This window comes from Panthera onca, chromosome C1 (genome assembly GCF_046562875.1).
Source record: "Panthera onca isolate mPanOnc1 chromosome C1, mPanOnc1 haplotype 2, whole genome shotgun sequence".
Lineage (NCBI taxonomy): Eukaryota > Metazoa > Chordata > Mammalia > Carnivora > Felidae > Panthera > Panthera onca.
In genome coordinates this window covers 37,374,766-38,335,576 of record NC_138346.1, presented here as the reverse complement: position 1 = coordinate 38,335,576, position 960,811 = coordinate 37,374,766, and the positions used below count along the sequence as shown (strand labels likewise).

General features: G+C 37.8%; 10 protein-coding genes, 1 long non-coding RNA gene, 1 other non-coding gene and 4 pseudogenes across 25 annotated transcripts; 9 read left to right on the top strand and 7 right to left on the bottom strand.

Moving 5' to 3' along the window:
- Positions 1 to 41,196: 41,196 nt before the first annotated feature.
- SF3B1 (splicing factor 3b subunit 1) lies at positions 41,197 to 101,555 on the bottom strand. 5 transcript variants are annotated; one of them, XM_060622768.3, is made up of 26 exons: positions 101,439 to 101,549; positions 81,370 to 81,547; positions 69,434 to 69,600; positions 67,661 to 67,765; positions 67,168 to 67,282; positions 65,249 to 65,328; positions 63,724 to 63,894; positions 59,417 to 59,654; positions 57,723 to 57,935; positions 57,361 to 57,482; positions 55,271 to 55,468; positions 55,070 to 55,171; positions 54,342 to 54,521; positions 53,287 to 53,373; positions 52,899 to 53,169; positions 52,228 to 52,373; positions 51,970 to 52,116; positions 51,706 to 51,831; positions 50,775 to 50,996; positions 50,099 to 50,281; positions 49,895 to 50,006; positions 48,288 to 48,408; positions 47,835 to 47,966; positions 46,449 to 46,721; positions 43,851 to 44,067; positions 41,197 to 43,561 (listed from the first exon to the last, which is right to left on the bottom strand). In XM_060622768.3, exons 2-26 carry the CDS (start codon positions 81,395 to 81,397, stop codon positions 43,403 to 43,405), a joined length of 3,915 nt encoding a protein of 1,304 aa, XP_060478751.1. In that variant the 5' UTR covers positions 81,398 to 81,547; positions 101,439 to 101,549; the 3' UTR covers positions 41,197 to 43,402. The 5 variants fall into 5 exon arrangements, with proteins under 5 accessions (XP_060478751.1, XP_060478753.1, XP_078307163.1 ...); XM_078451037.2 differs by lacking the exons at positions 41,197 to 43,561; positions 43,851 to 44,067; positions 46,449 to 46,721; positions 47,835 to 47,966 and adding an exon at positions 48,804 to 48,873 and having other exon boundaries at positions 48,292 to 48,408; positions 101,439 to 101,553; XM_060622770.3 differs by lacking the exons at positions 67,168 to 67,282; positions 67,661 to 67,765; positions 69,434 to 69,600; positions 81,370 to 81,547; positions 101,439 to 101,549 and adding an exon at positions 65,636 to 67,112.
- A 206-nt stretch (positions 101,556 to 101,761) lies between these two features.
- On the top strand, positions 101,762 to 123,225 carry COQ10B (coenzyme Q10B). Of its 2 annotated transcripts, none has more exons than XM_060622780.3 (5): positions 101,762 to 102,034; positions 107,414 to 107,566; positions 113,784 to 113,976; positions 119,790 to 119,891; positions 122,199 to 123,225. In XM_060622780.3, exons 1-5 carry the CDS (start codon positions 101,763 to 101,765, stop codon positions 122,364 to 122,366), a joined length of 888 nt encoding a protein of 295 aa, XP_060478763.3. In that variant the 5' UTR covers position 101,762; the 3' UTR covers positions 122,367 to 123,225. The 2 variants fall into 2 exon arrangements, with proteins under 2 accessions (XP_060478763.3, XP_078307165.1); XM_078451039.2 differs by lacking the exon at positions 101,762 to 102,034 and adding an exon at positions 103,234 to 103,330.
- Positions 123,226 to 130,362: 7,137 nt separating this feature from the next.
- HSPD1 (heat shock protein family D (Hsp60) member 1) lies at positions 130,363 to 141,267 on the bottom strand. The gene is made up of 12 exons (XM_078451042.2): positions 141,134 to 141,267; positions 140,021 to 140,196; positions 138,616 to 138,868; positions 136,975 to 137,057; positions 136,360 to 136,455; positions 135,726 to 135,819; positions 135,291 to 135,459; positions 133,384 to 133,483; positions 132,124 to 132,369; positions 131,320 to 131,494; positions 130,862 to 131,040; positions 130,363 to 130,778 (listed from the first exon to the last, which is right to left on the bottom strand). The coding sequence occupies exons 2-12, from the start codon at positions 140,192 to 140,194 to the stop codon at positions 130,626 to 130,628; spliced, it is 1,722 nt and encodes a 573-aa protein (XP_078307168.1). The 5' UTR covers positions 140,195 to 140,196; positions 141,134 to 141,267; the 3' UTR covers positions 130,363 to 130,625.
- Positions 141,268 to 141,685: 418 nt separating this feature from the next.
- HSPE1 (heat shock protein family E (Hsp10) member 1) lies at positions 141,686 to 144,032 on the top strand. Its single transcript, XM_060622789.3, has 4 exons — positions 141,686 to 141,792; positions 142,397 to 142,561; positions 143,622 to 143,711; positions 143,789 to 144,032. The coding sequence occupies exons 1-4, from the start codon at positions 141,790 to 141,792 to the stop codon at positions 143,837 to 143,839; spliced, it is 309 nt and encodes a 102-aa protein (XP_060478772.2). The 5' UTR covers positions 141,686 to 141,789; the 3' UTR covers positions 143,840 to 144,032.
- Positions 144,033 to 153,956: 9,924 nt separating this feature from the next.
- On the bottom strand, positions 153,957 to 154,029 carry TRNAK-CUU (transfer RNA lysine (anticodon CUU)). The gene has a single exon. It is a non-coding gene; the product is annotated as a tRNA-Lys (tRNA).
- A 2,404-nt stretch (positions 154,030 to 156,433) lies between these two features.
- Positions 156,434 to 185,075, top strand: MOB4 (MOB family member 4, phocein). 2 transcript variants are annotated; one of them, XM_078451040.2, is made up of 8 exons: positions 156,434 to 156,565; positions 160,238 to 160,300; positions 171,338 to 171,438; positions 175,956 to 175,998; positions 176,187 to 176,273; positions 181,671 to 181,750; positions 182,799 to 182,910; positions 183,035 to 185,075. In XM_078451040.2, the coding sequence occupies exons 1-8, from the start codon at positions 156,506 to 156,508 to the stop codon at positions 183,164 to 183,166; spliced, it is 678 nt and encodes a 225-aa protein (XP_078307166.1). In that variant the 5' UTR covers positions 156,434 to 156,505; the 3' UTR covers positions 183,167 to 185,075. The 2 variants fall into 2 exon arrangements, with proteins under 2 accessions (XP_078307166.1, XP_078307167.1); XM_078451041.2 differs by lacking the exon at positions 156,434 to 156,565 and adding an exon at positions 157,037 to 157,136.
- Positions 171,445 to 173,517, top strand: LOC132677541 (uncharacterized). The gene is made up of 2 exons (XR_009609319.3): positions 171,445 to 172,746; positions 172,982 to 173,517. It is a non-coding gene; the product is annotated as an uncharacterized LOC132677541 (long non-coding RNA).
- On the top strand, positions 177,580 to 177,692 carry LOC132676971 (U6 spliceosomal RNA; annotated as a pseudogene).
- A 19,562-nt stretch (positions 185,076 to 204,637) lies between the features above and the next one.
- RFTN2 (raftlin family member 2) lies at positions 204,638 to 282,611 on the bottom strand. 4 transcript variants are annotated; one of them, XM_060622776.2, is made up of 11 exons: positions 282,527 to 282,611; positions 272,070 to 272,182; positions 270,605 to 270,809; positions 250,337 to 250,520; positions 248,747 to 248,861; positions 244,812 to 245,091; positions 241,771 to 241,974; positions 233,514 to 233,635; positions 232,148 to 232,251; positions 217,950 to 218,028; positions 204,638 to 206,174 (listed from the first exon to the last, which is right to left on the bottom strand). In XM_060622776.2, the coding sequence occupies exons 3-11, from the start codon at positions 270,741 to 270,743 to the stop codon at positions 205,902 to 205,904; spliced, it is 1,500 nt and encodes a 499-aa protein (XP_060478759.1). In that variant the 5' UTR covers positions 270,744 to 270,809; positions 272,070 to 272,182; positions 282,527 to 282,611; the 3' UTR covers positions 204,638 to 205,901. The 4 variants fall into 4 exon arrangements, with proteins under 4 accessions (XP_060478759.1, XP_060478762.1, XP_060478760.1 ...); XM_060622779.2 differs by having other exon boundaries at positions 270,605 to 270,751; XM_060622777.3 differs by lacking the exon at positions 282,527 to 282,611 and adding an exon at positions 278,872 to 279,340.
- MARS2 (methionyl-tRNA synthetase 2, mitochondrial) lies at positions 279,440 to 286,048 on the top strand. The gene is made up of 3 exons (XM_060622772.3): positions 279,440 to 281,577; positions 282,561 to 282,663; positions 285,386 to 286,048. Exon 1 carries the CDS (start codon positions 279,549 to 279,551, stop codon positions 281,328 to 281,330), a length of 1,782 nt encoding a protein of 593 aa, XP_060478755.1. The 5' UTR covers positions 279,440 to 279,548; the 3' UTR covers positions 281,331 to 281,577; positions 282,561 to 282,663; positions 285,386 to 286,048.
- On the bottom strand, positions 285,753 to 343,911 carry BOLL (boule RNA binding protein). 4 transcript variants are annotated; one of them, XR_009607222.2, is made up of 12 exons: positions 343,823 to 343,911; positions 339,844 to 339,987; positions 337,239 to 337,330; positions 335,334 to 335,388; positions 333,299 to 333,374; positions 330,160 to 330,287; positions 323,756 to 323,827; positions 321,297 to 321,344; positions 320,151 to 320,279; positions 318,360 to 318,458; positions 302,082 to 302,217; positions 285,753 to 285,813 (listed from the first exon to the last, which is right to left on the bottom strand). XR_009607222.2 is itself a non-coding variant. In XM_060622786.3 (11 exons), the coding sequence occupies exons 1-11, from the start codon at positions 343,841 to 343,843 to the stop codon at positions 302,194 to 302,196; spliced, it is 888 nt and encodes a 295-aa protein (XP_060478769.1). In that variant the 5' UTR covers positions 343,844 to 343,911; the 3' UTR covers positions 298,935 to 302,193. The 4 variants fall into 4 exon arrangements, 3 of the variants coding, with proteins under 3 accessions (XP_060478769.1, XP_060478767.1, XP_060478768.1); XM_060622786.3 differs by lacking the exon at positions 285,753 to 285,813 and having other exon boundaries at positions 298,935 to 302,217; XM_060622784.2 differs by lacking the exons at positions 285,753 to 285,813; positions 302,082 to 302,217 and adding an exon at positions 302,420 to 302,521.
- LOC144617138 (uncharacterized) lies at positions 343,274 to 345,672 on the top strand. The gene is made up of 2 exons (XM_078451036.2): positions 343,274 to 344,020; positions 345,468 to 345,672. Exons 1-2 carry the CDS (start codon positions 343,677 to 343,679, stop codon positions 345,505 to 345,507), a joined length of 384 nt encoding a protein of 127 aa, XP_078307162.1. The 5' UTR covers positions 343,274 to 343,676; the 3' UTR covers positions 345,508 to 345,672.
- Positions 345,673 to 361,835: 16,163 nt separating this feature from the next.
- On the top strand, positions 361,836 to 694,886 carry PLCL1 (phospholipase C like 1 (inactive)). Of its 2 annotated transcripts, none has more exons than XM_060622790.3 (6): positions 361,836 to 362,190; positions 616,439 to 618,913; positions 621,486 to 621,689; positions 640,372 to 640,447; positions 642,531 to 642,640; positions 693,187 to 694,886. In XM_060622790.3, exons 1-6 carry the CDS (start codon positions 361,948 to 361,950, stop codon positions 693,367 to 693,369), a joined length of 3,291 nt encoding a protein of 1,096 aa, XP_060478773.2. In that variant the 5' UTR covers positions 361,836 to 361,947; the 3' UTR covers positions 693,370 to 694,886. The 2 variants fall into 2 exon arrangements, with proteins under 2 accessions (XP_060478773.2, XP_060478774.2); XM_060622791.3 differs by lacking the exon at positions 361,836 to 362,190 and adding an exon at positions 452,547 to 452,710.
- On the bottom strand, positions 488,491 to 489,021 carry LOC132671695 (small ribosomal subunit protein eS25 pseudogene; annotated as a pseudogene).
- An 87,476-nt stretch (positions 694,887 to 782,362) lies between the features above and the next one.
- Positions 782,363 to 783,036, top strand: LOC132671043 (large ribosomal subunit protein uL16-like; annotated as a pseudogene).
- A 166,140-nt stretch (positions 783,037 to 949,176) lies between these two features.
- Positions 949,177 to 949,335, bottom strand: LOC132674141 (U2 spliceosomal RNA; annotated as a pseudogene).
- Between the last annotated feature and the right edge of the window lie 11,476 nt (positions 949,336 to 960,811).

Here is a 960,811-nt window from a genome sequence, read left to right as displayed (position 1 = left end):
AACATTCTCTTCTCCATCTGTTCTCCTTGACATACACAATCCAGGCAGACACACTGCCATTTCTCAAGAGTCTCTGCTCTTCTACAGGCTGCTTCACATGCCACTGTTAGGACAACCTGTTCCGAGCAAGTACAGCCCAAGGCCATCTTGTTTCTGTTCCGCACCAAGAGCCTTTTGCTTTATGCCTTGTGGCCTCTCTAACCTCACGAGACAGGATGTCCATGAGAACCTGCTGTTAAGTTAATTAAACAAGGAGGCCATTAGACTGAGATGGCTCTAAAGCCATGGCAGCCTGGTAAGCAAACCAAAATCTAAACCTATAAATGCTCAAGGTTAAGAAATGGAAACCTAAGGGCAACCAATCACAGCCAAGTAGGTTTTAAGCTATATTCAAACAAATAATTTCCTTGCTTTGCCTCCACATCTTCTCTATATACATCATTCCCCTAGCTCCAAATGGCAGAATGTTCCTAACCATTTCTGGTTTGGTGCTGCCTAACTGGAATCAATTTTTGCCAAAATAAACTCTTAGGAGTTTTTTTTTTTTTAATTTTTAAATGATTATTTATTTTTGAAAGTGAGAGAGAGAGAGACAAAGAATTCAAACTAGGCTCCAGGCTCTGAGCCATCAGCACAGAGCTTGATGCAGGGCTTGAACTCACAAACCACGAGATCATGCCCTGACCCTGAGGCTTAACCAACTGAGCCACCCAGGCATTCCAAATTCTTACAACTTTTAATATCACTCGGGGTGCTTGGATGGCTTAGTTGGTTAAGTGTCCAGCTCTTGGTTTCGGCTCAGGTCATGATCTCACTGTTTGTGGGTTCAAGCCTACGTTGTGCTCCATGCTGGCAGTATGGAGCCTACTTGAGATTCTTTGTCTCTCCTTCTCTGTCTGTCCCTCCCCCGCTCATGCTCTCTCTCTCTCTCTCTCAAAATAAATAAACTTTAAGAAAAGTTTTAATATGCCTCAGTTTATCTTTTAACACTGGTCAACTGTCAGGAGAGCACAAGCCAAAAACTCAGATCAATGAAAGCCTATGAGGCCACCCTTGACCATTAAAAGATTGGAGCCAATGAATAAATGCTTTTCCTTTTTGTTCCCTAAGAGGACAATTTTGAGAAACATTTCATAAAGCTCTTCAGAAGCTCCCACAGGATTGAACATCAGTTACCCATACCAGTGCCAGCCTCAGTGGTCACATGCATGTACTGGCTAATTCTTCCCTGTTTTATGGAATCACATTCCCAATTAATCTACCTGAACTCAAATCTTTGCCTCAGGATCTGCTTTGGGAGAAATTCAGGCTAACACACAAAGCTACTTCCTGCCCAACAACTTCCTAGAAGGTCATAATCTGACCAAATCAGGATGGAAGCTCCCCTGCCTGAGGAAAGAAGAAAGACTATTCAATGGAGGAGACAACTGCCTTGTTCCAATATTAGACTCAAAGTAAGAACTGGGGTGCCAAGAAGCCCAATCTCAGAGCAGTCTGGCACTCAAACTAAACAGTTCAGCAACCAAACTGATGTAAATAAAAGCATTACTATCATCTCTTGGAAAGCATCAAGGATATGAGAGTATATGTCTGATACAAAACAAGACACTGTTTTTAAAAAAATCTTCTTTCTATGGGGCGCCTGGGTGGCTTAGTCAGTTGAGCGTCCGACTTCGGCTCAGGTCATGATCTCACAGCTCATGAGTTCAAGCCCGCGTTGGGCTCTGTGCTGACAGCTCAGAGCCTGGAGCCTGCTTCGGATTCTGTGTCTCCCTCTCTCTCTGCCCCTAACCCACTAGCATTCTGTCTCTGTCTCTCTCAAAAATAAATAAACATTAAAAAAAAAATCTTCTCTCACTGCTGCACTTTCAGTGGCATCCACATGGAAAAGATCCGCCCCTCCAGTCCATATTCTCTCTCCCGACCTTCAATTCTCAGTTACAAAACTCTTTTAGGAGAAACAACATAGACCTGGACTTTCCTTTCTCCTTCTGCCTCCTTTATCCCCCCCTCTTTCTTCTCTCCAATAAATAAATCTTGGGCTTTTTCCGTGAAAATACCCCACCCCATCTCTTCTTCCATGTTCCATCTATTTTCTACCATTGTCCCAATTCTGCATCCAATGACCCAGAAAACGACCTAGCAAAGACAAAATCTTCCTCAGTGCTCAGGGTAAAAGGGAAGATGGAGGTTGCCAGGCTCAGAATTCTCCTTTGTGGGCAAAAGAGGCTGTGAACATTCAACTTTAATACATGTGTTCCTGGTTACCTGAAACATTCGCTAAACACAGAGAAAAGTGTATCTCAAGGCTTCTCCTTCCTCTACAAGGAAAAGAATAAAAGATGGTGAAGCCAACAGCCTGTAAAGATTGAAGGTAACCCAGGAATTATCAGGGTCCATGTGCCATCTACCTACCTGTACTTTTGGATTTTATATAAAATACTTTTTATATTCATTATATCCCTTAACATATCTTTGTGACTGAAAAATTGTCTGGTAATTCAGATATTCCCAGAATTGCTGGAGGTAGGGACTATCTTATGCCGCAATATTCCGATAGCACTAAATGGGATGTAGGGGGGGACCTGGATCACCTTGTGGCCAACATTGGAAGTCAGATGATAACCCCATGCTGTCTGGAGAACTCAAATCCAGGGCTACGTGAGCATCATGGAGCTATGATCACTGGACACTTTCAACTCATCTCTAGGGCTTGACCTGCCATATAGGTGAGCTGGGTGTCCCAGGTCAAGGTGTTTGCTGTGCAAGAGAAAATTTGCCAGGGTCTACCTCCCCATTCCCCTTTTTCCAAGGCTAGCAAATCTCTTTCTACTTGGCTCTTTCTTTGGATACATGAATATCTTTAGTCAGGCCTTGTCCTGTTGGGGGTGGGGGGACCCAGCATGGGATGTGGCTTAGGCATTGCTTTCACAAAGGGCTTCAAGTGGAGGAGGCTACTCAGACAGCCAAGAAAGACTGGGGCTGAAGAAAGACATGTATTATATGCCTTTATGCTTGAACCGCAGTGTCATTCCACCCTGCCTGAGTGTACCATGAGAGAATAATTTAATAAATCCTATAATTATCTTGTGAGCAGCAAATTATATTGTATTATGTGTTAAAGTGTTAATTGTCTCAATGTAAACATTTAAAGTAGCACATTTTTTCTGTTTTGCGTCTCTTTGTTTCTTTTAATGAGTGGGAGTCACTTAGGCCTCTCAAATTCTAAGCAGTCCTGGGTCAAGTAGCTCTTGTCTGGACATTATATCTTTACAGATGGACTTTGTATATCTCCACACTGTTCAGCTATATGTTAACTAATGAGCAAATGAGAGAAATTAAACAATTTATTACCTGAGCACCTACTCTTTGTAAGATGGTGGGCAAAAATGAAAAAATAACAGTCATAGTTCCTGCCCTCAAAAAGTTTACATTCCAGGGAGAGAGAGAGATAGACACTAATCATGGAATCACACAATTAATGTAAAATTATATTCATGGTAAGTTAAAATAAGGGAATTTGAGCTTTGGTGGGAATCAGAAAATTATTCATGAAAAAAGGACAGATACCTGAGAGGAGAATAGTAGGAAAAAGTGGCAAGGACAGAGAAGAGCATCCCGGGCAAAGGGAAGAATATGTTCAAAGGCCCTGTGGTAAGAAGAAGCAGCACAGATTTGAGACTTTGAAAGATGGTTTGAGCCACTAGAGCAGAGAGAACAGGGTCTAGATGAGGCTAGTTTAGAGGTATTACTTTGAATCTCCAGGTTTTGGGTTGGGGTGAGTCATCTCACTATTTCCACACACATCACCTTCAAGCTCTACCCAGAAAACCACTATTCCCCACCCCATATCCAAATCCTAATTATCTTTCAGAGCTCAACTGAGCCTGAGCTTTCCAGAATAAACCAAACTAATAACTTATTGCCCTTGAAGTAGGACTTTATCCCTGTGCTTCAGATTTTGAACAGCATTAAAATGGAGAAGTAATGTAATTGGGAAAGTATTATCCAAAGGAAGGGAATTCAAGCAACAATATTAAAACGAGTTTATAGAAGCAGACAGAAAATAAGGAAATACACCCACACAGGAAATTTTTTAAAGTTTTTCCAGATACAGGGACTTTTCATTCATTCAGAGCAACAGTTTTGAGTTATGAGGGGAGTTTTCACATACAAATATTGCAATGCATGCCAAGGCATGTGGTATAAAGATGGATTATAAAAAAGCTAATGTAGAGAATCAACAAAGCCAAAATTTGGATCTTTTAGAAGACATTTTTAAAAATAGACAAAACTCAGGGTACCTGGTTGGCTCAGTGGAGCATCTGACTTCAGGTCAGGTCATGATCTCACAGTTCGTGAGTTCAAACCCCACATCAGTTTCTCTGCTGCCAGCCTGTCAGCACAGAACCCACTTTGGATCCTCTGTCCCTCACTCTCTGCCCATCCCCTGCTTGTGCTCTCCCAAAAATAAATAAATATTTTTTTAAAGAATAAAATAAAAAAATAAAAACAGACAAAACTTCGTCAAGTTGGTAAAGAAATAAAGAAAGCATAAAGAAGCAATATTAGGAGTAAAAAGGGAACGTTACCATAATTTTTTTATGTTTATTTTTATTTTTGAGAGGGAGACAAAGCATGAGCAGGGGAGTGACAGAGAGAGAGAGAGAGAGGAGACACAGAAGCCAAAGCAGGCTGCAGGCTCTGAGCCATCAGCACAGAGCCCAATGCAGAGCTCGAACTCATGAACCGCAAGATCATGACCTGAGCCAAAGTCGATGCTTAACCTACTGAGCCACCCAGGTGCCCCAGAACATTACTATAAATACAAGGAGTTTTTAATCCAGTGAAGAAATGGGCAGAAAACATGAGTAGATACTTCTTTAAAGAAGACATCCAAGTGGCCAACAGGCACATGAAAAGATGCTCAACGTCGCTCCTCATCAGGGCAATACAAATCAAAACCACACTGAGATATTACCTCACACTGGTCAGAGTGGCTAAAATTAACAACTCAGGAAACAATAGATGTTGGTGAAGATGTGGAGAAATGGGAATCCTCTTGCACTGTTGGTGGGAGTGCAAACTGGTGCAGCCACTCTGGAAAACAGTGTGGAGGTTCCTCAAAAAATTAAAAATAGATCTACCCTATGACCCAGCAATAGCACTGCTAGGAATTTGCCCAAGGGATACAGAGGTGCTGATGCATAGGGGCACTTGTACCCCAATGTTTATAGCAGCACTCTCAACAATAGCCAAATTATGGAAAGAGCGTAAATATCCATCAACTGATGAATGGATAAAGAAATTGCGGTTTATATACACAATGGAATACTATGTGGCAATGAGAAAGAATGAAATATGGCCTTTGTAGCAACACGTTTGTAACTGAAGAATGTTATGCTAAGTGAAATAAGTCATACAGAGAAAGACAGATACCATATGTTTTCACTCCTATGTGGATCCTGAGAAACTTACCAGAAGACCATGGGGGAGGGGAAGGAAAAAAACAAAAAAGGTTAGAGAAGGAGGGAGCCAAAACATAAGAGACTCTTAAAAACTGAGAACAAACTGAGGGTTGATGGGGGTGGGAGGGAGGGGAAGGTGGGTGATGAGTATTGAGGAGGGCACCTTTTGGGATGAGCACTGGGTGCTGTATGGAAACCAATTTGACAACAAATTTCATATTTAAAAAAAAAAGAAAGAAAAAAAATTTTTTAAGTGAATTAAAACACCCCTGCTTATAAAAAATACATACATACATACATACATACATACATACAAGGATTTTTAAAGAGAACAGAATACTAAGAACATATTTTGGGCAAAAAACCTGAAAATAGATTAAGTGGATAACTGACTACAAAAAATATAATTCACCAAAACTAATTCAGTTAAAAAAATTAAGTCAAGTAGAGAATATATAACTGAAATTAGGTAGAGAAAGTAGACTTGACCTCAAATAATATAGTGCAGGTTAGCGCAAATGACAGAAAAGGCATTCAGGAATTCCCTTAAGTACAAAATGGGTGTTTCCCCCCGCCCCATGCCTATACCCTAATGTATGAAGAAAAGACTTAGTAACTAGGATTATCAATGACTAAGGCAGATTTTTTTCTCACATTAATATCTTGTTGGCCTGCGAAGTTCCCAGAAATTTCCACTAATAACATTACCTTTAAGGCCCTCTATTTTAAGCAGGTGTGTGCATTGTCACTGGCCTAAAGCATTATGGTGGCATCCTGAAACTTTCTGGTCTACAGGACAGTTCTGAATACCAGTGACACACTTGAAAGGAGTCTCAGACAACACTAGACAAATTAGGAAAAATTACACCACAATCACGCTATTAGAGTAACAATTTCACTGTGGTTGTCAAACCAGCCACAGTTATAATTGTCACCCTTCAGCACCATGTTACTATTTGAACAAATCCTTTTACTCCCTAACCATGCTCCTTTCTATATTTTTAAGGCAATGACCTTATGCCTCACATCCAAGCAACAGAAGAGCATTCTCTGGCACTGGCTTGGGCTTTTCTTTACACCTCTTATATCCTACCCACAGCAAGTTCTGTGCCATTATGTATCACACAACCCCCTCAACCCTTTCCAGTTGACAGAGGTCATATAAACATATGTATACTGAATCCCTGGAAGAATTACTGTTACGTATTAGTCAAAGTTTGATAATGCCCCCTACCCTTTTGTGACAATACCTTACACCTTGTACACTCGCTGCGAACTACCAAGATCTAACTAGCAAGCCAACCAGCAACAGAGACTTGTTTCCCAAAGCATGGAATATACCTTACTGAGGGTCAGTGAGATGACTGTGGACAGAATTTTTCCCATTGCAATAGTTACAAATTTATCTTCAATATGTATTAGGAAGAAATGTAACTAGCACCTCAAATTTGGATTTTCACAGATATTAATTCAATAGAAACAGTGCAGCAGAAAATAGAAACAATAGAAGAATGTGAATTTGGTATTAAAGATGGAAACATGCCTTTTAGGGGGAATCGTGACATTAACATATTTTTAGCAAAGCAACAAACCAAGCATAGCCTTTAAAGAACCTAGGAAAGGAAGATACATACTCACAAGCAGACAAATCTCTGTTACATTTTGTTACAGAGAAATGCACAGAAGGGTTGCCTATCATGGCAACCAAAGGCAGAAGAAATTGCCAAATCCTCCAGAAGAGTTGAAAGAAATTTCAAAGCAACAAGAGGCTGATGCAACTGATCAAAAATAACACAGAACTATCAGGTGTCACAGGTTTTTCCTGCTTTCTGGTACATAAAATAATGGTGAACCTCACAGTATTGTTGTCTTAGATTTGACAATGCCACAGTCACGCTTGGCTGTGCCCTGGAGCTGATTAGCACTGAGCAAGGTGGGAGGAAATGTTGCCACCGGGAAAGAGGCAATACAGAAAGGCCGACCTCATGCACCTGGGTCGCAGCAGAGACAGAACATTGGAATTGGTTTATGACTGATGTGAAGGAAACCTCTAATGTATAAAATAGAGTAGCTAGAGATGGAATATAACAAAGCTGTAAACTCTAGAGCTGGCCGCCCTGCCTTAGTCCTATGATCACTAGGTGTTCCTTCTTCTCTGGAGTGATATATGGAGAATTAATAATCCCCACACCGAACGCAAACTGGTGCAGCCACTCTGGAAAACAGTATGGAGGTTCCTCAAAATATTAAAAATAGAACTACCCTACAACCCAGAAATTGGTATTTATCCAAGGGATACAGGTATGCTGTTTCGAAGGGGCACAGGCACCCCAATGTTTATAGCAGCACTATCAACAATAGCCAAAGTATGGAAAGAGACCAAATGTCCATCGATGGATGAATGGATAAAGAATATGTGGTATATATATACAATGGAGTATTACCCAGCAATCAAAAAGAATGAAGTCTTGCCATTTGCAACTATGTGGATGGAACTGGAGGGTATTATGCTAGGTGAAATTAGTAAGCCAGATGAAAGACAAATATCATATGACGTCACTCATATGAGGTCTTTAAGACACAGAACAGATGAACACAAGGGAAGGGAAGCAAAAATAATATAAAAACAGGGAGGGGGACAAAACAGAAGAGACTTATAAATATGGAGAACAAACTGAGGGTTATGGGAGGGGTTGTGGGAAGGGGGATGGGATAAACGGGTAAGGGGCATTAAGGAATCTACTCCTGAAATCATTGTTGCACTATATGCTAACTTGGATGTGAATTTTAAAAAATTAAATTAAATTAAAAAAATAATAATAACCCCTATACTGCCCAAACAGAAGGCCCTGGAAGGGCTTCTGAGGGGCCCTGCTGAGGGGCCCACCAAATGTGGCCTCTCTAGTTGCCACATGGGGGATCCCGGGTCCTGGAGAAGGGCAGTAGAAGAGCACAGGGGAGGAGGGGAGAGACTAGGGGCAACACTATTTACCAGTTAGTGTGGAAATATTTTAATGTTTAGAAAATCACTGTGACCACATTGTGTGTTTACCAGTTTAATATACCCCTGCTAATACCCTTTCTTTTACATCTCTCCTTTCCTGGGTAACATGCAGAGACTGTACTACAACATGGAAAGTAACAGCCAGGCTGTGGACACTACCGTGGGCCAAAATCCCTGCCGGTTGACCTTCAGCAATCCATTAACTTCTCATAGTCTCAACTTTTCCATTTATGTAATGGAGAAAGCACTTGATGCTATAGGTTTCTTAGCATTAAATGAGATAAGGTGATGCCCACCACATAGTAAATTCTCCACAAACAGGAGTTACTGGCACAGTTACCTGTTTCTCATGCTCAAAGAAATGAGCTACCTTGCCCAGGCATTAGTGGATGACTCACATTAGCTGGGCCACACTGAGGATGTGGGTTTTAGGGTTTGACTGCTGATAGCCATTAAATATAATCACAATGAGAACATCTGGTCTCAATTGAAATTCTAGTCCCTGTGTTCTGTGAATCAGTTTAGGGTTTCTTTCCCCCCAACCCTCCAAAACAATTGAAAGCTTTGTACTAAATTTACCATTTCTAAGTGGGTTTAAATATGTTCTTTATTTAAAAACAAACAGGCCCCAGGACAATGTGGGAGAGAGCTATCTATTGGCAAGTTGCCTTTCCATTAAGTGCATATTACACAGTCAACTCACCATGGTAAAGCAGTTGAGACATTTCTCACTGACCTTTCTAGCCCCGATTATCTAATGCACAGCAAAGCTTTTATGGAAAATATCATTACAATTTATAGCTAATGGGTGAGCTGGGCTTGTCTGTGTCTTTAAAATATGCCTCTTTATCCTATATTAATGCTCAGTACTATTTTTTACTATCATACATACTATTATAGTGAACGTGCTTGTAGTTATGTCTTTCTCCCTTTAATTATTTCCTTAGAAATTCTTAGAAATAGGATGCCTGGGATAAATGGTAAACAGATTTTTTTTTAACTGAGCATATACTGCCTTCCATAAAGTTTTTTTACCAATTGACACTTTTAGCAGTAGCGTATTAGAGTCTATTTCCTCATGCTTTCATCGACATTTAAATCTTTACCAACCTTGGAGCACCTAAGTGGCTCAGTCGGTTAAGTGTCCAACTTCAGCTCAGGTCATGATCTCTGGTTCATGGTTTCAAGCCCTGCACTGGGCTCTGTGCTGACAGATCAGAGCCTGGAGCCTGCTTCAGATTCTGTGTCTCCCTCTCTCTCTGTTCCTCCCCCGCTCACTCTCTCTCTCTCTCTCTCTCAAAAATAAAGAAAAGCTTAAAAAAAGTTTTTTAAATAAATAAATCTTTACCAAAGGTGAAAATATCATCTTACTATTTCAATTTTCATTTCTTCAGTTACTCATTAGTAACTGAAGCATCTTTATGCTTGCTTATTAACCACATGGATTACTTGCTCTGTTTGGGTCTTTGCCTTATTTTTCTATAGACACTGGCATTTTTATTGTTATAAACATTTAAAAGATATATATATATATATAATGTAAATAAATATTTATACAGATATAAATACAAATGAAGAACTCATAATTATATAGAAAGAGTATTTAAGGTTTCAACTATTATAATCTTGCCTTGTAGAAAGAAATTAGAGTCATTCTTCCATTTTAGTTTCAAATATATTGTTTATAGTAAAAAATATATATATACTTATAATTTATAGTAAGCTCAAGATAATTTTGTACTAGTCAACAAGACCTAGCCACAATGTATTAGTTAGTACTTTAGGAATCAAGACAAGCCAATGAGCTATTAGTGGTTAATCTTCGTTCCTCTGATTAGGTCAAGGAGTAAATAAAGCCCTGCCTTGATGTAACAACTTCAGGGAAGGGAGAAGGGAACAGACCTGCAAAGGTCAGACCTTGCTGGTATTTCTCTGCTCTTAATTGATCAGGATATAAAATTAGCAACTATTATCCCATGTCATGAGATCCTTCAGTACTTGTTACTGGGGGGAGAGGGAGGCATAGTGGCACTCATCCAGCACGTGGTTTTACCTTGAGTGAGAATGAGCAGGTAAGGCTGGGAGGAGAGATACGACAATTAGGATCCTCTTTGGAGAGACAGGAGGCAGAGAGCAGGAAGAGCAGTGGAGGGAGGATGCTCCTACACAACTGGCAGCTTCCTCCAGCTGTGTGGTATCAGGCAGTGAGACTGTGAGATGGCCATCTTCCACAGAACCTCAAAGCTTTGGGCTGTCTGGTGGGGTAGAAAATGTGTCTCATTCCCCATTGATTAAGTCGCCTGAGAAGTAAATCTGTGTATGTGCTAAGGTCACGGGTCTTTCTCTGGTCTTGTTTCTATGCAGTGATGAAATTATAATTTGGGGTTTCTTTTTATCGCTCACTATGTCATTCATCAATTTATATGTGAATCTCCATTCCTTTCCAGCTGGATTATAAACTCCTTCACGGTGGAATTCCTTTGCAGAATTCTTACTATTTAGCAAAGTTGTTAAGTACACAATAGCTAATCAAATATTTATATCTACCTATCACACAGCCCACTAATATAAAAGAATTTTTAAAATTAAATAATACTATGTAAGTTAAATATTTTATTAACGAACTATCATTTATTTACCAGGTGCATAAAATGCTAAGAAAGAAGAGAGACCACATAGGAAGCCAAATGGAAAACAAGGCATTCTTGCTAGGCCACAGAATTTTACACAGAAGGAGTTGTAAAAATTAATAAAAAGAGACAGTGCCTGCTGGCTCAATCGTGAGCTTGCAACTCTTGATCTCAGGGTTATTCTAGCCCCATACTGGGTGTAAAGATTACTTAAAAATAAAAAATAGGGGCACCTAGGTGGCTCATTTAGTAAAGCATCTGACTGGTCTTCAGCTCAGGTCATGATATCACGTTTGTGGGTTCAAGTCCCACATCCGGCTCCCTGCTGACAGCATGGGGCCTGCTTAGGATTCCCCCCCCCACCCTCTCTCCCTCTGCCCCTCCCCGACTTGCGCTTGCACGTGTGCACACACACACACACACACACACTCTCTCAAAATAAATAAACTTTAAAAATAAATAAATAGGGGTGCCTGGGTGCTCAGTCCGTTAGGCGTCCAACTTCAGCTCAGGTCATGATCTCACACTCCATGAGTTTCAGCCCCACGTTGGACTCTGTACTGACAGCTCAGAGCCTGGAGCCTGCTTCAGATTCTGTGTCTCCCTCTCTCGCTGCCCCTCCCCTGCTCATGCTCTGTCTCTGTCTCAAAAATAAATAAAACATTAAAAAAAATAAAAATAAAAATAAATAAATAAAATTTAAAAATAAAATTAATAAAAGGAAACCTCATTTAGAATGGAGTCAGGAGGTTGGAAGGGAGATCTCTCCCCTCCCCTCCACTCATTGTCAATTGCAAATCTAACAGGAAGAGAGAGATCTTGCACAGGGGTCTTACTTTATACTACCACAGCAGGAGAAAAGAAGGCTTTCCTTCTCCCCTAGCAACAGCCTAGCCAATGAAAAACTGTCACAACTCAGCCAATTAAAAGCCACTATACTCCAAACTCCCAGTTTACTCCAACGGACTTTGTGTTTATAGGCCTTCCCAACTTCCCCCTCTCCTCCATGAAAGAGTGTTTCTCTCTTTTTTTCTGAAGACTTCCCTGTGGTGCTACTGGAGCTTGCCTGTTCTGGATTGTAATTCTCTGCTATTCCCAATAAACTCATCGTTTGCTGATAAAATAACTGGAAGTTTTGCTTTTGAGGTTAACGAGTCTTTGACATTATTAAGCTAATACCTTTATTTATTTGTATGGAATCTGGATTATGTTGGCTTTCTTTAAAAGTGTTGAGTTTTTTCTGGCAAGTGGTTAAATTACTGCCAATTCCTTTTGTTCAGGTCAGATTTAATTTTAGGTGTTGTTAGGGTTGGATTAGTTTTGTCCTGAATCTACTGTGATTGTTATTCCTATGGTGTGGCATTTCCGGGGTCTTAACTGAATCCCTGAGGTTTTCGGAGACATCTCTCCACTCTGCCTTAGCTAGATCTCCAGGAACTCCAAGCCCTGCCCTGCCTGTGTCCAGTCAGTTCCATTTTCTCCACCCTCATCCCCAGAATCCTTTCTCCCCCAGGCACTGTGGAGTCTGGCCCGTGAGTGAACAGCCAGCATTAGCTAAAAATCCGAGCAGAATGCTCTCCGAGCAGATCTCAGGTGCCCTCCCCTGTGTCCAGTTTTCTGCTGCACAAAGTCTCCCTCAGCAGCTCTGGACACTGATCTCTGCCTTCTCAACTCACTAAACAGATGCTCAGTGAGACAACAACTCTGGGCTCCGCCTCTGCACCACAGTCCAGAACATGTTCCCACACAGAAAGCTGGGCTGAATGGGGAGTCATCTTTTGTGTTTCTCTTAAGGGTCACAGTCCTGCACTGTCTGAAGTGTAACCTAATGACTGAAAACAGTTGCCTCATATTATTTTATCCAGTTTTATCAACATTTATGGCAGGGGAGTAAGCCCATTATCATTTTTTTTTTAATATATGTAGGCTTCACACCCAGTGCAAAGCCCAATGTGAGGCTTGAACTCATGACCCTGAGATCAAGACTTGAGCTGAGATCAAGTCTCAGATGCTCAACCAACTAAGCCACCCAAACACCCCTCTAATACTTTATTTTATTGAAGAGGAAAATGAAACTCAGAAAAAAGTGCTAATCCTTCTGTTTTTCTTTTTAAAAAAATAAGATCATAGGGGTGACTGGGTGCCTCAGTCAGTTAAGCGTCTGACTTTGGCTCAGGTCATGATCTCGCGGTCCGTGAGTTCGAGCCCTGTGTGGGGCTCTGTGCTGACAGCTCAGAGCCTGGAGCCTGTTTCCGATTCTGTGTCTCCCTCTCTCTTTGACCCTCCCCCATTCATGCTCTGTCTCTCTCTGTCTCAAAAATAAATAAACATTAAAAAAAATAAGATCATAGATATCAATGTTTATAGCAGCACTTTCAACAATAGCAAAATTATGGAAAGAGCCTAAATGTCCATCAACTGATGAATGGATAGAGAAGATGTGGTTTATATATACAAGGAATACTACTTGGCAATGAAAAAGAATGAAATCCTGCCATTTGCAACAATGTGGATGGAACTGGAGGGTATTATGCTGAGTGAAATAAGTCAGCAGAGAAAGACAGATATCATATGTTTTCACTCATATGTGGAACATGAGAAACTTAACAGAAGACCATGAGGGAAGGGAAGGGGAAAAATAGTTTCAAACAGAGAGGAAGGCAAACAGTAAGAGACTCTAAAATACAGAGGACAAACTGAGAGTTGATAGGGGGTGGGGGAAAGAGGAGAATGGGTGACGGGCATTGAGGAGGGCACTTGTTGGGATGCGCACTGGGTGTTGTATATATGTGATGAGCCATGGGAATATACCCCCCAAAACCAAGAGCACACTGTATATACTGTATTTTAGCTAACTTGACAATAAAGTATATTTAAAAACAAAAACAAAGACCTAGGTCCACCAGTGTTTCCTAGCAGAGGCCATGGGAATTGTTCTTTTACAGCAGATAATCAGATTGTAGGAAATGATTATCTGTGTATAAAAGAAAACCATGGGTTCCCCCCAGTTTTGTTTTGCCTTCTCTCAGTCTCTCCATACCTCATTCAGTCCTGCAGCTTGATTTGCCCTAAAAAAATTACCCTAAAAAATAACAGTGAATACTCATTTGCTACTATTGGTATCATGTAAGTTCTTTCTTCACCTGGCTGGGCCCACCTCTCACCCACACCTGTCCCCTCACCTACCTTCTAGAATCCTGCACTCTAGCTCCTATGACCTTCTTAACACCCCCAGTTATTCACCAGGTCACTTGGTGCATGCTGATCCCTTTGCTAGCAAGCCCATTCCCCAAGCCTTACATGCCTGTATTCAAAACTCAGTTCACATATTCCTTCGGCTGAAGGCCTTCTGTGGCATCACACCAACCCCTGACCTGGAGCGGAGCCAACCACACCCACCCTTTTCTGCACTATGTGCAGCCACTGCTTTCTCTCCACAACTTAGCAAAAGGAATTATGATGTTTCCTTGTCCTTCTCACCCATTTAATTGTAAGTCCTTCTGGGGACTGGGGTCCTCAGCATCTTACGCATGGCTGGTGTGAAGTGTTCAGTCAAGGTTTAGTGGATGAACTAGCAACCACCAGTTCTTTTCAATTTCTCACATCTTTTCATTCTTTAGCTACTTACTGCACTGAGTGCAAATATCCTGGTCTGGTTTTCAGTGTCACAGTGGGTCCATCCAATAATCGTATTCTCCTCCACCCTTGGCATGCACCCTCTCTTACCTGAACAATCTGCTTGTCATCCCTGATCCCCACCCACCTCATTCCCACCTCAGCTGCCCTCCAGCCTAGTTTGTTCTCTGCATAGCCAACATTCAAGGGCAAACTCCAGATCTACCTCCTGTGTAAAGTTGTCCATGGTGATTCTTTTCGATTTGTTTAATGATATGCAGACTTTCTTTTTCTAAAGCAGTCTGGATTCAAATACTTGGGTTAGTAATCTTTGATTTGTATTCTGATATTGTATTTGTAAACCATGCTTTCACTAAATTCATTTGGCCCCCCTTTTACTCTTACTGAGTTTTCCTGACAATTAGCACATTATTTTTTAATTTCATTCTATTTTGTAAATACCTAAGATACAAATAAACATAACTTCTGGTTCACTTATTGCCGCATGGGTTTATCAGATTTTCCCATATAAACTTTGACTACTCCTGGGGGAATATGTTTTCCTTCTACATTCTCTTCTTCCAATTTATGATTGTGAAATGTCTTTCCATTTATTTGCATCTTTTTCAATTTCTTTTATTGATTTCTTATAGTTTTAAGTGTACAGGTATTTAATTTCCTTGGTTAAATTTATTCCTAGGCATTTTATTCTTTTTGATGCATCTACACTCTGTTACTGCTCCATAAAACTTCTAGAATAGTGCTATACACATAATGAACAGTAAATTAACTTATTAATTAATTTTAGGTAGTTAAAACTAAAGTACTGCTAAAATGTTTTAGAAAATTCTATAAAATAATAATATTATATTATAAAATATTATAAATGAATTCATCCTACCCCACTAATAGGATTTATACTCATTCTAAACCAATGAAGGCCAAAATAATGGCGTTTTATATATATACATATATATATTCGTATATATATATAATTTTAAATATATAAAATTTTTACATCTGTAATTTTTAATATACGAATATACATATATTGGTATATTAAAAATTACAGATATAAAAATTATATTTTAAAAAATCTAGAGAGAAAGAGAGAGTGTGCATGCAAATAGGGGAGGGGGCAGAGGAAGAGAGAATCCTAAGCAGGTTCCATGCTCAGTGCAGAGCCCAACATGGGGGTCAATCCCATGACCCTGGGATCATGACCTGATCACGACCCTGGGATCGAGAGTTGGATGCTTAATCGACTGAGCCACCCAGGTGCTCCAATACAGTTATATTTTATTTCACAAAATCAGAGTCTTACAGTAGGAAGGGAACTTCAAAATGACTTAATCCAACACACTCATTCAACAGTTAAATCTCCTCCCACAGCCCCTCCAGGAAGTTTTGCAGCAAAACATCCAGTGACAGGGTGAGCCCCGCTTTCCCAAGACAGCTCAGTTAGAAAGAGCTTCCTTTTTTTTCTTTAAAGTAGGCTCCACACCTAACATGGGGCTCAAACTCACAACCCCAAGATCAACAGTCACATGCTGTGCTAACTAAGCCAGCCACGTGCTCCAGAAAGGGCTTCTTTATGCTGTTACAGATTTCCCTGCAACTTCCTCTCTCTTGTCCTGGTACTACTCTTTTGGGACCAGACAAATCTAATTCTTCCACATGGCAGCATTTCCAGTATTTGGAGCGAGTTAGGGCAGGCTCTCATCCTTCCTCTGCCCCATCTTCTCTAGACTAAATCTCCAAACTCCTCATATGGTGGCTGTTGTTTCTCTTCCTTTGCCCTCTGTGTTGTTTTTTTCCTGAATATGATCCAGTTTGTCTACAAATGGTGGGCCCACAATACTCTTGAGTAGGGGTTGCAAATTCAGACACTTCCAGAAGCCAGATCCCAATGAAAGGTAAATGTGTGGCACAGTGTAAAGATAGGAGTAGTAGAAGCTGGACTTAAAGCCCCAACTTCAGGGTTTCATATTCAAAACTTTAAACCAATGTGCTGGCCAAATAATACTGAGGCCTGTGAGCCATAGCTGCTCTCATTTATCTGTCACCTCCCTGAGGCTAAAGAGGCAGATGACATTACACTATACTAGCTATTATATGTATGTGTGCATATAACATATATGTATACCTTATATATATATAATGGCTATATATTATAAAATTTGTATACTATGCATTATATAATTTATATAAATTTATATAACTATAAATGTTGAATTTTACCAGAGCCCCTATGATCCTGGAGAACAATGAAGGTTAAGTAGCCTCCCTCTTTGTGTTCTGGAGAATGGTTTACTACAAAGAACCACCTTTTCCCATGTGAGTTTGATAAGACTCATGAATGCCCCCTTGTTTACAACGCCAAACACAGACCCTCAAAATTCCCTTTGCCTCATAAATGGTTAGCTGAATTGCTCTTCCCAACTAAACTTCGGTTCTCTCCTTCCTCCAGGCCCCTGAACTTTGGCCCATCTCTGCCTGAGCCAGCATATAGCCCCTCCTGAGGATGGACTGGCCTCAGGGTAAAATTTTCTGCTCCACTACCCACCATATCACCCCTTCTTTCATCCTACTTCCCCACACCTGGTTCTTTATTTACTTCTCTCTATGAAAGAAAACTCTTTTCACTCTACTCTGGAGATGCTTGTGGATCTTATGGTCAAAGCATTCTCCCTATGGCAGCAAAGGTCTCCCTCCCCTTACTGCAACTGTCTCACCCCCTTGCAATAATCCTTTCGAATAGTGTCCCCTTACTAAGTTTGGACTTGTTTTTTATTTGGCCATAGCCATGAAAATATATTAGCTATTAATAATATAGCAATATTATTAGATTAGCCCTTCTAAGTTTACTTTCAACTTAGTGATAAACATGGGATACCAATGAGTCACAGTGACTGTAATCCTAAATGTTTCCAAATATGTTACCAATAAACCTAAGTTCCCCTTTCGGAGCATGTTCTCTTACCAAATGATTTTTTCTTACCAAATGATATTTTAGGATCCTGATTCTGTAATCTCACTGTGTTAAGTGGTTCCCTATCATTTACTAAATTGGTCAAAGAGCTTCCTATAGCTTCATTCATGTCATCAATAAACATGTTCCCAAAACAGAGCCAAAAACCGAGTCCTAAGGAATATTTAGAAATCTCTCTCCTGGTCCCTTTTATTAATAGTTAATGTAGAGTTAACTCTATAGGGAAATATAGCTATAACACATTAAATATGAAAAATCATTGACACTTCCTTAGGGAGAGGCACTTTATAAATATTTGTTAAATAAATAGTTTAAGAAAGGACCACATTTCAATGTAAAATTGTTTGACTTACTTGAGAATTTTTATTAAGCTTTATATGTATAAGTTAAATAAAGTACCAGTATACTCATGAAAAAAAAACTAAACACAACTGCCCAACTCGCTGTGATTTACTTATTAGTCTTCTGAATAGATTATAATTGAATCAGTTTTTTGAAACTCTTGTTCATTCATCCAACAAATATTTATTAATATTTATTGTATTACTACTGATACCAGACACCATTCTGGACACTAAGGATAAAGAAGTGAACAAAAACTTTGAAAGAATCAACAAAATTGATAACCCCTAGCCAGATTGATCAAAAAGAAAAAGGAAAGGTCCCAAATAAATAAAATAAGGAATGAAAGAGATCACAACCAACATCACAGAAATACAAACAATAATAAGAGACTATTATGAGAAATCATATGCCAACAAATTGGGCAATCTGGAAGAAATGGACAAATTCCTAGAAACATATAAACTACCAAAACTGAAACAGGAAGAAGTAGAAAATCTGAACAGACCCATAACCAATAAAGAAATTCAATCAGTAATAAAAAATTTCCCAACAAATTAGCTGACAACTTCCGAGGGGAATTCTACCAAACATTTAAAAAAGAGTTAATACCTATTCTTTTGAACCTGTTCCAAAGAATAGAAATGAAAGTACAACTTCCAAACTCATTCTATGAGGCCAACATTACCTTGATTCCAAAACCAGACAAAGACCCCACTAAAAAGGAGAACGACAAACCAATCTCCCTGATGAATACAGATGCAAAAATTCTCAGCAAGATACTAGCAAACCAAATCCAACAATACATTAAAAGAATTATTCACCACAATCAAGTGGGATTTATTCCTGGGCTGCTGGGGTGGTTCAATATCCTCAAATCAATCAACATGATACATCACATCAATAAAAGAATCATCACATGATACTCTCAATAGATGCAGAAAAATCATTTAACAAAAATACAGCATCCTTTCTTGATAAAAACCCTCAAGAAAGTAAGGATAGAAGGAACATACCTAATGATTATAAAGGCCATATACAAAAGAACCACCACTAATATCATCCTTAATGGGGGAAAACTGAGAGCTTTTCCCCTAAGGTCAGGAACATGACAGGGATGTCCACTGTTACCACTATTGTTCAACACAATGTTGGAAGTCCTACCCTCAGCAATTAGCCAACAAAATGAAATAAAAGGCATCCAAATCAGCAAGGAAGAAGGCAAACTTTCACTCTTTGCAGACAACATGATTCTCTACATGGAAAATCTGAAAGAGTTCACCAAAAAACTGCTAGAACTGATACATGAATTCAGCAAAGTCACAGGACATAAAATCAATGTACAGAAATCAGTTGTGTTTTATACACCAATAAAGAATCAGCAGAAAGAGAAATCAAGCTGGGAATGCAAGCTGGTGCAGCCTCTCTGTAAAACAGTATGGAGGTTCCTCAAAAAACTAAAAATAGAACTAGCCTGCGACCCAGCAATTGCACTACTAGGTATTTATCCAAGGGATACAGGTGTGTGCTGTTTCGGAGGGACACATGCACCCCAACGTTTATAGCAGCACTATCAACAATAGCCAAAGTATGGAAAGAGCCCAAACGTCCATCGATGGATGAATGGATAAAGAAGATGTGGTATATATATACAACGGAGTATTACGTGGCAATCAAAAAGAATGAAATGAACTTGCCATTTGCAACTACGTGGATGGAACTGGAGGGTATTATGCTAAGTGAAATTAGTCAGAGAAAGACAAATGTCATATGACTTCACTCATATGAGGACTTTAAGAGACAAAACAGATGAACATAAGGGAAGGGAAACAAAAATAATATAAAAACAGGGAGGGGGACAAAACAGAAGAGACTCATAAATATGGAGAACAAACAGAGGGTTACTGGAGGGGTTGTGGGGGGGGGGGTGGGCTAAATTTGGGTAAGGGGCACTAAGGAATCTACTCCTGAAATCATTGTTGCACTATATGCTAATTGGATGTAAATTAAAAATAAATAAATAAATAAATACCTTCAACAAGTTGAAAAAAATTGAATGAAAAAATAAATATAAAATGGATCACAGAGGACACTGATACTGGTAAAAAAGAAAAAGAAAAAGAAAAGAAAAAAAGAAAGAGAAATCAAGGAATCGATCCCATTTACAATTGCACCAAAAACCACAAAATACCTAGGAATAAACTAACCAAAGAGGTAAAAGATCTGTACACTGAAAACTATAGAAATCTTACGAAAAAAATTGAAGAAGACACAAAGAAATGGAAAAACATTCCATGCTCATGGATCAGAAGAACAAATATTGTTAAAATGTTGATACCACCCAAAGCAATCTACACTTTCAATGCAATTCCTATCCAAATAACACCAACATTCTTCACAGAGCTAGAACAAACAATTCTAAAATTTGTCTGGAACAAGAAAAGACCCCAAATAACCAAAGCAATACTGAAAAAGAAAACCAAAGCTGGAGGCATCACAATCCCAGACTTTAGCCTGTACTACAAAGCTGTAATCATCAAGACAGTATGGTACTGGCACAAAAACAGACATATAGATCAAGGGAACAGAACAGAGAACCCATAAATAGGCCCAAAAATGTATGGCCAGCTAATCTTCGACAAAGCAGAAAAGAGTATCCAATGGAAAAAAGTCTCTTCAGCAAAAGGTGTTGGGAAAACTGGACAGTGACATGCAGAAGAATGAAGCTGGGCCACTTTCTTACCCCATATACAAAAATAAACTCAAAATGGATGAAAGACTTAAATGTAAGACAGGAAACCACCAAAAGCCTAGAGGAGAAAACAGGCAACAACCTCTTTGACCTCGGCTGCAGCAACTTCTCACTCAACACGTCTCTGGAGGCAAGGGAAACAAAAGCAAAAATGAACTATTAGGACTTCATCAAAATAAAAAGCTTCTGCAGAGCAAGGGAAACAATCAACAAAACTAAAAGGCAAACTATGAAATGGGAGAAGATATTTGCAAATGACATATTGGATAAAAGGTTAGTAACTAAAATCTATAAAGAACTTCTCAAACTCAACACCCAAAAAAACAATCCAGTTAAGAAATAGGCACAAGACATGAATAGATACTTTTCCAAAGAAGACATCCAGATGGCTAACAGACACATGAAAAGATACTCAATATCACTCATTATCAGGGAAATAGCAACCAAATCCACAATGAGATACCACCTGTCAGAATGGCTAAATTTAACAACTTGGGAAACAACAGGTGTTGGTGAAGATGTGGAGAAAGGGGAACACTTCTACACTGCTGGTGGGAATGCAAACTGGTGCAGTCACTCTGGAGAACAGTATGGACGTTCCTCAAAAATTAAAAATAGAACTACCCTACATCCCAGTAATTGCACTACTAGGTATTTGTTCAAAGGATACCAAAATGCTGATTTGAAAGGGTAAATGAACCCCAATGTTTATAACAGCACTATTGACAATAGCCAAATTATGGAAAAAGCCCAAATGTCCATTGACTGGAGAAGGGATATTGATGTGGGGTATATACACAATGGAATACTACTCTATGATCAAAAAGAATGAAATCTTGCCATTTACAACAATGTGGATGGAACTAGAGTGTATTATGCTAAGCGAAATAAGTCAGAGAAATAAATATATGATTTCATTCATACGTGTAATTTAAGAAACAAAATAGATGAACATAGGGGAAAGGAAGGAAAAATAAGATAAAAAACAGAGGGAGGCAAACCGTAAGAGACTCTTAAACACAGAGAACAAACTGAGGGTTGCTGGAGAGGTGTTGGGTGGGGGGATGGACTAAACAGTTGGGCATTAAAGAAGGCACTTGTTGGGATGAGCACTGGGGGTTATATGTAAGTGATGAATCACCAAATTCTACTCCTGAAACCATTATTACACTATATGTTAACTAACTTGGATTTAAATATAATTTTAAAAAATAAGAAAAAATAAAAAAATAAAATAAACACATAAATAATAAATTAATAAATAAAAAAAGAGAAGTGAACAAAACCAATATGCTGAGCTCATATTCTAGGAGGGAACATGTAATAAACAAGTCAACCAATAACTATATAACATAATGTCAGCTTTAAAAAAGGGTCTTGTAGAAAAATGAAGCAGATTAGAGGACAGAGAATGATGGTGGGGGGGGCCAGGTGCAAGGGTGATACTTTCTTTACACAGGGTGGTCAGGGAAAAACTCTTTGAAGACCCAGTAAAAAAAGAGAACTATAGGCCAATATCCCTGATGAATATGGATGAAAAAATTCTCAACAGGATACTAGCAAATCGAATTCAACAGCATATAAAAAGAATTATTCACCATGATCAAGTGGGATTCATTCCTGGGCTGCAGGGCTGGTTCAACATTTGCAAATGTATCAATGTGATACATCACATTAATAAAAGAAAAGATAAGAACCATATGATCCTGTCAATCGATGCAGAAAAAGCATTTGACAGAATCAGGATCCTTTCTTGATAAAAACCCTCGAGAAAGTCGGGATAGAAGAAACATACTTAAACATCATAAAAGCCATTTATGAAAAGCCCACAGCTAATATCATCCTCAATGGGGAAAAACTGAGAGCTTTCCCCTTGAGATCAGGAACACGACAGGGATGTCTACTTTCACCGCTGTTGTTTAACATAGTGTTGGAAGTTCTAGAATCAGCAATCAGACAACAAAAGGAAATCAAAGGCATCAAAATTGGCAAAGATGAAGTCAAGCTTTCACTTTTTGCAGATGACATGACATTATACATGGAAAACCTGATAGACCCCACCAAAAGTCTGCTAGGAAAAAATTCTTTGAGAAGGTGACATGTGAGCAGAGACCTGAATAAAGATAGGAGCAAGCTAGAGCACCTGGGTGGCTCAGTCGGTTAAGCATCTGACTTAGGTTCAGGTCGCGATCTTGCAGTTGGTGAGTTTGAGCCCAACATTGGGCTCTACACTGTCAGTGCTTAGGATTCTCTCTCTCTCTCTCGCTCCTTCTCTGTCTCCGCCTCTCCACTATTTGCACACACTCTCTCTCTCAAAATAAATAAATAAACTTGAAAAAAAAATAGGAGCAAGCCATGTAAATACCTGAGAATAGAGAATCCCAGGCCAAAAGAAAGGTGAGGTAGGGGCGCCTGGGTGGCTCAGTCGGTTAAGCATCCGACTTCAGCTCAGGTCACGATCTCACGGTCCGTGAGTTCGAGCCCCGCATCGGGCTCTGGGCTGATGGCTCAGAGCCTGGAGCCTGCTTCCGATTCTGTGTTTCCCTCTCTCTCTGCCCCTCCCCCGTTCATGCTGTGTCTCTCTCTGTCTCAAAAAATAAATAAATAAACGTTAAAAAAAATTTTTTTTTAAAGAAAAAAAAAAAGAAAGGCGAGGGCAAAGGGCAAAGGCCTGAGATGGAAACATGGTTGGATCATTTGAGGGACAAAAAAGAAAGCCAGGGTGGTCACAGCAGAGTAAGGAGGGGTAGAAAAATGTGAGAGACAGGCAGGGCCCAGGTCATGTAGGGCCCTGAAAGCCATCATAAAGAAGATGACTAGAAGCCACTGGAAGACTGAGCACAGAAGCATGACATAATCTCCTTTTTGTTTTGAAGAATCACTTTAGCTGTTGCATAGAGAATAGACAGAATATATGGAGAAGGACAAGAGAAGAAATGATTTTTGTCTTTGTGCCTTTCTTCTATCTCTTTTACAACTCTAGTAACAACCCTTTTAGAATTTTTAAATATTTAGAAACCAATGAAATGGATGGGATCAGTCAAGTGTCCAATCAAAGATGCATGAGCTTTCAGAATAGCTGCTTGAAAAGTGATTGTAAAGTCCACCCATCCATGAAATGTGAAATGCTTAGGTTGAAAATTACTTCCAGCTGTTCATGAAGATATATGTACCAGGAAACTAATGACATGTGCATGTCAGAACCCTCAAGGCAAACAGCTGGGGTTGATCTTTACCATGCTTTCTCCCTCTTTTTTTTTTAAGTAAGCTCTATGCCCAATGTGGGGCTTGAACTCACAACCCTGAGATCAAGAGTCATATGCTCTACCAACTGAGCCAGCCAGGGCCTCATTAACAATGCTCCTTTTAAGAAAGTAGGTGCCAATGACCATTTCAAAGAAAACTGTACAGAAACTATAAGGCTAAGACAGAGGTAAAGCAGCAGCAAAGGGAATCTCTGCATCTTAAATATGCAGTACTGGGGCGCCTGAGTGGCTCAGTGGGCTAAGAGTCCAACTCTTGGTTTCGGTTCAGATCATGATCTCCCAGTCTGTGAGTCTGAGTCCGAAATCAGGCTCTGTCCTGACAGCATGGAGCCTATTTGGGATTGTCTCTCTCTCTCTCTGCCCCTTCCCACTTGTGCTCTCTCTCTCTCTCTCAAAAATAAATAAACATTGGGAATGCAAGCTGGTGCAGCCACTCTAGAAAATAGTAAGGAGTTTCCTCAAAAAACTAAAAATAGAACTAGCCTACGACCCAGCAATTGCACTAGTAGGCATTTATCCAAGGGATACAGGTGTGCTGTTTTGAAGGGACACATGCACCCCCATGTTTATAGCAGCACTATCAACAATACCCAAAGTATGGAAAGAGCCCAAACATCCATCGATGGATAAATGGATAAAGAAGATGTGGTATATATATACAATGGGGTATTACTCGGCAATCAAAAAGAATGAAATCTTGCCATTTGCAACTACATGGATGGAACTGGAGGGTATTATGCTAAGTGAAATTAGTCAGAGAAAGACAAATGTCATATGACTTCACTCATATGAGGACTTTAAGAGACAAAACAGATGAAAATAAGGGAAGGGAAACAAAAATAATATAAAAACAGGGAGGGGGACAAAACAGAAGAGACTCATAAATATGGAGAACAAACTGAGGGTTGCTGGAGGGGTTGTAGGAGGGGGATGGGCTAAATTTGGGTAAGGGGCACTAAGGAATCTATTCCTGAAATCATTGTTGCTCTATATGCTAACTAATTTGGATGTAAATTTTAAAATTTTTTTAAAAAATTCAAAAATCAAGTTTGTTAAAAAGCTAACTAAAGTCGAAAGTAAGAACAAAAGAGGAACCCCAAGGAAAGTAAAAAATAAATAAATAAAAGGAATAAATAAATAAATAAATAAATAAATAAATAAACACTAAAAAAATAAGTATGCAGTGCTAACAGAAATAATCACACTTGTAAATGTACTAAATTGGAACTCCATTGCATGATATACAGTGCTAGTGATTACTCAAAATCCACCTCTATCCTCTACCTTCTACCTTGTTGACAGAACCCTGATTTGGTTTAGAGAAGAAATGTTCCCAGTCGCAGGTGGATCAACATTGGTCTACAGGAATCATGATAATCTTTCCTTGCTTTCCCACCTTCCTATGTAGGTGGAGGTGGTCATATGACCCACCTCTAGCCAAAGAGGCATAAGCAGAAATCTGCTGGGAAATGTGGTCTGAGAAAGCGTTAGCTTTCTGAATAAAAAGGGTTGGTCACAGCTGGCCTCCCCTTACCCTACCCTTCTTCCTGCCTTCTATTTGGGCATGCTGGTTACTGTTTGATGTAGTGCAAATATTAGGGAAAGGCCAAGAGATTTACCAGGTCACTTGGCCACCATCTTTAGCTACTAAACCACCACCATCAAATACCTACTTCAGACTTCTGGTTACATTAAGAAATTGAAACTCATGTGTTTCTATAAACTGGGTTTTCTGTTACTTGTGGCCAACAGATTTTTAATTTTTTTTAATGTTTATTTTATTTTTGAGAGAGAGAGGGAGAGCAGGAGCAGGAGAGGAGCAGAGAGAGAGAGAGAGAAGATTCACAGCAGGCTCCTTGCTGACAGCAGTGAGTCTGATGTGGGGCTCGAACTCAAGAACCATGAGATCATGACCCGAGCCAAAATTGGATGCTCAACCGACTGAGCCACCCAGGAGCCCTGGCCAAATAGATTTATAATTGACATGCTTTAAATCGCTCTAGGGAAATAAAATATCCATCATTATCACTTGTAATCTAAAATGAGCAAAATATACCTGCCCATATTCAGCAGTAATTGAGAAATCTCATTCATACTAACTAAATCTCTTCAGAATATCATCAAAGAGCATCTATTCTGATCTTCCAGGCCTCTCTTAGATTTATTCTGGCTTATTTTTTTTTTGTTTTAAATGCCCAGTGGGAAAGGTAGCTAACTATAGGAAGAATTTACTGCCAGGCTGAACAGCGCAGGGGTACCTGGTGTAAAGAGACAAACCCAAGAGTGGACTTTCATCTGCTTTGACTAGCTTGGCAAGTTCAAGTCTTAATCCTTTGACAGCAACTAGTCACATTCCAACCCCTCTCTATGCTGAGGATTCTGAGTTTGATTCTAGATTTGTGAAGAAAGAACCTATAGGACAAGAACATGCACTCTTGATTAGCTAAGAACTAGGATACTAGGATGAAAAAGTGCAGGAATCTTCTGAATACAATGTATACATCATGTATACTCCACTGTCACTTGTAAGTGAATACATACTCAAGGATTCTAGTGGACATGTTATTTATTAGCATTTGGTTTCTTTTACCTGGTTGATGTGGAAGGTAGAAAGGTGTACCCTGATTTAAGATTGCCTTTTCCTATTTTGTTTCTTTGTTCCTTTCTTCCTTCCTTCCTTCCTTCCTTCCTTCCTTCCTTCCTTCCTTCCTTCATCTCTCTCTTTCTTTTCTTTCTTTCTTTCTTTCTTTCTTTCTTTCTTTCTTTCTTTCTTCTTGTGGCATCTGTAAAGCATTTCACTTTCTAATTGTGGATCACACAGTGTTTTCATGGGTCATGTTACAGTCTTTCAACTTGCAGCCCCTCTTTCCACCCCCACTCTTAAATGAGAAATAAAATGAAAAAGGAGGCCAGATGGAATTTATTCTCCTCCCTCTGTTGCAGATGTTAAATGAAAACTTTTTAAATGAGGGAATATTAAAAGAGCCTTCTTTTTATCCCAGAGCAAATTGCCCCTGCATCCAGAGTTCCAGTCTCAGGAGGAAACCTCACTGATCTTTTTATCCAGGTCGCAGACAAAGGACCCTGGACCTCAGTTCTGGCTCAGACCCCTTCCCATCGAGGGCCTTGAGCTAGACTTTGACTCTCTCTGGGTCTCAGTTTACTCACTGGAGCGGGGTTGGATGAAAGAATCTTTGAAGTTATTCCAGCTCCTAAGAGCCAATGAATTGCCTCCAAAATTCAAATGTAAAACTGCTGACCATTTTTATGAGAAAAATCACTTTCTCTTCTTTTTTTCCAGTTCCTTCTCCCAATAACCAGAGATCATTTCATTCATTAATTTGGTTTTATGAGGTATTTGCTGTTAATCTCAGTCACTTGGGGTGAAGACTCGCTATTAAAGTGGACATTTGAGAAGCTGCCTCTTTAATTCAGATATGTGGTTTTAATCTGTTGAGAGCTTCACATGACAAAATAGCAATACATTTCTTCTCTGTTTGAATACTTTTGGTGTGAGAGGTTTTATTGTTCATACTTGACCATACATAACTTGACTGTATGTTATTAAATTCTCCCCCCTCTCTCACTCCCCCCCATATACACCAACACATTTGTTATGATACTTCTAGCTAATTCAGTTTTCCAAATTGAGGTCAAGAATCTTTTGATTTCCTTCCTGCCTCGCAGCTGCATCTGATTCACAAGCGTCTGTCCTGTTTTCTTCATTCACAATCTCTGATAAATACCATTACCTTACAACCCTCAGACTACAGATCCTTATGGATGGAACTTCTGGAGTGTGCCTTTCTAGACACCCTAGCGATATCCTTCCTGAGATGGTGGGTTAGAGAGAAAATGAAAGGTTAAAGAACTTTCTTTGCTCTTGCTCTTTAATGATTAGACTTGTAAGTATGAGCACTTTTGCATATGGTCATGGCTACCATAGTAGAAGACAGTAAGAAAAAGCAAGATCCTAGTTCCTGCAATTCGTTTTAATCCAGAAAATGCCTGAGGCCAATTCACTTAAGACTTATTTAAATTTTATAGCTCATTTTTACCACAGCATCCTGAGGCTCTGACTCTGCCCAAATTTGTCACATTTCAACAAATGAAATGTGATTTTGCAGTTAAGCTGCCTGAAGAACAGGACCGTTTGCTCAAGAGAAATACAAGAAGTCAAGAAACACAAGCTTGGCTCATATTTTTCATCATCTTCACCCAAGAACACCTAGCACGCTTTTCTTCTTCGTCCTTGTGGGGAAACTTAAAGCTTCAAGACCCAACTCAGAGCCACATGGTTTTCATTTCCTGGCCTCCTCCCTCAGCCCCTGCGGCACCCACAACACACACAAAGGCCTCATCCTCTATCTGCAGATTCAAGATACCGTCCCTTGTACATTTTTCACAGAAGCAAATGAAGCATAAAAAGTCAATACTCTGCATACATATCAGCCCAAATAATAAATAGCTGCCTGCTGGCTCCATTTGTTCCCTTGATGTGTACTAACCCTTGTGTTTGCTCAGAGCTTCGCAGCCTACAAAGTACTTTTACGTTCATTAATCTCATGGTCTTCACCCTGAGCCCGAGAGAAGGGTACACCCTTCTCTTCACATTATAGACAAGCAGATGGCTGTGTGAAGGTCTGTGCAAAGTCACACAAATTAAGGGCAGACCCAGGACTCAAACCTCAGCCTCTGACTCCAGGTTCAGTGCTCATTTTTCTGCCCCCACCATAACCTGTGCAATGCTCTTTCTTGTTGGATATAAGACATACATGAACTGGGCCTGACTGGGCAATGTTAGGTTCTAGAAAAGTTGTCTTGAGAAATGTAGTATGCAGGGGTGCTAAGAACCTGGGCCGTGAAGCCAAGCAGCCTAGGTGTGAATCTGGACTCTGCTTCATGAGAGCTGTGTGCCACTGCATCATTCTAGGGGGCTTCACTCACAGGGTGCTTCACGTGGATGGTGTCCTAAGAGGTTTTCAATTCAGCTAGCCTAGAAATTACTCGATTGTCCTGTGACTCGGGACAGTAAGAAATGGGCATAAAGATACCTACTTCCAAGGCTGTTGTGGCAACTTAATAATATAAAGCACATAAATCCCGGCCTGGTAAAAGACACCCCAAAGTGTTCTGTGCTCCTGGAAGACCATCTGCCCGAGCTTCACCTTCTTGGTTATGCCTCCACCCAAATTCCTTTCTGTGAGTGTCCTCCATGATCTCTACTAATCCCATGGCTGGGACACCTTATAATCCCCACGACGGCATTGTGCCACATATTGAATACAGCACTGAGCCAGGCACTGTACTAAGCCCAAACGTGCATACTTCCCTTGATCCCGTATTTCAGGATCTCCCCATCCTACTGCTAAACCGGGCCCCGCTGAGGAGTGAGCATCAAGAACTGCTCCACAGGAGTCTGGATAAAGGGATTCTCATCCTAGTCCTACCAAACAGTCTAGGTGACAAACAGGCTCAGAACATCCCCTCTCTGAGTCTCATGTAACTCATCTGCTAGGAGAGACTCCTTAATACGTGTCTTGTCCATTAAGAGAATCCCTGTCTCTACAAACAGGATGAATCACGTAAAGCTGCTATGCAAAAAAAAAAAAAAAAAAAAAAAAGGTGAAGTCAGTGTAAGAGGCTCTGAGCTATTATTAAAAGAAACGGTCAGGGGTGCCTGGGTGGCTCAGTCGGTTGGGCATCCGACTTCGGCTCAGGTCATGATCTCGCAGTCCATGAGTTCGAGCCCTGCGTCGGGCTCTGTGCTGACAGCTCGGAGCCTGGAGCCTGCTTCACATTCTGTGTCTCCCTCTCTTTCTGCCCCTTCCCTGCTCATGCTCTGTCTCTCTCTGTCTCAAAAATAAATAAACATTAAATAAATAAATAAATAAATAAATATAAAAATAAAAGAAACGGCCAGGGATGCCTGGGTGGTTCAATCAGTTAAGCATCTGACTCTTGGTTTCAGCTCAGGTCATGATCTCACAGTTCATGGGATGAGTTGAGTCCTGTGTTGGACTCCAACGTGGAGCCTGCTTAGGATTCTCCCTCTCTTCCTCTCTCTTTCTGCCCCCCCCCCCCCCCGCTCTCTCTCTCTCAAAATAAATAAATAAACTTAAGAAAAAAGAAAGAAAGAAATGGTCAGTGTCTTACTAATTGGCAAGAACCCAGTTTTGAAATCTGCCTCTGAGAATTATGAAGAGAACTAACAGACAGGAAAGGGGGACAAAGGTCTAACCATCAATGCAATAAAAAGATGGAAAATGGAAAGCCCAGTGTTGAAGATACTGCAGCACTGCTAGAAAGAGAGACAAGAGAAAATTAGAGCTGAACCGCTATAGGATTTCTAGACTAGAGAGATTTCTAGAGGGAGAAGGGCATCAGAGGACTTTAGGATGCCCTGCCAACTTCTTCTGTATTCCTGGTTTCAAGCAGTCTATGTGGCTGTGGGACAAATTTCTGTCAACCAGACCCAGCTCACCTGCATGTTTCTTACCTGTGCAAACCCACCAGGCAACCACATGGAATCTTGCCCCTTTTCTTTCCGCTGCTCTTTGCATCATTTTAAATAATGACACATTGGGGCGCCTGGCTGGCTCAGTCTGTAAAGCATGTGACTCTTGATCTCAGGGTTGTAAGTTGAGCCCCATGTTGGACACAGAAATTATTTAAAATGAATTAATTGACTGTTAATAATAAAAAACAAGAAAGAAAGGGGTGCCTGTGTAGTTCAGTAGGTTAAATGTCCAACTCTTGATTTTGGCTCAGGTTATGATCTCACAATTCATGAGATCAACCCGAGTGGGGCTTCTGTACAGACAGTGCGAAGCCTCTCTCCTTCTCTCTCTGCCCCTTTCCCATTTGCATGTATGCTCTCTCTCTCTTTCAAAATAAATAAATAAGCTTTAAAAAAAAAATAAGGAAGGAAGGAAGGAAGGAAGGAAGGAAGGAAGGAAGGAAGACACATTAACAGAGTCCCTAAAATTAGACCCGGGATAGTACATGCCCATGGTGATCATGTTTCGGAGTGAAATTCCTCACCCCTATGTATCTCTGAGACAACTAAATGTGATATACAACTCAGGAACTCCGGTGGAGAAGTTACATATGATCAGCCCAGAGTGTTTGTTTAATACCACACGTTTGCTGAGTGCCTGCCTGCCACATGCCAGGCCATGCAATGGTTACTAGACAGAAAGGTGTAAGAGGCATGGGACTGGCACCCAAGGACTCATGTCATGATGAGTAGGGGAGGGACAATTTTGGTTCTGATCATTTGCTGTATTTATTATCTCAGTTGCTTTCATTATTTTGTGTTTTTTCTTATTTACTTTATGTCTTTTTTTCCCCAAGTTGGGGTAAGGGAAGGGTAGCCCCAGCATCTGGTAATAATTTACAAATCTTGACATTCTCCCTAATACCAACTGGAAAGGTCTCATGCCTTAGAATCGTTTTATAAGTCACTGGCAAAAAATAAGCATCCACCATTTTTAAGATCTTGTAATTGTGAAATAATGGAAAAAATATATATAGGCCTTTGCCCCTTGTTCCTGGCACAGAACTCCTAAAACTCTAGTAGTTTCCTAAGTGATAAAAGCACTAGGAACATCTTTTGCTGTAATATTTGGTCTTTGACTCTAGTTCCTGGCACACAGTTCTTTTATACCTTGGCATTTCCTGGGTGATAGGAGCATCTTTTGTTCTAACGATGCAATGTTTGTTGGGCTCCTAAATAGGGACTGGTCATTAGAAAGACCAAGCCATGATTGGATATGTAATTTCAGCCCCATTCCCTATCCTCCAGGAAGCGGAGAGGGGCCACAAATGGAGTTAATGATTGATCATGGTTCCATGGATGATGAAACCTCCATGAAAATCCCAAAGGCATGGGGCTCGGGGAGCTTCCAGGTTGGTGAACATGTGGAGGTGCCGGGAGAGTGATGCTCTGGGAGCAGGTACAGAAGCTTCATGCCCCTTCCCACATATCTTGCCCCATGCATCTCTTCCATCTGGATGTTCATCTGTATCCTTTATCACACCCTTTTATAATAAATCAGTAGATGGGGGCACCTGAGTGGCTCAGTCGGCTAAGCATCTGACTTCGGCTCAGGTCACGATCCCACGGTCTGTGAGTTCAAGCCCCACATCAGGCTCTCTGCTGACAGCTCAGAGCCTGGAGCCTGCTTCAGATTCTGTGTCTCCCTCTCTCTCTGTCCCTCCCTCACTTACATGCTGTCTCTCTCTCTCTCTCTCTCTCAAAAATAAAAATAAAAACATTAAAAAATATAAATACATAAACCAGTAGATGTAAGTATTTCCCTGAGTTCTGTAAGCCACATTAGCAAATTATTGAACCCAAGGAGGGGTTTGTGGGAACCTTGATTTATAGCCAATAGGTCAGAAATACAGCAACAATGTGGGACTTGAATCTGGCATCTAAAGAGGGGTATGTCTAGGGGCGCCTGGGTGGCTCAGTCGGTTGAGCGTCCAACTTCGGCTCAGGTCACCATCCCACGGTCTGTGAGTTCAAGCCCCGCATCAGGCTCTCTGCTGAAGCTCAGAGCCTGGAGCCTGGTTTGGATTCTGTGTCTCCGTCTCCCTCTGCCCCTCCCCTGCTCATGTTCTCTGTCTCTCAAAAGTAAATAAACATTGAAAAAAAAATTTTTAATAATATAAAATAAAATAAAATAAAATAAAATAAAATAAAATAAAATAATAAAGAGGGGCATGTCTTGTGAGACTGAATCCTTAACCTGTGGGATCTATGCTAATTCATGGTAGGTAGTGTCAGAAATGAACTGAATTATAGGACATCTAGCTGGTGTCACAGAGAATTGCTTGGTGGGGGAAAAACCCATACACATTTGGTGATCAGAGGTGTCTGAAGTAAAGTGTTCTATGTAAGTAGTAAAGGAGAAACACATAGGAAGAAGAGTGAATTTTTCCTACTTAGTAATAAAGTGAGGGATATGGTTATTTGCATTAAAAAATAATCAACAGTTTTCCCTTAAAAAAAAACCCAGTAGGGGCGCCTGGGTGGCGCAGTCGGTTAAGCGTCCGACTTCAGCCAGGTCACGATCTCGCGGTCCGTGAGTTCGAGCCCCGCGTCAGGCTCTGGGCTGATGGCTCGGAGCCTGGAGCCTGTTTCCGATTCTGTGTCTCCCTCTCTCTCTGCCCCTCCCCCGTTCATGCTCTGTCTCTCTCTGTCCCAAAAATAAATAAAAAAGGTTGAAAAAAAAAATTTAAAAAAAAAAAAACAAACAAACAAAAAAAAAAAACCCAGTAAATACTTTGTAGTGCCTTCAAAGCATACTGAATTAATAAAAGCTAGCCTTTACCTTAAAGTCTTAATTCAACAGCGAGGTTTATCAAATATCAAGGGCTGGTTTTTGCTGAATATTGTTAAAGGTCTCGCTCCAAAGTTTTGCAAACCACCAGGTAAAAGCAGCCAACTTTTGTTTTCATGGGCTCTGCTGCCCCCTGTCAGAAGCTAAGAATGTTACAGGAAATAGAATTTTTTTAAACGAAGCTTTTCATAGAATAGCGATGATTTCCTCAATCACATGACACAGGATATTCTCACATCTTGTGAATTAATACCAAAGAATTATTTGTTTAGAAATGTGCCTGCCTTCATACAACTGTCTGAAATAATTCAAGAGGGCTGTCACTCACTGAGTTCCTCGGCACGCGTGCACTGAGCAGCAGACAAGTGTTGGGCCCCATCCATGGGCTCACGCCATTCACAGACCACTGGGGAAGACACATGAGCAAACGGACAACTTTCACACAGAGCGAGAAGGGGCGTGTGGGCACCAGGTGCTGGGGAGCACATCAATGCAGCACCTTAACCAGTGGGTTCCAAATGAAGTAAAAGGGGCCCATTCCCAAAGAGCAGGATCCAGCCGAATGAAGAAGGAAGTAAAGGCCTTTACCAGATAGCAGCAACCGTATGTGCCAGGGCAGGGAGGCCCAGAAGAGAGTGGCAAGTTCAGGCCCCAGCAAGAGGGGAACTGAACTGTGTGCCGAGCTTAATCTCAGCAGCCCAGTTGCCGCCTCCTGTGCTGAACAACAGCTGGCCGGGAGTCGCTTCATCTCACTGCCTGAGAGTGTAGCTGGGCCAGGTCAAGACAAAGGAGAGCAAATGGAATTCCTGAGGTGGCCATTTGAGCAGGAAATCCTAAGATGCCAGCCATTGCCCTGTGTTCTGCATGCATTCCATTCACAAAAGATAAAATGTTTTGCTAGCTAACTTAGGACTCAACTTAGCTATCTTAAGACCCGAATGGGGAAAGGGAGCCATCAATTAGTCCATAAAGATTTGCACATCATCAGAGCTGCTGTTCACAAGACAATAGAAAGAAATACCAAGTGAAAAGAAACCCAGTGATCATCCATGGCATTTGAAAATTCAACCTGTGGGAGATCCTTAAAACTTAGTGCTCATTTCCCCTACTTTCCCTCAGTGCTGGGCATATTGCTTCACTTCACGAAGGCCTTTTTTGTCTTTGTCGGAATACACACGCACCAAGGCATTAATCATTTACAGACCTCCATTATTTAGCTCATTTCCATGTAGTGCTTCATCTTTCAATGAGTCATATGTTTTCCCTTTGGACAGCCTTTTGGCAAAGTTTTCCATTATTTTTTTCTTTCCTTTTAGTTCATCCTCTATCAAACATTAAATATGCATTTAGTTCTATACTCTATAATAAGGTTTTCCATTCTCCTGATCTCCTAGTGACTTCTTTGACTTTATCAGTCCTAAAGGATTTTGGTAAGAAAATGACACCCCTCCAAAAACAAAAAAATTACGACATACTGTATTTCTCGTTAGTGCTGAACAACAAGATCAAAACTTACTTCAATAGTTAAAAATAACACTGAACAGATGCATCAGTAGAAAGAGCATCAGCTTGGAGTCAGACCAGCCATGATTCACATAATGACACTGCCACTTAACCTCACTGAGCCTAAATTTTCTCCTCTGTACAATGGGCACAATAAATCTACCTCATAAGGTTGTTGTGAGGAACAAACGAGCAAATAGATGCTAAAGTGTTTTGGAAATTATAAAGCACTAATCAAATGTAAGGCATTGTTAAGTTGCTCATTGAAGAATATAGGCTTCATAATTTTTCTTTTTGAACACCAAGGTTCTAATCATGGCAACATTCTTTATTTGCCCATACCTCACAGTTTTAGGATCTTGCCAAAGTCAGGAATGATTCCAATTGTCTTCTCTCTGCTAGGCCCCTGTTAATCAAGTGATTCTTGTTAAAACTAGCAAGACAAAAATTTCAGCACACAAGAAAACAGCACTGCATTCAAAGAGGGTTTGTCTTCGTGCCCTTTTATGTATATATGTATGTATTTTTATTTTAGAGAAGGAGAGAGAGTGTGAGCAGGGAAAAGGGGCAGAGGGGGAGGAAGAGAAGGGGAGAGAGAGAGAGGGAGAGGGAGGGAGGGAGGAAAAGAGAGAGAGAGACAGACAGAGAGAGAGAGAGAGAGAGAGAGAATACCTTAAGCAGGCTCTACGCTCAGCACAGAGCCCAGTGTGGGGCTAAATTCCACGACCCTGGGATCATGACCTGAGCTGAAATCAACAGTCAGATGGTCAACTGACTGAGCCACCCAGGTGCCCCTGTGCCCTTTTAGTTTTTATACAAGGTAATATTAAGTAATAATCAGCTAGCATCCATCCCTTTTCAGGCCACTGTTTTTTCCCCTAGAAGTCCCAGTTGCTTGAAACCCTTGAGTGGACAGAGAGAATTCAGGTATGCCATGGTAAATTGCTGAGGACTGAACTCAGTAACTGCATCTAAAGGACTAAAATAACTTGACCTCCATTAATAACACTTCTTGAACAGAGATGAATGATATAATTAGCATCTAATTACAAACTTCTTTTCCTTATTAGAGCAAAAAGAGGATTTTTTTTCCTCTAAGAGAAATATTAAAAGTAGGATCCATGTATAATTTCAGATGGAGACAGAGAAATATCATTGGCATTTGCAGAGCATTAACCGCTTCTGTTTCCTTACCTTGTTATGACATGTACACATGATCTCGTGGGGTGGCTGGCCAGAGAGCTGTAGTGCCACACTCCAAGAACAACACTGACAGCTCATCCATCCCAACACTTTGTGTGGAAAATGTCCAGGAAGACTCTCGGTCTGCAAGTCAAATTAGCCATGATCTTTGGAAGGTTTGCTATTTACCATTTCCCCCGGGACATATTCAGAATATTCTAGATCTCTTTGTGACATAAAATAATCATTTTTCTAACACCCTCCAGAGCCCCCAAAGTATTAGACTTCTAGGGAAAGAAGCTAACAAGCAAGTAATTTGAAGAACACAAAGCCAGCTTGGTATTGATTCCTTCCACAATTGGCCCATATTCTGCAGTGGTGGGCTAGTGTTGAGGCAATGACCAAAAACCACAGTGTCACAGCGAAGGAGGGAAAAGAAGTGTGTTGGGTGGGGGGAATGATTTAATCAGCCTAAGGTTCTTCTTTGAACTAATTCTGCCCTGAGAACACTTGCTGGATAAGCTCCTTATATAAACCTATGCTTTGGATCAAGGAAATGCACCTAGGGATATTAATCTCCCCATACCATGATTCAATTCATATTTCCCTACTTTAAAAACTTCAATAAATATTTATGGAATAAATGAATGCTGAAATATTAGTGATTACTCAATGCCTATAAAGTTTAAAGAATGGCCTTGGAAGCTTTCCATAAACTGAAGCCAATATATATTTCATTCATTCATTTGTTCAATAAAGGTGTATTGGGTTCCAAGTAAGGGTGGAACTTTTCTTAGTGGTGGAGATTCCGATATGAACAGACACACCACGTACTTGGACCTCTTTTCTTGAGGCTACATCCAATCTTCCACCATTTACTATCCCTAGGGCTCCCCACCCACCCACACTTTCTTAGACACAACCCAAGCTTCCGCTACTTTGTCAATGTTCTTCATCCTTCCCTTGCAACACCATTGAACTCTAACTTTTCCTCAAAAATTAAATTCAAATGCGCCTTCCTCAAGCTCCCTCCTAACCACACACTCTCCTCCTTCTCCAACATGAAGGAAACTCTGTCCTCTGAACTCACTGAGAACTTGACCTGCAGCTTTCTTTTGGCATTATCTCCTCTATTAATGTTACTTAGACATTTTCTCCACTATCTTTCAGGGAAAGACCTTTTCAACTGTACTTATAGCAGCTGGTTTAGTAATAGTTGGAACTTAGTAAATAGATAAATGTCAAACAAACAAATCAACCACTAAAGTCCTTGTGACTTAAGTTGCAGATACTGTTTATACACTTGAGAATACATTTCTCAAATCCCCTTAAAGGTATGATTTCATAAACTCAAAAGCCAAATAGGCCATTTGTTCAAGATTATTGAATGTGACAAAAATGTAAAACTGCCCATAAGAAAATAAAAATATGTTGGGCTGCATATCTCATGAAAGTAGTTGAGGCAGAATCATGCACCTATCTCCAGAGAAATAAAATTTGAAGAGTGTTCTTCTAACTGCTGAGTGATACCAGTTCTTTCTCAAATAATTTGAAGATTTGAACAGCAAATCTGTACTTTCAAGACTTCAACTGCAGTCAGGCCAACCCCCTAATCCTCTCACTTCTGCTGCACCTGCAGACCAATCCAACCCAGTACCTTCTCCATCTACCTGGGCTGTTAAGCAATACTAGAGAATACCCTGCAATATTATCAGGCACTCTTATATCCTTGATGAGTTTCTTCTCTTATGTCTTCAAGAGTTTGTTTCCAAAGTATTTCTTCTCAAGCCACCTACCAATCTCTCTGATTTCAGCAATCACAACCGAGCTCTCTTCCCTCATGATAATAAAAACAATATATCAACAGCATTTATTAAGCACTATGCTTAAGCATTTTGCCTTAGAGGCATTATCTCAGTTAATCTTCACAAGGACCACCAATTATTAAAATAGGTGTCATTATCCCTCTTCTACAAATTAGGAAACTGAAGCAGACAGAAGTCAAATAACTTGCCCAAGGTCACAAAGTCACTAAGTGTGAATCCAGGACTTGGATTTATAACTTGGATATGACAAACTCCAGAGCCAACTGGTAAGCCTATACTTTGTTGACTCCTTGTTCTCTTCCTCCCTTGAGACATGGTAAAGGCAGGGAGAGGATTCTTTTTTTTTTTTATTTACTTATTTTGAGAGGGAGAAAGAGTGTGAGCAGGGGGAGGGGCACAGAGAGAGGGAGAGAGAAATCCCAAGCAGGCTCCACGCTGTCAGCGCAGAGCCTGACGTGGGGCTCAAACCCACATCCTGTGAGATCATGACCCAAGCCGAAATCGAGAGTTGGACGCTCAACAAACTGAGCCACCCAGGTGCCCCCAGGGAGAAGATTATTAATAAGCCCTGTGGCTCTGGCCTAGCTCATACAGGCCGCTAGAGAATGACCTCCATCTCTTCGGTCCACAGTTCTCCAACCAGTGTCAACTAGTCAGTAGGAGGAGAAGCAATGTGGATATACATTTGTTAACTGCATTGACCTAACCAGCCTTAGTTCAGGTTGCTATAGCAGAATGTAACAGACACCATAGACTGGGCGGCTTAAACAAACATTCCTCACAGTTTTGGAGCCTGAGAAGTCCAAGATCAAGGAGCCAGCAAGATCCAGTGTCTGGTGAGGGCAGGCCTGCCTGCTTCCTGGTTTACAGGTGGCCATCTTTTCCTGACAAGGCAGAGGGTAGAGAGAAAGCGTCAGCTCTCACATCTCTTATGAGGGCACCAATCCCATTCACAAGGGCTCCAACCCTAGGACCTAATCACTTCCCAAAGGTTCCATCTCCTAATGCCATCCCATTAGGGATTAGTTTCAACATATGAGTCTTGGGGGACACAAGTTTTTAGTCCTCAGCACAGGCTTATTGTTTTAAAAAGCAATTGATTTTACACAAAAACAAAATTTCTCCTTTTGTTCCTTCCCTTTTGATTTCACCTAGGTTTCAGCAATGTACCATCCTGAGAGTATCCTGACCACCTCTTGTGTGTCATTAGGCCCACTTACTTCCATACCTCAATAGGTATTTCCATCTCTCTTATTAACCATATTCTTACTACATTGGGAGTGGAGGGGTCTCCTAGACGATCACTTCTTAAACTTAAATGAATGTATAAATCACCTGAGGATCTTACTAAAATGTAGATGCTCATTCAGTGGGTTTGTGGTGAAGCCTAAACTCCCAAGTGACACCATGCTGCTGATCTCCAAACTGCACTTTTGAGTAGTGATGCCCTAGGTATTTAAGCACATGAACAGTTCTTCCTTGGTGATCCTGTTAGTGCTAGCTGATTTTCCTCCCAAATGTGTAATCACATTTGGTGATCAAAATTATGCTGAGTATGCACTTGCATATTATATATGTAACCTACTATAGGTACCAGTGGCTAAACGTCACCAGGTTTTCAAGTGTTTTGAATTTTTTATTCAAGTTTCATTTTCCTCATTGAGGTCTAATTGTTTGTGAAGTAGCAGTAAAACTGTTTAAATTTTGCTTTGATAGGCCCTGGGCAATTCATGACTACATTCCACCATACTGTCTTCTTTATGGACTCAGGGAAAGATGTTCTCTTCCTGTCCAAGAAAATCCATCTGCGTCCTGACTTCCACCTCTTTCCACAAGAAACTCAGTTATCTGTTTTCTCTTGTTCATCAGCCCCCTTTTTTTTATAGTTCCAAATTTTTCTATAGTAACACTAACAGAAAACTTTCCTAAAAAATACACTATTTAAAAAAATAGAGTGATTTAGCAAAATTTTAATTGCTGGATTTCGGTGGAGGATACACTGACGGGTGTTCATTGTACCACTCTTCCAACTTTTCTCAATATTTGAAATTTTAAAGTTTAGAGCACAGTTAGACACAGAAACAATGAACAATTTTTCCTATTTGTGAGTTTCTGGCCCAGGACAAACGTATTCCAGGGTAAGACTTCAGACTATAGATCTCCTTCAGTTTCTCATTCACTAACTTATTACAAATCTCCTTCCAAAAAAAAATGTATTAGGCCATTAAAAAAAAAAAAAAAGCTTATGTCCAACACGATACATAAGCATATCCTTTCATGGTCTCTTTAGATTATAAAATAAACTATTAAGAATTTTTAACTTAGTTTTTCTAGAATGAACACTAGAAATGTCGCTGACCTACACTCCCTATAGTTTACTTACTCCCTCCTGCCTATAAACCTTGACTGCCTTGCAAACCTAAATTCTCTATCAAATCACCTTAAAATCTATGGCTTCATATCCGTATCTCTTTTAAAAAGGGGAAAGTCTCCATTCCCTGCCTGGCCTCTTCCTCCCAACAGGTGACAAGCTGGGCCTTGAACAACTGCATTCCAAGTAGAACACTGAGCCACTGGGCACTCTTGCCCCTGCACTCCACACTTGGCTCCACCTGGGCCACAAGCTGCTCTGAGGACCTGAGGTCAGTTGGCATTTTACATGCTTTCTTTCATCTTGCTTTCCCCAACACCGGTGTGGCACTTAACCCAAGGTAGGTGTTTAAGTATTTGTGAAATAGTATTTCTAGTCACTTCCTAGGCAAATGCTGCCCAAAATGAAAATGCTTTATACATCATGCTTTAAGTTTATCACATGAATCCTGTTTAAACAAGTCTGAATGGTTCTCAACCTAGGGAAATCTTGCCCTGCAAGGGACACGAGGCATGATCTGGAGGCATTTTTAGTTGTCACAACTGGGGTGGGTGCTACTGGCATCTGTCAGGACAGGATCCCTACAATGAAAAGGTTACCTGACCGAAAATGTCAGTATGCCAAAACTGAAAAATTGTAATAGCTGTAGTTTCTATTTCCTTTAACCTAAGGGATTTAAGAAGCACTAGAAACCAAAGAGTCAAGCAATTAAACCCATAGATAGGGCGGCACTATTGTTTTCAGTTTCTTAATTTAAAGAAAAAGTTCTTGATTTTTCATTATGAAGTTCCCTTTTCTGGAAAACCACCCAAAGAGCAATATTATTTAAATGGCACAACCACAACACTGTAGTGCAACAACGATAGTCAACTAAGATTAAAAACTGGTCTAAGACTTTAGATATAATAAGTTTTATTCATCTGGTGGTACTTGATGCTCACAGGGCACCGTACAACAAATTTTAAAAATACAATATGAAAAAATTGAACAGCCAAAGAGATCAATTCCATTAGAGGGCCCACAGAAAAACCAACAAAAGCCCACAGAAAAACCCACCCACTGTCATCCCTTAAGAACATTTTCTTCCTGCTTAAGTTTGGCTTTAAGAAACACCAAAAGAAAGTGAGAAAGTCTTTGAACGAGTTAAAACTTCACATAGCGTCTTTCACATGAGTATATCACAAAATGCTTTCCTTATTCAAGAAGCGTATAAAATTATCCAAACACCTATGAGCCTCTATTTGGTCCCATCCTTTAAGGTCATAGCTGTATTTCCCTCACCTGCCTTCAAATGATTTGCATCAGTAAAAGTCATATAAAGCGGTCTCTTTTGCTCCATTTTGCCATTACAAAGCAGATATGTTTTCCATAAACAGGAAGGGCCCAAGAAAATTGAAGTTACCCAACTTCTTGAGGTGAAAATATAACTAAATTTTTCCAAGACCAGTTTAAAACCAAATTCTGGCTTCGAAACCATTTTCTGCAATTTTCATGATTAGAAATTACTGAAGGTCATTTGACATAAACTACAAGGAATAGTAAGATGTAAAGTTATAATGGGGGCTACTGTTACAAAAACTTCAAAGAATAAAAAGATGATCTGGAAAATTGTGTTCTAGGACACCCTGACATGTTGTCACAATATTACACAAGGAACAATAAGGAGTTACAACTTCTGCCTGAAGAGTCCTTTACTGCTCAGTATTCATTTTGTAAAAGTCAGCCAATTACAAACTGTCATGTAAGCCTCCAACACAGGAAGCACTAAGTGTTAACAGTTGGAGGCACAAACTCCTTAGTCACAGTGTAACAGTTTTACTTACAGTAGCAGAGCCATCCCATGCTTACTCTGCTGTAGAATCTCATTTCCCATTCGAGTTCACCAAAGTACTAAAATAAGGAGGCAAAACTGCTATGGGTAGTCAAAGTACTAAAATGAAGAAATTTTTGGTCGGATTTCTGGGAAAAGCTGAAAATATATTTAAAGTAGTTGCCAAAATATGGTAAGCACTACCTTAATGCTTAGTTCCTCTAAAATTAAATGGTGTTCCAACTTATGCTTAACATCTATAGATCTAAGCAAACCTAGACATTTTAGCTGCTGCAGTTGTGTAATAACACAGTACGTAATACGCAACTAGATGTGTCTCCCCTTTTCCATTATACTGCATTTCTTAAGGGCAAGGGGCAGGTCAAAAGCACCTTTGCATCCCCTACACTAAGCACAGTGGCTGGTATACAGTAAGTGTTCAACAAGTATTTACTGAATACATTGTTGAGTACTGGCTTATGACATGGGAAAGAGCCCAAAGATTGTCTTATTCTATTAGCAATACTTAAGTAGAAAGCAGTTTCAAAGTAGATACCTTACCCACTTTCTAAACACAGACTCAAGAGTTAGATATGACTTAAATCATTTCTCCTAAACATGTTCATAAAGCATTTTGAGAAATCAAGAGATGAAAGGCGCTATGTAAGTGCAAAATATTATTACTCAATACAGGTTAGCAAAGATGCTATATTCTCTATGGTGACAGAACAGTTGTGCTAGTTTGAGGTGAACACCCCCAAAGCTACTACTCTTCTTGATGTCATTATCAACAGAACAATGGAATTGGACAAAGATGCCATCACTTTATATAGTTTATATTCTGCTAACTACTTTCTATAAACCAGGTAACAGAAAATAAAATTAAGCCACTTACTCTACACAAACCAATACTTTATCAAAGTTCCGCATTTTACAAGTCATGTTCAAAAAACACACACAAGTTAGCATTTTGTACACAAATGTTTATTTCTCAATTAAACATTCCCTTTAAACACAAGGAATGAATTCTAAATTTTCATAAAGATGAATTAAAAATGAAATCCCTCCAGTATAGTGTGTGTAATCGCTGTGTTCTTGGTCACTACTGGCATTTACTGTTTAACATCAAAAACAAAGACGGGTTATTTAAAAATCATGCTACTGGATTTCTAGCTCTTCCTCTATGACCAGTTCTACACTGATCTGCAATGTTTAAAAGTTTACATCACCAAATCGAAGCAAGTTTAAGAGGTGAAACAGCTGTGCATTAAACACAAAATAAACAATAAAGTTATAAGATATAGTCAAGTTCATAACGAATATAGGTGTTCTTATCATCATTGTAGATTCTTGGGTAATGTGCTATGAGAGCATCCTGTGAACCAATGTAGATGGAGTTGTAGATTTTCCAATACACGTCTCTGACTTTCCGGGCCGGGTGAAACAAACCCTAGAGTAATTAGAAGGTTATATTATTTCAATTTTCAATAACATATATAACCTTAGCACAACTAACCAACAAACCATAAAGACGGGATTCCAAACATTTCTCTTTAAGAGAAAAAAACCTGACAAAGGCACAAAATTGCAACAAGCTAAGACAAAATCTAATCTCTTCTCCCCCCACAACTGTTTTCCCATATGGTACAAACTAGCCTACTCATAATTAAGAACAGTGACTTAATTCAACTAGATTATTTTTTTTTCATGGAGTAACCCTTTAAAAATCTTAACCTTACCTGTAAACAATACTGTAACATTCTACATGGTCCAATAGCAACTCTCAGGCCCTCCAGGGCTCCCATAACTGCTTGAATTACATGGGGCGATGTCTCAAACACATTGGGCCATACATAGTTCAACAAGTGATTCAGTGAATCTTCACAACCAAATCCATAAACCCCAAGTGACATGTGTTGCACCACTGCACTAGCCGTCTGTCTGTGTACAAGGTCCCTGTAGCAGGTGGAAAAAGAAAAACCCTCGTTAAAATGGTCTTAGTTTTACAGGAAACACTTACCTGTCCTAATTAGAAACTAAATTACAAATTCGGTGCAGGGAACAAATGCAAACATCTCATACTTTATGTACCTGATATAAAATGCCTTTAGAATATACAACATTCTGTATCAGATTCAGGATTCCCCTTGAGAATTTTTACCTTAATGACGCAAACTTTACTGTGGCTCAAAAATAAGTAATTCCCAATTAACCTTTGAAAGGAATATGAGCAAGAGAGCCCTGTGCAGTGCACTTTTAGTATGTTACTAAAGAGGGGATATATGATTCTTAGATATGAATAACAGTAATCTCATTTTAAACTCTTATCAATTTAATAGACTTGAAAAGTGATTCAACACTGCTATATAAGAGACAACTAAACTAAAATTAAAACCCTTCCCTTGTAAATTTTAAGTTTCATTCAAAAATGCAATTTGGGGAGGACCAAAAATTTTTCAAACCAACAGAGTAAGAATTCTATCATCTCCCATGTTAACTGAATTTATGACAAATCATGGAATTATTTATTCTACAGTGACTCAGCTGGGAAAAACATCAGATAAGTTGGTGATGAGTATAAACAACAAGTTCATACACTTTGCCCTCAAAGGTAACAACACCTTAAAGATAAAAGAAAAAACACTGAACTTGCTAGCATCCTTATTTCTTACTTACTATAACAACACTTAATCAAGTACACTTTATAGTAAAGCAGCATTCCTCATTAATCAATTTCCCAAAGGTATTGTTTCTTTTCATTTGGAAGTTTTTGACAAGTTACACCTCAACTTAATAGTACACAGAGCTGTGCGTGGGTGGCTCAGTCAGTTTAGTGGCCAACTTCGGATCAGGTCAGGATCTCCCAGTTCATGGGTTCGTGCCCCGTGTTGGGCTCCAGAGCCTGGAGCCTGCTTCAGCAGGCAGCCTCTCCTTGCCCCTCCCCCACTCATGCTTTGTCTCTCAAAAGTAAATAAACATTTAAAAAATTTAAGAAAAAAATAGTACATAGAATATAAATTTTAACTGCAGGTCACATACTTTGATGGCTGCACTCTGATGGTCAGGCACACCTCACTGAGGAATATGGAACAATATGCTTCTGATTTACTGGGCCCCAGGTGGCTAGACTTTTACAGAACCTGATTCTTAGTCTGTCTCTATGTCTTGCATGCATTTATACCTCGCTGGTAACTTGTTGATCCTGTTAAGCTTCCCTTTTGGAACGTCATGAATAAGTAACTTTAATGTGTACACAAAACTAATTGAATTGTTTCTAATTTGGATACCTTATCTTTCTTGAAAAATAAAGAGCTAAAATAGTCATTTCCCTTACAACCTGGGACTTTTTTGTTTATTTTGAGAAAGAGAGAGAAAGGGGAGGGGGAAGTAGAGAGAGAATCCTAAGCACGCTCTGAGCTGTCAGTACAGAGCCGGACATGGGGCTTGAACTCATGAACCGGGAGATCATGGACTGAGCCAAAGAACAAGAATCAGATGTTCAAGTGACTGAGCTACCCAATCACTCCTTCCCTTACTACCTGGACCCTGAACCTTTCTTTACATGAATTACTTTTGTGTTTAAAGCTGTATGTCGGTCCAGATAGTTAAAGGTATCAGGAATCTATCAAATAACTCAAGCAGTCCTGTATCAGTGGTCAATGTCTGAATAACTGGGGGCCTAAAATGGGAATAATATAACTATGGTTCAGTAGTTACAAAGCCTAATAATAATCTTTGCTTCGCATGCACTAATAAAAAGCTAAATAGATCAGGTCTCTTTGCCACACCAATAAGCTCATGCTCATCATTTCCTCCAACTATATTTGACTTTAATTAATTTCTTTCCTTGTCCTTTATTTTAGAGAGAGAGCACACACCTGGGGAAGAGGAGCAAGGGGAGAGAGAATCCCAAGCAGGCACCACGCTAAGCGTGGATTTGCAGTTTGATCATCACATGATCCTGGGATCATGACTTGAGCTGAAATCAAGAGTTGGATGCTCAACCAACTGAACTGCCCCCGCACCCCATGACTTCAATTAATTTTTAAAACAAAAGTTTACCAATTACTGCTTTTCAAACTGTATTTAGTCTAAAGATATGAAAGGGGGGCTTAAAAGGGGAGGGAGCACCTAAAAGAGAAAATTTGGGGATCCACTATAGCATACATGTTATTTGGAGAATGGTCATGTTCACTTCCATAAAAATTCAGTCTCATATTCCCCCTTCTTTAACTGCATCACTAACAAATAGGTCACATAATAATTATTTCAATAAGTTCTAAAATAAAGGAAGAATTATAACTATTTCTTTCTTGCATTTAATTCAGGTCACTTACCTATCCATTAAAGCATCTTCAAGTAATGGTGTTACAGCATAAATGTAGTCCTTTCCCATTTCACCAATATATTCAAACAAGAAGGAAAGTGATTTTAAGACTCCATTTTGGACATTCAGCTCAGGAACTCTGTATTCATTCATTAAGGCAGGTAGTACTGTGAAGGGTGAACACGTTTCGGCAACAATAGCTATTGCTACAGTGGTACAAACTCTGTTCTGCCTTTCCTGAACTTTGAGGTTGTTTAAGAGTGTAGCCAATACATCATGAGGACTGAAAAAAATAAATGTGTCAGCAATCTGTCAGATTGTAAGTCAAATTTTGGAAAGAAAAAAATGTAAAGGAATAAAACTTTATGGTAAATAATTATTGGCAACTTTGTAATTTTATGATTAAATACAATAATGTCACTTAGCACTGGTACTTATTTCTACTTAAAAACTTCATCAAATTAAAATATGTGTTGAAGAAAAAAATTCAAATGGTTAGTAATTTTCAAATGTAATTTTTAGTCTTTAGTGAACTTCCTAAAATATAAAGTTTTAGACTGAACAATTCTAGACTGGTCAAAACATGGCCACCAGAGCTAGGCAGTAGTATCCAAACTGTGGTCTCTCATGGCTCAATACACAATCTACCTTCCTTTTCTTGCCTTTCCGCCCACACACCTTTGTAACATCTATTCACTAAGCATTTATTTCACCACAAACAGACACTGAAGCTAAAAAAGCACAAAAGCTATTCACTGCAAAAGTCTTAACTATACCACCGCTGAAATAAATTATTTTACTACCGCTACCAAAAGACAGGGAGGGGGTAAGGAGACTCTAATTAATCTGGGTTTTATTCTGTTTTATTGCTTAAAAATATTTTGTTATTAAACCACATGTATGTGTGGTATCTCATTTTGTACAATGACTACTTCTTCTAGTTTGGTTCTGATGAGACGAGCAAATAACCACAAATTATCTACTAGTTATAATTTCAGTTGTCTGTGGATTCGCTTTAGAAAACTATTTTAAAAACACAAAGTATTAACATGAGACCTGAATTATGCTCATTGTTTTATTAAGAACAGCCCTTAGTATTTTAAACAATACCTGAAAGAGACCAGCTAAAACCTGAAATTATTCTAAAGATGGTACTGTTTTCCTTTCTGAAAATACCTGAGGTGTGATTAAAATAAAAATTCTCCATACATTTTAATTCAATTTAAAATTTAAGAAAACACCTCAAAAACTGGAGGTCAGTGTTAAACGATATGCTTTCTCACCTGCATTATTCACACCACACTTTTAGAGATTACTACAGAAATAAAAGCATTTTTCAACACAGTGGGTTTATTACAAAATTAAAAATACATACATAAAAGTAAGTAATACTCACCCAATGGCCTTTGCAATGTAACCAAATGTGTTGACTGTGGCTCTACGAATAGCTTTTTTGTGAGCTTTTAAGAGCTCCAGAAGCTCAAAACAAATCCTCATCCATTCTCTCGCAGACACATACTCAGCTCCCCTAATTTAAGAAGAAAAAAGTTAATTTTGATAATAAATTTTAGAAGGTAAACTTGCAAATTCAGTTCTCAAAACATGACTATCTACTCAGTTTAAGCAGTAAATAAAAATATAACTCTTCAGAAAGGATGGTTTAATCTTAAAAATTATATTGCCACCTCTAATCACCATCTCAAGTTGAAATTTCACAGAACATTTCACTGGATAGTCTTACCATATATGTTTGTATTAGCAACATTAAGCATATTTGCAAAGTGAATAAACAAGTAGCTAAACGTAAAAACTGATACTGTTCATAAAAATGTTTAGGCAATCTGCTTACCTGTCAGCAATACGTCCAACAAGATCAATACAATTCTCTTGTACTTTTTCATGCCTGTTCTTTAAGATGGGGGTGAGTCTAGGCAGGAGATCTTTAATTGGTGGGGTCATCTTATGCATACCTATTTAATAAAAGTCAACACACTATCAATAAACATTTGAACTATAACTTGTTCATTTTACCTTTTACTTAGCAATATAATATAGATGACTAGGCATAAATATAAACTTACAGCTGCCTATGGAAAGAAAAAGCCCCATATTCTGACCAGACTCAGAACTGTTTTTAACTTTTTATTAACAACTTCTGATTATGCATAGAAATGAAAAGAAATTAGTGAAGTGATTTAAAAAATGATGGATACTCAACAACAGAAGAGTTTTATTTGGTTCTGAAATGTATTTGTACACTCATATTTAAATATGGGGACAGTTTATGTTCCGGCCATACACAACAATATAAGCCAGAGGCAGACATGTAAATTAAAGCAAAATTTTCCAGAAAGGGCCCCCTTACCCTTTAACTGCAAAACAAACAGATCTCCAGTCTCCCTGCAATGCAGGGCATACTTGGATGGTATTTACACCTATGAAGAGAGAAAAAAGGAGGCAGCTGGCAGGGGCTCTTGCTCTAACTAGAACTGCTTGTTCTGATTCTCTCTCCATTGCTTTTCCCATGTTTCCCTGACCAACAATATGGTTTACAACTCCCTGCAAACCAGAGCCCCTTAAGTGGCCAAGTAACTGATTTTTGGCAAGTAGCTATCGTCAAGTATAGAAGACAGGGCTAAATTGGGGATTACATGTCAATGCAATGGTTCAAAGATCTCCTATACTGCATAAAAACCCCTTACTAAAATGAGAAAAACAGTGGCTATCAGTCAGCTATTCTGACCTCCTGCTAGGTTATTTTGGCTCTTCTTAACCATACAGAAGTTACTTTTGCAGAAGTCATGTTCAACTACAGTAAAGATTAAAGAGAAGAGACCATTTGTTTGCTACATCATAATTTTCTTAAATAATGAAAGCTTTGCTCTCCATACCCAAGGGGGCATTTGTAACGTACTTGTGTTTTGCTTTGGGTTAGAAAACTGAATGGATAAAGAATTGGATATAAATAAAAATGAGACAACAACTTGATAAATCCACTTTTCTCTCTGGTTATGTTCCTGAAACATGACAGCAAACAGAAAAACCTGCCATAATCATTTACTAATTCAAGGGTAAAGAAATACACAATATTTCGTCTCCTAAAACTAAAACTTCAGCATTGTTTCCTCACACCCTTCAAATAAGTTTCAGGTGAGACATTGTTTTTATTAGGATTCTCTATTCCATGACTTCAAAGTTTTTTGAGTTGGTAACTATTCTCACCTCTCTTTACAGGTCCTAAACTTGCCCTCTTTTCTCTGTTTAAAGTGCAATATAAACGAGTTTTAGGAAACAACTTTCGTGACATCCTGACTTAATTATGATTTTGAAGTGCTTAAAACCATGTATCAGAAATCATTACTCAATTCCTAAATGTGATTCTGTATCTTACTTTCAAAAAAACAAAGTTAAAAAAACAAAATAAAAAAATTCTTTCATGACCAGCAAATTCCATACCTATTACATTTACAATGGCCTTCAATGCTCCAAGAATGCTGCCCAATACTTCAGGGTACTCTTCACCCAAATACTCATACAAAACAACACCCAAGTGCCCCATCAATTTTTCCTGTAATAATAATAATAAAAAAAAAAGTTAAAATGTTACTATTCACATGGAACTATTTGGTGGGAAAATAAGAATCTGATAGAAAAGTTTACCTCTTGACAAGTCTTCATGACAACAGCAGTTCGAGAAATCAAGTCAGCTGCCTGTTGCCTAACTTTTGCTGATTTGTTATTTAAACGCCACAAAACTGTACCACAGATCTGAGGCAAGTAAGGTTTGACTCGTTTGCCAAGAGCATTGACCACTGTGCCAAAGCCATTCAACATTACAGAGTCCTAAAAAAAGAAAAGCTACGTTAAATTTAAAAACTACATTCACTGAGACTACAATTCAGTTTGTGCCCGAATAGTTTAAATATACTAATATTCAGAGGTGCCTGGGTGGCTCAGTCGGTTCAGCGTCCGACTTCGGTTCAGGTCGTGATCTCATGGTTAATGGGATCAGGCCCTGTGTTGGGCTCTGTGCTGATAGCTCAGAGCCTGGAGCCTGCTTCAGATTCTGTGTCTCCCTCTCTCTCTGCCCCTTCTCTACTTGTACTTTCTCTCTCTCTCAAAAAAATAAAACATTAAAACAAATTTTAAATATACTAAGATTAATTTAACAAAATCAAATCTAAAAAATTTAAATCATAGACAACTGAAATGAGAACATGAGGATTTTTAAAATTTCAAATTCAATTACTTTTCAGTGATAATTATTTGGTTGAAAAGTAATGTTTTACAAATATGAAGGTCAGCAGCAATTTGTTGTAATAATCTGTATCATTACCTCTGTAGTCTGTTCTTGGAAAGCATAAAGAATACCATCAATCAACTGTTCTTCAAGTTTATGATCAATATCTGCTGCTCCCAAGTTGCCCATAATTTTCTCAATTGTCTCCATCACCATTTTTCTGTACTGTTCAGCTTCATCCTTCAGATCATCCACAATCCTGGATATAATTTCTGCTGCACCTACTTTGTTTGCCAATTCCACAGTAGTATCAACTAACTAAAGACAGGAGGAAAGAAACCTTTTAGATATTATCCAAGCCAGCAAGTAGGCTGAGAACAGTTAATTCCTGTTTCAAAAACTTTTAAGAGAAAGGTAACCCAAAAAACATAAATGTGAGAGTAAGTCAAAATGATTTAAGGTAAGATTGTACTCATGTTTCACCTAGCCCAGATTAAGTATTTCTTTTAACTAGACAAAGACATTAATTCATAGTTGAGTATTTATCCTAGAATGCAAAATCAAAATGGAAGTTAATTAGCTGACTAAATACATCTCCTTTTATAATCAAGCACATATTTTGAGACCAGGGCAAAAACAATGTTTAATATTCATTCAAATTAACTAAGGAATTAGTTGAAAAGATTTAAAAATATTTTCTTCAGTAGGTTCCATGACCAATATGAACCTTCAACTCACAACCCTGAGATCAAGAGTCATATGCTCTACCAACTGAGCCAGCCAGGCACCCTTTGAAAATATGTTTTACGGGGGGCCTGAGTGGCTCAGTTAAGTGTCTGACTCTTGATTTTGGCTCAGGTCATGACCTCACGTTCCTGAGATAGAGCCCCTTAAACCCCATGGTGGGCTCTGAGCTGGGTGTGGAACCTGCTTAAGATTCTCTCTTCCTTTTCCTCTGCCCCTCCCCAACTCATGCTCACTCTCAAAAAAAAAAAAAGATAAAATATTTTTTACAATGAAAGTTTACCTGTCGGTAATTTCTTCTATCCAAAGCCATTCTGTGTTGCCAGAAGTGTTTAAAAAAAGGAGGAAGAATCTCTGTTTTAATGTAGTTTGCTTCTACACCATCTGTTCCACAACACTGCTTTACCACCTAAAAGGTTAAAAAATAGTAGTAAATACAGTCTTGGTTTAACAATAGTTAAATAGTTTTGGGCTTTAACATTCTCTGAACCACGAAACACACCCAATTTAGGTGAACCAATCCGTGACAACAATTTGGAATACTTACCTTCAGCACAATTTTCTTCATTTCTTCATCAGGTGACTGAAATTCTCGAATAAGGATTAACATCACTTCTCTAGTATAGTAGTTGGCATATTCTGCATCCATAAGAGGAATAAGATAGCCAATAGCCTTTAAGAAAGCAGCCAGACCCTATTTTAAAATAAAAAAATACGTATACTTAGTAAGTTAGATTTAATTGCCTTAACTTCAATGAGTGGAAATGAAAAGAAAAATAAAATCTATCTGGTGAACCAAACCTACCTTTCCTCTGTGTTGACGGATACCCTTCCATAGAGGCTTTAACACAGAATCAAAAGATTCGATACCATAAGGAGTTGCTGCTTCAGCCAAGGCAGCAATGGCCAAAGCACTAATGGTCCGAACTTTCTGTTGCTCATCCACAAGACCTAGAAAAAACCAAACAAACACAGGTTGTAACTAAGTGACAACATTACCTAATTTTCACAAGCTCATCATTTAGTCAAAATGAAGAATCTGTTCATACTAGACAAAATTAGACAAAAGCCAATATGAACCAAAGCCTATTAGCAGATAACGTAATAAACCCCATCACAAATTATGTGGGGTTTTTGTAGGTAGAACCCTTCCATTTATCTCTCCAAATCAGTAGCCCAAATTTCAGGACACCTATTTTATAAAAGATGAAGTAATGGGGCGCCTGGGTGGTTCAGTCGGTTAAGCATCTGACTTTGGCTCAGGTTATGACCTCACTGCTCATCTTGAGTTCAAGCCCTGCATTGGGCTCTATGCTGGCAGCTCAGAGTCTGGAACCTGTTTCAGATTCTGTCTCCGTCTCTCTGCCCCTCCCCTGCTCAAACTCAGTCTCTCTCTCTCAAATATAAACATTAAAAAAAAACTTTTTTAATAAGTAAAAATAATTTTTAAAGAGACAAAGTTATATCACAACTTACCATGCTCAATGATTTCAACTAAACTTCTGAGATGTGGCAAGATGGCACAGCCCATAAGAATAGCTATCTGCTGTACAATCTTAATACCAGTGTGTCTCGCTTGCCAGGACTTCTTACTTTTACACACAGCTTTTAAGAAGGGCAACAATGAAGGAATGCCCAGGGCAGAGGCTACAACAGCAAAAGCTCTAGCTGTTGTGTTACGAACATACTCATCCATGTTATCTATATCAGGTCTCATGGTAGAGATCATAGTAGCCAGACCAGCAGCCTAAAAAGTCAAGAAGGACACTCATCAGCTGATAACATTAACCCTCAACGCTTTCCTTCTATAATCAAATAATCCCATCAATGGATACAAAACTTTCTTCTCTAGAAATATAAATACCTTTGCCAAATTAGAAATAATCTCTCGACCTTCCACTCTAGCATAGTAATCTTCATCAATTAGCAATGGTTCAATGACCACAAGGATCTGAAAAAGAAAAAGAGCTACACTTTCACACCAATTACTAATGCCATACTCGTGTAACAAAATTAAATACATATTGAAAAAATTTTATTATAGGTCATTTATGTAATTTACACACACAAGCATACAAAACATATTTTGCTAGGAAATTTATAATTACCGGACTTTGTAACAAGGGACAATAAAAAATTTTAATTACACAATTTCAAACCCCATATAAAAACTGGGGAGAACTGTTCATCACAAAGTAAAAATATTCAATATTTAAAAAAATAACAACTTCTGGAGCGCCTGGGTGGCTCAGTCAGTTAAGCATCCGACTTTGGCTCAGGTCATGATCTCATGTCTTGTGGGTTCAAGCCCCACATCGGGCTCTGTGCTGACAGCTCAGGGCCTGGAACCTGCTTCATATTCTGTGTCTCCCTCTCTCTTTGCCCTCCCCCACTTACTCTCTCTCTCTCTCAAAACCAAACATTAAAAAATTTTAAAAAAATTCATAAAAAAAAAAAAAAAAACTACACTAATCTTTATTTAACAATTCTAAGCCATTATTACCACCAGCAAAAAGATGGGTCCTTAACACCAAATGGCATGCTACAGACATGTATCTTTTCTTATCCTAACATAATACCAATAAAAGTAAATGAAAAAGTATGAATAATATGAAACCATTTTAGTCAAGATGACAAAAAGTTCCTTCAATATATACACACATACATTTGTATATGTTATATACTTGTGCAAAGAAAAAGGTCTAAGAGGACATGTAAATATAATATTGGTTAACTCTGTAGAGTGTCTTACAGGGGGGTGAAATTCCCCCTTTTTGTTGTGAATGCATGCATCAGCTATTACCTCTTAAGAATTTTTTAAATTTCACAAATAATAAATGACTTAAGAAATCCATTAATTGTTTTTATATTAAAAATTATCCAACCATTAGAAACACTACTTTAATTAGAACAACACACCTTATGCACATATGGTCGAACTAAGTCATCAAGTTTGTATAATATTCGATCAATAACTTTCACAAGTAAATGACGCTCTTGATCCTCAAGTGTAGGAGACATCAGTAGAGGAAGAATCTGATTAAACAAAGGACCAGCTCCAAATTCACGAGCTTTATCAGTAATCTGACGCAATGCAGCCTGGGGGGAAAAAAAAGAGTAGAAGGTATATTCCCTTGTAATTAAGCATTCTGAAAGAACTAATTACTCCATGATTTTCTTTACCTTAATATTTTTAGTATAAACTTCACAGACATCTTACACATATTAGCGTAAGTGCATTCCCATCAAATTACTCTTAAGTTAGAGGGGCGTCTGAGTGGCTCAGTCACATCTGACTCTTGATTTTGCTTCAGGTCATGATCTCACAGTTTCTAAGATGGAGCCTGCTTGAAATTCTCTCTCTCCCTTTCTCTCTGCCCCTCCCTGGCTAGCACTCTTGCAGATCTCTGCATCTCTCAAAATAAATAAACTTAAAAAATTTATAAAAAGGCCCGGAGAACAAAAACGAGAATCTCATTTTTCAGCATCTGTATTAGCATAAAGCTGTTGGACTAAAAAAATTAAATCCTTCATACTACACCTTTCTTTCCCTTACACTATGCCCATGGTAAAGATGAAGAGATTAATTATAAATTTCTAAACATAAAACTATAATGAACATGACGATGTAATGAACTAGTACTTACCTTTCTCATTGGAGGTGTTCCATTCTTAATTTTTAAAAGAAGCTTCATTATTTTTCTCTCTTTTTGCTCTTCTGGACTAAGTGTTGATTCATCAACATCAACCTAACAGTAAAAAAAAAAGAAAATGCAGTTAGATTAAGATACTGTGATTTGTAAGTCCTAAATAAAAAATGGTATTTCAGTTCTGCTATTATCACTTACCAAAAGTTTATCAAAGTACTGAATATCATCAGGTTTTAAAAATGGCAGATTCCCAGATGGTTGGTCATTAACACTTTTCATTGTTCTATCTTCAGTTTGCATGTGGAAACCAGTCATACCACCCAAAGGCGTTGGAGTTGCTGTCAGCTTTCGAGCTGGAGTTCGAATAGGAACATAACCAGCTGGAGGGGGAAGTACCTAATACAGTTAAAAGACAGTTTAGGATTTTCTTGACTTTATAAAATAACACAATTAATATTTGTATTTAAAATATCTTAACAGTTTATTAGCTAAGAAGCTTCCTGCTTGTTCTATCATTTAAAATCTGTATAACAGGGACACCTGGGTGGCTCAGTCGGTTAAGCATCCAACTTCAGTTCAGGTCACATGATCTCACAGTTCATGAGTTTGAGCACCGCATCAGGGTCTGTACTGACAAACTCAGAGCCTGGAGCCTGCTTCAGATTCTGTGTCTCCCTCCCTCTTTACCCCTTCCCGCATCATTCTTGTTCTCTCTTTCTCTCAAAAGGAATAAACATTAAAAATTTTTTTTTAAATCTGTATGACAAACATTTCTCATTTGCTGATTAAAAAGCACATTAAAAGTATTAGTAATGTGGGGAAATGAGGAGATACATGAAGCAGGCTTATAAAATTCTGATCACTCTCAAACATTAATCTATATAAACATGTTGGTGAGCCGACATGTCATAAATGGAAATAAGTTCACAAAGTGCACATAATATATAAAGGGTTAATTTTAATAAAGTTAAAATTTAGATTCATACAAATCTCTGCACCATAAAAGCAAGAATCTTAGTATTTAAGTTGCTTGACAAAATGTATAAAAACTAAATCTGGGGTGCCTGAGTAGCTCAGTCAGTTGAGCGTCTCCTGATTTCAATTCAGGTCATGATCCTGTCATGGGATCGAACCCCGTGTTGGTCCACTCAGTGCAGAGCCTGCTTAAGAGTCTCTCTCTCCCTCTGCCCCTCTCCCCTGCTCGTGCTCTCTCTCTAAAATAAAAAAAAAACAAAAAACTAAAACCAAAATATTTACCAAGGTCCTATAAAATACACCATTTATTAAACCAAGAAATTTACTTAAGATTCACTAAGAAAGATTTTTATCTCCTATGGATATTAAGGTAATCAATGACTGTAACTGAGAAGACATTCAGGAAGTCAACAGTAAGTTGTAGAAATGTCTACACCCACAGCATTATGTGGAGGCTACAAGAAGTTTAAAGCAGAAATTCGTGCACACTTGAAACACTCTAATACAAAACTAACAAGGGGGAAAAACATACATATACAAACTCTTAAAAGCAACGGGCACCAGCAATATAAGGCTCTGTAGAGGCCATCGGAATCTAGTTCCAGCTATATGACCACAGACTACCTTTAGACCAGCAAATGGTCCCTCAATGCCAGGTACATTTTATAACTCAAAATAAACTTTAACTTGATACAGTAAAAACAATATTCTTTGTGTTCATTTGCAATCCATGAATTTAAATACACAAAATCTTGTGAAACACAAAGTAAAATAACCATGATCTAATGTGAGCTTAATCCTGAGACTATGATGAACTGAAGCAACAAGCTATTCCATATCCCAAATGCAGCAAGTTCTCAAAGTATGGTCCTAGAAGTCCTTGAAATTTCTCACCTTCCAAAAGCAATAAAAGCTTCGTATCATTCAGTTTTTTCATCTCTATTACTTTTTGGAAATAGCTAAAAGAATTAGCAGTAGTAAATTTGGGCAAAGCCAATGTAAACCTGACAAATTAATTTTTTCAAAGAACACTTAAAGAAAATTCACATTTGGGGCGCCTGGGTGGCGCAGTCGGTTAAGCGTCCGACTTCAGCCAGGTCACGATCTCGCGGTCCGTGAGTTCGAGCCCCGCGTCAGGCTCTAGGCTAATGGCTCGGAGCCTGGAGCTTGCTTCCGATTCTGTGTCTCCCTCTCTCTCTGCCCCTCCCCCGTTCATGCTCTGTCTCTCTCTGTCCCAAAAATAAATAAAAAACGTTGAAAAAAAAAAAAATTAAAAAAAAAAAAGAAAATTCACATTATAAATACCACATTACCTTATATCCTTCTGGAAACATGGCATCTAATTCTTCATCAGAAAGTGGACGGTTTCTCTCATCAATTTCTCTTTCCCACCTCCAAGCTTGAAGCTGTTCGGGAGTCATACTCATTATGTGACCTACCAAAAAAAGCAAATTTCTGTAACAATCTATAGCGTTAAGTCTTTATCGTTACATAGGTCCTTGGGATAGAAGACCGTTAACCTCATAATTGCTTTATATTATCAACTCAAATCAAGACTTCTTTTTATATCTGGTCGTTCTTGCTAAAAATAAACATTAATAACATACAGAATACCTCAGAGAAAAACATTCAAAATATTTCCGGTAAAAAGTATTTCCAATGGGAAAGTTTCTACCTGGAGTAGGGGTAGCCATGTTCATGGCTGGTGTGCCAATTGGTGTCTTTCCAGGTGTCAGAACAGGAGTGCTTCCACCCATCTGACTAGCTGGTGTTTCATCCCAACGTGACTTTCTTTTACTGGCTCCAGGAGTTGGTGTTTCACCAATTGAATCTCCACCTCGATCTGTTCGAGGAGTCTCAGCCCATCCGCTTCCATGCCCAGGAGTATCTTTAAAGAAAAAAAGTAAATAAATATAAAATTTTAACCACTGTCAAAAAATTAGTGTATTCTCAAAGAGCTAATATTGAAACGGATCAAGTCTAAAAAAAGGATATTCTTAAAATGCAGACCCACTTAGAGGTTTAATTTTCATTTCGTCTTTATTCTCTTCCATTTTTTCTTTCCCAATGATTACAAAAGCATAGTAACCACTGAGGAGTAAGAAAACAAAAGTATTTTTTTAACCATGCATACTATCACAACCCAGAGACAACCACTTTATGCATCTTGAGCCACTTTTCATTTCTCCATACAGTTGAGATTACTCTGTACATACAATTCTATACTGCTTCTTTCATCTACTATATGTTAAGCACTCTCCCCTATCACTAAAAATTCTTTATAAAAATATAGCAGATGTACTATGAAGTCTTAACCTGCCACAGCTAATCTTATAAAGAACTAACAAGACACATGGAAATGCAAACTGGTGTAGCCACTCTGGAAAACAGTATGGAGGTTCCTCAAAAAACTAAAAATAGAACTACTCTATGACCCAGCAATTGCACTACTAGGTATTCATCCAAGGGATACAGGAGTGCTGTTTCGAAGGGTCATTGCACCCCAATGTTTATAGCAGCACTATTGACAATAGCCAAAGTACAGAAAGAGCCCAAGTGTCCATCGATGGATGAATGGATAAAGATGTGATATGTGTGTGTGTGTGTACACACACACACACACACACACACACACACACACACACAATGAAGTATTACTTGGTAATCAAAAAGAAGGAAACCTTGCCATTAGCAACTACATAGATAGAAGTAGAGAGTATTATGCTAAGCGAAATTAGAGAAAGACAAGTATTGTATGACTTCACTCATATGAGGAATTTAAGATACAAAACAGATTAACATAAGGGAAGGGAAGCAAAAATAATAGAAAAACAAGGGAACAAAACATAAGAGAAAATAATATAGAGAACAAACAGAGGGTTGCTGGAGGGGTGATGGGTTAAATGGGTAAGTGGCATTAAGAAATCTAGTCCTAAAAAAAAAAAAAAAAAAAAGAAATCTAGTCCTGAAATCACTGTTGCACTATATGCTAACTTGGATGTAAATTAAAAAGTAATTGGTTTTTTTTTAAAAAAAATGAATGCACTTAACACCAATGAATTGTACACGTAAAACAGTTAAAATGGTAAATTTTATGTTATGTATATTTTATCACAATAAAAAAAACTAAATTATGGTCTACAATCTTTTCTTTCTCCTAATGTTCTTCCTAAAATAAATATTAAACCTTTTCAAGAAGGGAAAAGAATTAGGCATATGATCTGCTTAGTCCTTTATCTGTTCCCAAAGCAGCTGATTATTTACCTGTCTAGCCAGGACTAGAAATGTAAACAGATTTCCTCTAATAAACGTACCACTCATCAAATCAATACTTCACCCAAACACACACCCAGACTCCACTAGAAGTACCTCTTTCTGTTTTGGGGGTCTCATCCCATCTGTTTTTACGAGCACTGGAAGTTGCACCTCCGTGGCCTGGTGTTGCATGGCCTGGCGTATCGCCGCGTCCAGGAGTAGCAGCTCCCGCTGGTGTGTGGCTAGGTGTAGGATCCCATATTTTTGAGCCTGGGGTTGCTCCAGGAGTCTCACTTCCCTTTGCACGACCTGGTGTCTCATCCCATCTTAAGGAAGGGGTATGTCCGGGGGTCTTAACAAAGCAAAAAAATACCTTTATTTCACACACCTACACATTCACATAAAAGTAACTAGAAAATTTCTATTAGAAAGACAGTAAACAGGGGCGCCTGGGTGGCGCAGTCGGTTAAGCGTCCGACTTCAGCCAGGTCACGATCTCGCGGTCCGTGAGTTCGAGCCCCGCGTCGGGCTCTGGGCTGATGGCTCGGAGCCTGGAGCCTGTTTCCGATTCTGTGTCTCCCTCTCTCTCTGCCCCTCCCCCGTTCATGCTCTGTCTCTCTCTGTCCCAAAAATAAATAAAAAACGTTGAAAAAAAAAATTTAAAAAAAAAAGAAAGACAGTAAACAAATAAACGTTTTAGTCTTCTTCTGTATAAATGAGAGTAAACTACCCTGCTTAAAAGATACCTACTTCATAGCAAATATGTCTAAAGACAATGTAAAGTTTTAATTTTGAACAGTTTTGAATAAAGCCCTAGCTTAAAAAAAATGTATTTTGGATTATGAACCTTGGATATGCCATTAATATCTCTGTAGCTTTTAGAAAACCACCAAGCTTTCTCTGTCTGCCATCTGCAATCTAAAAATTTCAGCTTTAATAATATCATCGCTACTTCCCAAACTAGGCTTAGAGACATATATCTAGAAGTTCTCACACTAAGGAAACACTATTTTCGTGTTTGTGTTCAATTTTGTGTGTATTTTTAGTTAACATAAGTATGTTTTGGATCACCTGGGTCATAAGTAGATACTGCCACATAATTTTAATCCTTGAGATTTAAAATCACATTTGTAGTATAATTCTAACTGAAGTTGACAAGATTATTAGTGAAAAAAGATTAGAAGTGAAGTAACCAAAGGTTCCACTATAGTTTGAACAGAGACAAGTGGTGGGTGATTCAGGGCATCAGACAGCCCATGATAACAAAACAACCTGCACAGTGGAGACAATACAGTATCAAACTATCAGGTGGTTCAGTGTAAGCCACACAAAATTTAAGACTCAAGTATTCCATATAGGTTTTGTAATATACCTTTATGTATTTATTTTAAAGCTGGATGCTCTCTATCCAACACAAGAATTCTATCCAGCTTTACACCTGCAAATTTACATGAATACCATAATTAAGACTCAACATTTTTTTTCTTTTAAAAAGATTTTATGTATCACTCAGGGTTGAGAAATTTTCAATTAGGTGAATGAAGCACATGAATTGTTCAAAATCTCATCTTGGCAACTGCTCCTCCTGCTGAATCAGGGAAGAAATAAATTTTTTTTTTATTCAAAAAAAAAATTTTTTTTTTAACATTTATTTTGGAGACAGAGAGACAGAGCATGAATGGGGGAGGGTCAGAGAAAGAGGGAGACACAGAATCCGAAACAGCTCTGAGCTGTCAGCACAGAGCCTGACGCGGGGCTCGAACTCACGGACCATGAGATCATGACCTGAGCCGAAGTCGGCCGCTTAACCGACTGAGCCACCCAGGCGCCCCAATTTTTTAAGTATTTATTCATTTATTTTGAGAGAGAGAAAGCATGTGCACACGCACAAGCAGGCTAGGAGAGGGAAAAAGAGAATCCCAAGCAGGCTCCGTGCTGTCAGTGCAGAACCAGACATGGGGCTCAATCTCATTAACCAAGAAATCGGGACCTGAGCTGAAATCAAGAGTTTGATACTTAACGGACTGAGCCACCCAGGCACCCTGGAAATAAATTCATTCTATTATCCATTACAATTCCCACAGTTTTGGGGTGCCTGGGTGGCTCAGTTGCTTAGGTGTCCAACTCTCGATTTCAGCTAAGATCACGATTCCAAGGTTGTGGAATCAAGTCTTAACGTCAGGCTCTGCACTGAGCATGAAGTATGCTTAAGATTCTTTCTCTCTCCCCTTCTGCCCCTCTTCCATACTCATGCTCTCTGAAATTAAAAAAAAAAAAAAAAAAAAAAATGCCTATTAAACATCCAAATAAAAGTGTTAGGTCCAAAGAACAGAGGACATGAATGGGATAGATTTGTAAATCTGGGAGTAGTCTCACGGAGATGGTACAGGAAGATAGGAATGAGAGGAAGGAGTGCTTTTAGATGGAAAAGAGGTCCAAGGACTGAGCACTAGAACACCCCCAAAATTAAAGGAAGCCGAGGAAGATCTCACCAACAAGACAGGAGTCAGTTAGGAGAATATTAGAAGAATCAAGAGAAACTCAAGTTCAGAATCTAAGAAAAGGAATCAAGTGATAGCAAATGTCACTGATATGTGATAAATGAAATGATATGATATGTATAGGATATGAGGATTGAGACTTGATCTATGAATTTACCAAAAGGAGGTCAAATGACCTTGACAAGAGATGTTTTGGTGGAGTGGTACAAGCAAAAGACCAGATAAGCAGAATGCAAGTATAGACAACTCATTCAAAGCATTTTGCAGTGAAAAGTCAGAAATGGCTAGAAGGGGATGTGAAGATCAAGGAATGGTTTCCTGTAGTTGTCTGGTTTCAAAAGGAAAACAGGTAAAATGTGTTTGCTGATAATAATCCAGAGAAAAAACTGATGTTACACAAAAGTCTCTGAGTAGTAAGAAGAGATGGGAAATAGTACATAAGCAGAAGTTGTTCAACTTGCATCAACACCTCATTACACAAAGAAAAAGTAGATGAAACCAAAAACAGGCATACTGGTAGATTTCATAGTGGGAACATGTTTAAGTTTTTCAATTATTTCTACTTTAAAAAGGAAAAATAGGAATTAATATCATCATATAAAAAGCTGTTAAGAAGACATTAGAAGATTGATATAACAAAGAAGTTCTCTGGGAGTGAGAGAGACAGAGAATTACTGCTTAATATAGTTTGCTCAAGGTGATGAAAAAATTTTGAAAATAGCGGTGACAGCTGTACAACATTGAGTGTAATTAATGCCACTAAATTGTACATTTAAACATGGTTAAAATGACAAATTTTACATTATTAATGTTTTATCACAAGTTTTAAACATTTTAAAACAGGGGTGCTTGGGTTGCTGAGTCTGTTGAATGTCCAACTTCGGCTCAGGTCATAATTTCACGGTTCATGAGTTCAAGCCCCACATGGGCTCACTGCTGTCAGCACAGAGCCTGCTTTGGATCCTCTGTCCCCCCCCCCTCTCTGCCCCTCCCCCACTTGTGCTGTCTCTCAAAAATAATTAATTAACATTAAAAAAATTTTTGAGGGGTACCTACGTGGCTCAAAATTGGTTGAATATCTGACTTCAGCTCAGGTCATGATCTCATGGCTCGTGAGTGTGAGCCCTGTGTCAGGCTCTGTGCCGACAGCTAGAGCCTGGAGCCTGTTTCCGATTCTGTGTCTCCCTCTCTCTCTGCCCCTCCCCTATTCATGCTCTGCCTCTCTCCTTCAAAAATAAATGAACGCTCAAGAAAAGTTTATTTTTATTCTTTAGAATAAAAACAACCCCCAAAACGGTTCTCTAGGAAAATAAACTGACCAAGGAAATGCAGTAGCACTGCCCATGTGACACCTGTGGTCAGATGCTTAAATTATCCATCTAGAAAATAAGGAAGATCATTGTATTATACTTAACCTCCACAATGTGACGTACTGAAATATCTATTTTAATATTCCAAAAGGGACATTCCTTTATTCCAGGTTATGGACTTTACTGTGTCTTCCCCCCAAAACTTACGTTGAAGCCCTAACCACCTATGTGTATTTAAAGATTGGGCCTTTAGTGAGATAATTAGGTTAAATAAGGTCATAAGGTTAGGGCCCTAACCTGATAGTACCAATGTCATTAGAACAGACACCAGAGGTCCCTTGCTCCCTCCACGTGCACACAGAGAAAAGGCCATGTGAGGACACAGCAAGAAGGCAACCATCTGCAAGCCAAAAAGAGAACGCTCACCAGACATCAACCCTGCTGGCACCCTGAGGTTGACTTTAAGCCTCCAGAACTGTGAGAAAACAAACGACTACTGTTTAAGCCACCATTCTGTTACCTTGTTAGGTCACCAAGAGTAGACTAATACAGTACATGAGAGGGATAAACTAAAAATAATAACAATCATAAAAAAACAAAAATAAATTACCTCTGCTTGATCCCAACTTGATAGTTTTTTAGGAGTGGCACCAGGAGTCTGATCGGCTGTTTGATCCCAACGCCGTTTTCGTTTTGAGGGAGGCTGGGACGCTGCTGCTCCATTGACAACTTTTAATTCTCCAGCTTTAGCTTTTTCTGCTAGTTGTTGCCTAATTTCTCTCTAAAAATATTTGAATAAGCACTAAGTATCTTTAAAATATTTTCAACATATTCCCATATAATCAGCACGGTCATTTCCATTTAATGTCATTTTCTTCATTCTCTGTTCTATGCTGCTACTGGTAGTCCCATTCTTTATTTCTTTTTATTTTCTGTATTTCTAGTCTTTATACAATGCCCTTCTGCACAACAGATAAGTACAGAATTTACAACACAGAGCATCTTACTTTAAATACAGTTAAATGAAGTAAAATCTTCAATGGTGGAGAATCAAAATGCTTTAAAAAATTTTTATGTTTATTTGAAGGAGAGCGAGCAAGAGAGCAGCAGAGGGGCAGTGAGAATCTGAAGCAGGATCTGCACCATTGATGCAGAGCCTGACACAGGGCTCAAATTCATGAACTGTGAGATCACGACCTGAGGTGAAACCAAGAGTTGGATGTTAACTGAGTTACCCAAGTGCCCCCAAAATGCTTTCATTGAAAAATAGAGTCTTATTTTTTATTTAAAACTCTGATGAATAGCAATTAACATCATGTAATAAGATAGAAAAGTGGCAAAAAGTGGAAACTTAAACATTTTCACTACATAGAGGTGCCTGGGTGGTTCAGTTAAGCGTGTGACTCTTGATTTCGGCTCAGGTCATGATCTCGTGGTTTGTGAGTTCAAGCCCTGTGTTGGACTTTGTGTTTGTATCATGGAGCCTACTTGGGATTCTCTCTGCCCCTCCTCTGCTCACACTCATGCTCTCTAGCATTAAAAAAACTATAACTATGTAAATTATTATATACAATGTAATCATAATAAATCCATTTAATTTATCCTATGATTTTAAAGCAAAGTTTAAACCCACTTAATCCATATAACAAATTATATAATTGTAATTAAGTTATAAAGGTTCACTATTAAAACAAATGAAGCAATCACCATAGGCCATTAGGAACCCTTCAGACTTCTCCACCCATATCCAAACGGAATCTTATGGATGAATTGAAAAGGTTTTTCAAGGAATGCTTTAACTATCTGACTTTGCCTTTACACATCTATTTTGGACACACACCACCAATCCTCCCTACAAATATATCCACCAGGTCTGTGTATGTGTATATATACATACATGTGTACACATATATATATACAGCCAAAAGGCCAAGGGCTAGAAAAGGACATAGAAATATGAAAGTTTAATTTGGGAGGAGGCAGAATTTTGGGTAAGGTTTCCTTCTCAACTTAATTTTTATTAATACTATTAAGATATTACTCGTGTAGCAAATAAAAAAGAAACACAAAAGTATCAATTTGAACTTTCTTTACATTATGTCACAACCACTAAAATAAAAATCCGGTTCACATACCTCTTCTTTGGTTAAATGCTGTTCTCGCATTACATCCATGTAAGTCCTAGCATTCATTTTAGGATCAGGGGTCTTCCCTCCTGCAGAAAAGAACAGCAACAGGACAAGAGTACAATAAATAAAAGATAATTAGGTTCAACTGATTTATCTTCCCTGCTCTAATATTATGTTATTCCATAATCATTTAATTTATTTTTTGATGGAAAACTTTAATAATTATACATCTTACTTTTTATTGAGTTTGCTGATCAATTTAACCTGTTTGAACACAAACATATCTACAGCAGTTTAAAACAAATATTTTAATGCATATAAAAACAAAATGACAGCACAGTTTAGAGTCTTCAGTAGTGATGGGTTCCTGGGTTGCTAATCCGGAATACGTACACTTTCGTGCCTTTGTCTCCATCAGCAGTTCTGACTTCAAGCAGCAGAATAGAAGCCTAGAAAATTATCTCTTTACCATTAGTAACACTTTGGAAAGATATTTATATTCAAAACATTACCTGTTGCAAGCTGTTAAAATCCTGACTACAAATAACTATAACTAGATAAGTTCTCCATACAATGTTCTAAAAGTTATAGTTTAGAAAATAGTTTAGACTTTTAAAAATACACCTATAATCTGATTCTGATCCCATGTTACTAAAAAGGGCTTCATTCTTTTTAAGTTTTGTTGACTCCAAAACATTTTTATTTTCTTAGAAAGTATAAATTACAACTGGAAACATATTACTTGAAATATATTACTTCTACCAGTTATGTTGCACACAGAAGAAAAGTGGTGTACAAAGAGATGTGTTAGTCTCTTGGTTAAAGTTTCAGTATTTGCTTTTCAAACTTCAAAATATCTTAAAGAAGCCCAAACAGTACATAATAAGATTCAGAGGCACACTGAGTTTTAGAAATGTGGTAATTTGCTATACAAGTAGTATAGCATCACAATTTAGGAAAAAATAATAAAATTCTAAGACATTTCCTATGCTGAAGATCATGCCCAATTGATAGTGTCATTCTTTCTGACACTAGCTCTGATAAGACTTCCTTTGGAATACTTTTTCACCATAATCTAGAGAGGATGTGTTGAACTGCACCCTTAAGAATGCAGACAGGACTGGCATATAGCAGTACTGCTGTAGGAAAGAAATTAAGGACAGTTAGTATGGGCCTGTGAATTCTGACATACATGTTTAAATCAATTACAATTATGCAAGTAAAAAAAGAATATCCCTACTAATTCATGCAGGCTGAAAGTCTAATTTGTAAACCTGCAGCAGAATCTAATTCTAAGAAACAGGCACCTAATTCTGCTTTTGAAACTCACTCACCTGAGGAAAGCTTCCATCAGGCTCACTATGCCCCTTGTGCTGACCTGCACACTAAAATTAGCAAAACAGACTCCAACTATTAAAAATACCAAAGTCGTTTTGTATATATACTTTTCTTTTAACTTTAAGTATGCTTAGAGCAAAGTAGGTGCATTTACTAAACTACATTTAGAGCAATACAGGGGGGAGCTCTAATGTGAGAAACAGTTTCTCAAAAGTAACAAGCCTAAAAGTCTAGGATTTGGAATGAAAACTTTCAATAGTTTGAAAGTATTTTGAGCAGAAAAACACATTTGTTCAAAGTATAGAAAGCGTACCCAAAACAAAAGTAAAAGAAAAACCTTTAACCCTTTGCGTTTCTATGGCATTGGCTCATTATTTTCTTGTCCTTCTACCTGGAAAGAAAACTTGCATTATAAAGATGAAGAAAATGGCATCTGTGACTTCAACCAAATCTATACAAATCTATAATAAGGGGGATTTTAAAAAAGAAAAGCAAATTCATAAGCATGCCAAAAAAAATCAAAGGGCTAAAGACAACTTAAGACAAATAAATTCCTGAAAACTTATAGAAAAGTGGGAAAGAATTACCATCTGCAAAAGGATCAAGACGCTCTGGGGATATTATCATGGTCCGCCTGTGCTTTTTGTATTCATCTTCCCGGTCAGCAATCTTTGGAGGTCGGTGCTCAGCAAATGGATCATACTGAAAAGAGGTATGTCTCATTTAATACCCACTTTATTAAATACCAAAAAGAGTATCCTAAACAAAACCCAGAATGTTATATATAAAACATGTAAAAATGTTAAATAAATGCCTACTAATAAAAGAAATATATTTTACGGATGTTAACGTGAAAAAATGACATATGGAAATGAGACAATAAACAAGTCCACATCTGCATAGTTCTTCCATGAAATGATTACCTTCATAAAACAAGCTAGGTACTATTTCTAATCAAGACATTCTAATAACTTGTTTCTAAAATACGTGGGCTTCCATGGGAATTGAGACATTGTTTTCCTTATGAATAAACTCTGATTTTAATTTTAAATAGAGGAAGAAGAAAAAGAAAAGAATCACCTGTTCTGTTGATTGTGGTATATCATTAAGCAATGCCACAGGGGCATGATATCCTGGCTTCTTCTGACCAAGCAAACTTGTAGATGATGAGTAGTCATCGTCATCCTGCAATGAAATGCCCCCCGGAAAACCACAAAAATGTCAGAACTTAAAAATGAGAAAGAACATGCAAATTCAACATGGCATCAAAACACTTACTGACAGGGGCACCTGGGTGGCTCAATCAGTTGAGTGTCTGAATCTTGGTTTCGGCTTGGGTCACGGTCTCATGGTTAATGGCTTCAAGCCCTACATCTGGCTATGCACTGAAGGTGAGGAGCCTGCTCGGGATTCTCCCTCTCTCTCTGCCCCTCCCCCTCTCCTTGCGAGTGTGAGCAGTCACTTTCTCTCAATGTTAAAAAACAAAACAAAAAAACAACCCAACTTACTGATAAAGTGATGTCTAAACCTTTGTTCATAAAACTTGTAAATACTTAGGTCTTCTTTCAACTCTTAAACCTATTTTAAAGAAATTTTTTACTCTTTTAAAAATATTAAACCAGGAATGCTTTCTGTGGAAGTTAACTGAAATAAAGCAGGTATGGAATTGAAAAACCTGAGCATTTTATTTTCTCACAAAAAGCATAATGAAATTTGTTTTTCAAATTTGGAAACTGCAAACAGCTTATTTAAAACTCTCCAGTTTCCTTGATTTTTTTTTAATGATTTTACTTTTAAGTAATCGCTACACCCAACGTGGGGCTCAAACTTACCACCCCAAGATCAAGAGCTGCATGTTCTACTTGAGCCAGCTAGGAGCCCCTCCTTGTTTTTTTCCACTCATTTTTTTTTAAACATGATTTAACACAAATAAAATGTAATTAATTTTAAATGTATTTGTTTCCTTAGTAGTATGTTTAAACAGACCAAAGTGATATTCTTACTTTACTACTGTAAGAAGTGCAACAGTGCATTAACTCCCAAGATCTTAACACCTCATTTATTTTAGTCAAAAATGAAATCACAATTTCCTCAGCTTCTGGGAACATATAGCCATCACTGTGTTTTATCATGAAGGTCTAATAATGCTAACAGAAGCCTGACTAGTCTCTGGAAATTGTACCTTTGGAACTTTTATTAAATTTTTCTTAAAAGAAAAAAGTGCCAACTAAAAATGTGGCTTGAATTTCATAAAAACAAGTTTGATAATCTATAACATAAAATGTTTGCTACTGAATCACACAAAAATGACTATTTCACCAAATATGGATGTTTGGCATGGCCTGACAAAATAAGCTCTGTGGAATATATAAAAACATTTTGAAGGTCATATTTCAAAATGAGAAGTGGGTAGTCATCCTCCAGAGTAAATGAGAAAGTCCATTAGCATCATTCCATTCATATTAAGACACCAAAGGGAAAAAACACACAGCATCAAGCATAAGTCTTAAGTCAAAAGTGGCAAGGACAGATGGCTATCTACAAGAAAGTTGACTCACACTGGCTACTCTAGAGCTCAATAGGTCACAATAGGGATTTATTTTACAATGGTTAATGATTTGCAGGTCCTTTACTAGATAAACTAGTTTTAACATAAAGATTGAGAACTGATCACTTCTAGAAGTTTCTGGATCTTACAGAGGAAGGACACCTAATAGTTTTATCCTTCAAAAGAAAGATTTCCCAATGCCCCAAATCTTCCCAGATTAAATGAGAGGATTAAAATAGAAAATCCCTTTATATTTCTTGCTCTTTGTTAAAAAATACTTGACTCTTGTACACTTGGTAACTCACATCTTCAAGTTCAGTTGCAGCAATTGATGTCACATATCCAGCAAAGCGGCTGTCACTTCCACCATAAATTTCCTGGTCATAATAACCTGTAGAATCAAGGCCCACTCCTTGAGCTTCATCAAGAGCTGCCTTCTTGCCTTGAATTTCTCGAATCTGTGCTTCAATATCTGTAAGAAATTAAGATTTTCTTAATTTTCCAAACAGACCCAACACAATGCAGTTCTCTAGTAGAAATTATCAAAGTAGTCTTCTAAATACATAAACTTTAAAATAATTATAATACATAACGAGTTAGAACTAACAGACAATACTCGTATACAGAAGATATGCTTACCATTTCATCAACCACAAACCACTCTTACCTTAAGAATGGGTTACCAAAGTATAAGTTATTGTTGAATTCCAAACCTTTTCCCAAATGAAAAAATAATACTGTCAATGTTGTTTAGGGACTAAGAACAATATTCAAGATAATTTAAACTCAACAATACCAGAAATGCAAACACAACAGTACTATGGAGTGTGGGTCTCAAACTACATAGAATGTGCAACAAATGGTCTCTAGATTTTGTCAAAATGCAGTAGGCCTGGATCAGACCCAAGTTTCTGCATTCCTAACAAGCTCCCAGGTGATGTCCTAAACATCTAGGATTACACTCTTAGGAGTAAAATAATAAAGGATAAAGTCTAAATTCTTTAGCCTAGAATTCAGAGCCCTACACAGTTTGCCTGCAACTACCATGACATTAGTTTCATGATTAAGAGTCTGAGCTCTGGAACCAAAATGCCTTCAAATAAAGGCTTTCTCTACTAATTAAGGTTATTTCACCTCTGTGTCTCAGTTTCCTACAACTTGAAGTTTTTTTTAAGGATTAAATGAGATAATGAACATGAAGCACTTAAGCACTCCACCAATGAATTAACTCTTGCCACATCTCACCCTCCAGGCACTGTGTTCTTTCTATCCATTGGTCTGACATTTAGAAGATGGACATTTGATGAATGAAGTTCTCAACAGATTCCCAAACTTCCCTATTTTTAATTTTGACATTTTTCAAGACTAAAAAAAAATTAAAACATACAATGAACATCTACACAGTGTTCACCTATTTTCATCAAGTGTTTACATATATATGAGATATAGCAAATATTATATATGTACATGACTTTTCTACACCATTTAAAGCCCCTACTATTTCAGCATGTATTTACAGGTCTAAGACATTCTCCCATATAATCAAAATAGTATTAACAGGCTCAAGAAATCATCATCCTAGTAATAACCTTTCTAGATGTTCTCTTCTTTGATCCATGATTCCATCAAGAACCTGGCAAGGCACTGAGTTGTAGTAGTCTCTTTTAAATAGACTAGCCTTCCAAACTTTTTTCTGGTCTTTCCTAATACCAGCTAACTTTAAATTCCAAACTAATGTTTTATTGTAATAATCTGAATACCTAGGTGTTTTAAGAAACAAAACTTTTTACAGCTACTGGTTTCTTTTGTGGCTTAACAAATAGATGTTTCAATTTTTGCAGGCTTATTACCTTCAACTGAATCAAAACCCTTTGACACCAGGCACTTTAAAAAAGCTCATTTACTAGTTTGCAAAGACCAAAAGAAAAAGATTCAAATGCCCAACTCCACACCCTCAGCAAAGGGAGAAAAACCTCCACTGTTCAAGAAGGGTATGGTTTAAAGCAGAAAATATAATAACATGATCTAGTCCAAAGTACAGCTGGGCCATATAACTGTGGGACCAAGTCTCAGAAACTCAAAATAATGGAACAGGGTTTACCACTGAACTTAGCAGCTCCAGTTTGTAACCACATCTCAAAATTCTTATGGTGTATCCACAGCACTATCATCTTATCATCTCCACAGTTGCTGCTTTTTCCTGCATCTCTCCCCTCAAAACCATTACAGCAGCCCAGGTGGCCAGAGGCCCCCACCATGAGTAATCACAAATAGAAACATTGTCATGTGAGCTGGGTGGCTTATTTTACTATTATTTTACTAATCTACTTCTGTTTCTATTTGAAGTAGTATATATTTTTTAGAAGTCTTAAATCCACATTTGCTCCCCTCACTCACCCCTGAAACTTTTTATCCTGGAGCACAGAAGAAACCTCAGTGGTTAAAAAGACTGGCTAAAGGGTGACTAGAGATTAAGCCTTTTCTTTTTTCTTTCCAAAAATTTCCATTTCTTAAATGTTTGAGAAGAACATTAAAAATATATATATATATATTTTTTAAAGCGCTAGATGCATGGATCACCTTTAAGTAAACAAGTTCTTTTCATGGACCACAAATGCTACTGCCATCAGGATCCAGACAGGACACACAATGGTGAATCAGGCCAGCCAAATAATCTGCAATCTCCCCTCTACAGCATCAGTGTAGTCTACTAACAACCTACATTAAAGTCACCTGGGGCACCTCTTACAAGGACTGACTCCCATGCCTCAGACCCATTAAGTTGGAACCACCAACTTAAGAGCCCAGGTTTCTTCATCAATATATATTTTGTGAATAAACCCAATTTTATACTTCCATTTTTCTTTAAAAGAAAAAAAGAGAGAGAGCGCCCACGTTTCTATATCAGTAACAAACACTCCAGAAAACTTGTACATGGCCCTCGACTTCCAGCTCCAGCCTACCTTTACTTTAAAATTTCCAATTTGGGACATGTTATACTTTTTTCTAGCTCATACACAACAAAAAAGCAATAAAGAGGTGTTGTTTCATAAAAACCACATCACAGCATACATATTGGGCAGCTTACCCTCCCCCCCTTCACACACACACATTATACATTACGGTTTTATTTTCCTTTGAAAGGATTCTTCTAGAAGTTTACAGCAGCTAGTACAGTATTTGGATAATACATTTATTCAGGAACTATTTTCATCTATTCAATCTTACCTACTGATTTTATGTACTTAAGGATAAGCAACAGAGTTTTCTAATTACAAAAATACTCAAAATATTGAATTTGTGTTTGTATAAACTCTATGTATTTTATGACTGGATTCCTATTAAATAAAATGTGGTAACAAAATCACCTAGGGGCTAGGCAGCTCTCTGTAGTTAATTAATTCTGAAGGGAGTTCATTAATAAACTTCTACTAGTTGTACATGCAAACCAGGTACTATATCTGCTTGAAATTGCGGATAAAAATTCTATATACCTTGTAAGTTTTATTTATGCATTGTAAACTGCAGCACATTTACATAAGCATCACATCCACAAAATTAAGACAACAGATTCCCCAACATTCAGCAGTTATGCAAATAAATGACAGAATTAAATCTCAGTAGTTATTTAGTAAACTATGTGCCAAAATATGAAATAGAACACACTCAATATTTACAAGCAAACAAATGTATCATTTCACTTATAAACATTTATAAAATGTATAATCGAGTTATTATGAATATGATATTTTGTTTACAAAATAAATAAAATCTATGGCACAAATATGGCAAAATATTGAGAACTGGTAAATCTGAGCAATATTCATTATTTTTCCTGTACTTTTCTGTAATGTTACACTATTTCATAATTAAAAGGTAACTTTCAATCAGAAGTCATTAAAAATTTTTCCAAAATTTTATAAACATTTTGCACCTCTGGGAAAGACAAAATCGTCTCTTATTTTCAAAGTTGTTGCACACAAAATTATAGCTACTGGCATGCAGATATTCCTGTACTTTAATTGACTGAACGTAAGTAAATAGATCATTTCTGACAACAAATGCTAAGATTTGTTAGCAACAATGGAATAAAAAAAAAAAAAAAGAGGCAGCATACAAAAAAGAATAACCAGAGGGCCAAAATGTTAAATAAAAGACTTGAAGCAGAGAAAGGAGGAAATGTTTATGCTAATCTCTCCCTACTTCATTTATAACCAACATGAACAAATCCTCTATTCCTAATTCCTTTCCAATTCAGACTCCCTGTAGTTGAGACATTCAGATGTGAAGATAAAGAAAAATGGATATGGTCTGCTAGTCACTGGACAAGAGACTAGGAGCTCCTCATGGGCACACATACAATTGCCAAGAGCTGGCACTCTACTCCATCTGAACCCTTAAATATTCCAGTCTTCAAGATATGTTAATCAATATTTCTCATTATCAAGTAGTATTCCTATGTACTACAGCATTCAGGTTGCTTGCAGTCTAAAGATTACAAATAAGGCTGCTATAGAACATTCACATACAGGTTTTTATGTTAATATAGGATTTAATAGCACTTGGGTAAATACCTACTCTTATAGATAAATATCTAGTCTGCTAGGTCTTAAAACAGTATGTGTTTAAAAGAAACTTACAGAGGTGTCTGGGTGGTTCAGGTGGTTAAGCATCTGACTCTTGGTTTTGGCTCAGATAGTAATTTTACAGTTCATGAGCTCAAGCCTATGTCTCTGCGCTGACAGTGCAGCCTGCTTATGATTTTCCTCTCCCTCTCTCTGCCCCACCCTGGCTTGCGTGCTCGTGATCTCTCCCTCTCTCTCAAAAAATAAATAAAAGAAACTTACAAAGTCCTTTTAGTGGATTTACTTACACAAGTCTGAGCACAGAAGAGAACTGAACTATTCTGTATAACAGAGAAAGAATCATTTTGAGAGATGACATGGAGGAAATTAACAGAACAAGTAAAATGAAGAAAAGCTAATTCCAGTTTAATGGTGTTAAAAAAGGGGAGGTTATCAGGAGGCAGATATATCTAGTGTGGGTTCCTAAACTATCTGATTTTCCAGATTAAAGCTTCACTTCTGTTCCCCACCCAACCCTTCTCCTATTTCAGTAAAATCTATGAAGAGGTGAGAGGAGGGGGACCATATACAGTACAAATCTTCGTTACTGGTGCTGAAAACTTAAAAACAAAGCAGGAATTCCCCATCATGAGAGCATATTTGGAATCCTAAAACTGAAGTTATGGATTGTCCTTCAATCCATAGATGGCATAGTCTGATAGTGGTTTATAAAAACTAAAAAGTCTTATTAGACAAGAAAACAAAGTACTAGTGAAGCATTAGACTTGTACACCACAGTCTGTAAAGAGCCTCACTAAATGAGGAGCCCTGAGGGTAAATAGTTGAGAATGAGGTTTTTCTTAAGCTGATGTTCCCATTTTAAGATACAAATATCACAGGGACTCATGCAAAACTACTTCAGGTAGAAGGTAAACCTGTTAGAAAAATTGTGAGAGTACATTCATTGCCATTAGAATTATAGTGGGAGAGGCACCTGATTTTACAAATCCTTTGTAAGATTTCCTTGCCATGGCTAGTCTAACCTAACCCTGAAGTATGATTTCAGAACTGTGTTCATTCCTAAATCCAATAATTTTCTTGGCACCTCCCTTATTTGTGGGCCTCCCGACATCTTAAACTGCAGCAGCGAGGAGAGTCTTAGAGGCAGTCATGGGTGTTTTCACTGCCCTCTTTCCTTTTCCCTGCAGACTATGGGAAACTACAAAGTAAGGGCGCTGCAACAAATAAATTGCAAGGAAAAAGAAACATGGAGGAGGAACATAAAGATTTAAGACTAATCCCTGTATGGGATTCATCCGGAACTTAAACAAACTGTAAAAAAAAAAGTTTTATAAGGCAATAAATAAAACAAAAATATATTTTGTTATATTAATTTTAGGTGCAAAAATGGTATTTTTTTAAAAGTCTTTACATTTTAAGGGTGCCTGGGTGGCTCAGTCAGGCGAGCATCAGACTTCTGATTTTGGCTCGGGTCATGATCTCACTGTTCATGGGATTGGGCCCCCTCCCCACAAGTCGGGCTGTATGCTGCCAGCACTCAGGCACACACGCTCATTTGCACACTCTCAAAAAAATAAATAAGCATTAAAAATAAAGTTGTTAAATTTTTTTTTTTTTAGTTTATTTTGAGAATGAGACAGCCTGTGTGAGTGGGGGAGGGGCGGAGAGCGGGAGAGAGAATCTCAGGTAGGCTCCAAGCTGTCAGTGCAAAGTGGGGGGGGGGGGGGGGGGGCGGGGCTGGGCAGTGCTCAATCCCACAAACCAAACCGTGACATCCTGACCTGAACTGAAATCAAGAGTCAGGCGCTCAACCACCCAGGCGCCCCCAAAGTCCTTACATTTTAGAGAAACACACTGAAAAATGTATGGATAAAACAATTATGTCTGGGATTTGCCTCAAAATAATGGGAAGGGTGGTAGAGACCAGAATACAGGTTAAACAAAAGTGGACTCATGTTTATAACTGTTGAAGCTAGGTGATGGGTGCAACATGTGGATTTGTTTCATTGTTCTATTTCTGTATATGTTTGCAGTTTTCAATAAAAAGTTTAAAAATTTTAAGCGTGTTTTTCTGAAGTTTTTCTTTTTCCTCATTTTTGGTTCTTCTTTCTTCTAGCCCCTTGAAACCAAGGCTTGTGATCCCATGAAACAGAAAAATAAAAACTCTCTCTTCATTGAAATGGAATCCTTTGCTGGATGTAAACAGATTTTTTTTTTTTTTAGCTTTTCTATGTAATATGTTCAACCTTAAAAGTCCAACTCTTCTCCACCTTGTCATTTCTTTTCTTTTCTGGCTTTATTTATTTTGCTGATTATAATGTAAAATCTTAACAAATGTTAAGATATAAACATACATTTCAAAACTAAATTTGTTCCAATGATCTACAGAAAATAAATATCATTATTCAAGTGAAACTCCCCTCTTTTTGGAGGGGATTTCTGGATCTTAAGCAGGCTTTCAACTATCAACAAACAAATCCTTCCCTAAAAGACATATAAATTAACTGTGTATTAATGAATAAATTTGTGAGCCAGCTCACTTGGTATCAATTCATTTTTTTTTTAATTTTTTTTTTAACGTTTATTTATTTTTGAGACAGAAAGAGACAGAGCATGAACAGGGGAGGGGCAGAGACAGAGGGAGACACAGAATCTGAAACAGGCTCCAGGCTCTGAGCTGTCAGCACAGAGCCCGATGCGGGGCTCAAACTCACGAACCGTGAGATCATGACCTGAGCCGAAGTCGGCCGCTTAACGGACTGAACCACCCAGGTGCCCCTCAATTCATTTAAAATTGATTTCCACTTTGCATTTTCTTAAAAATCACATTACTGTTATAATAAAAAAAAAAGTGATGTTAAAGTTGCAAACATTTTTGACATAAATACATCAAATGTTTTATCTGGGAGTTGACTTTGACTATTGTTCAAGGAGTAATGCAGAACTAGGGGTCTTTTTAAAGAGAGTCAACATCTAGCCCACTGTTTATAATCTAACCTAAGCCCTAATTATCTAGCCTACTGTTTATAATCTAAACTAAGACCTAAATATCAAACTCAGAGATAAACCACCACTGGTCACATCTGATACAACTGTTTAACTGCTCCCCACCAATTCTCTCTACTGGTTTCCCCTTCTATGCCTTTTTTCCATGCCCCAGATTATTGCTAAATCTGGCACGTAGCACTTTCTACTGCTTGCGGTGTCTTTTTTTTTTTTTTTGAATAGTTATTTATTTATCGGAAGGTGGGGGGTAGGGCATAGAGATAGGGAGAAAGAGTGAATCTGTGCTGTCAGTGGAGAGCCTGACATGGGACTTGATCTCACAAGCTGTGAGATCATGACCTAAGCAGAAATCAAGAGTTGGATGCTTAACCAACTAAGCCACACAGGTGCCCCAGATGTGTCTTTTTATTCCTCATTTTTAATTTGGATGATTTGCAATATTCTAGTCACTGTTCATTATGTTACAGACATACAGCCTTTGGATGTTACTGACACATTAGTCTGGTCCATAAATGTTACCTATTCTCCCAAAAAGCAGAAACAAGTAGTGAGCAAGGATTTATCACATGTGACACCTCTAAAAGAGATCCAGAAAACACCAAGTATATTCTGTATCACAGCTTTCAGTCTTTTCCTTAAACAAACCCCAAACAAGAAAACGCATTATAGTGACAAATTATTTTACTGAACACTAGAGACATCAATTCCTAAATGACTAATTCCTAATTAGCATTACTTATATCAATTCTTAAATGATTATACAGAAAAAAAATCTTTTTCAAAGTCTTTAAGCAATTTGTTTTCATTTTTATTTTTACTAGCAACATTCATACTGGAAGTCTACAAACCCAAAACTATTCTGAACACAGAAAAATAAAAATCTCAGTAAATGAAAAGTAAGATGACCATTCTGGACATTCTGAATACAAAAATTTAGGAGGGAAAAAACTCACCTCTGAGATGTCCCCCAAAAATCCACTTAAGGGACAGTGACAAAACAAGCCAATATGTGAGATTTTAGGATAATCTACTTTCCCCTTTCTGAGGGAACAGATTGTTTGCCAAAGTTAATATAGGAACTGCTGGATAGCAACATTATGCACATTAATTAACTGTATACCCTTGACACAACATGCAGGAAGGTCCAAAAGATTTTATTGATTTGAACAAGTCCAGCTCTTTTTATAGAAAATGCAAGCCACCAGGATAAAAAACAATCAGGTTGCTTAAAAAGGATGTTAAGGGCTGACCCTAATAGAAATATTCAAAAGGAATACCACAGCAAGAAAAAAAAAAAGTTACCAGTTTGGCTCAATGATGGGAACTAATAGCTGTGTGAAAAGAACCACACAGGAAAGAACCTACTTCAGCTCGAATACAGTACCACTGAGCCCGGGTGGCTCAGTCGGTTAAGCGTCCACCGATTGATTTCAGTTCAGGTAATGATTTTGTGGTTCATGAGTTCAAGCCCAATGCTGGGCTCTGCGCAAGCAGTACGGGAGCCTGCTTGAGAGTCTCTCTCTCTGTCCCTCCCCTGATCAAGCTATCTCTCAAAATAAACTTTATCTTTTTTTAACGTTTTATTTATTTTTGAGACAGGGAGAGACAGAGCATGAACAGGGGAGGGTCAGAGAGAGGGAGACACAGAATCTGAAACAGGCTCCAGGCTCTGAGCTGTCAGCACAGAGCCTGACGCGGGGCTCGAACTCACGGACCTCGAGATCATGACCTGTGCCGAAGTCGGCCGCTTAACCGACTGAGCCACCCAGGCACCCCTCAAAATAAACTTTACAAAGAAAAAAGAATACAATTTTATTTAACTCACCAAATTCAAGTAAAAAAACTGATGCAGCCATTACTTTAAAAATAAATTACAGGGGCACCTGGGTGGCTCAGTCGGTTAAGAGTCCCACTTCGGTTCCAGTCATGATCTCACAGTTCATAGGTTCGAGCCCTGCGTTGGGCTCTTTGCTGACCACTCAGAGCCTGGAGCCTGCTTCAAATTCTGTGTCTCCATCTCTGCCCCTCCCCTGCTCACACTCTGCCTCTCTCAAAAATAAACATTAAAAATATCTTTTTTAATAAACAATAAATAAATTATAACTTACAATAAAATAAGGTTTTTACCAGCAACATTGAGGGATAAAAAGGTTAGAGTATCTATATAAAAAAGCAACATGATGATGGACAATTCTAAAACAAGTACTCTGCACATTTTTAAAAATTACCCCACTGAGGCTCAAAGTCAAGTTCTTCTATCAACTACTTCACTAGCCTAAGAATTGTTGCTCTTACTGTCATTCCTCACACTGCAACCAATGACTTTCTTGAAGTGCAGAAATAACTTGTTACCTGGGAGAAGGAGGAGGCACTACTGTAGTCACTGGAAAGCCACGTCAAACCTAGATCAGTGTTTAAAGCCTTCTTGAATTTGATGCTTACCTGACATTTTTTCCTTTCAGCCCAGAAAATTTCTAATATGTTACTAAGTCTTCCCACCTACCTCAGCCAAACAGATGCATCCAAACCTACTCAATCAAAGGTCAGTTTAAGTAACCCCTTTCTGTGAAACTTTTAATATTTCCAGCATAATCTCTCAATAAATGTTAATATTCAGTACCCATTAGGCACTAGATATGGGGATACGAAGGTACATTTCCTATACACAACAATCAAAGTAGAAGAAAAAAATCTTAACCCAATATTCTAATATTTATAAAGTGCTACAGTAGCACCAAAATGAAAACAAAAACAAAAGCCCCACCAAGAATTCTGCTCCAGATTATCAGAGATGACTTATCAAGGGAAAAGAGATGCACGATAAAGAACTACGGTTGTCAAGGTAAATTCATAAGGGAGTAAGAAACTATGTAAATATTGTATTTCCAGTAAACATTTATCATCTTCAGTGTCATACAGTGATGGAAAATGTCTTGTACACAGTGCTCTCATGTTACCTGAACACTCCCATACTTTCTTTACAGCATCAGTTATTTCATATTCACAGCACAGTCCCATATAAAATGACAAAAATTTGGCCAATTTCAATCTTCTGCAGATCAAAGCTTTTAACTGGGTTTCAAAAAATGCAGGAAAACTGATCAGAATTTTCATTTTCCTGTCTAAAAGTATCTTATGATAAGGATACCAAAAAACAAAGCCACAAAATGCCCCAAATGAACAACCTACTCCTGAAGGAACAAGAATAGCACCATCTTTACATTTTCTAATTATTTTGCAAAAAGTATGTCTGAGTTAGTTTAAAGAAAAAGTGCCTAAAAACACTTCTGAGTTAAAACAGTGTATAAATCCTAAATACCTACCATCAATAAGAGGAATATTTAAAGTCATTGCCAATTGATTAGCATGTTTTAGAAGTTGCAGAAAGCTGGACTTCGGTTCTGGTGGGTAACAACTATTTGATGTCATTCACGCTCTGGTCCCAACCAACCTTTCCAGATCCATGGACATTTTTCCCTCCTTGAACCCTCTTTCCCTGCCACAGTCCACTACTCAAACAAACTTTCATGTCTCCCTGCCTCCTAACAAGATGTCTCTCACACTCAAATGTCCTCCCCTAATTTAAAACGCACTTTTTTACACCAGGGACACGTCACCTCCTCTATGAAACAGTCCTAAGCATAAATTAATCACTCCATTACCCAGGATCCCAGAACATGTTGCTTGTATTTCTATTTAAGCATTCATTTGCCTCATAAAAGATGAAAACATACACACATCTGTTTCCCTACTAGACTGTAAAACTTTTGACGGCCTTAGTCTTGGTTACTCCACTATACTGAGCCAGGCACTTGGAAACGACGAGTGAAATAACTGATTCTCTTGGAAGCCTCGTGTTTGATAAACACTTCAGATTCCACGTTAGAAACCAAGAAATGCAGTCCCAAATTCCCACGCCTCATCTTTTCTGAAGTGACCCTATTACCTGCCATTTCTGGATATTCCCTAAAGGACTCCAGCCTATTCTCAACATTTTCCTAGCTTTATATTCTCCATCTTTCATAAAATGATCAACTACCTCGAAAGCTTTGGCCATTAATATAAATGTGCCTTTCCCGCTTCCACCAATAATCCAGTCTCCAAAGAAAAAGACCAATATACCACAAATATTCCCAAATCACTTCGTACAAAAAACCCAAAGTATCTTTGACGCCTGAAGACACACAAATTAGCCAAAGTTAAGAGTAATGGTTAGGTTAAATTCGATTTGGGGGCCGCCCAAAAAGCGGCTGCCGTATTTCAGTGCTCTCCAGACTCATTTGCACAAACGGCCAATAGTTCTGAGAGGCGAGGGAGACTTTTTGCTTTCACGCCCGTTTCCCCGATCCCTTGCCCTGGACTACTCCTTAGCGATCCGTTTAAATGCGGCCTTCTGGTCAGAAAACAGAAGCAACTCTGAAGGAGCAAGACCCAAACACGGAACAAAGCGCCTGCCGGCTGTGTTTAAGTAGGACGCCATTACGTGGGGCAGTGGCCTGCGCCGCTTGTGCGAAGAAGACGACCAAGGCCCCCAAGCGCGGGCTCGGCACCCTACAAAAGAAACCACACGACGAGACAAAGCCTAGGAAAACTGACTCTTGGCTGGCTAGGCAGCAGAGAAGACACATAACTAGGGAAAGACGGCTTACCTTCGTGAGTCTTGGCGATCTTCGCCATTTTGTCCACTCGAACACACAGACGGAACTGGCGCTCCCAAGAACTTCCGCTCGCCGCCGCTGCCACGGAGAAAAATAGCTGGGGGATATTCTCTGCGCATGCGCCAAGCGGGAGCGCGCTCCGTTGGGCGACACGTGACAGAGTAGCCACCTAGATGGAACAGAGAGATGCATTGTGGGGGTGGGGGAGGAGCTAATGTTGGGCCGGAGGCGGTTTTCGTGGTGACCGAGAAAATGGTCTGGCGGCCCATAATGTCTTTAAGGGAGTAAATTTGCCCTGGAGGAAGGTGGATTACGCGAGAACAGTGTACAGTAAGAAACACTACGGATTTCATGGCTGGGAGAAACCTCAGACCTCCAATTTATTTTCTCCAAATAGACCGGAAGGTGTCTTGGTGCAAGACAAAAGCTTTCCTTAGCATCTGTCTCTCAGCTGTTGCAGTGGTTAGCTGTAGAAACAGTCCTATAAGCAGTCACATCCTACGTGCTGAAATTCAAGATTTTCCTTCAAAAAAATAAAATTACCATCTGGGTAGGAGTTTCATTTACAACATTGTATTTCCAAGCACTATTTACCTTACAAACAACCTAGTAAAGTAGACAAGTTGTTGCTAATCCCATTTAAGAAATAAGAGAAAAACTAGGGCGGGGATATATATAAATTGTGCAAGTCACACAGTTGCTAAATTACACAGCAAGAACTTTGCCACCCTAAAAGCCTTTTAACTTTATAGGTTCTTAGAAAACCACTGATCATCAGCATTAACACTGATGAAATGCCTCTCTTAATCCTAAATGTCATTCTGAAATCAGGAACTTTTAAAAGATCAGAATATGGCTTTTTCTTTTTCTTTTTTTGACAGCTCATAAAGGTTCTATTGTTGGTATTATATCGGTTTTTCACTCTTTGTGTAAAGGGTGATTATCTTAATTTAAATCCAAGTTAGTTAACATATAGTATAATAGTAATTTCAGGAACAGAATTTAGTAATTCATCACATATAACAAGTGTCATCCCAACAAGTGTCCTCCTTAATGCCCCTCATCCCTTTAGCCCATCCCCTCACCCAACACCCTGCCAGCAACCCTCAGTTTGTTCTCTGTATTTAAGAGTCTCTTACAGTTTGTTGACCTCTCTTTTTATATTATTTTTGATTCCCTTATGTTCTTCTGTTTTGTATCTTAAATTTCACATATGTGAAATGAAATGATGTATTTGTCTTTCTCTGACTTATTTCGCTTAGCATAATACACTCTAGTTCCATCCACATTGTTGCAAATGGCAAGACTTCTTTTTGATTGCCGAGTAATATTCCATTGTGTGTGTGTGTGTGTGTGTGTGTGTGTCCCATATCTTCTTTATTCATTCATCAGTCAATGGCTATTTGGACTTTTCCCATACTTTGGCTATTGTCGGTAGTGCTGCTATAAACATTGGGGGGCATGTGCCCCTTCAAATCAGCACTCCTATATCCTTTGGAAAAACACCTAGTAGTGCAATTGCTGATCAAAGGGTAGTTCTATTTTTAATTTTTTGAGGAACTTCCATACTGTTTTCCAGAGTGGCTGTACCAGTTTGCATTCCCATGAACAATGTAAGAGGGTTCCCCTTTCTCCACATCCTCACCAACATCTGTTGTTGCCTGAGTTGTTAATTTTATGGCTTTTTCTTTTTTATTTATTTATTTATTTATTTATTTATTTATTTATTTATTTATTTTACATTTATTCATTTTTGATAGAGACAGAGCACAAGTTGGGGAGGGGCAGAGAGAGAAGGAGACACAGAATCCGAAGCAGACTCCAGGCTCCAAGTTGTCAGCACAGAGTCCGATGCAGGGCTCAAACCCACAAACCGTGAGATCAGATCTGAGCCAAAGTTGGACGCTTAACTGACTGAGCCACCCAGCCACCCCTATGGCTGTCTTTTTCTATGCATCATTACACTAGCATAACTTTGAAGTGTCAATGCAAGCCTTGGACTTTAGAAATGAAAAGAACATAACTTAGAAGTGAAGTTGGTACAGGAAGCAGCCTAAGAAAACAGGTAAGGATTAAGGTTAGAGCCTTCACAAAGAAAACAGTTTACCTGGCTGTGTGATAAGACTCACAACACAAATACTTAGTAGAAACTTCAGTAACAAATCAGTGAAAAAAATCAATCTGATGAGATGAAATTTTCAATTTTTAATTGTTTTAATTTAGGTTATAGTTGGGGGAAGAAGGGGATGAGAGAAAACATGTAGATTATTATACAAATTATTAATAAACTCTAGTTCTTGGATTGGTAGAGGGCCCACAGATATTACTTACATGGTTTATAACCTAAACACAGATTATACTTTTATATATACAAAATAACATGTTTTAAAATAATTAAAGGAGGGGTGCCTGGATGGCTCAGTCAGTTAAGCGTCCCACTTCAGCTTAGGTCATGATCTTGTGGTTTGTGAGTTAGAGCCCTGCATGGGGCTCTGTGCTGATAGCTCAGAGCCTGGAGTCTGCTTCAGATTCTGTCTCTCTCTCTCTCTCTGCCCCTCTCCCGCTCATGCTCTGTCTCTCTCAAAAATAAAATTTAAAAAAGTTTTTTTTAATTTTAAATAATGAAAGGCAAAAAGAATGTGAAATAAGGAGTTACAGAAGGGTGTTATTATCCATCAATAATCAACAATCTAAAAAACATCCATGTTGACAAAAAGAATCACAAAAACATTGCATTTCTCGGCTCTACTTTATAAAAAAAGATGAATTTGTATACAGAAGGAAATTACTGTCCCGTAAAAATACATGCAAAGGAAATTCACTATAGTGTTAATAGTGGATGTTTATGAATGATGAAATTATGAATTATAAAAAAAATTTTTAGTATTTTCCAGATATTCTGCCAAAAACACATATTATTTTTATAAACACACACAAGGTACGTATCACATGTCCTTTGTCTTTCCAAGATAGAAGCTGCACCTGCTGGCCAGTTTGCATTATATGCGTATTTCTCTAGGTTCCTAGGTATTCGGTTACTTTTTAAAAAAAATTTTTTTTAATGTTTATTATCTCTGAGACAGACAGAGCATGAGTGGGGGAGGGGCAGAGAGAGAGGGAGACACAGAATCCAAAGCAGTCTCTAGGCTCTGAGCTGTCAGCACAGAACCCGACGTGGGGCTCGAACTCACAGACCGTGAGATCATGACCTAAGCCTAAGTTGGATGCTCAACTGACTGAGCCACCCAGGCGCCCCGGTATTCAGTTACTTTTGTAGGGCAAAGGCATATATAGGATAGTGAGACATGAGAAAATTTGCCAAAGTATCAAGGGAGATTCCCTTCTTTTAGTCTTCTTCTAAGGACTAATTACTCTTTAATAAAACAATGACTTGGACATTCAGACAATAAGTAACAGAGATTTTTCAATAAGCACTTTTTACTTTCCATTTTCAATATTAATACATAATACTCAGATATCACTTAAAATACATTTCCTGCCCTTTTCTGGTGAAGTTTTTTTCCAAAAGTTAGAAAAGGGATCTAGCTTTTATAATCTAAACAATTGACAGTGATGACATCCAATTAAAAGGAAAATCAATTTCTTTTCTAAGTATTTAAAAAAAATTTTAATGTTTATTTTTGAGAGAGAGACCACACACGCATGCACATACATATGGGGTAGGGGCAAGAGGGAGAAGGAGACAGAATCCAAAGCAGGCTCCTCGCTGTCAGCACAAAGCTGAACATGGGGCTCGAACCCACAACTGTGAGATCATGACCTGAGCCAAAGTCAGACAGTCAACCAACCGAGCCATCCAGGTGCCCCTATTCCTTTTCTTTTCAGGTAAGCTCTATACCTAATGTGGGGCTTGAACTTAAGACCCTGAGATCAAGAGTTGCATGCTCTACTGATTGAGCCAGCCAGGCACCCTCATTCCTTTTCTTATCAGGAGCACTTGGAGGCTGGCTTTTCTGAGTCTCAAAAAAAATACCGCAAAGCAACAAGCATACATATTTTTTCTGGACAAAAAACAAGATGTAACAGTTTTGCAGAATGTTAAATGCTAGATGTAATTTTCTCAAATTACCTTTGGGGATAAAACTATAAAGGCCTTGAAGTTCTATGCTATAGGAAAACCACTGACAGTTTATCCAGCCCATTTTTTCTGAGGTAAAAGAAGGACTTTCATGGATAAATGGCCCACAATCTTGATGTGCAGTGTTTCCTAGAAGTCTCCTATATCAAAGGAATATCAAACTCTACCTACTCCAAGCCAAAAATCCAAAAACTTCTATCTCCCTTTCAGTTATGCCTAAAATCCCAAAACTACCGAGTCTTATTTCTGAAATTTTAACGCATAACTCAGTTAAAAAAAAGATAACCGGGGCGCCTGGGTGCCTCAGTCGGTTAAGCGTCCGACTTCAGCTCAGGTCACGATCTCGCGGTCCGTGAGTTCGAGCCCCGCATCGGGCTCTGGGCTGATGGCTCAGAGCCTGGAGCCTGCTTCCGATTCTTTGTCTCCCTCTCTCTCTGCCCCTCCCCCATTCATGCTCTGTCTCTCTCTGTCTCAAAAATAAATAAACGTTAAAAAAAAAAAAAAAAGATAACCTTGAGACGATGTTCTAAATATGTCTGTCAATGTGCCTGTCATGTCTAGCTTCAACTTAACTGACCAAATTCTCTGCTCAGGGAAACAGCACTGGCTTGTTCTCCTGGAAGAGATAGGTACCTGGCCAGCTACCTAGAACCTGGCCTAGAATACAGGACATTCTACCCACAGAAAAAGAAGTTACTGGCTAGGCCAAGATTCCTTCTCTTGGAAATTTGAACTGGAAGTATGAAAGGAACTTGCTGGTTGCTATTGAAACAGAAAGAATCAAAGGAAAATGTCACTTGAATGACATAAGACTGAGGGATCATAAACTCCTGCTGCTCAAGTCCCCACAGCTACCCTAAATCCAGAACTATCTCCAGCTCCAACCTTCTAAAGGCCCATTCTTTAAATAATACTGATTTTCTTGAACTAGGGTAGATTTCTCTACCTTCCAGCTATACCAGGCCTCACTAGAATAGAAGCAGTATTTTCACATAATAGTGTGAATTCATTAATTAGTTTATTTTTCTAGTTAAAGGTCAACTGAGAGCTCTTTTTGATTCATAATGCTGAAATATCTAGTTACAGCACATATAAATCAAGTCTGAGGAGGTGTCCCAAACAGCTAAGGGATTGTGGCACAGAAGCATTAGGTGCCTGGAATGCTGTGATGTCTTCTAATATGTGAATTTGGCTAAGCTACAGTCCCTAATTATTCAAATAAATACCAATCTAAGGGGTTGCTATGAAGGCTTTTATAGATATGCTGAAAGTCCACAATAATTGACTTTAAGGAGACTGTCCTAGATAAGCTGGGTAGATCTAATTCAATCAGTTGAAAGGCCTTAACAGCAGAACTTAGGTTTCCCTGATGCAGAAGAAAATCTACCTGTGGATAGCAACTTCAGCCTCTGCTAGAAAGTTCCAGACTGCCCTTACTGATGGTCTGCCTTCAGATTTTGGACTTGCTTAGCCAGTGTCCACAATTGCATAAACCCAATTCCCTGCAGTAAATCTCTTAATATGTATCCCCTACTGGTGTTTCTCCAGTTAAAACCTGATTGATATAAATGCCAAAGGTAAATTTTACCATTCATTCGTTCAAAAAATATTTATTGAGGACCTATCAATAAATATTTAATGAGGACCTAGTCTATACCAGCCATTATTTTATTTCATTTTATTTTCATTTCATTTCATTTTTTTAATTATTTTTTTAACGTTTTTTTAATTTATTTTTGAGACAGAGAGAGACAGAGCATGAACGGGGGAGGGGCAGAGAGAGAGGGAGACACAGAATCGGAAGCAGGCTCCAGGCTCTGAGCCATCAGCCCAGAGCCCGACGCGGGGCTCGAACTCACAGACCGTGAGATCATGACCTGAGCTGAAGTCGGACACTTAACCGACTGAGCCACCCAGGCGCCCCCATTTCATTTCATTTTTAATTACGGAGCACATTGTATCCACAAAGAGTATGTACAATTTCCCATGCAGCTGCTATTACTCAACAATATTATCAGTCTCTTGTGTGTTGACTCCAGTGTTCCTTGCATCAATTATAGCTCCACCAGTCATACTTGAAAATCCATGTTTTGAATTTTGTGTTAGTTATTCCCTTGTACTTCTTTATACTTTTACTACATATGTATGTAATCAAGTATACTTGTTTTTTTTAACTTTTATGTAAATGGAATCATCCTAGTTATAGTCTTCTATAACTTGTGTGTAGCTATCACTTGTTCCTTTTTTTTTTATTCCAGTATAATTAACATACAGTGTTATATTAGTCTTAGGTGCACAATACAGTGATTCAACAATCTATACGTTACTCAGTGCTCATCACAATAACTGTACTCTTAATCCCTTCACCTATTTCACCCATCACCCACCCACCTTCCCTCTGGTAGCCAGTTTGTTCTCTATATTTAAGAGTCTGTTTTTTTGTCTCTTTTTTCTTTGTTGGTTTCTTAAATTACATATACGAATGAGCTCATATGGTATTTGTCTTTCTCTGATTTATTTCATTTAGCATTATACCCTTTACATCTATCCATGTTGAAAATGGCAATATTTCATTCTTTTTATGGCTCAGTAATATTCCATTGTATATATACACCATATCTTCTTTATCCATTCATCTATTGATAAGGGATGGACATTTGGGTTGCTTCCATATCTTGGCTATTGTAAATAATGCTGCAATGAACATAGGGGTGCATATATCTTTTAGAATTGGTGTTTTCATATTCTTTGGGTAAATACCCAGTAATATAATTACCAGAGATTATTTTAGATGCTGGGAATACAATGTTGAACAAGACACTGTCCTCATGGAGCTTACATTATTTGAGGGACAGAGATTAAAAACTGTGTGTGTGTGTGTGTTTGTATAATTTCAGGTACTGCCAAACACTATGAAGAAAAAGCAGAATTAAGGGAGAGTGGGCAGGATGGAGGATAGGATGGGGGCACCTAGCTGGCTCAGTCAGTGGAACATGCTACTCTTGATCTCAGGGTCATAAGTTTGAGCCCCACACTGGGCATAGAGATTACTTAATAACAACAACAACAAAAAAATGTTTTTAAGGAAGAATAGGATGAACAGAAAAGGCAAGATCTCTGAGAGGATGACATTTGAATAGATATTTAAATGAAATAATGGAATGAGGATTGGGGAGAAGAGTATTCCAGACATAGTAAGTGCAAATATGCCAAGGTCGGAATGAGCTTGGGGTTTGTGTCCAGAGTGAAGTAAGGGGGAGGGAGTGAAGAATGGCATGAGATGAGATGGTACCACAGATGCCTGGCAGTATTACATTGTTGAATGAATGAATGAATGAATGTTGAATGAAAATATCTTCCAAACTTTCCTGCTCTATACTGCCTCTGTTAGCTAATACAGAGACAGCAGCCACATAGTTTTTGCTACTGGATTCTTCATGATAGATGTACATAAGAGCAGAAAACATTGTCACTAATGATTCGCCTTAGGATGACTGTTGCTACTAGCTAAACTAAGAAATTGGTAGGAGGAGAGGAAGGTGGTATATGAGGACCAGAGAAATAGGATTTGTGAAGGAGGGTTAGGAATTTTGGGCAGACTATGGCCCTTGGGTCAATGACAGGTGTTGTACAGTCAGCAGGTACCAGAGTCAACAAGTTGGCAATAGCAATAATAACAATAGCTACAGTACAAAGCCCACAGTTTTTGATGCCACCCAGAACTCAAAGAGACTTATTAAGCATAGTGCTTCCTTCTTAGTGGTAGGAGGTACAAGATGCAATAGTTGTCCTTTACTTTGGAGGGGATGTCCAGGCATGCCCCAGGCCACTATGTACCTAAAACAGTGTTCTCAGCTAGGAGTGATTTTGTCTTCCAGGGATACTTGGCAATGTCTAGAGACATTTTGGTTGTCACAACTCTATCCTCTTCCTAGAGGATTCTCCTTCCTATTCCCACCCCCATATCCTCTACTCTCTGTCACATGGTAAGTCCTCATCCGGTAAGACTGGCCCAGTGCCACCCCAGCCAGGAACCTCACCCTAGGATTGAGATATAGATTGTATGCTTTGATATTTCTGTGCCGTATTCCTGAAATAACACAGACATCTCTAAGTAATTACTTTGTGTTATCGTTGTTTCTGTGTCTATCTCCTTGAATTGGACTGTAACACCTAGAGCAACTTAAAGGGAGAGATTACTGGCATCTAGAGGTCAGGGATACTGCTCAACATCCTATGTTGCACAAGATGCTCCCTGAAACTAGAAATTTTCTGGCCTAGGATGTCAGTTGTGCCACAGTTGAGAAATCCTGCCCTAAAAATACCACCAATGGAGCAGACCCTTTCTTTTTTTTGGGTTTATCTTCCACCTTCTGGAGCATATGTCTTTCAAGGCCTCCAAGTATTTACCACTTCCTGGTCATCTAGTCTTATTAACAGGATTAACATAATGCCATCAATATAGTGGACCAAGGTTTCACTGTATGTCCAGATGTCCATGTTGCTTAAGACAGTATTATGATAGTTCTTATGACAGACTGCATTAGGGGGGAGTTAACATAATTCAGGGATAAAATTTAAAATGTATACTGTTGTCTACCCCAAGAGAATGCATACTGTTTAAATACTCCTTACCGTTAAGGATGGAAAACAACTCTTTCATCAGATCAATACTTGTCTACCATGTACTTGAGGTCATGTTAATCTCTTAATTCGCTCTAGAAACCACATCTGGCACAGCCACTGCAATTGAGGCTACTACCTGGTTGAATGTGATAATTCACTGTCATCCTCAGGATCTGTGTAGCCTTTGTAAGGGTCTGACGTCACTGTAAATATAATGTGGACCACCATCCTTGCATGCTTTAGGTCTTTAAGGCACTAATCTCTGCCATATTTCCTAGGATATAATAATGTTTTTTATTTCCTATCTTGGCAGGGTGTGGGGGGAGCTATTCAGTATCCTTCCCTGCTATGTTCTTATCCCATAGGCTCTGGAACTTATGAGAGTTTGGCCAACTTCTATTATGCTCATCACAATTATACATTTGGCAACTTGGGAAATGACACTTGGCACTGTGAGCCAGACCTGGGCCAGGACATTTATGACCCTATATACCACCATTCTAAGAGAGGCCACTATGACACTTTGGGTATCAATGTCAACTTGGACATTTTGCCTACAGCCTTCAAAATATTTGGTTATTCCACTTTTTCCAATGTATAGTTTTGAGAGCAAATGATAGGTACCTTTGGAGAAGTACTAGGGGATTCATTAACACATACTAAGGTGTTACATGGTCCTTCCTGAGGACCTAGTTTCACTTTCAATCACATGGTCTGAAATCAAACCGTTCTAAGTTTAAAAACTAGCTCAGGTCTGAAAACTAAAGGAAAGGACCACTTTTTTTTTTTTCTTTCCTAACTGGAATAGCTGCCTTCAACCTCCTAAACATCCATCCTTGATTTCTTTTGGTTGTAATAAATTGAACAATACTTCTGTACACTGCCCATCAATTTGCCTCTAAGGAAATCCTACTGAATCAACCATCTAAATATCATTCTGCAGGTCAGGACCCTCCAGGCAGCCATTCTAACCTTGTGCTAATCATAATTCTGCCCACCTTCCTTCTGATAGTTAAACTTCACCAGGTGGCCTCTATTTGGGGATCCCATCATCCCCATTGCTATCATGGAACTCAGCTCTGTAACTTTATCTGCCACTATCTCCAGAGGCCTGTAAAGAACAGCCACCATAACTAACAGTGCTTTGCTGGGCCATATTGAGTCTGGGGAAAACGAGAAAATCAGAAACATTGATCCTGTCTTTAAGATTTGGTATCTTGTTCATATGGATTTTTCTGCATTTTGATTTTTAATATTTTTTAATTTTAATATTTTTATATTATTTAATAATGTATTTTAAATATTTTTGAGAGAGAGAGACAGAGAGAGAGACAGAGAGAATGAGCAGGGGAGGGGCAAAAAGGGAGGGGGACAGAGGATCCGAAGCAGGCTCTGTGCTGACAGCACAAAGCCCAATGCAGGGCTTGAACTCAAAAACCATGAGATCATGACCTGAGCTTAAGTCAATCGCTTAACCAACTGAGCCACCCAGGTGCCCCTGCGTTAATTTTGATTTTTAAAAATGTATTAGAGGATTATTTATTTATATTGGTTACTGGACTTTTTGGTACTCTCTTAAATTTTGCACCTGAGGCAAGTACCTCATTCACTTCACCCTAGTCTCAGTCTTATTCAGTGATGCTGGTGCTCTGTCACATTCCCTATTACTTTAGGAAACAGAGTATTCTCTGAGCCTTCCCATGGAACATAACTGCTGAGTTTTCCGGCCTTAGCATTGAATATCTATTCCAGCGTAGCTACTTCTTTGAGTCTTTTGATCATCCCTTCGTCCACCATATCCCACAGTAGTCCTGCCATTCCTGCCACTTAATGTGGGCCATTACTTTCTCTGAGTTTCTAAGAGCCATCCTAGTAGAGTGTTAGCACTGCCTTTCCAGATTCTTGTCAGCATATCATATCATGGGATGTCAGGGATTCATATCATGCTATCCAATGTTCTGCTATCTACCCCTGCCCCTTGATCTAGGACACTCAGAATTTATTTTTTTTTTAATTAAAAAAAAATTTTTTTTTTTTAACGTTTATTTTTGAGACAGAGAGAGACAGAGCGTGAACGGGGGAGGGTCACAGAGAGAGGGAGACACAGAATCTGAAACAGGCTCCAGGCTCTGAGCTGTCAGCACAGAGCCCGATGCGGGGCTCGAACCCACGGACCGTGAGATCATGACCTGAGCCGAAGTCAGACGCTTAACCGACCGAGCCACCCAGGCGCCCCTTGGACACTCAGAATTTAGTTCCTTATGCCGTCTTTCGGCTATGGATGGTACCTATTGGCTTGGTCATTTAGCTCCTTTGAGGTGTCCCTTTCCATCCTTAACAGGTCCAGAATTTTCTTGGCCAGGTAGAGTATGATTTAACTGCAGCTACTGGTCTGGGATCCAGGATGGAAAGTAAGGAAAGTTCCTGAGCAGGTACCTGCTGTCTTATAAGTCAGAGGTCTCTGTATATTCCTCAAGCAAAGAGAGAGGACTAGTTTTTTTAACAGGGACTTGAATATATAAATGTTGATTCATTTTTGAGAGAGAGAAAGTGTGGGCGGGAGGAGGGTCAGAGAGAGAGAGGGGGGCAGAGGATCCAAAGCAGGCTCTGCAATGACAGCAGTAAACTGATGTGGGGCTCAAACTCATGAACCATGAATGAGATCATGACCTGAGCTGAAGTGGGACACTCAACCGACTCAGCCACTGAGGCACCCCTACCCAGAGATTCTTAAAGGGAAGACTGTGTAAGAAGTAAATGTTGGCAAAAATTACACACTATAAAAATCACAAATTATTCCAAAAAAGAAGGAGAGAGTTTAAGCATAAAGATGCTAATATGAATAAATACAATAAGTCCTGGTAAAGTTAGACTTTAACAAAAAGGAGAAAAGATGAAAGGAGGCCTACATAAAAAAATAAATCAGGAGCTTCTGGGTTGGTGAATATGTGGCCACTAGAGAGAGTGGCACACTCAGCATGGAAACCCTGATTCCCTTCCCACATACCTTGCCCTATGCAGTTCTTCCATCCAGCTGTTCTTGACATATCCTTTTATAACCAACTGGTACTCTAAGAATGTACTGAGTAAAAATGCTGAGCAATGTGCAATATGCCTTGAAGAACTGCAGCAGGGTGATATTATAGCGTGATTGCCTTATCTATACATAAGGGTCTTGTTTGTATATCATAAAGGCTGCACCAATGGTTTGAGATAAACAGATCTTGCCCTGGGCAACCTTTAGATTAAACATCAGATTTCTCTTTTATAGATTTTGTTGTCTTTTGAAGATGCTTGAAAAAGTGAAAGGATATGAAGATCCGTTACTAGAAAAACAAAAACAAAAATGAAGGCATACTCAGCCGGAAATCTGAGGTCTCTAAGATTCAGCAATAGAGAGATGGACAAACATACAGAACAGAGTAATATGTATACAAAGTACACACGGGGATTTAGAAAATTCTGCACATACCTTGATAGTCATCTACAAAGGTAATATTGATAAACATTTTGTATTCAGATGCCAATATTAACTGATTTAAAATTTCATCTGTTATTAAGTTCCCTAAAGCTGTGCAACTTCTTAGGTTTTGATTTGTTTTTTAGTTCGGAGTCTGTTTTATTTCCCCAACATCAGGTTTCTGCACACCTCTTCTTAAATTGAAGACCACATAATTTACTTCTTATACCTTAATGTCTTACATGTGAACCCAATAAATGTAACCAAGCAGTAACACATTCTCTGAGTGTAGACCATAATCTCAAGTTTTTATTTTTTTCCCCCATGAGTGGAAAATACACTTCTACATAAGAAAGTTAAAATGCTAATTTTTAAAATCACATATTTAACAATATCACAATGCAGTCCAAAGAGTAAATCAAGTGATATAATTACATTATAATTAATTAAGTCTAGGATTATCTACTAAATTGCAACTTATTAAATATATTGTTTCCTCTTAAATGAAACTGCTAAACAGTTTGTCAGTAATGAATCATCTTGCAACTTTTTTTAAAGCTATGCAACTTAAAAAAAAATACAAATTACCAATTTTAAGTACTTCCAGCTACAATAACTTTGTTTTGACTGGTTATTTTTGTTTTCTCTTTTCATACAATTGTTTTATTGTGCTTTGCAATCCCCAGGCAGTTTTCCCACATTTGGGTGGGGGGAAAAAGAAATTTAAAAAAAATTTATATTTATTTTTTGATAGAGAGACAGAACATGAGCAGGGGGAGGGGAAGAGAGAGAGAGCAGGTACAGATACAGAATCTGAAGCAGGCTACAGGCTCTGAGCAGTCAGCACATAGCCTGACACGGGGCTGTAACTCACAAACAGTGAGATCATGATCTGAGCCAAAGTCGGAAGCTTAACCAACTGAGCCACCCAGACACCCCCCCACACACAAAAAAAGAAAATTTTAAGTGGCAGAAACATAAAAATAGTGTAAGGAAAGCTAAACACTCAATGAGCTGAGGCTTTTGGTAAAATGTTAAAGAAAATACAAAGGGGGCGCCTGGGTGGCTCAGTTGGTTAAGCGTCCGACTTCAGCTCAGGTCACGATCTCACGGTCCGCGAGTTTGAGCCCCTCGTCGGGCTCTGGGCTGATGGCTCAGAGCCTGGATCCTGCTTCCGATTCTGTGTCTCCCTCTCTCTCTGCCCCTCCCCCATTCATGCTCTGTCTCTCTCTATCTCAAAAATAAATAAACGTTAAAAAAAATTTAAAAAAAAGAAAATACAAAGGCCTTTGTTTGAAGCAAGAATAATGAAATTAGTTCTGTTACCTCAGGTAGATGGCTCAATATAACAGAAGACAAAGTGCACTCCCCGATTCATTTGTTTCTTTTTTTGTTGTTAAGAAAAATAATCCCAAAGGTAAAAGGAAAAAATATAAGAGGGAAATAGGCTTAATTTAAATGAAATAAGGTGACAGTACTAAGAGAGTAACTGATGGCTTTAAGTGAGGGAAGGTGCCCTGGCCAAAACCAACCACATCCCAGGTGGCAAGAGAATTTGCTAATGTAACAAAAGCATCTTTAGGAGCAATCTCAACAAAATATACTACTTGTGGAGGACACAAGAGCTGAAAAATCTGAAACCCACATTCTACGCAAACTGACTAAAGAAATAATGTTTCATGAGCACCTTGATGGCTCAGTTGGTTGAGTGTCCAACTTTGGCTCAGGTCATGATCTCACATTTCATGAGTTGCAGCCCCACGTCATGCTCACTGCTGTCAGACTGTCAGCACAAAGTTTCGGATCCTCTGTTCCCCTCTCTGTGCCCCTTCCCCACTTACGTTGTCCCAAAAATAAATATTTTTAAAAAGAAATAATGTTTCAAAAAAAAGAAATAATGTTTAATACCAAAAAGAGAAGATAGGAGAATACAAACTATGTCTCAGATTTTTAAAATGGTAATCCTAGTATAAAATATTTTGCCTATTGTTTTCATATATTATAGAAATACCACAGAAACCATAGTATTTCAGCTGCTTTATAGTCCAGGGCTGGGAGAAAGACTCATAGGAACAATTATAATACAAAGTGGTTAGAATAAATATATTTGTAGGATTTTAGAACTGTACAGAAATATCAAACCACGCTATATGTAGCTATATATAATTCCTAGGGTGTGACTTTCTGGATAGGGTGACACTGGATCAGTTTCATAGGATGAAGAAAGAATTAACCAGGTGAAAGGGAGTAGAGGAGATGGAAGTGGGAATAGGAAGAGTCTCCAGGAAAAGACAGCGTAGGCAACAAACACCACGGGGTCTGTAGAATCTAGAGGCAGTTCTGTGACTAGATGCCACAGTGTGTGGCAGGGAGTTGCAAAAGGAGAATTATAGGGTTGGATAAGAGGCTGGTCATATAACTAGGATGATCCATTTTCTTGATAAATTCTGAGTGCCCTAACCTAAAAATCTCTGAATCTGGAAAGCTGAGAAGAGCCCCTAAACTATATTGTTACTTTTTGTGGCCCTTCCTGGGTAGTCAATTATCTTCTTTTCTCTTGTTTACATTTCTGGTTTGAATCACTTGTTCAAGTTTCCAATTTTGACTCACTCTAATTGAGCTGTTTTAAAAATCAGTTCTAATATTTTGGTATTACAGAGTGGCTGCTTCATCTTTCAAGAAGTCATATAATACAAAGCAGCATTCTTTTTAAAAAAAAATTTTTTTCTTATATTTATTTATTTTTGAGAGACAGAGTGAGACAAAGTGAGAGTGGGGTAGGGGCAGAGAGAGAGGGAGACGCAGGATCAGAAGCAGGCTCCAGGCTCTGAGTTGTCAGCACAGAGCCTGATGCGGGACTCGAACCCACAGACTGTGAGATCATGACCTGAGCTGAAGTCGGAAGCTCAACCAACTGAGCAACCCAGGTGCCCCAAAGCAGCATTCTTTTAAGAACTTTTTTTTAATGTTTATTATTTTTGTGAGGGAGAGTGAGACAGTGAGAGAGTGTGCACGAGTGGGGAAGAGGCAGAGGAAGGGAGACAAAGAATCTGAAGCCAGGTTCTGAGCTGTCAGCAACAGAGCCTGATGGAGGGCTTAAACTCACAAATTGTGAGATCATGACCTGAGCTGAAGTCGGACACTTAACCAACTGAGCCACCCAGGGGTCCCTACAAAGCAGCATTTTGAGTCAAGGTCAGAAGATAAGTGTTGACTTGTTGGCCGTGCTGGTTTCTAGTGTGTGCAAGTTACTTATTTTTAAACTGTTTCCTATGTTCTCAGTAAGGCCTCATTGTATCCCATTAGATGCCCCATTATCAATTGATGCTTCCTGCTTAGACACCTGAGTCCCAGCTCCGTGGAGTTTGGGAATAGGAGATATGTCACCTTTATGCTTCTTAGGCACTATTATCAGCCGAGCAAGCACTGGTCTCCCCTCAGAGATCTGAGTCCCAGTATTGTGGGACCCTTTCACTAAGTTTCTAAGTTCTGATAGCCCAGAATTTTTCCTTGTTCCCTCAGTAGGAGGGGAGTATGCAGAAAAGTCAGGCTTGCCTGCTATTCTTTGAAAAACTTGCTTACAAGGTTGGCCTTTGGCAGGCATTTAAAAACCTGTATTTCAGGTAAGTTTTCACCATTCCCAGAACTGATAAGACTGCCTCACTGTGCCTAAACTGTGCAAGCAATATGGTTTGTGGAGTCTGGAACTTGGGTATATGACAGTCTCTAATGAGGTTATCTGGTTGGCAACATTTCACACATGTGGTCAGAATGTCAGAAGTAAGCATATCCTGTGTGATTCTACAACTTCACAGGGAAAGGACCCTTGGAAGTTTTACCCTGTTCCCCTAGATATCCCACATGCTCCTTTTCCCTTTATTCATTTTGCTTTATATTCTTTTGCTGTAAGAAATCATAGCTGTGAGTACAACTATATGTTGAGTCCCATGAGTCTTCTCAGCAAATCACTAACCTACCAGTGCAGTGGTCTTGGGGACACAGAGTGGTACTTACTTCTTGCAGTCACTACTGCTTTCTTATAGCAGTATCCACTTTTTGTCACCATAGTTCTGCAACCCCTGTTTAACAACATCCCTATATTAAATTTTCTGTTTAAAATAACTGGTATAGTTTTCCTGACTAGTCCTTGACTGACATAGCCAGTGAGTAAGGGTAAACTATCTAGTTAATGCCCTTCCATAGTCTAATTTCATCAGCAACTAACATCTGTAATAGCACTAACCTCTTGTAATGCAGTTCCTGATTCAGTAAAGGAATGTGTTCTTTCAACCAAACATTTTCATGAAGATAATCCCTGTATAAAATTATTTAGCATACTGGGAATATTATTTTGCTGATCAAAAAGGTATAAATAATGAGATTAATTTTAAAATTTTTGCTTTATTTCAGGAAAAAATATGTGATGTTTAGGTAAAGGTTTTGTTCTGTGGTTAAAATTCACCCAATATTCATTTGATTGGAGAGTTGATTATAAATAGTATTGGCACAAAGTCATAACCATCTCTATTTACCTGAAGCCTTTCTGGTTTTATTCAGTCTATATTCAGGGTTCTGAAATGAGCAAAAGGTCAAACAAAGTGAGATTCTAAGTGGAAGTCAATCAGGAGGATTTCATTTGGCAAGATCACATGAAAACAGAAATTAAATATGTGTGTATACATACATATATAGTTTTATTATGGAAGATTTCAAACATCCATGAAATTTGGGTATATTATTATACACTCCCCATTTACTCATCATCCAGATCAATAATTAACAAATGATCAATTTTGTTTTATCCATTCTATTCCTTCACCCTCTCCCCAATTGATTATTATTTTTTTAAGTTTATTTATTTTTGAGAGAGACAGAGACAGTGTGGGTGGGAGGGGGGCAGAGAGAGAGGGGAGAGAGAATCCTAAGCAGGCTCCACACCACCAGCACAGAGCCCAATGCAGGGCTCGAATCCATGAAACTGGGAGATTATGACCTGAGCCAAAACCAAGAGTTGGACGCTTAACTGACTGAGCCACCTAGGCTCCCCCGTGATGTTGGATTATTTTAAAACATATTACAGACATCATATTTCACTTGTAAAATCCTCAATATAAATCTTTACTGAAGTAGAGATTCCACTTTAATTTCTCATGCTTTTATATGTCTTTTTACATTTAGTTTGTTCAAAACAAAATCCAAACAATGCCTCTTAAAATCTTTTAAATCTAATCAGTATGGATGGTAGCTACACTTATGGTGAAATATATCATAATGTATAAACTTATCCAACTTATTTAATATAACACTGTGTGTCAACCAGACTCAAAGGAAAAAAAAAATCTACCTTAGTCCCCTGCCCCCTTCTCCCTTATTTGACATTTATTGAAGAAATTGGGGCATTTGTCCTATAAAATTTCCCATCTTATTTGGCAGATTGTATCTCCATGGTGTCATTTAACATGTTCTTCTATCCCCTGTATAAACTGGCTTATTTGAAAGCTTCACCAGATTCAGATTCAATTATTTTGGCAAAAATATTTAATATATGATATTGTGTCAAATATATTTTTGACAGCATAGTTGGTTTGGACTCTAAGATATTGCTTCCCACAGGTGTCTGCTGAGTTTTAATTTATTGCCAATCTTTTTATGTTGGTAGACCATTTAACCCCCAATTTACAGAAGCACTGTCATCTACTGAAACTGAACGGAGTTTATTATCACCTTTAAGCTTATGACATTATTTCCTTTACTGAGAAGATGTCATCTATTACAAAGATTCTTTTATTTGCCTTAAAAGTTTTTTTTTAATTGGGGGGTCACCTGGGTGGCTCAGTTGGTTAACTGTCTGACTTCGGCTCAGGTCATGATCCCACATTTCATGGGTTTGAGCCCCACTTCGGGCTCTGTACTGACAGCTCAGAACGTGGAACATGCTTCAGATTCTGTCTCCCACTCTCTCTGCCCTCCCCCACTCATGCTTTTTCTCTGTTTCCCTTTAAAAAATAAACATTAAAAAAATTTTTTTTAAGTTTTTTAAATTGGGAAACTATTCAATTGAGTGACCCAATTCAGTAGGTATTTTCATATGTCTGAGAAGAGTTGAATGAAAAAATGTTTGGTGAATTTAATAAAAGAAAGCCTTGGGGCATCTGGGTGGCTCAGTCAGTTGAGCATCCAACTCTTGATTTAGGCTCAGGTCATGATCCCAGGGTTGTGGGATCCAGTCCCACATTAGGCTCTGTGCTGAGAATAGAGCCTGCTTAAGATTCTCTCTCTCTCCCTCTGCCCCTCTCCCCAACTTTCACTCTGTCTAAAATATATATATTTTAAAAAAGTGTTGGGGCACCTGGGTGGCTCAGACAGTTAAGCGTCCAACTTTGGCTTTGGCTCCAATCATGATCTCACAGTTAGTGAGTTCAAGCCCTACACTGGGCTCTGCGTTGATGGTGCGGAGCCTGCATGGGATTCTCTATCTCTCTACTTCTCTCTCTGCCCCTCCCCCACTTGTGCATGCATGTGTGCTCTCTCAAAATAAACAAACAAAGCCTTATATTAAGTACTTAAGCACATCATGTACTGACAAGTATGTTTAACAGGTCTTCCAGTTAACAATATCAATAGTTTGAAATAGAATTTAAGTAGGAGGTGGCAGTGTAATGCTTATATCTCCTAGACAACTGGTAACAACTGGTTTTTGAGCAAAGGAGTAATATGATAAAAATTTGTTTTAAGGAAGACATTACTGGAAATATTGAGGTCAAGAATAGCAGGGATTATGCATTTGAAAGTAATTTAATACAGAATCGTTTGGATGCAGCTATACACCACCTCAACAAGTATGTTATGTGTTGTATTGAAAAGTGTTTGATAAACTTTGTAGCTAGCCATTTAAACTCGTTCCACAAAGCATCTAGTAAGGGATGACTGCAATGAACAAAGCAAGAGTAGAAAAATAATAAAAAATGACAAATTCCCTACATCATTATTTATATCACCCCCAAAATAATCATATATACACACAGCAGCTGAATATTTCTGTTAATGTAGATCAGATCAAGTCACTATTCCACCCTCAAGCTTGCATGACTTCCCTGCACACTTAGAATAAAATCCAAAGTTGATACCATGGCCTCCCAGGCACTATGATAAAGCCCTCACTATCTCTAACCTCATTTCTTACCACGCTCCTCCTCACTCACTGTGATCCAAAGCCCTTGCTCTTCATAAAACAAGGCAACATTATTTCTGTTTGGGGCCTTTGCACTTGCTATTCCACCTGAAGTTACTTTCCTCCCAAATACTCACATAATTCATTTCCTCACTTTAGGCCTTTGTTCAGTATCACCTCCTGAGAGGCCCACCTGACCACCCTACATAGATTAGCACCACACCTTACCCCTGTCCACCTCATTACCCTGATTTTTTTTTTTCTATAACACGTGCCCAATATTTGTTCATTATATTTAATCAACTATCTCATTTGCTCCTCAAAACCATATTCAGTAGGTAGTACTGCTATCCGGTTTACAGGACATTGACATACAAAGATTAAATAAGGACCTGGGAACAGAGAAGAAAAGAATGTCAGGACTTGATGACTGATTCCTGACATGGGTAAATTAAAGCAAAGTTGTCTGGTTTGTCTGCACTATGGGAAACCCACACTATACATGAACACCAATAAAAATGTTGGCCAGACAAGAGGAAGGCAAATAGAACGGAGTCTCTTCCCTAGGCACATGACCTTATATTGCCCTCGCAACAATTTCATGGGGTAAGCACGGCAGGTACTGTATTAGACAATCATTAAACAGCAAGACTGACGGCCAGACTTCGCAGCCAGGAACGATGGCAGTCCGGCTCAGCACTCACCGGTTTGGACAGTTACGTAACGAACACCCAGAACCTCGAGCTTTCTCCCGCCCTTGGACTGGGCTCACGTGCCGAGCCTCACGACCTCAAGCAGCGCCTAAGAGAACGTGGCCGTTGGCGAATCCGGAGAAGAGTTCCAGCGCGGGAGGTGGGGTGAAAGGTCACGATGAGTCTTACGTAAAAGGCGCCTTAGCGCGCGGCGGGAACTGGAGCTCCGCCAGGAAAGAGGGGTGTGTCCAGGCGGCCCTGAGCTCCCTTTGATTGGCTGGAAGGATGACGAGGCCTTTACAGTCGGCCTTACGGCAGCGGGAGCTTGCGTCAGTTATGCGCTTTCGGGGTGGGAAGAGAGGGCGTGTCTGGCAGCTCAAGGGGCCCGCTGATTGGTTGGAAGGCGCCGGAGCCGGGCGGCTCCGCGGGCCACAGAAGGGCGGCACCGAGGACCAGGTCCCGGAGGTGAGGACCGGCTTCAGTGAGACTATCATGGCAGCTCGGGCCGGTCAGGGGGCCCTGAGAAAGGTGGTTTTGGGATGCCGTCCAAAGTCGACAGCAGCGGCCGGAACCCCGGCTCCGGCGCAGAGGCCTACCCGGAACGTCAGGTAATAAACAACGGGGGTGCTGCAGTGAGGGTAGCCTTCGGCCCCGGCTTGCTGAGTTGGGGGACCGAGGAGACTTGGGGCGAGGGGTAGCCTGACCGGATGCATTTCCGCGTCTCCAGAGGGAGAGGGTCTCCTGCGTTTGAGGAGTTCAGGTTTTGCGCCCATCACCCCGGCCAGAGGTTCGTGGGCCTGTTCCAGACACCCGTCTGAGTTGGTGACTCGCTTCCCTCGCGAGAGGTAGTGAATCATCGGCGGAGCGACTTTAGCAGCAGCTGATAGAGCAATTCGGAAAAAGGGTGACTTGGAGCTCTTCCGGTCTCCTCCCCTACGGCCTGCTGCTGTTGCTGCTCTTTTAACTTTGCGGCAGAGTTGCTGGGTGCCCGGGCTGTGGGAGTTTGTGGCCCGGCGGTGAGCCTCCTTTTCCTCTAGCGTGCCAAGTGGCCAGACATACTTTCCCAGTTTTTGGTAGGAGACGTTTGCTTCCACCCTTTGGTGCTTGCAAAACTAAATGTAGCCATAGTAGGGGACCTGGATTTTTTTTCCCCGCTAGACTGTAACTTAGAGGTCCTGTAACCTTGAACCAGCTTTGGATTTTCCTGGTTGGCTCCTTTTTGGTGGGTGGAGGTGGAGACATGAATGATTCCATGCTTCCACCGCTTAGTTTCCTTTTCCTGATGACTTTGTAATAAATTAATGCTCGAAAACTAAAGTTAGTATTTAAAATGTATTCAGTTGTAAACAGTACAGGATGAAGGGAGAAAGCACAAATGTTGAACTCCAAGAATTTAGATTTAAAGAATTTTTCAAGTATCAAACCCCCAGCCAACTCTAAATCTTTTTAACCAAATATTGGTTGAAACTGAAGTCTTGTTAAAGGAAATAACTTGAAAAAGTAGTTCTAATCAGTTTTAAGAAAAAAAATTGTTTTAGTGATTACATTAAGGTTTAAATTCCAAGACAAGTATTTACTGTTTATAATAATGAAGAGGGAAGGAGTTTATGAGCTCATTTTAGGCGCAAGCACTAACATAGGTTGTGGCGTTTATTATAGTAGGGTGAGATGTAGTATCGGAAGTTTAGTAACAAAAAACTGTCCTTCCTCTGATTCAGTTTTAATATCATGGTTTAACGATATATATGACTGTATGACTCTTCATTACAGTTGAAGACGTTATTCTTTTTTTTTTTTTTTAAGACGTCATTCTTGATAGTGTGTGAAAATAGATGTGCGGTCCAGGGCTTGTAACCATAGTATGCAGACTCATCAGGAAAACTATTAGCTTGCTTTAAACACAGGTATTTCCTTTACAGTTGTAATCAGATTGTATAAGGGTTTTTATATGTATATGTGTGTGTGTGTTTTCTTTTGGGGGAGGTAGAGTGGGAGGTTGGGGCCATGGTATTACATAAACTTGATACAAAATTCAAAACCATATATAGTGAAAAGCTTCATAGGCAACCAGTTCATCTCTCAGGAGCAACGGTTTTATCTTTTTAAATAAAGGTTTATCACAGAAATGCTGCCTTTTCTGATACTGATTTATCAGAAAATTATTAATAAGTGTTTTCAATATCTGTCACATAATTGGCTTCTGATAATAGGTAACAAAAGTGGGGAAAATAGGTAAAACTGTTATAACAAAGACAGCTAAAGAATGTCCTAGAAAGGGAACAGGTGATCAGGTATTTTGTACACCAGATTTGGGTTGTAATCAATATGGCTAACAGAGATCCTAAATTATTTTATGTGGCTTCTTTTTTAAATATTTTTAAATATTTATTTATTTTTGAGAGAGAGAGGGAGGGAGACACACACACACACACACACACACACACACACACACACACACACTGTGAGTGGGGGAGGGGCAGAGAGATTGAGACAGAATCCGAACTCCAAGCTGTCTTCACAGAGCCTGACATGGGGCTCGAACTCACAAAGCCTAAGATCATGACCTGAGCTGAAGTCAGTCAGTTGAGTGTCTGACTTCGGCTCAGGTCATGATCTCGTGGGTTGTGGGTTCGGGCCCTGTGTCAGGCTCTGTGCTGACGGCTCAGAGCCTGGAGCCTGCTTCGGATTCTGTGTCTCACTTTCTCTCTCCCCTCCCCCTGCTTGTGCTCTGTCTCTCAAAAATGAATAAACCTTAAAAAAAATTTTTTTTAAAGGAGAAGCTAAATTAATTGCCGAACTATGTTATTTCCACTGATCTGCTTCATTTAGCAGAGTAACTGTCATTCACTTACGTTGGTATAATCCCACTTTCTTAAAAAAATTTTTAATGTTTTATTTTTTATTTTTGAGAGAGGGGGAGCATGAATGGGGGAGGGACAGAGAGAGAGGGAGATGTAGATTCCCACGCAGGCTCCAGGCTCTGAGCTGTCAGCACAGAGCCTGCCGCGAAGCTCGAATTCACAAACCTCGAGTTCCTGACCTGAGCCGAAGTCAGAAGCTTAACTGACTGAGTCACCCAAGTGCCCCGGTATTATCCTACTTCTAAGAAAACTCTGTAGTTTTACTCTAAAAAAAAAAAAATCACAATAGGCTCTTTTTAAAAATTATTTTGAGAGTGAGAGGAAGAGAGAGAAAATCTCAAGCAGGCTCCATGCTGTCAGCACAGAGCCCAATGTGAAGCTCTATCCCAACTGTGAGATCATGACCTGAGCCATCCAAGCGCCCCACAATAGGCTTATTTTAATATTATCTCTGCCTTTAAAATAAGATTCACATAACTAATCATATTTTTAAAGATTTTTGGAAACACTTAACACCTTTATTCTCTCTAGATGAATCTATCTAAATTGGTAACATTTTTCTCTAGGAGATGAATTTATCTAAAATATCTTTTGATTAAAAATAATAGAGATATCTTTAAAATATGCTCTTACCATCATTAAAAAATCAAATACTACTTGTGATGTCCTAAAAACCTAGAATTTAGAAAGCTGTCTTGTTTTGCAATATTTTTATCCCCTTGTTTGTATTTTGAAGTGTTACTTACAGTTGGGTGAAAAATCCTTTTAAAGTCTTAAAAAGAGGCCAGTAAGTTCACCTATATAGTTCATATGTCTGATTTCTTTACCATTACATTTTGACAAATAGTTATCAGTGTTTAGCTTAACCATTTTCATTAACCTTTATTTCATTGTCTGGAATAAGACCACCTAATTTTTATAAAGAGTATTAATTGTTCAAAAGTTCTTTCTTGGGGCACCTGGGTGGCTTAGTTAGTTAAGCAACCAACTTCGGCTCAGGTCATGATCTCACGGTTTCTAAGTTGGAGCCCCACATTGGACTCTGCTGTCAGCACAGAGCCTGCTTCAGATCCTCTGTTCCCTCTCTCTGCCCCTCCTCTGCTCGTGTGTGCGGGTGTGTGTGTGTGTCTGCTGACAACGCAGGCACACGCTTTCTCTTTCAAAAATAAATGTATATTTTTTAAAAAAGGAATTATCAAAAGTTCTTTCCGGTATTATGGAGCCTAAATTTGTCTCCCTCCGATTGGGCTTCTTGTTTATGTTTTGGAACCATACCTCAGGTATCATCCTTCTGGCTGAATATTCCCAATTTCTTCAACTATTCCTTGTTTAACTTGATTGTTTCTTCCTCCCCAGCCAAATTGTAGGGTGTCTATGTCCAAAGAAATTTTATTTATGTGTAAATTCTATTTATAAAACAAATTTTATGTATGATGACATAAGATTTCACCAGGCCCTCCATTCCCCTTTTAAAAAATAATTTGAAGATTTGATCTAATGAAATAGTACTCTTTTACTTGGAATTCTCCAAAAGCTTCTCATTGAGGATAAAATCCAAATTGCTTTATCCTGGTTAATAATTCCCAGCATGATCTAGCTCCAACCAGTTTAATATTATTTCATAGTACTCTCCTGGCTTGCTTTACTGATACTACACTGTTAGTCTTTTTCAGTCTGTGGATACTGCCAGGCTCTTTCCCTACTACCTGGAATGCCCCCTGCCTACCTCCCCTCCTTCCATATACTACACTCACATACACTGTGTGTGTATGCATACACATACACATTTATTATGCACATACATACCTATTTCTCTCTTTATATGGCTAACTCCTGTTATATCTCAGCTGAAGTATAACGTTAGAGGACTTCTGAGACTGCCCTATCAAAAGGAGCTCCTAATTATGTGTCCCCACCCCCTTTCTTTCTTAGCACTTCTTTTGAATGCTCAACTACAAAGTAATTCTCATACAGTTAATTTTTATTTTTACCATTATATCCCTAGTGCCTAGCACAGAACACGATCTCAATGAGTATGTGAACTAATACATAAATAATAGTATAAAATAGTTATACAATAATCTTATTAGGGAAAGGCAGAAATATTCAGGTGAAAACAAGTGTATCAGGCACCTATATTTAGAAGCACCCAAACAACTAATATTCTAATTTCTTTGATATGTGTTTTTACATATACGCATTGAAAGGGAGACTGGAAGGTAAAGGAGTATAGAGCAACAGTTCTGAAAGGGCCACTAGATTTCCAATCTCAAGTCTCAGAGTAGGTCAAGAATTAAGGAACCTGGGGCACCTGGCTGGATCAATCGGTTAAGTGTCCAACTTTGGCTCTGGTCATGATATCAAGATTCTTGAGTTTGAGCCCATGTCAGGTTCTTTGCTTACGCTGGGGAGCCTGCTTGGGATTCTCTCTCTCTCCTCCCTCTTTCTGCCCCTCCCCCACTTTTGTGTGCATGTTCTCTCTCTCAAAATTAAAAAAAAAAAAAAAAGGAATTAAAGAACCTCTGTGGATCCAGCTGAGAAAACAACCTGGATAGATGAGTCGAATAGATGATGAGGGGCACCTGGCTGGCTCAGTCAGTAGACCATGGGACTCATGGCCTCGGGGTCATGAGTTCAAGCCCCACATTGGGGGAAGAGTTTACATTAACAAAGAGAAAATAGTTGATGAATATTCTAGCAAGTGTATGGGAAGAATATGTTGTAATACGTGATGGTAGACTGAAAGCCAACTTTCTGGGAGAGATCCCTTTTGTGCCAGGAACTTCTAACCCAAACTGTAAGCTGTTATGTTTAGTTTTCTTCATGGTACTTAATAAATTTTTTTTCTGTGTGCTTGTGCATGCATGTGCACACAATTCTGTGTGTGTGTGTGTGTGTAATATTCTAAAGTTGCAAAGCCTTCCAAAGTGTGATAGTTACTGGGAGGCCAGACTGGCGCAGTTGGTGGAGCAGCAACTCCTGATCTCATGGTCATGAGTTTGACACCCACGTTGGGTGTAGAGCTTACTTTAAAAAAATAAAGTGTGATAGTATTTTACAGTCTGTAATTTGTGTTTCCTCTTAATTTTCAATGCCATTCTAAATCAGGTAATTTTTGTCTTTTAGATATTTTGCTTCCTGTGGTACACTGATGAGCAGAACTCTTCCACTATATACCTCCTTAGTTTTGCCTAAGGAGATATATGCAAGAACTTTCTTCAGAATTGCTGCGCCATTAATAAACAAAAGAAAAGAATATTCAGAGAGGAGAATTATAGGGTTTGTATATAATAACTTTCTTGTATCATGACTTTTTTTTCTGGATTTTCTTCTTACAGAGTAAGCTCTGGTTTTTCTGGATTGGCCTTTCCATAGCTTTTGCTGTTTTATAAATATTTGTTGAATTAACATAATTATGTAGTGACTTTATAGGATAGATTTAAATCTTGACATATAAAGGAAATAACTGAACTGTTTATTACCTGTATTTTTGTACACTGTTCATTTCTGTAGTGGCAACATTAGTGATTTGTTGGGCCCAATATGTTTATATAGCTCCCTAACATATACACATGCATAGGTAAGTAACATGCAGATGTGCTAAGAGGCTCCTACCACCTAGAGCATAGGTTGGCAAACTTTTTCTGTAAAGGGCCAGAGAGTAAATATGTTAGGTTTTGTGGACCATACTATCTCTGTAGCAGCTACTCAACTCTGTCATTGGAATTATAGCCCAAAAGACCTACTACTATAGCCTGTAGTTAATAAGTGGGTGTGGCTATGTGCTAATAAAACTTTATTTACAAAACGAGGCAATAGGCCAGGTTTGACCCCTGATCTAGGCATATACACAGGAGAGAATAGAGAGACTGCAGTTCTGCTAAACCAGAAATACAGCATCTGTTCATAGGGGAATTTCTACAAGGGGGTCTTAATTCTTAACAGGCCATTAAGTATTACATGAATTCTTGTAAAAGTGCATTTCATGAATTTTTCCACTTGCTCTTTCCCTTCTGTAGTAGTTTTCTGTAGTAAAGGACTTTCAGCAGACTCCACTTTTGTCACTAAAGTCATCTTTATTACTGGCTAAGTCACTGTATTGGTTAAGGTAAAGCTAGCAGCTATATAGGTAAAACCCAGAAGTTTATTTCTTCCTTATGTAAAGTTCAAGTGAGTACTCCCCATCCATGCACAGCAATTTATGAACCGGGCTCCATCTAACTTGTACCTTTGTAATTCCTTAGTCTTCAGAGTCTCTTAAAAAGATATACCTGATTCTAAACCATATTGATTTGGAAGGGATTATTGGGAAGAACTAGTTACATAATCCCATCTAAATGCAAGTGGGGTACTGGGAATAATAGCTTCCTTTTTTTTTTTTAAATCTGTTTATTGTTTAATTTATATCCAAGTTAGTTAGCATATAGTACAACAATGATTTCAGGAGTAGATTCCTTAATGCCCCTTATCCATTTAGCAATCCCCCCTCCCACAACCCCTCCAGCAACCCTCTGTTTGTTCTCCATATTTAAGAGTCTCTTATGTTTTGTCCCCCCTCCCTGTTTGTATATTCTTTTTGCTTCCCTTCCCTATATTCATCTGTTTTGTATCTTAAATTCCTCATATGAGTGAAGTCATACGATATTTGTCTTTCTCTGACTAATTTCGCTTAGCATAATACTCTCCAGTTCCGTCCACATAGTTGCAAATGGCAAGATTCCATTCTTTTAGATTGCCAAGTAATACTCCATTGTATATATATATATATACCACATCTTCTTTATCCATTTATCTGTAGATGGACGTTTGGGCTCTTTCCATACATTGGCTATTATTGATAGTGCTGCTATAAACATGGGGGTGCATGTGTCTCTTTGAAACAGCACACTTGTATCCCGTGGATAAATACCTAGTAGTGCAATTGCTGGGTCATAGGGTAGTTCTATTTTTAATTTTTTGAGGAGTCTCCATACTCTTTTCCAGAGTGGCTGCACCAGTTTGCATTCTCACCAGCAGTACAGAGGAACTCCTCTCTCCGCATCCTCGCCAACATCTGTTGTTGCCTGAGTTGTTAATGTTAGCCATTCTGACAAGTGTGAGGTGGTATCTCATTGTGGTTTTGATTTGTATTTCCCTGATGATAAGTGATGTTGAGCATTTTTTCATGTGTTGGTTGGCCATCTTGATGCCTTCTTTGGAGACGTGTCTATGCATGTCTTTTGCCCATTTCTTCACTGGATTATTTGTTTTTTGGGTGTTGAGTTTTATAAGTTCTTTATAGATTTTGGATACTAACTCTTTATCTGATGTGTCATTTGCAGATCTCCCATTCTGTTGGTTGCCTTTTAGTTTTACTGATTGTTTCCTTTGCTGTGCAGAAGAAGCTTTTTTATTTTGATGAGGTCCCAGTAGTTCATTCTTGCTTTTGTTTCCCTTGCCTCCAGAGATGTGTTGAGTAAGAACTTGTTGTGGCTGAGGTCAAAGAGGTTTTTTGCCTGCTTTCTCCTCGAGGATTTTGATGGCTTCCTGTCTTACGTTTAGGTCTTTCATCCATTTTTTTATTTTTGTGTATGGTGTAAGAAAGTGGTCCAGGTTCATTCTTCTCTATATTGCTGTCCAGTTTTCCCAGCACCACTTGCTGAAGAGACTGTCTTTATTCCATTGGATATTCTTTCCTGCTTTGTGAAAGATTAGTTGGCCATACGTTTGTGGGTCCATTTCTGGGTTCTCTATTCTGTTCCATTGATCTGAGTGTCTGTTTTTGTGCCAGGAAATAGTAGCCTCCTGATGGGCATCTTCTTCCCAGCAAGTATACCATGTGAAGTGAGCCTAAATAATTGGATAGGTAGACATCTTTGCCAGAGCTGGTATCAGTTAAAAGAAGAAATGGCAATAAAAAGATTAATAGTGAATTGGTCTACTTTTTAAAAAAAATATTTATTTATTTTGAGAGAGAGCCCATGCGTGAGCAGTGGAGGGGCAGAGAGAGGGAGAGAATCCCAAGCAAGCTCCAAGCTGCCAGCACAGAGCCCAATACAGGGCTCAAACCCACAGACTGTGAGATCAGGACCTGAGCTGAAATCCAGAGTCAGATGCTAAACCAACTCAGCCACCCAGGCACCCCTGGCCTGCTTTACTTTTGAATCACTGTTAATATCTCCTTTTACTGTGTACCTGGCATTTGACAGCTGTTACTGGGTACTTTACTGTTTCATTTAATTCTCACAATAGCCATGTATATTAGGTGTTGTTATTCCTATTATAGAGATGAGGAAACTGAAGCTCAGAGAGATAATGTACATGAAGTATGATTCCAAAGATTATTTTTTTCAAAGATTATTTTTTCCAACGTATTTACTTATTATTGCTTGCTTCCTTATTCTTTCTCAGGCTAAAATTCTTTTTATTGCAAATTGGCCTTATCCAGTGATCTCTATCTTATCTTTTCCCCCTGTATTTGACATAAACACATATTAGCTACGTTTATTAAGTGCTTATTAAGCATTGTGCAGTATGGCAAAACGATTTCACTTAACCCTCAGAAGAACCCCATAGAGGTACTTTTTAGTTATGGATGAAGAACATAAAATTGAGAGGTTAAACAGCCTACCCAGGGTCATGTGGCTTACTATGTTTTAGGGTTGATACTTGAGCACAGTCCTTCCTGAGTATAAAGTCCATCTCCTTGACCACTATGCTGTATATACTGCTTTCTGAGTTGTTGTAGACTATTTTTATAACAATTAAGTTCCAGGCTACAAGGTTTCATACTTCTTCATGGGACTTACTTTGGCCTTTATTTCAAAGTAACTAAAACCAAGGGGGTAGGGTGATTTTCCCTCCCCTCTGGTGTGGGCCTCATTTCATGCTCATAAAGATTAATTTAAACATTCATAAAGACTCATTCTGTCTTATTCTGAAACTTCCCTTTTGTAATTTAAATTGGGATTGTTTAAATTACTGTATAATTTTTCTTCTTTCACTTTTCACATATTATTGGCCATGGGAGGATGTGTCCTCCCTGCAACTGGAGGTGCTCACAGTTTCTTCAGCCACTCCAGACTTGGGCCCGGAGTCCTGGGGGTGGCTGGACACCTTGGGCATGTTCCCATCATCTGGGAGGGGCACTGGGTAGTTGTAAGGTGTGGCCTGGTTGATTATGACCATGTACTTGTTGAAGGGATTGAAGGGGGGCAGAATTATAGTCCCAGCCATCATGGTCTTGGTGGTGGTGTAAATTCCTATTACCGTTTTGAGGTGAATTATGTTTTAACAGTGTTCAGTTTTTATAAGAATAATACGTATCTGGCTCTCATCATCCGCTCGTCTTTTGTATCCATAGACTGTTGTTGTTTCTGTTTGTTTTACGTTTAGGCCCTTAAGTTTTTTTGTTGAATTTATTTGTAGGTATTTTGCAATTCCGTGCTGTTTTATAACTGGTTCTTGTTAGTGTAGGAAAAGTACTTATTTTTAAAGGTTCTTTAACAGGTTACCTTACTGAATTCTGAATTGCTTATCTTCTGAATTGATAGTCATATCACCTGCCAACTGATACTCTTGTCTTATTCTTCTCCATACATATGCCTCATATTTCATACTCTGATTTTACTTCAGCTAATACTTTCAGAACAATGTTACATAACAATGATAACTAGCATCTTTGTTTTATTTCTAACTCTAATGAGAATGCTTTTGGTATTTTACCATTTATGGAGGGAATCACAATTTTTCTTTTGGTTAATATGGTTATAATAATAGAATTCTTAGTGTTAAGCCATCCGTGCATCTTTAAAAGAGTTGCATTTGATAATGTTTTTTTCAAAATGTATTTCTGGATTTTATTTGCTGATAATTATAATTTTTGCCTTAGTAGTCACAGGTGACATTGGTCTATAGATTTTATTTTTTATGTTCTTGGTCAGGTTTGGGTTGATGGAGTGTTATGCTGGCTCATGAAAAGAATGAGATGTTTCCTTTATGTTCTAGAATAGTTTCCTTTTTTTTTTTTTAATTACAAAAATACTACATACTTGTATAAAAATCTAACAATATATAAGAATATGTACTAAGAGAGTCGATCTTTATTCCTACTTCTTTTTCTTGAGTTAAAAACTATTGTTTAATCTGTGTCCTTCCAGATTTTCATTGCACATAGTCTGTTACCCTAACAATTAGTTTCAGGAAGAAGTAAACATCAGGTGTTTAAAAGTGAGAAATATAGAATTTACTTATAATTTTTCTTTTTTAATTTTTTTTAACGTTTATTTTTGAGACAGAGAGAGACAGAGCATGAACGGGGGAGGGTCAGAGAGAGAGGGAGACACAGAATCCGAAACAGGCTCCAGGCTCTGAGCTGTCAGCACAGAGCCCAACATGGGTCTCAAACCCACAAACTGCAAGATCATGACCTGAGCCAAAGTCAGATGCTTAACCGACTGAGCCACCCAGGTGCCCCTATGTATAATTTTTCTTAAATGGATAATAGAATCATGCATATCCTGTCTACTTTGTAGTGTGCTTTTTTTCATGTAACAATATGTTGTAAATTTCTTTGCTCTAAAGTGTATATTTGACCTTAAAAAAACAGGGGTGCCTGGGTGGCTCAGTCAGTTAAGTGTCTCACGTTGGCTCAGGTCATGATCTCAAGGTTTGTGGGTTCGAACGGCACGTTGGACTCTGCGCTGGCAGCTCAGAGTCTGGAGCCTGCTTCAGGTTCTGTGTCTTCCTCTCTGTGTGTCCCTCCTCCTGCTGATGGTGTCTTTCTCTCAAAATAATAAATAAACATTAAAAAAAAAATTTTTTTAATAAAAATAAATAAATAAACTTAAAAAAAGGAGGGGTTGTCTGGCTGGCTTGGTCAGAAGAGCATGCAATGCTTGATTTCAGGATTGTGAGTTCAAGCCCCACATTGGGTATAGCGATTACTAAAATAAATTAATAAGTAAACTTTAAAGTATGTATTTGATTATAATTTTTTTATTTTTTAATTATTTTAATTATTATTTTTTAACGTTTATTTATTTTTGAGACAGAGAGAGACAGAGTATGAACGGGGGAGGGTCAGAGAGAGGGAGACACAGAATCCGAAGCAGGCTCCAGGCTCCGAGCTGTCAGCACAGAGCCTGACGTGGGGCTCAAACTCACGGACCGTGAGATCATGACCTGAGCCGAAGTCAGATGCTTAACTGACTGAGCCACCCAGGTGCCCCTTTTAATTATTTCTTAAAGTTTGTTTATTTATTTTGAAAGGCAGCAAGTTGGGAAGGCGTTGAGAAAGAAAGAGAGAGAATCCCAAGCCAGCTTCACGGAGTCAGTGCAGAGCCCAGTGTGGGGCTCAGCCTTATGAACTGCGAGATCATGACCTGAGCCTGAGAGTCAGAGGCTTAACTGAGTGAGGCACCCAGGTGCCCCTCATATTCAATTTAAAATATATGTATGCCATATAACTAGGTGCAGTTAACACCTTTCTCTCTTTCTCTTTTTTTTTTTTTTTAAGATATTCTATGCAGGAAATGTATGATGTGGTATCAGGAATGGAAGATTACAAGCATTTTGTTCCTTGGTGCAAAAAATCAGATGTAATATCGAAGAGAACTGGGTATTGCAAAACACGATTAGAAATTGGGTTTCCACCTGTGTTGGAGCGCTATACATCAGTAGTAACCTTGGTGAAACCACATTTGGTAAAGGTAATAGTTTTAGTTTTTGTTGTTTTTAAATCTTTCCCAAATGTTGATTATATCAAGTGAGTTAAAGTATAATAGCTTGAAAGAATGTCCCTAAACTAATCAGAGAAGGAAGGAACAAACAAATGATTTCTTATGTCTTCTAACTGTGCTGTTTTATCCAGTATTGGTGTTATTCTTGCCAAATAGAAATTTGACTAGAATATGGAAATAAGAAGCTTTTTCTTTTTTTTCTTCAGTTGAGGACTATTGCCCCTTAGAAAAGATTGGACCGCACAAGTGAGAACTGTTTTAATTTTTGTGCTAGTTTGTTTTTTTGATTTTTTGGTTTTTTTAAGTTAAGGAAAGGACAGTGGTGAGAGAATGAAGGTAGAAAAGATATAAATGAGAACATGAACACTGTCAAGGTCATACTGCCATGTGGCGGTACTGAAATGCCAAGTGCTATTACATGCATTCTGTTGATTATTTTACCTTGTCAAAGGAGAATGCACATATAGAAAAGGTACTGAGGCTTAAATACACAAAACGGCAGAATTCCATAGAGTTCTTTTGAATTCCTAGAGTTTCGTGGCCAAATACTTAAAGTGTAGTTGTGTTTTATGCCCACAAAATATCATTTCTTGGTAATTGGCCAGAGCTAAATGCCTTCGTCAGCTCCTTGTTAGGCATTGAAGGAGGTGCAGCTCTCATATCAGAGAGTCTGCTGTCCAGTGAGGCTGACTTTGGAGTCCACCCTCATCTTACTCTCACAACTTGAACTCATATAAAAGGCTGTGCCACTCGGGGGCTTTGCCATTATGAATATTTCCATCTTTTTCCTCATAGTTTTGGAGATTTTTACTACTATACTGCACTGCCTCTCACACTAACATTTATTGAGCTCTTTGTAGTGCTTTAAAGCATTTCAATTACTTGTTTAATCTTCAAAACAGCCCTTTGAGATTCAAATGTTACTGTTCTCCATCATATAGTTGAGCAGATTAAGGTTTAGAAGAATTAGTACCCAAGGTTACAGAGCCAAGACTCCAGCTCAGTCTTTCTGACACCAGTGAATATCTATATAATCTGAAAATGTTTTTCTGTTTCCTGACCTCAGTCTCTCTTTTTATAAATGTTTGTTTATTTGAGAGAGAGAGAGAGAGAGAGAGCGCACAATCAGAGGACTGACAGAGGGAGAGTGGGAGTGAGAGAATCCCAAGCAGGCTCCATGCTGTCAGGACAGAGTCCCATGTGGGGCTTGATCTCACGAACCGTGCATGACCTGAACTAAAATCAAGAGCTGGATACCCAACCGAATAAGCCACCTAGGTGCCCCTGACGTTAATCTCTTACAACTTAAATCTTCATATTCTATATCTAACTAAAAGAATTCTTGAGAAAAAAAATAATAACCCTCAATTTTCTCCCCCTAGCTTTTTCTTTCCTTCACTGGCTTTTTATTTTAATTGAAGTATAGTTGACACACCTTCCCTTGCTTCTTAATACATACAAGATTAAGTCATCTGCTTTATTGTTGCTCCCCACCCCTTCCCCAGTACACACTACACACACACACACACACACACACATACACACAAATATACTAAATGTTCAGGCAGTACCTTCCATCTTCAAGTTCCATGAATGCACCATACGGTGCTTATTGTGCGGCCCTGTGCCTTTGCATACTTTTCACTCTTCTACCTGTAATGAACTTAATTCTTTGCCTAGTAGTCCTTCAAATTCTAGCTGTCTGATGTTGCTTTCTCCCTTTCCTTAATATAAATAATCAGTCCTACTTCGGAGATTCTTCTGGGCTTTGTACATGTTTTGTTTCTCTTATCACTCTGCAGTATAATTTATTTCTTCATCTGATTTCTGCTTGACAAGGTTGAGCTACTTGAGTGAGTGGAAGCTTCTCTTTTTCATCTTTGTGTGGCCTCAGCACCAATACTATAGTGATGGGAGTCATGAGAGCTTTGTGCTTAAGAAGTTCTCATTACTGTCTTTTTGGGTTATTGCAGATCCAGAGATGTTCCTCATAATCTCAGTAACTTTCACTACTGCCAAGGAGGGAGGAAACTGTATTAGAAAAAAAAATCTTCATAACAACATGTATGAAGTTATCATTGCTATCTCAATTTTATGAGGCTTAGTAAAATTAAGAACCTTATGCAAATTCACACTGTTTGTGTCAAATTGCAAAGGTATTTTTCATTAAAATAAGCTGTCTCATAGCGGCACCTAGGTGGCTCAGTCGGTTGGACATCTGACTTCGGCTCAGGTCATGATCTCACAGTCCGTGAGTTCAAGCCCCACATCGGGCTCTGTGCTGACAGCTCAGAGCCTGGGACCTGCTTCTGATTCTGTCTCTCTCTCTCTCTCTCTCTCTCTCTCTCTCTCTGCCCCTCCCCTGCTCACACTCTGTCTCTCCTTCAAAAATAAGCAAACATTGGGGGCACCTGGGGGGCTCAGTCGGTTGAGCGTCTGACTTCGGCTCAGGTCATGATCTTGCGGTTGACGAGTTCAAGCCCCGCGTCAGGCTCTGTGCTGATGGCTCAGAGCCTGCAGCCTGCTTCGGATCCTGTGTCTCCCTCTCTCTCTTCCCTTTCCCCACTCGTGCTTTGTCTCTCTCTGTCTCAAAAATAAATAAACATTAAAAAAATTGAAAAAAAATAAACATAAAAAAAATAAAATAAGGTGCCTCACTTAATGTGTCAATTGTTGAAAGATATATTTGAGCATAACACACAACTATATATGTTCAATTTTCTGTTGTCCTTGGGTTCACGTTTTGGATTTTAATACCTCATACACACATGTGCTATAGAATAAAAATCATTATAACCAAGGGAGCAGGAGAAGCCATGTGACATTTTTGGTGAATCACTAGTTGCCTCAGATGTGCCTGTGATGTGTCAGTAATTCTAGTGTACATGAATCTATAATGACCAAGAAGCCCTTGGAAGTTTTCAGCAGATTTAATAGAGGTAACCGTTCAATGACTCTTACTGCCTGGGTCACAATATAAAATTTTGTATGCCATAGTTTGTATTGTCTGGGTCAGTTCAGTCAGAGCAGCTAGTTGCAGGTCATCATCATAACACCTCCTGTTGTGATCAGCAACTCTCCTGTTAGGAATGAAGCCTTTTGCCATGTCTAAACATACCAGTAAAAACCTGTGGGTCCTTGGGCTAGATTATTCGTATGAGTACAGCACTGTCACATTTTGTGAAAAAGTAGTCAGAGGGAAGTGGTATATTGTGAGTATTCCCAGTAGCAGTTTTTCCTTCATTGTTAAATTTCCTGTAAGCATCTTATGTGATTGTAAAGAAGGGTAGAGTGTATTACCTGAAAGTTGGATAACTGAAATAATAAGATTTATAATAAACTTTTGATGCTTTTGAAAATTAGATGCTCATTACTGAACTACCAGTAAAACCAAACTCTTTCGGGCGCCTGGATGACTCAGTTTAACGTCCGATTCTTGATTTCCGCTCAGGTCATGATCTCACTGTCATGAGATTGAGCCCCAAGCCCTGTATCAGGCTCTGGGCTGGGTGTGGAGCCCGCTTGAGAGTCTCTCTCTCCCTGTGCTCCTCCCCTGCTTGCACACGTGTGGTCTCTCTAAAAACAAAACAAAAGGAAAAAACAAACTCCTTGAAGAAAATTTTCACTTCTCCCCAGTGACTCAGCATAATATGACTAAATTTAGCTATTAGAGTAGTTCAGTGGCTCAGTCAGTTGAGCATTCAAGTCTATAATTTTGGCTCAGGTCATGATCCTATAGTTGTGGGATCAAGCCCCTCAGTGGACTCTGGACTGAGCATGGAACCTGCTTGAGATTCATTCTCTCTCACTCTCCCTCCCGCTTGCTCATTCTCTTTCTCTAAAATAAAAATAAAGTAGTTAGCATTTTAATGACTATTATTTTATCATGTCTAAATAAATTTTATTTATTTTTTCCTCCCCCTAAATTTTAATTTTTTTTTTTTTAACGTTTATTTATTTTTTAGACAGAGAGAGACAGAGCATGAACAGGGGAGGGGCAGAGAGAGAGGGAGACACAGAGTCGAAAGCAGGCTCCAGGCTCCGAGCCATCAGCCCAGAGCCCGACGCGGGGCTCGAACTCACGGACCGCGAGATCGTGACCTGAGCTGAAGTCGGACGCTTAACCGACTGAGCTACCCAGGTGCCCCCTCCCCCTAAATTTTAAAACATTCACTGGTTTCCACCTTAAAAATTAAAATACTTTCTTCTATGAATGTGAAAATAGAGCATTTCTTCATAAATGCTTTTTAGTATGGATGCAATTGATCTTTATAATGATTCTACCATGTTTTCATGTGATAACTGACTCAGAAGGCTTTAGATGAAGAGGAAGAATAAACATCAAATATATTTTAAGCTCTTTGGCTTCCAATTTGAACTATTTGTGGAGATATAGTCAGATATAGTCAAATAATCTTGCATTCTGTGTTTAGGGAGACAGAAGCTAGGGAAGAAAAAATAACACTTTGGGGAAAAATGTTTATCTATGCAAGTCCTTTTGCCAACCTGTAGTGTATAGGCTCAGAGGAGGGACAGTCTAAAGTGTTGAGGGGAATAAGTTAACAGAAAAAAGGGGTAGAGGGGCTTGATCATTTATTGGTCCCAGGATATGCCAAAAGAGCTGAAAACTTAAGGCTTAATTGGGGAGGGATGTGTTGACTTTGAAACAAGGGTTTAAAAGACGGTTTGCTGCTGAGGAAAGTGGTACATATTCTTTTTTTTTTTTTTAATGTTTATTTATTTTTGAGACAGAGACAGAGCATGAATGGGGGAGGGGCAGAGAGAGAGGGAGACACAGAATCGGAAGCAGGCTCCAGGCTCTGAGCCATCAGCCCAGAGCCTGATGCGGGGCTCGAACTCACGAACCGTGAGATCGTGACCTGAGCTGAAGTCAGACGCTCAACTGACTGAGTCACCCAGGCGCCCCGGAAAGTGGTACATATTCTTGAGGTCAGTTGTCTACTAGTATGAAGGCCCAGATACCATCTTAGGATAGTAAGTAAAGAAGCTGAACTTTATTCAGAGTCGTAAACAGTCCTGACAATAGACTAGTGACTATGAACCTGGCCACCATTTTTCACATTGCGGGAGGCAACTCTTAAGTGGGTCTTAGCCTTCTTTTAATGAGACAGAATGGGAACTATCAAGATGGACTGTACATAGTATTGCTAAGTATTATGTTTCAATGTATACATACACAAAATAAACATGAGCACTGAAGAGATTAGAGGTTAGAAAGCAATGGATCAGGGATACTGGTCAGGACCAGACTCTCAGGAAAACTAGAACCACGGATGCCCTTAGAAATAGAGACTAATGAGTGAATGTAACTGACAAGAGAAGTCTTTGGGTAGGAAAGAAGAATTCTAGAATTATACTTGGGATCTGTGCCAGATACCTTATAAATATTTTAGTTGTATCATATGATGATATAAAATAGGTATTATACTCATTTTATAGATTTAAGGAAATATGGTATTGGAAATTAACTTGTTCAGGATTACTTAGAAGTGGCAGGGCTGGAGATAAACTTCCAAAACAATCACTCGTTGTTTTGCTCCTGGAGAATGTCTAAGCACAGTGGGTGGCAGCAGTGAAAATGAGCACTGACAATCTTGGCGTATATTGGCAAGAGGTCACTTCCTAGTACCAAGCTGAAAATGAGATGTTTTTATCACCTGTGGTCTGACCTACAAACATTTCAAAAAGAAATCATCCTCAACTGTAGATTCTGTACAGTCCAAATGGTATTTTACACCTGTTGTATTTTCATTTTGTCCTAGGCATCCTGTACTGACGGGAAACTTTTCAATCATTTGGAGACTGTTTGGCGTTTTAGCCCTGGTCTTCCTGGCTACCCAAGAACTTGTACCTTGGATTTTTCAGTAAGTCTCTCATACAGCCCTCAGTTTGTTCCAAATATTAGGTGAGGTTTTGTTAAAGAAGGAATAATCAATTTATTAGAATCCAGTTGCCATAATTAATCTTAGGTGCATAGTGATTACTGAAAGACACTTACAGAAAATCTCAAATTTCTGAGTGTTGAATACCTTTTTCTGTACTAACTTTATAAGAAAGAATACTAATGAATCCTTCTCTTTTTCTGTTCTATTTCTTGAAAACTTGAATAGTCATTCTCTATTTTCTAATTTTTACAGGTCCATAGATTATAAGACACATATTAAGAATTTACTAACAGCTTAATAACAGTTTATTAACACCAAATGAAATCTACACATTGATTTCTACATCTTATGATGCAGAGATAAAGTGCAAAGGGGGAAAATATGTTTTTAAAATAGGGACTATGGCATTTTCTTGTTCACATCACCTTAGCAATAGGTAACTTAGAGCTACTTGTGGCTTTTCTTTGCCAACAGATAATACATGAATTGTTCTCTGTATTTGCAACTCCGGCATTGCATTTCAAGAAATAGTCATAATTTTTAAAAAAAAATTTTTTTTTTTTTTAATTTTTTTTTTTTTCAACGTTTTTTATTTATTTTTGGGACAGAGAGAGACAGAGCATGAACGGGGGAGGGGCAGAGAGAGAGGGAGACACAGAATCAGAAACAGGCTCCAGGCTCCGAGCCATCAGCCCAGAGCCCGACGCGGGGCTCGAACTCACGGACCGCGAGATCGTGACCTGGCTGAAGTCGGACGCTCAACCGACTGCGCCACCCAGGCGCCCCTAAAAAAATTTTTTAAATGTTTATTCATATTTGAGAGAGAGAGAGAGAGAGAGACAGAGTGTGAGTGAGGGGAGGGCAGAGAGAGAGGGAGACACAGAATCTGAAGCAGGCTCCAGGCTGTGAGCTGTCAGCACAGAGCCTGATGTGGGGCTCAAACTCACAAACTGTGAGATCATGACCTGAGCCAAAGTCAGATGCTTAACCAACTGAGCCATCTAGGCGCCCCTTAAGGTTTTTTTTAATGATTATTTATTTTTGACAGAGAGAGACAGAGACAGAGACAGAGCAGAGTGTGAGCGGGGGAGGGGCAGGGAGAGAGGGAGACACAGAACCTGAAGCAGGCTCCAGGCTCTGAGCTGTCAGCACAGAGCCCAGTACGGGGCTCAAACTCACAGACTGTGAGTTCATGACCTGAGCCAAAATTGGACACTCAACCAATTGAGTCACCCAGGTGCCCCAGAAATAGTCATAATTTTGATGCTGCTGCTCTCAGGTCTTGAGTTGCATTCATTAAAAAAATTAGTGGACATTAATGAGACAGTTGAGGAAATTTGAATAAGGCCTGTGTAGATTAGATAATAGTGTTACTATCTAGTAGCATTAACTCTCTCTTAATTTCCTGGCTTTAATAATTGCAATGTGGTTCTGTAAAACATTAAAATAGGAGAATCTAAGGGTGAATGGGTGCTGCAGTCGGTTAAGCATCTGACTCCTGATCTGAGCTCAGGTCATCTCACAGTTTGTGAGTTTGAGCCCCATATTGGGTTCTGCACTGATGGTGTGGAGCCTGCTTGGGATTTTGTCTCTCCTTGTCTCTGCCCCTCCCGTTTGTGTTCGCTCACTCTCTCTCTCAAAAAAATAAACTTAAAAAAATTTTTTTTTTCTAAATAGGAGAATCTGGGTAATGGGTGTATGAGAAATCTTTGTAGTATTTTTGCAACTTTCTTACAAATTTTAAATTACTTCAAAATGGAAAATTAAAGCAGTTTTAAAAGTTACTGGATATTTGGTTCTTAAAATACTCTTTCTCGAACCACTTGTCTTGACTTCTATCTTGAGGAGATATAAATAGTTCTCTTCTCATCTTCTTGCTACTACTTCTCATAGGAATACCTATCAGAAGGGTTACTTCCCTTCTGTATTTCCTTTTGGGAAACAGGATAGATCCAAAAGGGGTACATTAGAAAGAAGACAGACCGAAATGGTATTCATTCAGCAAAGCTTTTTTCCAGTTTTATCTTTAACTTAATAAAAGCAGATTCTTTGTCCTGAAATGAAATTCACTGTCCTTGTTTACTTAGGCTTATTGTGCCAGTAGTTGTGCTTACTGTGGAAAAGAAGTCTCCGTCTTCTGAGGGGTGGTAAAAATCTCATCTAGATATACCCGTACAACTCTACCTTACAGCCCGAGCAGCCCATTTCACAGTGTGAATACCATTATCCTTAGTAGACATTGAGTAAGAGAAAGATCCTCCTAAAATAATTAACATTTTCCTACAGATTTCTTTTGAATTCCGCTCCCTTCTGCACTCTCAGCTTGCCACATTGTTTTTCGACGAAGTTGTAAAGCAGATGGTAGCTGCTTTTGAAAGAAGAGCATGTAAGCTGTATGGTCCAGAAACAAATATACCTCGGGAATTAATGCTTCATGAAGTTCATCACACGTAAAGGGAAAAAAGAACTGGTCACCTGTTTATAACTTTATTCACTTTTAGGAAGTGCTTTTATCATTTGCTTTCAGAAGTTAGAAAGCATTTGTTAAACCCAGCTTTGATTATAAACCTACACCGTTGAGAATTTGCACTTGGAATATGGAACCACGTGTACACAGAATTCAATCAAGTGTAATTCAAAGTAATGTGTTTATTAGCATATTTACAATAGTAGGATGTCATCACTTTTAACCAGAAATTGAAACTGTAAACTTAAACCTTTTAATTATGACGTTACCTGAAAGTGGTTAGTTAAGATACTCACACGGTATGTATTATGTTAACCATTATCACCTTTAAGTTATTAAATTCAGACTATTTATAACTTATTGTCATAGGGCCTGCCTCTTGGCTTAGGATATTCGAGTAATCATCAGATATTTAAAATAGAAACTTAGACTTAAAAATACTGTTAATGAAGGTTCCTTGGCACTTTTCTTATTTTTAAATTATTCTTATGGGTAGTAGGTAATTCAGCGCTATCAATAGTGAGATTAACTCCCAGATTAAACAGTGAATATTTTTTTGGTGAGTGGTCCAGATCTTTAAGCTACTTTTCTTGTAGTTTGCAGCCCTCTCCCAGGTACTTTGACTGCTTTCAGTAATGTTGATTATGTGTCCAGTTTTGTCTACAACAGTGGGCAACACATGAAGATAAGTTGATTGATATATCTCCAGCACCATACATCCCTATTTTCTATTTATTGTGTGTATTCACTTTCAATAATGTATTTCAAACATATTTTTGTAAACAAATTAATGTCTAAGGAGTGAAGTAGTAACTTAATAAAGTTAATTTGTTTATTTTTTGTACAGTTATTCTGGTTATTGAAATCCTCCTGTATTATTTCAATATGTATTTCACATAGACCTAGTAAAGTTTAATTGTGGCATTTTATGAAACAAATCTGGGCAAAATTCAGTCTTCCTTTAATCATTGTTGATCTTCTTCCCTCCTTTCACTCCATACCTAACAACCCCATTGCATTACCTTTCCAATCAGAGTACTTTGTTTCTTCAGATCAACAGGGGACCTCAATAATTCGTTCGCTACCTAAAAGCACGTTTGCATCCGTTTTTTTCAGTAAATCTGTTTTGAGTGCCTGCTGTGTGCCAGGTGCTGGTTATACAGTGGTGAGGTACTCCTACAGTCCACTCACATGGAACTGGTTGTGGCTTCACACAGGTAAAGCTGTATCTTTCCAGAGTATCTGCAGCTTGTATATAATTACCTTTTAAATAAAATGTTTTTAAATGGCAGATAGCATCCAGATATTTTTTTGTCCCTGTACATATTACTTTTCTTTTGATGGAAATAAAAATCTGTACTTTACCACTACCCTTATAAATACCATAAAAATAAATAAATAAATAAATACCATAGATAAACTCCCAGGTTCAGAATCTAAGTTAGTGGTTGGGATCTGAGCTGGTATTATGAGAGTATGTGGATGGTATTTTGGTCAGGGAGCCCAGGAACACACAAATAATGCCTTGATCTAGCCATCCACATAAACCATGAGGTTTCCCAAGTATGGTCAGAACCCAGATTGCAGTAAGTGGTAGAGACAGGATACAACATATCCAGGCGTTCTGGCTCCAGTATCTATGCTCTTGTGTTTGCTTTACCTAGTACAACACTCCAGAGGCCATAACATATGCACTTAAGTTTGTCATCAATGCTTTCCGTATAGGAAGAGAAAAAAATGCCTTTATTAACTTTTTTTAATTTCTTTTTTTAATGTATGTTTATTTTTGAAAGAGGGCGAGCATGAGCCAAGGAGGGGCAGAGGGGATGACAGAGGATCTGAAGGGGGCTTTGCTTTGACACAGCCTGATGTGGGGCTCAAACTCACGAGCTGTGAGATCATGACCTGAGCTGAAATTGGCTGTTTGAACCACCCAGGCACCCCTTTTTTTCACCCCCTTAAGTTTACTGAATTAGGGAAGAGACAGTCCCAAGCAGGCTCAGTACTATTAGCACAGAGCCCAATGTGGGGCTCAAACCCCCAAACCATGAGATCATGACCTGAGCCAAAATCAAGAGTTGGGTGCTTAACTGACAGCCACCCAGATGCCCCTATAAACTTTTTTTTTTCTTTTTTTCTTTCTCTCTTCTTCCTCTCTCTCTTCTTCCTTCCTTTCTTTTTTTAACGTTTAGTTTTGAGAGAGAGATTGTGAGCAGGAGAGGGGCAGAGAGAGGGAGACGGGATCTGAAACTGGCTTTGTGCTGACATCAGAGAGCCTGAGGCGGAGCTCAAACTCATGAACCCTGAGATCATGACCTGAGCCACTCAGCGCCCCCACCCCCAATAAACTTTTGAAGTGACATCTGGTCATTGGATTCATAGGGGAAGACTGATGGAAGAGCACTGCTAGATAAGGTTTTTTATCTGTGGAAAGCAAGTTGGAAGAAACGTCTCTTCCTTGGTTTTTGCCTGATGGTGAGGACATGAAGTTTGCAGCTACACCTGCTGCCTTTTCAGAGAAGAGGCGGTAATTCCAGAGAAGGCATATTGCAACTCTAACATCAAGTGCTAAGTGAACCAACCGTGTAGTTGTCAACTTTGTCCTGGTTCTGTGGGAAAACAAGCCTCTAATGTGTCCAAACCACTTGAAGTTCAGTCGTTCAGTTACTTGCAGCCACTTTTATCCTCCAGTCTGAACTGGTTGCTCTCTAGTCTGTTGTGCAGCTGTAATCCTAGGGCTCCCATGCAGTCAACCTAGGGTTTTCCTTCCCCCTCTTTTTAGGGGCTCCCTACGTCCTGAATCTTGGCCTCATATTTTTAATTTACCTTCCAAATGCTGAGGAAACAAGCCCTTTAGTGGTTTCCTAAGGCAAGTGGGGCTAAATTTTTAGAATCCTTGTGTCTGATTATGTCATTGTTTTATATTCACACTTGAGTACAGAACTCTACATTAGGGATAACATCCTCTCCATCCCGTTTGAAGATCTGACTTCATTGTATTCTGGCATCCAGTGCTATTTATTCTTGAGAAGTCTTATGCCACCGTTATTCCCATTTCTTTGTATAGCATCCATTTTTTTGGATTCTGAAAGCTTTTATTTATAATTTTTAATGTTCATTTTTGAGAGAGAGAGAGAGAGAGAGAGAGAGTGAATAGGGGAGGGACAGAGAGAGGAGACAGAATCCAAAGCAGGTTCCAGGCTCTGAGCTGTCAGCACAGAGCCTGACGCAGGGCTTGAACTCATGAACTGCAAGATCATGACCTGAGCCACAGTCTGTTGATTGAGGTACCCAGGTGCCCTCTGGGAGCTTTTAAAATCTACTCTATCCTGGGTAGTCTGAAACTGCATGCTGTCCTGTTGCCTGGCCCTAATTGTGCTGGGCCCCTTGAGAGCCCTTCAGTCAGACTCTATTCCTTCAATTCTGAGGAATTTCTTTGAATCATTTGTTTGATCATTTCCTCCCCATGTTCTCTGGTTCTATCATTCAGGTATTCCTAAACAATTAGACATTCTATCTCTTGTATTAAGTCCAGTCAAACATCTGACTCTTGATTTGGGCTCAGGTCATGATCTCACGGTTTGAGTTTGAGCCCTCAGTCAGGCTCCACACTGAGCATGGAGCCTGCTAGGGATTCTCTCTCCCTCTGCCCTTCTCCCCCACATGTGCACACCCTCTCTCTCAAAAAAACCAAAAAACTTAAAAAAAAAATTGTTTGAGGGGCACCTGGGTGACTCGGTTAAACGTCCAACTCTTGATGTCAGCTGTGGGCATGATCTCATGGTTCGTAAGATCATGTCCCACACGGGGCTCTCTACTGACAGTACGGAACTTGCTTGGGATTCTCTCCCTCTCTCAGATTAAGAAAGTAAACACCTAACAAATAAAAAATATTTTACTTTTAAGTAATCTCCACACCCAACATGGTTAACAACCCCAAGATTTAGAGTCACGTGCTCTACTGACTGAGCCAGCCAGGTGCCCCTTGTATTAAATCTTTGTTTTTCCGATTTTCCATGTTTTTGATATGCCTCTTAGAGTTCCTCAATTCTGTCTCCCAGCCCTCTGTTAATTTTACATTTGCCACAGTTTTAATTTCCAAGAATGTTTTTTAAATTTACTTAAAATTTTTGTTTTTATTTTTGAGAGACAAAGAGCAAGCACGGGAGGGGCAGAGAGAGAGGGAGACAGAATCCCAAGCAGGCTCCGTGCTGCCGGCACAAAGCCTGATGTGGGGCTCGAACTGAAACCAAGAGTCAGACACTTAGCCAACTAAGGCAACCACGTGCCCCTATTTTTAAAAAAGTTTTAAGACAGCAAGAGCGACAGAGAGCACCAGCAGGGGAGAGGGGAAAGAGAGACAGAATCCCAAGTAGACTCCATGCTCAGCATGGAGCCCAACATTGCAGTCAATCTCGCCCATGAGATCATGGCCTGAGCCAAAACCAAGAGTTGGATACTTGACTGACTGAGCCACCCAGACGCTCCTCCATGAATGTTTTCTAATTGTTCATTTTTTTAATGCTTATTTTTGAGAGAGAGAGAGAATGTGTAGGTGGGGGAGGGACAGAAAGTAGGAGGCAGGTTCCAAAATGAGCTCTGAGCTGACATCAGAGAGCCTGATGTGGGGCTCGAACTCATGGACCACAGGATCATGACCTGAGCTGAAGTGAAGATGCTGAACTGAGCCACGGTTTATGGCAACAAGATCTCTTTAACATATTACAATTTTTAAAGTTTCCCTTAGGTCCCTTATGGTTTTTGCTATTCTCCTTCATGCTGAGGCTTGATTGTCTAATGGTTCATGTTTGTCCATTAATATTTGAAATCAAGATACTAAAAAGCTTATTGACATTAATGTAGGGCACGCTGACTAGTGAGTTTCACTGTCAGGTGACCAGGTGAGGCAGCATTTTCATTGGGGGACTCTCAGATGGCAGAATCTGTAAGTCTTTTCTATTTTCCTGTATGATTCTATTTCTTGTCCCAGAGTATAGGGGTGGAGAGAGGGAACAGAAATGCCTTCCTGCTATCTGTAAGGTTAGTAACAGGGAAAAGGTACTTTCCCAATCTATCGATTTCTCTGGCTGCAGCTTTCAGAGGGTTTTACAATTGCCTAATCCTCGTTTAGGAGTTCATTCCAGGCTGCCTCTTTGGTTTAAGAGTTTAAGTTCTTCAAACCTGGTTTAAATCTGGGGTCTGCCACTTAATAGCTGAGACTTTGTATAAGCTACTTAACCTCTCACAGCCTGTTTACATTACATGTAGCGTAGGTTTAATAAGTAGTCCCCAATCCAAGACTGTTTAGAGTTAATGCAGTACTACATTTAGTCTAAGGTCTACCACATAACACTATTTTCTTCCCCTCCTGTGCTCTCTTTAGACTGGTCATTCTAATAATCTTTTTTTTAATTTAAAATTTTATTATTTTTTTTTGAGAAAGAACAGAGTCTGAGTAGGCAGGGGGGGTGGGCAAAAAGAGAGGGAGACACAGAATCCAAAGCAGGCTCCTGAGCAGTCAGTGCAGAGCCCGATGTGGGGCCTGAACTTGTGAACTGCAAGACCATGACCTGAGCCGAAGTCGGCCACTTTACCAACTGAACCATCCAGGCACCCCTCTAATAATCTTTCAAAGTCCAGGTGTTTCTCATCTCTTACCTTTCCTTCTCATCACCTAGCTTGGCCTTTAAATAATTTTGGGGGGCACCAGGGTGGCTCAGTCGGTTAAGCGTCAGACTTCAGCTCAGGTCGTGATTTCACGTTCATGAGTTCGAGCCCTGGGTCAGGCTCTGCGTTGACAGCACGGAACCTGGAGCCTGCTTTGGATTCTGTGTCTCCCTCTGCCCCTCCCCCACTCACACTCTCTCAAAAATAACATTAAAAACATTTATAAAATTTTTATTATTTTTTTAACGTTTACTTATTCTTGAGAGACAGCACGAGCAAGGGAAGGGCAGAGAAGGAGACTCAGAATCTGAAGCAGGCTCCAGGCTCCATGCTTTCAGCACAGAGCCCCACACGGGGCTCGAACCCACGAACAGGGAGATCATGACCTGAGCCGAAGTCGAACGCTTAACTGAGTTACCCAGGCACCCTGAGCTTGGCCTTTAAGATAATAAATTATATTAAACCCTTTCTCTAAGGTTTCTCTTTTGAAACTGGTTTGCCTTTTGCTACTTATGTAGCTAAAACTACATTCTAGGCAAGTTGTATTCACTTAAAATGCCCATTATTCAGTCTCCTTTAATCTATGGTCATTCTTTTTCTTTTTTTTTTTTTTTTTTTTTTTTTAAATTTTTTTTTTTAACGTTTATTTATCCTTGAGACAGAGAGAGACAGAGCAGGAACGGGGGTGGGGCAGAGAGAGAGGGAGACACAGAATCGGAAGCAGGCTCCAGGCTCTGAGCCATCAGTCCAGAGCCCGACGCGGGGCTCGAACTCACGGACCGTGAGATCGTGACCTGAGCCGAAGTCGGAGACTCAACCGACTGAGCCACCCAGGCGCCCCAATGGTCATTCTTTTTCTAAACCAAGGAAAGCACAGGTATTCCTAGGTGCAGATTTCAAGTGACTTTGGCTTTTGGTCTGTGATGGACTTTATTATTCCTGTTTCTGCCCAAGCTTTGTATACAAGGAGAGCACTGCCTCAATGACTAGCTTCTACCAGTCTCTAAGCAGCAGCCCCAAGACCAAACCGAGTGGCGGGCAAGATCCTTCCCATCTAGAGCAGATTTACATTCTGTAGCCAAGACAGACTAGGTCCTTGGCACAGGTGAAGGCAGGAACTTAGATGTTGTTAGGCAAGATTTTGTTGCCTTCAACTCATAATATAGTAAATCTAGAAAGCAAAGTTACGTCTTGCAAATCATCCTGCCCCCAACATGCCCCACACCCAGGTACTATTTTAAAAATAGGCCACATTTCAGGGTACCTGGGTGGCTCAGTAGGTTGAGTGTCTGACTTTGGCTCAGGTCATGATCTCACAGTTGGATGGTTTGAGACCCACACTGGGTTTTGCGCTGACAGTACAGAGCCTGCTTCGGATTCTGCCTCCCTTTCTGCCCCTCCCCTGCTCACGTGCTCTGAAAAATAAACATTAAAAAAAAAAAAAAACCACACACATTTCCATACTGTTTCCAGTGCATTGAGCCAAAAATCTGCTTTACGTTCTTAAATAAAAGTGAAGACACTGGGCTGACCCCACCAAGCAAGGATGCCCTTCCTCACTGTCCATTATGCTCGAATGGCATACCTCCCTTTCCACTGAAGCACACCCTTCTACACACCCTGCCCTCCTCATTTGTGGGTACCCAACAGGAATCCATTTATTATGCTGAGGGTTTGAAGCAGTAACTATAACCTCCACAAGAAATGACAAATTGCCCCTTTTATGACCAGACCTCAACACATAAAATAGTGTCCACAGCAATCAGTTGTCACCTTTAAACATTTCCATTACCATAGGGTGCCTGAATGGCTCAGTCCATGACCTCACCATTCATGGGTTCGAGCCTGGAGTGGAGCTGTGTGTGGACAGCTCCGAGCCTGGAGCCTACTTCAGATTGTGTCTCCCTCTCTGCCTTTCAAAAAGAAATAAAAAATATTAAAATTTCATTATCTACGTAGTAACATAATTGTAGCAAAGAGAAACGGGAATATGCTACATGCAGAAATGTTTCACACACTTGTACCAAATCCTACCCCTACCCCTCTTTGTCTATTGGCTTTCAATTTCTCTTATCTTCTAGGTCACAGAAAAGCTAACACAGTTAAGTTTAAACAAATTTTTATTACACAAAGGTTGTCACATAATTGGATATTTCTCTACTTTGTACACAATTATTCTTACTCTCCACAGAAAGGCTGCTTCTTAACTTCTCATCTGGTGATGGCAAGCACTAAAATCCCGATTTTAACAGAATAATAGTAAAAATGCCTCAGTGATTTAAGTTGAAAGCAGTACATTGGTACATGGCTCTTGCATTCAGTTATCAGGAATGTACAAATGTCTTTTTATTCAAAAATACAAAATAAATTATCTGTAGGCATGGACAATGACAGCAGTAAACCATTATATGTTGTCAACTGAAACCAGTAACTGATGGTTATAGTGATTTTCTTAAACATCAGCCAGCCTTTTCTTCAGTCATTTCCTTCAACTGACTTCTCTGAAGTTATTCTTGAGGAGCACTGCCTTGAGCTTCCTCTCACAGTTCATTAACAATGGTAAAGCGCTATTCTAGGAATTAGAACATGCCACCTCCCATACCACCTCCCATTCCTCCCATTCCGCCCATTCCAGGGTCCTTCTCTTCCTTAGGAATTTCGGTGACTACAACTTCTGCTGTAGTTAACAGAGAGGCCACTCCAGCAGCATCCAATAAAGCAGTTCTTACAACCTAAGGAAAAAGTTTGATAAAATATTACCTTTATCCTTAGTAAAAAATAAAAAAGCATTTTTAGAAAATGGCCAACCATTTACCTTAGTTGGATCAATGATTCCCTTTTCTACCATATTCACAAAATCTCCAAGCATAGCATCATAACCAACTTCTGAGGAACTCTGCATAATTTTCTCAACTATCAATGATCCTTCAACACCTGCATTCTTAGCAATGGTCATTGCAGGAATTTTGAGTGTTCTCTTAATGATTTCTATACCTAAAGAAAACAAATTTTAGCAAATTTGGTTTCATTCTTTCTTTTGTAAAAATTACAACACAATTTGATACAGGGAAAACCCAACTGGGAAATTCCACAGGTCAAATCATTCCCCCCCCAAGAGATGTGATTTCATCTGTCCTCTGATTATTAGTGTTATTCTTCCTTTGTTATACTGGTAATTGTTTTGTGATTTATTGTTCTATTTGATGGGCAACAATATTATTACAGCAGACTAAAATCACGCTGCAAATAAACTCATTTGTAAGGCAGTTTTACCAATTTTTTGATCTTCATTAGCTGGAGTTATTGAATCCAAGGCTGGAATGCACCGAAGCAGGGCACAACCCCCTCCCAGAACAATGCCTTCTTCAACAGCAGCTCGGGTAGCATTGAGGGCATCTGTAACTCTGTCTTTTTTTTCATTCACTTCAACATCACTTGTGCCACCAACCTAAGAATAAAAATTCCAGTTAGTATGGGCTTCTCTGATTCAAGATGCTAGCTGGCAAGAGTCATTAAAAAGCACTGGATTTTTTTATTTACTTTTGAGAGCGAGCGAGCGAGAGACACACACACACACGCAGAGGGCATGTGGGAGAGGCGCAGAGTAAGAGGGAGAGAGAGTCCTAAGCGGGCTCTGCACTGTCAGTACGGAACTGAATGTGGGGCTTGAACTCACAAACCGTGAGATCATGATCTGGGCTGAAACCAAGAGTCAGACGCTTAACTGAGCCACCTAGGTGCTCTGCACTGGGTTTACTTAAAAAACAAACAAATAAAAAACACCAAAAAAAAGACCACGTAAAAAAGGTTGCCTACTTGTTAAAAGTGACTGCATGACTAAATAGCTAATAGGGTGAGTACAGTGTCCTACATCAGTCCAACGTCAGCCTGATCTTTAACAAAACATCTTGGTTTTAAGGAAGGAATATTCCAACAAAGAAATTTTGTATAATATATATCTCCATGATGAAGTTATTTCCCCATTTTAGTTACATGGCCCTAGTGGGGAATACCACAGAAACAAAATCATTCTTGAGCTCAGAACCTAGGAAGCTCATTTACAACAACGAATCTTACCTTCAGCACAGCTACTCCATCTGAGAGTTTTGCCAGACGTTCATTCAGTTTTTCCTTTTCATATTCACTAGTTGTGATATCTAACTGTTCAATGATTTCTTGGATACGTTTTTCAATTTGAGCCTTGTCACCTTTTCCTTTTAAGAGCATGGCATCATCTTTGGTCACAATGACTTCTCCAACTTTTCCTAAGTCATGAGGCTGAACATCTTCAAGATTTAGAGTCAACCCTTCTTCTCCGAACACCTACAAAAACATTTAAAAATGAACCACTTGCAGCTTAGTTTTTCACTGTACCAAGTCTGTCAGTAATACATCACATGGGTGTTTTGATGAGGAAAACATCTTATAATACTGTATTTCTTTGAAACATGAGATTTTAAGATTATGACTAGTCCAGAGAAGACTTGATAGAGTTTTCCCACTGCATTTCCAACTTCTCAGTTAATCAAATTAACATTAGCTTTATTTGAGGAAAGTATAAACTCAAACAACTCCTCAAAGGTCATATTTTTGGTGATATCAGGACTGGACCTTAGGCCTAAACTCTTAAATCCTATGTGGTTTCTACAGTATTTTATTTTATTAAAAAAAATTTTTTTTACTGTTTTTAAGAGAGAGAGCAAGAGAGAGGGAGGGAAGGGGCAGAGAGAGGAGAGGGAGACACAGAATCTGAAGCAGGCTCCAGGCTCTGAGCTGTCAGCACAGAGCCCGACCCAGGGCTTGAACTCACGAGCTGTATCATGACCTGAGCCGAAGTCGGATGCTTAACTGACTGAGCCACCCAGCCAATATTCTTAGAAACAAATTAGTCTTGGGGTGCCTGGGTGGCTCAGTCGGTTGAGCGTCCGACTTCAGCTCAGGTCATGATCTCGCAGCTTGTGAGTCTGAGCCCCATGTCGGGCTCTGTGCTGACAGCTCAGAGCCTGGAGCCTGTTTCAGATTCTGTGTCTCCCTCTCTCTCTGTCCCAACCCACTCGCATTCTGTCTCTCTCTCAAAAATAAACATTAAAAAAAAAAAATTAAAAAACAAAAAAACAAATTAGTCAAATAACCCTATTCTTGGGCTAGACTCATGGTAAGTTAGACAAGGGACCTTAGCAGCATTTAATCCAACCTATACCTTCTAAACGTCCAACATAAACACAAATTAATAGTTTAGATAATATCTGACCATGAAAAATATAAAATTTACCTATAAACTTCAGACCTGGAAGTATAAAACCTTCAGTAAACCAACATCACATTTATTTTACTTACTGCACCACCAGTAGCAATAGCCATATCTTTAAGCTGGTTCTTTCTATTGTCACCAAAACCTGGAGCTTTGACGGCTACAACCTGAAGACCAACTTTCAGCCTGTTAAGAACAGTTAATAAAAATCAGATTTAAATTTAAAAACGCTTACCTAGTTCTTAAATTCTAAGTACTATGATTACTTAGGAAACATACTTTTTTTATTTTGAGAGAGAGCATGCAAACAGGGGAGGGGCAGAGAGAGAGGGAGAGAATCTGAAGCAAGCTCCAGGCTTCCAGCTGTCAGTGCAGAGCCCGATGGAGGGCTCAAACCCACAAACTGTGAGATCATGACCTGAGCTGAAGTCAGACACTCAACAGATGAAGCCACCCAGGCGCCCCTGGAAACCACACTTTTTACAATTTTTGGCTTTCTTACAACTTTTGGTCAAATTAAGACAGGAAAGGGCAACTTTCCATTCATCCGTATTTGCCAATATCCAATCACCTTCGTAATAAACTACTGACCTTACTTTCCAGTTAAACTAGACCCAGGAACAAAAATATTATCATAAGCAAAACACCTTTAACGATGACATAGTGTTAAATATTTTATAATTTTCAAAAATCAGAAGAGTTACATTTTAATTTTAAAATATTTAAATATTAAATTTGGGGATCTAATGAGCATTTACTACTGCCCTATGGGTTCCATTTAGTAGTAATCAAGTTACTACTACAGTTACATTTGAGCAAGCAGTGTTCTTAATCTGGTTCCTTCATAAATATAAGTATTACTGATAATAACATTAAGCTCACCTGCAATTTTATCAGATACTGAATGCCTGGAATATATAATCAAAGAAATGTTCACTTGAGACCAGATAGTGAAACAGAAGGAATATATGGACACTAAAACAAAACTGGTCTATTAGAGCCAAATAAAAATCAGAGGGGTAAACTCTGATAATATGCCAAGAAAATCAGACACCCAACTTTACAGCTACCAGTAAAATGGCTCAGTGAAACTCCGTAGGTCTATTGTTTTTTTATTTTGGTTTCAAATCCTACAATAAGACTTTTCAGATCCCAAAAAGCAAATCCAAGCTACCAAACATTCCAGGATAAGTAAACTCACTCAGAGCTTTTGGGTCAAGCCATGTAACTCTCCTACATACCTGTTTCCTTTGTGCATTTCCATTATAATAAAATTGGAAATATTACTTTTAAGATACCTCAATTCCAGGATTAGGAGCACATTTTAATGATGTCCTAAGGAGCGCCTAGCTGGCTCAGTTGGAAGAGCATGTAACTCTTGGTCTTGGGGTTGTGAGTTTGAACCCTACGTTGGCTGTAGAGATTACTTATTTTTTTTTAATGCCCTAAGATTCTGTTTATAGCATTAAGCACCTGCCTTAAAGTCAAAAGTAATACATTATAGATTAAAAAAAAATTATCTTAACCTCAACTTATCTTAGATTGAGTGCCAATTTATTTCAGCCTATTAATTTTTTCTTTTAACAGATTATGTAAAATGCTGATAGCTAAATACACTTTGATCTAAGGCTCAGAAAATGACAGTTTACTTCTCATTCAAAATTGTAATTGTAAAAATATTTTTCCAGATAAAAACTTAGTCATTTCTTCTAAGCAACTGTAAACATTCATAATAAAAAATGGACACCATACAAAATTAGGCTATCTTATGAGAAAGTTGCACAAAATACTATGGATTTTCACATAGAACCCATTCAAAAACAAAGAACCATTATAACTGGACCAAGAGTTCATGAAGCACACCTGTATCACACATAACTCTAAATACAAACACAAGTGGTTCAATGTGAGGGTACGTAATAGAGATTTCAAACATCAATACAAAAAATTGCCTTTCATCTGAAAATGTAAACCAAACACCACTGCCTATTACCTATTCAGAACAAGTGTACTCAGAGCTTCTCCATCAACATCTTCAGCAATTATGACCAAGGGCTTACGGTGAGCATTGGCAATTTCAAGAGCAGGTACAATGGACTGGACACTAGAAATTTTCTTTTCACTCAACAGAACATAGGCATCTTGGAATTCACATTTCTGCCCTGCAAAAACAAAGAACATTTTAAATCAATGTTAAAACATTAACAATATTTTGAAATAACTGCAATTTCTTTAAATGAAAAAGCTATAACCCAATTTCAGTACATTTCAAGTGACTACTGAGTTCATGTTTTTCCACTTTCATTTGTCATTTACAGTAACTTTTGGAATACATAAGTTTATTTTCTTAGAAGTATGGCCTAATGCTTATAGTTCGACACATGACAAGCTCTATTTTTTTTTATTTCATTTACTGACTTGCTCTTACCTTTTGATGTATTAATAAAGTATGGAGAAATATAACCTCGATCAAATTTCATGCCTTCAATAATTTCTAATTCATCATTTAGTGTTTTTCCATCCTATAACAAATTAAACAATTAGTTGTATGAATTTCATTAAAGAAACACAAAAATTTTTAATTATGGACCAGATTAGGAGACCCCATTGATCATAAAGGATCCAGGCAGAACTATGCAAATGCCCCAGGGCATCCAACTCCCAATTCTGCAAAAACTTCAAAAATACATATTTGAATTTTTAGATTCGATGTGTTATATATATATGTAACACACAGTTTGAATGTTTTATTTGGAAAACTGTTTTGATCACCAGACAACCCATACCAAGCTATCATAAAAAACACACTTGGGGCGCCTGGGTGGCTCAGTCGGTTAAGTGGCCGACTTCAGCTCAGGTCATGATCTCACGGTCTGTGAGTTCGAGCCCTGCGTCGGGCTCTGTGCTGACAGCTCAGAGCCTGGCGCCTGTTTCAGATTCTGTGTCTCCCTCTCTCTGACCCTCCCCCATTCATGCTCTGTCTCTGTCTCAAAAATAAATAAACACCAAAAAAAAAAAAAAAAAAAAAAATTAAAAAAAACAAAAAAAAAAATCACACTTGCCTTTACTGTGATGACACCTTTCCTTCCAACCTTTTTCATTGCATCAGAAATGATGTTGCCAATTTCTTTATCTCCATTTGCAGAAATGGTAGCAACCTAAAACAATCAAGTTACTCTTCCAAGTTAAAAAGTTAAGGCCAGTGTTCTCAATCAGCTCCCTTTCCTTTTCCTAGTAACTTCCAAATTGATACTGTGTGTGGGAGATACAGTCTAACAGTTCTAAGGAAGTGTTGGTTCTGTTTTCAATTATCATTTGGCTACATTGTTTTTAAAAGATATGACATAAACATACAACTACTCTTAAAAAAAAAGACTCCCCCCACACCCCGAAAAAAAGTGGTAATATTCTAACATGACAAAAACTATGTACCTTTTGACAAATGACTAAAGAACAGTTTCCATACAAAAAAAAATGAGTTTTACTCAGAGCCATGTCGAACTAAAGTGACAGCCCACTAAGACTCCAGCTATGGTCACTGCATTATTTTCAAATGTTTTTTGGCAGTAAGAAAAATGCTTTCAATGTTAGTGACTGGTTAGTGTTGTTATTCTAACACTGGTATGTGATAACGGAATAAAATCACATGTTTATTGTAAAATATGACAACTCCTTACCTGAGCAATTTCTTCAGGGGTTGTCACAGGTTTAGACTGCTTCTTAAGTTCAGCAATTACAGCATCAACAGCTAACATCACACCTGATTTAAGAATAAATGCCATTAACAATGCTTATTCTCTCATGGTTCCTTGTCAAGTAAAAATTCCAATTTATATTAAATGCTTTAATGTGTTAATATAGCCTAAACAATACTTCTGTGCTGGCACTTCTCCTAATCACATGGAGTTGGATGGTGCACACTCAAACAGGAAGTCTGATAAATGAAGAACCAGGTCAAAATTATTCTGAAAACTGTACTAAGGAAAAAAAAACTATGGTGTATAATTTCAAGAATCTCACCATTCAACTCATTCTGTGTAAACTATTCCCAGTCCAATCATGTTGCATGTTTCCAACAGGGTCAACCAACATTTCTCTCAATTGAAAATAAGGGATTATGCCCCTACAGGTTGTTTTTAATTTTGAGAGAGAATCCCAAGTAGGCTCTGCAGTGTCAGCAGAGCCCGACTTGGGGCTTGATCTCACAAACTGAGCCAAAACCAAGAGTCAGATGCTTAACCGACTGAGCCACCCAGGACCTCTATACCCCTACAGGTTTTAATATCTGAAATCTCCTCCTTTAATATGTAATTATAAATAAAATATTTAACAGTCAACGGCAGCACAGTATGGATTCATGAGAACCTCATTTTGTTCAACTGGGATGAGTGCTGGCTCTTCCCTTTATTTTGATAAAGGGTAACTTCAAGAAATAAATCCAAAGAAAGGCATGTAGTAACAATCATTTTTTCAGGGAAGTAATTTTAATAAACTCAATTAACATTTGTCCATGATTTATATTCAGACTGCTTTTAATGAAACATTCATTTGTACCTTAAACACTGAAATAGATGGGATGCTGATACATCAGTGTGCTGGGATGCCAATTATGACAAAATTGTTAATGGCACCCCACTTTACTCTCAAGTCTTCTCTAATTTGGACAGTAACACACCCTATAGATAAGCAGCAATTACATTTTCAAGATACAAAAAATCAAGTTTTAGTACACAGCTAATTAACAGCAGTGACAGGACTTAAGTTTGTATCACCATGAAGCTCATGCTAAGGAGATCTTTAAATGGTGGCCTAGTTTCCCAAAGCAAGCAATAATGAACAAAATGAAGACCAATAATGTATTATGTGCTGTTAAGAGGCAAAAACAAAACAAAACAAAACAAATCCTGCTTTTATGTATAGACACACACTAAATTTGACGTCCTGGATGAATGATATAGTTTGTTTAGCCCTACTCTGTAAAATAGCAAAACTGTTTAATACTCTCTCCCTGCTCTAATCCCCACAAGTTTACTATCCTCAAGGTATACAGAACATGCTGTATCTTCCACCAAACTGTTCCTTTGGGTGGCGGGGGGAAGAGGGGGTTTGGGGGGTCTCTAGACACAGGGAAGGGAAGGACAACAAAGAATGTCTTAGTCCTATTTCTCTCAATGCCTAGCATAGTACCCATCACATAAACCAGGCATCCAATTGCTATTTGCTGAAGAAAAACTCCATGTAAGATTGTTTTTAAGAGAAAGGAGAAATAAGAATCAACTTTCTTCAAAACACTGTGGTGACAATGAAGACATTCCTACCTCTCCTGATTTCCACTGGATTAGCACCTTTGCTAATCTTCTCAAAGCCTTCCTTGGCAATAGAGCGTGCCAGGACAGTAGCAGTAGTGGTGCCATCTCCAGCCTCTTCGTTTGTGTTATTGGCAACGTCTTGAACAAGTTTAGCGCCAATATTTTTATATTTATCTTTTAAATCAATTGACTTTGCAACAGTCACACCGTCTTTTGTTACTTTGGGACTGCCCCAACTCTGTTCAATAATCACTGTTCTTCCCTAGAATTGCAGAGAAAAAAAAAGTGACAGAATCACATACTCTCTAAGTACTATTTAGCGTAAAACAGGAACTTTTAATAAAAAAGTAGTTACTTGAAAGCCTCAACACAAACTGTCATTATTTAATCAGATCTGCAGCATGTAATTTCAAAGGCAGGTTCATCAGTGTTCTTAGGTTACAGACAAAATGACCTCTCTGTTGCCAAGTGTATAACTTTGGATGATCTTTTATGGAAGATATAGATCCTAGACTGAAAGATGTTATCTCATAAAAAAACAAAAACACAAGATAAACCAAATCAATTTGGTAGATAATAAAATGTCAGAATACTCTTCACGTAATTTATAGTTTTGTCTGGTGCCTGCTGTCTTTGAAAATAATGTGAAACTTATTTTTAAACTTGCTTTAAAATTTAGTTACTAAAATACTAGCAGCAAGACAAATACAGTTCACTCTTCCAAGGCTGGTTCAATGTTAAATCTCAAACACGGTACAAACAGTACTGGCAGCTTCTAGATTTGAATTAAAGGTGCTACTTGTGAGGCAGGCAAATGCCATATTTTATATAGTACATATGAATACTTTGATATTGGAACCGTTAACCTGAAATCACGCATCACTACACTTGTGCATCATCTTCAAAAGCCTCAAGTTATGTTGTTACTCCTCACCAACCTCTTTAAGTTAAAGAAGATTTAACATTTTAAATGTGCTTTGGAAGACAATGAACAGCAGAAAAGTAAAACTAGTACCTACAAACACATACTTGAGGTATTACTGGAGCTAAGTTACACACTAACGTCAATATTTGATACTAACTACTGGGAAAAAATCCAAAACTTAAGCAGGCAAGCAAGATTAATTCTACTTTCCGTTTAGGAACCCACCTTGAGTTGTGAGTTACCACTGGATTACATCACACATCATATGAAATAAAGTTTCCCGAATTTGAAAAAAAACTTAAGCTTTAAGACCGTTAAATCAAGTTTAAAAAAAAAAGATTAAGCGGTAATTTCGAACTCTTTTATGTAAACTGGGATTTCTCAACAATGGAGACTAAAGTATTTACTGTCTATGTGACATCATTAAAATATTATTCCTTAATTCAGAATGCTATAAATTATAACACAATAAAATAAAAATATTGATACCTTTGGCCCCATAGTAACAGCTACAGCATCAGCTAAAAGGTCTACACCTTGAAGCATTAAGGCTCGGGCATCTGCACCAAATTTTACATCTTTGGCATAGGCCCGAGTAAGATGAGGAGCCAGTGCCCTGGACACTGGCCTAATTTGGCGAAGTACTGCGGGTAATCGAAGCATTTCTGTTGGGGGAAAACAATCAGATTATCAGTACATTTATACTAGCACTATCCGTGGTGCATTACAGCACAGCACAAACATGACACCTGTACACCACAAAACAAGAAATGTTAGATATAAGCTGTATTGATCCCTGCCCTACACGCGGCCCACGTTAACATAGGTTCAAACACCAGCTACTAACGCAAGCTTGAAGAGGCCGCTCCCACGCCTAACCTAGAGAACTAGCACAAAGTACACCATGTCAGTGAATCCCCACGGCCACCTACCCCAGCCGCTAAAAACGAGTTAATCTTTCACCGCTAAAACAGCCTCCTGAGCAAATCCACTCCAAAAGTGCTCCTAAAAAACCCAAATCTGCAGGAAGGAGTAAGTTATAAACCAGAATGACCAAGGGAAAAAAAATATTCCGGACGGTGCAAAAATCCGTTTAGTAATAGGAGTCTTTGTATCTACTCAGGGCTACTGTACCAAACTATCCGCAGGGCCGCGATGCTGGGGGCCAAGGCCCGGCTCTCTACGCCCAAGCCCACGTGTCTGTTTTTAGGACGCCATCAGCAAGGTCAAGGGTGGAGATGCCGTACCCCAGCCGCCCACGGGGCCAAAAGCGGTTCCCACGCGGCTGCGACCACCCTCCCGGGGGCCCTACAGTCGATCAGGACAGGGCTGCAACGAGAGCCCACGTGAATATACGCCCCCGACTGCAAACAAACTACCGGGCAAGCCCTCCCCCCTGCGCCCTGCCCGGGCCAGCAATCCACGCCGCACGTGATGGACACCGACATGGACCCGTAAGGCCTGGCCCGGTGGGTCCGGGCCTGCGGCGCCGTAGGGAAGCCCTGGCTCTCCCCTTCCGGCTCAATCAGGCAGGACCGCAGCGGACGGGGAAAGGCCCGGGTCCCAGGCGTTTGGGAGAGGCGGCGCGGGGAGGCCGTATACCTGCGGGGCAGCGGCAGGGCGTGCGGACGATGAGGCAGGCCGTCGGAGGCGAGTGAGGGACAGAGTGCACGGCGCACACGGCAAAGAGCCCGTGTCCCCTCCCTCCGCCGCTTCCCCCCGCCCCGCGGCACCGCGTGCGCGGGCTGCGCCCACCCCTTCCCCTCCACCGGGGCCCCGCAATCGGCAGTCGCCGCGCCCAGCTCCGCCCCTCCCTACCCGCGCAGGGCCAGGCAAGTGAGCTCAGCCCTCCCAGTCCGGCTTAGGCTAGTTCCCGGGCTGTACTCGGTTCGAGAACTTTCCGGGAAGCGCTGCGCTCTCTGTGGGTCAAGGTTCAGAGCGCGTCATTTCCGGGAGAGGGGCGAAGAGCTAGTACTTTCACCCCGGCAGGCGGCCTAGAAAAGCCTAGAAAGAACTCCTCTCTTCTTCCGCCTCCCCGTCTTCGCGTCAGTGGCCGGCGCACAACTCTCGGGACGAATCGCGCGGCGCGCTGGTGCAGCCACCCTCCCTTGCGGGGAGGAGCGGGGGGCGGGAGCAAGCGCGCCTGCGCGTTCGGCGGCCTTTTCCCACGTTCACGTGGCCCGGGGGTCGGACTGCGGGTCTCCTTGCGGCGGCGGCGGCAGCTCAAGAGCAGAGTAGGAACTGCGGTGGCCAGAGTCATGGTGAGTCTCGCGTGGGCTGGAGGACGAAGAGGCCTTCTCTGCCTATAGCGCTCGGGTACCCGGGTGCTTCTTTGCAGGCCTACTGGGAGGGGTAGGGGGTCACTCAGTGACCCGCGCCCGCAGTAACCCTGGAGAGGCGAGGCCCACTAACCCCTTTTATTTGCCGAGGGCTCTGCACGCGTGTACCCCGCATGCTTGTGGGCCTGGGGGCGGGAACCCGGACTCACGCGCGGCTGCGGACCCACTTCTGCGAGATCTTTGTGGGTGTGTAGTATCTTGAAAAGCGTGGCTCCAGGCAAAGGGGTTGACTTGAGTTCTGTGAAATTTTCCAGAACAATTGAGGTAGGAAAATATTTGACCTTGGGATAAACTAGGGTTACTCTTAAAGCTGTCTGCTGACCGGAGGAGCAGCAACGACCCCCTAACACACACGGAATGGAAATTAAACTCGGCAGGTAGAGCAAAACATTCAAATGATTTTCTTGAACGAATAATTGGAGTTTTGGCGTTAATTTTGAAAGCCACACGTGCTTTTTGATGTGTAACGCTTAGAACATAATCACATACTGCTTTTGTTTTAAACTTAATACTCCTTTTCTTACAGGCAGGACAAGCGTTTAGGAAGTTTCTTCCTCTCTTTGACCGAGTTTTAGTTGAAAGGAGTGCAGCCGAAACTGTAACCAAAGGAGGCATTATGCTTCCAGAAAAATCGCAAGGAAAAGTTTTGCAAGCAACAGTAGTAGCTGTTGGATCAGGCTCTAAAGGAAAGGTAAATGGGGCTAAAGTGCAACTAGTTTTGTATGGAGGAGAAAAAAGAAATTCTTGGTGGTTATTAAAGGTAGTCTCTTAAATAGCTTTTTGTTTTCTTCAAGATCGTTCCCTAATTCAGTCATGTCTGATATGCCGCTTTTAACGAAAATGATTATGTAAAATAAAGTTGCTTATTTTGTAGGATGGAAGAGTTCCAGAGTATTAAAATCAGTAGCCATTTGGTAGCTGAGTATAACCAGTGTTTTCTTTAAATTCTAAAATTTTGACTAAAACAAAAAATTCCTCAAGATGATCTGTGGGTTCTTTGACTAGTTGAGGGGAAATTTAAACCCTTGATCTAACCTCTAACGCTGTAATTGCCCTAATCTTTTTAACCATTTCTGGCCTTAGTTGGCATACTTTCGAAAAGAACTGGTTGGATCTAGCCTTAATAGTCATTCTCCAGTAACTGGTTAGACCTCAGACCTGAAAGTCAGCCAGAATACACAATAAATGCCTTTGGGGTCAAATACATTAATTGCATTCATTCCAGTTGCCTCTAAGAAAGCTCTAGGAACAGCTGTCCCAGAGTCAGGAATAGGAAGTCTCTGGGGAGTGGGCACTATGCTGCAGTCTCTTCTTAAATTTTTACTTTAATGAAAAGGATATTGAGTCACAAAAGAAGTGTATGTTCCAAATTCTGGAAACTCCTCTTGAATTTTTGTGTTGGAAGAAGTTCCAACATGACATCTGTATATCTGGTCTTAAAAACTGATTTATATAGTCTAGAAGTTAATATTTAATAGTTAAAAAATTAGCTTAAGTTAGCTTTCCAGTATAACTCGTTGAACTTTACACTGAAGGCAGGTTTTGGTTTAAGCTCCAGGTATGCATTATTTCAAAGTGTAATTCTACAGTGATATTTTTGAGTGAACTATGATTATAATGTAAATCATATCACTTGGCCACTAAGTCCTTTTTTAACACTTGATTTGAATGAGCACATTTGATTAATAAAAGTTAGGTGTAAGTTTTTGGTGATCTAGATGTCTACTAATAAATATCCTTATTTTCTTAAGGGTGGAGAGATCCAACCAGTCAGTGTGAAAGTTGGAGATAAAGTTCTTCTCCCAGAATATGGAGGCACCAAAGTAGTTCTAGATGACAAGGTGTGTAAATTTAATATTTCCTATAAGTTAAGTATTTGTTATTAGTTTTCTTAACTAATGGTTTTCTTTATTTGCAGGATTATTTCTTATTTAGAGATGGTGACATTCTCGGAAAGTATGTAGACTGAAATAAATCATTATTGAAATGGCATGAAGTGAAGCTGCCCATTCCAGTGAAGTTGTGAAATCTTTCATCATGTAAATAATTTTCATGTCTCTTTTATAATAAACTAATGGTATCCAAACTAATGATATCCAGTGTCTCTAAAATTTAGTTATAGTGTATTGATCTAAATATTACGAAATAAAAATGCATAAATGGTTAATCTTTATTTGGTGATTTAAGATTTTTTAGGGTTCTCCAGTATGTTTTTTTTTTCCCAAGTAACTTGCAGAGAATTCTGGGAAATATGCACTCTAGCTTTCACATTGAATTTAGATTACAGAAATTACGCTAATACAGGGGCACCTGCGTGACTCATTTGGTTAAGCATCCAACTTCAGCTCCAGTCGTCTCATGGTTCTTGAGTTCAAGCCCTGCATCTGGCTGTCTGCTGTCAGATCCCGATTGAGATCCCTTGTCCCCTTCTCTCAGCTCCTCCCCCGCTTGCACTCACTCTCAAAAATAATAAACAAAAAAAAATTATGCTGACACAAAACCATGGATTTACACTTATGTTTTAAAAAATAGCAATATTCAGGGGTGCCTGGGTGGCTAGGTCGGTTAAGCATCTGACTTTGGCTCAGGTCATAATCTCACAGTTGGTGAGTTCTATACAGAAGGCTCAGCCTGGAACCTGCTTCAGATTCTGTCTCCCTCTCTCTGCTCCTCCCCTGCTCGCACTGTCTCTCCCTCTCTTTCAAAAATAAGTGAACATTAAAAATTTTTTTAAGGTATCATTCTAATTTCATATATAACAAGCTTTTATTAAAGTATACTTTATCATTTATAGAATCTAGTGTTTAAATGTCTTGTTTCTGAAGTATTTAGAGAAACTTAGTGAACATTTCCAGTTTTTAAAACTTTGTACTATTACTTGCTTTGAAAAAAGTCCATGGCAAGGTTTTATGGCTACCATTGGTGGAGTGCCTTTTATGCATCAGGTGCTGTGTGATAGTGTTTATAGCCAAGGCCTCAGGAGCATTTTTCTGGGTACTGGCTACTGTTGTGGGTACTTGGTGTGTATCAGTTGGTGTAATCTTCCAACAATGCTGTGAGCTAGGTACTGTCCTGCATCTTGAGGAAGGTAAGGCGCACGCACACAGGTTAAGTAATAACCAAGCACGCTCCATAGGAAGTGGCAAAGCCAGGATTTGGACATAATCAGTCCATCTCCAGATGCTGCTGACCAGAACTTCACCTGTGGCTGTTTTTGTCAGATAACTAAGCACTTGATATACATTATTTAAATTCTGCTTGATAAACCACTGTGGTATCAGGGTTGGGTGGTACTTGAGTGCTAATTACTGGTATTTAGTATATAATTTGTTGAATTTAACAAATAGGAAACAGCTGAACAAATAGCTTGACCTTTTTTTTTTTTTTAGTAATAGCAGCTAGGGAAGGTTAAGATTGGAACCCAAACAGTCCTACCCCAAACTTGATTACCAACTCCTAAACTTTACCTCTCAGACCAGCTGTTCTTGGTGGTCAAATTTATTTTCTAGATCAGTCTGATTTTTTTTTTTTTTTTTTAATTTTGAGAGAGACAGAGACAATGCGAGTGGGTTAGGGGGCAGAGAGAGGGAGACACAGAAGTAGAAGCAGGCTCCAGGCTCTGAACTGTCAGCACAGAGCCCGAAGTGGGGATTGAACTCATGAGCTTTGAGATCATGACCTGAGCCAAAGCCGAACGCTCAACCGACTGAGCCACCCTGGCATCCCAGTGATCATGGTTTAAAGATATGCCCTATATTTGTCTTGTGGAATTGAAAGCTAACTGAAATTGTAAATGGCAGGGAATAATGGTGTCAACTTTTGGTCATGTCCTCATCGGGCAAGTATGTGAATATTTACATTAATGTAAGTGTCATTGGTACACTAAGGCTTAATTTTTGTCATACTAAGATAAAAATTATGATTAAAAGCTCTATTTACAGTATCGGAGCGGGTCATCAGTGTCCTACTGTGCCCTAGGCACAGCTAGATAATGTGCTTTGCTCTTAAAACCTTGTTGAGCACAGATGTCCTGGTTTTACCAATGACAAAACTGACTCAGAGGAGATGAGGAAACTTGTTCAAGGCTACCTGGCTGGTAAATAGTAGAGTTAGGAATCCAGTCCAGAGGCCATGGCTTTACCATTTCCCAATTCTGTTTTTTGAACACCCAAGCAAATGAGTTTTGAGATCCCAAGGCGATAATTTCCAAACCTTGGTTCATTCTTAGAATTACCTGGTGTATTTAAAATTTCAGGGCTCCATAGGGGCTCCTGGGTGGCTCAGTCAGTTGGTGTCTGACTTCGCCTCGGGTCATGATCTCACCGTCCTTGAGTTCAAAAGCCCCACATCGGGCTCTCTGCTGACAGAGCCTGGAGCCTGCTTCGGATTCTGTGTCTCCCTCTCTCTTTGCCCCTTCCCCCACTCGCACTCTCTCAAAAAAATATTTTTTAAAAAAATTTCAGGGCTCCGTTTATAACCTAATTTAGAAGGATGGGGGAATTTTTTTGTATCCTGGAAGTAGTCCCATAATGCTTCTCTAGCAGAATTGCTTTAAAAAAAATAATTTTAGGTTGTGAGATTATATTGGAAATTAATAGGGAAAAGGATTTTGGCATGAGAAATTTGGGGTGAAAATAATGGTGTTGAGGGTGGGGAACTGTGTTTCACAATAATATGTTGTCATTTACCCTTTGATCAACAAAAATAGTGAAGAAAGAATTAAAGTAGGTAAAATTCCAAGGGGAATTTTTGTGATAATGCTATTCTTGAGCATTTGCCAGGCACTGTTCTAGGCATTTAACATAATCTGGTTTAACTGCATGTAATCCTAGCAGCCCTGTGAGGCAGATACTCCTCTCCTCATAGGTGAAAGAATAACTTGCTCAGGTTGACACCATTTTTTAAAAAAAATTTTAATGTTTATTTATTTTAGAGAGAAAGACAGTGTGAGCAGGGGAGGGGCAGAGTGAGAGGGAGACACAGAATCTGAAGCAGGCTCCGGGCTCTGAGCTGTCAGCACAGAGCCCAATGCAGGACTTGAACTCATGAACCGTTAGATCATGACCTGAGCTGAAGTCAGCCACTTAACCAGCTGAGCCACCCAGGCGCCCCAGGTGACACCAATTTTAAGTCATAGCTTGGGATTGAACTCAGATTTGTTTGACTTAAAAGCATGGCTTAAACTATTCTCCACAAAAAATTTGGAAAATTGATAACAAAATTCCCAGGGAGCTATTGTGTTGTATGAGCATTACCAATAAGATTGTTTTCCCTCCTATTAGGTAGAAAACGTATGTTTTACAAAGATTTTTATTTAAAAAGTTGGGATTATAAGATTTCATTTCTATTTTATTGTTCTATTTATGTAAGAACACAACATGAGATTTACCTTAACAGATTTTTAACTTACAATACAGTATTTTTAATTATAGGCATAGGGTTGTACAGCACATCTCTAGGACTTTTTCATCTTGCTTATCTGGATCATTATGTCTTGATTAGCAGTTCCCCATTTCCCTCCTCTCCCTAGTTCTTGGAAACCACCATTCTACTCTGCTTCTATGAGTGACTATTTTAGATAAGTCATAAATGGAATCATGTAGTATTTGTCGTGTGTTTGAATATTTCACTTATAATGTCCTCAAGGTTTAGTCATGTCACATTGCAGTATTTCCTTGTTTAAAGCTGAATAGTATCCCATTGTATCTATATGCCATATTTATCCATTCTTCTAGTGGATGAACATTTAGGTTGTTTCCACATCTTAGCTCTTGTGAATCGTGCTGCAATTATGGAAGTGCTACCATCTCTTAGAGATTCTGATTTCAATTCTTTTGGACAAATACACAGAAGTGGGATTGCTAGATAGGACTACAGTATTTGTTTTTAAAGACTTTTTTTTTTTTTTTTTTTTTAAGTAATCTCTATACCCAACACGGGGCTCCAACTCACAACTCCAAGATCAACAGTCACATGTTCCTTGGGGTGCCTGGGTGGCTCAGTCGGTTAAGCATCCAACTTAAACTCAGGTCATAATCTCATGGTTCGTGAGTTCAAGCCCCACATCGTGCTCTGTGCTGACAGCTCAGAGCCTGGAGCCTGTTTCAGATTCTGTGTCTCCCTCTCTCTGCCCCTTCCCCACTTGCTCTCTCTCTCTCTCAAAAATAAACATTAAAAAAAGGGGAAAAAAGAGTCACATGTTCTACTGACTGAGCCAGCCAGGTGCCCCTCTATTTTTTTTAAAGCTTATTTATTTCTTTTGAAGGGTAGGGGTACCAGCAGGGGAGGGACAGAGGAAGAGGGAGAGAGAATCCCAAGCAAGCTTCATGCTGTCAGCACAGAGGCCAACATGGGGCTCGATCTCACAAACCATGAGACCATGACCTGAGCTAAGATCAAGAGTTGGATGCTTAGCCGACTGACCCACCCAGGACCCACCTCTGCAACTTTTTTTTTTAAGCTTATTCATTTTGAGAGAGAATTCCAAGCATGCTCTGCACTGTCTGTGCAGAGCCCAGTTGAACTCATGAATTGTGAGATCATGACCTAAGCCCAAATTGAGAGTCGGCTTAACAGACTGAGACACCCAGGCATCCCTCTATTGTTAATTTTTTGAGGAACTTCTATACTGTTTTGCATAATGGCTGCACCATTTTGCATTACTACCAACCAACATGGATCATAAGGTTTTATATATTGGAGGTACTAACTTGTTATATTTGTCCTAATTTGATGTGCAGGTTTTTGTAGCTACTCAAATCTCATTCTTGTAGTTTTTTCTTTTGAACATTTAATTAATCCATAATTTATTTACTGTAGGGTCTATGTATCTGACTTTTATTTTGTAAGTAATGTTTGGCTTGTCTCAGCTTTATTATTTGTTTTTACCCACCACCACTCCCCACCTTGAAGTTTGAGGTAACATCTTTATTATACATTAAATCTTTAAGTCTATTCCTGGGTTTTATAGGATTGTCCCATTGATTTCTCTATTCTACCACATTGTATTCAATATAAATATAAACAAACTTTTGTATTCAAGTTTGATATTTGATAAGACGAGTCTTCTCTGTACTCTTTCAACAATGCACAAACTGGTTATGAATACTTTTAACCTTCTTGATAAGGACTGCCAGATTGCTCTCCAGAGTGATACCAAATCATGTCTCTTCCAGCAAGTTAATTGCTGTTTTCACTGCACCCACAACAAAATAGAGTTTTGAACTTCTGATTAAAAAAGATTTTTTTTTTTTAATGTTTATCTTTGAGAGAGAGCAAGCGAGTGGGGGAGGTGCAGAGAGAGAGGGAGACACAGAATTGGAAGCAAGCTCCAGGCTCTGAGCTGTCAGCACAGAGCCCTTTGCGGGGCTCAAACTCATGAACCCTAAGATCATGACCTGAGCTGAAGTCAGTCGCTTAACCAACTGAGCCACCCAGGTGCCCCATTTAAAAAAAAAAAATTTTGTTTTTAATGTTTTGATTTATTTATGTGGAGAGTGTTTACATGGTTTCTTTTGCCATTAAGCAACTTTAAAGAGAAAGCCTAATCAAATCTAAGCTCTGATCCTGTGTTGCTTACATACTAGTTATGTGACATGTGACAAATCACATAGCTCCTCTTAGTTTAAGAATTAATTGTAAAAGGAGGGCACCAGACATCCCTTAACATTTTGAGTCAGGCCTCTTACTTTTTTTTTCTTACATTATTTAAAAGTAGATAACATTCATGTAGTTAAAAATTCAAAAGGATATGCACTGAAAAGATACACAGTGAAAAATATCCTTCCCTTCCCTGTCCCCCAGCCACACAGTTCCATCCTTAGAGGTACCTAGTGTTACGATTTACATTTTGAGGGATATTTTATGTATACACTGTGTGTGTGTGTGTGTGTGTGTGTGTGTGTGTATGCATGCAAGGACATGCATACATACATGTCATGTATGTGAAATATCTTTTTTTTTTCCCAAGAAATAACATTCCATATATACCATTTGGCACCTTTTTTGTATTAACAAATTGGAATTAATCTATAAAGTACATAAGGAGCTTCTTAAAATTCTCATTATAGCCATATAGTGTTCTATTATATGGATGAGCCATAATTTAAGCATTCTCCACTGATGAATATTTATTTATTGTTTATTTTTGTGAGAGAAGGGACATAATCCCAAGCTCTGTGCTGTCATCACAGAGCCTGACACAGGGTTCGAACCCATGAATCAAGAGATCATGACCTGAGCTGAAATCAAGAGTCAGGTGCTTAATTGACTGAACCACCCAGGTGCCCCTCCACTGATGGGTATTTAAATTCTAGTCTTATGCTATTAGAAACACTTCTGCACTGAATAAAATTTTTGCATATATTATTTTGCACATGTGAACAAGTATATTTTTAAGACAAATTCCTAGACATGTAATTGCTATGTCAAAGGGTATGTGGATTTTGATCATATATGTGTATACACACGCATGTCTCCAAGTTGCCCTTCATAGAAGTTCTATCAATTAACAGCCTAACAGCAATGTATGAGACTGATTTCTTCCCACTCTCAATAATACAGGATGTTATAAAGGTTTTATTTTGCCATTCTTAAAATTTTACTTTTATCATTATGAATGAGGATGAGCATCTTGTGTTTGACAGCCATCTTTATTTTCTTTACTATTAACTGACAGTGCCTACTGACTGTTAATATCTTCTGCCCATCATTCTAATGGATGACTGGTCTTTTATGGTTTGTGTGATATGTTTATTTATTAGTGAAATTGGTTCTTTATAATTTTGGCTTTGATTTTGTTATTGTTTTTTGAACTTGCAGGAAGTCATTTTGGTATTGCTGAATTCATGGCTTCTGGGTATTATGTCAAACTGAAAAGTCTTCTCCAATACTTACATGTTCTTCCATAGGTGCTTTTATAGTTTTTGTTTTAATTTCAATGTTAGCTTAATCTGGAGATTTTCCTATTATAAAACGTAATTTACAGATTAAGCCTAGTTCTTTAAGACATGTTAAAATTTATCCCAAGTCTTGCAAAATGGTCTTTCCGTATCATTTAGCCTAGAGACTTGATTTGGAAAAAGCATCAATGGGTTACTTATCTGACTTGAGTGTCAGTTCAAAAAGGCCAGTTTGTTCCTTTTAAGTTGTTCATTTTGTTGAACAAGTTCCAGGCACTACTGGAGATACAGGAATGAATACAATTCAGGAGGGAGAAATAAACAACTAAATTAATAGCATAATTTCATTTTATTTTTTATTTTTTTTCTTAAGTTTATTTATTTTGAGAGACAGAGAACACCTACGCACGTGTGCACAAACAGGGAAGGGGCAGAGAGAGAGAGAGAGGGAGAGAATCCCAAGAAGGCTTCATGCTGTCAGCACAGAGCCGCATGCAGGGCTCAAACCCATGAGATCATGGCCTCAGCTGAAAAAAAAGAGTTGGATGCTTAACCAACTGAGCCACCCAGGCATTCCTATTTATTTATTTTTGAAGTAAACTCGGGGCACCTGGGTGGCTCAGTAGGTTGAGCGTCCAACTTCAGCTTAGTTCATGATCTCATGGTTTGTGGGTTCGGGCCCTGTATTGGAATCTGCCCTGACAACTTGGAGCCTGGAGCCTGCTTCAGGTTCTATGTCTCCCTCTCTCTCAAAAGGAAATAAACATTAAGAAATAATAAATAAATAAAGTAAACTCTACCCTTAACGTGGGGCTTAAATTCACAACTCTGAGATCCAGAGTCACATACTCTACCAACTGAGCCAGCCAGGTGCCCCTGCAAATATTAGAGATTAGTGTCATTGAGAAAATAAAGATAGGAAGTGCTGCTAAATTCATGAAAGACATTAGGTGACCTATTGAAAAGAGGAAAGGATAATAGTCTGTTGTGACTGGTCTCTTCTGATCATATTTTCTCTTCCTCAAAGTTTAGGAATTACTGTATTAATTACCTATTGCTGCATAACAAATCATCCCAAATTTACTGGCTTAATACAACAATAAACATCTCACATAGTATTCATAGGTCAGAAATTTGGGAGCATCTTATTTGGGTGGTCCTAGTTGGTGGGGGGTATCTCTGCCATCATCCAAAGACTTGTCTGGGCCTCGAGGCTATTCTTCCAAGATGGTTGGTTCACTCTAGCAAGTTGATGCCTGATTTTGGTGGGAACCTCAGTTCTGCACCAGGACCCTTCATAAGGCTACTTAACTGCTTCACACATGGCAGCTTTCTCACACTGGGCAGGTGAGTTAAGAGAGCAAAGCAGAAGCCACAATGTCTTTTATGAACTAACATCAGAAGTCACACATCATTTTCACAGTATCTTATTATACAGGCCAGCCCAGTTTAGTATGAAAGAGATCCACACAAAAATGTACATACCAGGGAGGCACCTGGCTGGCTCCATTGGGAGAGCATGTAACTCTTGATCTCAGGGTCATGAGTTAAGAGTTACACATTGGATATAGAGATTACTAAAAAAATAAACAACAAAAAGTGTACAGGGGTGCCCGGGTGGCTCAGTTGGTTAAGTGTCCCACTCCTAATTTCAGCTCAGGTCATGATCTCACAGTTCACGGGTTCGAGCCCCACATTGGGGTCTGGGCTGACATTGCGGAGCCTGCTTGGGATTCTCTCTCTCCCTCTCTCACCCCCTCTCCCACTTGCACTGGCTCTGTCTCTCAAAATAAATAAAGTTTGGGGTGCCTGGGAGGCTCAGTTGGTTAAGCAACAGACTTGATTTTGTTCAGGTCATGATCTCATGGTCGTGGGATCGAGCCCCACATCAGGCTCCACACTGAGAGTGGAGCCAGCTTGCGATTCTCTCCCTCTCTCTGTCCTTCCCCACTTGTGAGCTGTCTCTTTCAAAATAAATCAACAAACTTGAAAAAATAAAAATAAAGTTTACCTACTAAAAGCGTACATAAGGGATTTAATAATCATTGGGGGGCTATCTTGGCAGCTGGCTACCACAATCGCCAATTTGATCAAATATCCTAGAATTCTAGAGAGAAAAGTGAAGTGCCATAGGAGTTTGATATCTTATTCATCTGTAGTCAAAGTGTCTAAGTTTGAACTGTTTTTAATACATTGAAAAATTTATAGAGGTGCCTGGGTGGCTCAGTCGGTTAAGCATCCAACTTCGGCTCAGGTCATGATCTCACAGTTTGTGAGTTCAAGCCCTGCAGTGGGCTCTGTGCCGACAGCTCAGAGCCTGGAGCCTGCTTCCGATTCTGTATATCCCTCTCTCTGCCCTTCCTCTGCTCGCACTCTGTCTCTCTCTTTCCAAAAATAAACATAAAAAAAGAAAGAAAAATGTATAAGACCATATGTAGGCACTAATTTGTTCAACTATGAACATATAACCCCATGTTTCTCTGCTGCTTCATCTTTGCTTGGCCTGGAATGAAATCTGCATGCTTTAATATCCATGCTTTAGGGTACATTTTGACTACTTCATGCATCATTCAGTGTGTCAGCTTTGCTCTTAGGCTGGCTTCCTTCAAGTCAACGTGGTAGGTGCAGTCCTAAACTTGGCAATATTCATGGGAAGAAAAAAGGGACCATCTCAACCATCTCTTTTGGTATCTCCTCAAGAAGAAACCTTTCCCCAAAGTCCTCCATCAGATATCCTTTTATATCTCTTAAGGCTAAAATTGAGTCAGATGCTTACCCTTTAACTAAACATTGGCTTAGGCCAATAGGGACTTAAACGTCAGCTAGAGGTGGGTTTACCTTTCTCTAGTCATATGGGAAGAGATGGATACTGAGCAAGATCAAACTATGTTTTGCAAAGAACATGTGTGAAGAAGAATGGACAGCAAGCAACAGACTTCAGACATTTTGCTTTGTAGTAATCTACATATCACCTTTCCCCATTCATTTTTAAGCTCTTTGAGGAAAGTAGCTTATACATCTTATTCATGTTTCTCAGCATTTGCTCAAGAGAATTTCATACAGGTTAGATATTTTTGAAATTGCTCATGATACTTTGGATTTCTAAAATATTTTCTTTTAAAACTTTAATAAAAGTCAAGGAATATTTACTATTTTTTTTAAGATTGTATTTTTAAGTCATCTCTACACCCAACGTGGGGTTTGAACTCACAACCTTGAGATCAAGGGTCACATGCTCTACCAACTGAGCCAGCCAGGTGCTCCATGAATATTTACTTTTATACTTGCTTTCATCATCTATGAGGTAGAGAGAAAGAACTGCTGTGTACTATTTTCAGTACAAATAAGGAAATGTCTCTCTTAGGGAAGAAACAGTTTGGGTGCCACTTACCCTAGATTCTTATTTGACAGTTCAAAGTCTTATAGTCAACAGGCAAGAGAATCTCGATTTCCTGAATCCCAGCCCCATCTTTTCCATTTTATCTTAAAAAAGATTGTTCCTGGGGCACCTGGTTGGTTCAGTTGGTTAAGCATCTGACTTTAGCTCAGGTCATGATCTCCCGGTTCATTAGTTCGAGCCCCAAGTCAGGCTCTGTATAGACTGCTCAGAGCCTGGAGTCTGCTTCAGATTCTGTGTCTCCCTCTCTCTCTGCCCCTCCCCTGCTCACACTGTCTCTCTCTCAAAAATAAATAAATGTTAAAAAAAAATTAAAAAACAAAAGACTATTCCTCCTTTAACTGAAATATTCAAGTAACCCAGTATTACATGTTATTGCTATTACTGATCATGCTCTCTTTTCTTCTTCTTCCCTCCCTTCCCCCACCCACCAAAATAACACTGTTTAGATATGTGGTTTTGTTTGGAGGTCATAATCTGCAGAGTGATGAAGAAATAAATGTGAAGGTTATGAGCTAGAAACATTTCAAACCTAAAGAACAAGGTTCTTCCTGTAAACAAGGCCAGAGTCGACATCATAATGCAACTTTACTGGATTTTTCAGAGATGAATGCCTATTCTGTTCCTGAATTTAATTCTACTTATTCACTTTTTCTCTTGTTTTTTTCAGATGAGCTGAAACAATATAACAAATCTGGACTTAAGAGAACATTACGATGAGCCCCTTCAATTGTAGGTAACTGTTATTTACAATTCAGGGACATAACCACACAATCTGGGAAATTTTAACTTTAATCCTTGGAGTAAGTGAGGTAGAGTTGTTTAAAGATTTATAGTCCTACCTAGCACTCTGCTCTCCCCAGATCCACCCCATGTCTTTATTTGGGAGGCAACAATTTGGGTGCCACTTGTCCAAGATTCTCACTGTATTTAGTAAGAGAACTGGTGATTGCACGTCTTTCTCCACTGCTACACTCTAAGCAATTCATGGTTAAAGATTGGGCCTTTTCATACTTGTACCTCAGTGCTGAACACATCGTGGGGCTTAATAAATATTTGTTGAATGAATAAATCTTTTGATATCCTAGGAAGTAGTGATGGAATTACGTTCCTTGTTCTGGAAAAGTTATCAGTCTATGCATCTTTCAAAATGAATGAATCTTAAAGACAAACCAACTTCCTGCTCTCAGGCCCCTTTGAGCCAAGTTCAAGTCACTGCTAATTACTCAGCTTTGCTCCTACTCAACTTAACCAACCTCTCTTACACTCTTCCATTTTTGGAGGCTGTGACATAGTTCTCCTCTCAGCATTCCTGATACACTTTTAAGTGTATTTGATGGGATATCTGATGTTTTATTCTCTTGAAAATCACCCTAGCATATGCAGTTTTCACCCTTTGAGCTGGCTTTCTATCTGGTATCCTATGGCCCCCCTCAACCCAGATCAAAGATTTAACGTTTCTAAACAGGAAACAAAAGTTTGCCAAAACTGCCATGATTTCATAACGTAAGAGAACACTTAAAACTTGCAACAAAGGAAATTTAGAATCCTGTAAAGATGTACAACTCCCACCATCTGTCAAGGGACATCATTTCCTCCTCCTGCTTCTGACTTGCAAAAACTACGAGTTAATTTTGTGTACCAGATGTCCATTTTCAGATAATTAGTGTCTCAGTCTTTTATCTACACAAATTTGTCATTGAAAAGGTCCTTGGCTTTGAAGTCAGAGGATGGCGGAAATACCATTTGACAATCTAAGCCCTAGTCTTATTTCAGATTGGGTCGGTTTCATGCGGGGGTCTGTGGAATTTTCCGACTGCTGGCCTGTTTTTCCACTTTGCTTGTCTATGAGGATTTCGGGACACAATTATGCTTCTCTGGGTATCTGCTAGGACAAAGGTTTACTGAAACGGTCACCGTTGTGCAAGCTCTATCCGTTGAGTGTAACTAACCTAAACCCAGGGAGATGCAGCAATGTGTTACGCTCTTGCTCACTCCGAAGCAGGCTTCGGTGGGGGCCTGCGGACTTTCCCAAAGCCAGTCCTCGTCCTCGCTGCCATGTTTGTCCCTTCCTCCACGCCGCGACTGGTGAGTCGTCGGCTGTTCCTTCTCTCGTGTCCCTCCCTCCGCCAGCTGTTCCTTTCCGGTACTCTTTTCCGTCCTCCCGCCCTGCTCCGCGCGGGCCACGGCTGATCCTTCAGTTGCCGCCCCTCCCTGGCGCCCGGACCTAGAGCTCCGCTCCACCCCGTCCCGCCCCCCGACTATCCCCGCCCGCCCCGGCGCAGGCAGCCTTCCCTTACATCCGGGTACCGACTCCAGCCGCCTAGACTTTGGCACTATGGTCATGGCGGAGGGGACGGCAGTGCTGAGGCGGAACAGGCCGGGCACCAAGGCGCAGGTACCATCTCTGCACCTTTTCTGCGTGGGGACTCTCGGTGGCGAGCCGCGCCGCACCTGGAAGCTGGCCGCCCCCGAAAGAAGATTGGGCCGGGGCGGTAAGCTGGCGGGCAGGGGGCACCCGTGCCCGGCCTGCTCTTCCGGAGCCGCAACCCCTGGGTCTGGCTGAGGCGGCGGCCGCTCGCGAGGCCTGCGGAGCCCTGACTTGAGGGTGGGCCAGAGGGGCTGGGTGCGAGCCTCGGGCGGTGACCGCCGGGACCCCGGTGTGCGAGCCCGTCGGCAGCGACTACTTGTTCTCGTCTCTCCCCTGAATTCTGACTATCGTCCGAGGGGCGCGGCCGGCCAGGTGGAGACCCTGGGGTTTTGGGAGGGTCGGTGCCGCCACGGCGGGAGGGGGTGTAAACAGCCAACCTTGTTCTGGCTTCCGGTTCCTACCTGGCTTGTGACGTGCCTGCCCGGCTTCTGCCTGCCAGCTTGTCTAGCCGGATCCTGGTGGCGATTATCCTCCTGCGGTTTGCCTTTGACCATTTCTCGCTGCAGCTTTTCTCTGGCCCAACAAGTTTCATCATCAGGTTGCTCTTGTTAGATGTCATTCCTTGTTATTACTTGTGAGGCATAGTTTGGGAATAAACTGGTAATAGTTTTATCAACTTTTAGTAGGCAGTACCTGGGGTGAGTTTGTGTTCATTTAGGTATTGGTTCTGGGGAATTTTCAAAAGGCGGATGCCTCACATTCTAAGAAAATATTCACATAGACATTTAGATTTGATGTGCTTAATCCACCAGCTGTTGAACAGGTGCTCTAAAATCAGAAGAGATGTGTTAAAATGTAATTTTAAAGAAAAAGTGAAATAAGTGGGGAAAACAAACTGGAAAAAAACATGGAGCTCTGACCATATGCCAGAGAAAATATTTTAATATACTGCACAGAATTTTGGAAAAGAAGTCCTTTCAAAGTATCTTTTATATCCAGACACTTACCAGATCCATGTTTCAGACAGGGAAACTGAAGCCCAGAGAATTGACTGCATTTGCTCAAGGTTACATAGTCTCTGGCTCATTGGTGACCTTGTTTATTCATCAAGTTGCTTTTAGTACTGAATTTTGGAGAGTTTAGTTTAAAAGTCTTACTATAGAGTCACATTTAGCTGTCAGTTACTTTTGGCAGTTTTGTGGACATATCACTGGGAATTTACATATTGTATATGGTTTCTTTAATTATTTTTTTAGTGTTTATTTTTGAGAGAGAGAGTGAGCGAGCGCATAAAAGAGGGGAGGGGGAGAGGAGCAGAGAGAGGGAGACACAGAATCCAGTGGGCTCCAGGCTGTCAGCTGTCAGCACAGAGCCTGACTTGGGGTTCAAACTCATGAACTGTGAGATCATGACCTGAGCTGAAGCCAGATGCTTAACCGACCGAGCCACCCAGCACCCCAATATTATATATGGTTGCTTTTTACTTTTTCCAGACTTTCTTTATAAATGCTCTTTGTCTCAGAAACTTTTACCTCATATTCTGTAGGAACACTGTTTCTGATTCTTCTCTTAAGTGATCAGCTTTTATATTTTTATATTGAGGTGGACTCGTGTTCTCATATTCTGAGAAGCGCCATCCATTTTTATTTACTCAGTTCTTAATTTTGAAAGGTTAGAAAGAATATATTTTAAGTTAATATTGTAACATCTTTCCTATGTTATGAGTAAGTAACATACAAGAATTCTCCTTTGCTTTTTTCCCCACATTGTCATAGATCAAGGTTGTTAAATAAAATATCACAGAAAAGGTAAGGATTAAAAAAAGAAGACTGCTTAAGCAGCATTCTTTCCTATTTCTTATCTGTCACATTGATTTCCTTCAGTGGAATAGATCTATTCTAAATTATTTATTTAGAACTATAATAGAGTAGGTGAGGTGTCTTTCTACTTATTTTTTTCCTAGTTTTTTTTTTTTTTAATTGGTTAGATTGGGATATAGGCACATAGTTGGTTTTCAGTAAATGTTTATTTCATGAAATGCATGAGAATGTTCATTAAGCCAATTTTTGGTTCCTTTTGTAAGTGTTTAACAGTGTTTGACAGTTATGATGAGACAAAACATTTGGTTACCAGCTAACACTTTTATATCTTTTCTGTATATTCCTATATGTGTGTTTTAATATTTTTAAAACAAAATATTTTACAAACTACCTTAATTTTTTTAAAGGGAAGAATAGTCAAAGCATATTGATGGAAAACATTTTCAGTATAAATTGCATAGAAAGAATTTTAAAAAACTACATGCTATCTAGGAAAAAAACACCGTGGAACAATTTCTAGAAAGTTATTTTTATTTCTTGATCTACCTATTAAATAACATGAGAGCATATTAAATAACATTAAATAATATGAGAGAAAGAGCAAGTGAACTCAAGCAGAGGAGGGGCAGAGAGAGAGACAGAGGAAGAGAGAGAATCCCAAGCAGGTTCCGAGCTGTGAGCGCAGAGCTCAGCAAAGGGCTCAATTTCAGGAACCATGGGGTCATGACCTGGCCCCAAATCAAGAGTGGAATGCATAATTGACTGAGCTACCCAGGTGCCCCTCCTGACATATTAAAGTAAGTTAGTTCATTTTCATTCATATAGGGCAACTATAAAAAAATGTGAAAAGTTTAAGACACTTAAGGTATACCTATCATCTACTCTCGTAACTAAGACGTTACTAATATAGATAAATCCCTCTTTATCACACTCTTCTGTCTTCTACTCACTTCTTCCAACCAAATGATAGTGATTATCATTGCTTTGCTGCATACTTTTACTATGTATGCATTGTCTCCAGAAGTATGCTTTGCACTTTCTTAAATTTTTATTCATGTGGTATCGTACACTGAATTTGTCATTTGCTCCAGCTTTTGCTTAAAGTGTTTGGAGACTTACCCATGTTGATTGATACAGGGTTATAGATCACTGGTTCACTACTCCTGTTTCCCTCAGTTTTACCCCAGAGACATTTATCAAGCAACTACTATATGTTGTGCTGCCTGCTAAGGATACATAGGTAGACTTTGCTGAAAAAGATCAGTCAGATGGGAAGATTCTTAAATACTTAGGGGAATGTCTGTGAACTGGACTATTTATAGAGAATTTCAGAACTGGTATAAGGTGATCCACAAAAGTACCAATTGCCCTTAATGAAGACTGGTTGACTACTTTTTAGCAGAACTCATATTTTGATTTAGAAATTTAAAACACTGTTTGGAATTGGAATAATAATTTATAATGTCTAAAATAGTACTTGTGGACAATAACTACTACTAGCACCACCACCACTGCCACCACCATCACAAACTATTCTCTTTAGGTAAAAACTGAATCAGTGCTTGGAGATTTTTTTTCAACTTAACTTTTTGAGAGATATTTAACCACCATAAACAAAAAAGTGATAGATTTATCTCCTCAGGTAATCCATGAAAAGTTTAGGGATTTATGGTTGAAAATTTTAACTTGTAGTTCAGTTAAATAAAATCTTGGTGTTCATTTTAAAGTTCCTTTGACTTACTCACTGATAATCATGTTGTTTATAGTATGAGAGCTTTCTTCTCCAGTATGACTTTATTAAGAATTAAAGTTAATGAAAATAATGTTGCCTCTTTGTAACTTTGTATGTGCTTTAACCATGAATTTTTTTTTTTTATAGGATTTCTATAATTGGCCTGATGAATCCTTTGATGAAATGGACAGTACACTAGCTGTTCAGCAGGTAATAACAATAGTTTTTTGCAACTCCAGTAACCTGAGCATTTTGCCTCCCTTGGAGTAGTTAAATATTCCTATGTCTTTTAGCATAAGTCAGAATCCATGGAAATAATAGGATGCCTATTTAAAACTTTTATCAGTCTTTCATTTTGTTTTAAGATGGCATAGTAAGCTATACTGAAGCTTAAGTACATTTTAATATCTATTAATATGTGCCAAATTAGGGTACCAAATTTTACTTTAGAGTGAATTTAATTCAAAGTTAATTGAATGCTAAATTAGAATAACATGATTAAGTAGGAAGAAAGAGCATACGTGGTTACTGAAACTTGAGAACATGTATCTAAACTTACATTTTTAAAAATTATTTTGAAGTTTATTTTGAGAGAGAATGTAAGTGCAAGTAGGAGAGGGGCAGAGAGGTGGGGGGGGGGGAGAGAGAGAGAGAGAGAGAGAGAGAGAGAGAGAGAACGAGAACCCCAAGCAGGCTTGATGCTGTCAGTGCAGAGCCCTACTGTGAGATCACGACCTGAGCCAAAATCACAAGTTGGATGCCTAACAGACTGAGCCACCCAGGCGCCCCTAAATTTACATTTAAATTTTAGTTGCCATTAGCTCTTAATGTTTGTGCTCTCTAATACATTTGAGGGCTAAGATGCCTCCTTTTAGGTTATTGCCACTATTAAGTAGTTCACTAAGGCAGTGATTATCAAGGAGATGGACTTCTGTAACTTGTGTGGGTTGAAAAGCCCCTCAGGGGATTCTTAAACGTTCTTATTGAGAATCACCCTACATTGGGTTTTAAAAAAATGTAATAGTTCTTCCAAAATGAGTAAAATCTAGAATCTAGGAAAGAAATACTTGCTATAGCCAATTATTAAAAGTTGCATTAAGAGGTTAACAAAAAGATGAGTAAAATTGGACTAGGAATTGGTTAACTAACTAGTTGGACTAGTAAGTTGGATTTGGCATTGGTTAACTAACATTTTTTCTTAAGTTTATTTATTTATTTTGGGAGAGAGCACGTGTGCCAGCAAGGGAGGGGCAGAGAGGGGGGGTAGAGAGAGAATCCCAAGCAGGCTCCACACTGTCAGCACAGAGCCTGATGTAAAAGCTCAAATTCACAACTCAAAGTGAAATCGTGACCTGAGCCGAAGTCAAGAGTCAAGTATAAGTGAAGAGTCAGATACTTAACCAACCGAGCCACTCAGGGGCCCTGGTTAACTAACATATTTAAAGGAAAAATATGTAATAAAGAGAGGCTTGGCTTTATCTTGATAGTGAGATAATAGAAGTAGAAGCTGTTTGGACTTATTGTGTTATTTGAAGATTCTGGGAAATCAAACAGGAATACAGTTGAATTCTTTGAGCATAAAAACCAATTCATGATATTAACAGAAATACTAAAAACCTTTCGAATGGACTCAGTATAATATTTAGCACAGGAAATGGAAGAGTATTCATGAATGAATGGCTTTATTTGTTCATTGCCTGTAAAGAATGTATTGTTCAATCAGCAGATATTTATTGGGCAATGAGACAGGCCTTGTGGAAGACACAGAAATATAAACCTAGAGTTCTATGCCTGGAAATTGGGAAAAATTACAGGAAAAGTGTGTGGATATTTCTCCCTTAAAAAAATTTTTTTAAGTTTATTATTTATTTTTGAGAGACAGAAAGAGTGAGCCAGGGAGGGGTAAGAGAGTGAGAGAGAGAATCCCAAGCAGGCTCTGCACTGTCAGCATGGAACCCAGTGTGGGGCTTGAACTGTGAGATCATGACCTGAGCCATCTCCCTTTAAAAGTAGAGGTTGTGTGCTGCTACTTTGTTGAATTTATTAGTTGGAACTTTTTGTGTGTGCGTGTAATCTTTAGGTACATATTGAGAACATGTCATCTGTAAACAGTTTGACTTCTTCCTTTCTAATCTGGTTGCCTTTTCTTTTTCTTACCTAATTGCTCTGGCCAAAACTGCTGATACTCCTTTGAATAGAAGTGGCAAAAGTAGGCATCTTGTTCTTGATCTTAAGAGGAAAGCTTTCAGTCTTTCACATTGAGTATGAGGTGCACTGTGGGTTTTTCATACGTGACCTTGATTATGTTGAGTTATTATGTTACTGGTTTCCTTCTGTTTGTAGTTTGTTGACTGTTTTTGACCTAAAAAGGTGTTGAATTTTGTCAAATATACCAATTCAGATGAACATGTGATTTTTCCCCCTTCATTTTGTTAATGAGGCATATATATCAGTTTTTGTATCTTGAACCATCCTTGCATTCTAGAAATAAATCCCCCTTGATAATGATCTATAATTCTCTTAATTTGCTGTTGAATTTGGCCTGCCAGGATTTTTTGTGTCAGTATTCATGAGGGATATTGGTTTCTAGTTTTCCTCACGTGTCTTTGTTTGACTTTGGTGTCAGGCAATGCTGACATCATAGAATGAGTTAGGAAGTATTCCCTCCTCTTTGATTTTTTTAGAAGAGTTTTAAGAGGATTGGTGTTCTTTATTTATTTTTTTTTTGTTATTATTTTTTAATCTATCTTTATTTTTAGAGAGAAGGAGAGAGTGCAAGCAGGGGAGGGGCAGGGAGAGAGGGGGACAGAGGATCCGAAGCAGGCTCTGCTGACAGCAGAGAGCCCGATGTGAGCCTCAAACTCATGAACCATGAGATCATGACCTGAGCAGAAGTTGGATACTTAACTGACTGAGCCATCCAGGCATCCCAGGATTGGTATTCTTGAAATGTTTGGTAAAATTCACCACTGAAGCCATTGGGTCTTTTCTTTGGTTGCACAACATTGTGAATGTAATTAATGCCACTGAACTGTACACTTAAAAATGGTTTAAATGGCTATCCTCATTGAATGGTCTTGGCACACTTGTCAAAAATTATGTGACTATATATGTAAGGATTATTTCTTTGGGCTCATTCAGTTCCATTGGTCTGTATGTCTATCCTTATACCAATACTACATTGTTTTGATTACTATAGCTTTGTAGTAAGTTTTGAAATTGGGGAGTGTTGAGTTCAACATGCTTCCCAACTGAGCCTGCCAGACACCCTGTTTTTTTTTATTAATACTGAACCACCTTTCATTCCTTGCAGCTTCCTCTTGATTGATGTTTGTATGGTATATCTTTTTCCATTCTTTTACTTTTAATCTACCTATATTTGAAGTAAGTTTCTTGTAGACGGTGTATAGTTGGGTTATCTTTTCTTGTTTTTTGTTTTTTTTTTTTTGTGTGTGTGTGAGTGTGTGTCTTTTAATGGGTGTATTTAGGCCATTTAATATTAATTTAGTCACTGGTAGATATGTTTACATTTAGGTCTACCATCTAGGTTGTTTCCTCTGGGTTTTTTGTTGTTGTTCGTTTCCTCTTTTCTGCCTTTTTACAGATTGAACATTTTTAGTGTTCTATTTTAATTCTAATTTTGTCTGTCTCTTTATGTAATATATTTTTTTAAGTTTATTTATTTTGAGAGAGAGGGAGAGAGAGAATCCCAGGCAGGCTCCATGCTCAGCACAGAGTCTGCGGCAGGGCTTGGTCCCTTGACCACAAGATCACGAGTCAGACACCCAACCAACTGAGCCACCCAGGTGCCTCTGTATAATATATTTGAAATATATAATGTAGAAACTATCATCTTATGGATCCCATTATCCCTTTATGCTTTTCCTGTCAATATTACATTTATATACATTGGAAACCCCATTAGTCAATGTTATATTTTTGCTGTCATCTGCCAAAACATATTTCAAAGAACTCAGGAGGAGAATGGCCTATTATAATTATACCCAGATATTTATAATTTCTGTTTTTCTTGATTCTAACTTTTCTTCTGGTGTTATATTTTCCCCCTTCTGTCTAAAGAACTTCCTTTAGCAGTTCTTTTAGAGTGATCTGCTGGCTAGAAATTATCTTTTGTTTTCTTTCATCTGAAAATGTCTTTATCTTCATTCCTGAAGGGTATTTTTGTTAGATATAGAATTCTGGGTTGATAGTTCTTTCCTTCAGCACTTTGAACATGTTGTGTCCGTTCCTTCTGTCTGTGGTTTCTGATGAGAAAGTGGCAGTTTTTAAAATATTTTGTAGGTCATGTGTCTTTTTTCACTGGCTTATCTTTAGTTTTTGGCAGCTTCATTATGTGTCTAAGCATGGATTTCTTTGAGGTTTTTATTTGTTGTTCACTCTGCTTTTCTCTATTGTGGTAAATATATTTACCATTTTGCCATCTTTAAGTGTACTTTTTTAAAAAATTTATTTATTTTATTTATATTTTTGCCCCCAGCATGGGGCTCGAATTCATGACCCTGAGATCTACCGATTGAGCCAGCTTAAGTGTATAGCTTACACTATAAAGGGGCCCTTTAAGTGTGTAGCTCTGTGGCATTAAATATATCCACATTATTGTGAATCATTATAGCCTCTGTCTGCAGAAATTTTTTATCTTTAACAGCTGAAACTCTGTGTCCATTAAACAATAACAACTTTCCACTGCTCCCTTCCCCCAGTTCACTCATCTTCTTGAATTGAGATTTTCACATATTCTTTGTATACCGAGTAATTTTGGATTGTATTCTGGACATTTTGAATATTATGTTGAGACTTTGGTCTTATTTAATCCCACGGAGAATGTTATTTTTGTTTTAGCAGGTATCTGACCTCGTTAGATACAGGTTGCCAGTTCCAGTGTTTGTTCAGATTTCAAATCTTTGTACTCTTCCTTGAATCTGTTCTGTGTGTACCAATCTGTGGTCAGCCTGGGTGGAGGTATATCTGTTAGTTCATTTCTCAAAGTCTGTCATATGCTAATTATGATCAGATCAATGTATGTGGGCATGCACAGACTAGGATTGAGCCCAGGAGTTCATAAGGGGTCACATTTCTGAATTTTGCTCTCTTTAATATCTCTCTGATACATTCTGGTTCCCTGGGGCCCACCTTTTTGATCTTCCAACCAGAAACCACTTACTAGAATTGTGCTGCAGTTGTGGGAAGACAAAGAGAGAAAAAGAAATAGAGTTTGATCCACCACCAAATGGAGAGATCAATTTCTCTTCCTGAGAATTTTGTCTCTTGAATTTTTCTGTTGCCAGCTGCTTTTGCTGCCATTGTGGAATTGTCTTAGGCATAGGCTATGAAAGTGGAGAAAAAGCAGAGGGCAAAAAGCCAACAGCTTTCTTTCATTCTTTTTGAGCTTTTAGGAGTACCATTTTCCACTCCTTGAGCCAGAACTATGTAGTTTCTCCTGGATCTTTTAGCACCAACAGAGCTCATTTTTTGGGTTGCATCCTATATTGAGTTTAGGCCAGGGGATACCAGAGGGGAAAAGAAGCATCACAACTTCACTGCGAGTTCAGTGATACTTTGAATCTGGTGTTCTTTCCAGCTCTTCTTTTTGATATTTGTTCTTCAAAGATCTCAAATTGCTATACCATGCATTCTGTCCAGATTTTATAATTGTGTACGGTGGGAGAGAAAGGTTGATGTGTGTTTACTCCATCTTACCTAGAACTGGAAGCAATAAAATGCTTTTGAATGGTATTTTACTGTTCCCAAATGATTTCTAAAAACTGCTTTAGGAAAAATCTTCTGTAAAACACCATACTAGATCATTGTAATTCTTAATAATTACAGCCCACAGGAATAAATCACTGGAAGGATATGTTTGTGCCTTTTTCATAACAGAAGGAAGAATTTTATGCCCCCCCCTTTTTTTTTTTTAAACTTAGTCCAGAAGTATGGTACAGTATATTCCTGTACTGAGGAGACTTGAAAGGCCTGGGAAGTAAGTATATACTGAGAGCATCTGAAATGCTAGTGAGCTTGATCAGGTGACAGTATGAAGTAGAAGTGGTAATACCTTTAGAAGCTACCTGAAAAAATTCTTTTCAAGAAATGGTGGTAAGTTAGGATTTTAAAGTTCTTGGAAGCATAAAGAACACTCTTGTGAGGTTGTTTTCTGGATTTTTCTTTGGTAGAATTTCTTAAAGAGTACAGAGCTAGTTTCTTAAATAATAGTTGTATGATTTACTCAGCTTCAAAATCTCTCTCTTAGCGTTAAAATTCAGCAACAAAAGTTTTGTGTAGTTATGGTACTACTTTTCCATTTAACTGAATTACTAAATAACATAAAGATAATGTTGAAAATGTACTTAAGAATATTACAGCTTTTCATGATAGGGCCAATTCTTGCCTTTTTTCCCCATTTCATATTTGTGTATCTTGTGATGCACTTGAAAAAATTAATCCAAATTTAGATTTATACCACATTATGTGTGACAGGGACAGGATAGAGAAACATTACAGTTGTAAATCTTTAGTTTTCAGAGGTTTTGAGAATGATAAAAATAATTTTTCAGAATGAACAGAAATTGCTAATAGTACTAATAACTCAGAAACAATATAAAAATTTCTGTAAGGTAAACATTATATTTAGGGAGCATTAGAACATTTCTTTTTCTTTTTTTTTTTAATTTAATTAATTAATTTTTTGGTTTTAAATCTTTTTTTTTTAAATTTATTGTCAAATTGGTTTCCATATAATACCTAGTGCTCATCCCAACAAGTGCCCTCCTCCCTGCCCATCACCCACTTTTCCCTCTCCCCCACTCCCCATCTACTCTTGGTTTGTTCTCAGTCCTTAAGAGTTTCTTATGGTTTGCCTCCCTCCCTCTCTGTAACTTTTTTTTTCCCCCTTCCCCTCCCCCATGGTCTTCTGTTAACGTTTCTCAAGATCCACATATGAGTGAAAACATATGGTATCTGTCTTTCTCTGCCTGGCTTATTTCACTTAGCATAATATCCTCCAGTTCCATCCACGTTGCTGCAAATGGCCAGGTTTCATTCTTACTCATTGCCAAGTAGTATTCCATTGTATATAAAAACCACATCTTCTTTATCCATTTATCAGTTGATGGACATTTAGGCTCTTTCCATAATTTGGCTATTGTTGAAAGTGCTGTTGTAAACATTGGGGTACATGTGCCCCTATACATCAGCATTCCTGTATCCCTTGGGTAAATTCCTAGCAGTGCTATTGCTGGGTCATAGGGGAGATCTATTTTTAATTTTTTGAGGAAGCTCCACACTGTTTTCAAGAGCAGCTATACCAGTTTGCATTCCCACCAGCAGTGTAAGAGGGTTCCCGTTTCTTCACATCCTCGCCAACATCTATGGTCTCCTGATTTGTTCATTTTAGCCACTCTGACTGGTGTGAGGTGATATCTCATTGTAGTTTTGATTTGTATTTCCCTGATGATGAGTGACATTGAGCATTTTTTCATGTGTCAGTTGGCCATCTGGATGTCTTCCTTGGAAAAGTGTCTATTCATGTCTTCTGCCCATTTCTTCACTGGATTATTTGTTTTTCGGGTGTGGAGTTTGGTGAGTTCTTTATAGATTTTGGATACTAGCCCTTTATCTGATATGTCATTTGCAAATATCTTTCCCATTCTGACAGTTGCCTTTTAGTTTTGTTGATTGTTTTCCTTTGCAGTGCAGAAGCTTTTGATCTTGATGAGGTCCCAATAGTTCATTTTTGCTTTTAATTCCCTTGCCTTTGGAGGTGTGTCAAATAAGAAATTGCTGTGGCTGAGGTCAAAGAGGTTTTTTCCTGCTTTCTCCTCTAGGGTTTTGATAGTTTCCTGTCTCACATTCAGGTCCTTTATCCATTTTGAGTTTATTTTTGTGAATGGTGTAAGAAAGTGGTCTAATTTCATCCCTCTGCATGTTGCTGTCCAGTTCTCCCAGCACCATTTGTTAAAGAGACTGTCTTTTTTTCCACTGGATACTCTTTCCTGCTTTGTCAAAGATTAGTTGGCCATACTTTTGGGGTCCAATTCTGGGGTCTATATTCCATTGGTTTATGTGTCTGTTTTTGTGCCAATACCATACTGTCTTGATGATTACAGCTTTGTAGTAGAGACTAAAATCTGGGATTGTGATGCCTCACGTTTTGGTTTTCTTCTTCAATATTACTTTGGCTATGCGGGGTCTTTTGTGGTTCCATACAAATTTTAGGATTGTTTGTTCTAGCTATGAGAAGAATGCTGGTGCAATTTTGATTGGGATTGCATTGAATATGTAGATTTCTTTGGGTAGTATTGACTTTTTAACAATATTTATTCTTCCAATCCATGAGCATGGAATGTTTTTCCATTTCTTTGTACCTTCTTCAATTTCCTTCATAAACTTTCTGTAGTTTCCAGCATAGAGATCTTTTACATCTTTGGTTAGGTTTATTCTTAGGTATTTTCTTTCTTTTTTTTTTTTTTTTTTTTTTTTTTAATATTTCTATTGAGAGAGAGAAAGAGAGCATGAGCAAGTGCAGGTGAGGAAGGGGCAGAGAGAGGGAGAGAGAGAGAATCCCAAGCAGGCTCTGCATTGTCAGCATAGAGCATAATGCAGGGCTCAGTCCCCTGAACCGTGAGATCATGACCTGAGCCAAAATCAAGAGTCAGACACTTAACGGACTGAGCCACCCATCCGCTACTAGGACATTTACTTTTCTTAGCTCATTTAAAAAAATTTTTTTTAATGTTTATTTATTTTAGAAGGAGAGAGAGACAGAGTGTGATTGGGGGAGAGGCAGAGAGAGAGGGAGACACAGAATGTGAAGCAGGCTCCAGGCTCTGAGCTGTCAGCACAGAGCCCGACTTGGGGCTCAAACTCACAAACTGTGAGATCATGACCTGAGCCAAAGTCAGATGCTTAACCGACTGAGCCACCCAGGTGCCCCTTTCTTAGCTCATTTTAGATGATAGCTGTCTCTCTTTCCATAGAAGTATGGAGGACTCACATTTTTGCTTTCTTTCAGAGTTAAGGATTTCTTCTGTTCTCTCTCTTTTTTATTAAGTTTTATTTATTTTTGAGAGAAATGGAGAGCGTGTACACAGACATGGAAGGGGGAGGGGCAGAGAGCGAGAGGGGGAAGAGAGACTCATAAGCAGGATCCGTGTCAGCACAGAGCCCATATGGGGCCTGAACCCACAAACCGCGAGATCATGATCTGAGCCAAAATCAAGAGCTGGACACTCAACCGACTGAACCACCCAGGCGCCCCTGTTCTCTCTCTCTCTCTCTCTTTTTTTAAATTTTTAAATGTTTCTTTATATTAGAGAGAAACACTGGTGAGTAGGGGAGGGGCAGAGAGAGACAGAGACAGAATCTGAAGCAGGCTCCAGGCTCTGAGCTGTCAGCACAGCCTGTCGCAGGGTTTGAACTCACAAGCTGTGAGATCATGACCTGAGCAAAGTCGGACACTTAGCTGACTGAGCCACCCAGTCACCCCCCTAGGCGCCCCTGTTTTCTTAATTGTTTTACATGTATTATCATTAATAAAATCTAGATTCCCTGAAGATTGACAACTTGTACCTCTACTTATAAAAAATTGAATAATTTTGAGTAAATTCAGTTACTAAACATGTGGTTAAAGACTTAGTATTCATTATGAGCCAGCTGTATTGCATAGAATATATTTTTGTGTGCCTAACTACCAAACTCTTTTGGGGATCACCAGAGAATACTAAAGAATCAGTCTCCACCCCATTTTTGGTAAATTTTTTCATCCCTAATCCCCCATGGTTTTAACATTTCAGGTAAGTAGTATCTTTATCCTTGACTTCAAGTAATGTAGTTTAGGAAAAGACAGTGAAAATTTGTTAAAAACCTCCTATGTGCCAGGTTCTAATACTAAAATTTAAAACAAAACTGAGTCTCTGTTTTTTGTGTTTTTTGTTTTTTTTTTTTAATTTTTTTAACATTTATTTATTTTCGAGACAGGGAGAGACAGAGCATGAACAGGGGAGGGTCAGAGAGAGGGAGACACAGAATATGAAGCAGGCTCCAGGCTCTGAGCTGTCAGCACAGAGCCCGATGCGGGGCTAGAACTCACGGACCGCAAGATCGTGACCTGAGCCGAAGTCGGCCGCCTAACCGACTGAGCCATCCAGGCGCCCCGAGTCTCTGTTTTTTGAGGGAGATATTAAAAAATAAATAAATGCTATTTATTGAATAAAAGCAAATTCGAGTGTGTTGGGGGGAAAGGGAATTTGGAAAGAATTGTATGGAATTTGAGGTGGCCGGTGGAAAAGGTAAAGAATTTGGTTCTATTTGCGAGAATCAATTTCATACAGAACTTTGGAACTTGAGATGGGGTCAGAAAACCAGGGAGAGTAGTTTAAACAGGCATTAGAGAATCATTAAAATCTTTTGAGCAAGCTTTTGACAGAGTAATTTTCAAAGAAAGGTTGCCTGAAAATAGGCAAAATACATTGGCATAACAAGGCCTCGTAGTTATTTCTGTAATTAGGTATCTTAGTCTTATTTAGCCTGTTCAAATTTTAGATTATTTAAATCATAGATTGCATGAAACGTTAAAAAGATCTGAAATTTTTATTTAATTTTAAAAATGAATGTCCATTCCTTTTTTTTAACTTAGCTTTTCTGCTAGTCATTTTTTGTTTTTTAAACACTTTATTGGATACCACATACCCTAAAATCACCCATTTAAAATATACATTCATGGTTTTTAGTATATTCACGGGGTTCTACACTATCACCACAGTTTAATTTTAGAACATCTTCACTCCCCACCAAAAGAAACCTCATTCACATTAGCAGTTATCTCCATTCTCCTCTGTCTCCCCTTCTTTCTCCAGTCCTGAACAACTATTTTTTGTCTCCATAGATGTGCTATTCTGGATAATGCATATTAATAGAATCATGCATTATGTACCACAGTTATATGGTTTACATTTTATGTCCTTATGAAAATCATAGTTTCACTTTTGATCCCACACCCAATCCTGGTAAGTACCATATCTGCATTTATGTGATATATCTTACCCCAAAGGAGTTGAGTTGGAGAAGGTAAGGGTTACCTCCTATCTTCTGAATTACTTGATTTCCTGTTATGTGTATAACCTAAAAAAGTTGAAACATAGGAGCAATCATGGACTCAAAAATTAAATATATTTTAAGATTTACCATGTACTATAGTATGTTAATTAATTATGAGAACTTTTTTTATTATAGTATATTCAGCAGAACATAAGAGCAGATTGTTCCAATATTGACAAAATTCTTGAACCACCTGAAGGCCAAGATGAAGGTGTATGGAAATATGAACATTTAAGGTAAGTCTTTATAATATATCAAAATAGTAGTAGTATTTCTATTAGTAAAAATAACCTTTAATGCTGATGATTATGAATCATAAATAAAAATCATTATGTAATTGCAGACTAAAAAGCTGAATTCTAAAGCTTTTGTGTTTTTGGTATTATAAAGTTTTTAACTTTGTTATTCACTGATTTTTTTTTTCTAATTTATGGATTTGGGCATTATCTTTTTACACAATTTTTCTTTTTTTTTTTTTGGAAAAACTATTTAAAAAAATTTTTTTTAACATTTATTTTTCAGAGACAGAGTGCAAGTAGGAGGTGGGGAAAAGAGAAAGGGAGACAGAATCCAAAGCAGGCTCCGGGCTCTGAGCTGTCAGCAGAGTCTGACGTGAGGCTCGAACTCACGAGCTGTGAGATCATGACCTGAGCCGAAGTCAGATGCTTAACTGACTGAGCCACCCAGGCGCCCATGAAAAACTATTTTTGAGAGAGAGAGAGATTGTGGGGGGGGCGGAGAGAGAGAATCCCCAGTAGGCTCCACACTGTCAGCATGGAACCTGATGTGGGGCTCAAACTCCCGAACCATAAGATCATGACCTGAGCTGAAGTCGTATGCTTAACCAACTGAGCCACTCAGGCACCCCGCCCCCCTCCGCCCCCGGCCTTTTTAAGTAATCTCTATACCCAGTATGGGGCTTAAATCCATGAACCCAAGATCAAGTTGGTAGCATTCTTACCACCTGAGCCATCCAGATGCCCCTACATAGTTTTTCTTAAACACAAATTATTCCTTAACCACAAATACATTGTTTCTATTTTTCCACTCATGATAAACTTTATTTCTCTATAAAGTTTATTTCACTATAAAGTAACACAAGATTCCAGTCTAAGCTTGGTGTCTGATGAGTTGCCTATTAACTACTGTGAACTGTGGTAAATAAAAATTAATTGTAATTCTGAAGGAGTTTGGGAACTTTTGATGATGCCCTTTGAATGAGAAAATTGAAGACTAGTGAATGACTAGTTAACAAGAATTAACTTTAAAAGCAGCTTAATCCTAGGGGTGCCTGGGTGGCTTAGTTGGTTAAGCGTTCAACTCTTGATTTTGGCTCAGGTCATGATCTTGCAGTTTGTGAGAACAAGCCCTGAATCAAGCACCATGCTGACACTTGCTGTCAAAATAAATAAAAATTAAAAAATAAATAAAGGCAACTTAATCCTGAAGTTACTAAGTTATTTCTTGAAGTTGCAAGCTTCTCTGTAAACGGGAGCTGAGATGAGTTGGTAGGTTAAATATAAAGAATGTAGCTAGAGATAGATGTTCATTAGGGTTTGTAACTTTTTTTTTTTAAATTTTTTTTAACGTTTATTTTTGAGACAGAGAGAGACAGAACGTGAACGGGGGAGGGTCAGAGAGAGAGAGGGAGACACAGAATCTGAAACAGGCTCCAGGCTCTGAGCCATCAGCACAGAGCCTGACGCGGGGCTTGAACTTACGAACTGCGAGATCATGACCTGAGCCGAAGTCGGACGCTTAACCGACTGAGCCACCCAGGCGCCCCAGGGTTTGTAACTTTTTAAGTTAATTTTTAAATAATAAGTGAAATTGAAATAGGACTTTCCCTGCATAAATTAGACCACTTTTTTGTGATGAGTCCCACAAATTGTAGACTGGGCACTGTTTTTCAGTTTGGTTTGGTTTGATCTGGTGTGTTTTTGTTTTTGTTTTTGTTTTTTGCTACAGACTTGTTATATAGACATTGCTAAGACATAATATCTTGTCATAACAGTCCAGCAATTTCAGGATGCTAAGACTTCTTTGTACTCTGCTGATTTCTTAGACAAATCACTTGACTATTTGATCTAGTGTTTTTAGAGATTTTATTTTTAAGTAATTTCTGCACCCAACGTGGGGCTCGAATGCACAACCTTGAGATCAAGAGTCACATGCTCCAACAACTGAGCCAGCTGGGTTCCCCTGACATAGTTTTTTAAAAATACATCTCAGTGCATGATAATTGAAGGTATGAATATGTAGATATTTTCCCATTCTTATAAATCAAAATAGCACTTTAGATTCTGGTTTTTTTTAATTTTATTTTTTATTAAAAGATTTTTTTTATTGTTTATTTATTTATGAGAGAGAGAGAGAGAGAGAGAGAGAGAGAGACAGTGTAAGCAGGGGAGGGGCAGAGAGAGGGAGTAACAGAATCTGAAGCAGGCTCCTGGCTCTGAACTGTCAGCACAGAGCCTGATGCAGGGCCTGAACTCATGAACCATGAGATCATGACCTGAGCCGAAGTCGGACATTTAACCAGCTGAGCCACCCAGGCACCCCTCTGTCTTATTTTAATCAGCTTTGAAAATAACTACTTACTTACCTGTTAGGATTAATGATGAAAATAAGTGGGGATTTTTTTTCACTACAAGCATAATCCTAACAAGTGAGGGCTGATTTTAGCATATAAGATTTTAATTTCAGATCTAGGAAAACCTTTTCCTCCATATTTAATTAGACTATAAAATATGCAGTAAACAAAACTTATAAAATCTTTCTCATGCATATTCCATTTGTCCTGGTGCTGTTATTTTTAGGTTTTTTTTTTTTTTCCCTGAATATTAGCCACTTTATTTTGGTTTCGTATTTATGTATTAAATATCAAATATATATTCTTTTGTGTCTTCATCATAGTGTATATATCTTTATAGTTGACCAAGAAGAATTTCAAAAGTAGCTTTTTGAGTTTTTGCATGTACTTGATGTAATTGATTTGAGGCTTAATACTTGCTCTTATTGGTTAATATTGTTGATTATATTATGATGTTAATGGGACTTCATTCAGATCTCCCACTAGCCCATATGGAATCTTTGTAATTGGAAGAGATGCTCCTTCTTCTGAGTGGATGCAATCCTATGTATGATTTAAGAGATTAGAGCATAGGCTGGATTTCAGCTCTGGCTTGTCTCTTCAGCTGCACAACTCTATATGTTAGCCCTATATTGAATTAACTGGAAGCTGTTAGATTTGCACTGTGTGCCACAGATTGTACCCATAAACACTGCCAAATCAGTTAGCTTAGTTTTGCTGTTGGCCATACGTGAGTTAAAGTAGATGAGAAACTTATTTTTCACCACCTGTCTTTATTACCACTTAGTGGAAAACAACTTGAAAACTTGCATGCAGCCTATAGATACAGGGCAGTAGAGGGTGATGTGGTGATTCAGAAATAGTGTTATTTTTGTGATCTAAGAACTGCATAATTGTTAGGGATCTGGAAAGGAAATACATTTACAGAGAACTGAAAATTTGACTCCTTATTTGCTTTCTTCTACAGCTTTTCTTTCATATATGTGTGGGGTTTTTTGTTTTTTCCCTTTTACGACTCTCCTTTATCTTCTAACTAAGTAGGTTTTAGTTTTGCATTTGTAGGGAACCACACTGTTCTCATTTGTTGGGGAAACATAATAGTGATTAATTAGGTAAGATTTTTAGAGGGGATGTGTTCAGTATTTTGACAGCTATTAAAGTAAGTTATCTTAGTGACATAGAGGATTGATGGTCTTTTCATATAAAATAACAAGTTTGTCTAAAAATGATCTCAATCTTACACAATTTCCTCTATTCTTCTCTTATTAAAAAACATTTTGAACACTTACTATGTTCCAAGAATTGTTCTAGGCTTTATAATTCTGTTTGGCAGTTTTAGAAGAGTATCATGAAAAAATGCTACAATCTACTAAGTGACCAAAAAGCAAGATAAAAAATTGTGTATGATTTGGTCCCAATATAGTTTAATCTTTGCATAGAAAATCAAATTTGTATGTAAGTAATAATTAACTTTTGGGAGAGGTGGTAGAATTATGAAGGACCTTCTTATTGTACATTATATATTTGATCATATTTAAAGTTTTCATAAGGAACATGTTGTTTGTAATCAGAACAAAGTTTGTAGAATATTCAGGTATTTAAAACATCTAGTTTTATGTTTGTATTCAGATAAATACACACATGATGTTTTACATAACTGGAATCTTACTGTAAATATAAATATATATCCTTTGTTTATGTATATACCAACATTTTGCTACTCTGCAATTGCTGATTATTTGGATGTTTCAAAAAAATTTTATATTTTCTGTCAATGTCTTTATACATTTATCTGTATGCAATTCTGATTATTTTATTAGAATAGATTTCTAGGAGAATGACTTTGTAAATAAAAGTATATACTTCCTAAGCATTTTGGTAACTATTTCCAAATTCAGAAAAATTCTACCAATTTCCAGTGTATAATTATGATCAACTCACTGGAGGCTGATATTGAACATTATTAGGGTTGTTAGTTTTGGGTTTTGCATACTAATCTGTATGCCTTTGTACAAAATATGCCATGTAAATTCAGATGGTGTTGACAGTGGTGACGACAAAGGGAGGATGCTACTGATGGGATTCTGTTTTTACAGTTAGTATTCTGAAAATAATGTGAAGGATGGATAAGACTTTTCATTTATATATTTGCATTTTTAGGCAATTCTGTCTTGAACTAAATGGACTTGCTGTCAAACTTCAGGTAATATTTTCTTTAAGTTAAAGCTATTATTGAAAGTACTGATTTTTTCTGTTTTTGTAACATTAGGTGCTCCCAAAGACTTACCCAACATTTCTAATTATTCTGTACTTTTACATGGGAGTGTAGTAACCCAAATGATAGACTTTTTCATTGTTTTACATATTAAGAAGTGTAACTATTTCTAACAGAGTGAGTGCCATCCAGATACATGTACTCAGATGACTGCAACTGAACAATGGATTTTTCTTTGTGCAGCTCATAAGACTCCAAAAGAGGTGAGACATTATGAAATAGAATGCCTAATAAAATCATCATAACCTAAATCTCTCCATGAGAGTGGTCAATAAATTTTTAGTGTTTTAGTTCACTGTTTGTTTTGCTGTTTGGTTTAGAGTTCTTTAAGTTTATTGCCCCAGTGCTATTTTAGGATTTATGATTATCATTTTTCATAATTGGATAATATCATGGGCTAGAACTCACTTTATGATTCATTGCCTATTACAGAATAACATCTACCATATGATGCTGATAGCTACTGTATAATGGATGAGATATACATGTTTAGTTTTTTGGTTCAGTTATAATTTTTTTAATGTTTATTTATTTTGAGAGAGAGAGTGTGCACAGCAGGGAGGAGCAGAGAGAGAGAATCCCAAGCAGGTTCCATGCTGTCAGCACAGAGCCCGACGTAGGGCTCGGTCACATGAACCATGAGATCATGATCTGAGCTGAAATTAAGAGTCTGGTGCTCAACTGACTGAGCCACCCAGGTGCCTCGTAATTTCTTTTGATAGGAATAACTGTTGGTGATTACAAGTTGATGAGTTATCTATTAAAGAAATGTTGTTTTTGGGCTTTTTAACTTTATAGGTCAGTATTTTTTACCTACTTTTTTTAATATTTCTTTTTTTTTTTTTAAGTTTATTTATTTTGAGGGAAAGTGTGTATGAAAGTGGGGGAGGGGCAGAGAGAGAGGGAGAAAGAAAATCCCAAGTAGATTCCACACTGTCAGTACAGAGCTTGTCGTGGGGCTAGATCTCTCAAATCATAAGATCATGACCTGAGCCAAAACCAAGAGCCAGACACTTAACCGATAGAGCCACTCAGGCACCCCTTATATTTCTTACTATTTGTTTGAAACACACCATAATGATTTTCCTCTTCATAATTGGCCCTACATTGAAAAAGTTATTCATGTTGTTTTCTCCTCATTTAGTTTTTGTCATGGTGAGAGTATAGGAAGTAGCAATTGTTTATAGAACATTTTTAGTTACAAGTAATTCCTTTATATTATATAATATCCAGTACATATTCAGTTTTCCTTAGTTATTTCAAAAGTTGTAGCTAGTTTGTTTAAACTATGCATTGCATTTTCCTTGCTCTGCATTCCTTTTAATCCATAGTACTTTTTTTTTTTTTTGGATACTTAAACTCATTGAAAATAATTGGGGTTAGGCCAATTCTGCAGAATTATAGACTGTCAAATGATCATTTTATTGATAGACCTCTAAGGCTTAAAGACAAGTGACTTTCTGTTTGCAAAATTCACATCTGATGTTTTTATTTGAAAAGGCAAGTTCTGTGCTCGCTTCGGCAGCACATATACTAAAATTGGAAGAACGATACATACAGACTAGATTAGCATGGCCCCTGTGCAAGGATGACATGCAAATTCGTAAGCGTTCCATATTTTTAGAGCCTAAATGTCCATCAGCTGATGAATGGATAAAGAAATTGTGGTTTATATATACAATGGAATACTACTTGGCAATGAGAAAGGATGAAATATGGCCCTTTGTAGCAATGTGGATGGAACTGGAGAGTGTTATGCTAAGTGAAATAAGTCATAAAGAGAAAGACAGATACCATATGTTTTCACTCTTATGTAGATGGATCCTGAGAAACTTAACAGAAGACCATGGGGGAGAGGAAGGAGGAAAAAAAAGTTAGAGGGAGGGAGCCAAACCATAAGAGACTGTTAAAAACTGAGAATAAACTGAGGTTTGTTGGGTGTGGGAGGGAGGGGAAAGTGGGTGATGGGCACTGAGGAGGACATCTGTTGGGATGAGCACTGGGTATTGTATGGAAACCAATTTGACAATAAATTTCATATTAAAAAAAAAAAATGAAAAGGCAAGTTCTCCAAAATAAGAAGTATCTGGTATTTGTCTAAGCAAATAGACAAGTTGACTTACTGGATGACTTATTTGGATGACTAATTTCATTCAGGGTGTTACTCTTTTTGTGTTAGTTAATTGAAGCAATATTAAGATTATCATTTTATATATGGGAAAATCCACATAGCAGTTTTATTGATAATTTATTGAAATTGGCTACATAGTATAGTGAATTATGTGATAATTGCAATTAGGAAACTGAATCAAGAAGGCTAGTTTCATTTTGACAAATAGTAAAGATGCATTATTCTCACTTTAGAGTGGAAAAGATACCCAGTTTGTGATGTATTATGAGATTTATATGGACTGTCATTGTCATATTTGCTTTTTTTCTTGATTAGTAATAAATATAAGATAGGATGATTATCAGCATTAGGTCTTGTGAATGAGTCTTAGAATTGTAACATTGTTTGCTGAAGACCAGCTCCATTGAATTGTGTCAAGGGAGGATGAATGATGGTGGCATTTTCAAGTGGTAAGTTGTATGCAAAGGAATTTCTGTAAAAATACAAAAGAAAATCTTGAAAGGACACTTTATGAACTCTTAGAATAATTGTGTAGTCAGGAAATAATAGCAACTAACAAATTAGGAACTAAGAAAGTTGTTCTTACAGATGAAAAGAACAGGGAAGATTGTAAAGTAGAAGAGGCAGGGTGCTCAGCACCAATGGTGATTTTACTCAATGTTCTTGAGAATTAAAGAGTCATTGCAACAGATAGAGTTAATTGTACATAGTGACTGTAAGTGACAACTTGTTATCAACAACAACTTGTTATCATCTGCTAGCCCTTTCAGTCACATGCGGACTGCAGTAGCATTATAAATATATATTTGGCAAAATAGAATTTATAAAAGCCTGTGAACAAATTGCTTCTTATTTTGTAACCTTGTATATTTTGCGAACTTTTTGCTGTTACAAATGATACAAAATAGGATTAGTTAACTGAGAGTTAATTGGAGAGAGATGGAGGGAAGCAGCTAAAACAAGATAAAACCTTTCCCCCAACTCCAAAAAAGTTTTTTTTTTTCTTCCAGTAACCAAAGATCTAAATTTATGCTGATACAATAGTAGTCATGAACCACATGACCGCATTTAATGTAGCTGCATTAAATGCAGCTACAGAGCATTTAATGTTGGTAGTCCAAACTGAGATATGCTCAAAGTATGAAATAGAATACCCTTTCAAAGAGTACAGAAAGACAACATCAAATATCTCATTAAGAGGGAACTAGGTAATCTGTATACAAAAGAATGAAGGTAGACCCTTAACTCACACCTTATACAAAAATTAGCTCAAAATGATTCAAAAACCTAAATATAACAACTAGAATTATAAAACTCTTAGAAACATATGTGTAAATCTTCATGGTCTTGGACTAGGCAATAATTTCTTAGATATGACCCCACAAACACAAGTAATAGAAGGAAATATTCAGATTTTATCAAAACTAAAAATTTTTTTTGCCTCAAAGGACACTGTCAAGAAAGTGAAAGGACAGTCTATGAATGGGAGAAAATAAATCATATCTCCGATAAGGGTCTGATACCCAGATACATAACTATTGCAACTCAGCAATTAAAAAACTACCTAGTTGGGGTGCCCGGATGGCTCAGTCAGTTAAGCATCCAGCTTTTGATTTCGGCTCAGGTAATAATCTCGTGGTTTGTGAGTTTGAGCCCTGTGTCAGGCTCTGTACTGATAACGTGGAGCCTGCTTGGGGTTATCTTCTCTATCTCCCCTCTCTACCCCTCCCCTCTTGCACTCATGCACTCATGCACATGCTCACTCTCTCTCTCAAATAAGTAAACTTAAAAAAAATGAAGATTACCCAGTTAAAAATGAACAAAGGATTTGTATAGACTTTTCTCTGAAGAAGATAAACAAATGGCCAATAAGCACATGAAAAAATGCTCATTAATCATCAAAACCACCATGAGTGGATAACTGGAATGTACAGGATGGAATATCATTCAGCCATAAAAGAGAGTGAAGTTCTGATAACATGCTACAGTGTTTATGAACCTTGAGGACATTATGCTGAGTGAAATAAGCCGGACACCAAAGGGTAGATGTTACATGATTCCACTTACATAAAATATTTATAAAGAGCAAATTCATAGATGCAGAAAGTACATTAGAGGTTGCTAGGGGTTGGGGGATAGTGGACATGGGACATTATTGCGTAATGGTTTACAGAGTTTCTGTTTAGGATGATGAAAAACCTTTGGTTGGAAATACATAGAAGTGATGGTTGCACAGTGGTGAATGTAATTAGTGCCATTGAGTTGTACATCTAAAAAAAGGTTGAGACAGGGGAGGAGGGGGCACCTGGGTAGCTCTGTTGGTTCAGTGCGTGACTTCAGCTCAGGTCCTGATCTCATGGTTGGTGAATTTGAGCCCCACATCAGGCGCTCTGTTGTCAGCATGGAGTCTGCTTGGGATTCTGTCTCTCCCTCTATCTTGGTTCCCTCCCCCCCCCCCCCCCCCCACACACACACACACACTGTCTCAAAATATAGAAACTTAAAAAAAGGTTGAAATGGCAGAATTCATCTTAAATGTATTTTACCACTTTTTTTTTTTAATGGAAAAAGAAAAGACACACCCCACAATGGGGTGATGAAAGTTTTCAGGAATGTAGTTGATGATGGTTGCATAAATTTGTGAATATATTAAAAACTTCTGAGTTTTTATTTTATTTTATTTATTTCATTTCATTTCATTTCATTTTATTTCATTTCATTTCATTTCATTTCATTTCATTTCATTTTATTTTATTTTATTTTATTTTATTTTTTAAAGGTTTATTGTTGAAAGAGACAGAATGTGTATGGGGGAGGAGCAGAGAGAGAGAGAGGGAGACACAAAATCCAAAGTAGGGTCCAGGGTTTGAGCTGTCAGCACAGAGCTCAACATGGGTCTTGAACTCATGAACTGTGAGATCATGACCTGAGTTGAGGTCAGATGCTTAACCGACTGAGCCACTCAGGTGTCCCTGAGTTGTACATTTTAAAAGAGAAATTTTGCCAGGGCCCCTGGGTGGCCCAGTCAGTTAAGCATCCACTCGGGTCGTGATACGAAGCCCCACATCGGGCCTCAGTGTGGAGCCTGCTTGAGCCTCTCTTTCTCTGTCTCTCTCTGCCCCCTGCTCCCCAAAGCAATAAACATTTTAAAAGAAATTTTATGGTATGTGAATTACATGTTTGCTAATTTTTAAATACCCCAAAGTTCATTAATAATTTTTGTATCAGTTATATGTTGACATAATTTGGGGTAGATAGAGAAATAAATTATATCATTAAAATTAATTTCACCTGTTCTTTTTTAATGTAGTTTTGTTGTAACATTAAATTTTATAGTCATTCTGATATTGTAAGACGTTTTTCTTCAGACATGCTCGTGTTTTTGGAATAAGATAAGTATTTCATAACAGACCTCATGCAAGAGGTAGAGCTCTATGTTGATGCATTTTTTATATCCTTTCCTTTATAGTGTCCTGCAATAGACTATACTAGACACACACTTGATGGTGCTGCATGTCTTCTGAATAGCAATAAATATTTTCCCAGCAGGTAAATAAAACTTGTAAACATGGTGTTAAACTTTTTTGGATTTGATTTAAAAGGTTGATGTTTTTATTAAAACAAACTAGGTTGCTGCTTAATGAATTGTGTTCTTTAAACTTTTTTTTTTTTTTTTTTTTAGCTATTTTATATTTAGCTAGTTGAGAATTACTCAAATTTTGAAATTAAGGTTGTGGTTAAACTAAAAGCAACAGGACTTGGCTCGCAAAGCTCACAGGCCAGTTTTGTCAAGGGTACTTCCTGCAGAGCTGTCCCTCTTCTGCTTTAGAGTTGTGGTATTTACACACTTAACTTCTTGAATCTGTGATAGAGCTAGCCTCCTCTTAGACAGCATGCCTGAAGAGCACAATTTCCTAAATTGGACTGGACTGCTTGTTTTTGAAGGATTCCTTATCCTTGCTTACAGATTTTTAAGATCTGGGAAGAAGGCTCTGCATATTGTAATATATTATTAGTGAGGTTTGTTACTGGCCTTTTATTCTGTGAAGACACTTGTTATCAGATGGATAGATTTGGAGATTCCCCCCCCGCCGCCCTAAATATCAACTTCAAAGAGCTCATATAAAATATGTTAAAAGATACTATTTTTTGCTTCAGTATCCTGTATATATTTTTTAATATCAAAAATATGCAAGCATTTTTTATTTGAAAAAATCAAATTCTGTACAATAAAGCAATAATTCCTTTTAGTAGTTTTAATCATCTGTAGTGTACAAAGTGTTAATGTGGTAAATATTATGTTCTAGGAAATTTTGATTTGTTGGAGATTTAATTGCATTGAACTTTCATAAAGTCTCAAAGCTTACAATACTGAGTATCTTAGGCACTGTGGTTATGTAGAAAGAGCACTGGCCCAGGAGTAAGGAACAGGGAGGGGTCCTGGTCCTGCTCTTGCCACTTATTAGCACTGTGACCTTGCACTGGTCACTTTTTTCCCCAAGGTTTAAGTCTCCACACTTGTCAATTGAGAAGATTAGACAACATTGTTCCTAAGATCTGTCCAGCTCTATGAATCTGATTTCTTTCCTATTTCTAGGGTTAGCATAAAGGAATCATCTGTAGCAAAACTAGGATCAGTATGCCGTAGGATTTACAGAATATTTTCACATGCTTATTTTCATCATCGGCAGATATTTGATGAATATGAAGTAAGTATATTTCACTAATTATCCTGATGCATTCTTATCAGAATGACAGTAATATACATGGATATTACATGTAGGCTTTTTTGGTTTTGAATAGTAAAATATCTTTTTTTCTTCCTCCCTACAGAATGAAACATTTTTGTGTCACCGGTTTACTAAATTCGTGATGAAATATAATTTGATGTCCAAGGATAACCTGATCGTACCAATTTTAGAAGAGGAAGTTCAGAATTCAGTTTCTGGGGAAAGTGAAGCATGAAGGGAATCATACAGAAAAAAATGTACTGATCACATAATTAACAATAATTATGTACTGTATATATATCGTTTAGACACATCAATCATGTATCCATATTATAGTTTCTTTGTTTAGTATAGGTTTTTGTATGCTGAGTGTTGCCTTTTAAAACGGGAAATACTTTTTAAGTTATTCATGAGCTGTATATTCACCAGTGTGGCACTCATGGTTTTTAAATAAGATTAGTATTATCTGTTTATAATGCCTGTTAATAAAAGAATTTACAGTTTGGTAAAATTGCTGCTAAACAATCATTGGATCACAATCCTCATCAGATAAACCTGTCTATGAAAAGATGAGTGAGCTTGAGGTTTCGCACAAGCCATTTACTAAAGAAATAGTAATATTTTCCTTTGGTTTTACCCCTAGTTTAGATATTCTAGAAAATTCTGTAGTACATAGTTCAGTCTTAACTGTTAACTTTTCAAAAATGAGATGAAAGTGTTTTCAAATTCTGTTTATAGTTTTTGATACACATATATGTGTATAATCCAAATATAAATGCAAATTAAGTATTAGTAATACCTAAATAATTTTACTGTGCTACATAAAGTATATTCTAGACCAGCATACTTGGAAAGGACTTACCTTTCTGCAGCAGTGGACTGTTAGATACAAGATGATGATAATGATAAGGCATGTAAATGATGTTCCCACTGGAAACCTGCCCTGCCCTTCTCATTTCCCTTAATTCCTTACCCAAACTACATTAGCTGGGAAGCTTTTCACCAGACTGTGATTTAGTGTGGCTTATACCTATTTATATTTGTATTAATTGCTTACAGATTATACCTCATATTAGCAATTACATTACACTACAGGAAAAATGTATTGGCATAGGCTCTTGCTTATCTTTGTTTTGCAAAATTGTTCTAATTACTTGGAAAGCACTCTTTAAGATAGTTTGATTCTTCCTGTTAGTAATATTAATCTTTTCATTTAACCATTTAAGAGTTGAAAAATATTGTAGTATTTATTTTACATCCCTTCCCCACAAAGTTTATGTTTGAATTATATGCACATGTGAGTCTTTTTTTGCAATAATTCACAGCTTCCAAGGGTGTTGAATGGTCATACATTTTTTTGACTTTGTTATAATTCAGTATCTTGAGAAAGATCCAACTGCAGATTTTACAACCTTTTCATCTACTGAATGCAATTTTTAACAAAGCACTGGAGGTCTTATTGCTAAACTGGTTGTAATGAGGCACTAAGATAGGGCAAAAAATTATACATGTAGTGAAGAAAATATTTTAAATCCATCTCTTGAACAGAATTAACAAATGAGAACTTTTTCATTTAAAGGGGTTATTTTGAAATGAAGATGAAAATGTGTTCATCTTGATTTTTTTTTTTCAAATTTAAGGAAATAATTTATACCATACTATACAATAAAGGACGTGTAGCAAATATGTAGGAAATAGCAAACTGAGTGTGTATGTATATATTTATGCCTTTCCAAGCCTGGCAGTGTATTTGGCCTTGAACAGTGCTATCCCAGCAGCCAGTCGTTACTTTAACTCACAACTATCTTTTTAAGAAGTTTTGTGTTCATAGTGAAAGCAATGTTGACTTTGAAATTATGCATTTATATTAATGTCACTAGAAACCAATGGGAGTAGTAATTTTTACACAAACTTGCTAAATATTGAGAGACTAAACTACTAAGTTAATAAATTATATATAGCAATGTAGCTGTTCTCTCTAGATGGTGTCTCACAATGGATTTCTGTTGCTTGATTATTTTCATAGTAAACATTTGAACTAAGGCCGTGGCTGGGATTGGTGATCTGGCTAAGTATATTGAAACACATTCTGAGTAATATGACTTGGTGTTAACGGGGAAATAAAGTATGTTTTTTCTTACTCATTCCATTTTCCCTGTATTGTGTGTTTGGAATTGATCATAAAAAAAAAATACCCCAAAAAGAAAATATCAGTTTGTAGGCTTGCTTTTGTATTCACATTGAGGTCTTACTCATACTCATTGTACCATGAAATTGACTCATTGTACTAGGTATAGGATCTAAATGAAACAGTTACTGTTTTTCCTTAATACTCTACAGAATTTTGAAAATACACATGTATGTACATAAGTGGTATTAAAAAATTAACCTGACAAAAGATTGATTTATACAGTATATCTAAGAAAGGAGGAAAAGAAAACTCGCAGTTCTGTGCAATAAGGAAATTAGGCTGCGTTGTTTTTTTTTTTTTTGATTATCCAATATAGATCCCAAAATTAAAACTTTCCATGAATTTTGCTCCTATAGTCAACTCACTCTTCAACGTTTTTTTTTTTTATTTATTTTTCGGACAGAGAGAGACAGAGCATGAACGGGGGAGGGTCAGAGAGAGAGGGAGACACAGAATCGGAAACAGGCTCCAGGCTCCGAGCCATCAGCCCAGAGCCTGACGCGGGGCTCGAACTCACGGACCGCGAGATCGTGACCTGGCTGAAGTCGGACGCTTAACCGACTGCGCCACCCAGGCGCCCCAATATAGTCAACTCACTCTTAACTCACTCTTTCTCCTGTCATAACTGGGAAAGTAGCTAACTTTATGTTTCTGTAAGTATCCTAGTTCCCTTGTGTGTGTACATTTTCCCTGACTTGAGGTGTTAACTTTGCATTTCTCAGTTTCTCAGTTAAATTCTTAATGAGTTAATGCTTTTTAATAGAATCAAATTAGAAATCCGTGATTACATAGGGCAGCTGGGTGGCTCAGTTGGTTAAGCGTTCAACTTTGGCTCAGGTCATGATCTCATGGTTTGGTTCGTGAGTTTGAGCCCCATGTCAGGCTCTGTGCTGACAGCTGGGAGCCTGGAGCCTGTTTGGATTCTGTGTCTCCCTCTCTGCCCCTCCCCTGCTTGTGCCCTCTCTCTCTCTCTCTATCTATCTCTCAAAAACAAACATTAAAAAAAAATTAATCCATGATTACATTGTTAGCAAGGATAATGTTAGTTTTTTTAACTTGTTTTATTTTTTATTTTTAAAAATTTACATCCAAATTAGCATATAGTGCAACAGTGATTTCAGGAGTAGATTCCTCAGTGCCCCTTACCCAAATTTAGCCCATCCCCCTCCCACAACCCCTCCAGCAACCCTCAGTTTGTTCTCCATATTTCTGAGTTTCTTCTGTTTTGTCCCCCTCCCTGTTTTTATATTATTTTTGTTTCCCTTCCCTTATGTTCATCTGTTTTGTCTCTTAAAGTTCTCATGAATGAAGTCATGACATTTGTCTTTCTCTGACTAATTTCACTTAGCATAATACCCTCCAGTTCCAACCACGTAGTTGCAAATGGCAAGTTCATTTCATTCTTTTTGATTGCCGAGTAATACTCCGTTGTATATACACACCACATCTTCTTTATCCATTCATCCATCGATGGACATTTGGGCTCTTTCCATACTTTGGCTATTGTTGATAGTGCTGCTAGAAACGTTGGGGTGCACGTGTCCCTTCGAAACAGCACACCTGTATCCCTTGGATAAATACCTAGTAGTATAATTGCTGGGTTGTAGGGTAGTTCTATTTTTAGTTTTTTGAGGAAACTCCATACTGTTTTCCAGAGTGGCTGCACCAGCTTGCATTCCCAGGGTAATGTTACAGTTTTAAACCCACTAACTGATGTTAAATTCGTTGTAATAGAACTAATTTGTTTTTTCCCTGGGTATTTTGCCCCGTGATGACAGCTTTTTGCCTGAAGGCTTCCTATAATTTTATTTGCACAAATTCTACATTTTATTTATATACCTTTTGAATACTTCTTAAGTGTAGTTAAAAGTTTTCTTGGTGTTTTTCCTTGCTATGCAAATGTTTTAGTAAAAGTTGATTTTCATTTCTTGGATGCAGCTAATTGTTGACAAAGACACTACCGATGTTTAACACATTTAGCTACTTATTTGAGATGGTCTAAAGATCTAAATGTGGCTTCTGAAAAAATAGGCATTATTAGCGTGGTATACACAATAAAACCAGATAACTGCCAAGTGAAACCACTAGAGGGTTAGATTACTCATCTAAAAGATTTGATTAGGAGCCTCACTCTTAACATTTGGGGATACCTGGTATTTTATGTGGACTGGAAATCTAACTGCTTCATTTGTTTGATTTTTCTATTTACATTTATTTTTGTAATACTCAAAGCTTTATATCAAATGGGAGAACCTAATATAATTAAGCAGAGAATACTAATTTTGACAACCTACATTCCCAAAAGTTAAATACAATTGACATCCTGCACTTCTATCCATGAAGTTAGTAAGAAAATGTTTATTATTTTTTAATGCTTTATACATTGTTTTAAAAGATATTAGGGGCGCTTGGGTGGCTCAGTGGGTCGCATGTCCAGCTCTTGATTTTGGCTCAGGTCATGATCTCAGGGTTGTAGCCACACATCAGGCTCTGTGCTGAGTCTGGAGCCTACTTGAGATTCTCCTTCTGCCTCTCCCCTGATCTCTCTCTCTGTATCGCTCTCTCATACATTTTAAAAAGTAAGAGGTTGGGGTGCTTGGGTGGCTCAGTCGGTTAAGCATCCGACTTTGGCCAAGGTCATGATCTCACTGGTCCCAAGTTCCAACCCCAGATCGGGCTCTGTGCTGACCACTCAGAGCCTGGAGCCTGAGATTCTGTGTCTGCCTCTCTGCTCCTCCCCCACTCACACTGTTTCTCTCTCAAAAATAAACATTAAAAAAAAATTTTTTTTTAAGTAAGTTTAAATCAAGTAGGAATGACGGGATTGTGTCCTCATATTTTTCTATCATATCCCTCAGAGATAAACTGGAGGAGTTAAAGGAATAGTAAAACTCCTAAGATGAGAAAAGGGTGGGTATGGTCACTATTACAAATGAGATCCAATTCCGGTAACTTATTTATTTATTTAGAGAGAACAAGCATGTGCGTGCGTGCATGGGTGCCTGTGAATGAGGGACGGGCAGAGGGAGAGAAAAACTCAAGCAGGCTGCATGCACACCCAGCTCGGAGCCCAACAGGGGCTCAATTTCAGGATCATGAGATCATGACCTGAGCCAAAATCAAGAGTCAGGTGCTTAATGGACTGAGCCACCCAGGTGCCCCTTCAGTAATTCAATGGAATCCTTTTGATTTTTTAGGGAAATCCCTACTTCTCTGCCCCCCCCCCCCCAAAAGTTACAGTGTTTTTTGTTGTTAATATAATTGTCAAATTGGCTAACATACAGTGTGTAAAGTGTGCTCTTGGTTGTGGGTGTAGATTCCCGTGATTCATTGCTTACATCCAACACCCAGTGCTCATCCTAACAAGTGCCCTAAATGCCAGTCACCCATTTTCCCCTCTCCCCCACTGCCCCGATTAACCCTGTTTGTTCTTATGTATTTAAGAGTCTCTTATGGTTTGCCTCCCTCCCTCTCTGTTTGTAACTTTTTTTTCCCCTCCCCTCCCCCCATGGTCTTCTGTTAAGTTTCTCGAGATCCACATATGAATGAAAACATGATCTCTTTCTAAGTTACAGTGTTTTAAAACCAGGTGTGCATAGGAAAAAATATATGCTTGCCTTGATTTGGGTAGTATTTAAACCACTTTAAAAATACTTGGTGCTTCTGGTTTTTTTAAACATAATTTTGCAAAGCAAATGCAGATCTTGGATTCTGATCCTTGAGATAACCATTAGTCAGTGATTGTATTAATTTTTGAAGTCTGCTGTAGTAGATTTAGTGGCTTAATATAAATTTCTTCTCTTACAGTTCTTGAGGTCAGAAGCTTGAAATCAGTTTTATTAGGGCTAAAATTAGGTTCCTGTTTCTTTTTAGAGGCTCAGGGGAAAATCCATTCCTTGCCTCTTTTATTGGCTGGAGGCTGCTGGCAGGCATTCTCTGGCTTGTGGCCACATCATACTACTCTCTCCTTCCATCATTACTAATGCCTGCTCTTCTGTAGTGATCTCTCTGCTTCCTTCTTCTCAGGACATTTGTGATTATGTCATTGGGCCCACCTGGATAATCCAGGATAATTTCCCCAATGCAAAATCCTTAATCACATTTGCAAAGTCCCTTTTGTATACAAATTAATATTCACAGGTTCTGGGATTAAGAAGTGGACATTTTAGTGGACTTTAATAAAGTGGACTTTATTCAGCCTACCACAACAATCTTTCAAATTCATTGTTAATTCTCCATTTTATGTGCTTAATTTTTAATCTGATTATGGTACTTTTTATTTCTTGTATGTTATGTACTTGAGATGAACTTGGAATTTCTGCAATGGCAGCAATCTGACTCTGTAAGCAACCAAACATTCCAGGCCTGTTAAAATTTACCTGGTTTTCCTCAATCAAATCAACCCAAAATGCAAGAGGGTTATCCTCTCTAATGCCACAAAGTTCTCGTATTAGTGTCATTATAAAACAAGGCTTTTGAATTCCACCAAATTATAAGATTCAACATGTTTCAAATAGGCTCTCACATTTATTTATTTTTTTAATTTTTTTTTTTTAACGTTTATTTATTTTTGGGACAGAGAGAGACAGAGCATGAACAGGGGAGGGGCAGAGAGAGAGGGAGACACAGAATCAGAAGCAGGCTCCAGGCTCTGAGCCGTCAGCCCAGAGCCCAATGCGGGGCTCGAACTCACGGACCGCGAGATCGTGACCTGAGCTGAAGTCAGATGCTTAACTGACTGAGCCACCCAGGCGCCCCAGGCTCTCACATTTAAACAAAACAAGGTAACTGCCAACTCTTGCAACAAAGCTGTTTAGAGGGAGGTCAGCTGAGGGCTACCCTCTTTCTCTGTTTTCCTCTTTATGTAGCTTTCATCATCCTCTGTGACCCGGGGAAACGCAGGTGGTATGTCCCAACCCCACTCCTTCCTCTAGGAACTTACCCAAAGTGAATGTTGTTGCTGTCACCAGATTTATCTCCCCCTCAAGAAAATATTTAACAATTACTGTTTATTGATTTGAAAGAAGTGTACCTTTTACCTCACCTCCTACATTTCCCAGTGGTTTCCCAAATGGATGGCATATCAGAGTCATTTGTGAAGCTTTTACAACTCACGTCTTCCAAAAAGAAAATCTAAACTGCAATTTCCTCTATCCCCATACGTGAGTGTGCCCCATACCTGTTGGTCTGGAATCTTTAGGAAACTTAGTAGGGCCATCAGGTTTGTGCAGTCTTGCTTAGCATATTCTAGACCGAGGAACGTATTTATCTATTTGGGAGCAACACAGACATTGAATCAGCCTTCATATCACCACTTAATTTGGGTGATTTGCTTAATTTTGGGAACTGAATCTAAAGTAACAGCTCTTGTTAGCACAACCAAAGGGCTCTGTGGTGCTGGTATTAGCAAATCCCAAGGAGAAAGATGAGAAAATATATTTAGAGCTAGAAAAGAACCTTAGGAATTACTGAGTTGAGCCTCCTTTTTCTTGTCCTCTTGTTTTATCGATAAAAAAACAAAACAAAAAACCTCAACAAGAAACCAAGGCCACAGAAATTAAATACTTGTTCAGAATTTCCACAGACAGATAGTGCAGAGCTGGGGCCTCAGATCCCTCAACGGTGTGGAACTTAATGTAGAAAAGACGAAGAGGGGCGCCTGGGTGGCTCAGTCGGTTAAGCGCCGACTTCGGCTCAGGTCATGATCTCGCGGTCCGTGAGTTCGAGCCCCGCGTCGGACTCTGTGCTGACAGCTCAGAGCCTGGAGCCTGTTTCAGATTCTGTGTCTTTCTCTCTGACCCTCCCCCGTTCATGCTTTGTCTCTCTCTGTCTCAAAAAAAAAAAAAAAAACAACAACAACAACAAAAAAAAACGTTAAAAAAAAAAAAAGAAAAGACGAAGAAAGGAGAAAAGTTCATCTGATGGGATCTAGGAAACCAGCATCCCCTGCCACATGACTTCTCAGTAGTACAGTACCATAAACATGGGCCATCAGGTGATTGCCATTCTTAAAACACCCAAGTTAAAGTGCATGTTAGGATTCTCTAGCTGGGTCCTAAAGTACTTCTTGGGGCCAGAGCTTAACAAGGCAGTCTTTATCTTAGTCTCTGGGAGCAGGTTAGAGTCAGGGAATTGTGTGAAATTTTTTCATTTAATAGAGTATTTGGTACATCTGAGTGTAGTACACTAAATAGTTGGGAGGTTTGGGGGCTTCCAAAACCCCTGATCTATTTCCAGGGCATATCTTAATGACTACTGTGATTTGGGCTGATTATAAACAGCCCCTTCTCCTGCTTACAATTCTAAATTAAAAGTAGGTCAGTCATCAACTGGCTAAAATCCCATTTGCCTTCAGCTTTCACTAGCTAATTTACAAGTATGCCAAAAGCTTCACAATGTACTCATTCTTCCCAAGGGCTTCCTATACAACCAACCACTAACCTGATGGATCTCTCAAGTTCGACCAAAATGTGCTTCTTTGAGTTAGAATTGTACATTGCAGGTGTTGTCACTTGGCTATAGCCTTCTCTGTTTACGTAGCAAGTGATTTAATACAAAATATGGAAATTCAAATCATCACCCTTCAAAAATTCAGTCTATGATAATCTAGATCCAGTTGAGTGAATAAGCTGAGATGTTGTAAGCTATTAATGCAGAGGACATATTTCATGAGTGGTTTCTCTTAAAAGAAGCCCTTTTTTTCTGGTGAAAAATACATTTGCATCTGTCTAGGTAAATGAACGCAGCATTCTAAGGACTGTATGATCTTGAAAGCAAATTATAAAATAAACTTTAGATAACAGCTATGTAAACAGCACAGTTTTTGGAAACCAGAAATGAGACTGCTGGAGAAGAAAGAAAGAAAATGTGAGATGTCTGTGACCTTCAAGCATAGAGGAGTAAGTTATGGAAAACTGCATCTTTAACTATAGATATTCAATTTCTCCCTTACTAAATTTGGATTATCTTACAATATATAATTTTTTTAGTTCTACATTCTAGCGTTACTTTGAGAAAACTGCCTTTATAATGTTAAAAAAATTTCACTGAGTAGGGCACCTGGGTGGCTCAGTCGGTTAAGTATCCGATTCTTGGTTTCAGCTCAGGTCATGATCTCACAGTTCATGGGTTTGAGCCCCAAATCGGGCTCTGCACTGACAGCTGGAAACCTGCTTGGAGTTCTCTCTCTCTCCCACTCTCTCTCCCTTTCCCTCCCCCACTCTCTCTCTGTCTCTCTCAAAATAAATAAACATTAAAAAAATTTTCACTGAGTATCTGAAGGTCCTCAGTCTCATAAAAAATTTCAGTGAGCAACATGCAAATTTTGTGTGTGATAATACAGTAGTTCTCCCCCACCCTCATCCCCACCGTATCTGTGGTTTCGCTTCCTGCAGTTTCACTATCCTGGGGTCAACTGCAGGCTGGAAGCAGATGATCCTCCCAACATCTTCAGAAGGTCATTAGTAGCCTACTGCTGCATCACAGAGCCTATGTCATTCACCCTACTTCATCTCATTATGTATTTTATCTTCTCACATCATCACAAGAAGGGTGATTACGGTGTAAGAGGAGACCCCATTCACCTAACTTTCATTACGGTGTACTGTTATCATTATTTGTTAATTGTTGTTAATCTCTTGCTGTGCCTAATAAGTTAAACTTTATCATGGGTATATATGTATAGGAAAAAAATACACTACATAGGGTTCAGTACTCTCCATGATTTCAGGCATCCACTAGGGCTGTTAGAATGTATCCCTTGCAGATAAGGGGGGGCTACTGTAATGGCTTATACTAATGTCCTATCCTGTCTAAAAAGGCTAGGACTTGTCAACAACCTCTGTTAAAATATTTTTGCTTATTCATATTAATAGGAAGTTTTTTCTAACCTATATTCATACCTTGTCCATTTATCAATCAATTTTCTTGGTGGTGTATTTATGTATAGTTATTTTTAACATCTGAACATAGTTAAATTTGTTAATACAACAGGATTTAAAATAACTAGTGATGATTTAGGGGAATTAGGAGGAGAGGGAGTTTTCAAGCATTGCTTGGGGCAAGGGAAATATGGTGTGTGGCAGAATGAGCTTGGTGGTGAGAGCATTATGGGTGGAATGAATGAGGTTTGCTGTTTCTGATTGAGATATCCACCTTTAGGGCAAGGGTGGAGACTAACAAGTTTTTATTATTATAATTCAATACGAGTTCCAGATATAGAGCAATCACTCTGAGAAGAACCCATCAGTACAGAATGGACAGCTCAGATTTAGCAAGATAATAGCAAGTTGAATGTAACTATATTGATCGATGTCACATTTCTGGGGCATGAGGAGAGGCCTGTCTGTGAAGTAAGGGGTTAAGTGGCAGAAGGGTGGGCCTCATTAGAAGGAGTTGCCTCTCAAGGGTGTCTTTCTGGTTGTCAGGGCCCTCCAAATGGAAGGCATCATTATCTCTGCCACTTCTCAGACACCACTCAGTTGCAAGATTCAAGGGCTCACCAGTACCCTAGAACTTATTATGTACTCACGCAAAAATAAAAATCATTGCTTAGCTGGAATCAAAATGGAGTGTGAAAAGTGGTCAAAGATGTGGCCCGGAAATGTAGTGGTGATGGTGAATGGGATGCCAGGTGGATATCGACAGGACTAGACTTCTCTTGATGTCAGTGTCCTCTCAACCTGTGAGTTCCCGATTGCCTACTCTCTTCCAGTGCCTGTGACATCCTGTATCTACTGATAAGGGCCCATCTGTAACCCCTAATCTCAGGTCCTGACACAGCCATGTGCTACTTTGCATGGTCTGAGATCCTGTGCCCTGAACTTCTGAAGACCTTAAAATCAGAGAATTTTAAGATCTTTGTAAGTTAATAGATTCTACCCTGCACAAAACCAAATAAATTAAAATGTAATCCCATTTCAAATTAAATGCAATTTTTATATTTAAAAATATAAATTTGAACAGCTTTTTGTAATTGATTTTAAGAATTGGGCTCTCTGTTGGTCACTTAGTTACAATAGGCTGTGGTTTCTCATCAGTAATCACACATTCTCTGGGATTTCTTGGAATTGAGAAAAGCTAATTTACACATTATTTTCAAAATTAATGACATTTTTATGAATATGAAAGGAAATAATGTTGCTAAATTTCATATTTTATAGCTGTTTAAATATTTTAGTTTTGCAGTTTTATTTTTTGAGCCATCATATTTTTTTAACTGGTTTCAAACCTTTTTTGGGATCCCTGAAAAGTTCATAGTTCTTCATGTTTAAAATGATCTGTTTATAATTTTCTAACACAAACACAGGCTATTATTAGAAATATTGTCATTATTTCATCAAGTATCATTTGCTTAGGGAAGCCTTCCCTGACCTTGAATATGTTAGGTTTGTCTGCTATATGCTCTCCTAGCAAATTTTGCTTTCTGTAAGAGTTATTTCCTTCCATCAACTACAATTATATGATTATTTCTATTATTATTCATCTTTCTCCTCTGCTACCCTGCTGATCCCATAAGGGCAAGACTGCCTGTTTGTTCTCTAGTCCCTAGCATGGCATCTGACCAAGAATCAATAAATATGAATGAGTGGATGAAAGCGTGAACCTGCAACTTCTTACAGGGGTTCTGTTTCAGGAGGAGGGCTTCATCGCTGACAAGGGCCTGAGCACTGAAAACTAAAAAGCATTCTTAAAATATATCCTCCTCCATCTTTTATTAAAGATGTCTGCCTTTAACAGCACTTGTTCTTGGCTGCTTGGCGTCCGGCCCTGGATATCTGGCTCTTCTGGAGATCCTGGGAACTACCTCATATACTTGACAAAGTAGTGAAGAAACTTTTTTTTTTTTTTAATTTTTTTTTTTTTTAACATTTATTTATTTTTGAGACAGAGAGAGAGACAGAGAGAGACAGAGCATGAACAGGGGAGGAGCAGAGAGAGAGGGAGACACAGAATCTGAAACAGGCTCCAGGCTCTGAGCTGTCAGCACAGAGCCCGACGCGGGGCTCGAATCCACGGACCGTGAGATCATGACCTGAGCCGAAGTCGGACGCTTAACCGACCAAGCCACCCAGGCGCCCCAAGAAACTTTTTATTAGCTACTTAGAAATATATTTAAATCCTTGGGGATATTTAAAATTTAAAGATGCCCTATGTTTATTCTGGAGTTTCCTGGGAGTAATCTTGTTCACCACACTAAAAGGAACTTTTTTGAAAACTTAAAATTAGACATTAAAAAAAAATAAGGATTTCAATTTATTGCGCACGTAACTAGGTGTCACAAACTGTGGTAAGTACGTTCCCACATGATCCCACTTAATCTTCATACAATTTAATTTGTTTGTTGCTCTCCCAATTTTACATACAAGTAAACTGAGCTTTAAGGTGGTTGTTCAGTGTATACAGGAACAGGTGGTAGGGCCAGGATATGAACTCAGTCCTGGCTCCAAAGCTCAGGCCTCTCCATTTTGCTATGCCAGCTCATATGTTTCTGAGCATTGCTGCTACCATTTTTGGAACACCCCGTTAGTCCTTGTTTGAGTAGGATCGCATTAGGCAGTATGTGTTGAAATGGAGTGACTTACCCAAATGAGGTATTGCTTTTCTTTGTAACAAGCCCGCGGGTCAGCAGTCCTAGACTAGTGCAGCGGCTCCCAGTCCTCATCCGTGTCCCAGGCTCCTTCTTTCTTTCTATCCCTTCATCCTTCGGGCCTGCATCCTCAAGGCTAATTCACGGTTTCTCCGCGAGAAGGCTGCTCCTTTCCAGGCTCCACACGCTGGCCTACACTGGGCATTATCAATCTTTTTAAGACTCTGCCAATTCAGTGAGAAGAAAAATGACATCTTTTGGGCGTGTTTTGCAGTATTTTATTAGTGAGTTGAAATCATCACTTTTTTTGGTTATTTATGCTTTTTTTAAACTATTTGTTTTTGTGTTTGCATTTTTTTTTTCTATTTGGCTCTACATCTGTTTTTTTTTTATATATGTCATACCGTATTTATTTATTTATTTATTTTAGTGGTTCATTTCTTTAATTGAGACATAATTGATATACAACATCATATTGGTTTCAGGTGTGCAACATGACAATTCAATATTTGTATCTATTACAAAGTGATTGCCACACTACGTCCAGTTATCTACACACAGTTACACATTTTTTTTCTTGTGATGAGAACTTTTAAGATTTATTTTCTTAGCAACTTTCAAATATATAATACAGTATGTCAACTATAGCCATCATGCAGTACATTACATCCCCAGGACTTTTTTTTTTATATATATAATTTATTTTCAAGTTGGTTTCCATTGTACATCTGTTTTTTATTAACATCTCTTTGTGTATTTAGAATATTGGCCCTTTGTCACTTGATCATTTCTTGATTCCAGTTTTTTGTTTACCTTTTGATGTTGTTAATGGAGTGTTTTTCTGTGTAAGTTTTAAATATTTAGTCTTGGCATTTACATAGTCTTTTCTGGTTTTGAATTATGCTTTAAATATTTGCTCATATATGTGCTTTTATAGTTTTGTTTTTTACATTTAAATCTTTAATTCATCTGGAAGATATTTTGGAATAAGGAATGAATCTTGTTCATTGTAACTTGGTCTGTAGACATAGCTTTTTACATAAAGATGTGGGGAAAAAAAGGAGGAACATACACAGATTGTCAGACTGGCTGTATCATTAAAGCTGGACATTTAAAAAAAAATGGAGGGGCGCCTGGGTGGCTTGGTCGGTTAAGCGTCCGACTTCGGCTCAGGTCATGATCTCACGGTTCGTGAGTTCGAGCCCCGCGTCGGGCTCTGTGCTGACAGCTCAGAGTCTGGAGCCTGTTTCAGATTCTGTGTCTCCCTCTCTCTCTGCTCCTCCCCTGTTCATGCTCTGTCTCTCTCTGTCTCAAAAATAAATAAACGTTAAAAAAAAAATTTTTTTTTTAAATTAAAAAAAATAAAAAAATAAAAAATAAATGGAATCCTAACTAATACTTTTGGAGGGGATTAAAAAATAAAAATTTTGAGGGGCATCTGAGTGGCTCAGTTGGTTAAGCCTCTGACTCTTGATATCAGCTCAGGTCATGATCTCGTGGTCTTGGGATCAAGCACTATGTCAGGCTCCATGCTGAACAAGCCTGCTTGGGATTCTCCCTCTCTCTCTGCCTTTCCCCCATTTGTTCTCTCTCTCTCTCTAAATAAATAAACATAAAAAAAAAGAATAAAAATCTTGAGACATATGGTTTCCCAGAAGAACAAATTCAAAAGAATGATATGTGGTTAAGGAACTAATGTTTTCAGAAAAAATACTGAAATGTTAACACCCACTTTTCTATGTATAGTGTAAACATTAAACTATGCCTCTAGTCTGGGAAAGAAAAAGGAAATGTAAATATCCAAATTTGGTGTCTTTCAGTTTTATATTAATTACTGAAATGAAAAGACATGCTTTAAGAAATTAAAAGTCACTGTGCTAACCACATCTATTACAGTGATGTGAGTGGTTCTCTATTTGAAATTTTAACATGTTGAAAACAACTTTGTCCCTGATTAGCATGCCCATTAAATTACATGTGTGTATTTAGTAGTTTTTTTCTCATAACCAACAAAAGAAATTCTTACATTAGAAATCCTGGACTTCAGGTTTCCCAGATGTCTATTTGGGTGGGTCTTGGCCAACCCAAGCCAGGGAGCCAGGTCTACCTGCCCAAGGGCAGCAATGATTAACTGTGAGGGCATAATGAACACTCGATTGAAACTCGTTGGTCCATTCAAACTTTCTTTCCACACAGGCAAGTCTTTTAATTCCACCCCAGAAAAAGTTCATGAGACAGTGTAGCAGCAGCGCCTCAGGGATTATGGGAAATCACAACACACATCTGGCACCAGGCTTCACCCCCAATGACCTTGTTCCAGCACCAGCGAATGTGGCCGTTTTCTGGGGTCTGCTGGGCCCAGGTGGCCTCACAGCCTCTACCAAATGTCCTTCCAGCAGTGGAACTGCTTCTCCCCATGTGGCCCAAGAACCTCCTGGACTCCAGTCTGCTCCTGGGGATTTGCCCTTCCCACCAGAGCACTGCCAGGTATCGAACTGTGGAGTTTCAGACTCTGCACTCCCCCTGTTTACAGTCTTAATGGAATTTAAATCCTCTCCTTTCTCCCCTTTTAGTTCACTCCCTGCGGCTGTTTGTTCACTCCCTGCGGCTGTTTCCAATTTTCCACTTTCTCTCCAGCTGCTTTTGGGAAGGCGTGTTTTCCCGTATTCGGCCCCCCCCCGCCCCCAGGCTCCATCCTCTCTCCACACGCAAAAGCAGCTCCCTGCCCTCCGCGGCTTCTCTCTCCCCAAGTTCCCCTCTCCACCCCACGTACCTGCTGAATTCTGTGGTTCAGGTTGTGCAGATTGTTGTGTTAATCCTCAGATCAGTTTTCTAGGTGTGCAGGATGGCTTAGTGTTGGTCTGGCTGTATTTCATGGATGCGAGACACAAAAAGCTTCCATGCTGTTCCACCATCTTGGCTCCTCTTGGGAGAGAGAGCATCTTAAGCAGGCTTTGTGCCCAGTGGGGAGCCCCACGAAGGGCTCAATGTCAGGAACCCACGAGATCATGACCTGAGTCAAAATGAAGAGTGGGATGCTCAACTGACTGAGCCACCCAGGCATCCCTCTAATCATTCTTAATGATCGGTGGACTTGGAATCAAGCCAAGTTCTGAATTCTAGTTTCCCTACTTCAAAGCTGTGTATCATTAGCAATTTGCTGTAACTTTCTAAGTCTCAGTTTTCACATCTGTGAACTGGAATCAACCCCAATTTAGGTGATTGTGGTGAGGATGAAACCACCGGATCTGGTAAATATAAGCCCCTTAACAGTTTTAGTCTCTTCCCTTCCTTTAGGGCTTGACATCTTTTGGTAGAAAATTTTAGAGGCTTTAATACAAATATTTTATAGCATTCTTAATATCCTTTTAACATGCTGTAAGAATTCTGGGTAGAATATGCAGGATCCTTAACTAAATTGGTAGAGAGGATAAGCTTTATCTAGCCATCATACCAGGTGTTAGTCCCTAAGTGAGGCCCATAATGAAGATCTTCTGAGTCATGTGTTTGCTGTTTTATAGTGACCATCACTGAAAGCTACTATTTGTAGTAATCATGTGTTATGTTTTCTGGCTGACTGGACTGGCATCTTTTCTTTCTTTTTTTCGAACTTTTTATTGGATACAATTTCAAACTTACAAACAAGTTGCCAGAAGACTAAAAAAGAATTCTCTCTCTCTCTCTCTCTCTCACACACACACACACACACACACACACACACCACAACTCATGGGGGCCCCTGGTTGGCTCAGTCAGTATACCCTGTGACTCTTGATCCCAGGGTCATGAGTTTGAGCCCCACGCTGGGTGTAGAATATACTTTAAAAAAAAAGGAACTGTTGCATACTCTTTATCCAGACTCACCAATTGTTTACATTTTGCCCCATTTGCTTTATCAAACTTTCCATCTCTCTGTCTCTGTCTCTCAACATAGATACACACATACTTTTTTTTTCTGAACCATTTGAGAATAAGTGGCAGGTATTAGTCCCTTTGTACCTAAATATTTTTGTATTTCATAAGAATTTTTTTTACACAGCTACAGTACTATAACCAAAATCAAGAAATTTAACATTGATAACAATATCATAATCTAATCAGCAGTCCATAGTCCCAGTTATGTTATGTAACTTTTGACTGACGCACCAGCCACCCCTCCTCTCCATCTAGGATGCAGTCCAGGGTCATGTATTGCAATTAGTTATTATGTCTCTCTAGTTTCCTGGAATGTGGAACAGTTCCTGTTGTCTTTCATGTCCTTTGACCTTGATATTTTTTGTCTTTCATGACCTTGACATTTTTTTAAACTATGTAGGCCAGTTGTTTTATAGAATGTTTGGGTTCATGTGGCATTTCCTAATGATTTCATTCAGGTTGTGTGTTTTTTGCCAGGAGTACCGCAGAAATGATATTGTGTCCTGTGTCAGGGACGTTGGTTTGTTCCATTATTGGTGATGTTAACTTTTGATCATTTGCTTCAGGTCCAATCAGAGTTTGACTTGGCACCATGAATAAACATGTGCACTGTGTTTGGAGGACCTTGAGCCTGATGAGTGCTGCCCTGCCCAGTCCTTACAATACTCATATTTTGCATTCTCATTCCCAAGCTGGAGCACAGTTTCACCCGCGTGAGATGCCGATTCACAAGCGAGTCATGAGAAGAAGAAAGTTGAGCAAACGGCAGTCATTTTGCTGAAAAGAATGGCAGCAGAAACATTTGGGTTTGGGGCTGCAGGTCCCGAAAACAGTTGCAGCTGTCCACCGGAAAGCTGGCTTCCTGGCAGGGCTGCTCGGTGCCTTGCCAGGTTTGGTGAGTTCTCTTGTGTAGGTTTGTTCTTTGTCCTGAAGCTTAGCATTGAGCTTGGGTCTCTAGTCCTCCCAACAACTCTATAAATTCTTCAATCAGCATTTCTTCCATTAAGACACAATTTACACATAGTAAGATGTGCCTATCTTAAGTATATAGTTCAAAGGGTTTTGACAATTGCATACACTTGTGTTACTTTCAATCAAATAAAGATATAGAAAATTTCTGTTACCATAGAAAGTTCCCCTATGTGCCTTTATAGTTGCTACATACCGAGTGTCTGTGTCTCCCTAACGTTCAGATGTTGAAATCCTCATCCCCCGTGTGATGGTATTGAGAGGTGGGCCTTTGGTAGGCGATTGAGTCATGAGGGTGGAGCCCTCATGAATGGGATTTATGCCCATACAAAAGAGAGCCCTGAGAGCTCCCTTGCCCTTTCTACCCTGTGAAGTTACGGCCAGAAGACAGCCGTCTATGAACAAGGAAGTTGGCTCTCACCAGACACTGAATCTGCTGGCACCTTGATCTTAGACTTCAAGCCTTCAGAACTGTGAGAAGTAAATTTCTATTGTTTAAAAGCCACCCTGTCTGTGGTATTCTCAGCCTGAACGGACTGAGTCAATAGTCACACCCTAACCCCAACCCCACAAGCAGCTCTTACTCTGATTTTCGTCACTATAGATTAGTTTCACCTTCTTAAATCTGTAAGTTTATGTCTCTGACCAGATTTGGAAATTTTCAGCAACCCCATTCCCTTTCTCCAATCCTCCCCCCAGAGCACTAATGACAGGAATATTACATCTTTTGTTGTTTTGTTATAGTCCAAAGCCCTGAAGGGGCTGTTTTTTTTGTGTGTTTTTTTTTTTTAAGTCTATTTTCTCTCTGTTGTTCAGATTTGGTCATTTTTGCTCTTTCAGTTCATAGATACTCTTTCTTTTGTCCCCTTCATTCTGCTGTTGAGCCCATCCAATGACCTTTTTATTTTGGTATTGCATTTCTCAGTTCTAAAATTTCCATTTGGGTCTTCTTTATGTCTTCTATATCTTTGCTGATGTTTTCTATTTTTGTCATTTGTTTTAAGCACATTCATAATTGTTTGTTGAAGCATCTTCATCGTAGGTGCTCCAAAACCTTTTAAAGTTAATTCTGACATCACTATATTGTTGGCATCTATTTTTTGCATTTTTTTCATTTAGTTTGGGATCTTTCTGGTTCTTGGTTTTTATTATTTTCTATTGAAACTAGGTATTATTTTCATATTATGAGATTATAGATCTTAAATATTTATACCTTCTATGTTAGCTGGCTTTTTTCTGACACTACTCCAGTTCAGGAATGGGAGGTACCATCTACTCAGTTCTGAGTGGAGCTAGAAGACCAAGTTCCCCACTCAACCTCTGTTTGACACATGAGAGGGGTGTTCTTCCCTACTGCTGGGCACAGGTGGGGGTTCCAGTTCTCTATGTGGTCTCCACTGACAACTCTGTGGAAGTGGTCTCATTACCACTGGGCAATAAAGTCCTGACTCTTCACTAATCTTCCTCTGATACCATAATGGGGAAGGAGAGAGATGCCTCATTACTACTGGATGGAGGTGAAGTTCAAGCTTCTCACAGGACCTCCACTAACACTTTGGGGTGAGGGCTGCAGGGCCAGTGGGGATGAAATTATGATTCCTTGCTCGTCTTTCTCTGACATCACCCTAGCCAATGTATAATCAATCTATGCTTCCCACTCCATCTGTACTGGTGTAGGTTGGGGTGAGGTCGTAGGTTTTTCTTTGGTGTTTGGCTGGGGTAGAGTGGTTATAGTTTAAATATTTGCTGTCTTGGTAGGCGTTTGTTAGGGTTTTTTGATCGGCAACATTGGCATTTCAAGATTGCTGGCTTCTTCAGGTCTCAAGTCTGAGATACGTGAGGCAAAAATAAAATCAAGGAACTTGCCACTGGTCATCTTATGTTTGTTTTATGTGTAATGCTCAGGGTTTCAGTTATACATACTTGATGGGAGGAATCTACTCCCATCTTTCTGCAAGCAGAAGTCTCTATATTTTCTTTCATTAAGTGTTTAAGCCTTTTGCCCATTTACAATTGGGTGCTGGGGTTTTTTGTTATTGATTTATTGGAGCCATTTATATATTCTTATTATGAATCTTTTGCCAGGTATGTGCTTTGCAAACATATTCTCCCAGTCTGCAGCTTGCATTTTCATTTATTAAACCATGAGTTTAATGAACAGAAGTTTTAAATTTTGATGAAGTCCAATTCTAGCTACATTTTGAACTAAACTCCTTTAATGCTAAATGAACCAAGGTCAATTTCTGTTGCTTGCAACTAAGAGTATTGGTTGATATAAGCCTACAAAGAATCACCTTGATACTTACACATACCATGATATTAATGCCCAAAACATTTTTGGAATCCATTTTTGGAATTGGCTCCACAAGAAGTTTATGACCATAGCAGAAACCAGGCTCATTATTTTAGAGCTTCGCCTAATATTCCACCATCAAACACCATCTGAGAACTTAATCATATGTCAGAACTGGCTGTATAAACTTTAGGTAATTGCACAATAAATTTCACTCTCAAGGTGTGATAAGTTGCACAACAAATATTAGTTAAATGGACGTGCCCTAAATTCTGGTAGTTTGCATTAAGCTAGTTTTCCTACATACCCAGGAGTATATTGATTTAACATGTTTAGTTACAGACCTTCACTACTGTTAGCACCTATTCCATTTGAATTCTCACTTGATTAGCCTTTTCATACAAGGATACTCTGGGGCCCTGAGGAGTTGAGAGAAGGAAATCTTTTTTAGCCTGATGCTGAAAGAGCCACAGTCCTTCCAGCCCTGAGAGAATGGTAGTGACGAATCAGGGTAGTCAGTCAAGGCTAGGAAAATGAGACAGTCCTCAGCTCGTCCAGAATGAAAGAAATGAAAACACATCTGGTCCATTTATATTCAAATATATAAACAACCGCTCCTGATAAAAGATTTGGAGATAGCTGTGATCTGGATTGACTATAGCTCTGCCTCCTGCTTTTATGGGTGTCTGAAGATTCTTGAAAGCCTGTTAATTTTTCCATTTATTTTATACTGAAGGGAATTGTTGTGGTATTGATAGAGCTGCTCATCAGCTCAGTGGTGATTTTTCTGGTGAGTAGGTGTTAAATATTGCCATGAAAGATAACAGGGTGGCATTCAATCCAAATGGGAAAGCCCTAACAGGTGGTTATTGAGACCTAAGACAGGAGATACTGCATCAAGGAAAATGGCAGAACTTCACACCCACATCTATGATCTTGATGTTTTATAATTATAACTTATAGGTATTACAAATTCATATGCCAGGCCTCTAGAATTACATAGTATTATGAAAAGAACCAAATATATAGTTGACAGATAATGATTGGTCGCATCTAACTCCTTAGTCATATAGAGTCCAAGTTTTGTTACTTTTTTTTTGTTTTTAAAGAATAGACTCAAAGCTACTTATATGTATTTTAAATGCTCTAAAACCTTGGTCATTATTTCATTATAATACAGATTAAAAGCAAACTGTAAAAAAAAAAAAGATGATTAACACAAATTAAAAAACTTAAAAGTGATTGATAAATTCCTGACTTTTCCTTTAAATTAGAAATATAAATTTCTATCTGTGTTTAATACTTCAAATCCCCTCTATATACTGACAGAATGACATAGGAGTGTCCACCTCTTGTAGACCCTGGCATTGTGAAAACTGACGTTTCTGAGAACACTCCCTGTTTCATAACTCATGACATTGTGTGGGCTGCAGAAGTAATGCTTGTTTCTACCAAAAACTTACCAACCCTTGAATATGGGACTCAGGTTCATCTGAAAATTAAAACAAAGAAAACATTTCTGCAAATATTGTTAATAGCCATTTCCAAAGAATAATACTAAGCAAAATCTTCTTAAGTTCCTTTATACTTATCAAGATAATGCTTCTGCATGGTAGAAGTGGGATAATTCCATGTTAATCTTATCAACAATTCATGGAGATCGTCCTAGTTTAGTAATACATGTAATATGTACCTGTCATATGTATAAAATGTATAATGAGCATTTGTGTTCAAGAAAATGATAACCCAATAACAAATGACATTTTATTATTCAAATGATCTTATAATGTCAACACCAATGCTAATAAAAATATATAATATGCTAAATTCATCAATGGCAAAGTCAGTTGTAATTCCCTCGAAGATTCCCGCATTTCCACAGATAAATGAAGATCCTCTATTATGTAGAATTTTTCATCTTTAACTGTTAAAGGCTGGGAAAGGCAAAGCCATCCCTATTAGGAGAGCAAGAAAAGCAGAGATGGAACAGATGGGTCTCCATACATATGAAGCTGTAAGTACCTTTCTGCTCTTCATATTATCTGCAATTTAAAATAAAGAAATTCTTTCTTTCTACCAAGGTTTCTAAATGTTGAGATTGTGGGTTCTTTTCATATCGAATTTTAAGGGATGCTGCTTTGCTCTATTTCTAAGCTATTGGAAGCAATAAAGTTTAAGCTCAGTGAATCAGTATGGAGTTGGTAACATGGTGACCCTTTTTTTAAAAGCAAAGACATACAGGGGCACCTGGGTAGCTCAGTTGGTTGAATGTCCAACTCTTGATTTCGGCTCAGGTCACAATCCCAGAGTCTTGGGATCGAGCCCCATGTAGGGCTCCATGCTAAGTGTGGAGCCTGTTTAAACTTTTTCTCTCTCCCTCTGCCCCTCTGTCCCTCTGCCCTATTTATATGCTCTTGCTCTCTCTCTCCCAAAAAAAAGACAAACAAAAAGGATTTTTTTTGGAAGAATATTTTCACAAACAGGGGCTTGCTTTGTATATACATGTTACAGTTAAAGACAAAATTTGGATTATTGTTATATTCAGGAAATAGGTATTTCATTAATTAGCCCTTTACATGTATGTGAAAGAGAGGGGGATTGAAAGAGAGAGAGATTGCTTGTCAGCTTAAGTAAGATTTTGACTTCCTGAGAACTTTCTAATTAGGTGAAATACTGGCTAATATATTTAGTCTTCTTACCAGGAAATGAATGAAAAGTACATCTTGTACATTCATGAGAAACTGAAGTAGATTATTGGTTAATAACCTAATGAGACATCTGTTTAAACAGATGTTTTAGTTGAGAGAAGTGTAAACATGATTCTAAATTTACAAATACGTTGGTTATTCTTCCTTGTCTGGGAGGTTGAGCCAAAGTTTATGCAGATTAGAGGAAAGCCAGAATCTGGAAAAATCCAAAGTATTACATAAATGCAGATAAAGTAATACAATAAAGTCAGTTGGCAATTATTTTAATAGTTATTTACAGGGCCTTCCATTGCTTTACTTCATTGCTCACATACAAGTGACCTGAGTTACTCCATCTTCCTGGTCAAACTGACCGTCGTCTAATTCCCGTAGGACACTGTCATTGCTGCTGAAGCCGGAGAAGCTGCTGTACTGTGTCGGCCTCTTCTCTCTTGTCCAACACTCTCCAGAAGGAGAGAGGAGGCACTCTGCAGGTGGGTTTCTGCTGTCCATTGGTTGTGATGTGGCTGTGTCCAAACCGATGCTCCTGCTGGTGACTTTGTTCCTGTCTTCACCTTTTGTATGCCGGCTGGCTTTCCTCTGGAACACAAGAGATTGGCAACCAGGAATTAAAAAGAGGGGTGCTTTCCTGTCCGTTTGATCTAGCACATACTGTACTCGGCCTGAAACGTCTCTTCCTTGCTTCTCTTCCAGATCCTGCTCATCTTTAAGGACCAACTGAGAGCCACCCTTCACAGTCTCTCCTCCTCCCAGGTAAGAATGAGCTGCCTCTCTCTTTCACAATCTTTAGTAGCTTCTTGGCACATCCTTCTCCTCACTGACAGATTGGTTGTGTACATATCTGGGCCCTCAGTGATATCTCTGGGAGAGAGAAACCTGTTGAGATGATACTTTGGGGGAACAAAGTAGGGTAGAAATACACTGAAGTTTCTATTTTTCTTCTTGGTGTTAGTTGAGATACAGACAGCAGGAAAAGTGCTTCATTGGCCACCTCATACCCATTTCACACAGGAATAGGCTGCACAGAAGAGTCACAAATAATTCTGATCATGCTTATACTGAAAGAATGCCTGGAGCGTCTTCCTAGGTCAAGCAGACCACTCTCTCTGTCCTGGTTCAAACTACTTCTGCCTGACATGGTAGGAATGCTTAGCAACCAGACCACCTTAAGCTGCAGATGCTTCTGCTGTGAAATATTTACTGAGGGCTGACAATGTCCTTGGTGCAGTTCAGAGTAAAGAGGACATGGTCTTTGCCAAGGTAATAAGTCAAAATAAGATATCTAAGCCAATAAAAGGAAATCTCAAGAAGAAAACTGTAGCAACTCAACAGGTAGATGTTCAGAATCCTGATGAGATTTCCTTACCAGGGTGTCTTTAATACTGATAACATGACATATTAGAATGTGATCATTTACTCTTAGGAACAAAAATCTGAACAAGGATAAACAAAAAAGAGATAAAATTTAAAAAGATAAAAAAGCACACTAATTTCCCAATTTACACAGAGTTTATTATTTGGAAGTTTATTTATATGTTAGATGGAAATTAGGACTTCATTTTCCTAAACGCAACAGCTATAATTATAAAACTTAGGGAAAAAATATAGAAGTCAGATGCCCATGCCCAGGCTAGTCTTATAAAAGTTTATTAACTCAGAAGTTAGTTGAACTGTAATATATAAAATACAGAGGTATATTCTACTGACTTTCATGGCAAATATACAAAGCAAACAAACAGGTTTACTAAATCAGATTTAATGTGCTACCATGGAATGCAACCACGGTCTATGACATTGTTTGTATAGGAACATTGCAGTCCTCAGCATGTTGCATAGAAAGGCGTATGTTGGCAGCTCTTTTTCTTGGCTGAGTTACTGGAGTCCTTGGGCAAGTTTAAGTTTATGGGTCCTGCCTTAACAAGAGCTTTCATGGTCCCAAGTCAGAGATAGTTGTGGTGGTGACATTTCCATTGGCCCCCTTGTATTCATCAGATGCAAATATCAGATCTCAAATCCTTTTCTTTTTATTGTTATTGACTAGAAGCATTAAATTTATTTTTTATTTTTTTAACATTTATTTATTTTTGAGAGAGAGAGCGCGCGCATGAGTGGGGGAGGGGCAGAGAACGAGGGAGACACAGAATCTGAAGCAGGCTCCAGGCTCTGAACTGTCAGCACGGAGCCCAAAGCGGGGTTCCAACCCATGAACTGCGAGATCATGACCTGAGCTGAAGTCAGATGCTTAACTGACTGAGCCACCCAGGCGCCCCAGTAGTATTAAATTTAATACAAGCATTGGAACCTGACAGATCTACTCTTCAGGTACTGGATTTGAGAATGGCACATTTTCTCTGGCATTGGGACACTCATCAGTGAGGAAATAGCCTTTTGGCTGCAAGAAGGGCTGAAGGGTACTGCCAGACTGGGCTCCTTTCTCAAGCCTGGCTACTGGCTCTTTCCCACATGTATAAAGAATTCATTCATTCTTGAATGACCTCTCAATGCTGACTGAAAGAAAATAGGAAGGCAGGGGTGCCTGGGAGCACTTGGCTGCCTAGATCTTTCCTTCTTCACCAATGCCAGGGCCAAAAGTAAATTTTGCAATAAATTCCTTATTGCATGCCAGCCAATAGAGGCCAACTCTCACATACTCAGTGAGAATTTACTTTTTAAAAAAATTTTTTTAATGTTTATTTATTTTTGAGAGAGAGAGACAGACAGACAGACAGAGCATGAGCAGGGAAGCAACAGAGACAAAGGGAGACACAGAATCCAAAGCAGGCTCAAGGCTCCAAGCTGTCAGCACAGACCCTGACACAGGGCTTGAAATCATGAACCGTGAGATCATGACTGGAGCCAAAGTGGGACACCCAAGCGACTGAGCCACCCAGGTGCCCCACAGTGAGAATTTTCCTAATAAAATGTGGGTATTATTCAGAATAATAAGATATTCTTGGTAATTCACTTATAGATAAATATTAATAAGTAAACAGCCATCAAATGTAAATTTCACATATTAAAAGATAACACAATACCTAGCAACTCTAGGTTGCTAGGTAACTCTAAAAAAGATTTCAGAACAAACACTTTTATTTTCTTTTTTTACCACATGACTCTTAATAAATACATCTTCAGCAATGATATTGCCTCCCCTACTCTACTCTCACTCCACATGAAGGAATAGCTTTTACAGCAGATCAAATTGCAATGTTCTTCTAACGTAGAGGGTAGGAGTCTGAAGCTCAACCAGTCCTGAGAGGTCATCTGCTTTAACCCCTCATTCTACGGAGGTAGGACCCAGGCCAAGAAGGAAGATAGGATTTGTCCAAGGTTAGGGAGTTTCTGGCCTTGAACTGGAGCCCAAGGATCCTATTTCATTCCCTTCACACTACATTATCCACAGCTACAAATTTATGAGTAGACTTAATGGTCAAAGATTTGTGTGTTTTCCAAATAAAATTTTTCTTCAGTTACAAAAATAATACATGTTCAGTGTAGAAAGCTTGGCAAAAACAAAGAAAAAAGCACAACCTACCCACAATCCTATCTTGCAGAGATACCACTGTTAAAATCTGGTGTATTTTACTATTTCTTTCTCTAAATATGTATGTATTTGCTTATGTCCACATAAATGTATACAGCTCACTTTTCTACTTAGCACTGTATTTTGAATATTTCTCTAAATCAATAAGGAGAAATTTTCCACGCTACATTGCCAGGCTTATTCATATATCTTCTCACTTTTCTCTGATATTTTCACTATAAAATTGGAGGTAATTATACCAAGATCTGGATGCAAATGTCATCCTTGATAACGTCATCCTTGATAAAATCCATTAACTTTTGAGAATCATTCTCATTTGCTAAAAATGGGTGATTCATTTCAAATATATGAGACCCAGTGACAAGTCAGTTGATTTTAGAGTATCCTGCCATTCTGGCTTCCATTTTTCACTGTCAGTGTCTTAAAAACAAAAACAAAAGAATGAAATCAGAATTACACCAGTAATCATAAGACATGGTCAGTGTTGTGATGAACAGGGTAGAAGAAGAGCTAAAAGATATGGTTTATAAATAAAAACAAGGAGTGGACATTCAGGACTTCTCTTCCTTGTATGTCTCAGGCTTGGGAGAAGATCTCCCATACCTTGCCTCTGTATGTCTCAAGCTGAAGTGTAGCTCTAGTACCATTTGGAAGAGTTAGAGAAACATGCAGAGACACTACCCCAGCTTGCTCACAGAATTTGTTCCTGGGTCATTCCAGCTTGAGGTTGTCAGAATCATTCAAAACTGGTAAGGAAAGGGGTAGTGGACAACTACCTTTCCAGTCAGTTTTCCTATCCACCTTCTTCTCTGCCGTAGTGTGGGCACATGGCCCAATCAGATCCAATCAGAGTCCTTCCCTGGGATTGCTATATGGACTCTAGGATAAAGAAGCTCTTTCTTTTTGATGAAGTGGCCACACTCACCTCATTAGAAGCCCTCTGCACATATGCACCTAGAAGCTGAAATAAACAGATGAAAGAGAACACCCTGGTAATGTGGAATCTCTGGTGTCAGTGCCTGAGGGCTTGGTTCTTATAGCTCTTTTTTTTTTTTTTTTTTTTTTAATTTTTATTTAATCTTGAGAGAGAAAGAGACAGAGCGCGAGCAGGGGAGGAACAGAGAGAGAGGGAGACACAGAATCCGAAGCAGGTTCCAGGCTCTGAGCTCTCAGCACAGAGCCCGATGTGGGGCTCGAACTCACAAACCGTGAGATCAGGAGCTGAGTCGAAGTCGGCCGCTTAACTGACTGAGCCACCCAGGCACCCCCTTATAGCTCTTTACTGATGTTGTAAGCTATGCTGGTATCCTTTCCACCTAGAAGCTAGTAAATTCCCTTATATACACACAGGCTAATCTGAGCAGGGTTTCTGTCCCTTACATTCCCAGGGACACCAATAGATAAGAACACAGGTGGCCTAGAAGAGAGCTGTTCTCCAGCCTGAACATTGTCCTGTGGCAACAGGGACCACTCTTTCTCTTCTGCTCACACCAGGAAAAAAACCCATTTACTTTAAGTGGAAAGCATTCCCTAGATGAAGAACCTCGTTAATGATAAAAGCAAAATGCTTTCATCTTGATTTTTGCATAATTTTCTTTGAGATACTCGATGCCCTCTATTTACCTAGCACTTGATTTGATTTCACATGGATTTCAATCAAGGATACTGACAGCTAATGAATTAAGTATGACCCTTATGGTTTTCAAATAATTTCAAATCAACTTCAAATGACTGAAAAAGTAAGAACTCAGTTTAATAATTGTCTCACTGTAAGGTAAAAAAAGAAGTTAATGTGTACATTAATATTTCTTAGTATTCATATATGATTTTATTGTAGCTACCTTGGAAAAGATCTGATTTAGAACATTTTTCTGGCTGCTGCTCCTTCACTTCTTGGTTTGTGTTAGAGAACTGATTCAACAGATGTGTCCAAGAAGTCTTTACCTCTTGAAATCATTCATTTTGAGGTATATTTAAAGATAAGAATATTATTTGAATATTATTTTGCTCTCAAGAAGAAAAATAAATTAAAATGGAAACCATTAAAATTAAACTCCTGTCTCCCCAGGATCTATTCTCTCCATTTTTCTTTTAATAACAGAACTCCTCCCGGCAGTGCCTTGCAGTTTTGAGCTGGCCATGTGCTATTTCACCATGGTACCAACTCCCGGTTTCCCGGATTACATTTCCCAGTCTCCCTTGAAGATACCTGTGGTGACATAAATAAGTTCAGGTCAGTAGGATGTGAGAAGAAATACGTGACTTGGGGGTCAGTGCCTTAGAAGCATGCCTGGGACTCCTCTTTCCTGCTTCTTGCAGGCTGAACACAGCAACAACTGTGGCAGCAGCCCTGGGTCCAGAGGCAGAAGCCAAATGTGGAGGGCGGCAGAGCTGACCTGTCATGAAGCAGAGCCTCGCCCCACCCTAGAGGACCTGCTCAGCTTCAGACTATGATGACAGAGAGACCCTTCTGTTGTGTTTAAATCATTCCTTATGGGTCTTTTTTTAGTATAGCATCTTAGTAACTACTTACCAATTAATAATGAATGAATAAGTTGTTGGGTGACTAATGCTTTTCAGCTTAATTTTCCCCAACTTTCCTATTAAGAAAAATTTCAAGTATACAGAAAGTTTAAAGGACAGTACAACAAACACCATATATTCACTACCTAATTCTAAACTTGTTGATACTGTGCTATATTTCTCATATATACATATGTTTTTTACAACATCAAAAAACATTCCCGGGGCACCTAGATAGCTCAGTTGGTTGAGCGTCCTACTCTTGATTTGTGTTCAGGTCATGATCCCAGGGTTGTGGGATCAAGCCGCTCATTGGGCTCTATGCTAAGTGTGGACCCTTCTTAAGACTCTCTCTCTCTCTCTCTCTCTCTCTCTCTCTCTCTCTCGGCGCCTGGGTGGCTCAGTTGGTTAAGTGTCTGACTTCAGCTCAGGTCATGATTTCACAGTCTGTGAGTTCAAGCCCCGCGTTGGACTCTGTGCTGACAGCTCAGGGAGGCTGCTTCAGATTCTGTGTCTCCCTCTCTCTCTGCCCCTCCCCTGCTCATGCTCTGTCTCTTTCTGTCTCAAAAATAAATAAAAACATTAAAAAAAATTAAAAAGATTCTCTCTCTCTCCCTCTGCCCCTCCCTCTCTCTCTCTCTAAAATAAAAAAAAAAAAAAAGTTAAAACAAATTAAAAAAAAGAATTCCTGCATACTAGCTGAAAGCAATTTTTAGCTGGAGAAAATAGAGGGTCGTTAGGCATTTCTAGATTCTTCTTCAATTTCTCCACAGAGTTAGTAGTGATTAATCATCTAGTATTGAAAGAAAAACATTCCTACTGAAAACAAAAGCAACATTTCACTTCTCATGACAAGGCAATGTGGCAAGCCCACTACGTGTTTTCTCACTGAATCCTCCTCACAAACCTGTGGTAAGTACCTATGTTGTCCATCTTTTACAGATGAGGACACGGAGGCTTGCAGATTGTGACACACACACACACACACACACACACACACACACTATCCCCTGGCATCCTTTTCATGTTTTGTTTTCTACTCCTAAGAACACCACAGAATGGAAACTCTATTCTGAATTAGTGGAAACTAAATACTTTTAAATGACCTTTGTTTCTTTTAAATAATTATCAAAGGGAAGTGGGCTGAAGAATTTAACTGAAATAGAGACTTTTAGGTAAAAAAAAAAATCAATGAATTTTGAGTATTCAAAAGAAACAAAAAAGTTAAGAAAAGTATTTTGGAAGAAAAGTTGGGAACATTTTAATAGATGGAGGTAAAATCCTGGTTGGAGTCTTTTATTCTACTGAATGTAAAATAATTGAATTTATTTAGAGGCCTCTCTCCAAAATAAAGAAAAATACAAATAGATGAAAGGAACAAGACAGAAAGACCTTGGTTTATCATCCTGTGTAGCCTTACTTCATAAGAATTTCATTACCCAAGGACAGTCTTTAATGAAGGACAAAGATGTAAAAAAATTTAGTCTGTGTGATTTATAAAGCAATCTTTTAATTTTTAAATTATTATATACTAGGGGTGCCTGGGTGGCTCAGTCGGTTAAGCATCCGACTTCGGCTCAGGTCGTGATCTCGTGGTCCGTGAGTTCAAGCCCCGCGTTGGGCTCTGTGCTGACAGCTCAGAGCCTGGAGCCTGCTTCTGATTCTATGTCTCCCTCTCTCTCTGACCCTCCCTCCATTCATGCTCTGTCTCTCTCTCTCTCAAAAATAAACGTTAAAAAAAATTTAAAAAAATTATTATATACTAAAAGTGTATAGTTCTATAAATTTCAACACTTACGTATAGTTTTGTGTAACTATAATAAGACATGTAACAGTTTCATTACCTCTTGCAAACTCCCTGTGTGATCCCTTTATCACTTCCCTTCCCCAAATCCCTAATTCCTAGCAACCACTGACCTGTTCTCCACATTATATCATTATCTCTTTGAGACTATCATATAAATGGAATATTTTTTATTATTTCTAAATTGCAATATGATTAACATACAGAGCTATATTAATTTCAGGTGTACAAACAGTGATTCAACAATTATATACATTACTCAGTGCTCATCATGATAAGTGTACTTTTTTTTAAAATATGAAATTTATTGTCAAATTGGTTTCCATACAACACCCAGTGCTCATCCCAACAGGTGCCCTCCCCAACACCCACCACCTACCCTCGCCTCCCTTGATAAGTGTACTCTTAACCCCCATCATCTATTTCATCCATCCCCCTTCCCCCAGCCTCTCCTCCGCTAACCACCGGTTTGTTCTCTATATATAGGAGCCTGTTTTTTTGTTTGTCTCTTTTTTTCTTTGTTCATTTGTTTTGTTTCTTAAATTCTACTTATGAGTGAAATCATACAGCATTTGTCTTTCTCAGACTTATTTCACTTAGCATCATACTGTCAAGATCTATCCATGTTGTTGCTAATGGCAAGACTTTGTTCTTTTTTATGGCTGAGTAATACTCCATTGTATGTATATACCACACCTTCTCTCTCTATTCATCTATTGATGGACACTTAGGTTGCTTCCATATCTTGGCTATTGTAAACAATGCTGCAATAGATATAGGGGTACATATCTCTTTTTGAATTAGTGTTTTCATATTTTTGGGTAAATGCCCAGAAGTGGAATTACTGGATCATAATGGTATTTCTATTTTTAAGTTTTTGAGGAACTTCCATACAGTTTTCCACAGAGGCTGCACCAATTTGTACTCCCACCAATAGTGCACAAGGATTCCTTATTCTTCACATCCTTGCCAATACTTGTTATTTCTTATCTTTTTTATATTAGCCATTCTGACTGGTATGAGGCGATCTCTCACTGTGGCTTTGATTGCATTTCCCTGATGATGAGTGATGTTGAGCATCTTTCCATGTGTGTGTGGGACATCTGTATGCTTCTTTGGAGAAATGTCAGTCTTCTGCCCATTTTTAATTGGACTATTTGTTTTTGTGCGTGTGTTAAGTTGTGTAGGTTCTTTATATATATTTTGGATAGTAACCTTTTATCAGATATGTCTTTTGCAAATATCTCCTCCAATTCAGTAGGTTACCTTTTTTTTTTTTTTTTTTTTTTGGTAAATTTTTCACTCTGTAACCTTTTGAAACTGACTTCTTTTAATCAGCATGCTTTTGCAATTAATTCAACTCCTTGTGTATATAATTATTTCATTCCTTTTTATTTCTGAGTAGTATTTTATTGTATGAATGTACCATAGTTGTTTAGCCATTCACCTGTTGAAGACACTTGAATTGTTTCCAGTTTTTGGAGATTATGAATAGAACTGACATAAACATTTCTGTTCCATTTATATTTCAATTTCTATTTCTCTAGGGTGAATACCCAAGAGTGGTTTTGCTGGGTCATATTGTAAGTGTGTGTTTAACCTCAAAAGAAGTTGCCAATTGTTTTTCCAGAGTGGTTGTATCATTCTGCATTCCTACTAGCTTTGTTTGAATGTTCCAATTGCCCTTCTCCTTTACTAGTTCTTGGTATTGTCAGTATTTTTTATTTTAGTCATTCTCAATGGTGCAGAGTAGTATCTCATTACGGTTTTCATTGCATTTCCCTAATGGCTAATGATTTAAATGACTTTTTAAGTGCTTATTTCTCATCTACATCCTTGTTGGTGAGGTGTCCAAGTCTCTACGCTATTTTTTAGAGTTGTTTGTTCAGTTTTTAGAGTTCTTGGTACATTCAAGATACAAGTTCTCTGTTATATATGTGATTTCAAGGTTTTTTTTCTCCTAATCCATGGTTTGCTTTTTCACTTTCTTAAAAAATTCTCAAGCTATCTGGAAAATTTATTAAAACATATCTGTGAAATAAAAAACCAAATTCTAAAAGTAAAGGTCTTAAACTCAAAATGGATTAAAGACCTAAATGTAGGATCTGAAACCATACAAACTTCTAAAAGAAAACATAGGCAGTAATCTGTTGGACGTTGATCTGAACAACATTTTCCTGGATATGTCTCATCAAGCAAGGATAACAAAAGCAAAAATAAACTATTGGGATTACATCAAACTAGAAAGCTTTAGCACAGCAAAGGAAATCATCGGCAAAATGAAAAGGCAACCTACTTAGAGGGAGAAGATATTTACAAATGATATATAGGATAAGAAGTTAACATCTAAAATATATAAAGAATGCATACAACTCAACACCAAAAAAAATAAATAAATAAAAGTGTGATTAAAAAATGGGCAGAGGACCTGAACAGACATTTCTCCAAAGAAGACATATAGATGTCCAACACACACATAAAAAGATGGCTCAACATTCACCATCAGGGAAGTAGAACTCAAAGCCAGACACCAGTCAAATTGGCAAGGATGTGGAGAATAAGGAATCCTTGTGCATTGTTGGTAGGAGTGTAAATTGGTGTAGCCACTGTGGAAGACTGTACGGAGGTTCTTCAAAAACTTAAAAATAGAAATACCATTATGATCCAGTAATTCCACTTCTGGGCATTTACCCCACAAATATGAAGACACAAATTCAAAAAGAGATATGTACCCCTATGTCTATCGCAGCATTATTTACAATAGCCAAGGTATGGAAGCAACCCAAGCGTCCACTGATAAATGAATAGATAAGGAAGGTGTGGTATACACACACACAATGGAATATTGCTTGGCCATAAAAAAGAACAAAGTCTTGCCATTAGCAACAACATGGATAGATGTAGAGAGTATAACGCTAAGTAAGATAAGTCAAAGACAATACCATATGATTTCACTTATATGTGGAATCTAAAAAACAAAACAAACAAAAAATTTAAAACACAGAGAATAATAAATAAAGAAAGCAAATTGGTGGTTGACAGTGAGAAAGGGGTGGAAGGACGGGCAAAATAGGTGAAGGGGATTAAGGTATAAACTCCAGCTATAAAGTAAGTAAGTCATGAAGATGAAAAGTACAACATAGGAAAGAGAGTCAATAGCATTGTAATAATGTTGTATGGTGACAGATGGTAACTACACTTACGGTGGTAATCACTGCATAATGTATAGAATTGTTGAATCGCTAAGTTGTGCACCTGAAACTAATATAACCTATGTCAACTATACTTCAATATTAAATATAAAATAATAAATAAAAGCTAAAATTAAGGATGAAAAAAAGTAGCTTCAGAGGTCAAGACAGAGAATGCACAGGTGTGTTGCAATATTAGGCACACCCACTTCCAAAAAACTTTTCCTTTACCCTCTTATTTCAGTACCCGAGGCCTACAAATTAAACTAACAAAAGATAGATTAAGAGGAGAAAAGATTTATTTTGGATGTACATGGGGCTTCACAGAGAAAAAGTGAAAACCCAAAGAGGCAGTTAGACTGAAAGCTTATACATGATTTTAACAAAGGATGATAGATTGTGGAGAAGTGACTAGACAAAGGAACAGGGTTTTGAGCTTCTATGGGCAGCAAATTGTGGAAAGGTAAGTATATGGGGAACCTAAGGGAAGATCAAGGTTATTTTAGTAAGATTTATTTATGTAGACCCAAGTCAGTGCTGTCTCCAGTGAGGAATCATCTCTAGTGATTAGGAGTCTTCTCCTATTCCTGGTATAGGAGAGGAGGACAAGTTTACAAATGGAAATTTATGTTACTTTTTTTAAAAAAAGATTTTATTTTTAAGTAATCTCTACACCCAGTGTGGGGGTTGAACTTACAATACAAGAGTCACCTGCTCTACCGACTGAGCCAGCCAGGTACCCTTACATTAACTTTAAAAAGGGAAATTTATGCCCCGTTTTTATGAGAAAGGGAGAGGGTAGAAAGTTACTCCTATGTCTGTGTTTCTTAATTACCTTCAGCTCAAAATAATCCTTTGCCAAAGTGGCAAATTTGGGGGTAACATATTTTGATCCCCTTTGGAACTGTCTCATGTCACCTGTTACTGGCACATTTCCTTTGTTGTTATGTTGTTTTGGAGACTATTTCCATATGGAGTCCACATTTCCTCATCTGTATTCACCATTTTGAATTACAACGTGAGTTTAAGGATTAACTGCTTCCATAGAACATTTGGTTAATAAAGCATTGGGACACCTGGGACTCAGTTGGTTAAGCGTCTGATTCTTGATTTTGGCTCAGGTCATGCTCTCACGTTCGTTCGTGGGACTGAGCCCAGTGTTGGGCTCCACACCACCGCTTGGGATTCTCTCTCTGCCCCTCCTCCACTCGAGCCCAACTTTGAGTGTGTGCACTCTCTCTCTCTCAGAATAAATAAATAAACTTAAAAAAAAAAACATCAGTTTTACTCACTTCTGGTGTTTGAGCAGCTGAATTCCACATAACTGGTCTCTGAAGGAACACAACCTGCTTTGTAGCCAAATTCCCTTCACTGCAAATTAAAACAATAGCATTAGTATTTGCGAATTAGTAATCCTCTATATTTCGTACTTGGCTAGAATATTCCACCTGTATTCTTTGTAAAATAATCTTCTTATTCAAAAATGATTATAAATATGATTCTACATAAATATGATTCTATTTGATTCCTAAGGAAAAACAAGAAAAAATGCCTAAAAAATGAATACAGTCATTACAAAAGAAAAATTTATTTAAAAGTTGTAATCTCAATGTGCTAACGTAACTATTTTATCTTCTTTTGCCCCCTCCTAATCTTCTTTATCAACATGTGAATTTCTGCAGGTCTGTAACCACTACATATTTGCATTTCTGGGTTCTATACTTTTCACTGAGCACCCTTTCCTTGTTTGTGCACTGGTGATCGTATTCTTAATAGCTTCAGATTATCTCAAAGAATTAAGATACTAAAATGTATTAAGTCTTTCCTATGTGACTGGAAAATTAGGTTGTTTCCAGTTTTTTTGCTACTTTTAAATAATGTTGCTATAAGACATGTATAGTCTTCCTTATTCTTATGACTTATTTCCTTGAGATAAATTCTTAGGAGTAGGATTATTAGGTCAAAAGGGTATGATTTAAGCTTCTTGGTATGCATTGTCAAATTTGCCTTATAAAAAGAAGAGACCAATTTGGGCTGCCACATGTGAGAGATTGTATATACATTTTCAATTGAAGGACTTGAGCTACAGCTAGTTTTATTTTCAGATGCTTCTTTGTAGTCAGCTACTCAGTATTCTCCTTATTTAACTATCATCATGGCAAATTACCCCTTGCCAAAGACTACTTGGGGTTTGTATTTCTCTGAAATGCTTTTCACAGTCTCCATGGATTTATGGGGAGGAGTGTCTGTAGCTAATGTTGCTCAGTTACGACTTTTATTATGCAAAAAACCCAAACAAAACCTCACTATTAGCTGCATTTTATGCTGAGCTCTTTTTCTGGAAAACAAACGCAACATTGAAACTCTGGCCCTAGTGGTATATGTCAGCCCCACACCATTTGAAAATCCCCAGTTTACTGATACTGTTGAATTTTGAGAAACCGCAAAATTTCCCCCAGAGTATTACTGAGAGACTGCTGCTTTTTTATTTTTATTCTTAAAAGAATGCTTCTAGTCTAATCTCATTTTAGTTTGATCTTATCTTCGATTAGAAGAAAAGACTTGGTATGAAGTACAGTTGACCCTTGAACAATGAGGGGGTTAGGGGCATTAACCCCCTCCCTGCCACAGTAAAAAATCCATGTATAACTTTTGATTACCCCAAAACTTAACTACTAATAGCCTGCTGTTGACTAGGAGCCTTACTGATTATATAAACAATCAACACATATTTTGTATGTGGTGTGTATCATATACTGTATTCCTACAATAAAGTAAACTAGAGAAAAGAAAATGTCATGAAGAAAATTATAAGGAAGAGAAAATACATTTACGGTTTTGTACTATATTTATCAAAACAAACCTGCTTATAAGTGGACCTGTGCAATTCAAACCCATGTAGTTCAAGGGTCAACTGTATATTGTAACTTTTGAGAACAATCATCAGGACACATGGGTTATGACACAGGCATACAGGGAAGGAACTAGCAGTGTACAGAATAGGCTGTCTGTTTGGGAGGTACAGAATATGCTGGAAAAGGCTGAGGCTTTGGAGCCTAAGAGTTCCTGGGTTCAATCCCAACTGTATCATAATAGCTGATGAGACCACCTAATAGCTGGTAAAATTTGGCAAAATTTTAGACTCTCTGCACTTCATTTCCTATCATGACTTTGTGAAGGATAGATATGTTGATGTGCATGAACACCTTCACTGTGCCTGGCACTAGAAGAAGTACAACAAATGTGATTTCCTTCTACTTTTTCTATCTGTTTAATGAAATGTAGGGTGGAGTTAAGTGGGAGGGAAATGTCTCAGAATCAAAAATCCCTTCCAGAGAGAAAAGTCAAGGGAGGGAGAGGGTACCCGAGAATACAGAGGACATTTCTGGGTAATGGTCAAAGTGTGTGATTCAGGTAGAGAAAGCCACGAGAGGACCAGGCCTCGAGCTATGGAAAGATGAGAAACCATCAGGGCAGAATTACTCTTCTTGAATAGAAAGCAGGAGAAGGTCAAGGTAGGGATTGTGAGTGACCCTGGAGTGAGTACTTTCCAACACATTACAGGATGTGAATATACATGAAATCTGAATGTCCTAGGGTGTGATGTTTGACTTAGAGCAGGCTTCTCAACCTTTACTAATGGGGTAAAATAGTAAATGCAGAGATAGCTTCTTTGCTAACTGTAATAGGACAGTCTTCACATGCCCAGATAAGGCTATGGAAGGTCAGCATCTTCCCATCTCTTGGGGAGGTCCTTAGAACAAGTTCTTCGGTTTGAAATATGTCTGAGATTGCTATGTCCCTAGTTTTCTGAGGGCCATTCTGATTTTTTTTTTACAGTGTTAAGTTTTATTTTTAAATTATTTTTAAGTTTATTTATTTGAGAAAATCTCTATACCCAACATGAGGCTTGAACTCACAACCCAGAGATCAAGAGTTGCATGCTCTTCTGACTGAGCCAGCCAGGCACCCTAAGGCCATTCTGATTTAAAATAGGTCCTACTAATTATCAACAGTAGTGGAACTGTGGAAAGAGCCTAAATGTCCATGGACTGATAAATGGAAAGAAGGTTTGGCATATATATATATATATATATATATATATATATATATACACACACACACACATGATGGAATATTACTTAGCCATCAAAAAGAATGAAATCTTGGGACACCTGGGTGGCTCAGTTGGTTGAGTGGATGACTTCAGGTCAGGTCATGATCTCCCAGTTTGTGAGTTGGAGCTCCACATCAGGCTCACTGCTGACAGTGCAGAGCCTGCTTTAGATCCTCCTTCCCTCTCTCTTTGCCCTTCCCCGACTCGTGCTATCTCTTTCTCTCAAAAATAAATAAGCATTAAAAAAAAAAAAAGAATGAAATCTTGCCATTTGCAATGACGTGGATGGAGCTAAAGTATATTATGCTATGCGAAGTAAGTCAGAGAAAGACAAATGTATGATTTCACTCATATGTAGAATTTAAGAAACAAAACATGAACATATGGGAAAGGGAAAAAAAAAAGAGAGTGAGAGGGAAACAAACTATAAGAGATTCTTAAATACAGAGAACAAACTGAGGGTTGATGGAGGGAGGTGGGTGGGGGATGGGCTAGAAGAGTGATGGGTGTTAAGGAGGGCACTAGTGACAAGCCCTGGGTGTTGTATGTAAATGCTGAATCACTAAATTCTACTCCTGAAACTAATATTGCACTGTATGTTAATGAACTAGAATTTAAACTTGAAAAAGAAAAAAGAAAATAGGTCCTGCTATTTTCAGAACATCTGTGAGACATGGAACTCCTTTTGGTTTAGAGAATCTAAGCATGGTAGAACTAAGGGACAGAAGCCTGACAGAGCAACAACTATCTGAAAGGGTGAGTGCCTCACAGCCTCAGTGGCTCTGGAGGTAATTCTGTCTGCTGAGCTGGGATAGGATATTTGTCCTGTAGCACAGTTTCTGAAAGGATTTGACTGGTGGTGTCATTACTTGACCAGGGAGGGTTCGCATGCCCTGGATACTCAGAGGACAGGGCCTACATCTCCTATTCCCTACAGCAATTTTCATCCAAAAAGTGTTAGTTAACTGAGTAACTTGGTATTTTTCTGAGAGGAATTTAAAACTCTTCACATCCTCTTCCAGACTATTATTAGTGGGCAATCATGCTTTGATGTCATAGAAAATGAACACGGCTTCTGAGAAATGGCAGATTTTCACACAAGTGCTGAAAGAGTTCTGGCACAACCTGTGTTGGTCAAGAGCATAAGCTTCAAGGATAAGCTGGCCAAGGAAATAGTCTGCAAAGGTGTAAAACCATCCACTAGTTCTTCCTTCCTGAGGGCAGCAAATAATCCCTTGTGCCACTGTCAGCATGAGGGACGGGTCAGCCACTTCAGGCCTGGAGAGGCTAAGTTCCCTGCAGGCAATGATGGGGAGCAGGGTGAGGTATAAAAGGGCCCAGATGGGGGAAGGGAAAGGAGGGTCATTAGGACAGAAGGACCAGGAAAGTATCATGACTCTAGAGGCCAAAGTCCATGTGCGACCTGAGGCATTGGTCCAAACTGAAGGAGATAAAACAAAGGTCGGATCTGTGAGGCCTAGCGGAAAATGCAGTTGGTGGGAGAAGCCAGTGTCAGATCCACGCATCTCACCAGACCGAACCAGGTGAAGTAGAGTGAAAGGGTAAAGCCTGAGTCAGTGTCAGGTTCACACCTAGAATCAGACAAACACCAGAGGGCAGGTGTGGACCTAGAAGAAGCAGGAGAGGCCACCAGTATTGCTGTTGTCCCTGGGACATGGGCTCTTTTGCTCTTTGTCTTGGTATTATGCTCACCTCTTAATGTGGGCTTACACTACTATAGGGTCTGGGGAGTGAGCATAAGCGTAAGGAATCAGGCCACAGATGGGGAAGAAAGTGGGTTTTTGACCAGTTCTACAGCTTTACACTACAAAATGTGGGGACACATCCTTTTTCTGTGATATATTTATTGGAGAGGATGTTGAGTGTGGGGGAAACAGCATGTATATGACTTTAGAGTCAGACCAATGCTGGGTTTCCATCTGAGTTTTGCTGCTTACTAGCTATGTGATGCTGAGCTAGTTACTCAGACTTTCTGAGCCTCCCATTTCTCTTCTGTAAAACAGGTGGTCCAAACAATATCTGTGAGGTGATGGAAGTAAAGTTCTTAGCACAGATCCTGGAGCACAGTAGATGCTTTATAAATGTTTCCTTCTCTCTTCCCTACCTTCTTCTATGCCTTTCATATGAAAGCAAAAAGAAGACTTTCCATTTGGGTGTTGTTTAAAGGAGAGAGGTTTGCTATGGCATCAACAGACTACTAAGAAAGAGACTAGCTTCCCAACAACAGAAGATCTCATGGACTAAAGTAAGAAGGGTAACTTGGAGGGGCGCCGGGGTGGCTCAGTTGGTTGAGCGGCTGACTTTGGCTCAGGTCATGGTCTCACGGTTCGTGAATTTGGGCTCTGTGCTAACAGCTCGGAGCCTGGAGCCTGCTTCAGATTCTGTGTCTCCCTCTCTCTCTGCCCCTCTCCTGCTCACACTGTCTCTCTCTCTCAAAAATAAATATAGGTTAAAAGAAAAAAGAAGGGTAACTTGGATTTGTGTAGTGCTTTTGGTACACTATTTTCCTTGTTAATGAGCACTTTTGCTTCTTATGATAGCCACCCCCCTTTTTAAAAAGGCTTGATTTTTAAGTAATCTCTACACCCAATGTGGGGCTTGAACCTAGAACCCAGAGATCAAGAGTCACGTGCTCCACCGACAGAGCTGGTCAGGCGTCCCTCTTATGATAGCCCTTTGAGGTGCGCAGAGAAGATATTATTTTATCCATTTTATGGATAAGGAAATTGAGACTCAGAGTTTTTAAGAGTTTTGTCTTGGGTCTTCTCTATTTCCCACAACACCATACTATCTCTACAACAAGTGTAGAATGAATTCAGTAAAGCTCTGACTACAGAGAAGAGTGGCCTAATTTAATTCTATTCTGCTGGAACACTTTATAATGAATGGATAAGCATAGACTACTTTGCAAAAGTTCAGATTTTTATGTAGCTTCTCCCAAATGAATAATTTCAGCTTATAATGTGCAGGGGTTGTAGTGGAGAATAGTGAAGAAAATAAAAACAAGTGTTCATTTTCTTCTGGGCCAATTAGATTAATTTAAACAGACCACACAGGTCCCGGTGTTCATATGGTGAGAGAAGGAGAGAGAGGGCAAGTTCTTGACTCTCGGCATTTAAGCACCACATATAAGATGGATCATTGAAAGCTTTTCCTTAAAAAAATTCCCCCTTTGGGGGCACCTGGCTGGCTCAGTTGGTTAAATGTCGGAGTCTTGATTTTGGCTCAGGTCATGATCTCATGGTTTGTGAGACTGAACCCCATGTCGGGCTCTGTGCTCACAGCGTGGAGCCTGCTTGGGATTCTCTCTCTCCCTCTCTCTCTGCCCCTCTCCCACTTGTGCTCTCTTTCAAGATAAATAAACATTAAAAAAAATCTCCCCATGAATTCAGTTAAGAGTGAACAGCACTACTTAAAACAAGCAAGCAACAAAAACAAAATTAAAAAGCAGTTCTATCACAGTTTGATAACATCTTTAGTGGTATTTAAGCTTTTAGGTTATTTTTGCAGGAAGTTATTTATAAGGACAACATTGGGCAAAAGATTTAAATAGGTGCTTTACAAAAGAAACATCCAAATGGCCAATAAACATATGAAAATGTGCTCAATCTCAGTAGTAACTAGGTAAATACAAATTAAAACCACACCGACATTATAGTGTATACGCACTAAGATGGCAAAATTTAAAAATCTGACAATATTTTTTGTTGGAGCAATGGGAACTTCATATTCTGCTGTTAGGAGTGTAAACTGCAGCATTCTAATTGGAAGGAGTCTGGCATTTATCTAATAAAGCTAAAGAAATGCCCTATGACCCAGCAACACCACTTCCAGATCTATTCGCTTGAGAAACTCATGCCCGTGTCCACTAGGATCCCTGCTCATGTTCAGGATAGCGCTGCTTGTCATAATCAACCATTGGAGCCAAACATAAAATTCCATTTGTGTAAAATTCAAAAACAGGCGAAACTGAACTGTATACTGTTTAGATACACATGCAAGAGTGATAAAACTCTTGGGCAAAGCAAGGAAGTGATTATCCTAAAATTTGGGATGTTACTCTGAGTGAAGGGAGTAGATGTGATGGGGAAATACGTGGAGGGCTTTCAACGTTCTGATATTGTTTCTTGTCCAGTAGAAACTACACAAGTGTTTACAATTATACCCATTTGTGTTTTGTGCACTTTATACTTGTATATTTAAGAAAAATTGTTTTATGAGTACAGGTAATGGTGACATGAAGGAGAATGGTTGTAGATTTACACATGATAAAAATGATCCCTCCCCTTTCACATTTATTCTTTGGTAAAAATCAGTCTTGAATTCTTTGGGTTTGATTAGAAGAGGTCTTTAGGAATTCATTCACCTGTACTAACTTTCCCTGGAATATATCTTGCATTTTCCTGTGTTTTTGCTTAAGATTTCCAGAGAAAGGAAATAATTTGTGGTACCCGTACTTCAACTTTCTACCTTCTACGCACATAGCAGGCATCACTAATTGATTGATCACTGCATTCTTTTTTGCTGAGCCTCGTTCTAGTCTCAGAATCCTTGGTTTTATAGTGTTCCAGGCAGCCACTTCCAACAGACTAGTGCTGCTACATGAGATGAAACGGAATAGTAAATAGTCCTATTTGCCACAGGGAGTATTCTCTCTAAAACTGCTTTCAGAAGATCTGTTCTTTCCTAAAGTTCCCCCTCAGACACACAGCTTTCGCAGACCTGCCCTCCTCCTTCATTGAAGTCCCCTAGCATATTCATATTCATTATTGCTTCCCCAAAAAAGACTTTTTAGATATTTCTCCCCAAATTCCCCCCAATCCCATTAAATTTTAATCCTAAAGATATGCTGTGTTTGTGTTTATGTACCGTGACCTTTTGGAGGGCCACAAACCACTGTAGTATTTAAGATTTTTTTTTACCTCCCCTTATAACTAATTTTCACCCCCTTCGGGCAGTATCACCCCTATTGAGAATACATGCTCTAGACCTCCACTGCAGGACTTGTCATGAGCTGTTCTGCATTAGTTATTTGTAATGGTGTTGCGTCTCCAAGCCGACTATGAGTTCCTTCCTGGAAGCCAGAGTCAGCCCCTAGAGTGAGTAAAATATTGCCTTGTACATATCAGGCACTCAATAGATATTTGAGTTGAACTGAAAGAACATTTTCAAATAAAATGCAAAAATGTGATTCAGTTTGAATACAACTGAAATGGTTCGAAATGAGTGGCTTATCTGTAGCTGTTTAGTCATTTGTGGGATAAAAATACTCTTGGGTGCCAGGGTGGTTCAGTTGGTTAAGCATCTGACTCTTGATTTTGGTTAAGGTCATGGTTTCAGATCTCGAGACCAAGTCCCGCATCGGGCTCTGTGCTGACAGCATGGAGCCTGATTGGGATTCTCTCTCTCCCTTTCTCTGCCCCTCCCCACCCCCCCACTCATGCACCCACTCTCTTAAAATAAATAAATAAACTTAAAAAAAAAACTTTTATAAAGAGCTTTCATTTATGATTGTAGAGTTAGACTAGAGGAAACAGAATTGTTAGGTTAATTTGTATTTTCTGATCAGTTTTGTATCATCTAATTAATTAATTAATTGCCATGTTTAATGTTGCAACTCAAAAATAAATGAGTAAATTCTTGCTTTTAAGATATAAAATAAAATTCATTTTGAAAGCAAAGTTATAAAATTAATTTTTGCATGCACCTTTATAACTATGTGCTTGGTGACAGTTCCTTTGGCTTATGACCCTGATTTGTTTTTCAGGTATTAATATGAGTGTATTAAAAACTAAAAAGAGCACTCCCACAGTTTAGCTTCTCCCAACCCCCCTGCCTGACAAAATGTCAAAAATTGAAGTTCAGATGAGGAAGTGATAACTGGAAGTATCTACAATAGACAAATTGACTATTTTGAAAAATGTGGCCTTGGGGCACAGTCGGTTAAGGGTCCAACTCTTGATTTCATCCCTGCCTTGGACTCTGTGCTGATAGTGTAGAGCCTGCTCGGATTCTCTCTCCCTCTGTCTCTCTGCCCCTCCCTCCCGCTTATGCGTGCTCTATCTCTGTCTCTGAAAATAAAGAAATAAACTTGTTTAAAAAGTGGCCTTATCAAAATGCTGCTCACTGCAAGATTACTATGAGCGTAACTAGGAATTACACCATACTGTTTCTACAGAATTTAAATTAGGAAGGGAAGAGAAGCACATTAAAATGAACTAAACACGAAACCCTAGCCTTTCCCTGACTGTGTATAAATATGCAGCTCTGCTTTGGCTGCCACTTGAGGATTGAGAGGAAATCATTGGTACACGAAAGTGTCTCAAGTGACTGCACAGACTTATGCTTCTGGGCTGTGGTGACCACAAGGCTGTGGAGCCTTTTCTGCAAGGGCTGCAGAAAATGGAAGAGGGAGCAGGACTGCCAGCATCACAGTGAGAAGACAATTTTCTCTTTTTGTTATTCAGATCTTGTTCTTAAGGATCAGATGTTTTTATATTCTCAGAACAGTATAACATGATTCATTGTACCCCCAAACCCCTGCTTTTCAATTCTGTCTTCTGAGATATAGATGAAGGTGTATATCTTTCTTCTATATTGTATTCTAAAATGCTTTCATGGTCCCTCTGCAAGATTATACTTCAGTGTTTTTCTGAAAGCACATCAGAATTAACGTGGGTTCCTGTTAAGATGCCCCCTTCCCCCATCCCTTTCCAGATGATTATTCAGGGAGAGGGGGATGACCTTGTTGGTTTGAGGGAGCCAAACAGAGGGAACTTTGGCTCCCCTTCCATTTTATTCTGGTGATTATTTTAAGGGCAGCAATATTAGCTGCTAGTTCAGCTAATTTGATCCCCTACCAGATTTTCCCTGAATTGTTTAATGTCAATTTTCATGTTGATTTCTTGAAAAGAAAAGGATTGGGCCCATTTGTATAATTACATAGTGATAACGATTAAGAAGGGATTCTGGCAAGTTTTCACAGCTGACAGCAATAATCCTGGAATAATGTAGTGTTATCTGATTACCACATTATCATGTTTCCATGGCAATGTGGCTTTCAACCTTGGTGGTGTGATATTGCCTAGGATGATGAAGCAACAACCTCAGTGTAAGGACACATTGGGAAAATATTTTTATGTCATCCAATGACATATTTGAGTAATGAAAGAAATGAAGGGAAAATACCTTATCTACAGACCACTCAAGTTATGGTTTAGGTGATAGAAGAGTGGGGAAAAGTTGAAATTGCCGAAGACATGATTGTGTACAAGATGAAAATATTTAAGGAAGAAAGTTTTCACTGACAATGGTTCTAACTCATGTTTTCAGACATGTGGGCCCCAAAAGAAAGGTCATGACAGTTATTTGTTTTTCTGGGTATGAGTATATGTGTAAGCTTATGTATCTTTATAGTGATGTTATTTATTTCTGCTCCTTTACTGACTTGTAATCATCAGTGCTGATTTAGTATATAGTGAATCACAGTATTTACATTTTCTGAAATATCCTGATTTATGACAGGCTGAGTGATCACGCTTGCATAACTGGTTTCAACTTCAGGATTTTGGTTCTGCTAAAGGATTAGTTCCTATAGAATAGTTTGGTTCACATCCCAGACTCTTCTTCTAGACTAAAAATTTTTAGGCTCTATCCTCCACTTGGACCAAGATGAATTGTATGTGGTATCTTCTTTTTTTTTTTTTTTTTGTATTTAAATGGTATTTTTCTTTATATTTAAAGATGACATGACTGACAGTGAGTACTATCTTTGTGTGTACTACAGCAGCTAAGACAAGCATGTGACTGACAGAGATAGCACATTTGGACAAGAACAAGAAGGCAGAGGATAAACCGGTTTTATCAACAATCTTTGTTACCGGATAGTAACAATGAACCTTGACTTTCAGCCTATAGCATCTACCTTGCAGGCACTTGGAAGAACACAAGTTACAAGCAAAAGGATTAAAATAAACATCAATATTGCACAATATTCCTGAATACAAAAGAACAGTAGACACTGTTTGTTCTAGTGTGCCTTGTTGCGAACGGGTGATTACTGCTAAAAAGTATTTTTCTACTATTTTCATTTATTTATCTATTTATTTATTTTTAGAGAGGGAGTGTGCATGTGCGCACACATACTCGAGACCTCTTCTTTACCACCTTTGGTCTCAATCCTGTCTTCAGTCCCAAATCAACCAGGTGGGGCAGAGACAGAGGGAGAGAGCAAATCCCACGCAGGCTCCATACTGCCAGCACAGAGCCAGACATGGGCAGCACAGAGTCGGACATGGGCAGCACAGAGCTGGACATGGGGCTTGACCCCATGAATCGTAAGATCATGACCTGAGCTGAAATCAAGAGTCAGACACTTAACTGACAGAGCCACCCAGGTGCCCCTGTACTATCTCCCATCCAGGGTAAACAGCAGATTCTAAATGGAGACCTGCTAAATGGTGATGCTGCTTTTTAAACTCATTTTAAACTTCACTCAGGTGAAGATTCCGTCTAACTTTGACAGTCTTTACTCCTCTTTTTAACGCTGCTGTACAACCTATACGTGTTCAGGTATGTAAGTTTGACCTGCCATAACCCAAGTGCAAGCCTGGTTATATACTAAATTTAAGCTTAACCAGACACAGGCTCCTTCATGGCAGATACAGCTGTCACATCTTTTTAGTAATTGATTTTTTTACTCTTTAAAATTAGTTTTTTTTTTTTAAATCACAGAATATTCCTTGTAGAAAGTCAAATAGCAGAAAATGTATAAAGACAAAGCAGAAACGCCCGCTTTCCCTGTCCCCTACCCGTAGTCCCAGAGCTAATCATTCACTAGAATTTGCTATGTAGCTTTTTAGCCTTAACACACACCATTCCTAGTGACAGACATCTATACTGTGTCCATTTTTTTTGCTGTTCGAAACAGTCGCTTTATGAGCAGTCCAGCAACTAGCCCTTTTGCTATTTTAATTACACATGAAGATAAGCCTTCACAAGGAGGGTGTGAAAGGCCTACTGTGACCCCACAGCACCTCAAGGGGAACAGGGGTACAGGAGAATCTAGAACAGTGGAGAGGCAGTGGAGTTATCTCTGCTTCAAAGACAATGTACAGCTACTCCTTGGTTCCAGTGAGCCCTCTCCTCACCAGGGAAGCCTGTGACTTCATACAGTCTGATATGCAGGACAAGGTGGTCCAGTCAAGTGTGGCTCCGGTTTCCACAACCCTCCCCCTTCACATTATACTTGGTCTCAATCCTGTCCTCAATCCTAAACCAACCAGAAGCAGGAGATGCTGAAGGAGCTTCAGCTTGTGTTTTCTGGCTCAGCACCCAGCCCAGCAGACTTGCTATCTAATCAGTGCCCAAGCAGTCACTCATACTTCAAGACAAAACTATTTTTTTTTGCATTTTAATTTTAAATAAGCTCCATGCCCAGTGTGGGGCTTGAACTCGCAGCCCTGAGATTAAGAGTCACATACTCTACCAATGGAGCCAGTCAGGCATCCCAAGAAAAATTTAGGCTCACGAGAGTAGAATCCCTGAGTGAATGGGAGGGAGGAATGATGAATATATTTTTCACTGGGGAAAAAGGAACACGAAAGGTTCAGAACTCAAGAGTACTCTTAGGAAGAGCTAACTGTAATGGGCCAGATGATATCCTAAATTACACACCAATGAGAACCATCAAAAAGAGATGAGAAAGCCAAATACACAAGTTATTCTGAGGGAGAGTGGGGAGTGGGATAGGCCAATGCTTGGGCATGGCTATGAGGGGTAGAAAGGCAGGGAAGAGGAGTTCCTTTCTCACTACCTCCTGCACAATTCTTCTAATGTTAACGAGTTTCAGAGGCTTGTGAAAGTGCAGATTCATGGTTTCACCCTCAGAGCTTCTGACTGTTCCACTGGGGTGGCCTTCCAGAATTTGTAGGTGCATAGGCTCCCCAGGTGTTTCATATTGCTTCGTTTAAAGACCAAATCTTGCGAATTACCACTGTATTGTGACCTGACAGCTATGTCACAGATTTAAACAGTTGGGAACTAATGCTTCAGGATGTTGTCATTCACAACTTGAGTACAGTTACCAATAGATCCCGGAGAAGAAAAGCAGATTAATTGCTTATTTCTAACCCCTCCTTTTAAAGCTTGAGTATCTTTACTCTGTATCAGTCTTTGTCTCTCTTCCCACCTGAAGAAGATGCAGCTTTAATATAAAGCCATGCCAATCAAATGTTTTTACAGTGTGGGGGGAAGTTGGGATACTGGACAGGGGTAGGTTGCAAAACTGGGAAAACCAGAGGAGGCAGGAGGGTGGGTGAGACTGAGAAAGGAGGAGCTGCCTCCTTCAGCTACACCTGACAATTACTCAAGAGTGTTGAACCGCAGTTGACGCTGCTAAAGGGTAAGGCCACGTGTTACTGTGCTGTCCTTGGCAGGTAGTCACTGGCCCAGGCAGGACTGCGTTGGCACTCGATCATTTTCTGGAAGCCAAAGAAGGTAGAGGGAACATCTCTGTGTCCAGGGGACAGCAAAGCTCTTTACACAGAAGACTTAATTGGTTTCTCTCGTTCTGTCTCTAAAAAAAAAAGTACGATTGACTAAAGGGGAAAAGGAAAGGTTGGTATTTGTGAAGTGATGGCACTTTGGTTCTAATGTAGGCAGTTTATTTTAGTGGAAACAGCTAATGAGTTCGTGCTCCAGGGGAGAGCTCAGCCACCTTACCAGAGGGGAGAGGTGAAGGCAGCACTGCCTGGGCTCCTGCCTCCCTTGGTTTGCGCGCACAGTGCGGAGGGGGAGGACAAGAGGTCTACAGAGGGGCCTGAGTTGTTCTGTTTGCAGAGTTACATCAACTCAGTCTTCACTCTAGACATTTTTTTTTTTAAGCTTATTTATTTACTTTCAGAGAAAGACAGCACGAGCTGGGGAGGGGCAGAGGGAGGGAGAGACAGAACTCCAAGAAGGCTCCACACTCAGCAGAGAGCCTGATGTGGGGCTCGAATTCACCGACTGTGAGATCATGACCTGAGCCGAAATCCAGGTTTGGATGCTCAACCGACTGAACCACCCAGGCGCCCCTTGACTCCAGGCATTTTGAGCTGCCCTGAGCTGGGAGTGGGTCTTGCGCCCCTGCCTGGCTCTGCTTGCATGCCCTTGGGGAGGAGATGTTATAGTTTGTACATCTATAACTTGAGGGGATTAGATTAGCTGATCTCCAAGGTCCATGAAATCAGATTAGAAGTTCAGTGAAATGCTTTTTGTAGGCATTAAATAAGCATTTGCTGAATTGAGTTATCTAACAAATGAACTATATTTTGAATTAAATGAGAGTTTGTAAGGCTACTCTGGCATTACCTGTCATGTCGCAGTATAGGTGTAGGCAACACGCTTGTCAGGAGCCATCCAAACTCAGCCAGAGTGTGCAGCAGAGGGCCATAGTCCGTTTTGATTTCACAGCCCTGCATGAATAAGCATAAGAGCTCATAGCCTTAATGGCAAGATGACCAGCAACACAAGTGATTACAATAAAGGGTGATGGGTGTTACAATAAAGGGAGTTCATGCTCCATTAAGTACAGTTTCATCAGTTGCAGTCTTCGTGGGCTTCATTTTCTGCTACTTGCTGCGTTCTAACCATTGAACCAAAGTAGAGACACTGGGGATCAGAGTGGAGAGAGGTTTCCATCTGGTTCTCCAGAGTTTGGGCCTGCCTTCCTTTATGTTCCCTCAATCTTGTTCAGGCATCAGACTTTAAGGTATGGGGCTAGGGGATCTGCATTTAGAAAAGCTCCCTAGTGATGTGGATCCAAGTAGTTTACAGACCATACTGGTTAGAAACACTGGGCCAGGGGTTGGGAAGTGAGGATAAGAGTAGGAAGTGAAGATCAGGAAGTAAAAGGCGAGTGGGGCTTAGATGCTGAGTTGTTTCCCTGCTTTTTATTCATGTGGAATTGATTTTTACTAGGAGCTTTACCTCTCCCCCCAAATCCTTTTCTCCCCACTCATTGGGATTTCTAGTTTATTTGAAAATGAGCTATGCCTCTCTGTATGCCTTTATAAGGCCAGAAAGGCACATGTGTCTATGAAACAGCCTGTCAGTGAGGGCCTCATACACACAACACAATATACCTGAATTCAGTCTGTACACCTCAAGGGCAGTCCATTCGGTGACATCTGAATTCAGAGTGCACAACATCAGCAGCAATGTCATCTCTGATTAGGAAGGACAATGCTGTGTGTACATATTTGGCCTGGTGAGAGAGAGAACACCTTTTGGATATTTTTGCCTTTGAAAGTCAATTCACAAGGTAAAATAAATAAATAAATAAATAAATAAATAAAAGTCAGTCACATTGGTTTCTTGGAGATAAAATAGTAGTTATTGACTGAGTTTTTTTTCAGTTTCAACCAGTTGTCATGGCATGTGTAAAGAGAGTCTCAGTGCCTGGGAACTTTATTCAGGATTATAATGCCAAATCCTTGGGAATCTACTGCTGTTTAGGTACAGGTAATTATTTTACTATCTTATCACGGAGTTGAACATGGAGTAAAGGAAATCACCTTTTCACAAATCTATACAGTTTGTTTACGCATTTGTGATAAAATTCTGAACTCTGCACAAACGTGTTTGAAGGATACTGCAGGTATTAGGCAATGAAGATCTTTAACATGTAAAACTAAATAGAAAAGTAAAGCTAAACTGTCAGAAAACTGCAGTTTACCTCAATAACAGTCCATTGTTCTACTACGATGGCATCATTTCCTTTCCTACTGGAACCTGGAACTCCAGAACCTTCTTCTTCATAGATAAAGAATCCTTCCAAAGATTTAGGCAAATGGTCCCCTGTGAGGAAAAGGATGCAATTAAGAAGAGTGGCAAATACTGAGTGTCTCCTAAAATCATCTAAATCCTTAGATAACCCTTTTAGGAAGCTGAAAGAAAAGCATATAAATTAATCAGCACTTGTTTTGGCTGAATCAATAACATCCTCCTCTTTGAGAGTTGTTATTGTTATAGGGTTTTTTGGGGAAGGTCAAGACAATTTTGTACTTCACTGAATTAAAATCAAACTGTAAATATGAAAACTACAAACACAAAAACAAGATAAAATAATATCATACAGTGAGAAACAAGTGGATTTCCTAAGTCTAAAAAGCACTGGGAACTGACCTTCACCCTGAAATCAAATTTTGGTTTCTGACCTATATGTTTATGCACATTAATTACACCATTAGGAGAGAAAACATAAAAATGTATATTCTTGAAAATATAGGTGTGATATTCAAACTAATGTGAGGTAAGATTACTTCAAAAAAATATAAACACGAAACAATTCTTTACCTCAATGATGCTTTAAAAAAATAATGAAAGAATGGTAACAGGAAAATCCTAAACAGAAGTCATTGTCAAAAGAATTCCTGCTGGGAAGGAAGTTTTAAGGGAGGGCCTCTCTGACATTTTCTTGAATAGTTGACAATAACCAGCTGGCGAAAACTAAACTGATTTTATGGACGTTCTTTTGTCTCCTATTTTGCAATAGGAGACAATTTTCCCATGGTCACGTGCTGGCTAAACAGTTTGGTTTTTATACAGTACAATGTCGCAGCAAAGTCTCTGCTGGACATTTATCTAAATTATAGCCTACAACATTTTCAAGTGATCTATTAAGCTTAAAGATAAAGAAGCCAAACATAATTTCAATGTAATTTTTGGTTTTGATTTTTATTAACAGGCTATAAGCTTTAGGAGAAAATCATCATCATTATTATTTACATCATTTACAATTAGGGCAGAATACCGTGAAGAATTTACCTTGTTCAGATTGGTTCCCTCAAACCCAGTAAAGTGTAATTTACTAGTTAGAGTTAGTTTTCTAATTACAGTGTATGTTCCACTTCCTTTAAATGTACTTGTCCACTGTCATACCAAAGTGACCAGTGGAAGTAAATCTTTTTATCATAAGTTTACAGCTTCACAAAACTGTCTTTAAAAATATGTATGTCCCAAGTCCTTTTTTAGAAAGGGGGTATGAATTTTAGAAATAATTATATACTGTGATAATTATGTAGTTAATTATAATCTGCTTCTTATTTACTTTGGGATTACAATGTGGTTTTGTGGCTCTGTGTCTGTTTTCTTATTCTCAATATTGGGGTACCCTAGTACTTCTAAATTTCTTCTGGTTTAAAAGAATGAAACCATGGTACACTCAAAAAATGCCACACAAGAATAAAAAAGTAAGACTCACTGCTATGTAGCAACATGGATGAATTTCAGAAACTATGTTGAGAAAAGAAGCCAGACACAAAAGAGTAAATACTGTATACTTCAACCTATGTGAAGTTCAAAAACAGGCAAAATTAATCTATGGGGATGGACGTTAGAATAATTCTTTCTCTGGGTGGGAGGATATTGACTGGGGAGGGTCATGAGGTGGCTTCTGGGATGTGGGAAATGTTCTGTACCTTTTTCCCCCCTCTGAATTCTTTCCTCCCCAGCTTTATTGAGATATAACTGATACATAAAGAGATGCTCTATATCTTGAATGTTTGTTTTTATTCAGCTGTACGCATAAGATTAATGCACTTTTCTATACGTGTATTATACTTATGTCCCTCCCTTCTCACTTTAGAGCTCCCAAGGTCCTGGCCGACCTTCTTAGCTCCCATGCCAGTCCCCAGAGCCACAGATGAATGAAGCTTACACAGGAGAAAGTATTTAATATCTCCTGAAAAATTCTCCCTAACAGAAGTGGAGGCGAGGCCGGGTGTCAGGGAAGGTCCCATGGGGAGTGGCTGTTTGGGTGCTTGGTGTGTTAAATCTTCCAGGTAATGGATGAGTTGATAATTGTAAACAGTTACTTAATAACTGTTCCCGAGCTGAGTCACTTTTTAAAAAAAATTTTTTAAACACTTTTATTTATTTTTGAGACAGAGAAAGAGTGTGAGCAGAAGAGGGACACAGAGAGAGGAAGACACAGAATCCACAGCTGAGCTGTCAGCAGGGCCTAACACAGGGCTCAAACCCATGAACCATGAGATCATGACCTGAGCCAAAGTCTGACACTTAACCTACTGAGCCACCCAGGCACCTATAGAACTGAGTCACTTCTTAACAGTACATATTCCAGAGTTTCCCACCCAGTATGTCTTGGCCCATTGGTGTTCTGAGAACCCCTTCCAGAAGTGCCAAGATATGGGATGCCCCCTCCTGCTCAGAGAAGCTTTATCTTCTTGTACCCATGTACCTTATTATCTTATCATTTTCTATGTATGCATAATATGAAAATGAAAAGCATTGACCTGACCCACTGCTTCTTAATTTTTTTTAGCCAAATACCATCAGTAGCAAAGGAAAGTATATCTGTACCCTTGAAGGATGGTCTCCAAGTACAGTTTGAATTGATTTGTGGCAAGAATAAGGTTTCTTTAACGTCTTAATGTTTATATCTTAAAATCCATGCAATATTTGCATTCCTTTCAAATATATTATGTAAAAAAGTAAAGTTCTCCAACTCCCCATATTAAGTAATATTGACATTCTATCCTTTGAACCTGTGTACGCCCTAGCACAAGGCTGCATACCCTCAGGGTACTTGGGCCCTGGTTTAAGAAGCACAAGCTTAACAAATTCTCAGGGAGTGGCTTACTTGTCTGGCCATGTGCTCTGACACATTCATTTCAGCTATATATGACAGTAGCATTTATGTAAATGTGAGGAAAGGTAACATTCCATTTTAGTATTTTTGGTCCATGTGTCATTTTTGGCATCAAACTGCCTAGAGGTAGGCCTGGAGGGCACATATGGAGACTCCCATTTTGTACCTCATTCATGAACATTCTGTCTCCAAAACAAGTCTCAGCCTCTTGACAGCAACCCCCCCCCCCCCCCCCCCCGCTTCCACTCTTACCCTCTCTAATCCACTTCCCAAAATGAGGCGGAAGAAGTTATTTTAAGAATGCATATCAGGTCATAACTCCCTCTTTTATTTATTTATTTATTTATCTATTTATTTAATTTTTAAAAATGTTTATTTTTGAAAGAGAGAGCGAGAAAGTGAGCCTATGTGGGGGAGGGGCAGAGAGAGAGGGAGACACAGAATCTGAAGCAGGCTCCAGGCTCTGAGCTGTTAGCCCAGAGCCTGACACAGGGCTCAGACTCATGAAACGTGAGATCATAACCTGAGCCCAAGTCAGACGCTTAACTGACTGAGCTACCCAGGCACCTCCATAACTCCCTTTTTAAATCTTCAGTGAATGACTTGGAATAAAAATCCTGGCAGGATGTTTAAAGTTTTTGCTTAGGAGCACACACTCCACCTAGGTGCCCCCTGCCCCACTTTCTAATTGCATGAAAATGGGCACATTTTAAAATATTTCTGTGCCTCAGCTTCCTCATCTACAAAAGGGGAATAATCATACTAACCCCACAGGGTTGCTGTGGGATTAAGTGAGTTAATAAATTTAAAGTGCTTAGAACAATGCTGGTGTATAGTAAGTACAAATACATGTTAGCTCTTGTTGTATTATTTATAAGATTGGCTGCTGCTTACCACTTCTACCTTGTATGGAGCCATTCTCTCTTCATACCTGGCTCCAGCACACAGACCTTTTCCCTGTTCCTCTTTCCTGCCCTAGGGTTTTTGTACATCTGGGGGTGTTTCCTCTGCCTAGAACGGTCTGCCTGTGGCTCTAGAATGCTGGCTTTCCAGTCTCAGTGTGATTGGTGCCTTGTCAGGCGGGACCTCCTGATCCCTCCTTACAATATGGTGTTAGGTAATGTCACAACACTTTTCTCCAGTTTGAAATTAGATACATATGTTTCTGTACCCGTTACCGCCTGACTGCCTGATGCCGCAGGGCCAGCTTTTTGAGAGTAGGGAAGATGTCCATTTTGCTCATCATTGTAAATCCAGTGCCTGGCATAGGGCCTGGCATACACATATTTGTGGTGAATAAACACATTTTCTTTGTCAGTACTCTACCTCACTCCTCATTCTGATACACCTTGCCTGTCAGCTCCACATAAGCATTTTTTTTATTTTTTATTAAAAAAAAATTTTTTTTTAACGTTTTATTTATTTTTGAGACAGAGAGAGAGACAGAGCATGAACAGGGGAGGGGCAGAGAGAGAGGGAGACACAGAATCCGAAGCAGGCTCCAGGCTCTGAGCCATCAGCCCAGAGCCCGAAGCGGGGCTCAAACCCACGGACCGTGAGATCGTGACCTGAGCTGAAGTCAGCCGCTCAACCGACTGAGCCACCCAGGCGCCCCTCCACATAAGCATTTTTATAGGGGTGAAGAGTTTGAAATGAACTTAAGTCTAAAAATTCATAAAAAATCAAAATGTAGCCTTAAGATGTGGGTGAACTAAAGGTGGGAAGAGACTATTCTCTGAGGATAATGGGGGCATTTGTAGGCTAGTAGAGTATGGGGACTCATGGGTGTATATGTGTCTGTGTCTGTGTCTGTGTCTGTGTGTGTGTTTTATATCAGCTGGCAAAACTGCTCATCTCAACCCATGCCAACTGCCCACTGGATTCTACACATTCTGGTAAAATAAAGTGTTTTATCTTTGTTGGCTCAATTGGGACCAGTTGGAGTTCTTTGCCCTATAGTGCAAGCCCCTGTGCGTGTGCAGTGATTCCAGCAGAGGACCGGTTTGGTGAGGACCCAACAATGCTGGAGAATGTCAGATACAGGAAACCATTGCAGTGGGAACCCTCAGGCTGCAAGAACAGCAAGACAGCCGCTGGGTACCTCTCCTGTTGGGCTTTTCGAAGCAGAAGGCTTTGAGAGTGCGTGGGAAAGGGCACTGAAGAGGAATTTCACAGTCCTTATAACCTCTCCACCGTGACCCCACCAAAGGAGAAAACTTGTTAAAAGTTTTGTTCCCCCTCTCCCTCTTTCTAGAGGAAGATATTTTATGAGATTTGTGGAGTAAGGTATTTAAATGTCTGTGCAATGTCTGGTTTTGTGCTTTTATTTCTCATGGTGAGCGGACTTCTGACAATATTTTGGAAGAGGATGGAAGCAAGACAAAACAAAATACGCATTGTCCCCTATGTGCTTTAGCTGTCAGGCATCAAATGTCCCAGAACAAAGCAACCAATTCAGCCCTGCTTCCTCCGACTTGCTTCTCACAGTGACACAGGCATGGGTCACAATTTCCCCTCTGCAGCTTCCCTGTGTACTCCTAGGGAAGTCCCAAGAGACACACCCAATTGCCAGGCCCCACAGACCGTGGTGGCTCATTAGGGGCTTGGCATGGCCTGCAATGTAAAATGTCTAATGAGACATTCCAGAGCTGCTGAGAGGGAGAGATTCTCCCCTGAGCTCTCTAAATAGCTTCTGAGGCTTTATGAACAAAAGCTCTACAGAGTCTCTGGCTGGCAACTGCTGTGGCTAATTTTATTTTCATCAGGCAAGGCCCAAGGCGGGGATGCCTGAAAGAGATTCTGAAAGGAGTATTTCTCGTTTTTCCTTCAGCAGTTAGTAACAAACCAAATTTTGAAATGTCTCCAACTAGACTTTTTGGAAGGAAGAGAAGAGAGAAAGAAATATATGAAGCATAAACTGACCTCCAAGTAGCTGATCCATACTATAAGTACTGTAGCTGCACACAAGTTGCAGGAAAGAAAACTAACTCCAGAAAATAAGCTCTGACAGTGGGTAAGGCACTGTGGGAGTCATTTTGTACATACTGCATCTTATCAAATTTTTATAGCAGTAAAGTAGGGAGTATTTTTACTCCCCTTATAGGAAACTGTGGCTCAGTGAGCCCACCTAACTTCCCCAGATCACCCAGCTAATAAGTAGAGAACATAGGATTCAAACCCTGGTCTATCTCATCCTAAAGTCCATGCTCTTCTTAGATTTTGCTGTTTCTGGGGCACCTGGATGGCTCAGTCAGTAAGGGCATGAGACTCTTGATCTTGGGGTGTAAGTTTGAGCCCCATGTTGGGTGTAGAGATTACTTAAAAATAAAAATCTTATGGGTGCCTGGGTGGCTCAGTTGGTTGAGCGTCTGCCTCTCGGTTTCACTCATGTCATGATCTCACAGTTCGTGGGATCAAGCCTGGAGTCGAGCTCTGTGCTGAGCATGGAGCCTGCTTGGGATTCTCTCTCTCTCTCTCTCTCTCTCTCTCTCTTTCTCCCCCTTTCTTCCCTTATCTCCCCCTCCCCTGTTTGTGCATATGCATGCACTCTCTCTGTCTCTTTCTGAAAATAAATAAACTTGTGCTTGCTTCGGCAGCACATATACTGAAAATAAATAAACTTAAAGAAAAAAGATTTTGCTGTTTCCGTAAAAGACCACCTTGGAGGAAGTTTCCAATAACCAAAATACTAAGAACTATCTATTGAGCACCTGCTATGGGCTGTGTGCTATGGGCCATATTTCTGGGTACTTCAATAGGCTAGATCCTTACTCTTGGTTGCTAGTTAAAAGAACTTATTGGACCATGACTCTTGATAATTTTATTTATTTTTGAAGGAGAGAGAGAGACAGAGCATGAGTGGGGGAGGGGAAGAGAGAGAGGGGGAGACACAGAATCCGAAGCAGGCTCCAGGCTCTGAGCTGTCAGCACAGAGCCCAACGCGGGGCTCGAACTCACGAACCGCGAGATCATGACCTGAGCCGAAGTCGGACGCTCAACCGACTGAGCCACCCAGGCGCCCCATGACTCTTGATAATTTTAAATAATCATCCAAAGTCTTTAGTTCTATTAGTTAAGGTATCCCTGATGTAATAGGCTGACTTAATGATAGTAAAGAATACTGATATCTCATTGCTTTTTTTGTTCTTTCCTCTAGGCTCATTAAGTTAGTTAATCTTGGTTTTAATAGCCTTCATCCTTCCTAATGCAATTTTCAAGTCTCCTAACTATGAGTTTTTCTTTTAGCACTAATCTCTTTTTTATTTTTATTTTTTTGAGAGAGAGAGAGAGGGACAGTGTGTGTATGTGCATGTGCACGTGGGTGGGGAAGGGACTGAGGGAGAGAGAGAAAGAATCTTAAGCCATCTCCATGCCCAGGGCAGAGCCTGATGCAGAGCTCGATCTCACAACTGTGAGATCATTACCTGAGATGAAATCAAGAGTTGGAGGCTTAACCAACTGAGCTACCCAGGTGCCCCAGCACCAATTTCTTTTTTAAAACACTTTCCCTAGAAAGTAACTTTTGGAAAGTTTTGTTTGTTTTTGTGATAGACATGAGTGATTACATATCCCATCGTAACTAAAAGAGGAAGACTAGGGGAAGTTGAAAGATAAAGGGAAGGCAGAAAAAATAGAGTAAATATCATTTTCTAAACCAAAGATTATTTTTCTATACAAATTTTAGAGTCAGATATAGATTGGAGTACATGGTTAGATAGTGTCCAAATCTGGGATTGTGTAATAAGTTTGGAGAGTAACTATCAAATGCCACTATAATCCTTTTAACTGGACTGTTATAATACATCTTATTTGGAAAATCCTACTAGTCAATCACACAGTGGTTTGTCTATACCTGATAGTTACAACCCGACAGCAAACATTACATTATAATTCTACCACACACTATGATTAAGCTTTTATTTATTTATTAAAAAATTTTTAATGTTTATTTTTGAGAGAGAGAGAGAGACAGAGCATGAGTAAGGGAGGGGCAGAGAGAGGGAGACACAGAATCAGAAGCAGGCTTCAGGCTGTCAGCACAGAGCCCAACACAGGGCTCGAATTCACAAACTGTGAGGTCATGACTTGAGCTGAAGTCTGACGCTTAACCGACTGAGCCACCCAGGAGCCCCTAAGCTTTTAAATTAAAGCTGCATAGCTGTGTAATAATTGGAATCTAATTCCTAATGAATTTTATAATGAATAATAATGAATAATTCCTGTCCTTTTGGCCATAGATCTTGAGAGGCAAAAACACTTCCACCAACTCTGATACAGGTCAAATTTTTTAGGTATCAATATATTATAATATAAAACATACCTTTAGATGTTTCCCAGCATACAAAAGAATCAATTAAAGACAAGCCTTGTTTATAATAAAATGTAGTTAACTCCAGCCAATCGGCATCAAGTGTACTAATGACAGATCCTTTTCTTGTTACTTTCATTGACAGGATGCCTTCCTGATAGGTCCAGCAGGTTGATTCATCATCGAAAACATTGAATATTGTATACAACTTGTTTTCTGGGGATAAGCATTCAGAAAGAAGAAAGATTATTTATTTATTAATTTACTTATTGAAAAGATTCCTAAACATTTTTTTATTACTCATGTATTTCAGGCATACAGACAAACATAGAGAATAATAAAATTACCCAGCACTCAGCTTTATTAAATGTTGACCTTGTGCCATGTTTCCTTCAGATTTATTTTTCCAGAAAATGAGAGATGGATGTAGTTGAGGCTTACTATGTAGTCTTCCCTAATCCAGTTCTCCCGAAATAGGTACTATAATAATTTGGTGTTTATTTTTCTCATGCAAGCTTTTATTCTTTTAATATACTTTTATATACCCATTAATATATGTATATGTGTGTATATATATATATATATATATATATATATCATATTCTGAAGTTTAAAAAACTTTTAAAAAGTGGTGTTGTATATATGCATCTATAAATTGATTTTCTTTTGCTTGGAGTGGAATTAATACATGTAGACCTTATTCAGTTAGTTAAACTGCTACGTAATATTCTAGTTTATTATTCTCCTGTTGATGGACATATACATTGCTTCCAAATTTTTGTCATTATAAACATTGTTCATGTTTCCTTAGACACACATGTGGGAGTAGCTTCTAGCATACATATGTAGACATGGAACTGCTAGGTCATATCTTCTACTTTTCCATAAGTTGGCAAATTCTTAACTTGGGGAGTGGTGTATGGACCCACCTCTATGGTTGTGTTTAGGAAGTCTAAACCCACTTGCATTGCAAAAGCATTTGGGGGTATGTATGTATATGTGCATTTTTCTGGATTGAGTCTCTGTGGATTTCACCAGATTCTCCAAGAGATCTTTTGTGTGTATCTCCCCCAACCTCATGCTGCCACTACCCCACCCCAACAGCCCAAATTAAGAACTTTTGCCATAGACAAATTATTAAGAAGTATAGGATTTAAACTATTTAGAAAGGGGAATCTAAAGATTATTAATTATGGGAATGCAAGCTGGTGCAGCCACTCTGGAAAACAGTATGGAGTTTCCTCAAAAAACTAAAAATAGAACTATCCTACGACCTAGCAATTGCACTACTAGGCATTTATCCAAGAGATACAGGTGTGCTGTTTTGAAGGGACACATGCACCCCCATGTTTATAGCAGCACTATCAACAATAGCCAAAGTATGGAAAGAGCCCAAATGTCCATCGACGGATGAATGGATAAAGATGTGGTATATATATACAACGGAGTATTACTCGGCAATCTAAAAGAATGAAATCTTGCCATTTGCAACTACGTGGTTGGAACTGGAGGGTATTATGCTAAGTGAAATTAGTCAGACTTTAAGAGACAAAACAGATGAACATAAGGGAAGGGAAACAAAAATAACATAAAAACAGGGAGGGGGACAAAACAGAAGAGACTCATAAATATGGAGAATAAACAGAGGGTTACTGGAGGGGTTGTAGGAGGGGAAGTGGGCTAAATGGGTAAGGGGCATTAAGGAATCTACTCCTGAAATCACTGTTGCACTATATGCTAACTAATTTGAGGTAAATTTAAAAATATATAAAAATAAAATTAAAAAAAATAAAGATTGTTAATTAAATTAAGTAGGTAGTATTTTGGATTTAGAATTTAAAAGGGCTAGAAATAGACACTTGATCTAATCAGGTCGGGATGGGAACCAGCGGGAGTTTAAAGGTAGCATTGGGTAGCAGATAGCAAATAGGTCTCTGACCATATCTTCAACAACTCTTGTTCTTAAAATTTTTACACTGCAAGAAAATCAGGGTGATTGTTAGTTAAGGAGCTGGTGAGAAAATAGGAGGGTGGCGGTGGCAGTGAGGAAGGATGAGACGATGAAGTAGGAAGTGCTCCTGGCTTGTTCATAAAAAGACTGTGCTGACCATGGTTGATGGGTCTCTGCTAGGCTCACGAGATTGAGCACATCTCATTACAACCAGAAAGCCAATGTGCATGTGTGCAGTGTGTTACACGAGTGGGTACAGCTTCAGCACAAACTTAGATCAAAAGGTCAGCCAATAGCAGCTAAATTAATCCAGAATTTATTCTGTGGCAGGCACAGTGCCTTATCTTTTAGCTACTTTTCACAACAACTCCCTTTCTATAAAGAAATTGAGGCAGCCTGACTCCAGAGCTCTTAACAGTAAGGTATGCATAGTCTTTGACTTTCTCTAACAGTGCTTTTTAAAAGCATGCTTGAAAAGATATCAGAAAACTCTGAGCAGGCCAAGATGCATGAGGAAGTGGTCTCAATTGCTTGGGAAGAGTTGCTAGTTGGCAAAGTAGAATAAAACTAATGGTTAAAGTTATTTTCGGATGCAGGCACTATTGTTATATTAATTGCTTCATCATGGTGTGCATTTTCATATTCTAATTGATCATCAAAGAAAGTCAATTAACTTCAAGGGCAAAAACCATCCATGAAATGGGAAAGGCCAAAACTAAAATTCTCATACTCCGTTTGCAAAAACCAAACATAAATCAGAACAGCTTTCTATATTTATAAAATCACTTTCTGTATACACGCATAGCCTCCATTTTATAGGGGAGTTGGTGAATGACTAAATGGAAACCAAGTTTCAAACCAAGTTTCATTATATGGATGGTATTGTATGACCATGCCCGGGACAACTGTTTGAAAAATTGCCTTACCTTATTTCTGGCTGTAATAATTAAAAACAAAATCAAGATGAGTGTAATATATTAGTTTATTCGGTTTTTGTAATTTTAGAAATTTACTTTGTCTCATATTTCCAAAAAAACCCCTCAAAAACTTATTTTTACTAAATTGAAACTAATATACTATTTCTACTCATCTTGTCTATTACCTTCTCCCTTTCTTGATTTAGAATAACTGGGGCTGCCATCTCGGTCCATCTGACACTGTTCACTTTCATGATGAAGTTCTTCCTCAATTCCACTCTCAGATGATTGCCCACTTAATGTTCCTTCATTCCAACTTTTACAGTTTTCATCTGAAGTGTGTCTCAGAGGCAGCGCTGACTCTACATCTTCATCATGGTTGGTTCCGTTGCAGAATTTAAGTGGTGAATAAGGTTGTGATATGAATCCAACAAATTTCATTCCTCTCTTAGCAGCTATATTAATCTAAAAGAGATTGTAGAGCAAGATGTAAAATTCATTTACATTGATCACTTTATCAGTTAACCTGTAGGTTTATTAAGGAAATTCATAAGAAGAAGTAAATTGACCACTAACTAAAGACACATTCATAAACAAATTAATAACCTGTAACAAAGCACTACTCCTAAGTCTATGTCACAGTATTATTGTGACTTCTTCAAACAGAACTGATACACTTTAGAAATTATGAAAAGAAGCAGATGCTGGGGAGCTCAGTCTGTTGAGCGTTAACTCTTGATTTCAGCTCAGGTCATGAGCCTAGGGTCGTGAGATTGAGCCCTGTGTTGGCTCTGCACTGAGCATGGAGCCTGCTTGAGATTCTCTCTCTCTCTCTCTCTCTCTCTCTCTCTCTCTCTCTCTCCCTCTCCCTCTCTTTCTCTCTCTGTTTCTCTCTTTCCCTCTTCCCCTTTCCCTGCTCTCATGTACTCTTTTTCTCTCTCAAATAAAATTAAAAAATAAAAATAAAAGAAATTATGAAAACAGGAATCATATTTTTCTTCAAAAGGTTACTATTTGAGAAGAACTAATAATTCTATAACATGATTTTTGCAGGCCTGTTAACAATGGTCTCTCCCACTGAGGCAAAATTAAAAGCTATTCCAAGAAATCCTCAAAAATAACATGACCAAATACATCTTAATTAACAAAGCAAAAACATTAAAAGCAAAAACATACAGAATTGCTTGCTTGATGTGGGTAAAGAAAAATGTTAGAAGTCTAATTCTTGACAAATGTGTGCATGTAATGCATAGGCCCAACTCACTCTTAGGAAGCTTTCCCATCTATTTATATCTTGATGCTATTGTCTCCTATCAGGCCAAATGCACATGATCAGATTCAATCGTATAAGTTAAAGAATAGGATTCAGAAGAACATTACGTAATGCCAGTGAAATAATTTGAGACGTTAAGAGTGGTTATTTTCATGCCCAGCACTTTCCCCTTTCTCTGCTTTTTCTACATTTCTTTGTTCTTTTTGTGTCCATGTCTTTCTCCTCTGTTAAGCTGGCAATTCTTTTGAGGGCAAGGACTGTGTCTTAATCATTTTTGTATTGTGCCGTTTTGTACCTACAGGTGCTCTATAAGTATTGGTTAAATAAGTAAAAATGAAGAAATAGCAACATCTTTAATTTGGCCACTGTTTTAAACATTTAAACTACATGTTTTAAATGCTACCCTGGGAGGGGAAGAAAGAGTTATGATGGAGGTTGCAATGAAAAGGGCCGGGAAGAACTGGGGCAAAACCAGAGAGCAATACCCACTCAAGGGGGACAATGGTCACTCAGCTCTAGTCAGCGAGGAAAATTCTGGGCAGGACAGAGGTGATAGGTGTGTGGAGCTAAGACAGAGGATAGTGCTGATGCAGTATCATTTACTCCTATACATGGACATGTTGAGATTGTAACAATGCATGAAGCCTTAAAAATAACCACAAATTGTCCTTTATATCAGGTGTCCTGGGAGAGAAGAGGGAGTGGTAAGGGGGCATGATGTTTTTGCAGGTGGAAATGGGTAAATTTATTGTCAGTTCTTTCTCTAGGTCTTATTAGTTGATTTGGGTGAAAAAGTACAGAAGGCTTTTTCTATTACTAGAAAGTTTTAGCTGGAAACATTTGGTAGCAAATATAGTGTTAATGTTTTTTTCCAGTTTTTAAATCGGAAGATTGATATTTTTAAATGTTATTTTTACTTTAAAATCCTGAGAAAAACACTTATAAATCTAATTTTAAACATAAAACAAATATTGATCTAAAGTTAAAATGACTTAAAATCTAGCTATTCAACAATAAACTCTTTATGTAAGACAATTGTTCCAAAATAACATTTGGCATTCATCTACTGCTCTTGTTCATACATGGGGCAATGTTCAAATAGTTCATGTGCTATGTTTCCTGAAGCTTTTCTCTTCATGAAATAAATCCATTACTCTGATTGCTGAAATAACAGTACTTTCCTGTTTAAATAGATCTTTAACTGTGTCCAGGAAGTCAAATGCAAAACAAGGGCTCTGATGGTGATCTATTAAGACTAAATTAGTAGTTACATTTTGTTTCAAAATAAATTTTCTGGAGGGGATTTATTCCCAGAAAAACAAGTTGAAATCTCCCAGATTAGTAGTAGTAAACAGTATGCGTAGCTTGTTTATAAAAATCTAGTCTTTTTCCCCCGCACCCAGAAAAAAAAAAAAAAATCTAGTCTCAAAGACTGTTCCTGAAAACCTTATTGAATGGTGACTTTATACGTAAAAGAGAAATATCATTAGCAGCTCTAACTGGCTATATACAAATTATAGACACTCTGACACACAAGACCACTTAAACCTTGGGAACAATACTAGAAACAGTGAGCAAACCTTAGTTTCTTACTTGAAATGCCTTAGGTTTTTGGCTATATTCATTTAAATAAAACCTAAACCCTACAAATGTATCAATGCAACTAAGAAAAACTTTCACTTAAAATCCCATCAATTTAGAACACTTATAAATGTACAATTTTTCTTGGTCTTAATCAATATGCATATAGTGTTCAATTTTTTGTTTAAGTTTCAATTAAGTTATTTTGTATAGACTTTTCTATCTCAACAGTCAATATAGTTGTTACGTTTAGTCCCCATAAAATATTGCATTGTATGGATGTACCATTGCTATCTCCTCAATTTTCCAATTATTGAGAATCTGGCCCCTTTATTCACTGTTGATTAAACTACTTTGTATAAAAATGACTTTCCCCCTTTTCAATTAATTTCTTGGAATAGATTCTAAAGAATAAAATGGTATTTATGATTTTTTTGACCAGATTGATATCCAGAAACACCTAATTTACTACAATGTACTAATTTATTACGATGCCAGTTGCGATATGTGAATGTTTTCTTAAAGCTCTTCCAACACTGGATTTAATACCTTCAATTTAATTTCTCAGTTAATATTGGTGAGGTATTAAATCTCAGTTTTATTTTAAAAATTATTAGTTAGGTTGAACCTTTTTCCAAAGGTCTGTAGTTTATGTTTCCTTTTGTATTTTGCTGTCTGTGGATTCTGTCTGTCCATTCAAGACTGGACATTACTTTCATGCATTTGTATTCATTTTATATATTTTTTAAATAAACCCCCCTAAGACACACTTATTGGAGATTCCCCCCACACTGATTCTTTTTTTAAGCTTAATTTTCCTAATATATAAGTTATATTTATATTCTCAAACTCCTCAACTTATTCATAATTCAGTATGTCTATTCTTTTGTTTTCTTCTGTATTTTTTATAGGTAAAAAAATTACCTCTTTATCTCATTTGAAATGTGTGGAGTCTATTTTACACAGAGCAAATTGTCCATTTCCCCAGCAGTTGTTTTCTGGGATGGTTGTTTTCCCACTTTATTTCATTGGGTTTGTTTCCAAACTTCTTATAGGTGTGTAAATTTATTGCTGGCATTTCCATTGACCTGTATTTCTGTTTCTAACTCTGTATAATTTAGTATGTGTGCTTCAATATGTTTTAACTTCTGGAAGAATAAGTCACTTACCATTTCCCTGTTCTTTTTAAGGTAAGAAAGGAGATTGATGAAGAAGAAATACCAAATATTTCTCAATATCACATGAAAAAATGTATACATTTAGTACCTTTTCTATCAGTTCTTTTGCTATGTCATTTGTTTGTGTCTCATAAGTTAGAGGACATTCCTCAATCACGAGCCTTGGGCGTCTTTGTCCACTGGATGCTGCCGAATGCTTCAGGCTGTAACAGAGAATATACCCATGGTTGGAAGTCAATTGATCATTTTCAGCTAATATGCTTATGTAAAATTGAGAGAGCAACTCACAAATAAGGTCAAGGCAATCTTTTTGTTGTTGTTATTTCAAACTTAATAATGGTGGTCTTCTTAGGTAAAAATACCAGAAAAACAGGTTGAATTTTCTTAATATAAACCTCTATTAATATAATTTCTGATTTGATATGGAAGAAAAAATTCAACAGCGGTTTTAATAAAAATTGTAAGAAATGATTTTAGATCACTGTTACACTTGATTATTGTACAAAAACGTTAGTCAATGTCCTCTTTAAATGCAAATAAATATTGTCCTGTCTTCTTCCTTTTTTTTCTTTTCTGATCATTACCCTTTGCTTATTCTTAGCCTTGTCAGAGCACTACTAAGTCCATTTGAAATAATGTTAAAAAAGACAAAATAATTTATACATGGTTTATAAGATTTATAATTAGAAGTGTTGCTACTGTGTGATAAAATGACATGTTTATTTAATAATGCTTGGAGTATCTGATCAAATTCGATCTCATGGTGAAAGCTGACGCCTGTACAAACCCTCTCAGACATGTATAAATAGGCTTATACTGATAAGTAGCAGGCAGTGTCCCTTAAAAGCACCTTTCTTTGCTTAGCCCTTTCTTAGTTAAAGCAATCAATTGTTAGGCCATCACTAAAAAGAGAAAACAGTTTTTACCCTGGTATTTGGGATGGATTGATATAGTTAAAGAGTTGGGTGAAAAAATTTAATGTGTTAATCAAAGACATTGACTTGGTTATTTTCGCTCCTCACTGGAAAGGGCAATTGTATTTTGAAAATTATCAAACTTACAAGCTAGGCTGGCAAAAATGGTTGCAGTATTATTTGGGAAAGCAGCTACCAAAAAAAGTGAAAAAAATGAACTAAAATGGATGGTCTTTACACTCCCCCCCCTTTTTTTTTTTGAAAAGGCTGAAGTCTATCAATTTGTGAGAACTCTGCACGTAGGCCTTTCTGCTGTAAACTGCTTAGAAGGTAGAGCTAGTTTCTGTTGCCACTATTATTAAAATAGTATAGGACAGTTAAAAAAAACACTCAGTGAAAGTGGACTTCATTGGTCCAGTCATCTCTTTTAGCCCAGTGACAGGACCTGTAGCTGACAACTACTCCCTCATCTGCTGAAGCTTCTAGGTGCTTCTTGAATCTATCTTCCTTTTCCTTTGTTCACCGACATCCTCATCTAGGACCCATTTGTCTGCAAGGGGCTAAAATCAAGGAACAGTTTTAAAAAGGAGGGAGGTGTAAGTTTCCTTCTTTCATTCCAGGTTTAACCACTAGAAAATGTGCTCTCAACCAACCCCCCTAAATATCCTTTATTCCCCATCATTACGTTCAAACTTTCTTTTCTTTTAACCAAAGAAAACTGTCTCGACAGCTTCTTAGTCTGTTTCCTTGAGCACTAGGCTTACCTTAACTTCAAGCGCAATAGCACTACCCTGTACAGGTAACTTGCAGGTAGGTGTTTTCGCTGCCCCACAGGTTGTATAACAGGATGAATAGCCCCAACAATATATCCTTTAAGATAGTAGTCTTCAACTTTTGTTACTATATCCGGAATTGAATTTATCTTGATGACTTCTGGGTTTGGCGAGGCTGAAATATCAAATGCAATGAGAAATCGCACATTTATAAAATTGAATTATATGTTACTTCTATTTATGTGTGACAATAATTAATGAATGGAAAGCATATCCATGTGACTTAATCTCAAAGTTACACTAACATGTATTATATATTTTCTAAATTAATTTCAGAAAAAAGCAAAAGTAACCTTATAAGCTGGTAAATATGTAATATTACCATTATGTCTTATTGATAAGGTAAGAAATGCCTTATATTTACTTTTTCAATTAAGGCAGCTTTATTTTTTAGAATTTCATTTTGAGTGATGGTATTCCATTAATAGATATGGAAGACATACATATGAGAAACAATATTAAGTTGGAGAGCCAATTGTTTTTATAATTCTGAACAAGCTGAGATGCATCATTGTTAAAAATAAAATTCATACAAATCTAAAAATTAAAAGTGGGTGTAATGATATTTGTTAAGCAAAAATTGTCAAGTGCTTTCTTATTTCCAATTACACTTCAAAAGCATCATGTTTTAAGTTTCTTTGGGAAACTAAACATGATTTCTTACGGCACTTATATAAATGCTTGAGTGGAGGAATTGAAAAAGGAAAGGTATCCTGAAGTTCTTTTTAATAAGTAAAATTTCTAAATGTAGAGGAATTTTAAATGCAATAGTGATATGTAATTGAACTAGCCCTTTGAAGCAGGGCAAATCTGTAAAAACTATAGAGTAGTACAATGTGTACAGTTTTTAGTAAAAGGAAAAGGGTGTGTTATTTGGGAAAATGTTCTTAATGTTCAAGCAGAGTTAATTTAAAAAACAACTTTATTTTCTGTAACAATATTTCTCATTTTCTGGAGAGAAGTCAAGAATTAATATCTAGAAATAGACCTGCAATTTGATTATCTCTTGAGTAACAAAACATATGAACTTAATTCCAGGCGTGAGCAGTGCTGGCTGTTGGCCATCTGTCAGTCTGGTCCGTGGTGTCCAGCAAAGAACTGTGGCTAATTGCCTGAACACAGGAAGGAGGTTAAGAAGCAGACAAGGAAGAAGGGTCAGAGGAAATCCCTGCCTCCTCTTACATTAGTATCCACATGATGGAACAAAAATCCACCAACACTGGGTATTCATGCCAATGTCTCAAAAGAAAACAAAACCCTCAATAGAAAAGTTATATAAATTAAGACAAATCCATTTCCTCAAAGTCTCTTTCTCTTTTGGATTTACACTAATTTATTTACAATGTATTTTCTTCATCATTATGTATAGGGAGAAATACCAAAGAGAATGATCCTGGACTTAGAAGGAAACAGCTGGGTTTCATCGTCCAATGGCCCTGTGCTGCATGATTGTGTGGCAATCACTCCATTTTTCATTTGGTCTTACTTTTTCAGTATTTTAACTACCAATCCTATTCCCAAACAAAGAAACTGAAAAACTATAAAACACAATAAACCGTTAAGACTAAGGAATGATACATACATAACCCAAACCTATTTTTAGGATTATATACTAATTCCACAAAATTTTTTCAAAATGAGGCCTTTTTAATGGATCTTGCTGTTTATTATAGGAAGTGGAAATGCCTTACTTAGCATGATACTGAAGAATCTTCATAGTCTGGCCTCTTTCTACTTATTCAGCCTTCACTGTTGTCATCTGTTTTCTTGTAGGTCTTGCTTTGGCAGGCCTGTACTACTGCAGTTCCTGAACCTCACATGCTGTTTCATGCCACCAGGCCTTCACTTCCTTTCCTGCTCCCTGAGGCTGGTTAATCACTTCTTCCTCTGTGTGTGCATTCTACTAGTTCCTTTTCAGACTTTATTATAGTTGCTTGTTTATATGTTTGTGTCTGCTGTTAGACTAAGAATTCCTTAATGGCAACGAACCTACCTTATTTTTCTTTCTATGCCTAGCATTTTCCTTAGGTTATTATTATGTTAAGTTGGAAATACTGTTCATTAGGGAAACTATGAAGTAAAATTATTGCATAAAGGAGGGAAAGCCATCAAGGTTAGCTGGTAAATTCAGGAACAAATGTACACATTATCTAGGACTTGTTGGAGAGAGACACAACAGGGAAAGAACACACAAAAAGTGTTGCAAAACTGTTACTCTTTTGATTATAAAAGTGAAGGTGGTCAAGAACCTAGTGAGAATCCAACCAGGTAGAGTTAAATGTCATATTCACTTCTGAATGGTCTAGCTTCGGGCCCCATTTTAGGTTCCTTAAATTAATCATATTGCAATGAGAAAATGACAAAGAAAATGAGGTAAAAAGTAATGAGAAGTGGAACTACACTGGATGTAATTAGCTCCACCTTGGAGTGAAATCTGGAGAGAAATTTGGGAGACCTTATCACATACAAAGAATGAGATTGTAGGCTTAGAGAGCTTCAGGATCCCGCTGGGCTTGCTTCCCTTGCTGACTTGGTTGGAGTCACTGTTTGGTCCAACGTTGTCTTACCTAAGTCTACTCTCATACCATTGCTTGGAAGGAAACCCCAGAAATCAAGAACTGAGGATTGGGAAGAGGCTGACTACTTTAGTTGCTTCATACAAGTAAAATCATACATTACGGTTGACCCTTGAGCAACATGGGGGTTGCGGCACCAACTCCCATGGTCAAAAATCTACGTATAACTTTTGACTCCCTAAAAACTTAATTACTAATAGCCTACCGTCAACTGGAAGCCTCACCAATAACATAAACAGTCAATTAACGCATATATATATATATATATACACACACACACATATATATTATATACTGTATTCTTATAATAAAGTAAGCTAGGAAAAAGAAAATGTTATGAAGAAAATCATAAGGAAGAGAAATAAATTTACAGTACTATACTGTATTTATCTAAAAAAATCTGTGTGTAAGTGAACCTGTGCAGTTCAAATCCTTCTTGTTGGGTCAACTCTATTTTTTTGTCTTTTTGTGACTGGCTTATTTCACTTAATACAATATCCTCACGGTTCATCCATGTTGTAGCATATGACAGGATTTCCTTTTTAAGACTGAATAAGATTCCATTGTATATATATACCATATTTTGTTTATCCATTCATCCATCAATGGATATTTGAGTTGGTTCCACTTCTTGGCTATTGTGAATAGTACTGCTATGAACGTGGACATGCTAATATCTGTATGAGATACTGCTTTCAATGCTTTTGGATGTATACCCAGAAGTGTGATTGCTGAATTATACGGTAATTCTATTTTTTAAAAATGTTCATTCATTTTGAGAGAGAGAGCACATGTGAACAGGGAGGGGTAGAGAGGGGAAGAGAGAGAATTCCAAGTGGGCTCTGTGCTATCAGCACAGAGCCTGCCGTAGGTCTCTATCACACGAACTATGAGATCATGACCTGAGTCAAAATCAAGAGCCAGATGCTTAATGGACTGAGCCACCCAGGTGCCCCTGGTAATTCTATTTTTAAGTATTTGAGGAATGGCCATATTGGTTTCTATAGTGGATGCACCATTTTACATCCCCATCAACAGTGTACAAGTTTTCTAATTTCTCTACATCCTTGCCAACACTTGTTTTCTATTCTTTTTTTTTTAAATAGTAGCCATCCTAATGGGTATGATATTTCATTGTGGTTTTGATTTGTATTTCCCTATTAGTGATGTTGAACATCATATACTCATTGGCCATTTGTGTATCATTTTTGGAGAAATGCCTTTTCAAGTCCTTTGCCCATTTTTAAATTGGGTTATTTTTGTTCTCAATAAGAGTTCTTTACATATTCTGGATATAATATTTACTTCCATTTCATAGGTTGACTTTTCACTCTGTTGATTGTGTCCTTTGATACACAGAAGTTTTTAGGTTTGATGTAGTCATATTACCTATTTTTGCTTTTGTTGCCTTTGCTTTTTGTGTCATATCCAAAAAATCTTTGCTAAATCCAATGTTATGAAAGTTCTACCCTATGTTTTCTTCTAGGAATTTGATAGCTTAGGCTAATCTTTAAAGACTTTTTTTTTGAAAAGTACAATAGCACTAGATTATTGGTTTAAATTTTTTTTTTAACATTTATTTATTTTTGAGACAGAGAGAGACAGAGCATGAACGGGGGAGGGTCAGAGAGAGAGGGAGACACAGAATCTGAAACAGGCTCCAGGCTCTGAGCCATCAGCCCAGAGCCTGACGCGGGGCTTGAACTCATGAACCGCAAGATCATGACCTGAGCTGAAGTCGGACACTTAACCGACTGAGCCACCCAGGCGCCCCTAGATTATTGGTTTAAAAAGGTATGCTATGCCTTCTTTCTCAAAATGATGCCAGAAAAATGAAAAACTTTGATACTTTCACATTGGCTTTACATGATTATTTTAGGTAAGGTAAGTTATAAAATGAATACATAAAAATCATGAAAGTATAAGAAATTTTAAAGTTTATTGAAAAAATACTATTTACCTGACAAAAGTGAAACACAAAAGAATGTAGATTGTAGTTTATAACTTAAAATAATATATGAGTGGAGATGAGCATTTCATCTTATGAAAGCGTGTCTTTGTAAATTATACAATTCAATATAAGAATGAGGGATGTGTGTTGGTTTGGAAATCTCTCCTGGCATTTTAACCACTCCCACTGGCCAGGTGTAATTATAGTGGGTATCACAAGCTGTGTGAAGTTGGTTGTTTTTCCATATGGCATGACTAGAGAGAGTGCTTGAGGTTTCAGTCAACAAACCATTCAAGGATCACTTGAATTATAACTGTGAGTTCTGGTTTCCTGGTTGTTGCCTGAAAACTTGCCATTGTTAACCTCTGGCAATATCAAGAGAGCCCCAATCTCAGAATGGGTGTCAGGTACTTCAGAGAAAAGCCCAGGACTCTTTTAAGAAATGTGGCATTTCCAATACTCCTGACATCCCAGAGGAAAAAGTTCTGTGGAAAAAAGGGGACACAAGGGGTCTGAATCTGAAAGTGATTTAGAAGAATTGAGGCCTGAGTGTAAAGAAGTTTTAGGAATATTTTTATTGCACTTAGTGTTCCTTTTTTATGTATGGAGGAGAGATAGAAGGAATAATTGACGTTTATTTTATTTTATTTATTTATTTTTTTAATTTTTTTTTAACGTTTATTTATTTTTGAGACAGAGAGAGACAGAGCATGAACAGGGGAGGGGCAGAGAGAGAGGAAGACACAGAATCCGAAGCAGGCTCCAGGCTCTGAGCTGTCAGGACAGAGCCCGACGCGGGGCTCGAACTCACGGACCGTGAGATCACGACCTGAGCCGAAGTCGGACGCTTAACCGACAAAGCCACCCAGGCGCCCCAATAATTGACGTTTAAAAATGTCTCAAAGAGCTTTTACCATTGGTAAGAATTAAATTACTAAGTGAGAAAGTAGTAAGTCATAGTTTAATTTGTGATTTTTTTCTCTCTTAGCAGTACATAAAGTAATGGTGTGTTTTACAATCAACAATGTTTTGGAGTCAATGAAGAATGATAATTATATAGCAAAGAAGTGGTTGCAAATACATTGGCTAAGAGAATGAGGATTTGGGGCACCTGGGTGGTTCAGTCAGTTGAGAGCCTGACTCTTGATTTTGGCTTAGGTCATGATCCCAGGGTCATGGGATTAAGCCCGCATTGGGCTATGCACTGAGTGTGGAGCCTGCTTGAGATTCTTTCTCTCTCTCCCTCTGCCCTCCTCTCCCACTTGTACACTCACTCTTTCTCAAATAAAAAATAAAATAAATTAAAAAATAAACATAAAAAAAAGAGAATGAGGATTTGAAGAACTCTTTGTTTGGTAGTATATATGTTCCCACCCCCCACCCACCCAAATTTGAACAGGGATAAATTCTTAGTTCTTTTCATAGTTCAAAACACAGAATGAGAGAAATCTGATTTAACACATGTTCATTTGGTGGGGGAAGGAGGAAACCCTAGAGACTTTAGCTGCCCACAAATTAATTATAAGTTAGCACTTAACCTAATGTGATCATAGTCATCTGAAAGAAAACGGTTTCCAAACTGGCTCACTGAATTCTGTGCTGAGCAGACCACCATTGGTATACTTCCTGTTTATTTTCCTTCCCTTTCATATTTATCACCACCTAAATAATAATCAGAATATACTAGTATATTCACCTAATTATCTTATTTAATATCTGCCTCCCTCACCAAAATGAAAGCTTCATGAAGGTGGGGATATTCACATTTTGTTCACCTCTATTTCTTTACACCTAGAACAGCACCTACCACATCAATAGTTAGTTAATATTTGTTGAATTAATAATTGGATTGTGTTCAGTTTAAGGGCCAAATTAGAGACAGACAGTTTGAAGCTGGATTATGTTCAAAAAAAGTGCTCAGGATAGCAAGGAGTCTGAAGACCCTTACAGGTGTTCTTCAACTATGTGCTAAATAAGTGAGGGATAGGATACCATCTGGATATATGTCAAGGGCTATCGCACAAAGAAGCTGGCAGGTTTGACACTGACTGAACAGTGGTGGAGACAGGTACACAGAGGAGTATTCACCCAAACTGCAGGTGGCAGGGAAGAAAAATAGGACTCTGACATGCTCAGTTGTTTAAATCTATGTATGGTAAAGACATATGGCAAAAAATTAGAGGTAAGAGACTTTTGCTCCATGTAACTGGAAAGCAGACTGCCAGCAGCCTCAAAAACCTAGTACTCAAATAAACCCTCAGCTTACCAAAAAAGTTCTCACAAAGCATCCACTTCTTCATGAGAGGCATGGAGCTCCCTTCAGCTCCCCTCACTACCATGTGTGTGTTGGACTGGGGTAGCATATCCCAAACTTAAGTCATTGAGCACACTTTCAGTTTTTGTCTTATCTGAGTACCATCTGTACTTCCATATCATTACAGTTCCTCTTTAAATTTTCATTTTAATTTTAACCTTATTTCAGGGGTTTCATGGGTGGCTCTGTCAGTTGAGCATCCGACTTCGGCTCAGGTCCTGATCTCACAGTTCGTGAGTTTGAGTCCCACATCAGGCTCGCTGCTGTCAGTGCAGAGCCTGCTTTGGATCCTCTGTCCCCCTCTATATCTGCCCCTCCCCTGCCTTCCCCCTCTCTCAAAAATAAATAAACATTAAAAAATATTTAAACTGGGGCACCTGGGTGGCTCAGTCGGTTGAGCGACCGACTTCAGCTCAGGTCATGATCTCATGGTTTGTGAGTTCGAGCCCCGCGTTGGGCTCTGTGCTGACAGCTCAGAGTCTGGAGCCTTCTTCTGGTTCTGTGTCTCCCTCTCTCTCTGTCCCTCCCCTGCTCATGCTCTGTCTCTGTCTCAGAAATAAATAAATATTAAAAAAAAAATATTTAAACAAACTAATTTCAAAAGGAATTTATATTTCTCATAGGACTGTAAAAGCAGAATTACTTACCATGAGCAGAAAGTTGTCATACAAATAAATACAGCAAAAACACATTATATTCTAGCTTGATACTGTTATCTACCAAAGATTCTGAGCCACAGCTCTATTCTCTTTGTTGAAAAGTAAAATTAGCCATTAGAGATGTGTTAAAGATATATTAACTCCAAGCTGATTGGAAGGCTTAAAAAGAATTGAAAAGAGCACAACATTCTGAGACTCAATGTTATTTAATTCTGTGCCTGTATGCACAACTTGAAAGCATCTCATATCCAGTGCCAAGTGATTTTGTAGAGGCTTGGAGACCCACTAAGAAGGAGCAAGGACATAACAATAGTAGCAAGGAGACAGAGGACATCAGAGGGAATAAAATGAATTACAAAACTAGATAAAAGAACTATTAAAACTTTACATACAGTCTGGGGTCACTTAACAGGCTTTCTACACTTCACTGTCCCAAATTGATTATTATAATGAACTCAGTCCCTCCATTCTCTTGTTTCAGAACATGGTTTTCAAAGGCAGAGTTATGTAACATATTAAAAACAATCGCCAAGAAGATAGCTATGACAGACTAACATTGGTGCTTAAGGGGGTTCCTGTTCAGGTGGAGAATGTATTTCTAAGGAACACCTCATTCTCTGGTGATGTCAATGGAATAAATCCGGGTTTCCAGGTCAACTCCACACCCTCTTGCACTCTCACTAAAGTAAGGTCTTGCATCTCAAAGCAAAAGAAATGTTAATGCATTAAACACACACACACACACACAGTAGTTTTGGGAGGAATAACAAACTGAGAAATCTAGAAAAGTTAGGGAGGGAGAAAAAATTGTATAAATATATTTTAACATAAGTTTATGTGAAGATCATGTTTGTTTTGGGCTCAGTGCCTTACATTAATTATTCAACTGTCTCAAGTGTGTATATTCTTCTATCTGAAGGTCTATGTCTTTTGATAAATAGCACTCATTAGAGACATAACAATTATGGTAAGTGCTTAAAAATATTTATTAAAGGATCAACAAATGAAAAATTAGGTGTAACATTAACATATTTAATTAACAGAGCTTCAGGGTGCTCATGGAACATCAGTTTAGAAAACAGACTCTAGAACCTGGGTGCAAATCCCAAGTCTGCCATTTACTAGGTACTTTGCACCCATGTTCCTTAGTTTCCTTATCGGCAAAGTGAGAGTAATAACAGGATCCACCCTATAGGATTGTCAGAAGGATGAAATAAGTTAATGTTTGTTCCTAGAAAGTATCTGGCATGCAGTATGTGCTATATAACTGTTGGTTGCTTTGTTAAATAAACTCCTCTCCTCTGCAAAGAGAGGAAATGCAGTATCCTTACTAAGAGCATTAGGCTTTGGAAGCAAATCACCTGGGTTCAAGTCAAGGTTATACCATTTACTAGATCTGAAACAAGTTACTTTGTCTTTCCGAGACAAGGATAAATAATAGTAGTAACTCCATAGAGTTCCTCAATAGTAACTGTAAAACAGGAGCCCAATGCCTAGCACAAAGTAAACCCTCATAGGTGTGCCTATTGGTGATCCAGTCAGAAAAGAGAGCTTCAAATGAAGTTGCCTTCAGAGATACATCATTGTTGGTTTTAAAAAGCTCCCGAAAGATTGTTTTAGAGATTTGGGTTTATTCCAAGCACATGGCCTGCTCCCATCCTGTAGAATTCTAGAGGTCCCTAACTCACACTCTGGATCAGAGGCCCTAACACATGCTCTAGATCTCATGTCCGTAACTCACCCTGTGGATTAGGCATCCCTAGCTCACACTCCATATCAGGGGTTCCTAACTCACTGACCTATTACACTGAGTTTTGGACTCAAATGCCTGAAGGCTCTAGGCTGATAAAACAAAGAAAGGAGCTGTTCTGGAGGAGGCTGTGGGACCTGGAAAAAACTCAGAACTTCATCCAAAGACAGCAGTAGCCCTGGCTGAGGGCTGCCATATGGGCAGGCGAGCCTGGCTGTTATTGGATCTTCTAATTTTTAAGAAGACCCTCAAATCCAGATTCTTATGTAATATTTGCCAATTTAAAAAAAAACGACAGTTAATTCATATTTTAATACTGTACACACCAAGTGAAACCTGTCTGAAGGCTGAATATGGCCCATGTCTCCTTGGCTTGCACCTTCTGCTCTGGGTCACCCCAGGGACTCTGCAGACTGGAGCCTGCTCAGGTCCAGGCCAGGCCACCTAGATCATGTTAGACAGTGTTCAGCATCCTAGGACACAGAAGAACGATCTGATTCTTCCTCATTAGTGGGAAGAGGAGAAGAATGGTGATAGAAAGGCTGGAGTTCACTCTTTTTAACAAACTGTTCTCATCTGACATAGAGACATGCTTTAAACATGCCAGCATCATACCCAGGAGCAAAAAGAGGAAAAATAAATCTGGGAATTTTTTTGAGAACTTCCCTTCATGTAATTCCCTCAATTCTTACTAATGTTTTAAGCTGTGCTGAAAGGAGACTAGAAGCCTGATTCAGTCGAGACATGTGAGGAAGGGGAGAGCTAGGCACACAGAGTGAGGCATTTTCATCAGTACTCACCAGAGTGAGTAATCAAATTTCTGCAACAGGTTTGATGTTTGAGGCCAAGACTTTGATTTGATGTCTTTATACTGGGGCAGTAATATCAGAGGTTCAATTACTTTTTTTAAAAAAATATCTTATTTTTAAGGAACCTCTATACCTAACATGGGGCTCGAACTCACAACCCCAAGATGAGGAGTCGCATGCTCTACTGACTGAGCCAGCCAGATGTCCCGTGGCTCTATTACTTTTTAAACCAGGAAATTCAGGGGGAGGTGGTGGTAGTTTTGGCTAGAATTTGAATAGCACAGGTGGTTAGCAGCAGCTGCAAGCCATCCGTCTTGTTCTTCCTAGCTCCCAGGCCACCATCAATTCTTTTTCAGCTCTTTGGGAGAAGGAGCAAATGGTACTGTTCATAGCATTATTGGGTGTGGTTGATTACTGTTAAATTGATGCTACATAATTTTTAAATGCTTTATTATGCCTTACAAGACTATTGTGAATAACTGATGAAAGTGTTTGTAATTGCTTTGAAAACTATATACCAATGCAAAGTGGATTTTTGTAACTAAAACTGAAACACACTGAAGGTCAAGCAACATTCTATCACTTATAGTTTTAAAAAATAAAATGTTAATAGGCTTTTTAAAAAATAATTCTTTTAATGTTTATTTATTTTTGAGAGAGGGAGGGAGACAGAGCACGAGTGGGGGAGGGGCAGGGAGAGAGGGAGACAGAATCCGAAGCAGGTTCCAGGCTCTGAGCTGTCGACACAGAGCCTGATGCAGGGCTCGAACTTAGAAACCGTGAGATCATGACCTGAGACAAAGTTGGACGCTTAACTGACTGAGCCACCCAGGTGCCCCATTAATAGACTTTTTTACACTCATTTGCTTAAAAGCTTCATAGACAAAGATCAAATTTTAAAAATAGAAAAATTCACCATCCAGTATAAAGCTATGAAATTGCTCAATGTCGAAAGCTTTGCTCTGATGATGTAACTCTATGAAAACTGTCCAAGACGTGTATGTTCTTTCCACCAATTTACTTCTGAAGATTGGTATGTGTTTTTGAAATATTTATGAAACATTGTTTCCTCAGATAAACATACAATGTACAAACACTGGCAGTAATTTTATCATATTTTCAAAAGGCAATAAGACTGTCAATCTCCATAGATATCTAGCAATTATAGTAAAAATTAATAAGTAACATATACCAAGTGCATATTTTGTGCCAGGCACTTATGTGAAATGCTTTACATGTCTAATCTTGATTAACCCTTACAAAAACTTCATAAGGTAGATATTATCATTATTCTCAGATGAGGAAACTCAGGAAGAGAGAAATTTGGTAACTTGCCCAAACTGCTAGTAAGTGGGTAGGCTGTGATCAAACCAGACAGAATGACTCCACAGCCATACACTCTGGTGCCTATAGGAAAGTAAAACTTCATTGATTTGGATCATGTTAATATAGAATTTGTGAAAATTCAGATATGAGCTAGGCTACAGTTTTTGAACTATAATAAATTGTTAAGCAATTTAATGTATGGATATTAAAGGGATATTTGGTTTAATTATCAACATGCTTAAAATTATTTAGAAATATGAACTGCTAGATGAACAATATCCAAATTATGTAAGCTTTTATGTTTTCAATGAAAGATTCCATTTTGGTAGTCACTCTTAGTTGAGGTAATATAACTGTACTTTTAAATATGGCAAAATTCTACTGAACTACATGGTTCATTATTATAGGCAGATATATGAAAGATCAAATTATGACCATTTCACACTCCTGCAGCCTTAATTTCATTGCTGCCTGCGTCATGTGCTACTCTCTATCCGTTCTGTTTTATTAGTGGGCCTCAGACAGACCATGTAATTTTCTCTCATTTCCAAGTCTGTATGTCTTGTCTTTCAGCCTTGTTTGCCTTACCCACACTTTCTACTTAGTTTTCTTTTTTAAAAGAAGCTCAATCATGAACTCAAGCAGGTTCCACAATGTCAGCACAGAGCCTGATGTGGGGCTTGATCCCATGAACTGTGAGATCAACCTAAGCAGAATTCTGAGTCTGACGTCCAACTGACTGAGCCACCCAGGCGCCCCCTAGTCTTTTTTTTTCATCTTTTAAAAATTTGGGGGTAGGGGTTGAACTATCACATACAAACAAAACAAAACAAAACATAACACTATCAACACTTGGGTAACCATCATCCGTTCAAAAATCAGAAAATGGTGGGCATTCCAGAAGTCTCCCATTTTGCCTTTTCCAATCACAGTCTCCCTCTCCCCTCTGTACTACCTTGAGTTTTATGGTCATCATTTCCTTTCTCTTCTTTTAGTTTACTATCCAAGAATGCAGCCTTAAACACTATAGTTCAATTTTGCCCGTTTTTCAAGTTTTATATAAATGGAATCATAAGGCATATACTTTTGTGTCTGTCTTCTTTTTTAGTTTTTATTTTTATTTTCTTTAAAGTAATCTCTACACCCAATATGGGGCTCAAACTCACAACCCCAGGATCAAGAGTCATATGCTCTACTGACTGAGCCAACCAGGCACCCCCTGTGTCTGCCTTCTTTCATTCAACATTATGCCTGTGAGATTCACCTTGTGTAGCTTGTGTAGTTGTAGTTCATTCATTTTCATCGAAGTATAGTTGAGGTTGGCAAAGTACTGCCTATGGCCTATTTTATAATGAATGGTAAGTTGGTACTACAATGGCAGAGCGGAGTAATTGTGATGGAGACCACACGGCTTGTAAAGCCTAAAATATTTACTATCTGGTCCCTTACAGAAAAAGTTTGCTGACTTTTGCAGTATAGTGTTCCATTGTGCAAGTGTACCACAATTTATTTTTCTACTCTTGTTCTTGGATTTCTGTGTTGTTCATACTTTTGGGTTATTAAGATCTATAAAGAACTTATCAAACTCAACAACCAAAAAATAAATAATCCAGTTAAGAAATAAGCAGAAGACATGAACATTTTTCCAAAGAAGACATCCAGATGGCTAACAGACACATGAAAAGATGCTCAACATCACTCATCATCAGGGAAGTACAAATCAAACATGATGAGATACCACCTCACACCTGTCAGAATGGCCAAAATTAACAACACAGGAAATGACAGATGTTGGTGAGAATGTGGAGAAAGGGGAGCCCTCTTATACTGTTGGTGGGAATGCAAACATGGAGGTTCCTCAAAAAGTTAAAAATAGAACAACCCTTCGATCCAGCAATTGAACTACTAGATACTTACTTGAAGGATATAAAATACTGATTTGAGGGGGCACATGCACCCCGATGTTTATAGCAGCATTATCAACAATAGCCAAATTATGGAAAGAGCTCAAATGTCCATCAATTGATGAACGGGTAAAAAAGATGTTGTGTGTATGGAATATTACTCAACTATAAAGAATGAAACCCTGCCATTTGCATTGACCTGGATGGAGCTAGAGTGCATTATGCTAAATGAAATAAGTTAGTCAGAGAAAGACAAATACCATATAATTTCACTCCTATGTGGAACTTTAGGAAAAAAAAAACAGATGAACATATGGGGGAAAAAAGAGGAGGGCAAAAAAAGAGACTCTTAACTATAGAGAATAAACTGATGGCTACCAGAGGGGAGGTGGGTGGGGGATGGGTCAAATAAGTGATGGGTATTAAAAAGGGCACTTTTTTTAATTAAATTTTTTTTTAATGTTTATTTATTTTTGAGAGAGCGAGAGAGAGAGAGAGAGAGAGAGAGAGAGAGAGAGGAGAGCAGAGAGAGAGGGAGATACAGAATCCAAAGCAGGCTCCAGGCTCTGAGCTGTCAGCACAGAGCCCAATGTGGGGCTCGAACTCACAAACCGTGAGATCATGACCTGAGTTGATGTTGGACGCTTAACCCACTGAGCCACCCAGGCGCCCCCCTTTAAAAAAAATTTTTTTTTAATGTTTACTTATTTTTGAGAGAGAGAGAAAAAGGGCACTTGTTATGATTAGCTCTAGGTGTTATATGTAAGTGATGAATCACTAAATTTGATTCCTGAAACCAGCATTACACTATATCTTAACTAACTAGAATTTAAATAAAAACTTAAAAAAATATATAAATAACACTTTTATGAACATTGTTATATGTGCCTCATGGTACACATGTGCACACATTTATATTAGGTATATCTTTAGCTAACTAGATAATGCCAAAGCATTTGTTTTTCCAAATGGTTGTACCAATTTACTAAAACATGATATTAGCAGTCTTTTAAAATTTACGCCATTTTGGATGTTTTGAAGTAGCGTCTCAATGTGGTTTTTGTTTGCTTGTTTATTTTTGGAGAAACAGAGCACAAGCGGGGGAGGGGCAGAGAGAGAGGGAGACACAAAATCCGAAGCAGGATCCAGGTTCTGAGCTATCAGACACACAGAGCCCAATGCGGGGCTTGAACCCACCAACTGTGAGATCATGACCTGAGCTGAAGTCAGACGCCTAACCAACTGAGCCACCCAGGCACACCTCACTGTGGTTTTAACATGCATTTTCCTGGTTACTGATAAGGTTGAGCACATCATCATACGTCTATTTGATATGGTCATTGGATTAACTAGTTTGTGAATTGCATGTCCAAATTCCTTGTGCATTTTCCTGTTGAGTTGTTTGGTTTTTCCTTATCAATTTGCAGTTGTATTTTCTATATTCTGGATGCAAACCTTTGTCTAAGTCCCACTCATTCTTTTCATCTCAGATGAGTTGACCCTTCTTTTAAGGAATCTTCCTGGATCCCATCAATCAGGTAGAGGTGTTCTTCTTTTTCTCCTATAACCCTCATAACTCATAACTCATAACTTCTAACATAGCCTGTATCATAGTGTATAGCGTACATACACATTATAACTAAATGTTTATTTATCAGTGTCCCTCAGTAGGATGCTCACTAGAGTGCAGGTTCATAACAGCAGGGACTAGGCTTTATTTATCTTTATATCCTAGCTCTTAGCTCAGTAGATACTCAATAAATATTAGCTCAATTAATGAGTAAATGTCCAGCCAGATATAAGAAGTATATGTAGGATAGAAAACATAACTTAGATTGTCAATATCAATGTATATGTATTTTCTTTCAACATCAATATTTAGGTTGATCAACTCTGCTATTATCAGAGATTCTCTTCTTTTTTAGTCTAGAATGGGATATTTTTCTCCCCCAGTGGTATTTGTGAGGTTTTATTATTATTCTAGACCAAAATATCTCACCATTTCAAACATAATAGAACTCGTTGTATAGGTTTATTCACCTGGTAGGAATTTGGGCTAGGCACTACAACAGGGATTATGTTGATGCCTGATTAAATTTAGTCGCTTTTATTGTAAGTTCCTTTAATGTAGCACTTTACCTTTGAAAATCTTTTGACTGTTTGGGAAATGCTCAGGAATTTATTAGATTCAGACAGATACAGAAAATTTAGTGGGACCGACTCTTCCTTTCTCTCTTCCTTCCTTCCTCCTTCCTTCCCTCATTTCTTTAAAAAAAATTTTTTTTTAAATGTTTATTTATTTTTGAGACAGAGAGAGACAGAGCATGAACGGGGCAGGGTCAGAGAGAGAGGGAGACACAGAATCCGAAGCAGGCTCCAGGTTGTCAGCACAGAGCCCGACATGGGGCTCGAACCCACAAACTGTGAGATCATGACCTGAGCTGAAGTTGAAAGCTCAACCAACTGAACCACCCAGGCACCCCTTCCTTCCCTCATTTCTGATCCTTTATTCAGTTCTGGTTGATTCTCTAATGCTCTACAGTGCTGCATCTTCATTCTTCTTACAAGTTCTTTACCACTTGAAATTACTGACCACTTCTTGCTTTTTGAAACCCTCCCTTTCCTGTGTTCTCTGGTGTATGTAGTCCTGACTGTCTTCATTCTCAGTCATTTTTACTGAAATTGTCTTCAATATGGCTAAATATGCCTGACAACTCAGCCCAAGATGCTTATACTCTGCTCACGTTCATGATCTTTAAGACTTTAACTATTTCAGTTCCTCCTGGAAATCATCATCTCCAGCTATGTATCTGTAAGAATCTCTACCAGGATGTCCACTGCCCCCTCAAATGGAACATGCCTGTGATGGAACTGCTGTTTTACACACTGACTCTCTTTGGGCTGCCCCTTCCATGGTAAGAGGCATCATTATTTCCACAGTTACTCAGGCTCAGTTACACAGTTACTCAGAAGTGGGAAGGCATCTTGGATTCCTCATTCTTTCTGTTCCTTCAAAACCAGCCAACACACGCTAGTAAGTTCCTCCTTCATAATGTCTGTTATATTTGCCCCTTGCATTCTATCCTATTGCTGCCCCCCAATATGCAGGTCCTCATGGTCCACTGGTAGCCTTGACCACTACAAGCAGCCTTCTAAATAAATATCCTCACTCTCATCTCTCTTCACTGCAATCTCACATTAATCTTCTAAAAAAACCTTCTCTGTACCTATCAAAACTAAAGGTTTTTAGTCGTTCAAAAACCTTTACAGCTGCTTAATTCCCATAGAATCAAGGAGTCATTCCTTAGCCAGGTCAGAGCATTTCATACTCCATTTATTTCCAACCTTATTCTCTCCTTTTCTCCAACAAAACCTCCCTTAGCTCACTGCTCTAGTCAACAGCTTTTGAGTATGCTTCAACCTCTTAATCGTTTTCTGATAATCTAAGCCCTACTTTTCTTCAGAGTCAGTTAAAGTCCTAATTCCAGTTCTAACTGATCCTACTCAAAATTGATTTTACCTCTTGTATCTTGTATGATAATTTTTCGTTCATTAATTCAACAAAGCTTATTGGCCATTGTTCACGGACCAAACACTGTACTAGATAGGGGGATACAAAGGTGGGTAAGAAATAGTTCCTGACCCTGAGGAGTTTAGGGTCTTGTCTAGTTTGACCATTTAGAACATAAAATACTTGAGGGCAGAAACTGTCTTATTCCTCTTTGTATTCCTAGTACTTATCAGTATCTTTTACAAAATCCATATGTCATATGTATTTATTGCTGTCAACAGTAGTGGTAAAAGACAATGAGAGTTTCTTGTTTTAATAATAAGGAAGCAAGTTAGGGACCAGAAAAATTTTCCTTAATATATTTTACATAATTTTACTAGAAATTCAAAGCTACCATCTGTCCTTCTTTCTATTGGGTTTTAGTAAAACTCCTTTAATCATAAAGCTCTATGTGCTTTAAAAATCCTTAAGGCTATTATTATTCAGATTCTTTTCTGGGATTTAAGGATGAAACTAACACTTTTGGATAATTTGCAGAGTTAATTTAACTATTCTATTCTATTAAGAAATTCTGTAACATAGTCGTATACACACTCTCATAAATACACATTCACAGAAAACAAAAATTGTACCAAAATCTCACTAGTGCAGTTGGTAGACCTGGCACAAAGCCAGGAGGGATAATAATAGTTAACTTTTATTAAATGGATTATCTTGTATTATCCTCCTTAATCCTCAAAACAACTCCATTATGTAAGTACCATCAGAATCCTTATTTTTCAGATGGGGAAACCAAGATACAGCAACATTTATAAACCTGACATAGTGAGTGAAAGAGCCTAGATTCAGAATCCAGGAACTCTGACTCCAGAGTCTTATGTTCTTCATGACTATGCTATTATTTCTCCCATAGAGATGTAAATAATGGCTCAAAGTCCCCCTGCACCGCCAGCCTCCCCGCCCCCCTCAAAGTGTAGGGAAGCAAAGAGAGAAAGAAAGGAAGGGAGGGAGGAAGGAAGGAAGAAAGAAAGAAAAGAAAGAAAGAAAGAAAGAAAGAAAAAAAGAAAGAAAGAGAAAAAGAAAGAGAATAAATAAATAAAAGAATGAAAATAAGTAAGTTGTTCAGGATCATTAGCCATCCTAACACAGGGCACTGGAAATTTCAAAGGGTCTCCTTTTGCCCACTGAGACTTTCTCTCTGTCTCATGTCCTCTATTTGGAAAAAACGGAGGAAAACAAGGTAAGAGACAGGCTCATCATGAGCACACACAGCTGTCACCAGACCATCTTATTTCCTGAACGGTTGCTCACAGTGGCTTCTGAGAAATAGGAGGTGTCACTATTCAGTACTTACAGCAATCCCAGGACAGAACTGCCAGTGTTAAATAGAAGACTGGCATGTTTTAACTACCACCACCCCCCCACCCCCACCCCGACTCACTCCTCTATACACTGGAGTGGCAGGTGGACGTCAGAAACAACAGAATAAAGAAAGGTGGTTTGTGCACTTGGGGTGATACAGAGTCTTGGCTTCTGACGCAAAGGCAAAGACAAAAACAAAACAAAACACAACAAAAAATGTGGAAGAATTGGACAGAAAGGGGCACCAGGAGACTAGGCGCCTCATCCAAATAGGAACCAGATGCAACTTTAAAATATGTGCCTGCTTTCTGTGCTAGCATTTGTAATCTGTGCCCATACTTACACTTCATAGTGTAACACTATTACCTCCTCCAAACACCTAGAGTAGAGGTAGTAATTATACTACTTTCATGGAGAGAAGTGCTTCTGATAACAAAACCAAAATCACTTCTGACGAAAGCTGTAGATGTTTCTGATTCAAGCATGACTGCATGTATGCATATTTGTTTGAGACTGCTAACATTGTGAAAAGGAAATAAATCAGAAAAAAAATTTCCAGTTACTTTAAGCCTTATGATCCCATGGTGGATTGTGCAGCAAATCTTAAAGTGCAGATCAAAATGGCTCTGGCCTAAAGTTTATGAGTAGACAAGGTTTTTAGGTTAAGGAGAGTGTGTGTTTGCATCCTATGGATTGACAGAAACTAGTCCTAAAAATAATTGACAAGAACAATCAATGCAGAAAACACAGCACCACATCAGAAATATTTTCTCAAATGATGGTTTTTGAAAAAGTATAGAAAAAAATTCACATGATTGGTTAGTTCTCTGATTATCACTATTATCTTAATCCACTTTTAACTTTCATAATTAAAAAGAAAATTAAGAATATTGACATTTTCACCTTTGGTAGCCTTAGCCTTAGATAAAAATAGAAATGTGAATATATTGAAAGTATATGTTAGGATTTTGTGTACGTCCCTGGAAGGGAGTTTGCTTGCTGGCTAGCTCAATTTTTGACAAAGAAAAATGGGCTGCTCTTGCTTCTCGCACAAAGATGCACTGTTCACAGAGGAAACCAAAAAATGGGGAATTTGTGTTTAAGTTGAAAAGAATTTAATACCCAACATGATCATATATTTAGTATAAACTTTCTATTCACTGATAAAATGTGTGGCTTATTAGAATTAAAAGTGTAACTTTGTAATAAGAACTTAAAATACTGATATCTGGAAAGTCTAACAGCAAGCAAGACATTCGAAATTTCATTTTCAGTACCCCATAGTTAAAGATATTGCTCTGGTTTTTAAAAACTCAGTTTTATCCATGCAGTTGTACACCCTGAAGTTCCAAAAGAAGTGAGGCAAAGTATTTGTGAGTTTGAGCTGCCTCTGTTCTTTCCACAGGGCTGCCATCTGGGCTTGTTTATTTGTGTTTCCAACTTTCTGGAACAGGGAGTTTCTCTGTTAGGGACAGGGCACCAAGCAAAGGAAATGTCTTACAGAAAGACTATCTTTTTTTTTTTTTTTTCTTTTTTACTGTATTTTCAAACTTCAAGTTTAGCTTGGTTAAAAATATCAAATGACTATTACAATCACAAAATTTTACATAGTTGGAAACCTCAGAATTATCTTAGCAAATACTCTTCTTCCACACCATACAAATCATATTCCCTACAAGCTACCTTCTTGTGACTTTAAGATCTTTTTCAAGACCCAACTGTCATTAAGGCTATAGCTATTAGGTTGAGAAATCAAACATTTTTATCTATCCTTCTACAAATAAGCATTTGATTTAAAAATGAAAAATAATTCTAAGCGGTTTTTCTAATTTTATAAAGTATATATGAGCCATATTATAAAATAATGAAGCAAACGAAACAAAAACCTTTCAAAATATAATTAAGAAACAAAGCATTATTGTTAGATTTACACAATCTGTGAAGAATAGTTTAAAAATTCACAAGCAACACTTAAAAAAACCGGTGCCTTCTCTTTGAGAGATTTCATTTAACAAATAAAATAGAAGCAAAAATTACCTTGTAAAGTGAAATCCAGCAATACATATTCGTAAGCAAATTCTGTCTTTGTTTCCACTTGCGGTCTCTTCAGGGTAGAAAATATTTTTCCAGGGCTGCTATCATCAGGGTCTTCTAGCTTTCTAAGTCCGCACCCCATGGCAAAATCTGTAAGGAATTAAATTGCAGGATAGGGGAGGGAGAGCAGCAAATTCTGTTGTTTAAGCTGCAAAAAGAAAGTTACAGACTTAACTGCTTTGATTTTTTCAGCTAAACCATAGATAGTCAAAAAGAAAACATTTGAGTCCAAAGAAAGGAGCTGAAGACATTTTCTATCCATTTTTCTGTAAAGTCGTTGAACCCATGATGATTAAGCCACAGCTCTGGGAGGCTGGGCTTGATCTTAGGAGAAACATGCAAGCTGCTACAACTTAGCGGAGAATTTCCATGCCACGTCAATTTACAGCCAGCCCCCTACCAGAGTTCTGTCGCTCAGGGCACCAACAGTGCTTTGTCTGTCCCAGTTGGCTGGATGATAAAGGAGGTGTCCAAAAACGGAAATAAAAAGGCAAAAGTGCAACTCGGATGGAATTATCTACAAGTAGAGGATATATTCAGGCATAGTGGCATGCAATTCTTTTTCTGTTTTCTTTTTTCCCTCTTTGCTGTGCCCACCCCCTCCTTCCTCTCTGCTACTACCAGAAAAGCAAAAGGAGGGAGGAAGGGAGGGAGGAAGGAAAGAATGAGAGAGAGAGAGAAGGAATGAAAAAAAAAAAAAAAAGGATTCTCAACATGGTTGGAAACAAAAATCATTTCCAGAAAGGAAGTCAGCTTTAGGAGGAAACTGTTTCTGGAGTCTAAAAGGAGAAAAGTAAAGCTTTTTTTTTTTTTTTTTTTTTTAAACAAACACTTGAGTCTTTAGGTAGCACTGTGGATTTCTTTCCATAGGAAGACTCTTTCCATATACTAATCATATACTAATTAAAACTGCTAAATATAAAAAAAATTAAGATATTTTAGGGGCGCCTGGGTGGTTCAGTGGGTTGAGTGTCCCACTTTGGCTCAGGTCATGATCTCTCCTTCTGTGGGTTCAAGCCCCATGTTGGGCTCTGTGCTGACAGCTCAGAGCCTGGATCCTGCTTTGGATTCTATATCTCCCTCTCTCTCTCTCTCTCTCTTAAAAATAAATAAACATTAAAAAAAAAGATATTTTAATGATAAGATTTTATTTCTCTTATGTGGATAGCATCCTTAAAGTTTAAAGTACTCCACTATTAGCAGGCTTCTGAGAGGAACTGTTAACACTTTTACAGGTCCCAAAGTATCCTTAATTAAAAAAAAAAAAAAGCAACAAAACTGACAACTTGATTATTCAGTCTTATAAATTGCCATTTACCTGAAGTCAGGAACAATTTATAATGGACCAATTGTAATGAGTGTTCACTGCACATTACCATGTACAGCTCAGGTAGTATGGTGCACTCACCAAAGCTGTGAGCCCTGGAATCAGACTGCTTGGCTTCAAATCCTGCTTCTAATGCCTACTACAGACGTGATCTTGGCAAGTTACTTGATCTCTTCAAGTTTCAATTTCCTCCCCTAACAAAATGCAGTTAATAATAGTACTTACTTCATAGGCTTGTTATGAAGGTTGAGTGGAATAATCTTATTTCATATCTTAACACTATGCTTGGCTAATAGCACAAAATAAATTTGTTAATGTGCTTCCATTATAAAACAGTGTTGAAAATAGTAATAGCAAGGAAGTGTTTCTGCCACAACTCTCATTATTTACAGAATAAACCTGATCACATATCAGACTCTTGAGAACACAAGCCTGTAAAGGTTTTTTCAATCACATTGAAGAGTGCATATCAAGACTCTCAAAGGGGGGGAATGGATGAGTTTGTAGATCACTATGACCTCTTGTCTCTTCAGTCTGCCTACTTGTCTTTCAATAGTCACTTCTCAGAAGTGATTTTAATAGAGGAAAATTCTACCATTCTTCATTCTCATGGATGAGCATGGTTGGTGGTAGGCAATTTCAATTTGGCTAAGAAGACAGCAGACTCTCACCCAGTTTGACTCATTTCACTAGTCACAGTGCTTTCATGCCTGTCATTTCTCATGTCCTCTTTTGTATGGTGGGCTGTGAGCTGCTTGGTGGCAGAAATGGAATATATGAAGTTCACTAGTCCCTGGTGCAGTATCCAGAAGATGGCTTATTAAGTACTCATTATATTTACTCAATGCCTGCTGTATTCCAGGAGCTGGCTAGGTACACAAGATGACTAAACATGGCTTCTCCTAAAGAAACTTATGGTTTAATGGAGAAGACAGACTTATAAACAGATAATTTCAATATGATTTGGTAGCTGATGAGATAGAAGTATGCATACGATGCTACAGAAACCCAAGAAGGGGACTCTAACTCAGCTTGGAGGATGGTATCTGACCTGTCTTGAAGGATGAATATGCATAAGATAGATAAATGTGGGGAGCATGTGCCAGGGAAAGGGAAAAGCTTGAGCAATGTCACAAAATCATGAAATAGCATGGCATGAACTTTAAAGAACATGAAGCAGTTGCAAATTACTAGAACATAAAATTTGAAAGACAACTAAGCTGTAAGAGAGGCAAGAGCTAAGTTGTAATGGATCTTATGTCCCATACAAAGGGAATTTGGACTTTATTTTCTAGGCAACAAAGGAGAATTAAATAATCAAGTAGAAAATCAAAGGAGTAGTTTGAAACAGGCAACTAACATCACTTTGTATTTCTAATGGATCACTATGGCTGTTTTGAGGAAAATGGTTTTAATGGGAGCAAGAATGGAGGGAGACCCAGTCAGGAGAGTATTGCAGTAGTCCAGTTGAGTGCTGACAACTTAGATGAATGAATATGGGACATCATTATGTCCTTAAATACTTTTTAAAATCTTTTAGTAAAAAAAACCTATAGTTCCTTTAGTTCATTATTTGAGCCATCACTATTTTTTTTTCTCCAAAAGTTGAACAAAATAAAATTTTATTTGACACATCATTATCACCTAGAGTCCATAGTGTACATCATGGCTCACTACTGGTATTGTACATTCTATGGGTTTTGACAAATGTATGACATGGACCCACCATTACAGTATCATACAGAATAGTTTCACTGTCCTGAAAATCTGTGCTCCTCCTATTCATCCCATCCTTACTTCTTATTTAACTCTGATGCATCTGGCAACTGTAATATAAAGGGTAAAATATGGATCAAAGTCAGTTTTTCCCACACTGACATTCAACTGTCACAACTACATTTGTTTTCCTAGATAATTTTTTTTTTTTTTTTTTTACCAATCATGTTTCCCCAGGCTTGTCATACATATATTGAGTACCTATAGTAATTAGGATAAATATTTGGAATAAATGTTTTCTATCATTGGTCATTTTTTTCTGTATGGAATTATATGTTTTCATTTCTGTATTGCAAATAGGGTTTCTCCAAGTGCAGACTCTTATGTGGCTGTATATGATGAAGATATATTATCAATTTTTGTCTATGTTCTAGAATGGGCTCACTTAGTCCTTGAATTAATGAGTGAACCTTATAAAAATATTCTCCATAACTGATAGCAAATTATTTTCATAGTTACTATGCGAGTTTAGATCACCTAAGCTCACTAAAGTTTTAAAGCTTCTAAGAGATAATTACATATTATCCAGTCCATGCCTTACAAAATCTTTCCATAATAGTAACTTTTAAATCCAATTTATTTTATGTGGCCCTGATCCAAAGAAGCAAATTCAAAAATAATTCAACAAGTTTTTATGGAGCACTGACTACATATTTAGGGCACATATAGACACAAAGATAAAAATACCAATTTATGTCCTTAGACATCATAAGCTAGCAGGCTAGCATTGAGGTTTAACCTAATGCACTGCTAGTTTCATAATGTAGTCAAATTTCCTAAGTAATTAATGACTTATTGAAAGCACTACTTATTGAAAGAAGTATTTTTAAAAATATTTTTAAATGCTTATTTTTGAGAGAGAGAAAAAAGTGGGGGAGGGGCAGAGAAAGAGGGAGAGAGAATCCCAAGGAGAATCCATGCTGTTAGCACAGAGCCTGATGTGGGACTCGAACTCACAAACTGCGAGATTGTGACCTCAGCTGAGATCGAGAGTCAGATGCCTAACTGACTGAGCCAACCAGGGACCCTAAAACAAGTCTTTCTTTAATGATTAGAAATGCCATACTCATCACATACTTAATCATTGTATAGACTAAGATTTTATTTTTACTTTTAATTTTTCTCAATAGTCTGGCTTCTTCATATTACATATTTAAAAATTTTTAATGCCTCTATAATCTTTCACTGTCCAGCAGTTCACAATATTATTATTCTTTAAAAAAAATTGTTGACTACTCTTAACTGTTCATTCTTCTAGATTACAAGTTTTCAAACTATGTGTGGCAGAGCTCCCTGGTTCCAAAGAGGTGTCAGTTTTGGAAGAGAGGGGGCTTTGATCATGAGGGGAGGCCAGGTAGGCAGGGCTCTGGGTCCATCACACCACTCTTTCTTCAAACAGAATAGTGTAGATTTTGTCAGTTTCATATACCAGTAACAAACAAACGCCCATAATTTTCAGAAAAGGAAAACAGGTACATTATCAATTAACTATGTTGTTTCTAGGAATAAATCTACTGAATATAAGCCAGACTTGTATATGTAAAACTATGCAACTTTACTGAACAGCGTGAAAGGAGAGGCAAGTAAATGGAGAGATATACATACACATTTTTAGGAACACTTAATATTGTAATTATCTCTCTAGCTATTCCTTGACACCTGTCATTGAGCTGTAGATTTAATGCAATGGTGACCTTATCCCTAACAGATTTTTCGCATGGAATCCCTCAGGTCAATTTAATTTGATTTGATTTTTTAAAGTTTATTTATTTATTTTGGGGGGGGGGTGGGCAGAGAGAGAGGGAGAGAGAGAATCCCAAGCAGGCTCTGCACTGTCAGCATACAGCCTTATGTGGGGCTCAATTTCACAATTTGTAAGACTCTTCACCTGAGCCAAAATCAAGACTCAGACACTTAACTGACTGAGCCACCCAGGCATCCTCAAGTTGATTTTAATATATATGTGGAAGACAAAAAGACCAAGAATGTCTAAGATACTTCTGAAGGAGAATAAGGAGATATAAAAACTATATATTAAGACTTATAATAAAGCTATAGTAATTAAATCTGTTTTTTAGCAAGGTATAGACAAATTAACCAATACAACAGAATAAAAAGCCCAGAAACAGAAACCTGAATATGTGGAAATTTAATATATGAGGGAGGTGGCATGGCAGATCAGTGGAGAAAGTGGAGCTGGGACATTTGATTATCTATATGGGGATGAAATTGGATCCCTACCTCAATTTTACATGAAGAATTTGAACATCAAAAGAAAACTTTACATTTTTATATGAAAATATGGATAAATATTTATTCTGACGCAAGAGTACTAAAAACTATTTTTAAAGCAAAAAGATAATCAGAAAATAATCATCATTAATCATAAAATAACAATCATGGGGTGCCTGGGTGGCTCAGTTGGTTGAGTGTCCGACTTCGACTCATGTTGTGATATCGCAGCTTGTGAGTTCGAACCCTGTGTCGGCTCTGTGCTGGCAGCTTGGAGTCTGGAGCCTGTTTTGGATTCTGTGTCTCCCTCTCTCTGCCTCTTCCCCAGCTCATACTCTGTCTCTCTGTCTCTCTCTCTCAAAAATAAATAAACATTAAAAAATTTTTTAAATAAAATAACAATCATTAGATAAATTTTCATAAATCCTACTATATTAAAATTAAGAATTTCTATTAAGTGTAATGTGAAAGGACAAGATACAATTTGGTAAATGATATTTGTCAAATATCAACCAATAAAGGAACAGCATCAAGAATATATAAAAACCTGAAAATAAAGAAAAAAAAAGCCAATAGACAAACAGACACAAAATATAAATAGGCACTTCACAGGCAAGGAAACATATATGGTTAATAAACACACACAGAGATGCTTAACTTCACCTTCTATTTGGGAAATTGCAAATTAAGACCACAGTGAGATTATATTGTATTGTGGTAAAATACACATAAAATTGATCATTTTAACCATTTTAAAGTGTACAATTCAGTGGCATTAAGTACATTCACAATACTGTATGATAATCATCACTATCTAGCTCCAGATTTCTCTCATCACTCCATGAGGGAAACCCATATCCTTTAAGCATTCACTCTCCATTGCGATTTTCCCCCAGCTCCTGGCAACCACTCATCTCCTTTCTATCTCTATGCATTTATCTATTCTGGATATTTCATGTAAGTGGAACCTACAATATGTGGTCTTTGGTGTCTGGATTATTTCATTTACCATAATGTTTTAAAGGTTTACTTATGTGATAGCATGTTATCAGTACTTCATTCTTTTTATGGCTGAATAATATTCCATTGTATGGATATGCCACATTTGTTTATCCATTCATCAGAGGATAGGCATTTGGGGTGTTTCTATCTTTTGGCTATTGGGGATAATGTTTCCATGAACATTAGTGAGATAATGTTTTATACTTATTTAACTGGCAAAAAATTAAGAAGTAGCTAATATCAAGTATTGGAGAGACCTCTTTAATTGTATGTTGCTGATGGGGGTGTAATTTGCTTAACCATGTTGGAAAACAACTTGACATTATCTTGTGAAATTGAACTTTCACATACTGTATGATCCAGAAATATTACTCCTAGATACATACCTAGAGAAAGTTTAGCATGTAAGTACCAGAAGATTTATACAAGAAAGTTAACAGTAGTACTATTTTTTTTTTTTTTTTTTGTATTTATTTTTGGGACAGAGAGAGACAGAGCATGAACGGGGGAGGGGCAGAGAGAGAGGGAGACACAGAATCGGAAACAGGCTCCAGGCTCCGAGCCATCAGCCCAGAGCCTGACGCGGGGCTCGAACTCACGGACCGCGAGATCGTGACCTGGCTGAAGTCGGACGCTTAACCGACTGCGCCACCCAGGCGCCCCAACAGTAGTACTATTCTTAAGAGCAAACAACTTGAACCACTCAGATGTGCATCAATAGGCATTTCTTTTAAGGAGTCTGCTATAAAGGGAAGGAAAGTAATGGAGGAGTAGTGGGGGTTGAGAGTTTTTTTTTCCTGATTAAAACAGGAGAAAAATTACATATTGCATATGCTAAAGAATTAATGCCATGGAAAAGGGGTGTGGGGTGGAGAACTACTGGAAAACTTGGTTTCTCATACATTTAATCTGAATTTACCTCCTAGTTCTGGAGGGTGCTGTATATACCCTCCAGTTTTAGGTTTTACCTATTCACTTTCTCTTCGTAAACTGCTAGATCAAATAGAGCATATCAACTAAGTACTCAAAGAATTATCTGTTGTTCCTATTGTAACATCTATAGAGAATTTGATTGATCCACTTTCCATATCACCACATAAATAAGATCCAACTCACCAAACGCTCCCATTCATAAATTATTCTCCATTCAAAATGAAGTAACTAGAGTTATAGAAAGAAACATGGATGAATCTTAGTAACAAAATGTTGAGTGAAAATGGCCAGTGGAAGACCACATGTAGTATGATATCCTTTTTTAGACTGTTTAAATACAATTAAAATTAACTTGTGATGACAATAATGGAAAAGTACAGAACTTAGGACAACGATTACCTCTGGGGGGAAAACAGAGAGAAAAGGAGCACATAGATCTAAATCATTGGTAATCTTCCAGTTCAGTGGTTCTCAAACTTGAATCTTCATCAGAATTACCTGGAGAGCTCATTAAAACCTAGGCTGCTGGTTTCCACCCCCAGAATCGGTGGAAGGGTTTGTTTGGGTGTGGGGCCTAAAACATGCGTTTCTAACAAAGTCCCAGGTGCTGCTAATGCTGTTCGTCTGGGACCACACATAGATAACCACACCTAGTTCTTAGGTTGGGTTGTGGGTTCACTGGTGTTGCATTGCATTTTGTTATGAAATAAATGTAGTATTTAAATTAAATGGAAAAAAAAAAAAAAGCTAGTCATAGACCAAAGCAAAGATGAGAGTGTTTTATGAAGCAAGGATTAATATTAATCCAGTTCTGGGCTCCAGAAGCATTCACCCAAAAAGAGGTAGAGTTCCACCACTAAACGCAAACTTGGCAAAACACTGCTTTAGAAGTGTTGCTAACTACTTTGAGAAATAAAGTTGAAGGTTGATTCTTCCTTACCAGTGACAACAGCCTGCATTTCACTTCTCTGGATCTCAATAATCTTTGGCACGTAAGATATCTACATCCTTGGTTGATTCAAGATTGTGTTTAGAGAAAACATTTCCCTTACTTTGCATGTCCTTACTCTTCCCTCAAGTGCCCTAGGTAATTATTTTTCTTACTTTCTACCTCCCTCTTCCAGATTTATTGTGTCTAGCTGCTAGGTTCTGAGATAAAATTTAGATATTTCAGATCTCTACATTGAGCAGGGCATATGTAAAGCGCATACTGTTGTGTCCAGCAACGTGCCAGCCACTGACTGGGTTTGAGAAATGCCTGAACACAAAATTCTTGCCTCACAAGCAAGTCAGCCTAGAGAGGAAAAGAGATCCACAAATATAAAATTACAACCCAAAGCAAGGCGCATAGGACGTCAGAGAAAGATTTATCTGCTTTCAGAACCTCTCCTAAACCCAGCTCCTTTAAGCTTTCTCACGCGCTTCCACTTTCACGGCCCCAACGTCCAACGCGGACGCAGAGAGGAGGGGCGGGCGGGGCGGGAGAGGGCCGGCGTTACAGACCCCACCTCATTGGCTTTCCGGCCGGCCGGAAGCGGCGGTGCACTTCGGCTGCGCATGCGCTCCTCACACGTGCTTCCAGAACGCCCCCTCCGCTGCCGCGGCTAGGCCGGCATCATGGTGCAGATTTCTGCCCTGCGGCTGCTAAGACGGCCGGGGACGAGAGGAGTCTCGCTCCTGGAGTACTCTACTCCCCGCCACTACAGTTCGGCCCCTCTCCGTGCCCGCGACGATGCTCGCGACGCGCGCGCTTTCTTCACGACACCCATTTTCTACGTGAACGCGGCGCCGCACATCGGGCACCTGTACTCGGCGCTACTGGCAGACGCCTTGTGCCGCCACCGTCGCCTCCGAGTTCCCAGAGCCGCCGCCACGCGATTCTCCACTGGTACCGACGAGCATGGCCTGAAGATTCAGCAAGCAGCAGCCGCTGCGGGCCTGGCCCCGACCGAGCTGTGCGACCGAGTCTCTGCCCAGTTCCAGCAGCTTTTTCGGGAGGCTGGCATCTCCTCTACCGACTTCATCCGCACCACCGAAGTCCGGCACCGGATCGCTGTGCAGCATTTCTGGGGATTGCTGAAGGCCCGGGGTCTGCTCTACAAGGGTCTCTATGAAGGTTGGTATTGCGCCTCCGAAGAGTGCTTCCTGCCTGAGGCCAAGGTCACCAGGCAGCCGAGTTCCTCGGGGAATTCGTGTCCTGTGTCTTTAGAGAGTGGGCATCCCGTAGTCTGGACCAAGGAAGAAAACTACATTTTCAGGCTTTCTCAGTTCCGAGAGCCTCTTCAGCAGTGGCTGCGGGGCGACCCTCAGGCAATCACCCCTGAGCCATTTCATCACGCAGTTCTTCAGTGGCTAGAGGAGGAGCTGCCAGACCTGTCAGTCTCTCGAAGGAGCAGCCACTTGCATTGGGGCATTCCTGTGCCCGGGGACGACTCGCAGACCATCTACGTATGGCTGGATGCCTTGGTCAACTACCTTACTGTAATTGGCTACCCAAATGCTGAGTTCAAATCTTGGTGGCCAACCACCTCTCATATCATAGGCAAGGACATTCTTAAATTCCACGCTATCTATTGGCCTGCCCTCCTCTTAGGGGCCGGCATGAGCCCACCACACCGCATCTATGTCCACTCACACTGGACGGTCTGTGGCCAAAAGATGTCCAAAAGCTTGGGCAACGTGGTGGATCCCAGGACTTGCCTTGATCGCTATACTGTGGATGGCTTCCGATACTTTCTTCTTCGGCAGGGCGTCCCCAACTGGGACTGTGATTACTATGATGAAAAGGTGGTTAAGTTGCTAGATGCCGAGTTGGCAGATGCTTTGGGAGGTCTCTTGAACCGGTGTACTGCCAATAGAATAAATCCTTCTGGGACCTATCCGGTTTTCTGCACTACCTGCTTTCCCAGTGAGCCAGGGTTGGTGGGGCCGTCAGTTCGTGCTCAGGCAGAGGACTATGCTTTGGTGAATGCAGTGGCCACTCTGCCCAAGCAGGTAGCCGACCACTATGATAACTTTCAGATCTATAAAGCTCTGGAGGCAGTGTCCAGCTGTGTCCGGCAAACTAATGGCTTTGTGCAAAGGCATGCACCGTGGAAGTTGAACTGGGAGAGCCCAGTGGATGCCCCCTGGCTGGGTACTGTGCTTCATGTAGCCTTGGAATGTTTGCGAGTCTTTGGAACTTTGCTCCAGCCTGTCACCCCAAGCCTAGCTGATAAGCTGCTATCCAGGTTGGGGGTGTCTGCCACAGAGAGGGGCCTTGGAGAGCTCTGTTTCTTGCCTCGATTCTATGGGCATCCATGTCCTTTTGAAGGGAGGAGGCTGGGACCTGAAACTGGGCTCTTGTTTCCAAGACTAGACCAGTCTAGGGCCTGGCTGGTAAAAGCCCATAGGACCTAGAAACTTAGTTTTTAAATTGGCTTGTGGTAAAAAAGCAAATGTGTTATTTTCTTATTTTGCGTTTTTAGGAAAATTATGCTAATGTTTTCTAAAGTGTTGCATCATATGAGCACATAAACAGTGTCACTGTGATAAGAGGTTTGTAGCCTTTCAGGTGCCTCCCCTCCTAGTCTTCAGTTCTCTGTGCCCATTAACCACTATCCTTTGTACACCAGTGTCTCTAAGATGTCTCCAGGGTCAAAGATGGGTGAGAGACAACTTTGCTGATACTATTCCTTCTCATTGTGCCTCCTTCCAAACCACAGTTAATGTTATTTGCCCAGACTACCTCTTATGGCTTGTTTTCCATTGGCCTGGCCTCTGCTGGGCAAATTAGTGAAGATTGGGGGTTGGAGGCCCCCTACCTCAGCTTTTACATAGTAGTCCTACTTTGTTATATGTGTTGGGTTTCCTATTAAAAATAAACAGGTTTCTTTATTAAGCCTTTAAAAACCAGTGTCCTAGACAAGATGGTTTTTGCCCACGTTTATATTTTCATTTCTTACAACTATGACTCCCTACCTACTCTGTTAATAGTCTGATAGTTGTGCTTTGTAACATTACACTTCAACCAGTAGATGGCTCTACAGTTTCACATATTTGATTACCTAACATTGACATTTCAGAATATTTAGGATAAATTTGTTTTTTGCTAATTTGGCAGAATTTAAAGAAAAATTTTATTGCTTTTCTTAAAATAAGGGAAGACTGTAACCACTGCTGTTTTACATAAAGCAATAAAAAAAGATCAGAATCCTGTTTTTTCAAACTACTAAAAAAGGACATTTACTCTATTAAACGTTTAGTAAGGTAATAAGTAAATGTACCAAATGCGTTTGGACTATCAGTGATAAATTATAAAGCTCTCGAGTTGGTTATGTTAAAAATTTTAAACTTTAATAACAGGTTTACAGGTATGATTTAAAAAATTTGTAAACAGCTCAAAATGATTACATTTTCTTTTTGTTTCTGAATCATAATTTTGTTACCACATACATAATTTACCTTATGTGATCTCTTTTGGCAAATCAGAATCTATAATACAATATAGACATTGTGGAATAGTTATAAATGTTAATACATATACTTTCAAGTACTTTTTACCGATTATTTCTTTTGCTGTCTTAAGTTATTAAAGTTTAAAAGTCTGTGAGTACCTTATTCAGATCTGTTCTGTTGAATTTGTTGAAGGTGATGGTGAAGGGAGGAAATGATCAATGCTCCAAGAATCTCAAACTGGATTTAGGGATCTCTCCAAGGCTCCATAAGAGAATATCACAGAGAAGATGTTAAGGTATCAATTTATTCAATGACTACAACACAGTAAGCCAGTGTAATACTTCATAGGTGATTGGATAGCTAGGCCAAAGTTTAAAATGAGAACTTGCCTTGAAATATTCATTCTCATCATGGTAGCAAGCAGAGAGAGCTCACTATGAAGTCAACTATTGTGCTGGTAGTTCCCCCAGATTTATTCTAGGTGCTACTATTCAGCTCCAGTTTCTGTTTATTAATCAATATGGTGAGAGATTTCTGGTTGCTTGGAAACATTGCTTAGAAAAGAATGCTTGAAGGCATTCTAAAGGTGGAAGGACCGTTTCTACAAATGTTCCTTCAGACCCTCCTCTTCATAATGGAAACCTGGGCTTTCCACATGACATAGTCTAGCTATCTTCTGGGATTGGTAGGGCAGATTACTGGGGTGTAGGAGGGGTATAATCTCTCCTAGGGCTGGATAGAGCAGAGTGGTAAAAGAAATGAGATGTGTTTATATGAATGAACAAAAACAGATTTGGAAAACCAGTGGTATGATAACCTCTGCTGTTGAAGTGCCTTGATAGCAATTTTTCTGTTCCTATTATGAAAGGACATTCACTTCCACTTGAATGATCTTTCCTATGGCCTAGTGCTGGTCACTACACTGGATCTTGACTTGCTGGGTGTTAATGGAGTTCCTTTTGTGCAGCTTGTCATTTATAGAGGCACTTAACTGGCTACCAGAATATTTATGGTACCAAAGGGCACAAGAAAATAGAGAATCGAAAGAGGAGAGGGCATAATTAGTACAGATACATAATTAATAAAGGATACTCTGAAGAAGTGGGGATCTAAGTTACTCTGTGGTAATATGGAAGATGAACCAGTTGGATTCTCTGTCAGGGGCAAGGTATGTAAAACAAGTATCCTTTGGGTACTTAGTTGATGTGTTCAATTTGATCCAACAGTTTAGGAATGGCAAGTGGAGGAAAGGTGAAACTTAAAACTGAAGAGATGGCATCTTATGCATCCTTTGACAGAACAGAGGTTTCTCCCAAACTACTACCTTGAGGCTCCTAAATATTCATTTTGGGGTTCTTGGGGGCATAGTTGCAGAAGGGGATAGACCAGGTGTTCACAACGTATCATGTTAAAGTAATAACGTAGCTGTCAACTCAGCAGGCTACAGTCCTATCAATGAAGTCATGCAAGAAGTTGTGGTCAATGTATATATTAGGTGCATCACTGTATATTGGAGAGCCATTCTACAAGTGAACTTAGAGCTTAGGCACCTCAGAAGTCATAAGACCTGTGGCTATATATGGAGATCAAGAATAGGCAGGAAGAACAAATAGATACCATCTCTGATTTCACTGATATCTCAAAGTTATTCTGGAAGTAGGCCTCATTATTTTTCTTAACGACCTATATGACCCCATAGGGGCTGAGAAGAGCCGGATAAGTTGAATATTAAGTTGATGCCAAAGTACTCATGAAGGCCTAGGCTGGAACATGGACACAGGTCTTTTTTTGCACAGTTGGACCTGTGGTTGGGACATAGCTCTTTATTTTTAATTTTTAAGTAAGTTCTACAACCAATGTGGGGTTTGAACTTAAAAGCCCAAGATCAAGAGTTGCATGCTTTGACTAAGCCAGCCAGGCACTCCAGGAAATAGCTCTTTAGATATGGGAAGTTCCAAAACTGAAGTAAAGCCAGTAGTTGGTTAGGTTGGGTGGGCCTCCATCTAGGATGCCTTATGATCATGATGTAGCTTGAGTAGCAAGTGGCAGTATGAAGCATTTAGCAGATTACTCCTTGGGCATTATGTAGGGCTGGTTTCTTAGATCTCTGACTGCCCTACCCTGGTAAGTATGTAGTTGCATTGTTGGCCTACATTAGTGTAACCCGGAGTTATGGGGGAGGCCATGCCTCTTGACTGAGACTTGGTTCATAAAGCTGCTATATGATGATCTAAAATAGTCTCCTGGAGGCAATTCCCCACTATCCATAGTTCTACCAAATATAGAACAACTGTTCTGGTGGGTGAGATCAAGGTTGCTGTAAACGTTGGTGGGTCCTTGCCCTCATCTTTTGCCTGAGTGAATAACATCAGTGGACCTAAAAGGGTGTGGATGTATTGACAGCCATAAGTCTATTTTTTGCAGCAAAGGTTTACGAGTTCTGAGAGCTTGGAGGGAGCTCCAGCATAGATTTGGGTAACCAAGAGCACAGGTTAGGGGGATCAGTCTTAGAAGAAAGGCTTTGAGTCCCTTGCGAAATGAAACCAGTATGAAATATGTCATTTCAGCACAACTCAGATGGTCCTGACCCTTCCTCTTACAGGAAGGAGCTTTAGATAGCATTGGTCATCTTTTATCAATAGGAGCACACCAAATTTGGGTGTTAATATTGCTGGAAGGGCCAAACAGTAACAACCAAGCTAATTTAGATTAATTAATGGGGATTTTAACCTTCTTAGAGAATGTCTTATTCTTTTTTGAGACTGAGGATAAGAGAAGCTCAGCCTAAGCTACTTCCTTTATCACCAAGAACTACTTTGAGCTGAGGGGAAGGGACTAACCAGTTTAAAGGGGAAATTGCTGCTTTCTCTTAGTTTTTTGGTAGTCCTAGGTTACCTAGTATTATAGATCCTCTGAATTATGGGAACCACCTAACAGGGAATAGTTGACCATATTTAAAATACCCTGCTTAAGATTATGTCATATTAATCAGTTTCTACTTATATTTTCATGACAAGGGAAGGGAATTGGGAAGAGCTACACACCAGGAGGTTCTTCCCATGGCATTGACAACTAGAAATAATATACTTTCTACTGCATCTTTTCATGAATAGCTATTGGGAGTTTTAGCCATACTTGGATCTTCAAAGTAAGGTAAGGCTAAGTACGGAAGTTCCATCCTTGGCTGTTAACTAAATATCATTTGGTTTATGGCACAGACTACTCACCATAGATTTTAAAGTCCACAGCTCCTCACTTAAGAACTGGAAGGTATGAGATGTCAGGATGTTTCAGGAAACCAAGTGTGCCATCTGCAAGAAGAAAATTATAGCTCCAAGGAGAGATGAGCCCTGCCTTCAAGTCATGAAGAATATTTTGGATGAAGCATCTGCAGAGGGCCTGGAAGACTCACTGGGTAAAGCTGGAGGGACAGCTCTAGGAATAACTGGAAATGGATGATACCACCTTTCTTAGTGTATGGTATGGGAAAAATGGTTCTATCCTCTCTATACTGCCATTCCTAACGTCATTCATGCCTTGTGCATGTATCCCTCATTAGTTGATAGTCACTGGTTTGTGCGATTTAACATGAAGATGTACTTTCAAAAAGTAGTTTATGTCTGATTTATAGATTAGAATTTGTTTTCTTAATACATTCAATAAAAATATGACCGACTGCACATTTTTTCTCAAAATAACATTCAATAAAAATATGACCGACTGCACATTTTTTCTCAAAATATTTTTAAAAATGTAGTAACTTTTATGTTGGAAAACATTAAGATAGTTTCAGTAATTTGGCTTTCCTTGAACTAGTCTAGAAGAGTCTGCTGGTTAAAAAGCTATAAATACTAAAAATATAAAGTTAATAAGCATGTTACACATTTTAGGTTAAATCAGTACAATAATACAAATACAATGTATTTCTTTCAAACCACATGAAAAGAAATGTTAAAGAAAATTCAATCCAAAAGAAGACAGGAAGGAGAAAAAGGGGCAAAGAAAAATGAAAAATATGGTAAAAGAAAACCCATAATAAGACAGTAGAAATGATTATAATTACAAATATCTCAGAATTGTAATGAACATCAAAGGATAAACCTTCTGTCAAAAGACAGCCATGTTCATTCTTTAAAAAAATTTTTTTTTCAATGTTTATTTATTTTTGAGAGACAGAGCGTGAGTAGGGAAGGGGCAGAGAGGGAGACACAGAATTCAAAGCAGGCTCCAGGCTCTGAGCTGTCAGCACAGAGCCCGATGTGGGGCTCGAACCCACAAACCGTGAGATCATGACCTGGGCTGAAGTCGGATACCCAACTGACTGAGCCACCCAGGTACCCCAGCAATGTTCATTCTTAATAAAAAGTTAGCTATATGTAGTTAAAAGGCATATACTTACAAGAGAAAATGAGACATGAAGAAATACTGGGCATATAAATAAACCAAAAGAAAGCTGGTATTGTATTATTAATAGTAGGCAGTCTATATTGAGAGGGGAAACCATTACTGAAGATAAAGTGAGGCTTAATATAAAAGGAATAATGCAGCAGCAAGTTATAACAATTAGGAAATTGTATGATCTAACAACATATTTTCAAAATATAAAAGGATAAAATTAACAAATGTTCAAGTCTGCAAAAAAACGAAATTGCCATTCATGAGTTCAAAGAAACTAGGCAATGAGAAAGTAAAAACTTACACTACACATCAGCACTTCAGTCTGTAATGCTCACTACCACGTGTATCATTGCTAAGTGTAGAAAAATAAAAATTTTATAGCAGGTAAGGTTTTGTGACTCTACAACCTTGACTTTTTCCATATATGCCTCTGTGAAAATAATAACTTGCTTTTTGAATAGATATGTCAGCAAATATACCTGTTCAGGAAGTCTTCTCTTTGGATTATTAAAAGGGGAGAATCCCATGGCTATAATTTTGCCAAAATTTTTCATTGTTAGTTCGGTAATAAGCAAAGGTGAAAGGAGAGAACCAATAGTTCTGTGTTCCTTAATTATGTTCTCTCATTTACTTTTCTCATCAACTCTGAGGTATTTTTGTTTCTCTGTTTAGCTGATGAGAAGTTGAGGCAGAGAGAGATTAAGTAACTTGGCCAGGGTTATAGTTTGTAAAACAGAAGAGCCTAGACTCAGATTTATCTTGATGCCAGAGCCTCAGCACCAACACCACAATCAATCACTGAGTATATACTGAGGGCAGTGTATTGTGGGGAAGAGGAAGTAGTATAATCAGAACCAAAGATTTGAAGATGAAAAGTCTAAAAAAGACCCCTTAATTGAAATACAGCAATGAGTGTTTCAAGGTGGGGGATTATTCTTGATAGCTAGATATGAAATAGATGAGTGCCAAAATAGAAACTTAGAAAAACTACTTACCTTTATCGTGAAATATTTCTCTCTTGCTTTCAATAGTTCCCTTTATATCCTAAGCCTGCTTATGTGTGCTGGTATAAATTTGTTAAAAATTTTAATAACTCTATAGTCTGTATTTTTTTTCCTTAAGATTATTTTGTTTCTCATTTTCAGAACAGTGTTCCAAATTCTTGAATCCAGTAGTTCTCCTCTAAATGAAAGTTATGCTGTCATAAATTTATGAATCTAAGTATTTTGAAATAACATTTTACAAATACTTTAGATAATACATTTATCTCTAAACATGAAAACATATCAATACTCAAAAGTTTTATTTGACTTGACTATTATAGTAACAAAGCCAGAGAATTTTATTCAAGCTCACAAACACTGAAACTTTTTCATTTCATACATACAGTTTTAATATAAATGAACTTATGAAAAGACTCATCTATTTACTAACAATTTAAGTTCTATAAATTTACTGAACATTTATTACTGTATTCTTATGACATCTTTCCTAATAAGCCTGCAGAAATCAGGTTAACTGACTCCACAGTTATTACCAAAGCAAATCCCACTCTAACTAAAATGCTACATATTGAATAATTCCTGGTAAATTATCTCATACATGACGGTCAAGACATGTTCTAACTTCCCCTAATTAGAGATTTTGTTATGAACTGCACAAAATGTCATGTTTTACATTTTTAATGAAATGTAGCTATTATGTTGGACATGGGCTACACCTTGAAGTGTGATGAAACCTATTTTTATATAGGTCTTTAAGCTATCATCTAACTTGTATTTTTAAAACAATTTTTTTTTAACGTTTCTTTATTTTTGAGACAGAGAGAGACAGAGCATGAATGGGGGAGGGGCAGAGAGAGAGGGAGACACAGAATCGGAAGCAGGCTCCAGGCTCTGAGCCATCAGCCCAGAGCCCGATGCGGGGCTCGAACTCACGGACCGTGAGATCGTGACCTGAGCTGAAGTCGGACGCTTAACCGACTGAGCCACCCAGGCGCCCCTCTAAATTGTATTTTTAAAAATGTATAAAAAAGTATTAAGGGAAGCCATGAACACCTACATCTCTGGTCTATGTTTTAAATAATTTCTTCAAACTATGTTTAAATTCAAGTTACAAAGTCCCAAGTTAGCAAGGCATGATGGGTACTTCTGCAGTATTTTTTGCATGGTAGCTTATGACTTATTAACATAATCAGACTGGTACATTATAAAAAATATCCTATATAGCATTTTTCAGATTATCCTTAAAAATCACTTACTAAAGCAATTTATAAAGGCTTTCATAAGGCAAAGAATCTTCAATCCTGGTAAAATGAATTTATTGCATTAACTTTTATATTTAAGTTTCTGTAAAACTTACTTTATGGGAACTCCCTACATTTTTAAAAAGCAAACCTTTTATTCCTGAGTTCAGTTTCATTTAATAATTCATTACTGGAATGTAATTAAATAAGTCAAGTAACGATGTGTAAAAAGCTTATTTTGGTATTATAGAAGAAAACCATAAGTACTAAAATGAATTACTGAAACTATGTATGGTTCATTGTGTGAACATTGATGGTTGGATTTTTACACCATTTTAAAATATGGAAGGAGTATTTTTTGCTGAATATAAAGGAAAAATTTTAACGTTCATTATGACACTGTCTGACCTAGAATTAAAAAGTAATCTAACAATTAATAATCCTCAATTAATAATCCACAAACTAGAAAGATTTTTTTTTAATTTTAATGTTGCCCACATAAAAATCAGCCTTTATTACATAAAAATAAGGTAATTAATTCAAAACAAATTTTAAATAAAACATTTTGGATGTAGCTGATACCATAAAATTAGTTTTCTAGCCTAAGGAGAATATATAGGACTTCTTCCTTTTTCCATAATTTATGGAGACCATCTAAAAGTACAGCTATCCATTCAGGGGCACAAAAACCAATATAAATATATAACTGTGTGTAGCTAAGTGTAAAAAATTAGTAAATCAACCTGATCTTAGAAAAGCAAAGGAGAAATAGTGAAACTTACTGTTTAACGTCTTAGAAAAGCAAAGGAAAAATAGTGAAACTTACTGTTTAACTAGAAGGGGACTAGCCAAAGTCAACCAAGTTATCAAAACCCATCATTGGTAAGTCTGTAGAGGTAGATGTTTTAAATATTCAACATGTGAAGGTAGGTTAAGTTTGAGCTCAAGAGTTTTAAACAAGTCATTCTCTAAAGATAGACACATAGTTAGGGCACGGGCATAAAAATCTAACTGGTAAACATAGGATTGTTGCTTAATTTATTTTCATTTTTCCTTTGGCATAGACATTAGGATATTATATGTGTTCTTTCAACTGAAAGCTATTCTCACAAACAGTTGGATATAGCCTGAATAAAATAATCCTAAGGTTAACGTAGAGTCAGCATTTGAATAGTGCAGGAGGAATTTACTTGTATTAGTATCTTTTAAAAATAATTTGTATTGTAGGTCAGCTACTAATAGGGATTTTAGAAGGTTTCTTTTATGTGTGGTGAAAAATATGTTCTGTAAGTGGATATTGTATAGATTTCTTTGGTATCAGGTTAAAAAAAAAAAAATCCTAAATGGGATTAGCAAGAAACACATTGAGAATATTAAAATCATCTCAAATTGTTGATGCGTACTTTAAAATTTTTATCCTTTAGGTGTTTTCTCCAAAACATGTAAAGGAAAAAAAATCCACGTTTTCGGCAATACTTTATGTTAATTAGCATTTCCTTTCTTTGTTATCATTGGTCATTTCAGAATTATATGAGGCTAAGGAAGAGGGTTTAGTTTCCATACCTTTGTCCATTTTTATATCCTGACTTGCAGGAAAAAGGACCTTGATAGTTAAGAGCTAAAATTTATCTCTTATATGGTATTAAATCTGTTTATGCTATTATTGCTATCTTACATTCTCTATAAAATAAGAGCCAAATATCACAACCTAAGCAAAACAGAATTTTTTTTTGGGGGGGTACATTAATGATTTTTGTACCATCTCCATTTTTCTGTAATTTATATCTGGAGAGAAAAATAAAGTAATACAATCTTTATAGAATTGAATGAATGCACTGTGAAAGTACATCAGTACATTTTGGTAAAGAGCACAGTTACCTAAAATAAATTAACTAAGAAAAACACTTCAAACAGAAATTTGTTTTTGAAGGAAAATGCGATTACCCTTGGACTCTTGAAATTTACAAAAGTTTTAGAACAAAAATGCTTTGGTATATACTGAATTAGCCTGAATAACAAATACAGGATTAAAATGAAAATGCCAGACAAGTGGAATATTAAATAGAATGTGTCATGTTATTTTTGACGAGGGCTCTATTTGTAGAATACTGGATCTTAACATATAGCATGTTACTTTCAGAATAAAGGTAGCAAAACAAAAGTATTACCAATAGGTGGAGTGGCCTTAGTATGTGCCAGAGTAATTAATATATAACTATATTATTACATTTTATTCCTCCACCTGAATATTTTAGCCCAGAAACATTTTGGCAATATACACAAAAAGTAGATACATTAATGGATAGTTCATTATCCTTTATGAGGCAGGATAAAAAAAATTGATATAATTGGATTATCATCTTCCTAACATTATAAGAAGGTTTTGATATATAATTCCTACTCTTTTCCAACAGAAGTACAAATTAGCTTTAGTTTTTGGAGAAGATGTGAAGTTAAAATAGTGAAAAAAATAAGACTCTTATTCTAATATTGTACAATCAAATTTCAATAAATGCTAGAATAAACTTACATGTAGTTAATTTAAATGTTGCTTATTTATATAACTTTTAATTGTTTTATTATTAGTCTAGCCTTGTATATAAGGAATATAATGTTCTTAGAGAAGAAAGTTGGGGTATACATTAAATAGGCAGCATTTAAAGAAGAGTTGGCCATTTTTTTATTTTAAGAAGGTCTACCTATTGTTGCATTTTTTTATTTTAAAAAACTGAATTCTGTAAGAGCAGATAGTCATAATATCTTTGTATTTAAAAGGTGAAATATAATGTTATGGGTAAGTTTTATTCAAATTTAATGCTTTGAAAGGCTAGAAACGTCACAAACTAAGACCTGAATGAAAGATAAAAGGGAATAATGACAGTGTTACAGTATTAAAGGAAGAAATATGTACTGAATCTGGGATGACATATGCAGTGAATGCTTATACTTGCTAAGATGCTGTAAGAACCCTTATACTTTTGGTATGGATGACAAAAGAGGGTCAGAACTATATATAGAGAGATACATTTAAGTATATTTAAGAATAGTGTCTACTCTGGTCATAGTAACTGGTATAAAATAAGTGGTCATAATAGGACAGGTTTCCATATATATATATAAATTATCTTTACATGTATTAATATCTGTCAAAATTCCTAATGTAAATCTAGAGTTTGAAATGTTTTATAAAAAATATTTAATGTCAGTAAAATATACACTAACCAATATATAGAAAAGTCAAAATAATGTGGAAGCTAAAATCTTCTACACACATTATCTCTCTAGCAAGAGAGTGTTTTTTTTTTTTTTTAATTTACCATATTACAACAAATGGCCTGTTGCTATTGTATATTCTGTATATGGCATGGCTATGTCTACAGATATGAAACATCTAGAACAAATCTGAAAAATCCAAACATCAAAGGTGTTTTTAAGTGCTTAGACATTATCATGTTGATAATATAGCCAGATATGACCAAAGTTTTCAAACTTTACCAAGGTATTTGTTGTTTTATAGATACAGCATTTGTTCTATTTACTAGAATTATAAGTCTATCTTACTTAAGTGTGTGTAAATTCATAAGGGAAGCCATAGTTTTCTCCTGCATCTCCAATATTTTGGCTACTAGGATTTCTTTAATGCCCTTAAAAAAGCAAAAGCATTTAATGTTAGGCATATCCAAACCCCTCACATTTGTTGTGAGACCACACATAGGGCTAATTGTTTTCTATTATTGGATAAAATAGTTATCCAAGACTCTACTTAACAGAATCAATTAAGGTGGAGTAAGAATTGAATGCTCTGAAATCTTTCCTAGGATGAAAGTGTGGTGTTCGAGAATATCAAGGTTTCAAACCTACAGATGAAGGTTGAGAAAAGCTTCTTCTCACAGAATGTAACCTTGGTTCCTATTAAGAGATTTAAAGAAAACTAGGGTTTTAATGCATTTTAAATGGCTCTTGTAAGTAAGGGAAAGATTTAAAAAATACTAACTGGACCTGGATTCTGAGGAGAGGTGTTCTTTAGGAAATTCGCACTATTAAGAGTATGTAGGCTACCTTAAAACCTATTGCTGGACAAGAAGGAAACCTAGGGCAATAACAAAGACTCACTACAAAGGATCTGAGAATGGCCATATCTAATGGTATTTTCTCAATTATTAGGTTATATTCTTTTGTGTCATTCCTGAACCTTGGTAAAGATATGTTTAAAAGAAAAATTTATGTACTCCGTGATATATAAAATTAGAGTCAGAAAGGCACTTAAGCCTATGGTTAAGAAAGCCACTATCCAGAGAAAATCAAGGAATTATTAATAAACTTTCATATTAATAGAGTAACATTTTATTCTGTTAAGTAAAATATCCAATGAATGGACTCTGTGTTCCAACAAATGATTTTTATTTGATCCACTGCTGAATATAATGATTTTTAGAAGATACTGCTTTGCTCAAGATGGTTGAGAATAGGAAGATTTCAGCTAAGGTGTTTTTATAATGAGTAAATGCCTACTTCAGAGTGTCAGTGTTTAGCCAAATCCTTTTGCCTAAAAAATCTCATCTTTTGTTCTGTCCTCTTCAGATTATCTGAGTTTGAATGTTGTGATTCAAGAAGAATGCATGCATCAAGCCTGAGTTTATCTAATAAAGCTGATTAAAACTTTGGAAGTAGCATGAAGGCTAACCAGTTGCCCAGCCTGAATCTGACAACAGAAAGCTAATGCCAAGTTTTGAAGTTGTTCTTCTAAATACTTAAATAGCAGCTTATATGTAGTTAAGGGAAATGAACTGAAGCTTCTAAGATAAAGGGCAAAACTTCTCTAAAGAGGCACTGTTGATTATATATTGTGTTTTCCCTAATTTGGGCACAGATGCCACTCTACTGACCTAGCAAGACTCTGAGCATGTCTACTAACAATGTAACAACTTGCCAATGCTAGAATAGGTTAATTATTAGGAGTAAGTCATAAAAACAATGAATAATTTTACAGCGTATCAAACCTAGGTGCTCCTAGGGTTAAAAATGTTTTTAAAATGTGGGGTTACTGAGAGAGTTTATTCGTATCACTTTAGGATACTTTGTGAAGGTACAAAATAGTCTTCTAACCAGAAAAGAACCATTTATAAAGTATTGTAAAATATGTTAGTTATCAAAATCAGTGTTTGAGAAAATTCCCTGTAATGACATCAGGCTGTATTTAACTTTAGGCACTGTTACAATTTTTGAGCTAAGTTGACTTTAGTAGGCAATTATGATTATGATCCATTTATCTTAGAAACACACACATTTTATCAGTATAAAGAGTGGCATGAGTTTGGCCCGTTGGATTAGGATGTAAAAAAAGAAAACTTGAATAGCCCTTTCTCAAAATAGCAAATAATACATGTAGGGTCTATACAAACACTGATAAATGCCTACACTGCAGTTATTAGCAAGAAAATGGGAAGGCAGAAGCAAAGCAACCAAAGGTTCATTTGTTTTTGTTAGTGGACTTTATGCTTCCAAAAACATGTGGAAATGTGTCACATTCCCAAAATATAAAGAGTAGGTGGCTCCACTTATAGGTATCTTTTGCTTATCAGAGGGATTAAAGTTTTCAGGGATAACTTAAAAGGCCTTTCTTCTTACCTTGTGTTCCTTCTTATATTTCTCCGAATGCTGAATTACACAGCACATTTGAAGAAAATTTTTGATTAACATCTAAAAATTAAATTCTAAGGCAATTCTGTTTCTCCCTTTTATTAGGAAACTTCATACTTCAGTTACTTGATAAAAGCATGATTAAACAGTTTTGTGTTTATCAGAATTTGTTTACTTTAGAATTGAAATATTTTCTGATTCTGAGTCTGAGATGCTTAAGGGAGTAGAATAGACATTTTGTGTCTAAGATTTAATTTGTGTAAGATTTAATTTTAGTGATTCAATGAAAGATGGTCCATAACTCTTAGAAGGGGCAAAAATTATTTCTGAAAAGTGTTCTCTAAGGATCTTCCCCTCTTAGTTCCCATACTCCCCAGAAATCACTTGCTTCCTTACTGGTGTAATTTATTAGTAATCAAAACCCTGGGTTCTACCACTTAATAGTAATGTCATTTTGGGCAGTTCTCTTACTCTTTCACAGCCTTACTTCTCTTATAAAAAAGTTGTCGATTATTTCTCAAATATATTGAGTGGACAAAATAAGATAATATATGTATTGTGCTTATAAATTATAAAGTGCTATAAAAATAAGTGTTATTCTTGCCTTGGAAGAATACAGTAAGCACAAATGTGATATACTAAGCATGATTTTATAGCAAATTATTAACAGAGTTAATACAGTTTTTATAAGGAATATTATCATGGACTTTAAATAATCTTCAATGACTAAACCAAATATTTTCTTGAGAATTACCTCATTATTCTATACCAAATTTAGTTTCAAGTTACCAATATTTTAAGACTAATATCTTAAGAATATTCCATAGTTTTGGGGCACCTGGGTGGCTCAGTCGGTTAAGCGTCCGACTTCGGCTCAGGTCACAATCTCACGGTCCGTGAGTTCGAGCCCCGCGTCGGGCTCTGTGCGGACAGCTCAGAGCCTGGAGCCCGTTTCAGATTCTGTGTCTCCCTCTCTCTCTCTGACCCTCCCCTGTTCATCCTCTCTCTCTCTGTCTCAAAAGTAAATAAACGTTAAAAAAAAATTAAGAATATTCCATAGTTTTATTAGACGTTATAGTTTTCAAGTTGATATGATTCTGTGGTTTCGTGTTTATAACTTGAGAAAGGGTCTTATCCCTGAACATATTCATTGAACTTATTTATATAGTTGTATCAACGGCTAAACCAGAAATCATAAAGCTTCAAGGGCTAAAGTAATAGAGTAATTCAGGCCTATCCTTTATGGCTTAATCCCTTTCAGACTATACTTTTTTGATCTCAGTGTAATGTTACATTCATTTTATAATATTTTAATAGGGTTAACAACACTCCAATTTCCCTGGGACAGACTAGTTTATGCATACTGTATTATTAGAATTTTGGTTTTGAAAAATAGTCTTTGAATAGAATGGTTTATGGGTCTGTTAATACGATAAACTTCTTTGTTGGTTAGTAAGTATATACTTCAAAAATTAGATCATTTTAATTATTTTTAGTGCCCCTTTTCATTCTTAAGTGTACTGATTTAATTATGAATATATCACTTCCACATATAAGAAGAACTTGGAGCCCCTAGCAAAGTCAAGAACTTTCTGACTCCTATAAGGAACAGAAGTGAAGCAGAACTTAGTATGATTGGTAAACATCAGAGGGCCTTGTCCACAGTGAAACAGGCTTGATTTCTGTAAATATAATCAAATCAAGTCAGTCTGCTCCTTATCAATGAAGTTGGGAGTGCAATTTCAAAGGAAATAAGTGCTGGAGAATAAGGACTCCTCTAATTCTGAATCCATACAATTGTGTTTCAGAGAAGGTTAAGCAAATATTCATATTGGAACTTGGCAAATCTCTGAGTATGTAATTATTTCTGAGAAAAAAAATGTAGTTACATTCTCACACATGACTCTATTCAGATGGACCCTAATTACAACTTTGTCTTATTAAAATATAATGAACTGTACATTATTAATGATAGAGACAAGATTCTTTTGAACTGCAGGACTTGAGATTAAATCATGTCAGTGAAAACTATTGTTAGCTACCTTTCCTACATAGAGTGAAGATATTTGGTTTGAAGGATGTTTAATAAAGAAAGAGCAAGTGGATGATTTCATATGAAGAAACGACCATTAGAATGAATTTTGGGTTATTTCCCCAAATAATTTATCATTTAGAAGAAAATAGGAAAGCTAAATTCTTGTATTGGGTATACAGCATTTATGAAAAGTGATTTAGAAAGAATTTTCAAGAAGCAAGTGGATGATTAAGATGAGTTGTATAGTGTTAGGTTTATATCTGAAATCAGAGAATCCTTAAAATAAATTTTTAACTTCAAAAATACAAATCTGCTGAAGTTCAACACAGAATGTTTATCTTTCATTATTATTTAGGGTTGCACCTATAAAATCCTTTGAGGAAACAGGATAGCCTTTTTGAAATCAAGATATAGAGAGATGTACAAAAAGATGTGTATTAAGTAGCATTCTCTATAGTTGCATCTGATCTTTAGGAATTAGACACAAAGGTAAGTAACTCTTTTCCTGATCGTCATCTTTTAAAATTTCCTTTTATAATCTTTATTTTAAAGCAAAAGAAATTGAAGATTAAAGGATGTAATATTCCACGTTAAGCAAAAGCTATCTTGGCTCTCTTCCAAAATGCTCACTCTGTTATTGGGAACCACTGTGAGAAACGTGGAACTTTGAGTACCAATGAGTTCAGAAATAAGAGAAGGACAGAATCTGTGAAAACTAAGGATTATACTCTCTTAAGCATGAATTAGCTACTTTTAAGATGGATTCCTTAAGCCAAAACATCTTTCTCCACATTGCCTGATTTTTTTTCATGTTAGATTACACTGTTGGAAATTCTATCAAATCAGATTGTTTGGGTTAATAGGAATTCTCTTTATTCCTGTTCTTAGGCAAGTCAAGGCCAGGAAAGATCCTTTTTTTTCCTTTTGCCATTATTCCCCAAATCTAGAAGTCAGGTTAGTATTATTAGGTTTATATATTTAGGCCAGTATAGATAGCTGTTATAGGAATATGCTGTGAATTTAAACATCATTAAATATGTTGAAGCTGGGAAAAACTCTTCCAAAATTAAGTGTATCTGATTGCATTTCTTTTCTTTCAGTTTAGAGCCACATGTGAAAATGAAACCATAAATAATGACTACACAGTAAATATCCTTAAACCCTACCATTTTAAGTACAAGAAAGTTAATTGAGTTGGGTGGATAATAAAAGAGTCAGGGTCTCTAAAAATCTGGAGAAATTCTATACAAAATACAAAATAGAGGTCCCTCAGAATGCTAATAGCCAGAATGGGGGAAAACCAGATGGAGGTCTTTCTCTTTGTTAGCACACTCAGGTTTTTGTTTTTGTTTTAAGTGATTCAAACAACAAGGACATGGTACTTGGAAAACAAGTTGGAAAGTAGATATTAAGATGAATACACAGGGAATTCTTTCCAGATTGGAAGAGGACAACTGGTAGACTTAGGGAATTCATGGGACAGGAAGAGTATAGTTGGAGATTTAGCTTGGAATTTACCAAAGAGAAAACTCCTTTTTAAAGTACTGAAACCCATCAAAGACAAAGATCTAGAGGAAATACCACAGAACTTGATAATGGTAAGGGGAAGAAAATGCTAAGAGCTTTGAGACACTTTGAAGGCTTTATACTTTAGAGGAGAATCTTGACTCTCTTATAAAACAAAATAGCAACACAAAAAATTATCATCTTCTCAAAAGCATTACTTTCCCCAGGAAAGAAAAATTCTGAGAGATGTATTTTATCCTCTTTTTCATAAAGGAAGACATAAAGAAAAAAGTCTAATCAAAGGACATTCTTATTAGAAATCCTCTCTCTAGGCCTACGGGTATACTGGGATCTTGTAGGACGTCCAAAAGTGTGAGGATCTAGGGCTCTCCAAATTTTCTCTGATGAGAAACAAAAACCAGTCAGTAAAAGGGTTGAAGTGAGGAAAAAAACTTTAGCAGGCAAGGAAGGGGAGGGATTTAGTTCCTAGGTATAGAATGGCAGCTTCCCATAGCCTTGTTTTCCAAAGGAAAAAAGTACACCAAGATGTTTGATTCATATCCTCTTTAGAGAAGTACTAAATGACATTGACTCGTGGGTATATACCTTGACAGAAATGCAAAACTGAGATTAACACATACTAGCCTCACTAAAATTATGTACCAAAATATTAGTAAATAATCAAGTATTGGCTTCTTTTAACTAAGAAATACGCATCAAATGAGTAAAACTGACAAATCAGTAGATGGAAAAATTTTTAATTACATGTTTTAAAAACAAGTCAGATGTCAAAATGGTATCACTTACTAGCTTAAATAAAATGTTTTAATGACTATTCAGCCTGTTACTGTGTATCTTTACTTCAATACAGTCAGGCTTGGTAATATATTAGTTGATACTATTTTAAGCAGCATAACTAAAAAGAATGATAAAACTGGAAAACTTTAATCTGTTAGTTTACAAATTTAAAATTGATGACTGTTATTTTATTTCTAGATTCTGACAGGTCATAAAGTAGGTATCAAGGTAACCATGAAACTAGTATAACAGAAAACTGAAGGATTATATTACATGGAAAGGACAAAAATGACAATGTGAAATAAAACAAGTGGTCTTGAATGGCACTTGATTTTTGAGAGGAATCATGAGAATGCAGAAAGTATCAGTAAATTTATGCAATACATAAAAGCAAAGAGACAAAAACACCTAGAGCAGGTGAAACAAACAGCAATAACTGTAGCTGCTAATCAGAGAGTGGTACTAAACATGGAAGAACAGAAGCTGGTAGCATATTTTTTTAGGAATTTATGCACTAGGAATGAAAACACTGAATAGAGTTGAAAGAAACAGCACCAATTATGATTATTATGCCCATCTTTTTTGAAAAATTTGCTCCTTTCTACTGAAGTCTATAGAGATTTCAGAATAAATTTTAGTCAAAGTATAGGTCTAGGGGCCAGCAATTTACTATTTTAACAACAGGGCATGTTGAAACATGATATCAAAGTTGGATTGAATGCCCCTGTAAAGTCTTTTCTAATCCTTTGATTCTACATTTTAATACTATCCAAGCACTACTTCTGAGAGAGATACAAAGATTTTTTTGTGTATGTGGCCCCAATTCATTATTTTTCTTAAATACACCACAAACCCATGAAACACACTCCTACATCTGGGACTTATGTATAAATTTGTTTGAAAATATTGTACTGTCATTATTGGCAGAAATTTATAAAGTATTGTTATAAACTAAATCATACCTCTTTTTCTAAGCCATTCTTGTGAAATTGGCTGACAGGAAAGAAATTAAAGTCTTTATTTTCCAAGATCCTTTATTTTTTGACATGCCACCATCTTTCTATCTCTGATTATATTAGAGATTTGGAGAAAACAGGTTGCAAAGTTATTTGTGATTTTGGTACATGTGATGATACTAATATTTGTATTATCCATTTCACTCTAACCCAGTGAATTTCCTCAGATGTCTTCAGATTGGCCTTTCAAAATAGGAACTAAATAGAAACTTCAAATTTATCTATAGATGATATAATACAAAAAAGAGAAAAATAAAATGGCTTTTACCTAGTTATATAAGGAGAATTTTTATCCTCTCAATCTGGTTTTAGAAATAACCTGTTTGGGCTATTAAACTAGGTCGTAAAGAAAGTTGATGATGTCCTCCATATATTCTGGTTGACAGTGAATTCCACAGTTTTAATTAGCTTCACAAAATGAAGCTAAATTCTAAGAAAGTGTGTATATGAATTGTATGTATATATAATGTGTATGTGTATATAATCTATATATGTGTGTGTGTGTGTGTGTGTGTGTACGTAGTATATGTGTGTACGCAGATCTCTATAGTTTTGTGGAAGAAACACACTTGGGTATCAATTATTATCAAAATTCCTTATCCAATAATACATCATTAACTTTTATTAACAGTCCAGGATTTGTTTAGCATCATGTTAAACATTTTGAAAATCAAGGAGAGTGCTATTAAAATATCTCTAACATCAGTGGTTAATCATTTTTACTTACAGAACAAAAACTTTTGAAATTTCATTGTGGGACTTATTAGTCTATTTATATTTCTAAAAACAGAATAATTAATGTGCATGGGATACTTGTAGGCTAATATATAATCATATGGTCCTACTGTTTATTATGGTTTCAAAAGAAACACCCTATTTGACTCATCAGGAAAATCTTTGGGATCTAAGTCTTATTATTTCTGCTTATGCTGTTGAACATGTAATACATTTGGGCATAGAAAAGGAGAGAGAAGAGATAAATTAGGGTAATGCCAATATTTATGGATTTTCCTCTTCTCACCTAAAATTAGGAAGTCAAGTAAAAGAATTGCAAATGAATGTAAAGTGGATTTTTTATACTATTACAGAAATTACAGTGATGAAAATAATTTGTTCTGTAACTTTTGAACAATGGCTTTTCCTCCCTACCTATTTTCTAATTTTATAATAAGATTGGCTTTAGAATCAGAATTTAAAGTTTTCCTTTGGTGTAAGAAATAGCTTTGCTTTTTATGAAAATAACTGTCTTTTAAAATATTAATAACATATAACTGAATATATTGGTAACATATAAGAATAAAAAGTCAAAATATTAAAGCAGTAGAGGATACCAAAATATAGTGGGGTATCAGTCAGTATTATGGGATGTCAGAGGTGAGCCCTTCTTTTATCAAAACAATTCTACTAGGTGAGCCGTATTATATAAATTTGGGTACCAAATGGCTTATATTATAAAAAGGCTTCAGCATTATCACAAATATTAGAGTAAAAATTTAATATAGTCAAATTAATCATATGAAAAGGTAAGAAAACTGATCATGTTGAAGTGTTTCTAATATTTGGAAAATGTTATAAAAAAAGTATAAATATTACTCAAATTTTGAAAACCATGGCAGAAGCAAAATTAAATAAGGAATAGCAGTAATAAATAAAAACTCAGTCAAAAACATATTAAATGATAAAATAGCCAGTATTAGAACTGAATCATTAAGATCAAATGTACTTATACCACAAGGCATGAAAGTATTAAAAATTCTATTAGCATTAGAGAGGACTCTTATCCTAAATACTAAAATAAATAGTAATGACTATTAAACATTACTCCTAAAAGATTGAGAGGAAAAGAAATAACACAAAGCAGAGAAAATGAAAGACACCTCACTATTCCCAATGTGGTTATTATTTATGGAATGGATAAAACATGTAGAAAATGTCACTACAGTTAGATTAACACATAAACAAACCAACATGCCACAACTACCTAAATAGTTTTGTAGAACAGCTGAAAAAGCAAATTTCATCGAATTTAGACAGCTTATAATGGAATAAATAAGTATGGCGAGGTATTAACTAACCCTAAGTGTCACAATGGGCAGCTTCTAGACGGTTCGTTGAAGCTGGATCTTGGCCACACAAGGATCATTGGACAAGAAATCAGTTGAGCTGGACTAGAGCTGCCCAGTTGTCTTAATAATGAATGCTCCACACTGTCTGTTAAGTAAAAAGAGAGAAAATATAGATCAGAAATGAACAGGAAAGAAAAAGAACAAATTAGAGTAAATGAATGTAGGACATCAATGAACATTTACACAATACTTGCAGAACATGTGTACTAATTTTATTGAGTATTAAGAAGTGAGAGAAGTTGAATAGTATCAGTCCTCCAACTTTGTTCTTTCCTTTTAACACTGTGATGGTTATTCTGGGTGTTTTGCCTTTCCATATAAACTTTAAAATCAGTTTGTCAATATCCACAAAATAACTTGCCGAGATTTTGACTAAGATTGTGTTGAACCTGTAGATAAAGTTGGGAAGAATTGACATCTTGACAATATGATGTCTTCCTATCCATACACATGGACTATTTCTCCATTTATTTAATTCTTTGATTTCTTTTATCAGAGTTTTATACTTTTTCTCATCTAGATCTTGTACACATTTTGTTAGGTATAAATCTAAGTATTTCATTTTTAATTTATTGCTGGTAAGCGGAAAAGTATGCAATTGATTTTTGCATATTAACCCTGTATCCTACAGCCTTGCTATAATTGCTTATTAGTTCCAGAAGTTTCTTGGTCAATTCTTTTGGATTTTCTACATAGACGATCATGTCATCTGCAAACAAAGGCAGTTTTATTTCTGCCTTCCCAATCTGTATACTTTTGTTTCCTTTTCTTGTCTTTCTGCATTAGCTAGGACTTCCAGTACAGTGTTGAAATGGAGAAATGAAATGGACATTCTTGCCTTGTTCCCCATTACTAATTTTAATACATTTAAAAACACCTTTGAGTCCACCAAGTATTCACACAAGAAAAATTTTTTTTAATGTAACATTACATTACAAGTAAATTAGGATTAGGAAAAGACTACAGGCTCAGCTGAATGTAATCTTAAGGGTGGTCTTACTAACTATACATACAGCACTTCAAATATTATTTTTCAAGTGTAATGTTCAATAAATGCTTGGTGAAATGAACTACTGAGAATGAATTGTTACTTAAAACTTGACGGGGCGCCTGGGTGGCGCAGTCGGTTAAGCGTCCGGCTTCAGCCAGGTCACGATCTCGCGGTCCGTGAGTTCGAGCCCCGCGTCAGGCTCTGGGCTGATGGCTCGGAGCCTGGAGCCTGGAGCCTGTTTCCGATTCTGTGTCTCCCTCTCTCTCTCTGCCCCTCCCCCGTTCATGCTCTGTCTCTCTCTGTCCCAAAAATAAATTAAAAAAAAAAAAAAAAAAAAAAAAAAAACTTGTCATATGGTAGAGTCCATATGACATGTTTATGCAAGGGCCAACTTATTTATGTGATTTATTAATTAGCTAATGGCCCATAGTTCATTTAGATTCTGCCAGATTTGACAGTACCTACAAATATGAGTCAGAAACAGTAATGTATAGTTTTTATCCATAATAATTTAAAGTTTTATTTTAGCTATAGTTTTTATTTCAATCTCAATTAAATCTTTGTCAAGATTAGAAGGGTAAACAAACTGATTTGACTTTGACTCTTTTTAAAGAAACTTTCTTAAAGAGCATTCAAAAAAGGAAAAAAAACCCCAACAGATAGAAAGTGAAAATAAAGGAGTTGAGGTAACCTGCAGGTAGTATACGCACAAGGAAATGATGTAAATTGGTATATATGAAAAAGACCAAATTGACAGTATAAAAGAGAAAATATATCCTATAAATATTTTTCAAGTAAAAATTGTTTTAGCCAATTTTTAAAGTTGAGAGAGGAGGATTTTAAATAAATCCTGGTTAAAATTTTCAGAATGACATAAAGGTCTTTTCCTTAAAGGTTTACAACATGAAACAGGAGGCTTTTTCCATCTTGCAATGAAAAGCTAATAGAGTTCAGGTTAAGAACATTTCATTGCAGAAAGAATGAAGGAAGATAAGGTGGTTAGCAGTTTACAAATACTTTAAGATCTGTCCCTAATGTGTTTATTCTGAAGTTTTAAAGATCAGCAACAATTACATGCTTTTAAACAACACTGTTTCATGAAAGGTATAACTAAAGTCTGAAGTACTCAAGAAAGAATGGCTAAGTGAATGTATAAGAGATTTCAGTGTATTTTATCTGATTTAGTTGTGGGAGAAAACTAACACAAATTGATAGAAACTTATCTTAAGTCTGAGTAATGGAAAAGTAAGCAAAAATAACTGCTTTGGTAATGCAAAGCTATAGAAGACATTTCTAAGTGGACCACTAATGTACAGCATTACTATACTGTGACTATAATGTAGGTAACTATAATTAATAATACTGTATTGCATATTTGAAAGCTGCTGAGAAAGCAGATCTTAAGAAATTTCTTACCACAAGGAAAAAATTTGTTAAGTATGTGAAGTTTTGTGGATGTTAACTAGACTTACTGTGATGACCATTTCATAGTATATACATACAATGTACACCTGAAACTAATGTTATATGTCAATTATATCTCATTGCTATTTCTGTCACATATTACTTATTGTGTTGTTCTCAGATGTTTTGTGGTTTTTGCCTTCATAAAATTTTCTCCTGAGATCATCATCAGCTAAGATGTTTGGTAATATTTACATGCGTGGGGAAAAAAAATGGAAGAGTAGAGAGTGGTCTTAGCTCATGCTGTGGTTTGAGAAGGAGTAGGCGTTGTCTTGCCCAGGACAGAGAGCCCTTAGGCATCATCATCATCTAGGCTATAACAACCTTTTGTTGCCATTTCAGTAGGCAACTCTGCCTATTAGGGGTCAGTCTCTCAATACTTCTGCCCTGCACAATGCTCTCCTTTCTTATACATAATTCATTATAGTCAGTGACATTTGTCCAGGACCACTTTATTGAATTTATAGAGATTTATGTTGTGACCAAAACATTACCAACTTTTGTAAATGTTAGAAAAGAAATAGCTTTCTCTTTGCAAGGCACAAAATTCAATATGTATTATTTATATATGTCTTTAGATCTTATTTATCCAAACATGAGTTATGATTATGATATTAAAGTTTCCTATCACAGCTGTGTTTCTTTCTCTTGGTATTTCTAGCAGTTTTTACTTTGTATATATTTTTTAAGTTTTTTAATTTTTATTAAGTAATCTCTACACCCAAGATGAGCTTGAATTTATGATCTTGAGATCAAGAGTCGCATGCTCTTCTGACTGAGCCAGGCAGGCAACCCTACTTTATAGTTTTGATGTTACATTATTAGACTTACTTATTCATTTTAGATTTAACTTTTTATCACAACAAACTAATCTTCCCTGTCTTGTTTAATGCTTTTTACTTTGAAATTTACTTTCTTATTAGTATCATCTTGGGTTTTTTCCCTACTATTGTTCACATTTGCCTGATATATCTTGGCTTGAAACAATCTGGAGTACATAGCACTTTTGAAATTAATTTTTATTTTTGTTAAAGTAACTATAGGGGTGCCTGGGTGGCTCAGTCAGTTAAGTGTCTGACTTTGGCTCAGGTCATGATCTCATGGGTTGTGAGTTTGAGCCCTGCATCAGGGTCTGTGTTGACATTGTGGAGCCTGCTAGGGATTCTCTCTCTCTCCCTCTCTCTGCCCCTCCACGCTCATGCTCTCTAAATAAATAAATAAATAAATAAATAAATAAATAATAAGGTAATTACATACTTAGTTTTAAAAATCGAATAGTGGTTAAAGGGAAAGATGGCTTCAACACATTCCCCCTCCCCTGCCACTCCACTCCTGTCCCACTTCACTTTTTCAGAGATGGCCACATTCATTTGTTTAAGTTGTTTCTTCTAGTATTTGTTTCCCTATTTCTATCTATATTAACTGAACAATTTCATTCATTATTTAACGACTTCTTTATGGTAGATAAGGATTTTAACTCTTTTATATCTTTTATTACATCTCTTTTATTGCCTTGCCCATCCTTTTTATAATCATAAGTTTTGCTTAAATTTGTTAATTATTTTTTTTTCTAAATTTTTTTTTTTAACGTTTATTTATTTTTGAGACAGAGACAGAGCATGAACGGGGGGAGGGGCAGATAGAGAGGGAGACACAGAATCTGAAACAGGCTCCAGGCTCTGAGCCATCAGGCCAGAGCCCGACGCGGGGCTTGAACTCACGTACTGCGAGATCGTGACCTGAGCTGAAGTTGGATGCTTAACCGACTGAGCCACCCAGGTGCCCCAAATTTGTTAATTATTTTAATTATTATGCTTAAGTAAATATTATTCACTAATAAGCCAAGTGGTGCATTATAATTACATTTTCTTTCTTGAACACCTTTTGGGTTTTCACTAATTTCTTCATTTCCCCCATTCATTTAGTTTTATTCAGACCTAAAGCCAAGTCTCTCCATATCTTTAAACAGCTCTGTAAGATTCTTTTTTTTTTTTAATTTTTTTTTTCAACGTTTTTAATTTATTTTTGGGACAGAGAGAGACAGAGCATGAATGGGGGAGGGGCAGAGAGAGAGGGAGACACAGAATCGGAAACAGGCTCCAGGCTCCGAGCCATCAGCCCAGAGCCTGACGCGGGGCTCGAACTCACTGACCGCGAGATCGTGACCTGGCTGAAGTCGGACGCTTAACCGACTGCGCCACCCAGGCGCCCCTCTGTAAGATTCTTAATACAAGTTTCTACACAAATAAAACTTATTTTTCCTGCAGAGAACAATCTAATTCTGGACTGATTGCTCTTTAAACCATCTAAACAGCCATCATCCCAAGACCTCTTTTTGTTGTCATCCTTAGCCTCTGCCTTGCATTAGATGTTTGTTTCATTTTCATTTTCTGCTTTTTTGTTTTTATCCCATGTCTTTTCCTAGTTTATTCTCTTGTTTTGGTGAAATACACATTTAGTAGCACCCCAAGAAAGGATGCACGTGAGGTAAATTGTTTGAGACTCTACTGTATGAAAATATATTTTTTTCATTCATACTTGTCTATTATAGAATCCTAGATTAAAACTTTCATTAAATATTTTTAAAGCTTTGCTCCATTGTTTTCTAGCTTTCAGTGTTGCTGATTCTTAGCCTGTGATCTATTTTCTCACTTAGGTTTATTTTTTAAATCCTTGCCATTCTGAAATTTCAGAATAATAAAAATAAAATTCAGAATAATGTGCCTGAACTGTGAGTCTTTTACAGCAATTGTGCCAAGTAGTTGGTAGGCCCTTTTATTTATTTATTTATTTATTTATTTATTTATTTAGGGCACAAGTGAGCTAGGAGCAGAGAGAGAGATAGAGAGAGAGAGACACACTCCCAGGAAGGGCAGAGGGAGAGAAGAGAGAGGGAGAGAGAGAGAGAAAGAGAGAGAGAAAGCCGGGCTCACCTGAAGCAGAGTTCATGTTTTACCCGATGGGGGCTCATGTTCATCTGATGTGGAGCTCGAGCTTACCTGATGCAGGGCTTACCCGATGTGGGACTTGAATTCATGGACCTGATGCAGGGCTTACCTGGTGTGGTACTCAAACTCACAAACCATGGTATCAGTACCTGAGCCAAAATCAGATGCTTAACAACTGAGCCACCAAGGTGCCCCTAGGGCCTTTTAATCTAGAGATTCTTGTCCTTAACTTCCTAGGGAATTTTCTTGTGTTAACTTTTTGCTAATTTCCTTCAAACCATTTTCTTTTTCTGGAATTAATATTTGACTTCTTGGATCAACCTAATTTTATCTTTTTCTCTATTATCATTTACCTCTTTTTTCTATTTTCTGAAAGCTTTTGATTGTAATGTTTAACCCTTTCACATTTGATTTATTTCAGCTACCTCATTAGTGTAAAAACTAATAAAATTTGAGTAAGGTATATAGTTAGGTTAAGAGGACATATTAGTGTTCATTTTCTCTACCAATGCCCTCCAGTCAAAGAACAGGAGGGTGAAGGATATACAGAAACTCTATTATTTCTATAACTTTTCTGTAAATCGGAAATTACTTCAAAATACAAAGTTAAAAAAAAGTTAAAAGGGGAAATATGTTTGATAAAAATGAAGTGTTTGCTAGGATCTCTATGCATGGAACACTTCTTATTTTCTCTTATCTTTAAGTGGATATTAATTATAGTTTGATATTTTCTTCTGCTCTCTGCATTATATGTTTCTTTCTGTTTATTATGATCTCTCATTCTGAAGGTTTTCTTCTAACGTGACTGCATATCCATATTTAAGGAGGAAGCACTAAAATCCTAATGGGAAGTTCTTTATGCATGGATAGTTTTATCAATGAGCTTTACTGTTAGGGATTTCATAGGGCCAGCTAAGTTTTTCTCTTGTTAGAAAGCATGCTTCTGTTAGACTCCTGGATCTGCTTATTTAGGTAATTTACTTCTCATGCTTAAAGTGATCAAGGTTAATAGTACCAGTAATCAGATATACTGGCATCTTGTATCCCTTGAAATGATACACTGAGAAGGGCACATCAATTCTGTGATATTTTTTCCCCAAATGCATAACTTCTATTTTTTTTTTTTTAGGTTTTATTTTTTTTAAAGTAATTTCTACATCCAACGTGAGGCTCAAATTTATAACCATGAGATCAAGAGTCACGTGCTGTACCAACTGAGCCAGCTAGGCACCCCTGCATAACTTCTATTTAATCAAGAGAAATTACCAGACAAACTCATATTGACGGATTATCAACAAAATAACTGACCAGTACTCTTTAAAAGTATCAAGGTCATGAAAGACAGGGAAAGACTGTAAATTTCACAGATTGGAGGAGAGTAGGAGAGATGACAAATTAATGTAATGTGGGATTCTTGGGTTAGATCCTAGAGCAGAAAAAGAACATTTGTGGAAAACTGGTGAAGTTTAAATAGTGCTTGTAGTTTATAATATTGTACTATTGCTAATTTTTGTTTTTCCTAATTGTTCTATGATTACATAAGTTGTTAAATTAGGATAAGCTGGGTGAAGGGATACATAAACTCTTATTTTTTGCAACTTTTCTTTAACTCTAAAATTATTTAAAAATAAATGGTTAAAAAAAAGTTAAAAGGACCAGGATGTTTGAAGGAGAGAAATGGATATTTCCCAGCATATTTATACATGGATTATCTCTCATTAATTAGGCTTGAAGGATGGTGAATCCTTTTTGACTTTTAAATTCAAACAAATCAAGGGTATTTTTATTTTTGTTTTACTATTAAAATGTGTGTTCATTCTTTTTGTCTTTTTCTGTATTCCTTTTGAGAGTTACTCCTTTTTTGGCTGGACTTGTGTCTGTTCTTTCTATTCTAGCATTTTATTTTTCATCATTTTATCCTTCATGTTACTTTCCTCTGTATTCTGGGAGGATTTCAAAAAATTCTTTCTACATCAAGGAATTATTTTATGTAGTAATTACTGGTCCTTTACAGCCGAGACAAATTTGATTTTTTCCATCATATCAATAGTTTCATATGGTGTCTTCTTACACTGACTAGCAACCATTTCATCTCTCCTGTTTTTCAGTCTGTAATTACTAGGAACATGGGATATGTTTTTATAACTTTATTTAATTTCCTCTTGTATATATGTTCTTATGCATATATACATATATATGCTATTTATCCTTGCCTTCAATGTAGTGCCATATACAAAAATATTTTCATGGGACCCATATAATGTATACTTTTCTGTTTAACTTATCCTTGAATGTAGATCTATCCATGAAAATTCTAAAAGATCCATTTCATGAGTTCTTGTTTCTCTTACCATCCTCTGTCCCATCTCTTAGGTTTGTAGCAAGAAAGAGGCTTGGTACACATACAACCTATGCAATTTCTAGTGCCTCTAGATTGGTAATCTTTTTTGCTTCTGGTGCCTAGTTCTCTGTTGAGTAAAATAATTTATTCTGCAGAATCTGAGACTATGTATAGTTTGACTTTGTACAGTACATAAAAATTTATACCCTCCTGTATGTTCATAGCTGCAAAGCACAGACTTTTCCTGTTCCTGCCCTCTACAATGCAGTGCTTTACAGTTGTCATCCTCTACTCTGAGGACTTGCTGAATATGTGGAAATTTTAGTCTCTAAATTGCTTTATGAGAAGTGTTAATGATACCGAAATGACGAAATGTTTAGGAAGAAGATAGTAATGGAATGATTCTGTAAAGTAAAGGTAAGTTGCTAATTTTTAGTTTAAGTGTACGTTATGGGTCTCTGAGCTAGAAACAGACAGTGGTAACAGGTCAAGTCCTTTTCTAATTTACTTTGGAATCACTGTGTCTTTCTAAAAGGTAACATATAATACATAAATAGCTGTGTTTTTCATTCAAGTCCAATTGGTGCTTTAATTAGAAGAAATTCCTCAGGGGTACCTGGTGGCTCAGCCTGTTAAGCATCCAACTCTTGATTTCGGCTCAGGTCATGATCTCACAGTTTGTGAGATCAAGCCCTGTGTTGGGCTCTACACTGACAGTGTGGAGCCTGCTTGGGATTTTCTCTCTCCCTCTTTCTCTGCCCCTCCCCTGCTTGCACGTGCTCTCTTTCTCTCAAAAATAACCATTCTCCCTTCAAAATGACAAAATGAAGGAATTCACCCCAAAAGAAAGAGCACGAAGAAATGACAGCCAGGAATTTAACCAACACAGATACAAGCAAGATGTCTGAACCAGAATTTAGAATCACGATAATAAGAATACTAGCTGGAGTCTTCTGCAGAGATAAAAGAAGTAAAAAATAGCCAGAATGAAATTAAAAATTCTATAACTGAGCTGCAATCATGATGGATGCAGCGGCGGCAAGGATGGATGAAGCAGAACAGAGACTCAGCGATATAGAGGACAAACTTATAGAGAATAATGAAGCAGAAAAAAAGAGGGAGATTAAGGCAAAAGAGCACGATTTAAAAATTAGAGAAATCAGTGACTCATTAAAAAGGAACAACATCAGAATCATAGGGGTCCCAGAAAAGAAAGAGAGAGAAATAGGGGTAGAAGGGTTATGTGAGCAAATCATAGTGGAAAACTTTCCTAACTTGGGGAAAGACACAGACATCAAAATCCAGGAAGCACAGAGGAACCCCATTAGATTCAACAAAAACCGACCATCAACAAGGCATATCATAGTCAAATTCACAAAATACTCAGGCAAGGAGAGAATCATGAAAGCAGCAAGGGAAAAAAAAAAAAATCCCTAACTTACAAGGGAAAACAGATCAGGTTTGCAGCAGACCTATCCACAGAAACTTGGCAGGCCAGAAAGGAGTGGCAGGATATATTCAGTGTGCTGAATCAGAAAATATGCAGCCAACAATTCTTTATCCAGCAAGGCTGTCATTCAAAATAGAAGGAGAGATAAAAAGTTTCCCAGACAAACAAAAATTAAAGGAGTTTGTGACCACTGAACCAGCCCTGCAAGAATTTTAAGGGGGACTCTCTGAGGGGAGAGAAGATGAAAACATATATATATTTTACATATATATAACATATACATATACATTTTACACACACACACACACACACACACACATATATATATATGTGTGTGTGTGTGTGTGTGTGTGTATAAATACCAAAAGCAACAAAGATTAGAAAGGACCAGAGAACACCACCAGAAACCCCAACTCTACAAGCATCAAAATGGCAATAAATTCATATCTTTCAGTAGTCACTCTAAACGTCAATGGACTCAATGCTCCAATCAAAAGACATAGGGTAACAGAATGGATAAGAAAACAAGATCCACTGATATGCTGTTTACAAAAGACCCACTTTAGACCTAAAGACACCTTCAGATTGAAAATAAGGGGATGGAGAACCATCTATCATGCTAACAGTCAACAAAAGAAAGCCGAAGTAGCCATACTTATATCAGACAATCTAGACTTTAAAATAAAGACTGTATCAAGAGACGCAGAAGGGCATTATATCATAATCAAGGGGTCTATCCACCAAGAATACCTAACAATTGTAAATATTTATGCACCAAATGTGAGAGCACCCAAATATATAAATCAATTAATCACAAACATAAAGAAACTCATCGATAGTAATACCATAATAGTAGGGGACTTCAACACCCCACTCACAGCAATGGACAGATCATCTAATCAAAAAATCAACAAGGAAACAATGGCTTTGAATGACACACTGGACCAGATGGACTTACCAGATATATTCAGAACATTTCATCCTAAAGCAGCAGAATATACATTCTCCAGTGCATATGGAACGTTCTCCAGAATAGACCATATACTGGGACACAAATCAGCCCTAAGTAAGTACAAAAAGATTGAGATCATACCGTGCATATTTTCAGACCACAACACTATGAAACTTGAAATCAACCACAGGAAAAAATTTGGAAAGGTAACAAATACTTGGAGACTGAAGAATATCCTACTAAAGAATGAATGGGCTAGCCAAGCAGTTAAAGAGGAAATGAAAAAGTATATGGAAGTCAATGAAAATGATAACACCACAACCCAAAACCTCTGGGATGCAGCAAAGGCAGTCATAAGAGGAAAGTATATAGCAATCCAGGCCTTCCTAAAGAAGGAAGAAAGATCTCAGATACACAACCTAACCTTATGCCTTAAAGAGCTGGAAAAAGAACAGAAAATAAAACCCAAAACCAGCAGAATACAGGAAATAACAAAGATTAGAGCAGAAATTAATGCTATCGAAACCAAAAAAAACAGTAGAACAGATCAATGAAACCAGAAGCTGGTTCTTTGAAAGAATTAACAAAATTGATAAACCACTAGCCAGTTTGATTAAAAAGAAAAAGGAAAGGACCCAAATAATAAAATCAAGAATAAAAGAGGAGAGATCACAACCAACACAGCATAAATAAAAACAATAATAAGAGAATATTATGAGCAATTATATGCCAATAAAATGGGCAATCTGGAAGAAATGGACAAATTTCTAGAAACATATACACTACCAAAACTGAAACAAGAAGAAATAGAAAATTTGAACAGACCCATAACCAGTAAGGAAATCGAATTAGTAATAAAAAATCTGCCAAAAAACAAGAGTCCAGGGCCAGATGGCTTTCCAGGGGAATTCTACCAAACATTTAAGGAAGAGTTAACACCTATTCTCTTGAAGCTATTCCAAAAAATAGAAATGGAAGGAAAACTTCCAAATTCTTTCTATGAAGCCAGCATGACCTTGATTCCAAAACCAGACAGAGACCCCACTAAAAAGGAGAACTATAGACCAATTTCCCTGATGAAAATGGATGCAAATATCCTCAACAAGATATTAGCCAACTAGATGCAACAATACATTAAAAAAATTATTCACCACGACCAAGTGGAATTTATACCTGGGATGCAGGGCTGGTTTCATATCCGCAAAACAATTAACGTGATTCATCACATCAATAAAAGGACAAGAACCACATGATCCTCTCAATAGATGCAGAGAAAGCATTTGACAAAATACATCATCCTTTCTTGTTAAAAACCCTCAAGAAAGTAGGGATAGAAGGAGCATACCTCGAGATCATAAAAGCCATATATGAATGACTCAATGCTAATATCATCCTCAATGGGGAAAAACTGAGAGCTTTCCCCCTAAGGTTAGGAACGCGACAGGGATGTCCACTGTCACCACTGTTATTCAGCATAGTATTGGAAGTCTTAGCCTCTGCAATCAGACAACTCCAAATCGGCCAGGAGGAGGTCAAACTTTCACTCTTCATAGATGACATGATACTCTATACGGAAAACCCAAAAGATCCCACCAAAAAACTGTAGAATTGATTCATGAATTCAGCAAAGTTGCAGGATATAAAATCAACACACACTGGGGCGCCTGGGTGGCTCAGTCGGTTAAGTGCCCGACTTCAGCTCAGGTCACGATCTCGCGGTTTGTGAGTTTGAGCCCCGCGTCGGGCTCTGGGCTGATGGCTCAGAGCCTGGAGCCTGCTTCCGATTCTGTTCTCCCTCTCTCTCTGCCCCTCCCCCGTTCATGCTCTGTCTCTCTCTGTCCCAAAAATAAATAAACGTTAAAATAAATAAATAAAATAAAATAAAATAAAATAAAATCAACACACAGACATCGGTTGCATTCCTATACACCAACAATGAAGCTACAGAAAGAGAAATCAAGGAATTGATCCCATTTACAGTTGCACCAAAAACCATAAAATACCTAGGAATAAATCTAACCAAAGAGGTGAAAAATCTATATACTGAAAACTACAGAAAGCTTATGAGAGAAATTGTAGAAGACACAAAAAAAAAAAATGGAAAAAGATTCCATGCTCCTGGATAGGAAGAACAAATATTGTTAAAATGTCAGTACTATCCAAAGCAATCTACATATTCAATGCAATCCCTATCAAACTAACACCAGCATTCTTCACAGAGCTAGAACAAATAATCCTAAAATTTGTATGGAAACAGAAAAGACCCCGACTAGCCAAAGCAATCTTGAAAAAGAAAATCAAAGCAGGAGGCATCACAATCCCAGACTTCAAGCTATACTACAAAGCTGTACTCATTAAGACAGTATGGTACTGGCACAAGAAAAATAAATAACCATTAAAAAAAAAAGAAGAAGAAATTCCTCATAGGCTGGCAAATAGTTAAATATTATTAACATTAAATATTTTCATGAATAGCTATTATACATTGGAATTAAATAAAATGAACATTTAATTTAAAGGTGAACTTAAAACTATAATTTCCCCAGTTTCTAGTATTTCAATTAATCCTCATAACAAATTTATTGGACACATATTAATGCAAAAATGGAAAAACACTGTAAAACATAAACACTTCATAATTTTCCACTTATACATTTCTTACCCTGGGATCTGATACTGATCTTAAAAGCATAATAGTTCAAATGCCCAGATACACAAAGATTTTCCTTTTGTTTTTTCCTGTAGTCTAGCTCAATGGGCTAATTTTGACATTCTGTGATTTGCTTTATTGACTTCCAAACTCAGTTATGTATAAGATGTGGCTCTGCTGAATTAAAAAATGATACCCTAATTAATACCTTATTCATCTAGTAGTTTCTATATTGGTAGTAGCGTGTGCCTTACAGTCAATGAGTGATTTCTAGCAAACAGTCTTTTACAGCAGTTAGACCTGTGCTCTGAGCCCTGAATAAGGTCTCTATTTTATTGATTAGATTTGATGCTTCAAGATAGTTTTGACATCTGAAATTGCTACTTTGGAATATATCCAGTTAACACCCTTAAAATTACAATCATTAGAGCTCAAATTATTCTTTTTTAAAAAATTTTTTTGGTAATGTTTTTATTTATTTTTGAAGGAGAGAGACAGAGCATGAGTGGGGGAGGAGCAGAGAGAGAGGGAGACAGAGAATCTGAAGCAGACTCCAGGCTCTGAGCCGTCAGCACAGAGCCTGATGCAGGGCTCAAACCCACAAATTGTGAGATCATGACCCGAGCCGAAGCCGGAAGCTCAACCGACTGAGCCACCCAGGCACCCCGAGCTCACATTATTCTAAGGAATATTTCTACCTTTTTCTTTTAACTCATCAAGGTATTTGGTACACCAGAGAAAATTTGCATAATAAGAACGAAGGCTAATGTTTCAAATGTCAATATTTTAATATTAGTGTACTTAATATGTTTTAGGAAAAGATCATCAACTAATGATATAACAGTTGTGTATTAAGACTTCTATGTTATAATACAAATGTACTATAAACAACAGGAGATAATTTTCCATACAGTAAAACTTGAATATTAAAGCATTTCTATAGGATTGTATAGTTTTAGAAAACTATGGGAGTGTTTTTAGAGTTTCTGTCCCTAGGTGGGGTAGCATTTTCTATTGAGGGCCATCAAATCACCTAAAGAAAATTATTGGGTATAAAATACACAGAACATTAGACCTTAAAAAATAAAAACCGGAAATATAAAACTGTATACAATAGCCCTGTGTTTCAGTTTTGACTTTTAAAGTTTATTAAATTAAACTTTCTTTTTTTCCTCATCTCTAACAAAAGAGGATTTTTGGGTTTTCTTCCCCATCCCTCTCAACTTTGTATCTCTAAGTATAAAAGGTTAAATTCCACTGATACTGAGACATTGCATTCCTTAAAGCATTTCATGCTTCAAAACCTCTGAGTAAGGATACGTTTACAATTGATGGCAATGTTTTTTTCCTTCATGGTAATAAATAATGGTGTGTCTTATAATCCATGATGTTGCAGATTCAATGAAATCTGATACTAGGTTGTGTGAGACATGATGGGTTTTGGAGTAAGCTAGTTAAGCATAATTCATAGCTCTTCAATTCTTCTCTAATCCTTAAATCTTAATTTGAATAGGACTAAAACATTTTCTAGGATGCATCCCATGTGATAACCAGAATTATTATAGCCCTTAATGAGACAGATTAAATTGAAACAAGTCAGTAGTTTTCTTCCCCTTTGGCCTGTGGCATAGTAAAGCAAAGATCTGCATCAGGATAGAATGGGGAAAGTTCCTTCTAGCAGCATTTCTTTAGACATGAAGAGACAGGTTACTGATTCCAGTTTTAGGCTTATATATGAAAAAAGAGAAGATACCTACCTTTTCATGACTCTGTTATGATTTATATGCAACATAAATGTACTTTTTATGTGACTAAGGAGTAAGATACTAGTTTCTCTGTATAACTTCTTTCATTTCCTATTCATAGATTTAAGAAAATGTAGAAAAGTGTTTACTCTTAAACTAGAGGAATTAAACTTTAAATTAGCATGTGTAACATTAGGGGTGCCTGTGTAGCTCAGTCGGTTAAGTGTCTGACTCTAGATTTTGGCTCAGGTCATGATCTCACGGTGTGTGAGTTAGAGCCCCACATCAGGCTCTGCACTGGCAGTGTGGAGCCTGCTTGGTATTCTATTCTCTCTCTCTCTCCCCCTCTCTCTGCCCCTGCCCAGCTAGCGCTCTCTAAGTAAATAAACAAACTTAAAAAAAAAAAAAAAAGAATGTGTAACATTAACATTCTTTGGAAATTTCTTCTAGTACCACTCAAGCAATAAAACTTCAGTCCTGTGTGTTTATATATATAGTGTATATAATCAGTAACTGAGTGTAATTAGTACTTGCTTAATATGGCTAATCTCTTTCAGCTATTCCTAGAGAAGTATATTAGGAGAAAATGTTAACACCAGAGGAAATCTGTTTTAGAAAATTTTGATAGTATAATAACTCTATAAATAAAGTTTAGGAACACTCTAGGCTTTGACACTAGGTCACCATTATGGTTTTATTTCATGTGTACAGTACAGTAGTAATAGCAGTGAAGGAATGCAGTGAGTGGTAATGGGATGAGGGGATATGAGTGGGGAGGCTCCTTAAAGTAGACTGTCTTGGTACCAAGTTCTAACACATGGGATGGCTCAGAAGCATAAATATGACTGTGAAATAGCTAATCTCCATCATTTTGTCATAGAATATGCCTACATTCCTTACCAAAGTACACTGCAAGCAAGATTCATGTTACCATCACAATAGTTAATCAATCTGTGATTCTTCACTTAGAGATGTAGTCCCAATTCCCCAAGTAAAGATGAAGAGTTTCAATAAGAAACTTTTATTGAAGGTCATAAGGGAATAAGAAGAATTTAGTTGAAATATATTGAATATATCCATGCATCTAACTAGATTCCCACTCTTTGGCATGCATCTGATTTAGGATGCATGAGCAGTTCCCAAACTAGCTGAATAGATTGTTAACTGTTTTTATCTCCCATATAAATGCCACATTCCATTAACACACATAACCAAAATCTGAGTATATGAAATATCTAGGCAAATTCAGTGAGACAAAAAGTAGATTAGAGGTTACCAGGGATTTGTAGGGAGAGAATAATTGGAAGTTATTGCTTCACGGGTACAGATTTTCTATTTGGGGTAATGAAAAAGTGTGGAAATAGATAGTGGTAATGGTTGCACGGCATTGTGGATGTAATTAATTAACACTTAGGTGTACACTTAAAATGGCAAATTTTAAGTTATATGTATTTTACTACAGTAAATAAAACATTTTTGACCATGTATGGTTTATAACTTGTTCAAAACTAATAAATAAAAATTATAATTTAGAATTGTACATCCTTCACATGAAAAAGTTCATTAATTCTGTTCTTCTGATCACAAATGTGATCTAAATATCCAAAGTTGTTCCTTTTCAGAAAATAAATTTGAAAAACTTGAAATGACTGAAAAAACACCAAAAAATCAAAACAAACTTCTTACTTTAATTGGCTCAGGCTGCATCACAGGTGTAGGCATAGCGATGGCACTTGGAGCATAAACCTGGTGATATGTTGCTTGAACTCCATGATCAGAATACGGCTGTTAACAAAAAAGGAAAAAAAAATTATTGCCTTTCATTTATTAATTCAAAGTATTTATTCAGGGTTACAATGTACAGGAATTTTGCTACCTAATAGAGGAACACAAATGAAAAACACACTCTCTATCTTTAATTAATTTATAGACTGATTGGGGATAGCTGAGTAGCCAAAATTACCATAAATCCTATGAAATGTATAGGATAAAAGAAAAGAACTACTTGATTTAGCTTAAGAAAGTCAGGGAGGTAGTCAGGAAAAGTTTTCTAGTGGAATTGATGCTTGAATTTGAAGAATTAGGGAAAGAAGATGGGAATAGTATGTACAAAGACAACTAAGAACACACCTCACTTCTCCAGGTATGCAAGAAGAAAAAGCAAATTATGTACCAGGGAGAAAATCAGGCTGGCTTCAAACTTCTTAACACCAGAGAAGAGTACACCAGAAGTTCTATAATTAAATAGTGTTGTTAAGGGTTGAATTGTGTTCCCTCAAAACTTCTGTTTTGAAGTCCTAACCTCTATTACATCAGAGCGTGACCTTATTTGTAGACAGGGTATTTATAGAGATAATCAAGTTAAATGGACATTAAGATGGAACCTAATCCAGTATGACTGCTATCCTCACAGAATCGAGAAATTTGGACACAGAGACACAAAGATAATGTGAAGACACAGGGGAAAGATGGCCATCTATAAGTTAAGAAGAGAAGCCTGAAACAAATGCTTCCCTCATGGCCCTCAGACTGAACCAATCCTGCCAACATCTTGGTCTTCAACTTTGAGTCTCTAGAACTCTAAGACAATAAATGTCTGTTGTTTAAGCCATAATTTGTTGTGCTTTGTTCTGGCAGTATGATGTAGCTATTTTATAGCTAGTGTAACTGTCTTTCAGATTTATAGACAACAATATTCAACAAACAAGTATGTAAGAAATCTCTTAAGAGAATGTAACAACCACAAGCTTTCTTTAACAATGAGTTCTTGAAGATTCAGTCAACCAGATGATGGAGGGTAAGATGAAAAATGGAGAAATCCTAGAAGTAGTGATAGTAACATTAAGATCCAATTGTGGAAATTATTGTTCCAGAATGTCATCATAATGTTATAAACATTAGTAATATAAAAAAGTAATATAATACACTCTAATTGGGAGGTGGGTGTTAATTTTCTAATCTTTCATAACACTGATTTAAAACATACCTGTACAGTTCCTGGCACATAGATGGTAAGGTAAGTAATGATTTGGAAATGTAGTTTAAAGACACTGAACATGATATTTACAATTTGTAGTTATGAAGTATTTTTGATTTACATTTTAAAGGAAGATTTTTTTTAGATTATTTTCTTCTTTAATTTTTATATGCTTTTAATTGACAGAATGTTAATAACAATACAGATTGACAGGCAAACCAAAAGAAAGAGAAGTATTTGGTACCTTACTCTTTCAAGCAGATCAAGTCAGAGATTAGCCTAGTACAGTGAACAGCTAATTTCAGAAATGGTTCAGAACTAGTTAATGAAGAAGTCTAAGTTGGAGCATTCTTAGATATTAAAGAGGAAAAGATGTGAATAAATCAAAGAAAAAAGATATGCAGCTTCCATGAGGGTCTTAAATATCTTTAGAAAAGAAAAAGAAATAAAATATAACGATGAGGTAGTTATAGGTAATTTACTTTGAGACTAATACATACCTCTGGAACTGAGGCTTCCATCAGAGAAAGTGGAGGAGGGACACATCCACCATCTTGTGCGATTTCCACCGGTTGATAAATAACCTCAGAAGGTTGCAGGTATAAGAATGGAGCAGAAGATGCAGGAGACTAAAACACAAAGCCATATTTCCAAATCAAATATGATTCCAGTTAAACCAAATAACTTACCCAACAGATGACAGAAATATTTGTTTCATAATTTGCTGAAGTTCTTTTCCAAGAATAGAAGTATCTTAACAACAAATAAGGAGTTCTTGGTTATTATAAATTCCAATTGTGTAGATGTGATCAAAGAACTTTATCACTGGTAAATACTAAAGTTTCTTAATGCTTCAGAACCTCATTTATAAATTCAGATAATAATGATATTAAGATCACTATTGAAGGTTGTAATAATATAGCTTACAGTGTTTAAATTGGCACAGATACCTATTCTCAGCTTTGTGACTTCACATGGGAATGCAAAATGTCATTAAATAGTCTTTTTGGTGGTATACTGTTTGTATCAAAAATTGAGAAATGGAATTTTACTAAGGAGCATAGTCAAACTGAAGAAAAATTTGAAGTAAAACTGGAAAAATGCTACATTTCCCTATAATATTAATAATAAAAAGTAGGGGCGCCTGGGTGGCTCAGTCGGTTAGGCGGCCGACTTCAGCTCAGGTCATGATCTCGTGGTCCGTGAGTTCAAGCCCCGCGTTGGGCTCTGTGCTGACAGCTCAGAGCCCGGAGCCTGTTTCAGATTCTGTGTCTCCCTCTCTCTCTCTGACCCTCCCCCGTTCATGCTCTCTCTCTGTCTCAAAAATAAATAAACGTTAAAAAAAAATTAAAACAAAATAATAAAAAGTAATTTTGCATGTTTATATAAGTACTCACTTTTTAATAAAATGCTTTCACTAACACGATCTCATGTGATCTTCACAAAGATCAGGTAAACAAACTTACAAAGGTATGGTATCATTACTTCCATGTTACAAATGGGGAAGCTAAGAAATATAGTAATTAAATAAACTGCCACAGGTATCACAGTTACTAAATAGAAAAGGAACATCTTAAATCTAGTTCTCCTGACCTTAATATTCATATAGTCTTCATAAAAATACAATTAAAAAAGTTAATATTTACCTGAGGAACGCCCCACTGCCACTGTCCTGGTAGGCACTGTGCAGGGGCCTAAAATGAAAAACAGAGACAAACCCACCCACATTATAAACAGGGGTCAAAACTGGATATCTACATGCAAATAGAATGAAGTTGGATCCCTACACCTCAAACTATATACAAAAATTAACTCAAGTTGGGTCAAAGATCTAAAAATGTAAGAGCTAAAACTATAAAACTCTTAGAAGAAAATATGTGTAAATCTTTGTGGGTTCGAATTAGGCAATTAAAAAAAATATATATGACATGTAGCATTCTTTCTCACCCCCTGACACTTTAAAAGCACTGGGTTGAGGGGCGCCTGGGTGGCGCCGTCGGTTAAGCGTCCGACTTCAGCCAGGTCACGATCTCGCGGTCCGTGAGTTCGAGCCCCGCGTCAGGCTCTGGGCTGATGGCTCGGAGCCTGGAGCCTGTTTCCGATTCTGTGTCTCCCTCTCTCTCTGCCCCTCCCCCGTTCATGCTCTGTCTCTCTCTGTCCCAAAAATAAATAAAAAAAGGTTGAAAAAAAAAAAAATTAAAAGCACTGGGTTGAGCTTTTCTTCCTTGACCCTAGATAAAAATTAGGACAGAGCACTTCTTGGGGTGTGGCAGATTCCAAATGCGGACTCTCTAGTTAGGTAGTTTACTGGATTCTTTGGTGATCTCCCTGCTGAGAACTTCTAATTACATTTCTAGCCCTTGATTCTAGAAGTCTATTTCACACATATTCTTTCTTTATTGGGGTCATCTTAAAGTTTTTTGAAAAGGGTCTCTTCTGTGAGGTTCACATCTTGCTCTTGGGACATATAAACCTTTCTTGTTGTGAGTAAAAGTTCAACACATTCCCACTGTAGCCTTCTCTCCAGGCTCTGCCTCCAGAGACTAGTTCAGCTGCTTCTTTGGACTTTTTCAGTCCAAAGTCAGGTGCATTAAGCTTTCTTAGTCATTCTCTGATGTCCTCTTTACTTGGTTGAGAAGAAGGGGAAATGCCATAGCATTCTAACAACTCTTTTATTCAAGAAAACCTTGCTACCAATCTCCCTCAGCAATCTCAGCTTCCCCTCATTGTGTTCAAGGTGGACAATAAGCTAAGGGTCCTCAAACTGGTTTCACAATATTTGGCTGGTTGTGTTAAAAGCTGTGGTACCTAATGTTTTGTCTTTGAGGCTTCTGCTAAACTTTTGAGGCAGCTTAGAAAAAGTGATACCACATATGTATTTTAAATATATGCCATTAAGTTATTTTCATATTTGGTAAATGAAGGAAATACTTTAGATATTTTATATTTAGCATGCTAATAGAACTGATAACTTTATTTAAAAATAAGCAATATAGCATAATAATATAATATACACTAGAGTGCCTGGGTGGCTCAATTGGTTAAGTGCCAGACTTCAGCTCAAGTCATGACCTCACAGTTTGTGGGTTCGAGCCTCACATCAGGGTCTGTGCTGACAGCTCAAAGCCTGGAGCCTGCTTTGGATTCTGGGTCTCCCTCTCTCTCTGCCCCTCCCCTGCTTGCGCTCTGTCTCTGTCTCTCTCTCAAAAATAAACATTAAAAAAAATATAATATACATTAACATATGATAATATAACAAATTTAAATAAATTTAAATTTTAAATTCTATCTAAAATAACCCTCCCTCCCAAAACTGAGTCTAATACTAAAAAGAATTCCAGTAAACTTAACACTTGATGTGGGTGTATTTTAAAAGTTAAAAAAAAAAAAAAAAAGAAAGAAACAAATTCTCTTCCAATATTCCAGAAGTAAGAAAGAATGTGATTTTATTTGTGAATGCTATACATCAGAGGTTGGCAAGTAAAGGGCCAGAGAGTAAATATTTTAAGCTTTGCAGTCCATAATATCTCTGTTAGAACTACTAAACTCTGTCATTGTAGTACAAAAGCAGCCAGAGACAGTATGTAAACAAATACAAGATATGTAATACAAATACAAAATATGTAAACAAATCTTTATTTGCAAAACACCAAAATAGTCTGGCATTATGGATCACTTATCACCAATCTCCCACAGAATTAACAGAAGAGTGTTGGTTAACTAAAAGAGGCTTATTTTAATATAGATTATGTTAAATATAATAGCAAGGAAGTAATATAATGTTAACGATAACATTAAAAAATTAGCCTGTGACCCTGAATGTGTTATCTGTATGTTGCTTTGGGAATTTCTAAAGACTTTTGAGATTAAATGTTAGCCAAATGGAGCAAAACTGACCTCATTACATTTGGTTAAACGAAGCAAACATTCTACCTTCTTGTATGATATTGTTCAGTTCCCCATAAGAAAAAAAACCCCACTGTTATCAAGGCTTAAGTATCTCATTTTAATTACTAGAGTTATTGCATGAGAAAGAATACAATGAAATTTACCCAAAAAGGACTGAAGGTATTACAGAGAATTTTAATTGTAATTTCATGTTTACCTGATAGTGATACGCAGGTTGCTGATAAACTGGCTGAGCTACCATCACAGGGGAACTAGATACAGAACGTGACTATAAGAGGAAAAAAAAAGTGAAAAATTATTTTAGGCCTAAGCAAAATTCTTTAAAATAGTTTTTACAAAATTTATCCCGAATTGTTACCTAAACCCAGTCAAACTGTGGTCTATGATTGGAAATGTCATTTTTCTACCTGTTATTGATAGAATTACCAACCCCACTTAAGTCTACTAAAAACATCACAGTAGTCCCACTTTTATTTGGTTTCATTTCCATGGTAATGCTAAAACCACCACCAGAAAAGTTGTTTCGTCCAGACTATAAAAATATGGTTCTAAGAGAATTTTTTAAAAGAAAATGGCAGCTGGACTTAAGGTGATGATGCCTATTTCCATCATGAGACCAGCAACAGATAATGTTAACATATAGAACTGAATGAATAATCACATCTAATTTAGCCACTGATTTCCCACTACTTACAAATAATTAAATCTTATTCCTTTGTTATACATTTAATTAAGGCAAATACATTTCTTATTGAAGCATTTATCAAATTCTGTTTTATTAATTTGACACTTAAATGAATTAATCATCCGGGGTGCCTAGGTAGCTCAGTTGGTTAAGCGGCCGACTCTTGATTTTGGCTCAGGTCATGATTTCCTAGTTCGTGGGATCAAGCCCCACGTCCAGCTCTATGCTGACAGTGTGGAGCCTGCTTGGGATTCTCTCTCTCCCTCTCTCTCTGCCCCTTCCCTGCTTGCTTTCACGTGCACATGTGCTCTCTTTCTCTCTCTCTCTCTCTCTCAATTAATAAACATTAAAAAAAAATAAATGAGTTAATCATCCAATAAACTTCAAGTGATTTCTCTATGTTTGAAAAAGTACACATAACACTTAATTATTCAAAGTAATAGAGTAAACCCAAAATTAGGTTATTTAAAATCAGACTAATAAAACAGGCAAATTGTATTACAAGATAGTTAAAATAAGCTTTAACGATAGCAGTTAAAATTCAGTTTCCAATATGGGATCTAACTTATGTTGTTTTATTTTAATTCTCACTGTACCACCCCACCCACAAAATGAAAAAAGTATCATTGTACAATTTTCAGACTATCATGTTAATAAAATTGTAAAGAGATTAACATTAGAAAATAATAATGTAATTTACTATATTAATTTATTTAATTTCTAATAACAAAGGGGGAAAAAATCTCAGCAGACATAGAAAAAGCATTTGTTAAAATTCAATACCCCTTATGCTAAGCGAAATTAGTCAGAGAAAGACAAATAACATATGACTTCACTCATATGAGGAATTTAAGATACAAAACAGATCAACGTAAGGAAAGCATAAAGAATATAAAAACAGGAAGGAGGATACAACATAAGAGACTCTTAAATATAGAGAACAAACAGAGGGTTGCTGGAGGGGTGGTGGGAGGGGGAATGGGCTAAATGGGTCAGAGGCATTAAGAAACCTCTTGAAATCATTATTGCACTATATGCTAACTAACTTGGATGTAAATTAAAAAATAAATAATTAATTAAAAAATAAATATGTCCGGGGTGCCTGGGTGGCTCAGTCGGTTGAGCATCCGACTTCAGCTCAGGTCATGATCTTGTAGTGTGTGAGTTCAAGCCCCTCTTCGGGCTCTGTGCTAACAGCTTGGAGCCTGGAGCCTGCTTGGCATTCTGTGTCTCCCTCGCTCTCTGCCCCTCCCCCACTCATGCTCTCTCTCTCCCTCTTTCTCTCTCTGTCAAAAATACATAAACATTAAAAAAATAAAAAAAAATAGATATGTTTAAGGAAAAATATTCAATACTCTTTCATGATAAATTTAATACTCTTTCTTTCTTAGCAAACAGAATGTAAAACACCTTTCTTAATTGATCAGGTGTGACTTTGCCCCTCTAGGGAACATTTGACAATACTTTTGGTTTTTATAGATGTGAGGAGGCTAGGACGCTGCTAAACATCCAATGTACATGACAGCCTCCAACAACAAAGAATCATCTGGCCCCAAATGTCTGGTGCTGAGGTTGAGAAACCTTCGTTAAATCTAAGATTATCTTCCAAAATCTACAGTATATGTATACAAAACTTAATGGTGAATCACTGAACTTGTTTCCTTGTTCAAGGACAAGGGCATGTTGTTATATAAATACTGTAGCAGAGACAATGCCAGTGCAATAACTCAATGGGAAAAAAATGAGAAAAGAGACAAAAAAAATAACTATACTGAATAATAAATGATTGTCTATATAAGAGTTTTGAAGGATTACTGATAGAATATGAACACTTAAAAATCAAAAGCATTACTACCTATGAGTCTCAACCTATTAGGAAATGTGATTAAAAAAATGTCATTCTTAAAATCAACAAAAACCATAAAGTACTTAAGAATAAATCCAACAAAAGATGTACTAAACTATTTCCTGGAGAAAGAAAATTTTGTGGACAGATGGAAATAAAAAACCTAACGAAATGTTTGTGGATGTTAAAATTCAGTATTATACACAAATTAATCTACATATTTAATGCAATTATAATAAACACCCAACAAAGGCTTTTCACAGAATTGAACAAGCTGGATTATAACATTTATATTTATAAAAATGAAGACTTAAGGATAGATGAGAGATACCTGAAGCAAAAAGTGATAGGGTTGCCCTACCAGATTTTAACTAGTTCTAAAGCAACAGGACCTAAAAGAGAATTGGGCAGGGCAAACAAATACACCAGTGGAATAGAACTGAGAGCCCAGAAGAAGACCCCACTCCACCCACACCCCAGAAATGTGGCATTTCACAGAGGATTCATTTCAAAACAGTGGAAGATGATGAATTAGTCAATATATGAACTCCAGATTTAAGATCTAGATGTGAAAAACAGCAACACTATAGTATTTTACAAATAAAATATAAAATATCTATATTTGAGTAATAAGGAAGTGTTTTTTTTTAATTAAAAAATTTTTGTTAATGTTTATTTTTAAGAGAGAGAGAGAGAAACAGAGAGAGAGAGAAGAGAATGAGCAGAGGAGGGGCAGAGAGGGGGAGACACAGAATCCAAGCAGGCTCCAGGCTCTGAAGCTGTCAGCACAGAGCCTGACGTGGGGCTCGAACTCATAGACTGTGAGATCATGACCTGAGCTGAAGTCAGATGCTCAACTGACTGAGCTATCCAGGTGCCCCAGGAAGTGTTTTGGTTTTTTTTTTTTTAAACAAGATACTAAAAGATGAAGCCATAAAGGAAAACATTAATATATTTTTTAACATTAAAAGAACTAGCATGTGACAAAGACAAAACTTATAAAGTTAATGGACAAGCCACAAACTAGAACTCACAAAATTCATACATGAACTCAAGAAAAAGACAATAATCCCCAATGGAAAAAAATAAGTAACCCCACTGGACAAAGGATATGAAGAGGCACCTCAGAGAAGAAAGTAGAATGGCAAATAAATACATGAAATGTTAAATCTTACCAATGATTAAATAAAAAAAACAACATACTATTTCATAATAACATTGGCAAAAATGTAAAACTAAAGGGTTGGCAGATTATGGAGAAATTGCAGCTTTCATAAACTGTAGCTAAAGTGTATATTTGGAAAGCCATTTGGCAACATTTAGTCAAAGATGTTTATACTTTATAATGTGAAATTTTACTTCTATGCATATATTGTAGCCTAGACCAAGTTTGTGTGGTAGGGACCCCTCCCTAAGGAGAGAAAAAAAAAAAAGAGAGAGAGAGAGAAAAGGAAAAAAAAAACACAAAAAACAAGATAACCTGGCTATGTGTCTATGTGACAACATCCCTCATGACGTTGTAAACTGAGAACACTTAATCAGACTACATGTGTGTGTATGTTACCATATATGGGAGACAAAGAAATAGAAAATGCATAAAAAACCTATGCTACATGATGTTTGGCGCTCAGTTTTTTGGGTATGAACCCAACTGAGTGGTGCCGGCATGAATAAAGTTGCTTTCTGGAAATTAAAAAGCCTCGGTGCCACGACTCTGTGTGAGAATCCTGCTACAGCAGGAGAATACAGAATTTTTCCAGTGGTACATAAGCATGAATAAGTTTAAGAGTATTAATTTTTTTCTTATAAGTTTATTTATTTATTTGGAGAGAGAGGGAGAGAGAACGTGAGTGTGTGAGCAGGGGAGGAGAGAGAGAGAGGGTGAGAGAGAAATCCCAAGCAGGCTTCGCACTGTCAACACAGAGCCCTACGTGGGGCTTGTACTTACAAACTGTGAGATTATGATCTGACCTCAAATCAAGAGTCAGATGCTTAACCAACTGAGTCATCCAGGTGCTCCAAGAGTATTAATTTTTAGATCCTAACATATGTACTCCTTCCTGATTTGATCTGTGAATGTGTCTGTGTACTATGTGTCTGTCTTCTTTTCATAACTCTCCTTTCACAATTACCCTTCTCCCTCACAATGAAAGACACACTTCTCAATCATCCTGGATCTGTTATAGTGCTTTGTTCTGGAATATAAATACCAACAGGGCATGAAACAATTCAAGAAGGCAATGCCCTTAAAAAATAGGAGATAGCAAAGCAAAAAGAGTTTATATAAGAAATATTAAAGAGGAGGAGTGCCTGGGTGGCTCAGTTGGTTAAGTAACCGACTCTTGATTTTCACTCGGGTCATAATCTCAAGGTTGTGGGACTGAGCCCTGTGGCAGGCTCTGTGCTGACAGCTCGGAGCCTGCTTGGGATTCTTGCTCTCCTGTCTCTCTGCTCCTCCCCTGTTGTCTCTCTCAAAATAAATAAACTTAAAAAAAAAAAGAAATATTAAAGGGGAGATGGTCCCTTATTTCATCGAGGGAACAAAATAAGTTACATGATCGTCACAGGAATACATACTAACTCATTCATTTGAACTTAAACATTATAAAAATATTAAAGGTCAGAATTTTCTAATAGAAACAAAGTTTTATTTGGCTGACTAATTTTGTTAACTGAGTTCTAGAGCAGACATTTTCCATCCTTTTTTTAAAAAAGATTTTTTTAAAGTTTATTTATTTTTGAGAGAGAGAGAGAGAGAGAGAGAGACAGAGAGACAGAGCGTGTGAGAGAGAGAGAGAGAGAGAGAGAGACAGAGCGTGAGTGGGGGTGGGTGGCAGAGAGAGAGGGAGACACAGAATCTGAAGGAGGCGCCAGGCTCTGAGCTGTCAGCACAGAGCCTGAGGTGGGGCTCAAACTCACAGACTGTGAGCAGTCTGGGGCTCACTGGGGCAGAGCAAGAGAGAGAGAGAGAGAAGTAAGGCTTGATCCCATGACCCTGGGATCATGACCTGAGCCAAAATCAAGAGTCAGCCCCTCGACTTAGTCACCCAAGCACCCCACAACACTTCTTCTTAAACGAAATATACAGCTACAGAGTTTTATAAAAATGTATCTAAAATAAATCTATAATACTCCACAATATATAATATTCCTACATTATTTAAAATTTCAGGGGCTCCTGGGTGGTTCAGTCGGTTAAGTGTCTGACTTTGGCTCAGGTCATGATCCCACAGTTTGTGAGTTCAAGTCCTGTGTCAGGCTCTGTGTTGACAACTCAGAGCCTAAGGCCTGCTTCAGATTCTGTGTCTCCCTCTCTCTCTGCCCATCCCTTACTCACACTCTGTCTCTCTTTCTGTCAAAAATAAGCAAACATTAAAAAATTAAAAAAATAAAATTATGACAAATTTAAGGTGTCAACTTAAAAATGAGTGAGACTATTTATAATTTTTCAGAAAATTTTTAGAGGCTGTAGAAGAAAAAACTTTGAAGACCACTTTCCTAGACAAACTCTCACACAATACATACAAGAGCTAGATGTTCACTGCACTCTTGATTACAGGAAAAAAACTTAAAATGTCCATCAATAGGGGAATATACACTGATATAATGGTATATTATAAAATATTAAAAGTGAGTTAGATATACTAGCATCAGCATGGTTTAATCTCTAAAAAATAATGTTGAATAGAAAAACTAGATTATTTACATAGTGTTTAAAAACCACCCAAAATAATACTACCTATTGTTTAAGGACACCTACATGTGTAGAAAAACCATAAAATGATAGGAAAGACATTCTGGTTATATATTCTGGATATATCTGAGGAGAAAAAGAGAGTAAGAATGTGGGGGCAAGGAGACTTTACCTGAATTTCTCATATTTTATTTCCCCCTATTAAATGAACTTAAGTAAATATGGCAAAATGTTAACATCTGTTAAATTTAAGTGGTAGCTACATGGCGATTGTATTATTATTCGTGCTTGTCTGTGGTTGAAATATCTCAGAAATAAATATTTTACAAAATCAATAGAATAGATGGAAAACCTTCTAAGATGAAAATTACTTACAGGCCAAGGTGGTGGAACAGAAGTTACCTCTGGAGTATGAAAATAAGCAACACCATTATGATAAGTGTAAGGATATCCAGTTGAAGTTGTTAGATACATTGTTCCAGCTGCAGGCATTATACTGGAACCTAAAGCAAAGATTAAATAATAACAATAACTAAAATGTTCAATTTTCTTTTAAAATGGTAATTTCCGAACATTTGAAAATGTTTATCTTAACACACTTATATAGTTATGGTAAAAATTGAATGTTGCAAATTAAAAAAAAATTCCATACGTTAAAGTATCTTTGAAATATATGTTTTCAAACTTACTATCTTAGAGCTTTTATTACTTTAAGGTGAATAAGAGAAAAAGAAACAAGTTCAAAAAAGAATACTAAAAATTCATTAACTTAGATTTTAGTACCAATGTAACAAAACACAAAGCTTAACAATTTAAATTATTATCAGCAAGGCCATTATTTTTATAAATATAAATTATAAAGTTAACTGAAGATTATAGACACTATAATAAAGTTCCTAAGACCTTAGTAAGACCTTTTATTAGTAAAAGGCCAAAGATGATGAAATCAGTGAGGTTGGAAAAGATTCCATACTTTCCTGAAGGGATTTTGGTTTTACCCCACAAATTCTTTGGATCTACTCTCACAATAATTCATTGACACTGTAACTCTCATTCTCTAGCTTCCCTTTGCTGTAACTGCTGCTGTTGCAAACATGACCATAAATCTTCCATGTGGCTAGTTCTGGGTCCCCACCTCTTTTCTCAGATCAAGTTATTACACTCCTCCCCCCAAATTAAAAAATATGTATGTTTTTGTCAGGAGAACACTTGGAAAATTTGTATAAGCCAAGTTAGATTAAGTACTTGACGAGCAAATTTATGTAAATTACTGGAACTGGCAATCCTTCTTCCAGTATATCAGTGATTCTCAAAAGTTAACATACATTAGAATCACCTAGATAGCTTATTATCCAGGGCCACATTTGCAGAGATTTAGATTCAGTAAGTCTGGGATAGGGCCTGAGGATTTGCATTTTGACAGATTCCAAGTGAACTGTTACTGGCTGCAAACCACACTGTGAGTAGCACTGGCCTACCATTTTAAGCAGCACTACTGCTTCTCAGCCTTTATATTTTCACTGTATTTCATCTAGAGTTGTTACTGCTTACTTTAGTGATTCTTAATCCCATCCTTTTGAGAATCTGATGAAAGTCATGGAGTCTTTTCTCAGAGATATATACTGAAACAAAATTTTGCACACAATTCATGAAGTTCATGGATTTCCCTCCAAAGATAATCAAGGAACCACAGGTTTATCTGCTAAATGAATGAATGAATGAATGAATGAATGAATGAATTTTAAGTCAGTACAGTTACAGGGCATTGAACTTGGCTGGTGATACAGCCAAAAAGAAAAAAGAAAAAAGAAAAAAATTGGACATACCGTATTGAAGTTAGGCTCTGGTGGGAAAGATAGTTATTAGGTAACTACACAATTAATCAATTAAGACAATTTTGATAAATACATTAAGATGTAGTGTAGTCTATTATACTAGGTAGTATGAATGTTCCAATTGTATTTAATTTGTGAGGAAATGATGTTTGGGCTGAGCTTTAAAGAATGAATGGGATTTTAATGGAATGGCAAAGAGCATTCTAGGTAAATAGTGTGTATTAGGAGTACGGTATGTTCTGGAACTGAGATGAGGCTAGATGGCTAAAGCATGGGAAGAAAAATAAAGGACAGTTCAAAAATAAGCAGAAAATAACTTAAGATGCGCACTTTTGAAAGATTACTCCGGCTTCCTTGTGTATGATAGGTTGGAAGGTACCAAGACTGGATTCAGAAAGACCAGTTAGGAGGCTTTTCCAGTGATCAAGGCAAGGAAAGTGGGTAGCTCAGACTAGAATGTTGGTAATGGAGATGGGAAAAAAAGCAACAGATCTGAGAAAAAATTGAGATAAGAATCCCCTGTATCTTGAGAATCTACTTTTATACTTAATATTTATTTGCAGAAAAGTATAATGAGCTTTGGAGTCAACCTGTCCTGGATTTGAAGGCTAATGCCACTATTTGGTTATATAGTTATTTAACCCGATACTTTTCAAATTCACCACCTGATTGAAGGCATTCAGCATAGTGATTCATGGTTTTTTTTGTTTTTTTGGTTTTTTTTTAGCAACTTGTGGGTCATAATATGAACATTACTACTTATACCTACTGCTGGTGATAAAAAATGGTTACTACGTGTCAACAGCTTAATTCTTAGAACAAGAAAGAAGTATTAATCTACTGAGGACACTTCAGTTATCTTCTAAATTAACAAATAACTAAGTCAAAATTAAACTTGATTAACTTCTAAATTAAAATAGACCACCCAAATGAGTACAACTATTAATTTGTTAACAGATGTACAATAAACACCTAATGTTTTACACATCCCAGTGGACACTAGGACACAGCTAAGGAAGAATAAGAAAATTCAGTTGTGAATTTTCTAGCCAAAGACTGTTATAGAGTTTAATAAATATTTAGGTAAAAAGCAAACTGTAAAGATGCCTAATACAATAAATAGGAAGATTGAGAAAAAAAGAAGAGTAGAGTTGAAAACCTTGCAGAAATTTGAGAAGGGCACATAATTTAGCCAATTATTAAAGCTTTAGGAATTGTTCCCTCTGATAATTATGACACATCTAGTTGGGTTATAGTACCTACCATGCAACTAGAGTTTCTGATATTGGTTCTTTATTTTTATTTTCAGTATTTTAAATTTAAATTTCTAATTTTAAATTACTTTTCTAATTATAAAAATTTCCAATTCATAATGCCAAATTACTTCTAATTACCTTTGTAATTTTAAATTATATTTTTATTTTAGAAGAGTTTTCCTTTAAAGATGTAATTATATGTAATATATGTAAGCACCATTATTTATGTAAAATTTTCCCTACCCCCTGAAAATCTAACATACATTAATTTGTAAGAAATATTCATTTGATCACCAACTTTGCTGAAATAACTTTATTAAATTAAAGAAGTCTGACCTTCTAATTAAATTCTAGAAAAAGTCTAATATTTCAAAAAAGAACCATGTAAAAATACTGGAAAATGCATTAGTTCTCAATACATACGAGGAATTCCTACTTGTTGTTTTCTTATTGCTGGACCAATGTTCAGTTTCTTATCTTTATAATTAAGTTTTTCAGCCTAGAATAAAAAAAAAAAATTATTATTTTGGTACTACTGTTTTATAAAACCAATAGTGAAAAACTAGTGAGAAACATTTTTAAAATTCAGACTATAATAGTTTTGAAAGCAGCAAGGAATACTGGAAAGGACAAAGTCTTTGAATATTAAAGATATGGGTTTGAATCTTGGTTCCAATGCTTTGACCCTAGTTCTTTAATGGGAATACAGTCAAGCCTCTACTCATAGATCCCGTATTTGGGAATTCACCTATTCATTAAAATTATTTGTAACCCCCAAATCAATACTTGTAGCAATTTAGTGATTACTAGTGGACATGAGCAGAGAGGTGAAAATTTTTAATTGCCTGACATATATGGTCCCAGCTAAGGTCAAACAAGGGAATACTCTGTCCATTCTTGTTTCAGCTCTTACGGTGAAAACAAGAGTCCGTTTCATGTTCTGTTTAGTGCCATGTTTTTTGCATTTTTGTGTTTTATGTTGGTGATTTTGCTATCTTTTTTATTTTGCTATTTAAAATAGCCCTCAAGTGTAGTGCTGAGGTACTGGGTAGTATTCCCAAGCACAAGAATAATGTCATTTGCCTTATGGAGAAAATATGTGTTACATGAATTTAATTCAGGCATGTGTTACATAATGCTGTTGAACAGGAGTTCCATGTTAATGAATCAACAATATATATTTAACATGAAGTCTTTAAACAGAAACACACATAAAACAAAGTTATGTATTAATTGGTTAATGCAAATAACGTAGGGGCATCTGGGTGACTCAGTTGGTGAGGTGTCCAACTTCAGCTCGGGTCAGATCTCACAAGTTCGTGAGTTTAAGCCCCGCACTGACAGCTCAGAGCCTGCTTTAGATTCACTGTCTCCCTCTCTTTCTGCCCTTCCCCTGCTTGTGCTCTCTCAGAAATAAATAAACATTAAAAAAAAACAAAGAAGAAAATAATGTAACCAGAAACTTGTGGGAACCTAGTCTTGTATTTCTTCTAGGAACAGCAGTCCAATATTTGCCAATTCAGTGTTCATGGTGACTTTAAAGAACATAACTAGTATGAATAGTGGGGATCAGCTGCATGTGATTTAATATATAATTCAAACTATTTTTTTCCTTAAAAAATTAACTAACATTTACCAAATTTAGTTATTACACTGAACTGCAGGCTATAGACTTTTTCTATGAATGTTCTTAGTTTATATAATGTTTTTCACAAGAGGGAAGTAATCTCAGATAATTTCACTCTAGTGTTGTAGTGTTTGTAGGAATTCAAAGTGCTATCAACTAACACTTGAGAAAAGATATATCCCCAAGTTCTTAGTTTAAGCAAATAAAGTAAAAAATTATATTACAGCTTGACAAACAAACGCATGCAATGATTTAGAATTTGTTTTTCTATTGATAAAAATCTATGCTTAACCTTTTTTAAAAAGATTTTTAAAAATATGTTTTTAAAAGTAATCTCTACACCCAACCTGGGGCTCAGACCTATAGACCTGAGATCAAGAAATACATGCTCCACTGACTCAGCCAGCCAGGCACACCTGTTTAATCTTAAAAAAAAGCCAACAACTTTTTTTTTTAAATTTTAGAGAGAGAGAGAGAGAGAGAGAGAGAGAGAAAGAGTGTGTGAGCAGGGTAGTGGCCAGAAGGAGAGAGAGAGAATGGCGAGCAGGCTTCACGCTCAGTGTGGAGCCTGACGCAGGGCTTGATCCCGTGACCCTGGGATTATGACCTGAGCCAAAATCGAGAGTTGACCACTCAACTGACTGAGCCACCTAGGCGCCCTTAATCTTTTTTTAATTCAATTTTTTTGGAGACCAATGTCAATCTTAAGATGCAAATAAGTTAACATTTTTTTTCTAGCAATTGATCATTGTACTGGAATGCTAATACTAAAACAAATATCCTAAAGGATTAGTTTCAAAAAAGGAAGTTGAATACATTAAGAGATCTTACCTCTTGTAAAATTTTTTGTGCATCTTCTTGTGTTTCAAAAGTGATGAAACCATACCTAAAAAAATGCATTAATTATTTTCTTTAGAACATTAGAGTTATACTAAGATTAATTTTTTTTCTTTTAAGCATGGGCCACTGTAGTAGTGAGCAGTTTTCTAAGGTGCCCAGCATGCAAAATTTAAGAGAATCATTCACAGCTTAACACTGTCACCTCCTCTTAGAGTCAGGACACTAAAAAAAAAAAAAACAACAAACCAAGATCTTCAAACAGTTTCATATCTGACTTGTATATAAATCAGGAAAGCATGAAAGATTCAAGTTCTGGCTTACAAATTAGGATGCAATAAATTTTGGTACAGAGACATAATCACCTTTTAAAATAATAGAAGTTTGGCTTAAATAGGAATCAGAGTAGGGAAAAAATTTCAACACAAAATTTTTTTAAATTGGTAAATGTTTATTTATATGGATGTATTATTATTAGCACATCTAAACTGATAATGCAATTACTAGTATTTCCCAAAGACAAATAAAAAATATGTACATCCCAGACTTTCTACCTGCTGTTTGCATGCATAATTGTTACCTCCAGAGTACAATTCATATAATATTCAAGATACAAATATATTTTGAATGCAATGTCCAAAAAGCCAAAACAGATAGACAAAAAGATATGAAAGAGATAAAACAGTATATCCCCCTGCCAAGCATAATTTCTACTTAGGTAACTTAAGGAAACTAGAGTAGTGTTAAATATCTTCACTATTTTCTTCAATTCATAGTTACTGTATTATATAAAAAGTTTCTTCCTCTAACAAAGAATTTCTCTTTTTCTATTTGCCCAAACATTAAACAAGGATTAAGGAAATACTTTTACACTAAATTTTTGATAGAACACATACACCACCCAGTGGAAAAGGCATAAAATACAGTTTACATATCTATGTTTTTAGTGGTAAAAAGTGGATATTACCAAAATATTGCAAATTCTATTAACCAAATACAAGAGCTAAAATCTCACTTTTTCCTAATACTATTTGTCAGTCTGAGAAGTATCTCATTTGTTTAAAAATAACATCTCTCCAGGAACCCATCTCTTCCAAAGTGCTCACTTGACATTCTTACAAGTTGCTTCCCTCTAGTAGAATTTTCTATCTACCTTGTTAGTCCTTTCTCTTATGTATGTCCTGCCTCTCTTTCAAGAAAATGGACATAATCCTTCACTGATCTCCACTGTCTTACCCATTTTTTTCCCATGGATATTTATTTTTTAAAATTTTATTTTTTATTTTTTAAAATTTACAACTAAGTTCTGTCTTACCCATTTTAACTTTGCTATCAAACTTAAGTAAGTACACTATGTAAACTACCTCTTCTCTGAGATTTGGCTTTTGTATAAACCAGTCCACTGCAATGGCTCTAAGGTCGTTAGCCATTTCTAGACAAATCTTCCTGATTTCTTCTCAGTTTTTATTCTCTTTGATTTGGCAATTAAAAATCATTCTCTTTAGAGTTATATTTCTCAGGTTAGTTCCTTATCTCTGTGTCTAAAGCAGGCATACAATTCCAAGAGCATCTGATTCCTTTAGCTTCTGGTTCCTTAGCTACTGGACGTTAGTTACCCAACATTAAATGCTTGCTACATAACATTGAATAGTTCCTCAGCCAATGCAAGAATAGCTTCCTAACAAATTAAGGAATATTATAGTGTCCTCCCCCATGCCAAAATACACACACACATACACATACACACACACACACAATGCAGATTAAAGGCAAGAAGAAAGAAGAGAGCATGAAATTCTCTTTTTAAAAAATGGAATCAAAATAAGTTAGCATACCAAATCTAGTAAGCCAATAAAAATACAATTGTTAATTCTATGTACTATCTATAGCAATACTAACCCTTTGGACACTCCAGCTCTGTCATTTACAATCTTCACTTCTTTTACAGACCCATACTGGGAAAAAAATTTTCTTAAATCATTTTCATTTGTCTAATGGCATAAAAGGAAAACACAAAAAATTGCTTTTAATAGCTTTTAATGGCTTTTAAAATATCCTCTAACTGCTAAAAAATGAAACAAGTCTTATGCTTGTTTTGGAGACAGAAAAGATTGTAAACAAATAGTAATATAAACGTAAGAATGCCTCTCAGCATAAAAACAGTATATAAAACCACTAAATTATTAAAACCAATGTAAATACATTGCTTTATGCAGTAACTATGATGTTAAACTATTATAATCAATGAAAAAAAATTAAGCTGAATTGCTTTAAAAACAAAAAGAAAGTTCACTCATATTTAAAGGAATTCTTGTTGGCCAGTTAAAAAAATAGCTTGAATTAGGCACGGCTATAACTATGTAAGGGCATATTACTATTGGTTTTTGTGGCTCAGAGAGGCCCATGGTCATGGCAGTGGAACTAAGTTGTTGGTGTATACCAGTCCCTCTATTTTAATCAGCAGTCTCCAGGAACAGTAAGGTCTTAGGAAAGGAATACATTTCTAAAAGTACTTGAACTCAATTTGTGATATCAATGAAGTAGCTACAAGATTTAGAGTTTTTAGATAGTTTATCTGTACTCAACGTACATTTCAGCTAAATAATGACATCATAATATCCAAAATAAAAATTTGAATCATCATTGGACTATAATACACAAGATATCTACAAGGATGGTTTTAACTGCAGTAGTCTCATAATACACTCATTTTATCTTTTCCTACAATATTCACACTAAATTCACTGTAATTTCATTTTCTGGTTCAGGTATAACTACCCCATGGAAACTTTAAATATCTTTAGAAAAGAATTTCTTTATATACACAGAAAAAGGCATGCCCAACAGCAGTGCTATGCCTCTTATATACATTATCAGGTTTTAGTTGGTAGCCTACAGCCTGGTAAATTGGATGATGACAAATACTGAGATAATCTTAAGAATAACTAAATTCCTCTTATTTCAATAAACTCAAATGGAACCAATGCCAGAAGAATTTGTGTTAGAGATTTGAAAACAATTCAAACTATTCTCTGATAGAAGAATCACTAGTTCAATTTTGCAGCTCTACTTCCTAGTTGAAAAATAAGGAGACAAAGTCAAGATGATTAAGTATCAAGAGGGATGGGCTATAAGCTTCCAAAAAGAAGAGTTTTAAAAAGTTTGACACTGTTTGCTACTACAGAAACCCATCCAGGAACCCATCTCTGGATGGTTCATTTCCTCGTTGTCATTTGTCTATGGTTTTGGAAACGGTATAAGTATCAGGGAGGGAACCCTAGCCGTTACCTTAAAGGTACAACTGTGTTCTAACAATGGCCTCTTAAGTTCATAACGTAGCTGATAAAATTCAATAACCTAGAATAGCCTAACCATATGAATATTTCCATTTATTGATAATTTATTTAAAAATATACTGTTAATGATATAAATTAATTCTGAACAAAAATACTCAACTCGAATATTTATGGTCAGCCATTAATATTTTTCATAGAAACAGAAAATCTTTTTAAAAATTAGCATTTCATTAAAAATCATTTTTATTCATGTTTAGTGAACCAATGACATACTTGCTTGAAAATCATTATTTTGACAAATACACAAATACAGTATGTGTATCATTTCTCTTGAGAAGAAAAAAAGTATTTTCATCCAAATTGCAAAAGATTGATTATAGGGAAATAGTAATAAATGTCAAATTTATTTGACACATCTTTGGCACAAAGATTTTTTTTAATTAAGAAAGACAACTATCCCTGTAATTTTCAATATATAATATGGAAACTTGGAAATCTTTCTACATATCCACTTAGAAGTAAGGATATTCCACTTAAAATAGCATGCAGACCTTTCCTATAGGTGTTTACTACTACCTCCCAAATGGGGGTGCTAAAACATCTCACAAACTAAGCTTCTTTGAAAGAGTGGAATGACTGATTACATTATTAAAGTGTATTAATGTTAAGATGTTTTATTCTGACATTTTTTTTTGTGATCAGATTCTAAATTAGATGGTGGAAAGCAATTTTGATGGAAGTTTAGGAGGTTATTCAATAGGAACTTGAGAGTAAAGTTGGGATAAAGAAACAAATTCATAGGACTAAATTTTGTGTTTTTTAAAAAAATTGCGTTTTCTTTCGAAATTATTACCATGCATTATTTTTTTTGGAGTATGACATAATAAAGTATAATTAGTGTGGTATGGTGAAATAAGGAATATGGAACTATGAGTCAAAATAGTGGGATTCTAGTCTTCACTCTGTCACGAAGAAGCTAGGAGCCTACAGATATATCAGTGAGCCTCAATTTCCCTGTATGGGAAATTACACATATTCTTTTTAACGAACACTGGTATTGAAAAGATTCTTTATAGTAAGACAATGTGAAACCTACTAATCATTATGGAAATAGCAATTGTTATTTTTGCAGTTGTACAAAAATTTTCTGAGAAATAAAATAACTTCTAACGCAAAAAATACACTATGTTACATGCATAAATAGGTACCTTAAAGTCAATTCCTCCTACAAAGATGCGATTAGGGATCACTGTTCCATATCTTGGGGCACTTGTTGGGTTATTCAAAGGCACAGGTGATACAGGATTAGGGGATGGAGATAATGAATCTGTTTGCGTCTGATTTGATGTTTGCTGTAAAATAAAATTCTTTTAAACTTTTAGCATTGGGTAGAAGTTTGATGCAGGCTGAAAACAATATCTTTCAAAAAGATGAGTCATTTAGACAAAATGTAATATTTTAGACTTTAATTTTAGTCTATTATTATGAAGATTATAATTAGAACTAATACTTTTTTTGGAGCAATAAAAATATGGGAAATGTAGAATCTACTCCACTACAGAGAAAATCTTAATTACTTAAAATGTTTCTGTGAATTATTATTAAATATACAATTTAAATATTATAAATATTGAGGAATATTAAACTCAAAAAACAGAAAGAGAAAAGCAGCCCTGACAGCTGGGAACTGGCTTTGTTCTGGTGTTGTTAGGAGTTGGCCTCGAACTCACAGCTAGGCTATGGTTGTTCTCTTGTTAACAGGCATTAGGCAAAGTTACTCTGTGATTGTGATGGATCACAACAAAAACAAGACCATTCCATAACCATGTCTGAACGCTGACAAAAACAAAAGCATTGTCCAAACCATAAGAATGACCAAACAGCCCTCTATTCTGGCTGATATGTATAACTGCTCCATCTTTATCAATCACAGCTTTGGCTTCAATCTATTTTTCTTGCCTTCTAGATAAGAATTAGCAGAATTACTCCCACTTTCTGACAACATGCATCTCACAGTAAAGCCATTCTTCCTTAAACCCTATCTAAAAAGAGCTTAACACAAGTTTAAATCCCATAGTAAGTTCTTTTCTAGCACCCTCTTACCAAAAGGCTCCATGGTGCATGCTCTTCCTTGTGGCAACAATTCAATACACCCAACTTTAGTGAACTACAGTATGTTCCTGGTAGTCTTTGGCTAAAGGGCAGTGACAAGTTGATAAATTCTGACATTCAAGTTCACTGTTTTTTAACTCTAAAGTCAAAGTTTTAAATGCACTTGTCAATTTGAAGATTGAACTGATTTTGTAAAGAAAAGAGAAATTTACATACCTATATCTCATAGGCATAAATTTTTATACCAAAGATTGAACTCAGTACATACATGTTCATAATTCTAAGTTGGGGGCCTAATTTAGATTCTAATAAACATATATTAACATATATGCCTTTGCACAATGGCAAGATGGCAAGCTCTTAACCTACATCTGAAAAAAACAAGACTTGAGAATAGAATTTTGATAGTTTTTAAAAAAAATTTTTTTTTTACGTTTATTTATTTTTGAGACAGAGAGAGAGCATGAACGGGGGAGGGTCAGAAAGTGAGGGAGACACAGAATTTGAAATAGGCTCCAGGCTCTAAGCTGTCAGCACAGAGCCCGATGCGGGGCTCGAACTCACAGACTGTGAGATCATGACCTGACCCGAAGTCGGTCGCCCAACTGACTGAGCCACCCAGGCGCCCCGAGGATAGAATTTTGAAGAGAAACCAATTTAAAGCACTTGCTTATTATTTTCCTTTTGGGAACATTAAACAGGCTTCTCAGACAGTCTAACGTACTAAATGAGTATGCTTCAAAAATCTTGGTTTCAGAATTTCAATTCTCTAAGAAACAAATACATGAAAATGAATTTCCAACATAGATAATGAGTTGTTCTTTTTCATAGTTGCTCTCCTGTCTCACTTAATTGGCCAATAAAACCATGATCCCTAAGTCAATCCTTCAAGATATACAGAGAAATGACTAGGCCAGTAGTGACTACAGGGCTACAGGTTGGATCTCATTGGGTTCTATTCTGCATCTAGTGTTAAGGGGGAACAACACAAATTCCTAAAAAGGGAGTTCATAAAAACACCTATTAACCCACAGAAAAATCATCACATTTAATAACTGCTATGTTGTAGTTTCCAATTAAAGAAATTGGGGAACCAATCTTAAAAGCATTCTCTCTGGGCATTTGGAGGTTATTTGTAACTTCAGTCACTTTACTTCTAGGATGTAGTGCAGAGAATGATGATTTTGGGGTGCTTAGTTTTATTTTTCAACTGTGGATTTGCATTGCTAGAGATAATAGCATAGCTCTAGTAGATACAATCTTGTCTGTTTACAGATTGTAAAATTTTAAAAATCAGTCTTCATGAAATTTTCTTCTGAAAAACAAGTTCGACAGATGAATTCATTTGTTCTCCAATTTGTTTAAATAAAAGTCAATTCCATTATTTTTCACGGAGAAAGGACATGAACAAAAGTGAACAGGTGCTTTATTTCCAATCTTGAGAAACTAGTTAGATGATACTGAGAAAGGAAAAACATCAACTTTTTATATCCTGTTCATTTCATTCTCATTTCTAAGGCTCCTGCTGTACTGTGGGTTCCTACTGCCTTATTTTTCTTCTTACCACTTATCACTTTCCAACATACTATATAGTTTACATATGTTTATTGCTTACCACTTTGCAATGTAGTGCAGTGTTCATATGGGAAGGGATTTTGCCTATTTTGTTCACTGATCATTTAAAGTGGGGATGGTACATAGCAGGTGTTCAATAAATAATTTGTTGAACAAACGAATGAATCACTTCTCTCTGCTCATGATATCCCAACCATTAGGCAGAGGGTTTAAGAATACAATATGAAAAGAACCTAGAAAATATCTTAATGTTAGTAGTGACAAGGCTTAAGCAGAAATATCTCAATTCCTCAGAGAAGGTTGGCGATGCACTGAGCTAATAAAGCCTCAGATTCCACCGGCAATAATTTTGCAAATGTATGAAAAGCACTTAGGCAGGTGTTGTTAGATTAGAAGTAAGGGTTCTTAGTTTAGCAAAACTTCCTGCACTAAAGAGTTTATTAAAAATTTCCTTCAAAGTAATGTGCCCTCACTGCCTCCATCCCTTGAGAATTAACCTCGAAATCTATCATCCACTTTGCCAGCGAAGACAACGGGAAGAGGGCAGGCTAACCGTCGCAGTCAAGGCCTCGAAGCTCCTTCCCCTCCGAGGCCAGCAAGCTGAGGCGCTGGAGGATATGGCCGCTGCGACAATTTCCTCGGGTTCTCTCGGGTCATCGTGAACTTGGGCACTGACACGAGGATCCACCCCCTCCCCACCAAAGTGCGGGAGGGAAAAGAAGGCTAACCAGCGAGAAATTTTGACCCGCAAACCCGCCAGCAGCAGTGGCTGGAACCCTCAACGGCACCGACCCGACGGTGGCCTCGAGCGTCGGCAACAACTCGGCACTTACGTGGCGCGCGCTGATTGGCTGCCAGCGGGGTGGGGGCGGGGCACAGTGGCACCTCGCCTCAGCGCCTCGGCTCCTCAGGCCTGCTTCGTCTCCCGCCCCTCCCCCACCCGGCCCTCAGCGTCTCGGGCGCACACCCGGTATTAAAGTGTCCGGGTCCGTCCAGGGCCAGGGTGCCCCACCCCTCCCTCCAGGTCTCTCCGGCCTTCCGGTCCCCACTGACTAGCCAGGGAGAGGCGGTGTCAGCCGCCCTGGCAATCCCTTGCGGTGGGCGTCTGGGCGGAGTCCGGCCCGAGCAGGCGTCAAAGACGGGGCCGAGCCCAGTTTCGGCGGGAAAGCTATTTTTCTAGCCCAGCCCCGCCTGTTGTACAGGACCCGGCCACCCGCCGCCTCCTGAAAACTTCCGGCCATTTCCGAGGTCCCCCAGCCAGCCTACACCCGGTCCTGGCCCGGTGGTCCCACCTTCCCGACCCCACCACCCGACCCGACGGGGCCTGCAGGGAGGCCGCTCTTCGCGGTGGTCGATGGGGCATCCTGTCCACGTTTCTTCCCGAAAAAATAGAGGGCGTTTGGGCACTAGACTTCACAATTCCAGCCCCTCAGGAACGGAGTCCACGTTGCTCCTTCCCCTTGCTATCCCGGGGCCGGAGGCCCTGACTGCCGTACTCACCGCCCCGGACTCGGTCTCCATCTTCCTCTACGCTCTTCAGAACCCAGGGGAAAGGATCAGAAACCTGAAGTTTGAAAGCACTTTCACACCAAGGAAGCAACACCACGTTTCCCCGACGGACACTCCCCCTGGCGGCGACGGCGGCAGTGGCAGCTGCAGGGGCGCAGGCTCGGACCCGGGACCTGAACCTGCCACCCGGTAGGGGGGGGTGGGGAGGAGCAGGCGACGTCGCCTCGGGCGGCGGGGCGGGCGGGCGCAGCAAGCCGGGAGCGGCGCGGGCGGGCGGTTTCGGCTGTGGCCCGTGGTCGCGGAGCTGGGCCGTCTGGGGAGGGAAGAGCGTGCAGCAAGTCGGGGCGGACGTGTGGTGTGCAGACGAGGGCTCGGCTCTGGGGCCACTCTCGCCTGCTTTCGGACGGCTGGGGAGGAGAGAGCGAACGGTTATGCAAAGCACCATGCACCGCACACTTTCCTCTCTTCTCCCCTTTGGAGGAAAGTCGGCGTCTGGGACTGGTGGGTTTCGAAAGGTTGACGTGACCTCAGGCTTTACTAAGCAGCAAGAGGCCGGTTGAGGGGTGACTTCGGAAGGCTGGTGCAGGGCCAGGAGGACGGTTTCCAGAGTCAAACTCTGACCCCCCGGGCCTGACGCGCCAAACTCGGGGACTCCCGAGAAGCCTGGGACTCCGCGCTGCACCTGTTGTCGCCGTCACTCATCCCCGCTAGCGGGCGGGCGGGGCGGCGCGGGCGCTTGGCCGGGACCCGCCGCGCAGCCCAGTCTGGGCCTCGGCGCCCGTCACAGGCTGGCGCCCGGAGCAGCTCCCGCGGGCCCCTCGCGGCTGAGCACCGCCCGGCCTGCCGCAGCAACAGCCTTGGGAGCCGGTCTGCGACGAGGCCACCCGCTCGCCAGAGGGGGTGAGCACTGTGCGGCTTGACTGGAGCGGCTCCGGCGGCCTTGGGATACATAGCCTTTGAAAGAGTACTTTGTAAAAAATATCTGTGAAAGGTAGCTGAGAGTTCTGTATATCGCCGCTATAATGCATAATGTAATATTATACATACACATATATGGTATATAAATATATAAGCGGTATATAATATATAATCAAGTTGTAAATAATTACAACTAAGTAAACATGTAATAATGCTGATGATTATTGCACCTACCATTTATCAAGAATTCATTTTGTGCCAGTCACAGTGCTTTATAATCAATATCATTTCATTGTTCTCACAGAAACCCTTCAAATAGATACTACTGTATCTATAGATACAGAGCTAAAGCTATAAGAGATTTAACTATAAGAGCTAAAGAGCTAAAGCTCTTAAGAGCTAAAGCTATAAGAGATTTAACTGGGATCTCTCTGACGATTCATGAGCTTAACATTAAAAAAATGAAAAACCAATTTTAATGTTTTACTTATTTTTGAGACAGAGAGAGACAGAGCGTGAACGGGGGAGGGTCAGAGAGAGGGAGACACAGAATCTGAAACAGGCTCCAGGCTCTGAGCTGTCAGCACAGAGCCCGACGCGGGGCTTGAACTCACGAACCGTGAGATCGTGACCTGAACCGAAGTCGGATGCTCAACCGACTGAGCCACCCAGGCGCCCCTAAAATTTTTTTTTTAAAAATATTTATTTATTCTTGAAGGAGAGAGAGAGCGAGCAGAGGAGCGAGACCCAGAATCTGAAGCAGGCTCCACCGCTCTAAGCTGTCAGCACAGAACCCAACTCCGGGCTTCAGCTCATGAGCAGTGAGATCTTGACCTGAGCCAGAGTCTGATGGTCGACTGACTTAGCCACCCAGGTGCCCCATGAGCTTAACCATTTTCACATGTGCTTTTAAAAAGTTAGCAGTAACAACTATTAAAACTGACATTAATAATAACTTCTGTGCTCTCTGTTATAAAAGTTTGTGTTATTTTACTTTAAAGATAAACGTTTAAAAATATGCAGTATGGCTTAATTTGTAATCTGTACAGAGATTAGCTCTTCATATTATTTACCAAAAATAAAATGGGAAGCATAATTTTTTCACTGAATACAGTTATTCAATCATTAGTTTTGCATGCAATTTAAGTTCATTTTAGGTTTTAGTTTCTGTGGAAACAGAAAAGACAAACCTATTCAAATTAATACTCACATTCTAGAGCAAAATAGTTTTGCTGTTCAATAACGGAACTGATTTTGTTCTTTTTTTTTTTTTTTCCAATAGTAATGATGGGTGTGAGTAGTTATTACTATCCCCTCTTTTGCCCAAGTCTTTAATTGGCTGAAAACCCTTCCTTTTGAAGACTGTCTTCACCATAAAGGTGGTCACTGTGTAATACACAAATTAATCAACACAATTTAGGGGATATTAACTGTATTTCAAGGCCCCTGTTAGGTACTAGGGGGATATACTGTATTTACAGTAGATAATTATTCTACTTCTCTTTTCATTGTTAAAGCAAAAGGAATTTTTGCTTTTAAAATTTGGATAAATCATGTAAAAGTATACAATTCAACTAGTAGACATTATAGAGTTCCTATTGTGTGTAGGACCTAATATTAGGCTTTATGTTATGGGGGATAGGAGGATGAACAAGATCAAATCCTCATCTTGTGTGTTTTTCAATCTAGAAGGGGAGAAAAGACTAGTTGCTCAAAAATAGTAATGATACCTAAATGTGCTTATAATTAATAAGACATAAGCAGAACAGGATAAGTGACATATGAACTGTGATCAAAGATCTATGGGAGCATAGAGGACCATATAGTGGAGCACAATGTCCAGGGCTGGGTAAAAGCTCCATCAGAACTGACATTCTGGTCTGGGTGGGAAGGGTGAAAGGAAAGATACCGAATCCCTGTCATCTATTCAGCATTAGGCTAGGCTAGGCACATTCTTTTTTAATCTTTTTAGTTACCATTCTTGCTCGCTTTCTCTCTCTCTCTTTGGAAATTTAAGCCTTGGAAAGGTAAAAGTGACTCAGGTAGTTACATTGTTAGTAACTGGTAGATACAGTTTTCAAAACTTGGTTGTATTTGACTCCATTTGCCCATGCATAGTGTACTCTGCCATGTTATTTATACCGTGGTAATGACTTAGAATTTTATTCTGGAGACTTTGCAAATAAAGAGCCATTGAAGGTTGTTGAATCAGGAAGTTACAAAATCAGAGCCAAAATTTATATTCTCAGATTAGAGGAACAGTTTTTAAAAGACTGGAAACAGAATTGAGTTAGGTGCATACTACTCTAGTGAAAAATAATGGGGATCTAAACAAAAGTAGCAGCTCTGAGAATAAAATACTGGGAAAGGGTTAAGGAGAAACCAGAGAAGAACTGAAACTTGGACGTGGTGATGATGGGGAGGGATTGGTTAGGATGGTTCAGAAGTCTCAAGTTTCAAATCCTGGAGATGTCATTGACAAAGATAAATATAAAAGTGCAACACATAACAAATTGCAAACCTAATATCCCATTTGCTTATATTTTCGGCCAGCATCCCAACATCTCTCATCTTTTTCTTTCACACAGTCTGTTAAGAGTATAGTTCCTGTTTCAGAGATTTACCCAAAGCTGCCTTCCCTCTTGCTTGCCTTCCATTACTGGCAGTTTTCCCATTACTGCCTCTTGAGTCTTCTAGCCACAGATTCTAACTCCTAATATCTATTTTAGGCAGTCCTTTTCTCAATAACCCTTTGGATGTGTGCTCTAGCTTATAGGCCTAGAAACCATTTGTGGGCCTCCTGTGGACCAGGCTTTACCCTAAGGCAGGGTCTATGGCTATGATGAAGATGTGGTTCTTGCTCTCCAACAGCCTGTGGTCTAGTGCCAGAAGGAGCTAAGTGAATAGAAAGTTCATACATTCAATGTGCTAAGCGTAGCAGTAGAAGAGTTGCCAAGCGCAGAGATAGCCCAGACCAGGAGTGACTTGGTAGAAAAACAACATGAAAAGTCATGTTTAGAAGATGCCTCTACTTCCATTTTATTTCTTTCTAGTTCCCAAGTCTATTAACCTGTTGTTGTGTTTTGGAGGATGATCAGATGCTTTCTTTTTCTCTGTGATGATTGGATATTTGAAATGGGAGAGGTGAGGGATAGGATGTTTATTTATTTATTTATTTTTTATTTTATTTTATTATTATTATTTTTTAGGGTAGAATTTTTAAAAATCTGCCTTAAGGAAGCAAAGAGTCCAGTGCAGATCTTCTTTTCCTTTACAGAGTGTAATACTTACATTTAGAGAGGGTGTTACAGAGCTAGTCTAGACTGAAACAGTAACTGATTTTTTGGAAAATTCCTTATAAAATTCTTTTATTTGGTTATGCTGTTTACTTTGAGCAACTATTTAGATTCAAGAGTATACAATATAGAATTGACTGTTCAAGATAAGGTAGGAGCTCAGTAAATAGTTATAAAATAAGAGACTAAATGAATAGGCAACTCTCTCTCCACTTTCCATTTTATCCCCACCCCTTACCATTTTACTCTTACTTCTGAAATAAGAGTGAAAAACAATCACTGTCAGAGAATCTTTTTCTCGATCTACTTACACAAGTATGGTTTAATAATTATGCACGTTTTCAGTTGCTTTTTAGGGGAAGACCTTGTGTTTGGAACATCCCACCTGCAAAATCCTTTGAATATTCACAGATATTTCCTTAAGAGCAAATGATACACCATTTACAAAAATAAGACCTGTGAAGTAAGACTTCAGTGTAAGAATGATTGTCCTAAACTTACTGTCCACTTGTAGATTCAGGCCTTTGCCTTGGCTTGCCCCTTTATTTTACCTTTGCTTGCTCTCACCTTCTGACCACCAACTGCTGTTTTTTTTTAACCTCTTTCCATTGTTGTTTCATCCTTAGATTTTATATTTCTGGGAGGAAAACATTTTCATCAACCCTTTTAGGGTCCCTGGCTGGGTCTGAAAATTAAACTGACAGTGATTAACAGGAGAAAAGCATACAAATTTTACTGAATTTTTACATGTACATGGGGGTCTTCATGAGGGAATGAAGACCTAAGAACTGGCCAGAGTAGGAAGCTTTTGCATCTTTTGGACAAAGAAACAATAAATTTATGAGTAATTGACAAGACAAAAGGGTTTAGGCTAGAGATAGTAAATGGTGAAGAAATAACTAGAAAGATAAGGGTTAGTTTATCAAGGTTAGTCTGAAGTTCCTCTGGTGCCCTGTCTCTGGGCTGGTAAGAGTCTGTCTCCAGTAAAAGAATTTATTTCCTGTCTTTAGGCAGAAAAGGGGGAACTTTTTCTATGTTTACTGCTTCTTAATTGCTTTCAACCCCAAATAATTAGTATGTAAAAGAGGCATGTTTTGGGGTGACATATTCTGGTTTCCTTCATATACATGAGGCGTTTTCACAGGTACTATCATGACATCTCTTAATTCATGTTTCTCCTACCCATAGTCATCTTGGCAATACTTCATGTCCCTAATGTCCTCCTATTCATGATGTTTCAAACATCTTTGTGTAAACATTTCTTTAATTGTCACTTGTCCACTCCCCCAGCAACTATGTTTTTGAGTAGTGAGCAATTGTTGCCTTGGTGCACTCTTATCTTTTGAATCTAAGAAAGGCCACCATGTACAGTTGCATTGGTTACTCAGTACATAAGGGTATCTGGCCAAAGGACTAGCAGGCTAAGATCCAGCTCTTGCTGCTCCACTCACAGAACCATGTAGCCACAGGCCCCTCCATTCAATGGGAGTGCCTTTTTCCAATTCATAAAAAGATGCTGAATGTACCGGTGGCAGTCCTACCTAATTATAGCTCCTGCACCATAAGATGGTATCAAGAAACACTGGTTTATGTTCATCGTGTTTTACTATCATATTCTTAGACATCGGTGACTCCTTGGCATTTGGGAAAACTTTTCATCTTGGTAAATGCTGCAAGTGGGTTCCTCAGGAAACAGACTGAGATTTGCATGCAGTGGTTTTGGGGAATCTTGAGTTTGGGAACAATACCTGAGAAGAAGGAGGGAAGCAGGGCTGGGCAGAAAAAGTTGAATTGTGATTTTTGCAACAGAGTCCCAGCAATCCTAGGATGACCTTCAGAGTTGTTCCTAGAGACCAGGGTTCCCCTCCCCACTGCATCCCATATCCCCAGGTACCCATCCATAGACATTGGATGCAGGCTGGTCTCAGAGAGAAGTCAGGACTTTAGACAAGATTCTCTTTGGCTGAGGGCAGTTTCTGGAGAGGGACTCAGCTGAGAACAGCCCACACTCCCAGCATCTGGTGGAACAATGGCTCGGTCCTCAAGGGGGATTTGGGCAAATGACAGCATATACAAAAGTGAGTTCATAACCATCGAATGACTTTTTTTCTACAATAGGGTTAAGCAGGTTTTTAACACTTGCTTTGGGTTGAAGGAAAGCATGACAAAAACAGAATAACTCCAGGAAAAATTCAAACTTGTTTTTTCTTAGAGAGGGTACCTCAGAGATTGCACGTGGGACAAATACCAGGAGCATGGATCTGGTAACCTAAGACTATGACATTGAAAGTTTAGGTTGCAATTGTGTTTAATGATTGCAGGCTAAAAAACAACTTTCTATGAGTTTGCCTTCTGTTGGTTCTGTGCTCAAGAAAATATCCGTAGTGGTCATCATTGGGGAAATATAATTAAAACACAAAGTCATTTCCCAATTCAGAAAACCTCTCCACAGGGGCGCCTGGGTGGCTCAGTCGGTTAAGCGTCCGACTTCAGCTCGGGTCACGATCTCGCGGTCCGTGAGTTCGAGCCCCGCATCGGGCTCTGGGCTGATGGCTCAGAGCCTGGAGCCTGCTTCCGATTCTGTGTCTCCCTCTCTCTCTGCCCCTCCCCCGTTCATGCTCTGTCTCTCTCTGTCTCAAAAATAAATAAACGTTAAAAAAAAATTTAAAAAAAAAAAAAAAAAAAAAGAAAACCTCTCCACAAAGATATAGAGACAGAAACCAGTTTCATCGTTAAATAAGCATGAAATCTGTGGTGCACACCTCAGGCAATTGACTAAGACATTGCAAAGACACAACAAAGAAAGGAATCTCACCCATTTATATTGCCAAGCAGACATAACCCATTGCATCACACATAGTTCACCGCAACCTTACCTAGTGATTGGGGTCACCATCTTATTGGCTTTAACCAGAGGAAAAACAAACTTCTCATATCTTTATAACAGGAGGTAGTTTTGTGAACTGGAGCAAGGCAAGCACCAAAGTTAGGCTCTTATTCTTACTGGAACTGGGAAATAGAACTATCTTTCTTAATGTTTGCATTTCAAAAAGATGGTTTTTGAGGAAACATTCTTGAGTTGTGATACTGGCAAGATGCCTAGTTAGCCATTATAAAGGTTTACATACATGTGAAAAAGAGAAAGAAATTCTAGAAAAAAAAATTGGGGGGGGGGAGATGGGGAAGTCTTTTTCCTTATTTCTACTGGGAGAATTAAGCCTATTTTTTTTTTTAAAGAATCTCTACACCCAACATGGAGCTCAAACGCACAACCCCCAGATCAAGAGTTTCACGCTCTACCAATTGAGCCAGCCAGGCACCCCAAGCCTATTATTTTTAATCTGTATTTGCTCTTACATTATATATCCGGATCTCTTTAAGGTTGGGTCTTCCCGAAGCACTGAAACATTTTAGAAGCAACTAAAATTCAAAGCTATTATTTAAACATCTGGAGTAGGAAGAGAAGTGGAGTAGCCAGGAAGGAGACCAGGGAAGTAGACAAGAGCCATGGCCACATGTGCCAAAAAGCCTGCATCCTATTCTGCTGGTACTGGGAGGCCAATAAAGCTTTGTAATGGGGAGTCAGACTGGTAGTTTAGGTAAATTCCTCTAGCTACAATGTGGAGGGAGTATGGATATTTGAACATGCTACAAGGTCACTATAATCAAATTAATATGGTATTGAATGGGAATCAGAACAGATAACCTGGAAGCAGATTGAAGTACATGTGAGAATTTAACCTATGACAAGAGGAATAATTCAATTCATTGAGAAAAGAATAGATTATTTAATGAAGAAAATAAAAGCAGCCCAGCATCTTATTTAAAAAATTTTAGGGGCGCCTGGGTGGCGCAGTCGGTTAAGCGTCTGACTTCAGCCAGGTCACGATCTCACGATCCGTGAGTTCGAGCCCCGCGTCAGGCTCTGGGCTGATGGCTCAGAGCCTGGAGCCTGTTTCCGATTCTGTGTCTCCCTCTCTCTCTGCCCCTTCCCCCGTTCATGCTCTGTCTCTCTCTGTCCCAAAAATAAATAAACGTTGAAAAATATAACTACTCTTTAAAAAAAATTTTTTTATGTAAATTCTTGTATATACATATAAGATAAATTAGAAAATGCAGTATAGAAAGACCAAACATGTTAAAAAAAAATAAAATTCTTCTAAGAAAATGTAGGAGATTACACATACAACCTAGGGGTTGGAAAGTGCTTCTTAATGCTGAAAAGAAGAGAGACATATTGGATTATATGAAAATTAATATAATGTAGATACCATAAACAAAGTAATAAACAATAGTTCTGGAAAAAAACTAAAGCAGATGACATAATAAGGATAACATCTATAATATACTGGTTGGGTTCTCTGAGAAGCATTTGGAGTTAGAGGTGAAAAATTAATTGGAAAGTAACACATGTGGAGGGACAATGGAGGAGCAGGATTGGGCAGGAGGAGTTCAGATACAGACATGACAAAATCTCAACCAGCCCAAGGGGCAGCTGGAACAATGATTGCCTGTTGGAGGAGTCCTGCCATATTGGAAATGGCTAGGGTCCACTGGCTGGAGATTGCCCAGAGAATAGAAGAGTTTGCTCTTAACTATCAACACCTAACCAATTCACTGGCAAGGGGCCACCCCAAGAAGAACATGACCTTGGTTCAAAAGTTGAGGTGAACCCTGAGTACTTGAACAGCTGAAGGCTGTCAGTGAACCATATGCCTTGAAGCAGGAGAGTGAGCCCTTTACTGAAGTAGGGTCTCAGTGTGGCATCTCTGTGTTTGCTATAGAACTCTTACAAACTAAGAAAAAAAGGCATTCAGTCCAATGGAAAATTAGGCAAAGCACATGTGCAGACGGTTTACTGAAGACTGAGTCCAAATGACCAAAAAACGTTTGAAATGATGCTTGGTAATCTGGAAAGTAAAATTAAAATAACAATGGAATCTAATTTTATGCCTATAAGACAGGCAGAAATTAGAAAGAACTACAATACATATTAAGAGGAAATGTAACGTATTCTGATTCTTTGGGAAATCAATCTAGCATTATCTATTAAAATTAAAAATACATACATCCTTAGACCCAAAAATGCTACTCTTGGGAATTTATCTGATGGAAATTAAACAATTGGTTCATAAAAATGTGTACAGAAATGATAATTACAATGTCATTAGTAGTGGTGAAAAACTAGAAATAAGCTGAATACACCAAATAGAGCAATGACTAACCAAATTATGATATATCTATACCATGGAATATTTGCATTTATTTAGAAGAATGAATGAGTAGATGTTGCAGATGAGGTGGTGGAATTCTTACCAGGTATTGTTGAATGAGAAAAGGAAGATGCAGAAAAGTATGTATAAAATATGTCTTCCCACCTCTTCTCTTTTTAGTAAATCTAACGATGACAAACACACATGCTTTCTCTCTCTCCCTCTACACACACACACACACACACACACACACGTATACTAAAGCTGAAAAGATGCGTTAACTTGGCAACTCAAGTTGTTAATTTGAGTTACCTTCAAGGAGTGGAAGAGTTGATTTGGGTGGAGGAGGAGAGAAGTGTTCAAGACAGGTAAAAGAAAAAAATTATACCAAAAGAATATGCATATGCTCACATTTATGCTGTCATTTCTAAATCTAATAAGAAAGGCAGAATCAGGGGTTTACATAATTTATAGGAAAGAAATAAATAGAAAAATATGTCATAGAAATAGAACAAACTATACACAATTTTTGGAAATCCAAAATTTTTTAGTTTTTACTAGTTTAGTAGATGCCGGGCATGTTTATTTGCTGTATAAATCAAATAGTATCCAGTCATATGAACCAATAGCATTGTTGTAGAAAACATAGGGCTTTCAGTGAACTTATGTATCTGTATCAGTCAGGAGAAACTCAGTAATACTACAGTAAAAGAGCATCCCAAAATCTGAGTGGCTTGCCACAGAGGTTGCCTTCTTGTTCGTGTTACACATCCATCGTAGATTGGCTTGAGCTCTGCCCCATGCCATTTTCACTTAGGATCTGAGTAATCTTTGGTAGAGGAAAATAAGATCATGGTTAAGCATACACTGGTTCTTGAAGCTTCTGTTCAGAAGGGGCTCTTTCACTCATCTTTCATTGGCTAAAGCAAATCACATGGCTGAGCCTGCTGTCAATGGTACGAGGAGGCATAAACTCTTCCACAGGGAGAATTAGTGAACATCCCCCTGAGTTTGAAGATTGTCTTTAAATTATTTTAAATGTTTATATTTTGAGAGAGAGAGAGAAAGACAGACAGAGTGCGAGTTGGGGGAGGGCAGAGAGAGAGGGAGACACAATCTGAAGGAGGCTCCAGGCTCTGAGCTGTCAGCATCAGAGCCTGATGCGGGGCTGATGGGAGGGGTGGGGGGGGGTGCTGGAACTCAGGAGCCGTGAGATCATGACCTGAGCCAAGTCAGAAGTTCAACTGACTGAGCCTCCCAGGCACCCTGAAGATTATCTTTAAAACAAAGAGTGTTAATGAAGTATTTCCATGTGAATCATACCTAATGGATGTCATTAATGATTGGTGAGTAAGGAGAATTAAGATGAGAAGTAAGAGAAAATACTTTTTTTCTAATTAAATAAATGCTATTTTTTTCATCTACTGGGTGTACAGGTAAGAAGTACTCCTTTTGACTTTAGTTCCAATCACAGATCACACACCATTCTTTACATTTTCAGGAAACAAACAAACAAAAACCCATTTAATCTGTACGTTGAAGACAAGAAAAATTAACGTAGATAGAAGGAGTAAGATTCTATTTTATCCATATATTTTATTTTTCTGAAGTTCAGAATTTATAGCAGTATGTTGATGAGAAATATAAAATCTATCAAAATCAGAAAAATATCCTTTCCTTTAGAAATAAGTCTAAAAATAATGATGTTTAATGCTTTTCCTCTGGAGTTTAAGTATTGCTCATAAGGAATCTTCCAAATGAATTCTGTCTGCAGCTATCGGTTTAGTTACTAAAATCCCATTTTAGTTAGGTGAAAATTTAAAGAAAGCTCTATAACCTCTCATTACACTAAATGTAGTATTGTCCAATGTTGCTTATTATCCCACTTTACAGTTTAAGTTAAATTTGAGTTCTTTGTTGCTGCTTAATATGTTAGATGATTCCTGCAACATGCTTCCCCCCCCATCTTTCAAAAACAATTGTGATATCATCTGAACATTTTCACCAGTACATTTTATATAGAACAGAGAATGGCAAACATCCCAAGTGTAGTTTAGCAGCTGTTGTTCCTCCTCTGTGGGTAAGGGAGGAAGCAGTTGTATCCATGGTGACCTATATGAGTCAGTGAGGGTGGGAACTGGGGGATTCTCACAGGGGTTAATGACCGAGCAAATGTTAGCAATCCAGCTTTCACTAGACATTTGGCCTCAAATGGAATTTTTTTTTAGGGACTCACATTCTATAACTTTTCATTTTGTAAAGCAGATAAACTTACATTATGCTTAATGAAAGAACTATTCACCTGAAAACTTACTGGGAACTAAAACTTACAGAAGAGACTGTACTTTATTCCTGTCTTCTATTTTAATTTAGAGCATGCATTAAAATTTTGTTTATTTAAATATTCCACTCTGCTTCTTCCTCTTAAAAGATTTGAGGTAGAATGCCACAAAAGCATATCAATAGGGTTAACCCAATAGGTGTAAGGCTGATGATACATCATGACCAAAAGGAGTGGTTAGGGAAAGAAATGTGATTCTTCATTCTCTTCCAAAGGGTCTTAAGATGCTAAAAAAAATTAGTAAAAAAACCCAAAACATTTATATCTTGGCATAAATTGGAGAAAACCCCCCTACTATATGCAGATGAAGTAGATTTGGGGTATGTACCTGGATGGGGAGAGGAGGAGGAACCAAACCTGTATTTACTCCTGAATCCCAAGTGTTAGGCATTGTGAGTATGTTTCATTTGAAGAGGTTTCTAGTATAACTTCACACCTGGAAAAGATCCAAGTTGTCAAATAAGATAGAAAAAGAAGAGAAACAAGTTTTCATGTGGGCCTCGTTGGTGCCATTCCAGTGGTAGTTTTCATAAATACCTCTGTGGTTTCTGCATTAGTGGGGAACATAATGATGATACGAGTTCCATCTCCAGGATCTATGTCAAAGTCAGTTAATACATAGAAAATAAATCAACACTGCCTATCTCATTTTATTTATTATTTGTTCAACACTGCCTATTTTAAAAAGACATTTGCCTTGCACATACAGACTTTCCCAGATGATTGGTCTGGGGCTCCTAATACTGTATCTTAGCCTCATTGTCTGCATGATTCCAGAGAGGGCAGTGTTAATGGACAGACATCCAGGCATCCTGCTTTCATGAAGGTAGTAGAGGTTTCCCAACATAGGAAAGAAGCAGCAGCCATCAGACATTGAAGAACATTGGCTGTAATTCAAGATTTCTTAAATGTATTGCTTTTCAGTACTTTGAAGATTTACTAATGTGGGGAATCTAGATTTATTCTAAATAATTTGTAACTTCTCATTTTTGTAGGGCCATTATCATGACATGGATTACTTGTACTTTTAAATGAAATTAGTTGACTTTTACGTTTTAGTTACAGAAATTTCCTACTTACTTGCTAACATAAGGGAGAAAAGATATACCTTTGAAGAAAAAAATAAACCAAGAATTTTAAGAGGGCATATTGACTCTGTATATATTTACTCCACTATAATATTTATATTACAAATTACCCTGCAAGTTGTTTTCTTAAACCAGCAAATTGAAGTGATTACAGTGTGTATTGGAGAGTGTTATGACTGAATATAAAGATATATGTAACTCAGTTGAAAATCCCCCTACTCATGTTTAGTGCATCTTTGAACTTATCGGGAGAATTGGCTCTTAATGTCAAAATATTTTTTTTTACACATATGTGAACAAGAGAATAAATGTGTTTCCTCACACACTGATGAATCAGTAAGCCTCACCCTCTGTCAAGATGACATAGAGGTAATGCTGATGTTATGAGGAAAGGTTGTCATGTCTAATGTGATGTGCAGGAGTGGCTCATCAGAATAAGTGAAGTCTGCAGGACTTCACTGAACTTGCACCCTATGAGAGCCTCATACAGCAGGAAGAGCACAAGCTTCGAAGTCATTGACTAGGACTTAAATACTGGTTCCACTTCCTGTTGGCTCTGATACTGAGCAAGCTAATTGACCCTTTTGATTCTTATCTGTAAAGTGGAGATCAAAATACTTCATAGAGGATTATCAAGTATATGGAAAGCAGGTGTCAGTTCTCTTCCGCCACTGTGATTTCCTGGTAGTGTATGGAAAGTCTTAATATTCTCACAGGATTTTTCTTAGGCCCAGGGCTCTGTGGTGATTTCTCTGGGCTGGAAGAACTACATTGACATATCTGGTCATTGATTCTGGGCTAGTTGGTTAGGTTCCTATCAATTGTCTTTCAGTCTAATTCTAGATTTCAAGTTATTCTGATTTATAAGCATCCTTTGACTTTTGCAACTGCTTGCTTTGGGTATGCTCTGATTTCTGCCCTAGGATGGAATTCTAGGATCCCAGAGGATGAGAAGTCCTATAGTATGGGCAGTGACAGAGCCTTTAAAAAAAGAATCAGGTGTTTCTGGGTGGTTCAGTTAGTTAAGTGTTGGTTTGTCTAGGTTTTGGTTTAGGTCATGATCTCATGGTTTGTGAGTTTGAGCCCCACGTCGGGCTCTGTGCTGACAGTGTGGAGCCTGCTTGGGATTCTCTCTCTCTTCCACTCTCTGCCCCTTCCCCACTGGCATTGTGTCTGTCTCTATCAAAATAAATAAACTTAAAAAAAATTAAAAAATTAAAAAAAATAAGATTTTTAAAATTTAGTCAGAGGATTGCAAAGATGAAGATTCTGTCCATAAATATTTATTGAGCACCTCTTCTGTGCCAGGCATGGTTCTGGGAGCTGGAGATAAAGCAATGAACAAGGTCTTTTGCACCTAGAGATTACATTCTCTCTCCATTTTAGTGGGGCAGAGATAGGAGGTCAGTATGACAGAATATATAAGTAAACAATTCCACGGACAGGACAGTTTATTCCCAGTAATAAAATGCTATCAGAAAGCAAAACAGAATAATATGAGTAGGATGATATGTATGTGGGGTTGAGGGAGCAACTTGAGATTTGTGATCAGAGAACACCTTTCTGAGGTGGTGACTTTTGAATTGCTAATGAATTATTCTTATTCACATCCCTTCCCCCACCCACATCCCACCCCGACTCCAGCTTCCAATTGGCCAGTCAAGTGATTGCTGCCTTATTTGGTAAAAGGTTGAGAGGCAAGAATTGTGAGTGATATTAATTTGGCTAAGGGTGGTTATTAATGGTGAGGGAGGAATGTGCCCATGGCTACTGACTTAACCAAATCTGGCTTAACTTTTCTCTCAGTTTTGGGAGTGGGGCCACAGAACAGAATCTGTTGCCAGGTAGGAGCAGATTCAGTGGAGTTCTTTTTTTTTTTTTTTTTTTTTTTTTTTTACTGCAAATATGAGTATCAGGAAAAGCCTATTGAGCTTATGATAGAAGACAATAGTATGGGGGTGCCTGGGTGGCTCAGTCGGTTGAGCGTCTGACTTCAGCTCAGGTCATGATCTCATAGCTCATGAGTTCGAGCCCCGCGTCGGGCTCTGTGCTGACAGCTCAAAGTGTGGAGTCTGCTTCAGATTCTGTGTCTCCCTCTCTGCCCCTAACCCACTCGCATTTTGTCACTGTCTCTCTCAAAAATAAACATTAAAAAAAACTTTAAAAAATAAAAAAAAACAAGACAATAGTATGAAAGACTTGTTAGACTAGGGTTCAACTAGTTTCTCAAAGCAGAATGAATTACATAACAGCCTTTATGAACAGATGCTCAGAGCAAAAGATTTAGTACGAGGTGTGTGTGTATATGTGTGTGTGTGTGTGAGAGAGAGAGAGAGAGAGAGAGAGAGAGAGGAGAAAGGGCTGAGACGTGTCTGTGTATGTGTGTGTGTGTGTGTGTGTGTGTGTGTGTTTGCCTTCACATGAGGGTGACAGAGAAGGCTGCTAAGCATCTAGTTGAAACAAAAAATTTTGTATTCTTACATGCTACACTTTCTGGCAGCTGCTTCTGCTCCTCCTCCTCCTCCTCCTCCTCCACCTCCTCCTTTTCCTTCTTTGAAGACTACTGACCTTAAATGTTAGTAAGGTGACACTAATTTTAATACCTTAAAAAACAAAATCTTGGGGCACCTGGATGGCTCAGTAGGTTGGGCATCTGACTTCGGCTCAGGTCATGATCTCACGGCTTGTGAGTTCAAGCTCCATGTCAGGCTCTATGCTGACAGCTCAGAGCCTGAAGCCTGCTTCCGATTCTGTCTCTCTCTCTGTGTCTCTCTCTCTCTTTCTCCCCCTCCCCCACTTGTTCTCTTTCTCTCTCTCTCTCTCTCTCTCAAAAATAAACATTAAAAAATTAAAAAAAACCCAAATTCTTATCAGAATAATATACAAATCTTTAGGGTGGGAAATCTTTGTAAATGATACTAATATTGTAAAACAAGATAATGAGTAAGATAACTGCTGTTTACATTTCTTGGAGGACAATCCAATAATAGAATTTTTACTAGGGTAACAAGGAAAAATTAAGCTCTGAAAGTAACTTTACAAGATAAAAATAAAAGATAGTAATAGTTGAATATCAAAGAAAAAAATGATAGCCTAAAATAGGTTATATTTGTAAGGATAGCAAGTAAAAATATTTCCTGTGCAAGAAAGGTAAGAATTCCCTGAACTAATGGAGATGAAGGACAAGTATGGTTGTTTTAAGTCTGGGGACCCTTTTACTTTCTGAGTAATAAAGGCAGGTCACTTGAAAAGGAAATTTTGAGTTTCCCTTCCCGTCTTTTACATGTAAGAAAGAAAAAAGCATTTGCTATTACAGATGCAGTTCTTAGAATCTCACTAGAGGGTGGTGTTGGTTCTAAAACCAGAGGTTGCCAATCTACAGTACATTCATTACTGGGCTGCATTTATATTTAAAGAAAAGGTAAACTGGGGCTTTCTCAGTCTTACCTAAAAGTTGACAGATGTCAAGTCTGAAACCTCCCAGGGGCCTTATCCAGTTCTGGCTGCTTGCAGCCCCAGAGGAGCCAGATAAAGTAGCTGAGATTACAGGAGGAGTTAAGTGGCAGATTCTAATTTCAGCTCCTGCACTAAGTAGTAGACAAGAAACTAAAGCTTCCTGGGCCTTCGTCTCATCTGTAAAACGAAAAGTCTGCCCTAGATGATCCCTTAATCTCCTTGCATCTCTAAAATTCTGAAATTGTAATAAATTCTCGGTCTAAAAGCCTGAAGAATTTCTCATGTCCTTGGCCAGACAAAGGAACAAGTATCTCAAATTATCAAATTATTAATAATTAAAATATAATTTAATGTTATACATGAGGTTTAACACGGAAAAGCCTTTAAATCAACTTGTCATCTTCCGTCCTTTTGGGGAAGCTCAGAGCCATCTTTTACATCTACCTGAGCATTCTGTGGTAAATTTCAGTGACAATGCATCATCCATAGGTGTCTCTCTTCTTGGTTGCTAACTTGCTGGGAAGGAGCAAAATATGTTTATATAGGGTTATCTAGAGAGAGGAGGTTGAACCATAATCAAATAGGGATGTTTCAGGACAGAGACGAAATCCCCCATCTCATCTTGTACTTGGCCAACTTCCATCATATCCTATCTGTGGCTTTGCTAGGGGTCGCTCTCCAAAGGGATTTAGTTGGTTCAGTTTCCTATTACCCTCACCTCTTCTATTCCCATTACCCTCACCTCTTTTTATCTGATTCCCTTTCCTTGTTGTGTTTTTTCACATTGTAGAGTGAACTGAAGATCATATTATGGAACCTGAAGCAAATTATCCAACTCCAAAGTCTCAGTTTATGTCTGCATGGATTTGACTTCAAAGGGTTGGTGTAAACCCCTGATGGTGCGAAGCTGCGCTCTGTCACCTCAAACACTTTGACATTAGGGCTCAACACCTCCTTTTCTCCAAATTGCTTTGTTTTGCCAAAGGTTTCCTTCCCCCGCCCCCTCCCCCAGCCCCGGATTTTGTTGCATCTGCAGGCTCATTTCGAACATCTAAACTTCCTAAAATGTACACGGAGCGCCTGAGGGTGCGCACACGCGCGCGCGCTCACACCTTCGCTCGAGTACACGAGCTCTGCTGGGCCGGCTCCCAGTTATAGAACACATTCTTCCATTCTTCGCGCTCGGGCACACCCCTTCGCAGTGGGGATTGGTCGGGCCGACCCCTCCTCGGCGACGCTAGGCTCCTCAGAGGCCCAGGCGCCTGCCAATCCCCACGGGCTGTCAAAACAAGTCTTCCCTCCCTGTCACAACAGAGCGGAGTGGAGGCCGCCGCCGCCGCCGCCGCCGCACTTCCTGGGGCCGCTGCGCCGCGGTCCGCGGGCAGGTGGCGGGTGCGCCGGGCCGCGGTCGTCTGGCTCCGGCCCCCTCAGGCCGCGCGCGTCCCGGCCTCGGAGGCCGCCCGGCCAGCCGCCGGGGGGCCTTTTGTCTGGCGCAGAGCAGGCGTTCGCATCACATTTCGGACACCTCCCTCTCCGTTTCGCCTCTCCTTCTCCCTCCCGCTCGCATCTCCTTCCCCATTCCCGCCGCCCTACCCCAGCGGACTGCCGGCTTCCTGGACCAAAGCCCGCGGACGTCTCTACCCAAGCGATGTCTCCTCTCCAGAAAGTTGCCGCCGCCGCCGCCCCCGGGCGGTGAAACAAAGTGTGGCGGGGCCGCCTCCGGGTGCAGGAGCGCACTCGTGTCCAGAGGCTGGACTCCGCTGCCGGGCGTGCCGTCTCCCCCCGAGAGCCCGATTCGCCGGCCATGGCCGAGGGCGCGGCGGGCAGGGAGGGTCCCGCGCAGCCGGACGCGGCCGGGTGCGAAGACGACCCCCGAGTGGGCCCGGACGCCCCCTCCGGGGACGGAGCGGCTGTGGCCCCTGGGGGCCGGTGGAGGGATCGTCGCAGCGGGGTCGCGCTGACGGGCTCTGCAGGGGCCCCGGCTGACAGCGAGGCTGGCCTCCTGGAGGCGGCGCGGGCGACCCCCCGGCGCAGCAGCATCATCAAGGTGAGCGAGGCCGCGCCACCCGGGGAGCGTGGGTGTGGGTGGCGTGTGGGTCGGGGATCCAGGCAGGATGTACGTACGGCGTGTCCGGAGGCATCGCAGGCTCGGCATTGTTTTCTCCCACCTCCCTCATTACCAAACCTTCCTTCCTCGTCCGGAGGTTCCCAGACTCAGCTCTTGGCCGTGAGAAGCAGAAGTGACTTTTTTTTTCCCCCCTGACAGCAGAGGAAAAGTTCCACTCTGCGTCTTTGCGTTTTGATGGATGCTTTCTCTCATTTTCTCTGAAAGCTTCACTAAACCGTTGATGGAAGGAGGAAGGGAGGATTCAATATAAATGCAAACCACAGGATGGTTGTGCACTGCTCTCCAGAGAAAGGTTAGCTTAGTCCCCCCTCCACCCCCCCCCCCCAGTAAAGGAAATGCACAGTTAACCCTCAAGTGAAAGAAAAAACAAAAACAAAAACAAAAAACAAACAGCTTCCTCCCCACCCCAAGAACAACCCTCCAGATTCCAATGATCCTGAAATCCCAAGAAGGGTGAACTTTCCCGGTAGACAGGCAGAGTTTTCAGTGGACCCTGTGACCAAGTGGAGAGCGATGGTGGAGCCCAGAGTTTCTGCACTGCAGAAAGCGCGAGCACAAAGCAGTCAATAAATACCCCGAGCATCATCCCAGGTCTTTGTGGTTACCACCGCAGGAAGGGAAAATGCTTCCTGACCGCTCGACCACCAGACAATATTTCTCTTCATCTATTTGGCAAGAAATTTGTAAGCCTTTTCCCTGCTTTATCTCTTTCTGTCTTCCTTCCGCTCGGGGCTTGCCTCCTGTTAGAGATTTCATCTTTTGGGTGCATGACATGTGGTTACGTATCCTGGAAGTCAGAACTCTCCCTTAGGCTTTGGAAAAGGGCCTCAGCATAAACGAACGTGAGTAATCATGTGCATGTGAGATCAAAATTGATTTTGGTAGAGTAGTCAGTATGAAACTGTGTGTGTGTGTATTGCCAAAGATGAGACTGAAAGATGGACTTGAAACTACTGACTATTCAATTTACTTGGTGTGCTAATACATGCAAGACCATTGTTCAGGGTTGAGCTGTGTAACCAGCTCCTAATGCCCAAGCCCCAGCTCCCCTTGCCAGTGTGGGGAGACTGTGCCCACAGTACATCCACCTAGCTCCTAGTATTGTCTGGGCTATTCCCCAACACTGACACATGGAAGTTTAAAACGAACAGGAAGATTTCTATATAAAAAGAAGAGTGGGTGGTAGTTGCAAATGACTTGTAGTAGTTTCTGTTATTCTGTGCCTTTTAGATGATTTGAAAAGGAGTGTTCCATTCCGGGTGTGAATTTGGATAAAAAGGGAGTGATCACTTTTTTTTTCTTTTAACCCACAGGTCAGAAAACATATTATTCTGAAACTTAAAAAACAGCACAATTAGGAAACAATTACATTTTGGATTCTAAGATATTGATACTACATGTGTTCCCTGTGTGTGAAAACAAACACCACAAGATAGTTTAAAATATACCATCACAAAAAGTGGGCTCTATAGTGTTGTAAAAAATAAAAGTAACAGAGTGTAAGGAATATATAAATGCTTGCAACTAATTTGCAGTTTCTAAATTGTATTATGTTCTGGTTTATATTCTCAGAAGGACCCTTGCTGAGTAATTGTGCCTTTTTGGTTTTGAGATTTATTTTTGTGGCAAAAGAGGAAGGCAACAGAATATCAACTTGATCTTTCCCCTATTTAATAGTAAAATAAGCATTTAATAAATGGTTTTTATAATTAAAGGTACTAGAAAATGAAGTAAATTGGTATTATTTTAAAGTAGGTTTTATTGAAAAAATAATATAAGCAGATGAGAAAAAAAATCAAATGTTGCAAAGGAGCATGAAGGGAAGACTCCCAGCCACTCCACACTCCCACTTACATAGTCCGCCCCCATAGCTGTTAACACTTTCTTAAGTATCCTTCCAGAAATATTCCATGCATATGTAAGCATATGTATCTGTATATATCTGTGGTGAACTATTGACGTTCTTGATTTATATAATAAAATTTAACTGAAGTTTATAGGCCTCATATTTTCAAATTTGTTTCAAGTGCTTTTGATTCCTAGTGGGTTGTCCAAAATCATTCTGATGTGTCAGTTAATTTTCAAGAATAACCTGGTGGATCATTGGTGAGCATGGGTCCTTAGGGTCTGTTCCCAGAGGCCTTCATTCTCTTCCAATGGGGAAAGAAGCAGGTGGTGGGGTTCTGTTCCACACCATCTCTGAGATCAAGGAAGGACCTTTCTGTTGGCATCTGTTGAATCTGCTGCCCCATGGTTTGTTCACTTTAGCAAAGTAAAAAGGAGAGTCTCTAAAAACGGTCTAGATCATATAATAAATATGTAGCACATATCCTATATTGAGAGAAAAACACATTCTTCAGAGTTTGGCCAAGCATTCTTTTTATTTAGCATTAAAACATACATAAAAAATAAAGGCTGTAGTACATTTTATGTTAATCAAACTATTAAATGCGGTTCCAAATAGCCTTAGTATTGTGATAATTGATATTCATAATCATAACTCTGAGCCACTGGAAGGTTGTAAATCATCAAATGTTAAATTATTTTCAGCTCAACTTAGAATATTCTCTATTAACTTGAATATTAGACAAATCAGAATAGTGCATTCCTCTATCATACCAGGAAACAGACTGTCTTGTATATTAATAAAAGAAATGTCTTGTATATTAATAAAAGAAATGTTTTCAGTAAATTTGCCCTCTCTAATTTGTGAAAACATGATTTTAGTTGAGAAAACAGTTTCCTTCTGAGCGGATGAAAACAATAACAACAATTGTCTTTACACATCTTTGTAGTGTCTACTATAGCTGTTTTTCTACTATAGTTGTGTTTTCTCCCTTATATGCCAAGTCCTAAGTTTTAAAAAATTTAATGGGGGGCTTAAACTTGGTTTTCTTTAATCCATCCATTTTTTGCCCTTGTTTTTCTGTATTATTATTTTCGACAGCATTGACATTGATAAATGCTTCACGTTTTTGGTAAGTGCATTGTTGAATACCAGTATCGCAATAGACTCCATCTTAACTGCTTCTTGATGACTTGGGGTTGAAAACGACAAGTTATTTACATGCAAGTTTGATTATATAAAACAATTATGTACTATTCTGCATATGAATATATTTCTATTTAAGATATGAGACCATTTTTCTATCTAATTTTTGATATCAAACTTATAAGTTTAAAATATTTAGTACTGTCGATTATAGTTTATAGCTCTTTAACTCTGCAATGATTTGGAAATAGAAAGCAGCATATCTCATTCCTTATAGTAATGATGGGAACTGAAATACATACATGTTTTCTAAATAGCTGTTTTTTCTTCCATTGTATGTAACATATTGAAGGGTTCTATGTTTTCTTTTCAATTCTACTAAAATATAAATTCTCTAGAAGAAATCATCATTTGGATGTCATGGACATAGGTGTGTTGGATGAAGATAGGAGATGGGAATGACGTGCTGATACCTGAACTGAAATCGTGAAAGTAATTGCTTTGGTATTTTTTGTGTCTCATTATTTTATGTCATGGCCAGTCTTATTCTGTCACGTTCATTTTGGGGCTAGTGTGGTGGGTTTCTGAGCTGTAGCCTCAAAGATGTGCCTTGGGTACCTGTTGACACATATCAAAATTATGGCTCTCTTCCGTGGGGCAAAAGGAGTTTTATTTTATTATGAAGTATTGCCTACTGTGAGTCAGGTACTGTAAACTAGGAGCTTTCATACATTATGTCACTTGATCCTCACAGCAAACCCTCTAAAGTAGAGAAGAAGGGTGCCTGGGTGGCTCAGTAGGTTAAGCATCTGACTTTGGCTCAGGTCATAATCTCGTGGTTCATGAGTTCGAGCCCCACGTTGGGCTCTGTGTTGACAGCTCAGAGCCTGGAGCCTTCTTTAGGGTCTGGTCTTCCTCTCTCTCTGCCCTCCACCACTTGTGCACAGTCTCTATGTCTTTCTCAGAAATAATAAATGAAAGTAGAGAACAGAGGCACAGAAAACTACTGATTCACGATGTGGAGTTAGGATTCATACCCATGTCTGGTTAACTCCAGGGCTTGTGCTCTTATGCTGACTCTCAGAGGCAGGAAGGCCACAGTCTGAATACTTTCTAGGTTCGAAACGACATGAACCTGTTAAAAGAGTGGCAGAAGAGTCTGAATCTTGGGCCCTATGGCTTGCAGGGGAAATTTTCCTTTCTCTGCTCCCCCCACTTCCCAACCCAGAACACCTAGAGATGGATGGCTCTAGAAAGGGATTGCAGACCTTCCTGTCTTTAGTCATTTTGTGAGGCCTGTGCTGTATTTTAAAACGCATAGCAATTTGGCAGATGTCCTCCATGTTGCCAGTACACATCTGTTGTTTTACACCAGGCTGCTTCTCCCGTGCCCTACATGTAGGTGAGGTTGTGAGGGCTTGTATTCTCTTTTAGACTGATACAGAAAGGAAACAAGTACCTTGGGCATAGGAAGATGCATTATTCTAGGAGAGTGATGAAGTAGGGGCTCTGAAGCTAGAGCTCTGAAAGCATTTTGTATTACAGTTATGAAGGGTAACTAAATATGATTGAAAAATCACAATTTTAGGCACACTATAAGCTAAACAGGCTTCTGTAGATGAGCTTGGGAATGAATCAGCATTTGTAGACTTATTTCTTTCTTTGCCCATAGAAGTATGTGTTAAAAGTTTCAAATAACTAACTTATGAGTACATTTTGGAAAAACAACCTGATTGTAGAGTGGAGCTGGTCAGCCTTTACTATAGGGGTGCCGTGCGCATGCCCTGGTGGCTTTAGTCGGAGGTGCCCCTCCTAAGGTATGATTCAGCTATATTAATAGTGTTGAACCTCTTAGGTTGATCTGGTTTATTATCCCAGCAACTTCAGTCACAGTGTTTACTTCCTCTGAAATTGCCATAGAAACATGGACACATTTCACCTTAGAAGTGGTTGCCTGTCACTGTAGTCCCTTTCTGATGTGATTGCTTATAATGCCTCTTAAGAATATTAGGAATAAAATTTGGATAAAGAGCTTTGTCCTGTTTTGAGGAAAGGTTTTAGAAGTGCCTATGAATTAGTGTTTGCTATTGCTGTGTGAATTCACACTATTTGTTTTCCTTCCTGGAAAATATTTTAAGGTTCAAAAAGTATAAGTTAACTATGTAGTCATTGAGAGGTTAAATATACATTGCAATTTAGACTAAATAGTTTTTTTCTCAGCCTTTTCCTTTTTATAGTAGAGAAAACAAATAATTAAATTTTGTACTGTAAAATGTCAGTTGAACATATGTTGCCAAATAACACCTGAGGCACAGCAGGGCGCCTTGAAGAGACATTAGGAGACAGCCAACTTTACCTTCAGTGCGATTGAACAAAGATCCATTATTGCTTCTAGGTAATGCCAGAGCAACTGGTCAGGCTGCCCTGCTCCTCCATCACTTTTGTTCAGCTTGAATAATAATGAAATAGAATCCCATTTTCAGGAGTGATGTCCAACCTGAGACGTATAAGATTGTACATTTAAAACAGCTGCCCAACTGGGGCTCCTGAGTGATTTAGTCAGTTGAGCGGTGGACTTTTGATTTTGGCTTGGGTTATGATCTCACTGGTTGGTGAGTTCAAGCCCCACGTCAGGCTCTGCGCTGACAGCATGGGGGGCCTGCTTGGGATTATCTGCCTCCCTCTCTCTCTTCCCCTCCCTTGCTCTCTCTCTCTCAAAATTAAATAAATAAGCATTAAAAAAGAATAAAACAATTGTCAAACTTAAAATGACTTAACAACAGTACGAGGGAGGAGCAATTGTTTGTCTCCCATCTTAGCACCAGTAAATGAACCATTGGTTATTAGATGGGAAGAAAGAAAAATTTGATTGAACTTTCTATCTAAATCTAAGGTAATAAATTAGTAAATCTTATTATAGTAAAACCTGTCAGTTCTATGAAATCTTATATTTTGATAAGTGTTTTAATAATGTCAAGAGGATTTATTTGTAGTTTCATTGAATTTTATTTATCTCTGTATCCCGGTTCCTATAAAAGGGTACATAGACAAAATTTATTGTGATTATTGAGTATGCTAAAGGTGACAATAAAAATTACCACCAAATGGTCAACTTCTATAACAACAGTTTTTTGTTTTAAGTTGTCACCAATGTACTATGCATTTGAGCTAACACTTGATGGCAATAAAATCATAGTATGTGAAAATATTGGAGTAGTTCCTTGGATTTAAAATTAAATTGGATTTGTCCTTTTGTTTGTAGCATCTTATATGGATGTGTTTAAGAGAGATATAATCTAGTTCATTTTCTATTGTACCATTTTAACTCACCTCACTAATACTAGCATTACTTTGAGAAAAGTGGGTTTGAACATGGTGCGCAGAAAGGAATCATTACTTACGTTATCATTAGCACTGTAGGAAGAAGAAAGGCAGGTTAAATTTGAAAGTAGAACAATCCATCCAAAATGAAACAAAACAACATGAAAACTAAACTATTTTAGAAAGTGTGCTTAGTTTCCAAAGATGTCTTAATTTCTATAAGTGTATGAAAGTGTGTAGTGATTATAGGCAAGGATATTGTGCTTTTCCTTAACAATACAATGTTGTATTCAAAAGATTAAAACACCTTTGAAAGATAATTTCTGCTTTGCTAATTGTTTCATGCTGACCTTTCAATTCTTTCAAGAGCCTTTTAAAAGATGCTAAGTCTGTACTAGACTAAGCACAGGAAGTATGTACAAATTGGCAAACTTGTATTATTGTGTGGTACAATGTGAAGGTTAGAAATGATCATGAGGTTGTATTCAGAATACCTTCTGAAGTATTGTGGGAGATAAATGCACAAGGAAGGCAAAAAGAGGCAAAAGAAACACTACCATTAGCTAGGACTGAGATTTCAAAGCAGAACTCTAGAAGGTTGGAACTGATCATGTTGTAAGGGCTTTTCCCTAAGACACAAGTGATTTCAGACCAAAGCAGGCCAAATAGCCTGTGTGCTCAAAGCCCACACCCCCCATCCTAGATCTGACAGCCAATGATGAGAATGGGAGGCTCAGGAGCACAACTCCCAGGGCCAAAGAGTAAGGTGGCAGCAGAAGCAGAATGTGCTAAGGCTTCCTTGACCCAGGTTGGGTTAGGGTCTGGCTTGGAAAAGGGCACCTGTGTTGGAAGAGCAAGTGCAAATGGCAGTGTTCTGTTCTCCTTCAGGTCAACACTTGTTGGGTTCAGGACAGAGAGAGACAGGACACCATGCTATGTGCATGCTGATTTTTTTCTCCTTTGAAAAATTTCACTTCCATAAAACATAGCTCGTTATTGTCCTTGGACTTGCAGTTTCTTAATTATTGCAACTAATTTTTGGAGGAGGAGGTAGGGGTTGGGGCAGAGGCAGGGGTGGGGGGGTGGGTAAGGGACAGAGTTTGTGCTCCCCCTAGAGGCTGACATATAAGATACAAAGACATCTTCAGCATTTGATGAACTATTTTGAAATATTTTAGAATGAGTCTATGCTATAATTAAATATTATACATTTAGAAATGTTATTAGTAATTAAATAGATTTGTTTTTACATTTAATCTAATAGATAAAACATCTTGAATAGATGTGACATCTTGAAGAGATTTTCCTACTGAGACATTTTCTTTACAATAATAACAAAAGCTTACATACTGTATTATAGTCCAGCATTGTTCCAAGCACTTCATGTGTGTTAATTCAGTCAACCCTTAACAATAACCATTAAGTAAGTATTTATTATTATTATTTCCATTTTTATAGATGGAGAGGTAAGTGACTTGCCCAAGGTCACATAGCTAGTAAATGGCAGAGCCAGGAAATGGACTCAAATAGTCTAGCTCTACAGGTTGCTTTAATCGTTATGTTATACATCCTCTTAAATCATACTGATTTAAACCTTAGCCACTGGATGAAATGGCAGACATTTTATGCTTACCTTAGAAACTAAGTTTAGCTGATAAATCTATAAAAAGTGATTCTGAAAACAATTTTGGGAAGTTGTTAAAGATTGAATACATTTTCAAAAATACATTTTTGAAGTTTCATAACTTTTTATGTAAAATACCTATAACTTTATGTTAGTATTGCATTCCATTTTACCTTTAGAGGAGTGGGCTCCTATTAGCATATTTTTACTCTTTGAACAGAATTAGCATATTTTACTGTGAGACAAGAGTTTATGATCCAACTTTGGTATAAATTATACAGACTAAGGATGGACTGTTACTTAATCACTTGCAACTTGATATGATTTATTTTATAGTTTGATAGTTTGTCTTCCAGCATCAATAAATCAATAAGGAGTATTTGACTTTCTAACCCAAGGAAGTTGAAATTTTGTTAAGTGGTAGTGGCTATGATGTTGTATGATTGAGATTTCCTTCCAATTACATTTGAGGTAGTGTTGTTCCTCACCCATAGGAGGGACCTGGCAAATATTTGTGGAATTTCATTAAACTTAAAGTCTGTCTAGTCATTTCATTTTTTTTTTTTTTTTGAGGGGGGATAGAAATTCCAGAGTTAACATGTGGGAAATTTAAATACATAATTATTTCAAGAAATTACTGTGCTTATGGCTGCTTTACTGTGTTAAAGGTAATGAGTCTATTCCACTGTTCAGAGATATAGTACGGTGGCCAGATGATACCCAGAGGTTTGTCCTCATCATTTGGAGACTGGCTAGGTATTAAAGGCACAGTCAGCTCTTTTGTTGAAACACTCATATGTTAGTTTTTATTATCTATCTGCGGTTATGTTAAATCATTGAAAAGACATTGGACCTTGGCTTTTTCTTCCTCTTTCACTCTCTTTTCCTGTTGCAGCATTTGCACTATGAGATATTTGGTCCCATTCTCTTAAAGTGGATTTTTTTTTTGAAGGAAAAAAGAAAGCTTTCCCCAAACATCTGAAACTTAAAATAATTATTTTTCCTAATACTTCCTCATGTTCAGATAGTGTGGGATCAAGCTAGTTTTGTGATAAATGCAGTGGTGTGTACATTGTGTGTATATGTGCACACACACTTGTGCTAGACACACTGGAAGTCAGAAGCCTCAATAGCAGGTGACCTTTTGATCCTATAGCTGTCTGTGTTCTAGACATCTGGAGTGATGGTCTTTATACAAAGACATGTTTGTCACAGAAGTAGCTGCATGGACTGTGAGAAGTCATACTCAGAAGTGTTAGCAGTTAAGTTTGACCAGACATTGAGATTTCTGGGGTTTGAGAGAGAAGAGAAAGAGAAGGATCAAGGTGTGTTAGAGGGGAATGGAGTCAGATGGGACCATATTTATAAATGGACAGGGTAAATAGCTTAGCAAGTGTCTTTTTACCTGGAGCATTCTGCCAGAACTTGTATATTTGGAAATTCAGATTTTTTTGATTTTGAAGGCTTTTAAAATTTTTCTGGGGAGCTTTTAACTAACACCTCACACCTTAAACACCTACCAGTAATTTCTGGGCACAAAGCCCTTTGAGCTGAGAGATTCCTGGGAAGGATCTAGGAAGGATTGGTCTGGGTTGTTGGGCAGAACGTTTGGCATTAAAAATGAGTTTTGTCTACTTTTCTAGCCCTAGCCCCAGTAAAGTCCAAGAAAATTCTTCATTGTTGCATCCTCAGCATGACAGTTTCACCAATACAGAGAAATGGTTCTGACAAACAAGTTAATATAGAAATTAGTGTAACAAGATGGAAGCAGCTGGGAGCACTGGAATTAACCATCACAGCTTAAAATAAAATTCCAACAAAGGTCTAGCTTCAGGAGACCGTGAACTGCTGTGTTCAGGCACCAGGCTTGGTCTTATAGTGTGGTTTTCACTACTGCCCTTGCTCACCCCTCTTCCCCAGGCTAAATAAGAAGAGGCCTGAGAGGGAGGAGGTAGCCTTGGAGGGATGTTATGGTTCCTGAAAAGCCTGCTCCTTCCACTTTCCTCATTGTTGGGAGGAAGAGCTCATGACCTTTTTCTGAGGCTGAGAAAGAAAGGACTCAAGAGAATGTGTAATGGTGGTGGCATCTAACAGTCCCCCTCTCTACCAAGTCTCCCTATAGGTTGGGACTGATGCTCATCTCCCCTCTGGAAGGTACTGAGTTATACCATCAGATCCCCTAATGCTGTCCCAGGTGTGGAGAAAGGGGACACGATGGAAAATGGCCAGGCCTCTTGCTGGTGTCCTACCCAAAGAAGCCATCTGGGGTAGAGGGACTGGGTGAGGTGAGAGGTAGAGGTCAGTGTCCAAGTCAGACCTCTGATGATGAATATGGAGGAAAGGAGACTGTGGAGAAGCAGCAACTCCAGAGAGTCTGCATTTGTATGCCTCCCCACAGAGAGAGCCAAGGGTCAGTTTAGTGTTAACCTGAGGAGCAGAGAAAGCCAACCCAGTAGGGCCTGCAGCATCCCTCTGGGACTATCTATGGGGAGACCTTGGCCTCTCCTATCCTTCCTCCAGCCAAGCTCTAGTAGGGAAGTGTCAAGAGGAAGAGAAAGGGAGAAGTGGGTTGAGTAGACCCACCCCCCACCCAGCTCCAACCACTATAGCCACCATTCTAGCTTGCCATGTGGGCAATGAGGCAGAGAAGAGGATTTTGAATTGAATGTGAGGTTGAAGTTTTAAAATGAACAGGACTAAGTTTTTAAGAACTTGAAAGAACCCTTCTAATAATTGGGAGAGATTGAAACATTATGGAATCTGAGTGAGCTATTAGTAATAACCAGAGTACCTAGGGACAAAGGGGGATCCAAGATGGTATAGTTGGGAGGAAGCAGTTGAGGGGAAAATGAAACTCACATGTTCACATTCTACCAATTTGACACTGTTTAATTGTCAATTAAATTATTATAGGATTGGCGAGCTTAGAGATCATTCTCTAACTTTGCCCTTTCATTTACTAAGTATGGCTGTCCACCATCTCTTCCATTTATCCAGGGCACCATTATAGAGAACTGTTTGTGATACCATGGATAGAGAATGGGGGATTTTTTAAAGATTTCATCGTGTAGAACAATTACAGGTAGTAATATAGTCAAAATCCTATGTTATCTTTAATTCTTTTTTTTTTTAATGTTTATTTATTTTTGAGACAGAGAGAGACAGAGCATGAGCAGGGAAGAGGCAGAGAGAGAGGGAGACACAGAATGTGAAGCAGGCTCCAGGCTCTGAGCTGTCAGCACAGAGCCTGATGCAGGGCTTGAACTCATGAACTGTGAGATCATGACCTGAGCCGAAGTCAGACGCTTAACCGACTGAGCCACCCAGGCGCCCCTCTTTAATTCTTATGATAGCTTGGCAAGCTCTCATTATCATTTCAACCTTAGAGATGAGGAAGTTGAGGCTCTGAGAGGTGTGGAAACTTGTTTTAGGTCTCACGGCTATTAAAGTGGAGGGAGGGGAGAATTTTTCTTCCCTATTTTCTTTTATCCTCCAAACCTGCAACTCCAATACTCCAAATTCCCACAGCCAGTGATATAAGAACATACTGATCTGATTGGAATGGGGCCAGGCAGAAAACAAAGTTAAAGGTAGTTCAACCTCACATCGTTCTGCAATAAAAGCAACCACCATTTATTGAGCTAGGTGCACACACATTCTTTCACTTAAGTTGGAGTCAGAGGGATCTAAGAAACAGCAATAGATCAAAGGTGATTGTTTTGGCACACCTCCTAGATTGGGGGTTTGGGTTTCTTACTCTTTAAAACCTACATTTTAGAAGTCCTAAGTATATTGGTGCTGAAACAAATTACCACAAGCTTAGTGGCTTCAAGCAACTCAGATTTATTATCTTATGGTTCTAGAGGTCTGAAGTCTGAAATTTGCCTCCCTTGGCTAAAATCAAGGTATTATCAGGGCTGTGTTCCTTTTTGGAAGTTCTGGGGAAAAATCTGTTTTCTTGCTCCCTTTAGCATCTAGAATCTGCCCCCCCTTTTTTTTATTTTTGGATCATAGATCCTTCCATTTTCAAAACCAACGGTGGCCTGTGGAGTCTTTGATTTTCTACCTTGTCCCCTTCTAACTCTTATGTCTCCTTCTTTTACATTAGAGGATCCTTGGTATTACATTAGGCTAACCCAGACAATCCAGGATAATCTTCCTATTTTGACGTTGGTTGATGAGCAACCTTAATTCCATGTGTAGGCTTAATTCCCCATTGCCATGGATATATATTCACCTGGAATATATTCACAGGTTCTGGGGAATAGGACATAAACATATTTGGGAGTGAAGATTCTATCCCATCCTAGTTTCAGAACAAGGTAATGACTATAGTGATGATTTTATCCAACTCCAGATTAATTTTATTAGATTCTTTAAGCAAAAAGATAATTTGTTAATAAATATGAATAGTTCATTGGGTTTTAAAGAAAAACAATTTATGGATTTTAAGAACGTTTCCTTTCTAAGTGCATCTGCAGTTTTACATGGTCTACTTTTTTATGCTTAATTTAAAATAGAGCTTTCATAGCAAATTGAACTGAAAGAATCCTTAGAGTTTACTTCATAATAGTTGAATTTACCTCTTTGCAGATTTGGTTATTTACCTCTTTGAGACTTAGGTTACAGACTTCCTCAAATTATAAAGCAAATTGGTGGAGAACTGCTTCCTATGATCTTACAAGATTTAAAAAGAAGAGGATTCAGGTTTCTGGATTTATTCTTAATGTATCCTTCACAACAATTGAAGGATGATTTTCAGGTTGTCACAACATTCTTGTGTGTTTGATTTGATTCTGAGTAGAATATACCTGAGACTCCCTAGGGAAATAGATTCCACTTATCTCTATATTTGGGCAGCTATCCACCTCTACCCTCATTGTTAAAAGTATAAAATTTATCAAATCATAATTGGGACAAAAGAGATGATGTTGTAGACAGAGGAAGATCTTCTGTGGTGAAGATGTGGGTAGTTTTGTTAGAGAATGAGACTTTGTTTTAATTTTTTCCTAAAGAGGTGTTTTGATGAGTCCTGGTGGCTAGTTTGTAAAATCAACTATTTATTTTACCTTTTTCAACTTTAGTGAATAAGATTCACTAGAAGAATCATATTGTAGACACTGTTTGTAACACGTATACAAAATACATACTGACCTGGGCCTTGGGTCATTCCTTACTGTGCATGTATTGTCAGTGTTAAGTCCAGCCGTGTGGCAATGTAAGGTGTGAAAATAAGAATAAAGTCCATAGTCTCCTGAGTGCTGCATATATTAAAGTGTAATTTCCATGCAAACTAACACCATAGAGAACCAATTGCTGTCTGGTTTCATAGATAATAAGACTGGCTTATGGAATGCTTTCTATTGTATAAAGCCTCTTAAAAGCCAGAAGAGAAAGACAGTACTCTTCAGTGACTTTGGGATCAACTGAGGACATAAAATCTTTATGTAGTGGGTTTAGTGGCATTAAACACGATAAAAAAAAGCTGAAATTATAATTTTAAAAATTCCTGGATGTGGATATTAAATATTTATTTATGTAAAATGAAAACACTGCACAGGATATTTTTGTTGTTCTGAACTCCTTCAAGAAAAGTCTGGAGGAAACCAAAATGTGACTTAGATCCTTTAACAACTATGACTAATACCTTACTATCTTTTAAAAATTTGTTTTTTGTTACAAAGTACAAAACTTTGCTCTGAGAATTCTTATGGACATAAAAGCTTAACTTTGTGTTTATCTGATTATGCCTTAAATCTTTCTGAACTCTTATTCATGGTTTCGATTTTGATTTTCGGTTTTTACAGTTGAAAATTATTTGAATATTTTATTTTAAAGTATTTGCTCTTTCTTTTTTTTTAATGTTTATTTTTGAGAGAGAGAGAGAGAGAGAGAATGAGAGAGAGAGAGAGAACAGGGGAAGGGCAGAGAGAGAAAGAGAGAGAGCATCTTAAGTAGGCTCTGCACTGTCAGCACAGAGCCTGACAAGGGGCTGGGGCCCACGAACCGCAAGATCATGACCTGAGTCTAGATCAAGAGTCAGATGCTTAACTGACTGAGACACCCAGACGCCTCTGGTTTGAACATTTTAAAGATCAACTAGATGACTAAGGTAGATTATTTGTCTTATTCCTATAAGGATCTTGGTGCTATGACCCTCAAGGGATGGTCTTTGTAGTTTTTTTCAAGTGTTTTTCTTCTTCTATCATTTGGGTCTTTTCCTTCCTAAACTATTCTGTCTCCAGCTTTCAGAGTGTACCATTGGTGGTGGTACCCAGCCCTTGAAAGTATTGCTTGCTTTAGATGGTTGGTTTGTTCTATACTAGAATTTAAAATTTCACTCTAAGCTTTATTAAAGGTAGAATTTTGCTGAGAATATTTGTACACAAATATCTGAGCCTTTGAAATTAGGGAGTTTACTTTCCATATTTATAAATACTTTTTCATTGCTAGGAAGCTAAATTGCTCAAACAAAGAGATGCAAACATATAGTGGCTTTAAGAAGGTGGAAGCTTTTTTTTCTCTAATAAGGAACATCCCACCAGTAGGCAGGTTAGGTAACTGGCTTTGCTCCATAAAGTAATTCAGAGATCCAGGTTTTTTTGTCTTCTTTTGGAGCCATCCTCTAGCATGTTTGTTTTCTTGTACCTTTGATTAGATTGACCCACCACCACCCCACCCTCCTTCTAGCCTATAGGAAGGAGGAAAACACAAGCGGAGGGCAAGTAGCTTGTTTAAAGGAAGTGACCTGTAAGTTGCACATATCACTTCTCATATCCCATTGATCCATTATTATTATTATTACTATTATTTAAATACCAGTTAGTTAACATATAATGTTGTAATGGTTTCAGGAGTTTCAGAGAATTTAGTGATTCATCACTTACATATAACACCTAGTGCTTATCCCAAAAATGCCCTCCTTAATGCCCATCACCCATTTAGTCCATCCCCCCACCCACCTCCCCTCCAGCCACCCTCAGTTTGTTCTCTGTATTTAAGAATCTCTTATGGTTTGCCTCTCTCACTGTTTTTATCTTATTTTTCCTTCTCTTCCCCTATGTTCATCTGTTTTGTTTATTTAATTCCACATATGAGTGAAATCATAAGATATTTATCTTTCTCTGACTTCTTTCACTTAGCATAATATGCTCTAGTTCCATCTATGTTGTTGCAAATGACAAGATTTCATTCTTTTTGGTTGCTGACTAATATTCCATTATATATATAAAACATAATTTTCCATTATATATATAAAATATATAAATAAAATATTCCAATATATACATATAAAATATATATTACATACAATATTATAATATATAATATAATCTATAATATATAATTATATATATAATTATATATAAAATATATAATTTTATACATATAATATATAATTTTATATATATAATGGAATATTAGTCAGCAACCAAAAAGAAAAAAAAATATATATATTTGGGATATAAGGGAGTTCAACATTACTCTAATATGTTTTTGGATTCACATTGTTTGATTTGGTTAGGGCAACTAATGAGAACACATGAGCTATGTGTTCATTAGTTGTATGAAATAATCTAACTTCAAAATTATGTCACACAGAGTCAACTTTTTATCTTGACTTGCAAATGCATATGATATGTGAATCATAGAGAAACGCCAAACAAGAACAATATAGTATATCTTGAAAAACTACTGTGTGCCACACACTGTGGGAAAGAATCTAATGGAGTATCTTCAGTGAGCCTTTGGAGGTCATCATGTACAGTTAATCACACTAGAGCTAGAGCCCCTGTACATGCATAGATCTTGGCCTCTAGTCAGCAGGGAGCTCCCTCTCCGCAAGGGAGCCAATCGCATTTTCAGGCTGCTTTTGTTGTTTGAAAATATTCGTATGTTGAGCCCAAATAAATTTCTTCTCTGATGCATTTCTTAGTCAGTTTATCTCAGGAACTAGAAAGAGTAAGTTTAATTACTCATGTGACAACTTTTGACATATTTGAAAGGACTTAGGTGGCTGTTTCCTCCCACACTCCCACCATAATGATAATTCCTGACACTTATTGAGTGCTTACAGTCTTACTGTTCCAAGCATTTTCCATGTATTAACTCACATAAGTCTCACTAGAGTTATGAATTAGGGACTGTCTATCCCATTTCATTGATGAGGAAATTGAGGCACAGGAAGGTTAAATCACCCAGATTCACCCAGCAAGTAAGTGGCATGTTCTTCTTTACAAGTATTTTGTTTAAAGCATTGTTCTTAGACCACAACACTGGTTGCTCTGCTAGTTTCACTGTGGTTAACTATATTAGACTTTCACGTCCCTTTTTCTGGATGCTATATTTCTATGAATGTAACCACAAGGGGAATTTTCCTTCTGAGGAAAAAAAACAAAAACCATATATTTCCGTGATAGCAGGTCAGCAAGTTGTCTTTGTTTTTGTTTGTTTTTTGTTTTTAATTTTTTTTAATCCTTCAACATTTTAAAAAGTTTATTTATTTATTTTGAAAGAAAGAAAGAGAGAGAGAAAGAGAGAGTGAAGGAGGGGCAGAGAGACACACAGAGAGAGAATTCCAAGCAGGCTGTGTTCGGTCAGCGTGGAGCCCGATGTGGGACTCAAACTCACAAATTGCGAGACCATGACCTGAGCCGAAACCAAGAGCTGGACGCTCAACTGACTGAGCTACCCAGGCACCCCTCAAGTTGTCTTTGTATTCTAGAGGCTATGTTCCTGATTTTGAAAGGATCTGGTGGGTTGACTGAACACAAGCTTGTTGGCAGCTGCATTAAATTTAATATGCTATGTATTGCCTTTGTACTTTTTTTTTTAATGGGGAAGTAACTGGTAAAAAAAAAAGTTAAGAAACATTTCCTTAATAGCCATGTGAAACAATGGAGATGAATTATGGATTAAGTGAATGGCTGGAAGCTTCTACAATTAGGTGCTAGGTTCAGGAGGTAATGTAACAGTGCCATTCAAGGGTATGTCCTAGAATTAGACAATCAGGATTGGAGTCCTGATTCTGTGTTTTTTTAGCTATGTGGTGTCAGGCAGGTTACCTAATCTCTTTAGCCCTCAGCTTCACCATTGTAGCAGATCCTACCTCATAGGGTGTTTGGGAGGATTAAATGAGAGAATTCATAAATTGCTTAGCAAAGTAGTTGGCACATGGTAGATAGTCAATAAATGTTAGTTATTATTATTTAGAAATGGAAAAGAAAATCTGAGACTAGTGTTGAAGTAGGAATTGTTAGGACTTTTCAGAGATATAAAGGAATCAATAAGTAAAAATAATTCCAAAGATTTTGATCATGGAGGTCTTTGAATAGAGTGGTATTTTTGACTTAGGGGCAAAACTTTTCTTCTAGCTACTGTGTATAATCTAATTGGGGTTGGGATGGTCTTCAATGTCTCTGCTCATGTGTTTGGAGTTGTAGATATTTTTCTGACTTTTTGCAGCAGAGGATTAAGTTTGTGTGAATGACTAAAACTTCCTCAAATTCTAGAGGAAAAGAATGAGCTACATTTGAGTTTAGTGTAGCTCCATTTAGTTCAGCAAATGATTTTTTAAGTACCTATTGCATTCGATACACTGCTGTGTGCTCAGTTTTGATCATTCTCTTGTCTAAAATCTCATTTTAAGGAACAGTAAGTATATAATGGGGCTCCTTTTTTTTTTTGCTTCAAGTTGATTTAAATTTGATTTATTTTTTATTTTTATTAAATTTGTTTTTAATGTTTATTCATTTTTGAGAGACAGAGCCCAAGCAGGGTGAGGAGCAGAGAGAGAGGGAGACACAGAATCTGAAGTAGGCTCCAGCTCTGAGCTGTCAGCATAGAGCCCGATGTTGGGCTCCAACTCATGCACTGTGAGATCATGACCTGAGCCAAAGTTGGATGCTTAACTGACTGAGCCACCCAGGCACACCAAGCTGATTTAAATTTTAGAAGAAGTCCCTTATAACCCCATCTTGGCACTAACTCAGCCCAAGGAATACCTGAAATTTGGTAAAGGTAGGTATTAGAAATAGCTTCCTCATGAATTTAGCTGAACCAGTTTCACCTTACAATTCAACTAAATCTGCTTTTTATTGAACAAAAGACCTCTGCTAATTACTTCAGAGTCCTTTTTTTTCTCCTGGAATGAGGCTCATCTTGGGAAAGTTTGTGAATATATACAAAATGTGAATGAAAACTTGAAAGTATTAAAAAAGTCATGTCTGACTCAGACTCTGGTTTTCTCTTCTGTTTTCTGTGTTAGACTGTGAATTCCTTAAAAGCAAGAACTCTTTCAAACTGTTTGGTTTGTGGTCCTTGGAAGGCACCACAAAAGGAGAGAGAGTATAATGCTTTGTAAAGATGGGGACTTTAAATAAATAATGACCAGTCTTTAAATAAATCCTTAAAATTAAGGAGAGAAATGAACCATAACATTGGCAGCTATTACTCAATTTATTGTGAGTAATAGTATGGTTAAGGGGCAATGCTGTTTGTTTTTTTTCTGCAGGCTTTTCAAGCAAGGCTGCTGAGAACCCAAGGAGCTTCCTCCTTGTCTTCTGTCTTAGGTGTGGCCACTTGCCAGGTTTCTTATGGGTGAGGTGCAAGTCAGTAGTTAGAAGATATGTAACATTTTCTGCCTTCTTGTATTTATTAGATTTAAACCACAGCTTCCTTTATTATTATTATTATTATTATTATTATTTGGTATGTTTTTGTTTTATTGATATATAATTGACATATGATATATTAGTTTCACATGTACAACACAATGATTTAATATTTGTATATTGTAAAATGATCACCACAATAAGTTTAGCTAACATCCATCACCACACATAGTTAACAATTTTTTTTTCTTGTGATGAGAACTTTTACGATGTACTCTCTTAGCAAGTTTCAAATATATAATACAGATTATTAACTATAGTCACCATGCTGGACAGTACATTACTAGGACTTACTTTATAACTGGAAGTTTGTACCTGTTGACCACCTTTACCCGTTTCATGCCCCCCACCCCCACTACCCTACCTCTGGCAACTACCAATCTGTTTTCTGTATTTAAGAGTTTGACCTTTTTTAAGAATGCACATATAAGTGAGATATTTGTCTTTCTCTATCTGACTCATTTCATTTCCCATAATGCCCTTGGGGTCTCCATCCATGTTGTCTAAAATGGCATAGCTTCCTTCTTTTTTATGGCAGAATAATATTCCAGTGTGTGTGTGTGTGTGTGTGTGTGTGTGTGTGTGTGTGTGTCACATTTTTTTTATCCATTCATTCATTAATGGATGCTTAGGTTGTTTCCATGTCTTAGCTAATGTAAATAATGCTTCAATGAACATAGGGTGCATGTGTCTTTTTGAGTTAGTATTTCATTTCTTTTAGATAAATACCCAGATTTGCTGGTATCCACATCTTCCATTATTAAGACATCCTGAATATTTGGAATTTTGGCTAGAATTCTTGTGCCAACCAATGGATTTAATCTGAAAAGTTGTAATAAGAACTAAAGATAATGTATCGCTGCTGAATTACCTTGGGCCCAATTCTAGCACACCTACCAGTAAACTTACTTGAGGGGCCAGTGTTCCTGAAAGTTTAAAGGCTGTAAGCTCTTTTAGTAGAACATACAGGCAGTATTATTTAAGCTGATCAGCTATTACTTTGATTTTGGCAAAAAGAAATAAATTAGAACCTATCCTATAAATGACTGGGAAATAACAGCATCCTTTGTTTATTCTTAGTAGTTTCATCTCACTAATTCTGACAAGAGAGACCACATTTTAGATTTTTCTCATGTCCTCTATAGCTCCTACTAAGTGTTAGGCACAGTCTTGATTTCTCTTCCCAGACTGAATCAAGATCACTTATTCTTTTCTCTTTTTATCCTCAAAGAAGTCTTCACCTGAGTTAATGTAGTCTACTATTGCTAGTTTCACTTTACTTAATAGGTACTTAAATCTTTGGGAGTCAGCTTGGAAAGAGAAGGGGACACAGACTTGAGAATTTGATCTGGGATCTTGGAATCTCAGCTTTGCTACTTAAAGATTGTGTGATCATGAGCAAGTTTTAAAACTTTTTCTAAGCTTCAGTTTCTTCCTTGGTAAAATGGAAATTATGATGCCTGTCCTTCAAGTTTGCTATAAGGCCTGGAGGTAAGGAATACAACATGTCTGTGTAGATATATTTAAGATATATTTTAGGCTGTGCTTAAAAAAGAAAGGACTTGACAAGACATTTAACTAGCAGCTCCTCTAATAAAAATACTTACCATTGGATAATAACGAGAAGTCTAGAATTCTATAAAAATTTTTATAGCACAGTTGATATGCTTTCCCAGCAGCTTGGTCAGTATTTCTTTCTGAATGGCTTTTCACCCATCCTCACAACAGCAGTGTGCCAGTGTCAAAAGAAACAATCCTATGGGCTGCCACCATCTCTTAATCAAGCCATGTATGACATTCATTCAGTCAGATTATCCTTCTGTTATAAGATGCTTTGCCCACAGTCATTTAAGTTAAGATGTGTGAACGTGGGCCATGCATGTGTGGCATCTGAGTCCTGCTACCTATACCTCATTTTGTGAATTATAACTAAAATAAAAATAAAATTAATTTTTTCAGCAATTATATGTAATGGAATTTCTTAGTTGTGACAAATTTTGTCTCTTTCATTCAAATATTGAAAATTAATTTGATATATAATACCTTATATGTCAGGGTGGGGAGGAATGTGGCCCTAGTGTCTCATTATTCAATGTTTTATATTATTGTATCTTTAAACATATACTTAATATCACGGCCGGGGTGCCAAGGCCACTGAAATTTGACTCTACTAACTGGCTTTTTTGGCAATGCTCATCAATTTTTTTTATGCTATAATACATTTGGCAGAGTTATTTTTAATGATTGATTCATTCAACTGTTCATTGATGCTTCTGCTATTTGTAACAAGAATATGCTTTGAAATAGAAATTTGAAGATGATGGAGACATACTTTTACCCAATTTATTAAAACTATAATCTCATATAGAAAATATGTATAGATCCGAGCTCTAAGATAGGGGCTTAAAAATGCTCAATAAATGAATAAATGAATCTAGGCCTGTATATATGTTTGCTGGATATTTCCACATTCCTAGATTTGCCCTTTTCTGTGTTGCGCATCTCCCCAGTTGCCCTTGTAGCAATCTGGACATCATCTTTGTCTCCTTCTCCCCTTCCCTTTAATACCCAGTTTGTTCTCACATTCTATTGGTTTTACCTCCTGAACCTGCTATCTACTCTAAGTTTTAGCTACCTCCATGCTTGGCTTCTATCACCATAGTGTCTTCTTAGCTAGGTTTTTGTCCCAACCACCTTGTTTTTCCTAATCCATTCACCATAATAGTAGCTAGAGTCTCATTTCTAAAAGGCAAATCTAATTGTATCATATTCCTGCTTAAAACTTTTTGATGACTTCCCACTGCCGTAGGAATAAAATACAAATCTCTTTACATGGTTCAGGAGGCCAGGTATATTGTGGATCTTGTTAATCTTTCCAGCTCAATCTCCTACCATATCCTACCTCTCACATTCTCTTCTATGAGATGACACTATGTTAGATAGCATAGTGCCCTGCCCATAGCTGCTCAGTATACATTAGCTATTCTAGTTATTCTTAATGTGTCTTCTCTGAAAGGGGAACAACTGGAAAAATGTTTTTAGGAGCGTTAAAGGGAAGGGAGAAAAGCTCAGAGTTGACAAGAGGATATAATAAAATAATCTAGGTGCTGGCTACTAATTGGGATGGATACGATGATAGAGATTAAGAAATTGTTTAATCCATTAAACTTTTGAAAATTATTTTTTAGGGGTTATTTTGAAAAATAATTTAGTGTAGCATATAAAAAGGACTCTGCTGGATTTTAAATTTATTGTTTCCTGAGATTATGATCTAGTTTAGCAAAGTTGCCAGGTATTCACTCTTCAAGACTTACATTGTTTTCCAGTGTCCCCAAATGGTTATGGCACTGTTGTTAAGTGTTTAGTTGGCTACAGAATTTCCTTAAATTGTGATTTTTAGTCAATGGAATATGATGACTCACAAGGAATGTAACTGTTTTCTGTCTTAGTTTACTGATATTTATCTTTATGTGGTCAAAAGTCTATGTTTCTGTTACTCTCACAGATTACCAAATGTGTTGGTGTATAAGGGAGGAAATGAAATGTAATTTAGCTAACATTTTGTGTCTAGCATGACAAACGTTATTAATAACTTGAGGTTGAATCATTTAAGGTCATGATTTAGAGACAAAGACAAGTTTTTCACCACTGTTTTTCTGTAGTATTATTATACTTTGGGTTGAAAGATCCATTTTCATTAGTTTAAATAGATCTTTTGAAAATATCAATATTTTGGTGATTTAATGGCACCTTTTGCAAGAGATTGGTTGGTTTATCTGATGACTATTGTCAAATATCTTTGGAATAATATAAATGCTACATAAAGGATTTTCTTATACTATTGACATGTTTTGATGATGAAAATTACCTTTGATGATCAAAATTACTGTCAGAAAACTGACAGTAAAACAAAACAAAACAAAACAAAACATTTTATTTTGTACCTTTGAATTTTTAAATTGGATTCAAAGTTTTATTTTTTTTCTAACTGCATGTATATGTTTGATTAGGTAAAATTGTTTATCTAGCATGGGATTTAAAAATTCTTAACACTAGATTATTATCACTTGAGTACGGATTTTTGTAAAACATTTAGTAATGGTGATTTGGAAGGTTAGGATAAGTCTTTTAAAACTTGTCATCACTTTGCAATGTCAGGGGAGCCTTTGTAAAAGTATCCACATCGTGATGTGAAATGCACTTGTATGGGCAGAACATTGATTGCTGTGATTAATTTTATAATTATGTACATAATCCATAATTGAATGTTGCAATCATTGCTATTTGAGTAAAAACTGTTATGCCCTCTTAAGAAACATATCAAGAGTAGATGGAAACAGTCTTTAACTGTCCTGAAACAATACTATAAATGGTTACCACTTTCTTTCAAAAGTTAGTAATCCTATTGAATTCATTTCAGTTCTCCACATAGCCTGCCAGCTGATTGTATAATTACATGCCATATAGCACAAAGCATGATTTATGATACTATTGTTATAGTGTGCTTACTAAATAGAAGAATGAAAAATTGAAAGTAGAGGATAAGTAGAAGTACTCTAGTAGGGTTGTCAAAGTATAGGACACCCAGTTAAATCTGTGTTTCAGATAAACAACATGTAAGTTTTCAGTATAAGTGTTCTATTCAAAATTATTCCTTATTTATCCGAAATTCAAATTCAACTGGGTATCCTATATTTTTATTTGTTAAAACTGGCAATTCTAGTTGTAGGTGATTGGGTAAAATATGTAATAGTAAAGAAAAGATTTTTCTAATGGAACAGAATTTTTCCTTAAAATTCCTCAAAAATCAAATAAAAAATATTTCGGTCATCCAACTGGCAAGTCAATTTGGAGCTTGCATTTGAACCCAGGGACTTATCCTCAAGAACCATGCTCTGTCACTGTCTTTCATATACTAGTGTTGTTATTAGTGAAATTAAAAGTAATTCTGATGTCCCACTTTATTTCATTCTGTATTATATCGAAGTTTTGCATCATTAAGGTCATTAAATATGTATTTATTTTATATTAAAAAATTAATTTAGTTAATAAATTGAATTATTTTCTTTTCTAAAGTTAAGTATTTTTGACTTGAGAATTTTCAAGAAAAATGTAGATTGTTGCTGTTCTCTTTTAAGTGGTGTTCATTAGTTTAACCAAATGTTTTTGTTTGCTGTATGATTAATGGTGCTTTGCTTTTAATTTTCTTGTTAAGACCAGATTACAGTGTTTTCACCAAGCAACTGGGAAGCAGCCATGATTTGATGCTGCACACTGTTCTGCTTGTTTCTTTAGCTTGGCTAGCCTGTCTCTTCTGCTGTAGCCATCAATCATCCAGTGCTCTTTCCATGCTTTAGGACACATTTTCTCCCCCCCATGAGTGACAGTGGTTGCCTTTTATGACTTAGCCCTCATTAATAATTAGGCATGTACCACATATGAGATCTTGCAATAATTCATGATCTGCATTCATTCATTTATAAATATAAATGCATAAAATCTAACAGTCATAAAAGACTTAGAGCTTGAACTTATTAAATACAAAGATGAAAACATTGCAAGCTATACTCATTAAAAATAAGCTCTGAATGAAATGATTTAGGCTTGATTTTTATTTTTTAACATCTTTTTTTTAAGCTGTAATGGAAACTTTCTTCATAAGAATAATCAATAGTAATGCCAATTTAGAATATTGAAGCATAGAGAAGGAGATAATTTGATTAAATAATAGAAAAACAGACTAGGAACTATTTAGAAAGATGATAAAGGGCTTAATAACTAATTAATATGAACACAGGGATATTGGATTACAGCAGTAAATGGACTAATGTTTTTCTGAGTTTTTTTTTCCTAGTTTATATTTTATATTTTAAAAACAAACCTTGTGAGGGGCGCCTGGATGGCTCGGTTGGTTAAGTGTCCAACTTTGGCCCAGGTCATGATCTCACCTCTTGTGAGTTTGAGCCCCACAAGACTGTGCTGACAAGCTCAGAGCCTGGAGCCTGCTAAGGATTCTGTCTCCCTCGCTCTCTGCCCCTCCCCCATTCACACTCTGTCTCTCTCTTTCACTCTCAAAAATAAATAAACATTAAAAAAAACACAAAAAACAACAAAAAAAACACAAAACTTGTGAAATAACCTAATGAGATTCTAATAGTAGTATAAAAATATCAATTGCAGTGATAACAATTTTGCATTTAAAAATGTTTATCATTATTTCAACCTGCACTTCAAATTATTTTTATATATCCCATGATGACAATTATATAACTGAAACATCCGTGATTTTTTTTTTTTTTAGGTTTTATTTATTTCTGAGAGACAAGGAGAGACAGAGCACAAGTGGAGGAGGGGCAGAGAGAGAGGGAGACACAGAATCTGAAGCAGGCTCCAGGCTCTGAGCTGTCAGCATGGAGCCCCACGCAGGGCTCGAACTCATGAGCTTCCAGATCATGGCCTAAGCCAAAGTGGGCAGCTTAACCGACTGAGCCACCCAGGTGTCCTATGAAATGTCCATGATTTTAAAGTCTTCTGAACTCTGTATTAAAAGTATAGATTTGTAGGAAATCAACAAAATGGGTATGATGTTGAATGCTGTATTTTTTATGGTGGTAAAATATACATAACAAATTCACCACTTTAGCCATTTTGAAATACACAGTTCGGTGACATTAAGTACATTTACATTATTGCGCAACCATCACCACTGTCTATCTTCTGAACTTTTGCATCATCCCAAATGGAAACTCTTCACCCATTTAACGGTAACTCCTCATTCCCTCCTGCTCCCAGCCCCTGGCCACCATCCTTGCACTTTCTGTCTCTGATTTTGTGAAGGTCATTCTTAATAGTGTTAAAAATTGATACCCACTATTAATAGGAGGTGCATGAGAAAATGGGAAAAATCTGGGACTGTAGTCATACCCTTTCTGCCATTTTCCAGTTTGTCATCTGGATTAAATTGTCTGACTTCTCTGAGTATCAGCTTCCTCACCTTCAAAATGGAACTAGAGGGGCGCCTGGGTGGCTCAGTCTGTTAAGCTGCCGACTTTGGCTCAGGTCATGATCCCATGGTTAAATAAACACTTAAAAAAAATTGAAATGGAACTGGTAATTTTTGTGCTGTTTTTTTGGGGGGGGCAAAGATGAGATAATGTATATAAAGCATCTGCTCATTTTAGGCATTTAATAAATAATATTATCACAGATACAGAATGTTCTTAAAATATTAATTCATTTCAGTGACTTCTGCAAGAGCTCGTAAAAAATAGTTTAATATTAGGGTATTATGAATTCAGATCTACTTACTTCCATCTGGTTTCAATAGGTTACAAATGACTTTTTTTTTTTACCTTGGAAAATAGAAATTGCAAATTATTGCATATCACAAATTGAAATTTTTAAAAAAACTTTTTAAATGTTTATTTATTTTTGAGAGAGAGAGAGAGGGGAGCATGAGCAGGGAAGGGGCAGGGAGAGAGGGAGACAGAATCTGAAGCAGGCTCCAGGCTCGGGAGCTGTCAGCACAGAGCCCAAATGTGGGGCTAGAACTCGAACTATGAGATAATGACCTGAGCCCTGAGCCAAAGTGGGAAGCTTAACTGACTGAGCCATTCACGTACCCCCTCAAATTGAAGTTTTAAAAAGTGTTTTAATATATCTATAAAAACAAAATTTTTAGCTATTGCCAGTTGAAAAGTAAATAGTGAGTTAATTTAGGTACTTTTGGTCGTTTTTTTTTTTTTTTTAAATCATTCTCTATTTTTCCTAATCAAATTATCCTGTTTGAAAACAATCCATGTTCTTTTGTCTTGTTTATTATTTGTCATTTCCATCTTAGAACATATAGAAAAAATAAAAGGAGGTTTAACTTAAGTTTGCCAAAATGTTGTTAGTTCTGGTAAAGATTTATAAAACAGGTCTTCTGTATTACAGGAATCAAAGAATATATTAAACTGCCCAAATAATCAAGTTGTACACACTAGACAAATTCCTATATTGTTAAGTTACATACTTAACTATTTTTAAGTATTGACAAATAGTTACTTAGCACCTTTTTATAGTAAAGTATTAAAGAGTGGTTTCTATGAAGGATTTTAAAAAGCTTAAATTATGGTGTCTTCCCTGAAAGGGTGTACAATTTCCTTGGGAAGGGAGGCCACCGGTGCATTAAGGTTTAAGGTTTTAGTTCAGTAAGTTCAGGGGCATGGGTTTTGAGAGAAAGATGACAATTTAGGCTCTACCCATGTTGTATCTGAGTTGAAGACAGAATATCCTAATTTAAATGAGGCTCTGGGTCTCATAACAAAAGATGGGAGAGGAAGCTATGTAAAAGGTTTATACACATTAATGAAAAAAAAAATACAATGTTGACACAATTTATAAACCTCACTCCCTAAGTAGTAAGTACATTTTAAAAGTGTTCAACAAACTGATCAAGTTTAATAGTTTTTAGTTTCTACCTCTCCCTGTGGTCTCCACTTGCTTAGCCATTTTCTCAAAATCACTGGCTTCTTAAAGGTAGAGGAATCTGTTTGAAGGGCATCGGGAATATAATTAAGATTGCACCCCAAGCTCAGTGCACTTCAGGCTGCATATCTTCATCATTTCCTCTGGACAGATGGATGCCAAAAATCTAACTTGGCTGCATTAAGGGGGGAATGTAAGGATGGGAGATGGAGAAATAGAATTGAGGTGGGTGGACGAAAAAAGGCTTGCAGTAGTGTCCAGGGGATGAACCATTGACTACAGACTGAGCCAGCCAGGTGCTCCTCTCCTAGTTAGAATGTTATGCAATTTAGCATCACCAGGGAAGGGAAACAGTAGCAATATTTCTGTTGGAAATGGAGGGCTTCTTTACTCAATTACATTTTTCAAAAGTTGTTATAATCTGTGACTTTTTTAAAGAACAAAATGTCATTAGTGAATTGAATACAGCCATGGAATTAGTAATTCTTGTATTCTTAAATTTGTATGTGATGCATAAGGTTTCTTTTCTGAGTGGCTTAAATTGGTAGATTGAGTTAAAGGTGAAAATACCTAGTATGGAAACTGGTCTTAGAGGAGACAGTTGTTTTTGAAGAAGCTCACCCCAGGATCTGTGAATGTTTTAATTCTATTGTTACTTGCAATGCTGGCCAGTCATCTTTCAGGATTTTAGTTTCCTGTTGGTTCTCTCAAAAGGTAGAGTTTGATAAACTGCCTTTTGCTTTCTTCACTTAGATAAGGAAAGGCCCATGTAATTCTACATTTGAAGAGCTTTTAGCTTCTCCAAAGAAATGCACTTAAGCAACTAATGAATCATGAGAGTCCTAATGTTTTTCATTGTTAATATTTAAATTTTACTTCCTAGAGGCAGAGAAATCTAGATAGCAGTTATTTCTTCGATTTTAGCCTTGGGAAAGGATAATGTTGAGATTTTCAGATGAATGACTTTCTAACTTGAGACGTATTGGGTCACAAAGAATAGAAGTATGCTTTCAGTTTCTTCTAGAAAAAAATTCATGAACTGAAAAACTCTTAAAAAGCCTTCTGTTTATGCTAAGTACTTCTATACCATTAGGACCTAAGTCTGGGGACACTGTTCAAAGGAAATATAAACATATGCATCACAGAATGGTTGACATTTGACCTAAAGGGCTGAGTAGCAGTGGAGCTTCTGCTGGGTACTCTTCCTGTTTCAAAGGGGAGGATGGAATTGGCAGTACAGGAACTGACTTGGTTCTACATGGATATGTCAGTAACCTGAGCCAGAGGTGGGCCACATCCTGACCCACAGTAGAACCAAGGGTTCAGTTGTAATTGATCTGTGAATAATTTCTTCCCTGATTCATCCAAAGAGGCCACTAAGAATTCTCTTAGGAACTTACTTTATCTTCAAAATATGACAACTAGTAAAACTGTAAAAAAGAACAATCCATTGTTTTGGTTCATATACATTTAAATAGAAAACCATTCAGTATTGCCTTATATATCCATTCTCTTCAGTTTGAATCCCTAATGCTGTTGTCAACTTTTATAAAAGATATGTTGAATACCACATTATTTCTTATATCTATTTTTGAAGACAGTCTTTTTCAACACTACCCTAAATACTTAAAAAGAAAAACATTTCACTAACACAGACTTATTATTTATAATCTACCTGTCAATAGTGTACAGGGTAGTTTTATGAAAAACTTTGAAAACAACCATGAGAAATAGTACAGTCACAGAGTTCATGTCAAACGGACTTAACGCTCTAAATAATAATTCTAACAAGCTACCTTAATATGATATTCAAGAACACAGTGCATTATGGAGTAAAATGTTTAAAGAAGCAAGTTTTATATTTCATATCTCTAGGGAGTCCTTTAAGCCAGTTAGACTATTCAGAAAAATTACTCATATATTATTTTACAGAATTGCATTAGTATGTTCCAAAGCTGCATTTTCTTTTTCTTTTCCTGTGTGTGTGTGTGTGTGTGTGTGTGTGTGTGTGTTTAACTTTTGTAGAGTACAGCTAGAAATACTATTAGAGATGAATTCTAGGAAAATAAATATAAACAGAAACACTGAATTTCTTTTTCTTCTCTACAAGAACTGTTTAAAGCCTGGCAGCAGAAGACCATTCTCTGTTTACAAAATATTATAATAAAAATGCAAGGTCATCTTTAAATACAAAAGACTCTAGATTTTTACGGAAAGAATGTATCTTAAGAAAGGTAAATTAAATAGTTGGCTAGAGGGGAAAGGAAATTTCCTTATTTCACCCTGAAATTTGGCAGCATTTCGAAAACAGAGCTTGAAACTTCTGGATGAATTGAAGATAGTTTGGTTCACCTTCTTCAGAAGCTTTTCTGCATCCAATTTACTTTTCCCATATCACATCAGTAAGGTATTTCATCTTCAGAGATTTTGCAAAACTTCATTGGCTGATTAAAATGCAAATAGCAACCTTTTGGTGAGAAAATAATTTCAGTTTTGTCAGCTTAAGAGATCTTTCCACATACACCATCGGTGAGATAAAATATGTTTTATGTTTTCAAATCTGAATTTTAATGTAGCCTTGTTCATTCGCTTCTGTTTGTCAATTGAAGCCCACTCTTCCAAGATACTTTGCTTTGTGTATTATGGGAAGACTGAGGATGGGTGAGTAAGAGATTCTGGCACAGCTCAAGCTGTTCAATTTTATTTCAAACAAGTTCCAATGAAAGGGAGAGTCCCGATAAAGAAATTCTTGTAAAATGTATGCAAAGTAAGGAAGGAAAGGATAGAGGCTCATATGTATATCTGGATCCAGAGACCATGTATAGATAGGTAGAGAGGTAGCTATATGTATAGATCTGAATATACAGATAGATATAGAGATAGAGATATATGCATAGATGTAGCTATACATACAGATTCATAACTGTTCAGTTCAAGGCAGATAGGTGAATGTTTAGGTGCTGCATATATAGGCTATAAGAGATTAAAAAGCAGTCAATTTTATTGCCTTGTTTTCAGATTTAAATCATTTAATGTTTGTAAAAATTTCATAAGATAAAAAATCAAGATATAAGGAAAGAAAATGACATAGGAGCTCTAATTCCTGCCTTTGAGGAAGAGTATATAGTTTAGTCAGAAGAATGACAAATATGAATAAGAGAACATCCCCTAGACCTCAAGGAGCTGACAAATTCAGTAAAGAGCTCAGTATAATTGGGATTAAAGGTAAGATATTTTGTGATGCATTTAGTGCTCCACAATTTACAAAATAATTATTTCCTAATTTAATTTTACATTGATAAGAATTAGTGCAAATATTTAAGGCAAAGAAGAAAAGTTGCATAAATGTAGTGGTTTGATGATAAATGTTGGCAAAGCAGAGCTATATATAGATGCTAGACCCTCAGAGATGTTTTATGGGTTTAATATATTGATGATGAAAAGTAGGTCCTTCTTTAGGGAAAGATCTCCGGAACTGTGCAGTTGTACTGCTGGTATGAGGCTTATGGCTTCTTTTTCCACATTTTATAACTATGAAGTAGAGGGCTGGGTCATTGAGCAAATGTGTGTTCTTTGGTTTGCATGAATGGTATGTACTTTGAATTCTCAAAATAGAACTCCAGTTTATTTTCTCAGTACTCCCAGTGAGAAAAGCTATATTTCTTAAATATGGTCAGAAAGTACTTGGGGAGGAATGTTTACTGAAGGAACCTGTGATTATCTGCAGGCACCAGCATAAATATATTTCCATTCCTGAGCCCAGGGGGATAATCTCATTAAACCTGTGCAACATTCAAGTCAGTCTATTTCTTAATGCTTGTTTTAATATTGCAAAAGTAACAAGTGAACATGAAAAAATTTGATATAATGTAATAATATAATATAATATAATATAATATAAATATAATAATATAATATGAGTAAGCCCCAGATCCCCAGTACTGCAGAGGCAACTACTGTTACCAGTTTCTAGTGGTCTTTCACACAATGGACATATATAATTTTATACTTTTGTAAAACGTTTTCAAGTTAAAAAATTTTTTATTTTAGAGAGAAAGAGAGTATAAGCAGGGGAGAAGGGCAGAGGGAGAGGGGGAGAGAGAGAGAATCTTAAGCAGCCTACATGCCTAACATGGAGCTTGATCCCACGACCCTGGATTCATGACCTGGCTGAAGTCAAAAGTTAGATTCTCAAATGACTGAGCCACCCAGGAGCCCCACAATGTATATTTTTATATTTATAGTGAGAATGAATTTTATTTTACCTCTGGACAACATAATGTAACTATAGTTCCCCAGAAATGCAGTCAGTAAATGATCTTTCACTTTTCCTTCCAAGGCAACTTTGAAAAACGAGTTTTCAGGAATGGGATTAAGCACTCTGACCAAAGAAATAGATACTTCAATTTCTGTGAATTTCTGTGAAGACACATCTCCACTGATACTGACATTTGGAAGAACTACAATTAATAGTCATTTTTCTCCTCCTGCTGAAACATGGGAGTTAAATGGTTTGGCTCTGATTATTTTTTTTAATTTAATTTTTCATTTTAAAATAAACATTTTAGACCGCCAGAATTCTTCTCCTCACTCACAGGTCTCTCTCCCCATTGTACTTGTGCTGAAATGACAGGCTGCATTTAAGACAGTAGAAGAGTTGGCAGTATCTGTCTTAGAATAAGCTTTCACATGCAGCTTCAAACACCTTTGTGGTTTGGGTTGTATTTTGACAGTTGCTAGGTAGCTTGAATCAGAAAGTGCAGCTGTGCAACTTAACATGATTTTTCCTATCCCAGACTCTAAAGAGAGCTAAATGAAGTGAAACTATAATAAGACTTCTAAAGTGTTAAAATTGACCAAACTACTTAGTAGTCACACAATAGAACGAAATGAATGAATTCTACTAACACACATAAATGTATTAAAGTATACCAGGGAATTTAGGTCAGATCAAAGTAGGTAGGCTCAGTGTAAACAGATGAATTTCTGAAATTTCTGAACTGTTTCATTGAAAGGAAAACACTGGGTTTGGAGCACGCAGACCTCTTGGCCCAGGTGAGGGTTTGGCACTCATTAACCATGAAATTCCACGTGAACATGCTGTTTGTGATGAAGAATCACGGAGAGAGACTAAGATTTCTGAAAAGAAAGAGTAGAAGAAAACGTAGAAATCCAAGTCACCCAATAAAATGAGAACATTTTAGGATTTGAATCTCAGAAATGGGTTCTTGTGAAAGGAGGTAAAAAGTGAGCTTGTTGAAGCCTTCCCATTCTGAGCGTTTTTCTTGTTGATTTGACAAGGACTAAGCTGAGGTATGTTTGATGTAAATGGGGACAATCATTTGTTACAAACTGTAATAAACTGCTGTTGGAGAACAGCGTTCACAAAAGAAACAGAGAAGGAAAATAAACAAACACTTTGTGGAAAGTTATCCAGGGCAGAGCCTGCAGAAGGGCGGATTGAGAAGATAAACCAGAACAAATGGCTATGGAAACAGACAAGGTCAACACTTTTCAAGGCAAGCAGACCGTCAAACCAGCTAACACCAGACATGCTGGTTTGGGCCTGATCCTTGTGATGGTGTTTGGAAAGCCAGATCTTTACCCGGAGAAATAGAAGGCCATGGACACGTGAGAAATGCTGCCTGCCCTGGGGATAGAGCAGGAATCAAGAGAAGAAAAATTCCTTTCTTAACTAGTTAAACTAGTGAAACTAGAGGTAATGGCTCCTGCAGTCAAACAGTATACTCGTAGGTCTGTGTATCTCTGTGTTCTGATATACTTTACAAGGTATCCTTTATGCCATAGGTGCTTCACTGAGTTGATGCTGAAGATTTGGTATTGAGGGAATTGAAGGGTAGGCCAGGCTCTGTTCCCAAGGTCACAGTCCACAGAGTATAACCCTCTTCCCTGACACTTTTAATCCCTGGATGATGGTAGCAGGCAAGAGAGAAGCAAATGCAGGGACCGGTAGGTTTGCCGTACTGTTGGCATTCTTACACATATGTGATTTAAAAATTACAACAAAACAATAATAGATAAGAAAATAGCTTTATTTGTGGGGAGAGTCTTTCTTAAACTTTGCCTTGAATTTTAAAGATATTTGCTGATCTCCATCTAACTAATTATGACATGTCCAGTTAATACAGAGTAATAGAGATTTAAAAATATATCAGTATTTTTTTTTCTCCAATTTCAAGAGTAATACAGGCTTAATGCAAGAGATTTAGGAAAACATAATAGTAGAAGAGTGACATTGTAAAGTACAATATTTTTTTCTTAAAATATTCCATGGTGGGGTGGGGTAGGCTGGGAAGAGGGGAAGAAACTTCACACGGCGGGATTCAGGAGGGTTCAAAGAGTAATAAAGAAGATTGGACACATCTTTTAGGGTGTGTGAACTGGCCTTAAGTCAATTCTAGCAAATGTGGAAAAATCTGCCAGAGGAAGACCTCTCCAGAGGGATCATTAAAATGAGAGTAGATTATCATTTGAGAGGCTGGTTCAAGTTCTCTCACTGCTTCTGAAGTGCCACTGACTGTTGAAGTACATGCATATCTGACGTTACCTTCTCACCCGAATTTTCATTGCTTCCATTAGACACAAACATGTGTGCACATATTGGCTGCCAGGAAGCCTGGCCCACTTACCAGGTAATGGCATTCCCTTGGCAAATAATTTAACCTTTCTGAAGTTTAGCAGTTTCTTCATTAGCAGCAGAATGACAAGATAGAATCAGATTTTCTCCAAGGTTCCATTCAGCTCTAACCCTTTTGTTCTAGGGCATTGATCTCATTCTCTCTCTCTGTTTCACCCCGTCATTCCCTTGCCTTCAATGTAATTAAACTTTTCTCAGTTCAGACAGTGAGCTAAGTTCTTTTCCAAACATATGAACTTAAAGGAGTGCAGGAAAGATTTGAGAAAGTATAAATCCTGCCTGGAATCCAGAATATGTGATTGCCAAATTGTCTTAATATATATATGTGTGTTTGTGTGAGATAGAGAACACTGACAGAAGATGGGAACTGATGAACCAGCTGACAATTTTTAGTAGTATTTGGAATGAGAAAAATTAGTATTGTACAGTACTTGATGAGAATATGGGTCTTATAAAGAGAATAAACCGGAAGGCCATATGCATATTGACAGTAAAGTAACTCAGTAGAGTTACTTTTTGCTTATACTTTTCTCTCCCATCTGATCCTGAAGAAGATACGTCATACTGTCTATATAACAGCTATACCTAGCTACTCACGGTCTTCCTCATGTGTTCTATTTGAATATAATTTTTGTGATGTGAAGATAGGGTTTCTGGAAACTTCAGACTTTGGGAGCATTTCTAAATACAGAAATTAAAAAAAAAACACAGATGTTTTTGGTAGTGAAGTGGCTTATGAATATTAAGTGACAACCAACCTACAACCTGCCATTTTTTTCTATGGCACACTGATGGAACTGTTGTTTAACTAGTTGCAGTGGAAAACAGTGTTGTGCCTGGCAGCAGGGGTCTTTATTTGAAAACACACATGAAACAATTGGTGTTTATGAGAAAAATGTGGTGCCCTGAACCACCATGTTTAATGTCATTGCTCTGGGAAATGTTTTCCATGATCCAAGTCATAACAAGAAAGACTTTTCCAGTGCTATCTAAAACCTGGGTATGACTGAGAGGTGATAGAAGAGACAAGAATGAGGGAAAGTGGTGAAAAGCAGCAGAGGCAGTGGGGAAGAAAAGACAGTGGCTCCAGGGGGAGCAACTTCACGTCTCCCACCCCTTACCTGGCAGTCCTGGTTCAAAAAAAGGCATGTCAGGGGAGGCCGGGAGAGTAGGAGGGGTTACAGCTTTGGATGAAGTTCAAAGGGCCTTTAAACCTACACAAGGTGAAAAAGGAGAACTGGCACCTGGCTCCATTCACCTGACTCCCTTTCCCCTAAGTTCTGACAATTATATATTAGGAGAGTTTCTGCACTAGTGTGAGGCCATGTGAAAAATCGCTCATGGCCTGGCATTTGGATTTGCCATTAGCAATGAAAGGTGAATGTAGAACAACTTCCAAATGACACTTCCCTCATGTGTAAATAAGGATAGTTGGCATTTGATTTTGCTGTGTATTTGGAAGCTGTAGCAAATGCAGTGAATGAATTCAGTGATGGCTTTGGCCGTGTTTTTGATGTACTGGGTGGTGTTCGTTGGAGGTAGGAGAGACATAACAGCGTGTAGAATGAGGGCAAAAATGTCGTTCAAGGCAGTGTGCTTCTCAGTTCCTGGCAAACCCCCCCCCCCCCCCCCATCCAGCTGCACAGCTGCCATGTGGCAGGGAAGGGGAGGAAAGGGGGCAGGGAGGATGCCGGGGGATGGCACCACTGAGTGCAGCAGTCTGCCCTGCTTGCCAGACCGACACATCAGCTGCAGAGTGCCCGTCCTGAGTCTGGGTGTCATGGGGCTACATACTCTTCTACCACCTTTGTAATTGTTATCTGCTTGTTATGCCTTTTGAATAAGTCTTCGTATATGTAGGGATTAAAAGGTAGGTGGCACTTAATAGGCTCACTCATCTGCATTGATGGTAGAATAGAAGAGGAGATGAAAGTCTGTAACCATCCTTTTAAATCAGTTTGCTTTCAGGATTAATGCATTGCATTGCTTCTTTTCATTTAAAAATTTCATCATTGCATTGACTGATTTTTTTTCTTCAATATTCAGATACATACAGAATGCTGGTGAGTGCAAGTCACTGATAATTAATATTATGATTCTAAGGTAGTGGGGTTTTTGGTAGCTTTGGCCAAACTCGTTAAAAACCTCTTTTATTTTGGCCCTGAGGATGAAACTAGTTAGTCTGTCTAGGAAACAGAACTGTGCTTCAATCCCAGTGCAGCCACTAGGACAAACGTTAAAAAAAAAACAAAAAACAAAAAAACCTTAAAAAATTTTTTTTTAATGCTTATTTATTTTTTGAGAGAGAGAGAGAGAGAGACAGAGCACAAGCAAGGGAGGGACAGAGAGAGAAGGAGACACAGAATCCGAAGCAGGCTCCAGGCTCTGAGCCGTCAGCACAGAGCCTGATGCAGGGCTCGGACCCACAAAGTGTGAGATCATGACCTGAGCTGAAGTCTGGTGCTTAACCAACTGAGCCACCCAGGCACCCCCCAAAAAAACCCTTTTAAAAAAGTGTGGTAGAATAGGCATAACAAAATTCACAATTTTAACTATTTTTAGGTGTATAGTTTAGGTGTGACAGTAAGTACATTCATACTGTGGCATAACCATCAACACCATCCATCTCCAAAACTGTTTTATCTGAAACTCTGTGCCCATTAAACACAGAGTCCCCAAGCATCCCTCCCTCCCTCCCCCAGTCCCTGGCAATGACTATTCTGTTTTCTTTCTTTATGAATTTAACTACTCTATAAATACCTCATTTAAGTGGAATCATACAATATTTGTTCTTTCGTGACTGGCTCGTTTCACTTAGCAAAATATCTTCAGGGTTCATCCATGTTGTAGCATATATCAGAATTTCCTTCTTTCTTAAGGCTGAATGATGAATTCCATTCTAGGTATGTATCACATTTTGTTTATCCATTCATCTGTTGATGGACACTTGGATTGTTTCCATCTTTTGGCTATTGTCAACAATGCTGTTGTGAACATGGGTGTACCAGTATCTTTTCAAATCTCTGCTCTCAATTATTTTGCATATATATATATATATATATATATATATATTCAGAAGTGAAATTGCTGGATCATATGGTAATTCAATGTGTAATTTTCTGAGGCACTGCCTGTCTTAGTTTGGGCTGCTATTACAGAATATTAGAGGCTGGGTATCTTATAAACAATAGAAATTTATTTCTCACCATCCTGGAGGCTGGGAGTCTGAGATCACAATGCCGGACAGTTGGACTCTTGTAAGGGCCCTCTTCCTGGCTGCAGACTCCTATCTTAGTGTTCTCACATGGTGGAAGGGGAGAGAGAGCTATTTCTTTGTGCTCTCTTTTATAAGGACACTATTCTCAAGCATAAGGCTTCTACTTCATGACCTAATCACTTCCCAAAGGCCCACCTCCAAACATGATCACATTGGGGGTTAGAATTTCAACATACGGATTTTGGGGGAACAGAAGCATTCAGTCCATGACACTGGCAGACTGTTTCCTAAAACGAGTTTAATCTTTCTGAGCCTCACTTTCTCTTTCATAAAATAGGAATAATAATCCCTCCTCTGAAGTGGGGTAAGGTTAGAGACAATATAGGTGAAACTTAAGCATCATTTCTTGCCTCAAGAGACTATAGCAGTGATAAGTGTATTTTCTGCCCAAACCTTGCTGTTTATCACCTGTCTTTGTTCTTGCTGCCTCACTATAATATCCTCTCTTGCAGGCTCCCTCCCACTTACTCACAAGACTAGCTCAGGAACTGAAGTTGCCCTGTTTCTCCCTGAGCTGTGTTACATGCTCCCTTTCATTCTTTTTATAGTTTATAATAATATAAAACGCTACCTACCTTATTGTATAAGGATTGCCTCTTCATTCCTCTATCTCCTGCTTGTAGATTCATTTAATACATACTAAAATATTTACTATGTGCTCGGTGCTGGGGATTTAGCTGTGAAGGACATATATAGAATCTCTCTGGACTTATATTGGAGCTCTGTCTGGACCAGTATCTCAAGGTGTGGTCGAAAAGACCACCTGCAGCAGAATCATTTGGAAATTTTGGTGACTTACTCTGGGCCCTGGCATCTGAAATGTTAACGTTCACTGGGGGTGAATGCTGGGAGATTCCATTAAGGTGGGACCTTTGTCAGTTCAGCACCTCATTTTTTTTAAATTAAAAAAATGTTTATTGTAAGAGAGAGAGCGTGCAACCGTGCGCGAGTGGGGATAGGGGCAGAGAGAGAGAGAGAGAGAGAGAGAGGAGACAGAGAATCCCAAGCAGAGTCCATGCTGTCAGCACAGAGCCTTACTCCAGCCTCAGTCCCACAAACCATGGGATCATGAGCTGAGTCTAAACCAAGAGTCGGGTGCTTAACCAACTGAGCCACCCAGGCACCCCAGCAGCTCATCTTTAGCTCTGAGCACAATTCCTGGCACAAGTAGGTATGCAGAAAATTTTTGTTGCAGAAATAGGGTATTCTGAACTGAAATGAGGTTGGAACAATATGGGCTTCTTATGCATTAGGCATGGCTAGCCACATTGTGGGGTGTGGATTAACTCTACCTTTTCCTAACGAGTGAAGCACCAAGTCAGTCCAGGAGTTCTAAACATTTATTGATTTCTTGCGGAGTGGGGCCTCTCTCTGCCTCAGCCTAGTCTCTAGATTTCTAAAGGAAGGAGATGGGCCATTTTTACCTTAAATTACCTCAGATTCATGTCAGTCTTTTAAATGCTAATGCTGCTTTAGCTCCCAGGAAAAAAAAAATCTCTTAAAATTAGCTTTTATTAAGCATTACAGTCCTTGAAAAGGTGTATCTTGTAAGAATTTGAAATTAAGTTGTCTAGATGACACAAATTATGTTGAAATTTATATATGCAGGAATTGTTTATATGCACCTAATATAAAAACTTGTATACCGGGATGACCCCGTATAGTAGGACTTGTAGACTACACTTTTTTGCTGAAATGTAGAAGAGACAGGTTTATTTTTGAGCATAAGTGTGAAGGAGAAAAGGTGGGTAGATATGAATTATTTAAAGGCCTGAAATTACTAGCAGTCAAGATCTACTTGAGTTAATTACGGAGTGGCTCAATTGGATGCCATGTCACTTTTTTTTGGTATTAATAAAATGCTATGCTTTCCTCCCTCTTAGGTTTCTTGGTTTAGAGCTTAAGTTGAATACCATTCTGAAAATTACTTGTGTTTAAGATAAAGACACAACTTTTGCAGCCAGTCTTATGGCTGTGAGTATTCTTTTAGATAATGGAATTGGCCAGGCACTAGGATAAATATCTCTATGGTAGCTGAGACCCTCTTTCAGCTAATATCCTGGGAGCAAATAACTTAATAAAAACTCAGAACTATTCAGGTCAGTTAAGCTGATTTCCTTATTTAGTTTAAGGAAAATGTGGAAAGAATTTTGATAAACTAAGCATTGGACTAGGAGAATAAGGTCTTTCCTTGCATCAGTGCTTCTGATTGGCACCTGACATTAATTTCCTCTCATTTGAAATGCTTACCCCTTCTTCTCCATCTGACTAAATCCTCTCTTCACTTTAGCTTTCTCAACACTGCTATTTTTTTTTTTTCAGAGCTGAAGCCACTTAATCTTCACCTGTAAGTTCTGCCATATTTTAGGTTTTGGTAACAATACTGTTTTTAGTCAGGGATTTAATCTGGTTGTTCACAAGAAATCAATTTTCCATTGGTTTTGCGATGGCTTTGTCTGATTCTGATAATAGACTTTTTTCTTGTTCCTTCTGACCAAAACTTTTCTATTATTGCCCTCCTTCCACCTTATTTGGTAGTCTAGTTATTCTGGGCTTCAGTTCCTACTTGGTTTCTCTGGAACTGCCTAGTTGGTTGGGTTTTAATTTATCTGCTAATACATCCTGCTAATGCCAAGAGTTTAGTTAGTTACTCAGACCTTTATCTAACGCTACTGGTTGCCTACATAGACTTGTCGCCTTGATGTTCTTCACTCAAGGACAAAATATCTTCCCACTGGGTCAGTCTATTTAGTCTTCCTCAATAAGGCTCATACTGCTTCAGCTGAGTCCTGATTTGGAGAACCAGTGCCTAATTCAGTGGCTAATTTGTCAACAGCTCTGCTTCTGATCACTGAACCATAAACGTCCTGGATAACCTCTATTTCTCAACCAGTTGTTCAAATGGCACAATTTGACAATAAAATAATATCATTTCAGAATGTTACTTAGTAGGGGTATCTGTTTTAGTCTACCTGTCTATTTTTGATCTAAAAGAGAATTCAGTTATATCTAAGCAAGAGTCACCAACAATTATCTCCCATTGCATAAGCCTTACCTTCTAAGGTGATTATGAACTCACCTTTCACAGCACAGCAAGCAATTTGGATTTGGTTGATTAATTGTACTTTTCATTGTATTGATCCTGGAGAAAATGCACATATACACAGTATTTTGTATATAAATTTAGAAGTTCATGGACTCCTTAGAGGTTAATAGGCCCAGCACAATAGGCCATGGTAATGCTGTGATGCAACTTTCCCTTACTCTCTTGATGGTCATATAAACCATGTAAAGGCAATCTATAAATGAGATGGAAATGGATTTTCTTGATTAAAGGTCTCTCAGGTGAAAAAAGACAAGATGAAAGTTGAAATATGTTAGAGGAGAATGATGCTAACATTTCTTTAGCATTATATGTTCTTGGATTTATGCTATTTGGCTTATTGTTACTACAGTGATAGTTTTATGAATGTTACTTTTTAAAAACAATCTCTCAAAAGCTACATATGCATGGAAGGAATGTAAAAAAATAAGAAAAGCATTTATTTTGAACAGAATGTTATTGTCAAAACATTTTTCATTTATTGTATATATGCAGTTACAAATGACATAAAAATGAATGTTTGGCCAGGGACCAAAGATGATGTTTTATTTAAATCATTTGGAATTTTATTAAAGTTTAGATCTGGAATATTTTAATTGGACATTGAAGAATTACAGCTAGCCCAGTGGCTTATATAACATATAAAATATGAAAACCTCTTTAAAGGACATTTCATTGATTTGTTGCCAAGTTTCTATAACAAACCTAGAGATAAAGATTTCACCATTATTTGCAGTATGACTTAGCATTTATTACTTACATTAAACTGTTCTTTAAACTATTTGTCGAAATACATTTTGTCGAGGCTGTTTGAAGTTTTTTCAAAGTGGTCCAACTTTGAGAAGGTTGTAGATTTAGCATTCCCATACTTTAAAAGTATTTATTGAAAATTGAACATTTAAAAAAAAAATCACTCTATAAGGATAAAGGAGAAAGTCAGTAGTAGATTCATAGACTTTTACAGCTGAAGGGACTAGAAAGGTCACCTGGACCAACTGTCTCAGGTGGAGACTCAGAGATGGCAGGTGGCTAGTTGAAATCTCTGACCCCTTCCTGCATTCTTTGTGCTACATCAGGCTGCCTGGCATGCTCTTAAATCACCACGAGTGCAACCTCTGCAGAGAGCTGCAGCTATTTTCCTCAGCAACTTTATTTTTCTCCCAAGGTTAAACCTTACAGAGAAACTTTGTTCTCTGATAGGAATAGGTACATTGAACAACTACTGCATAACTGGCAATCAGGACTTCTGACCTTGACACTGAGGTGCAAAACAAATGGTCAGCTGATTGGATTAGCTTACTGAGGTGAAAAGCTAGGAATTCAATGCAAACAGCCTATGTAAATGTTAAATGAGAAGAAATCTGGTTTCCTGGTTGTAGTAATGATTCACCAAATTTTAGTGGAGGTCATTTGGAAGGAAAGGGAGTAGTGGTAGATATAGCTGGACAAAGAAGGATTCGAAATTTTTAAAATCTGGCTTCATTTAGGGCTTATTCTACATAGGCAAGTTTGGATATGTTCTTGTAGGGACTTGATATAAATAGATCAGGCATGAGGAGACCATTCTAGGAAATGAATAGAGAGGTGCAGTGGCAATGGCATATACCTGGTAGGAGAACAAGATAGCTGTACTCAGTGTTTTTGGCACTTTATAACTTTGCCTATGAGGAAGTTGACATCTAGTAATTGATCCTGAAAGAAAGGAAGCTGAAAGAGTCCCCGATTGTTTAGGGCCTTCACTCTGCAGTTTCTTCATCTAATCAGAGAAGGCAGGTCCTCCTGCCCCTGCTTCATAAGGCTGTTGAGCATACTTCATGGAATGAGAAATGCTTAGATGGGCTCTTTTGGAGAGCTTTCATTTCCATGGGCATACTTGGGGATACTGAAGTAGAAGTGTTTTCAATTGATATAGAACTTGGTGTGGAGTAGATCACAAGGTAAAAATGAAAACATAGAGTAGTGCAAAGAGCTCATGTTTTGGAAACAAAAGAATCTGAGCTCAGATGCTGGCTCTTCAGCCCACCATCCACCATACCTGAGACAAGTGACAGCCACTCAGAGTTGTAGCTCCTCTTTGCAAGATGGATTAGTAATGTTAACTGTTGAAGTGAATTTCCTGTGAAATTAGTGAAACTTAGTTAATGAAACCACCTGGGAAGGGCACCTGCCATGTGTTCCCTTGTCATAAGTTTAAAAAAAATTTTTTTTTAACATTTTATTTTATTATTGAGAGACGGAGACAGAGCATGAACATGGGAGGGGCAGAGAGAGGGGGAGACACAGAATCCGAAGTAGGCTCCAGGCTCTGAGCCATCAGCACGGAGCCTGATGCGGGGCTTGAACTCACAAACCGCAAGATCATGACCTGAACTGAAGTTGGACGCTTAACTGACTGAGCCACCCAGGCGCCCCGGTTGTCATATGTTTTTATTAAGCCTCTTTCTGTTCTGATTTATACTCTATCACACTTCCCCTTGTGTGGGGTGGCATTAGAGTAGCTATGGACATTTTTGGGTATAGTGCTAAATATTTATGTCCTTTGTGCTTATCATTTTGTAGTATTTTCTTATTTTTGTATAATGTGTGCTATTTTTCTTAAGGAGAACACTGTAAATTGCATCAACTTTATGCCTCACAAAACCTGGGTTTGCCCTGGTTCACTTCATAGGATTCTTACTAAGAGTACATGAAATAACCATGTAAAGTACTGTATCAGTTATTTATTGCTGAAAGCAAGCCCCCCCCCCCCCCCCCCCCCATTTAGTGGCTCAGAACAACAGCAGTTGATCAGAACTTTGGCCTTGGCTTCAACTGGGTGGTTCTTCTGTTAGTCTCTCCTGGGCTCCATTCTATGGTAGCAGTCATTGGTGGCTTGGTAGGGACTGGATGGTCTAAGATGGCTTACTCAAATGTCTGGCAGTTGTCTGGCTGTCACTTGGATTACCTTGTTTCTCCTCTGGGGCCCTTCTAGCTCAGAGCTGTTCATGCGTCACAACATTCCAAGAGGGCGAGATTGAAAGCTGCAAGGCCTACAGCTCTCAGAGCTGCTTATGTGGCATTCTACTTGTGAAAGCAAGTCACAACGTCACCCAGATTTAAGGGGTGGAGAAATAGACTCCACTCCTTGATAGAAAGAGCTGCAAAGGATTCGTGGCCATTTTTAATCTACTGCAAAGTCTGTGCCTGAAATAGAAGGTGCTGATATATGTTAGCTTTCTTTTCTTCTTCCACTTCCAACTTTGCTTCTCATTTCTGCTAAAGTAAATAAGCATTAATTGAGGAGAGACTTCCAGGGAAGAAGAGAAGGAATAAATGAGGCTTCTACCAATGTGTCTGAGATTTAATTTTGTAAATTCTATTTTTCCCCAGTTTTATTGAGATATAATTGATATGTAGCACTGTGTAAGTGTAGAGTATACAACATAATGGTTTGACTTATATATATCATAAAATGAATACCACAGTAAGTTTAGTTAACATCCATCTCCTAGGAAATACATATATATGATGGAATATATATATTATAATATAGTTCTCATCACAAGGGGGGAAAATAATATAATATATACTTTTTCCCCTTGTGATGAGAACTCTTAGAATTTATTTTCTTAAAACTTTCCTGTATATCATATAGCAGTGTTAACTATAGTCATCATGTTGCACGTTATATCCCTAGTACTTATTTACCTTATAACTGGATGTTTATGCTTTTTGACCATCTTCATTCAATTCCCCCTCCTGTAAATTCTTAATCTGTTATTTAAGTTAGATAGAATTTTAAATCTATTCATGCCTTTTAAAAAATAAAATGCTTAGAATTTTTATGGTGTTTTAAAAAACTTTTTTATTTTGAGAGAAAGCAAGAATGTGAGCTGGGAAGGGGCAGAGAGAGATGGAGAGAGAGAATTCCAAGGAGGCTTTATGCTGTCAGCTCTCAAAAGCCACGACATAGTGACCTGAGCCAAAATCAGGAGTCAGATGCTTAACCAACTGAGCTACTCAGGCACCCCTTCGAATTTTTATGGTATTTTAATAACATACTTATATGGGACATTAAATGTCTTGCTTTTATTCAGTTTATATCAAAGAATTTGCTAAAGAAAGTTTAGTTTTGTAATGTAATTGTATTAATAACTGAAATACAGAAAAGTGATATATTTAGCAGTTTATTAATAAAAGCTTATGACACTCTTCTAGTTTGGTGGAGTTGTACACATGGCATTAGAACAATCCAATAAAGCAAAATTCTAGGATATTCCTCTGTAAGTGGTGGTTAATTGTCTGCTTATTGAGTAATTAAACCAATCAGTTTAATGATAGATGCCGTGTTTAATGGTTAAACAGCATCTATAACTTTTAAAAGGCTATTAAATGGTTGTAAGAGTCAACTAAGTCCTCCTGAGGATGTATGATCATAATAATCATCATCACGACTAAAAACAATTATTTGGAGAATGAGTTTGAAACACTTGGTTTTTATATAGTTGACAATAATGTTGCAACAATAAATGTTTCTCTTATGAAGACTAACTTGACTTTATGATTATTGAAGAGATAGTAATGAGTGAAAAGATATACAGAAATAAAAGGAAAAGGAAATACAAGCTTTAATTAGTTGTCTTTAGTTTCTTAAGTTGCAAAGGACAAAAAACAAAAAATGGGAAATTACTCGTTCATGTGAAGGGAGAGTCAAGGGGAAGACATTTAGGTACAGCTGGATGCAGGGGACCTCATAGGAAATCAGGACCCAGTTTTTCTCTCTACATGATTTGTGTCTCTTTCATCTGTGTTGGTGTCAGTCTCAGGCTTGATATGGGAACAATTTGGCTGTAGTAGTTTAAATCCCTGTATCCTCTTAGGTTTAAGTACAGTGGAAAAGAGTGGTTGTTTAGGAAAAGCTTCAGAGATTAGTTCTGATTAGTTGTACTGGGTTTGGTATGAGTCACGTGTTTGTCCATCCCCAGACAAACTGGTATGACCAGGAGGATGGAATACATTAATTATATCAGGCCTCTCTCATGCTTCACATGCTTTTCTTTTGGAGCTCATTCCAGCAGCACAGACTGAGGTTGAGAAACAGTAGATCCTAAACAACTGGGGGCTTGCTAGAACCAAGATAAAGCTATGATGGCAAGCCAACAAGAGCTAAAGTCTATTACAAATGTAATGTGCATATTCCTGGCAAATAGTAGAAACTCCATAATATGTTTTGAATTAGAGATGGCTGTAAGCAAAGAATATTTTAGGTACTTTTTCTGTGTAGCTATTTTGCTTTCATGTCTCTGCAAAGTAGATACAGATAAGAATTTTCACTTTTATCCCAAAGCATTTACTAATGGTTATATTCTTTCCACCTGGTTATTTAGCAATAATAGTGTTCCTATTTTACAGATGGAAGACACTGTATATGATGAAAAGGCTTGATGCTATTTATAAAATGCAGTATTGGACAAATTTACATTTTCTTTTTAAAATATTTATTTTGAGAGACAGAGAGAGAAGGAGACAGCAGGGGAAGGGCAGAGACAGAGGGAGAGAGAGAATTCCAAGCAGGCTCCATGCTGTTTGTACAGAGCCCGATGCAGGGCTCAATCTCACCAACTGTGAGATCATGACCTGAGCCTAAGTCCAGAGTCAGAGGCTTAACCAGCTGAGCCACCCAGGTGCCCCAGTGTTGAACAAATTTAGAAGAAAATGTTTTCTCCATTAGGAAATTTTATAAACTGTGTTTAAAAAGTACTCAAAATAGATAGCTATATTTATTATATTGACTCAAATAAATTTTTAAAGATAGTCTGTGACAGTTTAGTCTAATACCAGATAGCTATGTAGGATATATTATTCCATGCCTTTGGAAAGCTTGTCGTATACAATTTATAGAACATTTGGACACAATTGATTAGAATAGATTCCAATTTATTTTAGCTATTGGTAAAATTCAAGTCAGACATGAATCAGCTTCTGCCAACTTGGCTTTAGAATTTTTTTTTAATGTTTTTTTTATTTTAGAGAGAGACAGAGTGCAAGCAGGGGAGGGGCAGAGAGAGAGGGAAACAGAATGGAAGCAGGCTCTAGGCTCTGAGTTGTTAGCACAGAGCCCAACGCAGGGCTTGAACCCATGAACCCTGAGATCATGAACTGAGCCGAAGTTGGCTGCTCAACTGACTGAGCCACCAGGTGCCCCTGCCAACTTGGCTTTTTAAAGAAGTTTAGGGGCTTTATACCATATGTATCATGAAATTGCCTTTTCTATTGTCACAGATTACAGTGTAAGTGGGTGATATATAGTCAATCACCTAAACCAGGACATTGATGTGAATGAACAGGGAAAATTACACTGGGAGACCAAGTGTAATCTAGACAAACCAGGGCTTATAGTTGCCTTATGTATAACCAGTATAATTTTTATTAACTGTGAAGTTAATATTAGATTCTATATATAAGAATCAGAAAAGGAAAACAACTTGTTATATACAAGGGAACCCCAATAAAACTATCAGCAGATTTTTCTTAAATTTCTTTTTTTTTGAGTTTATTTATCTATTTTGAGAGAGAGAGACAGCATGAGCAGGAGAGGGGTGGAGAGAGGAAGAGAGAGGGGGAGAGAATCCCAAGCAGGCTCTGTGCTATCAATGAGGAGCCCGATGCGGGGCTTGAACTCATGAAATGGGAGATCATGACCTGAGTTGAAACTAAGAGTTGGACACTTAACTGACTGAGCCCCTCAGGCTCTCTTATCAGCAGATATTTTAGCAGAAACTTTGTATGCCAGAAAGGAGTGGCATGATATGTTCTAAGTGCTGGAAAAACAAACAAACAAACAGCCAATCAAGAATACTCTACCTGGCAAGGTTGTCATTCAGAAATGAAGGAGAGAAAAAGAATATTCCAGATGAACAAAAACTAAGAGTTCATCATCACTAAACTGGTCTTACTAAAAATGTTAAAGGGACTTTTTTAAGCTGAAAAGAAAGAGTGGTAATTAGAAACAAGAGCACATATGAAAGAATAAATATCATTGGACAGGTAAGTACATAGTAAAGGTAGTGGATTAATGACTTATAAAACTAGCTCGAAGATTGAAAGACAAAAGTAGTAAAAATAACTATGATTACAGTAATGAGTTAAGGGATACACAAGATGAAAAGATGTAAAATATGACATCAAAAACATAAAACACAGAGGGAGAGAGTAATAATGCTGACTTTACAGTGGGATCAAACAAGTTGTTATCAACTTAAAATAAATTGCTACAGATATAAGTTGTTATATGTAAGCCTTACGGTAACCACAAGGCAAAAACTGATAGTAAATATACAAAAGATAAAGAGAAAGGAGTATAAGCCTACCACTGAAGAAATTTATGGAACCACAAAGGAAGAAAGTGAGAGAAGAAAGGAACAGAGAGGAACTACAAAAAGTTAAAAATTTTAACAAAATGGCAATAAGCACATACCCATCAATAATTACTTTAAATGTAAATGGACTAAATTCTCCAATCAAAAGACATGGAGTGGCTGAATGGATTAAAAAACAAGACTCATCTATATGCTGCCTACAAGACTCACTTTAGATGTAAGTCCACACACAGAGTGAAAGTGAAGGGATGGATAAACATATTCTATGCAAATAGAGACAAAAAGAAAATTGGAGTAGCTATACTTACATCAGATAAAATAGATTTTAAAACAGTAAAGGACACAATGAAGATCATTACATTATGATAAAGGGATCAATCCAACAAGAGGATATAACATTTATAAATATTTGTGCATCCAACATAGAAGCACCTAAATATATAAAACAAGTATCGACAGATTTAAAGGAAGAGATAGCAATACAATACTAGGGGACTTTAATATCCCACTTACATCAATGGATAGATCATTCAGACAGAAAAATCAATAAGGAAACATCAGCCTTAAATGACACATTACACAAGATGGCCTTAACAGATATTTATAGAATGTTCAAACCAAAAGCAAAAGAATGCATATTCTTCTCAAGTGCACATGGAACCTTTTTCCAAGGCCATCAAAACAAATTTTAACAAAATTTTAAAGGATTGAAATTATATCAAGCATCTTTTCTGACACACTGGTATAAAACTAGAAATTAATTACATGAAAAAACCTGGAAAATTCACAAAACATGTAAGGATTAAGCAGTGTGCTACTGAACAACCAAAGGGCCAAAGAAGAAATCAAGAGGGAAATAAAAAATACCTTGAGAAAATGAAAATGGAAATGTAGCATACCAAAATTTATGGGATGCAGCAAAAGCAGTTCTAAGATGGAAGTTCATAGCATATATACCTACCTTAAGAAACAAGAAAAGTCTCAAATAAACAACCTAACTTTACACCTCAAGAACTAGAAGAAAGAAGATTAATAAAGCCCAAAGTTAGTAGAAGGAAGGAAATAACAAAGATTAGACAAGAAATAAATGAAATAGAGACTAAAAACGTAATAGAAAAGATAAATGAAAGTAAGAGCTGTTTCTTTTAAAAGATAAACAATTATTTTTTGTTTAAAAAACTGTATAAATCTTTAAATAGACTCACCACGAAAAAAAAGAGAGGACTTAGATTAAAAAAAAAAACCTCAAATAAAGGAGATGTTACAACTATAGAATACAAAGGATCATGAGACTACTATGAACAATTATATGCTAACAAACTGGACAACTTAGAGGAAATGGATAAATTCCCAGAAACATACAACTTACCAAGACTAGATCATGATGAAATATAAAACCCAAACAGACCAATTACTCAATCAGTTACTAAATAATAAACAAACAAACAATTACTAAATAAGGAAACTGAACCAGTAATCAAAAATGTTTCAACAAATAGAAGTCCAGGAGTAGACAACTTCACTGGTGAATTCTACCAAACATTCAAAGAAGAGTTAACACCAATCCTTCTCAAACTCTTCTAAATATTAGAAGAATAAAGAACTCTACCAAACATTTTTTTGAGGTCAGCATTACCCTGATACCAAAACCAGACAAAGAAGCCACAAGAGTATTACAGGCCAATATTCCTGATGAACATAAATGCAAAAATTCTCAACAAAATGTTAGCAAACTGAATTTGCCAATACATTAAAAGAATCATATACCATCATCAAGTGAGATTTGTTCCAGGGATGCAAGGATGGTTCAACATTTGCAAATTAGTCAATATGATAAACCACATTAACAAAATGAAGGATAAAAATCATATGATCATCTAATAGATACAAAAAAAGCATTTGACAAAATTCAGCACTGGTTTATGATAAAAACTCTCAACAAAGTGGGTATAGAGGGAATGTACTTCAACATAATAAAGGTTATATATGACAAGCCCACTGCCAGCATGATACTCAATGATGAGAAGCTGAAAACCTTTTCTTTATGATCAGGAATAAGATGGGGTGCCTGGGCGGCTCAGTCAGTTAAGTGTCTGACTCTTGATTACTGCTCAGGTCATGATCTCGTGGTTTGTGAGTTTGAGCCTGTGTAGGCAAGCAAAAGAAATAAAAAGCATCCAGGGGCACCTGGGTGGCTCAGTTGGTTAAGTGTCCAACTTCAGTTCTGTTCATAATCTCATGGTTTGTGAGTTTGAAGCCCACATTGGGCTCTCTGCTGTCAGCACAGAGCCTGCTTTGGATCTCTGCTCCCCTCTTTCTCTGCCCTTCTCCCACTTGTGCTGTCTCTGTCTCTCTCAAAATAAATACATAAAAAAAAAAAAGAAATAAAAGGAAAAAGTAAAAGTGCCACTATTTGCAGACGACATAATATCATAGGTAGAAAAGCCTGAAGACTCCATCAGAAAACTTTTAGAATTAATAAATAAAGTGGCAGGATACAAAATTAATAGTTTTCAAATTTGTTGCATTTATATTCACTAATAATGAACTATCATTCAGAGAGATTAAGAAAACAATTGCATTTACAATTGCATCAAAAAGAATAAAATACCTAGGAATAAATTCAACCAAGGAGGTGAAAGACCTGTATAATGAAAACTATGAGACATTAGTGAAAGAGATTAAAGAAGACACAAATACATGGAAAGATATTCTGTGCTGATGGATTGGAAGAATAAATATTTTCAAAATTCCCGTACTACCCAAAGCAGTATATGGATTCAATGCAATATCTATCAAAATTGTGTTTTTCACAGAAATGGAACAAACAGCCCTAAAATTTGTTTGGAACCATAAAAGATCCTGAATAGCCAAAGCAATCTTGAAAAAGAACAAAGCTGGAGGCATCATGCTTACTGATATCAAACTCTATTACAAAGATATGGTAATTAAAAGAGTGTGGTATTGGCATAAAAACAGACCCATAGATCAATGAAACATAATGAGAGCCCAGAAATAAACCTGGATGTATGTTGTTAATTAATTTATGACAAAGGAGCCAAGAATATACAAGGATAAAGGACAATCTCTTTAATAAGTGATGCTGGAAAACATGCAAAGAATGAAACTGGACAATCTTATGCCATACACAAAAATGAAGTCAAAATGGATGAAAGGCTTGAATGTAAGACCTGAAACCATAAAACTCCTAGAAGAAAGCATAGGTGGTATGCTCCTTGACATAGGTCTTGGTGATGACTTTTTGAATCTGATATGAAAAGCCAATGCAAAAATAAACAAGTGGCACTATATCAAACTAAAAAGCTTCAGCATGGCAAAAGAAGGCATCAACAGAATGAAAAGGTGACCTACTGATTGGGAGAAAATATTTGCAAATTATATATCTGATAAGGAGCTACTATTCAGAATACATAAAGAACTCATACCAAACAATCCTATTAAAGAATTGGCAGACTCTCTGAATAGACATTTTCCCAAAGAAGATATACAGTTGGCCAATAGGCATGTGAAAAGCTGTTGTATATCATTAATAATTAGGAAAAATTAAATCAAAACCACAATGAGATATCACCACACACCTGTTAGAGTGGCTATTATCAAAAAGATAAGAAATAACCAGTGTTGGCAAGGATGTGGAGAAAAGGAAACCTTGTACACTGCTCATGAGAATGTACATTGGTGCAGCCACTATGGAAAACAGTACGTAGGTTCCTCAAAAAATTAAAATCACAACTACAGTATGATCCCGCAACTCAACAATTCAACTTCTGGTATTTATCTGAAGAAAATGAAAACACTAATTTGAAAAGATATACGGTCATTGTTCATTATATGCTCCATGTTCACTACAGTATTAATTCTAAAACTAAGTTATGGAAACAATCTGATTGTTCACTGATGGATGAATGGATAAAGAAATTGTGGTATATATATATATATATATACACACACACACATATATATATATGTATTCATGCTCTGTCTCTCTCTGTCTCAAAAATAAATAAACGTTGAAAAAAAGACTTATAAATAAATACTTAAAAAAACATAAATATAAATATATATATTTAAATTTATAAATATAAATATATATATAAATAAACAAATACTTAAAAAATAAATATAAATATATACATTTAAATATATAAATATAAATATAAATAAATACTTTAAAAATAAATAAATAATATATATATATTTTTAAAGTATTTATTTGTAAGTTTTTTTTTTTTCAACGTTTATTTTCGAGACAGAGAGAGACAGAGCATGAATGGGGGAGGGTCAGAGAGAGGGAGACACAGAATCTGAAACAGGCTCCAGGCTCTGAGCTGTCAGCACAGAGCCCAACGCGGGGCTCAAACTCACGGACTGTGAGATCATGACCTGAGCTGAAGTCGGACACCCAACCGACTGAGCCACCCAGGTGCCCCATTTATTTGATAAGTTTATTTTGAGAGAGAATGTGAGCGGGGAAGGGGCATAGAGGAAGAGAGAGAATCCCAAGCAAGCTCTGAGCTGTCAGCACAGAGCTCAACAGGAGGCTTGATCTCATGAACTGTGAGATTATAACCTGAGCTGAAATCAACAGCTGGGTGCTCAACCAACTAAGCCACCCAGGTGCCCCTAAAGATTTTACTTTTAAGTAATCTCTACAGCCAATGTGGGACTTGAACTTACAACCCCAGGATCAAGAGCCACATGCTCTACTGACTAAACCAGCCAGGCTCTCCTTTAGGATATCTTTTTAAAATAATGAACAAATGTTTTACATTTTTATGGAGTCAAATCTATCAGTCTGTTTCTGTATGACAAATTCTGCTTTTACATGTGTGTTGAAAAAGGCCTTTAAAAATTTTTTTTCTTGTTTATTTATTTTGAGAGAAAGCTAAAGGGTGAGTGGGGAAGGGGCAGAGAGAGAGGGAGAAAGAATCCCAAGCAGGCTCCTTGCAGCCAGCACAGAGCCCAACACAGGGCTTGATACCAGGAATTGTGAGATCATGACCCGGGCTGAAATCAAAAGTTGAATGTTTAACAGACTGAACCACCCAGGCACCCCTAAAATTAAAAAAAAAAGATATACACTTACCTATATTTTTTCTAGCTTTAAATGCGCGCACACACACACACACACACACAAACACACACACACATACACACATACACACACTTTTTACATTTATCTCTAGAATCCATCTGGAATTTACTTAGGAGTATAATATGAGTTAGTTATATAAATTAGTCTTCCTCCAAATAGGTAAATGTCAGCCACAGGCTATATAATGAAAAATTCATCCTTCTCTTCTGATTTGAAAAGTGAATTCCATCATATGTTAATTTCTTTTTTTTTTTTTAATTTTTTTTAACGTTTATTTTTGGGACAGAGAGAGACAAAGCATGAACGGGGGAGGGTCAGAGAGAGGGAGACACAGAATCTGAAACAGGCTCCAGGCTCTGAGCTGTCAGCACAGAGCCCGACGTGGGGCTCGCACTCACGGACTGCGAGATCATGACCTGAGCTGAAGTCGGCCGCTTAACCGACTGAGCCACCCAGGCACCCCAATTTCTTATGTATAGTAATTGTACTACTACTTGTTGCTAGGTTTCCATTTAGTTCCATTGATTTTCCCAACTTTTCTACTATCTAAAATTGCCTATTATCCCAATTTTGAAAAGGAAGTCTTGTTTTGCAGCATGGTTAGTGGAGAGAGTGAGGGTTTTAGAGAGGTCCTTTAGAGAGGTCCCTTTGATGAGTGGGGCCCAAGATTCCCACCTGTAAAATGGGAATAATAGGTATCTGTCTACTTTGCAGGATGCCTGAACATCATGGATAATTTTGTTAAATGCTTAGTGTGTAGATACTATTCTTATACTACTTTTCCTAAGAGAGTGCTCAGACACCTATAGGTGATTTGCCTTTTCTGTTTGGCTTACAAGGGCCGATCAATCTGACCTTCCTCTATGCCTATGACTCTGTTTCCGTTGCTTATTCAGCATGTCATCTTACCATGTGGCAGGCATGTGCCAGGCACCATTCTAGAGTCTAGCAAGAAGTGATAAAGAAGGCAAAGGGGACCTCTGCCTTTGTGGAATTTATCTTTTAGTGGCATAGATTAAATTAATTAAGAATATTTCCAACTGGGCTAAATACCACAGGAAGACAAAACAGGATTTTATGCTCGGAGTGGTCGACATCTGAGCTAAGATCTGAATGCAGAGATGGGGGAGTGTCGCCAAGATCCACAGAAGAGTAGTCCAGGCAGGGCGAACAGGAGGCACAAAGGACTGAGGCAGGAACAGAAATCAGACCAGAAGGACTGGAACAGAGAGAGTGATGGAAAAAAAAACCATAGACGATGGACTCATAGAGACAGATAGGGGCCAGATTTTATAATTTCCCAATCTGTCTCCCAGTCCCCTTTCAGACAGTCTTCTCACTGGTCTCTACCCAGTCAAGCCCCCAGGAGGCCTTTGCTCTTGCTGTTTTCCGTTTAACTGAAATGTTTTCTCCTTTCTGTGTTTCCAAATTCTGTCCATTCTTAAAAGCCTGGCTTAGGTCTCATTTTGAATGAACATAGCCCAATTGGTCTCTTTCTTGGATTTCCTGTTGCTCTTTTGGTCATATTCATAGTTTTATGTATGGTTTCCCCCTGCTTTCCCCGGCCCTATCTCTACTGGCTAAACTGTGATCTCTTTGAAAGTAGGGAGGGTAGTCTAACACTTCTTTTGTGTCCCTCTTTAAATGTTTGGTATAGTGTTGGGAATGCATTGGACACATCTTTTGATATTCTAGATTGAAGTTTGTCATCAGTGAATATTTCTTGGGTTTACCCTACTTAAATCTTTAAAAACAATTTTGACGAAAAGAAGCTCAAGTATAGATGGAAAACACTAATGAAACATATCAACAGAACCAAACTTCATACTTCAAATGATATATTTTAATATTTTAAATATTTATTATAAATTAACACTGACAAAATTGAATAGCTGGACAGAAATTTATGATAGCTTTTCTTAGACTCAACGCTAAAAATATCTTGAACATTTGCGTTGGCTGAAAATGTTCTGAAAAAATGTCAGTTTTCATTATTTTTTTAAAAAAAGAATCTGTAATATTTCTTAGTACTTTCACATTGAATTAATTTGTCACTCATTCTAGTGGACAAACAAAAATAGCTAATTTACGGGAATGTTGTTGTGGCAGATGCTGCCAGCACCCACCCTTATCTCTGGGACCTTTCATTCTGCTCCAGTGGGCTTCCAGCTGTCAGCATCTGCTTCTCTGTGTCTGAGGGTTGCCCCCCAAAGGCCACTTTGTCCATGGTCAGCAGGTTGGTTCTGGGGAATTAATATTCCTCCTTCCTCAGTGGGCCTCATCCTATAACTCTCTGGGGCTGGCATATAAAATACCCCAGCTCCCTTACTCTCAGATGAGATAAGCCTGAGAGTGTTTTGCACCATTTCCCAAGGTTTCCTTGGGGAATTCACCTCCAGGCACCCACCCTAATAGCTGATTTGAAGGCTCACTCTTTATTAGGTGCCTTCCCTTCTTTTTCTCTCTTCCCCACTTCCCTATCATTGTCCCCTACACCTCCCAAATAAACAGTTTGCACTTGAATTCTTGTCCTGGTGTCTGCTTCTAGACAACCCAAACTAAATCACAACATTACACATTACCATGATCATACTTCCAAGCACCTTCTAGATTAACCCTGTGGGGTTCATGGTTCAGGAGATCTCAAGTGTTTTTCATAAAAGTCATTGTTCTTAAAGCTAAAGAAGGCCTTGCAGGATCAATAGTGTGCACTAATGGACTGGAGGAGTTATCTAGCTTGACCCGAGATGCATTAGCAAACACAAGAAGAAGCCTCTGACCTGAGCCTGGAGAGTAAGACTCCAGTTAGTGATGAACCTTCCTTATGCTATGTCAGCATTGCTCTGGATTTGCTGTGGAGCTAGTCTGGAGAAGAAGATTTCTGCAATGGCTTTTTTCCCTCTTGCCTGACTGATGTTGGTAATGATCTCTTCGTATTATTTATTCCTAAATCCAGTGCCATATACACAGACAGTGAACACTTGTTGATTAATGGGCTGCTATGTGCTGAACATTGTGCTGTCAGGAACTATATCAAATTTTGTGATGTCAGTTACTCTTAAAGTCTGTGGGTCTCTTTTGGACCATAAAGCTGCTGGTCTTTGTTGCTGTTACATATAGAACATTGTCAAATATTCCAAAGAGTCCTTGGCAAGATTAGCTTCTAATTATTTATTTTTGAAAAGCAGAGATAAAATAGTAGTGAAATAAGTACTACTTCTGACCTCTGTTTGAACTCTCATTAGTTCTGTGCAAAGTCTTGTGAGTGGGAACCTTTACATGCTAAGGAGATATTCCAGCTTTCAGTGGCAGCAGTCTGGCCAGCTGTTGCTGACACACCCCAGTCTGCACCTCGCTGTTCTGGCTGTGGTTTGCTGGAATGCCCAGGGTAGTAGTTAGGTGAAAGCTATCATCCTATCATCCTCTCCCCTGCTCTGCTCAAGGATTTCCAGCATGGCTCACCATGCCCAACCAGATGTCCTTATCACCGATTCCTTAGAGATGTCACTGTCACACTGATCTCACAGAAATGCTCATAAAATACTTGAGAATTGCTGTATGCCATGAATTGCTTTTCTCAGTTTGGAGTCATACCTCTTTAACTGCTCTTAATCATTTTAGTGTATGAGTATACTGTATACTTTAAATATGACAATGATTGATCCTATAGGTAAAATACCAAATGATAGTTGAAAACAAGGGACAAGGATTTTTATAAATGACAAGACTCTCTGTCCCATTACCACTGCATTATTCATTAGAAATGGGTATTGTCTTAGCTATTATAACTCCTTCTGGAAGTTCTGCGAACCTTTTGTGTCTAGTCAAAACTCTATACTCTGCATATGCTGTTGAATATTGCTTCAAGTGAAAGAAGTGTTCATTATATATTTTTCCATTTAAATACATTGTAAGGCATTTACTGGCAAGTAAATTGATTATGGCAGCATCTTTCTTATCAGCTGTTGCTTATCTGCAACCTCAACTAGGTGGAACCTAGCCAAGAAACAGGTAAGAAGCTGAATTTATCTTGTGAGATGACCTATGTGATATCCTAGTGTCTATGCAATACCTATTCTTGCATACTTTATTCACTAAAGAGCCATTTGAAGACCTCCATGCAAAATCTTTTCTTTTGTATTTTATTTTATTTATTTAAAATTTTTAAATTTTAATTCCAGAAGAGGTAAAATTCAGTGTTATATTTGTTTGAGGTGTATAATACAGTGATTCAACATTTCTGTATATTACTCATCAAGATAAGTGTACTCTTAATCTCCTTCACCTATTTCACCCATACAACACCACCTACCTCCCTCTGGTAACCATTTGTTCTCGATAGTTAAGTGTCTGTTTTTTTTTTTTTTTTTTTTTTGGTTTGTCTTTTTTTTCTTTGTTCATTTGTTTTGTTTCTTAAATTCCACCTATGAATGAAATCATATGGTGTTTGTCTTTCTCTGACTGACTTATTTCACTTAGCATAACACCCTCTAGGTCCATCCATGTTGTTGCACATGGCAGATTTCATTTTTTTTATGCCTGAGTAATATTCCATAGTATGTTTACAACACATGTTCTTTATCTATTTACCTATCACTGGACACTTGGATCACTTTCATAATTTGGCTATTATAAATAATGTTGCAATAAACACAGGGGTGCATGTATCTTTTTGAATTAGTGTTTTCATATTCTTTGGGCAAATACCCTGTAGTGGAATTACTGGATCATAGGTTAGTTCTATTTTTAACTTTTTGAGGAAATTCCCTACTGTTTTCCACAGTGGTTGCACCAGTTTACATTCCCACCAACAGTGCAAATAATGGTTCATTTTTCTCTACATCCTCACCAACACTTGTTGTTTCATGTGTTTTTGATTTTAGCCATGCTGACAGGTGTTAAAGTATAGCTCATTGTGGTTTTGATTTGCATTTTTCTGATGATGAATGATGTTGACCACTTTTCATGTGTCTGTTGGTCATCTGAATTTTTTCTTTAATGTTTCTTTAAACATTATTTTTGACAGAGAGAGAGAGAGCGAGCAGGGGAGGGGCAGAGAGAGGGAAACAGAAATCGAAGCAGGCTTCATGCTCTAAGCACAGAGCCCGACATAGGACTTGAGCCCTATTTATTAAAAACAGCCCTGCCTGTTTTTAAATTGGGTTATTTGTTTTTTTGGTGTTGAGTTTTAGAAGTTCTTTATATATTTTGTATACTAACCCTTTATCAGATATGTCATTTGCAAATATCTTCTCCCATTCAGTTTATTATCTTTTAGTTTCATTGATTGTTTGCTTTCTGTGCAGAAGCTTTTTATTTTGCTGTAGTCCCACTAGTTTATTTTTGCTTTTGTTTCTCTTACCTCAGGAGACATATCTAGAAATATGTTCTTATGGCTGATATCAGAGAAATTACTGTATGTGCTTTTCTTCTAGGATATCTGTTTTCAGGTCTCACATTTAGATCCTTGATCCATTTTGAGTTTATTTTTGTGTGTGGTATAAGAAAGTGTTATTTTTTTTTTAAATTTTACATGATTTTAACAGGTGTGGTCTAGTTATATGATTTTCTGGTTAGTAGCAAATGTGAAGAAGGAGAATAGATAACCAGAAAAAAAAAACACTAAGAGATTATACTTTGTTAATATTTAAAGTAGATTGTTAAGTTTAGTGGAAGAATGGATTTTATTCAGATATAATTGTAAAACCAGTAACAGTTGTGTTGGAAGGCTTCAAAGTGACCATTTATCGAATACCTGTTAACATGACAAGCAATGCCATGCTCTCTTTACTAATGTCTTCTGTCTTTGATATAGACATTGTTATTGCAATTTTAGAAAATAAGAAAACTGAGGCTCACTTGAGTGAAATGGTTTGCTCAAAGCCAAGTAGTAAGTGACTGAACCAGAATTAAACCTAGTACTGTCTGATTTAAAATTCTCTGTTGTTTCTGTCATACCAAGTTGCTTCCAAATGGAAACAACTGTTGTATTTAATGGAATTATTTTTTTTAAGAGAAATACACTCTTTAGAGGGATTTAATGGTAATCCCTCTGACTCTCTTGAATTTATATCTTGTCTTTTTTGCCCCTGAATGGATATATAGAAATCTTTGGTTTCTGTATGTATAAACAACTTTCCCAGTTTGTGCAGATTCAATTCGTACCTCTAATAATACTGTTTCTGGCCTGAGACCTGATGCTTTTTGACTCACGGAGGTGTATACTCACCCTTTGTATATGGTAAGGGATTGTGTGAAGGAAGGGACCTCCAGGAAAGCATCAGAACTCTTTTCAACATAATGGTGGCAATGGCTACTGGTGGTAGAGTGATTAAAGAGAACCAATAGTTACGTAAATGTAGATTCTTTGCTGAGCCATCACGGAGGCAGAGAGCAAAATAACAAAGACAGATGTGACTGATAGAAGTTTTGATGTTATTGTAGTGCTTGGTTTTAATCTCTCCTCAGCTTTTAATACTATTGATTTTTATCTATCATGTGAAACCGGTGGTGACAACCTATAGTACAAGGTATGCTGCAATAGCAAGTTTCATGGTGAGACTTACAGAGGTCGCATGAAAGAAAACCACATTATTTTCTAGCTCTTATCTGATTTAGTAAAAAGATTTGGAACATACATTTTTTTTCATGGTATTATTTATCATAAATCATAAGTGGTAGGAACCAAACTTTGTCAAACATGAAGGATAATAAAAATTATAGTGTGGCTGGGACACCATGAAGCACTATAGAGCTTTTGTTTTGTTTTTCTCTGGGGTTAACTGATTTTAGTACTTCTACTGAACTTTAGTTAAAAATGAGTTTAAAAAAAAAAAAAGCTAATTAGAGTTGGTTTATGCCAGAATTAGGATCAGGAAAGCATGAAGAAATTGGAGTAAACCTTAAAGGGATGACTTCCTATTTTTAGAATCTTTGATCTGTTGTGACTTTTGATGTGGTCACTTACTACCATCAATCCATTTGATTCCAGAAGGACACTATGCAAGAAGCACTCAAGCACATGTAGACTCCAAACCTCTATCATGAGCCACATTGATCTTGTATTTTAAGTTTAGCATAAAATGTAGGCTGGGGTTCTATTTAAGTTATTTGTTCTGTATTTCCTTTTACTGGCGTTGCAGCCCCACCTTTGACCTGTTGAATCAGAATCTTTTGAAATGTCTATTTTAAATATAATCCCCAGGTGAGTCTCATGAATGTTTTAGAACTGCTGCATAGGCCTCTTGAGTATGATAGCACCTCCCAAATATGTGGCACTTTTTAAAAAAAATTTTTTTTAATGTTTATTTTTGAGACAGAGAGAGACAGAGTGCAAGTGAGGGAGGGGCAGAGAGAGAGAGAGAGACACAGAATCTGAAACAGGCTCCAGGCTCTGAGCTGTCAGCACAGAGCCCGATGCGGGGCTTGAACCCACGGACTGCGAGATCATGACCTGAGCTGAAGTCATACGCTCAACCAATTGAGCCATCCAGGCGCCCCAATATGTGGCACTCTTATGCTTCTGAGAATGTTACTGTATTTGTTGGGAGGGAGGAATGAGAGAAAAGTGTCAACCTGAAACACACGGCACTTTGAACTTCTTTATTTTATTTCCAGATAGAATATTTCCAAACGTTTCAAACCCAACTGTCTTGGCCTAATTGTGTTTCTTTAAGATTCATATTTCCTTATGTTATAATAGAGTTCTTTCTCCTTAGGTATGGGATTGAGGTGGAGTGGATGGGCATGACACTCTTCCTAGAGCAGAGATTCTTAAACAATATTAAAAAAAGAAAAAGACCAGCTGCCCCTGTACCTTTCCCCCTCTCTCATTCTGAGCATTCTGATTCACTATTTCTTGCCTCGGTCTTGCATGTCTTTGTCTGTTTGAGCTGCTATAAAAAAGTGCCTTAAACTGGGTAGCTTATAAACAACAGAAATTTATTTCTCATAGTTCTGGAGGCTGGGAAGCCCAAGATCAAGTTGCTAGCAGATTCCAGGTCTGTTGAGAGCCCTTTTCCTGGTGTTCAGATGGCCATTTTCCCTCTGTACCTTCACATGACAGATAGAAAGCAAGAGAGCTCTCTGGGGTCCTTTTTATAAGGGCACTAATCCCATTCCTGAAGGATTCACCTTTATGATCTCATATAATCTTTATATCCCAAAGGTCCCATCTTCTAATACCATCACATTGGTGGGTAGGGTTTTATTGTATGCATTTGTGGGGAGCACGAACATCCAATCCTTAGTAGAGCTGTTTTTCTAGAGATTGGAGTGTGTGACCAAGAATGAACATATTGTATTTTTATAAAATTCCACATTTGGCCTGGTGCTAGAGACGGGAGTACTTTCCTGGATCTACCATGAAACAATGAGGTTTGACACTTACCCTCAAGTAGAATAAGGAGACACATTCAAATTTCTGAGCCCTAATTTAGACTTCTTCTGGAGACTTAGTTGAGGTATGTGAAGGGCCTATGGAGCTGCAAACTCACTGGCTTGACCCCAAGCAGATTTCATATTGAGTCTGGGAAGAAATCCCTGGCCTTCTCCATAGCCCTGGCTTCAGATGTCTGTTGGACCCGTTCTCTAAATGATGGTCATAAAGAGAAGGGTAGCCTCCTGAGGCCATAGGGCAGAAGTTCTGCTGTGCTTATGGGCACCAGAATCACCTGAGGAGCTTGGCAAAATGGATTCCCAGACACAAACCTGGATCTCCTAAGGGTGGTGTGTTTGTTTCCTAAGGCTGCCATGACATATTAACCACAGACTTGGTGGCAGAAGTTTATTCTTTTACAGTTTTGGAGGTGGGAATCAAAGTTTCAGTAGGGTTGGTTCCTTCTGAAGTCTCTGAGAGAATCCACCCCATATCTCTCTCCTTGCTTCTGGTGGCACCTGGAAATCCTTTGTGTTCCTTGGCTTGTAGATGCATCTTTTCAATCTCTGACTCTGACTTCATATCCCCTTTTCCTTTGCGTGTCTTCTGCCCTTCTTGTCTAAGGGCCACAAGTCATTGATTTATTATATTCCCCTCTCCCCCCAATCCAGGATAATCTCATTTTGAGATCCTTTATTAATTATATCTACAAAAACCCTTTTCCCAGTTAAGATCACACTCACATCTTCTGGGTGGACGTATCTTTTGGGGGTCATTATTCAGCCCACTACAGGTAGTATCTAGGGGCCTGCAATTTAAACAAATTTTCTAGTGATTCTGACACTGATGCTTTTAGGACAACATCTTGAGAAATGGTGGAATGGGCATGTCAGTTGCTGGGACTTCCCAGGATGGATTCTTTTGTACCATAAATGATTGAAAAATCAAATCATTGTTGGAGTTTTCTATGATAGTAGCCCCCAATTATTAACTGCTGTTACATGCTTTAATGTACATGATTTTGTTTAATATTCACAATACTCTGAGAGAGATATTATGGTCTCATTTCAAATGGTTAAGGAACTGCCAGCCACTTACTTAGTAAGTGACAGTGTGAGGATTTGGACCCAGTTTTTTCTGATAGCTAAGCCAGAACCCTGAATCATTTTGCTATGCAATCTCTAAACACTTCATTCATTTTAGGCATAACCTCCTCAGGAAACCTTTGCACTCTCTCCCCTCACCCCCCCCCCCCCCAACAACATAAAAACAACAAAATCTACAACCTAAATTAAGTTAGGTCCTTAGTGGCCCCTTCCTCCAGTGCTCTACATGTGTAAGTCTCTGATCAGTCTGGTTGTCTCCACTCAGTTGACAGCTGGAACTACAGTGCAGATGTGTCTGACAAGGAAACCTGTGCTCTCCCCTCTGTACAACATCACCCACCACCCCACCAAGGCCCTGAGAAGCTCTTAAGCCAGGTCAACCCTATGACCTTTCCAAGCACTTGCCTTCAGTAGGTGAGAAGCTGGGACCAGTGCTTAGATCCTCTGACTTCCCGTTTGCTCAGCTGTGCCTCAGCTTTGTTGCTGTCAGTACTAAATTCCAGTCTGTCTTAAAAGCATTTTGTGAACAACTCTTTGACTAATATTTACAATGCAGGAAGACATAAAATTAAAAAAATGTCAGTTGACCTGAAATAGTTTGCTGGGTTTTCTTCCCTGGCCTAATGTAAGAGCTTTCTGCTTAGTTTATCAGGTTCTTTGGTGAACTTAGTTTAGTTTAGGTAGCAGATTTCCTGCTCTGTGCTAGCAGAGGAAGTTCTTTGAGTTAAATTCAGCAAAATTAACATCATACCAACCACCTAATTAATTCCTTTATGCGAAGTCTGGAAGGCAGTTAGGGTCTTGAATCTCTTTTCCTGCCTGCTTCCTCTCTCCCTCAGCATTTATATTCTCTCTCTGTTTTACTTAAAACTGTTGGTAGACATCAATGCCAACCATACCTGTACACCAAACATATGATTGGCATCCCTTGTTGGGAGCTATGATGCCCTCATGGTTAAGGGCTATGGCACAGATCCAGGTTTGATTCTGGTTCTACCATTTACTAGCTTGTGACCTTGGGCAGGTTATTTGACCTCAAAGCTTCAGTTTTCCCATCTGAGAAATAGGGACAATGATAATGATGGTGATAATACTAATACCTACCTCACAGGATGACAAAAGATTAGATGAGGTAATCCATATAAAGTAGTTGGCACGTAATAAGCTCTCGGTAAGTGTTAGGTACTTTTGTGATAACTATTATTATAATAATTATTATTTTATCATTGGTGCTATTGTTTAAACTCTGCTTTCTCTGTTTAAAATATATATAAAATGCATTTGAAAAATATTTCTCACATTAGAAAAGAAGTCAGTGACCATAGGATGATAGAGTATAATTATTTGGATAGCAATGAACATTGATTAGGCTCTCAATAGAAGTCAGCATCATTCTAGAGTGTCTCATGTATGAGCTCATTTAATCATCCTAGTATGGTAAGAACTGTTACTATTGCTCCTTTTTCATGAGGAGGAAACAAGCACAGAGAGATCAAATAACTTGTTCAAAATTTCTACAATGTACCATGTTACATTGTACTCCACTGGTTACAGTCACTCCACTGGTTTCAACAGAATAATAGAGGGGCACTTCCAAATTACTTATTTTTACTATAGAATTGTTCAATGTGGAGTTTATTTGTTTAATAAAAATTGTTCACTACAAAAATTCAAAAAACTTTTCTATTAATACACACATAACAAACACATGTCCTTTGGGGATGGTAAAAAGCCTTAGTATCCTAACCTCTAGGTGGGGGCCTACAGGCATGGAGTGATCTTTTCTCTCCAGTGGCTGCCGAGGGCACGTAACCAACATGACCTCCATGTGCCAGTGGCCAGTGGAGGAGCAGCAAGGACCTTGCAGTGAGACTGTGCCATCAAGCTGTGGGGGTCAAGTTCCTAAACCTTGTGGTGGAGAACTCCCTTGCTTGGAGAGGCTCTTCTGGGCTGTTGCTGCTCATAGCCAGGCTATAATTGGCCTCTGCAAAGTAGCAAGCATGTGGGCTCTGCTACCCCCCACCCATCTGGCTATGAGTTTTACGCATATGCAAATAATGGAACCCTTATTTGTGGCTATCCCTGGGACTTATGAGTCACAACTCATGCATCCATATGGTCTCCAATGCCACACAGCTAGGGTTGGGGGTTGGGGAGTAGAGCATTCAGATTCAGGCAGTCTGTCTTCATTACCTCTGAGCCTTACCACTGTATCAGATCACCTTTCTTGAATAGGAAAATCTTAAAAAATTAAATAAATAAAAGACCTGAATTGGTGTTTCAATCTTTGCCAGGTTGTTGGCACACCACAATCAGGGCTTAAATTGTGATGCAAAACATTCTGGACAAAACTTCACTAGACTGAAAAAATGAAAACAAATCTTTGAAGTTCAATGGCTTAGCATTTCTAGTTGTTTACTTATTTGTTTGTTTGTTTCTTATTGATCTCCCAGTGTAGTTCATTTCATTTTCATACTCAATTGCTAACTGATAACACTTTCTTCTTGCAGGAAACAATTTTTATATGTGCTAGCACTGACATGAATAAGATGATACTATTAATAGCATCTAGATTGGTTCTGTAACCAAAATGTAAGCATAATTTCAAAGCAAGCTTTTGAAATTTTACTTGTAAATTTTTTTGCCCCTTTCAAAGATAGAAATAAACGGGAAAACCATTTATCTGTTGATTTATCCAAACATTTACACTTTATTCAGTGGGGAAAGGAAACTAGATTATTTCTGAATATTGTGATTTGAAGACTGATAATTTATGAAAATACATTAAAGAAAAAAAGTAAGGTATAATAGTTAAAGTTTAGAATTTTTAGAATATATAGATAAGCAAGGAGAAGAAAATAAGGTAAGAATCTCTTCACCCAGAGAAAACCATTGTTAATGCTTGGTTTTTAAAAATGAAATGATTTTTTAGAAATTATATTTATTACAAGAAAATATATTGACAGAAAATGAGACTATCTGTTTAGACTAACCATGATAAATTTTTCAAAACAGGTCTGAGGCCTACAAACTGCTAAAAAAATTAAGAAAAATCTTACCTGAATTTAAAATCAAAAGCAAAGCAAATTAAATATTAGAGATTTCTTACATAGCTGTCTTAGATTTAGATTAAGCTAATGATTCAATAATGAAATTTTGTGTTATGTAGCATAGTTTTGTGTTGGAATACAATTTGCATACGATATGCTGAGGCTTCCTATGCGTTTATAGTACATAGTATACTTGTGCCTGCTTTCTAAGATTTGGAGTATAATTTTATTAATTTAAATTTATAATAGTCAAACAGTCTTTAACAGTAGAATAGATAAATAATGGCTTACATTATTATATGAAATACTATGCAGCAATGAAAGTAAATAAACTATAGTCATGAAGAACAACATGGATAAGTCTCACAAATATTATGTTGTCTGAAAGAATCCAGACACAAGATAATACATGAGCTGTGTGACTATATTTATGTAAAGTTCAAAAAAATATGTAACTAACCTACAGTTGGGGTTATCAGGATAGTTAGGAAATCAAGTATAGTTAGGAAATCAGGATAGTTGTTACTTTGGGAGGTAGAAGTGATTAGTGATTGGGAAAGGCAGAGGGGGACATCAAAATGATTCATTTGTTGGTCTGGGTGGTGCCTATAGGTGTATTCACTTTTAAAAATAACTCATTGAGCTTCATTTACATTTTGTGTACTTTGCTGTATGTATGATATACTTCAATATAAAAATATCAATAATTATTAAAGAAGTCATATTTATTTGATGTCTACTCTTTGCTGGCTATATAACATTCAATGGTCATATCATTTCTTCAGGGAAATTGAGCTACTTTACTGTTATTCATTCATGGTTTCCAGAATGCATTGGGGTTAAAAAAAAAAAAGTAGAAATGCAACCATTTGTATTTTCTCTATTGCAATAAAATTTCCAAGTTATTCAAATATTTTCTAGATAGTTGATAAATTTTATTAATTTTTGTGCACAGCAGATGTGTGAGGCTGGCATTGCTGTCTCCATTGTTTAGATAAGGAGAGTAGACACAGGGAGGATGAATGTTTGGCCAAGCCTGGAGTTGGAATGCAGTTCTTTTGACATTTCTCTGTGCTGTCTGATTATAGAGCTCTGCTACAGTCATAGATATCTCAGAATTTCCCAAAACCCTGGACTCTCAGGGAAAAAAGATTTCCATGAGCACGTACAGGCATGAAGTATAAAAATATTTTTGTAGATTAAATTTACATTTGTATCTAAGAATAATGAACAAGCACATAGCAAGTGTGGGAAAGGTACTTCTTGATTCAATAAACATTTCTGAGTATAGGATATTGTGCCCACTTCTGGGGGGAACAGACCCAGGGGTATGAGCATAATACAATGTGATAAGTGAAATGATGGAGGTTTACACAGGACTTGGAGGACCACAGAGGAAGGGCCAGAGACCAGCTTCATATGAAAAGAATATCTGGGAAGTCTTATGAAGGAAGGGATGCTTGAATCTAATCTTAAGTATATAAAGTTGTTTTTAAAACTAGATAGATCAGTTTGATTTCCTACGTTTCTCCCTTGTGATACTTCCATTTCCCAATTTTAGGAAGCTTTAGATTCTCAGAGAACATACATGTTTCTGAATTTGAAAAAAAAAAAAAGAAATACCAGATTGAAATTTCATTTATTATTATTACTTTTTTAAAAAGTGTATTTATTGTGAGAGAGACAGAGAAAGAGAGCATGAGCAGGGGAGGGGCAGAGAGAGAATCCCAAGCAGGCTCTGCACCATCAGCATAGAGTCTGACGCTGGGCTTGAACCCATGAACTGTGAGATCATGACCTGAGCTGAAATCAAGAGTTGGACACCTAACTGACTGAGCCACTCGGGCACCTCCCAGATGGAATTTTAAAAAATGGCAGCTGGAATGTAAGCTTCTTATTAATACTATGTTTTTCCCATAGGATCCAGCAACATTAAGGTCATTGTGGAGCTGGTTTTTTAAAGACTTAATTTTTTTTTAAGTTTATTTATTTATTTTGAGAGAGACAGAGAGTACTCCTGTGTGTGAAAGCAGGGGAGGGTCAGAAAGAGGGGGAGAGAAAGAATCTCAAGAAGTTTCCATGCTGTCAGTGCAGAGCCTGACTTGGAGCTCAATCTCATGACTATGAGATTATGACCTGAACCAATATCAAGAGTTAGATGCTTAACAGACTGAGCTACCCAGGCACCCCCAAGACTCAATTTTTAAAAGCAGTTTTAGATTCACAGCACAACTGAGAAGTTACAGAGATTTCCCACTTATCCACTTCCCCAACACTTGCATAGCCTTCCTTGTGATCAAAATCCCCCACCAGAGTAGTACAATTTTTACAATTGATGAACCTATACTGACACATCATAATCTCCGAAAGTTCATAGTTAACATTAAGGTTCACACTTCGTGTTGTACATTCTATGGGTTTGTACAAATATATAATGACATGGATTCATCATTATAGTATCATATATTTTACTCCCCTAAAAATCCTCTGTGTTCTGTGAGAGGAGCTAATTTTGGTAGGAATAATTTCTTTAGTTTTATAACATATTTGCTTTATTTGTCAGCAAATCTAAAGTGCTGAGCTGTTTGGTTCAATATTGTTCAGATGTTTTATTTAGGCCAATTTCTAATACCATCAAATCATACATACCAAAATTCAACTGCAAAAAAAATTCAGTTAAGCTGCATAGTGCCTTTTGATGGTAATAAATTTTAAAAATAGGCTATGCCATAGATTTCATTTATAGGCATTTAAATGAGCTTAAAGTTCCCAGAGGAAAAAAAAATCTCATGTATATAACATATTGCCAAAACAGGCACTCTCCCAAGGTTGACATTTTTGTTTTTCAGATCTGATGTCTGTATCATCTTATTCTTTTTATTAGGTTTAGTACATGATCTCTTGTTTGTAAACTGAGGTCAGACCTAACCAAATCTCAGCAATGAGATTCACTTACAGAAAGAGAATATAATAGCATCAAAACCTTTATTCAGAAGTGTTATTTTGCATTTCCCAATAGATATATCCTTACATCTCTAATGCCATTAACTAAGATGGCTCTCTGAAATATTTTATTTATACTGCTAGAGTAGTTAGGTAATAAACAGGTAACTCCTTAAATCCTGTCTCTTTTTTAGTAGGAGTGCATTGAAAGTTCAGGTGGGAGAGAGGAGGATGATAAAGCAAAAGACTCTTGAGGGCTCTGTGTTTATTCATGGATTTTGAAATTGTTTATGCCATTAAAAATAAAAGTAAAATGGAAAATATTGGCCCATCTTACATGGTAGGTGAGGGAACTATCATTTGACAGCGATACTCTTAAACTTTGCACCTTCCCATAACACCTGTATATTTGTAACAACCTAATAATACAAAGGAAAAGCACTTATGATTTAATAGATTTGGGTTGTCTCTTTAATTCATGAGTCTGCAATAAAAAAAGCATACATTTTAGCAAGTGAACGGTAACCTATTCTTAGCCAAAACAATAGTCTAATTTATCTGCTTAGGCCTGACTGCTTTAAAAATGATTATAATTCTCAAACATGAAATATATATAAACAACAGAGAAAGTGCTTGCAAATATACTGCCTTAATTTCTTAGAGCATATCCCGAAATAAATATTCTTGGGAGACTAGCATAAATTAAACAAAAATGAAATTATAGTGGTTTTGCAGTAGAGTTCTTAAATGAGGGCCCTCGGGTAGACTTCTTCAAGGAGTCCTTAAATTCCTTGAAACTGTGTGCAAAATGTGGTAAATCTAAGCATTTTTTTTCAGGGGCACTTGGGTGGTTCAGTAGGTTGAGCATCTGATTCTTGATTTTGGCTCAGGTCACGATCCCAGGGTCATGGGATCAAGGTCCGCATTGGGCTCCACATTCATGCTCTCTCTCTAAAATAAAATAAAAAACAAAAAACAAAGCATTTTTTTCAGGGGCAGGGTGAGTCCTCTACTTTTATTAGGTTCTTTAAAGAGTTAAGAACCATTGATTAAACCAATGTGAGCAGTGTGTGTGTTTATTAGAGATAGTAGGTAAATAGTTGGAAAATATAACAAGCCTGTAAAATACATCTATGTATATGGCAATAAAGGTACTTATGTTTCTGGGAATGCAATAAAATGATGCCTATGTTATTCAAATGTCTGCATAGATTACTTTATTCTCTGGGTTGAGAAGCAAAATTTTATTCTCCTCTGTGCCATGTTGTCTTGTCTTGTAAACAGTGAGAAATAACATTGTTCATTATCAGAGATGTGTGCAAATCAAAAGTTTGGACTTTTCTGGTTTATTCTTGTCCTGTTACCACACTTTGCTTGTACAGCATCACAGACTGGATGATGAATAAAGCAAGGGCGACCTGGGAGCAGCAAGCATTTTACTTGTCAGTGAGAATGAGCTTTTTAGATTTTGAATGGGTTACTTCATACCTCTGAGAACAATTTGCAGCTGTTAAATACATTTTGCTTTTTGTTAAGAGCAAAGACAACTGTAATTAAGGTCAGCCTATCTTTTGGGATATAAATGTGTTTTAATGGATTTCCACTTTCTTGGGTACATACAAGCATGGTTTATCTTTTAACTCAGTGATAGAAGCGCTTCAGAAAGGATTTGTAATCCTGGATCTGTGAAAAAAAAATTGTGTGTTTGTGTGTGTAAAGTTGGTTAAAAAAAAGGTATGGTAGAAAAGTAGTGTCTCCCTTAGGATCAAATTAAAGTCTCCAAAGCATCTTTAATCCTCCTTTGACTAGACTCCCACAGTGATCTCCAAGACTGCGTTACCAAGTTGGCGAAGGGAGAGTCAAGGAAATATTTTACTTCTTCCATTCTCCATAGTTTCCCTGAGATCTCAAACTGGCAGCCAGCTGGCTGAATCTGCCCACAGACTTGTTTTATTTGGCCCATGCAGTGCTTTTAACATTTTTTGCCAACATTTTAATAGGAAGGTTTCACATTTCTGGCTTGTCTTGAGAAATCATAAGATAAGGGAACAATTGGCTAGAGCTCAGGGACAGCCAATCCCCAACCCCCTGGGCCACAGGGGGTTCTTCTGCAGCCCTTTCAAGTATCCCTACTCTGGCAATGCACTTGTGTGGTTATTTACCTGCTGGACTGCTGGAGGCATCTGAGTTTGAGACTGGTCTAAGGCTGCCTTTGAGACCACCTTAGTTTTCTGATAGGTTTTGTATAATAGCTATCTTCTTGATCCTCAAGAGCCTTATTATTTATTGTAACCTTGACACCTGTCCATCATATCTAATAATTTTCAGGTTCAAAGGATTTAGAGTTCCTAATATGGGCCTAGGATGGGCAGTAAGTACAGATAAAGAGAACATAAATACCTAAAATGCTTATCTTCCCTAACAAACATCCGATTTCTGTTGTTGTCTACCAAAACTGGCTGGAAGCTCTAATTTTAGTGGTGCTATAACTAAATTGTACTTGTTGTTTTTGGAATTTCATCATGAATTTTTTTTGGTGTTAAGAAAAATAGTTGAATCATTTAAAAGTCATTGAAGCATGTAGATTCCTAGGACATTATAATTTCCTTATGCTTTGAAGTACAATGGACAAAATCCTGAGAAAAATTTAATAGATTTTGGGTTGTCTCTTTAATTCATGAGGCTGCAAATTTCTAATTTATAAACTTTCAATTATTTTGGTCAAAATGAAGGGGTAGGAAAATTCGGGCAGCCTTTCTTTCCAGTTTTTCCAAATAGCCCTTTTTGGTGAAGACAGAGAAATCTTGCCAAAACTCCTATTCAACTTATTGGAAGGCTAGCCTTTATCTTGTTATCTAAAGTCTATGCAAATCATTTAAAAAATTTAAAAATCCCAGTAAATTATGAAGATTAGTTAAGATAGAGGGTCGGGAACATGAAGTGTTTAGTAATGTAATGCATGTAAAGGTAATTAGTATTTAATTTTTGAAAGAAAAAATAAAAACTTTCCAAGTGTAGTAACTTGGAACAGTTGTATCTCCTTCAAAACAATTTGGTTTTTATATACTGCTGGAATAGCAATGCAATAGAAACTTAATAGCGTAAAAACTCAGGATTTGAATGTAGAAATGGGTAAATGTTTTATAATGAGAGAAAAAATTATTGTCCAAGTTTAGGAATAAAAGCTCCACAGAACAATCAATGTCCAAATCAGTAACATTTTTTTAATATCTGTAAATCACTTTGACAATACTTAGTTATGAACAGAGAAGTGATTTAATGATTATGAAATTAGGTGTCTTGATTTTTTCTTTTTCTTTCTTTCTTTCTTTCTTTCTTTCTTTTCTTTTCTTTTCTTTTCTTTTCCTTTCTTTCCTTCCTTCCTTCCTCCTCCCTCCCTCCACCACCCCCTGTGTTTCTTTTCTTTTCTTCTTTCTTTCTTTCTTTCTTTCTTTCTTTCTTTCTTTCTTTCTTCTTTCTCTTCATACAGACCACCAAGGGACTTTGAGCAAACTACTTTAATTTGCTAAATTTCCCTTAATAATGAAATTTTTGGAAGTGTGGTAAAATGTTCTGAGTACAATTTATATTATTTCTGTGAATTTTTAGACTGATCAGAGGATACATCTATTTTTTTGTGAAAAGTAAAAACAAGATGCCTTAAGAGAGTTGATTTTTTTTACTGCTTTTTCATTTTTTAAAGTTATATTATTGTTTTCCTTGTCTTCAGATATTCTAATATGCAGTCAAAAACAAAAGAAAAACATTGGATTCCTTTCCCCGTCTATTAGGGTAAAGGCAATCTATTCCAAAAGAACTACAGGTGAGAATGTGCCTACTTAAGGTTTTATCTAGCAGATCTGGGGGTGAGCATGAAAAACATTTATATATAGAAGGAAAATGGAACATTTACGGTATATGCAATTTATTTATTTTTTTAATTTTTTAACATTTATTTTTTTGAGACAGAGAGAGAGAGCATGAACGAGGAAGGGTCAGAGAAAGAGGGAGACACAGAATCTGAAACAGGCTCCAGGCTCTGAGCTGTCAGCACAGAGCCTGACGTGGGGCTCGAACCCGTGGACCACGAGATCATGACCTGAGCCGAAGTCGGATGCTTAACCGACTGAGCCACCCAGGCGCCCCTGGTATATGCAATTTAGTCTTGCTTTGCTCCTTCACTCATGAAATGTTAATTAAGTACATTTATAATCTAATTCTAGTTTGTCCTACAAGGACTAAAACATGGACTTTGTCCTTGAAACTCACTCATATAGCTCCCTTTTGGGAACATCACCTGGGAATGTATTCAAAGTCTAGGTACCATGGTCAAAAGCAAACATGTACCAATGCCTGACTGTTTTTGGATTCATATAGGTACCTTATTAGTGCCTCACGGTTTATTGGTTGGAGTAGAACCATATATAGTTTACTTATTTACTTATTTTTTAAATGTTTATTTATTTTTTAGAGAGAGAGAGAGAGAGAGAGAGAGAGAGAGAGAGAGAGTGGGGGAGGTGCAGAGACCGAGGGAGACACAAAATCTGAAGGAGGCTTCAGGCTCTGAACTGTCAGCACAGAGCCCGATGTGGGGCTCGAACTCCTAGACTGCAAATTCATGAGCCAAAATTGGATGCTTAACTGGCTGAGCCACCCAGGCACCCCTCTGGTTTACTTATTTATGGTGGTTTATTTCTTTAAAATTATGTACATCTGAAATGTGTAAATGTGCACATTTACCTTTAAAAGTAAATGTAAACCAAGCCGAATCTGGAGCTATAATAGGAAATTTAGATTGCTAGAGAACCCTGTGGTTGTCCTTCAGAATTATTGGATTAATGATTCCCTGCCAGTCTATGAGCTCCCCAAGGGCAGGGACTGTGATTATTTATCTCTGCAGAACCTCCAACTCCTAACACATTTATTTCTTGGCAATATAGAAAATGTTTGCTATATCTCGTCTGCCTGACAAGTGGTTGGGTAGTCAGCTGCTCATATGTGTAGGTCTCAGCACCGAGCGAGGACCTGTGTGACTTTAGGAGAGACAAGGTTAACTCAACAATCATGCAAAGAAACATGAAAGTCTTGCCTTACTAATCAGATTTGCTCTCTTTTGTAAGGGAGACAAGCCCTCTTTGGTTTTGCAAGCAGATCACAATTTGTGAACTAGCCTGTGATTTTCAGCCCTAGGTAGTGTCTCTTTTGTTTGAATTCTTATGCATCTAGTTTGGACAAGCTTCATGGCTTTTCCTGTATACTACTGCATTGCAGCAGTCTGGCCAGAAGAGCAATGCCTGTGTGTGTGTGTGTGTGTGTGTGTGTGTGTGTGTGTGTGTGAGAAACCTCGTTTTAAGTATCACTTTGCCACCAACCATGTGACCTTGGCAAGTCACTTAATCTGTAGACTTCAGAGCACTTCTTTCTGGGAGTTGTCTTGATTTTAGAATGCCAGGCTTCAGATTCATAACTGCTCTGGCCCCTTTAAATTCCAGTTGGCTATTTGAGTGTATATATTCATGTTTCTATTAGTCTGTAGGCTTCTGGAGGTCAGAGGCCATCTTACACATTTTTTGTGTGTGTATTTAAAACAATTTTTTTTTATCATAGAGAACTTTGAACACACATAAAAGCAGATAGATCAGCTTAATGAGCCCCCTAGGATTCATCCACCAACTCCAACAATCTATCCATCAACTTATGGCCAATCCTGCCCCCATCATGTCCATTTTCTTACTCTTCTTTATTTGGAAGCAAATCGTAGATATATGTCATTTAATCTGTAAATATTTCGTATTTGTGAATTTTGCCTTTCAGGCATCCTAACACAGAGCCTTGTACACATTACATGACAAGATGATAAATTTTTTTAAATGTTTATTTATTTTTGAGAGAGAGAGAGAGAGCGAGCATAAATTGTGGAGCGACAGAGAGAGAGGGAGACACAGAATCTGAAGGCTCCAGGCTCTGAGCTGTCAGCACAGACTCTGAAGCGGGGCTCGAACCCACAAATCGTGAGATCATGACCTGAGCTGAATCGGATGCTTAACCAACTGAACCACCCAGGCACCCCAACAGACTCTTAATAAGATGATAAATTTTGAATAAATGAACGAGAATGGCCTGGGAAAGTGGAAGAAGTTCGACTCCCCAACCCACACCCAAGATCATATGTATTTTAAATATTTAATAGAATTTGTTAACCTTCAATTTCTCAGAGTAGAGGGGGAGGAGAGGCCAAGACTTCCAGTTATTGGAAATCCTTTTGTGGTTGGAATATTTAAGGACTTCTTTACCTATTACAGGTAATTATCCTTCACTAGGAACCCTCCATGCTCCAAGAAGTGAAGGTACATGCCAAAGATCAGCAAAAAGCCATCCAACTTTATGGGTGCATCCTGAGGAATTATCTTAGCAGTAATCGGTGGTACATCCTAAAGGACTGACTGTGATTATCTAATTCATTGGGGACCTGAAAATTCATAGGAAGGACTTCACCCAGCTACTTCTCTTTATTTTACATTTTCTATTACCTGTTTCCTAAGCCCTCCATATCTCCTTCAAACAGCCTCTACCCCCCTTTGTTTTCATTATTTTCCAAACAATGCTCGTGTCCTCATGGGAGTTTTGCTCAGAGCATTGAATTAGGCACAATACATTTTAGCCAAAGTGTATGTGCTTGCTTTGGATGTATTACTCTCAAATGTGTAGGCAATGTAGTTTGTGTAACACCACGAATAAAACAAAAGCAAGAACAAAAAGGCAAAGTAAAAATCCCCCTTTGTATACACTAAAAGACTTGACAAGAATGTTCAGAGCAGCATTATTTATAATACTTAAAACTGGAAATAATTCAAATGTCCATTAACAGAATAGATAAATAGAATATTATACACTAATTAAAAAGAATAAACTAGGGGTGCGTGCCTGGGTGGCTCAGTTGTTTAAGTCTCTGACTTCGGCTCAGGTCATGATCTTGCTGTTTGTGGGTTTGAGCCCCGTCTCTGGCTCTGTGATGAGAGCTCAGAGCCTGGAGCCTCCTTCATATTCTGTGTGTCCCTTTCTCTTTGCCCCTCCCCTGCTTGTGTTCTGTCTTTCTCTCTCTCAAAAATAAAAAAAACAGTAAAAAAATAAAAAGAATAAACTATGGCTATCTGGAACAATATGGGTGATTTTTACCTATATAAAGTTAAGGGAAAGATTATTGTGTTGTTCTGTTTATAACCAGGCAAAGTGTATCTATGGGGTCAGAAGTCAGGATAGTGGTTAACTTTATAGGGGGGATAGGGGATGACTGGAAGATCATGGGGAAGATTCTGGGTACTGGAAGTGTCCTGTAACATGAACTGGGTGGTTGCCACACAAGTGTGTTCAATTTGTAAAATTATATCAAGTTGTCTGTTTAAGATCTGTATACCTCAGAGTATGTATATTATACTTCAGCGAAAGAATAAAAGAAGAAAAATCTTCTCTTTTGACTACTTAGGAATATCTAAAGTTTAAGCCAGTCATCTACCTGACCTTATAAGAAACAAGATTTGCCTCAGTAGTTTGATTGTTTCTTTTATAGAATAGAACTGGTAGATTGAGATTGAGAAAGAAGTGATAGATGCATAATGTTTTTATTGTACAAAACATCTGTTTCTCTGTTGCATGAGGTAATCATCAATAAACTGAAACTGTGGTCAAGATGAACTGCTAGTCAGATCTGCCAGTGTTGAGAGCTCTGCAGGCCTTATCAGTGTTATCTTACAACAGGCATAATTAATGGGTCACGTAAGGGAAATTCTTGATTTAGTATTGGAGTATGTATTAGAATCCAGAAATACCTTAGTATGGCAAGAGAAATTCAGAATGAAGTTCAACATATATTTAATTGCAAGACAGTGCTTCGGGGTACCTGGGTGGCTCAGTTGGTAAGTGACTTCAGCTCAGGTCATGATCTTGTGGTTCATGAGTTGGATCCCCGCGTTGGGCTCTGTGCTGACAGCTCAGAGCCTGGAGCCTGCTTCGGATTCTGTGTCTCCCACACTCTCTGCCCCTCTCCCCCTCTTTCAAAAATAAACATTAAAAAAAATTAAAAAAGACAGTGCTTCAATATATGTAGCATTTAAATAGCATAAATAAAAGGAGCATTTTAATACAATAGAAATAAATCCAGAGTTGAGTGGATCAGGTGAATGTGGTTAAACATACCCTGCCTTTAAAAAAAAAAAAGAGTAAAGCAAGCATGATACAATACTGATGTCATGTAAATAGTAAAACTTTTATATAGGTGATTATTCTTCCTTATATCAGACTGAATAGGGCTATTTTGGGGTACCAAGTGCAGAACTGATTCTAGACACGATTGTGCTTTTGGAAACATTTGACTCTGGTGCTTTCTTTCTCCTTTTCTTTTTCAGTACAGGATGGTATCCTGTCAACGTATAAACTTTAAAGTCAGACTGCCTTTTAAATCTTGCTTCTATCTCAAGCTGTTTGACTTTGGGTAAATAACTTCTTTGACATTTAGTTTTCTCATCCCAAAAATGGGGACTCAACCTAACTGGGATATTTAATAGGCATATCCTATCTATCTTTACATCTCTGTATAACTTAGGATCTTGTTTGGCCACAGGATCAGAAAACTCAAAATAATTATAAAAACACAAGGATTAATTCCACCTAAAAGAAGCCCAGGGATAGGCAGTCCAGCACTGGTGTGTCTGCTCCCTGAAGTCAACAGCCATTTAGGCTCCATTTAAACTCTTTAATCTGCTGTATTCAACATATAAGTTCCATTCTGAAGGTTATCTTATGACTCAGACGGCTGCTGGAGCTCTGTCCATCTTTCTCGTTATAGGCAGCAAGAACAAACTTGGAGCATGGGGCAGAAACAGTTCAGTTTCCAGCGGAGTTAGCTCTCTTGCAGTTGTCCTAGAAGTCCTATAAATACTTATTTAAAATTTTTTTCTTTTATGTTTATTTATTTTTGAGAGAGGCAAAGCACATATGAAGGAGGGACAGAGAGGGAGAGAGGCAGAATCCAAAGCAGGCTCCAGGCTCCAAGCTGTCAGCCCAGAGCCTGAGGTGGGGCTCGAACTCATGAATTGTGAGATCATGACCTAAGCCAAAACCAAGAGTTGGATGCTTAACTGACTGAGCCTCCCAGGCACCCCTAGAAGTCCTATAAATACTTCTACTTATTTCTTACTATCCAGAATTTATTGTCCATCTTTCACTTAACAGTAGAAAGATGGTGGGAAATGTAGTTTTTTGACTGAAATGAAATTGGGGTTTGATTACTCATGAAGAAGTAGAAAGTGCATTTTGGATGGTAATTAGGGGGCCTCAGCTACAATGTTCACAATGGAACGCTCCTCCCCTCCTCTCCCTATCTTTGTAAATGATACCACTGTCCTCCAGATAGCTTAATCTGAGAATCTAGGATTAATTCAACTTATTCCCCATATCCTAATTATCACCAAGTCCCACAGTTCTGAAATCTGAATCATCTCTCCATCTCCACCATAAAACCCACAATTCAAGTTACCATTATCTCTCATCTGAATTCTTTTTTAAAAAATATTTATTTATTTATTTTGAGAGAGAAAGAGAGAGAGAGAGAGAGAAAGAGAGCGAGCACATGCTTACATGAATGGGGAGGGGCAGAGAAAGGGAGAGAAGAGAGTCTGAAGCAGACTCCACACTCAGAGTGGAGTCTGACACGGGGCTTGAAACCAAGAGTCAGACGCTTACCTGACTGAGACATCCAGGCATCCCTCTCATCTGGATTCTTTCAGTTGTTTCTTGAATAGTCTTTTTGCTTTTTGTCTTGCCTCTCTGCAAAACATTGCCCACACAGTATGATTTTCTCAAAAAATAGGAGATCATATCATCCTCCTGCCTAAAGCCCTCTAAGAGCTTCCCATCCCAATAAAAATAAATGTCACCTTCTTACATTGTCCTACAAGGCCTGTCTCTCTATGCTCATTGTCTACCCCTAGCCCCCAGGTTCTCATATTCTGATCATAGTGGCCACCTTTCTGTCCCTTGAATGTACCAAGTATGTGCTGTCTCAGACTTCTGCCCCAGGACATTCTTCCCTATTTTTGTATGGCCAACCCCTTACCATAGTTTGCATCTCAGCTCAGATAGCCCTCCCTCAAGTAGGCCTTCACTAACCACTCAGCTAAAGTAGTTCCTTTTAGCCCATGTTGAAGCATCCTCTGTCTTATTATCTAATTATATTAATTCTACCCTGCTCTGCTAGCTAGACAAAAAATATGGTCATATGCTGAATTGACCATGGTGTGGGGAAAGAAACACTCTCATACACCATCTGTGGAGAATGCACTGGTTAAAACCTGTTTGAAGAGCTATTTACAGTATCTGTTAGAACTTAAAACTATAGTTTCATGAGGGCAAATCAGTTCTGAGGATTAAATCCCTTAAAGTCAAATTCCTCAAACGGGTGTATCCAAGTTTCTGGAATAAGACCTCAGGCTTAGTCTAGTGGATCTTCTTGGAGTATCAATTTTATTTGAGGTATGGTGAGAAAGCAATATTTTTTCTATCAGTAGAAATATAGACATATTAATAGTTTGAAGGCCTTCTAGGTCCCTGGGGGACTGAGCTCAATATCTTTGACATTAGGGGAAATTTGGTGGAGAGGTTCTAGAAACACTGCTTCAAGGTGTCACCTCTTGGGTGAATATTTGCATTCTAATAGATAATTCTTTAATTCATCATGAACTGTCTATTGAGGAACTGTGCCTACTGGGTCTAGCAGTAGGTGCTGGGCAATCAAAAGTCTTCCTTAACTGTACATTTCTATTTTCTCTTCCATTGGCAAAATGCTTTAACATACATTATTTTATCTAATTGGATTTTTACCTTGGCTAAGCTGAGTGTAAGCATGGAAACTGCCTGCAGCCCACAAATAACTACTAAGCATGAACAGGATTAAACACTTCAAACAGTATTACATTGTAGAAAACTGAAATGTAAGTCCTGCTCCCAAATCAGACTGTTGAATGCTCATTTCCCTTCTCTATAGGGAATTTCTTAGGTATCTTTCCAGAGATATGTTAAGCACTCACATCCATGTCTTAGGGTATGATCTCCTCTCATTCTTTTTTTTTTTTTTCTCTCTCATTTTTTTTTTCATACACACATGAGAAGTATACAATACTATTCTTTTTTTTTTTTTTAAGTGTTTTGCATTTGAGTATAGTGTTCTATTGTATGAGGTACACCAAATAGTTAATTACTTCTCATGGATGGATATTTGGATTGTCTTCAGTATTTTGCTGCAATAACCAATTTCTCAGAAACATCCTTCACATGATGAACATTTTTTTCTTTCCCTACATAAATAAGATAAATAATAAATAAGTTCCTAGGAGTAGAATTGCTGTGTCAAAGACTGTATGTTTTTAATTCCACTAAATAAAATTGCCCTTCAAAGAGGTTTTAACTGGTGTATTTCCCACTGATGGTATAGGAGAACAATTTTTTTTTCCCCACACTGTGATTATTTTAGTATATGACTAATTTTTAAAGTTTTATTAATAAGAAAGTGAGAAAAAAGTTTAATTTTACCTGCAATTCCTTAATTGACTGAGATTGAGCCTTTTTACTTAAATTATTTCAAACTGATTTGCGTTGATTTTTTTTCATAAACTCTCTATCTTTCTCTCCTCAATTTTCAGTTTTGAGTTCAACTCAAACTTTGAGTTGAAATTGAGTTCAGCTCAATTTTCAGTTGAGTTGCTGGTCTTTTTTTTTTTTTATTTTATAAGCCATAACATATATTAAGGATAGGAAATTAACACTTTTCTGTCACATAGGTTTTAACTATGGTGTTTATGAACAGCCATCTACTTTAAATTAGGTGAAAATGTGCTTCATTTGAAACATTACATATGTATGAACTGGCAGAATGTCACAGACTGAGAGCAAAAGATTCAGAAGAAAAGGTCAGGAGGTTGAGTCATGAATCTGGTGATTTCTAGCCTTACGACCTTGGACAATTACTTAATGCCAGGGAATCTCAGTTTCCTCAACTATAGAGTGGGGATGATCAGAATCTTACTTGATCATAGAGTCATGAAGATTTGATCATGCAAATGAAAGTGTTCTATAAATGTACTCAGAAAATTTTAGCTTTTATTTCTGGTTTGATAACTGAGCTGTTTTGTACATTAGAATATATTTGGGACAGTGGGATTTCTGCCTATAGTTAAATTTTTTTTTTTTTTTGGAAAACAAAACTAATTATCATTATATCTCAGATATTTTTCTGCCTTTAGCTCATCTCATGATTCCTGTTGATTTAATAGTTAGGAAAGGCAATTTTTTTTTCTCTAGTCATGGGACTAGAAAAATATGGTTTAATAATGCTAATGAGTAGTAAAGGATGATACTAATATTAAAAAGTGAAATAATTATGTTAAAATGGTAGAATTATCTCTTCTTTCCTTTTTTAAAATCTTAGTAGAAAAAATCTAAAATGCAGTTCCTTTATTTGTGGCTTTCATATAAAAATACAGTATTTTAAGGTTAGATATGTGTGGCAAGAATGTGTAGGATTAGAGCTTAAAAAGTTTTGATCTGGAAAGAACTGAGACATCATCTAGGCCAATGCCTGTTTTTACAGATGAGGAAGTCAGAAATTCCGAGAAGCAAATTAAGTAGCTTGAGTCATGTGGTCACTGCAGAACAAAAGGGGAGAACTCATTCTGTCTCCTCTCTTCCCGCTTTGAGACTTTTTCACTATCTTGTGATATTTTGGGTGCATAGGTTGTATGTCTCTGTGTGGTTTATGACAATAGCTGTACTTCTAAACTTGTTAAACGAGTAGCCATGTTTCTTGAACCTAAGGGGTAATAAGTTATAGTCATATTTTGCCTTTTTGGAGAGATTATTTTGAACTAGGTTAAAAAAAAGCTGGCTTTAAAAAATTCTTATATGTCAATTTATACTGAATTTTAATATTCTAGCAAGCCTCTGAAAGGTTTTTTTCCTCTTTATTTTATGTTTTCATGTAGTAAGGACATTTAAGGAGAACCCAAATAGGAAATGTGTTCGAGTTATTAAGCTTTAATAATACATATTTTTCTGTTGATATTGTTCAAACAGAATATATGTTTAAAACACTTACAATTAATCCAAACTGTAATATCATTCTCATAATGACTAATACAATTATTTTATTTTTTCTTTGTAAATCTTTGTTTTGCTTTTGCTTTGAGGTAAATGTTGAAATAATGAAAAAAATACCAGATTGACATGTTCTTCCAGTTGTTGGAGGTGTGATTTTAATTCATTTTAGTTATTTTTCTTTAAATAATCTTCATTTCATGTAAAATATTAATTGAAATAAATTTTGTTTGCATGTTTTTCTTCTACTGGAAGAAAAAAGGCTGGAGGCATCCCTCCATCCTGCTTATTCACCCTTCTCATAGTAGAAGCAATTTGGTGATAGTAACTGAAAGTCATTGACATCAGCTAGCACATCCAGTTTTGGTATCATGCTGAATAGAGTAAAACATAGTATTTAACAAATTCATCTTGGACAGTGAACATTCTGAAAAGTGAGAAAGAGCCAACGGGGAAGTGAGATGGGGTTGGAAGCTGATTTTCACAACTGAAAAATTGACAACAGATAGTTTCTTTATACTGAGACTAATTGATATTGTCAAAATTGTTTCTACTGGAAGGCATAGTTTTTATTAGAGAAGTGTTATATAATAAGATATTAAATATTTTTCTAAATTCCAGATAATAGGAGGAACACTGGGGAGAGCCAGTTGCTAAGGGCTACCCATTTCCTACTTTCTCCTTCTTAGCAACAACATTGCCAACCTTTGGATTGTTGCCAACCTTTGGATCATTGCCAACCTTTGGAAATCCCTGTCCTTGGAAGCTGAATAAGTGAAGCCATCATTTACTATAACAACATTCATTCCCTAAGCACTTAAAATGGGAATAGCTTTAAGAAATGTAAAAAAGTTACACACGCTAATTGTAAAAAGTTCAAATGATAGATATAAAGAAGAGAATAATGTTTTTCATAATCCCACTACTCAGAGATAACCACCATTAACATTTTGGTATATATTCTTCCAGATCATTTAATATTAATGTTTATAATTTGCCTTTTTAGCTTTATATATCCTAGGTATCCTTCCAATCAATAAATAATCAGTATCATCATTTTTAATGAACACATAGCATTCCACTGCATGGTTGTACTATAATTAATTTAGGTAGTTTCCAAATGACGGAGCCTAAGGTTGTTTCAACTTCTTTTTTCCTAGTTTAAATAATGCTTCAGTAAATCAGCAAATAGTGAATACTTACTCTGCCAGACAATGTGCTGGATGTTAGGTATACAGGGATACATAGTACATATTTCCTCCATTCAAGGACTCAAAGGGGAAGCATGCATGGAAACATGTAATTGCAATACTTTTTAAGGTGGATAACAACAGAGCTGCCTATGGGGCCAGTGTGAGTACTAAGGATGGAGTGACCCTTTCTTTTTTTTTCCTATAATTGATTTTCTATAATTTATATCCAAGTTAGTTAGCACATGGTGCAATAATGATTTCTGGAGTAGATTCCTTAAGCCCTTACCCATTTAGCCTATCCTCCCCTCCCACAAACCCTCCAGCAGCCCTAAGAGTCTCTTATGTTTTGTCCCCATCCCTGTTTTTATATCATTTTTGCTTCCCTTCCCTTTTGTTCATCTGTTTTGTATCTTAAATTTCTCATATGAGTGAAGTCATATGACATTTGTCTTTCTCTGACTGACCAATTTTGCTTAGCATAATACCTTCTAGTTCCATCCACATAGCTGCAAATGACAAGCATTCTTTTTGATTGCTGAGTAATACTCCATTGTATATATATACCACCTCTTCTTTATCCATTCATCCATTGATGGACATTTGGGCTCTTTCCATACTTTGGCTATTGTTGATAGTGCTGCTGTAAACATTGGGGTGCATGTGCCTCTTCGAAACAGCATACCTGTATTCCTTGGATAAATACCTAGTAGTGCAATTGCTGGGGTCATAGGGTAGTTCTATTTTTAATTTTTTGAGGAAACTCATACTGTTTTCCAGAGTGGCTGCACCAGTTTGCATTCCCACCAGCAGCACAAAAGAGATCCTCTTTCTCCGCATCCTCATCCTCGCCAACATCTGTTGTTGCCTAAGTTGTTAATGTTAGCCATTCTGACAGGTGTGAGGTGGTATCTCATTGTGGTTTTGATTTGTATTTCCTGGATGATGAGTGATGTTGAGCATGTTTTCATGTGTAAGTTGGCCATCTGGATGTCTTCTTTGGAGAAGTATCTATTCATGTTTTTTGCCCATTTTTTCACCGGATTATTTGTTTTTGGGTGTTGAGTTTGATAAGTTCTCTATAGATTTTGGATACTAACCCTTTATCTGATATGTCGTTTGCAAGTATCTTCTCCCATTCCATCGGTTGCCTTTTAGTTTTGCTGATTGTTTACCTCACTGTGCAGAAACTTTTTATTTTGATGAGATCCCAATAGTTCATTTTTGCTTTGGTTTCCCTTGCCTCTGGAGACGTGTTGAGTAAGAAGTTGCTGTAGCCAAGGTCAAAGAGGTTTTGCCTGCTTTCTCCTCAAGGATTTTGATGGCTTCCGGTCTTTCATCCATTTTGAGTTTATTTTTGTGTATGGTGTAAGAAAGTGGTCCAGGTTCATTTTTCTGCATGTCGCTGTCTGGTTTTCCCAGCACCACTTGCTAAAGAGACTGTCTTTATTCTATTGGATATTCTTTCCTGCTTTATCAAAGATGAGTTGGCCATATGTTTGTGGGTCCATTTTATCTTTATTCTGTTCCATTGATCTGAGTGTCTGTTTTTGTGCCATGGAGTGACCCTTTCTGCTTGAATGTATTAGGAGAAACTTGACCAAGCATGAGAGACCCAGGCTGACAGGATGGGCAGATGTTTCCTAAGAATTACCATAGAGAACTGGTTAAGATTGCTTCTTCCCAGTTTTATCTTCTAGAGAATGTGATCCATAAGGTCAAGGGTGCAGCTCCAGGTGGTTCTGTTGCCAGTGGTCTCTTTACACATTGAGAAATAGTCACAGAGCATGTGAAGAGGCTGAGGTGGAATATGAAATTGGAAAGGGGGTTGCTGTCAGATGACAGAGGACCTTGGCTATAGAACTAAGGGCTTTAGACTCTTTGGTAGGTGATGGGAAATCATTGAAGGTTTTGAGTGTCATTACTAGAACTGTGTTTCAGGTAAACTAATCTGACAGAATATTATGGAAGTGTTTTCCCAGCTCCTTGTGTAGAGGTAATGAATACTTCTTGGTCTGCTGTGTTGTTTTTTTTTTTTTTTTTTTTTTTTGGTCAATAATAAATCAGATCCAAATGCTGGCTGGGCAAGGATCTGTGTTTCTCAAACTTTAATGTGCCTCTGAATCACTTGGAAACTTGTTAAGATGTGGGTTCTTGATCAGTAGGTCAGGTGGGGGAAGTGCACCGAGATTCTAGTTTTCTTTCTTTCTTTCTTTCTTTCTTTCTTTCTTTCTTTCTTTCTCTTCTTTTTTTAAGTTTATTTATTTATTTTGAGACAGAGAGAGACAATGCAAGTGGTTGGTGGGGTGGTGCAGAAAGAGAGGGAGACAGAGAACCCCAAGCAGTCTTGCACTGTCAGTGCAGAGCTGGTTGTGGCGCTCGAACCCATGAACCATGAGATCATGACCTGAACCAAAACCAAGAGTCAGATGCTTAACCTACTGAGCCACCCAGGGGCCCTGAGATTCTGCTTTTCTAACAAGCTCCCAGGTGATGTTGATGGCTATGATCTGTGGACTATATTAGCATAGAAGATGTGTTCATAGAGGGTTTTTAATCAAGTGAGGATTTCCATTTTAGTCTTTGCATGTGAGTGTAACCCTCTGATCTTAGGGCTTCAATACATTCACTTTGCAATCTGTCATAGTAATAGCTCCAACAGTTATATTTCAGTTGAACCTCTTTATCAATGCAAATAACTTCCTGTTTACTCATGATTTACTATGTGAAAGCTTTGTAGAGCCAATCAATATGTGTATTTAACTCAGTCAATTTTTGAGATAAATCTTAAGCCTGTCAAATAACTGGAAAATACTACTGGGTTTTCACAGAGCCAGTGGTTTGAAGTTGGTTAATTGTATTGATTCACAAAGCCTTTGTTGCTTTTTTTTTTTTAAATTTTTTAAATGTTTATTTTTGAGAGAGATAGAGAGACAGAGTGCAAACAAGGGAGGGGCAGAGAGAGAGAGGGAGACACAGAATCCAAAGCAGGCTCCAGGCTCTCAGGTGTCAGTACAGAGCCTGATGTGGGGCTTGGACTCACAAACCACGAAATCATGGCCTAAACTGAAGTTGATGCTTAACGGACTGAGCCACCCAGAGGACCCCCCCACCCCCACCTTTTTTAAAAAAGTTTATTTATTTATTTTGAGAGAGAGAGAGCAAGGAGCGGAGGGGCAGAGAAGAGAGGGAGAGAGAGAATCCCAAGCTGGCTCTGCATTGTGGAGCCTGATGCAAGTCTTGAACTCACTAACTGTTAAGATCATGACCTTAGCCGAAATCCACAGTTGGATGCTCAATCAACTGAGCCACCCAGGCACTGCTTATTTCTTGATAGTTTCCTTAATCAAATTCAACCAACAGATGAATTAAAGAGTAGGATTTAGAATATCTGTAACTTTAGAGTACATCTTTTGTTTGCCTTGACTACACTTATCCTGTCATTGGATTTGAATGCCTTCTGGTGTGTGGATTCTGTGTTGGCTAGAGAGGTAGCATAAACATCTTCTAGGGAAGAGCAATTAAAAAATTTAGTAAGTGGTATCTTGTTTACCGTTGCTCAGTCAAGTCAGTGCCACAGTATATTTGCTGTAGGATTTGCGGGTAGGGGAGGTGGCAACTAAATTTACACAAGAATCACACAACTTGTACATTCATGTAGCACTTTAGAGTTTATTCAGAGTCAAGTCCTTCATTTGATTCCCATAACAATCATGTGTGATGGGCAGGGCAGGCCTCATAGTACCTGTTTTACAAATGTGAGAAGACGGGCTCAGAGAGGTGAAATGATTTGCCCAAGGTCAAAAGCAAGCCATTGTCAATCCCTGGTTTAGAGTTCCATGTATTATCCATCTCAGCATGCAAAACACAAACGCAAAGTTATATGCTTAAATGCTGTAGGTTAGCTGGGCTTGAAGTAGCTACTTACTACTGACATTGTATGTGTTAAACACATGTTCAACTTGCAGGAACAAAAAGCTTGACTTAAAGTGGCTTGAACAAATAAGGGTTCAATGTTTTCATATAACAAGAAGCCTGGAGGTAGGCAGTTACTGGTGCTGGTTCTGCTCTTCAACGATTCAGACTCTTTCTGACTTTTTGCTCTGCTGTTCCTGTATTTATTGACTTTTGTTCTCATGCTTAGCACATGGTTGCAAGATGGCTGTTCTAGCTTTGGGTAGAAAGCGGATGGAGTGTGTGCAGTGGGTGTGTGTGTTGGGGGGTGGATGCTAGTTTCATCTATTCCTCTTTTCAGGAAAAATAAGTTGCCCAGAAATTCTACTTAAAAAACTTCTGTTTAAGTTGGCTAGAGAGTTGGCCCATGTCCCTGAGTCCCCTATACCCTCTTCCACCTTACAAAGAGGCAGAAAAAAAATCAATGTTTAGCCTTGTCAACTTTAAGAGTAGAGATAGACAAAGGGAAAAGGTAGTCTGCAATGGGTTTTGAATGAGTCAGCCTACAGTGTCTGTCACAGTCTTACTGTAATTCCATTTGGAACAAAGAGCATTGAGTGAACATCCCTATACATTCCTGTGACTGCATGAATTTTGTGATGTTTGTTTCTGAGTGCTAGGCAGCTTTTTCCTGATCATCTCCTGAGAAAGTCAAATTTAAATAACACCCGTTTCATCTTTTTTGGTGTAATTACTTTGAGTGCGGGTGTTGGTGGGAGGTTGGGTTGTTTGTTTCTGCTTAGCAGTTCTTTGCTAGCATATCTATTTCGTGAATTATTTGTGAGTTACACATCTACTTTATCATCCTTTGTCAACATTCATTTTCTGCATGCTTGTAAATTAATAAAGAAGAGGAATCAACATGTGTTTCTCATCTCTAAGAATGGTTATATAGGATCTGTAGGACTTGCATTAGGTTGCTTGCTTAGACGAAGTGTAAGCCTGTTCAAGAAGATACCTTAAGTTGCAGCAAAGGGATAGATAGCACTTATTACTTTTTCCAGTTTAGTGGAGTAGAAAGAGAAGATTTGGAGTCAGACGGACTAGTGTTATAGTCCCGGATCACCTCTGGAACCAGTCCCCTCAGTGAGGGTAACACTGCTCACTCAGAGCTATGGGGATTCAATATGATTGGCAGCACTGTGGGGCTGGGTTAGAGAAGGTGTTTGTTGTGTTTTAGGTCCCCTTTGTCTTTCTAGTTCCTTGGGTCCCCTATAATACCCTGGCTTGTTAAACTTGGAAGCAGTTTATCTATTTCCCTTGATAAAAAGGTTTAGTGTTTATTTCTTACAGAAAGGGGAAGTAATTAAAAAATTTTGGCCCAGTGGACTTCCCTTCTGATTCAATATGCAGCCATCATATCTAATGAAAGAACGGCAAGTACCCAATTAAATATCACAGAGTTATCACGTTGAAGAAAAGATATCTGTAGCCAGGATAAAAGTGCCCTCAAAATGGAATCCATGCCCTCTTTCCCTACTCTTCTTTCTCTTCATCCTGCCCTTCCTTTATAAGCTATCTTGAGTCAGAGAAAGCAAAAAGTGCCATTCTAAGATGCTTTTGAAAGGAAACCGCTAATTTGGACGTCTGAATCTGAAGAGAGAATATAGGTAAATCAAAGATCATTTTAATTTTTCTTTTTGTTGTATATTTCTCATACATGTGTCACCAAATTTTCATATACAGAAATTCATCTAATTCTTGGGGCATTAGGGTGCCTCAGTTGGTTGAACATCTGACTCTTGATTTCAGCACAGGTCATGATCCCAGGATCATGGGTTGTAGGCCCATGTTGGGCTCTGCGATGTGTGGAGCCTGCTTAAGATTCTCTCTCTCTCTGTCTCTGTCTCTCTCTCTCCCTCTGCCCCTCCCTCCCCCACTCTTTCTTTCTCTCTAAAATTAAAAAAAAAAGGAAATTCATCTAATTCTTAGTGAAGTCTACTTTCTGACACAGTGGTTTTATGGTATTTATAAAACAGGTTATAAAATGTAATTAAATTCTGCCATCCCTTTGGTTTGTTAGTTCTGATGAGCATTTCAAAAAACTGCATTATATTTGAACAGTGTAGTTTGAAAACATTTTTTTTACACAACTTTGGTAAACAACCAGTAAGCACTTCAGTAATAAGTTGGATCACACCATACAAAGGTTGTTTGTATTTGGTAGAACCAAAGTGTGAGACTTTGTAATTTAGTGTCATAGAACAACCATAAGAATGACATGTGAAATATAAGCAGTGAGTGAGAAGGCATGAGGGAAAATGAAACACACCAGTGAGTCCTAAGGTGTGGCAGCTTAAAGCTAGTTGGGACCATATCCTGCAATTCCTATTGACTTGGTCATTTTTTGGTGACACTGCCACAAATAACAAAGTATTTTTTTTTCAGTAATTGCTGTCCTTATTCAAGGATTATATATCCTCCTTTGTTTTACAGGCCAAAATGAATTTTTGAAATGGCTAGCTGAGATTAGAATGATAAATTGGAGGAACAGAACAAATCAAAATAGGTCTCAAAAAAAATGGAACCTATGACTTTGACCTAGTTGTCTCAGGCTTTCACTGAATGAAATGAGGCAGATTATAAACCGTACACTAGTGGAGGCATTTGTATTCTCACAATCTGAGTTTTAAATTGTTGACAGAGATTATTTTATGTGGTGTTCAAATATACACTAAAATGAACCCAAGTGTAATATACACTTTAAAACTGTTAATCAGATTAAAAAACCCCTTTATTATGGGACATGTAGGATATATGCAAAAATTAGTAGAATAGCATAAATAAAGCATAAAGCGAACCATGTAGAGAACACTAATGTACCTACTCCCCATTTTCAACAATTTACAGCCAATTTATGCCATATCTTGTTTCATCTATTCCTCCTTCCCCTCCTCCCCTTTTTTTGATCCATATTATTTTGACACAAATCATATAATTTTATCCATGAATATTTCAGTATGTGACTCTGATAGATAAAGACTATTTCCAATATTAAACAGTTTAAAATGGCTTTTTTATATGGTAGAAATGCAAAACATGAGAATGATACTTGGGAATGCAAGCTGGTGCAGCCACTCTGGAAAACAGTATGGAGGTTCCTCCAAAAAGTAAAATAGAACTACCCTATGACCCAGCAATTGCACTACTAGTTATTTATCCAAGGCATACAGGTGTGCTGTTTCGCAGGGACACATGCACCCCAACGTTTATAGGAGCACTATCAACAATAGCCAAAGTATGGAAAGGAAAGAGCCCAAATGGCCATCGATGGATGAATGGATAAAGAAGATGTGATACACACACACACACACACACACACACACACACACACACACAACGGAGTATTATTCGACAATCAAAAAGAATGAAATCTTGCTATTTGCAACTACGTGGATGGAACTGGAGGATATTATGCTAAGTGAAATTAGTCAGAGAAAGACAAAAATCATATGACTTTGCTCATATGAGGACTTTAAGAGACAAAACAGATGAACGTAAGGGAGGGAAGCAAAAATAATATAAAAACCGGGAGGGGGACAAAACAGAAGAGACTCATAAATACGGAGAACAAACTGAGGGTTACGGGAGGGGTTGTGGGAGGAGGGGATGGGCTAAATGGGTAAGGGCATTAAGGAATATACTCCTGAAATCGTTTCGCTATATGCTAACTAATTTGGATGTAAATTTTAAAAAATAAAAAATAAAATAAAAAAACCCCATGAGAATGATACTTAGCATCAAGCTTATTAAATTTCATGTCCACATGTTTTTCACACATCTATGTCCAAGCTTATTTTCTGCAAACCACCACTTTTGCTGCTTAATGTTTAGTGGTCGTTGTATAGATGTAATTTAGTTAAAATGTTAAAACAGCTTTGAATTTTTTTCCTTTCATTGGTGACTTTTTTTCCAGATGGAAATTTTTGTCTCCGCTGAGTAGTTGATCTTGTTTTACATGGAAATATTATCTCTGAGGATGGTTCTACATGACCTCTGATGACTCCCCATCAGTGCTCTTCTGTCTTGAAACCACCCCCCTGTATTTGAGAGCAGCTGGAAAGAAGATAAAAATCCCTAAATTTAAGGTTTGGGATTTAATACAGTTATGCCATTTTTATTTGGAAACTGTATATTGCTTTTAATACTTTCTGATCAAACTATGATGAATACTTGATCATTTTCATAACACTTTTGGAAACAGGATTATGATGCTCTTGTTTTTGGCTAACTGTCTTATGTGCAGTATGTAGCTGTGTTGGATTAGAGGATTTGATTTGACATGTATGGATTTGCAGATGAACATGTAAGGACATACATTATAATGAAGTTTTATTTTTGTAGAGAAGAATGGCGGTGCTGTTGTGAGTTTGTGGTTCAGATTGTGGTTTCTGGTGTCTAATTGTCCAGAGTTTGAGTACCTGCTCCACCAACTAACAGCCATGTGGTCTTGCCTCAGTCACACAACTTCTTGAAGCCTCAGTTTTCTAATCTGTAATATGGAGATAATAAAAATACCTCCTATATTTTTCTTTTTTTGCATATGGGATGAATGAGATAAAAAGAAACAAAAATATCATTAATTTTGGCTTAAGCTCAATTGAGATATATATTTGTTTCTGAAACACTTTTTTTTTTTTAATACTGTGATTACTTGTTGAAAGACCTAAAACTTGAGGATTATTGGTTTCTGGATGTCAGGTGAATGTGTATTATGAGTTAAAAAGTAGTAAGAGGCAAATTTGTTACTCTGAGGTTTGCTAGCTACTGAATGTTTTCTATGAGAAGTTCCATACACTTCAGATCTTTAGTTCCTTCAGTTCTGGTGCTGCATATACAATGTTGCCTTCCAAAACATGTCATGGGAGTTGAAGCTGATCTTTGTCATCTTGGAAGTGGCCCTAGTTTGCCTTAAAACTCGTTTAGATTCACTTAAGAACCTCTTACACATGTTTATATTTTTGGTTTGTGCCTTATGTTCTAGCAGTGAGTTCAACAGGTTTACCCTCTCTGCGGAGCAGTCAGGCGCTTTAGCTGAAAAAGCTTCTATCCACTGTGAGGAGGTACAGTTTAGCGGCAGTGTTCTGGCATTTGCTCCCTTGGAAATAGGCCTTGCTGGGTTCTTTCTACCCCACAGGGATTGATATCCTACTCTGAATCCCAAGCCTTTGATAAGTAGAATTTCTGTTCTTGGCTGGCTTGTGGGTCTCTGGGACCTTTAGCCTTCACTTTGCCATGGGCTAGGTTACCAGGCTCAAGGGCCTCAATAGGTCAGAGAACTGTAGACACACTGAAACCAGGAAGCAATACTGAAATAGAAATTGGAGAGATGTCTACCTGCTGCTTGGAGTTGCCAGATCCCATTCTTGGGCCCTGTGAACTTATAGTTCGTCACTCTCTAAGTATACTTTGTTTTATTTTTGTCAGGTTGGCATTTCACACCCCAGAGATGCTTACTGTGTCATTTGCAAAATTTGAAACATCAGATTACTCAGTCTCTTCTAGTCCATTTATAAAATGTACAGCGAGGCTGGTCTTGGCATCACTCCGAGAACCCTCATGTTTTCCCTTCTTCCATCTGAGAAGTACCTGTTCGTCCCTAACATTGTGCTCTCATCCTGCTTCATGTTCTTGTAGAACACTTCCCATATATCTATAATTTATTAAAATAAGGTGTGTGTGTGTGTGTGTGTGTGTGTGTGTGTGTGTGTGTGTGTTTCCTTGCTCTATATTCAAACATCCTGGGCTTAAATCTGAGCTCTGGCACTTATAAATTGGTCACATTTACCCCTCTCAGCCTCGGTTTCCTCAACTGTAACAGAAGGATAACAATAGTACCTACTTCATGAAATTGTACATACTGTTTAGCACAGTGCCTGTCATCCCTTGTGGACTCACAAAAATATTACAAGTTTTATTATAGTCATCCCCACACCAACATATCCTCTCTTTTACCAAAATAACACAGCATGTTTCTGTCTCCTTTTGGTCACTTTCCTATTTGCCCTTCAGTATTTATTGAGTGTATAGTGCATAGCACAGGTACTGTTTTCTAGGCACTGAGAATAATGTTGAGCAAAACAGAGTCTCCACTGAAATCAAGATTTGGCTTCTACTACTTTGGTAAAATTGCATCAATAAACATCTCCAGTGAACTTTTTTTTTTGCCAAATCTACAGGATTCTTTGGTCTTGTTTTTATTTGATGTCTTCTAATATTAAAAACTGTTAATTATTCCCTTTAAAAAATTCTCTCTTCCCTTGAATGCGTTGATACCCTGTTTTCTTTTGAGTCTCTTCCTAATTTTCTGACTCTTCTCTTTGACCCTGTACCTAATTTCTTCAACTGCTCTTTAAATTATTCCCTTGTTTTCTGTTCCCAATTTATTTTCTTCTCTCTTTCTCTTCTCAGAGATTATGAACTGATGTCCTACTCACAAATCCAGTATGCTTTTGTGCTTTCTTGGCCTGAACAGAATTTCAAAAGCATTTTTAATGAGTTGTTAACTTACAAAAATTGAGAGATTTCATATAACAATTTGAATTTTGAAAAATTTAAATTCACTTGCTTTTGAAGAAAGCACATCTCACCCCCCCCCCCCATAGCTTCTAGTACTAATTACATGTTATGAGACCAACATATTTTTCCTTATACTTGATGTTCTGTAGCCATCACAGACTTAATCTGTTCAAAATTGAACTCATTATATATTTTATTTTGTCTTTTCTAGTGTAGTTAATAGAGTGCTAACTACTGAAGCATTCAAGCCAGAACCTGATGAGTGAGAAGTCTATGGTAGGACCTACATCACCTAACTTGGATGTCCTTCCCACTATACTTTGCTATCATGGCTTCCCTGGTTCTTCTCATGAACTCTATCCACTATGTTGCACCATGGGATTCATACTGGTAGATCTCTAGCTCCCTGACATGCTTCTTATTTTAAATGTGATTTATGTGTCCTGGTTATCACATTAGTAATTTTAGCCTTCATTTGATTCCTTTAAGAATTATTTATTATTTCAACAAATATTTATTGAGTGCCTAATAAACAACCCAGGTACTTTTTCTAGGCACCAGGGATAGCATATTGAACAAAACAGATCCTCTGCTTTCATGGAGCTTACATTCTGGAGGAAAAAGACAATACATAAATAAGTATAAAGTTAGTAGTGATAAGTATGATGAAGAATTCTTAGAAATTTATCTAGTAATTTATATACATTTAGGTCGTCATTTTATTTACTTTGACAAGAATAAGAACAGGACTTTGGAGGAACTGAATTATTATCTCACAAAGTCATAAGTCACATCTAAGATGGTCTAAATCCAGGATCTGGTTTTGTCCATCTGGAACTACTTGAATGCCTGATAGTACTAAGCAATAACTAATTTTTGAGCATAGTGTAGTTTAGATTATTTTTCATGTCATATGACCATTTCTACTGGGAAAGTCATTTAAAAAATAGTCGACTTAAAAACAGAACAAACTGAGGGTTGATGGAGGGTGGGAGGGAGGGGAGGGTGTGTGATGGGTATTGAGGAGGGCACCTTTTGGGATGAGCACTGGTGTTGTATGGAAACCAATTTGACAATAAATTTCGTATTAAAAAAAGAAAATAAAAAATAGTTGAAAGCTTATGAATGTTAATTAAGTGAAATCTTTAGCTGGTGTAATCTGATGAGCTGTATTTTCCTGATTATTGCTATTCCTTGACAGACCAAGCAAGCTTCTGCCTCAGGCTCTTGGCACTTAAGTACTTACTCCCAAAAATGTTCTTTTTTTTTTTTTAATTTATTTACTTTTGAGAGAGAGAGAGAGAGAGAGAGAGAGAGAACACAAGTAGGGGAGGGGCAGAGAGAAAGGGGAGGCAGAGGATCTGAAGCAGGCTTTGCACAGACAGTCTTGAACTCATGAACTGTGAGATCATGACCCAAGCCAAAGGCAGATGCTTAACCTTCCAGGAGCCCCTATACCAGGCATGTTCTTCTAGGTTTTTGTAAGGTTTGCTTCCCACTTTACTCTTTATCATGCTGCCAAAACTAGCCCTTTCTAATTTCTTACCCTGCTTCATTTTTCTTTATGGCACCAAACACTTCCTGATATACATGTCTGTTATCTGTATCCCCCACTAAAATGTAAGCTTACTGAGAGCAAGAATTGTGTTTTGATCATTGCCATATTTCTTACACCTAGAGTAGTGAATGGCATATAGTAAGTGGTCAATACATATGCACTAAGTGAATAAATAAATGCAAAAGAGTTTGCTGACTTTGCAGAGGAAATGTTTTAGAATGTAGTAAGTAGGACAGATTAAATTATAAGTTTAAGTGAAATGTAGCTAAAGATCAAGACTGCTTTCATAAGAAGAGTAAGGCAAATACTGATTAACATGAAATGGAATGGACCCCTGGAGGAAATGAAGTAAATCTTATTTGGAGAAATTTAAAAAAATGAGAAAAATGAATGGTTTGGCAATTTAGTGTTATTCATATGAATACATTGTCCAAGAGTACAAATATTCAGAAATATTTTAGTGCACAAGATGCTGTGGCTCTCATGAGTATGTGCAAGAACAAACAGTCCTTGGACTTTGGGATCATTGTCTGACTTAGCTTTGATACGAAATCTCTGAAGAATCTGGGCAAGATAAATTGAGCAATTGGTGTCTCATTTTAGTTTTTATTACTACCTCTTAGTCTTCTGTGCTCTTATTGGTAAGTTTTTATGTCTCACCAAACTAATATTTATTGGTTGCTTACAAAGTAAAAGGGTTGCCATAGATAACTTTTTTCAAAACAAGAGAAGTATTTAATTTCCAACAACCAGTAAAACCTAAAGGCTGGAGAATGACTGTTTGAAGGTGCAAGAGAAAGTTGATTGAAGTGGATATCCTGTCACTACATTCAAAGTTTTCACATCTACAATGATTTTTCTCCAAAGGTTATAAACATTCTTTTTTTTTTAAAGCTCTGTATTGCCAGCCTCTCTTTTACTCCACTTTATCTGCTGGGATTTTGAAAAAACATTCTCTAAACTAGAGAAACAGAAAAATGGATTAGGTACATACACATTCAGATGTGATGTCTTTGGGGGTTGAATCTGTGACTGGAAGGTAATTTACCCAATAATGAAGGTACATGTTTCTAAAGAGTATGCCATTCCTGGTAGGAACTACAGACAGTAGTAATTAAGCTTTTACTAATCAGAATCTATAAAGTGTACATGAGGAGACTTTAAATCTATTTTACTCATCATTATTCAGTCAGTACAGGTTGAATACTTATTATGTGTGAGATGTTATAAGGTATACAAAGTTGAGTAAGAAATAAGTTTATAATCTAACAGAAAGGATAAGGCAAATATACAATTCATTCATACTAATAAATGAATAAAATAAAAGTTTATGAGTTGCATAAGACAAAGGGATTCCTCCTAGTTAAGATTTAGAAAAGGCAAAAGGCAGGCAGTGGTGTTGTGCTGGATCTTGAATAAGATTTTCCGATGAATGGATTGGCAATCCATATGAGCAGAGACATGGAAGTGGAAAATTATGGGTTGTGTTAAAGCAATAGCAGTATTCCAGAAGAGGCAGAAGGGGATGAAATTGAGAGTTAGGGTGGAAAATTTACCTGTGATAAGAAAGAAGGATACTTCCAATTTAGAGAGAGAAACAAAGATCTACTGGGTGAATCTTAAGAGCAATTCGAGGTAGAGGAGTAGAGGAAATCCTTTCTTAGCTTCGACCTCTTTAGATTAGGGGGCAAGGTCATCTGTTGAGGAGGAGGGGGATGGAATTTATCTTTGGATCCACTTATTCCAAGAACTTTACTTCAGAGGCATGTCTTGAGAGGTTATGGCTTTGTCCAAGGAGACTGATTATATAGGAAACTAGAGTCCAGGTTTTATGATTTCAACTCCATGTATTCTTTCTTGGCAAAATTCAAAATCCCCCTAAGACCTATATACCAAAAATAATTTTCTAAGTTAAGCATTTCTCATCAAGTAACTTTGATCTGAGAACGTGATAATTCAGGCTATAAAAGAAATCAGATGAATCCTTATAAATATCTCTTTTTAGAGGAAAACAAAGGAGATTTATTGCTTTCAACTGAAACACTGCAACAGAAGCACTGTGTGTTAAATAAGGACAGCCTCCAGTCTGTGGCTCAAGAGACTACTGTGGTCTACTAAGTAGCCCCATTTTCTTTATTATCACTTTGTTTTTGTAGGCCTGGTATCTAGATATCCTGGTACAACCAAGAAAGAGAACTTTGGATCTCATACTCTTAAGGATCTACAGATCCTGAAATGGATAGTTCCAAACAATGTATTAGTTTTGATTAGCTTCAAGGGTTTTGCATACTTGGAAGTTAGACATTCAAAATGATTTCTGGTCATTCATGCCACTTGATCATCCAAGGATGGGGTGATGACATCAGTGTTTCTTGGACATTAGACAGCATGGCAAGTTTGGGGTTGACAGCTGTCAGTCCCATGTGTGAATGCAATGTTGCATCACTGGCATCACAGGAGGGCTTGGAAGAAAACAAGGAGTTAAGTTTATAGAGGAATAAAGTTTGGTAGACAATCTTTCCCTCCTTTTTGTCTCTGGCAGAGGCAGTTCTCCGATAGTTTTATAGTCTGAAGGACTATTTGCACAAATATAAAAATGAACTTACTGGAATGAAAAGCAGAATGGACGTACTACCTTTGTCATTTAAAAATGGCAAATGCTAGGCTTTTCTATGTGCATGCATGTGTGTGCTAAGAGACTGAAAGTCTCCATGAGATATTCCTTGGGCCAGCGTATGGGGAAACATGGGATTGACTCCTGGGATTGAACCTCTCTGATTCTAAGTAAGCCAAGACTCTTTGCAAGAGTGGGTGTTTTAGGTTCTGAGATTTCCCAAACAGGATTTCAGTTATGAGATTTAGTTTTAGAGACAGACCTTAGCATCCAGGGAAGGAGATTGCTGATGCTGCTGTTGTGTTACTATTGATCTAGAGGAAACTGTATTTTGTACAAAATTTGTGTCAAAAACCTGTAGATACGGTTTATGAGATTTTACAGTCTGTGGGGCAGTTAATCTAAACAAATCATTTATGAGAAGGACTCCAAAGAAATTTTCGTTAATTAGTGGGCCAACTGATGTTAGCATGTTTTGAAACTATTTTTTTCTTAGTATCAGTCTATGTTAGTTAGGAGAATTCATGTTTGGGGGTCTTTCCTTAAAGGACCAGATAGCAAATATTTTAGGATTTACAGGCTGTACGGTCGCTATTGCAAGTACTTAATGTTAGCTACTGTATTAATGCAAAAGCAACTACAGACAATACGCAGACAAATGGGCTTAGTTATGTTCCAATAAATCTTTATTTATCAAAGCAGGTGGTGAGCCATAGTTTGGTGACTGTTGCTCTAGTCCCATGACTGTATTTTACTAATCCCGGAAATGTCTGGCTAAAGGTCACACAATGGCAGAATTGGGGCAGAAATCTACACATCTTCCTTTCTACTCCATTAAAAATTTAAAAAATGGTCTTAATTATTAGGTAATTACAAAGTAATATTCATTGGATATATAGAAGGTGTAAAGAATAACAATAAAATGAACATCTGTGTTACTATCACAAAGTCAGTTTAAGAAAGAGGACATTACCATTTCTTTTGAAGCTCTGTGTGTGCTCCTCCCCAGTCCCTTCCCTTTTTCTCTCCACCCTAGAGGTATTCACCTGCCTGAATTTGGGGTTTTTTATTCTGGTTTTTCTTCATGGTTTTACCAATATATTTATATCCTTCTTGTAGTGTTTAAAAAGTCATTCTAAGATGGTTTTATTTCATTTCTCTTGTGTTAGAAAGTTTAGAAAAAGATAGCCACATCTTACTTTGTGAATAGTTGTACATTCTCTTTGGGTTTATTCTTGGCAATATGCTGAGAAGGTCCATGGAGCCAGAGTAGAGTCCCTATATTATTTAATTTTAATTCATTTCATGGCCAAATCTTGGGTTTCTTGCACTGAGACGAGAACATCACGGGCTGACAGACAAGTGTAGGAGTTTAGTGGCTGTCTACTCCCACCCCCTTCTTGAGGAAATTGCTGTGGTAAATCAGGGCTGTTTCTAGGAATGGTAAGGTCTATTTAGTCTGACAGTGATTTTATCTTTGAATTAAATGCATATGATAGTACCATAAATTTTCCAAGTTATAGAATTTGGAGAAATTTTGTTAATAAAAAATTTTGCTTTTGTGGCACATAATAATAAAGGTCAATCTCAAAAGTAATATTTGGTTAACATTCAAAACCATAGTTAATTCTATTTGCAAACATTGGATATGTGAATATTAGCTATTAGAATGGTTTTGATGGATACATTTCCTTGCTTTCTAGGTACCTAAAACATTTTCAGAATCTAATTTTTAAGGTGTCTTTGGTGACTTTGAAAGCATTTTTGAATCTCCTTTTACAAATGCTCTATTTCTTTTCTTTTCCTTCTTTTCTTTCTTTTCTTTTCTCTTTTTTCTTTCTTTTTTTTTTTTTTTTGGTACATCTGTAGATAATTTATCTGGCTCACTGTGGGTTATTTTAAGGGCTAGTACAACATTTGAGCTAATCCACCCACACATCTTTGCCTGGTCCCCTCTGTGAGATGATTGGTTGGTGGGTTATATTGCTGGCCATTGCATGGGGTAAAAAGAACTGGAGTTTTGCCATGAGAGGTTGGCACCATTCTCCAATGTCTCTTTCAGTTACCTCAAAATATTTTTTTCAGATTGCCATCCCAATTGCAACTTCCCTAGACTATCATTTCATAGTTCAATTACTTTAATACCTTCCTGTCTGGCCTCCTTGCCTCTTTATCAGTGGTTCTTAGTTCTGGCTGCATATTGGAATCACCTGAGGTTTTAAAAAATACTAATGCCTGGTCAATCCCACAGTGACTTTGATTTAATTGCTCTGGGGTACAGTCTGGGCAAATTAAAATCATATTACATTAAAAAAATAAAATCATATTACACAAAAAATAAAATCATGTTACATTTTTAAAAGCTCTCTAAATGAGTCTAATGAGCAACTAAGGACGAGAGTCACTGCTCTCGTACAAGAGGATCATCTGTTTTATTTTTATTTATTTATTTTATTATTATTATTATTTTTTAATATGAAACGTATTGTCAAATTGGTTTCCATACCACACCCAGTGCTCCTCCCAACAGGTGCCCTCCTCAATGCCCATCACCCACCTTCCCCCTCCCCCCCCCACACTTCCCATTAGCCCTCAGTTTATTCTCAGTTTTTAAGAGTCTCTTATGGTTTGACTCTCTGTTTTAACCTATCATTGATGTAAGAGATGTTTGGGAGCGAGAATGGATAGAGCTTGGGGAGTGATGACATGTTTGGGATGAGGAAGAGGGATGTGCATAGGATGTAGCTTAGGTTTGGGGCTAGTTCAATAGATGAATGATGGTGCCATTTACTGAGATAGCAAAAATAGGCATGCGCTTAGGAGAGAAAATGATGATTCAGTTTTGGATTGAGAATTTGAGCAACCCAAGAGACATCCATTTGGAGACAAGAAAGAACACCTGAAATATTAGAGCTGACCAAAATTGCAATAGGAGTTTATTCTTTATTGCTAAATATATTAAAGACTCTCTGACAGATACTTATCAACTTTTGCTTAAATATTTCGAGCAATGGAGACTGAATGACCAATTCTTTCTTTGAACAGCTAAAGTAATTCAGAAGTCCTTCCTTATACTGATGCCAAAACTGCCTTGCTCCCAACCTCTATCTAGTAATCCTGTCTCTGCTTCTGGAGCTATTTGTAACAAGTCCACTTTCTCTTCCATACCTCAGAAGAAATTTATTCTTAAATGTTCTTTTCCTTGGGCTCAAGGTTACCAGTTCCTCATTTAACTGCTCGAAATAGCCATACTTTCTAGCATATCTTCTTACCAAGCCAGCTAAAACATGAATGTTAATTAAATACCTTAAACTTGATTAGTAAAGGGAACAAGCATTTCTTGATCAGTCTTCATCTACTGACATTAAATATCATAATTCTTTTAAAAAAAACCTCTATGTTTGCAGTGTAGAAGAGGTGATACTCTTTTCTGAAACATGTGTTTTTCTTTCTTTCTATACCCCATTACATTTAGACAAACAATTAGGTTTAAAGAGAAAATTTATGTAAAATGTGCTACACTTTGTTGAATGAAAGATCACTTATAACTATCTTAACAATTTATCTCAGTGTGGAAAAATACTTGACCTCTTTGTTTCAAGAGTGAAGATGGTGGTCATTTAAAGGTCTGTAAAGTTATAGGAAAGTGTAGTCATTTAAAAAAAGGCCAAACATGAGATTTTTGCTATTCCTCTCATGGCAGATTTAATCTTCGAGGATTAATGTGGCATTCAGTTTCCCACTGCTTCTATTCCAGAAGGTATGCACACATTTGGATAAGTGATCTCCCTTTTCTTCCCTTGGAAGCTGTTTTGAGCTTGGAATTTGCTGTTTAGATCATGATTCATACGTCAGAGAAGAATTAGAGAGTCTCCTTTAGGTACTTGGCAGAGCCGGGACATGTTTCCATATATAGCTGAAAAAAACCTTTGTCACCCATTCTGGCTTGAAAGAATGTTATTAAAAGCTCATTCCTGAGTTCTTTTTTGCCAAGGAACAGCAGTGGGCAGTGAAAATTTTGTGCCTGGAAGCGCTGAGGTTTGCTCCAATATAGAGGCCTGGCTCTGTGTTCTGAGAACCTTCCCTAGGTGTCCCCGGTCACTCTGCTCAAAGCACTTACATGTACATCTGTGGGTGGCAGTTGTTGATTCCTTCCTGGCCCACTTCCTACTCATGGCCCTGGGGAAGCCCCATGAGCAGGCTTTACAGAGATGAATCAAGGCAGTGCCTCATCTCCTGAGTCATGGCCAGAGGCTCCTCACTTACTCTCTGAGGATGGGATCTGTTTACCTCAGAGTTGCCTCTCTGAGAGGATATTTGGAATTTTGGATGGTGGCCTGGAATTTTGGAGAGTGGAGTTCTCTAGGGAAAAGTTATGCTGGTAGCAGTCAGCTTATAAAGTTTATACTGTCTGCCCTTTGATAAGGGTCATATGATGTAGTAAATATTCTTTGGGAAAATGGAAAATCAAGTAGATCTTCAATTCCGTCTTTGCACATACTGAGACCTCCAGGCATTGGTATGGGGAAATGAGAAGGGAGCTCTTTTTTTACCCTTCCTTCCATCTCCACCTCCTGTAGTTCTAGTAGTTTTCAAGCTCATATTCAAGTCAAAGAGAAACAGACCTGTGTTTGAATCCGGGTCCTTACCCAAAGTATAGAGTGTTGGTCAGGTCTTCATTTGTAAAAGGGGCGTTAACAATGCCTATTGCACAGGGCTTTAGGTGAGGATTAAATTGGGTTAGTGGATTAATGTATAGAAAGTGATTAGTAAATCTTCTCAGGAAAGCAAGTTTTTAGTCAAAAGGACATGAACTTTGGAACCATTCACATTCGGGTTCTATTCTGTTCTGTTCTTCCCTAGCTGCATGATCTTTAGCTGAAGACACCTAAGCATTTACATTCTGTAATCCTCACCTTCATTCTATGTACAGCTGTATCATACTCAGAGGACTGTTTCAAGATTCAAGTGGACCACCTTGTCCATCTTACATGGACAGTAGTTAGAGGGCTCTCAACAAATGTCAGCTTCACTTGTCATTCCCCTTGTCCAAAGGCCTTTCCCAAGCCCTCCCTCTATCCCACCCCTATTCTTTGTCTTGCCCTTTGGTTTTTTTTTTTTTTAATAATCTTACCTCATAACTTACTTTATTCTGTTTCTCACTACATGTCTCTCTCTTCTCTACTTGATGGCAATTACTTGGAAACACTCTTCATTTCTTTGTTTCAATAGATCTCAGATATTGAACCTTATTTTTCTTTTCAGCCACCTGGAAAAATCCCCTTAAATTATCTTAAACTTGAATTCCAGCTTAATTCAGAGTTAATTTCTAAATCTTTTTTGCCAACTCAAATATCCTACAGTAAATCACTAGAGAAGTAAATAGCTTTGTGTTCAATGTAATATGTATTACACTTGGTATTTACTTCTAAGTCCAGTAACTTAGTACCTTTATGTCTTTATTGTTGGTCTGCAAAACTGTAAGAGAGGCTAGAATAAAAACTACCCAGAAATAAAAGCTTTACATTTTGATGTAAAATTAATGGACATGGTGTTCATTTAAAACAAACTAAATTTGTACACACTGTAAAATAAATCATAATCCAGAATGTTGATATCTTAGGTACAATGCATCTTATTTGAAAGCCCCAAGAACACATATTTGTGATATTGATTCAGTGATCTTATTAATAATAATTTAGCAATTTGGAAAAGAGAAGTTTTTTTTTTTTTTTTCAACGTTTATTTATTTTTGGGACAGAGAGAGACAGAGCATGAACGGGGGAGGGGCAGAGAGAGAGGGAGACACAGAATCGGAAACAGGCTCCAGGCTCTGAGCCATCAGCCCAGAGCCTGACGCGGGGCTCGAACTCACGGACCGTGAGATCGTGACCTGGCTGAAGTCGGACGCTTAACCGACTGCGCCACCCAGGCGCCCCCGGAAAAGAGAAGTTTTTGAGAGAATATCCAAAAATCAAATTTTTGACAATAGTGGGAAAAAAATCAGGTTTTCTTAGAGGTGATAAAAGTTTAAATACAATTTAGAACTGTATGACAGTATATTTTATTTGCCTTTTGAAGATCATCCAGTGTTTGCAGGCATCATGAGTATTAGGTAGGCAAAATTTGGGAATTTCTGTTATTCTTAACCATGCCCCTCTTCCTCCTCTTCTTTCTCTAGCATCCTACTTAATTTGCATGGAATGCAGAATATCCCGAATCTGGTATCTGAGTACTTTTGGAATATAATGTTGATTGGGACAACAGGTCAAGAGTAGTTTTCAGTAAAACATTGGACATTTGCTCAATGACCTGTAACATAGCCTGTGCCTTTGTCCCAGCCTCTAGTATCTGCTGCCCCTGAGTTCCTGCCAGAACACACAGAGAAGCATTCCAGACCCCCCTAGAATGCATTCCTTACATGCATAGCAATCTCTGGAAAGTTATGCTTTTGAAGAAAATGGAGAGAGGTGTTACGACTTCATAAATCCTAACAGTTCCAGGGCTATTTCCCAATACCAGACCCTGTAGGGGCCTCATTAAAAATAAATTTGAGTGGCACCATTGGGGACTGCTGCAGGGAATATTGAAGCTATATTCATTTCCTTGCTATCACATGGAGTGTGATATTGAAGAAGAGGGTACTGTCTGAACAATCAACTTGGTTTTCTGATTAGCCAAGGGATATTACAACCTTTCTCTTTTTTCCTGGACCTCTTGATTTTGGTTTGGGAAAGGTCCTTTGACTTCAACAATGTAGGCTCAAACACATTGAGGTGAAACGATGGGAGCAAAGCTGAAACTGTGCATTTTAGGATAAAATATAGGAAGTGAACAGCTTTCCCTGTGGTGTGACTTCATGGATCTGCCCCACTCTTTCCTTCTGATGGCAAAGTTCGCTTATGGTTACTAGGCAAAAAATGCCTTGTGAAGACTGGGGAGGTTTTCATGTATGTTTAATCATACTTGGTTCTTCAAGTATTACTTTGCCAAGTTATAATCCCACACCCTAATGAGGTTGCTAATTATGTTCTCCATCAGTGATATTTAGCTGTAGAAAAGACTGCTTCATAGTTAAAGCTTTCTTAGGATAAAGTGCAAATGAAATATAAGAAGCAGCAAACAGCAACCAGTTTGCAGGGGTGTTGCAAAGTGACCTAAGCCAGTGTGTTATGTAGGACTATTAGGTTTATTTATGTGTTTATGTATTCATGTATTTATTTATTTAGAGTGAGGTGTAAGCACAGAGCCTGACTTGGGGCTTGATCCCACAAACTGTGAGATCATGACCTGAGTGAAACCAAGAGTCGGACGCTTACCCAAATGAGCCACCCAGACGCCCAGGTCCTTTTTGATAGATAGCAACTCCGGTAGTTAGGGACGGGCAAAGGGTAGCTTCTCCACTACACTACCTAACCAGGTTACAATGCAAGTAAGACTTGACCAAATTCCATCACACACACAGACGACTTTTAGGTAAACATTTATTAGACAACTCGTTCAACTTGTTGATGAAGTTGCAAGAAATCAGGGAAGAAATGCTTTGTCCACACATTTACTCAAGGCAAAAAGACAATGTTTTAGGGGGAGGATTCAGTTAACTCCTCTCCAGAATCCTCCAAACCTATGGCTGAACACAGTATTGTTCAGGGATCAGTCTTCAGTGCCATCTTGGAGGGTGGAGGTGAAGAGTCTTCTAGGTTCCTATGCCCTTTTCATGCAAGGATGGAGAGTGTCTCTAGTATTTTCATGCCCATTCGTATATCTTGAATATCACAAATTTTGCCAGTGACATTCCATTCTTCACACCCCTTACACTAAATAATAAGACATTGTTTTTACTTATGAAAATTCATTTCTAACATTCATTATGCTAATTAGTAAAGCCTCTGCTTACAACCAGATGTAAAGAGATTGGAAGTATTTGTGGTAGCCACTGATGGTGTGGCCTTTCTGATTAAATGTTAGCTAACCTTCCCAGGAGTGTGAGTCCCTGTTTAAGGGTAACTGAAACACTTTAGCTTCAAGTCATTCACACATTCATAATGTTAAAGCATTTGAGAGCAAATTATGAACCTTGTGAAATGGGGTATAAGGAAAAAGAGAAAAGCGAATAAAATATCTGATTTATATTTTTGTGCAAATGCATATGTCCTATTTGCTTTTGTATTATATTTTTATGTTGACATATGTTCCCAGCACATGAAAGAACTATTGTGAAACAGATTTATCAAATGAGAACTCTGTGTGTCTCAGGCTGACTTCTTAAGTCAATTAATTAAAAATACTGAGTACTTACTCGGTGCAGGGGATAGAGATGAAAGGGGCTGTTCTTGCCCTCTGCCCACTTCTACAGTACAGATAGGGTCATGATGTAATGCAATGGCTGTACAGTTCCAGGAGGCACCACTTGTTATAAGTGAACCACAGGCCCTGGTGTAGTACCCAGCGTGTTGGAGGGGCAGCACAGTGGCTGAGCACAGCTTGTTGTTTCCTCCTAAAATCTCCTGGAACATGATGCGTCTTGTTGGAGGTAAGAGTTGGAGAAAGGAGCATTTGTTGAAAACATTGTCAGGACATGGAACTCTTCCCAAGGAGCCAAAATACCATTTAGAGTTCCAGAGATCCTGAATTCTTGTTTTGGCCGCACTCCTTAGCTTGCAGTTCAAGTAAGAACAATCCCATATTTTTAATGAGATTGAAGTAATTAATAAACTGGGAGCTGAGAGGAGTTTATTCTCCAACTAACCTGCTAACTTTTTTTTTTAATGTTTGGAAATGATAATGATTCACATGATTAAAGCTGATCTTAAGGATCATCCAGTGAAGAAAAGTCATGGCAGCTTCAACAATGCAGTATAGAGCAGCAGGATTTGCATGTACACAATCCCATTTTACAGAAAGCCAGGAAGTCTGAACCTTACTTCCTGACCATAAATATGGAGAATGAGTTCAGGGGGGATTTTAAGTGTCAAGGATGAAATAAAAAAGAGAAATAGTCAGAAGACACTCTTTTCAAGAACTCTGTGGATGCAAGGAAGTTTTTGCCCAAACTTAAAATATTACTTTCTAGAAGGAGATTAAAAAGGAAAAAAAGCCCTGGTGATGGGAGGGTATGAAGTGTCCAATTAAGTGGTGCTAAAATTCTAAGCAGAGGAAGGTAGAGAATCTTTCTTCTTCATAGCATGTGCGTCTTTCACAGAAGTGGCTGACTAATCCTCAGTGAGGATTTGAGACAGCCTAATACTGATTTCCAGCCCAGCAGCATTCACTTCCATGAGGTGCTGATACCCTCTTGGGTCTGACAAGGGACGCAATTTCCCCTTCAAGTCAAAGCTCCAACTCACATGGCTAGAGGGGTTTGATGGTGAGGAGGCTGGGAGATATTGATGGGTCATTCTTTTGCCAGTGATGCTTCCTGAGGTATCTTAGTTTCTATAATTTCTAGAATTAGTATAAGATTTTTCAGAGGACAATGGAGAAATGGCTAAGTTAGTATCAAACAGTATAGCAGCTTTAGTTGCTATAGCTGAGGAACCTTGTAGGCATAGGTCTGTGCTGCTTGTGTTCATATAATTGCTGTGACTTGGAAATGTTGAAACCTTCCTTTGTGCTAAGCATGACATCTTTGAGGCACTGACTGTACCTCTCTGCATCTGACTCAGTAAGCAATACATTTCTAGCATTAAGATACATTCTTTTGACTATTCATTAATTGTTTGTGGAGATGAGTGGTTGTTTCGTTCCTGTTTCATAGGTAGTGATGATTTTAAAAATAGTTTTCAAAAATAACTGGTCTGGTGTCTGAAATGAAATATTTTAAGATCTGGGAACAAATAGAAATTGTTTCTAACTTTTTATCTTTTAGTTTCTACGTAGTGTGAATTTTCCATAACAATTAAGATCACAGACTTTAGACTCAACCTTCCTGATTCAAATAGTGGCTCAAATTGCTTACTAACTATGAATTGGGGTAAATTTCTTAACGTTCCTTAAGTCTCAGTTTCCTAATTTATGGGACAGGGATACTGATAGTATCTACCTTTTAGGATTGTTGTGAAGAATAAATGAAATAATCCATGTGTTGTACTTAAAGTATCTGGCATATAGCTAGCACTCAAAACATATTAACATCATCATTGTCATAACACATCATCATCATTATTATCATCACCAGCTGAAGCAGCTTAGAGGACAGGAAGAATAATTGTTAACCGTGTAGGAGTGAAGGCCAATTCAAACTGCATATTAGATACTGCCCCAAACTAGGGTGAAGAGAAAATCAAGGGTGGACTCTGATACTCAGTGCCCAGGAAAATAATGTATACTAAAAAGCTATTGCTGAACAGATACTTCACTAAAGAAGATATACAGATGACAAATTAGCATATGAGAATATGCTTGAAATCATTTGTCGTAAGGGAATTACAAGTTAAAGCAACAATATGATGCCACTACACATCTTTTAGAATGGCAAAAATCCAAAAAAAACTGACAATACTAATTGCTGGCAAGGATGTGGAACAGCAGTAACTCTCATTCATTGTCGGTGGGAGACAGTCTGGCAGTGTCCTACAAAGCTAAAAATGGTCTTATGCAATCCAGCAATTAAACTCCTGGGCATTTACCAAACTGATTTGAAAACTTATGTCTACATAAAATCCTACATGTGAATGTTTATGGTAACATTCATTATGTTTATGGTAGTTTTAATAATAGTCACCAAAAACTGGAGTCAACCAACATGTCCTCCAACTGGTGAATGGATAAAAAAACTGTGGTATATGTGTACAATGAAATATTGTTCAATGATAAAAAGTAAGCCATCAAGCCACAAAAAGACATGGATTAGTCCTTAATGCATATTGGTAGGTAAAAGGCTACATACAGTATGATTCCTATTATACAACATTCTGGAAAAGGTAAAATTATATTGACAGTAAAACTATCAATGGTTTCTAGGAGGGAGGGGCTCAGGATTGAATAGGTGAAGCACAGGGGATTTTTCAGGCTGGTGAAACTATTTTGTACGATGCTGTAATTGTGGACACACGATACTGTGCATTTGTAAAAACCTATAGAAATTTATAGCACGAAGAATAAACCTCAATTTGTGAAAAAAATCATTTAAGAGGTCAGGGGACCTCAGGATTGAATGCAGAATGTGACAAAACAATCTAACTGTATTACAAATGTGTAAAACAACTTCACCAAAGGGAGTGATGAAAAAGGGTGCTGACCGAAATAACTTTGGAAATGAGTGTTTAAAGCTAGAATAATTCAAATAATTAGGAGGCTAATGGATGAAGGTTGGAGACCTCAGTATGAACTCATGTTTAGCTTAGTGTAGATAAAGAGGATACATCTAGTAATATTTATAGATATGTATATATTCATGTGGGTTAATTTATGCACTTGTATCTCCTTACTCTGACAGCTGAGAGTACCTAGAAACAATGACATGTGGTAGGAACAAGCACACCTAGTGCCAGATCTTGGTTTCTTTTTTTTTTTTAAGTTTTTTTTCAGTGTTTTTATTTATTTTTGAGATAGAGAGAGCAGAGCATGAGCAGGGGAGGGGCAGAGAGAGGGGGAGACACAGAATCTGAAGCAGCTCCAGGCTCTGAGCTGTCAGCACAGAGCCCAACGCGGGGCTCGAACTCACGGAGTGTGAGATCATGACCTGAGCTGAAGTCAGACTCTTAACTGACTGAGCCACCCAGGCATCCCCAGATCTTGGTTTCTAATACCACTCTCCAATAAAAGGAACCAGGGCTCCTTAGAGAGATGGGTGGTTCTAGGACTGGGCAGGAGGTATACAAGTGGGGCCTGTAAGCATCCTGTGGTGCCAGAAAGTAAGGAAGTGCCCAAAACAAAACAGAACAAAACAAAACAAAACACAATGACAACAACAAAAGCAAGTGGCAAAAAAATCCCAAAGCATCAACAAAAAAACAAACCCACAATGATGGATTATATCAAAGGGACACAGGAGCCAACTGAAAGACTCCCAGTTGCCAAGCTAGAACTGTTTGAGCAGCAAAAGAAAATAAAGTAGTATTGAGTTATAATCCATAATATCAATATCTATGAGTCCATACTGATATTAAGAGAACAGTATGGAAAGGAGGGTAAAAGTGACTTTATAATGAAGTGACCTAGAGAATATTAACCAAGTGATCAAGGTCAACATCAGCAGTGAAAGTTCACTTGATAGTATGTATTTTTTATATGCTGTGATAAAAATGGTACTTTGCCTCTGTAATCTTCCTTCTCAAAACCTGTAACTCCAGTGTGATCATGAGAGAAATATCAGTCAAATCCCAATCAAAGGAGATTTACAAAATGCTTGACTAGTTTTCCTCAAAACTATCAATGCCATCAAAAGCAAGGATGTCTGAGAAAGTATCACAGCCAAGAGGAGCCAAAGGAGACTTGATATTAAGTGTAATGTAGTATTCTAGATGGGGTCCTGGAACAGAAAAGAGACATTAGGTGAAAACAAAGGAATTGAATAAAGTATGGACTTCAGTTAATAATAATGTATCTGTAATTAGTCATTAACTGTAAAAAAAAATGTACCATTCTAATGTAAGATGTTAATAGATGAAATTGAATGTGGGGTATATAGGAATTCTGTACTATCTTCATAATTTTCTATAAAACAGTTTTGGAAATTAAAGTTTATTATAAAAATAATTGGTTTAGTTAAAAGAATTTTTAAAAAGGTAAAATCATGACTCTCATGCAGATATAAAAGTTAGAGTGTTGAAGATTTTGTTTAACTCATTATGAGGAAGCCAGGATGATGCTATAACCATTTAAAGAAGAATCTAAATATCAGACACGTTTATAAAGAATATTGAAATGAATGTGCAAATGGAGGCAAAACTAGCCTTTTTTTACCATGAGAGAGATAAGTCAGATTTTTTTTAATTAAAAAATTTTTTTTTTATTTTTGAGAGAGAGAGAGAGAGAGAAAAAGAGACAGAGCATCAGTAAGGGAGGAACAGAGAGAGAGAGAGACACAGAATCCGAAGCAGGCTCCAAGCTCTGAGCTGTCAGCACTGAGCCTAACGTGGGGCTTGAAACCACAAACCATGAAATCATGACCTGAGCCAAACTTGGATGCTTAACTAACTGAGCCATCCAGGCACCCTGGGAGATAAGTCAGTTTAACCTCTACTGGACAAGACAGAATTTACAAGTCTATAGACAAGAATTGTTTTCCATTGCAGTTATCTGCAGTTTACAGAGTTGTTAAGTAACACCCATAAAATCAGAATCAGATAACCCAGGGGGTATTTTCTAGACAATGCACAGTTGTTTTCCCTCTGGTGCATTTTCCCCACATACCATTTGTCATAACAGTATTTCTTTTTTTTTTTTTTTTAATTTTTTAATGTTTATTTATTTTTGAGACAGAGAGAGACAGAGCATGAATGGGGGAGGGGCAGAGAGAGAGGGAGACACAGAATCGGAAGCAGGCTCCAGGCTCTGAGCCATCAGCCCAGAGCCTGACGCGGGGCTTGAACCCACCAACGGTGAGATCGCGACCTGAGCTGAAGTCAGACGCTCAACCGATTGGGCCACCCAGGCACCCCAACAGTATTTCCACATAACTCAAAAATATTGAGGTCATTCTTGGGGGTTCCACCTTCTCTCCAATTCTAATGTTATTCCCTTTGTCTTTGAAACCTTTATTCATTAACTTCCTTTACAATTGTCATTAGTTCTGTTCCAAAATATTTTGGCTCTCAGCCTTTTTGGCACATGGTAAGATTGCAATTCCCCTCTCCTTTGAAGTTTGGCATAGCCATATGACTTGTGATGACCAATGAAATGAAAGAGGAAATGACTTATGTTCTTTCCTGGAGGAAGTATTAAGAGCTGATGTGAGATTTGTCAGATTTCCTTTTCCTGCTTTCATTAGTGAGGAAATATGTGTCTATTTTCTGTATACCTCCTGTATGCCTAATTCTCTGAGAGACTATGAAGAGCAGAGCTTCCCTGATGACCTGTATTAGACTTGCAGCATAAATGAGAAATAAACTTTTATTATGTTAAGTCACTAAAAGAAAAATGGTAAGTTCTTAAGTTAAATTGCTTAGGTTTGAATCTTGGCCACATCATTTACTAGTTTAATGATTGTAGGGAAGCCCTTTAACCTCTCTATGTTTTAATTTCCTCATGTGTAAAATGAGGATAATAATGTCTATGACGTAAGAGCATTGTGATGACTAATTAAGATAATATATGCCATCTCTTGACACAAAGTTAATAACAATTGGGTTCTTGTTTATCCTTTGACCTTTTTGGTTCTGTAACTCAAAATTTGTTATTGGTCTCTCAAATTGTACTTTTGAATGTAATATATTAAGTATCTTGTGTATCATCTTTCCTGCTAGTGCTTTTTATGTTGAGTGGTTTGTGAAACATGAGGAAACTGGATAGCACACTCCAGAATGAAGTGCTACATCAGCGACAGGCTGAGGACAGACCACCTGAGGAATACTGTGACTTCTTTCTCGGAATTGGAATTATTACTATTTTTCTAGTTCCTGAAACAGTATCCTTACCGTTTTTAAAATTATTATTTACCAAATGGCTGCTTCACTTTCTTGTAACATTTCTGCTAAGTAATTAAAATTAATGAAATGATTATAAGGTAGAGAAAATATAAAATAAAATATGATAAAATATCTAAGGTTGCTCACATAGGTTATGCATATTCAAATTATTATTGTGGACAATGTATAGTATCAAAAGATACACTTGCTCTGGTCTTGTGTCCTCTGGGAGAATATATATATCTAAGAGTGAAATGAGTTGACATATTTTCTATAAATTTCTTGCAGCCATTTTCCAAAATTGGAAGAATATCCAGCATTATTTGCAAGCCAATTTAATGTTCATTGCCAACCAAAGCATGTAAACCCTTTGTATTTTGATTTATGAGCAGTTTAATTTCCCAGCTTAATGAAAAAGGATATAGAAATGAAATTGAAGGTGTATTTACTCCTTTAGTATCTAGTGGTTATATTTCTTCAGAAAAGTTGGTTTATATTGAATAATAGCAAGCATTTTACTTAGTCCATTTGGGCTGCTCTAAGAGACTACCATAAACTAGGTGCTTACAAACAACAGTAATTTTCTTCTCACACTTCTGGAAGCTAGGAAGTCCAAGATCAAGGTGTCAACAGATTTGGCATATGGTGAAAGGTAACTTTCATAGAAGTTCATAGAAGACTGATTCATAGAAGACTGTTTTCTTGCTATAACCTCACAGGACAAAGGGGCAAGGGAGCTCTTTGGGGCCTCTTTCATAAGGGTAGTAGTCCCATTCGTGAGGATTCTGCCCTCATTACTTAATTGCCTTCCAAAGGCACCTCCTACAAATACTATCACATTGGGTATTAGGTTTCAATGTATGAATTTCAGGGAACACTCAGATTATGGTAGGCAACTATTATTTGTTGAGTGTTAAAATGGAGTGGAACTCATGAAATACAAAAATAAGAGGTACTTTTATCAATCAGGGACCTTTTCAAAGTTTGGGGGGTGAAAAGCTTTTGGATGTGGTAAGAATGTATGCCTTGATTATCAGTATTGACATGCAGAAAATGTACACATATTTAATCTTTACAAATGTAAGCTTCTAATAAAGGCAATTAATTAAACAGGTAAAAGTTGAAGATGAAAATATAAGTAAAATTTTAATGAATAAACAAGTATTCCTTTAGCTTATGCTCAGAGAAACATACCTATACTTCCCAACCAAGATCTCTCCACTTTTGTCACTTAATTTTTATGCGTGCTCTACTCTTGTTCCTACTTGTGTACTTTTGATTGATGAAATGCACTTCTTTGAGCTTAAGGTCTAATAGAAATTGTGTATCTTTTCCAAAATATTGGCTGACTTCTCTGGCCCACACTGATATTTCTCAGAATTTCTACAAATATTATACTTTGTATTTTATAATCTAACAATTATGCAGTCTTGCATTATTATCTCTATATTTTATGTGTCTGTATTTTTTCCCCTTTGCATTTGGGCTGTGTTATTTAAGGAGCACAGCTTCTATCCAGAATTCTGGACACTGATGGAGATATCAAGTATAGGATGATGGATAAATTCTTAAATGCTGGGAAATTGAAAGCAGTTGTGTTACAATGCACAAAGATGTTTTCAGCTGGAATCTTCATTGATATTGACAGTGAATGAAGTTATGATATATTCATCTTTAGATTTATTTTTGATTGTGGTATATTCTAACAACAACAACAATAAGAGTAGCAGCTAAAATTTATGTAGTGCTTACCTGGCCATGCAATATGTGAAGTATGTTACATATATCACTCTGTTTAGTCCTTACAACAACCCCATGAGCAATACTATTATTGTCAACACTTCACAGACAAGGAAACTGAAGCACGGAGGGCTTATGATCTTTAATGAAGGTCCCACAGGGCTGGGACTGATTCCAGAGCCACACTGTCAAGCACTGTGCTGACCTGCCAATCACCATGGGGCAGGTGGGAACTCAGTTAAACATGCTTTTCATTTTGTGGGTCATAAGTACAAAAATGTTCATATTCTGAGGACTTAAGTGGTTGAATGAAAATTTTGAGTACTTACAAATTAAACATTTAGGATTTCCATAATAAATGGAGATGATCTAGAATTGAACATAGAATAAAGTGAAAGGAATATCCATTTCTAGCTCTGGTTTTCCTACCAATTTGTTGAATAAATTAGGGCAGTAGGCCATCCTGAGATGAGCATTAAATAGCTATTTTTAAGATGGAAAAGTGGCTTATCAATAAAAAGATTAAGAATCCCTCTTGACTTTTCCTGATAGACTTTTGTGAATAGTGATGTAATTCTTAATAATATTAATAATTTATAAAAAATGAATTTATGAATATACTGGCTAAGAAATTATGAACACATGCAGTTTCCCACACTGAAAACACTTAGGCATTTAGAAAAAAAATCTGCAAATATTTGAGTGATAAAGTAGGAAATATGAAATACAGTTTTCAGTGTTGTGAAGGATTTGTTTATATGCTAAGAAAGTATGTTGGGGGAAGTTTTAAAAATCAGTTGGCTAAAAACATCAGTTAACTTGAATTTTGGGTGGGATAGCTAAATTCTAGCCAGTGGATTGCTTAATCAGTCATCAGTGTTCAGCTTCTGGGAAGAAACTTCTTCCCAACTGAATACAGTAGGCTCTTGGCTTTCCCAGATTTAAAATTTTTGGTTTCCAGTATTTGGGAATGGACCTTAAGCTCAGCAATGCAGTGATTTACAATTCTGTCCAATTTTAAATATGACATTGAGAATGCAAGGCTAGTGTGTTGGAGACACTCACAGCCAAGGACAGTCTGTAACCACATCTTCTAAGTGTGTATTTTATGGAGGAAATCATATGCTCTTTTGGTAACTACAAAAGCCTGAGGATGTCCATCACTAATGTTAATGGTCTACTAGTTCTACTTCAGTAACAATTTTTTCCATTCACTCACTCACTCTCTCACTCACCCACTCACTGAGACTGCCTCTGTGCCCGCAAAACCTCCAGCTAAACCTTTCCCACACCTTTGCCATTAGTCTCTTCTCATTTTGATTTCTCTTCTAACCAATGGCCTGATTTTTCTGCTCAGTCTCGAATGCTCTTAAATATATTTAAAGTTGTTTCTTTCATAACACATCCATTTTCTTTCTTTCTGTATTCCAAACACTTTCTGAATCAAAGTCAATATTATTTTGAAGGTCATCTTTCATTGTATTCAAACTATGTTGTCTGCCTATTATGACTTTTGGTTTGTCTTTGCTTTCTCTCTCATCTTCATGAATCTTGTTTTCTCCTTCATCTTTATGGATCCTTATTTGCCACTTTGTAACATAAGTGAGCTTCCTGTTCATAGTATGTCAGCAAATAACTTATCAAATTTCTGTGGACATTTTGTGATTTATTTTAACCTCTAAAGAGCACATGGAATAAACAATATGAGGACAGCAGTGCCACAGAGCCCCCAAACAACCCCTGTGGGAGAGGTCAGAGTTGCCTTCAGATCCTGCGATGAAAACTCAGGAGTAAGTGGTGACATCTGAACAGAGAACATCAGACCATGTCAAGCATAGGCTGAACCCACTTCTGAATATTACAGTCATTTTGCCTTTCCTAAACACAGTCACATTTCTGTTTTCTGATCCTAGTTTCTTTTTTTTAGGATCTTTCCATGTTAACATTCTTCATCTTTTTGTGTAATGTTTCTCAAATGACAAGCATTCACAGTCATGTATTTTGTTTTAAGCTTTCAAACTCAAATCGTAATTAACTTGATACCTTAAAAATTTGTCTAACCTAAATATATTCATTTGAAGCTTCCCTTTCTGATCATTACCATAAATAAGAAACACACTATCAATTGCTGTAAGCATAAATGAGATTAAAGGAAAACAGTCTTTTGGGGTATCTGGGTAGCTCAGTCAGTTAAGCCTCTGGCTTAATTTCAGCTCAGGTCACGATCTTGTGACTTGTGAGTTTGAGCCCTGCATCGGCGTCTGCGCCGAGAAAGAGGAGCCTGCTTGGGATTCTCTCTCTTTCTCTTTATCTCCCCCTCCACTACTCACACACTTGTGCTTGCTCTCAGAATAAATAAATAAACGTTAAAAAAAATAAAACATTCTTTTTGTATATTCTAGTATTGGCCTGTGTACTTGCTAAACCTGAGCTTATTCTCTTTTTATTTGGGAAAGGGAGAGCAGGAAGTGTCTGGTTATCAGTTGCTGTGAAACAATTCACCTCAAATTTAGTGGCTTAAAGTAACATTTTCTTACTACCTCTCATGGTTTTGTGGGTTGACTTGGGTCATCTGTTCTCACTTTGTGGTCTCTCATGAGATTTCGGTCAGCAGCTGGGAGAAGTCATCTAAAGGTTTGTTTGGGTGGGATGCCATGATGGCTCTTGTTCAGCTGGGCAATAGATGTTGCCTATTTGCTGAGACTTTTTCTGGGACTGTTTACTGTAGTGTTTACCCATTGCTTCTTCATGTGGTATGTCCTTCTCACACATGACAGCCGGGTTCCAACAGTAAGTGTTCAAAGAGGTCTAGGTAGACACTATGGGAGCTTCTTATGACCTAACCTCTGAAGTCCCATAACACCTTAGTTACTTTCTATTGGTTAAGAAGTCACTAAGGCCAGGCCAGATTCAAGGAGGAGAATGGCAAATCATTTTTAATCTATCACAGCTTGTAGTAGAGTGGTGTTAAAAACTGGCACCAAACTTAGATGTTCTCTATGATGTAATCAGTATTGAAAGTAAATTGAAAGGGGAATGAATTTCTCCCTATGTAATTTAATGTTATGAAATTCTGACTCCATTCATCACCTAAACTCATCTTGCTGCTGCCAATAGCAGTGAACCCCTCCCCAGTATTCACCTTCTAGTGTGTGTCTCGTGCCTTTGAGATTTCAAGTATTAGTTTGTTGGTATGTCCTCACATTCTCATTCTGAGGGTAACCTTCTGCCTTTTGTTAATGGTAGTAATACAATGTAGAAAGATAGAAAGCCAAAAGGAGCATTGTAATGAACAATATTAGACTTTTTGAGGCAAACATCCAGATATATGTAAGTCAACGTAGAGAACGTCTTTACAAAAATTCTGGAGAAATAGCTACACTGGTTTGTAGATTTAGAAACTTCTTTGGCTCATTAGGAAGGACTATTTGAGAGGAGGGATTCTCAGTAGGCATCTTTCTTCATGGGTCAGATTTCTGGTTCAAATGTGTGTGGGTGAAATATCAATATTTTTCCCCAGGGGATAGGTGGTGTGGTTCTGTTTCTAAGATGAAATAATTTGAGCACCAACATCTGTGTGTATTTTGGAAAAATTTAATGTTATGCAGTTTGTTGGGAATAATAACCTAAATACTTATAATCAGCATTAGTGAGGTTATGGAAAACTATTTTAAAAACTGATAAACAAATAAGGTGTAGTTTTTTTCTTTTTTAGGAAAAGCATATAAAATAACCAATTTTTTTTTGAGAAATGCACAAAGCTTAAATTTGGAACCAAAGGTCATTCATACCACTTGATGGTATGAAGTTTTTTTGACTTGGTGTATTGCTCTATATCTGCATCTAGTTATTCTGTGCATGTATTTCAACCAAAGATATACAGTTTCAGAAACTTCCTTTCATACAAGTGTAAGGTTTTCCTTCAGCATTGCTCAGTAAACATGCTGAATGATAAATTAGTTCATTTTGAACAAGCAATTTTTTCTAATTTATATTATCAGTCAGCACAAATGGCTTAACTGTCAAGATCAACTCTCCTTGGCTCTGTGCTCAATGGCATTAAACAAGCAAATGTTTATTTGGTATTAAGTCCTAACTGTAAAGAGCTGTTCAGACTTTCAGGCAGTTTCTGATACAAAAATTCTCTCTTGACTCCATTAGATTTTTAAAAAGGCAAGATAGATACAGTCAGTTCTTGAGATATGTTTTAGATAAATATTTGAGGTGCTCTGATTGGACTCCATGCTAACATTATTGTTGCTGGGACAGTTTTTAGCTCTGAAGTTTTCTGAAATGGGTTATTTTTTTAAAGTTGTTAAGCAATGAAAGGGAACTCTCTCTCTGTCTCATAAATTACAGTAGATCCCACAGTTTGAAAAGGATTTATGAGAACAATATGATGAAGTGTTAATGAAGGAAATGTATCCTTGAACTTTCTTTTGTGTTTGTGTGTGTATGTAATCACTGATGAGTCACTCTCTCTACTTTTGCTTAATTTCAAGATTAAATTCATTCATAAACATGATATTTATAGAACTGTTAATAACAGATGTTGCAACAGTAAATGAAAGAAAGGATCCACAATTAGGTACGCATCTGGGTACAACAATGCAAAAATAATACAACTAGAAAGATATCTGAAGAAAATATACCAGCATGTCAATAATCTTAATATGCTTAATATGTTTAGATGATATTTTTTCCCTTTAGTGATGTTTTTTTCTTTATAGCTCTTTGTAATTTTAACTTTTCTAGAATGAGAACATTTTAGCATGGACAAGTGTCAAATAACTAAATGAGATACTGTAATTGCTGATGTTTATTCCTCATCTTGATTGTTAGTTTTAAAATTATGTTCATGAATAAACAAATAAAGAAAAAGTTTCTAGATCATTCATGTTCTGGCTTCATTTGTGCCATAGTGACATTTTTTATACACACTTCCCCCTTTTTAGTTTATACATTTACGTCAGTGGTCTTATAAACATTCCCGGGGAAACAGCTCCACCCTCCAGGTGATGAAGCAGTATGTTCCCCTCCTGGTGTGTGCAAACGCTTCCCTCTTTCACTCTTCCTTCTGTGGCCAAGAAGGTTTTCATTTTTCATTTGGAAATGATGCAGCTCTGTTGTTAGCAGACCAGCAGAAGCAGGCTGGCCCATTTCTGTGACTCACAGAGGCTCATTGGGATCCTCAGCAAAAATTCCTTCCCTTGCTCTTGTCGGCTTTCAGGAGCTTCAGAGTTTAGGTAGAAGGGATGTGAGTGATTGAAGGATATTTTACAGGAATAATTGAAAGCTGAGCATTATATATATATTTTTTTTAATTAAAATTTTTTTTTTAAGTTTATTTATTTTGAGAGAGACAGAGACAGCATGAGTGGAGGAGAGGCAGAGAGAGAATCCCATGCAGGCTCTATGCTGCCAGGCAGAGCCCGACGTGGGGCTCGAACTCACAAAACTGTGAGAGCATGACCTGAGCCAAAATCAATAGTCAGATGCTTAACCGACTAAGCCACTCAGTTGCCCCTTATATACTTTAATTCTGGAGTAGAGGATGGGAAAGCTATGCATTTGGATTCCGTGCAGATGCAAATTCTCATGAGTAACCATGGAAAAGGTAAAAACAATGCAAAATAAATGATACAGAAGACTTTTTCCTTGTGCTTCTTCCATCTTTATTACTCATTCTTTGACTTGTATCATCTCTCATCCTTTCTCTATCATGTAAGGCTAGAGAATAATGGAAAAAAGAGAAAACAATATACTTCATACAATCCATTTATTGAATTAAACCTATTGCCTAAACTTGTTCCATTGCTATTTTTGTCCTGTCCCGTTGAGTTAGAGAGAAGAGGAAGTCATTCCCAGGGGCTGAATGTGCATGGAAGAGTATGCAGTAATTTGTGCAAATTTATGCAAATGACTATTAATCATAGAACTTCTGGAGTAGAGAAAAATTCATTACTACTACTTAAGGTAAAAGCAGTAAAAATAATTGAAAGTAGTTCAAAATGGAATATGTGCTACTTAGGTTATTTTAAGCAGATTATGCCTTTAGAAGAGAAGATAGTGGCTTTCTAGCATATAAAACTTACCACACATCCCAACCTCCCCATAATCCCCATTTTAGAGAATTCTCTTAAAAAAATTTTTTTTTGAACATTTATTCATTTCTGAGAGACAGAGCTTGAGTGGGGGAGGGGCAGAGAACGAGGGAGACAGAATCTGAAGCAGGCTCCAGGTTCTGAGCTGTCAGCACAGAGCCCCATGCAGGGCTCAAATTCACAGACCACAAGATCATGACCCGAGCCGAAGTCTAAGGCTCAACCGACTGAGCCACCCAGGTGCCCCTCCACCTCCCATTTTAAAGAGATGCCTTTAAAAATATCAGTCAAGGAGAATCTTCAATTACTACATTGCTTCAAGAAACCATACAATTTTGGTTGTTAGAAACACTACCCCATTTATCAGTTGATGGACATTTAGGCTCTTTCCATAATTTAGCTATTGTTGAAAGTGCTGCTATAAACATTGGGGTACAAGTGCCCCTATGCATCAGCACTCCTGTATCCCTTGGGTAAATTCCTAGCAGTGCTATTGCTGGGTCATGGGGTAGATCTACTTTTAATTTTTTGAGGAACCTCCACACTGTTTTCCAGAGTGGCTGCACCAGTTTGCTTTCCCACCAACAGTGCAAGAGGGTTCCCATTTCTTCACATCCTCGCCAGCATCTATAGTCTCCTGATTTGTTCATTTTAGGCACTCTGACTGGCGTGAGGTATCACTGGCGTGAGATATCTCAGTGTGATTTTGATTTGTATTTCCCTGATGAGGAGTGACGTTGAGCATCTTTTCATGTGCCTGTTGGCCATCTGGATGTCTTCTTTAGAGAAGTGTCTATTCATGTTTTCTGCTCATTTCTTCACTGGATTATCTGTTTTTTGGGTGTGTTTTTTTTCGGGTGGGAGTTTGGTGAGTTCTTTATAGATTCTGGATACTAGCCCTTTGTCCGATATGTCATTTGCAGATATCTTTTCCCATTCTGTCGGTTGCCTTTTAGTTTTGTTGATTGTTTCCTTTGCCGTGCAGAAGCTTTTTATCTTCATGAGGTCCCAATAGTTCATTTTTGCTTTTAATTCCCTTGCCTTTGGAGATGTGTCAACTGATGAATGGATAAAGAAATTGTGGTTTATATATACAATGGAATACTACTTAGCAATGAGAAAGAATGAAATATGGCCTTTTGTAGCAATGTGGATGGAACTGGAGAGTGTTATGCTAAGTGAAATAAGTCATACAGAGGAAGACAGATACCATATGTTTTCACTCTTATGTGGATCCTGAGAAACTTAACAGAAGACCATGGGGGAGAGGAAGGGAAAAAAAAAGTTAGAGGGAGGGAGCCAAAGCATAAGAGACTCTTAAAAACTGAGAATAATCTGAGGGTTGATGGGGGTGGGAAGGAGGGGAAAGTGGGTGATGGGCATTGAGGAGGGCACCTGTTGGGATGAGCACTGGGTGTTGTATGGAAACCAATTTGACAATAAATTTCATATTAAAATAAAATTAAAAAAAGAAGCACTACTCCAACAGATGTGTTCTTCACAAAATACAACACATGCAAATGATGTGACTGAACTAACCCTCAGGTGTTTTGCAGTTGAGTTGTTTAATGCCATATCTTGAGAAAAAAAAATGTTTGGATTCTTTTACATATGACTGTGTGAAAATTAAGGGGTTGAAAATAAAATGAAATAACTGAGCCTTTTATTTTTCTTCCTAATAGTTTATTGTGTAAAGAGACTTTATTTTCCTACCATACCTTATTATTCAATACCTTCCATTTCTTTGTACGCTTAGGAAAAGTGATGTATGTTCATAGATCTTAATTTATTGATTTGTATCAAACAGCTGCTTGTATCAGTGGTCAGGCCTGCTGAGCTACAAAGTACAAACATCAAAATTTCTAAACTCTAATCCAGTAGGTAGGTCGTCTGCCTCCATAATTTTTAGAGAACCATTTTGCCCTACCAGGACACATCTGCAATGTTTGGAGTTTTATTATTTACATTTGTATCTCACAGAAGTTCTTACATAAGGAGAAGTTCTTACAAAGTTCCTCAAGGTTTGTGAAAGTTTTTTTTATTATATCTGGAAAAGGTTTATTTGGTTTATTGTATCTTCTGTTATCTCCTTTTCAATAAAATGGTCTGCTGAATTATGTAGAAAGTTACTCTTTATAATATTCATGCTTTACTCTGTATCAAAGCTTTGAGAGAGCAGGGGCTATGGACATCAGGGTTATGGGGGACAGGTTGGCTGGAGATTGGCAGGGAAAGTAAGGGAGGGGTTTGGGCCAAGTCACAAGTCCCATTCTGTGCTTGCTCTCTAAAATTTCACATGGGTAAATTCTGGCTGGAATGAAAATAAGGGCCACCTTGACAGGTAAATGAAAGTGTGAGGTCTCAGAAGGAAAGATAGAGACTAGGCAGACAATGTCTGTTGCCAGCAGCCATGCCCAGGCTCTCTTGTCCCTAGAAAAGTGTTTAGACCAGGTCTGTGGAAGTCATTTTCATTATATACTTTCCTGTTACCTCACTCACTGCAGAGCAGCAGTTTGGAATAGTTGCTATAATTTATACTACTCAGAGGATATTTCATTGTTTGAAAGAGAAAAGAGGATAAAGAATTAACCTGGACTAGACTTACAGGGGGCTCAGCTGTTGCTGTGGGCAGCAACTTATAAGGCTGGTCCTTAATTACATTACTAATTTCTCCACCCACATTCTACCCATTCTTTTCTCTTTCATGGCAGAAGCTACCAGTACCTTCACACAAATGGTCCTGGTGGGGTTTCTGTCTTCCTGCTCAGAGATGACCTTATTGAGTATGATTTCAGGGGTATTTGAATGGTCCTTTTGCTCTCCTCCAACTGACCTACCTACCAATTAACCAACAAACCAACTCACTGACCGATCTTTTTACCATGGAACAGAGCCCTTTATTCACAGGTGTAAAACCACAGGTGTAGAAGTATAAATGACTATGGTAAAATTCTTTCTTGAATGTTTCTGCTACTACCAGGTTGGTTGAATAAGGCAGGGGAAACAGAGAAGTTAAAGGTGTTTAGGGAAGTTACTGAAACGAGAGGGCGATGGTCATTTTACATGTATATTCCCAATTTTGGTTAGGGCTAGACTATTAAATATCTCTCATGGATCAGAACTATGCTATTTTTAGAATGAATTCTTTTGAATGGTGAATGAGTAACACACATGTGACTAAAGACTCCAAAAAATTCCCAAATTCTTTGTTTTAGGTCTGGGAACCTCCCCATACTTTCTCTCCTTAGGCCATTGCTACTTATATTGATTGCAGGGCCCTTTCTCAGTTCCCCATTATATAGACTCACAGTCTGATGAGATGTGGCTATTTTCCATGCTCTGGTCCTAAGAAAGAGGGTTGTACTGAGAACTTAGGTATTTATTTTCTTTAGCTTGTGATGGTTTAGCAACTGCTATGCTGAGACACCTCTACCACACTGGATTCAGTTATTCTCCATTTCTAGATACTTTTACTTTCTTGATAACTCACTATTGTGTGTGTATGTGTGTGCAGAGAAGTGTTTTTAAAACAGTTTCATTCAAGAGCTATTCCTTAGTCCCCTACTATGGGTAAGACACTTTCCCAGGCATTACAGGGATTTGGAGTGAGGCATAGACTGGCTTTGAGTTAATATATTTACATTTTTTCTTTTTTGAGAGAGAGAGAGAGAGAGAGAATGAGCAAACAGGGGAGGGGCAGAGAAAGAGAGAGAATCCATGCTGACAGCGTGGAGCCCATTATGGGGCTCTCCCATGAACTGCAAGATCATGACCTGAGTGAAAACCAAGAGTTGGTTGCTTAAATGACTGAGCCACCCAGGCATCCCTTGAGTAAATATTAAAGTGGCATGAGGCAATGGGGTTAGGAATGGTGAAGAAATAGAAGATAGCATTTTAAAACATTTGCTGTGAGTGTTAAAAAGAAAGGAAGATCCCATCTGTTAGGGAAAGTATCCTGATTTGCTCAGGTCTGCTGGTTTTGTTTTGTTTTCTCTTTTTCCTTCTTTGGTGAAGCTTAGGATCAATGTATAAAAAGTGAAAAATTAATAAAGGAAATATTTTAAGGCACCTGCTCCTAGGAACAAAGCATGTATGAGTGGAACAGTTACTGGCTCTTTAAAGGACTTGCCCTTGACTTAGAAGATAACTTTTTAAAAAATTAAGTGAATGGGGTTGGCACCATTACTTAGCTGATTCTTAATTATTCAGGAACTCATTATCTAGTTGGAGAATTATCTAAGTTGCCCTATTTTTCTCCTCCTTTTATTTTTGCCTCTCATCTGGTCTTTATGTCCTTTTTACGTGTTAATCCCTCCATGGCTGATAGGAAGAAAAATAAAAAAGATCAATTGCAAATCTTTAGACAGATTGGTTAGGGAAAGGCTCTGATGTTTGGACAAAATGAGGATAATTGGTAAATTGTCTATTTGTACTGGTTCATCGTCATCAGGGTAATGACTGATGGAAACCAAAGAAGCTGGGCCTGCTGAACGACTTAAAATCAAGGTGTAGGAGGAAGGTTCTTGATGTTCATAGCTTTTCCTTATTTTAATTTTTTTTTTAACATTTATTCATTTTTGAGAGACAGAAAGAGACAGAGTGTGAGTGGGGGAGGGGCAGAGAGAGAGAGGGAGACACAGAATCCGAAGCAGGCTCCAGGCTCTAAGCTCTGAGCTGTCAGCGGGGCTTGAACCCATGGACTATGAGATCATGACCTGAGCCAAAGTCAGATGCTCAACCGACTGAGCTACGCAGCCACCCCGGTTTTTCCTTATTTTACACATTGTCCCAATATCCTGCATTATATAATGATTTTGTGAAGTCTTTATACTTTTTTTTTTTTTTTTAGTAAGTGCAGTATTTAAATTTCACAGCCTAAAATAAACTTCCTGGAAGAGTAAGCTGGGTTAAAATGGTTATAGCTGCAAGGATACATGCTGTGATATGCTTCCAGAAATCTGTAAGACAACTATGAAAGTATTTTTGCTCTAATGCATCTTAGCCAATTAGAGTTTACGGCAGCTGTCATTCAATATTAGTGGCCTATAGTTAAAAGATGAATACTTTAAAATGGATGCATTTATGGTCCCTTCTCTTGTCTCAGAATAAGTGATTTGGCTTGCCAACAAGTGGTTTTTGTTAGGGTCCCTTCTAGGATATAAATGGATGGGAAGTGGTCTTCCAAGGGATTTCTTTCTTCAGCTCTTTTAAAAGTAGTGTTAGCAAGGGATAATAAGATAAAATGCTTAATGGATCCCTAAACCCACTTTCACTGAGTTCAGGGACATTTATAAATGTACAGCTGGGGAGTGTTCTTTACAGCCAAGAAGATTACTGTTCATGCTTTTGACTTTGTGAAGGCAGCACATCCACCATACCTCAATGCCTTTCCCATAACCACAACAATCAAATCAGAAGTTTCTTTCTTATATTCAAAAGCGCTATTGAGATGATTGATACAATTTGAATGAGTACTTTCAGAGGAGAGAGGCAGAAGTCAAAATTCTGTCTTCTAGGGGCACCTGGGTGGCTCAGACGGTTATGCGTCCAACTCTTGACTTTGGCTCAGGTCAGGATTTCACGGCTAGTGTTCGAGCCCCACTTCAGGCTCTGCTTTGACAGTGGGCACTTGCTTGGGATTCTCTCTCTCTCCCTCTCTTTCCCTCCACCACTCATGTTTTCTCTATCTCAAATAAAAAAAATTAAAAACATTCTGACTTCGGGATAAAATTTTAGAAATCCCCTTTCTCTCCTTGTCTGAATTCCCTTACTAGCTCCTTTTATAGATTGTGATCACCTAGTACTCCATGATGTTCCCTGCCATATTGGCATCTAAATATTGCAGAGATTTTTTGGATAAAGATATTTTAGAAATAAACTTTAGACAGAATTTTGAAAACATGCATAAACTATACACATTAAAATGAAAGATTAAATGGAAATCAATCAAATGTTTGACATAAGGATTAAAGAATTTATTAAAGTCAATTAACCCCAGAAAGAAAAGGCTACAAAACAAAACCAATGGAAATATCAGAAGAATTATGATTTTTCCTTGTGGAGAAAAGATTGACCTGGTGCCTCATACTGTTCCCTAAATATTTAGGATGGTATTTGGATGGCTGTGCTTGTTTTGTGCTTTGTACTTGGGATGGGTTGGGCAATGATCCCAAGGCTAATGATGAAAAGAAAAGTTACTTTCAAATCACCTCTGGAAAAAACTTGTTTGAATTTCAGACTCATCCCTTCAACTCTGATGTGACAACTCCATGTTTGTGTCTCACAGATACCTCAAGTTTTATATGTTTAAAGTCTTGATCTTCCCCTAGAAATATGCTTCTCTTCTAGTCTGCATGAGTAAATAATGCCTCTATCATCTTATAACATTGGGAGCCATCTTTGATGACTCCCTCTACATTTAGTGCATCATTAATTCACTTTGATTGCACTTCCAAAGTGTATTTCTTCTAAAAAGTTTTTATTTAAATTCCAGTTAGTTAACATACAGTATAATATTAGTTTCAGGTGTACAATACAGTGATTTAACACTTCCATACAACATCTGGTGCTCATCACAACATGTGCACTCCTTGATCTCCATCACCTATTTAACTCATCCCCCCAGAATATACCTTTACTCCACCAAGTTCCCAATTGTACCTCCATTGCTAGTGTTAGTCCAAGCCACCAACTCCTGAGCCTGGACTTCTGCAGTAACCTCCTAACTGATTTTATAACTCCCACATTTTTCTATCTCTTTTTTTGATTTAATGAGGTTTTTATTTTTCAAAATGTATAGTTGGTGGGATCTGTTCATGCATCTTCACCAGTAGCTGGGATATCTCCACCATTGGTGTTTCTGGTGTAAATTACTTGAGCTGTGTGCTTTGAAACCAGTTTAGTGAGTCCTTTACTAAGGAGCTCCTGAAGGGCTGCCCTGGCCAGGGAACCTTGAATCATTATTCTCTGAGAGACCATGGCTGGGGTTATAAGCTTATAGTTGGGAACTTCCTTACAGAGTTTGTCATATGTCACTTTGTCAAACAAGACCAGATTTTTAAGCTTGTCCTGAACTTTGCCTTTGGACCACTTCTTCTTTTTTTGGCCTTGCCCTCAGGTTTGTTAACTGGGTCTTTGTCTTTTTTGTCCGCCTTTCCGGTATCTTTCTTCTTCTTGTCATGCTTGGGTGGCATTGTGAAGCTTGGAGAGCAGCGACCACTCCTGCAGCCTCACTGAGATGTCAGACACAAAAAAGCTAACTTCCATGTTTTTTTCTTCTTCAAACTCTTCTCCACACAATGGTTAGAATATGGTACAAGCCATGCCACTGTAATGTGGTATCCCCAAAATAGAGTGTTTCAGCAAAGGTAGACATTGAATTCTCTCTCAAGTAATATTTAATTGAGGTGGGAGTTTTCAGCTAATGGGCTGTTCTACTATTGTCAAAACATCATTTCTATTTTGGGCCCCAGACTTCTACCAGCAGGTAGGAGGGAAAGGGCCAGCGGAACACATACCTTGTCTTTTTAGGGAGACTGCCTGGAAGTTTGGAGAGTTTATAAAACTTCCTGAAGGCCACACAGCTATTTGATGGCAGAGCTGATTGGATCCGAGTTTTGCGTGACTCAGAAGCTGTGAAACTACTCTTAGGGGGAAAGAAAATGTATAGCGGTTGCCTTCTAAATTAACATTGAGCCTGTTAAAATTCATATTTTGAAATAATTATGTAAAGTTTTCAATGATATAGAGTATGGCAGTATGAAGAGTGGAAGGATAAATAGAAATAAGAATATTTGAAAACCATATCTGTGGAGATAGGAAACAAATATACCACCACCATAAGGAAAAAAATATTCACCTTCCGCTGATGGTGTTAGAAACAGTTGAGAAAGAGAGTTTCTCTTGTGAGAGTTCTTAACTGCAAGGAGCAAAGCCCTCAATAAAATGAAAACCTTAATTTTCTATTCCTATCTCGGTTGCATTTACTAAATAGCTTTAATAGGAAGGTGTTACAAAGTGTAAACAGCTGCTCTCTCAAGCTAACATCAAGTGGAGAACAGGTGAAGTCAGACTTCAGGATACCTAAAGTCATGGCATTAGCCCTGGATTCTGATCCCTGGCTACACCCATGCCTGTGAGATCAGAATTCTGAGGATGGGCCCTGTTTTAGTTTGCTAAGATTGCCAGAACAAAGCATTACTGTGTAAGTGGCTCATGATTATTTATTTTCTGCAATTTATTTTCTCATGATTCTGGAGGCTAAAAGTCAGAGATCAAGGTGTCCGAGGGTTAGTTGCTTTTGAGGACTCTCCTCTGGGCTTGTAGATAGTATTCTTTTCCTCCCTGTTCCTTCGCATGGTTTTCCCTCTGTACTGGTCTATATCCTAATCTCTCCTCACTTTCTTCCCTATTCTTATAAGGATTAGGGGCCCACCCTCATGGCCTCATTTCACCTCTTTAAACAACTCATCTCCAAGTACATTCACATTCTGAGGATCTAGGTGTGGGACTTCAACATATGAATTTTGGAGGGACACAATTCAGCTCATAACAGGACCAAAGAACCACTGTTTTTAACTCCTGCCCCAAGTTGTTCCAATGTGCAGCCAAATTTGAGAGTCCACGCCCTATGTAGGATTCTCAAACCTGGCTCCATTAGAATCACCCACGTAGCTTTAAAAAAGTAAAAAAAACAAAACAAAACGAAACACCAGTACTTAGGCATCACCCTCAGAGGACTGATTTGATCTGTGTGGGCTGGGGTATTGTTAGTTTCTAAAAGGTCCCTGGTGACTTAAATATGTAGCCAGGTTTGAACACCGCTGTCCTAATGTACGTGTTTCTTAACTGTGTAAATAAAAGCATATCTTTATTTTTTTCCTTTGGAAATTCATAAGAAACAGTTCTTTTTGTGAAAGATGTATGTTCAACATAGTATTCATGTCTAAAAAAAGAGCTAAATATTTCTAAGGTGCTATAGTTTCAAATGTCAAGCATTGATTTTATAATATAGTTTTACATTAGACTTACTGTTTTTTTTTTATGCTTAATGAACACAAATCAAAGCAACTTGGGTATGTCACTCAGAAAGCCAATGAAGTTAGGTAACTGACACTTTAATGATTAAGATGACTGAAATGTCATAACTTTTATCACGGAATTTTTTTTAATGTAGCTTTTTTGTGCTTTATTCTTTTTTAGATCACAGAATTTCCCTTCCAGCAAATGCAATGTTTACAAAAATTTATTATTGAAATATAGTTGACATACAGTATTATATTAGTTGCAGGTGTACAGCATCGTGATTTGACAATTCTATATGTTGCTCAATGCTCACCACGATAAGTGTTATCACCATCTGTCACCATACAACGTTATTACAATGTTATTGACTATATCCAGGGCTGTACTTTTCATCTCTGTGACTTATTTATTTTATAACTGGAAGTTTGTACCTCTTAATCCCTTTACCTATTTCTAGTGAGGAAATTTCTTGATTAAAGAAGTGATGGTTTTCAGCTTTCAGAAGGAGGCTGGATTTTCCTTTCCAGATGATATCAAAATCTGATAGAAAGTCATTGATTTACTCAGGCCAATTTCTGTGTTTTGAAGTGAAGCCACTTATCTGGCATTTTTCATTAAGGCTTGAAAACAGCTGGCTGCTTCCCAGAATGCAGTACTGTGACAGAGATTATTTTATGAAGTCATGGATCAGCTTCCTTTGTAACTTGCTTTAGTTGATTATGTGTACATTTCTTCATTCTCTGGGCTTAAATGAAGGCTGCACTTGGGTGAGGAAACAGTATTATTGTTTCAATGATAAAAGACCATTTCTATCTTGCCATGTTCCATTGTCTTTCCCATTGCACCTTAATAATATTTTTGGTTTCAGTTTTTCTTCTGAACGTCATTTTTAAATACTATAAATACTGTGCTTTGAATTATGTAGTTTTAGAAACAGTATTTAAGATCATAAAACATCGTTTGAACTATATAAATATACTGTTCCAGGAGTGTAGTTCATTTTTATTTGTCCTTTCCCTCTTGATTTCTGACAGAGAGATCTGGGAAAGTGAGCTTTTAATGAAAACAAAACAAATTAAGAAAAAAAACCCTACTGTTATTACAAATGTACAGTATGTAATCACTTTCTAAAGTTGTGAGATACCATGTCTATCTGAAACAGAAAGAATTCTAAGGGCTGAGACTAAACTAGACTTAAGTATATCAGTAAGTGTAGACACCTTTTTTTAAGAGCACTTAAGAGCGTAGCCCTAGAAATTCATTAGCAAAGACTCCCAAACCGAGGAATCAAATAGTATGTTTTTCTTTTACTCAAACTGAGGACTGACCTGGGACACAAGTGCCCACATAGAATGAGGCAATGATTGTCTCAATGAAGGGAGCTACTTTTGGTTGAAAATTGAATAACAAAGAATGAGAAATGAGGTTTTGTGTTTCGGTTTTAATCATTTTTGCCGTGGAACCAGGAGGTGAGATTTGGTCAGCAACTTAATGCTGCTGTAATTCTCAGTTGTTGTGTGGATTATTAGCCCTCACAATTCTACTTTCTCTCTTCCTTTTGCTGACAGAGGAAATAACAAAACCCCATAGATAATGGCTCATGACAAACATTTATACTTTGGCTTCACTTGTGCCTTTTAATACTGTTTTATCTGTATCTTGGGGATCACTATTAAGTGGCTTCCAGACTTAACTACTCATAAAGATCTCTTGGGAAGCCTTTAAAAATTGATCTCCCAGTTTCCTCCTGGACCTGTTGAATCAGAAATACTGAGTATGAGGATGTGGAATCTTTGTTTGACACCCTTCCTGAGTGATTCTTGATATGGCCAACCTTTTCCTTGTCCAGGAATGGTCTCTGGGGACTCATGGTGGTCCAATTTTGGAAGATGACTGTTCTCAATTCCTTCCACTCTTCTAAGTTTCCAGTCCTAACTTCCTCATCAGAAGATGACTGGGTCCTTCCTTTCAGTCAAAAAGTAAGGCCATTCTGGATATATTCCTCATGTTCCCTTTTGTTTCTCTCAGAATCGTGTCTCTGGTTATTGTCTTCCTTTGAATTTCACAGGAAAGAGCTCCTGGTTGAAAAGTAAACTCCACTTTTGTTTTTCAGTTTATTCATTTTCACTTTAAAAAAATTATTTTAGAGAGAGAGTGAGAGCGTGCAAATGGGGGAGGGGGCAGAATGAGATCGAGAATTCCAAGCATACCCCACACCCAGCGTGGAACCTGAAGTGGGGTTTGACATGGGGCTCGATCCCATGACCCCGGGATCATGATCTGAACTGAAATCAAGTGTGAGATGCTCAACCAATTGAGCCACCCAGGTGCCCCTATCTATTTTCATCTTTAATTTCCCTTCATACCACATCTGATCCCTCCCTCCCTTTTTTAAATTACATAGTTTCTCTTTGCCTTTGAAGAACACAGATTTTTCCTATCTGGAAAATTTTTGCCCCATAATCCCTGATACAATTGAATTTCTGTCTTTTCCCCACCAAAATTCCAGAAAGACCAATGTAGTTCTCCCTCGCCACTAAGCTTTGGGGCTCTTGTTTCTACCATTCTAAACCTCCCCCTGCCTCCTCAGTAATTTCCTCTAATTATGAAATCAATTTTCTTTTCTGGAAGTTAGATTGGCATTTCAAAGCAGGAAATAAAAAGTATGAGGAGAACTATAAGGAAATTTTTTTTCCATCTTCTTTAGAAAATGAAATTAGAAATACACAAAGGATACATAACCTATCTATTACAAACATTTGATAAGTAAGTATAGTTGTACCAATAAAAATTCTGGCCTCCCTTAAAAGATAAGATCAGAAGATAAATCTGTCCAAATTTATCCTTGACATATCACAAATTCTTTTGTCTAATGGTTCATAACTAAGGCTTTGATTATAGTACCTCGTGATGGATACTTAGATAGCTTATTGCAAGATGTTTTAAACAGACCTCTCCCAATTTGGAAATTTTTTTGTCTTGTATAATGTAGGCATCTCATTATTACTGGAATATCAGAATAATTGCCACATTCTCTGGAGTTGCCCATAATTTATAAACTATTTTATTTTTCTTTATTTCCTAATTATTTAAGTTAAAAATTATGGTGAAAGTATTACATAAAAATTATTAAGTCAAATAACTTTTATAGTGCATATAACAAAAAAACGATATTCTTTTTTCTCTTACCACCTTGTTTCACTTAATAGAAGAACCATCTCAGTGTTTTTAGCTGTTTATTCTGGCATTTACTTCCCTATTTGAAAATAATATGATTGATTTTCATTGATTAATCATTTTTACTCTCTTCTAGGGTATTTGAGGATTCTTAGTTTTACCTCCTCTTTAAGTTCAAAATCCCACATGAATTACTGTTATTTCCAAGCATCTGAAATGTGATTAACTTCACTAAATAATTTGGTTTATGTAGTAAAGTAAAAAATTTACTTCCTCCTTACATAATTTATTATGTCTAAATTTCTGTATTTTTTTAAAAAAGTTTATTTTGAGAGAGAGAAAGAGAGAGAGTGAATGAGTGCAGGGGGTGGGGGTGGACAGAGCGACAGAGAGATTCCAAGGAGGCTCTGCGCTGACAGCATGGAACCTGATATGGGGCTTGCACTCACAAACCATGAGATCATGACCTGAGCTGAAATCAAGAGTTGGATGCTTAGCCTACTGAGCTACCCAGACGCTCCTATTATGTCTAAAATTTTAGTTACATCTTTTCCCAGTATCTTCTTATAACTATGTAAGTGCTTTCCACAGTTGAGTGATCTACTGTGTGATTGCATTTCTTTTCTTATTTTTGTTGTTATTTTACCTGGAGTTAATAATTGCCTCATTTTTTTCCCTTTAATTTTTCTGGAATGCTATGTCTTCCAACACCCTCTAACAGTTCTGCAAAATATCTCTCAGTACAGTGTTCTATATGCTCAAGCAGCCAGATAATTTACCAACTCCTTTTTTTCCTGCTTCTTGGAGGCCCTCTGCCTCCTGCCCCAGTGTGCACTGTGTTCACGGGGTCTGAGGCACAGCTATCATTCTGGGATTGCCCACTGTGTCTCTCTATGTTTCCTAAATCCACATTGTCTTTCTTCTTATATATTTTTTTGTGTTTGGAAAGGCGTATCCTTTAGTGACCTCTTGAAAAAGTGTGTTTGGAAATGAATTTTTGGGCTTTGCATGTCTAAGTGGACTAATTCACTGTAGGATGATCAGACAAGTTAGTCAGATCTTTTGTTGAGGGGCCCACCCACTCATAAAATAACATTATACATAAATCTTTTCTCTTGGGTAGTTTAGTATCATCAGAGAAGGATCTTCAGTCACTTGACAAGGGGAATGCAACCTGAATACTAATGTTCTGGAGTTGAAGGAACTCTGTGATCACTGTACAGATTTTCACATATTAGATCTGTTTCAGCATTGTACCTTTCACTTGCCCTCTTTTGTGACTGCTGTACCTGAGTCTGAAACCCCACTGTCCATTTTCTCTGGAAAATAAACTTCGGATTTCTAGTGGGTGCTGAATTTGCGAGCGGTGGTATGCTGGTAGATGTTTAACAACTAGCTCTCTGAAAAAAATCAAAACAGAACAAAACACGGATTTATTGAATTTTCCAGCTTCTCGCAAATGCTCAAACTATAGTTGATTTCAAGCTACCAATGTGAGGTCACTGCAGAGTTCACTCTTGCAAGCTGGTACGAGCCAGCTGCAGCCCACCAGTGATTGAGAGTTTAAAAATCCCTTCATTTTAGCAACTGCCGTTACTTTCATCTTCCAAAGTACCCAGCATCTCCATTTCGTAAGCATTTCCAGGGGCAAATTGGCTTGCTTCTTGTAGTCATTGGCTTGACTTTTCTCCTCTCTGCTAAAATGTTTCCTCCATCTGCTTTCCATCTTCAAATGTTGGACTATAGTCACTTCTTCATTTCACTAAAGTTGGAGTTTGTGTTTTTGTTTCCTGTCATCTTTGTGGTTTTAGAATTTTGAGACCAGAAGGGAGCAAAAATGCCTTTACTTTGCCATCAGGAAACCAAAAGTTCTACTCATTTTTCTAAATAAAAACTAGAGTTACAAAATGACACCTGTTGTTGTTAATAGTATTTTTAATAATCTGGTCTAAATCTTTAAGAACCTAATTCATAATATAAGTTGCTGAGAAGTAATTTTTTACTTTGCTACATAGAGCAAATTATTTAGTGCAGCTCTGTAGTACATACATTTCAGATCAGGGCATGCTTGAAGTTAAGCAATTTGTGGTGGGATTTTGAACTTAAAAGATGTGAAGGAATGTGGGTTAGTGGAGAGAGAGATCAAGTGTTGAGTTAGTTACCTTGTGTTGGACTGTCATAGGTCCTTTATCAGATATTATAGCCAAAGGCAATATTGAGCTCTGAGGAAGGTAATTTTTGGGAGAGGTTGGGTAAGGGTGGGGATGGGGGCATGTTTATTCAATTTCCAGGTTAGAAATACAGAATTAGAAATATACAATATCCTAATAAAATGTGTATACCTTTTAGATGTTAATAGCAAAACCATCCTGTTAGTTTTTTTTTTTTGTTTTTTTTTTTTTTTCTATTTTATGGTCAGCAGTGATCTGTGAGCCAGAATAACGTAGGGGTAAAGCATAGAATCCTCTGTGTTTCTGTCTCAGAGTGTGACTCTGCCAATTGCTAGTCATGGGATTTGAGCAAGTTTCTTTATCTCTTAGTGCCTCAGAATTCTCATCTATAAAATTAAGATCAGAATAGAAACTCCTCTTAGGCTTGTTTTGAGGTTTAAGTAAGTTTACATTAAGGCAGTTATAATGTATGAAGCATAGTAAGTGCTTGATAAATGATAGTTATAATTAATGTTACTGTTGCTCCTGGGACTAGTTGGCATTGGTTAATACCTGTCTACTTGCTTATTAAAATAAACATTAATATGCATTAATGTCACATTAAAGTCATAATGCACACACATTTCATTGGAATGTTCTTTTGTAACTTCATCACCCTTCCAATAATTTAGCAGACATAAATGCAGCACCAACTATGTATAATTTTACTGGGCTAAATGCTGAGGTTATAAAGTTTCCTAAATGGACTTGTTATTTGGACAAAAATTAATATTAGAACCTTTCCTCATTCTTCACAGCAAAATACACTCCAGGTGGATCAAATAGTTAAACCTAAAAAAAAAAAATAGAGCAATAGAAGTACTGATGGGAGATATGACTGAGTATTTTAATATATTTGGAGTAGAAGAAGCTTTTCTATTTACTGACATAAAATCAGAAACATTAACACTAAAGATGGGTACATTTTACAAAATAAAAATTTAAGTTCTGACTGAGGGAGGAATCACCAAAACAAAGTCAAGAGTGAAATGCAAACTGGGAAAAATAATGACAGCACATATGATAGATAGGAGTAAATTTAATTGCCAATTAACTGGAAAATGGCAGACAGCCTAAAAGAAAACTACAAGAACAGGCCACTCACAGAAAAAGATGTTACAAATGTAAAGATACGCAAAATAAAGATATGCAAGGTTGTTTACTAAAATTTAAAGAAATTTAAATCAAACAAAAGATATTTTTCATTTATTGGGAATAGTGGTGTGGGTAGAGTGGGAGGAGACATATACACAAACATAAAACCACCATTTCCAGAGTTCTGAGTCAAGAGAGAATATCCTTTGGGTGGTGAGATTATTTTGGCTTCTGACTTGAGTGCCCAGCCCCCTCCTTACCTCTTTCAATATACCTTCTTGAGTGCTCATTTCTTCCAGTTTTGTTTCCTTGGAAAAATGAGTTGGCAGATTACCTGAGGTTTAACGAGGCCTTCCAGCTGTGCATTAGTCATAGGTAGCGATTACTTCACACTCCTATGAGCCAAGCATGTTCAACATTTTAAAAAAACCTCCCTTCTGAAGAGCTAGAGTTGGTTGATGTGTGGCCATGTGGTTTGATTTTGATATTGTTTTCTGAGACCTTCTGCTGTAGATCCCTATATACATCGTCCTCAGAGGCACTGTTTCTAGAGAAAAACAAACCTTAGAGCTTCTAGGGGAGAAAGGGACTAGATTGGTTTGTTTGTGGGTTCATTTATTCAGTAAATATTTGTTGAGTACTTAGTATATGTCAGATAGTATTCTAATCATTGGGCATGTAAGAGTGAACGTAAGTTTTCATGGAGCTTATTTTTAGAACGGGACAGTTTAAAAAGTTAAATAAAAATTTCAGATGGCTGTTGTGAAGAAGGTAAAGTCAGGTAAATAAAGAGTAGAAGGATGTAGATGGTCAGATAAATATATACATATGTACATGTATTATGCACACACTATAATAGTGCTTCTCAAACTTTACTGTATATCAGAATCAACTGTAGGGCTTATTTATTATTATTATTTATTATTTATTTTTAATTTATTTAACAAAGAGAGAGCACAAGTGGAGAGAGAGAGAGAGAGAGAGAGAAAGAGAGAGGGAGAGAGTGAGAGGGAGAGAGAATTCTAAGCAGGCTCCACACTCAGCGTATGGCCTGATTGTGGGGCTTGATCCCACAACCCCGAGATCATGATCTGTGCTGAAATCAAGAGGTGGACCTCAGTCAACTGAGCCACCCAGGCGCCATACCTGTGGGACTTATTAAAACATTAAGATTGTTGTGCTCTTTCCTTCAGAGGTTTTGATTTCATAGGGGCCTGATATGGGACCTGGGAATTTACACTTTTAAAAAATTGTGAAGTGTTGCTGCTATAGAGACTATACCTTGAGAGCCACTGGTGTAGGTTATTTGGTGGTCCCAGAAAGCCTCCAAAGAGGTGATATATTTGGGCAGAGACCTGAATGATGGGAAGGAACCAGTGAGATGAAGATGGTCAGTGGTGGGGGGTAGAGGGTGGGAATGAAGAGCTTTCCAGATGAAGCAGACAAACTGTGGTTTGAAGAAAGCCGAGAGACTAGTGGGGCTGCAGGGTAATGAATGGAGGGGATGGAGGCAAGAGATGGAATCAGAGAGGGTAGACCATGGAGAGCAAGGCTGAGAATGATAGATTTAGACCCTTTGTAACTGTATAAAATTAAGATTTTATTTCAAGTATGATGGAAAGCCATGGAGAAGTAGAGGACATAACTAGGTTTATTTTTTAGTGCTAGAATGGATTTTGTAAGAGGTTAAAAGTGAATGAGGAGACCAGTTAGAAAGTGTTATGATTATCCAGGATAAAAGTGATATTGGCTTTGTTTAGGCTATAGTGGTGGGGATGGTGAAAAATGGGATACAGATGGTGGATGGGATTTCAGGTAAAACAAAAGGGACTTGCTGGTGGATTGGATAATGAGAAGTGAGAAAGAGGGAGCAGGCTCAACTATGATTCCAATGTCACCTTTCAACTAGTGAAAGGTGACACCAGTAACTGTGAACATTGGAGTAGAAACAGATTTGGGGAGAAATAAAAAAGCTTTTATTTATTTATATTTTTTTAACTCAAAGATGCCTTTAAGAATGGTGAAGAACCAGATATTTTTAGGGAAAGAGAGTGGGAATGAGGGTGAACCCATGCCTTGCTCCTTTGACAGGTCTGTTGTGATAGCTGACTAGGACAGGATTATTGTTCATGTGGATGTCACATACATCTTGGAAGCTGTAACTTCTGTAATGTGTGGCTTTTTAAATGGGTGAATAGAATCATGGCAGGAGCTTTCTAGAAAACTGTAAGCTTGAGCTGGTGGGCGCATGGTAGGCACTCAATAAACATTTAAAAAATTTTTTTTAATGTTTTTATTTTTATTTTTGAGACAGAGAGAGACAGAGCAGGGGAGGTTCAGAGAGAGGGGGAGACACAGAATCCGAAGCAGGCTCCAGGCTCTGAGCTGTCAGCACAGAGCCTGATGCGGGGCTTGAACTCATGGAGTGTGAGATCATGACCTGAGCTGAGCCACCCAGGCGCCCCAATAAACATTTGTTAAATTAATGAATGAATGAGTGAACTGGGAACTTTTATATATCAAGCCTATTTATCATTCTGATGGGTGATATGTCTTCAGATTTCATTATGTAGGGAATATCAAATATCCACTGGTAAAGATTATGTCTCAATTAGATTATCATAAAGTATTTAACTGGTCAGATGAATCCAAATGGGTAGAGGGTTTTTGGTGTAAGCAGTGTTGTGTTTCTTGTGATACCTAAGGCAAAGAGACAGTAAGTTGGTCTAAGACCTGTCTGGATTTCTAGTTCCATGTCTGTTTATCTTTTTGCTTTTTCTCATGAGCCAGTGCCATCTATGGTTTTAGCAGAATCAGACCAGATTTGGAACCTGGCTTCACAGAAAGATCTCCTGTTTCTCTGTAGGCCAATATGAAGAGAGGTTTCAGGGCAAGAACTCCTGTAAACCAGCTTGGTGCAGTGTGTAATATGGGATCATAGGGGACTTAACTGAGATTTCAGAGATGATCAATATCTGCCTATAAGTGCCTTTTCTGATGAACCAAAAGTCAGAATTTGTTTCTGAAAAGGAGAGTCAGTTGCCATAGGTAGAGAAATCAGAGAAGAGGTTGAGAATGGTTGTCAGACTGTATTCAGATGCCCAAACTTGTGAATGAGCAGATGGCCCCTAAATCATGGAGTGGATAGCTTTCCAAACTCATTTCTCCTTACTAGCTCCATTAGGGACCAATGATTCCACTTTAGTCTTGTGAAATGGGAATTGCAAGTTAAATCCAGTGGTGCCTGGGTGGCTGTCAGTTAAGGGTCTGACTTCAGCTCAAGCCATGATCTCATGGTTCGTGGGTTCAAGCCCTGTGTTGGGCTCTGTGCTGACAGCTCAGAGACTGGGTCGTGCTTCAGATTCTGTGCCTCTGTCTCTCTCTGCCCCTGCCCCATGCACACTCTTTCTCAAAAATAAACATTATAAAAAGTAAAAGAAGTTAAATCCATATCTTAACTATCATCCAAGTTCTTCTGAAGGGAGGAAAACTGTAATAATAGCCTGATGATTCACTTAGGGACATAATTGAAGCTGGAGAACATGTTGGAGGCTAGACCCAAGGTCACAGAGGAGAAAGGGTAAGTTGACATCCTGCTATAAGGAAGGGAGTTTATTGCACTCTTTCCAAGCAGGTAAATAGAAAAAGAGAGGAGAGAGAAGTTGCAGATGCTGCAAAGCTAGGTGAAGGGACCTGTGGAAATAGTCCAGTCGTAGGATGGCCAAAAGATAATTTAAGAAGAGATGCTCAGTGTTCAATTTGAAATAGTTTGCTTTGCTCTCATGTAAACTCCTTTTACGTCTCCCTTTAAATAATTGACAAAGTCTCTAATATTCATGGAAGCTTAATATGAGTGGGGTATTGGGTGGGGAACTCAAGGAAGCTTGAGTTTGGCATTGGGTCTAATGGTGGAGGGAAGACAGGATGTAGGAGTTGAATTGACCTCAAGAATGCAAGTTCTGTGCCATCTGCATCCTCTACACACCTAAGGAATCCTCAGTAATTTGGGGCAGGACTTTGGTGAGAGACCCAAACCCCAGGTGACTCTTGAGTTGTAAAATTTTGGATAGCAAAGATGATTTCTCTTGAAAAATTTAGAATTTTTGCTCTTTTAAAGTGATTTGGACCCCATAGCTCTTCTTCATCTTTACTAGATGTTTCATTAAACCCATGTTCCTGACTCATGGTTTTTTTCACTATCTGCTTCTCTAACTAGTGCAGTCTCTTTTGTCTGATCTACCTTTGTTTTGGATCTGGCTCTTTCCCTCACTCTTATGGCCTTGTGGGAAATGAATTATTCACTTCTGTACCTGGGTAGGGGACTGTTGTGCCCTGCCTAGCACCTGAACCCGGAAGACCTCTGATCACCCAGGAAGGAAGAGCAGACATGACTAATATTCTGGAAATTGTTTTCCTAAGTGTGAGTATGGGTAGACATTTGTTTTTCAAAAGTCATGTATGCCATGATCACATGGATTTAAACAGGTAAGGCCTTATGGCACTTTAAATGATATTAAGAGATCATTTCACTTAAGAGAGAAAGAAGGCAATAAAAGATTCATTATTAGCCATATTGTAAACCCTAGAGCCAATGCCTTGAAAATACTTTGTATACTGCTAACATCAAAGTCAGCACATATGCTTTTGGAGGAAATAATTAAAAATACTAATATAAGATAGTTTAAAAAATATTTTAATACTTCTACTAAGTCTATTTTGCTACTTCAGAATTTGCTAAATAGAAGCAAGCAGAATTTTCAGCTAGGAATGTGGTTTATGTGTGGATACTGACATTTTGACTTCATTCTAACAGTTGCTTAATATTCTCCTCTAATGAAATTGTTTCCAGTAATAAAATTGCATTGCAAAAACTTCTTAGGTTATCTAAGGCCAAAATTAGACACCTAGAATAACAAGAAAATAATTCTTGCCTGAGGACTGCTCTAGACAAGAGAAGCATGGTTGTGAAATCATTGTAAATGCATTTCTGCCTGTAGAATTTGCTAGGAAGGAGGTTCATTATGTTTCAGCTAAAGAGTCTGGAAGTGGGAATGGTGGAAACAGTGGGCTGAGAAGATCAGGGATACAATAAGTTACTTGACTTGAACGGCTATACAATTTATGGTCCGTGGTTAAGTTTGGTGAAGGTTTAGTAACAAAATGACAAACATATGTTTTCATACCATGCTGACTGTTGAAAAAAAATTGCCTATAAATACCTGTAGTGGTCTGCCCTTGTTGTCTATCCAACACCATCCTCAGTCTTTCTTTTGGGAACAGCACCTTCTTACCTTTGGAAATGACTCAAGCTTCATTCTAAAAGTGTTCCTTTGGGTTGGGAAATTTATAAAGTGTGAAACCAAGGAGATTCTGATGGCCAGGTTTGCTGCCCAAAGGAGGAAAGCAGTCTACAGTGAAAGGGTCAGTTTGCAGTTCTTGCAGTCTGAGTGTTCAGTCCCTTAATAATGAAGGACACTTTAGTGTGCTTCCTGTATATTTTTACTTTGCTTAAACTGATCTAAACTTTGTTTCTGTTACTTAGCAAAAAGAATCCTGATGAACACATAGACGCTATAGGTAGGAAAGATGCTTTATTAAAGGCTGGGAGGCTGGCACCAAAGTAACTCTGAGGTTTATAACCCTCTAAATTAATTGGTTGTTGGACATGACTGAGGAACATAGACTTGGGTTGGTAGAAGTTCCATTGATTAAGTGATGGATTATTTTCTGATAAATATTTAATGGTCCACAAGACCAGTCAAGGGACCTAAAGACTAATCAGTCCCTTTTGGTTGGTTAGCACAGTTGTCCAAACTCATTTTGTTTGTGTGATGAGTGTTCATGATTTACTGGGACTGATAGGACCCTATCACTGTGTCCCCTACTTGAGCAAATAGGTCCTTTCTGAAGCCCGAGTCAGGACAGCTTTGGAGTATACACTTGACAATATGGTCAAATAGTGAAAGTTGATGCCCTGTCTTAAACCTTCCCAGTTCTTTTTTATTTTATTTTATTTTATTTTTTTTTAAACATTTATTCACTTTTGAGAGACAGAGACAGAGCATGAGTAGGGGAGGGGCAGAGAGAGAGGGAGACACAGAATCCAAAGCAGGCTCCAGGCTCTGAGCTGTCAGCACAAAGCCTGATGTGGGGCTCGAACTCACGGACTGTGAGATCATGACCTGAGTTGAAGTCAGATGCTTAACCGATTGAGCCACCCAGGCCCCCTAAACCTTCCTAGTTCTAAGTCCATACCCTCTTGCTCATCGGCCAAAGAATTTAATAAACTATTCTCTGTTGAAGTGAAATTCATTGATAAAGGCTTATTTTGTTTCCCTTTCCAGTTAGTACTTACCTTTAAATGCACCGGAGCAAGCTAGTTGTGGATTTAATGTACTATGGTAGGAAGAGGGGAGAAATGACATTTTTGTGGAAGCACCACCCAGTTACCAGTAGGAGAAGCCATTACATTTATTAATGCTGGAATTCTTCCTAGCAGTGAGTCTCCATAGAGCATAACCACTCTTTGTAAATAGTATTTTATACCATCTATTCTGATGTGAATCCTACATTATTGCTTTTATGTGAATGAATCATACTTCCACATAGTACAATAATATGTACCATTTGTAGAGAGCTGCCATGTGCTAGATACTGCTGGTGCTTTCACACACTGTATCTCATTTAATTCATCTTCAGAACAATGTTATTTTACAGGAGAGAAAAACTAAGCACAGAGAAGTTAAGCAGCTTGGCTAAAGTCATAAGTCTAATGAGAGGGCATAACTCAGAAGACACACACCAATGTTGTATTTTTTAAATTGGACTCCTTGCCTGTATGAGTTACCTCCTTACCTGCCTTTCTTAGGTGGGGAGTGGGATGTGGTTGCCATCACAATCTCAAGGGAGAAGAAGGCCTTTGGGCAGCTTGCATGGATCATGATCTAACCCAGCTGTGGAAGAATCTTTTCTCTCTCTCTCTCTTCTTTAAATTTTATTTTATTTTGAGAAAGAGAGGTGGGGAGAGGGGGAGAGAATCCCAAGCAGACTCTGCACTGTCAGCTCGTATCCTGACATGGGGTTTGAACTCATGAACTGTGAGATCATGACCTGAGTCAAAATCAGGAGTAGAATGTTTAACTTACTGAGCTACCCAGATGCCCCAAGAATCTTGATATCAAGTAAGGATCACTAAATGTTACACATAGACTGAGTTCAGGTTGATTATCTCCTATTTTTTCAGAGGGTAATTCCTTGGGGTTTTTGGGAAATATTACATGGTACCTTATGGTGATTGAGTTACTGATTGAGAATCTATGGGTCTATTAATAATGTCTTATGATTCTGATTCCTAGAGGTATGTCAGATGTAGTTCATACCTGAAAGTTATAAATGGACTAGATTATACTCTTGCTTAATATGTTAATATATTAATAATTGACATCTCACCAGTAACTCCATTTTAGAGGCATCTGGATTAATGTACTGATACTCTCCTACTAAATTGAATTAGGTCTTTAAGGATCAAAATCTTTTCTAAATATTTTATTGTATTTTCGAAGTGTTTTTAATAACACTTTGTATATTCCAGATTTTTTAAAAAAATTTTGTTCTGTTTTTTCTAACTTCCTAAGTAAACACCAGTGCCATTGTAGGGTAAATCTGCATGAATCTTGACTGGTTCACAATCTGGAAATAGTATACAACTCCGTGAGGGGACAAAACTCAAGCTATCTTGCCCTATGTGTATATGGCTGATCTTTTATTTTTCTGCCTTGACTGTGTCCCAGTATGTAACACTGGTGTTGGTACCCCATCATTTGGGTACATGAATAGTTAGAAATAAAGGTGTGTAAGAGAGCTTTGCTATACCAGATGTAGGACCTTAATCCTTACTTTTCTAGACCTTAGAATGAGGTGACTGAGAGAAATTATCTGCAGGTTTCATTCCAACTTAAAAGCTGGAATTTTCTAATGCTGGAGAATTAGAGATTTGTTTTCTGGTGTCTGACCACAAAGCCTTTTGGAGGTAGAATAAAATACCACAAATTATGTTGTTCACTGTGTTGGGATAGAAGTTGAAGGCAGGAAGGCGTGCAGAGAGCCTTGATTTAGTTTCTCAGATGGCTTGCCCCCTGTTTCCTTCAAAATGATGGGCAGAGATTTTAATGTTTATCATGTTTTGACAATCTGTGATTTCTTTTATAAGCAATCATCATAGTGGATGTCAAGAACTATGTGGTAATTGACAATTATTCTGTGGTATCACGTAATATGTGTGCATCTGGGAATAAAGGTTTTAGAGAATTTTTTGGCTAAAGTATGGTTACACTCAGAAAGGAGGAGCTTTGTAAGTGAGAGCAGCTCCAGACTTCTATGAATTTCATGTTTAAGTTCATTAATGGCAGGGACTGTTTTTGGTATTCTGCAATGTGCACTATTCCTTTGTCTTTCTATATGCCAATTATGGGAGAAGGTGATAGTGGTGATTTATTTTAATTTAGATGCCAAAGAGTATTGAAATAACTTTTTTCTTTGAGAAGAAACATTTCAGAAATGTTTTAAGAATTTGAGAATGGTGGGGCGCCTAGGTGGCTCAGTCAGTTAAGCATCTGACTCTTGGTTTTGGCTCAGGTCGTGATCTCACAGCTTTGTGGGTTCGAGTCTTGCATTGGGTTCTGTGCTGACAGTGTGGAGCCTGCTTGAGATTCTTTCTCTCTCTCTCTCTTGAGAGAGTGGGGTCCCTCCCCCACTCATGCTGTCTCTGTCTCTCTCAAAATAAATAAATAAACGTAAAAAAAGAATTTAAGAATGCTATGTCAAGAATTACTATACTGAAATTAGGAAGAGTTACTAATTATAATGGGAATATATATACAAACACACCCACACTCATTTTCTAGGTGTATATGCTAATTAATATCAGAACATTCTACATTTTAGGAACAGATACCATTACCACTTCTATTAATCTTTTCCTTCCCATACCTACACCCATTAGCTTAATTAAGGCATTTATCACCACCCTTCTGGATTATTTTAAGAGTCACCTTGCTTTTCTCCTGGCTCTCACTCTTTTCTAAATACCACTCTGTACCAGATAGAGCAAATCAGCTACAATCAGATTAAAGCCTTAAGTGGCTTCCTACTGTCTAGCAAATAAAATCCAAACACTTGTAGCTTAGCAGTGAAGATCCTTGAAAGCCTGCGGGGAGTCCAACCTTGTTCCCTATAACTCTCCAGCCAGTATTCTATGTCCTAGTGGATTCAACTACTTGCTTTACTTTTTGTTCTTGTGTTTTTTCCTTCACAGTCATTTGCTTGTGCTGCTTCTTTATATATTAGTTTCCTAATAATCTCCTAATAATATAGTCTCTCTTATAATCAAGTCAGGATTGACTGTCCAGGCCTTCTCAAAAACCTAAGTCCATTCATTCCTTCTAATTCACTTCCATGAAAGTAATCTTTCTTTCCTTTAAGTCTGCTAGAATACTGAAACTCAAACATTATGAATATTCCTTTGTGTTACTGTTGTTTCTTATATACATGTTCTTTATGTTATGTCCTTTGATTATATTCTAACTTTTGGGGGCAGAGACCATGTCTTTTGTTTTTTTCCTTGAACAGTACCTTGTACAGGGTTGGCCATGGTAACTGCTAGTTGAATGAGCCAATGGATGAAGGGTTCTGGTAAAACCCCTTCCCTTGCTGTTTCTTTATTCTTTCTTTGATTTAGAAATCTCTCACTAATGTGAAGTGTGTGTGTTTTGTGTGACACTGGGTACATGTAGATGTGTTAGTCCATCCTTAGGCTGGTAAATTGTGACCACTGGTGTTCTCGTGCTGAATCTAGTGCTTAGATTGCTGATGTCCTCACATATTCTGAGATCATCTGCCTCTGTTCAAATGGGAAACTCTCTCCTGGAGAACCCTTCCTTCTGATTCAAGCACTAAATGGAAGAATAACATTTTTTATGCCCAAAGCCTTATTTTGCCCACATCCTTATTTCTTTGGACATATTCCCTCTCTTCTAAGTCAAATATTGCAGTAAATGTTGGTTTCCCTTATTTTTATTTTTCACCTTCAATTAATTCCTTAATTGTGCCACATAGGTTCTGCAAAATATTTCCCATATTTTAAGTTGTCCTAAAGCAGATCCACTCTGTTAAAAGACCGTTTTTAATCTTCTCAAATTCAAACACAAAGAGACTCAAATTTCTATCCAGTTCTAAATGATCAAAAAGACTTCCATATTTCTGCCCTCTCTCAATTGTCTCTCGTATGGCTTCCCTTTACTTGTGTGCTAGCTGCTGTATTTGGGTAGGTTCAGTTTATTAGCTGATAACTGCTCTCTGGTTAACAGTTTGGTGGGATAAAAGGTTAAACTACAAGTGAATTGGACTTTTTTTGGGGGAAGCATGGGGATCACTTAAATATTCCGCGAGTCCATATTATTTCTAGCCTGTTGTATGTATATTCTTCTTTAGATATTGCATGAGAATTTGCTGGTGGAAGAATGTTGGATCAAAGCCATTATATTAGTGTGAAAATTTAATTCAAGAAATAATTTATTTTGAATAACTATTATGGAGGCTTTGTGAGCTAGGAGCTAGAGAGGTAAAACATAAATAAAATATAGCATCAACCCTTACAGAAATAGATAAGAGATCAGTGGATCTCAGAAAGACCATACAACTTAAGAAGATTTCTCTGTCTTCACACTACATGGTGCACATACACAGTAGACTCTCTGTTACATGTTATAGTCAAATGTGGTATTCAGGCTAATCTAATGTTTTAATATCCAGAAAGCTACTGTAAATGTTATACGCAAATCACCAAGTTACAAAGCATTTGCATAAAATGAAACGCTCAGCATCTAACCACACCGATCTTTGCTTTAGAAAGTATATCAAGATCTTAAAGTGCCACTATGACCATCACTATAAATATTGATTAGCATGATATTGAAATTGTGCCAAAATACCTGTGATGAGAGAGTTTACTAGTAATAACTGCCATTAATTAAATGCTAATTATGTGTAAGTGTTTAGAACCTTTCTTTGTTCAATCCTCACATCATCTGTATAACTGGCCCAAGGTCACTCACATAGTAAGTGGTGGGGTTGGGCCTCACACCCAGGGAATTTGCCTTCAGAATCCATGTTCTTAACCACTAGTCTGTATTGCTTCTTAATTACTTTGGTGTTTTCAAATTTTGGTGTGCATAGGAATAATCTTAAGGAACTTCCAAGACGCCGATTCCTGGAGTCCCATCCTAGAGACCTAGATTCAGTAGATCTGAAGCTAGGCCTGGAAATCTGCATATAAGCAAGCACCTATATGATTCTGTGGTGCTGCAGTTACACTCTGAGAAATATGTGTTGTCTGTACTGTCTCAGGATTTAGTAATGTATATACAAGCACATAGGCATATCTGTAATGTCTTCTCTTACTGCACCAGGATTACAACTCCAGTACCGTATACTGGAACATATTCTAGCCAGAGTTAGAATAATTATTTCCCCTGCCTGTCCTGAAACTAGTTATGTGACTTTGGCCAAAGTCATATATATATATATATATATATATATATATATATATATATATATATAACTTATATGAGATTTATTATAAAGAATTGGTTTATGGATTATGGAGGCTGGTGAGCCCATAGTGTGGGCCAGCAGGTTTGGGACCCAGGAATGCTGATGGTACAGATAAAATCCAAAAGCAATCTTCTGGAGAGTTCTCCAGAAATGTTCTGGAGTCTTCTGGCTCAGGGAGGCCACTCTTTTTGTTCATTTCAGGTCCTCAAGTGATTGCACATTATGGAGGGCAACCTGCTTTACCAGAAATTCACTGATTGATTGATTTCTTTTTTTCTTTTTCTTTCTTTTTTTTTTTGAGGGGGGGGGAGAGAACGCATGAGCGAGGGAGAGGGACAGAGGGAAAGAGAAAAAATCTCAAGCAGGCTCCATGCTCAGTGCAGAGTCCAACACAGGGCTCTATCCCTGACCCTGGGACCATGACCTGAGCTGAAATCAAGGCTCTGATACTCAATTGGCTGAACCACCCAGATGCTCCCCAAACTCAGTGATTTAAGTGTTAATCCCGTCCCAAAACATGGTCCAAGAGGCCACATAAAATTAACCATCATATTACCCAATTTCTCTGGGTTCCATAGGTAAAATCCCTTTGATAAAATCATCAGGGAACTGAACCAAGTGATCATAACTATATAAAAGTGTCTCTAAATGAGTGACCAATGGGACACACCCTGGCAGCTGATGCCTTTAGTTTGGCTCAAAGTTGTCTTATCGAATATTTTTAAAAATTTTAATTACTGGTAGTTTCTAACAAATTTCACATGAAAATCTGTATTTCTGGTTGCTTCAAAAAAATCAATGATTTTGCAACATTGCATGGCCACAGTGTAGCTGAGTCACAGATGTCACCTGTAGGGGGATTTTGCTACCTCCTTGTATCTCACTCTCTGTATCTCACTCTCTCAGTCCACGGATTTAATTTCTGTGAGCTGCTGAGCCCCTATAGGGATTTGAGTTTTTGACCATTGCCTTCCTAGCTACTAAACATTTGTTGCAGCTCCACCTCCCTGATAAATTTGACAAAGGGAGAAGTTGGATTTCTGAAACACATGAAAGCTTATGCCAGGAAATCACTATTTCTTCATCGTGTACAGTATGGTTTATCACCTCTCCCAGGGTTACCTTCTCTGGGCTCCACAGATCACTAACTTCTTTTGAATTAACAAAAGGGATGCTTTTATATTTTTGTATACTTTCTTGGTAGGAGATGTTAGAAACTATGAAGTGGGTTCTTCAGTCACTGAATGGCATCAACCAGATTAAAAAGACAGAGGAACATTGATATAAAAAGAGAACCTGCTACTTTTGTACAGAGTTGAAATAGTTTAGGAAGCAGTTTCAAATGTGTAGGTTATCTTTCCTATAGCAAGACTGGCTTTATAGGAAAAAGAATGGGCAGTTGTTTAATAGTGAGATTTCAAAGGTATAATAGCTTCATAACTTCCCCAGTTGCTCTCTGAATGCTGAAATTACTTCAACCAGGACAAAGTCTTTTATTTCATAATGGTAGAGAAAGCAGAAACCTTTGAGAATAGCAACACAGGGCCTAAGGAACAAAGTGGTGATATTAGATCCATATTGCAAATACATTTTGATAGGGGACTAGGGAAAAGATGAAACCCAGGGGCCTTGTAGGTCTGAAAATAGTTGAGGGAAAAAGAGTACAGTAAAGAATTTACTCTACTGATTGTTTAGTCTTTTTCTCCCCCCCATATAAACATGCCTGTGGCCACTTTTTTTCTGACAAAATATGTATAAATTGCCTTTAAGACTTTGAAAATTAATTCCATCAGGCATATGGTTTGCAAACATGCTCTCCTTTTCTGTGTTTAAAAAAATATATTTCAGATGTATAGCATTATTATTATGGCTTCTCTAGAAGTCATCCTTCATAAAAGTAATTCAGGAATGTTAGAATCTTTGTCAGTTTCTTGGCAAACAGTATTCGATTCTATATTCATACTCCATAGGACACACAATTTTAGAGGTATTCTGGAATGTTTCCAAATTTTATTTTGGAACTCAGCACTTCATTATCTTTATTAATTCTAATCAATAATAGTTTATAATAGTCCTGAATGTGTTAGCTGTAAATCGCTACTTTATTCCATTCAGCGAGAATGTTCTTGCTCTTCTTTTTCCCAGAGTATATATTTGAATGTTGACTTTTGTGTGCCAGGTTTTTTTTCTGATACTTGGATTCCTGTGGATAGTTTGTAAGAAGATCATCCAGAGAGAGAATGCCTAGGTTTTAATGTCTAATGTTAGATTTTCCACTTGGGAGGCAAATGCTTGCCTCCTGATTTTCCATCTTAAGAATTTCCTATTACTTTTCTTTTTTCTTTCTATTAATTTTGAACATATTAAGGTCATCATTTACTCTAGCCAGTTGCTTATTTTCATCTTGAATTGATTTGTAGTTTTCTTACTTTTAAATCCACCTAGTAGTTTATTTCTAAGTCCCTTTTCCTTAAGTCATAGAAAGAGAAATATTATACTTAGCAAAAGTTTTATGCTTCCTATGCTGTCTTTTGGAGTAATTTTAGAAAATTACTGACTATAGCTCTTAGAAAATTGCTTATTATGCCATTCCCTTGTTTGGCTCAGAGACAAAATAAGCTTAGGTCCTAGGGCCGTGGCAGTTTTTTCCCTCTGCCAGATAATAGTCTCTATATGAAACTTCAGACTTCAGGGAGTTATTTCTGATCTTCAAGGATACGTGATAATGGTGCTTTCTCTTGGCTCAAAGGCTGGGATACTTCCTGCTTTCCAATGCAGGTAAAGGGTGGAGAGTAGCAAGAAATATATTCTATTTTGGAAAAACAAATAAATGGACTTAGAGGAAGACTGTATGTGTTGAAAGTAGTTATTGTATTATAATTGGAAACATGAATAATGTGTATTTGAATAATAGAAATGATTAAACTGTCCTTGGAGTTTATATGGCATATTATATAGTAAAGTTTTTTTTTTAAATGAGAGAAAAATAAATTGTACAGGAATCCCATGTTATCAGAATAGCTTGCAGATTTTGTTCATAATACCTCTATCTTCAGTCTTGTCCTCCTCCTTTTAAAGATATATAAACACAGACTAAAAGATGGTATGTATATTGATGGGTCATTTAAGGTGACAATGGAAAGACCACCCAGTGGACCCATGAGCAGACTGATGATGGTCAGTGTTACCACCTTCAGTTTGGGGCGTTTAAAGAAAAGGAATATACATATGGTTTGTCTGTGTTAATCACTTGATTAATCACAGGTGGGTTATCCATGGTGGTTTTTAAATCTCTGGTTAGTTTTTTCTGTGGCTCAGAGTTCTTTTTTTTTTTTTTTAATTTTTTTAATGTTTATTTATTTTTTGAGAGAGAGATTGACAGAGTGTGAGCAGGGGAGGGGCAGAGAGAGAGAGAGAGAGAGAGAGAGAGAGAGAGAGAGGAAGACACAGAATTTGAAGCAGGCTCCAGGCTCTGGGCTGTCAGCACAGAGCCCGATGCGGGGCTCGAACCCACGAACCGTGAGATCATGACCTGAGCTGAAGTCAGATGCTCAACCTGTGGCTCAGCGTTCTTGTGAACCACGTGTCATTGTGTGCCAACTAATGCCAATTAATTTCCTGTACCAGCCTAGGCCCTTGAGTTGTGTCAGTCTGGGACAGAACCAGACTTGGGGGAGGAGATTCCTGCTCCAGTGTGGAAACTAGAGGGGTGGATTGCTGAGCAGGTGTTGACATTGTGGAATCCCAGGGAGGACTGGTCCTTGCAGCCTTGGGAAAACCTGCTTTTGTACTACGTGGGAGAATCTCCCTTTATGTTAGAGGTTTTGTTCACTTTCTGTTCACTCTTTGATAACTGTCCTAAGTTTAGAAGCGACTTGGGTGTCATTACATACATACTGGCAACTAGAATAAATTCTAATCTGAGTAGTTAGAACTGAAATAGTCTGCTCAAAGGTAGAACACATTTCATTTGTTCATTTGTCCATTTCATTTGTTCGTTTATTTGGGGGGTTTCTCTAGTGACTGTCTGATGACCTGCATACATGTTCATTATCTACTTGATAGTTCAAAAGGTGGTCAGAAACGTTATGTCTCTCTCATGATCCTAAATGGAAAGGTAAGAAACCCAGAGGAAAAATGACATCTTCCCTCTTGGCTTATTTTTAATATTAATATAATGTCAGTGTTTTTTAAATGCTGAACTTTGTAATGCATGTGTGCTTTGAATTATTTTGTTCAATGTAGAACTGTGGAAAAATTACATGCGTACTCATGTCACTCAACGGCCTGATCCATCAGAGCTGGAAAAATTACAGTCATCTTGGGTGACTTTGAGTTTCTCCCTTGTTCTTATAAGGCTCACACTCTTCCACACACTAATGTTCTCTAACAGCTTCCCACTGGTAATGCGTGTCTGGCTAAGTGACTTCTAGTGAATGTAGCTATTATTGTGCTTAATTGTATTTCACTTATTATTCCAGTGGCGTACTACGACATCAAGATAACTTACAAGTCTAATTTACCCACGTGGATATTGCTTTTGTGCTTTACATTGTGCTCTAGAATTTCAAGGCTCTGAAATTATTTTCTACTTTTTAGGGGTCCAAAAGTCAAGTTGTTTTCTGTTATCTTCTTTAATTTTCACAAGTAAATTGTGTTAAGTTGGATGGACCCCTGGTCTTCGGAGAGCTAAGCCCAAGTGGTCACATAAAATCCAGACTATCGAGGCCCCGAGAGGCTAATCCAGAGGTCCCCTCAAGGTGAATGTGTAGCATTCAATTATCAGAGACCTCCTAATAATGCTAATAATGAGAACAATTGTCATTTTGGGGGTGCTTACTAGGTTTGGGACTATATATATTATCCTAAGGTAATAAATTGGGAAGGTAGGATACAGTTCAAACTCCTTTTCTTTCTTTGCATTGAAAGGCTTTCTGCATATCTGTTCTGCTGTCCTCTACTATTAATTTTCTGGTCAGAATGGTCTATTTATAGTTCTCTACAGACATACCTTGCCTTTTTAAAAAAAACACAGATTTATTCACATATAATTCACATAAGCATGCAATTCACCTCTTTAAAGTGTACAACTCAATGGTTTTTAGTATATTTATAAAGATGTGCAACTGTGAGCACAAGTTTAGAATATTCTCATCACCTACCCCCCCCCAAAAAAAAAAAAACCCATATCCATTAGCAGTCACTCCCTTTCTTCCTTCTGCCCACCCTTCTATAAGCTACTAATCTACTATTAGTCTCTATAGAGTCACCTATTTTGGTCATGTCAAGTAAATGGAGCCATACCATATGTGGTCTTTTTGTGATGGACTTCTTTCACTTAGCATGATGTTTTCAAAGTTCATCCATATTGTAACATGTGTCAGTACTTCATTTCTTTTTATTGCCAAATAATATTTTATTGTATGAATATGCCATATTTTTTATCCATTTTTCAGTTGATGGACATGTGGTTTGTTTCTACTCTTTGGATATTATGAATGTGCTTCTATGACTATTCATGTTCAAGTTTTTGTGTGGATACATGTTTTTATTTTTTTTGGGGGGGGTATATATCAAGGAGTGTTAATCCTGGGTCATATGGTAATTCTGTGTTTAACCTTTTGAGGAAGTACTGGACTGGTTTCCACACCAGCTACAGCACTACAGCACTTTACGTTCTCACCAGCAGTTCCTAAGGGTTCTAATTCCTCCACACTCTTGCCTTTATTATTATCTTGCCTTGTTATTATCTGTTTTTTGATTATATCCATGCTAATGGGTATGAAATGGTATCACACAGTAGTTTTTATTTGTATTTTCCTGATGACTAACGATGGTGAACATCTCTCCATGTGTTTATTGATCTCTTGTGTATCTTCTTTGGAGACATATCTATGTATACTCTTTTTCCATCTTCAAAATGGATTTGTGTTTATATTTATATTTATATTATTGAGTTATAAGAATTTTTTTATGTATTCCAGATAAAGGTCCCTTATCAGTTATATGAGTTTCAATATTTTCTCTCCTGTGGGTTGTCATTTCAGTTTTTTAATGATTAACCACAAAAGTTTTAAATTTTGATGAAGTCCAGTATATCTATTTTTTCTTTTTTTTGTTTGTGCCTTTGTTTTCATAATTAAAATGCCATCGTCTAATCTGAGGTCATGAAGATTTACCCCCTCGCCCCCATTTTCTTCTAAGGGTTTTATAGTTTTATCTCTTACATTTATGTCTTTTATCTGTTTTGAGCTAATTTTTGCATATGGTGTGAGATAGGGATCTGACTTCATTCTTTTGCATAGGTATATCCAATTATTTCAGCACAATCTTGCATTTTTGAACTTTTATTTATTCCCAGAATGCTCTTCTATCTTCTTCTTGGCTGTTGAAATCCTTTGAGTCAGCTCACCTTCTGCTTCCTATAAGAGGTCTTTTGACCACCTTAGCTTAAAGTGATTTCTCTCCTTTTAACTTGTCATCTTTTCATGGGTATGTACCTTTTCTCTCTGCATAACTAGGGCATGAAACTATATCTTATACCTATCACTTGACCTATGAAGTGTCAATTATCAGTGTCCCCTATTGCCACTGTAAAAGTCAGTGGAAGGCTGGAAGAGTAATAGGTTTTGGCCCTCTAACTCTGACATCCTTAATAGTTTCATATGTGACTATATTTGAGTTGTAGGAGGTAATCAGAGGTGTTATAGCTTTATCATGGTGATATTCTGTAGATTCTTATGACCTTATCAACAATTATATTAAGTACATTAAAAATTCTAGTATCTACTATAATTAATTAATTAATTAATTAATTTATTTATAAATGTTATTTACTTTTGAAAGGGAGAGAGAGGGAGGGGAGGGACACAGAGAGAATCCCAAGCTCACTGTGGAGCCTGGCACAGAGCTTGATCCCATGACCATGAGATCATGATATGAGCCAAAATCAAAAGTTGGAGGCTTAACTGACTGAATCACACAGTTGCCCCATGTCTACTGCATTTTAAAGAACAACAATATCGATATTATATAAAGTTTTTAGGATTTAGTAAATAACTGTCTAATATTTGCTTTTTGTGTGAAAAGAATTTGGGCATAAGGTCTGTTTTCATCAAAAATTCTGTTATTATGAACATCTAATATGCTTTTACCTTAAATGATTCACAGAATGAGATGCAGTTTTTGTAACATTGTAGATCAATGGATATTCTGCAAATTGGTATTTTTTTTCTGAATTATACATTGGTGACCCTGCTATTTCCAGGTTTAATAGAGAATTGACTGCCATTTGGTTTCTCAGTGAGGATATAGTTTTGGGAATAAGGTTATATTTCAGGAGAAATTCTGTAAGTTGTTTTGAATATCTAATATGCTCCCTTTAGTGACTGATAGAATCGGATGTGTCTTATGTAACATATGGCAAATCAGTAGATATTCTACAAGAGTAGATTTTCTATGGTTTATAATACTGAATCATCCACCTATTCAGACATATGAGAACAGGTTTTCCATGAGGTATTCTTGGGAAGGTGGAATCCATGGGTTCTACTTTCCTTTATACTTTTATTTATTTTTTTAATTTTTAAATGTTTTTTTTTTATTTATTTATGAGACAGAGAAAGACAGAGCATGAGCAGGGGAGGGACAGAGAGAGAGGGAGACACAGAATCTGAAGCAGGCTCCAGGCTCTGAGCTGTCAGCACAGAGCCCAATGCGGGGCTTGAACTCACAGACTGTGAGATCATGACCTGAGCTGAAGTCAGATGCTTAACTGACTGAGCCACCCAGGTGCCCCATTCCTTTATACTTTTAAATCCAATAATCTTACAACTCTGTAATATATAAAATATTCCCAGATATAGCTAGTTCCTTTCCAAATGGCCAGGGAAAGATAGAAGAGCAAGAAGATCTCGTAACCAAACAGTCTTTCAACAACTTCACTAGATTTTGCTTAGGAAATTGAAATTGTCTTTTGGTACTATGCTTTTTCATTTGCATTTCTTGTTCTGCTGGAGGTTTCCAGAATATAGTGCGGGGTTAGTAATTGCACATTACTTCTTTCCCTACTCCTTTTCTGAGCTATTAGAATGGTCTGGGTGATCTGATGGCTGTTTTATTATTTTGCAGTGAGTGGCTTAAAAGGATAATTTACACAGAATTACCCTTAAAGTGCATGTGTAAGTTTAATATATGTTGTACTCTGCATTTTTACAGGATGTGTGCAGTGGCAATTTGTACTCTGTAATAGAGAAGAGATATCTAGTTTCTCAAGGCTAGACTCTGAGTTAATTAGGTGGAACTGTCTTCCAGATGTGTCAGATAGTTAGTAACTATTTATAGTTGCTGTTCTTTTGGTACCAGAAGTAACTTTGCTCTCCCCTGAATTCCCTTAGCATTTTATCTGTCCCTTACTGCTCTCATCACCTTCCACCCCCTGTTGTAGGTTAGCTCTAGCTATCTACCTTTTTTTATCTCCCTGCTTCCTTTTCACATAGTTTGACTCATGATGTTCATTTAATAGATGTGGTAATACTGGTGTTGGGAAGCAAATATTCCAGCTTTTAGCTCTCTGAGCAGGTGATAGGATCACACCTCCCACCACCTTTGGCTACGTGACTCGCTTTGGCATAGAAGTAATGCATGTCACTTTCAGGGGAAAGTATTTAATAGCCAGTGTTCAACTCCTACTTTTCCTTCCTCTTAACTATGATTGTATCTTGGGATGGAGCCTGAGTCCCTGAATGACTTGGAAGACCAGAGCCCCCTGCTGACCTGCAAAAGACATGTAGCTTAAGTAAGAGATATATTTTTGATGCTTTAAACAGCTGAGATGTTGGGTTATTTTTTTGTGCACATCATAACCTAGCCTGTTCTGGCAGGTGAAGTAAACCTGCATTTCCAATACGAGAGCCACCAGCCACATGTGGCTATTGAACCCTTGAAATATGGCTAGTCCAGTTGGAGATGTGCCATATGTATAAAACACATACTGGATTTTGAATACTTAGTATGAAAAAGGTATGTAAAATATTCCATTAGTGATTTTTAAATGTTTACACGTTGAAATGATATTTTGGGCATAGGGGATTAAACAAAATATATTATTAAAATTCATCCCACCTGTTTACTTTAAAAAAAATTATACATGTGATTGCATTATCATTCTGTTGGACAATGCTGCACTGAATGATAAACTTACTGAAGACACAAGCTCTATCTTTCACCCTTATTCTCTCATAGCATCCCATAGTGGTCTGGTATATGGGATATGTTAAATAAATATAAGTTTAATGAGTGAACTATGTCTCCACTTATATTTTGTTTAACATTAAAAAATAATGCAATATTCAACATGAAGCTTATTTGTATTTTTGTGTTTAATAATTTCCTCTTTTAATTCCTTTGGCTAAAGAATAAAATCTTTAAATCAGGAAATTTAATGGTATGTTTTAATGTTATGTTTGTGTTATGTTAATGTTTTAAAATGTTGCACACTGCAAAAATGCTGGGCTTCTGGTCATTAAATACATGACCTAATCAAAAACTTAGCATGGTTAATCCCAATGGCTAGCATTTTTTAACATTGCAAAAATAACCAAGAAGTCCCTGTTTGTTTAGTCATATTGTGACCTTTATTTATTTACCAATGTCATCCATTTTCATTATTTACATTATTGTTTTCCCCTTTGCATGAGGCCTTATGCTACAAATCAAAAGGAAACAGGGAGAAGCAGAGCAACCTTGAGGGCCTTTTGCCACATCAGATGTGGATGACCCCTCACATGAGGAAGCAGGGCTTTCAGGTTCTGGATGAATGAGACAGAAAGCAAAATAAGTGGTGCAAGGAGCCCTGGAAAGTAATATGACTTTAAGAAATAAAGGGTGGAGCATAGGAAATATAGTCAATGGTGTTGTAATAGCGTTGTATGGTGACAGGTGGTAGCTATACTTGTGGTGAGCAGAGCAAAAATTAGATTTAAGCTTAAACGTAGATTTGTGGAGTCAGTATGTTGAACATCTGAAACTAACATAACATTGTGTGTTAACTCTACAAACAAACAAACAAACCAAAAGTGAGATGAAACTTTTAGTGAAAAAAAAAAAACAGGTGGAGAAAACAAAGTAACAAAGATGCTGGAAAAAATTACAAGCACTTAGTAAATTATAGCTATTGGCATAAGAGTAGAGGGAGTTATGGAAGGACATATACTAGGCTGTTCCATTGGCTAAAGAGGCACAGGGGAAGGAGAGATAGACGCCTCCACCAAAAGACTGTAGGATAAGCAAGGACATGTCCACACACCAATTTATCCATAATTTGCACAAAACTCTGTGTTATGTGTACATGCATAGAAAGACATATGACACGGTGGTTACCAAAATATTAGTGGTACTTTACTTTCTGGGTCATGGCTGAATTTCAGATAATTTTACTTTCTTTGTTACACATTTGACTTTTTTCCCAAATGGGCATTTTGTATCATCAGTAAATAACCTGATCAGCATTTTTGCATTTATGAGTAACATGAAGACAGAGTTTAAGGATCCAATCAGAAGTTGTCTATATTATTTGTATTCCATTGGAACAACTGTCAAGTTATTATAAATAAAAAAGAGGAGTAATTAGAAGTGTATTAAGTATATGTGTTCATTTCAATTACCAGAGAATATTTAAATATACCTATTAATAGGTATGGTATACTCTTCTGTGAGTTAGGCTTCAGTTTCCTTCCTAACTGACAAAGTGAAATAGCTTGTTCAGATTATGGAAGTGTCTTATCTGAAAGTGAACATTTATTCAGAAAGAAAGAAAATGCTTTTATAAGATTATAAAGGATTTGGGAATTATGCCATGAGGGCACATGCTGAGTAATGTCAGTTTTTCAGGCAGGGTGCCAAGTTTTGTCAAAGAAAGGCAAATATGGGATTTATTTTGCAATATCTGGAAAACTTAGAACTCTAATTTCTTGGAAAATCTTTCCAAGATAAATTTAATGTGATGGCATTCTACTTCAAAAAATTACATATAGCAAGAGGAAAGGAAAAACAAAGTACAACAAGATGTTAGATGAGAAAAGGAGGTTTTTCTTCCCCCAAAGAGATTGTGACCTTGCTGAATTCAATTATGTGTCTGACAGCCTCACAGAAAACATCCTTGTAAGGTTAATTTTGCTGAAACTCCTGAGCAAGGGTAAAGTAAAAAAATGATCTTTTACCATCAGTTCACTTTTCTTCATCTTTAAAAATGTGCAAAAGATGAGGTGTTATGTGTTCAAAAGTGTTCTGAGTCTGTGGGGGATCCTGAACAAGTCACTGAAACTTTCTTGGTCCCATTTTTCTCATTTGTCTAATATTTAGTCTTTGGACTATACAGCATTCCATGTTTCCTCCTAGGTTTTATTTTTAAAAATAAAATGAAACTATTTTATGATTTTTGATATGTTTATATACTGTCTGATGTATATCAGTAAAAACTTTTTTTTTTTTTTAAATTAAGGTCTGGTTCTTCTATGATATAAAAAGCATTGTTCTTCTATGATATAAAAAGTTGGTGAGTTTATATATAGCATTACCTAGAACTATGACTTCCCCCAAAGTCCCTTTGAGGTTTCCACACACTTTGAAAGCTTGGTTGCCACAAGGGTCATGGTGATTGACAGGGAGAATTCAACTGATACAGGTTCATGTCTGTATCTGTAAGATGGCTGTGCAGACTTGGAGACGTCAAAACATCCTCTCCATTGCAGGATAAGTATCCCTTGCCCTCAAGTCTTCTTGGAGCCATCCTGCTGATGGTGACTCTGCCTGCCTTGGGTGGGACATCTGCTCAGGTTCTCGGACCTTTATTAGGCATGTTCCAGCTGCTCTGAGAGGCTCCTAGACAGAACAGTGCGTGTAAGTGTGAACTATGAAGCTGCAGCAGGCAATGAGTGCATTTTGCTCTGTGACTGTTTCCCTCCATTCCTCCTCATCAGCTTTGGAGTTGGTGGGGGTCAATCCAGCAGATTTTTTTAAAGTTTATTTATTTATTTTGAGAGAGAGAGAGTGAACAGTGGAGGGATAGAGAGGGAAGAAGAGAGAGAATCCAAAGCAGGGTCCACACTGTCAGCACAGAGCCCAACGCAGGGCTTGATTTCACAAACCAAACTGTGAGAGTATGACCCAGGCTGAGATCAAGAGTTAGACACTTAACCAACTGAGCCACCCAGGTGCCCCAATTCAGGAAATTTTTGAACAACTTTTTAATTGAAGGTGAATTCTAGGTGACCTTGTGACTTGACTGTCCAAAGTAGGGTGTTTTAAGCCTATATGATGTGTTTACTATACTCCCAGTGAAGAAAAATTGTGAATGGTTTATTCATTTATTCTACATTTATTGAGTGCCTACCAAATGCCATCTTGGGGACAACAAATATGAAAAAGCAAAATATGATAATGCAGTAAGGACTAGGAGATACTAATTAAGGAACTAATTAAGATTCGGACAACTTCAGTGAGGAGGTATTATTTTCTCCTTGGTGAAAAGAAGGAGCCAGCCATGAAAAGGCCTGGTGTTAGGATATTTTGGGCAGAGGGACTAGTCTCTGGAAATGTGGGGACGAGTTTCATATGTTCAAAGAACAGAAAGAAGGCCAGCATGGCCAGAGTGCAGTGCGTGCTGGAGAGAATGACAGGAGTTGAAGTACAGAGGTGGGTGGGTGTGAGGTCAGGTGAGCCTTGCAGGGAAAAGTTTGGATTTTATTGTAAGAGCAGTAAACTGGAGGGTTTAAGCAAGAGAAGGACACCTTCTGATTTCTGCTTTTCATAATTCCTCCATCTGTTTGGTGGAGAATGGATGGTTGGAAGAGTATGCAGGATTAGGGTATTAGTAATCCAGTATTCCATGTAAGAGATGATGGTGACTCAGACAAGATTAGCAGCGATTGAGAAGGAGAGAAATGTCATGGCTTTGGGACATGTTCTGGGGGAAAGCCCATGAGGTTTATTAATGGATGCTTGTAGGAGAATAAGGAAAAGCATGAATCAATGATGATTCCTGTGTTGTGGGCTTGAATAACCGGGTGGATGATGTGCCATTTACTGGAGACGGACTGGTCTGGAGGCATATGGAAGAATTCTGTTTTTGCTGTAAAGTTTGAGCTGCCCATTAGATATTGAAAGGGAGATGTTAGAGAGGTCACTTGAGACCTCAATGTAAAGACTCAGACTGGAGATTTAAATTTGGGAATCATTGGCACTGACTTAGTATGAATTGTGAAAAACTAGATAAAATTGTAAACCAGTCCTATAATTTATCTTGGGTGTGTGCTATTTTCCAGTCAGAAAAAAAAAATCTTTCATAAAATGATATGGTAATTATTACTTATTACTTAGGCTTTTTGTAGTAGTTGATTATCAGGCAGTTAGAATAACCACATCACTTTTATCTGATAATTAGAGTTAATTTGCAAGTACTGATAATAGGCTGACTCACTGAATAAACAAAATACAGAGCACAAAGTTTGTCTTTTACAATCATGTGTGTGAAGTTCCTTTTCATGTCTTTTAGGCTTGGGTTGCTGAATTCTTGAGCGTTTAATTCAGAATTTTCATTCTTTTTCATTGCCAAGCCAATGGCTTTATTGTATTGTGTTCTTCTGGTGAAATGCTGCTGGGGAAAATTATTACTCCTCCCCCACCCTCATCTGAACAGTACTTTTTTTTTTAAATTTAATTTATTGTCAAATAAATTTGTGTGTGTACAATTGTGTACACACAATTGTGTACAGTGTGTACAGTGTGCTCTTGGTTTTGGGGGTAGATTCCCGTGGTTCATCGCTTACATACAACACCCAGTACTCTTTCCAACAAGTGCCTTCCTCAGTCTCAATGCCCATCACCCATTTCCTCCCAGTCTACCCTCAGTTTGTTTTCTGAATTTAAGAGTCTCCCATGGTTTGCCACCCTCCCTCTGTTTGTAACTATTTTTTTCCCATTCCCTTCCCCCAGGTCTTCTGTTAAGTTTCTCAAGTTCCACATATGAGTGAAAACATATGAATGGTACTTCTGAAAGCTGGTTGCACTGGCAGGCCTCGAAGCTTGGAAGCTAGCTGTGATTATAGAGATGCTTCACCTTATTGAGAATCTACCAAATGTCTGTCAAGGTGCTGGTTGTTTTGCATAGGTTGTCTTGAAATTTGATTAAGCCCCTTCCAATGTAGGCATTTTTATTTCCATTTTAATGGTGAATAAACAAAAGCTCAAGGTCACCTGGCTAGCAAATGGCAGGGTCAGGACTAACATCTAAGTCTGTCTGGTTCCAAACTCATTTATAGTTTTTATTCTGCCAGGCTGTTAAACTACCAAAATTCCCCTTAGTTTATTCTCCCAGTCCTGTTTTCCCCTATCAATTCTTTTATATCTTTCTGGCCAACTACCCAAGTAGCTACCACCCACATTTCCTGTTTTAAAAATGATCACGGGAGATGCACATGCCCACCCCCTGATACTTCTGCTTTCTATCTATAGATTTCAGCCCCTGCCATACCTGCCTTCTCAACCATGCCCTTCTATTACTCTTTAGTATTCTATTAGTTAAGCAGACTTCACATTCTTTAACCTTTCCCTTCAACATTTCCCTATACTCTTGCCAAAACTCAGTCTTGGCTTTATTCTAAGTTATAAGTTCCTGAGCCAAATTCGTCACTAGTGGTCAGTTCTTCCACTTTTTCTGGCTCTCAGACTGAGGAACAGAGGTCAGCAAATTTCCTGCTTCCCATCACACCCAGACTATTGTTTTCTCATTGTCTCTCAAGAACTTGTGTTTTGAACTGTCCTCCATCCTTGTATGCCACACTTTTTCCATCTTATCTTCAGCTCACACCTTCTGATTGTTTCTCACCCTATTGAGAGTCTGCTTTGGCTGACTTCCTCTCTTTCTTCTAGCATCCCAGGAACCTAAATAACTTATCTACTGTTCCAGTCCCTGTCTTCACAGATCTTTGGCCTCTGGACCTTAAGCAGCTTTATCTCTGTGACGTTCTTGCTCCTTATAGGCACTGCCACACTTCTCATCTGAAATGGTCTTCTCAGGTGATATTGCTTATGGTTCTACCTTGTCTCAATCTTCTCTCCTATTAAATCTTGGCTTTATTTTCATTGTCAAAGCTCCTTGCCCCATCTGTTTCCTTGACATGCCACACTGGCCTCTCCCACCTTCCTATGCATAGGGACTTTTTGATCCACCATTTAAACTCAGGTCTTGCTAGCTTCATGGCTTTCAGGCTCTGGTCTCATTTTACTTGCCTTGCAAATCTAGAATTCTGAGTAGACTCCACCATCTGATTTCTATATTCCTGAGCTAAAAAAAGTCACAAACCCTGATTTTTTTTTTTTTTTACAATAGGAAAATTTATTATAGCATTTTAGCACATAGTCAAAATTCCCATGGTTACTTAAATCAGTAACTCAATAACGTCATCAAAGACCTGGGATCTCTCCCCGTCTGTTGCTTCTATTAGGTTAGCTTCAGTCTGACTAGTTATCTTCATGATTGCAGGACAGCTGCTATAGTTCCAAGGACCATACAGAGATAGCACTCAGCAGAAAAATTGGTCTGATTGATCTTGCCACAATTATCAACCCATAATTAGACCTCTGGCTCTATTGCAATCTCATTGCTAATTAGCTCCCACATGTGTTCCCCACTGGGACTAGTCTGAGTTTTTTCAAACCCCAGTCTTATCAAGCCTTACCTACTTCCTTTTTTTGCCTCAATATTTTCTCCCACTTCTGTTCCTATTACCAGTATCCTTTGGTCCCATCCATTCACTCCATATTATCTACCCCTGATAATAATTCTTCCTGAAGCATGGTGCTGAGTATATTACCTTTTGCAACCCACTTGCAGTGGATCCCTCGAGTTTAGACTCCTTTGTGTGACATTCAAGGTCCATCATGGCTTGGCCCTATACCACGTTTCTAATTTTAACTTCCATTATTCCTGTTCATATACCCAATGAGCCAATCAAACTGAAAATTCGTGACCATTCCTTCAATGCTCCCAGATTTTCCCACCCCTATTTTTGTTCCTTATTTCTGAAGAGGACGTCTCTTCAACTCTGCAAATGAAATTAGTACATACTTTAAGGTCTAACTCCATTGTTATTTGCTATCAAAGGTTTCCTGATTTCTCTCATTCCCAGCAAGAAATTATAGTCTTTTCTGAATTTTAAAGTTGCTTATCTTTGGCCATTCTTTATTTTGTATGATTATTTTTATATACCTCCGTATCAGTTGCTCTATAGCCCCAGTTTTCAATATTTCCCACTGATATCATTTGAACAAATCTTTAAGAGTTTGATGGTTTAGTTGTTGTTTAGACTTTTTTTTTCTGGCCTCTGATCCTAGTATCTGTTATGTGCTTAGAGGACATCCGGCTTTGGGGCCCTCTGGGACTGTACATAATTTTGCCTGGAAAAAAGACCAAACACTATAACAAAAATTGTTCCCCTGGGCATTTAGTTCTATCGATATGAGGTTGTTTGTGTCTTTTCAGTTTAACAGAGTGTTTTAATTAAGAAACATAGCAAAAAAGATTTTTTTAAAATGTTTATTTATTTTTGAGACAGAGAGAGACAGAGCATGAACGGGGGAGGGTCAGAGAGAGGGAGACACAGAATCTGAAACAGGCTCCAGGCTCTGAGCTGTCAGCACAGAGCCTGACGCGGGGCTCGAACTCACAGACCGTGAGATCATGACCTGAGCCAAAGTCGGCCGCTTAACCGACTGAGCCACCCAGGCGCCCCAAAAAAGATTTAAACAAGTATCATCAAGTTAACATTGAGGTCCTCAGTTTTTTAAAATATCATTTAATTGTATTGATCCTACCTTTAAAGTACCTGTGAAATCTATCTCCTCTCCATTCATACTGCTGGTGCCTCATTTCTGATGCCCACCACCTTTCTTTGCCACTAGATTCTTCCCACTGCTATTTGTCCATAGCAGAGTTGTCTCCATCCTAAACAAATCTTGTGATGCCATTCCTCTGCTTTTACACATTTTCTGATTCTCGTCACTTCTAGGAGTAAGTCCAAATTCATTTGCAGGACTTTAAATTCCCTTTAGATACCCAATTGCCTTCCTCAGGTTCATCTCTTGCTGCTTACTTAGTAGTATTTCCTGTCTCAGCTATTCTGAGAGTTTCACTCTTCTCAGAAAAGCCCATGATTTTCTGAGGGCTGAAATATCCTCATTTCTTACCCTGGCCAATTCCCATTGATCATTTAAGGCCAGTTCAAACACCACCTTGTCTGTGAGACTTTTTCTGCCATCCTCAGAGAATGGATCCTTTTCTGTACTAGTCATTCATTCATTCATTCATTCATTCATGTATTAAAATCCAGGTGGTGAGAAATGCTGGTATACAACACAGAAGTCTTTATTTTAATATTTTAGGTTTTTATTTAAATTCTAGTAATTAACATATAGTGTAGTATTAGTTTCAGGAGTAGAATTTAGTGATTCATCACTTACATTTAACACCCAGTCTTTAAATATGGACTGTATGAGGCTATACAAGAAAATCTATATACAAGAAAATGCATATACAAGAAAATGTATAGGGAACTGTACAAGAAAATGACAATATTGAAGGAATGGAGGGGATAAAATTTGAAAAACTCCCAATGCATTAGAAAGAAATTCTAAGACTTAATGCCTGATTAGATGGGGTGGAATGCAGAAAGTGGAAGAGAATAGAATAATCCCCAAATTTCTATCTTAAGTGACACAGTAGGTATATGAGCATCCAAAGAGATAAGAAAAAATAGGAAAGAGCATGTCAGGTGGGTAGTATGAGTTTAGTTTTGACATACCTCTAGGATATCTGAGTGGACATGCTCAGCACACAGTGGGATATGTGGATTAGTCAGTGTGGGCTGCCATAACAAAATACCATAGACTAGATGACTTAAACAACAGAAATTTATTTTCTTACTGTTCTGGAGGCTGGAAATCTGTGGTTAAGGTGCTAGCAGTTTGGTGTCTGGTGAGAGCTCTCCTTTTGGGTTACAGATGTTTGCCTCAGTATGCTCACATGGTCTTACTTTGGTGTGTGCACATTGATAGAATGAGCCAGTGAGCTTTCTGGTGTCTTTTCTTACATGGACACTGATCATCTGGGATTGGGGGCTCACCCTTATGATCTCATTTAATCTTAATTACTTCCTGAAAGGCTCCATCTCCAAATACAGTTACAGTGGAGCTAGGGCTTCAACATAGGAATTTGTAGCGGGCAGGGGAGGCACAAACAGTCAATAACATATATAGAAGTCTAAAACTGACAAAGTAAAAAGATAATGAACATTAAGGGTCCTGTATATTTCTACTATCCTTTTGGCTTCCTATTTCCACTTCCATTGATGCCCACTTTGCAAATTTAAGTGCATAATACCAGAGAATAGTTAGGATTTTGCTGAAGGACAATAGGGAAAGCTATACTTTGAATAGTCTTTAAACTTCATCCATGAAAACAACCTAAATTCAATGGATGAATGAATAAAGAAAATGTGGTATATACATAGAATGGAATACCATTCAGCCTTTGAAAAGAAGGAACTCATGCCATATGTGACAATATGGATGAACCTAGAAGACATTATGCTAAGTGAAATAAGTCACAAAGGACAAATGCTGCAAGATTCCACTTATATAAGGTATCTAAAATAGCTAACTTTGTAGAACAGAGAGTAGAATGGTAGGGGCTGTGGGGAAGGAGCAATGGGGAATTACTATTCAATGGGTATAAAGTTTCAGTTATACAAAATAAGTTCTAGAGATCTGTTGTACAACACTATGCCTATAGTTAACAGTACTGTATTATGCACTTAAACATTAGTTAGGAAGGTAGATCTCATGTTAACTGTTCTTACCACAATAATAATAAAACTCTCTCTTGTGCTAAGAAATTAAACTTTTTCTATCTTTTATTTCATTTTGTCTGTTTCATCAGGTATTTGGCCAACTCGTGGAATTCTCCTGCAGTTTAATCCAAATTTTATAGATCTATAAAATGTAGATACAGTTTATAGTACCTAGTCTATAGTTCATAGATCTTAAAAGTTTGAAACCTACTGACCTTTCTGGGTAATAATCAGTTATGGGACTCTTACATGTATAAACTTTAATATACTACTTCATATATTAAGTGGACTTTACCATTGCTTTGCTTCCTTTGTGATACGAATGTGAGGTAGCCTGAGCTGTTGAGAAAGTAGCTGTGGTCCAGATGTGAGTTGAGTGACTCACCCAGGATACTACAAACCAGGGTGGGAGCCTGTATGACCTTGCTTCCATCCTTAGCTACAAGCCAACTGGCTTCTCTTAAGAAAAGAAAAGCCGCAACAATTTGTTGATCCAAGCCTTTTAAATATCATTATTTCTCCATTCATTGTTTTATTCCTCTAAACTTTAAGGTATGATCTTTCTTTTAGATAAATGCTGCTTAATTTTAAAGAGGAAATATAAAAAATTGGTTTATAAATTAACCATTCTTGATAGAATAGAGTTTAGTTTATCATTTAAATATTTTAAATATTTTCCTTCCTCATTACACTTCTGTTCAAATGAGGAGGTAGGGAGGGGAGTGATTATTTGCAATGCTAAGCTTCTCTTAGGTTTATAAATTGGCTTGCTGAGGAACTTCTTGCAAGAGTGAACTCATTTCATTTATTGTATGATTATAAATATATAGGTTAATATAGCTTTTCATTTATTTGAAATGTACTTAACAATATCAGGTTGTTTGAGGCTGAAATAAGCATTTTCTGTAAAAGACTTATTAGCACAGAACCTGGCATATGGAGAGGATAGAACTAATGTTAGGTGTTTTTACTATTATGATTGCCAGACTCCGTGTTAGGCACTGAAGATAGAAAGAAGATAAAAGGACACTATAACGAGATTAAAGTCTGGTATGAGGCCTGCAGGGAAGGAGTTGGAATTACCATTGTTCTCTGAGAATAGAATTTTGGCTATTTTGTAGGTTGGATCTAGAGCCTTCTGCCAGCTTACACTCCAGGTCTGTGCATCTACTCTCACGAAATAGGCAGATCTGCAAAATGCACAAAGGATTACAGGGGATGAATGAAGCATAGTATTTTTACATGGCATGGCATTAGACACCAGCATTCTCTAGTTTAAAAGCTCAAGTATGCTTCCCGGGCTTTGATTTCACTTTATCCGTTGCATCTTCCCTGCCCCTTCAAGGGGAGAGAGCATAGCTGAAACACAACTACCAGTTGTTATTTATGTCAAGCTTCATCTCTTTGATTATCAAAGTACAAATCTTGCTTTGCTGAAGAACTTTTTAGATTTGTTTTTATTAGTGTAGTGATTAAGCGGATCTGTGGAAAATGGGTACTTTCCAATTTCTTGGAAGTCTAAACATGTTTTAATGGTTTGTTTCAACATGTTTTACTTTCTATGTTTCAGTAGCTTAAGGCGTATTACTGATTAGAAGACAAAGAAACTTTTTTGAATTACTTTATTAACCTTACATTTACCACTTATGGTAATTTATAGTTAGAAAATTTGGTTATCTTAAAAACATTTGAAACTAATTTTTCTTAGCACCTAAAATGGTAATGTTCAGATGTGTCACAAAACTTTCAATCATAACTGGCTTTGATTTCCTAACAAGTTAAGGTACAATTACCTCCTTAGAAATCAGAGCCAGTAGTTTGGATTTTACAAATGATGAAACTAAAATCTATTGAAAACATTTTCAATATTAAGAAAATAAATTTTAAAAAATCTATTTAAGTATATTTTACCAGATGTTCAATAGAAAGAGTATCATGTTCATGCATTCTTCCTGCTAAATGTTTGGATTTTTAAATAATAGGGTTCTTTCTTTCTAATAGTTGTCTCCTGGGTGGTCCATAATACTGACTTTGTTAGATTTGCAAAATTGATCTGTATTTCAAACTTAAGTGCAGGAAAACGCAAAACATGTTTCTAGTGACAATGTTTATAGAAAGAGAGTGAGAAGGCCCAGTGGAAATTCCAGAAAATGATTTATCTTATCTAGAAAAATTAGAAGTGGTCCTGTTATTACTTCATTGGCTTCTTCTACAAGATAGTGTGTAAATAAAATTTTGCAGGCCTAATTGAAAATAAAAGGATAGTGAATGGAATTTAGCTCTGGTAGTCCTGTTTTATTAAAGCATGGCTCGTTTCAGCTAAAATTTTTAAAACATCTTCATTATGAACATTCTTTCATGGAAGCTTAATGAAAGAGTACCTATATCTCAGGTTAGCTCAGAAATTTTTGGAGGCATTCAGTAATTCCTAAGTATCCCACATGGACAGCTGCATGCTTTGGTGGAAGGGCGAGGTAGGGTCAGAGAAATCTGGGATGAAATCCTGGCTCTATCGCCTACCAGCAGTGTCACTCTGACCCAGCTGATTAAGCTTGTTGCATCTCAGTCTCCTCACTTATAAAACGGGGAGCAAAATAACCAACTCCTAAGGTTATGTTGAGAGGAAAGTGAAATCCATTATGTAGAGCGTCTGGTAGTGTTTTGTTAGTTTTACTTGGCATCTTTTTTCATAAAAATAATTCTCCTTCCAAAGTTTGATATTATCTGATATAGAATATAACTCACAGAATGAAGTGAATGGTCTAAGTCAGGGGTTGGCCAACCATGGCCTTCTGCCTTTTTGGTAAATATAATTTGATTGCAGCATAGCTCCATGCATTCATTCATTTAGGTATAGTCCATGACTGCTTTTGCACTACCAAAGCAATGTAGTTGCAACAGAGACCTTGTGGCCCATAAAACCTACAATATTTACTGTCTGACCTTTTACAGAAAGTTTGCCAACCCCTGCTGTAAGTTGTTGTCAAGAGATTGCTTAATTGATATGATGAAGTGTCATGGTTTGGGCAAGTGGGAGGATCCATTTTAAGTGAGGTACCATGGGAGTAGACTACAGTATTACTTAGCTATTCCTAGGGTTAAGAGAAATCTACAGATTATCTGTGATTAGTGCTGAAGTCTCCTGGAATAGTTGGGAATAACAAATGTAAGCCTTATAGAAGGGGATTTGGATGGGACTGAAATTCTTCTCATGATTCAGTTTCAGAGTAGAGAAGAACTAGAGACTGCTATCAGATCTCATCATATGGTGTCCTTTATCAGCCTATTTCTATGAAATTGTTCAGAGCTCTCATTATACAGTTTGGATTCAGTCATTCTCAACATATCCTTGTGTATCGTTCTAAGACCTGAATTGCAAGATTGCTACCAAGTGTCTGAGACCTTGAATTGAGTGGATTTTTCCTGGTTATCGGAGTGGGATTCTCCAAGTGCTGGAGTGGGCCAAAGCAGGTAAGGCTGTGTGTGCTACTTATTACCTGAAGGTTCAAAACTACATTCCACTTAATTCAATAATTTTGATAGATTTAATATCAGAACAATTGTTGGCCTCTACTGGAATTTCTGAGAAGTACCTTTCATTTTTCACAGTAAGTTAGATTTGGCTAGTCTCAAAATCTGTTTTTTGTCCTGAGTTGATCTTTGGGAAGTTAGACCATACAATAATCACTCCTGAAAGCTGTTTAGTGCTTTAGAGTTTACCAACGGCTTCCATTTACACAATTTCACTCAAATATCACCATCACCATACAAGTTAGAAGGACTGGAATTATCCTTCTTTTGTAAATGATGAAAACTTCAGGTTCCAGGAAGTTAAGCCAGTTGCCAAAAGCCATATAGCTCTAAATGGTGAAGAGGGCCTTGAATTTGTCTTCTGACTTCGTATCCTATGTTTGCTCTACCACGTCATTTTGTCTGATGTTCCCTCTTAAACAAATTTATTGAAAAATGGGTAAAACATAAAATCCCATTAGTTTACAAAAGAGACATCTAGAGAAGAGAACATAGTGAATTTCATATTAGAAAGCAAGAAAGATCATCTGAACCTGAGGTTGTAAACTATTGGCCCATAAGTCTTATTTGGTCTGCAGATATATTTGGCTTAGCCTATATGATATCGGCCTATATATGGTTTTATTAAAAAAAAAAAAAAAGACACAGTGGGGCACCTGGGTGGCTCAGTCGGTTAAGCATCCAACTCCTGATTTCAGCTCAGGTCATGATCCCAGGGTTTTGGCATCTAGTCCCTTAGGATTCTCTTTCTCTCTTTCCCTCTGCCCCTCTCCCCTGCTTGCACACACTCTGTCTCTAAAAATAAAATTAAAAAAAATACATGGAATTAGCTATCGATTAATAGCACAAATAAGTCCTAGTTTCCAGATCTTAGAAAGATCTGGCTGTACTGGGCCCACATTCCTACCTCGCAATAAACTAGACTGAAACACTGAAACCCTTGCCTCCTTTGGAGCCGATCATCTGCTTTCCAGGTTCTGTCAGTCTCTCTCACTCTGTCTTGTCTTCCCAGCCACCCTTTGCTTTCATCATTTATAATACTTATCTGGCTCATTTAGGCATTTGAATTTGTGACCACTGATAGCATACTCAGTTTATGAAGGAGGAAATTAAATTTGAATAGTAGGGCAATTTGGTGGCACCAAGATTAGACCTTGTTTCTCTCAGATAGAGCCCTTGGGCTCTCTGGCACCATGTCTGTATTATTACTAAATTATTACTAAAGAATAATAGAACAGCAAGGGAATAGTAATTAGTTAAGAAATTATACATACTTTTTAATCCATTAATAATGTTTAATGAAGGTCTACTATATGTTTTATATTTATGTTCTATGAGGTAGATTTCAAATTTTTTTTATCAGACTATGGTTTGTAGCTTTCAGTTAAAAAAACACGGCCATGCAAATTGCAGGAATGAACTTCATTTTTTTTTTTTGTATCGGAGGAGTTGGGGAGAGGGTGCATTTTTTTAATTGAAGTATAATGGGCATGTAACATTATATTAGTTTCAGGTGTATAACATGTTGGTGTGATATTTGTATACATTGCGAAATTATCACCACAATAAATATAGTTACCATCTGCAGAGGGTGCATTTTGAATGGATTTGGTGGAGACTAAGTTTCAGTTTTAGAAGCAGAAGTATGTTTTTTCCCTTCTGTGTGATGGAAGCATCATCAGGCATGTAATAAATGCCTCCTTAGTGGAAACCCTCAAGATAGACAATAGTGTATGTTAAAGAGAAACAGGGAAGAGAGGCAACTGTATGTACTGGAATTGTGGGTATGTACTGAGAGACTGGAAAGAGAAGTGCAGGCGGGGGCAGACTGGCATGCTATCACAGAAGGAGTCTGCAGGGGCTGAGAGAGTGTAGGCGGTTTAAAGGAGTTGATGGTGATGTGTACCCAGTGATAAGAAAAGGTGGCAGGTATACAAATGGGTTGAATGAAGCACAGTGTTTATCATTTATTTTTTTCTGAAGTGTAATTTCTAGGATGGATTATATAGTTTAAATCGAAAGGGATAAATTATATTCTATTGAGTGAAACAACTAACTGGGGAACTTGCCAAAGATAACTATAATAAACAATGGATAGTTGACATTCTTGTTTGAATGAACCTTTAAAATCCATAAAACAAATGTTAGATGAATATATTTCTGGATAGTTATGATTGCTGTTCTTGTTATTCATTCATTCATTCATTCATTGTTTATGAAAATTTGCTATTTGGTAAGTAGTGGGGAATATCCAAAGATGAAATCATTACGCCATGCCTTTGCTCTCAACCTAGCTGGGGAGTTGAGATAGGAAGATAGGAAAAATGTTATATAAGACAAGCCCACATGAGTGCATGTTTTGGCTGTTTAGGGAAAGAGACACCACTTTTCCTGGCTTGATCTGGAGACTTTTTAAGGGATGAGGACTAGGGATTTGAAGCAGACCTTGAAGGATGAGTAGGACTAGAAATGGTAGAAGCTTCTTTAGAGAGGGGTAGTGGAAGACCAAAGGCCAGATGGCAGAGAGCAATAAGGAGACAAACGTGACAGAAGCACGTGAACTTCCTGGCAGAGTAGGAGAGAGCTGGACAGGGTGGAAGGTGACAAATTGTAAAGGGTCTTGACTCCCAGGCTAGAAACTTGCATTTTATTTATTTATTTATTTATTTATTTATTTATTTATTTATTATAAATTTTTAAATAAAAATTACTTTATAAAAATAATGTTTTTATCTTTGAGAGAGAAAGTACTAGTGTGGGAGGGGCACAGAGAGAGCAGGCAGAGGATCTGAAGCTGGCTCTGCACTGACAACAGTGAGCCTGATGTGGGGCTCAAACTCAGGAATTAAGAGATCATGACCTGAGCAGATGTTGGATGCTCAACTGACTGAGCCACTCACTTAACTACCCAGTCAGCCCAAAACCTTGCATTTTATTTATTTAATTTATTTATTTTTATTATTATTTTTTAATGTTTTTATTTTATTTTATTTTTTGAGAGAGAGAGGGAGAGAGACAGAATGTGAGTTGGGGAGGGGCAGAGAGAGAGAGAGGGAGATGCAGAATCTGAAGCAGGCTCCAGGCTCCCAGCTGTCAGCACAGAGCCTGACGCGAGGCTCGAACTCACAGACCGCAAGATCATGACCTGAGCTGAAGTCAGATGCTTAATCCAATTAGCCACCCAGGCGCCCCAAGAAATTGCATTTTAAAGATATGGTTTCCATAGTTGACCAGGGGATCTTGATGCCAAGATTATGGTATATATTAAACAGTGTTTGAAATGGATAACTCTGTAGAGTTTGTAAAACGCCTTTGTTAATAGTTGCAGTTTAGAAGACAGTTTGCTCAGGAGAGAATCCAAACCTTCCTAAGGAGAAAAAATTCCCCAGACTCTCACTTGGAGTTCACTTGGAGACTCTCCAAGGCATAACATAGGATGTGCAGACTGGTACACCACACCAGGGGGAAATGTACAGAAGAATGTCTGTCAAGAGCAGATTATAGCTGGAGAATCCTATTTTGCGAAAGACAGTATTGAGTCTGGAATGTTGTTTTATTTTTAGTTTCTGTATATGCCTATGGAAGTCACCTTATATTGGAGTCCTTATAAAGCCTCTCATGTTACAGGACACTCACTCAATTATCTCATTTGGAACAGCAAAGTACTATTTGGGGAAGACACATTACACTGCAATGACCTCAATCAGTGCTATTTTTATTTGCTCATAGAGGTATGCTGACATGGTGGGTAAAAAAGGAGGCAAGGAAATTTAATACGCTTTCTGTTATTATTCCTGGAGGCATGAGTTTGCAATGGCAGGTGCCGGATGTAATTCTAAATTGCCTTTTAAAGCCATATAGTAGGTATTTATGCTGTGGACATCATGAATATATGCCTCAAGACAAAAGATAAACAGCTCCCTAATTTAATATGACTAGGAACTCATGGCTTGTAATAAAATTTCCAGAAAGGGTAGATTCAGAAAATGTTTCTCTAGCACTGAGGCAGATGTGAAGATGTACTTTTTGGAAAACTGTTTGATGTCTTAAAGTTGGGGTAGAAATGGAGAGTCTGGATAAAATTGTTTCATGAAATTTGCAACATTCCAAAATTAATAGTTAGTTTTGTAGGATGTGTTTTAAAATATGAACAATTAATCATACAACCATTAGGCTTGAACAAGTATTATTCACAGAGGGTAATCATAAAGCAACCGAATTTTTAGTCATCCACTGTTCTTTTAAATTTATTCGTGCTCCTACTTATTCTTCTTGGTCTTGTTTGAAGTTTAAATATTGCCTCATGACTCTTCCAGTCATTTCCACTTCCTCTGGAAGTTTATGAAACACAGTCTCTGTTTAGTAACTAGTGTGTCCAATCCAGGTGTTTATCCCAGACCTCAAATTTTCTTGAAGTTAAAGCTTCACCTGTTTTCCCAGTGCAGGGCTGTTGCAGATTGTCCTCTCTAGTGGGAGATGCGCTGAGAAGCTTTTCTCTTTCCCACTCGGTGCTTCTATTTCTTCTCTTCTCCCAGCTTGCTAACTTTGAAGCATAGTGGGGTATGCAATCAAAGAGAAAAGACTGGAGCAGAAAAGTACTCATTATCTTCTGTGGGTTCTGGAAATCTTTCCATCACTAGGGATCACTTATCTATAATTTTCTTACATGGTGAAAGCATTTCTTCAGGATGGTCCTTCAAGATGTTTTGGTCATCTTTTAGGCTTCTGGCCATACACCTACAGTTCCTTTTGTTGAGGCCCCTCACCTGCTTATCATCTCAGGCATTTTAAGTACACAGTTGTGTGGCTTTAAATACACCCACACTGTGGTACATCTATACCACCATACCTCCCCAGAACTTTTTTATCTTTCCAAAATGAAACAGTGGACCTATTAAATACTCACTTCCTATTGCCCCCTCCCCCATTTTACCTTCTGTCTCTATGAATTTGATTACTGTAGGTGTCTCATATAAGAAGAACCATACAGTCTTTGGCCTTTTGTGACTAACTTATTTCATTTAGCATCATGCCCTCAAGGTTTATTCCTGTTGTAGAATGTGATCGAATTCTCTTCCTTTTTAAGACTGAATAGTATTCTATTGTATGTATATGTCCTATTCTGCTTATCCATTCATATGTTGGTAGACACTTAGGTTGCTTCCACCTTTTGTCTGTTATGAATAATACTGCTATGAATATGGGTATACAAGTATCTCTTCAACTCTCTGCTTTCACTTTTTTGAGTATATGTTCATAAGTTAAATTGCTGGAACATGTGGTAATTCTGTGTTTACTTTTTTTAGGAACTGCCATGTTGTCTTCCGCAGTGGCTGCATCATTTTACAGTGTGCACCACTAATGCACAAGGGGTCCTCACCAACACTTGTTATTTTCCACTTTTATTGTTACTGTGTTTGATAATAGCCATTTTAACGGATGTGAAGTGGTATCACATTGTGGTTTTCATTTTTGATTTGCATTTCCCTAGTGACTGGTGATGTCAAGCATCTTTTAATGTGCTTATTGGCCATTTGTATAGCCTCTTTGAAAAATGTCTATTCAAGCCCTTGGCTCATTTTTGAATTGGGTTGTTTGTATTTTTGTTGTTGAGCAGCAGCATCCTTGGATAGGATTGAAGGTGACCTATTTTCAGGTCCTGTGTGTTGTATCATCAAAATCTTGAAGGACGGGGTGCCTGGATGGCTCACCTGAGCCATGGCTCACCTGGCTCACCTGGTTGAACACCTGACTTCAGCTCAGGTCATGATCTCACAGTTCGTTCAAGCCCTGTGTCGGGCTCTGTACTGACAGCTCAGAGCCTGGAGCCTGCTTTGGGTTCTGGGTCTCCCTCTCTCTCTGCCCTCCCCTGCTCATGCTCTGTCTCTCTCTCTCTCAAAAATAAATAAATTAAAAAACAATTAAAAATAAAGATCTTAGAAGGACATAGATGGCACACTCCAACAGGAGAACTGAGGATAGTTTGGTGAGGTGTGTGCAGGTTTATGGCACACCAGTAAAGTATGTACAGTATCCCTTGTTAACAATTTAGAACCATTATTGCCCCTGGGCCTGGGGGGACAAGGGGGATGAGTAGTGACAGCCTAGAGAGAACCATATCCATGGGAAAGGATGGCCCAGCAGGAGCTATGGGCTTCACTCCAGCCTCCATTAACTTTCAGCCAGCAGGGCGGGAAATGGAGAAATAAATAGCCCATCTTACCCCTCTTCCCTTGCTCTGATCTCTTGCTGTTACCTTTCATTGGCCAGCCCTGTCCTACAGCCTGGTTGATGCAGTCCACAGAGGTCAGCCTTCAGGACATGAAACAGGATGGTTAAACGTGGAGGCTGGATCTGAATTGGTAAACAAGACATCCAGCTCATGTGCGGCGTTCCCATTTGGTCCACAGGACCTTCTATCTATCTTTGGAGTACAGTTAGTTCTCAGACCAGAGCCCCTCCTTTGCTGCCCCAGGCTGCTTCAGTCAGCCCCTTGAATTCTCAGGTGTGTGAGTCCAATGCCATTTCACCACCTCCAGGAAACATGTGTTGCTCTAAGTAGTTCTGTTGAAGTTGCTTACCCCAGACTTGAAGTAAGGGGTAAGTCCTACCCTGGCCTCTTTCTCTTGTGGGGAAGATAAGGCTCTCAGCACACCAACAGCTTTCTCCATATATTCTCCTTTGCTTTCCAATCACCTGCCCTTTTATACCCTCCATGTAGGTGTGGAAAGGGGGTAAAAGCCATGAAAGTGTGGGCCATGCATAGTGATCTGACTCCTCTTTCCAGAATATAACAGCTATGGTTTAAGGACTTCAGAACCTGGGACTGAATTAGTTAGCTATATTTTAACATCCTGTTACAAACATCATATTCAATATGTATTCCTTAAAGTTTGTATATTTGGGTTAATGTAAACACATTTTTTTCAAGTCCTCTCAGTGGGAAATGGGGAAGACTGCTTTATATTTGGGATCACTTTATCACTTTATACTTGGGGATATAAGGTATGCTTTATTTGGAAACTTTTCTGATGTAGAAACACAGATCAATTAGGATAGTTCATAATTTCCATGACATTTACCCTAGTATATACTTAGCTGTGAACAGCTAAATCCAAAATTAAGTAAATCAAAAAAGATTTCAAATTTAGTAAGGTGCACCTAAGTGAAAAATAAGTTTCATTCTAGAAATATTCTTGTTCAGTTCCTGGTAAGTTCAATAAATATCTTCCTTGGAATAAATAGTTTCACATCTGATTTGTTTATACTTTTAACTTGTTCTAACTGTGAAGGCCTAATTTTAATTGATTTTAGAATGAGCTTTAAGCCATTCTTCTTTTCACATTTATGGTCACTCAAAGCAGATGTGTTCTGGGAACTGGTTTCCTTATCTCGGCAGAATAGTAGTGGAGAAGAGTATCCAACATCTGCACTCAGAAACAAGGCATTAAGCTGTCATTTCTTAAAGTATTCTCTTAATACTTGCCCCATAATTTTCAGGTTTTAAATGAGTTCAGGAGAACTCTGAAGACTTAACTTGTGACGTATATCTATGGCTCTAATAAATTACAAATATTAAATTTTGTCTTCTGGTGCAAATGTGTTGTCACTGTGCTCCGTTTGCACTTGTAACTTCAGCCTTCTTTATAGGATTGACATAGTTTCATGTGCTATCATTTTAAGTAAAGACTTTCCTGTTTTCTCTTGTGAATCTTCCACGAATGGACCCAGTGGTTCCTGGGACCTCAAGGGGGAGGGAACAGGGCATTTTTAAGGCAGTGAAACTATTCTGTATGAGATTGTAATGGTGGATATATGACATTATGTATTTGGCAAAATCTAATACAACTATACAATGCAAAGAGTGAACCCTAATATAAACTATGGCCTTTAGTTAATAATAATCTATAAATATGGGTTTGTGTACCACACATGGACAAATGTACTACACTAATGCTAACAGCAGGGGAAGCTGTGTGAGGGAAAGGCAGTATATGGGAACTCTGTACTTCCTGAACAATTTTTCTGTAAATCTAAAACTGCTCCCCAAAAGTCTGTTAATTAAAAAAAAAATTGCGTGTGAAGATTAGTTACATGCATAGCCACTTTACTTTTGTAGAATCTCTTTGGTGAGCATACTTGTTTCAAGCTTACATAATATAGTTAAAAAAATGACTCTCTTCTCAAAGAGAAATAATCAGTTGAACAAATCGGTAGTTATCAGAATGCAGTCTGTAGTACATCCTGTTTTTCTAACTTCTCCAATTTAAGTAAAACAATCCAAATTTCACGGAGGAAGGGAGGATGCTACTTGGTTTTAAGGCTGCATTAACGCTGTTAGGGTCCCCTCAGAATACGGGAGGAAAGCCTTCAGCACATATACCAGATTCTAGCATTGAGAGAGGGGGAAAGTGAGAGAGAGAGAAAGAGAGAGAGAGACCATTTTATTGCTTATTTTATTACTTGCAGGAGACTCAACTGTAAAATATTCTTAGTGTAGTTATTTGCGCTTGCTGAATACCAAGTAGTCACCCTGTGCCAGGCCATTCCAAATTCCTTCTCTTCTCTGGTCCAGATATGGCAGCTGAGTGGCTTCTTATGGTCTGCTGAGGTCAGCCTCCAATTATCAGAAGAGATAGGTGATGACTTTTCCTTCTTAGTCTGCAACTGATCTGTATCCTTTGATATGTCACACGCCTCCAGTTCTGAAACAATGTGTAACAGAAATGGTCATTTGTTAATGGAGCTTGTTCTCAGCACTGGATGTTCTCAGCGCTGATTCACACCCAAGAGAGGCCTTTACTTGGCTGTGCATATGCTGTTTCAGATAGAACATTCTAGTAGGCCAGGGACTTGAATCTCTTCAGTTTTATGTGTGAAGGGAATACCTGGTTTCTTGAATTCAGCTAGGTTGGCTTGAATCTGTTACATTGTAGGTTTGAAGAAGCATGCCATTCCTGATGTTCATTTCCCATTTCATGAACCCTCAGAGTAGAGCCATTAAGGACTGGAAAAAAAAAAGGAAGAAAGAAAGCCTTCCATTAGTCTGATGAGGTTGTACCCCTCATGCAGTGAAATTTCAGGAGCTGCAAGAAGGGTCTCTTTGCTCCCCCAAAAGTACGCTGAAGTCTGGTTCCTTTAATTTTATAATTAATAATGCATTTAGTAACACTAGATCAAGGATGATCTTATGTTAAAATGTAAATATTTCGTGGGTATTACTCTTTTCAGTCATACTCTTTATGGTGAGCTGCTAAGAGCTCAGATACTTGTAAGGCAAAGAGAGGAGAAAGATTGAGGGTTTGGTGGCCTGATTTGGGTGGGAACGGTGGAGCATGACACTGAGGGACACAGATAATGAAAACTCAGGCCAGAGGATAAATGGTCCTTGTTTAGTCGGTTTTCCCTTGGAGTTTTCTTGAGAGGAATTGAGCAGGGTTGGTACATGTTGTATTAGAGATTGTGTGTGTGTGTGTGTGTGTGTGTGTGTGTGTGTGTGTGAGAAAGAGAGAGAGAGGTGATATGTTAAGGGTACAGTGGGAAGGTTGGGATAGGAATTGGTAGCTTTATTATGGACTAGACTTAAGTGAGACCATTTGTTTTGTCACAGTCATACTTGTAGGTGTGAATTTATATCTCCATGCCTCTTTAATTTGGACAGAGGGAAATGTGCAGAATTGTAGTTTCAACTGTGCAGAATTCTATAGATTAGATGCATAGGGCATCGCAGCCCTAATGTATTCATAACAAAGAAATACCCACTCTGTTCCTTTGTCAAGTTATACCTCAAATACTGAAAGTATTATTTCCAATAACTTTTTCCCTGTCATTAAGTTGATGACAGTTTTATGCTGGAAGTAGAAGCTTTTTGTGCACCTATAGTGTTTCTTAAATTACCTATAAGAAAAGTGGTACCAGAGTAGTTTAAGGAGTGAGGCTTTGGTTTTGTCCCAGTTCAGTACATTATAATTTCAATGCTATGCACTCCACAGATACTAGTGAGTGCAGAGATAAGTGCTTAGTTTAGAGTTTTAGAAGAAAGAGCTAATGAGATTCAATGTAGCATTAGAAATATCTCCTTCTCCCTCAGGCCAACTTTGTGAGCCCCAGGTTGATAAAGTAAAGCTATAATAGGATTATGTACTTTTCAGAAGTACTTTGACATTTAATATCCATTTGTGGGGTCTTTTGTGGTCATAGAGGCCTAATATATTACATTTTTAAGGGATCAGAGGAGTTATATGGTTTAAACCATCACGTTTTGAGTGAGGAAACTGATGCCCCTAGGTGACTTTTTTAAGGTCACAGTACTGGTGAGCTAGAGAACAACCAGCTATCACTTTATTTACTTTGCTCTTATTTTGGAGATTTTATTAAAAAGAACCATTCAAATTTTCTTTTAGGCCCATATTGATGAGGTCTTAGTGTTCTAATTTGGTTATTCATTTGAAAATATTTGTTAATCTTCTATTATGTGCTGGGTACTGAGCTAGGTACAGAATCTATATATATAGTTGTGAAAAAAATCCATGGTTTCTGCTCTCATGGCTGCAACTGACTTATGGATATTTATCCTGTAGAATATAAATCATCATAGTAAATTATTTACTAGTAGCTTACCATCTGCTAGGCACTAAGTTACACAAATATAAAAGCAGGAGTTGAGTGCTATAGGCATCCTCTTAGAATTATTTAACTCTAGGAGAACTTTGTAATAGAGACGCCTCTAACACTAACCATGAGGCGTTGGTGAGATCAGACTCCACAGGCATGATGGGTTGTACATGGTATGGGGTTAATTTTGCTCTGCAAAGACCATGAACTGAGAATTAGAAGACTGGGGTAGTAATAATTGAGCTACTTAAGCTGACTCAGATAAACTAATTCACATTTTATAGCCTTAAGTTTCCTCTAGACCCAGCAAACTTTATTAGTAAAAAGTTGGGCTTTGAAGGTAGAAAGGTGTGGTTTGAGTTCTGGTTTTTCTGTTTACTAGCTGTGTAACCAACTTATAGAGGAATAACAGTCTTCTCGTGGGGGGGTTGTTTAGAGGATAAAAATGAAGTAGCCTACATAAAGTCTGTGATGTTTATCCCATTCCTACCACACCTTCCACCACATAGGATTCTGATTGCCCTGGAGACAGCAATGGGAAGGGATACCATAAACAATGAACCATCAATGTTATAGTGCTTATTGAGGAGGATTTTTGAAGTGTATGTAGGTATTTTAATATAAACTTTCTTTGAAACTTAACATGTATGCAGAAAAGTATACACATCATTAGTGTAGAACTCAATGAATTTTTACAAAGTAAACATACCCAGGTAACCAGAACCCAGATGATGAAATAGTACATCCTAGAAGGCCTTGTGGCACCCTCACTACCTCACAACAAAAATGATTATCTTGACTTTTAACTCATAGGTTAGTTTTTCCTATTTTGGAATTTTCAGAATCTGAAAATTTGTTTGGGCATGTGTTCCAGTTGGTAGTTCTCCTGCCTTGTGCTTTGTTAAACATTTGATTACCACCTCTACTTAATGGGAGTTATGCTTTGCAAGCAATTATCAGGATGCCAGCCTTCTATCTGAACTATCTACCATTCCTAAGCCAACCAGCCTGCTCCAAGGAACAGGTGTATATACCAGCTAGCCTTCTAGATTTGGGGATTAATGGATAATCTTCATTTATACTAGATACTAGATGAATTACACAGAATCATAAGAAAGTCATAAGATTTTAACAATCATTGCTTTGAACTAACAACATGAAATATTGTTTTTACAATAAACATCTTTTAAAAAAATTAAAGATGTTTATTTTTTTTTAAAGTAATCTCTATACCCAACATGAGGCTCAAATTTATAACCTGAGATCAAGAGTCTCCTTCTCTACCAGCTGAGCCAGCCTGGTGCCCCTACAATATACATCTTAATGCAGACCTCTACTAACACTTACTAATCCTTTTATGGTTCTTTATAGCTTAAAAAACAAGGGGTAGGGCTTGCCATCTTGTGCTAACTTAGTCTCTGCTAATTCAACTAGTCTCTGTCAAGGAAGGTATCTATAATGGGGTGGGGGGGGGTAGGGAAGGTAGGTCTAAACAGTTTTGTACTTAATAGGCAAATTAATGAATAATAGAGATGCTCCTTATGGGACCTAGGCATTAAAACCATTCTTTTTTTTTTTTTTAATGTTTATTTATTTATTTTGAGAGATAGAGAGAGAGAGTGAGCAGGGGAGGGACAGAGGGAGAGGGAGAGAAGGAATCCCAAGCAAGCCCCATGCTGTCAGCACAGAGCCTGATGTGGGACCCCATCTTGCAAATTGTGAGATCATTACCCGAGCCAAAATCAAGAGTCAGACACTTAACTGACTGAGCCACCCAGGCACTGCTGAAAACCATTCCTGAAACTGCCACATCTTGGAGTTATTTTCTGGAATCCTTGATTGGTTCAGTGGGTTTAGTTGTAATGTGGGACGTGATAGCCAAAAATGTATACTCTTGCTTCTAGCTTTTAGACTCTCTATTCAAGATTGAAAGAGATCTATTTCACCTCATCTACCTTATAATATTACAGATAATTTCCCCGGGGTATTTTATTGGCCCAACTTATGCTTGATGTTTTTATCTAATGTCCACTCTTTCATCATTGGTGGTTTGCAGAAGAATATATGACCTATGCAAAAAAACTTCTTACTTTACACTCTTTATATAGACCTATGCAAGCATTTCCATAGCACTTTTTTTTTTTTTTTTTTTTTTTTTTTTTAATTTTTTCCCAACGTTTTTTATTTATTTTTGGGACAGAGAGAGACAGAGCATGAACGGGGGAGGGGCAGAGAGAGAGGGAGACGCAGAATCGGAAACAGGCTCCAGGCTCCGAGCCATCAGCCCAGAGCCTGACGCGGGGCTCGAACTCACGGACCGCGAGATCGTGACCTGGCTGAAGTCGGACGCTTAACCGACTGCGCCACCCAGGCGCCCCTCCATAGCACTTTTGAACTGGAGATGGAGCCACTACAAAAGTGCTGTGGTTGGGAAAGGTTGGACTTCTGATGAGTTCAAGTGATTCTTCAAGACCTCTTTCTTTTTTTTTTTTTTTTAAATTTTTTTTTTTAACGTTTATTTATTTTTGAGACAGAGAGAGACAGAGCATGAACGGGGGAGGGTCAGAGAGAGAGGGAGACACAGAATCTGAAACAGGCTCCAGGGTCTGAGCTGTCAGCCCAGAGCCCGACGCGGGGCTCGAACTCACGGACCGCGAGATCGTGACCTGAGCCGAAGTCGGACGCTTAACCGACTGAGCCACCCAGGCGCCCCTCAAGACCTCTTTCTACCACAGGCACACAACTAAAGATCCTCATTAGAGACTCCATTAAAAAGAACTTGACCTAGTCTATGGCTTAATTTATATGTGTGATACTTTTTCTGAAAGTGAAGTGATTAATATTAGTCAGTGCATGCCCGGGACCAGAAAGTCTTGTTCTAATAAGTTATTAAACTAACCGGGTAATTAAAAATTAGAACTAAAATGTCATTTCACTGCTGTATTCCTATAAATTAAATTAAACTTTAAGCATTATTTAAGGCTTAAATGTAATATATTTGGCTTTTTTTTTTCTAAAGGCATGGCTGGAAGTTGGGCCTATTTCTATAAATGTTCTGCTCAGTAGCCTTTGGTGGAAACAGTAGATTTTAAACATTTGGCTCATTTAAATTACTCTTCTTTTTGCTTTCAAAAAAAGATTGAAAAAGGTTAGAGGGAAGTTTAGTGGATTAGTCATTCAATTCCTTGATGGATCATTCACATGTACCAATGCCAGGGAACATTTAACTGATTAAAATGTTCTGAATGAATTTGTCATTTGAGAGTACTCTTTGAATGAATGTCTTTATTATATTGAATGTATCCTACTGATGTTATTTAGGCTTGTTTCCAATATTCATAAGAGGCTCTGGCTGACTTATCCATAGAATTATATATCCAAGTCAAGTGCATTCTGTATGTGGTTAAAGAACCTTTGTGGCTCTTGAAAGAATTGCAAGGATTTAGTAGTCATTATTGTTTTTAAAATCTAGAGTGGTCATGTTTAAATGATAAATTTAAAAATAAGATGATTAATTTTACAACTTCTTCAATCATTAAGCCTTAAATATTAGAAAGGATAGATTCTTTAAGAAACCCCTAATCCTTAACATCCAAGTATTTAAACATATATCAGCCTTCATCTTATACGCAAACAACTAAACTTGCAGCATTGTTTACCAGCAAAAGCCTCTTCTGCATCTTTTTGTATAGGGTTTCTTGAGAGAGAGTAGATTTGCCATGTCAGACTGATTATTTGAAATCAAAGTTCTGTTTCCAGTTTCAGATTCGTAAAAAGGTCCAGTGTAGCCAGTGAACATAAAAGTACTTACTGCTCACTTAGCTGTAGAACATGAAAGGAAATCATGAGGCCATTAACACATCTAGAAATAGTCCTATTCTAGCTTTCGGTTCCTAAGATAGCTTAGGATAAAATATTCAGATAAGATAGAGTAGGATGGTGAGTTTAAAAATTATTTTCTTTTTTAAACTTTTCTTCCTTCCCGCCCTCACTTCCACCCCTTCTTTATTTTTCTTTCTCCTTCTCCATCTTCACATTCAAGATCTTCCAAGTGCTATGTTGGGAGAACGGTGAAATACACACTTTATCCTTGCATATGCAATGAGTTAGAAGGATGGGAAATTATAGCAAATTCATCAGCAGATTTCAAAGGTGAAAGTGCCCTTCTTGTACTAGGGTTTGACGTGACCTTCAGCAGAATGTGCACACTGTTGATGGGGAAAGGAGAGCTCTCCTTAAGTGGCTGAAATGCAGACTGCACTTTACTTATACCCCGAGAGTCCCTTCAGGCAAGTGCTCAAGAAAGATCTTTATTTCCTTCATTTTTTTTTTCTTTATTACAGAATATTTATTGACTGCCTACCTTATGTTAGGCACTGAGCTAGGTCCTGGGGTCCTATCCAAAAGATTAAAATGATGAAGGAGAGGTAGAGGAAGACATTAATTAAAGACTCATAAAAAGAGCGCCTGGGCAGCTTAGTTGAGTGTCCAACTCTTAATTTTGGCTCACATCATGATCCCAGGGATCATGGGATTGAACCTTGCATCAGCTCCATGCTGTGCATGGAGTCTGCTTGGGATTCTCTGTCTTTCTCTTTTTCTCTCCCTCTTCCTCTGCCCCTCTCCCCTGCTCACGCATGCCCTATCTCTCTCTCTCTCAAAAAAAAGACTCATACAAATATCAAGATACACAATATGATGGAATGTGATGGAAAGTATATGTGATGTCATGAGAATGTGTAACAGGTGTGGGAAGAGGTCAGGGAAGCCTGAATCTGATTAACTGGGCAAAGGAGGCAGAGAAAAAGGCCCCAGGCACATACCCTGAGGAGGGAGAGTCAAGGCTAGTGGCCAGGAAAGTGGACTGTTGCACAAAGCTATGCCAGAAGACGTGGGGGACTGAGGGCCTCTTTTCAGCTGGGCAAATGTTGCAGATTTCTTTAAGACAGACTGTTCCTTTTCTAATACAATGGGAATATTTGCATATGTATAACACAGCCCATGTGTGTATATAATAGCTGTTTAATAAATATTTATTGAAATAGGAGAGCTGATTAAGGCACTTAGGCCAATGGTTGAAGGATGCTTTACACATTCAGAGATGATTCCTGGGTGACTAGTTTAACAGTTTAAACAGTTTAACAGTTTCTCTCTTTCAAAGGAAGTAACATAAAAAGACTGGGGTTGCTGATAGTGGGAGTGAGATGTCTCATGATAGAAAACATAAGAAAATTAAGTTAGTGATGATATGATTCAGAAGTAAGTTATTAGCATTATTGTTATCAAGGATAATGGCATTGATTTTATGAAGATTGGTCATTTTCTTTTCCTGTTAAGTATCGAGGTGTGTGTGTGTGTGTGTGTGTGTGTGCGTGCGTGCGCGTGTGTGTACACGTGTACATGCATACTTGAAGCCAAGGTAAATTTTGGTAAAAGAGGGTAGGGTTGCCAGATTTAGTACGTAAAATATTAGATGCCTATACATTTGGATTTCAGGTGAACAAAGAATAACTTTTAGTTTACATATGTCCCAGTTCCCCAACAAGATGGGCATTTTCCTCTAAGAACTTTCGGGGTGAGCTGTTCCTTTCCCCATATTTTAAGCCATTGAACATACAATATTTATGTTTATTTATTCTCAGCTCATTCCTGCCACATATATTTTTAGAATCTGAATTTTCCCAACAGTCTGGAAACTTTGGTGAGGGTTTAGTAACACAATGAAGGATCCCTTTCCTGGGAAACCTGCTCACTTATAGCTGAGGCTCAGCCTCCTTGCTCTAAGCTTCTGTCTCTCTGGTGTTACTATTTCAAGAACGAGGCTGCAACATTTTACTGAGTGTGATGCCCTTTGGATCATTGAAACTGAGGGCTACAAAGGCCCCATGAAATGATCATTAATCTGCCTTTTAGAAACTGAACTGTGACCTCAAAGACTCTTAACCAGTTTGGAAAGACATCTGCTGCTACTTCTTAGGAAGATATTAAGTAAGCAGTGGGCACCTGCATAGCTCTGCAATACCAAGCAAACAGTTCACTGTGTGTAGATACCATGAAAAAGAAACAGATCCATGAAGAAAAGATTAGAAGGTAATCTACACAATGAAAACAACTGTTTCTTTGGATGGCAGGATTTTAAGTATTCCTCAATATTGATAATGATGATGATGTTGATAAATGAAAAAAAAAAAAGGATCTGATTAGGACACATAGAAGCAGCTATCCTATCAGAAGAGTCTGTTTTTCTAAAGAGGAAAGTAGAAATTTGAAAGCTGGGATGTTGATATGAGGATTGATGTGTCCGATGAAACACTGTCTATAAAAATGCTTTAGGAGCTATGACATATTTACACCCCTACAATTTAAAGGCAACACATCATTAGAATTAATAAATGCCCTAAAGTGAGTAAGGTTTTTTGCTTTAAATGTTAGGACATTTTGAATGAAAATGGTAAACCATCAAAGCCAGCAAGTGGTATTAAATTTTTCTGGCTCTTATTTTCTTGATGAGGCTCAGAGAAGAGAAATGATTTGTTTTAAGATCACCTACCTGCTAAGAGCCTGGTATAGAATCCAGATTTCCAGATAAAGTCTCTAGTTCTCTTCCTTCACTTCCTTCACCTGCTTCACTTGGCCTTTACCTGCTTCACTTGGGCCTCAAATCTGTGTTGTTGAAATGTTCATACAAGGAACTGGTTACTTAGCATTTTCACATACAGCACAGATTATAGTCCAAAGGCATTACCTGGTATATGAGATTCCTGAGACTGTTGTAACAAATTGTCATAAATTTGGTGACTCAACACAATACTAACTTATTTTCCCAAAGCTCTAGAAGCCAAAATCTGAAATCAAGGTGTCAGCAAATTATACTCCTCCCAGAGGCTCTAGGGGAGCATCTGTTCCTTGTCTCTTCCAGCTTCTGATGGCTGTTTGCATTCCTTGACTTGTGGCTTCATTACCCCAAGCTCTGCCTCTGTCTTCACATTGTCTTCTCTGTGTGTATCTTATCTCCTTCTGCCTCTCTCTTAAAAGGATACTTGTGATGGCATTTAGTCCCGGCAAGATAATCCAGGATGATATCCTCATATCAAAAACCTTTTATTCACATCTGCAGAAACTACCATATAAGATAATAATATTATTCATGGCTTCTAGACGACTGACATCTTTTGGGAGTCATCATTCAGTCCACTATATTCAGTAAATAAAGTAAAAGTCCTTGGAAACCTAGAAATTGAACAAAAAAAATTGTCTGAATTCCTCTCATTCATCTCAGTTTACTTCTGATAGCTTACCAACTGCTTAGGTATATTACAAAGTGGTTTTGGAGGTTGAAAACCCATACAGAATAGCTAGAATTACCAGTCACAACACTAACAACTGATATACATGTATGTAATTCAATACCTGCATTAAAAATACTAAACTGACAATATTACAGGCAAAACGGAGCCCACTGATAGGTAATTTCAGTGAAATGGTGCAAAGAAAAGATGTTAATTAAATTATCAGTATTTCTCAAAGCAAAGAAAACCATTGTTTTAGTGGAATGTTAGCCCTCTCTTTTATGAGTCAGTTGTGTCAATTTCATCAAGAACCTTAAAAAATACGTTTAGCACCTGGATGTACTAAGGATTTGTATAACTGTTTTCATCAGGCAGGTGTCTAAAGTTCAGATGGCCCTCATCATCCTCCACAACCATTGATATTTCCTAATTTATTTATAATTTACACTCTGCTTGCCTCCAAGAACTGTATGAAGTGGCTTATCATGAAAGATGTATGTAGCTAGCGATAAAATTTCAAGCAGTTATAGACAGAAGGGGAAATAAATATGCCTCCTAAACCTACGCTAATACATTCATCGAGAATGAGTACTAACACTTATTTCTAAGCTTCCTGGCAGACAAGACAAAAGAGATCTCCAATAATATAACTTAATACTCATTATTTGTTTTTACTTTTACTGCTTCTCCCCATCCCAAGCTGAGATTGTTACAGAAATGTTAGTGATCACCTCCAGTCTTAGTTATTATCTCCAGAAACAAAGTTATTTTTGATTTACAATCACAATGCACTCTTCCAATTTTTGCATACTATATATTACATTTGCTTGAATAATTCTTTGGGCCTGCTTTTAGATTTTATGTGGTGATATTAGAAATCATTAGGTGATAGTAAGGGCTATGCTTGAATGATACCGTCATCATCATCATCATCCTTTAACTGTGGACATTTTATTAGGATCGGTGCTTTCCCTTCAGGTCTTTCTTTGTTTCCAGTTGAATCCCATTAATTGACTCAAGTCACCCCTTGAGAAAAACTTCTTACCCAGAGACTCTACTTTTGTCTATTGCCATGTACATAAATACTACACTGGCAAATGGTTTGCTGTTTTATTCAACTGTAGCTTAACTACAAATCTGATGACTTTCACCAAGAAAATCTGAGAAAGCATTCCATAGGTAGTCTGAACTTAAGGCAAATATGGGCAGTGATTAGACAAATTATAGATAAATGGGTAAGGAAGTTGTGAGAATGTGTGGGAGATGACTCATTATTAAATACCAGGAAACCAGCACAGTTGGGGAATTAGACATCTATGTGGGCTTAATGTATCATTTTATATAACTGAACCAAATTAAAGCTTTGTGTGAGCATTAAACTTTCCTCTCCTAAGGCTGAATACTCTGGGGATTTGACATAATAGAATTACTAATTTTCAGACCAATAGTTCACACTTCTACTGAGATCTTAATGTCATTTGTGGCCAGTTGAGCATGTGAGGCTGTGAAGCAATGAACTCTGCTTTCCTTGTGGCCACAGTTTTTGCCCCTAATTCCTGGCCTATTTCAACCTGTGTGTCACTGCTCCCAGGCTGAATTAGGTAGAACGTCACGTCTAGAAAAGCATCTCAGGACATATTTTATATCAATGATTGGTTAACAAAGTAAGCTTTTTATTTTATAGGAAGCAGCACAGTTTAGTATAGTGAACCTATGAGGACATGCTCTGGCTTAACGATTTGTTGGCTGTCTTAGAAAAGTTTGGGTTTGAAAGAAAAGTGGTATTTGTTTCAAAGGAATGGAAATGCTCAGGGTTTAACTATAGTTTATTAGTTAAGAGCTTAACTCTGGCTCAAGTGTGAGACTGCTTGAGTTCAAATTCAAGTTGCTCAATTTACTGTCTATGTGACTGTGGTCAAGTTAGTTCTCTAATCATGAGTTTACTCATCTATCAAATGGGCATAGTGATAGGACCACAGTACACTTGGTTCTGATTAGAATATGTGCTACTCTGTGTAAAGCAATGATGGGAACAGTGCCTGGCATATGAGCAGCTCTCAAAGGTATTAGCTCTTCTTGTTATTTTTGTTGTTAATTTATCTTCATTATTATCATTGGGAAATTTTGTGCTAAATAATAAATGATACTGGTTTTTTTTTGTTTTGTTTTAGAGAAGTTGTGATAGCATCTGTGGTGAGTACATAAACAATTCTTGCATTTCTCCAAGTGCTTAGTTCATGTAAATGAAAGATTCATGACTCAGTTCAAATGTACAGCAGATTAGTCTTTGCATATAATTCACATAACACCAGCTCCTATATGTAGCCATTGTCTTAATCTTGATATCTGGGGGCGGGGTGGTGTACAGAGTGAGGGTCTACCTGTCCTAATTGCTTTCCTTTTTATTTCATAGGTTGATTACAGGAGTTTTTTTTCTTCCAAAGATTTTTGAACCTCATGAAATTTTATATAGCTATAGCCAGCAAAGTTATCCTTGTTGCTTTTTGTGGGGTAGTCACGACTCATTTTGTCTTAATGTTTCAGAATTATTGTCTGCTTTACCCTTGGCAGTTACATGTTTGGAGGTTCAGAAGAAATAAAATGAAGGAATTCTTATTCCCACCCCACTAGAAACAGGACAGCCAAAAAGTGACAAGACATATATCTTGTTTTCCTTTTCATTTCATCAAATCTGAAACCTTGGGGAGATTATGGCTCATGTTGGGCATGTTACTGCTCATGCATGCCTCTCTCTCTCTATCTATCTACTTACCTAATCTATATCATTGTTTTAGGTGCACAAAGAGGAGTTTAATAGGACTACAAAAGTGGAGTGAAAAGGGTCTTTGGAAGGTATATTTACAAGACAGAGAAATAGTAACTACTTAGTAAAAGAAATATAAAACATTATGTCATATGGCATCATTTTTTACAAATTATTCGCATTTTAAGCAATCATTTGAAAAATCAGAACCCAAAATTTATTTGGCTTCGATCTAGTGTGGTTTTGGTGAGCAATCCGTTAACAGCCGTTAAGAAATAACTAAGTAAGAGATATATAGACTGTGTTTCTTGGTGTGGAAATTATTTATTAAACACATATTTATTGAGCAGGCTGGATACTATTTTAAACACTGGTAATACAAGAGGTGAATAGAATAGTGTATAGTCCAATGGGGGAAACAGACAGTGCTAAGTTAACAAATAAACACATATATATATTCTCTCTTTGAAGGGAGACTTATCTTATATCTTTACCTGACATGATCTTTCCAAGATTATGATGGATTTTATGTGCTGGAAAACATTTATGTGAAATGTACAAATGAGTCTGACATGTGGATTATTATTATTATTATTTTACTTGTGAAATTGCCACTCTTCCGTGTAATATCAAGTAAAATAGTGACACAAATGCCTTGCTCAGTGGGGAGGCAGATGCTTCTGGGGAGGAACAGATGAATAGTTCCAGTTGGTAGCAGCACACTTGAAGTTCTGGTTGATCAGTGGAGTCTTTCACTTCTAGGGTCAAGGTGTAACAGCCAATTAATAGGAGCACAGGCTGGGAAAAGTGTAAAAGATCTACATGCTAGTGTTACTTGTGCTGCTCACGAAAAGCAAACCGGTTTTGTGTGACAAAGTTGTTCTCCCCTGACTTGAAAGCACTAAAGATTTGCTCCCCCTGGAGCTTTCTTGGATACTCCTCCCTTCAAGTCCCACATGGTGATCTTCTTTCTAAGAAAGCCTTTTATAAGCTGCATCTCTCTATGCCATGGTAAGCACCAGAGGCAATGGCCTAGTGGAAATGTTTTGGAGTCATAGATAGTTCTGAATTTATTTTTTTTTTTTTTTTTTTTTTTTTCAACGTTTTTTATTTATTTTTGGGATAGAGAGAGACAGAGCATGAACGGGGGAGGGGCAGAGAGAGAGGGAGACACAGAATCGGAAACAGGCTCCAGGCTCCGAGCCATCAGCCCAGAGCCTGACGCGGGGCTCGAACTCACGGACCGCGAGATCGTGACCTGGCTGAAGTCGGACGCTTAACCGACTGCGCCACCCAGGCGCCCCGATAGTTCTGAATTTAAATCTCAGTTATGACTCTTTCCAGCTGTGTGACTTAAATAAGTTATTTAACTTCCTGGACTCAGAAATAGGGGAGAATAAAACCTTCCTTGTAAGATTTGTGAGGAGTAACAACATGACCATAAGTAAGGTGTCTTGTACTGTGTCTGGCACTTAGTTGGTTCTGCTTAATACTTGAGGCTTGACTCCAAAAGCAGTTGAGGTTACAAAGCTCTGTATGAGGTTATTTCATGTTGTTTCATCTGTAGGTATCATTTCCCCCATAGTGTGGTGAGAATCTTGAGGGCAGGAAACATATTTTGTGCTTCCTTTCTACCTTCCATTGCACCTTGCAGAGTTCTCAGCACCAAGTCAGCACTTAATCAATGTTTATATTGCCACTTCTGGATGTCTTTCAAAAAGCTACTTGAAATTAGGGACCCTAAAGTGTTTTTCATAGTATGCTTGTAGATTTTGGTGATTGGGGGGATTGGGGGGAAGACAATGGCACTACGTGAAATCAACTCTTAGAACCATGATGGGGAGCAGGAAAAGAAAATGTGCCATATTGTTTGAGAATCCCTATGTGTAGCCAAAATTGCATAATGTATTTTATTATGATTAAAACCACAATGAAATATGTGATATCTATTTAGCATGCTCTAAAATACAATGGGAATTCACCTTCATAAAGAACAATAGTCATGGGGCCAAGACCTTGGATTCTGGCCAATTTTAAACATCTGCTTCCTCCTGAGACAGTCTGGAATTATCTTAAGGGATTCAGCCTTAGAACTGGGCTTGGGAGCAAAGGGCTTAGTTTAGTTTTGTCTGAGGAGACCCAGGTTGGTTGAACATGTAGGATGGCAGTGCCCTTTTTCCACTAAATCTGCACAGGCTGTACTGTGTCCTAAGGTGGAGTTTTTCTAGGCTCTTTGGTCAGCATTTTAGTTACTTACCATAATAAAGGAATCTAAGAAAAAACTTCCACATAGTAGATCCTCTATACCATTTTTAATGAATGAAAGGTGGGGGTGGGGGAAAGATGTTCTCTGTGTATATCTTTATGTAACAATAACGTTTTCAAGGTGATTTTTGCCTTTATTCTAACACAGTGTAAAGATAGGGACAGACCCCTGCAGGATGAGGTTATTTCATGTTTCATCTGTAGGTATCATTTCCCCCATAGAGTATTGGCTGTTTTTCTCAGCTCTAAGGAAATTTTAGCTTCTGGCAATAGGGACAGATAATGGTGTTCTTCTCTTCAATGCTTTAGCAATAATGTAGTTGTCCAAAATGCTAAATTTTATTCTGCAAAGTTATAATCCAAAATAGATTTTAAAGTTTATATGTATTCTTTGAGCAACACTGGTCAGACATTCATTCATTCAACATTAAACATTTATTTAAGTGCACACATATGCTGGTCTAGATTGTGTGGGAGTTTTAAGGATCAAAGAGATTATATCTTTGCCACTTAAGACATTACAATTATATGTAGATGTATAATTTCATTTCTTAAAGCAATTGATGGGGAAGAATTACTGTGAGTGGTAAATGTTTTTTAAAAATTTTATTTATTTATTTATTTATTTATTTATTCATTTATTTTTAGAGAGAGAGAGGCAAAGAGAGAGGGAGACAGGGAATCCTAAGCAGGCTCCGCACTGTCAGCACAGAGCCCAACCTTGGGCTCCAACCCCCAAACTGTGAGATCATGACCTGAGCTGAAATCAAGAGTCAGATGCTTAACTGGCTGAGCCATCCCGGTGCCCCTCCAATGAGTACTAAATAGTTTTACACTAATATCTCCTTTAGATGGCATCATGAGAAATTCTGAACAGATGGATTTCCCTAATTACATAATTCCATTATTCCTAGAGGCTTTAACATAATTTCTAATGATAGTACCATAAATGATAGGACTACCAAACACAGTTTTCAAGATTTCTTTGTGGTTCTTTTTATTTTTAGGATATTTTCCACTGAGATGTATAGTCAAAATTGTTGGCATTTTAAATTGAACTTGATACACAATTATATGCGTTGGTTTGTTTGTTTTTTATTTCTAAAGATTGCCTTATTTTTTCCTTTTGATTTAACTTTTTTAATTATCTAAAAACTTGTACATGATTCTATAATCAAAATTATAAAACAAGGTACAAATAGAGAAATCATTCTTGTCCACTCTCTATACCTATTTAAAAAACTATTTTTAAAATTAATTTTTATTTTATTTTATTTGTTTAGTTTGTTCCTTTTGATAAATAAAAGCAAATATACACATAAATATAAAAATAAAAGATAAGTATATGAATATATATGTATACAAATTCATAAATCCTTTCCCATTGTTACACAAATATATTAGACACACTCTTTTGGACCTTGCTTTTTTCACCTAACAATAGATCCTGAAGATCACTCCATTTCTTTTTACAGCTGCACAGTACCATATTATGTGGTGACTTAATATTTTATTCATTAGGTTGCCTATTGATAGACATATGGCTTGTCATATCAGACTTTAAATAATATTTCCCATGTAGGAAAGGAAATATGCTGATCAGCTGATCAGAATGTCTATCCCATAGGTGGTTATGTTTCTCATTGCCCACAAATACTTAGGGTAAATCAGTTTGTATGAGTTTGAATATCATTTTTTCAGTGGCACAACCCTGAGGAAAATACTAGACCCCCAGACTTTTGTATCTAGTGCAACCAGCTACCAAGACACAATGCTCTGCAGAAGACTTATCCCGGATAGCTTGGGAAAATCCAGTGTTAAGTGTTTAGAACCCAGAAGAGAGAATGTTTGGGAGTAGTTATTATCACTTAGGACTTCTCTTTTCTGAAAATCTGAAAACTGCTAGGTTATGAAATTTTAAAATAGGTTTTAATAACCTGCTTAGGTGATGTTTTCATGAGCCATTGGACCAAAGTTTTGTTTAAATTGAAACTTAAGTAGAGTTTATGAAATTTGTGATGAGATCATTAGTTGTTTGGTTTTATTTATGAGACTGTCATTATTAGAGCTTCTTAAAGAAACTCTGCTGGGCAGTGTCTGAGATGTTGGTGGAGGCAACCTTGTGGATGGTGGTGGGTGTGGTTTCCAGGGACTCATGCAGTACTTGCCACCGTGTCCTCTTGGGAACAAACATATACCTGGGAAACGGAATTCCGTGACCAACTAAATTTGGAAAATTTCGAACTAAATTTGAAAAATTCTGGCTTAGACAGGTTTCTTAAAGGCAAGGTTTTTTAGGGTCTTTAATAACTAATATATGTGTGATTTCCCAAGACAGATATAAAATGTTGCTTTTCTCAACGCTTTTTTCTTTATGGATCTTTTTTTTTTCTTTTAATGGAGCAAATTTTAGAAAATTTGGTGTAACAATTAAGCTTTTTATAGTTATGAATGATTCAGAGAGTGAGTTGGAGGGAAAGAGAATCAACTGAACAGGGTAGTTATCGTTCCTGTGTTGCAGGGGATAAAACTGAGGCTCAAGTGTTAGTGATATGCCTGTTGTAGGTTGAAGACAGCTCATCACCATATGTACAGATCTGAGGAAATAAAATATCTAGAAAGTTTAGTGATTTTCTTAAAAATATCAGTTGCTGTGTCTAAAGTTTTTCTAACCTCACTAGCACTCTTATTTTAAGAGTAAAAAAATTTTGGGGGCACCTGGGTGGTTCAGTCAGTGAAGTGTCTGACTTTGACTCAGGTCATGATCTCATGGTTCATGGGTTTGAGCTCTGTGCTGACAGCTCAGAGCCTGGAGCCTACTTCAGATTCTGGGTCTCCCTCGCTCTCTGCTCCTCCCCTGCTTGTGCGTGTACGTTCTCTCTCTTTCTCTCTCTTGCTCAAAAATAAATAAATAAACATTGTTTTAAAAAAGTCTAAAAAATGTTCTAGGCCATGTATAATTTCAGTAGAATGAGATCGGGATTGCTGCCGGCCTTCCTTTTTCTACATGAAATTTTAAATGAACGTATACATATCAGATGGTGCTTTCTGTGTTTCAGATGCCTTCTGGTCAAAACTCTGATAGGATTTATCCTGTTTTCAATTTAGTAAAAATAAGAAATTATTTTTATCCTTCAAACAGTTTCTTTTTTCCCCCACTCTGAGTATTTCCAATTCCTTATTTCCCCCCCCCCCCTGACTAAAGTAAAACTAGTTATCCTTCATGTGACACAAAGAGAGAAAGGTCACAGTCATCTTCTTATTACACAAACCTTCTGTACCTCATAACTGTTGACCTTTTTCTATTCAGAGAGAAGGGTATTAATTGCCTGCTCACCAAGTTTCTAAGCATTTGATGTTCAGAGTTGTTATAAAAGCAAATTTGAAGTTTCATGGAATTGTTTTCTTTGATTGAAGTGATGGGCTCCTAATGTGGCTTCTACCTGGCCTCTTCCTACAAACGGTTCTATCTTGGAACTTGCTTTTACTTTTTACAGAACATACATTTTAAGTCTATTCTAAGAGAAGAGATTGCAAACAAATACACAATGATTTTCAAACATTCTACAATTGGATACAGTTGGGTTTAGATAAATTGAATAAATAAATGAAAAAAGAAACGAATGACAGTTTTTAATTTGGTATATTTACAGCATAGCAATGAAGGAGTAACTAGCTTTACTTCATTATTCACACCATGGTCATGAAATTTAGCTGGTGTTTAACTCTCTGATGTTTAGGCTAAGACTAACTTAATTTCCTAAAGACTTTCTGTCTGGAGGAAGGTGATGCTTCCTGTCTGGCTTTTCTGATGGTCTTACAACTTAATTATTTCTGTCATGTCCCATTGCTTACTGCATGTCATTGTAAAGGTCCAGCACTAGAAAGTGCAGATTAATTTTTGTCTGTCTTATCAAGTTTAGGAGATGTAATTGTTTTAGAGTATAATTTAAAAATTCTCACAAGCACATAACAACTCTTCTACTGGCACCATTAGAAATTAAACACTTTCTGTGGCGAGGATGAGAATTACATTAGGTTTGGGATCTAAATTGCTTTGGTGGTAGGCAGTTTTATGTGTTGTTGTTACTGTACCTTTGAGGAACAATCAGAACACAGGATGAGCGGTATTTTAGACAAATAGATAGAGGGATATCCCTTGTGGGTCAGTAGCTACACTTGGCATTACCAAATGGAGACTTGACATCACCAGATGGAACCCTTTTCTAAGTATAGGCTAATGGAAGCCCCCTGTAGCCAGTGCTGGAGTGGCTTATCACTCCTCCAGTCTCATCTCTTTCTCCCTTGTTTTTGTTGAGCTAGGGAAGGGGAATACTGCCTGGTGATGGTGATGGCATCTCACTTTGTCCTCCAAAGTTTTGGATTTCAAAATTACTAATATTAAAAGGCTTTCCTCAAACTGGGGGCAGGAAGACAAAAGAAATTCAGAAGAGAGCAAAGAAGGTGGAAACAGAGTTATTAATAGCCTTCCCCTGATTGTATGGGATTCATATGGTTATCGAATGTATATGTACAAATGCAACTTACTAGCAATAATATGATGATAAAAGTGGTAGTTATCACTTACTGGGCACTTACTATATGCTTGATGCCCATAGCAACTGTCTTAATTCATTATTGTAGTTAATTTCCTTGACTGCTCTATGAGGAAGTGCACTGTTACTGGAGCTTAGAGAGTTTAGTGCAGCAACATAGCCACATTTATAGAGTTGGTGATTTGCAGAGGCAGAGATCTGAACAAGGTGTTTTCTACTCTATTTTCTCTGCTTTGACCCAGGAGGCATGTTAGGTACCTGTACAAGAACTAGTGAGTGTTGTTACAGAGACCATAGACTTGCCATGTTCCTAGGGCACATCTGCCAAAGATTTCCTCTTTTGCTTCATTTCACATTTTGTTCAAGGGTTCAAAATTAACAAATTTAAGTAAAATATCAGTTCGTTAATAAGGTACCCTAAAACATGTTTGAATAAAAACCCATATAATGCCTTAGTTGCTTTAGTAATGTAATGTTAAATAAATATTTTCTACTTTTTGTGATTGCATCATTATTGAATTTTTAAAAATATAATTTGTTTTTAACATGATTTAACATGATTGGCTCATCTCCTGGGGGTACAGTTACCAGAATCTTTTGAGTAAATGGGTATGTAGTTTCGAACAACATTTTTAGTATTATAATTGGTTGTTTTTAAATTATGATGTCTACTTTATTTAGAAACATCAGGAATGTTAAAGGAAGGGAAAATTTTATATTTATCAATTCTAAGGATTAACTATTCAGCAGTAATTTTCTTTACCTCTTCTTACACAACACTTTTGGTTTCTATTACTGTTACTTATATTTATGTATTATTTTCCCCCTTGAATTGGAAGCTCTTTGAGTTTTGTTTTGTTTTGTTTTGTTTTCATATCATGGGCCCTCGATAAATATTTGTGTCACAGATGGCTGAATGTTTACTTGTTACTATTAAACTTGTGCCTCTCAATATGTTGGGTGACAATCAGAAACTAATGATAATTATTGTATTAAAAACAATCTAAGAGCACACATCCATCCTATGGCATTGTTATGTAAGGACAGAACCAATAGATTTAGGTTCTCTCTCATTCTTTGGGCATGTAAATGAATCTGTAAAACTCAGTGGAAGTGAAGCCTATTTCTGCATGTGTATTTTAGAGAGACAAGATATTGATTCTCCTCCTTGGAAAAAAAAAGAAAAGTTGATGACTAAAATTTTTTTGTGATCTCTATGACAGTTTTATCACATATATCTCCAAAAAAACTAATTATTTTCTAAGAACACTATCTGTGTGCTAACAGAATATGAAAACCTATCAGTTGCTTTTCTTTCCTTTTCTTTTGTCTTCTTTTTTTAAACCAAAAGCCAAAAGAAGTCAGTCTTTAAATATTTAGATGTTTTTCTCTGAGATAGGGCTGTACTAGGCAAATACACTGGCGTTAACATTTCTAAAGCAGGCTCAAAATAAATGAGATTAAGAAAAAACAAAACAAACTCCTTCCTATCTCTATGTGAATTGTCATTTTAATTAAAGCTGTGTGTCATCAGTGACAGGAGATTGCCCCAGAAAGATAAAGTCAGACTGTGTCTGTCTTTGTCTTTCATGAAGGCAAAAGGAATATGAAAGAAACCAAATAGCTAGATAAACTTGCCATTACAATTAAAAAAATAATTTGCTAAGCATGAGGTGAACTGCATTATTAGTTGATTAACATCCTTTTCTTTAGATTATTACATTTCCTAATCTAATTTATGGGTGGATTTCCTGGTTTGGGGGCTTAAGCTAGTTTGTGCTAGACTCCTCTCACAGGCTGTTTTATGGAGATAAAGGAATCTGGAAACGGAAATCACTTTTTTTGTGGCTTTTGATTTGAATTTTTATTTATTCAGGTTAGTACAAGGTTGTGAGATCAAATAAGAACATACTTGAAAGAACTTTATAAAATGTAAAGTATTACTTGTTATTACCTTAATTATTATTATCTGGACAACAAAGTAAAATGCCTGCGTTTATTTATCCCCTCCTTCTGACCCACATTGTTCTCCTAGGAAATTGGGACTTTTCTTTGGTGTGTTTACTTAGAAGCTAAGAACTGCGACTTGAGGTTTGCTTTTCAAGGGGCCTTAGTCCAAAATCAAACAAATACAGGATCATCAGGTGGCACACAGAGAGCAGCGTCATCATCCTTCTCAGTGCTTGGGCCAAGTTGAAAATGTGCTTTATTGTGGAATAGGTAAAACTTGAATCTTGTTAATGGAGAAGAGAAGAATAATTTTAGTGATGAAGGCAAACCTGAATCTGAAGCTCACAGATCAAATGCAATCAGAGAAGCAATGAGGACTATTCAGTGCACTTAACACACAAAAATACCAGGAGCAGCATTAACATCTTTCTAAGGCCTTGTCATAGTTAAACCCAGTCATCTGAAATGACTTCGGTGACTTTTCTCCCCCCAAAAGTTCACATTCCCTGCTGCAGGGAGAGCCCTATTTTCCAAAGAATTGCCCCATCACTGGAGAGAACCCAGACAGAGGGGCCTGGAACTAACTGGCTTCAAGACTGCTCCAAATGAGAACACCGTGAAGATGGAGATTCAGAGATATCAGGTGTTCTTAAATGAGACACATTGTACTGGTGTTGTTTCCTCATAGGAGCCACTACAGTGTAAGCCCCTTGAGGACAGCATGTGAGTTTCTGTATTTCCATCATACATACCCAAGTTTCTTATATTCACCACATACATATGGTTGAATGAATGAGTACCCCTATGTCCACACTGCCAGCATGTAGAACTCTTTATCCAACCTCATCTTGCTTCCTTTGTGCAACATTGGACAAACACCTTTCCTGTTTGCCACTATTCTTCTTAACTTTCCTGATTGTCCTTTTACATGATGTATTGCTACTTCTTCCTTTCTCTGAGTCCCAGTCCCCACCCCTTCAAGCTGGCTATTGCCTATGATTCTGTTCCCAGCCCTCTTCTTTAGATTTTTTGTCTGTCTGTGCATTAGAATCACCTACTGCTCTGACCCTGCAATAACACTTGTGCATGAGTGTGTGCGTGTGTGTGTGTGTGTGTGTGTGTGTGTGGTGCATACTTTTGTGAAATGTTTGTAAGTTACAGACTTAATGTCCCTTTATACATCAGTGTATATTTCTAAAACCAGAAACATTCTTTCATATAACAATTATCATGATCAGAAAATTAACATCAATAATACTACTATCTAACCTACAGACTTCCTTCAAATTCTGTCACTAGGACACTAATGTCCTTTATAGCAAAAGGAAAAAAAAAGCCACAATTTTTGTGGTATAGGAATTCAATCCAGGATCACAAGTTGTGTTTTATTCTCATTTTTTTTGTAGTCTCTTTTAATTTGGAGTTCTTCAGTATTTCTTTGTTTTTCATGACCTTGGCATTTTTGAAGTGTACAGGCCAGTTATTTTGGGTTTGTCTGATGTTTCCTAATGATTAGATTTAGATTTTACATTTTTGGCAGGAATAGCACAGAAATGATGTGCTCTTTTTAATGTCTCTCTCAGGGGCACATGATATCTACTTGTGACATTATTTGTGGTCACTTAGTTAATGTGTTGTCTGTCATATCTCTGTGCTGTAAAATTATTCTCTTCCTCTTATATTTAATAGCTGTCTTGTGGGGAGATACTTTGAGTATCCAAGAATAAATACATATTGTGGATAATGAAAAGTCAGGTTTCTCATTGTTGGAAAAGGGCAACACGAATGTAGAAAGGTAGACGTTTAGAATGAACCCATGTGGTGTTGGATTGGATTAGAGACAATAGTATGAACTCCTGGTTTTTATATCTATATAGATATGTCCTTCCATCCATCCTCCTAGCTCTGTCCTCTGAGAGGATAAATAGGTAATAATAACTTAGTAACAATGGGCACAACTAATATTCTATCTTGTTTTCCAAATGCCATTCTCCAATAAAAATTGACCAAGGAAAGAACAAGATAAGCCTGGAACAGCTTGTTTTACCAGAAAGTAAGGAAGTGAGCAAGAATGACAGAGGCATGTCAAAAGGCCACAGGAGCCAGCTTGAAGGGCTGCTCCCACTGAACATAAAAGTAATTGATGGTAAACAGACAGAATAAAATAAGAATTCATGAATCTGAACACAAGCAAACAAATAAATGAGAAAGGAAAGTTATTCCTTACAACAGAATTCCAACAAATAAATGTAGGAGAAATGACTGAATGAAAATCACCATGAGTCAGCTACCATAGTAACTTCTTTGAGGCAAGAATCATCAATGGATTCTTCCCACATTTAATAATGTTAGGTATGCTCTTCCTGACTCCTCCCACCCATTCAGCATATGGCGTTCAGCACACGATTATGTCAAATCTCTTCATAAGCTGGCCTTCCTTCTGCCCATCCTGTCATGTGCCCGAGTATCTAAGACAAGAAATAAATACCCTGCTTTCTCACTATTGATTAATATCTTATCCCATTATTTAGGTTTTCCAAGAAAACATTTAGCTTATATTATATCAGTCCATAACAAGATAAGAGCTAGAGAAATTCCCTGGAAACGTCTTCCCCTGACAACTAATGCAACTGTATTTTCAAACACACCATTGGTGAAATATAGAAAGGTAAGAGGGGGCTGTCTGTCTGGAAAGCAGTCAAAATGGAATCTGTTGGGGGCAAATAAAACTTTCTGGGCCTACTCTCATATCTTAAGATACATTGGTAGGCAATTTCTTTGGCCTTGGAGAAAGGTATTAAGAACTGACCTAAGATGATGGTCATGCGTAGCCCTTAGTGTTTTTAAACATTTTGTTTTGTTTTGCTTTTTTCCCTTTGCTTCACAGTCATCAGACACAGAATGTGAAGGAGTTTCAGGAATATTTTAACCAGTTTTTTGCTTATAGTTTCCTTTTTATGTATGCACAACAGTGGTATTTGATAATGTGTCTAAGTAGGTCTAAAAAAGCTTTCTCGAGAAGTATAAAGAAAAATTCTAAGTGATTAGAAAATGAGCTGTAGTATAGTTGGCAGCCTATCTTATTTTTTAATGGTGCATAAAATAATGGCTTATCTTACAAGTGATGGCATCTCAGATGCTATTAAAGCTGATCTTTGCAGCTTTTGTATGTTGGCTTTTCAGCCAGGGAGAGACGAAAGAGCAGGCAGGAAAGAATATTAAATATATAACAGTAATACTATTTATTGAGTAGCTACTATAGGCCAGTGTTATGCTAAGTGCCTTATGTATATCAATACATGTAATTCTCCCCAAAAAGTCTGAGAGAGAGAGTTATTGGTTCATAATTCACAAGAGATTTGAGGTATCATCTACTGCAAACTTTGCTACTATATATATATATATATATATATATATATATATATATATATAATAAAAGTAAGTCTCAGACTAAATACTTCTATACACAGAAACATTTACTAAATAAACACTTATTAGCAAGCAAGGAAGAAAGAAAAACAAAACAGTTTATATGGCTTGTTTTATGCTTGTTGGGAAGCCCCAGTTCTACTACTTTGCGTAAAGCTTACTTCATGCACATAAAGATTCAGAAGCTGATTTCTGTTACCCTTATTACAACTATTGGGCAACCTCAAATCTTTTTAAACCAACAGGTGGATACAAGGTCATGTAGAGATCAAGTCTCAGGTCCATCCCCACGGGGAGAATCTCTATGAATGGTTGGTTATATTCTGTTCACACTAGAGTAGAGGGTGTCTCTAAAATATTTTTTGTTGCTCCACTATTCTTAACTGTCTTTAATTTTAATTATAAGAGTCTGTTTCTATAGTCTAAAAATTAATCAGCCATTAGATTCACCAAGTAAAATACATTGCTAACTTTCATTACATTGATGATCAGGGTCTTAGGTGTTAATATAGATAATAGAAATCCTTAGACTGTAATAAAAATGTGGCTAATAGAAGTTTTTATAGCAGTTGCCTCTAGAGTGTTCTCTTTCCAGTTAGATGTGGGCTGAATGTGGAATCTTGCTTAGGGCAACCTACTACTGCAGAGTTAAAAATTGAACTAACTAGCATGTGCACAATATCACACTGCCCATGCAGGAGTTTTGAACATCGAGTACCTACGTTGTAATGGAACTAGGGGAGGAGGAGATGGTCTCCTACATCCTAGGATGTACCTAGGAATCCTAGTCCCATGAGGTCCTTGATGAAAACAAAGTCCTTGATCAAATGCATTGGGAAAAACCTACATTCTGTAGTACCATCGCAGAAATTAAAAATGCACATTAGCGGGGTGCCTGGGTGGCTCAGTTGGTTAAGCGGCCGACTTCGGCTCAGGTCATGATCTCGCGGTCCGTGAGTTCGAGCCCCGCGTCGGGCTCTGTGCTGACAGCTCAGAGCCTGGAGCCTGTTTCAGATTCTGTGTCTCCCTCTCTCTGACTCTCCCCCGTTCATGCTTTGTCTCTCTCTGTCTCAAAAATAAATAAACGTGAAAAAAAAATAAAAAAAAAATGCACATTAGCTATTAAGTGGTCACTTTCCTGCAATAAAGGACCCTGCTTAGCTTTGTTTGACCCTGCATTTCCCAAACTTAGTAGACCACAGAGTCCTGTTGTTCATTGCATCCCTGAAATTAGTTTTCCTTGGGGCACACTTTAGAAAATACTGCTCTAGAGATTATAGAAGCAACTTTTTTTTTTTTAACGTTTACTTTTGAGAGAGAGAGAGACAGAGCATGAGCAGGGAGAGGGAGAGGGGGAGACACAGAATCTGAAGCAGGCTCCAGGCTCTGAGCTGTCAGCACAGAGCCCCATGTGGGGCACAAAGCCTGATGTGGGGCACAGAGCTTGCTTGATGTGGGGCTCGAACTTACGAACCATGAGATCATGACCTGAGCCGAAGTCAGATGCTTAACTGACTGAGCCACCCAGGCACCCCTAGAAGAAAGTTTTCTTAACCAACACCCACTCAACTGACATTCCTTTCCTAAAACTTGAGATAGCAGTCTCCTCTCTAGCATGCTCTCCTATCACTGGAGTTGTTTGCTTACAAAGAGTCAATTGAGTTTTTTTCCAAAACCTAGTTATTCCATTTGTAATTGTAATTACAATTACATAACTTAATTAAATATTACATAATCCTGTGACTTGTGAGTATAAATATAAAGAGTTAATTGTTTCTCTGAAAAATAAATTGAATGCTTCAGAAAGGGGACTAGTTGCAAGTATTGTTAAATTAGATGATAGGAAGATAACTATTAAAGATTTGGGAAAAAATAATAAAAAAATTATTTTTAGATTTTTTTGCAAGTATCTTTTAAGTTACTGATGCATTTTAAAGACTGAAATATATCATTACTCAAGAAAGATTAAATGGAGAACATAAATTAGTGGAACCATACTCAAGTGTAAGGCTTTGAGTATGGTTCCACTAATTTATTACATAAATTAAATTTTTATTATTTCCTGATTTTACTGAATTTTTTGATTAAGTGACTAATTACAATTTCTGTAGGTGTCAGATAAAAGGGCTGTATCCTAGTGAAAGAGAATTGAAGAGTTTTGTATATACCCTATGGTATGTTTTTAAATATTTAAGACAGATTTTGTCCATGTCTCTCAAGCTAGTCTCAGTTGTCTTTAGAACCTTCTTTACTTGCTACCTTTTTTTTTTTTTTTTTTTTTTTTTTTGGCTTTATTGCAAGTCCATGGGTTTGCTTAGTGCCCATAATGCTGTTTAAAAATGAGGGTTAAATTTTAATTTCTCTCTGGGAGTTATCCATACATATACACATGTGCATCTTTTTGAATTCTGTCCTCTGTTTTTGGTTTCTGTGGGGACAAATTTTATTTATCTTATTTATGTATTTTTCAGTATTATTTTATAGTCAAAGTTCTTGAAAGAATGTGCAGCAAATTACATTTGATTTCTATCTGGATTCTCTTAGGCTTGGTCCCATGGCAGAGCCTATAATTTAAGTTAGGGTTATGTTGCTATTTAAGAATTTTTAGCATCTGTACTCATATGTGCTATGCAAACAAAACAATTATTCTATTGTGGACCAATTTTTTCTTCTGAAATGTGTAACACAACAGTTATTTTTCTAGTTTAATTAGGGCTGTGTTTGTATAAAGATCTACAGTTTATAAAAGCAGTGAAGCAAAGACAATGTGGAAAAGAAAAAGAGAAAGTATTGCCTGATTCTTTCATTAAAGAAAAAAAAAAGGGGAGGATTCAGACAAATTTGGAATTCACTCAGTTTTTTATCTTATATTTTTTTTCACAAGTACCAGACATGGAGCTGTAAGATAGTAATTTGTCAAACCACATATTAAGCTGGTATTTGATATGAAAAGAATATTTCCACCCAGTATAATATTGCTTTTTTAAAACATTAAAAACCCTTATATTAGGGTGGTAATTGAGTGAATACTTTACAAAAAACCCTGTGTGCTTCATTATGACACATTTCCTGTGCATTTTTTGGGAGGGCAACCATGTCAGAATGTGGAGGGACCGAATAGAGGTATAGAGCCATCTCTTTTCACTCCGGAGTAGTAGTTGGCATGAATGTTTTGGTATCTGCAGGTAGTTGTTTTAAACTCAATATGGAAGAATCGGGGTGTCTGGGTGGCTCAGTTGCTTGAGTGTCTAACTCTTGATTTTGGCTCGGGTCATGCATGATCTCATAGTCATAAGATCAAGCTCGGTGTTGGGCTCAGCCCCGGACAGGGAGCCTGCTTGGGATTCTCTCACTCTGTTCTTCACTGCTCACACTCTCTCTCAAAACAAACAACAAACATGGAAAAATTATTTTATTTTATCTTATTTTTCAATATATGAAATTTATTGTCAAATTGGTTTCCATACAACACCCAGTGCTCATCCCAAAAGGTGCCCTCCTCAATACCCATCACCCACCCTCCCCTCCCTCCCACCCCCCATCAACCCTCAGTTTGTTCTCAGTTTTTAAGAGTCTCTTATGCTTGACTCTCTCCCACTCTAACCTCTTTTTTTTTCCTTCCCCTCCCCCATGGGTTTCTGTTAAGTTTCTCAGGATCCACATAAGAGTGAAAACATATGGTATCTGTCTTTCTCTGTATGGCTTATTTCACTTAGCATCACACTCTCCAGTTCCATCCACGTTGCTACAAAGGGCCATATTTCGTTCTTTCTCATTGCCATGTAGTACTCCATTGTGTATACAAACCTCAATTTCTTTATCCATTCATCAGTTGATGGACATTTAGGCTCTTTCCATCATTTGGCTATTGTTGAGAGTGCTGCTGTAAACATTGGGGTACAAGTGCCCCTATGCATCAGTACTCCTGTATCCCTTGGGTAAATTCCTAGCAGTGCTATTGCTGGGTCATAGGGTAGGTCTATTTTTAATTTTCTGAGGAACCTCCACACTGTTTTCCAGAGTGGCTGCACCAGTTTGCATTCCCACCAACAGTGCAAGAGGGTTCCCGTTTCTCCACATCCTCTCCAGCATCTGTAGTCTCCTGATTTGTTCATTTTGGCCACTCTGACTGGCGTGAGGTGATATCTGAGTCTGGTTTTGATTTGTATTTCCCTGATAAGGAGTGACGTTGAGCATATGGAAAAATTATTTTAAACTGTAGTGATTTCCCTGCCTACACTTCATTGTAAGCAGCATGGATTATTTCCTATCAGAGCCTAGAGACATTTTAGGAGGCTTTTTGATATTATGTTGAAATCTTGTAGTTAGTGACATAATTTTCTATCACGCCTTTTGTGGAATTGATACATAATGACTTCTCAGAATTTGTTTATTATTGTAACAATTGAATCCTTTCTTGTTTTTCAGTACACCTCCATATACTGTTTTCTTTTTTTTTTTTTTTTTAATTTTTTTAATGTTTAGTTTTGAGAGAGAGAGAGAGAGAGAGAGAGAGACAGAGACAGAGACAAAGAGGGAGATGGAGTGTGAGTGGGGAAGGTCAGAGAGAGAGGGCAGAATCTGAAACAGGCTCCAGGCTCTGAGCTGTCATCACAGAGCCTGATGTGGTTCTCAAACTCATGGACTGCGAGATCATGACCTGAGCAGAAGTTGGATGCTTAACCGACTGAGCCACCCGGGTGCCCCTGTTTTCTTTATTTTGTAAGTCCATGAAGGAGAGATGACTTCTATTTTTGTACCATTGTAACTGAACTCTTGAACCTCCCCTTCTTAGGGGTTTTTCATGTTTCTGATCATTTTGTTGTGGCTACCAGATTTCTTTTTGCTTCTTTAGGGTTGATTTATAGGATCACAATAGTACTTTGAGAAACTTGGGGAGCTTTTATGATGTAGGAGGAGTAGAGATTTTAAATGTTAAAATCACATTGCTCATTCACTCATTTGGTAAACATTTATGAGTCAAATAACTGCTAAGAACTAGAGATACTAAGATGAATAAGAGAACTTTCAAAAGTTTGCTCAATATTCCTTCTCAGTTGCTACTATCTAGAAAATGTATAGTAAGTACTATACAAAAATGTAGTTGAAATGGGGAAACAAGGTTGTTTGCTAGAATGGGCAAACATATCTCTTGATCTCCATGAAAACCATGAGGGTGACATTGAGATTAGAGTTACGGAGAGGGAATGGACATTGTATCCTAAAGAGTGCTCCAGAAGTAATATTTGCAGTAATATTTTCTTCAGGTGTACCTCCTTTTTTGACTCTTATCTTGTAATAGAAGTCATAAAACATGCTGATGATCCCGGCATTGAGGGCTAATTGAGGAACACAGGGGAAAATAGAGGCAAAATGGGACAGGAATTTTATTGGGTGAGCATTAGCTTATTTGAAAAATGGGCTTTTGGGCTTCATGTTTTGGACAATCAGCATAGTGGTTTGTTTCAATGATTATTTCACAGGAGGTAATATTTGTAACTTTTGCTCTCTTGGAGAATGCAACCATTGTAATACTCTGACATGGTGTTGAGGGCAATAAGTAGGGAAAGGAGGCCTCTTTTCATCTCTGCTCCAAGGTCGGTTATTGGGCCTTCCTTGGCCTGGTGGAGACAGAGGGGAAACAAACAGACCCCTAGTGCCCAGCAATGGTGTAATGCTTTCAGACTACTGCGCCATGGTGGGTGGAATTTCACTTTCTGGCAAGGACCTGAAGAGGTTTATGAGCTTTCCTATGAATTGCTTTCTTTTCCCAACTTCTGAAAGGTTGTCCTCATTGAGGCCAAGAGGAATGAGGCAAAATGTGGCACACCTTTCTATTCTATAGAATAGAATTTCTATTCTATAGGCTCCATGATGAGTCAAAATGATGAAGCTGATGGCTTTCTAGTTGGAGATAACATTTTAGGTTGTCCTCTCAGCAAACAGGATAAGGAGAGGGCAACAAGCAGATTATAAGGATTATTTAAAATCCTGGTTGGTAGGGAGTTGGGGGTTTTGTGTCTCTTGCATACGTTGCACCTGGTTTGAAATCTTCTCAGTACACTCCCAAAGCTGCTGTGTGGCTGGCAGCAGTGTCGGGTGGAGATCTCTTAATCCCCACACAGATCAGCATCTCTCCAGAATAAATCACTTGTCTTTTTCCTGCCTAACATTAAAGGGGATGGCTTAGAAGGCTAACCCTCAGATTTGAAAAGTCTGCAGATTGCTTCTCTACTTGACAATCTTGAATTTTACTTTGCTGTGCTGGTCTTCTTAGTTTTCTCCAAGGAAATGGATTATATTTTGCTACTGAAGTGCAAATATAATCATTGTTATTTTCTTGTCTTGTATATTTTGACTGGAATAAGTAGATAATGTACTGTTTTCAAAGTACCAACCACAGTGGTTTTTTTATTTTAACATTAAGTAATTCATGTATTATTCTTTCTAGGCAATTATAGAATTTTTTAGCTGCTCAGTAGTTTACTAAGCACATATATTTTCAGCACTGTGCAAGGAACTGGGGCAGACAAAAGAAATCTGAGGCACAGTTCCTATCTTCATGTAGCATAGTATTTGTAAAGAAGTGAAACTGAGTCAGAGGAAACAAAGAACAATTAAATGGCCAGCTGTGTAGTGCTCTCTATAGGAACCATATGTAATTTAAAAAAATGAATATAGATGAATGAATGAATGAATGAATGAATGAATTGACAAAAAAGTGTTTGTTCAAGGAAGAAATCATTGTGGACTGCAATCTGTCATGGAGTAGCAGGGATATGAGCAGAGCCACAAACGATGAATAGGATTTGGCAAATAGAGGGAAATGGAGGAAAGATGTTTGAGGTAAAGAGAGCAAAGGTCCGAAGGTAGAGGTGAACATGGCATATGTTTGGGACAGTGAGAGAAAAGGCCAGGCTGACCGGAGGACAAACATTGTATGGGAGGAATAAAACATAAAAATAAAGTTGGGCGTCTCCCCTTCTTCCTTGGTGAGTGAACCTGAATTTTGTGCCTACCCCCAAGCGATGAATCATGATTGGTCTAATCCACTCATGGAAATTCTATTCCCTATTTTCCCAGTCTCCTTTGCAGATAGGACAGCTCTGGACCTCACTCTGGCCAAGCTAAAGAATGCTGATGGTATTTCTGGAAATGTTTTTGCTCTCTTGATAAAATGTTGGAACTCTCTTTTCCCCTCTTTCCACCCTTTAATGAAGATGGAAAGCCTAGAGTCATGCAGCAACTAGGTCCCATGAGGAAAAGGCTGAGAAGTATTCTCTCTGACACTGCTGAAGTGCTTTACCCCACCAACAGCTGTGTGCTTCTAGACTTCCTGTTATGTGAGAAAAACCAACCTATGTTTATGTAAAACACTCTAAGTCATGGGTTTTAAAGTTATTTGATATTATTTTAAGAAGGTTAATCGGTAATAGTGTATAAAGTGAATTGGAAGGGAATAAAAATTGAGGTCATTATCATAACATTATAGGCCTGAGGTAAAGAGGTTTTGGACAAGATTTATGGCAAGGGGAGTAGGAGACAGACAGACATCTCAGAGAAGAAGCAAAAAGATTCAGTACAGATTCAGCAAGGAGATAAGAAGCCACATAACTTTGAAGTTTCTAAACAGGAAGGTAAGTGGGATTGCCATACAGCTTTAGGGATAGGCAAATGATGATAAAAATGAATTCTCTTCTAAAGTATGTAGAGTTTTAGTTAATTATGGGACATCCAAGTGGAAATATTTAGAAATATAGCATTTGAGTTCAGGTGAGTCTATAAGGTAGCTATGACCTCAGGCATGGACAGAAAGAAAAACATTCGATGATGCCTCCAGTTATGAATTGAGAGGAAGAAAAGTGGTTAACTGTATAACATGGAAACAGAAAAAGGAGATAACACAGGGTTAGAAGATTAAGCAGGATGCAGTGCCATCAAAGCCAAGGGCACATAGTGGGCACCAATAAATGCATGTTTCAGGGAGGAATGAGGTTGTCATCAGTATCCAATGCCCTAGAGAGGTCAAGGAAGATGAGTTCTGAGGAGCAAAGTGAATCTAGTAAAAGTAGGACACCAATGATCTCCAAGATTTACAAGACAGGGATTTCTACAGACTTGAGGGCCATATATCATCTGCCCAGATCTGCAAAGAAGACGGGGCAGTGATTGAAGGGAAGGGAGTAGAAGCTCAAGGTGATAGAGAAAGATCATTCATTGAAGAATTTGGGAATTGAGAAGAAGGGCTGATCCTTGCAAGGGTAGTAGACTTAGCAGAAGCACTGAAAACCAAGAGAGAAGAAGTTAGTGGAAAGGTCCAAACACAAAGCAAAAGTAAGGCCATAGGTGGTACTGGAAAGAGGCTCACATGCTCCTCTGAAGTTGGAGGCAAGGACGACACGGCAGCTGTATAAACTAGTCTGTGGAAGCAAATACACTTTGGTCCATCTGTCCCCACAGGGTAGGTGAAGTCAGGTGTTAAGAGCTGGGCTGGTGGAGGGAAGAAGTGGAGGGGGGCCCTGGGGAGGGAGGAGGGTGAGAAGGCTAGTGTGCCAGCAAGAGGATCTCCAGAGGACAGAGAACAGATCTGAAGAAAAGTAGGAGAGTAAGGGCGGGGGGGGGGGGGGTGGTGGTCTGAGAAGAGTAAATGCAGATCTCAGACTTGGAGTGGGACCTTGAGATGGTGAGACTCAGGCATTGCCTGTTAGTGGCCAGACATTTGTTACACTTGTAACACTTGTGACTTGTTATAAGTAGAGATTTGATTCTTGTTCTAATATTATCATTTTTTGGAGAAAACACATAAGCAAAATTATATGGGATTTATTCATTATTATTATTTTTTAATGTTTATTTATTTTTGAGAGAGAGAGAGGGAGAGAGCACAAGCAGGGCAGGGCCAGAGAGAGAGGGAGACAGAGGATCTAAAGTGGGTTGTGCGCTGACAGCAGCAAGCCCAATGTGGATCTCGAACATGTGAACTGAGAGATCATGACCTGAACCGAAGTTGGATGCTCAACGAACTGAGTCACCTGGGTGCCCCTTATATGTCATTTATTAAAAAATATACTTAGAAATACAATTTATGCTGAGTGTAAGGTACAAATCTAATGGGCTTTATCTCACTTTGGTAAGACTTTCTCAATATGTAATAAAAAGTTATCTGTGTTCCAATCGTGGCAATATTTTGCCCGTCCACATATTCATCTATATTCTTCTTGGACTCAGCATTGGATTTCTGACAGTGTTTGTTGAAACCTGCCATCCATCCATTCACAGCAGCTTCTCCTAGTAATCTCTGTGAAACACAATTTTTAAACGTCCTTAAAAAAAAGCATACTACTCTAATGAAATGGCAGATGGTGTGTTGCATGATTTCCTAACCGGTGTTACTTCCACACTGTAATTGAACTATATAAAGAACTTTGCTCTCAACTCAGGAGGAATCCTGTGAAACTCAAGTTTTTGTTAACTTATAAAAGGATCATTTCTGTAATACTGGGATTGACTTTCATATGTGTGTGTTCTAGCACTAGTTTTATTATGTAAAACTACACATAAATCGTGAGAGATAAAAATGATGGATACAAATTGTGAGGACTACACAACATACTTTAACATCCTTATTTTCTTCTAATTTTTAATAGTGGGACATTATCATGGTAGACAATTGTAAAAATAGAGAAAAGGAGAAAGGAAGTAAAATTTGCTCCAACTTCCTGGAGGTAAATACTATTAGCTTATTTTTTGGTGGTGTGAGTACCACTTTTTTCCCCCTGAAACTGGGATCATATTAAGCACACTTCTGTTTTCTACTTCAGTAGATCAATTCACTTCTAATTTTAGTTTCATTTTCTGAAAACTCTCAGGTCAGCGAGAAAAGGTGTTCAAAGGAAGTAGTATGCAACATAAGAGTTAACAGAAGGCACAATTTCTGTGCCTGTGTGTTCAGATAGAGAACCTGACTCATTTGTGACCTTCACTAACTTTCTATCCAAAAACTGTGGTTGCAGTGAGTAAAGTCTCCATTGCCCCTAATCTTCAGAAGATAGTGATTTAACCTTTTATGATTTATATTATGTCCTTTTCAGGATTAACTGTAAGTATAGAAAAATCTTAGTTTTATACCTTGATTATAGTTATTTACTTACAGCTTAAAATATATGAATTGATTTTTGGTGATAAGTCTTTTTATGTTGTGAGGTTATTTTTCTTTCAATATTTGTATATAGTTTTTGCATTACATTTTCCAATGGAAATCAATGTCTATTAGAGTGAATGAACTGAGTGGTCAAGTCAGATTTGCTTTAATCTTCCAGGGATTTTTTAGTTTTATTTAATACTGTAGTCTTATAAGGGTTATGTGTCGTAGGAATGTAGAGAAAATGAAACATACTGCATTCTTTTAGACAGAAAGTTAAACTGTTTGTAATTAGGATATACTATCCTAATTTTTACTACATAGGATATTTTTACTGTTACTTTAACTGTGGTAATATTCAGTTTGTCAATTCATCTTGTTTCATAGACTTTCCATTTTGAAACAATGAAAAGGAATAATTATTTTGCATGAATTTATATTTAATAAAAGCACTTGAGAAGTAACCAGAAGTAGGAGAGAAGGGATATGGATATGCATTCTGGAGTAATGAATTTTAATTACCAGAATTCGGTGGGTCAGTCAAAGACTCAAATGTTAATTTTTTAATAAATAGGCATTTATTTAGGAATTGATTTCTTTGGACTCAGAACATAAAAACAATTGAAAGTTGTCAATAGTAGTACATAGTCACCTGTTTGAGTTTAGCTATCATTATTTCCGGAATAAAATACTCAGGAATAAGGTGAGATATAAGGGGGCACAAAATCTTGGAAGTGAGCCCTACCAGAACACAAATGTACCACTTAATTTCACAGAGATCTTTATTGAGGTATATATGTGTTACCACCCTTAATTTCAATTTAGTGACCAGTCAAAACCTCTTGTTGGGTTGAGTTTGAATTACAGTGGTGACTGGTGGAGTGTTTATATATCATTTGTCTCTTTTGATGTCATATTTTAAGTTTGAGGTCAGCAAACTATGCCCCACAGGCCTAGTCCAGCCTACAGTCTGTTTTTATAAATAAAGCTTTATTAGAACATAGCCACACTCATTTGTTTATGTACTGTTTATACTGTAATGGTAGAATTAAGTAGTCTCAACAGAAGCCATATGGATGACAAAGATTAAAATATTGACTATGTAGTTTTTTATGAAAAGCTTGCTAACTCCTAGTTTAAGTCAAACTTTTCCCTTGTAGTATTGTTCATACTTCATACCTGACAGCATACTATTGTTTACTCATCAATATGGAATCAAATTACCAAGATGCTAAGGGAAATTAGAAAAGAAGTGAAAGGTCTGCATCCTGCCTTGAACTTTTCAGACAAGACATGTATGAAATAACCAGAAAAAATATGACTCTTTATAATCAAGAACTAACTTGTGTGATGGTAGCAAAAACCCTCCTACATTCTATAACATAAATATATGTGAATTGAAAGTCATTTAAATCTGGTCAGAGCCAGAGCTTTCAAAATTACAATGTGAACATACTAATATATTAGGGTATTTTTTGACTTCGTGACTTAGAAGTGGGAGCACTAACTTTTTGTCACAGTTATGTGGTTGGATGTAGGTTAGTCAGAGTTCCAAAGGAGTCTGTGGCTTTTCTAGAAATTACAGAGTCCAGAAGGATGATGTACTGTAAGGCTTTCTTCAGTATGGACTAGGAAAGAAGTAGTTACTTCTGGATAGTTCTGTGGTCAGTGTTTAGGGATGCCCTCACAAGGGGCAGAACATAATTTTAATAAGGATCTAGGTGGAAAGACTTGGGATCAAAACATACCAGATTTCTATCTTCAAAGATTAAATGGAGCTGACAGAAATAACCTGGCACACAAATAAACATATGTGGGGAAAAGAGTGAAATTGGAAGGGGCACCAGAAACAATTATAAATTGGTCTGGACTTACGTGTAACCATGAGCAACACAAGATGGTGTAATTATAATTTGTTTCATTTACTTTTAGTTTTGTACCTTGACTCTCTTGCCTTATGATAAAGCAGGCCCCAGCTTTAGACAGTGAAGTATTTCTGTTCTATATTGAAATGGCTGTTACAGGGAAGTTAAAATCAGAGAGTAAGATACCCACTCAACTTGCATAACTCTTCCATGTGAATGTTGGCAGATTAAGAACCTTCTATAGTAGAACTACTTTGTCACACTGTACCAACTATAAAATGCCATAGAAATCAAAAGAAAGGAAAGGTCAGTTGGTAGCCTGGACCAGCTGGGAAAAATGTGGTGGAAAACATTGGATTTGATCTCAGTTTTGGAGAAAAGTATGAATTTGGTTTGACAGAGAAACAGGATGGTAACTCTGAGATTTAAAAGAGCATGGTTTGTGTGGAAGAAGAGCTTGGATGGAGCGAATGGTTTGTGCCTAGAATTAGTAGATTAGTTGAGTAGTAAGAAAGGTGGAGAGAGGTGAAGGTGGGTGGGTGGCAGATCATACAGGAACTAAGGTCCATTTTGGTCAGCCTGGTTTCTGTGATTCCATTGCATTATTGGGGTGCATGTTTAGTGCTCAGAAGCATTACCTGAATATAGCAAGAGAGGTCAGGTGGTGTGAGTAGATCTTCGTGGTTTGGGAATCACTGGGATTGTTTTGTCTGCTCCTAGTTGTAACTGATGGCAAATCACATTCCCAGAGAGAAGGAACATCAAGTGACTAAAATACAACAGCATAAATCCTCACTCTTAACAGGAAGCATCTGTAGCTTCTGGTCCTCTGCTGTAAACCTTTTATAGAAGATAGGGTATAAATACTAAATAAATAAAATTACTTCCTGATTTTATTTTACTGTACACCTCATTAGACAAAGAGAACAAAGAAAAGATAGAACCTTTCTCTCATTTTCTCCAGTGGACTTCCCTGATGAGTGTTGCCTTTTTAATGAGATCGATGGCAGAGCAAACTTTTCAATGTAGTTTAGCCATAAATTCTCCTAATAGGGAGGGGTGCTGTCCAATACTCCAGGGCATAGTGGTGGAGTTGGCCCAGACTACGGAAGCAGCAGGTGCTTACAGGCCCAGAAATGCCCCGCTCATTAGGACTGTTGTAAATCACAGCATCTTTCACGCTTTTTGAGTGAAACTTGGCACCTCCAGTTTACTACTGTGTGGTGGTCACACCGTCCCTGACTGCAAAAATATTAATAGATGGCACCTTCCACACAATGAAACTGGGCATGCCTGCATCAGTAATGATGGACTGGGAGCCTGAAAGATTCTGCAGAGAGGAGAACAAGAGGATACCAAGGAAGCTTTCTTTTCATAACTAAATACTGGTAAATAGAAAGAGTTGATGGGCACATCTATTACCCACAGTGTCACTGTATCCTGGAGGAACTTATATGAAAGTTGTGAGAGAGGCCTTGGCAAGAAGGACTGTCCCAGCACCTGAATCAGCATGGGCCTCGTGGGCTGGGCTGGTTGGGGAGGGCGAGGATTGAGATTTGTGACTCACAGGCTGGCCTCCTGTCGTCTTCAGTCTGTTGTGGAAAAGGTTCTGGCTCACACTGGCTTGGTTGAGCCATGGAAATGATTCTCGCTTAATATTCGGGGCCTCTGTCTGCCAAAGCCTGTTTGTTTTCCTTCTTTTTTCTTCATGGTTGTCATTGTACACAGACAGTGGTAGATGAGATTTGAGACTTAAGGAAATAGACTTTACTAAAAAAGAAAAAGTAACTCTTTTCAGTTCCAATAGCATGGCTAATATTACAGAGCCTTTATTCCTCCTGCATCTTGGGAGGTGGTGGGTTGTGAGGAGCAATCGGGGGAGAAAGAAAAAGAAAAGAAAAAAAGATGTCTTATATTTGAATGTATAAAGTGAAGATCTAGTAAAGTATCATTTTGGGAACCTTAAGACTGATAAAAAGAAAAGAAGACAACACTTAATAGAACTCTTTCAGTGTAAAGTTGAATTTTAAAGGATTATTTTGTCTGATGTGTGCCATGGGAAGAAACATAAATCTGATAGCATTCCTTGGACTTCAGTGGTATTTAAGTGAAGACTTACATATTCCAAGTATTATTCACTTGTCCAGTTTGGTTGATATGAAGTGATCTCAAACTAAAAATTCCTCTCTCTAGCTCTTCCCCTAAAAAGTCTCTGTCTTCTTGTACCATTTTGCTTTCATTTGCCACTTCTTCCCTAATTCTTCCTTTATTTTCTCTCAGATGCCAACAACATCTGGAAACTCTCTCTTTAGAGGCTTCTGTGATCCTAGATCATGCAGTTACCCAGTCAACACCTTTGTGAGCTAGTTTTGATTTTGAGAAATTGGTGTTCTTCAAATAGTTTTATTTGAAAGTGCTATGCAATATAATTCTATGAAGGGGAAGCATTTTAACATGGTACAACCACAATGTAGAGAGTGGAAATTAAGTTGAATGAGTTCTATCTCTTTCAAGTTCAGATTGCTAGATTTTTCTGGCTTGGACACAAAATGAAATCAAAATTAAGGATCAGGGATGACAAGAAAGCTATGAGGAGAAAAAGATGGGCCTTGGGAAGGGCACGGAATAATGGATACCAAGAGGAACAAACAAGACGAGTCTTCACATAGATGGAAAGGCATTCCATATGTAATATGGAGACATTAAACATACAGTAGATTTTTAAAAATACACTTTTCATTTTGAAAAAGTTTTATTTTTTTATTTTTGGGTGTTTTCTTTTGCGATATTTTTAGCTTAATAGAAAAGTTGCAAAGATAGTATAGGTAGTTCTTGTATAGATCCTTTACCCAGCTTTCTCTAATGTTAACATCTTATAGTTCTATATTTTTAATGGTTATGATAAACATGAGTCTGTGGTTTATAGATGTCACTATTTTCTTATATTATTAGAAAAAAAATTAGAAGTAAGAAATTTTCTCCTCAAAACATCATATTCTTATTTACACTTTGAGACTCTGTAATAGCTTCTGGGGCTTCTAGTGCCCATAAGGTGTGGTCTGTGAGATTTGGGGAGGGAGAATTGTCTTTCTCACTCCATGACAAATCTTCTGACTTTCCACAAGAGTAAAGTGGGTAAAGTTTGTTTCGGGGCTTTTATCATTCTGTTTTGGACCTTTTCCATTTGTTAATGGTAACTCCTCCTCTGTTTTATAATTAGACTGAGGCTCTCAACATCTCTTCTTTCTCCACTGTTAAAACCTGCTCGTAGGAAAGACTCTCAATTGGATTCAGACCAAGACAAATTAAAAAGCAAATGTGACAATAGCTTAAAGAAACTGTCCTTCTTCAGAGCTATTTACATTTTAGCAGGGATGCAAAGTTTTAGGCAGAAGCTTCCCAAATTTAAGTATGTTACGATGACATAGCATCCTGGAAAGTTGCTTCTACTAGAACTTTTTTTAGGGGGAAAAATCTCATTTTTATAATAAAATGCACATGAAATTATGGTAGAGTATAATGTAAAATTCATGCAGTTTTTAAAGTAAAATTTGTCTTAAATTGGGACTTTTTGGTGGTCTCTGACTTCAGACCCTAGAGATAGTTCACTCTACCTTGAATTATATCTATTATGTTGAAAAGAAAAATTGAAAAGCTACTGCCTTATGCTAACTGATCTAAACTTTGGAAGTGAAATTTTAGCACCAACCAGTACAAATACCCCAGCCTCTAATAACTCATCTTCCCTTTTGATGAACATTTAAAAATGATATATACACACCCAGAGTCCGATTAACCCTCTCTTATCAGATACCATTGAATGTGTATATTTCTGCATTTGATAAACATTTTTTAAATAAACAAATGAATGAAAAGTTGGGGTATTATTTTGCAATGTGGGGCCTTTCCTGTTTCCTGAAATCCCACCCTGGAAGCATTCACTTATTCCAGGAAAGCCAGGCCCTGCTAATCAATCCCTCATGTTCTTCTGGGTCTTGGCCTGGCAGGGGAGAATGGATTGACCAGTGCATGAAATGACTTAAGGTGTTGGGGGCCCCTCAGTAAGATGCAGTACTATACTCTTCATTTCTAGTTTTGGAGAAGTTGGGTGCCCTGAGATTAGAGTTACAGTGTCTATTTATTATTTAGAAGTAATCAAACACTATATCCCTTTATGGTGTAAATGTTATAGCTGAAGAATAGCCAGCAAGAGAAGGCAGCAATGGGTGGGGAAGAAAAAGGGGTTTAGAGTTGGAAAGATCAAGGCTCAAAACTTGGCTGTACCATTTGCCCCAGGTTATGGTACTTATCCTCATGAGACTTAATTTCCTAGTATGGAAAGTGAAGACTATCAGTTATCCTCTGTGAAAACTAAATAGAGTATAGTTAGCTCATGAGCTGGTCCTTGGCCTTTTTGCTATTAGAACTATTCCTTGTCTCCCACTTTCCCATTATCTATGACAGAGGCTTCAATTCCTGCAGGCTGATTTCCCAGGTCTGATTCCAGCCACGCGGAGGTACTGGTTGGAGAGGAGAGAGTGCTGTAGGTGTGTTTGCTTTGTGCCTTCAGCTTCTGCAGGACAGGCCCACTGTGGTTCCAGCTTTTTCCATGACTCTGGCCTTGGTGCTAGGAACACCACCTACTCCATTTGTCCTTCCAGCCAGGAGTATTGCTAATCTCTGGGTTGCCTCATTGTTCACTCTTTGCTTCTCAGCTCTTCCAGCACTTGTGTATCCATTCTCTGTATTAAATTCCCTCGTTTTAAACACTTGGAATGGTTTCTATTTAGCTCAGTAGATGGACCCATATTGATACAGCCCATTGAAGTAACCTGTGAGCTGCGGGGAGCTTCAGCTAGGCTGGTTGTGATAGGAATAGAACGGAAGGAGAGATGTGCCCGAAGAAGAGGAAGGAAAAAGGGCAAAGCAGTGACCGACTAGGTAGAAGAGGTGAAGGTCAGGAGAAATCAGGCAGTTCAGATAATAAAGACTGCCACTGATGGAGACAGGCCAATGGAATGGGAGCTTCTTTTGGGTAGAAGCTGAGGGTTTGGTGTAGAACACGCTAGGGAAGAAACGTCATGATGTCACTGTCTCTGCACTCTGCCTTTCACACTTAAGTGTACTGCAGCTGCAGGGATATTTATGGAGTTGTCTTTCTCTCTTGGGAAAGGGTAAGGGGAGAAGTTCAGAGGGAAGAGAGAAGGGCAGTATGTGGCCCAGAAGGGAATGCCCTCTGGCACCTTGCTGAGCTTGGAACGTGTCTCTCCAACATCATGACTCCAGCCTCACCACTGTAACCTTTTCAGGGACTAGAACAGGAGGCTGGCTGCTTACAACCCATTCTTTGCTAGTTGGGCAGCAGCTCTTCCCCAAAGGGACTTGAGATGAGCAGGCTCTTCCTCTTGCCAGTGCAGCATTTGCAAGAGGAGTGCTGTGGGAGGAGATAAAAATTGACTTCCACATGGCCTGCAGACATCAGGAGACATTTTGGGGACCATTTTTAGGTCCAAACTCAATAATCTAAACAGCAGATACTTGAGTTGTGATTTCCCCATGGGTTAAGATAGTTCATAGTGGGGACAGTCAACATTGCTGCAGCAGGCTGGAATCCACTTCCTTAATGTAGTATGGCATTATGAGAATGATCTCTGAGGGAGAGAACCAAGTTCACATCTTCAGGAACAACGTCTAGATATATTAAGAAATGACCTCAGATGAAAAACAAACAAAATCATTCTGGCAAATCAGAGAGAGCACATTACATGGCATTCATGATGTGTTTTATACGTGCATTGGGAAAGAGGAGAGTCTAATAAATGGAGACAAACAGGAACTCTCTTCTCAAACTTACTTTTCCCAAACTTTCTTCCCAGATACTTTTCAGTCACGTTGTGCAGGTCGAAGGTTCTGGGAAGAAACGGCTAGTACTCTGACCTGCCCTCTGCAAATATAACATTTCCTGTTTTGTAGGAGCTTGAGGCTGAAAAATGCACAAACCAACTGATTTAAACTCTTAAACTCCTAATACACGCAAACCTCAAGGTTGAAAGCTGTGTGTGTGTGTGTGTGTGTGTGTGTGTGTGTGTGTGTGTGTGTGAGAGAGAGAGAGAGAGAGAGAGAGAGAGACAGAGAGAGAGAGAGGAGGAACAGGGATTCCAGATGTTCTTGGAGTGTCATATTATATCTAAATTCCAGATAATCTCCAGTTAATTGAATAATTGATTCAATTAAATATTAAATGCATCAATATTTTATATTTCCCCAAACTAACCTTTTATTTTCTATGGCCTTTTTCAATTCTGAGTGAATTTAGTTTGGCTGAAGAAAACCATTCTTGTTATGTCCTTTAAAATGTGGTGAGGTGAAGCAGGGTACTCCTTGGACTGATGTTCACATTAATAAAGCCTTTTATTCACAAGAACTTAGATAATATAAAATTGAAATTAACTGCTGACCTCAGGGAGCAAGCATATTTTTTGGTAAGGATTCTATAGCCACCTTTACATTTCTTCCTTCCTTTTTAATAAATGATGAAAGCTGCAGTGTTGTCATAAAATCACATTTATTTATAGTGATAAGGATGAAGCTAATCCCTGTTTCATCACTCTGATCAGCAGTCACACAAACACAATGGAACCTGACATGCTGGCAGCCTCTGCTCATTACAGCCTTCCAACCAACCTCCAAGCTCATGGCTGGGAGTCAGATGGGGTGGGCTGCTTCCAAGTAAGAAAGAAAAATAATTGGTTTTGGAGATAAAGGGATTACTAAAATTTCCATATGAAATTTCTACCACCTCTTGGCTTCCAATGGAATAAGACTTATACTAAGATGCCTGTGTTTCAATTCTGAAATTAAAAGTTCAGAAAAATGGAGAATATTATTAGAGACAACAACAATCACTTCCATAGCAGTTTCTTGTGTTCATGTTGTTTATCCCAATGACCTACTAATTAAAAACAAAATAACTAGGAAAAGTCTAGTAACAAAGTTTTTCATCAGGGAAGTTTTTTGGCTAAAGCATTGTTTCGTATCCTTACAATTTCAAGCTGTTTTCCCACCCAAAAGGGATTGATTATTTTTTCTAATTGATGTAGACATCAGGGGAAAAGCATAATGCTTTGTTTAAAACAGTGCGGACAAAGGCAACTTTTCTGGCCATCTGGTCTTTAGAAACAAACACTCTGCAGTCCAACAGACTCCGGCTTAACTGTTCAATGATCTCTTTTTTGATCTACAGTTGAATCTCAAGTCATCTCTGCTGTGTGATTGTGGGCAGGTTACTTAATCTCTCTAAGCCTCACTTTCTCCATCTGCAAAATAGGAGTAATGAAAGTACCAGGAGGACCTGTCATGAGGGAAAAATAAGGAAATGCATGTAAAGACCTTCCATATTAGAGAGGCTGGCACATACTAAGATTCAAGCCATACTAGCGGGGTTTTTTAATTTGTTTTTTTAAATTACACGGTCTATTTGCTTTTGTGACTGTTAGCATTTGGCACTCTGCTCACTGTGTTACTAAATTTTGTCTTTGTAGAGCAGTCCCTGAGTGATGGTTGAGATCAGGTTAGATAGAATTGTGAAGTGTTGGGTGTTGCTGACTCATTTGGACCCTTGGATATCGCATTAGGTACCTCTATAACTTTAGCAGCAATGACAAAAAATAAATCCCATTTCAATCAGTGTTACAATCCTTGGTTTTGACTTTTGCATAAAAATAGGATTTTATATTTAAGGTTATAACACCCTTTGAGCTGCTGAGTGAGACTGCACCTGGCTTGTGTGTGTACCATGGTGAAAATCCAGGGGCGAGGTGGGGGGTTGCCTTTCATTATATTTTTAATAAAACTTAGCAAGTAGCAGAATTAAGCTTGTGAATCATTTTAACAACTCTTTTTCTTATTGGAGATGAGCCTCTTTATATCTTGGTAGTTAATACTTTGTGGTTCTAAATTAGGATCCTTGATGTGATTGTACTCTTCTCAAACATTATTAAGAACTCATTTTACAATGGAGAGGCTTGTAATTCAAGCAGTTAGGGGGGCAAGGCATTCTAGGCTTTTGGTGGCATTGAGTTGAAGGAGAGGATGAGCTGGTTGGGATATGGCCAGGACATGCTCCCTAGTGTAGGGACAGGTAGGGAGGAAACTGTCATTTTTTGACTGTGTACTAGAAGCTTTGCCTATATTGTTTCACTTAGTCTTCCCAGTGCTCTTTAAGGCATGCATTATCATGCCCATTTCATATGCTCAGAAAGATAATTTGTCCAAGGTTATATAATAAATAGAAAAGCAGTATTAAAAGAATACCAGTTCTGTTCACACAGTGTATTCTGTGAAAGCCTATGAAGATGTATATTTGTAATTTGTGCACTGTTTTGTGCATATGCCACATACATTTCAATAAAGTTACTTATCAAAACAAATAGGTCTGCCTGGCTTAAAGTCTATGCCCTTTTCTCTCTATTGTGCTGTTTTCAAAGAAGCATGTTGATGGATGGAACCCCAAGGAATTTCCCTCCATCAGTTACAGCTGGTTGTGGCCAGAAATAATGCTACCCTTATTGACTAGAACTGGCTTTAAAGACTTGGATATTTCCAAGGGAAGATACACTCAGAGGAGTGCTGTATCCTAAAATTGAAGATGTGTATCCATTAGATTTAGAAGAAAATTTCGAATGATGTTCTGAAAATGCACTCGGCTTTTTGCAGAGTCCTTCACAATAGTGAAAAAGCAACAGGAATCCCTGAAATATACATCAAACAGGAGTTAAATAAATAAATACTATGTGGTTTTAAAAACTGCTTATTTTGAATGATATTCATGATATGTGGTGGAGTGAAAAATGATCATGGAACTGCATATATAGTAGGGTGACACTTTTGTAATTTTTTTGTTTATATACTTATGTTTATATAAGTGCCTGGAAAGATGTTTGCTAAAATACCAGTAGTGGTATCTCTCTGCATTTTGTAATATTGGTTGAAATTTACTTTCTTTTTTTATGTCTTTCGATATTGTTTGACATTGTTTTCCTACAATTCTATAAAACAAATTTTGCTTTATTTTTTCTCAATATTTATTTATGTATTTATTTATTTATTTTGAGAGACAGAGACAGAGTGTGAGCTGGGGAGGGGCAGAGAGAGCGGGAGACACAGAATCCAAAGCAGGTTCCAGGCTCTGAGCTGTCAGCACAGAGCCCGACACAGGGCTCGAACCCACGAACTGTGATTCAGGACCTGAGCCGGAGTCGGAAACTTAACCGACTGAGCCACCCAGGCACCCCTTGTTTTAATTTTTAATAAAATGATACTTTAAGCAAAGCCTGCATCCTGAATTAAATATATCCTTTCTCAAGTTGTCACCTTCAGGAGGAAACACTCAATTTACTGTGTGAGTTCTGACACATTAAAGCAATATTATATTACCATATAGTCAAACCAGAGAAGAACATTTTCAGGAGAAAAAGGATGTATTTTGTAAGATCAAACACATGGAATTACCAGACTGCTTGGCTTGTTTAAGCCTTTAAAAACATTAAAATTTATAAAATATTTTAATTATATTCTATGTTCTACTTCCTTCTTGAAAAATAGTTGTTTTACCTACCCAAATATATGTCTTGAAAAGCTCAGTTTTGAAAATTCTCCATTCTCTTTAGATTTTAGTGTAATGATCAAGACACATGATTGCTCTATTTTGTTTTATTCCATTTTACTTCATTCTAGTGATTTTCTTCCTTCAATCAGGCTAATGACAGAATTGAAATCATACAGATTACACATTCATGCAAAAACAGATAAGAGAGCAAGATACGTCTTTCCTTTTTGTCCTTTTCTGTAAGAGTCTCAAGAACTAGCATAAGAGAATCCTGAGTACATCTCCATGTGTTGTTAATATATGGAAGTTCATTACCTATAAACCCCAACACATATTGTGAGATCTGGCCAAGTGCAGATAATTACTACCCTCTGAACAATTAGCAGTCTCAACAACATTCTCTCCTTTTAGATAAGTAGGTGCCCCAAACTGGAATATTCTCCTTCCCACTTATCTGAACCTGGTGAACAGAGACCAGCTTTCGCCTTTTGGGCCACAGCAAACTCTCTCTTTTGAACACATATAACTATGAAAATGGGCAACGTGATCTAATAAAATTCTGTTTGTGAATTGATTTGTATGAAAAGACTTAGAACGTGTAAAAAGAGGGGTGCCTGGGTGGCTCAGTCGGTTGAGCATCTGACTTTGGAATTTGTGAGTTTGAGCCCCACATTGGGCTCACTGCTGTCAGTGAAGAGCAGAACCCGGTTTAGATTCTCTGTCCAACCTCTTTTTCTGCCCCTCTCCCACTCATACGCTCTCTCTCAAAAATGAATAAATATTAAAAAAAAAAAGAATGTGTAAAAAGAAGACCAAAGTTTGTATTTAACAAATTTCACTTATTAAAAAGAATGTATGAAGAATTAGGATTTTTTTTTTCTGGAAAATCTAGCTGTTTGGCTTTGTACAGTGCCAGTAAAATTGGCTTTTTAGTACTCTTAAAAAAATCATTATCAAAATACAGTTAACATACAATTTTATATTAGCTTCAGGTGTACAACATAGTGATGGGACAATTCTATGCATTAGTCAGTGCTACCAAGATAAGGGTAGTTACCATCTGTCACCATACAATGTTATTACAACATTGTTGATTGTATTCTCTATGCTGTCGTTTTCATCTCCATGATTTATTTGTTTTAAACTGGAGGTTTGTATCTCTTAATCCCCTTCACCTATTTCAGCCATCCCCCTCACCCAACTCCTTTTTGGCAATCACCAGTTTGTCTTCTGTATTTTAGAGTGTTTGTTTTTTGCTTATTTGTTTGTTTTGCTTTTTTATATTCTACATATAAGTGAAATCATATGGTATTTGTCTTTCTCTGCCTGACTTATTTCACTTAGCATAATAGCCTCTAGGTCCATCCATGTGGTCACAAATGGCAAGATTTCATTCTTTTTTTATGGCTGAGTAATATTCCATTGTATATATACACCACATCTTCTTTATCCATTCATTTGTCGATGGACACTTGGGTTTCTTCCATATCTTGGCTATTGTAAATAGTGCTGCAATAAACATAGGGGTGCATATATCTTTTTGAACTAGTATTTTCTTTTCCTTTGAGTAAAATACCCAGTACGGGGATTACTGGATCATATGATAATTCTATTTTTAATTGTTTGAGGAATATCAATACTGTTTTCCATAGTGGTTGTACCAATTTACATTCCCACCAACAGTATTCTTGCTGAAACTTGTAATTTCTTGTCTTATTTATCCAATCTAGCTGTTTGGTTTCTGTAGTACCAGTAAAGTCGATTTTTTATTGTATTTTATGTTGTGTTTTTTACATATCATGAGGTAGGAAAATATCCTTAGATAGAACTATATGAGAGGCATTTTCTCTTTTGCTTAAATAAGGCATTTTGTTTGGAGAGAAAGGAATATTTTACTTCCCAGAGAAAGAAGAAACCTTAAGAAGTTTATGCATATAGTTGGAAGAAAGTAGCTCTAATTTTGAGGGAGGAGAAATTTGAGAGAGGAAAGGGAGAATGAGGCTGGAGCCAATGAAACAGCTGTCAGTTAATTCCCCTGCTTCCTCTGCCCAGGACACCTACCCTCAGAATCTTAAGTAAAATCATGAAGTTTATTTATATGTGGATTTCAGAGGAATCTGGGAAAAGTTATGAATTCTTTGTTTTGCATGCAGAGATTTTCTAGAATAGAGGTAACGTAGGCAAACAGAGACAGGAGACAGAAGGATGTGTGAGGGCATTCATGTTGCAGGAATTGAATGTAATATTCAATTAGATATATTCATTTATACATTTAATTATATAATATTCAATATATATATATTTTCATGCTGAAATGCATGTGATCAGGAGATCTTTGGGCTGTTGTAGACTGTAGAAATGAATCTAGGCGATCCTAAACCCTATTTCTGAGGGTGTCAGATATGCAGGGCTGGGAAAGAGTGTCTGCTCATGATGTTACAGGTAGGGTATGTATCCTCTCAATGTATACATGCAGGAGTAATGTGCCACTGACAGCTTGCAAGCCTCTGATATCCTACTGGACTTGAGTTTTTTTTTTTTTTTTTTGAGAGAGAGATAGAGAGAGCATGAGTGAGGGAGGGGCGGGGGGGGGGGAAGAGAGAGAGAGAGAGAGAGAGAGAGGGAGAATCCTAAGCAGGCTCTACTCCCAGTGTGGAGCCCAACTCAGGGCTTGATCTCACAATTGTGATAGACAGATGCTCAACTGGTTGAACCATCCAGGTGCCCCTGGATTTGGAGTCTTTTTAAAAAAGACCACTAGTCAGCTTTTCTTACTCCTCTTTCCTTAAAAACGAAGAAATCAGAGATTACCAGGCAGCTGAAAATGCACAGAAATAAAGCCTTTGATGGTCTGTCAGTTCATTTCCTGCCATCTTTACAACAGAAAAATGTATTAACCTTAAGCAAATAAGGTAAGTATAATGGACTGAAGTTCAATATTCAACAGAAAATTCATTATCTAATTTTGATAAAGATGCATGGATTAGGTAGTGAGTTGAAGTTGTTTCTGTGTAAATAATCACTACAGATGTTAAATTTAGCATAGACATGGAAACTCCTGGGTTTGGAGAATGCAGAGTATTGTAATGTTAAATTCTCCCACTCAAATGAGTTGCTTGTTGAGTTGGTCTCAGATGTATTTTCCTGCTGAGTTGCAACAGTAGCTGTGGATGAGTCGGACAGCTCAGTCCTACAGTTCACCATCATGCTGCTCATTTGTCCATGGAGACGGCTTACGAGAATGCATGAACACGTATACATGCTCTTGAAATCTTGACAGAGTTCATATTTTTCTTCCTCCTCACCCCCAAATCTTCATAAAAAACTTTTTGATTAACACATTTCAAGTTATGTTTCGAATATAAATAAATTAGGTTTAATTGATAAGAGCTTTGTACCTTTACATTGCTTTTTTTTTTTTAAGTTGAATTTATTGTTGTAAGATAGTGGTAGATTTCATTTTCTGAGGTGACTTGAAATTAGTCTTTCTCATGTCATCTTCTTTAAAGTGCCATTAAGTAAAATGAACATAAGATTGTTTCAGGATCATTGTACCAATATTGATGAATCAAACATTAGGGTTATTAGCGGAAAGCATTTATCAACACTATTGGGTATAAAAGACCCAGACCCACTTTTGAAAATACATCGGTAGCTATATGGAACTGTCCATTTAACTTTCTTAGTTAAGCTACTTTGGATTTAAATGAGTATCAGTTGGAAGTATGGACTACAAAGTTGACCTAGTAAGTATAATGATTAGCATTGGAAATGTCCCACTGTGGAATTCTAGTTCCATCTGCTTGTGAAAAAAAAGGTTAGGGGTAATTATAATTAGGAATTCAGTGTGTAGCAGTGGATTAGATGTGAAAGGAGTGATTGTCGGAACCCACTGATAATGGGGAGGGGGAATAAGGAATGTGAAAATTTCACCTGTAACCTATGCAGTACGCTTTGTTAATTAGTGACTCTTAATGTGTTTATATCCTGCTGGTAGAATTTCTCTTATTCCTTGAATGCTGGGCTGTGAATAATGTTTCCTGGTAGAATTTTTATTATCTACACATCTTAAAGGGATATTACTCATTCACATTGAGTAATGTGTATAATGGCCCCTGACAGTGAAGGATAGTGGGGGTGGGGGGTGAGATGGGGGGGAACCTCCGTCTTATTGCTTTAGGAACCATCAAAACTTTCCTCTATTTCAAATGCATTATTAGGTTAATAGGTATGTTGATTCTTTCTTTTTTCCACCCCATACATATTGTGTGATACTGAGGGAAAAGGTATTCTACACTATCTGGCATGACAGTGCTTAGACTTGAATAAATGACAGCTCCCTTTTTCATCATTTGAGTACATTTAACAGCTACAACCCATTAACCAGAAATTTGAATTATCCAGAACATGGTGAGGCACTGGAGTTTACTGCTTAGGACCTAAAAGCGGAGGTTTAAAGTAAGCCCCAAACAGCCATTCACATTGTATTTATAAGTTTGCCTTAGTTACACAAAACTATATTTTTGTATATGTGAAATGGCAAAGGTTATCCTTTCTGGAAAATTGTGTGCATTACAAACAAACAAACAAACAAACAAACAAACTTTTAGCTACACTGGAAGAGCTCCAGATTTATAGAAGACTGTTGTGGTGAACTTCCTTAAGGCAAGATATCCTTTATAACACAATAAAAAACATTTATTAATTTCTCCGCATTTGAATGGATATTGGGCTTTTCTTAAAGTTGCCTGCAATTATATGTAGCTATTAATGTCTGGAGTCCTGAAATTATATTAATTCTCTAGAACTGCTTATCTAAAGTAGTATTTACTAACATTTTTCAAATGGTGACTCCCTATTACTTTACTTGATTTTGTAATACCCTTCTTCTTCTTCCTGAACTAATAATAGAATGTAAAATGTTGAAAAAATATGGTTTCAGTATACAGATATTTTTAACATGGAACTATCACATAATTACATGTAATATCTACTTTAAAAAAGTGTACAAAGTTAATATCCTGATTTGGTGCAAATTTCTCTGACCATGAGAATAACTTGGGGGTGGCACTTAGATATCATTTGTTAAAAATATGTATTCCTGGGATCTACCTACCTGCTGAGTCAGATGGGTAGGACCTGGGAATATATTATCTAAATGAACAATCTTAGGTAATTCTTGTGGTCAAGTGAAATTGGGACCAATGATGTTATGTAGGAAAACTTTAGGGTGCATCAGAATCACCCTTGTGTTATTAAAACTGAAATTTCTAGACTCCATCCCAGATTCAGTGGGTCTTGGGTAAAGTCTGAAAATCTGCATTTTTGACAAATTCCCTGGTGATGCTGTTGCTGCTGGTTCAGGCACCATGCTTTGAGAACCAATGATATAGTGGAAACAATATAGATTTGAGACCAGATACATTTGTGTTCCAATCACATTTATCAGCTGGGAAGCTTTAGTATAGCTATTTAATAACCCTTAGCTTTTTTCCCCTTCTTTCTCTATTTTCTTTTTTTTGCATATACTTAAATTTTAATAAATTTATATATACATTGCACACACACATATAATACTGGGGAAGTATAATATAATTTCACTGGTTAAATATGGAGTACACATAGAAATCAAGAAACAGGCAGAAATGAGAGTAAGAGGAGGCTGATAAGTAAGTAAGAGGGAAGGTGCGTGCTCAGCAAAGTAGTAACAGTATCCTGGAATAACCAAATTCTAGTAAAACAACGTAATTTGAGTTCCAGTCAAGAATAAAAAGTGAATCTATATTAGAAGTCAAGCTGATCACTTAATTTTATGAGGAGAGAAAGGTCATTTAGCTCTATGAGTTTGATAGCGTTGATTCATTTGAATGCTTTGTCTGAATCATTGCTGTCGAGATTGTGAAGTTCAGATACTGAAGAGAAGAAAATAATGTTGAAATGGAGAAACCAGTCATCTTAGAGCTGTTTCCCATGTCAGCTGAGGATAAATAATTGCTACCTGCTCCCCTTATACAAATGAGTCGTGACATATTTGTAAATTCCGTTGTGTTCTAAGAAAGAAATGTGGTCATCACATTAAGGGTTCAAACACCATTATTTAAATATGGCTACTTTGTTCCATAGCTTTCCATGGAAGTCAAACATTTAAGAAACATTTTTTTTTTTCTGATGATATGCGAAATAAAAGCCAATTTGAGTGTCAGAGCCCAATGTTCATGTAGAAGCTATATATGGAGACAGTGTTTTCATGGAATTGAACTCCTGGAGAATCTGTTAAGAAAGAAAAAGGGCCCAGGAGTCAGATGCTTGCATTCAAATCTTGCTTCTACCTCTTGGGCAGGGCCCTCAGCACAGTGCCCACACCCTAGTAAATGCTCAGTAAGTGAATAATAACCATAGCATGCAGCTATGGAATTTCTATAAGCTTTTATTCAATAAATATCTGTCTAGTGCCTCCACAGTGCCAGGCATTATCCCAGGTACTGAGGATATCTACTCTCAGGGAACTTTGGGAGATGGGCAATGAACTTGTGAATAAGAAAGTTGCTATAATAATATTAGATGCCAAGGATGGAGCAAATGAGCAAAATGAAAATGAAGTCCCTATCTTTGTGAACTTCCATTACAGCACCTTACAATTAAGTTTTGGGCACACTATTCCGGCTCATTATAGGTAGCATAGCTTAGATTTCTTGACTAGAATTTCCTGCTTTAACCAAACCATCTGGCTGAGTTCCTTAATTCAATGATTTAACAGAGGTTAGCTTGCAACTTAACAAAAATTGTTCATCTTTGTCTTCTCTTACGCATTAACAGTTTTGGTCCATGTCACCAGAGCAAGTAATGGTGAATTTCCTATGTTTTTATTCTCTATTTCATGTAGCTGTAATTTAAGTCAGACACAATTAAAGTATTATAACTAGAAATCTAAAATTTATGTTCATTTTATTAGGAGTTTTATTTGTAATTTAGTAACTTTCAATTTACTGAGGATAGATTTTGATTACAAAATCTAGGAAACTATTGATTCCTACTAACCTCATCATTTTCATGATGTTATGTTTGAAAATTTAAGTGAAATTTGTTTCCTGGGCCAAAAGAAGTGCTATCTTAGTCTTGTCAAAATATGCCAAAATTGTGTTAATTATTAACTGTGACTTTATTTCCTTCTATAAGATTGTAAATAATTCAAAGAAAACCTGGATGAAAGTCTTTATGTTTTTTAGACAAGAGAGCAGCCATTTGCCTTCAGGTATGAGTTGTCGGATCACATCATTATAAGAGATGTTTGGCAGGGAAGATTATAGACGCAGAATCATTAATGGGCTGGGCAGGTTTCTTTCTGGCCCAAGGATGAACACCAGTTTTTCTGTGACACAAAGAAGACATTGCTCTACAATCTATCCATCTGGAGCATTTTTAGCATGGTAAGTAAAATACTTTAGATGGATAGATTCACTTGTGGACATGAGTGTTGAAAACTAACAGAGCCCCATGGGAGCCCAATCAGAGTGCAAAAGCCAGCATAGTGATCACAAGAACACAATATTAAAAACTTTAAAGCTTAACGTAGGTCTGCAAAACTATGATGGAAAGTAATTTAGGGTTGTGATGAGAGTTGGAATAACTCCGTACATAAGTGAGATACAAAACCAGTATCATAAAAGATATGTAACAAGAACTCTTCTGTCTAGGAGCCTTGAGACCTCTTCACTATATTTAGTACTGGTGTGATCACTAATGATTTGTCCAAGTAAGTAAAATGCTTGTTTAGAAGGAACCTGAAAGCTTCAGAAACTAGGAATCATGAGGAAAATGAAAGGCATTAAGCTTTTTGAAATGCAAAATAAAAGTCTGAGGGGCAGCAAAGATTTCTTCTTTCATAACCTATGTGCGCATGCACACTTGCCCATTATGCAGACCCTGCAGTGTTGGGGAAGAATGGAATGCTCAGAATCCTCCAAGATTAGAAGAGAGAGATATGCTTTCTCATTTGAAGGATGGAGGAAGTGACGCTAGGAGAGAAATTTTGCATCTTCTTCTCTGGTGGTTCTCTCTGGATTGCTTTAAGTGTCACCTTGCAGAAAACCTCTTTAGGAAAATTTCTTAGAAAACTTCTTTAGTTTTAGAGTCTAGGAGTACTCTGAATCCAGGGTTGGTAAGACTCATCACTTTCCTAGTCCAAATGAATAAGAAAGTCAGAAAGAGCTATTTCAAATCCTGATAGTGTAATTCTTATGGAATTCTCTCTAATAATTACTTGATCAATGTCAGTTCAATTAAATTGCTTTTATATTTAGAATCTTGGTAAAAAAAAATTCAGTATTTTTCAGAGTAGTATTTATTTAAATATTTTTTATTTAAATATATATTTAATATTTTTGGGAGAGGGATGGGGAAGGGCAGAGAGAGAGGGAGACACAGAATCTGAAGCAGGTTCCAGGCTCTGAGCTCTCAGCCTAGAGCCCAACATGGGGTTCGAACTCATGGATGGCAAAATCATGACCTGAACTGAAGCCTGAAGCTTAACCGACTGAGCCACCCAGGTGCTCCAGAGTAGTTCTTTCTAAAGCTTCACCAAATATTTGGCTTGTCAATGACTTATTATTTTGTCACCCTATTAATGTATGTTTCTGTTGTCATTCAAAAAAAGGTTGTATTGTTTGACTTGATGCAAGGATGCTGATTGAGCACCTGCAAATGTTTGCTTTATTGGCATTGTGAGAGAAGAGAGAAAATTATTTCTTTCACTGACAATGAATTACTGCATCTGTTTGTGTCTGTTAAATAATTTAATAGAATTGATAGGGCCTGTTTTCTGTTGGCTGAATTGTAGGCAAGTATCGGTCTCTGCCTCATCTTAGATACACTTAAAAGAAAGCCATTTTCTTAATTTGTCTTTTTGCCAGTTGATAAGATACAGAGTGACCTTATGTGATTCTTGCATTTAAGTTGAATGTATCTTTAATTTAAACTTTAGACAAAGGGAAGATTGTTACATAGCAAAAAAGGGTGAGGTACAAAGATTTCTCCCACACATGCATAACCTCCCCCACAGACTGGTATATTTGTTACAATCTATGAACCTACATTGACACATCATCACTCAAAGTCCAGAGTTTACATTAAGATTCACTCTTGGGTGTTGCACATTCTAAGGACTGAGACAGATGTGTGATAATAGGTATCCATCATTATAGTATCACACAGAATCTTTTCACTTCCCTGAAAATCTGTGCTCTGTCTATTCATCCTTCCCCTACCCCCAACTGCTGGCAACCGCTGATCTTTTTACTGTCTTCATAGTGTTGCCTTTTCCAAAACATCATATAGTTGGGATCTTACAGTCTGTAGCCCTTTCAGATTGACTTCTTTCACTTAGTAATATGCCCTTAAAATTCTTCCATGGTTTTTCATAGCCTGATAGCTCATTTCTTTTTAGTGCTGTCTAATACTCCATTGTCTGGATGTATCACAGTTTTTACTTTTCTATTCCTCTACTGAAGGGCATCTTGGTTGCCTCCAACTTTGGCAATTATGAATAAAGCTGCTATAAATATCCATGTGCAGGTGTTTATGTGGGCCTAAATTTTCAACTCCTTTGGGTATTTGCTAAGGGGTATGATCACTAGATCATATGGTAAGAGTATGTTGAGCTTCATAAGAAACTGTCACAATGTCTTCCAAAGTAGCCATACCATTTTGCATTCCCACCAGCAGTGGAATACTGTCACTCTACATCCTTGCCAGCATTTGGTGTTGCCAGTGTTCTGAATTTTGGCCATTCTAATAGGTGTGTAGTGGCATCTCATTGCCGTTTTAATTTGCATTTCTCTTATGACTTGTCATGTTGGACATGTACTTGTGTGCCTGTTTTTCATCTGTGTATCTTTGGTGAGATGTCTGTTAAGGTCTTTGGCCCATTTGTAAATAGACTGTGTGTTTTCTCATTGATTTTTAAGAGTTCTTTGTATATTTTGGATAATGGTCCTATATCAGATGTGTCTTTTGCAAACATTTTCCCCCAGACTATATAACTTGTCTTCTCATCCTCTTATATTACTTGTGTGTTTAAATTACCTACTTGTTTTTGTTATATAACAGTAATAATTATATCAAATTGCTAACTTTACTGAGTATTAAAAGATTAGGTATTATTACTGAAAATTTCAAAGAATTTGATTTGTTTAGCAGAAATCCTGAGGTTAGTGATATCAGCATAAATTCATGATAACCAGCAACTGAATGGACCCTTGGCAATGTCTGACAGTCATTTCTCTAGTGAGTTATTCTCCTGCTCACCACAAGGATTTTCACTGTATCAGTCAGGATACCTTCGCTTGCAAGGGTCAACAGTCCAACTGGAATACTTACATTCTTTGTATTGGAGGTATTGACTCCGAAAATGATGTCTGGGAGTATCTAGCTGAATTCAGGACAAGAAAAAGTCATTGGGACCTCTTTTTCTTTCTATCTTTTAGCTCTGTGTTCTTCAGGTTTGCTTCCCAGATGTGATGAAGGTGGTTCCAGTGGTTCCAGACTTACATCCTACCATGTGAGGAGCCCTGGAGGAAAAAGCGTGCATTTTTTTTCCTCAGGGGCTTCTTCTTTCCCAGTGGTTTCAATGAAAGTTCTGGGGTTGGGTTTCACTGGGTTCAAGCAATGACTAATGCAAAGGTGATGAATGCTTTAGTTGGCGAGACCTCAGCATTCCCACTCCAGGATCTAGGTTGGTGGTGAAAGTAATGGGGGTGGGAAGGGAGAGGAAACTGGTGTCAGCCCCATCTCAAGATCATACAGTAAGAATGGGGAACAGTGGTTCCCTAAGGAAAACACTGTTAATAGAAATGTGAATGGAGGATGAACCAGTAAAAACAAATGAAGGTGGCTCTTCTCCACTCTCGTTAAAACCTCTGATTTTTAATACTTCCTTCTCTATCCTCAACAAAAGACTTTGCCTTATTCTTTAGAGATAAAATAGAAGCCACCAGATTGGAATTCCTCTTTTTTACCACTACTCATTTCTCCAATCTACTTCTTTCTGTACTCGTCCTCTTTTTCCCTCTTGTTACAATGGAGGAAGGATTTCTACCAGCAAAGCTGTTCCCTTATATGAGCCCTGGATCTGGTTTTCTACCTCTTCTCAGTTATCTTTCCTCCACCCTCACATTTTCCTTATCTTCAATTGTTCTCTCTTTCCACTTAGTACAATAGCAAAAACAAAAAAAAACCCCTTTGATTCCTATTTCTCTCCGGCCATTGTTCTGTCTCTTTGTTTCCCTCCTCAATCACACTCTTGTATTCTCTACACATTTATTCTTTAATCTACTGCTTTCTACTCTCTAGATCCACCAATGATACTGCTCTAAGTATCACATCCATTGGACACCTTTCTTCATCCTGTAAGACTTCTTACTGGCATTCACTACAGCTGACCACCCCTTCCTTCTTGCAATGTTCTGCTCTCTTGGCTATCGTGACAACTTACTCTTCTGGTTTCCTCCTACAGCTTTGGGGTTCATTATCTATCTTCTTTGTAAGCTTTTATTCTTCTAACTGATCTCAAAATGTACTTTCACAAAGGTCAGTGTTAGATATATTTCTCTTTTTATTCTGTCTTTGTAAGTTATCTCATCTAGTCCTATGCTTCAGATATCACAGATAATCTGACTGTTCCTGGCGCCCAGATTTATATCTTGAAGCCAGATGCCTATCCTGGGATCTAGTCCCATTGTGCAACTGCATTCTCAACACCTCCGGAGCCACTCATAAATCTGTTCCTTCTCTAGGCTTTTCTACTTCTACAAATGGCTCCTATGGCCTCTCAGTTGCTCAGACCAGAGCTCTGGGGGTCATTCATAGTAGCCCCATCTTCTTCCCAGTGCTCCGAGTCCACTGTCAATAAGTCTTCAAATAAAACTGTTTCTCTTGTTCCCACCTCAGGTCATTATACTCTGGTTTCTTCTGTATTCACCATCTGAGAGGCACCTCCTTAAGAGTTCTGTATTCCAAATCCATTCTCTAACAGCTAGAGATATTTTTTTGAGTAGGAACTTTCACCTCTCTGACTTAAAATCTCCACAGAATAAATCCCAGGTTTTTTAGAAATGGCTTTCACAGCCCCACCTGGTCTGCCTTCTGCCTGACCCTCCAGCTTCATTTTATTTTTTCCCTTCTGTCACTGTGCATTTGCTACACAGGCCTGCTGTTAGTGTAGTTTCTTCAGGATCTTTCCTTGTTTTTCTTCTGCACAGAGCGTTCTTCCCACACTATTTGCCTGGCAGTCTGCCTAGTTTAAATGTCAGTTCCTCAGGAGACCTATAAGACCCCAGTCCAATCTAAATTAGCCCCCCTACCTAAAATATTTTCTTTCAGTGCATTTCTTATAATCTTTAATTATATGTTTGTGTGGTTGTCCTCTAAAATATCTTTCTACTACAAGTGATCTCATAGTACACCTACTACCTAGCTGAGTCCATACCTGCTCACCTAGATGAGTTCCTGGCACAAAATTATGGCTCCATAAATGTATGTTGAAAGAATTGAAAATATTCCAAAATTATGAAGAATTTTCCATGCCATATCCTCTTTTTTAGGGGCATTGTTGCCAAATAATATAGCACTGTTGGGAAGAAATAACTAGAATAAGTGACATTCCCCTTTATCCAACATTCAGTGAGAAAAAAATAGCTAGAGTTGTAAAACGTGCATTCCTTACCATGGCGAAGGGGTGAGAAAATACTCTGCGAACTAGAAAAATATAGTAGTAAAATGCAGAGGTGGTGTGAGCCCATAGATATAAATTCAACCAAGAATAGGAATATCTGGGATTGACATCCAGCTCTGCCACTGATTTGTATGTTTTTGGCAAGGTATTGGGTCTCTTTGTGTCCTGGATTTTCTCATCCTTAAAATCTTGTGGAGACCTCATGAAAAATAAATGTGGAAGCCCTTTGAAAGGTATACAACTTGTTAGAAATGTGAGATGCTGTTACTCTCCTTATTTTGACTTTCATTTATGAACATAAAGCAACTTTACTTGGAGGTTGTTACAATGATAATAAACTCGGTCACTCTCATAGGTAGGACTATCTATGACTTTCTCTCAATTTATAAAAGTTGTTATGAAGAAACCACCTAGGTATGATAATATGAAAGTAAGTGTTGTGAATTCATTATGGATTTCCTCTGTAATTCTTTGCATGCTTTCCTGATAGCAAGGCTAATTAAATTTAAATATATTGGGGTGTCAAATCTCTTTTTCTAAGAGATTAATTAGAGATTAGTCTCTAAGCTATTTGTAAATTGCCATGCTTTTTCATTGTAAAGTGTTTAGTAGAATTGCTGTTTTAGGAAAATGATTATATATTATAAATGATTTTATTTAGTATTTCATTTCTCTGTCATTCTACCAGTTTTATAGTAATAAATGATTTTAATGTCCTTTTTCACTGATAATTTAAATGAGATTTAAGAGATGAAACATTATTTTGAAACAAGTTGAATTTAATTGACCCAGCACAGCTTGGAATTTTTGCTGCCCACGATCCTTTTATGATTAAATACTAAAGAATCTGTAATGTGAATACTTTTCTTTTCTTTTTTCAACATGGGATTCACACTCCCTAGGGTAAAATATCTTATCCTTTTCAGAGAACATTAGTAGACATTTTAGAAATTTATCCTCTTAGGAGTTGTACATTTCATCAACAAATAGGAATTTGAAGTCCTTTAGTAAAACTGATGACCTAATATAATAATAATAACAACACCCCCCCCCCAGACAATTCGCTGTCTCTTAAATATCTTTGTGCTCACACAAACTGATAGCCTAGAGAACAGTATGTGTTAATATATAGAGACGTGCAAAGGCTGTGATGTTCATCCCATTTTTAAAACTGCTAAGATGAGCAAGTCTAACTATTTCCAATTTTACAGGGTTTTGTAAACTCTAAGTGCCAAGAAAACAAGCCACCTGGCAGTTTTTTTAAAAACAGTGAGCCAGTGCTTAAGAATATGCATCAAAATTGTTAGTATTTCAACTGAATTTGGCTCAGATATACATGGGATATGAGAGCATTTCTAGTCTAGTTACCATTTTTTTATTTTCTTATGATTATATTCTCATGCTGCAAATTGCATTCTCATGAGGCAGCCATTCTGGTGGTGAGTGAGCAGATTTAGTATGTTTTAATATATTGACAACCAGTATTTTTTCCTGAAAGTGCAAAAATGACTTGGAAAAATACTTATCATTTTAAGTAGCATTCAAGGTAGAATGTTGAGTTCCCTAGTTGAATTTCCTAAGGTTCACAAGTCAAATGTAGAATTACGTATAGTTGGTAGATAAGTGTTTACGTGGCAAGGATAGACAGGCATTACTAAATGTGTTGGCATAAGGAATCTCTATTAAATTATAAACTTGATAGCTATAATTAAAGGATTAAAGGAATGTAGGTTCAGTCACAATGAAACATGCATTTTGTGCATCGTAATATATTTTCTGAAGACATGAGAGTGTGTGAAAGAGGACATAATACAAAAGTAAATTTGGAATCACGTATCTAGACAAGAAAATAGAGGGTTAGGCTAAGGCTCACTATGGAGAATTTTGAAGGCTACCCTTTGTACCTGATGAAAATGGTTGACATTTTTATAATTAGCATGTGTGCTCTGAAAGATTAAAGTTCTTGTAACCTATATGGAGTTCTTGCTGAATCCAATTTCTTCAAAATATATTTAAGTCCTAATTTAATGCAGCAGGTTCGAATCTCATTATGGATGGAGTGCATTTAATTGAAATCAAATTGATTTAAGCAACTAGTCAAGAAATCCCAGCATAATCCCTTTTCTTCCTCTGGGAACATTCATCTACTTATATGTGTTCTCAAAACTTAGAGGTAGCAGAAGTTTGATGTAAGAAGAGACATACTGTATATTTTCGTTTAAATTGTTTAAGTAGTTATGAGATTAATTTTATAGATACATTAGAAAATTCAATTGTGTTTTGGATATTCTTTTCACCAAGGCTAATTAGAGTCAGTAGTTCTAAAATGTAAGATTCTAAAATAATTTCCAAATCACAGATTTATCTTGATACTTAAAGGATATTTTGTTATACTGTAATAGGGATGTATTGACCAGTCTCAAGAATAATACACATTTAAAATATTATATTTAATTATGATAACATTGGTGTAATATTTTAATAAAAATAAGCACATGCACTTTGAAATTATCACTGTTTTAGTTATACTTCAAGTGAGTCTTAAGACTGATATCATTAATTATCTCTACAAAGCATAACGTTCTGATAAGTAATGAGGTAATTATAGGTCTAATGCTATGGAAATGTCTTTAACATGTTCTCTCATAATATATGCTAATGTATGTTAATTTTAAGTAATTTGAGCAGTACAGAGAAAACTAGTTCCATAATTTTGCTAGAGATAACTACTTTTACCAATTGGCATATATCCTTCCAGATTTGCCATGTATAAATAATGAGATCTCAGACTGTAAGTACTCTTCTGTAATGCCTACTTTTTAAGTACACACACACAGATTATCCATTTTAAGATTTATAGATCTAGGTCATCCATTATTAGTGCTGCATAGAATCCTGTGGCATTAATGTACCATACTTTATTTTGCCAGTCCCTGCTAGAGATAGATGTTATTAGTTTACTAATAATCTTTTTGATATCATCAACAGAGTGGCATTGAACCCCCTGTATTTATATCTGTGCTCATTTGCTCAAATGTTTTCTTAAGATGAGTTTTCAAAAATGATATCGCTAGATCAAAGTAGATGCATCCTTAACATTTTAAAACATATTGCCACATTGCTTTCCAGAAAAGTACCAATTTATGTTCAACATAACATGGAAAATTCCCATTTTCCCATAACTTCACATCTTTAACCTTTGATAGTCCGACAGGAAAAAATAATAGTTTTATTATTTATTTGCTTAATAAAATTTTATTTATTTGTAAAATGTGTTTGAACATCTTTTCATATAATTTTGAAGCAGTCATATAATTTTGTAAATCTATCTTTTCCAAAATTAGTTTGGGAACACTTTTGTAAATTAAAAAACATATAGCAAATATTTTCCATTTTGAGGTTTTGTTTGTTTGTTTTTTAATTTGGACATGGTTTTAAGTTTTTATGTGGTCAATTTTATGAGTATTTTACTGTGTGTTTTTTGGCCTTGATATATTTGTTAAGAGATTTACCCCCCTGCCAAATAATACAAACAAATGGTTACATTTTTTTTCTAGTACTTATATTTCGTATTTAATCTTTATATAAAATTATTTTTTGACTTGGCATAAAGCAGAAATCTATATTTTTTTGTTCAAATGGATAGTGAATTTTTTCAGCATTAATAATCGAATAATACTGTTTCCTTTGTTATTTGAGATGCCACTTCCACCCCTACCTCTTGAAATAATCCGTTTGGGCTTTTTATAATAAGTTCATTGTATTTGTCTGTGAATTAGTGGAATTTTGCCAATGTTATCTTTCTAGTTAGTATTTTTTATATTTTTATTTATTTGATCCTTCTTTTTTGACTTTAAATGAAATAAAAACATATATAATTTTTGCACATATCACGTTTATTCTTGGCTTGATTATAATATCTGTTGTTAATTTGAGTGGGAGTTGCCTCACCTCTACCCACTCATGCCGTTACATTTGGAAGCAGGCTTGTATATGAGGCAGCTATTAATTTTTTTATTTAAAAATATTATTTTTTATTGAAATATAACTTTTCAATGGATCATTTTGGATTTCTAGGTAAATAATTATATTCTCTGCAAGTAGAAATGATCTTTCACCTCTTTTAAAATATTTTACACTTAATTTCTTATCCTGGCCTTATTGCTTTGGCTTAAATATCCAATATTATGTTCAAATATAGAGCAGGTAATAGGCTTTTTGTTTTGTTTCTTTTTTATTTTAATAAGAATGCTTCTAAATCTTTACCAGCTGGCATGGTATTTCCTTTAGGATTCTTGCAAAATAGGATTTTGATCAAGTTAAGGAAGTTTTCTTCTCTTCCCATTTTACAGAGAGTGTTGTTGGAAATTAATGTTGTATTTTGTCAGTTGCCTTTGGGGAATTTATAGGTATAATCTTACTGTTTTTCTCTCTTAGTCTATTTATTTATTGAAGTACATTGATGGCTTGCCTAATGTTGATCCATTCTTACATTCCTGGAATAAACTTGACTTTCTGAAGAATTTCTTGCTCTTTTAATACATTGCAATGTTTTACTTATATTCTTAACTAAGATGTATCAATAATTCTGTTTTGGAATTGTAACCTTTTCAAAGTGCTTTAGAATGCTTTATTTCCTTTGATCCTTGAGATAGCCCTATGATTCAGGCTAGAAATTATATTCTTTTGACAAATAAAAACATTAGATATAGAACAATAGACATAGAACTTTTTGCACAAATTTATGAACGTAGATGGAGATGGTGAGAGTAAAAACCATTAGTCCCTAATCTAATGCTTTGGAGAGAAGAAATTTAATTATTTCAGTAATTTCTATCAATAAGGTACTTAGGGATACCGAGTTTTATTATCTCGAATAAAAACTATCCTTACATAGTTTCCTTTTGTGTTTTTCTAAATTACCACAGTAATTTGTTCCACTTTGACCATGGTGCCTTCACTGGGTTTTGGGAGGGCATTCACCCCAAGAGTCTCTCTGCAATGCATTCTCTGAGATCTGCCATCTGTTTGGTGCACATGGACAGATGCTGATGTTCAGTTAATCAGAGTCATACAATAAGGATTAAAGTGTTAGATGGTTCTAACCCATTCCGGAAGTTATGGATAAAACTTGAAACCTTTAATCCGATTCATCTTGATGTTCAGGTCAAGTTGTCAATTTGAGCCAAAGCTTTTATATCTCTAAGGTCATTAATCCTGAAAAGCATATTCTATTATTACTGTAAGAGAGAAAAAATATTAAGGATGTGTTTGCACATTGCATTGGGTCATGAGAATTTTTGCTTTATTTGTAATTCAGGGATATACCTTATAAGAAGCTTAGAGATTTCTTTTAGGTATTTATTACAGAAAAATATTCATTTGGGAAGTTTAGTGTAATTTAAATGTAAGTTTTAGAATGTGTAAAGATTTAATACAAATGCAAGAAGTGGTCCATTTGCTTAAATATACATATATTTATTATTATTATTATTATTTTTTTTTTTTTTTTAATATATGAAATTTACTGTCAAATTGGTTTCCATACAACACCCAGTGCTCATCCCAAAAGGTGCCCTCCTCAATACCCATCACCCACCCTGCCCTCCCTCCCACCCCCCATCAACCCTCAGTTTGTTCTCAGTTTTTAAGAGTCTCTTATGCTTTGGCTCTCTCCCACTCTAACCTCTTTTTTTTTTTTTTTTCCTTCCCCTCCCCCATGGGTTTCTGTTATGTTTCTCAGGATCCACATAAGAGTGAAACCATATGGTATCTGTCTTTCTCTGTATGGCTTATTTCACTTAGCATCACACTCTCCAGTTCCATCCATGTTGCTACAAAAGGCCATATTTCATTTTTTCTCATTGCCACGTAGTATTCCATTGTGTATATAAACCACAATTTCTTTATCCATTCATCAGTTGATGGACATTTAGGCTCTTTCCATAATTTGGCTATTGTTGAGAGTGCCGCTTACATATATTTATTAAACAGCAGACTAGACTTTCCAAGCCCAGAAAAAGTGGAATTAGACTATAAATGAATTGTTTAAGTTTGAATAAAATTTTATTAAGTTGACATTTAATCTCCATGTCCCAAATTGCACAAATTTACAAAATTAAAAAAAAAATAAATTCATTGTTTTTAAATCTCCTGTAAGATTTTTTTTTCTTACTGAGAAACCTATATGTATCTGTTACTATATGGGACAATGCCACTAATTCCATCTCTAAGAATACTATTAATAGTTATATGTTTTATACATACTTTAATTGGAATTTGTAAATGATACATAGAGTCTGAAATCTTGTGCTTACCAAATATTGCACTAAAAACTATGAATTCCTGGAAGTTGACCATTTTTTAAATTCTATTTTTGTTAATAAACTTTTATGATCTGAAGCAAGGCTGATTATATCTATTTCCATTTAAGATTATATAACTCTAAATGGTTTTTTTTTTTAATTTTTTTAACGTTTATTTATTTTTGAGACAGAGAGAGACAGAGCATGAACAGTGGAGGGGCAGAGAGAGAGGGAGACACAGAATCTGAAACAGGCTCCAGGCTCTGAGCTGTCAGCACAGAGCCCGACGCGGGGCTCAAACTCACGGACTGTGAGATCATGACGTGAGCCGAAGTCAGACACTCAACCGACCAAGCCACCCAGGCGCCGCTAAATGGTTTTTTTTTTTTAAATTGAGATATAGTTGACATATAACATTGTTTTAGTTTTAGGTGTACAATGTAATGATTTGATATGTGTATATCTGAAATGATCACTAGAATAAGCATAGTTAACATCTATCACCACACATGGTTACAGTTTTTTTCTTGTGGTGAGAACTTTTAAGATCTACTCTTACTAGCAACCTTCAAATTCTGATTTGTTTTGTTTTTGTAAATCTGTTTCTGAAACTCAGCTCTCCTAACACCTTATGATAAACAATGGTAGAACTCACAAAGTAATGATATACTTTTTGCTTTTAAATATGCTTTGTTCAGCCTGGGTGGCTCAGTCAGTTGAGCATCTGACTTCAGCTCAGGTCATGATCTCACAGCTCGTGAGTTTGAGTCCTGCGTCAGGCTCTGAGCTGAGCCTGTTTCAGATTCTGTGTCTCCTTCTCTCTGCCCCTCCCCCCGGCTCACACTCTGTCTCTCTCAAAAACAAATAAACATAAAAAAAAATGTTTTGTTCAAATTCAGATGATTAGATGTAATTCTGAAGTGACTAAAATCAATGTAAATAATATACTGGTTCTCATATTTGATGGTAAATATTTCCATTAAAAGTTGAGAAGTCACAATGGAGAAACTATTCTGTGAACTGGTTATTTAGCACCAAAAGGAAAATGGAAAATTTTGTCAGGAACATTTTTGAAATGAACTCTAAGAACGTTCCACTACTGTTGGTATTTTAATTTTTCAGCTTAAGTAGTTTAAATATGCAACATTAGTTGAAATAAAAAAATTATGCATGCATAATTATGCATTTAAAATTATGCATAGATTTGAAGGCCTAATTATTTATCAGTTTCTGATGGATATCCTAGTTAAGCATCAAGTTATACGCTTATACCTATGAAATTCAGGGCATTGCATTTAATCTCTACAATAAGACACTGAAGGAGATGCATTAGATATACATTTTAAAAGTATACATTTACATATTCTTCATTATAGAGATTTCCTTTCTTTAGGGACCGTGACATACTGCTTTCCATAAAGAGCACCTCCCATTAATCCTCACACCAGAAACAACAAAGTCAGTGCTGGCATAAATTCAGTCAGGATTCTGGGGCCCTGCTGTGTGGGGAGTCTCGCGAGAAAGGACAGAATCCTATGTCAGTCTCCAGGCCCACTTGGTTCTTGGCACCTCTGCTGAGAGCTGCACAGGCTACTGATCAGTTACAAATGTAGTGTTTTTGAGTATGAGGTGTACATCTGTCTTGGAGGAACAGGACTGAGAGCAGCATGTCATTCCTCAGAGACCATTGAATAATTGTTACATCACCTTTATTGGTGCCTACTTCACTTTGTTCATATTGGTGCTTCTAAGGAGCGTAATGTAACATATTCTCCTGGGATTTATAATAGGCAAAACCGTGCAGTGTATGCAGCAGTTGGGGTTAGGAAAGAGGTCATGTTTTTGACTAGAAAAATGGAAGTGTTAATGCTCCTTGTAACTGTATACAAAGTTGTGGGCCCCGAGGATGCAAGCAGAGATTAGCAAGAGTTAACTGAGAAGCAAGGCCTTTTCCACGAAAACAGTTGACACTATAAAGGAACATCTATGCTGATGGACTTGAGGGGAAATGAGTTAAGAATAGAAAGTCCGTCAGTCAGTGAGGTTTCACAACAAACAACTGCAGGGTTTGTGCCCTAATGCTGTGAGGGAAAGCAGAAATGGTAGGAATCCATGAAACTACGGAATGAACTGAACGTCTGGAGACATGGGCTTCCAAAGCTGTTATCTGTCTGGTTTCCCTGTGGCCACGTATCCTCAACTACATGGACTTAATTTCTGTACAGGTGAAAAAAAAGTCGAAACAGGTGAAATAGTCTTTGATTTCACCTGTGAGTGTTGATCTGCAATGAGCTGGCAGTGATTTTTATTAGGTTTTTATGGTCTTGCTTCTTGAATGAATCACAGAGATGAAGCATATAGAGAAAGGTACAGAGAGAGGTGTTTCTTCACCTTTACTCCACTGTTGTTGAATAAACATCACATAAGAAAGTTTATTTCAGATATTTAATAAACAACATTTTAAATATATAAATGAGGATATGGTGTTCTTTAACTTTTGACTTGGAGAGGATATACTGTTATGCTTACTATTCTTTTGAGTCAATTTCTTCCCAGTTTGTGTTAAAAATTTCAAACCAAAGCCTTTTTAGTCTGAGACAAACATTATTGTTGAGAGGAGGATAAAGAAACCTTTGTCTCAAAACTGAAAATGATAGAATGTGACTCCTTAATCCTGATTTTGCAATTCTGGTTATTTTAGCGGGCATTATAAAATTGTTACTCTACTAAAATCCAGTACTATTCTGGTTAATTAATAATATGCTTGCCAGTGTGACTATTAGAAGTTACAATAGTCTCTCCCTTGTCCATGGGGGATAGATTCAATGGATGCCTGAAACCACAGGTAGTACTGAACCCTATGTATACTTTGTTTTTACCTACACATGCATACTTATGATAAAGTTTAGTGTATAAATTAGTGGGAGATTAGCAACAATAGTTAATAATAAGGCAATTATAAGATCATAACTATAATGAAAGCTATGTGAATGTGGTCTCTTAAAATATCTTATTGTGCTATACTCACCTGTCTTCTGTGAGAATGTGAGATAAAAAAACACCTATATGATTAGATGAAGCAAGGTGAATGATGGAGGCGCTATGATGTAGTGTTAAGCTACTCTTGACCTTGTGACAGTATGTCAGTAGCAGGATCATTTACTTCTATACTGTGGTTAACTGAAACTGTGGAAAACAAAGTTGCAGATAAGGGGACACCCTACTAGAAGAGCATGGCAACAAGACCTTGTTGTCATTAAGCCCACTGAAGTCATTTTCTGGGTTCCTGCTGCAAACTTGGAACAAGTCTTGGCAAGGTCTTTCTAGCACATCTAGGAGTAACAGAGTTCTAGGTAGAGCTATGTAATTTAGGATTTATTTTCCATGACATATAATATATTGAGGCTCCATGTGGAGGTTGTATTTGTCTTTCTTGTTAAATAGCAATGCTTTTAACATTATTTTTCCTAATACCATATTATAAATTTTGAACATTTCAGTGCTTAGTTTGCCTCTCATCTGTTTTTAAGTATCTCGGTAAAGGCTCTAGTGTTAAGGATGTAACTTAACTGTACATAATTACTATAGTACTTTTTAAAAATATTATCTTATCTGTTCTAATGCCCCTTTGTGGTCTTGGCTGTCAAACAGTCTTAATGTTATTTAGAGCTGTTTATTTATTAAATGTTTGTGGATTTTATTTATTTATTTATTTATTTATTTATTTATTTAGCTCTCTGCCCAATGTGGGGCTCAAACTCACAACCCTGAGATCAGAGTCACATGCTCTACTGACTGAGCCAGCCAGGTGCCCATTTTTATTTATTTAGAATAATTTGTTATAAGCTTTTCTCTAACTATCAAATTTGATAATTTTTGTCATTGTTATACTCACTTCATCATTAATAAGCACCTGTATATTAAAAGAGTGATGGAGCAAAAGCATTTATTCCAACAACATTAGTTTTGTGATTAATGATTTTTCAAAGAACCAGTCACTAGGACAGTGCCTAGCACATAGTAGGTACTCAATCTTTGTATCAGCAAATGCCGTATTTTGAAATAATATATGGGGCATGCATAATGAGAGTTATACTTGCAGAAAACTGTGGGTAGAAACCTTGCAGCAAAAGAGCTTAAGATAATTTTTATTGAGCCATTTCTTAATGAGTTCTGAGTGAATGATTTCAGGGATATTTAGCACAGTGGAAATTTCTCTGTTCAATGAAGGAAGTCAATGGTACTAAGAACGTAACCTGAAATGGACTTTCTACACTCTATGCCCATGTTTGCCTATAGAATATCCAATTATTTTTGCTTTCAAGTGAGGAGAGTCATTTAAGAGATGTCATTTTAGAAAATATTTAGATTGTCACTGGCTTCCTATAATTAAGGTAGTTTTCTATCCCGGCCACATTGTATACATATCAGAGTAGGTTTCCTAAAAAAGATGGATTTAGGGTATTTTATTAAATGGATTACCTTTTATAAATGAAATACATGTTAAATACAGACATAAAACATAATTTGGCAAGAGATATGTGCTTGCATACAGTTAGCATTGCCTTTAATTGATTCTGTTGAATTACGAGGTGTTGTAGAGAATGAATATTTTCTTTATGGATAATAAAATAGCTCTTCAGCTTCTTACCAGCTAGGCTTAGGGAGCCACCAGGGAGAGCCAATGATTCACAGAGCTTGGGTCGGGATTCAGACACTTCTCAGTGGTGATATTAGGACCTCTACCCCCCATTGTACCACATAATGACTTTAGGTGGGTCATATGGTGTTAATCATAAATAAGTCGTGTCACTTGTTGGTAACTTCACATTAAGTAATTCAAGTTTACTCTGAGAAAATGGAAATTTTAATGTGGGATAAATGGTATAATTCTACAGTTGCAGCCTTCCCTTACCTGAAGGTTGAAGGCAACAGATGTGAAGATACCATCTGTCCTACCTCCTTGAATTTTACGTGGAGAGTTAGGCTTTGTATGTGGAGGGTGGGTTTTCTCTAGACTAACTGCCAAACATGGATGTGGATTTGGGCATAGGCCCATTGCATAGATTATATTAGATATAATGTATATATTTTACATGGATTCCATTTCTTGAGCTATCACCAATACAAGTTAATAAAGCCAGCATTTTTGAGAATAGTCTTCTCCTGGATAATTACTGTTGGCCTCTGTCTGTTGTTCTAGTCTCATTGGGAGCCATTTTACTCCTCAGTTATACTAGAGTCATCCTGGCCTTCTTTCCCACCAAAGAATATTTATACCGGCTCCTCTCTGTTCCTTGCAGCCCTTTGCTCTCACCCCTATCACTGTCCTCACCAACTTGAAGGCAACATAAGATGTTCTCTCATCAAAGTTACCAGCAGACATTTTAACAGCTAAATCCAGTAAGCCATCTTAATGGCTTATTTTCCAGCACTCACTCCTTAAAGTCTATTCTTTGACTTCTGTGAGAGGTCATGCTCTTGGTCCTCTTATCCCTCTACCTTTGTATTTTAAGTCTTCTCTGCCAAGTCCTTTCACATAGATGGCCCACAGTCATCTAAAATCCACCATGGCCAAAGTAAACTTTGTTTTCCCCCCATTTCACCTTGCCTCGTATTCCATATCTCAGCAATATTTCCACTCACCTCTCACTTAAATAAAAAACCTAAGAGTCATTCTAGACCCAGTACAGGACTTTTAATTTTACCACCTATTTCATGATACTTCTCACTTCTCTCCGTTCCTTTTGTTAGTGACCTCAGGCAATTGCCATCTTTCCTTTAATGCTTCAAGTCACCTACTGCTCCAGCTTCAGTTTTGTCCATCTAGTGCACATCTGGAGTGATCTTTCTAAGATAAAAGTTAGGCTTTCTCAGTTTGTTCAAACCTCTACAATGTGCTTGTCCTGAGGATGGAGTAGGAATACCTATTATTGTTTGTTAAATGAATGAACAGAGAATGGAAACCTGAGGCCTCTCAATATCTAAGGTTGAAGCTCATTTGGATTCTAGATTATATTGTCCACAATACTTTGAAGATTTCATGTATCGACCAAATCTTTTGTTTCTGAATTTTGCTTGTAAGTTCATAAAACAAAAACGAATAGAATGGTGTTATAGTTCACAGGTTGTCTATAAGAACAAGATAGAATCCCTGTGGTGAAAACAGGATTTATGTACCTATAGTTCTGCTTATCTTTTAGTTATAATCGATTAAATTTTTGTATAGAAACTTTCTTAAGAGAGCTCTTCAAAAATAAGTGTTTTCCCCCTCGTACTAAAAGAGAGAAATGAATGTCACTTTAGTATCTGCATTCACATACCTGGATTTCCACAAGATGAAACAAGGATTCCTTCTAAACAGTGTGACAACTGGTGTTTTGATTGCTATTCTTTAAGGTTTATAAATTTGTTCTGTTTTAACAAAGCATCATTTTGAATGTTCACTTAAAAACAACTTGCCAAAAAATGAAAAGAATATGTGATGGTATAATCTCATGTTTAAACATGCTCATCAGATGAGAGGTAGCCAAATGTAGATATGATGTTTTCTTTACTCTTAAATTTGTATACAGTACTTTAGTGTACTCTTTTGTGTGGTAAGATGTATATAACATAAAATTTACGACTTTAACCATTTTTAAATGTTCTGTGGCATTGGGTACATTTACATTTGTGTGTTGCTTTAGTATACTTTTTAAAAAAATATTATATTGAAATAATTCAATAGTTTCATTATTGAGACCCTAAACTGGTTGCACTGAATAAGCTGAATTGCCTCTGTGGCTCATCAGTGTGGTGCTGAAGAAAAATGATTTTGCTTGTTGATTGTTTCATAAGGAATTTGCGGTGTATCCAGCCTTGTTGGGGTCAGAGAGCAAATGCCAGTGGAAACTTATGGAAATAAGTATTGTATTATTTTTTAAAAATATTTTTAAAAATCTACTGTGAGAGACAATGAGAAAGAGAGAGAGTGTGTGTGCACACACAAGTGGAGGAGGAGCAGAGAGAGAGGAAGAGAAAGAATCCCAAGCAGTCTCTGCACTGTCAGCACAGAGCTTGACATGGGGCTCCATCCCATGAACTGTGAGATCACGACCTGAAACGAAATCAAGAGCTGGATGCTTATCCAGCTGAGCCACCCACGTGTCCCTGTATTATTTTAATAAAAGAATAAAACATTTGCCTATTACCTTGCTAGTTTATGAGACTCTTCTTGATTCTGATGATTAAATCCTTTATATAAAGTATAATTAATTTAAGTAGATCCCAAATATAAAGTTTTATCTTGAAATGTTCAGAGATCATATAAACTCAACTTGGTTTGGTTTATTGCTTAACTTGTTTAAATGTGTTCCCTTCCTGTGAAATGATAATTTGGAAACTTGAACATAGGATATTAAACAATAGGAAGGATTGAGTTCACTGCCTAATTCTTAACCCCTGCTAGAATAGGAGGCTAAACTTTAATTTAGGGGACAGAGGCGTCATAGTGTGCTATTCATCCTAATAAATTTTGTAAGCTGGTCTAAGAGAAATTTGGGGGTTAATAAGTACTTTGGCCTCTTCCTTTCATTGCAGAGTGAGGAAACTTAGCTTTAAAAATAAATGGAGGGGCACCTAGGTGGCTCAGTTGGTTAAGCGTCTGACTTCAGCTCAGGTCATGATCTCGTGGTTCATGAGTTCAAGCCCCAAGTCGGGCTCTGTGCTGACAGCTCAGGGCCTAGAGTCTGCTTCGGATTCTGTGTCTCCCTTGTTCTCTGCCCCTCCCCAGCTTATGCTCTGTCTCTCTCAAAAATGAATAAACATTAAAAAATTTTAAAAAAATTGGAAAAGTCTTCATTCTTTATAATAATCTCCTTATAATAATGACCTTATGACCATTGGATTCAATTCAGTCATCTAATGAGCTAGAAGATGACAAGTGTATACCTAAGTGACACCAAACTTTGGTTTCTCTTAGAAAGTGTCCAAAGCACCTGTCTTTCCTATACATATATATATATATATATATTTCCTATGTGTATATATATATATATATATGCAGTACATTTTCTCTCATTCCATCATCACATACTTTTTTGTATTTATCAACAGGACGGTCTAATATCAACATTTCAAATTCTTTCATTTGGGGATATCTCCTGACTGTTTACCTGAGTAGTCCCCCCTCTCCACCACCAATCTGCGAAGATCTTATTAAGGGAAACACAAATGTGGGGGCGTAGGGCTTGGCAAAGAGACCATGGTGGTGATGAAGCTCAGAAGGAGATTTGGGGTCATCCATCCTTCCTGTGCTCTCCATACAACCCCTCCCACCCCACACCAAAGCTTTGCAGAGCTACGGCATAGCATGACCACTGAAAATACAGAGTTAAAGAAATACCAGAGTCCTGAGACTTTTCCAGCATATTTTGAATAGAAATAATCTTGGCTGTAGTCAACAGCAGACAAGCTAATTATTTGTTCACATGTGCTTTGGCCAGTGTTTTGCTCATTTGGGGGCTTGTAATAACTTTGGAGTTTGTCCTTCGTGAGATGAGAACCTAAGATGATATCTTTTCCACTGGTTCCAAGTTATAAGGCATTTTGGGGTAAATTTTGTAACCATGTAGGAATTGGAGGTCAAAGCAGGAAATAAGCATTTGGAGTGGGTCATTCTTTCCTGGGCTAGATAGAAAACATTTATCTCTTGAAGGCTTATCTTACTAGGAGAGAAAGTCTTGATTTAAGGAGATATCACCACAAAGAGGAGAGGCTTATAGGAGGAAGCTCTTTCCACAGCAGTACTTTTGTTCTCATAAACAGTGGCTCAAGTCAAGAGTGAAGTGTTAATAGTGCTTTTGAGGTGTGGAGCCATACCTGGGGTGTAGGAACTATATACATGCATTTTCAGCAACACTGATTTCCCACTGAAGGTTTGTTAGAGACTATTAGAGGTTTTATAACTCTGTTGACAATAATCCTGCTTAGAACATGATCTGCTCATATAAAAATATTTTTTTCTGTGAAAGGTCTCATTAGCTTAAAAATCTAGGCAAACGGTAGCTTTAAGAGCTGAGTCACAGTCTACCTTACTATCACAATTCAGTTTCCTACCTTACTGTCACAATTCAGTTTCCCTCTATTGTACTTGGTAGATTAGTCCCATCTGAGCAGTGCCATTAGGTGCCTGCCTGCACGGTGTGGAAACACACACACACACACACACACACACACACACACACACCTGAAATTTCTGAACATGTGGGTTGTGATGAATTTAAATGTTTTCTAATAGTGCAACTACGTCTAAACAGCTGAAGATTTATACTTGTTTTTTAACTTAAGGATGAGGAAATTGACTACTATAGGATAATTAAAAATCACAACTCTCTGAAAAAGCATGAGCTAAGTTGTTAAATGCCAGGGCATCAAGAAACAATATTCTGTAATCTGTACAGATTTTTTTTATTCTGTAAATAAATTGGGTAATTTATATCTTTGTCACTTGAACATCAGATAAGTATTTGAGTTAATGAATCATCCCACCAACATCCCATAACTAAATCAAATTTTGTTTTCTTTTCACAGGCAAGGTTTTAGTCAATTGAATAATAAATCATCCTGCCTTTTTTTCTGAATCACAGGATAGGGAGGCTCTTACAGACAGGATCACAATTAAATAAGCCCTCGGAGGAGAGATTCTACCCTGTTTTAAAAGGAGGCCAGGGAAGGAGAGAGTCCTGACTATTTTGGTCAGACTTTATAGTGCTTAAAATAGTAATATCATGTGTCTGTTTTTAAATATTTTCAGTTTATCACTGAAGATTTGTCTTAAATGCAGAGGTCAAGAATGAATCAACTTCTTGATAACCCCCAATATCCTGGTCAGATCCTGCAGTGACCAGGTGTATGAAGAAATGTTCCCCTTCCTTCAAAAAGACTCATCCAATAAGAACCTACAGTTTACAAAGAATATTCATGCACACTTTTCCTTTTGAGTCTCACAACAACACTATTATATGTAAGGATTATTGATTCCTATTTAAAAGCCGAAATTAAGAATCAGGGAGGCTAAGTGACTTACCTAAAGTCATATATTTACTGAGCAGAAAATTACAGCTTGAGACTAGTTATTTTTATGTAAGGGCAATGCCTTTTGCATTTGACGCTTTGCTGCTGTTTTGCTATGCTTATAAAATCAGTCACTGTAAACATGCATTTAGGTGCTTTTGTGTAATTAGTTCCTGGGAGAATTATATGAATTGGTGATCTGGTTGGGAACATTATCAACTTCAGTCTGTGGTCTGAACAGAGGAAAGTATAAAAAAATATCCAGTTTTAAGTGGCATTGGTCAGATGCTCAGTGTAAAGGAATTGGGAGTGATAGATATAGTGGACAGTCTGGGACTAAGATGATATCTGTTATGTTACGAATACAAGGATTGGACCTGTAATTTGGGAAAGACAATATGTGAGAAGGTCAAGATATATCCAAGAACAAAGTAGCCACAAGAAATAATTAACCTGCTTAAGGCACACTAATCTGAACACAGAAAGTCTGATGCCATCAGCACTGTGGTTCAGGGAAGTGTGGCAAAATGGGCTGAGGATTCTGTGAGACTAAGATGCAGAGACACTTTCAGAAAGAGGTAAAATGCAAGGTGCAAGTGTTCTCTGTGAAATTCTATGGTGAAAGGCTTGAAAATTTAATTTACATTGGAAGAACCTTAAGAGTTAGTGGAACCATTAAGATTTCTGTTTAGTTCTGAGCTGTGGCTGCTAATAGCTTTATATTGAAACACAGGTGCTGATTCTCATAAAGTTCATCTAAACTGTGTACCTCAGTCTACAAATTTGATCAAGTGAGAGTCATCTGTTTGTCATTGGCTTCCAATCTGACTTTCAAGAAACTTCCTTCAAAATAGTTTGAGGGGAAAAAGCGACTTTTAGTTATGGTATATTGTCAGTCCTGGGGTGCTTGGGTGGCTTAGTGGGTTAAACATCCGACTTAGGTTCAGGTCATGGTCTCACAGAGCCTCTGTGTTAGGCTTTGTGCCAACAGTGTGGAACCTCTTTGGGATTCTCTCTTTCCCTCTCTCTCTCTGCCCCTCTCCTGCTTGCACTCACTCACTCTCTCTCTGCCTCTCAAAAATAAAAAAAAATAAACACTTAAAAAAGGCATATTGTCAGTCCTTTTTGATATAAAGCATATTAAGGTGAAAATCTTTTATTTGAACTAGTTTTAAGTTTAAAACTTAAATTGTTGCAAAGTATAAATGAAGAAAACTTTTTAAAGAAATCCAGCATTATTTCTTTCACATATCTATAGGGACTTGAGCTAGGTTGTCAAAGTACCTACATGTAGTGGTTCTTAGGGAATCTGCTTTAATGAAAAAATGAGTGATTTGTAGTTAACTTAATAGTTGCTTTTATTTCAAAGAACACCAGGCATTTGAAAAATAAGTTTTTCTTTCTAAAGCTAATAATATCAATTTTCTTGGCAATTTGTCTTTTTCTGGAACTGTGAAAATGTGAATTTAGGCCAGCCTCTGTCCAAATAATCATAATATCTGAATGGAGTCTGAGGAGTTCATATACTGTTATTGAATTTTGTCTATTTTCTAAGGGAAAATTGATTCCTTATTTTCAAATTATTTTACAGGATCCTTCTAACCAAAAATGTGGCGGAAGAAAGAAAACCGTGTCTTTCAGCAGCATGCCCTCAGAAAAGAAAATCAGCAGCGCGAGTGACTGCATCAGCTTCATGCAAGCTGGCTGCGAACTGAAGAAGGTCCGGCCAAATTCTCGTATTTACAACCGTTTTTTCACTCTGGACACAGACCTCCAAGCTCTTCGCTGGGAACCTTCCAAGAAAGACCTAGAGAAAGCTAAGCTTGACATTTCTGCCATAAAAGAAATCAGACTGGGGAAGAACACGGAAACATTTAGAAACAATGGCCTTGCTGACCAGATTTGTGAGGACTGTGCCTTTTCCATACTCCACGGGGAAAACTACGAGTCTCTGGACCTGGTTGCCAATTCGGCGGATGTAGCGAACATCTGGGTTTCAGGTTTGCGGTACCTGGTTTCTCGAAGTAAGCAGCCCCTTGACTTTATAGAGGGCAACCGGAACACGCCGAGGTTCATGTGGTTGAAAACAGTGTTCGAAGCAGCAGATGTTGACGGCAATGGGATTATGCTGGAAGACACCTCTGTAGAGTTGATAAAACAACTCAACCCTACCCTGAAGGAATCCAAGATCAGGCTAAAGTTTAAAGAAATCCAGAAGAGCAAAGAAAAACTAACCACACGAGTGACAGAAGAGGAATTTTGTGAAGCTTTTTGTGAACTTTGCACCAGGCCGGAAGTGTATTTCTTACTGGTACAGATATCTAAAAATAAAGAATATTTGGATGCTAACGATCTCATGCTCTTTTTAGAAGCTGAACAAGGAGTTGCCCATATTACCGAGGACATGTGCTTAGACATTATTCGAAGATATGAACTTTCTGAAGATGGCCGTCAGAAAGGGTTTCTTGCAATTGATGGCTTTACCCAGTATCTGTTGTCACCAGAATGTGACATTTTTGATCCTGAGCAAAAAAAGGTTGCTCAAGATATGACCCAGCCATTATCTCATTACTACATCAATGCTTCTCACAACACCTATCTCATAGAAGACCAGTTTAGGGGGCCTGCTGATATTAATGGGTATGTTAGAGCTTTGAAAATGGGCTGTCGAAGCATTGAACTCGATGTAAGTGATGGTTCAGACAATGAACCCATCCTTTGTAATCGAAATAATGTGACAACACACCTTTCCTTTCGAAGTGTCATAGAGGTGATAAATAAATTTGCCTTCGTTGCTTCTGAATACCCACTCATTCTTTGCTTGGGAAATCACTGCTCCCTACCCCAGCAGAAGGTAATGGTTCAACAAATGAAAAAGGTCTTTGGCAATAAGCTCTATACTGAGGCACCTTTGCCATCAGAAACCTACCTCCCATCACCAGAAAAATTAAAAAGAATGATTATCGTCAAAGGAAAGAAATTGCCTTCTGACCCAGATGTTTTAGAAGGAGAGGTCACAGATGAAGATGAGGAAGCAGAAATGTCTCGAAGGCTGTCAGTAGATTACAATGGGGAGCAGAAGCAGATCTGGCTGTGTAGGGAGCTCTCTGATTTGGTCTCTATCTGTAAATCTGTTCAATATAGGGATTTTGAACTGTCCATGAAAAGTCAAAACTACTGGGAAATGTGTTCATTTAGTGAAACAGAGGCCAGCCGAATTGCAAATGAATACCCAGAGGATTTTGTAAATTATAATAAGAAGTTCTTATCAAGAATCTATCCAAGTGCCATGAGGATCGATTCCAGTAACTTGAATCCACAGGACTTTTGGAATTGTGGCTGTCAGATTGTGGCAATGAATTTTCAGACTCCCGGTCCAATGATGGATCTTCACACGGGCTGGTTTCTTCAAAACGGAGGATGTGGTTATGTTCTAAGGCCGTCCATCATGCGAGATGAAGTTTCTTACTTCAGTGCAAACACAAAGGGCATCGTACCTGGGGTGTCTCCTCTAGCTCTTCATATCAAGATCATCAGTGGTCAGAATTTTCCAAAGCCCAAGGGAGCTTGTGCCAAAGGAGATGTCATAGATCCTTATGTTTGTATAGAGATACATGGAATTCCAGCAGACTGTTCAGAACAAAGAACTAAAACTGTACAGCAAAACAGTGATAACCCTATTTTTGATGAAACTTTTGAGTTTCAAGTAAACCTACCTGAGCTGGCCATGATCCGTTTTGTCGTTCTAGATGATGACTACATTGGGGATGAGTTTATAGGACAATATACAATACCATTTGAATGTTTGCAGCCTGGATATCGGCATGTTCCCCTGCGCTCTTTTGTGGGTGACATCATGGAGCATGTAACCCTTTTTGTCCACATAGCAATAACTAATCGAAGTGGAGGAGGAAAGCCACAGAAGCGCAGCCTGTCAGTGAGAATGGGGAAGAAAGTTCGAGAATATACCATGCTCAGGAATATTGGTCTTAAGACCATAGATGACATCTTTAAAATAGCAGTTCATCCTTTACGAGAAGCCATAGATATGAGAGAAAATATGCAGGTAGGAAAAATCCCAAACTTTCCCCCAACCTGCTCCTACTTCTTCCTACCCTTCTCTTACCAGGGAACATTGTATTTTACTTGTGATCTGATTATAGAAAAAAATTATCAGAAAGGTTGTATAAACTCAAAAACCACCAAATTAAGTGCTACCTGTGAAAGCAGATATATTTCATGTATCTGATTATAAATGAATGCTATGTTAAATTTGGCCTGAACTAAACAAGTTAATATAAATGCTTTATACATCCATTAGATATCCCTACCACATAACCAAATAGATATATGGTGTTGTGTATATGAAACGATGTAAAAAGAATAGACTATAAAATATTATATGTATGTACAATATATAAAATATTATATATACGTACAATACTAGTTACAACTATATATGTAAAATATTTGCAGATATGAATATGAAAGGGAAGTTGAAGTCATATAAACAAATATAATGCCTATCAGTTTATTTTAGTTAAGTGTACAACAGCAATAATAAATTACTCCCATTAGAAAACACAACTAAACAAACAATATTCAGCACTTGAACATGTTGAAAACTAGGTAGCCTTCTCTTAGAAATGTGGTTAAATTGAAAGCTGAAAGACCATGGATTCTGGCTTAAACTCTATCCCCTTATGATCTTGAGCGAAGTTTTTCAGATCCCTGATCATCAGTTTTGTCCAAATAAGGTAATGAAAATAGTAATACATCACAGAATTATTATTAGAATTAAATGACAGTATATGTAAATTTCCTGGTGCTGACATGTGGGAATTCAATGTTAGTTTCTTTCCCTTTATTAATGTTGTAATCAGAGATGGTTGCCAATTTCTTTCTTCAGTACCATTGAATGTACTTATTCTAGGCTCATATTACTTAGAAACCATCAAACAACAAATACTGAGTTCCTGCAATACTCAAGGAGGTTTTGGTTAGCAGAAGTAGCAGTCTGAGAGCAGAACAAAAGAGGAACATTTTTCAATGCACCTAATTTGCTCCTTTAGCTAACATTCGAATAGTAATTCTCACCCCAAAAATCCCTACTTTCAAGACAGAAAACAAGCTAGAAGAAGTTAGGTGATTTCCCAAATATTGCCGTTAGTAAATAGGAATGTTGGGCTTTAAATCCAGAATTGCTGACTACCAAAAATCATTCATGGCTTTTAGTCAGGTGATGCTGAACCTCAAATCCATCATTTGGTGAAGACTTTATTTTTACATTATTTCACAGAGAAATTCAACATAGACTTAAAATCAGTTTAAATAGCTAAAATGGTAGAAAATAGTATGACACATAAATGACATATAAACACTTAGATGGTGAGCATTTATTTGAAGTGGTTGCCTTAGCCACTGTTTTAAAAATAGGCTCCAAATATTAGCATCTTCTACATGACTTTTTCTGACATAATTCAAAGCTATTATAAATCCCTGTTTCAGATTAGTTATGTCATTTCTACATCTTATTTTGTATGTTACAAGTAGATTTTATTTATTTCTATGCAATTCTTTTTTTTTAATTTAAAAAAAATTTTTTAATGTTTATTTTTGAGGCAGGAGAGACAGAACATGAATGGGGGAGGGTCAGAGAGAGAGGGGGACACAGAATCTGAAACAGGCTCCAGGCTCTGAGTGGTCAGCACAGAGCCCGACGCAGGGCTGGAACTCACGGACGGCGAGATCATGACCTGAGCCGAAGTCGGACGCTTAACCGACTGAGATACCAAGGTGCCCCTCTATGCAATTCTTAAAAATATATCCTTTCCACATATTATGTGTTTAAAATGCATGTTAAGCAGAGTTGGTTATACATAAAGTTTTTTCAGATAGCATTGATAATTTATATCATCCCAACACATAGTCTTTTGGGTTAAGAATTGTTTGGAGCCTAATCAGTAGAAAAATGAAATACTATCATTGTCACTAAATTCGTTCGACATAGAATAGATTAGGTACTGCTCCCTGTTAATAAAACACAAAGTAGGCATAATTCCTATTTCAAATGAATTTTAAAAGCCTGTATCATGGACAAATGTAGCTATACATGAAATTTGTTTCAGTATGTGCACCTGTCAGGTGCATTTCTGATGCGACGACAAAGAAATACCATTGATGGTTAGTCGAATGGAGGATGGTGAGTAATTGCAGCCTGCTACCTTGAGGGGAAAAGCTCACAGAAGACGCACTCCAACGTACAATCATGGACTTATTTTTATGATCATCATGATACAAATCAAGTAAGATATTCACAACCAGCCAATGCTGATTTGTGTGAATATTCCAGTGCTCTGCTTTGAAAAGCACTGTGTAGCCTTGGTTCACAGTCTGCTTTACTTTATGGCATAATGTGGCAGTTGCTAAAAATTGAGAAAGATGAGGTGTAATCATGGATTAGCTCTGTGTGTCATCTCTGCACATTACATTTTTGGTTGATTATAATCCAGTTTCCTCCAAACATGTATGCATTAAAGGGTATACTTTTAATGAATATACTTTAGTGTAAACCTAGAAGTGCTGGGGGTGATGTGTCATGTGGTCAGAAGTATAATTCCATGTTTTCTTCCCCACAGAATGCCATAGTGTCTATTAAGGAGTTGTGTGGACTTCCTCCGATTGCCAGTCTGAAGCAGTGTCTGTTGACCTTGTCCTCTCGGCTCATCACCAGTGACAATACTCCCTCAGTCTCTCTTGTGATGAAAGACAACTTTCCTTATCTGGAGCCTTTGGGGGCAGTTCCAGATGTGCAGAAAAAAATGTTGGCTGCCTATGATCTGGTAGGAAATTGTGACTCTATATTTCTTACCTGAATGTGTGTGTGTGGGGGGGAATCATCTGGCAGGGGCTCCTTTGTGTAACTCTGATGAATAAATAACATTGCAGGTGGCAGACAGAGCACACCCACTCAGCTTCCCCTAGGTCCCAGTGAAGACCTCTGAGGCAGTGCTTTGAACCCAGAGCTCCACAGATTACAAATAGAAATTCTCTGCTTTAGCAAGGAATGAATTATTGATAAAGTCTTCAAAAGCACAATTTTTGACCATCTAAATGATGTTAGCCTGCAACATAACCATTTAATTGCATACCTGTAGGAAATGAATTTATGCTTCTCACTGCTGTATGATGTTTGAGACAAAATATTTCTCTGGAATTTATATTTCTAAGATGATACTATTAAATGATTTTTTTCTGACTATATAATGGAATTTATGTAGCAATTAAATGTAAGGATAGTTATATTTTTGCATCTCCTAATTCCATAAAAAACTAAGGAGCAAATGAAAAATTGGAAAAATTTGTAACGTATATACCAGATAAAGTGTAAACTATCCTTAAAAATCAGTGAGAAAAAAATGGGGAAAAAATCTTATGTCAATTAGGTTTAATTTCAGCTTGATAAAACAAACAGTGCAACACAGTAATGGCTTAAAAATACAAAGTTTTAGGGGTGCCTGGGTGGCTCAGTTGGTTAAACATTCGACTCTTGATTTTTTGCTCGTAATCTCACGGCTCATGAGTTTGAGCCCTGCATCAGGCTCTGTGCTGACAGTGTGGGGCCTCCTCGGGATTCTCTGTCTTTCTCTCTCTACCTCCTGCCCCTCTCTCAAAAATAAATAAATAAACATTAAAAAAAATACAGTTGTACTCCTTCAAATAAAAATCTGGACCCAGCCTTCCAGGATGAAACTTCTATAAAGTTCTTAGGAACTTAGGCTCCCTCTACCTTTCTGCTCTACCATCCCTGCAGTGTGACCATTATTCTTCTGGTCCAAAATGGCTGCTGAAGCTCCAGCCATAAAATCTGCATTCCAGTCATCAGAAATGATGAAGAGGAAAAGAAAGTATATCTTCTGCCTTTAAGGACATTTCTCTGAAATAGCATAGATCATTTCTGCTTATATTTCATGAGCTAGAGTTAAAACAGACACACTTAGCTGAAGAGGAGGATGAGAAGTATCTATGTCAAGGGGCTATATGCTCAACTAAAAGTTATCTCTTCTGATACTAAGAAATAGAGGGAGGAGAGTTATTAGGGAATAAAAATAGTCCCTTTTTAATGTTTATTTTGAGAGAGTGAGAGAGTGTGTGTGTGTGTGTGCATGTGCACACGCACACGTGCACACACACACACACACAAACACACACACGAGCAAGTGAGGGAGGGGCAGAGGCAGAGAGAGAAAGTGAGAGAGAGAGAGAGGGAGAGAGAGAATTCCAAACAGGCTCTGTCAGCACAGATCCCGACGCAGGTATCCCCACAAACCATGAGATCATGACCTGAGCCAAAATCAAGAGTCCACGTGACCGAGCCACCCAGGTGTCCCATAAATATTCTTTACTTCAGAGATGAACAGGCAGTTCATGTATCTCTTCCTCCTAAAAAAAAAAAAAGACAATGAAAACCTAAAACCATATTTAACCTTAAAATGAGTTTTAGGTTAAAGATATTAAAGAAATGTAGTGAGATAGTCCCTCTCATTGGCACTAAAAAATATCATACCTCTGATAGAGAATTTAAGATAATGGATACTCTCACCCATCTACCTCTACTGGGAAAGCAAATTGATATAATCTTTTGGGAGAAAAATTTAGCAATAGTATTGAAAATGTTTACCTCATTTTATTTATGTATTTCTTTCCTGGGATTTATTCTAATTTTTTTTTTAATGTTTATTTATTTTTGAGACAGAGAGAGACAGAGCATGAACAAGGCAGGGTCAGAGAGAGAGGGAGACACAGAATCTGAAGCAGGCTCCAGGCTCTGAGCTGTCAGCACAGAGCCCGACGCGGGGCTCAAACTCACAGACTGTGAGATCACGACCTGAGCCGAAGTCGGCCGCTTAACCGACTGAGCCACCCAGGCGCCCCATCCTGGGATTTATTCTAAAGCAATAATGATATGCGTAAACATTTATGTTTAATAATGTCAACATAGAACTATAGTTAAATGAAATATAGTAAACCAAGATGTACGCTCTTGAACCCACTGAAATCATGCATTAGAAGAATATTTAAAGGTATGGAAAACTTCTCATAACATATTTTGTGAAAAAGTCTGGTTATAAAAATATACACTATAGGATTTATATTGTATTTACATGTATACATATCTACAATGTCAGCAAAATATTCATAGTAAGTATTTTTAAATAAAGAGAGTGAACTTTATTTTCTTATTTATGCTTTTCTAATTTTTATTCTCTATTTGCCAAACTCTTTACAAGGAACCCAACTAATTTTCATAATTGAATAATATTTTATCATTAAAAAATGACTAGAGGAAAAACATTTGGGATACACATCCTATAACTGAAAAAGAAAAAACCCCATAGAATGCATTCTCCTTCTGAATTATCATACCTCTTATAAACTGTATTCCATGACTGCTGGGGGAAAAGTTCACCTATTACCTATATCTCATTTTTCATGAAATCAGTTTTTTCATCATAAAAGCAGGGACTGAAAGCTATTCAGTGAATAGGTATAATTGCCATTTAAGAGGCGAAATTAGGGTACTAGTTGCCATAGAGACAGACAGTGGAAATCACTTATTCCTCCAATTCTCTGTGAAACTAAGAAAGAAAAATCATTCCCTGGGAGGGGAGCCTATTCCCCTGGAGCTGGGCTTGGAAAAGGCAGCTTACAAAAGCACCTGGACTGTGGTTGGCCAGTTTCCATTTCACATCTCCAAGTGTCCGATGCTGTTTTGTTTTTTCAGTTTTATCTGTGGGAGCTAAATCTGAACATCAACCTTTTCTCATTTGTATTTTTAAAATGCAATTTGTAATTACAGGCTTAGCATGGTTTTCCAAAGCTTAAAGTAAAAGTTGGAGTAGAAAACAGAAATACTTACAATGATATATTCATTTATAGTTCCCTATGGAAATGATTTATGGAAATAATTTTGAGTGTAAATATCCCTATGCCAAATGGCAAAACTCAGAAGACCTTGCAAGTAATTGAAAACTCTTTTGACAGCTCTGCTGGGTTATTTCTTTTAGGGAGGAAGTGGGTAGAAACAGATATAAATAATGATGATATTAGCCTCGAATGTGAAAACACCATTTTTACTTTCTAGGATCTGCATTGTATTGGTTGGCACCTTCAAGCTCTTGATATATTTGTGTTAATATTTATTTTAAAAAAGTCTTCTAAGATACTCTGCAGATCCAGAATGATCATTTAAAACACATAAATCTGATCATGTCACTTTCCTGCCTAAAATCCTACATTGGCTTCCCATTAATATACAATTGAAACTCCTTACTGTGGTCTCTAGGGTCATTTATGATCATGGTGTATAGGGTCATTTATGATCAGGCCTTGCATACCTATCTCACTCCCCTCTCCCAGCCTCCTCTGCCTCTCCCAGCCTCACCCCCACAGTCTTTCTTCTGTTCATTCCCCCCAGCCACATGGGGTTTCTTTCTGTCTTCAATCAGGTCAAGTTTGTTTCCATCTCTGGGTTATTTTATTTGTGGTTCCCTCTGCCTGGAATCTCCTCTTGCATGAATAGTTGCTTCTTATCTCTTAATTTTTAGTTCAAATGTCATATCCTCAGAGAAGTCTTCCCTGGTAACTGTCCCCACTTGTTGCTCTGTCACATAACCTTTTGTATTTCCATCATCCTACTTAGCAGTAATGAAAAATATTTTGCTTGACTTTTTGTTGAATTTCTGCCCTCCTTTCCCCTTCAATTTGAATGTATACTCCATGAGGGCCCAGACCCTGTGTGTTGCTTCCTACAGTTACCTCCCTCATCTAAAACAGTGCTGGCATGGACTATATTGCCAATTAATGTTAGTTGAATAAAAAACAAATAGAAGCATTTATTGTTGGTAGAAACAGTATAGTTCTGATGCCATAATTGGTGGGTTTTATGGTAAATCTTTAAATCTCCTTTGTTTTACCTCTATGACACCACTGTAACCAAACTGTTCTCCGTCTTATACTTGTAGTTAAAAAACCCCTACAGACAAAGACAAAACTACGGAGACTGTAAAAAGATCAAGGGGCTGGAGATGGGCCACAGGGTGGGGTGAGGGAGGGAGGGATGAATAGGTAGAGCACAGAGGATTTTTAGGACACTGAAACTATTCTTTTTTTTTTTTTTTTTAAGTTTATTTATTGTGAGAAAGAGTGAGAGAGCATGAGTAGGGGAGGGGCAGAGAGAGGGAGAATCCCAAGCAGGCTCTGCATTGCCAGTGCAGAGCTCAATGCGGGGCTCCAATTCATGAACCGTGAGATCATGACCTGAACTGAAACCAACAGTCAGGTGCTTCACCAACGGAGCCACCCAGGCACCCCCACTGAAATTATTCTATGTGATACTATAATAGTGGATATATATCATTACACATTTGTCAAAATTAATACAGCATATAACAGAGTTAACTCTAATGTAAAGTATGGACTTTAATAATACTGTGTCAATATTGGCTCATCAACTATAATAAATGTACCACATTAAAGAAAGATGTTAACAGTAGGAAAATGAGGATGGGCTCAGGGCGTTTATAGGAATTCTATGTAGTTTCAGCTCAGTTTTTATATAAACCTAAAACTTTTTGTAAAAATAAAGCCTAAAAAAATCCTTTACAGACTATTAATAAAAAAAAAGTTGGATGACTAAGGCTGAAGATAAATCCTGGGTGGTGGTGGTGGGGGGGGGGGGGCACGTATTCCAAAGTGAACAGCTTGTATGTTCAACTTAGACTCAAATCACTTAAATATTTGGATTTCTCAAAAATGGTAATGAATTATATAGACGCTATCCAAGAGGAAAAGTTGTAACTACTAAAAAAACATAGAATACATTTACAATAAAAAAAGACCTGAAGTCATTTCTGAACAGATACAAATTTGGCTTATTTCAGTATCAAAAGAAACAAATCAGGCAACAAGTAACCTCCATTTACTGAAAGCCAACCTGCGTGTTATCAAACTATCCTATTTATCAACGGGAAATAAAATGAAAATATTTTAGAAAACATTAACCCTGAGTTCCTCTGCATAGATTTTTTCCCCCTAAATTTAGCTTTTCCCTAATGACCTGAGATGGCTCTATTCCTTATCAAACACTGGCTAATTTAATATTTGGAAATATTTCTTCTTGAGGGTCTTAAAGATTCAGTCTTAAAAGTCATTTTAGTATTAACATTGCAATTATAATTCTATTATAGTATCTGTGTTGATATCAAGAAATCAAATATCAAATATATCCATAGTAGAGTAGGCTTGTTTACATGGCGTAATTTCAGAAGACACCTTCCCTCCCATTCTGTATCTTATTTAAAATATAGGTTTTCTATCTGGTACTTGAAATTACAAAATTATAATCAATTCCTTTGGGTTAAGACTTTTTATTCTCTTTTAAAATGCCAAAAAAAAGGGGGCACCTGGGTGGCTCAGTCGGTTGAGTGTCCGACTTTGGTTCAGGTCATGCTCTTGTGGTTCACAAGTCTGAGCCCGCATCGGGCTCTGTGCTGACAGCTCAGAGCCTGGAACCTGCTTTGGATTCTGTGTCTCCCTCTCTCTCTGCCCCTCCCCTGCTAGCACTCTGTCTCTCTCTCCCAAAAATAAACATTAAAAAAATTAAAATGGCAAAAAAATAGCTATGAATAATAATACAGTGGGTTATCAGTAATTTGTGGCTTTGAGTGAACGTAACAGATCCTGTCCTACAACAAATTTTTACCTGGGAAAAGGAAGAGATCTTAATGACAGAGTGTTCCCCAAGTCTGGGTTAGCTGAGGGTGAGTTTGCTCAAAGAATTACAATTTTTCCTAAGAACAATGCTGTTTACAATATCCCTTAATACTCTGAATAGGGATGTAGCTATAAACATCTGTCTGATATTTGGGGCAGCTGAAGCAGAGGTGATTTTCCTGATAGCAAATACATGTCCCAGCCAGAGGTGGGATGTGACAGCTTCTGAAAAGCACTAAAGCAAACTGGGAACATTATTAATCAATAACTTAGGCAAGTAGAATGGGTTCTAAAAGCTGAAGGTGGAATTGATGCCTCCTTCCTGGACTAAAGATCCACAGTAGAGGGCTATTGGCATTAGGCTTGCTACATTGCCATTTCAGTGGTCCTGTGGTCACCAGGACAGGTTTTCAGAAATTGTCCCCAGGATATAATTGAAAGCCAGAGCACCACTTCTAAGTGACCTGTCCCTTTATTGCACTGTGATTTTTTAATTAATTATTTTTTTATTTTTCTTGCCCAGGTCTCTGAAAGAGTAAGCTTCACTTGCCCACTGTGGATTTTCCCTTTCTCTAAGAAAATTGGGGCTCCTGGGTGGCTCAGTTGGTTAAGCATCCAACTCTTGATTTTGGCTCAGGTCATGACCTTACTGTTTGGAGACTGAGTCCTGTGTCGAGCTGTGTACTGACAGTGTGCAGCCTGCTTGGGATTCTCTCGATCCCTCTCTGCTCCTCCCCCACTCATGCTCTCTTTCTCTCTCTCTATTTGAAAACAAACAAACAAACAAACAAACAAACAAACAAAATATCCACTGAAGTAGGAAATATAGAGTCACTGTCAAGTCTTTTAAGGTTGCTAATGCAATATAATTATGTTTTACAAATAAAAATGATGTAAGGTTTTGTTGTTGTTGTTGTTGTTGTTGTTAGGAATAGTCTAATTCTTGGGGCTGTTAAAAAATGGAATTGGTTACCTAAAGAGCTGCCCAGTGTTAGAGCCAAGCATGGAGATACTTAATTTTATAAACATTGACTGAGTTCCTCCCATGTGCAAGCCACTGGTTTGAATGCTCTGGAAGGTATAGCAGATGCTGTGTTCCAGCAGCTTACAATTAGGGCAGGTGACATGGTAAGGTCCATCCCAGGCCTATGAGTCTGTGGCTGGTGATCTTCTTATGTTCTTTATCATTTAACATGAAGTTGCAACAGTGGGCAATTTCATTGGAAAATACTTTATAATTTCAGTAGGACACTGTCAAAATTAGTTTGTTTTAATAGATATGACTTTTTTCTCTCTACAATAGTATTTGTATGCATGTCGATTTCATATTATTTTTGAAACCCATCTTTAGCCCCAACCTTAATGTTTTACTCTAGTCACATTGCTACATTTGAATACAGAACATTCTTGGGTGTCTAAAGAACCAACATCAAAAATTTTGTAGGTCAAAAACTGGTTCATCTTCTTATTTCCTAGGTATTCATTTACCATCTCCAGACCACTGCAAAAGATACCACCTTGCCAATCATCCTCAGTTCCTCTAAATCATTTCGAATGCTTTCTCTCTGTTAACTCCAGTAAGGTCTTTTAATTTATAATTCAATATTAATGAGATCCACTGCTTTTTTTCCTCATGTTTTTCTCATGTGTCCATTTTCTTTTTTTTCTTTTTTGAGGGAGAGAACGAGAAAGAGAGAGAGAGGGAGAGAGAGAGAGAGAGAGAACATCTTAAGCAGGCTCCATGCTCAGTGTAGAGCCTGATGTGGGGCTTGGGATCATGACCTGAGCCAAATTCAAGAGTCTGATGCTTAACCCACTGAGCCACCCAGGTGCCCCATGTATCTATTTTCTTATATTGACTTAGCCAAGGTTCTTACCAGACTCTCTTCTTCTCCTACCTGAATTTTTCAGTAGATTGACTATTCCCTCATTTAGTCTCTACCTTTCCCTAATTCAACAATTGGAATAATCATTTCAAATTCTATTTTTGAGCTTTTACTAGACTTGCGAAATCTTTGCCCACCAGTGCTGGCTGTTTTGCCAATCTCATTTCCCATTTCCTTCTGTTTGAACCCTCTCCTTCAGTCAAGCTGATGTATTTCTCACCTCCTTTTTATTTTCCATCCTTTGTATCTCCTTTCTATATCACCTAGAATGCCTTCTTAGCCTTAGTTCCCTCTCCATCAATCTAAGTCCAGCCCTTTGTCCTAACTTCTCACAAAATTGACCTTATTAAGAAAAAAGTCATTTATTGAATTTATTCATAACATTCAGTACATACCAACTATAAAGAACTTTAGTAGATTTTGTACAATACAGAGATGAATAAACAGAGACAGTTATCAGCACAAATAGCTATTTGTAAAGCATGATGGGTCTTTGACTCTTTGACAACAAAAAACAACACTTTCTCTTTCAACATATCATTTTGTATAAGTCATTAAGCTTTTGATTAGTCAACTCAATAAACAGGTCTTAGACACGTTACTGTGCAAGTTGCTGAGGGGGAGAAATGGTATGAATCAAAATTTCTATCCTTGAGAAATAAAAAATCCTGATGAGAAGGCAGGACTTAACGCCTTACAAGGGCAGGAACAGTGGGCTGCCTGGGTGGCTCAGTGGGTTTAGTGTCTGACTTCAGTTCAGGTCATGATTTCATGGTTTTTGAGTTCAGGCCCTGCGTCAGCTCTGTGCTGACAGCTGGGAGCCTGCTTTGGATTCTGTGTCTCCCTCTCTGCCCCTCCCCACTCACACTCTGTCTCTCTCTCTCAAAAGTAAATAAACATTAAAAAAATTTGAAAAGGGGGGCAGGAACAGAGACATACAACGTCTACATAGTGGAGCAGATGATGTTTTATGTCCTGAAGTGGATGGAGTCTAATGAACTTAAGTACTACGATGGACTTTTCACAGTGACTTGTAATACACCCCACTCGCATTTCCACTCCATGCCCCACAGAATTTTATTTGCAAAGAATATTTTTTTGAAAAACGTTTTGTCTCTCTAGAATGTTTTTATTTTCACTCACCTCTCCCTTCTCTAAAGAAGCCCTAGCCTTTCTGTACAGGGTCTACTCCAGAGCACTGGGGAGGTAATTCAAGGATCTATGGCCCTTGTTACTCATGGGCAACTTATTTGTACATTCTCAGGTTATGATAGAACCTTCGTAAGAAGTAGCAGATACAAATGAGAAGTCCCTATCTGCAACTAATTTCAAAAGAAAAATGCTGTCCAACCTTTATATGATTTTTTTCTTCAGATAGCTGAATTTTTTCTTTTCTAATGTTCTGACCTGTCTACTTTTTCATGAATCATCAAGAAGTATTTGCTTAACATATTTGGGCTTTTTCAGTGTTTTAAATTAATGTGAAAACTTTTAGGTAATTAGTGTTTTGAATACAACATTCAGAGGCGGAATACTTACAGGAGATTGCAACTGAAAAATAAGCCCAAAGTATTCTCTGAAGGTGACTTCTGTGCTGAATTATTTAACATTAACATAAAAGTTAAAACTTTACTATGATAAGAGTAACAGATTTTCTGACGATATAAAAGAAAGCAAAAACAATCTTGAGAACGTGGGTCAAGGATTATTTAATCTTTTACTAAGTCAGTCGGGGGTATGATTTGGAGAGCAGTTGGTTTTGTTAGCATGATCAGGAATCTAGCAAAAAGAACTAATTGCTATCTTTAATTACTCTTGTAATGGAATCAATATGCTGCCAGGTTATCAGTTAAGCCAAACATAATGGGTTGTCAGTGTTATTACAAAGATACATTGAGGCTCAGGAAAGGAAAAAGTTGTGGTATGTCTCTCAATATAGTTTTACTTATTGAAATCAATTTAAATTGAAATTAGGTAAGTCACAGATACTCTCCTATCACTCTCTCATTGTGAAATTTGTGTAGAACTTTATATTGGTTTGCTTTTCGAAAAGCTAATTGTGTACTAATAGAATGCAAAAAAAAAAAAAAAGAGCCTGCTGGTAGGTGCTCAAATAGAGCTGCTTATTTAAAAACAAGGTATCATATGCTCAGTGCATTGAAACTTCTACTTGTGGGTGTAGCAATGTCTTCTGATACATTTTTTGCATATTGGGGGAAGTGTCAACATCTTGAAGGTACATTTCCACTTGGTACCAGCATTCCAAGGACACTGGACCTCAGAGGTGAATCAATAAGCTGTCTACGTCACAGGCTAGATCTCTGTGAAATATTGTGCATGCATCCTCAAAGTGTGCTTTGCATTTCTGAAGACTCAAGTGAAATTCTGGAGATGGTTCACAATGGTTAGTAACCTGACAATTTTTTTATGAATGAACTAAAATTTAAAATTTAATCATAGTGTGAGATAAAAACAAACATTTCTAATGATTATTCAAGATATAGCTGACAACTATATTATGGAAATAGAACATCTGGAGAAAAGAAAAGGTAAAATGATCCCCCTATGCAGACAGCAGCTCCCTGAAGTAGATCTTATCACTGTCGTGGATGTGGAGACAAATGTTTGGCCTGCTCCGTGTGAGTTCTCTTGTCCTGTATCATCATGAATGAGGTTTGAAAATGTAATATAGAGTTAATCCCAGGACAGAGAATACTTTGTTGCATACATCAAATGCAGTGGACTTCCAGTAAGCTTGCAAATGTTCTGGCCTTATATGTGTATCTGTTTCACCGAAATTAACAGTCTCAATGAGATTGACTTTGCTTAAAATCAACAGATGCCAATTTATTAACAATCCATTGGATTTAAAACTTTTAAAGAAATTAAAAATTGAAGGAAATTGTGTTCATTCTAGTTGGCAAATATATATGTAAATATATATTTGATTTTAAAAGGTATCAAGTTTGATAAAATTTAAGTCTTCAAGTTTTTTCTTTTTCTTTTCTTTCTTTCTTTCCCTTTCTTTCTTTCTTTCTTTCTTTCTTTCTTTTTTAGAGTAAGAGAGCCTGAGCTGGGGAGGTGCAGAGAGAGAGGGATAGAGGGAAAAATCCCAAGCAGTCTCCAAACTGTCAGGTCAGAGCCTGATGCAGGGCTCAAACTCACGAACCGGGGCATCGTGATCTGAGCCAAAATGGAGTCAGAGGCTTAACTGACTGAGGAACCCAGACGCCCCTCAGTCTTCTTAAGAGGAGAGAACAAAATAGGTCTAGAGCAGATTGGCATATTCTTAAGTGATTAACTTTCCAAATTTGATAACTCCTTCCTGAAAGAGCAGTAGATGCCACTGAGTATATTTCTCTCTAGGTTTGATAGGAAGAATATCTATGTTGGTTGATGCCTGCTGCAAATTAGACGTGGAAGGAGAAGTAGTCAGGGAAACATGTATTTTTATGATACTTTACTTGGTGAATTTTACTTTATTAACGTTTATCACAAATTTGTACTTGTAGTAGAAATTCTGCACTTTAATATAACATCAGTATCACAAAGCAACTCATAAGCTTAGATCTGCTCCTCATGAGCCTCGGTTCTAGTCTAAACTATTTCACTGACCAGCTGTTTGGTTTTAGGAAAGCCCATGTAGGCTCAATTTTTTCTCTTATAAAATGGTGTTTTCCATGATAGATGGTCCTGAAGGTGACTTGTAAATATAAAGTTCTGTGGTTCTAAGAATTTGAATATACTCAGGAGAAAATTGGAATCTGTGGAAGGTTTATGAGTATATGACAAAAATTGATCTTTTTAGTACCATTCAGTGGTTACATTGACTCTGCAATGATCCCAGGCAATTAAATTCCCTATTTTTAAAAGTTTAAAAATTTATTTTGAAAGAGAGAGAGAGAGAAAGAGAGGGACAGTGTGAGTGGGGGAGGGGCAGAGAGAGGGGATGAGAGAGAATCCCAGGCAGGCTCCACACTGTCAGCTCAGAGCCTGACGTGGGGCTTGAACTCATGAACTGTGGGATCATGACCTGAGCCGAAATCAAGTGTTGGATGCTTAAATGATGGAACTATCCAGGTGCCCCTAAATTCCCTATTGAGAAGAGCTGGAAGCACAGTTTATTCACACAGGTAGGACACTTTAGCCCATCCCTGAGTAAAAGCATTACTATCCCCCTTTGGTAAAATTTTTATTTTATTTTATTATTTATTACTTTCTTAATGTTTATTTTTGAGAGAGAAAGAGAGACAGAGCACTAGTGGGGGAGGGGCAAAGAGAGAGTGAGACACAGAATCTGAAGCAGGCTCCAGGCCCTGAGCTGTCAGCACAGAGCTCAACATGGGCCTCGAACTCACGAACTGCGAGACCATGACCTGAGCTGAAGTCGGACGCTCAACTAACTGAGCTGCCCAGTTGCCCCTAAAATTTTTATTTTAAATAAATGATTTTGGTCTTAACTGAAAACACACCGCTGATTAGGACACATCTAATGCTTAAAGAAATGCTAATCTCTGTCTGAATAAGTCTTCTATTCTTTTAGATTCAAAGCCATGGTAAGGAAATAAGATCCATGAGGCGATATTCATGTGACAGAACCAAAGAAAAACTCTTTGTATTACTACAACAGACAGAGGCAACTGGGAGCTGAGGCTGAGACCTCCATGTAAATCCAGGATGCTGCCAGATTCTATCAACTGAGTCAACCTACCTTTGGCTGAATAAGTACACTGACTACCCAGCAAGGAGATTCTATGAGGACATGCTTCTCACCTTCTCTCCTTAGCTTTTGCATTTTACATTTCATTTCTGTCAGGATCTGTAGAGACCTAGGAAGGAGATTAAACTCAAATCAACCATTTTCCCTTCTTTACAACTTAGATATAAAGCCAGGGGGAGAGGTTGAAGTTGTTGATTTAAATTTGATTTGGAATTATTGGTATATTTTGGCCATCTATCTTATTTGTTTTCCCTACAACTACTAACTGAAAGTTGACTGCAGAAAATAGAATAAAATTATTTTTCTAAATACAATGGAAGCTGTTACCATAGAGAAAATGATCAAAAGCTCTTATGAGAAAAGTCCATATGAGCAATGATATTAAGTTCTGGGAATATTGATGATGAGTATTTTCAGGGTAATAGTTAGGACTTTTATTACTAAAGGATTTCAGGTTATCCTGTAGGAATCTCACTGAGATATTCTGTGTGGAAAATTAAATCACACTTGACTATCTCACTACAAAGTGATCTGTTAGACAATGGGAAATACAAACTTCTTACACTATGGGGTGAACAAATATTTATTTGGGGGATTTTTAAGATAACTTGAATCATAGAGTTTATTGAATGTTTTGGTCCTGGTTTATTTTACCTTAAATAAGTAATAATGTTTAAAAATGTATTTTCTAATACTTGAGTAGTGTATTTTCTATAGGTATAATCCTATTAAAAGGATTATTTGAAGGGGAATTCAGAACATATTGGATTACAGAAAAGTGGAGAAGCCTAGAAAAAAAGACTAGAGATAAAAAGAGAAATAAGAGTTCAAAAAGACAATTATAGGTTTGAGAAGTGATCAATAATAAATAAAATACTTTCTTGTGTGTAAATGTGTGGGTAATTGATATGTAGAAGAAATAAGGATCACAGAGTTAAATAGGGAAAAGGTGATTCTATAAATGAATTGATGTATCTGGGGATATAAAGGTAAATGAGTAAATGATCTACTAGAATTACAATTTACTGGAGAAATGAAGTGTGAGAGATAATATAAGTAAGCAGTTAATTGTAACTTGATATAGAAAATAAGACATTCTGTAAACAGACTAACAAAATAGAATGTTCTTGGGATTTGGAGGTGAGAGGTGGAGAGGAAGGGAAATCAGGACACCAGTGGAAGAGGGGGGCACTCGAGTGAGTTTTGAGGCTGATGGGATTTTGACCAAGGGAGATGGCTTATTCAGAAGACTTTCCTAATAGAAAGAAATCTGAGGAAGGAGGAATAAGTGGGGTGTGTTTGGAGAAGTGTGAGCCACACCTGGACCTGGGAGAATTGGGAAACCATAGGGGAAGAGGCTGCTGAGGCAAATAAGAAGACTCAAACTTGGAGTTAGAAAATTTTACATCATCTAACAGGCAAAGGAGAAAATAACAAATCTGGGAAGTAGCTAGTGCTATGCTTTTGGACAATGATTCTGGAAGTGATATTTGGAAGGAGTGAGGTGGGAAGGACCAGAACCTGTCAGTAGCCAAGAGGGATTCAAAGCCATCTTTGAGTGTCTCCAAGGGAGTTTGGGGCGCATTTGGAGAAAATAGGAGATCTACACTTTTTGGCAGGAGTAGAGGTGGGAATGGGGTGAGGCAGGGAAAGTAAAATGGAGGATAACAACATTTGAGCTGCCTCTGGAAGGATAATTAGAATTTGAAAGATGGCCCAGAGAGTGAGAATGAAGGCTTAAATGAGGAGTGTTGTGATAAAGAAGGAAGCAAAGGGATAAAAGTGGCAGGTTAGGCAAGACTTGGTGACTGACAGAATGTGGGAGCTCACCTTCTGGATGTAGTGAGGCAGAGTGTGTTGGTGATCTGAACCTGGGTGTCTGGAAGAGACAGAGAATGCTGGAAATTACAGATACAGCTATCTGATAGTAAGCATCTCCACCTTATTTGTTCTCTGCAGAGAGCACACTCAAAGGAGTGACTAAATGAGTAAATGAGGGCTTTGGTTATAAAAGTATGGGTATGGGTTAGTAAAGCATCAATGGGCGGTGAGCACCACAGGTATACCAACAGTAGAGAGCTGTCATCACTTGCAGACCTAAAGGAAAAGGGGAAGGAGCCATTCCTGGAACTCAGTAATATGGTACCTGCCAGAACAGGGCCACTTGACAGGAGCTGTGGCCTTGTAGAGAGGAAGCTATGGAGCCACAGTCTGGCAGGGAGGGGATGATCAAGGAGTAACTGCCCTAAACCTCTCTCCTCCCACCTCCTGTCCTGATCCCTTGCCGGTTGGTCCCATTGGCCAATCCTAACAGGAATCAGAGGCAAGGGAGCCTGCTTGATGTTGCCCACAGAGATCAACTTCCCCAGCCCAGAGCGTAGCAGAGAGGGGATCTAGAGAGCCGAATAGAGAGGGCCCAGCAGTTCCTCAGTAAAAATATTTTGAGAATTTATTCATTTATAAATGATACAAACTCAGTAACATACCAATTCATACAGTGTAAAAGAAATCAAGAATAGAAATCAGCGTTGGATTTTAAAAGTTTTACTTATGAATAATAGAAATAAATCTTTTTGCTCTTCCAGTGTGATTGAATATGTTGATCTGATCTGACTGTCATTGTTCTCACTTGTCAGTGTTGCTGAGAAAGAAATCATGGCGTGAATAGAACCAGGAGCTGCTCTGCCATCTTCACGTTTTTGCTTGTGCTTCTGTAATCTTCATTTTCCTTTCAGGAATGCATATTTGGAAGGCTTAGTTTATCTAGAACAAGAAAATATAAGTGGTACTTACTCTACTACTTTACAGCCATATGTAAGTTGAAATATTCTGGAAGAAACTAATAAATGAGTGCTGTTGTCAGCCCTCACCTAAGGTGGAATTACCTTCTTCGTCTTACCTCAGTTCCCACCTTAGAGATACTTGATCTTGATTTGGCAAGGGGGGCAGGATCAATCTGTAAAGCTTAATTTGCTTGCCAGTTTTGTGGGTTAAATAAATGTGAATAAAAGTCCTCATTGTTTCTCCTCACACCTCAAAGGATTATCTTGTGCCCTTGCCCCAGAGTACATGTACCTCCCTACTTTGGAAACCACTGCTATACACCGTTGGAGGTATGAGTCTGGAATTTAGGAGAGAGCTGAGCGTTGAAGATGTTGGCTTTGAAGGGATCTGCATGAATACAAATTTCATAGCTCTAAGCATGGATGGAATTGCTAAGAGGAGAGATAATGATGAAAGGAAACAGTGGAGAGCTTAGGCCAGGCAGCTGGGAGGATTCCTACATGTATGGATATAAACAAGGAGAAAGAGGTAGTACAGAAGTCAGAGAAAGAGCAAAGCATGAAAAGAACCAGGGTCCCAGAAATCAAGGAGGGCTGATCAGAGGTGTCAGCTGCTGAATTGGGAATGAATGAAGACCAAGGATTGGCCAGGTGTGGTTGATTATGAGGCCAAGGTTAAACTTTGAAGGTCTTGGTGGAGTCTTGCATGAGTCAAAACAATGAGTGCGGGCTAATTTTTAAAGGAAGGATTAATGAGGACAACCATTCAAAGGCCAATAGAATATTTATTATTGTTTTTGTTTGCTTACTTTAAAGTAGGAGATGTCGTGTGGAGAAGGGAAAAAGGTGGGAGAGAGGTAGAAATTTTGGAAAAAAAAAAAAGAAGGAATCATTAGAAACAGATTCCTGAGGGAAGCAGTAGAGATGGGTTTGAAAGTCTAGGTAGAAGGGGTAGCCATGACAAAGAGGATACTTCCTTCTCAGGTTGTTACAAAGAGGCTATGGTGTTTTTGGATGCAGAAATTATATTCCTTTTATACTCAACACTGAGGAGATACTTAGTAAAATACTGCAAAGAAAACTGGCCACAAATTAATAGTTTCTTAAAATCAAAGAATATGTTCTCTACTGAGAGCAAAACCAAGGGAAATGAGTGTAAGATGTCAATCAAGATTTAATAAAGGAAATTATCAATCCTGTTACTTTTTTGAGTTTTTCTTAAAAAGGGCAAATTTGAATCTGGTTGAAATGGATTGATTATGGGCATGCTCACACATTTTTTTTTTTTTTCTGACAGCCTGGGCCAGGTGACTTTGGAAATGCTATATTTTATTCTCAAAAAGATTGCAAGTATTTGAAGGCATACATTCTCTCCTGGAGTATGGGCAGGGCAGACAAAATCAGAGGGGTGCTATTTTTTTCATGACAATAAGTGGATGCCAGGAAACTGCAATTTTAATTCCAGCTTGATAATTAATTAGTTCTATTTTTTGGACAAGAATCTTAACTTCTATAACTCTTCACTTTCTTTTTTTCTAAAACCAAAATTAAGGGGGTGGCCATGATATCTAAGATTCTTTTGGTCTTAAAATTAAATGATTCTAAAAATGTATATCATATTACCTATTTTGCTTATGGTAAAGTCACAAAATATGTCCATTATTTATGAATGTTTCCCTTGCTTGAATTTCATGAAAATATTTTGTCTACTACTTAACTATTGCAGCATATAACTTTTGAAAGTATAATAAAACTCAATTGATGTTGCATGCATGGATGCTAAGCTTAGAAAAGACTGAATCAGATTGCCCTCATATTTAATCTTTTTCTGCTTATCAGTTTCATTCACTTGGAAGCTTTAGTCAGTTAGGCCACTATCAGTCATTTCGTAAATTGTTATTCACTAGCTTTCCACTTCCTTTTGAGAGTTGAAAGAGTTAATGCAGTTAAAATGTTTGACTCAGTCTAGAACTTCTTGGGTATCTATTTTTATGGTTTTGATGGTCAATTTAGCTCTCCAAATAAGTTACTTTCAACTACTACTTTAGGCAGAAAATATGAGTAATTGAATTTTGTTTGGTTGAATTAATTATCCTATTTCATTCATGCATTTGAGTAGACTTCCCTGCTAGACTCTGAGCTCCATGAAGCTAGAGATGTGTCTGTTTTTACTCCTTAATGCATCATATCCCATGTACTTACCACAGTGCTTACACATAGTGTCTGCTCAGTAGATATTTCTTAAGTGGATGATATGATTTTACTTCTATGGAGTTGTTAGGCATTACAAATTTGTGATTCAATATTCTTTTCCATTTAAAATTTGTAATCATGAACCACTTTATATTTGTCAGTGATTATACAAGACTAATCTGTTCAACAGCAGTTAATTATGAAAGATGTCTTACCCCAGACCTTCATGTCCACTTTGCATTCTGCCTTAAAGTCCCTTCAGAATATTCAGACACACAAAACACAGAATAGCCAGATGAGATGGGATAGCATTTATTGGGGATAGAAGAGTGGCTGGAAGTTCAAGAAGTGTTAGTTTGCCTCTTGGTTGCCTTTCTTTAGTCACTTCTTCAAAAGGGCCCCCATGCCTTGTCATCCTGATCACAACTTCTTTACTGATTATCAGCTTCCCCCTTCTTCACGTACAGATTTTTCTTTTCTCCATCTCTCCAATAGTTGCCTTATTTCCCCTACTTCATTCAGTAGATTAATTATTCCTTGGACATTTTTGCTTTCTATCCAAACGTAAAGGTCAGGGACAACCATTTCGGTGTTATTGCCTACAAGCTCTGTTGAATAATTGGTGTCTCTGAAATCTGACCCACTCCTCATTCTTGCCAGTGGAGCTGGAGCCCTTTTAGAGGGAGGACCAGATCTCCACCATTTTGGGGCCACTCAAATCCAAGCTGCTAACTTCACTGATGTGTTCAGTAGTCCTTTAACTCATTACTAGGTGATGCCTTATTCTGATTCTTGTTGCTATTGTTCCAGTACCACTTGCCTTATTGTTGCAGTTACGTTTGGAGTGAGGCGATGGAATAGAGGTGTTCCTGAATGTGATCTGGGGCTGAAAGAATGTGTATACATCTATTTAGCAATTACTTATTTGGCACTCATGATGTGCCAATCATGTTACGTGACTGAAGCAATTATAAGGTAGGTGCCTCTAGTGGTAGTGCTAGAATGAATGGGTGTTGGAGCACACGTTATCCCTCCGTCTCCTACCTCTTGTGGTCAGGGCTATGGTTCCCCATTACTGCCAGCATCAGGAGAGTCTCTCTATGTGTTGTCTTTCCAATGAGTCAGTTTAAGGACTGCTAACAACCACCTTTTTTTATTTTTGTGACAGATGATTCAAGAGAGCCGGTTTCTCATAGAAATGGCAGATACAGTCCAGGAAAAGATTGTGCAGTGTCAGAAAGCAGGTAATCCCCCCCAACTCCTGCCCCATTTCATTTAGAAACTTAATGATAATTCTTGATAGATTTTTCAAGTTTCCATTTTTACTCTTAAAATTCAAATATTTTATGCCATAGTTTAGCTATAAATTTGAGTTAAACTTAAGTCTTTGTTTAGTACAGAAGAAGTCTTGGTGACAGTAGGTGGGTTGTATGTACATAGGGGGGTAATGTCTGAAGATGTCTAGAGAGGTGAGGGGTTCTGAATCTACTTTTGTGGTTTTTACTACACATTGCTCCTTAAGAACCACCTCATTTTTACAATTTGAACCATAATCCTATTAATCTTCTAGGCTTTGGCCTCATTTATTAGTCATCCTTTTAAATTTATTCTTTCTTTAAGGATAGGATGGATCACATCTCTGTGAGGGTACCCCTTTGTTGATTTATATTCACCTTCATCCATACTCTATACTTTTGTCTTTCTTGGATTTATATTCTCCTTGATTCCGACGCACAATAATTAGGATGAAGGAGATGACAATAATGACAATTGCTTGATATATTGGCATATGATATACTGTGCAAATACACTATGTTGCTTAGTCCTTATAACAACTCTACAAGGTAATCACCATTATATCCAATTTGTAGATGAACCATCTGAGATTCTGAGAGATTGAGTGAATCACCCAAGATGCCTATTAACACAAGGTAGAGCTGACCTTTGAACCCAGACCAGACTTTAAAAATGGTGCTCTTTGCTGACTTGGTCCACAGACTTAACTGTTTCTGTTGACAAAAAGCACAGAAATAATCCCACGTACTTATATAATGCTCCTATATGTGAGGCAGTACTTTGAGAGCCTTATATGTGTTGACTCATTGAATCTTCACCACCATCCCTTGAGGTAAACACTCTTGTTATCACCATCTCACCAGTGAGGAAACTGGATCACAGAGAGGACTTGTTCATGCTTATGTAGCTAGTAAAGTGGTAGAGCCAGAGGGTAAGCCCGGCTCCACAATCATGCTCTTACCATGTGCTATATTTGTGATGTTAACACTAAGAAGGTTAATGTGGTTTTGGGCTACGTTAATAAAAGTAGAGTAATTAGAATAAAAAGGGTGGTGGGCTACTTCAGCCTTGTGGGCTGCTACCCTACCTTGTGTGGGCTGCTTCAAGCCCACTTTGAATATGATGTTCCTACAAGCTCTTCTGGATGCAATGCAATATGCAATATGCAATCTTCCTGGATGTCATATTTAAAGAAGAGACATTATTAGTAAAGCTGAATCATGCTAGAATGTTCAATCTGGAGGAGAGAAGACTCCAGTGGACTTTATCTAACATCTTTCTTCAAATATTTAAAGGGCTGCACAGTGGAAAAGAGGTTGGACCTAGCAGGTCTGGATCTAGCTAGCACCAAGGTTCCAGGGAGAGAGACTTTGGCTTGACATAAGGTATAGCTTTCCAAAGATGGCATAAGCTGTCCAGAAGAAAGTGTGATTCCCATCTCTGAGGATAGTGATATCTTTTATAGTATTCAAGCTTCTTAAGAAATAGTTGAGCTAAACATAATTTTAAGGTCATTCTCAAATATGAAACATTTAGGTATTTCCAGGAACTCTATTTACAAAACATGTTTTTATTTTTACTCAACATTTGTCGGTTAACCTTGTTATCCACATGGGCTCCGGGATCTACTGTCAATCTATGGAGATGGTTTATAGGGAAAAGTAGAATAAGTTCATCTATCACATATGGTTATCAGTTGCACATTACACTGTTTCATGTAAAAACCAGGTAGAAGACAAACAAGACATATGTACCCTCTTGGAAGAATTTGGTTCTTAACTTCCTTCTTATGTCTTTATCTATGCCTCCTGGCTGTTTCAAAGGTAATTTGGTCTAATGCATCCATTATTGTTAGTTTGCCCCTAAGGACAGCCATTGGTGGGGATGAACAGAATGAGGAGGAACATTCAATTCAGGGGTTTCAAAATTATAAGAGAAGGGCAGGCATGGGAAATAATAACATTTTTCATAATAAAATGTTTTTCTGAAATAGCATCATACTAAGAATTCTTACATGTTCTCTTTTCAAAGGGATGGAATTTCACGAGGAACTTCATAATCTAGGGGCGAAAGAAGGCTTGAAAGGAAGAAAACTCAACAAGGCGACTGAGAGTTTTGCCTGGAACATTACAGTATTGAAGGTAAATGAAATTCCCAGGGACCTTCTTTGCCTTTATTATTCTTCTCCTCATGTCTCCAAAGTCTAGAGAAACATCGGTGGTTAAATGCAGTGATTTGAATTTTTAAGTAATATGTGGCCTAAATCACCAGGTTCATGCTCTAAGTGATGGGGAGATTGACATACTTTTTGCCCTAATAGGACAAACGAGGTTTGTGGTGGAGACAGAGGACAGAACGACCTAATTCCACTGCCTGGTGGTTGTGCTTGTGTGTTTTTACTCACATGGACTCTGCTGTTCATGTCAATATAACTGTTCTTGTCTGTGGCAAGAATAATGCCAAATGTTGTGGGAGAAGGATCCAGCACAAGTGATTTGGAAGAGCTTTAAACCTCAGAATATCTGGAACCATTTAGGATTATTTTATTTTAAGAACAGTTTCTATAAATATATTTATTTTTGCAAATAGCTTTGGAAGTCAGTTTCTTGAGATTATGATTTGCTCTGCTGAAAATTAATTTTAGGAGTTTGAAGTAAAGATGCCACTTTTCATATTTTCTTATGTGAAAGGACAGATGATTTAGGCAGTTGGAATAATTTATTCCTGACAGTGTGTTGAGAAGAAAATAGCCACAAACGTGATTAATTAAAAAATTAATCATTGCCAATGTATAAAGAACATCTACTATATGTCATATACTGTTTTACAAGCTTTAATAAACTAACATTTTAATATGCACAACAACCCAATACTACTATTATTCTCATTTTAGAGGCGAGAAAACCGAGGCATTAAAAGCTTAGGTATATTACCGAAGGTCACTCCACTAACAAACAATGGAAGTGGAGTTTGAACGGCAGCTTGGTGCCAAAGAGATATGTTTATGAGGAGGTGCCAGGTGAACTGTAAGACATGTTACAAATGTTTCTTAAAAATTCAGTTCACAAATATTTGCTAACCTCCTACTATGTACTGGACTTTATGCTAGGTATTGAGGGTCCATGGAGAGCGAAAGAGGCACAGACCTTGACCTCATGAGTTAACAGTCTGGAGGCAGGAGGTGGGATGAGGGAAAATAGGCATCATTTGCTTAATGAGCAGGGAAGAGCTATAGCGTTAATATGAAGAGAGACTTATTTTATAATATTAGAAGACAACATGTCAGCGTGAACCCTGACTCAAACACTTTCTGATCAGATATTTATGTGGTCTTGTTAATGTGCCAGTCACTGAGAAAGAGGCTATGGATACAAATATCAGAAGAGTAATACCTGGGCCTCCAGGACTGGTGTACCAAGGGAGACAGACATATAACCAATAATGGCCATCAATTATTCAGTACTTAATATGTGACAGGCGCTCACAGCTAAGGTGTGCCCTTGCAGCAACTCTTGCTGACCCTGGTATGCATCTATCCATCTCACAGATGAGGACATTGAGGCTTAGCAAGGTTTAAGCTTCTTGCCTTCATCTAGTAAATGGCAAAGCTGAGATTTCGACTCATGTCTGTGGGTCTATACTACACTGTCCTTCTGCTCCCCATAAAACTCAATCCATGTGACTGAGTCTAGGCAGCCTAGTGCAAGGGTGAGGCAGGCTCTGTGTGCACATTGCCTGATAGCTGTGAGGCTTTAACCAAATTGTATGATCCTTCTGAGGGCTGACAATAAATATTAGAGTGACAATAATATATATATTTTGAAAGTTTATTTATTTTGAGAGAGAGCATGTGCATGCAAGTTGGGGAAGGGCAGAGAGAGAAAGAAGGAGAGAGAAAATACCAAACAGGTTCCAAGGTGTCAGCTCAGAGCCCGATGTGGGGCTTGATCCCATGAACTGAACCATGAGATCATGACCTGAGCTGAAACCAAGAGTCAGATGCTCAACAAACTGAGCCTCCTACATGCCCCTAGAGTGACAATAATATTAATACTCAGGGTTTTGTGAGAATTAAATGAAGTAATATATACAAAATGTCTAAGTCACAGTGCATAAAACTAAACACTGTATACACACATGTGCATATATAAAGTAATAATAATATACATAGTTATATGTATATATATATATATATGTGTGTGTGTGTGTGTGTGTGTGTGTGTGTGTGTGTGTGTGTATGCTATTACTTTTGCCACGTGAAGATGACATTGGAGGAACAAGTTTGTTGTTTCTTATTTTATTTAGAAGTCTTTTAATAATTAATTTTTAAATTGAGATTTCTTATTTCTGTATTAATCTGTGACTTAAGCCCATTCACTGTTCTGTGTTTCTTTGGTTTAGTGACAGGGGCTGGTTGCTAGATCGGGCTGGGCAAATACTATACATGCCATTCTAAGACAGATCTTTTGAAACATGACCAATATTCTACTATTGTAGCTAATGTACTAGCTGCTAGCATTTCAGCTTGAATGCTAGGAACTTAAACAAGAATAGTGAATTTTTCCAAACTTTTAATATTTCCTTTCCTTCATGGTATTTGGTGGGCTTGTTAGTCAGGTGCTCTTTCCACAGTGCTGAACAAATGACCTTCTTGGAGTTTGAATTTTTAGCTGAGGGACAGAGACTAGGCTCTTTTGGAGACTGTTTAGTTCAATGATGCCTCTCTGAGAAGATCCTCCTCTCTAAGACTCTCCCTTTCTTTTTTTCTTTTTAAATGCTTATTTATTTATCTTGAGAGAGAGAGAGAGCAAGAGCGAGAGAGAGAGAGAAAGAGAGAGAGAGGAAGCAGGGGAAGGGCAGAGAGAGAGAAAGAAAATCCCAGCAGTCTCCGTGCTGTCAGTGCAGAGCCCGATGCAGGGCTCAGTCTCCAGAACCACAAGATCATGACCTGAGCAAGTCAAGAGTCAGATGCTTAACTGACTAAGCCACCCAGGCACCCCCCTCCCTTTATTTCTTGTGTCTTGAATGTGAAACTCTTAATTCCTGCTTTGTTCTCCAGCCTTCCTGTTGATTTTCCAAGCTTCTAAAGTCTTCCAATAAATCTCCTTTTTCTTAGTTTTCTAGATTCAGTTTACATTCCTTACAACTGGTTGAATAAGCAGTAACCAAACTTTTGAGACATAAACAGTGAATAGGTAGAATATGGCAGGGCCTGCTATAAAGTTGTGCATTGCCAACAGAAAAAGTTTCCTTACATGCAATTTATATAAGTACTCTCTACTAACTAGAGGAAGGGAGTGGGGATTGATGAATATTGGTTGAATATATGGGTTCGTGAAGCTAAAAATATTTAATTCCAATGTACTTTCCAACAAGGAGGGGAGAAGCTGAAAAAAAATGAGAAATGTACGTCTAGGAAAAAGGTTGTTGGGACCAAGGAGTGGTGGAAAGGAGCATTGGCTTTAAAGTAAATTGAGCTGAGACTAAAAAAGTAATTCTTTAGTTTATGTTTTCTGAAATTCAGTATTACATTGATACGATATTAATAAATGAAGGAGAAGCTAGAGAAAAATTGGCAGAGACAAAGATAAATAGCTCTATAATAAAATGAATATGAATTATACTTAGTGTCTACACTTTCCAAGCCAGAGATGAGGACTTAGGATCCAGCAAGAAAGCTGAAGTCAAGATGGTCCTGGAAACAATCCATGTTTTTTTTTTCCTTCCATTCATATTTTAGTACCATACATGGGTCCAGAGTAGGGAGTTGCTTAGCATATCATTTGCATTTCCCCACACTTTGGCCATATGCCAATAGCCGACTATAATATTTTCCTCCTATCCATTTCTTTCTCTTTCACTGCTGAGCACAGAATCAAATTCTATATATAGCCGTTATATTTATTTGGGGTGATGTGATGATACATGTCTCAATGACTCAGTCTTCAGTATATTTTCTAGATAATCATTGGACCAAGATAGTTGCATCTCATCCTACCATCAGACATTAAGAGTTACTTCCATCTGTCTTTTCTCCATGCTATCCTTCAGAAATGAGTGTTATTTGGTTATTAACATAATATTAAAATCTTACAATGGAATTTTCCCTGTTCTTTAAGTCTTCCAGAAAGAGATGCTACAATTTCACTGGCTTAGTTAACCTATTGTAGTAAATTGTTATTAATTTTTGAAGTGTTTCACTCATGAGAGTTTTGAAGTTCTTTTGGAAGAGAGATATGAATTTATACTATATGTCTGAGAAAACACAATGTGTTATTATGTGGAATCCATTTAAAGTCTTGGACTCCATCCAGAGTGTCTTGACTCCTCAAGTATAAAAAGAACTTCATTGTAAGGCAGTCACACCTGTAAAACTGAAATTAGAAAGAACCCTTGAGTAGCATTTTAGTGAGCTTTCCCAGTATATATTTTTCTAACTTGGCCTGTTAGGCATTTTAAGGAACTAAATTCAATTATCTTTACATTTTTAAAAGTTTGATGAAAAAATCAATTTTACCAGGCTAGACATGTGTCAAGTAGAAATATATAAAAAATAATATTCAAAAAATATAACTAGTAAACATTTTATTGTAAAGGAAAAATTATGAAGTTAGGTGGTCACTAGAGCTTAAAAAGGAATAAAAATATTAGGAAGTGGCTGACTTCTTATTGTTCATAAATTTCATTGATTACTAGTTGAATGACATGTATTAAATAAATTATGATGAACAATTACTTCATCAATGAGCACTTCTATTTTTTTTTTTTTTTTTAATTTTTTTTTTCAACGTTTTTTATTTATTTTTGGGACAGAGAGAGACAGAGCATGAACGGGGGAGGGGCAGAGAGAGAGGGAGACACAGAATCGGAAACAGGCTCCAGGCTCCGAGCCATCAGCCCAGAGCCTGATGCGGGGCTCGAACTCACGGACCGCGAGATCGTGACCTGGCTGAAGTCGGACGCTTAACCGACTGCGCCACCCAGGCGCCCCGAGCACTTCTATTAATTGATATGTATTTATACTTTCCCTACATAGATTTACAGCTTGTAATTTAATGCATTCCAGTGTGTGCCACACAAAAAAATCCAGTTGGAGCATCTGGGTGGCTCAGTTGGTTGAGTACCTGACTCTTGATTTCAGCTCAGGTCATGATTTCTCCCAGGGTCATGGGATTGAGCCCGTGTTGGGCTCTGCACTGAGCATGGAGACTGCTTGAGATTTCCTATCTCTCTCTCTCTCTGTCTAAAATAAAAATAAAAAAACAGTTCTTTTTTATAGATTTATATTCAGTAGGTATGACCAATCTTTTCTGCCTGACTTGTTGGCTTTTTATTATTGTTTAAGCCTTTACTTCTTCTGCTTTTTCTTGGCAACATTTTCATTTTTCTTGGGAAGAGCAGAGGCTGGAGCTTTTCACTTCTCCTTGGGTACTTGTGTTTCTAATGCAGGCAGATTCTCTTATTCAGGTCCCAAATTTCAGGCTGTCACATCTCTGGGAAATATTGCTGAATAAGGGCAATTAAGTGGATGTCAGTGCGGTAATACACTTTCTAACAGAGCCTGCAAAACCACTTGAAGGCTTTGCTCATTGTTGAGAGACAGGAGAAAGGAAATAAGATGATGGGTTATTGAGAAGAGAAGTATGAGAGGTATCCATCTCTGAAAGACTGAATGATAGCAAGAATGGAGTCACCCTCAACCAAATGACCACTTAAAATCATTCTTTGTGACTCTGTATGTGTGTGTGTGTGTGTATGTGTGTGTATGTGTATCAAATCAGCCTCTTCTGGTATCCATAGTGACCATATATCCTGGAGGCTTCTCTGAGGTTATATCAAGAAGGGACATGTCCAGTGTCCTCTATGTTGTCTATTGAGAACCTCTCCAATGGTGTTTCTGGTAGCTGTTGGCTCTTGTAGTAGAAGCTAGAGAAAGGCTAGCTTTCCTCCTGAGGCAACTCTTTGAGAAAAGAATGACAGTTTATGAAGTCTAGAAACAGACTCCCAGTGACAACGATGCATTAATAATAAACTATTCTTCATATTGATAATACTATCAATTGTTAAATAACCTAAAGCAAAGGAGTCAAGAGTACAGACTCTGAAGCCAGACACTTTCTACCTGTGTGTCCTTGGAAAAACTTCCTTTTGTCTCTGTGCTTCTGAGTCAATTGGGATATGCTAGATTGTGCTGTGGTAACAAAAATGTGAAAATCTCAGTGACTTAAAACAATAGCTTGTTTCTTGCCTCTACTGTATGTCCATCACAAGACATACACAGCAAGTATATTTTAGGAACACAGGCTAATAGGAACTGTATCTAATACTTCTACAATCCTAGAGGTAGGGAAAAGCACAAATTGGTTTTAAACACTTCTGCCATATGTTCACTTCTGTCATAGGTCTGCCATATGACACATGGAATCATAGTTTCCTTCTATTTATATTTGAATGGCCAAAACAAGCCACATGGTCAGATCTGAATTCAGTGGAGTGGGGCAAGTGTATACTTCCTCAAGGAAAGGGAACAGATTTTGGTGAATATAATGAGGTTCCTCAATTACACCCACTTCATAGGATTATATGAGGACTAAATTGTAGAGGCCATTTTTAGGCAAACAGCCTTGAGCAATGGAATGTAGAAAGGGCCCACAGTGTTCCCCTGGCTGAATACAGACTGGCCATCAGGTGACCCACCTCAGTATATCCACAGGCCCTAACTGACCAATGGGCTACTTACAACTAGGCACAGCTACCAAAAAAGGGAGAATTCCATATATCGCCATACCTCTTCCTCTTCTCCCTTTAAAACCGAACCCCACCCACTGCCTCTCCTTTGCTGTCCTGCCTGCCATTCCCTTGTGTTGTATTCAATAAACTTCTATCGCCTTTGTTTTGCTTCAGGTGAATCCTTTTACCTTCCGCATCACCAGCTTCCACTCAATCACCATCCCACATTTTGAGGCCCCCATCTGATTTAAACACCCCATTTAAACACCACGTAAGTGAATTAAGATATATAAAGTGGTGTATGGCATATAAAAAGTGCTGTATAATTGTTATTTTTTTTTTATTTTTATTTTTTTTAAATTTTTTTTTTCAACGTTTTTTATTTATTTTTGGGACAGAGAGAGACAGAGCATGAACGGGGGAGGGTCAGAGAGAGAGGGAGACACAGAATCGGAAACAGGCTCCAGGCTCCGAGCCATCAGCCCAGAGCCTGACGCGGGGCTCGAACTCACGGACCGCGAGATCGTGACCTGGCTGAAGTCGGATGCTTAACCGACTGCGCCACCCAGGCGCCCCAATTGTTATTTTTATTATTAGTAATTAGCATTCACTGCTTATAATAAGCAGGTAAGTGATTTTCACACAACATCTTAAGTCATTTTAAGGGTAATGCTGTGAAGTTAGTGGTACTACACCCATTTTGTAGATAAGAAAACTGAGGCTTGAGAGGTTAAGTAACATTCCCATTGGCGTACAGGTACTGAGTGAGGGAGCAAGAATCTAAATCCAGAGCCCATGCTGTCAGCCCACTATGCTATATTGTTGGAATATTAATAGTACCATAATAATGATATATTAACTGAGTGCTTTCTATATATCAAGTATTGTACTAAGTGCTTTATGTCTATTATCTTATAGAGAGTAAGTGTCCTGTCCACATAACATGAGAATTCCAATCACCTTGGCAGTATATTCCCACAGTGCAGAAAGGTACATTGAAAGCGTGTAGCTTTAGACCACCAATTCTCCTTGTTCTGACATTATACTCACCAAGCAACTCTGTTGTCAGTTTGGCTTCCCAGGCATACTTTTCTGGTGGAGACAGAATGGATTGACCAAGTGACAAAACTAGTCCTATCTGCCTGGAGGTTGCATTTGTTTTTGTAAATGTGTCAGTTAACTTCCTTCATTACCAGTGCATCTCCTATGAGTTTGGATAGCACGTGAATTAGCTCCCCAGATGTAATTGAACACTTGGACAGATACCACTGAAATTAGGAAAGGAAAACAAAATGACAAAAATACCAAAGCAGAGGGCCTGACCCTGGACCCACCCTGAGAACCCAGCCAGCCTCCTCCTGTTTCTCTTGGACCAGGTTACTGTTCACTCGCTTTCAGTCTAGATGTTGCCAGCCTCCACAACTTGATGAGGTAGAGGAAGTGCCTCCAGCAAGAGCTTTGCAAAGGCTATAATCCTATTCATATTCCTTCCTCAGCCCACTCCTCTACACCCTCAACTCTATCTCTCAGATGTTCACTCTGTCCTTTATCACCTAAGCCATTAGAGCAAAAGTCCTGGAATCTTCTTCCTTTGAATAGCAAACCTGAGATGATTTGGAAATGAGGGTGAAGTCCTTATAGGTAAGGACTCCTCAGGCTTCACTGAGAAGAAAGGAGCCTGACAGGAATATTGAAGAGGCTGTAAGTCATTAATCTTGAGATGTGGACTTACAAAGAGTTTTCAATAAAGCTTTTAATTCTGTTAAGTCTAAGGAAAATATTTTCCAGTAATACATACAAAATAACAAGATTTGGGGCTGTGAGTTCCTGTCTATTTTATCTTAAAATTGATTATCTGAGAGTTTTGACGTATAGGAAGTTGGACATGAGTTTAAAAATCTTCAACTAATATAATTTTTAAACATTAGATTATCTTCTCTGGGGCTAGATTTTCTCACCTAAAGATGGGATCAGGTTTTATGATAGCTAGAGTCCTAGGTCTTCACATTTTATGACTATATAGTATTTTCAATCTTTTTCTGTGCTGAACTACATTACATTGCTTAAACACACTGATCCTTTGTCACTAAACTTATCAATAGTGTAAATCTCTCTACTTATATACCCTCTCTTTTATATCTTACTCCTCCTCCTTTGTTTTATTTTTAACGTATGAGACTATGAGACCCTAATTACACTCCATTTCTATTCTTACTTCACAATTTCTCACTGTAATCTCTCCCACTGCTATATTTTCCCTTCCTGATTGCGCTTTACAAATAAGATGATCTATTCTTACCATCTTGTTGGGAATTTTTGTTTTCCAAAGTTTTTTTTTTTTATTGTGCTAAAATACATAGAACATAAATTTTGCCATCCTAACCATTTTTAAATGAACAGTTCAGTGGTATGAAAATGCATTCATAGTGTTGTGCGACCATCACCAACATCCATCCCGACTCTTTTCTCTTGTAAACCTGAAACTCAGGATCTATTAAACAATAACTCTCCATTCCTCTCCCTCCCCAGCCCCTGACAACCACTGTTTGATTTTATGTTTCTATGATTTTTGACTACTCTAAGTAGTCATATAAGTATCTCATATAAGTGTGATCATACACTATTTGTCCTTTTTTGACTGACTTATTTCACTTTGCATAATGTCCTTAAGGTTCAGCGATGTTGTAATAAATTCTTTTATACAGCTAAATAATGTTCTGTTGTATACATTTTGTATGTGTGTTTTACATTTATTTGTATGTTTATTTTTATTTGTTTTATTTTATTTTTATTTTCATTCCAGTATAGTTAACACACAGTGTTGTATTAGTTTCAGGTGTACAATATAATGATTCAATAATTCTATACATTATTCAGTGCTCATCAAGATAAATGTACTCTTTAATCCCCTTTACCTATTTCACCCATCCCACACCCACCTCTCCTAATCATCAGTTTGTTCTCTACAGTTAAGAGTCTGTTTTTTGGTTTGTCTCTTTTTTTCCCTTTGTTCATATGTTTTGTTTCTTAAATTCCACATATGAGTGAAATCATATGGTATTTGTCTTTCCCTGAATGACTTACTTTGTTTAGCATTATACTCTCTGGATCTATCCATGTTGTTGCAAATGTCAAGATTTCATTCTTTTTGGTGGCTAAGTAATATTCCATTCTATGTATGTACCATATCTTCTTTATTAATGAGCACTTGGGCTGCTTCTGTATCTTGGTTATTGTAAATAATGCTGCAATAAACATAGGAGTGCACATATCTTTTCAAATTAGTGTTTTCATTCTCTTTGGGTAAATGCCCACAAGTGGAATTATTGGATAATATGGTAGTTCCATTTTTAATTCTTGAGGAAACTCCATACTGTTTTCCACAGTGGCTGCATCAATTTACATTACCACCAACAGGGCACAAACATTGCTTTTTCTACACATCCTTGCCAAAACTTGTTTCTCATGTTTTTGATTTTAGCCTTTCTGACAGGTGTGAGGTAGTGGTATCTCATTATGGTTTTGATTTGTATTTCCCTGATGATCAGCGATGTTGAGTATCTTTTCATGTCTCTGTTGGCTTTTTGTATCTTTGGAAAAATGTCTGCTTATGTCTTCTGTTCATTTTTAATTGGATTATTTGTTTCGTGTATGTGTGTTGAGTTGGGTAAGTTCTTTATATACTCTGGATACTAACCTTTTATTGGCTATATCATTTGCAAATATCTTCTCCCTTTCAGCAGGTGATCTTTAGTTTTATTGATTGTTTCCTTTGCTGTGCAAAAGCTTTTTATTTTGATGTAGTCCCACTAATTTATTTTTGCTTTTGTTTCTCTTGCCTCAGAAGACATACCTAGAAAAAATGTTGGTATGGTCAATGTCAGAGAAATTACTGCCTTTGTTCTCTTCTAGGATTTTTATGATTTCAGATCTCACATGTAGGTCCTTAATCCATTTTGTGTTTATTTTTCTGTATGGTATAAGAAAATGGTCCAGTTTCATTCTTTTGCATGTTGCTGTCCAGTTTTCCCAATACTTTTTTTGTTAAAGAGATTATCTTTTTCCTTTTGCATATTGTTGCCTTCTTTGTTGAAGATTAATTGAACATAAATTGTGGGTTTATTCCTGGGCCCTTTATTCTGTCCCATTGATCTGTGTCTATTTTTGTGCTGGTACCATACTATTTAAATTACTGTAGATTTGTAGTATATCTTGAAATCTGGGATTGTGATACCTCCAGTTTTGTTTTTCTTTTTCAGTTGCTTTGACTATTCGGGGTCTTTTGTAGTTCTGTACAAATTTTAGGATTATGTGTTTTAGTTCTGTGAAAATTGCTGTTGGTATTTTCACAAAGATTGCATTAAATCTGTAGATTGCTTTGGATAGTGTGAATATTTTAACAGTATTCGTTCTTCTAGTCCATGAGCATGGAGTATCTTTCCATTTGTTTGTGGAGTCTTCAATTTCTTTTATCATTGTTTTATAGTTTTCAGAGTACAGGTCTTTCACCTCCTTAAGTTTATTCCTAGACATTTAATTCTTTTTGATGCAATTGTAAATGGGATTTTTTTCTTAATTTCTCTTTCTGCTACTTCATATTAGCTTATAGAAATGCAATTTATTTCTGTTTATTGACTTTGTATCCCATGACATTACTGAATTCTATCAATTTTAGTAGTTTTTTGGTGGAATCTTTAGGGTTTTCTGTATATAATATCATGGCATCTATAAACAGTGAAAGTTTTACTTCTTCCTTACCAATTTGGATGCCTTTTATTTATTTTTCTTGTCTTATTGCTATGGCTAGGATGTCCAGTACTATGTTGAATGCAAGTGGTGAGAGTGGACCTCCTTATCTTCTTTTCTGATCTTAGGGGAAAAGCTCTCAGTTTTTCACCATTGGGTATGATGTTACCTATGGGTATTTCATATATGGCCTTTACTATGTTGAGGTATATTCCCTCTAAATCTACTTTGTTGAGGGTTTTACTATGAATGGATGATCTACTTTGTCAGATGCTTTTTATGCTTTTATTGAAATGATCATATGGTTTTTATCTTCTCTCTTATTGATGTGATGTATCATGTTGAGTGATTTGCAAATATTGAACCACTCTTGTGTCCCAGGAATAAATCCCACTTGATTGTGGTGAATGATTATTTGTAAGGTATTGTTGGATTTGGCTTGCTAATATTTTGCTGAGGATTTTTATACCTATGTTCATGAGATTGACCTGTACTTTTCTTTTCTTTTTTCTTTTCTTTCTTTTTCTTTTTCTTTTCTTTTCTTTTCTTTTCTTTTCTTCTTCTCCTCCTCCTCTTCCCCCTCCCCCTCTCTGTCCTCCTCCCCATCATTCTCCTCCTTCTCCCCCTCCCCCTCCTCCTCCTAATCCCCCTCCTCTTCCCCCTTCTCCTTCTTCTTCTTCTTCTTCTTCTTCTTCTTCTTCTTCTTCTTCTTCTTCTTCTTCCTCTTCTTCTTTTTCTTCTTTTCATAGTGTCTTTACCTGGCTTTGGTATCAGGATAATGCTGCCCTCATAGAATGGATTTGGAAGCTTTCTTTCCTCTTCTATTTTTGGAATAGTTTGAAAAGAATAGGTATCAATTCTCTTTAAATGTTTCATATCATTCACCTGTGAAGCCATTGGTTCTGGATTTTTGTTATTTGGGAGTTTTTTTTATTACTGTTTCAATTTCAGTTCTGATCATGTCTCTTCAAATTTTCCATTTCTTCCTGACTCAGTTTTGGGAGGTTGGATGTTTCTGGGAATTTATTCACTTTTTCTAATTTGTTCAATTTGTTGGCATGTAATTCCTTATAATGTTCTCTTCAATTCTTGTATTTCTGTTATATTTTTGTTGGTTGTCATTTCTCCTGTTTCATTTATGACTTTGAGTCCTTTCTCTCTCTCTCTTTGATGACTCTGGCTAAAGGTTTATCAATTTTACTGATCTCTTAAAAGAACCAGCTCCTTGTTTCATCAATCTATTCTATTGTCATTTTCAGGTTCTTTTATTTAAAAAAAAAGTTTATTTATTTTGAGTGAGAAAGAGAGATACAGTGGGAGAAGGGCAGAGAGAAAGGGAGAGAGAGAATCCCAAGCAGGCTCCACGCTGAATTGCAGAGCCCAACATGGGGCTTGAACCCATGAACTGTGAGATCATAATCTGAGCCAAAATCAACAGTCAGATTATCAGCTGACTGAGCCACTCAGGCACCCCTGTTTTAAGCTTTTATTTCATTTATATCTTTATGTTTTTTCTTCCTTCTACTGGTTTAGGATTTGGCTTGTTTTTCTTTTTCTACCTTCTTTTGGTATAAGGTTAGGTTGTTTATTTGAGATTTTTCTTCTTGACGTAGGCTTGTATTGCTGTAAACTTCCCTCTTAGAATCACTTTAGCTGCATCTTAAAGATTTTGGACCATAGTGTATTCATGTTCATTTGTCTCCCTGTACTTTTTTATTTCCTCTTTGATTTCTTGCATGAGTCATTCATTGTTTAGTAGCATATTATTTAATCTCCATGTATTTGTACTCTTCCAGTTTGTATCCTTATGGATGATTTCTAGTTCCATAGCATGTGGTCAAAAAAGATGCATGGTATGACTTCAATCTTTTTGAATTTGTTGAGACTTATTTTGTGGCCTAATATGTGATCTATTCTTAAGAATTTCCCATGTGTACTTGAAATGAATGTGTATTTTACTGTTTTAGGATGGAATGTTCTAAAAATACCTGCTAGATCCATTTGGTCCAATGTGTCATTCAAAGTCCCTGTTTCCTTGTTGATTTTCTGGTTGGATGATCTATCCATTGACATAAGTGGGACGTTAAAATCCCCTAATATTGTATTAATATTATTGTATTACTATCCATTGCTTACTTTATGTTTGTTATTAACTGCTTTATGTATTTGGATGCTTTCATGTTGGTTGCATAAATATTTACAATTGTTATATGTTGTTGGATTGTTCCCTTTATGATTATATAGTGTCCTTCTTTGTCTCTTGCTACAGCTCTTGTTTTAAAGTCTGTCTTGTCCAATATAAGTATTGCTACCCCAAGTTTCTCTCACTGTATTTATATGATAAATGCTTTTCCATCCCTTCATTTTCAACCTGCATGTATCTAAAGAAGTTTCAAGTGAGTCTCTTGTAGGCAGCATATAGTTGGGTCTTGCTTTTTTATACATTCTGTCACCCTTTGTATTTTTATTGGAGCATTTAGTCTATTTACGTTCAAAGCAATTATTGATAGGCATGTACTTATTGCCATTTTGTTACTTGTTTTATGGTTGTTTTTGTAGTTCTCTGTTCCTTTCTTCTCTTGCTCTCTTCTCTCACAGTTAGTTGGCTTTCTCTAGTGATATATTTGGATTCTTTTCTTTAATTTTGCATATATATTATTGATTTTGATTTGTGGTTACCATAACATCTTTGCATATAGCAGTATATATTAAGTTGATGGTTGCTTAAGTTTGAGCCCATTCTTTACTCTTCCCCTCACATTTTAGAATATGGTGTCATACTTTACATCTTTTTATTTTGTGAGACCCTTGACTTATTTGTATAGATATACTTAATTTTACTGCTTTTGTGCTTTCTACTTTTCTTACTCCTGCTTATGGTCTTTCCATTCCACTCGAAGACTCCCCTTTAACATTTCTTGTGGGTCTGGTTTAGTTTTCATTAATTCCTTTAATTTTTGTTTGTTTGGGAAACTCTTTATCTCTGCTTCAATTCTGAATGAAGGCCCTGCTGAATAAAGTATTATTCGCTGCAGGTTTTTTTTCTTTCAGCACTTTGAATATATCATGTCACTCCCTCTGGCCTGCAAAGTATCTGCTGAAAAATCAGTTTATCACCTTATGAAGTTTCCCTTGAATGGAAATGTTTTTGTTTCTGTTTCTCTTGCTATTAAAAATTTTTTTTAAACGTTTATCTTTGAGAGAAAGAGAGAGAGAGAGCAAGGAGGGGAGGAGCAGAGAGAGGGAGACACAGAATCTGAAACAGGATCCAGGCTCTGAGCCATCAGCACAGAGCCCAATGCGGGACTCAAACTCACAAACCATGAGATCATAACCTGAGTCAAAGTTGAATCTTAACCTACTGAGCCACCCAGCCGCCCCTTTTTTGCTGGGCGAAAATTTTTGAGAATTTTTAAAATTCTCTTTTTATCATCATTTTTTTTTTTTTGCCATTTTAATTACTGTATGTCTTGGTGTAAACCTCCTTGGGTTGATTTTGTTGGGGGCTGCTATGCCTCCTGGATCTGGATTTCTGTTCCCTTTCCCAGATTTGGGAAATTTTCAGCAGTGATTTTTTTTTTTCAAATAAACTTTCTTCCCTCTTTTCTCTCTCTTTGCTTTCTGGGATCCCCATAATGCAAATGTTATTATGCTTGGGGGTATCGCTGAGTTCCCTAAGTCTATTGTCATTTTGTATTATTATTTTTTTCTTGTATCTTTTCATCTTGATTGCTTTCCATTTCTCTGTGTTCTAATTCACTGATCTGTTCTTCTGCCTCCTCTTATCTACTATTCCATCTAGTGCATTTTTAATTTCAGTTATTGGGTTCTTCATCTCTAATTGGTTCTTTTTTATGCTTTCTCTTTCTTTGCTGAAGGTCTCATTGAGATTCTCCACTCTTTCTTCATGTCCAGGGAGTATCTTTATAAACATTACTTTAAATTCTCTATGAGGCTATTATCTGCATTTTGCTTAAGTCTCTGTGATTTTGTTGTGTTCTTTCATTTGGGACCTATTCCTTTGTCTTCTCATTTTGTCTAACTCTCTGTGTCTGTTTCTTTGTGTTAGGAGAGTCAGTCATATCTTCTGCTCTTAAAAGTAGTGGTCTTATGAGGAAGAAGTCCTTTAGTGCCCTGCACTGTCCCCCGTTAACCAGAACCAGGCACTTCAGGGCTGTCTTCTATGTGTGTTGTGTGCACCCTGCTGTTCAGACTGAGCCACTTTCTCCTTCATTTCAGTTATCTGCAATTGCTCTCTTTGTCTGTTATGGGCAGGATTTTGTTCTTGTGTTGTCAATAGGCCAGTCTGGGACTGCCTTGGGCTTGAGCATAGTCAGTATAGGCACTTGCCAAGGATGCAGTAGTGCTTTCCCTGTGTTGTACCTGAGAATCTTTTGTTGGTAGGTGACCTGCAGTCAGACCAGATATCTGCCACCAGCCCACTGCTGAAGCTGAAGTCTGACTGGTGAGTGTGGTTATCTTTTCCTTTCCCTGGGGCAGGCGTCACATTAGAGTGGTGCTGGCACCTGTCGGGGGTGTTGATAGACTACCAGGCTTGTGGCACTGCTTTGGATGCGTTCAGACCAAAAGCAAATTGGAGGGGATGGAACTGCAGAAGCACACAGATGCTGGTAGGCAGTGTTAGCAAGGTTTGTGCTGGTGTGCTGTGGGAGGAGACCTGGAGCAAAAGCCTGGCTGGAGGGGGTGTGTCTTCAGGGGAATGCAGGGGCAGGGTGCACTGTTAACAAGTTAGGTGGGGAGTATTGGCTCCATAAATAGTTGGGGAAGGAAATTGCCAGCTTCTTTCTTCCTGGAGAATTTTCCCAACATCCCTGCTCCTCTACCACACATTCTGAGATTAGTAAACAAATTTCCTTCTTATATACCCCAGGCATTTTTCAAAGTGCTGCTTCTATGCTATATCTCTATGGAGCTGTTTATTGTACCATCTCTTTAAGGGCAGGGACTCAGTTGACTCTTGCCCTCCCTACTCTCCTATGATCCTGCTAATTTTTAAAGTTCCAGGTTTTAAGTTCCACTGATTCTAAGAACTTGTGAAATTTGGCCCCTCTGGTTTTCAAAGGCAAATGTTATTCATCATCCTGTGTGGGCTTCCCTGTGTGAGTCTATTTCTCTCCCTTATCTGTGCCTGTGGCTTCCCTCCCTCCTGCAGACAGTCCTGGGGGTCTATTTAGCTGCTGACTACATCTCTGCCCTTCCTACCCTCTTTGATGCAGCTTCTTCTCTATATTTAGCTGTGGAGAGTTTGTTCTGCCAGCCTTCAAGTCTTTTTCTGGTTATTTACATGATGTGAATGTTATCTAGTTGTATCCATGGGAGAAAGCTAGCTTAGGCTCTTTCTGCTTTGCTATCTTCCCTGAAAGTCCTATAAATACTACAGTTTGCTTATCCATTCATCTGTTGATGGATGCTTGGACACTTTCATGTTTTAACTTTTGTGAATAATGCTGCTATAAACACGGATGTACAAATATCTCTTTGAGATCCTGATTTCAGTTCTTTTGGGTATATACCCAGAAGTGAAAATTGTTGGGGGGGGTGCCTGGGTGGCACAGTCAGTTGAGCATCCAACTTTGGCTCAGGTCATGATCTCACGGTTCATGAGTTTGAGCCTTGCGTCGGGCTCTGTGCTGACAGCTCAGAGCCTGAACCTGCTTCAGATTCTGTGTCTCCCCCTCTCTCTCTGCCCCTTCCCTGCTCACACTCTGTCTATCTCTTTCACACATACATAAATAAAACATCAAAAAAAAAGAAAAGAAGTGGAATTGTTGGATAATATAGTAAATCTATGTTTAATATTTTTGAGGAATCATCATACTATTTTCCACATTGGCTGTACCATTTTACAATCCCACCAGAAGTGCACAAGAGTTCCAATTTATGCACATCCATTTTATTTCTTTTCTTTCTCTCTTTTTTTTTCTTTCTTATTTTCATTTCTTTCCTTCTCCTGTCCCCCTCTTGTCCTTCACCCCCTCCTCTCCCCTCCCCTCCCCCCTCCTCTTCCCCTTCTTTTCCCCTTTCTCCTCCTCCCCCTCTACTTCCCCCTCCCCCCTCCTCCCCCTCCCCCTCCCCCTCCTCCTTCTCCTCTTCTTCTTCTTCTTCTTCTTCTTCTTCTGATAGTAACCATCCTAAAAAGTGTGAGGTTGTATCTCATTGTGGTTTTTTTTTTTTTGGTTTGTATTTTTCTAATGATTAATGGTGTTGAAAAATTTTTTCATGTAATTATTGGTCATCTGTGTATCTTTTTTGGAGAAATATGTATTCAAATCCTTTGCCCATTTTTGAATTTGATTGTTGCTTTTTTTTCTTTTCATTGTTGAGTTTTAGAAATTCTCTATATATTTGGGATGTTAATCCTTTATCACATACATGACTTGCAAATATTTTATCTCATTCTGTGGGTTGCTTTTTACTTTTAACATATTGTATTTTGATGCACAAAGTTAAAATTTTTCATGAAGTCTATTTTGGCTCAGGTCATGATCTCATGGCTCCTGGGATTGAGTCCCACGTTGGGCTCTGCACTGAGAGCATGGGATTGGGGTTCTCTTTGTTTCCCTCTCTCTCTGTCCCTCCACTGCTTCTCTCACTCTCAAAATAAATAAACTTTATAAAAATATTTCACGAAGTCTAATTTGTCTATTTTTTCTTTTGTTGTCTATGCCTTTGATGTCATATCTAAGAAATCATTACCAAATCCAACCTTGTCAAACTTTGCTCTGTGTTTTTTTGGTTAAGACTTTTATAGTTTTAGGTCTTACATTCAGGTCTTTTCCACTTTAATTTAATTTTTGTATGTGGTGCTAGGTAGCTGTCCAACTTAATTCTTTTACATGTGGATATCCAGTTTTCCCAACACCGTTTGCAGCAAAAACTATCTTTTTCCCACTGAATGGTCTTAATATCCTTGTCAAAAATAATTTGTTCATATGCACGAGGGTTTATTTCTGGGCTGTCTTTTCTATTCTATTGGTCTGTATGTCTAAGTTAATGCCTGTATCACACTGTTTGATTACTGTAGATTTGTAGTAAGTTTTAAAATCAGGAAGTTTGAGTCTTCCAGCGTTGTTCTTCTTTTTCAATATTGTTTTGGCTATTCAGGGTCTCTTGGGATTCCATGTGAATTTTAGGATGGAGTTTTCTATTTGTGTAAAAACATCATTGGGATTTTGATAGGGATTGCTTTGAGTATGTAGATTGCTTTTGGTAGTATTGTCATCTTAACCACATTGTCTTCCTGTTGGGAATTTTTGCAAACAGAATGATGTTATCCTTTCTTTCATTTTGCGAGGCTGCCCTGCAGTGAAAATACTCAAAAAACATTATAGAGGGTCTGATAATTAAATTCAGTTTATAATTCACAGAATTCCACTCTGGAAATATGTGGTATAGCTGTTAAACTCTATAAGTAAAGTGCTCTATAATAAAAAGCAAATTGTATAGCAAGGACCACATAAGTAATTACTATCTCAAGACATACCTGTCTATTTGTTCATCTGTCTAGCCAGCTAGCCGGCTCTGCTCAAAATGTTCCTAACAACATAAAGTATTTCTTGTATCGTTAGGTTAAGTGTGCCTAATAGCTAATGAAAGGAATATTGTGTATCGGCCTACTCTTTATCTTCTTTAGGCTATATTAATTTAAATTTTTTTCACTTTATTTTTTAGTTTTTTTGCCAATTAAATTTTTAAAAATAATTTTTGAATGTTGGCAAGCAGTTATGATATTTGTCATGCTGGAAATATTCGGTGACTGCAGTTGAGAAGGGCAGAATAGCGATGATGCCAACAATGAATGTCTGATTCTAGTGGTAGCTGGTTTAGTCTCACTAAGCCTACCAAGCCACAGACTCACCTGTAATTTCAACCAGATGCCTTACAATTCATGCCATTTATCACCAGGAAGAAGGTGGCAGGTGAGAGAGAATGAATGGATTAGTCCTAAGAAACAACTCTAATTATGTATCAATACCATTATCTTCACTTATAAAAGGAAGTATTATTAGACCTTATGAAGTGAAGAGTATACATTTAGAAGGCATAGCATCTATTCCTGGGATTTCATAGGCTAAGTTTGATACATTTATACTCAGGTTAGGTATTTGAAAAGGTATTTCAGGCACATTTTTTTTAGAACCTTGCTATTCTTTGGCTTCTTAGGGCAGAATAAAGGACTTCTTATTCTATATCAAGAAGTTGATTTAATTTATTTCCACTTTAAAATTTTATAAATAAGAAAGTGCAAAACATAAACAAGTCTTGTAATCCATAAATGAGCAAACTGTAATTTTTGTTTTGGTTCAGTAAGGCCATATTCATCCATCCAGTGCCCTTACTGGGTGCTAAGCTTTGTACCTGAGAATATACTAGTGAAGAAAAACACAGTCCCCTGGTCTCATGGAGCTGATAGTCTGGTGAGAGAGGCACCCATTAATAATCACACACTGCATATTAAATTTTTTACTGTGATAAGTGCCATGAAGGAAAAGTTGCATCGCATAATGAGAGTGTGTTATGGGATTTGACCTAACAGTAGAGGTCAGGAAAGCCTTCCATGAGGAAGTACCATTTAAGCAGAAAGTAAATATCTTTAGCTTTTCATTGATTCCAAAATTCTGCCTGTATCTTGATTCTTGAGTGTGGTTGCCAAAACAAACTGAAAATAATGGTGAAAATAAAACAAATCAAAATAAAGATATGCTACATCTCCTCAACTTGGTCTTGGGAGTTCTAAAATGTCTGCCTCACTCATTTAATTACCACTCATTAGCATCATAGCTAATTAGTTATTATATCAAATCTGGCAATGAGTCATATTGTCAATTTTAAGTGAACTTAATCACTCATTTTCTTTTCTTTTTTTTTATCACTCATTTTCTAAAATAATAATCTGCAGCAACATTCTATGTTCATGTGTATCCATAAAATTTATTTGACAGCTTGTAGTTGCAGAGGAGGACGTTGAAAGGTTGGTTTTTGAGAATTTTCTGTTATTTAAAGCTGAAAACCAGAGAGAGGATTACATAGTATACAATATTTGCTGTATTAGTGTTACAAAGAGCAGTATTTTTTAAAGGAGTCTAATTAATGCATCTATAGTAATAAAGTCACAAATGTAAACCATGATTTCAAACAGCTCTTGTCAACAATATAGGACAGTTCAGATGGAATACTAATGCTTCTTAGCAATAAGCAGGCTGATTCCATGGTGTCCAAATTTCTGCCTTGGGTGGCTGCATCCCAGCTGTGCTGCCCAGGAGTTTAGTAGAGATAAAAGCTAGGCTGTTGACATGATTATGGAAGCACAGACCACTTTACTTGATCTCCAGTGGAACTAAATTTAGTGTCTCTCAGAGGTACATTTTTTTTCCAGATGAAAGCTGCATTTTATAATGATTTTGAATAATTCAGAAGTGGCAGGATCCTAATGAATAGATGCTTCATAAACCAGAGGACTTGGTTCCAACCTGTGAGGTTGGAACGGTGTTACTTTTCTCACAGGCAAACTTTCTTTGGAGAAAATTTGTTTCTTACACACAGTCTTTGTCTAGGGTGAGTTTTAGCTAAGGTGAATTTGATGCCTACAATGATGTAAGTGGGAAAAAAATATTGATAACAAATGTGTTTCATTCTAGTTTCTTTTTAAAATTTTTTTAATGTTTATTTATTCTTGAGAGAGAGAGAGAGACATTGTGCAAGTGGAGGAGCAGCAGAGAGAGGGAGACGCAGAATCCGAAGCAGGCTCCAGGCTCTGAGCGGTCAGCACAGATCCGGACCCAGGGCTCGAACCCATAAACTGTGAGATCATGACCTTAGCCAAAGTCGCTCAACAGACTGAGCCACCCAGATGCCCCCATTCTAGTTTCTTATAGCCCTTTCAGTTTTTCAGACTCAAGCTCTTCTTTCTTTCATGTTACTCTAGGGAGAAGCTGGGATACATCTGTCTAATATCCTTATTCTTAATTCACATCAGAGCAACATGAGCTTACTTCTCTGAATGTGTATGCAAGTGTGGTGTGTAAATTTTCAAGTAAAAACAAATCCAGATTTAAGTAAAGAGAGATTTTATTTGAAAGGATTATTGCAGTAAGAGGAAGGGGACCATTTCAAATAAATAGGGAGAATGTTCCTTCCATAAAATCTGTAAGCTTCTCAAAGATCAGGCAAAAAGGAGTTTTTTTGTTTTTGTTTTTGTTTTTTTTTTTTACTGGGAAGACCAAACAAGGCTAGAAAGAACTGGGTATGGGAGAGTGAGTGGCTGGGTATGTGATCCTAAGAGGCTATTAAAGGGCTGTCTGCCAGCTCAGGCTGCAGGAGGGGTAAAGTTCAGGGGCCTGAAGGAAATAGAGAAACCTAATTAAAGTTTGGCCAAGTCAGGGAGGTAGGTATTTTGTCCAGTTTGGTTAGGGGGTACAAACAGTTCAGCTAATCATTTCTGAAAGGGAATCTGGAGGGTCTGTGTTTGACCTTGGGATAAGTAAACAAGGAGGGCACCTATGAGTCTTATCTAACTCATAATGGGGAATGGTAGTTGTTTGCAGTAAACCATTTCCTGGAATAAACACTAAATGGTGGGAGATTTCTTAACGACCCTGTTTTCCAGGAGCACAGGACTCAGGTAAAGTTTAATATCATCAACATACACACCTACATATGTAAATATGTATATTAAAATGTTATATGTGTTTGTAGATATATATGTATATATATGCACACACACATATATACATATCTGTAAATGTAAACATGTAAAGAACAAGTTAGGTTAAGAATGATGATATTAAATGTTACTTTTTAAAAGCCATATTGAAAAGAACATGATGGGCAGCAAGAAAATTTCTCTCAATCCAGAGGTGGTTATCTTCCAATTTAATTAGACTTCTCTTATTTCAAGTAGATCCAGTGTGCTCAAATAAACATCATGTATAAGATTACATACCCATAGTAACAGACCAGCAGGGAGGGGGTGGGTGGTGAGGGGAACCTGTTTTTCCTTCTTATGTCCAAATCCTTGTTAAGTGGTTTTGTATTGTTAACTACTCCCCATATATTTGTGATACTTTAAGCATTTATAATAAATCAAAGCACCTATTCACCAAAGCAGAATAATTACAAACAAAATTTTCCTTTTAAAGAAAAATTCATGGCTTTATGAAAAGATTAACTATAGATTTTTTTGAAAAAGAAATCCCTTTGGATTCTTAAAAGTAAGTTTAGATTCATAAAAAAATTTACACATAACTGTTTAGAAAACTATTTGAATAAGTCAAGAAACATTCATCATTATCATCATAATGATATTAATGCTTTGAAATAAAGTAACTTCTGGAAGGAGAAGACAGAACTGAGTCCCAGACTTTTGCATTATTAGATGATTTTATGGAAAGGTTATCAAGTCATTAGGTAGAAGCCGCTTGCTTGCAGAGGCAAGCAAGAGCATAGGTTTCTTTCTAGCTGAAGAGAATCCTTTGGCATGCAGGAAGATACACTAACCTCTTATGATTTGGTCTGTAAATCTGCCAGGACAAAGCGATGTGTTCTAAAAATAGCCAAACTCTTTGAGTATTTATTTAAAAAATACTATTCTCAATGGACTTTTGAGTCAATGGATTCGGGGATGAAAAGTTCTTAAATTGCTCTACAGTGTATTCCAGGATAAAAAGATTGCAATCCAAATCTCTCAGAGGTAGTAGCCCTTAATCATCTAGAATATTCTAGATTTCCCAGCTGTCTGCTACTAAGCAGCTGGCATTATGGAACAACTAGAATAAAATTGATTTGTGGACCCTGTTGCCTGAGAGGCATTAATCTCTTGGGCTAACAAGAAGTTCCTTATCAATTACTGACAAATTTAGTTGCAGAAAGTTGAGCTTTTTTTCTTCAACATACATTAAGAGATATATTTCTAATAGACCTTTAAAATATACCAGCTACCCAAAAATTCTGGGCTGGGTTTCAGCACTTAATTCTGATTGCCTTGGGTCAGAAATACAGGTTTGTCGCACTGTAATTTTCTGTTTCTCCAGATTTAATTGAACTTCACCTTTTTTTAAGGCAAAAAAATATATATTTTATATAAATAAAATAAATACTTATATAAATATATAGAGAGGGAAGGTTGAATGTTTTAGAGTATTACTTGTGTTCCCTGGTGGTTCATTATTATATCAGTAGTTTATTCCTTCATACTGCATGGGTGAGTACATTTTGAACATCTGATACAATAGCCATATTGACAGTTGAGAGCTATAGACAATTTATTTGCTGGTGAAATCATGGCTGGTTGCACACCACTTCCTCCATTCCCTTACCTTCCAGATGGTTCTTTACACTTATTATACATAGTGAGGAAGCAGCTCTTTTGTTTATTGTGGATTTGATATCAACTAAGAAACTGACATCCAAAGCTGCTAGAAATGAAGCTGGCATGTAAATGCTTGTGTATGAAAAGTGTATTTTAATAGTAACTATGTCCTAATATTAAATATGAATAAATGAGACTAAAGATTCTTAACAATGTATATTGTATTCTCTGAGTCAGCCCACAGTGTTTTCATGCAATCTGAAACCAGAGAGGGAAAAAAGCCAGCAACTTCCTTCCTGTTCTCTTTTATCTATAATACGTTTTTGCCTGGGAGAGGAAGAATGTCATTGAAAGGAACAATTATATGTATATATAGTGTGTGCTTGTGTGCTATGTTATAACATAGCCCTGGCTCTTATATTAAACAATTCCTTTATTAACCCTACTCATCCTAAGCTTTGCAATAATGCGTGAAGATACAATAACAACATTGGAAAAGCGATGTCTTCCTCTGAATTTTTTGTTATTAAAACCATTCTCAGTTGTTCTTGGGAAAATCATATGAATGTACAACAATATAATAATTATAAGCACTGCTAGGGTAGAAATTCCATTTCTGAATTCTGGAAAGTACTGTCTTAGCTACTAAATTGCAGTTGTGTCACTCAGACTATGTCATTTCTGGGATCCTTCACTTAATAACCACTAACTTACAGATTATTGGGTTTGTCTCAGAAAGTGTAATTTTGTCCTAAAACTTCCTCCCCGGCCAGAGGGAGAGGGAGCAAATAGTGGAGTGATTACCACTGTTCTTATTCTTTAAATAACTGCTCCTGGGAAGGTCATTTCCTTTGGCTCCTTTGTCAAGGACGCCCAGGAAGGGTTCACAGGACACCTTGAACTACAGCTGACCTTGATAATTAATTACGAGACTGTGAATTTCATTGAAGTTAAACACCAACACACCAAAAATGATCTTACTGTAGCTCTTTGATTAGACATTTCTACAGCAGTGCCATTTCTTGTCTTGCAACACACAGTTGGACAATCTGATCCCTGCATTGGGCTGAGCTACCACATCCTACCATGTGAGCTGTGTACTATGCACTCTAGGGGGTGCCATTTCCTTTGTGTCTGTGCCCTCTGCATTTGTCTTAGAGCCTCCAAGAAGTTGCCAGTCCAAGTATTTTTCTATCTCTCGCCTTCTATTTTCCATGAAGGGTTTGGGAGTGTTTTTAAGTATTTATTACTTATGTTAATTACGATCATTGTCTACCGCAGCGATTTTCCCTGGTGAGGTTTCCACTTAAGAGAAGTTTTCAGTAACTTCAAAAGGATCCATGTGCCGTGCCTAGTCTCCTCGTGAGCCCATCATTGTTTTGGATAGTGGAGCACAGTAGAGAAGCTCAACAATCCAGAGTGTTCTGGATTTCAGAAGAGGAAAATTTCATTTGTAGCTGAGCTTGATCTTAGTTAGATCTTTTTTTAAAAATTTTTATTATTTTATTTAATGAAATTATTTTTCTAATATTTACTTATTTTTGAGAGAGAGAGAGAGAGAGACAGACAGAACACAAGCAGGGCAGGGGCAGAGAGAAACACACACAGAATCCTAAGCAGGTTCAGGCTCTGTGCTGTCAGCACAGAGCCGGACGTGGGGCTCAAACTCACAAACTGCAAGACTTGAGCCAAAGTTGGACGCTTAACCACCTGAGCCACTCAGGCACCCCAATCTTAGTTAGATCTTAACTTTGACTGGTTTCAACAATCAAACTTACTTGATTCAGTTTGTCAACTCCAGATGATGGAAAGAGAAGACGTTGAGAAAATAATAATCCAATCCACTTTTCAAGTCGAATACAAGCTTCTTGTGAAAGAAAATTTAATTAAGATTTTTTAATATTCAGAAAAAAAAATGCTTAGAAAAGAAAAATTTAAGAGGATTGAAAAACAAATGAATAAACAAACCTTTTTAATAGCCCAAGTAGAGTTGAATGAGAGAAATGTTTTGATGTCTGTCAGCTATAGGAAGTCATTCCAAATTCTTGGCCTGGATAGGTGATCCTCTGTGATGGGCCTTTTTCTTAGCTCTGTACTTTCACATCTCCACATCCACGGTTCTGTGGTTCCTGGCACACATCGGGCAGTTTCCAGATTCTGTGCCTTCTCACATGCTGTGCCTGCTGATAGTAAGGTTCTTTCCCTCCTCAGTCACCTAACTAGCCCCTCCTCCTTGCTGAAATCTAGCATATGTTATCTATTACCTTTCCAGGGAACCTTTTTCTGCTCTTTTCTTTCTCTCCATGTACTCCAACCCCCAAATCTCATCAAAACCAGATAATCTCCTTTTCAGTGCAATGTCTGTAGCTTATACACAATTTCATCCCTATGGTCCCCACCCTGACTCACTATAGCATAATGATTTGTTCCCATGTCTTTTTTTTTTTTTTTCATATGAGATTGTGTTCCTTCAGTGTGGGGACTGTGCCTTAGCATGGTGCTGGGCTTAAGCTGTGAAAACAGGATTACAGAAGCTAAACAATTTGTTCAGTGTAGCATAAGTCACTAGTGAGACGCAGAACTAGATGCAAACTTTGATCTGTGTGACCCCAAAGTCTGTACTTCACATCCAGAGTCATGGTGTCCAATGTCACCACTTGATGCCTGTGTGCCACTTGGGAAGATGGGTGCTTCTGTGGTTCTTGGCAGCTGCGTTTTCTCATGGGTTGCCATTTAGTCCTCTTCCTTCCTCCTTCTATCTCTGGGGAGTTTCATTCTCCCTGGCCTAAACTTACCCAGGCTCATCTTTCCTACCAGGATATTCTGTCTTCACAGAACAAGGCAGGCACCTACATGCACTAAATGGTAATTTGGTTTTGACCTTTCCTCTCAGTAGGCCCAATGCCCACCTTTATTTTTTCCATCTTCCCTATTCCTATCTTTTGCCTTTCAGACAGTTAGGGACTATTCGCAGGGGAATTTATAAAGTTGCACAGGTTTCCAGACCACTGCCTCAGCTCCCTTTTCAACCATTGTCCTCAGTTTACATAGTGTGTGTGCCACGTGTGCAAAAGCACACAAATATCCTGAGTATATGTCGTATACAATTTTTGGTGGCCCTGTTCTACATTTTACCATTCTAGTGCCCACATTCAGTTTCTCTCTTGTTATAATAGACACTGTATATGGTATGTGCTCAAGGTATATTTGTTTAACTGAATTATTTGAATATAAACCTAGAAAAGAATAGTAAAAATTGCCCTGGTATAGGAACACTTCAGTTGTTACTGCTTTTAGTTGCTCATAAGAGGACTGAAAAAACATACTTCAGTTGTCTTCAGGTGTCTTATCTTTTTTTCCAACATGGTTCAGATCATTAACATTCCAAGTGGCTGAACTTCAGATATTTTTATACGATCTTTTTAAATAATCTGGGTAACTTTCATCCTTGAGTTCCTGCCTCCCTTTGTGAATCATCACCATCTTCATCACTGTCACTTTTAAAATATTTATCAAGAGCTCATCTTACACTTAGTGCTATAAATATATGAAAATGCCTTGAGAGTTCCTTCTCCTTGCTAAAATTCACTTGCCAAATAGGCAAACCTTCTCCCTATGGTCTTAGTTATACTTCTGGAAAAATCTTATCCTCTTGAGATCATTATTTGTATTCAGTAACTTAGAGAATTATTGAAAAGCAACCTTTGTACACCAAAACAAACTGGGACATTTTAGGGAAAATGAGAATATTCACTGTAAAACTGGAAATCAAACATATGGGTGATTAGAATTGAGGAATATGATTCTCTTTAAAATATTTTAAATGCAGACTGCACTTTAGCAACAGCAACAAATAATAAGAGCCAACAGATATAAAATGCTTATTCTTTGCTGACACTGTTCCAAGTACTACACACTTATTAAACCATTTAATTGTAATAGCAACCATATGATGTAGGCCCTATTATTTCTGATTTATACATGAGCAAACTGAGGGACAGAAAGGTTAAGGAATAGCTAACCTTTAAGAAGGCCAACTAGCTAATGAGTGACGGACAGAATTAAACCCAGGCACTGTGAACTAGAGTCCTCATCCGTAGTATGACAAGACCGTCCCACCTCTTACATGTCTATTTCATATATAATGTATGAAAAAGTGTGTGGTAAAGCCATACTTTATAATGATCATTAAAGTCCTAAACTTACAAATATATAAATGCAGTGGGGGTCCACAGATGGGCAGAGAAGTGTTTGTCATTCTTAGTACAGTAGGCAAACCATCCCTAGATTTTAAACACAGAGGTTTCTAGTGTGGTTGGACATAGATAATAAGTTATCCTGAGACAGAAATGTTGAGAGAGGGGTGACTGTTATGGGCTGGATTGGGTTTACCCAAAATTCACGTGTTAAAGTCCTAATGCCCAGTATCTCTGAATGTGACTGTATTTGGAGATAGTGTCGTTAAAGAGGTAGTTAAGTTACAATGAAGTCATTAGTATGGACCTTATCCAACATGACTGGTGTCCTTGTAAAGAAGGGGAGATTAAGCAGACATACACGGAAGAAAGCCCATTGAGGACACAAGGGCAAGAAGGCTATCTACAAGCCAGGGAGAGAGATCCCAGAAGAAACCAACCTTGTCTACATCTTCTTAACAGACTTCTAGCCTCCTGAATTGTGAGAAAATAAATTTCTGTTGTTTAATCCTCTTGATTATTCCTGTGACTGTTACACTTTGTTATCACAGCCTTAGCAAGCTAATACAGTGACTGTATTAGTTTGGGCTGTTACAACAAGAATACTGTAAAATGAGTGGCCTCATCAACAAACAGTTTGAGGTCAGAGTGTCAGCAGGTCAGGTTCTGGAGACAGTCCTCTTCTTTATTTCCTCTTATGGTGGAGAGAGAGTGAGCTTTAGTTCTTCAGCCCTTAGAATGGCACCAATCCCATCACGGGGGTTATACCCCTATGACCTCATCCATACCTAATTACCTCCCAAAGACTTCACCTCCACGTATCATCACACTGAGGATTAAAATAGCAACATATGAATTTTGAAAGGACACAAACACTCAGTTCATAGCAGTGACCCAGGACAAAAAAAAAACAAAACTTATGAAAGCTAAAGTTTAAGGAGCTTTCTAATATAAAACTCATCAGAAAAAAAATCCACATTTTTCTTTCTATTGATTGTTGGCTGATATATATAATTTGATTAGATTGCATTTTTTTATGTGAGGGGCGCCTGGGTGGCTCAGTTGTTTGAGCATCTGACTTTTGATTTTACCTTAGGTCATGATCCCAGGGTCATGGGATCAAGCCCTGCTTTGGGCTCTGCACTGAGCATGGAGTCTGCTTAAGATTCTCACTCTCTCTTTCTCTCTCTCCCTCCCCTCCCCTCCTCCTCCTTTTCCTCTCATGCTCTCTCTGTCTATAAAACAGTATTAAAACAAAACAACACACACACACACACACACAAACAAACAAACAAACAAACAAAAAAAGAATGCATTTTTATGTGAAGTGGAGCATCCATGGTCGCAATGACTTGTTCTCCATGCGGGCAGATAGGATGATCTCCTTAGTGGTGCAGTTGGAAGAATTCCACCAGCCCACATCTTCTCTTATCAAATATATACATTATTACTTCACTGGATCCCACTGCATCCAAGATACACCCATTATTACTCCACTGGCTCCTGCCTCCCCCAGCTATACTTGTTGTCATATTACCTGACCTTGAAATTGCTATTAACATCATGGCCAGTCCTTTGGGTTTTTTTCTTCCAGAAAATTTTATTATAAAAGGGCCTGAGTAAAAGGTAGGGGGCAGTATACATACTGGTTATGAAAAGGTGGGCTAGTTTTGGGGTGAGGTGGTTCTTCCTTGCTAGAATTAAACAGTTGGACAATAAGATTTTGCTGGTGGAGTGAATGGCAGTGGTCCTGGGAAATTCTAGGCTGAAGTGAATGTGTATTCAGTGGCACCCAACTTATTCTTTCATTCAACAAATGCTTTGGATCCCTGTTGAGCAAGACCCTTGCTAAGCTGCTGGGAATATAGCTGTGCACATGATGGAATCAGCCTCTACACTCGAGAAGCATGTGTTCTTGTAGGGGGTACAGATGTTAAAAGGTGCAAGCCATAATTAGTTATTAAGGTGTAATTGTGGCAAGTGCTATGTCAGGAGAAAGGCTGGAGAGAGTGAAAAATAATTTCACTTAATTCATTACATTGCTAAAGGTTGGCATCATTTTTTAACCTGTGTTGTCTAATGTGGAAAAGCTAGCTACAGGTATCTATTAAAATAAAAATAACTAAAATGAAATAAAACTATATATTCAGTCCACCAATGGTACTAGTCACTTTTCAAGTGCTCAGTAGCCACTTGTGCTGGTGACTACCATATTGGACAGCAGAGATGTAGAATAGTTCCATCATTACAGAAAGTTTCTTTGGCAAACACTATCTGGGCCATAGAGGTATACCAGAATTATGAAGTAAAAAAGAGAATTCTTAACTGTTAATTCCTTAGAGACTAGAAGATATATAGATATATAGATATACATAGATATATATATATATATGTATATCTATATATCTATATCTATGTCTATATCTATATCTATATCTATATCTATATCTATATCTATATCTATGTATGTATGTATGTATGTATGTATCTATCTATCTACCTACCCAAACAGTCCACTTTTGGCTTCAGGCCACAGTGCAAATCTCATCTTAGTCTGGCCTTCAAAATGAGAAATGGGTCTTCAATTTAAACTACAGGCAGATTTTCTTTTCGTATTATGAATGTTGAGGTTTTGCATTCTTTGAGCGTTCATTTTTGTATTTATGAACAATTTGTCCATAGTAACTAGGGGATTTTTCATATTTTTCCTTTTATTTAAGAGAAACCTGAGTATATAACATAAACATCCTGTGGTGTGTAGATAGGAAGAGCGCTGGAGACTGTTACTTTACAATAGTGTAGTAGCACTTGGAATGTTCACAGCTGGGAGAGCTCATCTCAACTTCAGCATAGTCTGTCTCCGTTTTTCCAAGGACAAGAGAAAAGAGGAGAGAATAATATGTGGGCAGAGAAGAAAAAATTAGCTGTGGCGGTTTAATACCCTTGAAGTTGGTGTTACTGGAAAACTTCATGAAAATAATGCGACCTGAAGCTGAGGATTAGAACAAATATTATATCATGGTGGGGGATGTGCTTTGGCCGCCACACCTAAAGGTCACCCTTTGAAGGCCGCTGAGACGGCTGCCAGGATCCATTGATTCCTCTGTAGTACTGAAACATCTCCTGGCAGGTGTCAGCCTGGCTGCTTGAACACATCAATATGGAAAGTTACAGAGTAGGGAAGAGTGGCCCATGGGATCCTACTGGATGGTTAGAATGCTTCAGTGTTTGTTCTGAATAGACATTGTGTGAATTTTTACTTAAGCTGCATAACAAATATGGCCATGTGGAATAAACAAATATTGACAAATGTATTTTTCTTACAGGGATATCGCTTTTTTTTTAAGTCTTTAGGGTAACAAAGTTTTAAAATCCTGTCTGGGTGTATACAGTACCTTTAATTCATGTCTAGTGAGGTTGCTGTCTTGTTAAGTAGGTCATTTCCTTTAATGACGTGCTTTCATTCTTCTTGTATAAGTTGCCACTTACCCCTATGCTCCAGCCACAGCAATCCCTCTGCAGTTCTCCAGATATCCCCTGGTCTCTCCTGCCTTCTTAGGTAATTTTGCTTAGTGGCTGATATTTTGGATATTTTTTTCCTCCAAGTTTCTCAGAAAACATGGAAAGATGGAAAAAAGTGGTCGTAAAATGATCTGCTTCCCCAGCCATGAAGATTTCCCAAGGGGCTGCATGAAGGGAGCTGTCTCTTCCTTGGCCCTTCCCTCATTTCCATTTCAGTCCCAAACCTGAGATGTTAGATTCTGCACTATTAGCAAGTTAAAAATGATAGAACTGTTTCCTAAGAAGGTTAGCAATGAAGGAAGCTGGTTTTAAGTGTTATTTTGGTAAGTGTGTGTGTGTGTGTGTGTGTGTGTGTGTGTGTGCGCGCGTGCGCGCACATGTGGGCTTGTATTCTTAGTCTCTTTGTATCCTCATAGTTGTAAAACTGACTTTTGTCCTCTCCACTTTTATTTCTGGTGGGTGTTTATGGCACAGCAGGATGGAGAAGGGCTAAGGGAAGTATCTATGGGGTGGACTCTTTCAACTGCCCTTCAACTCATATATCTTCCTTACTGTGAATATTCATAAATGCATAATGGTAACATTTCCCCCATGCTGAATCATTGCTAATAACCCCCCATCAAGTAGAGGAAAGATCTTTATGTCTTAAAACTATCAACAGATTACTTGAACCTGAGAGCTTTGTCATATTAGATTGAATGGTATGTGTTAACATTTTCAAAACAGCAAGTATAAAGATACTGCCTTATACATATAAGAGGCATTGATATGTTAACCTATTTATTTTTGATTTTATAAAATAAACCTTATTGGACATTTTAGAGTTATAATTTTTTCTCCATTTGCCAAATTGTAAAAGCAAGTGGCTACATTTTTTTTTTGTCTTTGAGGAGGCAACACTAGTTCAGATGTCGCTAAGATACTTTCCTTCTGTGAAAATCATTTTCTACTGTGTGAACATAGTGTTCGCTTCTAATTTAAAAGCTTACTTATACAGGTTAGTGTTACATTAATGTTTTTTGATGACTTTTTAAGTTTTCAGAATGTCTTTGAGGTTACTTTTACATACCTAGAATGATTGAAGTGTGAATTTACATGGAAGCAGATGAATAAACCAAATAGTTTTCGAGGGACATTTCTAACCATTGGAGCACAAGCTTTTTGTGGACAGACAGGAACTCCCTAAGCCCAAAACAGGGGAGCCACCTGGTGGACAACATGAAATTCTTCATTTTGTGGAGGTAGTTGTACATGCATGGACTATGAAATCCCTGCTTTTATACTTTTTAATGTAGGTAGGTTTACTTATATATTTAAGTTAACATGCTTTATACTTTTAATTGATGAGTGCCTTTCTCACTTTGTATAGTTAAAAGGGCCCTAAAATAAGGAGAAAGAATATTAGGATACTATGAAAATCAATTTAGAAGAACAATTAGTTCAAGAAGTAGAGGTTTTTAGTTATTCCATTTCATATTTTGTCTTTTTCCTTTAGCAATTCATTGTTCAGCCAAACTGTGTTTATATATATAAAATGGCTTTTTTGAAAGACTTTCAGCTCCCCTCTGGCTACTCTACTTCCTATCTCTCTCTTCGCCTACACAGCCAAACTTCTTAACAAGGTTGTTTACACTTGCTGAATCCACTTCCTTACCTCCCACACAGTCCTTAGTCAACTTTAATATGTCTTCTCTGCTGACACTCCATTAAATCATTCTCACCAAGGTCACCAGTCACCTTCTTGTCACGAAATCGTGTGAACAGTTTTTAGCTTTTATTTTCTCTGACTACTTGGGAACGTTCTGCATGACTGGTCACTCTTCCTTCTTGCATTTCTGCTTTCCTTGAATTTTGGGACACTGCCCTCTCCCTGTCTTCCTCTTACACCTCTGGCTCTTTCTTTCCAGTGGTTTTTGTAGATTACCCTTCCTCTCTGTCCTTCTACTAAATGCTGGTGTTTCTTAGCATTCTAGCCTAGGTGCCCTTCTCACTCCATTCTCTCTCCCTGGGTCACAGTGTCCATGCACATGGTTTTTATTACCCTAGCTCTGCTGTCAAATTCCAAATGTGTATATTTGGTCCACAGGTCTCTCCTAATCTCTAGATGACCTCCATTTGCCACCCTTCCTTCCAAGCTACCCTTCAGGCATTGCACTGGGGAGGTCTTTCCACCACAGGGAGGTCAGCATGTCTCAAACTGTGCTCATCTCCATGCACATCTACCACCTGCTCTCAGTGACACCATTGGTATCTCTACTTGAGTGAATAAATGAATGAATGAATGACAATTCAGAGTTATCCATGCAAGCATCCTGGGAGTTACTCTTGATCTTTCTCCTAAACCTCCACCTCTAAGCAATTACCAAATACTGTTGGGTCAACCTCTGAAATATATCCATGAGTGATCTCCATTCTCATAGCTATTGCCTAGTTTTTTCATTCATCACCTGAGTTAGTGAAAAATCTTTCATTTCCCATGTACACTATCCCCCACTGCAGCACAGTAGCTCAAGTGACCTTCCTAAAACATAAATCTAATTATGGCTAGTCTTTGTGTTTAAAGCCCTTCCAAAGATCCCCATGGTGCCTCCTGCAAACTTCCCGACTACCTCTAGGGAGCTCTTTGTGACCTCTTTCCTCTCCAGCTTCGTCTCTCACCTCTTCATCTCTCCAGCGTCCTCTGCCATGTGCTCCTCTAGCCACACTGAACTTTTTCAAGTTCCTCGATGGCACCAGCTGTGCTCTCATGCCCAGCAGTTATGGGAGCTGTCCCTTCTGCTTCAAAAGAGTGTCTTGTATCCCTGCTTCTGGCGGGGGGCGGGGGGGGGGGCGTCCCCACCCTATTGTTTACACTGCATCAGGGGCACTTTATCTGTGCTTCAGCTGTTAGCTCAGGTACCCAGTTTTCAGGCTGCCTTCTGATACCTCCTTCTCCAGTCCCTCCATCCTCAACAGGATTAGGAATCTTTGCCATGTGATTTCCACCATACCCTGCTCTTCCCCATAATAACACTTTAATCACTTCCTGACCTCTTTCCCACCAGAAGTCTCTTATTTAAAATAATTAAATGATAAATTTTAACACCACAATTTTAATCTGAGCCCTAATTAATAAATGACAGACTTTCAGTATATACGATGAGCTCAAGGAACATCTCCTCCAACCCCCTTCTTTAATAAAAAGGAAAGTGCAGCCATGGGAGTTAGTGGTGATATCCCCAAGGTCACACAGCCGATTCCTAATTTGTTCATCATTCTTTCCACTGCCGACATCAGTTGCAACCGCTGTCTTTTCTATCCTTGTGACTGATTCTGGCTTTCTCTATCAGAAGCTTAGAGAGCTTTAGCTGGGATGAAAGTGTGGTTTAAACTGTATTGTGCCTTGATCATCAACCAATCAAATGGTGTGGTTCAAATTGTGATGGGCCTATCATTTTTCATTTAAAGTATTTTTTTTTTTTACCTGAGTTACAGGGAATAGGGACTCATTCAGGCTTCATCGGGTGAGAAGCATCTATGTGACAAGGCAGGAAACATGTCTTCTGAGAAGAAGAGAAGCCACAGAATGGACAGTCTCACAGGGACTTGGGCTGGAAGACCATTGCATTCCAAGCAGGCTTTAAGGGACCGTATTTTTTTCTTCTCTCAGGAGTAAGAATTGTGGATTTTCTCTCTAGTGTGGTGGCCTTGAAAAGGCTCAGCTCTCTCTTCTTTCTTGCTTTCCTCTATATATTTCCTAGCACCTCTTTCTGACTAAAGCTCTTTAAATTTCCCAGGTCACCTTCTAAGAGAGTTAATCTGATTACTTTAACTAATTGCCATCTTTGCTGCCTGGAGTCGTGCCAGCTCAGAGGTCACTGGCCAGCTATTAATTGGCCACTCTTGGGCTACATGTGAATGCTCGGTCCAACCAGCTGTGGCCAGAGTGGCAGGCTATAGTGCAGAGTAGGGCCATCCCACCTCAAGGTCAGCCCAAGACTAGTTTCTTTAGCAAGTGTCTGTGCACATGGTCAGGCTCACACAAGGCTTGTTCTGGATTTTCTACATGGTGATAATTTAAAGTTCATTTTTAAAATGTGCACACTTTTTGGTCTGCATATCAAGTATTGAACTATTGGAACTGAATATGAATGTTCTCTCCCACTAGTTTCTGACAGTTGATTTTCACAGTCATCTGGGAAGAAACCTAAAGACTAGACAGGAAGAGCATTTAGGGAGGTATCAGCCTGGCACTCATAAAATTGAATGGGTTTGGTGAATATATGATGAATTTTTCCAGGTATATATATTTATAAAGTTGATTTAAAAATGAGAAGGTAAGAATGATGGTATCTGAAATTCAGAAGAAATGTTTTGACAGGTGTATGTGATGATTTAATGGTGCATTTTCCATAAGGTAGATGGGATGATGCTGTGGAAATGCATGTTGTTCAGAAAAGTGGTACTCACTGTTGTGAACTTGCTGTTGAATTTCTCTGTGAGCTCTGCCATTCATGCTTTTGCTCTACTGTCACAAAGCTGGATCATTATTTTCAGAGGTGCTAATAATGTGTGAACCTTGATTGGATTCTGGATTTTAAAAAGTTGCCTGAGATATTTTGGGACATTTGGGAAAATTTAATATGCATTTCATATCGGATGAAATTGCTGAATGAGTGTTAATTTCATTGGGGTAATAGTAGTATGTGGTTATGTCCTTCTTTTCATGATGATATGCCTACTGAGATATTTAGGGTGAAATATATATAGATAGATGGAATAGATAAATTGACTAAGCCAAAATGATATAGTATGAACAGTTGGTAAATATAGATGTTATTATTTCAACTTGTGTCTAGCATAATTTTTAGTATATTTATTTATTTTGAGAGAGAGAGAGAGAAAGAGAGTGTATGAGCAGGGGAGGGGCAGAGAGAGAGAATCCCAAGCAGGCTCTGCACTGCCAGTGTGGAGTCCGATGCTGGGCTCGAACTCACAAACCCTGAGATCATGACCTGAGCTGAAATCAAGAGGCTTAACCGGCTGAACCACCTAGGTGTCCCCGTGTAGCATAATTTTTAAAGTAAACAACACGTTGGAGCAAAATATGTTGCTAGTAGTTTGGTGTTGTGGGTGAGTTGAGTTTGAGATCTGAAAGTTGAGTGAGTCTTAGATTAGGGAAAACAGGTCTTGAGATATTGGCATTTCTTTGGTGTAACGGTAGTCTGGTGTTTTAACCAAATGCCCTGCGGGATTTAGGGCACCGACAATGAACACCTCATTACTGACCAAACCTCCAAACATTCCTTGTGTTGGAAGCCAAGTTGGCCACTCCTCGATTTAACTATTAATAAGAAGTAGCCATTTCATCTGATAGCTGCCTTACCTTCATTAGTTAAAAAACGACCCATTGGGTGGAGGATGCAGGGCAGTTGCCCCTTTAATAGTGTCTTGCTGAAAGCTATTTGGCCACTGCAGTTGACACAACCTAGAATTCCTGCCAGCATAATTGGGTGCCTAACGGGCTGCTGGATGGGCTAGCCCTGAACATGTCATGACACACTCCTAAAGGGGACAGTTTCAGCCTATTTAAAAGTTAACGGTTTTGCAGAGAATAAAGATGTCTTTGGTAAAAGGACACGTCTAGACCAGATGCGGTATGGCTGTCATTGGGCTGCAGGGAATGCCATGCACATTGAAAGCCGTGTGAATGGTGCCCTTCAAGTTGTGCAGCCCAGGACCAGATGGCACAAAATACCACTTGTGTGCTGAAACCCTCAGGACTGTGGAGGTGGTTAAGCAGCTGAAGCCATTTTGTGATCAGTTCACTCTGTGGCCCATTGTTATTACATTTACACTCTTATTCTAGCATTTTTGCAGATTTATTTTTTGGATAGATGAAGTAGCCGATAACTTAAGCAATGTAATCAGTAATTTCTTACAGTGAAATTCCAAGCAAATAGAATGCATTTTCAAAGTGTTCTTTTCGTACTAGTAACTATCTCTATAGTCTTTGTCTGCTGTGGGGTTTGGAGTATCCTGCATCTTTCAGGCTGCTGTGAATGATCTTTTTGAAATGGAAATAGTATGAGCTGGGTAAGTAGAGGTTGCTCTAGAAGCTCCTTCTGTGTTTGGCCTACAGCACTCATGACACTATGAATTCCGATTTCAGGGTTATTTACTATCCAATGAAAGTTAATTTGAGGTATCAGGAACTTTCAAACAGCGTTTGTTTTTTGTGCTGATGACCATCCATTACTGAAATTTCATTTGAAATGCAATTAATTATCTTTGTCACCTTGCTAAAGGTTGATACTAATCTTCTGTCCTCTCTTATTAGATCTGTTGACACAGAGGCAAATGATCACAATAATGGGAAGGAAAGAGCAGAGAGCAGGAGAGTCAACAGGCAGTGGCTTCTTACTGTTTTATTGAATGGTTCTTTTGTCAAAATGACTGCAAGAGAATTCTCAGTATGCCAGTCTCATCACACAAACCTAAATTCATGAAGTTTTCTGCACTTGAGTCATATTTTTAAAGTTTAGCTCAGGGGTCTCTATTATTCAGCTCACTGGTGTTGAAGCAATTTTGTTGACATTTTCTGTAAGTGGATTAGGCTCACAGTCATTGCCCAAAGCAGACAGATGGCTTCTTACACAGAACACCCTTGCAGGAACCTATCTTATGGTATCTTCAGAAATATAATGGGTCTGTCACAAGAGATAATGTTTGTCATTAATTTCTTTTGGTGACAGATGACTTCAGTTCATTTTTACTTTCTCACCTGCCTTAAACAAATTGGCTGTTTAACATTTTTTTTATTCCAATAGTGAGCAGTGCTTCGATGTTTTACACTGAGCAATGATGTGACCTCTAAATTACAAACAAGGAAATAAGCTTTTGCACGGGAGAGGGTGATACATTCTGCGGTTTCCCAAGGAACGTTCCCCCATCAATGGAATTATTACTCTTTTAATTTTAATCATGATGGGGTCTTTCACAGGTTATCAGTCCTGCATTTTATTCTCTGCAACAGATTATTCCCTCTATTTTGCCAACTTGTCTTTTTTAAGTTTCAAAGTGGTTTTTGTTTCCTCTCATTTTGTAAGGTAGAGACAGTACAGTAGATATCTATAACATTGTCATTATTGATAGCAAAATATTGCATTACTGAAACTTTAAAATTTTCTGTTTATAGGATAATTATAATGCTAACATTCATTAGAGTTTGCCACATATTATTCTAAATAACTCACATGTATTGTGAATACAATTCTTAGAGCCATTTTATGGATGAGGAAACTGAGGCACCAAGTGACTTTGCTCAAGGCCAAAAAGCTAATAAGTGGTTGGAGCCCAGGATTTGAATATAGGTAGGCTGACAGTGGCGGTCACACTATATATTCACCTACAGAATAGCAGTATGGTTACAATTCAAAGCCTCTGGGCCAAACTGCGATTATATGAGAGAAATGTGGCATCCTTAGAATCAGATGTATTCTTTCATCACTCCTGGAGTTCTGGCTCTGCTCCCCAATTTGTGTGTGCCGCCATCTCGGCCAGCCAACGTATGGGGGAGGTTTTTAGGAGCTCGTGGATACTGCAAGGAGAATCAGTATCCCAGGGAGCTGAGAACTAACAAGTCCTCACATTAATAGCATCCTTTAAAATGTACACCTAGTGCCTGTAATGAATTTGATTCTCCCATAATCTTCTTTTTTGGATCTGATCATGATGATATCTTTAAAATGAAAACCAATTATCTTCTCCACACTTCTCCCATTCATGAGTCTTCTACCATTGCTTTTATATTTCACTTTTCTGAAAATTTGGCTCAGATTAAAATTATTAAATTCTTGCAAACGCCGTATATACCTTGAAGGCAAAAATCAGACGTCAAAGTATCAGCACAAAGGAAGTATTTATGTGTGGGACATTCATGGGGTTTTATCACAGGATTTTTTTTCTTATTTACTTATTTAGGATTTTTTTCATTTTTAAACCAAATCGCTCTTAAGCTATTTTTTTCTTCTCCCCATTTCTAAGATCTATTAGATCACATGTACAACATATCATGTAATGTACCTCAATGCAAAGAAAAATAATACAGTGAAGAAAAAGCATCTGTTGGCCTGGGAAGCAGGCAGTATTACTTATTTCCTTCATACTTCTTTTCTGTGTGAACTTAGGCAGTATATTTACTTAGTATTCTTCACCTGTAAAGCTGAAAAAAATGATAATTGATCTTCAAATATCTCAAAATATTCTCAAAAATGTGAAGTAGTTGCCAAGAACTTTTACTTAGCAGAGGAAAATGATACTGTCACTAAACGATACTTCATTGAGTGTTTTCCACTTTCATTGTTTTTTCTTCAGTATAAACCCAAGGAAACAAAAAAATTCTACGTTGGCAAAATATAAGAGAAAATGGCATGTATTTGGCCATTTTGGTGCTATGTCACAGAGGCAGTATCCTACTAAAGCACTCTCCCATCCTATCTCTCTCTGTGTCAGCAAGACTATAGGAGGATTGAGGACTCAAGGCAGGTATCAAAAGATCCTTATATCATATTTCACTTGTTATAAGATGCCAAAAAAGAAACGAAGATGCTTCTGTGTCTCAAATTGTTGCTCAGATGTGTCTTAAACAGGAGAGACTTGTTTGATCCCCTAGGCTACATGTTCTCACCACATCACCTCCCTGTAAGCGCACGGCACCACTTGTGATTAGACATAATTTTATTTTTGTGGCTTTTGGATTTATGCTTTTATCCCTAACTAGACCTCAATTCTATGCGGGAGGAAAGGGCATCTGTGCTTACCGTCTTACCCAGAGTCTAGCCCTGCAGTTCTTAATGCGTGCAGTACTGCCCTCTAGAGGGCACTTTGGAAAATTGAGGAGGTGATGGAAGAATTCTCTGGAGGTATTTAGTGGGAGCAGCCAGGAATGCTGGGTGTCCTGCACTGTGCAGGACAGGGCAACATAAAGAACAGTTGCCCTCATCTTGCAAGACTTTAAGTCCTGCCTTACTAAATCATCTAAAATCAGAGTACTTTAGTACACGATATTAATCTTTTTACAAGAAGTTATGTGAAAGGCCCAGTATCCGAGGAAAACATAGTTACTGAGAGGCATGTCTAAATGAATGAAGATATTGTTTCTAAATTATTGAATAATTTATTCACTCTGGGAATTCTGTCTACTTAATCGTATGATTGCTATACAGTAAGCAATTTTGGAACAAACTGGGAAGTGAGTTACTGGTTTTAATTTGATACTTTGTTATTTATTATTGACAATCCATGGTAGACATCCCACAGTGTCCTGTGAAGTAGAAGCTGATATCATCAATCACAAGAAAAATATCCTTTGAGATACCTTTGAAGATTTGGCAGCTCTGGTAGGGTGTATGAGTATTATTTATTTGCTCACAAGTGAGACTCTGGGTAAGACGGTAAGCACAGATGCCCTTTCCTCCCGCATAGAATTGAGGTCTAGTTAGGGATAAAAGCATAAATCAAAAGTACAGACTATCAGACTTTTTCTCCATGGTGAGAGTCTGTACTTGTCTTGGTATGTTATCCCTATCTTAAAAATTTTCTTTTAATATTTTTATTTTACTTTTGAGAGAGAGACAGAGTGTGGGCCAGTGAGGGACAGAGAGAGAGGGAGACACAGAATCTAAAGCAGGCTCCAGGCTCTGAGCTGTTGGCACAGAGCCTAATGTGGGGCTCGAACTCACGGACTGTGAGATCATGACCTGAGCTGAAGTTGGATGCTTAACCGACTGAGCCACCCAGGCACCCCATGTTATCCCTATCTTAATTAAAGTTATTTTCCTTTCTTCTTTTATTATATGCAAATAGGTGTGATCTGTTGCCATTATTTGTTTTTATGCTAGTGTCTATCTGGTGCATCTACACTGTCATTTTCCTATATTCTTTGTGTGTGTGGAATGGCATCTGATCTCTTTGTTTCTCTGTTGAATTTAATGAATTCATATTAAGTAAGTTCAGGCCCCTGCCTACTTCATTATGGTTTCTTGTGTGCCTGCCTGTTTAAATATTATAATACATATTATTTTGTTTTAAATGACCATTCTTTTATTTCTCTTTACAGTGTAGCTAGGATGCTATTTTTACTTCATTTTTAATGTATATAACCAGCTTATATTAGTTTTGACTTTCATTGTATGATAGTAAAGGGAGCCTTGCAAAATATTCGTTTTAAAGAACCTTGGTTTTGACAAAGCTGGGACCCACAAGTCAAAGACAAAATGCCTTGTGTATAGAATATGTTTAATAAATATTTGCTTGATGAACAAATAGATGAATAAGGCAAAAGTGAAGACATAAATCTTTGTTGATAGTTAAGGGAGACTACCATGGCTCCTAAATCAAAGGAAGGAGGTGGGTGTGTCTTCGTTCACACACGCAAAGCTGAGAACGACATACAGTAGGGACAACAAATGGGAATTGGAGGTATTGAATTCTATACTTCTTAAGTTCTGGTCAACAAGTGCATCTCAGTGCAATAGATTTTATTGAGGAATGCAATGTTACCCATCACGAATGGCATATGTTGTCAGCACTGTTGCTGCTGGATTGTTATTACCATTATTATTATTATTATCACAGTAAGTTAGTTAACACATTTATCAACTCACATAGTTACCTTTTTTTTGTGGTGAGAACTGTTAAGATTTACTTTCCTAGCAACTTCCAAGTATATAATACGGTATTGTTAACTGTCGTCACCATGCTGTATGTTAAATTTCAAGAACTTACTCATCTTGTAATTGAAAATTTATACCCTTTGACCACCTTCACCCTTTTTCTCTATCCCTTGCCCCGGGAAGCCATCAAACTGCGTTTTGTTTCTATGAATTCTGTTTTTTTTAAGGTTACACATAAAAGTGAGATCATCCGGTATTTGTCTTTCTCTGTCTGACTTCATTTAGTATAATGCCCTTGAAATGTCTCCATCTTGTTGAAAATGGTGGGATTGCCTTCTTTCTCATGGCTGAATAATATTGCATTATATATGCAACATCTTTTGAAATGTCATTAGATGCTATATATAGTATATGAATAATATATTAAAGAATATGTATATTATATACATATATATTAAAGATACATATATATTAAGGAAGATATATTAGAAATCTATTCGTTTGATGGACACTCAGATTGTTTCCATGTCTTGGGTATTGTAAATAATGCTGTAATGGGCATGATGGTGAGAATATCTTTTCAAGATCCTGATTTCATTTCCTTTAGATATATACCCAGAAGGGGAATTGCTGGATTATATAGTAGTTCTATTTTTAATATTTTTGAGGAAGCTCCATGCCCTTTTACATAGTGGATGTACCAGTTCACCTTTCCAGCAGTGCACAGATGTTCCCTTGTCTCTATATCCTTGCTGGTGCTTGTTATCGCTTGTCTTTTTGATAATAATTATTTTGATATTAGTTATTCTAACAAGTGTAAGGTAGTTTTGAGTAGCATTTCCCTGATAATTAATGGTTGAGCACCTTTTCATGTACCTTTTGGGCATTTGTATGTCTTCTTTGGAAAAATGTTTATTCAGGTCTGTTGCCCATTTTTTAATCAGATTATTTATTTTTTTGTTATTGAGTTGTTAAATATATTGAGTATATTTCTATATACTTCTATATATTTCTATATATATATATATAGAAAGAGAGAGAGAGAGAGAGAGAGAGAGAGTTCTTTATGTATTTTGGATATTAACCTCTTATCAGCTGTATGGTTTGCAAATATTTCTCCCACTCAGTAGGTTGCCTTTTCATCTTGTTGATTGTTTCTTTTGCTGTGAATTGCTGTGAAGAGCGTTTTAGTTTGATGTTGTCCCACTTGCTTGTTTTGGCTTTTGTTGCTTGTGCTTTTGGTGCCATACTGTTTTAATTACTGTAGTTTTGTATTATAGCTTAAAATCAGGAAGTGTGATGCCTCCAGCTTTGTTCTTTCTCAGAGTTGCTTTGGCTTTGCAACCTTTTGTGATTCCATGTGAATTTTAGAATTGTTTTTCTTGTTCTTATATTACCATTGGAATTTTGATAGGGATTGCATTGATTCTATAGATGATGTTGGGTAGCATGGGTATTATAATATTAATTCTTCTAACCCATAAACATGAGATATCTTCCATTCATTTGTGTCTTCTTCAATTTCTTTTATCAATATTTGGTAGTTTTCAGTGTGCAGATCTTTTACTTCCTTGGCTTAATTTATTTTTAAGTATTTTATTGTTTTTGATGTTATTGTAAATTGGATTGTTATTTTTATTTCTTTTTCTGATAGTTTATTGTTAACCAATAAACAACTGATTTTTGTGTGTTGATTTTGTATCCTGCAACTTTAATGAATCCATTTATTAGCTCTAACAGTTATTTGGTGTAGTCTTTAGGGTTTTCCATATATAAGATAACGTCTTCTGCAATAAGAGAGAATTTTGCTACTTCCTTTCTGATTTGGATACTCTTTCTTTCTTTCTTTCTTCTCTCTCTTTCTTTCTTTCTGTCTTTCTTTCTAAAGTTTATTTATTTATTTTGAGAGAAAGAGAGAGAGCAGAAGCAGGAGAAGGGCAGAGAGAGAGAGAGAGAGAGAGAATCCCAAGCAGGCTCTGTGTCATCAGGGCAGAGCCCAATGTGGGGCTTGATTTCATGAACTGAGAAATCATAACCTGAGCCGAGACCAAGAGTCAGATGCTCAACTGAGCCACCTAGGCTTGCTTTCTTGCCTTTCTTTCTTTCTTTCTTTCTTTCTTTCTTTCTTTCTTTCTTTTTCTCTTTTGTTCTCTTTTTCTTTCTTTTCTTTTTTTGCCTAACTGCTCTGGCTAGGATTTATAGTACTATGTTGAATAGGACTAGTGGGAATGGGCACCCTTGTCTTGTTCCTGATCTTAAAGGAAAAGCTTTCAACCTTTCACTATTGAGTATGATGTTACTTGTGGTCTTGTCAGATATGGCCTGCGTTATATTGAGGTGTGTTCCTTCTATACTCAGTTTGTTGAGAGTTTTTATCATGAAAGGATGTTGAATTTTGTCGAAAGATTTTTATGCATCTATTGAGATGATTGTGATTTTTATCTTTCATTCTATTACAGTGATGTAATTAAAATTATTAGTGAGTAGTATTTAAATAATGTTAAATGACTTCCTTTATATATACACTAAACAATACAAAGATAATTTCTTCTATATTAAAAACTATTTTTAAAAAAACATGGCTAATGTAAAGGTCTTATGCTTAAGACGCAGTTACCATTTTGAAGTAAATAGGGTTCTTCATTCCTTCAACATTGAAGTTAGTCAAGATTTCTTGATGAGAAAGATATTGTAACAATGGAGGATGTTATTTGAAAAAGAAATGTGGAAAAAGATCTTATTTGCTAGGTCTTACATATGCTTTCAAATTTAACTTTCAAATATAATTTCCATTATGTTGAATTTCAACAGATTCTAACTTCAAATTTTTTTGTAGTCTTTTGAATAATTGTGGTTATTAGACATGTCATGCTGCTTTAGTTTGCAATGTTGTCTTCTCTTTGAGAAGTACAAGAGAAATACCTCTGTCATGACATCACCACATTTTTGATCTGCTATTTTAATTTCTCAAATGAAGGACATTGTAGTAGTTATTTCTACCTCATTGGAGCAAAACATTTGACCTCTTCAGATAATACAGAAATTCCCCAAAAGCATGGTTTTTGAACTAGTAAGGTGGTAATAGGGCACCACCTACCACTACATGGTTTTGTCCAACAAATGGTAGCTGGAACAAATAAAGAGCTGTTAATTCCACCATACTGTCTATGGTTGACTTTTACTATAGTATTGTTGTCCGTGGCTATTGACACTAACTGTAGGTGTGGACCCCCACATGAAAGAATACCAGCGTATTGAGTATGTGCTGAAAAATACCCATACAAGTCTGCCAGGAGACAGAGCTACATTTGTTTATGTGTGTGGATGTGTATGTGAAAGCTTCTTTAAATATTTGTGGTGTGCTCTGAGATGGCCCACGCATTTCCTTCACACGCGACACGGACACTAGTCGTGATGTTCTCCTGCTCTTGTATGCACTAATAACACAAGGGATAGTGCAGTTCATGGGAAAAATGGGTGTGGAGGAGTCATGGATGTCTTTGGTAAGTTATTCTGCCAGATTGTAGCCAAAATTATTTTCAAATTAGTGTTGGGGAGGGGGAGGGAGCTGCCTTTCTTAGTAAGAGGAGGAATAATACAAATCCTAAATATCTTTTGATAAGTAATAAAATACATTGCTAATAGATAATTTACAAATATATAACTACTAAGTTTACTTGCATTTAAAATTCCAGCCCTTTTTATGATTGTGATATAATGAGATAATCTATGCAAATTTGCTTATAGTTCATATACTAAGTGTTCAATAAGTGTTAGCTTCTGTTTTGGATTGTGATGATATTTTATTGTCAACAATAAAGTCATTGGCAGTAATAAAAATTGTAGTGGTATTGTACAGCAGCCCCATTTACAGTTTAAATTGCATCAGATATTTCTTGACTTCCAGGATTTTAATTGCAATCTAATACAGTTGCAAGGATTTGGTTATGACTGCTTAATCTCTCTTTTTTTAAAAAAGCTAATTAATCATCACTAATTTTTAGATTCAAAACCTCTATAGTGATCTCTCTATGGTTTTCTGTGATGCCAAGTGTTACTGTTTAAATGTGCTGGGATTTCCATGGACTCTTAATTTTGAGAGCCATATAAATGTGGAGGCTGAATTGTGGCTATTGCCCTTGAGACTTTCGATAGTCCTATTGTCCCATGAGCATCAGTCTGCCTGAGATGCCCTCTATTACTCTTACTTTTCTTTGGGTTAAATCAGTCCTCTTTTTTTCTGAAGCATCCCTAACATCAGAGGAGAGAAACCACAAATTGCTACGAGATCACTAGAATATTCAAACATCAGCAGCAGCTTGACATTTCTTTCAAGTTGAGTGTTCAGTGATCAAATTGTACATTAATTTTACATTTCAGGCCATAACAATCCCAGATTTGTTTGAGTATCTAATAATATTCAGTTTACATAATTCCAAGTAAAGTTCTCTTCTCTCCTTTTTCCTCCCCTCCCAAGACCTGTGTTTGAGGAAATATTTTGAGCATATTTCTTTAGAAACGCCTGTTACAATACTCCTTAAATACATACTACACGCGAATACCTTCAAATTGATTAGCTGATCTGAATACCTAATACATGTTGTAGGAAATGATACACAGGACAACGACGTTTTGACAGAGGAGATACTGCATAAGCTGGCTAGTTAGAAGTTTGAGAGGGCGTGTAACAGAGTAAAGAGAGGGATGCTAGTTGGCCAGGGGAAATTGCTGCACATATAAAGGGAAAAAGCACTAAAAAGGAATGCCAAGTTGGGAGTTGTTAACAATAAACTTCACTCTTTAATACAATAGTATAAGTCTTTTCTGGTCCTGATATCCTAATAGGGAGGACTCCAGGAGCCGCAGAACAGAAAGATGACCTTCATTCCCCCTTTTTAAAATAATAGGGGACAAAATTTTTATGTAAATATTTCAATGTAAAATCTTTATAACTTGGTCTTTCACTTTGTCTTCTTCTGTTAGTTAACAATTAAATTTCTCTTTCTATTTTTTTCTTCTTGTATCATTCAGCCAGGATGTGTCGTCTCCTGGTTTTTAGGAGATGATGTAGTTGTGTTTTCGTGCACTGGCACAAACTGTTTTCTCCAATTGGCCATTGTTTTCTAGAGAGACTGACTTCTGTGTACCAGAACCGGCACAGTCTGGCATTTGGGCCTGGATGCCACCTCTCAGAGCTGATGAAATGCCATTCTGGCTGATTAATTAGATACATTTCATAACCTGTTGCAGGATAAGGGACGTGAGAGCATTCTGCATTAGTAGCTTGAGAATTTTGAGATTTTTCTCCTTCTCTTACAATTAGGAAAGATGCCAATTTTGCTTTTGTGGTAATTTTAAAATGCTTTGTGAAAATTTCAAAACTAAAAGGAAAATGATGGGGCGCCTGGGTGGCTCAGTTGGTTAAGCGTCTGACTTCAGCTCAGGTCACGATCTCACGGTCCGTGAGTTCGAGTCCCGCGTCGGGCTCTGGGCTGATGGCTCAGAGCCTGGAGCCTGCTTCTGATTCTGTGTCTCCCTCTCTCTCTGCCCTTCCCCCGTTCATGCTCTGTCTCTCTCTGTCTCAAAAATAAATAAACGTTAAAAAAAAAATTAAAAAAAAAAGGAAAATGATGTCTTAAAAGTAACACTGAAAATGAGTCTGGATATGATCTCTTCATTAAGACAGTTTGGTTTTTAAAGGAATCTTTCAATTTGTAAATCCAGTAGCAATACACATATCTCTGTAAAACAGACTCTTGCAGGTGCATTTAAAAATGTTTTTGATGTTTATTTTTGAGGGGGGGGGTTGCAGAGAGAGAAGGAGACACAGAATCTGAAGCAGGCTGAGCTGTCAGCACAGAGCCTGATGTGGGGCTCGAACCCACAAACAGTGAGATCATGACTTGAGCTGAAGTCTGATGTCCAACTGACTGAGCCACCCAGCCACCCCACTGCAGGTGCATTTTAAGCAAATTAGTCAAATTTATCTGTTAACATATGTACAGTACCAGGGTGTTCATTATAGTAGTAGATTGCGATACTCGCTCTTTCGTATCACCTTATAGCATAGTTTACTTGTGATTATTTCAATTACAAACAGTTTTTCAACATATTTTCTTTAATCTTTAAAACTGTGAGGAAGGCAGAAGGATATTTTCTTGTTTATAGAAGAGAAGCCCAAGGAGAAATTGTTGGAGCTGAAAGCAAAACAAAGATAATCTGACTTGTGTCCCTGTCAGCGTGTCCTTGGTATACCTGATCTTCCTGACTCTAACTGTCTCCTCTGAGTTCTGTCAGACTTGCCACGTGAGCAGTGATTCTCTTTATATCTGTGTTGTTTTCATGGGTAACAATAAATAGGAGGCTTTCATGTGCTTTGTAGAGTGCGCAATTTTCCTTGAAGAGATGTCATATCATGTAGTGCTTGAGACTGCAGACTTTAGAGGGGCGCCTGGGTGGCTCAGTTGGTTTAGCGCCTGACTTCAGCTCAGGTCATGATCTCACAGTTCGTAGGTTCAAGCCCCACGTCGGACTCTGTGCTGACAACTCAGAGCCTGGAGCCTGCTTCAGATTCTGTGTCTCCCTCTCTCTGTGCCCCTCCCCCACTCACACTTTCTCTCTAAAAAATAAATTAAAAAATTAAAAAAAAAAAGACTCTAGAGCCCACTGCTGGGCTGTATTTGAACCCCAGCTCTACCACTTAGCAGCTGCATGATGCTGGGAAAGGTGACTGCTCTGGGCCTCAGTGTTTTTTCATCAATAAACCGAGAATAAGAAAAGTGCCTATGTTCTTAGGGATGTTGTGACAGTTGAATGAATGAACATATGTAAAGCATAAAAAAGAGTGCCAGCACAGAGTAAGCACTTCACACATTATTATGATTACTTAAGAATTGCATTTTTCAGAGTGGACATGACTTTATTTTGCAGTGTCCAGAGGGGACTCATTATGTCTGCATTAAACAGAACCGACTCCCCAAATTCTGCTTGTGTAGTGAATATTTTTCCCTTAGAAAATCCATCTCTATCTGACAGAGTGTTCATTTGCTTGCCTTGAGTCTTAGTCTAAAGTATAAATATGGTGTGTGGAATAGGGCATTGAACCAAGGTATGAGACAGGGACTTTAGTCCCAGCTCATTTACCAGCTGTGACCTTGGGTCAGTCACTAAACCTCCTCAGGCTCAGCCTCTTTTCTCCTCAGAAGAAGGCTAGACTATTAGACTTCCGAGTCCACTTATCAAATCCCTTTCTGTGATTGAGGTGATCGGGGCAAGTCCACTTTAACAAAAATATTAGGCAAAGCCCTCCTTATGCATCCCATTTAGTTAAGTCCTGTTATTAGAAGGATTTAGCTATTATTACATAGGTAGTATTGGGAAGTGCCTGTGTAGATTTTGGGGAATTAAATATTCTAAGGCATTTTAACACAAATTTCCTCATATAGCCTAAGGAAAAACCATTCATCAAATTAAACAGCGTATCATGGAGCACCTTGGATAAAATAGGTGACGTATCCTTTGGCTGAGTCTCTGCTTTGTGGAGCAATCAGTGTAAACTCCGCTTCTTCCCACATTGTCCTTTGCAGTTCAGGGTCACCTTACCAGGCACTGCAGTGAGAATGGAGAGGAGAAAGAGAAAGGACTCTTTTGTCTGTGCACCAGGGGAAAAGGTGCCGGCTTCCCCACACTTGCTCCTTCAGGCTTCTGAGCCAGCCTCAGCTTATACATCGATCATTATAACGAAGAACTAAAATGAGAAATAAAAATAAGGAGAAAAAGTCTTTCTTGAGCAGTGATGTAACTGACAGCTGATGATTTCCTGTGATCCTCCTTTACTTTTTGTTTTGAAGGACATGCTGAACCTCTGGAGCCTTTTTTCTCCATCAGCCAGATGGGAACACTGTCCTTAAGGACAATGTGGGTAAAGACAGAAGGAATGTGGGTAACTAATAACATTAAAAGACAGATTGCAAGGATAACCCAATATATAAACCCCAGCTCGCCAAGCATGGTGGTGTGTGATTTACGTCACAGAAGATGTTTGGGTCTGTAAACTCTTGTACACTGAGGGGCTGACTTAACTTTCAGTTCTTTGAGGAAGAGCTTCCTTCCTTGATTTCTCCCAAGCCTAGGAATGCTGGGCCTGGGTGGGACAGGGGTTGCAGCAGTGTGCAAAGTCTCAGACCATGGTGAGGGAAGGGTGGATTGTCCTCAGTAATTCAGAGGAGCCCCCCACCCAAGCCCTGAGGTTGCTCCTTATAACAGGAATCTCAAGGGGGTGCTGTCAACCACAGAGCTGATCAGGATCAGGTTGAGGTCCTTGGCTTAAAGAGCAAAGACCGTCAACAGTGCTAGAAAAGAACCTGGGGATAATGCCTTGAAAAAGTGAGCTCTCAGGGTCTGGGTCTGTTTCCTCACTGAGTAAGAGCACAAACATATAGAGTGATATCACTCAGGATATGCCTGGTGCATAACTTTCTTCTTTGGTGTATATTTCTACTTGTTTGCAGGGCCAAGGAGATCTGTTGAAGAATGCCAAGAATGAAGCTGTAGAAAACATGAAGCAGATCCAGCTGGCGTGCTTGTCTTGTGGACTTAGTAAGGCACCTAGCAGTTGTGCCGAGGCCAAGAGCAAACGCAGCCTGGAAGCCATAGAGGAGAAGGAGAGTGGCGAGGAGAACGGGAAGCTGTGACCCTGAGCAGTACCGACACACTCACCCATCCATCCTCTTGAGGACTCTGGTTTTTCTTTCTGGTTTTCTTTCTGTAAGCTTTTTAGAAATTCACAAAAAGGTACCCTCTATGGGGTATTGGACATAGACAGATATTTTCACAATGTCAGTATTTTAATGTAGTTAATTTATCTAAGTTAAAAGCTTTAGTAGCAGTGTTTAAAATTCTGAGATGAGTGTACATACCCATGTGTGGATGTGAGTGGGAGTGTGTGTGTGTGTGTGTGTGTGTGTGTGTATGTGTGTGTGTGTGTATGAGGGAGAGAGAGAGAGAGAGAGAGAGAAAGAGAGAGACAGAAAGTGAAGTGAGAGAGAAAGAGAGAGGGAGAGAGATTGAGATCCTGTGAAAATCTATTCTATGTTGCATTATTCATTTAGTAAGTTATTATGTTATCATTTTGGGACAAATTTGTTAATCTGAAATTCTAAAGAGCACTTATTATAACCTGTTGCTGTGTTTAATTTTACTTCTCTACCTTATTCATTTAATTTAGAGTTCTTAACATAGGTTATTATCAAAGGAAGCCAAATTTACCAGTGCATAGATGTTTTGATAGACTAAATATAGATTAGAAAAATTCCTAAGAATCACAGTAGAAATAAAAGTGAGTGAAAGATTAAAAAATGATCAGAATTTCTAAGAGAATCAGCAAAATCATTTCTTCACTTAGAAACTCTTTAAACTATTTATTAAATAAAATCAAATTTTAGAAAGTTTTTTTGTGGCTGTATATTAAACATGTATGATTTCAGTGGAAAAGCTGATCATAAGTGAATTTATACCCACCTACACGGAACTCTGAAACACAGTGAGAGCTCTGTTGTAATTAGGACTTTGATGTGACCTTATTTTCAGTTATAAAATGTCAAGGTTGAGATTTTTAGGAAGGCCTCATTCTTCCAAACTGGGAATCTAGCATTCATCTATAACAGACATGAGCAGCTAGGAGGTCTTGGCTTTTATTAAATATAATTTATTGTACTAAATTTAAATTTAAAGACATTGTTCAACCACATCATCATGTTGAATTGACATAAATTCCGTGAGTCAGATAACATCTTTGTGATGATTTAAGAGCTAACTTGTTACAAAATATGATATAATTTTAATACATGAACAAAAATATACATACAAAAGAAGCAAACTAATTAGGGTACATTTATAATTGCATCCAGATAATTTTTACCCTTATATCTTCATAAAGAACTTGAGTGTAATATGTTTGTTACTTCCACCAGAACTAAATGTTCTATGGTTATGAAAATATATTTATTTAAAACATTGCTTTTATTTTGAAAAGCTTCTTAATTAATTTGATTAACAAATACGCAAGTTTGGGGGAAACTAGGGAAGATAATTGTTAAAATTTTTGCAATTATAAGCATCTTCTATAGCTACTGTGTTAAGTTTTTTTCTGATTTCTTAACACTATTATGTTCATGTTGCACATTACTGAAAGTAAAGATATGAAACAACACTTTTATGGTTCTCTTTTATTATGAATTCTTTGAAAAGAGAAAAATAATGAAAATGAGTTATTATATTAAAAATATCTCAAAGGGTATGATATTTCCATGAACCAAATGTGAAATTTCTCCTTGGGTTTGAAACTGGGTGTTTAGCGAGGTTCATGAGCTCATTTTAAGGTAGGTTTTCAAGGGTACTATAATTGCCTGGAAAAATTTCTTTACACTCCATTATATTTAACCTGCACAGTAAAAGGAATAGTGGAATGTGGTATCTAACCTCCTTATGATAAAAAAAAGAGGTGATAGAGACAAAAACAAAATCCACTTTACATCAGCTAATTGGTTGGTTTCACCGGTGGACCTCTTCACCTCCCTGAATTCCATTCAGAGAAGTACATGCCTTTACTGCTGGTATGGAGAGGTGGGAAGAGAAGACAAAGGGTAAAAACTCTCAAAGAATATTATTAATTTCTTAATTTGAGGCTCAAAGCTAATCCTTAAAAGTGGCTTCCCTAGTTTATTCCAATTGTCCTAGAGCTCCACTTACAGGAGCTTACTCAAATCTTCTTGGACTGTTTTTGTTTTTAGTTTAAATAAATTGAGTCTGGGGGGAAAAAAGTATTTCTGAGAACATGATATGGGTTCCACCTCATCTAATGGTCCTTCTGGCAATGGGTTGTCTACCAGTCTCTACTCCACTGCATTGGGTCTGATTGCTAGCCAGGGAGTGAAGGGTGGGGCAGGGTGGAGCTTCAGATTTTGAGAATAGAGAAGTTACAAGGGAAACATATTTCCTATAATGGTCTTGCCTCTGGATGGAATTATAGAAACAAAGCAAACTTCTTACATTATTACATTCTACCAGTGTCTGTCTTCTTTCCAGACTTGCACTGTAGTAGAAAAATCCTCCTTCCACCTGCTTAGCTTTTGATGATGCTAGGAATGTAATGGTAGATATTAATTCAATTTTTGTTTATTAATTTTTACATTACCAATGTGATATGAAGCAGAGATGGTAGGTGTTATCACTGACAGAGCCACTGATAAAGTGAATGGAAGATTTGACTTTAGATTCTGGTCTGTCTGATTTTATGTGGAAGAGTATTTGTTCAGTGGTTTTGATTTTTTAATTTAATTCTCAAAATTTTAAACTAAACTATCAACTCTTTCCTTTATAACCACCAATGAAAAGAACATTATTGTATTCTTTGATAATAAAATACTAATGATCAATATAAAAATGCAATAATACAGATATATAAAAAAATCACCCACTAGTAACATTATGGATTTATATCCATTCAGACACTGTTTAGAGTTTATGCATCTAAATGTACTTTCATTTTTAAGAAAATTGAGATCACATTATATAAAGTGTTTTTTGTAACAGTCTTTCCACACAATAAAAACAATACATCATGGATCTCTTTCTATGTCAATGAATATATCTGTACATTGGAACTCTCAGCCTTTGAATGGAATCTAGTCCACAAATAATGTATTTTATGTGGCTGCTGAATCTTTTTCAAAAAGTTTTAAACAATAGACAACTTTTAAAAATCATGAGATTTCACATAAAAATTTAATTTTCTACTTCTAAGATTGGGTATTCTGACAACACTAGACGTCCTTCTGCACCTCCCCACATGTTACTTGTCATGAATTAATTGGAGTTGGCCTCTCCAAAAGAGGCATGTGCTGTCCAGTTTGCCAAAGAGCTTCTTCATTCGTTTATGTTACATCTTGCCTCTGTAGATGTCTTAGGTGGTGATTCTTGATCCAAATTAGTATTAGTGTCTTATTATGTGGATTACTATAATATATTAAACAATCCCCTATTGTTAGACTTTTCTCTCCTAATTTCTTGTTATGCAAACATTGCAGTGATGAAAATCATTTTTTCAAAGTGGTACAATTTTTTTCTTTAAGACAAATTTCTAGAAGTGGAATTTTTGGGTCAAAGGTTATATAGATGATTTTTAGGGATTTTGTGATACATTGCCAAATAGTCTCCAAAAAAACTTGTTCAATTTAAATTCCCACCAGGAGTTTATGAGAGTGCTCAAATCTTGGCTAATACCAAATGTAATTATTGTTATTTATGTCTTTGTCAATCTGCTAGCTTAAAAAATCTTATTTCTCTTTATCCTCTACTCTTTAGTGAGATTGAACACATATTAGTATATTCATTGACTTCAGATAATTTTATATAGATAGTTATAATTTTTCTGATTGCTTTTGAGTGGGATGGTAACTTTTAATCTGTTTATTATTATTTTTTAAAAGGCATTTACTTAATAAGAATATTAACCCTGTGTTTTTCATATATGTTGCTACTAATGTCTTTTGATATACATATACCTAATTTAATCCAAGCATGATTTTTTTTCCTTTATGATTAGTGTTAAGACATCTTTGCTGACCTATGCTTGTGAAAATATTATCCTATATTATCTGCTAGTATCTTTCTTGGTTTACTTTTCACATTTAAACCTATAATCCTCCTAGAATTGCTTTTTGTGTATAGTGTAAGGTAGAGTTCTAATTTCATCTGTTCCCAGAATGGATAATCAGTTGACCCAGCCCATTTACTGTAGATTGTTTTATGTCCATGACTCTGTAATGCCACCCTTGTAAAAATGAGGCACTTATATATGTGTGTGACTCTTTCTGGAATCTCTGTTTGGTTCCATTGGTCTGTGTCTGTCCTGGCAACATTGCTGTACTGTCTTAACTGTGATAGTTTTTTTAATGTTTTGATTATCAGAGAGAGTAGGCCTCCCTACTTCTCTACCTCTTCATCATTTTCTTGATTATTTTTGGTTCTTTGCATTTCCATATATCAATTTCTATCAGGTACCTTCTGGAATTTTTATTGGTATTACATGTATATATCATGTATATCAGTCATATATTACACGAATATATCATTTGGGGGAGCTTGGACATTCACATTATTGAGTATTACAGTCCATTCACAGGATGCATTACTCCCTTTATTCAGGTCTTATTTAATTTCTCTTAATACAATTTTATGGATTTCTATATGAAGGTCTTGCACAACTTTCAGTAGATTTACTCCTAGGTATTTGATTTTTTTAAGCTATTAGAAATAGTAGCACTTTAAAATTTAAATTTCCAAGTTGTGGTATATAGAAAATACAGTATATTGTTTTGTAATGATCATGTATGGAATGAACTTGATAAACTAATTGTTGATTTTAAATTACCTATTAATTCTTTTAGATTTTGTAGGTAAATAATCATGTCATCTGCAAATAATGACAATTTTTTTTTCTTTTATGATCCTTAAGCATTTTACTTATGTTTCTTATCTGTTTTTCTTGATTTGTCGAACTGGTTAAAACCTCCAGTACAATATTCAATAGAAGTGATGTTAGTAAACATCCTTTCTTATTCCCAATCTTGGAGGAATTTTGCACTATTTCGTCGTTATGTACGATGTTTACTCAAGGTTCTGGTAGATTCTGTTGGGTAATTTAAAATTTTTTAAATATAAATTTTGCCATTGATATATAGATAAAACCATAAAACTCTTAGGAGAAAATATAGGAGAGAATTTTGTGAACTTGAGTTAAGGTTATGAATTTTAGACATGACACCAAAAACACAAGTAACAAATGAAGAAAGATTGAACGTCAGATTTTAAAATTCTGTACTTCAAATGACACCATAAAGAAAGTGAACAGACAATTTGCAGAATGAGTTTGCAACTTGTATATCTGTTAAAGGATTGACATCCAGGATACATAAACAATCACTACAACATCATAAAAAGGCAACCCATTCTAAAAAAAACGGACAAAGGATCTGAATAAACATTTCTTCAGAGAAGATACACAAATGAGCAATAACACATGGAAAGATGCTCAATAGCATTGGTCATAAGGAAAATTTAAATTGAAACCACAATGGGGTACCATTTCTCACCCAGCAGGGTAGCTATAATAAAAAGAAGGCAGATAGTTCAAGAGCTAGTGAGGATGTAGAGAAATTAGAACTGTGATACACTATTAGAGGAAATGTAAAATGGTCCAGCTTCTTTGGAAAAGAACCTGGCACTTCGTTGAAAGATTAAACATAGAGTTACCATGTGACCAGCAGTTCTACTTCTAGGCATATACCCAACAAAAATGAAAATATATGAACATAAATGTTCATAGCAGCATTATTCACAACAGCAAAAAAGTGGAAACAATCCAAGTGTCCATCAACTGATTAAAGGATAAAAAAGATAGCATATCTTTAAAATGGATTGTTCAACAGTAAAAAGAAAAGAAGTACCAATACATGTTACAACATGAATGAACCTTGAAAACATTATGCTAAGTGAAGGAAGCCAGGCACAAAGGCCACATATTGTATAATTCTATTTGTATGAAATGTCCATAGGAAAATCTGTGGAGACAGAAAGTGCACTAGTAGTTGTCAGGAGTTGGGAGAAAGTGGGGTGAGGAGTTACTGCTGATGGGTATGTGGTTTCTTTTGGGGGTGATGAAAATGTTCTGGAATCAGTGGTGATGGTTGCACCGCCTTGTGAAGGTACTAAAAACTACTATGTAGTGTAAAAGGGTGAGTTTTATCTTATGTAAATTATCAGTGAAAGGGTTCTTTAAAAAGAAGAAAAGAGAGTTTACATAATGAATTGAGCACCAGTGAATAGTGAAATAACTCCAAAAGTCTGATATAAGAAATTGGAGTGGAGGAGAAGGGTGGTAGAAAATATATTTGAAGGAATAATGACTGAGAAAACTCTTACTTTTAATGGAAACTATAAAACTACAGATCTAAGAACCTTCAAAAAAATCCCCAGGACCAGAAACATGAGGTAAACAACCAAGGCATATTATAATAAAATTATTCAAAAGTAGCGATATTGAGAAAGTCTTAAAAGTAGACAGCAAAATAAGACATGTATGAATAGCACATAGAAAATTAGCACATTTTTTTAGTGTAAACCGTGTGAGATGACAGTGGAGCAACTTTAAATACTGAAAGAGAAGCCAACGCTTAATCATTCAAAAATAAAAGTGATATGAAGAATTTCAAAAGATGAAAGAATTCATCGCCAGCACTCCTGCACTACCAGAAATGTTAAAGGAAGTTATGACTTTGTTAAATGATCATTTATTAGGTAGAGTCCCACAGTGTTGGATGGTTCCACAGAAGGCTACAAGGAAATTGAAATAGAGAAGTTTGTTACCCACAAGTCTTGGAGAAAGTATGTGGTATGCCTTAAGGGGCCATGGGGAGGTCAAGGCAGGGAGCAGGCAGAGAGAAAGTGGGGGCACCCAGGGTGCATGCCTTTATTAGGACCTGAGGTGGAGTGCTTTGGGGTTCTTGGGCTAAGTAAGGCTGGATTAGCCAATTCAAAAGGTTTTGGTAAGCTTTGTAGGGGTCTTATCTACAGAGCACACAAGGAGAAGGCCTGGGGAGGTGGAGAGACTGTGGGGTAGTGATATCAGAAATCTGTGTACTGTGGGCTGCTAACCAGGGTGTGCATTCAAGAAAGGGACTGGTATCACATCAAGTCCCCCACAGGCCTCTTGGCCACACAAAATGGGTGCGGAGGTGGCAATATTATAGAGTAATTTCATTAAACTCTCAACAAAATTCCTCCAGAATGGAAGAGATGATGCCAGATGAAAACATGAATCTACACAAAGGAATAAAGAACACTAGAAACAGGAACTGTAGGGGTAAATACATTAAAAAGTGTATTACTTAAATCTCAAAGCGATAAATGACTGTTTAAACAAAAACAACAAGGCAATGTGGAATTTGTAAACGATATAAAAGGATAAGAATAGCACTAACCTGGAAGGAGAGAAATGTCCCTGTACTAGGTGTAAAATAGTATGATATCACTTGAAGGCAGATTGTGGTAAGTTAGAGTATACTCTAAGCCCTCAATCAACCACTAAAACAAGAAAGCAAAGAGCAATAACTAGTAAGCCAGCCAAGGAGATAAAATTGAATCAGAAAAATATTTGATTAATCCCAAAGAAGGCATAAATAGAAAAAAAATAGGAGAGAAGAACAGATAGGAGAAAAAAAAACAACTAGCAAGATGATTGTCTTAAAGCCTAACTATGGCAATAATCACATTAAAAGTAAACTTTATAAATACTACAATAAAAGGCAGAAATTATCTGATTGGATAAAATAAGACTAAACAATCTGCTGTCTATAAGAAGTACACCTCAAATAGAATGGCACAAACAGGTTAAAAGTGAAAAGATGGAGAAGATATATCGTCCTAATATGAATCAAAAGAAAACTGGAATGACTATATTAATATCAGATGAAGTAGCTTTCAGAGCAATTAATGACACCAGTGATAAAGAAGGTCATTTCATAGTGATTGAGGAGACACTTCATCAAGAAGATGTAACAATTCTACATGTGTATGCAACTGATACCAGAACTTGAAAAAATACATGAAGCAAAAACTGATAGAATTGCCAGAAGAAATGCATAACCATACAGTTATAGTCAGGGTTTTCGATATACCTTTCTCAATAATTGATAGAACAAATAGAAAATAATTATGAATATAGGAGATTTAAATCATATCATCAACCACCTTAACATAATTGCCATTTATACAACACTATACTCAACAACAGAAGCATACACACTTTTTTAATGTGTACAGGAAATTTTACCAAGATAGACCATATTCTGGATCATAAAACACGTCTCAATAAGGAATTTTAAAAGAATTAAAATTATACACAGTGTGTTCTCTGACTACAAAGGAATCACATGAGAAATCAGTAATAGACCTTTGGAAAATCTCCAAATATTTGAAGACTAACTGAAGCACTTCTATATAATTCATTAGTCAAAGAAGAAATCAAAAAGGAAATCGGGTGTTATTTTGAATATGTGACAAATCATGGAACCACACTAATGCCATTCATAGGTGGAAATTTATAGCAGTTAACATCTGTATTAGAAAAGAAGGGGATATGAAAACTTTAGGCCTACAAATTCTATAACTTCCTTGGAAGACACAAAGTGCCAAATCTCAAAACAATTATATGAGTAAAAGAGGTCACACAAAAAGTATATACTGCGTATCCAATAATATAAATGTTTGGAAATGCAAACTAATGAATAGTGACAGATCAGTGGTTGCCTGGGAACAGTGGGGAGTGTGGGGTTACAAAGTGTGCAAGGAGGATGTGTATGTTCATTATCTTGATTGTGGTGATGGTTTCACATGTTATACATATATCAAAACGTAATCAAATTGTGTGCTTGAAATATGTGGAGTTAATTGTGTGATATTACACCTCAATAGAGCCCTTAAAGATACATGACGGTATCTCTTAAGTTAATGATAATTTTGAGTAATAATAATAATAATAAGTAAACTTTACTCCTGCCTGTATGTTTGCTGTTTCTTTTTTTTCTTTGTTCAAGACTTTGCCTCTGTGTATATAGTGAGTTTGCAGAGTTAGGTGTCTTTTTAGCTTATAAAAACTTTCTTTTTGTATTTTCCAGTGTGTGTGTGTATGTGTGTGCCTAGAAACGCATTTTCTTTGTGTCACTACTTTAGTTTTTTGAGGTGCAGCATTTGGCCTTATCATCATCATATCTTTCCTTCATATTTTCTGTAATCATGTTATTTTTCTACACTTGTCTTTGAATCCTGGGGGGTTTTCTTGTGACTTTCCTTTACAACAGCATTCCATTTTATATATTGTCAATATTGCTGCTTAATATTCAATCACATTTTTCATTTCAAAGTATTTCTTCTTATCTCATCTGGCTCTTTGTTTAAATTCCTGCTTGCCTCTCAGACAGCTTTTTTCCCTTATGATCTATTTTCTGATCCCATCATTAGTACCTAGCACTTACCTATCTTCTATGTCCCACATACTGTGCTACATGCTGACATGCATAAGTTCATTTAGTTCTCAAAACAGTCTTACAGATTGCTATTATTATCTCCATTAAAAACGGGCAACTGGGGCTTAGAGAGTGCTGTTACGTATTGCTACATAAGAAATCACCCCCAAACCTACCCTTTTAAAAAATGGAGCCCATTCATTTTGTTCAACTATCTGCAATGTAGGTAGGCTTCAATAGGGGTACCCATCTCTGTTTTACTCGGTGTCAGTTGGGATGATGTGAACTCCAGGGGCTGGAACCATTTGAAAGCTTGTTCTTGCCCAGGGCCAGTGGTTGATGCTGGCTGAGACCTAAGCTGGGATCTATAAGTAGCCTCTGCATGTGGACACAGAGTGAGTGTCCCTTGAGAGGGTCAGCCAGGATAAAGCCATATTGCCTTTTATGACCTAGCCTTGTAAGTCATACCACACTATACCCACTGAAGCTATGATAAATGCATACCCGGTATCAAGGAGGAGGGTGTGAAAAACTTTAACTATTGATCAGGTGTGGTAAGGTTCTGAAAGAGCACGTGACCCCCGAAATGTTGCTGTTGTCCTCTTTGGAAATTTTAATCTCTCACAGAGAAGTTAAATGTTTTTCCCAAGGTCATATGATGATAATGAAGGAAAATGACTTCCTATAAATCTTATTTCATAGAAATTATAATAAATTTCCTTGAGTAAAACTTGATGCTATCTCAAATGTTCTTAAAAATGTATGACCTTCCACGACTTATGGTCATGTCCCTTTATATTTTAGCATTTGTATTATAGTCTTTTATGTTACAAAATACTTTTTTATGCATCCATATTGATTTTCTTTTCTTTCCTAATTACTCTTGTAATATTTTATTCAAACATTTTTTTTCTTAAGAAATGGCATGGGTTTATTCTTGCTAGATTTCACTTTTAGCTTGGATGTTATTAAAACGCTTACTTAAAATTTAAGTGAAGAACTAAATTTTTTATCTTAGTTGCAGGATCTAGTGTTACTTATTTAGTGATCTGGTTACCATGGGGTAAGGATTTGAGACTTAGCAAAATCTCAGGTATTTTAATTCCTAATGAAAAGACAACTTTGTGGTAATAAAAGGGAATGGTTTTACATGGCTTTTACTGATTTCACTCCTAAATGGTACAGTATTTTGTTTTGCAACAGTTTTATGTTTTGTGATAGGTTTTGTAATCCTCATTTGGCTATTGGGGAAACCAAGACATATTGCTTTGTTTGGGGGACCCTAGAAATTATAATTATTGGTTCCCAATTTGGTGACTTTTCATTCCTCTATAGCTATTTTGCAGTCCCTTGTCAATATAAAGGAAACTTGAATAGTAATTCATCCAAAATATGTTAAGTTCATAGTCAATTTCAGCTGAAACCCAGGAAATTCCAAGGATTCAATGGTGAGGTTTTCTTTCTTCACATGTTTTCATCAAGGTGAACATGTTATTGGCATCTTGGTGCCATCATCCATAAATGGACTTCCAGGCTCTAAATCCTTTGTAAATTCTTTAAATTTCCTCAGGCCCTAATTGGAATATATATTTGGATATGTTGGAATATGTAGGTGAATATGTAATATGAATATATATATATATAATATTTTTTTATTTGGAGATTGGTAGATTTGATGCTACTGTATTGACATTTGATGTCTGCATTTGTCTATTTACAAATATGCCATATAAATATTGTCATCTCTTCCATACAATCTCTTTACAAGATATAACGCATAAGTGTTTAGTTTTTAGGGTTGCTAAAACAAACAAACATACTAACAGCTCCTGGCACAATGCTTAATAGTCCTTTTTATCTTTATTTTATTTATGCAGTCACAGACTCAAGCATTTCTCAACAAGGAATTCATAATTACTTGTTGGGTAAAACAAACCATTGACATAGGAATGAATAACAATAGCTTTTATAAGAATATTGTACAGCACTTCTTATCTCTAAAGAAAGCAATGTGACACAGCTGAATGGAAAAGAATGCTATTCAAATAAAACCTCAAGGGCATCGTAACTGTTCAATGGTTAGAAATTTTGCTCACTAGCTAATATTAATGTCCTAGATTCTTAAAGTTCCCTTTATCTGTTTTACTTAGATGTAGCTGCTGCTAGTCAGCACATATAGCATAAGTAATTTGACCTTGCAAGCTGAGGAGTCCAGATTTTAGACTTTCTGCACAGTGTCCTTCGTCAGTGTATCCATACCCAGGACACCATATGTGTTGATTTTCCTTTTTAAAATACAATACTGTCAGGAGAATGTAAAACCCTAGCACTTCGGCGAGAAGGCCTGAAAAATATATTGGATTTGCAATATTCTAACCTCCTTGTCATCATGTTTGGGTCAAGGTGCTGTGCATAGTATCTGTGAGGGCCTTTATTCCTTTGGCAGAGCAATATGGCGACACAAGGAAAAAGATCCAGGTTTGTAATCATAACCTTATATTCTGAATTTCCTCTGTCTTTCTGTGCAGTCTTCCTGCTGATTTCTCACCATACCCTGGATGTTTTCCCATGTTTCTATGATCCCATGTTTCATTGGTTCCCCCCTGTGCTCAAATTTCAAGTAGCCTCTCAAACAAGAGAAATACTAAGCTTTTTGGAAAAATTTAAAAAAATCTCACTCATAGTTATCACACAAAGATAAATCACCTAATATTCTGGGTTTGTTTCCCCACAAAATCAAATCCACTTTTATCCTTGTATTACTTTCATTTGATTTTGACTCTTTCACCATTCCTCCTTCTAATTGGTTAATTCTATTTTTCAGAGAAGCTGTGTTTCAGAGCCTGTTCTATAGGCCAGATGTTCCACAGCAGACTACCCTCCATTGTGAAAATAAAGGGCTTTCACACTGAAGCCGTGTATTTTAGCAGTCACCGAATTAGGAGGATTTTCTTCTCCTTTTTTATTCTTGGTTGAAATATCACACTGGATTTCATTACTATCAATTAATTTCTCTTTTCTGTCAATTCAGTTTAGTTGTGAGGAGGAATTCAACATGACAATTTAAGGAATTGTAAGTCTACTGTTTAAAAATAAACTTGTAAAAGAATATGCTTTTAAAATTGGTTTCTATGTTTGTTCAGTTGTTAATAGTGTCAGATTTTACCCTAATTTTTTCAGAGAACATTTTGACACCTCTGAGATTTAAAATAAATTTTCAAGTAAGAAAATATTATTCATTAATTCTTTGTTTCTTGAACAGTTTCTAAATAATTGTGAAAAATATATTCCACAGATAGAATAAAACTTTATGGATTATGAACTCATTTTTCAGTCAGTGACAAATAGATTATGTTCTTTCCTCAAGGTATGTGCAAGGAATTATAAAATGGCAATACATCTCTGTTGCAATTTACAAAATAATGCTTTATTTTCTTTTATAGTTTTAAACATGTGCCTGAGGTTATTTTGTACCATTATAACTAGAAGAAGCTTAAAATCTAATTAGCATGTAAAAAAAGTTTTGATTTCTCAACCCCCCACCCCCTTACTGCCTGTTCTTCACTCAGTCTTCTGGCTAGTACAGAACAGCATGGCCGTCTCCCGAGGAGCTTAGCCCCAAATCCCAGAAAGCCATCTCCATTCCATTCTTTCACACTCTTCTAACCAGTCTATAACCAAATCCTGTTAGCAGCTCCACCTGAATAGATCTGGAATTTTCCTGCTTTCTTTTACCTCTATCACCTACTATCCACCATTGTCTTGCCAGGATTATTGAAATAGCTTCCAACAAGACCCTTTAGTGTATTTTTCTCCAAAGTAGTCAGAATGCGTGAAAAAAATACATGTATGTATATGCCTATATGTGTGCAGATGTATATGTAAGTGTATACTATATGTGATATACATATACAATATACATATGTATATATATGTATATAATTGTGCCATGTGCCCATTAAAAATCCTCAAACAGATTCTGACTGCACTTAGAATTCAAATCCACAAGCATGATCCTCATGACCTCTCAGGTCTGACTCCTGCCTACTCACTGCCTGCTAGGGACCGCATGTTTATGTCCCCTCAAAATTCATGTGTTGAAACCCTAATTCCCAATGCGATGGTATTAGGAGGTGGGTCTCTGGGAGATAATTAGGTTTAGATGAGATCATAGGGTCGAGCCCCCATGATGGAAATGTTTTTTTATAAGACAGACTGAAGCTCACTCTTTCCCACCACGTGAGGACATAACAGGAAGACTCCTATAGAGTGGGAAGAGGGCCTCCACCAGGAACCAAATTGGTTAGCACCTCAATCTCGGACTTCCCAGCCTCCAGGACTGTGAGAAATAAATGTCTATTGTTTAAGCCACCCATTACATGGTATTTGTTCTAGTAGCCTGAGCTAAGACCCAGCCCTTATCTTCTGCCCACACCTCTGCCACTATATTCCTACCTCTAATTCACCAAACTTACTGCACTGGATCTTTTCTCTTCCAGTGACTGGTGTTTTTCATGTCATTCTGATCTCAAACATCAACTTTTTATTTATTTAGTTTTAATGTTTTTATTTTATTAAAAATACTTTTTTTTTTTTTTTTTTTTTTACCATTTATTATTTTTGAGAGACGGAGAGAAACACAGCACAACCAGTGAAAGAACAGAGAGGGAGACGGAATCTGAAGCAGGCTCCAGGCTCTGTGCTGCCAGCACAGAGCCTGACGTGCGGCTCAAACCCACAAACCATGAGATCATGACCCGAGTTGCAGTTGTACGCTTAAATGACTGAGCCACCCAGGTGCCCCTCAAACGTCAACTTTTTAGAAAGACCTTCCCTGACCATATAATCTGAAGTAGTGTCCCCAGATATTCTCCAGCCCATCACTGTTCACATTTTTTGAGGACTGTGTTTATTTGTTGATTTCTTTGTTATTATCAACCTTCTCCAACAGGGATCTCACTTGTCTTATTCACCATTATATGCCTGGCTTCTAGCACAGTGTCTGGTGCATAGGAAGCACCCTATAAAATGTCTGTTTCATGAAGGCTATAAAGCAACTGGCACAACATAATAAATTAACAGAAATTGCATAGGGAAATTATGTATCATCTGCTTCAGGAAAATCTTTGAATGCTACTCAAGGATTCATACTGAAATTCCTTTATCTTCCCTGAGATCTTTTATTCAGGTCCAATAATTCTGCCTCTTAAAATTGAAATTCTTAAATACACCTGCTGTTTCTATATAGCCTATCTCTATGAAAAGAGAGCTGATCCCTTATGATATGATTTCAATACAGTGGAGTGTACCTTCTATAATAAGAGTAGCTGGTGTTTTTCACATTTATTTAAGCAAACTAATATAATCTCCTTTCTCTTGTTTTTGGACGTGGTGCCTTGAAAAAATGGCTCATGTTAGCAAATTAATTTATTTTAATTGGCTGTAAGAGTTAGCTCTGAGCTTCCAGATAACTTGGGCAAAAAGTATGGCAGAGTGAATAATAAAGCTCTCATATAAAGCAGAGAAAGATAATAATTCATTAGTAGAAAAAATTCAGAGCTCTGAACCAAACAAAAGTCTTAATTCAATATTATTTTGAACATTTATTATGTATTAAGTACATTTATTGAGCACATTATTGAACACTTATACTGTATTACTAGGTATCATTATTTCACTGATGTGAAATAAATTATAAATTATAAGACACAGCATAATTTTATGTATCATTTAGAAATTTAAAAATTCTGTCAATTCAATAATAGGATAACATCAATTAAAAGGCACATCCTGATTAAAAAGTAGATATTATGGGCAAAGATATCGTCGGAGAGTTTACAGTCAAATAGGGGAAGCAGAGATATAGTTAAGTAAGGTCATATACTGTTTGATAAGGCAGCAATAAAAATATACGCAAAGAACTTTTTTTTCTTGGTGGTTCACTTCTCTTCCCTGGAATCAGCTTCTAAATAAACTACCTACACACAATTCCTATCTTAGGCACTGATTTTCAGAGAGCCTAAAATAAGCTAGTTGATATCAGGATTAGCTCTAGAAAGTAGACTTTTAGGATGTGATTCTAGAACAATCACTACTCGTCAAATAGTAAGAAGTACCTATTGCTGGTAGTAAGTGGATGATTCCTCATGATAACCTATGGCATGCTGAAGGATCATAGCAAAAAAAAGTCACCTGCTATAGATTTGGATGGGTTACAGATGGGAGGTGAAGTAGTTGTTCATGTAATAGTTCGCACCTGAATGTTAAGGGGTATTGGTCATTCAAAGGATTATAGCACTGCTGTGGAAATCTTCAAGAAAAAAAACGACAGGCTCAGTTCAGCCAACTGTTAACTCAGAGTAAACCATAAAAGCCAAAGTTTCTTCATGGCAGCACTTAAAGAGATTCTCTTCTCATGGGGTCACAGAGAAGACTAAGTTGAAAATCATGCCTACTCAGTGCCTACTCATACCTAGTTAGGAGAGCTAACGAGAGACTGAATGCACATGTGTGACGGGTTTCCTATGCAAAAATGTGATTCCTGATAAGGACCACTTGGGGTGGGATCATTTGGTTGGATGAGTTCTAAAAAGCTTGAAATTCCAGATCCTCTAAGGGGGTTGGGGTCAGTAGCCTCTTCCCCTTGGTATAGGGTGAAAGGAAGCAGTCATCCCTTCTCAGAGTCTATTCCTCAAAGACCTGACCTGAGGATGATGTCTTGAAAGAAAACACTTGCCACCCTCCTGAGAGCCACCCTCACCTTGCCTCATTCCTCTAGAACAGTAAGTAAATTAAGGTCTTGTTGTAGCCCAAGAGGGGAAGTGAGTTCTCCAGGAGAATATAGTTTACTCACTGAAAAAATTGGCCAACATACACCAGAAGAACTCATGTGGAATTGAGTCTTAAAAGTATCGGATCAGGGAGAACAGAACATAAGGCTTGACAGGAAGGTTTACATTCATGTGGCAGACTTCTCCCATAACACAGGTTTCCTGTAAAGGGAAGGACTTGGAGATGGTCAAAATATGCTGCTGGATGGCTCCTTGAAGCATGGGTACATCAATTCCTACAAATATGGCAGAAATGTCTGGTGGGGTCAGAAGTGTCAGGGAGTCACTGGCTTTGTCTTAGTTCAACCAGAGCAGCTCTGCTCCAACTGCTTTATCAGTAGGACTTCCACAGAAAATTTAATTTGATAAGAGAATTCCTACTGCTGTAAAAAAAAAAAAATGGAAAAACACTAGATTAGATGTCTTTTGCACTCTAACACGCCATAGGATCCTGGTAGGTTGAGCTGTGGAGTCTGACGACCTAAGGCCAAATTCATGGCTCTATCTTTTCTTGGCTGTAAGACCTAGGGCAAGATGTTTCACCTGATTCAGCCTCAAACTGATCTGTAAAATGGAGCTAATGATGCTACCTACCTAATATAGTTGTTGTTTTAATATAGAAAAAAAGCATGGGGGCGCCTGGGTGGCTCAGTTGGTTAAGCATCTGACTTCAGGTCATGATCTCATGGTTCATGAGTTCGAGCCCCATGTCAAGCTCTGTGCTGACAGTGTGGAGCCTGGAGCCTGCTTTGGATTCTGTGTCTCCCTCTCTCTCTGCCCCTTCCCCACTTGCTCTCTCTCTCTCTCTCTCTCAAAAATAAATAAACACTAAAAAAATTTAAAAAGAAAGAAAGAAAGCATGATATTTAGCACAGTACCTAGTACATAGCAAATACTTGATACTTATAGAAATATAGGAATATCTAAGAAATAAATTCCTTTAGCTAGATTAGATCAAACATAGCTAGGTGATGTAGTTCTAGCTATACATATTTAAATATATTTTAAACCATGTAGTATTTTTATATCAAAGTATTTAATATCTGCATTCTAAGTAGAGCCTTGTAGAATAATAATAATAATAATAATAATAATGCATCAGGTTGACTGTAAGCACTTGTCATTTTTATAAGTCAGAAATGGCTGAAGATTGGAAGTTTGGGTTGTTTGTACATAATATCTGGAAAGGATGAACTTTGCTAAGGCACAGGTTCATGGGGCGGGGAGAGTTGGCCAATGATAACCCAGTCCCATGAACAAAGCCATCCCTTTATGATGATTTCTTGCACAGCCCCCATGGGCTATGGAGCAGGCCAGCTTTCATCTTGATTTAGGAACATGGTTTCATGGTAAAGAACAGAGACAAAGCAAGCCAGAATGGCTTCCTGGGTCAGTTTCTATTGCAGCATAACCAGTCAGCTAAGTCCTTGGACGCTTATTTAAAACCCAAATAGGACAAAATGTGCAAGCAGGTAGGCAATGGTGTCATTACTCTGGTACCTACGGTTCTGTGATCATGTGAACTACAAGGTTTAGTGTCACATTGCTTGGGGCAGAGTTAGTGACATGCAAAGGAGAAGTCTCCTGGCATCTTAAATGACAGTTCTGTTATCCCTGTTGTACTTCAGGATTTAATGGTATTAAACTTTAGGTGATCTGTTGTTAATTTCTCTCATTTTGCTTTTCTGCAGTTTGTGTACCAGCTAAAAATAACAATTTTCAGATAGAGATCTTATAATGCCCGAGCCACATAATGGAGTACTCATATATTCTTTTCATCTTGCATTTTCCCTTACCTAGAGTTTTACCAGGTAAAAACATGAAAATGAGGTTTTTGTCTAAAAGACATCCTTTCCACTAAGCTCATGTGGTCCTAGGAAATGTCATAGAATCTTTGTATTCATTCCCATGGCAACAGGCAACCCTATCACCAAGGACACTACTAGCTTTTTTTCTTTAAGAAGGTTTTCTCTATATTGGAGATTGAGAGCTATCTTCTTTATTAGTATTTATTTTTGGATGCATTGTGATGCCTTATGAATACTGAAATGACTTTGTTAGGTATACTTGAGATGGGAAGGCAATCAATACCTCTTCACTTATGAAGCAAACTATGATTACATTAAAGGACTTTAATACTATGTGATTGGAAGCTTTTGTGTGGTGAGGTAGAAGAGACACAAAAGGAATGGAGAAAGAAAAAATCAGATTAGGCACTGCTGACTGCAATGCACACATAGACACAAACCTACACACATATGCTCACACACACACATCAACAACAAAATAGACACCGGAGGCTAATAAATAGCTACTCTGTATATTTAAGCTTTGAAACCAAAGGGTTTATTTTCAGTCATCTTGACTGTGAAATTTGTGTTGGAGATGAAAGCCATCATCAGTGGCATCTTTTCCACCAAGTGCCTGCACTATTAGGGATACTGGCAAGGGTCACTGGGGTATGACTGTTTTTATGTCTCTGGATCCTCATTATTTTATCACATTTCTCTGATGTGACATGAGGGAAGTAAATTACTGGAGACATCGCTAGATATAATCTATTAAAAGATTCTATTCCATAGCTTGTGAAATGGAAATGAATTAGGAAAGGTGTACAAAGGAGAGCCTTAAAATACCAATGCCTCTCCCCTCCCCCCAACTCCCAGAGACTGGTCTAGGGTAGGACTCCTTTAAAAAAAATCTATAAGATTTCAATGTGTGACCAAGCCTGACTAGCTTAATCACCTTAGAGACCATTAGCATTTTATGTGACAAAAAAATGTTTCGTTTTGCATCATATCACTCTGACATACGGTGCTATGTTCCAGTTTTAATCAAGACACACAGGGTGTTTTTAAATATTTCAAATTATATATGTAAAGTCTCACTAAGTATTCTGAATTAGCTTGGTTAATAGGAGAGGTTCTACTTCCCCTTGACAGAAAGGAAAAGTGAGTCATTGTGTAACTCAGTGACTCCATCAAGTTTGTCACACACAAACTGATAACTAATATTTTCAGTTTTCCATATCATTTGTATCAACATCAGGCAAGCAGATCCTGTTCCAGAAACCTGGTAGCAAATGGGTTAGGTATAGGTGGCAGAATGTGAAGAGCAAGTTTGGGCCTGTTAAGGTTGACTATCTTTCCACATACTGTTTCCCAAGGCTGCTGTAACAAAATACTACAAATTGGGAGGCTTAAAACAACAGACATACACTCTTTTGCAGTTCTGGAGGCTAGAGGTTTGAAATCAAGGCTTCTAGCCCTCTCTGGCATTCCTTGGCTTGTAGCTGTATCTCTTTGCCTTTGTCTTGATGTAGCCTCCTCCTTTGTGCCTCCTCTGTGTCTCTGTTCCAAATTTTCTTATTTCTCTTATAAAGACACCAGTCATTGGATTTAGGGCCCACTATAAATGTGGCATGGCTTCATCTCATGATCCTTAACTAATGACATCTGTGAAGATCCTGTTTCCAAATAAGCTCACATTCTGAGGTTACAGGTGGACATGAAAATTGGGAGACATTATTCAATCAATCTATTCTGCAACTGACATTTGGAGACACAAGTCCTTTCTCAGTGAGAAAACTGTCCCATGTGTCTTGAGAAAAGATTGGCACAGGACAGTGGGAACAGGCAGTTAAGAGGCAGCCTTTCTGGGAGCCCTGACAAAACACAGGCAGATCCCGAGGAAGGTTTTTGGGAGAACTTCTGTGGGATTCTGAGTGAGAAACAGACGTTAGAGAAAACTCTTTCTCTTGAGGCAATTAGTCAATTATGTATAATAGTATAAGAAGGCTTGTTTTCCCACCTGTGCAAGTTGGTTCAATAGGAGTTTATTGGATGCTTTTCATAAGCATAATGCCTACAAGCTTTGGGTCCATAAAAAAGCTGTAAGCTCCAACTGGATGAGTTGACCACCTGGAGTGTGAAGTAAGCTTGTCTCCTGCCAGAGAAGCTAGAAAGGCTTACAGGAACACCTGTTTACTTGTCAGCTAATGACAAGGGTTTTAAACAAAAAAGAACCAATACCCAAAGGAAACAGGCAAAGATTTTGACCAGGCAAAGAGAAACACCCCAAGGAGTTGAGCTTTACAGTTAGTTGGAGGAGGTTCTTTCTATAAAGGATAGACCGCATGGAGAAATGATAGCCCTTGCTCTGTAGCATATAGGAAAGACTCACAGGTGTTGGTGGGTGGGAAGAAATCTGTTACTATTCCCATGAAGAGCTGCTTCATACAGACAAGTGTTCGCTGGAAGGTAATGGACGTGGAGAAGGTGGAATTGCCTTGGCTAGTTGGAAGCACAGAGTCTGCCACAGAATTGATGGTACAGAGACAAACTCAACAATGCATAATTTCACCAACTGGCAACTAAGGTTAGGTAACTAACTGCAGCAATGTTTCAGAGGGAGTTGTAGTAGCTTATCTGGTCTAGTAGAGCTCAGATACATATCAAGTGTGTCTGGGTCCAGTGCTCTAAAATTTTACTTTTAAAAGTTTTTAGAAAGAAAAAAATGAGAATGCAATGTTTTTAGAAATACCTTGTTCTTCTATTAGGTTATCTAGAAGTCAAGCAAAATAGATTGTTTCTATGTACCTGCGATAGTCTCCTCAATTTCAAGTCATTTGAAGTTAAGAAGATCTCCTAATCTATCCATGTGTACCATGGTTCCCAACGTATTTCTCTTCACACCTCTTATCTCCTTATATTTTTGTGCTTGGACTATACAGCTTTTGCTGAGATGATTCATTTGTACACAAGTTCCCATTTGCCTATAATGGCCTTCTTGTTAGAGAGGAGACTAAACCAAATGAAATAGCTTAAGATAATGGTGTTAGTTTGGACAGTACAGGTTTTTCCACTAATGTATTTAATTACCATATCAAGATTCAGAGTTGGTAGTGATTATATTTTATTCCTAATTAAAATAAGCTCAGGGAAAGTATATTGAAAGGATTTGGTCCAATTAACTTTGGAAGTTTTCTGTTGAATAACCTCAAAAGATTTTCTAACTATTGAATATGCAAGGTGGGGGCACTTTGAAGTTTGAATATGCCTGGTGGGGGTACTTTGGTTTCTTCCTACTCTAGTCTGTTGGAATGTCTATAGATGTCAGGCTTCCTCAGCTTATGGGTACAGATGGAGGCCACTATAGTGAAACAATCCATCTCTTTCTGCCTATTGCCCTCTCCGTTGACATAGGATCTATAGTCCTACTTTGAAAACCTCAGTTATTTCTGAGCACCTCAGGGAGCTTCACACATGTTCACAAACATCTTTTTCATGTGGTCCCCCATTCTGACCCTTCTCCAAGAATTTGTTCTTGGGGAATACCATGTGACCTAGTCATTGGAATAATAGCACTGTCACAGTAGTGCATACAGTGGTTGTATCTATTGAGTATGGATTTCCTTCTGGACCAAAACTTAGTTTGTGTGGCGTGGGCTACAGTAGAAGTTCATATTTTTCTATCCAAAAGTATTTTGGCTAGTTAAAGAAATAAGCATTATATGCTGTAAGTTGCTACACATTTGTATGAATTTCTTAAGCTCAGTAATTCATTCAGTATTTGATACTTTCATATTTAAACTTGGGGCACCTGGGAGGTTCAGTTGGTTAAGTGTTGGATTCTTGATTTCGGCTCAGGTCATGATGTCATGGTTTGTGAGATCAAGCCCCAGGTTGGGTTCTGTACTGATGATGCAGAGTTTGCTTGGGATTCTCATTCTATCTCTCTCTCCCTCTCTCTCCCTGATCCTCCCCTGCTTGAACATGTATGTGCTCTCTCAAAATAAACATTTAAAAAATACTACTAAAAGAAAAACTTACTTAAATTTAAAATAAAAAGAATAAATTCAACATTTAAGATATGGTGGTATCTGAAGGCAGGTTGAATTCATGTCTGGAGGAAAGCAGAATAGCTAAAAATCCAACTGTTGATTCTTCCCCCAGTATTTCTCAGCTCTCCTCTTGTAACTCAGTTGACAACTTTCCTTTATGCTACTAAAGGGATTTCTAGAGCTGTGATGTTAGATTGTAAATTTTCTCTTACAAAGTCATTTTATTTATATTTGATCTTTATTATGTTCTTCTGGAATAGAGCAGGCCATGAGTATTAGCCTTCTTTTGTATTTGATGACACAGAAGGCACTTGACTGTCCAAGATGATACAGCTCTCATGAGGTGAAGTCAGGTTTTGCATACAGATATCCTGTCTCCAAATCTGACACGTTCCCTTAGGTGGCTTTTAGTGGGTGGGAACAAGTGTCCTTTTTCCTTTGTACTCAGGGGTACATTCACCCCTCTGTTTATAGCAGCATTTTTCACAATAGCCAAGATACAGAAGCAGTCCAAGTGTCTGTCAATTGATGAATGAATAAAGATGTGGTGTGTGTGTGCGTGTGTATGTGTATGTGTGTGTGTATACACACACATATACAATGGACTATTATTCGGCCATAAAAAAGAAAGAAATCTTTCCATTTGCAATGACATGGATGGAACTAGAGAGTAACATGCTAAGTGAAAAAAGTCACAAAGACAAATACCATATAATTTCACTCATGTGGAATTTAAGAAACAAAACACATGAGCAAAGGAAAAAGAGTGAGAGACAAACAAAAAACAGACTCTTCACTATAGAGAACAAACTGATGGTTACCAGAGGGGAGGTGATTCAGGGGATGGGTCAAGTAGGTGATAGAGATTAAGGAATGCTCTTGCTGTGATGAACACTGGGTGATATATGGAATTGTTGAATCATTATATTGTACACCTGAAACTAATAAAGCACTGTGGGTTAGCCATAAAAAACTAACTTTGAGAGCCTACCATGTGCCACATATCAAACAGTTCTCCACAGCTGCCCTGTAAAGTAGATACACTCACTATTTTTTATAGATGAATTACAGATTCAAATAGGTTTAGTAACTTGCCCAAGGCCTCATCTGGGGAGTACAAAAGTCAGAACTGAGATCCAGGTCTTCTTGGTCTTTCCACTATGTCACAGTTGCCTCCTACATGTGTTTAGAGGGACTTGGACAATAAAAGGAGATAGGATACAAGTCATCGGAAAAAAATGCTATCCTCAAGATAAGAATAGATAGTAGGGTCCTCATGTGTGTATGTAAAGGTAGACCCTGGGCAGGCCTGATTCCTAGTTGGAAGGGTCATTACCTACCTTGTGTGACTTAGGAATTCCTGACAGATTCCTAAACAGACTTAAAAAATGTTTCCCCCACAAACATTCTGGCGACTGTGCCTTGGAATCCTTTTAAAAATCCATATGCTTCTGGAAGGATATTACATGTTAGATTTAATTTGCTTAACTAGAGATTAGGAAAGGGACGGCTCTCTGCCATGCACTCTCCCTTAAGGTGGTCAAGTTTAAAAACCACACAGCAGGTGTATCGGAAAGGGTTGGTGTGTAGGAGCTGACCAAGGGCAGCCTAGGTGATGTCAGGCCCAACAGAGGAAGAGAAGCAATTAACCGCTGGGGCCCCAAGGCCCTGTGTGAGGCTGTGGAAGAGACGAATGGAGAAAGGGGGTGGGTATGAGAGGCCATTTTGCCTATTTTACCATTTATTCTGCTGCCAGCCCTATATACACTTGTCCCCCGACTAAATTTCCATGAAAATTCCAGAACTTTTCCTTCATCATTAAAAGCAATGCATTTTATTTTCACAGACCAGAATTTCAAACATTCTGTGAATTCTGATTCATTATTTCTCCACACTCAATAAACAGTATCATTCAACAGCAAAACATTATTGCTTGATTAATAACAGCACACTCCTGACAGTTCATTTTTGAGAAATACCAACTCCTAATTGTTATTTTTTTCCTTGCCTCTGTAGCATACTAACATTTTGCTATTGATATTTGGCAGAATCTTACTACTGCTGCAACTGTTCCCCGAAATTCTCCTATTGTTAATCACAGAGCTGGCAGCCCCCTCTCCTCCTGCTGCTTCTGCAGACACTCATTTTAAGCTTGCGGCACCATAAATAGGATTCTCAGCCCCTGCTGGCTGCCTCATTATCTTCTTCCAGTTTCTTACTGCGTTACACCTACAACTGGTCAAGCATTCCCATAATTAATGTATAGTTCCCTACTTTCTCTTTCTGAATACCATATGCAGTTTCTTCCTGATGGGTCAGGTATGTGGTTTTCCTTTGTACTTTAATTTTTAGCTCGTCTTAAATCTGCCACTCTACATCAACATGCACAAAGTGACAAAGCTTTGAAACCTTGGCCAGCACATGAGAAACAAAAAAAGATAAATCAGTGAAGTTGATCTATTTGTAATTAAGGGACTCAATTTCTTTCCCCCAAACATGGGTTTCCTGCCTAGGAAAATGGCAGAAGAGACAAAACTTATATTTTGTATCCTGATTTTTTTTTTCATAAAATTAAAAAAATTGTTTTAATGTTTATTATTTTTGAGAGAGAGAGACACAGAGAGTGCAGGGAAATGGCAGAGAGAGAGGAATACACAGAATCCAAAGCAGGCTTCAGCCTCTGAGCTGTCAGCACAGAGCCTGATGTGGGACTTGAACTCTCAAACCATGAGATCATGACCTGAGCTGAGGACAGATGCTCAACTGACTGAGCCACCCAGGTGCCCCTAAAATTTTTTTTAATGTGAAATAAGTATACGTAACTATTCTAAGTTATGCTGACTCTACAAGGATCAGGTTGTGGACACGACAGCAGCATACCGAGCCATTAGCTCATTCAGGGTTAGCTTCAGTTTTGGAGATGCCAGCCCATGTCACACCCTTTCCTGATCAGCCTGCAGCTAATGACTGAGCCAGCAGGAGGAGAAATTACCAACCATCTGGACCTGACTTGGGACCTCTCTGAAGCAGGGATGCTCACTCTAGAGCACTCTTCCAAGTTGGCCAAGGTTTTTCAGGGTCTCCATCACGTTTGATTATCCCCCTGCCCAGTCCTGTCTCTTTGCCTTTTCTTTCACAGCTGTTGATCTCAGTACCTGCTTCCCAAGACCCCGGCCTATGACAGACACTATTTATTATAAATAAGTGTACATGCTTCTGGCTTTTTGGAGCTTCAGAGATGACCAGGCCTCTAACTGTATTCTGACAAGCTCCACTGAGGCCAGGCAAGGTACTCAGGGTCTAATGGGGCAGCTGAGGCCAGATGGGGGCAACCACTGTAGGCCCATTGATGGGGAGGCCTGTGGAATCTGGCTCTGCTGTCTGCTAAAGAGTCCTGTGAAGAGGCAGCTTGTGTCTCCCTAACTAGCTCCACCCTAGAGATTAGAGCCTGAAGATGAAAGGACTGTAGGCTATTTACAGCCTGGTGTCACTGGTGGGGGCTTTTCATGGTTTGGCTCCTGCCTGTCTTGAGAAGGATGCTGGAGTAGTGATTAAATCTATGGACCTTGTACTCAGGCAGGTCTGGGTTTTTAACAGCTTCATTGAGATATAATTAACATACAATAAACTACACATTTAAAGTGTTTAACAAGATAGATACACACCCATGAAACCACCAGCACGATCAAATGAGCATACCTGTTGTCCCTAAAATTTTTTCTTATACATTTGTTATCCTTCCCTCCTGCCCCTCTCTGCCCTAACCCCTATCTCCAAGCAACAACTGATTTACAATTTGTCATTATGGATTTGCCATTTCCTAGAACTTTTGCATCATTGGAATCATTCAGTATATACTTTTTTTTCCCCCCAGTCTGGCTCTTTTCAACATAATTAATTTGAAATTCATTTATGTTGTTGCCTGTGTCAATCATGCTTTCCTTTGTATTGGACAGTAAAATTTAATTGTGTTGATTTACATAGTTTATCCATTTACATTGAAGGACACTTGAGTGTCTAGGTTTTGTTTTTTGTTTTTTGTTTTTGTTTTTTCAACTACAAATAAAGCTGCTATGAACATTTGTTGTGTGGGTGTATTTTGATGCCTTTTGTTTATTTCTCCAGGAAGAGATTGACAAACCTTTTCCGTAAAAGGACAGATGATAATCTAGGCTTTGCTGGATGTTTAATCGCTATTGCAGTTTCTCAATTCTACCTCAAGTATGAGAAAAGCCATTACAACATGAATGAATGTGTTTCAATAAAACTTTATTTACAAAAACATGAGACTCTTGCTCTAGGCTAAATACTTAAAAGTGGGTTTGATGGATCATAGGGAAAGAATATGTTTAACTTTATAAGAAACTGCCAAACTGTTTTCAAGAATGGCTCTACTATTTTGCAATCTCACTAGGAACATATGTGAGTCCTAGTTGCTCCTAATCTTCAATGTTTTGTATGGGCATTTGGTTACTTATTGAAGCCATTCTAAGAGGTAAACAGTAGACTTTCATTGTGGTTTTAGTTTATGTTTTAAATTTACATTAAAATCATAAAAGTAATTTGATAATTTTCTATTTATATTTAAAGTTTATATGTATATATTTTAAAATATTTATTTTTATTTTTGAGAGTGAGGGAGTGCATTAGTAAGGGAGGGGGCAGAGAGGGAGAGAGAGAGAAAATCCCAAACAGGTTCCACTCTTAATGCAGAGTCCAACATGGGGCTCAATCCTATGACTGTAAGATCATGACTGAGCCTAAGAGTCAGATGCTTAACCGACTGAGCAGCCCAGGTGCCTGCCCCACTTTTTTTAAATTTAAATTTTAATCTTAATTTTGTTTTTGAGAGAGAAGATGAACAGGAGAGAGGGGCAGAGGGAGAAAGAGAGTGAATCTTAAGCAGGCGTTACACTCAGCATGGAGCCCATTGTGGGCCTTGATCCCAGGACTCTGGGATTATGACCTGACCCAAAATCAAGAGTCAGATGCTCAACCCACTGAGCCATCCAGGCACCCATAAACTTATGTATCTATAAAAATGTGCTTATTAACCATTAGTATATTTTTGGGTCCTTTTTTTTTTTTTTTAAATGAGCTGTTTGTGTTCTATTTGTTGCATTTTGAGAGTTCTTTATATGTCTTTATGCATATAAGTCCTTTATCAGATATGTGATTTGCAAATATTTTCTTTCACTCATTAACTTGACTTAATTTCTTAATCTTTCACAGAGAAAAAGTTCTAAATTTTCATGACATCTAATTTGTCAATTTATTTTTCTGTTACGGACTATTCTTTTATCATTATAATTAAGAACTTTTTGCCTGCTAAAGGTCACGATGATTTACTTCTAGATTTTCTTTTAAAATTTTTATAGATTTGTATTTCACATGTAGTTTATGGTCAACTTTGAGTTAATTTTGTTTAACTTGTGAGGTCAAGGATTCAGCATTCAAAAGGTTAGTTGAAAAGACTAACCTTTTTCCATTGAATTGCATTTGTGTATTTGTCTAAACTCAATTTACCATATTTATGTGGTCCTATTTTTTAACTTTGTATTGCGTTCTAATGATATATGTGTCTACTTTTCACCAATGTATTACTGTTTGATTACTGAAAATTTATATTAAGTCTTAAAGTTGGGTAGTGTGAGTCCTCCAAATTTGTTCCTTATCAAAATGACTTTGGCTGTGATAATGGCTTTGCCTCCTAACATGCATTTTAGGACTGGTTTTTCTGCATCTGAAAAAAATCGGGATTTTAATTGGAATTGCATTAAATATATAAATCAACGTGGGGAGAATTAACATGTTACCTATGTTGAGCCTCCCAATCTATGAAGATGTTATATTTCATATTTATTTAGCATATCTTTGATTTATTTCACCAGCATTTCATAGTTTCCCACATACTAATGCTGCACACAACTTGTTAGATTCACACTTAGGTGTTTCACTTTTTGGAGCTAATGTAAACAGTACTTGAAAAAAATCATTTTTATCTTCCAGTCTGATGCTGAAAAGGAGTAGGTCACATAGACATCCCTGTCTTGTTTCTCATCTTAGAAAGCACCGAGGTCTTCACCATTAAGAGTAATATTGGCTATAGGTTTTTGTTAGTTGCCCTTTATCAGGTTAAGGAAGTTCTCTTTTATTCCGAATTTGTAGAAGTTTTTGATATTTTAATCATGAATGCATGTTACAGTTTTTGAAAGCATTTTGTCAATTAGTACTATCATGTGGCTTTTTTTTTAATTCAGTTAATACAATGTCTTACATTGATTTTTGTGATGTTGAACCAACCTTGCATTTCTGAGATACACCCCACTGGGTTGTGATGTATTGTTCTTTTTACATATTGCTGGATTTAATTTGCAAATATTTTGTTGAGGATATTGTCATATATATTCATGAGGCAGAATGGCCTATAGTTGTCTTTTTTTTTTTTTTCCACTATCTTCACCTGGTTTTGGTAATGCTGCTTCATAATATGAATTATTTTCTGAAAGAAATTATATAGAGTTGGTGTCATTCACCTTAATTTTTGAAAGATATTTACATTGGTAAAGAATTTGAGGCTGTCCTCTTTCTTTTCTATTCTATTCTTTTCTTTCTTTTTTTTTTTGTGTACTTTGAAAATGTCGCTTTACTGTTTTCTACCTTGCATTGTTTCCCACAGGAAATATACCATGATTCTTATCTTTGTTTCTCCTTACATATCTTTTTCTTTTTTTTTAATTAATCTGTTTTTTTTTTAATTTATATTCAAGTTAGTTATCATATAGTGCAACAATGATTTCGAGAGTAGATTCCTTAATGCCCCTTACCCATATAGCCTATTTCCCCTCCCACAACCCCTCCAGCACCCTCCGTTTGTTCTCCATATTTAAGAGTCTCTTATATTTTGTCTCCCTCCCTGTTTTTATATTATTTTTGCTTCCCTTCCCTTATGTTCAACTGTTTTGTATCTTAAAATCCTCATATGAGTGAAGTCATATGATATTTGTCTTTCTCTGACTAATTTTGCTTAGCATAATACCCTCTAGTTCCATCCACATAGTTGCAAATGGCAAGATTTCATTCTTTTTGATTGGCGAGTAATACTCCATTGTGTGTGTGTGTATATATATATATATATATATATATATATATGCGCCACATCTTCTTTATCCGTTCATCCTTCGATGGACATTTGGGCTCTTTCCATACTTTGGCTATTGTTGATAGTGGTGCTATAAACATTGGGGTGCATGTGTCCCTTCGAAATAGCACACCTGTATCATTTGGATAAATGCCTAGTAGTGCAATTGCTGAGTCGTAGGGTAGTTCTATTTTTAATTTTTTGAGGAACCTCCATACTGTTTTCCAGAGTGGCTGCACCAGTTTGCATTCCCACCAGCAGTGCAAAAGAGATCCTCTTTCTCTGCATCCTTGCCAACATCTGTTGTTGCCTGAGTTGTTAATGTTAGCCATTCTGATAGATGTGAGGTGGTATCTCATTGTGGTTTTGATTTATATTTCCCTAATGATAAGTGATGTTGAGCATTTTTTCATGTGTTGGCCATCTGGATGTCTTCTTTGGCGAAGTGTCTAATTATGTCTTTTGCCCATTTCTTCACCGGATTATTTGTTTTTTGGGTGTTGAGTTTGATAAGTTCTTTATAGATTTTGGATACTAACTATCTGATATGTGTTTTGCAAATATCTTCTCCCATTCCATTGGTTGCCTTTTAGTTTTCCTTCGCTGTGTGAAAGCTTTTTATTTTGATGAGGTCCCAATAGTTCATTTTTTCTTTTGTTTCCCTTGTCTCTGGAGATGTGTTGAGTAAGGAGTTCCTGTAGCCAAGGTCAAAGAGGTTTTTGCCTGCTTTCTCCTTGAGGATTTTGATGGTTTCTTGTCTTACATTTAGGTCTTTCATCTATTTGGAGTTTATTTTTGTGTATGGTATAAGAAAGTGGTCCAGGTTTATTTTTCTGCATGTTGTTGTCCAGTTTTCCCAGCACCACTTGCTGAAGAGATTATATTTATTACATGGGATATTCTTTCCTCCTTTGTCAAAGATTAGTTGGCCATACATTTGTGGGTCCATTTGTGGGTTTTCTATTCTGTTACATTGATCTGAGTGCCTGTTTTTATGCCAGTACCATACTGTCTTGATGATTACAGCTTTGTAATACAGTTTGAAGTCCAGGATTGTCATGTCTCATGCTTTGGTTTTCTTTTTGAAGATTGCTTTGGCTATTCAGAGTCTTTTCTGGTTGCATACAAATTTTAGGATTGTTTGTTCTAGTCTGTGAAGAATGTTGGTGTTATTTTGACAGGTATTACATTGAATATGTAGATTGCTTTGGGTAGTTTTGACATTTTAACAGTATTTGTTCTTCCTATCCAGGAGCATGGAATATTTTCCCATTTTTTTGTGTCTTCTTCAATGTCTTTCATAAGCTTTCCATAGTTTTTAGCATATAGATTTTTCACCTCTTTGGTTAGATTTATTCCTAGGTATTTTATGGTTTTTTATGCAATTATAAATGAGATGGATTCCTTGATTTCTCTTTCTGTTGCTTCATTATTGGTGTATAGGAATGTAATTAACTGATTTCTGTGCATTGTTTTTATATCCTGCAACTTTGCTGAATTCATGACAGTCTAGACTATAAAATAAAGAGTGTAACAAGAGATGAAGAAGGGCATTATATCATAATTAAGGGGTCTATCCACCAAGAAGACCTAACAATTGTAAACATTTATGCTCCAAATGTGAAAGCAACCAAATATATAAATCATTTAATCACAAACATAAAGAAACTCATCGATAATAATACCATATTAGTAGGGGACTTCAACGCCTTACTTACAGCAATAGACAGATTATCTAAACAGAAAACCAACAAGGAAACAATGGCTTTGAATGACACATTGGACACATGGACTTAACAGATATATTCAGATATATTCAGAACATTTCATCCTAAAGCAACAGAATATACATACTTCTCCAGTGCACATGGAACGTTCTCCAGAATAGATCACATACTGGGACACAAGCCCTCCACAAGTACAAAAAGATCGAGATCATACCATGCATATTTTGAGAACACAACACTGTGAAACTTGAAATCAACCACAAGGAAAAATGTGGAAAGATAACAAATACTTGGAGACTAAAGAACATCCTACTAAAGATTGAATGGGCTAACCAAGAGGTTAAAGAGGAAATTAAAAAGTACATGGAAATCAATGAAAATGATAACACCATAGCCCAAAACCTCTGGGACACAGCAAAGGCAGTCATAAGAGGAAAGTATATAGCAATCCAGGCCTTCCTAAAGCAGGAAGAAAGGTCTCAGGTACGTAACATAACCTTACACCTCAAAGAGATAGAAAAAGAACAGCAAATAAAACCCAAAACCAGCAGAAGACAAGAAATAATAAAGATTAGAGCAGAAATCAATGCTATTGAAACCAAAAAAACAGTAGAACAGATCAATGAAACCAGAAGCTACTGAAGAAATTTAATTAGTAATCAAAAATCTCCCAAAAGACAAGAGTCCAGGGCCAGATGGCTTTCCAGGGGAATTCTACCAAACATTTAAGGAAGAGTTAACACCTATTCTCTTGAAGCTGTACCAAAAAATATAAATGGAAGGAAAAGTTCCAAATTCTTTCTATGAAGCCAGCATTACCTTGATTCCAAAACCAGGCAAAGACCCCAGTAAAAAGGAAAACTGTAGACCAATTTCCCTGATGACATGGACACAAAAAATCCTCGACAAGATATTAGCCAACCAATCCAACAATACATTAAAAAAAATTATTCACCACGACCAAGTAGGATTTATACCTGGGATGCAGGGCTGATTCCGTATCTGCAAAACAATCAACGTGATTCATCCCATCAATAAAAGAAAGGACAAGAACCACATGATCCTCTCAATAGATGTGGAGAAAGTTTTTGACAATATATAGCATCCTTTCTTGATAAAAACCCCCAAGAAAGTAGGGATAGAAGGATCATACCTCAAGATCATAAAAGCCATACATGAAAGCCCCAACACTAATATCATCCTCAATGGGGAAAAACTGAGAGCTTTCCCTCTAAGATCAGGAACAAGACAGGGATGTCCCTCTTACCACTGTTATTCTCCTTACATATCTTTTAAAATCTGTATTCTTTTAAGATTTCTCCTTACCACTGATTTTGAGAATTTGATTATGATGTGTCTTATTAAAATTTTCTTCAGGCTTCTTGTGCTTGAGATTTTTTGAGCTTCTTGATCTGTGAGTTATAGTTTCATCAAATGTGGAAAAATTTCAGGGTGCCTGGGTGGCTCAGTCAGTTAAGTTACTGACTTTGGCTCAGGTCATGATCTCATAGCTTGTGAGTTTGAGCCCCGTGTTGGGCTCTGTCCTGACAGTTTGGAGCCTGGAGTCTGCTTCAGATTCTGTGTCTCTGGCTCTCTCTTCCCCTCCCCTGATAGTGCTCTGTCTCTCTCTCTCTCAAAAATAAATAACCATTAAAAAAAAGTGAAAAAATTTTGACTATTATGTCTTAAAATATTTTCTCTCTTTCTGCCCTTTTAGGACATTAATTATCCATATATTTAGCTCCTTGAAGTAGCCCCATGGTTCACAGATGCTCTGGTCATTTTCTTTTCAGTCTTTTTTTTTTCTTGGTATTTCATTTTGGATAGTTTATATTGCTATGTCTTGAAGTTCACTAATTTTTGTCTTGCAGTGTCTAATCTTCTGTTAATGCCATCAGTGTGTTTTTCATGTCAGATATCTCTTAAATGTTCAAATGCATCATATTTACATCTTCCATGTCTTTATTTAACATGTTTAATCTTTCCTCTAATTTACTGGATATATGGAATACAGTTAAAATAATAGTTACAGTGCAGTTACAATGCACAATGTAATAATACAATGATGTTGTTTTACTATCCTTATCTGCTATTTACTGTTCATATAATTTCTGAATTAGTTTTGATTTTTTTTTACTGTGGTTGTAGTTTTTGCTTCTTTACATGACTGACTTTTTGTTGTTGTTTGTTTGTTTGTTTGTTTTTTTGAGCGAGAGAAAGAGAGAGTGCAAGTCATCACATGACTTGACCTCAGCACTGTCAGATCATGACCTGAGCTGAAATCAAGAGTCAGATGCTTAACAGACTGAGCCACCCAGGCATAGCCAATAAAATACTAAAGAATTTAAAGGGACTTGAGCTTACCTGGGGAAAAATTATGCCCAAATATTTCTTTGTGTAATTCTTCATGAAAATATTGCTTTTCTATTTATTGTCCTCTTGTGATATGATCAACACACAGACACACCCCTATCATCATAACTGTAAGCACCCTGAATTCTTCTTTTTTAAATAATATTTAAAAAAAACATTTGTGTATTTTTGAGAGACAGAGAGAGAGAGCAGGGGAGGGGCAGAGAGGGAGGGAGACCCAGAATCTGAAACAGGCTCTGGACTCTAAACTGTCAGCACAGAGCCCCAGTGCAGGACTCGAACTCACAAACGTTGAGATCATGACCTGAGCCAAAGTCAGACATGTAACCAACTGAGCCACCCAGGTGCCTCAAGCAACCTGAATTCTTAAAGCACAGTCCCTTCTATCCTCTATAGGACAATATCTCAACTACTGTGAGACTGTCCTTCATAACAGTAATAAAAAATGGTAATTAGCATTTGTATATGGTTATGAAAAGGGATTGCATACATTTTTCACATAGTCCCATTTGAGCCCCTGGGAGGCAGGCAGTGTGAGTGATTTTATCCCCAAAGCAGGGATGAGGAATGGAGTGTCTTGGTCAGTGAGTTGCAGTGCCAGATCAAGTACAAGCTATTCTGATTCCAGCCACAATGACTTCCCCATGGGGGTGTTTTTTCTGTGAGAGAATAAGGAGTTATAACTTCCATATTATTTTGCTCTCTCTCTACTGTAAGAAACTGTGGTTGAATGATGGTACCTCTGGAAATGATCCTTTTAAAATTGCTGTCAGTTTTTGTTAAATGTTACTACTTCAAATTGGCATGTTAATCTATCAATACAAAACCTACTTTCATGTTTAGCTGATTGTGTTTAATATGTAATGTGCTGAGCCTAGGATGGTTTTATACTTTTGGAAAGATTGAATTTATGAGATGGACACACAGGACAATTTTATGCTGTGTAGTATATTTTGCTTTTTAATGCAATAGTCACTTTTAAGTATCACCTTTTTTTTTAAGGAATACTGCTTTTTCAGGTCTATTAATTATCTTGATATGAACTGAAATACTGTTCATTTGAAGAGAAGGCTAGGCTATAAATTAGGAAAATATTTTCTGTGAACTTTTTACCTTCATTTCTTTCCTCTGATCTATCATTTCATCATTTTAGTTAGGAAACAATTTATATGTACTACAGGAATTCAGAATGATTTTTTTTCTCCGTGGACTAGAATACCAAATTCTGCTTTCTCTAATACCATGTGCAAGAGGGAGAACTATTAGCAAAAGTAAATTAAAACCTGGTTTTTGCCTTCCTGTGGATTATCTCCTTTCACTTCCCATCACCCATCCTAAGAACGAGAGACCTCATGGAGGTTGAGCCCCCTCCCTTCCCCTGTCCCCACCTCACCTTCAGTTTGCAGGATGGAGTGACTCAGTCAGAGAATACAACTCTTGATCATGGGTTGTAAGTTCAAGCCTCTCATTGGGTGTAGAGATTACTTAAAAATAAAATCTTTAAAACCTAAATCAAAACAAAACCAGTTTAAGTGTTTCTAGTTCATTGAGATGAATTAGCATGGATTTTCCCAAAAGTAGATGGGTTTGATGATTGGATGAGGTAGAAGTGGAGAGACCCAAGAGACAGATAGTCACCTTCAGAGAATAGGGAGGTGATATGGGCTGGGGGTTTCCTTGAGTGGTAGCACCATGCTCATCTTGCATGCAGTGGTCTCATAAGGGATGGCTGTGGCACTGGACACTAAGTGCTGAGTTCCTGAGGGCAGCAGTGAGGGTCTCTATGGCCAAGCCTGCTGTTGAGGAGAAGGCTGTGGGAAGCAGTGCTACAGTCCTCAGATCATAGGACTTGAGGGATAGGAACAGGCCAGGCACAACACAGCAGTATTGGGGAGCAGAGGGAATGACAGCACTAATGACAACCACCATGAATTACCAAGTCCCAGTTCTGTTATGTCATATTCATTCATTCATTTATTGTCCCCTAGTTAATTTCTCATTATTTGTTGTGTGTGTAATGAATGGTTTAATCAGTTTGTCTGGGGGCTATTATTAAATCTCCCAGATTCTTACATGATACCAAAGAGGACTCCAAAGCATGTCCAGTTCCAATTTCTTGCCACTCTGTGCTTCCTGTTTGTGTATCAAACATTAGCAGCAGCATCTTTTTCTGTTGTTGTTTTCTAGCAGATACCTGCGTACAAAGAAATTTGTTCATAGCTTCTAGATATCTGTGTAATTTGGAATGCTTTTGGCCATGTTCTGGTTTTCTATTTCTGCTTAACAAAAATAGAAAATCAGAAAACTTTGTGTTCTTTCTATTTTTTTATTGTTTATTCATTTATTTTGAGAGTGAGAGAGTGCACATGCAGGGGTGGGGAGGGGGCGAAAGAGAATCCCAAGCTGTCAGCATGAAGCCCAATGCAGGGCTTGAACTCATGAACTATGAGATCATGACCTAAGCTGAAATCAAGATTTGGATGCTTAATGGACTGAGTCACTCAGGCTCCCCAGAAAACTTGATGTTTTAAGACAATTTATTATCTAGTTGATGGGATTCAGCTGGGTGCTTCTTGTTTAAGATCTTTCATGTGGTTACACTGAGATGATCACTTTGGCTGGAGTCATCTAAAGCTTGATGACTAAGCAGTAGGAAACTGATACAAGAAAGAAACAAATAAGTAATTAAAATACACAGTAGGGGCTCCTGGGTGGCTCAGTTGGTTGAGCGTCTGACTCCGGCTCAGGGCATGATCTCACAGTTTGTGGGTTCGAACCCCGCATCAGGCTCTGTGCTGACCGCTTGCTCAGAGCCTGGAGCCTGCTTGGGATTCTGTGTCTCCTTCTCTCTCTTCCCCTCCCCCGCTCACACTTTGTCTCAAAAATAAATAAATGTAAATAAAATAAAATACACAGTAGAAAAAATGATGTAACAATTTTAGAACACTTTACATATAGTTCAAAGTCCTTTCCATATCTGTTATCTCATACAACAATACATTAACTCTACTCTGAGTTTTAATTAGACAACTAGGCAAGTGTAGATGGTGGCTAGATTAAGACAGACATTTATAGGAGAGGCTATTATGAAGGAAGAACGTGATTTCTATGAATGTAAAAGAGGAGGAAGGACTCTTACTCTGAGAGAACAGCACGGGCAAAAATTCCAGACAATGAGTGTATGGTAAGGGGGTCTAGCAACTAGAAGAAGGGATACCTGGAATACTGTATAAGGGAGATAGTTTATGAAATAGAAGTGAAGTTTTATGAGACTTACTCATTGGAGAAAGACATAAACTCATTTATTCACAATTAGGAAGTCCTGGCTAAATCTGACTTGTTCAGAGGAACATAATGGACTACAAACCATGTCATCATACATGTGCCATTTATCATGTTACTGAGTTGACAATTTGACTGGTTATTCAAAGTATCAACAACTGCTCCTGGCTGGAAAAAGTTGCTTTTTCTCAATTCATCAGGAACAGGTTCTTAAGTAATATAACAGTGTCACATGTTATTAGAGACCTAGGATTAGATACTAAGCCCAGCACAGGAGGTGAAAATCCTGAAGTGCCAAATAATCTTTGAAAATCCCGAAGTGCCAAATAATCTTTGAAAATCCCGAAGTGTCAAATAATCTTTGAAAATCCCTTAGGAAGTTCTCATGGTGGAGATCAACATACTATCTTTTATAGATCCAACAAAATGTTTCTATAATTCAGAAACAGATAACGCATCTGTTTAGATGACTTACTCCGAAAACAAAACAAAACAAAACAAAATCTTAGATGTTTGAATAGAATAGCTCATCAAGATGTTCATATTGTGAGAGGCATGCGAGTACCAAGTGGCTAAGGGAACAACGGATTCACATTTCCCTCTTGGGGAAGCTCAGTAGGTGGAAAACTATTTGGCTATTTCTCATTCTTGTTCTCACACTTCCTCCTACCCCCCGCATTTCCTCTTCCTCCACCCGACTTACTCCTTGTTGTGGAGCAGAAATAGGTGAATGTGTGGATGTTAAGCACGTACACTATTGTCCATGTGCTGGTTATAGAACCCTGACAGGGCCCCCAGCTATCTCTTCTGTTTGGAGAGCCTGGGCCTAATATCTCGAGGAAAATCTTGGAAGACTCTTCATCCCCCTGCCTCTTGAGTCTGACAGGCAGCTAGCTTCTCTTTCTTTCTGTCCCACTCTGGTTCTTCTCCAAAACCAACAATGACTGGCAGACTGATGGTATCTTTAGGCCCCAAATGGGCCTCCAGCTGCTAAAGTGGCCACAAGAGACCCTAAAGTGCCTTTGCAGTCAACAAGCACTTTCTGAACTCTTGGTGGTGCTGTGCTGTGTGCTGTGTGACAAGGACATTGTGGAAAACAAGATTTAGTCACAAACCACATCCAATCTAAAAACTAAGAGTTTAAACCCTGTCACCCAGTCTCTTCACGTTAGTACACACATAAAAAGTTATATTTGTCTCACATACTTGGAGCTGTGCTATGTGGTAGCTTTCTATAGATAGGTTTAATAAAAATCTGTCAGCAAAATAAGAATTCATGAAGCTAGGAAATGTGCAAAACGACCGTGGCAAAAACATTTGTCAAGCATAGTTTTAAATGTTATACGTTTGGGGCTGCACTAGGAGCAGTGAAGGCTTGAGGAACCACCACCCGGTTGGGCCGGCTCGGTCTGCCTCCTGCCTGCAGCTGCCACAGGTCCGGCCTGGGTGCACAAGCAGTTCCCCAGAGTTACCCAGGTAAGGCTCGGGACAGCGTCGGGGAGAAGTGGAGAGGGCCACACTCTGTGCTCTGAGTGGCCGGGAGGACCCTGGCCCACGTGAGCCCACCCAGTTAGGCCCCCCACTGCCTACCTCTGGGCCTTGTGTACTGGGAGCCCGCCCCCCACCCCCAGTTCTCTGCCCATTGCCTGACTTGGTGCAGCGCTGCAGGTCCTCCCAAGTCCCCGGTGTCAAGCCTCATTGGCGGGTGCGCTGCCGCGTGGAGGCTGCACCATCGCCTGAGTGTGTAGGCACCCAGGTGGTATGGCAGGAGATTAAGTAAAGTCATTTCTTTCCTGAGGATCTTGCAGTGTCAGTGTGCCCTGCTTGACCAGCAGTCTGGATAAGTAACTACATAGTGTTTACCACTTAGCTTAACCCCATGTAGATCCCACGGTATGTATGTTTGTACCTGTTTTACTGATGGAGAAACAAGGCATAGAGAAGGTAAGTAAGTTATCCAAAGTAGTAAAGCCATTAGTTAATGGTGGAGGAAGAATTGGACACTGGCAATTCATCCTTAGGATCTTAGAATAGATTTTAAATCCATCATTTAATAATTCATATATTAGGGTAATGCTGGCTTCATAACATGAGTTTGGAAGTGTTCTATCTCTCCCCTTCAATTTTTTTTGGATATTTTTAGGGCAAGCATTACATTATATTTGCATGTTTGGTGGAATTGACCAGTGAAACTGTCCAGTCTTGAGCTTTGGTTTGTTGAAGGGTTTTGGTTACAGATTCAGTCTCCTTACTGGAAGTTGATCTATTTAGATTTGCTATTTCTTCATGATTCAGTCTTCGAAGATTGTTTCTAGTAATTTATCCATTTTTGTCTAGGTTGTCCAATTTTTTTTTAATATATGAAATTTATTGTCAAATTGGTTTCCATACAACACCCAGTGCTCATCCCAAAAGGTGCCCTCCTCAATACCCATCACCCACCCTCCCCTCCCTCCCACCCCCCCATCAACCCTCAGTTCTCAGTTTTTAACAGTCTCTTATGTTTTGGTTCTCTCCCACGCTAACCTCTTTTTTTTTTTTTCTTCCCCTCCCCCCTGGGCTTCTGTTAAGTTTCTCAGGATCCACATAAGAGTGAAACCATATGGTATCTGTCTTTCACTGTATGGCTTATTTCACTTAGCATCTACTCTCCAGTTCCATCCACATTGCTACAAAGGGCCATATTTCGTTCTTTCTCATTGCCATGTAGTACTCCATTGTGTATATAAACCACAATTTCTTTATCCATTCATCAGTTGATGGACATTTAGGCTCTTTCCATAATTTGGCTATTGTTGAGAGTGCTGCTATAAACATTGGGGTACAAGTGCCCCTATGCATCAGTACTCCTGTATCCCTTGGGTAAATTCCTAGCAGTGCTATTGCTGGGTCATAGGGTAGGTCTATTTTTAATTTTCTGAGGAACCTCCACACCGCTTTCCAGAGCGGCTGCACCAATTTGCATTCCCACCAACAGTGCAAGAGGGTTCCCGTTTCTCCACATCCTCTCCAGCATCTATAGTCTCCTGATTTGTTCATTTTAGCCACTCTGACTGGCGTGAGGTGATATCTGAGTGTGGTTTTGATTTGTATTTCCCTGATAAGGAGCGACATTGAACATCTTTTCATGTGCCTGTTGGCCATCTGGATGTCTTCTTTAGAGAAGTGTCTATTTATGTTTTCTGCCCATTTCTTCACTGGGTTATTTGTTTTTTGGGTGTGGAGTTTGGTGAGCTCTTTATAGATTTTGGATACTAGCCCTTTGTCCGATATGTCATTTGCAAATATCTTTTCCCATTCCGTTGGTTGCCTTTTAGTTTTGTTGGTTGTTTCCTTTGCTGTGCAGAAGCTTTTTATCTTCATAAGGTCCCAGTAATTCACTTTTGCTTTTAATTCCCTTGCCTTTGGGGATGTGTCGAGTAAGAGATTGCTACAGCTGAGGTCAGAGAGGTCTTTTCCTGCTTTCTCCTCTAGGGTTTTGATGGTTTCCTGTCTCACATTCAGGTCCTTTATCCATTTTGAGTTTATTTTTGTGAATGGTGTGAGAAAGTGGTCTAGTTTCAACTTTCTGCATGTTGCTGTCCAGTTCTCCCAGCACCATTTGTTAAAGAGACTGTCTTTTTTCCATTGGATGTTCTTTCCTGCTTTGTCAAAGATGAGTTGGCAATACGTTTGTGGGTCTAGTTCTGGGGATTCTATTCTATTCCATTGGTCTATGTGTCTGTTTTTGTGCCAATACCATGCTGTCTTGATGGTAACAGCTTTGTAGTAGAGGCTAAAGTCTGGGATTGTGATGCCTCCTGCTTTGGTCTTCTTCTTCAAAATTACTTTGGCTATTCGGGGCCTTTTGTGGTTCCATATGAATTTTAGGATTGCTTGTTCTAGTTTCGAGAAGAATGCTGGTGCAATTTTGATTGGGATTGCATTGAATGTGTAGATAGCTTTGGGTAGTATTGACATTTTGACAATATTTATTCTTCCAATCCATGAGCAGGGAATGTCTTTCCATTTCTTTATATCTTCTTCAATTTCCTTCATAAGCTTTCTATAGTTTTCAGCATACAGATCTTTTACATCTTTGGTTAGATTTATTCCTAGGTATTTTATGCTTCTTGGTGCAATTGTGAATGGGATCAGTTTCTTCATTTGTCTTTCTGTTGCTTCATTGTTAGTGTATAAGAATGCAACTGATTTCTGTACATTGATTTTGTATCCTGCAACTTTGCTGAATTCATGTATCAGTTCTAGCAGACTTTTGGTGGAGTCTATCGGATTTTCCATGTATAATATCATGTCATCTGCAAAAAGCGAAAGCTTAACTTCATCTTTGCCAATTTTGATGCCTTTGATTTCCTTTTGTTGTCTGATTGCTGATGCTAGAACTTCCAGCACTATGTTAAACAACAGCGGTGAGAGTGGACATCCCTGTCGTGTTCCTGATCTCAGGGAAAAAGCTCTCAGTTTTTCCCCATTGAGGATGATGATAGCTGTGGGCTTTTCATAAATGGCTTTGATGATCTTTAAGTATGTTCCTTCTATCCTGACTTTCTCAATGGTTTTTATTAAGAAAGGGTGCTGGATTTTGTCAAAGGCCTTTTCTGCATCGATTGACAGGATCATATGGTTCTTCTCTTTTTTTTTTGTTTATGTGATGTATCATGTTGATTGATTTGCGAATGTTGAACCAGCCCTGCATCCCAGGAATGAATCCCACTTGATCATGGTGAATAATTCTTTTTATATGCCGTTGAATTCGATTTGCTAGTATCTTATTGAGAATTTTTGCATCCATATTCATCAGGGATATTGGCCTGTAGTTCTCTTTTTTTACTGGGTCTCTGTCTGGTTTAGGAATCAAAGTAATATTGGCTTCATAGAATGAGTCTGGAAGTTTTCCTTCCCTTTCTATTTCTTGGAATAGCTTGAGAAGGATAGGTATTATCTCTGCTTTAAACGTCTGGTAGAACTCCCCTGGGAAGCCATCTGGTCCTGGACTCTTATTTGTTGGGAGATTTTTGATAACCAATTCAATTTCTTCGCTGGTTATGGGTCTGGTCAAGTTTTCTATTTCCTCCTGATTGAGTTTTGGAAGAGTGTGGGTGTTTAGGAATTTGTCCATTTCTTCCAGGTTGTCCAATTTGTTGGCATATAATTTTTCATAGTATTCCCTGATAATTGTTTGTATCTCTGAGGGATTGGTTGTAATAATTCCATTTTCATTCCTGATTTTATCTATTTGGGTCATCTCCCCTTTCTTTTTGAGAAGCCTGGCTAGAGGTTTGTCAACTTTGTTTATTTTTTCAAAAAACCAACTCTTGGTTTCGTTGGTCTGCTCTACAGTTTTTTTAGATTCTACATTGTTTATTTCTGCTCTGATCTTTATTATTTCTCTTCTTCTGCTGGGTTTAGGCTGCCTTTGCTGTTCTGCTTCTATTTCCTTTAGGTGTGCTGTTAGATTTTGTATTTGGGATTTTTCTTGTTTCTTGAGATAGGCCTGGATCACAATGTATTTTCCTCTCAGGACTGCCTTCGCTGCGTCCCAAAGCGTTTGGATTGTTGTATTTTCATTTTTGTTTGTTTCCATATATTTTTTAATTTCTTCTCTAATTGCCTGGCTGACCCACTCATTCGTTAGTAGGGTGTTCTTTAACCTCCATGCTTTTGGAGGTTTTCCAGACTTTTTCCTGTGGTTGATTTCAAGCTTCATAGCATTGTGGTCTGAAAGTATGCATGGTATGATTTCAATTCTTGTAAACTTATGAAGGGCTGTTTTGTGACCCAGTATGTGATCTATCTTGGAGAATGTTCCATGTGCACTCGAGAAGAAAGTATATTCTGTTGCTTTGGGATGCAGAGTTCTAAATATTATCTGTCAAGTCCATCTGATCCAATGTGTCATTCAGGCCCCTTGTTTCTTTATTGACCATGTGTCTAGATGATCTATTCATTTCTGTAAGTGGGGTGTTAAAGTCCCCTGCAATTACCACATTCTTATCAATAAGGTTGCTTATGTTTGTGAGTAATTGTTTTATATATTTGGGGGCTCCGGTATTCGGCGCATAGACATTTATAATTGTTAACTCTTCCTGATGGATAGACCCTGTAATTATTATATAATGCCCTTCTTCATCTCTTGTTACAGCCTTTAATTTAAAGTCTAGTTTGTCTGATATAAGTATGGCTACTCCAGCTTTCTTTTGGCTTCCAGTAGCATGATAAATAGTTCTCCATCCCCTCACTCTCAATCTAAAGGTGTCCTCAGGTCTAAAATGAGTCTCTTGTAGACAGCAAATAGATGGGTCTTGTTTTTTTATCCATTCTGATACCCTATGTCTTTTGGTTGGCGCATTTAATCCATTTACATTCAGTGTTATTATAGAAAGATACGGGTTTAGAGTCATTGTGATGTGTGTGTGTCTTATGCTTGTAGTGATGTCTCTGGTACTTTGTCTCACAGGATCCCCCTTAGGATCTCTTGTAGGGCTGGTTTAGTGGTGACAAATTCCTTCAGTTTTTGTTTGTTTGGGAAGACCTTTATCTCTCCTTCTATTCTAAATGACAGACTTGCTGGATAAAGGATTCTCGGCTGCATATTTTTTCTGTTTAGCACACTGAAGATATCGTGCCAATCCTTTCTGGCCTGCCAAGTTTCAAAAGAGAGATCAGTCACGAGTCTTATAGGTCTCCCTTTATATGTGAGGGCACGTTTATCCCTTGCTGCTTTCAGAATTTTCTCTTTATCCTTGTGTTTTGCCAGTTTCACTATGATATGTCGTGCAGAAGATCGATTCAAGTTAGGTCTGAAGGGAGTTCTCTGTGCCTCTTGGATTTCAATGCCTTTTTCCTTCCCCAGTTCAGGGAAGTTCTCAGCTATAATTTCTTCAAGTACCCCTTCAGCACCTTTCCCTCTCTCTTCCTCCTCTGGGATACCAATTATGCGTATATTATTTTTTTTTAGTGTATCACTTAGTTCTCTAATTTTCCCCTCATACTCCTGGATTTTTTTATCTCTCCTTCTCTCAGCTTCCTCTTTTTCCATAACTTTATCTTCTAGTTCACCTATTCTCTCTTCTGCCTCTTCAATCCGAGCCGTCGTGGTTTCCATTTTGTTTTGCATTTTGTTTAAAGCGCTTTTCAGCTCCTCGTGACTGTTCCTTAGTCCCTTGATCTCTGTAGCAAGAGATTCTCTGCTGTCCTCTATACTGTTTTCAAGCCCAGCGATTAATTTTATGACTATTATTCTAAATTCACTTTCTGTTATATTGTTTAAATCGTTTTTGATCAGTTCATTAGCTGTTGTTATTTCCTGGAGATTCTTCTGAGGGGAATTCTTCCGTTTGGTCATTTTGGATGGTCCCTGGAGTGGTGAGGACCTGCAGGGCACTTCCCTTGTGCTGTGTGTATAACTGGAGCTGGTGGGCGGGGCCGCAGTCCTACCTGATGTCTGCCCCCAGCCCACCGCTGGGGCCACAGTCAGACTGGTGTGTGCTTTCTCTTCCCCTCTCCTAGGGGCGGGATTCACTGTGGGGTGGCGTGGCCCATCTGGGCTACTTGCACACTGCCAGGCTTGTGGTGCTGGGGATCTGGCGTATTAGGTGGGGTGGGTAGGCAAGGTGCACGGGGGCAGGAGTGGCAGGCTTAGCTCGCTTCTCCTTAGGTGATCCACTTCAGGAGGGTCCCCTCTTCCGTGGGCCTCTCGTCTGCGCTTGGCTCTGGAGACTCAGTTCTGCTAATCCTCTGGCGGTTTTCTGGGTTATTCAGGCAGGTGTAGGTGGAATCTAAGTGATCAGCAGGACGTGCGGTGAGCCCAGCGTCCTCCTACGCCGCCATCTTCCCTCTCTCCTCCTAGGTTGTCCAATTTGTTGTAGTTTTATTGTAGATTCCAACCAAAATGAACCACTGTCCTTTCCAAAGCAATCAAGTGACCATCCCTTGAAGGATGGTGCCATATTGGGGACTTAGCATAAGTTTCTGTTGATGGCAGCTGGACATTTGGCAGCAGCAGTAGCTAATGCATCCTTGGAGCCCATGTTATTGGGCCTAAATATAGCATCTATTCCTGCCATTGTGACTCCTCTGTTCATGTACCCATTGTGGCAGTACTCAGGTGACCAATGAAAGGAACTAACCAGTGCCAACTGGGCAAGTCATTTTGCTTACTGTGAATTTCGCCCCTAGTCTGTAGACCAATGAAAGGTGCCCCTCTCCTAGTGTGCCCCATACCACTGGGCTCCTAGAAAAATTCATCGTTCTGGCAAGCTCTTGAATCTTCAGAGTTTATCTTTTATCCTAAGGTATCTTACCAAGATGTCTGGGACACTTTTCACTTTTTGCTCTGTTTGATTGACCTGGTGTATTTATATAGTGGACTAATGTGATATTCATGCTCATATCTAGGCAGACTATATTTTGACTCATGGTCCACTATATGGTCCATTCTGGTGTACATTGCATATACATTTGAAAAGAACATGCATTTTACAATTATTTATACAATATTAAGCCAAATATATTGTAATCAAGTAATATGATTGCATGTTCAATTGCAAATCACTATGTATGACTATATCTTTTATATCTATATATCACTACTGATATTTTTTCTAGGTTCTCTATTCATTACTAAAAACAGGGTGTTAATATTTGCAACTGTGAATCTGCATTGGTCTATTTTTCCATCTCATGTATCCATGTTTTTCTTAATGTATCGTACAGTTCTTAGATTCATAGCCATTTAAGATTTATATATTGAAGAATTAACGATTTTATGATTCTGATATGTTTCTGTTTATCTTGTGTTATATTCTTTAAGCCAACCATGTCTGCTATTAAGATAACATACCATACATCTTATGCTTAGTGTTTGCTTATTATTCAGTTCCATCTTTTTTACATTCAACCTAGCTGTGTCTTTGTATAAAATGCAGACTCTTGAGACCACAGAATAGTTGCATCTTACTTTTTTACTTAGACAGTCTCTGCCTTTTACTTAGAATGTTTAGTCCATTTATATTTAATGTCACTATCTATATAGTTTAGTTTGATTCACCTATTTGCAATGTGTTCTGTAATGGTACTACCTGGTTTTGGTTTTCTCTTCCTCCTTTTCCTGACTTCTTTGGAGCCAATCAGATATATTTTATTATCTGACTTCTTCATAGACTTTTTAACTATATCTTCTTTTATTATTTTGTAGTAGTTTTTCTAGGGATGATGATGTGCATATTAACTTACCAAGTTTGCTTAGATTCAGTATTTTTCAATAGCAAATAAGATGTTAGCACAATAGTTAAATTTCATTTATCCCCTATCCCTGGTGGTATTGTTTTCATATATTTTATATGTGTTTATTAAATCAACCTACAATATAATGTTATTTTAAAATGTTATAAATTTTTAAATGTTTTAAAATAATTTAAATTTGTCATCACTCTAAAAAACGTGCAATCATAAGTATATTGTGGCACATCCATTACCTATTTATGTGGTTGCATCCTTAGACTTTCTTCTAAAATTACACCAACAATTCTGTGAATTTTGGAGAAACACAGAGGATTCATACCACCCTCAGCCTCCAGTCTGGGCGTTGTCCTGAAGACCCCTGTTGCCCATCTCTATGGTGGGCTTTGGTGTTTGTCATCTTTATGGGTTGTTTACTTTTAATTCTTTTAACCTTCTACTGGTAGGGCTGATGAAGCCAGCTCAGGCACACCCCAGGCTCTCCTGTCTACATCTCACCTTCACCTCTGTCTCCTTCCCTACTGCAGGGTTTCAGCCCTCACCTATTTCTCCTACTTTGTAGGACCTGTGACCATAGTGGTGGGTGCACACACTGGTGGGGGATTGAGCATGGGAAGATTAATGTCTGTGTGAGTAGGAAGGTATTAGGAGCTGTCAAAATCCTTTATTTTCCATTTCCTTCCATGACAATAAAGACATTGGATTCCACTGTTGCAAGCCAAGACTACTTCAATGTTTTCATCTACCTTTCTTAGAGCACTTGCTTTTGGAAATGAGAAAATGGCTGAGATTCTCTTTCAGTCATTCGTGTCCATTTCCATTAATGCTATAGTCTGAGCAATAAATAACTCTTGGCTGTTCTCTCTGTCAGCTTTCCCAATATCCTCTGGCTTTTAACACATCTACAGTTGCCTCTGGTCCAAGTTACTAGAAAGAGATTTCCTCAGCATTCTATTTCCCCCTCAGTGTTTATTCTTACTTTAAAGTCATACACCTGATGCTGCTGCTATAGTTGACTATATCATACTTTCTTATATGGATTATTGTAGTAGTTTTCTATGTGGTCCTCTCCCTCTCATTAGCCTTAACTTTCTCTCTCTGTACAAAGCCATCAGCCAAATTTGGCTTTCAGAAAAGGAAATCTGATCTAGTCATATCCCTGTTTGTAAGATAAAGGCTTCCCTCATTTAAATCTTCGTTCAAATGCCCTGTCAGAAAGGCCTTTTCTTACTACCCAATCTCAAATAGCACCAATCCCTCATTCTATGTCTCCTTATACTGGCTTATTTTCCTTCTTAGCACTATATGCCACATAACATATGTTTGTCTGTCAACCCCCACTAGGACATGAGCTCCATGAAAGGTTTCTGTCTTTCTACTGCTGTTTGCCGGCATGTAGTATGTGTTCAGTAAATAGTTGTTGGTTGATATATGTAGAGTGAATATAAGATAAAAACAATTTTCACAATCGATTTGCCACTAATATTGAGTGTCTCTAGTCCTGCTGCATTCCACCATGCGCCCCCCCCCCCCATACTTCCTACCTTCTGTATACAGAATATGCCATGCCTTTTTGGATATCTGTAGTGTAGGGTAAATTTTCTTTTTGCCTGGGCTTGTCTTCCCTTCCTCAACATCCCCAGTCAAACAAATTTGGAATCCCTTCCCATCATTCAAAATGAAGCCCAAACATCACCTCGCCTCTAAACACCTTCCTCAGCCTGCTCCACAGCCCCACCCAAACACTCTCATTTCTCCCACCCTGGCAGAATTCTCCTCTAATTGTCCTTTCTTGGTCTTCCTTTGGCGCTTAGAACAGAGTCCTCCTTTGATATGGAACACTGTAGTTATCTGTTTATTTAGAAGGCAGCAGAGAGTTCTGGTTATATGAGTATGGGATCTAGACTTTGCATTGCTAAGGTGTAAATGATGGCTTCATGATTTACTGTGACTTTAGGCTTATTGCTTAATTTCTAAGTGTGTTCATCTATTAAATGAGAAGAATAATGGTAGCTATAGATAGAGAAGGGCCCGGTACATAGTAAGCACTCAATTACTGTCACCGTTGATAATGATGGTGTTATTCTCCTCTGTGACTGTGAGTGCATTGTGGGCAAAATATTTTCTCTCCTGGTGTTTCGTAAAGCCTCTGTCTTCAAGGAAACTAATTAATACTCTTTGTTTCTATTTTTACCTCCTTCTCCGTCCCTTATCCCCCCCCCCCCTTTTCTTTTTAGCACAAACTATTATTATCTGTTAGGGTCATCTACCAAGCTAGATATTATTCACATAGGTATAAAAGGAATTCTATTATGGTGCAAAAGTTATGTTGAAAGAGGTAGAAACAAAATTTGGTGCTTTGGGAATTGTCTGTGGATGTGATACCACATGAGCTAAGTTTTGAAGCACAACTAGAATACTGACTGAAATCATTTAGAAAGTGATAACTATATTATTTTGTAATAACAGTTTAAAGGGCATATTTAACATAAGGGAGTAAAAATACCATAGGCAAATAAAATTTCATGTTCAATATCTTGGGTCTCTAAGGAAATCTAATATTATTGTAATTTAATTCCCACTGGTTCTGCGTATGTGTGAGAATTTATTTTTGATTCTAGTTATGGCTAACGTCACACAAACTTTTCAGCAGCTGAAGGATGAACTGGAGCTTCTGTTTTTTTCTTCCTCCCCTTTTCTTTGTCCTTGTACCTATTCTTAGTCCCCAAAAGCTCTCAACTTAATTTCCCCAAGTACTTTTGTCATCTTTAGAAAATACATTCTGCAGTCTCCTTATTTATTAAAATATTTAATAATTCGTATATTTATTTCTCATCTTCATTAAGTACACATAATTTTTAAATATGTGGACTCTTCTGTATAATGGGAATATCTTTTGTGTGTGTTATAGAAAAAGCACAGACAGGAATGTGTCTGTCACATATTTGCAGTTTGTTATGGACAAATACATTGACCTCTCTGAACACTGATTTCCTTATTTGAAAATTGAGGCTACTCATACTTACCTCACAGAGTTCGTTTTTTAGAGAATAAATCTATTCATAAACATGAAGTCCTTTACGTACCTAAGCCCTTAGCCTGTGGGATTTAATGCTATCAATAGGTAGATAATATCAGAATTGAGTTGAATTGCTGGAGAATCGCTTGGTGGGGCGGGGGGAGGGGACAAAACCTGCATGTTGTAATTGGTGACCAGAATCATAATACCCTTAAATATTTCTTTATTTTAATGTTTATTTTGAGAGAGAGAGCATAAGCAGGGCAGGGGCAGAGAGGGGCACGGAGTATCCAAAGCGGGGGTCATCGTTGACAGCAGTGAGCCTGATGTAAGGCTTGAACTTGCGAACTGCAAGACCTGTGAGAACATGACCTGAGCTGAAGATGGACACTCAACCAACTGAGCCACCCAGGTGCCCCCATAATACCCTTTATAATAGTATTAAATAGTAATAAATCTAACAGAATTTACTCAGCCCTCTATTTTTATTCTCCATTTGCAGTGTTTTATATGGATCTAGAGAGCTTTGATTTATAGAACGGTACACAACTTAGGTTGGCTCAAACAGAACCAGTATGTAAATGTTGTGGAATCTTTGGAAAAGAATGCCTCTTTCTTGGAGGATAACAGAGATTGTTGGATATAAGCTTGGAGCTCCATGCCCTGAGTAGAAGACTTTACAAAGTTAATACAGAAGAAGCAGAGCTAAGGGACAGAGAGAGAGAGAAAAAGACTTGTTAGCTAAAACCTGATATTTGAGCTGAAACCTGGATCCATCCAGCTACAAACTACTCTTGAGTTGTTCAGTTACACAGGTCAATACATTGATTTTATTTCCCCTTAAGCTGATTTGAATCAAACTTCTGCCACTTATAATCAAAAGATGTTCACCTATAAATGCATCAATAAGCTTTGCTGGATATAAAGGACAAAGTTTGGAAAGGAATGTTTGTCCTCCTGAGGAGAATTACTCTTGCTTGCTCTGTGTATTGCCATTGTAGGTTAATTTGAAAGAACAACAAAAATCACCTTTCACTTTCAAATTATCTGTATTATAGCCCATTTTGGATACATGATATACTATGATTAGGAGTTTATTACTGTTATTTATTACTCTTTGTTTTTAGGTTGTACTTTCCAAATTTATTTATTATATTTTTATTTGATTTCACTATTGTATTTTGTTAGGTTATATTATTCATTTGGGTTTCTGTTTTATTCATTATGTTATTTATATTTTAATGGATGACGTATCTTGAAATTAACCTGCATAGGACTCTAGTGTGTAAAATAAATGAGAAGAGAGGTACTTTGGTGACTGAGAGAATGGTGGGGCCTAAAACACCTCCATCTAGACCTGGAGCTCCACTAGACATTGTTTGAAAAATACTGGTTTAAGGCTCTGAAATCTTCAGTTTGTTCCTCCCCTTCCCCCCTCCCCTTTCCCCCTATCCTTTCTCCCCTCCCCTTCTCTCTCCTACCCCCTCCGCCTCCCCTTTGTCTGAGTCAGATAATCATATGTTTTTAAAAGTCATGTAGAATTTAAAGATATGTTTTAAATAATGATTAATATATTAAAGCTAAAAATAAGTTTGAAATCAATGAGAAAATTACTATTACTACCTTCCCGAGAAGCCATTCCTGGCTTGACTCTGCCACACTCCCGGTCCCATTCCCTAATGAAGAATAAACCACTTGCAACATGTTTAGGTGTTGCTATTGATACTACTTCCACATTCCTAAATGTAATGCTTGAATTGCCACTTCTTTTAATTGTTCATTCTAGATACCATGCATTGAATTCTAGTAGACAAGAATTTAGCTTTTATGTAAGTATCACTTCCAATTATTTTCTATGCATCTTCCCAATGTAGTTACAACACAATTATTCAATAGCCAGGATTTATTTGAGTTATTTTGGCTATTTAATGGTATTCTCTGCTAGTCAGAAACTGCATTATTATTATATATTTTTTATAACTCTTTCCTTTTCCTGGACTTGTTCAAATTTTTTCATTTGCTTGGTTTTCAAAATATACCTATTACTCGTTATCCCCAAATTCAAATAGATCTGTCAGTCCCTGTCAATACAATTTTCCAAATGGTCAATTAAAATAATCTTTCAGTTTTTTCTCCTTTATACTCTCCTACCCCATGATCTATCCCTCCAGAGTCTTCTCTTCTTTTCCATTCTATAGTGGATGCTCTTATGATTTGCTTCACAGTTATCCTGAAATTTCTCTCACCATCATTTTAGAATTTATCTCTCTGTTCACATGTGCTGGATCGCTTATACACTGAATCTTTCATTTTTTCCCTTCTATATTCATTCTATTTGCTGCACAGATTCCTGGTAGTTTTCTGTAAGAAGTGCACAGAAATTAACTTACAAAATGTTTTGCATGTCTGAAGTTACTTTTGTTCTGTTACTTAATTGATAATTTGGCTAAGTTTAGAACTTTAAATTGAAAATAATTCCCCTAAGACTTTTTGCATTGCTTCTAGGGTTGGTACTTAAAAGTTTGAATAGACTTGCTCTTTCCTTGTGGAAATATTTAGAATCTTGTCTCTATTTCTTATTGTTGGTAGGTAATTGTCCATGGATCTCTAGCATTTCTGCATGTCTTGTGAACTAAGGCATTGATAGCCTTTCATAGCAACTATTCTTTCAGAGATGTTTGTATAGGCAACAGCCTTGGAAGATAAAGTGTGTCTTTAACAGAGGACCTGTTTGTTTTTTATCCAGCATAATAAAAACAGTGTCTCCCTTTGGTGCAAAGTTCGGGCAGGTTTCTTTGAAGCCTACTATAAAAGAATGGAGTTTCCCAAGCTCAAGTTTTTTTTTAAACTTTTTAAATGTTTTTATTTATTTTTGAGACAGAGACAGAGCATGAGCAGGGGAGGGGCAGAGAGAGAGGGAGACACAGAATCCAAAGCAGGCCCCAGGCTCTGAGCTGTCAGCACAGAGATCGACGTGGGGCTTCAACTCACAGACTGTGAGATCATGACCTGAGCTGAAGTCAGAAGCTCAACTGACTGAGCCACCCAGGCACCCCCCAAGCTCAGGTTTTCTTAGCTGTGACACAAACTCAAAGCATGTGCAGCATCCACCTGGATGCTCTGCATTGTCCCCTTGGGACTTGGGGAGCAAGGAGAACCATGTGACTATGAAGCTTATGTTGTTTGCTGTGTTGTAATAAAGCTCCTTGTCTCTAACCCAGAAGTCTCATGTCTTTTGCCAGAATCTATGAAACTGTGGCAGGCAATCTTGTTTGCTTGCAGTAACCAAAAACCTTCATGGTTATTGACAGTGATAATTGGCTGTGAGCCTTTTACTTTATTTTAAGGACACTCGGAGCTTTTATATTAGGGTTCTCCAGAAAAGCGTAACCAAAAGCACCATTGGGTGATGACCGGAGTGGCTGGGGAAATAGGCCAACTAGTATCCAAAGAACAGGTCATCTCATTTTCTTCATTGGTAAAATCATCCTTTGCTGATGTCCATTTGTGTGCATTCACATGGGATACACATACCTTCATGTTTTTGCCTATTCTGAGAGGTCTGTCTTTACCAGATTTTCTTGTCACCACTTTTCTAACCATGTTCCTTCCATGTCCCTGACCACTTAGCCAAACTATGTGCTAAAGCCCACGAATTGGCATATAATCACACATATGGCCATTTCTCCTTCCAAGCGAAGTGAGCAATTTCTGCCAAGAAGATTTTCCCTTACCACTGTTCTTCAGTGATGTCCCGGGAATGGGCTATAGTGCTGCAGCTCTCTACTTTCGAGTGGCGCCTGCATATCCTGCACACCTGTATACCTGTAAACCTTCTCTTCCTCTGTCAACCTCTCATAGGGAACCCCACAAAAAGCCATAGGTACAGGCTGTGAGAGAGAAAGCAGGAGTGGGGATCATGGAAATTTGGGCCATTTCTTCATGTAACTTGTCTCTTCAGGGCTTGCTCAGACCTGATTGGTTCTCCAATTTTTCTTTTTAATTTACTGTATCCTATTTACATGTCTTTGTCTTTATGTCCCATTTTCTAGGTTTCTTTGAATTGATCTTTCAGTACTTCTTTATTTTATAAATTAAGCTTTTTATTTTGAGATCATTGTAGATTCATGTCCAATTATAAGAATTTATACAGAGAGATCCTGTGTACTCTTTACCCACTTTTCCTCAGTGATAATATTTGCACAAACTGTAGTACAATCTTATAACTAAGGTATTAAAACATTTAAGTGGAGAACTTTTCCATCACTTCCTAGTTTCCAACCTACAAGCCTCCCTAGTCTGGGCCTTTTATAGCCACGCCCACTTTCCTTCTCCACCTCATCCCTAATCCTTGGCAACCACTAATCTGTTCACCACTTGTATAATTTTGTCATTTCAAGAACTAATAAATGGAATCATATGGTATGTAACCTTTTGGAATTGGCGTCTTTAAATTAGCAAAATTTCCTCAAGACTCATTATCAGTTGTCTGTTCCGTTTGAGACCTGAGTAATATTACATAGCTTGTTTGTTTAACCATTCAACTGTTGAAGGACATCCAGGTTGTTTCCAGTGTTTGGCTGTTAAGAATAAAGTTGCTGTGAAAATTCATGAACAGATTCTTGTGTGACCATAACTTTTTTATGTTTGGGGTACAAATGCACAAGAGTGCTATTGCAAGTTTGATGGTAGTTGCGTGTTTAGTTTCATAACAAACTACTAAACTGTTTTCCAGAGTGATGTACCATTATGTTTCCATCCATGGTACTGAATGAGTGGTTGAGCTTTTCTGCATCCTCATCAGTCTTTGATATTGTCGTTATTTTTTACTTAATCCATTCTGATAGATGTATAATGACATCTCATTGTGGTTTCAATTTATATTTACCTGATGTTGAATGATGTTGAATATCTTTTCATGTGCTTCTTTGCCATCTGTATATCTGCTTTAGTGAAATGTCTGTTCCTGTCTTTTGCCCATGTTCTAACTGAATTGTTTTGTTTTGTTTTGTTTTGTTTTCTACCATCAAGTTTTGACCAGTATGTATTTTGAACTTTTTATTTTGGCTTTCTCTGTTTTGAAGAGATCTTTCTCATCTGATTCTAATAATGAGATCTTGATCTTTTTTAATGGATACAATGGCTTTTTATCTTTCTGAGTATTAATTACACAGAATTTTTTTAAAGAGTTTGACATCTGAATTTTTTTTATCTTTGATATTCCTTTCATTTGTTTTACTTCATCATTTCCCTATTGAGGCTTTCTTCAAATATCCACTGATTTGTGGTTTAGGCCTGTCCCTCATACCGTGGGGCCTGCCACAAGACTGTAAGTGGAAGCCTATATACCATATATCTAAATATTTAGAAATTATAATTCCAGCTAACAAACTGTTCAATTCTCCTACCTTGATAAGTATACTTTCAAAATTGTGACAATAATAATTTTGTAAGTATGTAAAGCTGGTTTTCATTTGACTGGAAGTCATTAAAACATCAAAGATGATTGAAGTTAATTATTATGGTTCATGTATGGGTGTTCTATAGATCTGTAGATGTCTGGACAAGTAATTAAATAAAAACATAACTTTTGAATTATTATATATTCTTCAAACTATTTTTTTTGCTTTTATTTCAGCAAATATACTAATTATGTTGTTATAGTGAAAATTTTTGCATAATTTGTTTTTGCCAGTAATGATCTAAAAGAATTAAAAATAGTCATAATTGTAGTCAAAGTGTATACAATTTGAACATATTTTCATCAGAAAATGTAAGTTAATGTAAGAAAGTAAAAATTTAATTTCTCATGTATATTGCCAAATTCATTTTTATTCAAGATATGTAGGATGCAGATGTTTATAGTTTACTGCACTGGCTCTGAGATAAGTCTAAAGTGAGAGGCATCATGTGTTCTTTAATACATTGAGTTTTTTGTGCTTATGCTATGTGGGGATCTTTAAATGGAAGGCTAGGGAAGAGGCCACAGAGCTACTCTTTTAATGAATGGAAAACCACTCTGGTTTTCCATCTGTTACTTGAGAAAGGCACTAAAAAGACATTTTTCTGTGTGTAATAGTGGGACTTTTCAACTTGTAGGTTTCCCTTTGTAGAGAACAAGCATAAATCTGGCCTTTTGTTGGATTCTCAATGGTCATTACTTAGATGTCTTCTCTATAGGTAGGTCATTTTCTCAGAGAAGAATTCTCCAATCCCTTCTGGCTGTTAGAATTCTTAAGTAGAATAAGTGAAAGACCTGGGATTTGGGGGTGGAAAGAGCTCTTATTCAGACTCCCTCACAATCCTCCTGAGTTCCACGCTTTACATACCCATCTTTCACAATGTTTATTTATTTTTGAGAAAGATAGAGACAGACAGACAGAGCATGAGCTGGAGAGGGGCAGAGAGAGAAGGAGACACAGAATATGAAGGAGGGTCCAGGCTCTGAGCTGGCACAGAGCCCAACTTGGGGCTCGAACTCATGAACTATGAGATCATGACCTGAGATGAAGTCGGTTGCTTAACCGACTGAGCCACACTGGTGTACCACACAATTTCTGACTACATTTCTTAGAGCAAAAGCTGGTTAGTGGAGAATGAGAACTGGAGTATCAAACTTCATATATACAGGCTTTCAACCAGACCTTCTGGTTAGGGACAAATCTCTTCTTCTACCCCTTTCTTGGTACTCTAAGTCCTTAGCTTTTCAGGGGTGTGGGTAAGGAAATCAGTTTGCCTTTTGGTATTCTCCTCTGCTAGACTGGTTTCCTGAACTCTGGTAAGTTGGTCATCACTCCATTTATTTAGTATTTTGTAAACCCCACTGCTATCTCTAGTTCATTTTTACCTTCTTTCTGATTTTGTGAATTGATCGACTTTGAATGTGTTTACTCTGGTATTCAATGGAGTTTTGGAAAGAAAGGAGATAAGTCTACCATGTTTACCTGAAAGTGGTATCTATCACCTTTTGGAATTTTAAATCCCCCCGTAAAGGGTAGGATATTTTAGTCATGTTTGTTTGCAAGTGCCATCATCCAATCATGACTCACTTAAGCAAATACTATTATTGCTAGTAGCAGGAGAATTTACTGGAAAGTCTCAGGATTCTAGCAGGAAATAGAATTCATTGAGGTAGCTCAAGAGGAAGGAATGCTTACTGAGATATGGGCAGAGCTAAAGAAATGAGGGACGGTTGAGATACCCAGAGACCAGTAACAGAGGGAAACCAGTACCACTTCTAGGGCTACAGAGAAAAGGGAGAAAATAGTGTTACTAGCACCTGATGAGAGTTGTAACCTTAAGGGGGGGATTACCTAGGAGGAATTGTAGTCATGGAGGGATGTAGCTACTAGTAGAAAGCACAGAAGCATAAAGGAAAACAGTAGAGAAGAAATACTCTAGCTTTTCTTATCTCTACCCTTTGTAGATCTGCAGATGCTTCCACAGGCCAACTCTAATGGAAGCCAGGCATCAAGACAACCAGAGTGATGCACTGTGTCTTGGTGAGCTCCTGGAGCCCAGGTCAGGTAAGAGAAGGCAGGAAAGATCTGGGGAAAAGTAGAGTAGGTGGAGTATAACCAGTACCAAAGGACAATAGAGTACCTTAATGAACAAAGCTGCTATACCTCAGAAAGCTCAACAAGGTTGAGTACCTCAACAAAAGCTGCTATACCTCAAAAAGAGTGGGAATCCAGACAGTTTCAGCAAATTTAGAGCTTCACGGAACTTTATTGCTAATGCTTTTTATTGATATGATACAGTTCCCAATACTCTTAGTCTCCAATTAATTCAAATTCTTGACAAAGTTTTTTTGGCCATGAGTCAGCCAGTCTAGTCTCTTTCCCTTATCAAATACCACCTATGATCTAATTAACTATGCCCAGGAGCTTATATCTTATAGTATGGATATGGAGGTAGTGGTCCAAAACTAAGAAGGCAGTTTTAGAGAGAAGACCATGGCTGGAAATGTACCCCAAAAGGTATCAACTACTCAAATGTAGGAATAGTTACCCTATATTTACAGGAAGTCATTAGCATAGTATCAGAGCTCTCCTCTTAGGACAGAGGGGGAAGATAGTTAATTTTAGGCACTGTAACTAATGGTCAGGAGAAAAAGAAAGTACTAAATGTATGTGTGGAAGTGGTGGAAATATTGTCTAATTCTCAACCTTGATTATTGTTAAGGGCATGTAGGCAGTACATAGTGGGTATTCAGGCAACATTGTGGGTGGTACTCCCCTGGAATTTTGCAAAGTGGCAACCATGCTTTCAACTTTGCCAAAGGAATTATTCTACCTTAAAATCACTTGCGTGGCGTTCTATAGATTTTGTGCTTCGAGGCTGGAGCTATCCTGGAACAAAGTTGTATCTCCCTCCATGTTCACAATCCATGGAAAGTGGAGGAGCAAAACAGAGCCTGAAGTAGCTTGGTAGGGGGGAATGTCCATAAAGAAACACCAAAAGGTAATAGAACATATTCAAGAGGTTTCAAGACCGAGCTATTTGGGAAAAGCACAATACTATTGAAATATCAATTGAGAGCTTTCCTATGATGGGATGAAACGCTGTTGTACTCCAAGCTATTTGTTACATACGACCTGTAGGAAAGATAGAAAATTCACAAAGGTTATTTGGTGACCGATAATTTTAGCCAAGTGATGTGGGAAGATCTGTTTTCCTTATCTGACTCTTACAGTGATAATGGGATTTAAAAAATACTGTAGAGCAGTGGTTTTTAATGTGTGGCCCCCAGACCAATAGCAACAGCATTACTTGGTAACTTAGACATGCAAATTCCTCGACTGGTAAGAGTTTGATAACCACTGCATCAGAATCCCTGATGGATTTGTCACAACTCAGCTTGTCACATGCCCTGCCCCGCTCCCCAAGAGTTGCTGACTTAGCAGGTCTGGACTGGGGCTTAGAGATACACTACTATTGAGGAGAAAGTTTTCTTAAAAAATGGTTTCCAGGGGCGCCTGGTGTGGCTCAGTTGGTTGAGCGTCTGACTTCAGCTCAGGTCATGATCTCACAGTTTGTGAGTTCAAGCCCCGTGTCAGGCTCTGTGCTGACAGCTCGGGGCCTGGAGCCTGCTTTAGATTCTGTGTCTCCCTCTCTCTCTGCCCTTAACCCACTTGCATTCTGTCTCTGTCTCTCTCAAAAATAAACATTAAAAAAAAAAGTTTCCACCCTAAGATTGGTAAATATATTAGAAAAAGGTTTTTGGACTAGTGAAACAGCATGTGTTTCATATAATCCTTAGGAGGACACTTCCCAGACAGTTGGATTGTCTACATCAAAATACAAAGATTTTAAATTTGGCAAGGATAATGTTATTTGCTTTGGGATAGTGAAGTCTTAAGAAATATTTTATAAGATCTTAACCCAGAAATAGCTTCAAGAGTTCAGAGAGTGTATTTTGAATTTAGAAGAAAAAACAAATAAGACCCTGTGTATTACATATGTAAATAGTATTCTAATTAACTGAATTTGAAAAAAAACTGGTTTTTCTTATGAAATTGTCCATTATTTAATGTTTTAAAGCTGTTCATAGGCCCAGAACTTGCTATCTGTATGCATTAGGGGGCTGTGTAGTTACTAACACAGATGTACCAAGCCAGTGAAACGACTTTGGAAAAACATCAGTGAGTCTTAGGACATTGGGTATTACCACAGCATCCATTACTAAATGGCTCTAATATCATGGTAGATAGAAGATTTATGTTTTGTAGTCAATGAGAACGGCCATGACACACATTTTCCTCCCTTTCATAACTTAATTACTGTCACCACATATTATTATCAGCCATTACCACAGATTCCAGAATATGGAAAGTTGCTGGAGCTGGAGCAAAGGAGCCAAGTAAAACACCTGCAAGGGATTTCAAAAGTGATTACAGTTTAGTTGCTATATTTTTAGTGAAAAATACAGATGATGAAGCAAAGAAGCATCTGTTCTTTTTTCTCCTGGCTCTGTGCGATGCTGTCTCGTGCATTTGCCTTGTAACTTCAATCAGCCCCCCTCCTGCAGAGCGTGCTGTACTTCATACATATGGTCACTCAACAAATGCTTAGGACTTATAAATATTTACTAAAGAAAGTATGATCAATGTCTGTTAGCAACAGTTTTTGGAGCAGATGCTGTTTTCGGAACGTGGCAGTCATCACAGGGATGACAAGAATGTAACATTTCTGTGCTAACACCTGACAATTGTATGATTCTTCTCCAGTTTTTAAGGAGTTTTGTGTATAATATTTTATGTCACCCTAGCCCCAGTCCTGGGATTAGAACAGAAAACAATGATCTCCACAGTAAAACAACAGAAACCTGTATTGAGTGTCTTGACCAAGGTCTCAGAGCTAATTAGTTGCAGGGGGGATGGGGAGGGGTGGCATTTATATGCAGGCTTTTTATTCTCCAGGTCAACATTTAAGATTTAAAACAAATATTGAAAGCAATGCATTTAGGGTTTGGTATTATCACTTTTTTCTTTCTAGAATCTTGAGTTAATCTTTTCCCTTTTCCACTTGGCAATGAGAACAGATTTTTTTTTCAAGTAACTTTCCAAAAGCACAACTAGCTGCCACATTAAGGATTGAGGTGAGAGAAGCCTAGCCCAAAGTCCAGGTCCATTTCAGATGTTGGGACCGCTGGACGGTAGATATGCTACTTGGTGAACTATAGCCGTTCTGTGGGGCCCTTCTTCCACTGGCTTCTTGGTTCTCTTCTCTAGTCCCTTCTTCTCCAGCCCTGGCCTGGACAGCCTACCAGGGATGTGCTCTTTCCAGAAAACAATGTGCTCTTTTTGTGAAACTACCTTTAAATGCTGCTGCCTTCTTCCTTAGATGTTGAAAATTGCTATCTCTATATGAAAAGGGACTGTAGAAAATGCCTTGGAAGAATAACAACACAGCACATATCCCACAGAGCAGCATGGCTGCTGGTCTTGCTGGAGAGGAACCTGAGAAACTTCCATAAGATTCCTGGAGTTCCATTGTTAGTTTCACATAAGCTAAAGTAAAATTGGGCAAACAAAGAGAGCGTATTCAATTTTAGCTTGGACTATAAAGTAAAACAGAAATAAACGGACATGATTCAAGTTTTCCCTCGAGGTGCCTGCAAGTCTTGCACAAAGTATATTGGCATAAATAAAGTCATACTTGTGCCTGGTGATGTAGATAGGTTATATTTCTAAACATTTTGTGTATATAGCTCATAGGAGATATTATTGCAAGTTTATTTTTAAGAAGCTTTATTTTTAACACCAGATTTACCGACCATGAAACATGCTAGACACTAAAGTTTTATTTTAAGCAAAAGAAGAGGGGGAAATAAGCCAAAAAACTGCCCTAAATTGTTTATTCCACTACAGAAATGCAGATTGCTCTTCACAGGTCCTGACAAGCTCTATCCAAGGCATTCTTTTCAAGGTAGACAGTGATGTGGCGTTTTTGATCTTGGCAGGGGAGAGAAATTCTTCTATTTAGTTTAAGAGTAAATGGATTTGTTACAGGTTAATAAACAGTTTGTAGAATTGCTAGTAAGGTTAAAAATTGAGGCTTGAAGAATTGTTTTAATAGCCAAAGGTCAACAAGACACTACGGAATCGTAAAGCTGCTGGTGCCAAAAATCAAGGTGTCCTGTCACAACCAGGGGGCCGGTGTGGCCATGCAGCACTGACAGCAGAAACCGGCATCTTTAGGACACGACTTGCTGCAGAACCAGTGGAAGCAGCAGAATCCCAGGCTCCACCTTCTTGCTGCCTTCCACATGTCATGAAAGTCCATCTGACAGTAGACTTGGTCACATCCAGAGTGCTAGCTGCAAGGGAGTCTGGGAGATGTTTTTTTTTTTTTTTTTTTTAAGGTTTCTAGCATAAAAAGAACATTATTCCATCACATTTTACCTATCTGCTCCCTTATATGGGCACTGAGATTGCTTTCTTTCTTCAGCTACAAAACTTCAGTGAAACTTCTTCTGGACTATATGATATTTTCTCTGAGATATATACCTAGAGGTGGGAACACATGGTTGTAGTATGTAGGCACACTTTTTTAAATGTTCACTTTTTTTTGAGAGAGGGAGAGGCAGAGTGCACGTGGGGAAGGGGCAGAGAGAGAGAGGGAGACACAGAATTGGAAGTAGGCTCCAGGCTCTGAGCCGTCAGCATAGATCCCAATGTGGGGCTTAAACCCATGAACCATGAGACCATGGCCTAAACTGAAGCGAGACACTCAACTGACTCAGCCACCTAGGCACCCTGAGGCACGCTTTTTTTTTTAAACTGAGTACTGCCTTAATATTACTGTGAGAATGATTCCACTAGTCCTGCAAAAGTTTAATGTATAAATAACTTTACATTTGTACATACTATTATCAAAAATGAAGTTTCTACTTTCAAGCTTATTTATTTATAAAGACAAACAGTAGATTTTTATTTTTTAACTATTTTGGCTGAAACAGTATAAAAGAAGATAAATCAATGGGAATGCTTTGTTGAAATTTTACTTGCTTACATAAAAATGGGCAGTAGTGTAGGGCAGTAGAGAACACTCTAGGCCCCATGTCAGGTGAAACTTAGATCCTGCATGTAGGACATGGGGCAAGCTCCTTAACTCTCTTTGAGACTAATTTCTTTGAGCACCCCCCAAATGGTGGCCATGATAATAAGAAAATTGTTGAAGAATTGGAGTTAATGGATAAGAAGCAATCAGGACATGGGGTGCCTGGTGGGTCAGTCAGTTAAGTATTCGACTTCGGGTCAGGTCATGATTTCACGGTTCATGGGTTGGAGCCCCACACTGAGCTCTGCACTGACAACTCGGAGCTTTGGGTTCTGTGTCTCCCTCTCTCTCCACCCCTTCCCTGCTTGTATTCTGTCTCTCTCTTAAAAATAAGCATTAAAAAATTGTAAAAAATCAATCAGATCAATGCCTGGCACATACTCCTTGGACAGGAGATGTTAATTATTCCAGGGAGGACTTCTCCCTACAGCAGATCATCTACATGTCCCATGTAAATGAATTTTGTGGCAAACAGAGGCCTAGATTGTTGACTGCCAGAAACTAAGTTCCCAGAGGCTAGGTGCTCATCAGTGCTGGAAGAGTACAGAGTGAAAGATAAGACGAAAACTGCCTTTGAGGACCTCAGAATGCAAAGGAGATAGAACACACACGTGCCTTTTGTTTTTTGACTGTGTGGCTGACCACGGGGAAACACGTAAAGAGGAGAGCAGGTGCAGGTGTAACGCTTGATAGTGCAGCCTTCCAATCTCGCAGTGGGGACTTGAGGCCTGAACCAGCCCTTCCCCGGCCCCATTTCATGCACGGGTGTGTTGCGTCCTCTCAGCTGTCCTGACAGTTCCTCTAAGGGCTAAGTGGCCCTCTTTTCATTTTCCCATACCAAACTGCATTTCCTTTTAACATAGCTTACCATACGGTACTGTAATCTATGTTTTTATCTTAGGGATGATTAAATAGATTTGCTCAGTTATTTGGCCTTGCCCGTGCTTGAATTTCAGGTGGCATTTTTTTGGTCACATGATTTCTGTATCAGTTCAGATGCCGTCAGCAGGCAGAGACCCAAGCAGCTATTTGAACAGAGTGAATTTAATGTAGAGAATAGTTAACTAGGTATAAAGTTATAAACTGTAACTGACGATGCAAGAAGAGAATACCCATGTATCTCAGAGTGGCAGCTGTGGGAAGCCACTCCCATCCCTAGCTAAAGTGGGGGCCAGAGTCATGAGGTTGAAATTCCAAAAAGGCAGAAACTCAGAGAAGGGGCCTGTGGAGGTGCAACTCATGAGGCTGGAAGGGAGCTGTTCAGCAGTTGGTGTTGGTGTTCCCCAGAAGACTGTGATGAGGTTGGCCCTGCAAGTGTTCGAAAAACTGCCAACCTCATTCGGCTGCTGGTACAGCACTGGAAGGAAGTACCTGGCCAGGTGAAGAACGTGGCTGGGGTGTATTGGAACTGCAAATGCACAAAAGCAGTAAGAATCAGGAAGGCACAAGTTCTTACCTCCTTCTCCAGCCTAGCCTGCGCCATCTAGCGCCCCCTGTTGACAGAGCCTAGCAGGGAGTCGGAGGTAAAGCAGAAATTGGATTTATAGTCACCACTCCATTTGCCTGAATCACTATAAAAGGACGGGTTTGGAGCTGAATGACAAGAGCATAATAACGGACCTATTTCTTAAAACACTTTGTGTTACATTTAAAAAACGAGGACCCGGGCGCCTGGGTGGCGCAGTCGGTTAAGCGTCCGACTTCAGCCAGGTCACGATCTCGCGGTCTGTGAGTTCGAGCCCCGCGTCGGGCTCTGGGCTGATGGCTCGGAGCCTGGAGCCTGTTTCAGATTCTGTGTCTCCCTCTCTCTCTGCCCCTCCCCCGTTCATGCTCTGTCTCTCTCTGTCGCAAAAATAAATAAAAAACGTTGAAAAAAAAAATTAAAAAAAAAAAAACGAGGACCCATATCCATATCTCGTCCACAGATAAATGGATACACAAAATGTAGTATATACATTTAGCAGAACATTGTTCAGCCTTTAAAAAAAGGGATGGAAATCTTGCCATGGGCTACAACATGGCTGAACTTTGGGGACATTTTGCTAAGTGAAATGAGCCAGTCACAAAAGGACAAAGACTGTTAGGATTCCACTTTTATTAAGTATTTAAAGTAGTCAAACACAGAAACAAAGAATGGTAATTGCTGGGAATTGGGGAAAGGGGGAAATTGGGAGTTGTTTACTGGTTATAGAGTTTGTTTTACAGAGATTAAAATGTTCTCAAGGTCTGTTGCAGAGTAATGTGAATATACTTAACACTACTGAACTGTACACTTAAAAATGGGTAAGATGGTAAATCTATGTAGTTTTTGCCACAAATTTAAAAAAATATTAAAAATTAGGATCCATTACATACTGGCTATTTCTAAGACATTTTAGGTCTCTTCATGAATTTCTCAGCCTTATTTTAATGTTTTTCCACATTACTTTGTGAAAAATCCTCGATCCTTATCCCATATTGCTATGGGATAATCTTTGATCTCTTCTTTATTGTTATTTGAATAATATTCAGGGTACAAATGATAAAAGAAAGCAACTGTTTATGAAATGTAGTTGCAAAATAAGACCATCATCTTGCAAAAATAGCTCTGTTCTACAGCTGCTTTTAAGATTCTGTATCAATAGAATGGTCCAAAGTAAAACAAATTGTTTAGGAAACCAGCACAAACATTTTAGTTAGGTTTACAGGACACAATGAAATTTCTTTGTTGAAATCTTGTGTAGTGGAGCCAGGTTTATGCTTTTCCATGCTCCATTCTCTGTTACATTGCCTGCTGGAGCCAATCTTTGCCACACTGCCTCATAAACCTTTACAGTAAATATTCCATTATTGGACACTGGGGTGGAGAGTGATGGAAGGGAATGTAATTGTTTTAGCTTTAAATTTACCCTTCAAATTTGTCTTTGACATACAGCACAAGAGCAGCCTGTAAGTCATGAAGATGTTCACATCTCTGGAGGCTGGATTGCATTTAAACCATTCCAGATGGATGAGGGAAGTGCCTTAGGAGAAGGAAGAAGCAATCCCACAACCCCTCTTAGTAACTCATCCCCTGCTTGACAAATCTTGCCACTGGGTCTTTGTAGTTAGTCCCACTGATCTGCTGCGATCCCCACCCCCAACTTCTGGTTTCATCATTAATGGAGATTGGAACCAGCTGGCCTCCCTCTTCTGTGTAAGGGGTTTTTATAGATGTGAAAATGATTATTCAGTTTTTCTTAAACTACTCTGCTGAATAATACTGTCCACTAACTTTGCCCATAAATTTTATTTTTCAGATCTTTCAGTGATCTTTCCGATGCTTCTCTAAATCTTTTGTAACTTACCATACTGGCTCTCAACTTGTGGAATTCTAGTTTTCATGGAACTCTAATACATTTCTAAGCATTTTTGAGATTAATGGAAGGACTACTCATTATTATACAATAGTCGCTTAAAAAATAAATATCCTTATTAAATCATTTTCTAAATCTTTGTGGTTTTCCTGACAAAAAGGAAAAAATACTCTCACCACTTTGTGCCAAGCTGTTAGCCCTCATCAGGTCAGGTAGAAAGCTTCTTTTTGAGAGATTTTTAATCTATATGGAAAATAAGAAAGATCATAAAAAATATAGAAATATATATTGGTGGAAATGAGGATCAACTGGGATGAACATAAGTGTGAGAGGCTTTCCCCATATCATGAAGATTCTTTTTGCTATTTTCTTATTTTCTTTATAATAAATGCAAAGAAAAAAGTTAAAAACACCTAAAATCACATCATTTTGAGGCATGAGGATTGGACATATTAATGACCATCTTTTTGTGTTTATTTTCAGGTACTTATACTTTATCTTAAATGTGATCATGTTATTTTTCTTTGTCCCTTTTTAAAATCATTTTTCTGTATGCATTCTTATCTTCACATGCTCTTCCTTCTCTCCCAAATATCTCTTTTATCCCTCCAGTCCTTTTTCACTGACATGTAATCATATTTGAGTATGTATTTAAAGGCTTATCATTGTTTGTCTTAGAGAAAATTATATAGTCTCTCATACACCTTGTTTTTCTCACTAAACAAATCATTATGGAAATTTCTGCCAGGCAACCCATACAGATTTAACTCATTTATTTTCATGGCTGCATAATGGTATGGCTGTAACTCAGTTGAGCCCCTCCTCCATGCATGTTTGTAAGATTCTTAGCTGCTATATCAGGTTAGATCTCCAGAATGTGGTTCCATAGCCAGTAATATATCAGAACAGGACAACAGAAGGCATTAAATGAAAGTAAATTTTCCACCTTACACGTAAATCTAGAGAAAAAAAAATACAAAAACTAAAAAAAGAAAAAGGAAAAGATTAAAAATAAAAACAAACAAAAAATAAAAAGGGAAAACTAATAAATCCAAAAACTGGTTCTCTGGGAGAAAAAAATCAGGAAAATTGACAAACCATTGACCAAACTGACACAGAAAATAAAGAAAAAACTTAAATACACAAAATTGGAGGTCACAAAGTAAAGGTTCAGAAAGAGAAAGCTTTAAAAATTATAAAAGACTACTTTGCACAACTCTCCGCAAATAAATTTAAAATGGATGAATTTCTGGTGTAATATGATTTTCCAGTAGAAATGGAATATCTAAATAGAGCAATTAACAGAGATGAAATAGAAAAATCAAAGAGCACTCCACTGTGAAGCCCAGATAACTTGACACAAGAATTTACTAAAACTTTAAAGATTAGTTTATCCTAATAGTACTTAAACTATTCCAGAATGTGGTTTAAAAATAAATCTTGCAAATTCTTTCTATGAAGTAAATTGATCTCAAAACTCAACAAAGTTTTGTGTACTTGAAATTAACATAGTCTTGTGTGTCAACTATCCTCAAGAAATCAACCGACAGAATTTGTACCCCAAAATAAAACTACTGGTTAGTCTCATGACCATCAAGTTAAAATGCTCCAAATAAAAATTAGAAATTTATTAGCCCATTAATAAAGACAAGACTAAATGAAGTTGTTTTCCTGCAATGTAAAAGTTCAACATTAGACGATCAGCTAATATCATCATTTTATTAGAAATAAGGAGAAAAATAGATGCAGAAACATTATTTGACAAAATTCAAAGTTCAATAAAAGAGAAAATGGTGGATAACTTCTGTACAAGGTAAAATATGTATACCTCCACCTAAAGCCAGTTTAACTCCATGGGTGAGCATTATAGGATTTCCTGCTAAAGTCACAAGCAAGGCAAACATCTCCACACTGTATTTGAGGTGGTAAGCCACGAATTTAGATATGACAAAGTAATTAGCAGTATAAGAATTGAAACAAAAAAGTAAAATTACCTCTATTTGCCGATGATATGATTATATATCTGGAGAGCCCCAAAGAATCAATAGGAAAGCTACTATAAACAAAAAGAATTTAATAAAGTAGTAATTTATGTTGCCATCACATAAAAATTAAACTAAAGTTAACTCTACAGGAAAATATATATTAATGTTCAATAGCATTCATCTTACTAGTGCCTCTCCAGATTCTAGAAAACCTCATTTCTTAGAAGAGTTTTCAGCAAGTGCTGATGGCAGTAATATTCATTCTGTTATTACATGTCCACAATAGATTTTCTTTGGACTTTGTACTTCAAGGTCAGTTTGGATATAAATTACATGGCTCTCATTTTCTTGAGCAATTTAGATGTTACTCAGTTGTCTCCTGGGATAAAGTATTGGTGTTGAAAAGTATAATGTCAATCTGATCTTTTCTTCCAAGTGACATAGTCTATTTGCCTACACACCCTCCCTTTTCTTTCTTAAATGTCCAATAGTTTTATTAGACAACATTTTGATATTGACTGCTTGGTTTGATTTTTTTTTTTTTTTTGCGGGTATGCAGAATGCCCTTTAGATATGTAGATTGAATTTTTCTTCTGTTTCAGGAAACTTTCATCGAATTGCAGATCATTTGGTGACTCCTATTGCATATATGCTGAAGTTTCTTTGCCTTTCTTCTATATCTGTCTGTCAAATCCTTTAAAAAACTTTTTTTTCCTTTTCTTTTTGTTTTTTAAAATTTATTTTCTACTGTTATTTCTTATATGGCATTATTATTTGCTCCTGTGTATGTCTTAATTCTTGACATGCTTTGTTATTATTTCTCATTTTTCTTCTGTCAGCTCTCTTTTGTCCGACTATCTCATTTCTGAGATTAAAAAAACTATGATTTATGCTGTTATTTTATGGTTTCTATAATTGTCTTAAATTCTTTTGCTGCTTTAAAAGTTATAAATACATTTGTATTTGTGCATGTATTTGGGAATACCTTTATTGTTTGCTGCAGTATTGTTCTGCTCTTACCTCACTTACTGCTTATAATAACTTTATAGGAAAATGAATTACAATTTTTTTTCAAGTGTTTTAGTGACATGTGGTTTCCTGAGTTTCTCAGGAAGGAAGGGCAAGGAGTCAGTATAGTTAGGCTAGATACTTCAAGGCTCTCTTTTGTTCTTATCGTGAAGCATTTAAAATATTACAATCTTGTACTGAGACCTGTCATCCATCCCCCTTTCTTCCCTTTTGCACCTCTCCTCTTGCTGCATCTACTGTTGGTGCGTCCCCCGCTGTTGTAACCCGCTCGTTGTCCTGGCATGGGCCATGGACCAAGCCAACCAAGGCTCTTGGTGGGGCTGTAGGTTCCCCCAAGATTTAGCTATGACTCTGATTTAAACCTTGATTTGAAGGTCAGTCCCTTAGCTCTCTGCTGGAGGGTCACTTTGCCCCCCATTCAGTGACCTGTTCCTCTCCATAAATAGGCCACCAGCACTCAGCTGTCTTCTCAGTGCCTGCTGACCCCATGCTCCTCGGAGGCTGATGGAGACAGGTTGGGTTGGGAGTGGCATGGGTAACTTTCTTAGTTCCTCTGTTGACAGCTGCCCTCATTGCCCTGGGGAATCTGGGTGCTTCTCTTGATGCACTGCCCCCTCTCCAATATCTGTGTTTTAACTGTTGAAATAGAATCTTTTTAGATAACTGCCTGTGTCTGATTCTCTTTTGACCATTTTTTTTCTGTGTATGTAAATACTGTATTTTGAATTTTTTTTTTTATTCTCCAGATTGTCAAACTTTGTGTTCAACAGCTTTTTGGTCTTTTAAAAGGCCTCCTTCTTACAATAGAAGGTCTGGATTTTGTATTTTAACTTCACTATGATTGCTAGGCATTTAATAATAACATTTAGAAATTTGTCTTCCTGATTTTTTGCTTGCTGTATCTCTCTTCCCTCTAGAGCAGCACATATGAAAAACTGTCATTGTGTTTGCCTAAATGCTTGCAGAAAGGATAATGAATATTCAAAAGTGTGTCATGGAGGTTGTAAAAGAAAATTGTCCCAAATCTGATCTGATCTGGGACAGATCTTTTGTGTGATGTAGTTCACAGGGAGAAAAAAAAATAACATTTCTGATAAAATGTGTAACCTATTTTCCAAGGAGCTTTAATGGAATTAAAATTTATTCTGAGAACCCAGTCACCTACATACTCAGCTGATACCTGTTAAGAATTTAATAAATTTTACCAACTATTCTTTTCTTTTTGACTTGAGCCAACCAATGATAATGTGACCCTATATTTTTCAGAGAGGGGCAAATTTGGCACCTAGGGAACATTCGGCAATGTGTGGGAACATTTTTTTGGTTGTCACAACAAGGTGAGGGGAATGGGGATTGCTACTGGCATCTAGTGTGTAGAACCCAATGATGCTGCACAGGACAGCCTCCCTGCCCCCCACCCCCATGAATTGTCAGGTCCAAAATATCGGTAGTGTTAAGCTTGAGAAACACTGATCTAGCCATTCTTTTTTCCAATAAATTTCTTAATGAATTTCTTTTTTTTAAATGTTTGTTTATTTTTGAGAGAGAATGGGGGAGGGGCAGAAAGAAAGAAGGAGACCTAGAATCCCAAGTAGGCTCTGAGCTACCAGTACGGAGCCCCACTTGGGGCTCGAACTCACTAATTGTGAGATCATGATCTGAGCCAAAATTAAGAGCTGCACGCTTAACTGACTGAGCCACCCAGATACCCCAACTCTTAATGAATTTCTTAATGAATCTTTGAGTTGGTATGTTGTATGCCTTTCCTCTTGGAACAAGATTTAGTAAAATTTTTATATATTCTCATGACTAATTTGCTTTAAGACTTTTGTGTGATTTTAAACAAGAGATTGGGGGACAAACCTCACTTAAATTCCTAAAAATGTTATCCTACTACACTCAGGCAGCTGAGACATGATCTGGGGTTAACGGATACATAATTCCCAGGCGAGGCAGGAAACTTCAGTCTTTTGCTTTAAGCAGGGACTTCTGGGGTCAGAGCTGATCATAAACTGGCACAGACCTGATATGCTGTGCAGATGTTGACTGTTGAGACTAAGCCCAGAAACATGTTCACTACTATCTCCTAATTCTTAAGTTCCTAATTCAGCTTGGCCCATAGCCCATTGACTTGCCTCCTGGTTGCCGTGGTGCTCAAATTTAATTTTTGTTCTCAAGAAATTTGTTTTCAACAGCATCTCTCAGTTGCCTGTCTCTCCTGTCACCAAGGAGACACTGCTCTGTGGACACTGCCTTTCTTTCTGACCAAATCTTGTGCTTGTAGAAATGAGCCTTCTTTGCCTCTCCTACCCCCAGGAAGGTCAAAGAGGAAAGTCAGATGGTGGGGTGGGGAGTGGGAAAACCCAAGTGCATGCTCATCTTGCCTGTGGGGGATGTAGAGAACACGCAAGATGGCTTGTGAAAAAGCACAGTCTTCTCTCTGAGTTTTGCCAAATACCTAGGAGAGGAGTGAGTGTACCAGATCTTCAGTTTTGCAAGGCAGATGGAGGTATTGGTAGTAACACCTGGGTTCACAAGAGGAAAAAGGCAAGAAGAGAAAGAAAATTCTACAGAGTTGTTTGAAAGAGACTTTGGAGGGTCTTCTTTCTCTATATTTTCATGGGAAATAGAAAATGTTTTTTAAAGACACAGTTCATGTAGCAGAGACCCTGCGTCTAAAGAAAACCAATACAGTTTTCTTTCTGGAAAAAAAAAAGAGGAAAAAAATAAGAGCTGAATATTCTTGTATTCAAGGGTACATAAAACTTATATGGAAGCTAGGGGAAAACATTTTCACAAGAAAATACTTTCCTTTAAAATGATGGCTTAAATGTACTTTTGCTTTGCTTGAGGAAAAGTGAGGACATTAGGAAAAAGTATGAGATTCTGAAAATATCCATTCCTTTAGACATCTTCTTCCACATGACTCTTAAATGAAAAATTAGGCACATTTCTAGGTATTCATGATTAGTACTTTGTGCTGTTGGCTCACATCTTGTATTTTATTTTTTTAGTAATAACAGGCTGCTGATTTTCTTCCAAGCACTCTCAAACCAGTAAGTGTTCAAATCCCAGCCAAACTGCCTGTAATAATCTAAAAATTCTCCTTTGTCCCAGCCAGCAGGCTCCCCTTCAATTTGCCTCTGATGCCTCTGCTCACTTCTCAACACTCTTCCCTTCACATTGCCTTTTTTTTTTTAAGAATAAAAATCTTAGTAATTCTTTGTGACACACCAATTTGGGCTACATTCTGAAGTCTTAATTATGTTACGATTTTTATTTATTTATTTATTTATTTATTTATTTATTTATTTATTCATTTTTTTTTTAACGTTTATTTATTTTTGAGACAGAGAGAGACAGAGCATGAACGGGGGAGGGTCAGAGAGAGGGAGACACAGAATCTGAAACAGGCTCCAGGCTCTGAGCTGTCAGCACAGAGCCTGACGCGGGGCTCGAACTCACGGACCGCGAGATCATGACCTGAGCTAAAGTCGGCCGCTTAACCGACTGAGCCACCCAGGCACCCCATGTTACGATTTTTAAAAGAAATTATTATATCTGGTCCAAACTTCCAAGTCACCTGTGCAGGTGTTATCATGCATAATATAGCAGTGGCATGGATTTGAAGGAGTGAATGTTCCTATCACATTTCTTAAGGTGGAAGATATTTTTGTAACAGAGAAATTAGGATATCTAATTCCATTCATGCAAACAATGGCAGCCACCAGAGGAAAATGAAATAAGGGCCATTATCTCTCTTAAAATATGGTACAGTACCTGACACTGGGGTAGAATGGTGAACAAGAGAGTATAGCATCTACTCTCAGGGGACTTGCATCTAATGGGTAACACCAGGATATTTAACAGTGTGGAATGTGGTCTGAAAGAGGAAGTAGAGTGAATGATGGGACTTTACAATAAGGGCTTTAACTTACTTGTAGGGGAAGTGGGACTCTTTTTTGAGAGAAGAAACATCTAAGCTGAACACCAAAGGAAACACCCTTCTCTGTTTGTCCATCCAAATGAGGAAAGTAATGTAGCTAAGGGCTATTGTGCAAAGCAGGACTTGGGCTAAGACCAGAAGATTTATCTGTGTTGTGTGTATCTGTATGTGACTAAATTTTAATATGTACATGTCTTAATGGGAATTAATAATTAACAAAACTATAAGGCAAAATCACTGTAGAGAAGTGGGTAAATGGTTTACCCTTCTTGAACCCCACACTCTTCTCATGTGGGACAAAATCTTTTCCTCCTGCTCAGCAGCAGGCCAAGTAGACCTGGCTTCCTTCAGTCTCCCTTTTGAGTGGGGATTATTATTAATCAAAATTGACTTTTTTAAGGTGTCTAAAGTTAACAACTAGAAAATTCTTATTAGTCTTTGCATTGAAGAGAGGCAGAGAACCTGTGATATCATTCCCACTTGGGATTTGTGTGTGTGTGTGTGTGTGTGTGTGTGTATGTTTAAAATTTTAATTTCAATATAGTTAATATACTGTGTTATATTAGTTTTTGGTGTACAATGTAGTGTGCACGAAATAATTCTATATATTACTCAGGGCTCATCATGATAAGTGTACTCTTAATCCCTTTCACCTATTTCACTCATCCCCTCTCCACGCCTCCCCTCTGGTAACCATCAGTTCTGTGTAGTTAAATGTCTGGTTTTTGTTTGTTTCTTTTTTTGTTTGTTTCTTAAATTCCATATATGGATGAAATCAAAAGGTAATTGCCTTTCTCTGACTTATTTCACTTAGTATTAGACCCACTAGAGACATCTATGTTATTGCAAATGGCAAGATTTCATTCTTGTTTGATGACTAATATTCCGTTGTATACACCACATCTGTTTTATCCGTTCATGTATTGATGGACGCTTGGGTTGCTTCTATAACTTGGCTATTGTAAATAATGCTGCAATAAATATGCATATATCTTTTCAAGTTAGTGTTTTCATTTTCTTTGGGTAAATACCCAGTAGTGGAATTACTGGATCATATGATAATTATATTTTTAATTTTTTGAGGAACCTCCATACCATTTTCCACAGTGGCTGCACTTTGAATTCCTACCAACAGTGCATGATGGTTCCTTTTCTCCACATCTTTGCCAACACTTGTTGATCCCTGTGTTTTTGATTTTAACTATTCTGACAAATGTGATATGGCATTTCATGGTAGTTTTGATTTACGTTTCCCTGATGATGAGTGATTTTGAGCATATTTTCGTGTGTCTCTTGGTCACCTGTATGTCTTCTTTAAAGAAATGTCTGTTGATGTCTTCTGCCCATTTTTTAAAAATGTTTATTTATTTTTGAGATACAGAGAGTGAGCAGGGAAGGGACAGAGAGAGAGGGAGACACAGAATCTGAAGCAGGCTCCAGGTTCTGTGCTGTTAGCACAGAACCCGATGTGGGGCTTGAACTCATGACCCAGCGAGATCATGACCTGAGCTGAAGTTGGATGCTTAACCGACTGAGCCACCCAGGGGGTACTTCTGCCCATTTTTAATTGGATTATTTGAGGTTATTTTTGTATTCAGTTGTATAAGTTCTTTATATATTTTGGATACTAACCCTTTATCATACATGTCATTTGTTAATATATTCTCCCATTCAGTAAGTTGTCTTTTAGATTTGTTGATTGTTTTCTTTGCCGTGCAGAACCTTCTTATTTTGATATAATCCCACTAGTTTATTTTTTCTTTTGTTTCTCTTGCCTCAGGAGACATACTAAGAAAATTTTTGTTATGGGCAATGTCAGAGAAATTACTGTTTGTGCTCTCTTCTAGGATTTTTATGGTTTCAGGTCTCACATTTAGGTCTTTAATCCATTTTGAGTTTATTTTTGTAAATGTTTAAAAATTTTGTAAATATTATGGTGTAAAAACGTGGTACAGTTTTATAGTTTTGCATATAGCTGTCTAATTCTCCAGCACCATTTGTTGAAGAGACTGTCTTTTTCTCATCGTATATTCTTGCCTCCTTTGTTGAAGATTAATTGAACATATGATTGTGGGTTTATTTCTGGGCTCTGTATTCTGTTCTATTGATTTGTGTCTGTTTTTGTGTCAGTATCATACTATTTTGATAAATATAGCTTTTTACTATATCTTGAAATCTAGGATTGTGATACTTCCAGTTTTGTTCTTCTTTTTCAAGATTGTTTTGGCTCTTTGGGGTCTTTTGTGATTCCATACAAATTTTAGGATTATGTGTTTTAGTTCTGTAAAAATGCTGGTGGTATTTTGAAAGGGATTGCATTAAATCTGTAGATTGTTTTGGGAAGTATGGACATTTTAACAATATTTGTTATCCCAGTCCATGAGCATGGAATGAATATTTTCTATTTGTATCATCTTCAATTCCTTCATCAATGTTTTATGGTTTTCAGAGTGCTATTCTTTCACCTCCTTGGTTAAGTTTATTCCTAGGTGTTTAATTCATTTTGGTGCAGTTGTAAATAAGATTGTTTTCTTAATTTCCCTTTCTGCTGCTTTATTATTAATTCTATAGAAATGCAATGAATTTCTGTATATTGACTTTGTATCCTGTGACTATCTGAATTCTATCAGTTCTAGTAGTTTTTGATGGAGTCTTTAGGGTATTTTGTATGTAATATGTCATTTGCAAACAGTGAAAATTTTACTTGTTCCTTACCAATTTGGATGCCTTTTATTTCTTTTTCTTGTCTGATTGCTATAGCTAGGATATCTAGTACTATGTTGAATGCAAATGGTGAGAGTAGACATCCTTGTCTTGTTCCTGATCTTAGGGAAAAACTCTGTTTTCCACCAGTGGGTATGATGCGAGTTGTGGGTTTTTCATATATGGCCTTGATTATGCTGAGGTATGTTTTCTCTAAATCTACTTGGTTTTAGGTTTTTTTTTTTAAATCATGAATAGATGTTGTATTTTGTCAAATGCTTTTTCTGCATTTACTGAAATGATCATATGGTTTTTATCCTTTCTCTTATTGATGTGATGGATCATGTTGATTGGTTTGCAGATATTGAATCACCCTTGCATCCAAGGAATAAATCCCACTGATAATAGTGAATGATTACTTTTAAGGTATTGTTGGATTTGGTTTGCTAATATTTTGCTGAGGATTTTTGTACTTATGTTAATGAGAGAGATTGGCCTGTACTTTTCTTTCTTTCTTCTTTTGTAGTGCTATTTTACTTGGTTTTGGTATCAGCGTAATGCTGGCCTCATAGAATGAATTTGGAAGCTTTCCTCTCTCCTCTGTTTTTTTGGAATAGTTTGAGAAGAGTAGGTATTAACTCTCTTTAAATGAATTTACCTGTGAAGTCATCTAGTCCTGGACTTTTATTAGTTGGGAGGTTTTTATTACTACTGAAATTTCATTGCTGGTAATAGGTCTGTTCAAATTTTCTTTTTCTTTCTAATTCAGTTTGGGGAGGTTGTATGTTTCTAGGAATTTACCTACTTCTAGGTTGTCTAATTTTTTGGCATACAACTCTTTTATAATATTTTCTTACAATCCTTTATATTTTGTGGTGTCAGTTGTTATTTCTCCTCTTCAATTTATTATTGTGTTTATTTGAATCCTATATCATGTTTTTTTGATGAGTCTGTCTAAATGTATATCAATTTTGTTGACCTTTTCAAAAAAACATCTGGTTTCACTAATCTGTTCTATTTTCTTAGTTTCTATTTCATTGTTTCTTCTCTAATCTTTATTGTCTTCCTTCTACTGTTTTGGGACTTGGTTTGCTCTTTTACTAGCTTCTTTACGTGTAGGATTAAGGTGTTTTTTTTTTTTTGAGATTTTTCTTATTTCTTAGGTAAGCCTGTATTGCTATAAACTTCCCTCTTAGAACCAATTTTACTGCATCCCAAAGATTTTGGACCTTAGTGTTTTCGTTTTCATCTGTCTCCATGTATTTTTTTTAAATTTCTTCTTTGATTTCTTGCTTGATCCATTCATTATTTAGTAACATATTATTTAACCTCCTTATATTTGTGCTCATTCCAGATTTTTTCTTGTGGATGATTTCTAGTTTCATTGTGTGTGATCAGAAAAGTTGCATGGTATGACTTCAATTTTTTTGAATTTGTTGAGACTTGTTTTGTGGTCTAATATGTGATTTATTCTGGAGAATGTTCCATGAGCACTTAAAAGAATGTGTATCTTGCTGTTTTAGGCTGGAACATTCTGAATATATCTGTTAAGCCAATCTGGCCCAGTATGTCATTCAAAGCCCCTGTTTCCTTGTTGATTGTCTGTTTGGACGATCTGTCCATTAATCTAAGTGGGATGTCAAAGTCTTCTACTATTATTGTATTGCTATCAATTAGTTCTGTTGTTTGGTTTTCACTGTTCTGTGTATTTGGGTGCTTTATTGTTGGGTGCATAAATATTTACAGTTGTTATATCTTCTTGTTGGATTGTTCCCTTTATGACTATATGGTGTCTTTCTTTGTCTCTTGTTATAGTCTTTGTTTTAAAGTCTATTTTGTCCAATGTAAGTATTGCTACCTCAAGTTTCTTTCACTTGAATTTGCATTATAAATGCTTTTCCATCCCTTCACTTTTATTCTGCATATGTCTAAAGGGTCTCAAATGAGTCTCTTGTAGGCAGCATATAGATGGGTTTTGCTTTTTTATTCATTCCATAATCCTATGTCTTTTGATTGGAGTTTTTAGTCCATTTGCATTCAAATTAATTATTGATAGATATGTATATATTGTTAGTTTGTTATTGTTTTGTGGTTGTTTTTTGTACTTTCTCTCCAGTCCTTTCCTCTCTTGCTGTTTTTCATGGTTTGTTGGCTTTTTTAGTGACATACATAGATTCCTTTCTCTTTATTCTTTGCATATCTATCGGTGGGTTTTTGATTTGTGGTTACCATTCAGTTTATATATAACATCTTCTGTATATAGCAGTCAATATTAAGTTGATGACTGCTTAATTGTGAACCCATTCTTTAGTCCTCTCACCCTCCACATTTTAGGATATTGTATCCTGTTTTACATCCTTTTCATTTTGTGAATCCCTTGACTGATTTTTACAGATATGCTTATTTTTACTATTTTTGTGCTTGCAACTTTTTCTACTCTCAGTTATGGTCTTTGCACTTGAAAAGTCCCCTTTAATATTTCTTGTAGGGCTGGTTTAGTGGTCATGAAGTCCTTTAGTTTTTGTTTGTCTGAGAAACTTTTTATCTCTATTCTGAATGATAGCCTGGCTGGATAGAATATTCTTGGCTGCAGACTCTTCCCGCTCAGTACTTTGAATAGATCATGCCACTCCCTTCTGGGCAATAAAGTTTTGCCTGAAAAATCCACTGATAGCCTTACAGGGTTTCACTTATATGTAACTGTCTTCTCCTGCATTAATTTTTTTTTTATCATGACTTTTTGCCATTTTAATTACTGTGTGTTTTGGTGTGGACTGCCTTGGGTTGATTTTATTGGGGGGGGGGTCTCTGTGCCTCCTGGATCTAGATTTATGCTTTATTTCCCAGATTAGGGAAGTTTTCAGCTATTTTTTCTTCAAATAAATTTTTAGTCCCCCTTTTTCTCTCTTCTTTCTGTGATCCCTGTCATGCAAATGTTATTGTGCTTGATGGAGTCACTGAGTTCTCTAAATCTATTCCCATTTTGCATAATTCCTTTTTCTTTCATTTGCTCAGCTTGATTACTTTCCATTATTCTGTCTTCCAGGTCATTATTTTGTTCCACTGTTTCCTCTAGCGTGCCATTTATTCCATCAAGTGTATTTTTAATTTCATTTATTTTGTTCTTCATCTCTGATTGGTTCTTTTTTTTTATCTCTTTATAATGGTCTCACTGATCTCCTCCACTCTTTTCTCAAGTCCAGTGAGTATCTTATGATCATTACTTTAAATTCTCTATTGGGAATATTGTATTTGTTTCACTTAGATCTCTTACTATGGTTTTGTCCTGTTCTTTCATTTGGGACACATTCCTCCATCTCTTCATATTGTCTACCTCTCTGTGTCTGTTTCTATGTGTTAGGAGAGTCAGCTTTGTCTCCTGTTCTTGAAGGTAATGGCTTTATGAGGAAGATATCCTGTAGTGCCCTGCACTGCAGTGTCTCCTGTTCCCCAGGACCTAGCATTTCAGAGAGTGTCTCCTATGTGTGCTGTCTGTGCCATGCTGTTGAGTCCTGGCTACTTTTTTCTTTAGTCCATTTGTCTGCCATGGCTCTCTATGCTTGTTGTGGGCAGTGTTTGGTCCCCAGCCAGGTGGGGCACATTTTAATAAAGTGTGCTCTGGTCTGTTTGGAAATGAGGATTGTCATTTACAAAACTGAGGTCCAGTAAAACACATGGGCCAGGAAATGAGGTGTTGGTAGGGTTCCACTGGTCTTCTGGGGGAAGGGGTTTGCAGCACCAGGGAAAGCATGACTGGGAAGGGTAGATCTGCTGAAGTGTGGGGCCAGGCCTTGGTGTACAAGTTAGGTAGTGAATGTTGACACTGCACTGGTTCCTGCAGGTGTCCACATGTTTATACTGGGGGCTGGGGGAGGAAAACAGTGCTACCAGTTCCTTTTCTGGAGGGGTCTCCCCAGATGCCTGCATCTCTGGGGCATGCTCTAAGATGAGTAAATGACTTTCCCTCCAGTCTGTCCTGCACATTTTTCACATTTTATTTTATTTTATTTTATTTATTTTTAAATATTTATTTATTTATTTTGAGAGAGAGCACACATACAAGCAGGGGACGAGCAGAGAGAGAGAGGGAGAGGGTGAGAGAGAGAGAGAGAGAGAGAGAGAGAGAGAGAGAGAAAATGAATGAATGAATCCCAAGCAAGCTCCATGCTTAGCATGGAGCCTGATGCAGGGCTCAATCTCATGACCCTGGGACCATGACCTGAGCTGAAATCAAGAGTCAGATGGTTAACCGATTGAGCCACACAAGTGCCTCTGCCCCAAACATTTTTCAAACTGCTTTATCTCTTCTGGCTCTTTGTCATGCTGTCTCTTTAAGGGTGAGAACTCCACTTCTTAATGCCATCCAGGTTCTCCCAGAGTAGAACCCTCCAATTTTTAAAATTCCAGCCTTTGTCTCACTGGTTGTAAGAACTCATGAGATTTGGTTCCTCTTGCTTTCCAAGATAAACGTTATAGGGATTCATCTTCCCCATTCAGTCTCCCCAGTGAAAGTCTGTTTTTCACCTTTCTCTGCACTATTGGCTCCCTCCCCACTGTGGATGGATACGGTCTGTTTCACTCCCAAATCTCATCTTCACCTTTCTTACTTTCTTCAATGTGGCTTTTCTCTACCTTTAGTTGTGGAGTTTGTTCTGCCAGTCTCTGGGTCATATTCTGGGTTATTTATGCCAATGTGAATGTTATCTAGTTGTATGAGATGAAGCAAGTTTAGGATTCTTCTACTCCACCATCTTCCCTGCCTCCTCCAGCCCATCTAGTGTATTTCTTGTCTCGGTTATTGAGTTCTTCATCTCTGATTGGTTCTTTTTATGTTTTATGTCTCTTTGTTAAGGGTTTCACTGCGGTCCTCCACTCTTTTCTCAATCCAGTGAGTATCTTTATGACTTTTACTTTAAATTTTCCATCAGACATATTACTTATCTACATTGTTTAGGTCTCTTGCTGTGGTATTTGGGACATAATCCTCTGTCTCCTCATTTTATCTAGCTCTCTGTTTCTATGTATTAGTCAACTATATCTTCTGCAGTGCACTGTCCCCTGTTCACTAGAATCTGGTGTTTCAGGGATGTCTCTTATGCGTTGCATGAGTACCCTACTATTGTGGTTGAGCCGCTTTTGCCTTCATCCCTGTTGTCTGCAGTGGCTCTCTTTGCCTGCTGTGGGCAACATTTGGTCCCTGTGTTGTCAGTAAGTCATCATGAGTTTGAGTTGAGTCAGACCAGGCATTTGCCTGAGATGTGTGGCACCAAACTACGGGGTGCTTTTCCTGTGTTGTGCCCTGAGAAGTTTTGTTGGTGGGTGCAGCCTGAAGTCAGACCACATGTCTGCCCCAGCCCACTAGTGGGACCTCAGTTGGACTGGTGTGTGTGTGTCATGTGTTGTTATCCTCCCTTCTCTCCAGGGTAGGAGTTACTTTGGAGTGGTGCTGGCCCCTTTCAGGGCTGCTTGTACCCTGGCAGCCTTGTGGCACTGCTTTGGATAAACTCTAGCCAATGTCCTATTGGAGGGGCAGGTCTTCAGGAGACACAGGGACCAAAGCATGCCAGGTTGGAAGGTGCAGATCTGCAGAAGCACACAGGGCAGAGTGAGTGGTGTTAGCAAGTTAGATGGACGGTGTTGTTGCTTGGCTGGTTACCACAGGGGTCTATGTGTTTAGGTGATGGTAGGAAGTGGAGATAAATGGCATCTGCCAGCTCCTTTTTTCCTGGAGAAGTCTCCCAAAGATCTTTGCCCCTCCAGCACGTGCTCTGAGATTAGTGAACAAATTTCTCTCCTGTATACCCCAGGCATTTTCAGAAGTGCTCCTCCTATGCTGTATCTCCATGGGGCTGTTTGTTGTACTATCTCTTTAAAGTCAGGGACTTAGTTTCCTCTCACCCTCTCTGCTTTCCCAGAGCTGAGCCTGCTGATTTTTAAAGTTCAAGATGTTAAGCCCCACTGATTATAAAAGCCCATGAAATTCAGCTTCTCTGGTTTTCAAAGCCAAATGTTATAGGGATTTTTCTTCTTCCTGTAGGCTCTCCATGCCTGGGATGCCTGGAGTGGCTCTCTCCCCTCTCCATACCTGTGGTATCTCTCCTTCCTATAGACTGCCCCATGGGTCCATTTAGCTCCTGGCCACATCTCTGCCCTTCCTACCCTCTTTGATATGGCTCTTCTATACACTGAGCTGTGGAGAGTCTGTTCTTTCCCTCTTTGGGTTGTTTTCTGTTTTTTTTTACATCGATATGGGTGTTATCTAGTTGTATCTGTGGCATGAGGTGAGCTTAGGATCCTCCTACTCTGCCATCTTCCCAGGAAGACTTCCATATATATATTAAGAAGCACTTTCAGAAATAACTCCTGGTAGATCTGGGCCTGGTTCTCTCTGGGTTGTGATCTTCAACTCTGGCTGTAACTAACAAGTGTGTAAAACTGCAGCTGCTCTAGTTCACACAAGACTCATCTACTCACAATTTCTAGGCATGAGGCTCTGGTATTGGTAATAAAAACGCTCCCCAGGTAATTTTAATGGCAGCAAAGTTTGATGTACATTGTATCAGGGGGTGGTATGCCAGGAAAATTTAAGTTCATCTGGTCTCTTAGCCTCGACAGGCAAACAGGGAGCCAGAATCTGCAGGTATTAGGCAGGACCGTGCAATTATAAAAAATCTGTGAGGATGGCAAGATCTCCCTCAAAGAGCCCACTGGATTCCATCCTGTCTTCCCTCCTGTGTATCATGGAGGTATTCATGGGCATTTGGAAGCTTGGACATGCTTCTGTGTAATTCCCCATCTCTGTCTTCCTGTGCAGTGAGGTGTCTTCTTTAAGTACATTAAAGGAATGTTGTCCACCACCTTTCTGTCACTTGCACACTGTCACAGATAGAGAAAATATTTGAAACATTAGAACTGTGACAGAATGAGATTTTCTTTCCTTTACTCACTTCTTTACTTCTATTCCTTACCCCTGTAGGATATGGGAGCCTTGCTAAAAGTAAGGAGTTGATTGTTAGCACAATAATATATTTATGTTTTGTCGTGAGAGGCAGCTAACAATAGCAAAAAGAAGAATTGTTTGTCATTATAAACATTCCACTCTGAAGACTCTGACTTTATTTCTTATGATGGATTACATGTACATGCCCTCCAGACAACACGGACATGAATAACAATATTGAAGATTTATGAAAGCAGCAGTGATTTGTTGGCTAAATGTTTCCAATAATTACTTCCATTTTTAATACATGTTCTTAAAAATAACTTGTAACATTAAAAAAAAATAACTTTAATAATACATACTTACTGAAGGAAAATCAGAAAATACAATAGAAAAAAACGCTATAATCAGAAAAAAATGGTTAATATTCTTCCATGTTGAGAGCCTTCTAGAAGCATCTTTGCAAATGTACATTTGCATACATGTTTATTGACAGGTTCTCTGTACCAGGCCTGAATTATTTTCAACCAGCTATATTCCTTCTTCTCTCTATATATGAAGGATGGGATGTCCAGTGCAGACAGCACTTCCTGTGTTCCTCCATTGCCATATCATCTAGCTTTCATCAAGGCTTGGCCAATGAGAAACCTTCATGAGTTTGGAGGCAGGAAGAAAAGGAGAAGCCAGGATGTTTTAGCCCCTTCTCTCTGCCTTGAGCAACACCTCCTCCAGTTTCTGTGTCACAGGACTGATAATGTCCTAATTTCCATCAGCCGACCTTGGTCTTTAGGCTATACTATTACCACCTTCCCTTTGTCCTTATAGCCTAGGGTCTGGGTAGTGGTTTCCTGCTCTTGCTAATATGTCATCTCATTTCCCCCTGATTTCTCAACTATTTCATCACCTGCATATCCAGTTCTCTGATTTAAATTTAAATTCTTTTAAATGCTAGTGTGATTCCTGTGCACCTGGATGGATATTGATGGCTATAGGTTGATAGTGATATAAAAGGAATATTACACTTATATAAGGAAATATCACAATTGAATTCTGTATTTAATCACAACTGGCTCTGACTAGTTGAAGTTCATTAAAGACTATGAACTTTGACCCTGGAACTAATTGAAGGCCCTGATCAGTGAGCTGTGGGGTTTGTTGTTATCAATTGTTTACAGGCAGTGGACTCATTTTCGGTGCTTATTTAGTAGATTTTTTTTTTTTTTTGCATTTAAAACACCTCATTCTCCCCTGTCAACACACTGCTCAATTGCTCAATGATTTCTTTACTACCTTAGGATCCCCGCCTGGGAAGATTATAGACACAACTTGTTTTTTGTTTTTTGTTTTTCTTTTAAGGCTCTGGTAGTCTTTGTTTTATTGTTTGACACTAAAATCCTATTTTACAATATGCCTTTTCCTCTGTTCAGTATTTTATGACTTACCACAACAAATGTATTTGTAACATTTCAATGCTGTAATTTCCACATTGCTAAACATTTAGTTTGTTTCAAGTTTTTTTGCTTGCTGTGATTAACACGTTCACAGTTAAGTATCTGAAACTATTTTCAATTATTCAAGTTGTAAACTTTTTGAGCAACTTTTTACTAAAGGGTTCAAAAGACTTCTCCTTTGAGATGCAAGCTCAGAGAGAGTAAGAACTGACTGACAGAAAAGCTAAATGGAAAATAAACAGTAGTGGTTATCTTCAGTGATCTTTTATTATTCATCTACTCCCTTATCCCTTTGTTAAGGTGTCCAACCATGCTCAACTCAGTCGACATGTCTCAGTGGAAGCTGATTTCACCCAAGCTCCAGGGTAGGTCTGTGTTTAAACCTACCCCCCTTGCCTAAGATTGGTTTAGAAATTGTCAGATGACTCAATCTGTGCCAATAAGCATCCAGGAGAGGTTTGCTAAAGATGATGGGGAAAGTGCATTCTTCCTAATCTGGGAGTTTTCTGTTTTCTTCTGGTTGTTGTGTGGCCCAGAAGTTCTGTATTCATTTCATATCCAGCCTCAGTAGGAAGCCACACATACCAGAGGGAGAACAGCAGGGAGCCAGAGACACAGATAATGTCAACTCTGAAATCTGTTCAGTCTTCTAGACTTCCAGTCATGCAAGCCAGGAGACTTTCTTACATTTGAAGACAGGTTGAATTTTTCTGGTATTTCTTGATCAAAGAATCCAAATTTGTAAAGTAAATTAGCAAAATAAGTACTAGAGATAAGTGCTAGTGCTAATATTTAAAAATGAAGAGAAAGAAAATGAAGAAAAAAATCTAAGTGATTATATGTCAACTAATTTTAAGCATTATTTTTATATCTGACCAAAAAATTAGAGACACATTGATTCAGAATAGATATATTTATTTTTAACAAGTGTGGTTCTGGCATATATGTCTGTTGATTTTTTTTTAATAATTTTTTTCATGTGTATTTATTTTTGAGAGACAGAGAGAGCATGAGTGGAGAAGGGGCAGAGAGAGAGGGAGACACAGAATCTGAAGCAGGCTTTGAGCTGTCAGTACAGAGGCCGATGCGGGGCTCAAAACCTTGAACTGTGAAATCATGACCTGGGCTGAAGTCAGATGCTTGAACTGTCTGAGCCACCCAGGTGCCCTTATGTCTGTTGATATTTTTATTTATGTTGGCAAATAAGATGAAAGTGAAACAGCTTTGATGTATATTAGAACTTCGTTGGTTCATCAAAGGGATGAGAGACTTTTTGCTTAATTGGATGATACTTTTAGAATACTGGAATAATATTTCCTCAATTTTGTGTGTATGTGTTCTTTACAATGTAATGGCTACATTATGTTATGATGCCTTTAAATTTGATGGATGTTAACATTTTATCTATCATGTTAAGTCTAGACCTCAGGTTCTCTATTGTCGTAAATAATTTTATTGAAACACAGCTGTGTCATTTATTTACATACTGTCTGTGTCTGCTTTCTCACTGTCACAGCAGTGTTGAATAGTTGCGACAGAGATCTTGTCCTGTAAAGTCTAAAATAGTGCTTACTATCTGACCTTTTATAGAAAATGTTTGCTGAATCTTGGTCTTGGATGATCAACAAAAGAGTAAATCAAACCCTGATCTACCTAGTAGAACAGCTGAAGTCAATAGCCACATTGGCCAACTCCTGCGTTAGTGTCCTTCCTTTGTCTCACACCAGCCCCCTCCCCCTGCCCTGTTGTCCCTTCCTATGCTGATCAGCTGACACTGGTTAAATCTGGGGCTTGGAGGAAGAAGGGGAAACATTTTTCAACTCCAACTTTGTCTGTTTAAAAGACATTTGCCTTAATGCAATTCTTCTAGTGTTGCAAGTGCTTCCTATTTTACTATTTTATCACTATGATTTCATACTTTTGTAAATAAAATACTTATTTTTAATATCTCTTTATTTCTTTCTGAATAAATATAAACTTAGTTGGCTGTGAGCCACACTATATGTCAGATATGGACAGATATGGTCCAACATGAGTTCCAAAGATTTATGATTTTAACAAGAGTAGTATTGTGAAGCTATGTGTAACAAGAGATCTTTGGGCTATTGAAACCACAAGTAGCTTGCTGTCCCTGGAGAGACCACTGACTTGACCAACGACTTGACCTTCGTTATCCCAGTGTGTCTCACCTGCGTAGAGTTACCAAGGGTATTTGTTAAAATGGATTTTACACATAAAATGTAGATTTACAAAGGCTCATTGAATCAGAACTTGTGGGACATAGGGCCTATGAACTTGTAGCAAGTATGTTTAATCAAATATTAAGAAATCATCGTGACTTTCCATGTGACATTGGATAGTCTTTGGGCCTCATTTTATAAAATGAAGGGTTTAGGTTCTATGATTTTATGTAATATATTAAGATTGGTTGTTTTTTCATAGTGCAGGAGACTCTAACGTGAAGGGGGCAGAAACAATAATTATTCCTTTAACTCTGTTGTTTGTTTAAAAATACACGCACACATCCCTTTGTGCTGAAAGCATTCTAATGCACGCACTTCTCTTGCCATGTGTTTTTGGCAATGGGAGGCATTTATGGCAGGACTCCTGTTTATACACAAACTCTCGGGCATCAGGAGCATCCAGACATGTTCTAGATGAAAGCATCCACCCTGTACCTGCTGCATTAGCTGGTGCAATAGTGGAAAAGCCTCATGGGACACCATAAAGATGGAGTGTGCTATCTGATGGGCGCTGCAGATGTGCTCAAGGTTGTCACAGTGAACCATGCAGGTGGCTTGCTTCAACTGAGTGCACCAGATGCATATCCTTACAAAAGGTTTCTGCTACCAGCGATGAGTCAGATTGGTGACATGGGAAATAAACAACACCAAGACTCTCACTCAGCTTGTGTTTACTGACCAATTTCCACTCTCTCTCTCTCTCTCTTTTCTACAGGAACTCCACAAGTTGCTTGGTGGCCAAAAGTTTGGTAGTTTCTATAAATACTTTAAGATCAGAAAGTGTAGGAAGATATCCACAAATTAATGTCATGGTAGCTAGCTAAGAAGCAAAAGTTGAACTACAGAAATTATGTTCCCATTATAATATTTCCAAATAGATAAAATTGCCTCTTTAATGTCTTTGTAGTACAATGTGGGTCATCTTGCTAAGCCATCTTTTATAGAATGTTTACTTTTCATGTTTCACTTCTTGCTGCTTAGGCCCGTACAACCTCTTCTTCTATGCCTGCTGTTTTCCTGGATGTTTTAGCAGGAACACCTTAACTCAAATATGACAAAACCTCTGTCTGCCTGCCAATGGAAAATCAGTTGCCACAAGGCAGACATGTGGTAAAAGGAAGGCAGAAAAGAACTTGGACTCCTAGGTTGCTCTTAAATTACTGCCAGCTTTCACTCAAACTTTTCCAGGAACGGATTGTGGAAAAGACTTGGTGTGTGTTCTTGCCAATGAGCATTTCACAACATAGTCTCCATGTACCAAGCCTGCTTCCGTGCAGATCGAAGCAGAGTCTGGTGGCGAATGGGGAGTTGGCGACCTCTCCTCTGTCCACATGAATACTCCTCACTGCCCTCTTCATTAAGATTCAGAGAATCCAAGATGAAGGAAGATGGAATGAATTCTGAGATCCTAAAAAAGAATTTTCCAGATAGAAAAAGATTTCTAAGGTACTGTTAAAATTAGGAACATTTTCTAAGTAATAATACCTAAAACAAATTAGGTACATTGGTTTGCTAGGGCTGCCATACCAAATACCACGGACTAAATGGCTTAGCAACAGGAATTTCTCACAGTTGTGGAGGCTTTGAAGTCCACAATCAAGGTGTCAGGTTTGGTGTCTCCTGAGACCTCTGTCCTCAGCTCGCAGATAGATGCTTGTCTACTCCGTGTGTCCTCACATGGTCATTCCTCTGTGCAAGTGCATCCTTGTTGTTTTCTCTTTTTGGGTGTCCAAATTTCCTTCTCTCATAAGGACACCAGTTACATGGGGTTAGAGCCCAGGCCATTGGCCTCATTCTAACTTAATCACCAATTTGAAGGCCCAATCTCCAAATATAGTCACATTTAGAGGTACTAGAGGTTAGGGCTTCAACACATGAATTTTGGGGGATAAAATTTAGCCCATTACACTAACCCAGATTACTAGTAGCCCATGAAAAAGATCTAGCACAGAATGATCTTGACTTTCTAATAATACCCAATTTGTTTTTGGCTTTTCTAATAAGCCAAATGCACAGGATTTGAAAAGTCAGCCTTATTTCTTTTTTTTTTACTCTGACTCCATGGGCTGCATTTGTTGATAAACTTCCGCCTTGCTGTGTTTATTTGATGAGTTTCCTTTTTGCAGCTTTCCTAGAGTAATTGGAAGTGACACACTTGCATCCACTGACTGTTCTTTTGTCCTACCTCAGCTGTCTTTCCTGTGGTCACACCTGTGACCTCATCCACATCAGGAATGAATACTGCTGAAATCTTGACTCCTTGCATCCACTAGTCTATTATAGACATCTCATTCAGTGATTCTTTGACCTTATTGAGATCTTTAGCCCATTGGCCTTACTCATTAACAGTCCTCCCTTCCACCTCCACCAGGTTTCTCTTCCTTTCCTATCTGGCTTAAGATTCTAAGATCCATCACTAGAATTACCTTTGTTCCCTTTCTCCCTCCAGGGTTGATAGAATTACAATACTGGTAAAACCAAATCCTCTGTTTCCTGCTTGCCTTTCCCCCTAGCAGCTATAGAAAAATGAAACTTTTTTTGGGGCGCCTGGGTGGCTCAGTCGGTTAAGCGTCTGACTTCGGCTCAGGTCATGATCTCACGGTCCGTGAGTTCGAGCCCTGCGTCGGGCTCTGTGCTGACGGCTCAGAGCCTGGAGCCTGTTTCAGATTCTGTGTCTCCCTCTCTCTCTGACCCTCCCCCGTTCATGCTCTGTCTCTCTCTGTCTCAAAAATAAATAAACATTAAAAAAAATTTAAAAAAAAATGAAACTTTTTTTTACTGTTTTCACTTCAGAGTCCTAGCATGTAGAAAGAATAATCCTCTCTACCAAAGATGTCCATGTCTCAAATCAGAGAAGGTGATGTGATGTGATGACTGAGGCATGGCAGAGTAGGAGACGTGGCAGTGAAAATAGGTCCAAAATTTGATGCTACACTGTTAGCTTTGAAGGGGGGGGTGGGGGGAGGGATCATGATCAAAGAATTCAGGCAGCCTCTAGAAGCTGGAAAATGCAAGGAAATAGATTTTCTCCTAGAGCTTCCAGAAGGAGTGTGGTCTTGCTGACATGTTGATTTTAGCCCAGTGAAACCCATTTCAGAGTTTTGACCTCTAGCACTTAAGATAATAAATTTGTGTTAAGCTACTATGTAATTTGTTACAGCAGCAATAAGAAACCAGTTCAAAGAACAAACCTCAAATGGCCACTGAACACCGTGTGACATTTGTACCTTCCAGTATGCTTGGTTTTGTATTCTCCAAAATAGAGTTCTTTTCTATTCTCCAAAATAGGAGTTCTTCCCACCTTAGCAGCTAACATTGCCTTGTATTTCATTGAGAACCTGACTCCCATTATAACTGATACATGTATTTACTTGCTCAACTCCTTGTATATATAATCAATGTCCCAACCTCATTGCCACATCCTCACTGCCACATTTTTGGCCCCTGGCCATGCCACTATCTTCAAGGAAAAAGGATGGAATAAGAAGAGGAAAATCAACATTCTATTTAAAAAATTAATTTAGCTTAATTTAATTTAATTTTAGAGAGCATGAGCAGGGGAGAGGGGCAGAAGGAGAGAGAGAGAGAATCTCAAGCAGGCTCCATGCTGATTGTGGAAGCTTGATTCCAGGACCCTGGGATCATGACCTGAGCTGAAATCAAGAGTCAGAGGCTCAACCAGCTGAGCCACCCAGGCACCTCAACATCCTACTCTTCAATGTTAATTGAGTGTCTGCCTGTGTTATAACATATCTGTAGTATGTAAACCCAAGCTTCTTCATATTTGTATGCAAAGAACAATTCCTGCTTTAATATTAAAACTTATTTTTTAATTATAGTCCAAAGAAGTGGCGCTTTTGTGTTAAAGAATTACTTCCTGGACAAAGACATTACAAAAAATATGAATATAACAAATTCTTTCCTTTCGGGCCCTCACAGATTGTGGTGTTGCCATGGGTCACTGCCCTGTCTGGTATTACTGGTATTGTACAAACAAGTCATATCCAAAGTCTCACTTCTGCAGAGATATACCTGATGTGAGGATCTACATCTTTGATATGGAATGGAAGAAGGCAAAAGTGATGAGTTTTTACACCATGGCCACATGGTGTCAGATGAATATGAACAGCTCTCTGTTTTGAAGCCCTGGAGGCTTCCTCTGTGCCAACAAGTACATGGTGAAAAGTTGTGCAAAGATGGCTTTCACATTCAAGCACGCCTCCACCCCTTCCAAGTCATCCATATCAACAAGATGTCGTCTCCTGCTGGGACCATACAGACAGGTATGTGGGGTGCCTTCAGAAGCCCTCAGGGCACAGTAGCTAGAGTCCATAATGATCAAGTCATTATGTCCATCCTTACCAAGCTGAAGAATAAAGAACATGTGGCTGAGACCCTACATAGGGCCAAATGCAAGTTCCCTGGCTGCCAGAAAAATCACATCCCCAAGAAGTGGGGCTTTACTAAATTTAATGTAGATGAATTTGAAGACATGATGGCTGAAAAGTGGCTCATCCCAGATGACTTTGGGGTCAAATACATCCCTCATGATGGCTTCCTGGACAGATGGGAGGCCCTACACTCATGGGAAACTTGGCACTGCCCACTTATTCATGCCCACAGATAAATCCTATTTCCTGTTAAAAAAAAAGGATATATCCAACGATAATCAGTGACTTGAACTCTTTACCATAATGACAAGCATAAGTCAACATAATACCTGTACCTGTTACATTAATTTTGGGTTTTTTTATTGCTTTTAATCATAATTTAAAAAATTTATTAATGATTTTTATAGGGCATATAAGTGCATATATGTAGTTTGAAAAGCAACAGATGAACACATGTATATATATATATATATATATATAACTGTACATATACATATATATGTATATATTAAAAAATTTATAAATTAATAAATATGTATATGTGTGTATGTGTATACACACACACACACACACACATCTAGTTTAAGAGAGAAATTTTGAAGATTCTCTGTGTTTCTACCTCATGGCAACCTCACTTCATCCAGGTTAACCACTGTCCTGAAATTTGTGTTAATATTTTCCTTTTCTTTATAGTTTTACCACCTGTACAAAATGTGACCAGACATCTAGTTCACCTAAGACAATCCTGGTTTAAGAATGTTATCCCTGAGTAATTATTAACAGTATTCCTTTTTACTGTCAAACATCCTGTTTTGGATGATCTAAATTATATATGGACACAGACTTTATGTGTAGATTGCTATACAGTGGGTTACTTAGTTTAGAAACTCAGTGGCAAAGAAGAAATCTAATTTTGTAAGAAAAGGGCATTATTTCCATAGTTAGATAAAGACTCCCAGAGAGTCTTGAGGTCATGATTTGGCTTCAGTGTGTATGAAATTTCAGAAGTGCATCTTTTGGAGAAGTCAGTGGAAAAAGCAGTTAGTTACTTTTGAGGAACATAGGGCTTATCATTGTCTAGGCATTTGCTAGGCTAAGTGCGGGTCAGGTTGTTAATCATATTTTTAAATTCTCTTTTAAAATTATTTTTAGTATGTATTGAGGAATAATATATCTACCATAAACTACATGTATCTTAAATATATACCTGAGGAATTTTAATATCCAACATATTCCTGTATCCATCACCCAGATCAAGATATAGACACTTCTAGCCCCAGAAGACTCCCTCATGCCTCCTCCCACTCAGTAGCCCCTCTCAAAGATGGCTATTCTGCTTATAAGCAGTGATTAGTTTTATCTGTTTTTGAAATTCATATAAATGAATTTGTCTAGCTGCTTTTGCTCACTGATCACATCTTTGAGACTCATGTGCTAGATATCAGTTTATTCTTTTTCTTGCTGTGTAGTATTCCATTGTATGACTACACCACAATTTTTTTAATGCATTCTACTGTTGATGGACTCTTATTTTTAGTATTTCCAACTTGTTCGCTCTTATAAATGAGTACCAATTTCAGTACATCATCAGCAAAAAAAGAATTCCAACTCTTCTATATCTTCATTTTATTTTGTATTGTCACTCTTAATTTTAACCACTCATAATTTTTTCAACAACAATATCTCAAAAGCCCAGTGAATTATAAAATTCATAAAAGGAATTCCTTAAAACAAAATGAATCCCTCAAATGTTGTTAGTCACATTATCAATTATTTTCAAAATTTTACTGTTTCAGAAATTTTGATCAAAATTTTGTTGAGAATTATATATAAAGATATTTACTAGAAAGGAAGAATAAATAAAGGAATAATGTGTTTGCTGAGTTTGAATCATAACTTTTTTATAAGCCTATGTTAATCTATGGACCACGTTGTGTCCCCTCAAGATTCATATATTGAAGTTCTAACCTCCAGTGTAACAGTATTTGGAGATGGGACCTTTGGGGGATAATTAGGTTTAGATAGGTCTGGAGGGAAGGGCCTTCCTTCATGATGAGATTAGAGCTCTTATAAGAAGAGACACCAGAGGGCTTGCTCTCCCTCTCTCTCTGTCATGTGAAGACACAGTGAGAAGGCAGCTGTATGTAGCCAGGAAGAGACTTCTCACCTATAACTGAATCTGCTGGAACCTTGATCTTGGACTTCCCAGCCCCCAGCACTGTGAGGAATGTCTGTTTCTTAAACCACCAAGCCTGTAGTATTTTGTTCTAGCAGTCCAAACTAATACATTAAAAACTGATGTTCTACCACATGACTTTATAGAAAATGTTGCATAGACAAACATGTTTAGAATTTTCTCATATAACAGGTATGATTATTTCCAAATGATCCATCATTAACAGGACTGTGAAGAAGCATTTCTCTTTCCAGTTTCTTGATTATACTGAATTCTACTTGGCCACAGACAAAAAGGTAATTCCATAGTATTTAAAAGTAGGCCAAGAGGGGCGCCTGGGTGGCGCAGTCGGTTAGGCGTCCGACTTCAGCCAGGTCACGATCTCGCGGTCCGTGAGTTCGAGCCCCGCGTCAGGCTCTGGGCTGATGGCTCGGAGCCTGGAGCCTGTTTCCGATTCTGTGTCTCCCTCTCTCTCTGCCCCTCCCCCGTTCATGCTCTGTCTCTCTCTGTCCCAAAAATAAATAAAAAATGTTGAAAAAAAAATTAAAAAAATAAATAAATAAAAGTAGGCCAAGAGAAGGTAACATTCCTGTGACAGATCGTTAGGCCAAGGAGTCTGTCTCAGGGAAAGAAATGTAAACAATAATTGACTGTAGAAAAATAAATGCTAATGATTTTAGAAAAGAAAAAAGTTGGAGAAAAATTGGGAGACCAGCAGTTTTGATTGTCTTGCCGAAAAATCATTTAGCAAAGTCTTGGGAGTGAATTCAAGAAAGCTCAGAATGGCTGTGAGCCCAATGAAAAGATACTATTTCTGTGTAATCAGATTAAGCTTGTTACTATTTCAGTGCAAATTCTGAAATGGGAAACTAAAAGGATTTCTATTTGAGACATCAAGTGCTGGCAATGGAAGCTGAACTAATCTCAAGCGGAGTAACTATAGAAAGTCATTCTGAAAAAGGATTTATTTTCTCACTGAAAAGATGTGCTGAAAGAGAGGACCTGCCTTTGACTAGGGATAGAAACAGAGAAAATGTAGATAAAAATTCAGGAGATAATTATACTATTTAAATCAAGACCACTGTATTTAATTAATTGACATAGCACACATTGATAATCTACCATGTGCCAAGTATTGTGCTATGTAATAAGGTATATGTGTTTAGAATCATTAGGTGATTAACTCAGGTGCTTAGAGTTACTTGAGAATATGTACTACATTCCCTGGGAGACCTGCATTCATCCTCAGAGTCAGACATACCTACACCTATTCGCAATACTTGTGGGGGACCTGATCAGGCATAGAGTTACATGAGTGATCAAATTGCTGAGGTTAGCATTGATTGTTTGTCCAGGGTACTGCTTCATATGTTTATTCAAATAAATAAAGCATATGTAAAGTACCCTAGATGTGGCTAGTAAATGCTCACATCATATGCGTGAGTAGTAATCTGTATGAATAGTCATGAATGATCAGCGGATTTTTTGATGGATTATCAAAGAGAACATTATTAACCAGTAGCTGGTGATAGAAACTGTCATGTTAAGGACCCCCAGTTATTCCATTATAGGCTTTTATACCTATAATTCATGACTAAAATTTAGTTACCTATTTTAAATAACTCATTAAGCCAACATTCACTGAGCCCTTTCTGGTTACTGTGCTGAAGGTCAGGGATACAGAGATCCATGAGAGGTGTCATTTTTGGAGGAGATCAGTCTAATGGTAGCACCTATGTGGGCAGATAATTATTGTATAATGTGATAAGTCCTTAAAGAAAGTAAAAGCAGAAGTGGAACTGCAGAGGAGGAAGTGGGCAATTGCCCAGGATATCAGAAAATAATTTAAATAGGAGGCGATATTTTGATGATGAAACTGAGGCTGAGCACATCCCAGTGAGCAGGTGTGCTGAACTCCAAGTCAAGTACTTGAGGGTTTTCTTTTTTCTTTTCTTTCTTTTCTTTTCTTTCTTTTTTTTTTTTAGCGTCTTTACTAAAGATGAGCAGAATCTGTACTCAGAGCTCTCAAAAAGTGAACATTTTTTTTTGAAGTACACTAGACTGACCAACTGTTAGGAGGTAACCAAAGTTCACTGTGAATTTTAGAAAATGGTTGTAATTAGTCCCTCTTTCCACCTCTCTTGATTCTTACCTGCTAGATACATAAATATGTTTAGGGAGAGAGTATAAATTACATTATGGGCATGCTTCTGGACTCAAGCAGAATTATATCCATATTTCAGTTCAAAATAGGAGAAAGTGTACTTTTAAATCTGCTGCTTGGCTACAGTAACATTTAATAAGTGTGTATCAATTCCCATTTATGTATATATATATTCTAAACAAGTTTAGGACTATAGTACAATTTTCAATTTGGAATAAAAGGACAGATGTAAGTGTTTCAAGTCTAGCCTAAAAAGAGCAATGATGGGAACAAGAAGACAATCATTAGGTCACGAGGTGTAAGTAATCTAAGATGGGTTGGTGTTGGCCGTAAGTTGACTGGCAATTATTCTCTCAGTTTTTGCTTATCTGAGAGTGTCTTAAAATTTCTCCCTCATTTTTGAATAGTAGTTTTGAAGATATGAATTACTGGTGGACAGGGTTTTTTTCCTTTCAGCACTTTGAATATGCCATTTCTTTCTAGCCTCAGTGGATCTTGTTGAGAATCCTGGTCTATAATAACTTCTCTCTTGCTGCTTTCAGGATTCTCTTTTTGTCTTTTTGGAAATTTGAGTATAATGTGTGTATGTATGGATCTCTTTAAGTTTAATTCTACATGGGTTTGTTGAACTCCTTGGATGTGCAGATTAATAGTTTTCATCAAATTTGGGTATTTTTTTTTTTTTTTTTTTTTACTATTTCTCCAAGTATTCTTTCTGTCTCTTTCTCTCCTTTTCCTTCTGGGACTCCCATTATGCATACATTGGTATATTTGATGGTGTCCCACAGATTTCTGAAGCATTATTCATTTTTCTTTATCCTTTTTCTTTTCTGTTCAGCAGGCTGAATAATCTTATTTAACCTGTATGAAAATGTTTTGATTCTTTCTTCTGTCAGTTCATGTATTGTTGAGTCCCTCTAGTGAATTTTTCATTTCAGCTATTGTATTTTCAACTCCAGAATTTTTATATTTTTTCTTTTTCTTCCCTATTTGGTAAGGTATTGTTTTCACACTTTCCTTTAGTATTTTAGACATGGTTTAGGGTTTTTTTTTTTAAGTTTAAGATAGCAGATTGAAGTGTTTTTCTTGTAAGTTCAATGCCTGTGTTTTGTTAGGGGTAGTTTTTACTGACTCCCTCCCCACCCCCCACCATCCATGGGCTGTAATTTCCTGAAGCTTCTGTGTGTGTGTATGTATGCCTGTTTTATAATTTTTTTGTGTGTGAAAAATGAGACACTTAATATAATGTGGCAACTCTAGAAATCAGATTAGTGCCCTTTCCTTTTGTTGTTGCTGTTTGTTTGTTTAGTGACTTTCTTAAGCTGATTCTATGGTCTGTAGTCTTTGTCATGTGCAGCCACTGAAGTCTCCGGTTGATTTTCTTAGTGGTCAGCTAAGGATGGGACAGAGATTTCTTTAAGTGCCTTGAATCAGAAAGTCTCTCAGCCTTTGCTGAGGAACTCTGTATGTGTGTTAGGGCATGACTTCAGTACTTTATAGGCAGTTTACAACTCTCCCTTAGCCTTCACTTCCTGCTTGTGAATAGCCTCAATGCATGTTAGTTGTGAAAGATGAGAGTTTTCCCAAGTCTATCCTGGGCATTCACATATCTCCTAAATGTGGGTATGACCTTCTAGAATCCCAGAAATATATAGGAGTTTTTCAAAGTTCTCTGTGCATATCACATTTCCCAGTTTTTCCTTTCAAGTTTTGTGGTCAACGCTTGTTATCCCCAGCTGGAAATGCTGCCTCAGGAGCTGTGATGTTATATAATTGCTGCTGATTGTTTTCATCAAATACCCTAGGGATAGAGCTGCTCTCACAGGCTAAACAAGAACAGTCTTGAGAATGGAGCTTTTCAGTAAGCTCCCAGACCAGTCAAATCATGACAGGTCCCTGGGGATGGGGTTGTTAAGGAGTTTCAAGTATGTTCTCTTCCCTCCAGTGGCTGGTAGGCTGTTGGTACTTATAGTTATTGTAAATACCAGTAACCAAACAACCCATGCTATTGTTTTTCAAGGATATCATGAAGCTGGAGAAAGGCAGACAGGATTACAGCAAATTAAAATGACACAAAACTCACAGTTCTTTCTGAGATTCAGCCATTTTTTCTTGACTAAAACTCCTTGGATTGTTGCAAGTCTAATTAATAACCAGAATTCTGAACAGGTTGATTTTGATAATTTTTGCCACTGCTTTCATTGTGTTTATAAAAGAGCAGATTTTCAGGAAGTTCTTACTCTACCATTCTCAAAGTCATCCATCAGGCTATAACCTTTAAGCTAGATTTTACTATAAGTTTGGATATAATCAAAAGGAAGTTTAACACACACACAGTGTACAAATGCTACTGGGTGGGATGACTTTCATAATCTACAGATCCAGACTTCTTCTACTAGGAAGTCTTACCAGGACTTACATACTTAACCCTGTAAAGATAGGGTTGTTCCCCAGCCTGTTTCCATGTAGCTGACAATGGCTTGATCCTCATTACCAGGAAAGTAACAGAATTTGTCTTTTACTTGTAGGTTTATTAAAAATAGCTATGAGGCAAGGAATGGGTAAGAAAAATTTGCCCTCACCAAAGTCCAAGGGTTCCCTCTCCTTTCCCTAGAACTACCTTTTCTCAAGTGGTTGACAGTGGGAAATCCACTGCCTTCAAGGAAATGCCCAACCTTACTTGCAGGATGTGGGTGTGGCCGCCTCAGTAAATTAATCATCTCAGAACATAATGGTGCAAAATCAGGTATTACTCAAAGTCTGGGTTGTCTCATGTAAAACAGCACAAGAACATTAACAGTCTGTTCCTGCTTGGAAGTCATTAGGTTCTTTCCATTTTATTTTAGGTCTTTTTTCTAATTTGACTTGAAGGAACCTCTTTTCTTGGTTTCAACTCTTCATCTAAGAGTTTTTGCCCAAATAGGAATACAACTTCCTATAAACCAGGGACAATTTTTAGGCACAGAGCACACTAAATTTCAAAGGAAAAAGAAACATTTTTCTCAACTCCATTGGCTGCCCAACAAAAAAGCAACAATGTCTTCCGAGACACTAATCCAGTTTATATAGGCAATACGACTGATAGTTGCTCATTCGTAATGCCAGCATATGGGTTTATGGGGCTTCTGATTTGTCCTTCAAAGAGAATAGATTAGAATTTATTTTTTTGTTTTTTGTATAGCTAAGAGTGGCCATTTGGTCATAAGAACAAAGAAATTAGCAAGTCTCAGGATAGAACCAGTTAACTATATCCTGCAAGATGAAATAATTTTGCAGGTTTTAAATGTCAGTTTTCAGTTTCTTTACAGCTTCTACCCATAAGAATTTCAAAATTCTTAAGGATCTGGATTTTAAAAGGTCATCTTGTTGCACATGCACTATTTTCAAAAAGCTAATCTAAACACAACACAAACACAAGAAGCATGGTGACCCTTGGTTGAAAATAAAATACTGAGGAATTTATTCCAAATCACAAAGACCACTCTTTGCAAGACTGTGATTTAATGGTAGAAAAAAAAAAACCACTATCTCTCTTGCCTCCATTTGGAGAGAATTCAGTTTTCCTATGACTGTAAATTCTAGGTTGAGTGTTTGATATTATAAAGACTTAAATACCTGACAGATGGAGACAGAAGTATGAACTACTGCAATACATGTTGAAGTCTTGGTATCCAGGCAAAAATCCTATAAGGTTCCCTTTAAAAAGAACAGAGAAACCCTGACTTTGAACTTACTAGGAGAGACTATAACAATGCATTTGTGTATGTAGTTGAGGTCAGTCTGCTCGTGAGTAAACAGGTGATGCCACCTTTTATAGCAATAGCAGGGTTACAAGGACAAATTGAACACAACCCTGTCTGCCATGACTCCATCTTCTCCCTGTCCCAGTGATTTAAAATTTGGGACTTCTTGTCCTAAATGGTTAGAGAGAAGCTCAAACAAAGGCATTAAGTGAAAACACAAAAAACATAATTTTAGAATTGAGAGATACCAGTTACATTTTTGCTTTACTCTGTAACCTACTTCACATAAACGGAATGGAAAGTTTTGTTCTGATTCTATCAAGAGTGATGAAGTGCTTTGTTTCTGGACTCATCTTCACAATTCCTGCTGATCCATCTATCATTTCTGGGACCATCACTAAAATTAGTTATGCCATGCTAGTGTTCTCAATCACAAAATGGAAATTAATATCTGATATATATGCATTTGAAGATTAAGTAAATAAACCAGATATGCAAGTCTTACAGAAAACACTCTTTGTTTTCTATGAGATTCTTCAGTTGTCTGAATTAAGGAAATAAAATACATACATCATAAATACATGGTATTTCTGACCATGGTTGTAGAGATTAAGCCAGGGTAAATACTTAATAAAATCTGCTGAATGAATAAATGGAATAAATATAAAATCAGTGCTTTTCTAATTGCAATTGTAGTTCACATAGGATTCAGACATGTCTTTCCTAAGGAAAAAAAAAATCACAAAATACCCTCAAATTCTTGACCCAGAGTAATCCTTGTTTTTGTAATGGACCCCAAGAGTTGGCCATCTCCCTTGTTATTACTGTGAAAAGTCTCTGGCAAATGAATCTCTTGAGGAATTTTTAAAATAATTTACTTTCAAAGAAATATACTCAATTTTCTGCACTCAATGACACTAGAAATCTTGTGAAAAATGTGACCTGAAGTAAATTTGGGACAGTTAATTTCCTCACCAATTAGTTTATTTGTCCTCTACAGAATATATAGGGTGTTTATGTGTTGGGTTGTACTGGTGGCAGTTGTTGGCAGAAGGGTGTTGATTTACTCTTGCCAGTGAAAACAAGCTGTTAACTTTATTTTTTGAGCAATGACAGCCCGTGGCACTGAGCACAGCTTTTGTAACTCATGAACAGTCAGGGACAGAATATAAAAAACTACAAAGAATAGGGAAATTTTATTTGTGAATGCTGTAAGTAGTCTTCAGGGAATGGTTCGCCTTCTTATTAAGAATTAGTAGTGATAGGATATTGAAAATCTGAAAAATTTCATTGAATTTTCTTGGCATTTCATATTATCTTCCTCTAGAGACAAAAGATTAATTAGAATAGATTAATGTAAAGGGTTATGAAGAAAAATGTTGTGTAATTCTCCAGGGTCAACCAACTGTAGGCTTCTCAATGATCTTTCCATCCCCATTGCCCTGGCCTTCCATCTTGCACTTTGACGCTCTTTCCTGCCTACAGGGCCTTTACATATGATTTTATTACTCTTCCTGCCTCTCTTCAGGTCTTTCAGGAAAGATTTTTTTTAAGTGCCTAAATGATCTTATAACACTATGTTCTTCTTATCATAGTTTAATTTACATTTGTGATATTAATACCTGACTTGCCATGAGACTTCATGCTCATGAGGGGAAGATATGATGTCTGTTTTGACTTCACATTGTATCCCCACCATAGTACTTGAAATGAGTCCTCTACAAAGAGAGACAAATGATTAATTCTGCCTGGGAGCCAGCAAGAGATGAAATAAGCATGAAGCATAACACAGATAGCCATAGATATCAGTTAGCATAGATATCAGTTTAGCCCGACAGATCATGATATGCCAGATAAGGAAGGTATTGCAATTGTGGGAACCACATAAGCAAAAGAATAGAGACAAATAAATACATGGTGTTATTCATAAGTCAGAACATGGGTGTAGAGGAGGGACTGAGTAGAGATGAGGTTACAGGGGCAGATTGGGATCAGATTGTTTAGAGCCTTGGGATTTTAAGGAATTTGGACATTTTCTAGGCATTGAGGAGCCATTTGAAGACTATTAAGGAGTAGAATAACACAATCCCATCTGTGTTCTGATATCACTCTGGCAGCAGTGTGGAAGGCAGTGGAACTAAAAATAGGATTATAAGTAATGTGCTCATTGCTTTTCCCCTATTTGCACAGTAACCCAATTTTAGCCTTGACATACATCCTGTTTGTACAGGAAAATCCCTACGCCTGAAGAAGTATCTCCTTATGCTATCTGGAGGAGAGTTTTGTTATAAAGCCAAAGGGCAATGTGGCCATCAGCCATCATATTGTGTCTTGTGCCAGTGAAGGTGTTTAATAACGAAGACATTTAACAAAAATAATTAACTTAATACATGGAACTGTAAAATTCTGGCATTGTTCAGACAATCTCAGAAACTGACATGTAAGAAACTGTGCAGAAAAACAGCAGAGGGAATCAATTTTATACATCTTCTAACACAGCAGGAAGGTCAACTAATTCTAAGAAAGTGATTAGCAGTACTCTAGAAATACGTTATGGGGAAAAAAAACAGGTTATGGAAACCCATAATATAACTTGATATTACTAGACATCTTGAAAAATGTTAACATTTAGGTGCTAGGGACATAGTAATATTTATTGAGAACTATTGTATACCAGATGCTGTTCTAAATTGATTAGCCCATGTAATCCTCACAACTTTATGGGTGTTACCAGCTCTATTTTATGTGGGGAAAAGGAGATTCAGTGAGTGTAGATAGTACACTCCTAGGTAGTAATGACATGGTGGAGGTGGATTCAGGCCAGGGAGTCTTACTCCTTATCCCTGTGCTTTCCACACTTCCCACTCTGCCTCATCATACAGAGCTGTGCTCAGTTTTGGAAAGGCCCCTCTTTCCTCTTTATGGTCCTATCCTTACTCATTCTTTATTTGTTTTTCAATCAAAGAGAAAGCATCAATTTAGTATCAGTTTCATCTGTCTTTCTCATAAGATCACATGGATTTTGTAAACACCTGGTTTTGATGGTGATCATTTAAAAAAATTGGTTCAGGCTGGTCCTGGCTGAGGAGATAAGAAATACTAGAAATACAGGCTGTTAGAAATCTGATTCACAAGATGTCTGTAGAGGGCCACAGCTCTAACACAGAACCCTAATTGTTCTATCTCTGGGGTGTTGTTTTAGAGTTGATTATATCTTAAAAAATTTTTTGGGGGGGAAGTACACAATTAAGTTATTTTTTTCCTAGTACTCTGTTCCTCGAGTTTATAATGTCAAAATCACAAATAACTCTACATTTCCTTTTGCTTTGCTTTCTTCCATCTTGAAAAACCTCTTATAGTAGATGTCAACTAGGTTTTATGCAGTATTCTTTCTTGGTGTTGTATTTGAAAGTATTCTTGTAAAAATCCTGACGACTCTTGGTGGCTTTGACACAGTAATGTTCAGAGTTACTGTAGTAAAGGAAAAACAATTAGAATCCTAAGTGGCATGAGCCATTTTAATAGAGCCCATATAAGTTCAATAATGAGAATATTTGAAACAGTTAAATACTAGTAACAGTAATGATTTCAAAACTATTGTCATGTGATGGAACCCTCTTGATCATAATAGCCTCCTAATTTTATGTAAGCCTTCGTTGACTAAAAGGACTAAATGTAGTCTGAGGAAATCAATAGGAGGTACCAGATACACTGTATTTTTAACTTACAGAATTCTAGGCTCTCAGGGGTAATGTAGTTTGGCTTCCTACCCCTCCTTGACCGCTGTCGTTTTCCACACACACACAAATCCACCTGTAATCAGGTGACAGCTACTCCAGGCTTTATAAACTTAAATGCCTATAGAAATCAGACCATGATATAAATGAATAAAGCAGGCCAAGATCCCTCTCTCCTCTTTCTTGAAATCAGCCATACTGTCTGCTATCTTATATTTTTCTACTTTCAATACAGATGTGGGTACAGGGAAAAGGTTGTCTATTATGAGGAAAACCATAGTGCAAATAAGATGATAAAATGCAGTTGATACTTTGCCTTTAGTTAGGGACCAACAACTTCCATGCTGGAACGTTGGGCTCCATGCTGCCTTCTGCTGGTCCTCTTCCGCTCATCCCAGTCTACCTTTTAGGTCTCTCATTCTTAATACCAAACTCTTTATCAGTTTTGAGTGCTTTGAGTTGCAAGTAATAGAAAATATCATTAAACTGGCTTAAATAACAAAGTAGTTACATGGTTTACAAAACTAAGGGTTACATTTTAGAGGTTGACAGGGCTCAGGTGAGGTTTGATCATGGCTCCATCTCCATGTCTCTATTTTGTTTGCCTCTGTCCTCCTTCATCTTGACTACATCATCTTGATAATTTCTCTCGGGTAAATGGCTGTAGCAGCTTCAAGTGTCATGTAGATACACCACACTGTCCAGGACAAGAGCAGCCCTTATTTACCTCAGCTGTCAAACAGAAGTCCTGCACATTCTGCTAATGGAACCAGTCACTGTGGCCAGGATGATCAGATTACACTTACGCCACTTTGGGTCCATCTGTGAAGTTGGGGCTAGGCCAATATCACAAAACTATGGCTTGTACTTAACTGAGAGAGAGTGTAAGGGTGTGGAAGAGGTCTAGGCTTCAAGGTTTTCTCAGGTCACAGCCCCACAGAGAAGATAAACAGTCAACAGTTGGCTTTACTTGGAGATATGATCTTGTCTGACCCCATTTGGCCCTTGGACCAATGGCAGTTCAGAAGATCACGACCGGCAAACCTTGGATCTCTTTCTCACTCACGTGGCTGGCAGGAAAGGCCCTGTAATTTACAGTTCCTTCCATGTCATATGGATCAGGGAGGAACATTTTCACAATGGAAAGAGGGCAGCTAATGTGTAAAAATAACATGTTCCTTATTTCCTTATTCCAGTTTTATTGGAATATCTTATTTCCCAGTTTTCTGCCCTTCAACGAGTCATCGACATCTCCCAGAGATGATACTACATTCCCAGGCATTGGTTTTAAGGACAGACTCATAATGTGCACTAGTGTGTTTTTAAAACACTGTGAGAACAACACATGGAATTTATGTCTAAGTGTATCTGGCAATTAATACTGTTTGGATATATTATATACTACAAGCTTGCTGCGTACAATCCATGAATCACTCTGTGGTATACATCTTCCTTAGCATATGTCCAAATTTTAGTTCTTAGCACAGTGTTTCATCACACTCTTTTTCCCTCCATGCATATAAACAAAGAGCTTATCAGAGAATTAAGAGAAAGAAACGGGCCTTAAGAATTTCTCTTTGCCCAGAATGAAGGGTGAGTACCTTTCAGGCTCTGGTCATTGGTTCATATTAACCCATCCCTAGAGATCCCCCAGGTAATCTTGATAATTACCTATTTTTGGAAGCCTCTGAAAAAGGATGTACTATGTTCTCTTCACTGAAATATTTAGAGCCCAGTGGATACAGACATAGTGCTAGCCTCTTCAGTCTGAGCAGTTAAGGAGTCTTTTATGGAAGACGCTTGGAAAAATCCCTTTTGATGGGGGCCTGTGTTTTTTTTTTAGCATCATTATGTGACAATTTCTGCTTCTAATAGAAGGGGGTGCCATTGACTGACTATAGAGCTGGTCTACCCTTCTCTGGCCACAGATTGGATCTGTGTCAAGGAGGAACATGTGTGACTTTGGCAGAATTCCTACCTAAACCTTCCTCTTTGTTTAGGGATCATGCTCATTTGCTTTTTATGCTTCTAAAAAAAGGAAGCCTGTTCCTCCCCTTAATGTCCCAGCTGATGTAATTGATAGGATGTCATAAAGGGGCCATAGTTACTTTCCCATGAAAAGTAATAAGAAAGGTTAGAGCAACTCCCATCTCCTCACATTGAACACTGCCCAGGAATGTTTGTTGTTCATGTAGGCTCTGCTGCAAGTTGTGGGCAGTTCTTCTGACCTATGTTCCAAAAAACTAACTGATAAGTTCTAAAGTTCAGGACTGTGGGTGGTTGAAAGAATCCCACCTGCAGGGGCAGGGCAGGGGTAGGAGGAGTGAGTCTAGATTAGCGCTGTCCAGTGGAGATATAATGCAAGCCACCAATATCAGCCACAGTAATTTTACATTTTCTAATAACTACACTAAAAAAGTGAACAAACATTACTTGTCATTGGATTTAATAGAGATTAAAGGGAAAGTGCAGTCTTTTGACTGATACCTTTTTTGTGATTTCTTGCGATGTTTGCTTCACTTTGATGAGACAAAAGAAAAAAAAATATACAGAAAAGTTCTGGTCTGGAGAAAGGAAGCAAATCTAAGTCTGGAAGATGCTAACATAGAGCCTCGGTACCCCCTACAAGAGCAAAACTACAGAGGGGAACAGACTGTACGTTGTTTCTATAGCTTGCAGTGAAGACTGCTGTAAGGTAATTCACTAGTGAATTCCCATTATAGGGAAGAAATAAGTTACACAGATCTGAAAGTTAAGATCCACAAAATATTTATTTTATACAACTGAGCTGTAGGAGATTAAATAATGTTTGGAATATCATACATTTGTATTATTAGGGCATGGTCAGATAAAAATACTTGTTTTCAACTCTAAGTGACATTGAAGATTATTTTTTAAGGATTTAAATCTACACACACAAGGAGAAACAGCCTCCCTGCACAGTTAAGCATAAAAAGAACAATCTCTTTGCCATGATATTATCCCTGTCATACTTTTTTGGGTGGTAAATTGAATGTCTAGATTTGTATAAATTAGTATACTCAACAAAGATTTACATGAATTCAATAGCCAACCTCAATTAAAATGAAGTATTGAGCTCAATACTGATTCAAACATCTAGAAATTGCAATAAACTTAGTTTAGGCAGTGATGGCTGTATTTCCAAGTGTCATTGAAAGTGAACATGACAAAATGTACCTCTACTTTCACAAAGGGAGATTTGGCAAAAAAAAAAAAAAAAAAAAAAAAAAAAAAAAAAAAAATTAGGTATTTCTTAAATTGAACAAAAAATTCCAAAAATTATCTGCCTCTTCAGGGAGAATATGAAAATGGATTAGGTTCAAATTTATTGCTAAAGTTACTATAGGATAAAAGGAAATTGAATGCTGAGCCTTAGCATGATTAATTTTCTCACACCTCTTTTTGTTGTTATAGGGCTGTGTAATCTGGGAGATTTAGAGAAATAAAAAAGTTAAATAAATGGCATAATATATTACATTGGATTTTCCCAGTATTTAATGATTAGAATGCTGGCTAATGTGAAGGCATTTTGCTTTAAATAAATGCTCACATGGTATTAAATAACATCATCTTCTGATAGCTGTAATTCACATGCTCATTTAGTAAACAGGTGCAGACATTCTGAGGTACCATTCCATTTCTGCTCTTCTCCAATGCCTACATTTGCTGTGAATGAGGTATTAGAGGGTGGATGCTCCCTATTTCCTGCCCCAAACTCTGGCATAGATTGGTATGTATATAATACACAGCATTTCCATTTTATTAAGTGGAAATATTTCATTTATTCTTCTCACTCAGCTTACTTACTGAGCACCTACTATGGATCAGGAACCAGCTAGGTGCTGGAGGATACAAAAATGAATAAGATAAAGCTTACACTTGACTAGTTGAGGGCGAAACATAGACAAGTCATAATTACAATGTGAGGTGAAATGTGTAATAGCAAAGGACTTTGGAAACATTTCATACCAGTCAGCACCAACTACTGTTCTTATTAGAATACTTTAAGGTGTTAGCATCATGTTTCTTCAGTACTCTGTTTTAAAACCCCATTGTGCAGTAACTTTTATGAGTTGACAACTGAAAGAAGGAAGTGGACATGATAGGAATCCATATCTATTTGTGGAGAAGAACAATTTGGGGACATCAGGAATCATAATGAAACAGGATTTGAAGGGATGATGGTACAGACAAACTATGGCAGCCAAGTGGTGCCTTTTATTTATTTAAATAACATTTATTTTTATAGCAGTTTTATGTTCACAGAAATATTGAGCATAACGTATCAAGACTTTCCATATACTCCTTCCTGTATACTGCCCCCCCCCCATGATGTATAACCTCCCCCGTTATCAACATCCCCTACCAGAGTGGTTCATTTGTTAAAATTGATGAAACTACATTGATACACCATTATCACCCAAAGCCCATATTTTACATTAGAGTTGCTCTTGGTGTTGTCCACCAAATGGTGTTTTAAGGGAGCAAAAAATTAGGGAGAATAGCCAGGCAGGGTGTTGAACAGAGAAGCAAGGAGGCATCTGTTTCACATTAACTAAGACTGGTCGTGACTTAGTTATTTTGCTTTGTTTTCCTCCCACATGCTCTTCGAGCATAAAGAGAAGGTTAATAGAGTCAGGAAACAGGTCTTGTAGACAGCCATGAGTTCAGTGGCTGCACACTCATTAATATTCATGGCCAATGTGATGATGAATATGGCATATCTGGAGTCTTCTAGGTTGACTAAGAACAAGTGGAGCCAGGGCACAGCTCATTACTCTGAAATTTGATAATTAAAGGAAAAGAATTAAGTATTCATATTGACTTTCTGGTGTAAACTATTTTTCAGCGTAATCAAATGGTGTTAGTAGATAAGGGAAAGTTTTTCTGTACAGATGCATTCCAGCTAATAAATGCAGAAGGAAAAATAGAATTGGAAAAAATTACCATTTTGCAAGCTCTAATGAAATAACTGACGCAGATAATGGTCATCAACAGATGCAGAAACCATTAGTTGAAGTGTTGATGTGGAGTATTGAATACTCTGATCAATCCTAGCATCACTAAAAGTGAAAACACCAGGCAAGAGGTGACTCCTGACATGCAGGATGAAATACATGGCACAGTTAGGGGGTATAGGTGTCAAAAATTCAAACCTGAGATTAATTAACATTAATTAGGTTATTGAATTAGGAATCTAACTTTTGACTCATAGGAGATACTGAGGATAGAGCCAGCTAAGCAACATCTGGTGAAGGCCATTAACCAGAACGAGGCTGTAAGATTTTTTCCATGTTAACTGACCGAGTCTCAAGTTTTAAATAGACTTTTCCCAGACGATGACCATTTGGAGTAAACAGACTTTAGGAAAGCTGACTATGCTCTCATAGGTGTGTGTATTTAAGAAATTGTTGGTGATGGAACGCCAAGGTAAACTCCAAGTTTTATAAGTGGAAATTAGTAAATTACAGATTCTGAAATTATGGGCAGATTCATCTGCTAATGGATGAAACCATGAAGATTATGCTCACAAACTGGCTTTTGGATTTCTGGTTTCATATCAGAAATCAGTGTTGGGACAAGGAAGAAACTTTTCTTAATGTTTATTTTGGGGAGAGAGAGACAGTGTGAGCAGGGGAGGGGCAGAGAGAGAGAGGGAGACACAGAATCTGAAACAGGCTCCAGGCTCTGAGCTATCAGCACAGAGCTTGATGCAGGACTCAAACTCAGGAAAGATGAGAGCATGAATTGAGCCAAAGTCGATGCTTAACCGACTGAGCCACCCAGGTGCCCCTGGACAAGGAAGAAACTTGATGCATGTCCTGCATGCATTGATTATTCTGTCCTTTGACCAGATTAGTCTCCTGTCAAGTTATTAACCTAATATCTCTGGTAATATTTCAGCAAGTAAAATAAAGAGACTGAAACAAACTGCTTAAAAAATGTCAAAAAAAGTTAAAACAAATATTCAAACTTAATATTTGATCTTGACACTAAAACTCATGCCCGATGGAGTCTATCAATTAGGACATGTTTTAACTATAGTGATTGAGAAATAACAGTAGTTTAAACAAAGTAAGGTCTATTTTTCTCTCAGAAATATGAGGTCTGGAGTTAGGCAACTCAGGGCTATTATAGCAGCTCCCTGGTCATCAACATCCTGGTCTCCTTCTTTTATGTCTCATGTTGGTTTGAAGCTTTGAGAGTTCCCTGGATGAAATTCCCAAGTGGCCTTTATACATGGAGGGCAGCCCCAAGAAAAAGCTGACCATTCCAGTTTGATAGGTGTCAGTTCTAATAAGGAAGGGAACTTACATAGGAGGCTTGTCTTGGGTGGCTGCAATATGGATAGATCTTCGTACTTGCCTGCCAGAATCTTAAAAGTTTATGTAGAGGCCTGAATAGGTTCAATATTGTACATAGTCCAAATGGTCTCAACAGCACAGTACTCTTCCAAGGCTGGGTACTTGAGGCAGTTTCTAGAATAGGAACAGTGGGCAGAATGCACATTCCAAGGACAGAGGTAGAGGTTAGGAGCCTCTGATTGCCCCAGTGTAACTCTGGTCAACTGGCAGTCCCATCATCTTAATGACCTCCTCCAACACCCCCTACCCTAGCTGCATCTCTGTCCATTCTGTCTGTGATCCAGGCAGCTGGAAAGAAGAAGGGAGAAAGGACAAAGCTTATTCCTCCTAGCTGAGTGTATTCCCTTTAAGCAGGTTTTCTAGGAGTTCCACATAGTTCTACTTACATTGCACTGAACACTGGGAAACATGGCCATGTCTAGATTCAAGGAAGCCTGGAACTACAGCCTTTGAATTGGGCACGCTGCTGAACCAACAAAACTGAAGTTCTCATGCTAAGAGAGAAAAGCATATGGATCGGAGGATCTCTGTTGATGAAGAAAACAAACATTTGACAAAAAATTGAAGTTACTGTTTAAATAAGTTTATTTCTACAACATGATATGATGTAGAACATTATATGGGAGACTGCATTTTATAACATATTTTGTGTTGTTTTTCACAATATCTTGATTGTATGATTAAAGGAGTATGAATCTGTTGGGTGTACTATTTTAAATGCTTTTGGGAAACAGTGCTGGCCCTTGTTAGTGTATATAAGTTTATATGTGTGTTATATCCATTTTGATTACTTAATTGACCTTTATGTTGCTATAAGCTCTTGTGTGATTTACTGATAAAGTCCTCATTAACTTCACTATTTGTCCTTTCTCATCCTGTCTCCATGTATGGCCTATTAGGCCAGAACAATGACATTTCCAAGTCAAAGGTTGTTTAATAGTTGAGTAGCACTGTCAAACTTTCTTGTCTAGGAAATCATAATTGGCAGTGGTCTGGTCTTCAGTTTGATTTATTTTGCGTCCCTTTCTGTCATAGGTCAGTTCTCTGGGGAAAGTGAATGCACAGGGGACTGGGGGGCAGTCTTTGTAGACTTCTGATCTATGAAATCTCATGGGTATAGGTCTCCTTAGCCTTATTTGCATAACTCCATTGATGATTGAGATAATTTAGGATTTTAAGTTATCCAAGAGGAATTCTGTAAGAACAAATTGCTAGGGAACAGAGCTATGCCAAGTTCTCCCGCCCCAAATGCCACATATCACAGTGATGTATTTGGCGAAGTTTGATTTATTATGTTGACACCTGAATTATTCTCCTAAGCCAAGCTTTTATAAATTATTATTTATGCATTGCAGCTTTATCTGAAGGAACTGATGGATTCTGTAGACATGTAGAATGAAGCACCATCTATATACATCATGTAGTGAGCAAAACACCAGATTTAGGGTGTGAGGACCAGAGAGACTAAGTCTGCTCCCCTCTGGACCTTGTGATTCTGGCCAACTGTAACTTCTCTGAGCCTCAGATGGCTCCTTATCAGACTCTGTTTTGGTGACCAGGTATTACTATGTGCCAATTGATGTCTTAAGCACTGAAAGATGTGTATGAGCAAGATAAAGGCAGTTATGGCCTTTATAAAAGTTGTTGCAAATCCCATTGCTGCCATAAGTCAGGCAGGGAACATAGACACCTGAAGAGGAGGGAAGTAAAACTATCAAGGAGAGATGGGGACTATGGCTGAATTGAACCTGCAGCTCATCAAAATGTATTTGGACTCAAAAAAGTTTCGAAAAACTAGCTAGTCCTAGTGATACCACTGCTGTGTGGGCCAGTTAGCCCTACATTGACTATGGTAGAATATAGCGAAGTCAGTATACTCACAGGTAACTTCTCTGCTTTGGTGCTCTAACCTAGCCATCAAGAGCACGGCTATCGAGGCCACTGTGTTTGCATCCCTACTTTGGCATTTGTCCATCTGTGGTCACTTGCTCAATTAAATGACTTTGGCCAAATCACTAATCTCCATGTGCCTCAGCTTTCTCTTCTCCAACACAAGAAAAATAATAGATTCAATGGCCTTGCAGTTAATTGAGTTAAAACATGTAAAATGCATGTAATACATGTAAAGCAAAATAGTGCCCGTCACATAATATACACTCAATAAGTAGAGGTATTATGGGATTGCATAGAAAAAGGACTCCTTAAGAAAGCTTTAAAGGGTGAGTTAGAAACAGCATGGATAAAACACTGGCAGTTAGAGAGTGCCTGCTCTTTGGCTATACCATCACCAGTTTGATGGGAATAGCCAGACATAAACATAAATGGATTATTGAGACATTTTGTCTCTTTGGCAGGGTAACACTGTGATGGTTAAATTTTTGTGTCAACTTGTCTGGGCCGTGGTGCCCAGATATGTGGTGAAACATTTTTCTAGATGTTTCTGTGAGGGTGATCTTAGATGATATTTACAGTTGCCTTCCATGACATGAATAGGCCTCATCCAAGCAATTGAATGGAACAAAAGACTGACCTCCCCAGAGCAGGAAAGCATTCTGCAGCATTTTCCTTTGGACTTCATCAGCAATTGGCTCTTCCAGTTCCATGGCAGACTGCCTTTGGATTACAACTGCAACTCCCTCTGGAGTCTCCAGCCTGCCTGCCTCCCTCATCAGATTTTGGACTTATCAGACCTCCACAATCACATGACCCAATTCCTTAAAATAAATCTCTCTCTATATACACATCTATTGGTTCTGTTTCTCTGGAGAACCCTAACATAAAAATACTTTGGTTGGCAAGATAATGTCCGCCCCCAAATTACCACACCCCAATCTCCAGAGCATGTTACTTTACATGGCAAAGGAGAATTAAAGTTGTAGATAGAATTCAAGTTGCTAATTTACTAACCTTAAGATAGAAAGTTGTGATACTGTGTTTCTGGAACACAGTACGTAAAACTCAGAATTTCCTAAGTGATAAGGATGATAAAGTGCCTTGATATTCATCAGAAACCCCTTTCAGCCACACCTAAGTATATGTTAGTGAGTGACTTTTGGAATGCACCTAAGGATGGGAGCTGGTTGCCAGGGGAAACAACAATAATTATAGTTGGAACTTTTAGTCCTACCCCTTGACCCCCAGGAAGGGGAGAGGGTCTGAAGGTTGAATCACTAGCCCATGGCTAATGATTTAATCAATTGTGCATAAGTAATGATGCCTCCATAAAAACCCTGAAGGACAGAATTTAGGGAGCTTCCAGGTTGGTGAACATGTAGATTTACTGGAAGAGTAGTGCACTGGGAGAGACCATGGATGCTCCACACCTCTGCCCACATACCTCACCCTATGAATCTCCACTATCTGGCGGTTTCCGAGTTATAGTTTTTCAGAATAAATGGGTGATCTAGGAAGTAAAATATTTCTCTGAATTTTGTGAGCCACTCTAGCAAATTAATGGAACCTGAGGAATGGGTCATTGGAACCCCTGATTTATAGCCAGTTTGTCAGAAGCACAGGTGACAAACTGAACTTGTGATTGGCATCTGAAGTGGGGGAAGAGGCAGTCTTGTATGACTGAGCCCTTAACCTGTGGAATCTGATGTTATCTCCAGGTAGATAGTGTTAGAATTGAGTTGAATTGTAGGACACCCACTGGTGTCAAATAATTGCGTGGTGGTGCAGAAACACACACACATACATTGGAATTGGTGTCGTATTTGGAAGAGCTTATCAAGGTGAGTCCAATAAAATCACAAGGGCACTTAAGGGTAGAAGAGAGAGGGGTGCCTGGGTGACTCAGTCAGTCAGGTGTCCAACTCTTGATGTCAGCTCAGGTCTTGATCTCAGAGTCATGAGTTCAAGTCCCACACTGGGCTCCACGCTAGGCATGAAGCTTACCTAAAAAATAAAGGTAGAAGAGAGAAATAGGAATGTTGAGAATCAGAATCAGATATGATTAGAGATACAAACCAGGCAGTGACTTTAGTCATAAGGAATGGGGGCAAACATGTTGGGCCCCACATCCTTCCCTCTCCTCTTTATCCCCATGCTTCTCCTCTCATTGGGGGATACCTATTCTAGACTATCCAACTTTAAAGACTTACTAACCAAATAATTTTGTGTGAAGTGAACCTTTGTAGATTGATTATGTCATTTTCTATCTTGTGGTTTAAAATATTTTGAAGAATATAGTTCCAATATATTTAGGAAATTAGATAAAAAATTGTTAAGAGTAGACTCTAACCAGACAAGAGTGGCTTGGGGGTGGTAAATGGAAGGATATTGTTATACTGGCATTGGGGGTTCCGAGCTGGTTGCCAGGGTGCACTGAGGACAGATTTGGGGCAGAGACAAGTGGAAAGGGGTTGGTGCTCCTGGAGTGATAAGAAAATGTTAGGGGCATAGCAATAGTTTGTATGGATACCATCAGAGTATAGTTTGCACCTGATAAGCCAAGAGTGAGAATGGGTCTTAGGGCAGCCAACGGTGGAGGGAGATATTATATATCACTTGGGATGCCTTCTGCTACAAAAAAACCCAAACCAAAACAAAACAAAACAAAAAACAAAAAACAACCAGAAAAACCCCAAGTGTGGCTTAAAGAAGGAGTTTTTAAGTAGCTCACATAACCAGAAGCCTGGAGGCAGCAAGCTTAGAGGAAGGTTTCATCTATTCAGTGGAATCAATGTGACTTGGGCTGCTTCTGTTTTTACCCTCTGCCAGCTTCAGCTGGACCCATTGTTCACCCTCAGGCATGTTGTATCATGGTTTCAGGGTGGTCTCAAGCATCAGGAAAATGGCAGTTTTGTTCATTTTTTCTTTGTTTCTAGTACCTAGTACAGTATGTGTATATAGTTTTAGCACAAAGTAGCTGCTCAATAAATACTTTTTGAATAAGTGATTATTAATTTGGTTCTAAAGAGAAGGCTGAAGGATGTCATTATTTGCTGGTTTTGTAATTACCATTGTAATAGAACTTTACAACTAGCCGTAACCACACAGTAACCACATCTGACCACTACTGAGGATATTAAGGGAGAGATAAGTAAAGGGATTACCTAGAATAACGTAGCTGGTTAGCATTAGAGGATTCAGCCCAGGTGGGGCAGGACACAGAATCTAAACTTTTCTTTTCCTCTATCTAAAAGTCCTGCTCAGAGTGTGAACAGACTTTCTCTGTGGAGGTGGGGTGGTCTGGCTTTTCTCTAGTCTCCTTCCAATCTTTTGTTATGGCAGGAACTCTGAGCCTCATTTCCTTTAAGGCACAGGCTTTAAGTTTCAAAACACTGGATCTTTCAAATCACAAGTCTTGGCTTGCAAGATCATTGGCTCTCAGTTCCAAGGGAGAAAGGCAACAATGAAATGTGGGAGGTGGGGAACCACCATGAGATCTTCAAGGTTTAGCCAGTTAACTTGGATTTTCTAGACTTTATCCCATAATAAACTACATGCATATTAGATGAGTGAATCAACAAATCACTTAATCAAAATCCAGAAGAAGAGTTGAACATCTGGCTGACAGCTGTCTTGTTTTACTCCAAAAGTGCTGTGTAGTCCAGTGAGATAGTGTTGCTGATGTTGATTAATCCCTGCATTACATAGCCTTGAATTCTGTGTGGAAGTGCAATTACCAGAAGAGAGAAGGGGAACAAACTGTTTCCAGGGCAAATATTTGGCTAATACAACCCCTAGGAAATCTGCAATCACTCCTTCACAGCCTGACGAGTGTTCTGGAGTCGTCCTGAAGACAGAACAAAAGCCAAGCTACTGTGAATTTTCTTAGAAGCGTGTGTTGCAGCTGCTAACCAAGCCTTGAGAAAGAAGTCATTTGAGGCTGTCCTATCCTATTTGCTTGTCTTTAACAAAGTTCTGACTTGCTTTCTGTTGAGTATATGTTTCAATTTCTCCCACGTACTTTCAGAAGCATTCATAAGTGAAATGGGAAAGTAGTCTGATTAGATGAGTCTGTAGATGATAAACTCGGAAGGAATTACAAATTGTTTAGGAAATGTTCTTAAAATGCTGTTTGATCTTGATAAATGCAAGACATGGCTTGAAATCTTTAAAATAATTAATAAAGCAGCCCACCTAGGGAAAAATGAAAGTATAGTATTCAATGGGGCAAAATCTAGTTTCCATAATACCACTACGTAGGCTTTTGAGGACTCATTTGTTAATGAAATGATTATGAATCATGTGTGTTAAAATGACGGTAGGTATATTGTTTTATATCAATAGAAATATCACAGATGAAATTACTTTAGCAAGAACATTTCACCATACATGAGATGACTAAGTAGCTGTCATAACTGAAGCAATAATAATAGATTTGGAAAATAGTCCCCAAACAGCTCATATTGGTGGACTGAATATTCTCTGATGCCCAGAAAGAGAGGTGGGAGGAAATATCAGAACTGAAGATGACACAGAACCTCTCTGCTGTCTGTAGAAAATGCGTGGAACTGCCTTATTTCCTCTTGGTCTTTGCCACAGTCTCCTTTCTTCTGCCTCAACATTATATTGGGGATAGCTGTGTAATCAATATAAGTATTTTCTGATATCAAAATCATTATAGACTGATCAACCCCCACCCCTATATGCCCACGCTGGCCATTGGATCTCAGGTACACAGACCTAGATTAATCATGAATATGATTCATGACATACTCCCAACCTAGATCTATTCATGGCTTTTTTGTATTTAATTATTTTTATTTTTTATAATGTAGTAAAAATCTATAAACCCACCGCTTGATATACAAGCTGGGAAGCTATGATAATCTTCATCTTAACCCCAGGTTTCACTTCATCATCCCATCAGTCTTCCTCCTTGACCCCAGATGACCATTATCCAAAATGCCATATTCATCACCCACTCCCCATTTTACATGGTTTTATTTCATCTATTTAGAATCCTAAAAAACACATGTTTAACTTTATAAGAGTATCATAATATATATGTAACTGTTTAGGATTTACTTTTTTTTTCGCTTACTTTGCCAAGATGATCCATATTGTTGTGTGTTATTTTAGTTCATTCATTTTTACTGCTGTATGGAATTCCATTGTGTGACTATACTATACTATATTCATCTTTTCTCCCATTGATGGATATTTCCCAGGTTAATTCCAGGTTATTGCTAGTGTGAACAATACTACTATGAACACTCTAATAGGTTTATTCTACTAGAAGGAAGAGTTTCTCCTGGATTATTTTCATCATCATTCAAACATACTCTAGTGCCTCTTATGCTAAATTCACCCGTTTTTACCTTTACCCTACATTCTCTTGCAACTGCTGGCAGACCTCTGTGTTGTCCTTTCCAGCCAAGACTCTTCTAAGAGTTGAATACGCACTATCTCCACTTCTTCAATGTGTACTCTTCAACTCAATCGCTTCTTGGCTCCTGTACCCAAACTACTTTTGCTGAGGTTATCAATTATTTTTACGTTGTCAAATCCAATGGACCTTTCTCTGCAGTCTTATTTGAGTTGTGGTTAACTGTATTTGATTCAGTTGAACATTTCCTCGTTAAGATTCTTTCTTCTTTTGGCTTCCATGTCACCAAATTCTCTTGGATTTCTTCTTTCTGTATTTTGGTTATCCTTCCTCCACTTAGTACTTAAAGATATATATTAGAATTCTTCAAGGTCAGTTTGTTTTTTCTTCTCTTCTCGCTGTATTCTCTCCCATAGGTGGCCCGCCCTATTTATGTGTACTGCTGCAGCAAAATTCTTTTTTTCAAACAATTTTTTAAATTGAAGTGTAGTTGACATATAATGTTACATTAGTTTCAAGTGTACACCATATCGATTTGACAAGTTTATATGTTATGCTGTGCCCACCACAAGTGTGCTACCATCTGTCACCATACAACCTATTAAAGTATCATTGACTATGCTAGACCTTTTATTCCTGTGACTTAGTCATTCCATATGGAAGGAAGCCTATACCTCCCACTCTCCTTCACCCACTTTGCCCATCTCTCAACCCCTCCCCTCTAGCATCCTCAGCAAAATTCTTAATACATCTCCATTTTCTCTCAAAAGTGTCCTAGTTTGGATAATAAGTTATACATTCTTCCTACCTAGATACCAATGACTCCTGGTTCATCCATGACTTCTTATTTATCAAACCTTCTACTAAACATCTTTCTTTGGATACTGTGTAGGCACTTCAAACTTAACATGCCTAAAACTGTTTGCTTTTGTTTTGTTTTTTTCTTACAAAACCCATACCCATTTCTCCCTATTTTCCATCTCAGAAAATGGCACCTCCACCCACTTAATTACTTAAGCTCTAAACCTAGAGACTTTATTGTTTTTGTTTTGTTTGTATTTTATAATTCCCTATCCTCAGATCAGCTATCTCCAAGACCTATCAATTTTAACTCCATTACAGTAGTCAAAGCTGCTGTCCTGTGTTGCCTGGGGGCTGCAAAGGGCTCTTAACAGAAATCTTGTCCAGCACTCTAACTCTCATCCATTCTCCTACACTGATATTTTAAAACATAAATCAGATCAGGTCACTGCCCACATCAAATCTTTCAGTGACTTGTCACTGCACTCAGAAGAAACGCACACTGCTTTGTCTGGCTTCCAAAGCTTGGCATGCCCTGTTTTATGACGGCAGATCTAGTCTCATCCTGGGTTGTTCTCTTCCTCATCCACTCTGGCTGCACCATCTCTTAGCTCTTCAGTACAGGGAGCTCTTCCCTCTCCCAAAGCTTTAGCACGTGGAAAGCCTTCCCACTCACCCCCACTCCTAGCTAACCTGCCTAATGCTTATTCATTCCTTAGGTCTCAGCTTAAGTATCACTTAAGTACCACTGGAATGTGGTGTGTGTGTGTGTGTGTGTGTGTGTGTGTGTGTGTGTGTGTGTGTGTATGATTTTGAAAATGCCTTTTATCAATTCTGAAGTAATATTTTTTTAAGTTAGAAAATATAGGTAAGCAAATTAAAAAAAAGTCATCACAATCCCATCACTCAAAAATAAATATAGTTAACATTTTGATATGTATTTTTCCAGACCTTTTCTCTGTCTACATAGCATCGATATCAGTGGTTTACATGGCCCCAAGTCCTCTGTAATTGGGGGGAATCATTCTATCCCTTAAATTGAACATATAATTAATACCAGGACTGTTCCTTTATACTGGAAAACTTATTATCTTTGTCAGTTTCTCTAGGGATTCTTAGGTTGGACAAATGACTCTCCTGGTCACATCTTGCTTCAATTTCCTGCTGCCAATGCTGTTTCCATCTCCCTTGTGTCTAGTCTCTTGTGTAGACTTGAACATAGGACACAGCCCCTTATCCTTGATTCTGTGCTTCTCCTTTTGTGGGGGGGGTGGCTGGGGGCTGGAAAATGCTACCGAAAAATACGTGCTTAACATACCTCCTTTCTCAAAAAACATTTAGTTACTCCATCCTGAAGATGTCTCACTATCTGAAAGTGTAAACCACTGCTTCTTTGCTGGGCTGGTGCATCTTTCTCTTTTAACTAATGCTTCTCCTCAGTTCTCCTACTGTGGCCAATCCTGTGAGTTTCCTTAGAAGGAGCAAGTCAACATTCTGCCTGTTTTGATGGTTCTTTCCAGATCCTTTCCTGGAGGGTCTCAGTTTCCACACTCAAGCCTACTCAGATGTCTTCCCTAAACAACAGGTATTTTAGGCTGGAGAGGAATCATGCCACCCATCCAGTGGACATAAACATTTCTGACGAGTTATTATTTTAAATAGCCGGGTTTAAAAAAAAATCTTGGCACATAGAGATGCTGCCCCCCTCCCCCAAATGTACCATACAGTATATACTGGTTAGAAATCTACTTTCTTCACTTAACAGTGAATGGTTAATATCTTCTGTGTCAAAAAAAGTACATGGTGTATACAGTAAAGCAGAGCATTTAATAAACTAGTGGGCAGGATGCCCTGAAAGGTTGTTAGAAATGCAGATTCTCAGGTGCCACGTGGAACTGAATGCATTCATATCTGTATTTTGATCCCTAGGACATTCATGTGCACCCAAAAGTTTGACACACACTGGAGTACAACATTTATATGGCTTTCATAAGAGCAAAATAGCAATTCTTATTTTTTCTGGAAATACCTATAAAAGATAATTATGGACATTTATATGGCTATTTAATTTGTACTTTGACACAGCTAGCTTTACTTATTAAATGTGACATAGATGCCAAGATGTAAAGTGCTTTTCTAAAATATGATGTCTTCAACAGCTGTCCTTTCCCTCTGCTAATGCAGGCTGTAGAGTCTGTGATTTTCACATTACAATGTTATAAAAAAGTTAAATAGCAATTTAGTGCCTTTAAAATTAATATAAAATTATCTCTTTTACGTTGTATTCCAAATTAGATAATTTTTATTATTTATTTTTTAAATTAGACAATTTTTAAAGCCATTTTCAAGTGTGTGTGTGTATATATATATGTGTATATATATATATGTGTGTATATATATATATGTATATATATATATATATATACTTAAGACTAAAATGCCTTTTGCTTTTGACTCATTGAGAACACAGTTTATTAAGTAGGAGCTCTTTGAAGACGGACTACGAGTATGGAGTATACTATCTGGGTCAGGTCAGTGCAGTTGAAAGCTGTGATAATGGTTTAATTTGGAAACTCAAGTAAATACAAGAAATGTAAAATTCCACTCCCGGTTCTCATGTTACAGAGTTATAATGAAGTGGAATGCTTTCCCCTCAAAAAACAAACATGTTACCCTTACAACATTACTTTTCATTTGTCTCATTTTAGGGTTCTTATAAACTGTTAATTTAACTAGCATGCTATTTGCTATGTAGGAGTAGCTGTGTGAAAATCTATTTTTGAAACCCCTCCACTGAAAAGTCATGTAGTACATTTTTTCTGCTCAGATTTGAAAAGCTTTAGTTTCCCAGCTGGCAAAAGCATTAAGTGTGTGTATGCTTCCAATTAGAAGCAAGATTTTCCTGATGTATCGTCCAAGGTTACGCAGTGGTCCACAGAGGATTTGTGGGGCCCTTTCCCTCTTTGTCTTCTAGCTCTCTGCTGCTGTTATGTGGACAGTTTGCAGAACTTTGGCTGCTGAGCAAGATGTAAAATTTTCTGAATATTGATTCACTAGGAAGTAGCAATTCAATCCGAACAAATAGAATGCCACATTTACAGTTTGTTTCCTTGGAATAACTTTCAGGAAGTCAGAGAGTTAAAAACCAGAAGGGCATTGTTTCACAAATGGAAGCTATTTGTTCATGTGCCAGTGGGAATTGTTTTTCTAATGTTCCTTTTAGAACAGACAGAATTAAATAATACATTCTGAAAATTTTCACCAAGTAATACAGTTCCACGTTTTCACAAGTTTTAAAGGAAGGAGAGAAAAGCCAGAGTAAAGACTAAAAGTATTCCTTAAGTCAAACCTTCATGTAGAACAAAGACATTACTCCTAAACAGGTCATGAGAATAGAGAAAGGATATTTGAATATTGCACTCAGGTATCAAAAATTAGTCATTTCACACTTTGGCCTCAATCTGCGAAATATGCTCTTGAAAAAAAGCCTTCTATATGTTTTCGTTATGATATGTCACGTGTCACTTTGAAATACAGACCTGAATCTTGGTATGGAAGCTGCTTTCGCATCTTTCCAAGACATTCCTACTACAGAAATTAAAAAAAAAAATTAACCTGAAATTTAAAAAAAAGTATATCTGGAAAGAGATTATCATATTTCCAGATGCTCTGTATAGAAAATGGCACTTTTGCACAAATACTTTAAATGATTGTGATCTTTTTCTCCTGTATGTGTATGTTATGCAGGTTGAATAAGAAGTCGATCCACTTATACTGTTAAACATTTATTGGATAAAATTCATACAGACCAGTTAATATAAGTATTTACTGAAATAAAGAGAAACCAGTCTTCATGATTATTCCAAAGGCTGCCATATAAAAGCTTAGAATTGATAGGACGTGTATTTTAATCCAGTTTCTTTGTGTTTTTAAGGTATCATTTACATCAAAAACTACCAGAGCTCATGATACCAGACTTAGATACATATTTTCCCACTTTTCAGAGTGTGGTGCTATGGTCCCTCTCTGCAAAGTGCATGCACACACCCACATCCACACCTATATCCACAACATGAAGGAGCATTAGCCTAAAGAAAGTTAAATTGACTCAAAGTGGAACCACTTAGAATAGGAATGTAAGAATTCTTGCTCAACCTACCTGTGGCTGTAGAACATACTTGTTTCATACTATTGTTATAAAATTAGTTATTAAAATGATGTCACAGTGGGAAGGATGGCTTGCCCTCTCTAGTCCAACCTGCCATTTTCTTTCACCTTGACTGCTGCTTCAGTGTTCCGGTTATTTTTCCACTCGAGTCTATTCTTCACAAAATAGCAGAAGTTATATGTATTTTTTTTAAGGTTTCTAGCCTTTTTTTAAATTGTAAAATATATATAATCTAAAACTTACCATTTTAACCATTTTCTTTCTTTTTTTTATTGTCAAGTTTGCTAACATACAGTGTAGTCTTGGCTTCAGGAGTAGAATCCTGTGATTCATCACTTACATATAACACCCAGTGTTCATCCCAATAAATGCCCTCTTCAATACCCATCACCCATATTTCCCACCCCCAACCCTCTCACCCCCCATCAACCCTCGGTTTGTTCTCTATATTTAAGGGCCAAGTGTATTAATTCAGTGGCATTAAGTACATTTACATTACTGTGGGATCATCACTACCATCCATCTCTGGAATTTTTTATCATTATAAACTGAAACTCTGTACCTATTAAACACCAACTCCCAATTTCTTCTGCCTTCCAGCCCTTGGTAATAATCACTATTCTACTTATTGACTCTATGAATTTGACTACTCTGTGTCCCTCATATAAGCAGAATCATACAACATCTGTCCTTTTGTGTCTGGCTTATTTCATTTAGCATAATGTCTCCAACTTTCATACACATTGTAGCATGTGTGATTACCTTCCTTTTTAAGGCTGAATAATATTCCACTATATGCACATACCGCATTTTGTTTATCCATTCATCCATTGGTGGATACTTGGGTTGTTTCCACTTCTTGGCTATTGTGAATAATGCTGCTGTGAACACTGGTGTACAAATAGTATTTGAGTCCCTGCTTTCAAATCTTTTAAGTATATATCCAGAAGTAGAATTGCTGGGTCGTATGATAATTCTATTTTTAATTTTTGAGGAAGGACCATACTGTTTTCCACAGCAGCTGCACTAGCACTGTACAAGTGTTCCAGTTTCTCCACATCCTTGCCAACACCTGTTATTTTGTTATTTTTTTTACAATAATAATCATTCTAATAGATGTGCAAGTGATACTTTTAAAACAAAAATTCAATGACATCACTTCCTGCTTAAAACTCCATGACTTTTCATGACTCGTTATCATAACCATCAGACCTGTATAGGTCTGGCCCCTGCTTATTTTTCTATTTCTATCCTGTGCCTCCCTCTTGCCTTCCTAGGAGACCACAAAGTCTTCCTTCTGTGAGGACTTTCATATTTGTTCTTCCTTCTGCCATGATTTCCCTACTCCCTTACTATGCATGGATGGCTGCTTGTCATTCTTTGGGTCTCTACCTCTGCAAGGGTCCCTAAGCACCCTTTGTAAGGGTACCCCCAGAACCTTGTTCTTTTCCTTTGTGGCACATATCACCACTGTAATGATTTCATCCCTTTGCTTGTTTCCTGCATGCTTTCAACAGTAAAATGTAAACTCCATAAGGGTATAAACAGTGGCTAGCTTTACTGTTGCTTCCTTAGAGCCTGGGGTAGGCTCCTAAGAAATCCTCAACAGGGAGTTGATAATTAAATCACAACAAGGTCTGGAAATTCCTCATAAATTTGTAACTTTTCCCCTGTATTAATGAAACGTGTTCAGTTTCTCTGATTTGTCAAAATAAAATCCTTCAGACAAATTTATTGTCTAACATAACATTTTTATTGTACATGTGTTTAATATTAACTTAATTACATAGTTTAACATTTATATTAAGTAGACTCAAACCTGCTAAACAGATTATAGCTAGATTGACTGCTTTCTAACAACCAGCAATTAAAATCACTTCCATTAAAAAAAAAATCCAGTTGGGGGGTGCCTGGGTGGTTCAGTTGGTTAAGTCTCTGACTTCGGCTCAGGTCATGATTTTGTGGCTTATGAATTTGAGGCCTGCGTTGGGCTCTGTGCTGACAGCTCAGATCCTGGAGCCTGCTTTGGATTCTGTGTCTCCCTCTCTCATTGTCCCCCACTCCCTCCACTCGTACTCTGTGTGTGTGTGTGTGTGTGTGTGTGTGTGTGTGTGTGTCTCAAAAATAAATAAACATTAAAAAAAATTTTTACTTAAAAAAAGTCCAGTTGATGCATTGAAAAGGTAACAAAACTCAAATACCATTTAATTTAAGCAGTTTTGCCTCATGACCAAGAACAAAAAACAAATTAGCTATAACTTTTATCTGAAATCATGCATGTTTTGCTCCACTGCTCTCCCAAATAATTTGTCAAAACAGCTTTTAGAAGTAATTTGAAGGGTACATGGGAAGGAAATTGAGAGGGTTTAATCTCTACTCATTTTAATTTCATATAGCTTATTTTTAGCAGGAGAATAAAAGCACCAATATCAATTATAGAGTTTGTAAATTAAAAGTGTAAATGAATTACATGGGATTTTTTGAACAAAAAATGTTTTTTATATGGACAATTTTAGGACTCTCTCTTTGTGTATTTACAGGCTGGTGTGTCTGGATGTGGGTCTTTATTCATTCTGCTTTGCATTTAATGGGTCCTTTGATCTGAAAACTTCTCCCTTCTCACCTTCACTGAATCTCTTCTCATCATTTATGACTTCCTTTGACACTCTAACATCTGTTGTTTTACCTTTTTTCTCACAATTTCTTATCTCGTGTTTTTTTCCTCCTGGGAAACATTCTGGGAGACGTTGTTATTTCTAAATCAGTGGTTCTCAAACTTTTGTGTGCATCAGAATCACCTGGGAGTCTTACTAAAAAATAAATCAATAGATTCCATCCTTAGAGTTTAGATTCAGTAGTTTTCAGGTGGGGCCAAGAAATGGCATTTCTAACAAATTCCTAGGTGACTCTGATGCTGCTGGTATGGGGACCATAATGTGAGAGATACTCCTCTACATCCTTGCTACTCCATACGAGGATAAGCATGGCACTTCTAACAACCTTCCAGGTGATAAAGCTATTGGTCTTTGGCCCACACTTTGAAAAGCAAGGATCTACTACAATGCTTCTCAAATTCTGAATCCTGGGCCAACAGCATCAGAATGCCCTGGGAATTTGTTAGAACTGCAATTTCTCAGTCCCTATCTGGGGGCTACTAGATCAGAATCTGCATTTCAACAAAATCTCCAGATGACCAGTAAGCATAATAAGGTTGAGAAGCCCTATTCTATCTAGATCACCTAGTTAGTCTTTATGATGACAATTTCATTATACAGCCCACCCATTAAGTTGATTTCAGATGAAGTTTTAATTTATACACTCTTTTTAAGTATTTGATTATTCACTTATATCATAGTCTAATCTTGTTTACAGATGCCATATTATTTCAAAATATCCTGAGGCTACTAATGTTCCTTCCAGGTTTTCTTATTCAGTTTGTTAGTCTTGCTCCTTTTATTTGTCAGCTGTCCTGTGGAAACAAGTGAATCTACAAATCTTAATGGCTTATAAGAAAAAAAAGTTTATTTCTTGTTTATATCTTATGCTGGCTGAAAGTCAATGCCAGTTCAGCTCCTGCTTCCACATGTCTTTATCCCGGGAGATAGAGGGGACTTAATATGCACCAAGCCTTTCTTGAGAGAGAAGGAAAAGAGCAAGAGGGCTTCTAGAAACCTGCAAGGGCTCTTAAAAGTTTTGTTTGGATGTGGAGCTCATTACATCTGCTTTCATGTTATTGCCAAAGTAAGTCATAAGGATAAATGCATTGTCAATAGAATGGAAAGTATGTTTGTCCCAAAGGAAGCGTGTTATAGACTGAATGCTGTGTCCCTCTATCAAATTCTTATGTTGAAATCTAATATCCATTGCAATGATATGAGGTGAGGCGTTTGGGAGGTAATAGGTCATGAGGATGGAGCCCTGGTGAATGGGATTGTAAAGCAATAAAGGGACCAGATTTCTCTCTCTGTCACGTGTGAGAACACAAGAAGGAGAGGGTGGCCTGTAGACTAGAAGAGGACCCTTCCCAGAACCTGACCATGCTGGTACCTCGGTCTCAGACTTCCAACTTCCAGCACAGTGAGAAATAACTTTCTGTTGTTGAAAAGCCACCCAGTGTGTGGTATTTTGTTGTAGCTGCCTGAACTAGGACAAGGCGCTCCATCTCACAGATCAAATGAATAGAGTTATATAATCCTGTTACAAGAAGGGGTAGTAAATAATGTCAAACAATAATACGATTTACCACTGTCCTTCTCTTTTATGATATTGTTTTTTCCCAAAGATCTGGTATAATATATAACAAATGTATATCTCATGATATATAATGAAATAAATATATATATTTCATTCATAATATGGCATGAAGTATATTAGATATAGACACACACTATTTAAATCAATCAATCTGTGTATATATGCATGTATGTATGTATAAACCTATGTTGGTTTGTACAGGCAAGAGGCAGGGTTTCCTCTGGGGTTGTGTAGGTCTGTTTTCTCTCTAGACTTCTCCCTTGAATGTGAGGGATGGTGCTTGTCTCTGTGAAAGTGTGTGGCATGTTCTGATCGGCAGGCTTCTCTATACGCTGCCTGGCTATGAAGCAGGCAGGTATCACTAACAACTCCTGGAATGACTTCTGCTTATTATTCCAGAGGGCATTTCTCACCGAGTTATGAGGAGGTATATGGGAGGTAAAGTAGGAAGAGAATAGGGCATCTTCAGAACAAAAAATACTTTGGTTTAGAGACTTACAAAATGTAGCCTTGCTGTGATCAAACTATCATGGAAGCAGTGGTGTCCTAGTAGAGAGTCTTTCAGCCCAGACTTTGAGTTTGGATTTTTCCAAGCATAGTAGGAAGGCATAGGAGGATTCTAAGCAAGCAGTAGTGATGTATAGATCTTTAATTTTGGAAATAACAGATACTTGATATAATGTTTGTCATATTTATAATGTATGAAGAAGAATATTCCAAATTAAAAACCCATGGTCCCTTTCAACTCAACCTAAGCAAGATGTTATCAATCAGGTCTAATCAGTAGACTAAAACCATACTAGTTACTTGAGAAAAGTGAATTTAGTGTAAAGAATTATCACCTACTTAGGAAATTGTTAACTAGATAAGCAAAGAAGCAAAAGAAAGACAAGACTAAGGTGTCATAGAGGCAGCAATTACAGGAAGAACTCTCTTCTCTGTAGCTGGGAGAACTAAGGGAACAAGTTGGAGTTATTAAAACCTAGAAGCTTTGAGGAGGGGCTGAACAGAGCTGAAATGCAGACATCTGAGGAAGAGCCCTGCTTTCTGGTAGTGTTATCAGTGCCTTAAGATTCCCCAAGAATCTCTCCTCTTTGTTATTTCCTGCTATATCCTGCAGGGTTGACTCCTGTCTGAATTTATTACCATGCATTTATATGAGTTTTACTGCATTGCGTGTGTAACATTATATTGTTTACTTCTCCCTGATTTTAACTAACAGTTAAAAGAATAGTATTTTCTTAAAGTTGCATAGTTTTAGCTTTTCTTTTAGGTGAAGGATGCATTTTGAGTTAATTGCTTTAACTCTTGTGTGAGGGGAGGATGGAGGTTCATTTTTTTTCCCCCATCCAGAGACCCAGCAAGGGCAGAGTCAGCACGAACATGCAAGACTGGATAGCTGTTGGTGATCACATAAGAGGGGTACCCCTTGCTGGATGGCATTGGGGGGACAATGAAGGCATGGCTGGCCCCACATGGCTCCTGATGCTGATTGACAGCGTGTGTCCAGGCATGAGCTTAAGTCTTCTTTTACAACTGTCAGCTTGGCTAGGCCACAGTACCCAAATGTTTGTTCAAACATTATTCTAGATGTTTCTGTAAAGATACTCTTTAGATGGGACTAACTTTTACATTAGTAAACTTTGACTAAAGCCTACTTTGAGTAAAATTGCTTCACTCAAATTTTACTTTTTATAAAAGTTTATTTATTTATTTTTTGAGAGAGAGAGACAGAGTGAGTGGGGGAGGGATAGAGAAGGTGGTAGGGAGAGAGAATTGCAAGCAGGCTCTGTGCTGACGTGGGGCTTGAACTCACGAGCCATGAGATCATGACGTGAGCTGAAACTAAAAGTCAGATGCTTAAACAACTGAGCCACCCAGACACTCCTCAGATTTTACTTTGAATAAAGCACTTCCATAAGGTGGAATCAGTTGAAGACCGTGGGACAAAAAAAAGATCTTCCGTAAGTATGAGGGAATTCTGCCAGTAGACTGCCTTTGGACTTGAGCTCCAGTATCAATTCTTCCCTTGGTCTCTAGCTTGTCAGCCTACCCTGCAGATTTTGGACTCGCCAGCTCCCACAATCACATGAACTAATTTCTTAAAATCTATCTATCTATCTATCTATCTATCTATCTATCCATCCATCCATCCATCCATCCTACTGCTTCTATACAAATGTGTGTGTGTGTGTGTGTGTGTGTGTGTGTGTGTGTGTGTGTGCACGTGAGATATACAGAATCTATAGGTTCTGTTTCTCTAGAAAGCCCTGATTAATGATGCATGCACTTTTTATCAGAGTTTTAGAAATAGGAAAACTTAATCTGCAAGGCTATCTCAGAATATCTCCATCTCCACTTAAACTCATGGATTGAGGTTTTGTGTTTACTTCTACAGTAGATAGTTGTATCTAATTGTATCACAGAGGTAATAGTGGGACACTATTTTCAGACACTTGGTCCCGGGCTCTGTAACCAAGAAATAGGGCAGGATGGATGGCAAGGAGTTAATTGGCAGTCTTTGCCATAGATGGAAAATGACCAGCTTGGCAGACCTTCTATGCATTCAATTCTTTACCCAAAATAGGGCCAAGCGATAGATGTACTTCTATTTGTGAGACAAAAATCTTTTCAAGATTTAGTGTGTGTCTTAATCCATTGAGGCTGCTCTAACAGAATACTAGACTAGGTAGCTTATAAGCAACAGAACATTATTTCTCACAGTTCTGGAGGCTGGGAAGTCAAAGATCAAGGTATTAGAATGAGAGGGAAGTTCTGGTGAGAGCCCACTTCCTGACTTACAGAGAGGCATCTTTTTTCACTGTGACCTCATATGGAGCAAGGGATCTCTCTGCAGTGCCTTTTATAAAGGCACTAATCTCATTCGTGAGAGCTCCACTCTCATGATCCAAGTACTTCCCAAAGGCCCCACCTCCAAATCCCATAATGTTGAGGATTATGTTTCAAAATACAAATTTTAGGGGACATAAGCATTCAGTCTCTAGTGGTGTGGTTCTGGCCAGGTTTTGGAGAGTACATGTAGAAACTAGCTGGAGCAGTTTTGGCTACTTGGAGAAGTTATCTCTGCTTTCTCTCCCAACCTTCCCATTCTCTTTTTCCTTTCTCTCTTTGGACACACACTGTACTAGCATAGGCTTCAGTGGGCAATGGCTTTATTTCCCTGCTTGGGGTGGGAGGGCAGGTGCTCGGGCACAGGAGACCCCCTGCAGGGAGGCCCACTGTCATGCTGAGCTCTGCTGCCCTGGGCTCCACAAGAATGAAATAAATGTCTTCTCATATTCCAGGAACATTCTTCATTTGTCTCCTTAGATGCCAAGCACCGGCATTTTATTCCATGAGGCTTCACCAAGTCCTGAGACTTAGTGAAAGATTGATGGGATATGTACTGTCCGTGCTCTAAGGCCTTACCAAGGAGGTTCTTAGATAAAATGCATAGCACTTACTACATATCATGGAGGACTGAGGCTGACCCAATTTTTTGGTCTGTATTCTGGACAATAGTGGATGAAACCAAAGAACAGACAGTCATCTTTGTGGCTTAGCATTACTAGCACTTGATGATGACTTAAAGTCTTAAGCCATGACTTTTCAAGTGCTCTCCAGAGTTGGAAAGCAAAAGCAATAAACTCGAGGACATTTTGCATAGCTGAGAAGAAAGTTATTTAAAGCACATTATCAGGTAAATATTTACTTTTTGATGTTGCAGAGTTGGAAGCTGCATTCCTCAAGGATGTTAACCCATTAACTCTCCCATTAGAGCTAATACCTGAAAAACAGAGACACGTTTGTCCAGATCTACCTTCAGACCCCCAAGGCTGTCTTCTCATGTGTATAATATAGCCACTTCTGAGTTCTAATGAGGAGGCAGGTTCCATTTGAAGGTGTGCATTAGGTAACTCGATAAGTACGCTTGATTTGCAAATGGCAGTCTCAATCCATTAGAATTTTATAAAATATCCTTCACGGTGTAACTCATTTCCTTTCTAAGGGTGCCTTTAAAGATTGTGTATTTGCAGTATTTTAATAGTTTAACTGGAGGCCAACTTTATAACATACATATAAATATATATATATCTATAAACATATATAACATATATATAAATATATATATAAATATATATTTAACATATATACATATATAAATAAAACATATATAAATATATATATATCTATATATAAAGATATATAATAATATTTAGGCACATTATAAAACTTAGTAAGTTATGAAATATTCAGAAACAGACTTATTCCAAGGGGAAAAAACTTGTACATTCTTCGTTTTCTATAAATTTTCAAGTCCTTGCAAGAAGAGAATGATTAAGAGGCGCCTGGGTGGCTCAGTCAGTTAAGCGGCCAACTTCGGCTCAGGTCATGATCTCACGGTCTGTGAGTTCGAGCCCCGCGTCGGGCTCTGTGCTGACAGCTCAGAGCCTGGAGCCTGTTTCAGATTCTGTGCCTCCCTCTCTCTGACCCTCCCCTGTTCATGCTCTGTCTCTCCCTGTCTCAAAAATAAATAAAACGTTAAAAAAAAAATTAAAAAAAGAAGAGAATGATTAATCCTCTCCTCTTCTCTTAATATTTTTTTTTTTTTAAATTTTTTTTTTTTCAACGTTTTTTATTTATTTTTTTTTTGGGACAGAGAGAGACAGAGCATGAACAGGGGAGGGGCAGAGAGAGAGGGAGACACAGAATCGGAAACAGGCTCCAGGCTCCGAGCCATCAGCCCAGAGCCCGACGCGGGGCTCGAACTCACGGACCACGAGATCGTGACCTGGCTGAAGTCGGACGCTTAACCGACTGCGCCACCCAGGCGCCCCTTCTCTTAATATTTTTAAATGAACCATGTCCTAGCTAAGTGGGAGCTGCAGGGGAGACATTTTATCTGCACCAATTAGGATAAGGTTTTAAAAATCCCCAGGGTAGCTGATCAGGTCTCCCGCCCATCCCAGTAAATCGGGGAGAGGAGAGAGGCTCTGTGTGAATGAGACTTGGAGGAGGGGGAAGACGGCAGTGAATTGAGGGGACTCATCAAACACACATACAGCTTCTTTCTTTTTCTCAAAGATAAAATGACTCCATAGACTGAGATTATGACGATGATACCTCACTGCACTGTACAAGTATCACTGAACTCTGGAAACCTAGAATCAAGACAAGACCAGAGAAAAGAGATAATGGCATTAAGAAAAAAAAATTCTTCCTTCTATTTCCTCTCCCTTCCTCTCTCCTCCCCTCCCACCTCCTCTCCTTTCTTTCTTCTTCCTCTGCTTTATCTCTCCTCTAATGGTTTGTAGCCACATTTAAAAAGTAAAAAGAAACATTCATTTTAGTAAAAAAAAATATTTAACACAATCTACCCCAAATATTATGTGTTAACATGTGATCAATATAAAAGCTAATGAGATATTTTGCATTTGTTTCTTTTCTGTTTTTGTTTTTTTGATACTAAATTTTATGTCGGTGTGTATTTTACACTTGTAGCACATCTCACTTCAGACTTGGCCATGTTTCAAGTACTCAGTGGCCACATGCGGCTCCTGGCTACCACATTGGACCGCACAGATCTGAGGAAAGGCAACAGAAGTAACTATGTGGTTGATCGTAGTTTGGGGAGATTATTTCTGACGCCGTGAAAAGAGATAATTGTTAAGTGCTAGTTTATAAATGCCCTGAACTTCAACTGCATGTTTAGATATTTAATGACCTCAACTCTGCATGGCAACGATGTATCAAACAAAATTTCCTTTCAGAGAGCCATGAATGAATTTGCCAGGCAGAGTATTCCCAAATTCTGTTGAAGGCTGTGGGTAGCAGGGACACAGGGCTCTCAGTGTGGCTTGGCAGTCTGGAGAATATACAGTGCTCATCCTACTTATGATACAGTGACCTAGATTGTCCAGGGCTGGGAGGGTCATGCAATTTGGTAGCAATAACTCGCTCAAAAAACCCAAAAGGCATAAAGTGGCATAAAGGCAGTAGTAGGGTAAAGTTCAGAAAGAATACTGCTGTATTTATATGAGAAAATATCTCAGAACACCAAATTGTAGATGGCAAGTGAAGTCTTGGGTTGATTTTGCTCTTTAATTAAATGTGGCTAATTTGGGGCTAAGAAGACATCCACATTTCCCTTTTGAGCGTTTCCTAAATTAGAAGTGTTCAGTATGCCATTTGGCTTTCCTGGGGCTGCAGAGATTAGAACATGGGGTTTGCAGCAGTGTGACCTGGAGGAGTGACCCGTCCCATCTGCTTCCACTATGGCCCCTCCAACCTCCCCACTGTGGGGCGGCCAGCATGAATTTATGAAGACATAATCTGATTAATTCGTTCAAAAGCAAACAAGCATAAACAGTCAAAAGAACCAGTACTGTAACTTGAGATTCTCAGGCCTGCAGAGGAGTCTCTGGAGAACCTGCAAGATGGGTCTTAGCACCATCCCCTCCAGCCACATCCTATACAACTTTGTGCTTACTCACCACCCCCAGCCAGTCGGTTCCCCACACACCCTACTCAGTCCCACTGCAGGACCTTTGCACCTGCTAGTAGCATGCCAGGCAAGAGGGCAGACGTAGAGCTTAGGCGAGCTGCAGGATCACAGACAACCTCTCCATGCATGCCTGTTTCCTCATTTGTAAAACGGTGTATATAATAGCACACCTGCCTCTTAGAGCTGATAGGAAGATTACACGCATTAATGAATGTGAGTACTTAAAAAAGTATCTTGCGTTGAAAGCTAGAAAAAAAATGTAGGTTTATTACAAACTCATTTATCAGCAAAACATGATGTGAACGGACATGAGGCCATTGGTGTTTATCTGTCCTGCTTATATGATAAATAAGTGTTTTCTGCAGAAATGCTGATAAATTATAAGGTGGTGCCCAGACCCTGCTGAGAATTTCAGATATAATATGGTGTGTGCACTGTATTCTATTTCTAAAGCCTAAAAACTGAATTCTTGGAACATCTTTCCCCAGTAGTTTTGTATAGGGGGTTGTGCACTTGTATGTCTCCTGTGCAACATTCAGCTTTTACCTCTCTCCAGAGGCCTCTGACCATCCTACCGAGGGAGGTCCCTCTATTACAGGACGCTGTGGACCAGTCCTCAGAGAACTTACTATCTGTAATCATCTTACTTGTTTTGTGGCTTTAACGACCATTTATTTCCTGACAGATCCAAAAATTATAGCTCTAATGAGGACTGCTCCCCTGAACAGATTGCATTTACAAGTGACCACCTGATTGCCTCCACCTGAAGGTCTAGACCTTGAACTTCCAGTCTATCCCTCTACCCTGCCCTTCTTGCATTTTACCCCCTGTGGTTCATGGCATCTCCATCCTTTCCAGTTGTTTAGGACAGAATCTGTGGAACCTCCTTGTCTGCCCTCTGCTCCCATACTCCACACCTGTGCCACAGCAAATCCTATTGGTTTTGCCTTCAAAGTCTGTGTGCACTCTGACCCCTCTCACCACCATTGCTCTGGTATGAGTCATCACGGCCTCTTGCCTGGATTCCTGCCATGGCCTCATGACCCTCATGCTTCCTCTTCCATCCACAGTCAGTCTGTCCTCCAAGATGACTTTCCTCCCATGGGCCTCAGGCCTTTCCCAGTGAGCTACCCTCATGGCCTCCTCTACTCTCTGGCCTCATCTCCTGCCCCCTCACTGCTCACTCTTTCCACTGACCTCCCTGCTCTTGCCCCAGACCTTACCACCATTCTGTCTAGAAAGCTTCTCCCCAGGTTTGCTCCCTAACGTTTTCAAACACTTGTTCAAGTGTTCAAACCCTTCTCAGAGAGTCTTGCCTGACTGCAAATCTCCATGGCCCTCACATTCCCAGGCCCCTTGCTACTTATTCTGACATAATTCATAGTTTATGACACTTTCAACATGCTCTTCTGGACCCAGTTTATGTACCTTCCAGGATTCAGCAGACCCCAATTTTCTTCTCAGTGCTACTGATGATCCTCCAGGAAGACCACCTGACATCAGGTGGTCACAGAGGGGAGGGTTAGGTCTTGCCAGAGGGTAGACTCGTGGAGCTCTGCCACTATCTTGGCAGGACAGCAAGATGCCCACTGCATTGGGCAGGTGGCCCTCTGAGGTAGCTGCTCCTGGTCCCTCGTGTCATGCTCAGACCCCCCCCCCCCCCCCCCCCGCCAAAGCAGCCTTGCATCACGTCTCACACTTCTATGCCTCTGGTGTTCTAGATGTTGCTGAGGATTGAGAGTTTGTGGGACATCTGTATAGCACTCATGCAGACACCAGCTTCCTTGGCTCACCCTTGGGACTGAGCCGTGGGGGCAGGTGTGGAATGCTGTAGCTCACCTGCTCTGTGTTCATGTGGTGCAGAGTCTGCTGTTTCTATTGTGGGTCTTGCTCTTCTAGTGACAACCGGGAGAGGACAGATGGCCCAACCTGTAAGACAGTGGACTTGATGGTCCATGGGGCAAACTCCATCTAAAATGTCGCAAGAGCCTTTAGTTACATTTTTCTCCCTTCCGGTTCTGGTTATCTATTGCTGAATAATAAGCAATCTTAATGGTTCAAAATAACAACAATTATTTATTTTGCTCTTGAATTTGTAATTTGGCCAGGGATTATTGGGAACAACCTATCTGTGTTCCACTGGTACTGAAGGGCCCACTGTCAAGATTGCTCACTCACTTGCTGGCTGGTTGGTGCTGGCTCTTGGCTGGGAGGCTTGGTTCCTCTCCATGTGGGGACTCCCCACGGGACTGGCTGAGTTTCCCACAGCATGACCACTGGGTTCAGGAGCAAGCGTTCCAAGAGCCAGGAGGTGGGAGTCACCCACTACTTAAGGCCAGGACCTAGAAACTTGTACTGATACTTGTCACTTCTATATTCTCTTGGCCAAATAGCCACAGAACTATCCAGATTCACAAGAAGGAATGTAGAGACGCCAGCTCTCAGTGGGAGGAGGAGTGTCAGAGAAGTTGTGGCTATTTTTAATCTGCCATGCTTCTTTCCTTGATGAATTGGTCTGAGACAGTAATTCATGAGACTTTGCATAAGACCTAGTATGGCTGTGCTTTTCATGAAGCTATAGCCAGCTGATAAACCAGCCCCCTGAATTTGTTCTCCTTTGCCTGCCTCATCCTCTTTTCTCTCATTCCTGCTTATGTGGATTTCACTTTCAAAGAAAGCATTAGTCATAAGGTTTTGCTCAGGTTCTGTTCTGTGTTGAAGGGAACCCAGTGTAAGTCACATACTATATACTTTAATTTTTAACTTCGTTTATTGTCTATCTCCCCTGTTAGTATATAAGCTCCTTATAACAGAGTGCACGTGTGTGTGTGTGTGTGTGTGTGTGTGTGTGTGTGTGTGTGTGTTTGTTGTTTTGTGTAAGGTTGTATTGTTAGAACGTTGTAGGACAGTGTCTGGCTCACCAAAGGTACTCACTAAATATTAGTTTAACAAATGAATGTTTACCTGAATGTTATCTGTTTCCCCCACTAGAATGTAATCTCCACAAGGGCAAGGACATTGCCACTTGTCTCAACACTGTTTTTCCAGCTCCAACAATAGTGTGTGGCACATACTAACTCTCAATAAGTGTTTTTAAATGAATACATGAACAAAGCCAGGGGAAAGCAATACATAGATTCTTCTGGAGGGAAACATAGTCATTGCAAATCAGGGATGTACACATGGAAGTTTTAGAAAAGCCCAGGATAACTCAGATGGATCCACCCAAGATTATCACACTTGAAAGGTAACAGTTTCAGTGGAATTTTCATGGGCTCTTTGGGATGTTATTACACAAACATTTCAAAATTGAATTTTGATGGTGTTGGAAAAGAAGAGCAAGATACAGCCACCATGGCCCATGACCCCTCAGTTGCAGTCGCCTAGCGGGGCTATTTCAGGTGTGCCCTCCAGGGGGCTGGATCCTTCCCCATTCCCTTGGCATGCCTTTATCTTTCTGGAACATGTATTCCTAAGAGTATTACCTTGGTCTCACCTACGCTGTTTTGGCTGATTCAAGTTGCTCCTTGGTGAGTTTTGTATGAGGGTTTTTGTGTCTTCACCTTTTCCACCCGTTCAATCGCAGTCGACTTTTTCATTAAAATTGGGAGCTTATATGGGAGCAGATACAGTTAAGCCTTTGTGATCTATGCCAGTCAAGACATCAGGAGAAAACAGGGTGCACTCTGAGATCGTTGAAAGACACTTCATATTCTAGAGGCTGTTTACAGAATTTCCATACACGGGGAGCTGTATGCTGGGAACTAGCCCAGCAGCTGGAGCCAGTAGTCAGTTCTCGGACCACTGTGCAGCCCTAGGGAAGAGTACAGATAAAGGCCCGCATGTCACAAATCAGAATATTTCAAAGTTACAATTCCAGATAACATGCTGTTGAAGAAAATCTGTCCTACCTCAACAAATAGGGTGCTTGGGTCATGACCCAGAGGGCTGGATCTGCATGTAGAATTATTGCCCTCTTCTGAGTTACAGGCCACAGAGGCAGAACATGGTGGTGAGGGCCAGCCACCCAGTAATACCGCCCCTTCTATCCTTCTCCAGCTCTGTGCATGCAGCAAACACCTCTGCCAGCTCATGTGCAGACACCCCCACCCATGCATCCGAGCTGCACAAACAGCTGCCTTTTAGACACTCTTGGGTCTAGGGGTACACACAGAGTCACAGCCATCCCCCTACCCCCCGAGACAGGACCGAAGGTAAGATCTGTGCAGACAATGGAAGCTGGCTTGGATCTTTTGGGGTGGGGGATTCCAGTTTCTGAGTGTACAGCCTGTCCTACCAGCCGGGACATCAGTGAAGGTGGGTCAGTGATCCCCTGTGCCTGTGTCTACTAGTCGCAGCAGAGTTATACCGACTTTACGTGCGGAGGGAGAAGGAGGGTCTGTAGATTGCGCTGCCCTTGAGCAGGGATGACCTTCTTTCTAGAGACATAGTCAAAGGCAAATGACCTTGTAGGAGGGGAGCAAGGGACATATCCTCCTGCTGATAGCAGGGGTCTCCAAGGCTACCCCCAGCTATAATGCAGGGGGCTTGGGAGTCATGGTGATGGAGCTTCCCCAGGAAGATAGCAGCAAGGAATCTGGAGAGGAAGAGCACAGATGCCAGGCTCAGGCTGCATTGGTGAACGATGCAGGCCAAGATCTCCAACCTTAGCCACAGTATCTGCTTTCCAAACACCAGGAAAGACGAAGGTAGCAATGCCCATGGCCTGACATTGACTGGACCTCAGAGAAATCCCCCAGGGAGCCTGGGATATGCCTACCCTTTGACCTTCATGCTTTTTAAGAGTTGAACACCTGAAGCCACCTGGGAGGTGGGAAGAGGCACAAAGGGTTCAGCGATGGTATGAGCGGATATGGTCACTTCATTAAGCCTTTGAGACAGTTGTTTATAAGGCATTGTTCAAACTACTTCATTTTGTGACTTTTAAGAACATGCGGCTAATTAACACAAGTAACCATTCATACCCACTGATACTTTTGTGCAACTGTTTTAGGCAAGGCACCGCGCCAGGACTGGTCGCAGCCTGTGCTCCGCAGAGCTGGTAGTCTCCACAGGGAGTCTCAGACTCCAGGCACAGTGCTCCGAGTTTGCCATTCTTGGAATCTCGCCCTGTTCCCTCTTTCCTCCCACCTCCCTCTTCTCGCTTCCTCTGGGCACTGAGAAAAAGTCAGATGGACTCAGAACTAAAGGGAACTTCTCTGTGTGAGACATACGACAGGGAGAGAAGAGAAGAGAGATGGTGAAAATGGGGATGCGTCAGGTAGCTCAAAATGTTGTGCCCAGTGAAGCAGACGGAGCTCAAGGGGGGAGGGAGGAGGAGGAGAGAGGTGATAGACCAGGAAGCAGTGAGCATAGAGCAGGTAGGGGGGTGAACACAGGACTGTCTCATCTTTTACTCAGTCATTCATTTTCTGAGTACCCTTTTCCTTGTTCATTCAAACACCATGTATGCTACTGGGCTCCCGCGGGATGTGTGTGAGGTCTCTGATGTGCACTAATGCTTTCAGTGTCTCAGATCCTGGTTATTCTTGGCGTCTTTGTAGGATTCCTTTGTAAGCTGCTTGAAACAATCTTATGGTTTCAGGCCTAAGGTGAGGCGAGTGAAGCGGGGCACTTACCTTGGGCACCAAAAAACTTGACAATCAAGACAAATAATATTTTAATGTAGTAATCTTCAAAAATCAAAATTAATGCAAAAAAATCCACGATGAATACAGTCTTAAAAAATTTAAAAAAGGCTGGGCGCCTGGGTGGCTCAGTGGGTTAAGTGTCCGACTTTGGCTCAGGTCATGATCTCATGGTTCACGAGTTCGAGCCCCACGTTGGGCTCTGTGCTGACAGCCTGGAGCCTGCTTCCGATTCTGTGTCTCCCTCTCTCTCTGACCCTCCCCCCATTCATGCTCTGTCTCCCTCTGTCTCAAAAATAAATAAACGTTAAAAAAAAATTTAAAAAAAATAAAAAAAAGGCAAGATCAATATTCTAGAGCTGAAACAAAAGAACAGCTATGTTCCCATCACTAGTGAAACTTCTACAGGTTCCTTATAGTCAAAGACAAAGGGAAGACGTGTAAGGAAAGATGCCAGCCAGGGCAGCTGTTACTATGCGAGATGCGCTGCCTTTGCAGGTCTGTTGCCACAGCGGGTCTGAGTTCGCCCGTGCTCTCGGAACGATTCTGTGGCAGGTTCGTGCTGCCATCTAGTGGTGAGATGTGATATAAGCCACCCTCCGTGAAGGATTCTCTTGGGGGCAACACGTTCAAACCTGGAAAAGGCAGAGATAGACAAATATCAGAAACTCTCTGGATCAACACGTTTTTGGAGCTGTATTTAAGTCCAACCTATTGTGTGGCATTCTGTTTTTCTCCCTTTTGTTAAATACAAATTGAGCTCCAGTGTTTAAGAAGTGTGGCTGGGTCCCGGGCATGGGTATGGAATGATGAATAAGCGTGGCGGAATGTTTGTCCTAGGAGAGCTCTTTTAAAGTCTGAGAAGGAGACGATTCATGTAGCATCCCATTTTATTAAAAACAAACGCGAACAGAAAAGAAGTCTGGAGAGAGTTGTAGAGAGTGAGTGATTTGTCTAACATAACTGGTTGGCAGGAGAGTCGGACTTAGAATTCTTTTGGGTACACTTCCCATGGTACGTTGTTTTCCTTGCACCTTAGAGAAAACTTGTCCTTACCATGCTAAGACAAACATTGTAAAACTCTTCCTCTTATGTTCTTTGTGGGAGGAGTAATTGGAGCATATTTGAGAAATGGATTAGGGAGGGAAATCCGCTGCATTTCTGCCAATAGTAACTCCAGCCTGACTTAAATCAATTGCTTCTACTGAGAAAGATGCCCCATGAGTACCTCAAAGTCAAGATGATCTAAAATTTATGAATTATGTTTGTAATTTATTTAACTAACACTGGAAAGAGAGAAGTGATAACTTACCCCTTGCCCTTGAGCCAACAACTATGTCATTCACCCTCTTTTTTTTTTGGAAACTGAGCTGCTCCCCATTTCAAGTCTCAAAAAGACCCTGGCTTCGGGGAATTACCCCTAGACACTCCTCCTCCCAATCTCTTGAAAATAACTTCAGTTTTCTAGGTGTAGGGCGTTAAGTGTTCCTCCAACAATGCTTACTATGTTAGTGCTTCTTATTTAAGATAAAATTGTAAACTGATAAAGCAAAATAGGCTGATTAAGGGTTCAGCTGCACACATATTTAATATATAACGTATTAGGTTTTTATCACGAAGATTTTCGAACATGCATAAATACAGAGATTGTAATGAACCCCAACATGTCCATCACTCAGTTTACCAGCATTAGCGTCTCTTATTTAGCAAGATTCTGCCATATTTAATTCATCTTTAATTGCCTTGTATTTTAATTTCTGAGGAATTTAAACAGATATCAGACATTTAACTGTTTTTTTTTTTTTAATAATTAATTAGGGGCTCCTGGGTGGCTTGGTTGGTTGGGCGTCCAACTTCGGCTCAGGTCATGATCTCACAGCTCGTGGGTTCGAGCCCTGCATTGGGCTCTGTGCTGACAGCTCAGAGCCTGGAGGCTGCTTCAGATTCTGTGTCTCCCTCTCTCTCTCTGCTCTTCCCCTGCTCACACTGTGTCTCTCTTGCTCTCAAAAATACATAAACATTAGAAAAAAAGTTTTAATTAATTATTTGTTTTTAATTCACATCCAAGTTTGTTAGCATATAGTGCAATGATGATTTCAGGAGTATATTCAGTGATTCATCTCCTATGTATAACACCCAGTACTCATCCCAATAAGTGTCTTCCTTAATGCCCCTTACCCATTTAGCCCATCCCCCCCACCCAAAGCCCCTCCAGCAACCCTGAGTTTGTTCTCTCTATTTAAGAGTCTCTCATGTTTTGTCCCCCTCCCTGTTTTTATATTATTTTTGCTTCCCTTCCCTTATGTTCAACTGTTTTGTATCTTAAATTCCACATGTGAGTGAAGTCACATGATATTTGTCTTTCTCTAACTGACTTATTTCACTTAGCATAATACCTTCTAGTTCCCTCCACGTAGTTGCAAATGGCAAGATTTCATTCTTTTTGATTGTCGACTAATACTCCATTGTATATATATACATATATATATATACCACATCTTCTTTATCCATTCATCCATCAATGGCCATTTGGGCTCTTTCCATACTTTGGCTATTGTTGATAGTGCTGCTATAAACATGGGGGTGCATGTGTCCCTTTGAAACAGCACACCTGTATCCCTTGGATAAATGCCCAGTAGTGCAATTGCTGGGTTGTAGGGTAGTTCTATTTTTAGTTTTTTGAGGAACCTCCATACTGTGTTCCAGAGTGGCTGCACCAGTTTGCATTCCCACCAACAATGCAAAAGAGATTCTCTTTCTCAGCATCCTCGCCAACATCTGTTTTTGCCTGAGTTGTTAATGTTAGCCATTCTGACAGGAGTGAGGTGGTATCTCATGGTGGTTTTGATTTGTATTTCCCTGATGATGAGTGACATTGAGCATTTTTTCATGTGTCTATTCGCCATCTGGATGTCTTCTTTGCAGAAACGTCTATTCATGTCTTTTGCCCATTTCTTCACTGGATTGTTTGTTTCTTGGGTGTTGATTTTGCTAAGTTCTTTATAGATTTTGGATACTAACCCTTTATCTGATATGTCAGACATATCACTCTTAATATGTCATTAGGAATTCCTCAAAAATATGGACATTTTCTTACCATAAGGCCATGACGATGCCGAATACAATCAACAATAATTCCCGAGTAGCACCCAAAATTCAGCCTATAATAGAATTTCCTCAAATGGCTCTGAACCAACTACTGTTGGTTTGTTCAGATATTGATTCAAACAAGGCACAGACATTACATTTGTTTGCTATGTGTCTTAAGTCTCTCTTAGTCTGGACAGTCCTTTCCCCCACCCCCTGCCATGACTTATAAAAACCAGGTCAGGTATCCTGAAGAATGTCCCCACTTCACATGTGTCTGTTTGCTCCCTTGTGGTGGCATGTAGCTCCTTCTGCTCTCCGCCACGACTCCTGTGAATGGATGTTAGCTCTAGAGGTCTGGTTATATTCAGGTTCTATTTTTTCCCCTTTCCCCCTCCCTGCTTTTGCAAGAAAACTTCACAGGTGAGCTGTGTCCCTCATACAGCAACACACACCAGGAGGCTCACAATGTGTGGGTATTTCAGTGCTGGTGTGCATAGGTACTTCTCCAAAATTGTATTTAAAGAAATACTTCAAGCAGAAATTTTGAAAGAATAGGACAACACATACTTTCGTCATCTGGTTTCATGCATGGTGACATCAACTGTTAAATTTTTGCCTTATTTGCTTTATCTCTTCTCTCTTTTCAGCCCTCAGTGACTACATCATCATAATCATATCTGAGAAATTTAGCAGTGATGCAGCGATATTATCCTATATACAGTCTAATTGAAAATTTCTCCAATTGTTTTAGTAACGTCTTTTGTAGCTTCTTTTTATGGTTCAGCATTTAATCAAGGCTCATGTTTGCATTTAGCTCTCTGTCTCCTAAGTCTCTTTCACCATTTCCCTTGTCTTTTGTGTTCAGAGTGTTGCCAGTTTTGAAGTGCCCAGGCCAACTATCTTATAGAATTCCATTTGGTGAGACTCAGGTTTGGCAAGAATAATCACGTGGGTGATGTTGCATCCTTCCTATTGTCTTAGATCTGAAGGCACTGCAGTGTCCATTTGTGCCATTATTAATAGGGCCAAGGTTAACCCCCTGATTAGGTTTATTAGTCAATGTTCTTTAGAGGAACAGAACCAATAGAAATATATATATGTATATATATATATCCAATATCTTATTTATATGTATACACACACACACACACACACACACACACACACACAATAAGGGATTGGCTCAAGCAGATAGAGAGGCAGTGAAATCCCAAGATAGGCAGTCAGCAGGCTGGAGATCCTGGACTGCCCATGGTATAGCTCCAGTGCAAGTTTGAATGCCCAAACCAGGAGAGCGGATGATACAAATTCCAGTCTGAAAGCCAGCAGGCTTGAGACCCAGATGAACCAGTTTTTCAGTTCTGGCCTGAAGGTGGGAATAGACCAGTGTCCCAGATCAGCAGGCAAGCTAACAGAATTCCTGTGTACTTAATGCGAGGTCAGCCTCTCTTGTCTTAGTCAGGCCTTCACTGGAGGAAGGCCATCTATATAGGAGAGAGGGAAATTCACTTTGCTCACACTACCAATTCAGATATTAAGCTCATCCCCAAACACCCTCACAGACACACCCCAAATAACAGCTGACCAATTTTCTGGGCACCCTGTGGCCCAGATAAGTTAATGTAAAGTTAACCACTTCAGGGTGTCTACCATGTACAGCCACCTTTCCCAAATGGAAATGAGTGAGAACGCCATGTGTGATATTCTGTGACTGTGACTATTCTCCCCACAGTGTTTTACCCAACAGATTTTTAAACTGCTGAAAGGTGCTACAGAGTGCTTCGGATAATTGAAAAGATGGATAGCTTCCTTCGACGTCAAAAACTTCCTGCAGAATTTGGTTCAAAGTTAAGGTCCAGATTAGCAAGCTAAAGGTCGGAGATGTATGTGGATCCGAGGGGGAGCGACAATGTAGGGCCAGGTGAGGGCAGGCACAGGGCTGTCCTGACTGGCCACAGGCAAAAATTGGCGAGAACTCCCAGTTTTCTCACTGGACTCTCCTCAAAAGCAAGGGAGCCAAAGCCTCCTGCGAAGAAGGTAGGAGGGGGTGGTGACCCTGTCAGGAGTTATCTGAGGGGGAGCCCGCAGTTCTCATTTAGCACGGAGAACTCTGGAAACATTCCTGAAGAAAGGATTTCTCACTGTGTTGCATGGTGACATCTTATGATGCCTGGTTCTGGGCTTCTCAGCTCTGACACTCCATGCATGGAGCCAAGATACTATGGCAGGAAGGCAGGGTCTGGGAGCCACCCCCTGACCTTGTTGTAATCGTTCATTGGTGCTGGAGTGGAGCACTGACTCAGCAACCTTGCCTTGGCTGAGGAAGCCCCAACAGTGCAACCCTGCCTGGTCTGGGCAGCTGCAGTCTCTTCTTTGATGAAAGAAACTCCCCTCCAGTGTTACTCTTCTCCTCTGAAGCTTTGCTTTATTGATGTTGTTGCAAGCCTGTGTAGGATATTTATCCAACCATTGTCGCTCAACACCTCACTCGATGGCATTCCAAAAGCTTATTTCATCTTAGGAATTTGATTTATCCTCCCCCCTCCCCTTATTTACCCCAACTCCGCCACTATGGACACCAAAATACCTTACATTTTACAGCACTTTATATGTTTAAAAAAGGAATTCCTTACTTCTTTTTTTTTTCAAGTAGACTCCACACCCAGCACAGAGCCCAACACTGATCTCACACCCTGAAATCAATACCTGAGCTGAGATGGAATCTGAATCACCCAGGTACCCTAAGAATTCCTTACTTTTTTATTTTATCCTCTCAGTAACAAGGAGATAGTGTTGACTATTTATTTTCTGTAAACAGAGGCAAAGGCAAGTAACTCCATGAAAATCCCAAGCAAACAACCCAGGTTTCCTAAGCATTGGTCTAGTGGGAGGGACTCTGGAGCAGACAGAGGCCTGAGGCCACAGCTGTGGATCTCTTCCCCAGGGTATCTTCCTGCTCCTATTACAGACTGAAACTTTGTTATCCTTAGTTGGGTGCAAGGACTCAGTTACTTTCTAAGCAATGTCTATTTCACAAAGATGTTGTGACAAGTTTGCTCACCCTTACCTCTTCCTCCACCATACTCGCCCACACGCACACACACGTGCATGACGCACATGCACACACGCGCAGAAGAAATCAACTTTACTATGTCCTCTATTGATTACTCTGAAGAGTATTGACTTAGGAAGTATCAGAAATAAAATCAATGGGAAGATCAATCCCAGGCTAATTTGCTCATAAACTCTGATGTACAAGAGGTTCAAGCTAATTTACATAAGACTTTATGGTAAGAATGCTGATCAGCCCTTCCGGTTCTGAGTAGAATTTCTTTTATTTCTGTATTAGCTCACTCCTAATTATTTTTTCTATTCCTCTTTCCTACTTATCCAGAATTTTATAGATAAAATCATTGTAATTAACCATAATACCAATGGCAATTTTTATTGTTTAATTATAAGTTAGTAATATTTTATATTTGAATTACTACAACTTTTCACTGAGAACCTCTTTTTTTTAAAGTTTATTTTGAGAGAGAGAGAGAGAGAGAGAGAGAGAGAGAAAGCAGGGGAGGGGCAGAGAGAGAGGAAGAGATGGAATCCCAAACAGCTTCCACTCTGTCAGTGCCTGACTCGGGGTTTGGGTTCGATCTCACAAACTGTGAGATCATGACCTAAGCTGAGGTCGAGTTGGCTTAACCGACTGAGCCACCCAGGTGCCATACTGAGAACCTCTTAAGGGGGATCTTTGGATCTTCCATCACTGTCAGTATTATTTATGGCATTATCCCTGTTTTCTGATACCCATAGGATGATCCTGACCCATCCTCAGGGTTTTTCTTAATCCGTCAACTGACTTTGCCTTCCTCCTTTATCCCCTCAGCTACCTACTGTGCTTACACATCGGCTCCCTGATTCCCCTTGTGCGGCAAAGGAGGCAATCTCACTTTGCTGACTGCCTGTCTAGCCACCTCCCAAGGCAGAAAGTGAAGTAATTCATGCAGATCTTCACGGATCCTTCGCGGATCCTTCATGGACTCCATCTTCTGCATCTCCCTTTGCAATCACTTTGCAGCATTTTAGCACTGTGACCCTCTGGGGAAAAACTCATGAATGAAGACTTGACCTATGTGTTGGATGGACACAGCCAGGAAGGCTGTTGGAATGAGAACTCATTTTTTTTTTTTTATGTGCTCAGGTTATTAGTAAATATTTAATGCTTTGATGACTTTTGCTTTTGTAAGCAGTATGGCAACTTTAGGAAATCATATAGTTAATGCTTGGATAACAAAGATCTATGATATTAAATAAATATGGTGGACTAAATTTCAAGATGTCCAACCTAACCCACGATTCAAAATATAAAATTCATAGTCAGCCTGCTTGGCCATCTGGAAGCATGGAGCAGCATCGGACCGTCTCTCCAAGACTGGAGATTGTGCACGTTGTGAGCTTAGAAGGCTCACCAGCTGCTTAGGCTTCTCTGTCCAGATGTCAGTTCTTCCTACAGGGGCTCACCCTTTATTGAGAAGTGAACTTTCCACCTCTCCATGTCTTGAGGACATGAACCACTGAGTAAAATGCCAGCAATAGGGGCTACAGGATTCTTTCTGCCTCCTGGAATTGGAACAGACCTGAACACATCCATTCCACAGAGAGTCTAACTTATTTGCTTCATAAAAGGGGAATTGGGAAGCTGGTTCCCATGAGAATAGGTAGTGGCTACAGGCCACATTAATTAGCAAAAAAAGCCAGTAGACAGGTGTTTTTTGCTTTCACCTGTAGAAGTTCTGGTGGATCCTAGTGGAAGGATGCCTCCCTTGGTAGTACACTTGGAACTTTGATCATTTGAAGAAACCAGGGCCACACCCCAGTTCTGGAGTTCCTAGAGAGTGAACACATTCCCTCCTTGGAAAGTATGTGTTTTTCTTTAACTCACAGTAAAGTGGCCCCTGGGGGTTTCCTTGCCAACCATCTCCAAACTCTGCCTCCCATTGGTTTTGCCCTAATTGTTACTTATTTAAGATATAAGAAAATATAATCCTTATGTACCATATTCCATAAATTTAACTAATAAAAATGTTGTTTCATAAGAGCCTTTTGAAGTCCAAGAAAACTTTGGAATAATTTTTATGAGACTTTAAAAATCTTTCTTCTTAGAGACAGGAAGTTTCATTTTGCCAAGAATAAATGAACTCAAATAGCAAAGGGATTGGCTTGACTTGACATGCCAAACCCACAGTGTTTCAGTGGCTTCCTCCCTTGGCCAAGTGCATTTTCAAGGCCTGAGAGTCTGCGCTGGTATCTAAAGTTTCAGATGAACATGTTAGTATTTTTAAGTAATTATTTTACTCCACCAGTTGCTCTCGATGTAAAAAGTTTCACTTCTTTTTTGAACCAATTTGATTCTACAGGCAAAAAGAGAGAGATTATTGATTTTACAAATCATACCTTTATTCGAGTTTGTTAAAGTTACATAGAAAAATGTTGAATTTAATTTCCTTTTTGGTATTTCCTTGAATGTTCTTACTTTCTTCTTTTATATTAACTTTAGATAATTTAATTTTTTTTTCATAACCAGATTTTGAAACATTTTCTAGGGGCGTTTCCTAAAAGAAAAATTATAATAACATAATTATGTTGGCAGTCATAAAAACAATCCATGAAAACTTCAAAGAAAGCATATTATGTCATCTGAGGACTCAAATTGCTCAAAGAAGTTTTTCTAAGATGAGCATAAAATAATAGCAAATTCTTTTACCATTTTAAGATAAGTTATTAATCAAGGGAAAAACCCATTTCTCTGCATCCCTTTTCTCCACTGTTGGCACCTCATTTTTCATCAGTGCATGTGTCTCTGGTTTTATTTGCTTATTCTGTATTTTCCTGCTCTTCCTGAACTGCCACCATTCATTCACTTTCAGTCTTGCTTATTATTGTTGTTGTTGCTGTCATTATTGATCTCATCTTCCTCCTTCTCTTCCTCATCACCTTCTCCATCAGTTCATACTACCCTGCCCTCTTTTTCCTTGTCCCCACCATGTTCCTTCATTGCCCATCTCTTTTCAGCTCTATACACTTCTCAGGATCCTCGTCCCAGCCAGCCAGCCAGTCAGCAAATACCCAGCTCCAGGTTTCCTGATCACCACTCAAAGAAAGATGCAAAATCTTACCTTTCGCCCCAACCAGAGGTGTTGGGTGCATAGACATCTTCCTCATTCCTGGTCTCTTCCCAGTCAGTAAGTCAGGACAGCCCTTGGCCCTTGGCATCCCATACATTAAATTCACTTCTATGATGGTTGCTCAGGGAAGGCAAACTGTGTGCTAGGCAGGGGGCAGGTGCTTTGTAGCCAAAGATGAGTAAAAAGGGGCTGATCACTGTAACAGGGGCATGGGCAGGAGCCCTAGAGGAGGCCGTGATGAATGCCACTGCAAAGGGTTTGGAGGGCAGTCCTCCCTGAACAAGTGATGTTGCACTGGTGGATAAGAGATGCTGAGCAGACAAGGGGAGAAGACATAGAAGTAGCCATTTATGTGAAGGTGTGGAATAGGGAACAACAGAATGTGGTTGAGGAAACACAAGTGATCCTGTCCTCAAAGAATGCTGGTGGCAAAGAGGAGGCACAGGACAGCCACCTGCAGGTGGGAAGCAGGAGTGATAGGACTCGGCTCCTCTGGAGAGGGGGTGGTTGGGCTGGCACGGAGGCTGCAGAGGCAGAGGGGCCAGACCAGGCCACCAGGGAGACAAAATGCCAGGCAGGGGGCATAGAGACGAAGGACTGATGGTGAGGAGGGAGAAGAGGGGCAGGTTTGGGTGTAATGACAACTGAATGAGCCACATTAACTTGGTAGCTTGCTGTGAGGAGTGTGAGTACAGGTTCTGCCGAATCAGATGCCCCCAGGCCAATTTTATCCAGACCTCAAGACAGATGTCACTCCTTAATTCTCATCTAACTCCCACTTCCTCAGAACAGGAGGTCCTGTCTCCTCATCAAGGGCATTTCGGGCCTGGCTGTCTCAGAAATACATATGTAGAAACATATCCATATATATAAAGCATAGACAACAAATATATGTATACACATAAAAACACATAGCATACATATATGCATACATATGTATAAAATACATATAAGTGTGTATATTAGGATTTTCCAGAGAAAGAGAACCAACAGAATGTGCATGTAAGTATAAAAGAGATATATTTTAATGAATTTGCTTATGTGCTTATGGAGTCCAGCAAGTCCAAAATCTGCAAGGTGGGCTGGCAGGTTGGAGATCCAAGGGAGCCAATGTTACATTTCCAGTCTGAAGATTGTTTACCGCAGAATTCGCAGAATTCATTTGCTGAAGGAGGCTTATCTTTTTGTTCTATTTGGCCTGATTAGGCCTCCCACCTTATGGAAAGTAATCGGCTTTACTCAAAGTCTACTGATTTAAATGTAAATCACATCGGAAGAATATCTTCACAGCAATGTCTAGTCTAATGTTTGACCTAAGAACTGGACACCAGAGCCTAGCCAGGTTGACACATAAAATTCACCATTATAGACTACTTGCTTTACTTTCTCCTGTGTTCCTCATAAAAGGGGGAGTTCTGGTGTGTCATATAATTGCATGATTTCACATATCTGTGTTTGGCTCCTATTATGTGCTTGCCAAACTAAGGTATTTTTTTAGTGCTGTGCAGTTCAAAATTTGCTTTTATGTACATTTTGAGAGACACAGAGATTCTGTTAACCTACTTTACAGGGGAGGGAATTGAGGTTCAGAGCAGTGTTTCAACTTGCCCCAGGGATAAAGGGCGCACTTAGCCGGGACTTTGGGTTCTGCTGCTCAGGGGCCCCCCCAACCCACCTCACAATCTTTCCAAGGCATTGTCTGAACACTTGGAAATAAGACAGGGTTCCTGCCCTCAGGGAACTTGTGGTCCTATTCAAACATACATTTGTATGCTAATACAATCTGACTTTAATTTTAATAAGGATAAAAACAAGGCTTTCTGAGACTCTCAAGATGGAGAAATTCTTTGTGGGAATGGCAGAGGCTCTCCAAGTGCAAAGTAGAGTTGGAGAATTCAACTCTTTTGGCTTTAGGCTCATGAAGGTGTCTTCTAATTCTCTGTACCACTCATTTGCGTTATTACTTGTTTATCCAGATGGTGAAAAATTAAGTGATTAAAATACTTGGCCAAAACTCCTAGCTAGGAGAAAGGAATGGAAAAAAGAAAAGAAGGAAAGAAGGAGGGAAACAGTTATTAAATGAAATTTTTAAATGTTTTTGTTTTAATCACTTAAAAGACAGTTTTAAAAAATGATGAAGGAGGCATACTGTGAAGATACTATCTATATTACAGCATTTGACTTATAGAGAGTAGAAAGCCTTTGTGTGTGCACACGCGTGTGCATGCATGTGCTCATGTGCGTGTGTGTGCACGAGTGTGCATGTGTATGTGTGTGTGTGTCTCATGGGAGTGAAAAAGTGACCTAGGACTCTTTGTCCTGGTGAATTGTCCTCCAGAATCCAGACCCGAACTTCCTATGTTTGTCTTGGTAATTTTGCACTTACCTCTGATTTCAGACTTATTCTCAAGGTCTAAAAAACTAAAGACATATTCCCAAGAATGAGGGAATTATTAGTCCCCTTGCTTCTAGGCCTGTATTAAATATCTAAACTGCATTAATTAATCAACTGCATCTTCTTACTTGTACCCTTTTCCTTGAGTATTTATTATGTGCTTTGTCATTAATAATTCATAAAGAATTATCCCCATTTTACTGGCGATGCTACTGAGGTTCAGAGAAATAACCAGATCTGACCAAGGTCCCTGGCTATATATCACAGAGTTTGATTAAAACCCTAGTTCTCTGCTTTTATATCAAATGTTCTTACTCAGCCTCATAGCTACTTCTGATACCAGCTTCAAATTGCTTCTCTTTGTTCTCAACCGTTGTCAGTGTCTTTTAGGACTTATGAGGTATTTGTTTTGTATTTGCAGTTTCTGGAAGCTTCTGGAATAGCCCTTGTCAATTTGCCAATGCTCTTGCCTGTGGAGTTAAATTTAACAAATTCACTTGGGAGTTTAATGATGCCTATTGGAAAACGAAGCTCATGCCCCAGATGAACATGTTACATATCTGAGCGCAGTGTAAATATAAATTGGGTGGTTAGATTTTGATGTAGGCTATTTGAACTAAATTTTAGTAATGAGAAATAAGGACAAGCTCTTATGGTTTGTAATATAGGTGCCAATTCATGTTTTATGATATTTACACCAAACAAGGAAATAACCAAGGTGGATGCCCATTAGATCTGAATTGGGGAAATTAACTTTAATGTGCAACATGACCTTTTGTACTATAATCACCAACATGCTAAACTAGTGTGCATGAGGTCACGTTTTGGGAATTTGCTTATATTTATTCACCTTTTTGGTGAGAATAGAAACAGTGACACTAACAATTGGCATCTTGAAACCGTGCAGATACAGTCATTGCAGATAACATGCTTTATGGTTTCATTTATAAAAATATTTTGCCTAATATTTTTCAGTAGAAATCTGAGTAAAATTAATAATTTTTAGAGGGTGAACTGAAATTAGATTTAGAACTAAAATTTTGAAGGATTAACAAATCAATATGAATACCCACTAACTATAAAAGCAAATGAAAAACCTTTTGTCCATAATAACCTAGAGAGAAGACAGCTCAAATACTCAGAGTCACATGGGCACAGAAATACTTATTTAAAATTTGATAATTTATAAAACTGTATCTTGTAACTGAGTCATATTTTCATAATTGGCATAACTCATGTTGGGAAGGGGAGTTTGATTTCTATTGAGTGTTCTATTGCAATTTTTAGGGATTGAAAGAGATGCTATGGGCTGAATTGCTCAAAGGTTCCATGAACAAACCTGTCGCAAAGTGAGCACAAGAGGGCGCCAAGCCTCTATGCCAAACATGCGGTAGCTGATGGAGATTTAATGGACGGAATAAACTCTGGCACTTAAAAATGAAGCCATGTTTATTTTATTCTGGGTAATATATTATGCACCTGCTTGTTTTATTTTTTAGACTGATTCGTGTCAAGTGACTTTCCAGAAATATGACACGTGTGCTGGATCCAGGCAGAACTAATCTTTCAACATGCAAGTAGTAGTAGTATTTTGTACAAATTATATGCCGTGTTATAATGAAGTTTTACTTTATTGTACTCACTCTAGAGCAAATTAAGAGAATGTAACAAGTTGTCACGTACTTTTTCAAGCATTTTTTTCTCTGTAACTCATTAAGAAATAGTTCTTGGCCATGGGCTATTTACCACACACACACACACACACACACACACACACACACTCATTACATCTCCTTTGTCAGGAGGCAAAGAGTAGTTAATCTTGGTCCAGGGGGTTCAGGGACTAATTTAGGGCTGAAATTTCTGGAAGAAAGAGGACACAAAATAGTACCTGAGAGAACTGGAGTTTGTTGTAGGCGCTGGAGAACACTAAGGCATTTTTGCCCGGTAAGGATTTGGTTTGTGTATCAGTTTGTTGGGGCTGCCACACCAAAATACCACAGACAGGGCAGCCTAAACAACAGAAATTTATTGTCGCATAGTTCTGGAGGTCAGAACTATGGTGTGGGAAGGGTTGGTGTCTCCTGGGACCTCTCTCCATGGCTTGCAGGTAGCTTTCTCCTTCCGTGTCCTCACACGGCCTTTTCTCTGTGTGCACGCAGCGTCTCTGTGTGTGTCCACATTTCCTTTTCTTATGATGACATGGATCAGATTGGATTATGGCCCACCCTAATGGCCTTCTTTGAACTTCGCCACCTCTTTAAAGGCCCCGTCTCCAAATAAAATCACATTCTGATGTATTGGGGGTTAGGGCTTCAACCTATAAATTTGGAAGGATACAGTTGAGCCCATAACAACTTGGTTTCTTATTTGTGTAGGTTTAATATGGAGGGGGTAGTGGTCTTTGTGTCTGAGTGTTTACTGACCAGTTTTGAGTTAAATCACCAGAAGACCCTACATACATCAGATGGCCAATATGCACTTGTTGGATGCGTGAATTTCTGCCTTGAAAGGGCTACACATTTTACTCTGCTCAGGCTTGCCTGAGATCTTCAACTGCCTGACAGGTAGCAATTAACTGCTGAAAGAAAGGCATAAATACTTCCTTTTAAACATTGACATTATGTCCATCTGGTGAAAGAAAAGGATAGAGGCAAATAAAGAGAGTTCAGGAAATGCTAAAATTTCTTTGAAATAATTTCATGAAAAATTAAAAAGTTGATTATGGTGAAAACAGATTCCAATTTACACATAATGGGCAATCATCTAGGTTTCCTGGCCTTTGATGAAACCCTTCCTACCCAGCGCGATGGGCTTTTTACCCCTCCATAATGCTTACCGAGGGCCTCTTAGGTTAATTTGCCTTTCAGACTTCACCTGCTTAAAGATAATACACTTAACTCAATTATAAGCATCTGTCTTATTCACAGAGCAGTTGCTTCTCCCCGGGGAAGGCCTCCCCCCACTCCTGCTGCTGTGCCCACCCCTAACTTGAGGTGCAGTAATGGAGTTCTTTGCAATTGGACAACTTAGGATGTCCAAAACTCAAGGGAGAGGTCACCAAGGGCAGAGATAGGAGACTCTTCTTTCCAGGAGGCGCTCCGCTATTTCAGGAAGAATTTCTAGCCACGTGGACCCAGGCAGAATGAGGACCAGTGACCCCAGGCTTCCCAGGGCAGCCACTATGTACATTGCCACGTGGGGGCCATTTCCCTGAGATCCACTGGCAGTGGGCAGGAAAGGTTCGGCTGGTAAAGGGCTGGTTGGGGCACACTTGGTCACAGCTTGTAATAACATTCCCTCTGTTGAAGCACATTTCTGTTTCTCCAAACAGTGGATGGATTATTTGTTGAGTTTCTAAATCTCATGTTCTTTAAGTGGAGACTGTGGGCTAAATGTAAGGTGTGTGGTTGCCTTTGGATCTGAAAAGAACACCTCCTCTTTCACGTTGCACTAACCTTTGAAATGAGGTTGCTTCTTCCTCTTGTCTCTTGAACTTCCCCTTTACAGGCTACTATGATGAAGTTCTTGATACTTTCTTTTACAAAAGACTTAAAAAAATCCTTTATGCTGGCAGGGAATTAACTCATGAATAAATGGATAATAATAGCGGCTGACATTTTTGGAGCGGTATTTGGCAGGCGCTGAGCCGAGGGACTTGCTGGAGTTATCTTCCTTGATCCTCTCAACGGCTTTACGATAAAGCCCACTTCACGACTGAGAAGACTGAAGCGGAGGGGGTGGGGTAGCTCGTCCCGGGTCATAGGATTAAGAAGTGGAAAAACGGACTCTGTAGCCCAGGCGAAGGGAAATGGGTTTGGAATGAAAATCCATGAATCTGAAACATACACAAAGGTGGAAAGTCAAGACGCTAACGTTTGTTACTTTCACTTAAGAGAGGTGTCTTGGTAGCTACCGAATACCCCCAGCTCAGCAAAAAGGACTCAAACTGCCCCTGGAGAATGTTTAACCTGTGTCGGTGGCTCCCACACTCTGGTGCACACCGGAAGGACCTGGGGATCTGTAATGCATACCAATGCCTGCCAGATCCCAGAGAGTCCTGTAAGAGGTTAGCGTGGAGCGTGACCTGGACGTCGAGAGTGACTCCCCAAGTGACTGTAATGCACAGCCCAACTTTGGAAGCCACTGGGCTTAGCTGGGGAGTGGAGCTGTCAGGCACTGGATGTGCAGCAGGAGCGGGGCGCAGGACGTCATCCACAGACCCTCCATACTTCCTTGGCCATTGAAATCAGGTCAGCGGACCCTCAGGCCTGCTGGTTGCTTGTGTCCTGCACTTTGGTCTGGATCACATGCACACTTTGATTCCCAGAGCCACAGGAGCAGTTGGTGCCTCGGTCCCTTTCCTCCTAGGACAGGGTTAAATAGAGCCTCAGCCTGGGTTTCTGAGGCTTCACTCTCTGCAACCTTCCCTGTGTTCCATCCCCCCCCCCCCCCCCCCCCCCCCCCCCCCCCCGACTTTGCTTCCCTGGGTGAGCTTTTGTTCTCTATTCTCACTCATTTCTTTTTGCCCACTTACATTTTCTCATCATTTACTACTCCTCATCTGTCACTCATCTATCTCCCTGATTAAAATTTGACAAGCTCAGTACTTAAAAAAACAACTTTCTTTTTAAAGAATAAGAAAAGCTCAAGTGTCTTTTGTGCACTCATTTGGTTAGGAAATTTACACATGCTCTGCCCTCCTGTCTATAAAATGATATTCTGTTCCCTGGTGCCATTTCCTGTCCTCCTGTTTGGACCTGGTCACCTAATTATTTTTCAGCCAGTATCTGTTGAGCACCCTGTCCAGAGCACTGCCATTCCTCTCTCCATGGTAGTTTTTAAATCCTTAAGAAGATACAGAATTTTCCTTGCATGTTACCATTACTCCATTTGGTGTTTAGCTCTACTGAACATATTGAAAGGTTGAAAGAGACATTACTATTTTGGTTATTTATCTATTGCCGAATGTACATGAAAAGATGTAGCTTTTTCTTCCAACGTTCATCAACAGCAGCTAGCATTTTATGGCTATGGAGATTTTTAAAGCAATTATAGCTATTCATGTACATTTTACTGATTGTTAAATTTTACTAATTTGGGCGACGTTAGAAAAATATAACGGGGGTTTAAATGAGGAGCCATGAAAAGATCGTTAGGAATAAAGAAATACTAGAAAAGGAGAGTGAGAATTAAAATACGAAATGAATTCCACATAAATGTCACTCTAGTCCTTGGGGAGATCAAATACAACCAAATGGCAAAGATGCATATATAGAGCTATGCACAGAGAAACAATTCTTACGCTAAAAAGAGTAGGTAGGTATAGGTTAAGGTTAAGGTAAAATCTCAGAAATTAAAGATAAGAAATGGGAGAGGGGGGAAAAGGAAATTAAAATAATTCAGCCGCTGGAGACAATCAAAAAGATCTTCTACTGACACAGGTGTATACATCAAAAGAAAAGAGAGGATTTAAGTTACAAAGGCACAGTGTTACCCTTACTAATAGAAGGTACCGTGCTTGAAAATGTAGCTGAAGAGGATTTATTATCCAGATAACGAATGAACTTCAGCAGTTTGACAAAAGTAGAACATAGGAGTTATTTTACTTGCGGAGCCAGGAGATGGCACTATTGTCAATGTTTGCAGAGGACATGGCCACCCAGGTCTGGAGAACCGATAAGGAGCAAAATGTGTCAAGCTGGTTTCTGTATGGTTCTGCCCAACAGAATGTACTTCAGGCACGATTATGTGTAGGTTTTTGTTACCTGGGTTTTCTGTAAAGTACGACAAAATATTCCAAAGCAGTTTGAAACAAGGAAGGTGAAACGAGGGAGATGTTTTAGATCCATGTGCCTACTACCTTCCTTGCGGGGTGTAGTTCCGTCTTCCCACGGGCATTCAATGTGGTGAGGTTTTGAGTTCATTTTTTCCATTAAGGGCAAAACCTATTTCTAGCTGATTAAGGACACATGATAGGACTAATAGTATTACACTTTTCGGCATTATTGGAAATCTACAGAAACACTTGTATTGCTATTATTTTAGGATGTAAAAAACTTGTGCTCCGGTTGGATATGACCATGTCTTCCCCCGGTGGTTGCTTACCTTCCTGTGGTAGACTGTCTTATCACCGTGCCTTGGACAGAAAGCTGCATGAGGACAAACATTTTGATCTCATCTAGAGTATATCTGAAACAAAGCATGCCTCACTGAAATTCCCTTGCGTTAACACATTTCTTGGTTTATTCTTTACAGAATTAAAAAAAAAAATTACATGAGAATCAAGCAAGTTAGAATTGAGGAATAATTCCAGGACCTAAAAGGGCAACAAGAATGAACCTCTCACACTAAAATTTTCCTTTCATTTGTGTGTGTGTGTGTGTGTGTGTGTGTGTGTGTATGTGTGTTGGGAACACAGTGAAAAGGAAAATTGGGGTGAGGTGAAGGACAGGATGGGTGAGTGGAAAGACATTCTGGCTTTGGCTATTTTAATTTCATGTGCCAAATACTGAATTTAATCACATTCTGTATGGTACTTTAAAGCTATATTATTAATAGTCACTAATGCTTGAAAAAGAACATATTTGAATATAACTTTTAAAATTAACCAATAATTAAAGGATAAGGATATATTCTGCCATGGAATGTCAGTTTTTCAAAACCATATTTGGTGTTCGACTAAATAATTAATCCAGGTAAACTTCCTGCATTTATTCACACAGGTGGGTACATTTCATTCCAATCCATATGACTCAGACTTCTCAAAAGTAAAAACATGACATTTTTGGTTAATAATTATTTCAGCAACATTTCCCAAGCATCTTTTATATCATAAACAACGTGGATCCTGATTCAGCTCTTCTGGATTCCATAATAACAGATGGATTGCGAGACTGTTTACTGCTGCTTCCCACAAACTTCCTCTTTGTAAACTACTATATTATTTATGAATCAGAAAAGTTTCAAAGAAGCCTCCTATCTGATTACTGCTTACTGATGAACTTGCATCAGAGAAACTTTTAGACCAATTACACAAGTTTGTTATAAAGAACTGTTATTATTACAAAGTCTGAATTTGTTAACTGGTTACTATGCCTGCTTCTCTGTGCCATTTGCTCACAAAGACCTTGTCAGACAGATTGTTTTAACTCTATCCATAGGAAACGAGGAAGAGCGAATGTATCGGCGCTGAAAACTTAAAGTAGACTACTAATAAAAAGTATTTCTAAGGAGCATTAGTACACCAGACATTGAGATAGATTTAAAATGCACGTTAGAAAATACTGAAAATAATTTTGGGTTTGAATTGGTCTGTATTCATCTGTGTGGAAAACTGTATCTAGTTTTCTGCAGTGACCCACTAACGGACATTTATAGACATTTTACAGATATTTCTGGTCCCTGGCCTTGACACTTAGAATTGTCGGTTGGCGTGTCAGGCAGGAATAAGTGTGGGAAAGAATGAAACTGAAATATACCTCTTTAAAGTTTATTTGAGCCATCCTGATTTTATAATTTACTGTAGCGACAGAAGTAATGTTCTCTTCTGTGTGCATGTGAAGTGGGCACAAAGATATCCACACTCATAGGATTTTAATTAGATGTAAGAAAGAACAAGACAAAACAAAACCAAACAAAGCAAAAATCCCCACTAAAATAAAACCCTGTGAATAACCCTAACCTTGCCTTAAAATTCCCACCCTCTGTGCTACCTAACGAAATGCAACAGGATTATGATTAATTCATCATGACCTTGATAAGAAACATATTTACGGGGAAGTGTTATCAATTACCATGGTTCTCAGGCTGAACCTGAGCTAGTTTGTGTGAGGTGTGCATGTATGTGTGTGACAGAGCCGGCTGTGTCATCATCCTATCAAAATATAATTGTCAATATGCCGATCGTGAACTGAGGGAGTTCGCCCCCCTGCCCCCGGATGCTGTCCTCAGGGGGGACTTTCCTTGCTTTCATGGGAACGTAATGCTGAAGCAGACCAGCTGCAAGATCCCTAGATGCCAAACTCCACCAGGAAGGAGCCCGTGACAGATGCTTCTGCGTTTTATGCAAATAGCAACTTCATGGATCAGTTTTCCTTTCCTCTGTGGAATATAAGCATCTGGAAAATAGAATTCCAAGAGCCTTAGCACATTAACAAATGAACAGAAATGACCAAACAAAACAGGTAACAGGATTGAACGGCAATGTCGAAGAGGGATGTGTTCATTTAAAGCCCTAGTTTTATTCTCATATTTCCCCCCTCAAACCATGTACTTTTATCACTTCCTACTAATTCTCTTTCCATAAATCTGTTGTAACTGGAAAGTATATTTTGTGTGTGTGTTTCTGTCGCCCAGCCATCGTAATGCAGTTTTAAAGTATCACATAGGTCTGTAGCCACAGTGAAGAAATCCACACTTTGGCTGAAGATATGTTTGAAACAAATCTAAACACAGGCAAAAACAAAACCAGAACATTCTTTCCCAGACAAAAAGTTTTTTTTTTCCCCCAAAGTAGAAATGAGTTTCAAAGCTTATTTTAGATATATTTGCTATTAAATAATTACTATTTTTTTTACATTACTGTGCCACTAAAAATACCCTTATAAAAATATAAGCTTTATGATTAAAGATGTAACAAAACTTATGTACACTCTGACACTCAACTTAAGCCTTCAAATAGAGATTACTACTGTTTCAATACATAAATAATTTCATAGTATCGTACACTTGCTTTAATAAAGCATTCACATTATACCTAATTTTATGTAAATGTTATTCAGATTTCAATCCAAGAGTTTTGTAGGAGAGGTTAAAGGGTGTTTATCTTGATTTGTTAAAACGCACCATTAAAATTAAGCAGTGACAAATATTATGACTTTTTAAATTGTCCTAAATGGCTGTATTTGTTTATTAGACTTGTGTTTATACAAAATATTTTAACTCTTTAAATATAACCTACTTTGATGAATTGTTCATACAGGAGCTGTAATCAGGAAATGAGTCTGGTAATCTTATAAATTCAACAGTCAGTTTGATTTCTTAGTAAACCCTCCTTTATGAGTATTGTTTAAAGCAATAAAATGGTGTATATCGCATTTAGAGAAATTGATGAAAATGAAAATAAATCAAAAAAGAAAGCTTAGATTATTTTATTTTCTAAATGGCAGCATTTTTCGAGAGTCATCATAAGGATTAGTGTTTAAAATGTATTTCTTGAATATGCAGTTGCAATGTTTGGGAAATATATATTTATTCAGAATAATTATAATAAAAAGAATTGTCAGTTGGCAAAGAATATTTCATTAGGTCATTTAAAAGTACTTCTGAAAATGATATTTTAAGGGAGAAAAGAAAGTGATCAGAATGATCTCTCCGTAAGAATACGACTATCATGTTCCTACATGTTACTTATTAAAAGTAATCAGCAAAGACAGCATATAGATAAGACATGACTCTAAATGTAACCTTAACCAAAAATTCAAATAGCATTTCAGAATCAAGTATTAATAGAATAAACTTAATTTTAGTTTCTCATAAGTGCAGCTGCATTTTCTATTTAATTACAGGTTTTCAACAGTAGTAATTTTTCCTTGACCCTGCTCAATCTCAAAAGTCAGAAAATTGCTTCTTTTTAAAAGCTGACAATGGCACAGTATGTTTCCAAAGGAAAAAGACAAATTACCGAAAACCATTAGTTTAAACATGTTTAAATGGCCAGGAAGAAGTTCTAATAGAAAACTTGGTTGAACATGAGAAAAAGTTAGGAATTACTCTTGTTGCATGGCACAATCTGAATGTTAAGGTACTGTATTATTTTCTTTTTTTTCCAAAAGTAAAATAAAAATGTGCTGTATAATTATAAAAAGCCGAAGCATTCAAGACGACTTGTTTCTTGCTCTTCGGTAAATGGAATTCTTCACAATTGTAAATTCATGGATATGTTATCTGCAGCCTGGGTAGGAGACGGCAGGAAAAGGTATTTTAAAAGGAAAAGTGTAGCTTAGTTAGAGTTAGATGGAACAGATAGCAAGAAAAATAAAGAGCAGAGCCTCAGCCTTTGAGAAGATCGTAAGATCGAAGCTCAGCATTTACTGGCAAATACAGAAGGAAAACATATTTTGTGACCCAAATTGTTAAGTTGTAGTGCACAGTGTAAATATTCAGTTTTTCTCTAAATGAGAAACTAAATAATATTCCTGATTTAAGAAAGTAGATTTCTCTCAAACACGGAGAAGAAGAGATGGAATTTTTGTTTATTCGATACAGCGATTTTATTTGATATGTTTTATCACACTGTTGAGCCTTCTTTTGTGGCCAGGGAATCATTCGTGGGTGAGGGCTCTGAGTCACTGACTGATTATGGAAAAAAAACATTTAATAGCCAATGGATAATTATTCACTGCTCAAATTTCTTACTTTTTTCATGCTCATAGTTTTTTGGGGTTTTTTGGTTTGTTTTTGTATGTATGCACTGAGATGTCCTTTGACTCTTTAAATGGAATTAAGAGCAAATTCCATACAAATTGTTAAACCTGACAAAAAGAATAGTCTTTCTAAAGCTTAGTTATTAATTTTCTTTTCATCATGGGCGGCACCGACACAAATTATGTCTCCACAGTCACGACATGGTTTCAATACTCAGGTTAATTAAAAAGGCCAGGTTATAGAATCTGACCCGTTGGTGCCACCTGGATCTGTTGAGAACACCACATCCAGCCAGGAGTCAAGGGAAGCTTTTAATAAAAATCAGGGCTGTCAAGACATTCAGTGCTTTCATCTCTGCTAATTTTGGTAGAGTTGATACGAACAGAATGACCTGAGACCTCCTTCCAAGTGCATATCTGCCAAAATCCCAGGTTGCCTGCAAAGTCTGAGGCTCATGTTACTCTAAGCTTTATGTGGTAACAACAGTGACATTTAGCTTAATTTTTTCCCCTAGAGTTTCAGATGGATGTGTTATATTTTTTAGTTTACTTAGTAAAATATTTCTTTTACAATCTACCATTGCTTGTGAGCAAGGTCCAATTAGGATGGCACTCAAATGCTCAACAGTTTCCTCAGAGGCTGTGAATTAACCAAAACTTATAGCTAAAAAAAAAAAAAGAAAAAGAAAAAAAGGCTGCTTCACACTAGAGAAGAACTGGGATTTAGTCAGATGGGTCAGTGGTGAAAGGTAATCACAGCATTCATTCCTGGGATAAAAACTCATGTAAAAAGAAGTCTTTGGAGCAGAAGAAACCATAAAAATCTAAATAGCAAAATAAATATGCATTTACACCCAAATTCTTGTAAATTATCAACCCAAAAGAGGTTGATGTGTGGGTCATAGTAGGTGACTACAAATATTCTTACCAGTGGATGACAATATATTGTATTGTCCTCATGAACAGTTGGGCCATAAAACAAATGCATAATAATTTCAGATGCTTTATTTTATGGTGTCAGGAATTTCATAAGGAAGTCCTCCCAAGTGCAGTCAGTACAGATGCAATGTGGTAAATATTTACTTCTTAATTTGTTGAGATAGAGTGAAATCAAAGTTCCAGGTAAATATAAGCCATAGGTCGAGTAGAGTAATGCAACATATTTTCAAAGCCCAGGAGTTCTCAGTCTGACCAAGCTCTCTGTGTCCTAATTTCCTCAGATGTAGAATGAGGACTTTGGGTTAGGGGATTTCTTGGGTCTGGGCAAGCTTTATAACTCTATGACTTTTGAAATTATAATGAAAATACCATTTGATTTTTCTTTTCATTTAAAAAGTGCTACTCATATTTCTCAGTTGATTGATACTATACTACCTTATTATGTTATATGCCCACCTTTGTAAAATGAGTTAGAAAATGTATTTTGGCATGCACAAACAAAAAAATCAATTAAAGGTCATGTAGAGAATGAAGAGTAAAATGAATAGTAAAATGACTGCTGGGAGCAATGGAATTACTGGAAGGAAATGTATAGGTATTATGTCAATGTAAATGTAAACGTATATGTATTAGCACAGAAATACATAAATGTTGAGAAGCCATCTCACACTGAACAAAGAGTCCAAGGTAGGTAAAATATTTCTCCCCTCCCCACTATCAAAAAAGGGCCAAAGAACAAGAAGAGAAGAGAGAGAGTGAGAGAGCATGAAATGTGTGCTGGCTGTCCTTGCATGGGAAATTTACCACGGGTGTTCTGTTTTGCATCAGGGGAATTTTAATCTCTTGAATACTATTATGTATTCACTAAAAATGTGTGCACATTATTAAAATGGCAAGGCAGTGAGTTTGAAAACAAACTTTTTTAAATTAAAAAATTGTAATGGCTCAAAATGAGTTTGAATAAGTATGCATGCCACTTGTTAGGTCAGGGAAATGTCAAATAAAGTGGCTAATCGAGAATGTTAGGAGGAAGTTAAGTGGTAAGGAAAGTAAAAGGTGAGCAGGGCAAAGGGCCATGTGATAGAAATTACTTGATGAATAATTCACCACCTTAACCTTCTTAGCAGTAACCTTAACCCTCTTTGCCTTTAGTCCTCTTTAACATAAAATATATATATATATCTATATATATATATCTATATATATAGATATATAGATACAGATATAGATATATAGATATATAGATATATAGATATATAGATATATAGATATATAGATATATCTCAGCCACAGCCACTAAATGAAACCTTTTTCAATCTCATAGTTGTTATTTTTCTAGGGAGGCACCAGCCGCTTAGGAAAATTCCAACTAACTTCTATACCCAGCACTTTAGACTCTTAAGACCTGTGGTGCTATGTCGTTGGCTACTAGTGTCTGACAGGCAGCTAGACGTGAGTAGACCCTCACCATCAGCTTATGTTATTATTTTTGTTTGCCAGAAAACATCAGATGTCAACCAAGCGCTATGGTGGATTATTTTAGCTGAAATCTAACTGTGATAGAATTGGCTTAAATCTTTATCACAGGGGAGGATTTCTTACAAGCCTGTGAACTTGGACTAAAATTCTCGGTGTCCAGTTTTCACTGATTTTCCAAGGAAAGATGCTCTAACAAAAGTCTTGATTCAGACATCTGATAAGGGTGCCATGCAAGGTTGATACCCAAAGCACTTAATCAGGAAGGTGGCGGACCTGACCAGTAAGAAAGATGGCCTTGAACTGTGTATAAGTCTGGGTTCTCTAGACTGCAGTAGGCTTCAGCACCATGGGCTAGTAGCCAGCATCAACATATATTCCTACTAGACGCTAACTCAAAAATTAAATGTAGGGCCTAGGAAGAATCCTTTATTTTTGGGAACAGTGGATGTTGTTATTAGTATTATTACTATTATTTAGGTTAGTATTTCTCTTGATATATTAGACTCACAGATAGTTGTTGTAAGTGTTAAAAAACAAAATTCAACTGAGTAAATTTTAAAGATCTTATTGGCTTTATTCAGCAATTCATGAATCGAGCAGCACCCAATCTGGCAGATAGGACCTCCAAAGAGCTGTCTGTATAAGGCGAGAGATTTTATAGGCAGAAGGGAGCCGGCACAAGGGAGCTGTACTAGGACAAAAAGCTAATGGATTATTGCAAGTTGACTTTCTTTATAGGGGGTAGCAAGGGATTTATCAGGCAGATTATCTCACTAATAATGATCAAGTGATTCCTGACTGACTTGATAAGAGTCTATTTCTGGGGGAGCTGAAACTGTGTAGTGATAGGGGGCTTAGCATGAGCGACTCCACTTTGGGCCTGTTGTCTTTAATATAAAAAAAGATCAGAATTGGGGGTTAATTTCTGAGTTATGTAAGAATATTTAAATGTATAATTCTTGGGTTATTTTTGTGTATTTGCTTAAACGTCATGATGCTTAGAAAAAAATTGGGAGAAGGGCCTCCGCCTGTCCCTGTTTCTTTCTCTGCTGCTCCTCTAGGCCCTTCTCAGTCCCAAAGTCACTGGCTTGTTACTGACCACGTGCAACAGGTTTGCCGATTGGCCGTATGCATCTGGGAGGTTGGTGTTCACTTTTCCTCACATTGCCAAGTTGTTCTCCTTGGTTGTCTAAATTGTTGGTTGTCTAAGTTGTTCATCAATTTGAGGTTCAGAGTATATTTTATTCCCATGAGTCTTTTAAAAGCAAGCACAGCAGTTTGATTAACTTTATGAAAGGAAAGAAAAGAATATTATTTGGGGCCCTAACATTTTTGTAAATAGGTCTAAATTTCCCACATGTCTAAATTATAATTTCAAAAAGTCTTTAGAAACATTTCAAATATTTTTTCTCAGATTGAACAATGGGCGAACATGAAGATTTTGTGTTTTGTCCTCTGCCCTATCATCCCTCCTCCTCCATTATTGACCCCAAAACTAAACCAGCACTTAAATCCAAAAGCACAGTAACTTTGTCTCATGCTGTAGTCCTTTGGAACCAGTTTAGTGTTTATCATGGAAATTTTATAAAACTTAATACTTAATCATTATAACATAGCTTTATTTAGTTTTTCACGCATCTTATATTAGTTTAATTTTTTTAAATTAAGGACTCCTCATGAAAAGAATACTTTTCTTCTTTTACATTATCCAAATGCTTGTAGAATCATAATTAGGATGTGAAAAATTTAGCTTTTTTTTTCTTTGAAACGTGGTAATGATTCATAGTGAGTTCAAAAACTAACCTATTCTCCTATATCAAATTAACCATTGAAATGTGGCTTTTGGAATTGGATACCATGGATCCTTTTCAACTAGTAAATTTGTCATTAGAAGAATAAGAAAATGGTTTTAATAGCATGAACTATTTCCTGTTTTCTTTACTTGGTAAAGCTTCTGTTTTAAATTCAGTTTGCTTTGCTTATGATTGAGATCATCTTGAATGTCACGGAGATGAACTTTTAACATATCCATAAAGCCTTGTTAAAAATAGCAACAAAATTTGTGAAATTTAATGGGCATCTTGTGGTATTCATATATGTTTTTAAAAATATAAAAGTAGGACATAATCACTATTGCTGGTTTTATTCATATTTACCATATAATTTCCTTTCATGGATTGAAAAAGCATGGGGAAAATTTAGTATAGGAATTTGGGGAGGAGACAGTAGAGTCTGTCAAACTGGGTTTTGGGTATAGGATTATGTGAAGATCGTTATTCTCATTTTAGTATTTCCTCATGGATTTAACTTTTTTATTAAATTTAACCCATCCCATTATTGTCTGTGGCATTAAACACTGGTAGGCAAGGAAAAAAAAAATGGTCCTGGAAATAAAATCCCAAGTGCAGTTGTCTCGTACCTAAGTGATAAAACTAATCTAGAAAAAGAAAAATGGCCCAGAGACCTCTTTGTGTGAAGTATCTCAACATATTGCTGTCTGTTATATTGTACTGAACACATGTACTTCTGTTTAGTAATATTTTGGGGAGCTGAGATTTAGGGCAGAAAAGACTAGAGCATCTTTGCAACTAATTCTAAAGTTTTATAGGGTTATTTATTTATTGGTAGTGTGATGAACATGCATTATTTGTAATAACATTTTTAGTCTAACATTCCTTTTTTTATTTAACTCTGATTTTTAGACCTTCGAGTTTTTCTTTGCTTTAGCTTGGGAAAACCAAATAAGTGCAAGTTTCCTCCAAGACACCTCATGAAAACATTTTTTTTTAAATAAAATCAAGAGTGAAACGAGTCTATATTTATTTGGAAGATCATCTGACTACTGCTAAATGGAGTATCTCAATCTGAAAGTGAAATCTGTTTCACTGCTAAAAATTGCCAAGAGTTTTTTGACTGAGATTTGGGAATCTGCAGAAAATGTAAAAGTTTTTTTTTCTACAATAATCTGTTCAGTGAACAAGCTGTGAAAAATAGTTCTGTATTTTGTCCATGTGATGCAGCAGACGGTAAATTTCCATTTTAAAGAACGATGTGAGTAGCTTCTGGCATCCATCTCTATTGCCTTACTCGAAGCCACTTACACTGACTTACAACAATGCAGTTTATTACTTCTTTAAAGCAAAAAATAAGAGGGGATCTTATATTCTCTTCTTTTTATTTCTTTCTTTTTCTTTTCTTTTTGAACCCACAGCTCAGCTCTATTCCTTTCTCTGGGATCAGCAAGGTGAGGGCCCTCAGAGGCCTTATCAAACGTGCTTTAAAGTCATGAGTGTATTAAGAAGATACCATTTCCCTGCATTTAAAGCTTTGCTCTTGAAGCTTTAGAATTCATTTGCTATTTCTTTCTAAACATTTTCTTTTGAGGTAGGTGGTCCCATCACAAGCATTTATTATGAACCATTAGAGGATATAGTTTTTAAAAATGTATCATTATGATTTTCATATAAATGCAAAATTGTCATGTGTTTAAAGATTTTATTCATTAATTCATTAATGAGAGAAGCAGTAGGGCATTATAACCTGCTTGAAGGAGAATTCAAATCTGCACCCACACACATCTAGGTAGATAAAAACACTGACACAAACTGACAAGTAGATGCAAATGTGGTCAGTATTTACATGGCAATAATCAATTGTATTCTAGGGGTCACAACGTTTCTGTTTCTATGGACAAGAATGATTTGTATTATTATTAATTTTCTACAACCCACAGAGATGTAAAGTAGCTCAAAAACAATGAAAGGAAGAGAACCTGGAAAGATGCTGGACAGGAACTTACTGATCCTTTGATTTATTTCAATGTCTTTCTCAATTTTTACTACAGATTCAATTAAAAAGTACTCCCAACATTTTCCACTTTAATTAATTAATTTTGTTTCCTGGTTCATGTCTACTTTTACATAAAATGCCTACCTAGGGGCACCTGGGTGCCTCAGTCAGGTGAGCGTGCAACTTCAGCTCGGGTCATGATCTCACGGTTCATGGGTTCGAGCCCTGTGTCAGGCTCTGAGCTGTCAGCACAGAGCCTGGAGCCTGCTTTGGATTCTGTGTCTCCCTCTCTCTTTGTTCCTCCCCCACTCATACTCTATCTCTCTTTCTCTCTCAAAAATAAATAAACATTAAAAAAAATTAAAAAAAATAAAATGCCTACCTAGAACAGTGTAGGTGACACATAGTAGGGGGTTCATTCATATTTGGTAAATGGATAGCATTTTACTTGTATCTTCTACCGAACATTTTACAAACAATTCAGTAGTACAAATGAGTATCTTCTTTTGTTCCCAAATCTCAAGGATGTTGGAAAGATTCTGAAAGAAATTTGGGGTAACCTTCAAGGCTTTGGTACATACCTTTCCTCTGCCATTGATCATTTTACAGTCAATGATATATCTTCTAAGAGAGCCTGAGATAAATAAGAGGAAACCATGAGTCAAACTGCCACTGGATTCTGGGTCCCCCATGGCAGGGACATGAACTCTGGTGGATAAAAGCAACATCAAACTGACTGCAGGGTGAGTGGTTTCAGAGAGCAAAGAAATCTGACCTTTCTGAGGACTCTAGTGTATCATGCTGGCTTGTGATTATTATAGATTGGATACTCATCAGCAATTGGAATTTGACAATACTAGATTATCCTTCAAATTTACTCTTGTTTGGCCTCACTTTCTTTCAAGTAGATGATAACCAGAGGAGTTTAGTTCCAGGTTTCTCAGGAGGTCTTCAATGTCAAACAGTCTTTTTATTTCTCATTTGTCTGATGCCTGAAATTGTGCCATTGTTACTTTATCCCTTGGACGTGTCAGTTGCAATGATTTCACTGAAGTACACATACATTTTCTTGGGAGAGGTAAAGCCCTTAACTGTTTTCAGTGTTTCACACTTTTTTGGGAAGGAAAATTAGTGGCTTATGATTTGCTGCCCCATTAAGATTTTGATGGGGGAAATGAGAGTGTTAGAAAATAGACACCCAAAACTGGGGACAGGTTAGAGCGAGGCAGTCAGAAATAAGAAAGTGGTGGAAAGTAGAGCTCAATGTCTTCAAAAGTTCATGTACTAACCCTGTTTTTTCCATATGTCTCCAATGTGTGTTTTCAAAAAATATTCTAGTGTCAGCAGTAGCATTGCAGAAGTGAAGGGCATTCGTTTTACCATGAAAAGATGTTAGCAAAACCGAACATTTTTCAGAACGGAGGCTATTTTCAATCTTTATTCAGCCATTGGATTCTTTGCTACTTATTAAAAAGTTTGTGAACTTGTCCTTCAGATATTGTATTGCACTTCTCCCTGGTCTACCACACATCTGAATCTTCTTACAGTTTACAAAGCATTTTCATATATGTTATTTCACTTAACCTTTACAATAATCTAGTAGTCCTTAGTTGTGAAAGATGATCTTTAACTCAAAAAGTGTTTTTCCCCCACTCAAGGCAGGCTTTTCTGTGTGAAATAAATGACAGTAACATAATCAGTTTGTTCTCATCAACTCTAGGAGTGCTGGATGTTGATTGCCACTAATTATTTTTGTTGTGGTAGTCTATATCCTGCGTGAAGACAACAAAAAAGAGAAGACTCTGGAGCCACAGCCTGATTCATCTGCCATTTATAGGTGTGGTTTAGACTTTCCTTCCCTCCAGGCCTTGCTGTCACCACTGAAAAAATTAGTTCTATAAACACTTCAAGCCTTGACTCACTGTCACTTTGCACTTTGTCGTCCAATATTTTCAGATACTATAAAATTCGAATGAGGAAATCCCGGAGCATAGGTTATCCATTATATCCATCTACAGCTCTCTATTAAAGTGATAGGAGTGTTGGAATGAAAGTTAGACTTTGAAAACTAATGTAACTTTTAGAGATAAGCATGAATGATCTGGTAATTCCCACTCTAAATAACTGCTGTGACTGCAGACCAGTGACTTAATTTTCTAAAGTGAAAAGGATAATACTGTTTAGGGCATAGAGGTATGTGAGGTTTTAGGGGCAGGGAAATATCCTGAGTTAAAAGATGTTGTTTCAGTGCAAGGCATTATGACTATGGAAAGGAATATAGGACATAAGTTATGTTATGATTAAATTTGCTTTTAAACTCTTGAACCTGGGGGAAAAAAAAGAAAAAAAAAAAACTCTTGAACCTGAAAGGCCAAAGAAGTGTGCCCTTATATATGCCACTTTGTATGTGACAGCTATCCACCTCAAGAGTGACTCTGAATGAGTTTTCATTAAATGAATGAATACATTTCCCTCAATGACACTTAACTGGCTTTATTCTTTCTGGATCAGTAGACAGGTTTTGAAAGTTTGGGTGGGTCAGGCTGTGGAAAGAAATATTTCAGGTATATCTTTAAATATTCAAATTCTTATACACTGATTAACACTTGGAAACTCCTTAACCTTAATGTATTTCAAAACATCTTTGTTTTTGCATTCTTTCCTTACAATAAATGTAGCCCCTATCTTATTTACATTGATTCTAACATTTGTCAATTTTTAGCTACCCTGAATCTTTACTATTTCTTTAAGCGCTTTCCCCTCCTTTCCAGGAATTATGTTTCCACAACTGTAAGTAGTCCTGGGGTGATGTTGAATTTTCATCCAAGGAACTAGATTCTGTCTTTCCTCCTTCTTAGTTCAGCCAGAGGGTGAATGACTGTCAATTTTGGCTAATTAGACACCCACTTTGGGAACATCAAGTCTTGAGGAAATGACAAGGTCTGGGGCATGATTAGAGACTTTCATAACAGCAGCAGAGGCAGACGAGGCTGCTGTAATGGTGGTGGTATTCTGACCAGCAATTCCAACCATAAAATAGGTGCTGTGATTTCTGCTTCCTTCTTCTTGGTCCTTTGGAGGAAACTTGGATCCAGCCCTATTGCTAATCTTCCAGTTTCCTATTCATTTCATGAGCTCCACAAAATCTTCCAATAGATTCTTTTTTGCCTAAAGTAATTAGAGTTGGTTTCTGTTGCTTGCATCCAAGACTCCAGATTGAACAAGTACATCTGTGCTTCTGAAAAATAGCAAGTAAATACAGGAAAAGTACCTCAACACTACTTGATTCCAAGTAACCACTGGAATAGTGGCCATTCTTATCATCACTCTTCTGGCCCTATCATATGATATAGTAACTACTTGTTAGTTTGTCAGTCTCACAGACTGGAACATGAGCACTCTGTCCAAGTTGATTTTGTGTCCGTCTCAGTAAGTAACTGGTCGGTATTCAGTAAACAGTTATGGGTTGGACTGAAAAAAAAAAGTTAAACTTTGCAATATTAAGCACACATTAGGCAATTATTATATTTGATTAAATTAACTGTTAAGTTCATTTGATTCAATGAGCCCTACTAAGTCACAATGAACAATATGAAGATGAGTAAATCATGTCTTTTGCCCTTTTACCTTTAATAAGTTTGTAATTTCACAGTAAAGAAAGGATAAAATAAGAAATTCATATTTAAATTAATTCCTCTACATACCTCCCACCACTTTTTTTTTTCGTGGCTTAGATGTTACAGTATTGTACAATAAGTTTGTGCAATAAATTTGAACCCTGACTTTTATTTTTGAGAGAAAGAGTCAGAGTGCGAGTGAGAAAGGGACAGAGAGAGAGGGAGACACAGAATGAGAGGCAGGATCCAGGCTCTGAGCTGTCAGCACAGAACCCGACACGGGGCTCAAACTCATGAATGGTGAGATCATGACCTGAACTGAAGTTGGACACTTAACTGACTGAGCCACCCAGGCACCCCAGTTTGAATCCTGACTTTAACACTGGCTTCTGCTCAAACATGCGTGTAATGTAATGCTAAATATACTAAAATTGATTCAAAATGTACATATTCTGTGATGTCTGGTGGTTGGATTAGAGTTGACCTATTACCTCCGTAATCAGGGATAATTAAAGTTTTACTACACTTAATCAACATTCTGATTTTAATTGATTCTATTGAAAGTAGATATAGTATTTTGGATTTTATACTACATGCTTATTTTATTCAACAAATAACCATGCACAGTATGGTCATTCATAAAATATTGATAAATGATTAAACCTAGAAATTGGGCTGAGTGCCACAAAAATTATTTAAGGAGAATTATAGCTGTGTTTCTACATCTAGTATATCATAGGAACCAACAATTAGGACAAGGGTGGACAATATTCTCAGGATCTGTATTCTTAAGAGTCTGACTTTATAGTGACTCACTAGAGGGACAGGAGTTGATTTTATATTTTTATAGTTGATTTTATAGTTGTTTTTATACTCATAGCCCTCATCTCAGTGTTCTTAGAGCTGAGTTTTTTCATGTGTCACCCCTCAGAGGGTGGAATGTGCATGAGTGTTCTGGTCTGTCAACTGTTTGTTGTCTGCCCAAGACAAGAAGCTTGTTCTAGAATGCGAATTATCTTCACCAAACACACTGTGAAGTTCAACTCACACTTTTTAATTATCTGTAGCAAGATTTTATTGATGAAGAAAACTATGAATTTATGGTCTGACATGAGTTCCTCATTTCATAGTAAACTGAAAACAAACACTTTGTATGTAACTACTTTGAGTAGTACTGGTTGAGACAGTGTCACCTGGGTTGCTTGTTAAGATGTGGTTTGGGGACCACATAGAACACCTACTGAAGCAGGCATTTAAGAGGGAGCATCACTAGGAATCTTCATTTTTAATAAGCTCTGGAAGTCAGCCTTCTGCACATTTCAAGTTTGAGAACCACTATTCTAAATAAATAGCAGTCTTCCTCAGAGCATTGTCAAAACATGGGGCAAAGTCTATTTTTGTAAACTTTCCAAAAATGTGAAATTGTATTATTTTGCACATTGACGTGAAAATAAGATATAGATGGTCTGTCTCTCCAAAACAAACACCAATATCTCTATGGGTTAGGCAGAATTTTTTGGGTTTGTGATTTTACACATACTGATATGTGCTGATAGCAAGACTTTGTGGACATAAATGTACATTAACTTCAAAAGTTCCTTCATTTTAGGGAAATTTTCTTGATTTCTCTCACATCTTCATTAATTCAAAACAAGGTCCTTACCAATAAACCTAGGGAAAGAGAGTGTAAAAATCTGAATGAGATTCTCATAAAACCTTGTTTGAACTTTCTGTAACTTTGAGATAATAATCAGGGATAGGTTTTTAATTGAAAATAAAGATGAAACCAAATTTCAATTTACCTTTTCTGATACTTGAACTCCCTTGGCTCCTGAGGATGAGTAAATATCTGATTAATGCTGGTTCACATGAAGTGTGAAGGCCCTCATGTTTTGGGATAGGGTGAAGACAGATCTGTGATTTGAGTCCCAAGTAAAGCTCCTCAGAGCTTTAGAAGACATCTAGACTATCTAAATTAATACTCCATTGTTGGTCAAGTGCAGTCAGAGAAAGGAGGTAAAGCCTTTCCAGTGTGAGAATAGGTACCTTTTGTCATGAAGGATTTGAAGTGTAGATCAGAAAGGAGGATGTTCAATCACTCATCATCAAGGAAATACAAATCAAAACCACTATGAGATACCACCTCACAGTAGTCAGAATGACTAATATTAACAACTCAGACAACAACAGATGTTGGAAAGGCTGCAGAGAAAGGGGAGCCAATTTGCCTTGCTGATGGGAAGGCAAACTGGTGCAGCCACTCTGCAAAATAGTATGGAGGTTCCTAAAAAAAATTAAAAATAGAACTACCCTATGATGCAGCAATTGCACTACTAGGTGTTTATCCAAAGGAGATAAAAATGCTGATTCGAAGGGGCACATGCATCCCAGTTTTTATAGCAGCACTATCAACAATAGCCAAAGTATGGGAAGAGCCCAAATGTCCACTGATGGATGAATGAATAAAGAAGATGTGGTATACATATATGATGGAATATTGCTCGGTGATGTAAAAGAATTAAATCTTGCCATTTGCAACAAAGTGGATGGAACTTAAGTGTATTATGCTAAGTGAAATAAGTCAGATAGAGAAAGACATATGATTTTACTTATATGTGGAATTTAAGATACAAAACAGATGAACATAAGGAAAGGGAAGGAAAAATAATATAAAAATAGAGAGGGAGATAAACCATGAGAGACTCCTAAATGCAGAGAACAAACTGAGGGTTGTTGGCAGGGTGTTGGGTAGGGGGAAGGGCTGAAGGGGTGAGGGGCATTAAGGAAGACACTGGTTGGGATGACCCCTGGGTATTCTATGTAAGTAAACAATCACTGAATTCCATTCCTGCAAAAATGCATATATTGCTTATTAAAAGAGAATTAATAAATAAATTTTTTTTTTAAAAAAGAAAGGAGGATGTTGAGTAGACTTGGCTGAAGGAGGGTTTCTTGAGACAATTGATAGAGGAAGTTGGAGCTATTATTATTTTTTAATAAGTCAAGGTGTTTCTTTAGTAGAGACTGGGATTTAATAATTTTCATTGATATTGCTAGTGCTCATCAACATCTGATTCTTTTCCCTGGTACATGGAAGACTGCATGTCTTAGGCTCCTTGTCACTGGGGGTGACATGTGACTAGTTCTGGCCAATGGGTTGTGAGTGTAAGTGATGTCACCTTCAGGCCAAATCCTGGAAGAGTGGGTATGATGTCACCAGGCATTCCTCTGTCTTAGCGATTCCTAGAGCCTCCTATTGGGAAGACATAAAATTGAAGTGGCCTAGATTCTCCAAGTAACTGCAGGGAAGACAGTTGCCCTAGAACACTGCCTGAACTTAGAATAGACTTTGCATAAATGGGTAATAAGCCTTGGTCGTGCTGAGCCACTGAGATTGTGGGGCTATTTGTTACCATAGTATAGCCTAGCTTAGCTGACTAGTGAAATATTTTAATGCTGCCTTGGATAGCTCAATCTTTAGGTTCTAGCATTATGTAAAGACTATGAGAAGTCTGGGTAAGTCAGAAGAGATAAACTATTTCTTTGCATTCTTTTATTAATTTGTTCAAGTGCTTGACAAAATATCGGTGTAGAGTACATGTCAATCCCCGAGCTGTGCCGAGCGAAGCATAATATTGTGATTCACAGCATGTGCTCTGGAATCACTGCCCGAGTTTGAATCCTGGTTCTGCTGTGGGTGATCATCCTCAAGTCTTCCTGCGCTTTAGTTTTGTTATCCCTTCATTTATAAAATAGCAATTGTAATAGCATCTAAGTATGAGTTTTGTGAAGATAAAAGGAGATGACACATGTAAAGCACTTGGCATGGTGCCCTACTGAGCAAATGATCAAAAACATTAGCTATTGTTAGCTGGTAACATCCCTATCTTCCCACAGCTCTTACTCCAACGGAGGATAGCACAACCTAGTAGTAAAAACCATTTACACAAATAATTCCTGTATTATGTTTTTATTAGTGCCATAACAGATTTTCCAAAACTCAGCGCTTACAATGACACAAATGTGTTATGTCACAGTTCCATAGGCCAGGGGTCTGGGTTGATTTGGCTGGTTTCAATGCTCCTAGTTTCACGAGGCTGAAATCAAGATGTTGACCAGCTGACTCTTCTTGGAGGCTCTGGAAAGAATGTGCGTCCAAGCTCACTCAGATGTTGGCTGATCCAGTTCCTTGCAGTTTTAAGACTCAAGTTCTCATTTCCTTGCTGGTTGTCAGCTGGGGACTGCCCTTAGCAACTCAAGGGCTTTCCCTTACCTCTGCCCATGAGCTCCTACATCCCAGAACCAGTGAGTCAAGTGTTTGTCCTGCTTGGAATCTCATAGATGTTTCCCCTTCTACCTCATCTTCTTCCTCCAGCTGGAAAAACTTCTCTGCTTTTAAGGGCTCCTATGATTAGATTGGGTTTACTTAGGTAATCTAGGATAATTTCTCTATTTTAAGGTTTGTAACGTTATTTATATCTGCAAAGTCTCCTTTGGTGTGAAATGTAATGTTTACAGGTTCCAGGGATTAGAGCATGGACATCTTTGGGAAATCATTATCAGGGGACTACCTCAGGTCCCCTGGGTCCACAATCTACTTTTTACTGAATCTTAATAATTATGCTACTACATATTGAGTGTTTTCTGTGTGCTAGATAAAAACTCTATGTCTATAACTTTCTAGATTCCCACAACCCTGCATGCAAGTTATTGTTATTATTTTTTCCAATTTCAAGATAAGGAACTGTTGCTTAGAAAGATTATTGAACTTGCCCAAATTACAGATATATATAGACCATACATAGTAGAGAAGGCATTCCAAGTCAGATCTGTCTGACCACCTCTCTTAGAACTTCCATATCGTTACCCATTCATCGTGGCCACTGGCCTCTCGTCATCCCTGGTTAGTCCCTTATGCAAGGCCGAAGGGTTCCCAAACTGGCAGTGGTTCAATAATTAAAATTATACTCTACTCTCTCAAGCTCTCTAAATGTTCCTATGTGTCCATAGTCACAAACTTATTTTGTCAGTGTCTGGTACTTTGGGTCAACATCAGGAAGAGAGATGGGACAGTGCCAGTGGTCAGGGGAGAGACACTGTTCATATTGCAATAATGGTAATAATGGCTGATACTTACAGAGAACCAGTTATGTGCTGGGCACTGTGCCAAGAACATCGCACAGAGCCTCAGCACTCATTTAATACTCAAAACAAGTTTCTGAGGAAGGTGCTACCATCATCTCCATTTTACAGAGCACGAAACTGAAGTAGAGGAATACACAGAGAGCTTATGTAACTCTCTTAAGATCACACCGCTGGAAATGGCAGAGTTAGGATTTGAACTCAAGGCCTAGAGCTCTCTTATACTTTAATATTGCCCTAGAAATGAATAGTCTCTAGATTCCTATGCTTTAGTTTGTACTACAGCTATTTGTCTTTCCTTCTCCTACTCTTTGCCCTCTGGTGAAGTTGAAAACGAGGGTCCATGGTCAGGGCTGGGGCTGGGGCTGTTGGCCGAGATCAGAAAGACGACAAGCTGGAGCAGGTGTGGTGGCCTTGCCGCTGGATTGGAGTATGACATCTGGTCTGCCAGCTCCCCTCCCCAGCACAGGAGTGAGCCCCTGAGAATGGGACAGCTTGGGCTGCTATTAATATACCATAGAATCAGGAAGAGAGGCCCTCAGTGATACTACCCTGACACCACATGCAGCAATGATTTCAGACAGCTACCCTTCTCCAACCCTACAATGCTTCATCTGTGTGGATGGCTTTTATGTCATTAGAGACAACACTTCTCTTCTTGCCAGATTGTTGTGCTGAGCAGCTGCTTTTCTTGACCTTTGTTCCTTTCCCTTTCAAAAGTAGTAACATGGTAAGCATATTCCTGAGTCTCTGCGCTTTTATTTATTTTTTTCGTTCTGATTTAGGCTCCTTTCACAAATATCTTGAAAACAGTGTCTACATATGTGACTGTTTTAAAATGCTTTTGAGGAAAGTTGTTAAAAAGTGATAAACAGGTGTGTGTGTGTGTGTGTGTGTGTGTGTGTGTGTGTGTGTGTGTATGCATGTGTTTGCAACACGAAAAGCTCTCTGCCATAAATTGAAAGAAAAAAAAGGAAATTAAGTACATGTTTTTGAAATTATTATACTCTAGAGAAAAAGGATGTATAGATATCTTATAAACACTTTCATATCTTCTGTAGCTTTTTCAGATTTATTAAAAATGCCATTCCACAATTTAGGAGGGCATGTTATGAAGACAGTGACAAGTTTGGTCATAATGACAGAATTGACTTGAATTTTTTGTGTCATAGATGAAATCTGTAATGGTGATATTTGAGCTGAACTGAGAATTTCTTATGATTTTGTACAGTGATACATGAAGAACCTGGGAGAAGTACACACAACTTTACATCCTTTTGTGGTCCAACATTCCCTTGTAAATATGTTTTAAGTTAACATTGAAAAACAATGACAATTGAAATGTATTCTTAATTATTGGGCTAGAAACATACATATGTTATAATTATCTTTACTTGCTTTTTCCTTAAGAGCTACAGATATCTTGTAAGATGCATTTTATAAAAGTAGATTTTACTACCTTTAATCTAAACTGCAGTAATTTTATTCTAAAAGTGTCCCATGCTAGATATGATATTAGTTAATTTAACATCATGGAGAAAAATACGAACTCAAAATTGATAGGAGATGATCTCCAAGGTTTTATTCCTTTTCACTAATGTAAAAGGAAATTCTGTGATATAAAAGTCTTTCCTGAACTCTGGCCGTTTAAAAAACACACGAGAAAAGTCATCTGAAATATAATCGAAACTTAACACTCAACATCTAAAGGCTGCAATTTGGAAAACTTTGAGGGCCCTATAGAGAGGTGAAGTCAATTTCTTTTTCACCTCTTTGACAGCAAAGGAAATGTGTCACAGAGGTTTTCAAGTTGTGAGATACGTTCTGGTTCCATTCTAAAATTAAAAACTGTCAACTTATTTTAGAAAACGGTTCATATTCGGCTTTAAATTCTCCTTTGTTTAATAATTGTGAACTGTGATGCAGATGCTAGTTTTTCTTTTCTAGCTTTTATGAGGGATTACTAGATCAACGAGACCTGGCCTAATAATCGTACAAAATTGTAAATCATTCCTTGAAGGAAGAAAATTTGGGGTTCTTTGCCCGACTTTTGGGTTTTGATGAGTATTTATTTGTTCAGTCTTGCTTCATTCTTCATGAAATGGAAAGTTTCAATTTGCTGTTTATACAACAATTGCAGGCTGAGAATGCTGTTGCAGTTTGCAGCAGAGCGTGATACTGTTTCGAACTTAGCAACCTTACTGTGTGGCCTCTAAAGAGATCCTAAAACTATTTACTAAACTATTCCGAGACAAAATCCTTCCTTCTCAATTTCTTTGTATTTTTAGCTCTATAATTTAATACAGCTCAAGATGCTTAATACTTATTGACTTAATATTTCATTAAAGCCTGATGTTTGATAGAAATAATGTAACAGAAAACAAGACAATTCCCTCATGCACTGTCTGCATGATTATTGTGTAAAACATTGGCCAAGTCCTGGAGATGAAACAGTGAGAAAAGTCTTTGCTGTCATGGGGTTTACAGGCAATGAAACTAAACCTCCTCCTTTTGAGGGCAACATTTTCCATTGAGTCTAAGGGTGCTAATTTCTGGGGAAAAAAAAAAAAAAAAAGAAATCTTACCATAAGATAAACTCTAGCTGATATCAAGCTGTGGCATATTACTAAAATGCCAAATACTGCCTGGTCATAGACATACACTACTATTTATTTTATTTACTAGAATTCTTTTTTGAAAGTTAACAGATGATTTTAAAACATCATACACGTGTTTGTTGGTATGTCATATCTGAGATTAGCTCTCCTTTGCTCCGATCTTTTTGTACTGTATAACTTGTATAACAAATGAAATCAGAGCCATAGGTATTACCTTTAGGAGGACCTGGTGAAATATTCTCAAATCCTTCCTCTTTGGCTGCTTCCAGTGTCTTCTACTTAGTTATGTAAACTCTATGTGGGAAGGACTCCTGCTCTGATGAATCTTAGTAGCCCCATAGCTATTAGCATAATGCTTAGTACACAGATAAAATTACATAACGATAAGTCACATTTGTGTTACTATGCGCTTTGCACTGTGTTAAGCATTTGACATGCCCTATTGCATTTAATTTTTACAACAACTCTATGAGGTAGTTACTCTCACATTTTACAGAAAAGAAAACTGAGCCCACAGAGGTAACTTGACCAAGATCACAAAGTTACAAAAAATGGTAGAAAGGCTTGCCCTGCAGAGATGATTTTCACAGTTACCAAGATTAAACATTTATTGGGGAAAGCCCCATTATTATAGTTCTGGAACTTCTGAAATACAGAAATATAGATAAGGCAAATGAAATAAATAAATGTCTCTCAGAAGCAAAAATGGTATAACTGTGGCCTCTTTCTTGTTGAGAAGAGGAAGCCTCCTCTTATTTACCTGTTGATCCTATTAATCCCAGGATCTCTAAAAAGGCATTTTAGGGTTGTTTCTTTCTGTCTGCTTTTACTACAGTTCCAACAGCCCAAGCAAGGTTTAACTCCAACTCACGAAACTTTGAAATCAGCAATTTCTTTACTAGGAAACAAATACAATAATAATAGCTGACTCGATAACTATATACATTTATTTTATTAGACTAACCAACATAGTCACCTGGAATAGTCATAACAACAAGGGAAATTCCAGCATTTTTTCTGGACTCCTCTCTATCTTTCCAAGCTTTTAACTTTTTAACTAAAGTGTGTGTGTGTGTGTGTGTGTGTGTGTGTGTGTGTGTGTGTGTGATCGGATAGTTCTGTGTGTAAAGCATTTAGGTCCATGTGCTGTGAAAGTATAAAGTTAGCTAGGATTTTCTTCTTAAGAATTTTACAATAGTATAAGAATATAACAAACCTTGAAAACTGTCTCCTCCTGATTTCAATAAGCCGTATTTGTGAGAAGCATAATAATGTCTTCATTTGCTGGAAAGACATATTGAAATATAATGCCATAATGAGTTGTGAATTTGGTTACGAAGATAGAAAAGTTTATTATAGTGGTGTCAAGCCTTGATACTATGGCTGTGCCTCTAGGCACAGTTATTACCTGCATCTGTGACCAAACTATTGGACAAAAGGAAATTATTAGAAGTTTTAACCTGAAGTGTGGGATAGTGGGTGTCTCCTCGTGGATGTGGTGTGTGTGTGTGTGTGTGTGTGTGTGTGTGTGTGTGTGTGTGTGTGAGAGAGAGAGAGAGAGAGTTAATTAATCCAGGGTAAAACAGCTCTAGGTCCTTGGAGATGGGCTCTTTACTACTCTGCGATCCTAACCAAGTCTGGTGAGAGGGAGCAAAGCAAGTGGGACACTGATGTGATCTAAGGACTGCAAATAGAGAAACCTACCGACTCAAGGTAGAAGTGCCGAAAGCTATGATTTTAAAATGCGTCTAGACAAGGGAATTTAGGAAGCTCTGTGGCCAAAGAGCTTTACATATACCAAGCATGGGTACTGGTCAATACTGGCACTTTCAAAATGTCAGTGACCTTTTCTCAATAGACAGCAGAGTTGCATTTCATTAGGAATCATCTGAGGATGGGAGAGAGGAGGCAGCTTTTTGATTAGGAGCGCTTTTCAGGTAGAAGCAGAGAGAATTGAGATGAAATAATTATTAGTGCTTCCCAAGACTGAGGCGGTCAGATTATTTCTACACACAAGCCCAGGATGTCTCCTGTGCCCCACGCTGACATTGTCAGGCTGATGATGCCATTCCCTCTCTTGGAGTGAAGCCTAAGCTTTAAGAGCAAAACAACACTGCAGCTTCTCGTCTTGCTTTAGACCAAACTTCGGGACGTATTAATATCAGAGACTGTTTAAACAGAGCAATAAAACGACAACATACCACTTTAACTAAGCCCAGCTTGCAGGCTAATTTTAAGGCAGCCTGGTTGGAGGAAGCCCATGCATTAATTTACTCTAATAGCAAGGCGGGGAGGAGAGGGGAAAAGAGGTTGAAGGGAATTGTTTAAAAAAAAAAAAAAAAAAAAACCAAAGAACTCATGCTCAATTTCTTTCTATCTTTTTTTGTAGGTGTTTAACACTTGTACAATTTGGTCAAATTATGGGCAGGGCAGCGAGAGAAGCTAGTCAGCTTGAAAAGACACAGAGCCTGTGAGATAGGACATGATTACTTTGCTGAATCCCCACTTTTTTTTTCTCTTCCAAAAGAGACAAAGGGAAATACTTAAGAACCAATAGTGACGGCCACAAAGCAATCATTGAGTTGCAGGATACCTTTGTCTCTAGGGGGCACGCAGTAATTTTTACATGTCTACCACTGAGTGTCAAACCTTTCCTTTTCTTCTTCTTTCCATTCTGGACAGCCAAACTGATTATCTAAAATAGAAAATTAGCACACAATGGGTTTACTCCGCGATACCCCTTATGCAACTAATGGCAAAGCTTGTTAATTGGTTGTAAATGCCAGCAGGTTGCCAGGATAATACTTCAGAAATAAGCGGGTATTCTGATAATTACAGCAATCTTCATCTATAAAAGCTTAAGTAGATGAAGTAGTGGCTGGCTTAAAACCAAGATTTATCCCGCTGCACTCACATTAAAAGAAAAAATAAGATGAAAACAATAATGTAACAAAACAATTATATAGCAGGAAGCTTTGTAGGTTTTAGAGATTGTCAAAACTCAGAAAGTAAAACAGTGCTGTAATAACCAGTTATGGAAAAATAGGCCATTTACATTTGTGTATAATTAAATAGTAGGCTATGCAATTTCACTTTTTAAAGTAAACTGCCTTTTCCTTTTTTTATAGGGCAACGTAGCCATAATTGCTGCATTAAAGCTTTAATGAAAGAAAAAAGCAGCAGATCAAGATGACATGTAACGTCTACATTTGTACCGTGGCGTTCTGCTTGTTTAGTAATGGGAAGCTACTGAGGAGATTAAAATTGCAGAATTCTTCATAGTTTGTTCTAAAATTGCTATAGGAAGATCATTCAGGGTCTAAAATACACACAATTTATTTTTCCACCTTCAATCTGCAAGAACTTCATGGCTTTCATAACTAGTAGGTAGTTGGAGACAGGTTTTATATGAGAGGGAGAACTACTTCGGATCATAAAAATGATCAGAAGTGAATGGATCAGAATTTAAACCTTAAGCGCCTTCCTTCGTGCATTAGAATATCACCCCAAATATTATATGATAGCTGGTGTTTAACTTAGAGAAGTATAAGGAGCTTTCTTGTTCAAAATATCAACAGGTTGGGTTATAATATTATTCTTTTATATTTGTGGTTTCTTTATCACCCCCACTAACATCAGGAACTGGTGCAGAAGACAGCCAGTTGAGGCAAGGAGGTAACATTCTGGTAAACCGTTAACTGGCGTTTGGGTCGATTTAGTTTAAAAAAAATAGCAATAACTCTGTTGTCAGCTTCTTTCTCAGAAGTTTGAGATATTCCCCAGATGTTCTATTCCATATAGGTTGGCTATGTTTCCTGTAAACCTTCCCTGGCAAATAATGTACGCAGAGACTGCAAACCTTCATTACATGTTAGAGTACCGAGAAGAGGGTATGAAGACTTGCTAAAGACACATCAGGCAAGAGAGCTTGGAGAAAAATACCAAGGGCATTGGTGCCAATGGCTAGAGCAACAAAAAAGTGAACTTAAGAGAATTTTTTTAAAAAATAAAATGGACATGATTTTATTCTTTCCTTTTTAAAAAAAAATTTTAATGTTTATTTTTGAGAGAGAGAGAGAGAGCGAGCAGGGAGGGACAGAGAGAGATAGACACACAGAATCTGAAGTAGGTTCCAGGCTCAGAGCTATCAGCACAGAGACTCACGCAGGGCTTGAACACACGAGCTATGAGATCATGACCTGAGCTGAAGTCAGAAGCTCAACTGATTGAGCCACCCAGGCACTCTTATTCTTCCTTCTGTAAAAGAAGAAGGCAAAAGCAACTTCTTGTAAAAGAGAATGCAAGGAATGGACAATATAAAAGCCTAGAATTTTGGCCTTTTGGGTACTCACTTGGAGAAAGTGATTCTCTTGCGCCAGGGTTTTGTTTTGCTATTTGTTTCTTGCAGGGTTGATGAAATGCATCTTCATCTAGCCGCCGTTCTTCTGGGATGGAGAACTTTAAATACATAGCCTTCTGGAGGGGCTGGCTTCTGCACAGAAGTCAGAATGTGGCATTGGCATGGGGGCCTGAGCTGTGGGCTGCAGAGCTCTCCAAGGCAAAGTGTGCAGGGCATAGCACCCTCAGGCAGGACAGGCCCACCACCAGTTCAGAGAGGGTGCATCCACGGCAGCTTTCTGTGCAAACACTACCTGAAGTGGGAAGGAGAAAGGGAAAGGATCAAGAAGGGTTTTCCAATGTGGAAGTAAGAAAGGATCCCAGTCGACCACCATGTGCCGTAGTTAGCAGTTAGTATGTTCTCTGGGCTCTGCAGCCCTCTAACTGGCTCTGCTAAGATGTGGCAGGAATGGCCTTGTCCCCTCAGTAGTATTTCACGTCTCTGGGAGGTGGCCAGTTATGACAGCCCTTTGGTTGGAGCCAAGAAGGCACTTGTTTCAAGCTGCTGATTTCATGTGCTTTTTCACTGAAGTCTTTACACGGGATTTGAAGGAGCAGAGATAATAGTGGAGGGAGGCCTTCCTTCTGATGAGCTTGAAACCAGATTTTGGGGGGGTGGGGTCAAGAGGTAAGCTTGTAGGGGAAGAGACTAAACAACACACATGTTGTGTCTATTCAGAATAAGAAATATGGGAGAGGGGGGTACAATCTAGGATTGTCTTTTCTTTGACAGTCACAGAACTTAGACACAACTTTTCTCATCGCGTACCAAAAACCTTGAGAAGTGTGGGAAGGACATCTCAAATGAATCCAAGAGATTCATCCAGGGAGAGAAAGACTTCCTGAAAAGGAAAAAATATATATTTTTAAAAAATCAAATGAAATTTAAGGCCAAGGGTACCTGCCATTTTTGCCACCATGAGACTTCTAGAAATTACTCTTTTAATATAGTTTTGCTTTTTCTGACAGAAGAAAATAGTTCTCAGTCTGCTTCATGCTTAAATTCTTTATTATTCTTAATGCTATGACATAGTTTTCCATATATCAGTGAAATGTTTATGGTAACTTTCCTGAAGGACAGATTAAAAGCTAACAAGTTGAGGAATTCAGTGTTTTGTAGATTTGTCTTTCACATATAGGGTGAATATTATCTTTTTCTCTGATGCTTGAACTCTTTCTTGGTGTAAGTTATTCTTCCTTGGAGGACCAGTACTGCCCTTTGAGACCTTTGAGAATTGTTCAGTGTATTAGTAATGTGTGTGATCTGATCAACTTACATTTTAACTACTTTATGCCCCCAGCTAATTTTTCCCTTATCACTTATGCTTTAGTGAAATAGACACGGCACAGAGTAAGTGAGAAATGTTTGCGAATGAATTGTTTTTAACTGGAGAGTAGAATGTTTATGATACTTTTAATGATGAACACATTAAATTGATAAGCATTCTTAAAGAAATATCTCCAAGTCAGTTTGAGGGGTTCGTACTGAACAGGCAAAGTTCTTCGACTAGAATTTTCCCTTAGGAGAGGAACATACTCTCTGTACATATAAAAAGTATAGTAAGCCATCCTGATGGCACTCCTGCATGAATTGTGGGTTTGTCCTAACAGTGAGCATTTTCACTGTTTCTGTGTCAGTTGTCACTAATCAGTTATGCATCTGATGTGCAGATCCATCAGGGAATAGAATTTAAGTCATTTTGGCTTTAGCACATATGATATGCTTGTACAGGAGTTTACCAAAGCCCCTTCTGATACATTTTCAGAAGGGGATGTGCATATGTTATGGTACCTCTACAGCAGCAGTGACTGAACTAGCTGACAAGTGACAGGAGGTTTTCTCCCCTCTTTGGTATTTCATGAAAGTGTGCACAAATCATAACAAGTTGCCTCTCTTTCATAAGACAGGGAACATTTCCCTTAAAGCGCACATGGCTATATGGTGTGTTTGTGTACATGAAAATTCATGCTGCTATCAATTTTAATTTTGCCATTTTTGTTGTTTTTAAATTATAGGTTTGAGGTTTTTGAAGAGGCATAAATAATTGCTTTAAATTTCATCTTGACTGATTTTTTTTTAAAAACTGTATCAAATTCTTAGTGAAAAAGTTAAGTTCCTTACTGTTGGGAGAAACTATGGCGTATGGGTGACCCATTTCTCCTGGGCTGTTGTTCTCTGCATTTGTCGAGAAAACTTGGTAAGTAGTAAGCACCTACTGTATGCCAGGAAGTCCTTATGCTAGATGATGTGTAGCAGGTGGTTCACAACATCTACCTGCCTTCTGACCCATGCTTCAAAGCAGTGTTAACAATGACAACACTAAACATGGGAGCCTTTGCTTTGCAATTTCTTAATTAGGTACTAAGCTCTGTGATAACTGTTATAGGTGTATCTTGACTGAAGGCAATTAAGGGGGGCTGGTGGAGTGGAGAGGAAGTGTGCTTCAGCATCAGCACGATCTGGGTTCAAATCCAGCCTTTAGCACTTACAAGCTGTAGTTTTGCCTAGGCCTCAGGATCCTTGTCTCTCAAACAGGGATGCTATGGTGAGAGATCAATGTGTAAATCATTTATTCTATCACTTGACACACAATGGTTGCTTAATACATTTCGTTCCTTTGAGTTCCCTTTTTCGTTGTGATCGCAGAATAGTAAGAGACCCTATATAATCTTTCTCCAATCTGTTTTTTTTTAAAGGTTAACTAAGATCATTAGTGAATAGGTTTTTGGACCCACAGAAGCTGACTGTCTGGCTGTGACATCTAAGAGGAGTGCCAGTAAAATGATCTATTCCAAATAGCTAGTATGTATATACATATATATGTGTGGGTTTTTTTTTTTTGTCAGCAAATGTATTCTTTTTAAATTACTCAACCTTTCTATAATTATCTGAGACAGTGAGATGTACCCAAAGCACTTGAATGGTAGCTTCCGACTGCCATGGATTTTCCCTTAATGGAGAGAGACTCATTTAAACCCAGGGAATTCAAGGGACAGATGGAGTGGAGGCCAAGGGGAGAATTTGCCATGAGCCCATTAATAATCCATTAATAATCTCATGGCCCTGAGTTAGAGGTTTTGTTATTTTTTTTTCTAAAGAAAAGCCTGCTTGTACCTGCATCTGAACTACATAGTATGTTATGATTTTCTGTCATAAAGAAAATGGGAGCAGCATTACCAGACCTACCAAAAGTGCTTATTTAGACTTCAGCATCTCTACTGTGAACTCACGCACAATTGGTATTAATGGTTAGTATTTCCTCTCTCTTCCCCTTCATACCTGCCCTGTTGCTTACCTCACTCTTCTCTGGGAGGATGAGGAGTGTGAATCCGAGCTTTTGAGATCTTGAGGAAGCATCTTCCTTTTTCTTTACATATGAAGTGGCTTCTTTTTCTGTTTATATCTTCATGTGAACATTCTGGATGGTAAGAATGACAGATTATTGGCTCAGTCACAATTTGCCTTACACATACCCTCACTGCCAATTTTATTAAAAAAAAAGATGTCTTCCTTTATGGAAGAAATAAGCTTATCTTGGTTGTGGCTTAAAAAAATCACCCAAAAACTGCTCCATGAACCAAAATCTTCCATAAAAGCAAATACACCTGATTTCTATTGTGAGCCCCCAACACAGGGGTCTCATTTAACCCAGCTTCTTGTCCTACCCTCTCATGTTGGTAATCATTTCAGGATGGTCTCTAACCTAATGAGAGAGAGATCTTTTGTGACAAAATAATGATAAAGGTAATGATAATAATAATAATATCATCTTACAAGGGTGCTTTCCTTCCTTCTTCCAGACTGAGCAATGAGACCGTAACAATGTTAGACAAGGAGATAATACTGCACACTTAATGTGGCCATGCATTATTTCATCCTCAACAGGCTTAATTAACATAAACTTGTCCAACCTTCTTTTTGCAATGACTCTGAATGAGAACGATGAATAATTTGCTAAGACCCCAGAGGAGAAGACAGTGGGAAAATAAAGAATTTTAATTCAGGTGGTTTGGTCTCATTCTTGTGCTTATTTAATGAAACTCTATCGGGAAGCTTCTTTATACCACAAAATACAATTGAAAAACGAAGAAATGTTAATTAAATTTCTGTATTATTTAAACAGTTTTATGGAGAACACCAAATAACTAGCTTATTCATGATTAGGAGTAAGGGGGATGGGGTGAATCATAATTAGTTATTTTGTGGTATGTCTATCTTCTTCGGAGGTTAATTTGATTTAGATAGGAAGATGATGTTAACACTCTTTAGTAGATTTCAGATTCCCTGGGGTAGCTTTTACTTTATAACCCTATTGTGCACTTAATATGACTTTTGTCATGGTGTCAGTGTGTAATCCCTTAACAGACTGCGGCGTTTAAGTAAACAGCAGTGATTCTGTTTTACAGTATGATTTAGGGCCTTAATCTGGTTCTTTTGAATCGATGCAGAAATTTGAACCAAAATTTTCATTCTCAAAGTTTTCAAGACATCTTTATTTTCCAAAGAGATGATCATCTTGTAAATGATAATAAAGAGAGGAAAAGATATTTAAAAGATATTATTTGGCTTGTATTACATTAAAGGAAGGACATTTGAGATTATGGCATTTGTAGAGCTTGTTTTCCTACAGCTTTAGGCCTTGCTTTGTTAGGTACGGTAGGAACGGGGTAAGAGGGTGTTCATGATGAGAGGGGCGCTGAGTTTATTTAGATGGCAGCCATCGTACATGCATTGTAAATTACTTTTTTCATCTGAGGTGTGCACTGAGAAGTTAATATACTGCTGTAATACAAATAATGTTAAAACTATGATATCATTGGAGATTTATATGGTTTACTTATACAACGCGATGGGATATTTTGGAGAACACACCATGCAATATCATGGGCTGACTGATGCATTAGAAGGACAACAGAGGATCTGTAAAAACATATTTTTCTGCTCAAGGCTATAAAGCATGGCAAGTGTAGAGTACTTGGTTCTGGTGGGTGGTGGGTTTCTTTAAGGCCCTAAAACCTTTAAGAGGTTTGAGAGTGATGATGTCATTAATTAATAACTGACTGCATGCTAATCAATACAGTAGGTACACACTGTAATGGCTTATAAGCATGATGGCTTTTTAATGGCTCATGTATAAATGTTAATTGATTTAAAACAAAGGGAAATTTTTGTTATTGGGTCAATAGTTTATGGATTATGACTACCTTTTAGTTTGAGATTGCTAATGAATGTTCCTTCCTCATCCCCGACTCCCCTCCCCACCTTGTTCCTCTATGGTTTTTAATCAGAAATGCCTGTAAACAAGGTAGATCAGACCAATTATTGGGACTGGAATCCAATAACACTTGTAAAGGCCCAAAGGCTTCTATCAGGTGTTCCACTGGGGCTTCACAATATGTATCCTATAACATGGAATGTATATGACCCTGTGCAAAGTGCTGTGTTCACTTCTTTTATAACATATTTTACACAAGATATATATGTCATATAAATATGAAACCCTTGATATATTGTCAAGGATTTTGTACTTGAATTTTCTTATACTTAGTGTATAGAGTTAAAGAGATATCATAAGTGACCTAAAAGAGAAGGGTATGGTATTTGTTCCAACATGTAAATTAAGAATCAGAACAGATTTAACATCAGAAACAAGAATTGGCACAGAGAATTTTACCTGGGAGACTCTCATTGGCAAGCATGGGGCTGTTTGCAACAGACATATGAAGACTTAGGAGTTGCTTGTCGTGATACGGCTTTGTGCTTAATAGAAAAGGGGTATGCAGTTAATTCTTTATCATTTCAGACAGCAGTTATGGCTTCGTCTCCTCCTTCAACTGCCATGTGAGCATTTTTTTCCCCGTTTTATTGCTCCATTCTTGGAGGTCTGTTTTGGAATGGTGCCAGTTATCTTTTTTCATTTAGGCAAAGTTTACATCGAAATGCTGATTTTATACATGAGGAAACTGGTGGCTTTTGAATAGTATCCCTGTCATCTTCCATATGGATGTGCACAAAGTTGAAAAAGGCAAATAGTATTAGAATGTTATGTGAGAAACAGCAGTCCTCTGCCTTCAGTCTTCAGCCTCTGACTTCTTGCGGTTCTCATTCTTCAAAAGAGCACGGTCAACTCTCCTAGCTGACTTGTCTTTTTTTCCTGGTGTTTATTTCCATGTGTAAAAAACTTCTATTACAGAGTCCTTATTTTCCAGTTTTGAATATTATCTACTAATTTCTTTGTATGAAAGATAGGAATTTAGCACCTTTACATCCTCCCCTACCAACAGTACCCTTGCCAAGACCTTCTTAGATTTAGTGTTTACATTTTTGTCTGTATTATTAATCCATACCCTTTTTTCCATTTTAGACAGAGAGAGAGAGAGAGAGAGAGAGAGAGAGAGAGAGCTGGTGAGAGGGGAAGAGGGAGAAAGAGACAGAAAATCTTAAGCAGGCTCCATACTCAGCGTGGAGCTCCCATGAAATATGAGATCATGATCTGAGCTGAAATCAAGAGTTGGACGGACGCTCAACCGACTGAGCCACCCAGACACCCCATACCCAACTTTTAATAAGTATAAATCTCCTATTACTGTGTTCATATACCTCAGATAATCATTCCAAGAACGGTAGGAAAAGCAAGACAGGGAGTCTCTTTTCATAGGTTGCTGTGTGTGTGTGTGTGTGTGTGTGTGTGTGTGTGTGTGTATGGTAGGGCACTAATCTTAAAGGACAAACAGAAGAAGAGGGCTAGTGGAAGGGGCTGAGGAGGAATGGATGTAGGAGGAAAACCAGGAGAAAATGGAAGACAATGGAAAGAGTGTCAGGAAGAAGGAGAGGGTAAAAAAAAAAATGTCAAAAGCCAAAGAGAAATAACATAAGAGGAAGACTAAAAGGCCTCTAGTGGTGGCTGCCAGAGTATTGGGGTCCAAGTCCTCAATGCAATGGGAAATAACAAGTAACTTTGACTTGAGGAGCTTGGTTCTGAAGTAAAGGAGAGAGAAGGCAGTTAAGAGATGTGGCTAAAAAATTAAGTTCAGGTTTTTTGTTTGTTTTTGAGACAAGAAAGACTTTAGCATGTTTCTAGGTGAAGATGTAAATTGAAAATCTGCATGTGACCAGCAATCTTTTCCAATCATCTCTTCAACAATTGTATTATAACTTAATGATAATATTTTCCTATATATTGTACCATACAATGATTAAATGACTGTTAAAAGAGTTATCTTACTTTGACTATACACATACATATACATGTTGGAAACTGGCAGTTTAGAGGAGGAAATGCCCAATTTACAGATTCTAGCCAAGACACAAACATGCCCCCTACTCCTAGTCCAGAGCCCTTGCTACCTTTTGCAGTTGCCCTTTGAATTTCCCTTTGCTTCTTGGTTGATCTTTGCTGTTAAGAAACTCCTCTATTCTTACTTTTTTTTTGGACAGGCTTATTTGTCCATCTGCCTGCTGCTATCATTTCCTTCAAATCCACAGCTATATCATGTGTTGACTAACTTCATTACACCATAAAGCTGCTCTTACTATCCACATCATACACAGATCCAGACATTTTGCAATGGAAAGAGATTCCCTCCAGTCTAGTAACCTATTTTGAGGACGTATTTTTGTATGACTGTCACTAGGAACACCATTATCTTAAACAACATGTGGACTTAGAGCCATACATCAGGATAGATAACAAAACCATTTTATGTAACTGGAGTTTAACTTGGATATTAATGATCTTTTGGTGTCAGACTCTACCTGCAAATCTCACTAGGGGTGTGTATACTTCTCATTTCACTTTTTTAAATAACTTTGATCAACCAGAGCTCCAAAGATTGGTTTATTAAATGGGTAGCAAAAGTAAGTGATGGTTTTCAGGTCTGCATTGTCATTGAGAATGTTTGGCTCTGTGCAGGTTTCCTGGGTGAGGGTAATACATTCCTCAATAATTTACTCATTCAGTCAATCTACAAAAAATTCTTCGGGGTCTACTATTTTTCAAGTACTATGCCAGATGCATCGTGCTTTCAAGGGTTGGAGGTGGTCTCAGTTTTGTAAGAGACAGATGAATCAACATATTATTAGAATATCATATAATAAAGAGCAGGTTGATTTCACTGTGAATAATGGGGTATTCTCTGGAATTCATCTTGTTGGAGAATCCATTCAAAATATGCTTTCTGAAGATAGTGGCACTCGAACTTAGAGGATGAGTAAGAAGGAGAGCGACAGGGCAAAGAAGGCTGCCAGGCAGAAGGAAAAATGTGTGCAAAGGCATAGAGGCATGAGCAAGCAGAGGACCTGGTGCATCATAGGAAGAGTGAGCATGTAATATGTTTGGAGTTAAGGGTACATGTGGAAACGTTGGCAAGTGGTAGTGCTGGGGCAGTGAGTGGTATCCAGATTCTCAAAGGCCTTGTTTTTAAGGATTTTAGAAATATTTTGGGAATTCACAGATGGTTTTCGAGCATAAGAGTCATGTAATGCAATCAGTCTTTTAGGAATACCAACACTGAATTAGAAGGGTGACTGGGGTCATGAGACCAGAAAACCAGGTGAGAGACTCTGCCCTGAGCTAAGATTATGGATGTGGATGCTGGGAGGGGAGATAAGAAAGACAATTAGATTGAGATTGAATCACCTGAGCTTCATGATCAATTTGGTGTAACGTGGAGGAGAAGCCTTGTGAATGGTCACACTGGCTTCTCAGTAATTCCTATTGTGAATTCCTAGAGCTAATGGTGCTGGGATGTGCTTTGGGGTAACCTGAATAGCTGGTTTATACATATGGAAGGATTCAAGAATTTCTGAATGACAGTGTCCAGTTGCATGACAGTGTTCAGTTAACGACAGTGTCCAGCTAAAATTTCTTAATGATAGTATATGCAAAATTTCCAAATGACTATGAGTGTTATTAAATCACATCTTTAGCACTGCTGGGTACCTAGATTAAAAAATCCTAGGCCTCCATTTATATTCTATGACCAGTGATTAACCATATGCAAATAATTTTTTTTTATGTATCCATTGAACTTTATTCCTTCTTTTTAAAATTTATTTATTTATTTATTTTGAGAGAGAGAGAGCACATGAGCGGGGGAGAGGGGCAAGGTGGGGGGGGGGAAGAGAGAGAGGGGGAGAGAGAGAGAGAATCTCAAGCAGGCTTCATGCTCAGTGTGAAGCCTAATGTGGGGCTCAATCTCATGACCATGAGATCATGGCCTGAGTTGAAATCAAGAGTCAGATGCTTAACCAGCTGAGCCACCCAGCACCCCAACCTTTATACTTTCTAATGTTATTTTTTAAGGTTTTTTTTTTTAATTTTGACAATATATCAAACTAACCATATACAAATGTTAATGCAATTCTGAAATGAATTTTCTTATGATTCTGTCTGGAGAAACAGCGCTTTAAATTCTCAAGGACACTTCTCCCCATGTTACAGAAAGTGTATGAAGTTGAGATAAATGCCAGACATTGCCTTTCTTTTTCCAGGCATTATATTTGATCCTAGAAATTTGCAAGTTTTCATAAGTTCTGACAATGTGATTATTTCAAACTCACCAAAAAAGCCAAAGAACCTCACATTTTTGACAATAGCCAATTGACTTTGGCATCCTGAAAACTGAACCGGACAGTTATATTTAGTCTTTGGCTTTGAGAATAGAATAGCTTTTAAATTTTTTAGAGGGGAAAATATTTACCTTTTTTGTTTGTAAACATCATAAATTCTCATTGCAAACAATAGAGAAACAAAAGAGAAATGTATAAAATAGAAATCGAAAGTGCTGTACAATCTACCATAGTTCTATCACTAGAAACAATGGTTAAAGTTTAGGGTGTATCTTACAGATATTTTTGCATATATTTTTTAATGCTATCACATTATGCATACTTTTCTGTAATCTTCCTTTCTCAATTAGCAATGTCATGAATATGTTTCTATGTAAGTTTATAAGTAACTATCCTTTTTAATTTTATTTTATCTTATTTTTTTTATTTAGGCTCTATGCCCAGTGTGGAGCCGAACATGGTGCTTGAACTCATGACCCTAAGATCAAGACTGGGCTCAGAACAAGAGTCAGATGCCTAATCAACTGAGCCACCAGGTACCCCATAAGAAGCTATCCTTTAATTGTGTTTTTATTTTACATATGTATAATTTCTTCACCTAGTTCCTTCTTAGTTTTTTTCCCCTAAATTTTCAACTAACAGTGTTGCTATGAGTGTCCTTGTACTTAATAATTTATTATTTTTTCTGTTCCTTCATTTGAATACATTTCTAAAGTAGAACTATTGAGTCAAAGGTTACATATATTTTATTTTAAGTTTTGGTAAGTATTTTCAAATTAACACCTTAAATTGTACTCATGCTGTTACCTACCTTGGTATAATCAACTTTTGATTTTTCTTTATAATGTAGGAAAAACAAAACAGAACAAAACTTATAACTCTTTTAATTTGGATATCCTTTCTCTTTAATGATGCTGTTTATCTGATGTTTATTGTTCTTTTTCATCTTCTCTTACTTGTGAAAGTTATTTGCCAAATTTTCTGTAGTGTTATCTACATATGATAGTATGTGGTGTTATCTACATATCTAACATATGAAAAGCTCTTCACATGTTAAAGTCAAACTTTTTCTTACAACTTGTGATTTGGAGATTTGATAAGACAGGCTTCCCCTTCCTCAAGATTATAAGTAGGGTAAATTTTAATGAAAACAAAAAAAAACCTAGAGATAAGGATCCAGTGAAAAATTAAAAAATAATTACGGAGTTTATTAATGGGAAACAGGCAACTGGAAAAGACTGTGAGATGGTCTTTAATAAAAGGAGAAACTTGTTTAATTTCACAATAAAATGGAAATAAGGACTAGGATACAAATTGTGTGAGAGTAGGGGAATCTGTTTTATTCACGGCTGTGTCCCCTATAGCAATGCTTGGCACACAGAAGTTGCTTAATAATTTTTTGGAATTAATTAAGGAATGCATGCATCTAAGCTGACATGAATACATCATGAAAACTTGAATTGGGGATATCTACAAATCAATATTATTTCTATAAACACTGAGAAGAGAGAGAACACCATTACAATGTCAACTTTCACTATCATTGGGAAACTGGTAATTTAAGCTTTAAAACTCATTTGTTTATTGAGACTTTTTTTCTTGGCTCAAGGTCCCAAATTTTACTAATGTCTGTTAATACATTAAATTTGTGTCCTTTATAAACTATAGTTTTAGTCTTTGAGTAATATAACCCTAAGGAACATAAGAGAATTAAAAAAGAATCAACACTGCATTACAAGTGGGCTGGCAAGTTAAAAGTGGGCTGACATTAGAATATTCATTATTTCATGATTTACCCTCAAATGAATGACAAAAGACATTTTGGAATCTTTTTCATTTGGGATTCTTAAGCAAATCCCAACGTCTGACAAAAATGTAAACTGTACTGGGAAAAGTGTAAGAGATAATCTAAAGAATTAACCTCCATTAAAAAAAAAACAGAATGACTTAATGTTTTCATTGGAACCAGTTGTTTGATTGTTTTAAGGTTAAGCTAGTAAACATAAACTTATGCCTAAATTCTGAGTTCCAATTTATGGGATAATACAATAACATTCCCTTTTTTTGTTGTAATTGAGATATTTTCTTGGATGATTTAAAAATAGATTTTTATAAGTTGTGTTCTCTAGCATTTTTTTCCCTGAAAGAATAATTCTTTTTTATTAGTGTAATAGCTAATTTTAATTCTATGTCACACAAACCCCCTTAACTTTATATGGTATTTTATATAGTAATGTTTATTTCCTATACAAACTCTCTAGAATGTTTTATCTGTTTTATATCCCATTGAATTCTCCCTGAAACTGCACTAGTTTACAATAATTTTATTACTTTATTAATTAAACGTTTTCCAACAAGCTAGCTATGGCATTTCTTATCATCAAGGGTTCCATTAGTTTTTAATGGTGTGAGACAAAATTACCATTTACCCACATGCAATTTAAGAAGCATCATTAACACAGGAAAAGCACCAGGTGGGATTTCTAATAGTTACTGTTTCTCATTTTTGTTTTTATTTAAAAGGAATAACTCGTTTTGAGATTTTTTTTTTTTGCTGCTATATTGCCAAATCTTCACTTGGATTTTATGATCGAGATAATTTAAAATAATGTTCTTCTATCTCCTTAGGCACTACTCAACAGTATTTCTCTTATGTGCACACAGCTCCAGTCTAGCACTTTTCCCAAACAGTCGAGTGACTGGTTGGTGCAGACAACAGAACAAAGAGAGTCCTACGTGGACTCAAGCAGAGTGTGTGGCCAAGGGCTTGGGCAGTGGCAGTGGAGTGGCCATAGACTGCTCCTATCAGAGAAGCAGGAGGATTGGGACTGGGAAGATCCAGGGGTCCTGAAAAACCAGAAGAAATTCTAGGACTCTTGCAAGGTGGACACTCATTCCCCGCTCCCACCCCCCACTCCCCTGGAGAGGGTATATGAACTCTTGAGAAGCAGTCACATGACATATGGTAGGTAATGCTTGCCCTCTTGGAGGTGGAAAGTACCAATTTCTAGAAAATAAATGTGAGAGAACCAGTCAGGATTACTCAGGCACTGAAGTTTGTAATAGCACAGATACTTTCAAAAGATTGTGAAAATACAGCTATCTTGCAATTCAGTGTATTGTAAAGCGTATAGAACATGTTACAGATCCCTTTTACCTATAAACCTCTAATTCTATTTAGGGTTCTTCATTTTGAACTAATTCTAATTAGAATTAGATGTTTATTTATTCAAGTCTTTGGCAAAATGCTTGTCAGCTACTAACAAAAGGCAAAAAAAAAAAAAACCAAAAAACAAAAACCCTCCCAGATATACAAAAAGAAGTGATATGAAGCTAGTTTGGGTGATCATTTCAGATTTTGCTTTTGTTGGATAGTTACTGTTCTAGGATATGAAAGAATTAGAATAGTAGAGGAAAATCACAGTTCCACAAAGTCAGGGTTTGGGCAAGATCTAAAGTCTTTGACGCAAAATAGACAAAATTTAGTGAAATTGACCAGTATTCCAAGATATTTTTCATCAAGGAATGGAATGTAGTCAAGAACAGTGTACTTGCTTGATTCAGGAAAGACAAATTAAAATATCTTTAATCATCTCCTAAAAAAATGTTTTATAAATCATTACCTGAATAATCTGTTGAAAAATGAAGACATCTCTTGGCTTGATACCCAGTCTGTATTGTATGTCCTTTCTTTCAAGTGATTTGTAGATGAATATTTTGAACATTAGCACATTGTAGGGGTATGCAGTTTTTTTATAGAGTGGTCTTCTCTGGGAGATTTTTATAAAAGTACTAAATGTAATTTGATATTTATTGATCGCTTATAGGTTTATCATATGATATATATTGATTAGCCCACTACACTGCATGACAAATTTTTGTTTCATTGCAAAGAAAATTGCTGTAATAGAGGAGTTTTAAGAAAAAAAGGGGAGAGAAAAAATACGAGTGAAGCAAACTCTTCTACATGTGGAAGTTTTGACACCTAAGGAGAAATAGTTTATTTCCTAAGATTAACATATTTTCTATTAAGCCAATTCTACACCTACTGCTTATATCAATCTATATGTTTAGTTAATTCCCCAGTAAATATATGTCTAGACACAGAAAATACTTAGACTTATTGACAGTATTGTATAGGTGGCATTTTTTTTTTCTGCACAATGATCGTGTGCTAGATGGATCTTCTGTTAGTATATCAATTCTATATTTGTGTTGCCTACAAAAGAGAAAAATCAGCAAAGTTATTGATGAGCTTCTGTGTTGCGTTTTCTCCTCTAGAGTAGCAGAGTAGTATTCCTCCATTTTTAACTTGACCTAAATCAGTTATTAAATTTTAAGCAAGTCACTCTATCACTTTGAATGAGAGATGTTATTTGGATAAATTGCTTTTAGCATTGATGTATAGGAAGACTCTATAAATTCTTCTCTGGGACAATTAAATTATTACATAATTTACTGGGTAAGTTGTATTTTATTTGGGATGACACTTAATAACACTAGATTTCCCAGGATCCAGTAAAACATTTTTGGTGCTACTAGATTCCTAGCATTTGCTCTATTTCCATTCAGTGTACTTTTATTGTGCTAGAAGCTGACAGAAAATTGCTATAGCCAATCACCAAAAAGTGCTTATTTTTTTATGATGTTTTATTTTCATTGCTCGACATTAACATAATGAAACTTTAGATTTTTCTATTAAAACGATGCAGTACATGTGAAGTGTCATGATGAATGACAATTTCTTGTGATATACATTTTGGCGCTTGTAAAATAAAGATTGACATTAGAGCTTCCTGGATTGGATACTCTCCAATTTTATTTAGAGGCTATATAAAAAGCAAACACACACACACACACACACACACACACACACACACACGTGTAGTGTGTGTGTGTGTGTGTAATATTCCTAACCAGAAGAGAGGTAATAAAAATTATTTATTGGAGCATTGCTATTTGTGTAAATGTTCTTATTTAGCATCTACTAATGTCACAGAGAGATAATTTTTTTGGAAGTAACGAGCCACCAAGAAAATTTCTTAATTTTCTTTTGTGTGGATAGCATAAAATTGGTGAACTTCAAAAAAAGAAAAACACACAACCAAACATTTCTTGAGTTTACCTATAGTAAGCTTTGACTGCTATTGTTTTGAATCATTTTTAGTGAAATGTCACAGAAATTAGGATACAATAATGGCAAGAGAATACATGTCATGAAAGCCTGCAATTAAAATCCAGACTGTGTGGAACACATACCACAATCAGTGACATATGCCAATGGTTCAATTCTTAGGCAATTGGATGAGGATAATTGGGTCAGAAGGAGGCTTCAACTTTTTCTATTATGCATTGCGCACTCCCCAGAGCTGGACATATTGTAGAGAAGGAAAATAGCAAAGTGCTTTAGGTGCAAAAGGTTTTGGTGTCAGATACCTTTTATTTCCTATCTTATCACCAAGTGATCTTGGGCTAGTCACTTCATCTCTCTCAGACCTAGTTACGTTTTCTTAGATGAAAAGGAAAACAGGGTTGGATGGTTTTAAAGTGTGGATGAGATAAAGCAGCAAAAGTTCTGACCACAATGCGTGGCACCCAGCGCTAGTCTAAAACAGTTACCATTCTACACACCATGTTTGTGTTGCTTCTACTCCCAGCAAAGACATAGTGACCCACTAGGTGGCTTGATTTATGATATATATGCCTTTAAAAAAAAAACTTGTAATGTTTATTCACTTTTCAGAGACAGAGAGAGACAGAGGGTGAGTGGGGAGGAGGGAAAGACAAAGAAGGAGCCACAGAATCTGAAGCTGGCTCCAGGCTCTGAGCTGTCAGCACAGAGCCCCATGCGGGGCTTGAACTCACAGACCACGAGATCATGACCCTAGCTGAAGGCAGAAACCCAACTGACTGAGCCACCCAGGTGCCCCTGTGATGTATATTTCTTTGTTGAATTTAATTGAATAGCGAGGATTTGGGTAATTAAAGGTACTATTCTTGGAAATAATAACTGACATTTATGAGCATTTACAATGTGCCTGGCATAGTGCTAAGCATATATCTCTTGATGTGCATAAGCATGTATGTGTGGACATATACACACAATCTCATTTTATTCTCTTCAGACGTTTATGAAGTAGGTACAACTTTAACACCATGTTAAAGAGGGGGAAATGGAGGCCAGGGAGCTTTAGTCTCTAGTCCAGAATCTCTCCCTTATTACGTGATGGCAGTGGGAGGCACATCCAGGTAGTCCCCGAGCTCACATATTTCACACTAGGAAGAAAGCTGTAGACTGAGTGTTAAATGAACACAAATACTTCATTGCAATGATGAGTCACAAGAAATGTAGAGCACTGAAAAAGAAGAACCAACAACAGAAAAAAAATAGAGAAAATGGTGCTGTGGAAAGAAAGATCATTTTCAGAGGTGAATGGACAGGAGATAGTCTCACCATTTTCAAATATATTTCCAACAGCCATAATTTAGATTTGTTGAAGTTTTCCTTCTTTGGGGCTCAGTTTTCTCAGTTGGAAACGAGCTTGTTGGAACAAATGAACTCTAAGGTTCTTTCTCTGGTTCTAACTTACATTTTTTCATGAGTTCTAATCAGCTACAAATAACATTTCCCACTTCTCCTTGTGTCAGTCAGAGGGGGTCCCACCTAATGTCTGGTCACCTCTCGTTACATTTTAGAGCTGTAAGTTGATAACTGACTCCACTACCTGTCAGTTTGCCAACATGTCAAGAGGGGTTTGTTGGCGGTACAGAGGGAAAGAAATGGGAAACATGATGACCAAGGGGCTCCCTTATTAGCGGTGGAAGCAAATATTGACATAATGTTGGCAGAATTCTCTCTCACACACAAACTCTTCTGTGAATATACAACAAAGAAATCCATGTATGTAAACAGAATGTAGTCACGTTTAATATTTTAAGCCCACAATCTAACTTTTTTCCTTAAAATTTTGTTTTGTGCTGCTAGGAAATGAAGGGTGGGCTAAAACAGGGTCATTTAGCCTTATCTGAATGATTAGGTTAAGTCTCTGTCCAGAAGAAGTATGGTCATCAAAATCTTGTTCATTGAGGCTATTATTTAAGCCTTAACAGTCTTAGACAAGAAGCATTTTGTTTTGCGTGCCCTAGTGGTGCGATATGAGGTGGAGACACAGCGAGCGATGAACTGTGTGAACATGGTGCTTGGAGGTAAAGCAAGAGGTCCCAGGTATCCTGAGTGAGGCATCTGACAGGTAGGTGATGCAGTTGAGTGGATCAAGGATCAGACAGCTGGGATTCCAGGTCTGACAACCGCCCTCAGTAGCATTGATAAGCTACAGTGCCCTGCTCCCAGCAAGGTGATAATTCCTGACACGTGCTATGGAAGTACCATGCCTTATCACGCTGTCCCGAAGAGTGAAATGATGTCATGGAAGCACTTTATAAGCAATAAATCACAGACATGAAATAGTTCTGTGACTAACTTCATTGTGAGAGGGTTTAGTTGAAGGCACTCTTACACAATGACAGCAGCATTGCCAAAATAAAATCTGCATTAAAGGAGGGTAAGTGTTCGCAGAGATCCATGGACATAAATAACAAAACAAGTAGTCAGGGTGTACCAGAATTTAAGTGCTAGAAAGGTTATGTGGTATTCAAGAGGAAAGTTAGCAATGAAGTCAGCCAAGGTCAATTTCTGTATCTACTAAGTTATCTTAACATTTTAATAGCTTGGAACTGTGAAGAATGAGCTGGTTAATGGAATTTTGGAAAACAGAAACTTAGAACACATAATTATACCAGAAAATGCTCCACATTTTAAATACCTGAAATTTTAAATGCATGCTTGAAACCAGGTACTTATCCAAATTGCCATAAATATTGCTTTATGGTAGAAATAACCCTAGAAAATTCTGGTGTCTTCTTTGTATCTTGAATGACTGTCCTAAGTACACAAATAAAAGTCAGGTGCATCTCAATGGTGAACATTACTGCTCAAGTACCTTAGATAATATTAATCAAAGTGTCAAAGTAACTTTATAGAAGGATTTTTCAGCCTCGCCACTGTCAGTATTTTGGATCACATACTTCTTTGTTGTGGGGGGCCACCCTGTGTCTTGTGGGATGTTGGTTAAGCATCTCTGGCCTCTGCTCATTAGATTCCAGTAGCACCTTTCAGTTGTGATAAAACCCTTGATGTTGCCAAACATCTCCTGGGGAACAAAACTATCCTCAGTTGAGAGCCACTGCTCTGTAGTGATATGAGAGCCTTCAGCTTTCATGACTCACAATTCCAAAAATTCTGGGGTAGTAAAATTAGTTAGAGATATATTAGAGAGAATAAATGCATACATATGTAAGTGTTGTGTTACTAACATATTCCTCATGTTAACACCCTCTCTCTTCTGGTTTTGTTGTGAAGATGCATAATTCTCTTCATGGTCAGACAGTGTGTTCTGAGGGTGGGGACTAGGTTGTATTTCCAAGGATCTGTATCTTATTTTCTTCTAGCTCTGTAGTCTCTTGCATTTTCATCCACTTCCTTTGTTTCATTACTGCTCCTCAGATGACTCTCAAAGTAGACAGGAATACAGGTGTGCTTGCTTGTTCCTCTTGTCCTTGTTCCTCTAGTCCTATTATTCCCATTTAGCTCATCTTCCCCTTGCATCTGTGCCCCTTGTGTCTTAAAAATTTTTTTTTCTCTTCTTCTTCTAGGCATCTAGGTACATCTTAACATCAACTTTATCTTTTCCCCTCTTTGTTTCTTCTGCCAATCAATTAACAGGTTGTAGTACTCTTAAATCTGCAGTCTCTCTCCCAATTCTTGCTTTCAACCAACAATCTCTCTGAAATACCCACTAGCTTTTGTCACTATCTTGCATACTTGTCACTATCCTGGACAATGGTCATTATCTTCTAACATCTAGTCTTTGTCATTCATCTTCCTGCCTCCAGTCTTTCTTCAACATGTACATTTTATAGTGTTAGACTGGTGTCCCTGAAACACCCCCCTCCCAACAAACCCTTTAGAGCTCTAAGGACTAATGACTGACCCCACTTACTTCTTCAGCCCTATTTCTTTTTTTTTTAATTTTAAAAAAATGTTTATTTATTATTTTAAGAGGAAGAGATAGAGAGTGAGTGGGAGGGGCAGAGAGAGAGAGGGAGACAGAGAATCCCAAGCAGGCTCCACACTATCAGTGCAGAGCCCGATATGGGGCTTGAACTCACAAACCATGAGATCATGACCTGAGCCAAAATCAAGAGTTGGATGCTTAACCAACTGAGCCACCCAGGCGCCCCCAGCCCTATTTCTTGTAACTGGAGCTAAAGATAATTTCTCCTTAACCTGTACTTCTTTAGGACTTTATCTAAGAATTTCTTTGAATTCTATCATTTTCTCTAAACCATGTTTTCTTTTGTGTTTTGATAATTTTGATTTACATATGAGAAAAAAAACTTAAACCCCCCTTAAAGTACGAAATATATATGGGAATTGGAGAATCTAGTTCTACTTAAGTACTTTAAAGTTACTTGAAAGATTATTTTAGAGAACTACAATATGCAGATGGTTATAAAATACTTTATATAGAATTCATGCATCCCTGATGTTGATACTGTTTATTTTTCTTCTTGGAATTTAACATAGAGCAGGCCTTCTTTACCTCCTCATCTTATGGTGGGACATGAATATGTAAATTTAGTTTCTATATTAAAAAATTGTACATGAATCTTAATCTGCATTTCACTTCAATGGGTATTAAACATACTTACTTAGGAGAGGCTGACTCTACAAAGTTCAAATATGGAGGTAACACATAATTAGAGAGAGCCATGATAGTCTAGTGGCACTTACTGCCACAGCCACTGGTCCATTTATTGGAGGGAAGTGAACACTTTGAACTTGCTGTTTGTCATCAAGAATGCTCACACAGTTCCATGAGAAAAGGCTTTGGCTTGAGCCCAGGTTGGTAGTAAATATAGGCCATTACTAGTTGATGTCTGTTTGATGGTCTGTATGAAATGAGTCGGTGGTCTCAGTCCAGTTATTAGAAGACAGGTGTCTACATCTCAAAACATCATGACAATTGGCACTAATTGTTACCCCTATTGGGAGTCTCAGCAGAGAAGCAGAGCAATCAGTCAAGGGAGAGGAGAAATTATCGTTGTCCTGCCCTTCAAGAGTTTCCTTTCCAAAAGCAGATGATGGGGAATTTCCCTGTCTCAGATAAAGAAGTCTTTTGGGATATAAGCAGAAAATAATACTACTAGAAGAAGAACATTTTGAAAAGAACTAGCATTTCCAATATTGAAAGAAATTTCAGTTATTTGTCTATCATTATTCACTTATTTCCCTTTCTACTCCCACATCCCTTTATATTTTAGAACTGGACTTTTGGCCACACTTTCTCTTCCTTATCCAAGACAACTCACTCTGATATGAAAGAACAGCTGCTTGGGTATCTATTATATTCTTTTATCAGTTCAACCTCAGACTTCTTTGTGCCACTGTTTGTCTTCCTGGATTTATGATACCTTTATTTTCACGTACATAAAGCATATTGATTCAATGGCTACCCATTGATGGCTTTTCTTCCATGGCATATTTAATTCAGTTGTATTGGGATACAAGTCTCCTACACTCTGATGTTCTATTTTCACCACTGTTCTGAGCTCCTAGAGAATAGGGCCCTTGTTTGGTTCATTTTAGCATCCCCCCACCCCTGCCCACACTTGGTACCCTGCAGAACACATATTGGGTACTCAGAAAGTAAATGCAACAATAAGTAAAAGAAACAATAAGTGAATGAATGAATGCATTCTTAGCCTGTTGGAGACATATATTGACATGTAGGAGTGAAATAAAGAGTAAATATGAAAGAGACAGATTTTAAGAGACAGAGTGGTAGGAATTTGTAATTCTATTCTACTTGGTGCCTTTGAAATTCTCACACTTGCATTTTGAATGTTTGCTTAGTGTTCCAATCCATGCAAGCCATCTTATACAATTGCTTTGTAATCGGTATAATTTAGCTTTGTAACAGAGAGCCTCTCTAATGTATGTTTATAAGGGGAATTTCTGTGTTCTCTGTTGCAGTTTATAGTCTCACCACTGCTAAATCCAGTGTTCTTCATTTCATGTGAATTAATAATTTAATGACTGTGATTTTGATTATCCTAACCATTGAAATTGCTTAAGACAAACAAGAAAATTTCACAAATATGAAAAACCATGACTATATTTTGGTACTGCAAAAAAATATGTTAGAACTGTTGTACTCATATATATTAGAGCTGGGTAGATGTTCCCAAGTGTTTTGCTTTTTTCAAAATATAATTTATCACAAAAATTTTTAAAGTACTATTTTTAAATCATAAACCTAAAAATAGCTGTCAAAATGTCTAAAACAGAGAGCTTAATTTGATTCTTATTTTGATTATTCACTTGAATAAATTACTAATGTTTTAAATAGGACTATTAAATGTAGCAAATGGTGAAAATAAATTAGTATATGTTGACAAAAATATATGACACAGTACATAGGCTTAATAAAATTTTAAAATTATTTGTTAGGATTAGACTAGTAAAACGCTTTCTTCTCTGCATGTGAATTTTGAGTAGGGTAGTTTCGTACAGAATTTTATGAGAAAAAAAATCTGTCACCTGAATATTGATTAGAAACAACTTCACAGATATGGTAGTTTTGTGTTGTAATTTGCAGAGATGTGTTTCCTTAGTTCAACATTATACATGTTGAAATCCAGATATACAGGTTTGTGACATAGGACCATAGACATTTGAAACCAAGGCAAATCAGTTCAGATGTTGCGATCTTTGATAGCAGAGCGAGAAACACAGATGGACCATTGCCCTCATTCATTCTTTAATTTTATAGGTAATTTAAAATATCTTCAATTACAAGCTGAATGGTACATCTTGTAAAGCAAGATTCCTACCAAGATTATAGCTTCTGCAGAGTTCACAGGCATATTAGTGCTGTCTTAGATAATTCAGAATAGTTTCAAGAAGCACAAATTTCTGCTAAGCACCTACCAAAAATTATTCTCAGTAAAGTAGATGACAGTGCAGATCCAACATAGAATTTCTATTAACAATAATCAGTTTGTCAGCTGATCAATGGGATTCACGATCTAAAGCATCTCAATATATTATGCTCTCATGCCTCTTGATATCATCCCTGAAAATCTCTTTGGATTTATTTCCTTGATGCTCATTGCAATGGTCTCTAGAAAGCAGAGTTCATAGAATGGTTTTAAATTTCATCCCTCAACTCAGTTTATGGGGCCTCACCTTCAAAGTTTTCACGTTCCCTTAAGACATCTTTGTGCTTGCCTTTCTTTTTGATGGAGTTGTAATTAGTCGTGGGGAGCAGTTGTTTCCAATTAACCAGGAGGAGGAAATCACAACTGAAGTTTTATAACAAATCATTAGGCATTCTGATATCAGACCAATATATTATAAATTTCTGTGATATAAACCTGTTATGTGTCTTAAAAATAATCCTGCTGATTCTTGTGATCATTCTATTTTTGTTTTTATTGGGAATTTTTGAGAAGATAAATATCTTGTTTTTGAGCTGCCCAGAGGGATAGAATTTCTACCATGCATGTACAACACATTTTGCTGTAACTCATTTATTTCACATAAACAATAAAATGCAAAACACCCATTCTAACACTGTGGCTTGCATTTAATGGTCACAGATTAATTCATTTTAAGCTAACATACTTTTATATGAAGGACATCAAAATACTCTTTTAAAAAGACAAAGAAGGTGCTTATTTTCATGAAACAAGTATCTGATTTCATCTCACAGCTGATGACTTCATCCTATACTTTTAAATAGTGATAGTGTCTGCCCCTATTACATAACTTGTAAGAGTATTACAATTACAAAAGTTTGGGATCCCAACATTTAGAATTAAAATATTTAATTTTTTTTGCATATGATTCTCTTTCTGTATGACTACTAGTCTATTGTTGATAATCAGTAAGTATACCCGAGTAGTAAAAATATGCTATAACTTATCTTTGGTGATCAGAGACTCTTTGGGAAGAAGTAAAATTAAACCTGTTATTTAGCATGAAGTAGCTTTTGATAAAATGCTGCCAGATGTATAGAGATGTTCTCTTCTTCTGTCATAGTTAAAATACACATATACACAAACAGATGCAAACTATATATTCGATATACAGCTTATGTTCAGGTCTAAAGGGTGGCCCCTCAGGCTGTAATTTAATCAGAATTAAAAAAAAAAAATTCTGCTAAATCTGGGGAAGGAAGTGAGTTAACATTTCCCTGACCTTGGACTTCATTTCTGACTTATACAGTACAAGAAGTTAGCATTATGTAATGAAATTGTATCAGTAAATTTTTATCAGTAGGCATGTACTTTTCATGTTCAGGTTCTAAGTAAAACTTGAATGGTCTTTGGGTGAAAAGAATGGATGGATTCTGTACCATTTATAGGACACTGTAAGCTAGGTTAAACATTTCCTTTGCTATTTGGGTACAAGATTAAAAAGTCTTTTTAGGGCCCTTATAAGTGTGTGCTGTGTGCCTGGGGAAGGGGATGAATAGGAGGAGGAGGGAGTTGTCCGTCCACTATTTCTGCAGCACGCCCATCTGATTAAAAATGTATGTAGAATATCACCCGTTTTTTCGTCAGATAGATTCTCCCTTCACATGCAGCAAAAAAGTTTTCTTGGTGTCTAATCAAGCAACGCTGCTTCTTCAGATTTGAAGAACTCAGAAAGTTAGTTTTTTTTATTCTTCTTCTTCATTTAAGTATTATTTTTTAATTGCAGCGTATTAAACATAAAATCTGGTACAATCTTTAAAAATAAATAGGACCTAACTATAAATGGGCCCTGTTGTGTTTTTATCTTTGACAAGCAAGTAATTGCTTCTCAAATTTATCAGTTTGTTTATGCAAAAACCATTTACCAAGCCTAGCTCAAAAGCATCAATTTCATCATTATCATCTTATTAATTTAGCCAAGCTATAACACAGCTGATTATTCCTGAGTAATATCCTCTGCAGCACATCATGTGTGGCAAAACCATCTGTACAGTACCTATTTAATAAATAAACCCTCGGCTAAATGTCTCTGTTTATTGAGAACTAATGTTTATAGAAAATATAATGGAACTCAATAAATAACTCAGCTTCATCAACCTGCATATGAATCAGTGCGAAGAACGCTGACATCATCACCTTTCAAGTACCAGAGAAAGCAAAATTACCCAAAAGAGCTATAGAGTCAATATTAAGGCATTAAAACTGCAATGAAGGCATATTAATGCTTAAAACTTCATTGTTGGCAGTGGAATTGGCACAATGGACATATTTTATAACTCTAGGAATACTTAGGCTTTATGGCTGCTTCTTTGTTGACTGCCTTGCACTTAATGTAGTTTTCCACTTTAAATAAAAAAAACCCTCAAGATCTTTAAAAAAAAAAAAAAGAAGAAAATTGCTGATTCTAAGCATTCATTTTTAAAATAATGCAAACTGCTGATTCCAATTGTTCAGATTTAAGAAAAAAAAAAGCCAACTTCTTTAACTCCATGCTTCCTGAATTCGTATTAGTAGCAACTAGATATTTTGAGGCAAAAGCTTGTTTAAAAAGTCATCATTTTTTTAAAAGAGATCATTCTGAGTGATATCATTAGTACTGACAATGTGAGAATGATTAAATCATTTTGTGAAGAAAAGCCAAGTTTGCATGTTTTGGGCCATTGTTATTAATCATGTAAATAATATGCATGTTCCAAATTTAAGGGTGCACAATTGTTTAACATATACATATTGGCTCTCATCACTAGGATATTAACAAAATTTAAATTAGTAAGTCGAAGTTTTATACTAGTACAAATCCAATGAAGCAAAGTAGATTGTTTTAAAATAGATCAAGAAAATGGGTTCATTTCTTATAACTTGTATTAAAAGTCTGTCTGTCCACACTTGGCTTTCCAAAAACAAAGTTTCATTGAAAAGAGAAACAGAACAAAACAAACCAGTCTTTATTCATATCTAAGGAATGACCTTTATTAATCTTTGAATGCAGGTCTACTTTTGAGCATCAGTGTGGTTCACGTCCATGTTGAAGACTCCTTGTCATGAAGCTTAAACCTTCCCTTCTTCCTGTGCCCGTAGGACTTCTGGTTTTTACCAAGGCTCAACCCTGATGTAATTTACAAGCAATGGAGATGGCAGGCACTGGCCTGTGGGTGTGGGCAACATTGGCTCCTTCTCCAGACCTTGCTTCTACAGCTGCTCATGCAGCACTGAGACCCACCTGGCATACTCTTTTCTAGTGATGACTTGTGTGTTCACACTTTGATGTTTCCCATGGCTGAGAGATCTTTGTAAAGTTCAAATATCAAGGGCAGAGAGATGCTGATATCCCTTTCAGCTGTCAATCTAAAAGCTGAGTGTGTTTTGTTTTGTTTTGCTGTTGTCGTCCAAACATTTATTTATGAGTTTCACCAGAGAAGGAGGCCAAAGTGTGATACCTCAAGAAGGGGTAAGATCCCATATGTAATTCACAGACGTCAGCTTTCCTTCCTAGATGTGGGTTCCATTATTCTAGATGTACACATTTTTCTCTTTTTTTTTTAGATTTCAGTTTATGCAGTGGGCTCTGTGGTTTGCACAGAGACTACCCATTCCCCAAACCTAGGAGGGTTCAGGGGTAATCCTAACAGAATCACTGTACCTCCTAAATTAGGCAAATGCCTCAAACAAAATGAATACCACATCAAAAGGACAGAAAGATAGTGAAATAGTGCCAGTAATTGCCTTGTGGGGCAACCCAGCTTAAACAACTTAAAGCTTGCAAACACTGCACCCACACTACCCAGAAGAATACTTTTGTTCCAGGGTTTAAATTGCAAGCTAGGGAGCCAACAAATCTAAAACCCTTCTGTTTGGGAGCCAGAGCACGCAGTGTGCCTCTGACATATGCCTATAAGTAAAGCTACATCTGGCACATCAGCAGTTTTGAATAGCTTGGGTTTGGTGACCAGAGTCAACTTCCCACGTATTCTGTCACAACCAGGCCCAGATCAGCAAAAAGGCTGTTGGATTGGCTAACTAATTATATCTACTTTAAGATGACCTGTGGTTTAAAACAGCAAAAATAGAGGAATGCTAGCAAACAAACTGCATCCCATCAAGTGGCTAACACCCAGGAGACTCCTGAGATTAGGCCAAGTAAATTTTTATCTGTTTGTTCTGAGTCTGATTCAGTGTCTAGCCCTCCATTGTATAATCCATAAAGTCACTTTCATTCCATTTTAAGAAATCAATTTTAGATATTTCTGATGAGGGGTGATGTCAGGCCTTACCATTTTGAGGCAGGAAATCAAAATACCAATTCCAATCAACCATCCCGCAATGGGTAACAACAAGCCTGTGCATAAAAGAGAGGGAGAGTGGGCCTCCAATACAACGTGAAAAATTTGGACATTTTTGAATGCATTGGTAGGACACAGCGCCTAAACAAATAGTCTTGATCTAGTCCTTAGGGCCCAGTTTTAAAGGAGCAGTGGTTTAGGTTATATCTGCTAAGAACCAATATCAAGGACCACTGAGCATGACAGACCACAATTCAAGGTTATACTGCCAAAGCCACGGAGGCAAGGACAAACCTTTTCCATAGGCTAGGGTACTCTCAGAGAAATCCAGGAATTGGTAAATCTGATGTATATCTGTGCAAAATTCTTGGCTTGGTATAGAAGAACAATTATGAAAGAGGTGGCACATTTTTATCTTTCTTTTCTCTTCACAAGGAATAGAAGAAGTCCAAAGATAATAGTACAATAAATACCAATAAGGACATGGTAGTTTCAGTTGGATTATTTTGCCACAGTAAAATACATTTATTTGTTCATTCAGTCACACAGCAATATTTATCAGGTGCCTACATTGTGCTAGGCATTGGGATATAATGGTGAGCACAAGGAAATAGTGTCCCAGTTTCATGGAACACATAATCCTATGGGGAGTTGAAAGGTTATGCAAATAAATGCAAAATTCAACCAAGAAAAGGACTATATAGGATGGATATAAGATGGAGGTGGGGGAGAACATTTCAAACAAAAGAAATAGCCCTTTAAAACACCCACAGTGATAAAGGAATCCATGGCGCATGCAAAAAACTGAGAGTAGTGTTGTTAGATGGTAGTTAGCAAGAGAAATCTGGTGAAAGATGAAGCCAGAGAACTTGGTAGGGTTTGGTCTTTAGAGCAATGTTATGGTCAGTCCATATCATTCATGACTATATTGCTCATTGCTTGGAGAACTTATTACAGAGTCCCGTGGCAGAAAATATTTGCCATCAGTTGCTAATAAATTATTATTCATTCCTTGAACTGATATTTTATTAGACACCTATGCCATGCAAGGAATAGGCATTGGGAATATAGCAGTGATCCACATGAATGTAGTCTCTGCTCTCATGGAACTTTCAGTCTATCAGGAAAGATAAACTATGAATAAATACAGGTGTACCAAGTGTTATAAAAGAGGAAACACAGGGTTTATGACCCGGGAGCCATTTTAGTGGGATGCTTCCTGGAGAAGTGATTGAAGTTGTGGTACCAAGGAAGACTAGAGTTAAGAATCACAAGATATCCACTATAGACAGTGAGGAAGAAAGTGGCAGGAGGTAAGGTTAAGGACAAAGAAAATGTGGGGCTTGAAACCTCAGCAACTTTCTAGCTGACAGTGAAAACTAGTATGTTTTTGCTCAATCCTGGATAAGGTGGTTACCTTTGTACAATTTTCCTCCGTAGGAATACATGTAGTTTATGGAAGGAGACTTCTTTGTGAAATAGCTCATCCTCACACACACAGTGTAGCCTGGGCCACTCCACCCCCAGCTGCTGTGCAAGCGCCATGGTTGCCCTTCACCAGGGCTCTGTGGTGGGTAAGGATACAAAGTCCCTTGATGAGCCATCTTTTGTCCTTGCATCCCAATTGAAGCAGTGGGATTTTGCCTCTGGGGTCAGGGCAATCTAAGCTGGAGGTGTAATAGAGCCAGTGACCTACCTCTTCTTTTCTCCTGTGCTCTCATTTTTTCTTTTTGAGACACGTAAGTGTAAGTACATGGAAATACATTAACCTTCTTTCTCCCATCATCCTCCCAGGGAAGGAAGGAAAGGAAAGCATTGGAAATCCTGGGCTGAAGCAGGCAGAATGGTGGACTGAGCTGAAATGGGACTCTTTGTGGTTTATAGACTTCCCAAAGTTTCCAATTCTCTGCACCATTCCTACAATAAATGGCTCAGAAGCACTTTGCAATCTCTACCCCTCCTGGATTGCAGCTCTATTTTGTACTGGAGCTCAGAACAAAACAATAGCCATAGGAAGAGGTGTTGGAATAAGTGAAAATCAATCTAATCCTGCAGAATCTTAAGCACTTTACTTATAATATGGCTTAGACATCACTCTACAATATAGGAGTTTGTCTTATATTCTACATCATCCTTCTAAACAATTCTGATTTTACAAATGGACATGTTTATGGTCTAAATGTCACACTGTCCTAGGCCTGTGTCTTAATATGTTACATCTATTGTTTCTGCTTTTTGATGGTTATATAGAAAGAAATGCTTATATTAAAGCATATATTAAATTAATTGTGGCCCAGAGAATCAAAACTCTTAAAACAGTAGTTTTAAGAAAAAACCCCACAATTTATATAAATTCTCTTACATTCGGGACCTTTTAGTTTTATAAAAGCTATTTACTGTTTTAAAAAGTTTTTAGTCTCATGTAATGATTCATACTGCTAAGAAAAATGGATGTCACTTTTTCTTGCAGAAAGGAGAAAATAAGATTTATAAATATTTTCTGACATTTTTTGTAAAATTTACAACACAGTTTAGTCCAAAGAGGCATTTCCTACTTACTGTATTTTAAATTATTTGTGTTTATTTTAACCTCTTTCCTATAAATCTGTAGTCATTCTGGCAAGCCAAATTATAAGCGACCTGGTGGTTACTGCTCATTAAGAGGGGAGACAGTTTTGATTAGAGGGGGCAGCTTGGGTGAGTAGGGCCATTCCTTATACAGTGATGGTCTTCACACAGTGTGGTGATAAAAGAGCTTGTTGGAACTCTATGGGTCATTACTTAATTGCCTTTTGGTGTCATTTTTGCCTCTTCATTTGCTGATAAGAGCTTCTCTTGATGGTAAAGATTGATTTCTCTTGCTGTACTTGAATTTGCAAACAAAGAGTTGTATCAGGTGCATTTCATCACCAATATACGCTAGAATGGGATAATTGTTTAAAGATTTTGCACAATCATGACAATTCATATAAAGAAGGTAGAACTTAGTGTCCCTGTGATTTAGCATTCAGATGAAAAAAAGAGCTCTTGAAGTCTTTAATTGTTATTGCTCTTTATTAGCATCTGAGTAATTTTTATTTCTTTGTCTTTCAAGTGTGAGAAAAGATTAAGAATGTTCCTACTAACAGGATAAATCTCACTTTTTGTTTGTTTGTTTGTTTGCTTCTTTTGGGATGGGGCTGAGTCTAGATGATATAGCTACAGTGCCATGACAGTTTGATTTTTTTTTAAGTCATTTAGAGAAAGATAGTCACCTACTTGGTCAGAATGTCCTCAGTGTGATAGAGTAGGTGCTAACCATAGCCAACTAATATAGGTGACGTGTCTTTAAATCTTTTGGTCACATGCTATCTGTCATGTAGAATAGTATTTAACTACAGACCAGTAGTGTATGCATCTGAAACGTGAGAATGTGAAAACTCTTATTGACTAAAGGAAAGTTTACAGTAGAATCAAGTCATTGGCGAAATTGTAATCCTTATTCCATTAAGTTATCCATTTTTCTTAAGCAATTACTTTGAAATATCACTCTGCTTTTATTATGGGAATCTTCAAGTTAATATTAAAATGTTCACCAGGTTAGTGATTTTCAAACATATGCCCCCTTTTGATAATGTGTATTCTGTGATGCTTAATTTAGTAATCAATGGAATTCACAGATAATATCTACTTACACACGTCGTTTTAAAAAATCTGTTATGCCATAATTATAATACATAGGAGATATAAAAGAGAAGTATATAATGAAATAATATGTATGTAATTATAAATGCTCTGACATCACTGTGTTCACTGACAAAGCACCCATCAAAATGTCCGCATTGCCCTCTAGGTTGTGGGGTCATCCCTCCTGCTATCCATTGACGGAGTTCCCAGACCTGTGGGAACATACCTGTTTTCTTTTTTCTTCTATATCCAGTTCTAGACATAGTATTTGGCATGGACTAAGTGCTCAATATTTCTATAGTGAATGTTGAATGAGGAAAAAGGAAAAGAAAAAACCCAAATCCAAATCTTCTCCTTCAGGAATTCATAATCTAGTTGGAATGGCAGTTCAGTTCAGTAACACAAAGCAAGGCGTTGGCTTCCCACGCGTTCCAAGAACTGGGCGCATGGTGTGTGCTGCAGGAATTTAAGGAAGAGGGGACCCACCCTCTGCAGGCAGAACCTGAGGACTGCTGTGGGTCTCAGATATTAGGGCAGCAGTGCATTTATACATTTACAGTGGTGTCTGGTCAAAGTAGCGCTGGCCCAGGTGCAGAGGGAAGACAGATTACTAAGGCCCTGTGCTCCCAGAGTTTCCATTCTAGGGCATTTCCAACTTCTGTGAGTGTCAGAAGCCCTGGAGGAATGGTTAAATGCCTATTCCCAGGCCTGACCTGGGCTATTTCAATCTGCATTTTAAGCAAGTGTTAGAGATAAATTATAATGTAATTCATGAGTCTCACTTTAAGAAACATCAGATACGGGTAGGCAAAGAACCCAATATGTTTCTCCTGAGAATTTTCAGCATTTGGAAAATGAATGGCAATCCTTGGGTGAATTTTGAGAATCGTCTTGAAAGGAAACTTCTCATAGTCATTTCATAAATAAGTGAATGTAAAAGATGAGAGAGTATTTTTTTAAGACATCATTATAAGACTGATGCTGTTTGTAAAATACTATTGTTTTAACATTCTTGTGGCAGTAAAAATAGTCTTGATTATAGGTGGTGCAATTATATCTGTTTTCTTTTGCTGGTATTGCAAATCGAAATGTATTGAGGATGGAAATATATTGAGGAGAGAAATAGTTCTGTTTTGAAATATATTTTTGTGTGTGTGTGGGGAGAGATCTTTAAATATTTAAAATCAATTTTTTTCTCTTTTGTTTCCTGCTCCTTGCCATCTTTATAAAAGCTATTTTGACTTAAATGATGATATGAATCATTATGTGATAGAACAAATTAGTTATATCTTTCATTAGCAACCTGAAAAGTTGTCTTCTTAACACCATGTTATACTAAAATTATTTCTAGGAATTTTTTTATTGCTTTTCAATTTCTTTTTGAAGAAACACTAAAGGATTAACCAAAAGTATTTATAATTTTTCTCATTAGGTTAGTATTTTATTTTCATTACCTTGTTTGAAGTTTTTTATAATTAAAATCATAGTGTTTCTCATGACACATGCCCTTCTAATAGTATACATCTGATAAAAATTAAAAAACAAATTGTAACATCTATTTATTTTTGAAGGAGAGAGAGAGACAGACAGAACATGAGTGGGGCGGGGAGCAGAGAGAGGGAGACACAGAATCCAAAGCAGGCTTCAGGCTCTGAGCTGTCAGCACAGAGACCGACATGAGGCTGGAACTCATGAGCCCTGAGATCATGACCTGAGCGGAAGTCGGACACTTAACTGACTGAGCCAACCAGGTTCATCTGATAAACTTTTAAATATGGAGTAGCTGCCTTGGTTACAGAGAAGCTTAATTCTCAATATTTCAAAGACTAATACGGGTTTTTGACTTTATATATTTGTATCCACTTTTTAAAAAGATAATGGGTGGAAGCAGAATAAAAGACTTTCCAAATTTTATTTTACCAAGTAGCACAAAATAAAGGGGAAACAGTTAAAATTCTGGTAAATAAAGACATACAGTTGAGGATAATTGCATTGCTTCTTCCTTGGGGGACTGAGGCCCCCATCCCAACAAAAGCTCCCTGCCACACCCTCTCTAAACTTCATCTTCATGCAAATTAATCGACCAAACACAGAATCCTAATTCTGAATCACAGATCACCTGCCTTTTTTTATAATTGATTTTTATATAATTGATTTTATATTCAAATCAATCACAAACTCAAAAATTATAAAAAGCAATCAACTGATAGCTCAATCAATAGTTCTGTCTTCATGATGCTTAAACAATTGAGTTTATTAATTTTCTGAACTGATTTTTTTTCTTTTTTAGCTGGTTTTAGTGCAATGGACACTCAGATTTTTTTTTTATGAGAGAATTTATAGAGCCCTGAAGATTGTAGCTTTCCTTCTTTTAAAACTAATAATTCTCTTAGCACATTTAAACAGAATGCAAAAACAAATGTTCAGTTTACTGTTTTAAGCTTGCAAATGATGGGAAGGTTGCCTTTTTATGTTTTGTGATAGTCCCATGAGTTACTAAGATCAACTTAAAATGGAGGACTAGGTGCATCTTTATTGGGACACATTTTTTCAAAAAGTTTTCCAAAGATAATTTGTATGGGGAAAATCTTTTGCTCAAATGTGTTTATTTTGTAGGTATAAATTCAGTTGGGTAAAGAGTACTCTGAACAATTTCTGATTTTCAATTGGATTTCCTTATTTTATTTTGTACATGAGTGCTGAAAATCTACAGAATAAAATTTGATTTAATTTCCATTTTGACCTTTTCCAAGTAGAGACTCAGTTATGGATGTGAGCAAAAGGTCATATTGTGTGAGGGCCTTCCTCTTTCCTCTGTATTCTCAGAGTGTGGGCAACATTTAAAAAAAAATGACCCAGCACATGTATCTAAATAGAGAAATCATTTTTAACATCAACACACGTAGATTTCCACAGACTTTATGATGTTCACATAATGAGTAAATACTCAAAAAAAAAAAAAAAAATAGGTACAACTACACGCATACAGGCACACACAGAGGACTGAACCAGAGCAGTTGACAGGGCTGTGTGGGACTGACCCAAACTGAACTGTTAATCAAGGGGAAATGTGTGAAGACTATGCGTTCGTGAGATCGACCACAGTTACCCAAGATATGGTAATATGACACAGGCACAAGTCCTCCTGCCTTGTGTTGCACTGAGAGTCCAAGAAAGTTTGGCAAGTAGAACCTCAAGTCCTGTCCAGAGAATCCAAAATCATCACCCATGGAGCTTAATTCTGAATTTCCGGCCCAGACAAAACTCCGATTAAATTCAATGAGTGTTTCTCATTTTAGAAAGCTGTGCATGTGCATGCCATGTTCTTTTCTTAGATAAAAACATACCCACAGCTCCTTCCATACAAAATGAAACCAAACACATTTAGAACACATGTAAGCCATTTCTCTATGGGAAAGGCCATTTGTGGTTAACACAGAAAGTATTTATGGTTTCACTGTTAATTGTGGTTTCTTTGTATTAGCCAAAAAAGGTAGCATTTTTCATGGTAGGAATAGTATGAAAGCAATCGCCTTTCTAAAAAATGTTCGAATTTTCTGGGGCATGAGGAAGTGACTGGATTTATGATATCTTCTAAACACCAAGAGAATATATACAACCTACAGTGGTATTTTCAATCTGAATAAAAGTTTCTTTAAAATTGTCTTAATTGCTCTTTGGTACATTTCTACAAGTTCAGTCTGTATACTCAACATATATAATATTTGCAGCTGGGGTGCATTTTAGTTTCTTATTTATAATTGTTATCTAGGGACATTAAATTTCATTCTGGGTCAGTGCTATTTTTGAAAGTTGTTAATTTCAATTTCTTCTGGAAATTGTTAATTTTATAAATGTTATTTTATAAATGTTAATTTATTTAATCCATCAGTGGGATTTATTTATTCCTTCCTTTCTTTCTATCCTTCTTTCTTTATTTTTTTCTTCCCTTTTTTTGAATTAAAGCTTGAGAAATCATTATACTGTGGAAATATTGTAATTATTTCATATTAGAAAAGTATCATTTTAATTTTAAACTGTATTTTGGCAAGGATTCTATAAGTGGGTGAGTGAAGTCAAAAGAATAATTAAATACGAAAACAGCCAGATTAATTAATTTGAATGTACATTTGAGGGGTCTGCAAACTGATATTTTTTTTAGCAGGCATTTCCACAAGTGTTTTACCATCTGAATGCATCACATATATATTATTACAAGGTGGGAAGAGACAATTGTGGTTTTTAGGTCAGTAACTAGAATACCTGGAAAGATTTACGTATCAAGCAATTTTTCTTAAATATTGGAGCTTTTATAACCTATGGGGAATAATATATTTTGTAATTTTCATCATTTCACAATTTTATTTAAAATTTTAAAGGAAGCAATGATATATTGATATTAGATTATATTTTATTAAATTCATAAGAAAAAGACAAGTATTTAAACCATATGGCCCCCATTGCCTCTTCCTGAGAGTGAGAAACATTCTTTAGGAAAATTCTTAAAGTATAACCTATCAATTTAATCATATATACTTAAGTATATCTCGTGAATGTATGTGAAATTGAATTTAAATGGACATTTTATGTTTAACACAGTTTTCCAAAGATCTGTATTTATTCAAAGATCATGTAGAAGGCTATTAACTTCGATAAATATTGCTGTGTCCACTGCTAACTATTTGTATACTTCTGGGTTTTAATTTAATAGTTACAAACATCCAATACATTGGTACACTTAGATTGCACCTATAGTAGTATTCAGAACATTTCCCTTAAAAAATTTCAAAGGTTTTTGGTATATATTTTTGTCTCTCCTTTTTCTTATAAATAGAAATTGCAACTGGAGTATATTATTACATATGAAATTTATTTACTTTGATTTGTTGATATACCATAAAACTTTATGCACCTCAAATAATATTTTGATATATTTTATACAGTGTATAATACTGAATATCAGTGTAACATATTTGACATGATATTTTTGTATACCCTTATATAGCATTTTAAAATATATTGATAACCACGGGATATGTCTTTCATGTCTTCTTATGATTTTTATTTTCAAAATCATTAATATTTTAAGAGAGAATGTTCACAGAAAGTAAATACTTCTCTATAAAGTCTTTACAAAAAAGGAATAAAACCTCAAACCAGAACTTCATTTTAATAAATATGTTGTATTTTCTTTTTATGTTACTGACATCAAATGATCTCTGATCCCAGATACAATTTTCTTTTGCGTAGCAAAATGTAATGTTTCTTTTCACTATTATTTTCATGTATATTCAAATACTGATGTAAAATAACCAAAGAATAAAGACAGACTTGACTAACAGGTTATATTTTCTTTAGGTGTAGGCAATAGGTGGTGACAGTTAAAATCATGCAAAAGTTTTTCATTCCTTGCTGTTCACAAATATGTAAAAATAGGCATTCATAGTGTCCGCATATTTCTTAGGCTTTAAAGTCCCATTTTCTCAGCCGAGGTTTCTTACCTTTCTTTCACTGCCGCCTTACTGAGAATCCTCAAACACTGCGGCTCTGTTCTTTCCTGGTCATCTGCTTGCGTTGTGCACGTTCGACTGTAGGGGGCACTCCTCAGCTACTACAGACACTGTCTTGTGATCAGTCCTTTTTGTGGCTCGGAGACGTATTTAATATTCATTATTTTATCAAGGCATTTAGTCCAAAAAGACTTCATAGCTCATCCTTAAAGCATGTATATTCATAATTGAGTTAAAAAAAAAATCTCCCATAGGTATCAAGGTGGGCGTTTGGGTTCCTGAGGATGTTAATAAAATTTTATAATACTGAAATGTGCCTGGGTAAATAAGTACTTTTCAGAGCTCTCTTCTTGTTATTCTTTTCTTCTTGGAGCTCAGGGTGGATTTTATAATACCCAGATTTTTATTACTATACCTCGAGTCTTGTCTCTTTGCCTTGAGGACTCCCAGAGAGCAGGGTGGGGAATGATCATGATTTATGTTTGGGAAGAGGAACCACAGAGTTTTTACATAGAATTATGTGCCCTACACTGAAGCTTATAAACAGCTTATCTTTAATGGGAGTGAAATATTGAATTTAAGATTGTGTGTGGCCTTTCCTCCACTCCCTTCCCTCCACTTTCACGTCCCTTACTTGCCCGATCCCAAACAGACTACTTGTGTGGCAACCCTAAGATCCATAATGACCTGGGCCTCTCACGTGTCTATACCTTCTGGGTTCACATCAGCAGCTGGGGCAGCAGCTTCAGCCTCTTTATAGCTCTCCATACTTAGTTCACTGAGAGACCAATAGCATTAACTCCTCTGATATGTTAGGGGGACTTATTTTTCTTCCACATCAGCCTCTTTCTTGCCTCTGGGCACGCTCCCCTCCCTGTCTTCCTGTTAGGGAGTGCAGCTCTCCAGGACCCCACTCTTTACTCCTGTCTGGGACCAGCCCCTTTGCTTGGGACTAAGACTCCCTCACTCTTCCAGACTCTGGCTGCTGCCTCAGCAGTGGTCTCCTCTCCCTCCTTGTCATCAAACTTTTCTTCTCGATGTTGTAATTCCTCCTACTTTAAAAGAATCCCTCTCTTCACTCCACTTCTCCAATCTGCAGTCTTTCCTCAGTTTCCTTTTATAGCAAAGCCCCTCAAAGAGATGTCCTTATTTGATATCACTAATTCCTGCCCCTCCTTTTCTTCCCTCCCACTACTTGCTCCACTGACTCTTCACTAGTGACCTCCCTGTTGCATTAGCTGTAGCTAATGATCAGTACTCAGCCCTGATCTTCATTGACACAGAGGCAACATCCCCGCCCCCTCGCCACTGTGGATCATTCCCTCCGCCTTAAAATATTCTTTTCATGGAGCTCCTAGGAGATAGACTCTCTCCTTGTCCTCCGAACTCACCAACAGCTTCTCTGCTCCTCCAATAGTTGTGTGTTATCTCCTTGAACCCCTGGGGGGACTGTCCTCAGGCCCCTCTTCTTCATCATCTGCACACACTCTCTCTAGGCTTATCTCATCTTCTCTCAGTAATGCTATCCATACTCTGAAAAATCCTCCATTTATATTTTAGCCAGGACCACTCCCCTGAACTCTGACATGTATATTCAACTGCAGTCTCTACTGGGTGTTGCTATTTGGATGTTTACTAGACTCCTTAAACTGATCTCCATTCCACCCGCATATACAGCAAACAAACAAACAAACAAACCCACTTCTTCAGTCTTCCCATCTTACAAAGGGGAGTTTTTTCAGGATAAAACCTCAGTCTAGATGACAGTCCATGCCACTGTCATCATTCATCTTGATTATTGTCTCCCTGCTGCTGTCCATTCCAATACATACCTACATCAATCAATACAGCAGTGGTTTAATGTCAGCTCATTTCAGTCTTTTCCTCAGTGGCTCCCCATCTCACAGTAAAAGCCACAGCCCTGTTAGTGCCCCCCTACCTATGGGATCTGGCCCATGAGAAACCTCTTGGTTTTGTCCCCTACTCTTCTCCCTGGCCCACTTCATGTCAGCCACACATACATCCTTGCACTTGCTTAATGATCCTTGTTAAGTCCTTCCTCAGAAGCTCTTCACTTGTGATTACCTCTGTCTGGAGTGCTCTTCTCCCTGGTGTCTTTATGACTCACTCCTTCATGTCCATGAGATCTTTCCCCTAACATTCCCTTAAGAGTGGGGAGGATTTCCCTGGCTACCCTATTTAAAATAGGAAGCCCACTCTCCTGGACCCAGCATTTTGTATCCCTACTTTCTGCCTTTATTATTTTTTTTCTGTAGCACTTCTCATTATCATCATCTGCCTACCAGATATTCACTTACCAGTCATCGTTACCCCATTGGTATGTGTGTTCCAGGGGCAGGTGTTTTCATATGTGTCTGCTGTGGCATCCCCACTGCCTAGAAAGACAGTTGACACGTGGTAGACTCTCAGGAAAATTTGCTAAATGAATGAACCATTTTAGTCTATCATCTGTGAGGGGACAAATGTCCAGATTTGGGATCCAGTCAGGATTTGGATTGTATTCTGTCTTTTCTGTTTTACACCTTGCTTTCTGATTTAAAAGAATTTTTCAAAGCGATGCCACTTTATTTTGTGTTGGTATCTTTGGTTGTTCTCTTTCATTGACTTGGAACATCTTTTTGCTTTTACATTTAATAAATATCTGATGCGGGGCGCCTGGGTGGCTCAGTCGGTTAAGCGTCTGACTTCAGCTCAGGTCACGATCTCGCGGTCCGTGAGTTCCAGCCCCGAGTCAGGCTCTGTGCTGATGGCTCAGAGCCTGGAGCCTGTTTCAGGTTCTGTGTCTCCCTCTCTCTCTGCCCCTCCCCCATTCATGCTCTGTCTCTCTCTGTCTCAAAAATAAATATCTGATGCAATAATTTGTTAGACTTCAGGGCCTTTTTGTTTTCCTTTGGAGGGGGTTTTATAAGTGGGGTTTTTTATTATTGGGGCTTAGGAAAGTCAAATCCCATTAAGAGGGACTTTCTCACTTTTGGCAAAATAAAAAAGCACTCCTGATTTGGGAAAACTTTACTGAGCAAAAAATTTCTGTAAAAAGCTTCTCTCTATATAGAATTTTAGGGAATTTGGTAGAAGCAGTTGATTATAAGCCCTTATATTTTCTGTTCTCCTTGCTATCCCTTCATACCCCTATGACCTCACGATTATCATGACCACGTGGGATCATATTTTAAATATTTCTCTTATAAGAGGTGACATGTTTAATTCTATGCATCTGACTATATGACCAAATGGTGTGACTTTACCTAAGTAAGTGTAGGAGAAGGTATGCAGAAAGAAACCAGCTTTTGCTTAGGTCAACGATTATGCTAAGCCTTTTTCATATTTCAATTTATTTAATCCTTAACACAACCCATTATACAGTTGAAAGTGAAACTTGGAAAGATTGTATAACTTTCCCAAGATCTTAGATCCAGTAATATCCAGTGCTTGGATTCAGAGATTTTTCTGTTTTTTTTCAAACTTGTATTCCTTTCAGTGTATTATGCTGCCTTATGTATTATCAGCTTGACATAATTTGCTATAAACTCTGAAATGCTTTTTAGGTGGTTTTCAGAAAGTAATAGGTGTGTTTACTAAATTTTGACACTCAGTAAGTTTGCATAGCTATGCAAGATAATAATAACTGCCACTTACTGCACCAGGTTTTTCTAATCTTTTGTTAAACATTATTTCTAATGTTTACAACAACCCTAATTATTATCATCATTTTACAGAGAGGGAAATTGAAGCTAGTAGAAATAATTTTCCTGATTTAAAAAACGCTGATGCCTGGGCTTTTACCTAGAACAAGAAATCAGATTTTTAATATTTTTACTCCCTCCCTTTATTCAAGTATCTACTCAAATATCATTTTATCAGAAAGGACCCCTTTAACCAAGCTACCTGGATAGTTCTACCTGTAGATAGTGTCCTCTTAGCCTGCTTTTCTTTACAAGCATATTATCACCTATGCATTACATATTTCCTGATTTGTTGTCTGCCCTTCCCAGACAAAATACAAGCTTTGTGAGTTTAGGGACATTGTTTCTGTATCCACCATGCTTAAATATCAGCCAAACTGATGTGAAAAGCTGTGGAGCTGAAAGTGTGGGTGAAATTGGATTAATCTGGGTGAAATGAATAAAGAGGATGAAGGAAACTTTGAGTAAAAGAGAATAGAAAAGGGAGAACTAGAACAGAATAGGACAGTCAGATCAGAAACATTGGAGAAATGTGAGGGTTTTAGATTCTTCTGAAAACGTACCTTGTGAACATAGAAAAGAAGATTGTCTTTTTATGTAAGGTGATGGGGCTTCTAGAAGAAGGTAAAATATATTTGTGTCAGAGAAGACTATTAAAATTCTCAACATGTGTTGTTAAAAAAAAAGTAAGGTTTCAAAGTAGAAGGGAATTCAGAACCTGAGATACAACTTTGTAATGAAGAGAAAAATCCTATTTTGGGGATACTTACAGGAAGAAGTTTTTGGTTGTAGAGATCATCTGAAGATATAGAAGTTCCTAAAGGATTGAAGAGACCTGTAATATTTCAGGCCCAAAAGAAAAGAATATTAAAAAAAAGAAAAGACTCAGAGGAAATTAGGGCACAGACAGACTAAGTAACCTGCTTCAGGTCACATGCCTTGTGAGTGGCAAGGCCAGAATGAGAAACCCTGGCAGAGACCCCAGGGACCCACACTCTTCACTATTAGGTTACCTGATCTTTTCTGACAACATTCTCTTGACATTGAGCTTTGAACTTTTTTGAAATCCTGTTACTTGCACCAATTTTCTCTTTTCTTAGCCTGCTGTGGCTTGCCACTGACAGTGCTCAGTTACTGTCAAGCAACTATGTGGCAGGCAGTGCCGAGGACCTTTCCTGCCTAGGCTCTCTAGGAATGAGAGTCAAGAATTCTTTGAATGATTAAGTGATCACTATTGCTTGATAATTTGGCAGTGGAAAATCAGAGACCTTGGCAGGGACAACTTCCGAGAAAAAAAAAGTTTTAATTCTTATTATTAAATTCTTAAGATTTAAAATTCTTATTAAGATTTAAAAAGAGCTGATAGAAAGGAAAGTGTGTAGCATGGGGAAGTTTAAAATCCAGATCTTTTTGATAGGGGGAAGTGCAGTACAGGCTCCGTTTGCCATTCTTTAGGAACTGAGGATCCTGAATGTACTGAATACATTGGGGAGGAGTGAAAGAAATGTAACATTTGAAAATTAATGGAAGAGGAGAAAAGAATTAAGAAACCAAGATTCCTAAAAGATCAAGAGAATATATTTCAGATGATAAAGGAAGGAAAGCTAAGGGGAAGATATATGATTAATCATGGTTAATCATCCATCCATCCATCCATCCAATCACATTCTACACATCTGAGAACTAAACAGTGATGGAAAAGGAAATAATAAATTGATCAGGAATGGCACTCAGGAATCCTGTCAGTCTCTTACTTTATAGAATCAAAAAGACATTTTATTGGAAAAAAATTTTCAATATTAATTATAATTATGTGTAAATCAATGCTATCCCACATACATTTTCTTTGTTTAGAGTCACACATGTGGTCCTTTCTATTTCTCATGTTCTGAGTTAACAACATCTACTGGCTGTGAGAACTGACATGAACAGATATGTGTTATTTTAGGAGGGAATGATGACCCAACGATTAGAAACACATACTTATTTATGACTGATGATAACGCAGTCACTGCTCCCTGCATTTATAAGTTGTATATATGGTATGGCTATTTTGAAAACTTGTCCATAAACAGGTAGTTCTTTTTCCATGAGCCCTGCCTAGTTGTGGAGAATCATTTAGAAACATGTAAAGACAACTGTGAAATTAACACACTGTGAAAGGCATGTAACAGTGATGCTAAAATTAAAGTTACCTCTGCCTGGCACTAAGTACATCTGTATCAACAGAGATTTGTATGTCTTACAGAGCCAGCAGGTGGTATTAAGTGAGTATTTGTTGAAAGCTGGACGAAGAAAATGAAGAGATTTTATCCCATCTAACAAAAAGTGTTCATGCATTCTGTGCCTTTCAGTTTCATTTAGGAAAATGTACGGAAGCCTTTATGTTGCTATTCTCAGCTCTGCCTCCCTGCCTTATTATACCATTTCCTTTTGCCCATATATACCATTCTTTGCCTGCAACATGACAGATGCGTTTCTTGGCTCCTCCTTCTTCATGACACTGTAGAATTATGCCACATTTCTTAGGTTGAGCTTGAGTTTATCTTTAGAGAGTTGTTTCTTCTTGCCTTGACTGAAGTTTTTCTAGCAGAGCAGATATGACTTGGCAAGTATTTGGGAGTGTCCGAGAAGTCTGTGGCTGCAAGCGCTGTAGCAAGCATCCATTGTGTTTGAAGGGGCACACCTATGACCCTGGGCTTCTGTGTTGTTGATCCTCATTTCCATCCCATTAATTGTTTTGTGAGGGGAAAGTATTTTCTGCCCCCAGCTACCTTTGGTTTTCTGGGTATTAGAGAACAATTTTACAGGTATGCTACACATGACTCATGGTATATATTCTGACTTCAACATGGTAGTTTGTTTTGTTGCCATTTAAGAAAAATGTCAACTCCTTTCTGCTGCTCTTCCTTTGAAGCTCATTGTGTGAAAGATCTCTAACGTGAAATTAATCTGGGTTTGGTTGGATGCCATGCCCTTAAGAGATGAGAAGAAAATCTCATGAGGTAGACAGGCTTATCTATTATGATCATAACATTGGGCTTTACAAGGGAGAAGGAGGCATATACAAAAGAATGCCCAGAGTAGCATGGGTCAGGAAAGAGAGGGAAAAAAGTTGTCCTCATTAGGAGACAATTAAGAGTTTGCTCTATACCATGGGTCCAACCTGGACTTTTGGCAGTTTTCTGAAAGGGAATAGCAGTGGTTATCGAGACTAGTGGCTGGCTTTGGAAAGGGCATCTCATCTGGTCTCTGTTTAGGAACACTGCAATGAATGAGATTCAGAAGCTCATAGCAGTGCACATTTTGGGACATTGGAGAAGCACAACTTAGAAATGCAGAACACTCTGGAAATAAAACTACCATTCATCCCAAATACAGAGAGGTGCTAGTCTGACAGAGCCTGTATCTTCCAGTGATATCCAGACTGTGTGCTGAGGACGGGTTTGCCATGGTTAAAATCAGTATTCCAAGACTTGTTTGTTTAAAATGGAAAAAAGACTGGTGGTTGGAAACCTCATTTTTCTTTGTTACTGTTTTTGAAACATCAGGACATCAGCTTGTCTCTTGGGACTGTGCCCAGGAGGTCTAATTTTGCTGAAGGATCCAGTCAAGCCTTTGGAGTTAGTTTAGTATTCTAAATTAGTTATATTTTGATTTTACTTGGATTTGTGGAAAAACTAAAAAAGTCAACATCTAAGAGAGGCAATTCCAGGTTCTTCCTACCTCCCATGAAATTGTATTTTGGTTGTTATGTTGAACACACAAAAGTAAAAAATATCCCTCTGAAAATGTTCATGCAGCATGAGCAGTTCCTCTCTGAGAACTCATATTCCCTTGGATGAATGGCATAATTTCACTCCTAAAAGCATAATAGGGATTCCCTTTGCCCGTTCAGTGATTATAATGTTGGAATAAATCCTTGCCTCCGTTGACTCCCTAAAGTGTGCATACCTGGAATTAATACACTATAGATGATTTTCCATCACCAGAGGAGTGAAAGGGAATAGGAGTGAGGCGGGGGGAGCAGAATTAAAGATCCAAGCTACAGTGAAGGCTGAAAATAGTGGATCAGAGAGTCAAGAGATTGTCTGGATCCAGGAAATAGTCAAAAACTTGGAAGCAAAGTGGAGAAGTGAGTCAGAACAAAAATGGCATTATACATGAACTGGAAGTGCAGATAGGGTGTTTATAAAAGCAAGTGAAGATGAGTATGTATGGCTTACCAGACAGATGACCATGGACCTTTGCCTTACCTTAGCATCTAGTTGACAGAGTAAGGACCAGTGACTTCTAACTGTGATGGAGACTGTGGGCTCAAGGCCACACATCTGACGGACAGATACTCTGTTATCCAAGTAGGGCATTCTGGTATGCTCTAAAGGTTTGATTTTGGAAAAGATGCCTGTGCTGTGAATCCTTGTGCTTTCTGTATATTACATCAGCATTCCTTAGTCCATGCCATTCGGAAACATGTATTGCAAATTTAATTTGGTTAATTCACAAGTCTATTTTTTACCTGTTCAATTTAATACCGTTCAAATTTGCCAATAAGTGATATGCCAGTTTCCTGCCAGACTATGCAAGGCAAAATGTGAATCATCAGTGGCTAAATGGCTTTTCTTGACATTGAATAGATGTCCAACTTCCTATTTAATAATGATACATGTATATAGCTGACCTTAATAGGAAAATAAGATCTCTCCACACTTTATCTAACTCAAGTCTTCACATAATTCTGCTTCATTGTGGATTTTTTGTGTGCGTTGGTATAGCTGGCTTTGTAAGTAGATAATATGCTTAATGTGACGTAAGCACATGTAGATCTACATGTAAAATGCCCAAGGTATGTAGAATAAAATGGCACAGAATTATTAACTTGCTTTTTTACTTAATGTTAATTGACTCTGTGTATCCAAAATTAAGAATTTTCAAGCATATTTTCTCTAAGTTTTCCAACAGTTTTTTGAGGTGGGTATTATTATTCCCATTTTCCAGTACAGGACACAGATTCTACGAGATTAAAACACTTCCTGTAAAACTCTTATTCACACTATGTCTGTTCACTCTAAAGCCCATATTCATTTCTATTGTCTCATATTGTTATTTTCCTTACTGCGTTCTTATTCTCACTGATCACAACATAGATCACTTTGTTTTACTCTGATAGCTCATAGGTCTTGAAAGTAAGTATGAAATTTATTGCCATAATACACTCATTATAATTGCTGCCTTGTATTTCTAATACCTGGGACTGAATCCAGTGGGGGAAATTTTGAATGTAAAATTTACATGCTAGGTTTATCTTCCAGAGACATTTTCTATGGATATGTATTACATATTAGGAATATATGCTTCAGAATACCAAAACTTCTGGATTCTTCTTTGATAACCACATCAAAGGTAGTTCTTGAGGTTTAGAAAGACAAAAATATTCTTTAGAAAAACAAAAGAAAATTAGCAAAAATTAGTCCAAACACAAATACCGCAAGAAAAATTGTATAACTGTATGCCCATAAGTATATGTTAATAAATTTAGCAACAAAAATATACAGTGCTTCATGATGTGACTCATTAAGAATGAATTTAACTAGATGGTGGCAGAATATGAACAGCACGCACAATGGTTACAGTAAATGTGCAAGTGTAGCCTTTCTTTCAGACCAAGTATTAGGGAAGAAAATTGCATACTTGATGTCTGGCGGTTTCTAGAATGCTGTTTTTGTTTACGGGTTGGGCAAATGCCCATGGTTTTAACAAAATAAGAATAGAAATCATACATTATTGTGAAGTTATTTTAAAACAACAGATGCAAGGCAGGTCATGGAATGTTTCTGTGACTATTGAGCAAGGAAATGGAACCAGACCCTTGAAATTCTTGAAGGATAGAGAATATAATTTTTATTTGGATATTCCTAGAATTAATATTGCAGATGCCTCTCCTGATGTATGTTATGGAGAAATAGCAGAGTTCTAGAATATTTTACCTGAATGCATAGTTAGAAACTGAATATGTTTTTCCCACATGTAAATGGAGAGTGTTTACTATATATTTTATATATATATTGGGAGCGATGCTAAAATCTATAAATCTCCTTTTTCTCTTTTCAACTTTTTTCCCTCAGTGCTACCCTCACAGGATTTGTGGGTGGCATTTTAACTTTATGGGAGTAGCTCCTTAATTCATTTTAACTATGCTTATGTAAGACTTTCTGAGTATTTGGTAATACGTGCATACTTCATCATCACAAGGACCAAGGTAAAGTAGTTGTAGCCTATAGAGAGAGATGAGTCACAAAAATTATTTCCCAAAGTATGTTCCTTTGATTTCTAACTCATAGTATACATTTGAAAGGACCTACTTTATGGGAAAATTTATGGGCCTTAAATGGATAAGTATGGTTCACAAGTGAAAGTGGCCTCGGGCCACCAGAAGGTCTATGGTGGAGTGTTGGGTTGGCTTATGTGTGTGTTATGGTCCAAACAATTGGTTGCCAACCTGGATCTTTTTTTTTTTTTTGAGAATCTATTGTCTAAGTGTTTAAATAATTTCTTGAATAATCCATCTACTATAATTTTTGCCTTCCAGTGGAGACACTTGAAGGTTAAAATATAACATGAAATTTTTGTCTTTTGAAAGAATTTTCAAATACATGTGGTTATTGCAGTCTCTCTTTTTCATTGATAACCAAATATCTGAACCATTGTTTTGTCTTCCTCAACCCCACCCCAAAATATAACATTTAAATTTTTTATTGGTGATGGTTTGATTGCTCATTGGGACCCCTAACTGTTCTATGTATTTCCTAGCTGGGTCATCCCTGGTGAACAGACAAAATTTTATTCCCCTCTCATACCTGTTTGTGTTTTCTTGATTTATCTGTGGTCAAGCACAAAGGGCAGTGTTGGGATTACCACTGGTTCAGGTCAAGCTAGGGTGATCATGCCTTAATTCATTCCAGCGCATTAGAGAGATTGTGCTGAAACATGAATGTGATTAAACCATTGCCATTATTAAAAGTCTCAAAACCCTTTTGGATATCCTTCTCACAGGGTATAGAAACTTTAGATCTGGCTCATCGCTCTGGGTTTACCTCTAGTGGTATGAAGAAATGGTCTTGAACATGCTGAGATACCACTGCCACCAAAGCTATCTTCCCTGTGCCACAGGACCATGGGTTGGCTTAGTAATCTCCACCATGGTGAGCAGAGAGCTCTTTTCCATCTGGGGTTCTCAAGAGGTGAGAGGTGCCCTCAAGAGGTTTGATTGGGTCCTGACATGTTACCAAATATCTGGAGTCCTTTCATTTGATGATAGGATTATTCCCTTCCCAAGGTCACATATGCCATCAATTTGCTGAGTCTAGATGGGGTCTGGTACCGGCCCCAGTGGACCAGCAACCATTTTTCCCCTCTGTCACTCACACTTGCTTGTGGGATCTGGTCACCCTTCCAGACATTTGTCCATGTGATTCTTTCTCAAGGACACTATATCCCTGTTTAGGATTTTTGCTTCCCTTCAGATAGTCAGTTAAGTATAACCCCCCCCACCCCCAGCTGTAAATGTAGTTCAACTTGCTTTACATACTAAGAATATCCTCAGCCACCATGTAAATTAGTGGATGTCAAACAGGATACTTGGGAAAAAGTGGCACCATTTATATCACACAATATAACATTGAAAATATCTATTGCCCATGAAATCATTGCTAACACCAATATCATGAAGTTTTTCTTTCTTTTTTGAAAGGCCTCCTTTTCAAGTCTAATCTTTTTTGAATTGGTTTTCCTGTGTGTGTGTGTGTGTGTGTGTGTGTGTGTGTGTGTGTGTGTGTGTTTGGTGTAAGATAAGGGTCCAACTTCATCGTTTTGCGTGCAGATATCCAATTTCCCCAACTCCATTTCTTGAAGAAAGTATCCTTTTCTTACTATATGTTCTTGGTCCTCTTTTTGAAGATTAGTTGACTAAATATGTGTGAATTTATTTCTGGGCTCTCTATTTTGTCCTACTGGTCTGTATGTTTATCTTTATGCCAGTACTACATTATTTTAATTACTGTAACTTTGTAATGTGTTTTGAAATCAGGAAGTGTGATGTCTTCAGCTACACCAAAACACAGGCAACAAAAGCAAAAATAGATGTGACTACAGCAAGCTAACTTCTGCACCGCAAAGAAAATAATCAACTGAGTTAAAAGGCAACCTACAGAATGGGGTAAAATATTTGCAAATTATATATTTGATAAGGGGTAATTCCCAAAATATGTAAGAAATTTCTATAAGTCAATAGCAAAAAGTGAATAACTCAATGGAAAAAAAGGGGCTAAGGACTCAAATAGACATTACTCCAAAGAACACATATAAATGGCCAAGAGGTTTATAAAAAGATTCTCAATGTCACCAATCATCAGAGAAATGCAAAACTCTAATCAACTATCACTTCACACCTGTTAGGACAGAGAGGATGTGGAAAAACTAGAACCCATGTACATTGTTTGAAATGCAAAATAGTGTAAATCCTAAGGTAAACAGTATGGAGGCTCCCTAAAAAATTAAAAGTAGAACTACCATATAATTCTGTAATCCAGCTTCTGGGTATTATCAAAAAAAATTGAAGTCAGAAGATATGAGAACTTCCACATTTATTGCAGCACTATTCATGATAGCCAAGATATAAGAATGGCCTAAACGTCCATCAATAGATGAATGGATAAAGAAAATATGGTATATACATAAAATGGAATGCTAGTTAAAATAAAAAAGGAAATCTTGTAATATGTTACAACATGGACGAATCTTCAGGACATTATGCTAAGTCAAATAAGCTAGTCACAGGAAGACAAATATTGTATGATTCTACTTACCTAAAATAGTCAAACCCATAGAAGCAGAGAGTAGAATGGTGGTTGCCAGGGCCTGGTGGAGGGAGGAAGCAAGGAGATATTAATCAAAGGGTTGATATTAATCAAAGGGTTAGTTGTGCAAGATGAATAAGTTCTAGAGATCTGCTGTACAACATTGTGTCCATAGTTAACAATGCTGTATTGTACATTTAAAATGTTGTTAAGAAGGTAGATCTCATGGTGATGTTGTGTTTTTACCACAACAAAATAGGAATAAAAAGTGTCTGTTGACTTTCTTCTTCACAAAGCTCTAAACTCTCGAGGACAGGAATTGTGTCAGATTTGTTTTTGTATTCTGAGGTTTAGCACAGTCCATGGCACAACGATAATTGTATTTGGAGGGTAGCAAACATAGAAGCACTGAGCTGCATCAGTATGTTAAAGACTAAAGCTCTTCAAGGGGAATATTCAAGGTAGAGGAAGAGTTCTTGGTATCTGTGAAAATGATTCTTCAAGGCATTTGTTTCCTAGTTCATTTTTCAGAATAAAGTGAAGAAATAATTTAAATTGTACAGATTCCTTCTTAGGGGTCAAAGTGTACCTAGAATTTTACTATTTTTGTTACCACTTTTTGTACTGGACCTGTTCAGTGGCAAGAAACATTAATACTCTTGGAAACAGTGTTTGTCTAATAAACAGCTATCTATCAGTCTTCATTGCCTTGGCCATATTATGATAGGAAAATGGGCATGACTGGATTTACCTAATCTCCTTCAGCTGACAGACCTATGTTTGATGTATATTTGATCATGGGAGATTCATGTGTTATGGCAGGGAATGTAGAGTAATGCTATTTTAAGAAAAGTATTAGTTATGTTAATGTCAGAGATGAGCAATTGGGAAACAATACATATGCACTCTGTGCGTTTTGTCTTTGTGTAAGAATTGGTTTGTCAATAATCTTAGCAAAAATAAAAGTACAGAACACTAAAAGTGAATGGACAGAAACATAAATAATGCCATAATTACAAATAAATGCTAAAATAAGTTTACATTTTTAAACATGTAGGTCAGATTACATATGGAAAAGAATAAACAAATAGACTTCATTGGTTTATTGGCTGTAATTATTTCCAGTCAATTAGCTTATAAATTTCAGATTCCTTTTTGTTTCACAGCATAATATTATGTGAATAAATACCTGTTTTTCAGAAGGAAAACAGTATGCTGTGGGTATTGGCCTAAAGATGTAAGCATCTCTCTATAATTTGTCTGTGTGCTGTTCTTTTGCTAGCCATATAATTTTGTCTTGATAAATAACACATGATACAGTTGGCCTTGCTGGCTGACCACCTCCAAAGAAGATACTTAAAAGACTCTCTATAATATCTGCAGAGGAGTTGGGTCATTGACCACAAGACAATGGCCACTCCCAAGCAAATAAACAAGCAGAAAGCCAGTGGTGGTCACAGACAATAGAGAACAAACAAGCCAATCTACAGATGTGAGAAGGTAGAAAAGAAGAGTAAGTAGGGAGACCCATTCTCTAGAATAAATGCTTCAGAAAGGAGAGAGTACTTCACCTACCTAGCCACCAGAAATAATTTTCTTTTACTTAAGATTTAAAGATAACATTTAAAGGCATAATGTGAAAAAAGAATAAGGAATTAGCTCTACAATCAAATCCTTGTCTTCCCAATCTCCCAAATTCTCTTTGGCTTTGGAACTATCCTCTCTATGCTTCAATTTCCTCATCTTCAAAAATGGGGTAAAACCTAAATTTTAGAGTTGAAAGATAAAATCAGGTCATATAGGTGAAAGCACATAACACTATAGCTGGCATTCATCCATGAATATTTCCAACCAACATATCTTTACCTCATGACAATTTGTGCCAGGTCTTGCTTTTTGCCCTGAGATTCCAAACCACGGGAGTTTCCATCAGATCTCCTAATTCTTACTGTTGTGAATTGATAGGCAGGCAAACTAATGTGTGTAGCATCCCAGACATGATCAAAAACTCCTGTCTCTTAAATCTTTGCACATGGCAACTGTTCCATTTCCATGGTCCTCCTCACTCTTTGACTTTTACTAACTTATTGAAAACTCTTTCCTAGGCTCTCCTCTTCTTTGGGGTTGTTTTAGACTTATTCTACCTAATTCATTCACTGTGGTCATTTTGACAACTTCCTAGAACTTTTTACATAGTTGTGTGCAACTTTAATTAGCAATGCATGTCTAATATGTTTTTGGCCATTAAATGTTTTCCATATTAAATATTATGCAGTTATATAGAATAGATCTCCTTTGGACTCCCATAGTCTTTGGATACTCGCAAACAAGTAAATATTTGAAAATGCTGCCCGATCATCCATTAATCTTCTTCCACACCTGATCTTTATTTTCATGATGATAGGGAATGGGATCCTTTTTCATACCCTTAATTTGGAGTAGTTTCTGTGCCTTTACTTTACTACTGGGATATCCACTTCTATTCACCATCAGACTTTGCCTGAGCACTATCCAATTTTTATCAGAAGCTCATGGCCTGAACTTAGCTTCCAGTGGAGAGTCTTTAACAGCCTTTGGTCATATTGATAGTTGTGATGTGATAAATGGCCTTATACCAGTAGCTCATTTTTTTCCTATCTGAAATGTTTAGTGATAAATTTTAATTTAAAATGAAGGCATAGAATGGTCTATTGATAAGAAAATGTCAACCTCTTAATCTCTAGCTTCATATGCCAAGAGTATGTATCATGGGATGCAAATTGTAGTAGCCAACCAAAAGTTCTGGAAGAGGGGCGCCTGGGTGGCTCAGTCGGTTGAGCATCTGACTTCAGCTCAGGTCATGATTTCACAGTTCATGAGTTCGAGCCCTGCGTCGGGCTCTGTGCAAACAGCTCAGAGCTTGGAGCCTGCTTCAGATTCTGTGTCTCCCTCTCTCTCTGCCCCTCCCCTGCTCATGTTCTGTCTGTTTCTCTCAAAAATAAAACAAAAACATTAAAAAAATTAAAATAATTCTGGAATAAATTAATAATCTAAGAAAATACAATCTCTGCATCATGATATTTTAAGATTTATTACTTAAGAGTAGTAAACCTTATTTTGCATTATCTCTGTTAAAGTATATGGTCAGGATAGTTATTAAATAAGGGAAAAAGCCCTCACATAATTACACTTTTACATTCAATAATCTGGTAGAGAACCTACTTATAAACTGTCATTTCCAACATGATCTCCAACAGAATTAAAGGAAGATCCAGTGATCAACCATGAACACTGAAGGCTTGCTATGTTTTAAAATACTTGCTATGAAGGATGCTACTAAAAATCTGATGGGCTTTAACAGAAGAAATGTGGGTTTCCTAATACAGGCCTATAAAAGGGAGATAAGGGAGGAAAAAATAAGGGGGAGCTTATGCAAATTCATGGAGTTGGTCAACAGAAGCACACAGTGGCCATAAATACAGTGATGCAGCAAACACAAGGCTAGTCTGTTCTTGGAAACATACACACAGCCGTCAAAATCAGAATTTGCCTTTTAAGAAAATGTGACAACAGGCAAAGGAACTTGGAACCCACTAGATAGAACTTTTTGAAATGTCCAGATACCTGAATTATTCTCTAAGTAAACTCAAGAAAAATTTGGAGGCAAAAATTGGGAGTAAGAAGGAAGGAAAAGGAAAGTCAACTTATTTTTAGCAGTAAAAGAGTAGTTAAAATGTTACCTAAACTTTTGCTTTTAGGATTTATACTTTATACATATCTAGGTGATTCATTTAAGGGAAAAACATATTAAACCTAATATTGCAATAGAATATCATACTATCTGGCAATGTCATTTAAAAAACATACATAGTGAATTATATTAGGCTACATTCAATATCATCTGAAACTCAGTTCCATAAAATTAATTTGTTTTTTTTTCATACCAGTCAAAATACATAGCAAAAACAATGTGTTCATTTTATTATTATGAACTTTTTAGTAGCAGGCTTCACATTTGCTGGATTTTGAAAAGATGCATAACCAAGATGCTTAGCAGTCTCGACCTTGTTCTGTTCCCTTAAATTTCTTATATCTTGAAAATTGTTGGTTGATTTAAGACCTGATGTTGGTCCATGAGAGTGAATTCTAGCTTGTTAATAGTTTGGGGCATGATTTACCTTCTGACCCTTTGTCTCCCCTAGAGCCTAACATGCCTTGGCTCCCTAGATTTTTGTGATTCAAACCAGACTCCTTGGGTATGAACATTTGACTCACAAAATTACTTAATTAACACAAAAGTGCTGGTCAAATTGACCAATGCTGCTTTCCTAAATATTTTTAACATATTGAATTCATCTTATACTTGTTTGTAGCAGTTTGAGGTTGAGGCTAATACAGTTCTCCATTCTTCACTTCCATGCTATTGCTTAGGCAAAAACCCTTTGGCACCATCTTTCATTTCTTTTTCTGAAGAAAGGTTGAGGTCGTGTGTAAGGTTCCTTTGGTTAAGGCTACCTTTATGGTGTTAACTTTTATTACCTGCTCCTGGACACTTTTTTATTATTAAAGGCTGAATTTTATCTACACAGATAGAGATAATTTTATCTCTATTATTCTTCTCTTCCTGATTTCTTGTTTAATGACTTCATTATCCTTCTGTCTTTCCCACTGCTACTTGATTGGCAAGCTCACTCCTTTTGATTTATTCACTATTATATTTCTCTAATCACCAAGATTAGGTGGTACAATGGTGAATATGAAGCATCTGTTGCTCTCAAGGAGTTTATAATCTTATAAGGGATAGAGAGAGGTAGGTAGAGAACTGTATATGTGCTCAGTGGCACAGTTTTGAATATGAGTAGGAGCACATATGTGTGGCTATAAGAATGACCAAAAACAATTGCTGGATAGGAAAAAAATGAACTGAGTTAATCAGATTCCTTCCCTCAGGAGTTTAAACCAAGTGTACTGAATTAGCCAAATAGCAGTAGGCACTTAATTAGGAAGATCATAAAGAAACATAAGAATTCAGGATAGTCACGAGGTAGCAGAGAATATAAGAAAACAAAGGACACCAGTCAGTATATGGAGAATATTAGAACAGACACCACAAACATTGAATTAAAGCACCACAGGAGACCATGCAGCTCCTCCTAAGAGATGTAATTGCTAGAAGGGCTGTGGAGATGATGCATGCATGGGAAGGGAGAGACTTAGTAGTTATGCATCTTGGAATTGTAATTTTTCAAAGTATATTGATTCAGCATTTCAGCAAGTTAGGTAGGAGATAATAGAGTATAGCAGCTATCAGCATTGTGTCAAGAATGACATGGCTACATTGCATGACCTTTGGCAAACTTGACTGACCATTCTAATATTCATGTTCTCTTCCATAAACTGTTAAGAATTAGTAATAATTAAATTTATGGTTATTTAAAATTTTTTAACGTTTACTTATTTTTGAGAGACAGAGAGACGGAGTGCAAGTGGGGGGGGGGGGGGAAGAGAGAGAGGGAGACCCAGAATCTGAAGCAAGGCTCCAGGCTCTGAGCTGTCAGCACAGAGCCTGACACAGGGCTTGAACCCACAAACTATTAGATCATTACCTGAGCCAAAGTTGGATGTTTAACTAACTGAGCCACCCAGGCTTTCCTTAAATATTTTTTTTTGAGAGAGAAAGAGAGATTGAAGAGGAAGAGAACCCCAAGTAGGGTCCATGCCCACCACAGAGCCCGACACGGGGCTTGATCTCATGACCATGAGATTATGACCTGAACTGAAATCAAGAGTTGGATGCTCAATCAATTGAGCCACCCAGGAGCCCCTAACTTTATAACTTATAACTTATAATAACCTAACTTTATGGTTATTTTAAGATTAGATGAGATAATCTATGTAAAGTCCTTAGCATAGTCCTTTATGCATCATAAATGCTGAAAAATGTTATCTATTATTATTTTATTCTGCCTCAGTATACTAAAAGACATCTAAATCAGCATTTTCAAACTTGGGTTGCAGTCATGCGGGCATAATACAATAAAGGCATAATATAATAAACTTAGTGAATAGCAACCAGCAATTTAAAGAAAGAAATGGGATAGTATATATACAAAGCATTTCCCATAGTAAAGGTATTATTTGCAATATTTTTTCAGCTACTCACACACAACTGGGTTTGTACAGGCTCATGCTCATAAAAATTTGGAGACTACTGCACTGTATGAATGCAAGATGGATAATAGATTAGATCATGATATATACAATTAACTAGTTTGCCAACTCTAACTCTGAAAAGAAGACACCAATCTATTCATTAGTGAAATCAAGGCCATGTTCAGGGTTGCTCCAGATTTTTGTGTTTGCATGTATATATGTGATTGTAAATAATAATTGTCCATAACTTTGCACCTCTTAGTATAGGGTTTTGGAATCTCAAAAGTTATACCTCCTTCAATCTTGGAGAATTTTAAAATAAATTAAGTTTACTTATTTATTTTGAGAGAGAGTGAGAGCACGAACAGGGGAGGGGAAGTGAGAGAGGGAGAGAGAGAGAAAATCTCAAGCAGGCTCTGTACTCAGGGTAGCGCCCAATGTGGGGCTCAAACTCACGAACCACGAGATCATGACCTGAGCCAAAACCATGAGTCAGTGGCTTAACTGACTGAGCCACCCAGGGGACTCCAATTTTGGAGAATTTAAATATCTCTGCTGAGATATCTACTGTTCTGATTCTATTTCAGATCCTTTGGATAAATAATGGTAAATTTATTGAAAAACATCTACTTTTGCTCACTGTACAATCTGTGCATGTAACAATTACAGAGGGTATCAGTGCTGCAACCCTAAAACTCTAAACCACACATGACATCATTGATTTATTAGAGTGAAATATAGACAAGTGCACACAAAAATAATTCAGACAAAAGGTTTTGAGTATTCATCTCAGAAAAATAGTTCACAAAAATGCTCTAATAGGACACCATATAGGTAAAAACTGAGACTCTGAGAAAAGTTAAGATGAAGATAATAGGAAATGTGCAGAATATATACTTCAATTTCAAGAATGTATATAATAAATGATAGGTAAAATTTCTTGGATAAATATGATAATACTACAAGAAGAAGCTAAATTATAGTCTGGAATCATCAGCATGAAACATTGGGAAAACCTAGGAGTGTTGGAGTTTGGAGAAGTGGATAAAATAAAAGTACTGTAAAGGTCTTGTGTTGAGTTGGAGATGTGGGGAAGCATCTTGACTGCTGGAAGAAAGACACCTTTGCTGGGGTTATAAAGTTGGTTGTCGTTAGCATATTGATGGTAATTGAGACAATACAAGTGGTTTTACTCTTCTAGGTAGAGCACCCCTACTCTTCTGTTTTTCCTTCCTCCTCACTAGCAGGTCTTTGAATCTCTTTTGTTCTCTAACCATATTCATGGTCTACATTTCATCCAGTCTCATCGCACTGGAAAACATCTATCTAACGAAAACTCTGAAATTTATATATCCAGCTCTGACTGCTGGCCTGAACTCCAGATTCTCAGCACTCCCTTCCCCCAATCTACTCTACTCACAAATTTCCCTAACACAATTTCTCATAACTCTACCATTCTGGTTCCTCAGGCAAAAAGTCCTGGAGTTTTTCTGAACTGTCTTCAATTACAACCCACCTGCAATTTAATGGTAAACGTAGATGATCTGTCTTTATGGTATGTACAAGATCCAACCCCCTGTCATTCATTCATACACTCCTATGTAGGTTACTTCTATAAACTCCTAACTGGCCTCCTATTTTGTGTCCTTTCCCTTATTCTAACACATGGTTAGAGTAATCCTTTTTCCCCCATTTTATTGAGAAATGATTAATATAAATCCCTGTGTAAGTTTATGCAGCATGATGGTTTGATTTCCACATATTGTCAAATGATTACCACGATAGGTTCAGCTAACATCCATTTTCTCATATATACAAGAAATAGAAAAGAAAATAAAGGAAAAAATATTTCCTTGCCATGAGAACTTCTAGGATTTACTCTGTTAACAACTTTCCTGTATATCATGCAGCAGTGTTAGCTATAGTCACCATGTTGTACATTACATCCCTCATACTTATTTATCTTATAATTGAAAGATGTACCTTTTGACCACCTTTCTCTAATTCCCCCTTCCCTACCCTTCACCTCTGGTACACACGAGTCTGATGTGTTTTTCTATGAGTTTTTTTTTTTTTTCTATTTTAGATTTTACAGATAAATGAGATCAGATCATACACTATTGGCCCATTTCTGCCTGAATTATTGCACTTAGTCAAAATGCCTTCAAGGTCCATCCATGTTGTTACAAATGGTAGGATTTCCTATTTTTTTGTGGCTGAATAATATTCCATTTTATATATGTACACCATAAATTAATCCATCGATAAACACTTAGGTTGTTTTCATGTCTTGGCTATTATGAATAATAGCTTCTGGGCTTCTGGGATGCCTGGGTGGCTCAGCTGGTTAAACGTCTGACTCTTGATTTCTGCTCAGGTCATGATCTTTTGGTTGTGAGAATGAGCCCTGTGTCAGGCTCTGTGCAGGGTGTGGAGCCTGTTTAAGATTCTCTCTCTCCCTTTGACTCTCCCTCTAATCCCCACTCCCCAAATATAATAATGCTGCTATGAACATTGGGGTACAGATATCTTTTTGAGTTAGTGTTTTTGTTTCCTTTGGATATTCCCAGATATGGAATTGCTGGATAATTTGGTGGTTCAATTTTTATTTTTTTAAGGATCCTCCATATTGTTTTCCATAGTATTTGCACCAATTTACAATACCACCAAAAATGCACAAGAGTTCCCCTTTCTCCACACCCATGTATTTGCTAACTCTTGTCTTTTCATAATAGCCACTCTAACAAACCTGAGGTAATACATCATTACGGTTATTGTAATTTTAGCTTGCATTTCCTTAAAAACTAATGGCATTGAGTATCTTTTCATATATATTTTCATATATCATCTTTGGAGAAGTATATTCAGGTCCTTTGCCCATTTTTAATTTGTAATAATACCTTTATTATGCAGTCGCTCCTGAGTAGGGGCTTAAAAAGCAATAATTAAGATACTAAACTCTAGGCATAATGCTGATTATATATATATATATATATATATATATATATATAAAATGCTAATTATATATATAATGCTAATTATATATATATGTATAATTGTTATTATTTTGCTATTGAGTTGTATGAATTCTTTGTATATTTTAGACATTAACACTTTATCAGATACATGGTTTGCAAATATTTTTTTTCCCATTCTGTAGGTTTTCTTTTCACTTTGTTGATTTATTTTGCTGTGCAGAAGGTTTTTAGTTTGAGGTAGTCTCATTTGTTTATTTTTTATTATGTTGCCTGTTCTTTGTGCTTGGTATCATTTCCAAAAAATTACCACCAAGACCCATGGCAAGGAGCTTTATTCCTATATTTTCTTCTAGTAGTTTCATGGTTTCAGGTCTTACATTTAAAGTCTCTACTCCATTTTGAGTGGATTTTTTGTGAGTGGCATAGATATGGGTCCAGTTTCACTCTTTTACATGGGAATATGCAATTATCCCAGCACCATTTATTGAAGAGATAGTCTTTTCTCCATTGAGGATTCTTGGTTCCCTTGTCAAATATTAGTTGACCATACTTGCAAGGGTTTGTGTCTGGCCTCTTGATTCTGTTCTACTGGTTTATGTGTCTGTTTTTCTGCCAGTCTGATACTGTTTTGATGACTACAGCTTTATAGTATAGTTTGAAATCAGGAAGAATAATCCTTTTAAAATGTAAGTCAGATTATATAACTTCACATAAAACTCTCCAACAGTATCCACTTCAACAGGAGGAAAAAATCAAAATTTTTACAGTGGCTATACCACCCTACACATTATGCTCCTTTTAACCAGCTGGAATGTATTTTCTAATACTTTGTCCTAGGTCTCCAACATTCTCTTTCTGTGAATATATTCTTGCAGATATTTTGATGGCTTGAGTATGTATTCATCTCCTTCAGGTCTTTTCACACATGTCACCCTCTCAGTGGCTAACTTTGACCACGCTACTTAAAATTGCATCTCTGCAACCCCATTTTCCTTTTTTTTTGATTCATTTTCTTCATCAGAGTTATTAGTACATACAATTCCATGACTTTTGCCTTTTTTTTTCTGGTTGTGTGTTCTCCTCCTAGAATGTAAGCACCAGGGATTTTTTTGTTGTTGTTGGTTTTGTTTCCTACTGCATCCTTAGTGCTTAGAATAGAGCAGTGCCTGATAGAAGGGACTCACTAAATAATTCTTGAATGAGTAAATGAGTCTGCAGACAAAATAAATATAGAGAAAACATATGCAAAGCAGATGGAAAGTAAATAATTAATATCTGCATAGAGAAAGAGTTTTTGCAAATGTATAATAAGCCAACTCGATAGAAAAATGAGCAAAGAATATTATTCTGAGGGCCAATTGTTCCAGCCAATGTTTATGTTGTCCCCCTTCCTTACTACTAAACCTCTAATTTCATTCAGGGCATCTTGGATCCAGCTAAAGAGCTGCATCTTCCACTGTAGTTCAAGTGTCCTTGTGCGGTGGTTTTGGCCAAGGAGGCATAAGCATGGGTTGCTCTGTGAACCTCTGAGAAAGTTCTTTTTGCCTTTTTGCACTTCACTTTCTTCTCTTATTAATTGTCGCTCCATAGCCACCCTGTGAGCCTGGGATGAGTTCCTATCCTAAGAAGGGATGAGGAGAGAGCTCAAAATAGCCCAGGTCCCTGATGACCTATGGCTGGTCTGCTCTAAGCTGGACTTCTCTCCTCTACACTTTTTTATATGAAAGAAAAATAAATTGTGTTATTATCACTCTTAATTGGGCTTTCTGTGAAAGGCAGCTCAACTTAATCCCTGATACCAATATGAAGAAATAATTCATTAAAGAACATATATAAATGAGAAATAAGCATTTGACAAGGAACTCTACCATTTTAATATTCAGGAAATAAATGAAATTAAAAGAACAGAACATATCATATTATCACATTATACCCATCACACTGGCAAACAAGTTGAAGCAAAATTAGCACAAGATTAAGAACATGGGCTATGAAACCAGATAGCCTGGGCTTAAATCACTGCTTTTCTATTGATGAATGATGTATACTTGGGAAAATTCCTTCAGCCCATTGGGGTTCTTTAAATAGAGACCCAATGGGCTGAAGGAATTTTATATATATATATATATATATATATATATATATATATATATAAACATTATGCCTATAGTTTAGTATCTTAATTATTGCTTTTCAAGCCCCTACTCAGGAGCGACTGCAGAATAAAGGTATTATTACAAATCTTTGATAAATTGGAGCTATTCAAAAAGACAATCTGGTGATATTTTTAAAAATAAAAGAATACATACAGAACCTCCAAACCACATTCCCACTTCTGGAAATCTATTCCATAGGAGTAAAGGACCCAATATTTAAGGATATATGTACAAAGATAATTAGTTTGTAGCAGTATTTGAGGCCTCAAGAAACAAATAGGTGCCCTTCATCCCTCTACTGGAAATAAAGTGAAAGCCTATCACAACAGAATTGCATTATTTGTGCTACATTTTTATGATGAGATATTGTATAACCATTAAAAAAGAATCAATGTGATGCTATATATCAGCTAACTTGGAGAAATCTTCACCATCTACTGTTATGTGGGGGTAAGAAAGTTTTAGAACACCTATATAATATATATACATGTATATTTGTAAGCAATTAAATGAACAAGAAGACTTGTAAGAAGGATTCAGACTAGGTTAATATTGACTCCCACAGTGGGGTGTGTTGTCATTTTGGAGAAGTGGGAGAGAAAAGAAGGAAAATTTTCAACTGCATTTAAAGAAGGTGATCATAATGGAATAGGATGCCATATTCCATGCTACAGAGGAGTATGTAAAATTATAGATATGAGTGGGCTCAGATATATGAATTAAAATTTGAAAAAGGGTTTTCTCAAACATTGATGGTAGCCAACTCTGGGAGATGGAGTTTCAGTTTCTTTTTACCTTTTTATTTTATTCTTTTATTTGTTGTTTGCTTTTTAAAAATTACTGTGTATTTTATATAATCAAAATAGTTTTATCAATGTGAAATTTAGAAAATAAAATTTTAAAAATTTTAGAAATTTAAAAATAAAAAGGGCTGTCCGGGTGGCTCAATCTGTTAAGCGTCCATCTCTTGATTTCTTCTGAGGTCATTATCTAACGGTTTGTGAATTTGAGCCCCACATTGGGGCTCTGTGCTGATAGCATGGAGCCTGAATGGTATTCTGTCTCCCCCTCTCTCTGCTCCTCTCCACCTTGCTCTCTATGTCTTTCTCAAAATAAATAAAAATAAATTAAAAGAAATAGAGAAATAGGAAGTAGAGTAGTCAAGACAAAATATACAGATTTTTTTTTTAGATGCTCGGCTATAAAAAGAAATAGAAGTGATGTGGATGCTGGAGGTGAATACAGGCATCAGTGAAAGTTTGGTTACAATGGTAGTTGCCAGTGTGAATTTGAATGCTCAGGTAATGACTTTGTAGACTGTGAGAATTTGAAGACTCGAGTGACAGAGGGGATAACTGACGGAGAGAGGTTCTGGAAAAGGTGAGAAGGTATGAGAGGGTGTGATCAGACCAAATGCTGAGGTCCTAGACTTTGGCAAGAGAAAGGTCACATCCTTAATGGTAAGGGGCCAGAAGGGTTGCTGAGGGAGGGGGAGGACAATGAAAAGGCAAATAGAAAACACAGGAAGATTTGAGGTTGGGAAGACAGAGAAGTTCCCAGCTGAGGGCTTTTATTTTCTCATGAAGTTTGAGGAGTCTGGGACTTGTTGGTTGTGGCCTACAATGAAATTTGGTGAGAGAGCATAAATAGTTATGTTACGGAGTTATGAGGAGAAATGGAGAGTAGCTTACTGAAGAAACAGAGAGTTGCTTGGAGAGAGCAGCGTCCTGTTTACTGTATGTGTCCTTTGTTTCCTGGCTGGCTGCTCTTCTGTTCTGGCTATGCTGGACTGACAAAATGTATCGGGGTCTGCTCCAAGTGGTGGGCAGAATGAATCCATACAGGATCTGGGCTAAAATAAGAATTCTTTCATTGTGCAGAAATGTGGATGCCGTGGTGCTTTCTATATAATACTGTTCAGCACCGATCCACCGTTACGAGAGCTGTAGTAGAAGTGCCCGGAACACAGAAGCAAAACATGGCTGCTGTTACAGGAGGGGAACTCCATCATAATTGGCAAATATTTATTGAGCACCTTTTTATATATGCACAATTGTTGGAAATAAAATTAAGTTTAGGATACAGAATTTCTTCTCCTCAAAAGTACGTGAGACAATTAGATGAAGAAGCTGACATGGGAGCCTGATTTCAGACTGAAGTCAGGAGACCCATGTTACAGTTCTGAATCCACTTCAGTCCATGCAATCATGGGGGAGTTGTTCAGAGTTCTGGAATTCTCCTTTGTTTTCTCTCAAGACACTTAAATTATATCAGAGTTTCCCCTTCTAACTTTGACATTCTCCTAGCTGTGAACACTGTGCTTGATGGCTTTTATATGGCTGAGGACTTCTTCAGGTGTTGGCTTAAATGTCACCTCATCAGTAACTACTCTGGTTAAATCAACACTCCCCAAATATTCTCAATCCTTGACTCCTGTTCTTTTCCACCGTAACATTTATTATGACAGATAATTTTTACTTATTTGCATCTTGATTTTTGGCTATTTATCTAAAGGCAGAGATTATGTCTTTTAATTCATCAATGTGTACCAATGACCAGTGCAGTGGTTGACACATTGACATGACTCAATAAATGGCTTAATAGTTGGATATAGATGCAACAGATATTCACGGAAGCAAGAGGCCTGTGGAGTAGTCATAAAAGGATTCATGAGCCTATCTTTTTTTTTTTTTTTTTTTTTTTTTGCGTTTATTCATTTTTGAGACACAGAGAGAGACAGAGCATGAGCAGGGGAGGGGCAGAGAGAGAGGGAGACACAGAATCTGAAGCAGGCTCCAGGGTCTGAGCTGTCAGTACAGAGCCTGATGCATGGCTCAAACTCAGAAGTCAGACGCTTAACCGACTGAGCCACCCAGGCGCCCCTCATGAGCTTATCTTTGAAGAATGAGTGGTATTAGGTGAGAGAGAAGACAGAAGATATTCCACGTGCAGGAGAGTACTGGCTGTGCTTCAGAGGAGAATGGACATGTGCCTAGGGAACAATGAGGAGATCTGCTAGATTGAACTGTGAGTTTTTGACCAAGTAGAAGGCAGTATGATTGACCTTAAAAGAAAAAGACTTGGGCACTGTTGTTGGTTCTTAAGAGTTGAAAGCAGCATGGCTCAAAAGCGCAAGCCAAACAGCCCATTGTGGTAAAATAGGTCTTGTCTATAAAGATAGGGATGGGATCAAACTAGGTCATGTCTGGAATGCTGAGGATTCCTGGAACATAAACTTAATCCAGAGTTATTTCTTCTCCCTCAGGAATTTCAAATCTACCTCTTAGAATTCCAAACAACATGGGATTTCACATTTAAAGCCATTTTAAATCCTTGGGTGGGTTGTCTGTGCTCATGGGTTATCTGACTGGTGTTACATTTTTCAGACTGAGTGTATTTTGTGATTTTCCTTCACCATCTCATTGACTCCAATGATCAACGCTCTGTAGACTGTGGGAGTGTGGGTCCTTCTAGTCTTGCCTTTATCTAGGTGTCTCTTCCTCCTCACCTCTTCTTACTTTTTTAAACACAAATTTTCAAGCAATATAATCAGTGTGTAATTTTTAGACTTTTATAGGTGTTGCTAGGGTTATAAATTATCACAAGTTAAGTTTTATGTGGCCCGGAATAGAAGGCAGAGGCTGCTTCCATGGGAATCCCTTTGGTCCTGCTTGCTATTCCCAACACCCAAAACACCCAACTCGGTATCTTTGTTAATACAGATTTATAATCTAAACCAGGGCACCTTCAGGAGATAAAGGGGACACTGTTAATAAATAAGCTGTGATAGCAGGTATTAACTGAGACTTCCCTGGGCTAACTGGGGCATATAGTCACCTTAGTGATATTGTACCTTTCCCATCTATTCTGTTGAAGTCATACCTATTGTATTAGTTTCTTTTTGCTGCTATAGTAAACTGCCACAAATTTAGTGGCTTAAAACAACACACATTTATTTTATCGTAGCTCAGGAGGTCAGAAATCTGAAATATGTCTCACAGGGCTACATTCAAGATGACAGCAGGGCAGGATTTTTCTGGAGACTCTGGGGGAGAATCTTTTCTTCCTTTCTTTCATCTTCCAGATGCCACCTGCATTCTGTGGTGCATGACACTGCATCAGATTGCCTTTACTTCCTCTGCTTCTGCCGTCACTTTGCCTTGTTCCTCCTTTGACCTTCTTGCCTCCCTCTTATAATGACCTGTGTGATTACACTCAGGGTTAATCTAGGCTAAGATGTGCATCTCGAGATCCTTAATTTAATCACACCTGCATAGCCCCCTTTTGCCATGTAAGATGATATTCACAGGTCCTAGGGATTTGGAAGTCATTATTTAGACTACTGTTCCCATCCTTCCAGGTAACATCTTTCAGAAACCTAAGACTGATTCCATCTTGCAAGTGACCTTTCCCAAAGCTGATTTCTAGTACCATCAACCCATTCTTTCCTTAGGGCACTATGGCTTGTTATACTACATTACAGTTAAATTTGGCTCTACTTTATTCCCCTCAGAAGCACAACGTAAAACACAGGGATGAATTTGATATAGGCCCCATCCTCCAGTATCTTATGTCAGAGGCAGAGAATTGCCAGAGGTTTGCCAAATATTTATCTCCTAATCTCTCTCAGGGAAAGAGAAGCTAAATTTTCAGCTGGCCATTTTTCATGTCTTTCCATTGTCCTCAGAATAAAGTCCAAAGTCTTTATATTGATCTACAAGGTCTTACATGATCTGACCTCACACCTTTTCTGGTCTCACCTTTTTTTCATTAAAAAAATTTTTTTTAAATGTTTATTTATTTTTGAAGGGGAGAGAGACAGAGCATGAGTCAGGAGGGGCAGAGAGAGAGGGAGACACAGAATCTGAAGCAGGCTCCAGGCTCTGGGCTGTCAGCACAGAGCCCGATGCGGGGCTCGAACTCACAAGCTATGAGATCATGACCTGAGCTGAAGTCAGATGCCCTACTAACTGAGCCACCCAGGCACCCTTTTCTGGTCTCTTGTACCAACCACTCCCTTTGTTTTTAATCAATACTGGACTTCTTGTATCTCTACAGATGGTTTCAAGATCTTTTCCTTTCTCTTATTCTCCTTCTGTCCCCTGCTTACCTGTGGACTTGTGTATAAGTGAATGTGTGAACACACACACACACACACACACACACACACACACACACACATTCCTACCACCTGAATATCTCTTCTTCAATCTTGAGGCTTCACTAGAAGGCACTCACTTATACAAACCTTCCCTGACCCTCCAATTATTTTGGTACACTTGTTATATACCATCATTGCAACTTACACACCTCTTTATTATCTCTTTGAATAATTATAATTATTTAATTAGTCATCACTTATTTGTCAATCTTCCTTTGCTTCCCTGCTGAACTGAAAGCTCATCTAGGAAACTTGTCTGTTTCATTCACCATGACCCCTAGCACAGCGCTTCACATTATGAACGAGTATACTCAGTAAATATTACTCACTGATGTTGTGTGAAAAGGATCCTCATTTTGGTGATATTTGTCTCAATACCTGCTACTCACTCGACTTCAAGAGAAATTATATATTTTTTTCTATTTTTTTAAAGATCCTAGAAAAAGCCTCTATCTTTCAAGACACTGGGAAGCTTTTGCCATGCACAAGGAACTTGATGAATCAGATACTACTTTTTTCATCAGACCTCTGATTCCAAGGAGGAAGCAGTAACAATACAAGTCTAGGGCAGGAGAAGTTTAAAGAAATCTAACCGCGGTCCAGGCTATTGCTAGGACATAAGAGAATCAGACTTTATTTTTGTTGTATGTCCTTTGATGGTTCTTATCCACATAAACTTAGAGAGACTTAGATATGAGTTCACAAAGGGACCTAATTGGTGTGTTCGAACCTACTGGGAAGGGCTATTCCCACGGGTGTGTAACAGGCTCATCCTCTACCTCTACTGTGTCACATCTCCAAGGGGGCCAGGTTTTTTTCTTCCTGGTAATTGTCTACCTTGTTCTGCTACTACCAGTTTTTCTTTTGTCTCTTCACGCAGTACCATATTCAAAGTGCTTCCTATTTTGTTACACAAATTTTATTCTCTGTGTTAAATATGTGTGCTTTTGCTATAGTTGCCAAAAGCAGGAGTGTGCTAGTATCATAGCTCTCTTTCTAGTAGATAGTTCTTTAAATGTAGGAAACTATTCATTTTCAGCTCCTCAGGGACTCTAACAAGGGTCTATTCTGCTTTCTGAACCTTTCTGGGTTGTAACAATGTACGCCATATGGCCTCAACAAACACTTCTTTGCAATGCCTAATTTTTTTGCAGCCAGCTTTCCCTCCTGAATGTATGTACTCGATGTGATTTTGCATATGCTTCTTTTATATAATGATCCAGATTCTTTGCTCTTCTGTTATATTCTTTCACCATTGCTTCAAGGTCTTTAGCTTAAGTAAAAGATGACAGTGTCATCTACATATTTGAGGTGTCTCTGGTCCTTGAGTCCTTTTCTTTATCTGTAGAAACCTTGAAAGTTTTCTCAAGGCAGGAGGTGAAGAGCCTTAGTGAGACACCACCTATTAATTCTACACTACAAGCTGACCTTTACCACCCAATCTTCGAGTTAAATGTGACTCTATCGTTTGTGAAGATCTGTTTGGGGCACTTACCATGTGGGTCTTCTATCGCTTCCCTTGCAGGGCTTCCAACAAAGCATCAGTTTCCATTAAGTCAAAATTCTTTTCAAGTCTCACAAAAGCCATACAAAATGACTTGTTTATTGCCTATTGTTCAGCCTTCTCTGCAGCTTGAAAGCAAATAAAAAATAATGCCCACTTTAACTACCCATACATGCTAGGTTACATCAGTTGTTACATGTTGTTTATTGTCTATATATTAAAAAAAAGGTGTATCTCTAATTGAACCTCTGGGCCACAGATATTAATCAAATGATTAATTAAGAAGCAGGAATCTTGGATGAATACATGCTGGCTAAGGAAATGGCCACATTTTCAAATTGATTCAGCCAATACTGTCATCCCATTCAAAGTGTGAGCATGACAAAACAGAAAATAATAAATAGAAGCTATGGAATCATCAGCAACGCTACACACACCTACAGAACATAGATACAGCTCATACCCAAGTAGACCCTGTGCACACAACTGCATACATTTCTCTCTGAGCCAGAGGATATGCTCACAGATGCCTTTGCCGTAACTTTGGTTCCCTCTCTCCCTCCCTCCCTACTTACCCATCTCTCTTTTCCTTCTTCTCTTCTTAGTGCCTTCCAGTAATCTTGGTAAGGGTCATTTATGAAATAGGATTCTGTGATGAATATTTGTGTATGAGTGGTTCAAAGTGCAAAATTTCAGGGAGACGCTCAAGTTCTATAGAAAGATGCTTTAATTGTTATTTATAGCTGAGTGATAAATTACTCTAAAATAGTAGCTTCAAACAAATATTCAGTGCCTCACAGTTTCTGTGGGTTAAGAATCTGGGTGCAGATTAGCTGGGAACTTTTGATTCAATTCTCTCACGAAGTTGGTATTCAAACTGTCGTCTAGGGCTGGGGTCTTATCTGAGGTTCAGCTGGCCAAGGGTGGTATGGAGGAGGCCTCTGAATCCACGTTCAGCTGAATTTACTACTCAGCCGGTTGTTGGAAGGTTTCAGTTCTTCACCACATGGACCTCTCCTCAAGGCTGTGTCATGATGGGGCAGCCGGTTTCCCATCCTGTGAGTGCCTCAGGACAGAGTGAGAGACAACACAAAATGGAAGTCACAGTCTTTTTATAATCTAATATCAGAAGGGACCCCCCCTTTCAGTTCTGCTGTCATTCTATCCATTAAAAGGGAGTCACTCAGTCCTGACTACTTAAAAAAAATTTTTTAATGTTTATTTTATTTTTGAGAGACAGAGAGAGAGAGAGAGAGAGAGAGCGAGCAGGGGAGGGACAGAGAGAGAGGGAGACACAGCATCTGAATCAGGCTTCAGGCTCTGGCTGACAGCTCAACGCACGAACGATGACTGAAGCTGAAGTTGGATGCTTAGCCAACTGAGCCATCCAGGCGCCTCAGTCCTGACTACTTTCAAGGACTGGGCTGCACAAGGGCATGAATATCAGGAACTGGGAGTTATTTGGGGCCATTTTAGAGGCTACCCAGCACAAGCTCCAAAGATTTCTTCACCTTCCTCTTTTCCCTTAAAATGGAATCTAAAAATAATGAATAAACAAAAAGCAGAACCGGACCTATAAATACAGAGAACAAACTGATGGTTGCCAGTGGAGAAGGGGGAGGGAGAGGTGCAAAATAGGCAAAAGAGAGAGGGAGATATAGGCTTCCAGTTCTGGAATGAATAAGTCATGGGAATAAGAGGCACAGCATAAGGTGTACAGTCAATGATATTATAATAGCAGTGTATCAGGACAGATGGTAGCTACATTTGTAAGCATAGCCTAATGCGTAAACTTGTTGAACCACTGTCCTGTACACCTGAAACTGTTGTAATATTGTGTGTCAACTATACTCAAAAAAATAAATAAAATGGAATGTAAATTTAATTAATAGATTTTCTGCAGTTACATGTCAAAGCAATCACTTACTCCCATTTTGGTGCATTTGCAAATCTAGTGATCTTCTTCACAGCAGAATGACTTTTTATTCCTAATCCCTACCCCACTTCGTCTCTCATTGTTTAAATCCTACCTGTCCATCGAGTTGGTCTATCTGATGTATTTCTGTTGTTTGTTTGCCAGTGTATCCCTGGTGTCTAGCAGGGGGTCTTGTGCCCAACTGATACTCAGCAAATATTTGCTCAGTAAATGAAATATGCCACCTCTATCAAGAGCCATCACCAGTGACCTCTTCCAGTCATGAGTTCTCCTTCTCATCGATGCCCTTGCATTTTCAGGAGGAGTATGGTTAAACACAATCTCTGGAGACAGAATTCCCACATTCACATCTTAATTCTGCCCCTTACTGTCCTTGGAGGGGCTATTGAAACCCTCTGTGCCTCAGTTTCTTTACCTGTAAATGGTGGTACGGCTGCTGTCAGAGTTCCCTTGGGATAAGCCATGTAAAGCTTACAAGAGTATTTTTATATAGCTGACACATTGATGATTTACTTGCTTATTTCTCATTACTTGATTATTCTCAGGCTACTTCTCAAAAGAAGTCTTGTGTTTACATACTCATTTTTATCCCAACAAGTATAATATGTCAGAACAACTTCAATGGGATCACTCATCCATCTTCTTCTACACTGTGATTTTCTTAAAACTGAGACCTTGTATGATCTGGCTTGGGGTCCCTAGGGTAGGACTGACATACAATCACTTTTTAACATGTATTTCTTAGACTTCAGGCTAAGTAGGAGCAAGAATAGTAATTTATCTTTGTAGTGTGTGTGTGTGTGTGTGTGTGAGAGAGAGAGAGAGAGAGAGAGAGAGAGAGAGAGAGGGAAATTATTAAGATTTCACCAGTATGGTGCCTTTTATAAAATAGCTAATTTTTTTTAATTTGATTTGAATTATGGACACCTTGTTCCTAACCTTATCTTTTCTCCCTGTAGATCTTTTGCCATATAATACTTTTTAGACCAAGGTGGGACATTCCTAAGTAAATGAAACTGACTCATCATGTATATCTTTGGTTTCAATTCCCTATTTGTCTTGGGGCATTATCTCAGAAACACATCATTAATGATTATTTTTTACTTTTTTGTTAAAAATCCATAATTATATTTACTTTTTAAGGATAGTTGATAGTGTTTGAATATTATTGGACATGGTAATAAACTATGTAGATTCTGCTCCAAGCAGTTACAAACAAGGGTGAAAATATACAGTATATTAATATTTTCTGTAACAGTTTTCTCTAAATCCATTTTTTCCATGCAAAATTATGCCAAACTTAACACTTGGAGAATGAGAGCCTCAAAAGGCTGGTACATGATGTTGAGCTTGATTATGCATATAATAAGATAAAAATTTAGGGAATTCAAAGATATAACCAGGAAAAGAGCAAAAAGTATCCAAGCATTTATTTTCAGTGTTTTAAAGTAAAAAGAGAAAATGGCAGCTAAATAAAGACTAAGCTATTGATTATATTTTAAGTATACAAGCTAAATAAACAGGTTAGATGCTGTAGTTAGAAATTGTTAAGAGGTTAATGGGCATCTGGGTGGCTCAGTAGGTTAAGCAACCAACTTTGGCTCAGGTCATAGTCTTGCAGTTCCTGAGTTCAAGCCCTGCGTTGGGCTCTGTGCTGACAGCTCAGAGCCTGGAGCCTGCTTCAGATTCTGTGTCTCCTTCTCTCTCTGCCCCTCTACTACTTGCATTCTGTCTGTCTCTCTCTCAAAAATAAATAGACATTAAAAAAAGAAATTGTTGAAAGGCTAAATTCAATAAGATATTGCATGGTTAGGTTAGTTAGTATTGTTTCTGAAGGGAGTTCCGGTAAAAAAAATTCAAACAAGAGATGTGCCTAGGTGTTCAGGAAAACATGGGACCAAGTTTTAAAATAACTCATTTTACTAAAATGTAAAGTATAAATTTCTCATTTGGAGTCGGTTTGTACCAGCTGTCTTTTAAGTATTTGCGATTATAGCATAAAGAAATCTAAAAATGAATAAAGTAGCATGATTCATTTTCTATAAGTTATTTCAAAGATTATAGACTTTCACTTGAGGTTTGTGTTAGGAACACGTTTTAGTTTTATCATTGTGAACATGTGCAGACTTACAATTAAAAAGTTGAAAAATGCTGGTGATAAATGAAGGTAGAAAATAATGGTAGAGTGATGCCTAACTTTTTAGCAATAGGAAAACCATGTCCTTATCTGTTTTAATTTGTAAAAACAGCACACTGAAGTTCTCCCATTAGCCTCATTCCAAGACTATTTCAGATCAGTGTTCTGAGAATTAATCAAGAGTGTTTGGATACCTTTGAGTCTATTGACATGACTTTGATTTCCAAAGAAGCTGAAGAAAGAAGGATGCTTAAAGCATTACAAAAAAAAATATATGGCCATAAAAGATTAATGCTAAATAAAACTTACAACTAAGTAATGGAAAGTTAAAAGAGAAAGGAAAGGAAAAAAAAAAGAAACACTTGCAGGTTGGTCTTAAGCTGTCATGTCAAATGAGGAAAATGCGTTTATAATCCTTTACACATCGATTGAAAAAAAAAAAAGCTGCTCCTTCATTCTGCCTCTCTCAAGGTTTCATTGTAGTACCACAGTATGCATTCCTATCAGAATGTACTCATGTCCTGATCCCCCAGGGACCACTGCAGTGTTAGGTGAGCAATGATGGAAATGGATCCATTTATTCTACAATAGGGGCACTTCAGAGAAATTACAATATTTGTCCTTTAGAGATGTTTTAGAAATGATGTTTATACTGGAGATTTCTGGTCCTGTGATAGGATTGAGGAAGGCCTTTCTTCAGCTTTCTAGAAACTGTCCCGTAGCCCTGTTGAGAAATAATAATGGTTTCAGAATAATGAAATATTTTGCATTCTTTTTTTTTAATGTTTGTTTATTTTGAGAGAGCATGTGAGCAAGCAGGGGAGGGGCAGAGAGAGAGGTAGAGAGAGAATCCCAAGCAGGCTCTGCACTGTCAGTGCAGAGCCCAACATGGGGCTTGATCTCACAAACTGTCAGATCATGACCTGAACGTATATCAAGAGACCCCTAACGAACTAAGCCACTCAGGTGCCCCTATTTTGCATTCCTAAAAGATAATTTTAAGGAGGTTTCTATTGTTTTAGCAAAGTAGAATGTTACATGCAAGAATAAAACACTTCCTTTTTTATCAGTAGTCATTTATTTTAAATAATTTAATTGAATCACTATTGATACACTCTAGTGTTATTTATTGGACCATTCTAAGTGGAATGATACATTAAATATAATCAAAATTGTGTTAAAATATAATATGGACTCTTAACTTCCTTCACAGTGTATTGTTTTTAGCTTGAGTTTAATTTTTTGAATGTAATAAACCAACATTTAGATTGTGCTAAGTACTCACAGCCAGAAAGGATCATAAGTTTGAAGAGAAATTGTTTTTATTCAAGTTCCCAGGCTTATACTGGAAATGTTAAAAAACATAAAAGATATCAAGAGTTGCAAATTGACAGTCTAATTAATGGGATCTTTTCTACCGGCTGATGTTAAATTTTAAGCACTGGTGTTTTTCTTTGCTTATATTTGCGTTTTGGTTAAAAACTGGAACCAAGATGATTTAGAAACATCCGTGGTTTTCTTTCTCTTTCTTTCTTTCTTTCTTTCTTTCTTTCTTTCTTTCTTTCTTTCTTCTTTCTTTTTTTTCCTGAGCCTTTGTTTATCTTAACCTTGTACAGATGACAAATTTTCCTTGATGGTCTTTGGGTTTATAAAATTTCATGTATCAGATATTTTATATATCAGATCTAGATCAAATGATTTGAGAAGGAGTGATTTGTACTAGGACTTCATCCCAACCAGCCCAGAGGGGTTGATAATGTGCTGTTTTGCTCACAGGGAGGCTCCTAAGGTGAATCCCTGAAGCTGCTCCTTCGGAAGACTGGCTGCATGGTCTTTACTGGCTCCTAGATGCCATTGCAATGAAGTGTTCTGGTCATGTTTTGATCTGAATCTCAGTTTGGCCTCCAAGAAAGGGGAATTTCCAAGTTATTGATTGAAGTGGGGAATCACAGGGTCTTCTACTGCTGCGGGGAAGATAGTGAGCTCCTGGGAAACAGCCTGGATTTTGAAGTCTTAGGTTTGGATCATTAGCTATAAATTGGTTAACTGCTCTGAGCCTCAGTGTTTTCACCTGTAAAATGGGAAATTCGGAGAGTATGTATCTTATAGGGCTGCAGAAGGGAGTAAATTAGGTGATGGATGGAAAATAATTGGTCCAGGACTTAGTTTATCATAGGCACTCAATACAATTTATTCTCCTTTTCATCTATTTTGACCTGAGAGCCTGTTTAACTTACTGTGGGCCCTTCATTTTTCTCATAAGCCTTTATGCTTTTCTCTCCAGGCAGCAAGTTGGTAGCATTCTAAATGCTTAGTAAATTGGGATAAATTAACACTAATTAATAATTAACACTCCAAGACAAAATCAAGGAGCTACCCATGGTATTAATTTCAGTTTGAAGGCTTGAGAACCAGGAACTCCGTGAGCTGGAAAAGATTGATGTTTCAGTTCCACAGTCAAGCACAGGGAGAGACAGAGACAGAGAAAGAGGGAAGTTTAGTACAAACTTCCTGTGTCTTTTTGTTCTATTCTGGCCCTCAATGGACTGGATGAAGTCTACTCAGATTGGGGAGGACCATCTGCTTTAGTCAGTTCACCAATTCAAATGTTTTTCTCTTGTGGAAACACCTTCACAGACACACATCCACGATTAATATTTAATCACCTAACTGGGCATCCCATGTCCCAATTAACGATCCTAGCCTCCAAGGGGCAAATGTGGCATTAACTTAACATTATCGTCAGTAGAGTATGAGAGTGTCTAGTTTCCTAAAATTCTCATTGACACAGGATATTTTAAATTAAAAAAAATGTGTCGAAGCTACAATTTTATTAGGCAAAAAAATGGCAACGTGTTACTATCGCTATACATATAAAAGATATTAGTTTCTATCTGTTTCATGAATTTATTATTAGTGTGGAACAGATGTTTAATTTTGTTATTAGATTTGATATTTTTCATTCTATTATAGACCTAGATTTATAAGGGAAGGTAGATATTGATCTTTTCTAAATATTTGTTTATCTTCTTGTTCTCTCTCCCTTGACTTTCCTTGCTAAAAGAAAGTGTTAATGTGTTCTTGTGATTAGTTTATGTCTATTTAAACCCGAGTGCCTAGCCATAATCTAGTTCCTCAGGGGTCCTGTACAGTCGGGTTCTTACGAAATGAAGTTTTTCCTTCTCAAATTTCAGCTTCATTCTCTGAATATTCAAATACATTTGTCAACTGCTTTCAGAGAAGAGACTGGGAAAGGGTGATGATAAATCTGGAAATTTAATTCTGATTTTGTGAACTATAAAAGTGTGACACAAAGAGCAGTGGTCCAGTGGTTCTAAATCTGGACCATGTCAGAATCACCAAGGAGATGAAAAAAAGCAAAAAAAAAAAAAAACCAAAACCACTGAAGCCTTGGGCCTGCCCCAGATCAGCTAAGAATGTAGAGTGGGCCTGCAATGTTATTTCTGCCAAACTTCCCAGGTGATCTGATGGGCAATCGGGACTGAAGGTCAAGCACGTAGGTTCAGAGGTCATCGCTGCCCTGCTCAGCTGTGGCTTCTTAGTCAAATCACCCAAAACGCCAGGGCCGTCAGAGGAATAGCATGAGAGCAAAGAGCTCCTGAAATCTAAGCTCTGTACTTGCGCTGTAGTAAGCCCAGTCTTCCACGATGCACGCGTGTCCGCAGCCCGAAGGTACCAGGAAGAAATGTTAACATCGCAGGTACATGTCAATGTATCGGATAGAGCATATTTGCGTGGTTTATATACAGAGTATATCATTTGAAATTAAAATAGAGGAAGTTTTAAGTGATTTCACTTCAGGGTCCTTGCTAAAGGCCGGGTAACGCTGCCAGTTCTTCTGTGAGAATTACAGATTAGCAAAGTGAGAATTGTAGCAGTTTGGCTGTAAAGATATTAAAAAGTCTAGTAAGTTTAAGTTATTTTCACTCCAGGAAAACTATAATCATTTGAAAGATCGAAGAACAAGAGTGAAATTTAAAATAAGATTACATATTCACAAATCACTGTGTTGCTGGTAAAGAAGGCACTGATGATTGTACACCTGCCTTTCATTGTTTGAACGGGCTATTTTTATATTTAAAATGATGTGGTATCTACTGACAATGCTTGAAACCTGTGAGATTTCAAAAATTTTGCCTGATGTTTTTGGTGGTGATGGTGGTGGTGTACATCCCATTTCACACTGAGAATAGTTTTCTTTATTGAGATGTCAACATAGTGACATACGTGTTAAAATGTCACTGAGCATCTTCTCTGTCTAGCTCTCAAGATGTGAGCTAATACACTATTCTTGATTAATCCTTCGCATAGAAATTCTAGAATTGAGTTTGCTGACCAAACAACTCAAAAGGAAGCACAGTTTTCCAAAGTGGAGCTTAGAAAGGAAAAAACCCAGCGGTTAAAGTGTCCATGTGTCTGAATTTGTAAGTGTTGATGTGAGTTGATGTCAGTTTCCGCGGCCTTATTATTTAATCTTATAGATGAGTGTCATGATTAACTTTTTATGCAACAACTGTTCCTGTATTGAGTGCAAACAAGGCAAGAGGTGGAGATGCTGCAAGTGGCAGGCACTCACTTCTTGGCCCAAGTCTTGGACACTAGTGAGGAAAGTGGCATAAAAGATGGAGGCACCCAGGTTTCTCATGAAAATTAAATTGTATAAATTCATCAACTAAAATTACTGCTTTTCGCTCTCCTGTTTTACCGGTATATTTTCTAAACTAGGGCAAGTAAGCTAAAATCCATAATTTATAAACAATCTGTGGAAAAATTAGTGAATTATTTACAACACTTTTGAAAAATGTGTTTGTCTCTCATGCAAAAATTAGCTACTCTGTTAATCACAGTGGTGCCACAAATATGCTGGAAATTAGGACTTGCAAAAGTGAGTTTGGAAAAAAATAGTTCTGTAACTCAATCTGAAATTGGAAAACCAAACTGATCCTGAGTGGTCTATTTAAACAAGTGCCAATTATTGAATAATTCTCAGACCTAAACAGAAAGTTATTGCATATGGAAAGATTTTTTTCCCTTAGAGTGTTTTATTCCAGATGCCCTTTTAAATTGTTTTTAATTCTCTGTGGGCAGTAGATAACTAAACCTACAAAATGTAGTAATGGCAAGGAGGAAGCAATCACGTTGGCCACTTCTAGTTAAGAGTCATGGAAAAGGCATCTGTTATATATGAATTGCAGACTATAAGGACTTTGACAGTCCATAGACCAGACCTAATTTATTAAACTAAGTTTCTAATATAAACAGTAATTTGTTTCAGGCACTGACACTGCAGGTCTGGATTATGTGAACCAAATATAAAGAACTGTATTTCTCTTTTGGAAAGTGTGCCTTTCGAGCACTGAAAGAAAATAATCTAATATGTCATAATAGTAAATATGATGAACATGGCCCACCTTCCTGAGCATGGGCTGATTCACACTTTCTCCTTTTTACATTTTCCAGAAGTTATTTTAAAAGTACCGAGGCATGGTTTATAAACTTCAAAGCACACCTGTGACTTCTATTCCAAATAGATGAGAAAATGCTGAGACTATTTAAAAAGATTTAATCTTTTGTGCATTTTAAACCTGAGATAGTTTAAATTGGTGGACACATTTCTTAGTACAAAATCAATGATTAGAAATATGAAGATTCCCTTTACCCTGTCACTTTGCAGACAATGTTTGATAGAAACATTCTATGAAATTTATGAAATATGAAAACTACATATTAAATAGCCTAGACATTTGAAGAAGACTGTGGACTAAATAAAGCTTTATTTCCAGACTTTTGAAAATACATTTCAATTAGGTCAAGATGTGCCTAGATACTTAAACTGATAAGAACAGATACTACACTTGATCTTAGCCAAAAGGCTGAGAAGCGATAAGATGTGCCTAGATACTTAAATGGATGTGTTCTTTGTTTGTGAAATTATTGACATAATTCTCACATACACTCAGTACTCCTTATTATTTATATACTCCCAGTTCCTACCTAAGGCAAGGAAGAATCCACAACTGCTCTTTTTTTTTTCTTGTTCTAAAGGGCAGCACATTAACTAGGATGATTTTGGCTGCAAGTAACAAACTCATCTTAAAATGTGGCTAAAACATAAAGGGCATTTTATTGTCTTACAATGCAAGAAGTAAAGTGGATGGCACTTTCATGACTGGCTAATTCAATGATTTCCTTCTTGTGTATCAGTGTTGCCCAAACACATAACAGGGTTTCTGTCATGTGTCCCCATGGAAGGGAGGAAAACAACTTTGCTTAGTATCTTAAGTCAGATTGGTCAGTGGTTGGGTCATGTAGCCATGCCTATGTTGACCATAGCCAGGAGAATGGAATTACCCTGATGAGATTAAACTAATCAGCATTCCGCCTCTTCACCCCTACCACCATGAAGGATGAGGCTGTCTGATAAGAGAAAATTGGGGTACACTTAACAAGAAAGAAGAGGAAAATTGCCATTAGGTAGGCAACCAGCAGTATCTGCCAAAGGTAGGAATGAGAAATATAATTGATTGGTAACACCAATCAATTGGTAACACCAATAAATGGTAGGCATTAAAGGAAACTGTCTACAATATCATTTTATTACCTGCATGCACCTGGGAAGGACATTCAGGTGTGCATTTAGTATTTGTCCATGACAAATTTTACATAATGTAAACAAAAATCTTCATAGCATAATACACTTACAGTAAAGTAAAATTCCAGGAGGGGCAATGTGAAATGCTTAGACTGAGGCATTTAGATCATTCTGGTTGAATTGATTATGCTAAGTAGTCACAAGTAAGGTTAGTTTTCTTGAGCCATTTTGGTTTATGTATCCCTGCATTGACAAATCATTGATTGAATACAACCAGCCAATAGGTTGTTTTCATGTTTCAGAGAAGCAATCTGAATTTTTCTCCTACCAAATCACTCACTTGTCAGAGGTAATGTTAGCTTGGTATGGGAAAAATGAAGGAAAAATGAGAGCAGGGGAAGGGAGGAAAGAGAGTGCAAACATGACACAGAGAGAACCAATTGTTGGGGACAGCGAGTACTTCAGCGTTCCTTTATTTTACCACGCTGGATGGTAGGTATTTTTGTTCTTGTTTGTAAGAAGTTGATTTAAATAATTCTTCCATTTTTAAAAAGTTAGGCTCTTTAAGAGAAAGCTTGAACCCAATATAATATACCCAATAGCCTTAAACATATTTTCTTCTTAGTACATGTGTTCTCCTTATTGATAAATGCAGTGATCTATTGGAAGGGATTATTTGCTGTCACACCTTAGGGTTTTGAAATAATAGCTTAACAAAATAGTCTTCTCAGTCAATAAATGTTGAAGTCCTACCAGAACTGAAAGGAGCTTTACTAATCTGAGGTGTTCCTGTCTGTAACAGACATTATGTGCTCCAAGTCGTTGAAAATATTTTAAAAAGGAGAGATCCAAAAAGAAAAAAGAAGAAAACTGCTTTAATCCAAAACATACTAATTCAGGGCATATCTTCAAAAAGAGAGACGATATTTGGAGAATAACTGCAATTGGTTTTTCCCCAATTATATCTCAAATATCATGGTCCTTCTGTTATAGAACAGTCTCACCTGGCTTTATAGATTTATTGATTTATAGAACAGTCTTACCTGGTTGATTTGATGCCACCTACAAATGTTCTGTGTCCATGGGGGTGTGGTGCACAAAGCGTGGAGATAGAAAAGCATGCAAACAGACAACAAGTGCAAACCTAGCCTTATTTTACAGCTGCACAGGGTTTTGGATTCAGATGTGCATGTTTACATACGCAGGGAATTACTTGGGGGAGGCATATTCTACATAGCTTCATCATTCTTAAGAGTAAAATTTGCTTGTTGGGATTCTTATTGTGTTATTTACAATAACTTGGTTTTTTTCTTTAGAGTATAATTTTTAATATTGTCTTTATGTTGAAAAACTTTGGCATAATAGCATTAATCTGTAGGAAAGTCAATCTGGGATTTAAATTAGCAGGAGTTCACATTAAAATAAGGTCATATAAAATACCACTTTGTTTAGTTGCCTCTATGTCCACTGTTCTCCCATATTCTTCACTTGCAAAAGAATTAGAAGAACGTTGTCTAGAAAAAAAGCATTTTAGTTGGAGTCAGGATACTTGAATTCTTGTTCTGCCATCCCCCTGACTTCTACTTCCATTCATGCTTTACTTGGGATAATAGAATTCCTGTTTCTGACTGATTCACGTTGACCACCATTTTGGACAAGACAGTGTGCTTCACTTTCCTCATTGTTAGCAGTGAAACTATGATTCTTAGAGGTTTAGATTCCTGTTTATGGACTAATGACCTTTGTTTAGCATCCTATGCCTGGAATCACTCAGAATTTTTAACACTTCAGTGGAAGGATTTTAATTACAGATTGATTCTTGCTAAGTAGTTACATAGCTGTTCAATCCATGGAATGAGGTACACCTGTCATGAGTATAATTTGCTAATTAGAAGAATAGCTTGTTTCAAACAGATTTTTTTTAAACCAAGAAATTGCAGACATACAATCACACCTGCAAAAAGATTTGAATTTTAAAATTTTCTGTGCATGTGTTTAGCAGTAAATTTGGTTAAAAATAAAGTAAATTCTATAAATTCACTATGGCTTTCTTATATTAGAATGCGTTTGAGTTTCTCTTTGCGTCAGTGTTATTTCTGGTTTTAGTGTAAAACTTCAAAAGGAATTTTCAAAGTTTGGAGCTTGCATTGTTTGCTTCCTCTGAGAGAAAAGCAAAATGAGCTGATTTTTTTAGGGTTATACAAATTGTCTTTTTAAAGTTAAACAAAACTTTAACATGTACAAACCTCTAAAAGTATCTATTTAAATTTAGTATTTAAAAGAATTTCCATTTCTTAATTTGAAGTCTTTTTTAAGGTAATAAAAAGTAGAACATGAGTGTCTTTTAAAGCCTATATGGTTCTTTTATTTTTTTTCACCAAATCTCATATAAAAGACATTATTATTGCCATTAGTTGCTGCTTCAGAACATGGAATCCAGCAGAACACAATAGTTTTTTTTTTTTATTATTTTTTTTAAAATGTTTTTTTTTTTAACATTTATTTATTTTTGAGACAGAGAGAGACAGAGCATGAACAGGGGAGGGGCAGAGAGAGAGGGAGACACAGAATCTGAAACGGGCTCCAGGCTCTGAGCTGTCAGTACAGAGCCCGATGCGGGGCTTGAACTCGCGGATCGTGAGATCATGATCTGAGCCGAAGTCGGACACTTAACCGACTGAGCCACCCAGGCGCCCCAGAACACAATACTTTTTATTTGTGATTGTGTTTTAATTTTAATATTAATTTTTGATAGGGCACAGAAAGCAGGTATAAATCATAGTAAGGCAGATTATTGATCAATTATATTTAAAAGCTTTGGGATCAGTCACAGCAAAGAAGAAACTCAATTCACATACTCTACACTAGAACAAAGTATTATTCCAAATGGTCTCTTTTATCCAGTATTGAGAGCACTAAATCTGATGTACTGAATTTCTAAAACAACTTTGCAACATTTGTCTTCAGTAAAATTCAGATACTTTTCTCCAACCTTTACTTCTATTCATGCTTGAGTTGGGATAATATAATTGATGTATTTCTGATTCATTTGAACAGTAAACTATGTATTTTTCCTTGAATCTATTGTCCAGCTTGTAAAAATTACCTTAATAGCTACGTTTTTCTTACCACTGGCTATATCTTATCAATTAAGAAAGTATATAAATATCAAAATGTGGAAGTTGTTGTGAAACCCAAAGTGTGGCAAGAATTGCTGTCAAGCAGGTAGCCACATCAGAATCTAAGGGAGCAGAAAACGGTATTATTACCTTGGCGCTGATGGTTCTGCTTTTCAACCTTGTTGATGGACTCCCAGGTTCCGTTGTAGATTTCAGTACCTTGGTCTGTGTACTCCCCACATAATATTAGGGTCAGTAACCAGGGATGCTAAGTAGTTGGTTTGGATCCCAGGGAGAGGATCTGGTAAAAGCTAGGCCAGCTTGTTTCTTATTACATTCCCTGACCAACTCTTAAACTATCTTTGCTTGCCCATTCTGGGCACTTAGGATCCTGAGGGATAATTTCTGACTTAGGTCCACAATGAATCCCTCCTTTACCCTATGGTTTGTTTTCTGAACCCTGAAGATGCTACACCAAGGGGAAGAGCTGGGTAAATGGTGGTTATGGTGGTGAGAGGTAGGTTACTGGTGAGACTTACTTCTTTGCATAAGATCAAATGTAGGAAGCTATCTTTGTTTTTTAATACTATTTCCAAGAGATATGACTTATAAAATGACATTAAGTTGATGAGAAAGACAGGGATAGTAAGAATGAAGGAAATATGTGCTATGGTCTGAATATGTGTTTGCCCTCAAATTCATATATTGACATCCTAACCTCAGAGGTGATGGTATTAGGAGGTGGGGCCCATGGGATGTGATTAGTTCGTGAGGCCAAAGCCATGGTAATTGGGATTAGTGCCCTAATAAAGGAGACCTTAGAAAGCTAGTTTGTCCCTTCCACAACATGAGGACTCAGCAAAAAAGTAAGATCCATGAACCAAGAAGTGGGCCCTCACTGGACATTGCCTGTGCCATGATCTTGGACTTCCCAGTCTCTAGAACTGTGAGAAATAAATGTTTGTTGCTTATAAGACACCCACTTGCTGATATTTTTGTTACAGCATCTTGAATGGACTAAGTCCTATGGTCATTTATATGATAAACTTCTTTGGCTCTAATTCTTTCCTTTTGTGTTTATATTTTGCAAATAGTGCTGTCTTTAAAACTTTTGAGGGCAACATATATGGAGATTATTTTTTAGAAAGGAGTGGAATAGGAATATGACTTAGAAAAGTTATGACAATAAGCAAAATTCTTTCCTCCTTGGAATGACAGGTTGGCTGCTAGATGCTTGTTGCTGTTGCTGCAAAGCTAGGAAGAGAAGCTTAATTTTCTCCATTGCAGTAAGGCCAGGAAGAAGCAAGGGGTAGAAAATAGCAAGGCTATAATGTAGACAGACCTTAACACCTCCTCCTCAACATTGAATTTTTTGGATCTGTGCCCAGGATACTTGGAAACAGGGCTACTCAGATTAATAATGGTTCAATAGTCTCCAAACATAGACTCCAGCATCCCTTATGGTGCCAGCATTGATGCATCTAGTATACCTATAGTTCAGGATTTGCAAACTGTAATGTCCCCACAGGCCCAGCTAGTTAATCTAAACAAGTCAACTGTGTTGGGTGCAAGCTGTAGTCACTAGAGGCACACAAGCTCTTTCTTAATGGGGTCCTGGTGACAGCTTTTTGTTGCCAAGTGGAAATGGAGTTTTCAAGAGAAACTAGAAGTTGAGATTTTCATGGATAAAATGGACTTTTTAATGTGAAATCTAACAATTTTTAAATGTTGGCAACTGAATAAAACTTAGGAAAAAGAAAAAAATACCCATCTACCAGTCAGATTGCAGCAGTGAATTTGATACCTCAGCTCTAGGTATAGCTTGGTTGCTTATGCCAACAGTGATAGTAACCAATATTATCTTGCTGACAAGCCATTTCTGCCCTGCCTGGAGGAAGAAGGGTAATCACACATAGACACACTAACACAAACTTTGTGCTTTGGGACACACACAGGGACGGTTTTGGTTGATGTCCATACAAGGGGAAAATTGGATCAAATGTTTCTTAGATTTTTTAGTACTCAGAGTCAGTATTAGATTTTGGTATTTATATATTCTTATGCATTGAAATGTTTTTGTTAGAGTAGTATCACTTTTTTGGCATTAGAAATCTGAAACTTGAAACATGTACATATCAAGACATGTCTAGAATGAACATTGCTAATCAAGTAAGGTTTAGAAAGTATTTATACTTTCATAACCTTTGTAAGGAGAAAGAAATAGGATAACAAAGCAAAAATTTGTTTTGCAACAAAAGCGTATACAATCATATTCTACTCCAAAGACTTCCTAAACAAGTGGAATATGTGACCAGATTAAAATTTACGAGTAACTGTGCATCAGAATCTCTACCTACTATGATAAAAAGCAATGATGATAAAGTGAAACTGAAAATGCTTTTTCTTGAAACTAAATTATGCTCTCAACAAAATGTCCCCAGTAGTGCAGGTATATTGATATTAAATAATGACTTAAGGTATTGTCATTTGCTCTATATAACAACCAATAAATGTACTGACAAATTATGGCTAATTTATAAGTAGGTGCAAGTAAGGTTATTTTTTTCTTCTGGTGATTTTATATATACTTCCAAGTTATTATTCACTTCTTAAACAATCTCACATACTTTCACCTAAATGACCTATTCAAGATCAATATTCTAGTTAGCTTTCCTGAACCTTGTGTGATAGTTTTGCAAATTCTATTTCCCTTGGCACATTTTCCCATGATCTGATCCTTGAATAATTGAAATACATATAACTGTATTTTTGTCTGAACTTTGAATCTGCAGTAGTCCATTTTCTTTTTGTAATTCACACCAAATTGTGCCATTTTTTTCAATGCTATTCCTAGGTATTTTAGGTTATGAGAACATACTTACAACAGTTCTAATTCTCTTTGTAAAAATAAAATGTACACAATGAAGTATACTACAAAAAAAGATAGTAATTATCAGGGAGAGAATGCAACTTCATTTGTGAGGGGGAAAAAAAAAGGCTAAACCTTGGAACAGACAGATTCCAGATTTTCTGATTGCCACTCAGGTGTTCAGCTGAGCTGCTCTGTTCTACAACCTGTGTCTTTGAACTACAGAGCTCACAGCAGTTTTTGCCCAACCTCAGGGATGTGTGTTAACACTTGCTGAAAGAGGACAGAATGTTTGATATTTTTGAATAGATTCTAGTGGTTATGAATGTTCCATTATACTCATATAGAGGTTACAAAGTTTTGTAATTTATTTTATGCACCTGTCACATATTGTTTTGCTTAAAAAACATTGTATACAGCTGAAATAGAAAACAGGTTAAAATAAACAGGTTTTGTTAAGTAGAACATATAAGGCAACTACCACTCTGCTGTTTTCTTTTATGTGTGAAAATCTCAAAGGGTTGCCTTGAGATTTTCCGAGCAAAAAGTGGCACTGAGTAAAAACTAGCAAACTGCAAGAAATGTGATCTATCAGTGCATGAAAATGACATTAAGTTTAATAGAACTGTTTCAATAGAGACCACCTAAATAAGTCAGGCTAAGCTATCAATTATCATTAAATATTTTATATATGCAAATGAAACACATCTGAGACTAGTCTGAATGACCAATAAGGAAGCAGTCAACAGATGTTATTTAACCTTTACAGTGATACTGTAGAAGTAAACTTTTTTGTAAGTTTTTATTAAACTGCCTTCTTTGATCCAAGATCCTCAATGGCATTAGATAATCATTTATTGTTATTGGGCAGTAGGAAAGACTAGACCGTCTATAGTTCACAGAGAGTTTATGCCTAGTGGGAGAAAATCCATTTTCATTGTGACAGAATGAACATTGGGTCTGTGTAACAGATACTGAAATTACTGCATGTTGGTGGTGGTGGTCTCAGGGGAAAGGTGGGTGCCCATACTATAAAATTCAGAAGTGAATAGTGGCTGTTTTTTTTTAAATTTTTTTAATGTTTTTATTTATTTTTGAGACAGAGAGAGACAGAGCATGAGCAGGGGAGGGGCAGAGAGAGAGGGAGACACAGAATCCGAAGCAGGCTCCAGGCTCTGAGCTGTCAGCACAGAGCCTGACGCGGGGCTCGAACTCATGGACTGCGAGATCATGACCTGAGCCAAAGTCGGACGCTTAACTGACTGAGCCACCCAGGCACCCCAGTGGCTGTTTTTATAAACGAAGAAAAATACCTGTTTTTCCTGAAAGTATAGTGAAATACTCTACATAAAAAGAGCCACTTTGTGAGTATAAAAATTACTAGATCTGTGTGTGTCGAATCTATTCCTGAGATGTCATTGGTTGAGGAGATTTAGAATAAAAATTAATATTCTTCCTAATTCTGCCACATGCTCAACATGTGACCTAGGACATGGGGAAAGGCAGCAAGGATCACGAGGGAAACACCCAGAGCATTGCCAGTTATGTTGTTGCTCTTAAAGGTTGCAAGTGGTATCCCGAGGTAAGTCAGGCCAGGAGGCAGCTTTGCATTTTATTTGTGGAGTTGAGGGAAAACCAAACTCCTCTTGCTAGTTGGCTTTAGGGTCTGCTTAGGAAGCACTAACCTTATACACAAAGTGTGTACATTTTATTTTGTCATAGTTAAAATAAGGGCTTGAACTTGTAAATCTCTGAGGTCTCTTTAAGCCTTCTTTTCCATTAAACTAGGCTTCCTTCATTTCTTGGCATTGCGCCTTTCTACCTGGAGCAAACACCATTAAGCAACCTTTCTTCCTTGATCACTCATGGAGAGGCACTGACTTCTCTGGGATGTCTGTTGCTCTGTACCCTTGGTGCCATTTTCTCTTCATTGTTTCTCCTGTGGAATGTTCTTATCGGCTTGTATATGTTTAACTACTGGACTCTTTGTACATTTATTTAACATTTGCCTGCTTGTATTCCCAGGAGGAAATTCTTCCTTTAAAATATATCTGGTTTAAATTATTTCTGTAAAAGCTTGGACTGTATACATTTAAAAAGTACAAATAAAAAACGAGTATCTTCAGTTGTGAAGAAGGGATGCATGGCTGTATGGCAAGGTATTAAGTGAATTAGTATTTTAAAAATTGTAAATGAGTTGGGATTTTATGAGGGTCTTTGTAAAAGTGAAAAAGATTGTATGTTCCTTTTCATTAAAAGGCTACAGTCTTTTATTTAAGTCTTTATCTTAATACCAAGTAATACACAGTATTATAGTAGTTTCAGGTGTACAATACAGTGATTCAACAATTCCATAGAAACACCTGGTACTCTTCATGACAAATGTACTCCTTAATCTGCATCAGCTGCTTAACCCAACCTCCCATCCCTCTTCCCTCTGGTAACCATCAGTTCTCTGTAATTAAGAGTCTGTTTATTGCTTTCTTTTTCCCTTTGCTTGTTTTGTGTCGTAAATTCCACATGTGATTAAAATCATATGGTATTTATATTTTTCTAACTTATTTCACTTAGCATTGTACTCTGTAGCTCCATCCATGTTGTAGAAAATGACAAGATTTCATTCTTTTTTATAGCTGAATAGTATTCCATTATGTATATATACACCGCTTCTTTATGTCTTCATCTGTCGATGGACAGTTGAGCTGCTTCCATGATTTGGCTATTGTTGATAAGGCTTTTATAAACATAGGGTGCATGTATCCCTCTGAATTAGTTTTTTTTTATTTTGGGGGTAAATACCCACTAGTACAATTGCTGAATTGTAGAGTCGTTCTATTTTTAACTTCTTGAGAAGCTCTATGCTGTTTCCCACAGTGGCTGCACCAGTTTTTGTTTCCACCAACAGTGCATGAGGGTTCCCCTTTCTCCACATCGTCACCAACATTTGTTGTTTCTTGTGTCATTGATTTTAGACATTCTGACAGGTGTAAGTTGATGTCTTATTGTAGCTTTGATTTCCATTTCCCTGATGGTAAGTGATGATGAGTATCTTTTCATGTGTCTGCTGGCCATCTGTAAGTCTTCTTTTGAGAAATGTCTGTTCATATCTTCTGGCTATTTTTTAATTGGCTTATTTGGTTTTTGGGTGTTGAGTTGCATAAGTTCTTTGTATATTTTGGATACTAACCTTTTATCGGATATATCATTTGCAAATATCTTCTCCCATTCCGTAGGTTGCTTTTTAGTTTAGTTGATTGTTTCCTTCACTGTGCAGAAGCTTCTTATTTTGATGTAGTCCCATTAGTTCATTTTTGTTTCTGTTTCCCTTGCCTCAGGACACCTATCTGGGAAGAAGTTGCTATGGCTGATGTCAAAGAAGTAACTGCCTATGTTCTCTTCCAGGATTTTTATGATCTCAGGTCTTACAGTTAGGCCTTTAATCCATTTTGAATTTGTTTTTGTGTATTGTGTAAAATAGTACTCTAGTTTCATTCTTTTGCATGTTGCTGTCCAGTTGTCCCAAAACCATATGTTGAAGAAACATTCTTATTCCCATTAGATATTCTTCCCTGCTTTGTCGAAGATTGGTTGACAATATACGTGTTGGTCCATTTCTGAGTTTTCTATTCTGTTTCATTGATCTGTGTGTCTACTTTTGGGCCAGTATCATACTGTTTTGATTGCTATAGCTTTGTAATATAACTTGCAGTCCAGAATTGTGATGCATCCAGCTCTCCTTTTCTTCTTTAAAATTGCTTTGGCTATTGTGGTTCCATACAAATTTTAGGATTGTTAGTTCTACTTCTATGAAAAATGCTGTTGGTATTTTGATAGGGATTGCATTAAATGTGTAGATTGCTTTGGGTAATACAACATTTTAATAATATTCTTCCAATCCATGAGCATGGAATGTCTTTCCATTTCTTCGTGCCATCTTCAACTCCTTTGTCAGTGTTTTATAGTTTTCAGAGTACAAGTCTTTTATCTCTGGTTAGGTTTATTCCTATGTATCTTATTTTATTTTAATTTTTTTTAACATTTATTTATTTTTGAGACAGAGAGAGACAGAGCATGAACGGGGGAGGGGCAGAGAGAGAGGGAGACACAGAATCGGAAGCAGGCTCCAGGCTCTGAGCCATCAGCCCAGAGCCCGACGCGGGGCTCGAACTCACGGACCGCGAGATCGTGACCTGAGCCGAAGTCAGACGCTCAACTGACTGAGCCACCCAGGCGCCCCCTATGTATCTTATTTTTGATGCAATTATAAATGAGATTGTTTTCTTAACTTTTCTGCTGCTTCATTATTGGTGTGTAGAAATGCAACAGATTTCTGTACATTAATTTTTGTATCCTGAGAACTACTGAATTAATTTATCAGTTCTGGCAGTTTTTTTGGTGCAGTCTTTTGGGTTTATTATATAGGGTATTAGGTCATCTGCACATGGTGACAGTTTTACCTCTTCCTTACCAGTTTGGATACCTTTTACTTACTTGTGTTGTCTTACTGCTGTGGCTAGGACTTCCAGTACTCTGTTGAATAAAAGTGGTGGGAGTGGACGTCATTGTCTTATTTCTGACCTTGGGGAAAAACTAAGAGTTTTCCCCCATTATGGATGATGTTAGTTGTGGGTTTTTCATATATGGCCTTTATTATGTTGAAGCATGTTCTCTCTAGACTTCGTTGAGGAGTTTTATCATGAATGGATGTTGTACTTTGTCAAATTTTTTTTTGCATCTATTAAAGTGACCATATGGTTCTCGTCCTATCTCTTATTGATGTG

Bases quoted from the DNA above. Each gene is read 5' to 3' on its own strand.
- SF3B1 (XM_060622768.3), bottom strand. From the start codon at position 81,397: ATGGCGAAGATCGCCAAGACTCACGAAG. The intron at 55,469-57,360 runs GTAATGTGGTAT...TAACTGTATTAG, and splicing joins TGTTTCCAGAAGGATATAAG to GTACTTCCCCCTCCAGCTGG. The intron at 55,172-55,270 runs GTAAGTGATAAT...TTTTACTGTTAG, and splicing joins AGTACTTTGATAAACTTTTG to GTTGATGTTGATGAATCAAC.
- COQ10B (XM_060622780.3), top strand. From the start codon at position 101,763: ATGCGCTTTCGGGGTGGGAAGAGAGGGCGTGTCTGGCAGCTCAAGGGG. The intron at 102,035-107,413 runs GTAATAAACAAC...TTTGTCTTTTAG, and splicing joins AGGCCTACCCGGAACGTCAG to ATATTTTGCTTCCTGTGGTA. The intron at 113,977-119,789 runs GTAATAGTTTTA...ATTTTGTCCTAG, and splicing joins TGAAACCACATTTGGTAAAG to GCATCCTGTACTGACGGGAA.
- HSPD1 (XM_078451042.2), bottom strand. From the start codon at position 140,194: ATGCTTCGATTACCCGCAGTACTTCGCCAAATTAGGCCAGTGTCCAGG. The intron at 133,484-135,290 runs GTAATAGGCAGT...TGTTCTTAACAG, and splicing joins AGTACACTTGTTCTGAATAG to GCTGAAAGTTGGTCTTCAGG. The intron at 131,495-132,123 runs GTAAGATTCGTT...TTTTATTCTTAG, and splicing joins ATGGAGTAGCTGTGCTGAAG to GTTGGTGGCACAAGTGATGT.
- HSPE1 (XM_060622789.3), top strand. The intron at 142,562-143,621 runs GTAAATGGGGCT...TATTTTCTTAAG, and splicing joins GATCAGGCTCTAAAGGAAAG to GGTGGAGAGATCCAACCAGT. The intron at 143,712-143,788 runs GTGTGTAAATTT...CTTTATTTGCAG, and splicing joins AAGTAGTTCTAGATGACAAG to GATTATTTCTTATTTAGAGA.
- MOB4 (XM_078451040.2), top strand. From the start codon at position 156,506: ATGGTCATGGCGGAGGGGACGGCAGTGCTGAGGCGGAACAGGCCGGGC. The intron at 156,566-160,237 runs GTACCATCTCTG...TTTTTTTTATAG, and splicing joins GGCCGGGCACCAAGGCGCAG to GATTTCTATAATTGGCCTGA. The intron at 171,439-175,955 runs GTAAGTCTTTAT...TTGCATTTTTAG, and splicing joins TGGAAATATGAACATTTAAG to GCAATTCTGTCTTGAACTAA.
- RFTN2 (XM_060622776.2), bottom strand. From the start codon at position 270,743: ATGGGGTGCGGACTTAGAAAGCTAGAAGACCCTGATGATAGCAGCCCT. The intron at 241,975-244,811 runs GTAATAGACAAG...GCTTATCCCCAG, and splicing joins TAAATCAAGAAAGGGAGAAG to AAAACAAGTTGTATACAATA. The intron at 206,175-217,949 runs GTGAGTAAAACT...CTTGTGTTCCAG, and splicing joins CAGCTGCTCAAACACCAGAA to AGGAAAGCCAGCCGGCATAC.
- MARS2 (XM_060622772.3), top strand. From the start codon at position 279,549: ATGGTGCAGATTTCTGCCCTGCGGCTGCTAAGACGGCCGGGGACGAGA.
- LOC144617138 (XM_078451036.2), top strand. From the start codon at position 343,677: ATGGGGCATCCTGTCCACGTTTCTTCCCGAAAAAATAGAGGGCGTTTG. The intron at 344,021-345,467 runs GTAGGGGGGGGT...TTATTCTTGAAG, and splicing joins GGACCTGAACCTGCCACCCG to GAGAGAGAGAGCGAGCAGAG.
- BOLL (XM_060622784.2), bottom strand. From the start codon at position 343,843: ATGGAGACCGAGTCCGGGGCG. The intron at 323,828-330,159 runs GTAAGTAATTTT...TTCCTCTTATAG, and splicing joins CTGTTCCACCACCTTGGCCT to TCACGTTCTGTATCTAGTTC. The intron at 318,459-320,150 runs GTATGTATTAGT...TTTTGTTAACAG, and splicing joins TGGAAGCCTCAGTTCCAGAG to CCGTATTCTGATCATGGAGT.
- PLCL1 (XM_060622790.3), top strand. From the start codon at position 361,948: ATGGCCGAGGGCGCGGCGGGCAGGGAGGGTCCCGCGCAGCCGGACGCG. The intron at 362,191-616,438 runs GTGAGCGAGGCC...ATTATTTTACAG, and splicing joins GGCGCAGCAGCATCATCAAG to GATCCTTCTAACCAAAAATG. The intron at 618,914-621,485 runs GTAGGAAAAATC...TCTTCCCCACAG, and splicing joins ATATGAGAGAAAATATGCAG to AATGCCATAGTGTCTATTAA.